Here is a 1,153,433-nt window from a genome sequence, read left to right as displayed (position 1 = left end):
CATTCTAAGTAATATTTCATTGATAAAAATTTCCTTGGATACAAACATAATTATTCCACTAATTGGTGAACAACTTTTAATTGAGCAATTGCTGTATACCAATCACTATTATAAATTCTGAGAATATGGAAGTCAAAAAACCAAATAAAAATCCTTGCCCTCACTGGAACATATAATCTAAGTTACACATTTTAGTTTATAATTGTCATATTCCATCTTGGTCAATGAAATTGTGTCTTTGGTTAGCATTGTTTTAGACTGGGAGTTTATGAGATTTCTTTTTTTTTGAATTTTTATTTTATATTGGAGTATAGTTGATTTACAATGTTATGTTAGTTTCAGTTGTACAGCAAAGTGATTCAGTTATACACATACATATATCAATTATTTTTCAAATTCTTTTCCCATTTAGGTTATTACAGAATATTGAGCAGAGTACCCTGTGCTATACAGTAGGTCCTTGTTAGTTATCTATTTTAAATATAGTAGTGTATGCCAATCCCACATATGTTATGCTATTTCTAAAAAAACTCTCTGAATGACAAGATAAGCAGTAGTTATAAGTTTCAAAACTGGAATAACTGATAAAGGAATATAGCAAGCAACATAAAGGATAAAGAAAGGTGCAGCTTTCACAGTGCCAGGCTTGTGGGGAGACAGTACTCTGGCTGACTTATGTAAGAGCAGAGAAATAGAACTGAATGCAACAAACACTTATCCAGTTACCATGTGACATGTTAGCCCTGCTACCTAGCTTGCTATTTAATTATAAGCACCCAGAACTGTGTGTGCCACACCACAAGTGCTCAATACATATCCTGAGAATGAAGGAATGGATTATGTAAACCAGATATTGTACTAGATTCCAGAGATACAAAGATGAATAAGATATGGTCCCATAATCTCATAAAGGATCATAATGTTCATTAAATGTCTTCTATTGACAAAACACTATCCTTGGCACTGCATTGAGGATAAATAAAACAAATGAAACACAAGTCTTCTCTCAGGAAGCTTATTTTATAATAAACATCTTGAAAAACAAGACTATGGACAGGTTTCATTTTTACTGGTAACAACCAGAAAAAATTTTCATAAAAGCAGTGATATTTGAGTTGGGTCCATGACTTTAGCTGCACTATTACTACCTCTCTGTTTTCATTCCCTGTAAGAAACATCAAGATTTTAAGGCGGCATGGTCAAAGAAGAATCAGACTAACCAAAGCCCTTAAAAAGAGAGATAATGAAATACCTAGATAATGTTTAAGGTCATCTTTGGTCTCTTGTACAATGATCTCCCCATCTTAGCAGAATCATTCAAAATGAGGTGCAATTCCCAAAATATACATTGTTTCTTTCTGAGTCTTCTTGTCTCTGACCCAATGCTGTTCCCTCTGCCAAAGATGACCTCCCAAAATATATCCTGTCTTGGGTCTCTCCAATACTACCCTTAGGTTGATTTGCTGGGAGGAGTCACAGAACTCAGAATACAGTCATACTCATGGTTGTGATTTATTACAGCCGAAGGATAGAAGGTTAGGATATATATACAGCTTGCTGATATACTATCAGCAAAGGGAACAGGTACATGGGGTGAGGTCTGGAGGAAACCAGGTGCAAGCTTCCAAGAGTCTTCTCCCAGTGGAGTCACATAGGATGCACTTAATCCTCCAGCAAAAAGTTGTGACAATACATGTGAAATATTGTCTATTCGGGAAGCTCATTAAAAACTCAGTGCCAGGGCTTCCCTGGTGGCGCAGTGGTTGAGAGTCCGCCTGCCGATGCAGGGGACACGGGTTCGTGCCCCGGTCCGGGAAGATCCCACATGCCGCATGCCGCGGAGCGGCTGGGCCCGTGAGCCATGGCCGCTGAGCCTGCATGTCCAAAGCCTGTGCTCCACAACGGGAGAGGCCACAACAGTGAGAGGCCCGCATACCGCAAAAAAAACCAAAAACCAAAAAAAAACGCCTCAGTGCCAGAATTTTTAATGGGGGCTCGGTACATAGGCACCCCTTACCTAACACCTTAGCACGTATCAAATTTCTAGACTCCTAGAAGGAAACCAGAAAGTCAGCAAAAGTGTATCGTTTGTATAAACAGTTTAGGCATTTTTATCAGGGAATGGAAGGAACAGTGCTGAAATCTGAGTTCTCTAGACATTCAGATAAAATTGATCACTCTCTCCTTTCCAGCACTACCATAATGGGTACACAACTTCAGTGTTGCACTCATCACATTATATTGTTATTATTGGTTTCTCTGTCTCTGATCCATAACTGCAAGCTCCCCGAGGGAATGCGTCTTAAGCATCTTTGTATTCGCTGTACTGATTGCAATGGCTGAGACATGACAGGCTATCAATAAGTGCATGATGAATGAATGGACAAACTAATAAATTATATAAACCAGTTTAACATTCTAGTACATCTCTATATACAGACAGGCTCATTCATAACATAAGAATCCATACAAGTTATATTGTTATAAAGATGTTCTTTTGATTGTCAAAATGACTGAGGGTGTTATTGGAATTGAGTAGAATTTAGTAGGAAGCTAAACAGCCTGCCATTCCTGAACAGTCTTACACAATGATGGATTTTATACTGTTCAAAATACTAACAGCATCTGCATTGAGAAACGGTGGCATATACCAATCTAGGCACACTCTGGAAATCAGCGGTAGGGTCAAGCCCATCCAAACCACACAGCAACTTTATAGAAATATATGTTAGGGAGATGCTCCAAATAGTCACTACATTGACAGAAAAAAATCTGAGAAATACAGGAGAGCACAAACAGAAAATAAAATCATCACTAAGCATTTCTCCTCTTTGAAATATGTTCTTTCACGACATCACACTCTCTTGGTTGTTCTATTTGCCTAGATGCTCCTTTTGAAATTTTGTAGCTCTTCTCCTCTGGGTCTTTAATGAAACCCCCCTTCCTCTGCTTCTCTTTTCTTCTATGTAGTCTTCCAAGGTGATTTCATCTAGTTCCACAGCTATAAATAGAATCTACACATTAACAACTCCAAAATATTTATCTACAGCACTGAGATCTCCCAATCTTCCCAGAACTCCGGACTCGAAAACAAAGGCCTATAATACATCTCTAGTTGGATGCTTAATTGGCATCACAAATTAAATGGTACCAAACAGAAACACTGATTTCCTTCCCCGCCCTCAACTTACTCTGCCTTAATTTTCCCCACCTCAAAAAGTGATACAACCCATCCTCACCCCTCTATTCCAGCTCAAACCTAATACCTAAGATTTATTCTTGGTTACTCTCTTTTCCTAGATCCATATCTAATTTCTAATCAAATCCTGTCATGTCAATCTCCAAAATATTTCCTGAAAATCTGCATCTCACTCTTTCTCCAGTACAATCACCATGATCCAAGTCGCCATAACCTATACTCTAGACCACTGCAACAATCTCCATGCCTCCCATAGTCTACTTCACAAAATCAGAGGACTCTTGTTAAAAACAACAGTCTAATCATATCAGTTACACACCTTTCTTAAAAGTAAAAATTCCATTTGAAATTAAAATCTAAACTCATTATCCTGGCTTTCAAAACAGTCTAGAGGATGCCCACCTCCTAACCTTATCAGGCCTCATCAATGCAGCCTTCTTTTATTTCCTTAAATATGTCACACTCAGAATCCATGTACTCTCTTTGCAACAGTGGTTGTTACTATAGCCAGCAACATTCTTTAAAAAAATTTTGGGATAGCTTATCATAACTCACCTCAGATGACACCCGCTCAGAGAGAACTTTCCTGATCACACAGTCTAGAGCACTTAAGAAGCCATTCTTTATTATATTATACCATTTTAATTCTTATCATAATACTTAGTCTATCTTATCCCCTCTTTCTTTATCCCCTCCCCATATTTTCTTTTGTGTGTGTGTGTCTCCATTTACTTTAATGTAAGTTGTATGAGTGTAGAGATTTAGTCCAACTTTCTCTCTCTGTATGCCTAGAAGCAGAACTGTGCCGGGAACAGAGTTAGCACCCCACAAATACTTGTTGAATAATGAATAAATCAGCTCTGCCCCTTGTGAAAAATATAACAAACATTTTACTGTACATTCTTTTAGTATTGTTTATGCATACTGTGGTAATTTAAAATATTGAATCTACTGTTTTAACTTCATTAATTCAGCTGATATCTCAAAATCCACTAATTAGGTTAGCCTGGAACCTTGGGAGATATGATTCTACATTCTCTCTTTCAAAGAGCTTAATATTTAACAGAGTAAGGAGACACACCACACATCACAATCTACAAGTTAATGAAAAATATATCATTATAGCAAATGAGTTGTCATAAGTCAGTGTCTAATCAAGTCCCAAAAGAGAACAAACCACAAGTTTTATAGGAGTTTAGAGAAGAGAGAGTTCTTAACCAACTGGATGAAAAACATGGCATTGTTATGATGTTGGGGCACATAGAGAGAAGGTATATAGGATGACAAGAGAACAGAATAGTAAGGTGAGAGAGGTAGCAGAAGGCTGTATCATAGAAGATACTGGATGCCAGACTGAGCTGCTTGGACTTAATAGAGTTGGCAGTAAGGAAAGCTTTCCAGTAGGAGGTGACATACTGAGAGCAGTCATAAAGAAAACTGATCTGACAATAATCTACAGAAGGAAGTGGAAGAGTGCATATTGGAGGCAGGAGGACCAGTTGGGAAAGTCTCTGTAAAGAGTGAAACACGAGATAATTAGGGCTTAGCGTAGGAAAGTGCTAATGCCAACCATGGTGGGAGGAAAAATGCTAACTATGTGAGGTGATGGATGTGTTAATTAACCTGAATGTGGTAATCACTTCACAAAGTGTACTCGGAATTTCTTGAAATTTACGTCACTTTACATTATTAATGTTATCTGATTTATAAAGTTTGTGACAATTTTACAAAGGTTATGGATAGCATTCTGATTTTTTTCATATCACTATGACAATCAAAAACCTTTAAATGCAGCAATAATTGAAAGGCAAATTTAACATGAGTAACACAATTATTGAAAAACGAATTGCAACCTTTGTTCTCCTCACCAGTCTCCACAAAAAATATTCATGCTTTCAAATAGTACAGGTAATAGAAAGCTAAATATCACAGTTCACCCCTTGTTCCTTGCATTATCTAAAATAAGTGGGGAAAGTAGTCACAAAATCAAATCATTTGCAATGTATCAAATTTACCTCGAATAGATTCCAAAATTTACTAATGACTAATACATGAAATCTGTAAATTTTGTGTTTATGTCCTGCCTAGAAATATAGCTTAGTATGTAATTTAGCCCTGGAGAAATTGAATAAAAGGTATAGAATCAGTCTTAAATCAACCAACTGTGTAGCAACTGTCCATAATAGATGCTTTGCAGCAGAACGTGGTAAAGTCTAGAAAAGTTATTAGTGTCACTCTTACTCTATAAGGCCTTTAGTCCTGTGAGGTTTCTATGGATAAATTATCGTTTGACTTTAGCTTTCCTTAGAAGGAATCAACATAGCCCAGAGTATGAGTCAATGAGAGCCATTTTCCTTCTTACCTTGATTTTTCTCACATATTTTAACCATTTAGAGATAAACTGTCTTTATTAGTTGTGCTATGATTTTGCCTTACACGAACCTATGGAGATGTTTGAGAAATAAGGCTTCATCTTATATGGGAACACAGAAAAGGTCACTTTGTTGCAGGGAAGTCCTAGGGATTGTCAGTCTAGGTTTGATCAGTCCTTAGGAAAGGGGGAAGTCTCTTGAATTTTGTATATGGTTCAGAACTATACCATAAAAAATGTTAAAAAAAAAACAACAAAACCTTGGCTGAAACTCTGAAATATGAAGAATGCCATTATTTCTCCAGACATTAGTTTGGTATCAGCTGCATCTGAGAACTCAAACTATATTCATAAATAATATAGTTTAAGTTTTTAGATACCAAGATGAGGGGCAGAGATGCCAAGCGTGAAATTTGTCTACAAGCTACTAAATCGATAGTTGTTCCCTCCTGCAGGGAGCAAATTCAAGATGATGAAAGTTACCAGAAGTTCAGGAGAAACTTTTCTCATTTTATACACTTACTTTGTTTTTGCTTTTAAACATGATATATTATATCTATCTGATCAGAACTATTAAAGTCCCATTCTGTCTAGCGGCAGATTAAACAAGAGACATTCTCATTTTTAGGAAATTAGAATTTTAGAGTTCCAGAGATCCACAGAAATGATACAATCCAAGTCTCTCATGGGAAAATGAGGCCCCAGAGGTTCAGTGGCTTGCCCAGGTCATACAGCTGGTAGAATCAGACTAAATACTTCGATCATACACAAACAAACTATTTATTATGTCAGCAAATTTCTTCTTTTAAAATAATCACTATCAACTAGGAGTATTTATACAAGGTAATAACTTAGCTTCTCCCTCATTAAATATGCATATATAAAATAAAAGTTTTCAACTTTTAAATGATCTTATACTCAAATCTGACATGTATCTGAGTTACCACTAAAATTTCTGGACTCAGAACTTTGTTGATTATAAAAATAATTAACCTCTATAAAAAGTCTGCCATAAATGTTATATGTATACCACATATCGTACAAATATTTGATTTTGTTTCCAAAGTACAATGCAAATGCTGTTAAAATTTAATTATAAAATATTTCTTGTTGCTCTCCACACATATTCCATAATGAAACAGGATGTTGATAGTATATTAAGAAAAATGCATTGTTATTTTCCTTTTATGGCTTGTCTAGACTTTCAAGGTAGTGTAGTCGAAAATCTCCCTGGTCTGGGAGGCTGAGCTTCTGGACTTGATAGAACTGTCCATTCTCTTCTCATTGTAATATTCTCTACCAAATTAGAGTACTTGGTATGTATGTGAGAGAGCTACATAGACACATATAGACTAGTAGAGCAGTGGGATTCAGGTTCAGAAAAATTTTTTTTTAAGTTTTTAAATAGAACATGAAAGTTTAAGACAGGCTGGCAATGTGGCTGCAAGTAGCCTAAAGCAAAGCTGTTTATAAAATCCGTTTAGTCAGCCTGCAGGAGACAGATACATGGCCCTAATCACTAAATTACACAACCAGTGGAATGTGTTTACTTCCTACATGATTCTGTTTCACTCTTCCAGCAGATGCCTGTTATTCTTCTGGATTACATGTACAAAAGTGTAATATAGGATCTGCCCAATAAAATCAGGCTAGCTTCTCATCACATTATAGGAGACACAGAGATGAAGGTTGCTTTATAATTATACTAAACTGAACAAAAAACTATGGAACTACTCTCTGGACCACAAAACTGGAAGCCATCATCCACGTAATCTGGAAAGTGTGAGTTTGCAGGAAGCTCAAATAATTTAGCTAACAGCCATTTCCACTCCTGAAGTCCTGGCAATCATTGTTAAAAGTGAGATCCACATTTAATTCAACACTGACTGTACGGAATGGAAGTTAGTTCCTCTGGGAACTTCACTCCCATGCTCCTCGTTTCTGAGCTGATTAAGTCTGCTTTTGAAACAGAGTTCCGTTGCCAAGTTTATGATTAACCTCTCCATACAAAATTGTATTCCCTTTTTTGTTCCAAACCCGTTCCCCTCAAAACTGAGGAATAACAAAGAAAAGGGGGGATTGAACCTTTGAAACCGTATACCAGTCCCTGTGTCCCTGTCCTTTGAAGTAAAAGGCTTTTGCTTTAGTCTCCCAGGCCTCCCCTGAGGGTCAAAAGCTGGTTCAAGAGTTAATGATTAGGAAACATGAAGATGTAGAAACAAAGAATAGCTGTTGGATCAGGACACTGGTAACAATCTAGACTATAAGCCAGTCACATAGCCAGGTCACCAAATTCCCTGAAAGATGTAGGTAAAGGTCTGACACATATTCCTAAGTTGTTTTATAGGAAGCAACCTCCACCAGATGAAAACTGCTGACCACAAGCAGGTAGACCCCAGACCGGTTGAAACCAGAAGACTGCTGACCCTCGAAAATTCACCTTGATGCCAACCAATCCCAGAACTGTCACGAGCTGCTCGCGCACCCCTCACTCTGTCTTTAAAGCCCATTGCCTGTGCCGAGATGTTAAGATGGTTTTTAAGGACACTAGTCCACCCTCTTCTCGGTTAGCTGGCTTTCTAGAATAAAGTCACTTTCCTTGCCCCAACACCTTGTCTCTTGACTTATTGACATGTTTTGCCAAACTGGGTTTCAGAACTATTTTCTCTGACAACTCCCACCCATTGTGCTAGGAGTTTGAGGTTTACTCTCTCATCATTTTTTTTTTTTTCTACTCTCCAACCCTTTTTCCATCATCTGCTCTTTTTAAGCCCCAAGAGTGAGATGAGCATGGCCAACTGGTGGTTTTCACCTGCTCACCCTCCCTGTGTCTACAGAGGACACTTGGATCTTCCTTTGAGAACTGCCCCTTCCCCACACTCAGTCCATATCATTTAGGTTGGCCTGACCCTATGCCCCATTCTTTCCATTCCCCCTTTTCCAGTCCCCACTCCAGGAATGGACATGTGACCAAGTTGAACAATCATCATATTCCATCTTGCTGGAAACAATCTATGTGTCAGAGATACATATTTGACTTGACTCTGCTGAAATCATTGAGGAAAGAGGTCTCTCACTTTGTTGGCAGGGCAAGGGCATAGTTATGAGAATATCAGCATGGAGCTGCTCGTGGATATGTCACTATAAGAAAAAGCTTTTCTGAGAGTAGAGCCACATGCAAGAAATCAAAATTAAGAGTTTGGGATTAACATATACACACTACTATATATAAAAAAGATAACCAGTAAGGATCTACTGTGTAACATACTCAGTATTTTGTAATAACCTATAAGGGAAAAGAATCTGAAAAAGAATAAATATATATATGTATGTATAATGGAATCAATTTGCTGTACACCTGAAACTAACACAATATTGTGAATTAATTATACTTGAATTTTTAAAAATGACAATAAATATGAAAGATAGAAAAAAAATTAAAAGAGAGGAGAGGAGTTCTGGATGAGCACCTGGAACTCTGGATTTTTTTAGTTGTGTCAGCAAGTAGATTTTGGTTTTGCTTTAACTTGTTTGAGTTGGGTCTCTGTTATTTGCCAAAGAATGAATCCTGAGAAATACACTTTCCTTCTCTGGACTCCTCCTTCAGCGCAATTTAGTTTTCCTACTAATAGCAAATTCAGAACCATGTCACAGCTGATCCTCCAACAGGAATGAACTTGTCAAGTGCTTCTAGCTAGAAATATCTCTTAATCTAAACAGTCTTTTGAAGTCTATAGTGTTTTGTGCCGATGTATTCTTGAAAAGAATATGTCTAATTTCTGCCCTAGACAATTGTGCTTAATAAAGAACACAAAGAGAAATTTGAATATATTCAGTATGTAAATATATAGTCATTTCATGTTTGCTTGGAAGAAAATAACCAAAATCACTCATGCAAAAGAAATTTAAATTCTAATTAATTTGTTTTCTAGCTCTGAAAATGAAAAATTTAACTTTCTTATGATTTATTTACACGAGAAATTTTATAGAAGATATATTTAAGAGTAATGTTATACATAGCACATCTAGAAAAAAATAAGCCTTTTTTTTGGGTGAGAGATGTGAGAGATGTTGTTTATCTTTTCTAGACACCAGCTTTTTTACTATCTGTAATGATGTCTGTAAGATTCAGGATTCTCTACCAGTTTAAAAGAGGTGGGGTTTTTATGTTTTATTTTTGTTTTTGTTTTTCTCTGTAATGCCAACAGGATTTTCAAGATCTCATTAAATACTAGAAGCAATTAGTGAATTTCTTGGTAAAGATGTATTTTATGTGATAACATGTGTATAACATATAGAATATTTTTGATACAATACTTTTATAAATATGGTCCAGCTCATTTATGATATGAGAGTATCATATTTTCTCATTTCTGTTATTTCAGTAGTCTTCAGTTTGGTTTGGAACATTATTCTTACTTCACTTAAAGTTACTTAACCTCTTTCCTTATTATAGAGCAATAACTCAGGTCTTTTTTTGTTTTTTTTCTTCCTTTCCTAACTGTAGTTTTTACTTTAGGGTCTACTCAAAACCTTTGATTCTTCATTGACTGGTGTTTCTGGCTCCAAATAACTTCTGGCCTTTTTATTTATCTTACAGCTATACTTACTGTAAATCATTGCAAGCATTTAACTACTTCATTCTGTCTTTTAGGGGAGTCAAGACTGTGAATTTTCATGGTGAAAAATATCTTATAAGTATATTTCATTTTATATTTACTTATGGTACTGTTACAACATCATATTGACTTTTATCACTTGTTTTGGTAGGTTATATTGTCTACTGTTAAATTTTAGGAAGGAAATACGGAAGTATTAACATATATTTGTTACAAAATGCAGCATAGCATTTGCTAGATATAAGGACACCTGACCAAGGGAATAGGTTGCTGTATTAGTCAGGGTTCCTCAGAGAAACAGAGTCAATAATATGTGTATATACAGAGAGAAAAAGATTTACTTAAGGAACTGCCTCATGCAATTATGGAGACTGGCAAGTCCAAAATCTGTAGGGTAGACCAGCAGGCTAGAAACCAGCGAAGAGCCCATAATTCAGTTCAAGTATGAAAGTTGTCTACTGCAGAATTTCCCCTTGCTCAGAAGAGGTCTATCTTTTGTTCAAGTCAGGCTTTCAACTGATTGGATGAGGCCCACCCACATCATGGAGGGCAATCTGTTTTACTCGAAGTCCACCAGTTTAAATGTAGATCTCATCAAAAAAAACCCTCACAGTAACATACAGAATAATTTTTACTATGCTTTTCCTGCTATAGCACTCATTATTCTTTACTTTAATACTGTTTGTTAACTATTTCCTTCACAGACTGTAAACTCCATGGGAAGCGGGGATTATGTCTGCCTTTTTCTTTACTCTCAGCACTTCACATAGTACCTGGCACATAATGGGCACTCTACGTGCCACTGTGAATTACCATATTTCATTGAGCAAAGTACCTTTGATATTGGTATTTCTTGAAGAATTTTATATAACAAGGTAATGACTTCTAATTAGCTGACCACGAACTTAAAATACCAGGATTTTAACATGCATCTCAATTTAAAGATACTAAAATATTTTCTAATATGCATCTTAGAATTGATAAAATCGGAAGATGGCGGAAGAGTAAGACACAGAGATCACCTTCCTCTCCACAGATACACCAGAAATACATCTACACGTGGAACAACTCCTACAGAACACCTACTGAACGCTGGCAGAAGACCTCAGACCTCCCAAAAGGCAAGAAACCCCCCACGTACCTGGGTAGGGCAAAAGAAAAAAGAATAAACAGAAACAAAAGGATATGGACGGGACCTGCACCGGTGGGAGGGAGCTGTGAAGGAGGAAAGGTTACCACACACTAGGAAGCCCCTTCGCGGGCGGAGGCTGTGGGTGGCGGAGAAGGGAAACTTCGGCGCCGCGGAGGAGAGCACAGCAACAGGGGTGCAGACGGCAAAGCGGGGAGATTCCCGCACAGAGCATCAGGGCCGACCGGCACTCACCAGCCCGAGAGGTTTGTCTGCTCACCCGCCGGGGCGGGCGGGGCTGGGAGCTGAGGCTCGGCTTCGGTCGGAGCGCAGGGAGAGGACTGGGGTTGGCGGCGTGAACACAGCCTGCAGAGGGCTAGTGCGCCACAGCTGGCAGGGAGGGAGCCCGGGAAAAAGTCTGTACCTGCCGAAGAGGCAAGAGACTTTTTCTTCCCTCTTTGCTTCCTGGTGCGCGAGGAGAGGAAATTAAGAGCGCTGCTTAAAATGGCTCCAGAGATGGGCGCGAGCCGCGGCGAAAAGCGCGGAACCCAGAGACGGGCATGAGACACTAGACGCTAAGGCTGCTGCTGCCGTCACAAAGAAGCCTGTGTGCGAGCACAGGTCACTAGCCACACACCCCCTCCCGGGAGCCTGTGCAGCCCGCCACTGCCAGGGTCCCGGAATCCAGGGACAACTTACCTGGGAGAAAGCACGGCGCGCCTCTGGCTGGTGCAACATCACGCCGGCCTCTTCCGCCGCAGGCCCGCCCCCGCACTCCGTGCCCCTCCCTCCCCCCTCCCGGGCCTGAGTGAGCCAGAGCCCTCGAATCAGCTGCTCCTTTAACCCCGTCCTGTCTGAGAGAAGAACAGACACCCTCAGGCGACCTACACGCAGAGGCGGGACCAAATCCAAAGCTGAGCCCCTGGGAGCAGTGCGAACAAAGAAGAGAAAGGGAAATCTCTCCCAGAAGCTTCAGGAGCAGCGGATTAAACCTCCACAATCAATTTGATGTACCTGCATCTGTGGAATACATGAATACACAACGAATAATCCCAAATTGAGGAGGTGGACTTTGAGAGCAAGATTTATGATTTTTTCCTCTTTTTGTGAGTGTGTATGTGTATGTTTCTGTGTGAGATTATGTCTGTATAGCTTTGCTTCCACCATTTGTCCTAGGGTTCTAACTGTCCGTTTTTTCCCTTAATAATTATTTTTTTATTTTAATAACTTTATTATATTTTATCTTTATTTTACTTTTTCTTTCTTTTCCTTCCTTCCCTCCTTCCTTCCTACCTCCCTCCCTCCTTTCTTTCTTTCTATCTCTTTCTTTCTACTTCTACTAATTCTTTCTTTCTACTTTTTCTCCCTTTTATTCTGAGCCGTACAGATGAAAGGCTCTTGGTGCTCCAGTCAGGAGTCAGTGCTGTGCCTCTGAGGTGGGAGAGCAAACTTCAGGACACTGGTCCAGAAGAGACCTCCCAGCTCCACATAATATCAAATGGCGAAAATCTCCCAGAGATCTCCACCTCAACACCAGCAGCCAGCTTCACTCAACGACCAGCAAGCTACAGTGCTGAACATCCTATGCCAAACAACTATCAAGGCAGGAACACAAACCCATCCATTAGAAGAGAGGCTGCCTAAAATCATAGTAAGTCCACAGACACCCCAAAACACACAGATGAAGCAGCAAGATAAAAACAAACCAGACCTAACAAATGAAGAGGAAATAGGCAGTCTACCTGAAAAAGAATTCAGAATAATGATAGTAAAGATGATCCAAAATCTGGGAAATAGAATGGAGAAAATGCAAGAAACATTTAACAAGGACCTAGACGAACTAAAGATGAAACAATCAACGATGAACAACATAATAAATGAAATGAAAAATACTCTAGATGGGATCAATAGCAGAATAACTGAGGCAAAAGAATGGATAAGTGACCTGGAAGATAAAATAGTGGAAATAACTACTGCACAGCAGAATAAAGAAAAAAGAATAAGAACTGAGGACAGTCTCAGAGACCTCTGGGACAACATTAAATGCACCCACATTCGAATTATAGGGGTCCCAGAAGAAGAAGAGAAAAAGAAAGGGACTGAGAAAATATTTGAAGAGATTATAGTTGAAAACTTCCCTAATATGGGAAAGGAAATAGTTAATCAAGTCCAGGAAGCACAGAGAGTCCCATACAGGATAAATCCAAGGAGAAACATGCCAAGACACATATTAATCAAACTATCAAAAATTAAATACAAAGAAAACATATTAAAAGCAGCAAGAGAAAAACAACAATTAACACACAAGGGAATCCCCATAAGGTTAACAGCTGATCTTTCAGCAGAAACTCTGCAAGCCAGAAGGGACTAGCAGGACATATTTAAAGTGATGAAGGAGAAAAACCTGAAACCAAGATTACTCTACCCAGCAAAGATCTCATTCAGATTTGATGGAGAAATTAAAACCTTTACAGACAAGCAAAAGCTGAGAGAGTTCAGCACCACCAAACCAGCTTTACAACTGCTAAAGGAACTTCTCTAGGCAAGAAACACAAGAGAAGGAAAAGACCTACAATAACGAACCCAAAACAATTAAGAAAATGGGAATAGGAACATACATAACAATAATTACCTTAAATGTAAATGGACTAAATGCTCCCACCAAAAGACACAGATTGGCTGAATGGATACGAAAACAAGACCCATATATTTGCTGTCTACAAGAGACCCACTTCAGACCTAGAGACACATACAGACCGAAAGTAAGGGGATGGAAAAAGATATTTCATGCAAATGGAATAAAGAAAGCTGGAGTAGCAATTCTCATATCAGACAAAATAGACTTTAAAATAAAGACTATTAGAAGAGACAAAGAAGGACACTATATAATGATCAAGGGATCGATCCAAGACGAAGATATAACAATTGTAAATATTTATGCACCCAACATAGGAGCACCTCAATACATACGGCAAATACTAACTGCCATAAAAGGAGAAATCGACAGTAACACATTCATACTAGGGGACTTTAACACCCCACTTTCACCCATGGACAGATCATCCAAAATGAAAATAAATAAGGAAACACAAGCTTTAAATAATACATTGAACAAGATGGACTTAATTGATATTTATAGGACATTCCATCCAAAAACAACAGAATACACATTTTTCTCAAGTGCTCATGGAAGATTCTCCAGGATAGATCATATCTCGGGTCACAAGTCAAGCCTTGGTAAATTTAAGAAAACTGAAATTGTTTCAAGTAACTTTTCCGACCACAACGCTGAGACTAGATATCAATTACAGGAAAAGCTCTGTAAAAAATACAAACACATGGAGGCTAAACAATACACTACTTAATAACGAAGTGATCACTGAAGAAATCAAAGAGGAAATTAAAAAATACCTAGAAACAAATGACAGTGGAGACACGAGGACCCAAAATCTATGGGATGCAGCAAAAGCAGTTCTAAGAGGGAAGTTTATAGCAATACAATCCTACCTTAAGAAACAGGAAACATCTCCAATAAACATCCTAACCTTGCACCTAAAGCAATTAGAGAAAGAAGAACAAAAAAAACCCAAAGCTAGCAGAAGGAAAGAAATCATAAAAATCAGATCAGAAATAAATGAAAAAGAAATGAAGAAAACGATAGCAAAAATCAATAAAACTAAAAGCTGGTTTTTTGAGAAGATAAAATTGATAAACCATTAGCCAGACTCATCAAGAAAAAAAGGGAGAAGACTCAAATCAATAGAATTAGAAATGAAAAAGGAGAAGTAACAACTGACACTGCAGAAATACAAAAGATCATGAGAGATTACTACAAGCAACTCTATGCCAATAAAATGGACAACCTGGAAGAAATGGACAAATTCTTAGAAATGCACAACCTGCCAAGACTGAATCAGGAAGAAATAGAAAATATGAACAGACCAATCACAAGCACTGAAATTGAAACTGTGATTAAAAATCTTCCAACAAACAAAAGCCCAGGACCAGATGTCTTCACAGGCGAATTCTATCAAACATTTAGAGAAGAGCTAACACCTATCCTTCTCAAACTCTTCCAAAATATAGCAGAGGGAGGAACACTCCCATACTCATTCTACGAGGCCACCATCACCTTGATACCAAAACCAGACAAGGATGTCACAAAGAAAGAAAACTACAGGCCAATATCACTGATGAACATAGATGCAAAAATCCTCAACAAAATACTAGCAAACAGAATCCAACAGCACATTAAAAGGATCATACACCATTATCAAGTGGGGTTTATTCCAGGAATACAAGGATTCTTCAGTATATGCAAAACAATCAATGTGATAAACCATATTAACAAATTGAAGGAGAAAAACCATATGGTCATCTCAATAGATGCAGAGAAAGCGTTCGACAAAATTCAACACCCATTTATGATAAAAACCCTGCAGAAAGTAGCCATAGAGGGAACTTTCCTCAACATAATAAAGGCCATATATGACAAACTCACAGCCAATATCATCCTCAATGGTGGAAAACTGAAAGCATTTACACTAAGATCGGGAAAAAGACAAGGTTGCCCACTGTCACCACTCTTATTCAACATAGTTTTGGATGTTTTAGCCACAGCAATCAGAGGAGAAAAGGAAATAAAAGGAATCCAAATCGGAAAAGAAGAAGTAAAGCTGTCACTGTTTGCAGATGACATGATACTATATATAGAGAATCCTAAAGATGCTACCAGAAAACTACTAGAGCTAATCAATGAGTTTGGTAAAGTAGCAGGATACAAAATTAATGCACAGATATCTCTGGCATTCCTATACACTAATGATGAAAAATCTTTAAGTGGAATGAAGAAAACACTCCCATTTACCATTACAACAAAAAGAATAAAATATCTAAGAATAAACCTACCTAAGGAGACAAAAGACCTGTATGCAGAAAATTATAAGACACTGATGAAAGAAATTAAAGGTGATACAAATAGATGGAGAGATATACCATGTTCTTGGATTGGAAGAATCAACATTGTGAAAATGACTCTACTACCCAAAGCAATCTACAGATTCAATGCAATCCCTATGAAACTACCACTGGTATTTTTCACAGAACTAGAACAAAAAATTTCACAGTTTGTATGGAAACATAATAGACCCCGAATAGCCAAAGCAATCTTGAGAACGAAAAACGGAGCTGGAGGAATCAGGCTCCCTGACTTCAGACTATACTACAAAGCTACAGTAATCAAGACGGTATGGTACTGGCACAGAAACAGGAAGACAGATCAATGGAACAGGATAGAAAGCCCAGAGATAAACCCACGCACATATGGTCACCTTATCTTTGATAAAGAAGGCAGGCATGTACAGTGGAGAAAGGACAGCCTCTTCAATAAGTGGTGCTGGGAATACTGGACAGGTACATGTAAAAGTATGAGATTAGATCACTCCCTAACACCATACACAAAAATAAGCTCAAAATGGATTAAAGACCTAACTGTAAGGCCAGAAACTATCAAACTCTTAGAGGAAAACATAGGCAGAACACTCTATGACATAAATCACAGCAAGATCCTTTCTGACCCACCTCCCAGAGAAATGGAAATAAAAACAAAAATAAACAAATGGGACATAATGAAGCTTAAAAGCTTTTGCACAGCGAAGGAAACCATAAACAAGACCAAAAGACAACCCTCAGAATGGGAGAAAATATTTGCAAATGAAGCAACTGACAAAGGATTTATCTCCGAAATTTATAAGCAACTCATGCAGCTAAATAACAAAAAAAGAAACAACCCAATCCAATAATGGGCAGAAGACCTAAATAGACATTTCTCCAAAGAAGATATACAGACTGCCAACAAACACATGAAAGAATGCTTAACTTCATTAATCATTAGAGAAATGCAAATCAAAACTACCATGAGATATCATCTCACACCAGTCAGAATGGCCATCATCAAAAAATCTAGAAACAATAAATGCTGGAGAGGGTGTGGAGAAAAGGAAACCCTCTTGCACTGTTGGTGGGAATGTAAATTGATACAGCCACTGTGGAGAACAGTATGGAGGTTCCTTAAAAAACTACAAATAGATCTACCATATGACCCAGCAATCCCACTACTGGGCATATACCCTGAGAAAACCATAATTCAAAAAGAGTCATGTACCAAAATGTTCATTGCAGCTCTATTTACAATAGCCCGGAGATGGAAACAACCTAGGTGTCCATCATCGGATGAATGGATAAAGAAGATGTGGCACATATATACAATGGAATATTACTCGGCCGTAAAAAGAAACGAAATTGAACTATTTGTAATGAGTTCGATAGACCTAGAGTCTGTCATACAGAGTGAAGTTAAGTCAGAAAGAGAAAGACAAATACCGTATGGTAACACATATATATGGAATTTAAGAAAAAAATGTTATGAAGAACCTAGGGGTAAGACAGGAATAAAGACACAGACCTACTAGAGAATGGATTTGAGGATATGGGGAGGGGGAAGGGTAAGCTGTGACAAAGTGAGAGAGAGGCATGGACATATATACACTACCAAACGTAAGGTAGATAGCTAGTGGGAAGCAGCCGCATAACACAGGGAGATCAGCTCGGTGCTTTGTGACCACCAAGCGGTGGGGTGGGATGCGGGGGTGGGAGGTAGGGAGACGTAAGAGGGAAGAGATATGGGAACATATGTATATGTATAACTGATTCACTTTGTTATAAAGCAGAAACTAACACACCATTGTAAAGCAATTATACTCCAATAAAGATGTAAAAAAAAAAAGAATTTATAAAATCTGGTAGTTAATCAGTCAATCTCACAGAATCCAGCTATGAAATTCCTATGTGGGTATAAAGCACAAGAGTGTCGACTAATAATTATTTGAATATTTCAATATTTTTCCTTCTGACTTTTGAAATTAAAGACATACTACAAATATTAAATTCTACCCTCTTCATCTTCCCTTAGGAAGCAGAATACCTTATTGTGAATGGCTCTTCACACTGCTGACTCTCAGAAAGTCAGCCCAAAGACACCACTGCCACAAAAAAAGGAGGCAATAAAAGAAAGCATTAAGGGCTAATGAAGACAACATAAAACACCCACTAGTCCTAGGTTACTGAAATTCTCCTCACACCTTCTGACTATGAATACACAATCTTTTACCAGCATCCTATTGGGCAAACAATTCCCCTTAGCTTTTATAAAAGTGGTAGCCTCATATTTGGGGGAAAAAAAGTGGCATATATTCAAAATAACATCTTGGCATGAAATACTGAGCAAAATATCAGGAGTCATAGCATCTCTTATTAATCTTTTTAAGTTCAGCTTGAACCATATGTATAAAAAACGACTTTGAGATGTAAAAGCTATTATCTTTTTCTCATGGCAATACTCCGTAACAAATTCTAATCTCTTCCAGCTTTTCCACCCTCTCCCTGCAAAAGGATTTCTAGGGTGGACATAGATGGTAGGAGGTCATTACTCAGAAAGGCAAAAATACATTAAAGTTTTAAATTATAGCCCCTGTTACACACATATATATACATATACACATGTATATAGGTATGTGTGTGTGTGTGTGTGTGTGTGTGTGGTGAAGGGCAACCAATCCAGTGACACTGGGAATTCTGCCTGTACATCACCAAGCTAGTGGAATAACCTGGCCTCAAGTAGTGTCTATTTCCTCTTGCATCTTTGTGTACTGGCTTCATCCCCACCTCGTCATGCCAGCAGCTCCTTTAATTAAAGTATCAGGCAAAGTCAGGTGTAGGTCTTTCCAACTTTTTCATGAGTATAAGAACGTCACATAACTCTTTTCAGAAAGTGACACTGACTTAGGTCCTTGGCCTTACATGGTGAGATTTTTTTTTCTACTAAAATTTAGGTATAACATATATAATAAAGTACACATATGTAGACACCCTGTAACTAACATACAGATCAAGATGTACCTCATTTCCAGCCCTAGGAATTTCCCTAGTGCCCCTTCCCAGTCAATATCCCCCACAAAGGTAAACATTGTTCTGATTTTTAAGACCACAGACTAGTTTTATATGAAGTTATACTTCACATAAATGGAAGTATAATCCTACAGTATGTACTCTTTGGCTCCTTTAACTCAGTATTATGTCTGAAATCTATTCATGCTGTTGTGTCGTAGCTGTGTTGTATTCCATTGTATGAATGTACCACAATTTATTTATCCATTGGAGTGTTGATAGACATTTTGGTTGTTTCCAGTTTTGGACTGGGAACTTTTTTGTATGGTAAAATATACACAGCGTAAAATGTACCATTTTAACCTTGTATATGTTAAATTTGTATGTGTACTGTTCAGTGACATTAAGGATATTCACATTGCAGTGCAATTATCACCACCATCCATCACCAGAACTTTTTTATCTTTCCAAACTAAAACCCTGTACCCCTTAGACAAGAACTCCCTATTCCCTCCTTCCCCTTGCCCCAGACATCCACCATTCTACTTTCTGCCTCAGTGAATTTGACTATTCTAGGTAACTAATACAAGTGGAATCATATATTTGTCCTTTTGTAACTGTCTTATTTCAAGACTTAGTATAAGCCCTCAAGGTACATCCATGTTGAAGCATATATTAGAATTTCCTTCCTTTTTAAGGTTAAATAATATTCCATTGTATGTATATACTACATTTTGTTTATCCATTCATCTGTTGATGGGCACTTAGGTTGCTTCTATCTTTTGACTACTGTGAATAATGCTGCTATGAACATGGATTTACGACCACCCAAGTCTCTGCTTTCAATTTTGGAGCCTATAAACCCAGAAAATGAATTGCTGCATCATATGGTAATTCTATGTTTTGCTTTTTTTCAGGAACTACCATACTGTTTTCCACAGTGGTGCACCACTTTACACTCTCACCATTCCACATTTCAATTTTACATTCCACATTTCACATTCCCAATGCACAAGGGTTACAGTTCCTCCACATTCTTGCCAACATTTGTTATTTTCTGTTTTTATTTTTATAATAGCCATCCTAATAGGTGTGAGATGATATCTAATTATAGTTTTAATTTGAATTTTCCTAAAGACTAATGTTGATGAGCATCTTTTTATGTGCTTATTGGCCACTTGTGTAATGTCTTTGGAGAAATGTTTATTCAAGTCCTTTGCTTATTTTTGTTTTTTTTTCAGCATGCTTTTTTGTTATTGTTGGAGCTGAAGACTTTTTAATCTTTTTTTTTCCGCAAGGCTAGAATTTTTCTTCAACTCTGCTTATTTCTGTACTGGTAAGAAAGTAGTCCACTTATCTCTGTATGATTCCTCTCATTTCTGATCTATGAAGGTATTAATTTTATTTTAAACACAGTAATGAATTTTTAGTTTTTTTTTTTTACATGTTACCCATTATTGTTATATGTTTGGAACAAAAGAAGAGCCACAGATTATAAACTGAAAATATCTGAATTAGAATTAATTTTTTCCACATATAGTTTTTTTTTTTTTTTTACGGTACGCAGGCCTCTCTCACTGTTGTGGCCTCTTCCGTTGTGGAGCACAGGCTCCGGACGCGCAGGCTCAGCAGCCATGGCTTACGGGCCCAGCCGCTCCGCGGCATGTGGGATCTTCACGGACCGGGGCACGAACCCGTGTCCCCTGCATCGGCAGGCGGACTCTCAACAACTGTGCCACCAGGGAAGCCCTCCACATATAGTTTTTGAGGGGTTTGAAAACCATATTTATTAAGGTCACTTTAAAAAAATATTTGTAAATATAAATACTAAAAAATAAACATCCAATACATGAATGTGAATACTTTTAAGTGAGACTCATCCTATTGTCCCAGAGAGATGAGGAAAGAACAGCACTTCCCGCAAAGATGTCCAGATGGGGAGGTGAGGAGTGGTTAGAGATAAAGCACTCCTGCCTCACAAATATTCAATATTCAACACAAATATTCAAAGTATCGTTGTATTTTACAGAACACCAAAAATCTTTAGGGCAGGGTTTCTGAAACTTGGCATTACTGATATTTCAGACCAGATAATTCTTTGTTGTAAGAAACTGTCCTGTGCACTGTAGGATATTCAGCAGCATTCCTGGTTTTTACCCACTAGTTTCCAGAAGCACCCCCCTAAAAACACTGTCAAGTGTGCTCTGGGAGGCAAAATTTTCCCTGGCTAGAGCCACTCTTTTAGGTCTATGAGTGTTACTTTAAGATGTAAAGTATACTTAGAGTGATCCCTCATGATACCTCAGTAGTGAGGTTCCCATGGCCTCATCATATCACCCTGCAGTCCCAGTGATGTGCAGGGTGACAATATTCAAACCACACAGACCTTTGTTTCAGTGCTGGATGACCTGTAACTTTACACAACCATGTTGCCTTCCAGGTTTTTTTCCCTTTAATTAGTAAAAAGAGGGATAGTTATGCTGTGTAACCATGCTATATACACATGCTAACAGTAGGCTCAGATTAATGGAAAGATCTGATTAGAGAAAACACTGGGCTCATCAAATAGAATTTTCTCATCTGAAAGATACAGAAGGAAGCAGTGTGGTGAAGATACCTGGCAGGGATACATCATCCAAAGCAGAGGGAGAGGCTTCACCCTGGAGGTAGGATGATCACCACATGGTACTGGTGCAGCTGGTAGGAGGATGCATATATGGGGTGGATAACACAGTGAGGGAATGAAATAACATCAGAACCTCTAGAGGTTGAGTGTTCTGTGTTTTCTTTCTTTTTTTTTTTTGCGGTACGCAGGCCTCTCACTGTTGCAGCCTCTCCCGTTGCGGAGCACAGGCTCCGGACGCGCAGGCTCAGCGGCCATGGCTCACGGGCCCAGCCGCTCCGCGGCATGTGGGATCTTCCCAGACCAGGGCACGAAGCCGTGTCCCCTGCACCGGCAGGCGGACGCTCAACCACTGCGCCACCAGGGAAGCCCGTTCTGTGTTTTCTTACAGATGTGATCTTACATATATAAGACTGGGGTCATCCTACAAATAGCCTTGCCTGGAGACATGCTGAAAACCTTGTTACCTGAGCCAGATACCCCTCACCAATCCCAGAATTATTTTATGTGTGATATATAGTCAGTCTTGAATGAAATTCCCATCGTTTGTTACCAGCCTTCCTAGGCTAACAGAGTCTGGTCCAGGCAGATTCAAGAATTCCCAGGTATGGAACTAGAATGATGAACGTTTACCCAGAAGTCTCTGAGAGTTGGGCTACCAGGCCTATTCTGCCACTGAATCCCCGAAAGGTTTGCTTTGAGGATTAAGTAGAATTAAATGAAACAGTGCAAGGAAAGTTCTTGATTTACAGGTGCTTAGTGAAAAGTAGCATCATTATCATCATGACTGCCATAATTTTATTGTCCTTAAGGTAGCAGAGTGCAAAAACTTGATATTGAGGTCACTGGTGGAAATGGGAACCCACACTGACTACTTCTGGCCTAGTTGGTAGCAATGGCCTTATAAAAGATCAGAAATTAGGTCTCGTGGTTGCCTCTAGAAGAGAATGTTTAAAGGATGATTTCTACTTAACAGTCTTTGAACATGTATCCAGGAAAGAAATAATTGGAGCATAAAAATATCTGAATTGATTTAAGGAACAGAGCAAGATAAGACTGAAAGATACAGAAATATTCTTTAGGCCTCTGCAACAGACTTTCAGACATCTGTCTCTGGTCAAGTTAGTGATTTTTAGCATGTTCCTCTGACCACTAAATTTTGTAAAGCGGATTTTTGAAAATCTTTTGGTTGGAACTAGTTTGAGAAACTGGGAGAAGAGGATTCAGGATTTCTTTATTCAGCATTTTAGTATGGAAACTCAAAGGATGAAATGCTATATAGTCACACTTCATTTTTAAACTATTACAGCTACAGTTCAAAGTACTGTGTGTTTACTTTGTATAAACCAGGCTAATTAACAGGATGTGACTTGTTCTGTAGTTAAGAGTACTGTATATTTACTTGTATAAACTGAGCTAATTAACAATAAGTTATTCACAAGTTTTTCTCTGGAAGTTGCTGATACATGTTAAGGAAAACAGTTGAAGTTAATCTTCATATATCACCTGTAAATTTTAAGATTATCACCTTTCTTCTCAATGGTCACAAACTGAAAATAACAAATCATTGTAAAATTAGGGGAAAACTAGAAATTATGACATTTCTTAATCATGCTAATGATATATTGCAAGAATGTGGAAAAGAAGATTGAGATTGCCATGTGAGAATTATTACGAATCTGCCCATAACGGAATAAAGTAGAGATAGGCAAAGCCACTTGGTGTTACATAAGGGGTCCCAGGCCAAAGTAAAAAAAAATGTGTCATTTGGAAGGAGGTGAACAAGCTAGGAAAGCCGAAAATGAGGTGAGGTAGGTGGCAAGCCCCCACCGGCTGTGCATAAGTCATTGCCGCCCAAAGACAGTATCCTGGCCCAACCTTTCTGGTATCTCTGGTCTTATGACAAAAGCGTACCTGTTGTCAAGGCTATTATACTACCTCTTCAACTTCCTTAAAACACCTACATGGTATGTTAGCAGGTCACACCAATATATTTAAAAACATGCATGTTGATATTACCCTGAAATCATGATTACCAATCGCAATTTGACCCCAATACTGCCAGATACTCTTCCATGCTTCTCTAGTTTACTCTTCCAATCTCTAAGGAAACTATCTCCCATCTAATTCACTCCCCGAAAGCATCATGCCTCACCCCTTATCAATCACTTTCAGTGGATGACCTTCCCTCACACTCCCCAACAAGAACAGAAGACATCAGAAATTTTCTCACCTTCCTATCACTTCATCCACAAACTTATCTGAACCTGTAACTATCTCAGGAGAAGGAGTCTTCTATCTCAATCTTACAGGTGCAGGTATTTCAGCCAGGGGTCAAATCTGTCATATATTTTTGGATTCCACCCTAATCTGCATTCTTAGGATTTTTGTTCCATCAAGTATCCTGCTTCCTTTAAATCATTCTCTGGTGGCTCTACTGGGCCTTTCCTATCAACATTCAAATATGTTTTCTTTCAAATTAAAAACAATAAAAACAAATAAACCACAAATATATCCTTACACCATACCTCCTAGCAAGCCATCACCCTATCTTTCAACTTCCCTTCATAGCCAAACTTCTTAGATGCCATCTGTCTCCACTTCCTTGTTCTCCATTTATGCCTCAACATATTTTATCCCAACATCTCCATTAAAAGCCCACCTTTTAAAGTAAACACTGACTTCCACATTGTTCCATTTAAAGAAAATTAAAAAAAATGTTTTCATTGTAAGGAATGTTGCACCATTTAAAACAGCTGATGAATCTCTTCTTAAGACACCTTTCCCTTCACTCCTGTGACTCTCCACTCTCTTACCTCTCTGGTCCCTGTGTTTAGGCTCCTTGGGGTTTCTTCTTCTCCACTGAGACTTAGACTTAGAAACTAAGACTTAGAAACAAACCAGGAGAAATGGGGTTAAAGTATGAACTAAGTTAGACCAATTCCTACCACCAGCAACTGAATGGAAGCCACTCCTGAGATGGAAAACATTAAAGGAGGAAACCTCTTAGGAATGAAAGGTAGAGCCCTTCAAGATGAATTTTGAACATGCTTGTTTTGAGTGCCTGCGAGACACCACACAGAGATGCTCGGTAGGCAGGTGGGAAAAGGAATTGTGGTTCAGAAACCAGACTGGAGATGGATAAGTTGAGAATTTTTTGCTAGTACATAATATCTGAAAGCCTGAAATTAATAACATTATCTAGGGAATGAGTGCATAGTAGTGCATAGTTAGATAGTCTGATATCCAGTCCTAAGCAATTCAAAATTACAAGGTTTTGTAAATGCTATTTAGAGCCTAGAAATGGGATAAGATCATCTAGGGAAAAATCTAAGGATTCTAAAGGTAAAGAAGCTAAGAATCAAGTTCTGGACTCAGCAAATTTTGAGAGCTGACCAGAAAAGGAGGCTTTAGCAAGGAGACTGAGTGAAAGCAGTCAACGAGGTATAAATACATCTGGGAGATTGTAGGTTCAAGGATGACAAGAGAAGAAAGTGTTTAATTTGTGTGAGGGAGGAAGGGAGGGAGGGAGGAAGGAAGGGAGGGAGGGAGGAAGGAAGGGAGGGAGGGAGGAAGGAAGGGAGGGAGGGAGGAAGGAAGGGAGGGAGGGAGGAAGGAAGGAGAGGGAAAGACAGAAGGACAGAAAAGAGAGGAGTACAGTTTTGATTTATGTCTCCAGGAAAGATATGTTGAAGTCATAGTTCTTGGTACCCATCAATGTGACCTTACTGGGCAATAATAGGGTCTTTGCAGATGTAATCAAGTTTAGATGATGTGGATTATCATGGGTACATAGAAGGGAAAATTTTGGACACAGACAGACACAGAGGGAAGATAGCCACATGAATAAAAAGAGGCAGAAATTGGAGTGATAAAGCTGTAAACCAGTGAACTTCAAGGGTTGCCCCAAGAATTGCTGGCAACCACCGAAAACTGGGAAAAGGCAAGGTAGGATCTCCCCCAGAGCCTTAAGAAGGAGCATGGCGCTGCAGACTAGATTTCAATATTCCAGCCTCCAGGACCGTGAAAAAATAAATTTCTGTTGTTTTAAGTCACTAAGCATGTGGTAATTTGTTGGGCAACATCAAGAAACTAATACAGCAATGAAAGAATGTCAAGTTGACATTTACAGTGCATCCACGTTAATATAAAATTTATCTTTGCAGGGAGGAATAGAAGTTTTTACTCAATTACTTGTATGCAATCTTGTATCATTTTTTCTAGTAATTGATTTTCTTCCAAAAACTTCAAAATCTCTTATGTTTTATGTGAACTTTAAAATGAAATTCCTTCCTTCAGTCCTTGCAACGAAACGTATTGTAAACTAAACTATGTAAGTAACTCAGGTAGGAAAGCATGAACTCTATTCTCTCAATACTAAACACATTTTTTTCCTTTTGTACATCATTCATACCATGTTTCACAGACTTTATGAAGACCCATGTTTTTGAAAGTGCTCAAGGAGTATTAAAGTATGAAATGATCTTATCAAAAATAACAATAATTATGGCTTTCTTTGATATTGTCACTCATTTTCCGCATTCAGAAGGAACTAAAATTATGTGTAGTCACAGAAATGACTGGTTCTGAATACGAATGCTAGCAGAAAAAAACTGATTTACTTTTTAAAAGTTAATATCAAGAGCAATAGTCAGTTTTTAAAAGTAGTGTGTTTCTGATTATAAAAGAAATGCATACCCATTCAATGCAATTTGGAAATCCAGATAAGGACAGAGAAGAAAGTGATGAACATTTACAATTCTTCCCACTCAGAAAAAACTACTATTTTCATTAGAGTGTTTCTAGTATTTTATTCTATGCACATAATTTTTACAATGGTTTAGGTCATGTTGTATATTTCCTTTGGAGCCCTGGTTTTCATTTCCAATAATGCAATCTAAGAATTTTTCCATATCACAAAAAGATTTTGAAATCATTTTTAATGGTGCAATAATATTCTATGGCTTAGGGCTCTTGGATTTATTTAACCACTCTCGAGTGTAACACACTTAGGATTTTTTGCATTGTTCAACATGCTATGATGAGGGTACAAAAATACTTCAGTGTCCACGTATTTGATTATTTATTTAGATGTGGAATTACTGCATCTGTAATAATATGTTGAATGACAATTATATTAAATTAAAATTAAAATACATTTCAATTAAATATGATAAGGAAAAATATGAAACAATATAACTATTATTTTGAGAGGCAAAGCAAATATGTATGTCCTACTGTTTTCCAGAATTAATGTTAGCCATTAGCTCTGATTAAAGAAGAATTTCTGTACAAAGGGCTAAGATGTTCCCCTACCCCATCTCAGAATGGCAAGACAGAATATTCTGGAATTGACAGGCACTAACTGATGAAATATTGTCACCTTCCATTAATTTAGGAAATACCATTACACATGGAATTTTTCAGGAGCATGCCATTAAAATTACAATTGAAACTGGCTTTCCCTTCTCTTGCTACCAGAGTAGGCCGCTCTGGCAAGATGCCTAAATTATTTGTGCAGGAGGAAATATGGATAGAGGTATATAATTAAACTATGGACTTTCATATCCATTGAGGAGTGTTTTTAATTATAATCCCTGAGTGATCACTTTGCAAACAACGTAAGTTGTTTAATTTGAAGATGTATGAATGACCTTGGACAAATCACTTGACACTTTGGTTTCCTATGTGTAAAACAAGTAAGATAATGATTTGTGGGAGGCAAACGGGAAAAATGTGAAAGCATAAACTTGTTTTTAAAGTTATCATTAATACCATCATACACAAGTAACTGATTGTCATCATTTGAATGTTTAGGGTTGCCAGTTTTTGCAAATTTTATCTATTGTAATATTACATTCTAAATTGTGTCTTTTGATTTTTCCCCCAAATTCTTACATTAGAGGAAAGAAAGTGCCAATAACGTATCAGTTTTACTTTGAAGTTCATAAAGTTTTTATGTGAAAAAAAATCACTGAAGCAGTACTTCAGGGATATTACATTCTGGGTTGCTGTTAATAATGTGTCTGGCATATTGGAATATTCAACTAATATAGTATATTAAATCCATAATCGCTGCCAGAGGGGTTGTCTGAGTGTTTTTTTCCCCATCAATGTAATAAATTTAACCAAAAAGGGCTAAATTCATAAAACACCACAGATTGAACTTTCTAGTCCCCTATAAAAATATTTTTAAACAATTTAGTAGTTTGCTTTCAATCTGAAATAATAGAATATTTATCTGTCTTTGGAAATTTTATTTAAGATGACAAGATTCAACATAAACTAGAATCCACAAATTAAGAAATATCTTCTGCAGAAAACTTTGATAACATGTGATTTGATCGATATAAACATAAAAAGAGTCTATTATACTGGCAAACAAACAATTATAATGTCTTTTTTTTCCAAAGAAAATTTTATCAGACAAAAAGAAGTTATTGGTTTTTAGTGGCAATTGTTATAGTGATAGAAACTTTTAAATAGGTGTTGTGTTGTTATAAAAAGATCATTAGCAACAAGTTTAACAAATAGTGATCCCAGCTATTCTGATTTTGAATATTGTGACTTCAGTTGTGACACAATTTTAAAACTCTTTCCCACAATCTTTGTCTTTCCTTTTTCTTTAATTTCCCTTGTTTAGTCATCTCTGCTATTCTTTCCATTATTTAATCTGGATGTTCATTTTGTGACAGTTGATCTTCTAAACTGAAATTTTTAAACAGAATCTTTGAAACTGAAGCTCACAATTTTCTATCATTTGATTTATTTTAATCACAATTGTACAGGGCCCACATTAATTCTACACTTCTAGATTTGACTTCTCCTTTCAGCTGTCAGATGAACAAGGTTGTATTTCTGACTGTCCATAAAGAAAAAAAAAAAATTCTACTTAGTTTCTCTTCTCATCTTTCCCACCCATTATTGTTACTGACTTTAAGCGAGCAAATCAGGGGTAACCTCCGATCATTTTTCTTTCATCTCACTTGGCTAAATTTACTTTTCCCTTAGGGAAACTTCTGAAATCTACCCCTTTCTCCATGAAGCAACTGCTGGGAAAACTTCACACATATTTTAATGTTACCATTTTGGTTCTTAAAAATTTCTCCTTCATGCCATATATGCTATCAAACTTCAGGGTGGTTAAAATATCTATGTAAAAATAATGTTTCCCATTAAAGTAATCATTAATTCATTGCCAGTCAGTCTTTCAGATTGCATGACTATTGCATTCTTTTTCATTCTTACCTTGTGATGGTGACCTCATAGAATGAGTTTGGGAGTGTTCTTTCCTCTGCAATTTTTTGGAAGAGTTTGAGAAGGATGGGTGTTAGCTCTTCTCTAAATGTTTGATAGAATTCACCTGTGAAGCCATCTGGTCCTGGACTTTTGTTTGCTGGAAGATTTTTAATCACAGTTTCAATTTCATTACTTGTGATTGGTCTGTTTGTATTTTCTATTTCTTCCTGGTTCAGTCTTGGAAGGTTATCCCTTTCTAAGAATTTGTCCATTTCTTCCAGGTTGTCCATTTTACTGGCATAGAGTTGCCTGTAGTAGTCTCTTAGGATGCTTTGTATTTCTGCAGTGTCTGTTGTAACTTCTCCTTTTTCATTTCTAATTTTATTGATTTGAGTCCTCTCCCTCTTTTTCTTGATGAGTCTGGCTAATGGTTTATCAATTTTTTTTATCTTCTCAAAGAACCAGCTTTTAGTTTTATTGATCTTTGCTATTGTTTTGTTTCTATTTTATTTATTTCTGCTCTGATCTTTATGATTTCTTTCCTTCTACTAACTTTGGGTTTTGTTTGTTCTTCTTTCTCTAGCTCATTTAGGTGTAAGTTTAGATTGTTTATTTGAGATTTTTCTTGTTTCTTGAGGTAGGCTTGTATTGCTCTAAACTTCCCTCTTAGAACTGCTTTTGCTGCATCCCATAGGTTTTGGATTGTTTTGTTTTCATTGTCATTTGTTTCAGATATTTTTTAATTTGCTCTTGGATTTCTTCAGTGATCTCTTGGTTATTTAGTAATGTAATGTTTAGCCTCCATGTGTTTGTGTTTACATTTTTTTCCCCTGTAACTGATCTCTAATCTCGTAACATTGTGGTTAGAAAAGATGCTTGATATGATTTCAGTTTTCTTAAATTTACTGAGGCTTGATTTGTGACCAAAGATGTGATCTATCCTGGAGAATGTTCCATGTGCACTTGAGAAGAAAGTGTAATCTGCTGTTTTTGGATGGAATGTCCTATAAATATCAATTAAATCTATCCGGTCTATTGTGTCATTTAAAGCTTGTGTTTCCTTATTAATTTTCTGTTTGGATGATCTGTCCATTGGTGTAAGTGAAGTGTTAAAGTTCCCCACTATTATTGTGTTACTGTCAATTTCCTCTTTTATAGTTGTTAGCAGTTGCCTTATGTATTGAGGTGCTCCTATGTTGGATGCATATATATTTACAATTGTTATATCTTCTTCTTGGATTGATCCGTTGATCATAATGTACTGTCCTTGTCTCTTGTAACATTCTTTAAAGTCTACTTTATCTGATATGAGTATTGCTACTGCAGCTTTCTTTTGATTTCGATTTGCATGGAATATCTTCTTCCATCCCCTCACTTTCAGTATGTATGTGTCCCTAGGTCTGCAGTGGGTCTCTTGTAGACAGCATGTATATGGGTCTTGTTTTTGTATCCATTTAGCGAGCCTGTGTCTTCTGGTTGGACCATTTAATCCATTCACATCACGGTAATTATCGATATGTATGTTCCTATTACCATTTTCTTAATTGTTTGGGATTTGTTTTTGTAAAAAACAAACCCCTTCCCTGTGGTCCCACTTAGAGAGGTTCCTTTAGCATTTGTTGTAGAGCTGGTTTGGTGGTGCTGAATTCTCTTAAGCTTTTGCTTGTCTGTAAAGCTTTTGATTTCTCCATCGAATATGAATAAGATCCTTGCTGGGTAGAGTAACCTTGGCTGTAGTTTCTTCCCTTTCATCACTTTAAATATGCCATGCCACTCCCTTCTGGCTTGTAGAGTTTCTGCTGAGAAATCAGCTGTTAACCTTATGGAAGTTCCCTTGTATGTTATTTGTCGTTTTTCCCTTACTGCTTTTAATAATTTTTTTGTCTTTAATTTTTGTCAATTTGATTACTATGCGTCTCAGCATGTGTCGCCTTGTATTTATCCTGTCTGGGACTCTCTGCGTTTCCTGGGCTTGGGTGGCTATTTCCTTTCCCATGTTGGGGAAGTTTTCGATTATAATCTCTTCAAATATTTTCTCAGGTCCTTTCTCTGTCTCTTCTCCTTCTGTGACCCCTATAATGCGAATGTTGTTGCATTTAATGTTGTCCCAGAGGTGTCTTAGGCTGTCTTCATTTCTTTTCATTCTTTTTCTTTATTCTGTTCTGCAGCAGTGAATTCCACCATTCTGTCTTCCATGTCACTTATCTGTTCTTCTGCCTTTTATTCTGCTATTGATTCCTTCTAATGTATTTTTCATTTCAGTTATTGTATTGCTCATCTCTGTTTGTTCTTTAATTTTTCTAGGTCTTTGTTAAACATTTCTTGCATCTTCTCAATCTTTGCCTCCATTCTTTTTCCAAGGTCCTGGATCATCTTCACTATCATTATTCTGAATTCTTTTTCTGGATGGTTGCCTATCTCCACTTCATTTAGTTGTTTTTCTGGGGTTTTATCTTGTTCCTACATCTGGTACATAGCCCTCTGCCTTTTTACTTCGTTTATCTTTCTGTGAATGTGGATTTTGTTCCATAGGCTGCAGGACTGTAGTTCTTCTTGCGTCTGCTGTCTGCCCTCTGGTGGATGAGGCTATCTAAGAGCTATCATTAATTTTGAAATAGCAGTATTTTTACTGATGGAAAATAAGCTTAAGTGACAGTCTGGTAACATAGATTAAAAAGTGTTTATAATTATGTGCTTAGATGGCTAAAAACCTCTTCAATATATTAATTACATGTCAAAATTCCAAAAAAATACACACTGGGTTGCAGTTTGCCATTTTGCAGGTCATTCAGAGATTGTAAGTAAGGAATACTGATTGGTTTTGAAAGACATTTTCCACACACAAAATACGGGTGTTGTTTGGAAAAGCAATGAATTTCAATGCATGGACATGGGATATGAAAATACAGGGCAGAGATATACATCGTATTAGTGCTAGGAATAAAAGCACATTGACTAGAATATGATATTTTGGTCCTGGAACCTGACTGGTTCAACCTGATTTATGTAAAGCAATGTCTGGAAGGGTTTGTGGTATTGAGGGATCAACTCTTTGAAGGAATGAATCTTTTTTTTTTTTAATTCACTATATCTAACATAGTGCCACATATTAAGCTTATAATTTGTTGAATCAGTGAATAAATAGGATTATAAAGTGAGGATCAAAAGAGCCAAATGACTTGTGAGGCAATAGAACTAGCAGGAAAAAAAAAAAGAAAGCGGGGAAAAAAAACGAAAAACAAAACACCTGCCTGATTTTCAGACTCCAGTTAAGACATCTATTAGAACAAAATACCCAAGCGTGTCTTTTGTAAAAGAGATAATAGACATAGGCACTGAAAGTTCTGAAAAATCAGATATATTTCTATTACAAGGAGATAGGAAAAACTTGCCAGCAGAAAAATCTTTTGATTTAATTCAAAACTATAATATTTTTCTTTTCATTTTCAAGTTTCTCCTCATATGCTACTGCTCAAAAGCAGTCAGATTCCCTAAAAGTGTGCAGCATTTTTGTAACTGTATTCAAAGCCTTTGCTGCATTGAGGAAAAGTGACTCTCCCTTATTTTTTCTGGAGCTGAGGCAGTGAATAGTATATTCTATTCTGAAAAGAAAAGAAATATTAAAAATTCACATAAAATCATTATTTAAAGCATTTATTATTGAAAATTTAGGAGCATTAAATTATCTCAGCAATTTTTAAAAAATTTCTACTAGAAAATGAATTCTGAGATTAAATCTTTCTGAATTATTTTTCCCTTGTATCTTGGATTTCTTTTCTGCATGTAATGAATCATTTTGTGTGAGCCTTTTCACTTTTACTGTAACAAGGCAGCCAAATAGCCAAAGAGAATTGATTCAAACAGAAATGCATTCTTCTGCTCATATTCCTATTTTGAAGACAGAATACTGTGTGAAGAAAGTGCATTTTCTATTAATACTTCTTTTGATAAGCCAGTATGAATATATGTTGGGAATGGAAACCTGTATTATATCAAAAAAGCAGCATATCTGCTGTTTGATTATTAAATTTGTTAGAATTTGTAATGTGCTTATGACAATGTCTGGCCACAAAGCATGTGCTCTGTATGGATCTGAAAACTAAAAATATGGACACAGTAGCAAAGGCATGAATGGCGGGTAATATGAGGCCTGAATTTTAAGAAATAACCACAAACTTCTAAATCTGTAATATACTAATCACACAAGAAAATATTATTTTTCATTACTTTTTCCTTGATGCGGGAGGCAGTAAATAATAGTTTACTATATACTATCATTTATTTTTACTTCCATTTATAGAGGTATTTTTATTATTTTATTTTTTAATTTTTAGCAAAGCATTAGGTCTCTGAATTCTGTTCCAAGAGGAAAGGATGTCTTTGCACCTGTCCTCACTCCGTCATTAACAGAAACTCTGAGGACCAGTGACTCTCAGGGCTGATTCTGCCTAAGAACCACATGGGGGGCTTCTTAAGTTGTAGCTCCCCAGGCCCAGCCTGAGATTTCAATTCAGGAGGCCTGATACAGGCCCTGGGTTGTGCTTGTTGACAAACTCCATCAGGTACCCCTGATTCAGGGGGTTCACAACAGCACAGAACATTATTGCCATCCCCCTTTAAAGATAAGGCAATATGGCCAACAAACACATGAAAGAATGCTCAACATCATTAATCATTAGAGAAATGCAAATTGAAACTACAATGAGATATCATCTCACCCTGGTCAGAATGGCCATAAATGCTGGAGAGGGTGTGGAGAAAAGGGAACACTCATACACTGTTGGTGGGAATGTAAATTGATACAGCCACTATGGAGAACAGTATGGAGGTTCCTTAAAAAACTACAAATAGAACTACCATACGACCCAGCAATCTCACTACTGGGCATATACACTGAGAAAACCATAATTCAAAGAGTCATGTACTAAAATGTTCATTGCAGCTGTATTTACAATAGCCAGGACATGGAAGCAACCTACGTGTCCATTGACAGATGAATGGATAAAGAACATGTGGCACATATATACAATGGAATATTACTCAGCCATAAAAAGAAATGAAATTGAGTCATTTGTAGTGAGGTGGATGGACCTAGAGTCTGTCATACAGAGTGAAGTAAGTCAGAAAGAGAAAGACAAATACCGTATGCTAACACATATATATGGAATCTAAAAAATTTAAAAAAAATTGGTCATGAAGAACCTAGGGGCAAAATGGGAATAAAGACGCAGACCTACTAGAGAATGGACTTGAGGACACGGGGAGGGGGAAGGGTAAGCTGGGACCAAGTGAGAGAGTGGTAGTGTATATATGTCCATACATACACTACCAAATGTAAAATAGATAGCTAGTGGGAAGCAGTCGCATAGCACAGGGAGATCAGCTCGGTGCTTTGTGACCAGCTAGAAGCATGGGATAGGGAGGGTGGGAGGGAGGGAGACGCAGGAGGGAAGAGATATGGGGATATATGTATATGTATAAATGATTCACTTTGTTATAAAGCAGAAACTAACACACCATTGTAAAGCAATTATACTCCAATAAAAATGTGAAAAAAAAAGAAAACACAAACAAAAAAATTCAACTGACAGAGATCATACTGTACTTGACTTTTCTGTTCTTTGCTACATTTATTTGTTGAGACAAACGTCTGTTCTTAGCCTTTTTATATGGCTCTGTTAAAATATAACTGACACACAGTAAACTGCACATATTTAAAGAACACTATTTAAGTTCTGAAATATGCATATACCCATGGAACTGCCAACACAATCAAGAAAAGGAACATATCCATCACTTGCAAGTGTTTTTATGCCTCATTCATAAAGCCCCCTTTTTTCCCCCACATTCCACCCCTCCACATCCCCAGGTGACCACTGATATGTTTTCTATCGTTATAGATGTGTTTGCACTTTTCTAGAAATTTATATAAATGGATTCACACAGTGAGGACTCTTTCGTCTGGCTTCTTTCAGTCAATGTAATTATTCTGAGAGTAATTCATATTTTTGTGGGTATCAATAGTTTATTACTTTGTTTTGCTGAGTAGTGTTTCACTGTATGAGTAAACCACAGTATGTTTGTTCACTCGCCGGTTGATGGGTGCTCGAGGTTGTTATAATTCTGTCTATTAAAAATAAACATGCTATGATGATCCATGTAGAAAAAAATAATAATAAAGATGAGGCAATATGGAAACCTGGACTGGTTAAAACGCATGATTAAAAGTAGCAGTTAATTGTTGAAAAGTTAAAATAATACTTGCTGAATGCAGCTGGCTTTCTTTGCAAACTTAGAAATTTAATTGGAATTTCAGTGCTCTCCACAGGACAAGGTTATGGGTCCAGTTTTAAAATTTCCCCAAACAGGCCCTTACCCTTAAATCTTTGTTCTTGACTTTGCTCTTCAATCTACTCTGGTTACTCTGAACCTCATTTTGTGTATCTCAGTTCAATTTAGCAAATATTTATTAACCACCTACAATGTGCAGGCCACCACCCTAAAGCATATACTTATTTTGTCTTCACTTTTTACATTTTAATGGAAACATTTTTCTTTGACTATTTATATTTTGTCTTAATTCACAAATGAGGGAATTATAGCTTATCAATTTTGATATTAAAAATGACTAGTTGTATAATCATATTTCACCTTTAACAATCTCTGTATTTTAGATTGATTAAGTAAATTAATTAGCTACTTAGGTGATATATAACCTTAATGTGTTATGAATATTTAATACAGCAATTTTTCTGTTCATAGTTGTAATATGCCTCTGGCGATAATTTCTGAAGTACAGAACATTTGTACCTAATTTCTCTTCTGTTGTTCTGTTCTAAATTTAGAAATAATATTTCAAATCCAAATTTCTAAAATAAGTTGGGCTTGTGGACATAATAAACAAAAATCACAATCAAATGTGTTGCCCAGAAAAATTAAGTTGAATATCATAGATGGCCTGAAAATAGGGATGATATTACCTACCATCTCCGCTGGTTCACATACATTCACCCTGACACATACTCACATGCCACTGATGGCTCTAATGAAGAAGCACCATAATCACTCTGTAGGCAATCTTGAGCATAGTAAAGACATTAACATGCCTTATTTATCTGTTTATAATAGTTAACATATTGGACATTTTCTGTGTGCCAGACTCTTTGCTATGTGCTTCAAGTGAATTATCTTTTAATTTTCACAATAAACCTATTATCATCTTCATTTTATAGATATGAAAACTGAGAGCTGGAAAAGTTAAGTTTTTAAGGTGACACAGCCAGTAAGTAGAAAAGCTGGCATTGGAGTTGAAGCTGTCTGACTCTAGAATTTGTACTTTTAACCACAGTGCTGAAAAGCTCCAGTACTTTTGAAACTCTTAACTCATTTAGGGGAATGAACACTTAATTGGATAGAAGATCTATGTGCCTCAAGCTTAAATTAAAGCCGGATTGAATTTCAAGAAGGATTTTCCATATTTCCCTTACTGTTCTCTTAAAGCATTTCTCTCCTATTATTCGTATCTTAAATATATTCGGACGAGAATTAACATAATGAACACAGAATAAAAGAGTTGTTAATATCATAACTTTCTCTTACCATCCTCTTCAACCTCCACTGTCATTTCCTCTTATTTTTTATTAAAAAACCTGAGGGACTTTATTACTTTATATTGGGAATCACTCCATTTTACTTCATCAGAATATTTTGAATGGAAATTAGGCATTTTTGAAAGACAGAACTCTTACTTGAAGCAGCACACTGACATATTAATATTCGCACAGATTTGGTTTTAAAAGTAGCTTCCAGAATATTCTTACTCCTTCTTAATTCTAAGACACATGCATAAAGATTTCAATGAACATTTTTGTATGGTTTACCCCTCTCACCTCTAGAGATGCTGGAGTAAAGATGTAAAACAGGGATCACAGCCAAGGCTCGTTCGTACCCCACGTCACTCAGAACTGGAAGAGACCGTTATGGACGGCAGAGGCTTCTTTTCCTAATGCACAAAGACAGGGCGACTCTATGAAGTGCTAGCACAGAACAATTTATAAATGAAGTTTTAGCTCTTCCAAATACATTTTCACGCTGTTGCTGCATCTGTCCCATCAAACCAAGAGACAAACAAAAGGAAAGGATTTGCTTGAGGATGGATTTAAGCTAGAGTAAGAAAAGGATGGAGACAATAAGCCTCTTATGAGTCTATCGTAAAGGCAAACACTCACCTCCAGCTGGGATTTTAAAATCTGTTTATCTGGATGAGGCATTAGATAGTATAGAAAGCAATCCTCAATAGCATAACATTTCTAAAAGATAATCACATAGTGAAATCATTGAGAACAAAGAGCTTTAGTTATCTCAAGATGCAGTATCAGATCTTCAGTTTTAACTCTTAAAATGAATTATTATTTGTGAACCAAAGCTACTGATTTTCAGCCTGAGGAGTACAACTTGAAAGGACAGGTAAGAATTAGAATAAATAAAAATACTATCATTTCTGAAGAGCATACAAAAAGGCCAAAGGTCTTTTCACAATAAACAACTGGAGACAGCTTTTCCAGCAGGGAGTTAAGTAGTATATAGGTAAGAAAACGAATATTCAGTTGTTATTAATCTACCAGCACAGCTCAGTTTATTTTGATAATGTACATCAGGGATATTAACTGGAAAGTGTTTTTGTTTGTTTTAAAGAGGTAGCAATTAAAAATTACCAGTAGATCTACTTTGATACACATCCTGGTACACCAGACCCCATTAGTCCTGGGATCTGAGACCGGGCACTTTTTTCCCAAAACACTGTGTATCCTCCCTTGTCATAACTTTACTCATCTTATCAGAATTCACCTTTGCCATTACGTCTTCTAAAAAGCCACTCCTAACTCCCTCCCCTAAGTAAGTCTGGTATCTGTTCTCGTATTTCCCATAGCATCCAGTGTTGGCCATCATTAAAACACGTGCTGCCCTGTGATGTTTGTTAACTGTCTGTGTCCCTGAGACGCTGTGAGTTCCTTAATGGCAATTTCTACATTCTTTGCCCAGTGTTTTGCATGGCACCTATAGGAGTCTAGCCAGCATGGGCCACCAAGAAATGAATACAGGGTTTTCAGTCTCTCCAAGGCCCCCTGGCAAGTTATATATTCGAGGAGCAGCTAAGGCAGCCTGATTCTTGTAAGCGATATACCAAACACTTGAAGATTAGTAACAAATTGAACGTACTTAAATTCTATACACAATCCGTATTATACATTTATCCATTTTTCTTAATAAGGTCATATGTGACATTTTTTTAAACAGGGAGTAGAGAAATACTTTTTCTTTTTTCTAGAAAAATGGTGGGAAATGTGGAGGTTATGCAGAAGGATAAATGACAATTTCAGAAATTGAAAATTAATAATATGGTCTGGGCACAATTACAATTTCAGGGCTGAGAGGAATTTCTGAGGTCATCTTGCCCAAATCCTTCCTTTTACAGAGAGGTAAAGAGATTTTCCCAGGGTCACAGTGCAATAAATGGCAGAATACAGATGAAATCCCAGGTGCTCTGGCTCTAAATCCACTGTCTGTTTCAGGATATCACAGATCCCGTCAACAGTGAAAGTAGAAACTGCATGTTTCTGGCTCCAATTTAGCAATAGGAATAACAGATGTTTATTGCTTTAAGTAGAAAATGTCTGTCGCCATTTGTGACACAAATTCCTTCTGCTGTAATAAGGCAATACCATTAGAATCAAATGAATAACCCTTTATACAAGATCATTTGCTGGCTAACTAATAGAATAGAAAGGAATATGATTTTAGGGTACAGTTAGTCTCACAGTTTGTCAGGAGATACAACTGTGGTTCACTTGGCACTGAAGGTGCATCATCAGAAAGTCTGGCCTGAACTAAGTCTTTGAACATAGACAAAAGTCAACAAATCTCAGTGTGTGTGTGAGTTATGCGTGTGTGTGGTACAGGGAGGGGTGGGGGGAGCTAGAGGGGTATTTGCTTCATCTGGAAGGAATAAACCTGAGGCTGAAAGTGACTCCTCAGAGGGTAAAGGAGTGTCTGAAACGGGTTGGAACCTTGGTTTTGCTACTTAAAATGCTTGGGTGACTTTGTGAACGTTCCTCACTTTCTGTGATTTGTTAATGGAGGGAAAAGAAAATAGGAATACTTATCTCCTAGAGTTGTGGTGAGGTTTACATGAGAAGAGGCATGCAAAGACCTCAGCAAAGAGTGAGGCATCAATAAACAATAGATATTGTGGTTACTTGTTATTGTGTGCACATTTCAGATGTGCAGCTTAAACAGCCTTGGCTCAGGTCTGTACCCAAATAAACACTCAACAAACAGAAGTCGAAACAAAATAATGTGTAAAATTTGTCTTCAACACATCATAATTGTGTAGATTCTTTCTCTTCTCTTGGGCTGCATGTCATATAGAAAATTTGATACTGTTGGCTATGTAAACTTCTCTTTGAATAAAAACTGGAATTTGGGTAATCTTTACACAGTTCTTTAAAATTTACATTTGGAGGACACTATTGATAAATGGAATATTGCCTGCCACAGTCATCAGCGATTACAGCCCTCCAACGTAAGCCAGTGAGCCCTGAGGAAACTCAGGAAGGAAAGCACACCTGCCATCTAGCAGCCAGCAGACTTGCAGCCACTCCCCATGGTGAGCCCTGAGGAAACTCAGGATGTGAAAACACAGGATACTGGCCCCAGATAGCTGAGGTGCCTATCAAAGGAATGATTGCAGTGAGCCCAGACTCTTGCATCTTCCCAAACAGAGAAAAGCGCTAAATTCCTTAACTTGACGTATCAGGGTTTTTTTTTTAATTAACAATAATCCCCCAAATGAAACATAACTCTCAACTTTTAGGTTGTGAATAATTTTTTAGTTGATACTATGAAGAAGGTTATTTTGGCCGGTTGGAATATCTTTTCAATTTCTATCGCACCTTTCTATAATAAACCTTATTTAAAAAGATGTGCTCAAAGGCAGTGATTTTGGGAGGCTCAGTGCATAGGAAAGTGTTTGGGAAAAGTTTATTGGAAAATTTGTGTTCTGTTAGGAGACCCAGATTTACTTATGAATTCTTGTTACTGAGGATAAAAGCAGTTGAGGGTTTTCTTATGGATAGCAGTTGCTATACTCCTTTGCTAATGGGCAGAGAAACACAGCAATATGAACTATAGTAATCTATTTATTTTTATATCTGAGTTGCTAAAACAAATCAGTATGCAAGGGAGGTCAGAATTCAGGTAGTAATAATAGCTAATATTTACGTAAAACTTAGTGTGTGCTAAAGACTTGTGAATGAAAAATACAGCCTGCTATATCTGTAAGCAAAGGGTGTTGCAGCCATCAAGCCTGACGATGAGCCCTGAGGGAACTCAGGGTGGAGGCAGGATGCACCCCCATCTAGCAGTCAGCTGCTGCAGGCACCCCGATGGTGCACCCTGAGGAGACTCAGGGTGGGAAAGCACAGGATCCTGGCCCCAGATAGCTGAGATGCATGTAAAAGGAATGATTTCAGAGTCCAGACTCTTGCATTTTCCCATACATAGAAAAGCACTAAATTCCTTAACTTGAGATGTCTGTTTCTCCTTAATTAGCAGTAATCTTTTGATGTTCCGACTACCTGGGTCTTTGTTGCAAAAACTCCTATGTATCCTGGACTCCTTCACCCGCACTTGCCTCTTCAGAGCAGTCCCTCAGAGCTATCTGAGATGCTGTGTCCCGGGCTTAAGTCCTCAGTTTTGTCCACAGAATAATACATAACTCTCAGCTTTTAGGTTGTGCATTTTTTTCAGTCGGCAGACTGAACTGTTATGTATAAATTATATCATTTAATATGAGTGCAACTGTCATCATCTCCACTTTATAGATTAGGGAATTGAAATCTTAGAAGTCAAGCAATTTATCCTGTGTCACTTGCTACTTAGAGGTAAAACTAGGAGCTGAAACCAGGCAGTCTTAGTTCAGAGCTATGCCCATAATCACTACACTCTATGCCTCCTATCAATGTTAAAAGAAAAAAAAAGACAAATTCATCTCAATTAAGGATAAAACAGATGTATTGTTAGATAAAACAATATGAGATGGGCTTTTCTCTATTCCTCAGTATTTTTAATACCTATCTTTCTGACTCAGGCAGTTTTCATTTCTTACTGTGGCATCTCCATGGTCAGATCCACACTCTTCCACTAGTAGATTTGCCACTGCTGTGCACTTTTTCTTCCCTGAATATGCCTTTTTTCAGATAATCTTAATGTTCCTTTAGTTAACATAGTATTTTATCCAAGCTGTTTGACACAGATGAATAACTTCTGTTGTTAAATAAGACCAAAATATTGTCACTTTAAAATGTTACCATTACTAAATTAATTTTGTTTGCATTTTTAATGGTTGACCTTACCAGAATTCATTCTGAGTGTTTCTTGATATTTCTGCCTAATTCCTATATTTCTTTTATATAAAATTAATGCTTTGAAAGTACATTTTTTTCATAGCACCTATTTTGCCTTAACGTTCTTTGTTAGCATTTGTTAGTCTTTCAGAAAATCACAATGAATCTGCAGCAGCTGAGCAGTCTGCACTTCTGCATGCTCTCTTTCATCTCCTCAGAACGCTTTCTATATATAGTGCCTCTAAAACCCCTTTTCCAAATTGTTAACATACCTAAGTGATTTCCAAGATGAGCCCAAGCTTCTTTTTTACTTGAATAGTTAATAGAGTACCTTTGTTTCCTAACAGACCTAAAATGCCTTCTGTCCTGTTTAGAATTCTGGTGGGTTAGTCTAATTTATTTTGTGCATCTTTTCATTAATTAAAGTGATAAAACTGTGAAACTTTTCATCTAAAAAAAGCACAAAAATTCACTAATGTGCTGCTCTGAGAAGATAAAATATGCTAACAACTGAGTTTACAATCATATAAATTAGGAAATAGTTTTCATATGAAAAAAAATTATTCACTTTACAAATAGATTTTTGTTTTTTGGTATGTTTCTTTTAAAAGCGAAGATTCTCTATAAATCCTAAATAAAAATCTCTTAAAAAATACTTTAAAAATTCTTCTCAAATATAAATAGTTAGGTAAGGTAGCATACTTTAATTTGGGGAATAATTATTTTTACAGTATGTCATTTCAGGTAGATTGAAAAGAGATATAATTCATAGATACAAAAGCTTCCTTTCCTCAGCCTTGTTCTCAATTTTTCCTCTTTTGTAGAATTCTAAACTTTTAGATTCAAAATTAAGTGCTCTTAAAAAACATACTTTTTATTTTTTCATGCATTTGATGTAGTTTAATGGTGCTAAACACTTGGAAACTTTTATGGATTTTACTCTTCTTAAAGATAACAACCATATTGACAAAGGTGGGGGAAAAGTTGCAAGATGCCATCTGGACAATACTAATAATTATATACACCACAGAATAAATTACTAATTTGTGTTAAGAGTAACTGAACCATTAAAGATAATGCTATGTAGGATTCTGTGGAATAATATTAATTCTAATGATCATGAGATCATAATCTGCTGAAAATTATGTTATGCTGTTAGATCAACTTGAAGAAAATGTGGGCGATGGAATAGTGAGTGTTGATAAATATGGACATGAAATTAAAGCAGGTGTGAAGGTGATCAGGTAGAAGCCTAACCGAGAGACTTAGGTCCAAGAAGTCTGATGAACGGTTAAAAGCATTGTAGAGCTTGCTGCCTCAGATACCACTGAGAATATTAAGATACTAGCGGATGGAACACTCTGTAAAGGGACTGAAATTAAATGGCAGCAGCTAAAGAGAGTGCATCTGACTTCCTGGATGTGCTAGAGTGAAGGGATTAAGTTCATGCACTTTGGAGTAAGATGGAGTGAGGTGGGAGTCTAGCTCCACCATCTATTAACTGAATGTCCTTGGATGACTTAACCAAGCTAAATATTAGTTTCAGTTTCCTCCTTGTAAAATAAGACTGGAAAACAGTACTCTAAAAATTTTGTGAGGATTAAGTAAATGAGACAATCCACGATTAACTGGCACAGTGTGTTAGGTGTTTGCTAGTCATTATCTTAGCTGTAAAATCTGGCTCCCTTACTACATGGTGAGATCATTGAGAACAGGACTTTCTTATTTATACTTAGGACCTAACATAATAAATGTTTCTTGAACTACTGAATTGAATCCAGAGCTAATAATTTTCTGCTGTGTAAATGGGTGTTGGCCTACGAATTATTGATGAAGTTTCTCTGTTTCTTGATAGAACAATTTACTACCATTTTCACAATTTTATTTTTTAAAATAATGCAAATATTTTTTAAACAAATAACATTTTTAACTTTTAAAAATATAATTTACATTCTCCTTTGACATTTTATCAGATATTCTACTCTCTGCTCTTTGAGGTTAAAACAGCCATTTTAAAATTAGTGTTCCTTGATTACATTTTTTGCACTTAATTTATCCATTTAACTTCTTTTAGATTTATATTAAACTGTCTAATAATAACTTAGTATTCTTCTCCAGCTAAGGTTTTACATTTTGCACAGAGGTAAACCATTTTTCCTTTGCACTTTTATTTGGACCCTGAAAATTTGTGGGTACCATTAACAATCTCCTCTTCTATAAACAGACGGGCAATCAATGAAATTGCTGTCTTGAAACCTTACATGAGAGAAGCATGATTTTCTAAGACATTCTATTCTGCCTGTCTACTCAAGCCCCCTTCAAATATTTTGCATTTAAGTGTAATGAACTTAAATGAAGTGCAAAGAAGACCGAGAAGCCCCTAGGTGCATCTTTGCACATTTTCACCTTCCTTTGGTCTTTATAAACTCCTTTAGCAAAGTTGTTTGGGCCCTGGTACACACAGCCAGATGACAATATTTTTAGAAAAGTAGTTTCTAAAAGGCACAAATATTTTAAGATACTGGGAATCCACTTATTTCTTTATTCACCAAACATTTAATGATGATTTATTACCCATTTCCACTAGGGATGACTAAGACAAAAACTAGTATGAAAACTTGTACAATTTTCAAGGAAGTTATTTTCCACTATACATTTTCGTAAAATCCATAACCACTCCATCTTCAGAAGCTAAAAAAAACTATAAATGTTTCTCAGGTTAATAGATATTTTACCCACGGTTTGATGAGAAAGGATAAGACTTTAAAACTGACTCTGCAGTTTTCCAATAGGGTTTCAGTGCTTGCACGATATTTTGATAGTTTGTTTACCCATTTGTTTTAATTACCAGACTGTACAGTTGTAAAGGGCAATAATCATGCCTCAGTGCCTGGCACATAATAGTTCAATGCAATTTGCATAATGAATGAATGGGTGGAATTGAAATGCATTTCGCACATGCAGCAACACTGACAAGTTTGCAACACTTCCCCATGTGACCCTAGATTATGTCTGCGATCAATGAACTATGATTGGATTTACATTTCTGCAAAAGAACAGAAAATACAGTATTCCAAGTTTGAAATCCCCCTTCCCCCACTAGAATCATTACAGTAAACCATTAATCTAGTATTCATTAATTTGTAGTTCAAGATAATTCTGTCTTGGCTTACCTGAAATTTACTTCTTCAGGATTAATGAAGAATGCTATAGTAAACAAATTACAATGGACTTAAAATCATTGATTCTCTTTAATGGGCAGATGGCTAGAGCAATGATGCTTAACATTTTAAAGAAATTTACAATAATGGATCGGATGCAAATGGATGTCTTAATAAAGAAGATTCATCTATTTAGTAAAATAAGCCGAACAGATCTTCACGTAGACATCCTCTGTATTTTATTCTATAACTATATGCGGAGACTTCCACCCAATAGCAACCAAGTATGTAAAACTAAAGAAGCCTACGGAGAATCTGTCCTCAGAATAAGAATTTTTGAACGACGAAAGACAAGAAAAAAAAAAAAGACTAGATAAATAATACGATGTGAAAGGTGAAAAGCGAGCAAAATCACTCTATAATAATCACATTTTGGGGGGAAGAAATCCAAGTTAAATTTCACTTCTGAAAAAAGAAAAGTCGTTTTAGAATTCATGCTGTCTTTAGTCGTCGAGGTTCCCCCGCCCCCGGTGGAATCACTGTACCTCTTTCCAGAAGTCTCGCAGGGGACCTTTTCCTTCTTTTTCTGGCCTTCCTTTGAAGCTCCGAGTTCCCCTTCCGGCTATAAAGCCGAGGGGGCACCCTCCTTGGGAAAGCGCCTGGCTTTTCCTCTTCCCTTGCCTTCGCAGCGCTGACCCTCGGCCGGGCGGGCCTGCTCCCACCCCGCAGGAGGCGCCCTCTCTGCCTTGAGCCGGCCCCTGGGACCCGCAACTCAGGTGCAGACGGGTGAGCGCGCCGCGGGGCCTTGTGGGACGCGTGGTCAGGCCCTCCCCGCCTCCTGCCGGAGGGCGGAAGCCGGCGCCGGGCGGCGTTCTCACTCCGGCCGGGGAGCCGCCGCCCGGGAACGGCGCAGAGCTCTCGCCTCCGCGTCCCTTTCCACGCCTGCACCGGCTCCCCGCCGGGGGTGCCCTCTCTCCTCTGCGGGAGCCCAGAAGGTAGGTGGGGAGGCGCCCCTCACCCCTGGTGTGGGTTCCCACCCGAGTTCGCGCTGTTCACAGAGCCGCGGGGAGCTCCGCACATACCGTGGGCGTCTCTCTCTACCTAATCAAGTCGATCGCCTGTGCGCTGGAGCTTCTGGAGTTAGACTCAGGCCTGGGCCCCCAAGTTGGTGGGTTTCTGAGGTGTGTTCCAGCTTCCGGGCGGGTTCGAGCCTGGCCTGACCACCAAGATGGCTCCTTCCTGGGGAAGGAGAGGCTTGTGCTTGGAGACCATTGGTGGGTCGTTTAATGAGCCCCCATTGTACTGGAGGAACTGTGTAAAGTGCCGGAGGTGTCAAAGATGGGACACTCATGGCCTCTTCGCTCAAGGACCTCGCAGACCTGGGCTGGAGATGGATGTAGAGCTAGGAGACATTCGGGGACAGGGTGGGATTGCAGTCGGAGGATCAGATAAAATGCTGTGGGACAGAGAGGCTTCCTGGAGACGATGGCACCTTAACGGAGGCGTAAGTACAAGGTATTTGGGAAATAGGGGCAGAAGTGGGGACTCTATTACAGATGAAACGGAGGGTAAGAGGAAAGGCAAGAAGCATGGAGAAAACAATATTTTAGTGTAACTACAATGTCGAAAGTGGCAGGAAATAAGGTGGGAAAGTGGTTTGTACCGAATTATGAAAGGCTCTTTATTATGGAAGTGCAGAAACACATTTTGGACTTGCGTTCCATCAGGATCCGTAGATTATAAAGACACCGTTGTTTAATATTCACAAAACGCTCATAATGTAGAAAAACCCCAGGATAACATAGACTGTGTTCATGAGCAGGATGTGTTTTTCAAGAGCAATATTTCTGTCTAATTACACACACATTGATCACTTTCTTGGGATTGTTTGCATTGCCTTTTTTCTACTTAAAATCGAGAGATTTACAGTGTATCATGTGGTTGCAATGAGACGCAATCACTTGGCAGAGAATTGTGTGTTATCTACCATTCTACTTGTTTTTCTTTGTGAAGACTTACTGCTTTAGAAGGATTTTAGATCAAGTGCAATAAAGAGCCTTTGTAATTTGGAACATGCAAAATGCGGATGACTTTCAGAGCAGGGAAATGGACGGCAGATGACAAAATTCAGAGATAAAATTTGGGAATGAAGGTCAGGAACACAAATTGATGACTCTGAGTAAGGGTTTTATTCTTTTTTTCTTGGGTGATGGTGGGAATACCAGTATTTGGAACCAGCTTTCCAAAACCGGTATTTTGGAGGCCTTGTTAAGATTTAGAAAACATTACCTTAAATATGTTTTGACGTATGTAAAGATGTTACAAGTCCACTGGATACTGTGGTGAAGATCAGACTGAATACTTCAGCTCTTTCATGGGGCCTGTGTATGTCATATGTACATTAAACTCTGCTGTCCAAAGGCACTTGAAGCTGAGGGTCAGAGTCACAACTTAATAGAACCAGTTAAATTACTTCGGAGCATTATTGAGGTGAACATGTGACTTCACTGTGCAGATTGAAGGGAGCTGAGAGGCCTGGCAGCAGCCTGATGCCGTCATGAAAACAAGAGGTGTTAATGGTTTGAGGGAAAAAGTAGACACGTTTTTAGATATATCGGGTTATAGAATTGACAAGATTTGGTGTAGAAGGAGAATCAGAGGAATAGTGGCACTAAAGGCAGAGAGCAAAGCGTTTTAAGAATAGAGGCGTGGTCTTAGGGTCAGGTCTGCAGAGAAGTGGAATGAGAGTTTATAAATAGGCATCAGGTTTGGCCACTGTGATGGTGTTATTTTCAGCCTTAGTAACAACAGCTGGGTGGGGTGGGGGTGATGGGATAGCTTTTCTTTTTTCCTTATTTTTTACAGCTGGGAGCAATCTGAGTATGATTATATATTGAGAGAGAGAAGTCAGGACAGAAGAGATTGAAAGAGCAGAGAAGAGATGGTGCAGGGTGAAGCTACCAGGAGCTGGTATGCAGTTCACGCATATTCCTAGAGCCTAGCTCAGGGTCTGTAAGGACAGGAGACATTGGCCGTTAGTTTTGAGGAGCATGTCACAGGACGACCAGGTGTTCTTATATGCCAGCAGAGTGCCTAGGATCCAGCTTGCTTACCCATCCATTCATTCGTCAGGTCAGCCAGCTAATGTTTTTTTCAGTGCTCATCGTGTGTTCATGGTAGCGATTTCTGCTCTGCACAGGCAGGTCATGAGCTCAGTGGGACTCACTTGCCCCTGAGGGCCACTGACGTCAAACGACCAATGAAGTAAGGAATTACCCAGCTGCAATTGTGATGCAAGAATACGGAATGTTAAGAGCATATGTATTAAAGGGAACTGATGTGGTCTAAGGGTATCAAGGAAGCCGTTTTCAAGGTAGAATGCTTAAGCTGGTACCTAGCAGAAACCCCCCTGGTTACCAGATCAGCCATGCCTTCCCCATGCTGCCTCCTGTAATCATCTTATTCCCGGTTCTTGGTTCACTGGTGGGCTCAGTCTCCCTTCTCTTGACACTTGAAATGTACGTTATCAGTGGGTTAGCGGGTGAGAAAACTTTCAGGAACCAAGGCTTGGCAAGGATCTTTCTCAAGCCAGCTATTGCTTCGTTATAGTGACTAAATGGCCATTTAATTTTATTCATGCTACACTGATTCCCATTGGGGGATGAAAAGGGTTTTGGGACTGAGCCTCTTAACGTCCTTTGGAGGGACCACAGGAAGCACAGATCCTGTCACTTCTTCTTAGGAATTTCTGGTAACAGCCAATGAAAGCTAGTTGGTTTTTTTTTTTTTTTCCTTACATCTACAATTTTAATGCTCTCTGGGTCAAGTGACTGGGGAATAAGCATCCACTCATGTTTCTCTCTTCAGGGAAGTGAAGATACTATTGCTGCTGTGATCTTGCCTTTATATAGCACTTGACAATCCATTTTATTGTTCAATTTAAAAGAGAGCTTAAAATCACCCCTGTCAAATTTTGTTTGGTGTGATTCAGGGAAAAGGATCTTTGTAAAACTGGGCCTTCCATGATGTGGAAGAACTCTGATCAATCAAAAGACTAGATGTAATGTAAGAGAATGTGAGTATCATCTGAAGAAGGCTAGCTGTTAATAGAAGACATTAGCCACATGACACTTTTTTGTTATCTGTCTTTATAATGAAAGAAAAAAAATAAAAGAAACAAAACTTACAACAATAGAAATGCACCCCTGCAGGAAGCCAAACCCCCTCATAATGACTTGGTTTGTAACTAGGGCCCCCAGGGATGTTTTACGAGTCACGGTATGTATCCTTTAATATGTTTGTCCTTAAAACATTAGGTTTTATTTAAAGCAAGCGTTGGCAAACTTTTTTTGTACAGGACCAGTTAGTAATATATCAGGCTTTGCAATCTACCTGTAGCAACTCTGAGATTATAGCACTAAAGCAGCAATAGACCAATGGCATAGGCCAATGGACATGGCTGTTTCAATAAGACATGGTTGATGGAAGCAAGGCCACCCAGATTTGACCTGTGGGCCATAGTCTGCCAACGTCGGACCCACAGCACTTACGAGATTTCTTTACTGAACAGAGGGTGTTGTAGATTGGAATGATTGATAGTCAGCTGAAAGCTCTAAGAAGGCAGTGATGGACTTTTCTTGTTGACTGTTGTGTCCCCAGGTGTAGCACAGCACCCGACAGATAGGAGGTCGTTAAACATATCTGTTGAATAAAGGAGTGAGTAGCAAGGATATCAGATGGAAAACTGCCCGACTAAGGTAGGCTGGATGGTTCTATATTCAGATTTTCAGGTCCTACAACATGTATTCTATGGCACTACCAATTTGGGGTAGAGCAAATATATTGCAGTTGAGTGCTTAGTTCAGAAAACAAATCCACGGGGGCGGGGGGGGGGCGGTGCCTGAAGAATGAAAAAGCCAGCGCTATGAAAGGATGATAAAGAACACAGGTCTATGACTCCCCACCGGTACAAATGCGTGTTGTTCTCTTTGGAAGGGACCTGAGAGAGAAGGCAGTCCAGCCTCTTCCCCAGTCTGGGGCTTTCATGTCTGCTGTTTCCTGTGGCTTTGCTGGCATTTGTGCTGGATACCTTCTGTTTGGCCTTCCAGATCTCCTCCCCCCATCCCCTCCACCCTGCAGGTCCACACCAGTCCCTGATCCCTCTAGTCATGAGGATGGTCCTAGGATGGAAAGTCACAGCTCCTGCCGGGTGGTCCTGTCCCCACTGTGCTGTCTCCCTGTTCTGGTAACTGCTCCCTCCTCCCTCTCTTCCCTTTAGGCCCTGGGTAAGTGAAGGATACCCCTGGCCCACTGCTGTTATTTCTGGCCCTTAGCACATTGGGTTACCCCCTTAGGTTGCCCGCGCCTTTAGAAATTGTCTCTTTTATTAGCCTTTCATCATATTACCCAAATTGAGGTACCGTTAGCTCTCTGCCTGGACCCTGGTGGGTATAGCGTCCTTAACACTTTTCTCAAAGGCACCTATTGTATGTCACTGTCACTGAATGACTTTTAAGTCCCCCAAAGTCAGTGACTGTGGCTTCTATTTCTTATAATCACAAGATCTCAGGGTGAAAGTTGTCCCGGAAGGTGATGCATTTAACTTTTCTGTTCAGAGTTTGGGTGCGTTCTGCCTCATCCCTGTCATCTCTCTCTGTGCTTGAATACCTTCCACAACAGGGAACTCACTCCACCTAAAGCTCTCTCACACATCTTTAGACACATCTGACTAATAGAATATGTATACACAACTTCCAGCCCCTGCCCTTGTCCTGTTCCTTGGGGTTTCATGGAACAAGTCCAGTTTACCTTTCACTCCTCTGTTCTTCAGACAGCAGGTTTCGAGTTCCTTTTCCAGCTCTGTCTGTTTAAAAGCAGGGTGCCTAGAACAGAATCTCTTTTCTCGTGTGTCGTCTGATCAGGCTGAGTGAGCATGAACATGATAATTTTATCTGGAAGGCTTACTACCTCCAGAGATTATGAGAAGATCTACATTTCCTCATTCCTTGCTTGGAAATATAAGGGGAACAGATCCGACCCCCGTCTACATGCCCCATGTCTGCTGATTTAAGTCTCATATGTCATATGAACTTGGATGTCTTTGATGAAGGCTTAATTTTGTCCCTGTTATTAGATTTATCTATACTTACAGATTATCCATCAGGAGAGTAAAGTAGTTTATAAATTATAGATTTTAGAGGGCTATGTCTACTATTCCATTTTCTTTTGCTTTTCCTCAGATGTCAAATGTACCTTAATTATCCTTTAATTGCTTTAGAGGCAGTATTTAAAGTATTTTGCCTAACTATTTAGGTTTCAAATCTGAACAGCAGATATCAGCAGACTCATAGGTTTTTTTAGTATTTCGTTCCTTTTATTTTCTGGACATTTACTTGTATATGCCCATTACTGTGCCTCTTACATTTTGGAAATATACCAAAATATATTGAAATGTAGTATCTTGGGGTCTATAATCAAATTGACTTTAAGGAAATGTTCTGAAGTAGGTTTTAAGTGTATCATTCATTTAAGTCAATTTTTATAATGAAAGTCCAATTTATTTTTTAACTGGCCTCCAAAATACATGTCAGCTTCTTTAATTCTTCCTTCTGATTTATTCAGTGAGCTCATTCCCCATTTCATTTTTGATTAGATGGCTTTCACCCTGGCAGAACTCTGGAAAATAAATCCTTTTGTATTTAATGTATGCCTTGGTTTAATTTGGATGAATAAAAGAATGAAAACAACCCATTAGAAAGTAATTTTGATTGTTGAAGAGAGAGATGTGACTTTCTTAATCTTTAATAATTTCTAAGAAATATATTTCGGAGGCTGCTTGCTGATGGCCCCTTCTCCGATGCCTTCCTTCTACTTTCATGAATAGCTTTTTCTTGAAAGATTAAAAAGCAAAACAAAACATACTTATGATTCTTTACAACCCCCCCAAAGGGGTTTGTAATTGCTGATGGTTTATGACCCATTTATTTTTTATCTCTTGCAACAATGGTAAGAGAAACCTACTTTCTTTCTCTTCTGAATGGTTTTATACTTTATCCAAAGTTGTTATGCATTAGCTGGTATTTTATTTATTTTCTTATTTATTGGCCTGCCCCAGAAAGAAGGCTCCTGAGGGAAGGGACATCCTTATTTCCAGTGCCAGGCATAACCGATAAATGGTGTTATATGTTAGTTGGCAGAATATAAGTTTCTCATGCCAATCCGCCTTTTTATGACAGTGCACAAAACGCTTATGTAGTTCTCAAAAGGTCGCTGCTTTCTAAAAAATTATTTTTTTAATAAATATGGCTCCTAAAGCATCTACTCTTATAAGATTGTCTTGTCTTTTAACTAAAAAAAATTTATCCACCATCCATCATTCATCTATTTATTTGACAATTACTAAGCACTATTTCATCTATATAATGCACAGATTTTTAAAATTGCATATATCACCAACAAACTCTTCATCAAAATCAGTTTCCCCAAACCAAAATTGTAGTGATTTAAAAAGTGCTGCCTGCACACAGGCAAGAAACTACAGCGTCACCGTGGATAGCAAATGAAGCAGTGTTTCAGCTCAAAGACCCTGAAGGTACATTTCATACTAGGTTGCTGATGTAAAAATCTTTAGTGATAAATAATAGACAATTTCCCAGTTTCCCAGCATGTGACGACTGCATAAGATCACTGAGAAAGGCACTGATTCAGACTACTTGGCAGGAAGCTGGCTTCTTTCATTATTAATGTGCTTCCCTCCTTTTCATCACTCATTGTTAAAAAGTGAAGGTTCAGTAAAGAATTAAGGAAACAGCTTCCGGGAATAGTTCCAGTGGTCTGAGTAAATATTTTATCAACGTTATTTTGTATGTTTTCTACTTGCCAGTAATTTTAGTATGAGTTTCTGATTGGAGTCCATCACATTGCTGGCCTAATATTGGAGTCATATTCAAGAATCCCCTCGCTTTGTCTCCCTCTTTCCAATCTGGCAGTAAGCCCTACCATGTCACAAACATCTTTCAGGGCATGTCGTATTCTGTGTGCACACTTTAGTGTCCTGGCCTGCCTCTCCTTCCATCCCTTCTTCCCTGCGGGGCATCAACAGTCCCTGAGTCCTTCCTACCCAGCAATATTCTCTTCCGGAAACATCACTGGGACCATTGCACTCATCCACTCAGAAGACCATGCCTGTTTCCAGCCGTCCACGGCAGTAAGTTCAGACTCCTCTAACTCACCTTCGAGATCCCAACTTCCCTATTCTATATTATTTCCTTTGCTTCCCTAAAATACCTTATTCTTTAGTCAAAGAGATCCGTGCACTCTCCACATATCTGCCTGCCATTATCTGCTGGCTGGTTGTACTGTTCACCCCATCTGGGGCGCTCTTTTGCCTCCTCTTTGCCTTTCTGAGTCCTACTCATCCTTCGGATCTTCCACGCTGGCTCCAGAGGTCTGTTCTTCTCCTGTTCACATCAGCCCACACGTGTCTCTTTCCTTGAGCTCTTACTAGATTTACGCCGTGCAGAGGCACAGGCTTTGGAGACAGTAGGCCTGGGATTAACTCATGGCCACATACTAGTCTCAAGTGGACCAAGCATTGAATTGAGTGTTTCCTGTGTGCCCAACAGAGTTCATAGGGGTCATGTGCCTTAACTCATTTCATCTCCTTAGTAACTAAGTTGAATACTCTTTTGAGTCCCTTTTTACAGATGTGCAAACTGAGGCACAGAGAGGTGGTCACACAGCTAGTACAGAACAGAGCTAGGAAGCCTGGCTCCTGAACCTGCTCTCCTATTCCCTATGTTATCCTTGCCTCTCGAAGACATATTTGAAATTATTTCTGATGGGGTGTTTTAGAGTTGATTAATATGCAGTGTTGCTCTTTCCTGTCTCACTGGGCTGTCTTTGGGGATAAAAATCCCTTTCTAGCAGTGCTTGTGGAGTTAGTGGGCCTGTCAGTGTGTGTGTGTGTGTGTGGGGGGGGTGATAAGCTAAGATGCATGTGAAGGTAGACACAAGAACACAGGGCAGTTCAGGGAGGCCCAGTCCTATCCAGAACTGCATTGTAGAAGGAATGCGTGCCGAGAGAGAAATATTAAAAAGTCCAGTTCTACCATTTGTTAACCGGATATCCTTGAGAAACCTCCCCTCTGAACTTCAATTTCCTTCGCTCCAAAAAGTGATACTAGATTCTACATCACAGAATTATGTTTTTAAATTTTATTGAAGTATAGTTGATTTACAATGTTGTGTTAATTTCTGCTATACAGCAAAGCGATTCAGTTATACATATATTCTTTTCCATTATGGTTTATCAGAGGATATTAAATATAGTTCCCTGTGCTCTACAGTAGGACCTTGTTGTTTATGCAATCACAGAATTATTAACTGAGGTCATTACACGAGGTACTGGCTGTAAAGTGAATGTGTGGTGTCTGGTGTGCAGAGGTGTCCAAGAGGTGTTTATATTTCCCTTTGAGGCTTCATGCTCCAGCCTTCATGCTTCCTCATGCTTCATGCTCCAGGCTCAAGGCTTTCTCCCCTCTGCTGACATCTTTTCCTTTGTCCATATATCCAAGCAGCCCCTCAATTCCGTGTAGCTAAGTCTCCTAAACTTACCCTGTCTTAGCTCTCCTTTCTGTGAACTGTTCCACTTCTAACCCTTTCTGAGTTATTCACATACAGCGTGGCTTGATTTTCCCACCGAGCCCAGCGCTGGAAATAATGGATGAGGGCAGAGTCCACATGTCTGATGAGCTCCCTCTCTGTTCTAGTAGGGGAGCCGGGACCCCCAGATGGCTATTGATCCTACCTTGTGGTAAGAGCAAGTTTCTGTGTTTCCAGAGTGCTGTGGAAATGCAGGTAAAGGAGCAGAGGGTAGCCCAGGGTGAGGAAGGAAGGAGGGGTGAATCCAGAGGACTTCAGACCAGGCAGCTGAACAAGGCAGTGAAGGGTGAGCGGAGAGTCTGCAGACAGCGGCTTGGGGAAGGGCGTTTCTGTCCCAAAGTGAACATCAGGGATCACGGAAGAGGCTCAGAGTCATGAGAATGGTGTGTTGCTCTGTGGCTAGATTGCCCACGGGCATTGGAGATAAGTCAGGTTGTTGGTTCTCAGCAGAATCAGTTGTGCAACTAGAGATCTAGCTTAAAAGCAACTTTGGAAAAAAGATTTCAATTGTTTTTCCATTATGTCCATCTGAGCCATCACTGAGACCTGACAGTTCAACAACTTAATACCATCTTGGGTGACATTAAGAGAAAGGTTCAAGGGTTGTAACTGATCACGTTCATCGCGGAATTGGAGGTTTAGTGCTGGGTGTCACTGAAGAGGGATTTTGACAAATCAAAGAGCAGGCAGGAGAGGCTGCCAGAATGGAAAGAGGCTAAACGTTATGACGTTATGAGAGAGGGTCCGGGGGATTTTATAAGGGGAGACAGTGATTGCTCACTTCAGATCCTTGAAGGGTGATTTGGGAAAGTGGACTTTATTTTGCTTCAAGGGTGGACCTGGGATTAATATAAGCAGACATTATAGAGTGTCTGGCAGGAATTTCTAAGAACTGATGGTTAGGTAACCACATTTTCCACATGGTATTGTCCGTGGAGACTGGGTTGGGTTCCTGACGCTGTCATTGGGTGACAGACTGCATCATCCCTTCTGACACCAAGCTCTTAAGAGTCCAGGAAATAGATTCAACAGAGTTTTGGTGCTAAATGCATTTATTAATATAGGTTATCTGTGCCCAAATATGTTAATTTAATGTACATACAGAAAGCTGAAAGGTTTTAGAGTCAGATTGTATCTTCATTTCTTCCTGTGTGGCTTTGAGCAAGTTACTCCCTGAGCCTCTGTTTGCATACTGATAGAGCAGGAATGATAGCAGTTATGTCAGAGGGAGGATCAGTACGATGGTGGATGTACATCCATACATATACTGTTGTATCGTACAGATACTATCAGCTATCACTTTCTAAAAGCATTGAGTACCCTAGTGAAGAAATAAAACATTGCCTGAGTTTTTCCTAAAGTGGAGGCTTCCTTTTATCAATCAGGTCCATTCTTGAATGTTTTTTCAATGAATAGTAAATGTGAGTTTATCTGGAATGACAAAAGAGTGATGGCAAATTAATCTAAAATTATAACTCACTCTCTGCCATCTGGAAGCATCTCTAGATTCTAGCATATAGATGCAACACTCTATGGTTATTTCTTCTTCATTTTCTATTAATACAGACACATATGCATAAAATACTTGACCCTGATAAGAAATATCTGGAATCATTTTGCTCATTAAGAAGTAATTTAAAAGTAACTGTGGGCTTGCTAGTTTATCATTTCAAAATAGAAAGCATGTGTAAGAGTGTGTGTGTGCGTATCTGTGTGTACACACACACTGGTACACTCACGTATTTGCATATAAATGCATATTAAATACAGGTGCAGGTTGTTAGATATTCTTTCTTCTGCTAAAATACCGAATTTTTAATAGTTGTTTCATTTGAGAAAATGTTGGTTTTCTTTCATAAGTTTTAAACTGGCACCTCAGATGTTTAAAAGATGAATGTTTCTGCATATTTCCTGGTATTTAAAAGAGGTCTAATATGAAATGATTATGCTAAGAAGCTGACTGTTTAAATGTTTATTATAACTATTATGGTTAGTGTCATCATGCTGTCATTTAATATGCTGTAACAATTCAGCTTTGGACATTGAACTCTTCTTGCCACTGAATATGAGTAAAAACAGATAGAAAAACAAATTTATACACATTATATACATATTTATTTATTTTTTATACACATGCTCCCGAATATACATGTCTGTATAAGCTAAACTTTATTGACCTTTGATTGTGTGCCAGGCCCTGTGTTAAGTCCTTTACATGGATTATCTCATTTAATTCTCACAACAACCACTATGAAGTAGTTTGTGTTATTTGCTTCCTTTTTCAGATAAGCAAACCGAGGCTTATAGAGGTTAAGTGTACAAAGCTTATAAGTGGTGGAGACTGGATTTTAACCAAGCTGTCTGACTTCACAGCTAGAACTTCTCATTGCCACACTGTACTGCGCAGGTGCTTGTATAATCACAGACTCAGGATTGGAAAAGCCATCGGTCACTAGCCTTCACGTCAGTGCTAGAATCTGTCTTCATCTCAGGCAGGTGGCCGTTCAGCCTCTGCTTGAGTAACTCCTGTCATTGGAACTTCATAACTTCACAAGCCAACCCGTTCCATCGTTGGACAGCTCCTACCACTAGATCTCTTATTCATCTAATTTTTGGAAATTTGTCTTACTGTAATTTCCAGGTATTGGGCCTAGTTCGGCCTTCTGGGGAAGTGCTGAACACCTCTCTCTCCTCTTCTGTCTGGCAGCCCTTCAGTTGCTGTGCTTCTCCGAGGCTTCTTTCTTCAGTTCCACTTGATGTTCCCTAGAGCCCTCACCACACAGTCGCCCTTTCTGACATCCTAGTTTAATCGGTCGTTTCTGACAAGTTGTAGTAACAGAATTGGACACAGTGGAAAAGTTTCTGGCCTGAGCTGTAACCCCTGGGTTAAGGTGTCAGCACTGCTGCTTCCTGTGTGACCTCGGGCAGGTGGTGACATAGCTGAGCCTCAGACCCTGATGTAACACCGACATGATAACGGCCCTAAAATACAGCGTTATTATGGGGGTCAGATAAGCTGGTGCTGGGGAGAGTGCTCTGTGTACCCCAGCCCCTGCCTCTCGTCGGCCCGCCTCTTTCACGCTCTCTGCTCTGTGTCAGCAAGACTTGCTCTCTCAGTAGTCATCTGCTAATTGAGGCCTTTCTTAACCACTGTATTTTAAATGGTAACTAATCCCTTACCTTCTCTCTCTATCTTATCTGCATTAGTTTTCTCAGCTGTGTTTATGACAATTCAATGTACATCTATTTTACAGGTATTTATTTTGTGACTCCCCCAACCAGAATGTAAAAAAATGTGAGCTCAAGAATGCATCTGTTTTCATCACTGCTATATATTCTCTGGACAGAGCAGGTCATAAAAAATGCTTGGTGAATAAATGAATGAATTACCATCATGTTTATGTTTCTCATGTGGTCTTACCTCAAAAGACCCAGTGAGGTGCTTCTCAGTTTTTTTTTAAAACAGAAAAAAAATACAGCTGGCACAGTTATTAATTTCTCTTCTAATATTTCAGTTTCATAAATTAGTCAGTTGATTTCCTTGTGCTTCGAGGGTATTTTCTCGCAGAACAGTTATCTGAGCTGGACTCCTGGAGTGAAATATTAAAATTCTCAACTTAAAACATGTTGCTGAAAATGAAGAAAATGTAGTTAATCACTGGCTTCAGTTTCTAATGACTCAAGGTCACAGTTTGATGGGTAAATGCATATACATTTTTATTTTAAAGTAACAACAGGTCATTCCGTTTTCTGTTTATATGTTCACTGTAGCTGCTCACCATCCCAGTTTCTGACTGCCAATGCGTCTTACAGCTGCCGCTTGTTGGCTGTTTCTGTGTTGGTATGGTTTTTGGAGTTACTGGATGCAGGGGAATTAACAGGGCAAGGGAGGCAGAAATGCAAACGCATTTGGATCCTGCAAATGGGAGATTAAGTGGAACCGGAAGGGTGCTGAGGTCTTAGCTTGCCCTTCTGCATGAACAGAGTCTAGAAACATGTTTTCTGCCTAGATAGAGTTCTCGGGCTTGGGTTGAGAAAACTTCATTCATCTACGTGAAGGAGGTGGTGGGCTTCTGGTAACTGGGAGTGCAAGGAGTGCCCCATTTCCAGACTGATGGCTGTCTTTGGTGGTTTAGAGACTTGCACATTGAACTGGCTGGCTGCCTGGTTGTCCTGGACGCAACATCTGATTGTAGCAGGTGATCTGACTCCTGGCAGACTGAAGAGGGAAGAATTAACTCACAGCAAAAAAAAAAAAAAAAAAAAAAAAAGTCTTGGGGTACAGGGAAACCAAAATAAAAAGATCCACTTTCCTTCCCCCAGAGAGTTGACTCTAGAGCTGTGAATTATTGACACACGCTTTTTTGTTGTTGAATGTTTGCATGTCTACCCAGATCAAATAATGCTGTCAGCAGTTAGTGTTGGGCCAAACTGTCCTGAATTTAAAGCTGCAGAATAATGTTTGGTCAGAGTGCCTGAAAAATCCCACAGCTGCTTATTTAAACTAATTTTTAATTTGCTCTATAGTGTATTTTAATCACTGAGGAGCTTTCAGCAGAATGAAAATCAATCATTGCTAAGTACCAGACGTTGCAAATATACTTGGCATGGGAGAATAATGACCAAATGAACAAGTTGTTTATTTACATTCTGTTTTAAATGGGAAGGGGGGTGTGTTATAGAAGAATCTGTATTGTACTAAATGCATGAAAATGTCTTTATGATTTTATAAAGGATATTGAAATTAAACAAAATATATCATGGATACAAGGTCAGTATAAACTTTTATTATTAGCAGCAATCATGGTAGAAGCTTTTGTTAAGTAAGTGAATACCCCTGTCTAGGGAAGTGAACATTTGGGCACAGAATTGAATAGTTGTTTTTCTAGTTACACCAGAACTGCATTTGGATTCATGCTTATTAATTGGGTGTCAAGGAAGACGTTGATCAAGTAATGGTTAAACTGATAAAATTGGGTAGGAGAGCACAGCATTAGGAATTATGTGGTTCCAAGACTCATTTCTCATTAGTGATAAAAATAACTAACAACTCTTTGAGTCCTACCATGCCATGAGTGCCAGATACTACCGTACGTGCTTTTCAACCATGATTTACTTTAGCCTTTAAACCAGTCTTATGAGAATGTTACTAATATATTTTTCATTTTATGGATGAAGCGAGATGTAGAAATTACTCTGTCATTCAGCTGGCAAAGGGCAAATGCAAATCCTCTGTTTTGACATCTGGCTCTTAGTCCGTCTGCTGTATAATTCATTTGAGAAAATGTGTACCTACTTATTTGGACCCTCTTGCGGGTGTTGGTGGAGGAGTAAAGAAAGGGAAGGAGACATAGCCCGTGATCCCCAAGGAACTTAATCCTACCAGAGAGAAAAGACAAGCAGACGGTTATTGATTAAGAGCCAGAATCAGTGGTTCAGGTGATGAGTGCTCCAGCAACTGCTGAGAAAAGAAAAAATGACTCTGGGCTGAATTGATCAGGGAAGGCTTCCTGGAAGAGGTGGACTTTGGCTTATCGCTTAAGTGCCGAATAAGCTTTTTGCCACAGCATATTGTACCCTTTAGTGTTCAGATTCTGATAGGAATTTTATGAACTGCACCCTAACAAATTATATCCTTCTTTATCTTTAAACGGGTTTTGGACACTTTTAAAAAATAGCTCAAATATGTGTATACTTTCGATGTAGTTCATTTCTGAAAATTGATATAACTTACTGCTGTGCCTTCTAAAAGTGGAAGCAGACAATATTAGCTTATTAATGGTGTCTTCTGTATAGATGTGGAAGAAACAGTTCAGAGAGGTGTTTAGGAAGAACTGAAAGGTAGTATTCTGCTGCAAGAGAGAACAATGCTTTACGAAGACAACTTTCCATGTTTTGTGATGACACTCACAGCAGATGCTTCCTTCTTTTAGCAGTTGGGTTGGTCTTGACTATGTTAACTACATGAATTGTTTATTGAGATCTCACCTTTGAACCATTGTTTTTAACTCACATATAAGATCATTCAGTCATTCCAACAGAAAATAATCTTTAAAATACATATATGCTATAACATTTTAAGACATAACAAAAAAACATAAAGAATAATACAACAAATACCAGTGTACTCAACTTCCAGCTTACAAAACTAGATCTTTGCAAGGCAGAAAAAAATCCTTCCTCTTTCTGATTTCACCTTCCCCTGCAGGAGTAATCATAGTTCTAAATTTGGAATGTATCACCCCATGCATTTCTTTGTATTTTTCCTACATATGGTTATATTTCTAAGCAATATATAGTACTCTTTATATTAAATAATTAAGTTATATGCATTTTTAATTCTTGTTTTTTCTTTTAACTATGAAATCATTCATTTTGATGTGTATAGCTTTAGTTCATTTGTTTTTATCACCTAATAGTATTTGATTGCATTAGTATATCACAATTTATTTAGCTATTTTTCTATTAACAGATATTTAGTTTGTAATTTTTATTACAAGCAATGAAGTTATAAACAGTTTTGAACATGTCTCTTTGTGTATATATGTGCAAGTCTTTCATATGTTTACAGACCATTTTCTTACCTTTTCTGTGACTTGCTTGTTCATCTCTTTTGCTCATTTTTTATAATGGATGATCTTTATTGATTTATAGACTTTTTTATATGTTATGAATAGTTACCCTTTATTGACTATATGTGTTGAAAATGTCTTTGCCTAGACTGGGCTACCTTTTTGCTTTTTTGTGGTGTCTTTTTATGAACAGACTTACTTTTGTTGTAGTAAAATTTGTCATTTTCTCTTTTATCATTTATACCATATGTGTCTAATTTAAGAATTCTTTCATATTGAGGGAAGGAAATTTAATTTAAAAGTAATCCTTAAATGTAAAGATGAAAAGCATGGATTTTTTAAAAAGTCAAAAGTCAAAATTGGCTCAGTGCAGTTTGACATCTCTTTTATCAATACCAGTTTACTCAAAACAGAGCCCACCATTGTACCATAACTACTGTATATATAAATTTTCTGTCCAAACTCAATAATTCATTTTATAAAATGAGAGCTTAGGGAGGGGAAACCATGGTAAAACCTCAGTATTTACAGAATTATCAGTCTATTAATAAAACATTTTTCATTTATAGCAAAGTGTTTATTCACACATGTGCACATTCCTTCCTGTACAGAAAGCTCAGAGTAACCATAAGTAATTCAGATGGGCCATTGCTAGCTGTAATGAAGGAAGAAGAGGCTTTGGATATAATTTTGGTGGAGTGACCCTGAAGTGTTTCATTCGTATGGCTGTTCCCGTAGCCTTCTCAAGCTTTTCTACTTACTTGTCATCATCTTTTTTGATAAGTTTGATCTTAGTTGCGCAATGACTTAATGCTTGGTGTCCAGAACTCCTGAAATCTTGTCTTTTGTGAACCTGTTCACAAGTGTGAAGTCTTGTAAGGAGAGATGCTCATAAAAACCACTGGTTTATCTCTTGATGCCTCTGAATTTATCTGTCATGTCTCAGTTATTTGTTTTATCTCCTTTTTTAAATCAGTCATAAAGTATAGCTACAGTTTACTATGAAATGGTTGTTACCATTAACAGTAAAAGTTAAACTACTACTGGATTTCAGAAGAGGATGAAAAACCCCTATGAAGCCCTCAGTAAGATTCCCAAATGATCTTGTCGGGCTTTGCTGTAAAGCAATGATGTAGTTGGATGTTGGCTTCAGTATTCCAGGCATTCTCTTTCTTAGAGACCCATTGAGTATGCGTTTAAGAGCTTTTGGATCGGAGCCAGAGGTTATGATGATCTCATGGGTATCATCTTTTGTGCTCTGACTCTGATTAAGTCTCTTATCAGATTGAATTATGCTTTTCTCTCTCTCTCTGACCCCTTCCCCACAAGAAAACAGACGTTTTAATGAACTTTAAAAAAAACAGAATACATATAATTCATCTTTGGTCAAATTCTAATACAGTTTTGGCCTTGAGTGTTATACACACTCACAATATGTTGGTCGAACTGAATTGCTGTCACCAAGTTGCCCTATACCACACAGAATGGTTATTAGAGCACTGACCACATGTTTAGTCTTTGTGAGTAAAAATATAAAATTAATGGCCTATAGGATGGCAAATTGTTTGGACTGTGGTTAAGACCTTTGCATTTCTTTAAACCACTTACCCTAGAAAATTTTATAAGAAATATTACGAGGTTTATCTTGAGATAACAATTGATTCTGGGGATGTAATGTACAACATAGTGACTATGGTTAAAATTACTGTAGTGTATATTTGAAAGTTGCTAAGAGACACATAGGAAATACTCATTAAATGTTGGCTGTTATCAGTTCTTGGGGTGGGAGGAGTAAAGGTCTGCCCAAAGTAAGTTTTTAGGAAGTTGTGCTTTGTGAGATGCGACAGAATCTCACCTACCATTCTCAGTAGTCTAGTCAAATATGTATTGTTCCAATTCAAAGTGGAATTTGGACTTTGTCGTGTAACAGAGTACTAGGTACAGCCTCAATGTGGATGGATATCAACAGCCAAAGCCCCCATAAGAGGCTTGGCACTTGCGGATTTCAGAGGGTGACAGCAGGACATACAGAAAAGAGCATGTGCTTTGATATCAGATGGGCTGTGAGATTAAGGATGTGTTCTTAAAAATATCTCTGAATTCCAGATTCCTAATCTGTTAAAAAAGAAAAAAAATATGGTAGAGAGGAGTGGAAGGTAGAAATATTTTCAGGGTTATTGTGAGATAAACTATGAAACTACCTAAAATATGAGTGCTTTTTATTGTTTGTTTTATTCTTGTTTTGGGGCTGAAAGTCATAACAGTTTTGGAATGGACCATTGCTTAGAGAAAGTATTTATAGACTTTTGAAAGTGGTATTATTCCAGGAAGGGAGTATGGTAGTGATGCTCTAAGTGTCGTCCTCAAACCAGTGACATCACTATTACCTGGGAACATGTAAGAAATACAGATTATCAGGCCAACTCCAGACCTATTGAATCAGAAACTCTGGTTGTGGACCCGAGGCTTCCAGGTGATTCCAAGGCAGCTTCAAGTGTAAGAATTACTGAAACAGGATAAAGGAGAAGGAAGCACCAATTCTGTTATTTTTTGGACTGCTTTGTGTTGGTGGCATTTCCGTGGGTTGCCTTTTCATCTGTTGCCTCTTCTTGACCTTCCTTTATCAGATGTTTTGCCCACAGTGATGGCCGCACACGGTCAAAGTGGAGCGCTGCAAGTGTTTATCATTGTTGTCTAACCTTTCTTCATATTCTTCTTTCGAAGGATTTGCCTTTGTTACTTACCGTTAAGTGGAAGAACATTGGAACCACTGGACTTTGCATGGTTTGCTTTTACACACACACAAATAAGTAGCTAACATTTTGAGGGACTCCTTCTGCAGATTTCCAGAGCTTTCTCTCTGTGCAGTTCCCTCCTCTGTGGGACTCTGCCCTGACAGTTTTTGCATCTCTGGCTTCTGAATTCCGACCTCAGTCTGCTCATTTCTCTGAGATACTCAGGCTCTGTTTGGGTTCCAGCTCCTTGCATTGTGGCCTGGGAACTGCCTTCAAGCAAGAAGCTGGTGCGGTGTGGGGTTCACCTTGGTTTCCTTCTCTAGGAAGTTAGAGCCCTGCATGCTTTCTGTCCAGTTTTGTTTTGCTGTCTAGTTGTTTAAGGTGGAGTGTCAATCTGGTCCTTTTAAACTCCATCTTTGCTAGAAACCCCCTGTTTTATGGGGGTAAAATTTAAATACAAGGAAATGAAAAAGATTAAGTGTACCATTGGTGGCTCTGATAAATTAACACACCCGTGCATATCAGCCCCATGAGATATAGAATATTACTGTCACCCTGGAAAATCCTTTCATTATTCTTCCCAGTTAATCCCTTTCCCCGTCTCATAGAGAAAACATTATTGTTATTTTTCCACCATTGATAAGAGTGTTCTAGAACTTCATTTAAATGGAAACTTAGAATATGTATACTTCTATGTATGTTTTCATTATTCACACAGTATAATGTTTTAACATTCATTCGTGATATTGAGTGTATCTGTAGTTCATTACTTTTTATTGCTGAGTAGTATTTCATTGTATGGATATGCCAGAATTTGTTTTATTCCATCCTGTTACTGATGGCACCTGGGCCATTTCCAGTTTTTGGCTATTACAATTAAAGTTGCTATGAACATTCTTGTACAAGTCTTTTTGACATATATTTATATTACCTCTTGGGTAAATAAATGAGTGGATTTCCTGGGCTATAGGGAGATTATATGTTCAGTTTTCTTAGAAACTGTGAAACCTTTTCCAAAAATGGTTAAGCCATTTTACATTTCCACCAGCCATGTATGAGAGCCTCAATTACTTCATACACTTCTTAATTTTAGCTCTTATGGATGTGAAGTGGTATCTCGCTGTGATTTTAATTTGTGTTTCTCTAATAACTTATAACTTTGAATACCTTTTCATGTGGTTGACTGTTGACTATTGACTATTTTTCTAGCTTCTTTTATGATATATGTTTATGTCTTTGGGCCATTTTTTAGTTGGGTTGCTTGTCTTTTTCCTTAAGGATTTTTAGCAGTTCTTTATAGAGTTGTATCCAAGTATTTTGTCAGGTAAATATATAGTGAATATTTCCTCCTAGTTTGTGGTTTTGCTTTTTCTTTTCTTAATGATGCCTTTTGATGAGTAGCAGACTTAATTTTGATGATGTCTAATTTATCAGTGTTTTTTCAATGATCAGTTTTTTTATGACTTTTATCAATAATCTTTCTCATTCCTTAATTCTGTTTTCTTCTCATTTTAGTTTTTATGTTTAGGCCTGTGATTTAATTAGATGTGATTTTTGTGTAAGATCTGAATAGATGGCAGTGTTCCTTTTTTCCATATATTTAATTGTTCTAGCACTGTGTGTTGGAAAGACTTTACTTTCCCAATTGCTATTGTCAAAAAAGAATTGACTCTAAAAATGTGGATCTAGTTCTAAACTCGCTATTTTGCTCCATCGATATATTTGTCTATCATTATTCTAATACCACATTGTCTTGATTGCTTTGTCTATATATTGTGTTGCAGTTAAGCCGTTTGATTTGTCCGGCTTTGTTCTTTTTCAAGATTATTTTGGCTATTCTAGTTTTTTTTTTTTAATTTCAGTATAAAATTTAGAATTAACTTATCAAGTTCTACAATGTAGTTGATTAGAATTTTGATTTAGGATTGTTCATATGGGTCAATTTGAGGAGAATTAAGATCTTAGTAATGTCAAGTCTTCTAGTCAATGAACATTGTACATCTCTTGATTTATTAATGTCTTCAATTTTACTGGACGTTTTATAGATTTCAAGGTAGAAGTCTTTCACATCTGCTGTTAAATTTATTCATCATCATCATCATTATTATTATTCTGACTTAAATGGATTTTTGCATATTGACCTTGTGTCCTGAGACCTAGCTAAATTCATTCATAAATTCTAATAATTGTTTGTTCTCAGCTTCCTGAGGGTTTTCTGTAGACATTCATGCTCTATATTAATGAGTAGAATTTTACCTCTTTATTTCCAATCTATATATCTTCTTACTTTTTTCTGTATTCTACTCCCTGTTATATCCAGTAAAGTATTTAATAGAGTTGAGAAGAGTGGGTATCCTTGTTGTATTTCCAGTCTTAGTGGTAAGGCATTCAATGTTTCATCATTAAGTATAATATTTCCTGTGCACTTTCGTAGAACTTTATCACAGTGAGTTCTGAACGTTCTATTCTTTTGTTTGTTTGTTTTTGTTTATGAAGAAGTTTTTTTCTATCACGAATCAGGTTGCATTTTTTAAAAGTTACTTATGAAACTATTAAGATGATCATAAGTTGCTTTTAAAATAACTTATTTTGTTAATATGTTGAATTACAGTGATTGATTTTTGAATGTTAAAGTAATCTTATATTCTTGGAAAAACTCTCCTTGGTGATGATGATTACTCTTTTTATAAATTGCTGTTTGATTTGCTAGTATTGTGTAAAGGATTTTTGAATCTTTGTTCATTACATATATTGGTTTGTAGTGTTTATTTTTTCCCCCTGTAATATTTTTGTATTATTAGTATCAGGGTTATACCAGTATACATATCAAATTATAAAACAATGTGTGGTGTTTTCTCTTTCTTCTGTTTTTCACAGAGTTTGTGAGGTTTGTTCTACCCTACTTCCATTAGTTCTTTGTTTTGTTTTGTTTTTGTGTGTGTGTGTTTTGGCCACACTACACGGTTTGTGGGATCTTAGTTACCTGACCTGGGATTGAACACGTGTTCCCTGCAGTGGAAGTGCAGAGTCCTAACCACTGGACCTCCAGGGAATTCCCAAAGTTTTTGAAAGAGATAAACTTAGTACAATTTATTCTTTCATTGTTAACTAGAATCTAGTAGTGAAACCATATGGGAATGGAATTTTTGTATGAGTGTGGGTGAGGTTTTTAATAAACATTGAATTTCTTTAATAGGTATAAGGCTCCCCAGAGTTCTTTGTCTTCTTTTATCATTGTTGGTCAGTATATTTTTTTTTCAAGAGTTGTATTTATTTCATCATAACTTCTCAAATTTAATAAAATAAATTGTTCATAATTTTGCTTTTTTAATGGTTGAAGGGATATATAGTGAAATCACTTCTGTTTCTCCTGATCATGATATGATTGGTGTTATTTCTCTTTTTTCTTGATAATTCCTTCTACATATTTATCAATTTTATTAATCTAAAAAAATAGCTTTTGCCTTTTAAAAATTGTTTATTTTCTATTTAACTGCATTCTGATTATATCTTTATGACATCCTTCCTTCTATTTCCTCTGGTTTTAATTTGCTATTCTTTTTCTAATTTTCTAAGGTGGAAATGTAGGTCATTGAATTTAAACTTTTCTTTTATAAAGATAAGTGTTTATTTAAAATAAAATTTCCTTTACAGGCTCTTTTAGCTTCCTCCTTCAAATTTTGGTATGCTGTGTTTTCATTATTATTCAGTTTGAAATATGCTTTCAAAGTACTCTAATTACATTTACAAGTTTTTCTTTGTCCCCTGTTTTATTTAGAAATGTATTGTTTATTTTCCAAATAGTTGAGAGATTTTCTAGAAAATTTCTAATTGTTTTTCTTATGGTTAGAGAACATATTGTGTAAGATTTCTGTCTTGAAATTTAAGAATTATTTTGTCTCAGCATATGATTTGTATTGTTGAACGTCCCATGTTAACTTGCAAAGAATATGCATACGTCTGCATTTATAAGTCATAATGTTCTATAAATACCAGTGAGTTCTAGATGGTTGGTAGTATTTTTCAAATCTTATATAATCATCAGTTTATTCAAGGTCTAGTTATTCTACCAATTACTGAAAGAAATGTGTTAAAATCTTCGCATATGATTGTGGATTTGTCCTCTCTTCCTTAAGTACTTTCAATTTTTGCATCATATATTTGGAAGTTCTGTTATTGCTTTTATGTGCATACAGATTTAGGATTGTTAATCTTCATGATTAATTGACCTTTTTAAATTATTATGAGATGTTCCTCTACATCTCAGGTAATATTTTCTTGTCATGAAGTTTCTTTTGTCTGACATTAACATACCTGTTGCAGATTTCTTATGTTTACTGTTTGCATTTTCAGTTACTTTCAGCCCGTATTTGTTTGAAAATAGTTAATTGCTTTAACCTACGTATTTTCAGTTTAGCCCTTCGGACACAAATCAAATAACTTAGGTAGAGCATCCAGGTAGAAGTTTTACTTTGAGATAAATTGCCAAATATATGTGTAAATTAATGATCCTCCTTTATTTTCTTTATTTCAGAAAAATTAGTAAGGGAGTAAAACCCAAATCTTACAATTTTCTATAGTAATTGAAAGGACAAATAGATTCAGAAACCATGATGAGTTAAAGATCTGAATTTTTTTTACAGCCTGAGTTACTTTGGGAAATTCCTATGGCTTTAAAGAAATGACTTGACTTGATTACCCTGGAGTAACATTGAACTCCTGATCCAGCTAAGTCTAGTTTTTGTTGGAGTATACCATTTAGGAGATGAAGTAGATTGATATTGTTTTCAATAAAAGGCCTCTTTCATGGCCATAGCATAGTGTAATAAAAGAGGTTCTAGAAATTCTTAATACAAGTGATGTTACTAAAAGAAAAAAAAGAGATGCCTATGCAGCTGCTGTTCTGCCTATATTTTCCATGGGCACCAAGGTTCAGACCTGGCTATGGTGTCATCATGAGGCCAGTTCTTAGCTATCATGACATTGTTTGGGTTGGTAATCTCAGGTTGGCCAGGTCTAAACTTTAAGGAGGAAGGCAAGTTCTGACGGTAGAAGAAATAGGGAGTTTGGAAAGTGTGGTATAGTTGCCTGGGAAAATTAGACAGCAGGTGTTAGGCCACAGGATTGCTGATGCCTTTGACCTTGAAAGGGCCCTGTTACATGGGTAGAGGTAGGTGTTGGTTACAATGATGGGAGGAAAGCCGGGAACCAATTCCTGCCCCATTCCCTCACCTGGTACCCAGAGACATGTGCCTTATTCTGTCTTTCTTGTTCTATTCCCTCTATGCTGTCTTGTAGAGGGTTGCATGCCAATCTTTTGGAGTGGCCTGCTGCTCCTTCTGGTATTCCTTAGTTGGTTGAGGGTTACAGTTGTACTCAGAGGGGAAGAGGGGAAGTAGTATGGATCCTGTGAATTGACAGGTCCTTGGTAGAGAAGAGCATTATATTGATATAGATATTTGTCACTGTCTGATTTTGCAGGAACAGTAGGACTAGGTTGAGAGTCTGGGCAGAAGCAGGTAGAGATGCACACTGTAGAGGAAAGCATGAGGACCAGTCCTGAGTGATGGCTTCCCTACAGCAAGGGCTACATTGCCTCTGTTTTTGTTGTCTGCAGCAAGTTGAGGGGCTGAGTTTAAATGGACAAAAGGGCAAAGAACATCAAGTGCTAGAGGATGTCTAGCATCAAAGTGCTCAATATCTGTGAAACGGTCTCCCTTTTTTGTGGGCCATTCTAAGGCAAGTAAAAAAGTAGAATGCTAATCTATCAATATTTTAAATGCAAATCTAAGTAGAAAGTAAAAGAACTTTCTACTTAATAAAGACTTACTTGTGAAATGAGGCCCTGTGAGAGGCCATGAAGCGTTGCCAGTTGCTCTGTGAAATTTGTGGTGGTCTCCTTGGTGAGACTTACTTGGTGAGATAGATGGGAATTAGGGCACTTCTTCAGAGTTAAGATGAGCCTTAAAGAAAATGTTTCTGTGCTGCTGCTTGTGCTTCCTTGAGTTCACATTTCAAGTGCACAAGTGAAGTCTAAGATGGCGTGGTGAAAACACATCTTATTTCCTAATGTGTCATTTACAAAAGGGGACTTCTTTGGATAGGGCCTTTTACCTTTTGCAGGATACTCTGTGCTCACCGTCTTCCCTCTTTAGTCTTCTGTTTTCCTTGACGCTCAGGCCCTGGCTCAGTGGTCCCAGCTGCTCCTCTGTCTCTCCTGGGATTGACTGATCCTCTCTCAGTTGCCTCTTCTGGTGGTTTCTTTGGTTTCTGGCTTCATTCTGCAGTCTTCCTCATTTTCTGACTAACAAAGATTCCAAATTTGTGCAGTTTGTGAATTTGAGTTATGTAGATTATCAGACTTTTTAATAGAACAATATGATTGTTTTTGTGATAAGCATTATGTCTTTATCAATGTGTGAAGTAGCTAGGAACTAGGAAATACCTTTAATTCTTCCAATTTATTTTCTAAATACGTGTTAATAGTACGTATCAGATCCCCATTCCTTCTGTGGATTTGCATAGTGGAAGATGTTTACTGATTGTGCTGAATATACATGACTCTGCGTTTCTGAATCAGTGTACTTTTTGCTGACTTATGAAATGTGTGTGGTGCACTTTTCCTGTGTGAAATTCTGCAGTATTTCTTGCCAGAATCCAGAGAAAATCTTTTCTATGACAAAAAAGAGGCATTGAGGAATCCAAAGGTGAGAGTTGGGGGGTTGCATGAAAAGAAAACCATGTTAAGAGACTCTGTAGACAATTTAAATCTATGTTTAATTAATTCTTTCAACAAAAGGAAGATTACAGGTAGTTAGCCTGTTAATGATGGGAATGAAACAGAAAGAAAAAAAGCAAGTATCCTTTTATCTTTCTAAGCGTCTTGTTATGCACAGACTCTTTGCTGAGAAGGCTTTAAAGACCCCCTTAATAATTAAAGTGGAGGGATTGGAAATTTTGAGGAACTCCTGATTCTTTTATGTAAAATTTCACATGATGTTAATCTGCAGAACAATTCACAGTACAGTATGTGCTGAAACTATAACAGTAATTAGAGAACTTGTCAGCTGGATCTGATCTAAAAAGTGCATGTTAGGCCTTGTCCAAACTTTACTGAACCTATCGAAAAAGGCTTGTAATGTCTTACCGTTCTGGCATTGCCATAGCTCAGCTGTCCCCAGACTGGTATTTGATAAATGAATATGGCGTTATGGTCTTGGGATCTCCTCCAGCATCCAGGCTTGTCTTATCGTAGTCAGCTCAGTCATTTAGGGAATGTTCAGCCAATGTTCTTCAGTTTCTTGCTTTACTGGGAAAGCAAGTATTTATCATAGGGTTTACATGAGATAAAATCTGGTTTTCTTCCTTATAGCTTACCCTCTGACCTAAACCTGTGTATGAACTAGATTTTGTCTTGTATTTTCTTTACTCAGGAGTTATATTGTTGAAAGTTTAAGGGTATACTCTAGAAAGGCATAAGTTTAGAGGGAGTAGACTCATTGGAGGTAGTCAAGAAAGGATGCTTTGTAAAGTGAAGAGAGACAGATGTGACCTTCAGGTTAACTAATTAAATTCCCCTCCTAATCCATTCTCCCTGCAGTGCCATTCTCCCTAGTATGTAATTAACAAAGACTAGCTGAGCGCCGGGGATAAGAGCTGGCCAAGCAGCCCTCTGTGACTGCCTGACCCGCACCGATATAGTTACTCACTCATTCAGTCCTTCGAGTACGCAGTAGAATGCCTGCTATGAGCCAGTCAGCTATCACGGCACTGGGGATACAGTGGCTAGTAGCTTGCTGCTTAGTCACACTGGAAAGTTTTTCTGCCCCCACTACCTCCAAAATCCACTGTGTATTTTGAATTAGAAGGAACACAAAACACATCTAACGAAAGGACATGCATCTCCTATGGCCATGGAAAGATCTGAAGTCCACAGGGTAAGTGTTATCGAACCGAAGTTGGGTCCACTCACCCGATGTGCAGCAAAGCCAATCTACTGACCCCAGGTTGTGAAGGAAAGCACAGCATTTATTGCAGGGCACCAGGCAAGGGAATGGGAGACAAGCCTCAGATCCACTTTAGCTTGGTCTTTGAGTTAGGGATGTTTTAAAGGCAAAGAACAAAGGTGCAGGGATTAATCATTGTTTTGTGGCATTGCTGTGATATTTCTTAGTCCTTAATCATAGTTTCAGGGGTCAGGATGACTCTGGTTTATTATTCTCTGGACGGGTGGTCCACGGCTTAGGGGCCTGTTAGGAGAAACTACCTGAGTTTGTACGTTAATGATAATAACTGTTAGAGCAATTTTAGGACATTAACGCTGTTACTGGCAGCAGCAATCTTAGTCATCTGACTCTGGTTGATTAGTGTTCAGTTAGCACAGGACGGAGGTCAGAGGGAACAAGAAAGGGAATAAAGATTTGGATAGAGAGATTAGTAATAAACTCGGTAAGGGAACTGCGCTTCAGGGGGACTTGGTTTCATTAGTAGAACTTGGTGAAGGCTGATCAGGAAGGGAGACTAGAAAACCTAGGAGGCAGAATTCTCATTCCATTGGCTGTGTTTCCTCAGTTCTGAGAGCACTTGGACAGTTAAACATTTCTGAGCATGTTTAATGTGTGGTTATTTCATTTTTTTTTTCTGATTTTATTCCATTTACTGTTTTTTTTAACTTCTTAAAAATTTATTTATTTTTATACAGTTTTTAAACATTACACTCCATTTACAGTTACTACAAAATATTGGCTCTATTCCCTGTGTTGTACAATACATCCTTGAGCCGATCTTACACCCAATAGTTTGTACCTCCCACTCTCCTACCCTTATACTGCCCCTCCCCCCAACTGGTAACCAGTAGTTTGTTCTCTATATCTGTGAATCTGCTTCTTTTTTGTTATATTTACTAGTTTGTTGTATTTTTTTAGATTACATATGAGTGATGTCGTGCAGTATTTGCCTTTCTCTGTCTGACTTAACTTCACTTAGCATAATACCCTCCAAGTCCATCCATGTTGCTGCAAATGGCAAAATTTCATTCTTTTTTATGGCTGAGTAGTATTCCATTGTAAAAATATGTACCACATCTTCCTTAACCATTCATCTGTTGATGGACACGTAGGTCGCTTTCCATATATCTTGGCTATTGTAAACAATGCTGCTATAAACGTTGGGGTGCATGTATCTTTTTGAATTATTGTTTTTGTTTTTAGATATATACCCAGGAGTGGAATTGCTGGGTCATAACGATAGTTCTATTTTTAGTTTTTCGAGAAACCTCCATACTGTTCCATAGTGGCTGCACCAATTTACAGTTCCACCAACAGTGTACAAGGATTCCCTTTTTTCCACATCCCTACCAACTTTTGTTGTGTTCTTTTTCATGATAGATGCTCTGACAGGTGTGAGGTGTTATCTCATTGTGGTTTTGCATTTAGTAGTTAACATTAGCATCTGTAGTTAACATCATGTGGGAAATATTTTCCCATACTTTTAAATGTTTTCAAAAACATTTTCAATTAAGTTGTATAATATGTGACAATTTAATTAATACATTTCGATTGTTAGATGTTGAAGCTGGTGACAGGTTTTATTTTGTTTTGTTTTGTTTTTGGTTTTTTGTTCGGTAGTTATAAGTAATCCTGTAAGACCATCTAGCTGCATAAAGTTTTGTTGTAGTTCTGGTCATTTCTTTAAGATAAAATCTTAGGACTTGTATTGCTGGGCCAAAGGGGGATAAATGTTTTGAAGGTGTTTGGTACATATTAGGAAAATATTTTCCTGAATGGTTATCTAACTTAAACTTCCATTCCTCTTATATATGAGTGATCTGGGGCTCTTCATAGAATTTTCGTCAATGATCTTGGAGATGAACTAACTTCAGAATTCAGGATTATAATTTAAAACAGTTTTGACAGTACAGAGAATTGGTTAGTTGATAACAAATTTAAGTTCAGTAGGGGAAAGTGAGGGTAGCAGAAATAGGGTAGATAAAAATTGCTAAAATACTGTTTGCTGAGTAGCTGTTTCTGCACACATGCCTGAAGGAGAGTAGAGGACAGAGGGAAAATGACTAGATTTTTCAGTAGCCCAGTGGGGGACTTTGTTATGGTGAGGACTGTTCCCAAATGCAAGAAAAAGAAAGCCCATTTGATCAAAGGCACTATTCTAAAAAGACTGTTAAAATTTTATATTTTACGCTATTAAGAATTCAAAGACACTAAATACCTTATTGAAGAACATTAAATGTTCATTTTAATTATTTAGTATAATTATTTGAGCATAAATTGAATTTACAAAAGTCTTTCTGAAAGTTACTACTGATTTTTTTTTTCTCAGTTAAACAGAGGATATATCTAGGAAGCTCATCTTTTTCTCCATGAAATTTTAGGGGAAATAGAATTATCTTCACCTTGCAAATGGTACTTTGAGGATAGGAATGCTATCCTAAAATAAAGAAGGCATATATTTATAATACACACGTACAAAAAAAAACCCAAACAAACATGAGGAAGGAGTTTAAAAGCTTGCTCTGTTTGGGTGTAGGTTGTGGTTCTGTGTGTGTTTTGAGTGTGATTTATACCATAGAGTCTGTACCAGAGATGTCTATTAGCAGTCGTATTCTGCTTATTTATGATACATTTCTTTCTGATTAATGTTCAGAAAAGTGACCCTGGGATATTTTTGATCCAGAAGGACTTTATAATTCGATCTTTTTTTCCATTCACTGATACTCAGCATGGTTTTAAGACTATTAACAAATCACATATGATGACTTAAAAATCAGAACATTTAATTAATCAGCTTGCTTGAATCAATTAATTAAATATTTCCACAAAATGACAGGGAGTTTGCTGTGTTTCATTATCAGAGAAGTTTGTCCTCTTATGCTAATAAACTGTTTTCTTCTTTTTTTTTACCCAAGATTCCCACCATTCATAATTGAATGTCAGATTCTTTTCTAACAGAAACACTTTAAATAGGTCACTTATTATTAATTACTATTACCGTTGTTATCTTCTCTCAGTACTGTTGTATATACGTGTTAACCTTCCTTAGGGAGAGACATCCGTCCCTGTGCGCTTTCTGCACAGTGTGCCTTTGTGGAGTGCTGAGAGGTGGGTTCTCCTGCTTCCCGTGCCGACACAACAGATGGAGGATGAGCCAGCCAAGTGAAAGGGGTGCTGTGACAGCTAAAATAAGTGGAGCTGTAACTCTTATTAGTTTGTCCATCTTAACAGTATCTAGTCCTTGGTGTATTCTCCAGCTGCGAAAGTTGGGAAAATGGCAGCTGTATTTTGCTTTTAGAAATCCATTTTTTATAAAATTTTTTCTGATTATAGTAGATATATATTCAATGCAGAAAGTCAGGAAAATTTAGAGAAATATGAGAAAAAATCAGTAATAATTCTCCAGTAGAGGGAAGTCCTACTTAATTTTTGTACATGATTGTGTTTTACATATAATTTCATGAACTCACTGTCTTCCCCCTCAGCCCATCATTAACACTTTCCCATGCTAATAAAGATATCTCTGAAAATTCAGTATTTAATGGATATGTAATTATCATTTGTATGGTATATGATTATTTACTGAACTGGTTGTTGGTCCCAGTTTTAAATATTATAATCCTGTAATGAACATATTGTACACGCATTCTTGTGTTCATCTCTGATTATAATAAAACAGCATTATGCTACCTATTAGATTGTATATTTTCAGTGAAAATTTATAGGATATCGGATAGGTACTCATTGTAGAGGGTGGGAATACATCTGGTAAGATTGGATATGCAGGCTTTCAAGCTGTTCTTTGAAAGGTGCACACAGGGCCTTGGCAGCTGTAAGACTGTCAGGGCGTCATAATTGCGGAAAATTCATGAGCAGAGAAGTGAACGGGAATGACCTTGGGCTGTGTACATCTATTTGTATGACTGATCCAACCATGGTGGAGAATAGCCTTGAGAAACTGAAGGAAATGAAGGTGGGAGTGTGGAATTTGAAATTATGTTAGTATGTAGATGTGGCAACTAAAAGTCCTGAATTTTCTGCACTATTGTACTTTTTAACCATTCATTAAAAATGTTTATGTAGCATGTTTTATGTGCAAAGCCCCTAAATTCAGTAAAGCATGGTGGAGGTCCACAGGGCCTTATACTTCATTTGTATTAAACCAATGAACGTAGTGTCATGTTGTCCTCATAATTGTCAGACTGTGGTACAGTGTTGGTTTGGAAAAGTATCCTCACGGTGGCAGTTGGAAAGCTTTGGAGGTGTGGAGTCAGAGCAGAGTCATAGCGAAAATGATGCAAATATTTGAAAGATTGTTCTAAATATAGATTAGAGGGGCTTGGTGAGAAGTAGGAATAGTGGGTAAATGTTCACTAGGGAATTCAGGATTGGGGGGCACTGACTTCAAGACTTAGAGTGGATTAGAGAAGTAGAAGGGCTTACATTTAAACGAAGGATATAATTTAATGATTCTGATTACACAGTGAACTCTTGGTAAGATATAAAAGCCTCAGTCCTACCCCAGATTTGCCGAGTCAGAATTTTGGAGGGATGAGACCAGGTATATATATTAAAAAGCTCCCTCAGAAGGGAGAGAGACGCAAGAGGGAAGAGATATGGGAACATATGTATATGTATAACTGATTCACTTTGTTATAAAGCAGAAACTAACACACCATTGTAAAGCAATTATACCCCAATAAAGATGTTAAAAAAAAAAAAAGCTCCCTCAGAGATTTCAATGTGTGTCTCTGGTTAGAAACCACTAAATGAATTAATTTGTGTTTTTTTAAATTCCAAGAAATTGTCAGAGTATCCTCACCTACTGTTTTGAATCTTAATACACTTAATGTGCATGTGTTTGCATTTCTCTTCTGCGTGTTTTTTTCAAACTGTCTTCAGTTCCTGAGAAATTTTTCTGCTACTTGGTTTCAAGTTGTAAACTTATTAGTGTTATTCTGCAAAATCAATTTTGAGCAAACGAAATGTACTGCAAAGAATTTCTGTAACTTTTTTTTCTTATTACATGATAGGGACAAAAGCCAGGATGGATGGTCAAGCATGGTATTTGAGAACTTCAAAGCTGGCTCTGGCCTTGGCAATTATCCACTCAAAACCAGCAGACAAAAGCAGCAGAGAATACACAGAGCATCTCGCAAGGACGGTGTCTGGTCAGGAATCAAAGTGGAGAGCAAAAGTCAAAGCCTTGGAAGCTGAAGTTCTGCAATTACGTCAAAAACAACTTCTGAGCAGGATTTGTTCAGGATCATTTGAGAGTGGTGAGTGGATGAATCCTGGGGATGTATCAGTCTGTTTTATTTCAGCTTCACAGTTATTTAGAAATTTGTTACCAAGACACCGTTGTTTAGTTTCCTAAAATTAGACTTCTTCTTCTTACCCTATAAAGATTTTTTACTTCTAATCATTCATGAAGAACTTATTGTCACTTTCTAATCGATGGGGCTGCATTACACATGGGGATGAAGTTGGAGAATAAATTGTCTAGATGCAAAGGCAATAATAATACTGTAAGTTTACTGGAGAAATTAATTTAAAAATCTTACTCATCCATATTATTTTACTCTGTATTTTATGTTGCTTTTATATTACATAATTCATCCAGCAGCTCTGTATCAAGTACCAGCTCTGGACCAGGCATGCAGTGGGTGGTGAGGACCCAAAAACACATAGAGAGAGGTGCTGCCCTTACCGTGAAGTACCTACCATTCCAGCAGGGAAAAAAGACCTATATATAGATAATTAGCCCAGTTGTGATGAACATTATCATAGAGTCAGTGACAAAGTGCAGAGCAGAGCAGGAAGCCATTCATTCTGCCTGGTTTCTGGAAAGGCTTCTCAGGTTTGGCCCTCGCGGGTCTGTCCATAATAGTGAGGCGGTCAGAGCCTGCAGCAAGAGGCAGGAGCGTGAGCTGGGCAGCAGGGAGAATATATGCCCCATTCACCATGGCCAGCGGGACATCCCAGAGCCCAGAACACCGTATGGTAGAGATCTGACAGGGAGAGGCAGAGAGGTGAGTGGGGACCAGGCTCAGAAGGGCTTTGGATGTCAGCCTGAGGAATGTTCCTTATCAGTGAGTTGGCCAAACAACGTGTGATCTCCATAGAACCCGTGAGAGAGCGTGAAAGGGGGACTGTAATAATGACACGAGGACAGCAGGGAAGACCAGGACCCTCTAGGACAAACCAGAGCACATGGGCACCTCCTTCGTCAGGAGCCGTTCACCTTTTTGACTCAGAGGACTGACCCTCACATTGTGATTATGAAACGTAATTCTGCCGATTATTTGAAAATGTAAATCAGATCGTGCTACTCCTTTGCCTAAAACCTTTCCCTGACTTCCCGTTGTGCCTCACACTAGATCCCCCCTTGAGGCTGTGGCTCCTGACGCCACGGTGATTTCACTTCTGCTCCCCTGCACGCTCTGCACACAGCTCCAGTGTCCCTGGGCTTCCTTCCAGCCTGTGCAGGCTCTTCTTGCCTCGGAGCTTTGCTGTGCTCGTCTCTCTGATGTGTGGCTGCCTCTTCCCTTCCCAGAGTTCTTATTCTAAGTGATCCCTGCTCAGTGATCACTACAGGTATAGCACCACTCACAGTTGTTTTTTACCCAAACACCCCCCTATGCGTGATGTATCTGTTTGCTTACTTGGTTGCTGCTTGATCTCTTTGACTTGAGTCTGGGTTTGCTGAGGAGAGGGTCTTTGATTTGCTCACCACTCTCTATTCAAGACCCACCCCAAAGCCTGCCTCACAGAAGGTGCTCGATCCATATTTGTCAAACGAAGTGGAGCGTAGAGGATGCTTTGGCTGTGGCAGTGGTTGGAGGCAAGGAGGCAGCTTCTAAAAGGGTTTACCAAGCCCACATGAAGAGTGATGCGTTGAACTAGATCTGTGATAGGGAGAACCAAAAAGCACAGTTTCAGAGTAGAAACTTCAGAAGTTTGTGACTGAGTTAAGAGGGGGTTTTAAGGGAGCTGGAGGCGTGTAGGATAATTGAGGTTTCTAGTTCTTGTTCGTTAAATTGATTGCGATGCTTCGACTCCAGAGAGTGAACACAGAAAAAAGCGTATAGGATAACAGGTTGAGTCCAGGTCTGTCTGAGAGTGTTCTGAACATATCCCTGAGTATATAGCCATTACCTAGAAGGAAGGTAGAAGTATGGTCCTAAATATCAAAGGGGATGAGCAGACTGGAAATATAGACTGTCAGTAAGGATTTCTTGGTATTTAAGTGATAGTGAAGTTATCACTGTGGATGAGGCTACAGGGAGGGTGCAGCTTTGACAGGGAGGCTGCAGGTTCCAACACTGCAGGGTGGGCAGAGGGAAAGGAGCCGTTGGAAAGACTGTGACTGTCATATTAGGATGTGCAGGTGTAGTGGACTGGTGCCTGCCATGGGTGATAGTAGGGTACTTTCTAGGTTCAGGCAAACCCTGCTAACCGATACCCATGGTGTTACTAAATCTCATCACTGTGTGAGCAGAAACAGTGTTACATGACTTATAGCCACATTTTAGTCTCTCTCGTCTTTCTAGGCAATGGCCTCTTTGAGAATATCTGTGAATGGCAAACATAATTATTTTTAACTTTTTTTGTGCAGTCATATGACTGATATAATGGCACACATGTAAAAATTCCCAGTAATATTGAACTGTGAATACCGTAAGCATCCATGGTATCAGAGCTGTTGTTTACCGTCAAGGGTCTGCTTACAACACCAATACGGTGTGGGGTGTGTGATTTGTTTGGGACGTGAGTGGACCTAACGGTGAGAGCCTCCAGGACAACTTGTTTTTACACTGAAATCTTTCAATTGCAGTGCCTGTGAGAGGAATTTTCAAATATCATGTAATTAAAATCTCTTTTACTCGCAGCGAGAGTTGCAGGTAAAGCGTTTCAGTGCAGATGTTTGGAAGTGGTCTGACTCTCCATCTGTTAGCTTAAACTTGAAAAATGAGGAATAAATGGATAGATTCAGATAAATAGAGTCAGTATTAAAGGGGAAAGGAAAAAAACCTAAGAAAGGGGGGCTATTAGATTGATAGGAAAATAAAGGAGGAACACAGTTGGTTTTTAAAGATGTATGACTTGAAAGACTGACACGCCTTGCTCTAAGAAAACTCCATCGCTGAAAATCAAACTATTTTATAGGCGTATTTATATTTTGTGTATTTATATTATGTGTTTCTTTACACATGCATGTTCTCCAGTGTTCAGAGACCACAGGCCCTCAAAAAATGGTGAATGGAATCCTTCCTGACAGATTGAGAGGCTGGGGAACTTAATCTACAGCATTAGCTACCCATTGAAGCAACCGAACAACCCAGAATTAGATAAAGCAGAGCTGAAATGGCAAAGTAAACAAATAAGGAAGTATGATATGGTTTATACAGCATTTCAGGAACTCAGCTATTTCTTTATTCTGATTTATTTTTCTGAAATTTCTTAAAGGGAAATATTCTTTATTGTATTTATTAGGGGGCTAGACTATATAGAGAAGGGATAAATAGAACTTGCTCTTGGAATTATGCCACATTTTAATTTTACCTAAATGCTTCTTATTAGAGGAAGGAAGGGAGGGAAGGAGGGAGGGAGGGAGGATGGATGGAAGAAGCCCAGACATCCGGTGTCACACTTCTTAAAATCTTCTGGGTGATGTGTGACAGACAGGTTAGCTGTCTACTCAATAGCCAGCTTCCTTCTTCTTTACTAAAACACTCCAATTTTGTTTTGACAGACATGTGCCCATGCCTAGTGGGTTAATCTGTGAAAGGCTTAGACTTGTTTTGCCAGTATTGTTCTGTGGTTGGGCAGTGGAAGCTAAAGAGGAATCTTTAGAGCTTTTGGTAAAGATTCACCTCATGGTATAAAGAGATTGAGGCTTGTGAAAGGTAGCAGTTTTAAAATGTTTTTACCTCAACCACTTGCTTCCTGTATGGGCACTGCCACATGAAGATGTGATGCCTGGAACTGTGGTAGCCGTTTTACAACCATGTGGCAATATTGAAAAATTAATGTCAACATGGTAAGGATGATAAGCAGGAGGGTGAGAGGAGCCTTGGTCTTTCTTGTCATCTGACCAGCCAAAGCAACTCTAGGATTACTTTATTAGGAATTTTGTTTTAAAGGATGAATAATGGTTTAAGCCACTGTTATCCACATAATTCTCTTCCTTGTAACTGAACACATCCTAACTTAAAGAGTGGGACAGTGGTGGGGATAATGAATAAATTAGAGAGCTTTTTTTCCCCAAGAATCTTCTTGATTTATAGAGGAGAAAATGAGAGAGAGAGAGAGAGAGAGAGAGAGAGAGAGAGAGAGAGAAGTGTTCTTTTATCTAGAACAGCTTCCTATTAAATGATGGCCTTATAATGTTGCAAGCATTTAGGTGGGGTCTGAGTAGGTAGTTGAGGGAGACACAGAGCATAGAGAATGGCCAGGAAGACATTAGTGGTTGTTCTTAAATGTTGACCAGGGTTTGAAAGGGATGTGACGATAGGCACAGGGCCTTGTTAGTGGGAAGACTGGCCTAGGATTTCAGTGAGCAGATTTAGATCTAAGCTTTGAGTGTGTGTGTGAATGTGCTGATGGGATCTGGACGGTTGCTGTGAGACTTGCACAGTGCTTTGGCATTTACAGGAGGGACAGAGATGGATGTCCTGTCAGGCATATGCTTTTTTCCCTACAACATAGGCACTCAGTATCTTCATAAATGATACATAGGTTACTGGATGAGCAACTAGCTAAAGTAAAAAAGTACAAGAAAATCAAACGAAATTAACGCATCGATTTGTCTGTTTATTTAGTAAATACTTATTGAATCTGGGGCTCAGGTGTCACGGGCTTGGGGCTGGGGAGCGTGGTGGGCAGGGCAGCACCGTCAGTTTAGGTTGAACTCAGCTCTTGTCAGTTTGGGGTCCTGGGGAGCAACCAGCACAACCAGATGGCTGTGGAAGCTTCCCCATCCTTCTTGCTGACATTGTTCAAGTTTGTCCAGCCTCCCCTGCTGTTCCCATTACTGCAGCACTGCCTACCCCAGACCCCACTTCTCATTTCCTGTACGTTTGCGTTCAGGCAAAGGCTCTCAGCCGACTGGTGCTGCTGAGGTATCAGAGCAGGGGCTGGATATCGCCGCCACCCTGCTTGGAGCTTGTCTTGGCTCCCAGCTGCCACTCTTCTGGCCCCGCCTACTCAGCCTCTGTCCCCTCCCTTCCTTCTCACCCTGTTCCAGACCACATAATGGGGAGACACCACAAATAACAGACTTGCAGACACAGCTGTGGAGCTCAGCATTTATATGTTGGGGCCTTCTCTGTTTTACAGATGCTGAAAGAGCATAGACTATGAATGCATTTCCTTCCTTCTTCACAAGAGCTCCTATAATATAAATTGTCAAATATAATAATAATGGGAATTTGCCTAAAATTGCAGTTGATTTAAAGCACACATGCATAATGTACATAAACATCAGAGAATACGCCCTTAATTTAGTATGGATTCTAATGAAAGTCTGTACAATAATTTAAAGTAAATTTATAATTGTACGTTAGAAATGCTTTGCTCATTATATATAAAAACTGAATTAAACTTTTGATATTAGAGACCACTGTCAACATGCAAAGAAATTAAAGTTAAGGCTGAAAAAGCTCAGTATCAAATGGCTTTAACAGTAACAGCGATAATTTAGAAATGTGAACACGTTCCTTACCATCACAGGCGCTGGCTCTGGTGGGAATGGTGGAGATAGGGAATCAGGAGGGCTGAACAAGTCCTGGCACATGGACGAGGCCTGAGGGAGCCGCAGAGGCTGGGCCTGGGCAGGGCAGCCTGGCGTCTCACATGCGGAGTATTCCAGGTGGAGGCCATCCGTCCTCCCATGCTCTTCCTGTACCAGGCTCCGAATGTCACTGTGTGATGCAGCCTAAGCTGGGTTTCAGGTAGGTATCTGGCATGTCCAGGTGATGCCCTAGTTGGGGTGCATCTCTGGATCCCCTCCACTTCTCTGCATTCCCAGTACCACTGTCTTGGTCTTGTCTGAAAAATCCCAACTGGACTCCATGTCTGTGGTTGTAGCCTTGCTGTGTTCAAGTCCATATTGCAGCCTGGTCTCAGGTCCTCTCACTTACTTTAGGATGAAGTCCTCAACCCATAGAACGGGCTCCAAGCCTCTCCACAGCGTGGTACTTGCTTCCCTCTCCAGCCCAGCCTCTCACCACTGTGTCCTCCACGTTCTGCTCGGCGACATGCGAAATTTCTTCCACTTACTTGAATCCACCTTGTTCTCTCTCAGCTCCAGGCTGTACACACGTGATTTCTCTTTGGAGGATGTGTTCTCCCTCTCCTTTTGGTCTAGTTGTGCACTACAGTATTCTTTTCTGCTGACGTAGTTTTAAAATCTCTTTTGCCTTCCTTGACTACCTCCCTAGACTAGATCAGATTCCCCTGCTAGGGGTCCCCATGATATTCTGTACTGTTTACGGCATTTTTAAGCTAAATTACAATGGTTTAATCAGCCTGTCTTCCCCGTAGGGCCTACACTCTATGCTTTCAGGGAGTGTGTCTTTTCTCATTACCACTGTACTCCTAGGTTAGCACAACACCTGGCATGGAAGGGCTCCTTGGTGACATTTTTGAATGAATATGTTTAGAAAAGGTTTATGTGGGTGTTATTTAATACCTCGAACAAAGTGGCCTTGCTGATCTGTCGTTTCTGGAGATCTACCAAACCACTGTAATGATGGAAGGAGAATCAGAGAGGGAGGTCCAGCATCCTAGGAAAGGGAACCGACTCAGGTAGGGTGGGTATCAGGGCTCTTCCTCTGAGGGAGCTGTGCAGGCACACAGTCATGTAACCAGAACAGAATAAACAAAGAGTGACAATGTTGAGGGCCCCTCTGTGGAACAAAAGCTAAAACTGCTCAAAGTACTTGTGTATTCCTAGGTCTTTACTCATTGTGATATTTTTGGAATAGTTTAACCTGTAGCAAATTTTCATCTAGTCCTTTCATTTAGGATTATATTTAATTTTTTTCAGGTTTTATTTGTGTTTTTTGAATGCCCTGCTGTTGGTTTTCAAATTTCAAGATTCTGTTAGAAATATGAAAGTACCTTGAGGATTTTGGATTCAATACTTGGATCCTAAACATCCTAAAATGAATTTTTTTGGATAAGTTCAGTGTGCAGTGAAGAGAATCCAGGTAGGTAGCTGTGGGCTACAGTTTGAAGTGGGAAAATTGATGGAATAATATCAATTCCATTATCAAAGCCAGGAGATCAGATGATGAGGGTAAATGGGAGTAGGCTGGAGATTGTGCATTTCTGATGAGCTCCCAGGTGGCATCTGAAGACCCGGGTAAGGAGCCACGGGGCTGGGGAATCCCTGGTGGGGCGTTGGTCTGTGAAGGAAGGAGAAGTGATAGGTTGGCAGTTGGGGGCAGGGCGTGCAAGGTGGAGGGAAAGTTTTCTCTTTAGGATGGAAAAGACATTAGCCCACTGGTACTTTGGTGGGAAGGAATTGGCAGAGAGAGGAAAGGGGAAGATACAAAAGGAAGATAATAAAGGAATCCCAGGTGGCTTGGGGCCCTAAACCTAGAAGAATTACAGAGCACACACGGAGAGAGGGAGAGACGGGCCCTGGGCCCCAAAAGGAGCCGCCCTCTCTTCTGAAGGAGGGAGTCGCTGCCCCTTGATTTGTGTTTCTCTGAGTCGTTCCTGGCAGCTCTGCAAGGAGTTCCTTCCCTTTAAAGCTCTCCCGGCCCACCCAGCGCCCCTGCTTCCTAATGACTTCTGGTTGTGTTGTTTCTTTTTTCAAACTGCCTTTGGAGTCTCATTCTCACATTTCTTTCCCTGCTGTTTCAGCTCTGGTCTGAATCCTCCCTACCTCTTTCCCTACCTCTTGCTTTGGTTGTATAGATAAAGGAATGAGGAAAGCAAGTTGGCTAACTTGCCTGAGGTTAAATGGATGGTAAATGGAGTGGGATTCCCGTAGGATCCTTGAACCATGCCCTTCTAGTACTTGAAGGTGTTTTCTTAAACAGGTATTTCTCAAACTGTGGTCCCCAGACCAGCTGTGTCAGCATCAGGTGGAGATGTGACAGATTTACAGACCTCACCCCTGACCTGAATCAGAAACCTTGGCGGGAGAGCCAGCATCTGTGGCTTAACTAGCCCCCCGGTGATTCTGCTGAAAACTGAAGTTTGAGAACCACTGAAACCACTGAATTAAACACATAAACGTGACATATATGTTCAGGGAGCATAGTGAGACCTCTCCAGAAAAGGGGTCAAACCATCCGAATGTCACACATCAAGGGATTTGTTGGCACGACTCTGAAAGGTTCCTTAATACCAGCTGATACCCTCAGTCACCGAAGAACTGAGAAAATGTTCATTTAGAGCCTGATTGAGCTGGGGCAGGTAGTAGAACTTAGAGAAAATGAATAAAAATATAAAATAGTAACATGAACATGACTCTAACAACCGTGTTTGATACTGTTCCATACCATTCAGTGAAATACGTATGTAAGCATAATAGGAAAACAAGGAGTGAGTATTGTACGTTCTTGTTCTAGAACTTCTCTCTTCCCTCCTTACCCCTCTCTCCTCTCTTCCTCCCTCCATCCTGCTTCCCTCATCTCTTCCTCATAAGCATCCTGTGTGCAATCCTGAATATATGCCATGTTTTCTGTATATATGTACAGTTGTATAAGACAGCTCCCATTTTTGCAGGGGAAAATGTTTCTTATATCTATTTCAAGTAATTTTGGAGATATATTGTAGGGGAAAATATTGCATAGGAGAAGCAATATACTGTATTCTAAAAACTAGTAGAAAATCTTAAATTCTGATAATATTTTACCAGTCCTTCAAAAAGAATATAATGTAACATACCTAAAAAGAAATATATTGCCAACAATGAATGCCAGCATGGTGCAGGCCACAAGACAAAAAACACTGAGTCATAAATAAAGTCTGTCACACATGCACAACTATAAACACAGGTACTTACATTGTATTCTGGGTGACTCTGAGGGCCGAACCAGGTAACCTGGTTATCAAATGAACTTGAATGAATTCCTAAATGGAATATGCAGGTACAGCCCTCATTCAGGAGGAAGGGCATCATTACATATTTCTCATACTGCACTTAAACTGTGGTCTTTTCAGTTGAATCTCCTGTTTTAGAGACCTCATTTCTGTGATTTTTAAAAATTAAATTTCTTGTAAGCCTTTCTTAGAGTTACTGTGAAAATTAAATCCATGGGCGAGTGCCTGGCTGGGGTGTGCTCTGTAAAGGGGACAACGGGGCTGGGAGCTGCTCTCAGCCACCAGCAGATCTGTCCTATCACATCGTCAGTTATTTCATGGTAAGCGTGTGATAATTTTTCTTGTTTTCGGTCGCTCCCATTTCTCTCAGAGTCAGAAATATTGCCTGTGTGTTTTTAATTCATTCAGACCACGTCTACCAAGTTTTGTGCTTTGACGTAAACAAGAAAAAGATTGCTGCCAGAGCAAGCTAGTTCTTATGCTTTCCACGCCCAGCTCTAAACATTCCTCATTACTCTTTTAATTAATGTCACACAAAGAACAAAGACTAAGTTGCCTTTGTGTCCTCCCTTGGTGCTTCATTCAATACCATCTTACACACAGTCGATTTTCAAAGACGTTCCTTGGCTTGATTTTTAAATTATTGACTCTGATTAGGCTTGTAAATATTTGTAGCAGAAATAATTTTCCAGGTAAGGTGGGATTTTCTGTGTAAAATGTAATGTAATACAGATAAAATGTTAACATTTTGTATCAATTTGAAAAGTAACCACTTGGTGAAAAAGAAACTGGTAAAACGTTAAGTAATGCCTCTGATCCTTCTACTTCTACATACTTCTAATTGTATTTGGAGTTTTTCTAACTTATTAATAAAACAGAATATGCAGAATTTAAGCATCTTTCCTCTCTCCCTTGTTATTCTAGTAACAGATTATATCTAGAACTTCCCCTGGAATTTAGTATAATTTGTTCATTCTTTTCTTTTTTTTAGAGATATTTTCTTTGTTTTTTTTTTGGTTGTTGTTGAATTTTTGAATTTTATTCTCTTTATTTTTTTATACAGCAGGTTCTTATTAGTTATCCATTTTATACATATTAGTGTATACATGTCAAACCCAGTCTCCCAATTCATCCCACCACCACACCCCCGCTGCTTTCCCCCCTTGGTGTCCATACATTTGTTCTCTACATCTTGTCTCAATTTCTACCCTGCAAACCGGTTCATCTGTACCATTTTTCTAGGTTCCACATATATGCGTTAATGTACAATATTTGTTTTTCTGACATACTTCACTCTGTATGACAGTCTCTAGGTCCATACACGTCTCTAAAAATGACCCAATTTCGTTCCTTTTTATGGCTGAATAATATTCCACTGTATATATGTACCACGTCTTCTTTATCCATTCGTCTGTCAATGGGCATTTAGGTTGCTTCCAAGTCCTGGCTATTGTAAATAGTGCTGCAATGAACATTGGGGTGCAGGTGCCTTTTTGAATTATGGTTTTCTCTGGGTATATATGCAGTAGTGGGATTGCTGGGTCATATGGTAATTCTATTTTTAGTTTTTTAAGGAACCTCCATACTGTTCTCCATAGTGGCTGTATCAATTTACATTCCCACTAACAGTGCAAGAGGATTCCCTTTTCTCCACACCCTCTCCAGCATTTGTTGTTTGTAGATTTTCTGATGATGCCCGTTCTAACTGGTGTGAGGTGATACCTCATTGTAGTTTTGATTTTCATTTCTCTAATAATTAGTGATGTTGAGCAGCTTTTCATGTGCTCCTTGGCCATCTGTATGTCTTCTTTGGAGAAATGTCTATTTAGGTCTTCTGCCCATTTTTGGATTGGGCTGTTTGTTTTTTTAATATTGAGCTGCATAAGCTGTTTATATATTTTAGAGATTAATCCTTTGTCCGTTGATTCGTTTGCAAATATTTTCTCCCATTCTGAGGGTTGTCTTTGGTCTTGTTTATGGTTTCCTTTGCTGTGCAAAAGCTTTGAAGTTTCATTAGGTCCCATTTGTTTATTTTTGTTTTTACTTCCATTACTCTAGGAGGTGGATCAAAAAAGATCTTGCTGTGATTTGTGTCAGAGAATGTTCTTCCTATGTTTTCCTCTAAGAGTTTTATAGTGTCTGGTCTTACATTTAGGTGTCTAATCCATTTTGAGTTTATTTTTGTGTATGGTGTTAGTGAATGTTCTAATTTCATTATTTTACATGTAGCTGTCCAGTTTTCCCAGCACCACTTATTGAAGAGGCTGTCTTTTCTCCATTGTATATCCTTGCCTCCTTTGTCATACATTAGTTGACCATAGGTGTGTGGGTTTATCTCTGGGCTTAATATCCTGTTCCATTGATCTGTATTTCTGTTTTTGAGCCAGTACCATATTGTCTTGATTACTGTAGCTTTGTCGTAGTCTGAAGTCAGGGAGTCTGATTCCTCCAGCTCCATTTTTTTCCCTTCAGTCCGCTTTGGCTACTTGGGGTCTTTTGTGTCTCCATACAAATTTTAAGATTTTTGTTCTAGTTCTGTAAAAAATGCCATTGGTACTTTGATAGGGATTGCATTGAATATGTAGATTGCTTTGGGTAGTATAGGCATTTTCACAATATTGATTCTTCCAATCCAAGAACATGGTATATCTCTCCATCTGTTTGTATCATCTTTAATTTCTTTCATCAGTGTTTTATAGTTTTCTGCAGGTCTTTTGTCTTTTGTCTTTTGTCTCCCTAGGTAGGTTTATTCCTAGGTATTTTATTCTTTTTGTTGCAATGGTAAATGGGAGGGTTTCCTTAATTTCTCTTTCAGATTTTCATCATTAGTGTATAGGAATGCAAGCGATTTTGGTGCATTAATTTTGTATCCTGCAACTTTACCATTAGCTCTAGTAGTTTTCTGGTGGCATCTTTAGGATTCTGTATGTATAGTATCATGTGATCTGCAAACAGTGACAGTTTTACATCTTCTTTTCCAATTTGTATTCCTTTTATTTCTTTTTCTTCTCTGATTGCCATGGCTAGGACTTCCACAACTATGTTGAATAATAGTGGTGAGAGTGGACATCCTTGTCTTGGTCCTGATCTTAGAGGAAATGCTTTCAGTTATTCATCATTGAGAATGATGTTAGCTGTGGGCTTGTCGTATATGGCCTTTATTATGTTGAGGTAGGTTCCCTCTGTACCCACTTTCTGGAGAGTTTTTATCATAGATGGGTGTTGAATTTTGTCAAAAGCTTTTTCTGCATCTATTGAGATGATCATATTGTTTTGTTTTGGGTATTTTTGCAGTACGCGGGCCTCTCACTGTTGTGGCCTCTGCCGTTGCGGAGCACAGGCTCCAGACATATAGGCTCAGCGGCCGTGGCCCATGGGCCCAGCCGCTCTGCGGCATGTGGGATCCTCCCAGACTGGGGCACGAACCCACGTCCCCTGCATCAGCAGGCAGACTCCCAACCACTGTGCCACCAGGGAAGCCCAATCATATGGTTTTTATTCTTCAATTTGTTAATATGGTGTATCACATTGATTGATTTGAGTATATTGAAGAATCCTTTCATCCCTTGGATAAATCCCACTTGATCATGGTGTATGGTCCTTTTAATGTGTTGTTGGATTCTGTTTGCTAGTATTTTGTTGGGGATTTTTGCATCTGTATTCATCAGTGAAATTGGTCTGTAATTTTCTTTTTTTGTAGTATCTTTGTCTGGTTTTGGCATCAGGGTGATGATGGCCTTATAGAATGAGTTTGGGAATATTCCTTCCTCTGCAATTTTTTGGAAGAGTTTGAGAAGGATAGGTGTTAGCTCTTCTCTAAATGCTTGATAGAATTCATCTGTGAAGCCATCTGGTACTGGACCTTTGTTGGAAGATTTTTAATCACAGATTCAATTTCATTACTTGTGATTGGTCTGTTCATATTTTCTGTGTCTTCCTGGTTCAGTCTTGGAAGGTTATACCTTTCTAAGAATTTGTCCATTTCTTCCAGGCTGTCCATTTTATTGGCATAGAGTTGCTTGTAGTATTCTCTTAGGATGCTTCGTATTTCTGCGGTGTCTGTTGTAACTTCTCCTTTTTCATTTCTAATTTTACTGATTTGAGTCCTCTCCCTCTTTTTCTTGATGAGTCTGGCTAATGGATTATCAATTTTATCTTCTCAAAGAACCAGCTTTTAGTTTTATTAATCTTTGCTATTGTTTTCTTTGTTTCTGTTTCATTTATTTCTGCTCTGATCTTTATGATTTCTTTCCTTCTACTGACTTTGGGTTTTGTTTGTTCTTCTCTAGTTCCTTTAGGTGTAAGGTTAGATTGTTTATTTGAGATGTTTGTTGTTTCTTGAGGTAGGATTGTATTGCTATAAAGTTCCCTCTTAGAACTGCTTTTGCTGCATCCCATAGGTTTTGGATCGTTTTCATTGTCATTTGTCTCTAGATATTTTTTGATTTCCTCTTTGATTTCTTCTTCAGTGATCTCTTGGTTATTTAGTAACGTAATGTTTAGCCTCCATGTGTTTGTGAGTTTTACAGTTTTTTCCCCTGTAATTGATTTCTAATCTCATAACGTTGTGGACAGAAAAGATGCTTGATATGATTTCAGTTTTCTTAAATTTACTGAGGCTTGATTTGTGACCCAAGATGTGATCTATCCTGGAGAATGTTCTGTGTGCACTTGAGAAGAAAGTGTAATCTGCTGTTTTTGGGTGGAATGTCCTATAAATGTCAATTAAATCTACCTGGTCTGTTGTGTCATTTAAAGCTTATGTTTCCTTATTAATTTTCATTTTGGATGATCTGTTCATTGGTGTAAGTGAGGTGTTAAAGTCCCCAACTATTATTGTGTTACTGTCGATTTCTTCTTTTATAGCTTTTGTATTTTATAGCTTTTATAGCTTGTGTATTGAGGTGCCGTATGTTGGGTGCATGTATATTTATAATTGTTGTTTCTTCTTCTTGGAGTGATCCCTTGATCATTATGTAGTGTCCGTCCGTGTCTCTTGTAACATTCTTTATTTTAAAGTCTATTTTATCTGTTATGAGTATTGCTACTCCAGCTTTCTTTTGATTTCCATTTGCATGGAATATCTTCTTCCATCCCCTCACTTTCAGTCTGTATGTATCCCTAGGTCTGAAATGGGTCTCTTGTAGACAGCATATATATGAGTCTTGTTATTGTATCCATTCAGCAAGGCTGTGTCTTTTGGTTGGAGCATTTAATCCATTCACATTTAAGGTAATTATCGATATGTATGTTCCTGTTACCATTTTCTTCATTGTTTTGGGTTTGTTTTTGTAGGTTCTTTTCTTCTCTTGTGTTTCCCACTTAGAGAAGTTCCTTTAGCATTTGTTGTAGAGTTGGTTTGGTGGTGCTGAATTCTTTTAGCTTTTGCTTGTCTGTAAAGCATTTGATTTCTCCAGTGAATCTGAATGAGATCCTTGCTGGGTAGGGTAATCTTTGTTTTAGGTTCTTCCCTTTCATCACTTTAAATGTGTCATGCCACTCCCTTCTGGCTTGTAGAGTTTCTGCTGAGAAATCAGCTGTTAACCTTATGGGAGTTCCCTTGTATGTTATTTGTTGTTTGTCTCTTGCCGCTTTCAGTAATTTTTCTTTGTCTTTAATTTTTGCCGATTTGATTACTATGTGTCTTGGCGTGTTTCTCCTTGGGTTTGTCCTGTCTGGGAGTCTCTGCACTTCATGGACTTGGGTGGTTATTTCCTTTCCTATGTTAGGGAAGTTTTCAACTATAATCTCTTCAAATATTTTCTCGGGTCCTTTCTCTCTCTCTTCACCTTACGGGACCCGTATAATGCAAATGTTGTTGCATTTAATGTCCCAGAGGTCTCTTAGGCTGTCTTCATTTCTTCTCATTCTTTTTTCTTTATTCTGTTCCACAGCAGTGAATTCCACCGTTCTGTCTTCCAGGTCACTCATCCGTTCTTCTGCCTCAGTTATACTGCTATTGATTCCTTATAGTGTATTTTTCATTTCAGTTATTGTACTGTTCATCTCTGTTTGTTTGTTCTTTAATTCTTCTACGTCTTTGTTAAACGTCCTTGCATCTTCTCAATCTTTGCCTCCATTCTTTTTCCGAGGTCCTGGATCATCTTCACTAACATTATTCTGAATTCTTTTTCTGGAAAGTTGCCTATCTCCACTTCATTTGGTTGTTTTTTGGGGGTTTTAACTTGTTCCTTCATCTGGTACCTAGCTGTCTGCCTTTTCGTCTTGTCTACCTTTCTGTGAATGTGGTTTTTGTTCAACAGGCTGCAGGATTGTAGCTCTTCTTACTTCTGCTGTCTGCCCTCTGGTGGATGAGGCTATCTAAGAGGCTTGTGCAGGTTTCCTGATGGGAGGGACTGGTGGTGGGTAGAGCTGACTGTTTCTTTGGTGGGCAGAGCTCAGTAAAACTTTAATCTGCTTGTCTGTGATGGGTGGGGCTGGGTTCCCTCCCTGTTGGTTGTTTGGCCTGAGGCGACCCAACACTGGAGCCTACCCAGGCTCTTTGGTGGGGCCAGTGGTGGACTCTGGGAGGGCTCACACCAAGGAGTACTCAGATCTTCTGCTGCCAGTGTCCTTATCCTCATGGTGAGACTCAGCCATGCCTCACCTCTGCAGGAGACCCTCCCACACTAGCAGGTAGGTCTGGTTCAGTCTTCTGTGGGGTCACTGCTCCTTCCCCTGTGTCCCTATGTGCACACTACTTTGTGTGTGCCCTCTAAGAGTGGAGTCTCCATTTCCCCCAGTCCTGTTGTAGTTCTGCAATCAAATCCTGCTAGCCTTCAGAGTCTGAATCTCTTGGAATTCCTCCTCCCTTTGCTGGACCCCCAGGTTGGGAAGCCTGACGTGGGGCTCAGAACCTTCACTCCAGTGGGTGGACTTCTGTGGTATAAGTGTTCTCCAGTTTGTGAGTCACCCACCCAGCAGCTATGTAATTTGGTTTTATTGTGATTGCGCCCCTCCTACCATCTCAGTGTGGCTTCTCCTTTGGCTTTGGATGTGGGGTGTCTTTTCTGGTGAGTTCCAGTGTCTTCCTTTCGATGATTGTTCAGCAGTTAGTTGTGATTCTGGTGCTCTTGCAAGAGGGAGTAATTTGTCCATTCTTTATCTAAAATAATATTTTTGTTAGAATGAACTTATTCTTCAACCCAGGTCATACAGATAAGATGGCATTTTGCATATTTAATATCTAATTTTGTTGATCATTATGCCTTTAATAACGCTGCAGTTATTTCTATCTGTGTATTTTATGAAGTGTTTATCCTGATCTGATTCGTTTTTCCCCTGTGAACCACAGAGCGTCTCTTCATATCTGTAATTTCCAAGCAGGAGTTGGTTCAAAGTAGGCCAAGTCCATGCTGGTGGCTGTTCTGTGTGGTCACGCAGCTCTCTCATGTCTGATGGTGTGAGGGAGACAGAGGAGGTGGCCCGGAGGGCTCTGGGCCTCAGTGAGCTGTACTTTTCCAGGCCTTCTGAAGCTTCTCTTTAAAGAAGCACTGAGTCCGTGCACAGGCATCTGTGACGGTGAACACAGTGATGACAAACTTAGCTGCTCACTTCCCTTATAGACAGCAAATGCCACATGCACCTAGGCGTTTTGTACCCACAGGTCTGTGTAAAAAAGAAAAGTGTGTTTAATCAGATGTGCAATGTACAGTTTTAAAATTTGTTTTTATTTTTAAGTGACTTTCTGAAAGGCTTTTCCTCTTCAGAGCTGGTAGACATCAGGCCAGAGTTCCCGGTAGTGACTTAAATCCTGCCCCTGCATTCAAATCCCCGGGGAGCTGTGAAAATATCTTGATGCCTGGGTTGCACCGCAGACGGATGAGGTCAGAATCTCTAAGGGGTTGGACTGAGGTATCCTTATTCTCTCACTATCCCTATGTTATTCTAAAGTGCAGCCAAGATTGAGAAACACTGCTTTAAGGCCAACTTTTATTTTCTGTGTTCAACCCAAATGCCCTTATTTCCAGTTTTCATTACTAATCCCATGTAATTTTAATGCCCCTGTTTTCTTGGCATATTCTCTGTGGAATGCTGCAGTTATTGACTAGAAAGAGTAGAACACACTGATATTGGCCCTTTGCGGGAGTTACCTGGTGATAGACTTAATCCACACTAATTTACTGTAATTATGAGATATTTGGGAGCATGGGTTATACCGGCGGAGGGGATGGTGGGTGCGTAGGCAGCTGGGGAAGGGCTGTCCAGTTGCCTCTGTGTGTGTTTGGATATGCTGGTGACCTGACTAGGATTGGAGTTAGGCCCTTGGTGGGGTTGGCAAGCTCTTTGGTGTGGATGGTGAGCAACTATTAAATGAAATGGCATTTTTTTTCAATCTCCTCTTCCGTTATTCTGTAAGGGCAGAGAGTAGTAGTAGTAGACAGCTTCTTCTAGCTCCAAAAGCAATGTCACAGGCATATCATTTTTAAATTAGGGAATACTTGTACTTCTGCTCTTTCTCCAGTATTATTTGTTCACTTTAGTATACAGCTTATTGAACAATCTGTGGTATGCTTTTAAAATGCTCTTCTTAGGTTATTGCTGTAATTACTGTACTGTTCAGGGTCCTTGAATGAGCAGTAATACTCTGCAGTTCATGATGAGTTAAGATAGCTCTTAGGAAAGAATCAAATATTATTCCTCCCTTTGACTAACATTTGGAGATGAAATCTTAGCAATACTGTGGTATATTACTGAGAAACCCTATACCAGTTGGTGCAGAGATGTTTTCTATTGTATGATTCATAAATAACTATTTAATTAATAGAGTACTTAATATATATATGCACACAACTACATAATGCTTTAATTAAAATTACACTAAAAACGTTGTGGCAGCATGGTCTTAATTCATATATTCTGCTTCTAATGCTGTGGAAAATTTTACCAAGAATTCTCAGCTATGAAAATTAATTAATTAGGATGTTATCTTCCAGATAGTTCTGAAGTAAATGCTTTTCCCCCCCCAACTAGCTAAAATCTTCAATATTTACTGGAAGGTAGTAGACACTGACTTTTTGTGGCTTGAATATCATGGATTTATGTTTACCAGAAGGCATCTTGTAAGCAAATGGAAATGATGTGATTTTAACATCCATTCTGACATGTTTGAATGAGGAAAAGGGCAATGCCTAGAGTACCATGCTTAGTGGAAAACACCTGAATACACTAATGAGTGGTCATCATGCAAGTCTAGTACCAGTAGGTGCTCAGTGATTAATTTAAGAATGAACATACATAAATGAATGAAAAAAGAACCAGCACAGGAAGAGGAGGTATTATTGATGGGGGGAAGGTTGCTGAGGACAAATTCTGGAGGTGGAGAGCTTACTGGAAAGAGCATGGATTTGGGAATTAGAGGAATCTGGGTTGAGTCTCAGTTCTACTGACATTGGTTAAGTTCCTTTAGACAACTCGCTTTCCTTCTGTGAGTCTCACTTTCCTCCTCTGTAAAATGAGGAGGGGGATAGTGATGGGCAGTGGTGAGGTTTAATGGGGAGCGCTTGGCCCCAAGCTTCTTGACATGTAGACAGAAAACAAATACTAGTTTTCTTCCTCAACTTGATGGTCTGATGGGAATTGTCATTGATTCCTTAACAGCAGAAGAACTTAAGTTTCTTGTTCTTTGTGTTTTTTTTTTTGACTTGAGACTTTTATTGTTTAATTCTGTCTTGCAAAGACCTGAATCTAGCTTTTTAGCAGGTTATTCTGGAGGGAAAGGAAAGAACAAAGGTTTAAGTGTGTGTGTAAGTTTTCTTTTTTCCAGTAGTAAAATTGAATGATTGGCAGCATTGCCATGTTTTCAGTTTGGTCCGGTAGCAGAAGTGGAAGCTCCTTGATGTGCTGCAGGCCTGGAAGTCTGATTCTGTTAGGAGTAAGTAAACTCTTTAGAACATTCTGTAGGAATTTAGCTGTTAACCTGTCTCATTATTTTGGGAGTTATGTTAATGGAACGGGATTTTCATTCTCTGCCCTGTCTCTATATTGTTATTAAAAATTCTAATCTCGTTTCTATTCTTTTGTTCTCATTTCTCAATCATATAATTTTCAGTGTACCCCTTCCACAAGGAGCCCTGTGAGTTCTGTCTTTTCTGAAATCATTATTTCTCCTTGAACGTTGTAGGAGCACCCTGGAGGTCATCTACCACCCATTTTACCTCTGCAGTTTTTCCTAATGCACAGTTAAGATCAGTTTTTAAGCAGTGACAGTGTTCCATTGTGTAGGAATAGATGTAATTCAGGTCCTTTCCTGTCGTGAACCCAGAATTTTTTCTCAGCTCCACATGCTCGTCTCTACGTGCCTGTTCGTTCCCTCTGCTCCAGCTCTACCTTCACACAGCCCTTGCCCACGCACCTGCCTCTGTGCCCTTCCTCCATGCTCCTTCCTTCTGCAAAAGACTCCCTGGGGAAAGCTCTGTGATCCCTTGACACTCATACCACATGAGGTCTTTCTGGCTTCTCCCTGGTCAGAACTGACTCCTTCAGGTTCCTGTAGCATCACATGGACCTCAGTTTGACAATGATGCATTTTTGCCTGTGGTAGAGCTTGTTCTTGGCCTGCCTTTTTCTCGCTCCCTGATGGTAGGAGGCCTTGCCTTCTTTACCCTTTGAGTCCTCTCCCCCCTTATTCTAGTGCCTTTACATTGTGGCACCCAACACATATCTGATGAATTAAATTGAATACAGTGTAAGCTCTGTGACATCCTCTGATCTGGCAAGACAGGATATACTTAGTTTGGTTTATTTTCTCCCTGAAAAATGTGTGTTCATTTCTTTTTTTTAATGGCAAGAGATTATGCTGCACCTTTGGTCAAGTTTATTTAATTTCCTAGACCACTGATTTTTACAGTGAGTGATGGATGGATGAACTGTAACACTAAAGCTGTACTGTACTGCTTTATAACTCAGCCTTTCAAGTTATGGAAACCAGAACTCCTGAGAGTGGACTTTATTTTCAGGAAGATCACAATAGTAAAGAGCAGTTCTGCTTGGTTAGCAATAAGGTGTCTGCAGAAAACTGACTTTGAGCTTTCCTTTTTACCGAAGAATAAATTTTAATCAATTGACAGTGTAATAATTGACTATTTGAGTCAAATAATTGACTATTTGAGCTCTCTCTGGTTATGCCTCTTTTATCAGAATTAAGACTATTTTTACCTTGTCTCCGTATACTAGGGAACAGACTCTACAGAATTAAGTATGTGACTTTTGGCCATATCCATATGTTATTACAGAGTTGTCATTTGGGACTTTACTGGCAGACTGTACTTAAAAAAAGAATGTTAGCTCTGAAAATGCGTGCGTCTCCAGACAGTGGCATGTGAATGACTCTTGGTCTTTGTAACAAGCCTATAATTAGCTCACATACTTAAGGCATATGATGAGCTATTATGTCATCCCTCAAATGTTTTATTCCACAGTGAAATGAAATTCAAAATTGGCCAATTACAGTGTTTTTCTATTTCTGGATTGTCTGTCAGTCTAGGGCTGTTATTCATATTTTCAGATAGTCTTGTGAGTTTTTAAAGAAAAGGATAATTTATGTGATTCCATGATGAAATAGTCTTTTCACCTCTGAGCTTTCCTAAGCCTTTTCTTGTAATGCTGTTATAATATCCATTGAGCAGGGACCTCTGACCACCCACCTTGTGCCTGGCACTGTGTTGAGTGCTTAGGATATAGTATAAGACTGATGTTTGGAGTTTACAGTCACAAAGAGAAGACAGTTAATGTGTAATAACAGGTCCTGTGGAGCCCATTTCAGGGGAATCTGATCTGATCTAAGCATCAGAGAAGGCATTTAAATTAAAATCTGGAGATTGAATAGTAGTCAGGTTAGGTGGGTTTATAAGGGGTAGGAGAATGTTCTAGATAAAAACAAAACAAAACACAGAGGTGTGGAGGTAAATATAGTTAGAGGAGTGGTTTCCAAACTTGGGTGCACATTAGAATCACCTGAAGAGTTTGAAAAGGGTCACTGCTTAGATCCCATTCTGAGAGACACTGTTGGATACTTGGAAAACCATTATTGAGGTATTTTGAGCAGGTGGGTGACACAGTATGATTGTGGGAGAACATCACTGGGCTTCAGCCTGAGACAGATTGCAGAGGGCTGAGGCTGGGTGGGCACAGACCCACTGAGAGGCACTGCAGTGAACTGGGCAACAGAGAACAGCTTGGCGTCAGCTGGGATGAAGAACAATGGTGAGAGTAAAAGTGGGTGTCTTAGAATTTTCAGGCTGTTATAACAAAAATACCACAGACTGGGTGGCTCATAAACAGCGGGCGTTGATTTCTCACACTTCTGGAGGCTCAGAAGTCCCAAATTAAGGCACCAGCAGATTTGGTGTCTGGTGTGGGCTTGCTGCCTGGTTTATAGGCAGCACCTTCTCGCTGTGTCCTCACGTGGTGGAAGGGCTGAGGGACCTCTCTGGGGCCTCTCTGTAAGGGCACTGATCCCACTCATGAGGGCTACACCCACATGACCTAATCACCTCCCAAAGATCCCACTTCATAAACCAGCACACTGGGGCTTAGGATTTCAACCTATGAATTTTGGAGGAGACGTGAACATTCAAACCACAGCAGTTGGCAAATAGAAAAGAGAAAAGAGGCTAATTAGTTTTGAGAAAATCTGAAGTTAATATCACATAAACCAAATGAAGAGAGTAATTTGAGAATGAGGAAATGTATGAGGTGAGAGGTCAAGCAAGGTGGAAACTGTTGACTGTCCATTTATTCAAGTGACCAGGAGGTCCTTTGTTCAGTAGCATCTTTGCCTAGAGAAGTAGAATATATATGAAAAACCCATCCACATGCAGTAGGCAATGAGTTTCGTGAATAATAATAGAAAAGTAACTGGTATAATGTGATTAGGAAACACTTAAGGGAAGAGAGAGCATGTGAGTGAGCCTTGAAGGACACGTAGAACTTCAGTAAATGGGAATACACAGCCCAGGAAGAAAAGAACATCCCGTGGTGTGGATGTGGTGTGTCCGGGACCAGAATATATGATTGCTTTTATGAAGTTCCGGCTTTATTTTCCATAATGAGGAGACATTAAAAGTTATGCACTCGGACTGGAGTTAGTCCAGCAGCAAGGTATTGATTGCAGGAGAGGGGGAGAAACTATACTGAAGGCAGGAAAGCCTGATAGGAGAAGATGGTAGTGTTCTAAGCACGAAATGAGAAGAGCATGGCCTAGGATGCTGGAACAGGGAATGAAAAGGGGCAAAGTGATGCATTTTGAAACAAACAAAAATAATACAGCTTATCAAATAACTGGCTGTAGGGAGAGAAGAAAAAGAGAGTGCTCAGAGTTGGATTCAACATTTTGAAATTTGGTGGTTTGAAGAAAGAACTTTTTATTTAACAGTGATAACAGTGATACATGTATATGCTGTTTATTGATGTAGTTGATTATGAGGTCAAAAATATTTTGCATTTTGAGAGGGAAAGGAGACATGTATTTAATGAACCAACATTAAAAAATGTCTTTTTGGTACCAGCAAGATCCATTGTCAGAGTCCTGGTGGAGTGACGTCTCCATGTGAAAGGGAGAGAGGATGTCTCAGATGTGAGTGCTGATTTCTGAGCCCTGCAGGGCCAGTGAGGGTCTTGGATCAGAATCCCCCCACCTGGGTCAACAGAATTTATGGGGACTCCCAGAACCTGGGGGACGATAAGTACATACATCAAGGCTCTGAAAGGCACTAGTAGGAGGACTGGTGTGTTTTATGGCTCGTATTATAATCATCTGTCCTAGGGAGAAACGTTATCTTTAGTCATCAGAACTGAAGATTAAAGGGGATTTTATGAATGTTTTGTGTATCCTAGGACTATGAGATTATTTCCTTGGAGAAGCCTGAGTTATTTGAAGATACATGTTTAGCAGTTACCTGGGGAAAGACTGAACTGTTACTGATTCTGAAGTAAATAAGAAGGGGGCACTGGAAGGTAGTATTGCCCATTATGGGCATACATAAAATTATATTTTAAGGGATCCTAGAAAAATTGCCCGAATTTTGTGGGGTTTTTCTTCCTTCTGTTTCATCAAAAGCAGTTTCCTTAGTATCTGAGATTGTCAGCAAGGTTTTAGGGAAAAGAAATGATTATCTTCTTGCCCAATAAGTTTTTGATTGCTTCTTAATAAAGTCTGGATTTCACAGACTGGTTTTGATATGTCAGATGGAAACTAACAAATACAATAAAATCTTGAAACCAGAACCAATAGCCTATCTGAGGCAGGCTTTCAGAGATATCCTAGTCAGAGGAAGGCCTTATCTCCATAGATGCAGCTCGGACGTGGAGCATTCCTGTAGCAGTTTCCTGGCTGAGGCCTCTGTCTGATCTGAACAGGTGCACGTCAGTTAGACAGAAATGTGCTTGGCTCTATATTAGGCAGATCAACGGCCACATCCAGGCAAAGCCTGCAATTGCAGACTCAGAAGTCGTTCAGCACCTAATAAGATGGATGTAATTTAGAGAGTGGGATTGAAGGTGACAACATTGGAAGATGAATTAAAATAAGAGACTTTTTGCTGTGCTTGTTCAGGTGTGATACAGTAAATGTAAAAATTCAGGTACATGTTTAGGGGTTGGAGGACTACAGGTAACTGAAAGTTGGTTAAAAAAACACATTGAAAAAATCTTTATTGGAGTATAACTGCTTTACAATGGTTAGTTTCTGCTGTATAACAAAGTGAATCAGCTATACATATACATATATCCCCATATCTCCTCCCTCTCGCGTCTCCCTCCCACCCTCCCTATCCCACCCCTCTAGGTGGTCACAAAGCACTGAGCTGATCTCCCTGTGCTATGTGGCTGCTTCCCACTAGCTATCTATTTTACATTTGGTAGTGTATATATATCCATGCCACTCTCTCACCTCTCACTTCGTCCCAGCTTAACCTTCCCCCTCCTCGTGTCCTCAGGTCTGTTCTCTATGTCTGCGTCTTTATTACTCTCCTGCCCCTAGGTGCTTCAGAACCTTTTTTTTTTTTTTAGATTCCATATATATGTTAGAATACGGTATTTGTTTTTCTCTTTCTGACTTACTTCACTCTGTATGACAGTCTCTAGGTCCATCCACCTCACTACAAATAACTCACTTTCGTTTCTTTTTATGGCTGAGTAATATTCCATTGTATATATGTGCCACATCTTCTTTAAACATTCATCTGTTGATGGACACTTAGGTTGCTTCCATGTCCTGGCTATTGTAAATAGAGCTGCAATGAACATTGTCCTGGCTATTGTAAATAGAGCTGCAGTGAACATTGTGGTACACGACTCTTTTTGAATTATGGTTTTCTCAGGGTATATGCCCAGTAGTGGGATTGCTGGGTCGTATGGTAGTTCTATTTTTAGTTTTTTGAGGAACCTCCATACTGTTCTCCATAGTGGCTGTATCAATTTACATTCCCACCAAGCGTGCAAGAGGGTACCCTTTTCTCCACATCCTCTCCAGCATTTGTTGTTTGTAGATTTTCTGATGATGCCCATTCTAACTGGTGTGAGGTGATACCTCATTGTAGTTTGGCTTTGCATTTCTCTAGTAATTAGTGATGTTGAGCAACTTTTCATGTGCTTATTGGCCATCTGTATGTCTTCTTTGGAGAAATGTCTATTTAGGTCTTCTGCCCATTTTTGGATTGGGTTGTTTGTTTTTTTAATATTGAGCTGCATAAGCTGTTTATATATTTTGGAGATTAATCCTTTATCCCTTGATTCATTTGCAAATATTTTCTCCCATTCTGAGGGTTGTCTTTTCATCTTGTTTGTAGTTCCCTTTGCTGTGCAAAAGCTTTTAAGCTTCATTAGGTCCCATTTGTTTATTTTTGTTTTTATTTCCATTTCTCTAGGAGGTGGGTCAAAAAGAATCTTGCTGTGATTTATGTCATAGAGTGTTCTGCCTATGTTTTCCTCTAAGAGTTTTATGGTGTCTGTCCTTACACTGAGGTCTTTAATCCACTTTGAGTTTTTTTTTTTGTGTGGTGTTAGGGAGTGTTCTAATTTCATTCTTTTACATGTAGCTGTCCAGTTTTCCCAGCACCACTTATTGAAGAGGCTGTCTTTTCTCCACTGTGTTTTCTTGCCTCCTTTATCAAAGATAAGGTGACCATATGTGCGTGGATTTATCTTTGAGCTTTCTATCATGTTCCATTGATCTATGTTTCTGTTCCAGAACCATACTGTCTTGATTACTGTAGCTTTGTAGTATAGTCTGAAGTCCAGGAGCCTGATTCCTCCAGCTCCATTTTTCTTTCTCTAGATTGCTTTGGCTATTCAGGGTCTTTTGTGTTTCCATACAAATTGTGAAATCTTTTGTTCTAGTTCTGTGAAAAATGCCATTGGTGGTTTGATAGGGATTGCATTGAATCTGTAGATTGCTTTGGGTAGTATAGTCATTTTCACAATGTTGATTCTTCCAATGCAAGAACATATCTCTCCATCTGCTGGTATCATCTTTAATTTCTTTCATCAGTGTCTTATAGTTTTCTGCATACAGGTCTTTTGTCTCGTTAGGTAGGTTTATTCCTAGGTATTTTATTCTTTTTGTTGCAGTGGTAAATGGTATTTGTTCCTTATTTTCTCTTTCAGATTTTTCATCATTAGTGTATAGAAATGCAAGCGATTTCTGTGTATTAATTTTGTATCCTGCTACTTTCCACATTCATCAATTAGCTCTAGTAGTTTTCTGGTAGCATCTTTAGGATTCTCTATGTATAGTATCATGTCATCTGCAAACAGGGACAGCTTTATTTCTTCTTTACCTATTCGGAATCCCTTAATTTCTTTTTCTTTGATTGCTGTGGCTAAAACGTCCAAAACTATGTTGAGTAATAGTGATGAGAAAGCACAACCTTGTCTTGTTCCTGATCTTAGCAGAAATGATTTTGGTTTTTCACCATTGAGAGCAATGTTGGCTGTGAGTTTGTCATATATGGCATTTATTATGTTGAGGTAAGTTACCTCTGTGCCTACTTTCTGGAGGGTTTTTATCATAAATGAGTGTTGAATTTTGTTGAAAGCTTTTTCTGCATCTATTGAGATGATCATATGATTTTTCTCCTTCAATTTGTTAATATGGTTTATCACATTGATTGATTTGCATGTATTGAAGAATCCTTGCATTCCTGGGATAAACCCCACTTGATCATGGTGTATGATCCTTTTAATGTGCTGTTGGATTCTCTTTGCTAGTATTTTGTTGCAGATTTTTGCATCTATGTTCATCAGTGATATTGACCTGTAGTTTTCTTTTTTTGTGGCATCTTTTTCTGGTTTTGGTATCAGGGTGATGGTGGCCTCATAGAATGAGTGTGGGAGTATTCCTCCCTCTGCTATATTTTGGAAGACTTTGAGAAGGATAGGTGTTAGCTCTTCTCTAAATGTTTGATAGAATTTGCCTGTGAAGCCATTCTGGTCCTGGGAAGGAAGATTTTTAATCGCAGTTTCAATTTCAGTGCTTGTGATTGGTCTGTTTATATTTTCTTTTTCTTCCTGGTTCAGTCTCAGAAGGTTCTGCTTTTCTAAGAATTTGTCCATTTCTTCCAGGTTGTCCATTTTATTGGCGTAGAGTTGCTTGTAGTAATCGCTCATGATCCTTTGTGTTTCTGCAGGGTCAGTTGTTACTACTCCTTTTTCATTTTTAATTCTGTTGATTTGAGTCTTTTCCCTCTTTTTGTTGATGAGTCTGGCTAATGGTTTATCAATTTTGTTTATCTTCTCAAAGAACCAGGTTTTAGTTTTACTGATCTTTGCTATCGTTCCCTTCATTTCTTTTTTATTTATTTCTGCTGTGATCTGTATGGTTTCTTTCCTTCTGCTAACTTTGGGGGGGTTTTGTTCATTTTTCTCTAACTGCTTTAGGTGTAATGTTAGGTTGTTTATTTGAGATGTTTCTTGTGTCTTGAGGTAGGATTGTATTGCTATAAACTTCCCTCTTAGAACTGCTTTTGCTGCATCCCATAGGTTTTGGGTTTTCATGTTTTCGTTATTTGTTTCTAGGTATTTTTTTAGTTTTCCTTTGATTTCTTCAGTGATCTCTTGGTTATTTAGTAGTGTATTTTTTAGCCTCCATGTTTTTGTATTTTTTACAAATTTTTTCCTGTAATTGATATCTAGTCTCAGAGCGTTGTGGTTGGAAAAGATACTTGATACAATTTCATTTTTCTTTAATTTACTGAGGCTTGATTTGTGACCCAAGATATGACCTAACCTGCAGAATGTTCCATGAGCACTTGGGAGGAAAGTGTAATATGCTGAAAAACACATATCTTTTTGAATACAGTACAGAGAATCTTCTAAAATAGCAAGAAATATCAACTTGTACATACTAAAGATGATATTTGCTCAGTACAGTGCTTGACTTTCAAGGCTGGAAAAGGAGAAGAGGTTTACTTGGTGCCATTATGAGTTTATGGTATGATTAGAGAGGCAAGAGCTCTTGAGATAGTCACTTGTAAAGATACTACATGTGATGTATATAAATTTGTTTTAAGTTATATTTATTCATGTTTATTCCTTCGTTGATTAATTCATTAATTTCTTTATTCCACAGAAACTTAATTTCTGGAGTGGTGATGAAAACAACAGAAGAAATAGAATTTATATTCCTATGGATTGGGGGGGGACAGACAATAGCAAGTAAACCTATAAGCAAGAAAATTTCCGAGAGTGTTAAAAGCTGTGGAGATGCTAAACCAGGTTGAAGTGATGTAGTGTCTGGGGATGGGGCAGGGCTGCCGACTTAGACTGTGTTGTCAGTGAGACCTCGTGAGAAGGAGAGGAGATGGAGCTGACTCCTGAAGGAGCAGGGTCATCCAAGTGGCCCCGAGGCAGGAAGTAGCATGTGTGCTCAGTTAGCAGAAAGTGGATGGCATGGCTGGGGAGCAGAGTGAGGAATAGAGGCGGGGGAGGAGGCCTGAGGCACGGCAGGAGCACAGGTTATGTCGGTCTTGTTCCAGTGGGTGGGACTTTAAGGAGAGTGGAATCCTTTGGTAGGTATTGAGCAGGAGTTTGAAGCTTCTTGCCCTGGCTGCTGTGTGGAGAACATAAATGGGAGGAGAGGCAGGGCTGCTGGGTAGAATCCAAGGCTGCAGTCCATAAGGCAGGTGCCACTGTCTTAGGATAAGGCAGGAAGCAGACAGCTAGGCTATATGAGGCTCTCCAATTACAAAAGAGAAAATTCTGTGGTAAAGGTGAACCCTGAAAAGGGAGTGGCATCCCAGCTGAACTCTGAAAGGTTCAACATGAATTAAACATGAACGTGTAGAGAGGAAGGAGAAAGGCTTTTCTAGGAGGTTGGAAGGCAGGGGTGGAGATGGCACGAAGAGGGCACAGCCCACTCCCCTGCTCTCCTAAGAAAGCAGAACAAACATGCATTGATCTAAGGTCATGTTCCTGACACTGGAATCACTTGGGGAGTTTTAAAAAATATTAATATCTGGTCCCCAGCCCTGGAGATTCTGATGTCCTTGGCATGGGGTGTGGTCTAGTATGCACGTCACTGTAATGTGCAGCAAGGTTGAAAACCACTGCTGTAGGATCGTCAGTGTAGCTTCTCAGACACAGGCAGGAGGCTTTGAGCCTAGCAAAAAACGAACGAAGCGGGCTGAGTGCATGATTTGGGAGCAGAGCACAGCAGTGCTTTTGAAGTTTTCTCAATTATGGGACTCCTCTGAGATGTTCATGTAAAACCCAGGCTCCTAGAGTCCTCCCATGGAAACTCTGATTACCGTACCTAGGAAGGCCTATGTTTAGTGTGTTCCCTTTATGGTTGTGGAGACATTGAACTGGGTAAAAGATCTCAGTGCTTTTGTTTTCTGATAAAGAGAGTGAAGAGGACGCATCTGGTGGAAATGAATGTCAGTTTCAGTTGTCTAGCAGGAAGGCTAGGGGACCAAGCCAGCTTCAAGGTGCCATCTCAGCAGTGTACTCTGTGAGCAGGGGGAGCCCTGAGGCCAAGAGCTGAAGTCAAAGCAGTGCTTTCAGCGGTTTGATGGAAGACAAATTCAGGCAAATTCTCTTGGAAGAGGCTTGGTCAAGGAGAGATTGAAGGTGTGTGGGATCTCAGCAGGAAAGGTAACGGGTGAGATGGTAGAGAGCTGTGTGGTTTGGCATCCACAGTATTAGGAGGCCAGTGAATGTGGTATATTGCTGACTTCAGTCATTTTATTCTTTTTGCCAGTTCCCCGTGGTGTTCATAACACCCACACACTGATGAGTGGAAGTTATGCCAGTAGAGTCATCAGTTCACTTGATAGTGAGTTGTCTTTTCATAGTTTTCATGTTATTCTGTGGGGCTGTGATACTGGCATCAGTAGAAGTATCCACCATCTCTCAGCCTCACACTTCCCATTTGTTAGGAATTAGGACTCTGCATTTTCCCTGTACTGCATGTCTCTGACCCCTAAATGATGGCATCCAAAGAGAAGGCACTTCTTATCAGCTCCTAATTTTATCCCGGTAATTCTTTTCTTTAGAGAAATTCTCTTGTACATTTAATCAGCCCCTTTTTATTCACTAGCTGTCAGTTACAAACGAAGTGAGGATGCCAGAGAGGGATAAGGTCTGAGCCCTGCTGAGTCTATTGGGAACAAAATCGTATCACGTATTGTACCCAGGGAGACTCTGTGGTCCAGAGATTGATACTGATGTTCAGAGGAGAGAGAAAGTGATTCTTTTGCCTTAGAGAACTAGGTCTCTTAAATGTCTTTTTGGAGGAAGTTGCTGACCTTGAAGGATGGGTAGGATTTAGAAAGCTATGGATACTAGAGTATTTCAGGCAAGAAGGAACAGTGTAAATTAGGGACACAAGAATCTACTACTGGCAAATGGTTTAATTTGACTAGGGCATGTGGGGCATGAAGAGGTATTCTGGAAAATAAGATGAAAAACCAGGTTGGAGCCTATTAAGAAGAGGTGTGACAGCCAGTGGGAAACGTACTTTATTCTATAGGCAGTAAGGGGCCCTTGGAGATTTTCCAGCAGGAGAATAGAAGAGAAACCAACATTTATTGGGTGTGTGCTTTGCACGTGCCAAGAAGTATTCTTTCCGAAAGTGATTCCTCTAGGTGACCTGAGGGATAATATTATTCAGGCAGTGTAATTGGGCTACGTGTTTAGAATTGTTTGGGGAGGGAAGAGATCGGAGATGGGAACATCATTGTCATAGCCCACGTCTGACATGTAATTATTTTGGCATAGAAATAAAGAGGTGATATAAAAAGATTTTTATTTACTGAGTAATATTTATTGAGCTCTTACTCAGTATTCCAGGCTCTGGGCTATGGCAGTAAACCAGGCAGTCCAAGACTCTCATAGAGCCCACATTCTTGTGGGTGAGACAGATTTTACCAGCAGGAAATGATCAGGCAGTGACAAGGAGATTCAGAGAATGAAAACAGGGAGATGAGACAGAGGCTGATCTGGTGACGTCTTTAGACTGAGTGGTCAGGGAAGGCCTCCCTGAAGAAGTGACTTTAAACAGACACTTGAATGATAAGGAGGAACCAGCCTTGAGAAAATTAGGAATGGGTTGTGGGGAGAGCAACCGAGGCAGAGCGAATGTTTAGCATAAAGGCCCTAAAAGGGGAACCAATTTAGTGATTCTGAGGAGCAGAAGGGTGAGGCAGGGTCATGTTATTTGTCAGTGGAGTGTAAAGGGGGGGGTCTAGGAAGAAGTCAGAGTTGACTCTTGGGGTTCAAACATTGGAGACTGGAAAGTCGTAGCACCATTGTTTGGAAGCTGGACCAAGTGTAGGTGAAGGTGATGATTTGTTTTGGACATTTGTGGTTTAATGTTGAGAGGTCAGGTCACATCAAGATACCTAGGGGCTTGAGCTTGGGAGGGGAGTAGGATTGGAGATAGAGATTTGGGAATCATCTGCCCAAAGGAGTTCTTTGAGGCTGTAGGAAAGGGGGGGATGTCTAGGAAGTTAGAACAGGGGGGGAAGCCAAAGGCACAGCCATGAGGATGGTTTACTTTGGGAACTAGAGGATGACTTGGGAGAAAGAGTATTGGGATAACCAGGAAAGTCCAGAGTTTGAGCATCGAAGGCAGGAGGAATCATACTGTCATATGCTCCCGAACCAGCCAGGCACACAAATACACTGTTTTGTTTTGTGACTCTCATGCAGCGAAGACAGTCCAACTAAGACAGTTATTTCATTAGTTTATAATTTCATGCATTTGATATTACTGCCTGTCTTGGTGTATTCAAATTTAGAATTGTAATGCAGGCTTCGAGAGAGGGATTAAACAAAACTGCAGCCTTTTCTTGGTCAGAATTTCTTAAACATGCTTTGTCATATGCTAAAATATACCCTTCCAGAGGCAGAAGTCAAACAGTTCCTTTAAACTGAAAATTGTCTATTAGAAGATGAATTCATTTTAAAATACCTTTTCCAAATTGGCCACCAGGTAGTGTAAACATTACTTTTAAGTTGTTCAATGTACAAGTGAGTGATTATTATTAAATTTAGAGATTGGTTCAAAATGGCAGAGTTGAAGGACGTGCGCTCACTCCCTCTTGCAAGACCACTGACATCACAACTAACTGCTGAACAATCATCAACAGGAAGACACTGGAACACCAGAAAAGATACCCCACATCCAAAGACAAAGGAGAAGCTGCAGTGAGGCGGTAGGAGGGGTGCAATCACAATAAAATCAAATCTGATAACCGCTGGGTGGGCGACTCACAGACTGGAGAACACTTATACCACAGAAGTCCACCCACTGGAGTGAAGGTTCTGAGCCCCATGTCAGGCTTCCCAACCTGGGGGTCCAGCAACGGGAGGAGGAAATCCCAGAGAATCAGACTTTGAAGGCTAGGGGGATTTGATTGCAGGACCTCGACAGGACTGGGGGAAACAGGGACTCCACTCTTGGAGGGCACACACAAAGTAGTGTGCACATCGGGACCCAGAGGAAGGAGCAGTGACCCCACAGGAGACTGAACCAGACCTACCTGCTAGTGTTGGAGGGTCTCCTGCAGAGGTGGGGGGCTGCTGTGGCTCACTGGGGGACAAGGACACTGGCAGTAGAAGTTCTGGGAGATACTCCTCGGCTTGAGCCCTCCTGGAGTCCGCCACTAGCCCCACCAAAGAGCCTGTAGGCTCCAGTGCAGGGTTGCCTCAGGCCAAACAACCAACAGGGAGGGAACTCAGCCCCACCCATCAGCAGACAAGCGGATTGAAGTTTTACTGAGATCTGCCCACCAGAGCAACACCCAGCTCTACCCACCACCAGTCCTTCCCATCAGGAAACTTGCACAAGCCTCTTAGATAGCCTCATCCACCAGAAGGCAGATAGAAGCAAGAAGAGCTACAGTCCTACAGCCTGTTGAATGAAAATCACATTCACAGAAAGACCAGATGAAAAGGCAGAGGACTATGTACCAGATGAAGGAACAAGATAAAACCCCAGAAAAACAACTAAATGAAGTGGAGATAGGCAACCTTCCAGAAAAAGAATTCAGAGTAATGAAAGTGAAGATGATCCAGGACCTCAGAAAAAGAATGGAGGCAAAGATCTAGAAGATGCAAGAAATGTTTAACAAAGACCTAGAGGAATTAAAGAACAAACAGATGAACAATACAATAACTGAAATGAAAAATACACTAGAAGGAATCAATAGCAGAATAACTGAGACAGAGGAACAAATAAGTGACTTGGAAGACAGAATGGTGGAAATCACTGCTGCAAAGTAGAATAAAGAAAAAAGAATGAAATGAAGACAGCTTAATAGACCTCTGGGACAACATTAAATTTACCAACATTTGCATTTTAGGGGTCCCAGAAGGAGAAGAAAGAAAGGAACTGAGAAAATATTTGAAGAGCTTATAGTCGAAAACTTCCCTAACATGGGAAAGGAAGTAGCCACCCAAGGCCAGGAAGCGCACAGAGCCCCAGGCAGGATAAACCCAAGGACAAACATGCCAAGACACATAGTAATCAAATTGACAAAAATTAAAGACAAAAATTATTAAAAGCAACAAGGGAAAAATGACAAATGATATACAGTGGAACTCCCGTAACGATAACAGCTGATTTCTCAGCAGAAACTCTACAAGCCAGGAGTGGCACGATATAGTTAAAGTTATGAAAGGGAATAACCTACAACCAAGATTACTCTACCCAGAAAGGATCTCATTCAGATTCGACAGAGAAATCAAAAGCTTTACAGACAAGCAAAAGCTAAGAGAATTCAGCACCACCAAACTATCTCTACAACAAATGCTAAGGGAACTTCTCTAAGTGGGAAACAAAAGGGAAGAAAAGGACCTGAAGCAAACCCCAAACATTTAAGAAAATGGTAATAGGAGCATACATATCGATAATTACCTTAAATGTGAGTGGATTATATGCTCCAACCAAAAGACATAGGCTCACTAAATGGATACAAAAACAAGACCCGTATGTGTGCTGTCTACAAGAGACCCACTTCAGACGTAGGGATACATACAGACTGAATGTGAGGGGATGGAAAAAGATATTCCATGCAAATTCAAATCAAAAGAAAGCTGGAGTAGCAATACTCATATCAGATAAAGTAGACTTTAAAATAAAGAATGTTATAAGAGACAAGGAAGGACACTACATAATGATCAAGGGATCAATCCAAAAAGAAGATATAACAATTATAAATATATATGCACCCAGTATAGGAACACTTCCATACATAAGGCAACTGCTAACAGCTATAAAAGAGGAAATGGCCAGTAATACAATAATAGTAGGGGACTTTAACACCACACTTACACCAATGGACAGATCATCCAGACAGAAAATTAATAAGGAAACACAAGCTTTCCATGGCACGATAGACCAGATAGATTTAATTGATATTTATAGGACACTCCATCCAAAAACAGCAGGTTACACTTTCTTCTCAAGTGCACATGGAACATTCTCCAGCATAGAGCACATCTTGGGTCACATATCAAGCCTCGGTAAATTTAAGAAAATTGAGAGAGAAGTCCTCCTGCCTGACTGCTTCTGAGCTGGGATGTCTGTATCTTCCTGCCTTTGGACTCAATCTGAACTGAAACCTTGGCTCTTCTTGGGTCTGGAACCTGCTGAATTTCAGACGGGAACTCACACCTCAGCTCTCCTGGGGCTCCAGCTTGCTGAATGCAGATCTAGGAATTTCTCAGTTTCCATAATCATGTGAGCCAATTCCTCATAATAAATTTACTTCTTTGTCTCTCTTTCTACCCTATTGGTTCTGTTTCTCTGGAGGGTCCTGACTTACACACGTGCAGAAGGTAGAACCAACATAATGTGGCATTGCAGTGTGTGTGTAGGATAGGAAAAAGAGGGGCGTGAGGCTGGTCCCTCTCCCCAGGCCTGGTGACTGGAGGCATAGTCCTGCTGTCAGCTGACATAGATAGCACATAGGAGAAACATAAGTTGTGTTGTGTGTGTGTGCAGAGTGTGAAGATGACTTGTTCAGTTTTATAAACATAGAGTTCATGGGGTTTGCAAGGTATAAAGATGCATTTTAAACAGCTGGTTCTTTTATAAATGAAGTAGGAACTGTGGAAATGGATGAGAAAAGGCATGAAAGTTGATGTGGGTGTGAATGTTTTGTGGGGGCAGCAGAATATATAATTACTGCTCAAGGGTGAGCATTTCTAGGGCAGCATGTGTGGCAAGAGGGCACTGGCTCTGTTTTGTTAAGTATGCTTGCGATCCACTCTAAAATGGTAAGTGGATTAAAGTGGAAGTTAACAACTGCAAGAAAATGGGAGAGTTAAGGGTCCAGTAAAGTGGAATAGAAGGTCTGTGGGATCCAGTGTATGGGAGAGACTATAGAATATTTTAGGCAGAACCTGTAGTTTTAATTGCTATCTTATTTCATGTACTTTTGTATATGGTTTCACACTTCAGCATAATTTAGATTCTTGACATCTATAATCATTTAACAATAATAGATAATATTTGCATTTCATATGTACTGGACTGTGCTTGATCAGTTTGTGTGTGTGTGTAGTTTATTATCTCTTTTAAATCTAATAACACATGTGTTAATTAGATCATATCCAGTGACTTGGAGGGAAATTACAGTCCTCAGTCCCTTCAGCCCAATAACAAGTTAAGAAAGAAGCATCATTTGACTTCTGCTTTACCTTAATCCCTCCTGGAACAACAGGAATTACAAAAAGTTGCAGGAGCATGGCTTCATTTTCTCTCTTCTCCTTTGTTAGCTATGCTTTGTGATTTATGTTGAGAAAAGTCATCCAAGCAAATGAGTGAAATCTGATTGTGGTTATGTAAGATTCATTTAAAGAGACAGGGATCCTTTTCTGTTTCCATGCTCTGTGTTACCCAAATAAGGGTGGATATTTAAAAATCTTGTTTTATGAATAAATATTTCATTTATGACTATTGCAAGATTATAACCTGTTAATATATTCAGTATCACTGAAAATGTTTAATCCTCTCTAGGAAAGCTTTTTCCCCCTGTTTGTCTTTTCCATTTTATAAGAATATATACAATAGGAACATTTGCCCACTATTATTTACTTTATTTAGTAGGCAGTGAGGGGTTTTCACCCTGAAAGTGTTGGTTTCCAGTGCTAATGCTGTTTGCATTTCTACACAGTTTCATCACTGAGGACAAATAGAAGAGGAAGTTAATTGGTTATTGGTTACCAGAAGTAGTAGATCCTATAAAAAGTAAATTATTGGCTTTTTGTTAGCAAGTACTCTGAGATATTATCAGTTATTATTGGAATAACCATATTCTTTCTGTCTTTCTATCTGTTCTGTTTGATTTCTCTTATCTGTGTATGTAATTATCGCAGTTTGGTGTAAAATCGCGGTGCACCGTGAATATTGAGGGATGAGAGGAGGTCTGTCTCAGCCAGCAGCAGGTTGTCGCCCTAAGCATTTCCCCTGATAAGGTGTCTTTTACAGATGATAACATTACTCAGTGAGGGGACCACAAAGATGACAAGAGACAGGACTTCTGCCATTCAGGAGCCCAGAAAGAAGTGGATAACATATAGAAATTGATGGGGGCTTCCCTGGTGGCACAGTGGTTAAGAATCCGCCTGCCAGTGCAGGAGACATGGGTTCGAGCCCTGGTCCAGGAAGATCCCACATGCCATGGAGCAACTAAGCCTATGCGCCACAACTACTGAGCCTGCGCTCTAGAGCCTGTGAGCCACAACTACTGAGCCCGCACGCCACAAGTACTGAAGCCCGTGTGCCCAGAGCCCATGCTCCACAACAACAGAAGCCACCGCAATGAGAAGCCCGCGCACCGCAACGAAGAGTAGTCCCCGCTCACCACAACTAGAGAAAGCCCGTGTGCAGCAATGAAGGAAGACCCAATGCAGCCAAAAATAAGTAAATAAATTTATTAAAAAAAAAAAGAAATTGATGAATGCCATAGTGGACATGTACAGAAGCTGGTATGGAAACACACAGGCCTCTTTGCCGTGGTTGGAAGGCCTTGAAACAGAAGGCTGGTTTTCCTTGCTCACTGTGTGGCTTTTCTCAGGCCTCTTCATCAAGTTAAGCCTGTGTTTTATGTCCTTATTGGTAAATTAGGGATAACAGCACACTTTCCAGGGTTCCTCTGAACAATTGAATTATTCCCTGGAGCTACTTTGTAAAGTGAAATGTGAATATAGATTCTTTTCTTCGATTTGGTAGCATGACTTTAGTAATTGTCATCCTCAGCATAGGGCCTTATCACTCTTCTCTGAGGACACAGAAACAAACCAGAGAGGAGGAATGGTACTCGGTTTTGTGTATTCCTATCACCAGAGCCCATGCGTCTAGAACTACTCCCTTCAAATTTGCACCTGTGAGCACCTGGAGATGAGGTGGCATGATCATTACTTGCCCAAAGGCACGCCAGTGAGGAGTGAGTGAGAAGCAGAAACAAGAAAGCAGCTTTTGCTTCCCAACTTAGTTGTTGGGAGAATTCATTTTATGAGTCTTCCCTGAAATCATCACCTGTGAAGTTCAGCTTACTTTGCTGGAAAATTGAGTAGGTTAATAAAATATTTAAACTTATGTTCACTTTCTTAGTGGAGAACCTTTTTGAATTTTGTGAAAGAAATATGTAATCTACCTGAATAATTACCGTAGTACCCCCTGTTTTACTTGTGTGAAGTGTGAGATGGATGTCTTGAGAAGTGATTTCTAATGTTTTTCCTTTGCTCCTACGAAAAAGGAAATGTCTGTTGGCTTCAAATGAACATGTTGTCTGCCTGTTTTAATATAGAAACAGCCACATGTCGTTAAACATGTTGCTGACAGTTCACTGCTCTGGGCACCACCACATTTGGGGATTGGCTGCATCACCTCCCTAACTTGGAGTACAGATACTGTAGTGATCAATCCCAAGCACACACTTGCACATTTGTAGTGGTCATAGTAGACACTTGTTAAATGAATGCGTGCTAAATTAAAGCTTAATCCTCTGCTTCTGCCTCATCAGCTTCTCATTTTACTGAAGGAAAAAAGAGCAGTAAATTAGGTAGATTTCCAGTTTATGCTGGGGCAGGGAGAGGGTGCTGCTTTTGCCATTGTTCTTATGTCCTGTTCAACCAGTGTCCCCCATCTCCAAAATAAAAAAAAATTTAAAAAGACTTGGATGAGATCTCCTTTCACTTCCTATGTGCCAGGGGTATTTTTACATCCCTGTACATTCTCATCCTGTTTCCTTCAGCCTGGGGGGGGGTGTGTGTGGGGAAACTCCTTCCTCATCAGTAAGTGCAAGCCATCCACTGGTCCTTGACTCAGTCTCCTTCCGCCTGCTCCCGAGTCCCGCCCCACCTATTTTCTCTCCTGCCTCCAGCTTTTGCTTCTCCAGCTTTTTTCTTCATAATCTATAGTTGCTCATGTTTCTCCCAGTGTGTCCGGCCATGTTTGCCTGCAGTTACTCTCTGTGTTAAGCTGTCCCGACCCAGGTCCTCAGAAGCCTTCGCCACTCTTCACTGTCTTTGTGACTTTCCCCATCACGTTTCAGTCCGCTCACTGTGGCTTCTGCCCACCACCCCGACTGACCGAAGCTGCTTTGGACTTGATCGCTGATGATTTTCTAGCTGGTAATTCCGACGTGTTTTTTTAGCTCTGCATTTTATTGGACTTCCCTCCTGCATGTAATTCTCCTTGAAACTATTCCCTAGCCTTTCATGACACTGTTGTTTTTATTCTGCTTGTACCTCTTTAATTGTTTCTTCTCTGTCTCCCTGGTGATTGTCTTTTCTCTACTCAGCCCTCAGATTGATGCTTCTCAGGGTCCCTCTTGGAGCCTCTGCTCTGGCCACTGCGCATCCCCTCTCCGAGTGATCATTACCATTTTCATCCTTCCACATCCCACCTGCACACTGATAGCTCCTAAAATGTAGCTTCAGTCTAGACCTTTTCCCCATCCTTTGGCTCATGTGGCCAGTTTCCAGGTGACTATCTTCACCTAGATTTCCTCTGGTTGCTTCCAAGTTTACATGGCCAAGACTAGCTTCTCTTTGTTTCTCCTAAGCCATTTTTCTGTTTGTATTTTTACTGATCAGTTGGTAGCACCGTCATCCACCCAGTCACCTAATTCAGAATCACGGGATGCATTTATTCCTACTCTAATGCCTGTCAGTCAGTCAGCTGGCTTCCCTTTGTGTTTCCTTTCCAGTCTTCCACTGTAACTGCTTGTTTCATTTCTCTCATCGCTTGATATCAGGACTGATAGGAGTGACTCTGAACTGATCTTTCAGTGTCTCATTGGGTCCTTCTCCAGTGTGCCCTTCACAAAGCCCATAGAGTGATCAGTGAAATGAAAATGCGACCATTTCACTTTCCTATGTTATACTGTTTATTGTCCTATTCCTGCTTCCACTGCTGACATCAGTATTTCTCAGATGTAGTCGCATAGATGTATGCATGTGCTGTAGAACATTCAGTGAAAATTTTGTGTGTACGTCTTACTGATAATCATTTTACAAACAACAGCGTTTTTGTGTTTACGGTGGCATCTCTGTCACAGAATGACCTAAAGTTACTAAGTTAAGCCTGAACTGCAGTATGTCTCAGCTGATGTCGGAAAATTCTGATGGTTATATATATAGTTTCAAGGATCTATGACATACACACACACACACACACACACACATATATACATAGATATAGACAGATATACTTAATAATTATAAATAAGTACACATACATATATACATTGTTTATATATTTATTTTTATATATTAGGTATATGTGTGGGTATATAGATAATTTTTCGAACTTACACTCACTCTACACTCTACATATAAATTCTGAGGTCCTTAATATCTCTTTTAAGATCTTTTGTGACCGGCCTCTACGTATTTCTCCAACTTAATATCTTGCCTTATATTTTCTGTAAAAGGAACATGAAACTACTGGTGGGTCCTTATATATACAGTGCTTTTCTTTTCCTTCTTAAGTTGTGCTTTTGTGCATACCCTTTGGTAGATGGAATTCTCTTCTCTTCTTCCATTCCCCCAACTTTTTAACTTGGAATTCTTGCTTATGTGTTATAAATTAGTTCTACCATCACTTCTTCCAGGAGGCACTGATCTAACTGGGGTGGGCTGTTCAGTGTTCCTCCTATTTTCATAGTGCCCTGAGCATATCTCTATCTTACATACACCTGTTGTTTTGCAGATACCTGTTGGAATCTATACCAGACAGTGACCTCCTTCAGGTTTCGTGGTCTCTCCTCTGTATCTTTCAAGCATGGCCTTGACTGGGAGATAGTGACTTGACAAAACATGGGTGAATCATCTGTGCTTTCTACCAGATAAAGACCTTGTCTGCAGTCAGTCTAAGCAATTTCATTCACAGTTTCTCCTCTATCAATTTTTATACTACTGCTTTTCAAATGTTTAATACATATTTCATGCTTCATTTAGTATTTTAAGTTAGAAAAATCAATGTTTAGTTTTTATATGAAGAAATGTTAGGGACTTCCCTGGTGGCCCAATGGTTAAGACTGTGCTTCCAAAGCAGGGGATGCAGGTTCGATCCCTGGTCAGGGAACTAAGATCCCACAAGCTGTGCGGTGCAGCAAAAAAAAAAAAAAAAAGATACAGAAAGATAACACTTCTGTTCCTTTCTATTTCAGGAGGTCCATCTTCCCAGTTGCAGGCTCAGGAACCTAGAAGTTCTGAAAACACTTCGACTCTGCTGGAAGATTCTGGGTGCGTTTTATCAAATGATCAGAGAACTGAACCTTCAGAGATGACCGAGCATTCTGGGGAGAGCTGCATCTCCACCCCCTTCCCACCACTGTCCATTGTGAACAGACCTTGTGCTCCTCTGGAAAAGCCTCTGTCTTCTCACATGCAGTTCTTGCAACGTCTGCTTGGACTGAAGACCTTGACCGAGTCAGAGAGTCTGAAAACAGACTTAAGCCACTTTGAAAACGCCTCTTCCACAGTATCCGATTCTGTTTTTCAGTTGCTGGATGGCTTGATCACTTTTTACCGAGAACCCAAACTTCCTTGTTCAAGCTTCTGGATCGAAGCTGTGGATACTTTAGCTAGACTGATCGGTGATTGTAACTTATCTAATCATATTCTTAAAAAGTGTTCCAAGAAGTTGGAAGAATTCGAGAAGACCCTGCTCCAGGTTATTTTAAGCAACAACCATATCAATCGGGTAAGTAATACATCTTTGCTTTGTATGAAATACCATGTCAGTAGTTTGGGTGAGCACGCCCACTGGGCAATGCCTGTTGTGGCCTCTTGGCCTCGTGGCTCAGTCTCCATCTGGACCTTGTTTTGCAGCCATGTGGAGTTCTGACCCAGCAACATCTGCTTGGGTCCTCACGACCCAGCTATGGCCTCTGATGCCACAGCTTTGTTCTCTCCATAGATGCCTATGCTTTCAAGTTTATGCTTCTCCACTTTGAGTTACCTTCCCTGTTTTTTTAATTGGTATCTTTGGATACTTCTCTTTTTTTTTTAAAAAAATTATTTATTTATTTATTTTTGGCTGTGTTGGGTCTTTGTTGCTGCACACAGGCTTTCTCTAGTTGCGGCGAGCGGGGGCTATTCTTCGTTGCAGTGTGGGCTTCTCATTGCCATGGCTTCTCTCGTTGTGAAGCAGGGCCTCTAGGCACGCGGGCTTCGGTAGCTGTGGCACGCGGGCTCAGTAGTTGTGGCTCACGGGCTCTAGAGCACAGGCTCAGTAGTTGTGGCACGTGGGCTTAGTTTCTCCGCAGCATGTGGGATCTTCCCGGAGCAGGGATCGAACCCGTGTCCCCTGCATTGGCAGGCGGATTCTCAACCACTGCACCACCAAGGAAGCCCTGGATGCTTCTCTTTTGTTTTCCCCTGCCTACATATACTTCCTATTGCTCAAAAAGTCTCAATGCTTTTCAGAACACCACTTATACTTATGGTTTTCCAATCTGTAACGTCTATGACTGTTAAATTCCTCAGGATAGATTACCTGTACTGTATTGAGTTTGTTCTTTCTCTGGCATTGACTAGCAGATGCCTGAAGGTCAAAGACTGTTTTTCTCTTCTGTTAGAATTTCCCTTGTAAGTGGCATAATACCCCGTGGACCTACTGCAGATGTGGGTTAATAGAATACATTGGCTGAGGAACAGATACTATATGGCATTGTTTTGGTTTTTGTTTTTCTTATTTACTTAACATGGCTTAGAAAAGTTGACTCAGGGATTCTTTTCTTACAGGTGACATTGAGGTAACCTGAAGTTGTTTTGTTGTTTGGCTCTTGAGACATAATGGAGAGTTTCTTTTTGGTATTACTTTCTATCTTCTTCACTATCTTATCCTTTGGGATGGTTGTAAATGCCTTCATATTTTAATCTTTTTTAATTGACTACTAAAAATATCAGAGGAGACCAAAAGGTCCATTTAACTTATTTACTACATTTCATTGGGTAAAGGTTCACAAGGTTGTTGGACCTTGTTTTTTCTGATACCTCTCTGTCTCATGTTTGTTCCCAGTGTCATCTAATGCTCAGAGTTTTTGTACAATATCGGCTTTACCTGAATTTTCAAAACTCAGACAAAATTGAACTAATAAGCTGATTTGTTGCACGTCCATCTGTTCTTTCCTTCTCTGTTAAGGTATGATTTGATCAGTATTATAGAAAACTTTACAATTAAGCTTTTGGTATTTTGAAAGATACTGAATTTTCTGTCTAGGAAACTGAAAATTTTTTCTACCTCATATGGTCAATCAGGAATTAAATATCAGATTTTCCATGGTTTCTATCTGCAATATATAATCAGCTTCTTAGCCATCAGTAAATACCTCGAATACTTAATATTCCTAAATCTGTTTTTTTGCATATGTTTGCTCTCTTCTTTTAAAACTACTTTAAACAGGTTTTGTGTGACTTGGAGCCTTCCAGATACTAGCATTCATATTCCTTATCAGTTACCAGATGATGCAAATGTTTTTTCAGTCTAGTCTTTCTCTCACTGAAGGATTGGCCAACACAAGAGTAGAGTTGGGAACTGTATGTATAGAAGAAACTTGTGATGGTACGGGTGGGTCTGAAGTGTATTTTCATACCATGTATCATGGTACAAGCCATTGTTGAATAGTTGGTCAGCAGTGGAAGAACGAGTGAATGAGGGGCTTTGTTGTTTAGCCAATATCTAATTGTTATCTTGGTCCTGTGTCTATCTGGGAAGGTTAAGCTGTCCTCTGCTTGCAATTACCTCTACCTTTCTTGGAGAGGTCATTGTTGCCCTTTAGAGAAAGTAGGATCATAAAATTGCTCACTGCATTCACAGTTAGGATGATGGTTCATAAATAAGTTTTAATGACTTTATCTCTGGGGATTTTTCTTCTCCCCAGCAAAAGCATCTTAGACTAAATCATTCAAACTTTTGTCATTATTACTACCATCATTATTATTATTACCATTGTCATCTTGTTCCAGATATGTTCACAAAACTTCTTTAGTAGAAAAATTGACTAACGTTTACTCTTTATAAATGCTTTTCTGTGTTTTTTTTAGCTTTCCTTGAGTAATAAACAAAATCTCAAGAAAGAATATATCCTGACATGAAATATAGGATAGCTCCTACTATTATATTTTTTATTGATACTATTCTTGATTTATTAAAACAAAATATCCTAGTTTAGGGGAAAAAAGTACTTCTTTTGAAAAACCTTGTTTCCATAGATTGGAAGTGTTTAATTAAATTATACTGGTTAAAAACATGAGCCCTGCTATTGATTTCATTAAAGTGAAACTGTTTGTGCAATGTGATAGGAAAAGGTGTGGTATGAATACTTTAATATTCTGACTGAGGGATTTCATGTATCTATAATTCATGTACAGGCAGGTTTTAAATAAAATCTAAATAGTCAACAACATGTTCTCAACACATTCAGTAGTAAAATTATTCTGACCATAACTTAGTCTTTCTTTAATGATACCAATAAGAACTTGGTATCTTTCAAAATCTTGAGGTCATCATGATGAATATCAGTTATATTAGAGCTGCATATACATATATATATATGTGTGTATATATATATACATATGTTCAAGAAATAGGAGATTGAAATGAGATATCTTAGAAATTATTTTGAGTAATTCTCTGATATTAGCTTGGTTGAAATTATTAATAAGTTTAGGGGAAAGTATATGATTTCTGATTTTTTTAGATTTGGATAAATCCTATTTATTTTTGTGCTTTTTTTTTTAAGGAACTTTATATTATGTTTATTTAATAACAAATTTTTTAGGAATTGTTATCTTAGTTCCATGTCTGTATTATATTTTTAGGATAACCATTAGGCGTAGGACTTGAAGGTATAGTCTATAGTGTGACATTTGACAGGCATGGAAGATATGTATCTTGAAACCAGATGGCTTCCAGGGATCTGCAATGGGCCTGTTCTAGGGGTCCTGGGATGCAATGGTGACTTGACTTGGGTTGAACTGTCTTCTACTTACAGGCTCCAGTATGGCACCTTCCTCATTCCTCTGGGTACTTGCTTGGGGTCAGGAAAGTTTCCCTTTGAGTTATTTAATGCCCTTTGTTTGACTGACAAACTGACCTTTCCTATACTTCCAGACTTCCAAATGTGTTTATTTCTATGATTAGAAACAGCATGAGCTAATCCTAGCATTGTATGGCCACCTATTTCTACTATCATGGAAGTTTAACACTAGAATGCTTATAGTTCTATTTAGATTTTGAAGTGGTATCTTCGTCTTAAATTTTCATTTGTTTTCAAGAGATGGGAATGATTAAGTTAAATATCAAAACCTACAGTTATCATTGAGCTTTTTAGATATTTAGCATACATTGCTAAATCTTAGAGACATAATAGTGAGTTACTTAGAATGCATATTCTTCAAATTTCTTATTTTTTTAAACCATAAAACAACTCCCAGACATATTAGTTGTGAAATTGAAAAAAAATCCTGATTATCAAATAGACATTAAATTAGAATCTTTTGTATGTATGGTAAGCAGAATAATCACATCCTAATCCCTGGAGCTTGTGAGTATGTTACCTTCCATGACAGCAGGTGGGTGGGATTGCAGGTTGCTTATCAGCTGACCTTGGGATGAGGTTTTCCTGGATTACCCACCTGGGCCCAGTACCCACAAGGGTGCTTGTAAGTGAAAGAGGGTGGCAGGAGAGTCAGTGTCCAAATCAGAGAGAATTTTGAAGATGCTATGCTGCTTGCTGTAGAGATGGAGGAGGGGGCCGAGAGCCAAGAAGTGCAGGCTGGAGAAGGCAGGGAAATGGGCTCCACAAGGATCGCAGGCCTGCCAGCCCCTTCCCTTTGGCCCAGTGAGACCCCTTCAGACTCCTGACCCCCAGAACTGTAACGGAATAAATGTATGTGCTTTTAAGCCACTAAGTTTGCGGTAGTTTGATACAGCAGCAACGGGATGTAATAAGCTGTGTTCCCCATTTTCATACAGTAACTCTGTGAGATACGTGTGGTTGCCATTCTTATTTCCACTTGATAGATAGGAAAGATGAGGCTCAGAAAACTAGTTAGCGGTGCTGTGCACACTAGCCCCTCGAATGAGGACGGCATGTGGCTGTGCTCGCTCGCTCCCTTCTCCTCACAATCCTCAAATCCGGAAGACTGACCCAGATGTCTGCAGGTATCGCCTACAGAATCCTCTTCCCACCTGCTGCCGGCTCCCTGATGCTCATCCCGTCCTGCCAGAGTCCTGACTCGTCTGGCCCCGTCTGATCCCCCGCCTCACGGCTGGGAGTCCGGCGGTGGCCCCGCTGGATCCGCGAGGAGGCACATTCCTCATCGCAGCCCGTGGGGCCCTCTCCTACGGCCTCATCCAGCCTCTTTGGCCTTAGCTCTCTCCATTCCATCCTAAACCTTCTTCACCCGGTCAGGCAGACGTGTTTGTGGTTGTCCGAGGACTTGCTGTTCTGTCCCTGCCCTCTGTGCTGCAGGACCTTCCAGGCCCTTCTGCTGTCCAGCCAGTTCCACCCGGCTTTCCAGACGGAGCTTGAGGCTCAGCTCCCTGGCGAAGCTTCCCTCGTCCCCTGCCTCCGTCTCCCTTTCCTTTGGCTGATTAAATGCCCTTCCCATGAATTCACCGCAGCACACATCTCACTGTGCAGGGGCTCCTGACTCGGATTTATCCTCCATCAGAATCCAGTCTCTGGGCCAGTGCCAGGCTGTCCTCACTCTGTCCTCAGGGCTCCATGCGGTGCTTGGTGGGGTGGGTTTGGGGGTCTCACTGTAGCTGGTGCAGGTGGGGTCTAGGCTCCTCCCGTGGCCTTTGCTCCCACAGGGGGCTGGGCCACAGTCTTCTCCTGTGATGTTTGGCAGCTTTAGGGAGGTTATCTTTTAAAGCTCTCCATCTTGCTAGGATGCCCCTTTTCTGTCCTTTGGCTAGGGGAGCAGACTTCTATTGTTGTTGTTGTTTTTGTCTGTACCCAGTGGCATTTCTGGGTTGTTGGCTTTTTTATTTCCAAATGTGGGATAAACGAGACAAAAAGGAAATCAGATCTATTTTTTGTTTTTTGAGGAACCTCCATACTGTTTTCCATAGTGGCTGCACCAATTTATATTCCCTCTTTTCTCCACACTCTCTCAATCCCACTCCTGGGCATATATCTGGAGAAAACCATAACTCGAAAAGATACGTGCTCCCCAATATTGACAGCAACACTGTTTACAATAGCCAAGACATGAAAACAACCTAAATATTTAACCATTGGCAGATGAATGGATAAAGAATATGTGGTATATATACACAATGGAATATTACTCAGCCATAAAAAAGAATGAAATAATGCCATTTGCAGCAACATGGATGGACCTAGAGATTGTCATACTAAGTGAAGTAAGTCAGACAGAGAAAGACAAGTATCATATGACATCACTTATATGTGGAATCTAAAAATGGTGCAAATGAACTTATTAACAAAACAGAAATAGACCCACAAACATGGAAAGCAAGCTTATGGTTACCAAAGGGGAAAGGTGGGGAGGGATAAGTTAGGAGTTTGGGATTGATATATACACATTACTATATGTAAAATAACCGACAAGGAACTACTGTACAGCACAGGGAGCTATACTCAGTATTTTGTAATAACCTACAAGGGAAAAGAATCTGAGAAAGAATATATATATATGTATATGTACATGTATATATATGTATAACTGAATCACTTTTCTGTACACTTGAAACTAACACAACATTGTAAATGAACTATACTTCAATTTAAAAAAACAAACAAAACAAATCCTAAGTAATTACAGAAAAAAAAAGAAAACCGGAGAACTCACCACCTAGTCCTTCTTTGGTCCTAAGGTTCGTAGCCTGTCCACCTGTCAGTCTTCTTGGGTGTGTTTTAAATATAATGCCTAGGGTTTTTAGTACTTAGTGAGAGGATGAGAGATACACAAGTCCACTTTCCAGAAGTGGAAACCTGTGAATGTATTTTTAAAATATGTACTATTCCATATTATAATGACAAAGAGCTAGCCCTCTGTCCCACCCGAGACCACCATGGCCAGGTCTGTACTCCTCTTCTGCCCCCACTTACACCTGTGCTTTTAAACAAAATGCTTATGCTCCTATTTCTCAAGTTATTTTCTTTTTTATCTGTTCACTTTTTATCATAGAAGACACAAATTTATGTCTTATGTGGCTGCTCTCCTCAATCATAATTTTGTCATAGTTTTGGTTAAGTAAATATTACATATTCATATTATTATAAACATGTCATGACATATTTGTATCATTATAAACATGCCATGATGTATTTTTATTATTATAAACATGCCAAGATGTATTTGTATTATTATAAACATGCCAAGACGTATTTGTACTATTATAAACATGCCATGATGTATTTGTATTATTATAAATATGCCATGATGTATTTGTATTATTATAAATATGTTACTGCATATTTATATTATTATAAAGATGTAATTTTTAACACCAACACATCTAATATACAATGGTTTCATTTCCTTTTTTTACAGCTTTTTTTTTCCTTAGGATATTTTTTTCCACTTGCTTAGTTTTCTGCATACCTATAATTGATGCTTCTTTCATATACTTTGACAGGGTTGTAAACATCCTCTCAGTATGGCCAAACAAATTAAGTCATTTATCAGTTCCATCTTTTATTTATTTTAAGATACACCTTCTGGAGCCCTTCATCTTCCTGTTCTCATCTGGGCTGAGCTTCCTGTGTCTCTGATCAACTTTATTCCATGGACTTCTTTTAATCACCACCCTGGGAATTCCCTTTGCTGCTTTTTTTGTGCTGTGTCTCCGAGTCCCTAGATCTCATATATTCCTTTCCTTAGTTTATAACTTCATTTAGGTGATGCACATTGTTTACGAGCTCACTTAGAATGGATTCCTGGAATGTAAACTTGAAAAATATTTGTTTGCTTAAAATATTTTATTCCAACTTTAAACTTTATTGGTGGATTAGGATAGATTTCTGGTTGGAAATCATTTTTTCCGTAGAATTTATAACATTTTTTTACTAACTTCTGGATTCCAGTGTTTCTAATGAGATTTCCAGTGTAATTCTGATTGTAATTCCTTCAACGTGTTCTATCCCTCAACCTCGCACACCCGCAGAAGCACTTAGGATCTCTCCTGTTTCCGTTGTTTTGTAATTACAGATGGTATACCTCAGTGTGGGTCTTTCTCTTGAGTCCTTGGTGGGTCTTTGAATTTGGGATTCCATCTTTCAGTTCTGAAAAATTTTTGAATAGTTTTTCTCATATATTTCTGCCTTTTCTCTGTATCCTTTGTCTAGAACAGTTCTTGGTCTGATCCTCTAGATTTCTTATCTTTTTTTCTTGTACTGTTTATTCTTTTCCTTTTTCTTTTTCCTAGGAGATTTCCTCAACGTTTTCTTTTAGCCATTCTATTGAATTTTTATTTCTGCTGAAATATTTTTCGTTTGTATGAGTTCCTGTTCTCTTGATTGTTCCTTTTCATAGCTCCCAGTTCTTGTTTTATGTACAGTAATGTGTAAAACTTTTATATTTTCCTTGTTCCCTGCTTTGCCTCTATTTTCTTCTGGTCTTGATTTCCCCATCTCAGTTGATCACTGTTTTTCATACTTGAGGCTTTCCAGTGCCTTGAACTAACCTGGAAAGATGGGCAAGATTTAGAAGGGCCCCCTGAAAGATAACTTGGGGGAGGTATACCAGCTGCTTGACAAGAGACACTGAGGCAGGGGGAAGCTTGGAGAGCCCTGGAACTGCTGCAGTCTGGGGGGTTCGGTTGGGAAGGAGTGGAGCTTTGGAAGACATGCGCCTAACGAGATGAGAAGGTCCAAGTAGTGAAGGTTCTTCTATTGTTTTGTTAAATAACTTGAGTTTCTTCTGCAGCCCTGAGGTATAAGGTGTACAATTTAAAATCATGTGCACAATTTTGTGTGTTGGAGCATGTGCTCTTTTTCCTAGGAGGGTGCTCATCCTTTTCATGTGATTCCGAAACGATGCTGTGATCCCCAAAGTAAACAACATCTGGAAAAACCATTGAGATTGACTTGCACACCCCACCCAAATAAATACGTCAAAACATGACTCAAATCTTACTTCACTCATAAATTCTGTCTTATCAATTTGATCCTGAAATGGGCTCCTCTTCTGAACTTCTGTAGTGATTATTGTCTACATAATTCACTTTTCAGTTTGCCATATGCTGTATTATTTCAGCTTATCTAGTATGGCTTGAATTTTTTTAATGTTTTATTAAACCTGTCAAATGTTTTTATCACAGAGATTAACGGCTTAGGTTAGCACGCCCAAACTTTTATTTACTAGCGCTGGCCTTAGATAACTGATATCAAGTTCCACATCTATAAAATGGGGACAGTAAATGTGATTACCTCATAGGGCTGTTGGGAATTTTCAATGTGTAGATGCAAATGAAGTGCTTATTAGCATAATATCAGGTATCATATGCTCTCCTGAGGAAGGGCCATATCCTATTTTCTCTACTATTCCTGATATAATGCTGAGCTCATTCCAGGAGCAAAATGAAGTATTTTGTGAATTGAAAATAAGAGAATGAAAGTAAATGACAAGTTATACTTCATATACTCCTATATACTTAAATACCATCTTCTGTCTTTTGGTCAAATTTTTCTGTGTATAAAACCTTCCCAAGGAGCAGCTCTGTCTTACTGACACTGTAATGACATTCCTGAAGCACCTCCATGTACTAGGCAGCAGGGCCTCATTTTGTGGTGTCACAAACTTACCCTTACAATGGCCACAGCTTCCCGCTGACCGATGAGCTTATTAGCAGGTATCATGGATTTTTCTTCCTATTTTAATTATAAAAAATCAATTTTAGGGACTTCCCTGGTGGTCTAGTGGTTAAGACATTGCCTTCCAATGCAGGGGTGCAGGTTCAATCCCCAGTTGGGGACCTAAAATCCCACATGCCTTGCAGCCAAAAATATGAAACATAAAATCGAAGCACTGTTGTAACAAATTCAATAAAAACTTTAAAAATGGTCCACATAGCGGAAAACTTCAAGGTGGCGGAGGAGTAAGATGTGGAGATCACCTTCCTCCCCACAAATACATCAGATATACATCTACATGTGGAACAACTCTTACAGAACACCTACTGAAGACTGGCAGAAGACCTCAGACTTCCCAAAAGCCAAGAAAATCCCCACATACCTGGGTAGGGCAAAAGAAGAAAAGAAAAAACAGAGACAAAAGAATAGGGATGAGACCTGCATCTCTGGGAGGGAGCTGTGAAGGAGGAAAAGTTTCCACACACTAGGAAGCCCATTCACTGGCGGAAACGGGGGGTGGGCGGGGAGGAAGCTTCGGAGCCACAGAGGAGAGCACAGTAACAGGGGTGCAGAGGGCAAAGTGGAGAGATTCCTGCACAGAGGCTCGGTCCCGACTGGCACTCACCAGCCTGAGAGGCGTGTCTGCTCACCTGCTGGGGCGGGTGGGGGCTGGGAGCTGAGGCTCAGACTTTGGAGGTCAGACCCCAAGGAGAGGACTGGGGTTGGCTGTGTGAACACAGCCTGAAGGGGCTAGTGCACCACAGTGAGCCAGGAGGGAGTCTGGGAAAAAGTCTGGAGCTGCCTAAGAGGCAAGAGATCATTGTTTCGGGCTGCGCAAGGAGAGGGGATTCAGAGCACTGCTTAAACGAGCTCCAGAGAGAGGCATGAGCCATGGCTATCAGCATGGACACCAGCGACCAACATGAAATGCTAAGGCTGCTGCTGCAGCCACCAGGAATCCTGTGTGAAACCACAGGTCACTATCCACACCTCACCCCACCCCAGGAGGCTGTGCAGCCCGCCACTGCCAGAGTCCTGTGATACAGGGACAACTTCCCTGGGAGAAGGCACGGCGCGCCTCAGGCTGTTGCAACATCACACCGGCCTCTGCCACCGCAGGCTCACCCCGCATTCTGTACCCCTCCCTCCCCTGGCCTCAGTGAGCCAGAGGCCCCTAATCAGCTGCTACTTTAACTTCGTCCAATCTGGGCAGGAACAGACGCCCTCAGGCGACCTACACGCAGAGGCGGGGCCAAATCCAAAGCTGAACCCCAGGAGCTGTGTGAACAAAGAAGAGAAAGGGAAATCTCTCCCAGCAGCCTCAGGAGCAGCGGATTAAAGCTCCACAATCAACTTGATGTACCTGCATCTGTGGAATACCTGAATAGACAATGATTCATCCCAGAATTGAGGCAGTAGACTTTGGGAGCAACTGTAGACATGGGGTTTGCTTTCTGCATCTAATTTGTTTCTGGTTTTGTTTATCTTAGTTTAGTATTTACAGCTTATTATCATTGGTAGATTTGTTTATTGATTTGGTTGCTCTCTTTTTTTCTTAATATATATATATATATTTTTCCTTTTTCTCTTATTGTGAGTGTGTATGTGTATGCTTCATTGTCTGATTTTGTCTGGTACAGCTTTGCTTTTACCATTTGTCCTAGGGTTCTTTCTGTCCATTTTTTTTTCTTTTTTTAGTATAGTTTGTAGTGCTTGTTATCATTGGTGGATTTCTTTATTGGTTTTGTTGCTCTATTCTTTCATTCTTTTTTATTGCTTTTAAAATTTTATTTTTAATATTATATTGTTTTTATTTTAATAATTTTATTTTATTTATTTTTCTTTCTTTCTTTCTTTGTCCTCCATTTTCTTCTGACCTGTGTGGGTGACAGGGTCTTTGTGCTCCAGCTGGGTGTCAGGCCTGAGCTTCTTAGGTGGGAGAGCTGAGTCCAGGACGTTGGTCCACCAGAGACCTCCTGGCCCCACATAATATCAAATAGCAAAAGCTCTCCCAGAGATCTCCATCTCAATGCTAAGACCCAGCTCCACTCAACGACCAGCAAGCTACAGTGCTGGACACCCCATGCCAAACAACTAGCAAGACAGGAAAACAACCCCACACATTCGCTGAGAGGCTGCCTGGAATCATAATAAGTTCACAGAAACCTCAAAACATGCCACCAGATACAGCCCTGCCCACCAGAATGGCAAGATCCAGTCTCATCCACCAGAACACAGGCACCAGTCCCCTCCACCAAGAAGCCTACACAACCCAGTGACCAACCTTACGCACTGGGGGAAGACACCAAAAACAACGGGAAATACGAAACTGCAGCTGGCAAAAAGGAGACCCCCAAATGCAGTAAGTTAAGCAAAATGAGAAGACAGAGAAATACACAGAAGATCAAGGATCAAAGTAAAAACCTACCAGACCAAACAAATGAAGAGGAAATAGGCAGTCTACCTGAAAAAGAATCCACAGTAATGATAGTAAAGATGATCCAAAATCTTGAAACTAGAATGGAGAAAATACAAGAAACATTTAACTAGGAAATTGAAGAACTCAAGAGCAAACAAACAATGATGAACAACATAATAAATGACATTAAAAATTCTCTAGAAGGAATCAATAGCAAAATAACTGAAGCAGAAGAACGAATAAGTGATCTGGAAGATAAAAGAGCAGAAATAGCTACCACAGAGGAGAATAAAGAAAAAAGAATGAAAAGAATTGAGGATAGTCTCAGAGACCACTGGTACAACATTAAATGCACCATTATTCATATTATAGGGGTCCCAGAAGAAGAAGAGAAAAAGAAAGGGACTGAGAAAATATTTGAAGAGATTATAGTTGAAAACTTCCCTAATATGGGAAAGGGAATAGTCAATCAAGTCCAGGAAGCTCGAGAAACCCATACAGGATAAATCCAAGGAGAAACATGCCAAGACATATATTACTCCAACTATCAAAAATTAAATACAAAGAAAAAATGTTAAAAGCAGCCAGGGGAAAGCAACAAATAACATACAGGGGAATCCCCATAAGGTTAAGAGCTGATCTTTCAGCAGAAACTCTGCAAGCCAGAAGGGAGTGGCAGGATATATTTAATGTGATGAAGGAGAAAAACCTGCAACCAAGAATACTCTACCCAGCAAGGATCTCATTCAGATTCAGTGGAGAAATTAAAACCTTCACAGACAAGCAAAAGCTAAGAGAATTCATCACCACCAAACCAGCTTTACAGCAAATGCTACAGGAACTTCTCTAGGCAGGAAACACAAGAGAAGGAAAAGAGCTACAATAACAAACCCAAAACAATTAAGAAAATGTTAATAGGAACATACATATCGATAATTACCTTAAATATAAATGGATTATATGCTCCAACCAAAAGACAGAGACTGGCTGAATGGATACAAAATTAGGGCCTGTATATATGCTGTCTACAAGAGACCCACTTCACACCTAGGGACAGATACAGACTGATAGTGAGGGGATGGAAAAAGATATTCCATGCAATGGAAATCAAAAGAAAGCTGGAGTAGCAATTCTCGTATCACACAAAATAGACTTTAAAATAAAGACTGCTACAAGAGACAAAGAAGGACACTACCTAATGAACAAGGGATCAATCCAAGAAGAAGATATAACAATTGCAAATATTTATGCACCCAACATAGGAGCACCTCAATACATAAGGCAAATACTAACAGCTATAAAAGGGGAAATTGACAGTAACACGATAACAGTAGGGGACTTTAACACCCCACTTTCACCAATGGGCAGATCATCCAAAAAGAAAATAAATAAACACAAGCTTTAAATGATACATTAAACAAGATATACTTAATTGGTATTTATAGGACATTCCATCCGAAAACAACAGAATATACTTTCTTCTCAAGTGCTCATGGAACATTCTCCAGGATAGATCATATCTTGGGTCACAAATCAAGCCTTGGTAAATTTAAGAAACTTGAAATTGTATCAAGTATCTTTTCTGACCACAATGCTATGAGACTAGATATCAATTACAGGAAAAAGTCTGTAAAATATACAAACACATGGAGGCTAAACAGCACACTACTAAATAACCAAGATATCACTGAAGAAACCAAAGAGGAAATCAAACAATACCTAGAATAAATGGCAATGAAAACACAATGACACAAAACCTATGGGAAGCAGCAAAAGCAGTTCTAAGAGGGAAGTTTATAGTAATACAGTCCTACCTCAAGAAACAAGAAACATCTCAAATAAACGACTTAACCTCATGCATAGCACAATTAGAGCAAGCAAACTAAAAAACCCCAAAGTTAGCAGAAGGAAAGAAATCATGAAGATCAGATCAGAAATAAATGAAAAAGAAATGAAACGATAGCAAAGATCAATAAACTAAAAGCTGGTTCTTTGAGAAGATAACCAAAATTGATAAACCATTGCCAGGTTCATCAGGAAAAAAGGGAGAAGACTCAAATCAATAGAATTAGAAATGAAAAAAGGAGAGATAACAACTGACACTGTAGAAATACAAAGGATCGTGAGACATTACTACAAGCAACTATATGCCAATAAAATGACAACCTGGAAAAAATGGACAAATTCTCAGAAAAGCACAACCTTCCAAGATTGAACCTGGAGGAAATAGAAAATATAAGCAGATCAATCACAAGTGCTGAAATTGAAACTATGATTAAAAATCTTCCAACAAATAAAAGCCCAGGACCAGACGGCTTCACAGGTGAATTCTATCAGACATTTAGAGAAGAGCTAACACCTCTCCTTCTCAACCTCTTCCAAAATATAGCAGAGGTAGGAACACTCCCCAACTCATTTTACAAGGCCACCATCACCCCCATACCAAAATGAGGCAAAGATGTCACAAAAAAACAAAACTACAGGCCAATATCACTGATGAACATAGATGTAAAAATCCTCAGCAAAATACTAGCAAACAGAATCCAACAGCACATCAGAAGGATCATACACCAGGATCAAGTGGGGTTTATCCAAGGAATGCAAGGAATCTTCTACATATGCAAATCAATCAATGTGATACACCATAATAACAAACTGGAGGGCAAAAACCATATGATCATCTCAATAGATGCAGAAAAAGCTTTAGTAAAAATTCAACACCCATTTTTGATAAAAACCCTCTAGAAGTTGGGCATAGAGCAAACTTACCTCAAAATAATAAACTCCATATATGAGAAACCCACAGCCAACCTTGTTCTCAATGGTGAAAAAATGAAACCATTTCCACTAAGATCAGGAACAAGACATGGTTGCCCACTCTCACCACTATTATTCAAAATAGTTTTAGAAGTTTTAGCCACAGCAATCAGAGAAGAAAAAGAAATAAAAGAATCCAAATCAGAAAAGAAGTAAAGCTGTCACTGTTTGCAGATGACATGATACTATACATAGAGAATCCTAAAGATGGTACCAGAAAACTACTAGAGCTAATCATTGAATTTGGTAAAGCAGCAGGATACAAAATTAATGCACAGAAATCTCTTGCATTCCTATATGCTAATGCTGAAAAATCTGAAAGAGAAATTAAGGAAACAATCCCATTTACCATTTCAACAAGAAGTATAAAATACCTAGGAATAAACCCACCTAAGGAGACAAAAGACCTGTATGCAGAAAACTATTGAACACTGATGAAAGAAATTAAAGATACCAGCAGATGGAGAGATAAACCATGTTCTTGGATTGGAAGAATCAACATTGTTAAAATGACTATAGTACCCAAAGCAATCTACAGGTTCAGTGCAATCCCTATCAAACTACCAATGGCCTTTTTTACAGAACTAAAACAAAAAATATCATAATTTTTATGGAAACACAAAAGACCCTGAATAGCCCACACAATCTTGAGAAAGAAAAACTGAGCTGGAGGAAACACGCTCCCTGGCTTCAGAGTATACTACAAAGTTATAGTAATCAAGGCAGTATGGTACTGGGATAAAAACAGAAATATAGATCAATGGAACAGGATAGAAAGCCCAGAAATAAACCCACACACATATGGTCACCTTATTTTTGATAAAGGAGGCAAGAATATACATTGGAGAAAAGACAGCACTTCAGTAAGTGGTGCTTGGAAAACTGGACAGCTACATGTCAAAGAATGAAATTAGAACACTCCCTAACACTATACACAAAAATAAACTTATAATGGATTAAAGACTTAAATGTAAGGCCAGACACTATAAAACTCTTAGAGGAAAACAGGCAGAACACTCTGTGACATAAATCACAGCAAGATCCTTTTTGACCCACCTCCTAGAGAAATGGAAATAGAAATAAAAATAAACAAATGGGACCTAATGAAGCTTAAAAGCTTTTGCACAGCAAAGGAAAACATAAACAAGACGAAAAGACAGCCCTCAGAATGGGAGAAAATATTTGCAAACGAATCAACGGACAAAGGATTAATCTCCACAATATACAAGCAGCTCATGGAGCTCAATATCAAAAAACAAACAACCCAATCCACTAATTGGCGTAGACATAAATAGACGTTTCTCCAAAGAAGATATACAGGTTGCCAACAAACACATGAAAGGATGCTAATCATCACTAATCATTAGAGAAATGCAAATCAAAACTACAATGAGGTATCACCTCACACCGTCAGAATGGCCATCATTAAAAAATCTACAAACAATAAATGCTGGAGAGGGTGTGGAGAAAATGGGACCCTCCTGCACTGTTGGTGGGAATGTAAATTGATACAGCCATTATGGAGAACAGTATAGAAGGTCCTTATAAAAGTAAAAATAGAACTACCATACAACCCAGCAATCCCACTACTGGACCTATACCCTGAGAAAACTGTCATTCAAGAACGGTCATGTACCACAATGTTCATTGCAGCTCTATTTACGATAGCCAGGACATGGAAGCAATCTAAGTGTCCATCGACAGATGAATGGATAAAGAAGATGTAGTGCATATATGCAATGGATATTACTCTGCCTTAAAAAGAAAAGAAATTGAGTTATTTGTAGTGAGGTGGGTTTACCTAGAGACTGTCATATAGAGTGAAGTAAGTCAGAAAGAGAAACAAATACCATATACTAACATATATATGCAATCAAAAGAAAAAAAAGGTTCTGAAGAACCTAGGTGCAGGACGGGAATAAAGACTCAGACATAGAGAATGGAGTTGTGGACAAGGGGAGGGGGAAGGGTAAGCTGGCACAAAATGAGAGAGTGGCATGGGCATATATACACTACCAAACGTAAAATAGATAGCTGGTGGAAGCACTCGCCCAGCACAGGGAGGTCAGCTTGGTGCTTTGTGTCCACCTAGAGGGGTACGATAGGGAGGTTGGGAAGGAGACATAAGAGGGAGGAGATATGGGGATAAATGTATACCTATATCTGATTCACTTTGTTATACAGCAGAAAGTAACACACCATTGTAAAGCAATTATATTCCGAGAAAGATATTTTTTTTTAAAAGCTGTCCACTTAAAAAAATCTTAAAACAAGAAAATCCAATGTAAGTTAACTATTTGAGTGTCTTGGTTTCACTTACTCTTTGCACCCATCCCTTCCTGTCTAGGTTATGTTTCTGCTCTCAGATTTGCTAGCTGTTGATTCCCCTCAGACTGTCCTTTTTGCTTAGATCACCAGTGATGTGGCCTTCAGGCAGTTTTTAGGTAAATCTGAAGATACGGTTCATGAAATCGGATGTTTTTTTTCACCAATCTGTGTTTCCTAGTTTTGGGGGTTTTTTTGTTTGTTTGGTTTTTTTTTTCTTGCAGTACGCGGGCCTCTCACTGCTGTGGCCTCTCCCGTTGCGGAGCACAGGCTCCGGACACACAGGCTCAGCGGCCATGGCTCATGGGCCCAGCCGCTCCACGGCATGTGGGATCTTCCCGGATCAGGGCACGAACCCGTGTCCCCTGCATCGGCAGGCAGACTCTCAACCACTGCACCACCAGGGAAGCCCATGTTTCCTAGTTTTATCTAAAACTCAATCATGCCACAATCGTATCAACAAATAAAACCTATTTATTAACTTTTTATTTATTTATTATATTTTTTTTGCGGTACACGGGCCTCTCACTGTTGTGGCCTCTCCCGTTGCGGAGCACAGGCTCCGGACGCGCAGGCTTAGCGGCCATGGCTCACAGGCCCAGCCGCTCCACGGTATGTGGGATCTTCCCGGACCAGGGCACGAACCCGTGTCCCCTGCATCGGCAGGCGGACTCTCAACCACTGCGCCACCAGGGAAGCCCTGCCTGCCAGATTTTTAAGGCTACTCACAGTCTGCTTTTTTTTGGACACTCCTGGGGAAACAGAAGTTGTGTCTAAGGTTAAGCCTCCATGCCCCTTTGCATCTTTTTTTGCAGAGCTGTGTTTAAAAAAAAAAAATTCTAGGCTAATATTCCTGCGGTTGTAGTTTAATTTAATAAGCATTTACTGAAACAAGTTGTGTCATAAGCTAAAATCTTAATACTCATTTGACCACTGCATAAATCAGACATTCCTTGGATTTTCTAAGTAGTGTTTAACTTGCAGCACTCATTCAGAGAAAACAGGAATAGAGCATAACTTGGTTCAGTTTACTTGCAAAGTATAGTTTATCTCTTCCTAAGATAATTAACTGCAGTCTGTCTTCATATTATACTTCATAGCTTGTGAAGCCGTTTCACATGGAGTTTATTATCTCTTCTGTCAACAGCTCTGTGTCATGGCTGTTATTACTATCTTCAGTTTATAGCGGAAAAGATTGAGGATGGGTAGGTTAAAGGACTCAGTAAAGTTACTTAATTAGCCAGTCATGGAACACCTGTGTCTCAAACCTATAGATGTGACCACAAATTTTTCCCCTTTTCTACTATATCTTATTTCCATCATTAATTTAAAAAATATATCCATACGTTTTTGTCCTAAATGCAAAAGAAGTAAACTGACTTCAATTTATGGGATAAAAAAATATTCATTAGAAATCAAAGACCTTAGCAATATTTCTCTCAATTTTATAAGAAGAATATGTATAGTTTGCTTGGGTAAGTTGCTGCATTTTATTCTGTACAAAGGTTTATGTTTATAGAAAGCAATAATGGAAGAAAAAACTACTGCTCTGCATTTAATATAGGGTCACTTGTTCCTTTTTTTCTTTATTGGCTATATATAACAGTCTGTTGGAGACTTTATGATTGTATATTGAGTCGTATAGCACTAATTTCTAATTGAGTATATAAACTATGTGGTTTTGCTTGTGTCTTCATAAAAATTAAAATACCTTCCTGTTTTAATAAGTTTTGTGAAATACATTAAAATTTTGTTCTTTATAAATTTATAAATAGGAATTTGAAGCTATCATTTTTTTATAGTTTATTTTTCCCACTGAGTTCAGAATCTGCTTAAAGTACCCACCCCACTTAGTTATCAGTACTCATAAGGGTTGGAAAAGCTTAAATCATAGCTATCAAATGTGAGACCTGGAAAAATCAAAGAATTCTGAGAACATTAAATTGCTTCTCCTTTATTTATAGGCAACGATGACTTTGAAGCAGAACATTTTACTTTGAGCATATAATTAGCCATTAACTCATTTATTTGTTTTTCCCATGGTATTTTTTGAGTGTGAGGTCTGTAATGTGACACACGGACCCCTCTAATGGGCTGGATTCTGTCAGAGGTACTGGATATACTGTGGTTGACTAATGAGACAGTCACTGACTTAGGGAGCTAATGAGATAGCCATAAACTGTAAACTAACATAACAGGTATGCAAAAAAGAAATGAGCAGAGTGCAATGGGAGAGGATGAGAGAAAAGATCTAATTTAAATTGGTGGGACATGAAAGGCCTCATGGAAGAAGTAGCTTTTAAATAAAATGAGAGGGAATTTCGAGTAAGGACTCTTGAGACAGTGGTTGCAGCATGTGCCCCTGAGACAGGATGGGTGAGTGATTAGAAGGTGTCGTGTGCTCAAGTTGAGAGAGGGAAGGGCGGAGAGCTGCATAATGAGTTTGGGAAAGTATGGACCCTAATGGATTGGTAGGATGCCTACTGTGTTTATTTCCTGGGGCCGCTGAAACAAATTGCCATAATCTCGAAGGCTTAACAACAGAAGTTTATTCTCTCACAGTTCTGGTGGCCGGAAATCTGAAATAAAGGTGTTTTTGTCTAGAGGTGCTCAGGGAGAGTCTGTTCCTTGCCTCTGACAGCTCCTGGTGGCTTCTGGCATTGCTGGGTTGTGGCTGCATCCCGCTGTCTTTCATCTTCACGTTGCCTTCTTCACTGTGTGTCCAAGCTCCCGTGCCTCTTACTTATGAGGATACTGGTGATGGTATTTAGGGACTTCCTGAACAATCCAGGATTCTCTCTTCATTTCAAGATCCTTTACTTAATTGCCTCCGCAAGGACCCTTTTTCTAAATAAGAGTGGCATTCACAGGTTACAGGGACTTGATGTAGATATCTTTTGAGGGCCATGCTCTAGCCTACCGCACCTACCCACTGTTCGTTTCCACTCTTATTACCCTTTGATTTTATTAAAATGTCTATCCCTACCTATGTACAGGTCATGCATGTGTTTCTCTGGGCTTCTGGGGAAGTTTCTTCTCATTCTCTGAGAGATTCCTAGAAGCAATTCTCCATCTCTTCCTCTGGCTTCTGTCTTGAGGAGATGTAAAGCTGGGACTCACAATCGTCCTGCGGCATCTGAAGGGCAGAGTAGCTACATAAAGGAGGGTCCAGTCCAGAAAAACCACAGGAAATCCTACCAGAGCCGGTCAGCAGCCAGAGCAGCCTCCTCAGTCTCTGGATTTCCACTCACAGGAGTGCATTTCGTTAGCCTTTAAAGTGGTTTGAGTTGGGTTTTCTGCAACTTGCAGCCCGCAGCATCTTTTGGATAGGCTGCTGCAAGGAGTTTGGATTTTATTTGCTGTGCAATGGAAGTCATTGCTTTAGGTTTCAAAACCTCACTCTGAATACCTCTGAGGTCATTGATTAGAAGGGGGACAAGAGGTGGAGGTAGAGAAACCATTTAGACCCTGTTGCAGTCCAGATGAGAGTGTATGACAGCTTACACTAGGTTGGTGGAGGTAGAAATGAAAAGAGTTACACAGATTTAAAATAGATACTGGGGACAAAAGTATGTCCTGGAAGATTTCTCCTTAAAGTTGGTAGAGTGAGGACAGACATCTAACTTGGCTTCTACCCTGATTAAAACAATAGTAAAGGACTTTTTAAAGGTGTAAGCATATGGGGGAAATGGGAAGCCAGACAATAGCAACAAACTGTTAGAAGCTGGAGAAGACTTGGACAATTGGTAAATGCCTTAGTGGGTCCAAGAAAACAGAACTGTAAAGGAGCATTTGAGAAAGCTATTATCCAAACTAGTTTACACAGTAGACTTGACAAAGACTCAGAAAGTAGCTCTGCTAGTTACCTTTGGAAGAGGAAATGGAGACCAGTGGCGGTAGGTAGAATAAGGAGGTTTGGTCAGAAGTGTGCTTTGGAAGCATTAGAGCCCTGGATCCCCTCCCCTACCACACATGGCAGGGATGTGCCACTCCCACAACCGGCAAAAGCCTGGGGATTTATTCTCTGGAAACAGTAGTAGTAATAATAATGATAAGGCATCTTATTCTGGAAATTAGAGTTGAGGGTAAAGGTACTGTTTTTAAACGGGAATTAAATAAACCTACGTGTACGGTTGCTGATACTTCCCCAACCTTCTTCTCCCGTTTGGCTCCAGAACACTGGCAACAAGACCTTTACCTCTCAGACAGCAAATGAGAAATCTTTTCTGGGGAAATTGAACATCCCAAGAGGAAAAGCACGAACGCACTGAAATCAAAGTTTCCCTAAGGGAAACAGCAGTGGATCCTGTACTGAAGCTTATAGTACACTAGCCCCACCCACAAATGGGAGCTTGCAGTCAGCTTTCAGTCGTGGCTCTTATGAAGGAAAGTGTCTAATATGAAAGTCAGTTCCTGAAAACAATTTGGTGGATTCAGAGAGCAGGCAGAGAGGCAAAAGTTAAATTTAAAAGTAAAATATATATGTATATATGTGTGTGTACACACACACACATACACACACAAATATATGTATTATATATCTATATATCTATCTATATATATATATATATATTTAATGGTCTCAGAAAGGTAAAAGCATGTTTTGTAATGAAAAAGAAAATGGTGCTTTAAAATAAAATTTTCAGGGAATAAATAAGACTTTTAAAATTACTAAAGGTTTGGAAGTTTAGGTAGGGAAATCTTCCAGAGAGTAAAGGAAGAAAGAAAATAGAAAATAATGGAGCAATAGAAAGAAAGCTGGAGGGCCAATTTTTGGAATCGAACATTTGAATTATAGAGTTCCAGAAAGAGGGAATAAGAAAATAAGAGGAAATCATTGAAGATACAATTTAAGAAATTTTCTAACAGTGAAAAACCTGTATTTTCAGGTTGTCAGACTACCAAGTACCCTGTACTTGGATGAAAATAGACTTAAACTAAGGCCGTCACTGTGAAATTTCTAAATACTATCTCAAAGAAAAAAGCTGCTTCCAGAGAGAAGAGGAAACACATTTACAGTTTTATGAGCCAAATACCAGGAATACACATATTTCAGATTTTTCAAAAGCAAAAATAGTGGAAGAATTGAAGACAATGAAATCTTACCGAATATTTTCCAGGAAATTGATTTCCAACTCAGCATTTGGTACCTGATCAAACTATCAATCAAGTATAAGAGTAAATGGGGATATTTTCAGGCATATTAGGTCTCGGATTATACCTCCCATGTATGTATTTTCTCTCAGGACACTATCGATGCTGTTCTGTCACAAAATGAGCTAGTGAACCAGGAGTAGAAGGCAGGAAATACAGGAAGCTGAAGACCAACGCATGGTGGAAGGTTATGCTGAAGGCGGTTTCGGGACGGCAGCGTGGCACAAGGCCTAGAGAGCAACCTGGTGGAGTTGGTCAGAGGTTCCAGGCACGAGCCTTTAAGAAAGCAAGACTGACAGAATGTGGAGTATGTAGGAACATCTTCAGAGCATATTAAGACAATTGAAGAAGAGTGTGGGGGTGAATTTTTATTACGTGCATAAAAAATTAACCAATGAATAAAACTAGACAGTTATTAATTACAGGGAAGAATGTGCAGAAAAGGAAAAATGTATAGTAATCTACATGGTTTGGCTGTGCATAGCATTTATGTAGTTACAATAATATAAACACAGAGTGGATATCTATCCAAAGTCATGGATGAAAAGTGGATATGTGTGTGTGTGTGTGTGTGTGTGTGTGTGTGTGTGTGTGTGTGTGAGACAGAGAGAGAGAGAGAGAGAGAGAGAGAGAGAGAGAGAGAGGAGAATGGAGATGAGTGCAGGGCAAAGAAAGATAGTCCCTCCCATAGTGGAAAATCAGTGTTTTTTAAGGAAGTATGTTATTTATAATCATGAGGGTAAATACCAAAAGAATCAACTAGAATAGTTTCAAATGAGAATGATGGTGGAGAGGGGTAGGGTACCACTGTCTTTGGGATAAATGCTGTACAACTCTTGGACAGTATCTGCTTGCAACACTTTGAAAAAATTAAAAACTGAAAAGAAAGTATGTTAGAGGGAGAATCCACTGGATTTGGCTATGGACAGCGGAGGATGAGGGAGAAGTAGTCATTCAGCAGTATTCCTTGCTTTCTGGTCGCTAACAACCAGGTGAATAGAGGTGCCATTTACAGATTCAAGGAGGACAGCCCGGAGGAGGAGGGGGGTAGGAGTGGGGATGGGCAGACCAAGTACTGAGTTTTATGATGACTGTAAGATATGTGCTTAGCAAGGCAGTGGGCTTTATCAGCCTGGATCCCAAAGGAGAGAACCAGCCTGGAGATTATTGAGTCTTCATCAGCGTATAGAGGTTATTTAAAGCTGTGGGAGACAGCTCATAAGCAGAAATTGAGCAGGGCCTAGGGAGAGCCCTAGGAGCCCTGGGCGTTTGGTGTGCTAGGAGCCAGGAAGGATCCTGAAAAGGAGATAAAGAATTAGAGCACTGAGCAGTAGCAGAAAAGTTAGCGAGTGTTGTCATGGAAGTGAAGAGAAGAGCATCTTTCAAAGAGAAGGGGTTGGTTGTCTTGCTGCGTGATACTCAGAGCTTTCGGACGGGGAAGCTGAAAGGTGTCCATCATAAGCTCATGTTGTTCGTATGTAACTTGATAAACTTAGTGCTGTTGCCATGCATTTACTGAGGATGCTCTCAAATCTTAATGTACTGGTGGTCACTTTATTACTTGTACACAGACACCTTAATTTTTGAGTTAATGCTGGGGAAACATACTATAGATAATTCAAAATAATAATTTAAAATTATGTATTCTTCTAAAATATGTTGTTATATTTGGATTTAACTTTTGGCGGGCTTTTGACTGGAACCTGTTGATTGCTCTTTCTGTGAATAATGTGTAAGGAAAGATGTTATGACGTTTACCACAGCTGTCTTTTTGTTGGTCACAATTTGCCGCTTTCCTGGGCTTCTATCTCTCAGTTCTCTCTGTCAAACGCTATTTTCACACACACCCCTTACTTCCACACTTTAATTCTTTAGTTCTACACTTTTATTCAGAAACACTTAGAAACGAACAACAGAAGAACATGGCGTTGAGCTGGCTATAGTTGTTCATGTTCATAGGAGGAATTCTTAACACTTTCAAACAAAAAGTATTATGTCTTAGTGAAGAAACACTTATGACCGTTTTGGAATGGCATGGTAGCTACTTGAAGTGACTTGGGGACGTCTGGGTATTAGTTTTAGGTAGTAGTTGCCTGATAGGGATGTGTCCTGGAAAGTAACAGCATTCTCAGGAGGTTGCGAGGAACGGAGACTCCTTAAAGCTCAACCTCAACCCCTTCAGGTCAAAGCAAGGTGCTTCTGTGACCCTCTCATGGTTGCTCTTTTCAGGCTCTACAGGTGTAAAGCCGCTCATCTGCTTCTCTAGCTCACTTGTAATTTTGGCTTACTGTTCATCTCTTCTCTATATATCATGACCTTTCAGTTCTGTGCTTGAAACTAAGTTGAGGGCTCAGCACAGTCCCTGGCATATTATAGTCTAATTGAATTAAATAGTTCTAATTCTAATATAGTCTTATCGAACTGAATAATTAATGAGTGAGTAGCTAATGTTCCTTCTGTTAAAAGTATATGTCAAGACCATCATGCCAGAATCACCAAATGTGCTCAAATAATCATCACATATGAAGATTAATATTTATATGCAGAATGTACTCTTAAGGTAAATCATGGTAAAAATTATACTGATATTGTGTTGTGTGATAATTCAAGATTGTTTTTATAGAGCTGGACAGACATTGCCTTCCCTCTTCTGTGTTATTTTCCTAATGCCTTTGATCTGTTCACATCAGTGCAGTTAGATTTTCCAAATACTGTGTGCTGTTCTCCCCCATAGCACATGAATGCTTGTTCCTAAATACATTAAAGCCTTACTCCTCAAAGCGTGCTCCAGGGACCAGCCATGCTGACATCATCTAGGAACTTGTTAGAAATGCAGACTCTCAATCCCCCTCCCAGATCTACAGAATCTGATTCTGCGTGTTAACAAGATCCCCAGGTAGTTCATGTACATAGGAAAGTGTGAGGTGCACTGAATTAAAAAATAAATTTTGATTCTAACTCCCCAGTAATGAAGTCCTGTATTTATTGAATTCTTGCTAAGTTCTTTGCATAGATCATTTCACGTAATCCTTATAACAACCCAGGAAAGGTGTTTTTATTATCCTTATTTTATAGATGGAGAAACTGAGGCATAAAGAGGTATAAGAACTTTTCCATAGACAGAGGTAGGCAGACCCTGGATCCGACCCAGGCAGTCCTACTCAGCAGGCTCTGTTCTTCATCAAGACAGTGGCTGCCTCCCCAGAGCTGTGGTTTGCTTATGCCCAGCTCCTAGTAACCTGTGCTCCACTGGTGTGGTGTCTGTCCTCTAAGCTCAGAGAATCTCTTTCCTCCCCATACCCTAAGCGCAGAAGTGTTTGAGGAGAATGTTCACCTTCTGTCTGCCCTGGTTCCTGAGGGCTTTGGAGCCACATGCATGGATTTTGTACTTGCTGTGTGTTAGCCCTCAGGAGGCAGGCAGAATGGAGAGGGAGGAATGTTATGAATACGGTCTGGATTCTGGCATTTATAATTTCCTTAGGGAGTTGTTGGTTAGGCTTAAGGGAAAGATGAGAAACGAGGAGAGAGTCTGAGTCCCTTTTGGTCTAGATACCCTAAAACCATGGAAGTAGATGAATCTTCTGTATCAGCCTAAGACGTGATTTTACAATAAGGGAAAGAATTTCCATCTCAGAAAAATATCTTCATCTACTCAGGTTTTTAAAACAGCTTTACTGAGTTGTAAAGTAAACTACATGTGCTTAAAATACCCAGTTTGATAAACTTTCATCTCTTCGGTTTTGTCTGCAATTCTTTTCACAGGAGGCAAACACTCTTATACCACAAAATATAAAATTAGAATTATGTGGGAAAGTTTATACCACAGTAGTTGAGATCTTGGCCAAATGATATTGAATCTTTTTGTTTTGATAAGGGAAGAGGTCTGGAGGAGAGAAGTCACAGGCTGACTTCAAGGGGTAAGGAACAGGGTGCACCTGAAATTGGAATAAAGGAAGATTGGGGCCAGTTCTCTAATTTGACAGTTTTAGTCCATTTATTATCAGGTGTATAAACAAAAGGGTTGTTGTATGTAGCTGTGGCTGAACTAGAAGCATGACCATTGCTCATCCATTGCTTTGCACATAAAAGTAACAAATTAATTATGAGTTTTGAATGAGTAACTTACTGAACATATGTAAAATTGCTTACTGTTTTTCACCAACAGGCCTTTTGCTTTTCACCAAAGGCCTAGCAACTTCAAATTCGTATCAGTCTATTGCTGAGTTAGTATAGCACATACAGTAGTAAGCCTCCATCTTAGTTGACTTTATTTCTCCTTAGGGCATTTACCTGAAACTCAGAAGGAGTCATTATATTTCTTTGTAAATCTGTTGTTTTCTTGCACTCCTGTGTTGCTGTCCATTACAGCTTTGCACTTTCAAGGGAAACCATGGGATGTATTTGTCTGGGAAACAGAAGACGAGCTTTCATGTACATTCCTGGGATCACTGTCTGAAAGATGGGGGCATTTCTCCAGCCTATTCCCTAGCAATCACAGAACAATGAATTTAGGCTCATCTAAGAGGAGTTAGTTGGATGAATTGGAGTACAGGTGAGCATGTATGTAATAATATATACTTAGTCTGTGATAGACCTAAGGGTATAAAAGGGGAAAATGGCAAAATAATTTTTAAAAAACCCCATGCCTTCCTTCATGATAAACAGCTTGGTTTACTTTTTAAATGCGTTCAGTTTTTTCCATGAGTCTTAATAAAAGCCATGAAAAAATCTGATGAAGCTGATCTCTCAACATAAGGCAAACAGGAAATATAAAAATAATATATATTCAGATAATTGAAACCAGAAAAGGCTTAGAAAGGTCTCTTAATTTCCTTCACCAGGAGTTTTACCTTGTACTGTGGAAGAGAGTTATTCAGAAATATGACATACATTTTTATCCAAAGTATTATTTTCTTTTATTTTAGCCATTTTCATGAATATTTGTTATTTTATGCAAAGCAATTTTTTTTGAGAAAGAACACAAAATTGAGGAAAATACTAGAAAGTAAATATCATCAGTCGGATCTTGTTTTCATTGCTTCAGAGTAAAATCAAATAATAAGAACACTTAAACACTAATACATGCTACATTTAAATGAAGATTTATACATAGTTACTTATAAATATGTTTACTAATGCTTAGTTTCAGTCTTTTGCTAAGAGATGAGTTCCCTAGAAACAGTACTGAAACTTCCTTTTTATAGCAAACTAATCTTAAATAATTGACGTGAGAGAAATCAAGTTGGACAGAATTATAGAGAACCTGAGTGTAGAATTCATCTTCAAATAATTTCTACTGGCTGACATGAAATTAACAATGGTCCTTAACCTGTTTTTTAAAAAAATACTGGTGCTTGAATCCCATGCCAGACCCATTGAAATGGAATTTTGGGCATCTGATGTCTTTAAAAGTTTCACAGATTATCCTAACACTCAGTATGATGGAGAACCATTGAGCTAAAGGGGTGGTCTATTTAAAAAACAAAATGCAGGCGCGCGTGCACAAACATACAGACACACACACACCATTTACTAACTGATCAGATACATTTTTCTTTAGATGATGGGGTGTGGGTCCTGAAGTTTTCAGATGCTGAAATGCACACTGATCTCTCAATGCTGTGTTTGTGTGTCGGCTAGTTAAAGCTGTTACTAAGCCGCCACTGTGAGCCATGTCATGCTGGTTGGTTGTGACAGCTACTGCGTTGAGAAAACCTGAGTTAGCAACCAGGAGAGATTTTCTGTTCATGGACAAATGCTATTTAAAAATAGATTAATGTATGCCCTTGATGCATTTCAAGTTTATGAACATGAGGCTTCATTCTCCATGAATTAATTAAATACCAAGGGAATTAATGCTGAAGAAACACTGTACATTCTTAGGTGCAAGAGTGTCAGTTAACGCTGGCAGAACAACAGTTCAATCATAGGGTTTATTAAGAAGCTCTTTTAAAATTTGCAACCTGGTAAGTAACAGCAAACGACTGGATGCAGAGCATTGTTAAATGTAAATGTTGAATTAAGTTGACGTGCCCTAGGTTGTTTTTTCAGAGTACCATATTTACATGCATTATTTCTCCCTTTATACCCCATGATAAATAGAAGAGGAAATATAACCCACCATCTGGGTCCTGTTAAGTTTTCATTCTAGGCAACTCATAAATCCTACTTCTTCCTCTTACTTTCTAATGAGGTAATTATCCAGAATTTCCAAGAAATCAGTGGCAAGGCACATTGCTGACTCAGGATTGAGGCATATTAGAAATTGTCCATACTTTTTCCTTCTCTCCCTGTTACCTTTATGAATAACATACTGGCTCTACAATTTCTCCGACAGATAAACATTTGGGTTAAGCTAGGATAGAATATAGGAAGTCACTAGGGATTTGGAGTGGGAAGTGAGAGAGTTTTTCACTTCTCAGAAAGTCAAGTAACCTCTGTGTCATTGCATTTTATCATTTGAAAATGGATTAGCGAAGGATAAAATGGTGTTTGTAGAGGCACTTTGTAAATTTTTGAAGCTTTATGCAAATTCTATTATTTTATTATTAATTCAGCTCTCTCTGGAGTGAGAGATGATACATAAAAACCAATTCATCATTAAAATCCTTGTGAGGATTTGTTTCAATGCAAATCACAACTACGGGTCGTAGCTTGGGGATAATAGGCCTAAGTTGCTATCCAGAGGTATCATACTTTACACATTTGCAGTAAACTCTAAGGAATGAGGGAAGGCATAGCAAGTAGAATAAGAGGTCACTGAGAAGGAAAACGGTAGGACACAGGCTAGAAATTTCTCACATTTCACTATTCCTTCATTCTTATCAGACTCTGCTACATGATTCTATAAAGGAGTTAGGTAGAATGGACAAGCAAAAGCAAGACATTGTGACAGAGATTGTGTATGCACGTACCACTGGACATCTGCTAGTTTATTTTTGTGAGAATATGGGAGAAATTACTAGTTTTGTATTTTGGGGGCAGGAGAGGTGAGTAGACTTTTCAGTTTTCTTTATAAGGAAGACCTTTGGCCCTAGGGTAAGAATAACCTAGCAAATGTAGCTTGGAGGAAATGGATTAGGAGAAAGTGGAGAAATAAGCAGCTAGATAGAAAGCAGGAAATTGAACAAGGAGCTGTCATTCTTCCTGCAGTTGATGTAAGTCATCATCAGCTTTGTTGGTTTGCTCAGAGATCCCCAGTTCTCACTAAACCTCAGAATCACCCTCATAGTTCCCATTAGATATACAGTTTTAGGATCTTAGTACCTGTGGCATATTTACTTTTGAATGAGAGGCACAAAAACGTCTGATGCACAGCCAGTATTTCATCCTGTTTCTGCCTTTGATGTCTCTTACTCAACAAACCGAAATGGCTCTTCAAGTATCCACTATTTCTGTTTCAAAGTAGAAAAAACAAACAAAAAAACTTACAGCTTGGGAACTATTTAGTTAAACTGTTTCCTTAATTTTTTTTTAAATTGGAACTGTGGGAGACAATTCACTAAAGGGAGAAATAGTGGAGAGAAGAATTTTTTATGAGGAATATGTAAATTAACTGAATTTTGAGTGACTGTCATGGTGACAACTGACAGTGAGTTCATGCATAATTACTTAATTATCAACAAACTCTCATTAAGAGAAAATTGTAATAATGGTAAGCTTGATTGTAGAATATACACAATAATATATGTTCAATAAATTATCAGCATCTTTCTTAAGAGGCAATCTTAATAAATCTTAACACATTAATTTTTTTAACATCTTTATTGGAGTATAATTGCTTTACAATGTTGTATTAGTTTCTGCTCTATAAGAGAGTGAGTCAGTTATATGTACACATATATCTCCTCCCTCTTGCATCTCCCTCCATCCTCCCTATCCCACTCCTCTAGGTGGTCACAAACCACTGAGCTGCTCTCCCTGTGCTATGTAGCTGCTTCCCACTAGCTATCTGTTTTACATTTGGTAGTGTATATATGTCCATGCCACTTTCTCACTTTGTCACAGCTTACCCTTCCCCCTCCTCGTGTCCTCAAGTCCATTCTCTATGTCTGCGTCTTTATTCCTGTCCTGCCCCTAGGTTCATCACAACATTTTTTTTTTAGATTCTATATATATGTGTTAGCATACGGTATTTGTTTTTCTCTTTCTGACTTACTTCACTCTGTATGACAGTCCCTAGGTCCACCCACCTCACTACAAATACTCAGTTTCATTACTTTTTATGTCCGAGTAGTATTCCGTTGTATATATGTGCCACATCTTCTTTATCCATTCATCTGTCGATGGACACTTAGGTTGCTTCCATGTCCTGCCTATTGTAAATAGTGCTGCAGTGAACATTATGGTACATGTCTCTTTTTGAATAATGGTTTTCTCAGGGTATATGCCCACTAGTGGGATTGCTGGGTCATATGGTAGGTCTATCTTTAGTATTTTAAGGAACCTCCATACTGTTCTCCATAGTGGCTGTATCAATTTACATTCCCACCAACAGCACAAGAGGGTTCCCTTTTCTCCACACCCTCTCCAGCATTTATTGTTTGTAGATTTTTTGATGATGGCCATGCTGACTGGCGTGAGGTGATAATTCATTGTGGTTCTGATTTGCATTTAGTGATTAGTGATGTTGAGCATTCTTCCATGTGTTTGTTGGCAATCTGTATATCTTCTTTGGAGAAATGTCTATTTAGGTCTTCTGCCCATTTTTGGATTGGGTTGTTTTTTTGATATTCAGCTTCATGAGCTGCTTGTAATTTTGGAGATTAATCCTTTGTCAGTTGCTTCGTTTGCAAATATTTTCTCCCCTTCTGAGGGCTTGTCTTGATTTTGGCTTGTTTTCATTTGCTGTGCAAAAGCTTTTAAGTTTCATTAGGTCCCATTTGTTTGTTTTTATTTCCATTTCTCTAGGAGGTGGGTCAAGAAGGATCTTGCTGTGATTTTTGTCATAGGGTGTTCTGCCTATGTTTTCCTCTAAGAGTTTTATAGTGTCTGGCCTTACATTTAGGTCTTTAATCCATTTTGAGTTTATTTTTGTGTATGGTGTTAGGAAGTGTTCTAATTTCATTCTTTTACATGTAACTGTCCAGTTTTCCCAGCACCACTTATAGAAGAGGCTGTCTTTTCTCCATTGTATATTCTTGCCTTTGTCAGAGATAAGGTGACCATATGTGTGTGGGTTTATCTCTGGGTTTTCTATCCTGTTCCATTGATCTATATTTTTGCTTTTGTGCCAGTACCATACTGTCTTGATTACTGTAGCTGAGTAGTATACTCTGAAGTAAGGGAACCTGATTCCTCCAGCTATGTTTTTCTTTCTCAAGATTGCTTTGGCTATTCAGGGTCATTAGTGTTTCCATACAAACTGAAATTTTTTGTTTTAGTTCTGTGAAAATTGCATTTCATATCTTGATAGGGATTGCACTGAATCTGTAGATTGCTTTGGATAGGATAGTCATTTTCACAGTGTTGATTCTTCCAAATCAATAACATGGTATATCTCTCCATCTGTTTGTATCATCTTTAATTTCTTTCATCAGTGTCTTATAGTTTTCTGCATGCAGGGCTCTTGTCTCCTTAGGAAAGTTTATTTCTAGGTATTTTATTCTTCTTGTTGCAATGGTAAATGGGATTGTTTCCTTAATTTCTCTTTCTGATTTTTCGTCAGTAGTGTACAGGAATGCAAGAGATTTCTGTGCATTAATTTTGTATCCTGCTACTTTACAAAATTCATTGATTAGCTCTAGTAGTTTTCTGGTAGCGTCTTTAGGATTCTCTATCCACAGTATCATGTCATCTGTAAACAGTGACAGTTTTACTTCTTCATTTCCAATTCCTTTTATTTCCTTTTATTCCTTTTATTTCTTTTTCTTCTCTGATTGCTGTGGCTAAAACTTCCAAAACTGTGTTGAATAATAGCAGTGAGAGTGGGCAACCTTGTCTTGTTCCTGATCTTAGAGGAGATGGTTTCAGTTTCCCACCATTGAGAAAGATGTTGGCTGTAGGTTTGTCATATATGGCCTTTATTATGTTGAGGTAAGTTCCCTCTATTCCTACTTCCTGGAGGGTTTTTATCATAAATGAGTATTGAATTTTGTCAGAAGTTTTTTCTGTATCTATTGAGAGGATCATATGGTTTTTCTCCTTCAATTTGTTATTATGGTTTATCACATTGATTGATTTGCATATATAGAAGAAACCTTGCATTCCTGGGATAAACCCCCTTGATCCTGGTGTATGATCCTTTTAATGTGCTGTTGGATTCTCTTTGCTAGTATTTTGTTGAGGTTTTTTGCATCTATGTTCATTAGTGATATTGGCCTGTAGTTTTCTTTCTTTGTGACATCCTTGTCTGGTTTTGGTGTCAAGGTGATGGTGACCTCGTGGAATGAGTTTGGGAGTGTTCCTCCCTGTGCTATATTTTGGAAGGGTTTGAGAAGGATAGGTGTTAGCTCTTCTCTAAATGTTTGATAGAATTCACCTGTAAAGCCATCTGGTCCTGGGCTTTTGTTGGAAGATTTTTAATCACAGTTTCAATTTCAGTGCTTGTGATTGGTCTGTTTATATTTTCTATTTCTTCCTGGTTCCATCTCAGAAGGTTGTACCTTTCTAGCATTTGTCCATTTCTTCCAGGTTGTCCATTTTATTGGCATATAGTTGCTTGTAGTAGTCTCTCATGATCCTTTGTATTTCTGCAGTGTCAGTTGTTACTTTTCTTTTTTCATTTCTAATTCTGTTGATTTGAGTCTTCTCCCTTTTGTTCTTGATGAATCTTGCTAATGGTTTATCAATTTTGTCTTCTCAAAGAACCAGCTTTGAGTTTTATTGATTTTTTCTATCGTTTCCTTCATTTCTTTTTCATTTTTTTCTGATATGTTATTTATGCTTTCCTTCTGCTCACTTTGTGGGGGTTTTTGTTTTTCTTTCTCTAACTGCTTAAGGTGTAAGTTTCGGTTGTTTATTTGAGATTTTTCGTGTTTCTTGAGGTAGGATTGTATTGCTGTAAACTTCCCTCTTAGAACTGCATTTGCTATGTCCGATAGGTTTTGGGTCTTCGTGTTTTCATTGTCATTTGTTTCTAGGTTTTTTTTAAATTTCCTGTTTGATTTCTTCAGTGATCTCTTGGTTATTTAGTAGTGTATTGTTTAACCTCCATGTATTTGCAGTTTTTACAGATTTTTCCTGTAATTTATATCTAGTCTCATAGGGTTGTGGTTGGAAAAGATACTTGATGGGATTTCAGTTTTCTTAAACTAACCAAGCATTGATTTGTGACCCAAGATATGATCTATCCTGGAGAATGTTCCATGAGCACTTGAGAAGGAAGTGTATTCTGTTGTTTTTGGATAGAATGTCCTATAAATATCAATTAAGTCCATCTTGTGTAATGTGTCATTTAAAGCTTGTGTTTCCTTATTTTTTTTCATTTTGGATGATATGTCCATCGGTGAAAGTGAGGTGTTAAAGTCCCCTACTATTATTGTGTTACTGTCGATTTTCCATTTTATGGCTGTTAGCCTTTGCCTTATGTATTGAGGTGCTCCTATGTTGGGTGCATATATATTTACAATTGTTATGTCTTCTTCTTGGATTGATCCCTTGATCATTCTGTAGTGTCCTTCTTTGTCTCTTTTAATAGTCTTTATTTTTATTTTTTATTTATTATATTTTTTTTGCGGTACACGGGCCTCTCACTGTTGTGGCCTCTCCCGTTGCGGAGCACAGGCTCCGGACACGCAGGCTCAGCGGCCATGGCTTACGGGCCCAGCCGCTCCGCGGCATGTGGGATCTTCCCGGACCGGGGCACAAACCCGCATCCCCTGCGTTGGCAGGCGGACTCCCAACCACTGGGCCACCAGGGAAGCCCTAGTCTTTATTTTAAAGTCTATTTTGTCTGGTATGAGTATTGCTATTCCAACTTTCCTTTGATTTCCATTTGCATGGAATATCTTTTTCCATTCCTTCACTTTCAGTCTGTAAGTGGCCCTAGGTCTGAATTGGGTCTCTTGCAGACAGCGTATATATGGGTCTTTTGTTTGTATCCATTCAGACAGTCTTTGTCTTTTGTTTGGAGCATTTAATCCATTTACATTTAAGGTAATTATCAATATGGATGTTCCTATTACCATTTTCTTAAGTGTTTTGGGTTTGTTTTTGTAGGTCTTTTCCTTCTCTTGTGTTTCCTGCCTAGAGGAGTTCCTTTAGAATTTGTTGTAAAGTTGGTTTGGTGGTGATGAATTCTCTTAGCTTTTGCTTGTCTGTGAAGGTTTTAATTTCTCCGTCGAATGAATGAGATCCTTTCTGGGTAGAGTGATTTTTGTTGTAGGTTTTTCCCTTTCCTCACTTTAAATATGTTCTGCCACTCACTTCTGGCTTGCAGCATTTCTGCTGAAAGGTCAGCTGTTAACCTTATGTGGTTTCCCTTGTATGTTATTTGTTGCTTTTCCCTTGCTGCTTTTAATATTTTTTCTTTGAACTTAAGTTTTGATAGTTTGATTAATATGTGTTTTGGTGTGTTTCTCCTCCTGTATGGGTCTCTCTGTGCTTCCTGGACTTGATTGGCTGTTTCCTTTCCCATGTTAGAAAGTTCTCAACTACAATCTCTTCAAATATTTTCTCAGACCCCTTCTTTTTCTCTTCTTCTTCTGGGACCCCTATAATTCGAATGTTGGTGCATTTAATGTTGTCCCAGAGGTCTCTGAGATTGTCTTCAGTTCTTTTCATTCTTTTTTCTTTATTCTCCTCTGTGGCAGTTATTTCCACTATTTTATCTTCTAAGTCGCTTATCCGTTCTTTTGCCTCAGTTATTCTGCTATCAATTCCTTCTAGCGCATTTTTAATTTCATTTTTTTTTGTTTGCTCTTTAGTTCTTCTAGGTCCTTGATAAATGTTTCTTGTATTTTCTGCATTCTGTGTCCTTGATTTTGGATCATCTTTACTATTATTACTCTGTATTCTTTTTCAGGTAGACTCCCTGTTTCCTCTTCATTTTTTTGTTCTGGTGGGTTTTTACATTGCTCCTTCCTCTGCTGCATAATTCTCTGTTTTCTCATTTTGTTTAACTTACTGTATTTAGGATCTCCTTTTTGCAGGCTGCAGGTTCGTAGTTCCCATATTTTTGGTGTCTGCCCCCAGTGGGTGAGGTTCGTTCAGTGGCTTGTGTAGACTTCCTCGTAGAGGGGACTGGTGCCTGTGTTCTGGTGGGTGGGCTGGATATTGTCTTTCTGGTGGGCAGTTCTGCATCCGGTGGTATGTTTTGGAGTGTCTGTGAACCTAGTATGACTTTAACCAGCCTCTCTGCTAATGGGTGGGGTTGTTCCTGTCTTGCTAGTTGTTTGGCATGGGGCATCCGGCCCTGGAGCTTGCTGGCCTTTGGGTGGAGCTGGGTCTGTTTTGAGAGGAAGATCTTTCAGAGAGCTCTAGCTGAGTGATATTACGTGGGGCAGGGAGGTTTCTGGTGGTCCAGTGTCCAGGACTCGGCCCTCCCACCTCGAAGGCTCAAGCCTCACACCCAGCCAGAGTACCAAGACCCTGCCAGCCACAAGGCTCAGAAGAAAAGGAAGAAAGAAAGAAAACAAAAACAAAAAGAGAAACAAAAAAACGGACAGACAGAACCCTAGGACAAATGATAAAAGCAAATGTATACAGACAAAATGACACAAAGAAACATACTCATACACACTCACAAAAAGAGAAAAAGGAGAAAAATGTATATATTTATATAAAAAAAAGAAAAAAACGGGAAGAGAGCCATGAAACCAATAAACAAATCCACCAGTGATATTAAACACTAAATACTAAACTAAGATAAACGTAAAACCAGAAACAAGTTAGACACATAAAGCAAACCCCAAGTCTACAGTTGCTCCCAAAGTCCACTGCCTCAATTTGGGAACATTTGTTTTCTATTCAGGTATTCTTCAGATTCAGGATGTATCATGTTGATTGTGGGGATTTAATCCGCTGCTCCTGAGGCTGCACAGAGAAATTTCCCTTTCTCTTCTTTGTTTGCACAGCTCCTGAGGTTCAGCTTTGGTTTTGGCCCCGCCTCTGCATATGGGCCACCCTCTGGAGTCTGTTACCTGCCCAGAGAGGAGGGGGTTAAAGCAGCAGCTCATTGCGGCTCTCTTAGTCGCTCAGGCCATTGGGGGGAAGTGGTACTGCAGTCATAATTAGAATGTGGGGTGAGCCTGAGGCAGCCGAGGCCAGCGTGATGTTGCACCAGCCTGAGGCACCCGTGTGTTCTCCCAGGGAAGTTTTCTCTGGATCTCAGGACCCTGGCAGTGGCGTGATGCACAGGCTCCCACGGTGGGGGGGGTGGATAATGACCTGCGCTTGCACACAGGGTTCTTGGTGGCAGCAGCAGTAGCATTAGTTTTTCATGCCCATCTCTGGTGTCCGTGCTGATAGCCGCAGCTCAAGCCCATCTCTGGAGCTCGCTTAGGCTGTGGTCTGCCTTCTGTGTGCACACTGGGAAGGAATCCCCTCTCCTCATGCACCCCAAAACAAAGGTCTCTTGCTTCTTTGGCAGGTCCAGACTTTTTCCTGGACTTCCTGCCGGTTAGATCTGGCGCACTAGCCCCCTTCAGGCTGTGTTCCCACAGCCAACCCCATTTCCCTCTCTGACGTCTGACCTCCGAAGCCCAAGCCTCAGCTTCCAGCCCCCACCTGCCCTGGTGGGTGAGGAGACAAGGCTCTCAGGTTGGTGAGTGCTGGTTGACACTGATCCCTGTTCAGGAATCTCTCTACTTTGCCCTCTGCACCCCTGTTGCTGCGCTCTCCTTCGTGGCTCTGAAGCCTCCCCCCCAACCCCCCATCCCCGCCAGTGAAGGGGCTTCCTAGTGTGTGGAAACTTTTCTTTTTTTTTTTTTTTGCAATTTTATTTTATTTATTTTTTTATACAGCAGATTCTTATTAGTTATCCATTTTATACATATTAGTGTATATATATCAATCCCAATCTCCCAATTCATCACACCACCACCCCCCGCCACTTTCCCCCCTTGGTGTCCATACATTTGTTCTCTACACGTGTGTCTCTATTTCTGCTCTGCAAACTGGTTCAGCTGTATCATTTTTCTAGGTTCCACATATATGCGTTTGGAAACTTTTCTTCCTTCACAGCTCCCTCCCACAGTGTGGGTCTGTCCCAGCCCTCTTCTTTTTGTCTTTGTTTTCTCTTTTTTCCTTTGCCCTACCCATGTATGTGGGGATTTTCTTGCCTTTTGGGAAGTCTCAGGTCTTCTGCTAGCGTTCAGTAGGTGTTCTGTAGTTGTTGTTCCACATGTAGATGTATTTCTGATGTATTTGTGGGGAGGAAGGTGGTCTCCACGTCTTACTCCTCCGGCATCTTGAAGGTCTCCCTTAACATGTTATTGACTGGGGGATTTTTGCAGAAACTAATGCCTATGGCTGTAGTATGTCTCCAGTCAAAAATTTGTTAATAAATCTATATTAATAAACACTCTAACATTGCTATAAGTAGAAGTGTTTGATAATCAATTTCAAACATGCCTGTTTTAAAATAAGAAATAGTATCACTGCTTCTATACAGCATTTTAGTGGAGATGCTAAGTAATGTAGTAAGACAAGAAAAGGAAATACGTACTAAGGATTAGAAGGGAAGAGATAAAACTGTCCATATTTGTAGTTAATATGATTAATCTATGTAGTAAATACAAGAGAATGTACAGATTAGAAATATTAGAATTTAACAAGGTTTTCAGATGTAAAGTCAGAATTTAAGAAGGTTCTTAGATGTAAAGTCATTATTCAGATTCAAAGGTTTTTATACCAGTAATGATTAATTAACAAATTGGATAGGAAAAAAGTCCACTTGCAATAGCAACAAAAAACAAACAGAAAGAAACACAGATTTATGTAAGATCTCTGTGGAAAAAAGATTAACATTAAAAAGGGAAGTAAAATAAATGGACAGCTATACCAGATTCATGAATAATAAAACTCAATATGGTAAGGATGTCAATTCTCTCCAGTTTATTTGTAATTATGTGTATTTGTTCAAGATTTATGTTCTGGTTACTAGATTCATCAGTTCATAAATGATTCCAGTTAAAATTTTGGGAACCACTTCTTCTGCCAATGGAAGGTTTCTGTAGAAAACATATAAATTTGATGAAAAAACATTACCTTGCAGATTGAAGAAGCTCACTGAATGTCAAATAGGATAAATATAAATAAGAACACGCATAGACCCAATATAGTCAAACTACTGTCAGCAAAGTCAAAGAGAAAAATATTTAAAGCAGCAAGAGAAGAAAGACACAATGACATGATGAACATCTGGCTTTTCATCAAAAATAAGAGGCAGGAAGGCAATGGAATGACATAGTCAAAGTGTTGAATGGAAAAAGCTGACAACAAAAATTCTATATCTAGGAGATAACAGAATTTTAAAAACGAGAGTAAAATAAAGATGTTTACAGATAAAGCAAAATGGAGAGAATTTGTTTTTAGCATACTTGCACTTCAAGAATTACTGAATGGACCAAAAAAGCTTTTGCACAGCAACAGAAACCTCCATGAAAACAATAAGACAACCTACAGAATCGGAAAATATATTTACAAATGATGCAACTGGTGAGGGGTTAATATCCAAAATACACCAACAGCTCATCCAATTCACTATTGAAAAAAGAACCCAATCAAAAAATGGCAGAAGATCTAAATAGACATTTTTCCAAAGAAGACATACAGATGGCCAACGGGCACATGAAAAGGAGTTCAAAATCACTAATTATTAGAGAAATGCAAATCAAAATCACAGTGAGTTATAACCTTACACTTGTCAGAATGACTGGAAAGAGTGTGGAAAAGAAAGAACCCTTTTACACTGTTGGTGGGAATGTAATTTGGTGCAGCCACTATTGGGAAACAGTATGGAAGTTCATTAAAAAACTAAAAATAGAGCGATTATATGACCCAGCAATTCCACTCCTGGGTATATATACAGAAAAAACAAAAACTGTAAACAGTCCAAGTGCCCATCAACAGACAGTTGGCTTAAGAAGATGTGGTGTATATATACAATGGAATATTACTCAGCCATTAAAAATAATGAAATATTGCCATTTGCAGCAGCATGGATGGACCTAGAGAATATTATGCTTAGTGAAGTAAGTCATACAGAGAAAGACAAATACTGTATCATATCACTTATATGTGGAATCTAAAAACATAATACAAGTGAGTCTATATACAAGACAGAAACAGACTCACCGACACAGGAAACAAACTTATGGTTACCAAAGGTAGGGCATAGCGAGAAACAAATTAGAATATAGGATTAACAGATACAAACAATAGCTAAGCAACAAGGATTTACTTTATAGTACAGAAATTATATTTAATATCTTGTAATAACCTATAATGGAATATAAATTGAAGAAATAACTGAATCACTGTGCCGTACACCTGAAAATAACATGATATTATAAATCAACTGTATTTCAATTAAAAAGAAAAAGAATCACTAAAGGAAATTCTTTAGGCTGAAAGGACGTGACTACAGATGTAACTGAGATCCTAGGAGGAATTAAGAGTACTGGAAGTATCAAATGTGTGAGGAAATATATTTATATTTTTCTTCTGTTAATTTCTTCTGTTAATGACTCAGTAAAGTAAAAATTATAAACACACACTTATGTACAAAATACTGTAAATGTGTTTCTAATATAAGTAAATATGTATGTTTTAACAATAGTACAAGAAGGGGAAAATGGAGCTAAACTGGAGGAAGCTTACTGTATTGTACTGGAAATGTCAGTAGTAACTTGACGATCATGGTGAGTTATAGATGTGTATTATAATTTTCGGTATAACACTAAAAACAAACACATAAATGCCACTAAAAAATTGACAGGTAAATAAAAAACTATACATTTGACACAAAGAAGGCAATAAAGAAGAAATAGTAGAACAAAAAAAGAGATGAGACAAATATAAATCAAAAAGCAAGATGACAGTACTAAATCCCAACATCTGAATAGTTAATTAAATAATAATTTATTTTATATATTTAATATCATTTAAGTATTATATTAAACATTGAACATAAATTTATTAAATATTATTAATAATCTTAAATACATTAAATGTGAAGGACTAAACATTTTAATTAAGAGATTATCAGACTAGGCAAAAATGTAAGATTCAACTGTATGCTATCTATAATATAAGTGAGGCACTTTAAATTCGAAGACGTAAATAGTTTGTAAGTAAAGATTAAAAAATATACACTATGCTAACTGTAAGCATAAAAGACCTGGAGTGGGTACGTTAATGTCAGACAAAATAGACTTTAAGGGAAGAATAATACTAGAGAGAAGAGGGACATTTCGTAATGATAAAAGTGTCAGTACATCAGGAATATATAACATTTATAAGTGTATACGCTCCGAATAACAGAACCACAAAACTTTCAGAATTAAAAGGAGTAAGAAAAGTTAATGCTCCTCCTGCAATAAATGATAGAACAAGTAGGTAGAAAATCAATAAGCCTATCAAACACCAACCCCAACTGACTTATATAGAAAACTCAGTCCAACACAGCAGACTCCACATTCTTTTTAAGTACACCTGATACATTCATGAGCATAGGCTATATGCTAGACCATAATAGTGCTTGCTTGTGAATTTTCATAACAACCCCCAAATGGACACAGCACAGATGTACATTTGCTTGTGAATGAACAAATTGTGGTATATCCACACAATGAAATACTGTTAAACAGTAAAAAGGTACAAACTACTTGTATGCTACAACATAGATAAATCTTAAAAACATCATGTTAAGTGAAAGATTCCATACAAAAAAAGACTACGAATTGTATGATTCCACTTATATGAAATTTCTAGAAAAAGGCAAAACTATAGTGACAGAAAGAAGGCCAGTGGTTACCTGGGGATGGTGGTGACGGAGTGTGGATTGAATACTTTATGTCTTTAACAGAACTGTTTGGGATAAAAATGCTTATTTTGATGCTAAGACAGTTATGAATTTTATAAAATTGTCTTTAATAGTCATTACCTGCAGGTTCAAATCAATGAGACTAGTCTTACTGATTTGCTCCAACCCCTCTCCTCAGTTTTTAAAAATTGTCTATGATTAACTTACCATATGTATGCCTTTTCATTTAGTATCAGTTTTGTACAAATACTTCTTTACTGTTTTAGTAGTATTATTTTGTTTTTATTTCTGACATGGTTAATGGTGTTACCAAATTCAAAATAGGAAGATATCACTCACATTGGTTAAAAAAAAATTCAGCTCAAAATATACTTCTTACATGTTTTAGAAGAAATTGCTTTAAAAATGAGTAACCAAATTAAATTCACTTTCCTCTTAAGTAGTTTCTTTTTACCTTTCAGAATATACAGGTTATGTGTTATCTTTTTCCATAATTTAAATTATTCACTAGGGATCTGTAGATTTTTGACACTTTTATTCAGAGTGATCCCATTTACCTGTTATTGATGAAATCAAGTTGGCAAGTTTCTGAATATTATTCTGGATATAAGAAGGGAGAGGGGTAAAATATAGGTAGGGGATTAAGAGGTACAGATCACTATGTGTAAAATAAATAAGTTGCAAGGATATATTGTACAGCACAAGGAATATAGCCAACATTTTATAATTTTTTTTTTTTTTTCGGTACGCAGGCCTCTCACTGTTGTGGCCTCTCCCGTTGCGGAGCACAGGCTCTGGACGCGCAGGCTCAGTAGCCGTGGCTCATGGGCCTAGCCGCTCCACGGCATGTGGGATCTTCCCAGACTGGGGCATGAACCCGTGTCGCCTGCATCGGCAGGCGGACTCTCAACCACTGCGCCGCCAGGGAAGCCCTATAATAAATTTAAGTGTAGTATAATCTATAAAAATACTAAATCACTATGTTGTACAGCTGAAACTAATGCAATACTGTAAATCAACTATACGTCAATAATTAAAAAAAGAAATACGTAGGTGGTAAAAATTCCATGCAATATTTCCAAGCTACAAACCAACTAACTTGAAAGTGGGACATTAGCATCTGTTATATATTACATTGGAGATATGTAAAAAGAAAACTTCTGGTTTTTAGTGTAGACTTAGAATAGTATGACATTTGCATTCTAGTTGCAGAAAGGTAGCCATGACTTGTGATACTTTTGGAAGAATATATGGTGAGTATTGAAAAGACTTTTAAATAATATGACTGCTTATTTCCTAGCTGTTATTTTAGACGTTGTGTTTTTGCTTAAAGCTTTCTTTAAAAACGTTTTTATTTAAAGCTTCCAAACACGAGGAAGCTATAGTTTTTTAAGAAACAATTTAAACCCAAGATATGAGATGGTCAGGTTGGTCACATGTTCTGTCGGAAACGGTGATGATGAATTGGACAGGTTTTTTTGGGCAAAGCTCTCAGGATATCGACACACAAAAAATCAGGAGTTGAGGGTTTCTCTGGTGGCACAGTGGTTGGGAATCCGCCTGGCAGTGCAAGGCACACGGGTTCGGGCCCTGGTCCGGGGGGATCCCGCATGCCGTGGAGCAGCTGGGCCCGTGGGCCACAACTACTGAGCCTGCGAGCCACAACCACTGAGCTCATGTGCCACGACTACTGAAGCCCGTGCACTGCAACAGGAGAGGCTACCGCAGTGAGAAGCCCACGCACCTCAGCGAAGACCCAGTGCAGGCAAAAATAAATTTAAAAAAAAATTTAAAAATCAGGAGTTGATCATATCTGGACCAAGCATTTGAAACATTTTGTATTTTCATTATGTTCTGGTACAGTAGCCAAAACTAAAATTGAAGAAAATAATTGTGGATACCTACGTACAGGATAGAAAACCTACAATACAGTAAAATGCTGATGTCCGGATAATAGAACAGGATTCCAGCACTGTCCAATAGAACTTTCTGCAATGATGGAAATATTCTGTTATCTGCGCTGTCAGTGTGACTACCTGAGCATTAGTTCACCTGGTGTACCAAAATTACAGCCATTCAGGTTTTATTCCCGCTTTATTGGACTAGATTTTATGCAGTTAGTAGGAGTGTAATAACTGAGAATATAAGCAGAAGAAATAAAAGCCAAAAATTCAAGCTAGAGACAGTTGACCCTTGGGAATGCTGAACTACGAATGGACCAGTTGGGAACATTGCAGTTTGAGCTTGCAAAATTCAAGGTGATCATACATATTGTGCACTCTATGAGTTTTAGAGTCAGCCATAAATAGCAAAGTTTGGCAAAGTGGACAAACCTATTCAGGCTAAACCTGAATATATATAATATACTATATTATATATATATAAAATAATATACAATAATATGTTATACATAATATATGTAATAATAAAATATATAATAATATATTCAGAGTGGAAAACAGTCCTTAGATTCTAGTTCATCTCTCTAACATCATTTAAGAAAATCTTCCCCTAGCCACAGATCATGGTGATGGATAGGTGTAGGTGGCCATGTTTGTATCTGCTTCCTTCTTGGTTACAACTAATAAGTTGACCAGGAGAGGATGCTTAATTCAAGTGAGTAAAGACAGGTTTGCTCTCCAGGAATTTAGAACTGGAACAAGATACTGAAGTCAGCTGATGGTGAACACTAGAACTTTAGGGTTATACAATCCAAGGGTTGATCAGAATGTTGAGCTGTGGGAAAATGGTAGCATCCAGATTTTACAGAGGAGAATGGAGTAAACAGAAAAGTAGAAACAATAAAGGCAGTGGTTCCCAGCGGAGACAGAGAAACTAGCCATTGACAACTTCATTTCTCATTGGTCTGTCTATTCAGTTCAGCACACTGCCCCTTTCTACCAGACCATTTCTTTCTCTCCTTCTTTTTTTTCTTTCTCTCCTTCCTTTCTTTTTCCATTTTTTAATATAGTGCTTTCTCTGTTGGGTAGCTCCATCAGTGGTTCACATCCCTTGCTGTGTATTCGAATTATTTGGCCAATTTTTAAACATATTGATGTCCAGGATGCATCTCAGAGAAATCAAAATATCTGGGTTATGTGGTTCAGGTATCAATCTGCTTTTAAAAGCTTCCCAAGTGATTCTGAAGTATATCCAGGCTTGAGAGGCACTGATCTACACGTGATAGTTTTCTAGTCTCCTACGATAAGAATCATCTGTCAATTTTATTTCATAGAGATCCTATAGATCTTAATATTGGTATAATATGCCAATCAAATATATTTTATGGGTCATCGATCAGCAGGCTTTATCTGTACTTTCAGCATCACTATTAGGCATATGACATTTTAATGATAAAACACTTTGAAATCCTGTTGAGCAGTGTGTTATTTGTAACTTTTGTTATTATACAATAAAGTAGAATAAAATAATAGAAGATATTTTGATCTTGGATGCGAAAGATAAAGAAAATGTCTTCAGGTTGGAAAAGTAAAGTATAAGTAGTGAAGAATGATAAGACTTAGACACAAATAACAATTCCTTCCCCCTGTCATCCCTTTAGCTTTCTGATTAACTCAAACAATGGTGTCTTGAATATGAATGAAATAGTATTCTGCAAACTATCTCATTACCGCTATATGTTTTTCTTATTCAAGGTGAATCGTTATAACTTCATGTGCTTTCAAACCTCCTACTTTAGATAATGCCATATTCATTTATTTCAGTTAGATATTATTATATAAAAATGGATATTTGAAGAATCTTCTCAAGTTAAAAAAAAACTTTGCTGGGGAAACATTATTGCTCAAGGGCTAAGCAAAAGATAGGAGGTGAATTTTAAATTCTAATTTTTAAAATTTCTCTTAAATAATAATTAGAACTTTACAGTCTGATGAATAATTCTTATTTTTATAACATGTAGGGAAAGAAAGCCAGTATAAGCTGTTACTTAGTACTAGTACGTTAGACAAGAAAAATAAATATTTGGAATTAAGTTTCAAATACCTTGCAGTTTGGAACCAGGATTATTGCTTCAAGAAATGAAAAATTCTATAAGGATGATGGCAGATAGGTTAGGGATAATTTCATACAGGTTTTAAACATATTCAGGTCTCTTACACAGGTAATATAAACTGTTTTCCATTTCCCCCAAGAACAGAGCAAGAAAAAAATCATTTTATTCTGTAGCATAAGGGACTTACGAAGATTGTTTTCTGACAGCAAAATTTGTTAAGCGTTAGAACAGATTACCAGAGGAGGTTGTAAAATCGCTTTCTCTTGAGATCCCTAAAAATAGAATGATTTCTCCTTTTCCTGGTATGTTAGGAATGCTTCTTCCTAAGAGAAGAGGGATGAATAACCTGACTCTAACTGTCCCTTTCATCTGGCCTGTTTCAGGTTACTGAGTGTGAGGAAAAAACATGCTCAGAAACCTCATTAGGGTCTTGGCAAAAAAAAAAAAAAAAAAAAAAAAACAAAGAGGACTAAAGGAATGGTTTTAGAACGCACATACATAAAGTGCACATGCGTCATGCTGTTAATTTCCATGAAGTCCTATTTCTGCATATATATTGCTTTGGACTTTAAGAAAGAGAAATAAAGTTCCATTTTATCAGTACTGTTTGGTTGTCTTTTCCTAGAAGAAGTGCAGTATCTACTCTGAGAGGCGGAAGTGGTACTGTCCATGATTCTATATTTATTGATGTTTTAAAACACCCAGAAATTCCCTTCAGAGACCCTATGATTACAGATTAACCAGGTCAGTGGTGGTGGAGATAAGAACTTAGAGAATCTGTAATATGTAATAAGTACTTTCACAGCATTTTATGTATACATTTATGGGGTGCTGTTAACGCTACCAAAATTCAAGGAATGTTTAAAATATGGGGCAGGATTCACCTACAGAGTTATATTTGTTCTGGGTGTTGGAGTATTAATATGTGCTCAACCAAAGAGTTACCCAGATCTGTGGCAACATAAAAAATGTGAGCTTCCAGACATGGGGTAGTAGTAGGAAATACAACTATACGTGTGGTTTGGGGTAGTCATGAAGTACCTTAGATTACTATTTTAAAGAAATTTGGTTGTTTAATACAGGTCAGGGTTAGAAAACTATACTAGTGGGTCAGATTCAGCCTGTCACCTTGTTTTATTGAAACACATCAACACATTTGTTTATATATTATCTATGGCTGCTTTTGCATTATAATGGCAGAATGGGTAGTTGCAAGAGAGCTCTTATGGCCCACAAAGCCTAATATATTTATTATCTGACCCTTTACAGTAAAGGTTTGCCCACCTCTTTCACAGATGATAGTTTTGTTTTCTTTTCCCTGGAAAATGGCTTCATCGGATTTATGACTTATCAGGTTGGCAGCATTAAGAGGATAGTAGCTTCTTGTCATATCCTAGTTCTTTGCAAATAGATATGCTGCTTCATAGAGGCATTTTGAAGAATGAATGAGAAAATGAATGACTGTATTCATTATGGGATATTAGAGTGAGTTAAAAAGTAAATTCAGATTTCAGGGGAGAGTTAATAAAAGCCTTAAATAAGGATAGTGGAAAGAGAGGTAGTAAAGAGAGGGTCTAAATTAAAGTTATTTGAGAAATAGAAATAGCTGGACTTCGCTTGTTCATTTTAGTAAATCAGTCATTTGTTCGTTTTTACCAATGGATCTTATTTTTTAAGCATTTAGTTATCAAAAGCTTTAAGTATATGCAAAAGTACAGTAAGTCCCCTATATAAGAAGGAGTTTTGTTCCAAGAGCGTGTTCATAAGTCCAGTTTGTAAGGCCAACAAAGTTAGCCTAGGTACCCAACTGACACAATTGGCTATATAGTACTGTACTGTAATAGGTTCATAATACTTTTCACACAAATAATACATAAAAAACAAACAGTCACGAAAAGTAAAGAAAACATTTTTAATCTTGCAGTGCAGTGCCTTGAAAAGTACAGTAGTACCAGCCTCATCACCGCTGCTTCTGGACATCCTGGGCTTGATATAAAGATACTGTACTACTGTACGCTATACAGTACTGTGCAGTAAAGTACACAGAAGCACAACCACTTGTAGAGGATGCACACACGTGACAATATACACCAGACATGTGAACTAACTTATGTGATTGGACATGTGAACACACGTTCGCATCTTTGAAAGCCCGCAACTTGGAGGTTCATATGTAGGGGACTTACTGTAAGGGTGGGCAGCCATGTAATGAGCCCCTGGTTTCAACAGTAATCATCATTTGCCAGTCATGTTTTCTCTCTCTTCACTGCTAAAAAAAAATACTATTATTGCTGGAGTATTCTAAAGCAAAACCAAGCACTAGTCTAAGCGTAATCAGTACTGCTAAGTTTAGTAATACTCTCACTGCAGATAAGGGTTCACAATCAATTTTAGTGTATTTGCCTTTTAACTTAAAAAGTGACTGAAGCAGTCATAGAGTTGTGCAATGGTTCTCACCCTGGAAAGGTTTTCCAAAATGCACATGCCTGGCCCTGTCCCCAGACATTTTGATTTTGTGGTTCTGGAAAGATCCTACGGTCATACATTTTGAAAATGTCCCAGCAGTGATGCTGAAGAGCACCAAAGGCTGTGAAGCACCAGCTTAGTTAAACACCGTGTCTCCATGAGACATCTTATCTTTATGGTTTCACACACAAAATGTATGTAGCTACTGCACTTGGGACCTAAATCAGTACTAAGAGCTGTGAACATTAGGACACTAAAAGTAGCTGTAGGCATTCTCTAACTTCAGAAAGTTTGAAAACAGTGTAGTGGACATCTTATACATACACTGAACATACGTCTCCGATTGCCTGGGCTCGTTCTGCTTATTGTCTGTTGTCTTGGAGTAATTGTTAACAGCACTCTGTGTCACTCTCTAAAGCATCCCAGTTTGGGTAATTATGAATCTGATTGAATATGAAGAGCAAATGTTCACTGATATGAAAAGTATTCAGCTTTTTTTTTTTTTTTTTTTTTTTTGCGGTACACAGGCCTCTCACTGTTGTGGCCTCTCCTGTTGCGGAGCACAGGCTCAGCGGCCATGGCTCATGGGCCCAGCTGCTCCACAGCATGTGGGATCTTCCCGGACCGGGGCATGAACCCGTGTCCCTGCATCGGCAGGCGGACTCCCAACCAGTGCGCTACCAGGGAAGCCCTCAGCTTCCTTTTAGGTCATGAAAGTAATTTGAATTTTTACCTAAAAGTACAATGGAAAGCCACTGAAGTAGAAGAATAATGTAGTTTGATTTGTTTTTTAAAGATCAGTGGTTGGCATGTGAAGAATCAATTGAAAGGCAGCAAGGGTGTCCCTGCTTCCTGATGACGGTTCCAAATGGGGACGCCATTCAGATGAAGTGTACAAATGTGAAATTCAGAAGAGCAGTGTGGATTAGAGATCAGTGTGGGAACCCTTAACATCAAGAAATATAGAAATGGTTGAGATCAACTAAAGAGAGAATGTAAAACAATTAAAAAAATAAAATTAAAAGCAAGAGAGCCAGGAGGACTGGCTCTGGTAATTCTAGCACCTTCATGTTTGTAAGAGGGGAAAAGAGAACTGGCAAAAGATGAAAATCTTGGGAGGAGGTTGTTTCTAAGAGAGAGTTTCATCTCTGTTAGAAGCTATTATGAGAGTATCGGCAGGTTGAATTCTCTGGGAAGCCAATTCTGAGGAGAAGTGTAACATGCAGGGTGTTTATCCAGGTCTTTGGGATCAGAATCTGTGGAAGAGAAGGTTAGGAAGGAGGGTTACAGGAGAAGTGGAGCCACTGTGTAGGCCCGACAGCAACTTTGGCTGACCCCTCAGTGGAGCTCCGCAGCTAGGATGGTCCTTCAGAGCTCTTCCAGCTTGGGCCAAAAGGCCGGGTCATTGAATTCCCACTGGAGTGTGGGCACCCAGAGAAGGGCTGATACTTTGGGTGAGGTAGCTTCCTGTAGCTGAGGCAGTGTCTGAAGACACTGTCCGTTGAAGGCTATCTGCCAAGAGCATTCCTACCAGCTGGGGCAACAGCTGTTTCATTGGACGGGGATCTGGGGACCCATCTTAGTGTCGACTACAGAGGACAAGCTAGATGAGGACCAATTAGTGACCTTTGTTTACTTACTTAACATATTTATTGAACATCTCTAGTGTGCCAGGCAGTGCACTTCGTGCTTGTGGATAAATACATAAAACAGTTTCACACATTGTAATAAGTTGTAGTGAATGAAGGGAACAGAGCTAAGTAATGGTGACTACTGGGTTGGGATTTACTTAGCGTATTTGAGGAGGCCCTTGTAACCTTTACAATAGTAGTTGGATGGCATGGTTTGGAGAGAAATAGACTGAAGTAGTTTGAGCAATTAATGTGATAGTTTTATTTTCAAACAGGTAAGTTATGAATTGTTTCTGTGTGGAAAGATAATATGTCAACTATTCTTATTAAAAACATACTGATTAATAATGACTCATAGATAAGGTTGTCTTATATTCAGTTTTTAGAATTCTTTCACTTCTGTTCATTTGGTTGATTTTCTGCCCTGTAAGACTGACAGGAAAAGCATCATTCAGCCTATTTTATAAGGAAGACTGGAGTTCACAGAAGGAGGGGATAAACTGAGAGTTAGCATATGGGAGGAGGTGGAATGAGGCTGAGAAACCCATCTTTTGACATATTGTCCACTAGTCTTTCTGTTAAATCAAGCTGACTGAGAGCAAAAAGCGAAGCAAGAAGAACTACAGTCCTGCAGCCTGTGGAACAAAAACCACATTCACAGAAAGATAGACGAGATGAAAAGGCAGAGGGCTATGTACCACATGAAGGAACAAGATAAAACCCCAGAAAAACAACTGAATGAAGTGGACATAGGCAATCTTCCAGAAAGAGAATTCAGAACAATGATAGTGAAGATGACCCAGGACCTCGAAAAAAAAATGGAAGCAAAGATCGAGAAGATGCAAGAAATGTTTAACAAAGATCTAGAAGAATTAAAGAACAAACAAACAGAGATGAGCAATACAATAACTGAAATGAAAAATACACTAGAAGGAATCAATAGCAGAATAACTGAGGAAGAAGAACGGATAAGTGACCTGGAAGACAGAATGGTGGAATTCACTGCCACCAAACAGAATAAAGAAAAAAGAATGAAAAGAAATGAAGACAGCCTAAGAGACCTCTGGGACAATCTTAAACGCAACAACATTCACGTTATAGGGGTCCCAGTAGGAGAAGAGAGAGAGAAAGGACCCAAGAAAATATTTGAAGATATTATAGTCAAAAACTTCCCTAACATGGAAAAGGAAATAGCCACCCAAGTCCAGGAAGCACAGAGAGTCCCATACAGGATAAACCCAAGAAGAAACACGCCAAGACACATAGTAATCAAATTGGCAAAAATTAGACAAAGAAAAATTATTGAAAGCAGCAAGGGAAAAACGACAAATAACATACAAGGGAACTCCCATAAGGCTAACGGCTGATTTCTCAGCAGAAACTCTGCAAGCCAGAAGGGAGTGGCATGATATACTTAAAGCGATGAAAGGGAAGAACCTACAACCAAATTACCCAGCAAGGATATCACTCAGATTTGATGGAGAAATCAAAAGCTTTACAGACAAGCAAAACCTAAGAGAATTCAGCACCACCAAACCAGCTCTACAACAAATGCTAAAGGAACTTTTCTAAGTGGGAAACACAAGAGAAGAAAAGGACCTTCAAAACAATTAAGAAAATGGTAATAGGTAATAGGAAAATGGTAATAGGAACATACATATCGATACATATCGATAATTACCTTAACCGTGAATGGATTAAATGCCACAACCACAAGACACAGTCTTGCTGAATGGATACAAAACAAAACCCACATATATGCTATCTACAAGAGACCCACTTCAGACCTAGGGATACATACAGACTGAAAGTGAGAGGATGGAAAAAGATATTTCATGCAAATGGAAATCAAAAGAAACCTGGAGTAGCAATACTCATATCAGATAAAATAGACTTTAAAATAAAGACTATTACAAGAGACAAGGAAGGACACTGTGTAATGATCAAGGGATCAATCCAAGAAGAAGACATAACAATTATAAATATATATGCACCCAACATAGGAGCACCTCAATACATAAGGCAACTGCTAACAGCTCTAAAAGAGGAAATCGACAGTAGCACAATAATAGTGGGGGACTTTAATACCTCACTTACACCAATGGACAGCTCATCCAAGATGAAAATAAATAAGGAAACACAAGCTTTAAATAACACAATAGACCAGATAGATTTAATTGATATTTATAGGAGACTCCATCCAGAAACAACAGATTATACTTTCTTCTCCAGTGCACACAGCACATTCTCCAGGATAGATCACATCTTGGGTCATAAATCAAGCCTCGGTAAATTTAAGAAAATTGAAATCATATCAAGCACCTTTTCTGACCACAATGCTATGAGATTAGAAATCAATTACTGGGGAAAAAAATGTAAAAAACACAAACACATGGAGGCTAAACAATACGTTACTAAATAACCAAGAGATCACTGAAGAAATCAAAGAGGAAATCAAAAAATACCTAGAGACAAATGATAATGAAAACACGATGATCCAAAACCTATGGGATGCAGCAAAATCAGTTCAAAGAGGGAAGCTTATAGCTATTCAAGCCTACTTCAAGAAACAAGAAAAATCTCAAATAAACAATCTAATGTTACACCTAAAGGAACTAGAGAAAGATGAATAAACAAAACCCAAAGTTAGCAGAAGGAAAGAAATCATCAAGATCAGAGCAGAAATAAATGAAATAGAAACAAAGAAAACAATAGCAAAGATCAATAAAACTAAAAGCTGTTTCTTTGAGAAGATAAACAAAAGTGATAAACCATTAGCCAAACTCATCAAGAAAAAGAGGAAGAGGACTCAATACAATTAGAAATGAAAAAGGAGAAGTTACAACAGACACTGCAGAAGAAACTCTATGCCAATAAAATGGACAACCTGGAAGAAATGGACAAATTCTTAGAAAGGTATAAACTTCCAAGACTGAACCAGGAAGAAATAGAAAATATGAACAGACCAATCACAAGTAATGAAATTGAAACTGTGATTTAAAAGTTTCCAACAAACAAAAGTCCAGGACCAGCTGGCTTCACGGGCGAATTCTATCAAATATTTAGAGAAAAGCTAACACCTATCCTTCTCAAACTCTTCCAAAATATAGCAGAGGGAGGAACACTCCCAAACTCATTCTACGAGGCCACCATCACCTTGATACCAAAACCAGACAAGGATGTCACAAAGAAAGAAAACTACAGGCCAATATCACTGATGAACATAGATGCAAAAATCCTCAACAAAATACTAGTAAACAGAATCTAACAGCACATTAAAAGGATTATACACCATGATCAAGTGGGGTTTATTCCAGGAATGCAAGGATGCTTCAATATATGCAAATCAATCAATGTGATACAACATATTAATAAACTGAAGGAGAAAAGCCATATGATTATCTCAAAAGATGCAGAAAAAGCTTTTGACAAAATTCAACACCCATTTATGATAAAAAGTCTCCAGAAAGTGGGCATAGAGGGAAGCTACCTCAACATAATAAAGGCCATATATGACAAACTCACAGCAAACATTAAAAAAAAAAAAAAAAAAAAAATCAAGCTGACCTACTAACCAGGGCTTAAATATCTTTTATCAAATTCAGATAATCATGTTGCATGTAGAGTTACCAAATGAAATGCAATATTTGGGACATGCTTATGCTAAAAAACTGTTCCTTGTTTACCTGAAATTCAAAGTAACTGGGTTTCCTCTATTAATTTGCTAAGTCTGGCAGCTCTGGTTGTATGACACAATGGTATTTGCTGCCTTTACAGTCTGTGCCAAAAAAAAAAAAAAAAAAAAAAAAAGGAGGGAGGGAGGAAAGAAGGAAGGGAGGGAGGAAGGAAGGAATTCCCTCATAGCATATGCAATTGCAATTGGTGACATTAGAAATGTAACACCTGCCAAGTAGAAGAGCCATGTTGCTGGGCATGCATAAATGAATGTAAGTTAGAGTGAGCTAAGTCAGTGCATGCTGAGCAAGTCCAGCTTGTATATGTTGCCTGCGATCAGATGTGGAATCTCATTAATGTCCACCGAACCTTCCCAGGTGAGGAGAGACATGACAAAATTGTTTTCACGAGTGTGGAGGTGTACCTGGCAGATGGTCTAGCATTTTGAGTGCCAAGCAGTGAAACTCTGTGGTTAACACTTGAGTGGATCTCCAAGTCTTCCTTCAGGCCACCTGGTCGAGACTCTGGCAGCCTTGTTTGGACCTCAGAACCGTAACTGTTCTGGAAAGAAGGGAATAGGAGCAGTGTGTCTCGGTACACCATGATTGGACACTGATCTCTAGGCCAGCTGCTGCCAGAGAAGGCATCTTGAGGGGTATGATCATAGGAATACAGCTGTTTATGAGTGTGGCAAGAGGGAAAGAAGGCATTTGCCTAGTGCCAGCGAATAAAAGGTAAAGGCAAGTTAGTCAATACATTTCGCAAGCATTTGTTTGAACATCATGGTTAATGTCAAGCTTATACGAAGCTCCTAGGCTCTTATTTTTATAATGTAAAAAGTAATTAAAACTCAGATTTTGGGGGGCCTTTTTCGTTTTGGCCCCATTAGTAGAGTCTTACTGCTATCAAAGGGAAAATACAAGTCATAGACACCCTGAATTCTTAATATTCAAAGGTCAATACATAAGTAGGTCACAAAATATAGAAAGAAGGGTCCAGAAATGAAATAGATTTTTGTTCTAGTGCACAAGCAGCAGAATCTATCCTTGTTTGTACTTTGGATGTGACAAATGGTTTCCTTTTATATCGTAACAATCGAACTGTCTCCAAATTAATGCATTTGAATATATCTTCTTGATTAGATCTCTTTCTGTGAGCGGGAAGAGAAGGGAAAAAAATCTATTTACTTAAAATCAGAACTGCTTATATTGAAATTGATTGCATGATTGGTTATTCAAGAGTGTTTAATTAAAGCTCAGTTGTACTCCAATTTTCTTTTAACAATTGATTAAAGCTGTGTAAATAGGTATCAGAGACATCATTCCATTGTTTATAGATGCATCTCCAGTATTGGAAAACAGATTTGTTCAAGTATACATATGTATTTGGTAGGTTGGCATGTAGTTAAGAAGAGACTCTTGTATCAGACGTCAGACGGTCTGGGTTTGAATCCTGGCTTCACCGTTTGTTTACTGTGTGACCTTGGGAAAGTCATTTCACCCCTCTGAACTTCAATTCCTTAATCTTGTAAAAGAGGGCAAATCATCATATCTACTTCATAAGGTTGCTGTGAGGATTGAATGAGTTAATCTAGAGAGGATACTCAAAATGCTATCTAGCATAATGATTCTTTACAGTGTAGTTTGATGCTATTGTTTATGATAAGCTTATTGATTTAGAGATGATGAAGTAATTTCAAAATATTCTCTAGAAGGGCATTTAAAATAAGTCACCTTAGGAGTAAATCTTAATAACCAAGTGGGAATAAATTCCACTTGGTTATGGTGTACGATCCTTTTAATATATCATTGAATCCAGTTCACTAGTATTTTTTGGAGGAATTTTACATTTATGTTCATCAGGAATATTGGCCTGTAGTTTTCTTTCCTGGTGGGTGTCCTTGTCTTGTTTTGATAGTGGGGTAATACTAGCCTCATAAAATGAGTTTGGAAGTATTCCCTTCCCTAATGCTTTTTAGAAGAATTTGTATTAATTCTTCTTTGAATGTTTGGTAGAATTTGAAGCCATCTGGTCCTGGACCTTTGTTTATTGGGAGAGTGTTAATTACTGATTCAGTTTCCTTACTAGCAATCAGTCTGTTCAGATTTTCTACTTCATCATGATTTAATCTTGGAAGATTGTCTATTTCTAGGAATTTTTTCATTTTTTAGGTTGTCCAGTTTGTTGGTATATAATTGTTTATACTATCTTACCATTGTTGATACCAGAGTACCATCTTATGATCCTTTGTATTTGTGTGGTATCAGTGTAATGTCTCATCATCTGTTTCTGATTTAATTTATTTGAGTCCTCTCTCTTTTTTTCTTGGTGAATCTAGCTAAGTGTTTGTCAATTTTTTATTTTCAAAGAACCAACTCTTGTTTTCAGTGATCTTTTCTATTTTTTTTTCAGTCTTTATTTTTGTTCTAATTTTTGTAATTCTCTTCCTTCTGCTAACATTGTGCTCTGCTTGTTCTTCTTCCAGTTCCTTGAGGTGTAAAGTTAGGTTGTTCATTTGAGATTTTTCTTGTTTCTTGAGGTAAGCATGTATCACTATGAATGTCCCTCCTAGGACTGCTTTTGCTGCATCCCATAAGTTTTTGTATATTGTATTTCAATTTTTATTTGTCTCAGATTTTTTAAATTTTGATTTTGGTTTCTTTGTTGATCCATTGTTCAGTAGAATGTTTTTTAATCTCTGCATATCTATGAATTTTCCAGTTTTTTCTTCTAATTGATTTCTAGTTTCATACCATCTTTACCACAATGGTAAAGATGCTTGATATGATTTCATTCCTTTTAAATTTGTTAAGACTTGTATTTTGGACTATCATATAATCTATCCTAAAGAATGTACCAGGGCACTTGAGAAGAATTTGTATTCTGTTGCTTTCAGATGGAATTTTCTGTATATACGTGTTAAGTTAATCTGTTCAAATGCGTTATTTATTATGTGATGTTTCCTTATTGATTTAATGTCTTGATGATCTATTCATTGATGTAAGTGGGGTGTTAAAGTCCCCTACTATTATTGTATTGCTGTTTATTTTTCCCTTAGATTTGTTCATATTTGCTTTGTATATTTAGGTGCTCCTGTATGGGATGCATAAATATTTACAAATATTACATTCTGTAGTTGGATTGACCCCTTTGTTACTATGTAGTGTCATTCTTTGTTATTACAGTCTTTGTTTTGAAGTCTGTTTTATCTGATATTAGTGTAGCTATCCCAGCTTTCCTTTGGTTTGCATTTGTGTGGAATATCTTTTTCCATTCCTTTACTTTCAGTCTGTGTGTGTTCTTACATATGAAGTAAGTCTCTTATAGGCAGCATATAGATGGGTCTTGTTTTTTTAATCCATTCTGCCACTCTGTGTCTTTTGTTTGGAGAATTTAGTCCATTTACATTTAAAGTAATTACTGATAGGTATGTACTTATTGCCATTTTGTTCATTGTTTTCTGTTTTGCAGTTTCTCTGCTCCTTCTTCTCTTGTTTTCTTCCTTTGTGGTTTGATGACTTTCTTTAGTGGTATGCTTAGATTTCTTTCTCATTGTCTCTTGTTTACCCATTGTTTTACCTTTGTGGTTAATGTGAGGCTTCTATATGAAAACTAATATTTATAAAAGTCTATTTTAAGTTCATAAAAAACTTAAATTTGAACACATTCTAAAGGTCTACATTTTTACTCTCCCCCCCAACCATGTTTTATATTTTTTTAATAAATCTTTATTGGAGTATAATTGCTTCACAATACTGTGTTAGTTTCTGTTGTACAACAGAGTAAATCAGCCATATGCGTACATATATCCCCATATCCCCTCCCTCTTAAGCCTCCCTCCCACACTCCCTATCCTACCCCTCTAGGTCATCACAAAGCACCGAGCTGATCTCCGTGTACTATGCTGCTGCTTCCCACTAGCTAACTATTTTACATTTGGTAGTGTATATATGTCAGTGCTACTCTCACTTTGCCCCTTTTACCTTGTATATTCCTTAACTAAGTGTGTAATTACAGTTACTTTTACTAATTTTGTCTTTTAACCTTCATACTAGCCTTATAAGTGATTAATACACTATACATACTATATATTTAACCTTATCAGTGAGATTTACACTTTATATATTTTCTTGTTACTTATTAGCTAGTCACCTTAAAGAAATCCCTTTAACATTCCTTGTAAGACTGGCTTAGTGGTGATGAACTCCTTTAGCTTTTGCTTGGCTGGAAAACTCATATCTTTGCTGGGTAGAATATTCTTGGTTGCAATTCTTTTCTTTTAGCACTTTGAATATATTGTGTCACTCCCTTCTGGCCTGCAAAGTTTCTCTTAAGAAATCTGCCCATAGTTTTATGGGCATTCCCTTGTTTGTAACAAGATGTTTTTTTCCTTTCTGCTTTTAAGATTCTCTTCTTGTCCTTAAACTTTGACTTTTTCATTATAATGTATCTTGTTGTGGGCCTCCTTGGATTTATTTTATTTGGGACTTGCTGAGCTTACTGGATCTGGATGTCTTTTTCTTTCTCCAGGTTATGGGAGTTTTCAGCCATTATTTCTTTAAATAAGTTTTCCGCCCCTTTCTCTTTTCACCTTAAGGAACTCCTTTAATTTGACAGTTAGTCCTCTTGATGTTGTTCCATAAGTCCCTTAGGCTATCTTCACTTTTTTTCTTCCTCCCCCCCTTCTCCCTCCCTCCCTTCCTCCTTCCTTCTCTTTCTTTCCTTGCTCTGATTGTATGAGTTCCTCTGCCTTCATGATCCTTTCCTGGTTCATATAGTCTGCTGTTCATATAGTCTACCGGTTCATATACTCCTCTAGTGTATTTTTCAATTCAGTTATTGTATTCTTCAGATCTGTGACTTCTGTTATGAACTTTCTCATATTTTCTCCTTGTTGAAGTTCTTAGTGATTTGCAACAATTCTGTACCCATATAACCATTCTGTTTTTCACTTTCAGTAGAGTATTCAATAAACTACATGAGATATTCAACACTGTATTGTAAAACAGGCTTTGTGTTAAATGATTTTGCCCAACTATAAACTAATGCAAATGTTCTGTGCACGTTTGAGGTGGGCTAGCATAAGCTATGATATTTGGTTGGTTTGGTATATTAAATGCATGTTCGACTTAATGATATTTTCAACTACAATGGATTTATTGGGATGTAACCCCATTGTAAGTCAAGGAAGATCTGTAATAATGCACAGAATTATAATGGTGCCTGGGAGTTTACGTTGAATAACAAAGTTAATGTTTATTTTTTATTCTCTGTAGTCTCTAACCAGGTAATAAGTACAGTCTTTGATTTTTTGTGAAAAAGAGCTGTTATATGAATTATAGCCTGAAGGAGTAAGCAAATGTAGTCTTTAAAAGATAAATATGATGATGACAGTATTCAGATGATGGTGAGAATTTCATTAGGACAAGTTGGAATTGAACATTAAACACTAGAGTATTCCAAGCGTTGGTGTTCACAACTGCAATAAGTTTACAGCTCAAAACATCACTTAGGGAATAAACTGTTTAAACGCTTACTTGAAGTCATGTTAGAGTACTTGTATTGACAATCCATCTTTGGCTCTTATTTGATGTAAAGCTTTGATTTAGTATTCTAAATAACAGAATCAAATTGGATTGGATTGAATTGGATATGGGTTATTTAATTATGAAATGATAAATTTTAGGCTCAAAATTTGCCAACAGTAGTTTAAATATTTACTATTAATAATTTAAAATATCTGCTTACAAGAGAATGAATAAGAAGCCAAAGTCAGGTTGACAATGTATTAAAACATCTAGGCAAGGTAGTATTTTAGCTTAGTTCAGCTACTTATATTATTTAGGAAGTTAATTGTATTTACAGTTAAGTGCCTACAGAAGGGAGAATAACAACGCACATTGCTATGTATGGGTAAGGAGGAAACCATAAAACTGAAGCTACCTAATGAAGACAGCAAGATAGTATACAGAAATTTTGAGAATGGAAAGGAGTAAGTGATGAGTTGCTACACTAGAATAAATGGAAATCAAGAGCAAAACAAAGCAAACTTTTATAAATAAGAGAATTTCATAGTCTAAAATACCACTAAGAAAAAGAAGCAGTAACACTTTTTGTTAATAAAAATGTCTTGGTCATAAAATATTAGTTCCATACTTAAAGTGTTCAAAGATGTGACCTAAAAGGTATTATGGAGACACCCTACAGGGCTCTTGAGCAGTCCTGTACATAGTGAGGGCACATTTGGATATTAGTTTTTGCCTCTGATGGACAATGAATCTCCTTCAGCTCAGTAGAAATCAGCCCACAGACCAAATTAAAGTGGAGACCCAGATGAGGAGAAACAAAATCAGATCAAGCCCCAGGAGTCAGAGGAAATCATCCCAGGCATTCCCATGCCCCTCCTGACACAACCTCCCAGACTGTTAACTGCTGTTACCTTTGACCCCAAACTCTGACTTTCCTGCATCCTAGATACATAAAAGAAGTTATCAGTACCTTAGAGAAGCCAACATCACTTCCATTTCTTATAATCACTATCAGTTTATCTTTTGTTTTCTCATCTATAGAAGAACAAGGGGCCAGTTACAGGGCATGCTGATTAAAAGATGGGTGGAGTCTTAAAAAGAGCTAGACCGTGTTCCAGCTGTAAACAAATTCCTAGTTGCTCCCTTTCCCCGTGGGGTGGTGAAGGGACAGTGGAGTGGCTAAGTGAAACAACACCACGTCAGCCAAAATTCTAGATTCAGACCATGGGCAAAATCTGTCAGAAGTATCCAAAAGAGTGTACACCCAAACATCAAATCTGTACATGCTTTTCCCATATGGTTTTCTACTTGAGTTTACTAGACAGGGACTCCTATTTTATTCTCCTCATTAAAATGCTGCTCAGTGTCATCTCACAAGAAGACTCACTGTCGAATGTGCTAAAGGCCCGGGTCTTCTACCAAGCTTCTTCGTGGCTGGCCCTTTATACTGACCCACACATTCCTGGGCTTAGTTTCTGTCATGTTCTCTTGCATTTGCAAGAGTATGATGGCGGCATTATTAAATTTTAGGCCTCTTCTTTCCAAATAACATATACAGAAAGGTGCTTTGTTACACACACACGCGTGCGCACACACACACACACATTCACATTTTAACAGGTGGTTAGAAAATGAACACCCATTTAACCACCACCCCAGGTCAAGAAATAAAATTTGACTGGCACCCCCTCTCCACCAGACATAAACACTTTTCTGACTTTTACACCAATAACCTTCTTTTTTGAAATAGTTATATTACCTATGCATGTGTTTCTAAAGAATATAGTTTAGCTTTGTCTGTTTTTGAACTTTTTGCAAATAAAATACCATAAATATTCTTTAATGTGTTGAGAAAAATGTTACGTCTGTAAGATCTGATCATGTTATTGAGTGAAGATGTAATTCATCCTGTATTTGTCGCTGGATGACACTGGTGTGTGTGTGTGTGTGTTTGCTTGTTTATTTGTTTTTACTTTTTAAAATATTCCTGCTTTCCAGCATTTTATCTGTAGCTCAGTTTTATTATTACTATATGTACATTATCCTTGGTATAACTCAGGTACTGAAAAAAATATAGGTAATAAAGACAACACTTTCTCGCACCCTGTGGGTTAAGTTGACCTTCCTGACGGTCTCCTGCATCCTTCTGAAAGATGTCTCCCTTTGTGAGGATTGAATGCTAAAGTTCCCTGAGGGGCGAGGGGCATCCTTGAGGTTAGGATCCCTAGATTTCAATTCGTACATCCAGGGTAACCTTAGCCACCTGAATCCTCATCAGAGTTGCCTTTCTGTTTACACCTCTGCAGACCTGAGTTCTGACTGTCATTAATGGCCGGCTGGGTTGTCTCTGGACTTGGCCTGCTCTCTGTTCATTCACCATGAATCTGTACCATCTCGAAGGAAGTTTGCCATGTGCCATATTCAAAGCAGTAATTAGCTTAGCCTTTGTAGGCTCTACAACCTCTTCTTATTTCTCTAGTCTTACTCTTAACTACTCTGACAATGTTTTGATTCTTCTTGAAAATCGATTTTACTTTTTCACTCTTTTTCTTTTCTTTTCCTCCCTGAAATAGGCCAGAATAATGCAAGCAGACTGGCTTTTAGGGCCCAGAGCTCAGGTAACACGGGAAGCGATCTCACGTATCCCGTGGCTTACCGTGTTCTTCAGGGCTGCACTAGGCAGCGCTCCTATCCCTCACTCAGGCAGTGCCTTCTCCTGCTGCTCACTGGCCTTGTCGTCTTGATAATGACTTGAACCTCATTGCTCATGGGCTGCAGAGCCCTTAGCCAGTGTGTAAGAACCTGCTCATCACAATCTATAAGCCAAGTCATTGAAGCCAACAGAACAAGGCTTTTTCAAAGTTTTATTAAATTAGAGCTTGTCTTGTTTTTTTTTTAATATGATTTCTGCCACCTACCCACTAGTCTGGAAAATTTACTTTGCTGCATAGCCTATGTTTCAGGACTTTCATTATGTTTTGGTACTTTGTATGTTTACTGCCTTAAGTTTTCATTGGAAACTAGTGTTTATAATCAGTGTCCCTGGAAAAGTTTATTTTATATCTAATTTTCCTTTATATCATATTTGGAAAGCATTAGAGGATGTGTCAAAATAGGAGTCTTATCTTTCATATCTTTTCATAAGGTAAAAATTTTTATGTCTCAGATGTATAGCAGTATATGAGTTACATTTATATCAATCTAATTGGCTTCTTAAATTCATGATTTATTGAGTTTTTAAACAGAAATGTCAACATCAATACAACTCTCAAATTACACTGAATTAATTTTCACAATCCTTCTTTAGAAACTTAAAATTTCCTTCCTGGTCATTGTTAATATACACACGTTTAAAAAATTTGTTTTTAAAACCATCAGTTAGTTTTTTACACCATTATTTTTTATACTTTTCTGCTGTGTATTATAAGTATTCTGTGTTATTATATAATTTTAATATTTATCGTACTTATTTAATGGATACAACCTACTCTTATTGTTCCTACATTGCTGGGTATTTAGCTGTTTAAAAAGTACAGTTTCGGGCTTCCCTGGTGGCGCAGTGGTTGAGAGTCTGCCTGCCGATGCAGGGGACACGGGTTCGTGCCCCAGTCCGGGAAGATCCCACATGCCGCGGAGCGGCTGGGTCTGTGAGCCATGGCCACTGAGCCTGCGCGTCCGGAGTCTGTGCTCCGCAACGGGAGAGGCCACAACAGTGAGAGGCCCGTGTACCGCAAAAAATAAAAAATAAAAAAATATATATATACAGTTTCAGTGTAAATATACAGTATTTTCATTCATTCACATTATTTAAATATTATATTCCAATTTAATGAGGTGATACCTTGTTTTAATTTAAATTTGGTTATTTTGAGGTGTAGAACATTTTTTAATATATATTTACTGTATTTACTATTTCTGTCTACTTCTTTCTTTTAATATTTTTATTGCCGTATAGTTGATTTACAATGTTGTGTTAGTTTCAAGTGTACAGCAAAGTGAATCAGCTATACGTATACGTATATCCACTCTTTAGATTCTTTTCCCATATAGGCCATTATAGAGTACTAAGTAGAGTTCCCTGTGCTATACAGTAGGTCCCTATTAGTTATCTATTTTATATATAGTAGGGTGTATTATCTCTGTTTACTTCTGTATGAATTATCTATTAATATTTTGCTGTTAATCATTGGGTACTCAATAATATTTTAACTGATTTAAGTGCTTTTTGACTAGCACCATTAACTCTTTTGTCATATTTAGTAGATTTTTTTTTCTCATAGTTTTTTTTTCACTTTTAGTTTAATTAAAGTTGTGGTACTGTAGTTTAAACACTTTGTATAGGTGATTTTTTTGTCTTAATCATATTACTGCTCAAAACTTAGAAAAATTATTACCTGATCAGAACTCTAATGGATATTAGTATTACATTCTGGTATTATTCCTAGGATTAAAAAAGTAACTCCTTAATCTACTCTTAATTCAATGTGATGTGGATATTATGATTAACCTTTTTTTTTGATAATGGCACTTTTATTTTTTTTTACTTTATTTTTAAATTTTTTCATTATTTTTCATATCTTTATTGGAGCATAGTCGCCTTACAATGTTGTGTTAGCCTCTGCTGTAAAACAAGTGAATCAGCTATATGTATATATATATCCCCATATCCCCTCCCTCCTGTGCCTCCCTCCCACCCTCCCTATCCCACCCCTCTAGTTGGTCACAGACCACCAAGCTGATCTCCCTGTGCTATGCAGCTGCTTCCCACTAGCTATCTATTTTACATTTAGTAGTGTATATATGTCAATGCTACTCTTTCACTTTGTCCCACTTTACCCTTCCCCCTCCCCGTGTCCTCAAGTCCATTCTCTACCTCTGCATATTTATTCCTGTCCTGTGCCTAGGTTCATTGAAAACATTTGTTTTTTATTTTAGATTACATATGTGTTAGCATATGTTATTTGTTTTTCTCTTTCAGACTTACTTCACTCTGTATGACAGACTCTAGGTCCATCCACATCACTACGAATAACTCAATTTCATTTCTTTCTATGGCTGAGTAATATTCCATTGTATATATGTGCCACATCTTATTTATCCATTCATCTGTCGATGGCCATTTAGGTTGCTTCCATGTCCTGGCTACTGTAAATAGTGCTGCAATGAGCAATGTGGTACATGAGTCGTTTTGAATTACGGTTTTCTCAGGGTATATGCCCAGTAGTGGGATTGCTGGGTCATATGGTAGTTCTGTTTTTAGTTTTTTAAGGAACCTCCATACTGTTCTGATAGTGGTTGTATCAATTTACATTCCCACCGACAGTGCAAGAGGGTTTCCTTTTCTCCACACCCTCTCCAGCATTTATTGTTTGTAGATTTTTTGATGATGGCCATGCTGACTGGTGTGAGATGATATCTCACTGTAGTTTTGATTTGCATTTCTCTAATGATTAATGATGTTCAGCATTCTTTCTTGTGTTTGTTGGCAATCTGTATATCTTCTTTGGAGAAATGTCTATTTAGGTCTTCTGCCCATTTTTGGATTGCGTTGTTTGTTTTTTTGATATTGAGCTGCATGAGCTGCTTGTATATTTTAGAGATTAATCCATTGTCTGTTGATTCATTTGCAAATATTTTCTCCCATTCTGAGGGTTGTCTTTTGGTCTTGTTAATGGTTTCCTTTGCTGTGCAAAAGCTTTTAAGATTCATTAGGTCCCATTAATTTATTTCTGTGTTTATTTCCGTTTCTCTAGGAAGTGGGTGAAAAAGGATCTTTCTATGATTTATGTCATAGAGTGTTTTAGCTATGTTTTCCTCTAAGAGTTGAATAGTTTCTGACCTTACATTTAAGTCTTTAATCCTTCCGAGGTTTTTTTTTGTGTATGGTGTTAGGAAGTGTTCTAATTACATTCGTTTACATGTAGCTGTCCAGATTTCCCAGCCCCACTTATTGAAGAGGCTGTCTCTTCTCCCTTGTAGATTCTTGCTTCCTTTATTAAAGATAAGGTGACCACATGTGTGTGGGTTAAGCTCTGAGCTTTCTATCCTGTTCCATTGATCTATATTTCTGTTTTTGTGCCAGTACCATACTGTTTTGATTACTGTAGCTTTGTGGTATAGTTTGAAGTGAGGGAGCCTGATTCCTCCTGCTCTGTTTTTCTTTCTCAAGATTGCTTTGCCTATTCGGGATCTTTTGTGTTTCCATACAAATTGAGAAATTTTTTGTTCTAGTTCTCTGAAAAATGCCTTTGGTAGTTTGATAGGGATTGCATTGAATGTGTAGATTGCTTTGAGTAGTATAGTCACTTTCATAATGTTAATCATTCTAAACCAAGAACATGGTGTATCTCTCCATCTGTTTATATTGTCTTTAATTTCTTTCATCAGTGTCTTACAGTTTTCTGCATACAGGTCTCTTGTCTCCTTAGGCAGGTTTATTCCTAGGTATTTTATTCTTTTTGTTACAGTGTGGTGAATGGGATTGTTTCCTTAATTTCTCTTTCTGATCTTTTGTTGTTAGTGTATAGGAATGCAAGAGATTTCTGTACATAAATTTTGTATCCTGAAACTTCACCAAATTCATTAATTAGCTCTAGTAGTTTTCTGGTGGCATCTTTAGGATTCTCTATGTATAGTATCATGTCATCTGCAAACAGTGACAGTTTTACTTCTTCTTTTCCAATCTGTATTACTTGTATTTCATTTTCTTCTCTGATTGCCGTGGATAGGACTCCAAAACTGTGTTGAATAATAGTGAGAGGACATCCTTGTCTTTTTCCTGATCTTAGTGGAAATGGTTTCAATTTTTCACCATTGTGGAAGATGTTTGCTGTGGGTCTGTCGTATATGGCCTTTAATATGTTGAGGTAGGTTCCCTCCAGGCCCACTTTCTAGAGAGTTTTTATCATCAATGGGTGTTGAATTTTGTCAAAATGTTTTCCGGCATCTATTGAGATCATATGGTTTTTATTTTTCAATTTGTTAACATGGTGTATCACATTGATTGATTTGCGTATATTGGAGAATCCTTGCGTCCCTGGGATAAAGCCCACTTGATCATGGTGTATGATCCTTTTAATGTGTTGTTGAATTCTTTGTGCTAGTATTCTTCTGAGAATTTTTGCATCTATATTCATCAGTGATACTGATTTATAATTTTCTTTTTTTGTAGTATCTTTGTCTGGTTTTGATATCAGGGTGATGGTGGCCTCATAGAATGAGTTTTGGAGTGTTCCTCCCTCTGTTTTATTTTGGAAGAGCTTGAGAAGGATAGGTGTTAGCTCTTCTCTAAATGTTTGATAGAATTCACCTGTGAAGCCATCTGGTCCTGGACTTTTGTTTGTTGGAAGATTTTTAATCACACTTTAAATTTCATTACTTGCGATTGGTCTGTTCATATTTTGTATTTCTTCCTGGTTCAGTCTTGGAAGGTTATACCTTTCTAAGAATTTGTTCATTTCTTCCAGGTTTTCCATTTTATTGGCATAGAGTTGCCTGTAGAAGTCTCTTAGGATGCTTTGTATTTCTGCGGTGTCTGTCTCTCTCCCTCTTTTTCTTGATGAGTCTGGATAAAGTTTTATCAAATTTGTTTGTCTTCTCAAAGAGCCAGCTTTTAGTTTTATTGATCTTTGCTGTTGTTTTCTTTGTCTCTATTTCACTTATTTCTGCTCTGATCTTTATGATTTCTTTCCTTCTACTAACTTTGGGTTTTGTTTGTTCTTCTTTCTCTAGTTCCTTTAGGTGTAAGGTTAGATTATATATTTGATTTTTATTTTTTATTTGATAGGTTAGATTCAGTTTATTTGCTCTAAACTTCCCTCTTAGAACTGCTTTTGCTGCATCCCATAGGTTTTGGATCGTCGTGTTTTCATTGTAATTTGTCTCTCGGTATTTTTTGATTTCCTCTTTGATTTCTTCAGTGATCTCTTGATTTTTTAGTACTGTATTGTTTAGCCTCCATGTTTTTGTGTTTTTTTATGTTTTTTTCCCTGTAATTCATTTCTAATCTCATAGCGTTGTGGTTGGAAAAGATGCTTGATGTGATTTCAATTTTCTTAAGTTTACCGAGGCTTGATTTGTGACCCAAGATGTTATCAATCCTGGCGAATGTTTCATGTGCACTTGAGAAGACACTGTAATCAGCTGTTTTTGGATGGAATGTCCTATAAATGTCAATTAAATCTATCTGGTCTATTGTGTCATTTAATGCTTGTGTTTCCTTACTAATTTTCTGTCTGGATGATCTGTCCATTGGTGAAAGTGGGGTATTAAACTCTCCCACTATTATTGTGTTACTGTCAATTTCCTCTTTTATAGCTGTTAGCATTTGCCTTATGTATTGAGGTGCTCCTATGTTGGGTGCATAAATATTTACAGTTGTTATATCTTCTTCTTGGATTGATCCCTTGATCATTATATAGTGTCCTCCTTTTTCTCTTGTAACAGTCTTTATTTTAAATTCTGTTTTGTATGGTATGCATATTGCTACTCCAGCTTTCTTTTGATTTCCATTTGCATGGAATATCTTTTTCCATCCCCTCTCTTTCAGTCTGTGTTTGTCCCTAGGTCTGAAGTGGGTCTCTTGTAGATAGCATATATACTGGTCTTGTTTATCCATTCAGCCGGTCTATGTCTTTTAGTTGGAGCATTTAATCCATTTATATTTAAGGTAATTATCGTTATGTATGTTCCTATTACCATTTTCTTAATTGTTTTGTGTTTGTTATTGTAGGTTTTTACCTTCTGTGGTGTTTCCTGCCTAGGGAAGTTCCCTGAGCGTTTGTTGTAAAGCTGGTTTTGTGGTGATGAATTCTCTTAACTTTTGCTTGTCTGTAAAGGTTTTAATTTCTCTGTCGAATCTGAATGAGATGCTTTCTGGGTATCTTGATCCAGTAATCTTGATTGTATGGTTTTCCCTTTCATCACTTTAAATTTGTCCTGCCCCTCCCTTCTGGCTTAGAGAGTTTCTGCTGAAAGATCAGCTGTTATCCTTATGGGGTTTCCCTTGTGTGTTGTTTGTTGCTTTTCCCTTGCTGCTTTTAATATTTTTTTTTTGAATTTAAATTTTTATAGATTGATTAATATGTGTCTTGGCCTGTTTCTCCTTGGGTTTATCCAGTATGGGACTCTCTGTGCTTCCTGGACTTGATTGGCTATTTCCTTTCCCATATTAGGGAAGTTTTCAACTATGATCTCTTCAAATATTTTCTCAGACCCTTTCTTTTTCTCTTCTTCTTCTGGGACCCGTATAATTCGAATGTTGGTGCGTTTAATGTTGTCCCAGAGGTCTCTGAGACTGTCCTCAATTCTTTTCATTCTTTTTTCTTTGTTCTACTCTGTGGCAGTTATTTCCACTATTTTATCTTCCAGGTCACTTCTCCGTTCTTCTGCCTCAGTTATTCTGCTATCGATTTCTTTTAGAGTATTTTCAATTTCACTTATTGTGTTGTTCATCATTGTTTGTTTGCTCTTTAGTTCTTCCAGGTCCTTGTTAAACGTTTCTTGTAGTTTCTCCATTCTGTTTCCGAGGTTTTGGATCATCCTTATTCTCACTGCTCTGTATTCTTTTTCAGGTAGACTGACTATTTCCTCTTCATTTTTTTGTTCTATTGGGTTTTTACCTTGCTCCTTCATCTGCTGCATATATATCTGTCTTCTCATTTTGTTTACCTTACTGTTTTTGGCATCTCCTTTTTGGCAGGCTGCAAGTTCGTAGTTCCTGTTATGTTTGGTGTCTGCCCCAAGTGGGTTTGTGCCTGTGTTCTGCTGGGTGGACTTTACCTTGTTCTTCTGGTGGTCAGGGCCGTGTCCGGTGATGTGTGTTGGAGTTTCTTTGAACTTAGTATGACTTTAGGCAGCCTCTCTGCTAATGGGTGTGGTTGTGTTCCTGCCTTGTTCGTTGTTTTGCGTGGGGCATTCATCACTGGAGCTTGCTGGCCCTTGCATGCAGCTGGCTCTTTGTGTTTAGACAAAGATCTCTGGGAGAGCTCTCACCGATTGATATCACATGGGGCCGGGAGGTTTCTGGTGGTCCAGTGTCCAGGATGTGGCCCTCCCACCTCTAAGTCTCAGGCCTGACACCTGTCTGGAGCACCAGGACCCTGCCAGCTACATTGCTCTGAAGAAAAGGAAGAGAGAAAAGAAACAAACTAACAGAAAAGAACAGACAGAACCCTTGGACAACCCTAGGTTTGTAAAAGCAAACCTCTACAGACAAAATCACACAAAGAAGCTTACACATACACACTCAAAAAAAGAGAAAAAGGAAAAACACTATATATATATATATATATATATAAAGGAAGAGAGCAACCAAATCAATAAACAAATCCACCAATGATAATAAGCACTAAATACTAAGATAAATAAAAAGCCAGAAACAAATCAGATGCAGAAGGCAAACCCCAACTCTACAGTTGCTCCCAAAGTCTACCGCCTCAGTTTTGGGAACATTCGTTGTCTATTCAGGTATTCTTCAGATGCAGGGTTTATCAAATTGATTGTGGGGATTTAATCTGCTGCTCCTGAGTCTGCATGGAGGCTGCACGGAGAAGTTTCCCTTTCTCTTCTTTGTTCGCACAGTTCCTGGGGTTCAGCTTTGGATTTGGCCCCGCCTCTGTGTGTAGGCTGCCTGCAGGAGTCTTACCTGCCCAGACGGTAGGAGGTTAGAGCAGCAGCTGATGAGGGGGCTCTTGCTCACTCACGCCAGGGAGAGGGAGGGGTACAGTTGTCAAATTGAACTGTGGGGCAAGCCTGAGGCAGCAGAGGCCGGAGTGACGTTGCAGTAGCCTGAGGCGCGCTGTGTGTTCTCCCAGGGAAGTTGTCCCTGGATCCTAGGACCCTTGCAGTGGCGGGCTGCACAGGCTCCTGGGATGTTGTGGGTATTGACCTGTGCTTGCATACAGGATTCTTGGTGGCCGTGGCAGCAGCCTTGGCATTTCATGCCCATCTCTGGGGTCTAAGCTGATAGCCGCGGCTCGCACCCATCTCTGGAGCTCGCTTAGTTGGTGCTCTGCTTCTGTGGGCACACTGGGAAGGAATCCCCTCTCCTCGCGCACCCCCAAAACAAAGGTCTTTTGCTTCTCCACAGGTCCAGACTCTTTCCCGGCCACACTCCTGGCTAGCTGTGGTGCACTAGCCCCCTTCAGGCTGTGTTCATGTAGCCAACCCCAGTCCTCTCCCTGGGATCTGACCTCGAAAGTTGGAGCCTCAGCTCCCACCCCCAACCTGCCCCGGCAGGTGAGCAGACAAGCCTCTCAGGCTGGTGAGTGCTGGTCAGCACCAATCCTTTGTGCGGGAATCTCTCCACTTTGCCCTCCGCATCCCTGTTGCTGCATTTCCTTCGTGGCTCTGAAGCTTCCCACCCCCCCATCCCCGCCAGTGAAGGGGCTTCCTAGTGTGTGGAAACTTTTCCTCCTTCACAGGTCCCTCCCAGAGGTGTGGGTCCTGTCCCTATTCTTTTCTCTCTGTTTTTTCCTTTTGCCCTGCCCCGGTATGTGGGGATTTTCTTGCCTTTGTGGAGGTCTGAGGTCTTCTGCCAGTGTTCAGTAAGTGTTTTGTAGGAGTTGTTCCACATGTGGATGTATCTTTGATGTATTTATGGGGAGCAAGGTGATCTCCACATCTTACTCCTCCACCATCTTGAAGGTCTCTCCCCTATAATGGCTCTTTTAAAGGGCTAGTGAAGACTAAAGTCAAAAACAAGTACTTTTGGTGCTCATGCTTGTTAAGAGATCTTCTCAGAAGGGAAAAACAAACTTGAGAAAAATAAATGCAGTAGTCTAATGGGATCCTCTTGAGCTGGTCCTTCTGTCTGGTGTCGCTTGCGTCAGTAGAATGAGACCAAGTTCGGTTGAGAAGCAAAGGAAAGCTTTACTCATGGATCAAAGAATGAAGGGGTGCGAGCTCCTGCTCTAGAGTCCAGGCTCTTCCCCAAAAGGCTAAGTTTAACGATTGATCACCCCAAGTTCTTTCCATCCAGAGTTTTCTTCACTTTGCCCTTGTCTTCCCCCTATGAATACATTAACCTGCGACGTGAGAAATACTTTTAAGTGATGCTCGAGAACTGGAAATTGGCTGGTAGCTTTCCTCCGTTAAAGAGATCCAAAAACTGCCTTAGGAAGGAAATAATAAGGGCCTTACTTTTTAACTGGGATTTAATATATCCTACATATATCTTGGTGTTGGTTTTAGTGTATCGATTTTGTTTGGAAGAAGAGGTCCTTTGGTTTCCTATATCTGATCTTTTGTTTTTTTCTAGGAAGATTTATTTACTTTGAGCTTTGAGAATTTATTCTGATTCATTTGTTCTATTTTCTTCTTCAAGAAAGTCTGATTTTCACAATATCTAACCTTTATATGTACCTGCTTTTCTTATTTTCTTTTCTTCATTTATTTCCTCCATGTATTATTTAAGTTTGTGTTTGCTTTTTACTGAGCTTTCTGAGAGCATAAACCTTATTTATTTTTTTTACCATGTTAGCCCTTTTCTCACTATGCAGTGTGTGGCTTTACTTAACACATCCAACGAATGTCAGTATTGGAATAAGCTTTCTTTTGATGCAGGTTAAAATGAATATAAAAGTATGTCTAAAAAAATCTTTAAAATAAATAGACATAAGAAAAGGGAAACAGACCTTTTCAGAATACTAAACAAAAAGAGACACTTGGGACCATTTTCCTTTTTCTTTAAGTCCAACCTTCAGAGGTCCCTTCAGTACAATTAAGTGTTGAAATCATGTTTTAGTCATTAAAATTGTCTTATTTTCTCTTTGTTCTTGAAGAATAGTTCTGCTAGGTACACAATTATTTCTAGGTATCTTGAAGATAATATACCAAATACTTACGGCTTTAATTGTTGCTATTGAGGAAGTATGTTGTCAGTCTGTTCTTTTCTGTTAGTATACGTTGTGCTTCCCTCATCTATAAATTCTTGTTGTTCCTTATGCCTGGAAAACTTTCTTCCTTTATATTTTCCTATATTGTTTCTTGTCCAGATTTCTCTCTTTAAAAAAAAAAGCAAAACTCTATAAATATATATCTTGTCATTCTATTCTCTATGTCTCTTAATCTTTATTCACATATTAAACATCCTTTCTTGGGAATACCCTGGTGGTCCACTGGTTAGGACTCAGTTCTTTCACTGCTGTGGCCCAGGTTCAATCCCTGGTCAGGCAAATAAGATCCCACAAGCCATGTGTCATGGCCAAAAAAAAATCTTCTCTTTTCTGTATTTCTATATTCTGGATGGTTTCTTTATATCCATTTCTAACTTACTACTTTTCCCTTTAACTGTGACTAAACTGCTATTTCTCTCATTAACTGTGTATAATTTTAATATTTTATTTTTCAGCTTCAGTCACTTTTATTTTTTCAAATCTCATCATTTCACTCATAGTTACTTTATAGCCTATATTTCATAAATCTAGTTATGTCTGAAGTCTTCAGAGATCCAAATTTGTTACGTTGTTATTGCTGTTTAATGGATGATGGCTTATTTTCAAGTTTATTTAGTCAGTTTTTATTATAAGCCCATATTTGAATTTAATCTGTGTGTATCCTGAAGAACTAAGTTGGGAATGTTTTCCTCAAGAATGGTTTTGTAGTAGTTTCTCTGGTGAATTCTACCAAATGTTTAAGGAATTAATGCCAATTTGTCTCAAAGTCTTCCAAATAATTGAAGAGGCTGGAACACTCCCAAATGTATTATACAATAAAATAGTTTGGAGACTTCCCTGGTGGCACAGTGGTTAAGAATCTGCCTGCCAATGTTAGGCACACGGGTTTGAGCCCTGGTCTGGAAAGATCCCACCTGCCACGGAGCAACTGAGCCCGTGCACCACAACTACTGAGCCTGTGCTCTAGAGCCTGCAAGCCATAACTACTGAGGCTGTACACCACAACTACTGAAGCCTGTGTGCCTAGAGCCCATGCTCCACAATGAGAGAATCCACCACAATGAGAAGCCCATGCACCACAATGAAGAGTAGCCCCTGCTCACCACAAATAGAGAAAGCCCATGCACAGCGACAAAGACCCAACACAGCCAGAAATTAATTAACAAAAAAATAGTTTGGAATAAGTATAACCAAGGAAGTGAAAAATCTGTACACTGAAAACTTAAAGATGTTGGGGAAAGAAATTAAAGATACAAATAAATAGAAAAATATTCTATATTCATGGGTCAGAAAAAATTAATGTTGTTAAAATGTCCATACTACCCAAAACTATCTATAGATTGAATGGCATCCCTATTAAAATTCAAATGGTATTTTTCACAGAAATAGAAACCCCAATCCTAAAATTCTTATGGAACCACAAAAGACCCCAAATAACCAAAACAATCCTAAGAAAGAAGTTACAAAGCTGGAGGCATCACACATTTCCAAACCATGCTACAAAGCTATAGTAATTAAAACAGTATGACATAAAAATAGACACAGAGACCAATGGAACAGAATACAGAGCTGAAATAAATCCTCCACATATATGGTCAACTAATATTTGACAAGGGAGGCAAGAGGACTCAATGGGGAAAAGATAGTTTCTTCAACAAATTGTGTTGGGAAAACTGTGTAACCACATGCAGAAAAATGAAATCAGACCCCTAGTCTTATCTTATACCACTCACAAATATTAATTTGAAATGGATTAAAGTTTTAAACATAAGAGCTAACACTATAAAATTCCAGGGAGAAGACAGGGAAGAAGCTCTTTAACATTGGTCTTGGCAGTGATTTTTTTGGATATGACACCAAAGCACATGCAACAAAAGCAAAATTCAACAAGTGGGACTACATCAAACTACAAAGCTTCTGCACAGCAAAAGAAAGAATCACCAAAATGAAAAGGCAACCTACAGAATGGGAGAAAATAAAGAACTTGTACAACTGAATAACGAAAAAACATACAATCTGTTTAAAAATGGGCAGAGGAACTGAACAGGCATTTTTCCAAAGAAGGCATAAACATGACCAACAGGTACATGAAAGAACGCTCAATATCACAAATCAACAGGCAAATGCAAAACAAAACCACAAGGAGATATCACCTTACACCTGTTAGAACAGCTGTCATAAAAAAGGCAAGAGATAAATGTTGATGAGGATGTAGAGAAAAGGGGCCCTGGTGCACTGTTGGTGGGAATGTAAAATGTACAGCCAGTAGGGAAAATAGTATGGAGGTTCCTCAAAAAATTAAAATCAGAACTACCATATGATCCAGCAATTCCACTTCTGGTTATATATCCAAAGGAAGTGAAATCAGGATCTCGAAGAGATATCCTTATTCCTATGTTCATTGTAGCATTATTCATAATGGCCAAGATAAGGAAGGAAACAACATAAGTGTCTGTCTATAGATGAATGAGTGAAGATGATGTGGCATATATACATATAATGGAATATTATTCAGTCACAAGAAAGAAGGAAATCCTGCCATTTTTGACAACATGGGTGGAGCTTGAGGGCATTTTGCAAAGTGAAATAAGTCAGACAGAGAAAGATAAATGCCATATGATATCACTTATAAGTGAATTCTAAAAGTGCTGAACTCATAGAAACAGAGAGTAGAATGGTGTTTATGAAGGGCTGTTGGGTGGAGGAAACTGGGAGATGTTCGTCAAGGGGTACAGACTTTCAGCTATAAGATGAACAAGTTCTAGAGATCTAATGTACAGCATGGTGATTATAGTTAATCATATTGTATTATACACTTGAAAGATGCTAAGAGAGTAGATCTTAAACTTTTACTACAAAAAAGGAAATGGTGATTATGTGAGGTGATGGAGGTGTTCACTAACCCTACAGTGGTAATCATTTCACAATATGTAAGTGCATCAAATCATCAAATTATATATCTGAAACGTACACAAGATTATATATCAATTATATCTCAGTAAAGCTAGAAAAAAAGTGTTTTTATATTTGCATCTTCTAGTTGCCAGAAGAAATTAGCTGACTTTCTCAGCGTGGGGTCCTGGAATACTCAGTAGTATAAATTTGAACTGCAGACCCCATGTAGACATAGCTGACTTTACACGTCCTTAGAGGTGATTATTACTAGTTCTTCCACTGGTATTATTATTACTAATTTGGAAGTTTCTTTTGCTAGTAGATGTTTCCCAGGATGCCTTTCATTAGTACTTTAGCCCTTTAGACTTAATCTAGGGAATCTCAGGCTTTCACTTGCATCAGAAGTGCCCAGTCATTAGTTGAGAATTCTGTGCTGTTAGTACTTGTTAACTGACAAGGCAGCCCCAGCTTATCCATTTCTAAAAGTTAATTGTCTGATTTCATCTTTTTTCTCTTTATTTCCTCTTTGTCTTTTGGCCTCTGAGGATCCCTCCTTCTTTCTTAAGAATTCAACAATGCATTAACATATACTGCTCTATCTAGTGTTAAGATACATTATCAAGAGCTAGAAATAAGACAAGAGGTTAGCTGATCATCCTCTTAGTGACATACTAGGGCCTTATCTAATAGGGTAACCCAAGGAGTATCGAAATGTCTGGGAATGTACTTCATCAGAGCCCTGACTCTGTAAAGTTCCGTATTAACACATTGATTATTGTCTAGTATAGATGCAAATGATTCTGTACAGTTGAAAAGATAAGCCCTACTAGGCACAGCCATTTGTGTTAATGCATAAACTCTCTCAAACCTTATAAAAAGAAAAGAAAAAGATTAGCCTGGAGGTTACGTTAGGGATTTATTCTGTAAGGTATTAACCAGTTTTGTATCTTACCTAGCAGTCTTACTACAGTATTCTTTCTTTAAAGCCAATGCTCAATTCCTCAAATGTTCTTTACCCTCATTAATGATACAAACACACCACTGATGTGTTCACTCCAAATTTGTAAGAGTCACGTTTTAAACTTTCTGAGAAGAATCCTTTCACATCAGGATCAAATCGGATTGCATTTTGAAAGCTTTTTAAATTATCTTGCCCACCATAGGCAGAAGTAACCACTAAAGCAAAAGTAATCTTATTTTATTCTTTATTGAATTCTAAGTGACCGTGGGGACTAGCTCAGTCATTTGCACAAGGTCTACACTCAGTCGGAGTTCGCGCTAAAGAATGAATGAATGTATGACCATTTACTTTTGACTATTATAGCTTTAATTTTGTTGTGTCCTATTCTTTAGAATCATGGCATTTTCATGAATAATCTCCTACCTCATAGGAAATCTTAACACATGCAGTTGTTTAAAAAAAATCGTTTTATGTAATTAATTGTAGCAGTAACTTTTACTCTAAACTCTACAACATATTTACTTTTGTAGTACATATTTTTTCATATGAGTGAGAGCCTTGAAAATTTTTTACTGTGATTTCCTTTCGATTGAGTTTGGATGGCTTACCTTCACTCTTACTGCACTGAAGTTCTAAGATCTTTGTAAAACAGCTTCTCTTCCACACATCAGCACTGCTCAGATCCTGGAGGGCTAGGGAGGTGGCAGGGCCCTTCATATGGTTTGTGTAAAGCCGTGGTTAGTTCCAGAGGTCAATTCTCTGGACATTTCTACCTCTAAATTGCTTGACTACTGTGGTCACCTCCATTCTGATAATACAGATTTATATTAATAGCTACAGTTTATATTGCTGAATATTTTGGTTATTTCAGAAGTTTCATAGGTGTGCTTGTAACATTTATGGGAAGAGGGTTTTCATACCTGTTTTATTTCCCCAGCTTTCCTGGAGTAACAGTCCCTAGAATATATATATTTTGTTCTACATAGACTTTGGTTTTCTTGTTTTATACAATTAATGCATGTTAACTATAGAATACTAGGGAAATAAAGGGGTGAAATATAATGTTAGATGTTTCAGGAAGTAGGAAACAATTATCACTGCATTGTCCACCCAGATTTAGGGCTGGTACCATCTGTACCTGTGTATTTGAGTCTCTTTTCCCTTACAGTTCAGCTTATTTCCAGTGTTGGTCTAGTAACAGAAATCGATACTTTATAGTCCAGCAGTTGTATCTTTAATTCAAAGTGGTAATAACATTCTTATCAAAATATGGCAAGTGGGCTTCCCTGGTGGCACAGTGGTTGAGAGTCCGCCTGCCCATGCAGGGGACACGGGTTCGTGCCCCGGTCCGGGAAGATCCCACATGCCGCGGAGCGGCTGGGCCCGTGAGCCATGGCCGCTGAGCCTGCGCGTCCGGAGCCTGTGCTCCGCAACGGGAGAGGCCACAACAGTGAGAGGCCCGCGTGCCAAAAAAAAAAAAATATATATGGCAAGTAGTTGAACATTCTCCATGAATGCTCTTGGAGGCTTTCGGATTAATTATGCCTCCATGAGAGATTGGGATATGATAGCTTTAGGTATGCAATGGTTAAGAGCACAAGAGAATTCTGATTCTAATGTGTATTTGATCTAACTTTGAACAGATTACTCTCTCTCAACCGAATTCCTATTATTTAGATTGAGATGACACCTCCTCCTAGGATTGTTTTGAGGATTAAATGATATAATATATAGACACTAAGCACTGTGCATAATGCAACATAAAAGCTTAATAAGTTGCAGTGTATTTTTACCGATATTATTTTCTGCTACTCTGTTGCCATGTTATCCTGTCAGTTTTACTTTACTGGCAGCAGAGATAATAGGCATTCAAGTTGAAAAATAAATCTAAATCTAGTACTAGACTCTACCACTCACCGTGTAACCTTAACAGTTTTGAGCCTTAATTGCCTGATTTTTCAAATTCTTTTGCAAATGGGGAATGCCATTATCAGTGTCGTCAGGATACTAAATGGAGTATCCCAACTCTTTTGCCTAAATTCTTAGGCAGAAGAAACTAGCATAGTTCTTGTTGTTCTAATAGACATTTTTAGTTGGTTTAACTTAGTTTCCTTCATTAGTAGAGTTATACAAATAGATATCATAGGAATAGAAGGCGTGATTCAGCATCCTAATGCTTATCCAAGGCAGTCCTTCCATATAACCAATCTCTACTAAGTGTTTGGTTATTCAGTGATAATTATGTACCTTTGATCTCAAACTGTTTTCTTCAGATTGTTTCCCAGAATCCAGTGTGAACTTGCTAGCACTCACATGTTTGCTGTTATTCTTTTGTGAAATGTGATATGATGTATCTCTTACTAGCATGTACATCTTTAAACACGTCAGTGACTCAAGGATAGGAACCATTTGAATAAATGACAAAGCATAGAATTTCTACAACCCCCTCAGATCAGTTTGAGCATATAAAATGCCATGTTATTATTATTTGCTTTTGACTTCCATTCAAATGTCACACAGTCCCCAGTGATAAGGAAATGAAATTTTGTTCAGTTAATCTGCTGCCTTTGAGAAGTTTCATAAATAAGCCATCTGCATATAGGCAGATGGCTGTTTTAAAGTTTATTGGATAGGGCCCCACACCTTTCCAGATTCTCAGTCACACTGGCTTGAACAAAATGACAAAGTCTAACAGAAGTCACTGCCTGTCCCATGTCTGAGCCTACGTGAGAAATCTTATAGGAAATATGAAGACCTTTATGAAGGTACCACTGTTCCCTTTTGGGACCTTTTGGATTCTTCTGAATGTTAATTGTCTTTAGCACCAAGCTGACTAGGTACTTAGCATATTAAAAAAAAGATATTTTTAATATCCCTAGCTACAATTCTTGTTTTCAGCATTTATAGGAATTTAAATAAACATAACTGTTCACATAGCCCTATTAAATTTCACTTAATTAGGGCTAGTTATTGTAGCTGAGGGAGTTCATTTGAATCTTGATCTTGCTACCACAGCACTAGCTGTCTCTTCCAGTATTGCATAGTTTAAATTTTGATTTGCAAGATTCTGTTCAAATTATTCATTAAAATGTGACCAAAGGACCAAATACTGTGGCATGATGTTAGAGGAGCCCCTGCAGTTACAATCCACACATGCAGTTCATATGCAGTTCATTCAACCAGCCTGAAACTCATACGGCCCCTATTATAACCACAGGAAATCCTAAAGGCTTGCTCAGAGCCTTTGTTGAAATCAATACATTCTACGTCTGGGACTTCTTTTGATTGAGTATACCAACTCTGTCATAACAGGACAGAAATTAAGGTTAGTGTGCCTGGCATTTATTAACTGATGCATGTTTCTCCTGGACTCTGTATGCTTCTCTTAGTTGTCAAAAATGTTCTGTATAGTAATGTCTAGAATTGTCCCAGTATCCACATACGTATTAGTCTATGAAACAAGACGTCTACTCTCGTATTTTTTTTTAAATCCATGTGTCACTTGCCCATTTCTATTCCTTAGGGCCTTTTTTCTGATTTCTCAACAGTTATCCTGAATATATCATCAGTCACATTTACAAGTACCTTGTGTACTTTAGGATAAAATTCTTTAAACTTTGAGCTCAGTTCAAGTAGTTCAGTTCTCACAGTATGTCTTTTTTTCCATCACATCTGCAGCTTTACAAAGCACTTAGATCTGCTCTACCCAGTAATCACTGAATTTGAACTTCTAATTCTGCATTATATTATCTTCTATTTATACTGTTTTTTATTATCTCCAGATAGAAGATCATCCCTTTGAATGGGAAAAATGGGTTTTTTTGGGTCATCTGTTAGCCCTGTACCACCATTTTTTACACTTTTTACTCCTTGCCCTAAACTTAATCAAACTTTTGCCTACCTTTTGATTGTTTTTAAAGCCTTGCTTTATTTTGAAGCTCCATGATACACGAAGTATTTGAGTGTCTTCACATAGTGGGACTTTGCCCCTTCTACCTATTTCCCCAGCAGTCAGTTGACCCATATCTGTGTGCTTAACTCTTCCTCAAGCCCTGGGCTCCCGGCTGTTCCATGAGGACTCGAGGAGCCCTGGATCATTTCATCTCAAATCAGTAGTGCTTCTAGAACTGCAGACCTCCCATTCTAATCCCAGTAAGCATATTGCGTGCTTTGCCCATGTCTGGCAGGCATGGGAACTGAGTTCCTGTCTTATTTCTCTCTGCTTGGTTCCCTGCATTGTCAGCCTTCCCAATTTCTTACTTTACCCTCAACACTGAGATCCTGCAGTGTACAGCTGATCATGGATTTTCAAACACGACCTCTGCTCAGACCCTTCTCTCTTGTACTGAACTTGATTGCCAGGGTGCCTGTCACTTCTTGCTGTTCTTCTGACAAGGTCTGAACTTGTCTACTATTACTGTCTTTCTAAACACACTTCGTTGGAGTTATCCCTCCTGCCGACCAGTGTTATCCAACACTAGGTCTCTCCTCTGGAAACCTGCTAAGCTCTAGTTTGTAGATTTCTCCTTAGTGGCGCCTCTGAGGAGAAGATTTCCAGAATTCTGCCCACAGGCCTATGCACTGTCTTTAGAGCAAAAGCCCTACTATAATGAAGGCCTACCTGTAACGTTGCCTTAAAGGACTGGGATGTACCTGCGTCAGGCATATGTGCATATCTCTAGTCAACAATAGTGCTTGATCTAGGCATTCTTGGCCATACCGTGTTCCTCCTGTCACCCTTTTTCCCTTCTTTTTTTTTTTTTTTTTTGCGGTACGCGGGCCTCTCACTGTTGTGGCCTCTCCCGTCACGGAGCACAGGCTCCGGACGCGCAGGCTCAGCGGCCATGGCTCACAGGCCCAGCCGCTCCGTGGCATGTGGGATCTTCCCGGACCGGGGCACAAACCCGTGTCCCCTGCATCGGCAGGCGGACACTCAACCACTGCGCCACCAGGGAAGCCCCCTTCTTTTTTTTTTTAACTGGGGTGTACTCTTAGTCAGGAGATAGGCACCCTCTGAGAGTCTCTTATCACTGCAGTCACAAAGAGATGATGTTCCCTGAGAGCTAAAGCCAAAGGCACAGATCCTGTTATTTCTTTACCCAACCTGTTCCTTCTTTGGCACTTCAGTCCAGAACCCAGGCATTCCTGCACTTCTCCTCCTTGAGAGAAGAAATAGGGTAGAGGAGATGTAAGTGCTTCATAAAGCTGCAGGTGAGATGAAAAAAAAAGACATCTCCATACTTCCATTTTGTTATCTTCTTTTCTTGGAGTTGAAAATAGCTGACATTTATTGGGCATTTCTATGTGCCAAGCACTGTTACAAGTACCTATGTATATTAACTCATCTATTTTTCAAAACAAGCCTATGAAATTTTAACTCTTCTTATCCCCCTTTTACAAGTGAGAAAACTGAGGTGAAGAGAAGTGTGGTAACTTCCCAATGGTCACATAGGGAGTGCTTTGCAGAGTCAAGTTTTGAATAGGCGTCTGGCTTCAGAGTCTGAACTCTTAGTGACCAGATTATCTCACCTCTCAGAGGTGGGGATAGTAGTAGTAATAGTTCTAAGTATCTTAGTAGTAGCTATAGCAGCAGCAGAGGGATAGGCAAGTTATACCCCAAGTTATGGGAGCCTCCTGAGAGGTTATGTGATGGACGTTTTAGAGAATATAGAGATGATTACAGAATCCATAGTATTGTATATCCCAAATATTCATGAAAATGCTACACAGCAGTACCACTTTGATGATATAATTCTGTTACAAATTTCATTTCCTATCTTTAATGGCTGAAGTTAGTATTTTTGAAGCAAAAAGGGAACCAAAGGAGATGCTGTATGTAATTTTTTTTTTTTTGCTTCCCACCCACAATTCTTAGGTTTATTGATTTATCTTATATACTATAGGAAGAATGTATTGATAATTTGGTTGTTTCTTGCACATGTTTAAGAAAAATATATATTAAAGAAGTTATATATAAAATACATATTCAAAAAGTGATTTGATTCTAAAATGAAATTAAGATAATTCTATTATATTGGCATGAAAATAACAAAATACTTAGGAATAAATTATCAAGAGAAGTACAAGATATCCTTGCTAAAAACTACCAGACATTGTTGAAAGAAATCAAAGAGAAAAATATTTCATGTTCAGGGATTATATTATTAAGATGGTAATATTCCCCAAATTGATCTAGAGATTCCACACAATCCCTGTTAAAATCCCAGCCACATTTTTTTGCAGAAATTGACAAGCTGACACTAAAGTTCACATGGAAATAAAAAGGACCCAGAGGGCTTCCCTGGTGGTGCAGTGGTTGAGAGTCCGCCTGCCAATGCAGGGGACACGGGTTCGTGCCCCGGTCCAGGAGGAGCCCACGTGCCTCGGAGCGGCTGGGCCCGTGAGCCATGGCCGCTGATGCGCGTCCGGAGCCTGTGCTCCGCAACGGGAGAGGCCACAACAGTGAGAGGCCCGCGTACCGCAAAAAAAAAAAAAAAAAAAAAAAAAAAAAGGACCCAGAATAACCAAAATAATCTTCAAAAAGGAGAACAAAGTTGGAGGATTCACATGTCCTAAATACAAATCTATAGCAAAGAGTAAGGGTTAAGGATACGTATATATATTAATGTAACAGAATTGAGGATCTGTCAGTAAGCCCTTAAATTTGTAGACAGTTGATTTCAGCAAGGGTACTAAAGCAATTCAGTGTGGTAAAAATAGTTTTTTCAATAAATGGTCCTGGAAGAACTGGATATCCACATGCAAATGGACCATATACCAAAACTAACTCAAAATGGATCATAGGTTAAAGAACTAAAACTGTGAATTCTAAGGAGCAAACATAGGAGTAATTATTTCTGACCTAGGGCTAGGCATTTGTTTCTTAGATGTGAAACACAGAGATGCCAAAAGAAAAAAAATAAATAAACTTTTGTGCTATTAGTGATAACAGGAAAATAGACATCCCACAGAATGGGAGAAAATTTTTGCAAGTCATATGTCTGATATGGGACCTATATCCAGACTATATAAGGAACTCTTAAAACTCAATAATAAAAAAAGGTAAATAAACCAATAAAAATAGGCAAATGAGTTGAGTAGATATTTCTGCAAAGGAAATATACAGATGGCCAATAAACAACATGAAAAGATGCTCAGAAGTATTAGTCCTTAAGAGAAGTACAAACCAAAAGCACAATGAGATACTATTTCGCATCCAGTAGGATCGCTAAAATAAAAAAGATAGCAGGTGTTGATGAGGATGTAACAAAGATGTGGAGAAACTCATCATTCTACATTGCTGGTGGGAATACAAAATGGTGTAGTCACTTTGCAAAACAGTTTGGCATTTCCTCAAAAAATATAGAGTTATCATGTTACTGAGCAGTTCCACTCCTAGGTATGTGTTCAAGAGAGTTTAAACATGTATCTATCTAAAAACATGTACGTGAATGTTCATAGCAGCGATATTCCTAATAGCCAAAAAGTGGAAAGAACACAAATGTCCATCAGTTGATGGGTGGATAAACAAAAATGGTATATTCATAAATACAATGGACTATTATTTGGCCATTAAAAAGAATGGCATACTGATACATGCTACAGAATTTATGAACTTCGAAAAAATATTCTAAATGGCACAAGCCAGACACGAACACCACGTGTAGTATCATTTTATTACATGAAATGTCCAGATAGGTAAATCTATAGAGACAGAGTAGAGACAGAATGTAGATTAGTGGTTGCCAGGGGCTGTTGGGGGAGGGTGGCAAATGGAGAGCTGTTATCCAAAAAAAAAAAAGATCAAATTGCAAAAGTCATTGTTGGCTGATGAGAGGTGGGCAATATAATCTCTAAGACCTTCAAAGGCAGCTTAGCTTCTGCTTTCCAGATGAACGAAGGTAAGAAATAGTGAACGATCAGTTACTTTGATTTAGGCTTTTCTTCCTGTGCTTCCGCCCTAAATTTGCCTCCAAGAGCATCTTCAGCTGTATTACACAAGTGTCGATATGTTGTATTTTCACGCAGTAGGATTCAGGTGGTCAGCAATTAGTGGAGCGAGTGTACACAGGGAGTGGGGGCTCAGAGGAAACCCTCCAGGTCACAGGAAAGCCACAGAGGAAGGGTCAGCTTGGCAGGAACCTTCTGGGCTGCAGACGAGCCACCCTGATGCTTGCAGCAGGCATCCAGGGCAGGAGGACTTCAGGCTGCTGGTTTCTGTGGAGAGAGGGTTATGGGAGGATTATCGCCAGGCTAGGGTGAGCTTGCAAGGTCTTCAGGGTACCTGATGTTCTGGATGGGCAGCTGGGGCTGAGCTCCACCAGATGTCCTCCCATCCACACCGCCGGCCCGCTGTGCAGCAGCCAGAAGCAGCAGGAAACCTTCTTTCTCCTGCAGTTAATCCTTTCTCAGTATCCTCTGCTGAGAAACCTGCTGTGTTGCTCATGTAAAGGAGAGATATTTAAAAGAATGCTGTCTGTTGTCGCTGATCATATATTGAAGGGTGAATTTGGAGCTGAGAGGCGATAAATTGACCATTGGCTCATGCCCTTATTTCTTATGCTATAATTGTCACATATATTAATCCACATCCAAGACAGTATTGTATATATTTTTACTTGTATTTTGAAGAAATTAAGGGGAAAATAAACTTTTACATTTACCCAAATAGTTACCATTTTTGATGCCCTTCGTTTCTTCATGAAGATTCAAATTTTCCACTAGTATCATTTCTACTAAGCATAAAAATAATTTATCTTAGCATTTCTTATACTGTGGCTCTGTTGGTTACCTATTTTCTTACTTTTACTTTTTATCTGAAAATATCTATTTTACCTTTATTCTTGAAGGATTTTTTGCTGGATATAGAATACTAGGTTGACATTTCTTTTTTTTTCCAGCAATTTAAAGATAATAATCTAGTCTTTTCAAACCACCCTACTTTCTGATGGGAAGTCCACAGTTATTTGTATTGTGTGCCCTGTAAGGTGTCATTTTTCTCTGATTGCTCTCAACTTTGTCTCTTTATCCACAGTTTTAAGGGTTTGGCTCTGATATGCCTAGGCTTTATTTTTTCTTTTTATATTTATTGCTTGGGTTCAATGAGATTCTTTAATGTATGTCTTTGGCCAAATTCAGGGAGTTTTCAGCCATTATTTGTTCAAACATTTTCTGCCTTTGCTGACCCATTTCTCCTTCTGGATCCCAATTACACTTGATAGACCTGTGTATATTGTCCCATGTACCCCTGAGATTCTGTTCATTCCTCAGGCTGCATAAATTCTACTGACCTGTATTCAAGTACATAGACTCTTTCCTCAGTCATCTTCATTCTGCTCCTGAGCTCATCTGCCTTGAGTTTTTATTTCACATGTTCTTGAATCTCTGCTTGGTTCTTTTTACTCTTTTCTCTTTCTCTACTGAACTTGTATCTTTGGGATCAGTGCTCACATTAAGCACAGTTCTGAAATTTGTCTTAAAATCGCTTCTTGTAAACCACACCACAGAATCAGGGTTGCTGCTGCTTCTGCCATGATCGAGGCAGCACAGAGATAGAAGTTTCCAAAGCTGCCAGTCCCAGATCGATAGCACTTCTGTCATCATCAGGAATCTCCTGAATCAGGAACACTTCTGCCATCTGTTCCAGAATCCTGCTGCATCTTCTCAGAACCATATCATCATTCAAAAGGGATGCCCTGGGGCTTCCCTGCTGGCGCAGTGGATGAGAGTCTGCCTGCTAATGCAGGGGACACGGGTTCGAGCCCTGGTTTGGGAGGATCCCACATGCCACGGAGCAACTAGGCCCGTGAGCCACAACTACTGAGCCTGCGTGTCTGGAGCCTGTGCTCCACAAGAGAGGCCGCGATAGTGAGAGGCCCGCGCACCACGATGAAGAGCGGCCCCCACTTGCCACAACTAGAGAAAGCCCTCGCACAGAAACGGAGACCCAACACAGCAAAAAATAAACTAATTAATTAATAAACTCCAAGCCCCAACATCTTCTTTTAAAAAAAAAAAAAAAAAAGGGGATGCCCTGCAACCTGCCTTTCACCTCAGGTAATTCTGACTATGTCTTACATAAGATCGACTTACTACAAACATTTACATTATATCCAGAACCCTCCCTAAAAGAGAGTTTTAGCCTCTTTAGCACTGGAAGCATGCTTGAAGAATATTTGAGTGGTGATCCCAGTCTACCTGCTGTGGACTGCTCCTCTAATTATTCAGTGTTCATATACTCCCTTTTTCCCATATTCAAACTTCCACCAAATCTCAGTAGCAACAGCAACGTGCTGTGAAAACATAATGCACCAGTGCTCTATAGAAACAAAAATCTATAGACCTCTTATCAAAAGGAAGTATTCAATCTCAATCTTTTCGTGTGATATAGTGTGATGTGATGATCATCCCTATGCTAGTTCAGTCACAATTCTAGTTTGATACTTTGTAATTCATGGACTAAATTATAAAATACACACACACATACCCACAAAGAAGGAATAAAGTAACCCATCATGGCCTTCGGTTCTGTAACTGGTTATAATTCCATAATTTGTATTGATTTTCTTCCTCCACTGCCAATTACATTCTCCCTTTGCCCTCAGCCAGAACCTCACTTAGTTGGCTTACCCAGAGTTTCATCCCTGAAGGATCTGACCTTTTGGTCATCTTGCCTCATGAGGTTGCTGTAGTATCCTATTTATTTCTGCCAGTTGGACGTGTCAGAAATAGAGGACAATCCCTGGCTTCCAGATGTAATCTTCCCTGCTGACATGGCATTGTAAATGCCTGTTTTCCTCCACCATAGAGGTCAATTGCACCAGCCAACACAGGAACTTCTTTTTTGCCATTGGTACAGTGGCATAAAGAAATCCGTGTAGCCAGGTGGAAATCTCAGCTTCCAGTTCACGAAGCCATTGTTTGGTCCTTTGGTCGGAACCATTTTCACTTGGTTATGTAGACCTCTAAGACAAAATCCAATGCCACAAGGATGGGAATAACACTTTGCCAATAAATCATTAGATGTAATATTGAGAGTTCCCAGTCTGACTTTCATACCTTGGCTCCTGAACCTGTATATTCTGGATGTGGGAGAAAGAGCGTCGGATATCGGTCACTGGTTTAGAACATAAGTTTCCTATCACTCAACCTTATAAGAAGTGTATTCTAGTTGGAACTAACTGTTCAAGGAAAATTTACTTCTGTTTTCAGTTCCCGCTTGATCCCAATTTTGTATCTAGTGCAACTACTTGATGTTGGAGTACTGCTGTGTATACCTAACCTTAGGTAACACCCAGTTCAGATGAGCAGCTCTGGGCGTATAGTCACTTGGTGTCCCACTATCAGGCACTCATTCAGTCATTACTGGGGCCAAATAGCATAAGCAAGGAGTTTTTCTTTTTTCTATAAAGGGTAATATTTACTTGTCAAGAAAGTTATGACATTCTTCCCAAACCCAAGTGCCCCCCCCCCTTGTGATTGTCTCTTTAGGGTCAGCTACAGGTATACTCATTAGCTCCAGGAATATTGGCTCTTCCTGGTCATAAGGTCCATGTGGCAGAGCCTGTTGTTCCCCAGCGTAGACCAGCTAGAGATCTTACTATGCTCCTCTGGGCCCTTCTCAAAGTTCACAGCCTTGTGGTTGCTCAATATATGCATCTGAGTAGAAAACCAAAGAAATATATGTTGCCTCAAATATCCAGAGACCCATCAGGCATTGTATCTGTTTATTAGTGATAGTAAGTACATCTAAAGCAACATATTTTTCACTTTAGGGGTGTATTCCAACATGCCTAAGACCCAGAAACTGCCCAAGTGTGTCAGGCACCTGAGTTCTGGAGTTCCCTCTCTGGAATGCATGTGATTTACCAGGGCCCTCAAAACCCCTGCCATATCAGCATGATGTCATCAGTACAGTGCACTGGCACGATATCCTGTGGAACGTTTCAATGTTCAGAATCCTATGAACTATTAAATAATGGCCTGAAGCCAGCAAGTTAACATAGCCTTAATAGGACAGGAAAAGTGCCCTGCTGTCTCCTAGGTGAATGCAAACCCCCAGATCAAGACCTGTCTAATATGCATCAGAGGCAGGGAGCTACATCTGAACAGTGTAATTACAAACACCACCTGATGAATTTTGTGATAATTCACTGTTATTCTCCAAGATCCTTCAGTGTCCTGAACAGGTCAGATAGGCAAATTTATTGGGCATGTGGTAGGAATTTCCACCCCTGAATATTTCAAGACTTCAGCGTGGCACTGAGCTCTGTGAATCTTCCAGGTGGATATATAGATCCAAGCACATTTGGGAAGACTGAGTTTACAGCAATGACTCCCTAAACCAGTGGGTCACCAAGATAGCATCCCGCTGCTTCTACTAGGATTAAGAACGTGGAAACGCAGGAAGCCTCTGAACCAGCTGCAGGATAAGCCAGAACTGTGCCGCCTCTGCTACAGTCCGCGCCAGCAAAACGCATGCCCTGAGCCCTCTTCTCTTCTTCCGTAATGCACTGCTAAATCCGGTTCTCAAATGAATGCTCTGATTGGCAGAACTCAAACCTCATCCAAAATCCTAACTGCAGAGGAATCTGGGGAAATTTATTTCTAGCTCCTCTGTCCCTGAAATGCAGAAAGATATGCTAGAGTAGAAAATGATGGCGTGGGTGTTGGCAGGTCCTTCCGTGGTTTCCGCTGCAGTTGCCGCATGCATAATGTGAGCCCAGGCCTCCATGTCAGCCTCTCTCAAAGTTCCACTGCATTTACAAAAGGGCAAGTGACAATTAAAATGTAAGGAAGAAGAGAGGCCATTTTATAATAATATTCACAGAATTTTAAATCACCTTAATGGCTCTATACTTAGTCTGCTCTCGTTTGAACCTCAGTCATACGGGGGAGACAGTCACAGTTCATAGCTGTATTGTGGAAAATCTCTTTGTGGTGAAATTTCCTTCTCAGCAATGTCCTCTAAAAGGACCGTATTAACTCTAGACAAATGGATTTTATTTCTAGTATTTAACTTCTTAAGGGTCAATGAATTACACGTATAACCTTCAATGCTTTTACATTATTATCCTACATTATAACATTTAACACTTATTGGGCACTTGCTAGGGGCTTGACACTATGTTAATCAGTTTTGCTGTCTAACTTAATATGCACGACTCTATGTAGTGGGTGCTGTCCCAGACACTGTTTTGCAGATGTGTAAGCTGAGACATAAAAGGTTAAGTAAGTTGTTAGTACAAGTTAGTAAGCATGGAGTTGGGATTTGACTCAGGTGGTGTTGGACTCCAGAGTCTAGCCTACCCTGTCACATTTTCATTTCATCCCCATTCTGTAAAGTCCCTTTCAGTTTATGGTGAAATTTTTCTTCTCTTTAAGTTATCTCCTAAAGATTAAATATTGAGGAAAAAAGATAAACAATTAAAGCATCAGTGAAATACTCAACCGAAGTTTTTTAGGACTTAGGTAAAAGTACTGTTTTTTCAGGTACAAATTAAAATGTTGTAAAACATGTGACATCTAATAAGTCATACTGGAGAGTTACAAAAGATGGGAGTCTTCGCTAATTACATTGTTAGGAAATAACAATGATAAATAACTATGATTTTCTATGATAATAAATTGATGTGGTTTTAGTTTTAAATTTGATAACTTGATTTCAAAAATTATTATTAACAGCTAGTTATACGTGTCCAGATTTATAATAGAAATTTCTTTTGAAGTCTATAATCCATTCACTTTCTTAGTGTCACTGATTAACTTTTAAAGTTAAAGTATATTATTAAAATGTCAGTTTGAGAAATATCTATGTTAAGTATACATCGTAAAGGACACAGATGGCATTTCCTAGTTTCATATGGCATTAGTTATTTCAGCATTGTCATTTAAACATTTTACATATAAAAGCAGTGTCTCCTCAATCTGATTTTAAGCCCGTAGAGAACAATGGCAAGGCAGATGCTGTTTCTGTGTTTTGAGATACTCCATGAAGCCTCCTTTGTCCCAGATATATTAAAGGAAAGATTTAATGAAATTCCAGTTATGAGTTATATGCAACTTAATGTGAATTATAATCAAATGGCCTTTCTCCTACTAACTATAGGGGATATAGTTTATTGTCTCCCACAATCCTTTGAAATTTATTTAATGACGAGATCTTTTGCTGCCTCTAGATAAAAATTCAGAGTCCCACATTTCTTTCTCCTCACTCTAAAACATTGTGACTTTAGACTATTTTTTTTTTTTTTTTTTTTTTTTTGCGATACGCGGGCCTCTCACTGTTGTGGCCTCTCCCGTTGCGGAGCACAGGCTCCGGACGCGCAGGCTCAGCGGCCATGGCTCACGGGCCCAGCCGCTCCGCGGCATGTGGGATCCTCCTGGACCCGGACACAAACCCGTGTCCCCTGCATCGGCAGGCGGACTCTCAACCACTGCGCCGCCAGGGAAGCCCTGTTTTATCATCTTGATTCATTCTGTATGTACTCTATCTAAATGATATGATCTTTTGGTTCTTCAGCTAAAACTTCCATTTTAGCACCTTGTCACACATTTCAAAATATTAACTGCTATAAAGTTTCATTACTTCTATTATGATAATCTGTCTGTTTCACAGTTTTGCTTGAGACTGACCCAGAATTATGTTGACACTTTTTGTACTCCCTGCAGCATGGAGCTCAATAGTAAATTTTAGAAAGTGCCCATTAAATATATTTTGAGCTAACTTGATAGAAAATAGAAATCTATTCATTTTGATCTTTAGTTTCAGGTGCAGCATTATGTCTCTCAGAGTCTGGTAACCCTGGGAAGTTGCAGCTTGTTGAGAAGATCTATAATATCTCTGCTTCTGTCAGAAGTAAACAGCTTTGCTGATGATCTGGGCACCATCAATCAGGTACATATAACTTGATACTGTAACTTTCATTTATAGTTAATGCAGCTGTAGACTTTTCTTTCCCTTTCTCCTCCTCTCTCTTTTTGCCAGGCTGGTATTTTAGTCGTTACCTTATTTCTAACATACATGAATAGTGTTGCTGCCTGCTGAAATTACAGAAAGATACTTTCAGAAAATAGTTTTCAAAATAATGCCATTTTATCATCCTTACTGGTATATATGTGCCAAAGGTGTCACTAGTGATGGCAAAGGAATGGCCTTAAACCTCATCAAGAAGGCAGTGTGTTCCTAAAGCAAAGCAGTGAGAGGAAAGTGAACAGGAGAGGATGATAAATGGAGAACAGCCTCTGACCAGTGGTTCTTATTCCTAATTGCTCATGACACTCATGTGGCTAATTTTAAATACTCTGTTGCCAAGCTATATGCCAATCCAATTAAATGGAGGTCTCTGGGGTTAAGACGCAGGTATTGGTATTGTTAAAGTTCTCCAGATGATTCCAGTGTGCAACCAAGGTTGAAAACAATGCTCTTTTATCTGTGCAAACTCTTATGTCACTGCTGACAAATGTGTCTAAGAAACAGAAGTCATTCCCATGTTCTAATGTTGACAGTGGCATATTATGTGTTCACTTTCTCAGCTCACTTAATATTATTCTTTCTGTGGTTAGAATTAAACACAAATAAAGGAAATCAGAGACAGAAATGTTTTGGTAAAGAGAAAAAATAATAACCAAGTTCTTACGTCTAAGTTCTCTATATTTAATAACATATTCCAAAATATTATATAATCTACTTGAATTCAATCAATGTCATGGTAAATCGTCTAGTCAGCAGTTTTTCAAGTGACTGTTAAATGGTGAACCCTTGTAAGAGCTCTGTAGATGTATTTTTAAAAAGTAGTTGTTACTGATCTCAAGGAGCTAAAAATCCATTTGAGAAAGAAATAAGGCACATTTACTAGTGGAAAAAAACAGTGAAGTGTTAAAATGCATGGTGCCATTTGTAGGAGCTCCAAGATCAAGGAAGTGATCAAGGTAGGTTGCAAGTCCCTGAAAAGATTTCATGAAAAAGGAACAGCTTGAAAAATGGATTTGAATTGAAAAGGAGAGAATACATAATGTTGAGGCGCTGGGTGTCAGTTTTAAAAAGTGTGTTCAGAATTCTGAGGAAACAAGGTAAGGTCATGGCATTAAAAATAGGAAGCAATATGGGAAATTAGTTTGATGGAAGCAGATTTGTGTGGAAAATAACAAAACACAGAAAAGAAAATTTTATTTACATATTCTCACTTAATTTTTACCAAAATACATGAAGTAGTTATATTATTTACCTAGTTTATAGATAAAGAAGTCAAGCCTTAGAGCAGTCAAGCACCTTGACCAAGCTTGCAGAAAGAACATATGCTAAGAGCCATAATTCAGACCCAGGCATTCTGATTGTTAAGCCACTTTAGAATAAGAGTAACAATATAACACAACAACAAGAACTAGTTTTTGGCGGGTAATATGTGTTATGCTTTACCCGAATTGTCCCATTCAATCCTTTTAGTAACCCTTCAAGATATTAGTATCCTTGTTTAAAGACAAGGAAACTGTTCATCAGCATTCTTAACAATGGATAACAAAATTCACTCCAGCCAATTTAAGCAGAAAAGGATACATGAATAGCTATGGAATAGTTGAAGAAGAGACTAGGCCGTACTTTCATGAATGACCTCCGCAACTACCCAGCTGAATAGGAATAGGCTCCAAAGGAATTGCTGCCTTTGCTGTCATGACCGGGAAGCTGCCTGCTGACTCAAGGAGCTACTGCTACAGACACAGGGTCCACAAAACAGTCCTGCTACAAGGTACAACAGCCAGATATATGCCCTGTGTTGTCCTGTCTCACTGTGTGATTCAGTTTCAACTAATTCAGTTTTTGTCAATGCGTTTATTTCTAAGCCAACAACATATTCAGAACCCTAGCATCAAGGAAGTACAGAAAATGTAGTTTTATGCTTTTTCACCTTCTTTACTCTAAAAGGATGATAGAATGACTAATGATGTAGTCAGTCCAAGGTGTCTATCACATGTAAGGCTCAGAAATTCAGTAACATGGTGGTAAGAGATGGCGTCAGAATAGGAGGGAATACAGGGCAAAGGGCGTGAATGCAGGGAAGCCATTTATTCGGGACTCTCAATGTAATAAGTCTTCCACAAGCAGGAGTACAAATAACCACTTGTATATAAGAAGTGTTATCCAAAGGACTCAAGAAAAGATTTAATGTGAAGGAGAGAGAAGAATCAGTGCAAAAATTAATATTATAAAACTAAGAGATAGGAAAAATATCACTAAGAAGAATTAGGTAAATGGGAAGCAATGCTTCTTTGTGAGCAGAAAAAATTGAGTTTGTATATATTGAATATGAGGAAACATTGAAGTAATCTAAATATAGGCAGATGGAAATATGAAATTAAAACTTGAGGGAAAGGAGGGGACATACATAAAAATTAGGAGAATATCACTATATGGCAATCATGAAATCATAGTCAGAAAGAGAACAGGGACTCAGGGAAAAGTACTGTGGAATGGGAGAGGCAGATGTACAAACAAGGAAAGAAGACAAGCTTTATTTTAATATTAGATGTTAGCTGACTATTATAAATGTCAGGCTTAAATGATTTAATTTTCCATCAGATATAAACAGTAATATATATTATATGTAATATGGATTATGCAAAAAAATCTATAAATATAAATATTAAAGTCATACTACATATTTTTTGACTTTCCAGTTTTCTTTATGTCTCTTAGACATAGTCTTATTGTTGGACATACAGGTCATTCCTGTATACATTTTGACCTCTGATATAAAACTTAACATTAACTATTTTCTGAAACTGATTCATGGAGATACATTTCAGAAGTTGACTTGATTGCATTAACTGAATTCAACTCTTATTGGTGATTTGCATCTCAAACTTGCATATTAAGATGATTTTTTGGAAAAAGCATAATAAAATGTCTATTTTCAAAAACTAAAATTTCTTGGAACTTATTAAAAAGTATTTAAAAAGTCATAAAGTTCATTGTTAACAGAGTAGCCTTCCCAATGTAAACAGCTAAAACTCTGGAAAAATATATGACTTAGTGAGTTTCAGACAATAGGCAGTACAAAATTGCAATTCCTGAAATAAGGCAAGTGAACTATGTGAGCCCCGTGATTGCCTTGACTTTGGGCCTGGAGGCCCTTTCTGGACTGTGGCACAGTGAAGCGAGCCAAGTCCCAGCAGTCTCACTGAACTGATAGGGCAGAGACTGGAGTTCCAGAGAACTGATGCAGAGAATTTCTGGGTCAGAGTCATGGAGAGAAGAAAACCCTGAAAAGAAGAACTCAGGAAATTTGAACAGAGGTTTTCTGGATCATTTGTTGAATACTAAGCTGCACATGTGTAGGAGGACACTTCACAAGGCCAAGCAAAGAAAAACTACTCAGGAAAGAAATATTACAAAGCAATTGTGAGCTGCATAATGGCCAGACCTCACACAGTGCTTGGGACCATCCAAATTCTATCCAGATATAATGGCAAGACCTTACTCAATAAGGCATTCAGTAGAGACCTTAAAATGTTACAACTTAGCAGTACAGTACTTTACAGTCCTAGGAAAAGGCTATGCTGGAGGGATTCTAACAGAGCTTGGAAACACACCTTGAAGATTTCTTGCTGGTTCACAGCTAGATTAGCTGCGTGCTGGAACAACATAATACAGAAGCTCAACAATATGACATCATTAATGTCTACGTCCATTCAGACATCATGCATGTGAAAAAGAAAGAATGTGTAACTCATAGCCATGAGAAAAAGCATTAGTTAATAGAAATAGAACCAGAAATGACAGAAATAATGGAATCAGCATATAAGGACAAAGACAGTTATTTTTATATATATATATACATACATACACACACACACACACACACACACACACATATATGTTTGTTAAAAGAAAAATGAAAAAAAAAACCCACAGAATGGGAGAAACTGTTTGCAAATGATGTGACTGATAAGGGGTTAATATCCAATGTATATAAATAGCTCATAAAAGTCAACATCAAAAAAACCAAACAACTGGAATAAAAATATGGGCAGAAGAACTGAATAGACATTTTTCCAAAGACGAAATGCAGATGGTCAACAGGCACATGAAAAGATGCTCAACATAGCTAATCATCAGGGAAATTCAAATCAAAACCACAATTAGATATTGTCTCACACCTGTCAGACAGGCTATCATCAAAAAGACAACAAGTAACTAATGTTGGTGAGGATGTGGAGGAAAGAGAACCCTCGTGCACGGTTGGTGGGAATGTAAATTGGTGCAGCCACTATAGAAAACAGTATGGAGGTTTCTTAAAAAACTAAAAATAAAACTACCATATAACCCCCCTGGGTATATATCTGAAAAACAATAATTAGAAAAGATACATGCACCCCAATGCTCATAACAGTATTATTTATAATTGCTGAGTTATGGAAGCAACCTAAGTGTTCAGCAAGAGATGAATGGATAAAGATGTGATCTCATACACACACACACACACACACACACACACACACACACACACACTAGAATACCATTCAGCAATAAAAAAAGAATAAAATTTTACCGTTTGCAGCAACATGAATGGACTTGGAGAGGATTATGTTAAGTGAAATAAGACAGAGAAAGACAGATATGATATCACTTAATTTAAAAAATACAACAGGGAGGGACCTTCAAGATGGTGGAGGAGTAAGACGTGGAGATCACCTTCCTCCCCACAAACACATCAGAAATACATCTACATGAGGAACAACTCCTACAGAACACCTACTGAATGCTGGCAGAAGACCTCAGACTTCCCAAAAGGGAAGAAAATCCCGACGTACCTGGATAGGGAAAAAGAAAAAACAGAGACAAAAGAATAGGGACGGGACCTGCACCTCTGGGAGGGAGCTGTGAAGGAGGAAAGGTTTCCACACACTAGGAAGCCCCTTCACTGGCAGAGACGGGTTGGGCAGGGGGAAAGTTTGGAGCCACGGAGGGCAGCGCAGCAACAGGGGTGCAGAGGGCAAAGCAGAGAGATTTCCGCACAGAGGATCCATGCTGACCAGCACTCACCAGCCTGAGAGGCTTGTCTGCTCACCCACCGGGGCAGGCGGGGGCTGGGAACTGAGGCTCGGGCCTCGGAGATGAGACCCCCGGGAGAGGACTAGGGTTGGCGGCGTGAACACTGCCTAGCCAGGAGGGAGTCCAGGAAAAAGTCTGGAACTGCCTAAGAGGCAAGAGACCATTGTTTCAGGGTGCACGAGGAGAAGGGATTCCTTCCTTGTCTGCCCACAGAAGGCAGAGCACCGCCTAAATGAGCTCCAGAGACGGTCGCGAGCTGCGGCCATCAGCTCGAAACCCAGAGACAGGCATGAAATGCTAACGCTGCTACTGCCGCCACCAAGAAGCCTGTGTGCGAGCACAGGTCACTATCCACACCTCCCCTCCCGGGGAGCCTGTGCAGCCCGCCACTGCCAGGGTCCCGTGATCCAGGGACAACTTCTCCGGGAGAACACACAGTGTGCCTCAGGCTGTTGAAATTCACTCTGGCCTCTGCCGCCACAGGCTTGCCCTGCATTCCGTACCCCTCCCTGCCCCTGGCCTGAGTGAGTCAGAGCCCCCTAATCAGCTGCTGCTTTAACCCCATCCTGTCTGGGTGGGAACAGAAGCCTGAGGGCAACCTACATGCAGAGGCAGGGCCAAAACGGAAGCTGAACCCCAGGAGCTGTGCAAACAAAGAAGAGAAAGGGAAATCTCTCCCAGCAGCCTCAGGAGCAGCGGATTAAATCCCCAGTCAACTTTGAAGTACGCTGCTTATGTGGAATACCTGAATAGACAACGGATCAACCTAAAATGGAGGCAGTAGACTTTGGGAGCAACTGTAGACTTGAGGTTTGCTGTCAGCAACTGACGTGTTTCTGATTTTTATGTTTATCTTAATATAGTTTTTAGCACTTGTTATCATTGGTGGATTTGTTTATTGGTTTGGTTGCTCTCTTCTTTTTTTTAAAATTCTTTTTTATTTTTTTCTTTTAATAATTTTAAAATTTTATTTTATCTTTTTAATTTTTTAAAATTATTCTTATTTTTTCTTTCATTTTTTTCTCCCTATTCTTCTGAGCTGTGTGGCTGACAGGGTCTTGTTGCTCCACCCTGGTGTCAGGCCTGAGCCTCTGACATGAGAAAACCAAGTTCTGGACATTGGACCACCAGAGACCTCACAGCCCCACATAATATAAATTGGTGAGAGCTCTCCCAGAGACCTCTGTCTCAATGCTAAGACCCAGCTCCACCCAACAGCCAGCAAGTTCCAGTGCTGGACGCCCCATGCCAAACAATGAGCAAGACAGGAACACAACCCCATCCATTAGCAGAGAGGCTGCCTAAAATCATAATAAGTTCACAGACACCACAAAACACACCACCAGACCCAGCTCTGCCCACCAGAAAGACAAGGTCCAGCCCCACCCACTGGAACAGAGACACCAGTCTCCTCCACCAGGAAGCCTACACAAGCCACTGAACCAACCTTACCCACTGGAGGCAGACACCAAAAACAACGGGAACTATGAACCGGCAGCCTGCGAAAAGGAGACCCTAAACACAGTAAGTTAAGCAAAATGAAAAGACAGAGAAATATGCAGTACATGAAGGAGCAAGGTAAAAACCCACCAGACCAAACAAATGAAGAGGAAATAGGCAGTCTACCTGAAAAAGAATTCAGAGTACTGATAGTAAAGATGATGCAAAATCTTGGAACTAGAATGGAGAAAATACAAGAAATGTTTAACAAGGACCTAGAAGAACTAAAGAGTAAACAAACAATGATGAACAACACAATAAATGAAGTTAAAAATTCTCTAGAAGGAATCAATAGCAGAATAACTGAGGCAGAAGAATGGATAAGTGACCTGGAAGATAAAATAGTGGATATAACTACCACAGAGCAGAATAAAGAAAAAAGAATGAAAAGAATTGAGGACAATCTCAGAGACCTCTGGGACAACATGAAACATACCAACATTCAAATTGTAGGGGTCCCAGAAGAAGAAGAGAAAAAGAAAGGGTCTGGGAAAATACATGAAGAGATTATAGTTCAAAACTTCCCTAAAGTGGGGAAGGAAATAGTCAATCAACTCCAGGAAGTGCAGAAAGTCCCATGCAGGGTATATCCAAGGAGAAACATGCCAAGACACATATTAATCAAACTATCAAAAATTAAATACAAGGAAAATTACTAAAAGCAGCAAGGGAAAAGCAATAAATAACATACAAGGGACTCTCCATAAGGTTAAGAGCTTCTCTTTCAGCAAAAACTCTGCAAGCCAGAAGGGAGTGGCAGGACATATTTAAAATGATGAAAGGGAAAAACCTACAACCAAGATTATTCTGCCCAACAAGAATCTCATTTAGATTTGACAGAGAAATTAAAATCTTTACAGACAAGCAAAAGCTAAGAGAATTCATCACCACCAAACCAGCTTAACAACAAATGCTAAAGGAACTTCTCTAGGCAGAAAACACAAAAGAGGGAAAACGCCTATGAAAAAAAACCCAAAACAATTAAGAAAATGGTAATAAGAACATATATGTAGATAATTACCTTAAATGTAAATAGAATAAATGCTCCAACCAAAAGACACTGACTGAATGGATACAAAATCAAGACCCATATATATAGTGTCTACGGGAGACCCACTTCAGACCTAGGGACACATACAGATTGAAATTGAGAGTATGGAAAAAGATATTCCATGCAAATGGAAATCAAAAGAAACCTGGAGTAGCAATTCTCATATCAGACAAAATAGACTTTTAAATAAAGACTATTACAAGAGATGAAGAAGGACACTACATAATGATCAAGGGATCAATCCAAGAAGAAGATATAACAATTGTAAATATTTATGCACCCATTGTAGGAGCACTTCAATACATAAGGCAAATGCTAACAGCCATAAAAGGGGAAATTGACAGTAACACAGTAATAGTAGGGGACTTTAACAACCCACTTTCACCAATGGACAGATCATTCCAAAATGAAAGTACATAAGGAAACACAAGCTTTAAATGACACATTAAACAAGATGGAGTTAATTGATATTTATAGGACATTCTATCCAAAAACAACAGAATACACTTTCTTCTCAAGTGCTCATGGAACATTCTCCTGGATAGATCACATCTTGGGTCACAAATCAAGCTTTGGTAAATTTAATAAATTTGAATTCGTATCAAATATCTTTTCCAACCACAACGCTATGAGACTAGATATCAATTAGAGGAAAAAATACAGACACATGGAGGCTAAACAATACACTACTAAATAACCAAGAGATCACTGAAGAAATCAGAGGAAATCAAAAAATACCTAGAAACAAATGACAATGAAAGCATGGCGACCCAAAACCTATGGGATGCAGCAAAAGCAGTTCTAAGAGGGAAGTTCATAGCAGTACAGTCATACCTCAAGAAACAAGAAAAATCTCAAATAAACAACAGAACCTTACACCTAAAGCAGCTAGAGAAGGAAGAACAACAAAACCCCAAAGTTAGCAGAAGGAAAGAAATCATAAAGATCAGAGCAAAAACAAATGAAAAAGAAATGAGGAAAACAGTAGCAAAGATCAGTAAAACTAAAAGCTGGTTCTCTGAGAAGATAAACAAAATTGATAAACCATTAGCCAGACTCATCAAGAAAAAAAAGGGAGAAGACTCAAATCCACAGAATTAGAAATGAAAAAGGAGAAGTGACAATTGACACTGCAGAAATACAAAGAATCATGAGGGATTACTACAAGCAACTCTATGCCAATAAAATGGACAACCCGGAAAAAATGGACAAATTCTTAGAAAAGTACAACCTTATGGACTGAACCAGGAAGAAATAGAAAATAGAAACAGACCAATCACAAGCACTGAAATTGAGACTGTGATTAAAAATCTTCCAGCAAACGAAAGCCCAGGACCAGATGGCTTCACAGGCAAATTGTATCAAACATTTAGCGAAGAGCTAATACCTATCCTTCTCAAACTCTTCCAAGATATAGCAGAGGGAGGAACTCATTTTACTAGTTCCTCTAGCAAAACACTAGTAGAACAGGATCCAACAGTTAAAAGGATCATACACCATGATCAAGTGGAGTTTATCCCACAAATGCAAGGATTCTTCAATATAAGCAAATCAATCAATATGATACACCATATTAACAAACTGAAGGATAAAAGCCATATGATAATCTCAATAGATGCAGAAAAGGCTTTCAACAAAATTCAACATCCATTTATGATAAAAACTCTCCAGAAAGTGGGTATAGAGGGAACTTACCTCAACATAATAACGGCCATATAAGACAAACCCATAGCCAACATCATTTTCAATGGTGAAAAACTGAAAGCATTTCCTCTAAAATCAGGAACAAGACAAGTATGCCCACTTTCATCACTGTTATTCCACATCATTTTGGAAGTGTTCAGCCACAGAAATCAGAGAAGAAAAATAAAAGGAAGCCAAATTAGGAAAGAAGAAATAAAACTGTCACTTTTTGCAGTGACATGATACTATACGTAGAGAATCCTAAAGATGCTACCAGAAAACTGCTATAGTAATCAATGAGTTTGGTAAAGTAGCAGGATACAAAATTAATGCACAGAAATCTCTGGCATTCCGATACACTAACGATGAAAAATCTGAAAGAGAAATTAAGGAAACACTCCCATTTACCATTGCAACAAAAAGAATAAAATACCTAGGAATAAAGCTACCTAAGGAGACAAAAGACCTTTATGCAGAAACCTATAAGATAGTGATGAAAGAAATTAAAGACAATACAAACAGATGGTGAGATATACCATGTTCCTGGATTGGAAGAATCCACATTGTGAAAATGATTATAGTACCCAAAGTAATCTACAGATACAGATTCAGTGCAATCCGTATCAAACTACCAGTGGCATTTTTCCCAAAACTAGAACAAAACATTTCACAATTTGTATGGAAACACAAAAGACCCCGAATAGCCAAAGCAATCTTGAGAAAGAAAAATGGAGCTAGAGGAATCAGGCTCCCTGACTTCAAATTATACTACAAAGCTACAGTAATCAAGACAGTATGGTACTGGCACAAAAACAGAAATATATATCAATGGAACAATATAGAAAGCCCAGAGATAAACCCACACACATGTGGTCACCTTATCTTTCATAAAGGAGGCAAGAATATACAGTGAAGAAAAGACAGCCTCTTCAATAAGTGTTGCTGGGAAAATGGACAGGTACATGTAAAAGACTGAAATTAGAACACTCCCTAACACCATACTCAAAAATAAGCTCAGAATGGGTTAAAGACCTAAATGTAAGGCCAGACACTATAAAACTCTTAGAGGAAAACATAGGCAGAACACTCTATGACATAAATCACAGCAAGATCCTTTTTGACCCACCTCCTAGAGAAATGGAAATAAAAACATAAGTAAACAAATGGGACCCAATGAAACTTAAAAGCTTTTGCACAGCAAAGGAAAACATAAGACGAAAAGACAACCCTCAAAATGGGAGAAAATGTTTGCAAATGAAGCAACTGACAAAGGATTCATCTCCAAGATTTACAAGCAGCTCATGCAGCTCCATATCAATAAAACAACCCAATCCAAAAATGGGCAGAAGGTCTAAATAGACATTTCTCCAAAGAAGATACACAGATTGCCCACAAACACATGAAAGGATGCTCAACATCACTAATCATTAGAGAAATGCATATTAAAACTACAATGAGGTATCACCTCACACCGGTCAGAATAGCCATCATCAAAAAATCTACATACAGTAAATGCTGGAGAGGGTGTGGAGAAAAGGGAACCCTCTTGCACTTTTGGTTGGAATTTAAATTGATACAGCCACTATGGAGAACAGTATGGAATTTCCTTAAAAAACTAAACATAGAACTACCATATGATCTAGCAATCCCACTAATGGGTGTATACCCTGAGAAAACCATAATCTAAAACGAATCATGTACCACAATGTTCATTGCAGCACTGTTTACAATAGCCAGGACATGGAAGCAACCTAAGTGTCCATCGAGCGATGAATGGATAAAAATGATGTGGCACACATATACAATGGAATATTACTCAGCCATAAAAAGAAATGAAATTGAGTTATTTGTAGTAAGGTGGATGGACCTAGAGACTGTCATACTGAGTGAAGTAAGTCAGAAAGAGAAAAACAAATGCCGTATGCTAACACATATATGTGGAATCTAAAAAAAAGAAAAAAAAAGTGGTTCCTAAGAATCTTGAGGCAGGACAGGAATAAAGACACAGAGGTAGGGAATGGACTTGAGGACACAGGGAAGGGCAAGGGTAAGCTGGGACGAAGTGTGAGAGTAGCATTGACATATATACGCTACCATATGTAAAATAGATAGCTAGTGGGAAGCAGCTGCATCACACAGGGAGAGCAGCTCGGTGTTTTGTGACCACCTAGAGGGGTGGGATAGGGAGGGTGGGAGGGAGACTCAAGAGGGAAGGGATATGAGGATATGTGTATATATATAGCTGATTTACTTTGTTATACAGAAATAACCCAACATTGTAAAGCAATTATACTCCAATAAAGATGTTAAAAAAAAAAGAACTGAAAAAAAAAAAAAAAACTAGTGAATAAAACAAAAAAGAAGCAGACTTACAGATACAGAGAACAAACTAGTGGTTACCAATCGGGAGAAGGAAGGGGTAGGGGCAGTATAGGGGTAGGAAGAAAGAAAGGGTTATTATGGGATTACATAAAATCATGTGTATGAAACTTTTGAAAATTGTAAAGCATTATAGAATTTAAGGAACCTTTCATTCAATTAAAAAAGGAAAATATGAATAATAAGGAGAAAATAGGAAATTTCAACATAAATATAAAAGCACTGTATACCAATAAATCTGTTTAAAATATAATAGATAAATATAAATATGAAAAAAATTTTGACAGTAATCTCAACAATTTAGATTAAACACACAGTCCTTGAAATTTGAAAATTACGAAAACTGACTCAAGAAGAAATAGAAAACCTAAATTACCCTATGCTGATTAAATAAAGTGTATTTGAATTTATAAACCTCCCTACAAAGGCCAGTCCAGGACCAAATGATCATGCATTTAAGAAAGAAATAATAGCACTCTTACACAAACTCTGTTTAGAGAATGGAAGAATAGAGAATATTTCTAACTCATTTCATGAGGCCATAAGTACTTCAGTATCAAAACCAGACTCACATTACAAGGAAAAACAAAAACAAACTGAGAATACCTCAGATGAACACAGAAGTAAAATCCTTACTGCATATTGATAGAATCCTGCAGCATACAAAAAAATACTACATGATCATCAGGTGGTATTTATCCCAGGAATGTAATGTTGTTTTCTCATTCATAAACAATCAATATAACTCATAATATTAACAGATAACCCATATTACCCGGGTATATGCAGAAAGATCAGTTGCCAAAATTCACCACTCGTTCATGATTTTCTAGAAAAAATACAAAAGTGTAAATAGAAGGAAATTTCCTCAAGAAATTTTGTTTTTTATGAAAAACCTACAGATATACCAACGGTGAAAGACTAAATATTTTCCCCCCAAGATGAGAAACAAGGGAGGGATGTCCTCTCTCATCTCTTCTAGTTATCATTGTACTGGACCTCCTTGCCATTGCAATAAGGCTGCGGTGCTTTGAGAAAGGAAGAAGTAAAACTATATGTAGAATCAACATGACCAGGAACAGAGAAAATCCTAGAGTTTATCAAAAAGCTACCAAGTAGATAAGCCTGCAATAGAGCACACACATATAGCCAGTTGGTTGTAGACATATCTTAAGGTAATTCGATCAGGAAAGAATGGATCAACAATTCAATAAAAAAATGAGCAAAAGATTTAAACACATGAAAAAATATATACTAATGGACAGTAAATACATGAATAATGTGCAGCTTGATTAGTCAGAAGAGAAATACAATGGACAGTTACAAGAATGGCTAAAATTGAAAAGGCTAACAATACCAAATTCTGCTGGGGTTGTAGGAAGTCATAAATTGCTAGTGAGCACATAAAACAGACTGCAAGTTCCTCAGAAAGTCAATCATACACTTACCACATGGCCTAGCAATTCAGCAGCTACGTTGACAAGAACAGTTGTCTGTGAATGTTCATAGTATCTTTAATCTTGAGTATTAATCTGAAAATGACTCATTTCCACTGGCAGGAGGATCAATAAGTACATTATCTTAAACATACTTAATAGAATATTATTCAACCGTAAAATGTATTGAGTCAATGATGCACACAACAGCGTGAATCAACCTAAAACATACTAGACTAAGAAAAATAAACCAGACCCCAAAGAACATATATGGTTTGACTAAATTTCTAATAGGTTCTGAAACAGGCAAAATTAATGTATGGCAGAAGATGCCACAGTAGTGCTTGATTCAAAGGTGGGCCTGGGATTGACTAAAAAGGGACAGGAAGGACTGGCGTGTGCTTACAAGGGCGCCTGCAAGTGTCACAGCTCATCAAAATAGGCACTGAAGTTCTGGGCATTCCACTGTCTGTAAACTATACCTCAATTAAAATACATTCTTTGAAATTTCAGAGTTTTTTCTGAATCCAAAATAACTATAATAACATAATTTTCTCAGTGCTTTTATAAAGTGAGTGCTTTAGCTCACTTTAACGACTTTATTTCTTTGTTGATATCATAACGAATGCAAAGATGTCACCAAGGACTTCATGAGAAACAATTCTACGTTTTAGTGATAGAAAGTTTTCTAAGTGGTCATTAAGTCAAAAACTATAAATATATATAATTCAGTGTATATGAATCTGATTCAATTTCCAATGTATTTGTATATCAGAAGCAGGAGAGATCCTGTTTTATATAATTAGTGGAAATTCAATAATAATTACTACTGTAGATATTTACTGAGCCCTACTGTATATCAAACACTATTCTAAACATTTCATACTCCTCCAGGGCTTTTACATATATTTTTTGTTTAAAATAGCCAGTACAATGGAATATTACTTGGCCATAAAAAGAAATCTTGCCATTTAGGACAACGTGGATGGATCTAGAGGGTGTTATGCTAAGTGAAATAAGTCAAATACCATATGATCTCACTTATATAGAGAATCTAAAAAACTAACAAACAATACAATACAAAAGTAGACTTACAGATACAGAGAACAAATGGGTGGTTGCCAGGGCAGCTGGGAAATAGGTGAACAAGATTAAGAGGTACAAACTTCCAGTTAAAAAATAAATAAGCCACTGACTGCCCACCTTAGTTCTTTGTATTTCACTGACACAGTTTTTATTTTAACTTGTCTTCATCTGATATGTATATTGCCTCACCTATTTTTATAGAGGTAAAATTATAGTAGATAATATATTTGTGTCAATTTTAATATATCCTTCATCTGTAATCTGTGAACCAGATTTATGATAAAGTGGGCTTGTATCCCCTTATTTTGTTATCCTTTTCTATAGCTTTGCTTACTTGAATGCAGTTTTCTTAGGTCTTGAAAAAATTGTTTACATGATGCTGAGCATAAAACTGTCCTAATATCTTGACAAATTATGTTTTTTGTATTCTCCTGTTGGAGTCTTTTCTTTATCAATTGATTAAAATTAAGAATTTGTGTCTCATTCATTTTTGGAGTGACAGAATCTTCTCACCACAGTTACTGTATATTCACCACCTTGTGACATAATCACCTTGATTTTCTATTTGTTTTTAAAATAACTTTGAAAAGGTGGCTCCCATAGGAGTCCATAGACTGCTGACATACTGATTTTCTAAGGGCCTGCATTGTTTGTGCAAAACAGAGAACAAAATCAAGACATTGATTTTAATTTTTTTATCCTTATGCCATTGGGACTTCATGTTGGAAAATTTTGTAACTCCTTCTTTGAATAGCTTTCTTCCTCTTTTCAGATAGAATTGAAGCAGCTGCCATCTAGGAAAAGCCAGCCGGTACACAAATAGTTACAGAGAATGCACGGGGTGGATATCTCTATAAAAAACAATACACATGTTTTTAGTAAGTTTTCTGTTTTATTTATTAGAATTTTATTAATAAGTTTATAGGTTTGTCTAGATCTAGATGGTACCTGATTTTCACAGAATCATCCTTTCGATCAGGCATTACAAAAATATTATACTACTGAAAGCTGGCTTATCAGTATATTTTATTTTTAAATTTTAACAAAAGTGGAGCATTTTGTTAATGCAGAAAGGCAACATGGAAAAAGAGGCATAACTGTTCAGTTTATACTTTATATGAACGTTGAAGAATCCTAACTCCAATCCTGGCTCCAATTTGGGCCTCATTAACAAACCAGTTGCCTTGAGGCGAGAATAAGTAGGAAGGTGGCAAAGAGAGTATTTTTTGAAGAAACTGAAATCAATAGAAAGACCATGTCTATGTTGTTTCAAGTAAAATCAGATAGGCAGAGATAGAGAGTCCAGAAACAAGGCAGAAAGTAGACAATACAGAGGTTCAGTGAGGGTCAGGCTTATCCAGGCAAAATCGCCGCCCAGACGTGTGAGCACGCTCGTGATTGGATTGTCACATTGAATCCTGTGAATCAGAGAGACCTTATTCAATACCAGCGTAACTAATTATTTCAAAGAGATAGAAAATCACAGGGCAGAGGTGGATCAGAACGAGATGTGGGACATTCTCTGTGTTTCCCAGGGTCCTTGTTGAGAGATGTGTCTCTCTATCCTCGAACAGTAGATGAGGTCCCCAAGCGAGATTTTGCGGGGTGTCTCACACAGAGGGAGCTTTAAGTTGTTAAGCATCTCCATTTTATAACCCAGAGAATTTTACAGCTTGTATGACCATCTTCAAGGAGCTCTGTCTCATAGATTCTGGGTCCATTTAAATAAGTAATTCTTTTGCTAGGAATGTCCAACTAAGGATGTTCCATAGATGAAATTTCCTCCTACTAGCAAATACAGGAGGTCCACCTGAGGAGGACATAGGCCTAGTCATCAGCTTCTTGTCTTTCTCCCAGGGGGGCATATCCCCAGTAAGTACCAGCAGCTTTGTCTTCTTCCTCCCAACTGGCTGTCAAGTTCCCAAGGCCTCGGTGTGCTAGAATTGTTTATGGAACCAAGACAGCTGAGAAAGAAAATGTTTTTATAAAGGTATATTTCAGTTGTTCACAGGGTAAACAGGGTTATGGTATTTCCCTCAAAAAATCTGTAAAATTTATCATTATAATTATATAATATTATATATTATACAATGAACTGCATACGAATAAGAAGAGATAAACAATCCAATAGAAAAGTGAGGTAACAATATGAAAAGGCACTTTAATAGAAGGGAAAACGCAGAAGGAAAATTAACCTGAATGACGATCAACCTCAGCGGTTCCAGGAAATGCAAGTCTAGAAAACAATGACACGTTTCATACCAATTCTATTGATATTAACTTTAAAAAAAAGATAACTTAGCAACAGTATCAGGTGTTAGTGATTGTGTGGGGAAATGGAGTTTATCACCGGGTAAAGTTAAAGATATATGTGCTCTAAAATACTTTGTATACTGTACAAAGGACACCTGTACAGGGATGTGCATGTTAACATTTCTGAAGTAGCTCAAACTTGGAAATAACATTGTCCCTTTTCAAAAGATGGCTGGATGTGGTATGGCAAAAATGAATATCCTGTGGCAGTTGAAATGAATAAATTAGGTCTTCATGTGTCAACAGTGATAAATTTTGAAAGCATAAATGTTGACTTATAAGGAAGAAGGAAGTATCCAAGGAGGAGAGATACTCAAATAAACCAGTTTTGAAAATTATATACACAAAACAGCTTTAACACACACACACACACACACACACACACACACACACACACACACGAAACAGTTCTCCAGTATACTCATACTTCTAAAGTTTCTTTTAAAAATACGGAATCTGAAGTAAATATAAGAAAAATATCAATGAGTGTTGAAAATATATAGTTTGTGTACTCAAGAGCTATGCTTTTTATATTGTGAAATATTTTTATGTTGAAAAAATATTTCACAATTAAAAATACAAAATAGATTCTAAAAGAAAATGTCTGTGAGCATCAGAACTATATTCATTTAAAATGAAACTTCAGTTTTTAATGGCTTTTTTACAGAAATATTTTCTCCTTATGTACAGTTCATACCTCTCAGCATGTTTCGGGGTGTAGTAGCCAAGCTATTAGAAATGGCAGTGCTTTTGGAATATTGATAAGGTTGGGGTGAAATCTGAATTTAGAGTATTATATGCCTACTCATATTAAATACTTTATAAGCCTAATGTTTACAAAGTAAATGAAATTTCTACATGAAAACAGATTTTTTTAAATTGGAAGTAAAGCATATTAGCAAAAGAAAGCTGAAAAACTCACCTGCTTACATCAGGAAGCATTTTTACTTTTCAAATGTCTGTTTAACTTGTTAAATAAAATAAAAGCTACGCAACTCATTTACAAAAATAGGACATGCGAATTAAAGATTCTGAATCTGGAATGAGATTATGCATACTTTCTCCAAAGTAAACTAACTTTTTATATCAGGGCAAAACGTGGCAACAAAATAATCATTTTTAGTAAGATAAAGAGAAAAGTAATCGTAGCTCAGAGCAAGAAACAGCTGACCTATTTCAGTTGAGAGAGAAACCATATTGTTTTCTCAAATGATGCATATTTTGATCATCTCTAAGATCTGGAAGCCTGGTGCAGTCAGCAGTCAGTCCATCAGTGAGAATAGAGTTTGCATCAAACTGTGCTCAAGTGGACAATATAGGGATTAGGGGTCCTCAGTATGGCTTTTCCCTTTTTATTTTGAATTATTTAACAAGGACTTAGAAATTCCCAATAATGAGCTCTATTTTAGATAAGTGCAATTTTTCCTTTACCAGTGTTTTTGATGCAAATAATAATTTATTAGGTAAGGATGAAATAAGGCTTAAAATTTGTCAAAATACACTATTGGCCTAAACGTTTCCACATCATTGAATGCCTTTTTGTAGCTACTTCTTATTAAGAAAAAACTTCTATCTATCAGCTCAACTGGCAACAAAGATGAACGTTATCTGGGGCATTTGCCACATGGAGGCTAGATCTTTTTAAGAGATGGCTCCAAGGGTAAGTGAAATTATTTTGGCTCAGAGCATGAGCTTTGGAATCAGATGCCTGGTTAAAATGCCACGTGACTTCTGAAGTAGTCTGTCTTGTCAACACATCAAACTTGAAGGCTCTAGAATGAGTTACAAACTTACAGGCAATGCAGAGGAACATGTTAAATTAACCATGAGGAAACCTTTGGTAAAATCCAGCCTGTATAGGAAAAACAACTTATTTTCCCAACAAATAGATTGTATTATAGAGAGAAGAAGTGGGAGGGGGAGAAAGAGAGGAATAAGGAGGCTATATTTTAAGACAGGGGGCTTCCCTGGTGGCGCAGTGGTTGAGAGTCCGCCTGCCGATGCAGGGGACACGGGTTCGTGCCCCGGTCCGGGAAGATCCCACATGCCGTGGAGCAGCTGGGCCCGTGAGCCATGGCCGCTGAGCCTGTGCGTCCGGAGCCTGTGCTCCGCAACGGGAGAGGCCACAGCAGTGAGAGGCCAGCGTACCGCAAAAAAAAAAAAAAAAAAAGAAGACAGTGTCTGCCCAAAAGCTTGGGCCGAAACATCTCTGGCAAGCAGACTGGGAGCAGGGCCTTGATGAGCTGGAAAGTGTGGCAGGAATCCTATAGATGTTTGGTTTTGTATCTGCTTTCTCTCCAGTGCCTTCTGTAATGGTCATGGTCATGTCAATGTGCACCAGTAGCATGAGTGGTTAAAACTGAGAGACACCTAGTGTCTCTGGCAAAAAGCAGTGAGAAATGAGAGCAGGAGAGGATAGGGGGGAGATGGGAGGAGCAAACATAAATTCTGATTGTCTTTGAGAGAAATTAGGTAGCATGTGTTTTGTTTTTGTTTTTGTTTTTTTCTATTTCCAAGATTGGTTTCACAGGTTTGACTATTATAAGTTTCTGCGGTGGTGGGATGTAAAAATAATTAGCCTTTTAGAAACATGCTAAAGTTTTGGACACTGTGCTTACCTCAAATAAATGCTTTATGGTAGAATGGCATGCAGGTGGTGAGTATTTAAAATAAAACACCATTACAGCATTTCTATGGAGTATGGCTTCCACTTAGATAATATTACTGAGAAGTTAACACTGGATAAATAAGTGGATGTTTTATTTTTGTCTAAAAGTAAAATTTCTTTAGATCTATTTAAGATGCCTTATTTTGCAACATCTTCTCTATTACCATAATATCCTCATTAAATGTTTGGTAACTTTAATTATCCATTTTTTCTGTTTAAATTCAAAGCCATAGGCCTGTTGAGAAAAAACAACCAAGGAGAAAGCTATGAAAACATAGGCAGACATTTTTATTTTAAAAAACCTATTAAAGAACAAGTAGTTCAAAATAACCATTTGAATCCCTGTCTAGTTCGTGCTAGAGGGCATAATCAATTTGTAAGAAAGATAAAGGCCAGGGTGATTTATCACTAAAGGCCATACATTACTGCGTACTTGTGAGTATTTTGATGGCCTCTATGTTCTAATTTCAGAAGCCATATCTGAAGAGGCTGTGACAAGGCAACTCAAAGTATGAAAATGAGTTATTCTTAAAAATGACATTTTCAAGTAATTATTAATTTACTCATGATTTGATCATAATGAAGACAGAGGTGTAATAGAATTGGGGAAATGTGGGGACATAGAGCAGAGTGCCAGCTGGGAGCCCTGGGCTCTGGTCTGGCTCCATCATTAACTAGTTTAGTGGCTTTGGAAAATCCACTCCTCTGAGCATAATTCTAAAATCAGATGCAGTTGCTGTTTGGTGAGAAGTATGTTTTTTTGTGTTCAGGCAGTTGAATCAAAGACTTAGAGTGGCAGCCAAATCCAACATGTGGTTTATGGGTATTGTTCAACCAGATTGCATCATGGTCACTCCACTTTTCTGGCCATTTTACCATTTTAGTTTGGAGAACATCTCAAGGGTTGTATAGAGCAGATGCCCACACAAAGCATAGTGACGTTACTGATGCTTGTTAGAATGGATCATGAATCTGTTTCTGTTTGTTTTTCTCTTGACACAATCATTGTTCATAACTTTTTGAATCATGCTATGAATAATTCTTTTAAGAGTAGAGTTCGTGGTCACAAAACCATGTCCTAAAATTTAAATGTGGAATTTCTGAGTATTTTCACACGTGCAAACCAAATCTCTCCGTCTACCTTGAAAGGTCACAATCTTTCAAACCCTGAAAACCTAACAGAAACCTTCTAGCAATACATGAACACATTGGGGTTAATTTCCTCTGTCTTGAAGATCTAGGCTAGTCACTTCTCCGTGATTGATCAAGCTTTCTCAGCTCTCTAAATTTTTGCTTATTAATTCAGAAGTGTGTATTGTAAATTGAAATCTTTGTGTTAAAGAATGATGGGACAAATACAAAACACTAAATAATTACACAGAAATCAGTAATTTGGTAAATTTTTTGATGCAAAAATTTAAAATATGTAGTGAATATATCAGAGTATACTTATTGTTATATTTACAACACTTACCATGCCTGAATCCATCCCCCACTCCTTGCCACACGTTGAGGAAGGAAGTTAAAGGCAATGGTTTTATATTTTATTACATAGATTTATATTATATAGATTCAATATAATCCATAAATATATTTATATCATATGGATAGTAAAAAATGAAAGGGAAGCCAAGATCTCCACACCCTTTCCTAGACTCCTGGACAAAGCAACATGCAAGTGGCTTTAGGACCTATGACTACTTAACCTTCAAGGAATAAGACAGTCCATATAAGTGTTAAAATAGATGCGAACTTCGTCTTCAACCAGGGTGAGGGTTGGTTTACAACTCCGAATTTTCAGAAATTCTTTTTCCTTTTGTCTTATCCACTGGGAACCCAGTGAAGCAGAGAAGATTTCACACTCTCCTTTTGTTTTTTTCCCCTAGTTCACCTACTTACGGTGACTTTTGATGGCTTCAGTCTCGTGTGGTTGCCTCAGTTCCAAAATCTCACCCTGTACAGGCAGCAGCCTTTGTCTTCCATCCTGTGTGGAGGTAGCCAGGTAAAACCCAAACTGTTTGTCAGCAAGGAATTGGTAACTTCCCCAGCAGCGCAGCTTCAGCAGTGTCAGGCAGATCAGCTCTTGGTGTTTGCTCTTTCTTGTTATTTCGGACTCCCACAGCTGATCCTTATTTTCTAGACAGTTCAGTCCCTCTCCTCCTCTTGTTAATTCTAGGTTTGTATGTCTGTATGGGTCTATGAGGGGGAATGTATCTATTTAATACTCTTAGGTACTCTGTAGCATGAGGGTTAATTTGGTAGCCTGGTTCATCATATTGCTAAAAATTGATTCATCTCATAGCTTAGTTTTCTAGCTTTATTTAATATATTTGAAAATATATTGATGCATAGAGTGAACTGAGGCTTCAAGTGGAAAAAGAATTCAACTTCCCAGTTATTTGTTGAATCACTCTAACGCCTTTCCTTTGGTTTGTGATGCTCCCTTTAGTTTATACTTTGTTTTCACATACAGCGTTTGTTTGTTCATCTAACCTGTAGGTTCCTACGCTACCACCACATTAACTTAGTTACCTTAGCTTTATTAGATATTTTAATACCCAATTGTTATAACTACTTTTTATTAGGTGTTCTTCCTGTTCATACTTCTAAATGGCCTTGAGAATAATTTTTTTCAAGTTCAAAATTAAAACTGTATAGATTTTCATTGAGAATTTTTTCGAGGAAACATTTTTAAAAATTATGTCTTCAAAAAGACTAGTCATTGTAGTTTATAGTTGACATTCTCTCTATGTATCATATTTTATTATTATTTTAATTTCTTTGTCCTTACCCATTATATGTCAAGTGGAACTTTTCAAGTTCTTCCTTCATTGTTTATTTGATTTTCTGTAGTATTGCTTCTTCAGTTTATTATCTTCAATGGTGGATTTCAGTTTTCCTTTTGGAATTTTAGTTCTCATAAATTTTCATCATTTCACCACATTCCATTTTTATTTCAGTTTTTATATGCTTTCCATAATTAAGTATGCTTGCCTTTTTATCTTCTCTTGGCTTCCCCCTCTCATAATGGTACACATCCTTGCCTACCACTGAGCTTACCACATCCGCTTCCCTCTGTTTAGTCTGGTCTCCTTAGTAAGTCTTTTCCGTCGTGCCCTTCCTCCTTGTATTTAGGATGCTATCCCTTTTCTTGTGTTACCTCAGTGTTCCTCATGGGATCTATAGTTTCATTTGTTTAATTGCCTTTTTCCTTTTCCCTTGTCTTCTAATGAGAAAACTATCATTGGATCTGACCAGAATTTTCCCACAATTGCCTGTGTCCTTTGTCCCTGGTCAGTGCACTCGATGACAGGAGAAACACCCCTCCCACTCCTGTCCTGGAGAGCAGATTGTGGCACCTGTGGTCAGTGCTTTTCTGTTGACCCGACACGGACTCCGGTAGCCTTGACCATAGCGTTTGGATGAGTTTACCGGAAACAGTAGGACTAGAGTGTCAAGCACTGACGGTTTCCAGAGTTCTGCCACATCTTGCCATGTGCATGGCACCAGTGCCCCCTGATCCCCCAGCCTGTTGTTTGGCAAGTACGGGAGAATTTAGGGGGAGGTTATGGATTATGTTCTCTATTCTGCTCAGTCAGCTTCTTGCTTCGAGTTTCTTTTGCCATCACAGATTCTTTAGTGCGAAACTGGAGGACTCTTGGGGAAGTCATGTTTAACGAGAATTCCTATCACCTTTAAAGGTTCTGTGCCCTTATAAGGAGTCGAAAGGAGTGAGGGAACATTTCCTTATTCATTTATTTTGGAAAGTTAATAAAAAAATTTAAATGTGCTTAAATAAAAGAATCAGTGAGGCTCTTCCTACAAGTTCTGAGGCGGTATATGGAGTCATTCGTTATATGCAGGAGCAAAAAGTTGTGGGGAGACCAGGTGAACAGTGGCTGTCGCAACAATTCTGTGCCTTACAGTACAATTAATATAAGAGAAGTTTTGAGTAAGTACCGAAAATAAAGCCAGTTATTTCCACTGTACTTGGCTAGGCTAGCAATAAAATGTCAATTAAATATGATTAATTCTTTCTTTTTTCCATAAGTGGGAGAATGTATTGCTGCAGTTTTAACGGCTGTCAGATTGAGATCTATCAGTACTGAAAAGAAATTATAAGAGTCACTTCAGTGTCATGAGAATATCCAAATGTATTTCAATAATGTATCCTTTCCTGATTGTTTTGCTTTTGCTTTCTGTGGCAAGTAAAATTATGTACGTTCTGAACAATTTTCTGATGCAATTGAAACCTAATGCCTTCTTGGAAGTCTTCTCTAATCACCAAGGGCAAGGGCACCCAAATCCTTCCCACTCCTGTCTCTGTATGATAGACATTAACACATTTTATTGGAAATACTTAGAATCCAGTATCATTCACATGCTTTTTTTTTTAATGTACTGAGGTTAGCGACAATGTCTTATCCATTGTTCTCTCTCTGTAACTCACCTATGAAAGAAAGAAATGTGTTGATCAAATCAGGATTTTTCACTTTAAGTAGAAAGGAATCAACCCATAATCAGCAACTCTCACTGACCCTGAAACACACACCACTTGTTTTCTAAGCTGTGGTTCACTCAAAATTAAAAAGGAAAAAAAGAAAGAAAAGGATGTTGGAATCTAAATCTCCTCGCCATGTTCACTTTGTGCCGAAATCCTTTGAGGACCTAAAAAGAATGATTTCAGGTGAAAGGCTGATCTATGGCTCTCTGTATTTTCCTGAGAAGGTACATATTCGGTACTTTAAAAAGTACTTATTGAAGAAATAGAAAGAAATGAATTTGACACCAAAAGCAAAGGCAACAAAATTAAAAATAAACTGGGACTACACCAAACTAAAAAGCTTCCTGCATAGGAAACATCAACAAAACGAAAAGGCAGCCTATGGAATGGGAGAAAATATTTGCGAATCATATTCCTGATAAACGGTTAATATCCAAAATACATAAAGAATTCATGCAATGCAATAGCAAGAAAAAAATCTGATTTGAAAAATGGGCAGAGGATCTGAATAGACATTTTTCCAAAGATGACGTACAGATGGCCAATGCGTACATGAAAAGGTGCTCAACATCACTAATCATCATAGACATGGAAAACAAAACTGCAATGAGACATCACCTCACACCTCTTAGAATGGCCATCGTCCAAAGACAGGAGATAAGAAGTGCTGGCAAGGACGTGAAGAAAATGTATGCTGTTGGTGGGAATGTAAATCAGTGCAGCCACTATGGAGAACAGTATGGAGGGTCCTCAGAAAACTAAAAATAGAGCTACCATATGACCCAGCAATCCCACTTATGGTGTGTGTTCAAAGAAAATGAAATCAGGATCTCAAACGGGAATCTGCATTCCTATGTTTTTTACAGCATTATTCACAGTAGCCAAGACATGGAAACAAGGTGTCTATCCGTGGATGAGTGGATAAAGAAAACGGGGTATAAGTATATATAGATATAGTGTACATATTACATATAATACACACACAATGTAATATTATTCAACCATTAAAAAAGAATGAAATCTTGCCATTTTTGACAACATGGTTGCATCTTGAGGGCATTATACCAAGTGAAATAAGTCAGAGAAGGACAAATACCATACTGTCACATAGGGGCTGGGGGGAATAGGAGAGGTGATCAAAAGATGCAGACTTCCAGTTACAGGATAAATAAGATCTAGGGTGTAAGATACAATATAGTTACTATAGTAAACAGTACTCTGTTGTATATTTGAAAGTTGCTAGGAGAGTAGACCTTAAAAGTTCTTACCATAAAAAGAAAAACTGGGACTTCCCTGGTGGCACAGTGGTTAAGAATCCGCCTGCCAATGCAGGGGACACGGGTTCAAGCCCTGGTCGGGGAAGATCCCACATGCTGCAGAGCAACTAAGCCCGTGCACCACAACTACTGAGCCTGCGCTCTAGGGCCCACCAGCCACAACCACTGAGCCCACGTGTCACAACTACTGAAGCCCGCGCACCTAGAGCCTGTGCTCTGCAACAAGAGAAGCCACCGCAGTGAGAAGCCCGTGCGCCACAACGAAGAGTAGCCCCCGCTCACCGCAACTAGAGAAAGCCTGTGCACAGCAATGAAGACCCAATGCAGCCAAAAATATAAATAAATAAATATATATATATATATAAAAAGAAGAAGAAAAAAAACTTTCTAACTGTGTGAGGTGGTGGATGTTAACTAAACTTACTGTGGTAATCATTTCACGATAAAAATATATATCAAATCATTAGGCAAAACACCTAAACTAATGCAAAGTTATGTCAATTATATCACAGTAAAACAGGGAAAAAACAAAAGCAACTAGAAGGTACAGTGATAAGGAGAGGTGTTTTGGATGGCCTGGGGTGTCAAGTGTCAAGTCTAGTGAATAAAAGAAAGAAACAGAAAGAAGGAAAGCTGTGTCCTGCGTGTGGAAGTTTAGAGTTTAAGATTTTAGAATTGGGGTACTCACTTGTAGCTTTTGGTTATAGCGAAGGTGGTGAAGTTTATCGCAGTTGACGAGGCCAAGAAATTATTCGAGGTATGGTTCATTATTCTTAGGTGGTTCATTCAGTGGGCAAAGGAATCAGTCAAATGACAGTAAAACAGAAGGAAAGGGGCCTGAGAGACAGGTGCCTGACTCTTTGATCAGTGCCTGCAAGAGCGCTGGGTACGTCTAAGCTCAGAAAATGAATGAAAGAATGAAAAATCTTTGGATAAGAAGTAGAGAAGAGAGGGTGGTGAGGGCGCGTTATGAAGGTCGCTGCTGTGGGCGTTGGGCTCAGCTCTGCTAGGATGTCTGGGAAGGTGAGCTTGGTGGCCATGACACAGCACATCCAGATCTGCTGTGTTATCCCACCCCCTTCTCTTTGTCTAAGCTCCTCTCTCAAGGAAACTCTGGAGGTGCCACTGTTAGTTCAGAGCCAGGTTTCTTTGGGGTCACAGAGGAGGAGGTACATATATTCCTGGACTTACGATGGGTTGTCATAAGTTGAAAATGTTGTATGTCAAAAATGCATTTCAGACACCTACCCTGCGGAGCCTCAGGGCTTAGACCAGCCCACCTTAAATGCGCTCAGAACACTTAAACTAGCCTACAGTTGGCAGAATCATCTAACACAAAGCCTGTTTTATAATATACTGTTGAATTCTCATGCATAATTTGTTGAATACTATACTGAAAGTGAAAAACAGAATGGTCGTATGGACACAGAATGCTTTTAAGTGTACTGATTGTTTTCCCTTGTGATGGTGTGGCCAACTGAATGGGAGTAGCAGCCACTACACAGCATCATGAGAGTGTTGTAGCACGTGTCCCTACCTGGGAAAAAGTCGAAGTTCACAATTCAAAGTATGTGTAAAGCATATATATGTAACAATTTGGTATGCTTTGATTCCTTTTTGAATCAAGATGCGATACAAATAAATGCAAAAACTTTTACAGAAAGACAGCAACTAAGTAATTTAAAAGTCTTCACGTTTCAACTGTGGGCAAGGAGCAAGTGAATTTTCCATTGCAGTAGAACCAGTCAAGCAAGCGTTCAAAGGGCTTGGTCTTCCCGAGCAGTGAAGTGTATGCCAACATATATTAACATACAGACATAGACATAGAACTCAGAGGCTTCAAGTGATTGCTGCCCAAGATGTGGAGTAAGAGACCACAGGGGATTGGGCTGCCGTGGGAGGTTCCCAGGTAGAGAGTGTGCAGGAAGCATGTCTGTCCTCCAGGGAGAACGTGTATTACATGCACCTCTGGATCCCCAATTCCTTATGGGAAATGGGCAATAAGTACTTGTTTTTCTTGAGTGAGGTGAGATTTGAAAGATTTGGCTTCTTGTGTATTTGTGTTATAATTTAACAAAAATTAATACATACTTCTTTAGCGCTTCCTGTATGCAAGATTTGATAGACCTTAAAGAATGAGAATATAGAGACACAGTGAAAAATGGGAGGGAGTTGTAGGAATGGGGAAGCACACGAGAAAAAAGATGAGAAACACCAGACGTGTTTGTTCTGGGCATCAACTGATTAGAAATCACAACAGTGAACTTTTCATACTGTGTTATCTTCAAATCCTTTGGTCTAGCTTGCACTTTGAATGGACCTTTTACCCATGCATTAATTATTTGGAAAATATTGGTTCACTGAGTTACATAAACTTTCTAAATGTTGACACATTTCATTATACAATACTAAAAAAATTATATCTGCAAATATTACCATTGATCTCATCAGAAAAGTCTCTAAATATTAGAAAACTTTCCAGCCCATTGTGGTGGACACAAATCTTTCAAACGTCTAATTTTTGCTTGAAAGCTAGAATTTAGCATCAGCAGCAAATACTGTAATTTGTTTTCTTTGAAATGGTGGTTTCACGTCATTCATAGTTTTCTAATAGCTATTTTTCCAAGTAAAAATTTGTTCCATCTAAAAAGAAGTTCGTTCAGCTTGCAACTCAATCACCCAAATCATTTTTCTTGTCAAAACCATCATACTTAAGCATGCAGCAGAAGTGCTTTTTGCATGCTTCCAATTTTGTCATATAGATGATTAAAAAGATGTGCACTCAAGCATGGCTATTTAATAAAATGAATAATTTTTACTGCTCCATGAGGGCATTCTTGAATCTAGCATTTGTTGTTGTTGTTTTGTTTTGCTTTTTACTTTTGTTTGTACTGCTAGATGATGAAGAAGACAGTACCTGCTTAGATAGTTTGGTACCACTGCTTTGATTTGGTGCTTAGGTGCTCACAATTTGACCCATTATCACTTTTGTATAATCTTTACAGATATTAACACAGTGAAAAAGATAATTTCTTACTTTTATTCTGATAGTTTTAACTCACAGACACTATGAAGGAGTCTTCAGCCCCCAGGAGTTTGTGAACCACACTTTGAGAGGAAAAGGGATCAATAAAGTCAGTAAGAAAGGTTACTTCCAGCACAATAAGTTTTCCTACTACCTAACTGTTAGGGCCCAAGAGTGTTGTGCTCTAGAGGGTGATAGCTCATAGAATCATACTGCTGGGTGGGAAATAAAAGGTCATCTAGCCTGATCCCTGCATTTTACTAGTGAAAGAAGAACTCCGAGGAGATTCTGTGACATGCCCAAGGTTGCTCATTTTCACAGTAGGAAAAACAAGAATGCTGTGCTAACTCTGCAATTTCAGTGTTTTGCGCCCATAGGAAAAAAGCCATTTAACATCTCTGAATCTGTGTCTTTGTTGTAAGTGAAAGATAACAATATCTTCACTACATAACTTAAATGGCTGTGAAAAGCACATGAGACAGTGTGTATCTGGGTGCTTTGAAAACTATACTGAAACTCTGTGACAGATCAAGGTCTGCAGAATTCTTATTCTCTGTCAAAGTACTAACGCTCAGTCTCTTCCAGAAGAGTTAAATCCGAAGGTTGGCCTGAATCCTTGAATGTATGTCTCAGGAATTTTCTATTTCAGGGTCTAAATTAGGTTCTCTTAGGGAATTCCCTAGTGGTCCAGTGGTTAGGACTCCTGCTTCCACTGGGAGGGGCATGGGTTCAATCCCTGGTCAGGGAACTAAGATCCCGCAAGCTGCATGGCACACAGACAAAAATAAATAAATAGGTTCTGTTAGAAGATCAGCAAATGAAATAATGAGAGTCTTAGAAAGTACAGTCTAAAAGGTAGCTACGTTAAAGAAGATCCATTTTTGATGACTCTCATTCTTCAAAGACTATGTAATATTTTATTGGAATATCCAAGTAATGGGCTATTCTGGTTAATTGGATTTTATGTTTAACTACGAATCAATTCAACATAATTAAATATTTTCTAGATAATCTTGAAGAGTGTGATGCTGGTGAATATCACTTGTCCTTGGACTTTAGCTGAACTAAAGAGACTGCATTAATAGTGATTCTTTGTGACCGTGAGCTTACTCTTAAAACATAAATCATGTGTTCTTTTCTTATTCTTATTTTAATATTTCTCCTAAAAGCACAGCATGGAGGCAGGGGGGAACAAGTTAAATGAGGATTCTAAATCCTTTGGATTCTAGTTAAGGTTTTTGTTTGAGAATTTGCTCTATTAAAGACATGCTATTAAATTTACCCTTTAAATCTAAACGAGAGATGGTATCACTCACCCCAACTGTTTACTTCAGTGTTTGAGATGAAAGCCTTGGCCATCGTGCTCAATATAAGACTTTTGTCTAGAAATAATCTTTTTTTTTTTTTTTTTTTTTTTTTTGCGGTACGCGGGCCTCTCACTGCTGTGGCCTCTCCCGTTGCGGAGCACAGGCTCCGGACGTGCAGGCTCAGCGGCCATGGCTCACGGGCCCAGCCGCTCCGCAGCATGTGGGATCGATCTTCCCGGACCGGGGCACGAACCCGCGTCCCCTGCATCGGCAGGCGGACTCTCAACCACTGCGCCACCAGGGAAGCCCTAGAAATAATCTTGTTTTAAAATAAGAAAAAAACAGGAACAAATGTAAAAATGAGTGAAATAATGTGCAATACAACGTTAATGTCAGCAGTAATTGTAGAGTGATGGATTATGAATGATTTTTATTTATTCTTTGTTAATCTACATTCTCTAAATTTCCATTATACTATGCATGCCTTTTTTTAATATACTTTATTTTTAGAGCAGTTATACAGTCACTGCAAAACTGAGGTGAAGATACAGAGATTTCCTATATACCCCCTTGTTTCCACTCACGCACAGCCGCCCCCATTATCAGTGCCCCCACCAGAGTAGTACATTGGTTACAATTGATGAACCTAGGGCTTCCCTGGTGGTGCAGTTGTTGGGAGTTCGCCTGCCGATGCGGGGGACGCGGGTTCGTGCCCCGGTCCGGGAAGATCCCACATGCCGCGGAGCGGCTGCGCCCGTGAGCCATGGCCGCTGGGCCTGCGCGTCCGGAGCCTGTGCTCCGCAATGGGAGAGGCCACAACAGTGAGAGGCCCACGTACCGCAAAAATAAAAAACAATTGATGAACCTACACTAGCACATCTTTATTACCCAGAGTCCGTAGTTTACATTAAGATTTCCTCTTGGTGTTGTGCATTCTGTGGGTTTAGACAAATGTATAATGACATGTACCCACTATTGTAGCATCATACAGTGTAGTTTCATGATCTAAAAATCTTCTGTGCTCTGCCTCTTCATCTCTTCCCCTTCCCCAAACCACTGATCTTTTGACTGTCTCCATAGTTTTGCCCTGTCCAGAATGTCATATGGTTGGAATTACACAGTACGTAGCCTTTTCAGATTGACTTCTTTCACTTAGTAATGTGCATTTAAGTTCCTCCATGTCTTTTCGTAGCTTGATAGCTAATTTCTTTTTAGTGCTGAATAACATTCCATTTTCTGGATGTTCCACAGTTTATTTATCCATTCACTCACTAAAGGACACCTTGGTTGCTTCCAAGTTTGGGCATTTATGAATAAAGCTGCAGTAGACATCTGTGTACAGGTTTTTGTGTAGACATGTTTTTAACTCCGTTGGATAAATGCCAAGGAGCACAATTGCTGGATCTTGTGATAAGGATATGTTTAGTTTTGTAAGAAACCACCAAACTGTCTTTCAAAGTAGCTGTACCACTGTGCACTCCCACCAGCAGTGAATGAGAATTCCTTCCTCATCAGCACTTAGTGTTGTCGACGTTCTGGATTTTAACCATTTTAGTAGGTGCATAACAATCTCTTGTTGTTTTAATTTGCATTTCCCTGATGATACATGATGTTGAGCATCTTTTCATGTGCTTATTTGCCATCTGTGTGTCTTGTTTTGTGAGGTGTCTATTAAGATCTTTGGCCCATTTTTTAATTGGGTTGTTTTCTACTTGTTGAGCTTTAAGAGTTCTTTGTATATTTTGGATAACAGTCCTTTATCAGATGTGTCTGTTGTAAATATTTTCTCCCAGCCTCTGGCTTGCTGTCTTTTCTTGACATTGCCTTTCATAGAGCAGAGGTTTTAATTTTAATAAACTCCAGCTCACCAATTATTTCTTTCATGGATCATGTGGTATGTCTTTTTTAATAAGGAAAAAAAGCAGTATTTTTCTTTAAAGACTAAAACATGGTTATAAACAAAGATAAGGAGGAAGGAAAGGAAGTAATTTTGGCCAAAATACATGTTTGCCCCAGTAATAGCCATATTTCAGTAGCTTATGTAAAGAGCTTATGTGAAGATGTTTGTGTCTGGCCTGTTATACTCATGACTGAGCCGAGAAGAGGTTACTAATGACAGGGGTAGTGGTAGTGGTGGTGAACATGGTAGTGTAAACATGCCCTGACTGCTTGCTCTGTGCCAGCCCAGAGTTGCACTTGACTTACATTGTCTCGTTTAATCTTCAAAACAACCCTCTGGTGTAGGTATAATTTTTTTTCCAATTTGCAGATGAGATGATAAATAACTTTTGAGATCAGAAACTTGGCGTCTGAGCTGGAATTCAAACCTTACTAATTTCAAAGCCTCATGATTTTAGGTATCAACCTATGCTACCTCAATAATAATAATAGCTGCTGTTATTTTTTGAGCCCTTCCTATGTATGGGACTTGTGCTAAGTACTTAAGAAAATTACTGCATTTAAACATTACAAGCCCCCCAAGATATATATTATTTTCACAATACTGCTCAGGAACTGAGGTTCAGAGAGGGTGGATAAACTGCTTTAGGTCACGTGGATAGTAAGGCTCAGGTCTATCTGACTCCAAACTCAGGGCCCTTAACTAGTAAGCTTTCTTCTTGGGAGAGTTCAAAGCAGATAAATTTAACAAGACTTTCTGTTTTGCTAAGATAAAATGGAGAAAAACTCTGCGATCACTAAAAAGGTAGTTTCAAAAACGTCTCCCCACTCTCCCTTTGGAAAGAAATCACACTGTCAAGGAAACATAACTGTAATGGTTTACTCATCTCAGTAGAATCAGGAGTCGGTGATTGAGACAGCTGGCTTAACTATAACTTTAACAAAGAATTAGAATTCAAAATAGGTGCTTTGTATTCTTGGGAGAAGAAGTTGCTATTTCTCTCCTAATAGTATTTCCTTACTCCCATAATTTTACCCTGGGCATCAGTTCTTCACCCAGCTCCCACAGGGCTCTATCAGCAGTGCTTCTCTTGCACCTGCATCCATTCCCCCGGCACCTCATTAGTCCCGTGGTTAAACCCAGGCTCCCTCGCATGATAGACAAGCTGCTGTGTGAACTGGCCTTTCCAGCCAGTCTGGCACAGTGTGTACTGACAGGTGGTGGTCTCTTTCTTACATCCTTGCCTTGGTTACTCCCTCGCTGCTAGAATGTCATTCCCTAACCCCAGCCTTCCTTCTCTTTGCTGACTCTTCATCCTTCAAATTCAACTCAGGTGCCTACCTGACTCTCCCCAGACTCTGTTGAGTATCCCTGTCTTATGTTCCCATGAAACCCCATCTATTTATGTCATTGTACACATGAAGGGTTACCCAGATGTATCAGGAAGGACAGGCTTCATGAAATTAACATTGGTAACTATTTGAGAGATGGAGAAGGGAAACAGACTGATGATAACCCATCTAGAGACAGAGCCCAGGAGCATGTCATGTGGTTTGGGGAATGCCCTTTGATCTCCAACCATAAATCAAGGTCTTCTGCATTGGCCCCTCAGGGCTTCAGAGTGTCGAGTGCAAGAGCTAGGCTTAGACCTGTGTCACTCACAGCTACATAGATTTGGGCAAACTAAACTTTGGGGCTGTTTATTTATAAAGCAGGATAATCTTAATGCCCCTATTGCATGCAGATGCTAAAATCAGGTATGTGAAAGGACATTGGACACCCTACAGTAAGATTTAAATGAAGGTCATTAAGTGTAAAGAAGAAAATACCTGGCAAATAATGAAACTTCAAGAAATTAATAGACACATTACTTAGGTTATATAGAATTCAAAGAGAGTACTAATTTTGATATATTTAGAATATTTTAAAATTTTAAATCTTACAACCAATTGTTGTTACTGTTATTGCTTTTATAGAGGGAATAAAAGGTGTCTCAAACTGAATCCTAAATGGTGTGTGGCCTTTTGAATACAGCTGACTTGCCATGTATCTGATGGACAGCATGAGGCTTTGTAGAACTCTGCTGTTATGTGAATATGGTTCTTTTTTTTTTTAACTTCACTCATCTATTTACTGATAAGTTTAATTTTCTCTTCCTAGTGAACTTTACAGCCAGCTTGGTTCAATTCCAGACAACTGCAGTAAAGCCAGCCACACAATTTTTTTGTTTTCCCAGTGCATATAAAAGTTATGTTTACACTATACTGTAGTCTGTTAAGTGCGTAATTGCATTATGTCTAAAAAACAATGCACATACCTTAATTAAAAATACTTTATTGCTGAAAAATACTGTCATAGGAGCCTTCCTTAGTGTGTATTCCATTTTTATATCCACATTTTTTTTTTAGAATCCTTTTTTCATTTGCTGAAGCACATCCTCAAGCAATTCTTTTAGAGAGGGTTCATGAACAGAAATTTCAGATTATGCTGTGATAATGTGGAACATCTCAAAATTATAATACAATGAGTCATCTTCAGGACAGAATTTCTCATTTTGTTAATCACGGACTTCTTAAAAGACCTATTTTTTAGGGCTTCCCTGGTGGCGCAGTGGTTGGGAGTCCGCCTGCCGATGCAGGGGACATGGGTTCGTGCCCCGGTCCGGGAAGATCCCACATGCCGCGGAGCGGCTGGGCCCGTGAGCCATGGCCGCTGAGCCTGCGCGTCCGGAGCCTGTGCTCCACAAAGGGAGAGGCCATGGCAGTGAGAGGCCCGTGCACCACAAGAAAAAAAAAAAAAAAAAAAAGACCTATTTTTAAATATGGATACATTTTAGTTTTGGTTGCTATTCAGCAAATAGTTGGAAGAAAGGGATAGGAAGTTGTTACTGATGAATTGATTAGAGAAAGCGTTGTTCAAAGGAGTGGGACATTGACGTCATCGTAGAAGAATGATTCCTATTGCTTTGATACAGATTCTTCAATTACACAGACAGTAATTTGAAGGTACTCCTAATGATTCCTTAGAACTGACAATTTCAAAGATTCTGTGGCACAGTTTGTTGCCTGTTCTTTTCCATTCCAGTAACCAACATTCTGGTCAGTGTACTTTACTAGAAGATCTGTTCCCACTCAGAGAGGTGTTAACAGGGGTCATCATGATGGACTGAAATGCTATAGAATGATTTTATTTCATAAAGAAGCATCTTTTCATTAATAAGCCACATCTCTCAGTCTAAACTCAGAGTTTCTTTTATTACATTTCATATCATTATATCAGACCACTTATAGAAGAATATTTTTTTGCATTTCATTATGCCTCCCTGACCATATTAAGAGTAAAATAGATATACGTGTGTGTATATATACATATACAATATATATAACATATTACACATGTATACTGAATGTCAGCATTTCCAAAATACAATTCACAACTTTCCCATCTCACCATCTCCCCCGTTACCACCATCTGTCACTTGGATGACTGAAATTGCCTCTCCAGAATGATCTCATCCCCTTCTCCCTCTTCACTGTTAATATTTTTGTTCTGTCCTTTTTTCTATTTCTCGTTCATGTTCCTTACATTCCTGCCGCAGGGTGTTTTTCCTTGTTATTCTCTATGTTATTCCCTTGAATGCCGCTTTCTACCTATCTTGCCATGTCCAGCCGCTTCTTGCCTGTCCCATCATTGCTCCGATAGCAATATCACATACTTGGAGGGGGCTGTACTGGCACTAGCATCTGAAGCAGAATTCCTCTCAACCCCATCACCTCCATAGAACTTATCTAAAGTTACTTCATTGTAACGGTTACTTTATTGTCTGCCTCACCCTCTGTAACGCCATCTTCATTTGTCTGTCTTGTTCCCTAGTGCCCTTTTGATGGGTTGCAAAGATTTACATAGTAAGGGATTTATCTGCCTCTTAAAGCTTGATAAAATTTACGTATAAAACGATCTAGGCCTGGTTCTTTTATTGAAAGGTTTTTGTTTTGTTTTATTTTAAAACAGCAGCTCCCATTTTTTTATGGTTATGCATTTTTAAACTCCTTCTTACATCAGCTTGAGTCAATACCATTTTCCTGGTAAAAATCATTCATTTAATAGAGATTTTGACTTCTGTGCCACAAAATGTTTTTTCCTAGTATTCTCTAATAAATTTTAATATTCTTCACTTACTTTGTTACATGTACTTTCTTGTTCTTAATTTTAGATATTTGTTTTCTCTGAGTAGCTACATGTATAATCATATGAGATTGGGTTCTGGAATCAAAAGGACATGAGTTCAAAACCTGATGCAGGCGCTTAGTAATTGGGTGAACTTAAGCAAGTTAATTGACTTCTCTGAGACTCAGTTTCCTCATCTGTAAAATGAGTTTTTTTTAGAGTATTTATCATAAAGGTTTATTGTGAGGATTAATTGATGCAGTACAAATTGAAGCACTTAGCTCAGTGCCTGGCACATAGTAAATTCTGCATAACAGTTGGCTCTCATATTGTCATTACTCTTACTAGTAGAAGCAGTATTGCTAATTATTTTTTCTATAATTAGAGTATGTGGTCATTTGTTATTATTGTGCACATCTCAAAAAAAAACCATGTTGAATCTTTAGTATGTGTATTGGTTTTCAGTCTTTAGTTCATTAACTTCTGCTTTTGACTTTTTTTCTTCTTTCTTGAATTGCATTTGTTTTTAAAAAAACTATTTTAACTTAAAGTTTCATTCGGAGAAAGAAAATTTCATTTCCGAGAGTTTGAGAGGCAGTGTAGAATAGTGGTTAAACTGAAAGTTGTGACATAAGACTTCTTGAATTTCAGTGCTGTCTTCACCTCTAATTAGCTGGACAAGTCATTCATCTTTTTTAAGCTTCATCTGTAAAATGGAGACAATAGTAATAAATACTTCAAGGGGTGTTTGGTAGCATTAAATTAACAAAAACATATAAAATGCCCAAAGCAGTCTTTGTAGTATTTAGTTAATCTTAACTATTATTTTTGGTTATTTATATTGTTATTATTAATTACTATTTCTATTGTGTTCTGGTTAGATCATGCGGCCTATGTATTTCTTTTTGTGTTTACTTTATATATTGAATCATATATAATATATATGCTCACCTTTTGTGAATATTTCATAGACAATTGAATAAATACTATATTTTCTATGAGGTTGACATTTTATAATGATTAAAACAGCCACAAAGTTTTATAATATTCATATTCTCTATAGCTTTCTTTGGTTTAGACCCTTTGATACTGGGTCCTGCAGCCTGCCATACCATCTACTTGCCTGACCTCTCCAGGCCTTCCACAATCTCTCTATACCATGCTACTCATTCACTGTTCACCTAGAAGTGCATTTGGGCGAAGTTTTGAGCTATGTACGTGTTTTTGTGTTGCCATATTGGCATCCCAAGATGTTTGCTTTAAAAAAGACTAAGCATATGCCTAGGGTATGCTAACAGCTATACTTTGTAGGTGAAACTTCTCTTTATAGTTGGTGTGTTTGGTGGCTACACATAGAACAGAAAGGGGAGAAATTCCTTGATGAATTCCCAGGAAGTATGTGTCAGTCATAAGGGTTTTTTTTTTTTTTCCGTGAACACTTAATGAGTTTTCATTCTATATCAGGCATTAGACTAAATGATTCTTAACCATTACCTCATTTGTCTTATCTTCATCCCCATTTTACAGATACTAAAGCTGAGGCTTAAAGAGAATGAATAACTCATCCAAAAGTAAACAGTTGTATGTATTAGGTAGGAATTAGAAACCAGGTCTGTTTGATTCCAACCTCATGCCCCTACCCTGGGTACCAGACAGCCCTTAGAGAAAGGTTTTGACAAAAAGGGTCAGATTTGAGATTATACTGTCCTGCTCTCTTTCCTTATTAGAGAGCTCTGTTCCTGCTGCTGCCACTCCTCCCTTGACCAGCTTGGAAAGCAAGGGCTCCAGTGTCTACCACAAACGTTTTGTTTGTTTCCTATTTATTCTTGCACCAAATGTTTCTTGGATAGCTTCTGCGTGCCAGGGATTCTCAGGGTTAAACATCATTCTGTAATCATAGACATCTTTTGTTTTCCTTTAAAGTAATATCTCTGAAATACAAATCTGATCATGTTTCATACTTTTCAAAATCTTTCAATAGCTTTCAAATTTTCCAAGGCATCCAACAGCAGTTTCAACTCTGGCTGCATATTAAATCACCTGTGAAGTTTGAAAAACAAAACAAAAAAACAGGCCCTACTCCAGACAGTGATATAACGTGCTTTTGGCAGTCAGACTGCAGGGCCTCCGTGAACAGAGCAGCGATACAGACACTTAAAAGCAAAGGAAAAACTTGGGTATGTTAAGCCCTTATATACCAAAAATAATATACATGTAAATAAAATAAATCTTCCATGCCAGAAAAGATACATAGAACCTTATTTTTTTAACTGTGCAAAATTAAACAAACTGTTAAAGACAAAATCTAGAGCATTATGCAGTAGACTCTCCTCTCGATGCCCCCTGAATTGATGGCGGCTGCACGAATAAGCATTTCTTAAAAGCTCCAGGTAATGCAAAAGCGGCGTCTAGGTTGAGAACCTCTGGTTTAGAGGATAAATTCAGTATGCCTAACATGCAGAGCCCTCTGTGATCACATGAATTCTTACCTCTCCATCATTCTCCTTCGCAGCCCACCTCCCTACTTTCTCCCTAGAGAAAGTTCTAGAGAGGGCAGGGAAATCTGCAGATTCCTATAGGTCAAGCTATTTTAGCACATAATGTGTCTTCTGCACCAAATAACCCTCCCCCAGTTACTCCTCTACACACACGTACATCCCGTATCCCCTTTTATCTGGATCACTTCCCTAATTCATACTTGTTCAGCCCAGTTATCAGCTTAGCTTGGGTTCCATGTTCCTCTACATCCCCAGTACTCCTCTAGGGTAATCAGTCTGTTGGTCTTACATCATGGGAGCCAAGCACAGAGCCTGGTACACAGTAGATGTGGGAAAAATAATTATTGGAAGGAAGGGCAGAGAGGGTGGAGGAAGGAACGCAGGGTAATCCCCCAGGAGAATGTTTGTAATGGGCTCTAAGTGATGGGTAGTGTCATGGCAGATGCAAAGACTTGGGAGTAGGAAAGAAGGGCAAGGATAACAGAAAGAAGAGTGTGACCCAAAAGGCTTGGAAACTAGCGTTTCCCAAATCAATACCCCACAGATCATTGTCTCACTAGATCTTGTTCTGTGAATAAGGCATTCAAAATAAAAGTATAGGAAATGTTGGTTTAAAGAAAGTTATTCATATGTATTTGCTGAAGAACTTATCGGAGCCTTTACTATGAATATTACCAAGCTTACTGACCATGAAATCTTTTTATTTTCTTGGGATGAAGCATCTTTTAATCAAACACAGTTTGGGAAACACTACTCTAGGACATGTTTTGTGGACAGTGAGTTTCAGAAGGCACATGTGCAGGAAAAATTTAAAAAGAAGAGTTGCCAATAGCAGGAAAGATACGCAATTGATGAGTAGAGGTAGCATTTTTCTGGTTACAAATATTATACTAATTTCACTAATTATGCAAGTAAGTACAGTAGTTTTAATTTTTTAGATTATATAAGAAAACTCAGGATACAGAACATTTATCAGTTTGCCTTGCTTTCCCGAGTAGCAGTATATGTTCAGACACTGATATTACGTACTTTTGGCAATCAGACTGCAGGGCCTCTGTGAACAGAGCAGCACTGCACATACTTGAAGAAAAGGAAAACTTGGGTAGGTTAACCCATTACACACCAGCAGTAATATACATGTAAATGAAGTCTTCCACGTCCATACGTGTGTGTGTGTGTATATATTTAAAACTGTATTTTTTTACTTTGCAAAATTAATCAAACAAGCTATTAAAGGCACAGTCTAGAGCAGTGTGCAATAAATTCTCCTCTCAATGCCCCCTTGTTTCTCCAAAAGAACAGTTACGTGATTTCTACTCAAAAGTGGAAAAAGTATAGATGTTGAAGGTAATGAGAAAGAAAGGAAGGTAAGAACCCACCTCCAAAGTTCTTGTCCCCTGTCTTGTAAGTCAAAAGACAGAGCTCTTGAGCAAAGTCTCTAGAGAAAGAATCTAAGACTGGATTAACGTCTAGGCCACGTATGAAGTAGGTGTTCACCTTTGCCCTGATTCTGGGGTCATCCCAGGATCCCCACCAGCAGTGGCCAGATGCAGCACAGTGTGGCCCCGGGTGTGGAAAAGCAGGGACTGGCACCTGAAGGGAGCCCTGTGCTTGGTGCAGCCCCGGTCCTTGTCTGGGCTCTGCTCCCCTGCTGTTGGGATGTGGCCTCCTCTTGGCTGCATCTCCCACTTGGCCCAGTCCAGTGTCTTAGGCCAGCGGTTCCCAAACTTTTCTGCACCAGGGACTGGTTTTGTGGAAGATAACTTTTCCACGGAAAGGGGCCGGTGGGGGGACTGGGATACGGCTCAGGCGGTGACGCGAGCGACGGGCAGCGGCAGATGAAGCTTCGGTCCTCGCCCGCCGCTCACCTCCTGCTGTGCGGCCCGGTTCCTAAGAGGCCACAACGCGGAGGTTGGGGACCCCTGCCTTAGGCAGCGGAGGTCCTCAGAAAAGTCACTCCCCATTCAGCTTTTATATTCTGAATGGCGACTCAGTACTGGAGACCAGTTTACATGGTGGGAACACTGTGCAGTGCCAAACAAAGTTATTTCCTGGACCTTACACGAAAAAAAAGCTACATATAAATAATGTCCCATAGTAAGTGCTATGAAGAAAAGTATGCAGTGAGGAGATGGAACGGAATGGGGCCCTGTCATCAGGAAGGGTGGACCTCCCTGCAGAGGTGACATTGGAACACCAGCCTGGATGAAGCAAGGGAATGGACTCTTGTGACTATTCAGTGAGGGGACCATCAGGGAGAGGGGCAGCAAGCACAGAAGTCCTGAGGCTGCAGAGTGCCGGGGGTAGATGTTTCGTGAACACGGGAATGGCTGAGTGGATGGGGGGACAGGGGTATGCAGTGCGTACCTGCCGAATCGGGATTTATGGGGCTGGTGGAGTCCCCCCGCTCTCCCCCGCTGCCGGACACGCCACCTGGTGAGGGCTCCGGAGGTCAGGCTGGGCACAATGTGGAACTGCTCCGCGGGGAGGCTTCAGAGGGCGATCCTGCCATCCGCCGGAGAGGAAACGGGCAGGGGCTGCAGGCAGAAGAACAGATGGGGTGAGGAGAGACAGAAGGGACGTGGGTAAATTGGTTCCCTTTGAATGTAAACATTTTAATGATGCGTGTTAAACCCACGGGTTTTTTTTTTTTGTTTTTTTGGGTTTTTTTGCTTTGGTACGCAGGCCTCTCACTGTTGCGGCCTCTCCCGTTGCGTAGCACAGGCTCCGGACGTGCAGGCTCAGCCGCTCCGCGGCATGTGGGATCTTCCCGGACCGGGGCACGAACCCGCGTCCCCTGCATCGGCAGGCGGACTCTCAACCACTGTGCCACCAGGGAAGCCCTAAACCCACGTTTTAAATGCCAAGGGGGATGAACAAAAGAATCGTCAATAAAGTGTAGAGTGAGTTATGCAGTACTGCTCAATATCACTTTACTTTCTAAAGCGATGTGCCCAAACTGTGAAGTTAAATGGATGTCGCTTTAATTTGACTGCCTTTAATTTTGGAACTTTTTTTTTTTTTTTTGACATTAACAGAGAGGTTCAGGGAGAGTTTTAGGAGAAAACAGATAATTACACACCGTTCAAACAGTTTACAAACATGAATGTTACAGAGCCAGCAAAACTATAATTACACTGAGCGAAGCCGTGATATGCTGGTTTTCATCAGGTAGTTGCATTATTAAAAAGCTCTTTTTTTTACAGCAGGGAAGTGTAGTTTCTAAAACGTGTCCTGAATTTGTAGTGAATATCTGGTTAGCGTAATGCTTTCTGATAATAAATTATTGAAACTAGTTCTTCCTTTTAAATTAACTACTGAAATACCGTCATTTTAGATTAGGTTCAAAACTGTAGGTTTCCTTTGAGGGAGATTTCATCAGTTAATTAAGCATTTTTTTGGGCAAATGTCTATGAATTATGTTTAAAGAAGACTTCTATAGTAATAATAACACACCTCCTACACATATTTTCATATTTGTAGACTTAGCACCATGAGTTGGATTCCTTAACACTCAGGAGCCTTACCTCGTTTTTGATCATCATAGAATTTACAGCTGGAGATGGCTTGAAGTACTTACATACCTCACAGCCAATCCTTCTTTTTACAAATGAAGAGACAAAACTCAAGGGAGAGAAAGGACTTTATCGAGCAAATGGCAAAGTCAGGGCTAGGACTGTAAGCTTTTGACATCTGGTGCTCTTTTGTCCTACTAGAAAAAAAAAAAAAGACCAGAAAGAACCCTAAGTCCGTTGAAAAAAACCTTGATAAATTATAATCACGCTGTAGAATATACTCATTTTAATTTCAATTTAATTTTGTAGATTTAGGTACACATGTTACACCGTAACATAAAAAGTTACGTTCAGGAGAAATGTTTACACAGGAAGGCAAAATTGTCTTCTGTGAGCCCTCAAGAAGGCAGGGAGGTAGAAGGTCTTGCTTGTTATCAATTTGGTTCCTTTAAAAGCTGAAGGGTCATGGCTAAAGGATGGGGTTCAGCTTGTCCAGGGGTGTACATGGGCCCAGGTACCCAGCCCAGCTCATGTTACTGGCGTGCTCGGCCCACGTCCTTCACAAAGGTGGCCCTTCCATAGGCTCCCCCTCCCCTGCTGGGCCCACCATGGGTAGCTCCCCTTCTCCTAAGCCGATCTGTCACAGCGTTCCATTTGTTTTCTTCATGGTGCTCATCACTGTGTGTGTGTGTGCGTGCACATTTAGTTCTTTTCTTTCTCCTTTATTAGACTGTAAACTCCACGAGGCACATTCTGCATCTTTTTGGTTCACTACCACATAGAGGCCCTGAATTTTATGTGGCCCATAGGCAGTTAGGAAATGTTGTGTGAATGAATGACTCCTTGAATAACTGACTGTGTGATAAGTATGAACAAAGTATAGTTTAACAGTAGCTTTAGTTGTTTGCTAAAGATCTAGGAGCCTTTAAACCCCATTATACGTCTCTGAAATTGTGAAACAAGCTTTGCAAATGGTCTGCAAACTAGACAAAGAGTAGTTTTAACCATTGTCAATGATTTTTCGGGCTTCAAGAGTTCAGCAATTCAGAATCTTGGAAAGGGATTTCTATACTAAATGACAGGCACTGGATTAATACTGACCCATATAGTTTTATACTAAATAAATGTTGTAATACTGTTCCGTGGCAACAGAATTTAACAGATCTTAGGACTGCTCAAAGAATTAAGAGTTGCGTTGAATTATGTATTTCATGATAAAATGCCAATCATCCAGCATAAGAGATGCCTGTACCACTTAATCTGGGCACTTTGGGACCACTAGTCCATATGGAAGTGATCAAACCACAGTATTCAAGGGATAGTTGAATGGAAATCCTCATTTTTTGACAAAGAAACTGTAATCCAGAGAGACTAGGTAATGTATCTACTTCAAATCCTTTTTCTGCAATGTGATGATGTAAATCAGGGTCTCACCACCAGATACTGGAGTTCAGGATATAAAAGAACACAGGCTTCAGAGCCATAGAGACCTGGGGAGGATCACAGCTATATCATGACCCAGGTCAGTTGCACTGTTTCTTGGTCTATAAAATAACAATGATAATACTAACTGCCTAACCCAGTGTGGTTTAAATAAGAGTTCATATGTCAGGTCCCTAGCCTGACAATAAATATTAGTTTCCTCTGCCTTCTCCTAAATATTACCTCTCCTCGTACCAGTAATAGCAACCCCACAACATTGCTGCCAAGACAATCTGTTTACTGATCAGTTAAAGCCATTAAAAATATAAAACATAATGACTTAGCAAAATATGAGACAAAATACCGTAACAACTTCAATGACAAAGTGTCTCAGGCAGTGCTTCTCAAATTAGGAAGAGAAATAGAAAAAGTGTGAAGTAGGGGGGGAAGAGGAGAGAAAGAAGGAAGAGAAAGAAAGGAAAACGGAAGTGCACAGTGAAATTGTCAAATGTTAGGGTCATGCCCATCAGTACAAGGACTCTATTAATCTTTTGTAGAGTGGATACTACTTATGAAGCAGCACTGATTTAAGGCTCAGGACGGAATGTGGAACATGTAAGGAAAACTGGAGTTTTAAAGTACATTCCGATGGAAATCCTAGAAATACCCACTTTGCTTTTAACTGCTTATTTATTCATGTTCATGTATATTATATATTCATATATATAATATATAAGTAATAATATATATATTATATACTTATTTTTTGTCTGAAGCAAATAAAATGGAATCACACTTAACTCTTAGTGTTACTAGCTACAAACAGAAGATATATATATCTTTCCTTCTAAGTTTCTTACGATTCTTCCAGGTTGTACTGATAAGAGCCGATTAGCAGATGGCGTTGCTCAGATTTCCTTGGCCAAATATTTAGGAAGATAATCTTTCGAGGGTTCAAAGGCCAGTATTCAAAAGGAAAGAAATTATGCCGTTTTCCCTGAGTGTCATACACTTGATGGCTGACAAGGGAAGATTTCCTCACACGCTTAGGTTTGCTAACCTTTTTAATTCACATACATACTCAAGTAGATGGCTTATAGTTCAGGACGTGAATAACCATCTTAAATATTGATTATCAGAAATGGAAAATCTAGCCATTTGAAAAATGAGTGTTTTGAAAATATCAGTTGCTATGACTGAGGGAAGCATTGACTCAATCGGTCCCCCTGCTGGTTTTGATTTGGAGAGCTGAAAATGCTGTGCTCCAGAAACCGAGTAGTCAACCCTTTTCTGGAAAACTCACTGGGTAAGGAGCATTGGAAAAGGCACTAGAAAATGTGAGAATGATTCTCCCTCCTCTCAGAAATCTCTTATTGTTATTGAAACACCATTTAAAAAAAAAAAAAGATGTGAGAATCAGAAGATTGCTTGGAAAAGATAATCTATGGTATGACTTTTTTGAAAACCGCATTACTACTTTCACCGTGAAATAGAGGTGAAGTCATAACATGTTGAACCTGATGCAAGTAAGTGGAAAGAGGGCATTTAATGATACTCACTCTTTAATAATTAAAATTTAATATAGCAAATTAGCAATAAAATGCATCAAACAATTAATTCCTTTGCTGTGACCACTTTTGAAAGACTGCTTTGCACCGGGACCTGAGTGGTCATCATGGGCAGCACTACTGTGTCACTGGGTGGAGAATAGCTGATTCCATGGGCTTCTGCCTGTGTTTTGTCATTTATAGCTCTCTTGCTCACACGCACTCTCTCTCCCCACCCCCGACACACACACACACACAGACGCACGCACAGATGCACGCACACACGCACACCCTACTAGAATAAATAAATAACCCCCTGATTTGAAAGCCTGACTACCTGCAGGTGACAAATAAAAAGGAATTAATTAGTAAATTAAGTACCATTGATTGTCAATATTCCAAACTTGAAGTGTTCAACAATAAATAATCATCATAGGACTCTTCCTAATGAATACTTGAAATGATTTGAAATAGATTTCTAAAATGCACAATTAATAGACAGGAGATGAGCATAGAAGTCTTCAGAAAAGGTAAGCATAATAATACATTGTAAAGGGACATGGTGAAATCTTTAGATGGCAATCTCTTTAAAAGTTAGTTTCATGCAATTAATTGTTGACCATTAGCTAGCTAAGTCAGAAATAGTCACTTTATAGTGGATGTTTTAATTTCAGATGACCTACAGATATTTGATCACAGGTTTGTTATTTTATTTTTTCTATTTCATTTTTTATTGAAGTATAGTTTTTTTATTTTTCATTTTTTATTGAAGTATAGTTGATTTACAATATTTTAATTTCTGCTGTACAGCAAAGTGATTCAGTTATACATATATATATATACTATTTCATGTTCTTTTTTGTTATGGTTTATCAGAGGATATTGAATATAGTTCCCTGTGCTATACAGTAGGACCTTGTTGTTTATCCATTCTGTATATAATAGTTTGCATCTCCCAATCCATCCCTCCCCCACCCCCTCCCCCTTGGCAACCACAAGTCTGTTCTCTATGTCTGTCAGTCTGTTTCTGTTTTATAGACATGTTCATTTGTTTCATATTTTAGATTCCACATATAAGTGATATCATATGGCATTTGTCTTTTTCTGACTTACTTCACTTAGTATGATAATCTCTAGGTCCATCCATGTTGCTGTAAATGGCATTATTTCATTCATTTTTATGGCTGAGTAATATTCCATTGTATATACATATGATTTCTTCCTTGTCCATTCATCTGTCAATGGACATTCTGGTTGTTTCCATGTCTTGGCTATGGTAAATAGTGCTGCTATGAACATAGGGGTGCATGCATTTTTTCGAATTATAGTTTTGTCTGGATATATGCCCAGGAATGGGATTGCTGAATCATATGGCAACTCTATTTTTACTTTCTGAGGAACCTCCATACTGTTTTCCATAGTGGCTGTACCGATTTACATTCCCACCAACAGTGTAGGAGTGTTCCCTTTTCTCTACACCTTCTTGAGCATTTGTTATTTGTAGACTTTTTAATGATGGCCATTCTGACCAGTGTGAGGTGATACCTCATTGTAGTTTTGATTTGCATTTCTCTAATAATTAGTGATGTTGAGCATCTTTTTATGTGCCTATAGGCCATCTGTATATCTTTATATCGTTTTTGGAGAAATGTCTATTTAGGTCTTCTGCTTATTTTTCAGTTGGGCTGTTTGTTTTTTTGATATTGAGCCGTATGAGCTATTTGTATATTTTGGAAATTAAGCCCTTATCAGCCGCATCATTTGCAAATATTTTCTCCCAGTCCGTAGGTTGTCTTTTTGTTTTGTTTTCATTTTGTTCTTAATCAAATGAACCATTGAAGTAAATTTTATTTACTGGTATAGGGATACATACATATAGTATTACATCGAACCATATAAAACTGCTGTTTTTGTAGGTCACAACTGTCAAATATAGAAAATTTGATATGGCCTAACCTAATACAACAAGGATATAGGTCTAGGTCTGGACCTCCTAAAGGTTAGGTTACACTCCAGGTTTTTGTGTAAGAATCTGTATGATGTGGCAACATATAGACATTTAAGGTGGAAAACATTTGAAATCTCATGAGGATCCCACAGTCAGTGACCTAAATATCTGTTCTACAATTGTCAACATTTAAAAACAATTAGAATCCAAATTTATTCAGTGATACTGAGGATAGAATTTTTCAAGATACCGGATATTCCTTTGGCATGACAAGGCTATAATGTCTCTTTAAACATGAGTAACCTGGGAAAACAAATTAACCAAAACAAATTAACACACACACAAAACAGTTTATCTCTTTTGAATTCAAAATAAAATGTGTATAATATTTCCTCATATTAAGTAAATGTATTAAACAAAATGTGATGCTGTTTTATACTTATAGGCTATCAAATTTTTAAATTTTCAATATCAACTGCCTGTTTTTGCATCTCTAAAACTGAGTCAAACATTTGGGATTAGAAAATGATGACATGAAAAGTACACGTAGGGATTGTCTTGTATTATGTAGAGAAAACACCATGCACATCAACGACACTTAAAACACCAAGTCACAAGGCTTAAATTCAACCAAACTCGAAATTACTCATAAGTGTTTTATTCCCCCTTTAAATCGAGCTTCTGGGTATTCTCTGAAACTGTGCCAAGGCTGAATTTAGAACAATAGGCCATGCAAGCTTACATCTTTGATTTCATAGCATCCTTTCATAGCATCCTCACAGCATTTCACAGTAAACAGCATCCTTGTCTCATATAAAGGTTGAGAAGTCCCTCTCTACATGCTGCAGTTGCCCCATTAGTGGTTGAAGAGAGAAGAATGCCCTCCTACCAGTGACCTTTGTAGCCATCTTCAGCGTAGATTTGTGCTGCTGTTTTAGAAGTTGTCTTGGATTCAATCTGTACAACGAGGACATGCCATGCTAGGAATGATCTGTGGAAGTTCATGAGAACATGGGCCTCAGGGTCTGTTTTAAGGACTGCTCTTCCCTGAGTAGTTGAGGCTTCACATTCGATCCCCCAGAATCCATATTTGGACCCTGAAAGTGTCTAGAGCAAACGCAGAGCAAAGAGAACAGTGTTCGATGTACTTCCACTATCCCAAAAAAGCTATTCTGCTGGGGCAGCTGTGCCTTAGAATGACATAGATTTTATTATTGATGAAAAACAGAAAAGCTCCAGAGAAGCAGAACAACAAGCAGACATAAATATTGTGGGAATATTTACCTTTGTTAGTTATAAATATTTACCTTTTGGACTGCTTATGCCACGTTTTGATCTAATTGAAAGATTTTGAGCTGGAGGAAGAGACGTCTAAGTGATGGTGTGAAAGGGTTTTAAACAGCAAGGGGCCCCTAATTAAACAGTACCATGTGAGGTCACTAGAGTATGAAATATGAGGTGAAAATTTTGCAAAATTTATTTGTATTCTTGTCAGTTAGAACAATATCAGGCCAATATCCCTGATGAACACTGATGCAGAAATTCTCAACAAAATATTAGCAAACCGAATCCAACAATACATTAAAAGGCTCATACAACATGATGAGGTGGAATTTACTCCAGAGATACAAGGATGGTTCAACATCTGCAAAGCAATCATCATGCTCCGTCAAATTAACAAAATGAAGAGTAAAAATCATCTCATTAGATGCAGAAAAAGCATATGATAAAATTCAACATCCATTTATCATAACAACTGTCAACAAACTGGGTATAGAGGGAATGTACCTCAACAAAATAAAGACCATATATGAAAAACCAATAGCTAACATCATACTCAAAGATGAAAGGCTGAAAGCTTTTCCTCTAAGATCAGAAACAAGGATGCCCACTCTCATCTCTTTTGTTCAATATGGTTTTGGAAGTCTTAGCTACACTAATTATGTAAGAAAAAGAATTAAATGTCATCCAAATCAGAAAGGAAGAAGTAAAACTGCCACTATTTTTAGGTGACATGATACTATGTATAGAAAACCCTGAAGACTCCACCAAAAAATCTGTTAGAACTAATAAATGAATTCAGGAAAGTCACAGGATACGAAATCAATGTACAGAAATCATGTTATTTCTATATACTAATAATGAGCTATCAGAATGGGAAATCAAGAAAATCTCATTTATAATGGCATCAAATAGAATAAAATACCTAGAAATAAATTTAACCAAAGAGGTGAAAGAACTGTATCCTGAAAATGATAAGATACTAATGAAAGAAAGCGAAGAAGACACAAGTAGATGGAAAGGTATTCCACGTTCTTGGGTTAGAAGAATTAATATTGTTAAAATGTTGCCCATACTACCCAAAGCAATATACAGATTCAGTGCAATCCCTATCAAAATTCCAATGGCATATTTCACAGAACTAGTGCAAATAATCCTAAAATTCATATGGAACCACAAAAGACCCTGAATAGGTGAAACAGTTTGAGAAAAAAGAACAAAGCTGGAGATATAATACTTCATGTTTTTCAAAGTGTAATACAAAGCTATAGTAATAAAAACAGCATTGTTCTGGTGCAACAAAAAAGACACACAGATCAATGGAACAGAATAGAGAGCCCAGAAATAAACCCACACATGTATGGACGATTAATTTACAACAGAAGAGCAAAGAACATGCAGTGGAGAAAGAACAATCTCATCACTAAATGGTGTTGGGAAAACGGGACAGCCACATGTGAAAGAATGAAACTAGACCACTATCTTACACTATACACAAAAATTAAAATGGATTAAAGACTTGAATATAAGACCAGAAACCATAAAATTGCCAGAAGAAAACATAGGCAGAAACTCATTTACATTGGTCTTAGTGATGTTGTTGTGAATCTAGCTCCAAAAGTAAGGGAAATAAAAGCAAAAATAAACATGAGATTCCATTAAACTAAAAAGCTTCTGCACAGTGAAGGAAACCATGATTAAAATTAAAAGGCCACCAACTGAATCAGAAATATTTTCAAATCATATTTGTTAAGGGGTTAATATCCAAAATATATAGAATTTATACAACACAGCAACAACAAAAAAAAATCTGATTAAAAATGGGGAAAGGATCTGAGTAGACTTTTTTTTCAAAGAAGATATACACATGGCCAACAGGTGCATGAAAAAAATGCCCAACATCACCAATTATTAGGGAAATGCAAATCAAAACTACAATGAGATCACCTCACATTTGTTAGAATGACTATTATCAAAAAGACAAGAAATTACAAATGTTGGTAGGCTGTGGAGCAAAAGGAATGCTTGTACATTTTGGCAGGACTGTAAATTGGTACAGCCACAATGGAAAACAGTATGGAGATTCCTCAAAAAATAAAGAATGACCCAGTTATTCCACTTCCAGGTGTTTATCCAAAGAACACAAAACACTAATTCAAAGAGATACATGCATGCCAATGTTCACTGTGGCATTATTCATGAGAGCCAAGATATGGAAACAACCTAGGTGTTCACTGATGGATGATGAGCGGATAAAGATGTGGTATTTGAATACAATGGAATACTACTCAGCCATTAAAAAGAATGAAGCCCTGCCATATTCCACAACATGGATGGACCTTGAAGGTATTATATTAAGTGAAATGTGTATGATTTCACTCATGTGGAATCTAAAAGAACAAAACAAACAAAAAAAAACAAACTCATAGATACAGAGATCAGATTAGTGGTTATCAGAGGGGAAGGGGGTTAGGAGTGGGCAAAATGGGTGAAGGGGGTCAACTGTATGGCGATGGATGGTAACAGAATAAGCAAACCAAAAAAAACAAGCTCATAGATACAACAGGCCAGGGGGGTGGGGATGGGTGAAATTGGTTAAGGTGGTCAAAAGGTACAGACTTCTAGTTATAAAATACATGTCATGAGGATGTAATGTACAGCATGGTAACTATGGTTAATAATACTGTATTGCATATTTGAAGATTGCTAAGACAGTAAATCTTAAAAGTCCTCATCAGAAGGAAAAAAACATTTGTAACTGTATGGTGGTGATGGATGTTAACTAGACTTATTGTGGCGACCATTTCACATATATACAGATACTGAATTATGATGTTGTACACCTGAAACTAATATACCATTATATGTTATACTCAGTAAAAACAAGTGTGAAAGATGAGGAAGAAATCTTGGGCAATTTGTTTTATATTCTTGTGACTTCTTAGACCTTTTGAATACCTTCGTGTAACTTGCCTCAACTTCAAGACAGACTGGTGTCTTCCAGATCAGTTCAGTTCTGATGCTTAGCCACCTGGACTCAGTGCAGACTTCACAGGGTACAGACACAGTCTCCAACAAGACTGCCCTCATTTCAGGTGCCAGCCACTGGTTCAGGGGTCTGCACTTCTGACCAACTGGCTACATATGTGGGCGAGTTCCTACTCCCCCCTTGGCTTGATAATTTAACAGAATGACTCACAGAACTCAGGAAAGTATTACACTAATTATAAAAGGTACAGATCAGGATCAGCCTAATGAAGAGACACACAGTGTGAGGTCTGGGAGGGTCCTAAGCATAGAACTTACGTGCCCTCCCCTCCTGGAATCAGGGTGCGGCGCCCTCCAGCTATATCAGTGTGTTCACCAACCAGGAAGTTCCACTCAGCATCATTTTCCAGAGTTTTTATTGGACTTCCTTATGTAGCTGTGACTGATTGAATGAGTAGCCACATGACTGAACTCAGTCCCCAGTATCCCCGCTCCCCAGAGGTCAGGCTGGCTCAAAGCCTCAATCTTTTGATTACATGGTTGGTGTTGCAGGTGACCAACCCCTATACTGACTCATCTCATTAGCATAATGTCAAGTAGGAGCCAAGGGCCCACCATGAATAACAAAGACACTCAGGATATTCCAAGGACACAGATCAGACAAATGCTTCATTATATAATATGTGCTTACTGAACTTTTTTTCCTACACTTTTATGAAAAATAATATACCTTTAAACCAAAGTTCTTATTTAATGGAAGCCGATGCAGGTTTTTCCTTCAAGGTAATTGCTTGAAGACTATGTATATAAAACATTATTACTGCAAAGATATTATATACATACTTATGAATCATTAAAATAAGTATTTATGTCCATATTAATTATATGCAATTGTATACACACATATAAACATACGTAGGCGTGTACGTGTATACGCACACAATTTTTCTAAAATAAGTTGTGTATATAGTTTGGGTACTCTTTCTCTGAGTTTTCTTTTTTTTAACATCTTTATTGGAGTATAATTGCTTTACAATGGTGTGTTAGTTTCTGCTTTATAACGAAGTGAATCAGTTGTACATAAACATATGTCCCCATATCTCTTCCCTCTTGCATCTCCCTCCCTCCCACCTTCCCTATCCCACCGCTCTAGGTGGTCACAAAGCACCAAGCTCATCTCCCTGTGCTATGTGGCTGCTTCCCACTAGCTAACTATTTTATGTTTGGTAGTGTATATATGTCCATGCCACTCTCTCACTTTGTCACAGCTTACCCTTTCCCCTCCCCGTGTCCTCAAGACCATTCTATATGTCTGCGTCTTTATTCCCATCTTGCCCCTAGGTTCTTCATGACCCTTTTTTTTTTTTTTTTTTTAGATTCCATGTATATGTGTTAGCATACGGTATCTGAGTTTTCTTTTTTTTTAAACATCTTTATTGGGGTAAAATTGCTTTACAATGGTGTGTTAGTTTCTGCTTTATAACAAAGTGAATCACTTATACATATACATATGTTCCCATATCTCTTCCCTCTTGTGTCTCCCTCCCTCCCACCCTCCCTATCCCACCACTCTAGGTGGTCACAAAGCGCCGAGCTGATCTCCCTGTGCTATGCGGCTGCTTCCCACTAGCTATCTCTTTTATATTTGGTAGTGAATATATGTCCATGACACTCTCTCACTTTGTCCCACCTTACCCTTCCCCCTCCCTGTGTCCTCAAGTCCATTCTATATGTCTGCGTCTTTATTTGCCATCTTGCCCCTAGGTTCTTCATGACTTTTTTTTTTTTTTTCAGATTCCATATATATGAGTTAGCATACGGTATCTCTGAGTTTTCTTTTTTGTTGTTGTTTTAACATCTTTATTGGGGTATAATTGCTTTACAATGGTGTGTTAGTTTCTGCTTTATAACAAAGTGAATCAGTTATACATATACATATGTTCCCATATCTCTTCCCTCTTGCGTCTCACTCCCTCCCACCCTCCCTATCCCACCTCTCCAGGCAGTCACAAAGTACCGAGCTGATCTCCCTGTGCTATGCGGCTGCTTCCCACTAGCTATCTACCTTACGTTTGGTAGTGTATATATGTCCATGCCTCTCTCTCGCTTTGTCACAGCTTACCCTTCCCCCTCCCCATATCCTCAAGTCCATTCTCTAGTAGGTCTGTGTCTTTATTCCTGTCTTACCCCTAGGTTCTTCATGACATTTTTTCTTTTCTTAAATTCCATATATATGTGTTAGCATACAGTATTTGTCTTTCTCTTTCTGACTTACTTCACCCTGTATGACAGACTCTAGGTCTATCCACCTCAATACAAATAGCTCAATTTCGTTTCTTTTTATGGCTGAGTAATATTCCATTGTATATATGTGCCACATCTTCTTTATCCATTCATCCGATGATGGGCACTTAGGTTGTTTCCATCTCCGGGCTATTGTAAATAGAGCTGCAATGAACATTTTGGTACATGACTCTTTGAATTATGGTTTTCTCAGGGTATATACCCAGTAGTGGGATTGCTGGGTCATATGGTAGTTCTATTTGTAGTTTTTTAAGGAACCTCCATACTGTTCTCCATAGTGGCTGTACCAATTCACATTCCCACCAGCAGTGCAAGAGTGTTCCCTTTTCTCCACACCCTCTCCAGCATTTATTGTTTCTAGATTTTTTGATGATGGCCATTCTAACTGGTGTGAGATTATATCTCATTGTAAATTTGATTTCCATTTCCCTAATAATTAATGATGTTGAGCATTCCTTCATGTGTTTGTTGGCAGTCTCTATATCTTCTTTGGAGAAATGTCTATTTAGGTCTTCTGCCCATTTTTGGATTGGGTTGTTTGGTTTTCTGTTATTGACATGAATGAGCTGCTTGTAAATTTTGGAAATTAATCCTTTGTCAGTTGCTTCATTTGCAAATATTTTCTCCCATTCTGAGGGTTCTCTTTTGGTCTTGTTTATCGTTTCCTTTGCTGTGCAAAAGCTTTGAAATTTCATTAGGTCCCATTTGTTTAATTTTGTTTTTATTTCCATTTCTCTAGGAGGTGGGTCAAAAAGGATCTTGCTGTGATTTATGTCATAGAGTGTTCTGCCTATGTTTTCCTCTAAGAGTTTGATAGTTTCTGGCCTTACATTTAGGTCTTTAATCCATTTTGAACTTATTTTTGTGTATGGTGTTACGGAGTGATCTAATCGCATACTTTTATATGTACCTGTCCAGTTTTCCCAGCACCACTTATTGAAGAGGCTGTCCTTTCTCCACTGTACATTCTTGCCTCCTTTATCAAAGATAAGGTGACCATATGTATGTGGGTTTATCTCTGGGCTTTCTATCCTGTTCCATTGATCTATATTTCTGTTTATGTGCCAGTACCATACTGTCTTGATTACTGTAGCTTTGTAGTATAGTCCGAAGTCAGGGAGCCTGATTCCTCCAGCTCCGTTTTTCGTTCTCAAGATTGCTTTGGCTATTCGGGGTCTTTTGTGTTTCCATACATATTGTGAAATTTTTTGTTGTAGTTCTGTGAGAAATGCCAGTGGTAGTTTGATAGGGATTGCATTGAATCTGTAGATTGCTTTGGGTAGTAGAGTCATTTTCACAATGTTGATTCTTCCAATCCAAGAACATGGTATATCTCTCCATCTATTTGTATCATCTTTAATTTCTTTCATCAGTGTCTTATAATTTTCTGCATACAGGTCTTTTGTCTCCTTAGGTAGGTTTATTCCTAGATATTTTACTCTTTTTGTTGCAATGGTAAATAGGAGTGTTTTCTTCATTTCACTTTCAGATTTTTCATCATTAGTATATAGGAATGCCAGAGATTTCTGTGCATTAATTTTGTATCCTGAAACTTTACCAAATTCATTGATTAGCTCTAGTAGTTTTCTGGTAGCATCTTTAGGATTCTCTATATATAGTATCATGTCATCTGCAAACAGTGACAGCTTTACCTCTTTTCCGATTTGGATTCCTTTTATTTCCTTTTCTTCTCTGATTGCTGTGGCTAAAACTTCCAAAACTATATTGAATAAGAGTGGTGAGAGTGGGCATCCTTGTCTTGTTCCTGATCTTAGTGGAAATGCTTTCAGTTTTTCAACATGGAGGATGATGTTGGCTGTGCGTTTGTCATATATGGCCTTTCTTATGTTGAGGAAAGTTCCCTCTATGCCTACTTTCTGGAGAGTTTTTATCATAAATGGCTGATGAATTTTGTTGAAAGCTTTCTCTGCATATACTGAGATTATCATATGGTTTTTAATCCTTCAGTTTGTTATTATGGTTTATCACATTGATTGATTTGTGTATACTGAAGAATCCTTCCATTCCTGGAATAAACCCCACTTGATCATGGTGTATGATCCTTTTAATGTGCTGTTGGATTCTGTTTGCTAGTATTTTGTTGAGGATTTTTGCATCTATGTTCATCAGTGATATTGGCCTGTAGTTTTCTTTCTTTGTGACATCCTGGGCTGGTTTTGGTATGAAGGTGATGGTGGCCTCATAGAATGAATTTGGGAGTGTTCCTCCCGCTGCTGTAATTTTGGAAGAGTTTGAGAAGGATAGGTGTTAGCTCTTCTCTAAATGTTTGATAGAATTCGCCTGTGAAGCCATCTGGTCCTGGGCTTTTGTTTGTTGGAAGATTTTTAATCACAGTTTCAATTTCACTGCTTGTGATTGGTCTGTTCATATTTTCTATTTCTTCCTGATTCAGTCTTGGCAGGTTATGCATTTTTAAGAATTTGTCCATTTCTTCCAGGTTGTCTATTTTATTGGCATAGAGTTGCTTGTAGTAATCTCTCGTGATCTTTTGTATTTCTGCAGTGTCAGTTGTTACTTCTCCTTTTTCGTTTCTAATTCTATTGATTTGAGTCTTCTCCCTTTTTTTCTTGAGTCTGGCTAATGGTTTATCTATTTTATCTTCTCAAAGAACCAGCTTTTAGTTTTATTGATCTTTGCTATTGTTTCCTTCATTTCTTTTTCATTTATTTCTGATCTGATTTTTATGATTTCTTTCCTTCTGCTAACTTTGGGGGTTTTTTTTGTTCTTCTTTCTCTAATTGCTTTAGGTGCAAGGTTAGGTTGTTTATTCTAGATGTTTCCTGTTTCTTAAGTGGGCTTGTATTGCTATAAACTTCCCTCTTAGAACTGCTTTTGCTGCATCCCATAGGTTTTGGGTTGTCATGTCTCCATTTTCATTTGTTTCTAGGTACTTTTTAATTTCCTCTTTGATTTCTTCAGTGATCACTTCGTTATTAAGTAGTGTATTGTTTAGCCTCCATGTGTTTGTATTTTTTACAGATCTTTTCCTGTAATTGATATCTAGTCTCATGGTGTTGTCGTCAGAAAAGATACTTGATACAATTTCAATTTTCTTAAATTTACCAAGGCTTGATTTGTGACCCAAGATATGATCTATCCTGGAGAATGTTCCATGAGCACTTGAGAAAAACGTGTATTCTGTTGTTTTTGGATGGAGTGTCCTATAAATATCAATTAAGTCCATCTTGTTTAATGTATCATCTAAAGCTTGTGTTTCCTTATTTATTTTCATTTTGGATGATCTGTCCATGGGTGAAAGTGGGGTGTTAAAGTCCCCTACTATGAATGTGTTACTGTCCATTTCCCCTTTTATGGCTGTTAGTATTTGCCTTATGTACTGAGGTGCTCCTATGTTGGGTGCATAAATATTTACAATTGTTATATCTTCTTGTTGGATCGATCCCTTGATCATTATGTAGTGTCCTTCTTTGTCTCTTCTAATAGTCTTTATTTTAAAGTCTATTTTTTCTGATATGAGAATTGCTACTCCAGCTTTCTTTTGGTTTCCATTTTCATGAAATATCTTTTTCCATCCCCTTACTTTCAGTCTGTATGTGTCTCTAGGTCTGAAGTGGGACTCTTGTAGACAGCATATATATGGGTCTTGTTTTTGTATCCATTCAGCCAATCTGTGTCTTTTGGTGGCAGCATTTAGTCCATTTAATTTTAAGGTAATTATCGATATGTATGTTCCTATTACCATTTTCTTAATTGTTATGGGTTCGTTATTGTAGGTCTTTTTCTTGTGTTTCTTGCCTAGAAAAGTTCCTTTAACATTTGTTGTAAAGCTGTTTTGGTGGTGCTGAACTCTCTCAGCTTTTGCTTGTCTGTAAAGGTTTTAATTTCTCCATCAAATCTGAATGAGATCCTTGCTGGGTAGAGTAATCTTGGTTTCAGGTTTTTCTCCTTCATCACTTTCAGTATGTCCTGCCATTCTCTTCTGGCTTGCAGAGTTTCTGCTGACATATCAGCTGTTAACCTTATGGGGATTCCCTTGTGTGTTATTTGTTGTTTTTCCCTTGCTGCTTTTAATACGTTTTCTTTGTATTTAATTTTTGACAGTTTGATTAATATGTGTCTTGGCGTATTTCTCCTTGGATTTATCCTGTATAGGACTCTCTGTGCTTCCTGGACTTGATTAACTATTTCCTTTACCATATTAGGGAAGTTTTCAACCATAATCTCTTCAAATATTTTCTCAGTCCCTTTCTTTTTGTCTTCTTCTTCTGGGACCCCTATAATTCGAATGTTGGTGCGTTTAATGTTGTCCCAGAGGTCTCTGAGACTATCCTCAGTTCTTTTCATTCTTTTCTTCTGTATTCTGCTCTGCAGTAGTTACTTCCACTATTTTATCTTCCAGGTCACTTATCCGTTCTTCTGCCTCAGTTATTCTGTTCTTGATCCCATCTAGAGTATTTTAAATTTCATTTATTGTGTTGTTCATCATTGTTTGTTTCATCTTTAGTTCGTCTAGGTCCTTGTTAATGTTTCTTGCATTTTGTCCATTCTATTTCCAAGATTTTGGATCATCTTCACTATCATTATTCTGAATTCTTTTTCAGGTAGATTTCCTATTTCCTCTTCAGTTGTTAGGTCTGGTGGGTTTTTATCTTGCTCCTTCATCTGCTGTGTGTTTTTCTGTCTTCTCATTTTGCTTATCTTACTGTGTTTGGGGTCTCCTTTTTGCAGGCTGCAGGTTCGTAGTTCCCGTTGTTTTTGATGTCTGTCCCCAGTGGCTAAGGTTGGTTCAGTGGGTTGTGTAGGCTTCCTTGTGGAGGGGACTAGTGCCTGTGTTGTGGTGGATGAGGCTGGATCTTGTCTCTCTGGTGGGCAGGTCCACGTCTGGTGGTGTGTTTTGGGGTGTCTGTGGACTTATTATGATTTTAGGCAGCCTCTCTTCTAATGGGTGGGGTTGTGTTCCTGTTTTGCTAGTTGTTTGGCATAGGGTGTCCAGCACTGTAGCTTGCTGGTCGTTGAGTGAAGTTGGGTGCTGGTGTTGAGATGGAGATCTCTGGGAGATTTTCGCCGTTTGATATTATGTGGAGCTGGGAGGTCTCTTGTGGACCCGTGTCCTGAAGTTGGCTCTCCCACCTCAGAGGCACAGCACTGACTCCTGAGTGCAGCACCAAGAGCCTTTCATCCACACGGCTCAGAATAAAAGGGAGAAAAAGTAGAAAGAAAGAATTAGTAGAAGTAGAAAGAAAGATAGAAAGGAGGGAGGGAGGAAGAAAGGAAGGAAGGAGGGAAGGAAAGAGAGAAAGAAAGAAGATAAAGTAAAATAAAATAAAGATAAAATATAATAAAGTTATTAAAATAAAAAAAATTATTAAGAAAAAAAAGGAAGGATAGAACCCTAGGACAAATGGTGGAAGCAAAGCTATACAACAAAATCTCACACAGAAGCATACACATACACACTCACAAAAAGAGGAAGAGGGGAAAAAATCATAAATCTTGCTCTCAAAGTCCACCTCCTCAATTTGGGATGATTGGTTGTCTATTCAGGTATTCCAGAGATGCAGGTACATCAAGTTGATTGTGGAGCTTTAATCCGCTGCTTCTGAGGCTGCTGGGAGAGAGTTCCCTTTTTCTTTGTTCTCACAGCTCCCAGGGGCTCAGCTTTGGATTTGGCCCTGCCTCTGCATGTAGGTCGCTGGAGGGTGTCTGTTGTTTGCTCAGACAGGACGGGGTTAAAGGAGCCGCTGATTCGGGGGCTGTGGCTCACTCAGGCCTGGGGGAGGGAGGGTCACGGCCTGAGGGGCGAGCCTGCGGCAGCAGAGACCAGCATGACGTTGCACCAGCCTGAGGCATGCCGTGCGTTCTCCCGGGGGCGTTGTCCCTGGATCCCGGGACCCTGGCTGTGGCGGGCTGCACAGGCGCCCCAGAAGAGGGGTGTGGAGAGTGACCTGTGCTCGCACACAGGCCCCTTGGTGGCGGCAGCAGCAGCCTTAGCGTCTCCCGCCCGTCTCTGGGGTCCGTGCTTTTAGCCGCAGCTCGCGCCCGTCTCTGGAGCTCCTTTAAGCAGCGCTCTTAATCCCCTCTCCTCGCGCACCAGGAAACAAAGAAGAAAAAGTCTCTTGCCTCTTTGGCAGGTCCAGACTTTTCCCTGGACTCCCTCCCAGCTAGCCGTGGCGCACTAACCCCCTGCAGGCTGTGTTCACGCCGCCAACCCCAGTCCTCTCCCTGCGCTCCGACCGAAGCCCGAGCCTCAGCTCCGAGCCCCGCCCGACCCGGCGGGCGAGCAGACAGGCCTCTCGGGCTGGTGAGTGCCAGTCGACACCGATCCTCTGTGCGGGAATCTCCCCGCTTTGCCCTCTGCACCCCGTTGCTGTGCTCTCCTCCACGGCGCCGAAGCTTCCCCTTCCGCCACCCACAGTCTCCGCCCGCGAAGGGGCTTCCTAGTGTGTGGAAACCTTTCCTCCTTCACGGCTCCCTCCCACTGGTGCAGGTACAGTCCCTATTATTTTGTCTCTGTTTTTTCTTTTGCCCTACCCAGGTACGTGGGGGGTTTCTTGTGTTTTGGGAGGTCTGAGGTCTTCTGCCAGCGTTCAGTAGGTGTCCTGTAGGAGTTGTTCCACGTGTAGATGTATTTCTGGTGTATCTTGGGGAGGAAGGTGATCTCCGCGTATTACTCTTCTGCCATCTTCCCCTCCGCCTCCTCTCTGAGTTTTCTTAAAACGCAGTGTATCTTTGAAAAGACACCGCTACTAAACTTTCTAGTATACTTGCCAAGAAAAACTATTTTGTAGTAATTTTCTGTGGGTAATGCTCAGGAACATATTAGTTATGCTAAAATAAGTAACGTTATTTGATGGTACATCACGTCTTCTAAAATCACTACAAAAATTAACTATTCTGCATAAGAAAATTTCCCACATGAATAAGATACTTTTTAAACTTTAACATTTTAATGGAATGCTATAGTAAATTCAATTTATTAAACTGAATGAATCAAGCATCATTTATACATTTGTCATACCCATCATCTGCTTTTGAATTGTGCAGTGTTAGTTATGTCCTTGGAGGCACATTCAAGCATACGGAGCTCCTTTTCCATTCTAGAAGACCCAGTCTGAGTTTTATAGTTGTTCCTTTGCTGTCAGTTCTCACTTCTTTTGCTTTCCTCTAGCAGGACTTCCTCCTCTGTCCTTGTTACCTTCAGAATGAGCCCCTGAAGTGAGTTGAGAGGATCTGAGTGAGGACCCGAGACCCTCCTGCAGAGTCACTGCACAGTCCACCAGGAACTGTCTCCTAGTGGACATTTCACTGTCTCAGGGTCTGCAAATTCCAAGATACCTAATGTCTGGAAGTTAGACATCCGGAGAAGTTGGCTTCTTATTCCCCCGAAGTGGAACATTTTACAAGAAACTGCTGTATTTCCTTACATTATAAATTAGAGTACGAAAAAGTTTTTGAACGAAATATTCATTTTTCATTGCTGAAGCCACTTTCTTGAAGTATTTGGAGAGTTTTTTGGTTTCATTAGTGAAATATATCATCTTAAAGTTTTAATGTCATTTTTATATCAGATCCAGATATTACATTTTGGGGTTAAGTTTGAATAAAGAATCAATCACTTTTCTAATGTTAGCGGCATAGTTTAGTTTCTAAAAAAGGTAAAATTTATTGTAATTTCAGAGTAAAATTCAGAAACAAATACAGTTACATTTAAAATGTGGTCAGCGTTTATTTTAAACATTTCTTTGAAATTAACCAATGATAGTCAACTTACTTGGGAACGTTTTTTTTTTTTCCTGAAAATAATTGCTTATAAAGCATATAACCAAGTCCATACAGTACTGGTTAAGCAAAGTAACTGATCTGTCTTACAAATGTGGGTACTCCTCAGAATACTTGATTTTCATTTTGGAACATGTATCTAAAAAAGATGAGAAACACTTGTATAACCTGTATATTAATATATGTATACTGAGTTCTCCCACTTGTTTTATTTTCAGTGCATTTAAGTTAATTCCCCATAACGTATTTAATTTTCCTTGTAAGCCATTGCTAGTTTAAAACAGAGGCATTTAGCATTCTCCATTGAGATTATGTGCTGAGAGCATTCTTCATGTTTTTGACTGTAACTCATCCAGGAGCAATGCAAATACAAGAACACTCTTACAATATACATCCCATTGTATTATGCTTATTCCCATATGTAATTCTACCTTGAACCGTGATGCCTAAAGGATATGAAGCCATACTTCTAGTCATCTTTGTATAATTTCCATCTCAGCATATGGTTGGCTGTAGCTACTGAAGAGATGGTCTTTGAAAGAGACACGGAAGGTTAGGTCCTCTGGTTCTATATTCCTTTCTTTACATTTGTCATCAGGTAGCGACTTTCACCAGCACTAACATACCAAAGCTTTCTGTAGAACCGCTTAGCACTTTTGTAACACATAAGTTTCCCCAGCAGCCTCTCAGCACAAAGGTAATGAAAATAGTCAAACCAGACAACTGTCTCATAGTTGGAAGTCTAGTGCCTTGTCCTAAACCTTCTGCATTGCATATGGATCTTTTCTTTTAAAAAAATTCTCTAGAGTATCTTCAAGTAACAAATTATAGTTATTATAATCATGGTTATAGAAGTATTTCATATAGTAGTAAAAAAAACACTAAATGTTTTATATATATTTTAATAAATCAAGTAGAAGTTAGCAAAACATTTAAAATGTTGTTAAACAATATCACATGACTATAGCATGATTGCTTTTTCTTTTATTCAAAGATTACTTCTATTATGACATTTCTTTGTTCTTAAAAGTAAGTTATCAAATTCATGATACCAAACACTTTAAAAAGGGTAAATTTTACTGTATGTCAATTATATCTCAAAAAATCTGATTTTTAAAAAAAGAGAAATGGTGGTCAGTTGATTTTTAAAAAAGAACAAAAGAACAAGAAATGCAGTACTCACTTTGCTACAGACACAGTCTCTATGTCAATAAGTGTTCATGAAAACATTCAGTTTTTTCTCTTTTGTGTTTCCAGACTTTCCTGGGTGCTGTGCAGTTTCACTTAGCCTTTGAAAGCAAGTTCTGATAAAATGATTTCATTGAATCAGTGGTGACACATGTTTAAAACAGGAAGAAAAAGGGACAAATGTGTTGGCTTTTAATTTCTGTAAATACAACCCCGTTCAGTTGTGCTTTGGGAGATAATTAGTAGATTTATCTGAGGCCAAAGTTACCTTTCAGTTTCCAAACAAAAGTATTGGAAAAGATCTGGTCACTTATGAGTCCACCCCCTGTTGTCACTAATCTTAGGCTTTGGATCCAGTGCTCTTAAAAATTTATCTACATTTCTTGCTTACTTTGGCACATTTATCAACGCTTAGCTAAGCAGCCTCTAGATTCTTTTTTAGTCTGGGTGGTCATCGATTCTACTCCAGCAAATCTGGTTTCTGCCTTCTGCCTGGTTGCGCAGGTTTTGATGCTGTCTTGGATAGTCTTATTTAGAGTCCTAAAGAGGAAAGTTTCTTGTTGATTTTATCCCCACCGGCTATTTGGACGTGTGTTTGCCATAAATAACGGCCATCTGGATCTCTGTTTCTAATATATATCAGACATTTCACCAGCTCTGATTTCTTCTACTCACGCGGTGTCTGAACTGCATGGCGGTAGTGGCTTCACTTAGTGAAGCGGTGCATTCTCTCTGCTGTAAGGTATAATAATGACGAATTATACTTCCGTCATTTCTCTTGTTCTCCGTGCCTTCCTTCAGGAAGATAAGTGTCAGGCATGAAAGTAACCATAGACCTCATGGAACCAAACACAGTCTGTAAGATTTTCTTAACATATAGGCCTGACTTGGCCTTTGACTGCACGTACCAGTCAGATGGGTCTGGTTCCACTGCCTTAAAGAAGGCTGAGAGGTGGGGTCTGTGCCGAGTGAGCTGTTGCAGAGAATGCTGACACCTCCCAACTCCCCCTTTAAGCTCTCTGCTGCTCCCTTGCCCCAGCGCATACTGAACGACCAGAGACTGAGAGCCCTGTGGTGGAAGCCAAACACGTGTTGGCCTGTGCTGACGATAACTTTCAAGTCACCTCTGCAAAAGAATCCTGCCATCCCATCCAGCAGGAGCTGAGCCTACAGGGTGATCGTTCACGACTAACTCATTTCCTGCCCTTCAGCGTCGTCTCACACAGGTGACTCAGCTATCTCTAGAGTTCCTCTATAGCCCGTACAGCATGCACGCACTCTGCATTGCCATTATTTTCTACTTCTTTGTCTCCCTAGAGGCGTGCGAGGAGCTCTCCTACAGGTAGGGATCCTGTCCTATTCACCTCTGCGTTCTCAGCACTCACGGTGGGGTCTGGCATTTGCAGGTACCCAACCAGTGCTTGTAACAGGACTGAAGCAAGAGAGGAGGCGCGCGTGAGGCAGGCAGAAACATAACGTCATAAAGTGCTAAGTATTCGCAGCTAAATTCATCCTTAATGAATTCAGCTACTTTTATTCCAGTCTGTGAGCCCTGCTCTTTCACTTAATAGACTCTTAGAATAATAACAAAGTCATCCGGTTTGTACTGCTTTGTCAAGAACTACTGTGATGGAAGTCCAGACAAATAAATGATCTGTTTGCTTCTCAAAATGCCTGAAAGGCATTTCCAGCCTGAGACTGAGTTTAATATTGTGGTATAAAGTAGTGAAAAAATTTCTCTGAGTTGGGTTGATGACCCCATAATTAAGGGCACAGATCCTAAGAAAGCAGTGGGGATGCCGGGTAAAGCTACTTCAAGTTGACTCAGGGGATCTCATAGAAGAAATGCTTTGTCCCTGTATCGGGAACTCTCTGTTCTTTACACGAAGAGATTTGAGAATTAAAATTGATGTGGGATCTATCTTATTATTATGTCCAACAATCTGCTATTCTGATGACCAAGAAAGGGATGAATTGGAGTCAAACCACAGGAGATTTCCCCAGAGAAATGTGCAAATATAAAATTTAAAGCACTTGGGGTTTAATCTGTGATGTTATTGAGTTAGTCACCAAAAGGGCGTACTGCTTAGAAGGTCATTTTTACCAACCTACCACTAGAGTAGATGAACAAGTTGATTCACCTCACACTAGTCAAATAACTGGAACTTTTTCTATTTCCTATAAGATGCCGTGTTTAACCCACACCTACGCCTACTTCGGGGCCTTCTCATATCAGAAAGACTTTAAAATAATTGTCTCACATTTAGGTTCCTTGTTACCACCCTTCTATGCAAAAAGGAATTGTCTGCTAGATGATTGCTATTCATGAAGGATTTTCTTGGTAGAGGAAAGTAGGTGAAGGTGCATCATCAGGTTCTTACACATCTCTACAGGAACAGTTCACAGTGAACGTGAAATGCCCCCAACAGTTGACCATAGTACAGTACTTGAATAATACCAGTAGCTTTCCTCTAGGTTCAAAGTACCTTATGGATAGGGATGATATCTTTTTCACTTTGGGTAAAAACATAACGATGATGATGATGACGATAATGATGATGATAATAGATAATACTTATTTGAAAATTTGTGATCCTGTGCTGTGTTCTATAATATTCAGCCTCAAGAAACAGATTTGAGAAAAGTAGGTAAAATTGGTTCATGAGAAAACCATCATCTTTAAACAAGGCTAATTATGCAGATTTTTAAAAAATTATGTTATGTCTATTCCTTTCATTGATACTTTTATGTATAAATCAGATTTATAATGAAAGATTAAACTACTTCCCACTGGAAACATGGCAAAATATCAAGATCCTAAATGCTAGTCATTTTAATAGTTTAGGATTTTTCATTTAAGTTACCTACAAATTAGACATTAGCCTCTTAGAGCCAGTCTCTAGGATGCAACATTTTAGGCAGATAACTATACCATTATCTGTCAAAGCAAAATGGATTGATATCCATTGAATCCTTTTTATTCTTTTTGACCTGACACTTTGATCAAAAGGTGATTCACCATCTATACCCCTCACTCCCTTTGGGCCTTGGCCCACAATTCATCCCTAGGAAATCTTCCCTAATTAGCTAACTACACTCTGCTCTGATCAGCCTTTTGCCTTATACTCCCTCGGTATGGGTCTGGCACCCAGGTTGCCAGGGTTCTGTTGTAACCATAAGTTCATTGATTTTGTGTGTGTGTGTGTGATTTATATTTTATATAGATGATATATAATATGCATGTGGTTCTCCTACTCTGTTCTCGGGCACGGTTGCTAGCATGGTCACGTGCAGTATCGCACTGGGCTCTTTCAGTATCTTCTCGTGTGCTTCAGAAGCTGCAAGCTGCTTAGTAAACAGCTGCTAGAGAGTTAACTTTTATCCTCCTCAGCTCCTTGACTGAAATCTACTGCCTTCTAGTAGATAAAAAAGGCTAAGTTATTAAAACTTAGGGGTAAGTTTTTCACTTAATTATCAGGTCGACAACTGACCTTTTCCTTTGAAGTACTGTGCTGAATTCATTCTTTTAGAAACTGCTTGTCTTAATTGTATCTTACTTATTGCTTCTGTCTAATAAAATCTGGCATGTGGGATACTGAGCCAATGGCATATTATATTCCGTGAACATTTAATTGAACATTTAGGCCATGCACCTGTACTCTTTGACTTGGTTTTCTGCCCTTTAACGATCCAGTTTTCTCCTTCATCTCTTACATTCGGAGCAATAAGAAAAATGTCGTGGCTTTTTTTTTACCCTTTCCGTAGCAGCGTGCTTAGTTCTGAAAGAGTCAGACTGCACTTCTGCATGCCCTTGGTTAGCACACTTAAATTGTCAAAGTGTTGAATTTAGTGAACTATTTACATTTTCATATTTTTCAGCATTATATATATGCATCCAAACTGCAAGCCACACCTTACATGTACAGTCCTTTTGCTACATGACCAGCTGCCAAGGAGTGTGACTGTTTTTGTCCCTTTAGCCATCACTGTCCCTTCTGTGTCAGAGACATTTCCAAGACAAAGGAAACTTAAGAGCTTCCTTCCTGCCCAGATCAAGTCTCAAGCTTCCAATTCTAAAAGACCAAAATGGAAGAAGGGAGCCCCAGCACAGTGCAGGAAGGTACAGCCATCCTGTGTGGGTATATTGAGCTGCATAATGCCATCCAGAATCTGGCCCTTTCTACTTATCCATGGGCAGCCTTCATCCTCAGGCTCACAACAAGGCTGCTAGACCTCCAAGCATTACATGTGTAGTTCCAAGCAGGACCAATTGTGAAGAGAGAAGGCAAAAGTGCATTCCACCAGATTTTGCCTGCTATTAAAGCACTTTCCCAGAAGCCCCACCCAGTTACTTATATTTCCATTTCTTTGACCAGAATTAGCCTTAAGAGAGACTGGAAAATATACATTTTTTGTTGATCTGTTGTCATTCTGAACAAAACTGGGGTTCTGTTGATGAAAAATGAGGGAGAAGTGGGTATGGAGTAAGCAAGTAGATACGTCTGCTTCAAGGATAATAAGTCTTTCTTTATAAAAATATCAAGTTAACCTTGACTGAATTTCAACTGAAACAACAATTAGGAAACTGGCACCATTTGTCTATAGCCTTAATTTCATAATCTAAGTTTTGAAGTAAAATTTTGCAGCATGTAAAGAAATATTATTCTTTTTTACTATTTAAATAAATATTTGGATACTTTGACTTTCTCAAGCCCAATTCAGAAATAGAAAAATAATCATAAGAAATATTTAATTCTAAAAGTGACCTACAAAAATACATGGTGATTTTCCTACCAGGAAAGTATTTCCTCTTCTGAAGGTCCCCTACTGTATAAAATGGGATTAGGTATAAGAAGTAGTCATGGGACTATCGAAGCTGCCTCTCAGGGGTCCTTCAGTTCAGAAAGACCCAGATAGAGAGACAAATTGATAGCTTTCTATTGGATGTACAGAGCCATCATGCTTGTGTACTGGGCTTCATTCAGTCTTCCTGGTAGGTGTTCAGGCAAAACACGTGGGCATTTTCCAGGTGAGTATGTTTCATCTGTGTTGGGGATTTTCCAGTACTGGTGCTGTTCAGTCTAATTTGACAGTGAGAATGTAAAGCTTACACCAAAATATAGTAGAAGGGTATCAGCTGTCATCTTAATTCCATTTATTTTAGCTTTTATTCAGCTCATGCACTATTTCAGAAAGTGTCTGAACATATGATTAGGCAGAGCAGGCGGCTGCCAGTGTGATAAAATTCGGGAACTACAGGAAAGACCTCCCCCACAGACATGCCATCTGAGTCACGGTGAGCTGGAGGGCTGCTAAGGGGTGTAAGTTAAATGTATACTGTCTCTAAATGGAGGAGTTCATTTCAAGTTAATGTTCTATGAGATGTAAATATCTTGGAGCAAAAGAGTTTATCCAATTAATATTATGAGAATAGGCATTTGGGATAAAGGTGGAACCCAAGACAGATAAATTCTGGTAAAAGCAAAGTCCCAAACAAAGTAGAGAAATGGGACACTACAGGGAACCCCAGCCCACCTGGAAGCAGAGCTAAACACGCCCAAAGTGAGATTCTCCAAGCAAATGGAAAGGGACCAAGACATATTCTGCCTGCTTTACACCCATAAAACTCCTGGAAGAAACATAGGCAGTGAGTGCCTTGACACTGGTCTTGGCAATTATTTTTTGGATTGACACCAAAAGCAAAAATCAACCTGGGGCTACTTCAAACTTTTAAAAAGCTTCAGCAAAGCAAAGAAAGTCAACAAAATGAAAAGGCAACCTACTGAATGGGAGAAAATGTTTGCAAATCATATACCTGTTAAAAGGTTAATATCCAAAATATATAAAGAACTCATATATCTCAATAGCAAAAAACCATCCAATTAAAAAATGGGCAGAGGAGCTGCATAGACGTTTTTCCAAAGAAGATGTACACATGGCCAACAGGTACATGACAGGATTCCCAACATCACTAGTCATCAGGGAAATGCAAATTAAAGCCACAATGAGATATCACCTTACACCTGTTAGGACGGTTATTATCAAAAAGACAAGAAATAACAAATGATGGTGAAGATGTAGAGAAAAAGGGAACCCTTGTGCACCTGCTGGCGGGAATGAAAACTGGTGCAGCCACTATGGAAAACAGTATGGAGATCCCTCAAAAAATTAAAAATAGAACTACTGTATGATCCAACAATTCCACTTCTATTAGTATTAACTAATTTGAAACACTAATTAGAAAAGATATATGCACTGCACCCGTGTCCATTGCAGCATTATTTACAACAGCCAAATAGCCAAGACGTGGAAACAACCTAAATGTTGTCGACGGATGAATAAAGAAAAGGTGGGGTATATATATACATACACACACACACACACACACACACATATATATGTATGTAAAATGGACTATTATTCAGCTGTAAAAAAGAATGAAGTCATTCCATTTGCAACATGTGGATGGACCTTGAGGCATTATGCTAAGTGAGATAAGTCAAATAGTAAAAGATAATTACTGTGTGATCTCTTTTATATGTGAAACCGAAAAACAAACAACTGAGCTCCTGGATATGGGAAACAGATTGGGGGTTGCCTGAGGTGAGGTTAGGGGGCAAAATGGGTGAAGGGAGTCACAAGGTGTAGATTTCATTACAAAATGAATAAGTCATGGGGATGTAATATACAACATGATGACTATAGTTAGTAATACTGTATTGCATGTTTGAAAGTGGCTAGGAGAGTCAATCTTAAAATATCACAAGAAAAATTTTGTAACTATGTAGGCTGATGGATTTTAAATGGACTTATTTTGATGATCATTTTGCAGCATATACAAATATTGAATCATTACATTGTACACATGAAACTAATATAATGTAATGTCAATTATACCTCAGTCAAGAAAATGAAAGTACCAGTTATCTGTATATGTTTTATTCTTTCATCAGACAACCTTGTTGAAGATAATTCCTCTGGGCTCTAACAGAATGTTTCTTCATTTATGTGTTATTACAGTGGATAAATTTGTTGGAATGTTTCCAACATATTTCTTAATAAGCAAATGATAAAGCCAGTTTATATCTTTACATGCTTCCTGTATCCCCTCATGTTCTGCTTTCCACTGTGCACTTTTTAGGCCTTGCTTTGATTTTTCTCACTTTCAGCCATCTAGGCCAAATAATTTGTACAAGAAACATCTGCATTTCTTCTCATGACCATCTATCTGATTCCACACAATCTAATCCTCCTTTCCCCAGTTTGTGTAGTCTCAGGATGAGATCACATCTAGTCGCTTACAGGTCATAACCCTAACTGCTTTAGGACTGAGTTACACTTCGAAACATGTTCCTAAAATCCTACCGCCAAAGAGCCTTTTGTTATCATTGACAGGAGTATTGGAAGTCTTTGGTGAAACATTGAATTCAACACACAAGATTTGTTGTGTGTTAGACTCTCTGCTGAGTATTCGCAGATTCATCTCAGTAACGAATTATAGCAGCACCGCAGAGAAAGGATTCAGAACTTTGCAAACCATGAGAAGAAAAAGTCATTCACCAAGATTGGAAGAGGAAATGTTCTCTTTTGATCTCTCTCCCCCCACTCCAATCAGAGGAACGGGAAGATAGAAGGTGTTAAATAAGCCAAGTATTTTACTTTTTGTTCAAAAATTTGATCTCTTTATTTGGCTTTTGCTGATCTGAGCTACAACCAATATTTTTTTAAAGGAGTTTTTTTTTTTAATTGGAGTACAGTTGCTTTACAGTATTGTGCAACATTGTATTAGTTTATACTGTAAAGCAAAGTGAATCAGCTATACATATACATATATCCCCTCTTTTTTGGATTTCCTTCTCATTTAGGTCACTACAGAGCACTGAGTAGAGTTCCCTGTGCTATACAGTAGGTTCTCATTAGTTTGTTGTTTATCTGTAGGTGCAAGCCAGTTACGACGTGACACGCTACGAAAATATTTTCTCTGTTTTCTGCGTTCTGGAACAACTTCTTCACAAGGAAACCGAAGAAGGCAACGCTTCAAAAATGGGGCATGAGGACCAAGAAATCAAGAAATTTCTTCAGAAGCATGATGAAACTATTTTGCAACTCTCTGATGCATTTCCTTTATTTACTTTTTATTTATGGAGACTGGGCACCCTCTTGAACTCAGTAGAGATAGGAACTGTTGAAAATAACTCACTTCCTTAGCAATTTACCAAATATCAGAAGCATACTAAAGTTGAAATTATTGAAGATCTTGTGCTTAACAGATTTTCAAGAATATTTTTAAATGAGCATTTTAAATGCATCTCTAAATATAATTAATTCAATTTAATAGTCTTAAATTGTGTATAAAAGATTATTAGTCATATTTCTATACTAAAATCAGCCAGTTTCAGTTGAGAATGCCCTCCTTATTCTTACGGAACGATACCTTACAATATGTTACTCAATACAGTCTAGCTCTGTTATTCTCTAAAATGGACCATTAATTGTCTTTTATTAAAAAATGAGATTTTAAAAGATTTTCATGTAATAGATGCTAAAAGGTAACAGAAGAGATCTTATGTTTTGTTACTTTATCAACAGAGCATTTAAAATAAGTGGTTATAAATGAGATTTTTTTTTTTTTTTTTTTTTGCAGTACATGGGCCTCTCACTGTTGTGGCCTCTCCTGTTGCCAGAACACAGGCTCTGGACACGCAGGCTCAGCGGCCATGGCTCATGGGCCCGGCCGCTCCGCAGCACGTGGGATCTTCCCGGACCAGGGCACGAACCCGTGTCCCCCGCATCGGCAGGTGGACTCTCAACCACTGCGCCACCAGGGAAGCCCAATGAGATTTTTTTTTAACTTTTCTTTCTTAAATAGTTTCACTTATATAATTTTCTGTTGTCTTAGAGGGGACTCAATGTAGAAGGAGAAAAGTTCTTAACAAACATTTGTAAACCTAATGGCCTTTAATTTCATATAATCAACATATTTGTCAAGTCCTTTTGAAAGTACTAGTTGCTAAAAATGTTGTTTGGTTTTCAACGAATTGTTTGTTTCGATTCTGTTGATTATATAAAATATTCCTGTTGTTAAAATGTAGTTCTTATGTGTAATTAAGTCTAACATCTGTCTAGAAATATACTTTATATTTATTGAAAGTATATTTATACTTATGAACATATGCGTTGAATTTTCCAGTCACACAATTTCATTGACTTTCATTCAATTATTGAAATCATAACCAACTAACTTAATGAGAACACATTATTTACTTTCCTATAGTGCAATTTAAGGCACAACAAATACAAATTTGCTTTATTAATTGTATGTGATATTGTATATAAGTTAATTACCATTCCTGAATGTCATTGGTATTAAAAAACAATTTATAGAAAATCGTATCATTATCTGACACACATTTGTGGAGTTATTTCTAGCTTTCTATCACTAGAAAAGATAAAGCCTTTTTTATAATACTGAAACAAAATGTATCAGACAGCTATTGTTATGTAACAAAGAACCACAAAATCTTAGTGGTATACAGCAATAAGTGTTTCTTCTCAGCTATCTGTAGGTTGCTACAGGGTCAGTTCATCTGGGCTCTGCTGGAAAACTCTCCTGCATTGGCAGCTCCCACTGGGCAAGGTTCCATTTTATAGATTGGGCTTTGTTCTCTACCACATGTGCTTACCCTGGGCAAGAGCAAAAGGGCTCGGCTGAGAAATCACACACTGTTACTCCTGCCCACATGCCTGGGCCGAGTTACTTCAAAGGGTCAAGCCCAGAGGAAAGAGACAGGGAAGTACCCTCCACCTTGAGTGGAATATGATTGACACATAGGAAATGACGTTGGCCTCTTATTTGTCTTTCATTTAATATGAAAGTGCTCTAAGTTGTTTTAAGAATCAACTACTGGGCTTCCCTGGTGGCGCAGTGGTTGAGAGTCTGCCAGCTGACGCAGGGGACACGAGTTCGGGCCCCAGTCTGGGAAGATCCCACATGCCGCGGAGCGGCTGGGCCTGTGAGCCATGGCCACTGAGCCTGCACGTCCAGAGCCTGTGCTCCGCAATGGGAGAGGCCACAGCAGTGAGAGCCCTGTGTACCGCAAAAAAAAAAAAAAAGAACTACTAGGACGAGGGGAAGATGGGAGAAGAGTAAGAGGCAGAGATCACCTTCCTCCCCACAGATACACCAGAAATACATCTACACGTGGAACAACTCCTACAGGACACCTACCGAACACCGGCAGAAGAGCTCAGACCTCCAAAAACGCAAGAAACCCCCCACGTACCTGGGTAGGGCAAAAGAAAAAAGAAAAAACAGAGACAAAAGAATAGGGACGGGACCTGCACCAGTGGGAGGGAGCCGTGAAGGAGGAAAGGTTTCCACACACTAGGAAGCCCCTTCGCGAGCGGAGACTGCGGGTGGCGGACGGGGGGCCTTCGGAGCTGCGGAGGAGAGAACAGCAACAGGGGTGTGGAGGGCAAAGCAGAGAGATTCCCGCACAGAGGACTGGTGCCGAACAGCACTCACCAGCCTGAGAGGCTTGTCTGCTCACCCGCCGGGGCGGGCAGGGCTGGGAGCTGAGGCTCGGTCTTCGGTCGGAGCACAGGGAGAGGACTGGGGTTGGTGGCGTGAACACAGCCTGCAGGGGACTAGTGCACCACGGCTAGCCGGGAGGGAGTCCAGGAAAAGTTTGGATCTGCTGAAGAGGCAAGAGACTTTTTCTTGCCTTTTTGTTTCCTGGTGCACGAGGAGAGGGGATTCAGAGTGCCGCTTAAACGAGCTCCAAAAATGGGCGCGAGACGTGGCTAAAAGCGCAGACCCCAGAAACAGGCATGAAACGCTAAGGCTGCTGCTGCTGCCACCAAGAAGCCTGGGTGCGAGCACAGGTCACTGTCCACACCTCCCCTCCCGGGAGGCTGTGCAGCCCGCCACTGCCAGGGTCCCGGGATACACAGACAACTTCCCCAGGAGATCGCATGGCGAGCCTCAGGCTGGTGCAACGTCATGCTGGTCTCTGCCACCGCAGGCTTGCTCCGCACTCCGTACCCCTCCCTCCCTCCGGCCTGAGTGAGCCAGAGCCCCCAAATCAGCGGCTTCTTTAACCCCAATGTGTCTGAGCAAAGAACAGATGCCCTCCAGCGACCTACACGCAGAGGCGGGGCCAAATCCAAAGCTCAGCCCCCAGAGCTGTGCGAACAAAGAAGAGAAAGGGAAATCTCTCCCAGCAGCCTCAGAAGCATTGGATTAAAGCTCCACAATCAACTTGATGTACCCTGCATCTGTGGAATACATGAATAGACAACGAATCATCCCAAATTGAGGAGGTGGACTTTGAGAGCAAGATTTATGATTTTTTCCCCTTTTCCTCTTTTTCTGAGTGTGTATGTGTATGCTTCTGTGTGTGTGAGATTTTGTCTGTATAGCTTTGCTTCCACCATTTGTCCTAGGGTTCTATCCGTCTGTTTTTTTTTCTTCCTTTCTTTTTTTCTTTAAAAATTTTTTTTTCTTAATAATTATTTTTTACTTAATCTTACTTTATTTTCTTCTATCTTCTTTCTTTCTTTTCTTTTCTTTCCTTTTCGTTTCTTTCTTCTGACTTATTCTCCCTTTTATTCTGAGCCGTGTGGATGAAAGGCTCTTGGTGCTGCACCCAGGAGTCAGTGCTGTGGCTCTGAGGTGGGAGAGCCAAGTTCAGGACACTGGTCCACAAGAGACCTCCCAGCTCCATGTAATATCAAATGGTGAAAATCTCCCAGAGATCTCCATCTCAACACCAGCACCCAGCTTCACTCAATGACCAGCAAGCTGACACACTATGCCAAACAACTAGCAAGACAGGAACACAACCTCACCCATTACAGAGAGGCTGCCTAAAATCATAAGTCCACAGACACCCCAAAACACACCACCAGACGTGGACCTGCCCACCAAAAAGACAAGATCCAGCCTCATCCACCACAACACAGGCACTAGTCCCCTCCACCAGGAAGCCTACACAACCCACTGAACCAACTTTAGCCACTGGGGATAGACACCAAAAACAACGGGAACTACGAACCTGCAGCCTGCAAAAAGTAAACCCCAAACACAGTAAGATAAGCAAAATGAGAAGACAGAAAAACACATGGCAGATGAAGGAGCAAGATAAAAACCCACCAGACCTAACAATAGGAAATAGCCAGTCTACCTGAAAAAGAATTCAGAATAATGATAGTAAAGATGATCCAAAATCTTGGAAATAGAATAGACAAAATGCAAGAAACATTTAACAAGGACCTAGACGAACTAAAGATGAAACAAACAATGATGAGCAACACAATAAATGAAATTAAAAATACTCTAGATCTCTTAGAGGAAAACATAGGCAGAACACTCTATGACATAAATCAAAGCAAGATCCTTTCTGACCCACCTCCTAGAGTAATGGAAATAAAAACAAAAATAAACAAATGGGACCTAATGAAACTTCAAAGCTTTTGCACAGCAAAGGAAACCATAAACAAGACCAAAAGACAACCCTCAGAATGGGAGAAAATATTTGCAAATGAAGCAACCAACAAAGGATTAATCTCCAAAATTTACAAGCAGCTCATGCAGCTCAATAACAAGAAAACAAACAACCCAATCCAAAAATGGGCAGAAGACCTAAATAGACATTTCTCCAAAGAAGATATACAGACTGCCAACAAACACATGAAAGAATGCTCAACATCATTAATCATTAGAGAAATGCAAATCAAAACTACAATGAGATATCATCTCACACCAGTCAGAATAGCCATCATCAAAAAATGTAGAAACAATAAATGCTGGAGAGGGTGTGGAGAAAAGGGAACACTCTTGCACTGCTGGTGGGAATGTGAATTGGTTCAGCCACTATGGAGAACAGTATGGAGGTTCCTTAAAAAACTACAAATAGAACTACCATATGACCCAGCAATCCCACTACTGGGCATATACCCTGAGAAAACCAAAAATTCAAAAAGAGTCATGTACCAAAATGTTCACTGCAGCTCTATTTACAATAGCCCGGAGATGGAAACAACCTAAGTGCCCGTCATCGGATGAATGGATAAAGAAGATGTGGCACATATATACAATGGAATATTACTCAGCCATAAAAAGAAACGAAATTGAGCTATTTGTAATGAGGTGGATAGACCTAGAGTCTGTCATACAGAGTGAAGTAAGTCAGAAAGAAAAAGACAAATACCGTATGCTAACACATATATATGGAATTTAAGAAAAAAATGTCATGAAGAACCTAGGGGTAAAGCAGGAATAAAGACGCAGACCTCTTAGAGAACGGACTTGAGGTTATGGGGAGGGGGAAGGGTGAGCTGTTACAGGGCGAGAGAGAGTCATGGGCATATACACACTAACAAACGCAGTAAGGTAGATAGCTAGTGGGAAGCAGCCGCATGGCACAGGGATATTGGCTCGGTGCTTTGTGACAGCCTGGAGGGGTGGGATGGGGAGGGTGGGAGGGAGGGAGACGCAACAGGGAAGACATATGGGAACATATGTTTATGTATGACTGATTCACTTTGTTATAAAGCAGAAACCAACACACCATTGTAAAGCAATTATACCCCAATAAAGATGTTAAAAAAAAAAATACTCTAGATGGGATCAATAGCAGAATAACTGAGGCAGAAGAACGCATAAGTGACCTGGAAGATAAAATAGTGTATATAACTACTGCACAGCAGAATAAAGAAAAAAGAATGAAAAGAACTGAGGACAGTCTCAGAGGCCTCTGGGACAACATTAAACGCACCAACATTCGAATTATAGGGGTTCCAGAAGAAGAAGACAAAAAGAAAGGGACTGAGAAAATATTTGAAGAGATTATAGTTGAAAACTTCCCTAATACGGGAAAGGAAATAGTTAATCAAGTCCAGGAAGCACAGAGAGTCCCATACAGGATAAATCCAAGGAGAAACACACCAAGACACATATTAATCAAACTGTCAAAAATTAAATACAAAGAAACATATTAAAAGCAGCACAGAAAAACAACAAATAACACACAAAGGAATCCCCATAAGGTTAACAGCTGGTACTTCAGCAGAAACTCTGCAAGCCAGAAGGGACTGTCAAGACATATTTAAAGTGATGAAGGACAAAAACCTGCAAACAAGATTACTCTACCCAGCAAGGATCTCATTCAGATTTGAGGGAGAAATTAAAACCTTTACAGATAAGGAAAAGCTGAGAGAGTTCAGCACCAACAAACCAGCTTTACAACAAATGCTAAAGGAACTTCTCTAGGCAAGCAACAGAAGAGAAGGAAAAGACCTACTATAACGAACACAAAACAATTAAGAAAATTGGAATAGGAACATACATATCGAAAATTACCTTAAATGTAAATTGACTAAATGCACCCACCAAAAGACACAGATTGGCTGAATGGATACAAAAACGAGACCCATATATATGCTGTATACAAGTGACCCACTTCAGACCTAGAGACACATACAGACTGAAAGTAAGGGGATGGAAAAAATACTCCATGCAAATGGAAACCAAAAGAAAGCTGGAGTAGCAATTCTCATATCACACAAAATAGACTTTAAAATAAAGACTATTAGAAGAGACAAAGAAGGACACTACATAATGATCAAGGGATCGTTCCAAGAAGAAGATATAACAATTGTAAATATTTATGCACCCAACATAGGAGCACCTCAATACATAAGGCAAATACTAACAGCCATAAAAGGGGAAATGGACAGTAACACATTCGTAGTAGGGGACTTTAACACCCCACTTTCACCCATGGACAGATCATCCAAAATGAAAATAAATAAGGAAACACAAGCTTTAAATGATACATTACACAAGATGGACTTAATTGATATTTATAGGACATTCCATCCAAAAACAACAGAATACACATTTTTCTCAAGTGCTCATGGAACATTCTCCAGGATAGATCATATCTTGGGTCACAAATCAAGCCTTGGTAAATTTAAGAAAATTGAAATTGTATCAAGTATCTTTTCTGACCACAACACTATGAGACTAGATTTCAATTACAGGAAAAGCTCTGTAAAAAATACAAACACATGGAGGCTAAACAATACACTACTTAATAACGAAGTGATCACTGAAGAAATCAAAGAGGAAATCAAAACATACCTAGAAACAAATGACAAAGGAGACATGTCGACCCAAAACCTATGGGATGCAGCAAAAGCAGTTCTAAGGGGGAAGTTTATAGCAATACAAGCCTACCTTAAGAAACAGGAAACATCTCGAATAAACAACCTAACCTTGCACCTAAAGTAATTAGAGAAAGAAGAACAAAAAAACCCCAAAGTTAGCAGAAGGAAAGAAATCATAAAAATCAGAAATAAATGAAAAGGAAATGAAGGAAACGATAGCAAAGATCAATAAAAGCTGGTTCTTTGAGAAGATAAACAAAATAGATAAACCATTAGCCAGACTCATCAAGAAAAAAAGGGAGAAGACTCAAATCAATAGAATTAGAAATGAAAAAGAAGAACAACTGACACTGCAGAAATACAAAAGATCATGAGAGATTACTACAAGCAACTCTATGCCAATAAAATGCACAACCTGGAAGAAATGGACAAATTCTTAGAAAAGCAGAACCTTCTGAGACTGAACCAGGAAGAAAAAGAAAATATAAACAGACCAATCACAAGCACTGAAATTGAAACTGTGATTAAAAACCTTCCAACAAACAAAAGCCCAGGACCAGATGGCTTCACAGGCGAATTCTATCAAACATTTAGAGAAGAGCTAACACCTATCCTTCTCAAACTCTTCCAAAATATAGCAGAGGAAGGAACACTCCCAAATTCCTTCTACAAGGCCACCATCACCTTGATACCAAAACCAGACAAGGATGTCACAAAGTCAGAAAACTACAGGCCAATATCACTGATGAACACAGATGCAAAAATCCTCAACAAAATACTAGCAAACAGAATCCAACAGCACATTAAAAGGATCATACACCATGATCAAGTGGGTTTTATTCCACGAATGCAAGGATTCTTCAATATATGCAAATCAACCAACGTGATACACCATATTAACAAATTGAAGGAGAAAAACCATAAGATAATCTCAATAGATGCAGAGAAAACTTTTGACAAAATTCAACACCCATTTATGATAAAAACCCTGCAGAAAGTAGGCATAGAGGGAACTTTCCTCAACATAATAAAGGCTATATATGACAATCCCACAGCCAACGTCGTCCTCAATGGTGAAAAACTGAAAGCATTTCCACTAAGATCAGGAACAAGACAAGGTTGCCCACTCTCACCACTCTTATTCAACATAGTTTTGGAAGTTTTAGCCACAGCAATCAGAGAAGAAAAGGAAATAAAAGGAATCCAAAACGGAAAAGAAGAAGTAAAGCTGTCACTGTTTGCAGATGACATGATACTATACATAGAGAATCCTAACGACGCTACCAGAAAACTACTAGAGCTAATCAATGAATTTGGTAAAGTTGCAGGATACAAAATTAATGCACAGAAATCTCTTATATTCCTATACACTAATGATGAAAAATCTGAAAGTGAAATCAAGAAAACACTCCCATTTACCATTGCAACAAAAACAGTAAAATATCTAGGAGTAAACCTACCTAAGGACACAAAAGACCTGTATGCAGAAAATTATAAGACACTGATGAAAGAAATTAAAGATGATGCAAATAGATGGAGAGATATACCACGTTCTTGGATTGGAAGAATCAACATTGTGAAAATGACTCTACTACCCAAAGCAATCTACAGATTCAATGCAATCCCTATCAAACTACCACTGGCATTTTTCACAGAACTACAACAAAAAATTTCACAATATGTATGGAAACACAAAAGACCCCGAATAGCCAAAGCAATCTTGAGAACAAAAAACAGAGCTGGAGGAATCAGGCTCCCTGACATCAGACTATACTACAAAGCTACAGTAATCAAGACAGTATGGTACTGGCACATAAACAAAGATAGATCAATGGAACAGGATAGAAAGCCGAGAGATAAACCCATGCACATATGGTCACCTTATCTTTGATAAAGGAGGCAGGAATGTACAGTGGAGAAAGGACAGCCTCTTCGATAAATGGTGCTGGGAATACTGGACAGCTACATGTAAAAGTATGAGATTAGATCACTCCCTAACACCATACACAAAAATAAGTTCAAAATGGATTAAAGACCTAAATGTAAGGCCAGAAACTATCAAACTCTTAGAGGAAAACATAGGCAGAACACTCTATGACATAAATCACAGCAAGATCCTTTTTGACCCACCTCCTAGAGAAATGGAAATAAAAACAAAAATAAGCAAATGGGATCTAATGAAACTTCAAAGCTTTTGCACAGCAAAGGAAACCATAAACAAGACCAAAAGACAACCCTCATAATGGGAGAAAATAATTGCAAGTGAAGCAACTGACAAAGGATTAATCTCCAAAATTTACAAGCAGCTCATGCAGCCAAATAACAAAAAAACAAACAACCCAATCCAAAAATGGGCAGAAGACCTAAATAGACATTTCTCCAAAGAAGATATACAGACTGCCAGCAAACACATGAAAGAAAGCTCAACATCGTTAATTATTAGAGAAATGCAAATCAAAACTACAATGAGATATCATCTCACACCAGTCAGAATGGCCATCATCAAAAAATCTAGAAACAATAACTGCTGGAGAGGGTGTGGAGAAAAGGGAACACTCTTGCAATGCTGGTGGGAATGTGAATTGGTACAGCCACTACGGAGAACAGTATGGAAGTTCCTTAAAAAACAACAAATAGAACTACCATATGACGCAGCAATCCCACTACTGGGCATATACCCTGAGAAAACCATAATTCAAAAAGAGTCATGTACCACAATGTTCATTGCAGCTCTATTTACAATAGCCTGGAGATGGAAACCACCTAAGTGTCCATCATCGGATGAATGGATAAAGAAGATGTGGCACATATATACAATGGAATATTACTCAGACATAAAAAGAAATGAAATTGAGCTATTTGTAATGAGGTGGATGGACCTAGAGTCTGTCATACAGTGTGAAGTATGTCAGAAAGAGAAAGACAAATACCGTATGCTAACACATATATATGGAATTTAAGAAAAAAAATGTCACGAAGAACCTAGGGGTAAGACAGGAATAAAGACACAGACCTACTGGAGAATGGACTTGAGGATATGGGGAGGGGGAATGGTAAGCTGTGACAAAGTGAGAGAGTGGCATGGACATATATACACTACCAAACGTAAAATAGCTAGTGGGAAGCAGCCACATAGCACAGGGAGATCAGCTTGGTGCTTTGTGACCACCTAGAGGGGTGGGATAGGGAGGGTGGGAGGGAGAGAGGGAGATGCAAGAGGGAAGATAATGGGAACATATGTATATGTATACCTGATTCACTTTGTTATAAAGCAGAAACTAACACACCATTGTAAAGCAATTATACTCCAATAAAGATGTAAAAAAAAAAAAAAGAATCAACTACTAATAGGAAGTAAAGCTTGTAAAAAGAAAATATGAATATGACATCAAACTCCATTTTATAATTCATAGGTGTACATTCTGAATTTGTAATATTTTCTTTTGATATTTTAATCTAATTTCTCTTGTAGCTGCTTAACTGGTTTGTGAACTTCTGTTGTTTTTAGTCTGTAGTTGCTAAGTGTTCCATAGCCAATCCATTTGAGCAACCAGATTTACAGTGATAACATTAACCTCAATTGTCTCTGCTGTAAAGCAGTGGTTCTCAAATGTGGGCCCCAGGCCATCAGCATCAGCAACTCTTAGGAAGCTGTTAGAAATACATGTTCTAGGGCCCCACACCAGACCTACTTTAGAATCAGAAAAGCTGGGGTGGAGCCCAGAAATCTGTGTTGGATCAAGCCCTCCATCAATGTTTAAGAACCAGTGCCATGGATACGTATAACAGATTCACTTTGCTGTACAGCAGAAACTAACAAAACATTGTAAAGCAACTATATGCCAATAGAAATTAAAAAATAAGAAGAACCACAGCCATAATCATTGTTTTTTACTGAACAGGAGGGATTACCACATATAATATCATTCAGAAAGTAGAAATTCAGTCATCCCAAATTACTTTACTGAATTTTTAAACTTCCCCAGTGAGTGCCTTAAAATTCCAAAGGAGGATTTGGGGAACCTAAATTATTCATGATTTACTTAAAATGAGTAGCAAATTTATAAACATATCAACCTTAATAGCACTTTAAAAATGAGCATCTTTACACTTAGCTTTTAGTTCCTTCACTAAAATACTCTCTGTTGGTGGCCTTTTTTAAAATTATTATAATCTGAGTTTAAGAGATATAAACTAATTACAGCTTTCTGCATTAGTCCTAGTATGGAGCATGCAGAGAGATGCAGACAGGATGTTACTTTTTTTTTTTTTTGCGGTACGCAGGCCTCTCACTGTTGTGGCCTCTCCCGTTGCAGAGCACAGGCTCCAGACGCGCAGGCTCAGCAGCCATGGCTCACGGACCCAGCCGTTCTGCGGCATGTGGGATCTTCCCGGACCGGGGCACGAACCCGTGTCTCCTGCATCGGCAGGCAGACCCTCAACCACTGCACCACCAGGGAAGCCTCCAGGATGTTACTTTTAAGTCGAGATATTGGGCATCCCAAATAGTATCAGAATATTTCTCTTATTCCAGGAGTTCTGTTTTTATACATACAGTAAATATAGTTTAGTTATAAATATATGATTCTATTTCTCAACCCTCGAGACGAAATTCTATCTTCTTTCAATCCTGGAATATGGTGAGATGTTAATAAATAAGTAATAAACAATGGCCTGTTCTCAACTCTTGTGCTTAATTTATTTTCACCACTTTGAGTCTTTACCGTGTTACTGTAATCTCCAGAGTGACCTAAGGACAGCATCCCCGATGTGATGAGGGAACAAAACCATCACTCCTTTTAGCTTCAACGACTTGCTAAAACATTTTCATGAATGATTGATCCTTTCAGGAACCCTAGAAACACCAGACACTCCACCAGCATGGAAAAGGATGTATTTGTTCTTATTTGTCTTTCAAACTCACACTCGACTTCAACATTCATTTTGTAAAAAGAGATCCAAACCTCTTGAAACTAAGTCTATTGTTTGGAAAACAAAATATCCTTTCTTATATTTTACCTCGTGGTCCTTAAGTGTTGATAGCTAACTTGCATTGAGGACGGGGTGCAGGTCCTGGAACTACCCTGACATGAACTTCCCCTCTGCGAGGACTCCAGAGCCGGGGTACTCTCCTGGGACGAGTGACCACGGTCCATTAAAATGTGTGGTTTGTCCCCTTCCACAGTGGCTCGTGACCAAGAAGTGTAGCTCGCCACAGCTGGCTAGGCTTCTTACCTCACAACTTGATAAAATCTAGGAGGGAGTTCCAGAGACCGGGCTGAGAAAATACAGCAACTCCAATTATACAACCAACAAACAAAAACACAGAGCTAGAAGTTACTATAGAAATGTGAGGATGTCTCCAACTCCAAATGAATATACTGATATTATTTCCATGTGAAAAGTTAAAAATAATTTCTAAGGCTAGTATGAGCTTGGCTCATGACATACTTTCCTTTTAATTAGAGTCTCTTCCATACATACCATCTAATCCATGTGCCTTTGCACCATCACTTTATTAAGGCAGGTTGTAATACCCAGCATTTAGTGAACCCCTGGTATGTGCTAGGCACTCCACTCAATTCTTGACATTTATTATTTTGCTTAATCCTTCTAACAACCTTATGAGGTAAGTATATCATCATACCCAGTCGGATGATAATATACTTAGGAATGCATTACTTAGATGCTATATTACAAGGAGAAACTGAGAGTATCGTAAGTAATGCATGCATTACTCACGTGCTCTGTGCTTGCTTCAGGAAGCAAGCACAGAGCATGTAAGTAATTAGCTCATAATCACAAGGCTGGGGAAAAAAATAATCAGAGCCAAGATTCAAAGAGGCAACGAGCCACTGAGTCAAGAGCCTGCATTGTGAGCACTCAGCTGCCCTCAGCTGCCATGTGCTCTGCAAAAGTGGAAACTAAGTGCACAGAATAAAGTTCCCCTGACAGTAAAAGTCCCGTGGGCACTCTTTCTAGGAGTTCATTTTAGACATACACACATGTGCTTGTGATAATTACAGTGGTGGGCAATTTACACTCCATGAAGTAAAACTGGGATGACTGAAACATTCCTTTATATTTGGAAGAATAAAAGAAGTTCAGAAAGACACCAGAGATATCCAACTGGTGGCATTTATTTAAATGAAATAGATATAAATTCTGCTCTAGTATCTGATTGTTTTGTAAGCCAGTACGAGTAACACTTTCCGAGGATAAAGGAGGTTAAATCTTTCAAAATGCAAGGATGAAGATCAGACAACCGTATATGGATTACAGTTAATTCCTAAGTCTTAGCCATGGAAATAAATAATGCATGTGAAGCACAGTTTCTCTATATTGGCTCCAAAATCATACTTTCCTGTTGTCAGTGTAAAGAAAAGTATCTCTATATCATGATTGAAATTGACGAGTATGAGCCTGTTGACATTATTTGACATTTCTAAACAATCCTATGAAGTAGACAGAAAATGTCTTTATAACTCTATACATCACAGGAAAAAGATGTATAAGTAAATAAATAATTTAAAGCATTTCAGTGACATGTTTCCCCCCAAAAGTTTAGGCAGTTCTCGTTGACTCATTTTCCTTTGATCTGGGAAAAGAGATATGGAGACTTGACGGGCGATCTGCCTTGTCCATCAGCTCTCACTGCACCCAGTTTCATTTGAGAGCTTTTCTATTTTTCCCACAGGGAGACAACAGTGAAGCCCAGAAAGGAACAGGCTGTGGAAGGCACAGATGCGGGGGAATGTGTTGTGGAGTGGACGGAAGGACAGAGGACAGAGGGCCATCACGGGCCCAGCCGTCGTGTGACTTAGGACAAGTAATTTAATACTCTCGGTTTCTCCTTGTAACATAGAGCACCTGTGTTTCAGTTTTCAAGTGGAAAGAACAAAGAGTATCTGTATTTCTGCTTGGAAAATGTGTTTCTCTGAATGTATGCATAAATGATTAGACTGAAATTGTTCAAGGTACCTACCCCTTATTACTAACTGTGACTGCCCAGCATTGGAAGTTGTGTCTCTTTTCTGTCTTCATGGAAGTCTTCCCTCGATATGTATTTTTACACATGTAACGGGTTCTAGTACTCGGAGTTAAAAGATGAGGGTATCATTCTACCCTGACATATAAATAAAAACTCCATTTCTTCATTGTTACTTTTTTTTTTACAAGGACAATCTTACCATAGGATTGTCTGAATGAAATGGAATGATATCTGTGAAAACTACTTTGTGAACTCTACAGTTAAAATAATGATACTAAGAAGATGAGCGAACACTTAGTGTTTATTATGCGCCAGGCACTTTACATGTACTTCCTCCTTCAACCCTCATAACAACTCTCTAACATAGGCCAGTACTATTATTTCTATTAGTCCCATTTTACAGATGAGGAAACAGGCACAGAGAGTTTAAGAACTTTCCAGAGTCACACAGAATGTGACAGAGATCGTATTAAACAAGTTTTATTTATTCCTATCTCCTTTTATTCCAAATGTTCTACACGAATTCTAAGTGGACTCATAGCTGAGCTGTAATGAAACTCAATCTCTGGCTGAATCTTTCCCATTATATTTATGATGATCAATAAATGTCAGCCATAATTTATGTCTGCTAGAAGCTGCACCATGCTTTATTATATTCTGTAATTTCATTTGCTGACCTGCCGTAGACAAACCAGTCATTCAGAAGTCTAGAACCAGTGACATTCTGAAATAGCGGTAAATTTAGGAGACCTCTTCCTGCCAGCCAGGGACTCTGGCTTTCACATGCCTGCAGCCTAGACAGACAGTTTTTTGTGTGTGGTTCACAGGCCAGGCTTCCTGCACTGACTCCTGATTCTCATTCTGATTTCCTGTTGAATTTGGGTCCTTCTCCTAGATGGGATCGGGAGAGGGGATGTTAGTTCCTCATCTTCTGGAAAGAGCATCTTAATTTTCTTTTGTGAATTTCCTTGTTCCATTGTGCACAGTCTTTTGTAACACTAAAAAAAATCAAGATGCCTTTTTTTCTAGCTGAAAGGTGTTCGCATGACACAAGCTGAAGCATTTGGAAACTCCCTCTCTAACATTTGACTCCTGTGCAGAATCACTGACACCAGCTGCAGCTCATTGATCCCAGCCACAGCACACTGACGAGACTGTTGCACACTTCCTGCTCCTAGATTCCCACTGCTGCCTGCTTTCTGCATTTTTCTAAACCTGATCCTCAGCTTTCCGGTTCGGTCTGTGAGCCACCAGATGTTTGTTTGTTTTTTGCGGTACGCGGGCCTCTCACTGTTGTGGCCTCTCCCGTTGCGGAGCACAGGCTCCGGACGCACAGGCTTAGCGGCCATGGCTCACGGGCACAGCCGCTCCGCGGCATGTGGGATCTTCCCGGACCGGGGCATGAACCCGTGTCCCCTGCATCGGCAGGCGGACTCCCAACCACTGCGCCACCAGGGAAGCCTTTACAACTTCTATGTTGAATGATGTAATAATTTACATAATATTTGTTGGAAAGAAAATGTTAATCCTACATGCAATTCTATAATATTTGAGAAGTCAAGAAACTTTGTAACATTTTACATTTAAAGTCCATTAATTTTCTGATACAACACTCATTAAGTATTCCCTAAATACTAACAATGAAAGTGATCTATTCTCATGGTTAAAAAAAGAAAAAAAAGCAAGTGTGAAAATATAGGATTGGACTTCCCCGGTGCTGCAGTGGTTAAGAATCTGCCTGCCAATGCCGGGGACACGGGTTCTAGCCCTGGTCCAGGAAGATCCCACATGCTGTGGAGCAACTAAGCCCATGCGCCACAACTACTGAAGCCTGTGCGCCACAACTACTGAAGCCCGCGCACCTAGAGCCCGTGCTCCGCAACAGGAGAAGCCACCACAATGAGAAGCCCGTGTACCGCCATGAAGAGTAGCCCCTGCTCTCCACGCTAGAGAAAGCCCGCATGCAACAATGAAGACCCAACACAGCCAAAACCAAAAAATAAATAAATGTATTTAAAAATATATATAGGATACATTAGAAACAACATATATGGAAATACCTCAGACATTCAGACATGTACTCACAGCCTTTGACAATTTCAGCAAATTTAACTTAATATCCATAGATTTATTTTACTTTCTCTGTGTTACCTCCATCACTTTAAATTATAGACTACTTTCCAGATACCATAACTGGTACCTTTTACCATAGTGCCTTTGGATATGAGAGACATCATATGAAACTAAGTTACTGATATACTCATCACTAACCTAGCACTAGAAAGTAAAATCTTAGCATGTGTTGAGAAACACAGTTTTGTTTGTTCATTTGTTTGTTTTGTTTGCAATCATCTAAGGTTAAATGCTGGTTGATGGGTTTGTTATGCAGTGGGTCACTACTGTCCACCTGGAGCTTTATAGGCACAGTGAAACGTCATTTATTGATACTAGCTACACACCTGAATGTAGCAGTAACGTCTCGTGTAAGTTGGCCTAGACTCTCCAGTTGGTCCCAGTATCAATGACAAGATGGCAATACAAGATTACTAAATCACTGGAACTGGATGTGCAACCCCAGTTTAATATTTATTTTGTGAGAAATATTTATGACCTATTTCCCTACATTACTCAGAATGCACAGAGGGTCGATTATCAAAACCAAGACATTTTCATACAGGTTTACCTTTGCCCTGGGTACACTCCTCACGTCACACATAGCCCGTCCTCAAGTCTTCCAAGCACCCAGTCGAGGGGCACCTTATCTGTGAAGTGGTCCCCCAGTGGGGTTGATCACGTCCTGCTCTGTGCCACCACTATGGCCCATACTGAGTTTTATCATAGGGTGTGCATATCTCTGTCCTACTGACAAAGATGGTGGCGGGTATCTTACATCTCCATTTCTCCAACTCTGGGCGAGGGCTGTGATCCATCTTCTGTGTCCTATACCCACCTGCTGAGTGTTCCTGGAGAAAATCACACAGGAAGACCTAATCGTGCTGTTATATTTTCATTGTTACCAATTTCAGTGTAGCTGCACACTGAACCTCTTCTTTTTTTCTCATTTTGTACTCAACTCTCATCCTCAAGAACTTTCTCAAAGCACCTCTTCTTTCCTCAGAATTGACCAAATTCTCCTCATTTGCCCTCATTCTCAGCAGATAACTTTATCTTGTACTTTACATAGAAATTAGAAGAAAAAGAAACAACAGGAATTCTCTTAAATTCCTGCTATCAAACATAAGCCTGTCCATCTACAACCATCTTCTTCTCTTTATCAATTTTATAATAATAAAGTTATGTTGGCCTCCTCCTATCAAAGGTGATGAGGTTACTTACATTTTGTATCACGTTCTATGTCATTCTCTCTATGTCCTCTCTCCAGTGTCTTTAAATTTTTCCAAATTTCCACACCACAAACAAACAAACAGCCTCCCAGTGTGCCACATCTTCCTCCGACTAACACTCTATTTCTCATTAACTTAAATAATTTTCTGTGGTATCTACTATTATTTCCCTATCATCCTCATTCTCCTCAATTCATATTAGGAAATATTGCCTCTCTGATAGCGTTCTTGTGATGATGAAATGTGGTAGTCGGGTAAATAGCACAATAAAAGATGACTGTTATTCCCCATTACCCTTTCAGCACAACCACTCTCCTCTGGAAACACTCTCCTTTCTGGACACGGCGATCCGTGCTCTTTGCGTGGTGTCCCCACCTCCCTGACACCTCTATATCCTTCTCCCTTGTTGGCTTCTCTTCCTCTACCTGATGAGTCACCGTGAAGGTCCTCAGGATTCTACTCTCAGGCCTTCTTTTCGCTTCATACAGTCTCTCTCTCTAGGAGAAATATTTGTCCCCATGGTTTTAGTGACCTTAATTTTGCCCTATGGGTCAGAGTGCCAAGTTGAAAACACCTGCATATCAACTAGCTTAAGCAGAGAAGGAATTTATTCCTATTAGAGTGCTCACAAAATCTGGAGGAGGGTGAGAGAGACAGTCTGTAAAGCTAATCCCAGAAGTAGTACCCAGGCTAGGAAGATGTGTTAGTGAAAATGCTAGGGACGCCTCTGAAGAACGGGAGAGCTCTGCCACGATGCTTCCCCCTACACAGCAAGCTCCTCACACTTCTCACGCATGCATCCAAGTCTCTCAAAATTGCATCTGATTAGGGGAACTTAGGTCACAACGTCTGCGTATGTCCTCACTCAGACGGCGAAGAGTCAACAAATGTGAGTTTTCTGATTCCTAGCTGGGCAGGATTCATAATATAGAGATTATAAAAAATAGGGAGAGTATTCTAAGACATTAGGTGACCAAAATTGGCAAAGATCCACAGCAGGCCACTCTTCCTGACCCAACGTTAATATCCTTCTTTCAAAATTAATCTTCCAGGTAGCCCCAGGCCACCACCCATCCCGTTGCAACTACCTATAAACAAATATACCGTCACCTTCTCGAGAAGGAAGCAAGCGTTTCGTCCATCACAGTATCCGTAGGACCAGTGATTTTCATGACAGTTGGCCCACTGATTTATCTCTTTTACCGAAAAATGAGTTCTCAAAAAGGCAGAACTGTCGTGTGCAAAGTCTTAACACTAAATATGATATTTCATAAAGTCTGTGAATGGCGGTGCTGGAGGAAGGAGAATGAGCACGGATGCAAAAATAAATCCAAAGTAAGCATTTATCCTACTAAGGACACATTTCTATTCCATAATGGAAGCAGCCTTACATAATTAATTTACCACCCCAAACTGGATAGCTTCCCTGGGGTATAGAACCCTACTGGGGGCTTACGATTGTTTCCTGATGCAGAAAAACCAGGTAATCGGCAGCTGTGGCGTCCAGGTCAGCCCCGTTGTGGGGAAATCCATCGAAATCCACTGTCCTTGGCACCATGGTCACTTTATTCCTGAGTGTACTGGGCCGATTCTGGGGTGACTGGGAAGGGATCAGACTTTCATCCATCAGGAAGGTCTTTTTGTCCAACTGATTACTGAGAGCCTCTTCCACGGTGGGGACCTTTTACAGAGTATTCACTTGGGATACATTTGAGAAATAAGTCCATAAGTCTAACCCCAAGCTTCCTTTTCACCAACACTTCAAGTTTGTTCCATCAGGTGCCAGCCCAACTAGTCAAACTGTTGCTTATTACTCATGAGTCAGCACAGAGCCAGCCTTCAGCCATCTCTCTCTCTAAGCAGAACACAGAATATGAACTTGAACTTGAACACTCGAACTTCTGTATTTTGAGAGGATATTCCTTTTCTACTGTCTTTATGGCCACCTCTGAATGGGTTTAATGTGACAGCTGTCCAGTTCTGATTAGTGCCACCATGTGGTGCCAAGTGAACTAGGCTCCTAACCCCCGAGGATGGAAGAAAACTCAAGGCTGCTCAAAGCATACACTGTGCGTTCTAGCCGATACCTCATCAGGTAGGCCTCTGACTTTCTTAGAGCATTTGCTAAAAAGAGCTTATAACTGTGAATCCTTCCCCTACTCCTTTGAGATATACAGGTATCTCCTTTAACTCAGGAATGTCTTCTCAAGGTCCTGAAAGTTCATTCCTTTGAAACGTAATCATCATTAGGAAGGACAGTGCCTCTGTCTCCAGGTCTCTGTGGTAGGAAAGAATCCTAACTTCAAACATTGCCCGCTGACAGACACAGCTGGCCTCAATGCATTTATATTGACCAACCCTTTGCAATTTCTTCACTTCCCTGGCTCTGCTCAAGCCTCCTCCAGGCCCCTACCTCACTCCCTCATTCTGCTGCCCAGTCACGTTTGTAAAAATTGAAGTTGAGTTTCATTTACCCTGAACCCCCTTCCCGATTGCAATAATTATGCTGTATTATATAGTATATTGATTAAAAGCTGTTTATCACTTTATTGTCCAGTTTTGTTTATTTTTTATTTGTCTTTTTGTGGCTACATTTGATGCCCTTTTTAAAATAAAAGAATAACTGACTTAATTTTTTTTTCTAGTTCTGTGAAAAATGCCATTGGTATTTTGATAGGGATTTGCTCTCCGGTATGCAAGTCCCTCTGGCCTTCAAAGCCAGACATTCTGAGGACTAATCTTCCTGGTGCAGGCTCCCCATGCTGGGGAGCTCAAACCCCTCACTCCTTGGGGAGAACCTCTGCAATTGTGATTATCCTACCATTATCCTTCCCTGGGGCTGTGGGTCTTGATTATATCACATCTCCACCTCTCCTACCCATCTTGTTGTGGTTCCTTCTTTGTATCTTTAGTTGTGGAAAATCTTTTCTGCTAGTCTCCAGGTCATTCTCATAGATAGTCGCTCTGTAAATAGTTGTAATTTTGGTGTGCCCATGGGAGGGGGTAAGGTCAGGGACACCCTACTCTGCCATCTCGGCCACACTTCAATTTCCAGCTTCTTTTATTTTTGATTGACAAATGTGTTTATGCAACTTATTTGTCCTTCAGGACCTGCTTGAGGCCAAACATGTATAAATGATTTCTAATTGATGGGTTATTGCTGGGCGTAATCAGTTCTAGAGCTTGGCCTATTTAGATAACACAAAATTTATGAATATAAGATCAGGTCATTTGGTGCTCTATTGCTAGCTGTTCAGTGCCTATCATGATCTTGTTTCTACCAGAAAACCAAAAACTGTTAATCAAAAGGAAAGAGTTACTGGCAAAGAGGTTGCAATTTTGCTTCAAAACCTTGGGTACCTATACTATGATTCTCCTATTAAGACTTGACACAGGCTTTATACCAACACCTCCTCTGCCACAGATACTTCGGGCACAATCGGATTGGTTGTCATAGGGCCCATTGGAGGGTTGCTTTCATGGCGTGTGGTCCAACTAAAAAGCCTTCTCTTGCTGAGACTCCCTTAAAAAATGGCATCCTTGGAGTCCCTTGGCAAATCAATCAAGCAGCCAACACAAATGTGGTGATAATTTTCTCCAATATCCATAGAAATTCACTGTACTTCTTTTTTAGAGAATTATGGGGCAAGGTACAGCAACTTGCCTTTCACTTCAAATAGTACATCGTACCATGTCCTATACCACAGGATAATCAGAAGCTTTTCTAAGGTGGCAGACCTCTGTATTTCCATGGTATTTATTACCAAACTTTAGCATGCATACAAAACTGGTCCACCCAAAATCTAGAGTACTTGCTTTCAAATTCCTTTCCTCGTGATGTTGTCAATACAGTGAACTTAGTTGATGCCCTGACATTGTGAGAAGATCAGGTCCCCCTAGAATAAATTACGGTACAGAGGCATAGATGCAATGCAGTTCTGAAGGCAAGATAGTAAAGAGGTCCTGCTGTTTGTACCAGGTGAAAGCAAACTGTTACTGCTGTTCTCTAGTTATTAGGATAGGAAATGGTATTTACCATATCAATAGCTGCATTCCAAGTGCTATTCCAAGACTGTTTTTTAAAATTTCCATGATGAAGTAAGACTGAATCTAAAACAGCAGTTGAAATTAGAATTAATACCTAATTAAATGTAGGAAAGTCTAGTGTCAACTACTACTTTGGTGGGAATATAAATCCCTATAATTCCACCTGAGATATGATAACACTTTGGTTTTTAATTTTAAAATTTAAATTTAAAGGCAAAGAATAGGTCCAGGAACTTCTACTTAGCCAGTCATAATAGAGTTTGCTCCATGAGTTATGAATCCAGTCTGCAAATCATTCCAGTTACTGATTATATTTATTCCAACTATCACAAGGAACTAGGGAAATAGCAACAGGATATTTGCAAACCCACAGGGCCTACTTTGAAATATATTTGTGCCCAACCTCCCTTGCTATGGACTGAATGTTTGTGTCCCTCCCCAAATTACTATGTTGGAGCCCTAAACCCCAATGTGACAGTATTGGGAGGTGGAGCCTTTGGGAGGTAATTATGTTTAGATGAGTCTTGAAGGTGGGCTGACTCTACTGGCATCTTGGTCTTAAATATCCCAGCCTCCAGAACTGTGAGAAAAAAATCTCACAGTTGTTGTTTAAGCCACCCAGCTGTGGTATTTTGTTATAGTAGACCAAGCTGACAGAGACATCCATTAATCACCTGACCCCCCAATAAACCCAGCATTTTTAGTGAATTACAGAAGTGGCTCAGCCAGTAGTATAAACTCAGAGTTGGTGTCCAAAACTCAACAAAATGTCTGGGTATTTCTCTTCCTTTAGGGTTCTCCCAAATGCCTTCTTTTTGATTCTAGTGTCCAGATCTTTTCCATTCACCATGCTATTACTAAGGAGTCTGACAAAGAGGTGAATTCAAGCTAATCTGAATTTCAGCAACCCAGAGCACCAGGCCTGATGTTTTATTCTTAACTATGTCAATCTTGCTGTTGCAACAAATACTTTTGACAGACACAGCAAGTCCCTGATTCTCTTAACGTCTGCCTTGAGCCAAGAATTTAAAACTTTGATCTTATCATTTTCTGTCCCTAAGCTCCCCAGTACAGCTCCCCAGTACAGCTAGAAGCAGGCAGTCTTCTTTCTCTTCCTTGTAGTCCTTCGTCCTCCCTACTCATTCTTTATCAACAGCTACATGTTTTTCCAAAGTCTTGTCTTCAATAGCCATTTCATCGTAGAGGATGATTTAAGTAACTTTTTTACTTGCTCTGCCAATAACCACCAGAGTTCCCAGTTCTGGACTAGCTAGATCTTCAATACCCGAAAGCTCAACCAGGTTAAATAACCCACTCACTGATTTCCATTTCTTTTTTTTTTTTTTTTTTTTTTTTTTTTTTTTTTTGCAGTATGCAGGCCTCTCACTGTTGTGGCCTCTCCCATCGCGGAGCACAGGCTCCAGACACGCAGGCTCAGCGGCCATGGCTCACGGGCCCAGCCGCTCCACGGCATGTGGGATCTTCCCAGACCGGGGCACGAACCCGTGTCCCCTGCATCGGCAGGCGGACTCTCAACCACTGCGCCACCAGGGAAGCCCTGATTTCCATTTCTTTGAGGACTTGTTGCCTTTCCTGGAATCAAATACCATATTGGTCAGGCTTGTAATTGCAAATATTGTAAAATATTCTGATTTATTGAAAGAGAAAATGGATTTTTAAAGGGAACTAATGAACTAATGTAAATTAGGGAAGAGTCAGAGGATCAGATTCTGAAGCTACCCATCCAGGAGCAATGACACTGCACCAAATGGGCGCCTCTGGAGAAGATACCATGGCTGTGCCACTTGGGGCTGATTGCCCTGAGGATTGGAGGCCTGATGCTGCACTCCCTTCCTTTCCTCCACACCCAGAAAGAACCAAAGTCTCTGTCATCACGTGTGCCACCGTGTGTACTCTTCCTTTCATAGTCACCTCTTCACAATTCTAATTTTCTAATGTAAATCTCAAGCGGGTTCAAATGACCGGAAAAATCTAAGTCACATGCCTGCATCTAAAACTGCAAGCGGGTCTGGAATATAAATATTCTGTCCTCTGTCTTGTGAAGATAGATTAATAATACGAGGAGTTACCAAAATTTAGGGAAAATACTGGGGCATCACACATGATAAGTACTCACTACATTGGCCATATGTTAGGATCACCTAAAATGACATCATCAATTCTGTGGTAGCCATTACTAGCACTCACAAAAACCTTTATGGATCTCTTCCTCTTCCTAGAAAACAAATGGAAACTGCAGCAGAGGTCACATAACTTGCCTTGGCTGATGTGACGTAAATGGAAGTGACAAGTGTCATGTCACTTGTCACCAGGACAGGATATATTTGAGCTGATATGCCTTCTATGTACTCTCTTGCCTTGCCACGGTCAATGCTGAAGCCCTCAATAGAGGTGGCAGCATCATAACAAAGTAAGGCTTCGATCAGCCTGGGTGTCTAAATGATCTGAAGAACTCCCTTCTTGATCTACAATGGACATGTAGCAAAAGCAAGAAATAAAACTTGTTCTGGGCTTCCCTGGTGGCGCAGTGGTTGAGAGTCTGCCTGCCGATGCAGGGGACACGGGTTCATGCCCCAGTCCGGGAAGATCCCACATGCTGCGGAGCGGCTGGGCCCGTGAGCCATGGTCGCTGAGCCTGCACCTCCGGAGCCTGTGCTCCGCAACAGGAGAGGCCACAACAGTGAGAGGCCCGCGTACCGAAAAAAAAAAAACTTGTTCTAATTTCCTGAAATTTTGCTGTGACATAATCCAGCCCATGCTGACTGACAGAAGCCCAGACCTCTCTTCTGACTGCACCTTTTATACTATACATAGCTAACAGCTTGCAAGTCATGACACAGGGCTATTGTATAACACTTCAAGTTCAACATGTCCAAAACAGAACTCATGAACTCTTCCACAAATTATTCTTCCTCCAGTGTTTCCTACCTCAATAAATCCTCCAACAACTGTATGTTTGCTCAATTTAAAAACTTAAGAATCTTTTCTGATTCTTCCAGTTTCCTATTACTCTCATGCTGCCAATGTCCAGGTGCTATGGTTTTTCACTTCCTCTACGTTTCTCTAGTCCTGGACCCTACTTCCAATAGCCTAGTCCAAAAAAACCCCATCATCTCTTACATAATTTAATGAAATAGCCTCATACCTAGTTATCCCCCATTTATCACTGCCTTACAAGCCAGACTCCATGCTACTGCCAACATGGTTCTTTAGGTGATTTGTGTAGTTTTAAGTATAGATTTTAAACCTCTTCATTAAAACCCACCAATGGCTTCTCATTTCTCTTAGTGTAAGTTGGAATTCCTGACTGAGAGCTTTAAGGTTCTACATGGTCTAGCCTTTTGCTCATCAGATCTTCATACTGTTCTCTGGAAGTGCTGACTGGCATTCAGTTCTGAAGACTTGCTATCCTTTTCCTCACCTCAGAGCTTCTGTTCTGCTGTTGTGTCCTTTATCTGTAGTCACTTCCCCAACCAACCAATACATCCACTACTACCACCACCACCTCTATCTTATGGCATCACTCAGTCTCTAATGCCAGTGCCTCATCTACATCTCTGTTTAGTGCTATTGCCTCAGGAAACAAGTCTTCATCCTTGGTCCTCTGGACCAGTTATATGCTCCCAAAGTATTTCGTACTTAATGTTCACTCATGCCGTCCTTTTGTTATATCTTATCTTTGTTTTCTCAAAATAGTCTTTACATTCCATGATTAAGAAAACATTGGCTAGACTGCCATTGTTTCTTCAGTGTCTAACATGACAAAGGCCATCAATAGTATTGTTCTGAATGAGGGTTTGTCTTTGAATAAATGACTGACACTTAGAAGATGCTTTTACAGCTTTATCGTCTTCCAGTTTTTCAGTTGTTCTACCTACGTAAGTCTATGTCCAGCTATTTTTTTTTTTTTTTTTTTTTTGCGGTACGCGGGCCTCTCACTGTCGTGGCCTCTCCCGTTGCGGAGCACAGGCTCCGGACGCGCAGGCTCAGCGGCCATGGCTCACGGGCCCAGCCACTCCGCAGCATGTGGGATCTTCCCAGACCGGGGCACGAACCCGTGTTCCCTGCATCGGCAGGCGGACTCTCAACCACTGCGCCACCAGGGAAGCCCCCAGCTATTTTTTTTAAAAGGAAGGAAATTCTTTTTTTTTTTAATAAATGTATTTATTTATTTATTTTTGGCTGCATTGGGTCTTCATCACTGCGTGTGGTCATTCTCTAGTTGCAGTGAGCGGGGGCTACTCTTTGTTGTGGTGCGCGGGCTTCTCTTGTTGTGGAGCACGGGCTCTAGGCATGCACGTTTCAGTAGTTGTGGCATGCGCGCTCGGTAGTTGTGGCTTGTGGGCTCTAGCACGCAGGCTCAGTAGTTGTGGCACATGGGCATAGTTGCTCTGCGGCATGTGGGATCTTCCCTCACCAGGGATCGAACCTGTGTCCCCTGCTTTGGCAGGCGGACTCCTAACCACTGTGCCACCAGGGAAGCCCATATCCAGCTATTTTTTAACTTCATAGTTTTAAAAATTACCGTTGTTTGTTGTTTACAAGATGTTGTTTGCCCATCTGTTCTTTATTTTGTTTTAGTTTTCTACTTATGTCCAGCTTACTGCTAGCATGGAATCATTTTAGTTTCAATTTTCTAAACTGTTTGGAAACCAGAGGTTGGTTTCTTTAATTCTCATACCTCATGCACAGAATGCTGACAATTTTTTGGATTCAAGCTTTTGCAGAAACTATTAAATATCCTTCATATCTGGGGAGGCAGAGAAAATTCTGATACTTTGATTTTTTTTTTCTCCTCCAAATTAAAAAAAGCCTATTTTAGAATAAAAATATCTGTAGCTTGATCCGTGTGAATGCCCTAACCCCTATATCCAGAAAGCATTTTAGCAAATCACTCAAATATTAAAACCTAGATTTGAAATAACACCTCTCTGAAAATCGTTTTTAGAATTTAATAGGACTGATAATATCTTGTTAACAAAAACTCTGTTGTTTAAATATATTCCAGCTGCATAATCTTTTTATATAACAATCTAAGTAATGAGATAGGAAGAACGGATAAATTTTCACATAGATTAAGGCAGTTGCAAATGTATCTGAAGCATAATCCATTGGTGGGATGTAGGAGGGATGTTTAAAAGCCCATTTAAAGAGTAATTTATGAGTCTTCCAGGATGTTTGGTCTCTAATCAATAAATCGTGAGCCAGTGGGGCTTCTTAATGAGCGTCGTGTCTGCGATAGCTAGCAGCAATTTGGCAGGTCCCACAGCTGATTTTTTTCAAGTGAATCCAAATCCTCCACAGACCTCTCTTACTTTCCAACACAGTGTTTCTTTAGGGGTGCACGGCAGCTGTCATAATGTTTTCCTCCATACTGTGTTAAAGAATTGAGAAAACTGCTATACAAATGCAAATTTAGGGGCCTTAATGGATTTTCTCTTGAAGTTGCCTGGATATTGTTCAGAGAAATAAAAACAAGCTTCTCGGCAAACATCAAGGGGGAGGAGTTAAAATGCAGTTGCAGTGTGGTCTTCTGCCACATTTTTACAGAACACTTTAGCGTAATTGAAGTATTACCTGCAATGATTTTTTCTATATGAAGAGATTTTTAGAGGACACATAACTTTTAGGTGCAAGTATGAGTTAGAAACTGCTTAGACTTCTATTGTGGACAAGACTGTTTGTCTGCCATCAGGAGTAGGTCAAAGATCCTTTGAAGGATTTTATTCCAAGTAGAGAGGTTTACAGCCTGGCAGCTTCCAAAATAGTATAATGATAATCTGAAAAATCTCTCTTGTAGTGAAATTTAGAGGAAATTTAAAACCTCATCAGGGGAACTGCCTGGCGATCCAGTGGTTAGGACTCCACGCTATCACTGCAAGGGACCCAGGTTCGATCCCTGGTTGGGGAACTGAGATCCCACAAGCCGTGCGGTACAGCCAAAAATAAATACATAAAACCTCATCAGTACATCTGCCTTGCTTATCATGGTTCACACTCAGGGAAGGTCCACTTTATGTTTTCTTCTGTTGAGAGTTCTCGGATGTGTGTCATTATGCCCAGGAGACATGAAATCTTCTGAAGGCAGGACATACGCATCAATGTCTATATTTACCTCGTCTCTGAATCTCTGACATCTGGGGCCTTGCTGATCCTGGAGAGACTGTCCCTGCCAGGGCTGGCCAATTCCTAAAGGTAAGGAACTACTGGGCTGAGAGCACAGCTTTCATAGGCAAACCATCCAATCCAAAACCCATACCCCAACTCTCCTGTAGGGACTTTCACAGACCTCTTACATTCTGGGTACCCTCCACCTGCCCGAATCACTCCAGAGCCAGGTGCCAGATAACTAGGGACAGTCCCTAGACCCCAGAGCCTGCTGAAATGATCCAGACTAACCAATCCTGAACATGCTTACACTGCTTGCCCACACTGTCCTATGGAAACCACAGGAAAGGCTATTGTGTTTAGCCCTTGCGTTCCCTGCTCCGTCAGCCTCTTATCTAACCCCGCAGCTTCCACACGTGGCCCCTCATGGGATGGTACGCCCCCCTCTCCTCTTGGCATCTGTGACTAACGATCTGTCTTTTCAAGAACAATCATCCTCTGATCTGTTGGCCTCCTCATACCTGAATAATAACAAACCCTACATTTTAAAAAAATATCCTAGGTTGCACAGTATACCCGGGGATGCTAATGGTCATTCATTTGGTCCGAGTGGGTGTCTCCTTTCTAGGTGATTTGAAAGGTGTCAACAAGTTTTCTAAATCAAAACTACCTGCGACCAACCTGCTCAAACATATACTAGTCATTTTAACTAGATTAAGGAATGACATTGCTTGAGAGTGGTAATGTAGTCATTTTCCTTTAGCCGTATCTCATGAAAAAAATGATCTTAACTCTTAGGCACCTAGCAGAGCACAAGATGTAAAGAGGGGGCTGTAACGTGTGGATTTACGTAAGAGTGAGGAAGGTGGAGATATCCAGGCGTGCGAGCCCTGAGCAGCCAGGAGACGAACTGCAGAAGGGATGAGCCAGAAAAAAGAGGGAACAGGAGCTCCAGGTAAATGTCGACAGTTTCACAACTTTAGATAAGGCCCAACCTTGGCATTAGGTTATGTTCAGACACTTCTTCATTCACACACACAAAAATTCGTGCTTTTTTTTTTTTAATAACACAACCATCTGTTTTGCTTAGGAGAGATAATGTACAATTAGTACATTTTAATTTGCTAATCCAATGTGCCTTGCCCACACTCAAAGGAAACAAATGTAAAGTAAAAAATGTCTTAGATGTTTGCAGCCAATTAAGTTGACTGCGCTCTTTTCCCCGTGAGGGCCCGGTGTGCAATGTCTGCAAAGAGCAGCTTCCTGGGTGTAGTGTACGCAGCCTATTGCCTGTATGGTTTGCCCGAAGGGACCCTGGAGACAGCTCTTTCCAGTGGACATTCAGGACTGACATGCTGTCCCTAATCTAGGCTCCAGACAGGTATGCGCGGTGCCTTTGGAAAGCCCCAGGGCACAGTGGCCGGGGTCCACATTGGCCAAGTCATAATGTCCATCCGCCCCAAGCTGCAGAACAAGGAGCATATGACTGAGGACCTCCGCAGGGCCAAGTTCAAGTTCCCTGGCCGCCAGAAGATCCACATCTCCAAGAAGTGGGGATTTACTAAGTTTAATGCAGATGAGTTTGAAAACATGGTGGGAGAAAAGCGGCTCATCCCCGATGGCTGTGGGGTCGGATACATCCCTAATCGTGACCCTCTGGACACATGGCTGGCCCTGAGCTCGTGAGAGCCTTGGCGCTGTCCCCTCCTTACTCGTGCCCACCAATAAATCCTACTTTCCTGTCAAAAAAAAATAAAGATGTCTTAGACGTATGAGGTAAAACTTGCCAGAATTCAGCTTTCAGGAGAGAAAGCTCAGGCTAGGTTAGAGGTCCTGGCGATCTGAAAGGGCAGGCAGCTCAGTGTCCAGAGACTACAGCTAAGAGAGTTCTGGGGCTCCCCTGGTGGCGCAGTGGTTGAGAGTCCGCCTGCCGATGCAGGGGACACGGGTTCATGCCCCGGTCCAGGAACATCCCACATGCCACGGAGCGGCTGGGCCCGTGAGCCATGGCCACTGAGCCTGCGCGTCCGGAGCTTGTGCTCCGCAACGGGAGAGGCCACAACAGTGAGAGGCCCGAGTAACGCAAAAAAAAAAAAAAAAAAAAAAGAGAGTTCTGGAACTCAGGAGCCCGTAACGAAGCCTGCTCACGTGCACAAGCCGCCTCCCATCTCTGGTGGAGATCTGGCTTGATCAGCACCCCATGAGCACCTACTGCTCTCAGTCCTGCCTCACCCACCTACACTTGATCCTCAACACAGAAGTCAGAGTAATCCTGTAAAGTCAAATAATGTCACTCCTCTGCTCAAAATCCTCCGTTGACCCAGACAGGCTCTAATAAGAGCCAGAATCCTTGCGTCACCCACAAGATGCTCTACTTTCTGAACACCCACTGTCTCTCGGACCTATTTCCTTTCCTTCTCCTCCACACTTCTTCTGCTGCAGCCCTCCTTATTGTTCAAGAACATTCCAGGCACACCCTCACCTCAAGTCTTCTCTACTTGTGGCTTTCCATATCTGGAGACTTCTCTTCCTAAATATCCATCTGTACCCAGGCAACTGAAAATGGCTAAAGGTAAACATACAACCTCACATTCTTGAGGTCTGTTCACAAATGCTGTTTTCTCTCTGAGGTCGCTCAGACCATCCTATGTTAACTTGCAAGCTTCCTCCTGACCACATCACCAACTTTCTTCCCTGCTTCCGTGTTCTTAACATTTATCGACTTCTCACACACCACATATGTTATTTATTTATGTTTTATTTCCTATCTATTCCCATTAGAATATAAGACACTGGAGGTAAGGGGTTTTGGTTTTTGGTTCATTGTCTTATGCCCCATATAAAACACAGTAAACAGTGCCTAACTTATGTGTTAATTGAATAAATGAAAGACATTCCATTAGATGCTTGACACAGAGTTAAGAATGAATAACTATTCCCATCCCTGGGGAACGCCATATGCAGGTGGGTGGCAGAACCAATATTTACAACACAAACTTGTAAATCTAAGTTGTTAGAAAAAGGTGAGGTGACTTGTACCAAAGTAGTGGTGCTGAGGACTCCTAAAGCTCTTGAGAACAGAATGTCCCTCTCAGAGGAGATGGCCCCTCTCCTGGTCACTAATGGATGGCAATGACACAAAGCCATCGCAAACATGATGAACAGACATTCTGACCAGTCAGAAACAGCCCCGTTTTAAATACTCACGGCAATTGATAATTCAGATGGATAAATGAAGATGGCTATTCCTTTTACAAAAATGCCGTAGAGATGCTCAAAATAGTGTTCCTGATTCATTTAAAATATTTATATTTGAAATAAAAAATGTTAAACTTCTGCTCTAGTCATTATCTACTGAGCTCCTAACCATGTGTCAGGCACTGTGCTTAGAGCTAGGAGGGAAGGAAAGATAAAGAGGATGTAATTTCAAGCCTGTAGGAGCAGAGAGTACACCTGTCTGCTTATAGATAATTTTAGTAATAGAATGGCAGAAGGCTTATTCCTTAAAACCACTAATTACCATCAACTCATTAGAGATGAATGCAAATTCTTCATGGAGATACTTGTCATCAATAAGAAGGTTAGGGGAAAGGACAGATTGTTTTAAAGCAAGGCATTATCCGGAGTTAGAATCTCTCTTGGTTCTCCCTGATGCTTAACCTCAAAGAAACTCCACTGTTCTAAGTCACTTCTCTAACAGTAATGAATGCCATATCTGTATCTTCTGGATACACAATTGCCCCCAAGCACACCATGCTCTGAGTTAATTTAATTCATCACATTACTGGGTACCTGCTTTGTATGCATATATTGTTCATGACATTCCCTTTCTTTCCTTCCCCATCAATCAAATCTCTGCTCACCTTTTATACCCTATTCACATGCTACTTCAGAATTATCCCCTGAATTCCCTAGCTTGCCACTCAATCCACTTACCCATCTGTGCTTCCATAACTTGTGATATCACTTAACTAGTATTAGTTGAGTACTTCCTCTATGTCAGGCCTATCTCTAAAGTATGGGAATGTAAATATAAACAAAACAGAAAGAAAATTCCTTCCTGCATGACACTTAAAATCTGGAACATGGTTTATGCCATAAAGAAATAAATATGTTGTCAAGTGGTGATAAATGGTCTTTAAAATAAAGTGGTGTAACATCATTAGAGTCCTTCCCTGATTTCCTCGTTATATACAAAGGAATGGGATAATAAAGGAAGGATGCTGAGGAGATGGCATTTGAGCAGATACTTGAAGGGATACTTTGCATGTAGAAACACATGCAAAGGCCCTGAGGCAGGAACATGTTTGGGAGCTCTAAGAAGAGTAAGTAGGTCAATGTGTCCTGAGCACCATGATGGTGGGGGAGGCATTCAGAGAGATGGTTGAGCCAAGTCATACTGTGACCTTACCAAGGACTTCAGAATTTAAGTGTGATGAGAGGCCATAGGAAGTTTTTGGACATGAGAATTACACCATCTAAAAGATTACTCTAGCCGCTATGTAGAGAAGAGACTGGAGGGGGACAGGAGTGGAAGCAGCAAGTTCAGAGGGAGATTATCCCTGCTGAGAAATACTGGTGTCACTTATTTTGTATTTAGTTGCTTCTGGTTTTTTACTGTAAATTGCTTAAAGGTGGACCTTGATTTATTCATCTTTTATTGTCAGTATCCAGCAAATGCCTGGCACTTAGTAGATGTTTAATAAGTGCTTACGGAAGGAAGGAGGGAAGGATTGAGTAAATAATTAATGAGTATGATGATTCTTGAATCTAGTTAGAAGAAACTCAGATGGGAAAGTGTTGCTCTTTCCAAACAACAGTACAAAAAGAAAAGTCTTCCTTATTTTTTCAGTGAAAGGAACACAATTTTTTTGTTAGAAAATTGGAAAAGTTGGGTCCTGCTCGCATTCCAACACCAAAAATGAATGTACAGCCATGAAGATGGCTTCATTCTGCAAAAACTGACCAATTGGTTTTAAGAGTTATTGGAAACAGAAAGAAAGAATGGCTCACATTTATTGGAAGTGGGCAATGTTTTTCTAAACAAGAGAGAAATACTTCTTCCTTCTCTCTTAATGGGTGGTACTGTGCTCTTTTGGGCTTACAGAAAGCCAAGGCCATTGAGCAGATGGTCCATTATTGGGGTAGAGGAAAACAAATCTCTCATCTGAAATTAGTTTAACTTGGGAAGAAAATTTTCACTTTCACAGACGTACTTGAAGTTGGCACAAAAATGAGAACATGTTGAATTTAAATCAATTTCTCTGCTTCCTTATGTTTTCTGTTATCTATTAATCAAATGCTTTTCTGCTATATTTGGCAAAATAACAATAAAGAATAAACTTTCGTCCTAAATACAATGATTAATCACCCAAGACGCACTTGTAACAAGACTGTGCTTAGGACTTCATTTAAAAATTCAAATTCAGTCCCGGCCACAAGAAATTTAACATTTGAACAATCAGTTTCACTCATAAACCAAGGCTTTGGATAGGAAAAAATGGGCAGTGGCACTGTGTCTGAGTCACAAGCATGCAATTCACCTTGTCTGGAAAGATGGTTAAGGATGTCCTGATGAGTAATTGTAGATGGTTATAATGTCTCTGAGAATCTGGGGTAAAAACATACCCACATTCAGACACAGGTTTACAGTACACACTCAGTGATGTCTGAGCACATGATAGACACTAAAGAAACTCTTTCCTGGAATATTCTTAATCCCTGGCACCCTACATCACAGTCTTATTTTTACATTTTACAGTGCCTATGGAATCTGTTTCAATCTTAGGGGGGTTGTTGGTAAATGGCCATTCTATTTTTGAGTTGTTTGGGTGGAAACACTGGAGGTCTCCTTAACTCCTCTTTGTCTCACACGCTCTGCACCTAATTCATCAATAAATCCTGTCAGCTCCATCTTTCAAATACACCCAGAATCTTCCTACTTCTCACTGCTCTGCTGCCATCATTATCTTTCTTCTGGAATATTGCAAGTTCCCTAGCTTGTCTCCCTGCTTCTGACTTCAGCAGCCACAGGGAGGCAGGTAAAAATACGTCTCTCCTCTCCTCAGTCCCCACAATGGTTTTGCATCAGGGTAACAGACAAAGTCAGTAGAATATAAGGCACTATGTGACCTGTGTCTCCTAGACTCCTTTACCTTTCTAACCTCATCTCCTATGATTTTCCCCTTTATTCACTCTGCACCAGCCATGTCTCTGGCAAAAATCAGATATGGTGTTGCCTCAGGGCCTTTGCATATGCTATTCTCTCTTTCTGGTTTGCTTGTCTCCGGGTATTTGCATAGCTCGTTACTTTATTTCTCTGAGGATTTATTGGAAAGTCATCTTCTAAGTGAGGCCACCCTCTCTATAATTGCCATACCACACCACACGTGCCTATCTCCCTTCCTGCTGTATTTTACTTCCTGGTATTCACTCCAATGTAGTAGACTGTATATTTTATCTACGTTTTGTAATTGTCTTTTCCTCTACTAGAATAGAAACTCCAAGAGGACAGAGATTTATCTGTATTCACCACTGTATCCCCATGACACTAGAATAGTGCCTGGTACATGCTAAAGATGTAATAAATAATTTTGAATTAATTGATTAATTTATAATTTTGAATTCTCCCTATTCAAATACATTTTATTTACAAATAATAATCTATGAGACTTAATTTTGGGTTTTTTCTAGATAGAGTGTTTGTGAAACTCCTTGGTTCTTTTGCTTCAGTCATAAAGTGAAAGCAATAAAAAAATTAAGAAATATGAAAAGTGAGAAATTTAGCATGAGGAGAAGGAATCATAATATGTGGACCAAGAGGCTGTGCTGTGTCCATAAGTCTTTGTTGTAACCTGGGTAAACCACAGGAACTAGAATGGAACACTCAGCAAAGGTAAGAACCAAGCTCTCATCCCTCATCTCTACTTCTTGTAGATGTTAGAATTAACTCAAAAACTTAAAGTCAGTTTCTTCACATGCAATGAAGGAGCTGAACTAACTAGCTGACTCCTTGAAGCCTTTCCTAAGCTCTAAGGTCATGATTGCTTACTTAGTAAAGAATTTTTTTAAAATAATAGATACAGCATGAGAAATCTTCACTATTAAAAGGAAATTTCTGGTAAGAAAAATTTTTTAAATATTGAAGAAGCAACTCTTAAGAAAGGATGAAACTGGATCTAGGGCTCGTAGCATCAAGAGTTTGTGGGTCTTTCCCTAGAGCACTGCCTTTAAGGGGATTCAGCATCCAAGGCCCAGGCTCTGTCCCTCGGTTCACATTCCTGAGGTAATATGACTAACCAAGGTGAGTCAGGGCCAACCTGATGTTGCCAGACAATCAGGGTGATGTGAGGGAACTATGGTCCCTGTGGACCAACCATTACGGATGGGAGACTGTTCTCAGAGAAAAGGACCAAGAATAACTTCCTGAGTGTCTACTGAAACTTTCCATCCCAGGGAATCTAAACCAGTAGGTTTAACATCAGCACCAGTCTGACATCACACAATGGAGAGCATTCTAGGTAGATGATACTTTTTTGACTCTTTAATCACCAATATTAACAATTCTTTTTTTTAAAAATTCAAATGGCAGGTTACTGACATGATAATTAATCTTAGATGACCCTCAAAATACTATCTGTTCGGGGCTTCCCTGGTGGCGCAGTGGTTGAGAGTCCGCCTGCCGATGCAGGGGACACGGGTTCACGCCCTGGTCCGGGAAGATCCCACATGCCGCGGAGCGGCTGGGCCCGTGAGCCATGGCCGCTGAGCCTGCGCGTCCGGAGCCTGTGCTCCGCAACGGGAGAGGCCACAAGAGTGGGAGGCGCGCGAATCGCAAAAAAAAAAAAAAAAAAAAATACCATCTGTTCAGTCAATACTCTCAGTAACTTTTACAACTTAATTTTATAGGTCATAAAAATCAGTTTGTATGCCTTCCCCCATGCAACCCAGACCCCACATTAAATAAAATCCTCTTCCAGTTCAATCTGCCTCAAAGGGCCCAACTAAAATTTCCTCGACAGAAATAGATATGGACTAATTTAAAACTTTTTCTTATTATGTGCTCAATAACATTTCTTTGTAATTAGTTATTTTAAAATTAACTGTGAAAAATATTACTGTGATTCTTCGATCTACTTTGTCTCACCACCCGGTCTCTGAACGTTCGATTTTAGGGCTGATCTAAAAAATAAACAAAATTTATTTCTAAGTAGGTAGGAATTCTTATTTGATCTCTTGCCTAAAACCTACCATATAGTAAGTTTTAACTGGCATTTATGTGGCATCTTAAAATATCATCCACTCTTTATTTTAGAATAAGTCTCTTTACCCTTTCGTAGTACAGGGCTTGTCCAGTTTACATAGTGCTATGCTGATTTTGGAGCAGATTTTGAATTCCAACAGAGCTATGTGTCCTTGCCAATCTTCTGTCAAATTAAGTTTAATTCGTAAATAAAGGCCAAAAATTCAATCAAGGCTGTATTGAGATTTCTTTTCTGATTTCCCTGAACCAGAAGTTTTGGAGTCTCTGAAGCCTGAGTGCATATTCTGGTTTCTAAGTTTCTTCTATTGATATTTTTTCCCTCAGCTTACATTGGTAGAAATTAAATGGTTCATTGCTTTGGGGGAAATTTTACTCTTTGCTCAATAGTTGAAATTTAAGATACTTTTCCCACCTAGCTTTCACTTCCATTTGACAAGCTTCAGGCAGAATTTAAAGCAGGAATCCAGTACACCTAAACGCTGCTATAATAAGATAGAAATGGGCTTTCCATAGACTCTTTCCTTGAGAGTTATTGCTCAACAGTGCCTTCTCTTATCCCCCCAAATTTAATGAAATGTATAAGTCGTCTCTTCTCAACAGAAGGCTTCAAAATACTAGGAAAATTTCTAACATAAGTTTTGGGAAAATGAATTATATCAGACACCAATAGACAATAACTACTTCAAAAATAGAAACTACTGATACACTCTAAGAATGTTTTGACCAGGGAATAATGGTGTGAATTGGTAATAAATCTTACCACTATAATTACAGTAAAGCCTATTTTTTTCCTAAACTTTTGTCTTTTGCCTTCCAAGAGATTTAAAGTTGAAAGAATTCTTCATGAGACTTACAAAAATAATGAAAAGGATAGAAAGGCTTCTAAGACGTGAGGTGAAGGCACTAGGTTGATTTAGCTCAGGGAAGTGCCTGAGGGGTGGATTTACCTTCAAACATTTGGAGAACTGTTCTAGGATGCCAGAGGCCAGATGTCCTTCATTGCCACAAAGGGCAAACCAAGAGACAATGGGCTAAAATTCCAGTAGAAACATGGTTGTAAGGCAGTAGTTTACAACCCTAGGTGTATATTGATTCAACTGGGAGCTTTAAAAAATTACCACTGCCTTATGGTTACCAAGGGGGAAAGGGGGAGTGGGATGAACTGAGAGATTGGGATTGACATATATACACTAATATGAATAAAATAGATAACTAATGAGAACCTGCTGTATAGCACAGGGAACTCTACTCAATGTTCTGTGGTGACCTAAATGGGAAGGAAATCTAAAAACGAGGGGATATATGTGTACATATGACTGATTCACTTTGCTGTACAGCAAGAAACTAACACAACATTGTAAAGCAACTATACTCCAATAAAAATTAATTTTAAACAATTACCAATGCCTCAGAAAAATTAAATCAGCTTAAGCACTGGTATTTTTTTAAAGTCTCTCAGGGTATGCTAATATACAGGTAAGGCTGAGAGCAAGTGTGAGACAAAAATGTTCTATAAAATGATGTCATTAAAGCATAATAAGAATTGAGCAAGTGCGTTAGAGACAAAGAAAACATGCCCGTCGTTCTCTAAAGATGTTTGTTTGCAAGTCTCAACCCTAGAGGAAGCTCTCAAATTTTTTCCATATCTGTGATTTCAGAAGGATACAAGTGCCATTTGCAGATCCAGAATTTAGACTTGGAGTCAAGGTCATGTTCCTGCTTCCCGTAGGGGATTACTCATTATAAAACCAAACACAGTCTCCTAAACCTACCAGAAACAGAGTAATCTTTAGGTTACTAAGTAGTTCTGACCCTGCCACCCTGAGATTCACCTGCTTCTTAGAGTTGTATCATTTTTTACTATAATGCCAACACCACCTGTCTGGGACATAGAAGGACACTGTCCTGATCCCATTTCCAGCACTTTGGCTCAAATCTGTGTCCCTTCTCTTTGGAAGCAAGCTGGAACTCCCAGAGTGAATAACAATAAGTCAGTAAGATCTAAAGAGTGTAATCCCAGACATGTTGACAAACTTCAAAAATCTATTTATGCCTTGTCAGATTATTTGCCAAGCCTGTTCCAATCCACCCGCTGCCTTGAGACAACTACACTCCCGCCCTCCAATCCAGGCACAAGTTGTAAATATCTGGCTAATTTCTTTCCTTTGCTTTTACCCTACCTATCCCTTATATGGTAACTGCATAGTCTGGCCACAGGGGATCTCTTTCTATTCTACACAATATCTCTCTGGTTAAAACCTAGATAAGATTGGGGCTTCCCTGGTGACGCAGTGGTTGAGAGTCCGCCTGCCGATGCAAGGGACGCGGGTTCGTGCCCCGGTCCGGGAGGATCCCACATGCCGCGGAGCGGCTGGGCCCGAGAGCCATGGCCGCTGAGCCTGCGCGTCCGGAGCCTGTGCTCCGCGATGGGAGAGGCCACAGCAGTGAGAGGCCTGCGTACCGCAAAAAAAAAAAAAAAAAAAAAAACTCAGATAAGAAGATTCAGTGCTTTAGGTTACAGGAGAAGAAAGAACAGGAGGATAAGGAAAAGAAGGAGCAGGAAGAGGAAAAAGGGGGGAGGGGGAAGGAGGAGGAGAGGGAAAAGATGAAGAGGAAGAAGGAGAGAAAGAGGAAGAATTGAATGAAGAGGCAGGGGGGAGAGAAACCTAACTTTTTTAATCAATACTATGTGTCAGCTGCTTTATTTCCAGTATGTCTATATAGTATTATGATCTTCAAAATAAACATGGGTATTGAGTATTATTTTCCAGACAATGAGACACAGTTTTCAGAGGTGAAATAACTCTCCCAAGGATACACAGATGTAAGAATCAGGTCGAGATTCAATGCGAGCCTATCCTACTAGACAGCTCACGATCTTTCCACTCTCTTTGCTTTTCTTCCTCAGTCCTATTTCTGGGGAAAATGAGTCATATCTCCCCAGATTTGCCACAAGTCCAGGACACATCAATCCCATAGCATTTCGCATGAGTGACACCTGCAAGAATTGTACAATGTAGTTTCCATAAATCCATCTCTCCTCAAGTATTTATTCTACAGATGACCTACTCTTCAAATGAGAGACTCTATATTCCTTCCTTCAGCTCTGATCATTACATTTAGGTATGTCATATTCAAACCACAGAAAATTAAAAAAGAAGAAGAAAAATCATAAAAAGAAAAGGGGGGAAAAACATTTACTTAAGAGGAACAAGGATAAGAATTATAGTGGACCTCTCATCAGAGAACAGGAAATCAAGAAGAGAGTGAGTTAGCGTTGAAAAAAAAACAAAAAAAAAACCCAAACCTAAAATTCTGTATCTATCAAAATTATCCTCTGAAAGTGAATTAAAAATTTACAAAAAACCACAAAACTGGAATTCATCACCAGCCAACCTACTCTTCAGGAAATATTAAGAGAATTTCTTCAGAGAGAAGGAAAATGATAAAGGTCAGAAACTTGGATCTACATAAAAAAAGGAAAGCATTGAAGAAGGAACATATAAAGGTAAAATAAAATCTTTTTTTTCTAATTCTTATTTGATCTAAAAGATAATTTTAAGAACAATAATAATAACAATGTATTAGGTGATTATAAATGAGTGAAATGAGTGATATCAATGTCACAGGGGAAACAGGGAGAAACTGAGAATAATTTTTTATAAGTACCTAAACTACTTGGTAAGAGTAAAGTATTGTTTGTTTTTTTAAATTAATTTTTATTGGAGTATAGTTGCTTTTTTTAAAATTAAATTTTATTGGAGTATACTTGCTTTGAGCATAGTATTACTGGAAATTGGACTTAAAGTAGATAAAAATGTAAATTGCAGGGCAATCAGTGAATTTTTAATATAATCAATATGCTAAGGTAGGAGATAAAATGATATAAATTGATCAGTTAAAACTAGAGAAGTCAGAGAGAAAGGGGGAAAATAAATGCAATGAATAAAAAAGAATTTCAAATATGGTAGGTATTAATCCAATTAAAATTCACATAAAATGTGCATAGTCTAAATAAACCAATTGAAAAACAGAGGTTGTTAGTGTTTTTGGTGGGTTTTTTTACATCTCTATTGGAGTATAATTGCTTTACAATGTTGTGTTAGTTTCTGCTGTATAACCAAGTGAATCAGCTATATGCATACATATGTTCCCATATCTCTTCCCTCTTGCATCTCCCTCCCACCCTCCCTATCCCACCCCTCTAAGTGGTCACAAAGCACCAAGCTGATCTCCCTGTGCTATGCAGCTGCTTCCCACTGGCTATCTATTTTGCATTTGGTAGTGTATATATGTCAATGCTACTCTCTCACTTCATCCCTGTTAGAGTGGTTTTAAAAGTAAAAATGACCCAGTTCATGTTGTCTGTAAAAGTCTACTTTATTATTTTTTAATTTTTATTTTATACTGGAGTATAGTTGATTAACAATGTTGTGTTAGTTTCCGGTGTAGAGCAAAGTTATAGATATACATGTATCTATTCTTTTTCAAATTCTTTTCCCATTTAGGTTAAGCCTACTTAAAATACAAATATTTTAATAGTTTAAGAGTAAAGGAATAGAAAAAGCTACATCATACTAATACTAACAAAAAGAAAGCAGTATTGATTTCAGACAAAAAGGACTTCAGGACAAGGAAAAGACTCAGAGATAAATAGAAGCATTACATGATGATAAAGAGTCAATTCTCTAAGAAGACATAGTAACCCTAATTGTGTATGCACCTAACACAAGAGCATGAAAATACACGAGGCAAAAACTGACAGAACTAAATGGGGAAATAGACAAATCCATTCTCAATGGCGATCTCAACACCCCTTTCACTATTTGACAGATCAAGCAGGCAGCAAATCACTAAGGATACAGATGACTTAAACAGCATTATCAATCAACTTGATCTAATTTACAAGTACGGAGTACTTCATTCAATAGCAGAATATACATTTTTCTCAAGATTACATGCAATGTTATCCAAAATATACCAAATTCCAGGCCATTAAAACACATCTTAGCAAATTTGAAAGAACATAACAAAGCATGTTCTCAAACCACAGAGGAAATAAATTATAGAGAGATAGCTAGAAAATCCACAAATATTTGGAAATTAAATAACATACTTCTAAAGAGCCTATGAGTCAAAAATGAAGTCCCCCCCAAATTTTTTTAAATATTTTGAACCAAATATAAATGAAAACACAACATGAACATTAGACAGATGCAGCAAAAGTAGTGTATAGAAGGAAGTTTATAGCATTAAATGCTTATATTAGAAAATAAGAAAGATCTGAAATGAACAACCTAGATTTCACTTTAGAAAATTAGAGAAAGAATAGCAATTTAAGCTTTAGGTAGCAGGAAAAAGCAAGAAGTAATGCAAATTAGAGCAGAAATCAATGAAATTGAAAAAAGGAAACCAACAGACAACATTGCTTTTAAAAATATGGTTCTTTGAAAAAATCAACAAAGTTGATAAACTTCTAATCAAGCCAACCAAGAAAAAAATGAGAGAAGACAGAAATTACCAATACCAGAAATGAAAAAGGGAACAACACTAATGATAATAAGGAAATACTACAAAAATCTCTATTTGTACAAATTTGATAATGTAGAAAAAATGAACCAGTTCCTTGAAAGATACAAACTACTAACATTCATACAAAGAGAAATAGATAACCTGAATAACTCTATGCTTATTAAAATTGAAATAATATTTTAAAACCTTCTAAAAATAATTACCAGACCCAGATGTTTTCACTGATGATTCCACCAAGTATTTAAGGAAGAAACAATACCTATTCTCTGTAATCTCTTCCAAAAAGATACAAGCAGAGGGAATACTTCCTAATTTATTCTCTGAAAACAGAATTACCTTAACATGTAAAGCAGATAATATTACAAGGAAAGAAAAAAAGCAGATCAGTATCTTCCATGAACATAGATGCAAAAACTTCAACAAAACATCAGTGAATAGAATCTAACAATGTATTAAAAGAATTATACACTAGGAACAAGTGGGATTTATTCCAGGTATCTAAAGCTAGCATAACATTTGAAAAATCTACCTGTGTAAGCCAACACATAAGTGGGCAAAAGAAGAAAAAGAAGATGCTGAAAAGCATTTGACACAATCCAACATCCATTCATGATAAAAATTCTCAATTATCTGGAATAGAGAGGAACTTCCTCAACTTGATAAAGGATGTCTACACAAAACCTACACCTAACATGGTAGCTCATGATAGGAGACTGGATACTTCCCCACTAAGACTGGGAAAAAGGCAGAGATTCTCTTACCACTTCTGTTCGGCATCATACTGAAAGTTCTAGCTAGTGCAATAAAGCAAGAAAAGATTGGAAAGGAAGAAATAAAACTCTTTGATGATGACATGACCGTATAGAAATCTCCACTGAATCTGCAGAAAAACACTCCTGGAACTAATAAGCAAATATAGCAAGATCACAACATACACATCAATACAAAACTCAGTTGCTTTCCTGTATACCAGCAATGAATAACTGAAATTTGAAATTAAAAAATATTTACAATAGCACCAAAAATGAAGTACTTAGGTGTAAATGTAACAGCATGTACAAAATTATATGCAGAAATCTAAAACACTGATGGAAGAAATCAAATATCTAAATAAATGGAGAGATATTCCATGTTCCTGCACTGAAAGACTCAATAGTCTTATGATGAAACTTCTTCCCAAATTAATCTGTTTATTCAACCCAATCACTATCAAAATCTGATATCAGCATAGTGTCTAACATTTATATGGAAAGGCAAAGGATCTAGAAGGCTCAACAAAATATTGAAGAACCACAACACATTCTCTGATTTCAAGACATTAAGAAGTTACAGTCATCAAGAGAGTATAAAGGATGGCAGATGTTAGGGGCCAGGTTTCTTACTGTTGGAGGGGGAGTTACGGACAAGCAAGGGGAGAAGTCTAGAATGACCCATGTGGTAAGAGATTAGAGTTGAGCGTGTTAGCATGAACTCATGTTTAGCTTAATATAAATACTTATAGATATGCGTGTATACAGTATCACTACACACACATATTTTTCCTTGCTCTGTCAGCTGAGAGGGCCTAGTGGTACTGACACTCCAGTCACAATGAGCACAACTGGGACACAGATCTTGGATTCTAATACAATTCTCAGTAAAAGGAAGTAGGGACCCTTAGAGAAATGACTTCCTGGAGGACTGGGTCAGTGGATATATAAGATACACTTGGAGCATCTTGTAGTGCTAAAAAAACCCTAAAAAACAAAACCAGTCAAACAAACCAAAAACCCTCAATGATGTTATGTCAAAGGGATACAGGAATTAACTGAAAGAGCTCCCAATGGCCAAAGCTAGAACACCTGAACAACAAATAAACTTGAATTGGATAATAGTCCAAAATATAAAATAAATATCCATGAGTCCACATTGATATAAACGAGTGATTGAATAAATAAATCAGTAGAACAGATACATCTCCCATCCAGAAGAATTCCAATAATTTATATAATACCATTCACGGAGGTGGAACAAAATTCCCCATTCCTTAGTGTGAGCTGCATATAGTCACTTCCTTCCAAAGAGTATAGTGTGGAAAAGGGGGAAAAAAGAGTATGTAACAATGGAGAAACATGACAAATACTACCTCAGCCAGGAGTCCAAGGTTAACATCAAGAGTAATAGTCATATTGATAGGATATTACCTTAATATGCTGTGATGAGAATGGTCCTTTAACTCTGTGGTTTTCTTACCGGAAGGCAAGCAAGACAAGGTGACAGTCTTGGTTCTGGAGGGGAAGGAGAAATTACCAGTTATAGGGGAATTGATGTCAGGTGGGCTCATTAGTTACCAGGGAAACCAGTAGAGGGGCACACCCTCACCAGCCCCTTGGATTAGAACAATCACCAGCTGGGGCCTGGGACAAGTGGGTAGGAAGGTCAGTCATGTGCCTAGGGTATCAGTGAAGCAGGCATTGGTCGGGCAGGGGGTGTACAGAGAGCAAGAGAACAGCTGTCTTGGGCTTCCCTGGTGGCGCAGTGGTTGAGAGTCCGCCTGCCGATGAAGGGGACGCGGGTTCGTGCCCCGGTCCGGGAAGATCCCACATGCCGCGGAGCGGCTGGGCCCGTGAGCCATGGCCGCTGAGCCTGCGCGTCCGGAGCCTGTGCTCCGCAATGGGAGAGGCCACAACAGTGAGAGGCCCGCGTACCGCAAAAAAAAAAGAAAAGAGAACAGCCATCTTGAGGGGCCTGACCATGAACTCCACCCTCACACACCCTGCACGACCGACCCTAATGATCTTGGCCCACCCCTCTTCCACAACATCCCTGGGGTCAGTTTTGTAGGGGCACTGCAACCAGACACCACAAATACACTACAGACAGCAGCAGCCAGAGAGCATCAAGAGTAAGATACCTAGTACGCTGAGAACAGTCATTTGCCAGGATGTGGGCAAGTTTGGGAGCCAAGCGCTTACCGGGTCAAAGGAAAGGGAGTCAACAGCAGCAGTGCCCCGTCCAGTTATAAGGAAGGCAAGGCCACCCCCGGTTTTCACAAACCCAGAGCCACCTGCATGGGGAGCGGAAGGCCCAGCTTTAAAAGGAACATTCTGGTGGCCTAGCCAGGAGTCAGCAGTCACAGCATAGGTCTGCCACCCCATGTTATGTTGAGTGCCATCAGAGGTGGACCTGGTAGGTCTTTCCAAACAAAGCACAGTTAATCCCACTAGTTGGACTTGTGTGTCCAGAAGCCAGCCTATACCACCCACATAGCATAGCCCAGGGGGCTCATGGGCGGTCAGCTGTACAGTCATGTTTACCAACGGGGGTCCTGATATATTGACATGTGGGCCAGGAAGACGGTGAGTCTTTGTCCCCCATGGTCAGTAGTCCCCACATAGTCACAGTAGCCAGGTCAATTTTTCATGGAAGTCCAGAGGATGACAATGGCATCTGGCTGTAGGCCCAGCAATTCGACTCATTTTGCAGTGAGGGCACTGTTGCTGCTCAGTTTTCAAATAGATTTCCTCCTCTTGGGCTAGGGATGAAATGTGGGACATCTAACAGGTCCAGCACAGGGGAGATCATGACAGTTAAGCAAAATACAAGCAGTAACTGCATTCAGAGATAATGCCACAGCCACCTGTGGGTTTTTTTTTTTTTTTTTTTTTTTTTTTGCGGTACGCGGGCCTCTCACTGTTGTGGCCTCTCCCGTTGCGGAGCACAGGCTCCGGACGTGCAGGCTCAGCGGCCATGGCTCACGGGCCTAGCCGCTCCGCGGCATGTGGGATCCTCCCGGACCAGGGCATGAACCCGTGTCCCCTGCATCGGCAGGCAGACTCTCAACCACTGCGCCACCAGGGGAGCCCCCGCCTGTGGTTTTTGTCCTGGTTTGCAATACAGTTCAGAAAACTTAGGTTTTCAGTAATACAATAACATGTCCAAAACCATGTATACAATGGCCACCTAGTTTTACCTTGCATGTCTGAACCACAGTGACTCCATTTTGACTTTCAAATGCATTCTCTTCCTCAGTGGCCAAAGCAGATGCCTGTCTGAACGACCACAAAACAGGCTGCTCTGGTCAGTAAAATTGAAGTTAAACCATATATTGAATATAAGCCAGAATGACTTCCCCATACCTCAATGTGTACAGATTTTTCCATCATTTCCCTTTTTGACTGTAAAACTTTCAATAGAAAGTATTGATGATCAGAATATCCATCCCTCAATGCTGGGGTGCTGGCTCCTACCCCAGGTTCAGATCATGTCCCTTGGTGCTAGGCCTCCTTTATATTTGCCTAGTCATTCACGTTGGGGGAAAACTTATCAGATCTCCTGAACAAGGCTCAAGGTATGTTAATGGGGAAACACTTTATAGGCTATACATTTTATCCCTTATACCCAACTGTCACACAAGCATTGTACATCTGTTTTTAGCAGCAGACTTAAAGCAAGCAGTGTCACATTTCATGAGTAGTTATACTGCAGGAAAGGTGACCCCTTCCAGGGTCCGAGAGTGAGCTCTTGTCTAACATTCGGAAATGAATTGTCCAAGGAGACACACGTGCTGACAGAGCAAGAGACTTTATTGGGAAGGGGCACCTGGGTGGAGAGCAGGGGGGTAAGGGAACCCAGGAGAACTACTCTGCTACATGCCTCGCAGTCTCAGGTTTTATGAGAAATGGGTTAGTCTCCAGGTTGTCTCTGGCCAATCATTGTGACTCAGGGTCCTTCCTGGTGGTGTGCGCATCACTCAGCCAAGATGGATTCCAGAGAGGAGGATTCTGGGATGTTGGTAGGACATGTGGACTGGCGTCTCCTCTCTCCTTTTAACCTTTCCCGAATTCTTCCAGTTGGTGGTAGCTTGTTAGTTCCACATTCCTTATGAGGACCACCTGTTGTGAGTTAACTCATGCAAGTGGCTACTATTGGGCCTGGCCAGGGCCGGCAGTTTAGGACAGTGGTTTCCCTAACAGCTATACTCTGTGACGATGTCACTAGATAATTTTCTTTCCATCCAGAGCATCAGGGCAAAAGTATGGCTAACACAATAACTTTCATAAATGCAGACCTCAATTAACAGAACTAGAATTTAACATCCACTGAAACATAATATTGTGCTAAAATTACCCTCATCTCCACCAAACACAGCCACATCAAAACTAATTTGTTTGCAAAATAAGTCTTGTCAATTGACCGCATAGGCTCCTCCAAACTGGCTGAGGGGGAACTCCTCAGGAGTCTCAGACTGAATTCCCAAAAGGCCTCTCAAGGCCAGGAAGGAAATGCCAAAGGCCTGCTATCAGGCTCAGCCTTGGTGGATTTTTCTCTTCTAGACGTTCCCAAAGTATTGAGATTCCTGAGTTAATGAATTTCCTTTATTTAACTTAGCTTAGTTTCAAGTTACCAAAATCTAGAGAGACTAATTTAGACAGACATTCCCAAAGCATAATTATTTCTATAGAGTTTACCTAAAAGCTCTTTTTTCTCCTTTCCACTTAAGATTAAAGTTCCAAAGAACCCAGGTAGATCATTTACATCTCAAAGACCCAAGAGGAATACCAATTCCTTCTATAAATAGAAAGCTAGCTTAACCAATTACAAACGTCTCACTTGGATTCAATATCTGAGCCATTAAGGCCATTGATCTCCAGATCTCTTGGCAGCCCCTATTCATCAAGGAGAGCTACCACAAGGCCGCACATACTAGTGGACAGTCACCCCAGGATTTCCCCCGCAACTTTCAGGATCATCCCTGGAACTTGTGGGCCCCATATTTTAGTGGACAGCCACCCCGGCATTGCCCCTGAAACTTCTGGGATTACCCCTGGAATTTTTGGGTCCCCTGTGTTAGTGGACAGCCTCTGCAACTTTCCATTCCCCGTCCTGTATTTCCCAACATTTCCGTGCTCACGGGAGTCTCCTTGGTCTCCTGGCTTCTCTGCCAATTGTTGGGCTGCACCCCGAAGGCCTACAAGGTCTGTGCTTACCCAGCTTCAAGACCAAAGAAAAAGCTGAGTCAGCGACAGAGACCTCAGTGGTTTAATGCATGGGGGAGCTTACCTGTCTGAAGCAAGGTCCTAGAGCAACACCCCACCGTGTGCAGCGGACAGCGGACAGGACATGGCAGCAGGCTTCACTCAGGGGAGGAAGTGAAGTTTATAGGGGAATTTATGTCAGGTGGGCTCATCAGTTACCAGGGAAACCAGTTGAGCGGCACGCCCTTCACAGCCCCTTTGATAAAAATACCACCAGCTGGGACGTGGGTAAGTTCGTAGGAAGGTCAGTCTTGTGCATAGGGTGTAGGTGAAGCAGGCACTGGTTGGGCAGAGGATGTACAGAGAGCAAGAAAACAGCCATCTTGAGTGGCCTGACCATACATCTCCCCAAAACCCATCACCGCAGTCCAATTCTGAGAGGAAAAGTGAGAAACTTAACACAGCCAAAAGGAGGTGTGGAGACATCACAATTAAATGTAATGTGGTAGCCTGAATGAGATCCTAGAATAGAAAAAGGAAATCTGAAAAATGTGTGGACTCTAGTTAATAATAATGTAATGATATCAGTTCATTAGTTGTGACAAGTAACTCACTACAGTAATATGAGATGTTAACAACAGAGAAACCCAGGTGTAGGGTATATGGGAACCCCCTGTACTCTCTTCACAAGCTTTCTGTAAATCTAAAAGTATTCTTAAATAAAAAGTCTATTTTGAGTAAACACTGAGAAAGCATTTTCTGCAATCCCTATTTTCCCCTTTAACCTCTCTTCTTCTGTATTTGTGTTATTTATTGATGTTTTACTAAAGTAAGTCTTCAGTTTTATGACTGAAAAAGAATTCAATTTAAAATGGCGTAAGTCATAAGAACGAACAAATACATGTAGGGACTAGGTCTAATAATGCTTATATTTATTTCTGCATATATAAATGCTCAATGCCTTGAGAAAATAGTTTGATTAAATAACAAGGAACATAGCTACAGATGAACAAAAGGCAGTGTGAACAGGACTCTAGAGGATTTTATCTACTAAGAGGACTCTGGCCAAATGGTTGGAATAACTGATAACACCACAGCTCTCAAAACCAATGAAATGATCATGTCAGGAATAAATGAAAAATTATGAGCATCAACTTGCCAACATTTAGGTTGCTTCCATGTCTTGGCTATTGTAAACTGTGCTGCAATGAACACTGAGGTGCATGTATCCTTTCAAATCATGTTTTTCTCCAGATATATGCCCAGGAGTGGGATTGCTGGATCATATAGTAGTTCTACTTTTAGTTTTTTGAGGAACCTCCACACTGTTCTCCATAGTGGCTACACCAATTTACATTCCCATTAGCAATGTAGGAGGGTTTCCTTTTCTCCACACCCTCTCCAGCATTTGTTATTTGTGGACTTTTTAATGATGGCCATTCTGACTGGTGTGAGGTGATACCTCACTGTAGTTTGGATTTGCATTTCTCTAATCATTAGTGATGTTGAGCATCCTTTCATGTGCCTCTTGGCCATCTGCATGTCTTCTTTGGAGAAATGTCTATTTAGAACAGACTTATGGTTATCAAGGGAGAAGGGGTGTCGGGGGGGGGGAATGGATTGAGAGTTTTGGATTAACAGATGCAAACTATTATATATAGAATAGATAAACAATAAGGTCCTACTGTAGAGCATAGGGAACTATATTCAATACCCTGTAATAAGCCATAATGGAAAAGAATATGAAAAAGAATATATATATATATATATAAATGAATCACTTTACTGTACTCCAGAAACTACACAATGTTGTAAATCAACTATACTTCAAAGAAAAATACATTTAAAAATAAATAAATAAATAGAAAGAATTTCTATTTATTTCTGCCCTATTCCGCCTCTCCTCTCTCTGTTTTGTCCCTAGAAAATTTCTCACATTTCTCTACTGCATAGAAGTAGAACTGCCTTGCTTTTCATTAGTGCAAGCCATTTACATGAGAAAGCAGAATTCTATAAACAGAAAAGATACTCACTGACCACAAATCTACTTTCAAAGGGAAAGTATTCTGTGGAAGCAAATGGAAAAACAGCACATGCCAGAATTTTAAATGGAAAAAGAAGCACATGTAGAATTTTTTAAATGCATAAGTTAACAGATCTAATCTCACTTAGTGATAATATTTATGGGGAATACTAATGAACTACTTCCACTGAAACAGGGTTTTTCTCTCAACTGTGATTTGAGGCTATATGTTTCCTTGCCTTTTTCCTGGAAATAGCTTAGCCTTTAACCATATTTGTATGGGAAAGTAGCATAAAATACCTTTTTAAAGTCAATTTAGGCAAAACAATCCTTTTTCTCATGTGAGTTCTATAAAGATAATATAATAACCAAGCAGGAAGTGAAAATACAAGATGGCCCTGCCCCCCAAAGAAAACCTGATCAAAATGGAAATGTTAAACTTACTTATGATATCATATGTTTTCATCGTGGGAATGGAAATGCAAATAAATGAAAGCTGTACAAATAACTTCACTTTACATAACTAACATTTACTAAGGATTTCTCATGTATCTCCTTGACCTTAGCATATATTATGGTATGAATTATTTTTATGAATTATTCAACAACCTGAATTATTTTTGAATGAGCTGAATGTAATATTTGGCTACAGTAAATTTACAGATTATTTTCAGTCTTTAAAAAAATCCTTTAAAATATCACTGCTCATTCCTTTAAATCATATCTCATTGCGTTTAGAGCCATCTCTGACGGAGAGAGAGCAGGGTGGGCGATCAAGGCAGAGTGTGGAATTTTCGAGCTGGGTGAAACCTGCCTCTTTCCAAGTCTCAGTGAGCAGTGAGGTGGAAATTCCAAAGAGGGCTAGATAAGGTGTCTGGCCTACTTTAACCACCACATACCCTTTTTCTATTCATATTTGAAATTTCCTCTGTCCTTTCAAGTTTGCATGCAATAAAATTGAGAGATGGCTAACAAAACGTCAGAGGATTTTGATAATGAATTTGGGACTGAATAAAGTGGCTTATGAAGAATGAGAGCAAAGGAAGATTCCTTGGCATGACTTTCACATGTGAAAACACATTTTGAGAACAGATGTTTATTTTCTCTACAAAGTAGATACTGCATATCAAAATCGGTTTTAAAAAACCAAACCACCCGACTTTCTTTCTTTGGAAAGAAATTTTCATTCTGAACGATCATTTCATTGGTGTTCATTCATCCACAGTTCGATAAACTGCTAAACATCTGTCCATGCCCTAGCCCATAGCATGTACCTTGTCAAGAACACACCATCTGCCTGGTAATAGAATACATCCAGACAGAAGCAACTAGAGGGTCGACACCCAGGTTGTGGAGATCCTATCCACAATACACACAAACATACATGTATACATTTGTGAGTACACACACAAGGTCATACACACACACATACACACAGAGAACTCATTATGAGGAAGAAATATGGCATAGAAAAGAAATAGATGTTTGAGGAAAGTGCTTTAATTTAGATAGTAAGCTGTGACAGAGCAAAAATCAACCCTGATGCACTGAACTTTATGTTTTTTAAACCTTTATGAAGCCAAGTGCGGAGGTTTAGAGCACACTTTTTGGACGGGAAAGTTGGACTTCACATACCAGCCCTATGTTTCATTTCCTATGAAACCATAGGAAAATCGTGGAATCTCTGTCCTTTATCTTCTTGTCAATGACCTGAAGAGTGTGCATGGCAAATGACAAAAGCTTTAAAAAGTTTAATAACCATTATGTCTCTATTTCTATAGGCAGAAATGCTCTTTCCTTAACTTCTCCACCTGTTTTTATTGTTCTAATCCTTCAAGGCCCACTTCAAATACAAGAGTAATAATCATAATAGAATTTAGAAATTCCCCTGAGTTCTCCAACTCCACTCTGCACAGAACTAACCGTCCCTTCTTCTCTGCTCCCAGAACACCTTGGAAACACCATCAATTGGTTACAAGTGGGTGAGGATCCTGGCAAGTTTGGAGTATACTGGAAGGACCCAGGTCTTGGAAAACTTTTTCAGGAAGACCACTCCAAATTTTGATACTTCCTTAGATTGAGGTGAGAAAGGAGAAAATCCAAGCTTCTGGATATTTTGATACAAATCCCCAGAAAGATTTATAAGGCCCCCTCCTCCCAGACCTCTCCAACCCCCAACAGTTCCCCTAACATATCACATTGTTTTAGAAGAAAGAACAATGACTTAACCATCTGCTGTCCCTAGCTCTAACCACAGGACCTAAAAACATTACAAGTGTTCAATAAATTCTTCTTGACTAACTAAATGAAAAATAGCACTTCTTGTTCCTCTCCAGAATGTATTTCTAACTTCAAATGGGTTTATAGGATGTAGGCAAGGAGACCTGCTCTTTTTAGGTTCTGGAACTAATACTGCTGTTAGCCTCGCTCAACACTCAAAAGTTTGGCTTACTATAGTAATATATATGTATTTTATTATGGAAAATATATATGTGTTTTATTATTTTTTTTTATATATATATATATATATCTGTGGCACATTGAAACTTTCTATTTTGTGATGAATCAATTTTTGTGAAAATGTTATGTAAAAATTAAACAAGAACCTACAGCTTAAGTTCCAAATTAATACATTAGTTCAATAATGTTAATGTATTGAATTAACACTAATCTCTCCTTTGCAATGTTTGGTCTATTTGAACATTCTCATGGAGAGGACATGTAATAACATCCATTGGACAATTTGATAACTAGAATTTCATAGTGCAGGAAAAATGAAAAACTGTTTAATTATAATTTGATTAAAAAATAGAATTTGGTATTTGAGGATGTCCACTATGTGGCCTAGGAATAAAAGTAAAAAGAAAGAAAGGAAGGATGAGGAGTGAAGAAAGATGGGAAGTGAGTCAGGAGAAAGCAAGGAACAGGAAGTGTGGGAAGGAAAGGAAGATTTGTTTTTTCCATCTGCTTCTTTAAATCTATTTACTTGCCATATGTCAATATCATGAAACAGGTTTTCAGAAAGTGCTAAGAGGATTAAAAATCATGAAGATAATAAGAAGTAGTTCAGGCTAAAGAATTTATTATTATTATTATTATTTTTTTTTTTTTGGGAGTACGTGGGTCTCTCACTGCTGTGGCCTCTCCCGTTGTGGAGCACAGGCTCCGGACGCGCAGGCTCAGCGGCCATAGGCTCACGGGCCCAGCCGCTGCGCGGCATGTGGGATCTTCCCGGACCGGGGCACGAACCCGCGTCCCCTGCATCGGCAGGCGGACTCTCAACCACTGCGCCACCAGGGAAGCCCCAGGCTAAATATTTTTAATAACCAAGTGAAAACACTAATCCCTGGCATTTTTGTCAATCCTTACCAAGGCAGCCATTAGAGCAAGGTCACAAGGAACCACATTTTTAATTATTCAAGATAAAGCACATGTTTTGAGATTCAAGAAAGTAAAACATGATCTTGCTTTGTTGAATACATTAGAGAGTAAATTAGGATGAGGCTGAGCATTTTAAAGCATGTTTCTAAATGGAAGGCACACTATGAGACTGCTGACTGGTAGTTTAGTAACTAAATTCCTCATAGAAACAATTTTATCATCTGTACAATTAGGACACTTTCCTTTGCAAGTGTCAGAAAGCCAACTTTAACTTAAGAAATGGAATTTAATGACTTATGTAATTGAGAAATCCCATAGGTGATGCTGGCTTAAGGCACAGATGTTTCGGGAGCTTAATGATAAATATTTCTTCCCTCTTTCTTCCCTCTTCCTTCTTCCCTTCTGCTATCTTCCCCTTTCTTTCTTTCACTTCCCTCTTCCCTTCTCCTCTTTCTCTTTTGTCTAGCCCATTGCTCCTTCCCCATCTCTTGCCTTTAATTTCTTCTGTGTTGGCTTCATTCTTAGGTGGGCTCTCCCTTTATAATGAAATGTTGGCCATCAGGATTATGGAACTTAATTTTGAAAGCTGAGCGACCTTAATACAAAGAGAGCTGCTTTTGAGAGCCCTGGCAAAGGTTTCCTGGGAGATACTGATTTGCATGGGCTGGGTGGCCTAAGCATCTCTGAATCAAGCAAGGAGTTCTTACAACTGTGGTGCTCTGATTGGCCAAGGCTGGGTCACATGCCATCGTTGTGGTGCCAGGAGAAAACATGATCAACTCTACCCAAAATCAAGGAGCTCTGCAGGTATAGGTGAGTAGTGGTATAGCAGCAGCAGTGCATCTCAAACTTTAATGTATAATCAAACTGAGGACCTTGTTAAAAATGTGGATACTCATTTCACAAGTCAGGGTGAGACCAGAAATTCTGAACTTATAACAAGGTAACAGGTGGTGTTGATATTGTTGGTTTGGGAACCACTTTGAAAACCACTGTTATTTAGTCAAAGATACAGATCAGACAAAGGCAATCAAACTACCCAAACAGGTTTAGACACATTCCATTATTATGGCTTTAGAAACACAGTCTTGAAAAGAATATAAATTTTGAATTAAAACAGGGGCAGTCCTTCAAAAGTCCACATATAACAAGAGAAATTTTAAAAGAATTATAGAAAACTTGGTATGAGAGGGAACTTCAAGATGGCAGAAGAGTAAGACGCAGAGATCACCTTCCTCCCCACAGATACACCACAAATACATCTACACGTGGAACAACTCCTACAGAACAACCACTGAACGCTGGCAGAAGACCTCAGACCTCCCAAAAGGCAAGAAACCCCCCACGTACCTGCTGCACAAGGAGAGGGGATTAAGAACGCTGCTTAAAGGAGCTCCAGAGACGGCCGCGACCCGCGGCTAACAGCGCGGACCCCAGAGACGGGCATGAGACGCTAAGGCTGCTGCTGCCGCCACCAAGAAGCCTGTGTGCGAGCACAGGTCACTGTCCACAGCCCCCCCTCCCGGGAGCCTGTGCAGCCCGCCACTGCCAGGGTCCCGGGATCCAGGGACAACTTACCCGGGAGAACGCACAGCGCGCCTCAGGCTGTTGCAACGTCATGTCGGCCTCTGCCTCCGCGGGCTCACCCCGCACCCGTACCCGTCCCTCCCCCTGGTCTGAGTGAGCCAGTCCCCGAAGCAGCTGCTCCTTTAACCCCGTCCTGTCTGAGCGAAGAACAGACGCCCTCAGGCGACCTACACGCAGAGGCGGGGCCAAATCCAAAGCTGAGCCCCGAGAGCTGTGCGAACAAAGAAGAGAAAGGGAAATCTCTCCCAGCAGCCTCAGGAGCAGCGGATTAAAGCTCCACAATCAACTTGATGTACCTGCATCTGTGGAATACCTGAATAGACAATGAATCATCCCAAATTGCGGAGGTGGACTTTGGGAGAAAAAGATATATATATATATATATTTTTTTTTTTTCCCTTTTTCTCTTTTTGGGAGTGTGTATACTTCTGTATAGCTTTGCTTTTACCACTTGTCCGAGGGTTCATTCTGTCCGTTTTTTGTTTTTGTTTTTTTTAGTATAGTTTTTAGCACTTGTTATCATTGGTGGATTTGTTATCTGGATTGGTTGCTCTCCTCTTTCATTTTTATTTAAATTTTTTTATTAAAAATTTTTTTAATAATTATTTTTATTGTAATAACTTTATTTTATTTTACTTTATTTTATTTTATCTTCTTGTTTCTTTCTTTTCTCCCGTTTTTTCTGAGCCATGTGGATGACAAGTTCTTGGTGCTCCAGCCAGGTGTCAGGGCTGTGCCACTGAGGTGGGAGAGCCAAGTTCCGGACACTGGTCCACAAGAGATCTCCCACGTCCACGTAATATCAAATGGTGAAAATCTTCCAGAGATCTCCATGTCAATGCCAAGACCCAGCTCCACTCAACGACCAGCAAGCTACAGTGCTGGACACCCTATGCCAAACAACTAGCAAGACAGGAAACAGCCCTATCCATTAACAGAGAGGCAGCCTAAAATCATAATAACGCCACAGACATCCCAAACCACACCACCAGATGTGGACCTGCCCACGAGAAAGACAAGATCCAGCCTCATCCACCAGAACACAGGCACTACTCCCCTCCACCAGGAAGCCTACACAACCCACTGAACCAACCTTAGCCACTGGGGACAGACACCAAAAACAACGGAACTACGAACCTGCAGCCTGCAAAAAGGTGACGCCAAACACAGTAAGTTAAGCAAAATGAGAAAAAAGAGAAACACATAGCAGATGAAGGAGCAAGGTTAAAACCCACCAGACCAAACAAATGAAGAAGAAATAGGCAGTCTACCTGAAAAAGCATTCAGAATAATGATAGTAAAGATGATCCAAAAACCTGGAAATAGAATGGAGAAAATAAACATTTAACAAGGACGTAGAAGAATTAAAGAGCAAACAAACAGTGATGAACAACACAATAAATGAAATTAAAAACTCTCTAGAAGGGATCAATAGCAGAAAAACTGAGGCACAAGAATGGATAAATGACCTGGAAGATAAAAGAATGGAAATAACTACTGCAGAGCAGAATAAAGAAAAAAGAATGAAAAGAACTGAGGCCAGTCTCAGAGACTTCTGGAACAATATTAAATGCACCAACATTCGAATTATAGGGGTCTCAGAAGAAGAAGAGAAAAAGAAAGGGACTGAGAAAATATTTGAAGAGATTATAGTTGAAAACTTCCCTAATATGGGAAAGGAAATTGTTAATCAAGTTCAGGAAGCACAGAGAGGCCCTTACAGGATAAATCCAAGGAGAAACACGCCAAGACACATATTAATCAAACTATCAAAAATTAAATACAAAGAAAAAATATTAAAAGCAGCAAGGGAAAACCAAGAAATAACTCACAAGGGAATCCCCATAAGGTAAACAGTTGATCTTTCGGCAGAAACTGCAAGCCAGAAGGGAGTGGCAGGACATATTTAAAGTGATGAAGGAGAAAAACCTACAACCCAACAAGGATCTCATTCAGATTTCACAGAGAAATTAAAACCTTTACAGACAAGCAAAAGCTAAGAGAATTCAGCACCACCAAAACAGCTTTACAACAAATGCTAAAGGAACTTCTCTAGGCAGGAAACACAAGAGAAGGAAAAGACCTACAATAATAAACCCAAAATAATTAAGGAAATGGTATTAGGAACATACACATTGATAATTACCTTAAATATAAATGCATTAAATGCTCCAACCAAAAGACATAGACTGGATGAATGGATACAAAAACAATACCCATATATAAGCTGTCTACAAGAGACCCACTTCAGACCTAAGGACACACACAAACTGAAAGTGAGGGGATGGAAAAAGATATTCCATGCAAATGGAAATCAAAAGAAAGGTGGAGTAGCAATTTTCATATCAGACAAAATAGACTTTAAAACAAAGACTATTACAAGAGGCAAAGAAAGACACTACATAATGATCAAGGGATCATTCCAAGAAGAAGCTATAACAATTGTAAATATTTATGCACCCAACGTAGGAGCACCGCAATACATAAGGCAAAGACTAACAGCCATAAAAGGGGAAATTGACAGTAACACAATCATAGTACACCCCACTTTCACCAATGGACAGATCATACAAAATGAAAATAAATAAGGAAACACAAGTTTTAAATGACACATTAAACAAGATGGAGTTAATTGATATTTATAGGACATTTCCATCCAAAAACAACAGAATACACATTCTTCTCAAGTGCTCATGGAACATTCTCCCAGATAGAGCATATCTTGGGTCACAAATCAAGCCTTAGTAAATTTAAGAAAATTGAAATTGTGTCAAGTAATTTTTCCTACCACAACGCTATGAGACTAGGTATCAATTGGAGGAAAATATGTGTAAAAAATACAAACACAAGGTGGCTAAACAGTACACTACTTAATAACCAAGAGATCACTGAAGAAATCAAAGAGGAAATCAAAAAATACCTAGAAACAAATGACAATGAAAACACAACGACCCAAAACCTATGGGATGCAGCAAAAGCAGTTCTAAGAGGGAAGTTTATAGCAATCCTACATCAAGAAACAAGAAACATCTCAAAAAAACAACCTAACATTACACCTAAAGCAATTAGAGAAAGAAGAACAAAAAAACCCCAAAGTTAGCAGAAGGAAAGAAATCATAAAGATCAGATCAGAAAGAAATGAAGGGAACGATAGCAAAGATCAATAAAACTAAAAGCGGGTTTTTAAGAAGATAAACAAAATTGATAAACCATTAGCCAGACTTATCAAAAAAAAATGGGAGAAGACTCATATCAATAGAATTAGAAATGAAAAAGGAGAAGTAACAACTGACACTGCAGAAATACAAAGGATCATGAGAGATTACTACAAGCAACTCTATGCCAATAAAATGGACAACCTGGAAGAAATGGACAAATTCTTAGAAACGCACAACCTTCTTAGACTGAACCAGGAAGAAGTAGAAAATATGAACAGACCAATCACAAGCACTGAAATTAAAACCGTGATTTAAAATCTTCCAACAAACAAAAGCCCAGGACCTGGAAGAAATGGACAAATTCTTAGAAACGCACAACCTTCTTAGACTGAACCAGGAAGAAGTAGAAAATATGAACAGACCAATCACAAGCACTGAAATTAAAACCGTGATTTAAAATCTTCCAACAAACAAAAGCCCAGGACCAGATGGCTTCACAGGCAAATTCTATCAAATATTTAGAGAAGAGATGACACCTATTCTTCTCAAACTCTTCCAAAATATAGCAGAGGCAGTAACACTCCCAAACTCATTCTACGAGGCCACCATCTCCCTGATACCAAAAGCAGACAAAGATGTCACAAAGAAAGAAAACTACAGGCCAATATCACTGATGAACATAGATGTAAAAATCCTCAACAAAATACTAGCAAACAGAATCCAACAGCACATTAAAAGGATCATACCCCATGGTCAAGTGGGGTTTACCCCAGGAATGCAAGGATTCTTCAATATATGCAAATCAATCAATGTGATAAGCCATATTAACAAATTGAAGGAGAAAAACCATATGATCATCTCAATAGATGCAGATAAAGCTTTTGACAAAATTCAACACCCATTTATGATAAACACCCTCCAGAAAGTAGGCATAGGTGGAACGTTTCTCAACATAATAAAGGCCATATATGACAAACCCACAGCCAACATCATCCTCAATGGTGAAACACTGAAACCATTTCCACTAAGATCAGAGCAAGACAAGGTTGCCCACTCCCACTATTATTATTCAACATAATTTTGGAAGTTTTAGCCACAGCAATCAGAGAAGAAAAAGAAATATAAGGAATCCAAATCGGAAAAAAAGAAATAAAGCTGTCACTGTTTGCAGATGATATGATACACAGAGAATCCTAAAGATGCTACCAGAAAACTACTAGAGCTAATCAATGAATTTGGTAAAGTAGCAGGATACAAAATTAATGCACAGAAATCTCTTGCATTCCTATACACTAATGATGAAAAATCTGACAGTGAAATTAAGAAAACACTCCCATTTACTACTGCAACAAAAAGAATAAAATATCTAGGAATAAGCCTACCCAAGGAGACAAAAGACCTGTATGCAGAAAATCGTAAGACACTGATGAAAGAAATTAAAGATGATACCAACAGATGGAGAGATACACCATGTTCTTGGATTGGAAGAATCAACATTGTGAAAATGACTACACTACTGAAAGCAATCAACAGATTCAATGCAATCTCTATCAAACAACCAATGGGATTTTTCACCGAACTAGAACTAAAAATTTCACAATTTGTATGGAAACACAAAAGACTACAAATAGCCAAAGCAATCTTGAGAAAGAAAAATGGAGCTGGAGGAATCAGGCTCCTGGACTTCAGACTATACTACAAAGCTACAGTAATCAAGACAGTATGGTATTGGCATAAAAACAGAAATATAGATCAATGGAACAGTATAGAAAGCACAGAGATAAACCCACACACATATGGTCACCTTATCTTTGATACAGGAGGCAAGAATATACAATGGAGAAAAGACAGCCTCTTGTATAAGTGATGCTCAGAAAACTGGATAGCTACATGTAAAATAATTAAATTAGAACACTCCCTAACACCATACACAAAAATAAACTCAAAATGGATTAAAGACCTAAATGTAAGGCCAGACATTATGAAACTCTTAGAGGAAAACATAAGACGAACACCCCATGACATAAGTCACAGCAATATCCTTTTTGACCCACCTCCTAGAGAAATGGAAATAAAAACAAAAATAATCAAATGGGACTTAATGAAACTTCAAAGCTTTTGCACAGCAAAGGAAAACATAAACAAGGTGAAAAGACAACCCTCAGAATGGGAGAAAATATTTGCAAATGAAGCAACTGACAAAGGATTAATCTCCAAAATTTACAAGCAGCTCATGCAGCTCAACATTAAAAAAACAAACAACCCAATCCAAAAATGGGCAGAAGACCTAAAGAGACATTTCTCTAAAGAAGATATACAGACTGCCAACAGACACATGAAAGAATGCTCAACATCATTAATCATTAGAGAAATGCAAATCAAAACTACAATGAGATATCATCTCACACCTGTCAGAATGGCCATCATCAAAAAATCTAGAAACAATAAATGCTGGAGAGGGTGTGGAGAAAAGGGAACCCTCTTGCACTGTTGGTCGGAATGTAAATTGATACAGCCACGGAGAACAGTATGGAGGTTCCTTAAAAAACTAAAAATAGAATTAACATACAACCCAGCAATCCCACTACTGGGCATATACCCTGAGAAAACCATAATTGAAAAAGAGTCATGTACCAAAATGTTCATTGCAGCTCTATTTACAATAGCCCGGAGATGGAAGCAACCTAAGTGTCCATCCACAGATGAATGGATAAAGAAGATGTGGCACATATATACAATGCAGTATTACTCAGCCATAAAAGAAATGAAATTGAGGTATTTGTAAGTGAGGTGGTTGGACCTAGAGTCTGTCATACGGAGTGAAGTAGGTCAGAAAGAGAAAAACAAATACCGTATGCTGACACATATATATGGAATCTAAAAAAAAAAAAAAAAAGTGGTCATGAAGAACCTAGGGGCAAGACGGGAACAAGACACAGACCTACTAGAGAATGAACTTGGACTGAGGATACGGGGAGGGGGAAGGGTAAGCTGTGATAAAGTGCGGTAGTGGCATGGACATCTATACACTACCAAACGTAAAATAGATAGCTAGTGGGAAGCAACCGCATAGCACAGGGAGATCTGGTTGGTACTTTTTGACCACCTAGAAGGGTGGGATATGGAGGGTGTGAGGGAGGGAGATGCAAGAGGGAAGAGATGTGGGGACATATGTATATGTATAACTGATTCACCTGTTATAGAGCAGAAACTAACACACCATTGTAAAGCAATTATTCTCCAATAAAGATGTTTTAAAAAACACAAACAAACAAAAGAATTATAAAAAGAGACCAGCGTGATTCAGATCTGGGCATGCATCAAAGAATGTTTTGTGTACAAGTACTATAGATTATGAAATGCCCTACATTATGCTATAAGATGAACTCTACTGTGGTTGCAAATATACATTCATAAGGAAAAATATAGCTTTAGTTTTTCTACATATTCTACATATTACATGTCACTAGATAATACTGATCCTATATCTATAGTTTAGTTTCTGCTGAAATAATTCCATACCACATTATACCAATGTAGAACCAAAATTTCCAGGTCACAACTGATTCTCCTGTTATTTTAAATCATAATTCATAAAAATATTCCTATACACACACACAAAAAAAATTAAATCGCCTAATACCAAATGATAAGATTCGACTTAAGAAAGTCCACTAAGATCTGTGCAGTGTCAGAGCGCCCTCCTGTGGCTCCTTTTGCCAGAGTTGTTTGCATCGACTGGGTTACTTGTTAGTTAATGAACCCATTGCTTACGCCCACATGACCCAGATACAATAAATTTCTTGGTCATTGCTAAAACTGTAGAAGAACTACAATCAAGAACCTCTCTTGTAAGCCATGTGTAAAATTTTATGTCTACTGTTATTTCTCCTGACTTCAAACAACCCGAAAGCTCAACTAATGTTGAAATGCAATTGTCTTGGTCTACCTTCGGCTTACTACCTTTATAAGAAAGAGATAAATTATAAACAAATGAGTTGATATAAAGATTTTGTTTTTAGAAATATGTAGACTATGACTTATTAGGGACTGGAAGAATTCAACCAAACTGTACATCTTTTGTCTAGATCGTTGATTGTTGATTTGATATTATATAAACAAATAAATATTTACATTGCAAGTCACTATATTTATCTGGTAATTAAGTGTACCAAGAAGTAAATACATTATACCTCTGTTGCTTATCTGTATATCCTTTTCCTTTTTTGCTTATACGTATTTCTTTTTTTTTAAATTGAAGTATAGTTGATATACAATATTATATGCCTCAGGTGTACAATATTCAAAATTTTTAAATGTTATATGCCATTTATAGTTATTACAAAATATTGGCTATATTCCCTGTGTTGTACTGTATATCCTTGCAGCTTATCTATTTTATGCACAGTGGTTTGTATCTCTTAATCCATACCCCTATCTTTCCCTTCCCCCCTTCCTTCTCCCAACTAGTAACCACTAGTTTGTTTTCTGTATCTGTGAGTCTGTTTCTGTTTTACTATATACATTCATTTATTTTTTAGATTCCACATGTAAGTAATATCATACAGTACATGTCTTTCTTTGTCTGACTTATACTGTATAGCACAGGGAATTACAGCCTTTACCTTGTAATAACTTTTAATGGAGTAAATGTGTAAAAATACAGAATCACAATACTGTATTCCTGAGACTAATATAATATTGTAAATCAACCATACTTCAATAAAAAAAGACATGTAAATGCATGCTTATAAATGTTCAGAAATTTTTATAAGAAATGATGAACAAGTGTTCTTCTGGGCGATTCACTTGGGTGATAGAAGCCTGGTAGGAAGTACATTATACTTTTTTGTGTTGCTTGAATTTTACCATTAGCCTGTATTAATTTACTTAAGTACTTTTAATGAGTTTCAGTACCTTGTCCATCAATTCATTTAACAGGTATTATTAATAGCCAACATAATGAGGAAGAAACTTGTGCCAGAGGCAGAGATGTTGATGACTAACACTGACTTGGGTGCTGTCCTCATGTAGCTTACAGTCTATCTGGGCATGCAGATAATAGACAAATAATTACAAGCATAATATCAAGAACTAATGTAAGTAGGAAATAAAGGTGCTGGCCAAAGGGAGTTATTCTCAAGACCGTAGTGACAATTCTTAGTTTTCCAAAAATTGAATTTTGACAGGTATCATTTCCATGTTGTATCTTTATTTTACTCTAAATCCTTTTTAAAACTTAACTTTTGAAATCGTGTTGTGCTTTCAGGAAAGCTCTCTTATGCGAATAAACTTATTAATTGAACCTCATTTCTACCTCCTTAAACAGGTTTATTCTAAAAATTATCTTATACCTTTGTATTACCATATATGGGCAATCAAAAGGCACCTTCTGAAAAGCAACCTTTTCAATGTTTCAGGTACTTTAGCAGTCAATTCAAGCCTCAGCACCAAAAATTTAATTGCATGTACAACAATCAGTCATTGCTCCAGTATGCCTAAAATCTCCCACGAATAGTACCACATACAAGATTAGCTGCATGTTCTCCTCTGAAATTCATGAGAATAAAGTAGGAGTGTGGGAAAGGGAGTGGCCTGGAATGAGACATTCCTCAATATGAATGCCAACTCTGTCCCTTATTTACTCACTTATATTCTCATCTGTAAAACAGGTAATATGTGCTGACAGTATGTACTGCAAAGGATTATTTGATGATTCCTAGAGATAACATTATGTGAAGCACCTACTACTGGAATGGAAACCATTACTATTGTATTAGTTTGCATATGGCAATGACTATCTGGAATATTTTTTTCTCTTGTGAGTTTTACACTCTTCATTTTTAAATAGATTTTGTTGAATAGCAAGAAAAGGGATGAACAATAAAAACACTTCCCACAAAAATCCACTATTATTTTTACTCCTCATAGCCAATGGCACTCTAATTCATTGTAGCCTACAATATAGAGACTCAGAGGTAGCCATAGAGTAGACCTGAGGGCTCCCCCGCAGCAGCTCTAGACAGCCTTAAGCTGCCTAAGGTGTCAGCTGTATTCAGCGGCAGCACAGGGCTGGAAGAGCTAATTCCCAGATCTTATTTTACCATAGGTGGCATGATCATGGGCAACAGCTTGCATCTCTAGTTTTGGTTTCCCCATTTGTAAAACACAATGGATTCATTCAGTAGTTAATAACTATACACCATGAGAACTAAATTATGTTTTTCTGTGAATGAATATACTCTACTGATTTCCCTTTCCTTTCTTGAAAATGTACATTAGCTTATTCTGAAAAAACAGATTGATAACTAGAAAGGATATCTTTTAGAATTATTTTTTAGAGAAGGATATATTATATAAACAAGGTTAGCAATACATATTTACTTTATGGACTTCAAATCATGCTTACTACAGGTAAGGGTACCTGAAAGTAGTATCATATATCATACGATTTTGTGCATTGATCATAACCAGTGTAAGCCTGTGTAAGTTTATACTTTATTTGTAGTATAATGAGTCAGTGTTTCTATAGAAGGATTTACAGGCTCATTCACAATATTTCATAAGAATAAAATGAAGACATTATTAAAGTATTGAGAGGTTCTTAAAGGTGGCTTGAGAAGTAATTGCTAAGAGTGGGGAATAAGATGGGGACAGCTTTTCCATCAAAGAGTCATAACTCAATTCAGTAGTTTGAAGTTATTTTTGAGAAGTGACTGCCCCATCATGGATTCTACTCACCAGTCACCCTTACACATCACTAGGGCCTTGCAATTAATTCCTGCCAATGGAGTATGTGCAGATGTAGTATATGACACTATGGGGTCAAGGTAGTTTTGAAGTGAGAATAGTCTTTGTAGTTTTGCTTTCCCTCTCTGCCAGCTGAATGTGAACCCAGGATGATCTTAGAAGACGTGTGTTGATGATGGTAAAATCTCCAATATTCTGGGTCCCTGAATGACCGTATGGAGTAGAATTCTCTACCCCACTGACTGAAAGCACCTGCATAGGACTTTATATCAGTGAAAAAAATAAACATTTATTGTTTTAGGGCACTGAAATGCAGAGGTTGGTTTGTTAGAACAACAGACATTTCCTACCTATGTTACCTTTGCTAACACAGCAAAGACACATTTTACCCAAACCTCCAGAAAAAGATGAGACTGTTTCACAAGTCAATGATAATCTGAGGTGTGCAGAGGGTACAGAAACCGTGAGCACTGGCCTTTAATTAAAACAGTTAAATCAACCCATACAGACAAACCCAAAATAAACCAGTTGTCTCAGGTCTAAATAAAAAACATGCAAGTTACTATAGAATTTTCCTAAATGTTTTAAAGGTCTGTTTCCTACAGCTAGATAGACTTATGTATATTTCCCATTAACTTTAAATATTACCACCCTTAAAAATCACAGTGATGTTTTGGTGCAAGTAAAATAATCTTTACATGATCATAGAAGGCACCTGTTATTATAGTTACAAACCTAAAAAGAGCAATTGCTGTTAGAAGTATCACTTTTCTAATACATCTAGGATTATGAAAGACAGGGTTTAAGAAGGAGATCAGTTTCATTAGCCATAAAAAAAAAAGAGTGGCATCTATTACTTGGTTTCCAGGGAACTGCTATGGTTCAACAAAATAGTTCTTTTAAAGAGCTGTTTTCCTATCACCATATTAGATCCGTGCTGGCAGCTTACGCTTAATGGGGGAAATATTCAGGGCCTTATTAGAGAAGGAAGGTGGGATAGATGAGCTTTTCAGGGGAAGATGGGTCTTGTTAGCAGATTAGTCAGTCCTAAATGCTCCCAGAGCGTGTAATACAGAGTAAGACACCCAAAGCAGAGTCACAGAGTCTGTATGTCTCTGTTAGACCAAGATGTCATTTCTTGAGCCCTTTGTTTGTTTTATGTTCCCCTCTATTTGCCCTTTCCACTGTTTGGTAGGGATTTTTAAAAAGTGATAAAAGTATCAGTAAGTGAATTTTGCTACTTTTGGAACCTTAAGAAAGATGAGAAAGGAGGCACAATATATCTGTGTACCAGAAAGCAGGAAAGAACCTATGAAGGGTCTGAGGGTTTACCGCATTTGTAAGCTAATAAGTTAGCCTCTTACAGTTTTATTGATGCTGGCAAAAGACACAAGACACATGGGTCAGAGGCAACGGGACTTATTTGTACCAATATCAGTAGTGAGAGTATCAGCATGATATTTAATTTCCACAATGATGTGAAGAGTCTGAGGTAATACTGGCACACACAACGGACTGCCTTCCAGGAGAGGAAACCTGAGCTTGGTGAATATGAATCTTTCATAATGGACAGCATGCTAGTCCTTTGCTCTGGAGGATAACACTATCTTTATCTTCCAAGGCTGTAAGCCAGCCTACCTTTGGTCCAGACAAAGACACTATTTCTACCGTCAAAGGCTGTTTACTATACAGACATCCTTGAAAAGAAAAGAGTTCAGAATTAAAAGGGGCAAACTTGCAAAACGTGTAAAATGCAAGACACTCGTGGACATGAGAATTCTCTCCCTCTCCTTAGTATGTATACATAAATATTTATATATATCTTTATATATTCTCTACTTAGTGAGAATATAAGGCACAAAGGCACAGCAAGGTTATTTAACTATGTAGAATAGAGTTTAATAAATACTAATTTTTCATTGATTGAATTAACTATTTAGCAACTAGAGATCTAATTAAATATAGAGAAACATAATATGTAAGTATATATTGATATAATATATAAATATATAAAACATAAGTAATATATAATGTAAATGTACACTTAAAATAGAATATAAATATATAAGTGCATGCTTAAATAAACCTGTTTGGTAAAGAGTTAATTCGATCAATCAAAAACAAGTATTTATTAAACCCTATTCTACATAATTAATTAACTTTTCTGTGTCTTGTTCCCTCACCTGTAAGACTAAGATAATAAAAATATCCACTAATTGCATTATTTTGAAGTTTAAATGAAACTATGCATATAAAGCACCCAAAATTGTAGTTGGTTTATATGTATCAGTTCAAAAATGTTAGCTCTTATTCTTTTATTATTATATTAATGTTTAAATTTTATCATGTTTTGAAAATCAACTGTTGGCTATAACTTACTTTACTAGGTAATTATTAATAGCTACCTATCTATACAGATATATGTTTGCATATATGTATATATAACGCTTTGCACATTATAAATATATTCTAGCTATAATTTTATTCACCTTTCAAAAAACTTAACTGGAATGATTTTCTTCAGAATGTAGAAGTCTGTTTATTTTATTATTGTTGATTCAAGGAGACTCAAGTTGAAGTGTAGAATCAAGTTATAATAGAAGAAAGATACTAGTTTATGACATTCTTGCCCCCTCCAGAAACAGGTCCTGAAGTAGCCTTATAATTCTCTCATCCTTTGTAGACAGAATCCTTTTAATAAACTGTGATCCATCAGGCAATAGGAAAAGCAACAGAGGCAGTTTGGGAAGGAAACTGAAAGGACTTTTATTAAAAGCACTATGATTTTCTCTTTAAAGTGTATTCATAGACAGCCTGTTAAAAGGGAGTGAAATCTTCCATTCTTGTGAGAGAACTCATCAGGAGGAAGATTCTTTTTTTGTTGAGACTTGCATCTACCAAGAACCTCCTTTTCCACAGCAGGACCAGGTCATGCTACAAAACATATGCTCCTATTTATGGCGCTTTCCTTGTTTCTCAGTGGTCTCAGATCATCTTTCACTTCTTAGGCAATGAAAGCTTAAAGGGAAAGGGAAGCTCAGGTTATAATGAGCTGGAGCTATCAGTAGTTTGTGTACAGGGTGGAGGCAGGGGCGAGGCAGGAGTAAATTAGAAATGGGGATAGCAATAGGATAAAGTTTGTTGGGTTTATTCTTTTGTTAAATATTGTGTATGAAAATTTTCTCTCCTTGATCTTTAAAATCACCCTCAGTATTCTGACCTCAACTGAAATTAAACAGGAAAAGTCACTTGCTGAATTGAGGTAGGCAAAGACAAAAAGGCTACTAATTTCCCCAGTTATTTACCCTGTCTTTCTGCAAAAAGCACTAGACAACCAAGATAAATGAATGTGCACCTGCCTGTTTATAATGACGAGCACGCCACCGCTAGTGCCTACTAATTACCAGCCCAGGAGCTTAATTAAGATCTAATTATTCATTTTAGTACCATATTGCCTTAATTCTCCTGCAAAAGAGGTCAATCCACAGATACAGTCAGTAGCGGGTCAGTCACCCACCTGGCGGGGGCATGTAGCTTTTGAGGCACTTTTAGAGCACACATGATGGATTTACTGATTTTCCTTTTATCTTTCAAAAATAACATTTTTTGTTGCAATAAGAAGTCCTCATGTCTCCAAAAGCTTCCATTCACTTCTCATTTAAATGAATAAAACATTTTTTTAGAATGACATTTATTTGTACATTTGAAGGCATGGAAATGTGCATAGTAAGTACAGTTAGCTGTTGACTTTTTTATTTAATTCATGGCTTAGTCTAAAAGGCTTGAGATGGTTACTTTTTCCTGACATTCACAGCAAAAAGAAAATCCTGCAACAGACCTTAACTTCTGGGATTATAATACAAGTATATATTGTTCCAGTCCTTGTAATATGTCATCAGTAGAAAAAAAGATGCTGGGGGCTCTAGAAGAATTCTAGAAGCAAAGGGATAGTCTCCTCCCACACCTCACCCTGATTCCTGTTCATAATGTCTACACGAAGCAGCAGGGGATGCCCTTTAAAATTGGCACCTGCCTATTTGATAATATAACTTCTTGAAAACAGTGTTAAATTGTGCATATGCTAATTTAACTGTATTATAAAGGGTGTATAGGAGTGAGGGACTTCCATTACCTATAGGACAGACTGTTCTTCCTGCTTGGGAGAATTTACTCTGAGATATATATTCATCTAACCAAGAGATCTTGGAAGGAAAAGTATATACAGCTCTGACCTACTTATCTTTAACCAGTGAAGGTTACCAGTATTTACTAAGAGAGCCTGTACAACAAGTAGTTATCATTGCTTTGAGGTACACGTGCAGTTTAATGCCCGAAAGATCTTAGGGTTGCAAGTGATTTTGGTAAATACTAGTAATCTTCACTGGTTAGAAGTGGGTAGGTGTGGGTCATATGTCCCTTTTCTATCCAGATATCTAACGGGTGATGTTTCAATGCAGATACAAAAATTTATTAAAGAAGGGGCTCAGTCACTTAAATGGCCCACAGGGCTTAGGAACAATGACCATAGTCTATAATTCTCATATAATCCCATGAAAAAGGAGAATGATTTTTTATGGTTGGGTCAGGGCTTTGGTGATTTTCCCAAATCCATCCTATTAGGTTCATGAAAGTTAAAAAAGCTTTTGTGTGAGTTTAAATTTTGGTTGTGCTAAAAATACCATCCAGCCATGCCAGATTATGAAGTTTATTATATAGTATTTATAAATATCCAGAAGAAAATTTTGATATCAAGAAATTTATGATTTCTATTCTTTCCCAGACAACTTTTAAAAAGTGGCAGAAAGTCACTTAACGAGGGTTAAGAAAAGTATAAGAGGAATTTGCAATCACAGACCTTCCTGTTAGTAAAATTGGATATAATTATTACTAATATAACCATGCCCAGAATCACAAGAATATTTTTCTTTTTAACAGTAATTAAAATATCAAAAAGCATCAAAGAGAGTGCAGTTTTTAAAAAGCAAATTTATCTAATGGCTGCCTACTTTGTAGCTTTCGATTTTGATTCACGTCTATTAAGGGCTAACTTCAGCAAATCCCAAACAGCTTAGAAATATTAGACATATTAAGATAGGTTTATACTGTGGCTATACTCCATCCCCAAATCTTGATGACTTGAAATATAAAGTTCATTTTTCACTCATGTAAAATGTACTGTAGGGCCTTAGAACTCTGCAGTGTACAAACTAAATGTGGTGACTCAGAAATCCAGGCTGTTTAAAACTTGTAGCTCTGCTATTAATAACACAGGAGTTTTCTTCTTACCCTCAAGGCATAAGAACAGAACTGGAGAACCAGGAGGGCTTTTTTTCCTGCCTCGGATAAGAAATGACACTTATTGCTTCAGCTCACATCTCATTGACCACGACTAGTTGCATGGTCCCTTCTCATTGCAGGGGACTGGAAAATGGGGGTAGAGATAAAATGTTAGTTGAGCATCTGTGTCTTTGTGAAATTAGATTATTAGACACTTTAAGAGCCAGCTCTGAGAAAGAGCACAAGGTTCCCAATATTCTCTTTCCAAAAGGTTAATTCCTAGAGTTTACATGCAAAAAGTTCTATGAGATAGGGTAAGATTTTGATGATGTGGAACTTATTGGTGGAGAAAGAATCAAAAAGGAGGGTAGTCAGACTTACAAACAAATGACGCTCACCAATTCTGTGTTCTAGCCTTTACTGCCTTCGTCCCTTTTAGCTAGTTTTCCTTCCTGGGGAGGAGAAACACAAGTATTTCCTACTAGGCTACAAGAGGAGCAGCAAACATAACATTGCTGAAAGTGACGGAAAGCATTCTCTCACATTCCCTGCCCCATCTCTCTGCTCTCTTTCTGTCTTTCTGTCTCTCTCTCTCTCTCTCTCTTCCTACCTCCATACTTTTCCCTCTTTCTTTCCCCCTCCTCTTACTCTTTTGCACTTGAAGACGCTATGCTCTCTTAAAGACAAAAATAACACATGCAATAATTTTCTCCTTTCTGTTGCTCTTTTATTTAAAATTTTCTTCTGCCTCATCACATTAGGAATGAGATGTCTTCCTTTTATTCATAAGTTGATAATTTTTGTTTAGGTTTCCTATTTGGAAACTATAAAAAAGGATCCTCAAATTGAAGGGAACAGTTTTTTCTCTTCAATTTCCTTTCTATATTATAGAAAATTTCCACTTATTTTAAAGTTCCCTGGTTGTATTTCATATTCACAGGTCACTGATCTCACAATTGACTGAACCCAAATGAGAAAAATGCAAAAACATTTAATAATAATAATATAGCTATGACCCAGTATGAAAACATTAAACTAAATTCTTTTATAAAAATACCTCTGACATTTTCTGACTTTGCTTTTATTTTTAGGGTACAAGATTATCCCCTCAATATCCCAGTATAAGAAACTGATTTTCACAATTCTGAAGTATCAATTTTCTCTAAAACAAAATTTGTTTCATGCTAATAAAATTGTATTTACTTATACTGTGACTAGGAATCAACTCAAGATGTAAATGTCTCCTTTTATTAAATATCATGGGTTGATAAGTTTTTATGTTTTTAATTATGATATTGAAAGAAGACAGTATAATTTTTCTCACTAATAGATTTTTAAGTATACGAAAAAACATTTCTTACTTATCTATAGATCAGCTTCCATAATGGGTTATGGAAGATAAGTCACCCACAACCTCCCAATATGACTTTATTTGTAGATATAATTAAATTAAGAATCTGGAGATAAGATCATCTAGATCTTAATCCAATGACAGGTGGTCTTTATAGGAAGAAAGGACACAGAGACACACACACAGAAAAAGAGAATGTGAAGATGGAGGCAGAAATTGAAGTGATGCTGCCACAAGTCAAGGAATGTTGGGCCACCAGAAGCTGGAAGAGGTGAGGAAAGATTCTCCCCTAGAGCCTTCAGAGGGAGTGCAACCTACTAACACTTTAATTTCAGATTTTTGGCTTCCAGAACTGTGAGAGAATAAATTTCTGTTGTCTTAAGCCATAAAGTACATGGTAATATGTTATGGCAGCCCTAGGAAACTAATAGAGTCTCCTAGAGGTTCTGCCCTTCAGGACAAATCTTTAAAACTAAATATGTGAGAAAAGCCATCCTGTGTTAGAATCACATATTTTGGGAGGCTCAACCAGAGCCCAGTAATTAAAGACACCAGCTCCTAGCCTGGACACTTACTCACTAGATGATTTTTAAATATTTTTTCTGTCATGTATTTTTAATTAAAATAGTGAAGACAATTTTAAAATTCTATGCTAAAATACCTTTTTTTTTCCTTACTGAACAAATGAATCCTCTTTGGGAAAGTGAAAAAATAAAGTTCCATCACAACTATGGCTTGAAAATGAATTTAACTTATAAATAAGAAGATTTTAAACTGCATCAGTGTGTATGTGCAGAAAGAAGAGGATATGGTGAAGAATCACTTTCCTCATGATATGAGGTCCACTTTATGGGAAACTACAAAGAAAATTCTTCACATTATGGCAAAATATCATTGCATCATATTTTTATCTCTCTGCATATCTTTAAAGCCTTTAAAAAATATGAGACAAACTATGGAATTTTTTAAAAAGAAGTTTCTTTTTCTACTTTTTGAAAACTAAAACCCACCCAAATATGACCTATACTTATACAGTTAGAAAAAATTGACATTTTTCTATGTTCTCAAACTCAGATCAGCTAAGTAGAATGAATTTTCTGGTACAGCCTAGACTCCACATCCCCTGGTTTTTGGAAGAACACCTGTACTGCAATTTCTTGACACCCCTACCATGAAGGTAGAGAGTAGCGTCATGCTTAATATTCAGGACGAGACCCACCACTGACATTTGCAAGGCCCAGGGCAATAATCCAAATGCAAGCTCACGGATCTTGTGTTTAATTATTTTAGAGATGTAAATCAAGCTAACAACCTCAACTTGAATTCTCCTCCCAGAACTTTCTCTTCAGTATAGGACCGTGAATTGCAAGTAGCTCCATTCGGCTAGTTCTGTGAGTTGGAAGGGTCCAGACCCACCAACATCATTCGGTCTTCCTGCAGACCCTTTCCCCTCACTTTAGAACTGGAGCCTGCAAAGTCCCCTCCCAGTTTCCACCTCTGTTCATAAATTGTCCAGTCTAAACTACCATTGCTCACGTTGGGTCATGTTTTTTTTGTTGTTGTTTTTGCTGCATTCCAAAGCACAGTCTCTAGTATCATATGGAGCCAGTTGCTAATAGTAGTTGGTCCTCTCCCATTCATATTTCGGGTTCGTGAGAATTTCTTATCATATTGTGTAGTAGATGTTGTCCCTGGATGTTTTACTTATTTGTTTGTCTATACAGTTGTTCTATCCATTTTTGAGGGAGGATTCATAAAGAAAAAAAGACTTCACACAGAATTCTTGCTTATATGAGAAGGACCTATCCAAGCCTCATTTAATTCATCTATAAAGTAGGGGTAATGATAGTACCTATCTTATAGGATTGAGATAAGAATCAGATAACATGAGACATGTGCATTTTTAAACACTGGCCCCAAAGTAGAACTTGAACATATTAGCTCTTATTTTTAGCCATTAGGATCAAGCATGTTCAGAAACTTCTAGATTCTTTTTACCATGAAATTCCAAAGAAGGTTTTCTTACATGGTTTTGGAACGCAGACCAGATAAGAAACAGAAAACTACAGGTGGTAGGCGGTGTCATTACTCACAATTGCAATTACAATAGAAAGGTTCTTGACAGCCTGCTATTTGAGGGAAGGCGCAGCAGTTAAAAGCAGTAAAGAACTATTCTTCTCCAGTACAATAATGGACCCTTACAATTTTCACATAGAGATTATAGTGTTGTTAGTTAATAGCTTGAAAAACATTTGAAGTATCTTTAAATAAAACCTCAGAAGTTAACTCCATTAAAAGTTTCAAAAAAACTTGACCATAAAACATATTTTATTAAGAACATAGTAACCACACCATTGTAAAGCAATTATACCCCAATAAAGATGTTAAAAAAAAAAAAAAAGAACATAGTAACCTTGTCATCTTTCCTTTGCTTAAATAAATGGCTACAGGGTGTGTGTGTATATATATATATATATATATATATATATATATATATATATATATATACACACACCAAGAGATTCAGTAAAGTTCAACTCTAAAATCTATTTTTATTCTACTCTATGACATTATGACATATTGTCACTGTAATAATCTCTCAGTGTAATCTTGGGATTATTTGTCTTTGACCTCTTTTTTTTAGCCTCTCTTTTAATTTCCTTCGAGTATAAATAACTGAATGGTTGAGGTTGACATCTGAGCCACTGTTTTGAGGTCGTTTGCTATGCAGCAATAGATAACTTGAACAGAATGAGAGTGAAAAAGGTAGAAAGGGCTTCCCTGGTGGCGCAGTGGTTGAAAGTCTGCCTGCCGATGCAGGGGACGCGGGTTCGTGCCCCGGTCCGGGGGGATCCCACATGCCGCGGAGCGGCTGGGCCCGTGAGCCATGGCCGCTGGGCCTGCGCGTCCGGAGCCTGTGCTCCGCAACGGGAGAGGCCATAACAGTGAGAGGCCCGCGTACCGCAAAAAAAAAAAAAAAAAAAAAAAAAGTGTAGAAAAATTCAAGTGGAAAATTTAATTTACAGTAATCAAGATAAGGAAAAAACAGAGTTTCATATCTAAATAATAAAAAATCATCACTTTTTGGAAGAGGAGTCATTCATTTATTTCAACAAACATACTCTTTTCTTAGTAACAAATATATTTTCAACTCTCTGTTAGACACCTCCACCTGGATATCCCGTTGGATTTTTTTAACCTAACCTGTCCAGAATGAACACATCCCCTTTCCCTGAAATTGTCTCCTTCTCCTAAATTAATACTTCTGTTAATGTCAGGGTAAGCCTAACTCATATTCAAATTCCAATAGGTACATTCATAAAATAGATATAAAGCCATATACATTCTGGCTTTCAGCTAGTCATCCAATCATTCATTCCTTCAAAACAATCAGCCCCTGCTAAGTTCCAGACATAAAACTCAAGGCTGAACTACAGAGACGACCAACCAGTCCTTCTTCCTGCCATCATGGGACTTCCTACAACATTCTATAGCAGCAGCCTTTGCCATTTCATTTCCATTATCTCTGCTCTCTTTCTAGGCATTATTTCTTCTCACTTGAACTAACGGTCAGTTTCTTTACTAAGAGAACTGGTTTTTCTGCCTCCTGTTTTCACTGGTCTGGCTTAACCATGCTGCTAGATTGACCCTTCTATGCTGATTACTGGATTCCTTGGCAAAAGTGATTCACTGATTTGGTACTAATCTGCTTCCTTTCCTCAGAACTTTAATTCAGCATTTAATGAAACATTCACATAGCATCGTCCCTCTTTATTGAATCCTACTCATCTGCAAGGCACATCTCCAATGCCACCTCTTCCACGAAATCTTTCCTGTGTGTGAGATACCTTTTTGTTCATTTCAAAATCAGTTTATTGAGGGAAGGGGCACCATAGAGTCTAACATGTATTATAGTTATATAAGGTGAATAACTGTCCTCTCCAAACCATGGATTTAATCATCTTCTACCTGGAATAGCCTTTCTCTCAATTGTTTAACTTTTTTGACCCTAATTCACCATAGTCCATTTTCGTAGTTGATTTTCAATTTAGTAGGCTTTACAACTGGATAATGCATTTCATCAATGTTAAAGTTCTGTCTCTGCAAGGTAATACACTTACCATTGCGGCAGCTATGAATAGAGAAATGAAAAGGATCAGATGTCTCAGAAATTTCTATGTGAGTTTATATTAATGATTCTGAAAATCGATAAAGAAGATAAAAGTTAATTCAAATATCTTTTTTCAATTTGTCCTAGAAGAAAGATGACAACGCTAAAGAACATAGTCTTTTACTGCCTCACCGACATGCAGAAGAATATATCAGACTTAAAAAAAAAAAAGTAAGTCTCTTACTGCTCTGGAAACTTTTTCTTTAAATGTTTCCCACATAATCAGTTTAATGAACTACTGTTTAGTTACAACATTTTCTGCAATATTTTTTTCTAACAGTTAAAGCTGTTCTTATTTTCATGCAGTATTCATTCTTATTTTCAGAATATTTTTTTGTTTAAACCCTTGTATATAATTCTGTCTTAGAAAAAGAAATTCCTGAGTATTTGACTGAACTTTCAGCCACACGAATCTTTTCCAGTACGGTCTTTCTAACATTAAAAGCTGTACATATTTTCATCTGGAAGTCTTTTTTACAGAATTTTTGTTTAAACTTTTGTATGCAGTGATGCTTTAAAAACGTAATTGCCCACGATGTGACTGATTTTTTTTCAACCACACACACCTAGTAAATGCACCTGAGGAAGTCAGTTGGTGAAGCAAAGCCCACTTGCCTTAAAGACATCCAGAAGATGTGGTACCCCAAAACAAACAGACAAGAAAAAAGATTCTCTCCATCCTTAGAAATCTGCATTTCCATAGCTTGAAGAGCAGAAGCAATCTTTTAAAACATATCTTTACCTTAGTTCTAAGCAACCATAATTCTTTATAAAACATGACTATCTAGATGTCACTAAGAGGCAGCCTGACACAGAGGTATGGATGTAGGGCTTATAAGAGGGGCATCTAGACTCCACTACAGACATTGGGAACCTGGGGGCAAATGACTTCACCACTGTGAGGCTGCCTCAGCTTCTCCTCCCCAACCTGCAAAATGGGAATAATAACCCCTCACCTTCAGGATTCAGATAAGAATTAACCAGTATAATCAATGGGGGGGCAGCTGATCTTGGTATAGCAGTTGCAGCAATAGTAACAGAACAAAAGATTCCTGCTGCAGGAAGGGGTGGGGTGTGATTAGTCATGGGAAGTGGATGTCGTCTTAGTTAGAAAAGTTTGTATTCTACTGATATTTTCTTACTGAGAAGCGCATTAGGAAAGGGAACCATACTTGTGTGTCTTAAAGCTGTAAGGAATGTGATGTCTGTGAAGGAAACACAACAGAACTGCTGCATATCCACACCAAAGAATCCTATTCTTGAAGCCATGCCTTTCAGTTTATCCTGATGGGTCATGGCTTCACTGAATGTGTCCCTCTCCAGATGACACATCAACAGGGTTGAACTAAATTATCTTCCCTGTTATCGTCTGGTTGCTCAACTGAGTAGGAACATGAAGAAAGACTTGATTTCCAGAGCACACAGTTAGAGGCATCTATTAGCTAACTTGTATGTTGTGCTTTCCACCTTTCTAACTTTACTCTGATGGAGGTCCACAGTGGTCCTAATGTGCAAATTGGTCTTCTGACTTGGGTGAATGGAGGGTGCCCGGATAACTGAAAGCCATCCCCTCAGATAACTGTGCTCTGGAAACCAAGTGGGAATGCGAGTGGTAACTAAAACTGAAATGTTTCTACTTGATATATTATTCTGGTCTAGTGGTTTCAGCTTAACTTTCTTTTGATGAAATGAAGCCACTAAGTCCCCAAATACCCTCTTCACTTGGTATTTTGTGGGCAGAGAATGTGTTGATGTAAGAACTGTAGAGATGGTGTTGCACTAATGTGAAAAGTCCCTGTCACCCCCCGGCCTGGAGTCTGTAAGCCATTTGTCTCAGAGCAGCCACTTTTAGATTATGAGCATCCTGACATGTACCAAGAAAGATTGACTGCTCCCTGGAATTTGGGGTTTGGGAAGGGACACACCCCCTGGAGCCACAGGTCAAGAATCTATAGGAAAGACAGCTGTCAGTGTGGTGCAGGAATTGTGGAAGGGGCTTTTAGAGAATTTCCTTACAGTTAAGAAAACGGAATTCTTTTGGATGGGGAGGAATTAGCTGTATAAAAAGCTGCCTGGCTTTTGTTATTTCCATGAGTTATAGTAATGACCAAATTTTGGAGTGTGACAGGCTTGTTATTTGATAAGAAGATGAAAAGGACGTATTAGAGCAGGAATGAATATGGCGTTGATGGTAATGACACCATCGTTATCATTATACTTGCCTGTGTTGGTAAATAGTTACAGTCAAATTCTAAGAAAAACATGCATACATCTTGTGGAGGTAGAGAGGGAGGGAGTAATTAGAGGACATCTCGTAAAGGAGGTGGCAGCTGACCCACGATGCAAGGAAGCAAAGCGACTATAATTTTGATTAATCCTAAAATGAATGTGCTTGCTCCTTGCGTCCCCAGCCAGGCTGGTGTAAAAGCCCACTTGTTCTTTTATTATTATTATTATTTTTTTTTTGCGGTACGCGGGCCTCTCACCGTTGTGGCCTCTCCCATTGCGGAGCACAGGCTCCGGACGCGCAGGCTCAGCGGCCATGGCTCACGGGCCCAGCCGCTCCGCAGCATGTGGGATCTTCCCAGACCGGGGCACGAACCCGTGTCCCCTGCATCGGCAGGTGGACTCTCAACCACTGCGCCACCATGGAAGCCCGCCCACTTGTTATTTTCACAAGCATTTATATCTCTCTCATTTCCTCTCCAGCCTTACGGCAGTAATTACTAGCAGCAGGATCAGCTAGTAACTAAATCATTTTGCTGCCTCTCTGCAACTCTTCCTACTTCGGGCACTATTTCTGCTAACTGGACTTTGGTAAACAGCACTTTGATAAATAGTAAGCCCCTGCCTTTCCCCTTTCTTCTCTCTGCATATTCCTAAAATTCTAACACACTTCTTACATCAAGTTGGAAGAGTGCGCTGAAACACCCCTTTTCCAAGTGTCTCCCTCCTATTATACTGCAAACACCCAGAGGGCACAGAGTTGCCCACTGTAGATGGTACATCCACGTTGACAGAAACGAAATGAAATTCCAAATGGAAAAGCTGATGCTTCCTTCCCTTCTATTCACCCCTGTTAGAAATATTTAATCTTTAGCTATCACTTAGTCTCCTCCTTCCAAATATTCTCAGAATTCCACTTATGTTCTGAATGACGCTTCATTTTCTCCAGATATCCTTTAGATTTTCAAGATACTATCCTCCTAACTTTCAGCAATTTTATGGAATTTCCCTGGGTTTTTATTCCTCTCATTTGTACCAGCCTGGTCGGATCCATACGTATTTACAATTATTTCCTCTTAAATCTGAATTTAGATTCAGAATATGTGAGTCCAAATGGAAGCACTTCCTTTTACTAGATTGGATACATTGGGCAAGATGGTTTGCTTCTCCAAGCCTCAGTCTTCTTTTTGGTAAAATTTGAGTGTTTATATCTCTTGGGCCTACAGAGCTGTCATAAGGACCAAATGAAAGAGGGTTTGTACAATGCTAGGGACATGATAATGTACTATAAACATGTTAGCTATTATTTTACTGAGACTAAATATATCAACCACATATAACAATAAAATTCCGACCCACAACCTGTGCAGCAACCAGCCATGGAAGCCAAACCACAAGCTCTGTAGCAACTGGCTCCAAAGGGTTAGAACTTGGTCAACAATTGTTAGCTCCCCCAATTTTTGTAATCCTTCTCCCCCACTTCCAATTCAGAACTAGCCAGAGAAAGCCAAATAGGATTCCTCCTTTCTAGTTAGCCCACCTTCAACTTCCCTTGCCAGCAACCTCCAATAAAAGCATTTCTAAAAACTTCTCTCATTTTTTCCACTACACAACTTTTCAATTCTGTTACCTGCCTGCCTTTGAATCTCTGCCAAATGAAGTAATAGTGACTTTGCTAAAGCAAATCTGCATAAATAACCTCTGTTCTCATTTGGGTGGTCTTTGTGTATTTTTATAATACTATAGTGTATATTTAAATTTATTCCTATAAAACCTGACAATACTATGTATTTTTTTCTCTCAGAGGAATCCATTCATTGGCTTAATGTTGATATTTATTAAACATCTCCTACATAATAATACTGTGATGGCTCCTCCAGGGTTTCATAGAAGACTAAATTATGTAGAGCCGTAAGTTATGTGGAACCCTGTGGAACACACGGCTTTGCTTGGAAGATACGATACAAAATAAGAAAAAGTAAAGTCAGAAATTCAAGACAGGCTAAAAATAATATGTTTATAAGGTAAAATCAGTGATATAGGCTATAAACGTGCTGATTCCAAAAAGTAGATATCACATATGCTTACCCAGGATCTAGGAAGGCTTCACGCAGGAAATGTGATTTGAACTGAGATTTGTAGGAAAGTTCTAAACTGAGGCTGGCAGCAGGAAGTGAAGATAATCCAGACAGGGAAACATCTATTAGTAATGTCCAAAGCAGGAATGTGCAAAAGCCTGATAGGAAAGCGTGTAGTAATTGCAGCAGCAATCTGTTGGGAGATAAATGGGATACAAGAAAGTAGTGGCAATTAAGACTATAAAATCATTCACCAAAATGTGAACTTTATCCTGAGAAGCTCCTGAATGTTTGTGATCAAGGGCATAATATGTGTAGATGTAATTTCAAATTTAGAAGTCTTCCCTCCAGACGTTAACTTCTCAGCATGTGTTGGGAAATACTTCCCCCTACTTGGTTCTACTTAGAATAATTTATGAATAAAAGTATTGCTTTTAACATAACTAACTTTAAAATATTTTAAATTATCAAAGAATTTCTAAATACTGAAATCATGGTCTCTGTTTAATTAACTTTCCCGGGAAAACTCCTTTTAATGCTTGTTTAGTTAAAAAAGCATGCAGAGAGAAAGACTTTGGAGAACATAAAGACATTATGCATATTCACTTCTTATCCATTTTTTATTGGAGTATAGTTAATTTACAATGTTGTGCTAGCTTCAGGTGTACAGCAAAGTGATTCAGTTACACACACACACACACACACACACGCACACACATATTCTTTTTCAGATTCTTTTCATTATAGGTTATTACAAGACATTGAGTATAGTTGTCTGTGCTATACAGTAGGTTGTTTTTCTATTTTATACATAGTAGTATGTATATGTTAACCCCAAACTCTTAATTTATCCCTCTCACCTTTTCCCCTCTGGTAACCATAAGTTGGTTTCCTATGTCTGTGAGTCTATTTCTGTTTTGTAAATAAGTTCATTTTTATCAGTTTTTAAGATTCCACGTATAAGTGGTATCTTATATTTGTCTTTCTCTGACTTACTTCACTTAGTATGATAATCTCTAGATCCATCCATGTTGCTGCAAATGGCATGATTTCATCTTTTTTATTGCTGAGTAATATTCCATTGTGTGTGTATATATATATATATATATATATATATCACATCTTCTTTATCCATTCATCTGTAGATGGCCATTTAAGTTGCTTCCATGTCTTGGCTATTGTAAATAGTGCTGCAATGAATATTGGGGTGCATATATTTTTTTTTTTTTATGCTTTGAGACATTTTATTTAAATTGTTTTTAAAGACAGCAATAATTTATGCCATGAACCAAACGAGGGTGCCGATGAGCATCTTCTGAACTGCCTGGTCACTGCCCCGGCCCCTGCGCTCTGCCACTGCTGGGGGTGGCCCTGTCAGGGGTGGGAGGTGGTCAGCTTTGGAACAGTGACAGCCGGGCCGGGGCCAAGACCCAGGCGGGAGGCCAGGAGCAGACACAGAGCCACTGCAAGTGGCCAGGCATTGGGATTTCTTCCCGTTATTATCACAGTGACCCTGGGGAACGGCAAGGTGACCTGGGGACGTGGCAACCTCGGTCCCCGCACACAGCGATTGCCCTGTCTCTCCTCTCCTCCCCCTACCAATCCCACAATAGTTCGTTTTTTATTGTTTTTTTTTTAAAAATATAATTTTGTAAATGTTCCATAAAAATACTATTATTCCTAGTCAAACACAGATATTGCAATATGAAGGGTAACTGCTCTGTCTTTGCTCTAGAAAATGTGAAAAGGTCATCACATCAGATAACATAGAAGAGTGTGGAAACTTCGTGTATCACAAAAGCCAGTACCGAGCACGCAAGGGGGAAGCATTGCCAGGTGCTGGGCCAGGGCCCCCTCTGCACTTCCCTGCTCAGTGCCGGGGCCTGTGGACATGGCAGGGCCTGAAGGGTCCTCTCTGCAGGGAGGACATCATGGCTTTGAGACACAGACAGTGGCCACACTCCGTCCCAGTGGCCGGGCCCCCGAAGCCACCTGCTCAGCCCGAAGCACCGAAGAGCCGGTGACGATGGGGACGTGGCCTCTCCTCCTGCAGCAGTGAGGCTCCACCTGGCCCTCAACGCGCCTTCGCAGACAGGCCTGGGCCGCAGGAGCTGGCGGGGCCTGTCCCTTGAGGCGGGAGGCCTGGGCCAGTGGCCGCGCCTTCAGTTCTCGGAGAGAGACAGGGCCAGGGAGGCCTGGAAGGCAGCCTCGTTGTCGATGCTGTAGTCCACGAAGGTGTCGTAGGAGAACTTGCGCCGGGGGAGCAGGTGCTGCAGGAAGTTGGCGCTCTGGTAGCTTGGGTCGCCCCAGGCCATGGCCGAACAGATGGGACACACCACGCGGTTGGGGTCGCTGTAGTCCTTGTCCATGCAGTGCTTTACCAGCTTCTGCTGGTCCAGGCTGCGGGTACAGTAAGGGCAGGCGAAGGTGGACCTGTTGGGGACGGCGCTAGGGATGGGCTGGGATGTGCGCACCACAGGGACGAGCTTGGGACAGTTAGCCATCTGCTCCTGGACCTTCAGGAAGGAGGCAACGTGCACCCTCATCTTGGCCAGCGTCACCTTCTTACTGCAGCCCTGCAGGGTGCCTTGTAGGATGAAAGCTGCTTCTCCACGTGGGAGGCCTTGTCCACTTTCTTGGGGTCGAAGGGCAGGCGGCACCGTGGGCACAGGGGGGTTGGCACCTGCAGGCATGGCCGGAGGTACTCCCCACAGAACCTCTAATTCTTGCAGCCAGTGGGATGGCTTCGCCGCTGAACAAGCTGTCCTTACAGGGATGCGAGGAAAGTCGGCCTCCCTGTCCCTTCTACCCACTGGCTCCACTTCTGCCTTCCAGGGCCGGCATGTATCTTTTTGAATTAGAGTTTTCTCGGAATATATGCCCAGGAGTGGGATTGCAGGATCATATGGTAGCTCTATTTTTATATTTTTAAGGAACAGCCATACTGTTCTCCATAGTGGCTGTACCAATTTACATTCCCACCAACCATGTAGGAGGGAGGGTTCCTTTTTCTCCACAGCATTTATTGTTTGTAGACTTTTTGATGTTGGCCATTCTGACTGGTGTGAGGTGATACCTCATTGTAGTTTAGATTTGCATTTCTCCAATAATTACCAATACTGAACATCTTTTCATGTGCCTGTTTGGCCATCTGCATGTCATCTTTGCAGAAAAGCCTATTAAGGTTTTCTCCCCATTTTTTTGATTGGGTTTTTTTGTTTGTTTGTTTGTATTAAGCTGTATGAGCTGTTTGTATATTTTGAAAATTAATCCCTTGTTGGTAACATCATTTGCAAGTATTTTCTCCCAGTCCCTAGGTTGTCTCTTCTTTTTGTTTCTTGTTTCCTTTGCTGTACAAAAGCTTTTAACTTTAATTAGGTCCCATTTGTTTATTTTTGTTTTTATTTCCATTACTCTAGGAGACAGATCTAAAAAAATATTGCTGCAATGTATGTCAAAGAGTGTTCTGCCTATGTTTTCCTCTAGGACTTCTATAGTATCTGCTCTTACATTTAGGTCTTTAATCCATTTTGGGTTTATTTTTCTACATGTAGTTACAGAATGTTCTAATGTTATTCTTTTACATGTAGCTGTCCAGTTTTCCCAGCAACACTTATTGAAGAGACTGTCTTTCCTCCATTGTATAGTCTTACCTCCTTTGTCATAGATTAATTGACCATATGTGAGTGAGTTTATTTCAGAGCTTTCTATCCTGTTTCATTGATCTACATGTCTGTTTTTGTGCCAGTACCATACTGTTTTGATTACTGTAGCTTTGTAGTATAGTCTGAAGTCAGGGAATCTGATTCCTCCAGTTCCGTTTTTCTTTCTCAAGACGGTTTTAGTTTTTCTGGGTCTTTTGTGTTTCCATACAAATTAAAAAATTTTCTTGTTTTAGTTCTGTGAAAAATGCCAGACATTATGCATATTCATTTTATTATCAAGTCTTCACTGGGCTTTATTTGTAGGTCCATACTCAGCAAAACTTCCATTAAGAAAAAAAAAAAAGTCATGAACAACCTAGGAGTAAGACAGGAATAAGGACACAGACCTACTAGAGAATGGACTTGAGGATATGGGGAGGGGGAAAGGTAAGCTGTGACAAAGTGAGAGAGTGGCATGGACATATATACACTACCAAACGTAAAATAGATAGCTAGTGGGAAGCAGCCGCATAGCACAGGGAGATCAGCTCGGTGCTTTGTGACCACCTAGAGGGGTGGGATAGGGAGGGTGGGAGGGAGGGAGACGCAAGAGGGAAGAGATATGGGGATATATGTATAGCTGATTCACTTTGTTATAAAGCAGAAACTAACATACCATTGTAAAGCAATTATACTCCAATAAAGATGTTTAAAAAACAAACAAACAAAAAAACTAATATGCTGTAAAGTTCTCTGTTGGATAATGATCACAAACAACTCTAAACAAACAAAAATGATATAGCATGAAAGCTTACAAACAAGCTGAGGTAGAGTTTTGGTTTATAGTGTTTTTGTTATTTTTCTGAAGTAGAAATGCCACCTTTCCAATAACTTTGAAGGTAAATCTTAACTTGCTGGTAAATACACTATGATAACTACTTTCAAGGAAGAAAAATTCAGAGGCAAGAAGGAAAAGGGCATCTTTTGGGGATGCTCACTAGCCCACCAACATCTGAGCACTGAGGTGAGTCCCTTCACGGCCATAATCTTTCCTCATCATCTGGTCTCCACCATCACAGCCAAGTATGTCTCCCAGCCTTACTCTATTAGATGTTAGAATCTTTATTTTGATGCATTTTATCTGTTAAAATTTCTAACATTTATTTTCAAGGTAATCTCATTATATGTTCAAGGTTTGATTTTAGTGGAATATCAAGTGCATGTATCAAACTGCTCTCCAGATAGTTAATTTGAGGACTGTAGAAAATCATATGTATTATTGCTATGTCAAACCTATTTTGTTTCCTTTCTCACCTCCCTTTCTGTCTTTCTGAGGCCCAAGCACATACTGAAGATACTCAACTCATTTAATATTTCAAAGCAACATTGGGAGAATGATTCTTTCTGCATCTAATAAGGAGGTGTGTCAAGAAGTAAATGTTGTTTTGGTGTTGAATCAAACTACTGACAACCTCTATATCTAGAACAACCAGTGTTCATAAGTCTTTGGTGTCCTGGAGAAAGGAATCCTTAAAAAAAGGAAACGTTTTCCTTATTGCCCACAGGGATGTATCCTGAGAGTCTAAAATGTTGACCCTAAGTCTGCTCAGGAGATCAGAACAAATTATTTAAACTTGAAAAGTCACTTTGGACGCCCCATGCAACACCCATCCCACAAACGCCTTATGGCTTGAAGCATATGAGTCGAACAAATATATGAATCATTGTACATTCTTCTGGAATCTCCATATGTTCGACTGGCCAAGAGTAAGATTGTTTTCCACTGGATTGTACCATCTTTCCTTGAATGATTATGCTTGAATTATTAGAGCATAGCTATAGAGTTTTGCAGTGTATCTTTTCTAATAGTTCTTAAATATCAGTGAGTTGAATATCTCTTCCCCATGGAAAGACAGCTTGGTAGTAGTGAAAAACATACAGAAAAAGCATGGTTGGGGACATAAACTAGCCGTATGTCTCAGATACAATAAAATATTTTACATTGAAAAATAATACTTCATAATTAAAACACATTTTTGGTAAAATGATAACAAGTGCACAGATCATATAGAAAAATGTTTTTTAAAGGGGAATAAATGAATAAAACTTAAAGATAGTAATAAAAGAAGAGATTTAAAAGTTGAAAAGATTGAACTACATATTCTCTCAGGTGATCTATAATGAAAAGAGAATAGATGGCATTGCTAATGAGAGGGGAAATGTCCCAGAGTGGAGTGTCAATCACAGCTTAGTCAAAGAGAAGTTCAGAAGTAAAACTTGGCAAATCAGAGGCGGTAAATAGTTCCAGAAACATAAGGCTTTAAAGTGAGACACCAGAGGAGAAAAAGATAAAAGTTGCATAAAAAACAAGCAGGGATATTTACAGATAGAAAATTAGGTATGTATAGAAGGGAGAGTTGAGGAGGAACTTTGAAAACTGGAAGTGATTTTACCTGCAGGTTAACAGGAATTCAACAGCCCAGTAAACTGGTCCTTTTATTATAAATTTCCCTTACATCTGAGGTGCTCATCATATGGTGAAGATAAAAACCAGAATAATATAAACTTAACATCAATGTGCTGACTTGGAGACCAGAGGAAGTCATATTTTCGACGATGAAAAAATGGGAAGTATATGGGACCACAGAATCCTAGGGTTGAAGGCATCTGATGGGTGTCAGTTGCTTGAGTCTCATTTATAAATTATTTTCCAAAAGCTCATTACTTCTAAGGCAGTCCATTCTGGTCAGAATATTCTGTCAGATGTGTCTACCTTGTATTGAGTTGGGGAGTCTCTCCCTGTGCATCCATGACTCATTGGCCTTAACTGTAGGGCCACATAAAAAGACTCAAGCCTTCTACATCAGATCCAGCTACTGTGCTCTTCATCAGGTGGTCTATTCAGGGTAACATAAAGACGAATCTTCTAACCAGGGTTCGTAAGGTATGATTTTAAAACTCTGCTATCAGCATTAGTGTTCTTCTTTGAGCGTACTCCACTTACTTTAAAATTCTTAGTATAATCTGATTAGCCTCCTGGCCACTATTATTTTATGAAGGTGATGTCAATCATTGAGTTTTGCAATGAGCCATATCATACTGTTGACACTTACTGAACTGATTCAAGTTCAACACATGCTGCTACTAAGCCATCTTTACTGGATCCTGGATATATATGAGTAATTTTGTTTTCTTTCAAGTTTGGGACCTTACATTTACATCAGATGATACATTATTTTATTGGTCTGTTGTTCTGTTTGTCAGGACATTTTTAGCTCTTCATTCAGTCACTAGATCACATATCTTGCTCAGTACAGTGTCTGAGCCACCATGTCATTTAATAACTTGATATGTCATTGATATAAAAGTCATTGAAACAGGGCAGAAGACAGAGCACAGCATCAAAGATGTCACTCAGGTTTGGGATTCAAACATTCCTAGGTGTATGATCAACTCAAACACATTTCTTCAGCTTGTCCTCAGTGATAACCTGAGAAAATGTGAAATATTTTTCTACCCCATTTCTCTCATCTGCAAGATTAGTAAGCCCGTATAAAAGTTAAATTAGATAATAGAATATTTTCTTACTGAAATTTTGCATGATCCTAGTGATCATGGCTTTCTTATTTTTTCTCCTCATGTCCTAGGTTATCTTCTTTTAACTATGTGTTTAAAAAATAATGATAAAAGTAAGGGGTTCTCATGATAAAATTTAAAGTCACACAACTATAAAACATAAAAGACTTTCATTGTCTCCAGTGCCCATACACAACTCCCTAGAAGTAACACAGTTAAAAGTTTGGCATATATATTCTCAAACATATTTCATGTTATATTCATATTCATATATACAGATAGAGGAATGGTTATACCCTGTATCTGTGAGTTTGGATATAGATAGAACGCATATATGTTTATACCATCCATCTATCGTACGTCTCCTGTTTATGAATGCACCCACCTAACTACCCAACGCTTTCATCCTGTTCAGCTAATGGCCTTTTTTACTCTAAATACACTGATTTATTTTAATGGAATAACTCAAGTTACATTGTAATTTACATCAAGTGTAGATAACTTCTATTTGCTTTTCCAGATTTATTTGCCACCCTTTTTCACCTTCTTCTGTGTCCTGGGAGGCTGGCATGCATGGACCACATCAACAGACTCCCTTACCCTTTGACTTTCAGTTTGGTTGAACCACAAGAAAGCACCAGCAACACATTGGAGAGAAGGGGAAGAGTCACCCTTCCCTCTCTTAAGGTTTGTCTTGCACTGGCTACCTCCCTTGACCAAAGGTCCTAGCTCCTGTGAAGGTGGCCCTCTCTTCTTGTCTTCTGGGGACCCTCTATCTCTTTCCCCTTTAGGCACAGAGATGATAACTGTTCCTGTTGTTTCTAGCACCATTTCCCCTATGCCTTGCCAACACCTTGCCAACACATATTTAAATTGTTCCTTCATCAAATTGAATGGGCGATCTGTTTCTGACAAGCATTCTGATAGATATATTTATTGACGATTTTTAGATTCTTTACAATATTTTACTACTGCAAAAAATTTCAGTGAGATATGTTTTACACATATCGGTGCACAATTTAGTTAGTGTAGGAAATGTTCTAAAAGAGGTATTTATGATCCTCTACTTTTTTACAATTTCCAGATATTTCCAAATTTACCATAAAAAAGGTATATATTTGGACTCACAATGATACCGTGTGAGAGTCTGTGGGAGTGTAAACTGAGTTCCCTGTACAGTATGCAATCCACCTTAAGTATTTAATGATTCATTCTAGAATTTTCCCTTAGTTTGAACTAGAAATCACTGATTACTGTTTTCAGAAACCATTTCTGATGTTTTAGGAAACAACTGGAAAACTCTATTTCTCAGCATTCATTTCTCTCTCCTCTTCCCAGGATCCTTCCACAATATCTGATAGTAGGTTTGACTTCATGCCTGAATCCCTTAGTCCGGGGCTGGAACCCACCTGCAGCATTAATGAAAAACCTGGAGTGTTTACTAAACCTCTTTAAATTGGAGGGATTCAACTTCAAACTCAGTCTTTCTTTCACTAGGAAGCTGTTAATATCCTTGTTCAAGACTTTCAGTTCTAGTTATTGTTTTCCCTCTGGGCTCCTTGGAGTCTCCCAGCCCGTAAGTCCATCAAGGATGGGTGGAGAGTTTGAAAAAAGAATTTTTGGGTTTTCTCTCTGTGGCCCTGCCTTCTGACATACTGCTTTCCTAGTTTTCCAGGCTTGGAGACAGTCCTGAAATCCAATAAGTTATGACTTTGTACTTGAGTATTATCTTTGGCTTGCTGTGGGGACTGGGGAGTGCCCCAAGGGAAAATCAATATGGATCCTTCAAGGGTCATATGCTCTCTAGCTCCTGCGAACATTAAGTTCTTTAACCAGTTCCTTTTAAATATTTTGTTCAGAGTTTATAGCATTAGTAGTATAGTAAGCCACTCCACCATTACCAGAAACCAGAACTTGGTATATGACCTTTTAACTTTTAGGAGTCAAGTAAAAGCCTGGGTGTTTGTATGCAACTAGTTTTGCTCAATTTTACTAAGTGAGGAAACCAATGATACTCAACAGTTAAAACTTTGAGATAAGAGGGTTCCTATTTTATCATCTGTGACAATAATGGAAATTCAAGGCTTAAAACCCAGAACATTTTGTTACTAAGTGTATATAGTAGTCTTAGAATTGTAATAAACTTTAAATTTTATTTTATCATTCCAGTTTCTCTCAGAAATTCTTACATAAAACAAAAAATGTTGTAATAGCTTTATAGAAGTTAATTGAATGGTTTCAGAAATGACTAAAACCTTACACTCTGGTCTTGCGTATTTCGGGGAGAATTCTGGCCTTGAGTTCAGAGGCATGTGAGGCTCTCTACACTCAGCACATTAATCGCTGAAAGTGATTAATATGAGAAAGGCTGTACTTTTCCATTAACTCAAATTCCTCATTTATCTTTATCATTATCTAAGAAGAAAAGCTTTATTAAAATAAATTTGGTAGTTTAAAGAATAATAGAGAAGGTACTTAATTTAATGAAGAGAGAAACTGCTTTTAAGCACACTTTTGCGGTTTAGAAGCACACATTTAAAATCCAGCAGTTGAAAGACTAATTAGAATTCATTCTTATCTTTTTACTAAAGCATGAACCATCATGTAAGCATGGTTCAGGATCTTTTTAGCTTATCTCTAGCTTTGGCTTTTAGCATTTTCAAGTTGCTTTTCCTCCTGTGCACGTCCATTGCTGCTACTAACATCACAGCTTGTGATTATTAGTTTACACATCTGTACTCTCTGATCGCCTCTGTTTCACTCAGCTTCATGGTCGCTGTACCCAGCATGGTGCCTTAGATGTGGTAGGTACAGAATAAAATTTAACTGTAAGTGTATTTATTTTGAATGACTACATAAATAGAAAGAGTATGATGTTAAAACTTTATGATCAGGAGAAGTAACAACTGACACTGCAGAAATACAAAAGATCATGAGAGATTACTATAAGCAATTCTATGCCAATAAAATGGACAACCTGGAAGAAATGGACAAATTCTTAGAGATGCACAACATGCCAAGACTGAATCAGGAAGAAATAGAAAATATGAACAGACCAATCACAAGCACTGAAATTGAAACTGTCATTAAAAATCTTCCAACAAACAAAAGCCCAGGACCAGATGGCTTCACAGGCGATTTCTATCAAACATTTAGAGAAGAGCTAACACCTATCCTTCTCAAACTCTTCCAAAATATAGCAGAGGGAGGAATACTCCCAAATTCCTTCTACGAGGCCACCATCACCTTGATACCAAAACCAGACAAGGATGTCACAAAGTCAGAAAACTACAGGCCAATATCACTGATGAACACAGATGCAAAACTCCTCAACAAAATACTAGCAAACAGAATCCAACAGCACATTAAAAGGATCATACACCACGATCAAGTGGGGTTTATTCCACGAATGCAAGGATTCTTCAATATATGCAAATCAACCAACGTGATACACCATATTAACAAATTGAAGGAGAAAAACCATATGATCATCTCAACAGATGCAGAGAAAACTATCGACAAAATTCAACACCCATTTATGATAAAAACCCTGCAGAAAGTAGGCATAGAGGGAACTTTCCTCAACATAATAAAGGCTATATATGACAAACCCACAGCCAACGTCGTCCTCAATGGTGAAAAACTGAAAGCATTTCCACTAAGATCAGGAACAAGACAAGGTTGCCAACTCTCACGACTCTTATTCAACATAGTTTTGGAAGTTTTAGCCACAGCAATCAGAAGAAAAGGAAATAAAAGGAATCCAAAATGGAAAAGAAGAAGTAAAGCTGTCACCGTTTGCAGATGACATGATACTATACATAGAGAATCCTAAAGATGCCACCAGAAAACTACTAGAGCTAATCAATGAATTTAGTCAAGTAGCAGGATACAAAATTAATGCACAGAAATCTCTTATATTCCTATACACTAATGATGAAAAATCTGAAAGTGAAATTAAGAAAACACTCCCATTTACCACTGCAACAAAAAGAATAAAATATCTAGGAATAAAACTACCTAAGGAGACAAAACACCTGTATGCAGAAAATTATAAGATATTGATGAAAGAAATTAAAGATGAAACCAACAGATGGAGAGATATACCATGTTCTTGGATCGGAAGAATCAACATTGTGAAAGTGACTCTACTACCCAAAGCAATCTACAGATTCAATGCAATCCCTATCAAACTACCACTGGCATTTTTCACAGAACTACAACAAAAAATTTCACAGTTTGTATGGAAACACAAAAGACCCCGAATAGCCAAACCAATCTTGAGAACGAAAAACGGAGCTGAAGGAATCAGGCTCCCTGACATCAGACTATATTACAAAGCTACAGTAATCAAGACAGTATGGTACTGGAACAAAAACAGAAAGATAGATCAATGGAACAGGAGAGAAAGCCCAGAGATAAACCCATGCACATATGGTCACCTTATCTTTGATAAAGGAGGCAGGAATGTACAGTGGAGAAAGGACAGCCTATTCAATAAGTGGTGCTGGGAAAACTGGACAGCTACATGTAAAAGTATGAGATTAGATCACTCGCTAAACCCATACACAAAAATAAGCTCAAAATGGATTAAAGACCTAAATGTAAGGCCAGAAACTACAAAACTCTTAGAGGAAAACATAGGCAGAACACTCTATGACATAAATCACAGCAAGATTCTTTTTGACCCACCTCTTAGAGAAATGGAAATAAAAACAAAAATAAACAAATGGGACCTAATGAAACTTCAAAGCTTTTGCACAGCAAAGGAAACCATAAACAAGATGAAAAGACAACCCTCAGAATGGGAGAAAATATTTGCAAATGAAGCAACTGACAAAGGATTAATCTCCAAAATTTACAAGCAGCTCATTCAGCTCAATAACAAAAAAAACAAACAACCCAATCTAAAAATGGGCAGAAGACCTAAATAGACATTTCTCCAAAGAAGATATAGAGACTGCCAACAAACACATGAAGGAATGCTCAACATCATTAATCATTAGAGAAATGCAAATCAACACTACAATGAGATATCCTCTCACACCAGTCAGAATGGCCATCATCAAAAAATCTAGAAACAGTAACTGCTGGAGAGGGTGTGGAGAAAAGGGAACACTCTTGCACTGCTGGTGGGAATGTGAATTGGTACAGCCACTATGGAGAACAGTATGGAGGTTCCTTAAAAAACTACAAATAGAACTACCATATGACCCAGCAGTCCCACTACTGGGCATATACCCTGAGGAAACCATAATTCAAAAAGAGTCATGTACCAAAATGTTCATTGCAGCTCTATTTACAATAGCCAGAAGATGGAAACCACCTAAGTGTCCATCATCGGATGAATGGATAAAGAAGATGTGGCACATATATACAATGGAATATTACTCAGCCATATAAAGAAAAGACATTGAGCTATTTATAATGAGGTGGATAGACCTACAGTGTGTCATACAGAGTGAAGTAAGTCAGAAAGAGAAAAACAAATACTGTATGCTAACACATATATATGGAATTTAAGAAAAAAAAATGTCATGAAGAACCTAGGGGTAAAACAGGAATAAAGACACAGACCTACTAGAGAACTGACTTGAGGATATGGGGAGGGGGAAGTGTGAGCTGTGACAAAGCGAGAGAGAGGCATGGACATATATACACTACCAAACGTAAGGTAGATAGCTAGTGGGAAGCAGCCGCATAGCACAGGGAGATCAGCTCGGTGCTTTGTGATCCCCTGGAGGGGTGGGATAGGGAGGGTGGGAGGGAGGGAGACGCAAGAGGGAAGAGATATGGGAACATATGTATAACTGATTCACTTTGTTATAAAGCAGAAACTAACACACCATTGTAAAGCAATTATACCCCAATAAAGATGTTTAAAAAAATTAAATTAAATTAAATTAGAAAAAAACACTTTATGATCAAGATTTTTATTGTTTCATACTGGTATTCTACAATTATTCTGACCGACTGATATTTTTCTAAATATTTTAAAAGCAACTTATTAAGTAAATTTGATTATACCAAAAGTTTGGAGAAATCTGACATTATAGAAGGTAAGCTACAGGAGTTTTGTAAATTTCATGGGAGGTCGGAAGTGAAGTTAGGATTTTACCTGAAACTTACTCTCCATCCCTCTTTCATTGCTCTCCATTAGCTTAGTGATTCTGTCAAGTTCAGGAGTGTAGTACGAGGCCCTGCCACCTCAGAAAACTGATTTGCTGGCTCAATTCAGGCACAAGGACTAAACTTACATTCTGTAAAATGTCAGAATGCCAGTTTACAAGATCTAAACTCCCACAGAAACTAGCTACTCTTCCCAACTTCTATTTTATGCATTCTTTTTGCATTATGGTATATCAAATTAGGATCTGAAATTAATTTTCTGGTAATCAAATGCAAAAAGGAGTTAACATCAGCTACAACAATGATAATAATGCTAATAAATATAAAATAATAAATAACAACTACCATTTATAGAGCAGGTACCATAGACCAACGTCTTTTCTATATGCCATGGTTCAATGTTTTACATTAATCTAAGATTCCCGAACATATTTATTTATACATTAAGAATATACACATTATCATAACAAGACAAATTCAGATCCTTGTACTAAGATCTATTGGATCTCTTTGTAACAGCACTGTAACTAGAAATCTTATTTTAGTTATACTCACATACATTGAAATACACATGAAATTCACAAGTAAAGATCTACTACTGAAAAATACACCAGACCCAGATTATTTTATAGAAGAGTTCTAACAACCTTTTTTTTTTTTTTTTTTGCAGTACACGTGCCTCTCACTGCTGTGGCCTCTCCCACCGCGGAGCACAGGCTCCGGACGCGTAGGCTCAGCGGCCATGGCTCACGGGCCCAGCCTTTCCGTGGTATGTGGGATCCTCCTGGACCGGGGCACAAACCCGTGTCCCCTGCATTGGCAGGCGGACTCTCAACCACTGCGCCACCAGGGAAGCCCTAACAACCTGTATTTTTAAACTACATAGAGTACAGAAAAATATAGAACATTTTGTTTATTTGATGTATTTTAAGATAAGTTATTTTAATATTCAGAAATTATAGAAATATAATGGACAACCAATATTCACCACTCAGATTAGACAAACATAAAACAGGTTGTTTTATTTGTTTCTGATCTTTAAGAAATAAACCTTTATAGCTTTCTTTTACCCCTTCATATCTCATGTCTTTCTTTCCTTGTCCCTACATGTTTATGTAGTGTTACTTCACATGAATGCAACAATATACAATAAAGAAATTAAAAATTTTTTTCAACAGCAGAATCATTCATTTATTATTCTACAGCTTGCCTTTCATTCATTTAACATTCTGACTTTGATTTTCATTCGTGTGATAGATGTAGATCCAACATACTTATTTTAAATGCTACATAAAATAACCTACAATTATATTGTTATATATGCCAGATGTATGTCATATTAACTGTATATAATCTTACAATAACCCAGTGAGGTCTACATTACTATTATAATTACCATTGTTTTTTCCATGAAGAAAATGAGGGAAAGAGATTTAAGTGAATTCTTCAAGGTTATACAGTCAGTCAGATGGAAACCAGGATTTGAATCCAGCCATCTGGTTTCATTTTCTGTGCTCATAGCCACGTTGCAACACCATCACGCACTGCTACATTTTCCATTGTTTCACTATAATGTAACATTTCCTTGAGCTTTTTACTTTTTAACATAAAAAGCATAATTTTTAGATTTAATAGTTACGTTTGTCATATATACATACATATGTATACATGTTTGTACATACACATCCTCATATATACACACATTCACCATATATATACCATATAGCATATTAATTGTGTACCATGCAGTATTTTAAGTGCTATGCCTATATTAACTCACTTAATCCTCATAAAAATACCATAGCATACATTATCCTCATTTTATAGATGAGAAATACAGAATCAGAAATGTTAAGTAAATTGCCCGAGCTTACATAGCTAATAATTAGCTGAACCCAGATTCATACCCAGCAATCCAGCTAGAGAATATCTGCTCTTAACCACATCCCATTCATTTTCTCTGGTTTTATGTATCTCTAGGTGGTCAACTATTACTCTCTGCTCTTATTCTTGAATATATCTTTAGCTGAATATATTACAGGTGATAGTTATTTTCTCTCAGCACTTAGAATATTTTATTCTAAGTTCTGGAATATAGCAATGCAAATGAAATACCATTGTCCATCTACTTGTCCTTCATTTTTAGGTAATCTCTTTTCTCTATGCTAGCTTTTAAGATTATTTTTCCTTGGCTTTCATGTCTTTTAGTTTCAATATGAAGTATCCAAGATGTGTGGGTTTGAAATTCTTGAAGTTTTAGTTCTGGAGAATTCATATATAGTATATATTTGAAAATAGTTTCTCTGCCATTATTATGCATATATATTATATACACATAATATATAAAAAATACATGACATTGTTACACTATATAATATTATATATACTATAGTATACCTTATTCCATATGTATATATCATGTGACATGTATATATTGTATACATATGTATTACAAAGAGTACATTTTACATTTATACATATATTTTAGCTTATCTTTAAAATATTTTTGAACATATTTATCTTCTATAGGATTTTTTAATAAGTTCCTTTTATATCTAACAGCTGCTGTTGCATTGATTCCTGTATTTCTATTTATATATATTTAAAGATATTTTTTCTTTCATTTTCTTTTTTGTTTGTTTTGGGAAAAGGAAGAAATCCTAAATGAAAAAAGTTATTTTCAAATTGATCTAAGGTTTTAATCCATCTAAAGTGATAAAACATTGTTCACTCTTCCTTTGTACTTGTTTTTTGAAGGCATTTTGGAGTTTCTCTTGGCAGATCACCAGATTCACCTGGCATGTGGGGTCCTGCATGGGCTCCCAATAAGGAATATTAGGATGAAATAAGGCAGTGAGTGTAAGTCACTAAAGGCAGTTCTGGACACATAAGCTTTTAATAAGCATTGGAACTTCCTATTATATCTGCTGTTTAGCATTTCTTTGTTGCCTTCATCTGGCCCCTATATCTCATTCTAGACCCTCTTGTTATACTGGTGAGTTGATGTAGGCTCTGGCTGTAAGGCGATTAATTAATGTCTCCCTTGGAATGCACCTTTACAGACACCTGAGACCCAGGCAAAAAACAGCCCCAGCTCTTTTCAGCCTCTTCCTATTTGCATCATAGCTCTGGTTTCAAATAGTGAGTACATCTCATTCCCTGCCTCATGTGGTCACTTTTAGTCTTTTACTTCATAAACTCTCTTCTCCCTGACCCTATTTCCAGACTCACAGCTCAGCAGGCCCACAGTTTTTGCAGGACTTTCTACTTTGTCTTCCATTTACACTTTGGGTACACTGAGATGCTTACCTCATTAACTTTCTCCATCCTTGTTATGTGTCTGGAACTGAGAGATCAGGGAACAACCCAAGCATGAACTTTCAATACAATATTGATTAAAATCTTATCAATTTTACAAGTTCTACTTGTAAACTTTATTTTACAAGTTCTACTTACTTTTATTTATTTATTTGTTTATTTTTGGTTGCATTGGGCCTTCATTGCTGCACACGAGTTTTCTCTAGTTGAAGGTGAGTGGGGACTACTCTTCATTGCAGTGCGCGGGTTTCTCATTGTGGTGGCTTCTCTTGTTGTGGAGCACGGGCTCTAGGCACGTGGACTTCAGTAGTTGTGACACTCAGGCTCAGTAGTTGTGGCGCACGGGCTTAGTTGCTCCACGCGATGTGGGATCTTCCCAGACCAGGGCTCAAACCCGTGTCCTCTGCATTGGCAGGCGGATTCTTAACCACTGCGTCACCAGGGAAGTCCTCTACTTACTTTTAAAACATAGCCTTCTATTCCATTCCACTGAAAATAGTCTCCAATACCTTGGTATTCAGTCTTAGGTAGATCATTTAAATAAAAACATGTACTTTGAATTAATTCACTTTATTTGAATCTAGAATCCATTAGGCAACATGGTATTAAATTTCCTGTTTATAAGAATGATAGTTCTATTTGCATTCTTATTTTATTGAGTTTTTATCTAGTAAATGATTTCTTTGCACTAATTTCAAGGCTATATATTTGCCATTTTTAAAGCAAGACCACTAAATATCTTCCTTTTATATCTGAGGAAAGTTTGATTTGAATCCACAAATACCTCCTTAATTATTATGAAAACATTTTCATGACAATGAAATTCTGAACATTAGCTTTATTGAAGTGCAGTATATCAGAGGGAAATATGTATTAATTATCAAAATAAAGTATTTTATCTTTTTGTTTATTTATGTAATTATGACAGGGGAGATAGAAAAGAAGAGGGCATTTTCCTTCTATTGTGTAGCATTCCTATAGATTTTACACTGGTCATTTGGGAATTCCAACATCTGACTCACATGAGCAGCTTTCTGATTAGGATGTTTCTGGAGCTGGAATATTTTTAGAATAAAAGAAAATCTGTTTATATTTCAAGTAAAACTACATATGACCTTTATTCAGTGCAAATATTGCCTCATTCTTTAAAAATCCTAACCCACACAGAAGTCTAGATCACTTGTAGGCTCTGCAAGGAAGTGGAAAACACACCTTTTTTGGCCTGAGATTGTCATCAACTTGGTTTCCACCAGGCATTAGAGGGATCTACGATAGTAAAGTATATCCTTAGGTCTAGTGTACTGCTCTGCACCTCATGGACACCAGTGAATACATGTAACTGGAATGACTACATGTGATTTTCAATAGTCCCCAGAGAGGAAAGGAATTTTTTTCTATTTCATTCTTTATCATTGGTATGGTCGGGAAGTATTTTGTTGCCAAGACATAATCATTTTTCTCCTGGTGACTTTAGCAAAACACCACCCAGTCCAATTAAAAAGCTGTTCTTTTCCTGTTAGTTTAAGAAGTCAGCACCCACGCTTCACTGTGGTATCCGGCCCTCCGTTATTAACAGTTCTCTTGGCATCTTATTAAATTGGAAAGTGTTTCAGACCAAGATTAAATGGCATGTATGAATCTCTTTATATTATTTGAAATATATATTCTGTCCACATAAACTGCTATTTCCATTATCTTAATTTTGTATAGCACAATGAATTATACGAGTTATTTTTCCAGGCCCTCAGAGGGGGTCATTTTCCACAAAGGAAGTAGCCACATAATAAAAAGGTCAAAGCTAAATCACAAAAGAAAAAGTCTCTAATCATAAAAAAAACATTTTTTTGGAGGAAGATGAAGCAGATCAGTCATCAGCTACTTTTTATCACAATCTAAGACATGTGCAGTAATAAATAAATACATTCTCAATTTTACACGATAGATTCTCTCCACCCAGGAGTATGACTGTAGTACCCATATTTAGAAAGGGATTATTCTTTTCTTTAAAAAAAAAATTATTGAGGTATAATTTACATATAATAAAATGCATATTGATGAGTTTTGACAAATACATACATGCGCACACACACACACACTGATGTGACAGTAATATAGAGAATGTTTTTATCTCCCTCAAATATTCTTTCAGATCAATACAGGAAGCCCCCAGCCTCCATCCTGGGCTCCAGGCAATTGCTAATGCGCTTACTGTCTATCGCTAGAGGTTGGAACAATGTCTCCTCGGCTTTCACACAAAGGGTCTATACGGCATGTATCCTTTTATGACCGGCTTGTTTCGCATTTTAAAACCTTTTTAAAAAATAAACGTTTTATTTTAGGATAATTTTAGATTTACAGAAAAATTGCAAAGATGGTACAGAGAGTTTTCCCTATCCTTAAAATCTTATATTAATACATAACTAATGTAACTAACGTGCTGCATTTGTCACAACCAATGAACAAATATTGGTACATTAGTATTCACTTAAATCATGGTTTATGCCAATTTCCTTCCTTTGTAAACTAATGTCCTTTTTTCCTGTTCCAGGATCCCATCCAGGATATCGCATTACATTGAGTCATTGCGTTTAGTTGTCGTGTCTCCTTAGCTCCTCGTGGCTGTGCCAGTTTCTCAGATTGTCCTTGTTTCTGATGACCTTGAAGGAGTTGAAGAGTACTACTCAGCTCTGTTGTAGAATGTCTTTTAATTGGGATTTGAGTGATGCTTTTTCTTATGATTACACTGTGGTTAGGAGGACGACCACAGAGGTAAAGTGTCAGTCACATCACATTCAATCAACATGACCTTCACTATTGACATTCACTTTAATCACCTGGCGGAGGCAGTGCATGGTCAGGTTTCTCCATTGTAAAGTGACTCCCCCCACCCCACTTCCAAGCTGCCCTCTTTGGTAGAAGTCACCATCTGTAAGCCACACTTAAGAGTGGGGAGTCATGCACCACTTCCTTAAGTGTGGATTACCAACCATAAGTCATTTGTCTGCTCTCCCCCATTTATTTCCTTAATAAGTCATTTATTTATATCAGTATGAACTCATGCAAATTTATTTTAAAATTTGAGTTACATTACAATACTATGTGTATTAATTTTATTCCAGCTTTGGCCATTCAGAGCTCTTTCAATTGGCTCCTCTGCTACGGTTTTGGATCTGCCTTTTTACCAATAAATACATACGTACCCTTGATAGAATGTAATGGGAATGACACATTACCCCTGTAGTGTCCTCCCCAAACCCATAACCACAATCTAATCATGAGAAAAATTGGAGAATGGTATTAGAAACCAAGAGCTAGGTATGCTCATTGTATTTGAGGTATCATCACTTCCAGGCCTTCCAAATCGAAGAACAAAGTTGTTACCAACCCTTATATATACTCATATATATGTAAATATTTCTATATTATCTATCCGTCTCTGTATTGAACTGTATATAGAGTCATAAGATGTCTCCAACTCTAATCCACTACCACATGGATAATTCTAGCCATCTGCCCTTGTTTATCTGTAAACTCCCACTCCAGCAGTGAGAATATTAATTGATCAATTCCAGTATGCATATATACGGAAGTATTTCAGAATTGTTATCTTGCGGTCCTGGGAAAACAACATTATCACCCAGAGTATGTTGTTATGTATAGTTTTCCTTTAGCCTTGAAAGTATCCACTGACTTCCAAACTTACTTAGGTCAGCACCTTTGTCCCTTACCTCCTTCAGTGAAGTTGTTCATACATTTGTAATACAGAGTTTGAGTTACTGGTATATGTGAAGTACCATTAACTGAGACTGGAAAAATCTAGGGGAGGAGAAGGGTTTTTTGGCAAATCAAGTGTTACAATTTTATGTGTAAGTTGAAAATACTTATTAGAGATCAAGGGGAAATGTCAAGTAGACTGTCAAAAATTGATGTCAACCATTTGGTATGTGAATTTAAAATATTTTCCCTGAATTAAGGTCCATCATTTGATTTTGATTATGATATGATTATATAATTACATATTTACATTTTATAATTAAATATATATTAATATATATTACATATTTTATATGGAAATGAAAATATATTTTCTTTATATCTATTCCTTCCAGTTGACATTTCAAAATTAAGATGTGCTCTGGGTGCTTTAAAAATAGCAGAAAATTTTTGAATGACATTTGCATTGCAATCATTGTGTTTTCTATCTATGATGAAATTATGCTTCAAGTAGTTAAGATCCAGTAAGTCCATATACAAAAGTGGGGGGGCTAAACTGGGAGATTGAGATTGACATATACACACAATTATATGTAAAATAGATAACTAATAAGGACCTGCTGTATAGCACAGGGAACTCTACTCAATACTCTCTAATGACCTATATGGGAATAGAATCTAAAAATGAGTGGATATATGTATGTGGATAACTGAATCACTTTGCTGCACAGAAGAAACTAACACAACATTGTAAATAAACTATACTCCAATAAAAATTAATTAAAAAAATGAAGTTCAAGAACGGCCTGAGAGGACAAAACTGTCCCTACTCCAATCACCATTTGAATGGAAGGATCCTTGATCAGGTACTTCTATTTAAATATATCCTCAATTATCTAAAGTGAAGAAGAAAATGATCTTTTTTTTTAATATCTTTATTGGAGTATAATTGCTTTACAATGGTGTGTTAGTTTCTGCTGTATAACAAAGTGAACCAATTATGCATATATATATATCCCCATATCTCTTCCCTCTTGTGTCTCCCTCCCTCCCACCCTCTAGGTGGTCACAAAGCGCCGAGCTGATCTCCCTGTGCTATGTGGCTGCTTCCCACTAGCTATCTATTTTACGTCTGGTAGTGTATATATGTCCATGCCTCTCTCTCACTTTGTCCCAGCTTACCCTTCCCCCTCCCCATGTCCTCAAGTCCATTCTCTAGTAGGTCTGTGTCTTTATTCCCATCTTGCCCCTAGGTTTTTCATGACCAATTTTTTTTTTTAAGATTCCATATATATGTGTTAGCATATGGTATTTGTTTTTCTCTTTCTGACTTACTTCACTCTGTATGACAGACTCTAGATCCATCCACCTCACTACAAATAATTCAATTTCGTTTCTTTTTATGGCTGAGTAATATTCCATTGTATATATGTGCCCCATCTTCTTTATCCATTCATCTGTCGATGGACACTTAGGTTGCTTCCATGTCCTGGCTATTGTAAATAGAGCTGTAACAAACATTGTGGTACATGACTCTTTCTGAATTATGGTTTTCTCAGGGTATATGCCCAGTAGTGGGACCATCTCCAGCAAAAATATGGAACGCTTCACAAATTTGCGTGTCATCCTTGCACAGGGGCCATACTAATCTTCTCTGTATCACTCCAATTTTAGTATATCTGCTGCTGCTGACGTGAGCACGAAAATGATCATTTTTGAATAACTTCATCTTACATCTCAAATGACTTTTTGAATGAACTTAAACATGTCAGACGTATAAAAAAATAAATTAAATAGATGTATTTACATTTTGGTATCAGACATATTTTCTTTGGGATGATTTATTTTATAAAGATTTATTTTGTATATAAAATATACCTGATTTGGTGTTGAGTTCTTTCTTTTCCAGTAGCATTTCAAGTATCATAATCATCAGTACACATACAAGATATCTGAAGGGATTGTTATCTCTCCTTTCCATTATAAATGTACCGCTTAGTCTACTGGCATATCACTTAATTGACTTAAAGCTCCATTTTTCAGAATATTAAACTTATAAAAAAATAGTTTGTCAAAAGTACAATATGTGGAAAACGGGTTAAAATCACCTGAATATATGACAAAATAAAACTGAGCTAATCCCTCACACATCGTTACCTTTTAATCAGTGGTGATAATCTTGACATCACTAGCTTAGCACTTTCATGGAAAAGATGAGTCAGAAATGCTCACAAAGGAGAAAATATGCAAGGGTGAAGGAAAAACTCTTTTTTTTTTCTTTGTTTCTTTTTTTTTTTTTTTTAACGTACAGAATCTATGACAGGGAATACAGGAGTGCTGTGTACAATTTTACCATGGATTTCTCATCCAGAAAGAAGCAGAAGGAAATTTGAAGGGAAGCTCTGTTTACATAATGACTAGTTGTGATATTTTGTTAGTAAGTAAACTCCAATTGGTATTTTTCCAACAGACACAGTAGGTAGGCAAAGTTAAGCTTCTCTATTAAGTATGCATACTTTCAAATCAATGTGAATATGCTTAATTTATCAAGAGTTGCTCTTGTTACTGTCAGCAAGTACAAAGCTAGCTAAATTAATACTGTACTAATTTTCTTTTGTGCTTTATCTATTACAGTTGTTTTGCTTCTCATAATTTCAAACTACATCATCATGGATTATATTTTGTTTCAAGGAACTGCAGAACCTCAGCTAAAACAGGCATAAAATAAGGGTATTATAGGTAAACATTAAATGTATTTCTTAGGGGTTTGGTCCAATTTTCCTAATAGCTATAAGTAAGGATTTTATGAAGATTATACCTTTGGGGGGGAGGGGATCACAATATATATACTATAAACAAGAAGAAAAGGCTTTATTTTCACCTATTTCTAAAGGCTTAAACTTGGGCTCTTCCATAAGAAACTCAGAGTGTGAATCAATCTCACAGAACTTAATGTCATTTTAAAAATACTGAAAGGAGAAAATTGCCAATATGACTTTTCCCTAAACATCCTCATCCCACTTACAAATACACACAAACAGCACACATATTTTGCACATGCGTACACCTGACCATGAGAGACCATCTGATGCTAAATGTGGTGACTGAGCTTTCATATTAAAGAGACACAAGGATCTTTTTCATCAGAACAGTGGCTGCTTCATCTGAGGAGGATATGGTTTACCAATGAGTTGAAACTATTAATTAATATTTGTGAAAAGAAAATAATTATATTGCTTATTATAAATGATAAAATTAAGGGTTTTAATGCCAGAAAGGTTATCAAGATAAATACATTAAAGTTGAATTTCTTTACGTGATCCACCATAGGGGAACTATAAAAAAAATTGTAGGACACTTTTTATCCAGTCCAAGAAAGTGATGGCTATAAAAACTGCTGAAATGCTCATAATAAGATGTTAAATTAAAACACCGTTTTCGCTTAGATCTCAATTCTGTAAAATTATAAGTGTTTTAAAAAGACTAAAATGCTGAGTAGTTGTCTCTGGGAGCCGAGGTTACAGGTGATTTGTACTTTCTCTTTATACTTTCCTGAGTTTTTCAAGCTTCTAAAAAGTCAGACAGCAATGTTTTAATAATCAGTGAACCACATTCATTATTTTAATAGCTTTATCAAATGAAATTCTCTTGCTCACACATTATGCTGGCTCAAATAAGTATGTCCTAAAAGTGAGTCCCTGTCCGTGGAGGTCCTGACAACCACAGAGAAATTCTGCTCATGGTTTAAAAATAACCCCAGGAAATTACCTCCAACTTACAAACAACACAGTCTCGTGTTCTCTTTGCTCTAACTTATAAAGCAAATCTGGCCTGGGACTCAACAGGCTATTTTAGTTAAGACTGTTTTCATTCTGGCAATAGTCCCTACTTCCGTTAAATTCAGAGCAGCTGTTATGTTCAAAAACTGAAGAGGAAGGTAGGTGTGAGGGTTTTGGCCCCAAAGAGGATTTTTGTTTCCTCTGAGATGTTGTGAGCACTCTCATTCCTCACCTGGCAAGCAAAACGGCATTGGGCCTGCTGTCATTCTATAGCCCAAATCATAGTGATGAATGTTGTGTCCTTAGGATCAAGGGCAGAGTGAAGCTGTGTTGGAAGAGAAATCAACCCTGACAAAAATACAGCCCCATGAAGGAAACGTGCTGTACAGAACTAGATCCGTCTTTGAGTTGGAGCTATCATAAGATATACCTGTACACCTTTTCTTCTTTATCCAATCATTTGTTGATGGATGCATAGGCTCCTTCCATATCTTGGCAATTGTAAATAATGCTGCTATGAATATTGGTGAGCGTGTGTCTTTTCAAATTAGTGTATTCATTTTCTTCAGATATATACCCAGGAGTATATGCGCTGGATAATATGGTAGTTCTGTTTTTTAGTTTTTTGAGGAAACTCCGTACTATTTTCCACAGTGGTTGCATCAATTTATATTCCTACCAACACTGTACTAGGGCTGCCTTTTCTGCACATCCTCACCAACATTTATTTGTGAGCTTTTTGACGATAGCCATTCTGACAGGTACGTGATGATATCTCATTGTGGTTTGTATTTGCATTGCTCTGATGATTAACTATGTTGGGCATCTTTTCATGTATTTGTTTGCCATCTGCTTGTCTTCCTTAGGAAAAATGTCTTTTCAGGTCTTCTGCCCATTTTGTATCGGGTTTTTTTTGTTGTTGTTCTTTGTTGTTTGTTTGTTTTTGGACATTGAGTTTTATGAGTTGTTTATATATTTGGATATTAACCCCTTATCAGTCATATCATTTGCAAATATTTTCTCCAATTCATAGGCTGTCTTTTCATTTTGCTGATGGTTTCTTTTGCTGCAAAAACGTGTTTAATTAGATCTGATTTGTTTACTTTTTCCTTTTTTTCCCCTTTGCCTTTGGAGACAGATTCCACCAAAATATTGCTAAGATTTATGTCAAAGAGTGGCCTGTGTACCTGGGTTGTGACCTTCATTTTGTGTCCTTAGTTGTTTTTTTTTCCCCTCTCTTTAGGGGGTACAGGAAGGTTAGTACTGGATTTGACTAACTGTCCTCCCCCTAGGTAGATAAGGTTCTGGTAAAATTGTTTCCCTTGGAGAGAAGTCCTTTGTCATGCTCTGGACATATTTCAATATGGTTACTTTTCCACTACCCCTGCCGGAAGCATAAGGGGATTTGTCTCTGATCTTCACCATGAGAACCTAGTAGCTTCCCTGGAGATAAAACCCATGAAAATGCTGGGGAGCTATGACTGTAGCCTCCAGGAGCTTCTCACTCTCCTGTAGTTAGTGCAAAATAAGCTTCCAGCAATTTGTCAAAATAATTTAAATATTCCAGCCACTTTATGGCTTCAATGTCTTGCTCTAGGTAAGAGAATCTTCTCTATATTCACCTTTCTCTCCAGATTTCAGGTGATGATTTGCCCTGGGACCCTAATTCTCATGGGAGAGGTGACTTCCAAGCTCTTTTTTTTTTTCTCTTCTTTCTTCCTTTCTTTCTTCTTCTTATTTTTTTAACATCTTTATTGGGGTATAATTGCTTTACAATGGTGTGTTAGTTTCTGCTTTATAACAAAGTGAATCAGTTATACATATACATATGTTCCCATATCTCTTCCCTCTTGCGTCTCCCTCCCTCCCACCCTCCCTATCCCACCCCTCTAGGTGGTCACAAAGCACGGAGCTGATCTCCCTGTGCTATGCGGCTGCTTCCCACTAGCTATCTATTTTATGTTTGGTAGTGTATATATGTCCATGCCTCTCTCTCACTTTGTCACAGCTTACCTTTCCCCCTCCCCATATCCTCAAGTCCATTCTCTAGTAGATCTGTGTCTTTATTCCTGTCTTACCCCTAGGTTCTTCATGACATTTTTTTTTCTTAAATTCCATATATATGTGTTAGCATATGGTATTTGTCTTTCTCTTTCTGACTTACTTCACTCTGTATGATAGACTCTAGGTCCATCCACCTCATTACAAATAGCTCAAGCTCTTTACATGTCAGAGCTGAGAGCAGAACTCCACAGCTTCCCTAGCACTGATTGTTTTGGATTGAAGTAAAGGGAAACCCATCATTTCTACATTTCTTAATTCTCTCTACCTTACACCATGGGATTATTAATGAAATTTTTTCAGTATCTTTAATTCTTAGAATTTTATTATTCTCTTCCTGGGGACATCTTACAACTGCATATTTCAAAATATAATCCAAATATTTTTGTAAGCAGAGATTACAGTTAAAATGTAAATATTAAAATATGGTTTGTGATGTTTTGAAATTTAAGGATGGAATTTAAAACAGGAGGAACAGAATCAAATTGGGGCTGTCCTCAATTCTCGGGTTTTATTGCTTACCTAAATGTTATGGACTATTTAGAAGATAAATACTATTGATTGGTGACACAGAAGCAATAAGTAGTCACAGAAATTGATTAATAAATACTGATTTTTTTTCAGCACTTCATCTATATAAACTGTTTATTTGCAGCAAATGATAAAGTTAAAAAGAGTGTTGCTTTTGTGGTATGGATCATAATGCAGATAACAAAATTCTAATTTTTCCTTGTAAAAGATGGACATGTGCAACTTTTCTTTCTTCTCATGGAGGCAGTATGTTAACATCTATGTGTCGTTGTCCCTATGAGTAATGTGTCCCTATTTACTTCAGCCTATGGAATTTTACCTTTAACTTTTCTATAGGAATACATTCATGTATTAAAAAAAATTAACATAGAGAGTGAAATGTCTCCCCATCTATATCTCCATCCTCTCAGTTCCAGCTCCTGTGTATACACTGTAATTAGTATCTAAGCACAAATTTAAAAATCCAATATTTGCTTGCCGATTGAACATTAGGTTTTTGGCTTCAGAAATTAAAAAGTTGAATTCCAGAGAAAGACAAATATCATATGATATTGCTTGTATGTGGACTCTAAAAAAAAATGATACAAATGAACTTATTTACAGAACAGAAACAGGCTCACAGACTTAGAGAATTAACTTACGGTTACCACGAGGGAAGGGTTGGGGGGAGGGATAGGTTGGGAATTTGGGATTGACGTGTACACACTGCTATGTTTAAAATAAAATGCCTTTCCACGAAAAATAAATAAATACAAAGTTGAATTCCCATTAATTGTAATGGGTAAGACTTCAAGTAGAGCAGATTTGTGGGAAAAGCTCAGAAATTCCATTTTTGGTATTTGTGCTTCAGATTCCTTCAACATATCCAAGAAGATAGATTGAGTAGACGGTTGGACATGTGTCTGAATTCATCACAGAAAGTCAGGCTGGAGACATACTGTCAGAGTCATCAGTGATTAGACGGTATTTAAAGCCATGAGACTGGATGAGGTCACCAAGAATGAGCGTGCCTATGACAAAGGAATGCAGCACTGAGCCACAGGCACTGAAATACTCAACATTCAGGAAGGAGAGGGGTAAGCTGTAAAGAGACTGAGGTGGAAACAAGTTGTAGGAAGAATATTAGGAGACTATGATTTCCCAGAAGCCAAGTAAGAAATAATTTAAGAAGAAGGAACTAATCAACTGAATCAAATGCTGCTAACAGGGTTAGCAGTTCACTTTAGGTGATCCACTAGCCAGATAAAAGTGGTGAGTGAGCTGGTCTTGTATTGATACTACTTCCTTTTTGGTTTGAGTCTACTCTCTTTTTAGAGAAATTCCTGCACCTAAGAGCTGTTTTCCATAACTAGCCTGCTGCTGAGTGCCCCCATGACTCTTAAGAAACTGGCTCAGCAGACAGTCCAGTATTTCCTGATCTCTTAGTATCGCCTCTACTATTGCTTTCAGGGATATGGAACTTCTTCCTCCACAAAAGATGATGTTTCTCCTCCGAAGCTTATTTTTAGTAATATCTGCATCATATCTAGAAATTATTTGACATAGGATGCATAATAATGTCATTCTCTATCTAGTGTCTGAGACTGATGTAAGTTTTTCCATTAGTTTTAGTAATTTTTTGGTCATTTAGGTTTAATTTGCAGGAGGAAGGTAAGGGTGGGAGGATTATTTACGTTCACACCACATTTCCTGTAAGTTTGGCTCTGTTAGATTGTATTCCAGCTACTGACCAGCTGGCTGACCTCAGGCAAGTTACTAAACTTCTCTAGGACTCAGTTACCCTATCCATAAAGTGAGGGATGAAGCATAAATGGTTACTGTGAGAATTGCACTGCTCACCACAAATTAAACACTATTTAAGTTTCTGCCATTTTGAAAGCACACAAAGATCTTTAAGATATATGAGCATCCGTGCTTGCCTGTTATTGGCAACCTTAAAGGCATCTTTAAACACTGGGAGTAGACAGGTTGACTGAACATATAATGCAAAGAAAAAATTTCTTTTTCTCATTTCAGTGAAGCATTGGGAGAAGGTATGAAGAGATGCATATTATTACCAAGATTAAAAGAAAATAATTCTGGAAAAATCTGCAGAACTTTTCTATAAACAGGACACATTGCAGAATCATGTTATGAAGATTAAAAATATGATAGCAGAGCACCAAGGAGCATACTGCTCTTGGATTCTGTGATTAAAGGAAACATGACTGTGTAGCTCCTAAAATTAATTTAGAGTACTTTTAATGCCCTTAGGCATATGACAGAATAATGTAAGGTCACAAGCTTTAATGATAGCCATCACCACTGAATTCAATTTCTTCATGCTGGCTGCAATTTAGTTGTTTTTCTTTTAAGAGCTGTTTAAATTCAAGGAATTAATAAGCAAAGCTTAGTATTTAAAACTTCCTGCCTACAAATTATATTGCAGCTTTGTGGTGAATGTAGAATAGTGGCAAGATCTTTTTTCAAAAAAGTTAGAGAATTTTAGAAAAATAAAAACTTATGTTTTGTATCTTATTTTTAAATTTTAAATCATTAAATGATTAAAAGAGATCTGATTCAATCTATTGATTCATTTTCTAACATATTTAGGAAAACAATTCTGTTTTCAACATCAACAATATCAATAGTATTAAAATCAAAAGCAAAAATATACGTTTTCTCTTGCTATTTTTATAAAGGTTAGCACACAATGGGGTTATGGATTCTGATTTTTTAAAAAATAATTTGACTTTTAAAGTTTCAAAATACTTAAATGTGAAAAGGTTAGGAAAAAAGGGAAAGTGGGGAAAGAATGGAGATTTATTCTTTAATTTATTCAACAAACATTTACTGAATGGCTAATCTTTGCAAGTCCCTATACTATACAGAAGAACCTACTATCTTATGGAAAGGCCAGAAAGTAAACTGACAATAAAACTAGTTAAAAATTGTTATCACAGAGGAGGTGCTTGGAGCACAGAGGAGAAGGCTGAGACCCAGACAAGGGAAGGAGGATATTTGTGGGTGCACAGAGATAGTTTTCAGAGATCTGGGCTGTGTGTTAAATGTGAAGGATGCGGAAGGACATTACAGTAAGGAGTAGCATTTGCAAAAACTTAGAGACTTGAGAAAATTGGATATGGTTGGAATAAAAGGTAAGACGTAGGGAATGGTGAGAGTTAAGACTGTATGGATAGAACCGTGATCAAGAAAAATGTCTTGTGGCAAAGAGACTTTGTTGAATCCTAAACAGGTAAAGGTGAACTTGTCAGTGTATTGTTACTGAGAGAGCTGCTTCTCAGAGAGATAATGGCCTTCTTGGGCAAACTAACCTGATAATTGCTGATGGGTCAAAATAACAACCAAAAAGTGATCAGATACTTCAGCAACATTACATCATTAGTGACGTTGGCAGGATTTAGAGTAGATGCTGGAAACAAAGTTAGATGGAGCTGACCAATGAACCTAGAAGAATCTCTAGACTGTACTGAGGGCTCACTTGTGGCTGATAACCCTGAAAATAAAAGCTGTAGAAAGGTGTACATTGTAGATAGAGGGTAAAAAATATCCTTGCATGATAATAAACCAAATCCTTACTATTGAAAACTCTTTTCCAAGGGGTTTAACTGGGGTTTTGTACAGATGAGCTCTAATCTGGGCATAGTGAGCTTCATCCTCAGAATTCAGGAGCAAGGTCAGAAAATATTACCCTATGATATTGAAAGTAATCACCATTTTCATAAAGTATATGTGTTTATCCACCTCCAGAGGTAAGCCACAGGAAGAAATGATTTGTGGAAGCTCTGCTGAGAACACTAATATCATAATTACTATCAAGTGACTAATCTCTCTCCCAAAACTCATCAAGTAATTAATGTAAGGTAAGTTCGGTAATAATGAGTTGTAATATGTCTGAAAAATTGGTACCAGGACACTAAGATGGCACCTTAAATGCATAAAATGTTAGAGGTGAATATATGTTAAACAGAAGTCTTCAAAGTAGTGTGTATACACGTTAAAGGGTCCATAAAATGGTCAACAGATCTATGCGAATGTTAAACAAAATATTCCTGCATCTAAAGATACATGGATATGTGTATACAGACACATACACATATATATGTGCATATATGTATATATAGGCATGCATTTATAGGTTTGTTTTTATCTGAAAAAAATAATTACTCTTCCCCACTATTTAATGCAGAGGTTAACACTGTCATCCTCCTCTAGGAAGAGGGTGGTGCACCCAAGTATGAACGTGCTGGGAGTGGGATCCCTATCTCCTTCTCTTTCATCATACTGCACACATTTTTGTTTGTACATGAAGAGTCATTCAGGGCAGAAGACAAATACACTGGTCAAAGATTGGGATATATGAATGAGAGAATGCATTCAGGAAGCTCTGAACCATCTGATGTTATGGGAATGCAGGCAGAGTGTGGATGAGTGAGGAGATGAAGTGGGAATCCAACTGTAACTGTTGTGTTCTTGATCTTAAGTCATAATTCTCCCCCCTCCCCTTACTTGTCTCTCCGTTCAAGAAGCTAGTGAGCTCTGCGCTCATTGTTTTGGAGGAGGCATGTGCTAGAGATGCTAATAGGACAAGACTTACAAGTCCTTACAACTTTAATTTCCAGAATCTAGATGCATCAAATAGGGAAAGGATTCCTGGTATAAACAATATGCGTTGAGAGAACCAGAGCAGGAAGCTCCCACTTATAGGCCCCTAGATTCAGAAGAGATCCCTTGAACTGTGGAGAGAAGAGAAGGTAGAGAAAGATAGAGAGAGAGAGGGAGGGAGGGGAAAAGTAAGAAAGATAGATGGAGAAAGAGAGAGATGTGTTGGTGAGTCTTGTATCTTGTGAACAGGACAGCCACCTAGCATCTCAGAAGGTATCTAGCATGTCCCCAGAGAAAAGCGTGTGGTGTGTCTAGAAAGATGAAGCCTTGGACACTTTCTCCAAAGTATTTTGTGTTCCACGTGGCACAGAATAGTGTCTAGTCACTGGTAGCCAAACCAACTGGGTGATGTATATCACACTGTCAAATTATTGGAGCAAAGGACCACATTGTCCTCCCTCCCTCGATTCGTTCCTTGACACAACTTAAGACCTGAGTACTATAAGAAATCCCTGGGAGGTATATGGTGTATGTGGGGAGTGGGTACTACATTAAATGGTAGTAAAAGTTAATACTATTATTCAGATAAAAACAAATATATAGATGACCCTAGAAGAGACTGAAGATTTCATCCACAATGATAAAATAGAAACAGAAGTTAAATTGAATTATAAAAAATTAAGTTGATTTTGAGATTGGATATTTAATAATAATTGTATAACTATAAGAATTTTAGACTTAATCTGCAAAATAATAGGGAACCATTATAGGAGTTTAAGTGCAGGAGTTTAACATGACAGTCCTTAATAGAAGATTATTATGGAGGAGATATTAGAGGTTAAATATAGAGAAGCATGTTTCCTGATGAGTGGAAAGATACATTCTATATTACAATAAAGGTACATTAACAAATTGTGCCTTTACTCTAAAAAATCAATATGTTGAGGCTCTTTATTATTTTAGTTAAATAATTTTAAGATGTAGAATCATCAACACTGAGAAGCAAACCCTTACCCAGGGAGACTCTACTAAGAATTAGGTCTTGCAGTAAACTCAACCTGACCACCTGGTCTAATTCTCTCTTAGTAGCTAAGAGTTTTGAGAGAGGATGATACTGAATTCATATAATTTCTAAGAATAGAACTCTTTCTAACAGTTTTACAGGGTTTGAGGGGATAGGGATTTGAGATCAAATTAAGTTGTAAGGGCAGCATAAGTGGGAGAAAGAGGATGCAGTGTTTTTATATCTGTCCCTGGAATTTTATATTCAAGCTAGGGTCCTATCTTCTATCTTTTTTTTTTTTTTTGCGGTACATGGGCCTCTCACTGTTGTGGCCTCTCCCATTGCGGAGCACAGGCTCCGGACGCGCAGGCTCAGTGGCCATGGCTCACGGGCCCACGTGGCATGTGGGATCTTCCCGGACCGGGGCACGAACCCGTGTCCCCTGCATCGGTAGGCAGGCGGACTCTCAACCACTGCGCCACCTGGGAAGCCCCCTATCTTCTATCTTAACCAAGTTCTAAGAGCTGACAAATATGCAACGAAGTTTCAAAAAGAAGGCTAAGAAAATAAACACTCTAATAACTACCACATAGATGATTGATTCTTAATAATATATAATTCTTAATATTATGGAATTGAAATTAGTTTCATTCTTTCCTCCTTCCCTCCCTTCCTTCTTAAATATTTAGGTGCCAGACACTTTTCTAGGTACCAAGAAAACAAAAATCTCTATTCTCACAAGGCTTGTGTTAAATTAAGCTAAACAGATGATAAATACATGCATATATCAATATATGTTACATCAGATGTTAAGAAGGATTCTGGAGAAAAGTAAAGCAAGGAGAAAGATAGTGTGATGGAGTGGTGCAGGGGTAGAGTTGAAATTTGAAATAGGATGGCCAGGGGAGTAGTGATGATGAGAGAGTGAGCCATGACATTTGCAAAAGAGTGTTCAGACAAAACAAATACAACTCTAAACATTCTGAGGCAGTAGCATGTGTGTCATATTGAGGGACAGCAAGCAGCATGTGTGGATAGAGTAGAGAGCAGTAGGAGATGAGCTCAGGGAGGTAACTGAGAGATTAGACCAGGTAAGGCCTTATAGGCCATTGTGAGGCCATTGGCTTTCACATTATATGGGCCAGGAAGCTACCAGCGTATTTTGTACAAAGTTGTAATATCTTACATTTGTAAAGCATCACTCTGTGAGACAGAGAATGACAAATCAAGGTTAATTCCCATGTGCCACCTTCACCCTTCATTCCCTGGCAAATGAAAAGGTGACACAGGCATTGACATTGACAGAGATGGTGAAGACCCTGAAGTTGCAGGTTTGGAATGAAAATCAGGAAGTCTGGGTTTGGGCATGTTATGCTCGAGATTTCCATTAGACAGCCAAATGGAAATGTCTGGTAAGTAGTTGGATAAATACTCTGAATTCAGGGGAGAAATCTGAGCTGGAGATAAAAATTAGGGCATTGTTTTCATCTAGATGGTATTTAATACCATTAAACTGAATGAGATCCCCTAGGGAGTAAGTTCAATTATGGAAGAAAGAGAATTGAAGCTCCAGTCACACTCACTAAGGGATAGAAAGATGGAAAGAAATAGTAAAGTATGCTGAGAAAGATGGGTCAGTTATTTAAGAGGAAAATTAAACAGTTTTGTGTTCTTTAAGCCATGTGAAGCAAGTGTGGGAAATATTGCTTATACCAAATGCTGCTGACAAGTTAAATAAATTGCCTCCTTAGAATTGGATTTAAAGTTTATCTGTGGCCTAGACAAAAACAGTTTTGGTAGGTGGGAGCTAAAGCCTAAATTCAGGAAGTTTAAAAGAGGATGGGAAGAGAGAACTTATAAACACTTTCTCAAGACTTGTTGAAAAGGGGAAGAGAAATCAATTTCAGTATCTGGAAGGGGATTTGGAATTGAGAGGGCTTTTGTTGTTGTTGTTGTTGCTATTAATTATTCCTAAATGGGAGTACCTACAAAATGTTGCAGGATGATGGGACTGATTGAGCAGAGTAGTGAAAATTGGTAACACAAGGTAAAAGCGAGGAGAGTTTCTACTGCTGTGTTCTTAAGTAAAACTGAGGGAGAATAGTTTCTGGGACACAGTGGAAGGGCTGCCTGAGACCTAGGAACAGCCAGCTTATCAACAATTGTTGGGAAGGCAGAGTATAAAGTCTCAGTTGCAGGTGGTTAGATGGTGGAAGCTGGTGGAGATTTTATTCGGTTGCTTCTATTTTCTCTGTAGAATAGGAAATGATGTCATCTGCTGAAAAATGAGTGTGGCTAAGGAGGTGTGGGGCATTTAAGGCAAACGAAGGGATGAAATGGTGTTCTAGGACTTGAAGTCAGCAGACAGGGAGTGAAGTGAATCAGTTTGCTGTGTGTTTTTCTGTAACCAAAGCATTGAAGAGGCTGATTTTCTGGATTTGGGGCTTGGGCACAAGAGGGGCAAATGAGCTCAAGATATTCGTAAGGGTATTATTTTAATGATGAGTCATAGAACTCACTTGGTAAGGAGGGCACTGTCAAGGAAAAATGGCACCAGACATAGTTGAACAGGCAAGGTTGACTTTATTCAAGACTACTGCCCAGGAGGAGAACTCCACTGAAACAAAAGGCAGGAGGGATTTTAAGAGCTGGGGTGAGTTAGTGGAAAAGTACTAGAGGACATAGGAAGGTGGGGTTGGTCAATGGGCTGTGTCTAACACACTGAAAATCACTCCTGAGTTTTCAGATGTTTTCTTTTGTGATTAAGCCATCTGTGTTTGCTAGTGGCTACTTATTGAGTTAGGTTGCTACCCCCTCACTGGGAGATAGGGGTACCGTCTTTCTTGATTACATTTCAGAGATGGCATCCAGGTCCTTGAAAAAGACATCCCTGGGTTGTAAAACTGGTAAGAGGCTGGGAGAAGATTTCTCTACATTTCAAAGAGGCAGAGAAAGAATTTGCAATTACTCGTTTTCTAAAATAAATGCTCTAAGAAAAGAAAGGTCAGGGGCCTACAGTCAGAAAGAAACTTGCTTAAAGTTTAGTCTAGCTAAGGGGAATGTTAAGTTTGTGTTGTTCAGAAGTAGTAGAGAAGATGGTAAGAGACATGAACATAACATTAGGATAAATGGATTATGGGTCCCTATTTGGTCAAATAAGTTTAGGTATTGGCATACTGGTAGAGGTTAGTAGGAAACACAGGTCTCAATAGTGACATCTTTCTTTTTTTTTTTTAATTCTGTGGGAGTAAGATTTTCTGCTACAGGAAGGAAAACAGTTGGCATATTAGAAGCAAAAATGGGTTGCATGTTAATACAATCTGATATTTGTTCTCAGAGTTCCTCCTGACCCTTCAGCGAATCCTTTGAGGCAAGTAAACTGATTTTGCAAATTGTGCCATAATAAGTAAATCTCAAGGAAGAAAGGAAGAAAATAAACATTTAGTGTACATACACCATGTATCAGTAGATGCTAGATATTTTCTAATGGATTATCACATTTAATCTCCACAGTCTTAGAATTAAGTAAGAATTAGTTCATATTTATGGATGAAGAAAGTACATCTGATGTACTTAGTGGCATGGACATATATACACTACCAAATGTAAAACTGATAGCTAGTGGGAAGCAGCCGCATAGCACAGGGAGATCAGCTTGGTGCTTTGTGACCACCTAGAGGGGTGGGATAGGGAGGGTGGGAGGGAGGGAGATGCGAGAGGGAGGAGATATGGGAACATATGTATACGAACAGCTGATTCACTTTGTTATACAGCAGAAACTAACACATCATTGTAAAGCAATTATACTCCAATAAAGATGTTAAAAAAATAAAATAAAATAAATAAAATACAGGCAAAAAAATGTTATTTAACGTTTTAATCCAGCTTAGTGTTCTTTGGTATTAATAAAGACCTCTTCATTGTCATTGTCTCTGAAATATGGACCTGTGACTGTGAGGCCAAATGCTTCCTATAAAAATAGCAGATTATTTGCTGAAATAACTTTTTACTTGAAACTCCACATTTTAGTAAAATTGTTTATTTCGATGTGCAATTTATCTCCTCTCAAAGCATTTTCCCATCCATCTCTAAAGATAATATATAGAGGTTTTTTTCATTTTAATGACACAGTCTAAATCCACTTGATAGCTGTAGAGGAAAAAAATACATTTAGCCTGACCTTAAGGTAGTAATTCTCTTGAAGCAAACACTGTATTTCTCCACTTCAATTCCATTGGTATGAATGTTATCTTACAGGATTCGGATCATATTAGATTTGGAAATATAAAAATGTCTGTTTTAACTACAAATCAGTTTTATGACTTTGTCTTCAATACCAAATATCTCTCCAATTCAAATCACTTTGTTTTATTTACAGGTACTGTCTAAATATAACAGATGAACCGTGTTAAAAAAAAAATCAAGGGACTTCCCGTTGGTCCAGTGGGTAAGACTCCGTGTTCCTAATGCAGGGAGCCTGGATTTGATCCCTGGTCGGGGAACTAGATCCTGCATGCATGCCACAACTAAGAAGTCCACATGCCGTAACTAAAGATCCTACATGCGGCAACGGAGATCCCTCATGCTGCAATGGAGACCCGGCACAGCCTAAATAAATAAATACTAAAAAAAGTCAAATTGGTTGACTTTGGCTATTGATTACTAGAGAATGGAAACAATATCCGGGCTCCAGAGAATTACTGAAATAAAGTGAATTTGTACTGAAACATCCAAAAGTCGCATTTATTAAATCACGCACAAGCCCACTCTTTCAGTTGGAAGTGTGCAATGCATTATTTTCATGCTATGAAGATTGCCAGAGTTTTGCATGTGGTTTCCAGTCCTTGACATTCTCTGGAGAAATGATCTGAACTGTATGGATCTATTCCATGCACTTAAGGAATAAGTGTACATACTATACTTGCAGATCAGCTGATGCCATCCCCTGATACCTGTTCTGACTTCCTGCAGCAGAGAACACTGTCCTCACTGCATAGACTAGTGAATAGAGGAGTCATCACGCTAGCATCTTCTGGTGGTTCACCCCACCATGAATGTTGCACAAGCCACTACATTTCTCCTCACTTCGTTTATCTTTTTCAGAAAAGTGAGAGCAGAAGCTCTGGCAAATTGCCACTACTCTGTGGGGATTTCATAAGAATTTGAAATGATACATGCAAAGTGCAAAGCATTAGGTGAGTAAGCAGAGCAACTTGCAGAATCACCAAAAGGAGACTAAAAAGGGATTTTATAACTTTATAGCTTTGCACTTACTGACTTTGATTTTAACATCATTTCTAAAAGTAATTATTTTTGCTTATGACCTTATTTTGAAATAATATGTTATAAATAGGAAACCTAGATACCACATAGCATAGAAAAAAGTGAAATTGTGTGTACACCAAAAGCCCTCATGGGAGAGTTTGAATTTTGTCAGCTTGGCTAGTCTGGAACTACATGTCTCAGACTCCTCTTCCCTGTATGGTCCCAGCTTGGAGTTGCCCACAAGAGAATTTGCATGAGATTTGGACCAGTGAAGCAGTAGCTGTCACTCCCTAAATGTCATCATGGTTTGAGGCAGAGAAAGACAGATGTGGAGGTGCTGATGGGTCCCAGTGTATCCTCACTCTTCTTCCGTGCTCTGAATACTGCTCTTCTTGTCCATTGACCCTCGAACCACAGCCTCCCAGGCCCACTACATGCTTGGCTGTGAACTCACAGAGGCAGTAACCGAAGAGTTCCTTCTATACCAACATCCACTGCAGCCCACTCCAGCAGCTGGGTGGTCCTTGTTTCCAGATCTCCTGTAAGCTTTAACATGGGCCCCTGTGCCAGTGCTTCAGGAGGGTGCCTAGTGATGTATAATGACTGCTAAATAAACTTCCACCTCCCCTCTGTGAACCCCTACTTTCCCCATTTCTCCTACAATTGCGCAACGTCTAATTCCTAGAATAAATTCTTGATTGCATCACAGTCACAGTGGTTCTGTTTCCTTGATTAAAGTCTGGCTGATCTATTGAGAATAGGTTCATTGGTATTCACTTGTACACTTCTTTTCTATTATTATTTTTCATCAGTTAATTCAGTCAACATTTTTTTTTTTTTTTTTTGCGGTACACGGGCGTCTCACCGTTGTGGCCTCTCCCGCCGCGGAGCACAGGCTCCGGTCACGCAGGCCCAGTGGCCATGGCTCACGGGCCCAGCCGCTCTGCGGCATGTGGGATCCTCCCGGACCGGGGCACAAACCCACGTCCCCTGCATCGGCAGGCGGACTCCCAACCACTGCGCCACCAGGGAAGCCCTCAGTCAACATTTGACAGTTATTTAACTCTTTCGTCCTCCTGTCTCTTCTTCCTTGCTTTCTTTCTTGTCTCTTTTAGACAAGTAAGCACTTAGAAAGTAAGCCCTAGGCGAGGAGGGACTCATCAATAGTATGTCTTATTTCTCCAAAATGCCTCCTGCACCTGTAACGTATCACCATTGTTTCTGGTACAACGATAAATTATTGTCAAATGACTTGAATAAATTCTATTTAAAAGGGAGTGATTTAATAATGTAATTCTTAAGACTGTTTTGCTAATGAACATTCTGATTAATGATTTGAATCTGAGTTCTCACCCACCTTCATTAGTCTCCCTATAACTAAATGTAACTCAGTGTTGTGTGAGCATAATGTAATTTGCCTTCATTTACACAATTTTTCATTGCCTTCCTAGAATAATCAATAATGTGATTTTGTAAATAATCCTAATTCTGAATATCATATATAAAAGACCAAGTTTAAATCAAGCTGTCACTATAGTTACAAATCATATTTGCTGTTTTCTTAATTCAGTATTTGGCTTTCTTAAAATCCTTATACTTTAGGTAATGTAGTAAACAGAAATAGTATATTAATTCACTTTTAAGAAACTTTAAATCAGGAAAAGCATTTAATCTGGATGTTGTATTTATTAAATGAAAAGAATGGGTAACATTCTTTACTTTTATCTTAAAATGTTATTCTGTGTAAGTCCAAATGGGTTTTTTTTCCCAATGGGAATTTGTTATTTTTCAGAGGAGTTAACTCTATCTTCAAGAAAGCAGTATTACCTTTTTATTTGAGGCCAGGGATAGTGGCATGAGAATTAGTAAAAGCACTAGCTGAAATGGGCTACTATGGAAAGAATCCTAAAATTCTCAGCATGGAGTAGTTTATCACTAATTCTTATTTGTTGATGGTTATTATGGTGAATCAGAGACTCCTAATCAGGACTTTTTAAAAATGATGCAAGGACTTGGACACAATTCCTAATTCTGAAACATGAGCATGGTAGCTATATGACATTGGCTCATTTGCTGGAAATCTCTCTAAGCTTGTTTACTCATATAGTTACAATGTTTAATATTAATTCCATTTATGCTTGTTGAGATATTATAGATGTAAAAGATGTTATAAGTAGTAGTAGTATGAATGTTAATATAGTTATTACTAATAATTATTGATTCTATTGACCCTGTAGACTTTTTCTCAGGTGTCAGCCCAGTTCTATCATTTACTTTTTTTTTTTTTTGCGGTACACGGGCCTCTCACTGCTGTGGCCTCTCCTGTTGCGGAGCACAGGCTCCGGACGCACAGGCTCAGCGGCCATGGCTCAGTTCCGCGGCATGTGGGATCTTCCCGGACCGGGGCACGAACCCGTGTCCCCTGCATCGGCAGGTGGACTCTCAACTACTGCACCACCAGGGAAGCCCAAATTTAATCTTATGTCAAGATCATCCTGTACTATTTAGTTAACATTGTACAAGAGAATAACATTTCAGCATTTTTGTCCATGTATTTTTTATACTATTTTAAATTTTGCTCTTTGCTCTGCAGCCTTTCCATTATTAAAACTTAAAGAAAATGATGTTAAAGTGTTTTGTTCCTGTGGAAATACTGCACAAAAAAATTTATATTTGTTTCAGATTCTTAGCTCTGAATTCCAAAATATACTCTTAACCTTTACAACATAAATGATATCCTTGAAAAAATTTTGAGAGTGATAAGGATTTATGTAATCTGAAGAGTCAAGGACTACAGAACTTGCAGTGTGGTTTATGTTATGAACTCTAGGGTAGGATCAGTGGAGGATGTATTAGTGTGGGTGATACCAGCTGCTGGGAAGCACATATCCAAAGTGTATAAAGGCCTAAACACAATAGAAGGATATTTCTAGCTCACATAACTATCCAGTGCAGGTGTTCCTGATTGCTCAGAGGTCTTCTCCATGTGGACATCCAGTGACCCAGGCTCTTTCCTTATTGTGGCTCAGCCAACCCCTGGAACTTCCTCACGATCCGCAACTCAGTGTCCAACTGACTGAAGGGGAAATTGTGTGGGGAGGAAATTCACCTGCTCCTAAAAATCTTTGTTCCGACATCATGCGCATCCTTATTCTGTGAGAACACTGACATGAGGACACTATGCTATGTGTGAATCATATCGGGTTTTGAGTGGTAATAATGTTTTTCTATTATGGTAAATGAAAGCACTAAATTATCACATGTAGAATTATCTTTCAATGTCTAATTGGCTCCTGGAGAAAATTCCCTTATCACCAGCTAGAATGACTCCAAAGGAAGCAACTGAAAGGAATAGAAGATCTGCCTCCAAGATAAGACAGTTGATAATGCTGAGGTGATCTACATGACTCATTAAATCACTTACAGAAAAGTGTTTCTACACTCTTTGACAGTACACTATACACTATTTGTTCTTTTCAATCCTTGCATTAAAGATTTCAGTACATGCTTGTTCTTTCCATTTGAACACAGCCCATGCTTATTATCCCTTGTGCATTACATATATAAGATTTTGAGAATAAGTGAAGTTTTTTTTCTTTCTTAAATTGTGTCTAAACTTTGCTCACCATCTATTATTCATCTGTGAGATGAAAATGTGGCTGTGTGTGTTCGAACCTTCAGTTATTGTGTCTTTCAATTGTATTTAGGAAAACAGGCAGCTATTTCCATATTGCCGGTTTTATATATCCTTCCTGAGTAATCTGATCTTTAAAGCCTAGAAATATAGAAGACTAAAAGTACACTTTTTTTGAGACCGTACACCTAGTTTAGGAATAATTCTAAAAATGTTCTCACGATATTCCTGTCCCATGTTTATTCAGTCAAACACTAGTCTAGTTACTTCCGTGAAGGGACTGCGTGGTTATGATTCAACTGACCTTAAGATAGGAAGCTTATCCTGGTGGACCTAATATAATCGCATGGTCCCTTAAAAGAAGAGGAAAGAAGAAGTGTCAGTCAAAAGACGTGGTGGAAGACATCGGAGGAGCCATGAGGCAAAAAGGGAGATCAGAGACATTTAAAGCTCAAAAAGACTCAGCCCATCACTGCTGTCTTTGAAGGTGGAGGAAGGGGACCATAAGCCAAGGAAGTCAGGTGGCCTCTAGAAGCCGTGGACAGTCCCCAGTCAATATCTAGCAAAGAAACAGGAACTTCAGTTGTACAGCCACAAGGAACTGAATTCTGCCAGCATCCTAAATAAGCTTGGAAGTAAATTCACCTCCGGAGTCTCTAGAAAGGAATGCAGTTCTGCCAATAACTTGGGACTTCTGAAATCAGAAGCAGAGAACCAGCTGAGACATGTGCCTGGACTTCTGACGTAACTGTGAGATAATAAATGGGTATTATTTCAAGCTGCTGTATTTGTGGTAATTTGTTACATCAGCAAGGGAAAATTAAGATTATACATGCCTTCCTGGGCCAAGAAAACCAGTGTCTTAATATTAGGTAGCATAAACTAGTGGAGAGGAAATGACCCAGTGGTGCTTCTTGAATTTTCAAAAATAACTTTACCACGTGATGTTTTTAAAATGTTCACGACAAAGTTTATAGTTAATTATCAGAGTCCAGTAACACAGCTTCACACACATCTAGGACTTAGGGGAAATCAAGGAGATATATAACACTGAATGAATTTTAACCTTATGTTCAGTACCTGCAGAAACCTCATTATTTCATAGATACAGTAGCTAATTCTCAACAATCTTGGATGGGATTGAAGATGGAGGCTTTCAGCTTTTGTAGACTAATGACTTTGGTGTGTATTTTCACCCTCTCAGATTTTCAATTCTTTTTTTTTATTTTTTACATGAAATCTTCATATCCCTTATGTGGAATTACACGGAAAAAACTGCCTCCAGTTCTCAGTGGTGATCCATTTGGAGACAACACTGTACTCACTTTAGAAAACACTTTCTGAAGAGACATCCGATGTATAAAAATGTTTTAAAAATCAATGAACTTTTAGAAATGGTGACAAAAATGATTAAGCAGCAAACTTCAAAATCTCAATGAAGATTTCCTTTTATATCAACAAACATTTATGAAGAATCTACTGTGTATCTACTGCTAGGATATAACAGAAAAAATCAATTCGGAGCCAGACAGAATTTGGTTTGAATCAAATATTCAACCACTTACCGCATGTACCTTGGGGTAAGTCACCCATCTCTTGGATTTCAACGGTCTCGCCTATAAATTGGAACAGAAGAAACTACTTCACAGACCAGCTGTGAAGACTGAGTAGATTCACGCAAAGGAACATGTCTAGTTGGTATTTGTAACAGGCTGTATAATGGCCCCAAAGATAAAAAATTCTAATACCTGGAAACTTTAAATGTTACCTTTTATGGAAAAAGGATCTTTGTAGCTTGATTGAGACTCTTGATATGGGAAGATTATTTATCTGGCTATATCCAAAATGCAACCACAAATGCCTTTATTAAAAAGAAAAAAAAAAGCAAAGGAAAGAGAAAAAATCCCCAGAAAAACAGAAGAGGACAAGGCAGTGAAACCATAGAGGCAGAGACCGGAGGGATGCAGGAGACACGGGTTCGAGCCCTGGTCCAGGAAGATCTCACACGCCACGGAGCAACTAAGCCCGTGCACCACAACTACTGAGCCTGCGCTCTAGGGCCCGTGAACCACAACTACTGAGCCTGCATGCCACAACTACTGAAGCCTGCATGCCTAGAGCCCATGCCCTGAAATAAGAGAAGCCACAGCAATGAGAAGGCCACACACCACAAGGAAGAGTAGCCCCGCTCACCACAACTAGAGAAAGCCCACACGCAGCAACGAAGACCCAACGCAACCTAAAAAAATTTTTAAAATTTAAAGAAAAGGGATGTGGCCATAATCCAAGGACTGTCAGCAACCATCAGAAAGAAACTGGAAGAGGCAAGGAATGACTCCTCCTCATGAAATTCCTAAGGGAGTGCTGCCCAGCCAATACCTTGATATAAGCCCAGTGAAACTGTTTTTGGAATTCTGGTGTCCAGAACTGTGAAACAGTAAATGTTTGTTGTTTTAAAGCTACCAAGTTTGTTGTAATTTGTTATAGAAGCCACAGGAAAATAAAATAACATAATGCTCAATGATTGTTAGTTTGCTTTCTCATCTTTGGATAGGTTTTTGTTTAACTAGTATTACCTCATCGGGACTTTCATTCGGTTTTCATCACTGCAAACCAGATATCATAACCCTTGCAATATAACTGTGATACAACTTTTTCATCTAGTTGCCGTTTTACTCAACAAATTTGGTTAAAATATTCCTACACATATTTAACAACAACAAACTACCTGCAAGGCATTGTACTAGGGGATATTCAGGATGACAAGATGCACAAAGTCCCTGGCCTAAAAGAATTTGTAATCTGCTTTAGTCACAGTTGTGTAAGGGAATTTGCACTAAATAGGTTTTAAAAAAACTGGAAAATTAAAGGAGGGAAAGATTCATTCCTACCAGAAAATCAGGAAAGTCTTTATGGAAGAATTCACCTTTGATCTAAGTCTTCGAGAGAGCTATACTTTCTGCAGTTGGAGGCATGGGGCAGGAAAGAACAGCAAACAGCAAACATTGGAGAAGCTATGAGTGAGCTTGATAAATGGGGCCATAATATGCCTAGCAAAGTGTGAGAGGAAAGCCTATTTAACCAGAGGACTAGAGAGACATATACTCAGTCAAACAGAGCCTCTGGATATTGTCTAATCACCATTCTAAAATCAAGTCCAGTCCCTGATTTTTGAAGATTGCATACGTTTAATTTTTAAACACTGGAGACTCTTATCAGGTCTATAAAGGCTTTGGGGGGGTTTTGTTTTGTTTTTTTGTGTTTTTTTGCTTCTGTCAGTGCTTATTTTATTCCGTTTATAGAGAAATTCCATCTCCAGTAGTTCCATAGTCAGCAATTAGATAATCTTATATTAACTACACACATATTTGTGACAACTGTCTTACATGTATTAAGCCTATCTTCTGACAACACAGTATAAAATTAAAAACTGCATACAGAGAATATTAATGCTGCTATGAAATGACAGCACAATGTTGCAAAAAGTCACCAATAATTTTGTTCATATCTATGAAAGGCTTTTGGCAACTAGGATATGGTGGGCTAGCAAAAATGTCCTTAAAAGTCCTTAGCTGGATTAAGTGAGGGAACAATTCTATTTTTCTGTTGTTGTCTGGATATTTCAAATTATCCCCTTTTAACTGTCAAATTCTTATATTAATCTGACAGTGAATGAAAGTAGAGGAGAATAGCAAAGTGTTCCAGTTTGCCTGCATTGATTTTCCCCATTGTGTTTTAATATAAAGTCCCTATAACTTTAAAATCTTTGTATTGTTATTCTCCTCTTTTCAGAAAAATATGTAGAGTCCAAAGAATAAAGCCATGGTATGATTTTAGTTTAAAAGTCTGTGAAAGAGAACAGCATTCAAACAGCTGAAGACATGGTCCCATCAAAATACAACTCGCTGTTGTTTTCAGTGTAACTATTAGGTTTTCTTACACCCGAATGTTCTTTAAGCCAATCCACTGTGGTAGGTGTTTTGGGGCTAAATTGGAAGATTGATATTCACTATCCTCTGTGTAGATCATCTCTTGTTTTACTCTGGTATAGAATCAGTCTGAAGAGGGAAAGGAGGACAGCAAAAACACCCAGGCAGGTACAGGGGAGAGAAATTGATAAGCCATGAAGCAGGGAAGGGACATTAGACAAATTTGCTCCTGGAGCTCATGGGTATCAACAATGGAGGAAAAAAATGTGAAAGTGAGAAGATGGAGGGAGAACTACAGAAAAATCCAGCTCTGTCTAAATAATTAAGTTTCACTACTATGTTGGTTGGAAAGATAAGTTTCCTTTCCTTGATAAGTAAGGAAAATGGACCCTTATGTACTCAAAAATAACTGGATATTCTGATATTTACTTTAAAAAATGTTTTTTTGGCACATTGCTGTGGAATATCAGTTGCAGAATCTCATTGTAGTTTTTAACTATTTTGAAGATAATTGATTAAATGAATAGACAGCAGGCCTTTACAGCTGTATAAGATTTTATAATTTATATTCAGTAAATATAATCACACTTGACTTTCATAATGATATAGGTATGGCAGGTATTAGGTCCACTTCCTAGGCGGGAAACTATAGATGGTGGCCTTCCAAGGTCGCCTAACCTCTTCTTTGCAGATCTAGGACTCAAACTTAGGTCCAGATTGTTACCCATCAACTGCTAACTGACTGTTATATACAAAAACGGATGCAGCAATTGTTTGAGGAAAAGCACTGAAAAGTGTCAGGTAGTATCTAATAATAACCGTTGCTATTTTAAGTGCTTACTGTGTTCTGGGTACCATTCTACGTGCTTTATCCGCACAACCACCATCTGAGGTAAGAGTTAATAGTATCACACCATTTTATGGATGGACAAACTGAGGCAGGAAGAGCTTACGGAGTGCCTAAGATCTATAGCTAATGTGAAGCCAGGATTTGAATCCAGGGAGTGGAGCTTCAGATCTCATGCTCCTAACTAGGTATATTGCTTCAAATTCAGATGTGTAAGAAACAAAATTATTTTAGGTCTAGTTCCTACTAACAGATTAATAAACAGTCACTCCTTAAATGCTGTACCGGATTTAATTTGGGCATGTTTACATTTTGTTCCTCACCAACCCATGGCTGGAAACATTCAGCCAAATTAGACTAGAAAGTAACACTGTTGTGTTACTGCAGACACCCAATTTAGACAATTAAGACTCCCCTATTTCATTCTGCTTTGGATGTACAAGACCTAGCATTTGCAGAATACATAAGTTACTTTGAAAGGACTTGGGAAATATTTCTCTTAATCAAAAGCTAAAGTCAATAGTGAGAGATAAAAATGTTCATATACATTATTAATATTGTCTTTATCATTTCTAGCATCTTATCTGATCCCAAGTGGACCTGCTAGGCAAATGTTCAATTTTCTACTTCACTTACCTGAAATGAATTTCCCAATGTCAATCATTTACATTCCAATAGCAGAGAAGAGAGCTATAATGTAGAATCAGATGTCATTTATCCCTTAAGATTAAAAGATCAGGTCCCCTGGTGTTGTGTGGGCCCATAAAGCTAGTCCTGGCCAATGAGATGTGAACCTTCATCTTTCAATAGTCATGCAGGTCTCCCTGGGGAAACTTAAAGGAAGGGAAGCACAGAGTGAATGGCTGAGACTGGTCCTGTTCTAACCTTAACAGGGAAAAGTAAAAGTGGGTTGTAGGTTTCTGCCTTCTTCAGACAACTAAGAAAACCAGAGAGGAATCTGCATTGGAGGTTTTACTCAGTCAGGGTTCTCCAGAGAAAGAGAACCACTAGGATATACATATAGAAAGAGTGAGAGATTTGCTAATTGGTTCATGCTTTGATGGCAAGTCTGAAATTTGTAGACGAGGCCAGCAGGCTGGCAACTCAGGCAAGACTTCTATTACAGTCTTGAGGCAGAATTCCTTCTTCTCTGGGAAACCTTAGTTTTTGTTTTGAAGACCTTCAACTGATTGGATGACGTCTACCCATATTATTGAGGGTAATCCCCTTGAAGTCTGATGATTATGAATATTAACCACATCTACATAATGTCTTCAAAGCAATATATAAACTAGTATTTGACCAAACAACCTGGTACCATAGCCTAACCTAGTTGACACATAAAATTAACTCATCTCTCCCTGTAATTTTTCTCTATTACATATCACATACCTACAGATCATGTGCTTGAACAAATAAAGTTAGCTTAAGATACAGTAATTGTCCCCAACTTTCCTTATCTTTTTCCTGACCTGCCCTAATAATATCTTCAGGTCACCCTGAAATCTTTCTGGTTACTCAACATTCTGATGCCAGTCTTTCCTCTGACCATCTGGACTTGAGGTTTGTTCCTCTTCCCTATGGATATTCCCTGTAATGGATCATACAGCACTGACCACATGGCCAGTACCCAACTTGAATAATCCAGGGAGTGGATGAGATGCTGACCCTAAAATGAAGTGTGAAATTTCCTGTCATTTTTCTATGTTTGAAATCTCATCAAACATAATAAAATACCTAGGAATAAACTTAACAAAGGAGGCAAAAGACCTATACTCTAAATAAAAACAAGAAAATATTGATAAAGGAAATTGAAGATGATACAAAGAATTGGAAACATATCTTGTGTTCATGGATTGGAAGAGTTAATGTTAAAAAGTCTATACTACCCAAAGCAATCCAGAGATTTAATGCAATTACTATCAAAATACTCATGGTATTTCTCACAGAACTAGGACAAACAATCCTAAAATTTATATGGAAGCACAGAAGACTCTGAATAGTCAAAGCAATCTTGAGAAAAAAGAACAAAGCTGGAGGTATCATGCTCCCTGACTTCAGACTATACCGCAAAGCTGCAGTAATCAAAAGAGTATGGTATTTGCACAAAAACAGACATATAGATCAATGGAACAGAATAGAAAACCCAGGGATAAACCCACACACTTATGGCCAATTAATCTACAACAAAGGTGGCAAGAATATAAGATGAAGAAAAGACAGTCTCTTCAACAAGCAGTGTTGGGAAAACTGGACAGCTACATGTAAAACAATGACATTAGAACACTCTTTCACACCATATACAGAAACAAACTCAAAATGTATTAAAGACCTAAATGTAAAGCTTGAAACCATAAAGCTCCTAGAAGAAAATACAGGCAGAACACTCTTTGACATAAATCGTAGCAATAAATTTTTGGGGTCTGTCTCTTAAGGCAAAAGAAACAAAAGCAAAAATAAACAAATGGCACCTAATTAAACTCAACAGCTTTTGCACAGTAAAGGAAACCATGGACAAAATGAAAGACTGAATGGGAGAAAATATTTGCAAACGATATGAACAATAAGGGGTTAATATCCAAAATATATAAACAGCTCATACAACTAAATATCAAAAAAACAAACAACCCAAATAAAAATAGGCAGAAGACCTGAAAAGACATTTTTTCAAAGAAGATATACAGATGGCCAACAGGCACATGAAAAGATGCTCAACATTGCTAATCATCAGGGAAATGAAAGTCAAAACCACAATGAGCTATCACCTCACATCTCTCAGAATGGCTATCACCAAAATGACAAAAACAAATGTTAGCAAGGATGTGGAGAAAAAGGAACCCAGAACCCCGGTGGGAATGTAATTTGGTGTAGCCACTATGGAAAACAGTATGGAGATTCCATACAAAACTGAAACTAGAACTACCATATGATCCAGCAATTTCACTTCTGGGTATATATCTGAAGAAAACAAAAACACTAATTCAAAAAGATACATGCACCCCAATTTTCCTTGCAGCATTATTCACTATAGCCAAGATCTGGAAGCAAACTAAGTGTCCATCAACAGATGAATGAATAAAGATGTGGCATATATGTACAATGGATGTTTTCAGCCATAAAAATTTTGCCATTTGCAACACTGTGGAGTGTATTATGCTTAGTGAAATAAGTCAGACAAAGAGAAATACTACGTGTTATCACTTATATGTGGAATCTAAAAAATACAACACATGAATAAATATAACAAAACCAAGTCACAGATATAGAGAACAAACTATCAGTTACCAGTGGGGAGAAGGACGTACGGAGGGGCAAGACAGGGGTAGGCGATGAAGAGGTACGAACTACTATGTATAAAATAAGTAAGCTATAAGGATATATTGCACAGCATAAGGAATATGACCAATATTTTATAATAAATTTAAGTGAAGTATAAAAGTATTGAAGCACTATGTTGTACACCTGAAACTAATATAGTATTGTAAATCAACTATACTTCAATAATAAATAAATAAGTAAATAAATAAAACCAAGGGACCCAAAATGATGGTATCAGAGAAAATAAAAATTAAGAACGCAAGAGGCGAGTGGTATTCAGAGAAATGGCAGGAAACTCTTGTGCTACCATCTTTCTCTGACTTTCCTTTCTTTTTTTTAAATCTGAAACTGGAGTGTTAGGTAACAAGGTAGTCAGTCACCTCTTACACATGTCTACAGAGTTGCACATTTGCATTTTGAAAGAGAATTTCACAGAGACGAACACAAAGAAAAAAAGTCCTTGGCAATACCACTATAGCAGTAACAGCAACTCATTTTTGAACAGCATTTTGACAAATCATTTACATTTAAAGTTGTAATCCATCTTAAGCTCAGTGTGGATCAGTTGTTACCAACCTTGGGCAACATTTTACAAGTGTGACCATAGGCTCTCATTCCCCAACTAGGAATCTATACGTTTAAAATGCAGTCCAAGTGATTCTAATAATCAGCGAGGTTTGGAAACCACTGCACTAGGCAAATGTTCACATTTTAGAAGTTAGAACAACAACTAAGATTCAGAGGAGTTATCTAATTTAGTAAGAGAATATAACTGGTAACATCAGATCAGAGAATTAAATATTAGACTTAGACTTTGATTCTAAAAGAGTGGAACATTTAATGTATATTGTTAGTTGAGAAGTATATGGATTGGGAGATCTGTTCCACCTAGTGGTGATGTAAACCTAAACCTTCCAAGAAAGGTTTATCTTGTGCTCCTTCCAAGAAAGTATACTCAATGAAGCATCCAGCTCACAACAGTAGGACTGGTTTGACCTAAAGAGGAACTTCATGATCCAGCCCTCCGGAATAGGTGTGGGACAGCAGTTTTGTGCTAGATTTCAAGGTCAATTATGTTCTGATAAATTTCAAGGTCTTCCACTTTCTGAAAACTACATGAATTAGTATGAATGAAATTTAACCATCTGTCCTCTTTGAGATGGCTTTGTGCTGTATCAACATATAGGTTCAAAAGTTACAACGCCTTTTACCCTCAAGTTACTTTCAAAGACAGACATCAATGGGAAACATAGGATTCTTTGTGCCAATACATCTTGAAAATCAAATGGCTTGGTTTCTGTCCTGTGCTGTTCAATCTAGAACAGAAAAATTGAGCAATCAACCTCAACATCAGTTCTTTTCACTTGGTTGGTTGATACACCGCCAAGGCTAAAGTTAGGGACCAGCCTGTCACTGAATAATTCTTCTTTGAGGGTCAGTGCTATAATCTGAACTACTGCAAACAACACAGCAGTGTACCCAATCAGTGTTGTGCACACACTCCTTATTTCTTATGGTCTATATATTTTACTGGCTGAGTCCATTCTGAGTTTTCATTAACTTTTGCAAAGATATTCCTATTGAATCTTAGATAATAAGAATGATTAAATAGAGTACAATGGATATAGCCTAAAATAGCTTCAAGGAGTTCAGAGAAAAAGAAATATAGACCTTCCCAGCCTATGTTTCACTGTTTACCTGGAAAGATGTTGAGGCAGTCTCTATTCTTTAAAAATACACTTAAGCATAATTTATGAGAATGCTATAACTTTCTCATTAAAAAGTAACATATATATATATATATATATATATATTAGTGAGCAGGCAGGCAGTTTAAGCCTGGGAACTATCAGAGGAGGGGAGTTTAACCTGGCTATAGGAATCAGGGAAGTCTTCTTGGAGGTGGAAGGACAAAAGAAAAAAGTCATCGAGGATGGGAGAGCCACAAGATGCCTTAGTTCTATGAAACCTGGGCAAAGAAGGCCCAGGACCTTCAAGATCAGGAGGGAGACACACTCACATTTATTCATTCAACAGATATTTATTGAGTGCTTACTACATGCATGATGCTGGGGATACAGTAATGACCAAGACAGATACGATCCCTGCCCTCCTGGAGCCAATCAAGTGGTGGAATATAAAAATAAATGTATAAATTAATAAAAACTGAGCAAGTAAAAAGACAAAAATTAGGGGCTTCCCTGGTGGCGCAGTGGTTGGGAGTCCGCCTGCCGAGGCAGGGGACATGGGTTCGTGCCCTGGCCCGGGAGGATCCCACATGCCGCGGAGCGGCTGGGCCCATGGGCCATGGCCGCTGAGCCTGCGCGTCCAGAGCCTGTGCTCCGCAATGGGAGAGGCCACAACAGTGAGAGGCCCGCGTACCGAAAAAAAAAAAAAAAAGGTTCACGAATCTTAAGTTTAACAACTTGAAGGACTGTCACAGTACGCCAGTCAAGAAATATTAATACAATATTACCAGCACCCCAAAAGGCTTTATTTTACTCCCTCCAAAGCATTTCACCTCTCTCCTTCCCAAAGGTAACTACAATTGTGAGTTCTAACAAAAGAGATTCGTTTTGATTGCTTTTTCCCTTTGTATAAATAGAAAGTACAGTATTCATCCTTTGCTGTCCGGGTTTCTTTCACTAAACTCTGGGTCTGTGAGATGCATCAATGCTGTTTGGATATAACTGAAGTTTGTTCATTTTTCATTGTTATGTACCATTCCATTTCATGAATAAACCAGAATTTATTTATCCATATTAAGACTACTGGACATTTGGATTGTTTCAACTTAATGACGGTTATGAATAAAGCTTCTATGAATGTTTCTGCACATTTATTTTGATGCACATGTGTGTGCATTTCTGGTGGGTATGTACACAGGAACGAAAATGGCTAAGCCATTGGGTATCTAGATCGAGGCAATTTTAGTGGCTGCACTACATAGATACATCCACAAGTTGTCCACAAATCGCACATTTAGATTGCTTTCAATTTGGGAGAAGGGGTAAAGCAAAATAGCAATTTTATAATTTGCAAAAATTTAGCAATCTCCAAAAAGGGCTTAGGCAATTATGGTAGTTTGTATGCTTTGATAAACAATGAGCTCTACTTTATTTATTTTTTTTGAGATAAAGAGCTTACTCTAGGAAAAGAGAAAAATTCAATGAGAGTTGCCTTTTTTGTTTTAATGACCAGGACTTAATTTATTAACCGACTAAGCTCTGCTCTCAAGTTTGCTGGCGTAAAAAGTCCTTGGTGAAGATGTGGCAGGCACTCTGGGCATGAAATTAGGTGAAATAGCGTCTAATCTTACCAATGCCACAGATTATTAATATAGTCTTTTTTTATGGCCACACCATGGCTTGTGGAATCTTAGTTCCCTGCCCAGGGGTTGAACCGGGGCCCTCGGCCGTGAGAGCGCAGAGTACTAACCGCTGGACCTCTGGCGAATTCCCTGCTAATATAGTCTTTTACTTATTTTTGAAATCTCTTTGGGACTTGATTTGCTCATAAATGAGAAGATTAGACTATATTATTGCTAAATTAATTTCTACTCTAAACTCTAATATGATATTTTAATATAAAATTCATATTCCCTCACTAATCTTACTTGTAGGCAGCATTGAATTTTACAGGACTTAGTAAGTAGTAAGTATTTGCAACCCCACTGAATATAACAAATTATCTAGTATGTTATTAGAGTAGCCCAAAATTGTTTCTGATAATTTTCCAGCATGAATAATTATTCTTCATTTAGAGAAGAGATTTTTATCTGTGCATTCATCCTCTAATTCCACTATTGTCATCTTCATAAATTAGATTTGGAGCATTGCAATTTCTATTTTAAGGCTTCCAATTAGAGGAACGACATACTGAGAACAATCACAAATCTGTGATTAGAAAACATTATGCTCTCTAAATATACCAGATTTTAGTTATTTTCTATGAAAAAGAACTCTGAGAATTTCAGAATGTATTGTGACTGCATGGAGTGGAAGTAGAGACACAATTAAAATTGCTTTAATGCACATTAATGAATGAACAACCATCTTTGCGTCACAAAGCTCTTTAAATGAGTCTTTTTTTTTGGTTTTTTTTTATTATTTTTTTTTTTTTTGCGGTACGCGGGCCTCTCCCGTTGTGGAGCACAGGCTCCGGACGCGTAGGCTCAGCGGCCATGGCTCACAGGCCCAGCTGCTCCGCGGCATGTGGGATCTTCCCGGGATCTTCCCGGACCGGGGCACGAACCCGCGTCCCCTGCATCGGCAGGCGGACTCCCAACCACTGCGCCACCAGGGAAGCCCCCTAAATGAGTCTTTTTGATTCTCCAAATAGGCAGTGAGAATGACACTCTATTTTAATAATGATTATGACAGTGTTTTGTGTTTTTTTTTTCAATTTCACCTATCCATATTTCTTAAAGCCCTGGCTGCCTTCAGACTGCAATTTCACAGTTTATCATGTTTCTAGGACATAAATGGTCAGAAGAAATTTCGAGAGTAATGGTAGAGGAAAAGCAGGCAGAAGCAGTATCTCCTTAATGGGCATGGAAAGAAGTGTCTTAGAAGACAGTGAAAAGCTATGTAACTTGAGGTTTGTGCATTTGAGAAGCAGGTCATCTTATTTTCAGTGGGTTTCCATGAGAGCCTGGCACTGCAGGACTGGCCATTTCATGGTTTTAAAGCTCCTTACAGCCCTGTGAGTGCAAAGTACACCGAAGAGCTCCATTTGGCTCCGATTTTACTACAAGGCAACAGTAGTTCACAAACACAAAACTAAACAAAGACTGAGTGACCAAAAACAATTTTTTTTTGATAGAAAGAAGTGTTATACATGAAAGGGAAGTGTTTCAAAGCAAATTGAAAGTTACTTAAAAAGCATTAGGAAAGCAAATAGTAATGTCCAAGGAGAAAAATGCAAAAGTAAAACCAAGACCAAAAAGGCTTTTGAAATTCTTTGTATGTTCCTAAATGGATACAGAAAGATAAGGCTAGAACAGGGAAATAGAAATTGAACAACAGACAGAATTAGAAGGAAAAATAGTCCATTAATGAAGAAGGTAGTATGTTATCAATGAGATCATAAGTTGAGATGTCACCAAAAATACATGTGGAAAAGATTCAGAGGTATTATATATATATGAAATTAGGATTAAATTTAGTATGAAAAGGGGATCTCTTGGCTTCTATGTACTGCATTCCTAAAATGACATTTAGGGTTAAGAAGCGAATAAGATTCCCAAATGATCTGCAGTGAGAGAAAGCATATATAGTGCTGCATTACTCATGATAAATGGAAATAGATTATTATGCCCTGTTCTAGAAGCAACATTAATCTCATGGAAAGATTATATTGGTGATAGTGCAGAGATAGGTTTTCCTTGAGAATTCTATTTCCAAGAGTCCTCTAAAATTCTGAGTCTAGATAGAATCTGTATTAATTCCTTAATAAAATCTCCCTTAAACATCCAAGACAGTTGGTTCTCTCTGCTGATAAAATGAGAAATCTTTAAAGTCCTTTATAAAGCCTTCCCTGAAAGCCCCAGTGGTAGAAGAAGGATTCAGATTTCAGAGGTTTGAATGAGTGGCTTTGAAACGGCCTTACTGCTAGTGGTATCACTCTTGAGGCGTTTGCTTGTGTAAAGGAAGTGGGAGAGGGATCACGCAAGGGGATTTTGAAGACAGAATTCCTAAAACATGTTTGTAGGGTAATGGATATAATGCCAGTGATTCAGATAAAATTCTTACTGTGCTGCAGAAAATGTTTTCTCTTTGCTCACTTATCTTTTTTTTTAATATAAATTTATTTATTTTTGGCTGCGTTTGGTCTTCGTTGCTGCACGCGGGCTTTCTCTAGTTGTGGCACGCGGGCTTCTCATTGTGGTGGCTTCTCTTGTTGTGGAGCACGGGCTCTAGTCATGCGGGCTTCAGTAGTTGTGGCACGTGGGCTCTAGAGTGCAGGCTCAGTAGTGGTGGTGCATGGGCATAGTTGCTCCATGGTATGTGGGATCTTCCCGGACCAGGGCTCAAACCCTTGTCCCCTGCATTGGCAGGCAGATTCTTAACCACTGTGCCACCAGGGAAGCCCCTCACTTATCATTAAATAATGATAGATATATCCATTTCTGGTAATTACTTATGAACAGTGTCCATAGATTTCCTCCATGGTCTTTCTCAGATTTTATCAAGTTGTTGATTAAATTCCATTGTTATTTCTATAGCTGGAGCTCAAGTCCTCAGCTCCTAGATCAGTTCCCAGCATTCATTCATCCATCCATCCATCCACTCATCGACTCAGCATGTTTTTGTAGGTTTTCTGTCTGCAAGATGTTAAACTAGGGTGGTCATTTCAGATTAAGACATCTGAATTCTGATCTTCAATCTCTCTTACTTTGTTCTGTTATACTCTTAACTCATTCAGAATATGAGAAACAAACAACTAAACAAATAAAAAATCATCTTCTGTATGAACTGCAAGGGGTCTTACCCCCTTCTCCTTTGCCTCCACTGGCAGAAACTATAACAAAACAAGGATTAGATTAGAAAAATTAGCTTTGTGAATTAAGTTAAGAGGCAAAGCACAAACTGCAAAAAATGTTTATAATACATGGCGAAGTATGACTGATTTTCTTTAAAGATTTAAAAAAATCAATTGGAAAAGAAAGATTACCAAAAATGGGAAAAATGATGAACAGGCAATTCTCCATAAAACAAAAAAGCAGATCATAATAACATGTGTTCAACCCACAAAGTAAAAAATAATGAGAAAACATATTTTCCCTTTTATACTATCAATGAGTATAAAGAATATGAAAACCTAGTGTTGGGGAAATATTTAGAAACTGCCACTTTCCTATAATGCTAAGGGGAGGGTCAATTGGTATAACCCCTTTTTTGAGGACAGTGTAGACAACATGTATTAAACCTGACAATGTGAATTCTTTTGAACCTAGTAGTACCACTGCTTAAAATTTTTTTTAGGGAATTAATCAAAATCTTATGCAAATATTCATGAATAGTGGGGTTCAGAGCTATTATCTATAATTGCAAAAAGCTGGAAATATCTAATTACCTTTCTTATAACAAGGATTTGGTTAAGGAGGTTATATTGTATTTGTATAATGGTATACCATATAACAATTAAAATTATCTCATAGAGAATATTGACATAAATATGTGTGTTATATTTATTAGTGATAATATTATGCATTTAAAATACAGATATATATGTATATATAAAGCATTTAAATATAGATATCCACATTTGTTTTATATGTACTTGGAGAAAGAGGAATGATAATATTTAAAATGATAATATTTAAATGGTGAGATTATTGTTGATTCCTGTCATACTTTTTTTCAATATTTTTTTGTACTGAGTACATATTATTTTTACAAAGAGAAATAATTGCTATTTTAAAAACATAAGAGTGAATTATGATTCTTTCCCTAATTCCTAATGTTTAGATTGCAGAGAGTTGCAATTTCTGGAGGTATGTATAAAAAGAGATCATGACTTCTGTTTCAAAAGATTAAACCGATTACAGCCTCTCTTTTCTTTCTCAAATCCATAAAAATAAAAAAAAACACTTTTAAATAATATTGACTTTAAGATTCTATAAAAACTTGGGAAAACAAAAGTGGAACTCCTTGATGAACTAAAAGAAGAAATCCCCTTGGGAAGAAAATTAGTAACACCCAATTAAAGAATGCCCAACAATGGGTGAACAGATAGAAAAGATGTGGTATACATGTATACAATGGAATATTACTTAGCCATCACAAAAAGGAAATACTGCCATTTATGACAACATGAATGGACCTTGAGTAAGCTAAGTGAAATAAGTCAGACAGAGAAAGACAAATTCTGTATGGTATCACGTATATGTGAAATCTGAAAAAAGCAAACTTGTAAAAACAGAGAGAGAAATGGTAGTTGCCAGGGGCTGGGGGTTTTGGGAATAGGAGAGATGTTGTCTAAGGGTACAAACTTGCAACGAGTAGATAAATAAGCCCTAGAGATCTAATGCACAGTATAGTATATTGCGGAGCACGGGCTCTAGGCGCACGGGCTTCAGTAGTTGCAGCTTGCGGGCTCTAGAGCTCAGGCTCAGTAATTGTGGCGCACGGGCTTAGTTGCTCTGAGGCATGTGGGATCTTCCCGGACCAGGGTTTGAACCCGTGTCGCCTGCATTGGCAGGTGGATTCTTAACAACTGCACCACCAGGGAAGTCCTCTGTGATTCTTTTTAGTGAATTATTGAACCTGAGGGTAGTCTTGAGGACCTGATGAATTGCACTATGCTGTGTCATCTTGCGAATACAATCAGACTAATCTCTCCCTCTTCTCGATTTAGAACAATCAGAATTCATCCCATACATATTCCCCAGGTTTCTCTTAATATACAGCTTAGCAAAATCTTTCGTTTAACTTCCAGCAAAGAAGAGACAATTATGAAAATGTGACTAGCTTAATAGGTAGAAGAAATGGTCTAAAACTGTTAAATTGAGATAATGAAAGGCTAATGGTAAGTCCTTTTCCGATTCCCCTCTCCCTCCCCCTTCCCTATGGTGGTGTAGGGAAATGGATGGAAGCAGAAAAATAAGGATTGCCAAAACAATAAATCCCAGGGCTGAAGTTCTCAAAAACAATCTAGCTAAATGTGGCTGTCGAAAAAGAAAAATATCCCATATTTACCTAAAAAAAATAATTGTTCCACTCCTTTTGACATTTTTCAGATCTCATTAAAAGTATTATATTCAGACTATATTTTGTCATTACAATAGAAAACAGATCTTCATGTCATAAATAAAATGGAAAGCTTCATTAAGTAAAGTGTTTGAAAGTTCATGAAACTGATTATGTTCAGTCTGTTAGAAACATAGTAATAAAGCATGGTTATTTAATGGTACATAGGAGATCACTGTCAAGGAGATTTGGGTCACTTCTTCCTAGTTAATAGGAAGATAATTGTAAACTTAGGCCAGAAGAATTAAAATTAATCAGTAGGGACTGGATGAGGTAGCTACACATAAAACTTCATCCTCTATGTTATCCAGGCTTGGTCTAGATTGTTAACATTCCCTTGTGATTTAGCCCAAATTAACCACTGACCTCAGGGCATCTATCTACTTAGGTCTAACAAGAAAAGTGTACTCCAAGTACTTTTGCAAACGTGTATAGAGAATACTTGTAGAGGTGATTCTGGAAGGAAGTTATTACTGTCATGCTCCCAGGATCCTTCTTGACTGCTTAACATTTTTGCCAATAACTTGGTTAAAGTTTTCTCCATGTTATCCTGTAATTACTGATATTACCGTCTGTCTTCCCTTAAGGGATTCTAATTTCTGGAAGGCAGGGAATATGTCCTATCAGATTTTTGCATCCTTACAGCCTAACATGGGGTCTTATACATTTTAGAAGCTCAGTAAAGGTTTAATAGAAAACAAAACCATGATAGACTATAACAACAGCCTGGGAAAATATTTCAAAACAATCAATTTTAGAAGAATAAAGGTAAGTTTCCACATATAGTTCCAAAGGTCAAAATTCATGATCACATAATGCAGCATGTGTGCTGGCAAACTGCATGCATTAAATGAAGGCTGAAGAGGTTTTGGATGACAATACAACCTTAAAATTCTCAACAGTATAATGTCATTGTCTAAAAACAATATTGATTAAATTATAATACCTTGACTAGAAGTGTTTCTAATTTTTAAGGGCTGATTATGGTGCACATGGAATTTGGGATTCATTTTTGTATGTCATGCTTTAAAAGTAACAAAGTGTAATGTATAATAATTGTTGAGATAAGAAAGCATAGGAGGCAAGGTACTGCCAAACTGGGGACAGATGTAGAATAGTTGAAGGATTTGTGCTGATTATTTTTAGAGAAGGGAATGAGGAAGAAATGATAGGAATTATTTGAAGAGTTGCTATGTGGCAAAGGGATGGGAAATTTTCTCATATGGTCTTTTAGGGCAACATTAGAATTATATATATATAAGGGGACTTCCCTGGTGGTCCAGTGGTAAAGAATCCGCCTTCCAATGCAAGGGACGTGGGTTTGATCCCTCGTGGGGAAACTAAGATCCCACATGCCACAGGGCAACTAAGCCCACATGCCACAAACTACAGAGCCCACACACCCTGGAGCCCGTGTGCCACAACTAGAGAGAGAAAACCCGCACACCACAGCTAAAGAGAAGCTGGCATGCCACAACTAGAGAGAAGCTCATGCCACAATGAAACATCCCGCACGCCTCAAAGAAGTTCCCACGTGCTGCAACTAAGACCAAAAAAAAAAAAAAGAAGAAAATAAAAAAGAAGAATTGTGTGTGTGTGTGTGTGTGTGTGTTTTCAAATCAATAGAAATACCTCTCACACTAGTCAGACGTATCACAAGAGAGACTGAGCTTAATTCCCTACCAATGGAACCTACCAATTCCCTACCAATGTTGTACCTAATGCACATCCACTTGGTAGCAAAAATATTGGGATTCAGGAAAGAGATGAGCCGAATGACCTTTAAAGTCACTTCAAACCTTTTGAAATTCCATAATTCTATATGTTTTTCATCAGTCTAGTATTTAACCTTGACACATCACGAGCAAAAAAAAATAGAACTTGGTTCCTGTGGCTGTATTTCTTGGCGGCATTTTCTTTGTTATCTTGTAAAACTCTTATCACGCCATACTTATGACAATACTTATGCAATACTTATGCAATACTTATGACAATGGTTTCTAATATAATAAAGGAGAGAAGAATACTTAAAATTGGCTTCCTTTTCTCTTTCCAAAAACAAATGTCCAGGCAATCACAGTGGGCAATGTCGGTATGAAAAGGCAGATATTTGGAAGGAGAAACCCTCTATTTAGAGTGGAATTCAGTCAGCAAATACTGACTAGGCACCTACTATATGCCAGGCGCTGGACAGACTCCTGTAACACATGACAGGAGTCTGCCTTCAAGGAATGCATCTTCCGGGGTTAGGGGCAGGCATATAATAAAATGGCTGTTAAAGTAAGTGAATGGCACTAAAACAGAGATGTATGCAGGAGGCATAAAGGGAACGGCTGGAGTGAATAAGATGCCTTGAAGAAGTGACAGGAAAACATGTGTGGAACAGACAGGTTTGGGGACATGGGGATGGGTGTCCTTGGCAGATATTGGATCACGAATGTCCTCAGATAACAAGATAATGATTCTGGACTTAGAGACATTTCTGACAGCTTTCCTTCGTACACCAGGTCCTCATGGTCTTAAAATGGTCTTACTATGGTCTTCACATGTACAACATGAGACGAGGAAACTCTGAGTCCCATATTTGAATCACAGCTCGAAAAAGTCCTGTGGTACAGAAGCCTCTTTATCATTGCTGAACCAAGGTTTTCTAAATTACTAGCCCAGAGAACCTTAAAATGATGAAATGCTTTTAAACATCTCTTAAGAATAATCATGGAAAACAATTAGAGAGATGCTCTCCCATAGAAAAGGGGAGCCTGGGGAGTTATTGAAGACTTTACATTGGGACGACACATGAACAAACTTTTATTTGGCAAAAGGTCATCCTGAATGCTAAGTGGAGGATGGGCTAGAGGGAGGGAAAGCGGTCCCCTGAGAATAATCCATGTAGGAAAGATCAAGCCTGCACAGTCAGGAACCTTTACTGCCTGGAACCAAGGCTTTGATTTCTGGATGTCAGGCACCACCTTCAAAGCACTCCATACATGGTCTCAGCTCTCAGTGCACATCTTCTATTTTGTTTCTGAGGTGTCTTGTGTTGCTGTTGTGTTGTCTGAGGTTTTGTAAAATGGCCTCTTGAAAATAACATGTCAGCCATATCTTTTTCATGTGAACATCTTTCATGAGGTCTATGTGTTTCCTGTTAAAATTACTCCTGGATATATAGAGGTTTTTATATGCTCTCTCCTTTGTATATTTTGAGTCAGGAGACTACCTGAAGATGTGACCACTTCTAGCAGATGGCGTTTCCCAGAAAAACAAACATGGAGAAGCAAACAGTTCCCCAGAGGCAGCGTGTTTCACAGGTGAAGTTCCTTTCTTGGCCTCTGCTCCCGTGTACCTCATTCTTTTTTTTGTTGTTGTTATTTATTTATTTATTTTTTTTTTGCGGTACGCTGGCCTCTCACTGTTGTGGCCTCTCCCGTTGCGGAGCACAGGCTCCGGACGCGCAGGCTCAGCGGCCATGGCTCACAGGCCCAGCCGCTCTGCGGCATGTGGGATCTTCCTGGACCGGGGCACGAACCCGCGTCCCCTGAATCGGCAGGTGGACTCTCAACCACTGCGCCACCAGGGAAGCCCTGTTGTTGTTAATTTTTATTTTATATTGGAGTATAGTGGATTAACAATGTTGTGTTAGTTTTAGGTGTACAGCACAGTGATTCAGTTATACATATACATGTGTCTATTCTTTTTCAAATTCTTTCCCCATTTATGTTATTATGGAATATCGGGCAGAGTTCCCTGGGCTACACAGCAGGTCTTTCTTGGTCATCTGTTTTAAATACAGCAGTGTGTACATGTCCATCCCAAACTCCCTAATCTATCCCTTCCCCTCACCCTTCCGTGTACATCATTCTTGTTCCTTGTTTTGACCCATCTCTGGGCCCTGCCACCTCATGGGGACTTGATTTCCATTCCTTGCAGTCCTGACCTCTGACCTGACTGGCTCTGCACTCTTGCAGTGACAGTCCTTCTCCTGCTGCTGTATGGTTTATTTCACCGGCGTTGCCCTTCTCCTTGGGGCAGCTCGCTGAAACGGTCAGTATATGCCTGACCCACAGCAACTGGCTCCTCCCAGGCCAGCTGAGAATGTGTCTCTCAACTGGGAAAAAACAAGGTCGGAACAGATATCCTAACAAAGGATATCTCTCATACTTGAACAAGAAAGAGAAACCACCCCCAGTAATAACTAGGGGTCGGCATTTTTTCCAATGGAAATAGAAACTCTTTAGAAATATAATTGGCTAATAAAAAAGTTTTTTGCTTAAGTGATTTTTAGAGCTTATTTTCTAGGGATCTTAGTCTTTGGCCAGATTCAGCCAAAGCTCACAAAGTTTAAAGCTTGTGAAAGTAGACATGATGGCAATGCTTTAGAATATGACATTGCCATTGAGAAGGAAAGAAAACAACAACAACAACAAACCAGCAACTCCCGACATCTGAGAACTCGTCTGATGCTCACCGCTAGCCTATGTTTTTCTCATGTTAGAAATAAACAATCTCAAAGAACACCAGCCTCAGACAAGGTTACTTTGAGATCATCATAAAATGAGGCCAAAGCAATATCTATTTTGGACTCTACTACCAGCCAAATATAAAATATCCCCCATTTACAGCTAATATGAGTGACTGCTGCTTTTTTATAAATTACAGCTTTAACCCAATAAATCTTACCTATAGTATAAATAAATACACTTCAAAAATAAAATAGATTTAAAATCTGACAGATAAGATATATTGAGATACCCAATCATAGAATCATCACTCCAGCTTCCTGTCAACATCCAAATCCAGCCTCAAAAATAATTCACAGATAATACTGTTATAAATTTTTACTTTTTTCTAAAACATAATAATATATAAATATTAATAGATTAACAATAATATAAATCTTATAAAAAGGAGAGTAAATCAGTTCCAAACCTCATCCCACTAATTGAATTATAGTTTTCTCTTGCTTCCTAGCAGCCCACATCTATATTCATATAGAATTTTAATTATCTTATGCTATACAACTATATAAGTGTAAGTCAACATCTTCAAAAGAGTCAAGCATGTGGTATTACCAATTAAAAAACAAAAATGTTGCATAATAGATAAAAATCTAATCAGGGCTGGATACCTATTTATTGTAGAACCCCACTTTTAGAGATTAACTTTGGTTCTTTATAAAGACAATAAAGAAATTCATGGCCATTAAAAATGGAATGACAAGTAGTATACAATTAATCCAATTTAACATGTAAAACTTTAAATGAATAATGGTGGAGTCTGATATTAATTTCCAACTCCTTCCCACTAAGGCCATAGTGAAAACCTTTGGTCAAATGAGGCAGAGAAATATCTCCATTCAGCCTAATTTCCTTTTCTGTATGGACTACATCTTGCCTCCGGGTGTGCATATAGATACTACTTTCCTCTTTCAAAGCCTCTGTTATTTGCCAAAAATGGTCTGTCTCTAAATCTGCAATTATACAAAGATCCTTTTAAAGGCAGATATTTGTTGTCAATGATATTCCTAAAGAGGTCATCATCATTGGAAAATCCCTACCCCTAGTTGCTTATTACTGGGGAGGTTTCTCCTTCTTGGTCCAGCACTAAACTATCCATTGTCTGATTATCTGTCTTACCTGTGTTCTTCCCTGGCTGTGGGACAGGATGGTGTTCCCTCTGCTTCCCCGTGGGTGGGTCCAGATTGCATCTCAGGTGAAACTGAACTCCTGCATTGTCCAGACTGCATCTCAGGTGAAACTGAACAATAAGATATATACTGTGTGACACCAATAAGCGTAGTCTGGGCACAGTATATCAGGCATTTTATTATCCAGCTTTTTAAAACCAAGTCACTCTTCTCATAGACCATAGAATTTAAGTGAAAATTTAATTTCATTTTTTTCTGTTTTTCCTCTTAACAGTATAACATAAAGTTTCTATGTTTCTATAAAACCTTCACAAATATCATTTTAGTAGGGTTCTTAAAATATTTCATCTAATGAATATACAATAATTTAGTAAAACAATTCTCCATATTAGATATTTAAATCTTGCTACCAAATATCTGGAAGCTTTGTTCATATTAGAAGATAAACTCATTTTCTTCACATATGTGCTAAAACAGAAAGGTAAAAACAGTCACCATAAATGTCAAAATGTTTGTTTAGTTAGGCAAATTAAATAGGTAACTTTGGACATTGCAACAAAATTTAAAAGCATATTGATTTTTTATGGCAAAGAACAGCAGGAGTTGCCATTCCTGGTCAGAAAAAGACTTGCTTCCATAAGCCTGGTAAATAATTGGTGATTCAATGACTGACTCACAGATTGAATACAAAACAGCTACTTTACCAGAAGTTGAGAACTTTGTGGGAGGAAAGAGACAGGAGCAAGGAGAGGAAAGAACGGAGAGGGAAAGAGACAGGAAAAGATGGAGAAGAGAGGACAGCTGCATCTACCTTCAAGCAGTTACCCAGTTAGAAATTCTCCAAGGTTTGCTTCCTGGAGCCTTGTGTTTAAATTTCAGAACTACCTTCACAGACACATCTACAGACATTCTTTAACCTCCCTTTTTGTCATTCATTCTAACAATCCTTTTGTCACATTTATACACCTTACTTAACTTTTTTAAAGTTTTCTTTTCAAAATAATGTTAAAATTTCATCTAGTTTTTCAACTCCATTTCAACTCCATTACATTGAGTAAATGAATATTTGATAAAAGCCTCTAATAAACTCTCCTCTTAGAGAGCAACATGTTTTTTTCCTAAATGAAAGCTACGAGCCTAACAACATCTTTGTAAGGCTCCAATAGGGTTATATGAAATGAGCTCCTTCTTTTGGACACATTCCAAACACTTTGCTTCTGTTTATTTAGATTTGTTGTAACTCTTTCTCTTTCAAGGTCATTCTTTTTACCTCTCAAATTCAAGATTGAGAAGCCCTCTCGGTGCAGGTGAGGATGACCAGGTAATTGTGTAGGACCGAGTCACAAAGTGGGGTGGTTAACACTTCCTTGCCTTCTGCACGGGGCAGCCTTTCCTCAAAGTTGTTGCTAGTTAACAAGGCAGTGGCACTGTTCTATTTTTTTTTTTAATTAATGACATTTCTCAACTGTTCTGACAGCATAACAGAAAACTCAGTTAATGGATTTGGATACCTTTTGACATTGATTATAAGTTGTGTGACTGGGACTTTCTTTTATAAGTCCCTTGAAAAGTTGGATATTAATCTTTTCAGCTAACTTGCTTTATGTTACATTGTTAGCAATCAATCAGGCTTGTAATTGACTTTTATAACAATTCTAATACTCATATGACTTTAAGGATGATTGAGCCCACTTTTGTTCTAGCTTCTTCATTGAATATCAGATAACCAAGAAAGACTGTAAGTCATAATTTTAAGAAGCTTAAAGTAAAAACCTCTCTAAACTAAAACATTAAAATTGACAAAATGGGCAAAACTTTAAATCATAATAAGCACTAAAAATTGTCTTAAATATGTACCATGTTAATAAGTCAAGAACTTTTTTTAAATTATATGTCTTTTATGAGTATACACACATACACAAATATATATTCTCTAATGTATCAGCAACCACATCTAATAGATATTGTCCTCAAAAACTAATATTCATCAACAAATGCTTTGAAAGCCATTTGAGGATTAAATAGTTCTATGTGTTGTTTTTGTTAAAACCAGAAACTTATTTCACAGCAACTTCTACCTCTTCCATTATTTGCAGAATACTAATAATTTTTCCAAGAGCCTTTTATGAGCAAGGAGAAGCAAATCATTTTCTCATTATTTCAAACAAATCAAATTTCTAATTATAAAACAGGATACATACAATTAGATAACTGAAGAGTAAGACAGTTTGGGTAGAGTTGCTATTTAATATAAACTTTTTAGACTTATTTTTTATACCATTAATTATGAGTAAGTATTAAATTTGTAGGGATGATGAGTCCAGATAAATTGGGGAGAGGAAATCTGATTGTCTGAATTTTAATTTCTCAAGGAAATGAAAAACAAAAATAAGTATTTATTTTTGGAAAAAATTTATAATAGTTGGGAAAATGAGTTATCCCCACACTTTATTCCCTAAATCGATGTACTAAAAGTGGATGCAAGTGCAGTTCATGCGTAAATTTCTTGATTCATCCTTGTATTTCCCAGTCCAAATTCAACTTATACATTCCTTTGTACATACTTGCTTATATAACCATAAGGTCCTTGTACCTGAACAACAGAAAATCCAGGCTTCATAAACCGAGGAAATGAGGCAAAAGTAGAGATCTACTTTAAATTTCACCCATGGATATAGATACATTTTAGCATGGCAGCTCTCTGGCAAGCTCAAAGTTTGCAGGCATATAAAATTATTTCCTCTGCCCTTTGCCAAAATGTACTTGCAGTAAGTGTGGTTGAGGAGTTTGGGGACAACAGATAGGATGGAGTATGAAATGGACAATACAACTGTTAAGTAGAAATGTTTTTATCACTCTCTACAGGAAAAATGATCTTGGTAACTGATGTAAGTTGTGAACTGTGAAACCGAAATCACCAGATGTTTAGGGTTCTGTCATCTCAACTGTCCTACTGTGGACTAGATACAATGCTATGTTTTTGGATAACTTCAGTAGAATCATAGAGCTAGAGAAGACTTCCTAACTTCTTGAGATATTTCAAAGCAAAAAAATCTACTTCGAAATAATCGATTTATATTATTCTCTTAAAGATTTTTAGGGATTATCACTTTTGCCTCCATTGAATTTAAATTCTACTATTTACCCAAAATGTATGTCAGAAACATACACTTTCCCTCCTTTTGTTGAATTCTTTCACCATTTTGAGTACAGGCTGGAGTAAAGAGATTATTATGTTCAAGTATAGTTAATGGTTACAGCATTTCAGTCCAATTGCCTTATTTGATTCTTCCTGAATTTGTTTTAAAATTTTATTTATTTTTTTATACAGCAGGTTCTTATTAGTCATCAATTTTATACACATCAGTGTATACATGTCAATCCCAATCTCCCAATTCATCACACACCAACCCCACCTGCTGCTGCTTTCCCCCTTTGGTGTCCGTAAGTTTGTTCTCTACATCTGTGTCTCAATTTCTGCCCTGCAAACCGGTTCGTCTGTACCATTTTCTAGGTTCCACATATATGTGATAATATGCGATATTTGTTTTTCTCTTTCTGACTTACTTCACTCTGTATGACAGTCTCTAGATTCATCCACGTCTCTACAAATGACCCAATTTCGTTCCTTTTTATGGCTGAATAATATTCCATTGTATGTATGTACCACATCTTCTTTATACATTTGTCTGTCAGTGCGCATTTAGATTGCTTCCATGACCTGGTTATTGTAAATAGTGCTGCAATGAACATTGGGGTGCATGTGTCTTTTTGAATTATGGTTTTCTCTGGGTATATGCCCAGGAGTGGAATTGCTGGGTCATATGGTAATTCTATTTTTAGTTTTTTACGGAACCACCATACAGTTCTCCATAGTGGCTGTACCAATTTACATTCCCACCAACAGTGCAAGAGGGTACCCTTTTCTCCACACCCTCTCCAGCATTTGTTTGTAGATTTTCTGATGATGCCTATGCTAACTGCTGTGAGGTGATGCCTCACTGTAGTTTTGATTTGCATTTCTCTAATAATTAGTGATGTTGAGCAGCTTTTCATGTGCTTCGTGGCCATCTGTATGTCTTCTTCGGAGAAATGTCTATTTAGGTGTTCTGCCCATTTTTTGATTGGGTTGTTTGTTTTTTTAATGTTGAGCTGCATGAGCTATTTATATATTTTGGAGATTAATCCTTTGTCCATTGATTTGTTTGCAAATATATTTCCCCACTCTGAGGGTTGTCTTTTCATCTTGTTTGTAGTTTCCTTTGCTTTGCAAAAGCTTTTAAGTTTCATTAGGTCCCATTTGTTTATTTTTGTTTTTATTTCCATTACTCTAGGAGGTGGATCAAAAAAGATGTTGTTGTGATTTATGTCAGAGTGTCCTTCCTATGTTTTCCTCTAAGAGTTTTATAGTGTCTGGTCTTACGTTTAGGGCTCTAATCCATTTTGAGTTTATCTTTGTGTATGGTGTTAGGGCGAGTTCTAATTTCATTTTTGTTACATGTAGCTGTCCAGTTTTCCCAGCACCACTTATTGAAGGGACTATCTTTTCTCCATTGTATATCCTTGCCCCCTTTGTCATAGGTTAGTTGACCATCTGGGCTTTCTATCCTTTTCCATTGATCTATACTCCTGTTTTTGTGCCAGTACCATATTGTCTTGATTACTGTAGCTTTGTAGTATAGTCTGATGTCAGGGAGTCTGATTCCTCCAGCTCCGTTTTTATCCCTCAACACTGCTTTGGATAGTTGTGGTCTCTGGTGTCTCCATACAAATTTTAAGATTTTTTGTTCTAGTTCTGTAAAAAATTCCATTGGTAATTTGATAGAGATTGTGTTGAATCTGTAGATTGCTTTGGGTAATATAGTCATTTTCACAATATTGATTCTTCCAATCCAAGAACATGGTATATCTCTCTATCTGTTGGTATCATCTTTAATTTCTTTCATCAGTGTCTTATAGTTTTCTGCATACAAGTCTTTTGTCTCCCTAGGTAGGTTTATTCCTAGGTATTTTATCCTTTTTGTTGCAATGGTAAATGGGGGTGTTTCCTTAATTTCTCTTTCAGATTTTTCATCATTAGTGTATAGGACTATAAGAGATTTCTGTGCATTAATTTTGTATCCTGCAACTTTATCAAATTCATTGATTAGCTCTAGTAGTTTTCTGGTGGCATATTTAGGATTCTCTATGTATAGTATCATGTCAGCTGCAAACAGTGACAGTTTTAATTCTTCTTTTCCAATTTGTATTCTTTTATTTCTTTTTCTTCTCTGATTGCCACTGCTAGGACTTCCAAAACTGTGTTAAATAAGTGGTGAGAGTGGACATCCTTGTCTTGTTCCTGATCTTAGAGGAAATGCTTTCAGTTTTTCACCATTGAGAATGATGTTTGCTGTGGGTTTGTCATATATGGCCTTTATTATGTTGAGGTAGGTTCCCTCTATGCCCACTTTCTGGAGAGTTTTTGTGTTGAATTTTGTCAAAAGCTTTTTCTGCATCTATTGAGATGATCATATGGTTTTTATTCTTCAATTTGTTAATATGGTGTATCACATTGATTGATTTGCCTATATTGAAGAATCCTTGCATTGCTGGGATAAATCTCACTTGATCATGGTGTATGATCCTTTTAATGGGTTGTTGGATTCTGTTTGCTAGTATTTTGTTGAGGATTTTTGCATCTATATTCATCAGTGATATTGGTCTGTAATTTTCTGTTTTTGTAGTATCTTTGTCTGGTTTTGGTATCAGGGTGATGTTGGCCTCATAGAATGAGTTTGGGAGTGTTCCTTCCTCTGCAATTTTTTGGAAGAGATTGAGAAGGATGGGTGTTAGCTCTTCTCTAAATGTTTGATAGAATTCACCTGTGAAGCCATCCGGTCCTGGACTTTTGTTTGTTGGAAGATTTTTAATTACAGTTTCAATTTCATTACTTGTAATTGGTCTGTTCATATTTTCTATTTCTTCCTGGTTCAATCTTGGAAGGTTATACATTTCTAAGAATTTGTCCATTTCTTCCGGGTTGTCCATTTTATTGGCATAGAGTTGCTTGTAGTAGTCTCTTAGGATGCTTTGTATTTCTGCAGTGTCTGTTTTAACTTCTCCTTTTTCATTTCTAATTTTAATGATTTGAGTCCTCTCCCTCTTTTTCTTGATGAGTCTGGCTAATGGTTTATCAATTTTATTTATCTTCTCAAAGAACAAGCTTTTAGTTTTATTGATCTTTGCTGTTGTTTTCTTTGTTTCTATTTCATTTATTTCTGCTCTGATCTTTATGATTTCTTTCCTACTGCTAACTTTGGGTTTTGTTTGTTCTTCTTTCTCTAGTTCCTTTAGGTATAAGGTTAGATTGTTTGAGATTTTTCTTGTTTCTTGAGGTAGTCTATATAGCTGTAAACCTCCCCCTTAGAACTGCTTTTGCTGCATCCCATAGGTTTTGGTTCATCGTGTTTTCATTATCATTTGTCTCTAGGTATTCTTTGATTTCCTCTTTGATTACTTCAGTGATCTCTTGGTTATTCAGTAATGTTTTGTTTAGCCTCCATGTGTCTGTGTATTTTACGTTTTTTTCCATGTAACTGATTTCTAATTTCATAGTGTTGTGGTCAGAAAAGATGGTTGATATGATTTCAATTTTCTTAAATTTACTGAGGCTTGATTTCTGACCCAAGATGTGATCTACGTTGGAGAATGTTCTGTGCGCACTTGAGAAGAAAGTGTAATCTGTTGTTTTTGGATGGAATGTCATACAAATATCAATTAAATCTATCTGGTCTACTGTGTCATTTAAAGCTTGTCTTTCCTTATTAATTTTCTGATTGGATGATCTGTCCATTGGTGTAAGTGAGGTGTTAAAGTCCCCCACTATTATTGTGTTACTGTCGATTTCCTCTTTTATAGCTGGTAGCAGTTGCCTTATGTATTGAGGTGCTCCTATGTCGGGTGCATATATATTTATAATTGTTATATCTTCTTCTTGGATAAATCCCTTGACCATTATGTAGTGTCCTTCCTTGTCTCTTGTAAGATTCTTTATTTTAAAGTCTATTTTATCTGATATGAGTATTGCTACTCAGGCTTTTTTTTTTTTTAACATCTTTATTCGAGTACACTTGCTTTACAATGTTGTGTTACTTTCTGCTGTATAACAAAGTGAATCAGCTATATGTATACATATATCCCCATATGCCCTCCCTCTTGTGTCTCCCTCCCACCCTCCCTATCCCACCCCTCTAGGTCGTCACAAAGCTGATCTCCCTGTGCTATGCAGCTGCTTCCCACTAGCTATCTATTTTACGTTTGGTAGTGTATATGTGTCAATGTTACTCTCTCACTTTGTCCCAGCTTACCCTTCCCCCTCCCCGTGTCCTCAAGTCCATTCTCTACATCTGCATCTTTATTCCTGTCCTGCGGCTACTTTCATCAGAACCTTTTTTTTTTTTTTTTTAGATTCCATATATATGTGTTAGCATATGGTATTTGTTTTTCTCTTTCTGACTTACTTCACTCTGTATGACAGACTCTATGTCCATCCACTAGAGGAGAACAAACTTTACAATACATTCAGTTTGGGAGATACAGAATTTGAGATACTTGTGGTCTAATTGGGTGCTTAATGCAGTATGCAGCTAGTATACCAGTTGGATAAACAGATGTGTATTACATTATGAAAGATCAGTGTTAAAATATATAGCTAACCAATAGCAAGATTCATCTAGTCAGTATTAGGAGCTAATAATATATTGAATGTTGGGTTGAATCCAGGTATTACATTTTTTTAAAGCTCTTCATCCTTATTCTATGTGCCATCAGAGCTGGGACCTGGCTGAGGGGCCAGCAGTGTCCTAGGAGCATGAATGGATTAGGAGAAGGCAGAGGAGGGAGGGATGGCCTGTGGAACCCAGACCTCCTGATAGGAGAGAAGTTGATGAAGGCAATGGAATAATGAGATGTAGGCGATGGAATGATGAGATGCTCTTAATGAACTCTTCATCCAAGCTCTAGGTATTTATAATTTTAAAGCAAAATAGTCACAGATATTCATAGCCCCCTCCTTTCCAAGCTTCCATTTTTTTAAATAAGAAAAATACGTAAGAAACCCCAATAATTATGTAATCCCTGATAAATATTTTTCCTTCCAAAATTGGTTGTCTCATTGGTAGGTACTTGATAATGACACAAGTTTTATTCTACTCATTTTTGGTATTTTTGAAAACCAAGAATACCATTTTATCCTATTAGGATAAAGAAAACAGATATGATTCATTTAAATTTGCTCCCATTTCCTCAATGTAAATGAAATGTCTATATATAAAAGCGTATTGGTTTGCAAATAACATGTCCTATAATAATATCTGTTTTAAAATTAGATCTGTCTTGGGAAATCCCTGGTGGTCCAGGGGTTAGGACTCAGTGCATTCACTGCCGAGGGCCTGGGTTTGATCCCTGGTCAGGGAACTTAGATCACACAAGCCGCACGGAGCAATTAGGTCTGTCTCAAAGCTTCTCTTAGAATTAGATCCTCATCAACTTCAGTGGACTCATCAGAGCTGTGAATAAGGACAGAACAGCAGTTCAAGATTCTCCCAAACAGACAACCAAGGGAGGAAAATCAAAAGGCCATACATGTGGACACTTGGGCTTCTCTAGCATCTGTCCTGAATTTCTAGACTGTAATTATTTTTGTTTTTGTTGCTATTATTGAGATTTTTCTTTGCATTTTGAGAAAAGTGATCCCCTTTTACCCTTTCCTTTACTCCCCTCCTCTCCTTTCCTTCCTCCCTCCCTCTCTCCCTCCTTCCCTCTTCCTTCCTTCCTTCCTTCTTTCCTTCCTTCCTTTCTTCCTTCCTTCCTCCCTCCTTTTCTCCTTCTGCTTCCAGATGATCCATCCTAGGTGAGAGACAGGGTGACCTGCACCATGGATAGTAACAAGATTTCTTTACCCCCCTCACTGTTTGATTCTTTCCCCTAGACATAATATTTGGGAGAGCAGGGATTTCATTTTGTATCCTTCATGGATCACAGTCCTGACATACAGCACTGTCTCACAGTATAAGAAGAATTAGTTGGTTGAATGAATAAGGGAATGAATGCCCACCTCTGATCTTGATTCAGAAGCAGCCTTCAAAATAGATAGATAGTTAATGCTCTACCCTGGCCAAACCCAAGTTTTACTTATCTCAAAAAGCCTTTAACTTTTATCTTACCTTCATTTGAACTTCTTTAAGGTGCTTTATAATAGAGAGTTGATGCTTCCAATGTGCATGGAATTAATCCCATCCTTTCTAGATATGCATCAGCTCTCAAGACAATGAAGCCCTATTTCAGTGAATGGCTTTGTCTACTGTGCTAGCAGCCCTCACCCTTAAAACAAATCAATGCTCCTCTAAAGAGGGAGAACACTATTTTTCACTGTTAGTCAGGTATATGCATCACTGGCCTGAACATCCTCCTGACTAGAGATTGGTTATAAATGATGACGACTCCTTACAGAAGTGCAGTGAAGCAGCAGGAGGGTAGGGGCTTGTCTCTGCAGCAGTTTTCAGCGGGACATTTCTTCACCATGTTCCAAACTGCCCACCCCACTTCCCCAAATACCTGCGTTTAAAACAGTTGAAAGTGAAAGTTAAAAAAGACATAACTATTTTTTAAAAATTTTATTGAAGTACAGTTGCTTTACAATTCTGTGTTAATTTCTACTGTATAGCAAAGTGATTCAGTTATATATATATTCTTTTTCATATTCTTTTCCATTATGGTTTATCACAGGACATTGAATGTGTTCCCTGTGCTGTACAGTAGGACCTTGTTGTTCATCCATCCTATATATAATAGTTTGCATCTGCTAACCCCAAACTCTCCATCCTCCCCTCCCACACTCCCTTCCCCCTTGGCAACCACAAGTCTGTTCTCTATGTCTGTATGTTTCTGTTTCGTAGATATGTTCATTTGTGTCGTATTTTAGGTTCCACATATAAGTGATATCATATGGTATTTGTCTTTCTCTTTCTGACTTACTTCACTTAGTATGATAATCTCTAGGTCCATCCCTGTTCCTGCAAATGGCATTATTTCATTCTAAAACAACATAAATCTTTCTTCACTCAAGACCACTTGACTCTCTCTGGGTGGATGAGAGGCGAGCCCCAGCTCCAGCACAGACATTGTGGAATAAGCCAGGAATGTGCCTGACACTCCTGTTCAGACTGAGCCCAGGTCCCTCTGGATTTGTGCTCATGGCCAAGAAGTAGACAATATTCCAAGCAGATAGCTGCCTGGGAATAAAATGCCACCTGTCACAAGTTAAGCAAAAATGCATCTCTCACCTGTCCTTGAAATACATTACTATAGCACAAAGTCAGGAAACACACCAGAGTTACTTTGATTATGAACCCAAGAGAATTTCAACAAGGCCTTTACCACAGTAATGGGATTTATTTTTCCTGAAGCAGAAGGAGTATACTGAACGAAAATATACTTTTTTGGGCAATGAGGAGAGTATTTAAGGATCAAGAATATTATGACCATATGCCTTTTGGCCAAAATTTTATAGTTGATGTGTTGGAGTGAAACCCTAAGGCTGTAGCAATCAATCCCCAAAGTCACAAAATAAATAAAAAGAAGCATTCTTTTATTAAACTTTTATAATTGAGAATTTTACCAAGAATGGACAAAGCTTTGAAAGCCAAGCTTCACATGATTTTTAAAACTTAACTGATGCCTATTTAGCTCTTTGTCTAATTGTAAAATATAACCAATCTATATACAAGGAAAATCTGAACAAAATCATTACCATCTGTGTTTAATGTTTACAAGGTTGTTTTCCCCTTTATATTTAATTCAGGTTTACAACCTCAAAGATTATTCATTATGAATTTTACCTTTAATGTATTCTTCAGAATTGTGCACCTGTGATACCAATGAATTTATGCACAATAATAACACTTAACAATTATATGAAGCTTTTCATCTTCAAAGCATATTATGCACATTAGGAAATTCATCATTTCCTAATGAGGAAGGTAAATATTGTTATCTCCATTTTACAGATGGAGAAACTTAAAGAGACAAGCCATCCATAGGCGTAATTAGAAGGGAGCTTTAACTTTGTGTATGGGGTAGGGTTATGCAATATTTACATTCTATTTTAAAATTTATAAAACGAAGAGAGCACTAAACTATTATCTTGAAATTTTTCTATACCTGAGTCCCTACCCTTACCCCAAATGCACACACATATTCTCCAAATACGGTGTAAAGTTTAAAAATAAATTAGAGATAATTTATCTATATACCAACTCAACTTCCTCATAGTTTTTAAGCAGGTTCTATACTGTAAAAAAAAAAAAATTACCCACTATACTTTGTGGCAAGAGGCTGCCTTGTGCTTTGCTTCTTGCACTTAACCTATCAAATGGTTAAGAAGTTTCTTCTTCGCGAGTTTTTATGGAAAACTGAGGATCCTTATGTTTTAAGAGGTTGTCTATTGAGACCCATTCTCAATGCAAGGGTTTGTATTGCGTAACTTCAACGTTCACGGCACTATGCAGCTATTTATACATTCTGTTTTAGTCTCAATATTATTTAAAGCATGTAAACGCAGCTGTTTTCCAGTCATGTCTGCTTATCAACATGTGTCATTCATGTTCACCACGATACTGAATCCATTGTTATGACACTGACATGAATTTACAGAAGATGCCATGACCTGTTGAAATGGTTGTGTTGAGAAACATGGCCTTGGAGCCCAAATTAACATTTAATTGCAAGAAAAGATCACCACTGTCTTAGGAATGAACTCCAGTAAAGAGATTTATGTGCAGGTTTTATCAGAGACTGTTCATCAGAGGGAAAAATACCCATGAGGGAGCAAAGGAAACAGGATTGGGTTGAGGGAGAAGCTGGAATGTAATGCAGTAACAGTAGAGACTAAGGGATGACTTGAAGCTGGGATGGACCTTTAATATTGTTCCAATTCTGGGCAAGGACGCTGGGTCATGTATCCCCGAACCAACCAGTCATAGGATTCTGGATGCCCCTGCGGCAGAAGCATAATCTGGGTAAGGCAACTTCCTTCAGTCAGAGGGAAACTTCCAGAGAGGAAATCAATGCTGAGCTATCAGTGGCCAACAACATCCTCTACACTAATGCATTAGGTATCAAGGTAAGAAGCAACCTTTGCTCTAATTCCCTAGCCCAGAGATAAAGCCTGGGATCCAGTAACACTCTCATGATGTCTGTGTCAATGCAGCCTTTAAAGTTGTCTGATAAGAGAAGGTGTGAAAAGATTGGGAGGGTGGGCACCCAGAATATATGCAGAACACAGGGGAACATGCTTCTACACTAAATGATTGCTAAATCTCTCTCCTCAACACACTGGGAAGATACAGTTAATTTACTGGCCAAAGGAACCATGACCAAGACGTTGATCCCAAAGGGCTGAAGCAGGAATAAGTTTTTCCACAGAGTTACTTTGAAAAAATATTCCCAGAAATTTAAAGCTGAGACAAAAATAATGATCATGTAGCATCAAACACAGGGAAAGCAAGACTAAAAATGAAGTCCTGGAGACAGGAGCAAGCAGGAAAAAATTCAGGAGCTGAATGAAATTAAAAATGAACTAGAACAACTGGAGAGAAAAGAATATAACCCTGGCAAAGGGTCATGAACAGTTTCGGAGTAGCTTCAGACTAGCCTTATTGGACATTGAGCATAGGTTGTGGTACAGGGTTCGGGCAGAAAGTTATGGGATAGACTTTTATGGAAGAGGGCCTGTATGTGCAAAAGAAGGCCCTTACTTGCTGAGCACTCATCAACCTATACGCTTCACCCAGGAAGTACGAAATGCCAACGATATGAAAAAGAAGGGCACGTTCAAACACGTAATGAGAGAGTAGGGAGGAGAAGTGAAGTGAAGATGGACAATCATCTTGCTGTTTTTATGAAACCATTCTCCTCTGTCATCGAGAAATCTGTAGATGGAATCTGGGTGCCTGGATAAAATCAGGATAAACAGCTCTGTTCCTTAATCTCCTAAAGGAAGCAGAACATTCACAGCTCATTGATAAGCCTTCTGTCTTTTCAGGAGGTCAGCAGAGAGATTTCTGCATTTGGTTTTCTTCAAAAATGTTAGACCTTTTAAATTGCTTTGATAGAGTATATGCTCTGAAGCTTAGTACAAAGAAAGCAATTGCTCAAAGAAGTCGAACTAAAGAATCTGTTACAAGGAGTGTGTAAATGAGTTTTTGGTGGTTTAAAGAGGTCATTCCGTTGGACCTGTTATAGGCTCTTACAGGGCTCAGAGAATTTACTAAAGTAGGAAAGTATTTCAAACACTAGTTCCCATTAAATTGATACTTTATTCAGTGCATTTGACCTCTGAGCTTGACAATGATTCTTTATAAGTGGACCTTAAAGTGCCATCTGTAGCATAAAATATAAGTATGTGGGTGTTACAAAAGCATATGCTGTCTTTGTGTGGGATGGCTCTGGGCGGAGCTCACTACCCACAGGAGCTTTTATCTGTGAGGCACAGTTCCTGGCAAGGGCAGTTTCAGAGTTACCTTCAATAGACGTGAACAGTGAAGTAAATGTGCGCTCTTTGTTCGGAGTTTAGTGGACAAGTAGTATATGGCCAAAGTTCCCTGCACAGTTTGTCTCAGTTAGCCCTCTGTTTCTAAGCCTCAGCAACGAAGCCTGGAACTGAAATAATTGGAGAATATTCTAGTTTGCAGGCACAGCAGAGCGGATGAAGTAGACCACATATATTAAAAATGAACTAAGGTAGCAGATAACACTACTCTTCAAAGATGCAGCAGGTTGGAGGAAATAGTGGATGCAAACTTAAAGCAAATATTCAGTAAGATGCATTTATGGGAATTTTGATTTATTAGGAATAACAAGTTCTTATTATGCAGTGAAAAAATTAATCGAGTCATAAAATTTCATAGCTGGAAGAGGCTTTCAAGATGGCCTTGTTCTCTTTTTCCTAATAAAGAAACTGAAATGCAAAGAAGTAAATTGATTTGCCCAGGGTATCTCAGCTTGTTAGAGGCTGGCTTGGAACTAGAAAGCAGGTTTTCTAGACCCTTCCAGTCGGGGTCTAGAACCCTGACTTGACCCCTCACTAGAAGAACTGCCTGTAAGGCTGTAACTAATAAGGGAATCAGGTCTCCAGGTTTGCTTTATCTCAATCCCAGTCATTGATGAGCACACGTGCATTTACTGGGATTGAATCATTACAAACTTAGTAAGAATATATAAAGTTTACAATTTCTTACCAAAGTAAGAACAGATGCTCTTATTGACATAAATTCCCTAGAGTCAGGACCCCCACTGCATTCCTCATCTGTCCTGTCACTGTGGCAGATTAAAAAGTGCTGAAAATTCTCTGACATTCTTCTCATCTGAAGGCAGGGTCTATGTCTCCTTCCATGAACCCAAGCTGTGCTGTGATTGCTTTGGCCAAGAGAGTATGGCAGAATAACACCATGTCGGGTCTGTCCTACCTCAGACAGCTTCTCCCTTGGTCTTTAGAGCCCTGGGCCCCTTTATAAGAAGCACAACTACCCAGCTATGTTAGTTTGCCAGGGCTTCTGTAACAAAGAACTACAAACTGGGTGGCTTAAACAACAGAAATGTATTGTCTTACAGTTCTGGAGGCTAGAAGTCCAAAATCAAGGTTTAGGCGGTGTTGGTTCCTTTTGAAGGCTGTGAGGGAAAATCTGTCCAGGGCTCTCTCCTTGGCCTATAGGTGGCCACCTTCTTCCTGTGTCTCTTCACATCATCTTCCCTGTATGCGTGTCTGTGTCTGAATTTCCCCTTCGTACAGTGACACCAGTCATATTAGATTAGGGCCCAACCTAATGACCTCATTTTAACTTGATTACCTCTATAAAGACCCTGCCATCAAATAAGGTTACATTCTGAGATAATGGGGTAATTAGGACTTCAACATATGAATTAGGGAGACATAAAAAACCTGTAACACGAAATCCATAACAACAACTAAAGAGAGATGGTATGGAGAGAGAGGACATCATTGAGCCCCACCTTTCACCCATCCTCACCAAGAAACCAAGCAGGCATGTGAGGGAAGACATTTTGGACTCTGCAGACCTTTCTAACAGTATATACCAACCTGCACTGATATCACAATAGGATTGTTTACTAACATCAGTTAGTATTAACACAATGCTTTCAGCACTATGTAATCTTATTCAACTAAAAGCTTATGTGAAAGTCATACTGATAAAAATTGAATGTTTATGGATAAAGTAGGGGCAGGTGGGGATCCTCTATATCAGCATCCTTGTCATACTATCCTGTAGAAAATACTAGAAGACTTCAAATAAACCTCTGGTTTCCACACAGAAGCATTACTAGAGTAAATAGATGCTCTTGTTTGAGTTTTAAGAGGCTCTTTTCCTCCTCTCTAAAGGCTGGCTGACAGACATCACAGGAGAATTATATGCTAACTCCAAAAGAAAATATGGGTGACAATGATTTTGCAAGTGCCTTTATCCAGAGACTCCTGCTTTGAGATTATGGGGAACTTGCAAAATTAATCATCTCAAAGCAGGAGTCTGGATAAAAATTGGATTGGAGAATGTGACTCAGAGCTGAAAACAAAGTGAGGTACTTTTCTCCTCTTGCACTGAAGAAAAGACAGAGGGCCGTAGAGGGCAAGTTCTAAGCTGACTTATTCACTCATCATGAAGAAGGACAAGTGGGCCTGTCAGGCTGGATGCAGAAAGTAAAAGAAGAAAATGTGAAGGTTGGAGAAGAGATGGATGTCTCTGCTAGAGGAAAAGTTCCTGGCCTCCCTATTGATCCATGACATTAAGGGAAAGAGGAAGTGTGAGGTCTGCTTTCTGCCCTTGACACCGTGGCTCCAGCCTCTGCTAACCTGGCCAAATGGATGTACTGATTCAGACAAGCCTGATTGGTGAGCTCCGCTTCTGGGAGAAAGACTGTATCCCCGTGTGGAGAAGGGGGCAGAAGTATACGTGCTCACACTCTTATCCTCAATGGAAACAGGAAAAATACGAAGAGGAAGGAGAAAATTTCCCCCAAGAGTTTGGCCCCAAGTAGCCTTAAAGGAGAGAATCGGTATTTGTTGAAAAGTGGGATGGATTCTGTTCTTTGTTAGAGGGGTAGGCAGGATTATGGCCCCCAAAGATGCACATGCCTTAATCCCAGAGCCTGTGACTATATTATATTACATGGAAAAAAGCGAAGTAAGGTTACAGATGGAATTAAAGTTGCTAATTAGTTTACTGTAAAAAAGGGAGATTATCCTGGGTTATCCAAATGGGCCCTATGTAACCACGGGAGCTCTTAAAAGCAGAAGAGGGAGGCAGAACAGAGGAGGGAAATGGAGAGATGTAACACCCAAGGCTGACTATGCCAACCTTGAATCTGGAGGAAGGGGGCTCCTAAGGGCTGAACTGCACTCCCACCAAAGTTAATTGGTTGAAGTCCTAAGCCCCAGTACCTCAGAAAATGACTACATTTGGAGGTAGGACTTTTCGAGAAGTAATTAAGTTAAACGTTGGTCATGAGGATGAGCCCTAATCCAGTATGACTGCTGTCCTCATAAGAGGAGATGAGGACACACACACACACAGAAGGCAGACCGTGTGAACACATCTACAAGCCAAGGACAGAGGCTGCTGAAGGAATCGATCCTGCCAGTACCTCTTCTCAGACCTCCAGCCTCCAGAACTGTGAGAAAATAAAACCGTGTTGTTTAGGCCATCGATCTACATTACTTTGTTATGGTAGCCTTGGCAGACGAATACAGGGCAATGAGCTGAGGCATAAATGAACTCACCCCAGCCTCACGCCTCCTCCACACCTCACCCTAGACTTATTGCTCAAGGAAGGAAAAGAGGAAGAACCGCCAGCATGCCAAAATCACCCCTTGTGGGGAACAGCTCACAGAACATCAAAATTAGCACCAAAGCTCAAAGAAGTTCACAGAAGCCTCAAATCAGTGAAGTCAAGAGCGTGGGTGGAGGAAGAACACTGACACTGTTTCCTGTCATGCCTCAGTGCACAATGTGCATGGAATAGAACACTTGTACTTTCATCTTTTGACTAATATTAAGAAAAAGCTGAGCTATGAATGGGAGTGGGGGATGTGGGATGGGGAATGGGGGAAAGAAAAAAAAGAAAATAAAGGTTTTTAAAAAGAAGAAGCTGGAGAGGCCTTTGAGATGGCACAGGACTAAGACGTGGAGATCACCTTCCTTCCGACAAATACATCAGAAATACATCTACATGTGGAACAACTCCTACAGAACACCTACTGAATGCTGGCAGGAGACCTCAGACCTCCCAAAAGGCAAGAAACTCCCCACGTACCTGGGTAGGGCAAAAGAAAAAAGAAAAAACAGAGACGAAAGGATAGGGATGGGACCTGCACTAGTGGGAAGGAGCTGTGAAGGAGGAAAAGTTTCCACACACTAGGAAGCCCCTTCACTGGTGGAGATGGCGGGTGGGTGGGGGGGAAGCTTTGGAGCCATGGAGGAGAGCACAGCAACAAGGGTGCAGAGGGAAAAGCAGAGAGATTCCCGCACAGAGGATTGGTGCCGATCAGCACTGACCAGCCTGAGAGGCTTCTCTGCTAACCCACCGGGGTGGGTGAAGGCTGGGAGCTCAGGCTTGGACTTTGGAGGTCAGATCCCAGGGAGAGGACTGGGGTTGGCTGCATGAACACAGCCTGAAGGGGGTTAGTGCATCACAGCTAGCTGGCAGGGAGTCCGGGAAAAACTCTGAACCTGCCTAAGAGTCAAGAGACCATTGTTTTGGGGTGCGTGAGGAGAGGGGATTCAGAGCGCCGCCTAAACGAGCTCCAGAGACGGGCGCAAGCTGCGGCGATCAGCGCGGACCCCAGAGACAGGCATGAAATGCTAAGGCTGCTGCTGCAGCCACCAAGGAGCCTGTGTGCAAGCACAGGTCACTCTCCACACCTCCCCTCCCAGGAGCCTGTGCAGCCCGCCACTGCCAGGGTCCTGTGATCCAGGGACAACTTCCCCGGGAGCACACACAGTGTGCCTCAGGCTCCTGCTACGTCATGACGGCCTCTGCCACTGCAGGCTCACTCTGCAATCCATACTCCTCCCTCTCACAACCTGAGTGAGCCAGAGCCCCCTAATCAGCTGCTCCTTTAACCCTGTCCTGTCTCAGAAAATAACAGATGCCCTCAGGTGACCTACACACAGAGGCGGGGCCAAACCCCAAGGTGAAACCTAGTAGCGGTGCGAACAAAGAAGAGAAAGGGAAATCTCTCCCAGCAGCCTCAGGAGCAGCAGATTAAATCTCCACAGTCTACTTGATGTATGCTGCATCTCTGGAATACCCGAATAGACAATGAATCATCTCAAAATTGAGGCGGTGGACTTTGGGAGCAACTGTAGACTTGGGGTTTGCTTTCTGCATCTAATTTGTTTCTGTTTTTATGTTTATCTTAGTTTAGTAATTAGAGTTTATTATCATTGGTAGATTTGTTTATTGATTTGGTTGTTCTCTTCCTTTATATATATATATATATATATATTTTTTTTTTCCCTTTTCTATTTTTGTGAGTGTGTATGTGTATGCTTCTTTTTGTAATTTTGTTGGTATAGCTTTGCTTTTACCATTTCTCCTTGGGTTCTGTCTGTACTTTTTTTTTTTTTTGAGTATAGATTTTAGTGCTTGTTATCACTGGTGGATTTGTTTTTTGGTTTGGTTGCACTTTTCTATCTTTTTTTCTTTATTTATTACTTTTTAATTTTTTATTATTAATAATTAATTTTTTAAAATTAATAACTTTATTTTATTTTTTCTTTCTTTCTTTTTTTTTCTCCCATTTCTTCTGAGCTGTGTGGCTGACAGGGTCTTGGTGCTCCGGCCAGGTGTCAAGCCTGTGCTTCTGAGGTGGGAGAGCTAAGTTCAGGACATTGGTCCATCAGAAAGCTACTGGCTCCAGGTAACATCAAATGGCAAAAGCTCTCCCAGAGATTTCCATCTCAATGCTAAGAGCCAGCTCCACTCAACGACCACCAAGCTACAGTGCTGGAGACCCTATTCCAAACAACTAGCAAGACAGGAACACAACCCCACCCATTAGCAGAGAGGCTGCCTAAAATCATAATAAGCTCACAGACACCCAAAACACACCACTGGACGAGGTCCTCCCCACTAGAAAGACAAGATCAAGCCTCATCCACCAGAACACAGGCACCAGTGCCCTCTGCCAGAAAGCCTTCACAATGCACTGAACCAACCTTAACCATGGGGGCAGACATCAAAAACAACGGGAACTATGAACCTGCAGCCTGCGAAAAGGGGACCCCAAACACAGTAGGTTAAGCAAAATGAGAAGACAGAGAAATACACAGCAGAAGAAGGAGCAAGGTAAAAACCCACCAGACCAAACAAATGAAGAGAAAATACACAGTCTACCTGAAAAACAATTCAGAGTAATGAGAGTAAAGATGATCCAAAATCTTGGAAATAGAATGGAGAAAATACAAGAAACGTTTAACAAGGACCTAGAAGAACTAAAGAGCAAACAAACAATGATGAACAACACAGTAAATGAAATTTAAAATACTCTAGAAGGAATCAATAGCAGAATAACTGAGGCAGAAGAAAGGATAAGTGACCTGGAAGATAAAATAGTGGAAATAACTACTGCAGAGCAGAATAAAGAAAAAAAGTATGAAAAGAATTGAGGACAGCCTCAGAGACCTCTGGGACAACACTAAATGCATCAACATTTGAATAATAGGAGTCCCAGAAGAAGAAGAGGAAAAGAAACGTACTGTGGAAATATTTGAAGAGCTTATAGTTGAAAACTTCCCTAATAAGGGAAAGGAAATAGTTAATCAAGTCCAGGAAGCACAAGAGTCCCATACAGGATAAATCCAAGGAGAAACATGCCAAGACACATATTAATCAAACTATCAAAAATTAAATACAAAGAAAAAAATATTAAAAGCACCAAGGGAAAAGCAACAAATAACATACAAGGGCATCCCCATAAGATTAACAGCTGAACTTTCAGCAGAAACTCTGCAAGCCGGAAAGGAGTGGCAGGACATATTCAACGTGTTGAAATGGAAAAAAACTAAAACCAATATTACTCTACCCAGCAAGGATTTCATTCAGATTCTATGGAGAAACTAAAACCTTAACAGAGAAGCAAAAGCTAAGAGAATTCAGCACCACCAAACCAGCTTTACAACAAATGCTAAGGGAACTTCTCTTGGCAGGAAACACAAGAGAAGGAAAAGGCCTACAATAACAAACCCAAAACAATTAAGAAAATGGGAATAGGAACTTACATATCGATAACTACTTTAAATGCAAATGGATTAAACGCTCCAACCAAAAGACATAGGCTAGCTGAAAGGATACAAAAACAGACCTGTATATATGCTGTCTACAAGAGACCCACTTCAGGCTTAGGGACACATACAGACTGAAAGTGAGAGGATGAAAAAAAGATAATCCATGCAAATGGAAATCAAAAGAAAGCTGGAGTAGCATTTATCATATCAGACAAAATAGACTTTTAAATAAAGACTATTACAAGAGACACAGAAGGACACTACAGAATGATCAAGGGACAATCAAAGAAGAATATATAACAATTGTAAATATTTATGCACCCAACATAGGAGTACCTCAATACTTAAGGCAAATGCTAATAGCCATGAAAGGGGAAATCGACATGAAAACAGTCATAGTAGGGGACTTTAAAACCACACTTTCACCAATGGACAGATCATCCAAAATGAAAATAAATAAGGAGACAGAAGCTTTAAATGACACATTAGTCCAGATAGACTTAATTGGTATTTATAGGATATTCCATCCAAAAACAACAGAATACACTTTCTTCTGGAATATTCTCCAGGATAGATCATTTCTTGGGTCACATATGAAGCCTTGGTAAATTTTAAAAAATTGAAATCATATCAAGTATCTAGATACAAGTATCTAGATACAAATTAAAGGAAAAAATCTGTAAAAAATACAAACACATAGAGGCAAAACAATACACTACTAAATAACCAAGAGATCACTGAAAAAAATCAAAGAGGAAATCAAAAAATACCTAGAAACAAATGACAATGAAAACACGACAACTCAAAACTGATGGGATGCAGCGAAAGCAGTTCTAAGAGGGAAGTTTAGAGCAATACAATCCTACCTCAAGAAAAAAGAAACATCTCAAATAAACAACCTAACCTTACACTTAAAGCAATTAGAGGAAGAAGAACAAAAAAACCCCCAAAGTTAGCAGAAGGAAAGAAATCATAAAGATTTCTTCATCAGAAATTGATGAAAAAGAAATGAAGGAAACAATAGCAAAGGTCAATAAAACTAAAAGCTGGTTCTTTGAGAAGATAAACAGTATTAATAAACTATTAGCCAGACTCATCAACAAAAAAAAAGGGAGAAGACTCAAATCAGTAGAATCAGAAATGAAAAAGAAGAAGTAACAACTGACATAGAAGAAATATAAAAAATCATGAGAGACTACTACAAGCAACTATATGCAAATAAAATGGACAACCTGGAAGAAATGGACAAATTCTTAGTAAAGCACAACCTTCCGAATCTGAACCAGGAAGAAATAGAAAATACAAACAGATCAATCACAAGCAGTGAAATTGAGACTGTGATTAAAAACCTTCCAACAAACAAAAGCCCATGAGCAGATGGCTTCAAAGGCGAACTCTATCAAACATTTAGAGAACAACTAACACCTATCCTTCTCAAACTCTTCCAAAATGTAGCAGAGGGAGGAACACTCCCAAACTCATTCTACAAGGCCACCATCACCCTGATACCAAAACCAGACAAAGACGTCACAAAGAAAGAAAACTACAGGCCAATATCACTGATGAACATAGATGCAAAAATCCTCAACAAAATACTAGCAAACAAAAACCAACAGCGCATTAAAGGATCATATACCATGATCAAGTGGGGTTTATCACAGGAATGCAAGGATTCTTCAATATGTGCAAATCAATCAATGTGATAAACCATGTTAACAAACTGAAGGAGAAAAACCATATGATCATCTCAACAGATGCAGAAAAATCTTTTGACAAAATTCAGCACCCATTTATAGAAAGTATGCATAGAGGGAACTTAACTCAACATAATAATGGCCATGTATAACAAACCCACAGCCAACATCATTCTCAATGCTGAAAAACTGAAACCATTTTCACTAAGATCAGGAACAAGACAAGGTTGTCCACTCTCACCAGTATTATTCAACATAGTTTTGGATGTTTTAGCCACAGCAATCAGAGAAGAAAAATAAATAAAAGGAATCCAAATCAGAAAATAAGAAGTAAAGCTGTCACTGTTTGCAGATGACATGATACTATACATAGAGAATCCTAAAATGCTACCAGAAAACTACTAGAGCTAATCAATGAATTTGGTAAAGTAGCAGGATACAAAACGAATGCACAGAAATCTCTTTCATTCCTTTACACTAATGATGAAAAATCTGAAAGAGAAATTAAGAAAACACTCCCATGTACCACTGCAACAAAAAGAATAAAATACCAAAGAATAAACCTACCGAAGGAGACAAAAGACCTGTATGCAGAAAACTATAAGACACTGATGAAAGAAAGCAAAGATGAAGCAAACAGATGGAGAGATATACCATGTTCTTGGATTGGAAGAATCAACATTGTTAAAATGACTATATGACCCACAGCAATCTACAGATTCAATGCAATCCCTATCAAACTACCAATGGCATTTTTCACAGAACTAGAACAAAAAATTCCACAATTTGTACGGAAACACAAAAGACCCTGAATAGCCAAGCAATCTTGTGAAAGCAAAACAGAGCTAGAGGAATCAGGCTCCTGGACTTCAGACTATACTACAAAGCTACAGTAATCAAGACAGTATGGTACTGGCACAAAAACAGAAATATAGATCAATGGATCAGGATATAAAGCCCAGAGGTAAACCCACGCACATATGGTCACCTTATTTTTGATAAAGGAGGCAAGAATACACAATGGAGAAAAGACAACCTCTTCAATAAGTGGTGCTGGGAAAACTGGGCAACTACATGTAAAAGAATGAAATTAGAAGACTCCCTAACACCACACACAAAAATAAACTCAAAATAGAGTAAAGACCTAAATGCAAGGCCAGACACTATCACACTCTTAGAGGAAAACATAGGCAGAACACTCTATGACATAAATCACAGCAAGATCCTTTTTGACCCACCTCCTAGAGGAATGGAAATAAAAACAAAAATAAACAAATGGGACCTAATGAAACTTCAAAGCTTCTGCACAGCAAAGGAAGCTATAAGCAAGACAAAAAGACAACCCTCAGAATGGGAGAAAATATTTGCAAATGAAGCAACTGACAAAGGATTAATCTCCAAAATTTACAAGCTGCTCATGCTGCTCACTATCAATAAACAACCTAATCCAAAAATGGGCAGAAGACCTAATAGATATTTCTCCAAAGAAGATATACAGATTGCCAACAGACACATGAAAGAATGCTCAACATCATTAATCATTAGAGCAATGCAAATCAAAACTACAATGAGATATCATCTCACACTAGTCAGAATGGCCATCTACAAAAAATCTAGAAACAATAAATGCTGGAGAGGGTGTGGAAAAAGGGAACCCTCTTGCACTGTTGGTGGGAATGTAAATTGATACAGCCACTATGGAGAACAGTATGGATGTTTCTTAAAATACTACAAATAGAACTACCATATGACCCAGCAATCCCACTACTGGGCATATACCCTGAGAAAACCATAATTCAAAACGAGTCATGTACCACAATGTTCATTGCAGCACTACTTACAATAGCCAGGACGTTGAAGCAACCTAAGTGTCCATCGACAGACGAATGGATAAAGAAGTTTTGTCACATATATACAATGGAATATTACTCAGCCATAAAAAGAAACGCAATTGAGTTATTTGTAGTGAGGTGGATGCACCTAGAAGCTGTTATCCAGAGTGAAGTCAGTCAGAAAGAGAAAAACAAATACCATATGTTAACACATATATATGCAATCAAAAAAAAAAAAAGGTTCTGAATAACCTAGGGGCAGGACAGCAATGAAGACACAGATGTAGAGAATGGACTTGAGGATGCAGGGAGTGGGAAGGCTAAGCTGGGACGAAGTGAGAGAGTGGCATGGACATATATATACTACCCAATGTAAAATAGATAGCTAGTGGGAAGCAGGTGCATAGCCCAGGGAGATCAGCTCGGTGCTTTGTAACCACCTAGAGCAGTGGGATAGGGAGTGTGGGAGGGAGACGCAAGAGGGAGGAGATATGCGGATACATGTATATGTATAGGTGATTCACTTTGTTATAAAGCAGAATCTAAGACACCACAGTGAAGCAATTATACTCCAATCAATTTGTTAAAAAAAAAAATCAAGGGTGATGGTACTGAGGTAAGAAGTGCTTGTCATGTTGGATGAGCCCCAAAAGGACATTACTGTTGAAAAAATGTGAGAAAGGTAATAGAAATAAATAAAGAAATAAAACTGGAGTTCGTGTCAGCCAGTGGCCAATCCTGTTAGATGCTTGTGGGTCAAAGAATAGAATTTTGCTCTAAGTATGATGGGAAACCATTGGGTTTTGAGCATGAGTAACATGTTCAGTTTGATGTGTCAAAAAGATAGCTCTGGGAAACCACCAAGAAAAGGAAAAGACAACCTATAGACTAGCAGAAAATATTTGCAAATGTTGCTACCGACCAAGCATTCATTTCCAAAATGTACAAACAGCTCATACAGCTTAATATCAAAAAAACACAAACAACCCAGTCAAAAAATGGGCAGAAGACCTAAAAAAACATTTCTCCAAAGAAGACATATAGATGCCCAATAGGCCCATGAAAAGAAGCTCAACACTGCTAATTATTACATAAATGCAAATCAAAACTACACAGAGGTACCACCACCACCTCACTCTGGTCAGAATGGACATCATTAAAATGTCTAAAAGTAATAAATGCTGGAAAGGGTGTGGAGAAAAGGGAACCCTCCTACACTGTTGGTGGGAATGTAAATTGGTGCACCCACTGTAGAGAAAAGTATGGAGGTTCCTTAAAACACTAAAAACAGAGCTATCATATGATCCAGCAATCCCACTCCTAGCTATATATCTGAAAAAAATGAAAACTTTAAATAGAGAAGATACATGCACCCCAACATTCATAGCAGCACTCTTAACAATAGCCAGGACATGGAAGCAACCTATGTGTGTATCAACAAATGAATGGATAAAGAAGATGTGGTATATATGCACAATGGAATATTACACAGCCATAAAAAGAATGAAATAATGCCATTTGCAGCAACATGGAAGGACCTAGAGATATGATATTAAATGAAATATCAAACAGAGAAAGACAAATTATCATATGATGTCACTTATATGTGGCATTAAAAAAATGATATAAATGAACTTATTTACAAAACAGAAATAGACTCACAGACATAGAAAACAAACCTATGGTTATCAAAGGGGATAGCGGTGGATGTGGGGGGAGACATTAGGAATTTGGGTTTAACATAGTCACACTACTGTATATAAAATAGATAAACAACAAAGACCTACTATATAGCACAAGAAACTATATTCAATATCCTATAGTAACCTATAATGGAAAATTATATATAATAGAAAATTATACATACATACAATATATATATTTTTAACTTAAATATAGTTTAATGTGATTTTATTATGTTTAAAAATACTGTTCTGGGAAGGGTCCATAAGCTTCACAAAATTGCCAGGAGTCCACAGCAGGAAAAAAAAGTCAAGAACGCCTTTGTCTGGCATATTCCAGACAGGCCGCTCCACCAGCCGGGTCCTGGAGGGAAGACCATAAAGACTGGAGCTGCCCCTGAGTCTTCAGTTATATGTAACTTCAGTTATATGTATAATTGAATCACTTTGCTCTATACCTGAAACTAATAAAACACTGTAAATTAAGTATACTTCAATTTTAAAAATGTTAAACAAAAGATAGCTCTGGATGTTATAGTTAGAATATATGGGGGCACTAGAAGCAGGGAGCATTTAAGAGGCTTCTGTACTGGTTCAGACTTGAGATGACGATGGTGTGTAGGAGATGGAGTGACGGAGGTGATAAGGCATGGGTGGATTTGGAATCTAACCCCTTCTTTCCCAAAGGCTACCTTTTGGAGGCCTCCTTCTTCCAGGTCAGGTTGGCCTGCCAGGTCTTTTGCTCTGCCAGCCTGTGGCTGAGCTGTAGTCCAGCAACTGCTTTTGCTTTCTGAGTTGGTGCCACTGACCTAGATCTTTCGTTCCTTGGTTCACTGCTCCATTTTCCTGAACTTCCTAAGAAAATGTGCATGAAAAAACTTGTCAGATTAATCTTCAGTCTGAGGTTTATGTGTCACCACATTTAATTGATAGTTTGGCTTTTGTACAAAATTCATGAAAATAATTTCCCTCAAGGCTTTGAGTGTATTTGTCCATTGACCTTCAATATTTGATGTTGCTTGTCCTTGACAACCTTATTTTCTCTACTTTCTAAAGGTCATTTATCTTCTTTTCTAAATGTTTAGCATCATTTCTTCTTCCTAAAATGATTCAGACATTTCACAGTGATGTATCTGGTAGTAGGTCTTCATTCAGTAATTCATGAACTGGGCAACTGGTGGACCCTTTTAATCTGAAGACTTTTGTCCTCACTTAATTCTGGGAACCTCACTTACATTATTTCTTTCCTACTTCCTGTCTTGTGTTTCCTATATCACCTTTTTGGAACTTCATGTCTGATATCGAGACATTTTATTGATCTTCTAAAACTTCATATTTCTTCTTTCTTGTCCTCTTTGGCCATTGTCCCATGCTGGCAAATGCTGGATCACAGCTTTTTCTGTCCTGCTTTATCAACCAGTATCCGTGCATTAGGTATATATTAGTTTTATATTGTAGTTATGACAAACTACCCTGAAGATAGTAGCTTAAAACAGCACAACTTTGTTATTTTACAGTTCTAGAGGCCAGAAGTCCATTGCGCATTTCACAGGACTAAAATCAATGTGTCACTAGGGTTTCCTTCCTTTCTAAAAGCTCGAGAGGAGAATCCGTTTCCTTGCTTTTTCCAGCTTCTAGAGGCTGCTTGTGTTTGTTGGCTCACGACCCCTTTCCTACATCTTCAAAACCAGCAGCGTTGCATTTTTCTCTCCAGCCCTGCACTCTCCTCCCAGCCCCACTTCTGTCTCCAAAGCCAAGAAAAGTTCTTTGCTTTCAAGGACTCATGTGATTAGATTGGGCCTACCTGAATAATCCAGAGTAGTCTCTCTATCTCAAGATCTGTAACCTTAATCATATTGGCAAAATACCTTCTGCAATGTAAGGTAACATATCCACAGGTTCTTGGGATTGAAGTGTGGACATCATTGTGGGCCATTATTCTACCTATTATAGAACGTCTCCTAGAAATGTATTGGACTCTGTGTCTGCTGTTAACCCCCTTCTATTTCCTTCATGACTATTGGCATGTAAACCATTTTATATTATCTTGTGATCATTTTACTGTGGTTCTGGGAAGAAGAAGAGGTAAATAGATGAGCTAAGTGTGGCATCTTGAATCAGAAGCCTTTCCCCAGGAGTTTCTACTGTCTATTACTTAAAAACCATCATATAGGAGCTTAGGTACAGGGACAATGAAACAAAACTTTTTGTAAAAATTTGTGAATGTACTTTGTATTTTCAAAACTATTATCTGCATTATTCTTTTTATTGTTCTCTGAGTTTCAACTTTATTATACATGGAATTACTTTATTTAATCTACTTAATTATAATTAATACTTGGGCCTGACTCTTATCAAGCCTTCTCGTATATTTTTAACATTTTAAAGTATTCTGTATATATCTGAGTGTTGATATACTTTTTTTTTTGTATCTGTGTGTGTGTGTGTGAATCTGTATATTTTTAGGGGGAAGTCGTATGTTAAAGTGGTACCAATTATTTTGCTAGAGATATAAAAATTTCTTTCAAAATGATTTTTAAATTTAGAACGAAATTTGTCATAAAATATTTAGTCCAACCTTATAGTTTAATTATTTTAAATTTTAAAAAGTTCTTACTGCATTTTAATTTCTTATCAGAAATGACGTGTTTTCTGTAACTCACTAAAACTTCAAGAACTCTATTATTCTTACTAGAAACCATAATTTTCCTAACTGTATTCCACAGAACACTAGACTATTGTGATATTTAGTTGCTCTTAGTTCAGAGAAAGTGTGTTCTGTGGGCAAACAATTTGGGAAAATGACTCATTCAAGTACATTTCCCTCCTGGATATTTACAGAGTGCATTAGGAGAGATTTTACAGCAAAACGAAACAAATACATTTTTAAAAATCTTTGATCAACCTAAAATATTCTAAATATATTTGATCATAAAACAATTTTTGATTTAAATTTGAGGATGACTCCTTAACAGCTCTTGTGAAACTGTATCTCAGAAACATAGTTTGAAAGTGCTGTTGTAGCCTATTCCTCTAGTTGTTTTGTGCTAAATAATTTGACTCTATCATATACAAATGCAATTCAGGGAATGATGACTGGGACACAGTTTTACAGTTGAGAGGGAGTTAGATGCTGTGCTGGAGACATGTGACTAGGTCTCCTGTTGTCCTTACCTTGCTCTTTCATGACACCCATGGGATGGTATCAGTTTCCAGAGTTGTCCATCTGAAAGCTCAGCATGGACCTCCACAAGTTTTCCAGAATTACTCTGTGGCCACCAGCCCAGAATTCCTCTTTGTTTTACTCTTCTCTTCTAAGGAATGCTGGTGTAACACTGAGGTAAAAGAAAGAGCAGAAGAATGTAAGAAGGCACAAAATACTCTCTTCAGTGTGACTCTCATCTGTAGATACCACTTCCTTTAACTCAGTGAGAGGACCAGCCATCCTCTCTCGCAGGCAATGTGAAAATGGCTCAAAACCAGCTAATTGGGTACTTATTTGTACCTTTTGATGCTTCAGAAAATATTTCAGGAAATTTTCAAAAATACTTAAATTATAACAATATGATGTTAAAATGAACATTATTGTGACCTACAGATTTACCATGATTGGGCCATAGTTTACTGCTTTTCCATAAACCAGTTGCAAACAAGGAACCCCTGTCACTTAACAAGAGTCGCAATATCCCCTGGATAAAACAAATCAATTTCTTAAGAGAATTACAACTATTCTTTAAACTAGGATCAGGCAGAATTTTATCCTGAGGCTGTGTAAAGAGAACTCTTTGTGATTTAATCAACAGCATTCTCACAATTCAGCACATTTCTTAGGGATCTTTTTTATAACACTGTCAATAAAGCTGATGTTACCACACCTAAACATAATTTAGTAACAACAATTCTTTATGTATATGTGCAGGGGGGAGGTATGGTGTAATTCAGTGCTAATTAGGTATCCATCTCTTGGCTGACCTTGAAGATGGTTGAATTCCCAGTACCTAAGCCATTGCCCTGAACATAGCAGGTAACAACAAATCTTTGTTCAAGGTGATAATTTTGTTACCATGTTTAATACATGTTCCCATGATAACATGTATTGTAAAATGCATAGGAATGGTTCTCCTGCTTATACAGGGCTTACCCTAGCATCTCGTTATAGTGACAAATTCAAATATGCTGCCCTCATTCCTACACCCATGGTAATGCAGCAAAATGATGTCTTCTGACCCAGGCACGGTCAGAAAGATTGCTCCTCAAGCTCAGCCAGCCCATATTTCATAATATCCATCCCAAAAGCACAAAGTTGATCTTTCAAATCTCTCTTTAACATGTCTATAGAATTACCCACAAGGCTTAGTGCTGCCCATTGCTAACAGATATAATAGTCCTGTGGAGTAGGAAGTTACCCATAAAGAAATTAAGATTCAGGATGGTTGAGCCCATTGATCCAGTTCATTGAGTCTAGCAAGTGGCAGCTGGGAATTGAACTCTGGTCTGTCTGACTTCACATTTCATAATTTTAACCACTACCACGTGCTAAGAGAGCTCCTGTAGGGCTTGAACTATATGTTTCCTTCCAAAGAAAGAGCAGGAAAGGGCAGCAAAGACAGAAGAAGCCATAACAACCTCACAGTCAATTATTCTGGAAATTCAGATATTTTAAATCTGCTCTGATGCTCTCAGGTCTCAAATCTTATCTCTGTTGTCTTGTGGGCTGGCCTTTCTCAATGCCAACCTTTGTTTTTGTCTGATGTACCTTTTGACTTCCTTTCATTTGTTTTGTGTGCTCTCAAGTGGTATTTAAGTTGACAGCCAGGTCCTCAGTCTTCTTCTCAAGGGATTATAGGTGTCAAACTACTTTCATCTTTGTGCATTTTTTTAAGTGATAAAGGATCAAGAAGGCTCTCTATCCTCCTCTCTCCCCTGTAGTCCCCTGGCATTCTCAGTGAAATGTTAGTTGGAAAACTACACTCCTACAGTAGTGGTGAGATAATTGAAATTCAGCGCAGCAGGGAGGAAATTAGTTCTGGAGGCCTATTATTTTTCAGATTCTTTGTTAGGATTTTGACCCTAGGTCTGTGCTAGCCAAGATGAGGAGAGTTAGAAGAGGGGAACACAGTCCCCTAGAATGTTTTGAATTGAGATAATCACACCCCAAATCCTTAGGCCTGAGATGGCCTGCTTACCTTGCATACATCCCTCTGGGTTGCTGTTCTCTAGATGTTCTTTTTGATGTCAAGTCCTTCTGCAAAACACCTTTAGCAAACAGCATTTGAGGGTTAGATACCTAGTATTCATATTAATGTGAAAGTGTATCAAATACAGTTTCTTTTTAACTCTAAGCAGGCCAACATAACTGTTTCTTACACGATTTCCTCAGGCATACATGTTACCAGGATGTGTTTGTCAGTGAAGTCAATCTAACCTTTTTTCATGGGAAATCTGGCTTTAAAAGAATGTTCTCTTCTAACAAGCATAAGACTGACACTAGCCAGAAAGAGAAAGTGTAATTTTCAAGTCTAATTTTCGGATGCATTGAATACAGTAGACATAGAAAGGAGCCCAAACTCACAATGTTATAAGATTTTGAAGAATATGAAAGGTAAAAGGACATTGTTAATCTTCTTTGTATCTGTATATGATAGCCCTGGGACAGTGAAAGAATCATAAAAAGAAAGGAAATGGAGAAAAGAGTTCTGCAGTGTAAACTGATAAGCTTGTAAAAGGTATAAGTGAAGTATCAGTTCCTTCTTCCCAAATTTAAATTTTTGTTTGTTTGGGCCTTTTTTTTTTTTTTTGGCTACAGTTAACTTTCATAAAAAGAGTGATAAATGATATGTAATAGAAGGTGGTTTTTAATAAGGGGAAAATACTTGTGTCATCAGTGACAGAAATAAATTTAATATAGAATAATAATGTATTAATAGGTACATATAATGTAATATGTAATAGAGAGGCATTAATATATAAAAAGGCTTTCTGACATTTGTGTTACTTTGTTATTTGCAAAATTAGGAATCAAGAATCTGATAGTCAGATTGCTAAAGTTCCTTGAAATTACTCAGGAGGTGCTGAGGCAACCAGGACATTTTGTTTTTTATTTATTTTTTTCACAACTTTTTTGGAGTATAATTGTTTTACAACGTTGTGTTAGTTTCTGCTGTACAACAAAGTGAATCGGCTATATGCATACGCATGTCCCCATATCCCCTCCCTCTTGAGTCTCCCTCCCACCCTCCCTATCCCACCCCTCTAGGTCTTCACAAAGCATTGAGTTGATCTCCCAACCAAGACATTTTAATGCACAATGTTGAACATTCAATTTAAAAATTACCAATAATACCAAGGAACAGGACAAAGAGAAAGACCAGATAATAAATATAAATGAATTCAGACAATCCAATTTATCACAGCTGATAAGACACAGCTAAAAAAAGGAATTAGTGAACTTGAGGACATGTCAATAGAAAATATTTGGACTGAAACACAGAAAGTAATTAATGGAAAATATATACAAGGGAATTAAGGAAAAATGAAACATAGTGAAAAGATCATCAGAAAAAGGTCATACATGTAGTTGGGAGTTCCAGAAGCGAGAAAGAGTTTGAAGGAAGAAGCATTATTTGAAGAGACAGTGGATCAGAGTACTTCAAAATGGACAGAAGGAATCAGGCCAGAGATTCAAGAAGGGTTAGGAACCTTAAGCAAGATAAATCAAAAGTAAATCCTACTTAGATGCATCATAGTAAAAATGCTAATTAAAAAAAAAAAGATAAAAATCTTATAAGCTACCAGATAACAATAAATCAGAGCAAAACCAATACTGATAGCAACAGAAAAAACCAGAAGCTAGTGGACAATAGAATGACACCTCTACCATGCCAAAAAAGACCAAAAAAACCCCCCAAACCCCCACTGCCAACCGAAAATGCTACACTTTGTGAAACTAACCTTCAAAAAATAAGGTAATCCAAGGTAAAATAGCTAGTGGGAAGCAGCCACATAGCACAGGGAGATCAGCTCGGTACTTTGTGACCACCTAGAGGGGTGGGATAGCGAGGGTGGGAGGGAGACGCAAGAGGGAGGAGATATGGGGATATATGTATATGTATAGCTGATTCACTTTGTTATACAGCAGAAACCAACACACCATTGTAAAGCAATTATACGCCAATAAAGATGTTAAAAAAATAAGGTAATCAATAATGAAAGAAACGGAAAGAAGTTAAAGAAACCTCAAAAGGAATTTTTTCAGTAGAAAGAAAATAATCTTAAATCATAGAGAATTGCAGGAAAATAAGAAAGAATACTAGAAAGTGTAAATATGCAAGTAAGTATAAAAGATCATTTACTACGTAAAGACCAATAACAAGCCTTGTAGAATCAAATATATATGTAGAATTAAAATGCATGGCAACTATAACATAAAAGATGAGAGGAGAATAAAAGGACTTTAAAGTTTGAAGTTCCAAGTATTATCATAAAGTGAAAAAATACTAATTTGTATTCAATGTTAATAAGTTAAGGATGAATGTTTTAACCTCAAGGATAACTTTTAAGAGAAAAACCAAAGAACACAGAACTAAAAATTATAAAATAAGAATAAACAGAACAATAAAAATTACTTGAGGAGCAGTAGTTCCAGAGACAGTTAAGAACCGGTATCAGATTCATCCTTCCCCATTAACTGCCATTATAACTGTGTAAAAATATGTATAACAACTCTTTTGGGCCGTGGATGGCAACCAATATGGGACTATGAATTTTGAAAGATGGAAAGCACATAATATGAGTTCATATTCACCTGGGCTATCTCCCTGAGAATATTTCCAAATACGGCCCAGGAAGATAGAGCCCAAGTAGAGAGTGGTGGTATCACTGAATACATGAAACAGAAATCTGATTTGGGGCTGATCAGGTAGGGTTTGGGGCACAGGGTAACGCAGAGAAAGGGTCCATTGAGAAGAAATCCCAAAATTTCCTTAAAATTATACCTTGCGTCCTTTTTCTCTCCTAAGCTACAGATGTGGGGGGCAAAATACTTTAATAGACACGTTCACAAAAAAATATATCCAAACAGCCAATATATTATGCATTGGCATCTCATTACTCATCAGGGAAATGAAAATTAAAATCACAAAGCATAATTCCCTGGTGGTCAATGGTTAGGACTTCGCCTTCCAATGCAGGGAATGCGGGTGTGATCCCTGGTCAAAGAGCTAAGATCCCACATGACTCGTGGCCAAAAAACCAAAATATAAAAAAAGAGAAGCAATAATGTAACAAATTCAATAAAGACTTTAAAAATGGTCCACATCAAAAAAAAAATTAAAATCACAATGAAATATCGCACATATTCACCAAGCTAGCTAAAACTTTAAAGACTGATAACACTGACAAAGCAAAGTATTGGTGAGGATTTGGAACACCTGAAGCTCTCATATACCACTAGTGGATGGGTAAATTGGTACAACCATTTTAGAAAGCTACTTGGCAAACATACCCACCGTAAGAAATGATCTAAAGGCTTTTCTGCATTGTCATTTGTCAGTCAATGCCTATTTCTAGGATTCTTTAAGGGAATTCATTTAGCTTTACAGTACAAGCAACATTTCAATAAGAAATGAGTTTTCTGCCACACATAATAAAACAAATAAGTTCATCTATTTAAAGGAATGATAAGAAAAGGAAAGAAAAAAGAGTCCACTAGTTTAATTTCTCTGAATTAAGAAGGGTAATGGTGAAAAGTGTCATAAAGTCTCAAATCACTAAGTACACAAGTACATATATGACAAGTACAGATATAAGTACAACAGAGATTACCAGATTGCACAAGACAGTTCCATGCTCCAAAGGAACTCAAATTTATTGTCATTTAACTTGAAAAAGAGTGATTCATTTAAAAAAAAAATTTTTTTGTTAACATCTTTATTGGAGTATAATTGCTTTACATTGGTGTGTTGGTTTCTGCTTTATAACAAAGTGAATCAGCTATACGTATACATATATCCCCACATCCCTTCCCTCTTGCATCTTCCTCCCACCCTCCCTATCCCACTCCTCTAGGTGGTCACAAAGCACAGAGCTGATCTCCCTGTGCTATGCCATTGCTTCCCATTAGCTATCTCTTTTATATTAGTTAGTGTATATATGTCAATGTCAGTCTCTCACTTCTTCCCAGCTTACCCTACCTCCTCCACATGTCCTCAAGTCCATTCCCTACATCAGTGACTTTATTCCTGTCCTGTCCCTAGGTTGTTCAGAAACATTTTTTTTTTTTACATTCCATATATGTGTGTTAGCATGTGGTATTTGTTTTTCTCTTTCTGACTTACTTCACTCTGTATGACAGTCTCTAGGTCCATCCACCTCACTACAAATAACTTAGTTTCATTTCTTTTTATGGCTGAGTAATATTCCATTGTATGTATGTGCCACATCTTCTTTATCCATTCATCTGTCGATGGACACTTAAGTTGCTTCCATGTCCTGGCTATTGAAAATAGTGCTGCAATGAACATTGTGGCACATAACTCTTTTAGAATTATAGATTTCTCAGGGTATATGCCCAGTAGTGGGATTCCTGAGTCATACGGTAGTTCTAGTTTAAGATTTTTAAGGAACCTCCATACTGTTCTCCATAGTGGCTGTATCAATTTACATTCCCACCAACAGTACAAGAGGGTTCTCTTTTCTCCACAACCTCTCCAGCATTTATTGTTTGTAGATTTTCTGATGATGGCCATTCTGACTGATGGAGGTGATACCTCTTGTAGTTTTGATTTGCATTTCTCTAATGATTAGTGATGTTGAGCATTCTTTCATGTGTTTCCTGGCAATCTGTATATCATCTTTGGCGAAATGTCTATTTACCTCTTCTGCCCATTTTTGGACTGGGTTGTTTTTTTTTTGATATTCAGCTGCATGAGCTGATTGTATATTTTAGAGATTAATCCTTTGTCACTTGCTTCAATCACAAATATGTTCTCCATTCTGAGGGCTGTCTTTTCGTCTTCTTTATGTTTTTATTTGCTGTGCAAAAGCTTTTACGTTTCATTAGTTGCCATTAGTTTACTTTAGTTTTTATTTCCCTTTCTCTAGGAGGTGGGTCAAAAAGGATCTTGCTGTGATTTATATCATAGAGTGTTCCGCCTATGTTTTCCTCTAAGAGTTTTATAGTGTCTGTGCTTACATTTAGGTCTTTAATCCATTTTGAGTTTATTTTTCTGTATGGTGTTAGGGAGTGTTCTAATTTCATTCTTTTACATGTAGCTGTCAAGTTTTCCCAGCACCACTTATTGAAGAGGCTGTCTTTTCTCCAATGTACATTCTTGCCTCCTTTATCAAAGATAAGGTGACCGACCATATGTGCATGGGTTTATCTCTGGGCTTTCTATCCTGTTCCATTGAACTATATTTCTGTCTTTGTGCCAGTACCATACTGTCTTGATTACTGTAGCTTTGTAGTATAGTCTGAAGTCAGGGAGCATGATTCCTCCAGCACCGTTTTTCTTTCTCAAGATTGTTTGGCTCTTCAGGTCTTTTTGTTTCCATACAAATTGTGGCATTTTTTGTTCTAATTCTGTGAAAAATGCCATTGGTAGTTTGATAGGGATTGCATTGAATCTGTAGATTGCTTTGGGTAGTATAGTCATTTTCACAATGCTGATTCTTCCAATCCAAGAACATGGTATATCTCTCCAACTGTTTGTATCATCTTTACTTTCTTTCATCAGTGTCTTATAGTTTTCTGCATACAGCTCTTTTGTCTCCTTAGATAGGTTTTATTTTTTAATTTAATTAATTTATTTTTTATACAGCAGGTTCTTATTAGTCATCCATTTTATACACATCAATGTATACATGTCAATCCCAAAGTCTCAATTAATCATACCACCCCCCACAGCCCCGCCTCTTTACCCCCTTGGTGTCCATACACCATACATCTTTATGACTCTCTATGTACAGTATCATGTCATCTGCAAACAGTGACAGCTGTAATTCTTCTTTTCCGATTTGGATTCCTTTTCTTTCTTTTTCTTCTCTGATTGCTGTGGTTAAAACTTCCAAAACTATGTTGAATAATAATGGTGAGAGTAGGCAACCTTCTTACTGATCTTAGTGGAAATGGTTTCAGTTTTTCACCATTGAGAACAATGTTGGCTGTGGATTTGTCATATATGGCCTTTATTATGTTCAGGTAAGTTCCCTCTATGCCTACTTTCTGGAGGGTTTTTATCATAAATGGCTGATGAATTTTGTTGAATGCTTTTTCTGCATCTATTGAGATTATCATATTGTTTTTAATCCTTCAGTTTGTTAATATGGTGTATCACATTGATTGATTTGTGTATATTGAAGAATCCTTGCATTCCTGGAATAAACCCCACTTGATCATGGTGTATGATCCTTTTAATGTGCTGTTGGATTCTGTTTACTAGTATTCTGTTGAGGATTTTTGCATCTATGTTCATCAGTGATATTGGCCTGTAGTTTTCTTTGTGACATCTTTGTCTGGTTTTGGTATCAAGGTGATGGTGGCCTTGTAGAAGGAATTTGGGAGTGTTCCTCCCTCTGCTATATTTTGGAAGAGTCTGAGAAGGACAGGTGTTAGCTCTTCCCTAAATGTTTGATAGAATTCACCTGTGAAGCCATCTGGTCCTGGGCTTTTGTTTGTTGGAAGATTTTTAATCACAGTTTCAGTGTCAGTGCTTGTGATTGTTCTGTTCATATTTTCTATTTCTTCCTGGTTCGGTCTTGGAAGGTCCTGCTTTTCTATGAATTTGTCCATTTCTTTCAGGTTGTCCATTTTATTTGCATATAGTTGCTTTTAGTAATCTCTCATTATCCTTTGTATTTCTGCAGTGTCAGTTGTTATTTCTCCTTTTTCATTTCTAATTCTATTGATTTGAGTCTTCTCCCTTTTTTTCTTGATAAGTCTGGCTAACGGTTTATCAATTTTGTTTATCTTCTCAAAGCACCACTTTTTAGTTTTATTGATCTTTGCTATTTTTCGTTCTTTGGGTTTTCATTTATTTCTGATACGATCTTTATGATTTCTTTCCTTCTGCTAACTTTTGGGGTTTTTTTGTTCTTCTTTCTCTAATTGCTTTAGGTGTAAGGTTAAGTTGTTTATTTGAGATGTTTCTTGTTTCTTGAGTTAGGATTGTATTGCTATAAACTTCCCTCTTAGAATTGCTTTTGCTGCATCCCATTGGTTTTCAGTCATCATGTTTTTATTGTCATTTGTTTCTATGTATTTTTTTATTTCACCTTTGATTTCTTCAGTGATCTCTTGGTTATTTAGTAGTGTACCTTTTAGCCTCCATGTGTTTCTATTTTTTACAATTTTTTTTCCTGTATTTGATATCTAGTCTCATAGTGTTGCCATCAGAAAAGATACTTGATATGAGTTCAATTTTCTTAAATTTACCAAGGCTTGTTTTGTGATTCAAGATATGATCTATCCTGGATAATGTTCCATGAGTACTTGAGAAGAAAGTGGATTCTATTGTTTTTGGATGAAATGTCTGATAAATATCAATTAAGTCCATCTTGTGTAATGTATCATTTATAGCTTCTGTTTCCTTATGTATTTGCATTTTGGTTGATATGTCCATTGGTGAAAGTGGGGTATTAAAGTCCCCTACTATTATTGTGTTACTGTCAATTTCCGCTTTTACGGCTGTTAGCATTTGCATTATGTTTGAGGTAATCCCATGTTGGGTGCATAAATATTTACAGTTGTTATATCGTCTTCTTCGATTGACTCCTTGATCATCCTGTAGTGTCCTTCTGTGTCTCTTGTAATAGTCTTTATTTTAAAGTCTATTTTGTCTGATATGAGAATTGCTACTCCAGTTTTCTTTGGATTTCTATTTGCATGGAATATCTTTTTCCATCCCCTCACTTGCAGTGTGTATGTGTCCCTAGGTCTGAATTGGGTCTCTTGTAGACAGCATATATATGGGTCTTGTTTTTGTATCTATTCAGGCAGTCTATGTCTTTTGGTTGGAGCATTTAATCCATTTTCATTTAAGGTAGTTATAGATATGTATGTTCCTATTCCCATTTTCTTATTTGTTTTGGGTTGGTTATTGCAGCTCTTTTCCTTCTCTTATGTTTCCCGCCTAGAGAAGTTCCTTTAGCATTTGTTGTAAAGCTGGTTTGGTGGTGTTGAATTCTCTTAGCTTTTGCTTGTCTGTAAAGGTATTAGTTTCTCTGTCGAATCTGAATGAGATCCTTGCTGGGTAATCTTGGTTGTAGGTTTTTCTGTTTCATCACTTTAAATATGTCCTACCACTCCCTTCTGGCTTGCAAAGTTTCTGCTGAAAGATAAGCTGTTAACCTTATGGAGATGCCCTTGTATGTTATTTGTTGCTTTTCCCTTGCTGCTTTTAGTATTTTTCTTTGTATTTAATTTTTGATAGATTGATTAATATGTGTCTTGGAGTGTTTCTCCTTGGATTTATCTTGTATGGGTCTCTCTGCACTTCCTGGACTTGACTATTTCCTTTCCCATATTAGGGAAGTTTTCAACTATAATCTCTTCAAATATTTTCTCAGTCCTTTTCTTTTTCTCTTCTTCTTCTGGGACCCCTGTAATTCGAATATTGGTGCCTTTAATGTTGTCCCAGAGGTCTGTGAGACTGTCCTGAATTCTTTTCATTCTTTTTTCTTTATTCTGCTCTGCAGTAGTTATTTCCACTATTTCATATTCCAGGTCACTTATCCATTCTTCTGCCCCAGTTAATCTGCTATTGATTCCTTCTAGAGAATTTTTAATTTCATTTATTGTGTTGTTCATCACTATTTGTTTGCTCTTTAGTTCTTCTAGTTCCTTGTTAAACGTTTCTTGTTTTTTCTCCATTCTATTTTCAAGATTTTGGATCATCTTTATTATCATTATTATGAATTCTTTTTCAGGTAGTCTGCCTACTTCCTCTTCATTTGTTTGGTCTGGTGGGTTTTTACCTTGCTCATTCATCTGCTGTGTATTTCTCTGTCTTCTCATTTTGCTTAACTTACTGTGTTTGGGGTCTCACTTTCCCAGGCTGCAGATTTGTTGTTCCCTTTATTTTTGGTGTCTGCCCCGGTGGGTAGATTTGGTTCAGTGGGTTGTGTAGGCTTCCTGGTGGAGGGGACTGGTGCCTGTGTTTTGGTGGATGAGGCTGGTTTTTGTCTTTCTAGTGGGCAGGACTGAGTCCAGTGGTGTGTTTTGGGGTGTCTGTGAACTTATTATAATTTTAGGCAGCCTCTCTGCTAATGGGTGTGGTTGTGTTCTTTTCTTGCTAGCTGTTTGGCATGGGATGTCCAGCACTGGAGCTTACTGGTTGTTGAGTGGAACTAGGTCTTAGCGTTGGGATGGAGATCTCTGGGAGAGCTCTCACTGATTGATATCTGTGGGGCCAGAATGTCTCTGGTGGTCCACTGTCCTGAACTCGGCTCTCCCACCTCTGAGGCTCAGGCCTGACACCCAGCTGGTGCACCAAGACCCTGTCAGCTACACAGCTCAGAAGGAAAGGAGAAAAAAAAAAAGAATAAAATAAAACAAAAGTTATTAAGATTAAAACTTAAAAAAATAATATTCAAATAAAAAAGTAATTTAAAAAAGCAGAGAGCAACCAAACCAATAAACAATTCCACCAATGATAACAAGTGCTAAAAACTAAACTAAAATAAACATATAAATCAGAAACTAGTTAGTCACATACAGCAAACCCCATGTCTACAGTTGCTCCCAAAGTCCACTGCCTCAATTTAGGGATTATTCGTTTTCTATTCAGGTATTCCAGAGATGCAGTGTAGATCAAGTTGATTGTGGAGATTTAATCCACTGTTTCTGAGGCTGCACAGAAAAATTTCCCTTTCTCTTCTTTTTTCTGCACAGTTCCTGGGGTTCAGCTTTGGATTTGGCCCTGACTCTGTGTGCAGGTTTCCCTCCTGCATCTGTTCTTCACTCAGACAGGATGGGATTAAAGGAGTGGCTGCTTAGGGGGCTCTTGCTCACTCAGGCTGCAGGGAGGGAGCAGGATGGAATGTGGGGCGAGCCTGCGGCGGCAGAGGCCAGTGTGACCTTGCAACAGCCTGAGTTGCGCCATGTGTTCTCCTGGAGAATTTGTCCCTGGATCACGGGACCCTGGCGGCAGCGGGCTGCACAGGCTCCCAGGAGGGGCGGTGTAGAGAGTGACCTGTGCTCGCACACAGGCTTCTTGGTGGCTGCAGATGCAGCCTTAGTGTTTCATGCCTATCTCTGTGGTCCGCACTGATAGCTGTAGCTTGCGCCTATCTCTGGAGCTTGTTTAAGCAGTGCTCTGACTCCCCTCTCCTCGCGCACCCCAAAACAATGTTCTCTTGTCTCTTAGGCAGGTACAGACTTTTTCCCGGACTCCCTCCTGGCTAGCTGTGGCGCACTAGCCCCCTTCAGGCTATGTTCACACAGCCAACCCCAGTCCTCTCCCTGGGGTCTGACCTCCAAAGCCCTAGCCTCAGCTCCCAGCCCCCACCCGCCCCGGCGGGTGAGCAGACAAGTCTCTCAGGCTAGTCAGTGCTGGTCGGCACCGATCCTCTGTGCAGGAATCTCTCCACTTTGCCCTCTGCACCTCTGTTGCTGCGCTCTTCTCTGTGGCTCCGAAGCTTACCCCCACCCCCCATCTCCACCAGTGAAGGGGCTTCCTAGTGTGTGGAAACCTTTCCTCCTTCACGGCTCCCTCCCACTGGTGCAGGTCCCATCCCTATTCTTTTGTCTCTGTTTATTCTTTTTTCTTTTGCCCTACCGAGGTATGTGGGGAGTTTCTTTCCCTTTGGGAAGTCTGAGGTCTTCTGTCAGCATTCAGTAGGTGTTCTTAGGGGTTGTTCCACAAGTAGATGTATTTTTGATGTATTTGTAGGGAGGAAGGTGATCTCCATGTCTTACTCCTCCGCCATCTTGAAGGTCCCAGCTTATTCATTTTAAACAAATATGCAATGCAATGGATTCAAGTTTTGTGTTTTTGATCAAAATTACAGCAACCTAAGATTCCATAGATTACTCAAGAGGAAGACAGAGACATTTATTAGTGCCATAATCTCCTAGATGATTCATTTATTTTTAATTTATTTTAATTTATTTCATTTATTTTTCATTTATTTTTAGGTCAACTATATAAAATGAATGGTGCAGAGTCCCTCCCCAAACCCCACCGATGGTAGCTTTTTCCAATTTTCTGCTTTAGTAGTACAGCCTTTCTAAACAGTAATATAATTTTCAATTGTTTTACTACAAGTATGATTTAACTGAACACACTGATTGTTTTTGCAATTTTTTAATGTCTTTAAGATACATATTTGTGTTCTCAAAAAACAGAATTCTTATATTTGCATCATATTTTACTGTTTTTGAAATTAAAAAAAGAAAACTTTGGCTGTTGCAAACATTATAACCAAGCATCTTAATAGAGTCCCCAAAATGCAAATATCATTGAGGTATATCACTTCCCAAAGAAAAATGTGAAAATGGGCTCCAGACCCTTCGTGATTTTCAAACATAACACTAAATTTATGATATTAAAACAAATTTTATTCTAAGAATAAAAGCTATTATTTACAAAGTTTTGGTGATAACATGAAACATATCTAAACCTGCAATGGAAATCAGTTGTCATTTTACAAGAGGATTTTTGTGTATGAGAAAAGAAGAGGCTGATGTAGTTGTGCTAAAGGATGGACACTGGGCAATTCATTAATTTCCGACTTGACCTAAATGATGTAGACTTACAGCAATATAGAGGGAAGAAAACTTGTGCCCAGCTTCCAGTAAACCCTACCATCTGGGAAAAGTATTCTAAACATTTCCTGCCATCCTTTGTTCCTAAGCTTAAGCTCATTCCCTACAGGGTAGAAGCAAAGAATATTTTTTTTAGCTCAACATTGTACAGTTTTTATTAAAAGAGAATCACAGGCTGAACAGTCAATTTTTCATATAGCAGGTTTACCATTGTGTCTCTGAGGACTTTTCAGTGGGATAGAGGAAAAAATGAGAATTGCTCTAAATTGGTTTCTAAGTACACTGACTTTTTAACCTGGACAAATTAAGGACTAGGGCATATCTTAATGCCAAATCTATGAAGGGCTTGGCATTGCCATGTGTGATAATACTTCTTATCTCAGATATAGTGACATCAAATATTTCTTCGATCCCAGAGGAGGAGCATGAGAGTTGGTAAATGACATTAAACTGTTTTGTGGGGAAAATATATACTTCATCCATAATGGGTTACTAAGTGGTGATTTTATTCAAGGGCAGGTCACAGGAAGCAGGCAATGGGTTATGTACCCAAGACACCTGGGAATACTCCTACAGAGGCCACTCAGAAGCCTGGATATGAGATTCTGAAGAGACTGATATCCTGTACAATAGCTTATTGAGTTTGTCACATTAGTCCTCCAAAGTGGAAATATACAAATGTCTTAGTGGGGGGTGCTTTTTTTCCACCAAAGCACTCAGTTTTTCTGATTTCTTTGAATTGACTTTTGATCTTGTTTTTCTTTTGTTTTCCCAATTATCTTCAAGTTGGGGGACTGTCCACCACAAACTTTTCTAGATCAGTTCCATATTATTGTGCATCCTTCCCCATTGCATTTGATATTAGAAAACAGAATTCCTGAATATTTCTTCTTTGGGGAGTCAGACTCAAACAAAATTGCAAAGTGAGTGAAATGTATCTCCAATGCCCTCCAGTCCTATTTCAGTCTTTCTGCCTTCCTTTTGGGTAATAGCCATACCAGAAGTGATACTTCACACTGTTCTGTCTTCTATCTTCACAGCAGAACCCTACAAGTCTTCTACAATTATTATCCCCACTTTATTTTACAGATTATGAAACAAGTAAGAAATAGCACCAAGGGCACACTTCTTGAATACAAAATTCAAACTCCATTGAGGTCTGACCTAGTGCTCTGCTGAGGTGACATCTTATCTGGACTCTCTCTTCCTGACACTGCCTTGCGCTGCCATCTCCTGCCCCTGTTCTGCCCTCTCAGATGCCAGCAATGCTCTATAGGGCCCTTTTTCCACCTTGTTCTCTGAGTTAAAATCCAAATTACCTAACCTGTGCTGCACTAAGCAATTGGTAGCATTCTAAATAATCTGAGAAGCAATTTCAAGTAAAGGAACTCATCCGGGATAATAAATCCCTTGTTGAATTTTTTTGGGAGGACTCTGGAACTCACTAACACAAATCACGATTTTAAGTTTACAGTTTAAAAATCTTGGTCTCCAAATTTTGCTGTGTAAATTTAACACTGTTTTATGATGAATTAACTCTAACTGTGCAAAGGAAAAGCCATTCCTTTTAAATTCATCTCCCTCCTCTACCTCAATTCCCTTCACATAATTCATAAGCTACTGAAAATTTGAAGATCCTCTAATGAATTCCAGATGCTTCTGCAATGATTTCCAGGCTCTATAACTTTTGCTAACACTACTTCACTCTTGCAGCATTACATTTTTAGCTGAAAGCTTGAACCTTTTGAACTAGTGCTTTTCACACTATCCTCCCCAGTGGAGGACGGCCACGTCACCCTCACCCACACCCACCTGGGTCAGCACAGCCCTGCTTATAGATCTTTTCATGTTTTCACCATGACACCAAGGGTTCGAGGGTAAAACATACTGAAACCTTGAGCTAGATGTTTGAGAACTTAAAAAATTTTCTTATATGATATGGCCATATTGTTTTTACTAACACATTTTGACACTAAGTAATCATTGCTACTGATTTCTGAAGGACTTATTTTGCAGTAAAAGAATTAGAACTATTCATATATTATTCATGAACATATTCTTCTATAAGAAGAAAATATTCTTCTATAAGATAGAAGAATCCCTGCATTACAAATTATGATAATTATTCTAACTATAAAGAAAAAGAGGATAGTATTATTTCCACAAAGTGCCATAGCTTTTGTTTATGTGTTGTTGTTTATATTTTCCTTTAGTTTGGGGGAGAAGGGTAAATAATATGGGATATCAAAAAAAACAAGCTGTGTCAAGTTTAAAGTGTACAATGTTATCATACATATATGTAATCATCTTAGTTTAAGACTAACAATTTAAAATATAAAATTTACTAGTGTTAGAAAACAGATTTACAGTGGGTTTGTTAGAGAGATCTATTTATTAATATTACTGAGGAGGGAAAAGATTCATGCAAATACATGGGCTAAATACTGCAGGTGCATGCTACATCTCTCCATGATATGAAAAATTCTTTACAATTCCATGAGATGTGAATTAATAGTAGAAAATATTTTTTCCCAACTAACAGCAAAATAAGGAAATATTTCTCAGAATTATCAAAACACTGTATATGTGTGTATGCTTGTATATATCTTTGTGAGGATTTGTGAGCTCATTATAAGGAGAATATCATTATTGTTTATGTTCTAGAGATTTTTGACAAAAAGAAAACAATGGGGACCTTTCTACAATTTATATTAAGCATACTAGGATGTCATTTTCAATGAAGTGTATATACATGTGTGTATATATATATATATATATATATATATATATATATATATATATAGTCTTCCAAAACACATGTGTTTATATTTGTTCTCTGCATACCTTCTGGGCTAAATTATTAGTTCCCTAAACTTTGGCATATTTAATTTTAGAGCAATTACAGTCTTTAAATTAGTAAAAGAAATGTTCATATATCATACTTTAATTCCCATTAAATATGATGGTTCCACCTGGACTGGTATAAGATCATTTCAGCAATTCCTTTACCCTCCCCAATGCAGGAGGATCTCCTGATTGGTTTCTGAATTCTATCAGTTTCCATAACAAGAACATATCATTTGGACATTTTAAAACAAATCCTGGTTTGCTGTTTTTGTTCTTGTTGTGCTAATTATGATGGTTGGCTTTATTTTTTTTAATTAAATGAAGAAATACCACGTTCACATACAACAGTTAGTCTATTCCACCTTGTAAGATCCATTCTTTACCAGAAGTCAAATCTATTCGGGTCACTCAGTGGTGGCCCTCTCTAGGACATGTCAAGTAACTAAAAATAATGATAGCAGCTGTGAATAAATAGAATCAGAACAAAAGTGTCTTCATGAAAAACAAAGCAAACAAAAACACCATCCTGAAAGAAGAATACAATGAAAACAGCACATAGAGGAGATGCTTTAGCCGACCATTCTGCTAAAAAGTCTGCTCTGACTGAAGTCCTTTCACGGAAACCGCCCATGGAACTTGTCAAATCCATGGAGGGGTTCAGATATTCCATCCTAGGTACCCTAAATTTGTTTTCTAAATTATGAAAAGAAACAGAGGGAGCTCTCATATGGGAAGACCCACGTGGCTAAGATCTGGCAAAGCCAGGATGATCACGAGGTAGCATCCGAAGAAACTTGAAATGAACACTTGTCAAAATTCTCCACCAGATGATCCGATCCATCCCAGTAAGGGGAAAATGTCCACCAATATTAAAAACACTGATGGATAAAATATTTAAGGATAACAAAATACAGCCTCATCCACAGGTAACATAATTCTGGGAGAAAGTGTAAAAGCAAGGCATAGACTGGAACCATGCTCTGAGAGAACATTTGAGCATTTTTAACTGAATTTTATAAAATGACTTCCCTCTGGGTGATGAATATGCACAAATAATAGTATGCTTATTTTCTGGAGGGTTGAAATACTCCCTTGTTAAAACAACCACAGCACAGATTGTAGCTAAAAGACTGAATACCCTATTCTCAATGTAGAACATTTTAACCATTCTATTCAGTAAAAGGGGGCCATTTTACCAGCAGTTATTCATGAATTCTACAAGGATTTGCCCCCTGCTCAAAAATATTCACTGTCTTCATTACTGTGAAACCGCTAGAATAACAGAAAGCATTTTAACTGGAATTGGTAAGTTATACTAATTAAGTCCTAATAGTGGAAAATTTTCAGGAAACCCCACAAAAGTCTATGGCTAACCCAAGATCCTCAGAATAAATAATGGCAATGGACAGGACAGAGCTTACATTCAACACCACCAAAACCAGATCCTCCTAAATACCTGAAACCACTGATTGTTACACTTTCCTTTGCACACTTTTATTATCTTTTTATTTGTGTCTTTTTCCTTACAAGTTTATACACTTCTGATTTTTCCTACCATGTTCCTCTTATAATAATATAAACTTGCTTATTTTTAAAATATACTAGAACCAATTACCACCATAACTTTAATAGCTCTTCCAAGTGATTGCTGGTCACCTAATTTTAAAAAAAACTAAGTTAAGGTATGTTACACTGACTTTACTAATAATGAATCTCTTGTAGATAATACAAGTTTAGGGCACCAGAAAAAGGGGATAAGATATTTTGGGGATGAAAACATGACTGTCTTAACAACACCTTAAAAACAATATACTTACAGCTTCACAAAAGTTGTTCACTTCTCTCAGGAAGCACCTGTATTCTTCATCTTGTGTGAAAAGCAATGCTCTTCAGTGTTCACAGAGAACCACAGCTTTTTGTTCTGCAAGGCTATTAGTTAGGCTTCCCCAAGTGGATGACTCCCGAATATCTTCTGTTGGCCTTCAGATTTATAAAGATCCCAAAGTTGTGAAGTTCTTTGTAGAGAAATAATAACTAGTGGAACAGACCACAGAGTAGTTAGGCAACTCTAGGTAGGCATAAAAAGTCTGTTCTATAATTTGAATATTGTAATAAGTAATATAGCACAGAAATAAGTTTAAATTCCTTATATAAATCATTGGACAACATAGGATTTTCTTTTAGCTCCTCAGGGAAAATCTGTGCTGTTACTAACTTATCCTATTGTATCTGAATTAACACTACTCATAAAATGAATCAATCTATATCTAAATGAAAAAGAAAGTCAACCTGGCTACCTAAAGTAGACTCAGAGAGTCACTGGGATCTGCTTTCTTGGGCAACCTAGAAAAACCTTGGATTATTTCTGCAGTGCCTTTCCATCCCGTAGTTATTTTTATTTTTCTCACAGTTGTTTAATATCTGTTGTCCATAAACTTAAATGCTTGTATGCAGTTTCTGTCCTGATAGATGATTCAACAAACAGCTCAAAGACAACAGCGGAATAATATAATCATGCTGATCAATAATCTAACCAAAAATCATACCTGCACAAACAAACTTCATCTTAAAGGAGATCTGAAAACAAACCTCATCTTCAAGGAGAATCAACCGCACCGGGGGAGAGCTGAGCAATCCATGATGGGCTTTATTTACTCCAGTTGGCTGTGAAAGAACCAAAGAGAACTATGAATAGAAAGTGTCCTGCCTCGTAGAAAAAAGCAAAGCAAAACACCGATCTCCTGTCGCCGTGCTAAAAAGGGCAATCAGAACTCATTTTTAACTTCCTCAATAAATAAATGACAGCCTTTCAGTCATCATAAAAATCAACCCCTAGAGCCAGTTTTAAATGTACTTAATCAACCAATGACAACCCACTCCAGTAAACACGGTTAGGCAAGGCAACCAAACAGAAAAGCCCTTCACTTCTGAAAGGCAGCCCATCAGGAAGAGGCTCATTCCACTGAACATGATTCTGAGTGCTAGCCAGTCACCGAAAGCCTTATCCACCTACAGTAATGGTAAATCATTCATATGTCTGAACTGCAGTGACGTTAATTATTGAATGTCATGCTTCCCAAACACGCTATGGAAGACTGCATTCTGCTCTGCTTAGAGACAGTGCCTGACCAACATAGTTCCCCCACCTGAAGAAAGCAGAAAGTTCAGCTGTGTGTGTATGTGTGTGTGTTTCAGGTGCTGAATGATGGTTTTATCCTTTACAGGGTAGCAGTTACATGGCTGTATATACGTTTGTTCAAACTCTATACAAACATTTATGATTTTTATTGTATTTTCCTTATATCTCAGTTGAAAAAAAGAGTATTAGGAATAAAACAGCCAAAAAGAGGCAGGTGTTTAGAACTGAAGTGGAAACTTTGAATACTGCCTATCTGGCCTCTCTCACATCTACATTAGCAGCCCCTAGGACACCTTTATGATCTCAATGGGAACCACAGAACACAGTTTAAAAACAGCTGCTATATACATGATAATGACAACTCAAGGAGGCACTGGAAAACATAGCTTAAAATTCTTAAATAATGATATTTTGACTAATTTGGAGAGGCTTCAAAAGCATGAACTAAAATACAAGACAGGAATGACATGAAAGTAGGGAAAAGGGATCAGAACTAAAGCAACCTAAGATACCTTAGATTATTCAAGAAGATAAGAGATATTGGTTAGTTTTTGTTTGTTTGTTTGTTTGTTTTTGCAGTACGCGGGTTTCTCACTGTTGCGGCCTCTCCCGTTGAGGGACGCGCAGGCTCAGCGGCCATGGCTCACGGGCCCAGCCGCTCCACGGCATGTGGGATCCTCCCGGACTGGGGCACAAACCCGCCTCCCCTGCATCGGCAGGCGGACTCTCAACCACTGCGCCACCAGGGAAGCCCTTGGTTAGTTTTTAAATCAATCTGCATGGCAAAAAATTCAAGGGTAATCACAGAGTTAATAACATAAAAGGTATAACTTCCATTCCAGTAAAGGAAAAGGAAGAGAATTTTAAAAATCTGGTCAATCCAATACAAGGAAGGAAAGGAGAAAAAAGAAAGAAAATGTATTGTCAGTAATGTGCTAGAGCCAGGTTACAAAGTCTCTCAAGAGCTCTCCAGAGCTGCTGTGCACAAGTCTTCACATCAGCTTCAGTTCTTTCATGTTGATTGCTTGCATTATGCCACACAGAATATTTACACCAGGGAAATAAGCAAATGTTACAAATTAGAGATTTTGTTTCAGAGAGCCAGTTTTTAAACATTTACCAGTATACCTCTGTGCACATTAAGTAGAAAATGCAACTACTACTAATACCGAAAATAATAGCAAGAATATGGCTTAGTAATATTAATATCTACTCAAACTGGCTCTATGCCCCGCAAAGCATTTTTGAGGTAATTATTTAATCATATGAGATAATATAAGGATAAATTCATGTAAGGATGTAACAATCCTAAGCTTGTGTACAAAGTCTTAACATTTATAAAGCAAAAAAAAGAATAAGAAGTGGAAAAATTAGTAGGCAGACTGGGGGATTTTTAACATACTCCCCTCAGAAGCTGATAGATCAAGTTGACCAAAAAACAAAAACAAAACAAAACAAAAAAACAAAAACAAAATCCCTCTCAAAATATATAAAAAGAGGGCTTCCCTGGTGGCACAGTGGTTGAGAGTCCTCCTGCCAATGCAGGGGACGTGGGTTTGCGCCCCGGTCCGGGAGGATCCCACATGCTGCGGAGCGGCTGGGCCCATGAGCCATGGCCGCTGAGCCTGCGCGTCCGGAGCCTGTGCTCTGCTATGGGAGAGGCCGCAACAGTGAGAGGCCCGCGTGCTGCAAAGAAGAAAATAAAATAAAATAAAATAAAAATAAAATATATATATAAAAAGATTTACTGCACAAATAAGAAGCATGATCTAATGTACACATATAGAACACTGCAGCCAATAAGTATAGAATACAATTTATTTGGAAGCACATGTGATTCATTTATTAAATTGCCATAAAAAGTTTTGAATAGCTAAGAATTGGCACATAAACCTTATTTCATAATCATATTGTCATAAAAAGAAAACAAGAAGAGAACTGAAATTATACATTTGGTAACAAAATAAATAAATACTTATTTCACAGATCAGAAACTAAATATGAATTGAAATTTAGGAAATGTTTGAAACTGCCCTACAACAAAAGCAGTTTGTTATAAAACCCATGGGATTCTGTTAATCAGGAGGTATTTAGGGAGAAATGTACCGCCTAGAATACAACATGTTAGAAAACAAAATGACTAACCATAAATGAGCTAAGTGCTCGTCTTAAAAGTTAGAAAAAGAAAACTTACTAAACTTAATAGAATTAGGAAGAATGACACATTTTCTAGAAAAAAAATAAGTACTCAAAACTAACTACAAAACGAATACAAATACCTCTATTAGCGTTAAAGAAATCAGTCAATCTCCAAATATACTCACAAAATAAAGAAGTGTAGGGCTTGGACACAGAAAATAAAATTACTTTTGGGAAAGGTCACTTTTTTTCAATCCAAACAAAGATGCTATATAGATTAGTATTAGTTTGGGAATCCCAAACCATTACTTTAACAATCGATTTCAATCTCCCTATTAGTGTGTGTGTGTCTTGTAATCCTAAAGTCTACATATTACCTCAAGAGACTTTTTCAAGTAAGTTAAACCACATAAAAATTAATTTGTCATTTACAGTGAAGACACAGCAAATATTTACCCTAAATCATATTTTAAATAAAACTTTAAAACAACTCCCTGAATAAGCACTATTGAGTTAATGAAATTAAATCTATATATCTCAAGTGCATAAAACATTTTGTAACCTTATTTTAACTTTCATCATGTGTAAACCATGGTATACTAGTGAACTGTATTCAGAAAAGAATGCTGTTCATGTAACACCACTTTTCCAAAGAGAAAAAGAGGTGAACCTGACCTCTGTCATTTTGACAAAAAAAAAAATTTGTTTTCAAGAATCTCCTACTGGAATCTGCAGAGAGTTGAAGAAGTAGGAATTATTTGTGGCTAATATTAAATTTTCTACTTGAAAATATTACTTTGCCTCAATATTAGTACTCAATACTAGAAACATAACTCTAAAATTCACTTTGTACAGTTTTACAATAATTTAATGAAGCCTAATGATGTCTTAGGGGAGAAAAGCAAAGATATCCTATGTTGTATTCTGTTTTGCCTTTAAAGTTATCAGTATCCTATCAAGGTATTCAAAGCTAAACTGAATCTTTAATACGCATTTTCTCTTCCTAAAAAAAGCAATTGTTTAGTGTTTTCCTTTAAATGTGAAACAAATCAATAATGCAATACGGGGCAAGGAAGAACATTTTCACAAAGGCCACAGGCTTTTTTTTTTTAACATCTTTATTGGAGTATAATTGCTTTACAATGGTGTGTTAGTTTCTGCTTTATAACAAAGTGAATCAGTTATACATATATCCCCATATCTCTTCCCTCTTGCGTCTCCCTCCTTCCCACCCTCCCTATCCCACCCCTCTAGGTGGTCACAAAGCAGCAAGCTGATCTCCCTGTGCTATGCGGCTGCTTCCCACTAGCTATCTATTTTACGTTTGGTAGTGTATATATGTCCATGCCTCTCTCTCACTTTGTCACTGCTTACCCTTCCCCCTCCCCATATCCTCAAGTCCATTCTCTAGTAGGTCTGTGTCTTTATTCCTGTCTTGTCCCTAGGTTCTTCATGACCATTTTTTTTTTTTTTTAGATTCCATATATATGTGTTAGCATATGGTATTTCTTTTTGTCTTTCTGACTTACTTCACTCTGTATGACAGATTCTAGGTCCATCCACCTCACGACAAATAACTCAATTTCGTTTCTTTCTATGGCTGAGTAATATTCCATTGTATATATGTGCCACATCTTCTTTATACATTCATCTGTCGATGGACACTTAGGTTGCTTCAACGTCCTGGCTATTGTAAACAGAGCTACAATGAACATTGTGGTACATGACTCTTTTCGAATTATGGTTTTGTCAGGGTATATGCCCAGTAGTGGGATTGCTGGGTCGTATGGTAGTTCTATTTTTAGTTTTTGAGAAACATCTATACTCTTCTCCATAGTGGCTGTATCAGTTTACATTCCCACCAATAGTGCAAGAGGGTTCCCTTTCCCCACACCCTCTCCATCATTTATTGTTTGTAGATTTTTTGATGATGGCCATTCTGACTGGTGTGAGAGGATATCTCATTGTAGTTTTTTTTTTTTTTTTTTTTTTGCGGTACGCGGGACTCTCACTGCTGTGGCCTCTCCCGTTGCGGAGCACAGGCTCCGGACGCGCAGGCTCAGCGGCCATGGCTCACGGGCCCAGCCGCTCCGCGGCATGTGGGATCTTCCCAGACCGGGGCACGAACCCGTGTCCCCTGCATCGGCAGGCGGACTCTCAACCACTGCGCCACCAGGGAAGCCCTCATTGTAGTTTTGATTTGCATTTCTCTAATGATTAATGATGTTGAACGTTCTTTCATGTGTTTGTTGGCAATCTGTATATCTTCTTTGGAGAAATGTCTATTTAGGTTTTCTGCCCATTTTTGGATTGGGTTGTTTATTGATAGTGAGCAGCATGAGCAGCTTGTAAATTTTGGAGATTAATCCTTTGTCAGTTGCTTCATTTGCAAATATTTTCTCCCATTCTGAGGGCTATCTTTTTGTCTTATTTATATTTTCCTTTGCTGTGCAAAAGCTTTAGGTTTCATTAGGTCCCTTTTGTTTTATTTCCATTTCTCTAGGAGGTGGGTCAAAAAGGATCTTGCTGTAATTTATGTCATAGAGTGTTCTGCCTATGTTTTCCTCTAGGAGTTTGACCACAGGCTTTTAAATAATGAAAATACAGTCTTGAGAGTCACGTGCACCGGGATCCATGATGCCAGGGGATGTGTCTATGGTCAAATTCTTGCAGATGGTTGCTTAATCGTAACAAGTAATGATTAAGAAATGTTAAACAAGTCTCATTATTCCCAGGCTTCTCAATGACTTCAATATTCTAATGCAAATTTTTAAATACCGAGAATATAATACACTGTGCAGCATTTTCCAAATATTCTTGAATATGAAACTTTTGTTTTAACAGAGCCCTTACTGGAGCAGCATTTCTTGCAGCATCTTTAGGAAATGCTATTGTAAAAAATGGCTCTTACACAGTTGAGAAGAGCCAAGCCTGTGGAATTAAGAACTCATAGTTCTGTAAAAAAGATTTTTTTCTCAAACTGTGGATGGAGCCAAATCCACGAATGCAATTACATTTAATTTGTGATCCACTGTATAAGTCCTAAAGAGAACACATAGTGTAGAAGACTTACTTTCAGTCAGAGTATCCCTGAAGAAGCAAAGGACAAAGTAAGCTGTTGAATTTGTTATTATAGAATAATATTGTGCCAAAAAGCCAAGCATCTTGGGGTTATGATTATTATTATGATTTACTATTCTCCATAGAGAACAAAGGTTGAGTTTATACCGTCTACTCATATAGAAACGAGTTTCACCAAGGGACAACTTCTGGCTCTGGTGGCATGAAGAATCTAAAAAATCCATTCCCCCATCAAATGAAGTATAAAACTACAAAATAAAATAAAAATAATTTCATGGATCTAGAAATAGATCAAGGTAAGAAACAATAAGAAATATACAAGAAAAGCTAACAGGACTCCAACTAAGGATTATACGAGTCTGTAGCCATCTTGGCTGGAGATGCTCCCATCATCCAGAACAGACCATGTTCTAGGCCATAAGAAAAATTTCTATAAATTTAAAAAGATTGAAATAATACAAAGTATGTTCTCTAACCAAACACTTAATTTAAGAATCAAAAGTAGTCATAAACAAAAAAGAAATCGGCAAACAATTGGAAATTAGACAAGGTACTTCTAAATAGTCATGAGTCAAAGAAGAAATCAAGATGCAAATTAGAAAATATTTTGAACTGAATGAAAACAAAAATTCAACATATTAAAATCTATTAGTGCTTATATGGAGATTTAGAGCTTTAAACATTTGTATTAGGAAGTAAAATGCTCCAAAATCAATCATTGAAGCTTTCGCTTCAAAAAGCTAGGAAAAGAAAAGCAAATAAAACATGAAATAGAGAAAGATAAATGAAAGGTTAGAGAAGAAAAGAATAAAATAGGAAAACAACAGAGAAACTCAATAAAATCAAAAGTTGGTTTCATGATAAGATAAAACAAAATATGACATTAGGGAGTGGCAAGTTAAAACAATGAAATACCACTGCATACCAATTAAAATGGCTAAAATCCAAAACACTGACAGTACCAAGTGCTGACCAGGATGTGGAGCAGCAGGAATTCTCATTCACTGCTGGTGAGAATGCAAAATGTGACTTTACATTTCACTTTGCACATCACTTTGGAAGTCAGTTTGGAAGTTTCTTACAAAGCTCAACTTAGTCTTGATAAATATATGATGGAGCAATCACACTCAGTATTTATCCAACTGAGTTGAAAATTTATGTCTACACAAAAGCCTGCACACACATGTTTACTGCAGCCTTATTTATAATTGACCAAAACTGGAAGCAACCAACAAACCCTTCAATAGGTGAATGGATAAACAAAACCTGGTATATCCATACGATGGATTATTATTCAACAAGATAAATGAATGAGCTATCAAACCACAAAAGGACATGGAAGAATTTTAAATACTTATTGCTGAGTGAACAAAGCCAGTCTGAAAAGGCCACATAAAGTGTGATTCCAATTATATGGTATTCTGGAAAGGGTAAATCTATAAAATGGTTCAGAGTAATTCTCTGATGGCATATGCATAACATTATGCATTTGTCAAAAGCCATAGAACTGTACAACACAAAGAGTGAACTCTATGTACACTATGGACTTTTGTTAATACTAATATATCAATATTAGTTCATCAATTGGTGCAGCCACTGTGGAGAACAGTACAGGGTTTCCTCAAAAAACTAAAAATAGAACTACCATATGACCCAGCAATTCTACTCTTGGGTATATACCCAAAGAAAAGGAAAACACTAATTTGAAAAGCATATGCACTCCAATGTTCATAGCAGCATTATTTACAATTGCCAAGTTATGGAAGTAACTTTAGTGTCCATCAACAGATGAATGGATAAAGAAGTAATTGTGTGTGTGTGTGTATATATACATATATATAACATACATATGTATGTATATATATGTGTGTGTATATATATATATATATAGAGAGAGAGAGAGAGAGAGAGAGAGAGAGGGGGACAGAGAGAGACAGAGAGCGAGAGAGCGAGAGAGACAGAGAGAGAGCTATTAAAGCAGAAGGACATTTTGACATTTGCAAGAACAAACACAGATGGACCTGGAGGCTATTAGGCTTAGTGAAATAAGTCTGACAGAGAAAGGCAAATACAGCATGTTTTCACTTATATATGGAATCTAAAAAATAAATAAATGAAGATAACAACAACCAAAAAAAAACCAGACTCACAGATACAGAGAAAAAGCTAGTGGTTACCAAGGGGAAAGGGTTTGTGGGAAGGGGCAAAGTAGAGGTAGGGAATTAAGAATTACAAACTAGTAAGTATAAAATAAATAAGATACAATGATATAATATAGAGCACAGGAATTATAGCCAATATTTTATAATAACTTTAAATGCAATATAACCTCTAAAATATTGAATTACTCTGTTGTATACCTAAAACTAATATAACGTTATAAACAAACTATACTTCAACAACAAACAAAAGAATGTATAACACTACTGCAACATATTAATAATAGGGGAAATTGGGAGTGGCAGAGAGATATAGGAACTCTGTAGTATCTGCTTAATTTTTCTCTAAATCTAAAAATGCTCTAAAATGAATGTCTATTAATTAGAGCATAAAATGTAAAAAAAATCCACTGGCTTTTCCTTCCATCCCCAGCAAAAGAAAAAAAAAAGGATTATAAATCATGATCAAGTGTATTTCATCCCAGGAATGATGCAAGGTTAGTTGAAAGGATTGGACACAGACTTGGATAAAACTCCTAAGAAGATTTGTAGAGCTGTTTCCCTTCATCTCCCTGCTTCCAGTGGTCTGACTTGCCAATTCTAGCAACATTAGCAGCCCCAAATCACTATCTTTCTACTACTCAGATTCTATTTCTTTCATCCATTGAGACCAATGTTCTCAGCTTGGGCTTCATGTCCCCACATATGGTTTGAAAACTACGGGCAGGAAGAAAGCCAGCTCCACTTGTGTGCTTTCCCTTTCTCCAGTTTCTGTGCCATTTATTGGGTGTATTTAATCCCTTTAATTAGCTGCTTCTTATATTCTGAATATTTTTATAGTTGTTTATAGCAGGAGAGCAATTCCGACTGTGGCCACTCCATCCTGACTCAACCCAGATGTCTCTATAAATGCATTTTATGTGATCACTCTTTCTACCAAGTTGCTGATGGATTGGATTGAATGCACTGAATAGACAGAGATAAATAAAATTATGTTGCAATTATTCAGGCTAGAGGTAATGACAGATTTGTCTAGCATAATGGTGATAGTGAAGAAGAAGAAAAATAAACATTTGCGGAATATGTAGGAGATATCATTTGGCATTTGATAATACATGACAATAAAATGAGGGGGCGTTACAGTATAACACAGTTTTCTGGCTCGTGTTACATGAAGGATGGTAATATTTTTCATAATGGAAAACAGAGCAGATTAATGATAGTAGTAAGACTGAGAGTTTCTTGACTTTTCACTCTAAGTATTCTATTTTCAGTGAAGTTTTTTCATTCTGCATTCTGTGTGTTCCATGAGGGTGTTTTATAAATAAGACTATGCCTACTTTTTCTTTTTTATGGCATAGAGGGAACATCTCTGAACTAAGGCAATAAAGGTAAGAGTAGTGGAACAGAGAAAAATACAGGGAAGGTTAGAGAGGCAGAATCAACTAAAATTAGTAATTAACTATCTGTAAAAGATTAGGGCAATGGAAGGAGAGTAAAATAACTCTTCAGTTTATAGCATAGGTATGTGGATCAATGGTGAGACCACTGATCAAAATACAGATTATACGAGGAGAAACAGTCTTGGGGGGCGTGCAGTGAGCTTTGTTTTGGATGTGTGTGTGGGTGTGTTAGATGCCCACGTGAAGATGAAAGGTAAGCAGTCAGAAGTATCATCCTGAAGTTGATAAAGGAAATATGAGCTACAGATAAAAGACTGGAAGTCAGCATGTATGGCCATCCATAGATACGGATAATATGAACTGAGTATGGGGTCCAAACAGAGAAGAGTTCTGAGTGAAACCTTCAGGAACACCATCATTTAAGGTATTAAGTGTGGAAAAGACGATGAGTTCATTGAAAATCATTGAAAGGGCTTGAGAATGAGTAGCTAGAAGGGGAAAAGAAAAAACTATATATATATAAAGCAGAGAGGAGTGTCATATTCCATTGATTTAGAATTTTAAAATTTCCTCTTTTTTTTCCCCTTTGCTGCTATGAAAGCAGTAGTTTGGGGCTTACATACACCTTTGCTGGAGGAAGTAAAAAATTTAGTGAGTCATATTCCTCTCCTTTGACTTTATCTTTTTTTAAAAAAATTAAATACTTTAAATTCAGTAAATGCCTTATTTGTAGCAGCAATTGAACACCTTCTTATTGTTTCTGCATCACTGAAAGAAAAAAATTATTTCAGCTGAAAGTTCGGAATCTACAGAAAATATACTCTACATGACACTAATATTGTGCTTTTGAATATATTTGCTGTGGAGTAAAATTCTTTTGCTCCACTTTTCAAATTTCAAAATGCAGCTTTTCATAGTATACCTTTGATATGTTCCCTTTGCTAATGAAATTAATAGTTCCAGATTTAACCCAAATCAATATAGAATTTCTCAGTATATTATTCTTGAAACATAAACTTGCATGAAATACTTTATCTCAAAAGGCTACTTTTTAACTTAGAACAAAGCCTTCCCTACTCTCCCTGGCCTCACTCTGAACTCATAATCCATTTCTTCAAGCCCAATATTACATGCACACACACAGGTACTCACATGCACATATAAATGCACCTTGCTGTTTCACTATGAGACTAGGGCCAGGCAGCGGTATTTGGATCATGAGATGAGCTTTGCAGTTCTTTACTCCATGGTCTCTTTGTTTCAACAGCAATTTTTCCTCACTAAGAAAGCTGTTTCTCTTTCCATGGTTGGGCAGACCCTAAGTACCATGGCCAGTGATGAGTCCCAAAGTGCTGAGTTGACACAAGGGAAGAAACACATTGAGGGGATTCTCTGGACATCATGCAAACTCAATATATCCTTCCACAGACTCTTCACAGGGTTACACTGGTGACAAAGTAAGTTTCCTACTGCTCTGACACGTGGCTCGTTCCTGCTAACCTAACAGTCATTCATTCCCAAGGAAGCAACTTCTTACAGAACAAGCTTAGTTAGTGAGAAAAGACTATTTTCTCCTGCCAACCAGGTGTTCAGTGAAATGATACATTTTAATGCACTTGCTTAGCAGATTTCTTAGAGAAATCCTGCCTCTTTGCATAAACAAAAGGAAAACTTTCTACCCTCCTATCAGATCTGGCCAGGTACCTTTACTCAAGAGAAGAGCTAAGAACACAAGTATTTGATCTCATATTATAATGTTTAAACATGACTGGAGATCATAAAATCTCTCTACTCCCATCTGTCTTTGAACATAATTGTAATAAAAGTTGTTTTATCTCTGAAAAGACTCGAAGGTTTCCAGGCCAAGCCATTAGGGGTCACACTTACTGAAGTCTCATTTAAATCTAAAATTATATGATATTTTAAAAAGTCAATTTCCCAGAAATTAGAAGCAGGCTGACCCAGGTCTTCTCCTCTGTATAAAAGACTTAAGGAATGATAACAATTGCATACTTCACCTTCTTTCTACTTCACTATTTCTAAGTTTCATCATCCTAATGTCTTATTGCCTCCAGCACATACCGCAAGTGGTATCAGATGCTCCACTGAGATTCCAAGAAGAAAATAATAGAACTTCTATTTCTACTTAACTTTTTCTCATTCCCTTTCTAATTCTGTTTGTAAATGTTTTTATAATGTACATAAGTCCATAAAATATATATGTGTATACATATACATCTACTGGGAAGTGGGGAAAAAGTTTCTTTTTGATACGAATACACGTTTAAGAAAATCTGAGGAGGACTAGCCTAGGCTGTTCAATTGTCTCCTAATCCTGCCTATAAATCACACCCCCAATTCAACCAACTTTCACAGCCTCACTGAAGACTTTTTGAATGTCTAATCATTTTAGTTCTCTTTACAGGTATTTCCTATGAATTGCTAAAGTCTGACATTTAAGAACCTTTGGGGACTTCCCTGGTGGCACAGTGGTTAAGAATCTACCTGCCGATGCAGGGGACATGGGTTCGATCCCTAGTCCGGGAAGATCCCACATGCCGCGGAGCAACTAAGCCCGTGCGTCCCAACTACTGAGCCTGCGCTCTAGAGCCCGTGCACCACAACTACTGAGCCCACATGCCACAACTACTGAAGCCCACGTGCCTAGAGCCTGTGCTCTGCAATAAGAGAAGCCACTGCAATGAGAAGCCTGTGCATTGCAACGAAGAGTAGCCCCTGCTCGCAGCAACTAGAGAAAGCCCGGGTACAACAATGAAGAACCAACATAGTGAAAAAGTAAATAACTTAAATTAAAAAAAAAAAAGACCCTTTGTATTCCACCCCACCCTAAAACCCAGTCTTAGTTCCAGCTATATTTCTTGGAGCTCTTCCCCCAGGGATTCAGTGCTTTTGTTGTGTTGGTGTTCTCATTATTGTCTGAACATACTCTAATGTTCTTCTGTCCGTTCCAAAAATGTTCATTTTGTCTTGAACATTCTTTGCTAAAAATTTCCTAATAGATATACTCTACTTAGATCTCAATGGGCAGCACTAAAACTTTTCCTGCCATATATTCTCAAAGCACATATAACTCTCTGTAAGCATTTACCCCTGTGCAATGTATTTGTGTTTATGTCTTACCTCTTACTCTAAACTGTAAGCCCAGAGAAGGAAGGGCTCATTTTCAATTATCTTTTTTATTTTCTAAGCACCTTATTCAATGGCAATTTACCTAGTTGGTGTTTAGAAAGTATTTGTTGAATTATTTCAAACTGAATCAATAGGTAATACCAATAATTTATTTTTAGTAATAAGGAATAAGACATGTCTTGCTAGTTATTTGCTTCTAAAATATTTCCCCTACATGCATTTGCTGTGCATTTATATTTCTATTTACAGCTCTTCAAATGTGTCTAGCTTTAGAAATAAGATAACATTTGAAAAGATTTCATGGATGTTCAGGGACATTTTCCTGGAGAATGATCTTTATGATGACCTTAGGAGGTATTCTGAGAACTCTCTACTTATATTCTTTTATGTTTCAATTATTTTATTTTATTTTAACTCAGATGGAAAGCCCTCAGGGCAGTAACTGAGTCGTATTTTGTAAGTTATGAGGCCCAAAAGACACCTCTTGGCAATTCACACAGAACTATATCATCATCATTATGTTGCCTCTGAAGAGCTTGTTACATTTAAATAAATAAGAACACAGAGATCCATGGTATTGATGACTATGTTTTTACTGAGTTCTCCTCTAGCCCAGTTTTGTCTTTTACAGAGCTTCACACAGTGCTAGAACTCCCTCACCTAAACGTCCATAGTAAAGTGGTGTAGGGTTATGACTCCCATAGGCTTTATTGACAATATATTCCCTAAGGTGAATTCCTCTAGGTTGTTCAAACAGAAAATAAAATACTAGTTGGACATATTTAGTACAATTGTCTATAATACCTTCTTTTAGTAATTACTTATAATTGACCCTTAAATAACACAGGGGTTAGGAGGGCAGACCCACTGTAAAGTCGAAAATCGTGTATAACTTTATAGTTGGCCCTTTGTATCCATGGTTTCACATCCAAGGATTCAAGTAACCACAGATTATGTAGTACTGTGATACATATTTACTGAAAAAAATCAGAGTATAAGTGGATTTGCCAGTTCAAACCCGTGTTGTTCAAGGATCAACTATATTTGCCTTTCCCAATCTCTCAGTAGTTTTAAATTTGTATAGATGATATAAACTTTACTATTTAAACTGTATTTTCATATAAAGATAGATTCACTTTTTAGACGTACCCTTTACAATTCATAGTATTGTCTAATTTTTAAATGAATGCCATTGTATCTTACATGATATACAAATTTAAATGTCTACGGTATACAAAATATTCCTTTTATAAATAGTGATAACGATGATGGGGATGGTAATGATGATGACGTCATGATTATGATGATGACAGGAATAAAATATCCAGTTTTGAAAATCTATAAAAATTATTGATGTGTTTCTTTTTTAATCTCACAAAGCCTCAGTTCATCTGTAAAAAGGTATAATAATATCTATCTCATTTAATAGTCATAAGAAATAAAAGTTTTATATTTGCTGTTAGGGGCTGAATTGTCTCCCTTCCAAGTTCATATGTTCAAGTCCTCACCCTCAATACCTCAGAATGTGACTGCATTTGGAGATAGGACCTTTATAGAAGTAATTAAATTTAAATGAGTCTGTTAGGGTGGCTCTAATCCAGTCTGACTGGTGACCTAATAAGAAGAGGAAATACAAAGAAAGAGACCAGGGGCATGTGTGCCATGTGAAGAGGCAGCAAGAGGATAGCTGTCTGCAAGCAAGGGGAGAGACCTACAACAAATCTTTCCCTTACAGCCCTGCCGGCACCTTGATCTTGGACTTGAAGCCTCCAGGACTGTGAGAAAATAAATTTCAGTTGCTTAAGCCACTGTGGTATTTTATATTGCTTAAGTCTGTGATATTTTATATGGCAACACTAGCAAGTGAATACACATATGCATACCAACATGCATGTACATTTGTGTGTGTGTGTTGCGTATGTGTGTATGCCTAGCAAAAATTTGCGGTTGTCATTGATCTTGATTTATGTAACCTACCTCCTAGAAAAGTTCTAGGACACAGAAGGTGCTCCAACATTTAATAATGAATTTATTAATTGTTTCATATATATTAATTCTCTCTTCCTTACTGGATCGTAAGTTCCTCCAGGGCAGCAATACTTTTCTGATTAGAGAAACTGACACAGAACTGAGCAGAGAACAAACACTAATTGATTACAGAATTCTTGTTCCTCCAGTGTAAATGTAATTTGAAAATCATTTTAAGGCAGGCTTATTGAGGTAAAATTTAAGACAGTAAAATTTTCCCCTTTGAAGTACACAGTCAATAAGTTTTGATAAATATAGACAGCCAGCTAACCACCAACATCATCTAAATATAGAAAATTTCCATCATCCCCAAAACTTCCCTTGTGTTTCCTTGGATTCAAACCCCTCCCCTCCTTGCAGCATGGAAGCCATGGATCTATTTTCTTACCTCTTCTTGATCAATATCCTATATCTTTGCCTCTTCCAGAATAGTATATGCCTGGAATCATACAGTAAGTAGTCATTCAGACCTGACCTCTTTAACTTAGTATACTGCTTTTGGAAATCATTCATCTTGCTGTGTGTATCGGAAGTCTGTTCCTTTTCATTGCTAAGCAGTGTTCTCTGTATAGTTATACCACAATTTGTTTATCCAATCACTAGTTGATGGACATTTGAATTGCTTCCAGAATTTGACAATTTTGAATAAAACTGCTGTAAACAGTCATGTACAGGTCATGGTGTGGGGCATGTGTTGGCATTATTCTTGGGGGGAAATCAAGGAGCAGAATTTCTGAGCTGTATGATAAGTGTGTGTTTAGCTTTATTAGAAACTGTCAAACAATTTTCCAGACGGGTTGTACCATTTTACATTCCAACTGGCAGTGCTTTTGTGAATTAGCTTAGCAACTTATGACATTTCCAGTTACTTCATATTTTTGCCAAACCTGATACTGTCATGTTTTGGATAATTTTGGACACTACAAAATAGTTAAAATATTATCATATTTTGGTCTACTGTGCATTCCTCTGATGTTGCATTCCAATGATATTGAGCATCTTTTCATGTGCTTATTGATGGTTCCTGTGATATTTTCTAGGTGTTCATTCACATCTTTCATACATTTTAATTGGGTTTGTTTTCTTTTTGAGTTCTAAGAGTCCCTTATATACGGTGGATTCAAGTTCTTTATCATAACTGTGTTCTGCTTGTCTTCATATTCCTAAGAGTGTTATCCAGAGCCAAAAACTTTTAATTTTTATAATACCTAATACCATGTTTTCTTTTATGGTCTGTGATTATTGTGTCCTTTCTAATAAATACTGACCTAAACAAAGGTAAAAAATATTTTCATCTATTTTCCTCTAGGCATTTTATAGTTTATATTTAGGTTTATGGTCCATATCAAGTTAATTTTTATATGATATAAGAGGTGAAGTTCCTTCTTTTGCATATGGCTGATCAATTACTCCAACACCATTTATATATTAAAAAAATTCTTTCCCAACTGAATTACTTTGAGCTCTTTGTTGAAAAACAGTTGATATATATACATATAGTTCTGTACTCTCTATTCTGATCAATTGATCTACTATATTTTTATCCTCACTCCAAACCCACAATGTCTTGATTACTGTAGCTTTCTAATAAGTCCTGAAGTCAGGTAACATGAGTTATGCAAATTTGTTTTGATGCATTTGAGATGTTTTAATGCATGTCAACAGTATATATCTCAATTTACTTAGATCTTCTTTCATTTCTTTCACCAGGATTTTGTGTGTTTTAGCACAAATGTCTTGCATGAATATTGTTAAATATATTCCTAAAGACTTTTTGTTTTAGTGCATTATAAATAGCATTTTAAAAATTTCAGTATCCTATTGATCATTGATAAATTTTAGAAAATATTTATATTTATATATTGATATATATTGACCTTGCATGTTGTGAGCTCACTAAACTTAATGCTAGTAAATTTTGACTGATGCTTTGAAATTTTCTACATAGACAATTATGGCATCCGTGAGTAGACAGTTTAATTTCTTCCTTTCCTACCTTCATGCCTTCCATTTCTTTATCTAGGCTTCTTGCACTTTCTAGACTTTCCAGTACAATTTCAAATAAAAGTAGTGAGAGCAGGTTTTCTTCCTTTTTATCAGATCTTACAGGAATTGATTTAGTATTTTACCACTGGGTCTGATGTTAACAGTAGTTCTTTTTTTTTTAAATATCCATTGTCACTTTAAGTATGTTCTTTTCTAAGTCTGATGCAATATTGTATAACAAATGAATATCTGGACTGTGTTAAAATGAAAAACTCTGCACGACAAAGAAAATCATCAACAAAATGAAAAGGCAACCTATGGAATGGAAGAAAATATTTTCAAACCACATATCTGATAAGGAGTTGATATCCAAAATATAAAAGGAACTCATACAACTCAATAGCAAAAAACCAAACAAATAACCAATTAAAAAATAGACAAAGGACCTGATTAGACATTTTTCCAAAGAAGACATACAAATAGCCAACAGGTACATGAAAATTACCTTATCATCATTAGCCATGAGTGAAATGCAAATCAAAACTACAATGAGATATCTCCTCATGTCTATTAGGATGGCTATTATCAAAAACACATGAGATAACAAATGCTGGTGAGGATGCAGCAGCATCCTCAAAAAGGGGAAACTTCGTGCACTGTTGGTGAGATATAAACTGGTACAGGCTCTATGGAAAATAGTGTGGAAGTTTTTCAGTAAGTTAAAAATAGAACTATCATATTATTCCGCAATCCAACTTCTAGGTATATACTCAAAGGAAACAAAATCATTATCTTGAAGAGGTATCTGTACATACCCCCATGTTCATTACAGTTCATTGCTACAATAGTCACAACAGCCAACATATAGAAACAACCTAAGTGTCTGTCAGTTGATGAATGGATCAAGAAAATGTGGTACACACACACACACACACACACACACACACACACACAGACACACACAGACACACACACAGACACACACACAGACACACACATACATACACACACACACATACACACACATACACACACAGACACACACATACACACACATACATACACACACACACACACACACAGACACACACAGACACACACACAGACACACACACAGACACACACACAGACACACACATACATACACACACACACACATACACACACATACACACACAGACACACACACATACACACACATACATACACACACACACACACACACACACTCGAATATTATGCCAATCTTAAATAAAGAAGGAAATCCTGCCACTTGTGACCACATGGATGAAACTGGTGAAACTGGAGGGTATTATACTAAGTGAAATAAGCCAGAGAGAGAAACACAAACACTGCATAATATCACTTACAGTGGAATCTAGGGGAAAAAAGTCAAACTCATAGAAACTAAGAATAGAAATGTGGTTGCCAGAGGTTGGGTGTAGGGGAAATAGGGAAAAGTTGGTGAAAGGATACAAACTTTCAGTTATGAGATGAATAAGGTCTGAGGATATAATGTGAAACCTGGTGACTATAGTTGATAATGTCATACTGTAAAACTGAAATTTGCTAAGAGAGTAGAATTTAATGTTCTCATATCCCCCACAAAAATGTAAATATGTGAGGTGATGGATGTGTGAACTCAGTGTGGAAGTCCTTTCACAATGTATACATGTATCATATCTTCACATTGCATACTTTAAATATCTTACAAACACTTTTTTCCACATCTTTATTGGAGTACAAATGCTTTACAATGTTGTGTTTGTTTCTGCTGTACAACAAAGTGAATCAGCTATATGTATACATATATCCCTATATCCCCTCCTTCTTGAGCCTCCCTCCCACCCTCCCTATCCCATCCCTCTAGGTTGTCACAAAGCAACTAGTTGATCTCCTTGTGCTATGCAGCAGCTTCCCACTAGCCATCCATTATACATTTGGTAGTGTATATATGTCAATGCTACTCTCTCACTTCATCCCAGCTTCCCCTTCCCCACCATGCCCTTAAGTCCATTCCCTATGTCTGCGTCTTTATTCCTGCCCTGCCAGTAGGTTCATCAGTAGCGCTTTTTAAAATTCCATATATATGCGTTAGCATGTGGTATTTACAGATGGCCAACAAATACATGAAAAGATGCTCAACATCACTAATTAGAGTAATGCAAATCAAAACCCCAATGAGGTATCACCTCACACTGGTCAGAATGGCCATCACCAAAAAATCTGGAAACAATAAATGCTGGAGAGGGTGTGGAGAAAAGGGAACCCTCCTGCACTGCTGGTGCGAATGTAAATTGATACAGCCACTATGGAGAACAGTATGGAGGTTCCTTAAAAAACTAAAAATAAAACATTTTTTTCTGATTTAAGTCTACGGGTAAGAATTATCTCAGAATATTTTTCCTGAAAAATATTTATTTTGGCTTAATTTTTTCAAAAGATTTATTACTCAATATAAAATTCCTGACTGACAAATTTTTAAACTCTGACTTTTAAAGATGTGATCCCACTGCATTCTATCTTGCATAGTTTTAGACAAGAAATCTGTTGCTTTTAATCTTTGCTTCTCTGTGCATAATATTTTTTTTTCTCTGTGATAATTTTTTTAATCTTTGTTTTTTCAGCAGTTTTTTAAAGAATTGTCTAGGTATGTGTGTATGTATTTGCATGTAAACTCGACTGGGTCCTCTGAGCTATTGCATCTGAAATTTGTTGCCTTTCATTAATTTTGTAATCATTTTATCTTTTCAAATATTTTTTTCTCTTTCCTATTATTTCTCTGTCCTCCTTCTGAGATTCCATTTACACTTATATTACACCATCTGATGTTGTCCCACTTGTCTTAGATATTCTGTTTATTTTTTAACACATTTTTTCTTCTATTGGCTTGTTTGACTTACTTCTATAGGTCTTTAAGTTAACTAATTCTTTATTCTGTAACAAGTACGATGATAAGTCTATCAAAATCATTATTCATCTCTGATATCATCTTTTTTTATTTGTAGTATTTCTATTTGACTTTTTCTTATAGTTCCCTCTCTTTACTCTTTACTACTGTTTACTCTCTTTACTGACTTTTTCACGTATGTTTTACATATCTCTTAGCCGACTAATTGTAGTTATTTTAAATTCACATATATCTGGATCTGGTTCTGTTGCTTTTGCTTGCTTATTCCTCTTTTTGGCATGTCAATTATGTTCTTCTATCAGCCATTAGTCGGGGAGATTGAGCCAATCTAATCATTAGTGGAGTTGGTTTTAGGATGTGTTGTTGCTACAGCTTCCTTCATAACATTACACACTTCAAGTTCCCCCAGCTGTGGGCTGCTGGTATCTTGTGCTTAGTGTTGAACCTAGGTTTCCCAAGGACTTTTCTCAGTGTTCCTGTTCTACTCTTAACATTCAGTAGGACCTGCCTGCCAGAACCACAGAGGCTGTCTCCACAATCTTGCTTTCTCTCATTGGTAAAGTACTGTGACTTTTACCTGGTTAAAAACTCATACTGGGAGCAGAGAGGGACAGTTTTCAGTTCCCCTAGTCCAGCCTTATTCTTAGTCAGACACTGCACACTAAGTACTATAGACCTGCTCTTTTCTTCATTTCATCCAAACACTTCCTTCAATCAGTGTAGTGTTGATGTATGTGCAGCAGGCTGGGTCCAAGCTCCTTGCTCTGCAGCAAATAGCTTTTGTTGCTCCTTCAGTGACAATGTACCTGAGAACCTAATTAGGATGATTTCTTGGTCTTCCCACAAAAGGAGATTACTGTTTCTTTTTACTCAGTGCATAGCTTAAAGTGTGAGCCATAGGGACTTCCTTTTCCTCTCTCAAGAGAAGACAGGTTTTGTTTGTATCCCTCCTCCAGTAGCAGATGACCTGCTTCTACCCTTATCCTATAAACAATGGATCTTTGCCTGGGTTCTCTCCAAGTTGTCTGAGTCCTTTTTTTCATATAATGGAAGGATTCAAGATGTAGACCAAGTTTTGCGCCCATGCACCCCTGAGGGTAGCTCTTTCTTGCCCTGCCCCTAATCTTTCTTGTGGAAGAAATCATCCAGTGGATGCCCATGAAAAAGAAATGGAAAGTGAATGTACACTCCTGCTGAGTCTGGAGATTCCAGAGGTTCTAAACTTTCATGCTGGCCAAACCCAACCTTTAATAATACATTAAATTTTAACTGTTTTCTTCTTAACTGCTTTTACAGTGGCTGTTTCTTCATCCCATGTTCTGCCAAAGATGAAGCAATTCATTTGTTCCATCTCTTCTCAGAAGGGCCTAACAGTCTTTGGAATTTAGTCTACTGGGTTGCCTTGAGACCTCAGCTCTGATCATTTTTCAAGATGTTATAATTTTGTAGATGAGCCTAAATTCTTGTTAAGGCGGGAGTTACATTCTCTTGCAGATTTTTTATATCCTCACAGCTCCCTACTGAAGTTCTTTTGAAGAATTTTCAAATATGATTACTTGGTATGCTGAGATAGTTGAATGCAACAGTCAAAAAAAATGGTACCTTTTATGGATAAATCCAATAAATGTATTTTATATAGGTTATTTCCTTGCACTTGAAATTTACAGTTCTATATGTTGTATCTCTAACAATTTATATGAAAAGGCCTTTTAAAAATTAAGAACACCCAAATAAGTTTAAAAACTGGTTTTATTTCATCTAGAATATTTTACCTCATAGTTATGCTTCTGGTACAAACTCACCATATTAGAAACTGAGTTTGCATTATGAGAGAACACAAGAGAATGGAGACAACTTTTCTTATGTACAAATAATTTACCTAACCCCCAGAGAGTCCTTAATACACCCTGAAATTTACCAGATAGCTAGAAGGAAAATATAGCTTCATACTTCCAAAGTTACAAATAGAAAATAGAATAAACTTCACTGTTATACAATGAGATGTATTTACCTAGAGCATGCATTAAAAAAAAAAACTATATCGTTAAAGTAATAGAATTTGACAGGCTGAATGTTAGATCGATAAGCCTAAGGTACCCATTCACTAGAGAGAGAAACAATAAGAATAGTAAACAGCAAATGTAGCAATGTCTCAATCAAGTGCAAGCCAATGAAAGGAGGAAATGCTGCATACATATAACAAGGGGCTACTAGTGGCTTGAGAAACTCCAGGAAGCCTATGTAGAGAATGTTCTCTTACAAGACTTCCCACTGAGAATGTCCCTATGGGAAAAGCAAAGGCAGGAAAGTACTGCATGTTTTAACATCTCAATGCAAGGACTGAGTATTTACGCTCCCAACTAATCATTGATGGCGCATCAGGGGGTGACACAATTGCAATAAGATATTTTGTTAATTACCAGACAAGGACAATCTGAGGTACAGATGGACAGAAAATGTTACATTGTTCAGAAGGCTCTCATTTCCCGGAAGTTTTGTGAAAGCTTCCAAATGCCTGCACCTCCACTTTCTAATATAAATTTCAGTAACAAGGCATATAACCGCTAATCAGCAACTGTGTTGGTGTTATCATGTTGGGAAGTTTTCCTAACTCAGTCTTTCTTAAAATATGGTCAGGAGAATAGAAAGTTAATATTCCTCCATCTTCTTTGCCACCTTATGAATTTCAGTAAGATAGACATCAGCCTTTCCTCGACAAATTTTAGGAAAACCCAGCCTTTCCTCTTCAGTCCATCCTGACAACACAGAAAAAGCCTGGGAAAAGTGAAAACGGTTCCTTCTCTCTTGCCCCAATGACATCACCACAGTCTGCTCACAAGAACATAATGACAAATGGTAAATTGCAAAAGGTAACTATCCTCTCTCCTACAATTAGCGATCTTTACATTGCTTATTGCTCTGCCATTGTGTGTCCTTGGACATAATCTTATCTGTTCAGTTCCATCTTGTAAATAAATGAAGGAAAAAAGTTAGATAAGGAATTACAACCATATAGTCCTATTGACCACGATGACCCTTTTTACATAAATACAATACAGCCTCAACCTTGATGGATTGCAAGCCTTAAGGGCTTGAGACAAAATGACCTTGAAAAGAATGGATTTTACTTAGCAGTCTTAAAAGCCACACTTCCATGTCTCAAGCGCTTTGTGTGCCTCTGAGGACTTTCCTCATCAGGTACATTGTCATTAGGTACTATATGACGTTTCATGTAAAATGATGGTATCCCTGAGAATAGTAAATATAATATCATTAACCCAATTTGAGACATTTTTAAAGGACATTTTTACCACTAGACTACTGAATATATGCTATTTTGAGGTAATATTGTTACAAGGAAGAACAAAATCTGACTACATGTTGCCTCTGTTTCTTTCACTTTCTTTGCTTGTTGCTTTGTTGCTTTTGTTCACTAAAAGGATACTGTCTATACATAATGGTCTGCCTCAGGGAACCCTGCCCCTCTGCCTGAGTGTTAAATCAAAGTGCCTTTGTTCAGGTAAAAAACATGTTGACCCTGTCCACCTGTGAATGGCCGCAAAAAAGAAGAAATTAACACATCCCCTCCCCAAGGCTGGCCATTCCAGGAGATATCTGCAAGAATTCCTCACCTCCACCCCCTCTCTGTTCTATAAAAGAAACTGGGATCCAGACCCCATAAGATGGCCTTTTTGAGACACTAGCCTGCCATCTTCTCGGTCTGCTATTCCTTACCTCAACACCTCATCTTCCTGATTTATTGGCCTGTTAGGCAGCAAGCAGAGTGAGCTTGGACTTGGTAACAATATCACTCAAGAGACAAAGAGTTTGATTCTATGTTAAATGTCAGCTGAAATTTAAATAATGTTTATACATTTGTGCAACATATGTTTCTTTTTCTGAATTTAGGGAAGTGCTAAGAACAAATGGGGTAAAATTGGTGCAGTAAATCCACAATTTTTATACCCTGTTAAATGCACACACATAGTAGCAATAAATAAAATATGAAAAGAGAAAAGCAAAAGACCAAACAACCTTTAGAAAAAGATAAACTTCTGTAAACTGGAAAAGGAACATATATACAAAGCAGTGAGCAGAATGAAGGCAGAGGCCTGCTGAATCTCGGGTTTGCGAGAAGGTAGTAGTAGACTGAAATTTAGTTATAGATGGTCAATAGAGACCAAAAGAGTCCTTCGTCTGCCTGGAGTCTAATTTAGACTCATGACTTAAAGAAAGAAGCTAAGAACAATTGCTGCTGATGGCTCTCTGTGACTAGGGCTTGTAGGAACATGCGGGCTGTAGAGATGGGAGGATATAAACACAGCCTCATAAACAAGAAATAAACCAGGACTGACTCTGTAAATAGTTGGATCCACAATCTTCGCAAAGTAGAAAAAGCAAAATGATAGACTTATTCTAGATGCTGATCGTGTGGAACACGGTTCAGGCCAACCATTAGCCAGAAATCACAAAGGAGTAGGAAGGGAGAGAGCGATGGGGATAGAAAGGAGGGGAGAGAGAGAGAGCACGCGAGAGCAAGAGAGAGAGAATCCTTTCTAATCAAAATAAGCTGCAAATAAAACTTTAGAATTGCTTGAAGAAAAATGTGCACATCAATAAAAAAGCAAACAGAAATCCACACTAGAACATAAAATCACTGCATATGAAGTCAATTCATTCAAGTATCTGATAAACATTTTAAAGTAAATATCTTTAGGGTGCTTTAAATTATAAATTAACATACAAAAGTGATTTAAAAATTAAGAAGAAAATGTTCAACAAAATCAGAGGAAATCTGTATGAAATAAACATAGTGAATGTTAAAAGAATCCACTAGAAATATGCTATAAAAATATAGTCATTGTAATAAACACTCTAGTAGATTGTTAGGATAACAGCCCTCAATGAATCATAACCCCCTCATTCCACACCCTTTTGAAATATGATTTCCCTGCTCCTTCTATTAAAAATTAGTGCCTTAACAGTCTCCCACTTCTTTAATCTGGCCTGGCTCTGAGACTTGCATTGACTAACAGAATATGGCAAAAGCGACATGGTGTGACTTCCTAAGCTTGTCATTAAGGGATCTTGAACTTCTGCTTTCTCTATCACTGAATGAATCTTTCATCATGTGAAGAAGCCAGTTCTGGGCTCTAAGGGTAAGAGGCCATGTAGAGAAGAATCAGAAAGCTGCAGCCAACAGCCAACACCAACTGCCAGACACGGAATTGAGACCAACTTGAAATATCCATCCCAGTGAAGCTTCAGAAGACAAAACCATATATGAATGATCCCGTACAAGATCAGCATGAGAACTGCCTGACAGAGCCCGAACTGAATTAAACCAACAAACAGTTGTTGCTTTAAACCCTGCAATTTGGAAGTGGTTTGTTATGCAGAAACTAAGAACTGACACAAAAATTGGCACCTACAAATCAGGTGCTGCCATAACAAAACCCTAAAAGCTTGGCATTGGCTTTGGGACTAAGTGGTGGGTGAACCCTTTAAGACAGTGAAGCAACCATCAGTGTTAAATGGAAAAACATTGAGAAACTGTTCTTTGTGGAAAGATGGGGATCAGTGATCCAAAACTACTGGCAAAACTTAAGACTTCAATAGCTGGGAAGATAGAAAGAGTTCTCCATGAACGAATCAATCTGTCCAAGGAGATATCCAGGCAGGATGTTGAAAATGACTATTGGCTTTTTGTGTCTGTCTATGATAAATATGGAATGAGAGAGACGAGCTAAAGAAAGAACCATTCATCTGACAAGTGTAATTTAGAGGAAATATAAACAATCAAGACATGCTGGATTATAAAATAAATTATGCTGGATTATAAAATAAAACCATTTCATATTTCTAGACTTTTCAGCTACGGTCTCAGAGTAAAGATCAAGTTAAGAGTGTGGCTCTAAGACCTTTAATTAAGAACACAGAGAGATTTATGGGAGTGCCCAGTAAACCCTCATAGTTAGAGGAAAATTTCTAAGAATCTTAAAGATATTATGTCACAACAACCTCACATAGGGCTCAAAGTAATTAGAGGTCTATTTTAAAAGAATCATGGATGTGGCTTTGGGGGCATGGAGCAAATCTCAATTAGATTCATAACCAGTCCAAAATCTTTTTGAGGAAGTTATAACAGGCTCAATTATAGGGAGTAGAGTAGTTCAAAATGCAAAGAAGTCTCTGGGATCCCAAATGTCTATGGTCAGGAAACAGGCCGAGAATGCCTTTCACAGAAAAATCGGGCCTTTGCTATGGTTCATTTCCTTACTCTGGAAAGGGAGGCTCTGACAAATGCATACAGTTAGATTTCAGAATTGCTATGGTCTAGGGACTGCTCTCTTCCTCATTCTATTTCTCCCCTTTTTCATTAGGTATGTCTATTGTAGTTAATCTGTCCATGTCTTACTATTATGTTTGTTGGGTTATAGGTTGTAAATAATTTCTTTTTAACTTTACAAGTCTCCAGATCAAGAGTGCCTGTACTTGAAGAGTTGCAGATGGGGAGTCTCATCTATCACCTAATCTGTCACAGATAATGATGCTGTCATGTAAAATTGTGGGACTATTGGGAGGAACTAGGTATATCTTGCATATGGGAAAAACATGAGCCATTTGGTCTAGGTGGTGGGTGCTATAACAGACTGCTGCCATAATGCCCCTCCCCCAAATCACACTCATCTCGGTCCACATCCTTTTGAAATATGCCTTTGAAGCTTCTCCCATTAACAGGTAGAATCTAATTGTCTACTACCTTGATTCTGGGCTGGGCTTGTTTTTGCTCTAACCGATAAACTTTGGAGAAAATCGTGCTGTGTAAATTTGTGAAGTCTATGCTTTAAGAAGGCTTGCAACTTCTGCTTTCAACCTCTTGCAATGTTTCCCTCATCATAGGAACAAGCCAAACATAACGTACTGGAGGATGAGATGTTACAAGAATGAGCAGCAAGCCACCCTGGCCAACCATCAGTACCAACTGCCTGACGGGTAAGTGAAGCCATCTTGAAACACACCGCCCAGTTGAGTTGATTGTACCTTTGTGAACAAGTCAAGACCAGATCAGAAAAAGAATCACCCAGTGGAGCCCAGGCGAAACTGAAGAATCATGAAGAAATAAATGATTGCTTTAATCTAAAGTTTGTTTGGGGGAGAAAGGGAGTGGTTATTATAAGCCATACATAACTGATACCCATAACTATTAGAAATATTAAAATCTAGCCAACACCCCAAAGAGAATTGGTGAATTAGGACATTCATTCAGAACAAAATGCAAAGTGATTAATAAATTTTTTTTAATATTAAAAAGGTATAAGACATAAAGAACACTTTTGAGAGAGGCTTAATTGTGATTGATAGGAGTTGTAGAAGAAGAGAATGAAGGGAATAGCAGAGCAGAAACACACAGAGATAATTTTGAGAACCAAGTTATGAGATTGCACTCTGAGTACTAGTGAGATAAATAAATAGGCCCAAATCAGTGCAGAGTATAGTGGAACTATAATACAGAAGTATAAAGAAAATGTATTTAAAAGCATCTGAAAGAAAAGACCCATTACCCATAAAAGAACAGCAAACCAACAACATATTCTTCGCACTTTCACAATAGGTGCTAAACAATAATAGATACTGAATAATATCTTCGAAGTGTAGAAGGAAAATAATTCAGTCTGGGATTTTATATCAACTAAACTATCTTGCAAGAGTTGAAGAAAAATAAAAAAAAAAATTTAGACACACAAATATTGAGAGTTTACCACTCACAGAATATCACCAAGTTAACAAGTAAACCATGTATTTAATTTTTTTTTTCTTTTGCGGTATGCGGGCCTCTCACTGTTGTGGCCTCTCCCGTTGCGGAGCACAGGCTCCGGACGCGCAGGCTCAGCGGCCATGGCTCACGGGCCCAGCCACTCCGCAGCATGTGGGATCCTCCCAGACCAGGGCACGAACCTGTGTCCCCTGCATCGGCAGGTGGACTCTCAACCACTGCGCCACCAGGGAAGCCCTGTATTTAATTTTTATATAATCTATCTAGAGAAAACATAGATATAAGAACATCAGTGTGCACAGAAATAGATAAAACATATCATAGAATTTGATTAAAAACTAACAAATAAAATAACTAAACTTTGCCATTTCCATGAGAATATGTTTCATGATGATTTTGTTTATCTCTAGAATGTAAGACTTAGTGCCTGGAACCTATTTAGGTTCAATAAGTATTTATTAAATAAAGAATTTAGGCCCTTGTGCTTGCAAAAAGGATGAAACTATTGAAAATCTCAATTTGGCTGAAAAAAAATTAGCTATGCATTTAAATAATTAAAAATTCTACTTAAAATAAAAATATAGGGCTTCCCTGGTGGCACAGTGGTTAAGAATCCGCCTGCCAATGCAGGGGACACGGGTTTGAGCCCTGGTCCAGGAAGATCCCACATGCCGCAGAGCAACTAAGCCCATCTGCCACAACTACTGAGCTTGCGCTCTAGAGCCCATGAGCCACAACTGCTGAAGCCCCTGCGCCTAGAGCCCATGCTCCGCAACGAGAGAAGCCACAGCAACGAGAAGCCCGTGCACTGCAATGAAGAGTAGCCCCCACTCAAAACAACTAGAGAGAGCCCGTGCACAGCAACGAAGACCCAGCACAGCCAAAAATAAAAACAAATAAAAAAATATATATATATATATATAACTTATAGAGTCCTATAGAGAAGGCAGAAAATGAGGGAGGAAGGATGGAAAAAATGAGAGTGAACAGAAACATTAAATTCAGATGGTAGAATTGAATAAAATGTATCTATTATCACAATTAATGTAAATATTTTAAACTCAGCTGTTATGTGATAAAGATTATAAGATTGGAGGAAATGAACAACTCATAAGAGACAACTAAAGCAAGCATATAGAAAAGTTGCAAATAAAAGACATGAAAGATGTAACATCAATGTCACTGAAACAGAAATTACTAAGATAGCATTTAAGACTCACTAGTATTGATATAGCAGTATGTTACTGTAGCAGCCATGCATTTCTCAAGATCTGCATGCTTTGCTGCAAGTAGCTCACACCTGCCCTCTTTAGTGGCTCACCTTTGGACACAAGAGCAAATTAACAGAGAATCAGAAGTGCTTGGTGTTCTACACTGTACCCCAGGGAAGCCCACAGCTAGTGTCCCACAGTTATTGGACTACAAAACTCAGTTCTTTTGCCTCAAGTCAGGATATACTCTGAAGTATAATTTGTGCTCCAGAGTTCACCAAAGGATCAAGAAGTCTGAGATGTCACCAAAATTGTATCCTTTCTGCACGCTTTTCCCTTCCTTTTCCTGTTTCTCCCACACTCTTACCTGTCTTTTTCTGGGAGTTCTTCCTTAGTAAATCACTTGCACTTGAACCTTTGGCTCATTATTTACATCTGTAAGAACCTATCCCAAGACAGGTATATAATATTAGTTTAAGAAATAATTAGGAATTTCACTTACGCCTACGATGTGGAAAGCTGAAAAGAGCATTGCTTCCACACTAATAACAAGAAAATGCTGGATAAACTATAAAATTATAACTTTTTTGAACCTATCAGAGAACTGAGATTCTCAGGGCAACCGATTAGCTTGGAATCCAAGGAAAGACAGGTGCCTCCACACAGACAGGACACAAACACTGCAACATGCCTGGCAGAGCATGGGAAGAAGAGACACCAGTGCCATACAAGAGGTTAAAAGAATTTATCTATTTTTTTTAAAAGAACTCTCTAAGGTCCAAGTATGGGCTAGCATAAGAGTGTAGGATCCCTGGGAGTCACAGACAGCAGGCATTCATACTACTTGCAAGCTGTTCGCCACAGACCTCTGCTGGAGCTCAAAGAAGGAATTCGGGCATATTTGGAAAGAACAGAAACCCTCTCATGGCTGTGCAGGCTTGGATTAGGAGAACATCCACCATTAGAAATAAGGAATAACCCCCCACTTTTAAAGCTTTCTTCTTCATGGAACAAAAGCCCTGAACTGCTGGGAAGTTGCAACACAAACCACCACTTGAGGGCACACTTGAAGATGAAGCTGGGAAAAGGTAAAAGTAAAAAATAACCTGTATCCCTGGAGTAGGAATAAGAGACTGTCCTGGGGCCAGACCATAATAGGTCTCCTATTACTGTGGGAGGGGCAGTAAACTCCCACCCAAGGTCTAATATAGGTCCACAGCAGAGTTTGCCTTCCCTAGGTAGTGAGGCAGTTTTGCTAAGAAAATTCCAACTGTGAGGCCAAGCTAGTCTAAGTTCGAAGCTGGACCAAAATAAAAGACAACCCCCATGCCCCTTAAAGCCAGGATCACAAACACAAAGTAGTAAGTACTAGCAGGCTACCACTGGAAAGAACAAGGACATGGAAGACCTCCTGTCAGGTGAAAGAGCAACAGAGAAGGCTAAAGCTGAGGGTGGATAAGGAATATTAAGAAAAATACAACGCGGTTTTGACCCTAAGGTACTGCTAGAAGAATCTGAAGCTGGTGATACACTGATGCTAACAACTGCAACAAAAAAAATCCCAAATCAGCTGAACTCGTGACTAGACTGACCCGAGTCTCCATACTAACAGATAAACAGCCTAGTGGAGAAGACACACACATTTCTATGTAAAACTGCTATAGCTCAGTCTGTACTGTGCTGCCCTTGATGTCCAGAATTCAATAAAAAAATAATTACAAGACACACAAAAAATAAGGAGAGAAGACCCCACTGAGATACAGCAATTAAATGAGTTTGACTCAGAAAAGACCCCCGTGTTGCTATTAGGCAATAAATTTAAAGCAACTATGATTAATAGTTTAAAAGTTCTAAGCATAGTTTCCTCACCATCAAAATGAAGATTTTAAAAGTGTCTAATTCACATGGGATTTGTGCAGATTAAATGAGATAATGGTATTCAATGGATATTTAACAAAAATCCCTGACGCAGAGTAAAGATTTAGTGAACGACAGTAGCTGTGGTCACTTTTTTTTTTTTTTTTTTTGCGGTACGCGGGCCTCTTACTGTTGTGGCCTCTCCCGCTGCGGAGCACAGGCTCCAGACGCGCAGGCTCAGCGGCCACGGCTCACGGGCCCAGCCGCTCCGCGTCATGTGGGATCCTCCCCGGACCAGGGCACAAACCTGCATCCCCTGCATCGGCAGGCGGACTCTCAACCACTGCGCCACCAGGGAAGCCCCAGGCTACATTTATGGTGTAAACATCATTGGCCATTTACTTGTAACCAGCAGAGATAGTATATCTAACATATGGCACCTTCATAGTTGCTGTAGTTCTTTCAAAAGTGATTTATCCATATTAAAGGTAGTGACAAATGCAACATAAAAGTAAGGCTGTGAGGTAACTTTGCATTCCTCAGCTGCCCTGCATGTGGTACCTACTATCGGAATCTTGACAGCCAATGGTACTACCACTGAGGATTTATGCGCAGGTACTAATGTTTCCCTAGCTACTTTGCTCTGGTTTCCTCATTAAATTAGGATTACTTTTTAAAAGAAAAAATATTTAAAGAAGGCTAATCACAGAATGTTGATATCATGTAATTCATTCTTTTCATTTTGAGAGGATAACTGACCTCTGCACATCAGTGGCGAAGCTAGGATTGCAAACCTAGGTCATGTGACTTGAGTCCATTCTTGTGACCACTCTGCTATGCTGTCTCTCATTATTCTCTAGCTGGTCTAACTCTGCCATTAATTGGATGACCTTGAGAAAGCCACGTAACTTCTCTGACATACTTCCTCATACGGAAAGATGGGGATAATAATAGTGCCTATCTCACAGAGTCATTGTGAGAAGTATATGAGTTAATATTTGAAAAAACTTACAACAGTGATTGCCACATTGTAAGCACTGTAAAGGTATTGGCTAAAAGAAGTTCTGTTACTTTAAATACCACCCTGGGGCTATCTTATTAACACCACTTAACATCTTGATAGGAACCTTAAAAAGTGGTAATGCAAATTATAATTAAATAAAAGAATAATTGTTAGGCCGTAGCTGGAATAAATTAGAACATTTACATGAGATCTCCTTGCAGTTGTGTGATCATTTGCCTGCCAGTGCCAAGTGAGCACACAGCTACTCAAATCCCTTGTGGAAGAAAACACACTCATAACTCAATGACATGAATTACGATAGCTAGCATTTACTAGGCTCTTACTAGACACATATTAATGTATTAATTTGAACTGCCAGAATAACCCTATGGAATACGTACTACTATTATCCCCATTTTACAGATTAGGGAACTGAGGAACAGAGAAATAACTTATGTACTGTGAACACACAGCTAATAACTGGTAGAGCTGAGACAGGAGAATCAGTCACGTCCCGAGCACTTCCCAGTTCAGCCAGTCCTCCACACTTCCCTTACCCCCGAGAGCTAGGATCCTACTGAATAATAAAAATAAAGGGTATATACGAAAAAAAAAATATATATATATATATATATAGTTTCTAAAATGTAGTTTTCTCACTGTCTGGTGGTAACAAACTATGAATGGACAGTTCTACTGGAAGTGATCATGTTCTGAAAGTAACTGAACTTTAGTTCTTCCTCGACTTTAGTGAAAAGACTGAGGTTGTAGTGACATTGATGTTTCCCCTGGGTATAGGAGACCTGAGGATGAACACAGAAAGATAAAGAAGTGGGTGTGTAATCTGCAAAAAGTAAAACATCTTATGAAAGTATTAGTCAGTCTTACTGAGACAGGCTGGGATTTTCACTATGATCACTGGTCCCCCATGCATTCTAACATGTAGCCAAGAGTTCACACTCTCCTTGCCACCCAACCACTTCTAAATCCTTCTGCTTCCAGAGTAAGAACTTCATGTTCTGAGAGTAAAGAAGAAACTCCTGAGAGCTCCTAGATCTCGAATCTAGAACATAATTTTCTAGATCAATGACTTGCACATGATTGCAAGCCACAGGGACGCTGAGTGTGTTTGTAGAACTGAGTTGAATGGACTTCTCCAACAATCCAGGCTATGTCTACCCAGGGAGAGTTTGTGGCCCACATGTTCTTTAAAGTTGAGCAGAATTGATCATGGAGACATAACTCCATTCTATTTTCAGGAGTCAGATATAAAGGATGTGGAGAGAATTTTGTTGTTTTCCCTGATACATCTTCTGTTACACTGGTAACAACAACAACAAAAATGGGGCCTTGGCAAGAACTTCAAGGAGAAATGGTGAGATGGAAAGATGCCAGGATAGGCAGACTTCAATACACTGCTGGTGAGCAAACCTTGGGATGCCATCTCCATAGTGAGAATAGAAGCATGCTTGAGTTGGAGATTCATCTGCTTACCCCAGATGATTAAAGAGTAATTTCTCTAGTTGGTGAGGGAAATGAGGTAAGAAGGAAGGGGATGCAAGTAGAAAACAGACCCTTAAGCTACCAGGACACTGCCCGCCAGCCTTTGCATGGACAAATGAAAAGCAGAGGCCTGGACATTGTCTTTTTCAGCACACTGACTCAACGAGTAACTCTTTCCAGCTCATAATATGCTAGGCATTGCTGATACATTGCTCAACTAGAAAGATAGTTTCCTGACCCAAGGAGCTGATAGAGTAGAAGGGAATAATTGCACAATTGATTATAATTGTGATGAGTGTACAAAGAAGTATAGATCATTTTAGGAGCCCATCATGGGAAACCAAACCTTGCTTAGTCAAACAAAACAGAAAGAGGCATTTAAGCTGAGGCCTCAGGGATGGGTAGACTTCAGCCTTGCCATGTGGGGATGACAGGGACAAGCTGAGAGAACATCAGCTAGAGAAAAAAGAGACACAGCCTTGCTGGCTCCCTCATAAGGCTGAATTTATGCTTTAACATGTTCATCTATCTTCTCCCATTCAGAACCAGGTAAGGATTGAGGAAAGCAGAAGGATGTGATTAGCTAATATGCTTCCTTTGCTTTTTATGCACTGCCAAAACACGAACTCTTTGTATCTGATACCTTATTTAATCCAAGCAGCAGCCCTCTAATGAAAAGGCTATCTTTCCATTTTCCACACGAGGAAACAAAAGAGCAAAGAGTGTATACTGCATAAAAATGATAAAGCCAGGAATTCAAACACAGGTCTCCCTGCCACACACCCTAAAATGAACTTTCCACAACACCTTTCCACATACGTTAGAGGGAAACAGAAACAAAAAAGTTGTACTCAGTAAAAGCAGAAGAAATTATCCTGTGGAAGAGGAATGAGGAGAGGAATGCTCCTTTCTGCCTATCTATAACCTGTCTGCATCCTCAAAAGAACACTGCCAAAGTGTCTATCTGCTGTGAGTGAACAATTTGTAGGGGTTCTTAGATATCAATACCAGGAGGAACCACTGGGAAGCCCATTACAGATGACCAAGATTTGTTCAGAGTCTAACTCTTCTGTTCCCTGGTAAGGTATCTGTCAATTCAAAACCCAATGGACTTCATTTTCAGCTGAAAGGACATTTTTCCAAGGTGAAATTAAAGGTGATCCTAACTTTTTCTTCAGTCATGTTTTATCATTGCCTCAACAGCCATTTTGTATAAGACAATTTTCTTTTCTTCAGGCCCAAAGTTGTTTTTATATTTGCAAAAAATAAAATAATATTGTAGGGGAAAAATTTTCACAAAGATCAAAGTAATTCAAGTACAGTACAAGAATATACCACTAAATTTCAGTGAAAGGAAAGCTTCAACATTCACTCAAAAATATCATCAGATAGTCACACTGTCAGAAGACTTAACTTCTGTAATATCACTCAGGAACACAGGACTGATCATTCTCAGAATGTACTTTTCAAAGAAAAGAAGCCACAAATCCATTCACTTGTTAAGTGTTGTCAACTCTGTGTTTTAAAACCCATTTCAATCACACAAGAATAAGGCACTTTCTGCACCTTTTTTTTTTTTTTTTTGCGGTACGCGGGCCTCTCACTGTTGTGGCCTCTCCCATCGCGGAGCACAGGCTCCGGACGCACAGGCTCAGCGGCCATGGCTCATGGGCCCAGCCGCTCCGCGGCATGTGGGATCTTCCCAGACCGGGGCACGAACCCGTGTCCCCTGCATCAGCAGGCGGATTCTCAACCACTGCGCCACCAGGGACGCCCCAGTTTCTGCATCTTTTAGTGAGTCAAAAGAAAGACAAAAATCAGTACATGTTTTTCAGATCAAAAATGTATGTCTTCAATTCTGAGAGAAGACAGAAATAAATTTTTTTAACAGCAATAGTGACATTAAACTTTAACACCGATTTTTCATTTTTTCAGTGATTTTTTTCTTATATAGCATATAAAATGTTTAGAGTTTATTTCCCCTTTTATTAAGACTTCATAATAAGCTGCCAGGACCTGAGTTCCAAACTCTTCAGAAATTACTGATAGGTTAATTGGTTTTCTAAAATTCTCTTAAAAATATAAATTTCACTTAATTGCCATACATGGCCTTTCCATTAAATATTAATGACTCTTCAGCAAGTAGTGTCTATAAATAAAACCAGATTTCAAAAGCCCTCTATAATAGGAGAATGAAAGTTTGGTAGATTTTACTTACCTGCCACAACTAAAAAAATCAATACATAGTTGAGGAAATGTTATTTTGCTTGGCGAGTGTAGATAAACAAGACATAAGTGTGTGTGTGCAGTCAGTGCTAAGAAATAGTGCAAAGAAGAGGAGAAACAAGGTCAGACAATTCTGTCCCTAGTTCAGAAACTGGGAAAAGACCAATACTTGTAGCTAGATTGGAAGACTTTCCCAAGACTTTTATTGAGGGAGAGAAAAGGACAGGAGCTAAAGTAACTAATCCCCTCACTTGACTGAGGCAGAAATGGAAGGAATGGAGGACCACGTTTACACAACTAAGCAGATCAACATAAAACGTCTAGCACAAGAGACCTTCAAGATAGCAGAGGAGTAAGATGTGGAGATCACCTTCCTCCCCACAAATACATCAGAAATAGATCTACATGTGGAACAACTCCTACAGAACACCTACTGAATGCTGGCAGAAGACCTCAGGCTTCCCAAAAGGCAAGAAACTCCCCACGTACCTGGGTAAGGCAAAAGAAAAACAAAAAAAGACAAAAGAATAGGGGCATTTCCTGCACCTCTGGGAGGGAGCCGTGAAGGAGGAAAGGTTTCCACACACTAGGAAGCCCCTTCACTGGTGGAGACAGGGGGGAAGCTTCGGAGCCATGGAGGAGAGCGCAGCCACAGGGGTGCGGAGGGCAAAGTGGAGATATTCCTGCACAGAGGATCGGTGCCAACCGGCACTCACCAGCCTGAAAGGCTTGTCTGCTCACCCGCCGGGGCAGGCGGGGCTGGGAGCTGAGGCTCAGGCTTCAGAGGTCAGATCCCAGGGAGAGGACTGGGGTTGGCTGTGTGAACACAGCCTGAAGGGGTTAGTGCGCCACGGCTAGCCGGGAGGGAGTCCGGGAAAAAGTCTTGACCTGCTAAGAGGCAAGAGACCATTGTTTCAAGGTGTGCGAGGAGAGGGAATTCAGAGCACCGCCTAAACGAGCGCCAGAGATGGGCGTGAGCCGCAGCTATCACTGCGTACCCCAAAGATGGGCATGAAACGCTAAGGCTGCTGCTGCCGCCACCAAGAAGCCCGTGTGTGAGCACAGGTCACTGTCCACACCCCCCCTCCCGGGAGCCTGTGCAGCCCGCCACTGCCAGGGTCCCGTGATCCAAGGACAACTTCCCCGGGAGAACACACGGCGCGCCTCCAGCTGTTGCAACATCACATTGGCCTCTGTGGCCGCAGGCTCACCCCACATCCCATACCACTCTCTCCCCCAGCCTGAGTGAGCCAAAGCCCCCTAAAGCTGCTACGTCTGTTCCCCATCCTGTCGGGATGGGGAACAGACGCCCTTACAAGTGACCTACACAAAGGTGTAGGTGACCTACACAAAGTGACAGGGTGACCTACACAAAGAGGCAGGGCCAAATCCAAAGCTGAACTCCATGAGCTGTGTGAACAGAGAAGAGAAAGGGAAATTACTCCCAGGAGCCTCAGGAACAGTGGATTAAATCTCCACAATCAACTTGATGTACCCTGCATCTGTGGAATACCTGAATAGACAACGAATCATCCCAAAATTGAGGCAGTGGACTTTCAGAGCAACTGTAGACTTGGGGTTTGCTTTCTGCATCGAATTCGTTTCTGGTTTTATGTTTATCTTAGTTTAGCATTTAGAGCTAATTATGATAGGTAGATTTGTTTACTGATTTGCTTGCTCTCTTCCTTTTTTTGTATATATATAGATATATTTTTTTTGCCTTTTTCTTTTTGTGAGTGTGTATGTGTATGCTTCTCTGCATGATTTTGTCTGTATAGATTTGATTTTATCATTTGTCCTAGGGTCCTGTCTGTCCACGTTTTCATTTTTTTTTAGTATCGTTTTTAGCACTTGTTCTCATGGGTGGAGTTGTTTATTGGTTTGGTTGCTCTCTCCTTTCTTTCTTTAATGACTTTTTAATAACATATTTTTTATCTTAATAACTTTATTTTATTATTTTTTTCCTTCTTTCTTTTTTCTCCCTTTTCTTTTGAGCCATGTGGCTGAAAAGGTCTTGATACTCTGGCTGAGTATCTGTGCCTCTGAGGTGCCTCTGAGGGTGGGAGAGACGAGTTCAGGACATTGGTCCACCAGAGACCTCCCAGCTCCATGTAATATCAAATGTCAAAAGCTTCCCAGAGATCTCCATCTCAACGTTAAGACGCACTCCACTCAATGACCAGCAAGCTACAGTGCTGGACACCGTAGGCCAAACAATTAGCAAGACAGGGACACAACACCACCCATTAGCACAGAGGCTGCGTAAAATCATAATAAGTTCACAGACACACCAAAACACACCACTGGACACGGTCCTGCCCACCAGTAAGACAAGATCCAGCCTCATCAACCAGAACACAGGAACAAGTCCCCTCCACCAGGAAGCCTACACAACCCACTGAACCAACCTTAGCCACTGGGGGCAGACACCAAAAACAACAGGAACTATGAACCTGCAGGCTGTGAAAAGGAGACTGCAAACACAGTAAGATAAGCAAAATGAGAAGACAGAGAAACACACAGCAGATGAAGGAGCAACGTAAAAACCCACCAGACCAAAAAATGGAGAAGAAATAGGCAGTCTACCAGAAAAAGAATTCAGAGTAATGATAGTAAACATGATCCAAAATCTTGGAATAGAAAGGAGAAAATACAAGAAAAGTTTAACAAGGACCAAGAAGAACTAAAGAGCAAATAATGATGAACAACACAATATATTAAATTTAAAATTCTCTAGAAGGAATCAATAGCAGAATAACTAAGGCAGAAGAACGGATAAGTGACCTGGAAGATAAAAGAGTGGAAATAACTACTGCAGAGCAGAATAAAGAAAAAAGAGTAAAGAAGTGAGGACAATCTCAGAGACCTATGGGACAACATTAAATGCACCAATATTTGAATTAAAGGGGCCCCAGAAAAAGAAGAGAAAAAGAAAAGGACTGAGAAAATATTTGCAGAGGTTATAGTTGAAAACTTCCCTAATATGGGAAAGGAAATAGTAGGTCAAGTCCAGGAAGCACAGAGGTTCCCATACAGGATAAATCCAAGGAGAAACATGCTAAGACACATATTAATCAAACTATCACAAATTAAATACAAAGAAAATATTAAAAGAAGCTAGGGAAAAACAACAAATAACATACAAGGGAATCCCCATAATGTTAACAGCTGATCTTTCAGAGAAACACTGCAAGCAGGAAGGGAGTGGCAGGACATATTTAAAGTGATGAAAGGGAAAAACCTACAACCAAGATTACTCTAACCAAAAGGATCTCATTCAGATTCAATGGAGAAATTAAAACCCTTACAGACAAGCAAAAGCTAAGAGAATTCAGCACCACCAAAAGAGCTTTACAACAAATGCTAAAGGAACTTCTCTAGGCAAGAAACACAGAAGAAGGAAAAGACCTACAATAACAAACCCAAAACAATTAAGAAAATGGGAATAGTCACATACATATCGATAACTACCCTAAATGTAAATGGACTAAATGCTCCCACCAAAAGACACAGATTGGCTGAATGGATACAAAAACAAGACCTGTATATATGCTGTCCACAAGAGACCCATTTCAGACCTAGGGACACATACAGACTGAAAGTGAGGGGATGGAAAAAGACTTTCCAGGCAAATGGAAATCAAAAGAAAGCTGGAGTGGCATTTCTCATCTCAGACAAAATAGACTTTAAAATAAAGACTATTACAAGGGACACAGTAGGACACTACAGAATGATCAAGGGATCAATCCAAGAAGAAGATATAACAATTGTAAATATTTATGCACCCAACATAGGAGCACCTCAATACATAAGGCAATTACTAACAGCCATAAAAGGGGAAATCGACAGTAACACAATCATAGTAGGGGACTTTAAACACCCCATTTTCACCAAGGACTCATCAACCAAAATGAAAATAAATAAGGAAACACAAGTTTTAAATGATATATTACAGAAGGTGGACTTAATTGATATTTATAGGACATTCCATCCAAAAACAACAGAATACACTTTCTTCTCAATTGCTCATGGAACATTCTCCAGGAGAGATCATATCTTGGGTCACAAATCAAGCCTTCGTAAATTAAAGAAAATTGAAATTGTATCAATTATCTTTTCTGACCACAACACTATGAGAATACATATCAATTACAGGAAAAAAAGTCTGTAAAAAATACAGACACAAGGAGGCTGAGCAATACACTACTAAATAACCAAGAGATCACTGAAAAAATCAAAGAGGAAATCAAAAATACCTACAAACAAATGACAATGAAAACACAATGACCCAAAACCTATGGGATGCAGCAAAAGCAGTTCTAAGAGGGAAGTTTATAGCAATCCTACATGAAGAAACAAGAAACATCTCAAAAAAACAACCTAACATTACACCTAAAGCAATTAGAGAAAGAAGAACAAAAAAACCCAAAGTTAGCAGAAGGAAAGAAATCATAAAGATCAGATCAGAAATAAATGAAAAAGAAATGAAGGAAACAATAGCAAAGATCAATAAAACTAAAAGGTGGATCTTTGAGGAGATAAACAAAATTTGTAAACCATTAGCCAGACTCATCAAGAAAAAAAAGGAGAAGACTCAAATCAATAGAATTAGAAATGAAAAAGGAGAAGTAACAACTGACACTGCAGGAATACAAAGGTTCCTGAGAGATTACTACAGGCAACCATATGCCAATAAAATGGACATCCTGGAAGAAATGGACAAATTCTTAGAAAAGCACAACCTTCTGTGACTCAACCAGGAATAGAAAATATAAACAGACCAATCACAAGCACTGAAATTGAAACTGTGATTAAAAGTCTTCCAACAAACAAATGCCCAAGACCAAATGGCTTCAAAGATGAATTCTATCAAACATTTAGAGAAGAGCTGACACCTATCCTTCTCAAAATCTTCCAAAACACGGCAGAGAGAGGGACACTCCCAAACTCATTCTATGAGGCCACCATCACCCTGGTACCAAAACCAGACAAAGATGTCACAGAGAAAGAAAACTACAGGTCAATATCACTGATGAACATAGATGCAAAATTCCTCAACAAAATAGTAGCAAACAGAACCCAACAGCACATTTAAAGGATCATACACCATGATCAAGTGGGGTTTATCCCAGGAATGAAAGGATTCTTCAATATACACAAATCAATCAATGTGATAAACCATATTAACATACTGAAGGAGAAAAAATATATGATCATCTCAATAGATGCAGAAAAAGCTTTCAACAAAATTCAACACCCATTTATGATAAAAACCCTCCAGAAAGTAGGCATAGAGGGAACTTACCTCAACATAATAAAGGCCATATATGGCAAACCCACAGTCAACATCGTTCTCAGTGGTGAAAAACTGAAACCATTTCGTCATATATCAGGAGCAAGACAAGGTTGTCCACTCTCACCATTATTATTCAACATAGTTTTGGAAGTTTAGCCACAGCAATCAGAGAAGAAAAAGAAATAAAAGAATCCAAATCGGAAAAGAAGAAGTAAAGCTGTCACTGTTTGCACATGACATGATACTATACATAGAGAATCCTAAAGATGCTACCAGAAAACTACTAGAACTAGTTATTGAATTCGGTAAAGTAGAAGGATACAAAATTAATGCACAGAAATCTCTTGCATTCCTATACACTAATGATGAAAAATCTGAAAGACAAATCAAGGAAACACTCCCTGTTACCACTGCAACACAAATAATAAAATACCTGGGAATAAACCTACCTACAGAGACAAAAGACCTATATGCAGAAAACTATAAGACACTGATGAAAGAAATTAAAAATGATACAAACAGATGGAGAGATATACCATGTTCTTGGATTGGAAGAATCAACATTGTGAAAATGACTATACTACCCAAAGCAATCGACAGATTCAGTGCAATCCCTATCAAACTACCAATGGCATTTTTCACTGAACTAGAACTAAAAATTTCACAATTTGTATGGAAGCATAGAAGACTACGAATAGCTAAAGCAATCTTGAGAAAGAGAAATGGAGATGGAGGAATCAGACTGCTGGAATTCAGACTATACTACAAAGCTACAGTAATCAAGACAGTATGGTACTGGCACATAAACAGAAATATTGATCAATGGAACAGGATAGAAAGCACATAGATAAACCCAGGCACATATGGTCATCTTATCTTTGATAAAGGCAAGAATATACAATGGAGAAAACACAGCCTCTTCAATAAGTGGTGCTGGAAAAACTGGACAGCTACATGTAAAAGAATGCAGTTAGAACACTCCCTAACACCATACACAGAAATAAACTCAAAATGGATTAAAGACCTAAATATAAGACAAGACACTATAAAACTCTTAGAGTAAAACATAGGCAGAACACCCTATGACATAAATCACAGCAAGATCCTTTTTGACCCATCTCCTAGAGAAATGGAAATAAAAACAAAAATAAACTAATGGCAACTAATGAAACTTAAAAGCTAGGAAAAGAAACCATAAACAAGGGAAAAAGACAACCCTCAGAGTGGGAGAAAATATTTGCAAATGAAGCAGCTGACAAAAGATTAATCTCCAATCTTTACAAGCAGGTCATGCAGCTCAAAATCAAAACAACAAACAACCCAATCCAAAAATGGGCAGAAGACTAAATAGACATTTCTCCAAAGAAGATATACAGATTGCCAACAAACACATGAAAGGATGCTCAACATCACTAATCATTAGGAAACACAAATCGAAACTACAATGAGGTATCACCTCACACGAGTCAGAATGGCCATCAAAAAAATCTACAAACAATAAATGTTGGAGAGGGTGTGGAGAAAAGGGAACTCTCTTGCACTGTTGGTGGGAATGTAAATTGATACAGCCACTATGGAGAACAGTGTGGAGGTTCTTTAAAAAACTAAAAATAGAACTACCTTATGACCCAGCAAATCCCACTACTGGGCATATACCCTGAGAAAACCGTAATTCAAAAAAAGTCATGTACCACAGTGTTCATTGCAACTCTATTTACAATAGACAGGACATGGAAGCATCCTAAATGTCCATCGACAGACAAATGGATAAAGAAGTTGTGGCACATATATATGATGGGATATTACTTAGCCATAAAAAGAAATGAAATTGAGTTATTTGTAGTGAGGTGGATGGACCTAGAGTGTCCTACAGAGTGAAGTAAGCCAGAAAGAGAAAAACAAATACCATATGAAAACACATATATATGGAATCAAAAAAAAAAAAGAAAAATGGTTCTGAAGAACCTAGGGGCAGGACAGGAATAAAGACTCAGACATAGAGAATGGCCTTGAGGACACAGGGAGGTGGAAGGGTAAGCCTGGATGAAGTGAGAGAGTGGCATGGACATATATATAGTAACAAATGTAAAATAGATAGCTAGTGGGAAGCAGCCGCATAGCACAGGGAGATCAGCTTGGTGCTTTGTGACCACCTAGAGGGGTGGGATGCGGGGTGGGATATGGAGGGTGGGAGGGAGACACAATAGCGAGGAGATACGGGGATATATGTATAGCTGATTCACTTTGTTATAAAGCAGAAACTAACACACCATTGTAAAGCAATTATACCCCAATAAAGGTGTTAAAAAAAATTAAAGTAACAGATATATCGCCTAGGAATGGTTCTGGAATAGTAAAAGAGAACTTCTTAGAACAAAGAGGTGTCAAACACAAAAATATTAACATTTGCTTATTAGAGAAGAACTTCCAGGTTTAAGATGGCATTGAAAATTTTCACTACTACCTTTCCTAAGTTAAATCATACCAAAACAAAAAGAAGAATAAGAAACAGACAGATAAGACAATTTAACAGATCTAGGAGATAAAACAATAAATAGAATAAGATAAAGACAAACTTCATCTTTGTCAAATCCAGGAGGCATATGTAATCGTGTAATAGAGGCTTTGAGAAAAGGATGCCAATTACAGTGAGGAAAACACAGGAGTATAAAATCATCCAGGCACTGTTCTCTGGCAGCTGCAGATCTCAAACAGCAGATTCCAAAGTTTAGACTACCTTAGGTGCAAAATCAACAGGAAGAAGGATATAGTAAAGATTGAAGCAAACATTAATATACTAAAGAACACTAGCAAAACTAATGAATAAGCTTAAGAATATGTGTATTGATTAGAAACAAAATAGACAAAATATTGTTAATTTAGTCATAGAAATAAGGAGGAAAATAAGTACACAAAATAAGAAATGACAACAGATAAATAGTGATAGACATAAAGAAAATTAGAAGAATAATTTGAGTTTACATTGCTCACATCTATGCAAATGAGATTTAAAACATACATAAAAATAATGATTTCCAAGAAAAATATAAAATACCAAAATCATTCACAGAAGATATCAGAAACTCTAAATTATTTAATTAACATGGAAAAGAAAGAACTTTGTCAGGGAATTACCCTACAAAAGGCTTTACATATAGACTAGAATATTTTGCAACATAATTCAGAAAAAAAGTGAGGATTTGACAACTCAGATGATCTCTGAATTGCTCCAGTGGAAAGAAATGAAGGGAAGAATCCACCAGAGATAATTGTGTTTGATATGGAGAAATCATTCCTATTCATTAAGGAGCCAGGCAATGGTGGCCACTATCACCAAAATGTTTGAACATTGCTTTCAAGGAACTAGCAAGTAAAATTAGACAAAATGGGAAATAAGAGTTATGAAATTCGGAAAGAAGAAAATAGAAGTCACCATCGTCTGAAATTGATATTAAACATGATTCAAGAGCATCAACTGAAAACTACTACGAAAAATTCTGTAAGGTCACAAAAGTAATATACACAATATAGTATCATAGTCATCAAGAGCCAGATAAAAGTATACTGTAGAAGAAAATACCCCCAAACAATAATAACAATACAGCCAAAACAGGGAAAATTCCTAGAAATAAATGTGTATAATCTCTATGAAGAAAACCTTAAACTCTACTAAGCGACTTAAAGAAGCCTGGAATAAACAGGAAGATATACCTTGTTTCTCTATATAACTGACTCTTTAATTTCCTATAAATATCAGTTATCCCTAAATTAATCTATACATTTAATATGAATACAATAATATTATGATGGGATGCTTTTTAGAAGTAAACAAGCTAATCTGAAATTTCACTTGGAAAAATTGCATGGGAAAAATCATGCAAATTCAATTTTTAAAATATTTATTTATTTATTTATTTGCCTGTGCTGTGTCCTAGTTGCTGCCTGTGGGATCTTTTATTTGTGGCATCTGGGATATTTTGGTTGTGGCCTGTGGGATCTTTAGCTGTGGCACGTGGGATCTTTAGATGTGGCATGTGGGATCTAGTTCCCTGACCAGGGATCGAAACCAGGCCCCCTGCATTGGGAGCATGGAGTTTAAGTCACTGGACCACGAGGGAAGTCCCTGAAAATTAACAAGGAGTTAGTCTTCTGAGATTGAAAAAATATTTTCTAAAGTTGCAGCATAAAATAAAATTAAAGGTAGTTCTGATACCTAAATGGGCAGGCAAATAATGGAACAAATCAGACGGTATGCTGGTGAGCTGGGTCTTTGATCAGATATCCCCAAGTTCCCACACTTGCATTTCTCTTAGGCGAAAGGCATAGAACTACAGTTCCCAGCTCCTGTGTCCTTAGTCTTGTGGATGTGTTCATCCAACAAAAGGCACCGGCAGAGCTTGGCAGGGAGGAAGGGGAAAAATCCAGGATATATTTTAGGTGCCGTCTTTCTCCATGGCTCCTGATTCTGCAGGACAGCCACTACCTCCATGATCCTGGTTCTCACTGGGCATCCCTTGATGGCTATCTCTCAATGGAAGCACTGACTCCTGGGCTCTGATTATTAACTTTTTGCTTTATGACTATGGCAGTAGGAGTTGTATCAGCTTCCTGCTGTTGCTAATCTCTGGATTGCCTCACTGTCCCCTATTTGGTATCCCTATTTCCCTAACCTGTGTAATGAATTCTCAGTACTCTCTATAATACCTACCTAGAGTGATTTCTATTTCCCTGCCTAGACCCCAGCTGTTCCTGCTGGCAAAGTATATCAGCAGAGAATGAACACCATTCAACAAACTGTGTTGAGAAAATTGAAAAGCTATTTGGAAAAAAATAAATAAATCTCACTCTTCACACCACAACAAAATCTGGATGAATCAACGGTTTACATTTGAAAACATTCTGTGAACGTGCTGCAAGAAACCGTAAGAGAATAAAACCTTCCTAAGTGTGATGCAAAACTCAGATGTGGAAGAAAATATAGATAAGAGACTACATAAAAATAAAAAGCAATCACACAAAAAAGCAGTGTAAACAAAGTCAAACTATAAAATACATATTGACAACTTACAGATAATGGGCTAACTTTGTTAATATGTAAAACCCTGCTGCAAATCTCCAAAAACAGTGAACAGTATAAGAAAAGATGAGCAAAGGTACAAGTGAACAGTTCACAGAAGGAAAAAAAAAAATACATCTGAAATATTTCAAATACATTAAAAAAGGTATTAAATCACACTCATAAGAGAAAAGCAAATTAAACTATGATATGCCTATCTGATGAGAGATTTATATGCTTTGTAGGAAAAGGGTACTTCATACTTTGCTAGAAAAATGAACAAATCCCTTCAGAAAGCAATTTGGCAAAAACTACCAAATAGAAAAATGCACACTAGATCCTAGAAAGAGCCAAGAAATGTACTCCTCTGCTAGAGTTGCTATTTGCAAATTGAAATACTTATCAGAGTGTTTCCTGTGGCATTGTTAATAATAGTAAAAGACTGAATATCTAATTTGATACTGGTTATGTAAATTATAGTATGGACAGGCAATGAATACTGGAGTCATTAAAAAGAGCAGCAGACTTCCAAGATATAGTGTAAATATAACAAGCAAAATACAGTGCAGTCTATATGGTATACTACCTTTCTGGTAGGAACGTATACAGAGGTAGACACTCATGATGACACATGCATAAAATATCTTTGAAAAGATAGTCAAAAACTATTAGTGGGGAAGAAAAGTGACTAACACATAGGGAGGGAGACATTTAATTGTAAGCCTTTTGAATCCCTCAATTCTTTCAACAATGTGCTTGTATAACTTTAAGAATTTTAAAATATTAGTATTTCAAGTTGAATTTATTTTTCACTTAACCCTCAGTTAAAAAACGTGTAAAGGTAAAAGGCCAGAAATAATTTAGGTTTCTCAAGTGGAAATAATTTTGAGCCCTAATATGATTTTTGAAATGCTCATTTCTGGTCAGAAAAGAAAGAGTAAGTATTTTCTTTTAAGTATTTGCCTGAACACATATGAAATTTCTCTGCTCTGTGTTGTCTCAGTAATCTGTAAAGAATTCTAAGAGGTCTCTCAAGGTGTGTCTGGCTGAGGCACACAGAGCCTTTTCCCTAACTCCCCAAATACTAAATAAAGAGGCTTGCCCACAGCCTCAGCACAGCCACTGGCCCAGGTCCCGGGTAAGTGCTCAGTTAGAACAAAGAATGATGCTACCATTGATTGGCCACCTACTACGACCCAATATGTGCCAGGAACTTTATAGTCTCTAACCCTTTCAATTACTCTAAAATTTCCTGCATTTTACTGATGAAAGAACTGGCACTCGGGGAAATCCAAGCGTGTCCAATCTCATTCAGACAAGGTTGAGGCAGAATGCAACCAGATCTGGCTAATGGACGCCAACTTCGCTCACCACTTTGCTCTAGGTCTCCATTTATTAGCTCTCAAAACACATCATTTTATTTCCAGGATCCCCAATTCATCCTCAGTAAGATGTTCTCCCAGGACATTCTTTTCCTGTGTCAACCTAAGTCCTCATAGATGTTCTAGAGAAGAGGCATTTTCCTCCTGGTCAATAAAAGCTAACAAAACACTGAACCCAAGTAGTGGGTTCCCTGGTTAACTCCTCTCTTCTCATTTACAGCCATTAATTAACACGAAATACATGCACACATGCGTGCACACACACACACCGCAATTCACCCATCCTAAGCTCCATTTATGCTACAAAGCAGACTATAGGGCTTACTCCAGATTGGACACATGCGTGCATACACACACACACACACACACACACACACACCCCGCAATTCACCCATCCTAAGCTCCATTTATGCTACAAAGCAGACTATAGGGCTTACTCCATATTGGACTGTAAGAGAGCTTTCTCACCTTCATATCATCTGAGCTCATATCCCAGCCAATTCAAATCCCTTCCCTCTGCTCAGGTGACTAAGGCCCTTCTCATTAAAACTCACTCTCATATCTTACATTTGTAATCAAGTAAAAATAACTCATAGGGACATATACTTGAATTTTTCTATCTGAATTCCATACAAGTTCAATAGAAATCATGGCGGTATAAGTGGTTTGGTTGATGTTGAGCTAAACAAAATATACTACTTTTACTGTAGGACTTCACAGAACATTTGTGTTGCTGATGTGCCTTGCAAGGAGAAGCCTACAGCAAGCAGTAGTTTCCAAGCTTAACGACCATGTATTCCAAAGAAAACCATTCTGAGAAAGAATTTAAGTGCTCTAAACTTTGGTTCTTCAAAGTGAGGTGCTAAGAACACACGATGCAACTTCAGAATACACTTCGGAATTTATTTTCCTATGGTATTATCCACTTGGACATATTTGCAAATGTGTATAAATACCTTAAGACAAATGAGAACCATGAGGCGTTTGTCTAAAATATTGGGTAGAAAAACATTTGAGGGATAAAGGGAAAATTAGATCTTACCCATGACCTTGAAATTAGTTGAGTAAGCAGCCTCACTTATAAGATTGGAACACTTTTTCTCTCTTTTTTTTTTTTTTGCGGTACGCGGGCCTCTCCCCACTGTGGCCTCTCCCGTTGCGGAGCACAGGCTCCGGACGCGCAGGCTCAGCGGCCATGGCTCACGGGCCCAGCCGCTCCGCGGCATGTGGGATCCTCCCGGACCGGGGCACGAACCAGTGTCCCCTGCATCGGCAGGCGGACTCTCGACCACCGCGCCACCAGGGAAGCCCGTCACTTTTTCTCTCTTTATCAACTGGTTCAAGTTTTCTTCAACCCATTCCTGTGTTTACTCTGTGTAATTATCTTATGCTTCTCATTCCTAAGCAAGAAAAAAATTAAATCAAACTCTACAGTCTTAAAAAGAAAGAAGAAAGAAAAAAGTTGAAATTATATTAAGATGCACTCAACTTCATTTCAAAGGTGATTCCAATTCCACGTTAAGTAAAAATCAGAAGACTAAATTTCACAAAAATATTCTAACGTATTTCTGAACATTTAAACATAACTGATAAAGTACAGACAATTCTTCCACAAATTAATTAAGACCAGCGAAAAAGCCTCATTGATGTGAGCAAATTAATATGCATACGCATCAGTACAAGGGAAATCCTGGGGAATGCTATCAGTAGATCTGAGGTTGGGCCTGAGATTTCTCATTTCTTGTCTTCTCCCAGCAAGGGTTGAAAGTGCATTATTAATGGTAACTCTTGTTCAGAATGGGTCTCATCTCATGAAAGCTTATTGATACGGACACATTGTCTATTGATTATGACTAGGTTGTGCTAAACAAACAAATAAACAGAAATGCACATCCAGAATTGATGCAGGACTCTTCTGTCCAAAAAAGTAGACCTAGCATTTTAGAAAAATAGCTCAAGCCGAGAAAGCAGCATTTTTGCTTTACACACTGAACTCATTTTGGTACTTTTAATTGACATGGCAGCGGGAGACTGGATATCCTCAGAGGGCTTCTGTTAATTAAGAACTGTGGTCTGTTGAGTGACGTCCCCTTCTCTCCCAGCCACCTGTTTGGGCCACCAGCCAAGAACTGAAAAGTTACAGGAAAGATGCCAGGCAGTGAGGAACGACTTAAGTGGTGCCAGATTTTATGATGTGAATATACTTTCTGTTGGCTATCAAAAGATGCTTTCTATTATCACAGCAAACATATTCGATTCTACCCTCTCAGCTGGACTTTCTTTTCTTCTGCCTCTCTTCTAAATTACCACCAGCGGAGGTCAACTACAGCAATTTTTCAAGCAGATTGCATAATGTTTTCATGTTGCTAACTTGCTCCCTTTTCTCCTATTTGAATCTATTTTTTATTCTCTTGATGAATACACTTGATTTTAGAAGTGTTGCCCTAAAGCTACGTTATACATGTCTTGAAAAATGCTTGCTGAAGACTACTGATTTCTGAAATTGCTGGGCTATGGCCAACAGCATCCACTTCTAATGCTATTGTGATTTCAGTGACTTACAATGTCATGTTATCAAAAACGTTTTATGCATATTTGCAGAATGCATACCCGAAGGACACTGATTAAGCACCTGGGCATTGAGTTCCTCTAAATGAAGGCAGCCACTTCCTCTCTTGCTGCCAAGGAAATGGCAGCCTCCATCTCTCACTTGTCTCTTTCATTGTTGCTTTTCCATCATTTTCATTTTAAATTATGTGGCTATAGGTATAGCTCAATCCCATTGCCACAAACCGACAGAGATCTTATTCCCTTATTGCTGTGGCTGGACTACAAGTTCCCTTGTGGTGATGTTGTTGCAATAAGAGTGCCATCCCCTGTCTCCATCGACTTTTTGTTTTTGGCCTAAAAATGGGACTGAATGCAGGACCCCTGCATTGGAAGCGTGGAGTCTTAACCACTGGACCGCCAGGGAAGTCCCGTGGCTCCACTGACTTTTGGGTATTCAGATGTTTTTGTTGCAATGGGATTTGCTCTAACAAGATTTAACCTTGAGGGACCCCAAGAGTGGTGGCCTCTGTGTCCACGTGAGCCTTGGTGACTAGCATCAGTTGTATAGAACTTGATCTCTAATCGTCTTGGTTCCACTAAGTGAATTTGCTGAGAAGCTAACCTTTAATCTTCAAAAGGAGGATATTTACTTCCCAGAGCCATTTTACTAGAGTTACAGAAATGCACCAATTACTTCTGCCTTTAGAGCATGAACAATTTGACAACATTAGTTAACTCAAAGTTTTTGCTCCCCTTCACCCCAAGACTAATAGAGTTAAAAAAAAATAACCCTCAGGATTCTGAAAGTCACTGCAGAAGGGACTTGTAACTTCCAAAGTGGAGAGAATCCTAGACAAGAAGAGGCACAATGAAGACACTTTTACCTTGCTTAACTTTAAAAAAAAATAGTTGTTTTCCCATGTAAGTCATTTTTAAGCAGGCTTTTTTTTTTTCATTTCTTATTTCATGATAGACCTTTTCACTACCAGGACCAGCATGATGTTTTTCTTACAATCAAGAAAAGGAAAAATTACATTTCATTCTCTCAAGACTTGGTAAATAATGAGAAAAAATACAAAAAAATGGATATTTGAATCAATAGATTGATTCTTAGATTGTATGTCCCCTACTTTGATTTGCCCCTCCTTGTTTATGCTAGAAAACTTCTCTGGGACACCAAGCAGTAGCATTAACAGTAATATTGTTCATAACCAGAGTTTACTGAGTGCTTACTACATGCTAGGCATTTTACATGCTTTATCTAACTTAATATTTACAATCTCTAGAAGTACTAATATTGGGACTTCCCTGGTGGCACAGTGGTTAAGAATCTGCCTGCCAATGCAGGGACATGGGTTCAATCCCTGGTCTGGGAAGATCCCACATACTGCGGAGCAACTAAGCCCATGCACCACAACTACTGAACCTGCACTCTAGAGCCTGCAAGCCACAACTACTGAGCCCACGTGCTGCAACTACTGAAGCCTGTGCACCTAGAGCCCATGCTCCACAACAAGAGAAGCCACCACAATGAGAAGCTCATGCACTGTAACGAAGAGTAACCCCTGCTTGCCGCAACTAGAGAAAGCCTGCCCACAGCAACAAAGACCCAACACAGCCAAAAAAATTTTTTTAATTAAAATTAAAAAAAAAATACTAATACCATTGCTGTTTTACCAATGAGAAAGGGAAAGCATAAAGAGATTAAGTTACTTGTCAAAGGTCACTGACACAGTTGAACTCAGTCTGAGTCCTTCCCATGACGTTTTCCTCCCATCTGAATGTTGTTTGCCATTAGAGAGATACAGTAGAGAGACAGCTAGTTTGCATGGGCTACTCAGTCGCCTTCAACTGACTGCAGCCCTTCCTTGGTGTGACTTCTTGGATTTGGATATTGAGTGAGTTGCTGGAAACATTGCCAGCACCCAGAGTCAGGGCTGAGATCTTGTACCAGATCCAAACTTCAATCCTCTGCATTGCAGAGATCTGCTCTGTGAGGTCACAGAGGGGCTCAAAAAGGCTCAGGATGCCTGACAGCATACAAATGTTGTTCAGAATTTAAACTACAGTCATTAATTATAGAAAACAACACGTTTTGACTAGTTAATTTGTCAAAACATGTATAAGTCTATCACACTTACTCCCAAGGTTTGTTTGCTGGAAAGTCACACTTCATGTTGGCTGAGTGACCTCCTTGCTTTGGTCCTCAGTCCTTCCCCCCACCCTCCCACCCAAGACCTCTAGTGAGATCGAGGTACACTGGGTCATCCTTCCAGATCTTTCCAGCATAGATGGCTGTGGAATCCTGAAAAGGTTGCCTCATTCCACACAGAGCAGGTTTCATTCACACCCAGTGTAACAGGAAGGTGGGCTGCTCCAAACACGGTGGCATGTCCCTCTGAGGCTGTAGGGAAAGGATGAGGAAGCCAAATTTTCCCTCCCTTTGTCACAGAGCTCGGGCTCTCTCCCATTGGGATGGAACAAGCAGATGATCACTCTCAAGCTTAAAATTAGGAGTGTTCATTTCCAGAGACTCTCTGAGTGACTGCCAGAGCTCATCACTAATGGGCTTCTTTTATTGCGTTTTTCCTCATTTTTGAGGATGAAACAATCCATCCTCCCACCTGCTCCTCTGACTACTTCACCATCTGTTGCTGGTTCTTTTCTGTTTCTTCCACATAGAGTTAATTGGTAGCAGGTAAACCTTATAGAATTTATCAGGGACTACATAATACACATTATAATTAAACTGCTTTACAAATAAAGAAATGAATTTAAAACATAAAAGCTGGCCAAATGCACAGACAGTGGTAATGTATCTGAGAACAATGAAGGCACATTTCTGAAACTGGCAGAAAGAGAGCACTGACACATTAGAGGAAAACGAGCGCATCCATTCAACACAAAGTAAGTGACCGCCTACAAGGAGGTGTTCTGTGAGCACTGTGGGATACGAGATGATGAATAGATATGGATCCCACCTCCAAAGTTTTTACAGTCTGGTGGTAAAATAAGGTTCATGTACAAATGAAAGTAATAAAAGACAGAAACCAATAAACAGTGCAATCTTCCCTCCCTCCTCTTTCTACGATCATATTCACCATAAGCACAGGTCCCTTCTGGGTATGATCTGAACTTCCCAGCACAGTCCCCAGTCATGCAGTTGTTCAAGCATGATTACTAGTTTTTCCTTTTCATCCGCAAAAATGACCCTGATTAGGCAATTAATTATATGCTCACCTTAATGCTTATGCATGCCATTTCATTGCGTTTTTGATTTTATGGATCTATTTCTCCACTAAAATGTAATTTCCTTGAGGGAAAAAAACATGTTTTTAATTTTTTGGAAATCCTTTGCCTCTAGCACATGCCTGGCATGTAGTAGGCAATTAATTAAAAATAGTGAAAGAAGTAGGAATTCTCTATTTGGGGTAGAGGCAAATTTACATTTATTTAAGAGAAAAAGGGGAAATGTGAATGGAGATGGTGGTGTATAAAATGGACCTTGGGGAAGGGTAGGATATAGTCCAAGAGAGGCAAGGAGAACAGCACTCTAGGCGAAGGGATTGCCAGTTACATTAAGGAAAGTGGAGAGATTTAGAAAGTGAGAGCTAATGTTAAACTACCACTAAGACATCTAAAAATACAGTGTTACTTCCATTCTCATGCAGAGCAAATGAGGTCTGCCCTGCATTGAGATAAACTCTGAATATTCTGATATGGTCATCAGGATTCCAGAAATTTCCTTGCTACTCATTACTTACCAAGATAAAAATATATATTCCTAATGTAAACCCCAGTTTTCAGTCTTTTTATTTTTTTAAATTGCTGCTGGAGTATTAAAAAGAGCATAGCAGTACAGAGTATTAGTGAAGAGTTAATGTTCTGTACAGACTTGGTTTCAAGACATAACTTTGACACTCACTGTGTGTGACTCTGACCAAGTGACTGAACCTATTTAATCCCCAGTTTTATCATCTGTAATACAGTGAGGACCATGGCATCCTGTTGCTGTGAATACTGAGAGAAAAACTGGTACAAAGTAAGCAATCAGCTAATGTAGATATTATCATCAGGTTAGCAATGAACAAACAAAATTTGTCTTCAATGTGTAGAGATCATGACTGAAGAACTAATCCCAGATCATTTCAGCAGCAGAAAGAAAAGTAGATAAATTTCCTTATTGTGTTTCAGTATATATCTGGATTCTAAATACAGTTTTTTATAGACTTCCTTCATTGACTATAGCCATTTAAAATTTTAAATATAAAAATTATGTTTGAATTCTCCAGGGAGCCATGCTCCTAAGAGCTTTGTTTCAGTGAAAGGTAAACATTAAGCATAAAGGAGAAAGTTTTGAGTAAAGGAGGAAGTGATCTAGATTTTTTTAAGTCTTTAACATAGAGTACAAGGATTTCCAAGATCTATAACCCTCTAATACACAGGCAATGTGAACATTTGTGGCACGTGATGATTTTTTTTTTCAGTCTCTTTTCCTGTTTTTAACACTTGCCTTCACTAAGCTAATATCCCATAATACAACTAGCCCCCTTATTCCCCCTTCCGCAAGCGACAGTCTCGTACTGTGGATGAAGAGACATAGATAAAGGAAAGCAAGTGATGGGACATGACTCTGGTTCTGGATGGCCCGAAGGGTAATTTCAAAAGATTTAGAAGATTTCTACCTCATGTTGGGTTTCAATGTGTATTCCTTTAGTTCTTCCTTTCTTTTCTAGAGAAAAAAAGGAAAAAAAATCCCTGATTCTTCTAATGGACACATACTGAGATTGAAAAATTTAAATGTAAAAACCCTATTATCTCTGTGGCTCAGAGCTATGTGGTCAACTGGAGGTGGACTCCTATTTCACTTAACTCTCTGCCAAGCCATTTATCCTACTTCAGTTGAGACTGGTATACGCTGTGTGAAGTCCAAGGTTGTGCTTTGAAATTCATCAACATCTCTAATCCAGCCAGTAGACTGTCCCCTGGATTTTGTATATGATATTCATTTTATTCAGTTTCAAGTTCCCTTAATGCTATTATGTGTGTGTGTGTGTGTGTGTGTGTGTGTGTGTGTGTGTGTGTGTTCCCATGGGCATTTTAGAGGAGATTGGGCAGAATGTTCTTGTCTAGTCTGGCACTGAGCTAACCCAGAAATTCCCCATCATCCACCCATGACTTTCTAAGTGCACACTTACTCACACAAACACAGGCTCCATCTGTTTAAAATTTGTCATAATTCTTGCCAGAGATTTACAGGAATTTTAGAAACACAAAAACATAGAATGTCAGTCCTGGAAGAAACTCTAGGAATCATTTAGAATAATTACTTCATTTCATAATTAAAGTCAAGAGAGATTAAGTGATTTATACAAGGTCATTTTCTTAAATTCACTTGTTTATTGTTTTCAAGTATCTGGCCAACATTGACCCACTTCTCACCTCTTATATTCTCCATGATTTTTCAAAACTTACTGATACTAGCACCAAGATTTTATCTCAAAATTCTTTGAAAGTCCCAGGATTTAAACATACTCTATTCTCTGAAAATTTCTCACTTTTCTTGGATCTTCCATTTCCTCTTAATGTGTGTCCTACTTGAGTCATTTTGAAAATCACCCCTTACCCGCAGAGGTGATAAAATACGGGTATTGCTGTCATTCCTTAATATTCACTGCCTGCCCCAAGAAATAAATCCATCTCTCCCTCTTTATTATTCCTATGTAATGCTGTTAAAGCAAGCTATGTTGTTACATGTACATATGCTGTGACCACACTAACACCATTCTTATATGTTCATGTTACTCTTTTATGGTCATACTAGGACAGCATTTCCCAAGGTGGAGCACTGCTCTGTAAAAGCGATCTGAGAATAAGATTCCCAATGTCAAATAAATATGAGGATTACTGCATACTATGTAATTCCCTTAGAAAATTACACTGCATATTAGCACATGAAAGGATCCATTAAGTCTTGTCCTAAATACTCCAGGTATGAAAATATATATTCTTCCGAATTTCAAGAAAATCCCTATAGAAAATGTTATAGCAGATATTCCGTCCACATCTTGCTTATATTTCCTTTATATGTGAACTTGGAGAATTCACTTTATAAGCTAATTTATTATCTCTAATACCTAGACTTTCTAAGTTTGGGGAAGTCGGTTTACAAAATTTTAATTTTGAATTCCCATCCTTATTTAGTTATATCTTCCCTTTAAAATATCTAACACTATAACCACATACATATATTTTTCTCTCAATTTTATGAAATATACTTCATGATATCTTAGAGATTATGACTGACTGCATACAGAATAGACTTCTCTCACTAGTCAGTATTAAAATTTTAAAATGTTTAAATGCTATGGCGCTCCCTCTGCATATTGAATGAGTAAAATAATTTAATTCAATTTTTAAATAGAAATAAGTATGTTTATTGCTATAGTTTTAAAAAGCACTCCAACTAGTAAGTTAACATAAATCTTACATGGCAGAAGAATAGATGTGGTCTCAAACCAAATCAGTACTCTTATTTTTTGACTGCTATTATGGCAAAGCATCATACAATAGGATGTGAGGAATACAAAAACATTTAACACCTATGTACCCTGTTCTCTACATCTTTTTTGTCTATATGAAAACATGCTGACTAAACATATATTAACAACTCCATAAAAATAAATGGAAGGGATGCTACAGTCTACACAATGAGTATTAAATGAATTGAATAATGAAATTATTTTATGTGGCAGTATTATAAAATATCCTTTAAATACCTAATAAAATTTATGTTAAATACCTGATAAAAATGACATAGCAGATGACAAATGCTTAATTTTTGTTTTTGTTTTTGTTTTTTTGCGGTACGCGGGCCTCTCACTGTTGTGGCCTTTCCCGTTGCGGAGCACAGGCTCTGGACGTGCAGGCTCAGCGGCCATGGCTCACGGGCCCAGCCGCTCCGCGGCATGTGGGATCTTCCCAGACCGGGGTACAAACCCGTGTCCCCTGCATCAGCAGGCGGACTCTCAACCACTGCGCCACCAGGGAAGCCCACTGCGCCACCAGGGAAGCCCTAATTTTTAATATACATGATAATGTCACTGGAATGTGACATTATCTATCTCTTCGTACCCATATCCAGAGAAGTGTAAGTATTGCAATACTTGTCAAGTTAAGTCTATTTTGCTTTTATTGGAATTTCCAGAATCTCTTTAGAAGATATTTTCCCCCCAGTGGTGTCTCTCTGAATGGTTTATTTAAAATATTGGCACTAACTAAAGGGAAGCTCTATTTTTAAACAATTTTTCCTGAAAAGATTTTAAGAATATAAATTAGAAAGTCAGAAACTCTCAGAAAGTCAGAGAGAAGGTACAGCACTATGGCAATGGTAACTTTAAGTTGCACAAAATGATGATTTTGGATTTTTACTTATCAGTTCATTGTTTTTATACAATTGCTATTCTGGCAACAGTCTTTGGAGTGAGAAGGATCCAAAGGCTGAACTACAACAGATAAATCACTTAATCTCTTATACCTACAGTTTCTTTACATGTAAAATAAATATAAGAACAGTATTGAATTTCAAATAATGTGATGACCATTAAATAAGGTAATTTAAGTAAAGTGCTCAGAAAGCTCCTAATCAAAGGGTAACTATTATGATTGTTTTAGTACAACAAAGGAAATGCTATAGACTTAGTATCTCTCAGCAATGCATTAACAAACTTTCTTATGATCCCTTTGTGGACAGAATGAAACGTCAGCCGAATGATAGAACAATAATGTGGAATATGCTGGTTGAGCACTTCCAGCCACCAAGTATTGATTAATGGGTCTTGGTCACTGTGAAGGAGGCACACTGCAGGTTCTGCCCTCCACATTTTCCTATTCAACAGTTTCATCAATAAAGTTGGAGAAAAGCATGGACACGCTTACCTAAGTTATACATTGCCCAACGTTAAGGGAAACAAGTAAATGTGAAATGACAGAATATGTGATCTCAATAAACAGATGGTAAATAAATGTTATCTATGATAAGAGGAAATGGACTGACCCTAATAAGATGATTTATATTTAAAATGTATATTATACACATACAGCATGGAGGAGAACCTGATAGGGAAAAAGCGCTTTGAATATAAGAATATAAAGCTCTCTATATATTTTTAGTTTGCAAATTGTACTATTTAGTGTAAGGTTACTTATTGTAACAAACCAAACCAAAAACAAATGATAATTCAAACACAGTCCAAAATAATGTATTCCTGATCAGCAGGTGACTCCGTTATAAGTCCTGAATCAGGGACTATTTTTAAAACAGTTGATCTAAAATGATTAGTACAATTTTACAGACAGTCTTTTCCTTTGACATATGTTAACAAGATACAATGTCATATGCTAAGTCAAAATCATATTAGTATGTCAAATCAACAGTTCCTAAACTTGGTAGCACGTTGGAATCACATCAGGAGCTATCTAAGAAAATACTTCCTGATAGCAATAAGGATGATAACATCATTAAATCTTAGAGGTCAGTTGGCAGTGTTTAAGCATCACAAGTAAGGAGGACTCAGTTATCTTAATGAGAAGCAAGATGGGAGTGGCAACTAAGGTGCTAGACTCACTGGGAGCTCTGTATATGACAGTAAATGATATAGGACAATGTTTCAGGGTAAAATGGATGTGCAACCAACTAGGGAATTCTTAATCTATACAATGAATGGAAATCAAGAATAAACAATCAGAAATCTGAGAGTAGCTGCTCCAATAAAATGTCACGATCCCTGCTCAGTTTCTGGATTGAGACCAGTTTTTAGACCTGAAAGCCACCAACTGGAAGAGAGTCCAAGTCCTTGGAAGAAAGGACTCTATAGCACCACGGAAGGTTTACATGATAATGATTCCCTTAATGCTCCCACAAATGGTACTATGGTCATTTCCTTGGTTGAACATACACTGCAGAATAGAGAATATTCAGACACATCAAAGATTACTGAAAATATGGTCCAAGTTGACCTAAGGACCTGAAATGCCATCATGGTCCTCCACTAGAGTAATGGGGGAAAGGATTTCTATGGAAATCATATGAAGTCCTAGCACTGATCCAGCTCACAGTGGGTCCATCAGGTCTACAGACCTACTTGGTGGTTATTTGCCTGGTCTCCAAATATGTGGTTGGAATGCAAGTACTTAATAGTTGGCAAAATCCTCATATTGGGTTCTTACTCAGAAGGGTAAGAGTTATATCACAGGCAAGTCAAGTGGAAACCTCACTCGTTGGCCAAGATACTAAATTAAACAATATTGTATCTCAGGAGAAATGGCAAAAATTAATATCACTCTTAAACACCTAAAGGATACAAGGATGGTGCTCCCCATAGAAATCCTATTTAATTCACCAGTCTTAGGGGTACTGGGGGTGTAGAATTTTGTTGCATAGAACTTATGGCAAGTTCCAATAGAAAAATTACAAGTGAGGCCCTTAGGGTTCTAGAACAAGACCATATCAGCTTCAGCAGAAAATATGCACCATTGAATAAACCATTACTATTATACTATTGGGTCCTGGTGGACAGAAACCAGCCAGAACTGTAATAGGTGGATTTTTTATAGGCCCACCTAGTCATGTGTTTGGGCAGGCTAGTAGCAATCCATCATAAAGGGAAATGGTATACAAAGAATTGGGCATAATAGGACCAGAGAGCACAAGTAAACTGCATAGACCCCTATGTCATCCACTGAGTCACTAGTTTCTCTCCCTCAGTTCACAACTGATGGAAGTGGAGTAAGAACTAGGCTGGTTCACAGATGATTCAGCTCTGATGTTGCTATAAGCCAAAAATTAAGTCCTGCTGCATTATAACCCTGCTCAGGGGTGTAAAACTGAAAGCAGTAGGGGCAACTCTCCCAAAGGTCAACACTGGGAAATGCATCTGGTCGTCAATTTTATGTACACAGAAGTGTCCTGAAATAAGAATATATATGGATTTATGGACAAGAGAGAATGGCTTGGCTTGCTGATCAGGAGTGTGGAAGGAAAAAAATGGAAAGACTGGGGACAAGAGACATGTAGATAATCTACAGGAGTGGACAAAATATGAAGATCTTGTGTCACATGCAATTCCCTACCAGAGAGCGTCCCCCACCAGAAAAAGTACTAAATAACCAAGTAGAAATAATGATTCAACCATTTGCTGTTAGCCAACCTCTGTCATCGTCTGCACTAGTGCTTACACAGTAGAAACATAAATGGAGTAATAATCATGAGGGCAGGGATGGAGATTTGCCCCAAAACATGAGACTTCACTCATCATGGCTTAGCTAGCTGCTACCACTGCTAAATGTCCAACCTGACATCTGGAGAGACCAAGACAGAGTTTCCAAATGGCACCATCCCTCTAGTAGGCCAATGGCCCCTCTGAGTCAAGTTGATGACACTGAACTCTTTCCACTTTGGAAGTGGCAGTGATTTGTTAGCACATATCACTCTTCCTTCTATAGTGACTGAACCAGCTCCACTGTCTCGGGGATTAGTGTTTCATTTTCTGACATTGCATCCCATCGAACATTGTACTGGACCAAGTAACCCACTTTACAGAACAGAAGGTAAACAAGCAGGCGTATGAACGTAGGATCTACTACCACACCACCTAATAGAACAATGGAATGGCCTTTTCAAGGAGCAGCTGGGGGACCAGCTTGAAGAAGATACCATGCAAAGATAGGGAAATAGTCTCCAAGATGAAGTATGTGTCCTAAATCAACAACAGGCTTTTGTTTTTGGTTGTTTTTCTGTTTGTCTGTTTTTTGGGTTTTACCATTAAGTAGAATACAAAAGACCAGGATCCCAGAGGTGGAAGTTGGAGAGGCCCTGGTTAGCTTCATTTTCAGTGGCCTACTTGGAGAATTTGGATTCCCATCCCTACAACTCTATGCTCTGCAGATGTGAAGGTCGGTCCTAAGACTCACCAAAGAGAACATTTCTACCATAGACACAACAAGAGAGCAACATACAAGAAAAAGTGACATCCCGGCAGAGAGAAATGACCCCAATTATGAGGAAGGTGTACAGCTGCTATTACACAATGGCAACAGGGAGGACCTTGTGTGGTGCAGGATGATTCACTGGAGATCTCTTGGTACCCCTTTCCCAAGCTGATTATGTACTGACATTTACATTAAAAACTGCAATGCAAAATTATATTTTGGTTAACAATGAAGTTATGTCAGTATGGATTTTGTTCACTTCTTAAATATTTTTATAAACCAGACTCTGCCTCTTCCTTGGCCACAGGCTATAGCGGACCCCATCTGGGGACATCAGCCGTGCTACTGCCGCCCATGGTGTTTGTGATTATGATAGATGGAGTGAAAAACTGGGGGCTCTGAGCTTCATCAGAGGAAGTCACCTTTGGGCTCTACAGTTCTGGTAGGGCAAAGGTCCCAGAATGGAAGTGAAGCATAGGATTCTGCTGCTGTTGAATGGCCCCTCCTCCTTTACATCCAGAGCAACAAGGTGCCTCCACATACAGCAAAGGTAGGGAATATACCCTGGGAGGAGAGGACAGGCTGGGGAGAGAACCCTAAAAGGAAAGAATATTTTCCTTTTTATGAAATATTCTTATTTTTCCAATATTTAATGTTCTTTAAAGAAAATTACTTTTCTCCTCAGGTATGAAGAGAGTCCTTCCATGAAAACCCACCTCTCTCTACCCAACAATCACAGTCTGCTCACCACTGGCACTACCCTTTGATCCTGTTTATGTTGTGACACAAAAATCCACAGACCCTCAATCACCCGCATCTCTCCCTCTCTATACAAAAGAGGCTGCACGATCTCTCTCTTTATCCCCTTTCCTCTTCAAATCCTGAAATTCTTACTGTGCCTACTGAAATTCATAGTCTACTCTCAGAAAAATCTGTGTTCTTAATCTCTCTAATTGAAACCTGGCTTTTCTGGAGGACCTTACTTCCCTTCACATGAAGACTGTTTCTTTCTCAAGACTGTAACCCTGGGCCTAAAACTATTTGCATTTACCCACTTGCTCTCATGGATGATGGTACCCTAACATTGCTGCTTTCTGTCTGAATTGTAATTGGCTGTTTACTTGTATGTCTCTCCCAGTAAAATGTAAACCCCTTGATGTAAGAGACAGTATCATATTCAGGGATGTATTCCAAGAATTGAAAACAGCATCTTGTACACTGAAGACCTCATATCTGTTGGAAGAAGCAATAAATGAATGAATAAATATAATATAAAGACATTTCAAATCAGTAGAGCTTTGAAATGTGTACCAGTGATATTTTTAAATGTTTGTACCCTTAAATCTAGTGTCCAACTTCAAAAATATGTCCTACGGAAAAACTAAGAAAATTTATTCGGACAGGTTCAATATTTATCTAGAAGGACATTGGCTAAATTTACAACAAAATGTGACTAGATTTGTAAATTACTGTACATTTATACAATGGAACACTATGAAATCATTAGTGTTTGTGAAGAACAATAACAAATGTTCATTATGAACTCAATTAAAAAGTTTACTGTGGGTTTCCCTGGTGGTGCAGTGGTTAAGAGTCTGACTGCCAATGCAGGGGACATGGGTTCAAGCCCTGGTCCGGCAAGATCCCACATGCTGCGGAGCAACTAAGCCCGTGAGCCACAACTACTGAACCTGCACTCTAGAGCCCGTGGGTCACAATTAATGAGCCCGCGTGCCACAACTACTGAAGCCGGAGTGCCTAGAGCCCATGTTCCACAACAAGAGAAGCCACTGCAATGAGAAGCCCACACACCACAATGAAGAGTAGCCCCCGCTCGCCGCAACCAGAGAAAGCCCACGCGCAGCAACAAAGGCCCAACGCAGCCACAAATAAATAAATAAAATAAATTTTTTTAAAAATGTAGTTTACTGTTAAAGTCTACTTCCCCATTTAAAAAGAAAATCAAGTTGCTAAGTAACAAAAGCTAGCTCCATGTGGTGGAATTAGGAATGATTTTCCTCATTAAAATACATTTTACAAAATTTCTGCAATAGATAACCTCTTTACTACTCTGAAACTCAAGTTCCTTATGAGCTAACCAAGGAAAATTTCTCCCACAATATTTTTTTAATGATACATAGCTCTCTACATTTTCAATGTAGAGGTGATTAACAGTCTTGCTCGTAATATGTACCTTGTTGAATAGCAGTAAGAGGGTGAGGCTAGAGTTAGGACAATATACCCAAACAGGAATACCAATTGTACACACACTGCACTATCGTACTCTATTTCACTTGTTTCATGTAGCCTGAAATCACATTTATAGTACATTCCCTAAGTGAAAAATGAATGAAAGCTTTGGGAACCAGCCAACAGGACTAGACCCACTTACAGATGTCTGATGATTTCTGAAGCAGAGAAGATAGATGTCCCCCCAGGAACCAGTCATTTAACAGGACAGAAGAGAACCCTGATTCCCTATCAAACGGTTCACTATGGAAGTTCTCATTCAATTGAGATTTGAGCTGTTCACAGGGAAAAGTGAAGTAAGATGAATGACTGCCCTCCCTCAACATGGGAAAATTATATTCTCTTCTTCGTTGTTTGGATTCAGGGTATGACTTTATAGAGGCTATTTCTCCTACAAGTCAAATCCCATTTCAAAATATGCCATTACAACAGAAATCTCTGTACAACAAAAATATTTTTCCAGCCTGCAATCCCTAAATTTTTCATCATTTCTATAAAAAGCCCCAATTACTATGCCAATAATATGTGTACTCCTTTAGGGAAGGCTAAGGTAGAGTCTGAACATTTTATATTATTGTGCGTTCATTCACAGTATGCAGTATGTGTATTATCTTTAAAGAAATGTTGGTTACACGTTTTTCATTTATCCACATTTAATGCAGCCATTAGCAGCAGCACCGTCCATGAATATGAAATGCATGAATATGAATCATGTTTTCAACATAAACTTAATGATTATTGTTTATATTCCATTTTAATAATACTTTGTCTGCAATAATGAAATTGCCAACTACTGCTCCCATTTTGGGGCTGAGAACATATGTGCAGTTAGATTCCACTCTATCATGTGGAAACCCATCCACAGGGTGATTTCGTTCTTGTCCTTGTTTGTGCCCTGGCTCCACAGCCTCTTAATCTCTGTCACTGTCACTTGAAGAGCATTTTGGCTGGCCACCTAAGGGACAGTAATTCGTCTTTTAGGTCTTCATACCTGTCCCTGTTTCTCAGGTTTTGTTGTCACACTGTAGCTCTTGGAACGGCTTTGTTTTGGAAGCCATTTTTTCCTGCAAAAATAAATGAGTCCTTTTTATCACTGAAGAAAGCACTCATTAGAAGCCTGCACCTGGGTCCCATTTTGGACAGTGTGAGAGCTGTTTCCTCTGTGAGAGATTTCATGCAACACCTACAAGCTCTGTTTTTCTCCTTCTACATTGGTAAGGTAGCCTTTGTGTCAGTTCAAAGTCTAATTGTCTTGTCCTTCACATTGTGGCTAGTTTCCTTTACAATACCCAAATCAATATTTTAATTCTCATTTTTATATCTCTGATTCACTCTTAGTAATTCTCAAACGTATTTTCACTTATGCAAAAAGCAGATACACCCCACAGATGTGAGAACCTGACATAAAATATAGCTCTATAACCCTGAAGTTTATTGGGCACACTTTTTCTTTTCCTAATTGATATTTTATACTATTGTGATCATTCCATACTAAGTATTTCATAGGTTACATCATAATTTCTTTTTTTGTTTGTTTGTTTTTTGCGGTACGGGGGCCTCTCACTTGTGGCCTCTCCCGTTGCGGAGCACAGGCTCCGGACGCGCAGGCTCAGCGTCCATGGCTCACAGGCCTAGCCGCTCCGCGGGATGTGGGATCCTCCCAGACCGGGGCACGAACCTGTGTCCCCTGCATCGGCAGGCGGACTCTCAACCACTGCGCCACCAGGGAAGCCCCATAATTTCCTTTTTATTCATTATTTATTTAGAAATGTGTTTATACTCCTATTTTATATTATATATTTTTGTTTTTGTTTTCTAACTGAGATGCTTTGTGATCTGTGATAGTTGTTTGAAACTCATTTCTTGAAATGCATTGAAATTTGCTTTATGGAGTGTTCATGGTCAGTTTTCATAAGTGATTCATGCACTCTTGAGGAAAACGTTTTCCTCTAATTTTTGGATGCATTAGTAATTTGGCTCATGCAAAAATCCTTAACAAAATTTGAGCAAACCAAATTTAACATTAAAAGGATCCCAGGGCTTCCCTGGTGGCGCAGTGGTTGAGAGTCCGCCTGCCGATGCAGGGGACGCGGGTTCGGGCCCCGTTCCGGGAAGATCCCACATGCCGCAGAGCGGCTGGGCCCGTGGGCCATGGCCGCTAAGCCTGCGCGTCCGGAGCCTGTGCGTCTGGAGCCTGTGCTCCGGAACGGGAGAGGCCACAACAGTGAGAGGCCCGCATACCGCAAAAAAAAAAAAAAGATCCCAGAGCAGGGTTTAATACAGGGATGCAGGATGGTCCAACATCTGCAAATCAATCAATGTGATATACCACATTAACCAAGTGAAGGATAAAACTCATATGATCATCTCAATAGATGTAGAAAAATCATTTGACAAAATTCAATGTCTATTTATGATAAAAAAAAAAACTTCCAACAAAGTGGGTAGAGAGGGAAATTACCTCAACCTAATAAAGGCCATATATGACAAGCCTACAGTTAACATCATATTCAAGATCATGAAAAAGACAAGTATGTTCCCTCTTGCCACTTTTATTCAACATAGTATTGAAAGCACTAGCAGAGCAATTAGGCAAAAACAAGAAGAAAAAGGCATCCAAATTGGAAAGCATGAAGTAAAACTGTCACTACTCGCAGATGACGTATTACACATAGAAAACCCCAAAGACTCTGTCAAAAACTGTTAGAACTAATAAATGAATTCATTAAAGTTGCGGGTTACAAAATCAATACACAAACATCAGTTGTGTTCCTATACACTGATAACAAACTACCAGAAAGAGAAATTAAGAAAATAATCCCATTTACAATTGCATCAAAAAGAATAAAATACCTAAGAATAAATTTAATCAACGAGGTGAAAGACCTGCACACTAAAAGCAGTAAGACATTGCTGAAAGAAACTGAAGAAGACACAAATAAACAAAGATATTCCATGCTTTTTGATTGGAAGAATTAATATTGTTCAAACATCCAAACTACCCAAAGCAATCTACACGTTCAATGCAATCCCTATCAAAATTCCATTGGCATTTTTCACAGAAATAGAAAAAACAATCCTAAAATTTGTTTGGAGCCAAAAAAGACCCCAAATAGCCAAAGCAATCTTGAGAAAGAAGAATAAAGCTGGAGGCATAACATTCCCTGATTTCAAACTATGTTACAGAGCTAAAGTATTCAAGACAGTGTGGTATTGGCATAAAAATGGATACATAGATCAGTGGAACAGAATACAGAGCCTAGAAATAAACCCACCCATATATGGCCAATTCATTTACAACAAAGTTGCCCAGATACAACAAGAAAAGGACAGTCTTTTCAACAAATGGTGTCGGAAAAACTGGACAGTCACATGCAAAAAATGAAACTGGAACAGCTGGGACTTTCACTGCAGCAGTTATTTGGAATTACATTTTCCCTGGACAACAAACGTCCAGGTAGCTTAATGAAAAAGAACCTCTCATTATATCCTTTGGTAGCCATGTGTGTTGTACTGACCAGTAAATTATCCTAAGAAAACAAACCACAAACTACAAATGGAAACAAAAAGCTAACAGGTTAGCAATGCTTTTTAAAATAAACATACAGAATTAGAAGCTTAACGAAGTATAGTATCCACCCTACTTCTCTGGTTACATCTAGAAAAGTGAATATTAAATTTAGACTCTATTCTTGACTATATTCTAAAATGGACTGATCAGCAGATTTGATATGTAGTATTAGATAAGTAAACTGAAATTAAAAACATTCAGTGCACATAATGCTAAGAGCATACAGAGTCACCCAAGAGGTGTCTGAGAGTTGGCTATATTACAATTAAAAACTAAGCTTACCTTCACACTTAGCAATTGTGTCAGTGACATGTCATGGAAAAGTGTTCAAATGAAAGTCAGAAATTTAGCTTCTTACTTGGCTCTACTTTGCAGCATAATATTGGGCACACTACATAAAACTTTTGGGTCACATTTTTTAATTTTTAAAATATAGTGAGTAAAAATCAAAGTCCTCACATGTATTGTGTTCAAGAAATGTAATTTTATGTACTTGTTTATTTTTAAATCAGCTTAATTTCTACTCCACTGGATTAGTGAAAATTTAGTGTATTTGTATATTCCCCTCTCAATTCCCCCTAGGTTGCACCTAAACTTCAAAAGTCTTACATAGGTCAAGTCATGGAGTGTGTGTGTGTGTGTGTGTGTGTGTGTGTGTGTGTGTAATCTGGGAGAAGGCATGATGTGGAGGTGTGTCTTAGTCCATTTGACATGCTATAACAAAATTCCATGGAGTGGATGGCTTGTAAACAACAGAAATTATATCTCACAGTTCTGGAGGCAGGAAAGTCTAAGATCATGACTCCAACAGATTTGGTGTCTGGTGAGAACCTGCTTCCTGGTTCATAGACAGCTGTTTGCTGACATGGCAGAAAGGGTGTGGGAGCTCTCTGGGTTTTTTTTTTTTTATAAGGACACTAATCCCACACGTGAGAGCTCTGTCATCATGACCCAATCACCTCCCAACAGCCCCTCATCCAAACACTATCACATGGGGAGTTATGGTTCAACACATTAATTTGGGAGGGACACAAACACTGCTGATCACAGGATTCATCAGAATCTTGAAGTAAGCTGGCCAAAAATTGTCTTGAAATTACTCTTACCTGTTTGTAGGTGTGTGTCTCTGTGAGCTATTCCTCCTAGCTTGCTGTAAGACCTCACTTATTTATATCCATGCAACTGTCTCTAGTCCAGAGGCTGTTGGCCACTGCCATGCCCTTCAAGGCTAGATGGAATCATTGCTATGTTCCCAGGCCACACTGGTCCAGTGGAACTCTGGGAAGCTTCCCCATATAGGCCTTTTTCCATTGCGATCTCATAGCTTCTGGAGACTCTACCCCGGGAAATAGAGAACAGGTACTCATTGCTCGCAGCAACCTCAAATCCAGCTGCCATTTGGCCCACCTCTGGAGCTTGATCCAGGGGTAGAGCATAGAAAACCCCCTTCAGAAGCACCAAAAGTTGTGCCTCCTGATGTCTTTCCCTTCCCCAAAAAGCGAAATGTTGCCTAAGCTAGATATGAGGATGCTCTGCTCTTACCCATGATGTTTGTCCCCCAATTCTTATTTATTCTCTGTTCTATTTCCATTCTGACTGGGCTAGTGAAACAGACAGCCTGAAAGACTCTCTTTTCCCTTTCCTTTCTGCTATTGCATGGCTTTCCTGAGGCAATGAGCACATAACGACCAAGAATCAAGAAACTGAGTGATCCCTGAGGACCCTTAGATTCTGGATTCACAGTGTGAGCAGTTTCTTCTTACTAGATCTGGGGGCATCGAAGGTAGAATTTCTGATAAATAGGAAAGGCATTAAAATGACCCAATGATACTACTTTAAAAAAATAAACATAGTTAACTCCGTTATCTCATATAGTTAGCAAATGAAGTATACTATTTAAGTATATAATTTTATTAATCCAGAGTTCATATAACCTCCATAGTATATGGTTCTCTAATTTTCACAAATTAGATCTAATACAGATGAAATAAATATTGGTTTTGCAAAATTCTCATTTTCTTAGTCATTCAGAAGGCAATACAGAATTATTTATGGCTTTTAATGACTATAATCTGTTACCTGAAACATGTGGCAGTATTAGCTAAAGTTAAGTTCAAGCAGAATAACAGAAAGTTTTTTCTGTAAAGAAATGGAGTAACTCCAAGAACAACAAAAACTATATCTGTGAGATGTGACCCACTTGGTTGAGCCAGAACTCTATAACTGAATGAACCCACTGTGCATTGCTTGACATTTTAACACAAATAGAACAAGTTAGCCAACTTAAAATCCTTTTTGTAAGAAAATGTGGATACAAATTTGTAACAAATGACTGAAAGTATAGCAAATCTGAACAGAAATAGACATTCACTGTAAGGAAACACAAGTTATACCCAGATGCAAAGAGTTGAATTAATAATAAAGTGGAAACTTAAGCCTATAAACCCTCTGGGTAAGTTGAATTTAGTTTCACATACTCTAAACAAACATTCAAAATGTTCAGTTTATAAATGTATTGATTAACATGAAATCTATAAATTGATAACAGTTGATTTACTAGTTGATTATTCCATGAAAAACCAAGTGTTCTTTTGGCTGCTCTCAATCAATCAGTAAATTCTATTGAACCACTACAGGTATGTAAACACTGTGGTAGGCATCAGAGACACAGACACTTAGGACAAAATCACTTCCTTAAGGAATTTAACGCTGATTCAAGAAACAAATAAACAGTGGCTTACAAAACAGTGCCTAGTCATATATTTATTCAACAAATAGTTCCTGATTATTTAAGTTATTTCAGGCACTGGGCTAATACTGGACTTAGACAATTTCCTCTCCTACAATATAGAACCACTGGCCTACTGAAAGAGGTAATTTAGAAGGTTAATTATAATACATATGCTTAGATAAGGCTCAAAGTTCTATGAGAGATCCAGGAAAGGTACCATGGACTCCATAAAGAAAGCACTTCTAGCTGAGACGTAGAGGAAGCACAGATAGAAAATATCCTAATTAAAAGAATGAAGAGCATGTGAGTTAAAGAAGACAGAGACACTTAGTCATTGTAAGAACTTTATTTAACCTGATTAGGGATTTATAATGTATGAAAGAATATTTTTATGAGGAAGAATAGGAGGACCAGAATCGAAGTTTGTAGTAGTCAGAATAATGGCTCCCAAAATACCCATGACTTGTTTCCCAGAATATGTGAATGTGTTAAATTGCATGCAAAAGGGCTTTGCTAATAAAACTGAGTTACTGACCTTAAAGTAGAAAAACCATCCTGGATTATCTAGGTGAGCCTGACCTAATCACATGAACACTTAAAGCCAAAGAACTATGGCTAGATGAAGAGAAAGGGGGAAGTCAGAAAGCTTCAACTCAAGAGAGGCCTCAATCCACTATTGTTGGTTTTGAAGTTGAAGAAGGCCATAAGCAAGATACGTGGCTATAGAAGTTAAGGGCAGCATTGACTGACAGCCAGCAAGGAAATGGGCACTTCAGTCCTATAACCCCAAGGAAGTGACTTCAACCAACAGCCTGAATGAGCTTGGAAATGGATTCTTTCCAGAGCCTCTAGAGAGCCCAAGGTGGCTGACACCTTGATTTCAGTCTTGTGAAACCCAGAGCAGAGAAACTAATTGAGCCAACCAGGACTTTGGAACTACAGAACTATGAGAAAACAAATCTGTGTTATTTTCAAAACACTAATACGAAGTTAAAGAGGGAAGTAGAGACTAAACTTTTTAGGTCCTCTTATGCCCACCAGGCTATTTTAGAAGTTTGATTCAAAGCATAAACAGGAGTGGATTTTACATGAAAAGTAAATTTTATAGCAATGTAAAAAGTAGACATTAGAAAGTAAGATTCTCTACTACAATGTAAAATCCATGAAGGTAGGAATTATTGATTGACAATATTACAACCCCATTCCCTAGAACAGTTCCAATACTTCACAGGTACTCTAAAAGGATCAGTAGAAAGGATCCAACAGTAGAAAGGATCAGTAAATTCTCGGTCAAATTTTGCCTACTGCATTATGGGCATACTTGGGGAAAGGTGGTCAAAGTCTTCTGTATCTTCATGTACCATTTTCTAGCTACCTTTTTTTCACTTTCACTGAAGGAATATTTAGGTAAGAAAATCAAAATAGGTTCAGAAAATGGCACTAAGGTGATAGCATGTGCTGAGGATGGACCTGCTGTCCTGTAGAGGGTGAGAAGGACTAGAAATACATGGTGGGGGCTTGACTTGTCAGGAGACCCATCTGGAATCAGGAGTAAATATCTCCTGAAGCTCTCCTGGGGAGTGTTTCTTTCTATTCCCCTTCCTCATCATAGCTACATGTTCTGGATTTCTCACTCATTGAATGAGGCAGAAATGAAGCTACATTTCCAAGTTAGTCTTTACAGTAAACCATTCCAAATAGGTACCATAAAATGCCTTTGGGGAAAGAAAAATAAAATCAAAACCCAATGAAAAAGACCATTCTGACTTACTGGTTTGGGTCCTGGGCAGTAAGACAAATTCAGTTTTTGGAAAATTATGTTTATCTTGTGTATTTTTCATGTTTTTAATTCTAGTCATTGTTTGGATTGTAATTTCCCCAAAGGAAAAGATGAAGTGAATCCTCATGCATCTGTAGAAACATGGTTCAATACTTTGCACATAATAAGTATTCAATAAACAATGCTGTCTCTCCTATTTATTTGGAAAAGTAAAAAATGGAAAACAGGAAAACTAAAAACAGATCCCTCAGAAACTGGCAACTATCTCATAGTAATCTTCATTCTAGCTCTTCATTGCCTATACTCAAAGACAGATAACAAAGACAGTTCATTCTTTTGATCTTTAGACTATTACTGGGTGCCTACCATACCACATGCAGGGACTCAGTGATGTCCTTGATAACAGAGAGTTCACAGTCTACTTGGGGAAACAGGCATGGATCAAATAATAAATATATAACAATAAATTGAATGTGTTCATAATGTAAAGAACATGTTCCTCATATAGAAAAAAAGACAGAAAACAGTGCCAGGCAGACATTATCATGGTGTTCTGATGTAGTATGGCATTTTGGCAGAAGTGCAAGCTATTTAGTAATGCTAGCACACAAAGCTGGGTCTGATGAGAAACTGGAAATGGGGTTGGGGAGGGAGACTAGCCAGAATGCGTCCTGCTGAGTTATCTGGACTTCATTCTGTAGGTGACGCGCACATCCACTATCTTGGGCTTCCCCTTTAATAAAGTAATTATTCAACGTTGGCAAATGACTTACAAAACTATACACTTAGGAATTTCTATGTTTTAAAAATATTTCTAAACAAATAATAGTATTATTCATAACAATCACTGTGTCCCATTTCCAGAAAAAAAATATCGCACTTAGATTTTGTTCTTATTCATTTAGAAACGAATTTGTTTTTTCCTTGTAGGTAATATTTCAGTCACACAATCATTCAATTAATCAATCTGGAAACTGCCCCCTTTGTCCCAGAACCCAAATTGTACAAATTGCATAAAACACTAGGAGGAAAGTTTCCTTTCTCTTCCATTTTTATCCCTAAACACTTAAGCTACATAGAAAAAAATTTATCACCATAAGAAATACAAAGTAAATACAGTTAAAGACACCAGCTAGAGAATATAAAATGATTGCCTTCTTTCTGTAGAGAAATACAAAATGTTGCATTTTAAGTGAGAAAATAACGTTCTTTTATATCAACATAACACCTGAAAATAGAAATAAAGGATATTTAAATTAGCCTTCCTTATAACAGTGGTAATCAATCTTACTCTTTCCTCAAAATGAACAATTTTGATTAAAATGTAAACACAATCAAGAGGTTTAATGAAGAAATTTCAGTCCCTGAATTCATAGAAATTCTATTATATTAGTTGTTACCTAGCAGTTTTTTCAAAAATGTGGGGAAAATAGTTGGCCATTTTGTTTCATTTGCTCTTAATCTAACCGCTTCACTGTCTGTGTAAGCAGTACCTGTTAGAAAAGTGCAATCCAAATATTTACAGTAAATGCTCAGTATGTGATAGAACTGTGTGGGATTTTGCGGGGAGGGTGGGGTGTGGGAGAGGGGGACTTTTCATTGCTCTAAAATGGAATAGGTGATCTGTATTGGACAAATCATGTTTCCTCTAATATTCTGAAGATATTGTCTGTACAGAACCTGTTAAAGCACAGATTATTGTTTAAGCAGAGATTCATAAAACTTTGGAGCTAGGAGGACCTAAAAGTTTATCTCATCTACATTCTTTTTGTTCTGTGTGCTTCTCAATTTCTCCCAGATTCCCTCGCACTTAGTTTAGAGCCTTGTGACTAGTTCTAGGCAATGGACTGTGAATGAAAGTGTGACATTACTTCTCAGCTGAGCTCTTAAGATCAATGTGCCTCCTATGTCTACTCCTCCTGTAGTAACCTGGGTCCCTGGGTGACTTGCAGAGTGCCTTCTCCTGCCCACTTGATTGGAAAAGAAATGTAAGTGAGAAAAAAAAATGTTGTTCTATTGAATGACTGAGATTCTGCAGTCTGTCTGTTGTGGCAGTTAACATTATTTTATCCAACACATATAACATGAAATGTGTTTCTGGTGTAACAAAACCTAAACTCTTCGACATTGACCTATGGTCACAGGCAAGGTAACCAACATCAGGAGCTGGAAAGATGGAGACAGGGTTATGCATAGGCCGTATATTTGTTAATGCTGATGAAGTAAGAGAAAGATGATGTACTACTAAACTTGTAGCTGTCACAGGAGGTCATCTATAGGACGTGAGCTGGATCTGGGCAATCAGAGGCTCCTCATACCCCCACCCCAGTCTTTGGAATATATATTCTGCCCACCGTTCCCACAGTGGGAGCCATTTTTAAGGACACAGTCTTGAAAGAGCACTATGTTGTTGAGACCATCTGAGTGGTACACATGACTGAACCCAGTTAAAGCCTCTATATAAGCTGTAAGATTCTGGAAGTGGGTGCACAGATTTACTCCTTTTGCAGCTGCCCAAGACAGGCCTCATGAGTAAGTTCCCTTGCTTATTAAACTGCCACCTACCAATCTGGTCTACCTCTTTATTCAGTCTTTTCTTACCCTCTGTGTACATGAGTCAATTTGCAACCGACAGTAGTTCCAGGGAAATAATGTATATTATAGCTATTGGTTGTGTTTGACAATATACTTTAAGAAAGTGACTATCACAGGAAGAATTAGTCAGTTTTTAAGCAGAAATCTGGGCCTTACATGACTGGAAAAACTGACAGACAGTAAGAGAATGGATTAAAACTGTCTTAGAGACAAAGGCCGGTATGTATCCATTTTCTATTAGATAAAATAAAATGGGGAAAAGATTAGATTACAGGTGTGGCTGACACATATGTTCTAGAGAACCTCAAGAGAGCTTCCAGAATTTGAAGAGAAACACATGAAAGAAGAAAACATTAAAGCAGACTCCAGAATCATGACTCATGGAACTGTCTGGAAGCAAATAAATCAGAAGCTTACTGCATTTTCAAAGGAATGCTTATCACCAGCTTGGACTGCAAAACACCTTGGATTGTTCCAGACTTAAATTAACAAACAAGAAAAAGCTGTGGATCCTCAAGACCATGGAGGGAAAATGAGTTAAGAAAGCTTTTTATTTGGCATAGCTTCCAATTCCTATTTCAGATAAGCCAAGAATAACAGAAAAGAAGAAACACTCCAGAAGGCAGAGCCAAAGAAGAGGGAGAATAATAGATAGAAGAAGTCTTCCAGAGCGGAACCAGAAACTTAATCAAAGAACCTCTGCCTTCTCCGAGTAGGAGGTCTTAAAATATCTGTCAAATGGGATTCCAGAATTGCTTATAGACTAGTGACGGCTATGTGCCACCCAGTCTTCTTTATTCCCAGTGGGACTGTTTATTACCCTTATCCTGTTCCTACTGCATTTTTGTAAACTGATGCATACAGTGCATGGGTAACTTGTTCATACATCTCCAGCTCAAGATGACTCATAATGCAACTGTATGTATCTTGGAGACCATGGACTTGAATTCGATTCAGTGACTTGATGGAACATTGGGAGTTACTGAACAAAGAGGAGTTGTCTGTTTTCTATATGAGAGAGGAAGGAAAATTTATCGGACAGTGCCAGAGATAGCTCGTGCTTACCAAATATGTCATATGTTTCCCTAGGACTTCTATTTTGGGAAGTGATGGAACAGCTGAGCAGTAGACTAGTGTTTCTAACAACTAGGAACGCAAAATAAAATATAGCATTCATTTGCCTGAAGGTAGCAAGAAGCTTCTGAGGCAGAAAAATAGAAGGGCTAAGACTCTGGAGATAGAAGAATATTGAAAAAGTAAGCTGCTTCTGCAGCTGCTTTTATTTGGGATCTTTTGATGATTCTTGCATTGACAGGAGGCAAAAAATCCAGTGAAAACTCTGGTTGCTATGTGGAAGCAGAGATTTAGAAAGTAGAAACAGATTTAGAGAGCCTCAAGCATGTAGCTAGTATGACCAAAACCGGGTCAGCAGGCTAAAATCCTAAAAGGAAAAGCCTCTGAAAAGTAAACGATTCATAAGACAAAAATTAGAGTTTGGCTCCTTAACTAGGGAGATGAACTACATAAAATACACCAGACTCCTACTTGAAAACCCCATAGGGACAGGTGCGAGCTTGATAGAGACTGGATTTTTTTCAGAGCTGCAATGTGGCACTGACTGTACCCAGTACCTAGTTGAAGTTAGTTGATGGATAATCAGCTACCCATCTCTCTGTCCAAGAGACACAGAGAATCTCTCTGGAAGGAGAAAACATAATCAGAAACCTCTATAGATTTTTATCCTCAATGTCTAACATTAAATAAAAAATTACTTAGCAAGACAAAAGAAGCAGAGAGAAAATAAACAATGGGAGCACACCACTGGTGATCCAGATATTTTCACTATTGTTGAAGACTTTTAAAATGATTGTTATTGATACGTTCAAGAAAATAAAGGAAAGTTTGAAAAAATAAATTAAAATGTGGACAATTTAACAAATTAAAATCTATTAAAAAAACAACTGGAAATCGCAGAAGAAAAATAACGCAAATCTAAAATCTAAAAATAACACAAATCTAAATTCGTTAGATGAATTTACCAGAAAGACACAGCCAAAAGAAGACAAGATTAATGAATTCAGATAGATCAATATAAAACATGCACGTGTGTGTCTATATTTCCTTTGTACTAGTGCCATGTGTTTCTAATGAGGTCAGGCAGGTAAGCGTTAGTGTGCCATCTGAATCCCTCTTCCTTTCTATGATAGCTCCTGAATCATGTGTCCAAATGTTGCACCCACAGGAGATGAAGTCTCCATCAACCTGGGTCACTGAGAGATTCTGTCATTCAGAGCTCCGCATAACTCCCTATGTGGGACATGAAACTCACAGAAGAAATAATCCTTTTTAAAGTCACGAAATTTTGTTTTGTCGTGTTTTGTTTTTCTAATGTGGTAGTTATTAAGGCCTAACTTAGTAAATATAACTGTGATCTACAGAAAATTAGTAGATGAAATCTGATGATTTTGCTCAATAAATCAGACTGCCTCTTAAGTCTAGACGTATAAACTAAACCAGGTTGCTCACAATATTCAATGACCAACCATCTGGAAGTCAAGATTGGTTTTGTCGTTTGTTTTCTTATTTAATCTGCGTACTAAATCAGTTTGTTGACTGGGATTAGTAAAAGCTTTTGTTAGTGAAAGATTTTATAAATCCTCTCTTACTGGGCTCTGTAGCTATATAGCAAAGGCTTGGTTTGGCCCTTGATTCTGATCATGGCAACATTATTAAAACTAACTACTATCCAGGCAAGTTGGTATCTCTATAAAAGCTAAGCTCTTTTGGTATATATTTATGAGTAAAAACTGAGAAATTTATTCAGTTAATTGGCCCATTAGGATTAATTTTTTCATTGACTATATGTAGTATTAAAATAAATATGCATTTTTGTAAAATATTAGCAGGTATTCTATTTAAAAGTCAAAGTTTCCTCTTCAGAACATGCTAATGGATATGAAAGACAATTACATTTTGAGTACAGAAGTCAACAAGTATGCCTCGGGGACCCTTCTTGTTTTCATTGCATTTAAAGGCCTTTCATCTGAAATCAGGTGTTAGACTTGAAATCTGAGGCAGGATAGCACAGAGAACTGATGTTGACTGAACATAGTCTTTCAAGTCTAATTGCCTTAGTTCAAATTCTGTCTCTTACTGTCAATCTCTCAAACTTCTTTATGCCCCATTTTCCTCATTTTCCTCCATTTCTTACTATGGAGTTAACAGCACTGACTCATAGAACTGTAAGGATTAAATATGACAACATATGACACATGGTAAATGCTCAATGGTTGGCTGCCAGGAATAGCAGCTGAACCCACAATGCAGTTGTATATAAAAAAGTCTGTATCTCAATACCACATAGTCAAGTAAGATAATTCAAGAAGACAGAAGGCTTCAGTGTTGCAGTAAGTGATAGGAGTTAGATATACACAAGCGGTAGCTGAAAACAGAAGAGATGATTGTATATTAGAAAGTAAGTTGTGCTGATGATACAGAGGTAGATTCTACCTCCCCAAGAGAGCTGTTTGTCTCCTCACTGAATGTAAAAGAACTTGAAAGTTCTCTTACTGCCATCAAAGTCAAGCGTAATGGCTAAAATTCACAGATAGCATGAACAAAGAGTAACAAAATACAAATTATTTCAATATAATTTATTATAATGACCAAAATGTATGTCATCAGTATTTATCCTTTATTTACAGTAAATATCTATTGAACGTCTGTTATGTACCAGGAACTCTTCTAGGCACCTGAGATTAAAATTGGCAAAGAAAACGACATTACTTGCCTACGTTAGAAGTCACACACCATCTGTTGTTTTAATAACACCCTATTGGTTACATAGGCCAGCCATGATTCAGTTTGGGTGGGATTCCACAAAGCATGATGACGAGAATATGAAGAATAGTGTGAGCAAATTTGTAGACTAGGTATCTCAGTGCGCTCCCTGGCTTGCAATGATTCATATTCCTCTCATATACCAAGTGGTCATTTCCCCCCAAGCCCCTCGAAGGTCTCAGTCCCTTACGGCAACAGTCAATGGTGAATTTTAGCCATTAACCTTGACTTTGATGGTAGTAAAAGAACTTTAAAGTACTTTTACGTTCAGTGAGGAGACAAACAGCTGTCTTGGGGAGGTAGCAACTTACCATCTAAATCAAGTCAGGTGCAAATTAAGCTCCGTGGATCCAGTTCTGAGTTCTCAATATGAAGATCTGTGAACTAAATAGACAAGGTATCTATCCACCAGAGTCCCAACAAACAATTTTTGGGAAAGGCAAAGGATAACCACTGTAAACGTTCTCATTGAAAAATTAAAACAATGGGAGGCATATAAAATTCACTGGTCCACAGCAATTCTGAAATCCCACAAGGCACATGTTGTCAGTTCCTTCATTAGGACTGAAGGCCAGTCCTAATGGCCTCCATACTCTGGGCCCTTAGTTCTGCCTTTCCAATCATTCTTCTTTGTCAGGAAATGCGGCATGTGTTTACAGCTAAGCAATTTTATCAGTTTGCTTCCTGTATGTAAAATGATTGAGGATCCAAATTTCTCTTTTTATTCTGTACTGTCTCTGCCCCTTGCAGATTAAGCTGGCTGTGTTTCTGTCTGTGAAACTCTCACCAAATTTCTTTGGTCCCTTGTGAATTATATTGGGGTTCATTTCACTTGACAAAGCTACACCCATAAGCATCTTCAAGATAGCATATTTTCTACCTTCGGGTTAAGCTGAGGCTGTGAGAACAAAGCCCAACTGTTTTAACTGAATGGTTCTTTGAGTTACCACCTCATATCTTTCTGAGGTTTTAACAGAGGATTTTATAATCACATTTATGGCTTTATTTTTAAATCATAATTTCCTGGCTTAAAAAATAACCATTTATTATCTCTGATAGTTTCTGTGGGTCAAGTATTTATGGGTGACCTGGGTGATTCTGCTTAAGTGTCTCTCTTAAGGTTGTGGTCAAAATGGGGGCCAGATGCTGTCATCTGAAGGCATAACTGGGGTTGGAAAAATCTACTTTCAAAGTGGATCACTCAAATGGCTGGCAAGTTTTTTCTGTTTGCTGGCAAGAAGCCTCACTTCATCCCTTGGTAACTCTTTCCACAAGGCTACTTGAATGTCCCCATGATATGACAGATGGATTTCACCAGAGTAAATGATCCGAGAGAGGACAAGTTAGAAACTGAAATGTTTTTATGACCTAGTACTGGAAGTCATACAAAACCACTTCTAGAGTATTCTATTTGTCACAAAGGCCATCCATGATTCAAAGTGGGTAAGTACTACACCAAGACACAAATATCAGAAGAGGTAATGCATAGAGGACCATTTCAGAAGCTCGCTTCCATACTGCCTTCTAGTGAGAGGAAATAGATATTAAACAATAAATATCATAAGTAAGCTAAACAATATGATCAAAGATGTGCAGTGTTATGAATAAGAAAGAAAAAGAAGATCAGGGTTAGGGGACTGGGAGAGCAGTTTACAGTAATAAATAGGGTAGTCAGAGTAGGCCTCATTGAATAAAATGATAGTTTTGTAAAGACCTGAAGTAATATTACAATATTGATATTCTATTAATATGTTGCCATATTTTATTTCAAAGAGTATCATATTTTCAATCACAGAATCAATTTAATATATTAAGAAAACATATTTCTTGTTATGTCTTAGGCTACATATGAAGCTCATAAAAGCCTCTTTTAAGGATTTCGTGTTCACAGGCCTTGTATAAGAGGACTACAAGTTAATACTAAAAGGATTTACAGTAATTTTTAGGGATCTGTTATTTATTTGTGAATTCCTAACCGTTTTGAAAAACCTGAGCTATTCCTATTGCTTAAAAAACAATATCTAATATTTAATGCATACAAAATAATGAAGGTAAGATATATGAAACTAATGAAGTATAATAATAAAGTGAACATATACGAACCACCATCCAAATCTAAGACTAAAATATTATCTCCCCCTTTGAAGCTACTTTTTGTTCCTCCCTAATCCTACCTATCCTCCGTTTTACTGTTCCCAAAGGTAATTGTTATCATTAATTTTGAGCTTATCATTCTGTTTGTTAAAACACTTTTACCATATATGTGAATGTTGCTATGGCATTATGTATTCAATCTGTTTCTTTTTGAGTGTACATGTAGTCCTCTGAAATTCTTTTTTTTTCCAAAAAGCACTTTATTTCTAAGATTCACTTGTATTCTTGTATATACTGTTTTTCACTCAATTTAAACTATCTACAATATCCCATCATATGGATACAGCATTATTTATGCTTTCTCTGGTCAACACTTAATTCCAGTTCTTATTGTAATTAAAAGTAATGATGCTAAAAACATCTTGGGCAGGTTTTTCCAGAGTGAGAATGAAGTAGGTCGAGACACTACTTACAGTAATAACAATAACAACAATACAAATAGATACCTAGGAATAAATTTAACAAGAATTTTATAAGACCTTTCTGCAGGAAAATTTAAAACCGCATTGAGACAAATAACAGACAAAGAGAGACGTATACAATGTTCATCAACTGACAAAAAATTTCAGTTCTCTTTAATGTATAGATTAATTGCAACTCCAATAAAAATCTTTTAAAGAAACTTCAACAGCCGATTATAGAGTTAATATGAATGTATGAAATCCTAATAATAGCTAAGACACTCCTAACAGAGAAGACAAATAAGTTTTGGGAACTTGTCTTATCCAGACATTAGTAAAGTTCAAAACCATATGATTTTCAATATGTATAATGATTACCTTTCTCCTTAAGCAAATGTACCCTTTGGGGAAAAAATTCAATATCAAATGCATATGGACATCTTAGCCTCACTGTGTAGCAAAATTGCAACAAATAACTAGTAAAAATACTGTTAGCATGTAAATTAATTTTCTCTCAATGGGACTAAACTACAGAGTATAATTATTAATTATCTGTTTGAATTTTAATGATTGTTATCAGAGATATTTGTTTAACTTAGAAAAATAATTGACTGGTGTTATTCTGATGATGTCCCCATAGACGATTCAGAGTCTGTTCTCTGAGGTGACTGTCAATTTCAAACTGTGTGGCCTGAGAGATCTAAATGCCTTTGATCACATTCCTAAAGAACATGGGAATAAGAACAAAGCCTGAACTTTCTGTAAAAGGATGCCAGGCCCAACAGGAGCTCTATCACTTCACCTGACTCCATGCTTTGATCTCTTCGCAACATAATTAGATCAGTGCTTATAATGAAATATTTCAATTTCTCCTCTTGTGTAAATTCAATATGGTTGCTTAATAAAATCAACAATACACACCAATTAGTAATAAATAAAATTTTCAGTTAGAATACAGGTTTTGAGTATACATAAATACACATGAATACAACATGTCCAACTGGCTTACAAGAGGAATGCAAAAACCGAGGCTCTACTTCATTCATTACCCATTTGACATTTGACAAGTTCTGGTATTAATATTTGCCTTTTTTTCTCAAAAATGTTACATTTCAATTTAATTTAATTACTTCCTCTAGGAGGCCTTATCTAACCTCATAAAGAACTCACCACACCCATTTTATACATATCCAGTATACACACCTGTCATAGCTTTTGTACTCCCTTATTCCACCAAACTGTTCACATAACTGTTTTTCCTTACAGATTGTAATGTCTTGAGAACACGGATGCCATTCTATTCATCTGTGTGTGCCACCTAAGGAGAGGTAAAGGACCTTCCTGACAAGGAACATCAAATCTTTGAACTGTTGTTTTCACTGCCACATCAACTCAAATATGCTTCCTTTAATAATCATTTCTCTCACAGTGTTGATTGAAAAAAATGCACAATCTAAAAGTTGAGAGTTTTGTTTTATTTGGTGGATTACTTGAGGACTTCAAGCCCGGGAGACAGAACTTTAAGATCTCTCTGAGGGACCACTCCAAAGAGGTATGGGAGAAGGCAGGATATTTAGGAGTCTTTGCAATGAAGACCAGGTAGTTGAAACATCAAAAGATTACTGTTAAAGAAAACCAGATATCTCAAGTTAAGGAGTTTAATGCTTTTCTATGTATGTGAAAATGCAAGAGTCTGGGCTCACTGAAATCATTCCTTTGATATGTACCTCAGCTATCTGGGGCCAGTATCCTGTGCTGTCTCATCCTGGGTGGACTGTTGGGGGCATGGCTGTAGTGACTGATGGCTTGATGGTGGACATCCTGTTTCTACCCTGAGTTCCCTCAAGGCTCACCATTAGGGTGGCTGAAATGTGATGGCTTGATGGCTGCTACATCTTCTGTTTTTTTAATGATGTGGCAGGCAACACTTTTGCATTAACAACAGCTTCCCCTAGTTTTACATAAAGACACTTGGAGTGTTTTGTTTTGTTTTCGTTTTCAGAAAATCATTACTTGATCTTTTGTTCACACCAATTTATGATGTTCATTAATCCAGGCTACATTTAGTTAGTGTTTCTTATGTGTCAAGCATGGTGCTAGGTACTAGGTCTCTTTTAAACATAAGATACAGTCTGCCCTAAATTCAAAGACCAGTCAGAATACAAAAACTAGCAATTACAATGCAATGCAGTAAGTGCTATTATATAGACAGGAACAGAGAAATCTGGAAACATGTATTTAGTGACTGATGCTGGTGACTTGAGAAAGATTCAAAGAAAAGGGAATGTCTGAGCTTAACAGATTGGCAGCTTCTTCCAGGTAAAGAAGGCAGGAAGCAAATTTTTTAAGAATGTGTACCAAGAAGTCATTTTAAAAAACCCAGGCAGATGTAGCGAATAAGGAGCTACTCTCTTTGGAGCACAGGGTACCAGCGATGGAGAGGAGGGAGACTGGAAATTTAGCCAGATGAACAGAACGAACTTTAGAGGCAATGTTAAGAAATGCATGCTTTATCTTTGGCAACATGAATATAAAAGAAATCTCTAAACAAGGCAAGAACATAATCAGAGTTAGCTTTAGGAACGCTGGTTCAGAATAAGGATGGGTTTGTAGGTGAAGAAAGTCTATGGTAGAAAGTGAAAAGCTGGAATGTTTAATGTTGGCCCCACTCTTCTCTTCCCTCCTGAGAGGAAGACTGCCAAGCTCTATCACCCTCTGTCTGCTGTACCGTGTATTCTCTGGAGCAGCAGCAAAACGCTCAGCTATCTTTTGTTCTCAGGGACTCCTAAGCACTGAGATTATACCAACTCCCAACGAGATTCCAACACAGGTGAGACAGAAACCAGTCCCTCTGGGGTAGCTCCTCAAAAAGCCAGAATGTTGGACAAATGATCCAACTCTTTCTCTCTCCAAGGAGAAGCTGGGAGTTGGGGGGTTTCTTCTACTTATTCCATGATGAGCTGGGGGAAGTGACCATGGCAAGTGAGTGTGTGCCTCTGTTTTCAGTGATCCCAAATTTGTTGCCCTTTCCTGTCAGCATTTAGATTCAGGCAAGATTAAAATCAGTCCCTCAGGCAGCCCTCTGAAAAGTTTGCAAGTTCGATGTATATTTCAGTCTTCTCTTTCCCTACACAGGGAGATGCCAGAAGCTGAGAGTTTTCTCATGATCACACTGCTCTGAGCTGGGAAGAGAGAGGTACTATGGCAAGTGACTGCCACGAATTTTCCTATTGGCTTTGATGTGGCTGGTTTTGCACTCATATGGGGTGCAACTGCAGGATTCTATTAACTAGCATCTGGATTTCTCACAAAAGGAATTGGTCTGTGTATTGTTGTTGAATCCATGTCTCCCTGGGGGAAGGGAGAGTCTGGGGCCATTTTTTGACATCACTACCCTAGTAAAGTCTGTTAGTACCCTAACATTTAGATGTGTTAACTGAATGTAAGAAATTAGGAGACTTTCTGCAGGTCACTTCATCTAACTGGGCTAATTGGTAGAGCAGAAACTAAACCTAGGTCTCTGATTCCCAAGCCTTGACTCTCAAACCACTATGAACCAACATCACCATGCACAGGGATGTGTTAGAGGAAAAGACACGATTATAAAATTTGTTTTTTAAAAAATGATTCAAATCACATCAAGGATGAAAATGAAAGCAATGTCTGAGATTTCTCTAGTCCTCCTTTATGGCTTAGCATCCTCTTGCCTAGATTTGCCAATTACCAAAATTATGATAATTACAGGTCTATATTTTAACCACTCTCCTTGTAAGCACAGCCTCAAGAAAAGTAATGACTTTAATGTCATTTGCAGATTTGAGGCCAAAGGTTATTTTAAGATCATGGAACTCACATATTCTCAATAAAGTTTCTTGCTTTGGAGATTATGGTTGGAAAATGTGAACCAAAATGTATGTGTCATCTGTTATCGCCGAGAAAAGATAGAACTGCACATCTCATTTCTCTCTGAAGAGTGTCTTTATGACTGACAGGAAGCTCTATTGTTTATACACTACAACTCAATTCATTTTTTTTTTTTTTTTTTTTTTTTGCGATATGCGGGCCTCTCACTGTTGTGGCTTCTCCCGTTGTGGAGTACAGGCTCCGGACGCGCAGGCTCAGCGGCCATGGCTCACGGGCCCAGCCGCTCCGCGGCACGTGGGATCTTCCCAGACCGGGGCACGAACCCGCGTCCCCTGCATTGGCAGGCGGACTCTCAACCATTGCGCCACCAGGGAAGCCCATCAATTCATTTTTTTAAATACTGCCTGATGAGTCATTAGGAACAGAAAAATCTGAAAAACATACTATTTGCTGGGACAGATCACTGGATTCACAGTGGTCTCCTGATATATTCTCTGTTTCATGTTGCTTAATTTAGAATAATGACTCTATTTTGTTTCCATAATTTATCTATGGATCTAAATAAGGACAACTTATCCATTTTGAATATTATAAAGAATTTACAGATATTTAAATATAGCACTGTTACCACTTTGTCAGAATCATACTGCAGAATCACAGAAAAATTTAAGATATGTCAGAGGATACACAGACACCATATTCCTCTAACATATATAAAATTTAGAATTCATTTTTAAAATTTTAATTATTAAATTTTAATATTTTCTTTTAAAATATTTTATCACTGGATTTATTTAATAGTTTCCCTACAGTAAAAGAAAACTCATAGAAAACAAAGATACTTGGTCTAAAAGCAGCTAATTCTGATTTCTTCACGCAAGATATAACTCAAATTTCTTTGGCATTTTGCGTGGACTACAAGAGAGTAGGAAATATTTCTTATAAAGTTAAACTCGATAATAATTAAGAATGTACTTCCTCATTAACCTCAACTACCTAATCAATATACATGCCACTGCTGCTGAATACATTTAAAATTTCCTCTTTTTTAAAGTTCTGTTACCTCATATACCACTTTGATTTCACATTACAACTGTTTTAAAAATCCAGAACAGTAACTGTCACACTAGAAGGCCTTGTTAACAATGCAGACCCTTGACACCACCATAAGAGGTTCTGTGTCTTAAGTTTAAAGGACAACCCAGGAACCAACTTTCCTTAATTCGACACACACTTATTGAACATTTGCTATGGACAAGCACTATTCTAGGCTTTTGGGGACACATCAGTGAACACAACAGGCAAAGGTCCTATTTTCAGGAGCTTACCTTCTAGAATGGGAAATTATACAATAAACAACAAAAGAACAAAAAACTTAATACAGAATATGTTAGTAACAAATCCTATAAAGAGAAATAAACCAGGTAAAAGTGATTGAGGGGTTGCAATAAATGTTTCTTGATAAAGAGACATGGAAGTAAATATACAAAGGATGTAAAGGAACTAATCACACAGACATCCAGGGTAAGAACATTACAGACAGAAAATGAGAAAATCCATAAACCCTGAGATGAGACATGATTGATTTTTTCTTGGTACAGCGTGGTGGGAGTGGAAATGAGGTTAAGAGAGTTTTTAGTGGGCCAGACCATGTAGGTCTTTCAGCTCATAGTAAAGACTTCAGGTTTTAAGTGGAAAATTTTTATTCAGTATGAGTTTTAGAAAATGTCTTTCTTTTGCAAGAGTAGTAATAAGGAGACCATTGGAAGCTACTGGAATAATCCAGGCAAACGGTAATGGTGGCATAGACTAGGATAGATTCCAGATACATTTAGAAGGTAGAGCAGAAAGGATCTTCCAGGGTGACAGATAAAGAGAGGAGTCAAAGATGACACTAACATTTCTGGCCAGAACAACTGGTAGATACAGTTGCCATTTGGTGACATTGGAAGACTATAGGAAGAGCTGATGGGTGTGTGTTACAGGAGGGTAGGGATGGAATCAGAAGTATTATTCATCAAATTAAGACTGAGGAGAGGCTGTTAAATGTTCACAAAGAATTGACAAACAGGCATTTCATGAGCCTGACTGATATTCAAGGAAGAGATCAAGATTAGAGATAAATATACTAGAGTCATCAGCATATCATTGGTGTTTAAAGCACTGTAACATTAAGAGGCCAGAAAGATGAGGAAAAAGTAGCCAGAGAAGTAGGAGACAAACAGGGAGAGTGTGTGTCCCAGAATCCAATGAAGAAACAGTTTCGAAGAGGAAGATGCGATCAACTTCTTCCTCAAATGCTACTGACAGGTAATCTAAGATAAATACTGAGAAGGGATTACTGGATTTGGTAATTTGGAGGTTACTGATCAGCTTGACAAGGGCAGTTTCAATGGAATGGTTGAGATGAAATCCTGAGTGGAGTAGGTTCAAAAGAGAATAAGATAGGAAATAATGGAAGCAACAAGTATAGGCAGCTCTTCAGAGTGTTTCAGTTTAAATGGGATCTGAGAAATGAAACAAGTAGATGGTGTGAGACGAGATCAAAGAGCATATGTGGATATTTAGGTGATTGTTAGTAGTTTGTAAATACGTCATTGGGCAGTTTCAATGGAATGGTTGAGATGAAATCCTGAGTGGAGTAGGTTCAAAAGAGAATAAGATAGGAAATAATGGAAGCAACAAGTATAGGCAGCTCTTCAGAGTGTTTCAGTTTAAATGGGATCTGAGAAATGAAACAAGTAGATGGTGTGAGACGAGATCAAAGAGCATATGTGGATATTTAGGTGATTGTTAGTAGTTTGTAAATACGTCATTGGGAATGAACTGATAGGGTAGGAAAATTAAGGATGAGAGGAAAGCAAGGAGAGCAGTAAGAACAACATAGGTTAAACCAGATGTGCACTAGTGCACAGTCAGCAGAAGAAAGGGGAAAATAAATATCAGAGAGGACATAAATAAAATAGAGATTAAAAAAACAATAGAAAAGATCATTGAAACCAAGAGCTGATTTTTTAAAAGGATAAACAAAACTGATAAGTGTTTAGCTAGGCTCACCAAGAAGAAAAGAGAGGGGACCCAAATAAACAAAATAAGAAATGAAAGAGGAAAAATAAAAACTGATGCCAGAAATACAAAAAATCATAAGAAAATATGACAAACAGTTACATGCCAACAAATTGGACAATCTAGAACAAATGGACAAATTTCTAGAAATATATAACCTGCCAAGATTGTCTAGTTATTCCTGATTCAATCTGAACAAACCAATCACAAGTAGTGAAATTGAATTTGTAATTTAAAAAAAAAAAAAACCAACTCCCAGCAAACGAAACTACAGGATCAGACAGCTTCACACGGAATTCTACCAAACATATAAAGAAGAACTAATACCTATCTTTATCAAAATTTTCCAAAAAATTGAAGAGGAGGGAACACTCCCAAATTCATTCTATGTGACCACCACTATCCTGATACCAAAACCATACAAATATACAACAAAAAAAGAAAATTACCAGCCAATATCTCTGAAGAATATAGATGCAAAAAACCCCTCAACAAAATGTTAGCAAGCCAAATTCAACAATATATAAAAAGGATCATACCCCATGATCAACTGGAATTTATCCCAGGGATGAAAGGATGGTTCAATACCTGCAAATGAATCAACGTGACACACCACAGTAACAAAAGGAAGAATAAAAATCACATGATTATCTCAATAGATGCAGAAAACGCATTTGACAAAATTCAACATCCATTCATAAGAAAAACTCGCATCAAAGTTGGTATAGAGAGAACATATCTCAACATAGTAAAGGCCATTTATGACAAACCCACTGCTATCAAATATTCAATGGTGAAAAGTTGAAAACTTTTCTTCTGAAATCTGGAACAAGACAAGGACACTCACTCTTGCCACTTCTACTTGACAGAATGTGGAAGTCATAGCCACAGCAGTCAAACTAGAAAAAGAAATAAAAGGCATCCAAATTGGATGGGAAGAAGTAAAACTGTCACTATTTGCAGATAATATGATACTCTATATAGAAAACCTTAAAGTCTCCATCAAAAACTTACTAGAACTAATAAATGAATTTAGCAAATATGCCAGATACAGCATTAATAACAGAAATCTGTTGCTTTTCTATAAACTAATAATGAACTATCAGAAAGAGAAAGCAAGAAAAAATCCCATTTAAAATCACATCAAAAAGAATAGAATACATTGAAATAAAATTAACCAAAGAGGTGAAAGACTTATAATCTGAAAACTGTAAAACATTGATGAAGGAATTTGAAAGTGATACTGGCAAATGAAATCCATGTTCTTGAATGAATCCATGTTCTTGAATTGGAAGAAATAACATTGTTAAAATGTCCTTACTACCAAAGTCAATCTAGAGATTTAATGAAATCACTATCAAATACCCATGATATTTTTCACAACTACAGCAAATAATACTAAAATTTATACTGAACCACAAAAGACCCTGAAATTTCAAACCAATCTTGAGAAAAAAAAGAGCAAAACTGAAGGTATCACCCTGCCAGACTTTTATACTATATTATAAAGCTACAGTAACCAAAACAGCATGTTACTGGCACAAAAACAGACACATAGATCAATGGAACAGAACAGACAGCTCAGAAATAAACCCACACACCTATGGTCAATTAATCTACAACAAAGGAAGCAAGAAACACAATGGAGAGAAAACAGTCTCTTCAATAAGTGGTGCTGGGAAAACTGGACAGCCTCATGGCAAAGAATAAGATTAAAACATTTCCTCAAACCATGTCCAAAAATAAACTCAAAATGGTTAAAGACCTAAGTGTAAGGTATGACACAATAAAAAATTCCTAGGACATCAGCAGAAAACTCTGTGACATAAAACATAGTAATATTTTTTTATCTGTCACCTAAGGCAAAATAATAAAAGGAAAAATAAACAAATGGGACCTTACTGAACTTAAAAGCTTTTGCAGTTTAAAGGAAACCACTGACAAAACAAAAACACAATGCATGGAATGGGAAAAATATTTGTAAATGATATGACCAATAAGGGGTTAATATGAAAAATAAATAAACAGCTCATACAACTCAATATCAAAAAACAAACAACCTAATCAAAAAATGGCACAGAAAACATGAATAAAAATTTTTCTAAAGAAGACATACAGATGACTAAAAGACACATGAAAAGATGCTCAATATCACTAATTATTAAAGAAGTGTAAATCAAGACAACGAGATATCATCTCACACTTGTCAGATCGGCTATCATCAAAAAGTCTACAAATAACAAATACTGGTGAGGATGTAGAGAAAAGAGAACCCCGTACACTGCTGGTAGAAATGTAAATTGGTGCAGCCACTGTGGAAAACAGTATGGAGTTTCCTCAAAAAACTAAAACTAGAACTACCATATGACCATAGTACTCAGCAACTCCATTCTTGGTATGTATCCGGTATGTATCCGGTATCTTGGTATGTAATGAAAACACTAATTCGAAAAGATACATGCACCCTAATGTTCATAACAGCATTATTTACAATAGTCAAGATATGGAAGCAAGCCAAGTGTCCATCAACAGAGGAAAGGAAAAAGGAGATGTGGGTATACATATATACCCCCCCACACACACAATGGAGTATTAATTAAAAAAGAATGAAATTCTGCCATTTGCAGCAATGTGGATGGACCTAGAGTATATTATACTTAGTGAAATATGTCAGAGGAAGACAAATGCCATATGATATCACTAATATGTGGAATCTAAAAAAATAATACAAACAAATGTATATAGCTAAACAGAAACAGACTGACAGATATAGAAAACAAACGAGTGGGAAGAGGGAAGGGGGGAGGGTCATGTTAGGAGTAATGGATTAAGAGGTGCAAACTACTATGGATAAAATAGATAAGCAACAAAGATATTTATATAACATATGGAATTATAGCCATTATCTTGTAATAACTTTTAATGGAGTATAAGCTGTAAAAATACTGAATCACTATGCTGTATATCTGAAGCTAATATAATATTGTAAGTCAACTATACTTCAAAAACAGGTCACCATTTTTTACCTGTAAATTACCAAAAAAATTAATAATGGTTCATAACACTGGTGAAATATGGCAAATAAGTATCATGTATGCAGTACAGGTTGGTAATACCATTTAAAAATGTTATAGTTCAATAGCATATGTCAACAGTATTTAAATGAATACATCCTTTTGATCTAATCTAAAGAAATAATTTTAAATAATGAAAAGTATTTATGCTTAAAGAGGTTCACAGCAGTGGTACATGAAAATAGCATAAAAAAGATGAAACAATCTAAATTTCAAAAATATGGAATGATTAAGTTACGGTATGGTCACAGTGTAATGCTCCATTATAAGGCACGGACGGCTATGGAGAATATGTAATAAAGAGAAATCCTCTTCTTTAATATTAAGTGGAGGGGACTATCAAATATTACCAACTACGTAATTATAACTAGATGAAGGGAGATGAGTACAGAGAAAACATACTGGAAAGCAATTATATAAATGCCAGAAATAATGTTAGGTTGGAATTATGAGATCATAAATAATCATTTTTTCCTCTTACCCAAATAGTCTTTCAACTTGCACATATAATGAATGTTACTAATAAAAATAAAGATAAAAACCTGTAAAAAGTGAAACAATAAAAAAGTATGTAACTGCATGTAGTGATAGGAGATGGAACTTTTTTTTTTCCTGCTTTTGTTTTCTCAGTGAAATAACAAAGTTATTAACTGAGAGTCAGGAGGTGCAAGTGGAGTTGGAGATTTAAGGAAAGAGGAGAAACTGTGAACTCATTGTCAAGAAAAGTGATTTGATTAGGAAAAAGTGGCAGGATTTCTGGGCAGCACTAAGGACCTCTTTATATTTAGCCATGAATTTAGGAGTCCATATGTATGTGTTTTTCCCCATCATGTTGAGCTGTTTGTGTGAAGAAACAGAGAACACCAGTTGGAGACAGAGGCTGAGATTGTAGCGATGCATCTATAAGACAAAGAACACCAAAGATTGCCAGCCCTCACGAAATCTAGGAGAAAGTCATGGAACCAATTCTCCCTCAGAGTCCTCAGGAGGAGCCAACTCTGCTGACACCTTGATCTTGGACTTCTGGCTTTCAAAAAATTAATTTCTGTTCTTTTAAGCCAGCCAGCTTGTGATACTTTACTATGGCAGCCTTGCAAAACTAATAGAAGTGGTAAGCACAGACACCAACGAATTCCTCATGTGTTTGGATCGTATTTTCTCTGAACATTCACATTTTCACTTATTGGCATAAAATTTTGTCTGTCAAATGCTTATCTTACATGCACCCTGAAGCATGCCCCAATCGTCTTGAACAGTTATTTACAAATTCAGGTTTTCATTGTGTGCCTTCTCTTTTGGATCTTCTCATAACAATGTATTATAAAGCATCATGCCCATCCCTGAAGTATCTCACTGTAAACACTTTTAAAATTCTTCTTATCCCAACTGTTTGCTTCCTGTCTTTAAAGGTGTTCTCTGTACTTGACCAAGCACTTACTTACGTGACTTGCCAAAAAACCAAAATGATTCAATTAATAACGCTTGTTAACATGAATTTATACAAGAGCATTAAACGTATGTGTGGCACTCCTGATGTGATTTATGTTATTAAATTAAAGTTACTTAGGCTAGTAATCTAATAGGGATGAAAAATATTTTTAACACCATATAATTCAAAGTGATACTCTAAAATCCAGACTGCAAATTCTAATTAGCAGCCTGTGATTTTGCCAGAATCATTGGCTTATAAAATTCAGATATCAGCTTCATTTTGTTAACAATTCATGTGATAAATTTTCAGAAGCAGGATATATAAATTCAGGCTGATATGCTCTTCCATTTGTCTAGCAAATATATATAACACAAAATGAATATATGTGAAAATCTCACTTAACAGACAGACAACAATTTTCACGTTGTAAATATTCATTGAAGAGGTATGAATGGCATTGTATCTAAAACTTGATTTTGATGATTGTGTTCCATATTTAATAATTATCAAATTAAAATAAAGATAAATTATATTCAACATGAGGAAAAGAATCCAACTTCTGATATGATCTAATGACTATATTTCAGTAAGTACTATTTTTAGTTTATAAATACTAGGATCTCTTTTTTTTTTCCTGCAACACTTTAGACCTATTTATTTTATGAGAGGCTAATACTATTTTGTAATAGTATTTTTTTTTAATTTTTGAGTTAGTCAATGAACTGTAACTTAATCATCTGGTTTTTATCAAAGGATGAGAAAATTAATTTAAATTAGGATTAAGCACATAATGACAATAATAACAAAATCTTTCTACATGAAGTGACTATTTGACAACTTAATATGGTAATTAGTATTCATAACAAGACATCCCTATCCAGCTTCTATAAAAAGGACTGTATGAGCATGGGGTGGGGGGGTGGAGAGGACAAAGGATTAGTTTTGAAGATTCATTATTTCAATGAAAAGCAGCCCTTGAGCAATTCAAATTAATGACCAGTTAAAATTACTCCCTTAGTTGTATTCAGCAAATGGATATAACTGAAAACTAAATTCAACACTTCCTTTTATTAAATTCTTCCTGAACAATTTGTCTTAAACACTGTTCTCCACATATAATTAACAAAATGAACACTATTCTGAAAATTTGTCAATACACTCTATATTAAAATCCTGAAAAAGAAATAGCAGGAGGTTAGACAAGAATACTTTTCATTAATGGCATGAGTTTCTGGCAGAGAGAAAACCTCCTCTCCAGGGGACAGTTTAAGATAGTGCATATTTTTCTGCTTCAATGGAGAGAGAAAGTCCAAAAGATTCTACAGGACCACTGAAGATTTTCTTCCACTTTTAAATAATCCTCCAATAATTTTTACCTATAGTCTCACGTAAAAGACAGATAATGTTATATCATTTAATAGCTCACTGAAACTATAATTTGAGCATTTAAACTTACCTATAGGGTGCCTCGGAGGAGAGCGAAGCCACAGGGGTGCGGAAGGCAAAGCGGCGAGATTCCCGCACAGAGGATCGCTGCCGACCGGCACTCACCAGCCGAGACGCTTGTCTGCTCACCCGCCGGGGCGGGCGGGGCTGGGAGCTGAGGCTCGGGCTTCGGTCGGAGCGCAGGGAGAGGACTGGGGTTGGCGGCATGAACACAGCCTCCAGGGGGTCAGTGCGCCACGGCTAACCGGGAGGAAGTCAGGGGGAAAGTCTGGACCTACCGAAGAGGCAAGAGACTTTTTCTTCCCTCTTTGCTTCCTGGTGCACGAGGAGAGGGGATTCAGAGCGCTGCTTAAAGGAGCTCCAGAGACGTTCGCGAGCTGCGGCTAAAAGCACGGACCCCAGAGACGGGCATGAGACGCTAAAGCTGCTGCTGCCGCCACCAAGAAGCCTGTGTGCAAGCACAGGTCATTATTCCACACCGCCCCTCCCAGGAGCCTGTGCAGCCCGCCACTGCCAAGGGCCCATGATCCAGGAACAACTTCCCCTGGAGAACGCACGGCGCGCCTCAGGATGATGCAACGTCACGACGGCCTCTGCCGCCGCAGGCCCGCCCCGCACTCCGTGCCCCTCCCTCCCCCAGGCCTGAGTGAGCCAGAGCCCCCGAATCAGCGGCTCCTTTAACCCCGTCCTGTCTGAGCGAAGAACAGACGCCCTCCGGTGACCTACACGCAGAGGCGGGGCCAAATTCAAAGCTGAGCCCCGGGAGCTGTGGGAACAAAGAAGAGAAAGGGAAATCTCTCCCAGCAGCCTCAGGAGCAGTGTATTAAAGCTCCACAATCAACTTGATGTACCTGCATCTGTGGGATACCTGAATAGACAATGAATCATCCCAAATTGAGGACGTGGACTTTGAGAGCAAGATTTACTAATTTTTCGCCTTTTCCTCTTTTTGTGAGTGTGTATGTGTATGCATCTGTGTGTGATAGTCTCTGTATAGCTTTGCTTTCACCATTTGTCCTAGGGTTCTATCCATCCGTCTTTTTTTTTCTTAAAAAAATTTTTTTTCTTAATAATTATTTTTATTTTAATAACTTTTTTATCTCACTTTATTTTATTTTATTCTCTTTCTTCCTTTCTTTTCTTTCTATCTTCCTTCCTTCCTTCCTTCCTTTCTTTCTTTTTTTTCTCCCTTTTATTCTGAGCCATGTGCATGAAAGGCTCTTGGTGCTGTACCCAGGAGTCAGTGCTGTGCCTCTGAGGTGGGAGAGCCAAGTTCAGGACACTGGTCCACAAGAGACCTCCCAGCTCCACATAATATCAAACGGCGAAACTTTCCCAGAGATCTCCATCTCAACACCAGCACCCAGCTTCACTCAACGACCAGCAAGCTACAGTGCTGGACACCCTATGCCAAACAACTAGCAAAACAGGAACACAACCCCACCCATTACCAGAGAGGCTGCCTAAAATCATAATAAGTCCAGAGACACCCCAAAACACACCAACAGACGTGGACCTGCCCACCAGAGAGACAAGATCCAGCCTCATCCACCAGAACACAGGCACTAGTCCCCTCCACCAGGAAGCATACACAACCCACTGAACCAACTTTAGCCACTGAGGACAGACACCAAAAACAACGGGAACTATGAACCTGCAGCCTGCAAAAAGGAGACCCCAAACACAGTAAGATAAGCAAAATGAGAAGACAGAAAAACACACAGCAGATAAAGGAGCAAGATAAAAACCCACCAGACCTAACAAAATAAGAGGAAACAGGCAGTCTACCTGAAAAAGAATTCAGAATAATGATAGTAAAGATGATCCAAAATCTTGGAAGTAGAATAGAGAAAGTGCAAGAAACATTTAACAAGGATCTAGAAAAACTAAAGATGAAACAAGCAACGATGAACAACACAATAAATGAAAGTAAAAATACTCTAGATGGGATCAATAGCAGGATAACTGAGGCAGAAGAACAGAGAAGTGACCTGGAAGATAAAATAGTGGAAATAACTACTGCAGAGCAGAATAAAGAAAAAAGAATGAAAAGAACTGAGGACAGTCTCAGAGACCTCTGGGACAACATTAAACACAACAACATTAGAATTATAGGGGTTCCAGAAGAAGAAGAGAGAAAGAAAGGGACTGAGAAAATATTTGAAGAGATTAGAGTTGAAAACTTCCCTAATATGGGCAAGGAAATAGTTAATCAAGTCCAGGAAGCACAGAGAGTCCCATTCAGGATAAATCCAAGGAGAACTACGCCAAGACACATATTAATCAAACTGTCAAAAATTAAATACAAAGAAAGCAATTAAAAGCAGCAAGGGAAAAACAACAAATAACACACAAGGGAATCCCCATAAGGTTAACAACTGATCTTTCAGCAGAAACTCTGCAAGCCAGAAGGGAGTGGCAAGACATACTGAAAGTGATGAAGGAGAAAAACCTGAAACCAAGATTACTCTACCCAGCAAGGATCTCATTCAGATTTGATGGTGAAATTAAAATCTTTACAGACAAGCAAAAGCTGAGAGAGTTCAGCACCACCAAACCAGCTTTACAACAAATGCTAAAGGAACTTCTCTAGACAAGAAACACAAGGGAAGGAAAAGACCTATAATAATGAACCCAAAACAATTTAGAAAATGGGAATAGGAACATACATATTGATAATTACCTTAAATGCAAATGGACTAAATGCTCCAACCAAAAGACACAGATAGGCTGAATGGATACAAAAACAAGACCCATAAATATGCTGTCTACAAGAGACCCACTTCAGACCTAGAGACACATACAGACTGAAAGTGAGGGGATGGAAAAAGATATTCCATGCAAATGGAAACCAAAAGAAAGCTGGAGTAGCAATTCTCATATCAGACAAAATAGACTTTAAAATAAAGACTATTAGAAGAGACAAAGAAGGACACTACATAATGATCAAGGGATTGATCCAAGAAGAAGATATAACAATTGTAAATATTTATGCACCCAACATAGGAGCACCTCAATACAAAGGCAAAAACTAACAGCCATAAAAGAGGAAATTGACAATAACACATTCATAGTAGGGGACTTTAACACCCCACTTTCACCAATGGACAGGTCATCCAAAATGAAAATAAATAAGGAAACACAAGCTTTAAATGGTACATTAAACAAGAAGGACTTAATTGATATTTATAGGACATTCCATCGAAAAACAACAGAATACACATTTTTCTCAAGTGCTCATGGAACATTCTCCAGGATAGATCATATCTTGGGTCACAAATCAAGGCTCGGTAAATTTAAGAAAATTGAAATTGTATCAAGTATCTTTTCTGACGACAACGCTATGAGACTAGATATCAATTACAGGAAAAGATCTGTAAAAAATACAAACACATGGAAGCTAAACAATACACTACTTAATAACGAGGTGATCACTGAAGAAATCAAAAAGGAAATCAAAAAATACCTATAAACAAATGACAATGGAGACATGACGACCCAAAACCTATGGGATGCAGCAAAAGCAGTTCTAAGAGGGAAGTGTATAGCAATACAATCCTACCTTAAGAAACAGGAAACATCTCGAATAAACAACCTAACCTTGCACCTAAAGAAATTAGAGAAAGAAGAACAACAAAAAAAAAAAAACCCAAAGTTAGCAGAAGGAAAGAAATCATAAAGATCAGATCAGAAATAAATGAAGGAAACGATAGCAAAGATCAATAAAACTAAAAGCTGGTTCTTTGAGAAGATAAACAAAATTTATAAACCATTAGCCAGACTCATCAAGAAAAAAAGGGAGAAGACTCAAATCAATAGAATTAGAAATGAAAAAGGAGAAGTAACAACTGACCCTGCAGAAATACAAAAGATTATGAGAGATTACTACAAGCAACTGTATGCCAATAAAATGGACAACCTGGAAGAAATGGACAAATTCTTAGAAATGCAGAACATGCCAAGTATTTTTAAGTCTTTACTCCATTCTGAGTTAATATTTCCTTGACCATTAACCCCTGACCAGATCTTTCACCAAATAAAATTTTGGTGTATGTTATGTGGACACCAGATAAAGTTTCTCCTTTTGCCAGGGCAACTAAATTGGTATTTGACAAAACACTGCAGAGCAGGTGTATAGAAATCTAATTTTTTTCTTTATTCCCTACTGGCTGTACTAACTAGTAAATATGCAGAATTAAAAGATAAATATAAGAGATTAAGTTATTTGTTTAATAAGTAGCAAAATAAGATCTTTGTCTTCAGGGTAGATTTAGGTAACTTTCATGAAACAGGCCTGGTAAATTTTCAAGCTATCAAGCCACCATACCCAGTTTCCAGGGTGACAAAAATATAATATTTTCTACTCTTGTTTGTCCTCAAACTGATTTAAAACCATACTATATGTACAAGACAAATATTCCACAATTTTCTGTGACACTTTAACCAACCTTTAATTAACAAGAATATCAGTTAGTCTAAATTTGTATTTTGTTGTGTTTACTCTCATTAACTGAGAAATTATATTTGTATATTCAATTGATCCTTATACAAACAAATTTATATGAAATGTTGGTTACAGAAATGTCATATGGAAATAGACAGAAAATCTAAATTTCATAAATTCTATTTGTAATACATCCTAGACAGAGTTAGTGAGCTCACCACACTATGTTGAAACATATTATTGAAATTTGGTAGAATGAGGATTTAGAACTTGAGCTAGAAAGTTTACATATTTTAAGCCAATAGGATATTTATGTAAAGATTTTTCTCATTCTAGCTGCTGTATTATTTTTATATTCTAGGCACAACTTTGCATTTATGCTTCAGATAAAACCATGCTTTCAAAGATTAACTCAAAAATTCAGTTGTAGCTGTCATTATCTCAAAACTCATATAATAGTTCTATTGACTTGGAGAGGAGGATTTACCTGTTTGTTGGGCAGAGGTTGAGAGAGCTGTATGTAAATAAAAGCTCCAGCATTTATATTATTTATGGGAGGAGTTAGAAATAAAAGTGGCCATCAAAAATCTGTACCCATTTGGGCTCAACCCCTGATGGGGAAACCGAGATCCCACATGCCGCGCAGTGTGGCCCCCCCAAAAAAAATAATACAAATGAATGTATATAGCAAAGCACAAACAGACTCACAGATATAGAAAACTAGTGGTTTCCAAAAGGGAAAGGGAAGGGGGAGGGGCAAGTTAGGCATATAGGATTAAGAGACACAAACTAAGCAACAAGGATATACTGTATAGCACAGGGAAATATAGCCATTATCTTGTAATAACTTTTAATGGAGTATAATCTGTAGAAATACTGAGGCACTATGCTATACACCTGAAACAAATATAATATGTAAGTCCACTATACTTCAATAAAATTTTTAAATTAAAAAATAAAAGAAATTAAAAAAATATCTGTACCCACTGAATATGTCATATCCTACACTTCAAAGAGTATTCTCTTTGTACAGGATAATTGTGAAGGAACCAAAATGGAGAAAACCTGAATGAGTGTCCCAGAAAAAGCAAGCTAATAGTGAGGGCAAAGAAGCACAAAGAAAGTGTGACAACTGGATACAAACTCTGACCCTGTTTTGTAGTCACAGGAGAAAATTTTTAATTCTAGCTGCCCTAACCAATATAAGGTTGAAAAATATTCAATCCAGAAGCTTAAAATTTAAAAAAAAAAAAAGAAAGAAAGAAAGAAAAAGAAGAAAGGAAGGAAACTGAAGTTTTGGGGAGTAACTATGAAAACAAAGGAACATACCAAGGGCTGGCATTCAGAAAGAGCTCCTCATATCCTTCTCTATGTACAAGTCCTGGGACTTTGATTACATGAGCTAAGAACAAGTGGTATTAGAAATAGGACATGGAGGGTTGAAGGCAGGCATAGGTCACTAGATTTAGATAAATGATCATCTTCATCAACCTACAATTAACATCAAAATGAGAGGGAGCTCTATAAGGTAGAAGCTCTTCATTCCTAGCTCTGACAACTCTGCTTTTTTTGACCAAGGATAACTAAACAATGTAACAAAGGTGATAAATTATAACTTGAATAAACATATAGCAGAATACTTTGGAAAATGAGGCCCACTAAGAGAGTTTTACAAGAAAAAAATTTGTAGGCTTTTAAAGAAGACTTGGAGTTACCAGGGAGATGATGCATTTAAGACAAACATCACACAGACACTCCCTGCCTTTTAAATAAAAATGAAGCCCTGAGTGGCACATCGTCAGGGTCATTTAAAAAGAGACCTCAAATGCCGCATTCCTTCTAGCCAAAAACCATGGAAAACACCATCTGTTTTGCATTTGTTTTCATCTCTGGGACCAAATTCTGGACTATTGACTTTAATTTCATTTAGAGTTAGGTTTTTTATGTCTTAAAGACTCCCCTGTTGGCTTTTTGTATCTTAGCTTTCCTGTACAGTTTTAGCTCTCATTTCTTCATTTTTCACTTCACTGGCTGCCTTGGCTGAGAACTTTCCAATTCAAGTCTCAGACCAAAGAAACCCCAACTTCAGCTATCAATAGAGTGACCATATATATCTTATCACCAAAGTAGGCACTTCTGAGAATAAAAAGAAGCACTAACTAAACAGGATCCCAGACAGGATATATTAACAGAAACTTCTAGGACATACTGGGAATGTATGGTCACCCTAGTTCTAAGTGAATTCTAAGGCCACACCAATGATTCCAGAAACAAAAACCAAGTTGGTGAGAAGGGATTGCAGAGAATAACCCACTGTCATCATTGTCAAGGACTTACACTGAGTTTAATATAATCTTGAGCATTAAAACTTCCTTAGTGGTTTGGTCTTCAAATACTTGCAAAATGGAAGCATACAATTGCCCAAAGTTTAGGGCTTAAACTGGGAGAAATGTAATAAATTCCAAGAATGGAATCCAAGTCACTTGAGACACAGAGATCTTAGAGGCATGAATTAATCTATGAATTCAACCATAGATTATACATAATAAAAATACATTTTATAACAGTATAAGCATATCTCACATAAATTCATATGTTTCATGCAATAAAACGTAAGTGAAAATTTGCTTTTAGAAGTTATGAGAAGCATTATTGAAAATGGAAGACTATTGTGATATTTCAAATTTTCTCCTTCATTAGTTTTAAATTACTGATGGGCTGTGTCTACTGGCAAAACAGACAAATCATAATGTTTCCTGTAATCCAGATGTTGAAGTAATGTAGAAAAATGGATATGTCTGTGTTAATTTCTAAAGCTGCAGTAATGAGAGGAACTCATTTCTCATGACTTAAGCTTCCTGACATTGCTGCTGATGCTGTAATATCAATAGACCGTTTTTCAGTTATCTTATGACATTCAGCTAAATCTAAAAACTAGATTATAACAGTCCTAAAAGAAAGGCAGTTCACATTTTGTCAAATGGTTTGTTTTTAAGTTTTTCCCCTAATATAAAGTGCATATTTAGTGAAATTTAATTTTCATTAAGATAAGCCACATGATATCATTGCATTTATTAAAGATACACAGCAAGTGGAGCTTCCTCTTATTCCTTGTCCCCATGAATGTAATTTTGGTGTCGTGTCTAAAGTAGGAAAATTTTTCTCCGTCCTGACAGTCAGGCTCATTTTTGCTTCCTACATTAAGAGTTCATTTTGGGCATCACCGTTTATGTCCCTGACTTTCTTTCCTCATATAACAACTAGAGAGAGAATGCAATATCACTTTAGTAAAACTAAAGAACATGCAATCAAATGGTCTATATTAAGCGTGCATTAGGTATTCAGCACTAGGTTCCTACAGCCCTGCGTTTCAACCTCTCTGCCATTCTCCTAGTGCCTCAAGTTTGAAGACTTAGAATCATCATTAACAGTTCTCTCACCTTTATTTTATTTATTTATTTATTTTGCGGTACGCGGACCTCTCACTGCTGTGGCCTCTCCCGTTGCGGAGCACAGGCTCCGGACGCACAGGCTCAGTGGCCATGGCTCACGGGCCCAGCCGCTCCGATGCATGTGGGATCCTCCCGGACCGGGGCACGAACCTGTGTCCCCTGCATCGGCAGGCGGACTCTTAACCACTGCGCCACCAGGGAAGCCCTCACCTTTATTTTTTATACGTAATGAGTCTCCAAGTCTCTTTGAAACAATAGTCAAATGTGTTTTTGTCATTTCCTCTCCTCTATTACTGAAAGCCTCCTTGTTCTAAATCACACATCAGAAACGTCTTGTAAATGTAGACATCCTGTTTTCATTCTTGATAGGCAATAACGACCCTTAGACAGGCACTTGCTCAAATATGGACTCTACTTGGGTTTGTGACCTATGAACATGCTCTATTGTTATAAACAATGGGAAGAGTGTTTCTTTGACTCACCTAGATTTGAGAAAAGGAGAAAAATAAGAGAGTGGGAGGGAGGAGGGAGTTAAGGAAGGATTACCCTTACACGTGCCCTAACAATTTTGTCCCCATTTCCAGAGGCCACGGGAGGTAGTCTTCAGTCCAGGGTAGTCCTTGCTCATTTATCATCTAAGACAGGTAGCTAGGAGAATACAGTAACTCTGGAAAAAATTCACTGAGCTGCTATTAATGGGGTCCGAAATTGTTTGTTTTGATCTTCTCCGCTATGCTTTCCAAGTGATTATATTTTGTCAATTGAACTGCAGTGTTTATAAAAGGCATTAATAACTATTCTAATGAGGCACTATTTATGCAAAACTGTGGAAATCTTTTATACACGTGTGATACTTCTCCTGAATACCGTTAACTGTCTCATCTTACATTCATAAGTCAATGAACATTTCTGGCCACCTGTTTTGGGTGAGACACTATGTTTGACACTATGTAGATAGCGATATATGATACAGACATGAATCTTAAGTCTAGTGAGGGAAAGAGTTAATAAGCACTTAAGCATGTAAATAATAATGTGAGTACAAACTAAGAAGAATGCTAAATATAAAATTAGTAAGGGAGAACAGACAGGGGCTACTTTGAATATGTACCATTTAAAGTGAGACTGGAGTGATGAGAAGCCATATGAGGATTTGTGGGGAGAGCATTCCTGGCAAAAGGAAGAGTGTGTGCTTCTGAAATAGGAAAGGACATGTGTGATGAACTGCAATGAGGCCAATTAAGCTTGTACACAGTGAGCAAAGTGGACAAGGGAGATTAAGTTGAGGAGATTGTCAGGGAGCTATTGCCCAGGGTCTTTAGGTCACCCTAAAGGTTGGATATTGTGCTCATTACAATGGGAAGCCAAAGAAGACTTTTAAGCAATGGGTAACATGATCTGATTTCATCTTCAAAAGAGCACTTAAGCTACTATTTTGAGAATAGATTGGAGAGAGTTAAAAAAAAGTAGGAAACCCACTGGGAGACTCTTGAATGTTCCTTATGAGAATAGATGGTTACTTAGTCTTGTGTGGTGGCAGAGATAGAGAAAAATTGCTAGTACTGAGGTATAATCAAGGAAGACTCTCTGGCTTCTCACTTGAATAACACAGTGGATGATTTTGCTGATTCCCAGGATATGTAATACTGGAGTAGATGTTTGGGGGAGGGGTGGAAAGATCAGAGTTTAATCTTAGGTACTTATGTGTGAAGTGGCTTTGACATCAAATGAAGCTGTCCAATGCTAAGGTGACCTCAATAATAGGGGTCTGTACTGGAGTTCCAAATTTAGGACATATTAGCATACGAATATCACTCAAAAGAAATGGGGACAGATGAGACTGACCAGGGAGAGTATATATAGAATAAACAGCAGCTCAAAAACCAGAACTGAGGAACTAAGCAACATGGCACTTTAACACTTAAACATCAGATAAGGGAAGATAAACTGGCAAAAGGAATGAAAAAGGAATTTTCAGAGAGAGAAAAAGAAAACCAAAAGAAAAAGTATGTGTTTCAGGGAGAATGGAGTGGTGAGCTCTATCAAATGCTGCTAAACAGTCAAGAAAGGTGAGAACAGTATGACTTCGCTCATATGTGGAATCTAAAAAAACAAAACAAAACAAACAGAAAACCGGAACCAAATACAACAAAACAAACTCACAGACAAATGAAGGGGGTTGGAGGTATGCAAAATGGATAAAAAGGGTCAAGTGTATGGTGATGGGTGGTGACTAGACTTTTGATGATGATCACTTTGTAATAAACACAGATGTCAAAACAGTGTCATACACCTGAAGCATATATAGTGCATATCAATTTTACTTCAACAATAAATAAATAACTTTATTTGAAAGGAAAAGAAAGATAAGGACATAAAGGTGTTCTTTGGATTTGGCAACAGGGAGTTAGTCTGTAACCATGACAGAGCAGTTTTAGAGGAACCATGGTAACAGAAGCCAGAAGGAGGTGAGCTGAGAAGTGAATGCAGGTAGGCAAAGTAGAAATAGATGTGTACACAATACTTTCAAGAAGCTTGACTGTGAAACTTACTGGAGAAATGGAGTGGAGAAATGGAGAAAAGAGCTGGAGGAGGATGTAGAGGCTGAGATCATTTTTTAAGATGGTAGGTATTGACCATACATGTATAATGAAAATGGAGAAAATATGATAATGCAAAAGTGAGAGGAAATAGATGAAAGAGGAAAGCCTTTCTGAAGGCACGAAGGCATCAGATTGATCCAGGGCATAAATGCAAGGACTGGTTGTGGGTAGAAGGAAGGACTTCTCTGTAGTTAGGGGAGGAGAAGGAACTGGAGGCACCATTATGTTTGTGGGTTTGCTGATAGAATGCCTTTTGAGGGCCCATCGGGTAGGTTCTGCTTTCTTAACGACAATGAAAGGGTCACCTCCTGAGGTTGGGGAAAGTGAGGGAGAGTATGAGGATCAAAGAAAGGTTGTAAAATCACGCTGAAAACCAATAAAGATTGGTCTTCCAAACAAAAAAGAGGGCTTCCCTGGTGGCGCAGTGGTTGAGAATCTGCCTGCCAATGCAGGGGACACAGGTTCGAGCCCTGGTCTGGGAGGATCCCACATGCCGCGGAGCAACTGGGCCTGTGAGCCACAACTACTGAGACTGCGCGTCTGGAGCCTGTGCTCCGCAACAAGAGGCCGCGATAGTGAGAGGCCCGCGCACCACGATGAAGAGTGGCCCCCGCTTGCCGCAACTAGAGAAAGCCCTCGCACAGAAACAAAGACCTAACAGCCAAAAATTAATTAATTAATTAATAAACTCCTACCCCCAACATCTTCTTAAAAAAAAAAAAAAGAAACCAAGCATTCAATAAACTATCCCTGAGCCCCGCCCTTGCTGTTTTGAAAGAAAAAAGAAATAGGTTTAAATAGTACAAATGGAAAATCCAGTATGAAGTAAATGATATTTGTTCAAAATCAATTAAGGAGTACAGGGAGCATTTCTATAAGCCAACAGGAAGAACCAGGTAAGAAACAGGATATCCATAATTCATAGTCCCTTGGTTAGAGTCAGTATTTACCTTAAAGGACCACAGTGAGAATGGAACTGTGCTGCTGCCCTGTCTCCCCCATTTGCAAGGAAACTTTAATAAACTCTCTTTCAACATGTCTTTAAACTGCATGCATATAATGTCCTTCTTACTTGATTTTTAAGAAGAATTTTACATATTATTAAAATTATTTTAAAAAGAATTCATAGTTGTTGTAACATTTCAATAAATATAGAAGTTCGGGTAATAAAAAAATAACTATTTTTACCTTACTCCAAGGTCATTTTCCTGGGAAGCCAATATTATCAGGTAGGCATGAAACCATTCACACTATGTTTTATGTGTATCCAAGCATACACTTGTTTCATTCATTTGTTTTTATTTTTGTTCTGACAGTAATGCAATCACACTAATCATTGGGTCTACAGTTTTGTCAATTACTATGTGATTTTCCAAGCTGATATTCATAAAGTTAAAATTATTTACAATGATTGCATAGCATCCCATAGTATATGCCTTCCACACTTTATTTTACCACTGCTCCTTTAATGGCAAATTAGATTATTAATTAAAACAGTGCTGAAAAAAATATTATCAAATCTATATCATTGCACACAGGTCCTCCCCTAACATTTATTGGCCTGAGGAAAGAGTACAAGTAGAGGGTCACATACCATCTGTCTAAATATTTAAAGTTATTAATCAGGCTAAAAAGCTGTTATATAAGTTCTACCTTCCTACTTTGACAAATATACACTTACAATGACCTGGAAGTCCAGCTTGAAATTTCCAATTCTCAGATGTTTTGGTCCCTGGCCATTTGCCCCCCACCTGCTCCACTTCTCAGTCCACTCTGAGGACAGTCCTATAACACAAGGCCTAGTACTCTTCCCTGTGGACACTCCACTGCAGTCCTAACATTTCACCCCACCTGCACTCTTCTTACAGATTCTCCTCCTGCAAATAGCCTCCAGTTGGCTACTCCTTGAGCTTAGAGGTGCTGAGAGAAGACAAACTGGGGGGAAAGCCCATTCAGAACTTGGGAGCTGACTTGGGTCATTCGGCAGAGAATTCTGAGCCATGAGGATACAGAATATGGAATGTGATCCAGGTTGGGGGCCAGGGATCATAGGCTGCAGGACGCCATGACTTTTTCCACCCCATAGGAAAAGGCAGGCAGGCCTGAGCTCTCTAAAGAACGGGGCCAGGAGAGTGCCCCACTGTGACCTGCATATAAGGACAGTACTGATTGCATAGTCATGCATTCATTTCTGTAAGATGGATCCCTAGAAGTAGAATTGATGGATAAAACACTATGATCGTTTTTTATCTGGAAAAAAATCCTATCTGATGCATCAAGTATTGCTAGCTATTTATATTAAACTGAAAATGTATGACAGCCTCTGCCTTTGAACCTCATAAAAAATGATGCTTTTTCTTAATATTTTGCTGAACTAATGGTTGAAAACCAACACTTCACTATTTGCATTCATAGTTCCCTGAGCAGTGGTGACATTTATATTTACATTTATAATACATTCTTTTATAAATTGCCTGTTAGTATTCTTTGTCTTTCTTGAGAGAATTATTATTTTTATAGTTTAGCCAATAATATTTACTCTTTCACTTTATATTTAATTAATCTCAGCATTTATCTTTACTGATTGTGTTCTCCAAAATTTTTTTAGTTGTGTTACTTCTAGTATTTTCTAGTTTTTTAAGGTGATCACTGGCTTGTTTTCAATCTGTTTTTTAATTAAGGCTTTTAAAGTCATACATTTTAGTCCAAGTACAAGCTTTAACTGTGTCACATTGGTATTCATCAAATTATTCATATTTTTCAATATAATTAATTAATTTCAATACAATTTGAAATTCAATGTTCAGTTAATTTTTGATCCAGGAATTTAATTTTAAAGGGGTTAATCTTTTCTAACTTGTTCATTTTTATATTAATTGAATTATTGTGACCAGAGACTATGGCTTGCAATAGTCCAACTTTTTGGAATTTATTATGATTTTCTTGTGACACAGTACTTGATAATTTTAGCACCTATTCTATTGAAAGATCCAATATAGATTATGGGTAAGAAACGTGTGTGTTTGTGCACAAGATACTAAATGTGTATACAGCATAAAAGTAAGTGTAGAAGATTGCTGTTTAGAGAAAAGGCCACTAAGGATGTAATTATAAAAACTGGGTATGTGACAGAAAAATCAGCTGAAAAGGATAGAAAAAGATAGAAACAAATAAGCAGAGATCAAAGCAGTGTCTAAGATTTTAGCATGTAAATCCAGGAGCCTATAATCAATAAACACAAACAAGCAGAATTCAGGCATTAGAGAGATTGAGCTTAGGGATCAAGTATTCTCCCAGTGGGAAAATTCTATTTCAGAGACAGGCGACCCAGTTGCCAAATACAGAGTATAAGCCAACACATCTGCAAGCAGAAAGACAGACTTGATTCTGAGTTAGTAGCTGGAAGCTTCCGATACCTTCCCCATTTATAGCACAATTGTTACCAGAAAAGGTAGCAGAAATAACATGATCTTATTCTCATTTCCTTGTTTGAAACTACTTTTAATACTTTTATCTTTAAAAAGTATTGTTATATTTACTTCTATTCCGATACTTTCTCTATGTCCTTTTCCAAGTATGTGCAACATAAGATTTGGTAGTGAACTTGTTTAATAGAAAAACTGTTAATCGTGAATCATAGTTTTAAACTGAGAGAAGAAAATAAGGACCTAGAAAATTGTTCAGTCACTTATATGCAGGGAAGACCCTTAAAGGAACACACCCAAAGAATAGACTATAGCAACAAGAATTTTCAAAGTACATGGACTTAGATCTACACAGACTTAGATTTCAACTTTCGTTCTGCCACTTTGAATGTTTTTCTCTACCCAGAAATCTCCTGTGTATATTTGGCTAGTAAGAAGGGACCATCTGCTGTGACACAGATGATGAAAACATACTTCCTGCCCCTCTCATCTACTACATTGAGAACTCATCAAAGTATGCTCCTATTGAATGGTTTCCTAGTGATAATTTATAAACAGCCTCCAGTAGTTCAGTGGTCTTCAATCTGCTCAGCATAATGCTGAAGAACCCAGAGTGGGATTTTCCAACCTTGACATTAATAGCATGTATTGGGGGACTGTCCTGTGCTTTACAGAATATTTAGCAGCATCCCTTGTCTCTAATCTCTAATTACCACCTCATCTCTACTTGTGACAACCAAAAGTGTCTTCAGATATTTTAAATTGTCCCCTGGGTGGTGTAAAATCACCCGTGTTTGAGAACCACGGGCCTAGAGAGATAACAATGGCTATCCAGTTCTCCTCCACTGATGGAGAAGAATTAAAATATTGTGCTATTGTGAAGTGGGCACTTTTGAGATATATTTAACAGTGATTACCTGCACAATTAGTCTCACTCAGAGAAGACATGCTCTTTTATTGTTCCATATATTTGTCATATAAGAAATGGAAACACACCCTGAATTTGAGAAAGTATAATAAATAGCCAAAATAAGGTAAAATTTTCTAAAATCATCCTAGAACACCCAGACAAAATAGTTTAGTAAATTAAACTTAACCAAAATTTTAATTTCATATGTTCATCTATTAAAGCTTATTGAAATTCATTCTAATCTCAGAATTTGGGAAAAATATTCTGATGCTTCTTTGACAACTTGAGATAGTCCTTGGTGCCACGTCACCACTGTAGGAAATTGCTACTCCCCGTTTCTCACAATTCCTGTAGATGCACAGGATGAAGGATCCAGTTGTGCTTTCAAGAAGATACCTGTCTACAATGAATACATACTTTGAGGAAATTCAGGAAGAAAATATAGCCAAGCCAATCCATTTGTGATGCCAGCTAACCTTTCTTTACATTGCAGTTAATTTGGGGTGCAAGTGTCAATAGGAACAAATCAGTTGCACTTTATTAATGGTGAAAATTCAGCTAAAGCTGATGAAATTTCACTCATAAACAAGCAAATTGTGCTATAAGTTGGTATTTTAGTATGCAGTAAATAAATTAATAAAATTATTTTACTTTGCCTAATAAGTAAAACAGAACTTTAAGTACTGAAATTGCACCAGAAAGTCTAAGAAAGGAAGTCTTTTATTAAAGTACAGATTATGTTAATTACATTAAGCAACAGAACTGAGAGGCTAAAAGAAACATAACAAACAATTGATGGTAGTGGGTAGTGATATCCAATATTGCACACTTGTGATATTCTACACAAAACTATTTCTCTTAGGAGATAATTCAATCTAACAATCTTTCAAACAAGATAAACTCTTCTCGGAAGAATTAAAGGTATTTAGAGGGTACTTTTTTTTATAACTCATCTTAATCTTTAGATGAAACGTGTTCTCTCCTCTCTACAGGGTGTTATTACTTTTAATTCAGAAGCTTCAGTAAATGATCACAGCTAGTCCATCATCTCTCATGATGTCAATGTCAAGTCTGTTGTGAGAATGGATTAATAACAAGCTGAAGAGAGGATATGTCAGAAGAACTCTTGCTAACTTAAGAATTACTTTCTAAAAAAAAAAAAGAATTACTTTCTAGACTGTCATAATGTGACAACTAATGGGTGGCTTTGACAGGTGTTTAAAGCAAACTGTGGAGAGCTGAATGGTAACAGTAAGCTAGCTGTATTTGCATTATTTCAGTACTTCATGAAGGAACACACCATATTTTAGTATAAACTTTAATCAAAATGAAATTTTCTTAGGTATTTCTTGATAATGCATTTCTCTTTCTAAAGATCTCAATTTCTTGAGATAATGCAAAGATCTCAGGTGCATGATAAAATGACATTGAGGGATTGCTGATATATCTCAGGAGATAAACTAAAGGTAGAAAATGTCAAAAATATATCAGGACAAAAAATGTATCAGTATTAAAAGTAATTGAAACAGGAGAATAAAAAGGTTGGTATGGAAGCAATATAAAATTCAATTGGGCTTTTTCTACCAATGGATACGGGTGCATCTCTGACTTTTATTAGGTTCAGTGGTAGTTCAGAACATATCTTTACAACTGTCTCAATTATTGGTATTTATCAAATACAATATATATCCTAAGATTAGGACCATAGATTGATACCATGGAAATTGAGAGATTAGGAAGATACAGATGGAAGCAGACAATAAAACAGAATAAATTAAAGTCTAGTAAAATAAGATGGCATAATACTCTGTTAAAATTATGTTTTACTCTACTCAATAAAAAAATAGAACTTGAACCAATAATAGAGTGATGATGTTTCTATAATCCTCCAAATAGAATAGAAAATGGGATTTCTGATTAAGACTATAAGTCATCAAGCATTTACAATTCATAAAAAGTTACTTAAATAAAATATCAGAAATGTCATTTCCAGTAAAGGCAGACTAGGTCACTCAAATCAATTTGACCAATACAAACCACACAACAAAAGGTAGTTAAGCTGTTTTTATATTTTAAATCATGTCAATAGTATTAAAAAGCTGAAAAGTTAGGTAAACAATTTGAATTAATTGAACAGCTTTTTATAACTTTTTAAATTTTTATTTGAAGAACTTAAAAGTTCAGTAAACTACTAGAATTAATTGGAGCATATAGGAAGTTTACTGGATCCAATAAAAACATTAAAATCTATTATATCTCTATATAAAAGTAACAAATGAAAAAATATTAAAAAAAGATATTTTAAGTGGCATCAAAAATTTAAAGTATATCCAAGGAAACTTAAGAAAATGTGTGTAACTCCACTACAAGGAAAAATGACAAAACTCTACAAAGAAATAGAAAATAAAAGAAATAAATATAGAGACATTATGTTCATCATTTGAAAGACTTAAAAGTAGATGTCGATTCTATCCAAATTAATGTACAGAGTCAAGGAAATCTCTATCAAAATTCCAACATCTCTTCTGGAGGAGTGGGAAGTTGGTTCTAAAATTTATATAAAAATGTAAAGAACTAAGATCCAAAACACTACTGAAGTAAAACAAGATAGGGGGCCTTAATCAAGCAAGTATCATAATGCATTTTAAAGCCATAATGATTAAGCAGAAATAGGAAAAAAGTACAAATGGAACCCAAACGAGAACCCCAAAACAGACCCACCCATATATGAACATGATGTGGGAGAATGGTGACACAGCAGAGCAGTGGGTAAGGGACAGTCTCTTCAATAAATGGTAATGGAGCCTGGGCATCCATCTGAGTGTCAGGTAGTGTACATTGTCTCTCACCTACGCTCTCCATGTATTAAACTCTCTTGTCAATTTTCTTTCTGTGAGGTTCTCCCAATGAGAAGCACTGATGGAAGTGAGAAACTTTATTTTTCTCTTCTGCATCTCCTGTAACAATGACATAAATGCAATGGCAGGAAACAAGGTGATTTGCAGCTGCTGCAGGTCTCAGCAGCATGAGAAGGAGGGTAAGCTCCTAGTGTCTTGCTCTATTCCAACAGCAGTTGTTGGCAGCATAACCTTCAGTTGTTTCAGTGGTAATAGACTGTAAGCTTGAGCCATAAGTGTATTAGGCAGCTTCCTGATCTTTGGGTAACAACTCCTCACTTTTGCTTCTCTAGACACCTCCTCCTCCTGCCTTTTGCTCCTTCAGACCCTCCAAAATGTTTCTAATAGATTCTCTAAGTAATGCTCTATTTAAGTACCTGGAGTGATTTCTATTTTCCAGGATGGACCCTGACACAATATTCTACAACCAAAATAAAAATTAACCATAGGTGGGTTAATTTTCAAAATCTGAAAGGCAAACCTATAACACTCTTAGAATATAATATAGAGTAATATTTTATAACCTCAGGGAGGAAAGAATTTTTCAAACAAGATAAAAAGAGCCTGGGGCTTCCCTGGTGGCGCAGTGGTTGAGAGTCCACCTGCCGATGCAGGGGACACGGGTTCGTGCCCCGGTCCGGGAAGATCCCACATGCCGCAGAGCGGCTAGGCCCATAAGCCATGGCTGCTGAGCCAGCATGTCCGGAGCCTGTGCTCCGCAACGAGAGAGGCCACGACAGTGAGAGGCCCACATAACGCAAAAAAAAAAAAAAGAGCCTGAACCATAAAGGAAAAGACTGTTAAATTCTACTTCAGTTAATTCAGAAATTCTATTTAACAAGCTACCAAAAAGGAGCTAAAAGGCAGAGTAAGAAAAGAGATCTGCAACACACAACTAAAAAAAGTAGGCATGGAAAATAAAGTACTTCTCTACTCCTGTAAACCAATATGAAAAGACAGAATCCCAATAGAAAAATGGACAAATTATTGGGATGGCATTTTACAGTCACAAAAAGAAAATCCAAAATGGTATATGAATATATGAAAAGACATTCACTGGCAGTTTCTACTTATTTATTTATAAATTTACTTTTATTTATTTATTTATTTAATCTGCATTGGGTCTTAGTTGTGGCACGCTGGATCTTCGTTGAGGTGCGCAGGCTTCTCTCTAGTTGTGGCTCGCGGGCTTCTCTCTAGTATGGTGTGCAGGTTTTCTCTCTCTAGCTATTCTGTGTGGGCTTCAGAGTGCATGCGCTCTGTAGTTGTGGCACATGGGTTCCAGAGTGCGTGGGCTCTGTAGTTTGCAGCATGCAGGCTCTCTCACTGAGGCACGCAAGCTCAGTAGTTGTGGCGTGTGGGCTTAGTTGCCCCACAGCATGTGGGATCTTAGTTCTCTGACTAGGGATCAAACCACATCCCCTGTGTTGGAAGGTGGATTCTTTACCACTGGACCTCCAGGGAAGTCCCTCACTGGCAGTTTCTAATCTCTGAACATTTCTCCTCCTCCTCATTCTTCCCCCTTCATTCTTCCTCTCACTCTCTTCTCGTTCCTCCTTCTCCTCCCTATTCTTCTTACATGCCAAGTCACTCTCTTCTTCCTATTGCTCTTCTAGACCTTCTAACTATTCTGTAATCAATTTCCTTTTTGAATTACTGAGAGAGGTTTTGTTTTTAAAATTGGTCTCACAAGTGGAATTGCTTTGAAATGAATTCTAATCATGTTGGGACCAATATTCAACATGTAAACTTATGTTAAAATTAATAATTTTTTTAAAAATGATATTCTTGAGGAAGAGATCAAGATGGTGGAGAAGGAGGATACTGAGCTCAATTTCCCCCATGAACACATCAAAAATACAACTACACACGGAGCAATCCTCACTGAAAACAAAATGGAAACTGGAAGAAAGATTCTTCTACAATCAAGGCTGTAAAGAAAGATCCACATGGAGTCGGGTAGAGAGGGGGAAGTAATCCTGTTGGGACCCATGTTTCTAGGAGAGAACACAGAAGAAGGGGGGGATATCATGGGCATGGGGATTCTCCCTGGGGAGTGAGGGGTTCACACCACATACTGTGCATCCCAACCTGGGTCCAATGCATGGAATATGAGTCTCCTTAGCTGGTGTGAAAACCAGTGAGACTTACAGGAGGACTGTAAGAAAGCAAGACTACACTCCTGAAGAGCATGCACATGCTTGCTTACTCCCAGGAACAAGGTGGAGGAAACACTGAAACTGCCTGGGGCTCCAGCCAATTTCCCATGGCTGCCCCATTGTGAAACTCAACCCCTGGCAAGCACCAGCTCTGGCCTCTCTAGTTCCAATTCAGTTCCCCACTAGGGCAAAGGCTGCTGTGGCCAAGGAGAGTGCACACTTAAGGGGATGCAGCCAGCTCAGAACCAGTATTGCATCCGAACTGTACAGGGGGCTCCCATTGCTGGCATTTGTGGAAGTGGTGGATCAGGAGCTATCTGGAACTCTGACTTACATCAAAATCCATTGATTAAATTTGAAGGAAAACTAGATGGACATATTTTGCTTTGGAAGACAATTTTTAATCTCTGTATTTTTTTGTTTCTTTGTTTCTGAGTAGTGGATAGAAACTGGAACCTTGGATACAAAAATGAGACCCATATATATGATGTCTAAAAGAGACCCACTTCTGATCTAGAGACACATACTGAATGAAAGTCATGGGAGGGAAAAAGTATTCCATTCAACTGGAAATCAAAAGATAGCTGGAGTAGCAATAATCATATCACACAAAATAGACTTTCAAATAAAGACTGTTACAAGAAACGAAGAAGGACGCTACAAAATGATGAAGGATCAATCCAAGAAAAAGATATAACAATTGTAAATATATATGCACCCAACATAGGAGCACCTCAATATATAAGGAAATGTTAACAGACATACAAGGAGAAATTGACAGTAACAAAATAATAGAGGGGAACTTTAACACCCCACTTACATCAATGGACAGATCATCCAGACAAAATATCAGTAACGAAACACAGGCTTTAAATGACACATTAGACCAGATGGACTTAACTGATATTTATAGAGCATTCCATCTGAAAGCAGTAGAATACACATTCTTTTCAAGTGCACATGGAACATTCTCCAGGATAGATCACATGCTGGGCCACAAAGCAGCCCTCAGTAAACTTAAGAAAACTGAAATTTTATCAAGCATGTTTTCCGACCACAATGCTATGACATTAGAAATCAACTGAAGAAAAAAAAAATGCAAAAAACACATACATGTGGAAGCTAAACAATCTACTACTAAACAATCAATGATCACCAAAGGAGTCAAAGAGGAAGTCAAAAAATACCTAAATACAAATGAAAACAAAACACGACAAGCCAAAACCTATGGGATGCAGCCAAAGCAGTTCTACAAGGGAAGTTTACAAGCTTACCTCAGGAAACAAGAAAAATCTGAAATAAACAACCTAATCTTACACATAAAGCAACTAAAGAAAGAAGAACAAACAAAACCCAAAGTTAGTAGAAGGAAAGAAATCATAAAGATCAGGGCAGAAATGAATAAAATAGAGACTAAAAAAAAAAATGGAAAAAATTGATGAAACTAAAAACTGTGTCTTGGAAAAGATAAACAAAATTGATAAGCTCTTTAGCCAAACTCATCAAGAAAAAAGAGAGAGGGCTCAAATCAATAAAATTAGAAATGAAAAAGGACAAGTTACAACTGACACCACAGAAATACAAAGAACCATAAGAAATGACTAAAAGCAACTATATGCCAATAAAATGGACAACCTAGAAGAAATGGACAAATTCTTAGAAAGGTACAATCTCCCAAGACTGAACCACAAAGAAATAGAATACAGGAACAGACCAATTACAAGTACAGAAATTGAATCTGTGATTTGAAAACTCCCAAGAAACAAATGTCCAGGACCAGATGGCTCCACAGGTGAATTCTACCAAATATTTAGAGAAAAGTTAACACCTACCCTTCTGAAACTATTCCCCAAAAATGCAGAAGAAGGAACACTTCCAAACTCATTCTATAAGGCCACCATCACCCTGATACCAAAACCAGACAAAGGTCCCACAAAAAAAGAAAATTATAAGCAATTATCACTGATGAACAAACATGAAAAAATCCTCAAGAAAATACTAGCAAACATAATTCAACAATACATTAAAAGGATCATACAGGGCTTCCCTGGTGGCGCAGTGGTTAAGAATCCACCTGCCAGTGCAGGGGACACGGGTTCAAATCCTGGTTGGGGAAGATTCCACATGTGGCGGAGCAACTAAGCCTGTGTGCCACAACTACTGAGCCTGCGCTCTAGAGCCCGAGAGCCACAACTACTGAAGTTCGCGTGCCTAAAGCCCGTGCTCCACAACAAGAGAAGCCATCGCAATGAGAAGCCCGCGCAACCGCAATGTAAAGTAGCCCCCCCAGCCCCGCCTCCCTCCAAGTGGCGAAGAAACAAAGACCCAATGCAGCCAAAAATAAATAATAAATTAATAAATTTATTTTTTTTAAAAAAGGATCATACAACATGATCTAGAGGGATTTATCCCAGGGATGAAAGGACTTTTCAATACCTGCAAATCAATCAGTATAATATACCACATTAACAAATTGAAGAATAAAAACCATATGATCATCTCAATAGATGCAGAAGAAGATTTTGATGAAATTCAACAACGATTTATGATAAAAATTCTCCAGAAAGTGGGCATAGAGGGAACATACCTCAACATAATAAAGGTCATATAAGACAAACCCACAGCAAACATCATACTCAATGGTGAAAAGCTTAAAGCATTTCCTCTAAGATCAGGAACAAGACAAGAATGTCCATTCTTGCCACTTTTATTCAACATAGTTGTGCAAGTCCTAGCTACAGCAATCAGAGAAGAAAAAGAAGTAAAAGGAACCCAAATTAGAAAAGAAGACATAAAACTGTAACTGTTTGCAGAACACATGATACTATACATAGAAAATCCTAAAGGTGCTACCAGAAAACTACTAGAGCTCATCAATGAATTTAGTAACGTTGCAGGATACAAAATAAACAGAAATCTGTTGCATTTTTATACACTAACAATGAAAGGTCAGAAAGAGAAATCAAGGAAACAATCCCATTTGCCATTGCATCAAAAAGAATAAAATACCTAGGAATAAACCTACATAAGGAGGCAAAAGACCTGTATTCCAAAAACTATATAATGAAAGAAATTGAAGATGACACAAACAGATGGAAAGATATACCATGTTCTTGTATTGGAAGAATCAATATTGTTAAAAATGACTATATTACCCAAGCAATCTACAAATTCAGTGCAACTCCTATCAAATTATCAATGGCATTTTTCACAGAACTTGAACAAAAATTTTTAAATTTGTGTGCAAACACAAAAGACCCTGAATAACCAAGGCAATCTTGAGAAAGAAAAATGAAGCTGGAGGAATCAGGCTCCCTGACTTCAGACTATACTACAAAGCTACAGTCATCAAAGATACTGGCATAAAAACAGATATACAGATCAATGGAACAGGATAGAAAGCCCAGAAATAAACCTACATATCTATAGTCAATTAATTTATGACAAATGAACCAAGAATATACAATGCAGAAAAGACAGTCTCTTCAATAAGTGGTGCTGGGAAAACTGGACAGCTACATGTAAAAGAATGAAATTAGGACATTCTCTAACTCATACAAAAAAATAAACTCAAAATGGATTAAAGACCTAAATGTAAGACCAGACACTACAAAACTCCTAGAGGAAAACATAGGCAGAATACGCTTTGACATAAATTGCAGCAATAACTTTTTTGATCCATCTCAGAGAGTAATGGAATTAAAAACAAAAATAAACAAATGGGACCTAATTAAACTTAAAAGCTTTTGAACAGCAAAGGGAGCCATAAACAAAACAAAAAGACAACCTACAGAATGAGAGAAAATATTTGCAAATGATGCAACTGACAAGGGATTAATATCCAAAATATACAAGCAGCTCATACAGCTCAATATCAAAACAAATAAATAAATAAATAATGAAATAAAAAATGGCAGAAGACCTAAAAAGACATGTCTCCAAAGAAGAAACACAGATGGGCAAAAGGCACATGAAAAGATGATCAACATCGCTAATTATTAGAGAAATGCAAATCAAAACTGCAATGAAGTATCACTTCACACCAGTCTGAATGGCAACATCAAAAAGTCTACAAATAATAAATGCTGGAGAGAGAGGGACTGTGTGGAGAAAAGGAACCCTCCTACCCTGTTGGTTGGAATGTAAATTGATACAGCCACTGTGGAGAACAGCATGGAAGTTCCTTAAAAAACTAAAAATAGAGCTACCATATGAGCCAGTATTCTCAGTACTGGGCATATATCCAGAGAAAATCATAACTCAAAAAGATACATGCATCCCAATGTTTATTGCAGCACTATTTACAATAGTCAACACATGGAAGCAACCTAAATATCATTGACAGATGACTGGATAAAGAAGATGTGGTACATATATACAAAGGTATATTACTCATCCATAAAAAGAATGAAATAATGCCATTTGCAGTAACATGGATAGGCCTAGAGATTATGATACTAAGTGAAGTAAATCAGACAAAGACAAATATCATATGACATCACTTATATATGGAATTTTAAAAAGTGATACAAATGAACTTATTTAAAAAACAGAAAAAGAGTCACAGACTTAGAAAACAAACTTATGGTTACCAAAGTGGAAAGGTGGGGGGCAGGGATAAATTAGGATTTGGGGATTGACAAATACACACAACTATATCTAAACTAGATAATCAACAAGTACCCACTGTATAGCACAGGGAACTCTACTCAGTATTCTGTAACAAGCTAAATGAGAAAAGAATCTGAAAAAGAATAGATGTATGTATATGTATAACTGAATCACTTTGCCGTACACCTGAAACTAACACAACATTGTAGATCAACAATATTCCAATATAAAATAAAATTTTTAAAAAAATATATTAAAGGTAAAAAAAATATCAAAAGAGAAAAAGATACATGCACCCCAATGGTCATTGCCACACTATTTACAATGGCCAAGACATGGAAGCAACCTGTGTCCACTGACAGATGAATGAATAAAAAAGATGTGGTATATATATATACAATAGAATATTAGTTATAGAAAAGGGTGAAATAATGCCATTTGCAGCAACATGGATGAATCTAGAGATTATCATACTAAGTGAAGTCAGACAGAGAAAGACAAATATTGTATGATATGGCTTATATGTGGAATCTAAAAAGATGATACAAATGAGCTTATTTACAAAACAGAAATAGACTCACAGACATGGAAAAAAAACTTATGATTACCAAAGGGGAAAGGTGTGGGGGGAGGGGTAAATTAGGAGTTTGGGTTTAAAATATACACTCTATTTTATATATAAAGTAGATAACCAACAAGGACCTACTGTATAGAACAGGGAACTATATTCAATATCTTATAATAACCTATAATGGAAGAGAATGTAAAAGAAAGAATATATATATGTATATATATATATATATATCAGAGTCACTTTGCTGTACACCTGAAACTAACACTTCAAATCAACTATATTTCAATAAAAAATTTTTAAAAATAAATAAAGAAGAAATTTGGAAACTTAAAACAATGTATCTTCTAGGTGACCACTATATCACTGTGTTTGGTTTTGAGATTTCCTTCATCTATACTTCTGATGTTTTCCATACACAAACTTTCCAAATCTATGATATATAGATATATGTTGAAGCACCATTTTTCCCCTAATTTAAATACCTATAGGCAGTGACAAAACTAGAAATTTTTAGTAATTAAGCGTATACTTGCATTGCCAGGAAAAGTTGGGAATTAAGGATTATTTGAAGAGAAGCTGAGCTTAATTTTTATTTTTTTTCTAGGTATAACATGTGAATTTTAAAAGGGAGATCTCTAAATGTCAGATCAAAAGGAGGTTTGTGAGAGTGCAGTATAGGGATACAAAGCTTGAGCTCCAGAATCCAACTGACATGGATTAATATCCTAGATCAACCCCCTGAATCAGTATGTATACTGTAAAATTTCTTTGAACTCTTGAATCCTCAATTTCTGAATCTGCAAGCCGGCAATAATAATACTCAGTTAGTAAGGTTATAATAGGGATCCAGTGTATGTAAAACATTAGCACAGGGATTAAACATAGTGTCAGGAAATAATGCTGTTATTGCTATGTTACTACTCATTACAGAGAACCTCATTACAGTTGCCATGCCAGGTTCTGACTGGTGAAATTACTGGTTCTAAACATAAGCATCCTGTCCCAAAACTCTAGAATCCAGACTTTATCTGTTAAGAAGTGCTCAGCTGCAAAAAATGGAACTTTTGACTCAACTCAGGTTAAATAAGATAAAATGTATTGTGCTATATCATAATTAAATTCAGAGATAAGACTGCCTTCAAGCTTGGTTAATTAAGATGTTCAACTTTGTCAAGAACTCAAATTCTATGGAGAGGACTATATGATCTTTGTCTTTCATTCTAGTAAAGTGATATATCACATTGATTGATGTGCATTATGTTGAACTATCTTTGCATTCCAAGTGTGAATCCCATTTCATCATATCCATTGCATAATCCTTTTAATGTATTGTTGAATTAAGTTTGCTAGTACTTTAGGGAGAATTTTTGCATCTCTATTCATCAAGGATATTGGCCTGTAGTTTTCTTTTCTGGTAGTCTCCTTTTCCAGCTTTAATAACAGGGTAATGTTGGCCTCATAAAATGAGTTTGGGAGTTATAACTCCCCTTTAATTTTTTGAAACAATTTGAAAAGGATTGGTATTAATTCTTCTTTAAATATTTGGTAAAATTCACCAGTGAAGCCATCTGGTCCTGAATTTTTCTTAATTGGGATATTTTTGATCACTGATTCGATCTCCTTAGTAGTAATTATTCTATTTAGACTATCTATTTCTTCCTGATTCAGTCTTGGTAGGCTGCATGTTTCTAAGAAACATACATAGAAAAAAGAATTTGACCAAATTCATCATCTATTCATAATAAAAATTCAATAGATTAGTTATAGAAGAAAGGCACCTCAACAAATTAAAGGCCATATATGACAAGTTCACAGCTAACATCATACTCTATGATGAAAGATTGAAAGCTTTTCCTCTAATATCCAGAACAAGACAAGGGTGCCCACTCTCACCACACTTATTCAATCAACATAATACTGGAAGTCCTAGCGAGAGCAATCAGACAAGAAAAAAGAAATTAAAAGTATCAGAATTGGAAAAGAAAAAGTAAAATTTTCTCTATTTGCAGATGACAAAATTTTGCATATAGAAAATACAAAAGACTCCACAAAAAAAATTAGATCTAATCAATGAATTCAGTAACCTTGCAAGATACAAAATTAACATACAAAAATCAGTAGTGTTTCTATACATTAATAATGAATTATCTGAAAAAGAAATAAAGAAAATGAAACCATTTGCAAAAGTAACAAAAGCAATAAACTCTTAGGAATAAACTTAACCAAGGAGGTGAAAGACCTCTACTTTGAAAACTACAAGACATTAATGAAAAAAGTTGAAGGAAATATTAATAAATGAAAAGATAGCCCATGTTCATGGATTAGAAAAATCAATATTGTTAAAATGTCAATACTACCAAAAGCAATCTATAGATTCAAAGCAATTGCTATCCATTTCTAATGGCATTTTTTTACATCAATACAGAAAACAATCCTAAAATTTATAGGGAACCACAGAAGGCCCTGAATAGCCAAAGTAATTCTAAGAAAGAAGAACAAAGCAAGAGGTATCACACTTCCTGATTTCATGCTACATATAAAGCTATAGTAATTAAAACAGCATGGCACTGTCATAAAAACAAATAGATGAATGGAAAAGAACCAAGAGCACAGAAATAAACCAAATCCTATAAAATCAACTAATATTTGACAAGGGAGCCAAAAATATTCAATGAAGAAAAGACAATATCTTCAAGATACAATGCTGGAAAATTAAATATTCACATGTAAAATAATGAAACTAGACCCATATAGTACATAGCTCACAAAAATTAACTCAAAATAGATTAAAGACTTAAATGTAAGACCTGAAACCATGAAACTCCTGCAAGAAAACATAGGAAAAAAATCTCCTTGACATGTCTTGGCAATTATTTTTTTGATATGTTGACTTAAAACAAATAGGTGCCAGATATTTCTCCAGCAAAGACGAGTTTATCAGGGATCAGCAGAGAACTGCAATTCAGGCTCTGCAGCCATGGTGAGCCACCTGCAATCCCTGAACAGCAAGGGAAGGAGAAGGCTTTTATAGAGAGGAATAGGAAGTTGGGAGGGCTATAGTAAACAAAGAGTTCATGGCTTTTCATTGGCTGAGTCCTTGTCAGAAAAGAAGAGGAGTCTTCCTCCTGTTGGACTCTGCTATCATTGCAGGGTGTGAGAGTTTCCCCTTCTGGTCTCCTAACTCTACTTAATTGGGGTTTCTATTTATTAATTTTTACATTTCCCCTTTTGATCAAGATCTTTCTCTGAAAGCATCACTGAGTAAGTGTCAGGTTTTCTAGTTTTAGTGGCTTTTTGTCCCTCAATGTCAGGAAAGACCTTTCCTTGGTGTAGTGTCTCGCATAAAAGGGAAAGTGCACAGATTGGAAAACTGTTCAGGTCACACTAAAGTAACAAAGAGGGGTAGGAGGGAGAACTGTCAGGCACTTTTAATGTAAAATCCATATGTTATCAAGATCACAGATACTGGAGATCATCTGAAGTGTTATGCCATCATCAAAGGTTTGGCAACAAACTTCCAACAAGCCTGATACAGATATCTCGGGAAAGCTGTCTCATCAGATGTCATCTGTTTCAATTCCAGAAAATCTTTACTTTCAAGTTGCCAAATAATTTTCAGGTCCAGTAGGGGTCTGGTACTTTCTTTAGCTGTGTCACATGAATCCAAGAATCTATTCCTAGGAGTTTGGGAGCACAAGTCTGGTTAGCAGTACCTGATGGGGCCCTTTCCAGTGAGGTTGAAGAGAGTCCTTCTGAAGGTGTCTTTTCCAAATATATATAAAGGTTTGACCATAAAAGAGAAACTTGGAATTCAATTTCGGCAGTAACCAACTAGACTGAGAAAACCTCGGAGCTGGTTCTTAGTTTGGGGTTTTGAAAAACTTAGGACACCATGAAGTCTATCTGGATTTAGGTGTAACCCTTGTTCTAATATCAGATGTCCTAAATATCCAACTTGGGATTGGGCAAACTGTAATTTTTCTTTGCCAACCTTACCTCCCTTTAAGGCTAAAAGTTTTAGCAGAGGAGGGTTGAGATGGAGAGAAAACAAGCAAATCATCCACATATTGCAAGAAGGTAGAACATCTAGGGAAGTTTATATCATCTGGATCAACTTTTAGGATTTGTGAGAAATAAGGACCCTCAGTAAAACCCTGAGGCATTACTGTTCAGGTGAATTATTTTTATTCCCAAGTGAGGCAAAAAAGTATTAGCTAGCCTCAACAACTGGGATACTGAAGAATGCACTCAGTTACAGAAAAGAATTGACTTTTGGTGGGAATGGATGTTGGTAATGTATAAGGGTTAGGAACAACAGGGTATCGAGAGATAATAATGCTGTTTGTTGCTCAGATATCCTGGACCTCCACCCTCAGCCCTTAGGTTTTCTCACTGGTTAAAGGGGAGTATTACAGAAGCTAGTACACGGATAATGAGGCAATAAGCCTTGTCATCTTCTATTATGGGCTTTATTCCTTGAACTGCTTCTTTACTTATGGGTATTGATTAATTCTGAAAAGAGGTTTTGAGGGATCTATTTGAATCTTAATAGGAGGTGTGCTGTGAATTTTGCCAAAATCAGTTGACTATTTTGCCCCTAAGGAAAGTGGCAGCCAATTCAATAGGGACAAATGACCAGTGTTTTCAGAATTTGTTCTAGTACCATCATCAGAGACAGAACAAATAAAATATATCTAAGAGTCATTTAATTCACCTGGTAGTTACTTTGATGACTACTGTCAAATTCTAGAATTATTTCCCCCTTTTGAGAGAAAGAAACTGTGGCATGATACTCCTTTTAGAATTCTCGGCCTAATAAATTGATAGGGGTGGAGGAACTAAGAAGAAAAGGGTTTGTATCTCTCAAAGGGCCTAAACAAAAAGGAATAGGTTCAGAGACAGGATCCTCTTGAGGTTCATTAAAGATCCCACTATTTAAACTATTTTAGAATTCGGAGGCAGGAGCTGCTTTATAGTAGTGGGGCTGAGCACCAAGAGTGGAGCTCCAGTGTCATTTAGGGCTGGAAGAGATTCATCTACAATCTGGAGAAATGTTCTCAAGCCAATTAAGAAAGAGGATTGGAAAGAGCTCCTGTAGCTCTTCAGATCCCCATTATTGAGAATTGGAAGGATATGAGAAAGGCTGGTTAGAGGGCTGAAAGCACTAAAGTGCTTAAATATGTAACAATCTCTTTTTCAATGTTCTGGCTTTTTGCAATAATAGCAGAAACTAGGAGGGTTTTGGTTTCATTTAGGAGCCTCCATTTGTTGACGTTGAAGATTAAGAATTTTGGTGGCCTTCCTTTGAGGTGACTCATCTAGAATGTGAGAGAGATGCTTTGCCAGCTAAACGAAATTTGGAGTGGACCTAGCTTCCCATTTCATCCTGGTACTTTTTGTCCTGGTTCAGTCCAATAATAAACATAGAGTTAAAGCTACCTGGGTGAAATCAACATCTTAAAGAACACCAGAATTTTCTTCAAAATCAATCTGAAGTCGATTGTAATAATCATGAACAGGTTCATCAGATTTTTGTGTGCAATCCTGAATTTTGTTCAACAGGCTCTGGAAAAGCCTTAGGAATTGCTCAGTGAAGTAGCCTAGCAATTGCTTGAGCCTGATCATGTAATAAGTTACCAGACTGGCCTCCCAGTTGTAATTCTAGAGATCTTTTAGAATTTTCCTAATTAGCAATTTTTATCCCATGCTGGGCCTGGCCCTCACCAACAAGCATATGAACTAGCTGATATAAGCCAGAGAATCCAGGTTGGTAAGTTTGAATAACTATATTAAACGCCTCAGAAAATTTCTGAAGATCTTCAGTTACTTTGGGAAAATCTTTGACTATGGCTTGAAGTTCAGCTTTAGTCCAGGGAATATAAGAAATTAAGTGTTTAGCCTCTGTATCTTCAGATGGTTTGGTTTTAAAGGGACAGGTTCTGATAAGATCAGAGGAAAAGGGAGTGGGAAGAGTTTCAGAGAAAAGGAGAAGTTTGGCAAGAGAGTTAGCATAGGAGGATTGAGGGTATAGAGGAGGCATAGGCAGCATAGAAGGGAAGGAGGAAGTTGGTACAGGAGGTGAAATCCGATCATGGGAGCTGAGGGAGAGAAACATGATGGTGCCAGAGGTGGAGCCTGAGATAATGAAGTCAAGGAAGAGGAACCTGAGGCTTTGGGGCCCTTCTACCTTTCTTTAATCATTTGTTTGCCTCAGTTAATCTTAAAATCTTATTTTGCAGAGAGGCAATTTCAGACTCTTAATAACATTGGGAACCAACTTAAGTATTCCACTCAATTCTGGACATTTTTGAGCTATTGTTATCCAATTTAGTTTTAAGAAACTAAAGTTTGGGGATTTTAGAAGTTCCTCATAATGGCCACTGATATTCTAAATTGCCTTTTGTCAGATCAGTCCATTTCATTAGAAATGTGCAAAAGGAAAAACCATGGCTTTTAAATATAAAATCAGCTGGAGTCCTTGCAGGAGGTGCACCCTCAAAATACTTAGATAACTGGGATCCCATTTCTCAGGGGTTTTCCTCTAGAGTAAAGAACAATTTTCCCACAGCTTAAACAGCTCTCAGCACAAACAGCTCAGTTCAAACAGCTTGCAAGCTAATCCCAGCCAGTCCTATGGAGACAGCTTGGTCCCCGAGGAGGACAGTCTCCAGAGGACAGCCCTTTCCAAAGAAATAGACTGAAGGCTGAAAATCAGGCACAGTTTCAAAGAACAACCCCTGTTCCAAAAGAAATGGGCTGAAGGCTAACCAGCTTCAGTGAAACAGTCTGATCTCAAAATCAGACAGAAGTGCCAAAGGAGTACTTGCATACAGAACAAGGCCTTAGCAGGAAAGACAAAACATTAAAATAGATCCTGAAAAAAACCTGGTGAGCTTCAAACACAGAGGGCATGAGCTCAGATCCAGGAGAAAGATGTAACTTCAAACCTCAGAGCGAATGAGAGAGCAGTGAGTGACATTGGGTTCAATGTGGGTACCGCACCTGTTTCCTCACCAGCCCCAGAGGTATCTGGCATTTTCACTAGTCCCCTTGTAGGCCACCAAAATGTTCACTTAAAACAAATAGACTGCCAGATATTTTCCTAGTAAAGATGGGTTTATTCTCAGCATCTGCAGAGAATTACAATTCAGGGTCTGCACCCATGGTGAGCCACCTGCAAGTCCCCGCACAGCAAGGGAAGGAGAACACTTATAGAGGGGAAAAGGAAGTTGGGAGGGCTGTAGGAAACAAAGAGTCCATGGCTTTTCATTAGCTGAGCCTTTACCAGGAAAAATAAGGAGGGTTTCTTCTTCCCATTGGGCTCTATCATTGCAGAGTATGAGAGCTTCCCCTTCTACTCTCTCAACTCTATTTAATAAATTTGGGTTTCTGTTTAATTTTTACAGATTTTATACCTAAAGCACAGGCAACAAAATAAAAAATAAACAAGTGGGATGATATCAAGCTAAAAGGCTTCTGCACAACAAAAGAAACAAACCACAAAGTGAAAACATAACCTACAGAACGGGAAAAAATATTTGCAAACCATATATCTGACAAGGGGTTAATATCTAAAAGAAATATAAGGAACTCATACAACTCAATAGCAAAAGGCAAATAATCCCATTAAAAATGGGCAAAAGGCCTGAATAGACATTTTTCTAAAGAAGATATACAAATGGCCAACAGGTACATGAGAAGATGCTCAACATCACCAGTCATTAGGGAAATGTAAATCAAAACCACAATGAGATATCACTTCAGATCTGTTAGAATGGCCATCATCAAAATGACAAATGCTGGTGAGGGTGTGGAGAAAAGGGAACCCTTGTACACTCTTGATGAGACCGTAAACTGGTACAGCCATGACGAAAAACTGTATGGAGGATCCTCAAAAAATTACAAATAAATCTACCATGTGACCCAGAAATTCCACTTCTGGGAATATATTCAAAGGAAAGAATTTGGGAAAGAATATCTCGAAATGATATCTGCAACCCCCATGTTCATAGCAGCATTATTTACAATAGCCAAAGTATGAAAATATCTTAAGTGTCCATCAATGGATGAATGGATAAAGAAGCTGTGGTATATGTACACAATGGAATATTATTCAGCCATAAAAAATGAGAAATCCTGTCATTTACAACAACATGCGTAGACCTTGAGGGCATTATGTTAAGTGAAATAAGTCAGACAGGGAGAGACAAATATTGTATGATCTCTCTTACATGTGGTGTCTTAAAAAACCAACCAAACAAACAAAACCTCATAGGAAAAGAGATCAGATTTGTGATTACCAAAGATACAGTGTGGGGAGAGACAGAATTGAAGGAAGATGGTCAAAAGGTACAAACTTCTAGTTACAAGATAAATAAGTACTAGAGATGTAATGTACAACATGGTGACTATAGTTAATACTGTATGACATGTATGCAATTTAACAGAATAAATCCTGAAAGATCTCATCACAAGAAAAGATTTTTTTTTGATTTTTCATTGTATCTATATGAGATGATGGATGCTAACTAAGTTTACTGCAGTAATTATTTCACAATATATATGCAATTCAAACCATTATGCTGTTCGCCTTAAACTTATTTGGTGATATGTGTCAATTATATCCCAGCATAACTGAAAAAGAGAGAAGAGAACTCGGGTTTTTTTCTTTCTTTGTTCCACATACATGATGTCCATTCCTTTCTATGGCTGCTTGGCTTTATGAACCTAGAATGGCTGCCGAAAAGCAAGACAGCAGTGGTCCTTGCTCAAGTCAAGTAGGGAGACAGTAATAAAGAGAAATCAATGGACCGATTCCGGGAACCCCAAGCAATCCTCTCCTCTTGAGCCACACTCTGTCCTTCCTTTCCTTTCCTCCTTTTCTTCCTCCCTGCATCTATTCTGTCTTTCCTTCTTTCCTCCCTTTTTCTTTCCCTCCCTCCCCCTCTCCCTTCTTTCCTTCCTTTTTCCCTTTTCTCTTTCTTTTTTCCTCTCTTTCTGTGCCCTTCATTCTTTCAGCAACAATCACTTATTGAGTGTCTGCCATAGGCCTGTCACTGTCCTAAGCTTTAGGGATACATCAGTGCACAAACAGTAAAAAATCCTGCCTTCATACAGCTTCCATTCTAGTGGAGCCAAGCTGCTCCCACAACTAAACAAATCACTGGTCAGAAGAAAGAGATGACGATGCTTAGAGACTGACCCGTGCAGACCCAATACCCCTCATATATTTTTGGGATCTCTTATAGATATCAAATCTTCAAGCATCTCAGAGTCTATAGCAGGGAGAAATCATGCCCTATTTCTCAATATCTGCCTTATTTGGGGCTTGTCAGACAAAAAATTTAGTTCTTCAATGGCGTGCACTACGTAGTCATCACCAGACATATTTGTTTATTTTATGTTACAATATGTTGTTAGTAAAATTTAAGCTCATTTGCTTTCTTTGGTTGTCATTTTAAAATCCCAGACCTTGCATTTATCTTGGTTCACTATGTAAAAATAATTTAATGTTTTAATCATGGACTACATGATATACTATAACAGTAATCTTTAAATGCCCTTTTCATTACAATTTTATATTGCACACAAGACCTATAAGTCCCTGCTGCTACAGCACATCATCTCATAACTTTATCTAATAACAATGTCTGGTGGTGATTTTCAATTAAATTGAGTCACTCGTAATACATAAGAGTAAATGGATCTGAGCCAAGGTTGCTGATTCCACTTCGAGTGTGGCTTCACGATACTGCCAAAGCAGAGTCTCACCTCAGTTCCCACAAAATCCTGACTCCCATCAGAGTAAAGCAATATGTGAATAGCCCAGAACTAAACTGTAAGTTTATTTTAATTATAGTATCACTTCGATATAAATTAGACAGAAAAATTTGTAATAAGATCAATAATTTAAATTGCTGGGAGATTTCACAATTGAAAGACCACTTTCACTGTCAATTTTATTTGAATCTGTGTCAACGAGATCATACCAGTCACCAAATATACCTACAAAATCTTGGGACTGATGAGCATGGGTCATGTGTCAGACTGCCATAACAAAAACCACAGGCTAGGTGGCATAAACAACAGGAATTTTTTTCTCACAGTTCTGGAGGTTGAAGTTCCAGATCAAGGTCTGGCAGAATTTGGTTTCTGCTGAGCTCTCCTTCTGGCTTGCAGACAGCTGACTTCTCGCTGCAGTCCTCACACAACCTTTTCTCTGAGCAAGTGGACAGAGGGAGAGAGGAGAGAGCTCTTTCTTCCTCTTATAAGGCCATCAATTGTATCGGGTTAGGACGCCACCTCGTGACCTCATTTAATCTTAATTCTCTCCTAACAGCTGTATCTCCAACTACAATCACATTGGGAACTGGGGCTTCAAAATACGAATTTGGGAGGGGACAAAATTAAGACCACAGACCAGTAGGTCAATAGACTATCCCATCACCCCAACTACAAATTCAGAGCTGGAATCCAAAAGGTTTGTGGGAAATATTCTATTAACTTAGCTAAGTCCGTGTAAAAGTCTCTATACTCAATTCATAGTCAAAATCTATCGAATAGTTGATCTTCTGTGATGAACTTATTGACTGATTAGAGTAAGATGATTGTCTACATGTTGAGTAGGAGGCTGGGTGCCTACAGCAGCTGGTAAAATAATAGAAAAAATAAAAGATGGTCCTCTACTCCTGTGAATTACTATACCAGGTGAAATAATCATCCTAAAATTTTAAATAATTAGCCTTCTCATGTAGGTTGGTAGAGAAGTAATATATAGAAATCTAATGTGTTTTAAAGTATGAGATGCCTGGATAGAATCATAATTTATCAATATCTGAGGATTTAAAACAGATATTTGGCTAATTTAACAAAACGATTGATACAGTAATTTATAGTAGAAAAATCTGATAAAACAAAATGAGTATCACTCTTTAGAAGAGTTGCCAAAGAAAATGTGGAAAGAGAAGGATAAATGTAAAACTGCTTACCTTAGCAACTGAATAATTTCGTATAGATTCATTGGGTACTGGGCCACTACCATATTTCCCAAACAATTCATAAAACATGTCCTGGACATTTTTCTCATTTTTGGTAACATATTTGCCAAATGTTTTACTAAAGACATTTACTAGACATTGAATTGTATTAATATATTTATATCATATCGCATTTTTCTCTTTTTGCTTTTAGATCTATAGGCTTGCTGACCTCAGAGGAGAAAAGGAATAAAAATAAAAATGGGAGCATTTGCTCATTTTATTGTGTAGTTTGTTTTTTGTTTTTTTTGCGGTACGCAGGCCTCTCACTGCTGTGGCCTCTCCCGTTGCAGAGCACAGGCTCCGGACGTGCAGGCTCAGCGGCCATGGCTCACGGGCCCAGCTGCTCCGCGGCATGTGGGATCTTCCCGGACCGGGTCATGAACCCGTGTCCCCTGCATCGGCAGGCGGACTCTCAACCACTGCGCCGCCAGGGAAGCCCTGTGTAGTTTTAAATTCTTGGAAATTACATGTGATTTGGGAATCAAGTTGCTAACAATTCTGCGCTGTTGAAATTATGCATCCAAGCAGAGGTAACTAATGCAAGGCAGGAGAGGTATAGGCATTTACACCTACATTCTGATGGAATGTTAAAGAGTCAGGACTGTGAATTTATGTGCTCTCTGCTTTTGATAAGGTGGCTGGGAAAGCCTTATGACACTTTACTGCACCTGGATTTAATATGACTATGGAATTGCATCACAGCATGGCATATTCCTGCACCAGAATTGCTGTTCTTATAAGCAAACATAGTAAATCCTTACTATAAAAAATATAAAATAAAATAAAGTCATTATGCATTTCCATCCTGAGGGTCCAATATACGACTGGGATTTAGAGTCACAGTTACAGCAGAGAGAAAGTTAGAACTAATATTTTTCCACTGACCAGGACACTTCAATTTCAGCAACAAATAGTGACTGAATCAATAAGGCATGTATTATTAAAAAGACACTTTACATTTTCCAATCATAAACAAAATCGTAACAGGAAGGCTTATGGAGAAAACAACAAATGATGCTGTGATTTAGTTTAAGTGTTTAAGCATAATTTCATAAACATAAGTGAACAGAAGGTTTTCTAGAAGAAGCAGACTAGAAGCTGTTTCCATTTCCATAGCACACCTACTCACTGGATGTCATGGAATACCACTGACTTGTGAATACGGACCTACACCTCCACACGGCCGCCAGAAGCGAGGACGCTGTCAATGACCTCGTAAGTGTGTGGCCGTGCACCCATAAAAGTCTTACTACTCGTGCACCTACACACAGACTTCATACTACCTCTCAGGACATGGCACATTGGCCCTCAATTCTTGTGGTCTTCCTCCACAAAGAATCATCTTCCTGTCATTTCATCATCATCCCTTTTCACTGTAACACTCCTATTCTCCCATTTTCTCCTGTAAATAGCCAACATCTCTTTTTCTTTCTTTTGCCTTCAATGGAAGAAATCTTTTTTCTTTTTTTTAACTTTTTATTTTTCATTGGAGTATAGTTGATTTACAATGTTGTGTTAGTTTCAGGTGTGCAGCAAAGTGAATCAGTCATACATATACATGTATCTCTTCTTTTTCAAATTATTTTCCCATTTAGGTTGTTACATAATATTGAGCAGAGTTCCCTGTGCTATACAGGAGGTCCTCGTTGGTTATCTATTTTAAATATAGCAGTGTGTACATGTCCATCCCAAACTCCCTAACTATCCCTCCCCTCGACACTCTCTCCCGGTAACCATAACTTTGTTCTCTAAGTCTGTGAGCCTGTTTCTGTTTTCTAAATAAGTTCATTTATATCATTTTTTTAAATTCCGCATATAAGGGATATCATACGATATTTCTCTTTCTCTGTCTGACCAACATCTTACCACTTGTAACTCAGTCTGAATTTTCTAACTCATCACACCTTGCCTAGTTTTCTCCATAATTTTCTCCCTATCATCCCTACCAACAGCCTCCATCCTCAGTGTTCTGGATGGTATCCCTTTACCTCTTTTGGTAAATGCCTCTTTTTTTCTTAAGGGTTTTTATTTCTCTTTATTTCTTTAAAATCACTGAACTTAGGACTTGATGATCCATGACCCCGACAGCCCTCTCACGTGATCGTTACTTTCTTCCATTGCTCTCCATTTAGTAGACAAATATTATTGCTGCAGGCCATTAATTTGTCGTCTGCTAGTCTCCTAACCTTGTGTTCATCATTTTATACATTTTATACAGATCCATCTCCACCTTCTCAGCTAAGTTTAGTACCCATCTTTGCAAATTCTCTGCCTTCCTCTAAGCGATTTCAACAGCCATATCAGTAATGCCTCAGGCTCCTTCACTGTCTCCAGTCGCAGATAACAGTCTTGTGTACTTAACTCAGCAATTACTTGTAGTATTCCTATATTTTAAAATACTTTGGCCAAGTTGGGAAGCTTCAACTCTGTGTTCATTTTCTGTTGCTGCTATGACAAATGACTACAAACTTAGTGCAAACAATGGAAGTTTATTCTCTTGCAGTTCTGGAGGCCAGAAGTCTGAAATGGCCTCATAAGTCTAAAACCAAGGTGTCAACACCTGGATTCCTTCTGGATGTTCCAGAAAAGAATCCATTCCTTGCCTCTTCCAGCTTCTGGTGGTGGCTACAGCCACACAACTCCAGCTGCTACTTTCGTTCATCATTTTGCCTTCTCCTCTTCGGTCATCCCATCTGCTTCTGCCTCCTTGTAACTACACTCGTGATTACACGTATGTTCACCTAGACAATCAAGTATAAGTTCCCTTTCTGAAGATGCTTAACTTAATCAAATCTATAAAGTCAATCTTGTCATACAAAGTAACGTTCCCAGGTTCCAAGGGTTAAAATGTGCATATCTTTGGGGGCAATTGTTCAGCTACCACAGGCTAAATGCCCCAAGCACAACATGGCCATTCATAGGAATCATCAGGAAACATCTCCAGAAACAATGGCAGTAACAAACACCAAAGTCAGGGAGCCAGTTTCTACATGATGTCAGCATAGCGAGGCGTCATTAGGCACCAAAAGGAGGGACCAATGGCAATGGCAAGGCATTAGCAGTGTCTGACCATCCGTGGCATGGTCACTCTATGTGATCTGGTGTGCCCTGGTTAAACACAGGATTAACAATTTTATTTTCATCACATTTTCTTTGTCCTGGTGTCTGAGAATTATGTGCCCTGTACCCACCATGCTCAGTTTCTGACACTCCCTTTCCTGCATTTCTTCTCTCTACCTGAAACACCTTTTATTTAATCTTCCACCTATTCCTGTGCTAGATACCCAAATTCCCAGCCTTTCTTTGGATCTTTCTCTACCTTTTCCCTCACGTGTTAATCTTTTTTCTCTGATTTTTTTTTTAATATTTATTTATTTGGCTGTGCCGGGTCTTAGTTGCGGCACGAGGGATGGCATGCGGGATCTTTATTTGCGGCATGCGGGATCTAGTTCCCTGACCAGGGATGGAACCTGGGGCCCCTATATTGGGAGCGCGGAGCCTCAACCACTGGACCACCAGGGAAGTCCCTAATGGGAGTAATAAATGTTTAAAACAGGAGTTCTGATTTTTAATGAGAGTTCAATAAATAGGCATTTTGGACACTGTGTTGTAAATATACATCTTTTCACATAGTAGCTATAACCACCACAAAGGTTTTATACAAGTTTAGGATTCAAACTACTTGTTTATGAAAGTATATTTATTACAGAAGGTGAGACAACAGTTCCACCTGGCAGCCTAATCCATATAGCTCAGGAAGACAAGCTCCACAAAGCACCTGACCATTAAATGCTTGAAGCTGTCCTTGGAGAAGCAGTTTCTTTCTCGACTATGCAGAAATTAGGTTATCCCTGAACCATGAAATTTGATTGTTCTTATCCTAATATGCATAAAACTACACTTTAGGTTCTTCTGGGCATGGGTGTCATTTGTTCAGAATAATTATTTCTGCATGACACAGGATTGTGTACATCTAGAGAGCTATAGCAACAACAATGTATAACTGCAAAAGGTGATTGCTGAACAAATATTGGTCAACTTTTTAAAAACTCAAATGAAGAATTTGTCTCAATTACAACCAAACAGTAGTGAATTCCAAATATGAATTTTGCGTTACAGTCAAAGTAATTTTCATTATTTGTTCTAAGTATGTAAAAGCCGTTCTAGAGAGAGGCTTTGTTCCTGTATTATAATACAGATAAAAAGAATCGTTGTCATCCCTCTATGACCCTTACATACAAATAATCACTTATCCTTAACTTTACCATTTTAACTTAAAGACATTTCAATAATAATCTTTCCTAAACTTAATAAAAACTACTCCGTGATTCTTTCTAAAAGCAACTATCAAAGTTTGCATGAATTTTGCTACTTGACATGGTTCCCTCAAATTCAATTTTTGTATAACTATTTAAATTTCTTTCTTCTCATTATCTAATAGATTTTGAGGAAGGAAATTGAGAATTTTAGCTTTTAACAAAGGTTGTGTTGGATTTTTGATTCTAAAGTGAGGCAATTCTGAAATTAAATATATGAATTATGACTGATAAAAAATACATAGGTAGCAATACACAGGTATCTATACATACCAAGAATTGAGAAGATTGTATTAATGAACCAGGGAAAAAATACTTTGAGATGAAATAGTCACAAGAATAGAAGCACACAGTATAGAAACATGATTTGGATACTTATCTTAGTCTTTTCTCCAGTGTGTACCTCACAAATAGAGGCAAGGAAAACTCTCAAACTTGAGAACGTAAAAAGAAAGCCTTAAAAATTACGTCCACAGTCTTTTAAAATGTAAACAGGAGGTTTTGTACACAATATAGTGCATGTCAGAATAGAAATGATTACCACAGATAGTTAAGAAAGAAGAATTTTAGTGCTAATCAGAGGAAAAGAGCACTTGAAATCAAAAGCTAATTACTCAGTATATAAATGTATGAATATGCGCATTAATGTAGCTTGCTAGAATTTTTGAGTTACTTAAAAAGGCAATTTTAAGTGTTTTTACTTAAGTTAGCTAGTCATTTTAGTAAATTAGTAAGTAATTCAGTAAATTAGTTAATAATTTATCTATTTTTATGTTAACCCTCAAACAATAACTTGTGGGAATTATATCCAATTGTACTCCGTTCTGGTAAAATTGTTGAGCCATGCAGGTATCAGTAAAAAGAGGGAACCAAGAACTTTAAAAATGCCACTAAGCCATCTTGCCTGACTGCTTATAAACTACCAATGCCACTCATGACAGTTGAACATACATCAGGATATTCCCAGATATGAAAGCAGATAAATGTTAAGAATTCAAACTTCCTTCTAATACGGTTTTTTAAAATCAAACAAATGTAGCCTATTGACCACCAGATAAAGTTTGTTGAGTAAACACATGTAGTATTTTTACTTCCTCCTAAAATTTGATTAAAACTTCAGCGAAGAGTCTTTTAAGGTATAAACCTATTACAACAGAGTAAGAGAAGAAAACAGAGCAACTATTTTAGAAGTTGGAAGGCAGATGGAAAAATGGTAACTAATTTAGCACATTGAGAAAGCTGAATCTGAAACTGCTGGTGTGAAAAGTTTAAGAAGCAACCTCATTTAAACATAGATCCCTAAAAACCTGAAGAACTGGCGGAAGAATATATTTTTGGAAATGAATTAAATGAACACTAAAAGCATAAGAATTGGTTGAAAACTTGCTTTAAAAGCATTAAGACCCAGATCTTCTCTATTCAAAGGCTCAAGGTTACTGTTTCTCTCTTTCACTGACAGAGAACTATGGTTATATTTTGTGACAGCTTTATTGTGATATAATTCACATATCATACAATTTACCCATTTAAAGTATATAATTCAATAGTTTATAGTATACTCATAGAATTGTGTAACTGTCATTACCATCAATTTTAGAACATTTTAATTACCTCAAAAGAAGCCCCAGACTCACTAACTACTACCCAATTCCCCCATTCCTCCCAGCTCTAAGAAATCATTAATCAAATTAATTAAAATTTATTAAATTTTAATTAATTAATTAATTAAGCTTTCTGCCCTTATGTATTTACCTAATCTAGACATTTAATATACATTAATTAATCCAATATATGCCCTTTTATGAAGCTTCCTTCACTTAGCATAACACTTTTAACTCATCCATGTTGCAGTATGTAGCAGTACTTCGTTCCTTTGTATTGCAGAATAGCATTCCATTGTCCGTATATACCACATTTTGTTTACCCACTTTTCCACTGATGGCCATTTGAGTTGTTTCCACTTTGGGGCTATTATGAACAAAACTGCTGTGAATATTTGTGTACATGCTTTTGTGCAAACATATGTTTTATTTCCCTTCGGTATATACCTAGAAGTGAAATTCTTACGACATGTGGTAATTCTGTTTATCATTTTTAAAAACTAACAGACTGTTTTCAAAAGTGGCTGCACAATTTTACATCCCACCAGCAATGCATGATATCTCCAACTTCACATCCTCACAAAAACTTGCTATTGTCTGTCTTGTTCATTTAGTCATCCTCATGGGTATGTCATTGTGATTCGTATTTGCACTTTAGAGGATATATATTTTTTGAGATAGTATCAAAATTCTCCCACCCTGTGAGAGTCCACACATACAGAGGAATTAAGTACAAAACTGTGTACTGAATATGGAAAGCTTCACCCTGTTCTCTCACTCTGCTCCCCAAACTCTGGCAGCTACGTGCATATCATCCAGGCAGGTGAACAGAAAAAAATCCTCAGGCACTCTGAATAGCTCAGGAGTAAGTGTCTACGATACGGACAGCAAACATTCCTCAAACAAATATCCCACAATAAAGTTCGAAATTGATAAGTCCCACCCATACACTCAGAGCTTCCCATCAACTTTTCACTGTTTTAATTTTAAATATGAGTTCTTAGCCAAGGATTACTACACATTTTTAAAAGCCTATAAAATCAAAGGTAAAAACCAGCCACAACAGGAAAAAAGTAATTTGGGCTAAAAGAAAAACAAGTAAGAACTGTGTAGGGAGGAGAAGACTTTGAAAAGATAATAAATCTTAACTATCATTAACATTCTGAGAGAAACAAGTTATTGCATCCATGAACCCACATCCTATACATAGGATGCTATATAAAGAAATATTCAGAAAACAAAAAGTAATAGCTTTCAGAGTTTACAAAAAAAGTAGACATGAAAAACTCAGTGGATAGTTTAGAAGAAGGAAATTGTCTAGAAAGTATGCCAAAAAGATAAGAAAATGAAAAATAGGAGAATAAGTGAAAAATAGTAGAAAACCTTCAGTAGATTCAATATCGAAATAATAGATGTTCCAGAAATAAAAAGCTGAGAAAATAGAGAGAAGAAACCAATAACATCATTCAAGACATTTTCAAGGTGCAGAAGGACCTGAGCGTCCCGTTTGAGAGAGTCCACAAAGTACCACAGTGAAATTTCATAACACTAGAAGCAAAGAGAAGATCCTTCAAACATCCAGAAAAGAATATGCAAAGACAGGCTTCTGGAGGCAGTGAAAGGAGTGTAGTAAACTTTTGATCATCTCCTCAAATCCCTTCATGCAAAAAATATTATTTAAAGAACAATTAAGACACTTCAAGAAAATAATATAACAACCAATGATACCTTCAATAAAATGAGATAATAAGGAACCATTCAGGTGGGGCTAAAATACCAACAACAGCACAGCTCTTCTAGCTCCAACTGTTATCCAGTGTTAACAGTGATGAGGAAAAATACAGAAAGATGTTATAAGCCACAGAACAGAGTAATCACCAATTAAATACTCACCCCCATAAGGAGAGGAACACAGAAACACTGAACGGAACCCTATGTGAGTAAATCTGAGAACAGTCAACGAACTTTGCAGAAGTCCTCTTAGGCTCCAAATAAGAGGTTAGTGCACAGAAACTCCAGGACACCACTAAGAGGAATGTAAGAAATTCAAATAATGCAAAAGAGGCTGAATCACCAGTGGAATGCAAAAATATCCAATAAGTCTTCCCTTTTATTCACACTGAAGTAAAACTGCAGAAGCAGAAGTCACACTGGGAAAAGGGAGAACACTGAGGATCACAGGAGAAATGAGGTTCAGATACTGTGTGGCAGAAGAAACCAAGAGAGCATAGAGTACTGTGACAGCAACCTAGAATGTTTAACAGTGAGATCACCAGCTCAAAGAGCAAGGCTGGTAGAGTTCTGGACAATATAGATACAGAGGCAGGAAACTTAGCTGAATCAGATCAGGCTAAGCCCTGGGAGATGTATAAGTGGCTAAAACATTAGATAGATGGATGGATAGATAGATAGATGATAGATAGATAGATAGATAGATAGAACTAAAGGAGGGAGAAAGAGGAAGGAAGGAAGGAAGGAAGGAAGGAAGGAAGGAAGGAAGGAAGGAAGGGAGGGAGGGAGGGAGGGAGGGAGGGAGGGAGGGAGGGAGGGAGGGAAAAAGAAAAGCTCTTGAACTCTGAGGGGGAAAAGCTACTTCCACCCATCCATGCCTCCTGTACAGAAACATCTTCCCTAAAATCCAGGAAACTCAACCTCATGTAAACATGTGAAATAAATAAAAAATAAGATTACAATCAAAACCCATATAAAGACATAAAGTTAAAGATGAAAAAAATCCAAATTATCTCACAACAGATAATGAAAAACACTAACAAACCATGACTACAAAGAAAATGAAAGTAGCATATTATTTCAGAAAGGGATACAGAAATTAAGAAAATTATCAAAGCTCTGAAAGGACAGCATAAGTCAAGATGAGAACATCTCAGATGACATGACTGGACAGCAGAAGGCTATAAATTTTTTCGAAAGCTAACAGAACTTGGGACTTCTCTGGTGGTCCAGTTGTTAAGACTCTGCACTCCCAATGCAGGGGGCTTGGGTTCAACCCCTGGTCGGAGAACTAGATCCCACATGCATGCTGCAACTAAGAAGCCTGCAAGCCCTAACTAAAGATCTCATGCACCACAACTAAGACCCGGTGCAGGCAAAATAAATAAATAAATATTAAAAAAAAAAAAAAAGAAAGAAAGAAAGCTAATAGAACTCATGAATAAAAGAGAAGAAAATGAAAAATTGGAAATGAAGACTAAATTCAAAGAAACACAATATACACATAGAAAGCAAAGAGAAATAGAGGAGAGAAGAGAAAGAAGTTACTCTTATGAAAAAGAAATAAAGATAAAAAGAAATTTTTTAAAAGCAGAAGATAAAGAGAATACACAAACAAAGCTCATTTGGGTATAACTGAAACACCTAAAGAAGGCAAATAAAACAACTGAACAAAACAAAAATTTTAAGTACAATAAAAAATTTTTTTCTTGTATCTACATATTGAGCACTGGCAAAATATGGCCCAGTGTAGTCAACACCAACCTGTATTTAGTAAAGCTACCACTGGACTTTAATGATATGGCGGGGGAGGGAGGGAATTGAGGACATTCAGACAAATGCACTAAATCACCAATATGAAAAAAAAAGTTAGATTGGCCCCAGAGTTTCCAATAACATTTTATAACCACAGCAAGTAGAGCCTATCTCCAAATCTGACCCAGTCTCACACACTCCCTCTCCCCAAACACTTCCCTTATGTTCAGCGTTCAAGGTAGATTATCAGCAAAATCTCTATTTTGAACCTCTTTTCTGAAAATTCCCTCCACTTTCTTGCTCCAGTGGAAACTTGATGATTCCCTGATGCCACTGCTTCTCCTCGATCCCTCTCAAATGGAGCCTGTGTCCTCTCCTTGCCTTTTAACATGTAGGAATGGGTATCTTCCTTACTCCATAAGCTGCTTCCAGATCATTAAACTTCTCTCCAGGCTCCTGTGAAGCCCACTGCATCAGTCTAAACCATCGCATGGTGGGCTGGATATTGGACCCCCAAAATATCCAGGTCCTGGGCTTCCCTGGTGGCGCAGTGGTTGAGAGTCCGCCTGCCGATGCAGGGGACACGGGTTCGTGCCCTGGTCCGGGAAGATCCCACGTGCCGCGGAGCGGCTGGGCCCGTGAGCCATGGCCGCTGGGCCTGCGCATCCGGAGCCTGTGCTCCGCAACGGGAGAGGCCACAACAGTGAGGGGCCCGCGTACCGCAAAAACAAAACAAAACAAAAAAAAAAAAAAAAAAAAAAATATCCAGGTCCTAACCCCTGGAACCTGGGAATAATTTCTTACATGGCGAAGTCTTTGCAGATGTGAGTAAGTTAAAGATCTTATATGGGGAGGGTATCCTGGATTATCCATGTCAGGTACACCCTAAATGTAATAACAAATATCCTTATAAGAGGGAGACAGAGATCTGAGAAAAGAAGAGGAGAAGGTAGTGTGACAATAGAAGCAGAGATTTGAATGACATGTTTTGAAGATGCAAGGAGACACAAGGCAAGGAATACAGGAAGCCACTGAAAGCTGAAAAAGACCCAGAAATAGATCCTTCATTCAGAGCCTCCAGAAGGAACCAGCCCTGTTGACACTTGGACATTAGCCCAGTGATTTTGGAATTCTGACTTCCAGAATCACACGTTGGTGGTACTTCTTTACAGCAGCAATAGGAAACGAATATATCCCATTTGGATGCAGTCATCTACAGCCATCCAGGCCACCGAGTCTCAGCTCATTCCTAGAAGATTGTAACACCTGGCTTAATATCTTACCCAGTGACACTATGCTTTAATATTTATTATTACAATATTCATGGATGCTAAGATATTTCACTGACACTTCCCAAATCCTGGCCTCTTAATTCCTTGCCCTCTTCACCCCCAATAATCCTGTCTCACACAGGGGACAGTGAGCTTGTCAGAGTGAGCACCTGTCTCTCCCAGCTGTGCAGGACTCTGCCTTTTCCCTCTGACCCCATCCAGGGTGCTGAGCCTTGAGCTGTATAATTAGGGGGCAGGGAGAGGCTGGGAGAGTGGCAGGTAAGATTCTCTGGGGGCATGAAAGACACATGGGTCCTACTAACCAGGTCATAGCCTCCAACAAAAAGTCCTCCCACAAGTCTCTGGGGCACCCCTCCTGTGAATCCTCCCAACTGGCCATGGGCACCCCGATACCTCATGTGATTCACCCACCCACCTCTCCTCCCTGCTCCCTGTGCAGGCTCCCAGTGGCGGCTAGAGGGAACTTTGGCAGAAGGCTAGTGAGCAAGCAAAGAAAGCCAGCCCAAATCTGCAGGCTAGGGAGAGACGACAAACTTAAGCTGTAGCACTGCCCTGGGGAAAGCAAAAGGGAAGCTGTCAGCACTCAACCTGGTGTGTTGCAGGATTGAGAGAAGTGCACAAGCTCAGGAATTCTACCACAAGAGTGCTACTGTTGTCACTCGCCACTCGTCTTATCCAACCTATGAGTATTTGACACAGTTTATCACAGCCTCCTTCAAACACTTTCTTCATGTGGGCTCCAGGACAATTGCCCTGCTCTCCTCCTAACTCCCTGGTTACTTATTCCAAGTTTACTGGCTTGTCCATTTATTCATTTATTTACCAACTCTTTAGGTATTGACACTCTCTCTGAATATCAGATACTATTCTAGGTGCTGGAAATACAGCAATAAACAAAACAGACAAAAATTTCTGACTTAGGGGAGCCACATTCTAGTGACATAACATTAGTTTATCGATAGAGAGGGAAAGAATTCCTTTGCTTCTTTACTTCCCTTGGTCTCTGCTCAAATATCCCGTGATCATAATTTCAGAGAAGGCATCTCTGATATGGGTATTTGTCATCACACAAACCTCCCACTTCTTTCCCCGCTTCTCAATTAATTTTTCTCTCAAGGGCTTATCACCGTCTGATGAATTACATATTTTACTTATTTATTTATATCCTGCTCTTCTCACTGAAATGTTAAGCACCTCGAAGCCAGGGCCTTTATCTCTTTTGTTCATTGCTCCAACCCCGGCATACAGCACAAAGTAGAAGGTCACAAACGACTCGTTGACTCTGTAATCCTGAAGAGCCGCAATATCACATTTTATAGATGAGGTTTTATACAGCTGATCAAAATCACACAGTAGGTAGGCACTGGCAAAGCCCAGAAGCCTAATAAAGAAACCTTCCTCTTTTCTTCACTCTACCTTTAACCAGCCCTGCAAAAAACTGTCATTGCCAAAGAACAGAGGGAAAATCATGTGAACCACTGCCCTTCAGTTGCTTTTTATAATATAAAAAAAGTAGAAGATATTGAAAAAGCTGGGAATCTTTTGAAAAATTAACAGTCTTTGGCCCATTTAGTGTTTAGACCCATGTTGAGTGTCTAAAAGAAAACGCATACAAAGGCAGAGCGTCCAGGCCAACTTGTCTCATTCTTTCCCTTTCCCATTCTTCATACGCCTTGTAGCTTGATTCACTCCAGTGGAAGAGTACAAATATTCACTGACCTATTTGGTGTGGATAATGAACAACCCACCGGTGTGAGATACTCAGGGGCTGAAATGTGAAAGGAAGTTACTTGGAAGGAAGTTACTTGGAAGGAAGAATGCACAGAAATAGGAGTGATATTGAGAAGGCAAGGCAGCGCTCGTGCCAGGGAGCTGCCCTGGAAATCAGTGCTGGCATTGTCCCACTGAGTGCTGCACTGAGGAACGCAGACCACTAGCTACGTCTAAAGCTGTAAAAATATCGAGGTTGTACACAGTTACATAGTTACTTGATTCTACACCATTTTGAATTTTTGTTAAAAGTTTAGGTCTCAGATTTATCCAAAAGTACTTTTATTTCTTCAATATTTTCTGAAGAAGTTATCCATCTGATACAGGAAGGCATTTCTACTCTCATTATCTATTTTAAATAGTCAACCCCTTAACTGCCAACACTAGTCAAACGAAGAATTAAGGTAAAATTTGAAGACTACTGGGATGGTTGTCAACTATTTTATTTTAAAAATTATCTGTGTTGTGCCTCTTCACTTCACTTGAACTCTGAGAATGCTGACCAGACTGCAAACTCCTTGTCCTAACTGGATAAACTTCCTTGGACTGTGAGGGAATGGAGAAACAGAGGAAGGTGTTAGATATTTCTCTGTCCTACTAGGGCACAGGACTCTGAATTATTCCCACAAACAATGTCCAGAAAGCTGAAGAAAATAATTAGTGAAACTCTAGAGTAAGCCATCAAGTTAGGGAAAGAGTAGAACAACTCAGTATAGCCTCGTTGGTGGTTGAAGAATAACCCCCATGGCCGGTCTATGATTCTGTTAACACAGCTTACAGAGAGCTCTGGAGAACCAGCCCTGTTTCCTGTTCTATAGCCTCAAGTTCAGGAGCTTACCTGGACAGGACTTATTCAGCCAGGAAAGCACAAGGGTAATAAATGAGAGATGTATTCATGCCTGAGTGTTCTGCTCTCTGCTTTTCTCAGCAATCACCTCATATATTGTGTATAAGACTGAGAATTATGAGATAAATACAGCTAACTCAGAAGAGGCGGTCCTCTCAACACACATCCAGATGACTTAGGTATAGTTTGTAGACATGCCCCAGCCTCAAACATACGACATGTAGAATGCTGCCTTGGGGAATGGGGTTGGCCATTGTGCCTCCTGAGATTCTGAAGGGCTCTCGCTGACTCAGACATTGCCCTCCACTACTGTCAACCCTGCTGACATTTGGAAGCTAACATCTCCATAAATGTCCTGAGGACCACTGCTGACTGTACCAACTTCCCTCCGTATTATTTGGAAAAGGAAATGTTATTTGATTGACCCAACAAGTGTATTTGTCTTTCTGCTAGTACAAATCTACTGGGACAATTGACAATTGTCAATACAGAGTTTGTGCTTGGAATTCAACATTTTGCACTGGGGCTTCAGCTGACAGGAAAGGAAAAGCCCTGTTTTAATATCTTCTTCTACACACATGCATGTTAAGTCATACAGAGAGCTTTATACATACACATATATACATGTATGTATAAAATATGTATGAAATTTATATAGACATATATTTATACATGTATGTATATTTGTATATATGCATATATACATTATAATACATTCAAGGAAGTTTCCTAATTGCTTTTAGAGTAAGAATGGTGTTACAGAAGGAAAGAAATATAGGCTTAAGTAGTTTATTAAACAAAGATTTTTTAAAAATATAAACATATATGATTTGAAGGGACTTGTCTTGCCCTTTATAGTAAAAATATTCTCCCAAGAATGCAGTTACAGATTTTCATATTTTTAAACTCTTCCAGGGAGACAAGGAAGTACAAAAGCACCACTGAAGGCAGCAGATGTGGGTGATGCCCGAATGCTGCCACTTAGAAAGTTTATGTGAAATTGAACCAGGAGCTGAAAGCTCTGATTCCCAAAACCCCTACTTTCAGAACTGAATTTTCCTCAGTCTCCATCTCACAAAATATTCAAGCCAACTTTGCCAGAAAATCAGGAATCTCAGCATGTGGATGAAATTAAGAAAGATCATATTTTTAGAAAACATATTGGAGTTTTACACTAAGCACTAAGCTATTAAGACCATTGACTTTAAGATTTAATCAATGAATGGGATTTTGGGCTATAAAAGATGATTATTTAAAATGCAGGGAATTTTCTCTTCCATGAATGTGGTTAAACAGCTCTGATCTTTGTCCTTCGCCCAGCTCTAGATCAAATATGTGTCCCAGGATAAAGCTCTCTGAGCAAAGGTGCAGCCCACAAGCCATGAGGAAAAGAGCTAAATGAAATGTGGACACCAGGTGCCACTCAGGCTGTGTTATCAAAAAAAAAAAAAAAAAACTAGTCATTTTATCAAGTATATATCAAGTAATATTTTTTAACCACTGAACATAGTTGAAGATTATTTATTAAAAGAATTATGGTTTATAAATGTCATTATCATATTGTACTATTTAAAAAGTCAACTGATTACTCCTGAAGGATGGAAAAGTCTAGCCAGAAAGCAGAATGCTTTCTAAATAGAACAAAAACCATTAGTTTTGACACTCTTTCTGCTAGAGTACTAATTAATGTGGCATTTGCCTAACAGTGAAGAAACACTCCACAAAAAATACCTTTATATATATATATATGTATAATAAAACTGTGATTGTTTACTATTTGAATTTTATTAGTAAAACTAGTACTGCAAATAGCCTCTTCTTGGCTTGACTTATATTAGACAGGCTTTCCTTCCACATAAATGTATACATGTACAAATATACATTTATCTGTGTTTTTCCTTTTAAACCTTTATAAGGCCTTTCCTGCTATGTGCCAGGTACTTGCATGTAAGCCTTATAAAATCCTATGAATCAGGCTTTATTATTCCAATTTTATTGATGAGAATAATGAAACTTGGAACATGTAGATAGGTAACTTGCTTAAGGTCTCACATCTAGTGAGTGGTAGAACTGGAACCAAACCCAGGTCTTCTGAATCCAAATCCTAAGTTTGTTCCACCATATGCATGTTATCCAATTATATACACATACGTGTTTTATCTTGTAAAATTATGCAGGAAGAGAAAATGGTCTCTGGAAAATCCAAACATAGAGGTAAGTTGAACTGAGTGTGTCTTTCCTTTTTCCTCTGTGTCCCTAACTCTCCTTCTTTTGGCTATACATTTGGCACTGCAGAATATTAACATTGCCCAGGAAAATTCAGGGAAGTTGAAGGTGAGCAATGAGGATTCTCCTATACTATTAAATACTTTCACAGTTACTCCATTTGACTGGAAGATACAAAGAGGCTTCTCTGTGACATCCATCGCACTACCCAGAACTGCTCCAAGCTTGGTCTCAGTGACAAACACTTGAAGTTAATCATCCGTTTGTCTCCACATTTCCCTTGAAGACATTGATCAAGCTGTGTTGACAGAGCTGTGATGAAATATCAGGCTCTGGGAAATGCTGAGCTGGCTTTGAATCTACCATTATTTGAGCACAAGGCAATAGCTTGAAAGACATCTGTCATTTTTCTTTGGCTTTAACTCTCCTCTTCAATTTGAGGCCACACATGTTTTAGTCAAAGTTGTAAATTCTATAATTGTCCCAGATTCTTATCATGAAGTTCATGACTGACAATGGGCAAAAACAGACTTTCATGCTAATAATAACATTATTTAAGCAACCAAAGGTCAAAGAATCCTATCATAGTAGGACTCGGGGGATAAAAACTCATTTACGTCCTGTTACCTAAACAGTGAAACAGAACTCCTTTCAGCTTCTTTATATATTATAACATCTTCAAGAAAAAATGATAAAGAGAAGAATAATGAGAAGATATTTGTCTTACATGGTATTAAAATTATTCCAAAATTTAAAAAAGATATAAAGGCTTAAATATACATTTTTCTATTTTGTTTCTGTTTTAAAACAAATTATACTTGCTTATGTTACTCAATATTTTTAGAGATAATTACATTTCAATATATAACTCTGTATCACTCTTTTATATGGTATACATTTCAATTAATCATCTTTTCCAATAAATTTCATTTAAAACATGTTAAAAAGTAGCAGGCATGCAAAAATTATTATGCTACTGTTGTAGATACAAAAACTAAAGAAAAGAATTTTGTCTCTGATATAGTGATATAACCCCTATTCAGACCCACCCTCTGGTTTATGCTGATACCAAACAGAAACTCTGGGCAAATACAAAAAACAACTAAGCATTCTAAAGGATAGACAAAAGCAGGTATACTGTGGAAGGCAGGCGAAATTGGAGAAGCAACCAGAATTTTCCTTCCCCCTTTCTTTGTGGCTTTGCCCTGAGGTGGGAGGGACAGTGCAGGCAATTAAATTAGGGGGGAAAAGTAGTGACATATTTGTCCATCAGGTAAACAAAATACAGACATTTTCAGAAAAAAAAAACTGTCTCCCACAGACCTGCATTACAAGAAGTGGTAAAGGAGACTCTGGACCAAGATGGCAACCTAAGAGTCTCCTGAATTTCCCTCTTCTCACAGATACACCAAATATACAGCTACACATGGAGCAACTTCCTTTGAGAGAAATCCGGAAATTAATGAATGACTCCCATACAGCGGGTGACTCAGAAAATACTCACATCAAAACTGGCAGGAAGGAAAAAAAAAAGAAATTTGCATAGGGCTTTCCTGGTGGCGCAGTGGTTGAGAGTCCGCCTGCCGATGCAGGGGACACGGGTTCGTGCCCCGGTCCGGGAGGATCCCACATGCCGCAGAGCAGCTGGGCCCGTGAGCCACGGCCGCTGAGCCTGCGCGTCCGGAGCCTGTGCTCGTGCTCCGCAACGGGAGAGGCCACAACAGTGAGAGGCCCGCGTACCGCAAAAAAAAAAAAAAAAACTGGCAGGAAGGGCTGAGACACACTCTCACAAAAACCCCACCCCTGGCACAGTGGCCTACAACTGGGAGAGGACCCTTATTCCCAGTTTCTCCTAAGTACCATAGGGTTTAGACCACACATCTAGTGCCCCAACTCTTAAGGCTGCCACAGGGAAGACAAGCCCCTAAATCACCTACTTCTGAAAGCCAATGGAGCTGTGCTCATGAATGCACAAGACTACAGCAAGTGAAGAAGCAGCAGCTAACAGGTGAAGTGAGTGGGCGGGCTTTCCCAGCAGGCCTAAGCACAGAGGGAGCAACAAACACACCCATCTCCCAGTTCTTGCCTGGATGGAGTTTGACTGCAGACTTCACAAGCTACTGCCTCAGGCTCCTGCTTCTATTTAGTAGCCTCTGGGTACTGACTGCAAGCCTTCCCAGAGCCTGAAAGAGCCGGTGGGCACTTCTGTCATGTTCCAATAACAAAACCGAGTCATCAGCATCTCCCTGGAAGGAACCTGTCCAGGCATCTAGCACCTCAATTTTCATGGCTGCTTTCCAAGGGATGGACCCCCAAATCGCCTAGCTCTGACATGCAACAAGACTTGAATTCATGAGTCCCACAAGACTATAGCAAGAGAAGAAGCCGTTTTCAAATGCGCACAGGCGTACTCCCCACGGCTATAAGCCTAGGCTCAATGCAGAGGAAGCAGGCAAACACTCATCTCCCAGTTTCTCCCTGGAAGGGATTTGACTGCACACTTTCTTAGCTGCTGCCTGAGGGTCCAGCTTCCAGTCAGACTGCACCTAGCTGCTGTCTGTGATCATCCCTTTGGATCATCCCTTTGGCACAACTTCAAATACTGGGAGTCACTAAAAACAAAGACGATGACTTTGACAATCACAAAGGTTTGAGAAGCAACCTGGAGCTCAAGCTGGGCTGATTGACGAGGTTCATCTCCAAGAGACCAGTCTGTCAGGATGGAGAGAGGTGGCTATTTTATCTAATGCACAGAAACCAACAGAGTCAATGGAAATGAAGAAATAAGGGAATATATCCCAAACAAAAGAACAAGATTAATCTCCAGGAATCCATCTTAATGAAACAGAGATAAGGGATTTAAGCAAAAGGGAGTTCAAAATAACAGTCATAAAGATGCTCACTGAGTATCAATGAAGAAATCACAAGACAAATTAGAAAATAGTTTTAATTGAATAGTAATGAAAATTCAGCATGTCAATTTGTGGGATGCAGCTAAAGCAGTGTGTAGAATGCTTATTTTAGAAAAAAAAATAAAGAAGTGTCTAAGACAATGTCCTATGCTTTCACCTTAAGAATCTATGAAAAGAAGGGTAAAATATATCCAAAATAAATACAGTTGACCCTTGAACAATGTGGGGATTAATCTGCGTATAACTTATAGTGAACTCTCCATATCTGCCACTCCTCCACACCCCAGGTTTCAACCAACCACCAGTGGTGTAGTTCTGTAGTATTTACTATTGAAAAATATCCGTGTATAAATGGATCTGTACAGTTCAATTCCACATTGTTCAAGGGTCAACTGTAGGGGGAACGAAATAATAACGATAAAAGTAGAAACTACTAAAATAGAAAACAGACAAGAGAGAAAATTAAGAAAGCCAAAAATATTTCTTTGCAAAGATCAACAAAATTGATCAATCTTTAGCTAAACTGCTAAAAATAGAGATAAAGCTTTTTATTTTAAAAAAATAGAGAATGCTGCGCAACTCATTTTATATGGCACGCAAAACTCTAATACCAAACCTGCTGAAGACTTCACACAAAAAACGTATAGACCAGTATCTCTTCTAAACATAGATGCAAAAATCCTGAAGTAAATATTAGCAAACCCAGTTGATGAATGGAGTGTATATGCAAATATATACAACATAACCAAGTAGGGTTTACACCATGAGTGTAAGACTGGCTTAAAATTCAAAAGTTATTCAATGCAATTCACTGTAATAACAAAATAAGGAAGATAATATAACCATTTCAATTGAATAAAATTTTTAAAAATTAATACCCAATCATACAAAAACCCTCAACAAACTAAGAGTAGCAGGAAACTTTCTCATTCTGATAGAGGGCATATAAAACATCTACAACTAATGTAGTACTCAACAGTGAAAAACTGCCCCCGAACGCCTTGTACAGGAAAAAGCTAAAGATACCTACATGCACCATTTCTTGTCAAATTGTAGTTAATGTCCTAGAAATTGCAATAAAGCTATATAAAAAAAAAAGAAAATGAAAGTAAAAACACAAAGAACAGAAGGAAAAAATAATATTGTCTCTATACCCCTATGATTGTACATGGAAAAAAATCCAAAAACAATTACTCAAATTAATACATTAGATATGCAAACGTGTAAGATAATGTTAACTGTATTTTGTTAATCAATTGCATTTTTCTACACTACCAGTAAAAAGGCAATCAGCTTGACTTATGATAACATCTAAATCACAAAATATCTAGGAATAAATTTAACCAAAGGAGCCCAAAACTTCTACAGTGAAAACTATAGAACATTATTGCAAAAATTTAAAAAGATCTAAAGAAATGAAAAGATACAGCATGTTCATGGATTGAAAGACTCAATATATGTCCATTCTTCCCAAAGTGGTCTATAGATTCAATGCATTCCCAATAAAATATTCCAGCAGACATTTTATACAAATTAACAAGCTGATTTTTAAAATTTGTATGGAAATGCATAATTCCTAGCCAAATGATATTTTTAAAGCAGAACAAAGTTGGAGCAGCTAATCTACATGATTTCAAGTCACAGTTATCAGGATAGTTTGGTATTGGTGAAAGGGTAGATGTATAAAGATCAATGGAACATAACAGAGAGTTGAGAAATAAAGTCAATTGATTTTCTACAAAGATGCCAAGGCAATTCAATGTTGAAAGGAAAATGCGATTAGTTTTCTTCAAATGTCTGATGAACCTTGGTTGGTGGTGTACATTTATGAAAGAAGGACCATGTCAATTTGCATGGTTAACAGGTATGGGTACTTTGTCTTTGGCCCTTGTAACTTTCTGGCTGTACAACAGGCCTCCCTCCCCTGTACAACAGGAAGGCTGAATGCTGTCTCCGTGTATTTACACTGAGCATGCCTATAGAAGGGCTATAGACCAGCATCCTGAGTCCTAAAATAAAAGGGTCTTTAACTCAGTGTGGGCATGGAGAGTAATTTAAACTGTTTCCCTGCTGAGAAGATGTACTGTCTTTCTACTTCCCTCTCAGACCAAAGCATTCATTCTAGGTGCTCACTCCAGACACATTAGTTAATTTAGAGAGAAATCTAAGGGATGGAAGTGCAAACTCACAAGCAGTGCTTCGGCTGATAACTCCTCCACACTCATCACATGCCTTTGTATGTGTTGCCTCTAAGCTTGAAATATCCTTGGCATTGTTTCCTCTGTCTGCAATAGTTTTCCCAATTGTTTTGAGCTGTGTGTTTCTCTTCTCTTGTTTCTCTGAGATCCCAAAGGCATCTGCTTTTTTATTTTCAGGAACTTCTACCAAAGACTTGTCTGCTAATGGTTTGCTTATTTTAACATCAGTGCTGCTACAGGTTAATTTTTTAAATACATTTTCTGAAAGTTTAAGGATTTTAGGTTAGGAAGAATGCAAACATATTAGCTCAGTCTGCCAGTATTACCAGAAACAATTTAATAAGTAATTTTCAATGTTTATAAGATGTAGTGAAATGTGCACTTGTATTCAATATTGTTAGGCATGAAAACAAATGAACATAAATTTTGTACAAATTGTCATAAAAAAATGAGGCATATGAACATGCAATTTTATAACACATATAAATACATTTTAAACATTCATACTTTTTAAATATAAATATTAAAATATATTTTAAACATTCCTTTATAGAAATCTCATACCACTCAGAATGGCCATCATCAAAAAAGCTACAAACAATAAATGTTGGAGAGGGTGTGGAAAAAATGGAACCCTCATGCACTGTTGGTGGGAATGTAAATTGATACAGCCACTATGGAAAACAGTATGGAGGTTCCTTAAAAAACTAAAAACAGAACTACCATATGGCCCAGCAATCCCACTACTGGGCATATACCCTGAGAAAACCATAATTCAAAAAGACACATGCACCCTAATGTTCACTGCAGCACTATTTACAATAGCCAGGACACAGAAGAAAACTAAATGTCCATTGACGAATGAATAAAGAAGATGTGGTACATATATACAATGGAATATTACTCGGCCATTAAAAGGAATGAAATTGGGTCATTTGTAAAGACATGGATTTGCCTAGAGAGTGTCATACAGAGTGAAATAAGTCAGAAAGGGAAAAACAAATATCGTATATTAACGCATATATGTGGAATCTCGAAAAATGGTGTATATGATCTTATTTGCAAAGCAGAAATAGAGACACAGACGTAGAGAACAAATGTATGGATACCAAGGGGGAAGGGGGGGTGGGAGGAATTGGGAGATTGGGATTGACACATATACACTATTGATACCATGTATAAAATAGACAACTAATGAGAACATACTATATAGCACAGGGAACTCTACTTAATGCACTGTGGTCACCTCAATGGGAAGGAAATCCAAAAAAGAGGAGATATATGTATATGTATAGTTGATTCATTTTGCTGCACAGTAGAAACTAACAAAACACTGTAAAGCAACTATGCGAAAATAAAAATTAATTAAAAAATATATTCCTAATAGGACTCTACACCAAAAAAAATAAGAAAAAAAAAATCACACCTTGAGCAAGGTTGTTTACTCAAGCATTATTTATGAAGGCAAAAAAATAGTACATCCAAGATATCTAACAATGATTAAATAGTGTGTGGCACATCTACATGTTAAAGTATCGTAGTGTATAGAAATAACAATTTTAAATCCAAAAATATTTAATATTATGTGGAAAAGTTCACAAATAATTGACAAAAATCTGAATGTTATACACAGTACTGTGTCAATTTTTCATATATTTAGTTATGTGTACACATTCTTAAAGGACTTGAAGGAAATATATTAAAATGTAATCAGTGGGACTTCCCTGGTGGTGCAATCGTTGAGAATCTGCCTGCCAATGCAAGGGACACGGACTCAAGCCCTGGTCCAAGAAGATTCCCACATGCCACAGAGCAACTAGGCCCGTGCACCACAACTACTGAGCCTGTACTCTAGAGCCTGGGAGCCACAACTACTGAGCCTTTGTGCTGCAACTACTGAAGCCCACGCACCTAGAGCCCATGCTCCACAACAAGAGAAGCCACTGCAATGAGAAGCCCACGCACTGCAATGAAGAGTAGCCCCCAGTCACTGCAACTAGAGAAAGCCTGCACGCAGCAACGAAGACCCAACACAGCCAAAAAAATTAATAAATTAATTTTAAAAAATGTAATCAGTACCTGGTTGTTGAGTTACTTTAACTTAATCGCTGGCTATTATTGTCTCTTCCATGAAACCTAAAGTATTTTGTTTTTCATTTTCCAACTTTCCAACACAAGCACATATTATTATAATCAGAAAAGACACAGTCATAAAAATGTTCTTTTAAAAAGGTAAGCTCATTTTTAAATATTTTTAATAATTGGCAAAAAAAATTTCATTCCCCAAGCTTCAAGTTGATCTAGGTATAGGTCCTTTTCATTGCACTATTTATAATGAAAGCTATTCAGCCTCTCATGGTCAAAATTTTATTTTCAGAGTACCTTCTGGTTAGTTCTGCTTTGTCTTGATGATGCCTATTATTATCTCTGTGTGGAGACTCCATCAAAGTGTTCCTCACGCTACCAAGAAGGATTAATTCAAAGCAAATCCACAAATGTTGATTAACAATAACTGAGAACTCTACATAAAATAATTTTACACCTTATTTTTCAATCTCCTACCTTACTAATGAATTTTTGAAAACTTAAAACTGAAGGCCTTAGAACTGTGGTCTTCTGTGTCTTCTCCTGTCTGTTGGAAATGATTAAGTAGCTTATTAAGACAATTAGATTTGGACCTCTAACTAATCGTTTTTACTGTGGCACAATATCCTATTAGACATCCCCAAATATTGTGGGGCTTTCTTTGTTCAAAGTTCCAGCTAAACTATGTTAATGAAAACCAAGAAACAATTATAATTAATTATCAAGGATCAGCTCATTTAAAGCACCATCTAGAAGATGGCAGAGTAGAAAGATGTGCGCTCACTCCCTCTTGCATGAGCACCGGAATCACAATTAACCGCTGAAGAATCATTGACAGGAAGACACTGGAACTCACCAAAAAAGCTACCCCACATCCAAAGACAAAGGAGAAGCTGCAATGAGACACTAGGAGAGGCGCAATCACAATAAAATCAAATCCCATAACCACTGGGTGGGCGACTCACAAACTGGAGAACAATTACACCACAGAAGTCCACCCACTGGAGTGAAGGTTCTGAGTCCCACATCAGGCTTCCCAACCGGGGGTCCGGAAACAGGAGGAGGAATTCCCAGAGAACCAGACTTTGAAGGCTAGTGGGATTTGATTGCAGGACTTTGATAGGACTGGGGTAAACAGAGACTCCCCTCTTGGAGGGCACACACAAAGTAATGTGCACACCGGGACCCAGGGGGAAGGGGCAGTGACCCCATACGAGACTGAACCAGACCTACCTGCTAGTGTTGGAGGGTCTCCTGCAGAGGTGGGGGCAGCTGTGGCTCACTGCAGGGACAAGGACACTGGCAGCAGAAGTTCTGGGAAGTACTCCTTGGTGTGAGCCCTCCCAGAGTCCACCATTAGCCCTACCAAAGAGCCCCGATAGGCTCCAGTGTTGGGTCGCCTCAGGCAAAACAACCAACAGGGAGGGTACCCAGCCCCACTCCTCAGCAGACAAGTGGATTAAAGTTTTACTGAGCTCCGCTATTGACAGCAACACCAAGCTCTACCCACCACCAGTCCCTCCCATTGGGAAACTTGCACAAGCCTCTTAGATAGCCTCATCCACCAGAGGGCAGACAGCAGAAGCAAGAAGAACTACAATCCTGCAGCCTGTGGAAGGAAAATCACATTCACAGAAAGATAGACAAAACGAAAACGTAGAGCAGTATGTATCAGAAGAAGGAATACGACAAAATACCAGAAAAACAACTAAATGAAGTGGAGATAGGCAACATTCCAGAAAAAGAATTCAGAATAATGATAGTGAAGATGATCCAGGACCTCGGAAAAAGAATGGAGGCAAAGATCGAGAAGATGCAAGAAATGTTTAACAAAGACCTAGAAGAATTAAAGAACAAACAGAGATGAACAATACAATAACTGAAATGAAAAATACACGAGAAGGAATCAATAACAGAATAGCTGAGACAGAAGAACGGATAAGTGACCTGGAAGACAGAATGGTCGAATTCACGGCCACAGAACAGAATGAAGAAAAAAGAATGAAAAGAAACGAAGGCAGCGTAAGAGACTTCTTGGACAACATTAAACACACCAGTATTCGCATTATAGAGGTCCGAGAAGGAGAGGAGAGAGAGAAAGGACCCAAGACAATATTTGAAGAGATTATAGTCAAAAACTTCCCTAACATGGGAAAGGAAATACCACCCAAGTGCAGGAAGTGCATAGAGTCCCAGGCAGGACAAACCCAAGGACAAACACACCAAGACACATAGTAATCAAATTGACAAAAATTAAAGACAGAGAAAAATTATTAAATGCAACAAGGGAAAAATGACAACATACAACAGAACTCCATAAGGTTAACAGCTGATTTCTCAGTAGAAACTCTACAAGCCAGAAGGGAGTGGCACAATATATTTAAAGTAATGAAAGGGAAGAACCTGAAACCAAGATCACTGTACCTGGCAAGGATATCATTCAGATTCAGCAGAGAAATCAAAAGCTTTACAGACAAGCAAAAGCTAAGAGAATTCAGCACCACCAAACCAGCTCTATAAAAAATGCTAAAGGAACTTGTCTAAGCGGGAAACACAAGAGAAGAAAAGGACCTACAAAAATAAACCCAAAACAATTAAGAAAATCGTAATAGGAACAAATATCGGTAATTACCTTAAATGGGAATGGATTAAATGCTCTAACCAAAAGGAACAGGCTCACTGAATGGATACAAAAACAAGACCCATGTATATGCTGTCTACAAGAAACCCACTTCAGACCTAGGGACACATACAGTCTGAAGGTGAGAGTATGGAAAAGATATTCCATGAAAATGGAAATCAAAAGAAAGTTGGAGTAACAATACTCATATCAGATGAAATAGATTTTAAAATAAAGACTGTTTCAAAAGACAAAGAAGGACACTACATAATGATCAAGGGATCAATCTAAGAAGAAGATATAACAATTATATATACACCCAACATAGGAGCACCTCAATACATAAGGCAAATACTAACAGCTATAAAGAGAGGAAATTGACAGTAACACAATAATAGTGGGGGACTTTAACACCTCACTTACACCAATGGACAGATCATCAATGCAGAAAATAAATAAGGAAACACAAGCTTTAAATGACACAGTAGGCCAGATAGATTTAATTACTATTTATAGAACATTCCATCTGAAAACAGCAGACTACACTTTCTTCTCAAGTGCACATGGAACATCCTCCAGGATAGATCACATCTTGGGTCAAAAATCAAGCCTCAGTAAATTTAAGAAAATTGAAATCATATCAAGCATCTTTTCCGACCAAAACGCTGTGAGATTAGAAATCAATTACAGGGGAAAAAGACATAAAAAACACAAGCACATGGAGGCTAAACAATACATTACTAAATAACCAAGAAATCACTGAAGAAATCAAAGAGGAAATCAAAAAACACCTAGAGACAAATGACAATGAAAACATGATGATCCAAAACCTATGGGAATGCAGCAAAAGCAGTTCTAAGAGGGAAGTTTATAGCAATACAAGCCTACCTCAAGAAACAAGAAAAATCTCAAATAAACAAACTAAACTTACACCTAAAGGAACTAGAGAACGAAGAACAAAAAACACCCAAAGTTAGTAGAAGGAAAGAAATCATAAAGATCAGAGTAGAAATAAATGAATTAGAAACAAAGAAGACAATAGCAAAGATCAATAAAACTAAAACCTAGTTCTTCGAGAAGATAAACAAAGTTGAGAACCTTTAGCCAGACTCATCAAGAAAAAGAGGGAGAGGACTCAAATCAATAAAATTAGAAATGAAAAAGGAGAAGTGACAACGGACACCACAGAAATATAAATCATCGTAAGAGACTACTACAAGCAAATCTATGCCAATAAAATGGACAACCTGGAAGAAATGAACAACTACTTAGAAAGGTATAACCTTCTAAGACTCAATGAGGAAGAAATAAAAATATGAACAGAACAATCACAAGTAATGAAATTGAAACTGTGATTAAAAATTTTCCAACAAAGTCCAGGACAAGGTGGCTTCACAGGTGAATTCTATCAACATTTAGCGAGGAGCTAACACCCATCCTTCTCAAACTCTTCCTAAAAATTGCAGAGGAAGGAACACTCCCAAACTCATTCCTGAAACCAAAACCAGACAAAGATACTACAAAAAGAAGAAAATTACAGACAGTATCACTGATGAACATAGATGTAAAAATTCTCAACAAAATGCTAGCAAACAGAATGCAACAACACATTAAAAGGATCATACACCATGATCAAGTGGGATTTATCCCAGGGATGCAAGGATTCTTCAGTACATGCAAATCAATCAATGTGATACACCATATTAACAAATTGAACAATAAAAAACCATATGATTTTCTCAACAGATGCAGAAAAAGCTTTTGACAAAATTCAACACTCATTTATGATAAAAAATCTCCAGAAAGTGGGCATAGAAGGAACCTACCTCAACATAATAAGGCCATATATGACAAACCCACAGCAGACATCATTCTGAATGGGGAAAAACTGAAAGCATTTCCTCTAAGATCAGGAAGAAGACAAGGTTGCCCACTCTCACTGCTATTATTCAACATAGTTGTGGAAGTCCTAGCCATGGCAATCAGAGAAGAAAAAGAAACAAAAGGAATACAAATTGGAAAAGAAGAAGTAAAACTGTCACTGTTTGCAGATGACATGATACTATACATAGAGAATCCTAAAAATGCCACCAGAAAACTACTAGAGCTAATCAATCAATTTGGTAAAGTTGCAGGATATAAAATTAATGCACAGAAATCTCTTGCATTCCTATACACTAACAATGAAAGATCAGAAAGAGAAATTAAGGAAACAGTCTCATTCACCACTGCGACAGAAAAATAAAATACCTAGGAATAAACCTTCCTAAACAGGTAAAAGACCTATACTCAGAAAACTATAAGACACTGATGAAAGAAATCAAAGATGACACAAACAGATGGAGAGATATACCATGTTCTTGGATTGGAAGAATCAATATTGTGAAAATGACTATACTACCCATAGCAATCTACAGATTCAATGCAATCCCTATCAAATTACCAATGGCATTTTTTACAGAACTAGAGCAAAAAAATCTTAAAATTTGTATGGAGACACAAATGACCCTGAATACCCAAAGCAATCTTGAGGGGAAAAAATGGAGCTGGAGGAATCAGACTCCCTGACTTCATACTATACTACAAAGCTACAGTATAATCAAAGCAAGTGGTACTGGCACAGAAACAGAAATATTGATCAATGGAACAGGATAGAAAGCCCAGAGATAAACCCATACACCTATGGTCAACTAATCTATGACAAAGGAGGAAAGGATATACAATGGAGAAAGACAATCTCTTCAATAAGTAGTGCTGGGAAAACTGGGCAGCTACATGTAAAAGAATGAAATTAGAACACTCCCTAACACCATATACAAAAATCAAATCAAAATGGATTAAAGACCTAAATGTAAGACTGGACACTATAAAACTCTTAGAGGAAAGCATAGGAAGAACACTCTTTGACATAAATCACAGCAAGATCTTTCTGACCCACCTCCTAGAGTAATGGAAATAAAAAACAAAAATAAACAACTGGGACCTAATGAAACTTAAAAGCTTTTGCACAGCGAAGGAAACTCTAAACAAGACGAAAAGACGACCCTCAGAATGAGAGAAAATATTTGCAAACAAATCAACAGACAAAGGATTAATCTCCAAAATATATAAACAGCACATGGAGCTCAATATTAAAACAACAAACAACCCAATCAAAAAAAGGGCAGAAGACCTAAATAGACATTTCTCCAAAGAAGGCACACAGATGGCCAAGAAGCTCATGAAAAGCTGCTCAACATCACTAATTATTAGAGAAATGCATGTCAAAACTACAATGAGGTATCACCTCACACCAGTCAGAATGGGCATCATCAGACAATCTACAAACAACAAATGCTGGAGAGGGTGTGGAGAAAAAGGAACCCTCTTGCACTGTTGGTGGGAATGTAAATTGATACAGCCACTATGGAAAACAGTATGGAGGTTCCTTAAAAAACTAAAAATAGAATTACCATATGACCCAGCAATCCCACTACTGGGCATATAACCAGAGAAAACCATAATTCAAAAAGACACATGCACCCCAGTGTTCATTGCAGTGCTATTTACAATAGCTGGGTCATGGAAGTAAACTAAACGCCCATTGACAGGCAAATGGATAAAGAAGATGTGGTACACATATACAATGGAATATTACTCAGCTATAAAAGGGAACGAAATTGGGTCATTTGTAGACACATGGATGGACCTAGAGAGTGTCTTACAGAGTGAAGTAAGTCAGAAAGAGAAAAACAAATGTCATTTATCAACACATATATATGGAATCTAGAAAAATGGTACAGATGAACCAGTATGCAAGGCAGAAATTGAGACACAGATGTAGAGAACAAATATATGGACACCAAGACGAGAAAACAGGTGGGGGTGGTGGGATGAATTGGGAGATTTGGATTGACATATATACACTAATATGTATAAAATTGATAACTATTAAAAATAATAAATAAAGCACAGTCTCTTTCCTTCTTCCTCCCATCCTCTATCTCTCATGTCAGAACCTGGATATTGACAAAAAGTTGTGGTATGAAGAAGTCAATTTTCCCTGTTTTTATTTAAGGTAATTAAGTTAAACTTCGTATGGTTTCTAGATTTTAAAATCCCTCCTCATCCATGTCCTGTGTCTGGCTAACTTTCTTTTCAACAGTTCTCAGCTTAAATGTCACTTTATCACAATCACACTTAGCCAATTGTTTGATTATGTGCCTAATGACTGTCTTCCTCACTAAACTGTTGTTCTTATGACACCAGAAACCCTACCTGCCTTTTACCCTACTGAACTTCTTATACTTACCTGACACGTGGCAGGTGCATGATAAAAATTTCATGAATGGGTTAATTATAAATCATCTTTTCCTTCTTGTCACAGTTTAGTCAAATTTAGGGACAGTTCATAAAAACAAATTTTACTCAACATTTAGCTTTTGGCATCTTTTAAAAAATTTGTTTAATTCTATACACAAGGAAGTAAAATAATTGGAAGAGTACTGGATTAGTGTTTGGAGACATATCTGCCTGTGCTGGCTGTCATTTCTTAGTCATGTAGTCATGTGATCTTGGTTAGTCAATTAAATTCTCTGAGTTATAATTTCCTAATCTACAAATTGAAAGTAATAATACTTTTCCCATATGCTTTACATAGTTCTTAAAAGGATCAAGAGAGAATTAAAGTGAAATTACTTTACAAACTCTAAAATACAAACCAAAAGTAAGAGGATGTCATTCTAACAGTTTTTATATATGGAGGCTTTTCATTTTTATTGATTGCCTCTCAACACATACATAAAAAAAAACACTTGTAGGTGAAAATGAAAACCATTCTAGCACTCTGTTATAGCCCATCTCATTATAACATCATTGAATACACCACTGACCTGTCACCTAGCTAAAAGAATCAATTACAACAAAAGCATAAATTTTCAGCACTGTTTCTCAAGCAAGACCAAGAAGTTCCACAGTGCTTTTATATTTGATGTAAATAATTTTCAAAGGAAATAGTGAAATTGAGCCTCACCAAAAAGTGCGCTCTCTTTCCCTGTCCCTCTGTCTTTCCTTCCTCCCAGAGGTCTGAGAATTGAATTTACGGTGATAGAATCATCCAGAAATGGGTCTGGCCATCAGACATACAAGCTAAAAACAGAAATGTCTTTAAATGATCAAAGATTGAAAGCTTTTCCTCTAAGAGCAGAAACAAGAAAGGGTGCCCACTCTTACCGCTTCTATCTTAACATAGTATTGGAAGTCCTAGCCGGAGCAATCAGGCAAGAAAAAGAAACAAACTCTTCCAAATTGGAAAGGAAGAAGTAAAATTGGTTGTTTGCAGATGACATTATCTTATGCATAGAAAATCCTAAAAGCTCTATCAAAAATCTATTAGAAATAATAAACGAATTCAGTAAGGATGCAGGTCACAAAATCAACTTACAAAAATCAGCTGCATGTATACACACTAACAACAAACTATCTGAAAAAGAAACATTCTCATTTACAATAGCATCAAACAGAATAAAATACTTAGGAATAAATTTAACCAAGAAGGTGAAAGATCTATGCACTGAAAACTACAAAATATTGTTGAAATAAATTGAAGAAGACATAAATAAGCAGAAAGATATCTTATGTTCATGGATCAGATGAGTAAATATTTTTTAAATGACCATACTATCAAAAAGCCATGCAATCTCTATCAAAATCCAATGGCATTATTTACAGAAAGAAAAAAAAAATCCTAAAAACCAGTATGGCATAAAAAGACACATATACCAATGAAATAGAATGAAAAACCCAGAAATAAACCCACAAAGATACAGTCAACTAATATTTGACAAGGGAACCAACAATATTCAATGGGGAAAAGACAGTCTCTTCAAACAATGGTGTTGAGAAAACTTGACAGTCATATGCAAAAAAAATGAAACAACATAAAATGAAATGTATCTTAAACCACTCACAAAAACTAATTCAAAATTGATTAAACACTTAAGAGTAAGACTTGAAGCCATAAAATTCCTAGAAGAAAACATAGGAAAATCTCCTTGACAGTCTTGGCAATGAATTGTTAGATATGACACCAAAAGCATGAACAACAAAAGCAAAAATGTACTAAGGGACTACATTAAACAAAGCTTCTGCAAACCATGAACAAAATGAAAAGGCAACCTATGAAAAGAAAGAAAATATTTTCAAATCATACATCTGATAAATATCCCATACATGCCAGGGAATCATACAACTCAATAGCAAAAAACAAAAAACCTAATTTAAACATGGGCAAAGGGCCAGAAGTAGACATTTTTCCAAAGAAGACACACAAATGGTGAGAACACACATGAAAAAATGCTCACTTATCATCAGAGAAATGCAAATGAAAACTACAATGAGATGTCATCTCACACCTGTTAGGATAACTATTATCAAATAGATAAGAGATAAGTCCTAGCAAGGATGTGAAGAAAAGGGAACACTTGCACACTGTTGCTTCAAATGTAAATTGGTGCAGCCTCTATGAAAAACAGTATAGAGGTTCCCTGAAAATTAAAAAAAGAACTACCATATGATCTAGCAATTCCACTTCCATCCAAAGGAAATGAAATCATGATCTTGAAGAGATATCTGCACCCCCATGTTCATTGCAGCATTATTCACAATAACCAAGAAATGGAAACAACCTAAGTGCCCATCACAAATGAATGAATAAAGAAAATGTGGTATATATATACAATATATATATGATCTCACTTAAAACAAACAAACAAACAAACAACCCATAGCAGGATAGAGTAGATTTGTGGTTCCTAGGGGCAGGGAGTAGGTGTGTGGAACATGGGTCAAGGTGGTCAAATAGTACAAGCTTCCAGTTATAAGATGAATAAGTTTTGAGGATTTAATGTATAGCATGGTGACTATGGTTAACAATACTACATTGTTCACTTCAAAGTTGCTGAGAGAGAAAATCTTAAAAGTCCTCACAACATACACACCAAAAAATGGTAACTATGTGAGGTAATAACTGTGTTAACTAACTTTATCAAGGTAATCATTTTGTAATATATATGCATATCAAATCATCATGTTGTACTCATAAAATTTACACAATGTCATATGTCAATTATATCTCAATAAAGCTGGGGAAAAATATTAAATGTCAGCATATTAAGTCAATCCATCTTTCAGGGGGTGGACTTCATCAACCTAATAGATAAAGAATAATGTATAAAATTAGAATTCCAATTTAAAAATAGAAATAGTGTTGTCCAAACTCCTTAAACACATCAGGAAAAGCAGCTCTCTCTCCCAAAGGCAGATCCTCAAGGAAAGTCAAACCTTAATGGGAAGAGTCCTTGGTGAGAACAGAATCACAACAAAAATAAGTTATATAATTTAAGTAATGGCTTGAAGCATGAATCTCCACAATAAATCCATTAGCCAATATGTTCTTTCTGTGTTTAGAATTGACACAGTCTCTGTCTGCTTCTCTGGGTCAACATTTCCTAACTTCATGCTGAATAATGTCTCCATTGACTATCATTTTTCCTTTAGATGTATTTAGGTATTCAGTCAAGTCTTACTCTGACCCTGCCAGTAAATCTGTTTTTTTATTTTTTCATTTGACTATGTATTTCTGCTCTGAGCCACTATCTATTGATTTTATAATTTAACTCTCAAACGACAATCTCATTATCCCTATTTATAAGCTCTTAGGGGTACTTCACAGCTGCCCCCAAGTACCACCTTCAATAAAAACAAGAAAAAAAAAAAACATTATCCAGATATAAGCTGAATTGCCTATTGCTCAAAAGACATTGAATTATTAAGCTAGATCTCAACTATAGGAAAGAAAAAACAATAAAAGTGGTATCTGGATAAAATTATATTAAATAACAAGACTAGTGAAGATATCAAGAGATTTTTTTATGACCTGTTTTGACAAATGATTCAACTAGATCTTAGGGAACATAGAATAGCTTTTCATTTAAGGCATTAATGTGGGTAATGAAGTAGCAAAATATATGAAAATTTATTTCTTACACCTTATTAATTCACATTAAGAGATTGACTTTCATTTATAATTCAACAGTATTACACTTTTTCATTGATATCTGACTGTACATTTATAAAGCATCACCACCGATAAGCAATTAATTTTAAAAATAAAATATTGAAAACATATTTGGATTACCAATCATCTCATGAATGAGACTTTTAATAGAGTCACAAACTGTATAAAAAAGAATATGGACAATGGTACAACTCAAATATCTACAAATCTAATGACTGGGATAAGATGTCAAAAAGACGATCTAGGAGCATATAATTAAAGAAACAAGTTTTCATTTTGTTATGAATTTTTATAGATTACACTGTCTTAGTGGAAGTTAAGATGATAGGCATTAATGTCACATTAATGTATTTTGGGTTATCACCAAGGAAAGTAAATTTTATGTCTATATTATAAATCTCTATTTTAGAAAAACGTATCCATAGTTTTAATAGATATCTCCAAAAGAGAGCAGGATTTTTTTTCAATAAAATATTTAAAAAAGAGAGAAACCCACAATGATACAGAAGAAAGGATGCTTTTTTGCCTCTGTCCTAGGTTATATGAATTCTAGTAACATTTTAATAATTGTTATCACACTCATTGTTGTAATAGGAGCATAAGTCCAAGATAATTGCCACAGCATGCCTGCATTTATTTCAAGCCCATTTTACTATTCATTCATGCCAGACTCATCCCCCAAAAGATTTATGTTTGGTTTTTTTGCCATTTTGGATGTGTCAAAAGAAAGCATGCAAACATCCAAAATTCTGTACCTTGAGAGAAAGCTACTTTGTAGCATCTTTGTAGCATAGTTTTTAATCTAAGTGAAGAAAAAGCTCTCACACACTTCAATCTATAAATTTTTTGGGGTGGAGAGGGGGGCAGTTGTATTTATCAAATGTAAATTCCTAATCCCTAGGTGTTTTATCCTTGAAATCAAGCATGTTTCTGAACCAGTAACCCCACCACCCCTTAGCTTCTGATAATAGACTACACCTCATTTTGCTAGTTAGCCATGTTATCAACATCATGGATTAAAATGTCACATAGGGTGATGTCAACATCATGGTGGCATAAGACTCTCCTTTTGTCTCTCCTCTTCAATGTGCAACTGGTAAAACGTCCATAACTCAACAAAGGTTTCTCTGCCCAACACACCAGGATGCCAGAGAGATCCACATGTATGTAGAGCTAAAAGTGACTGTTAGAACATATAGAAGAGGTGGATCTAGGGGAAAAGAGGTTGTAGCCACAATTCCAGGCCTCCCAGCCATGGTGCCTGAACTCACAGCTCCAGAGAACCCAGCAGCAGCAGGGGAAGTGGCACACACAGCAAAGGCCCCCCAGCCACAGAAGGGCCTATGGCCACAGAGAACAGGGCAGCAGCAGGGGCAGGTCATAACCCCAGTTCCAAGGGGGTGCCCATGATTCTGCCCCCCCACCAGCACCCATGATGGCAGCACCAGCAAAGCTGACAACCCTATAGGTGGAGGTAACCAGGCCCCCCCCACCACTCTCCCCTAGCCCCTACCACAGTGGCAGGGCCAGCCACCCACATGACCCCGGACACAACAGAGGTACCTGCCATCCCAGTGCCCCTGGCAACGATGCCAGGGACAGCAGCAACACTGTCAGCACCAAGGCACCAGAGACCCTGGAAGCACAAGCAGTGATGAAGAGGTCACTGGCAACGCCTTGGGCCACAGCAGTGGAGGGTAGAAAGTGCCAACTCTCAAATACAGCCAGAGGCAGTACAGGTATGAGGAACCAAAAACTTGAGTTAGAGTGCCACCTACCGAAAAACAGAAGAAAGTCCTCTTATTACCAACCTGCTGGATTGTTCGAATCAAAGTAAAACCTTTACCTAAATAAGAAAGGTGTTCACTACTTCAAATGCACCAGCAGAGGAACAACTCATCCAGCACCATGAAAAACCAAGGGAACATTATATCACCAAAGGAAAATGACAATTCTCCAGGAACCAAACTTAAAGTCAAACTTAAAGCAGATTGCAATCTAACTGATAAAGAAATCAAAAGAGCTGTCATGAAGAAACTTAACAAGCTACAAGAAAACTTAGAAAGGCAGTTCAATGATCTCTGGAATAAAATTAATGAAGAGAAGAAATACTTTATTGAAGAGACTGAAATTCTAAAAAAGAACCAAACAGAAATTTGGGAGCTGAAGAACTCAATAAATGAGATGAAGAACGCAATAGAAAGAAGCAGAAAGAGAGCAGACCATATGGAAGAGAGAATTAGTGAGCCTGAAAATAGAAATCTAGAAATAATTCAGGTATAAGACAAGAGAGATGAAGATTTTTAAAAGTGAAGAAGTTATATGAGAACTAACTGACTCCATTAGGAAAGGCAACATAAGGATAATGGGATCCCAGAAAGAGACGAGAGGGAGAAGGAAACAGGGTTTATTTAAAGAAATAATAGCTGAGAACGTCCCAAACCTGGGGAAGGAACTGGACATAGAAGTCCATGAGGTTAAGAGAACACCTAATCATCTCAATGCAAAAAGGCCTTCTTCAAGACACATATTAAAACTATCAAAAGTCATTGATAAAGAAAGAGTTTTAAAGGTAGCCAGGCAAAAAAAGACAGTAACATACAAGGGAGCCCCCATTAGGTTATAAGCGTATTTCCCAGCAGAAACTCTACAGGCCAGGAGGGAGTGGAATGACATGTTCAAAATATTGAAAGATAAAAATTTTCAGACAAGAATATTTTATCCAGCAAAGTTATCCTTCAGATAGAAGAAGAAATAAAGACTTTCCCGACAAAGATGGACAGAGGAGATGAAGATACATTTTTCCAAAGAAGACATGCAGATGGCCAACAGACACATGAAAAGATGTTCAACATCACTAATTATTAGGAAAATGCAAATAAAAACCACAGTAAGATATCACCTCACACCCACTAGAATGGTATTATCAAAAAGAAAAGAAATAACATGTGTTGGAGAGGATATGGAGAAAAGGGAACCCTCACACATGGTTGGTGGGAGTGTAAATTGGCGCAGCCACTATGGAAAACATTATAGAGATTACTCAAAAAATTAAGAATAGACTACCATGTGATCCAGCTATTTCACCTCTGCGTACTTAACCAAAGAAGGGAAAACACTAATTCAAAAAACTAAGTGTTACCCCTATTTTCACTGCAGCATTATTTACAAAAGCCAAGATATGGAAACAACCTAAATGCCCAAAAAAGAATGAATGGATAAAGAAGATGTGTTTTATATGAATATATATATATATATTTATACAATGAAATATTACTCAGTCACTTAAAAAGATGAAATCTTGCCATTTTTGAGTACATGGATTGACCTTGAGAATATTATGCTAAGTGAAATGAGTCAGATGGAGAAAGACAAATACCATAATATTTCACTCATATATGTAATGTTACTTCTTAAAATGAAGAAAGAAAACAAAACAAAAACAAACACATAGATACAGAGAGCAGGCTGGTGGTTACTAGCGGGGAAGGAGGGTGGAGGAGGGTGAAATGGGTGAAAAAGGTTACCCAAAGAGGGTATGGTGACAGATGAAAATTAGACTTTTGTTGGTGAGCGTGTCAAGAGCTACTCTGAGCTTTCTGTCCTACATGACCAAGAGAATCATCAACTGAGGGTAGGTAGTAGGAGCTGGCTTGGGAGATGGGAACATGAAAGTCAAGAGAAAAATGGATTTGGGTTTGGATGTATTGAGTTTGAATTATTAGCAGGATATCCATAAAGAGATGTTTAGTGGCACTTGGACATTCGAGGGATTATGTCTGACATGGTGATATCTTGAGCATAGATAAATCCCAGAAAATGAGCACAGAATCAGAAGAAATTACCATCTCTTATGATGCTTACACCTTAAGGGTAGATAAAGAAAGAGAGGTTAGGTGAAGAAAGTAGACCGAAATAGGAACCAAGTCAATAGAATGCAGCATTACAAAAATTAAGGGAAGACTTTCTAGAAGTTTACAACCAACAAGATTTAATGCTGTAGAGAGATTCCATACAAAGATGATGGAAAAGGAGCAAATGATGAGGAAATTTTCCCATAATGTCCTAAGTGAAACAATGGAAAGTACTGTTTCAGTAGGGTAGTAAGGAATGAAGTCAAGCTAGAAAGTCGATGAAATGTGAGAAAACAATAAGTCAACCTCACTTGATCACTCCTTCCCAGTGAAATATTCTCAAATAGTACCAGGCTATTGGTCATTCCAAGGTTTGTCTGTCTTCCTACTTGATGTGGACCCAAGGTCCAGTCAGTGTAACTATTTACAGTCATCCTTGAGACTTTGACCCACTCACCTGATCCCCACAGCACCTCACCAAATTTTGCCCTTGCTTATCTGAAATTCTGGGAAGATTTTTTCCTCCACTCCAGCTGCTAGATTGTCTGAAATAAATGAAGAAAACTATTTTACCATGCAAATGATTCCTTTAAACCTTTATGTTTTTAACAAAACTGGGTCAAAAATATTGCTCAAAATCTGTTTACTTATCTCTAGCTGAATAAATGGCCAAGCTAATTATCAACTTCCTTACTTCAAACATATTTCTAAGCTCCAGTTTACTCATACTAAGCTGAGCATAGTAATAGTTTTCTCGTAGGTTATTGTGAATATTGGACTTTGTATATACAAATTGCTTTGCCTGGTTCATAACGCATAATAGGTACTCTATAAATTGGTGTTGTAATTAATACCATGAATATTAGGTAAATTATTTAACAGTATATGTTCTAGAGCTTTTTATCATCCTAATGTACTCCTCCTTTGTCCTTATATGAAGATTTATTGACAATGTCCATTCATTTAAATATTTATTGAGCACAGACACATGGTAGGTATGCAACATGAACAAGACAGACAAGTGTCCTAATCTCATGGATTCTACATTCTAGAGGTGCTGGTGGATATTAAATAACTAAAGAAATGCTTAGATCAAAATAATTTTAGGCAGTAGTAAATGTTATGATGAAAATAATCAGACTGATAAAGTAAGAATGATGGTTGTGGGGAGGAGAAGGGATGATTATGAATAGATAACATAAATATAACAGTCATAAATATAAACTTCTTCAATTCAGTTCCTCCACACTTTAAATTTTCTTTCAAACTCCAACTGTTCTTTCATAGCTGCCTCCTCTATAAAAGTATGATTTGTTTCTATTCTTTAATCAGAACCAATCCTGTTGAGCTCACCTATCTTTATCACCAAGTTTTCCTTATAATCTCTTCTTATATATTCACTTTTTCCTTAGAATAGTTTCTTTCACTGAGTCTATGATTATAATGTCATAGAAATTACTGTGTATTATTTTAGTAAATCTTTAAAGTTGAAATTCATTACCTCTTTTCTCTCATAATATACCAATTACATTTTAAATATTTAGCAATCTAAACCAACTCTAAATTTGACCACTTGTAGACAAGTGTTAGCAATGGAAATATGATACTACCTGCACTAGTAACAAAAACAATGAACAAAATAGGAAAATTTTTTGAGAAAGAACTTCTGAGACATACCAACTTTGAGGAATTTGAGAAGCAGAGAAAAATAGAAGACCTGAACCATCTGTGCTTGAAGGTAAAAACATCTGAGATAGTACATAGCCAACGGGAGAGTTAACATTCAAGTGGGCCCATCTCTTTATTCATAGGTAGAGACACAACATCCAGGCCCACACCACACCTCACATCGTACATAAATAAGCCATTGACAAACCCAACCTATGAAAGAAAAAACACATGACATTTCTTCTAAAAATACAATCACAGACAAAAATTACAGAATTTTCAACACTCAAAACTATTAACTCAGTTTTAACTTTGTGTCCATATTCATAAATACCCTTTAGATATTTCTCATCTCTTCTGCTACTGGCTTATGCCTTCTTGTGCACTGCATGCTTATGCTCAGAAAAATAAATACAAAAACTGTCAGCTCAGCCTGGTGGAAAGGGAAGAAAAATGGAGTATAATCGCATAAATCTTCTGAATAGGCTAACATTCACCACTGTTTATTAATCTCTTTAATAGCCTGTTCCTTGAACAAAACAAGAAGCAAGATTTTTCAGAGCACTCCAAATAACTGTTTAGCTATTGGCTCAGACAGATTTACTCACATAAACCTCTCAAGCTTTGTTTCTTTAAGAAGTGGAACTCACTGTGTAATCTGGCTCAAAACCAACAATCTTGCAAGTGTCAATTTCCTTGCAGTTTTTGGTTTAGGACAATTTTAGCTGAGTATTAAACATAGTGCACAGACACCACAGAAGCCTGGACATAATCTAGGTGTTAAACTTGAGGGGAAAAAAAGAGAGAAGAGAAGAAAAGGAAGACAAGGATATCAGGACAGATGTGGAAGGAAGAGAATAAAAATATTTCAGAATTCTTCCAACCCACTCAGATGATGCCAAGGAACCAAACATAGCTCTGCCCCTTCTGAGGAGCTGTGGGTAGTACCGGCAAGGTCTGACACAAGTATCATGTCTCTTAAACATCTAACTTTTTAAGTGTATTTAAGAAATATATCACTAACAGCTAATGCTCATATACTCAATTATATCTATAGAGACAGATAACATATATCATAATATTATCATAGGGAAAACAGTTACTCAGGTCACAGACCCACTGCTTTCAGTTTCTTATAGTACAAACCAATTTCTTCCATTTCCTTTTCATTAAAGTATTGGTATAAAAATACAGTGAAACGGAATAAATGGTTTCATTTAAGTGATGTTTCCCCAGGGGAAAGCTTATTGACAAAAACATAGTATCAGGTACAATGTGCTAAAGAACTGATTTACTTTATTCTTCATTCAGTATGAACTACAGAACAATGCACAGGCATAAAAACAGGCTAACCATAGATCTGAGGGCAATATTTGACAAAATAATTACCAGTTTCCTTCTAAAATGATTTCTCTGGTATGCAGTAAAGTTGTTTGTTACAACACATTATCCTCAACTGCTTCTCAGGATATTTGTAGTAAATAATTTGTACTCATGGTTCTAAAGAGATGATGCAGAACTTCTAATGAAAGCATGAAATATTCTGATAGCTCTGAGGTTCTTTTACAAGCTAAGTCTTCAAACTTTCCCACCAAGCTTTAATTCCATTTCTATCTGTCCAGAGGAAAACATATTATTCTGATTTTCATTCTGCTTCCTGAAGTTCTCAGTTGGCTTTCCTCATATTCTTCATTAGTTCAGTGTTCTCCACCATGTTTCTCGCCCTAGCCACCCCACTTTTGTGATCATCTCTCCACCACTCTGTCAATAACCACAGGACTCATTAAAGAAAGAGGATGCCAAAAGTTATTTTGGACAAAGGGAATGGACGTGGCATTAAGAGTTGTAAACATCTACAGATTCCAGGTGATAGAATTTAAATTTTGGTACCATTTTTCAAGTTAAAAATAGGAAAATGATAAAAGCTTTTACACAGCAAAGGAAACCATAAACAAGACAAAAAGACAACCCTCAGAATGGGAGAAAATATTTACAAATGAAGCAACTGACAAAGGATTAATCTCCAAAATGTACAAACAGCTCATAAATAGACATTTCTCCAAAGAAGATATACAGATGGCCAACAAACACATGAAAAGATGCTCAAATCAGTAATTATTAGAGAAGTGCAAATCAAAACTATGATGAGGTATCACCTCACGCCGGTCAGAATGGCCATTATCAAAAAATCCACAAAAAATAAATGCTGGAGTGGGTGTGGAGAAAAGGGAACCCTCACACACTGTTGGTGGGAATGTAACTTGTTACAGCCACTATGGAGAACAGTATGGAGGTACCCTAAAAAATAGAACTATCATATGACCCAGCAATCCCACTACTGGGCATATACCCTGAGAAAACCATAATTCAAAAAGAGTCATGTACCCCAATGTTCACTGCAGCACTATTTACAATAGCCAGGACATGGAAACAACCTAAGTGTCCATCGACAGATGAATGGATAAAGATGTGGTACATATATACAATTGAATATTACTTGGCCATAAAAAGGAATGAAATTGGGTCATTTGTAGAGATGTGAATGGACCTAGAGTCTGTCATACAGAGTGAAGTAAGTCAGAAAGAGAAAAAGAAATATCGTATATTAACACATATATGTGCAATCTAGAAAGATGGCACAGATTAACCTATTTGCAGGGCAGAAATAGAGACTCAGACATAGAGAACAGACATGTGGACACAGCAGGGTAAGGGGATGGTGGGACTAAGTGGGAGATTAGGACTGACATATATACACTACCATGTGTAAAATAGGTAGCTAGTGGGAACCTGCTGTGTAGCACAGGGAGCTCAGCTTGGTGCTCTTTGATGACATAGATGTGTACGATTGGGGGGGGTGGGAGGGAGGTCCAAGAGGGAGGGGATATATGTGTACATATAGCTGATTCACTTCATTGAACAAGAGAAACTAACACAACATTGTAAAGCAACTATACTCCAATTAAAAAAAAAAAGGAAAGAAGAAAAAGAAATAAGTAAGGCACACAGGCAGGAAGGAAGAAAGGATTCCTTTCAAGAACTGGACCTCCTTTCCCTGGGTTCCATGTTGTCATTTATCTTCATGTTTTCTCTCATTTTGCTAAAGCTCATTCTGCAGTAACTAATGTATATGTATATTAAATCATCACATTGTACATCTTAAAAAAATCACATTGTACAACCTAAATATGTATAACTTTTATTTGTCAATCATACCTCTATAAAGTTGGAGAAAAAAGAGCACAAGAATTAATAATGATTGTTTTCAATCCGGAAATATATTTATTCTACACAGATATTTGTATAATAGTTTGGGTATACAATTGTAAGTTGAAAACTATGTTCCTTTTGAATTTTAAGCTATCTCTCCATAATATTCTTACCCCAATGTTGCTTTCAACAATTCTAATGTTATTCTGATTCTAGAGTCTTTGGAGGTAAACGTGCATCCTTTTTCTTTTTTTGTTTTAATTCTCTCTTTGGAAAGTTTGGGAGCCTCTACTTTTTCTAGAACTTCTGAAAATTCATTAAAATGTGCTTTGATGCGAATCCTTTTTTGTTGGGCTCCTGCTGGGTTCTTCTAACTTGGAGACCCTTGTATGTCAGTTCTGGAAATATTTTTTGTCTTCTATCTCTTGAGCAATTTCCTAATGTCTGTTTTCTTTCCTCTCTCTTTATGCAATATCTATGAGCTGAATGCTGGAACTCCTAGATTGATCATTTAATTTTCTTACCTCTTTTCTTCTATTCTCCATTTCTTTATCTTTTGATTCTATTTTCCCAGGGATTCTCTCAACATCTATTTGGTTTTTCTAAATGATTTTATTTTAATTTCCGAGAACACTTTCTGAGTCTGTTTATTTATATGAGCATCACACTTTTGCTTTTATTTTTTTGTTTGTAGTGGATGCACTATTTCTTGTCTTTCTGAGGATTTCAATTACAACCATTGCTTTTGTTTAAGTGTTTCCTATTTCTCCCTTCATTGTCTTTGTTTCTTTTGGTTTTCTTTAAAAAAATTTGTCACACACATAAGTTGCTGTGACTTGTGTACAGAAGTTCAGAGCTTCACATGTTCTGTTTCCTCTGAACATTAATGGCGAGTCTTCTACTTGGGAGAGAGAAACCTAGTATCCAGGAGACCTAAGGGTCTAACTGCACCTGGTACAGATTTTTCTCCACTCCAAGAACCATTATTAACTTAATGAGTCAGGGAACAACTTGAGAGTGAGTTTTGCGAGCTGCACTGGTCTTCAGTGAGGTCTGCTATAACGAGCAAATTCACATACTGGAAATAAAAGTCACAGCACTCACAAAGAGCTTTCTTGACATCTGCCTTGATTCTTTCGTGGTGTTTGTGCATGTGTGTCACTCTCCCCTTGCTCACTAGACCCCAGTCACATTCATCTTCTTTCAAATGCTTATTTTAGAATTAAGACAATACTTCTGTATATAGACTGTATACAGCAGGTACAGACTAAAGGAGCAACCCCCAAACTTATGACCAAATAGAACCCCATCATCTAAGGAACCATAAACCTTTATAACATATCTATTCAAATAACATAAGGTAAATCAATTCATTGTTGACCATAGGAAATCATATATGTAATATAGTGTGCTTAAAAATGGATGTTGCATAAAGACATGTTGATTGATTGGATGTTTTTAAAAGGATTCACCTGTAGAATTCCTTTAAATAACTATTCCAAGCACTATATAGGATTGGCTAAAACAATGTTCACAAACGTGATCATTACATAAAACTAAGGATGTAAACTAAATCCATATTTCTGTAAACCTAGTTTTTGCATGCTAATATTTCTGTGACAATAGTAAAGAGTTTCTATGATTCAAATATTTTATGTTCTCGAGATTTGGCAGTGATTATCCTGCCCAGGTTCCCTTCTCTGAGAGCTGCCACCACCTGCCCCTGGAGTCATGTTTGTACTTCAGGTCTGCAATCCATGGCTATAACCCGCTGGGCAGTTTACATAAGGACTAGTAATGAAAAGACTGGGCTGAACTATTGAGAGTTTCTCTCCAGCAATTTGGAATAGGATCAAAGAGCAGAAAAGTCAGTCAATGGTGGCTGCTTCTTTGTCACATGATGTAGGCTCCTAGGTCAAAAGATCCCACTCTGAGGAAGCTGTGATAGAGAGCTATGCAAACAGAGTAAAAAAAAAAAACATTCTTTGAGAAGAAAAGGACAATGAGAGATGCCTTGAAATGGTCCCATGTATTACCAGCACATGCTAAGAAAATCTGTCCTGGATCCTAGTGAATATCAGTTCAAGTTCCTGTCATGATGCCCCCACCACCTTCCTATCCTTGGATCCATGGGAAAATCCTGTACCCTCCTCCTTAAGCCCTTTTTCTATAAAAACAAAATAAATCACTATATGCAAAGGCATGAATACTATTTTATTGATGCCGACACACCTGACAACTGCCAAATAAATGTTACAATTAGTGTTGTATTTCTTCATATCCTCCTTCACTTCCTGAATTTATTTTGATGTAAATGAAAGCTGTACCTCTCAAAGGACTAAAAGGAAATCAAAGGACTAAAAGGAAATCAAATCTCTTTCCCTCAGAGAACATATGGTCCTGCTGAAAGTTCCTTTGAGTTTTGCCCTTAGAGTGACGAAGCTTTCTAAAGATGAATTTATGAGTGTGGACCATGGTGTCACGGTGTGTGTCAGTGGGCATGTATTTAAGCTGCCACATATAAATCCTGCAGTTAAGAGCCTGCATGAAAATTAAATTACCAAGTTAAAATATAGCTTGAAGAAATAATTATCAATCCAGTGTGCATTTATGCTGAGAAATGTTTAGTCTATTGTAAATGAGCCACCATGGTGTCATATTACAACATGCCCAGAATTACAGAATGATGTATATGAACTCCTGTGCCTCAAGGAATAAGCATATTAGCACAAAGGAACATGAAATAGAATTACAGGACTGGTAACTGAGTGTATGTAACATACTTTCACAGAATCATGTAATAACAACAATAATAATAATTAATATATGTATAATACTCTACTGTGTTAAAATCCTCTTTAATATACTTTAACGTTACCTTATTGGAACTTCCCACCACCCCTGTGAAGTACATAGTCACTATTATTTCCTAAAGAAGAGCCTGAAGTTCAGAGATGCTAAGTCACTTGATTAAGTTACACAGTTTGGAAATGGAAGAGCCTGAATTCAACCCCAAAATTCTTATATCAAAATTTGTTGTTCTTTTACTACATGCTATTGCCATCTAAAGTTTAAAAAAGAAAAATTTAAGCTAGCAAGGATGCAAATCACTTTAACGCTGCATTTTTTTTTCAGAATGAAGTCACAATCTGTAATATGGCTCAATAACTAAGCAATCAACACACCATAAAGAAGGAGACTGTGCACTACCCTCTGTGCTGCCCAGATGAAGGCCTGTTCTCCATGTCCAAAGGCTTTGCTGCTCTTTAGGAGTTCTCCCAGAACTGTCAGTAGCAGTGTGAGGCATGAGGTCAGCTCTGGGTAGTTGGTCACTGGCAACCGGGATTAGCAAACAAGAAAGCTACAACAAGCAGTATCCACAGTCCGGTCAAAAGAGAGGAGCCCCTCTGCCACTGTGTAGGGAGGCCCATGGGCCATTATAAGGCCATAGCAGGAGTAATATGAAACTGAAATAACACTTTGAAAATAAATACACAAACCCCTGAATTACTCTTATCATACTTGCCCTTGTCTTTTCACTGTTTACAAAAACAAAAACAGACACATGTTCTTCTTGTCCTCATTCCCTGACCATAGGTAAGTGCCTTCCTTTCATATCCTTACTCTGTAAAAATAGGGATAGCAATTCCTACCTCATGAAATTGTTGAGAATAGTTTAAAATAGAATGCATGTAAAGTGCTGAGAACCATGGGTAGCAAGAAAAAGGCTCAGTAACTATTGTTATTTTTATCATTTTTATTAAGAACCAAAACCACACAGCCCGATGTCTACATTAACTGGACTCTCCCAAAAAACTCTTGCCCAAGAGGATGAAAGTACAAATAACTATTTTTAATTTCAGGAACTTCCTCCAAATCCATATATCCAGAACTTTCAGCAAGCCCTAATTACCTCCCTTCTCAGGATAGTAGACCACTCAATCGGACTTGTCAAATGATTACGTATGCTTCCACACTCCCTCAGGAATCCTGGCTTCACTGTGGCCACAGATTCTAAACTATTATGTCATGAACTTTGTCAAATCCCCATCAGTTTACTGCATGGAAGGACCTTACACTGACTCCAGAAACCTCACAAATATCCTGGCCCTCACCTGCCCCCTCAGAAATATTCATAAGATTTCCACAAGACACTGATCTTCCTTACTGGGTTAAGAATAAATGTAGTTTAGCTCTATGATGGTGCTCTTTTTGGTGAGTCAGCAGTTAACATTATTATTATTATCTTGTATATCTTTCATCTCTATAATCATGTGTTTTCCAAATATTGCCCAAGGGGCTCTGAGACACTGAAGTGAACTCACATGGTGCAGTGGGACATGGGAATTTTTGAGGAAAACACTGCAATCCCTGACATCCATCAGACACCGTATGGGCAATTTTAACATGAGATTGTTATGTTCCTTTCAAGACATCATATCTTTGTGAAACTGGATTTACAATGGTTGCTGTGATAAGAATCAAGTACTACACGGTAGTGTGAAAAGGAAAATGAGGCTGACGGTGATACCAAAATTTGAGAAGCGGTGCAGCGCTCAACAGGCATACACGTCTCATTAGTAAGTAGTTAGGCTATTTTGGAGTGAAATAAAATTTATTTTCTTTTAATGTATGTGCATTATGTATTCAAACGGCTATTAAGTTGTTCGGACTTAAATATTTATTAAGTTGTTTATTCCTACCTACTTCATAAATGGAACTGTGTGTTTTTTCTTTTGGTCTGGGCATATTATAAGAAAAGCTCACCAAGACACTAACGGCACTGGGAGTGAAGAAAGCTTAGGAACGTCTGCTCTAACCTAGTCTCTGTGCAACTGTGACTGGACAGAATTTAAAGAAAAATCTAAATCCAGGGTAAATTGCCTTTGAGGCTCTCTCCAACCTTCAAACCTACCAGTCTTTCCATGGGTTTCTCCTTTCCTCAAACATCCTCATATGAATTCCTAGATGCCTAGAACTTCCCCTACACCCCCAGGAAAGTTCCCATTCTGATTATCAGGGAGATTAAATTTATACACTGTAGAGATGGAGTTGCTTCTCTCTGTCAACTTAGTTCTTTCATTCAACAAATATTTGCTGAATAGCAGATAGAGGTTAAGCACAGTTCTAGACTGGAGATACATGGGTTAGCGAACTTATTATGTTAATAGTTCTAAAACCTTGGAAGCTCATTTGTAATTGGCTAAAGATTTTCCAGAATAAGTGCACACTGGAATGATCATAATTTCTAAATTGGGTATCTAATCCAAGTAAATAGCAGAATTTTCAGCCAAGAGATACAGACATACCACCTATTCCGTTCACATTAAATTTAGGCCAGAACTGGGGTTAGTTATGAAACTTTCAAATGTGTTTTTCCAGCTTTGAAAGAAACATACATGTGAATGACCAGTCCTATTTTCATTTTCTTGCTTCACTTCATACACATTCCAAGAGTTTTCATCAAAATGATGCATTTCTTTCATGGAATCGGCTCTGGGTCATCCAGCTCTTCTATCAAGACCAAGTGATGATCTGTTCTCTAAGTTAAGCTAATACTTTCTTGCTGTAGCTCAAATTTTCTTTTTCTAAGAGCCTCCTGGATACAAGTTCAAATTACCTTTAATATTAGAATGTTCTGAATTATCTTCTGAATATACTCTCAATTTTGTTTTTCCCACCCCCCAAAAAATTCAGGAAATATTTTTTCAAGTTTACAGAGAACTACATTTTATCAATTAATAATAGCCTAGCAAAGATGCAGAAAGTTTAATTTCTTCATGGAGGCTCCAGATTGTTCTGTCTATACATTCTATTTTCCTTGTAACAAACTCAGACAAAGGGAGAGTTGCCTCCAAACTGATCCTTCATTTACAAAACAAAGAAACAAATGAGAGACTCAGAGCTTTTGGATGCGGAGCTCCTGTTTTGGCTTGACAATGAATATATGTAGTTTTCAAACCCCAATAAGCAGGGCAGTATCTTGTTGGATCCACGGGACAAATTCAAACGCACTAAAGTATTATAATTTACAATGAAAAACAGAATAAAGGAAAATATCATTCCCTCTGAAAGTCTGAACAAACCTATTCCCTTTTCACTCCTCTTAGAGTATTACTGTCAGGTAAGGTTAAGGGGGGCCCACAAAACCTTCGGGTCTTAAAGCCATGCCAAACCAAGAACAAGGTTAGTAATTTTTAGGGTCCACATTTTTCTTCTTCACACCAAACTGGTACAATAAGAGAATGACACAGTGACAGGAAAGGGAGTCGCCAAACCAGCAACCCCTTGTGACAGTAAGTGATTCTGTTTCCTAAGGGGAAGTGAGGGATGGAGAGCTTCAGCAAATGGAGCAATTTTAAGTCCCAAGGTCCAGTGTTTCCTAAGTGAAGACAGGAAAAACTCAATACGAAATTCTGCCTGAATGAAGCCTCAAAACCATGACGGACAAATTTGCAAAAACAGATATTGAATCTGTGCTTCTGTCTCCTTGCCTGACAACAGTGTCCAAACAGCACACGCGCGCACACACACACGCACATACACACACACACACACACACACACACACACACTGCAAGAAGAGGCTCAGATGAGAAAAACTCCTCTTCTCAATTGTTTCCAATATGTTTAAGTCCCCAAGGCTTACTGTAAAAATCATTAATGTCAAAGAAAATTAATAATAATGTGCATGCAGAGTTAGCTCTGAGCAGTTTTAAAGTCAGCTGTTTTCATTCCCATTGTCCTAAGTCTCCCCTTTCCCAGCGTTCCCAGCACAGCTCTCCCTAAGTGGACTCACTAATTCTTGTCTCTTCCTCTGCCCACTGCCCACACCCTCCCATCCAAACCCACTTGTTTATACCTTCATATGAACTCAAGTCACTGTGCAACTTCTCCTAGGGATTTGGGGGTTAAACTTTATCTCCCCAAATGATGTAAATGGCCGTGACCCTCATTGAGGAGATGGAAGACATACATGAAACAGGTAAGGAAGTTGCCAAAATTATCTTTCTGCTAATGACTTATAAACATGCAGGATTAAAAATCTTCTTTCTGTTTTTATCCTCAGGGACTCTATAATGGAGAAACTACTTCTGTTACATTTTCTTACCTTCAACATTTCTTCCTGCATCTTAGCTTCGTAAAAACTTATACAGGGCTTCCCTGGTGGTGCAGTGGTTGGGAGTCCGCCTGCCAATGCAGGGGACACGGGTTCGTGCCCCGGTCCGGGAGGATCCCGCGTGCCGCGGAGCGGCTGGGCCCGTGAGCCGTGGCCACTGGGCCTGTGCGTCCGGAGCCTGTGCTCCGCGGCGGGAGGGGCCGCAGCAGTGAGAGGCCCACGTACTGCAAAACAACAACAACAACAACAAAAAAAAAAAAACAAAAAAAACCCCACTTATACAGATTTGAAGTTTTCTTAAAAAAAAAAAAAAAAAAACAACTCCTGGGGCTTCCCTGGTGGCGCAGTGGTTGAGAGTCCGCCTGCTGATGCAGGGAACACGGGTTCGTGCCCCGGTCCGGGAGGATCCCACGTGCCGCAGAGCAGCTGGGCCCGGAGCCATGGCCGCTGAGCCTATGCCTCCGGAGCCTGTGCTCCGCAACGGGAGAGGCCACAACAGTGAGAGGCCCGCGTACCGCAAAAACAAAACAAAACAAAAAAAACTCCTGGACCTACCAGGGGCTAGTTTCACTTCAACCTTACTCTGGGCTGCCTTTTGGCAAATTCTACATGCCCAAAGGGGTTGCTGGTTAGATTGTTTCTGAACTGGAGTGTGCAGCTGAGGTTCTGATTGTTAGGTAAGAGTTCTGATTAATTCCACCTATCTATAGACCTGCCACAGCACCAGGAGCTGATTATGCTAGATTAACAAACAAAGCAATTCAATTTGAAAAACAGATGTTTCTGTGCTCTCCAGGCTCTCACAGCAGGGAGTCAGCCTCGCAGCCCAGGACCTTTTACATATTTGCATGCTTGTGTCCTGCTGGAGAAAAGCCCAGGTGTTTGTGTGAAGGACTCTGTTGGATGCGTAGCCTACTGAGTGAGGAAAAACGTTACACGCAGTTATTGTCCTGAACCCGGAGGGACAGAAGTGTCATTTCCTTGGAATGCAAGGCATTGTCATGTCCCAGAATGAATGAGCTGATGATCTGACTCTCTGGTCTGAGCAGTGAGAACAGTAATGGGGATTCAGAGCTCTCGATGGCATGGTCCACACACCCGGCACTTCCTTCCTACACACTGTCCCAGTGAAGGAAGGCTTTAAAGCTTCCAGGTATATATCCAAAATAATTGAGAACAGGAACTTAAACAGATGCTTGTGTGCCAGTGTTTATAGCAGCATTAGCCACAGTAGCCAAAAGGCAGAAACAACCCAAATGTCCATCAATGGATGAATGGATAAACAAATTGAGGTACAGGCATACAGTGGAATATTATTCAGCCACAAAAAGGAATAAAGTTCCGACATAGGCTACAGCAGAGATGGATCTTAAAAGTATTATGCTAAGTGAAATAAGCAGACACAAAAGGACAGAGATTGTATGATTCCACTTATACGAGGTATTTAGAATAGGCAAATTTACAGAGACAGAAAGTAGAATAGAGGTTGCCGGGCGTCACATTGTGGGGAGAAAAGACCAGGGAGTTATCGATAGTTGAATGGGTACAGAGTTTCAGTTTGGGGTGACAAAAAAGTCCTGGAAATGGACAGGGGTGATAGTTACACAACATTGTGAATGTATTCAATGCAACTGTATTGTACAGTTAACAAAGGATTAAGATGGTAAACTTCATGTTATGCATATGTACCACAGTAAAAACTAATTTACAAAAAGAGTGCTTCATAGTTTTAGTGACAGCATCATTCATAGGTGTTCTATTTATCCAAAGTGAAGTTGAGGTAGCTGAGTGATGTGAAAGAGTGGTTGCTAGTCGTCAATGTTAGAAGTGCTTTATGTTTTTTGTCTGGTGTTTACTTTGCCACATAGATCATACTCCACACTCTCCCATGTCCACAGCTTACTTTAGGCCTTAATCATTTCCCACCTGTTCTGTATTGCAAAAACCTCTAATGGTTTCCCCTAATCATTCATTACTCATTTTATTCTGTATTAAAAAAAAAACTGAAGTCTGATCTTATATCTTAACACTAGTCTCTGCTTTAGTTACCTTCAGTGGCCCCTGTAACCTAAAAAGTTACAATCAATGGGACATTATCATTCCCCCCCAACACACTTAGTCTATCCCCTGGCCACTTGCGCCAGCCCCCTCGTCATCACTGCTGTGTTCCTACCAGGCTGGACTTCGTGTTGCCCAGGCCATTTCCTCCATGGGAACGATCTACACCACCACCCTGGCAAAGGCAACCTGAAACAGCTGTCTCCACAGAAGGGATACCCCTGTTGCTCAGTTCTCTTGCCGTGAAGAGGTTAGAAGAGCACCAGAGCGCCGTGGGATAGTACCCACCGCTTTCGCATTTCCTTTCCAGCCCAGCCCCTCAGTTGCTTGATATCGCCTTCTTTCAGGTATAACATCTTCAGTAGGTTTCAGTCATGTGTTCCTCTTCCTCGGGAGTAAGTCGGCCATCTCCTTAGCTAACTTGTATATTTTTGTTCCAGTTCAATGGGTGTTGATTTCCAGTTTCACTTTCTGAGGGCAACTCTATCCAGGCTTGCAAGTCAGCTCACTGTCACTTATACATCCCAGCCTGTGCGATATCCCAGCCAGTGCAATCTTTAATCAATCTTCCCACACAGATTCTTCTAGGCTATTTGCTCCATGGAACACTGCCAGGTGATTGATTTCCCTACACCTAGTACCTCTGGGAAATACAGAAACTCTTGCCTCAGTGTGACAGTAAGAAATTTATTATCAGAAAAAAAAATATTGAGATAGAGAGGGAGCTTATTGATTATTATAGACATCTACAGGCACTGAGAATTACTAGATTCTTTAAAACCTAAACTTCATTGCAGCCAAAAACAATGTGTATACTCATTCAATAAGCATTTTACTAAGTACCTACTAGACTCTGTTCTAAATTTGGGAGCAATAAAAATAAATATGACATGGTTCCTGCCCTCAGGTAATGCATGGTAATAGAAGAAGTAGAGATATTAAAGAAAGACATGCAATTAGATGTTTTAAGTGCAACGATAGAGCTATTCACAAAATAGTGGGAGGGATAAGGTTAAGTGAACAAAACCTAGTCTGGAAATCCATGACCGTTTTCCCAGACACCTTCATTCATAAACTGAATCTTCAAGAATGAATGAATAGTGGTATAACATAAAGAATCATATTGAGGCATAGGATTAACCATAAAGAACTCTAAGAATTTGGGTAGAAGCATTTTACCTATGCCTAGTCTCTTCTCAGGGATCTTACAGGAGAATAAGCATAAATGGAGGACTTCATGTTTCCTCCATTTTTAACTAATTGATCTTTGGGGGGTTGAAGGCATTAATTTAATCTTAGTTCCTTATGACCAACATGGAGGGTAGAAAAGCAAGAGTATACATTTCCAGTACATAAAATTTAAGTAATTACCACTCAAATGTCTGGCACGGGGGCACCATAAAGTTTTGCCATGCTCTATTTGGAATAGAAAGGGACAAACAGTATCTTGGAAAAGATAGGAACAAAATCCTCTCCTTCTACCAGTTTTCACTAAATGAATTTTCATGATAATGTGGGAAGGGGCAGCCTTTGGGGTAAAACTGAGGAAGCATTCTGATGAAACTTTTGTGAATGCTTCTCTGTCTACACCAGGCTTAAATACAGACTTTGCTGACATGTAGGCCATGTCATGTCGAATAGCATGTGGCTACTATAATCTCACAGAATCTGCCAAAAAAAATGCCCTCTGACTTCTTTTCCATTCTTTCAAGTTGCTCCAGACCCTCAAAGGGCCACAACCATGAAACACTTGGAGACACTTCCTAGTAGCCATAACAAGCAGGAATCAGCTAGTCGAGGAGGTGAAGGGGTGACAGCGTTTCAGACACAGACAGATGCATGGAACCACATGGTCAGCCACATGCCACACAGCAGTGCGGGCTGGAGAGATGATGGGACTGGAAGCAGGTGGCGGCCGACGGAGGGCCTCTTATTCCACAGTAAGAAAACTGATGCTGTAGACAATTAAATCATACTGAAGGCTTTAGGAAGGGTAGTGAACATCGACCTGTGTTTGAAGAGTCTAGTCTGCTAGCTGCGTAGAAAATGGAGTTGAAGGGAAATAAAGATTGAATGCCCAGAGACCCTCTAGGAAGCCAGCAAGAGTTTAAGCAAATGAGAACACAGGTAATAGAGACAGACAGGTGGGGACATAATTTTAGAACGCTTAGGGATTGATTGGATGTGGCTGGTGAGAGAGAAAGAAGTCTCAAAAACGGCTCCTCAGTTTTTGGTTAGAAGAACTAAATGGGTAGTGTTATCATCCGTTCATCAGTTGAAATAAAGACTAGAAAGGGAAATACTTTACAGGGGGAAATGAAGAGTTCTATTTAGGCTGTGCTGAGTTTGAAGGGCATATAAGACACACAGCTAAAGATGTTGGGTGTAGAATCTGGACAGAAGAAAGATTTGTCAGGAGCAAGCGTATGGGCTGTACTTAAACCATGAGGCCTGATGAGATCAGCCTAGGAGAGTATGTAGATGGATGAGAAATACTGGCTGACAGCAGAAAACAGAGGCTTGGAGGACAGACACAAAAAGGACTGAGAGTCCAGAGGAGAAAAGGATCACTCATAGGATCACAGAATTCAAGTTTTGAAAGTGATACTTTGAGGAGAACAGCAGAGACCAGCAGAATCCAGTTCAACAGAGACGCCGAATAGCGTGTGTACAGAAAACACCCATCTGGCAACCGCTGACTTTTTGAAGAGCAACTTCTGACTTTTGAAAGCACAATTTCTGTAAAATGATGGAGGCAGAAACCAGTGTGCATTGGGAATAGAGTATATGGAGAATGAAAGAATGAGGGTGACTTTTCTCCTGCTGGTGAGCGAGGATGTGGGGCTCTGTTGCTTCTGAGTTCAGCACCCAATACTCCAGGGCCTCCAATGCAGAAGCAAAGTGTAAAGACACCTGGTAGTGGTTGTGTTTGTGGTCTTTCTGTTTCCACTTTTACTCTCCACACCTCCAGTTACCTAGACTGTAAGTTCTGTACATTCCACCTTACAGGAGGCAGCAAACAAGATATTCTATCTGCCTGCAGAAAAGAGACATTTCCACAGCCAAAGCCTCTCAGATTTTGCTGGAGAAATTAGAACTCAATCTCTTTCATAGTTACTCATCATCTTATCATCTTATTTTCCTTCTTTCTTGCTTTTCTTGTCATTCAAAGGGAGAGAGGGAGAGAGAGACTGCCTTTCTGTCACCTCGGTCCTCTGCAGTCCTCCAGACACCCACCCCGCCCAGCTCCACAGGACAGAGCTCCGGGACTGCAGGGGCTGTGAAAATGTCGCTCACCCCCTGAGAAGTGCTCAGGAATGAAGACATGAATGAATAATGCATCTCTAACACCAGTCTTGTTACACATATTTGCACTCCTCTTTCCTTGTCTAGACTGTAGAATCCTGGCGAACAGGAGCTGATTTATGTTTTGTAGCATTGTTTGCACCCAGTTGTGAACTAGGTAGTTAGACAAAAACCCAAAGAATAAAAATAGCTTCTGCCTTTGAATAATTAGACGAATTAAACGAACACACATGAAAAAGTTTGGAGAAAATGTTAACACCGATTCTGGCTCTAAAACTATTCGTGGAGATTAGAGATCCGTGTGTCCTGGAATTGGCAGGAAAAGTTTAGTAGAAGAGAGAAAATTTTACTTGTCCCTTTGAGAAGGGGTTGGTTTAAAATAAGTGAAGGGGTTATAAATTCAGCACCTGTGTTGGCATTGCCGAATTGCAGGAGGAGCCAGAATTAGCCCAGCATAGCACAGTGGCAAGGGCAGGGGAGCCCGAGGTGGATGGGACAGGAAGAGACTGGCAGTGCAGTGGAGATGAACGCTCTTCTTCTTGGAGAGGGAGGACAAGATGACATAGGCTCTATGACTATATTTCAAGCCTGTATTCTTTCCTGGTGAACACGCATAGTGAAAATATTTTATACCGACCGTTCACAGGTTGGAAATCCCAGTTCTTCCTCAGGGTCCTGGTAGAGCTAGTGCAGCTGACTTGGCTGGGTCTCGTGGCTCTCCCACCCCGTATGCTGATGCTGGCGGTGAATCTGGGAGGCAGTCTGGGAGAAACATACAGGAACAGATTTATTTTTCAGAAACGTTTATTTTCTCTTGGCTCACCAATGTTGATACAACTGATAAAATACAACCAGAAAAGACAGAAAAGCCAGAAGAGATGGGATGAAATGAAGCTGAGTAAAAGTTTGAAAGCGTTTAAAGTGAAAACTCTTGCAATACTGTTCGTTTCCTGTGGACGATAAAATATTTCTGAAATAACTCTAACAGGAATAAAGAAGTCACTAAAAGTCAGTGCTCTTCTCCAAGTGTTTTTAAGTAAGAAAAAAAATGTCCATTCTGTAATAATGTAAAAAAAAAAATCTTAATTATGCTTCTTATGGTGTCTATGTATACTTGTTCTATTTTGAAGACTCATCTATGAATTCCATTTTGGCAGTTAGTGACATTTTAATAGCTCATCATTCACATGAAAATATTTTTCACAGGGTTTTAGTTTGCCATTCTCACTGTAGTCAGCAAAGAAATCACTGTCGCTCATTTTAACAGTGCTCACTCACAGTGCTTGGCATATACTAGATGCTACATAAATATCTGTTGAGTTCAATTCTCAGGAGATTTACTTGCTTTGCAGCTAAAAATGTAATATAAAATGACTAATTTCTAAAGAAACAACTTTTTTCAGACTCTCAAATGCCACAGCTTAGGATTTGTTTTGTTTGCTTTGTTTGCAGTAACAGCAATGAGATATAATCATAATAATTTACTCCCCTCTACCCAACTACCAGAATTAGAATTTCTCTAATTCTTGATGGACTGGACACAATATAGAACTTTCAGAAATTGAATGTATCAACTAATATTTTTGTATTTATTGACTTTTGAAAACTTAACTTGGTTCCTAAAAAGTTTTGAAGAAATTCCAAATGAAAAACAAAATTAATAACAAGATAAGCATCAGTACAGATGTGATAACATTCTTAATTGGGCCAAACTTAAATAAGGAAATTATTCTGCTTTACTGTAGCATAAAACTTGATTCAGGAGACCTTGAATACATTAAGTAGAACTAAAGTTCAAACAGAATGAAAGAGAGGGTATTATTCTAGCAGTGTTTCATCACATTTCTCTTAACAACTTTTCTTGTAGTTGATTTCTAATCTCACAACGTTGTGGTCAGAAAGGATGCTTGATATGATTTCAATTTTCTGAAATTTACCAAGGCCTGCTTTGTAGCCCAGCATGTGATCTATCCTGGAGAATGTTCCATGTGCACTTGAAAAGAATGTGTATTCTGTTGCTTTTGGATGGAATGCTCTATAAATATAAATTAAATCCATCTGATCTAATGTATCATTTAAAGCCTGTGTTTCCTTATTGATTTTCTGTCTGGATGATTTGTCCATGATGTAAGTGGGGTGTTAAAGTCCCCCACAATTATTGTGTTACTGCCTATTTCTCCTTTTATGTCTGTTAATATTTGCCTTATATACTGAGATGCTCCTATATTGGGTGCATATATATCTACTTGTTGGCTATCCATTATTTGTGGCAGTTTAGAAACTTTTTAAAGTTCAGAACAGTTCCTTCAGAGAAAAGGGTTTGCAGAGAAACAGTGTGCAAAACAGATTATTAGAGTTGCTTGGATGGAAAGTGGGGGGAAGCCATGGTCATCTAGGGAATCCTGCAGTCCACAAAGAGTTGGAGGCCAGAAAGAGCTGGGTTCTAAGCACAAAACTCCACTAACTAGACCTTCCAAGCTTCAGAATTCTCAAACATAAAATGGAAAATATTACCTATCTTGTTGAATTGTTATGAGAAGTGAATGACACGATTGAAGTACTCAGTGCAATAAGTTGCAGTAAGAGGTCACCGAACCGTATTACGGCAGAAAATGTTGGCACTCTGCCCCCTCTCCTAGAATCTCCATTCACCATTTTAGTCCATGTCACCCACCACCTCCCCTTCATCAGCACGTACTCTTGCTTTGGGGAGAACCCAGGCCAAGACAGATGAAGTGCCTGAAAATGTGCATCACCAGCCCACTGCAGTCCAATGGCCCTCACCCTGTGACTGACTGATGGGTGCAGGAGTATTTCACTATCTTGCTTCCTTCAGGATCAAGCTAAAGCCACCTCTGGAACTTGCCCAAGAAGAATACTTCCCTACTTGACATATCACCTTTCCCTGTGTTGCTGCCCTACCCCCAGTAGGTCTCCTGGGTATGCTTCTATAACAGAGCCTTTACATAGGAACACCACTCTCGGGCCCTGCCTCTGGGCAACCCAACCTGAGAGGGGTCAACGAATGGTTATGAGAATGATATACAAGGTCCTGGATCATATTCCTAATTTCATTTTCAAACACTCAGCCCCATTACATCCTCTCCATGGCTTCTCTAATTCAACCCCAGAGGAGCCAAGGGGCCCCCAAGGCACCACGAATGTGCATGCCTCTCTTCTTTCTGTTTAGAACAGCTTTCCCTATGAGAAACACCCACTCATCCTTCAGGACCTAATTCAAATCTCCCCTCCTCTGTGAAACACCCTGAAATCCCAGCAGAAATATCAATACTTGCTCTGTGAGTGCCCTTAAATTTTGTACCTATCTCTCCTATAAAATATGCCATATTGCATTGGTGACTATGTCTGGGAACTACCTGATCCTGGGTACCTTTGCATTTCACCCAGTTCCTCTCCAGCCATCCTCTACCCACCTTCACCCTAATCACGTACATGTCCAAAACCCTTTCCTCAAACCCTTAGAACCAGATGAGCTTTGGAACTCAAAACCTCCCAATCTTGGAATATTATTACAGACCATGTACCACATCTTATAGAACATTCCTGGCAGGTTCTCGGGTGACACTCCCAAACCGAATACAGTGCAGTTTCTTCCTTGAGAGAAATGAGTATTCACACAAAATGAGATAAATAAAAAATGCACATAGCCTCATATCCATTTGGGTTAGGTTTTGCCACTAAATGAATTCAGGCTTTTTAGAGTTTTTTGAATTTCAGATTTATAAATAAAAGGTTGTAGACCTTTAATAGAGGCTCAATATGTGTATCCTGAACTGGACTGGAGAAAACATCTTCTCGTTGCTGTTTCCACTAAATCTCCTTTCTGCTTAAAGCTATTAAGAGCAGATGTTTCAAAGTTCCTGGATACAATTGCTTTTTACCAGAAGCCAAGATGAACTGCCCAAATCACCAGATTTCCCTTCCTGATTCCTGGAGAAATAGATTATGCTATTTTCCTGCTGCTCTGAATGTCAGAACTGTGAAGTCAGTTCTTCTATACGGATATATAAAAATTGCAGAGCCTGGAACACTACTAATTTGACTACCAAATCTGAGGATAGCAAATCACTTAAACACATGCTTTCCTTGGTTTGCACTTGGCTATTAATAATCTCACAGACATGAAAACTAAATCCCTCCAAATGGTGTAATGATATGTGATCACTGGAAGCATCTTAGAGGGCACTTAATTCAATCCCTTCACTTTATAGATGATGAAACCAAGGCTCAGAGAGGTTAACTGACTTTCTCTGGTTCACACAGTAGGTTAGTAGCAAAGCGGAAACTAGAATCAAGATCTCTAGGGTAAGTTTTCTTTTCTCCATGCTATCTTGCCTCAATAAAATAGGACTTCTTCTAACACTGATCCTTTAATCCTTCTATTCTAAAGGCAGTTATCCTATTCTGTTCTCTGAATAACAACATTGCACGCATGGTACCCTTCCTGATTCTCCATACCAAGACTGTCATTTGAAAATGGAGATAATAGCAGCTTCCCCTTTACTGAGTCTACATAATATATCAAGGTCTGCACTCAGAGCCTGATAAAAGGAAGATCTAAGTGGAAGATAATATTACTATAGGTTATGATGGTTCTAACAAACATACATTAAAGGCTTAATAAAATTATTTTTGGAAATATTCTTAGATTTTTAAAAAATTATATTTACAGTAAAGTAAAATATATTAGGCTGATTAATCAAATTCTTAATATAAAATGATTCCAGAGTTCAAGACCCTTATAACCACTTTATTGAAATACTGTCACTCATTTAAATGCTATACATGTTTTAATTTGCCAGCTCTGTAGTATCACTTAAATAGGGATTTTGAATTAAATTCTAATCATGGAATTTAAACATGAAAATATCAGTTCAAGGAAATAGCTATTTGTAATGTGTATAACGTGAAACTTTAACACAATTTTAAATATTATCACCTTATGTAAAGAGTTGTAAATATTTCCCCCAAACATCAGGTAGCATTAAACCTCAGAAAGAGGTAGTAATTTTTTTAGCTAAGTTTTATCTACAGAAAAACTAAATTACCTGAGTAAAAAAAAAGAACTTTGCATCTTTTTTCCTATCACATCATATATCCTGAGAAGTTTTCCTCCTCCACTGGCCACCCTCTTCCTTCCTACTTTAAGGAAAGTGAAGAGAAAGAGACAGACTACAAAAGTGTACTTGTGGGTCCACACCTGCCCAGAGAATGTGAACATACAGGAGAGGTGAAAACACAGAAATGAAAAGGTTAAAACGTCAGTTTCCCTCCAACCTCAGGCCATCTGGACTACAAACAAGAGAATCTAAAAATATTCTCTCATCAGTTCCTTCCTCTAAATAAAGCACTGATTATCTTCAGTGAACACACGTGAATCCCTCCAACACGTCAAAGTTACTCCTAATTGGAAGTAAAATCAACAATTAGCCATCCCGAGGTGCCCTGTTAAAATGTCCTGTCATCAAACCACTGATGACAGATTTAGTCCCTCTCAAAACTAACAAAGCAGAGTTCAAATGGATGTAATAAATACACCTGAAAGAAAATCCTACAAGAATCCAAGAAGTGAGGACCTACCCCACTGAGCCTCCTATTGGCAAGAGGGAATCTTCACATTGATTCTTCCATGGACCATGCCAAGTCTCATTTGGGTTTCTCAAGGAAGTGGTATAGCTTCATGTTTCATTTCACTAATGATCAAGTTTCCCAACCAATGTAATTAGAACAGCCAGGTCCCTGAGCACTCTTTGTTTTTGTTTTTTGGGGGTTTTCTTTTGCGGTACGCGGGCCTCTCACTGTTGCGGCCTCTCCCGTTGCGGAGCACAGGCTCCGGACGCGCAGGCTCAGCGGCCATGGCTCACGGGCCCAGCCGCTCCGCAGCATGTGGGATCCTCCCGGACCGGGGCACGAACCCGTGTCCCCTGCATCGGCAGGCGGACCCTCAACCACTGCGCCACCAGGGAAGCCCCCTGAGCACTCTTAATTAATGAGAAATTCAAAGCCAATTCCACACACCATCTAGGTTTAGTTTTCCATTCACCTGTTGCCATTCATTTGAAGGCAGTAAAATCTCTTTGAAATGTTTGTCCCAAAGTAAGATTTTTTACATAAGTTTATCTTCAGAACGGCTATTGGCACATAACCCATGGCTGCAAACTGCCCCCCGCCACACTTCTGGCACCTCTATAATCACTTTACGTGAAATGATTTATTCTGTTGATTGTAAGAATAACCAGTACAATGTGAAACGCACCTGAAGTGTCAGGTGGGCAAAAAGATAGCGTGAAGGGAATAGCTGAGTAAAATCAAATGCGAGGATTTTGTTTTGTGTTGCTTTTACCCTCCTGTATCTTCACTACCTAGGACAGTACCCGGCACATACTAAGCACCGTGTAAAAACTTATTGAATGAATAACTGTCTTCTTCTTTATTACTCACACTCGCCACATAGTCCCAGGTAGTGCCTTTGAAACTCCATTGGCTTCTCTACAGGCCACACCCAGGGAGGCATCAACCCTGCAGGATGGTCCCAGGAGGCACCCATCTATAGATCACCTCTAGCATCGAGTCAACATGACACATCTGCTGACCCAAAATAAACATCGCACTCAGCATACTATGCTGGCTTCCATAAAAGTGGCTCCCATTTCAATCAGGATGCTATCTAGAAGTCGCTTTTTTATGCCCATGTGAACAATTGAGGTTTGATGTGTAGCAGCCTGGGTTCAATCGGGAAATAGAAATCACATAATGGGTTAAACAGAGGAAGATTCATATAAAGAATAAACCATGATAAAAGACAAAATATAAGGAAACTCTATATAGTAGCCTAGGGCGGAGGGAGAGTACTCAAAGAAGAACAAACTTGGGAGGGGGATCCCCTTGCCAAGGCTGGGGATCAGACCCCATTAGAGAAGGTATATTTCAGCCCAAAGGAAGGCAGAAAAGTTTGCTGGTTGGTCCAGCCTGAAGTTGGTCCACAGGCTCATGGGTGAGCAGGATATAACCCTCCAGAACAGAGGTGAAGAACAGGTGATGCCACACCAGGGGTGTGGGCATGCCGAAGGGGTGGGGGCCCTCTAGGCTGCCGAGGAATCTGGGAGCCAATGCAGTTGTGAGGCCTTTGGACACAGGTACAGGCAGGAAGCTGTTGGGACACCAGCTCTCATTTCAAGAGGGGTGTAGAAAGGCTATCAGCAAGTGGAGGCTGCAGGGAGGCTGAGGATTCCAGGCCCATGGCTGGGGCAGAGCTCCACCAAATGTTTGTACTCTGACACCACTGACACCACCCACCCCCCTCCATCTGCTGCAGCAGGAAACAGCAGGAGATCCCCTTCTCTGCAGTGTCCCACCAGAGCCCTTTACAGAGAAAAGTGAACATCACACTCACTGTGAAGAAGAGACGCCTTATCACAGGACATAAATAGAAGGGTGAATCTGGAGCAGAAGGGCAATAAATGAATAATGGCGCAGATCATTATCTCAAAAAATAACACTGTTGCTTGTTTCTGTGCCTGGGCCAGTTGACATGTACAAACATAGCTCTCCATTTGGACACAGTGCAACCCCACAGAGCTGTCTCTCTGAGGAGGCATCTCCCCAGAGGCTGCCTCAGGTGAACTCTCAAACTGGGGGCAAGGTGAAACTTATAACCAAATTAGATTTGGGAACATATTTCTCCTGAAATATATTCAGACAGATCCGTAGAACAATCACTTGTCCTAAACAGCAACTAGAGTTTTCCAAGTATAATGATTACAGTTATCATAGAGAATCAATCCATCTCCATTCCCATGAATCTGACTCTACGTCCACCCTGAAATTGTCAAGAAAACATTATTTTTTGCTTTATTATCTATAATTACACAGTATTTCAATAACTTGATTGTATTCCTCACCAATGAAAGTCTCACACATATCATCCCAAACTACTTGCTACATCCACTGCAGTGAAAAGACCACCCCTCTTTGTTGTGGCCCTTGGATCACAGAATCCTTTGGTTGTAAGGCATGTGGGAAGTATGCATACCTCCAGTGGCAAAAAGTATTATAATCCATTAAGTATTTGCAAACTCTCCAGTGAGTTTCCATATATCTAAAATTATAATACGGGAAAGAATCCAAACATTTTCACTTCTAGAAATTCTGCTCATCTCCAGATCTTAGAAACAGATTCTTCAGGAAATCTATTTAATTTTTGATGTACAGTCTTTGGCTTTCCTGAAAGTAACAATTCCTGACCATTGAAAGATTGCCTTAAAACTTTAAACATAGAAGAGGAAAATATGAGACGTCAATGTTTATTTTTTTAAGATAACCCACCTCTAGACTTTATACATCTATCTGTCTTTCCCCAAGAGAAGCAAATCCTTTCGGGTTGCTTTGTGACTCTGGGACTATGGGAGAATCCAGAAGGTCAGAGTCATAAAACCTATTAAATATTCTTCTACGACATAACCTAAGAACTCCAATAAAAATTTTGAAAATATTAGAGTATAAGTGAAGTATTTCTCCCCCAAGAGTGAATAGCATATTGAAGGAAAGTAATTAGCTAATAAAAAGTAGGCTCCCATCTTGAATTTTCTGAACTAATCCTGATTATACCAATCTTCCTCAAGTATCCCCTTAGTGCATTTCTAAATGTATTTATTTTAAAACAATTTTCACTTAGATTAGCCAAGCATGGTTTGTGGAGGAAGATTTGAATTCCTCTTGAAAAGAGATTTGATGAATTGCTTTTTACTGCCCAGGGAAGGTATGGAAAACTTGGTGAAAGTTAATAAATAAATATGATGAAAGTTAAATTATATTCTCAGTTTGTAAATTTTGTATTTTCAGCTGTTAATCTACTAAGCAGCTGTCAGAAACTCCATTTTCTTACAGCCCCAAGGAAGCCCGCACCTTGTGCGAACACCTGCAACGAGTAACAATTAGTGAAGCACTAGATGAGAAGAACATATATTTTGATTAGTTATGCCATATGTGCAATTCAAACTCCAGTGATATAGCTGGGAAAGAATGCTATTTAGAGGCTTAATCTACAGGTATGTTCATCTTTCCTATTCAAACTCCAGGCTCTTTTTAATAAACTGACAAAAGGCAACTGCCTTCGTTGACTTCTAATTATCTATCACATGATTTATGACTAGAACCAGTAAATGTCCATTTCCTGAGAATCAGGTCTTCTTCTGACCTACTCTAAGAAGACTCAAATAAGACAGCTCTTCACACATGCCTATTCAGTGGGCAACACTTATAGGAGAAAATAAATGTATTACAATTTGTAGTGATACTAAACTAAATTGTATTAATTAATACCTGTGTGAAATATGCAATCTTAATTGTTCTGGACCAAAATGGCACAAATTAAAGAGAAAAGTCTCCAACTTTTCAGATTTTTCACATAAATCAATGATAGCACACCTTTATTGAGTTTTTATCATGAGCCAGGCCCTGAGCTAAGCACTTTATATACTCTATATACTTTATATGCTGACAATAACCCTAGAATCCATTCTTTCCTCATTTCTAGGAGATGAGACAGTTTAGCAATTATTAATGACTTATCCTAGAACTTAGGAACTTTGTAGCTCCTACAGCTACAAAGTGGTGCAATCCAGGTCCTTAAGCTTCACACCAAAATGCCCCTTGTTAGAGTGGAAGGTATCCTGAGTTTTGACTCTTAGATTGCTACTGCTAGTACCTTAAAGAAACATGTTTTATATTTGTGATAGAAAACAGTGTGCGTGCTAAGTGAAGTGAGTCAGAAGAGAAAGACAAATATCATATGATATCACTTATATGTGGAATCTAAAATAAGACACAAATGAAGTTATCTACAAAACAGAAACAGACACACAGACATAGAGAACAGACTTGTTGTTGCTGAGGGGGAGGGTGGGAGAGGGAGGGATGGATTGGGAGTTTGGGGTTAACAGATGCAAACTATTATATACAGAATTGATAAACAACAAGGTCCTACTGTATAGCACAGAGAACTATATTCAATATCCTGTGATAAACCATAATGGAAAAGAATATAAAAAAGAATGTAGATAGAGGATAGATAGATAGACAGATATGTATACATATATATGTATAACTGAATCACTTTGCTGTACAGCAGAAATTAACACAACACTGTAAATCAACTATACTTCAATTAAAAAAAAAGACTTAATTGACATATACACACTACTATATTTAAAATAGATAACCGACAAGGAACTACTGTATAGCGCAAGGAACTCTACTCAATATTCTGTAATAACCTAGATGGGAAAAGAATTTGAAAAAGAATAGATACATGTATATGTAAATTACTTTGCTGCACATCTGAAACTAACACAACATTGTTAATCAACTATACTCCCATATAACATAAAAACTTTTTTTAAATGTTATGCATGCCCCTTCCAGCTGTTTTCTTACTGGCAATTACTTCCTAAATACAAGGGGTCACTTTGAGATATTAAAGCGTAGAATAAATGAAAATAACTATGTAGATAGCCCTTTATCAGTCGTCAAGGAACCTTTGGTGACTAACATTATTTTTAAGCCAGTGGTTTAAAATGGATATGTGCTTCCATGTGGACAATCCAGTTTTATTTTATCTTATATTTCTGATAGAAATTTTACTTTATTTAGAAAAACTGAGAAGGTGATATTTAGGAAGGTGCTATTTTTGTGTGTATGCTGTCTCGCTACATTTTACATATTTATATCAAATGGGAACAGAATACCTTTTCCTTTTTTTTTTAACATCTTTATTGGAGTATAATTGCTCCTTTTTGTTTATCTATGTATATATCCTGTACTCCCATCAAGGTCCTAAGAGCAAGAGTTTTGTACTTGCCTTCCATTGCCTTCCATGGCGGTTCACATGGAGAAATCTTAGAACCTGTTAAATAAAGCATTGTTGATTGTTTTGCCCCATTCATAAGGAATCAGAAGATGAATAATATGACCCAAAAAAGGAAAAAAGGTAATAGTACATTAAGAATGACTAAGAGATGTTTTAGTTGGTACCTCCTACAGCTAAAGTGCCCATAGCCCAGCTTTCACTCCCAATTTCTTTAATATCAAAAAGTGTTCTGTAAATACATACACCAGAGTAATGGCACAAACAAGAAGCAGGATTCCAGGTAGTCATTCGTTTTCCAGTAAATGAAGGGAGAAGCCCTCTTCCTGCCAATGCCTTGCCTCAAACAGCTTTGGTAGCACTGAGCATGCCCCAGGGGCATCCTGGAGCACCAGGTCCGGAGACGGTGAGCAGAACCGGAGGACCCCAGAAGCTACCATGAAGATTGGCCCATGAGCTCACGTGCTCTGTGTCTACTCGCTTTCTTCCTCTCAGCTTCCATTCAGCTTCAGAGAGATCCCTGAAAGCCAGGACCACGCTGAGCTCCACTGAACAGGAACAAGCCCTGTGTACTTGTATCATAACTAACGCACGTCTCTCAGTGTGGAGCTCAGAGTGATTCGGGTCATCCTGAGATGACCTGCACCAATTCCTTCCTCCACTCCCAAACCGTGAGCAAAGCGTAAAACCCTCAAAGCATAATAAGGGGGATTTCCCATGGGGGGTGGTACCCCAGTCCCCACAATGCATCCATCTACTGATGCTGCAGCAAAACGTCAGCAGGACTGGGGGCCCTTCCAGGGCTCTGACTGCCCGGGGGGAGGGGGTGGGTTCTGAGGTGCCTTTCCATCCTTACTGGGGAACATACCAGAACTCTTCCTCCTCGGCTTACTTTTAAGCACCTCAATGTGGTTCAGTAAGTACCAACCTGAAACAGGGCACCAGGTTGCGGTGCGTTTCCCAGAAGCCCTCTCCCAGTGCGTGTCTAAGTGAATGGGGTGAGCTGAGCTGTCGGGTTTGTGTCAGTTCCACTGCAGCTCAAGACATCAGCTCATCTCACACAGCCCTGCGACCTTCCTGTTACCGCCAGACTCTTTTCCTCTTCCTGGCACAGGAGTAGGAAGCACACAACCACATATAAAGGCTGAGCCCTGAAGAGGTACATAAATGCCAATTTCCACTTTAAAGGTGTTTTTATCTGTTTCAGGGAGACATATCATCTGCTCATTAAACAGCCACCTACAGTCAGCTCTGAGGCAGAATGGACCTTGATCCATCTCTCACAGATTTGTTTGAGAGTTTTAAACCCTCCTGATCTCTGGCTGTTTCACATCTAACTGCTAAGGATTTTAGCTGAGTATTCAGAAGTAATCACCACTTCATTTGATCATTTAAATAGAGGAATGCATTTTTCCTCTTGACTCCTTTAATCTTTTCCATGTTAACAAAAAAGGCCTCAGGTCAGAAGGTAGGCAGGGGTATGAAGGGAATTACTGATCTATTTGGAAGAAAGCTCTGCACAAACATAAGGCATTATTGCATCTGACCCTTCTAAAACTGAGCTGCCTGCCCTTTACAAAACTTTCACCTCCTTTAGGGCTTTAGGAATAACTGAAAACACCCAAAATTATTTCTTCCTAAGTACTTCCTACATATTTTTTAGTATTACAAGATGGTATATTGGAGTGGAGACAGATCGCCTGGGCTCAAATCCCAACTCTGGTAATTTCTAGATACCTTTCTGTGCCTCAGTCTGCTTATCTGTAAAATGGTCATATAATAGCTCTTCTATAATAAGACTGTTGTGCAGAATGAGTTAATATATGTAAAGCAGTAGACCAATCACTGGTGTAGGTTTGGGTTCTATAATGTTAGCTGTGATTTCGTGAAACAATCTGTCTAAAATGATACACCTTAAAAATTCAAAATGAGGTTAAACTCTGAATTTTTACTCTTGTTACTGAACCAGGTATGTTTGCCCGATGCAAAGCAATCTAAAGGCTGAGATGCCGAGGACTGTAGCAAAGAAAGAGTTTATTCACAAGGCAGCCAGTGTGAGGAGATGGGAGACCAAGTCTCAGATCCACCTCCCCAAGGGTATTTATGAAATAAAAAAGCAGGGTGGTCTGAGGCATGGGGAAAGATGATTGGAAGCAAGAAAAAGGTGAAGTAATCAGCATTCTGTTCAGGTGTATCTGAGTTACACGCTTCTTCATTGGATGCATATTCAGAAAACGGCAGTGTTAGCATGAGCTGAGGGTGGGGTTTTTGCATCTCTGACGTCAGAAGGTCATCCACTGGACGCTTGCACAGGCCCAGTTGAATGGTCGGTGGTCTGACCGGTTTGATCTGGGCAAGACTAGCTCCATGCTTCTGAAAAACAATTTAAGCAACCGTCCCTATCGCGTCTACAAATCAGAAGTGTTATCTCTACGGGGTGGTTAAAGGAGTCTTGTGATATATTGTCTACGCTACATGAAGCTGGGAGGGTATGCAATGTGCAAGCACAATTAAGCCGAGCTTCATCGGTGAAGGAAGGCTACAGGGTATTATTTATTAGGCAGACATGGTTTAAGGGATCTAACTGATGACTGCCCTCGGCCTCCCTCTCTTGAAGTCACCTATCACCTGATACGTCTACCTCAGCAGTAAGCTCAAAGTGTGTCACCTTGAGGAAACACTTTAATGTTTTCTTGAGTTCCGATGTTTTAGTCTGTAGCATGGAGGTAATCGTGCTGCATATCTCATAGGATTATTGTCTAGCAAATGAGGCGAAGAGTGCGAACCTGTGTGGTGAGACTCTGAAGCCGCAAGGATAATGCCTGATAAGTGAAGTCAGGTAACGTGGGGCAGACAAGGGTGCTCCTTGCAAGGCCACAGTATTAATGAGCAGGTGCACAAGGTCGAGCCTTGGATCTCTGGAAGGCAGACACAGGAATGGTTGGGAAATCAAAGCCGACATAGCTCACAGAGAAACAGAATACAGAAGGAAAAATAATTAACATATTGGAGCTGGGAAAGGAAAATCAAAATAGACTTGGTTGCTAAGAGAGCGCTCTAAAATGGAGCTGGTAGGCCATTAAGGAAGTGGGACTTACACACGTCCTCAGCCTGGATGGAATCAGAACTTTTGACCACTTACTATCTTAACACAGGCACCCAGAACATCTGCACAGTGTTCCAGAAGCTCAAGATACTTATCGGCCCCTTACCCTAAGTAACTGGTGAGAGCCTCCCTTAAGGGCGAATACATATTTGCATCAGAGCAATTACAATGCTTGCAAGACAGTTTTAACAACCTTGTGGCTTTTGCCTTTACAAGCCCTGACTCTCTTCCCCGGAACACTTTTTTCCGGTTTTACCCGAATCTCTGTCTACCAAATTGCAACTCCCTAGACCCCAAATAAAGCACCTTGTTCCTTGCAGCCTAAATACTAATCATTGTTCAGCAGAGCAAATAGGAGAATTTTCCCAATTTTTGTCCCCAATCCAAGCTCCCGCCAGCATATGATTTCCCCTCATCTTTCTAATTATGTGAAATGTGTGACAGGAGGAATAGTTGAATGCTGTCTTAAGAAGAGCCAGGCTCCCTAGGGGAGGGAAAAACATTGAGACATTACGGCTTCCCACAGGAGAGAGGGCAGAGGGAAGGGTTGGTCACAGACCAAGATGTCTAGATAAACTGGCATCATCCTCATCCACCCCTCCCTATAAGGGAAATGCATTCAGGAATCTGCTGAAGGGCCCTACCAAAACTGGGCACTAGACACAGTAATTAATCAAACTGGTCTAATATTTATTAGGCAGAATTTGTTAAGTTTCTATAGAACTAGGATGGGGCTGGCTGTTGACAGGCATTTATTCGGGATTCAAAGGTCAAGTTCAAAGTGGGGCTGCTCTGCCCTGGTCAGGAGAAGTTTTCTAGTCCAGTGAATCTCAGCCTTACTCTCCACCTATCTTATTTGGGGAACTTGCTAGGATACAGATTCCCCGGGGGGGCGGGGGCCCGAAATTGTATATTTCGACAAGCTCCCAGGTGATGCCACTGTTGCCGCTCTGAGGATCATACTTTGTGGAACGAGGTCTAGACCTCAGAGAGAAGGGGTTCAGACAGTGGGTGACCTCAATCTGAGACATTTTATAAGAGGTACAAGCTCATTTATTATTTTGCTATATCTCTTTGGAGCTCTCCAAACATTGAAAGGGTTTGCCCAGGTTTGGTCTCTAGGGAGTGGGTAAATTATTATCATTCCTTCAAGAAGTTGTGTGCTGGAATATAAAATGTTTGGCTTTCCCGAAGATTTTTCTGAGCGTCCTGCCCACTTAAGACTCAAGAGCTCTTTAGGGCGTGTCCTCCAGACATATTAGATTCCTGAGGGATCCTGCCACTCTTTTAGAGGTCAGAGGTGTCAGATCAGCTCCAGTGGTCCCTGTGGTGTTCCAAGGACAATGGTGCTTCAAGGACAAAGGTCAACTCCGCCTAAAAAAGTTTCAGCGTTACACACCCTACCGGACTCTCATCGCCCTCCCTAACATGTTGCGATGGGTACAAAACTCCTGGGCCCACCAGGGCCATGGGACCTGTTCCTCTCTCGTCCCACATAAGGAAAGGCCTCTGCCCTGTCCCACTCCCACCCTATAGAAGGAAGGTATATGTGCCTCAGCCAATCAGAAAACAACTCTCCCAGACTAATAGGAAGTTGGCCCGCTGTTCTGGCAACGACCATTCCCTGTAATAAATCCCATCTTCTTTACATTCTGCCTTGCGTCTGGAAATCCTCTTCCAACCCACGTTCAGACCATGACAGTCCCATCATCCACTGGGTTGGAGCCAAAATACCCAGGTGTCACATAATGGGTGTGACTGAATAATCTCTAAGGACTCACTGTGCTCTAAGGAGACCTGACTCCAGGTTCTGGTTTCTCTCATCAAAGTATGGGGGATTTTTTGTTTTAGTTAATGTTTGTTTTAATCAGATTGAATGCACACTCCTCAGAACAAAAGGGGGGATGTCAATACAACATGCTCATCCAGCAGTGGAGGAGATGGTGCCCCTTCAGAGACATTGACGATGGTAATTAAAATGAGGCATGTGGTTAACCGAGGGGAAAACAACCTCCAGCAAAATCTGTTTTAGACATTTCTGCACAAACAGGCATCTGAGTTCATACATTTTCTATGACATAGACATAATTAACTTTTCCTTTTTACCCTCAACACTGGTGTTTGATCCTTTTGAACAAAAAAGATATGTCTAAATATACCCAACGGCTCATCCTCACTTCCTCCAAGTGTTCACTCTCCTTTCTCTCTTTCCAGTAGCATCTTCTAACATCATCATAACAGACTATCTAATTTAGGGGTTTCTTATGTTTATACTTTGTTGCCTATCACCATGCTAGAAGGGTCTCCACCCAACAGGAGCAGGGATCTTTTTTCTGGTTGTTTACTGAAAAACTTAGAATAGTGTTCGGTATATAGAAAAAAAAAAAACCCTAAACCATCTAAAATCTTCTACATCCAAACCCCTGATCCTAGTCTCATGGGAAGTAAGAATGTAAGATGAATAAGAAAAGGAAAAAAAGAGACACATTTGTGCATATAGATTAAATGTCTGCATTCTGCATGACACCTGCTGGATGATTCAAAGTCCTCAGGGCTTTAGAATAAGCTTTACTAGAAATAGTCCTATTAACTAATTTCAGTTGTTTCAGTGGAAAGATGTTTAGAATTCAAACAGAAGAAATAGCAATGTTTGCAGCAAAGCCATTTATTATAATTGATTTAATGATAGAGGAGCAAAGGCAGATGAGGGCAGACCTTTTATTTTCTTTGTATTAACTACAGATGTCTGCCTTATTGTTTGTCAGCATTTCTCCATCTCTGAAGACAAGAGAATTTCAATAACCTACCAAATGCTGACAAAGCAAAGGCCAGTATCATCAGGGTCCACAAAGAGACAATGGGGGAGGAAAAAGGAGAAGAAGTTCAGGTCACCTGCACCAGGAAGAACCAAGCAGGACCATCCCGTCTCTGTTGGCTTCTCCAATCCATGAAACCCAAGTACCAGCCTCCCTGTCCCAGGCTTGTTTCCATTCCCACTACGCAGCCCTTCATTCAGTCATTTTTCATGTATTAGTGCCTTGAAACAACTGCCTTTCATGCAGAATGCACCAGTTTAGTTAGCTGAAGAAATGTTCTTTTTATCACTGCATTCATCTCCCAATAAGGCATTTAATAACAATTATAATAGTATCTAGAATTTAAACAGTGCCTTTACCACTACTTTCTCTCAGTCGATTACTATTTCTTTGATGGTTTTCCTCTTGATGCTTACGTATAAAATGGAGAGATGTAGAGGACAGAACTCTTGAATTATAAATATTACTTTATAGGATCATTTAGTCAAATATGATGATGCCCAGAATAAATTACTGCAGACTGTGTAGTGATTTATGTGCCAAACTGCTCACGAAATCCAGGCTGAATAAAAGCCAGAGGCCTCTGAGAAGGGATCACCTGCTACAACCACAGGCCATCAAGAGAATGCATTCTCCATGTGGCTGCCTGGCATGGAAAAAGAGTCTTAACTTCAGAGTCAGAAAGATCAAAGTGAAATTGAAATTCTGGCTCTATCCTTATTAGCTTTGTGACCTTGAGCAAATTTCTTAACTTCTTTAAAAGTTAGTTTCTTCTACAGAAAGTTGGAGTGCAGATTAAATTAGATAATATAAACATACAGTTGGCATGCAATTAAAAGTAGTTGGCATTTTTACTCTTCTCTAAATCTCAAAGATATCTGCTTTACAAGCTTCTATGGTATACTACTATTATGAAAAATAGTGATTAGCATTAATAAACATTTATTGAGCATTTAGTATAAGTTGTTATTTTTCACAAAAATAAACTATATATTGAGATAAGATATACTATTACCCCATCTTAGAGATAAGGAGACCACGAATCACAATCTTTCAGAGTCCTGCCTTAAAGCCTCCAGAGGTTCCCCATAGCACCTGGAATCAAATCCTGACCACTCACTCTGGCTTGCCAAGCCCAGCAAGAGCTGGCCCTTTCCCTCCTCTGTGACTCATGTACCATCCTCATACTTTACCAGCACCCACACCCCAGGTTTCCCAAACTCAACAATCTTGTTCTCTCTGGGTAGAGTCCCTGCACTGAGGTCCCCTCCCCCCCTCCCCCCAACCCCCATTTTTGCAGAGCTATCTCCTTGTCATGCAGACCTCAGAATAAATGTCAGTTCCAAAGAGGCCTTTCTCAGCCAGTCAACAGTAGCCACTGGGTCATTCTCTGTGACGTTGCCTGTTGTTATTTTTCTGCAGAGTTCTTATTATTCTCTGATTATTGCTCTTGTTTAGCTATGCATTTTTTTGTTGCCTACACACACACACACACACACACACACACACACACACACACACACACACACACCAGCCTTGGGACCCTCAGGAATTTTGACAGCTGTGTTCACTTCTGCATCCCCTGTTCTTAGAACACTTCCTGGCACATTTTGGATGCTCATAAATATTGTTGACTGACTGAATGAATAAATGAACAAGTGACCTTATCACTTTGATGTACAGAGGCTTTCCTTGTGTCTAGGCAAAATTTAAACATTTCCTCTGGTTTGCTTGTCTGTAGACACAGAGAACAAGCACTGCAACTCATGCATCAAGCATCCTTCCATCCTCTTGGCTATTCTCTGAAATATTTACAGTTTGTTCATGCAGCTTTTATAATCTCGTTTCCAAAATTGAATGCCATGCTCCAAGTGTGGTCTGAACATAATTCTGTTAGAACAGATAGCAGAGGGAATATCATGTCACCATTCTAGACACTACATTTCTTTTAATGTAGCCTAAAATGGCTGTGTTTAGCAATAAAGCAAACAGAGAAGGGATAGAGTGACTTCTTGATGCCGGTGCTATAATTCTGATGAATAATAAAAGAAAATGGATTCTGTTATGCTTCTGTCTTCTCTAACAAGGAAAATGATCTCCTGAAAGAAAATTTTAAAAGAGAAAATGGCTTCATCTCTTTTGTTGGACAAACCATATTATTAACTCATATTGAACTTTCAATTTCAACTAGAAAAATCTCCCCTTCATATGTGATGCTGCTAAATCCCCTCCTTTATTTATTCATGAAGTTTGTATTTGGATCCAAGCTTAGAATCTTACATTTAATTTCATACCAGTAAATTTCCGTAAATAATATTTTCTAGATTTTCAAGATTAACACCGAACTCCCAAGTCTAGAGTTATGAACTTGACATTTTCATGTTTTTAGAAAAAGGTTCCTCTCCTCTAGCACCTCCTACTGTTGTTTACATTTTCATACATATTCAGCTTCATTTATAGCCACTTTCTTCAATGCTTTTTCTCACTAAGATGAATGTACCACTTCAAAAGGGCTATAAATGAGGCCATCAGTAGATTTGCTCGAACATAGGCTAGATATGTTATTAAGAATTCTCTTTCACTTTGATAGAAAAGACAGAAGCAAAATATCTAGCTTCTTTATTATTAATCAAAATTTTACCATTGACATCAAGTAGCCCATCTATTCTTTTTCTGTTTGTTCTATTGTCAATATAAGAAACTTGAGTCTCTTTTGGCGTTCTTCCCAATTTTTCTGAGCCTGTTTCTGAATTCCAGTCAAGGTCATGTTTGACCCAAGATGTTTTGGGAGACGTGAACATGGTTGAACCCTGAGCTTGGAACATTGTTCAAAATAAGGAAAAAGTGGTCTAAGAAACTAAACAAATCTAAACTTCCAGGACTGCACAGATATACTGAAAAACTGGCTTCGTCTTCACCTACTATAATATATAAACTTAAAGTTTTGCACTACTTTACCAGAAATTCATTAGAAGCCCTAGGGCAAAGAATTAGAATAAAGAGCTTTATCAATAGTAAAAATTTTTAAATCCAGAAAGCTTTGAAATGCATAATAATATTCTGGATTTCTCCGCAACTCCATACACACACACACACACACACACACACACACACACACACACATAAATATCAGACAACAACATCTATTACAAAATGCAGTGACTCTGATATGAAATCACCATCTACTTTCTATTCATCTCTGTCCTATACTTTTAAAAAGCAACTTGAGGCCCATCAATAGTTAAAGTTTTGTTGAACAAACCTGTCATTTCTATAATGTCTTTCTTAAAGTTAACTGTTTAGTATCCTGTCTTGCCTTCCCAATAACCTGTAATCTATTGCAGACAGCAATGGCATCTGGTCTTCCATATGTGCCCACAAGCAACTAAGAAGAATAGGTAAAATTTGCTGAACTGGGCCCTCCACATAAAGCTGTACCTATAATATATGTTTGAAAGATTAAGTGATTTTATGCACCAGTGTTTTTGCTTTGTGGTAATAATCTGTCGACTTTAGCAAACAGTATTTTTTCTGATTTGTTTCTGTTCCATTTGCTGTCCCTGATAGCCTTTTAATTAGGTTGCTTGTTTGTCAAAGGCCAGTTTGCTATGCTTGTTCTCCTTCATGGATTCAAAAATAATCAGGGCAGGTGTTGTATAAGTTGCAATAGGATGACATGCTGTCATGATCAATTGCTAATTAATTTCAGATTCTTTCTGCTTCTGTGATGTGGGTGTACTCTCTCAAATGAAAAACAATAAACAATCATTACCCATTTTGTGTTTGTTAAAGCACTTCATAATTAATAACCGAGATGGGATTAATTTATAAGCAAGTGTTTTCATCCAAGTGTTAGCAAAGAGTCTGTTGGCTAGAAACTATTGTTGATTATATTTTTTGCTCTAAAAAGCCAGTGACTGTTACTAGGCAACATATGAATATATGGGGGGAAATCTATCTTGGATAGAACTCCAATATACTATTAAAGGTGAAACATTTTAAAAAGCAGTCAATAAATGTAAAGGGCCCTTCATATTTTTAGCAACATAAATAGCATCCAACAACTACTGAGCTCTTTCTATGTACCAGGTACTTAACGTGTATGATGCCATTTAACCTTTATATCAACTAAATGGTGTTGGTACTACCATGATATAGATGAGGAATCTCTTATCTCAGGTACAAGATGAGTTCTGAAAAATCACACAGCACTGGCTAAGCAACAGGCTTTATTGGGTAAAGGGGAAAAAGTCAAAGGCCAGAGTCAGCATCCGGAAGGCATGGGCTCCCACCTGCTCGTTACCTCATAGTGACATATGCTGGGCAGGATACTCGGCTGAACTCTCACCGGGATTCCATATTCTTTACCTTTAACAGGGTATGTAGAATATAGCAGTTGTGTCAGAGGGAAATAATCAGACTATATTTGGGTACAGTCTGGTTTGGGTTGCCAGCAGTTTATAGAAGTTGTCTGGAAAGCCAGCTCCCAGATCCCAGAAACCATGAAGCCCAGGGGATATCCCAGCCTCTTGTATCATAGAAACTGACACAGTCCCAGGAGTACCTGCTCCCACTGACAGAAGGAAGACCTGGGTCTCAGCAAGCTCTTTGTCCAGATGACCCAGACCGACGGTGCATAGTTACGCTTGGATTATTTTGTTCATTGAACTGCAGAAATAAAGTATTAGAGAGATTAAAGAATTTACTCAGGATCAGAAGACAGCTGAATGATGTTATTGGAATGCCAAGAGAATCAGTTGACCTAAAATCGTGAACCTGCCAAACTAATTTTTGGAATAAGATGGTCAAAAACTAAGAGTATTTGCTATCAACAGATCTACATAAAGACCTAGCAAGCTGTACTCCAAGTAGAAGGAAAATGACAGCAAAAATATTATGAGATGCAAGAGGAAATGATGAGCAAAATAGTTGGCAAATATGTAGATAATTCTCAATAAACATCATCTGAATTAAGAAATAAAAAGAAAATATCTAATTTGTGGGATTAATAGAATAACAATGGACAGTAATAACATAAGTCAGGAGAAGGTGATTAGAGTCTATATATTCTATGGTTCACGTTTCTTTGGAGAAGAATTTTGATATAATATTCAGACTCAGATATATATTATAATATATCTGAAACAGAAGAAGGAGGATGAAATAAGAAAGCAAAGATAGCCTATCAAAAGATTAAAAAGGCAAGAATAGAGAAAAAAGAAAGAAAGAAGTGGAATAAAATGGAAATCAAAAGGAATATGATAGAGACATGTACAAATATGCCAGTAATCAAAATAAATGGAAAAAAAACCCTTGCCAAGTAAAATACAGAGAATTTCAAACATTTTTTAATTCAGTTATATGCAGTGTACAAGAGGCACACTGTCTCAGTCAGCTCAGGGTGCTATAACAGAATACCACAGACTGGCTGGTTTAAACAACAGACATTTAAATCTCACAGTTCTGGAGGCTAAGTCTAAGATTAAGGCACTGGCAGAATCAATTCCTGGTGAAGGCTCTCTTCCTGGCTTGTAGATGGCCACCTGCTCACTATCCTCACATGGCAGAGAGAGAGAGAGAGAGCTCTAGTCTCACTTCCTCTTCTCATGAGAATGGAGAACACTAACTCCATCATGTGAGCCCCACCCTCATGACCTCATTTAAACCTAATTACCTTTCAAAAGCTCATCTCCAAAAACCAACACATTGGGGGTTAAACCTTCAACAAATGGATTTTAGGGAAACCCAAACATTTAGTCCATAACACACCCACAATACATAAGGATATGGAAAAGCTGAATATAAAAGGATCGAAGATTTTCTTTTATATATCAGGCCAGTACTGGGTACAATAAAGCTGTGGTCACTATTTAAATGTCAGCTAATATAGATGTTGACACAGAAAGCATCATTAGGAATTGATAGGGACATTATGACAAGAGGTCCAGTTCAACAAGAAGATATTACAGCTCTAAGCTCCTACTGGTCCAATAAAATATATAAAGCAAAAATGGATAAATATACAGAAAGAAAAGGGCAAATTCACCATTATAGTGAGTGGTTCTATCACTTCTCTGACAAGTTTTAACACAGGCATACTTCCTTGTTCACAGATTATCTATGGCTCTGGGGCTTACAATGGCAGAGTTGAGTGGTTGAGACAGAGCTGATGTGGTCAATAAGTCTAAAATATTTACTATTTGGTCCTTTACAGAAAAGGTTAACCAACATTTGCCCTAGAGGAAGATCCTAAGACAAATATTTTAATAAGTAGTTTATTTGCAAAGTGCAGGAAACCCTGGTAGAGAAGTAAGGAAAGATGACAGAGAAAAGAAGGCAGTCACCAAAGTGTGGGTCAGCCAGCTACAAATGCAGGCACCTGATGTTTCGTTCTACGGGGTAACTCTGGGAACTAGTGTAGAGCATACACCTCAGGGGAAGTCAGGATTAGGACATCTACCAAGACAGGCAAGAGAGATTGACAAGGTCCCCAGCTTTAGCCCTAACACATCCAGCGCCATGCACTGAGAAGGGAAGAAAAGTATAAGGGCAAAGCAAAAGAGCAGACCCCCGTCCTAATCCTACCCCCTCAAAGTGCACCTTTCTGGGCCAAGTGCAGTTCTGAACTGAGGAAGTGGGGAGAATTTTTTAAATTGGATAAGAAATCGAAATTTAAGATTTTTGACAACAAAACATAAGACCGTTCTAATACCTAAGTTAGATGGGGAAATCTATGAGATCTGTCTGAGGAATCTCCTGAGACGAGCGGGAAGAGCCTACAGTGTTTGAGGATTTTGAAGGGATTAAATGAATACTATTTCATAATTTCACCTCACCAAGTCCAGCTCATTTAATTAAACATTAATAAAAGATAGTTCCCAAGATGCTAGTATCTATGAAGGTCACAAAACATCAAATTGTGAGGGAGAGATTGGGGTAAGGAGGGCCATTCATTAGAGCGAAGAGTGAAGGTCTCTCTAAGGAGGAGGCCTGATGCACATCATGGACTGTGCTAGGGACTGAAAACACAGGCATGAAAGACCAAGATTCCACAGGAAGAGAACAATGGGAAAGACTGTGCCAAAAGACCCACTGTCACAGGAAGTAGTGTCACAAGAATACAAAGCCGGAATCTAACCAAGCCAGATACATACATACAAACCAAAAAGAAATCGACGGCTGTTGAAGAATTCTAAGGAGCAGAGTGACATAACAGGTCTCTGCTTTCTAAAAACTTACTGTGACAGTAAAATGGAAGGTGGACTGGAGGAGCAAGTGCCAGGGGAAAAAAGTCAGTAACAACAGGATATAAAGAAAGGGAATTAATGAATGGACACAGAGTCAACCCAGTCTGGTCATTGTCTGGGGGTAAATATGTTATTTCTCAATTGAATGATGAGTTCCACGATTGTCCCAGAAAGGGGAGTATACAAAACAACAATCAAAAAAGAATATTTGGAAAAAGTTTCCCATAAAAGGCCCACTGAAGTATCTGGAATGGTCATCACGGAAACCTTCCCCTTTACCTATGCTTCAAGGCTCATGCCAGACGCTATTCATGGGAAACAAATTTTTCCTCCCTGCACTTATTGTCTGCATTATTTATGTATTGTTGCTCTGAAGTTTGGGATTTATTTAGTCCCTTTAATATGACCTTAGAAATTTGGGATGAATTGAATCATTTTTACCTTACACAAAGCTAAAGTAGACATGAGACCATAATAGGTACTCAACAAAAATTGAATAAATGAATGAATTAATGCATGACTACTTGTCTCTCAAACTGTGTTTACCAGGGCTGAAGGCTATAATATGACCCAGTAGTTCCCCAGCTGAGAGTGCTGCTTAATGCAAAGGGAGAAGGAAATCTAACAGACTAAGTGCTTAGACTTAGAACTAAGCACTGAATTGAAACTATAATCAATCCTGTCTCACCACCACTACAGGATACAACATTGAAGTCATAGTGTAAAAGAGAAACAGTACTTTAAATAATAAGACTTAACATTTATTGAGTACTTTCCATTTGCCAACACAATACTAAGTATATTATATCCATTATCTCATTTTATTCATTTGACAAACATCTGCTGAATGAATGGTCCAGGAAATGTTCTAAGCATCAGGGACACAACAGTGAACAAAACAGATATGTTCTCTGCCCTCATGGATATGAGGGTTGTAGGGAATATGGACAGTGAACAAGGTAACCAGTAAATAAATAAACAAAATTCAGATTGTGCAACTGTAATAAAGGAAATAAGTTGGGAGATATAACAGAACTTGGAGGCAGGGAGCACAGGGTAGGTTGAAAGCTCTCTTTGAGAAGATGACATTTAGGCTAAAATCTGGATGAAAAGAGAGATGAGTAAGACATGGATTAGGAAAGGTAAGGAAGGCCAGGCTGTGGAGGGCCTAGAAGACCTGTACAGAAGTTGGTATTACTGAACTTGCAATAGGAAACCACTGAAATGTTTTTAAGCAAGAGAGTAGCATGACTGAAAGAACATTCTCTGGCTGCATGTTGGAAAATAGATTTGGAGGGTGGTTCAATAATGAACATAGTTGGACCAGTTGGAAGACTCTTCCCCAGTGATGTAGAAAAAGATAAAGAAAAGTAGATGCATGATTGAACACATACTTTGGAGGTAGAACATGAAAATCTCACTGGTCAGTTGGATGTGGGTAATGAAAAGCAGACAGCAAGCATAAAACTTGGTTTTTGGTTTGAGCAACTGAAAACATGATGGTACCATTTACGAATAGAAAATAGAAGGAAGTAACTGTGGATGGAGGGAGGTGGATGGGAAGAATCAAGACAACTGTTTTGAGCAAGTAAAGCAAGATATATTTCTAACTTTGAACAAGTAAAGTGACATCCATCTAAGTGTATATATCAAGTCAGCAGCCAGATTTATTAATCTGGAGTCAAAGCAAGAGATAAACATTTGGAGCATACCGGGAAATAGATGTTATGTAAAGAATGAAAATGGTTTAGATTACCAAAGATTGACATATTAGAGAGAAGAGGAGAAAGGGGAAAGGGGAGGAGAAGGAAACACAAGAGGGCCCACCTTAGCTTCAGGATACAGACAGAAATAAAGAGGCAAGAGCTGGATAAATGGAAAGAAAATCAGGTGAGTACAGTAAGTCCCCTACATATGAACCTTCGAGTTGTGAACTTTCAAAGACGTGAGCGTACGTTTGCATGTTCAATCACGTAAGCTAGTTCACATGTCTAGCATACATTGTCACATGTCTGCATCCTCTACAAGTGGTTGTGCTTTTGTGTACTTTACTGTACAGTACTGTATAGAGCACAGTAGTACAGTATCTTTATTTCAAGCCCAGGATGTCTGGAAGCAAGTGTAAAAGTAGAGGTGATAATAGCTGGTACTGCTAAGAAGCAGCAGCTGTTGGACTGTACTACTCTACTTTTCAAGGTACTGTACTATAATATTAAATTTTCTTCTTTATTTTTTGTGTTTGTTTGCTTTTTATGTATTATTTGTGTGAAAAGTATTATAAACCTATTACAGTACAGTTCTATATAGCCGATTGTGTTAGGTACCTAGGCTAACTTTGTGGGACTTACGAACAAACTGGAGTACGAATGCACTCTCAGCATGGAACTCATTCATATTTAGGGGACTTACTGTAGCTTATTGTCAAAGTTAAAGGAAGAAAGTGTTTCAAGGGGGATGTAGTAAACCAAATGCTGTTGAGTGGTTGAGTAATATAAGAATAAAGAAATATCCACAATAAATTTTCACAACGGCCCTGAGGTAATTATTACTACTATCTCTACTATAAAGTTGAGAAAACAAGAGTTTTAGAAAGAAACTGTTTAAAAATTAAGTTCTGGAAATAGAATTCTAATTGAGGCTATCTGACATTAAAAAAGAAGTTTATCATAAAGAGGTAGATATTGAAAAAGAGCACATAGAAGATCTAATTTGGGAGAGGGAACACTCTAAAGTGATAAGAAATAGCTTATGATTCAGGCGAGTAAAACATTGCTCATTTTACTTCAAATTGAGTGATTCACCAGATACTTCCTGAGTGTCCACTCTGCAGCATACTCTGTTCTAGGCTCTGAACATGCAGTGGTTACCAAGATCCTGCCCTCAAGGTGCTTACGTTCCAGTGAGGGAAGCTAACAATGAGCAAGAAAACAAATAAATAATATTATAGATTCAGGCAGTAACTAATGTTAGGAAGGAAAATAAATCATAAGGGGGAAGGTATAATGGAGAAGGAAAGGTTGTTTCCAGTGGGTGGTCAGGATAAGCGTCCCAAAGTGGGTAATATTGGAGCACAGACTTCTAGAGGGAGTTGTCTATGGATCAGGAAAGCAAATCCATCAATGTGAAGGGCCAGGAATTGACTAAAGCTCAGTCTATTTGGCAGAAGAGCCAGAAGGTCAGAGTGGCTGGAGAAGAATGAATCAAAAAGGAGTGGTTGGGAAAGAAGCGTGGGCTACGAGAAGGAACCAGATCATATGTGGCCCAATAGGCCATGGCAAGGAGTTTTCATTTTATTCTAACTATAATCACTTAGAGGAATTTTGAGCAGGGTGGGGATTTGTTCTGATTTATATTTTCCAAGTTCATTCTATGTGCTGGGTAGGAAATAGACTCTGGGAACAAAAATGAATGCACAGTTGCCAGGTGAGCAATTTGATAGAACTTTTCAGGTATAACCCAAAGCTTTAAATTCTCATAGGTGCTAGTTATGCTGAGGGTCAAAATGTTCCTGACGTGTGATAGGCACGTGCTGATTAAGAAAAGAAGTTAAGATTAGAGTGAGGTAAGCTTGCCACCAGGAACACAAGCATTTGAACCATAATTAACTGCCACAGTTTTATGAGCATTTATCCAGACCCAATCTGAGGGCTTTATTAGCTCTAATTTAAGTTTCCATAAAATCTAATAGGGTGTTTTACTTTGTTCTTGAAGAGACTTTAATTGTAAAATATTTTGTAAGTTATAAGCATTATTTATATGGCTACTAAGATACAGCATTATTTGCATGTATTAAGGAGAAAAGAGAAATATTGTGAACCATTTAAATATTTTCATATAACAATTGCATTTCAGTATTAAAGGAAAAAATAAGTATTAAGACATATGGAATAAGCAAACATATGTTAAAGAATAACCCAATAAAAATCAAATGTATTTCTAAAACTAGGATCTAATCAATTCTTTTTATTAGTTTTCTAAGGAAGCATAACAGCCTTTAAGAACAATAGAAAAAAACAGCTAGATATAAACAAGCTTCCTTACAGAAAATTAGAGCATGCTTGTGTGTCTGTGTGCCTAGGACTAAGCAGTATTAATACTCCAAGTAAATTAACTAAACTAATCTTATCTTACCTTAAATTCTATTTTATCCTTAGGGATGCTGAAATAAATTTTAGTAAAGAGGATTATTTCTAAATAGGACTATAGTGATATATTATTATTGATATAGCAATGTTCTTCAAGTTTATACAATTGTTCCCTGCTTAAGCTGATTGAACATAGTTTCAAAAGGCTCAAATGAGTTTAAGGGAATAGCATAGATTATTTTCAGTGTCCTTTTCACAGAGGATGGCTTCAGAGATGGAGAAAAATTAAATCCCTGTAGGCTGTACTCTCAGTGAATTGAAAAATAAAAGTTGAGAAAAGCCCAAGGAAACATCTACACATTTACCAGGGAGTATAGATTCCAGGCCTTCTAGTTTAGGAAAAACTGAATACAGCTCAAAGGTCATGGGACATATTCCACTAAGTGTTTTTCCCCAGAACTTACAATTCTTTTGTATTAGCTTGAGAGATAGGATTTGTATTTAATCCTCTCACCAAAACACACTTGGCTTCCTTATATTTCAAACACTGCTTTGACAGAGCTTCCCACTCAATCATGGGCAGAGGGAGAGCTCCCAAATTAAGACAATGGGAGGTTAGCTACTCTCAGTTGGGGTAGGTGGAATTTGCAGTATTTTCAAGCAAACTAACCTTAAAGTATTCTAATATAGCAAAGGCCTGAAACTAAGCTATTTTCAAATTTCTTGGATAACTTGATTTATTCAATAAAATGTTTGTATTAACATAATTCTATGAAAAAAAGAAAACTGTATGTCTAAATTAATTTAAATATACCTTGAACAATCTTTTTCTACACTATTAATTTAGAAAGTTGGCATTTTATACACATATAGTGCAAAGAAGCAATATAATAAAGACAACAGATACCTGCCTTGGGAGGCCTGTGGGTTTCTGTAAAATATTAACATTCTGAGCCTCAGTGTTTACATCTGATAAAGGGGGAATAGTGATGCCTAATTCATCATATTTTTGTGAAATCTAAGTGAAATAAGGTTAAACAAAGCATAACTCTTGGTGTTATAGTACAACACATATGTGAGTTCTTCCACTATCCTGTCCAATCACTGAAAAAACATAAATCCACAAGAAGTATAATCTCAATTAATGAAGTATTGTTTTGCATAAAATGTTATTGACAAAAATTGAGTTCATGTTTGCATAAAAGCAACAAAAATATGTTTGCCTATGTTATAAACAGATGAAATAAATATGCTGAAGGTGTAGACTGTGGGAAGGCAGGAAATCAAATTAATGGAAGAAAAATCTAAGGTACAGGAAGTGAGGAAAACTGGAGGGGGAATGAATTCCAGATAGCAGAAATGGTTGCCATCGTAACTGCCTAGAGACTTGAGGAAGGAGAAACTGGAGGATATACCAGATACAGCAAAGGGATACGTTTTAAAATATAAAGAACTCTTGTAGATAAACATAAAAAACATTAAATCTCCATGGAAAATGTGACAAAGACATGCACAGACAGCTTAAAGGAAAAGAAATATATATGGGCATTAAACATATGAAGAATTGTTCTGCCTTTATAGGAATAAAGTAATCTAAGTGTCATTTGTTGCCTATCAAAGTAGCAAATTTTTAAAATGATGAAAAAAAGAACCACTAAAACCCATGCTCTTACCAACTGCTGATGTGAATGTAAATATGTACACCCTTTGTTGAAATCAATTTGGAAATATCTATGGAAGGCTATTAAAAAGACCTTGTATTCTCTAAATAATTCTACTTCTAAGAAAATAATTAGGTGCAGGGAATTCCCTGGTGGTCCAGTGGTTAGGACTTGGTGCTTTCGGTGCCATGGCCCGGGTTCAATCCCTGATCAGGGAGCTAAGATTCCCACAAGCTGAGGCGCGGCCAAAAAACTAATAATGATAATCAGATGCAAAAATTATATGTAAGGATTTTATTTTCAACATTGATTTATAACACTGAAATTATCCAAATATCCCAACAATAGAGTGAATAGAGAAATGGTGAATAAGCTATGATTATCTCTATGGTGGACTATTAGAGAACCAATAAATATGTCTTTGAATCTTTGAGAAACAAGCATTGCTTTCCCTATCCATGAAAACACACTAAAAGTGTAATACACAGACATAGCTCAGGAAATGTAGAATCTTGAATAGATACTACACCGTCTTGTTATAACTTCGGTAAGAAAAGACTATTTACTTAAGCCTAGATTATTAACATAGGAATAGAGATCGAGGAAAATGCATCTCTGTGTCAAGAAAAAGCACTCCTGAGTTAAAGCTGTCATTTAAATATCCATACCAGATCAATATGTCAGGCTATTTTTTTAAACTTAAATTGGAATTTTTCATTCATAAAATATATTGAGAAGCAATGTAACCCTTGAACTAAGAATATGAGCTTTGAGGGCTTCCCTGGTGGCGCAGTCGTTGAGAGTCCGCCTGCCGATGCAGGGGACACGGGTTCGTGCCCCGGTCTGGGAGGATCCCACATACCGCGGAGCGGCTGGGCCTGTGAGCCATGGCCGCTGAGCCTGCGCATCCGGAGCCTGTGCTCCGCAACGGGAGAGGCCACAACAGTGAGAGGCCCACGTACCGCAAAAAAAAAAAAAAAAAAAAAGAATATGAGCTTTGAGTTCATGGAGTGCTAGGATGAGGGTCTATTCTATTTTCTGATAGTTGATGACTTGGGATAAATTATTTAACTCTTCTAAGCCTCTGTTTTCCACTGTAAATGAAAGACCATCAGGACCTCCCTGGAGGTCCAATGGTTAAGACTCTGCCTTTCCACTGCTGGGGACGTGGGCTCAATCCCTGATCAGGGAACTATGATCCCACATGCTGCGCAGCGCAGCCAAAAACTTAAAAAGAAAAAAAAAAAAAAACCATCATACTTGATGAATAGTATTAGGATGAGATTTGAATTAAAGTCAGATTGTATGTAAAGTATGTTGCCTAGGTCTCAAAAGATGGTCCTGACTACCAGTATAGTTCCATGGCATTCATTATTCCTAAGCCCCCAAAGCACTTTTATTTAAAGGCCTTTGATTTACCAATTCCATCCACAATTCCTAAAGCCCACCATCTGTCAGGAACTCTGTGCTCAGCTCCACGGGTATAAAGATAAATGCATTAGCCGTTGTTTGCTGCATTAGCTCTATCTGATAATGCACTAGACTGTAGGGCAAAGTTTTCTACCATGACCCCTGCCCTTATAACCCCATATCCAGAAGAGTATACGATTATAATAAAATATAAAAAGTGTCATTAAAGCATGACGTGAAAACCGCTTTAGAGGTGCAAAGCAAGAAAGGAATAATCACCTTGACAGTGAACAAAATCTTCAAGGATTGAAAGCAAGGCTTGAACTAGAATATTCACTAGCATAGACTTTTGCATTCCTCCCTGTGACTGAAAATAGCATGTTCTCACTTTTCAAAAGAAAAAAAAAAAAGTTAAGATGAGATAATTGGTTTCTTTTGGAGGTGTAAAGAAAATAGCAGTGGCATTTGGAATCGTGCCATGCCCATGAACAAGGAAACAGCTGACATTCAGGGATTGTAAGCAACCCTAAACAAACTTCCACTGAAATTACCAAATATATATAAAAGCAGAAGTCAGCAAAAAGGAATAAGAAGAACTTGCCCAGGTTTGACAAGCATCTGAAGCGCTATTGTTGCAATAGGGTCGTATACACAATTTCATCTGCATCATTCAGCAAGTTCTCCTGCAACTATCTAGACAGAAAAGCTGCTGGGGAGGGAAGTAGGGAGATATTTCAGTGCTCTATTCTGTTCCTGCAATTACTTTGCCAGAGACAGGGCCCTAGTTTCAAGCAACGGTGGTGGAAGAAGAGATGAGTTAGCATTAAAGGTATAGTGAAGGAGAACTTTTAACAACAAAGAAAACTTTCAAGTTACAGGAAGTTGATTTAAGTATCCGTTTAAACCAAATGTCCTTTGCAAGCTAAGAGAACCTGAGCTTCATCTTGGTGAGTACAGATACCCACAAGTTCTGATTGGAGGGTGAGGCCCAGCAGCAAGGCCAGGAGAAAGGGGAGTGGCGAGAGGGGAACTGACCTCTGGTTTACAGCAGGACTTCAGGTGGTAGCCATGGTGGAAGGAACCACGATGCGGACTGGCTGTGGGTACAAAAGTGGAGCTCAGCCCATGGAGAGAAATAGTTGGCCAGAAATGGCAAATTTCTCAGATGCAAACACGTGGGATGTCATATAGAGTAAGGATTCTTAGGCCTAGTCCACTACTGGAAGTTGCCTATTTAATTCACAAACGATTATGTAATGAGGGTGCTGGTGACCACTGTTCCAGTTCAGGGTCCCCCTATGGAGCGTCTCGCTTCTGAGCTCATTAGTTTTCTAAACTTTTCTGTGCTTGTGAGTGTCCTGGGGTGTTACAGAGGGCTGGGTGATGAATGGGGAGTGGAAGGGATAAATGTGCTTGCTGGGATTGCAGAAATCGTAAATATGAGTCAGAGCATATGGTGTAGGAAGGGTAAAAAGAAAGCTGAGGCTGGGGCGTGGTTAGAAAGGCTTGGTAAGTCACCCTCAAGAATAGACTTCAACTGTTCTGTAGGCCATGGTGAGCTACTGAAAGTATTCCAAGAGAGTAATATGCTTCAGCCAGGCATTTTTAAATGAGTAACCATGGAGGGTATTTTGAAAAAAAAAAAAAGCATTTAAGACAGGGAAGCCAGTTAGAAGACAACAATAATAAAGAAAAAATAAAAGTGTTGAACCAAGACCGGGCAGTAGTAATGGGAGGGAGAAAGAAAATGAGAGAAAAGTTTGAGAAAGAGAGCCTTAAATGTGAGCAAGGGGACCAAGGAGAAAGTGACAATGACTGATGATTTTAATCTAGGCAAATACGAAGCTAGTAATACCATCCACGTAGGATGAGGGAAGGACCTTGAAAAAAAAAGGTAATGAATTTGGACTGAGGCATGCTGAGTATGAAGTAGCAAACAACCAGTAATGTAAAACAAGAAACAAAACTTACAGTTAAGGCCATTTTTAATTCCTGTCAAGTAGACGACCAAAGGAAATCTCAACGTTTTGAGACCCAAAAACTAGAAGGTGATTTCTCACAATCCAAAAGCATTCTTTGCTCTGCATAAAATGGTTCCACTAGATTCCTTCACATCACGACTTTGCCCAGTGCATCACAGCCATGATTCATTTTTAAATATTTAGGTCTAGAGATAAATAAAAAGGAATCGCTTTGTGACAGGCTAGTGTGAATGCAAACAAAAATTCTCTAGAGTAGAGTTAAAGTGAGGAGATGAAGAGAGGAACAGAGGGAAAGGAGTAGGCAAAAGGGAGGAGAAAGGCAGAGAAAGTCACGAAGGAAAAGGAGAGCATGAATCTAAGGGCAAGAGCAGTCAGTGCAGGAAGCGCAAGAGGGTGAAGCTCCTACACTTTGTAGAAGGGCAGAGGATCAGACGTACGGATAAAAAGAAACACTCTGATATGAAAGATCAAGGAGAGCATCTCTTTCTGAAAGTCCAATACTCAGTTTGCCTGGTGTGCTCTTGAGGGTTACAGGAAAGGTCCTCCTTAAGGGAGGAACTTTGAAATATCCTTGCAATCTCTAAAGCCTGAAATTCTGCCTCTTATTAGCATTATGACCTTAGGCTGTTTGACCATGGTCTCAAGGTCTGTAAGTGTGAAATACAGATAACAACTAAATGATTGATGTAAAAATTAAATGAGATAATGTACTTGGTAAATAGAAAGCATTAAATAAATGTCTGTTTTTATTATGAACAAGAAGAAAACTCATACATGAGTTCCAAATAATTTAATATTCTACCATTAGGTATTAATTCTTCACCCTTTCCATCTGTCTTTTATTAAATGAAAAGTTCCAGTCACTAACACTATAGTGTGGGGTCCTTAAACCAATCCCATCTTCCAAGCAGAAGGAGGGATTTAGGTAGCATGGTTTCAAAATAGCATATGGAATACTAAAAATCGACTATGGGAGAAATGAAGAAAAATGCCATCTTAGAATCTGGCATGGCTTCCCCCAACATCTTAATAAAAACACTGTGTGTAAGAGACACAACTTTTCAAAGAAGGTGTTAAAAAATAAGCACAGAGTAAAAAGACTATAAACTTAGCAAGAAGCAACGAAGTAGAAGATGTGAGTTTGAAATGAAAATTTGACATGGCTTTAAGGGTTCTCACTGGTGAGCAAAGATGTTGGTGGTGAGTTCAGGTGAAAGTCCCCAGAAAAAGGCTGGGTCTAGACACCATGGGGCAAAGAAGCAAAGGACTCAAGATTAGAAAGAGGGTAGAGTTTAATGAAGAGACCAACCTTCAGTAAAGAGGGATACCTGTTGGATTTCCCATCTAGTACTGCATTGCTTTGTTTACATTTATTATACAGCAAACTTGTCCCTCAATATTGAGTCATGAGATTCTGTAAATTATTTTTGGTAATGCTACCACATTAATAATTCTTCCTCAAATCCCACCATAGTGAAAATAGATATTACATTTCCTTTTTTAAAAATCAACCTTTTTAAAGAGAAGGTAATTTTAAACATGAAGAAAATAAAAATTATAAAAATAAAATGCTATCATAAGTTTCTTAGGCAAGAGATGCCCATTTCTCACTTTAGAGGTGATTGATTTATGAATTTGTGGAAAAAAGAAATCAAGAACATGATGCCATGTACTATACCCTTCCTATTGTTACGGTGTCACATTTTTCTTTACAGATAAATACATCTCAAACACAATTCTGAATTATATTTTCTCATATATATACTCTGTGGTACACTGATTGCACTGCCAGCCCAATTCTTTCTCTCTCACGGTGGGTGAAGTGTTGACTCTGAGCATGTTTATGACTTGCTTTGGCTAATGGACTATTAGCAGATGTGATACCAGTCAGAGGCTTGGAAAACCCTTGCACGTTTCCCCTTGCCTGCCCTAGCATCTCCATTCTTGCACCTTTGTTCTCATAACCATGAGAACCTATCTGGTCTACCCTTTTTGAGAATGAGATATGGGAAGAAGAGCTGCATCTTCCTTCATCCTATCTGACGCATTCCCAGTCCCAGCCCTCAGTTAATCCATGGCTGCCTACAGATACATGAGTGAGTCCAGCCAAGATCAGCAGAACCTCCAGTCACTCTATATAGATTAGTGTGTAATACTGAATAATAAGTGCATGTTTCTTCACACCACTAGCTTTGGTGTGGTTTATTACTTAGTATCATCATTCTAGTAGCTCATTGATTCACACACACACACACACACACACACACTTATTTGGCTATCTCGACAGAACTATTATCTCATACTTCTTAGTTTCCACCTTACCACTCTATACTCTGAACATAGTTAACAGGTTTTTAAAATGTTGATTGATAGATGGATTATAGAGAACTGTGTTCATCAAATTTTTAATCTAGTCAAATGTTCTAGCAGTGATTGTTTTTTGTTTCAGGACTCTTTTTCAGTTTCAAATATTTTTGAGGACCCTAAAGAGCTATTGTTTATGTAAATTATATCTATTGATATCTACGGTATAAGAAATTAAAAACTGAGAAATGTTTTAAGTGCAAGAATCACAAGCACACATTGCATTAGCCATCAGAGAGTTGATGTCATCACAAGTCGTGTGGCCTCTGGGAAACTCCTCTATATGTTCTCTCAAGAGAATGACGGGAAAAAGGCAGATGAACTAATATTTGCAAAAGACTTAAAATGAGTACCTGACAAATAGTGATATATGATGTCAAATAAATTAAAATATGACACAGCTATCCTGTGTCTATGTTTGTTTTCTGAATATCACTACTGTATAGTCTTTAAAATTATCACATATGAGATGACTTACAATAATATGCCTGCCAAGGAAGATATTTAATTGTTTTAAGTAGGAAGTATTACAGTATCCACATTTCTGCATAATGAAGTATTGTTTCCAATACCAATTTAATTAGGATGTTACTCTTCCACCAAAAAGCAAATCAGTTAAAAATCCTTATGTTTCAGAGGCAAAACACAAAGGCAGCTGAGTGAAAAACACACAAACACTGCTCAGAGCCACAGCATGACACAAATAAAGAAGTAAGCTTTTGGTTATAATAACTGATTAGCAGCCTGCATTTTGCAGATTATGTGGAGGGATACAAAGCCTGTTGGTTCCCACTCAACATCCATTACTTCATTCCCCCTTAATTATAAAACCCTCGTTTAACTCAGAGTGGCAATGTTCTCTTTTTTAATTGCCTGCTGCTGGAGATGCAGATGTGACCCCAAAGCTATCTCAGACCACGAGGTAACCTGAAGCATGAAAGCCAGAAGCTGAAGATGAAGACCATGACAAGGAACTTGTATTTCTGATGAAAAGGAGGAGGCATCAGATAATGGTGAATTGCCTGCTTCCAGACTTGAGGAAGAATCTTCCTTCTTGTTTAAGCTATTATTTGGGGGTATTCTCTTAGTCACTGTGGTGCAGCCAACTTAAACTACACAATATATATGATAATAAATGTTTTTAAATTGAACTCTAAAAAATCATGGAAGTAAAGACTTGTAATTTTAAAAGAAAGGAAAAACCAAACATTTGACCAGAAGTTTTCAATAATTTCAATTTAGATTAGCTCGGAATTAATAACAGAACTTAACTGTGTATCATCTGGAGTGAAGTGTTAATAACTATGCTATATGTTACCATAGATTATATGTATTTGTCAGTTCAGAATTTATTTTGAATTAGCCTAAATTAGTTTTTTGTTGTCTCCATAAAGGTTGAGTACTTATGGAGACAACTTTTTGTGTGATGTTTACAATAAGATTTGAGTCAAATAAAATAACCTGTTAATAACTCTCAATTCTGAGTATTTCTTGGCAGGCGTGTGTGTGTGTGTGTGCATGTGTGTGTATGTGCACGTGCACCTGTGTGTATATGTATGTATGTTTGCTATATTTAACAGGCTTTATTCAAAATTTTAAAACTTTCAGAAGCATAGATGTGTTGAATGTTTGGATACTTGCAGCAAAGTAACACTCAGAATCAAAGAGTTAGACTCAACTCTGAGAATGTTACTTTATCAAGGATGTTTTCTGTCTTGGTATGTTACATCTTCAGTAACTCTAAGTTATATTAATAAAAATGTCTCAAACACCCTTCTCACCACTAATCATAATCCTCTCTCTGATCAAGTCCTAAAAATTACAAAATTATACAACAGGGACGGTGGGGGAACTAGACACTCCTAGGATTGTGTGACTTTAATAAAGTATCATTTCCCCAACCCTAAACATTCATGCAGTTTTCAGTTTTGTTCATCAATTTTATTATAGATTACACAGTTGTGATGCTTAATTTTATGTCAATTCAACTGGACTAAGGGATGCCCAGATAGCTGGTAAAACATTATTTCTGGATGTGTCTGTGAGGGTGTTTCCAGAAGAGATTAACATTTGAATCGGTAGACTGAGTAAAGAAGATTGTCTCCACCAATGTGGCATGCATCCATCCAGTCTGCTGAGGGCCTGGATAGAACAAAAAGGCAAAGGAAGGATGAATTTGCTCTTTGCTTTGGCTACGACATCCATCTTCCCCTGTGCTTAGACGTCAGTTCCCCTGGTTCTTAGGCCTTTGGACTCAGCTTGAATTATATCACCAGCTTCCTTAGTTCTCCAGCTTGCAGACAGCAGACTGGGACTTCTCGGTCTCCATGATCACGTGAGCCAATTTTTATAATAAACCTCCCCAAAAAGATAGATATAGATATAGAGAGATAGATATAGATATAGATATCTCCAATTGATTCCATTTCTCTGGAGAACTTTACTAATACAACAGCAATAAACATATTTATTTATGCTACTCTTCCATTTTGTTATTTCTAAAGGAAAGTTGTCAAAGCTGTCAAAGTTTTTTATAGTGGAAAACAATGGCTGAAATAGAAAAATATAACCCCCAAATATTTTTTATTTGTATTTTCCCGATGAATTATCTGCAAAATATATGGAGGTAGAGAAGAATATTTGAGGGAAAAAAATACATGCTAAGAAAAAACCTTGAACCTAATGAGTAGACACTAAGAGGTACAGAGATACGAAGTTGCTATGTATTTCTTTCCTCAAACTAAATTTCTTCATCTTTAATTTTTTTATCTGAAAGTTGCAAGCGATAATACAAGCTACTGTGTCTTGCCCCAGATGAATGATACTTGATGAAAGTACATAGAGAACATTTGAGCTCTGTTCATAGATATTTGCACTGAACAGAAATGTTAATTGATTTTCTGAAAACAGCCTATACAGAAAGTGGCATAAAGGGAAATATTATATGGAGTAGGATTTAAGTAGATTAACTCTAGAAAGAAGTCCTCCAATATTGTTATGCCATGAAACTTCAAAACTTCTAGGATTGGGCTTCCCTGGTGGCGCAGTGGTTGAGAGTCCGCCTACCGATGCAGGGGACACGGGTTCGTGTCCCGGTCCGGGAGGATCCCACATGCTGCGGAGCGGCTGGGCCCGTGAGCCATGGCCGCTGAGCCTGCGCGTCCAGAGCCTGTGCTCCGCAACGGGAGAGGCCACAACAGTGAGATCCCCGCGTACCACAAACTTCTAGGATTTAAAATAATCAATGATTGTTTGTCTGCAACGTTGGTTCATGAAGAGTTTTGCTTTGAGAGGACGTGGGGTAAAAGATGCTCAGATTATAATTGATGATATTACTAAGGAAAGAGCAAGGCCATGACATAGAAACAAAGAAAAGCACAAAATGTTCTCCAGGAAATTGTATGATTTCAAGTGTTTGGGGGTGGGGGGGCAGTATATCATGATGTTAATATTTCTAGTTATTGATAAAATCCTTACCATTTTTTTATACAATCTTCCTAAACTTCCATGCTTGCCTAGATACTAATATATAAGGAGGACAGTGAAGAAAATGGCTATAAAACTTGTCAAAATATCAAGGGGGCTAGAGTTAATATCACGACAATGATTAAAAATGACATAATCATATGAAATTGCTATTATTTATCCACTTTAAAGATGAGTAAACTAAGGCTTGCAGGCATTAGGTAATCGGGCCTTCAACATGCTTCAATTAATTTGAACCGAGCTTTCTGGGAATCCAAATATTTGTCTGTCTGTTATGCCAAACACTGAGCATATTGTCTTTGCCCTCAAGGAACAAGAGCAAAGCCTGGGGGAAAGAAAACACTATGTGCAAACACAATGTGACAGGTGGCGTAAGTGCAAATCTAATAAGATATAGGCATAGATGGGGAGGGGGTAGAAAAAGAAACTACTGAGGTGGAGGGGGTGACTCTAGAAAGACTTAACAGTGGAGAGCATCTGAGTAGCCTCTTGAAGGACCAATTGTGAGAGGCAGAAATGGGAGATATTCCAGGTCAATCTGACAGTATGAATGAGCAGAGGTAAAACATAATAAATGACCTTTATATAACACTCTCCTTATGCCAACCACTGTCCTAAGTGCTTTACATCTACCAGCTCATTCATTTAGTTCTCAGAATAACCCTAGGAGATAGCTACTATAATTACCCCTATTATAAAGAAGAAACTGAGGCACAGAGAGGTTAAGTAACCTGCTTAAAGTCACACAGCTGGGAATAAGCAGAACCAGGATTTGAACCTTGGGCATCTGGCTAGAAAGTCTGCACTCTTTACCCCTCTCAGTAGCAAACATAAGATTTCTTTAGGATTGAAAAATAGTCAGGGTGGTGGAGTGTAGAATGAATGAAAGGGTGAAAATGCTAAAAAGGTAGATGGGGCTAGAGGATGGGGGCCTTGAATGTCACTCTAAGGATCTTCTTTTTCATTCTGTAAGCAGTGCATGAAGTTCTCTGAAAGAAAGGCACCATATTCAGGATTGAGTTTAAGAAAAGTTTCTCAGATGGTTCTGTGAAAAAAACAGATGGCAAGCAAAATGGACTTCTGAGGCAGAAGTCTCAGAAAAATCATTGGAAAGCTTCTTTGACAGTTCAATGAAAAATGGAGAGCTTGAGCCAATCTCAGTTGGAAGAAGTTGGTATAAAACAAGAAGCATCATACTCAAGACTTCTCGGTGAAGTCGTACCTCCCTTTGGGATCTGGAAAAGTACTCGAAAGAAGAAAACAGTCTTGTCAGCATTTTCCACAGCATCTGACTTTTATAGCTATAGGTTCAATTCTGGATCTATGGTCATTTCATTAGAGGTTTTCAGAAAGAAAGCCAAACAAAATAATCTCCACCAATAAAATTAGAAAAGGACCTAACTCTAATAATATAGTTGGCTTTTCTCATGAGGAAGAGCATGGGTATCATAAGATGACTTAACAATGAATTGTTCTAAAGATTGAATGAAATAATATATGGAAAGTGTTTTGGATAAGGTCTGGCACAAAATAGGCACTTAACAATTACTACCTGCCATATTATTGCTATTATTATTAAAGCTTCACCTGGGTCCTGTTTCTTCAGCCCTAACTCTTCCCTAAGGAGTGCTGTGTCTCTCACCAGTCACTGCAGAGGAGGGTGTCACTCAGGGGACTTAAAATCATGGTGACACGTTGTAGTACTTCCTCCTTTTGAGGTGTTTCAGGTGTTTGTGCTGCTGTTTCTACCAGAAAGTAGGGCAGTCACTCACCCCTGTAATCCAGAATACGTAAGGTACCCAATAAGTGCAAAATCCTCTCCCAAATGGAAGAGTGAGGGTATGTCCCTTCTACTCACCTACCAGGTAAACAGGTAGGAGAAAAGGTGAAAGAAACAGAAGAGGAATCTGGAAAAAACAATTTTATTTTAAAAAGAGACTATTATAACCTATATGCAGCTGTACTGATCTGCATGAGAAAATAACGCAAACTGAGGCAGTTCTTTGTGGAAGAAAGTCTGTGAAATAATAGAAAATCTATATATTGGTTTCTACCCCTGGTTCCTGGCACAGAGCTCCTAAAACCCTTGTAGTTTCTTTCTTTTTTCTTTTTTTTAAACCCTTGTAGTTTCTTAAGTAATAAGGGCATTAGGAGCATTCTTTGTTCTAATATTTGGTCTTGGACCTCAGTCTCTGACACAGAGTTCCTAAACCCCTTGAAATTTCATGGGCGATAGGAGTGTCTTTTGAGGCAATTCTTGATGGGCTCCTGGGTGGCTTTAGGATGGGGCAGGTCATAAGACCAAGAGCTGCCTCCAGTAATGAGAGAGGGGCTGGAGAGTCACGATTTCGTGATAATGATCAATCATGCCCCTACGTGATGAAGCCTCCATAAAAATCCCAAAAGGGTTTGGAGAGCTTCTGGGTTGGTGAGCACATCCACAGGCCCAGAGCGTGGTGCACCTAACTCCACAGGGACAGAAGCTCCCGCACCCAGGACCTTGCAGGACCTCGCCCTATGCACCTCTTCATCTGACTGTTTATCCGTATCCTTTATTATATCCTTCATAATAAACCAGTTAACTTAGGTGTTTTCCTGAGTTCTGTGAGCCATCCTAGCAAATTATTGAATCCGAGGAGGGGATTATGGGAACCCTGATTTATAGCCTATTGATCAGAAGCCCAGGTAACAACCTGAACTTGCCACTGGCATCTGAATCACTGAAGTGAGGGACAGTCTTGTAGGACTGAGCCCTTAACCTGTCGGTCTGCACTAACTCTGGTTAGTGTTAGAATTGAAATGAGTGGTAGGACACCCATGTGGTGTCAGAAAATAGCTTCCTGCGACACATGTGGTCACAAAAGTGTTCTGTGTGAGCAGTATAGGAGAAACACAGGAGTATTTTTCCTTTTAAATGAGACCTCATCCGAAAAGGGAAATATGGCTATATATGTGTTGGTCTAGGTAGGATTCGTCAAAAAAAAAAAAAAAAAAAAGAGACATTCTTACTAAGCCCTTGTGCAAAGCAGATGCAACGAATTACCTTCAGTCTACGCCTAGACCCTTAGTGGGGTTTGCAGAGAAGTGTAGTAAATGCAATATACACAGCTGTTGTACACGGGATTGAAAAAACATCATTTCACTAAAGATCTTATGTTTTACCCAATATTCTACACATAAAAACAACAAATAAGAGTAACTTGTATAATACAAACTATGTTTTTTAATGCTTTAACACTATGAAAAATCTATTCAAGAATTACATTCCACCTGAGAATCTAGTCATACTTGGTTATCGAGGAGAGTACCCTATCCAAATTCAATAGTACTGGAAAATGTCTAGCCTCAAATATCAAGTTGATTAATTATTAAAGAAAAATTCTAAATTTGAAGGGAAAAACCAGAGTGCTATAATTTTTTGGAAGGCCAGTATAATTGCTTCTTGCATTATGCATTGAGTCTCTTACAGCCAGCTTATATTTGGATTACATTTCCCCAATTATAATTTTCTCCATAACTGACCAAGGAGTTTATCTGAGTCTCTCATTCTCAAATTTTGTTATGATTCATTAGTGACTGCATAATATCTAATTAAGATAATTGTTTAAAATGTTAATATAATCTAACTCATAAGTGTGAGTTCAACATTACAGGCAATAAATAATGTTACAGGCAATAAAACAAGACAACAAAAAAGATCAAGTTAACATTGCCTTAAGATTGAGCTATTCAATTATACATCCAAAGACTTTAGGTAATTCTCCTCAGCTTTGCAGGGCCATGGGCTTTGTTAGGCCTGAAAGCAAACTTGTGCCAATTAGACCATAAAATTAAGACATCCCCTACATAAGTTCTAATGATATAAATAAATATCATCTTGAAGGTTGAACCGTTTGTCACAGAGCTTCTGTTTTCATAGTTCAAACCTTTTCTCTAAAATTTTAAAGTATTTAATAGATTTTAAAATATCTGACAAAATTGCATAATATGCAAATGCAAAAGCTTTAGTGGCAAGCAAAATCTATAACTACCAAACTTTAATACTAAAAGAGCCAATAAATCAGCTAGTACTTACTAAGGTCTTACCCTGCCTACAATGCTAGGAGGAAAGATGTTTCAACACATAATATCTATATTAATTTGCAATCCAGTTGTGATGGTTGGTGATAGACCATATTACCACTGACCTAAAAATGTAAAGCATCTGGAGTCATACGGTTTAAGAAATTAGCAGAGAAAGAGGAAACAGTGAAAGTTCAGGAGGAAAATTGGGAAAATGTGGGATTTAGACAGCATCTTGAGAACAGATACTGGATCTTTTTATCTCTATAGCAGAGTGCTTGTCATGCAGCATTTGTTTAATAAACATTTGTGGAACTAAATTCAGTTGCTAGTCACAGGGAAAGACATTTCGCTTTAGCGCAGTACGCCATGCACAATGGCCGGAAGAATGGGGGTAAGAAGATCATGTGCAGAGAATGCTATAACTCAGGGAGGCAGGCGGCAGTTTGGAGGAGTGATAGGCAAGGTTGGAGACGTCAACTTCTGATCATTTCCTCCTCCTTTAATGTTCTTGGCTGCCCACACCGAAGTTTTCTGATGTTTCTTTCCTGAGTGGCTCTATTGAACCAGTCCTGGGCCAGTCCTGACTAAGGCAAGAGGTACATCAACAACCCCAGCCCTGCTACTTGATGTAACTTAAAATTAAGTCATCCTCAAAAATAGACCTAAAAATCCAGTGACTTTTCATGAGCACTAGAATCCTACGTTACTGCTGCTCTGTCTCTACCAGATTCCGGAGCCACCCTCCAGATGGAACCCAGCACCTGGTCTGTCCTTTACTTCCTTTGGGAGCATGACTTGCCTCTTCTTACTCTGATCAGCTACTTCTCCACTATGTCTTCTGTAGACTAGAACCTGCTATTGTTCACAGACTACTAGTGTGAACCAGTTCTCATGCCTCACCTCAGGCTGTCTGGTGCTGGGCATCTCCTGAGGATGACTGGCTACCCCACCACCAGCGCAATCCCTTAGTGCAGGCTCTGTCTCCCACTCTCCCCTGGCCTGCTGTGTGAATCCTGACACATGTCACAACTCTCTCCAATCACTGACTGCTGTGATGTGTGACTACAAGGAAACATTTTTGTTTTGTCCCTAGGTGGTGAGGCTTGGCAGGAAAGCTAAGTTGGAACTAGGTTTCAGAAAGGCTTGAATGCCACATTAAAGGAATCTGGATATGTTCAATAATCAGAGGAGAGTCTTTGCATAATTTTCAGTGGAGACATGGCACAGAGAACTAGGATTTTTGCATGGTTAATCTGGAAACTAATTACAGTTTTAAAAAATACCATCTGCAATTGGTATACACAGCCTAGTTGAGCAAGATGAATCCACTTTGCTTCCTGTGACATATGCCATTGTAATGATGGCCATCTTTTTGTGTACTTAATTAAAAGTTTAAAAATATTTAGAATTAGCTGTGACAAGTTGCTGAATTATTATGGAGAAATTTCAAATAAAATACTACTATTTTGGTTGAAATAAAAAATAGCTATATGTGGAGGGATTAATCACTAATGAAAACTATGGAAGAATTTGAGAATGAAGTTCATCTGGAATATTTTCTGAAATAAAGTAGAATATTTTTAGAAGGATAGATCAATCGGGCTTCGTCATGAGGAAGTGTACCATATTAAGTAATATAATTCTGCAGCAAGGTTTTAGAATAGATCCACCGTATTCTACTTCCGGTTGTCATAAGGTACTGTACACTTAAAAGTTGGTTGAGGGTGGATTTCATGTGTGTGTTTTTTATCACAATATAAAAAAATCAAGCTGTCTCTTGTGCTTTGGGATGAAGTGTGTTAACGGTTTTTTCCGTGAATAAGAAAAATACAACCTGTATCAGAGAATGCTTTTTCTAATCATATTATGTAACACTATTTTCTTCTGAAATAGCCTTACTTTGATTTCAAACTAAGAAGCATTTTCAGTACATACATAGTATTTCTTAACATTATGAGCAAAAATCTAAAACACTAAATTATCAACTTTCTGTTTAAATAATCAAATCATGTCACAGATTTTTAGATTATTTTAACTGAATATTGGAGTTTGTCTTGTTTTAAAAAACATAATTTTAAATATAGTCATAGAAACTTCCAATACTTCAAGAAACAATGGCAATCCTGCTTTTCTGTTTCTTTCTATTTGCCTGATAGACTTTTGTCTAATTGCATTACTATTATTATTATTATTACTATTATTATTTTAGCCTTTCTGAATCACTTTAAATGTGTCATTTGTATACCACAGAGAGCTGGATTTTTTTCTTGGGGCTAATTTGAAAATCTTCTTTTAGTAGACTTCCTTGAGAAGACCTTGAAGATGGCAGAGGAGTAAGACGTGGAGATCACCTTCCTCCCCACAAACACATCAGAAACAATCTACATGTGGAACAATTCGTACAGAACACCTACTGAATGGTGGCAGAAGACCTCAGACCTCCCAAAAGGCAAGAAACTCCCCATGTATCTGGGTAGCGCAAAAGAAAAAAAGAAAAACCAGAGACAAAAGAATAGGGACGGGACCTGCACCAGTGTGAGGGAGCTGTGAAGGAGGAAAGGTTTCCACACACTAGAAGCCCCTTCGCGAGGGGAGACTGCGGGTGGCAGAGGCAGGGAGCCGCGGAGGAGAGCGCAGCAACAGGGGTGCGGAGGACAAAGCAGGGAGATTCCCGCACAGAGGATTGGTGCCGAATGGCACTCACCAGCCCGAGAGGCTTGTCTGCTCACCCGCTGGGGCGGGCGGGGCTGGGAGCTGAGGCTCCGGCGTCGGTCGGAGCGCAGGGAGAGGACTGAGGTTGGCGGCGTGAACACAGCCTGAAGGGGGCTAGTGCTCCACAGATAGCTGGGAGGGAGTCCAGGGAAAAGTCTGGACCTGCTGAAGAGGCAAGAAACCATTGTTATGGGGTGCGCGAGGAGAGGGGATTCAGAGCACTGCCTAAACGAGCTCCAGAGACGGGCACGAGCCGCGGCTATCAGCGCAGACACCAGAGACGGGCATGAGACGCTAAGTCTGCTCCTGCAGCCATCAAGAAGCCTGTGTGCAAGCTCAGGTCACTATCCACACCTCCCCTCCCAGAAGCCTGTGCAGTCCACCACTGCCAGGGTCCCAGGATCCAGGGACAACTTCCCCGGGAGAACGCACGGCACGCCTCAGGCTGGTGCAACGTCACGCTGGCCTCTGCCGCTGCAGGCTCGCCCCGCACTCCGCACCCCTCCCTCCCCCCGGCCTGAGTGAGCCAGAGCCCCCTAATCAGCTGCTCCTTTAACCCTGTCGTGTCTAAGCAAAGAACAGATGCCCTCGGTGACCTACATGCAGAGGCATGATCAAATCCAAAGCTGAACCCCAGGAGCTGTAAGAACAAAGACGAGAAAGGGAAATCTCTCCCAGCAGGCTCGGGAGCAGCGGATTAAATATCTACAATCAACCTGATGTACCTGCATCTTGGAATACCTGAATAGACAATGAATCATCCCAAACTTGAGGCGGTGGACTCTGGGAGCAACTGTAAACTCTACAGTTTGCTTTCTACATCTAATTTGTTTCTTGTTTTACGTTTATAAAAACATATAAATGTTTAGTGTTCAGAGTTTATTATCATTGGTAGATTTGTTTATTGATTTGGTTGCTCTTCTCCTTTTTTTAATATATATAGATTTTGTTTTTCCCTTTTTGTTTCTTTGTGACTCAGTATATGTATGCTTCTTTCCACGATTTTGTCTGTATAGCTTTGCTTTAACAATTAGTCCTAGGGCCCTGTCCGTTTTTTGTTTTATTCTTGGTATACTTTTTAGGGCTTCTTATCAATGGTGGATTTGTTTTTTGGTTGGGTTGCTCTCTTCTGTCTTTCTATTTTTTTTTATTACTTTTTAATTTTTTAATTTTTACTAATTTTTTTATTTTAATAGCTTTATTTTATTTATTTATTCTTTCTTTCTTTCCTTTTTTTACCTTTTCTTCTGAGCTGTGTGCTGACGGGGTCTTGGTGCTCCAGACAGGTGTCAGGCCTGTGCCTCTGAGGTGGGAGAGCAGAGTTCATGACATTGGTCCACCAGAGACCTCCCAGCTCCACATAATATCAAACAGCAAAAGCTCTCCCAGAGATCTCCATCTCAACCCTAAGACCCAGCTCCACTCAACAAACAGCAAGCTACAGTGCTCGACACCCTATGCCAAACAACAAGCAAGACAGGAACAAAACAACACCCATAAGCAGAGAGGCTGCCTAAAATCATAATAAGGTCACAGACACCCCAAAACACACCACCAGGCATGGTTCTGCACACCACAAAGACACAATCCAGCCTCATCCACCAGAACACAAGCACCAATCCCCTCCACCAGGAACCTCAAGAACCCACTAAACCAACCTTAGCCACTGGGTGCAGACACCAAAAACAATGGGAACTACGAACCTGCAGCCTGCGATAAGGAGACCCCTAACACAGTAAATTAAGCTAAATAAGAAGACAGAGAAACACAGAGCAGATGAAGGAGCAAGGCAAAAATCCACCAGACCTAACAAATGAAGAGGAAATAGGCAGCTACCTGAAAAAGAATTCAGAGTAATGATAGAAAAGATGATCCAAAATTTTGGAAACAGAATGGAGAAAATACAAGAAACATTTAAAAAGGACATAGAAGAACCAAAGAGCAAACAAACAATGATGAACAACACAATAAATGATATTAAAAATTCTCTTGAAGGAATAAATAACAGAATAACTGAGGCAGAAAAACAGATAAGTGACCTGGAAGAAAAAAACAGTGGAAATAACTACCAAAGGGCAGAATAAATAAAAAATAATGAAAAGAATTGAGGACAGTCTCAGAGACCTCCAGGACAACATTAAACACACCAACATTCGAATTATATGGGTCTGAGAAGAAGAAGAGAAAAAAAAGGGACTGAGAAAATATCTGAAGGGATTATAGTTGAAAAGGTCCCTAATATGGGAAAGGAAATAATCAAGTCTAGGAAGCACAGATTCCCATACAGGATAAATCCAAGGAGAAACACGCCAAGACACATATTAATCAAACTATCAAAAATTAAATACAAAAAAAAATATTAAAAGCAGCAAGGGAAAAACAACAAATAATATACAGGGAATCCCCATAAGGTTAATAGCTGATCTTTCAGCAGAAACTCTGCAAGCCAGAAGGGAGTGGCAGGACATATTTAATGTGAGAAAAAGGAAAAAGCTACAACGAAGATTACTCTACCCAGCAAGGATCTCACCCAGAATCAACAGAGAACTTAAAACCTTTACAGACAAGCAAATCTAAGAGAATTCAGCACCACCAAATTGTCTTTACAACAAATGCTAAGGGAACATCTCTAGGAAGGAAACACAAGAGAAGCAAAAGATCTACAAAACCAAACCCAAAACAATTAAGAAAATGGTAATAGGAACATACATATCAATAACTACCATAAATGTAAATGGATTAAATGTTCCAACCAAAAGACATAGACTGGCTGAATGGATACAAAAACAAGACCCGTACATATGCTGTCTAAAGAGAGCCACTTCAGACCTAGGGACACATACAGATGGAAATTGAGGGATTGGGAAAAGGTATGCCATGCAAAAGATATCAAAAGAAAGCTGGAGTAGCAATTCTCATATCAGACAAAATAGACTTTCAAATAAAGACTATTACAAGAGAGAAAGAAAAACACTACATAATTATCAAGGGATCAATCCAAGAAGAAGATATAACAATTGTAAACATTTATGAACCCAACATAGGAGCACCTCAATACATAAGGCAAATGATAACAGCGATAAAAGCGGAAATCGACAGTAACACAATCATAGTAGGGGACTTTAATACCCCATTTTCACAAATGGACAGATCATCCAAAATGAAAATAAATAAGGAAACACAAGCTTTAAATGATACATTAAACAACATGGACTTAATTGATATTTATAGGACATTCCATCCCAAAACAACAGAATACACTTTCTTCTCAAGTGCTCATAGAACATTCTCCAGATAGACCATATCTTGGGTCATAAATCAAATGTTGGTAAATTTAAGAAAATTGAAATCGTATCAAGTGTCTTATCCGATCATGATGCTGTGAGACTAGATATCAATTACAGGAAAAAAATCTGAAAAAATACAAACACATGGAGGCTAAACAATACACTACTAAATAACCAAGAGATCACTGAAGAAATCAAAGAGGAAATAAAAAAATACCTAGAAACAAAGGACAATGAAAGCACGATGACTCCAAACCTACGGGATGCAGCAAAAGCAGTTCTAAGAGGGAAGTTTATAGCAATACAATCCTACCTCAAGAAACATCTCAAATAAACAAGTTCAAGTTACACGAAAAACAATTAGAGAAAGAAGAACAAAAAAGCTCCAAAGTTAACAGAAGGAAAGAAATCAAAAAGATCAGGTCAGAAATAAATGAAAAAGAAATGAAGGAAACAATAGCAAGATCAATAAAACTAAAAGCTGGTTCCTTGAGACGATAAACAAAATTGATAAAACATTAGCCAGACTTAACAAGAAAAAAAGCGAGAAGACTCAAATCAATAGAATTAGAAATGAAAAAGGAGAAGTAACAACTGATACTGTAGAAATACAAAAGATCATGAGAGATTACTACAAGCAACTATATGCCCATAAATTGGACAACCTGGAAGAAATGGACAAATTCTTAGAAAAGCACAACCTTCCAAGACTGAACCAGGAAGAAGTAAAAATATGAACAGACCAATCACAAGCTCTGAAATTGAGACTGTAATTAAAATTCTTCCAACCAATAAAAGCCCAGAAACAGATGGCTTCACAGGTGAATTCTATCAAATATTTAGAGAAGAGCTAATGCCTAGCCTTCTCAAACTCTTCCAAAATACAGCAGAAGGAGGAACACTCCCAAACTCATTCTACAAGGCTACCATCACCCTGATACCGAAACCAGACAAAGATGTCACAAAGAAAGAAAACTACAGACCAATATCACTGATGATCATAGATGCAAAAATCCTTAACAAAATACAAGCAAATAGAATCCAACTGCACATTAAATGGATCATACAGCATGATCAAGTGGGGTTTATGCCAGGAATGCAAGGATTCTTCAAAATACACAAATAAAACATGATACACCATATTAACAAATTGAAGGAGAAAAATGATATGATCATCTCAATAGATGCAGAAAAAGCTTTCTACAAAATTCAACACCAATTTATGATAAAAACCCTCCAGAAAGTAGGCATAGAGGGAACTATCCTCAACATAATAAAGGCCATATATGACAAACCCACAGTCGACATCATTCTCAATGGTGAAAAACTGAAACCACTTCCACTAAGATCAGGAACAAGACAAGGATGTTCACTCTCACCACTATTATTCAAATAGTTTTGGAAGTTTTAGCCACAGCAGTCAGAGAAGAAAAAGAAATAAAAGGAATCTAAATTGGAAAAGAAGAAGTAAAGCTGTCACTCTTTGCAGATGACATGATACTATACATAGAGACTCATAAAGATGCTACCAGGAAACTACTAGAGCTAATCAATGAATCTGGTAAAGTAGTACGTTACAAAACTAATGCACAGAAATCTCTTGCATTCCTATACACTAATTGTGAAAAATCTGAAAGAGATATTAGAGAAACACTCCCATTTACCATTGCAACAAAAATAATAAAATACCTAGGAATAAACCTACCTGAGGAGACAAGAGACCTGTATGCAGAAAACTATAATACACTGATGAAAGAAATTAAAGATGATACAAAGAGACGGAGAGATATACCATGTTCTTGGATTGGAAGAATCAACATTGTAAAAATGACTATATTACCCACAGCAATCTACAGATTCAATGCAATCCCTATGAAACTACTAATGGCATTTTTCACAGAACTAGAACAAAAAATTTCACAATTTGTATGGAAACACAAAAGACCACGAATAGCCAAAGCAATTTTGAGAAAGAAAAACGGAGCTGGAGGAATCAGGCTCCCTGACTTCAGACTATACTACAAAGCTACAGTAATCAGGACAGTATGGTACTCACACAAAAACAGACATATAGACCAATGGAACAGGATAGAAAGCCCAGAGATAAACCCATGCACATATGGTCACCTTATCTTTGATAAAGGAGGCAAGAATATACACTGGAGAAAAGACAGCCTCTTCAATTAGTGGTGCTGGGAAAACTGGACAGCTACATGTAAAAGAATGAAATTAGAACACTCCCTAACACCATACACAAAAATAAACTCAAAATGGATTAAAGACCTAAATGTAAGGCCAGACACTATAAAACTCTTTGAGGAAAACATAGGCAGAACACTATATGATATAAATAACAGCAAGATCCTTTTTGACCCACCTCCTAGATAAATGGAAATAAAAACAAAAATAAACAAATGGGACTTAATGAAACTTAAAATCTTTTGTACAGCAAAGGAAACCATAAACAAGATGAAAGGACAACACTCAGAATGGGAGAAAATATTTGCAAATGAAGCAAATGACAAAGGATTAATCTCTAAAATTTACAAGCAGCTCAATATCAAGAAAACAAACAACCCAATTCAAAAATGGGCAGAAGACCTAAATAGACATTTCTCCAAAGAAGATACACAGATTGCCAACAAACACATGAAAGAATGCTCAGCATCACTAATCATTAGAGAAATGCAAATCAAAACTACAATGAGGTATCACCTCACACCAGTCAGAATGGTCATCATCAAAAAATCTACAAACAATAAATGGTGGAGAGGTTGTGGAGAAAAGGGAACCCTCTTGCACTGTTGGTGGGAATATAAATTGATACAGCCACTATGGAGACCAGTATGGAGGTTCCTTAAAAAACTACAAATAGAACTACCATATGACCCAGCAATCCCACTACTGGGCATATACCCAGAGAAAACCATAATTCAAAAAGAGTCATGTACCAAAATGTTCACTGCAGTTCTATTTACAATAGCCAGGGCATGGAAACAACCAAAGTGTCTATCGACAGATGAATGGATAAAGAAGATGTGGCACATATATACGATGGAATATTACTCAGCCATAAAACGAAACGAAATTGAGTTATTTGTAGTGAGGTGGATGGACCTAGAGTTTGTCATACAGAGTGAAGTAACTCAGAAAGAGAAAAACTAATACTGTATGCTAACACATATATATGGAATCCAAAAAAGAAAAGAAAATGGTTCTTAAGAACCTAGAGGCAGGACAGGAATAAAGACACAGATATAGAGAATGGACTTGAGGACACAAGGATGGGAAAGGTAAGCTGGGACGAAGTGAGAGAGTGGCATGGACATATATACACTACCAAATGTAAAATAGATAGCTAGTAGGAAGCAGCCACATAGCCCAGGGAGATCAGCTCAGTGCTTTTTGACCACCTAGAGGGGTGAGATGGGGAGGGTGGGAGGGAGATGCAAGAGGGAGGGGATATGGGGATATATGTATACGTATAGCTGATCCACTTTGTTATAAAGCAGAAACTAACACACCAATGTAAAGCAATTATACTCCAATAAAGATGTTAAAAAGGGCTTCCCTGGTGGCGCAGTGGTTGCGAGTCTGCCTGCCGATGCAGGGGACACAGGTTCGTGTCCCGGTCCGGGAAGATCCCACGTGCTGCGGAGCGGCTGGGCCCGTGAGCTGTGGCCGCTGAGCCTGCGCGTCCGGAGCCTGTGCTCTGCAACGGGAGAGGCCACAACAGCGAGAAGCCCGCATACCACAAAAAAAAAAAAAAAGAAAAGATGTTAAAAAATTTTTTTAGAAATAAGAAAAAATAGAAAAAAAATCAATGGTGCTAGAGGCTAGAGGCAGAAAAACCTAATATGTCTGATGCTTAAACAGCTGAGTTTGTAACTGGTTTATTATTTCAATTCTCTAATGAAAATTGATCCGCATTAGCTATGTTGCTAATTATTAGTAGAAGTGAAAAATGCCTTCATCTTTTTCCTAGATTTATTTAGTCTAGGATTTGAGTACTAAATTTGAGTACAGATTCCACATAATTATATACCCTAGAAAATGCAGTATAATTTATGTGAAGGTTAGAGCTTAGGGAATTCATGCTAAATGGATTTTTCTCAAAACCCCATGTCCTTATTATTTGGGAGTGTTAAATAAGTTTAAAGCAAGACTATTTGTCTGATCTTCTTTCCTTAAGTGGAAGACCAGGGGACCACCTTCCCAGCATGGTCCTGTAGAAGTGGGCTGGTGGGGAAATGCTTCTCTCTCCTGCAGCTGTGAATTACCAAAACCAAACAAGAACAAAAGCCATGAGCCAGGATGGGAAGATCTAGAAAGGTAAGGAGTAAGACCACTTGCTCTAGGAACCATAAAGGCAGTTACAAACATCATTTGGGTTCACCTGCTTCATTCATTGCTCCTCACCTGTGCTTAAAGTGCCAGGATCCGTGTTTCATCCATCTTTGTAAACCAAGTTCCTGATACAGTGCCTCAAAAACAGTAGATGCTCAACACATTAATTAGTTACTTGAACAATGTCTCCTGTTTCTTTATATAATTTAAAATGTATAGACTCGTAACTGTGTGTTAATCGTCAGTTCCTCCTCAATAGAGAGCAAATATCTTAACCAGGAGTTTTTGAGACTAATGCTGATCTGGACCCTCTTCTTTTGTCTTTTTATTTTTATTATCTTCTGATCTCTTTTTCTCTATCCATCCCATTTTGGTCTATACTGTTCCAGTATATTCCTGACATCAATGCTAATGCTTCTATAGCTACGCTGCTGTCTATTTTTGTCCCTTTTTGCTACTGCAAAAATCTATACAATGAAGAAAATTCTAGAAGTGCAAATTTCCTCCAATAAAATGACTATAGCCTCTCTGCCTCTCCAGCTGACTTCAAAACAACCATTACCTTGTTCTTCATATTCTAGTAATAACAAATTGTAATTACCTGCACATCTTGTCCTAATTTCACATTTCCATGCTTTTGTACAGCACTTGCTGGCTAAATCACCGTTTCAATCGTTATTCAGCTGACCCACTCCTATTTATCCTTCAACTATAACCTCAAAAGTCCTCCTTAATGAGCTGTTGTTAAACTCAGAAATTATCACTATTTTTCCTGCATAATTCTTTTTTTTTTTTTTTGCGGTACGCGGGCCTCTCACTGTTGTGGCCCCTCCCATTGCGGAGCACAGGCTCCGGACGCGCAGGCTCAGCGGCCATGGCTCACGGGCCCAGCCGCTCCGTGGCATGTGGGATCTTCCCGGACCGGGGCACGAACCCGCGTCCCCTGCATCGGCAGGTGGACTCTCAACCACTGCGCCACCAGGGAAGCCCCCTGCATAATTCTGATATTGTCTTGAGAGATAGATAGATAGATATGTATCAAGATAAACAGATTTTATGTCTGAAAATTATTTAAGTGTATTTATTGATGGTTATAACCATCAATGAAATTACTGTATGGCACAGAGAACTATATTCAATATCTTGTAATAGCCTATAATGGAAAAGAATCTGCAAAAGAATATACACACACACACACACACACACACACACACACACACACACACACATATATAAGAATAACTGAGTCACTTTGCTATACACCTGAAAGTAACATTGTAAATCAACCATACTACTTCAATGAAATCTTGTTTGTTTTGAAAAAAAGAATTACTTCCATGGGAAACGAGGTCTGATCTTTTATTTTATCATTCCCTATCTTGACAAATAGAAGATTACATCATTTTTTTACCTCACTGAAATCTCTATTGATATGTTCTTCTTTATCTTTGGCTTTGGATGGAATGCCTAGAATACAGTAGGTGCTAAATAATCATTGATTGATTAACTAAACAGAACTAACATTTTTGAGTGCCTCCATGTATTCAGTTTGTCAAACGACAACGTAGTTTATATAAGCTTGGATTTTGGAGGGAGAGATTAGGATTTCATTCCAGGCTCAACGACTTGCTAGCCATGTGTTCTTGGGCTAATTACTTTCATTTCCCCTCCTGTCAAATGAAGATAATATATTGAGGTTACTGAAGATTGTGTTAGATAAAATAAGAAAAGCATTTAACATGGTGCCCAGTAGATGTGTGAATGAATGAATCCCCCTCAAAGCTCTATGAGAGTAGTGTAGGGAGGCAAGGAAACTAAGGGTCAGAGAAGTTGAACAAGTTGCAAAGAATATAAGCAGCGGAGCTGGGATCCACATCCAGCTGAGTGCGCCTGCGATCTGAAGGAAGTTTCCACTGTTGCCGCAAGAAACATCAGTGGCATTTTCCACTCCAGTGTTTCCTTAAAGGACATATGCTGGTGAACTCCTGTTCATTTGTCAGATTCTGTCTCCCCGGAAACCTCTTTAGAGTTAGCATCATTCATTAACATTTCACACCCTGCCCAATATGTTTATAATTGGATGGTCTGATAAATGATCCTGCATGAGCCAGTACACCAACATCTTTGACCTTCCTCTGTCATTTTCTATGCAGAATTCCTTTTAAGTGCCTCATAATACTGTTTGATGTGCCCTCTTTTAAAGCAGATATGCGTTGATCCAGACATCCTTATTGTCTAAGCTACCACTTGACTATAAATTAGCACTTTTAGAACCTATTCTTTCATCATTTTACCCATGTCACTCTAAAACAGGTACCACATTTTAATCTAATTATTCATTTGCTTCTTTTTAATACCTGTCTTTTTAGCTTGATTGGGAGCTCTCCTAGATGGGAAAATCTTTCTCGTCTTTTTATATGTAGCATGTAGCCTGGTGCTTGGCACATAGTTGATACTCACTGAGTACCTAAATCAACACCACTATAACAGCCTCTAAGAGTTATGTTTTCATTATTCTTTATTAAGAACCTCAGAGAGTGATAATTATCTATACTTTTATGATCCTGTCAATTTTATAATCTCTCACCTAGAAATTTTGTTTCCCCATCTCATTACGGAAATATTCAGAATTCCCAAGCAGTTATTGCAGAAATTGTTTGGAATTTAAGCCACATTTCCTGTACAAATTCCCTGTAAAGTCTCAATCGTTATAAAATGTAATGCTTAGTCAAGAATGCCTCTTTTGGAACTCTTAGTCTTGATGGAATGAGGCAGGGCAGGTTGGGGCAAGCAGGGTATATGTGCTCAGGAGGAGAGAGACACATTTCTAGTTATATGATAAATAATTTCGGGGGCTGTAATATACAGCAGGGTGACTATAGTTAACAATACCATACTGTATATTTGAAAGTTGCTGAGATTCAAAGTTCTCATCACAAGAAAAAAGTTGTAGGTGAAATGATGAACGTTAAACTAAACATATTGTGGTAACTATTTCATAATATATACATATATCAATATTATTATGTTGCACACCTTAATCTAATCCAATGTTATACTCACTTATATCTCAATAAAAATGGAAAAAAGAAGAAGTGGGATGAGGAGGAGAGAGACGAAGGCCTGCTAGCAGTCTTTGGGAACTATGGTGGGGGCTTCCCTGGTGGCGCAGTGGTTGAGAGTCCGCCTGCCGATGCAGGGGACACGGGTCCGAGTCCCGGTCCGGGAAGATCCCACATGCCGCGGAGCGGCTGGGCCCATAAGCCATGGCCGCTGAGCCTGCGCGTCCGGAGCCTGTGCTCCGCAACGGGAGAGGCCACAACAGTGAGAGGCCCACGTACAGCAAAAAAAAAAAAAAAAAAAAAGGGAACTATGGTGAGGGGTGGATGGAACACTTCCTAGCTTTCCTTGGATGTCTTTTCTTATGTTCCTTGGGTAATTTTGATCACACAGTAAGTCTATATGTTTTGTTACTTCCCCTGACTATAAAAGAATAATTTCCTTAATTGAAGGAAGGCGTGTTACTGAACATCTTGTTTTTAAAGAAAAAAGAAAAAAATTGAAGAGTAAATGGAAACACTTTACCAAAAAGAAGGGTCCAGACTACAAATAAGTAATTTATTAAAGGGGCCTTCTATTTTATTATGCTAGGCTTTATTTACTTAACAAATATTGCCTAGGAAAATTGTCCCTCTGAGTCCTGTAAAGGGAAATGTACTAAATTAGCTATAAACTCTAAAGTCTAAGCATATATAAAGCTAAATATTCTAATTAAATAAAACAGAATAAAATTAATGATACCTATTTCTTCTGGTAATTGAGAATTAATAATAAAATATATAGAGATTTCCTATATGAATGTCAAAAAGATCCAGCTGTTGTAGGACTCAATATACCTAAATATCTCTCCCAATCGCCTCAAACTATACAGATTAAAGACTACTTGAGTCTTCCGGACTGTAGCCTCCAGAAAAGGCAGGGAACCACAAGTTTCAATCACCAGCATGCCCGGCATTTGGTACTCATGTGACTGCACTGAACCAGAGCAAACAGCCCTGTGCCTTCCATTCCCCACCATACGTATTTTAATCCTTTAGTAGAAATTCAGTTTAGTCAGATTACATTGCTGATGCATGATATTAATGAAAAAATGGGTATGAGGTGAGGTTTTCTGTTTGTTTTAGACTATCTCTTGAGTGTGGGTGCGTAATGCATGTAACTGAACCAGGTTCTGTGCCCTTCCATGCGTTTGCCTGCCCCACCCTCCTCCAGCCCAGGAGAGCACTCAGTCTACTGTTCTCTGTCCCCTTCATCCTTTCAGTCTCCCCCCATCCTTGCTCCTGGAAGATAGGTCTTCATGTATAAGAATGCATCAGAACTACGCTGGGAGAGAGATCAATATTAGTAAGAGAAGAATTGGTTTATGTTATGCATCTCCCACTCCGAGGAAATTTAAAGATTCCGGGTAACTTAGAAGTAAGCGGGCTTTGGCTCCAAGGGGACAGAATTTAGGTGGGGAGAGGCAAAGAAAAGGAAGAAAAGGTGAGAGACAGGAGGGCTTCCAGTGCCCACAAGAAGTGAAACTGGCTCTAAGAAGTGACCCTGAGGGGACACATAAGAACATAAGAATTGTTTGCAGTGTTCTGGACTCTCCATGTATTTCTAAGCAGCTGCACACAAGATCGGGTCTATTCTAGGAACAGACTGAGTCGGTAACTTTTTCCAGCTATTGCCAATATATATAATCAGCACAATTTCACACATGTAACTCTATGGGTCAGGGTGTTACTTGCCCACAACAGCTAATAAAAGGGGAAAAGTCAAGATTTGAACTTATGGTCTGTCTGAATTCCAAGTTTGCAATATTTTCTCTATATATCTTGCTGAAAGTTTTATTTAGGAGGTTGGAGAAAGGCAGAAGCAGAGAAAAGAAGGGCCAAAAAGAGGGGGTAAAACAAGTAAGAACTAATTTGAGCTTTTCCCAAAGGAGCAGATCTGGGTAGAGTTCAAAGTTAGCGTTGTTTGAGATGGGAGAAGGGAAATTGGTAGAAAGCCAAAGATCAGAATGAAAACCCTATAGTCTAAGAGAGGGGAGATAGCACAAAGTAGCTTCTGAATTTTCCCTGAAGTTGGAGCTGTCCCTTAGTGCCCCTTCCACATCCGGTAGAATTTATCCTATGTAACTACCCTAATTCAGCCCAGCCCACTCCAGCTCCTCTCAGATCCCTTCCTCGACTCTGCCTAAGGAAAGGTTTTCAGCAAGATAGTTGTAACTGCCCCCCCAACAGTAGTGATGATCTGATACAGAGGTGATTGATTGAGATTGTACCCTTCAGGGTAGTAAAGAATTCAGCAATTAGGCTGGTTTATGATAATACAAATACAAATGACTTCCATGCAAGGCATTTCTCCCAAAAGCATATATTACTATAAACTTTCAGAGTGTCTGTTGCAAAAAGCAAGTTTGATCAGTCCTATTTCAATTGTATTTATTTATTGTCTTCCAACTTAAGAGGCTTACAGAGTCTTGTGGAGTCAATAAGCAAAAAAAAAAAAAGTCTGTCAATCATTGATGAACATGACGAGGCAAAGAGATGTATACATAATCCAAAAAGAAATTACTCCCCAAAAAAGAGGATCTTGGAGATTTTCTTGCTCTTCTAGAAAAAAAAAATTTTAATTTAGAAGAGGAGGGATTTGGTATTAATTCACAGATTTTCAGACACCCCATTGTAGAGGTCCTTCTCTCATCTTTCACTGGAAACAAGTCTGCACCATCTAGTATCGGTTATTCATTGTAAATATTTATTGAATATAGGCAGAATGACATCATATTGAAAGATCTGGCAAACAAAATAAATAAGATAAAGAGATGTAGTAATGAGTAGTAGTCAAGCGATAACTCAAAATCACCATTAAAAAATAAAGCCATAGTCGGGCTTCCCTTGTGGCGCAGCGGTTGAGAGTCCGCCTGCCAATGCAGGGGACGCGGGTTCGTGCCCTGGTCCGGGAAGATCCCACATGCCGCGGAGCGGCTGGGCCTGTGAGCCATGGCCGCTGAGCCTGTGCGTCCGGAGCCTGTGCTCCGCAACGGGAGAGGCCACAGCAGTGAGAGGCCCGCATACCGCAAAAAAAAAAAAAAAAAGATAATGGACTTTTTGTTTAGAACTTATTTCCTATGAATTTTCATATCAATAGGTTAACATTAACAGTTACTACTTTAGGGACACCTACTCTGTGCCATGCACCTCAGTGAATTTCAAATGTTCACTCGGAAGTATAAGAATATTTGTGAGAGCTTGTTAAAAATGAAGATTCCTGGACTTCCCTGGTGGCGCAGTGGTTGAGAGTCCGCCTGCCGATGCAGGGGACACGGGTTCGTGCCCCGGTCTGGGAAGATCCCACATGCCGCGGAGCGGCTGGGCCCGTGAGCCATGGCCGCTGAGCCTGCGCGTCCAGAGCCTGTGCTCCGCAAGGAGAGAGGCCACAACAGTGAGAGTCCCGCGTACCGCAAAAAAAAAAAAAAAAAAGAAGATTCCTAGACCCAACCCCTGGGAATCTGACTTGGTAGAAAGGGTTAGGCCAGGAAGCCTAACCCCAAAGCCTCCAGATAATTCCAAGCAGCACACTTACAGAAATCCCGACAATTAATTTAAATGTGGTGTAAAGGGGTTTTATAAGTAGAAGAGTGCTTCCAAGCTGAGGCAGACAGAGGTCAAATAGAAGATTTATAGTAATAGTGTATTAAGAGAGTGAATTGGTTAAATTTTGGCTCAAGCCCAAGGACTCAGCCTTGGGATGAGATTCAGTTTTCTGAAGAAGCTCTGGGGAAATCACAGGCTTCTCTGTTGAACTTGGCGTGAATCCCCTTTTGTCTGTAGAGAGGAGCTGAGCAGGGAGACAGGCAGTCCCTGAGAGCACTGGATACTTTTCACTATGTGGGTCAATGACCACAACTGCTGCAGCAGCACTTTCAGAGACAGAAAAAGCCGGTGGGAAAGCAATTCCATAGGCGGCACCATAGGCTCACCTTGCGTTATTGACCTGGGGCCTGGCTGCTCCGGATCAAAGGGCAGCAGGCCTGGTGGCTTCTGAAAAAGCAGGGCGACAGCAGTCCAGCCACAGACCAAGGAAAGTGACGTCCACAGCCAATGTGGAGCGAGCAAAACCCAACCGCCTGGGCTTCCCTGGTGGCGCAGTGGTTGAGAGTCCGCCTGCCGATGCAGGGGACATGGGTTCGTGCCCCGGTCCGGGAAGATCCCACATGCTGCGGAGCGGCTGGGCCCGTAAGCCATGGCCGCTGAGCCTGTGCTCCGCAATGGGAGAGGCCACAACAGTGACACGCCCGCGCACCGCAAAAAAAAAAAAAAAAAAAAAAAAAAAACCAACTGCCTGCAGTTGAGCCAAAGTTCTGCCTTCTACTTAATCAAAACTAAATATCAGATCACAAATGGGGACCAACCTCATGGTCTGTGCATGAGGACAAACTTGTTTGTTCCCAGAATCCTTCCTACTCAGTCCTTGGGGGAAAGGGAGGAGGTGGATACTGTCTCTTTTCAAATCATGTTATTCACAGCATTCTGTGCTTCATTAATAACATCAGCTGTGAGCTCTCCACTGTCATCACTAATGCTATTCAGGTTATCAACGTGTTTGTTAAGGGCATTTGAAAAATAAAACTAGTAACCAATGTTGTGAAGTTACCAGAGTGGAAGAAACACCAAAAGAGTTTGCCAACTGTTTACCTACAAGCAATCTTGTTTGGCCAGTTACATGCTTCACAAGCTAAGCCTCTGTTTCATTAAAATCACTCTTTCTTGAACTTCTGCAGTAAAATGTGCATCAGTGGCCAGCCTCACCCCCAGTAACCTGTTGTGGCCCAGCACTTTCTTCAACCAGACCCACAGCAAACCCAGGACCACCGTCCATTTTACTGAAGTGGGAGCCCTGCCGCACCTGCGATCTGTCCAGTAAAGTGCTGACTTCCAGTGCACATTGAAAAGCATTTCGATGGGCTAACAGATGGAGGAGAGCTCTTTTCTCTCCTGAGGAGCAAACCTAGTCTCCCCGGCATGCCACCGAGCGTGGCCACGCTGCAGGCCTTGGCCCTCAGACCTGTCATTTAACTAACAGAGATCTAGTCAAGAAAACCAGGAAGTTCTCAACTGGGGTTCATAGGTTTTGAAGCACTGAAATTGTTCTGTTCTCTGGGGAGTTCAGTGTTCTAGATGCATCCCTTCAGGGTCAGTCCAGCCCTCCAAGGGGAAAGAGCACAAACAGGAAAAAGGAGATAAATATTTAGAGACATTTCCCTTTAAAATGAACTTCGTTGGAGACCCATGTATTTAGCAAATAGCTGCTGAGGATGCACCATGTTTCAGATGCCATGGTGGCACTGGATTTACAGTGATGCGGGTGTGGGTATGCATGGTCCCTGTCTTTGTGCAGCAAACAAGCAACGAACATCCAATGAAGATGTTAAAAAAAAGAATAAATGAACGAATATGTTGTACCTATAAAAAAAAAGCAACGAACATCCAATAAAGATGTTAAAAAAAAGAATAAATGAATGAATATGTTGTACCTATAAAAAAAAAAGCAATGAACATCCAATGAAGATGTTAAAAAAAAGAATAAATGAACGAATATGTTGTACCTATAAAAAAAAACAAGCAATGAAAAATAAACATATGTTTATGAATGCCGATAAACTCTCTGCTGATAGGAAAGCGTATAATGTTGTAAGTAATGAGGCCAACCTAACTCAGATGGGGTGAAGGGCGGCTCTGGGATTGAAACAACAGGCCAGCAGGGCCGGAACAAAATGCGCAGGTAGGAGAGCAGCAGTAGCTAATTCTGGGGGATGGAAAAGGGACAGACCACCCAGGGCTTGTAGGACTTGCGGTTTCATTTGAGCCGCAAGGGGAGCCGTTGTAGGATTTTAGGAAGAGGAATGACATAAGCTGAGCTGCATTTTTAAAAGGCCACAGGCTGACTGTGCAGAGGAAGCAGGAAGAGAAGCAAGGAGACAAATACTGAAGGCATGTGAATATGGCAAGTGATGTAGTAGGACAGAAATGGAGAGAGAGAGAGAGGTAGATAGGTAGACGGATAAATAAGTGTAATTAAAAACAAAATCTCCCAACCCAGAGATCCGCACCACAAAGGTAGTGGAGTAAGAAAACACATTTATTACTGAATAAACATGAAACCAGAATGTGATATGCATCACAGGCAATCTGCTAAGAGATGCAAAGACAGAAAGAAACCCCACCCTTTATACTACCATGAAGATACACCCCATTCCAGACATGTTCTCAAGATAAATAGTGACTAGACTCAGGCAAGAAGACTTGACAACTTCATTTGTCACACGCAGTTCACCCTAGATTCACCTGGTAACTGGGGTAGCCATCTGTGTTTGCTAATTGGCTTTATACAAAAAAAATAATAATAATAAACTTCTCATATCTTTAAGGAGATAGTTTTACAAGTTGCAATGAGGCACCCGCCAAGTCAGACTTCTACCCTCACACAGAGACTAGGAGACAGGGGTGCTATCTCCCCCCCTAGATATTTATATTTCAAAGAGATGGCTCCCAAGTCTTAGAGAAAGGCATTCCCGGGTCATAAAGCTGTGAAGAGAATATTTAGCTTTTAAAAAGATTTACATACATTTCAAATAGCCACAGAAAGAACTTACAAGTTTTCTAAAGTAAATGCTCTAGGAAAAGAGAGGAAGGGGGCAAGTCTCTTCCCTTATTTTCAGAAGAGAGAATTAAACCTCTTATTTTTATATGTGGAACCTAGAAAAGTGGTACAGATGAATCCGTTTGCAGGCCAGAAATAGAGACACAGATGTAGAGAACAAATGTATGGACACCAAGGGGGGAAAGCAGCGGGGGCGGTGGTGGTGGTGGGATGAATTGGGAGATTGGGATTGACATGTATAATGTATATGTATAAAACTGATAACTAATAAGAACCTGCTGTATAAAAAAATAAAATTCAAACAAACAAAAACTCTTATTTTTAAATTGTATTTGCCCTTACAATACATAGAGAGATAGATTTAAGATTAATGTAATTGGATTAGATGTGAGGATTGGAGAAAAAAGAAGAGAAGCTAAAATGATGACCAGGAGTTTATGTCAACTTACTGAAAAGAAAAAGGCTCTCTGTTCTAAAAGGCGGGAAATGCTTGTCTGCAGGCTGAAGTGGCTGTCCCATTTGAATGTGGTGAAAATTATGTTAAGTATACGCGGCATCTCCAGGGAGCTAATTTCACGACGTTGTCCCCCAATTGCATCAACAGCAAAAACGCAGCCATGCCCAGCTCAGCAATTACACAGGCAGCCAGTCTCCATGAGGAGTAGCCCCGCATTTGCAGAGATCTGGGTACATCTAGGTGCCTATCCCCGAAGCAGGCAAATGACTTCTTCTGGTTGAGAAACAATTTTCTCTCAGCAACAGACCCACTCCTGCACACTGGGCAGTAGGCTCCTGCTAGGCCGTGCTAAGGGCTAGAGGAGACGGAAGGCTGGAGGAGAAAAAACAGACCTATACCCCTCTCGCTTTGCTTCTCGTTTCTCACAAATTGCTGCAGCACTGACCCTTTGCCCTGGTAGGGGCAGTTAGTTCCCATCTCCAGCTTTTTTCCCATCTTCTCAATCTCACTGTGCCCTTGCAAGGTACCAGCAGCCGCAGGATAGCGACCCTCCTCAGAGGTCTGAGTCCCAGGACCATGGGGCCCTACCTCTTAGCTTCTAGATTCTGACAACCCAAGCCCTTCCCGTTGTTCCCCCAGCCCAAGGGGTGGGAGCTGCTGCTTTCAGTTATTATCTCCATTCCCTCTACTCCTCTCTTTGCTTTTTTTAGCTCTCCAACACTTAACGAATTTCCTACCTTAACTTGTCTCTGTCAAAATCCCTAGTATGGGTTTTGTTTCCCTGACACGAGTGAAGGACCCTGTCAGTCATAGAAGTGATAGAGTGTCCTTTCATTCTGCCTTTAAAAGTTTGGCTGTGACAATCTTGTCTTGGAAAAATAAGAGAACAGAGTAGTGAATTCATTTTAAAATAAGACTGATTTTCTTTTTTTTTTTGCATTTTATTTTTTTATACAGCAGGTTCTCATTAGTTATCTATTTTATACATATTAGTGTATATATGTCAATCAAGACTGTTCTTCTAAATAGTAAAAATGTGAGTTTATTTCTACTGTTGCCTTATTTTGTATTTCTTTAAATGGACTTAGAAACCACACTCCTGTGAAAATCAAGTTTGCTTCTGAGTCATCCAACTTGGAGGAAGTGAACCAGTGAGAGCATTTCCCAGGTCTCAGAGGCAGGGTTCCGGGAAAGCAACACCAAAAGCCTGAGCTTCGAGCCAGTGATGCTGATGTACTCAGAGGAAGCTCTGAATACCGACTCTATTCCTTGGCCCCCTAGAAAAATCAACTGAGATAGAAACTGGGGAACACACATGCCAAGGCTCAGCAGGAGTTGCCGCCATCGACTCCATCTGCGGACACAGGGACTGAGAATCCCCTATGTGGTATATGGGCACCCAGAGACAGGAATGACGTATAATGCCATAGGACTCTTTTATGCCCAAACGGGGCCTGTCTCAGTGAATGCTGTGAGTGCTCATTTAGCTGAATCATTTGGCTGGGTGGGAGCAGTTTAGGATAACATGCTCCTCTTTTTTTTTTTTAATTAATTAATTTATTTTTTATGAGATAGTTTATTTACAATGTTGTGTTAGTTTCAAGTGTACAGCACAGTGATCCAGTTATATACATATATATATATATTCTTTTTCAGATTCTTTTCCTATATAGGTTATTACAAAATATTGAGTATACTTCCCCGTGCTACAGAGTAAGGAAACAAACTTATGGTTTCCAAAGGGGAAAGCTGGGGGGGAAGGGATAAATTAGGAATTTGGGAGTAACATAAGCATGCTCCTCTTTGAGAGACAGTCTTACCTTTCCTTGAGCTCAGCCTCAGCTCTAATGACAATAATTATAATAGTAATAATACCGGTTAATATTTAGTGACTGCATATTATGCTGTAAACACTACAGAGATTAGCTCACGTAATCCTGACAATGCAATGAGTAAGGAACCCATTTTGCAGATGAGAAAAGTGAGGCATTGAGAGGTTATGTAGTTAGTATGCAGACAGGATGTAAAGTCAAGTCTACTTCTGGTAGACCTCATCTGAGCCTCTTTAGTTTTCCTGCCCCTGATCTCATCAAACAGCTCCTCTCCTGCCTGGGGACTTCTCTAGATGCTGCTCCCGTGTGCCCCATGGAGTTTCCCTGTCTCCCCGGAAGAATGAAGCCTGCATGGATAGAAACAGCATCTTGTTCACCGTGGTCTCCCCTAAGCCTAGGACTATACCTGGCATATAACAGACAATAAATATTTGATGAATGAATAAATTATACATTTTTAAATGTTGCCTCCATAGTTACTTATCTTACCATTTTATTAGTCCCCCATGTTATGTAACTATGGCTAATTCAAACTTCAAAAGAATTATTTAGAACTCTGTAATACCTGAGTTCTCTCTCCAGGTAGGGGAAAGGCACTACAGGAAGCTAAACAAGACTTAAAAATCACGTTTAAGATATCACCTGCCAGGAGGGAGGGAGATGCAAGAGGGAAGAGATATGGGGACATATGTATATGTGTCTGATTCACTTTGTTATAGAGCAGAAACTAACACACCACTGTAAAGCAATTATACTCCAATAAAGATGTTAAAAATATATATATATCACCTGCCATGTTGCATTTAGGGAAATACCATGCCTTTAGCTTTCCCAGGTAGTTTCCTGGCCTCCCCTGAGGCCACCCTGCGTGCAGTGGAGAGGTAGCTGCAGAGCACAAGGCAGCCACCAAACCAGTCCACTGGCTGAAGAAAGTTTGCTGGGAAGGAGAAGTCAGGTAGAGCAGTAGCTAGAAGAAGCAGGGTAAAAGAGTTCTTTCTTTTGTTGCTGCTGTTGTTTTAATATAAGAAAGATTAAATTTAAATGCTTCTATGAAAACAGCTTAATGAGGAAGAAGCTGAAGAAAGAATGAGAAGTGACGACAGTGGGGGGAGGTTCCTAAGGTGTTTGGAGGGGAAGGGACCCAGAGCCAGGTCGGGATCACTTTAGTTACAGGCTCAGGGACATCTGGTAGAAGTGGCAATGGAGAGGGCCTTGAGAGCCAAGGGGGAGGGAGACAGAGTCACCTACAACCACATCTGGTGAGGACACTCAACCACGACACACTATTAATGGTTCTTGATAGATCTGACATCTTCTAGTGTGTCTGCATATTGCTCATTCTTCAATTCACAGCCAGAAAGCCAAGTTCAATAAATCATTTCATGTTTAACCTCCTCCGATCAAGGCATAAAGTTTATTTGATGGAACCAAAAATACAATTTTCTAGAATCAGAAAGTTAGAAACAGACAGATAATGATTAATTCACTAATTTTAGAGAATTTGGTCTTTATTCAAAACATACGTTTCTTGACTGTGATTAACAGGGACAATTGTATTCATTTCAAAAATGAAAATCATACAGTGACAAGAAGAGCAGGGAAAACTTTAAGCATTATTACCACACAATGAATCATCATAGCACATCCAACCTTAAAACAACTTCAGAATTTTAAGAACCTACGTTACTTGCTTGAGATCAAAGAGCAAATTCAATTTTATCTGTTACTGTAACTCAGAATCGAAATGTTATCATGTCAAATGTAGACCCCATGTTTTGGATTGTATTTTCCGGACTTTTTTTTTTGGTGGTGGGGCAGGGGGCCTGCAGTTCGGCTCAAAATTGCATGAATCAATCTCTTATGGAACTGCAGTTGAATGTATAGGCCCTTCACCCACACGGAGAAAATCAGCCATTGTGCCATCGGGAGGTATTTTGTCACTTAACAACCTACAGTAGAAGTAAACAAGAAAGTAAATTTTTCATGTCTTTTTTTTCTTTTAAGTCTTTCACAGAGACCTACAAACCATTATATTGTAAATATATCCTTTGGCACATAACCAATATATTTCTTTTCTGTCTCTAGCTCCAGTAACTTCTGTCTTTGTTGAGAGGACAGCATGCTACCAGTGCCTTCTGGGGTCTATAATTTATCTATATGACATTTTGTGGTGCAGAGAATTTTCTATCGGTCTTTCCTCCAACTGATTTAGAGCAAAATAAGGGGTGTATGCAATGTGAATTTTAACACCGTTATTACAAAGGGAAGAGAAATGAACACAAAAGCCTGTAATTTTTTAAAATAAGACATTGAATTTATCTCAAAGTAGAGAAAGGAAGTTAAGAGTCGTCAACCCAGCATCTTAAAAGCAATGCAAAAGCAATGATAATCTAAGACAACATTTGTAACTGTTGTTTTATCAACTTTTAGCTTCAGAAGGAAACTGTTGGAGAGAGCACAGGATTCTGCAAAATGAAGTAGTACCTCCCTAAAAGGGCTGTTGAGCGGATTCAATGAGATTACATTTCTAAAGCACATATCCTGACAAAAGGAAAACACAGGATACATAGCAGCTGAGAGAAGTAGTGGCAACAGTAGTCAAAAGATCAGGATCTCAGTGCATTGTCTTTACCTACTGTTGGCCTTGAGCATGTCATGTAACATGTCTGATCCTCATAGATAGAAAAAAATTATAATCCCTACTCAAGAGACCTTCCTCACATTGTTATGAAATCAAATGAGAAAAATCAACATCACACGCAATAGAGAAATCATTTCTAAAGAATCTCTGGAACATAGTCATTCAGATTATGATTGAATGTCAGAATGATTAATAACTCACTACTTACAGTTCCAGCCAGCTCAAGGCAGGCAGGGACACACACACCCACAGACATCGAAGCATTTGTAATTTCCGCCTTTTGTCAGTAACCCAGAACCCATCTTAGTGGGTGGTCAATGGTAGCTAGAATTAGAGAAAAGGGCATGGGAATGCATCGCAAAGCCTTTCATTCTTCTCTGAGTCCATTCACAGACTACAATGTATGTAGTTTAAACATATGATTAAAAATAAAGTACATGAGAGTTAAAGGGAAGAGAAGTCTGTGAGCTATTACTGTCTTCCAAGTCTTGACTTTACAGGCAAGAATATCTGGGGGAGTTTGTTTGAGTCAGGAAATAATTGATGTTCCATTAAAATTTCTTATTTATTTGGTTAGTGCATGCTAGCTGACCCTAATGAAAATAATTTACTTTCTCTTTCAGGTATGTGTACCTTTTGTTAAAGTTGAATACACAATAGTAGTATAAAATTAGATAATCAGATAGATTATAAAGCCATAGAGAGACAGAGAGAAAGAAAAAAGAGATAATATTTGCAAATGCTTTTAGAGTATGCTAATATTGACGGATCTCTAAAAGTTAGTTAAGACAACAGGAAACTGAGAAATTAAACCAACTCTTCATTTTCTTTGAAGTCTAAATGGCATATTGATCTGTGCATTGGGTTATAGGTTTAAAAGGAGACACACACTGATTAAGACTGTGACAGTGGAATAACTGTTCTTCTGTGCTCCATTATGGAGCTGTTTATACATGAAAGTAAGTGCCGCTCTTCACCTTAAACATAAATAATTACACTCTACCAGATAATCAAGAGGTGCATACCAGTGTACTGCTACTGTGTTATTAAAACAGCCACTTAAATGTTGTACTATTTGACAGTTATATGGCATAATTACATGCTAGATGAGAACATTCATTTCACAAAGTGTCTGTATAAAAAAATTTTAAGTATTTTTAAAAACATCAAACATTTTAAAATAATGCCCAAGTCAAACTAAAAACTGCAAATAGCAATGAAACCATGACAAGACTGATCATATACTCAAGGCTAAAATGACGATGTGCCTGTGAATTAACATCTCTACAAGACTAAACTTAGAACGACATCTACAGTGATCTGATCCAAAAATGTTCCTAGCATCAGACTGGGTGTGTGATAGACAATCATGAAAGAATCTAAGACATTTTAGACAAAACATAAAAGGATCATTATTAAATATTTCTGCTTTATTATTCAGACTCAAGCAAGATATTAATGGAATTCACAGTTGAACTAAATGTGAAACAAACTGGAAAGTTTAATTGATGTTGATGTTAGAAAGAGTTGACCAGAGTTTTGAGAGAAACTTTTAAAATCATCATCGTCAAGTAAAAATGACACATGTATTGGTTTGAGGAAACCCCAGTATGCCCTCCAATAAAGCCTATCCCCACATATAACCTTGTTTAGAAAATGGCATTTACTCGAATTGAAATGTGGCTGATGAATAAAACATTTTGGAATACAGAAAATTAAAACCAACCTATTTGCTTTCCAGCTAACGTGGTTGGTGAGTAATAGCCTCAGATTAAAACACAAAAATGTAGCTTTCAATATAAAATGGTACATATTTTTAACAACAAGGTTTATTGTAGAAGGAAATGAATGAAAACAAAAGTTCAATAGTCAAAATCACTAAAATTATATAACTTTTCCATTTGAATAAGTTAGGTATGTCCAAATAATTAATTTATTTCAAAATTGCCTCAAAGGAAACAAAGTTGGGTTTAGCAATCTGACTGCTACTCTCTCTTTTTCAAATCTGGAAGGTATCACTGTTTTCCATCTGCAGCTGGGGGCCTAAGCGGTATATCACCACATATATTCAATATAAACACATGATAGAATCCTGTATATGAAGGAGGCCTGAGAGTTCCTTACTATGGCCTGAGGAATAGTTCAGCAGACTACAAAAGATCACATTATCCAAGAAAGGTGACTGCAGGACCTTGGTAATCATTAGAGCATTTTCCTACTCCAGCCCATGTCAGAGGTCTTTGTTGTACCTGATCTTGCTAACACCTGGGCTTATTCTCCCTCATTGGAAAAGTCCAATGACAGGCAAAAGTCAGTAGTAGAACTGAAAAGATTTAGAAATATATGACCAAGCTTTCCATTCTCTCTGGGCTCCACCTAAATTAATAATGTAATATTTGACTTTCAGAGTCAAAAATTAATAGAGAAGCTTTTATCTCTAGAAGCAGGAAAAAGTTGTCTTTAGATTTTTAGATTCATATTCCTCATGCTCATTTGTCATTGGTCAACTTCATAGTAGAGTTGGTTGCATATTTTGGGGGAGAAATGGAATATTGTAATTAGTAGAATGAAAGCATGAAGTGTTATAACTTTTAAAGAAAGTTAAATCAATCATTTATGTGCAAGATTAAAGTTCCATGTTAATAAGATACTACACTGTATTGCGTTTATAAGCACCTCATCTTTTCCTCCCAAAGTGAGTATACACACACACACACACACACACACACACACACACACACACACATGCATGTGTATGTTGGAAGAGAAGGAGGGAAGATAAATTGGGGTTTTTCGGGAAAAAAACATAATCCATAAAAATTAAAAATCTATACCATTCTATGGAATTCGTATCATAGGGGGTGGGGGGGAGCATATATTTCATAGAAGAGGGATCAGTGACTGAAAAACTAAACTCAAAGGCAGGTGAGACGGTGAAAGAACTGGGATTAGAAAAATTAGAGTTTGAATCTTGTAAGTGTAACCAAGTTCCCTTTATACTAGATTAGGTCCTCTTTCGAAAGCATTATTTCAAGTTAACAGGACAGCATCACTCCCGTTATTTAAAAAAAAGTGATGCCCTCTAGTGGCTGCCTTTAAAATAGCATTAAATTAAATTTACAAGGTCATCTTTACTCCAAATGGTGAACACCAAAAAAGTCTATTTGGATACAGTGGGACAAGAATTATTGAACGACAAGAATCTAATACACCACCCCATTTAAAGCAATAGTGTTATCTGGAGGGAAGAACATTGGTGTGGAGGCCTCAGTCCTTGCCCTGATCTATAGTCGTCATTGAGCCATACTGAGTACATTCCTGCCATGAAATTCAAGAAGTAACTATTCAGATCGACAGTAAGTAAAATCCATTAGACATTTATTCAAAAATCCATTGTCTATACTTTTTCACTAATCAATCTTCAATGCTTTTGCCAGTCCTCTTTTCTCTTATTGATAATAAATCTAATACTCTCTTTATTCCTTTTCACCTTCTTTCTGGAACATTTGATCATATTAACAATTCTTTCTTTTTATAAACTCTCCCCAAATAAACTCTGTGGTGTGTTCTCTTGCCTCTCTCCCTTCATACCAAAACCAAATGGCATTTCTCCTCTGTGTACCTAAAGCACTTCCATCTCTGAATATCCAAAGTCTACATGTCACTCAGGACTTATTCTAATGTCATCCTCATGAGGTTTTCATTGCCCCTCCTAGGCAGTACTTTCTCGATTCATTGGAACTTCCATAGCACTCTATACATGCCTCTTTTAGAATATCTACAATTTCCTGCGAGCATGCACTTGCCGCCAGAAGAGTTTTGCATATGACCACCACCACCAGCACTAACTGTTTCCGAGTATCCTGGAATAAAAATGTAGCCACCTAGCACATCACACCTCCTTGCTGGCCCTAATGTACACTGTTCCTCCTTTGTACCACTGCTTCTATTCTGCCTTCCACTAATTATCACCTGAATCCACTTTGGGACCCTTGAAGTACCTGCTGTCCGACAGTCCACCTCCAACTGAGAGAGAATTCTTCCAGCCCCTTTCGTATCACACTCAAATACAGGGCCATCAAATTAGTTCTGAGGTCCCAATATCTTACCTAAAAAGCACCACACGTCGTGTCCCCATATGGCTTATCTATGGACATGAGTACATGGTGGTCTGAGCCAGAAACGAATCTGACACATTGAAATCTCTCCTCCCACTGAATAACTAAGGCCTCATTACTAGGTTAGGTTGTCTTCCACATAAAATGAGCTCATTTCCAAAAAGCCCCACAGTCCCTATTAAAATAGACTTAGAGCACACTCACCAGTTTGTCACATAAGGCTGTATGTATTTACAGTGTAGACTGAAACTGGATTTTGCTCTCCCATCCCCGCTCCACCTGTGCTAATTCCCAACTGCACTGTGGTCAGTGTAAAGGGCAGGCTCCGCATCTATATCACCATTATTTCTCCAATCAACTTCAGCACAGTGCTTCTCATATAGTAGGAAGAGTTAATGATAAAATGCAAATCCAAATTCCATTTTTATCTATTTCTCATGAATTAATATACTGTTATATGAGAAATATCACACTCTACAACTGATTTCTATTAAAATCAGAATACATTTAAAGGAAAATCGAGAGCCAGGGGTTTTTGCTTTCCAAAGCCTTGTTCGATTTTAAATAAGTGAGAAGTTTAAATTTTTGTAAATAAATGCGTACAAAATAGTTACATTGAGGTAAATTTTCATTTCTTATGCTTTGAAGCCTCTATTTTTAGTCTCTGTAAGATGAGACTAAGGTAGAAAATGGTATATTTTCTAAGAGTTTTGCTTTGGGTGAGATTTTTCTTGGTTCCACAGAGGGGTAATATTCTTCTGGTAGATGTTTCCATATTAAATATCATTCACTAAGGTTAAAACAAAGTATTCAAAAAGTCCAAGTTTGGGGAACAAATACAAGACACAGTGAGGAAAACAAGAAATAAATGTTTATTAGCTAAGATTATTGGATTCTTTTCTCAATTAAACAAAATTGATAGGGGAAAAATCTGGTGTCTTCTGTGCAAGAGACTAACTTAAGAGACTTTTTTTGTCTTATAGCTGTTCTCTTCATCACAAACTGAAAATACAATAAAGACAATCAAAATAGACTTCATTATAATTAGTGGAAATATACCATGCATTTCATTACTCCCATGAAGTGTATTTGGACACCCAATAACTGATTATTATGGCCGGTAGTATCTCTAGTTGGGAATCATCATTATATTAACATTTTTATCCTACATCTAAAAATTTGCAGTAAATCGAGTTATTTTTGCAGGTATGGAAGAGTCTGCTAGATATTTTCCAATATCCACTTTCATTTTCTTTCTTAGTTGTACCTTAATTTTATTTCAAGATATTGCTACCTGACATAAAAACTATCCTTTCCACTTCTTTGGAGCTAGGTGGCCATATCTTGTTCTATTTCTGTATGCTAAATTTATCGCAGTTCAAAATTATATTTTTCCAAACCTTCAGACTTTTTCTCCTTGACTATTTGGTTAAAATACTATACTACATCCTGGCCTCTTGGAGTTTCCAGTCCAAGTTTCCAAAACATCTCTGGTGTGGGATATTGAAGCCAGAAAATTTTTCAGTGTTTCATATTTTGTTTGTATTTAACGTTGTCTGGTTCTTTACTTTTCTGTTTCACTTTCTTTCTTTGTGGCAATTTGGAAGTTCACTAGTTTCATGAATAGGAAAGCCTCAGTATAGAATGGGAACCCAAAACACATGTCCCATGAGATGAATTCTTCTGTGGGGGTGAGACAGGTAGAAGGTTTGTTTTTTTTTTCCAACTTTATTGAGATTGGCATATCATGTGAGTTTAATGTGTACAATGTAATGAGTTGATATATGTATATACATTGAGAATGATTACCACAATAAAGTTAGTTAGCACATCCATTGCTCATAGTTATCTTTTTTTGTGTGGTGAGAACTTTTAATACCTACTCTCCTAGCAACTTTCAAGCGTACACTACAGTATTGTTAACTACAGTAACCCTAGATCCCCCAGGACTTATTTATCTTATAACTGGAAGTTTGTACCCTTTGACCACCTTCACCCATTTCCCCCATGCTCCTGCCCCTGGCAACCACCAGTCTACTCTGTTTCTATGAGTCTGGCTTTTAGATTCCACAAATAAGTGAGATCATACAGTATTTGTCGTTCTCTGTCTGACTTATTTTACTTAGCATAATGTCCTCAAGTTTCAATCCATGTTGTCACAAATGGCTTTTGTATGGCTGAATAACATTTTTATATACATATGTATTTCATATTTTCTTTATCCAATCATCCATCAATGGACACTTAGGATGTTTCCATGTCTTGACTACTGTAAATAATGCTGCAATAAACATGGCGGTGAGACATTTCTTTGAGATAGTGATTTCATTTCCTTCAGATACATCCCCAGATGTGGGACTGCTGGATCATATGGTAGTTTTATTTTTAATTTTTTTGGAGAATCTCCATACTGTTTTCCGTCATGGCTGCACCAATTTACAACACCAACACTGTACAAAGTTTCCCTTTTCTTCACATCCTTGTTATCTTTTGTCTTTTTTATAATAGTCATTCTAACAGGTGTGAAATTATATCTCATTGTAGTTTTGATTCACATTTCCCTGATGACTAGTGATTTTGAGTATTTTTTCATATACCTATGGGTCATTTGTATATCTTCTTTGGAAAAAATGTCTATTCAGGTCCTTTGCCCATTTTTCAATCAGATTATTTGTGGTTTTGTTATTGAGTTATATGAGTTCCTTTATATTTTTATATTAACCCTTTATCAGATATATGATTTGCAAATATTTTCTCCCATTCCATAGGTCACCTTTTCATTTTGTTGATTTTTTTTTCTTTTTGCTGTGCATAAGGCTTTTAATTTGATATAGCCCCACCTATTGGTTTTTTTACTTTGTTTGTGCTTTTGGTGTCATATCCAAAAAGTCTATCTCAAGACTTATGTCAAGGAGTTTTTTACCTATATTTTCTCCTAGGAGTTTTAGTTTCAGGACTTATGTTTAAGTCTTTGTCCAGTTCAAGTTCATTTTTGTGCATACTGTAAGATAGGGGTCCAAATTCATTTTTCTATACATTGTTATCCAATTTTCCCAAAACCATTTATTGAATAAGAAATATCCTTTCCCCACAGAGTTCTGGCTACCTTGTAAAATACTGGTTGACCATTTAATGCAGGGGGTTATTTCAGAGCTCTCAATTCTGTTCCATTAGTCTATGTGTCTGTTTTTATTCTAGCATCATACTCTTTTGTTTATTATAGCTTTGTAGTATAGTTTGAGATCAGAAAGTATAACGCTTCCAGTTGTATTCTTCTTTCTCAAGATTGCTTTGGCTACTCAGTGACATTTGTGATTCCCTACAAATTTTAGGATTTTTTTCCTGTAAAATTGCCATTGGAATTTTGATAGGGATTGCACTGATTCTATAGATGGCATTGGGTAGTATGGACATTTTAACAATATTAAGTCTTCTGATATGTGAACATGATATATCTTTCCATTTCTTTGTGTCTTCTTCAGTTTCTTTCATCAGTGTCTTCTAGTTTTCAGCACACAGATCTCTCATTTCCTTGGTTAAATTTATTCCTAAGTATTGTATTTTTCTGGATAATATTGTCAATGCATTGTTTTTCTTTATTTCTCTTACAGATAGTTTGTTGTTAGTGTATAGAAATGCAATTGAATTTTGTATGTTGATTTTGTATCCTGCAAATTTACTGAATTTGTTTAATAGTTCTAATAGTTTTTTGGTGGTGTCTTTAGAGTTTTCTATGAATAGTATCATGTCATCTACAAACAGTGACAGTTTCACTTCTTCCTTTCCAATTTGGATGCCTTTTTTTTTTCTTGTCTGATTGGCTAGGACTTCCAATACTATGTTGAATAAAAGTGGTGAGAGTGGGTATACTTGTCTTGTTCCTATTCCTAAAGGAAGAGCTTTCAAATTTTCACCATTGAGCATAATGTTGACTGTGGGTTTGTCATATATGGTCTTTTTATTTTTATTTATTTTTTTTTTTGCGGTACGCGGGGCTCTCACTATTGTGGCCTCTCCTGTTGTGGAGCACAGGCTCCGGACGCGCAGGCTCAGCAGCCATGGCTCACGGGCCCAGCCGCTCCACGGCATGTGGGATCTTCCCAGACCGGGGCACGAACCCGTGTCCCCTGCATCAGCAGGCGGACTCTCGACCACTGCGCCACCAGGGAAGCCACTGTCATATATGGTCTTTTCATTATGTTGAGGTATATTCCCTCTATACCCACTTTGTTGATATTTTTAATTATAAATGGATGTTGAGTTTTGTCAAAAGCTTTTTCTGCATCTATTGAGATAATATAGTTCTATCTTTCATTCTATTTATGTGATGTATCATATTTATTGTTTGCATGTGTTGAACCATCCTGGCATACCAGGGATGAATCTCACTTGATCATGGTGTATGATCCTTATAATATTCTGTTGAATTCAGTTTGCTAGTATTTTGCACCTTTTTTCATCAGGGATACTGATCTGTAGTGTTATTTTCTTGTAGTTTCCTTGTCTGGCCTTGGTATCAGTGTAATGCTGGCCTCATAAAATGAGTTTGGGAGTGTCCCATCCTCTCCTATTTTTGAAGACTTTCAGTTGGATTGGGATTAATTCTTCTATAAGTATTTGGTAGAATTCACCAGTAAAGTTATAAGGCCCTGGACTTTTCTTTGTTGGATGGTTTTTGATTATTGATCCAATCTCCTTAGTCATGATTGATCTGTTCAGATTTTATATTTCTTTGTAATTCAGTATTGGTATTCTTATATTTCTAGGAATTTATTCATTTCTTCTAGTTTGTCCAATTTGTTGGCATATAATTGTGCATAGTAGTTTCTTATGCTCTTTTGTATTTCTTTGGTATCAGCTATAATGTCTTCTTTGTCTACAATTTCATTTATACTTTTACTCCCCCCACCCATTTTAGGTTATTGATGTTACAATTTATATTTTTATATTGTGCTTCCAGTAACAAATTATTGTAGTTATAGTTATTCCATACATTTAGTTTTTAACTTTTAAACTAGAATTGTAAGTGATTATGCACAACCATTACAGTATTAGAGAATATGAATTTGACTATGAATTTACCTTTATTGGTGAATTTTATACATTCATATGTGTATGTGGGCAGGGCTGCAGATTGTGCTCTGCAATCATTCCTGGTCAAGTGAGCTCTCAGGTTTATGCTTCCTGACCAGATGGTGCCACTTGCTGGACTTCATGTTCAGGTGCAGCTGCATGCTGTGTTCTGAAGTTGGGCAAGGCCACAGGCTGGGCTTTGCAATTGTGTAGGCTGTTGGTTGGGCTCTACTGTTGGGGGAGGTCACTGGCCAGGATCTCTGGTCAGCAGGACTTCCTGCTATACCATGCAGTTGGGTGGGGCTGAAGACTGTGGTCTTGGTTGGGTTGGGATGCTACCTGGGATCCCTGGTCAGGTGGGGCTGCAGGCTATGCTCCACAATTGGGTGTGATCACTCATTGGGCTCCCTTCCTGGGCCAGGCCATAGGCTGTGTTCGGCAATCAGGCAGGGCCTTAGACTGAGCTCTGCTGCTGGGTGGAGTGGTAGGCTGGGCTCCATGATGGCAGGACTATATGCTGGGCTCTAAGGTTGCTCAGGGTCACTGTTCAGTTTCCCTGGTTACATGCAGCCAGAGGCTATACTTATCATTTGGACAGGGCTTCTGACTTGGCTCCCTGCCCAGGGATGTGTTCCACAGCTGCCAGGCATCCTGCCCAGGTTTCTCAGAGGAGCAAGACTGAAGGCTATGCTCAACAGTTGAGACTAGGAATCAATTCCAGGAAGACAACTGAGAAAATACAAATGTGTGAAGACTAAACAACATGCCACTGAACAACCAATAAATCAATAAAGAAATCAAAGAGAAAATCAAAAATACCTTGAGACAAATGAAAATTAAAACACAATGATACAAAATCTATTGGAAGCAGTAAAAGCAGTTCTAAGAGGGAAGTTTATACTGTTATAAGCCTACCTCGGGAAATGAGAAAAATCTCAATCTAACCATACACCTAAAGGTATTAGAAAAAGAAGAAGAAATAAAACCGAAAGTTAATAGAAAGAAGAAAATCATAAAGATCAAAGCAGAAATAAATGAAGTAGGGCCTTAAAAAAAGAAATAGAAAAGATCAATGAAACTAAGAGCTGGTTCTTTGAAAAGATAAACAAAATTGATAAACCTTTATCTAGATGATCAGGGAAAAAAACAGAGACAGACCAAATAAATAAAATCAGAAATGAAAATGAAAAGGAGAATTTAAACCTGGCACCACAGACATACAAAGGATCATAAGAAATTACTACAAGCAATTATATGCCAATGAAATGTATGACCTAGAAGAAATAGATAAATTTCTAGAAATGTACAATCTCCCAAGACTAAATCAGGAAGAAATAGAAAATATGAACAAATCGATTATCCTTCTCAAACTGTTCCAAAAACTTAGAGAAGAAGAAACACTCCAAATCCATTATATGAGGCTAGCATAACCCTGATAGCAAAACCACATAATGACAACACAAAAAAAGAAAATTACAGGCCAATGTCATCGATGAACTTAAATGCAAAAATCTCCAACTAAATATTGACAAATTCAACAATACAGTAAAAGGATTACACATCATGGTCAAGTGAGATGTAGCCCAGGGATGCAATCTTTTTCTACATCTATTGAGATTTCTGCATCTATCAAAATTCAACATCCATTTATGATAAAAACTCTCAACAGAGTGGATATAGACAGAACATACCTCAACATAATAAAGGCTGTATATAATAAATATACCCAATATCATACTCAACAGTGAAAAGCTGAAAGCATTCAGGAAAAAGACAAGGATGCTCACTCTCACCACTTGTATTCAACATGGTACTGGAAGTCCTAGCCACAGCAATCAGAGAAGAAAAAGAAATAAAAGGAATCCAAATTAAAAGGGAAGAAATCAAACTGTTTGCAGATGGCATGATACTATATATACAAAGTGCTAAAGACACCACCAAAAATCTACCAGTACTAGTAATAAATTCAGTAAAGTTGCAGGCCACAAAATTAATATACAGAAATCTGATGCACTTCTAACACTAATAATGAACTATCAGAAAGAGAATTTAAGAAAACAATCCCATTTACAATTGCATCAAAAAGAATAAAATACTTAGGAATAAATTTAACCAAAGAGGTAAAACACTTGTACTCAGAAACCTATAGGACATTGATGAAAGAAACTAAAGGTGACACAAACAAATGGAAAGTTTTACTATGCTCATGGATTAGAAGAATTAATATTGTTAAAATGACCATACTGGGCTTCCCTGGTGATGCAGTGGTTGAGAGTCTGCCTGCTGATGCAGGGGACACGGGTTCGTGCCCCGGTCGGGGAAGATCCCACATGCTGCGGAGCTGCTGGGCCCGTGAGCCATGGCTGCTGAGCCTGCGCATCCGGAACCTGTGCTCCACAACGGGAGAGGCCACAGCAGTGAGAAGCCCGTGTACCGCAAAAAAAAAAAAAAAAAAAAAAAAGACCATACTACCCAATCAAGGAAATCTACAGACTTGGTGCTATTCTTATCAAAATTACAATGGCATTTTTCACATAACTAGAAGAAAGAATTCTAAAATTTGTATGTAACCACAAAAGACCCCGAAGAGTCAAAGAAATCTTGAGAAAGAAGAACAAAACTAGAGGTATTATGCTCCTTGGTTCCAAACTATACTATACTATAAGTATTCAAAACAACATGGCACTGGCACAAAAACAGACACAGATCAATGGAACAGAATAGAGAGTCCAGGAATAAATCCACACATACATGTTCAATTAATCTATGACAAAAAAGGCAAGAATATACAATGAGGAAAAGATAGCCTCTTCAATAAAAGGTATTGGAGAAACTGGACAGCTACATGCAAAATAATTTTTTTTCTTTCTTACACCATATACAAAAATAAACTCAAAATCTATCAAAGACTTAAATGTACAACCTGAAACCATAAAACTCCTAGAAGAAAACATAGACAGTATGCTCTTTGACATCTGTCTTAACAATACTGTTTTTTTGGAACTGTCTCCTCAGGCAAGGGCAACAAAAGCATAAAATAAACAAATAGCACTACATCAAACTACAAAGCTTTTGCACAGTGAAGGAAATTATCAACAAAACAACCAGGTGGCCTACTGAGTGGGAGAAGATATTTGCAAACAATATATCTGATAAGAGGTCAATATCCAAAATATACAAATAACTCATGCAACTCAACATCAAAAGAACAAACAACCCAATTAAAAAATGGTCAGATAACCTGAATAGACATTTTTCCAAAGAAGACATACAGATGGAAAACAGATATATGAAAAGATGCTCAACATCTCTAAAATGTAAATCAAAATCACAATGAGCTACCACTTCACACATGTCAGAATGACTATCACCAAAAAGGCAACAAATAACAAGTGTTGGTGAGAATGTAGAGAAAAGTGAAGCTTCATGCATTGTTTTTGGGACTGTAAGTTGGTAGAGCTACTATGGAAAACAGTATGGAGTTTCCCAAAATAATTAAAAGTAGAACTACCATATGACCCAGGAATTCCACTTCAGGGCATTTATCCAAAGAAATAATCACTAATTTGAAATATATATGCAATTTTCATTGCAGCATTATTTATAATAGCCAAGATATGGAAGCAACCTAAGTGCTGACTGATAGATGAATGGATTAAGAAGATGTTACATGCACAGACACACACATACACACACACACGGAATGTTACTCAGCTATTAAAAAAATGAAATCTTGCCAACTGTGACAAATAGATGGTTCTAGAGGGTACTATGCTAAGTGAAATAACTCAGACAGAGAAAGACAAATATTGCATGATCTCCCCTATACACGGAATCTAGAAAATAAAACAAATGAACAAAACAAAATGAAATTTGATTCATAGATGCAGACAACAAACACGTAGTTGCCAGAGGGCAGGTTTTGGGAGGAGCAAAAAACAGATGTATGGGATTAAGAGGTACAAACCTCTTAATAAATATTATTTATATAATAAATAAGTCATGGGGATGGAATATTCAGCATAAGGAATATGGTGAATAATATTGTAATAACTTTGAATGGGGACAGATTGTTACTAAACTTATCATGGTGATCATTTCATAATATATGCAAATGTCAAATCATTGTATCATTCACCTGAAACTAACTACGTCAACTATACTTCAGTATAATTTTTTATTAGAAATAAATAAATAAATAACATCCTAATACAGTACCAGTGCACTACCTTTTAAACATTAGAGATTCAAAGATGTTTGCCCTGAAAGATCTCACTGCCTACTGGGGATTCAAATATTAAACAAATAATTGAAGTGCAGTCCAGGAAGTGCTAAACCAGGACATATAAAATGATCAGGGAAAGAAAAGTCAACTTTTATTAGGGTGGGTAGAGTATGGAAATCAGAAAAACAGGTACAGAGGAGAAAATACTTGAACCATGCTTTGAAAGATGTATAGCAATTTTCCATGCAGAAACTGTAGAGAATATCATCTCAAGTAGAGAGACCAACATCTCTATAAAATAGAATTTTGTTTTTAGAAACTACAAGGAATTTGTCAAGGAGATATTTGGTTGAAGAAGTAGGCAAATTCATATTCCTAAACTTGAGTCATATTTGAAAAACCTATGAGAAACAGGATTATTGGCCAAATTAGACAGAGATTATATATCATCTGTGTTAGAATCATACAAAATGAGGAAAGCAAAACAGCAATGATTCCATTTCCCAAAAAGAGTGAGAGTCTGAAACATAGAATAAAATGTAACATGAAATTCAAAGAGAACTGGGAAAGTTTTAAGAGATAATTTACATTGTAGGAAAGTAATTTCCTACGTGTGGCAAATTTCAATTTCTCTTTTGGATAATGAATGGAGAAGTGAGTTGGAAACATGGGTACTTGACAGGAAGAGAAGGAATTTTGACTTTAGAAAAAGAACATAGATTTCACGGAGGAGTGGTATTCCCAATCTGCCTGACAAACTACAAATTTCCACAGCATAAGCCTGAATACCTTTGGAAGCTCAACCAACAAAATGCCTGGCACAGAGATTGGCATGGTACACAGCTAGAGATGGACAAAAAGTAACATAAAAAAGATGCTTTGGAAATCACAGATAAGCTAAAGGCCAGCTGACTCCTGGTAAACAGCTGGTTATTAGTGTACTAAGCATTTTATATTTCGTGATGATGACAAGGATTCTAGTAAAGGCTGCTATGGGAAAGATCTAGAAACACTAAAAGTATACTTTATGTTCATAATTTTCTGATTATGCCTTAATTTTCAAAATACGTTTCCACTCCTATTCCACTGATTTTTCTCCCGGTAACCTTCCTACCTCTCTCTAACTAACTCTAAAGCAACGGTCCCCAAACTTTCTGGCACCAGGGACTGGTTTCGTGGAAGACAATTTTTCCTCAGACTGGGGGTTGGAGGGGTGATGGCTCAGGCGGTAATGAGAGCAGTGGGGAGCAGCAGATGAAGCTTCCCTCGCTCGCCTGCCGCTCACCTCCTGCTGCGCGGCCCGGTTCCTAACAGGCTCGGGGGTTGGGGACCCCTGCTCTAAAACATCCACTGCTTGATTTTTCCAAGTTCGTTTCCTCTTCTCAGTGTTATGGCTCTGTAACAGTGACTGCACGGAGGTGACACAGGCTCTCAGCTACGACACCTCAACCTTCCTTTCTTTTTACCTATAGATGTCTTTATATCTCTATCAATTTTGTCTTCTTCCTCTTCTGTCTTAAGAGATGAAATGTCCTTGGTCCTTTCCAAGGCTGACCTTTCAATCTATCACTTCTGAGCCCATTTGACTCCCAGAACTTTCCTCATAACTTCGCTCTTTCTTCATCACCATCTCTCGTATCTTCCCCGTTGGCTTCTTTCTTCATCTACAAACATGATAAAGGCTTTCTGATGCTAAATAAGTTGCTCCTCACCTCTACCTTCCCACGTTTTTCTTTTCATGCCTGTGAACACCCACAGAAGTAACTCTCGCTCAGTTTCTCCTCCTTCTATTGTTCAATTTCACCTTAACTTCTAGTCTGGTTTCTATCTACACCATTTCAATGAAACTCTTTCTTAAAAATCATGAGGGGGAACCTTCAGGATGGCAGAGGACTAAGATATGCAGACCACCTTCCTCCCAACAAACACATTAAAAATACATCTACATGTGGAACAACTCCTACAGAACACCTACTGAACGCTGGCAGACCTCAGACCTCCCAAAAGGCAAGAAACTTCCCATGTACCTGGGTAGGGCAGAAGAAAAAAGAAAAAACAGAGACAAAAGAATAGGGACGGGACCCGCACATCTGCGAGGGAGCTGTGAAGGAGGAAAGGTTTCCACACACTAGAAGCCCCTTCACTGGTGGAGACAGGAGGTGGTGGGGGGAAAGCTTCAGAGCCACGAAGGAGAGCACAGCCACGGGGGTGCGGAGGGCAAAGCGGAGAGATTCCCACACAGAGGATCGGTGCCGATCGGCACTCACCAGCCTGAGAGGCTTATCTGCTCACCCACCGAGGCGGGCGGGACTGGGAGCTGAGGCTCGGGCTTTGGAGATCAGACCCCAGGGAGAGGACTGGGGTTGGCGGTGTGAACACGGCCTGAAGGGAGCTAGTGCACCACGGCTAGCCAGGAGGGAGTCCAGGAAAAACTCTGGAGCTGCCTAAGAGGCAAGAGACCATTGTTGCAGGGTGCATGAGGAGAGGGGATTCACAGAACCACCTAAAAGAGCTCCAGAGATGGGCATGAAATGCTAAGACTGCTGCTGCAGCCACCAAGAAGCCTGTGTGCGAGCACAGGTCACTATCCACACCTCCCCTCCCGGGAGTCTGTGCAGCCCGCCACTGCCAGGGTCCCAGGATCCAGGGACAACTTCCCCAGGAGAACACATGGCGCGCCTCAGGCTGCTGCAACGTCATGCTGGCCTCTGCCGCCGCAGGCTCGCCCCGCATTCTGTACCCCTTCCTCCCCCTGGCCTGAGTGAGCCAGAGCCCCCTAATAGCTGCTCCTTTAACCCCGTCCTGTCTGGGCAAAGAACAGACACTCTCTGGCGACCTACACACAGAGGTGGGGCCCAATACAAAGCTGAACCCCAGGAGCTGTGCGAACAAAGAAGAGAAAGGGAAATCTCTCCTACCAGCCTCAGAAGCAGTGGATTAAATCCCCGCAATCAACTTGATGTACCCTGCATCTCTGGAATAGGTGATAGACAATGAATCATCCCAAAATTGAGGCGGTGGACTTTAGGAGCAACTGTAGACTTGGGGTTTGCTTTCAGCATCGAATTTGTTTCTGGTTTTATGTTTATCTTAGTTTAGTATTTAGAGCTTATTATCATTGATAGATTTGTTTATTGATTTAGTTGCTCTCTTCCTTTTTTTATATATATTTTTTCCTTTTTCTCTTTTTGTGACTGTGTATGTATATGCTTCTTTGTGTGATTTTGCCTGTATAGCTTTGCTTTTACTATTTGTCCTAGAGTTGTGTCTGTCTATTTTTGTTTTTGTTTTTTTTTTATAGTTTTTAGTGCTTGTTATCATTGGTGGATTTGTTTTCTGGTGTGGTTGCTCTCTTCTTGCCTTTTTTTATATTGTTTTTTTATTTTTAATAATTTTTTTTACTTTAATAAATTTAATTATTTATTTATTTATTTTTCCTTCTTTCTTTTTCTCCTTTCTCTTCTGAGCCTGACAGGGGCTTGGTGCTCTGGCCGGGTGTCAGGCCTGTGCCTCTGAGGTGGGAGAGCCAAGTTCAGAATATTGGTCCACAAGAGAACTCCTGGCCCCACGTAATATCAAATGACAAAAGCTCTCCCAGAGATCTCCATCTCAACGCTAAGATCCAGCTCCACTCAACAACCAGCAAGCTACAGTGCTGGACGCCCTATGCCAGAAAACTGGCAACACAGGAACACAACCCCACCCATTACCAGAGAGGCTGTTAAAAATCATACTAAGTTCACAGACACCCCAAACACCCCACTGGACACAGTCCTGCCCACCAGAAAGACAAGATCCAGCCTCACCCACCAGAACACAGGCACCAGTCCCCTCCACCAGGAAGCCTACACAACCTACTGAACCAACCTTAGCCACTGGGGGCAGACACCAAAAACAGTGGGAACTATGAACCTGCAGGCTGTGAAAAGGAGACTGCAAACACAGTAAGTTAAGCAAAATGAAAGACAGAACACACAGCAGATGAAGGAGCAAGGTAAAAACCCACCACACCTAACAAATGAAGAGGAAATAGGCAGTCTATGTGAAAAAGGATTCAGAGTAATGATAGTAAAGATGATCCAAAATCTTGGAAATAGAATGGAGAAAATACAAGAAACGTTTAACAAGGACCTATAAGAACTAAAGAGTAAACAAACAATAATGAACAACACAATAAATGAAATTAAAAGTTCTCTAGAAGGAATCAATACCAGAATAACTGAGGCAGAAGAATGGATAAGTGACCTGGAAGATAAAATAGTAGAAATAACTACCGCAGAGCAGAATAAAGAAAAAATAATGAAAAGAATTGAAGACAGTCTCAGAGACCTCTGGGACAACATTAAACTCACCAACATTCGAATCATAGGGATCCCAGTATAAGAAGAGAAAAAAAAAAAGGGACTGAGAAAATATTTGAAGAGATTATAGTTGAAAACGTCCCTTATATGGGAAAGGAAATAGTAAATCAAGTCCAGAAAGCACAGAGTCCCATACAGGATAAATCCAAGGAGAACCGCTCTAAGACACATATTAATCAAACTATCAAAAATTAAATACAGGGCTTCCCTGGTGGCGCAGTTGTTGGGAGTCCGCCTGCCGATGCAGGGGACGCGGGATCGTGCCCCGGTCCGGGAGGATCCCACATGCCGCAGAGCGGTTGGGCCCGTGAGCCATGGACGCTGGGCCTGCGCGTCTGGAGCCTGTGCTCCGCAGCGGGAGGGGCCACAGCAGTGAGAGGCCCGCATACAGCCAAAAAAAAAAATTAAATACAAAGAAAATATATTGAAAGCAGCAAGGGAAAAGCAACAAATAACACACAAGGGAATCCCCATAAGGTAAACAGCTGATCTTTCAGCAGAAACTCTGTAAGCAAGAAGCAAATGGCAGGCCATATTTAAAGTGATGAAGGGGAAAAATCTACAAACAGGATTACTCTACCCAGCAAGGATCTCATTCAGATTCGACAGAGAAATTGAAACCTTTACAGAGAAACAAAAGCTAAGAGAATTCAGCACCACCAAACCAACTTTACAACAAATGCTAAAGGAATTTCTCTACTCAAGAAACACAAGAGAAGAAAAAGACCTACCAAAACAAACTGAAAACAATTAAGAAAATGGTAATAGGAACATACATATGGATAACTACCTTAAATGTATATAGATTAAATGGGACCTCATGAAACTTAAAAGCTTTTGCACAGCAAAGGATAACATAAAAAAGACAAAGAGACAACCCTCAGAATAGGAGAAAATATTTGCAAATAACTGACAAAGGATTAATCTCCAAAATTTACAAGGAGCTCATGCAGTTCAATATCAAAAAAAGCAAACAACCCAATCCAAAAGTGGGCAGAAGACCTAAATAGACATTTCTCCAAAGAAGATATACAGCTTGCCAACAAACACATGAAAGGATGCTCAACATCACTAATCATTAGAGAAATGCAAATCAAAACTACAGTGAGGTATCACCTCACACCAGTCAGAATGGTCATCATCAAAAAATCTACAAACAATAAATGGTGGAGAGGGTGTGGAGAAAAGGGAACCCTCTTGCACTGTTGGTGGGAATATAAATTGATACAGCCACTATGGAGACCAGTATGGAGGTTCCTTAAAAAACTACAAATAGAACTACCATATGACCCAGCAATCCCACTACTGGGCATATACCCTGAGAAAACCATAATTCAAAAAGAGTCATGAACCACAATATTCATTGTAGCACTATTTACAATAGCCAGGACATGGAAACAACCCCTAAGTATCCATCGACAGATGAATGGATAAAGAAGATGTGGCACATATATACAATGGAATATTGCTCGGCCATAAAAAGGAAACGAAATTGAGTCATTTGTAGTGAGGTGGATGGACCTAGAGACTGTTATAGAGTGAAGTAAGTCAGAAAGAGAAAAACAAATACTGTATGCTAACACATATATATGGAATCTAAAAAAAAAAAAAGTTCTGAAGAACCTAGGGGCTTGACAGGAATAAAGACGCAGACGTAGAGAATGGACTAGAGGACATGCAGAGGGGTAAGGGTAAGCTGAGATGAAGTGAGCAAGTGGCATGGACATATATGCACTACTAAATGTAAAATAGTGGGAAGCAGCCGCATAGCACAGGGAGATCAGCTCGGTTCTTTGTGTCCACCTAGAGGGGTGGGATAGGGAGGGTGGGAGGGAGGGAGAAGCAATAGGGAGGAGATATGGGGATATATGTATATGTATAACTGATTCACTTTGTTATAAAGCAGAAACTAACACACCACTGTAATGCAATTATACTCCAATAATGATGTTAAAAAAAAAAGAATGTAAAGGAGAAAAAAAAATTACTTAACCTCTCTATATCTCATTTTCTTTATCTGTGAAATGGACCTAAATAAATAAAAAAGAAATGAGACTGTTGAAGTTAATCATGTACTGGGAATATGTTTTAAATGACATGTACCCATTAAATATTAGCTTTATAGTATTATCATATAGATACATGTGATGTTGAGCTTGAAGTCAATAGATTCTTGACTGTAAAATCTAAAAGAAGTTTGAAATATTTACCAAGGAGAATTCTAAGTAGAAAAGTCTTAGCTATAAGAAAAGAAAAGCAAACATACATTTTATTAAACACATTATTTTCCAGACATTGTGTTAGCCACTCACATGTTATCTCCTTTGATTCTCAAATCAACCCTGCATAGGTTGCATGTATCATGACTACACAGGAAAGAAAACAAACTTGAGACTTTCTGACATTTTCACAGGACTACCCAGCTTATTTGAGGCAAAGATGACTTCCTAACACAGGTAGATCCACCCTCCACATTCACATGCTTTCATCAAACCACAATGCCTTCACAATATATTCAGTGAACACTTCCCACCACTAATTGTGTCAGTTCCAATGAATCAATATGCCCAGTGTGAAAACAAATCAGCTTAAGTTATTATGAAGCATTTGTAACAATTGCAGTAATTTCAACAAAGAGAATATACAACAATTAACATACCTAACCACCAGGGAGTAAAGAGTTTACTCATTTTAACTGTTATTAGACCCATCAGCTGTCATTCTGACCTTTACTACTTAGAAAAATACCCTTTGCAGGATAACGCAAAAGGAACATTAAAGAAGCCAACCTTTGTAAAACGCTTTTTTTTCACAAGGAGGAAACTTTATTGGTCTCAACAGATGCAGTGATGTGCCTTCAGGTACGTGAAAACCCTGCTTGCCAGCTGCTGTTCTGAGGTTAATATTTTACTATTATATAGCGACTTTTCCCTTCTGAGGGTTTCTAAGAGCTTTATAACTTTACAAACAATCTAACATCTCTGCAGTCAGTATTCTTCGTTTCCTAAATGAATATAAATTCTGCTCAAATTCATCAGGGAAAAAGCACAATGACCACTTCATTGCTTCATTAGCACTGGCTATGCCAGCCACTGGACTGGAGCTGCACTTTTTAATGTAACTGCTATAGCTCTTGCCACATTGTCACATAATTATTAATTCATACTCCTGTCTCATCAAATAGCCAGTGGGCGGGCTTCCCTGGCGGTGCAGTGGTTGAGAGTCCGCCTGCCGATGCAGGGGACGCAGGTTCGTGCCCCGGTCTGGGAAGATCCCGCATGCCGCGCAGCGGCTGGGCCCGTGAGCCATGGCCTCTGAGCCTGCGCGTCCGGAGCCTGTGCTCCACAACGGGAGAGGCCACAACAGTGAGACAGGCCCGCGTACCGCAAAAAAAGAAAAAAAAAAAAAGAATAGGGCTCTCTACAACTAGGAAATCAAACCAGGATTGTGGAAGAACAGAGCAGTGAATCAGAACTTGGGCTCTTCACTGCCACAGTCTCCTGCCTCACTTCAAAATACATTCGTAAAACTAAATTAAAAGAGTAGTTATCAAGTGCTTGTAAGACAGGAAAATCCTGCCCTGAATATTCTGGTCAGGAAGAGAACACATGCAAGACATTTCTTTCTCAGTTAAGGAAAGGCCTCTCTTGTTTATTATCTCATCAATAGGCCTGAAGATGGGATTTGTTATCCACAGGAAAGAGAAACTTTCTCTTACAAAGAACATTCAAGCTCAGTGCCAGCTAGTTATCTGCCCGATAAGAATAAGCACAGAGAAAATGCCAGCAAATCAGAAGCAATACTAAGATACAATTAGCCCTAGATTCCATTAAGGCTCTTAAGTAAGGCTCTACCTGGAACTCAGTGCTCAAAAAATTTTTTAAATGAACGAAAGAATGAAAGAATGTATGTATAAGCTGTTCCTGTGTATGCAAAGGCCAGTTCTGAGCAGCTCCACAGCCCTGAATATTAATAGCCTATAAGGAAATTAACATTAATTGTGCTATTTAAACTCTCACACATATTCCTGAAAGTAATATATTATTTTCGCTTGCTTATAGGAGAGGAAACCACGATTAAGAAATGTGTTCAAGATCGCATAATAATGGCAAAATTGGGATCAAACCCAGTTCTGACTGCTCGTATACTCTACCATGATGCTTCTATGATTTCCCAGTAGCTAAGCATGATTTAATGCTGACCTTGGAATGTTATTTCCTCTCTGACTCAAGATTCCAAGCAGATAGCCATTTGATTACACTACAGGACACAAGGCCTGAGCATCCTCGGAGACGGTGTGGGGCTGCCATCAAGGAGGTCTTCCAGGTAGGTAAATTAAACCAATTCTTTAAAATGAGTATGATGGTTTTGTGCTGCAACATAATCGGGCATGATTTATGAGCAAGTGACTTTAATGACTGGAAATTATTAATATTTTCACACACTCTCACCAAGTATCTAAGGGGTTAATTATTGGAAGGAAAGAGGAAAATGAAACAGGAATAAAGCTGCTCTGACACCCTTCTAAAGACCTACCTGGATTGAGGCATCTGATCTCATCAGTTCTCCATCTGTGTCACTCCCTGCCCAGCTGACAGCTAGAAGGAAATACCCAGGGCTACCGAGGTTTCTTTCCCCTTGCCTGTCCCTAGAGCCCATGCATGTAGACTTCTGAGTGCTCAGTCACAAATTATCATCCCCGTTTTGGCTGAAATCACAACATGCAGTAATTAATTTTGTTTAGTAAGCAAGTGTCCCTGGTAGATAGGAGGTACCAGGCATTTACAACTTAGAATCAATTTATTAAAGCAGCTCCCTCCTAATTCCGTGTTGGAATGAATATACTATAAATGTGGTAGTTCTAATAGATGGAGAAGAATGGATAAAAATTTTGGAGAGAAGGGTAAAGCAGAAAGGATTGTCACAGGGGAGGTAGCAAAAGGGCAATGAGAAATTCAGAAATCCTAGGTTCTTTCTCCAATCTTGACAATGGCATCAGTCTTACAAGCATGCTAAGGCAGGAATATATTGGGTATAAGAAGCAAGTACAATGGCACTGCCTAGGGAAGAAGATACACATATTGGGTTACAGCTAAGCTTCCCAATCAATGTGCTACCAATACTAAAGCCCTCAGGTCTCACCCTCAGGGAGAGCAATTGGGGGTATGGATTGTTGCTGGGGCAGCTGGAGCCCTGATGTGAAGGATGTTGGAATACACTGAGTTAGAGCATGGGCTTTACAGTCAGGAAAATACAGCTTTACTAGTTTACCTGCTGTGTGATCTCAGGTAGGCAAGTTACCATCTCTGAATGTTCCAGTTCCATGCATGTAAAAAGAGAATGCTTGTCTAGGGTCACAGGTATTGTGAAGTTAAATATGTAAAAGGCTTAGCAGAGTTTCAGACTCATATAGGTATTTATGGAGGAATAATTGGCTAATTCAAACTATTACATTTACTATAATACATCCATGAAATGTAAGACTATTCTAGCTGTTCATACATTTGTTGACTTTTTACCATGTAAAATTCTAAGGCAGATCTGGAAACTGCACCGAGAGATAACCTAGAGTGCTGTGAACAGAAAACAAAGATTTAATGGCTAATAATCTCCAGAGAAAAATGGTTGCCATGCTGTGTAGATGTGAAGAACAGTGTACGTGTCAGACATGCTCCTAGAGCTGCTGTTTCTGGGAGGGACAGGATGTAACTATTCCTTTCCTTGATATTACTTAACATCTGGAATGTCTACCAAAGCAGGGAGCCCATAAATGCTCTTGCTGATGGCTACCTTAAAATCCTTGCCAGCAGGCCTTGGGGGGACCTAAGTTCCATCCAACAGGAGTTAATTGAAGGGATGCAAAAGGTAAAAAGGCAGTTCGAATTGTATTCTGGTCAGTACAACAATCTCATTAAAGGTTGAAAAATGTGTCTGTCATCTAAATAAAACATGTATGTGTACTAATCATTGCTTCTGTTGCAGAGGTTCAACTCTTTCCCTTTTTCTGATTTTAATATCAAAAACCAGAATTCTGATTGGTTTCCTGTAATAGATTCTGAAGATAGTTCTCTAAGCTCTGGTCAGCATTAGTGGCCTAAGGAAGTTGGGAGGTAGCTTTCATCATTCCTTCCATGCCTTTTATCCTCAAGCCCTACTCATACTGTGCTTGTGGGGTTAGAAGTGCAATTTTACCCAATTATAGAGGTGCTGGAAGGAGAATGGGAAAGTTGAACTAGTTCTCTTTTAAGGGAGGCATAATAAAATCTTCATTTGAAAACTGCCTAAGAAAAGCCTTTTCAGTCAATGTAAAGAGAAGAAAATTCATCTAACTACGCAAAACAGTATGAAGAATTCACAAGTATTGTCCTTATTTTAGATATATCATTTCAGCCTTCAGGAAAATTCCACTGTCGTCCATGGTTATCAAAATGATTTTGTTTCTAGAAGCTGATATTAACTATTCCAAATCTTGGAAGAGTTTTCCTATGCCAGATTTGTATACAAATTCTTAGAAAATCTCAAAATAAACCAAAATATTCCCCAGCAACATTTCCTGGAGTGCTTACTGCTCCATGAGGTTTAGAAGAGACCCTCTAGAAATCCTAAATTCTGTCTTAAAGAGTATTTGTACTAGGTAGTTCCCTATCAAGTACAAGGAGCTGCTGTTGCTTCCATAGAAAGTACATTTGTTAAAAATGGACACCGTATTTATAAATTCCTAATGGGTTAGTCAAAACTCTTTCAGTGACTGCAAGGATATAATTTTAGTTTGTCACATATTTTGTGGATGAAAACAAGTGCTATTCTCAGTTTTAATTCTGGAGAGAGTAGATGAGGGGGTAACTTTTAAACAGCTGTACAGTGGGCAGGAACAAAAGATGTGCAAAGGAGTAAAACTTCTTTCCGTTTTTCCAAGTGATACAATAAAGAAGCATATTTTAGGCCAGACCAATATTTTTCTTCACAAAGTAAGCTGATAAGAATGTTGGAAAACTTCAAAGCACGAGGCCACATAAATCAGAAGGTGTTTAACTGTGGACAAAATTTCAATTTCTTTAGTGTAACTCCCTAAACCCCAGCTAGAAATATGACTTGAATACTCTAATGGAAGACCAAAGGATTACAAAAACTTAATCCAGAGTTTCTCCTTTAGCTGAACACTGGGAGACAGGCAAAGCCCTGAGCCACAGGAAAAGCACTCATTCAAAAGGACTAATTCAAAAGTGTATTAGCATTATAGATGTGTCTAATAGCCATTTAATAAAGAGAGCCTCTTGGGAATGAAAAATAATTCATCCAGTTATTAAGGTGCACCAAAATACAATATATTATAAATTCATTCCCCCGAAGCTGTGACAGTTGGCTAATTCTGTTCCTTGCATAAGAAGGATATTGAACAACTGGAGACATAGCACAATCTATGAAAAATGAAGAGCTTTCAAAATGTGAAAAAATAAAAGAATGAATATTAAAGACTAGGATTTCTCTGGTTTTCCTCCCAAACATCAAAGCTGGACTGCCTCCAAACTTAACCAGACTGCCTTTAAGATGTACTTGAGGGCTTCCCTGGTGGTGCAGTGGTTGAGAATCCACCTGCCGATGCAGGGGACACGGGTTCGTGCCCCGGTTCAGGAAGATCCCACGTGCCGCGGAGCGGCTGAGCCCGTGAGCCATGGCCGCTGAGCCTGCGCGTCCGGAGCCTGTGCTCCGCAACAGGAGAGGCCACAACAGTGAGAGGCCCGCAAAAAAAAAAAGAAAAGAAAAGAAAAGAAAAAAAAAAAAAAGATGTACTTGAAATTTAATCTATTTAAAGGTGTTGACGGGGAGGGGTCCCAGAAAACAGGAGATATAATGGATTGTGATCTGAATGACAGCAGGAAAGACTAACTTCACCCAATTTGCCTCTAAAACCATCCTGGCATAGAAGCTAAAACACTCATTCACAGCGTCATTTCTTTGATTTAAGGTTTGGTCTCCGAAAGCCATCTAATGAAATATAATTCCTTGAAACAGAATACACAATAAAATCTACTGATAGAATAACTTGTAAGTCCATGTCTCCACTAGCAAAGACATGAGTTGACTAATGGAACAGGGAAAAGAGTATTTCAGGGGTTAAGGACCATAGCCTTAAACACATGAACTGAGGATAGTTGAGAACAAGGGGATAGACCATGACACGTGGAAAGTCAGACCTTGAGACGAGGGTTGAAGAGGGGCAGACAAAGGAGAAAAGAAAGTCTTAGACAATTTTTTCCCTTTTCACCTTTTTTTCCTAGGGATGGTCCTAGGTAGTGAGAGTCAGAGTTCTCTCCCTAACTTTCTCTCCAGCTCCACAGTGCAACTTTGTCTTCTCTCTTCTTTTCTCTCTTCACTTTCCTGTTACTATCACCCTACCCCAAACAGGCAGTTTTATATAATAATCTATTTCCTACACTGAGTTCTTGCTTTGTGCCAGGAATTACTCTAAGTGTTTTTCATGTTATATATTATTTAATGCTCATATGAACCCTCAGAAATTATCATTTTTAAAAATTAGGTAATAGTATGATATTATTTGACAGATGAAGAAATTGAGGATATCCCATATCTCACAGGTTTCTTAGGCAGATTAAATAAGATGACACACTAAGAAAGGTGCTCAATCAATACCATGCCCCTCTGTTTACCTCGCCCTCACTTGTGGCTTGGGTCTCACCTTCGGTGACTGGGAAATCCATTGTCCAGCTGCTTATCAAGTCAGGCTGACTCCTGGATAGCATAGATTTTTCTGTGTCTAACTGGTTCCATCACCTTCCATTATCCTCTTCAGTTAACAATCACTTCAGACCCTCAGCTTCACCTTTTGGTGACTATGTGTGCTGCTGCTAGAAAATCGCTTACTCTCAGGAGACAAAATCTGAAAGCACCTTTAGCCGTCCCCCCTCCCTCCATTATAAAACATCCCTGACTCATTCTGTGTCCCAGGGTGCTCTTTGGAATATGAAATGATATTACAGACGGCCTATCACAAGGAAGATCCACCATCATGGAGCTCCAGTCGCCCAGTGTTTAGTAGGCATGCAACGAAGATTTCTGAGTGAATAAAGGAATTAAAGAACTCCATTTCATTTTTAAATCAAAGAAAATAGTTTAACGTTCTTTGTGCTGATAATTCTGTTCAAAATCGTACATTACGTAAGGTTCAGAGGCAAATATGGCTAGTTTCATGTCCTCCATCTGTAATATTCATTTTCTGAAGAAGAATTTTTAGAGCACTGGGAAATCTCAGGGAAGACATTTTAATTAAGTGAGTTATAACGATGCCTTATTTGAAGTTCACTACTCGGTGGAAGATAATTTAGCTAAATCAGAGCCTTGAAGGATGGCTCTCAGTGATATGGGCCTTCTTCCAGTCCATTCATTCCTTCATTGGGCAGAATAAAGACCTCAGCCACCCCAGCACTAAAGTGAGTTGATTGTGCAAAGGCTTCTCTCATTTTACATTCATAGGAGACTGGAAATAAATCTAGAACTTGCTGACTAATTCTCCTGGCAGACATCAGCTTTTAACATGTATGAGATATTCCCACTGTCATTTGTCTGAAGGGCATCAGAGGAAGAGAGGGAAATGTACTTCCTCAGAGTGAGCTTAGTCTAAGTTCTCACACAATCAATATTATTACATTTTTCTTGGATTCCAGGCACAAGGAATTGTGACACATAACTAATAAAAAAGAAAAAATCTGTCACTATTTCATCATCACATCTCAGTAAACATCAAAGTGGAACAGCTCAGATGCAGTCAGCAATTTCTTCTACTAGGATTCAATGGCTTCAATGACTAGACACCTTCTGATTGGATAGACTCAGTTGGACAGTTTTGGTGCATCCTAGTCCTCTAAGTATAGCATCTTCTTGCTGATATAAGCACCTATGACCATGACAGGACTTGAACTGCTCACCATTACTCACCATTTACAAAGGGAAACTAGAGCTATTGCTTATGTTCATTGGTTGTCTCATTAATTACCAACAACAAATCCAAGTCATTTGTTTTCTCTCTAAATTAACTTAACCTAATAGGTAGCCCACTCCAGTTGTTAGAAAAGCATAAGGCAAGGTAAGAGATACATTTTTTTAAAATAATTCTGAATGAGTTAGCACTACCTAACAGAACATAAAAATACTTACTAAAAAAGAAGTGGGGGCAGTGATGAGAAGGTATACATCAGAGTCTCCAAAATTTCAATACTGATAAGTTACCAAAACAATCTCAATGACAGCACACTCTGCAAGTAGAAGAGCCTTTCAGCTTTACAAAGAAAAGTAATTTCATTTCATTACTCTGTGTGACCAGCATGAAAATGAGCGATAAGCATACAGAAACTGGAAGAAGCAGAGAGAAAACAAAAAGAACTAAATGAGAAAAAGACAGAGCCAGAGAGAATAAAAAATTAGCAGAGGAAGACAGACGGGAAAGAGACACAGCAAAAAAATTAGCAGAGGAAGACAGACGGGAAAGAGAGCAAGAAAGAAGTATGTACTGAGCAGAAGATGACATGGTATAAACAAATCTTGGTTTGTACCTTCTTCCCCCCAATCCTATGGCCTGTGAATGTTAACACTCATCTCAGGACCTGTGCAAATGGTGGGGCTTGCGGGGAGTAAGAGGCTTCATTGATCCCAACTTTGAATGTCTCCAAAAGAAAGCTGAAGCCACCCCAACATTTTACCCCTTTTAGGTAACAATCTTTTTGCTCAAACATCCTACATTTCTTCCTCTATCTTTGAAGTTCTATGAGAAGTAAGAATTAATCCATGGAAGACCAATCCCCTGCAGGTTGGCCCCCGAAAAAAGTGTTGCCCTTCTACAAAACTCCTTGGAATTCAGCCACAAACAGTGCTATGGAAATCAGTCCTGGTCAACTTCAAGGCTGGGGGCACAGTGTCCTGATCACACCAGAGTAAAAGCTGAGGTAATGAATTTTGCTACTAGTTCATTATGTCACAGGCGCAATTGCAAGGCTTGACTCCAAATCCCATATTACATCAGAGGTACATAGGGGGCTCCCCTAACCATGAATACTAATCTGGCAGATTAAGGTGGGAGCCAAGATTTTGCCACAGTGAAAGACTGTTGGTCTTGATCAGTCAGAAGGCAACCAGTGCTTCCTTAACCATACAATTCAACCCTGTTCAAGGGTTAGAATCCCAACCCTGGAATCTGACATTTAGTCCTGCCACATCTCTGTGCACTGACTCAGAACATAATCATTTCTCCTGTCTCCCTGAGTTTCCCACCAATAAACATCACTCCATAAGCCTAACAGGCATGCTGCAGGGTTATGTGACATTGTTTGCATAATAGCTAGTGGTTTTATAAAGTGTATCTTATTATGGAAATTTTACCCAGATTTTAACATGACAGACTACAAAGTCTGTGAAACTATTTGAATTTAATACTACCTACACTGCTACTCTATTCCCCACCTCCAAAAAAATATATATTTTTTATCACTAGGACATGTAATTAATGGGATTAGAACCAACCCAAACCTTAGTTTGAAGCACAGAGCCTCTTCACTCCTGCCTCACCGTGTCTTGCGTAAGAAGCCAGTCCATTCCTCTCTGAATGACTGCCCTGTGCACTCTGATTCCAAAACACTTCTCGTGGCAACACAGAGAGATGATTAGAGGAATGTCAGGAGAGGCAGTTATTCATTTCATCTCCAGGTGCAAGGTAGTTGTGATCGCTTCCAGACACTAGGTTGCTATTTTTACTGCAGTCAGCCACAGGTGACACAAGTAAAAGAACAAGAAAAAACTGACACAACCTAGTAACCCTACAGAAAAAGAAAAAAAAAAAGAATGCATGCTGGTAATATTGGGTAATCAGCATATATAATCTTTCTACAGAGCAATCAAAATGCCAGCATCACTGTTTGGGATTAAGGGATATACTGAGCAACAAAATGGGTTTCCCATGCTAAGGGAGGAATATGAGTTCTGCTTGAGGAAGAAAACACCGATTTCCACAATTATAACCCATAACTCTCATAGCCTCCCGTCCTCTAGTTAGACAGGAGTCTCTCTGGTTGTGATAACGCATCAGCACATTAGCAATCTCTTTGTATTTGAACAATTTAAGGAAAATAATAAGAGATTGGCTTAAACAGCATTGAGGACCTTCTTAGTCTCCGAAAAATATAACCTCATATAAAAGTGGATACCTGGCTAATTTCAAAATGGAATTGAAAATTCATTTCGGTGTTACTTTTAAATTTTTGATAGTCCTTTGAAATTGCATTTTTAAACTACTTCTTGTTCTGTTCTCAAAAGACTTTTTTCCTCCTATTTCTCTCTGAAAATTTTCCCTCAAACAAAAATTTTACCTGAAGTTCTGAAAAACATGCTGCTCTGTTCTCTTTTTTATTTTGAATTACTTCTCCCTTACTCCCAGCTTGTTTTTTTCTCTTCTGATTTGAAAGCAGAGTTGGAAATTCTATGAGACATGGAAACTTTGAAAAGTAAAAAAGGCTTGTGTAGCCTTCTCTCTATAAGTTAATAAAAATAAAACCTTTTTTCTAGGTGCTTTTTGCTTGTGGAGGCTCACTTACACTGAACTAGGTTTTTTTTTTCACTGAGCAAACAAAAAAATCTGTCAGCAGGCATTTCTCAGTGTAAGAGTTCTCAAAAAGGCAACAGCAAATCTACTTTCTTTCCTGGAGATATTTCTGATGTTGATTCTTAGCCTATTTCAAGAAATAGGTGCCCCAGGGGACTGATTATAAGCTGCTGTATCTTTCGTGACTAAATAGTCAGCTTGAATTTGACGCATCTTGGCACCAAACCTATATCCATGCCAGCTGCAGACCTCTTACAATCTTCTCTCCCAGGTGACACTACTAAGAGGCTGTGTGCTAGAGGTTAGAGTACAGGCTTGGGGATCCTAGCTCTACCCCTTATCAGCTGGACAAGTTTCTTAATGTCCCACTGCCTTCATGTCCCCATTTGTACATGGAAATGATGCTGATGAAAGCACCTAATTCACCTTAGGAGAGTCCTTGGCACAAAGAAAGCACTCAAAAGCATCAGTGATTGCTCTGAAAATCACATGTTCACAGGGCAATGAATTAAGCTGTCTTACCACAGTTCCTACAACTTCATTTTTATGAATCTCTTTCTGATATTAATTACTGCACAGAATCACTCCTCTATAATGTTTTGATAGAAAAATCAGTTATGGAGTGAGAGCAGGTTCCAGAGACACTCTGGAAGGTTCTCGTTCCCCTTCATCTGACAACAGCTCTTTTCAGAGAGCTGAGAAACCAGCTCTATGAGACTATGGATTCAAGAGCTCTTGATTCAAAAGGGCCAGTTTCAGAAATTTCCCAGAGTCAGAAGTCTAGAGCCTGAGCCTATTGAAGTGAGCAATTCCCTCAGGGTACCTCAGCAATGACAGGTACGTTCTCTAGACTAAGCTTCATGCTCCCACCCAGTATACTAACCCAGGCATGTCTAAGTTATCTCATCCACAACCTCAATCCCTGATTCAACTAAAAAATACAACCTATATAGATAAGTCTCCCAGCAAGGCAGGCATATGGCAGTCCATATATGTTTGCTTAGAGTTTCATGACTCTGTTTTAGGATCCTTCTCTACCCTGTGAGACTTTGGGCAAACTGCTCACCCTCCCTCAGTCTCAGCTTTTATGTACAAAAGGATGAGGATAAGAAGAGCCACCCTACAGCATTTACCATGGGAATTCAAGGTAAAATACTTAAAGCTTCCGATACGGTCCTTAACAAAGAACAGATTTAAAATACATGGGTATTTTATTATTGCTATTATATTCTGATAAAAAAAATATAGTATATATGACTTCCTTATGCATGAGGAACTCTTGGGTGGATCTGATCTTAGTGAAGCTGGGGAGTAGGAGAAGGAAAATAAGAGGGAAAGTGATCAGAGTAAAAGCTGAGAGAGAAATTAGAGAGGACAGACCTATGGACTTGTCTTTTATGTAGTTTTACATCAGAGGCCATAGACCTTTTGAGAATCTGATAAAACCTAAGGATCCTATCCCTAGAAAAACAAATCCATAAATTTTATGGCCCCAAGAACTCCAGGATATGAACTACGAGAGTCTAAACCAGTATTTTCCAAACTGTACATCACAATGCACTGTGGGTAAAATCTAATCAGTCTGACCAGCTTATTTTAAAGAAATACATATCCTATCTATGTCCATAGAAAATAATATAAGAACATATTGGGAGGTATCACATATAATAGTATTATTACATAAAATCTTTGTTTCAGCTGTGTACATGTGTGTGTCTGTGTGTGTGTGTGTGTGAATTCATAGGTACACCAGATCACAGGGTTAAATACATTTCTTCCATATTTTATGGTCAAAACGTTTGCGATACACTGCTTAGCTAGAGTGATCAATACAACTAATTACCTCTAATACAAATTTCTCTAACAAGAACCCACCCTAATTTGAACTCACCTGTGATGAACTGCTTAAGAAATATCCAAACCTTCTTCTCAAACCTTAAACATAGTAAGAATACAAATTCAAAGGTAACCATGCCTATTATTAAATAGTAGGCATGTTATCAATACAATAAGAAATATAGTATTGTTTCAGTGAATTATATAGAGCTACAACTTGAGGACATCAGGGTAACAGAAATTATTTTTAAAATTCAAAAGAAGCTCCAAATAATGTGCTGAACACAATGCAATTGCTGTGTTACAACAAAAAACTTTTGAAATTTAACATACACCCTTCTGTTTCATGTGAGGAGCAAACAAGTTAGCACATAAGTAATCTAGATCATTACCTAGAAGTAATGTAGATTCTATCTTTGAGAAGAGCCTGAGGGAGAAGAGACATTGAGCTCTTTTCAAACACGTGTGAAATGTGAAATCACTCTAGCAAGGGGAGCCTCTCATCTGTATGAAAATGAAGAACAAACAGGCAGAGAGAACACTTCTCTTCAAGTAAGTACCAAGAATCAACAGGTAAGGCTGGATACTAGGAGGCATGTTATGGAAATACACAACACAAGAGGAACCATTGTATTAAGAATGGGCTACCAATAATCAGAGCTGCTTTCACTTTTACATAATAACATAAGAATCCACCCAGGACAAAAGTCTGCCACCCTTTCCCTTATTCCCCAGACCTTTAAGAGAATCTCACCTATGTTCATGCCCCTTTCCATCAGTCATTTAAAACTCAGCACACTGTCATCCTCACTACAGAGCCTCACTCTTAAGATGCATATCGTGTACTCTTAACAGCAAAAACGTTATGGAATAGGGATTGTGGATAAGAAAAATCTTTAGTCTCGATGCTTGTCCTAATACTGTTACTGAAACAATGAAAAAATATATTCCTTCAGAATTCCATATTTGTGTTTCAGGGACAATTTGCAGAGAAATAGGAGAAGATGGGATGAGAAATGGCCTGACCTATTTTGAAATTCCACTATCAAACCCATGATGTATAAAGGAAAAGTTAAAAGAGGAAATGACAGGGCACTTTGCAGTGTGGGAGTTTGAGGTGAAGGGATCCCAAGGTGGTAGCAACTTCTCAAGAGACCTGCAGTGACAGAGCATTTTTTCCAATAAGCAGAGGCAACAAGTCTCCTCACGCTTCTGATTATCTTCATCAATGTCTTCTCAATAGAGTAACAATGAAAAAAATCTACATCACTTTATAAGAACTTTAGACAATGTAAATTATCCTAACTCTTTAATGTGATTAGTCTTTTTTATTACTCCACTTGAGTCAGCATTTTATGGTTGATACAAACCTAAAAAACTAGTATTGCAGATGGTGGAGAGACTATTATTAGCTCAAAATCTGGGGTAGAGTATGGTCATAGTTACTCTAAAAGTGGCAGCTCTTCTAAACCTAAGGGGCACTCAAAGATGGAATACTGGCAAGAGCCACCACACCAGTTAATAAATGCATTCTGAATCAGCAAACAGCACACAACGTCACCAACTTACAAAACACAAAGAAGTAATATCCAGGCTCTGCCCAGGAGAACTCGAAGAATGTTTTTTCAAAATGAAATGACAAACTCAAATCCGGCAAAATAGAAACACCTCCAAATACAAATTGGCTCAAATAATCACAATTTTAAAATAGGATAAAGGTTCTTCATAACATCAATGTATTAAAATATTAAAGTAACAACAGAATAAAAAACAATCAACACCTCCAACAACAGAATAACATGAGTAAAAATCATGGCGTCACACCCCACCACCAGCCTAATGAACATAAAATAACTAGTAACAGATATATATTGCTAGGAGAAGGGCAAGATCATGATAAATGGCCCTCTCTGAGGCACGATGCAAAGGGAAAACCTAAAGATAAACGTGGAGCAGGCATTTAGAACAATCCCCTGGAAAGAGAGCCCCCGGCAAACAGAAGGTAATACTGAAGGACATTGAAACCCACAGATCACTGAGAGTAATGAAGGAACAACAAATCCCAAACCCAGCTCAGTCCCGGACGAGACAGACTCAAAACCCCACACTGAAGTCCTGGTCGAAAGACAGGAGTGCCCATATACGGGCACAAAAACTACTCACTTCAATCTCTACTATTCCACACAAGATGCACGTCTTTCATCAGTAAATTAAGAAACACACAAAAACAAAGAGAAAAACAAACAAACAAACAAAAAGCACACCATCAAGAGACAAAGCAATCAATATAACTAGACTAAGATATGACACAGATGTTGGAACTACCAGATTATGAAATAATTATAATATGTTAAAGGCTTTAATGGAAAAGACAGACTCCATGCATTTGTCAAAATTCATGGAACAGCACAGTAAAAAAAAAAAAAGTGCATTTTACTGTATGTAAATTAAAGAACATATAAATATTTTAATATGGGTTCAAAGAATTTTAATACTGTGGAAGAAAATGTTTTAAAGCCAACCCTGAGAAACCTCTTTCATGGGCCCAATTTTATAATTATAAAAATATTACATTGAGTAAAGCTCCCAACAACCTAAATGGGAGAATTTGAAAAAGAATAGATATTTGTGTATGTATAACTGAATCACTTTGCTATACACCTGAAACTAACACAACGTTGTTAATCAACTATACTCCAATATAAAATAAAAAGTTAAAAAGTATATATGTGTATGTACATAATTCAAAGAATAAAAACTGGGTAAAAGTACAACAAAATACTGATGGTTGTCTACGTGGGGCAAAATTATACATTATATTTTCTTCTTTATATTTTTCTGTGATTATCAAAATAAGTATATACTAACAGGAAGAATATTCAAAATGTGTCATGGTTTCAGACTATTATAGCATATTATATATGTTATATTATATATACCATTATAAAACAAGAAAACAAGGTTTGCCCTGTAAGTTTTACAAGGTTCAATTTGGATGGTTACACTTTAAAATCTTAGTTTTTAAATGTATATTAGAAAATCAACCTTCGTTTCTACACCTTTTAAAACATAATAATATCCCCAAGTAACATTCTCTGGGTACTTAATTCGAAAAAGTTATTCAATAACTACATTTATTTCACACTGAAAAAATAAACAAACCTCTCTAAGGCTTTCTATTCACCATGGACCTTTTGGATCACAAAGCACCCAACAGTGCTTCATATCCTCATTTCATCAATAAAACATTTTACATTTGTATGGTGCTTCTCATATTTTAGAACACATTTTTACATGTTGTAATCTATTTCTCTTCACTCCATATATTTTTGATCTCACGATATCTTATCCTAGGAACCTATTGACCATCAAAACCCCAGTTCACTCCTACTGGTAAAGTGAATAAATATGCATAATTGTTATTTAACTTTAAGAATAGTCTCTCACAATCAAGTTCTGAAGGATCTATTCCAACTAATATGTAGTTATAAAAGTCAAGGAGGGGACTTCCCTGGTGGCACAAGTGGTTGGGAATCCGTCTGCCAATGCAGGGGAAATGGGTTTGAGCCTTGGTCTGGGAAGATCCCACATGCTGCGGAGCAACTAAGCCCATGCACCACAACTACTGAGCCTGTGCTCTAGAACCCATGAGCCACAACCACTGAGTCCATGTGCTATAACTCTGAAGACCGCATGCCCAGAGCCCATGCTCCACAACAATGAGAAGCCCGCGCACCGCAATGAAGAGTAGCCCCCGCTCACCGCAACAACTAGGGAAAATCCACGCACAGCAGTGAAGACCCAACACAGCCAAAAATAAGTAAATAAAATAAATAAATTTATTAAATAAATAAATAAAAGTCAAGGAGGGTGAAATGGAGTAATATAGAAAGACATGAAATTGCATTGCTTTGATTTTTTAATTAAATAAACCATTTGAAATATCCCACATTTACTTTCTTCTTCCAAAAGGGAAAATTTTACTTAATAGCTAGACAAAAAAACCAATTGATATACTACTACTATATCAGAGTAATTTGGAACAAATTTTTCAAGCTATAATACTAACTTTATTAGTAAGTAGATATATTCTCCACATGACATAACCTTAACATTTGCTATGTACGTGTGAGATCATTATCTTTCTCATATAGGTTTGCCAACAACTAAATTGATACAAAGTATTAAAGAAAATTGACTAAGAATTTAGGAGAGCATATTAAAAGATGATTGCAGAGAACAATCTATTCAAAGAAATCCAATTGAATGCTTTTTATAAGAAGGTATTGGTGATCATGACTAAGACAGGACTACCTCATATTATTGAGAAATGTATCTTACAATAAATGAATAAACAACTGACAGTAGGAAAAACAAGTAGAGCATTATCTTTACTTAATAAGTTCATATATAGAGACAAGGGTTGGTCTGACAGTTCAACAATATCAAGATACACATATTTTCCATCCATCTCATCAACCATCATCAACATGTTAGCATTTTTACATGATTTCAGGTATCATGACCACGTTCAGAAGCAGAGGAAATTGGTAGCCTGGCTACTCTCTCTTTTTTTTTTTTTTTTGCGGTATGCGGGCCTCTCACTGTTGTGGCCTCTCCCGTTGCGGAGCACAGGCTCCGGACGCGCAGGCTCAGCGGCCATGGCTCACGGGCCCAGCCATTCCGCGGCATGTGGGATCTTCCCGGACCGGGGCACGAACCCGTGTCCCCTGCGTCAGCAGGCGGACTCTCAACCACTGCGCCACCAGGGAAGCCCCTCTCTCCTTTTCTAACTTTCTCTGACAGCACAGTGAATTCCCTTTGTGTAGCACTGGGTAGAACTTGGTCAGATAACCCTCCTAACAAAAAAGGAGCCTGGGAGATTGAGTCTGTGGCAAAGAACATTACTGTCATGATTGGCTTAGACAATGGCATGCTGCTTCACAACAAATTCAGGATTATATAAGAAGGGAAGAAATTGTTGTTGCTTAGTGTCTGCCACACATATGTAATTATACAGCCAGTCATACATTGAAGCAACAGAAAGCTGGATGTGATATTTCTACAAAATTCCCTGCCTGCTAAAAATATAATTTTACAGATTTTTGTCCTTCCCTATAATCAATGCCTTCAAGGTTACGTTGTCAATATGGTCTGGGCTATGTATATAGCATTTCCTGCATTCTGCCTGATTATATAATTTCAGTTTTACTGATATTGATAATTCCCTCAGAAACATGCAGGCGAACAAGTAACTAAAACTCCCTTTTAGGTCTTAGCAAAGTAAGAGAGGTTGCTTTTACTAACACTCTCTTCAATAACCTTATATGAAAGGACAACTCCAAGATGGAGATTAGACCATACCTGTGTGGCATGCAGACCATAGCAATGGTGCTAACAGAAGCTAAGCTGATCCTAAGCCTTTTCAGAACTAAAGATGAGTTGTTCCTGCTGCCTCCAGACTAGAGAAAGTTCTTAGAAATCCCAGTAGCACTCAGGGGGATACAAGCTAATCTAGGTAGTAGCCCCAAAGGCTGAACAGGATAGCAGTCCTTGGGCAGTCTCCTTGAAGTCTATGGGACTTCTCCAAGACTCTGAAGGGTCCCAGAAAGTACCAGGACATCTTTAGGTTCCCATCCTCCCATCCTTCCTTGAAGAGTCATTGGTTTAAAAGGAATCAACCCTTCTCCCATAATCTGGACGTGCTCCTCCAGAAAGAAGGAGAAGAAGTAATGGGGTAGGAGAAATGAGAATGTAGGGCAACAGAGGCAAGAGGTAACTCAAAGTGGAAGAGGTCGTCAACACTGTGAAATATTACAGGGTGATGGGAAAGGGAGATGCCAAAGAAAAAGTTGTTTAACAATTCAAACTTTTAGAGGGAAATTTCTATATAGTAGTAGAAGTTGACACCGGGACCTAAGAATAGAATGGGAAATGAAGAAAGGAGAGAGCTTGTGAAGACTACTTTTTCTAACTCTTCTGCTCAAGACCAGAGAAAATAGAGTGGGAGTTCAAGTGGATATCACTGGCAAGAAAAGTTATATGGAATGGAGATTTTCCTGGACTCCAGATCACAGACAGCTCAGCCAGGCATCTGATTCTCTTCTAAATATTTTAAACATATAAATTACCATCAAATGTTCATTCTTAATAACAATCATCTGGTAAAATACTTCATAGACAGTTGAACACTATGGAAATGGTCTTTTCCTAAAAGCTTACATTCCTTCTTAGTTTCTTAAAGGAAAAAAAAAATGTGTATGTGAGGCAAAAGTAAAGAGAAGCAAACAGACAGCGATTCCCTAGAGGAAATTAATGGTTCAGAAGTAAGATGACTATATCGGGAGTGATGCTGACCTAAGAGGTGAACAAGAAAACTCCATTAGTGTGGTTTTCCTTTCCTCTGAGCTGTAGTGCTCTATCCCTTGAGAATGTTAAGGGAATTTTTACAACATAAGGGCTTCTCATTTATTGCGGTGATTCTCCAGAGTTGCAGAGCTTTTTCAGATAAAGACCCTTTTGCTGTCTGTCATGGCATAGTTCAAATGATTCAAGTGTTTCTTACCCAGGTTTAAAGCCAAAGTCTCTCAGGTTACTGCAGGGGCCTGTAGTATTTCACCTGCTGTTAAGCTCACCTTCAGCTCAGGCAGTGGGTTCAGAGAGCGGGGGCTGCATGGGTTACCTGCAGGGTACTTAAGTCTTAAGTAGCGTGTCCAAGTGAGATTCCTCTTCGTTTTCCAGCTTTCTGGACTAACCCTTTTTCCTTGGTCTCCAAAAGTCTGGAGAAACTACATGCAATCATGCAGATATGACACAGCCTTTCTTTCTTAGAAGAGCCAAGCCACTAAATATTACTGAAAAAAAATACATTTTTACAATCCCTGGCATAGCAAATGCTCAAGTAATAAGTAATTGCTAAAATAAAACTGCACTGTCAAAGAACAAATCTGCAAAGACAGCTTCTTCTATGAGCATGTTTCGCTGGATACCCAAAAAGCCTATTGCTGTCTGTATCATTTTTATTAAGTCTTATTTGGTAGCAAAACTCTGATATAGATCTGCAAATAGGATATCCAGGTATAACTAGTAACAGCTACCAAAACTGCCATGCAAAATCTTAAGCTTTTGGCAAGACATTGCATAACCATCTTTTCCTAGCTTGGCAGATGGTGGTTATGTATTTACTGGAGGCTAGCAGGTGGTTGAAAGAGCAAGCTCTGGTTCAAGCTGCCTGAATTTGTATCACATCTCCACCACTTACGAACTATGTGACCTTGGGCAAACTACTTAACGTTTATTAGCCCCAGTTTCCTCATCTGTGAGTGGGGATAATACCTTCCTTAGAAGAATGTTGTAAAAATTAGATAAGGTATTAAGGGAATACCCAGCACATAGTAAAGTTTTGAAACTGTTGTTTACTTATTAGTAGTAGGAAAATACTTCTCTCCCATTATTTTAGTAATTTCATTCTTGGCACCTTCCTTTCAGAACTTAGTCTTTACACTCTCAGTCCCAGTTTGGACTTGCCCTTGAAGGAAATGCTAAAAGTCAAATTTGGCCTCCCTCAACAACAAAAACTAATAAAAGGACGAATTATCAAAGAATGTACCTTTTTTTGGTGGGGCACAGTTTTTCTTTAAGCCAACAAAAAAGTGAAACATTCAGTCCGTATATCTTGGATTACAATACCCTGGATTTGGTCACCTCTGGGTTACAACAGCAGCAGCAAGTTAGAAACTGGGTGAAAGGAAACACTGAAACAAGAGAGTATTTCCTCTTTTCTAAATGCCACTCATGGTGATTCAACATTCAGGTCTCATATGAATTCTGATTTGCACAGTAGTTTGGCACTTTAAAAGCACTTAATTATGCAAGATCTCATTTTTTTTAATATCCACAACAATCCCTGTGAAAAAGAAAAATAAACTATCACATATCTTTTCCTAGATAAGGAACTTGAGGCCTCTGGAGGACAAGTTTTCATCCATGCTCACACTGTTAGTGGTTGGAGAACTGAGGCTTTCTGTCTCTATTACTGATGCCTTTTGTTTTTTGGGTTTTGTTTTTTAAACATCTTTATTGGAGTATAATTGTTTTACAATGGTGTGTTAGTTTCTGCTGTATAACAAAGTGAATCAGTTATACATATACATATATCCCCGTATCTCCTCCCTCTTGAATCTCCCTCCCACCCTCCCTTACTGATGCCCTTTGAAATATTCCAAGCTTCCTCCAAAATACAATGATTACCAATAATAATAACAGATTCACTAATCCTCTAAGTAAATTTTTTGGAAACATTGAGACAAACAGTAGTGACCAAATCAACAGATGCTTTTGGAGCATCCTAGGTCATTTACTGAAGGAGCCTTGAGTCAGTTCCTTGTTCTCTGTGTTTATTGAGTTCTCAGAAAAGGGAATTAATGAGCAGGTCCTTTAAGTATTTAAAAAGTGCTTCTAGGAGCACAAAGAAATATGAAAGACTATATAGCTTTTAAATCTACCACATGCACTCAGTAATCACTCTCACACCCTCACCCAGAGCCTGTAGGTAGGGCAGGTGGCTTTACTATATCAAAAATTCCATCATCCAAAATACATTACAACTATGCCTGAAGGATCAACTGGTCCAAATAATAATATTAAGGTCTGAGATCATTTCAGATCAAGCAATAACTAAGAAATAAGAATTTACTTGGGTTGGAGTATACTGACACTGGTTTTCTGAAGGAAACTCATTACATATTGATCCTATCTGTTTAAAAGTTCGTATTTTAATTTACTTTGTTTGGTTACTGGCTAAGGATGCCAGGGTAGAATGTACCATCCTCATTCACTCTGAAGGGGCAAAACGATGTCAAAGAAATAGTCTGAGGTTTGGAGACAGAGAGCCTAGGCCTATATCCCAGATCTGCTATTTACTAGCTGAGAGCTTTGAAAACGTCCTACTATATTTCAGACCCTGCATTGTCCAGAAAAGGGCAATAATGATGACATTTTACCAGCTAGTTGTGAAGATTAAAATAGATCATTTATGTAAAGGGCTTATAGTGTTTATTATTATATTTTCTGATTATCCAGCACTTTTTGAACACCTTTCCAAAGTTTCGGAAATTTCCAGCCTTATGGCCCCTTCTCCTGAAACTAGAAGCCAAGAACCTCAACCGTCCTTACATCTAGAGTGCAGACATGTGACCTAGGCTTCCTTGCCAGTCACACGCCCCTCCCAGTGGGCACACCCAGTGTTGGCAGTATGGATTGGAACCTGTACCCTGCAACATAGCAAATAGGATTATCCTGGAACAATCTAGCAATGTGATTTCAGCTAATATCACTTCATAAACCAATGTAACTTAATAAACTTTTTTGAAAGACTAGCTGGAGTTTTTTTTTTTTTTTTTAGCAACAAAGAAACCCTGATTAAAGCAGCAACAATTCTAGAATATGACAGGAAGTACACACCCAACAGATGCCAACCATCCTTCTGTGTAGAGTCCACTATATTAAAGAGCACAACCTAATAGTTAAATTTTGTGAGTACTTACTATGAGCCAGAAAAACACAAAAACTAAAGCAGAAGGATTATATCAATTTGTGAAGTTCAAAGGGCTAGTAAAAACAATAGAACCTGACTGGATCATCGTCATCTTCATAAATAGAAATGAATTTTATAGATAAGAACTCCCCAAGGTCACAGAGCTCAGAAGCTAAGCAGCCAGGGTTTCATACGGTACTACTACATTTTCCTCTATTTTCAATCAGAGCAACAGGGCTTATCCTTTTTTTTTTTTAACATCTTTATTGGGGTATAATTGCTTTACAATGGTGTGTTAGTTTCTGCTTTATAACAAAGTGAATCAGTTATACATATACATATGTTCCCATATCTCTTCCCTCTTGCGTCTCCCTCCCTCCCACCCTCCCTATCCCACCCCTCCAGGCAGTCACAAAGGACCGAGCTGATAACCCTGTGCTATGTGGCTGCTTCCCACTAGCTATCTACCTTACGTTTGGTAGTGTATATATGTCCATGCCTCTCTCTCACTTTCTCACAGCTCACCCTTCCCCCTCCCATATCCTCAAATCCGTTCTCCAGTAGGTCTGTGTCTTTATTCCTGTCTTACCTCTAGGTTCTTCATGACTTTTTTTTTCTTAAATTCCTTATATATGTGTTAGCATACGGTATTTGTCTTTCGCTTTCTGACTTACTTCACTCTATATGATAGACTCTATGTCTATCCACCTCATTACAAAGAGCTCAATTTCGTTTCTTTTTATGGCTGAGTAATATTCCATTGTATATATGTGCCACATCTTCTTTACCCATTCATCCGATGATAGGCACTTAGGTTGTCTCCATCTCCGGGCTATCGTAAATAGAGCTGCAAGGAACATTTTGGTACATGACTCTTTTTGAATTATGGTTTTCTCAGGGTATATGCCCAGTAGTGGGATTGCTGGGTCATATGGTAGTTCTATTTGTAGTTTTTTAAGGAACCTCCATACTGTTCTCCATAGTGGCTATATCAATTGACATTCCCACCAACAGTGTATGAGGGTTCCCTTTTCTCCACACCCTCTCCAGCATTTATTGTTTCTAGATTTTTTGACGATGGCCATTCTGACTGGTGTGAGATGATATCTCATTGTAGTTTTGATTTACATTTCTCTAATGATTAATGATGTTGAGCATTCTTTCATGTGTTTGTTGGCAGTCTGTGTATCTTCTTTGGAGAAATGTCTATTTAGGTCTTCTGCCCATTTTTGGATTGGGTTGTTTGTTTTTTTGTTATTGAGCTGCATGAGCTGCTTGTAAATTTTGGAAATTGATCCTTTGTCAGTTGCTTCATTTGCAAATATTTTCTCCCATTCTGAGGGTGGTCTTTTGGTCTTGTTTATGGTTTCCTTTGTTGTGCAAAAGCATTGAAGTTTCATTAGGTCCCATTTCTTTATTTTTGTTTTTATTTCCATTTCTCTAGGAGGTGGGTCAAAAAGGATCTTACTGTGATTTATGTCATAGAGTGTTCTGCCTATGTTTTCCTCTAAGAGTTTGATAGTTTCTGGCCTTACATTTAGGTCTTTAATCCATTTTGAGCTTATTTTTGTGTATGGTGTTAGGGAGTGATCAAATCTCATACTTTTACATGTACCTATCCAGTTTTCCCAGCACCACTTATTGAAGAGGCTGTCCTTTCTCCACTGTACATTCCTGCCTCCTTTATCAAAGATAAGGTGACCATATGTGCGTGGGTTTATCTCTGGGCTTTCTATCCTGTTCCATTGACCTATCTTTCTGTTTTTGTGCCAGTACCATACTGTCTGGATTATTGTAGCTTTGTAGTATAGTCTGAAGTCAGGGAGCCTGATCTCCGTTTTTCGTTCTCAAGATTGCTTTGGCTATTCGGGGTCTTTTGTGTTTCCATACAAATTGTGAAATTTTTTGTTCTAGTTCTGTGAAAAGTGCCAGTGGTAGTTTGATAGGGATTGCATTGAATCTGTAGATTGCTTTGGGTAGTACAGTCATTTTCACAATGTTGATTCTTCCACTCCAAGAACATGGTATATCTCTCCATCTATTTGTATCATCTTTAATTTCTTTCATCAGTGTCTTATAATTTTCTGCATACAGGTCTTTTGTCTCCTTAGGTAGGTTTACTCCTAGATATTTTATTCTTTTCGTTGCAATGGTAAATTGGAGTGTTTTCTTGATTTCACTTTCAGATTTTTCATCATTAGTGTATAGGAATGCAAGAGATTTCTGTGCATTAGTTTTGTAACGTACTACTTTACCAGATTCATTGATTAGCTCTAGTAGTTTTCTGGTAGCATCTTTAGGGTTCTCTATGTATAGGATCATGTCATCTGCAAACAGTGACAGCTTTACTTCTTCTTTTCCGATTTGGATTCCTTTTATTTCCTTTTCTTCTCTGATTGCTGTGGCTAAAACTTCCAAAACTATATTGAATAAGAGTGGTGAGAGTGGGCAACCTTGTCTTGTTCCTGATCTTAGTGGAAATGGTTTCAGTTTTTCACCATTGAGGATGATGTTGGCTGTGGGTTTGTCATATATGGCCTTTATTATGTTGAGGAAAGCTCCCTCTATGCCTACTTTCTGCAGGGTTTTTATCATAAATGGGTGTTGAATTTTGTCAAAAGCTTTCTCTGCATCTATTGAGATGATCATATGGTTTTTCTCCTTCAATTTGTTAATATGCTGTATCACATTGATTGATTTGCTTATATTGAAGAATCCTTGCATTCCTGGGATAAACCCCACTTGATCATGCTGTATGATCCTTTTAATGTGCTGTTGGATTCTGTTTGCTAGTGTTTTGTTGAGGATTATTGCATCTACATTCATCAGTGATATTGGTCTCTAGTTTTCTTTCTTTGGGACATCTTTGTCTGGTTTTGTTATCAGGGTGATGGTGGCCTTGTAGAATGAGTTTGGGAGTGTTCTTCCCTCCGCTATATTTTGGAAGAGTTTGAGAATCGTAGGTGTTAGCTCTTCTCTAAATGTCGATAGAATTAGCCTGTGAAGCCATCTGGTCCTGGTCTTTTGTTGGTTGGAAGATTTTTATTCACAGTTTCAATTTCAGTGCTTGTGATTGGTCTGTTCATATTTTCTATTTCTTCCTGGTTCAGTATTGGAAGGTTGTGCATTTCTAGGAACTTGTTCATTTCTTCCAGGTTGTCCATTTTACTGGCATATAGTTGCTTGTAGTAATCTCTCCTGATCCTTTGTATTTCTGCAGTGTCAGTTGTTACTTCTCCTTTTTCATTTGTAATTCTATTGATCTGCGGCTTCTCCCTTTTTCTCTTGATGAGTCTGGCTAATGGTTTATCAATTTTGTTTATCTTCTCAAAGAACTAGCTTTAAGTTTTATTGATCTTTGCTATCGTGTCCTTCATTTCTTTTTCATTTATTTCTCAGCTGATCCTTATGATTTCTTTCCTCCTACTAACTTTGGGTTATTTTGTTCTTCTTTTCTAATTACTTTAGGTGTAAGGTTAGCTTGTTTATCTGAGATGTATGTTTCTTAAGGTAGGACTTTATTGCTATAAACTTCCCTCTTAGAACTGCTTTTGCTGCATCCCATAGGTTGTGGGTCGTCGTGTTTTCATTGTCATATGTTTCTAGGTATTTTTTGATTTCCTCAGTGATCTCTTGGTTATTAAGTATTGTATTGTTTAGCCTCCATGTGTTTGTATTTTTTACAGATTTTTTTCCTGTAATTGATATCTAGTCACATAGCATTGCGGTCAGAAAAGATACTTGATATGATTTCAATTTTCTTAAATTTACCAAGGCTTGATTTGTGACCCAAGATACTATCTATCCTGGAGAATGTTCCATGAGCACTTGGGAAGAAAGTGTATTCTGTTTTTTATTGGATGGAATGTCCTATAAATATCAATTAAGTCTATCTTATTTAATGTATCATTTAAAGCTTGTGTTTCCTTATTTATTTTCATTTTGGATGATCTGTCCATTGGTGACAGTGGGGTGTTGAAGTCCCCTACTATGGTTGTGTTACTGTTGATTTCCCTTTTTATGGCTGTTAGTAGCTGCCTTATGTATTGAGGTGCTCCTGTGTTGGGTGCATAAATATTTACAATTGTTATATCTTCTTCTTAGATTGATCCCATGATCATTATGCAGTGTCCTATTTTGTCTCTTGTAATAGTCTTTATTTTTAAGTCTATTTTCTCTGATATGAGAATTGCTACTCCAGATTTCTTTTGATTTCCATTTGCATGGAGTATCTTTTTCCATTCCCTCACTTTCACTCTGTATGTGTCCCTAGGTCTGAAGTGGGTCTCTTGTAAACAGCATATATAGAGGTCTTGTTTTTGTATCTATTCATGCAGTCTATGTGTTTTGGTTAGAGCACTTAATCCATTTACCTTTAAGGTAATTATCGATATGTATGTTCCTATTTCCATTTTCTTAATTGTTTTGCATTTGTTATTGTAGGTCTTTTCCTTCTCTTGTGTTCCTGCCTAGAGAAGTTCCTTCAGCATTTGTTGTAAAGCTGGTTTGGTGGTGCTGAATTCTCTTAGCTTTTGCTTGTCTGTAAAGGTTTTAATTTCTCCGTTGAATCTGAATGAGATCCTTACTGGGTAGAGTAATCTTGGTTGTAGGTTTTTCCCTTTCATCACTTTAAATATGTCTTGCCACACCCTTCTGGCTTACAGCTTCTGCTGAAAGATCAGCTGTTAACCTTATGGGAATTCCCTTGTATGTTATTTGTTGTTTTTCCCTTGCTGCCTTTAAAATTTTTTCTTTTTATTAAATTTTGGTAGTTTGATTAATATGTTCCTTGGCATGTTTCTCCTTGGATTTATCCTGTGTGGGACTCTCTGTGCTTCCTGGACTTGATTGACTATTTCCTTTACCATATTAGGGATGTTTTCAACTATAATCTCTTCAAATATTTTCTCAGTCCCTGTCTTTTTCTCTTCTTCTTCTGGAAACCCTATATTTCAAATCTCGGTGCATTTAATGTTGTCCCAGAGGTCTCTGAGACTGTCCTCAATTCTTTTCATTATTTTTTCTTTATTCTGCTCTGCAGTAGTTATTTCCACTATTTTATATTCCAGGTGACTTATCCGTTCTTCTGCCTCAGTTATTCTGCTATTGATCCCTTCTAGAGAATTTTTAATTTCGTTTGTTGTGTTCTTCATCATTGTTTGTTTGCTCTTTAGTTCTCCTAGGTCCTTCTTAAACGTTTCTTGTATTTTCTCCATTCTATTTCCAAGATTTTGGATCATCTTTACTATAATTATTCTGAATTCTTTTTCAGGTAGTTTCCTATTTCCTCTTCATTTATTAGGTCTGGTGGGTTTTTACCTTGCTCCTTCATCTGCTGTGTGTTTCTCTGTCTTCTCATTTAGCTTAACTTACTGTGCTTGGGGTCTCCTTTTCACAGGCTGCAGGTTCGTAGTTCCTGTTGTTTTTGGTGTCTGTCCCCAGTGGCTAAGATTGGTTCAGTGGGTTGTGTAGGCTTCCTGGTGGAGGGGACTTGTTCCTGTGTTCTGGTTGATGAGGCTGGATCTTGTCTTTCTGGTGGGCAGATCCACGTCTGGTGGAGTGTTTTGGGGTGTCTGTGACATTATGATTTTCGGCAGCCTCTCTGCTAATGGGTGGGGTTGTGTTCCTGTCTTACTTGTTGCTTGGCATAGGGTGTCGAGCACTGTAGCTTGCTGGTCATTGAGTGGGAGCTGGGTCTTGGCGCTGAGATGGAGATCTCTGGGAGATTTTCGCCATCTGGTATTACATGGAGCTTGGAGGTCTCTGGTGGACCAGTGTCCTGAACTTGGCTCTGCCACCTCAGAGGCACAGCCCTGATGCCTGGCTGGAGCACCAAGAGCCTGCCATCCACACAGCTCAGAAAAAAAGGGAGAAGAAAAGAAAGAACGAACGGACGAATGAACAAAAGAAAGAAAGAAAGAGAGAAAGAAAGAAAGAAAGAAAAAGATAAAATAAAATAAATTTATTAAAATAAAAAATTATTTTAAAAATATTTTAAAAGTAATATAAAAATAAAGAGCAACCAAACCAAAAACAAATCCACCAATGATAACGAGTGCTAAAAACTATACTAAAAAAAGAAAGAAAGAAAAAAAAACAGACAGAGAGAACTCTAGGACAAATGGTAAAAGCAAATCTATACAGAGAAAATCACACACAGAAGCATACACATACACACTCACAAAAAGAGAAAAAGGGAAAAAATATATATATATATCTTTGCTCCCAAAGTGCGCCTCCTCAATTTGGGATGATTCGTTGTCTCTTCAGGTATTCCACAGATGCAGGGTACATCAAGTTGATTGTGGAGATTTAATATGCTGCTTCTGAGGCTGCTGGGAGGGATTTCCCTTTCTCCTTGTTTGCACAGCTTCCGGGGCTCAGCTTTGGTTTTGGACCAGCCTCTGCCTGTTGGTCGCCTGAGGGCGTCTGTTCTTCGCTCAGACAGGACGGGGTTAAAGGAGCAGCTGATTCGGAGGCTCTGGCTCACTCAAGCCGTGGGGGAGGGAGGGGCATGATGCGGGGTGAGCCTGCGGCAGCAGAGGCCAGCATGATGTTGCACCAGCCTGAGGTGCGCCGAGCGTTCTCCCAGGGAAATTGCCCCTGGATCCCAGGACCCTGGCAGTGGCGGGCTGCACAGGCTCCGAGAGGGGAGGTGTGGAGAGTGACCTGTGCTTGCACACAGGCTTCTTGGTGGCGGCAGCAGCAGCCTTAGCGTCTCATGTCCGTCTCTGGGGTCCGCACTGATAACCGTGGCTCACGCCCGTCTCAGGAGCTCCTTTAAGGAGCGCTCTTAATCCCCTCTCCTCGCGCACCAGGAAACAAAGAGGCAAGAAAAAGTCTCTTGTCTCTTTGGCAGCTCCAGACCTTTACCCGGACTCCCTGCCGGCTAGCCGAGGCGCACTAACCCCCTGCAGGCTGTGTTCACGCCGCCAACCCCCGTCCTCTCCCTGTGCTCCGACCGAAGCCCGAGCCTCAGCTCCCAGCCCCGTCCACCCCGGCGGGTGAGCAGACGAGCCTCTCAGGCCGGTGAGTGTTGGTCGGCGCCGATCCTCTGTGCGGGAATCTCTCCGCTTTGCCCTCCGCACCCCTGTTACTGTGCTCTCCTCCGTGGCTCCGAAGCTTCCCCCCTCCGCCACCTGCAGTCTCCGCCCGCAAAGGGGCTCCCTAGTGTGGAAACCTTTCCTCCTTCACAGCTCCCTCCCAGAGGTGCAGGTCCCGTCCCTATTCTTTTGTCTCCGTTGTTTCTTTTTTCTTTTGCCCTACCTAGGTACGTGGGGAGTTTCTTGCCTTTTGGGAGGTCTGAGGTCTTCTGCCAGCGTTCAGTGTGTGTTCTGTAGGGGTTGTTCCACACGTAGATGTATTTCTGATGTATTTGTGGGGAGGAAGGTGATCTCTATGTCTTATTCTTCCGCCATCTTGAAGCTCCCCCCACCTTGTCAGTTTCTTAACTTTGTGCTTGTCTCATTCCCGGAAATACAATAAACAGAAAACAAAAGAACCAGAGACACAGAAGCAAAAGCTGTTCAAAGTGTTCCTATTCACACTAGAAACAGGAAACCATAAAACCTAAGAAAATATTCTTAGTCTCATTTCAACCCTAACCAGATCTGAATGATCTAAGGGATGATTTGACTACACACGAACACTTGATGCTCAGTTGAGACATCAGATTTCTTTTGACATCTCCAAGACAGGAGTGACACAGCTGTGCCCACAGTTTTGAAAATGAAAACCTAGGCAATAATCTCAATGTTTGAGAAAAAGAGGTTAGACTCATTTTTTTACTGCATCCATTTGATCACTTGTTTTGGCCTCATTGCTCTGCAACACTTTTTTTAGTTTAAGAACAAAAGGAAGCATCAAAAAGGCAGCATATCTCTTGGAGTCATGTTGGGACAAAAGAAGTACATAACTGAAGATTGGCAAGTCAGGAGAGGGGGCATTTCAGGCAGTGAGCAGCAAGCGTCAAACTGAGGGAATATAGGGCTTCTGCATCTCCTAGAGAAAACACAGCTCTAGGCCTGCTGTCCCTTGGCTTGTAACAGCAGAGACTGATCCTTGAAGTCTGAAGGCAAGCGTGCACATGACTGTATTACACTACCAGAGATGCCCAATACTAAGGAAAGGGAGACAAGGTGCCCGAGCAACAAGGCTGGGAACACAGCATGGGATCTCGGGGAACAAAAAGATACCGGAGGCGCATGAAAATGCCAACCAAAAGGGAACTTTGTTTCCTTGGCTCTGTGTGTGATCACCCACGGCTAATCACGCTAAACACCAGAGATCTAACATCTTCTCTGCAGACCCATTAGAGAGATGTCAGAGAAAACACTGGTAGGACGTTTGTAAGGCTGAATCTCCAAAGTAGCCTCAAAGGGAATTGTAAGATGTGAGAACATCAGGGGAAATCAGTGCTGTATGCACAAAGGAAATGTTTAGCTGTACCTAGATATCTGTTCTTTCGTATACTTGTTCCAACACGAGATTCATCAAAGCTTAATTGAAACTTACACAGTTACATAAGAGGACATGTTTCATGAAAGAGTAGACAACCAGGATTTAGATAGGATGTCCCAGTGTTTCTTGGTCAGTGACAACTTGTTCTTAGTAAAAGGAATTTAAAGTCTGCTTATTCCCCTGCTTTTCCTCCTTCCTCCTAATTATTAAACCAAACTCCCAGGTACTAAGGTAACATTATTTTGATTAATTTGGTATTAAACAGGAAGTAATATACTTAAACTTCTCAAAGGAAATTTTTCCCCCATAAACACTCTTGTTAACCAAGATCAATCACCAATGGCTAGACAACTCTCCCTTCACTCTCCTAACAGCAGGCATTTCAGACTAGAGGGGCTTTTTGTCAGCAATCTTCAAAATATACCTCGGAGCTGACTACTTGTGACTAAGCCTAACACTAGCTGTGATCAGTACATTGGATTTACACCCTGAATTCCCTCTGGTGCTAATTAATATTTGCAAAACGGAAATTTTTGATAAAATTTTTGTCACTAAAGTACAGTAAGAACCAACATTTGTAAAAGATTTTGAGCTTTGCTGAAAAATAAATGAGGTTAAATATACCTTTTTATCACCATGTAAAATTTAGGGAAGTTTCTAGTCTAATGTAATCACATATTTTTGTAAAATATGTAAAATTAAAGTTTTAATAACTAAAATCAAATAAAAATGCGTATATCAAGGATTCTTTTTTAAAAAATACTAAAAATAAAGTCTATAATATTGCATCTTTGTATGTAAAATATTTCATCCATCTCCCCTTGGAAAGCTAATTTTAAGAATAATAGAAGCTTATAAATATTAAATTTATATCATAACTATTTAACTCTATAAATATGTTCACTGAACAAAATGCCCAACTCAGAATGATACAAGAAATATTACAAGATAAATGAATACCAAAAGAGAACTCAACCTAGTATATTTTAGATACTCATTTTTAAGTAATAGAAATCTTTAAATAATCTGAAAAGGTGAGAAATTTTACATTGTATATTGAGACAAGAGCTAGGATAATAATCAGGGATCTACTAAGTTATAGTTCTAGTCATCATTTCCTGTAACAAGTGTAATTTTTTTGTCAACATAACTGGACCACTAGGTACCCAGATGCTTGATTCAAACATATTCTCAGTGTGCCTGTGAGGCATTTCTAGATGAGATTAACATTTGAATTGGTAGACTGAGTAAAGCAGATGACCCTCCCTAATGTGGGTGGACCTTGTTCAGTCAGTTGAAGGTCTCAACAGAACAAAAAAACTGATCCTCCCTCCAATAAGAGGGAACTTCTCCTGCCTGCCATATCTCAAACATTGGTCTCCTCTGTCCTTTGTCTTAGACTAAAACATCAGCTCTTCTTGAGTTTCAAGTCTGCTGGCTTCTAGACTGGACCTACACATTGGCTTTCCTGGGTCTCTAGCTTGCTGATTACAGATCTGTGGACTTCTCAGCCTCCATAATCACCTGAGCCAATTCCTTATTATATATTTTATAGGATATAGATATAGATATATCCTATTGGTTCTGTTTCTCTAGACAACCTTGACTAACACACTAAGTGTAGCAGATAATGTTGTGATAAAAGAAACTCACTAACCCTGCAGGTGACCCAAGCTTCCCTTTTCTGAATAACTTCAAGGAAGTTAATATTTGTTAAAAACAGAATGGGCTACACTTCCTAATGATCAAATGAAACTATTTTTTAAACACTGAAAACAAAATATGCGTACAAGACCAAACAAATTCTTGAAACTTTCTTAATGGGTCAACAGATTCAAAACAAACATGAGAAATGTACAAACAAGCTAACAAGATCTGAAATTCAGTCAATGATTTCTTATATTTAAAGAAAAAAGCTTATTAGGTATTTTATCAAAGAATACAGTATCATAGTGTTCATTTAAAAGAAAAAAAAAGAAAGAAAGCTGGACTAGAAAGAGAACACAAAAGAAGAAGAAAGTCATCAAAAAAAAAAATCTAAAAGGAAGGACAGAAATTCCCCTTTGTCTATTTACCATGATCTAAAGGAATAAAAAAAAAAAGAAGAAGAAGAAAAGAAAAGAAAAGGGAAAAGGGAGCAAAGTTTGACCAAAAGCAACTCAATGGCTTTTCAATAAGAAGAGTAAGCTTTCAATATTTGAGGTGCTTACAGAAAACTGGAGTATTTTCTTCTCATTAAATTCATATCAACTTCTCTTAAATCACCACTTACTCCAAATTTCCAATAGATTTTTTCAATTCAAAATATCCTAGACATGTTTAGTCAAGTGAACATCTTCAACAGAATTTGTTATAAACCAATTTATCAAATATTTAGATGGAATAATAAATTCATTTAAAGGTTCCTCACTACTAGGGAAAAAGACATACTATTCAGTAAAGAGACTTGCCATATTTGAAAGGAAAATATAGTAAATATCTGCATCTCACACCAAATATACAATAAATTTCAGATACACTAAAGAGCTAAATACAGGGGTAAAAACATAAAAGTGCTAGAAGAAAATATAGAATATCTTTTTATAGTCTTCTGGTGGACTAGGTAAGACCCCAAACTGAGAAGTCATAAAGAAAAAGACTACTAGGTTATAGATGGGTGGGATAGGGAGGGTGAGAGGGAGGCTCAAGAGGGAGGGGATATGGGGATATATGTATACATATAGCTGAGTCACTTTGTTGCACAGCAGAAACTAACACAACACTGTAATGCAATTATACTGCAATAAAAATACAAAATAAAAAAAAGAAAAAGACTACTAGGTTAGATTATATAAAATGCTAAATATCTGTGAGGCAAAAATACTTATTTACTGTAATAAGAAGCCACAATCTTCAGTCCACATTCCCATCCTAGTTAATTAACATTGACTCTTTGTAGGAGATGTTATCATTAGCAACATTCTAGAAAATTTCTCACTCAGTACAAGATTCAAGCAGTAACATCCATCCCCACCTCACCTTCCCAGCCAGTCACTTCTTGCCTTGTTACTTGCTACTACAGGAGCAGATTCAGATTCTGTGGGCCTCACAGCATATATAAATTTATATATAAAACTTCATGAAAACTAATATCATATTAAAAATATAAAATTAGATACACAAGTTAATCTTTATTGAAAATGAGAAAATAAATCACCTTAAAATTTTAAAAATTGATATGCAACATAAAAATTATAAAATCTAGAAAAATAACAGTATTCTTATTAACTGTACAATACTATACATTTTCTACACTTTTGCCGCCTATTCTTCGATCCACTTTTATGATAATTGTGTACTACTATTTTCTAGAGAGGGTAAAATGATAATTCAGTCTTTCTTCTACAAAAGTTGATGGAAATTTATTTTGTTAACAGATTTACAAATATTTTTTCTAGCTTCACAACAATAAGCACCAGAGAACACATTCACATTCACTTTGGTCATGAATCTGGATGAAGTAGTACCTTTCCTGGAAGCCATTCCTACACCAGATGGCCTAACAATAGTTTAACTATATATAGAAGTGACTGAGAGTCATCTACAGCCTACTAAATCCAGACTAAATGACGATCCATCTCATTTTCCCCTTAGCCAGATCCCAAAAATATCCACAATAATTCTGAATCCACCTGACAAGAGAAGAAATGGGATGGAGGGGAAACGTGATGGAAAAGAGAGAAAACTTTTAACTGATGGTGATTAAAGTGTCTTACTTTGCAAATTTTACAAACATATATAGCCATATAAAAGCATTACTAGATTCCCTCCCAGAGCCTTCAAAGGTGCCCTTGCCAGTGAGGGGTTGTGAAACTTAAGCTGTATTAGATTAACAGTAAATCCATCTCTAGTTTCTTCCCATGACAGGCAAGTGAAAAGGAGCTGGAAGGATGAGAGGCAAATGAATAGAGAAAGCAGTGATATTAAGAAGTCCATAATCACAAGTCAGCATACAACCTGGCCAATTCTAGGCAGGTGGTGAGTGGGGAGGGGGCAGTTGTTGGTGTGAAGTAGAGAAGGGAATACAATCAAAGTGAAATGCATTAGAATGTATCACTCAGTCAGAGCAGGAGCCATGTGAGCACTGAATGTACTATATCATGCTGCAGATTCACATGTACAGAACATACATGCAACGGAGGAGGTCTACTGACAGGGAGCAAAGAGAGAGGAGGAGACTGGCAGTGGCTAAATACTTCACAGACATGATTTCATTTAACTCTCACAACAATCCTAGAGAGTGGGTATTATTATGCTCATGCTCTGAAATTAAACATCAGAGATTATATAATCTTCTCAAGGTCACAAGCTAAAAATTACTAACCCTGACCCCCACTACCATTGTGCCCTACTGCCCACCCTCACTGGCAGTAAAGAATCTTTCACGCAACTCAGAAAATAAATGCCAAAACATAGGGACTTTTCAGTACAAGGTCACAGCCATTCATACGGGCCTGTGAAAGTGACTAAATTCGTAGTTAGAGAAAACAAAGCAAGTGATTTAGTCTGTGGTCAATCTTGTGTAAAGTCGTTGAAGACAATTGAGAAAGGACTTCCCAGCAGATGGCAGTTCAATAACGAGGCTGTTTTGCAGCTTTCCATCAGACTTTCTACTTAAATGCTATTGTAGGTATCTGTACTTCCTCCTGTAAACTGAGATGACTGGAGATTATGAGCTTGAGTCAAGAGGGCATTGAATGAGAGGTGTCCATTCGCCTGACAGGGGCTTTGCCAGCAGTGTCTCATGAAATACAGGTTCCAAGCTGGGAAAATTCAAAGTGTGACTGGCATGGGAAAATTGTCAATATAAATAAGAAGTGGGCTACATATATGAGAACTGGACAGACAGTACACATATAGATATATAGATCAGAAAGGAGAGTTCTGTGAGCTGAGTTTGGGGGGTTAAGATGTCAGTATTTGGAAATCACAAAATTAGTGTGTTCTTCATCGTTAGAAAATAGAGGCAGGATTAAACAATGACTCATTTACATCTTAGATAACTTAGGCCTATTTTCTCCTATTTTCTCCTTTATTGAAATAATACTTCCAGTGATATAATCTCCAGAAAGTGAGATATACACATGTGTATATATATTTTTTTCCAAAACATATTCTTTTGTACATTACCAATACATGGTGATATTGTAAAAGAGCTAAGAGAAAATATTTTAAAGGCAGTTGATGAAGGGGGGAAATTAATCCTCAATAGAATTTTCAAAAATCAGTGAAAGTAGAAGTAAATGATAAGTGAAATTGTATATTTCAATTGAAATTGTATGTGTATAGGCACATAAAAGAAGATAACTTTTGAAAGACTGAATTTCCCTCTTCATTCTGGAGAGAAAAAAGTGAAGGTTTTATTTTACATAGATGTTATAGAGTGGAGCATTTGCTGTCCCAAGCATTTGGAAGTGTAACAGATCTCAAGATTGGGCTGCAGAACCTCCTTTAAAGGGTATCATATGTATGAAATCCATATAGTCACATGGAATGAAAGCTAACACCTTGGTTTTCATGGATACAACTAGTCCTTTAAATAACTTCTCAGATTAGGGTTACACTAAGGAAAATGAGAATCTGCCTAGAAAACTACCCCATTTAGAAACACAATTAACAGACAAATTCCATCCCAGCTCAGGTTTTTTTCTCCAGCAAATTAAAAGCTAGTGAAAGTTAAATATTTTGAGTTTTTTTCTTTCTTTTTTAAATAGACTTCATTTTTTAGAGCAATTTTAGGTTCACAGCAAAATTGAGAGGAAGGTACAAAGATTTCCCATATACTTTTTACCTCCACTCATTACCAACTTCTTCACCAGAGTGGTACATTTGTTACAACTGATGAACCTACTTTGATACCTCATTATCACCAAAAGGCCATAATTTACATTAGAGTTCACTGGGTGTTGTACATTCTATGGGTTTGTGCAAATGTGTGGTGACACACATCACACGTGTAACGTATCCACCCATATAGGAAACACTTTGAGATTTTTAAATGTCACTTATTCATATTTTAACTAAAACTATGGGATGTGTTTTCTCCAAATCATCTTTTCTTTTTCCCACACATCATAATCTTTAAACATGATAGTTAGTGGTTTTGTTCTGTATGGTATTTAGATATAGGTCAAGGTACTTTGGTTAGGTAATCTGTCTATTAAAGAGAGAATCACTGTATTTATGATAATAACTAGAACATAATAAAGTATAACTAAATATAAAACCGCATGAGACATAATTGAATACTTTTATTGTAATTGTAATTTGGGCATGAGGAAATCATCATAAACCCCAGTTACCTCTCTGCAGGGTAGCTATGGCAGTAACTGAGACACCTTATTGACAGAGACCTTGTTCTCACATTAACTTCAATGAGCCGAGCTGACTAATCAGATAGCTAAGCAAGTGTAGGGTACTTGTCTCTAAACTCCCAAGGACAGATTTTCAATTGATTTGTAACTACTAAAAACTGGTGTATTATTAGAAGAAATGCTTGTATAAGTGAAAATGGGGGTGGGAGGAGTCAAGGAAGGCTCAGGGAGCTGTCAATCTCTATGCAAATCTGAGGCAAGTTTGAAGGGAAGCATCCTGGAACGCTGTGCTATCTAAGCAAGGACATCAGGGAGGCCTCAAGCCACAGCTGACTGTCAGAGAACTTCTTTATCCTACATGGAACTAAGTATTCCTGCCATACTCAGTCACTGACTCCAAGTAGCCCTGGGGAAGAGCAGCCTCAGTGCTTCACATAATATATCCGTTCCAGGACGTTCACTTCCCTCAGCCTCTGTCTTCCCACCTATACAGTCTGCCAGGGCAACCTGGGCGGTTCTGTTTCACTGAGAAGTGGTCATATTTCCATGTTTCCATTAGCCACCTCAATAGCAAGTTTGCCCCAGCTTCTGGGGTCTTTGCTAGGGTATAAAGTCTTGTGACCCAAGAAAGTGCTCCCAGGTCAAAAAGACCTAATAAGACCATTAAAACTCCCATTGAGTCCCCATTTCCTGGCCTCAAGTGTACCCAGCCTAACTATTGCAACTATCATATGATGCTTAGAGGAGACAGAAGCAGGTAAGCAGGGCCTATTACGGAAACAACAAGGGCTCATTGGCAAAATTAACATTCCTAATTAAGCATCATCCTCAATACCATACTGAATATACCACTGGATCCCAAACTTAGCTGTCCATCAAAACAACCTGGGAAGTTTTTTTTTTTTTTTTTTGCGGTACGCGGGCCTCTCACTGTTGTGGCCTCTCCCATTGCGGAGCACAGGCTCCGGACGTGCAGGCTCAGCGGCCATGGCTCACGGGCCCAGCCGCTCCGCGGCATGTGGGATCTTCCCGGACCGGGGCACGAACCCGTGTCCCCTGCATTGGCAGGTGGACTCTCAACCACTGAGCCACCAGGGAAGCCCCTGGAAGATTTATTTTTAATACCAATTCTCAGCCCTCCTCTAGAATTTATTGAATTTAGACTCTTCAGAAGTACAGTTCAGTAAGTTGAAAACAAGATACATTGAAATTAATCCTTGTGTGAATTGATTAACTGGCTTTGAGAGAAATTTCAGGGAAATAAAAGGCATCTCAAAAAAATGTTTAAGCTACAGCAAAATTTTGAATAATGATTTGACTCTCTTTTACAGTTATATTTTAGACTAGTGTTTTGTTCTGTTTTGTTATCTCAGTGAGTAAGGAAGAACTTGCTTTCCTGGTAACAGATACCTGAGTAGTCTCTTTCAACTGTAAAAAATAGAGGTTTAACATCCTGACCTCCACGCCAAGAGACAGTCAAGACCACAGCATTAAAATCAAATGCTAGTAAAGTAATAGAGTATACATTTAATCTAGTGCCCACTGATGCAAGGACTTTTAAGGCTTTTACTCAAGTAAGTATAATTACTCTCGTGATTATTCTGCCTTTTGTGAACATACTGACTGCTTGTAGATGTTTTAAAATAGGATAAATGAGAAAAACAGTCCATATAAAATCAAAATCCCAGCAACATAAACATACACATTTTATTTCTCCAGTCACACAAGTGCAAGGATTTACCACAAAGCCCAAAACGATCATTATATTGATATTTCATGATTAAACACACATTTTTCTGAAACAGCTTCAGGAAAATGTGACACAATTTTTAATACATCCCTAGGCGTAGAAATCACCTGTATCTTCATTGAATCACCTCTAAATTCAACAGCAATCTAAATGGAGATTCATACAGACACAAAAAAAGCAAAGAAAATAAGTAGAATTCCAGTAATTCATGAGGTACGTGATGAAGGAAGAAATATGTGTGTATTGGTGATGAGAGAGAACCACATGCCTCATACATGACTTAAGGCCTTTGTAAATAGTCTAGTTTGTGTAAATAATCTGAATGGCTTGTCAGATTTTTGTATTAAATTAGTATCTGTCACTCACTCTTTATTCAACATATGAATGCTGATAGATGGGCAGATGGATGGATGAATGGATAGATGGTGAAAGTAAAATGAAAAAATTAAATGGCATATAATTTCAAAGAAACTATGTGGCATCACAGTTAAAACATGAGCTTGGAGCCAAGCATACAGGGATTAAATCTCATATCTATTTACTAGCTATGCAATCGTAGGAAGTTACTTAGATCATCTGAGCCTCAAAATTTTTTGTCTGTGAATTAGAAGTACTAATATCTACTTTGTATGCTGTCTGGGAGGATTAAATAAGCTAATCACATACACACACACACACACACACACACACACACACACACACACACACAAGTACTACACTTTACATGTAATAAATCTTATTACCAGTCTCCTTCTTTTCTCCTGAGAAGTATAATGCACCTAAGTCTAGCTACAGCAAGTCTTTGGCATTCACCATTGATCCATAACATAAAAGACTTTTTCCACTAGACCTACGAAATGTATTAACTATTAACTTCTTGGTTTTCATAGAAGTGTGCTTGTATAAAAGAAAAGTAAGTACATGAAGCTGTAGACAGGAACCCTCTAAGTCTAAACACAGGTCTTGAATAACATGAAATGACATATAAGTTGTCAACGTGAGGTTCATATACTAGCAAAAATCTATACTTAAAAACTTTTGCCACCTGCCTGTAAGACAAGTTTTTAAAATACTCCTATCCTTCTTATGGTTTTAAATTATTTTGTTGTTCTTCTTTGCAAACAATTATATTTCATGTTTTTAATATATTACAGAATATGTAGTATTTAACATCCTTGTAATTGGCAACAGGTTAACCATGAGCTTCCCTAAAGCAATCCTGCAAGGGAAGTAAAATTAAAAGTGCAAGTATGAGAATAATGGAGCCTATATCAGGAACGTGAGGAGATAGCTCTAAGAGGAGGGACCTGAATGACATGATTTGAGAGGCAAAACTAAGGGTCCCCTGCCCAAAAGCTGTCTTCCCACTGCCACTGTCAATATATAAATCTAAATGTTTCATTGTTTTCAGGGAATTTATGTATTTTTTAATAAACCATTTGGTTGAAGTATACATATAGAGAATCACATGGGCAGCATAATGAATTTTGGCAAAATATACCCACCCATGTAACCATCACCCAGTTCAAGTAATAGGACTTCATGGGCACTCTGAAGCACTGTTCCTCTCCCCCAGGGCTTCGATATCAATATACCTCCTCCTTTCCAGAGTTAGCCATTATCCTGACTTCTATTACCATAGATAAGTTTTTGAACTTCAAACAAATGGAATTATACAGAAATATTCTTTTAACTCTATTAATAAATTTTCTGCTTTCTAAGATTCCTCCATGCTGTGGTATAATTATGACTCATTCATTGTCATTGCCATGTAGAATCCCATAGTATAAATTTACCACAATATAATTATCCATTATACTGTTGACAGACACTTGGATTTTTTCCACTTATGAATTTGTTCATAGTGCCACCATAAAAAATATTGTGCATGTCTTTAGGTGTACGTATGTTATGTGTGTCCACCTAAGAGGAGAATTGCAGGGTCTTTGGATATGCTTACATTTAACCTTAGTAGACATTGTCATTTTCATCCCTGATATTGATTATTTTTAACTTCCCTTTATATTATTTATAAACTTTGAAAATAGCTTATCAATTATATTCATCTTTGCAAGGAACAAACATTTGAATTTTCTTTATTATTATTTATTATTCAATTTTTTATATTTGATAAATTTCTTCCCTTTATCCTTTCCTTCCTTCAATCTTATTTGCGTTTAATTTTCTAACTTCTTAAGTTAAATATATAGCTCAGTGTTTTTCTGCCTCTTTTTTTCTAATATATGAATGTAAGATTATCTAAGCTCAGATTTACCTACACTTCACATATTTGATATATTGTATTATCACTCTTATGTAGACAATATTTTTATACACTACAATAATTTTATAACTTTATTGCAATATATTCTTTGACTGTAAGTTATACGCTTGAGGATATCAGTGAAAATCGTGGAGTAAGGAACTCCAAAATTCTACCCCTCCATAAAAGTGATGGAAAAAACTGTCAGTATCAAATTTTTCAGAACTCCAGAACTTAACCAAAAGCTGCAGTAACCCAGAGAGCATTTATTCAAGAAAAATACACCATTTATTGAAGAGACTGTCCTTTTCCCATTGTATATTCTTGGTTTCTTTCTCCTAAATGATTGACCATGTATGTGTGAGTTCACTTCTGGTCTCTCTATTCTGTTCCATTAATCTGTGTGTCTATTTTTATGCCAATACCATGCTGTTTTGATTACTGTAGCTTTTGTAGTATAGTTTAAAATCAGGGCACATGATACCTTCAGCTTTGCTCTCTCTCAAGATTGCTTTGGCTATTCAGGGTCTTTTGTGTTTACACAAATTTTAGAATTGTTTGTTCTAGTTCTATGGAATAAGCCATTGGAATTTTGATAGAGCTAAAACTGAATCTGTAGATTGCTTTGGGTAGTATAGACATTTTAATAATATTAGTTCTTCCAATCCATGAGCATAGAATATATTCCCATTTATTTGTATCTTCTTCAATTTCTTTTATCAGTGTCTTATAGTTTTCAGTATACAGGCCTTTCACCTCTTTGGTTAAATTTATTCCTTGGTATTTTATTGTTTTGATGTAATTGTAAATGGGATTGATTTCTTAACTTCTCTGATAGTTCATTATCAGTGTATAAAAATGGAATAGATTTCTCTATATTAATTTTGTATCCTACAACTGAATTCATTTATTAGTTCTAATAGTTTTTTGGTATAGCCTAAAGGGTTTTCTATATATAGCCATGTCATCTGTAAATAGGGACAATTTTACTTTTTCCTTTCCACCTTGGATATCTCTTTCTTTTTCTTGCCTAACTGCTGGGGCTGGGATGTCCAATACTTTGTTGAATAAAAGTGGTGAAAGTGGGCATCCTTGTCTTGTTCCAGATGTTAGAGGAAAAGCTAGGTTTTCACGGTTCAGTATGATGTTAGCCATGGGTTTGTCATATATGGCCTTTATTATGTGGAGGTGCATTCCCTCTATACCCACTTTGTCAAGAGTTTTTATTATTAATGGATGTTCAATATTGTCAAATGCTGTTTTGACATCTATTGATATGATTATATGATTTTGTTTATTCATTTTATTAATGTGGTGTATCACATTGGTTGAACTGCAGATGTTGAATCATTCTTGCATCCCTGGAATAAATCCCACTTGATTATGGTGTATGATCCATCTTGATTATAGTGTATCCTTTCTGTACAATATTGACTTAACTTTGCTAATATTTTGTTGAGAATTTTTGAATCTATATTCATCAGGGATATTGGCCTATAATCTCCTTTTTTGTGGTATCTTTATCTAGTTTTGGTATCATGGTAATGCTGGCTTTGTAAAATGAGTTTGGAAGTGTTCCTTCCTCTTCAATTTTTTGGAAGAGTTTGAGAAGGTCAGATATTAAATTTTCTTTGAATTTTTGGTACAATACACCAGTGAAGCCATTTGGCCATAGGCTTTTGGTTGTTGGGAGGTTTTTTTTTTACTGATTCAATCTCCTTACTAGTAATTGGTATATTCAGATTTTTTGTTTTATCATGACTCAATCTTGAAAGACTGTATGTTTCTAGTAATTTATCTATTTCTTCTGATTTATTCAATTGTTGGTGTATAACTGTTCTTAGTAGTCTCTTATGATCTTTTGTGTTTCTGTGGCATTAGTTGTAACTTCTTTCATTTCTGAGTTTATTCATTTGAGCCCTATCTCTTTTTATCTTGGTGAGTCTAGCTAAAGGTTTATCCACTTTGTTTATCTTTTCAAAGAACCATCTCTTAGTTTCATTGATTTTTCTGTTGTTTTTTAGTCTCTATCATTTATTTTCATTCGGATCTTTATTCTTGTCTTGCATCTAATAACTTTGGGCTTCAATTGTTCTTCTTTTTCTCTTTCCTTTGAGTGTAAAGGATTTGAGATTTTTCTTGTTTCTTGAGGTAGGCCTGTATTGCTATAAACTTCCTTCTTAGAACTGCTTTTGCCACATCCCACAGATTTTGTAATGTTGTATTTCCAATTTCGTTTGTCTCAATGTATTTATAGATTTCCCATTTGATTTCTTTGTTGACCCATTAGTTGTTTAATATCCATATATTTGTGCTTTTTCCAGTTTTATTCCTGTAACTGATTTCTAATTTCATACTATTTTGGTTGGAAATATGCTTGATATGATTTCTGTCTGCTTAAATTTATTGAGACTTGTTTTGTGGCCTAATATGTGACCTATCCTGGAGAATGTTCCATGTGCACTTGAGAAGAATATATATTCTGCTGCTTTTGGATGGAATGTTCTATACATATGTATTAAGCCTATCTGGTCTAATATGTCATTTAACATTGATGTTTTTCTTATTGAGTTTCTGTCTGGATGATGTATCCATTAATGTAAGTAGGAGAGTAAAGTCCCCTACTATTATCCTATTGTTGTCAATTTCTCCCTTTAGTTCTGTTAATATTTGCTTTACACCTCTAGGTGCTCCTATGTTGGATGCATATATATTTACAAATGTTATACCCTCTTGTTGGATTGGCCCCTTTATCACTATGTAATGCCCTTCTTTTCTTTTATTACAGTCTTTGTTTTAAAGTCTATTTTTGTCTTATATAAGTACAGGCACACCATCTTTCTTTTTGTTTCTGTTTGCATGGAATATCTTTTTCCATCCCTTCACTTTCAGTCTGTGTGTGTCCTTGTATTTGAAATAGGTCTCTTGTAGGCAACATATGAATGAATCTCCCTTTTTTATCCGTTCAGCCATTCTGTGTAATTTGATCAGTGCATTTAGTCCACTTACATTATTGATAGATATGTACTTATTGCCATTTTGTTGGTTGTTTTCTGGTTGTCTTTGTAGTTCTCTGTTTCTTTATTTTTCTCTTTGTCCCTACCCTTGTGGTTTGATGACTTTCTTTAGTGTTATGTTTGGATTCCATTCTCATTGTCTTTTGTATATCTACTATGTTTTTTGGCCTATTGTTACCACGAGGTTCACATATAACAACAATCTATATAAATAACAGTCTATTTTAGGTTGATAGCAACTTAAGTTTGAACACATTCTAAAAACTACATTTTTACTCCCTCTCTCTCTGTTTTATGTTTTTGATATCATATTTTACATCTTTTTATTTTGTGTAACCCTTAAATAATAATTGTAGTTATAGTTAATTTTAGTCCTTTTCACTTGCAGCCTTCATATTAGCTTTATAAGTGGTTAATCCACTACCTTTATTATATATGTGCCTTTACCAGTGATATTTTTACTTTCATACGTTTCCTTGTTGCTAGTTAGTGCCTTTTTTTTTCAGCTTAAAGAAGTCCCTTTAACATTTCTCATAAGGTCAGTTTAGTGGTGATGAACCTCTTTAGCTGTTGCCTGTCTGGAAAGCTCTTTATCTCTTTCACTTCTGAATGATAACCTTGCGGGTAGGATATTCTTAGTTGGAAGTTTTTTCCTTTCAATACTTTGAATATATTGTGCCACTCCCTACTGGTCTGCAAATTTTCTGCTGAAAAAATCAGGGGATAGTCTTATGGCAGTTCCCTTGTTCATAACAAGTTGTTTTTCCCCTGGTGTCTTTAAGATATTCTCTTTATCTTTAACTTTTGACATTTTAATTATAATATGTCTTGGTATGAATCTCTTTGGGGTCATCTTATTTGGAACTCTCTGTGTTTCCTGGACCTGAATGTCTGTTTCCTTCCCCAGGTCTGAGAAGCTTTCAGCCATTTTTCTTCAAACAAGTTTTCTGCCCCTTTCCATTGCTTTTCATTTCTACCTGAATTACCATGTTTCTGTATTGGATTTTTTTCTTTTTACTATTTAGTATTTCTTTTAGTGCAGATCTGCTAGAAACAAGGTTTTTTTTTCTGTTTTTTTGTTTTTGTTTGTTTGATTGTTTGACTTCAAACATCTTTATTTTATCCTTCAAAATATTTGAATGATATTTTTACTGGGTAAAGAACGCTAGGTTGGAAGATATTTTCTTTTAGAACATTTTTTACTTTTTCATTGCTTTCTGGCTTTGATCATTTCACTTGAGATGTTAGTTGTCAGAGTTGTCATTGCTCCTTTGACAGTAAATTTGACTTTTTTGTCCCTGACTGCTTTTAGGTGTTTTTTATTCCTTTTATTTTTTTGGTCTTTGTTTATCAGCAGTTTTATTATAATGCACCTAGGTGTGGTTTTCTTTGTATTCATACTGCTTGGGGTTTGTGATGCTTCTTGTATCTATAGATTGATGTCTTCTAGTTTGCATGAAAAATACTCAATTTCTCATCGACTACTGTATCTGCTCTATTCTCTCGCCTTTCTCCTTCTGGGACTCCAATTACACATACGTTAGATGATTTAACAGTGTTTTATATATCTCTGGTGTTGTTTCTGTGTTTTTCTTTTCCATGCTTCAGTCTGAATATTTTCTGCTGACTCAACCTCCAATTCACTTATTTTTCAGCTGTTTCTAATTTGGTGTTAAATTCACCATGAGTTTTTAGTTTTTTTTTTTTAATTTTTCAGTATTTTTTCTATTTTTTTGTTCAAATTCCCTATCTCATCATTTATATTTTGAAAATATTAATAACAGTCATTTTTAAGTCCATGTCTGATTCATCCAGTACCTGGATGGCCTAACGGTTTATTTGTTTTTGTCTATTTTTTCTCTTGGTTTTTCATTTTTTGAGCCTGATCTTTGGTATGCTTAGTAAGGTTTTTTATTCAATACAAGCATTTTGAAGGAACATTGGAGGAATAAACTGAGGCTTTAGATGTTATCTGCTTCCACAGAGTATTTACTTATGCTTCTGTCGGAAAGAATAGAGGCTGATTACCTTAATTCAATCATGATTGATCTATCAATATTTCAAAGCAGTTTCAGTCATTATGATGGTTTCTTTTCCAGTTTGCCATTATTCTTAGAATACAGTCCTTCAGGATTCCCAAATAAAATCCTTCATGATTTATCAAGGCTCTTGCTCTTTAATGGGCATTAAATTTGAATTTTTTTCTCCCCAGTGAATAGAAATAACTGAAAGTTCTACTTAGATTTTTAGTCTTTCAATCATAATTTTTGCTCAGTCTCTCAACCTCTCAACTGCTGCTTCCAAATTAGTAAATCACTCAAAGGACAAGCATTGCAGAATACTGGACTAATCTCAATGCATTTATATTTCTTTTGGAAATACTGGCATCAAGCCTTGTTGCTTTGTAGCTCTCCAATATCTTCAAACAAACATTTCCCCCCAAAATGTTTGGGATTTATCCAGCATTTCTAGTTGGTCTCAGTGCGGAAGTAGGTCTGATATATTCTACTTTCTTATCTGGAAGAGGAAGTTGGCCTATTTATTTGTAAAAGGACTCTTTCAAGGTATGTTGATACAATAATTGATTACCTAGTTTTTACAGTAACAATGAAGTGTTAGTTTACTTTTTTCTGGGAAAATATATAACTGTTAATATATTTCACATATACAAATATAATATAGGTTTATGTAGAACTTTGAAAGTTAAAAAAGCATAAAGAAGAAAATAAAATCACCAGTAAGCTTACCACCAGAGATAAATCCTGCTAGACATTTGATATATATTCTTCTGTTGTTTTTACTCCACAGTATTTTTTCCCCAAAATATGATTATAGTATATACACAGTTTTGTAACCTTCTAACTTAAAATATATTGTTAAAATATATATTATCTTTTATATTTATATCTAATAATATATAGACATATAGTTAAAATATACAAAATGTATTATTAAAAGATATAAAACATCTTTCTATGTCATTGAATATTTTTCTCCTGCATATTTTTGTTTTAGACAGTTATCAAAATTTAATAAATTATCATTATTAGATAGTAGGTTGTTTCTCAATTTGGGATTGTTATAAACAGTATTTAGATAATTATCTTTATATACATTTATGAATTGTCTAAATATAAATTCCTGTAAGTGGGATTGCTGTGTCAAAGAGTACAAATACCTAAAGGTTTTTGATACATATATATAGCTAAATTGCCTTCTAGAAAAATTATCAGTTGACTTCCTTCCAAGAGAATATGAGAATGCCCATTTCCTTACACCGTCTATCACTGAATAAAATTCATTTTTATTGCCAAATTGATAGATAAAAATGGATCTTGGGGCTTCCCTGGTGGCACAGTGGTTGAGAATCTGCCTGCTAATGTGGGGGACACGGGTTCGAGCCCTGGTCTGGGAGGATCCCACATGCCGTGGAGCGACTGGGCCCGTGAGCCACAACTACTGAGCCTGTGCGTCTGGAGCCTGTGCTCCGCAACAAGAGAGGCCGCGATAGTGAGAGGCCCGCGCACCGCGATGAAGAGTGGCCCCCACTTGCCACAACTAGAAAAAGCCCTCACGCAGAAACAAAGACCCAACACAGCAAAAATAAATAAATAAATTACCAAACTCCTACCCCCAAAATCTGAAAAAAAAAAGGATCTTTTTTACTTGCACTTTTGGTTGCTGGGAAAATTTGCTTAATAATTTAATTGTTAATTACGTGCAAAATTCATTTGCTAACCATACTGGAGAATTTCCTATGGATCTGATAATATAATAAATAAAACACTGCCATGATTTGGAGATTTCTGATTATTTATGTTTGACTACATATGCTATGTAACTGCAACTAAAAGGCCATTTATTCAGTACCATCTCATTATCTTCTCTTCCTAAGAATGCACCACTAACATCCATAAATACAGTTTGCACAAATGCATGAAGGAAGCAGAGGAGACTGGCTAATTATGAGAAGAAGGGCACAGGAAAAGATAACCGAAGTGGCACAAGAATGATAATCTTTAAATAACTTATAACCAAGTAACATCAAATCAACAGATATTTATTAAGATGCTCCATCTTTTCCATTCTTGATTCCTGTATTATTCTGCATTTTTGGCAGGTTGCCGACAGGCAATCTTCTCTCAAAAGTATTGTTGGGCTCTAATATGTCTGTAAGAGCTGTCTTCAGACTCTCCTATTGCTGACTGGTATCAATTACACAAACTTATATAAACACCTACTCTATAGAGATGCAACAGGCAAAATCTTCCTGCCTGGCACTTTAATGCAGTCAAATTCAGCACCACGATAGCAGTACTTACCAATTCATTTCTAGTATAGCAGCCAATAAGGAGGCCTTAATTTCTCTCAGAACCTAGGTAGCATGTAATAAATTCTCCATATCTTCACAAATTTTTAAACGAAATATTTTTACTCTTATTCTAACCTTCAAAAATGCACTATAACCAGAACACAAAGACTAAAATCAAATGTAATAACATCATATGACAATAACACTTCATTTTATTTTAAAAATTTATCAATATAAATTGATATATAAATTATAAAATTATAGCTAAAAGTTGAGAAAGCAACTACCACAGCACAGTGGTACCAGACAACTTGAGTTCTAACCCTGCACCCACCATGTACTAGATGTGTGGCCTCTGCATATTTCTTAACATCACTGTGCTTCATTTTATTTGAGTGTAAAATGAGAACACTAGTAAATACTTTATAGGGTAGTTGCAAGGATTATATGGATTCCTACGTGTAAAGCCCCTAGTGCCTGACACATAGTAAGCACCATAAATTGTGTTTGTTATTATTGTTATTACTACTATCGTCAAATAATAAAAAAAAGACTATCCATGAGCTTTCAGGGAAAAGAAAGTGATGACCGTCAGGAGCCAAAATGTGTTCACAGTGAGTTACCTTTCTTTTATCTTACACAACTGCCAATTCAAAAGATGTACAAAACTTGCCCATCTTTCTTTTTCTGAAGTTTCAGTTTTTATCTGTGGAAAATAAGTAAAAAGAAACACTACTTCCATAATTAAAGAGATTTTTTTAAAGAGATATAGGAAGATAAGTTATTAATTCAACAATTAGGGCTCCCCTGGTGACGCAGTGGTTAAGAATCCACCTGCCAATGCAGGGGACACGGGTTCAAGCCCTGGTCCAGGAAGATCCCACATGCTGTGGAGCAACTAAGCCCATGCGCCACAACTACTGAGCCTGTACTCTACAGCCCACGAGCCACAACTACTGAGCCCGCGTGCCACAACTACTGAAGCTCGCATGCCTAGAGTCCATGCTCCACAACGAGAAGCCACCACAGTGAGAAGCCCGCGCACCGCAACGAAGAGTAGCCCCCCGCTCGCTGCAACTAGAATAAGCCATGCAGCAACGAAGACCCAATGCAGCAAAAAATAAATAAATAAATATTTTAAAATAATAAGATATTAGAAAAAAAACAGTTAAGCAGTCTGAAGCCTTTAGCTCTGAAGCACCTTGTTTCTTGCTGACTTACACCATACAAGTTATTAAAACAATCAGACTAGCAAGAAAGTGCCTCCAGAGTTTCATAGAGCAAAGACCCTACAAGGACTCAATACTCTTAAGTGAAGACTAAGAACAGGCCAGCAATATTAACACTGTAATAAATGGCAATTGTCAATAAGAAGAAAAAATTAAAAGGAAGCGGCAGCATCTAAAAAAGGCAGTATTTTACTTTCTTGCTTGCTTTATATGTAGATCTTGTCTTTTAATGTTTCCTGTAGACTCTGGATTTATCCATATGCCAACCATATCCAAAGCACTGATGTCTGAATAAAAAAGTGTTCGTAGGTGCTTGTGTATGTGTGTATTTTAAACAAAACTGGTTTTCTTTGACTTCTTAATCCTTTTCTTTGGATGCTTAACATAACATTCTTGGAAACAACTCGACTGCACAAACATGCAAACACTGCCACCTAATGGCAGCTACCCATTTTAAGGTAGTCAAACAACACAGACTGCTGTGACATTTGAATGTCTTTCTAAAGGGAAACAAATATCACACAATCAGGCATCATGGCTCAAGTTCTAAAACCATCCATCACCCTTATGGTCTCTTGAGAAATACGTAATCACAAGAAAAACTTCCCTGAAACTCTGCCCTGAAACTTCCCTTCAGCCTTGCTTACAGGATCCTTAATCTTTCTTGTCTTTCTCCTATCAGTGGCTTTCATCTTGGCTGCTCTCCTCTTTTACAACATCTTATCTCTAAAAATTATTTTAAATATAACAAACTCTATTTTTAAAAATACAAAAATGGATTTAATTTGACACACTAAGGTCATCAGTTACTCCTTGGTCTTTAATTAGATGATGAACTTCATATGAATTCTTTCTCATGAATTTAAAGGAAAAAGAAAAAGAAAAACAACTCAGCCATTCAATTCAATTTTGTTTCTCCCTTCTTGTCTCCAGCCACCAAGTATCTATCAGCCTAGCGGGACAGTGGCAGAAGCCTGGAGTGATGCTGGATTCTAGATCCTTGTAAGCACATTCACACACAACCTTTTCATAAGGGAGTCAAATAGCCCCCAAAGCATTCACGTTTGGCACCTCCTCCACACAATCTTGTTTTTTAATTTCTTCTAAAACCACTGAAGCCCAATGAAAGATTTACTGTCTCTTCCCTTTTCCACTTCTCCCATTTAAGCAGGCTTATTTGGCTCTGGACTCACCAATTCAGCAAAACCAGTTAATTACTTAAAGCAAGAATAGATTGTACCCTATGATATTGTCTCCATCTGCCATAAAAGAAAATTGCAAACCCAACCTACTAGCTATCATTTTCCAGATTGTGCTGATAAAGAACAGGCTTTAAGGGACTTCCCTGGTGGTCCAGTGGTAAAGAATCCGCCTTCCAACGCAGGGGACGTGGGTTCAATCCCTAGTCAGGGAACTAAGATCCCACATGCCACGGGGCAACTAAGCCCACGCACCACCATTACTGAGCCCTTGTGCCTCAGCTAGAGAGTCCACGTGCTGCAGATTACAGAGCCCACGCGCTCTGGAACCTGCGCACCACAACTACAGAGCCCACGCACACTGCAGCCTGTGCACCACAACTAGAGAGAGAAAAATCCGCACCCCACAACTAGAGAGAAGTCCGCACACCGCAACGAAAGATCCCCCATGCCACAAAGACCTGATGCAGCCAAAAAATTAAAAATAAATAAAAATTTTAAAAAAGAGCAGGCTTTGAAAGTCAGTAAATGTTCTTGTGAGCAGAGCTGATGACAAAATTTGTAAGGCCTAGTGTAAAATGAAAGCACAAGTTCCTTTTTCAAAATACTGGGGATAAAATTGCTGTTGAAGTTACTAAATTGTAAAGCTTTTTCCTTTCTTCCATAGTCTTTCTTTTGACTAGTTACAGTGTTTTTTATTTGCTACTTAATGTCATCTAAGTTAACAAAAATTAAAATTTTTATTATTATTATAAATTAATAAATTGAATTATTATTTAAATTTTATTTTTTTAATTATTATGAGTTTTACTCTTCATATTTATATTATGCAATAACAGTTTTTAAACACAAGAGGACTTAACTGGTTGCAGAATCATTGAAATTACATAATTCATGTTTCATAGCTCATACATGCATATGTACTTCATTCTCGCAGAGACGTAGAAACGCTGAACAAAACTAACTCAACTGTTTTTATTTCATTTCTTGGTACCAGCACATTCTACCAACACTCTCTACATTTGGTTTACTAGTAAGTAAAGAAGGACTGAAAGAAAAATAACTGTCCATTTCTATATTATCACTTCTAGCATAAGGACTTAGCTAGCAGAGGGCCAGCCAATAGAGGTTTCCACAGACATTTCTATTTCTTAGAATGCCATTGCCTTTTTATTTATTTATTTATTTATTTTGGCCACACCACGTGGCTTGCGGGATCTTGGTTCCCCAACCAGGGATCAAACCCAGCCCCCTGCAGTGGAAGCACAGAGTCCTAGCCACTGAACCACCAGGGAATTCCCAACCATTACCTTCCTTTGGCATTCAAAACAAATTCTAGTTCAAAAAAGTGTGTTGTCAGGACTTCCCTGGTGGTCCAGTGGTAAAGAATCTGCCTTCCAATGCAGGGGACAGAGGTTCAATCCCTGGTGGGGGAACTGAGAGCCCACATGCCTCAGGGCAACTAAGCCCGCACACCACAACTACTGAGCCCGCGTGCCTCAACTAGAGAGCCTGCGTGCGGCAAAGAACAGAGCCCACCCACTCTGGAGTCTGCATGCCACAACTAGAGAGAGAAAACTCACACGCCACAACTAGAGAGAAGCCCACGCGCCACAACAAAGAGCCCACGTGCCACAACAAAAAGATCCCACATGCTGCAACAAAGACCCAACGCAGCCAAAAAATTTAAAAAAAAAAAAAAAGTGTGTTCTCAGGGCTGTCGTCACCCCAACTGAGTCATAGACATAAAATTTCCCTTATGTTTGTTTGAGTCTCACTAAACTCCCATGCATCACGCATTTGCTGGAATTCTGTGCTCAGAGAGCACTGTGAGCAGTTTATGTGAATGGAGTGGTAAGAAAAGGTGGACAACATATTAAATTTACCTCTTCTGCTCATACACATGCTCCGTCGCCCCAGGCTTCACTTACATAACATAAGCTCAAAGATAAAATTATTAATAATTTCAAGACAGGGACAGTAAAGCATTAAACCAAACGTGGGTCCTTCTGAGCACAGAGCCTGGTGTGACTGCACAGGACATAAAACTAGCCCTGCTTACGAGATTTCTTAGGACAGAAAAGCTTCACTTTTCTTTAATGAGAGGGAAGAACAGGAACTTTGTTTATTGAGTATTTACTTTATGTTGAGCACTAGGTTAAATCCTTCACGTACGCTACCTCATCTAATTATCAAACAACACTTTGGGGTAGGTATTTTTATTTAATTTTTATTGAAATATAGTTGCTTTACAATGTTGTGTTCGTTTCTGCTGTACAGCAAAGTGAATCAGTTATACGTATACATATAGCCCCTCTTTTTTAAGATTTCCTTCCCATTTAGGTCACCACAGAGGACTGAGTAGAGTTTCCTGTGCTATACAGTACGTTCTCATTAGTTATCTATTTTATACATAGTAGTGTATACATGTCAATCCCAGTCTCCAAGTAGGTATTTTTATTCCCATTTACAAAAGGAGAAATTGGGAGTTTTAGAAGCTAAGTGGTTTGCCCAATATCTCTCAACTAAAAGGTGGTGGAATAGGAATTTTAACTCTGGTTTGATTGATCCCAAGCCCTGTTACATCCCACTACCTCCTTCAGAGCATTTACTTCACATCTTTCAGTGATAAAATATTTTTAAACTGTTACTTTCATATATATCACATATAATAAACGTATATATGCTAACATGCCAATAAGAACAAGTATGAATTACTAAAATAGCATGATTCACATGCTATTAAAAAGAAATCTCCTCTAGGCTTCTAGTTTAATATGACAGACTAAGCGTACACATTTACCTCCTTCCCCTGCTGAAGTTTCATTAAAATGATAATAATGCTTTCTTTAAAAGATATAAACTGTCAACTGCAAAGAACAGAGAATGGAAGTTGTTGGTAAATAAGCAATCCCAAAATCAAGAGAAACAATTCATAAAGAAAAACATGCAGTGGAAATCCGTTTATAAAGTTAAGAAACAGGCAAAGCTAAATAATCAATGCTTAGGAATACATACATAGATGATAAAACTATTTTCAAAAGAAAAGGAATGATTAACACAACCTTCAGTGCAGGAACTACCTCTGGAAGGAAGGGAATGTGATTAAAGAAGAGAACACAGGGGCTTCTATAGTGCTGCTGTTTCCTTTCTTACCTGGAGTGATAGGTACATGGGGATTCATTTTGTTATATATTTAAAGTACATAATAATACTCTTGAATGTATAATGTATTTCCCCCGAAAATATTAACTTTTTAAAAAGATACTGCATTCATAAATAACTACAAGACAGTATGTACAAGACAGTATCAGATAACAAGAAAACTTTTGGAAATTAAAATTTGATTCCCAAATAAAAATTCAATAGAAAAGTTAGACAATAAATCTAAAGAACTCTCCCCGATTGCAATACAAGGAGACTGAAACATGGAAGAAAAGATGACAGATTCGAAAGATTATTTCAAGACATCTTACATCCAAGTAAGAATTCCAGAAAGAGAAAACAAAATTGAGGGAAAAATTATCACAGAAGCACTAATTGATAATTTCCTTGAAGATTAAGTCAGTCTTTAGACCAAAAGGACTCATTCTGCACCCAGGATTAGACACGTCCTGGTAAAATGTCATAGCTCTGAGTATAAAGAAATGATCCAAAAAGCTACCCAGGAGAAAAGACAAGGGAGTGAAAATCAAAGATATTAGCCACCTCATCAGAACACAGGATGTGGAAAGGCAATACAGGAAGGCCTTAAAAATTCCCAGGGAAAATGATTTTTACCCCAGACTTCTAAAGCCAACATAATAATCATTCATGAGGTCAGAGTAAAGACGTTTTCAAACATGCGAGGACCCGGAAGTTTACCTTAAATGCAATCTTTCTTAGGCATGAAAATGTATTTTAAGAAAATAGGAAAGTATACCATCAAAACAAAGAAAGAAGGCCATGCCCCCCCCCCCTCAAAATAGTCATTCCCAACTCAAGAGAGCAGTGAAGCAAAGTGATGGCCACACTCTAGCTGTCCTAGAGAGTCCTCGTAGAGACGGGAGCCAGGAGACAGAGGGTTGGGATGGAAAGACTCAGGGAAATTTTGAGAATATATAGAATAAATAATATGGATGGGAGTTTGGAAAAACTTGAGGATAAAACAAAGGCACTTGAAGTGTAAAAAGGAAAATCTATTTAACGTGATACGAAGAACATTCTCCATTGAGTGGCGGAGTAGTAATAACTTGTATCCCACAGACAAGGACATGTAATACTGGCTGTTACTTGACTCTACAGTGAACGAACATGTATATGCGCCTGTGTTGGCTCTGGCCCTCCGGGAAACAGTGGTCAAGGCAGAGTTAGAAGGGCAAGAGATGTTTTGGGTAGAGAAGCCTGTGAAAGACAAAGGGGAGAGGGTGTAGGAGTAGGCACAAAAAGCTTTCAGTGCTCAGTGTAGGTCTGATGGCTGTGAAAGGAAAGGAAAAAAGAAGGAGGCTTGGATAGGAAGAGCCCAGACTATGGTACCACTCGAAAAACTCTTAGCCAGCCCCACAGGAAGTTACAAAGCAAAAATTGCCCTTTGCATGAGTTTCATGTTGGGCAGCAATGGCCACACCTGCAACCCCACCATGCTCAGTCACTGGCTAGAGTCACCCAGAGAGTGAGGGAGAGCGTGTCCTCTGCTCCAAGAGTTTGGTGGATCTCAAAGGTGCTGCTGTTGACTGCACCTCTTGCTTGAGAAACTCTCTTAAAAGGAGACCTGACTGGCATAGTATACTTCTTCCAATATATGCAACACACTCACCTAGACCTCAAAGGACACCACCTCAAGGCTGTGTCCAATTACTGCATCAGCTCAAAATCCAGGTTTTGTTGTTTGTTTGTTTTTCAGTGATATGCCCTCCTTTATATCAGGTCCAGATGTGGTCTAGTTATTTACCAAAAAAAACAAAAGCAGTTGTCTTACCCAATATACTCAGTGGTAGGGGAGGTACAGGATAATCACAATAAAAGCTACCCAATTATCAAATATCTTTGATGACATAAAATACACTTTACATGAAAAACTTCATGAAGTTCACTCATATAGCTTATCTTCTAATTTACGTTTAAATAACATGGTCATGGTGTTAAGTGCCTCTTGGCATCATCAGTGATAACTGAGACTGGTCTTCCTAGTATCCTTGATTTCTTGCCCCTCCTCATGGGGGAAGTTATATTCTGCACTGAGCCTTAGGAGAGGAAACAAAGGCAGGTTCAGGGACTATGATAATGGATAAACTAGATTGAAAACATTACCCATAAGTAATTATGTATCTTAAAAATTATTTAATATGGGGCATATTTTCATGAGATAAAAGTTTTATATGATATGTATACTTTAAAAAACAAATCTTAAATTTGAAAAAAAAAGTGAGCCTATATTGTACAAATTCCCAGAGCTCATAAGTGTCTCCATTAGCCAATCTAGAAGGCCTCAGTTCTTCTGTCTGCTTGTCCATTTTTCTCACAGGCCTCTGGTTTGGCCTTCTAGGGGTTTCTTTCTTGTCCGTTATCCTCCTTAGACACTTCTGAAGTGAGGCTACATAGCTTTCACAACCTACTTCCCACCAATGCAGGTTTGAAGATTTGCAAGTTGCTTTAGAGGTTAAAAAAAAAATCACAGGCTTTTGCAGCCCTGACATGTGGATCATTTGGTAATAACATTCCCTCAAAAACTTACTAGGATTCTAGTCTTTTAGTTTTCAAGGGATGAACTCAGCCAAAGATTTCATCAAAAAATTGCTTCAAGACTTGAGGACTGACATTTCACTTACAACCTCTGTACCCTGCCTAGAGCAGTGGCAGCTACTGGAAGCCAGCTGAGACTTGGGGACAAGGCAACACACTTAATCTCATCTTCACAGCCAGACTGGTTCCCATAGTCTAACAGGGGTACTTGAAAATGTTTGTGGCCCTATTCCTATCTCCTGCTAAAACTGACAGTTCTATAATTGCTTGAATTTGTATTACAGAATCAGTTTACTTCTTCAGCCCTGTGAGGCCCCAAATCACCAGAACCCCAGTCATCTGAGATTGCCTCAGGCACCAAGTCCTTCATCAAAGTTGTATTTCCCTCCATTTCTACTTGCAAACCAGCTAGTTCTAGCCTGAGCTCTCCTCTTTGTTGCCAGGCCTTTTAAAAGAGGTCAGAAGCAGCCAACAGACATTTATTTTCCGCCCCCCCCCCATTTCCGCTGGAGTTATTGGCTCACTTGGCCCATAATCTACCCATCCAAGTGTCAGAGGTACATTTGCCACTGTTTTGCCACACCATAAAAAATGTGACCCCCTTTTACATTCTGCAATGTCTGTATCCTTGAAACTATCAAATAAATGCACCTAGTTAAGTTTCTGTTACATATAGTACTCTACTTTCACACATCAAATTTTATTAGTTAGGGTATATGTTCAGCTGCATGAAATACAAACCTGAGCTAACATACCTTTAAAAAGATAGAAGATAGTTTCCCTCTCCCATAGAGCAGCAGCAGGATAGAAGAAGGAGGGATAAACAGTACAGCCCCTTCCCTTAAGGACATGTCTTTAGAAGTATCACATATCATTTTCCCTCACAACTTCCAGGCTGGAACATAATGACGTGGCCATGGTTCAGTGGCAAGAAAGCTGGGAAATGGATGGCCATGTGCCCAGCTAAAAAAAATCCCAGGGTTCTCCTGCTATAGAGAGAGAGACTAGAAATCAGGGACAACCAGTCTCCTCTACTACTCTTCCCCAAGTCTTGCCCCCTATTCAACGGAGAATATTCAAACTAATTCTCCTAAGACAGAATTTCCCCCATAATTTTCCCAGTCAAGACTGATGATGAATAAAATCAGTTCCTCTATGTCCTGACTTTCAAGGCTCCTTAATCACACTTCCTTCAAAGCCAAGCTCAAATCTCCTCTTTCATAAAATCTCAGGCTGCTCCCACCTGATCTCTCCATTCTCTGCACTCTCAGTGAGACAGTTTAGCACTTGATTGTTCTCTACTTTTTCGTATGTGTGTTTTCTCTAAAAAGAATGATCCTGTGCTCATTACAAGAAAGTTCCATGATTTATCATCCTTCTTTTTTGGCTCCACAATATGTGTTGAGGTGTTAATAGCCTAGAGAGTGCTTAACAAAAATGATTGATGGATCAGAATCCTAAGTCATTAAACACACAAGAATTTTGAGGGCGATAACAAAACTACAGTGAAGAATCTTTATTTTCTCTGATGCCGTGTTTGGGGTTGGATTCCTCTTACAATTAAATTTCTAAGCGTTCACAAAGACATTATTTCTTTTTAAAAACATGTATTTCGACTGTGCTCGCGGGCCTGAGGTCGTCTCCGGTGAGGCAGTCGTCCTGAAAGCAGCTGCGGCTCTGGCCCCTGGGCGTGGTAAGGAGCCTGCCGCGTGCTTGCTGTTACAGGGCCGCAGCATCACCCCGCTTCCTCCACCTTCCCTGCAGCAGCCATGGCGAAAGGCAGAGGCGACGAAAGATCGCACGCGGGGCGCTCCATACGACCCCTCGGGGGACAAGGCAGCGGGGCCGCGGGGTCCCTCGGCGCCAGGCAGCGGAGACCACCTGAAGGAGAAAGCCTGTGCAGAAGCTGGGTCAGCAAGGATGTCGCTTCTTTATATTGGTGTCCATTTTCTTTTCTGCAGCTTTTGTTATGTTTTTGGTATATAAAAATTTTCCTCAGCGTAGTGAAGAAGGAGTGAATATGAAGGTTCCCAGAGATATGGATGATGCCAAGGTTCTAGGAAATGTTTTATCCAAATATAAGGACACCTTTTATGTACAAGTACTTGTAGCTTATTTTGCTACATATATTTTCTTGCGAATATTTGCTATTCCGGGCTCTGTATTTCTCAATACACTCTCAGGGTTTCTTTATCCCTTTCCACTAGCCTTATTTCTTGTTTGTTTGTGTTCTGGACTCGGTGCCTCATTCTGCTATATGCTCTCCTCTTTAGTCGGGAGGCCGGTTGTATATAAATACCTAACTGAGAAAGCAGTAAAATGGTCACGGTAGGTTGAACGTCACAGAGAACATCTCATTAACTACATTATATTTTTGAGAATAACACCATTTCTGCCTAATTGGTTTATTCATGTCTCCTGTGATAAACGTGCCATTGAAAGTTCTTTTTACTGGCACTTTTGGAGGTGTTGCATCTCCCTCTTTTGTAGCAATTAAGGCAGGAACAACACTGTACCAGCTTACAACAGCAGGGGAAGCCGTTTCCTGGAACTCAGTATTTGTTCTAATGATTTTGGCTCTTCTTTCTATTCTGCCAGCGATCTTCCAAAAAAAACTAAAGCAGAAATTTGAGTGAATAATCCTCTGGGTTTTAGTTTTCCTATCATCATCATCATCATCATCTCTCAGGATTGGCAGATTTATGTGTTAAAATCACTTCTTCAGTAAATGAAACAGGAATTTGTAAAATAAAATTTCCTATCGGGTGGTTAAAATAATGCATTTAAGTGGCAAAGGAGAGAAGTAAAAATGGAAATTGGTATACCATGAAGAGTGCCGTCAGTAGTTATGATAGACATCTCCTAAATTACTATTCCAAGGCCATAGATAATAAATGTAGCAGCATAGTAGGAAATTCTTGAGCCAACTGATGAGCCCAATATATTTCATGAACTGGCCAGAAATACTTACCCTTTACTTGATAATTTAATATTTTTCTCTCTACTCCACACTATAACTAAAATAGAACAAATACAAAATTCAAAAGCAAAGATACAATATTGCTGTTCTGACTGTTGTTGGCCTTCTTTCAGAGCATAAACTTGAAAACTAAAGCTCAAAAGAGATTTACATTTTCTTCCTTTTTGCCTTTGAGGTAATAGACTTATTTAGAAGTTGCATCTTAGTGGACTACTGAATTTGGAAAAGATATCAAGTTATATCTATTTAGTGAATTTTATTTTTGTCTTCTTCTGTTCTAGATTATCATGGATTAGTCTGAAATTTAAAATTCTGACCAGTCTGTTTTCATCTGTTTCCTAGCTTTCAAAATATTTCCACTGTGCATATACAGAATGGCAATTACATGATAATTGTATCATATTGGTGTTGATAATTAATATTCAGATAATATTTTGTTACACAGTACCCCTTTACTATCTCAAAAGGGGATCAAAAAAGCAAACATTCAAAGTATGCAGTTTTTAGATGTTAGATTAATTAGATTCCTTTATATTTTGAAACAAAAGCAGTGTCGGTACAACACTTAAGTGGTTGAATATAGTTTATTTGTTCCAATGACTGTAAAATTTACCTCATTTATTATTATTAGTCTGGTCATTAAAGCATGTATTATATAATTATCCTTCTTATGCATGATATGTAAGAATGCCTTGTTTCATTTCTGTTGATGGCTTTTTTGTTTGGGGCTGCTTTTGATTAGTGCAGTTTCCCTATTTAGGGTTTTTACTTTTTATATCTCAAAGTAAAATTAAATTCTCATATGGTAACTACTATATTTAAATAGTCCCGGAAAAACTAAACAGCTTTTTGCTGCTTGCTTAATGGTTGGTAATATCCTCGATTCCTTGATTCTAGGACATAAAGTAAAGTACTCTGTCAGTTTTACCTTCACCCAACACTGTCATGTTGAAAAGTACTTTAGCTGTGGAAGAATCCTTGTATGTTTTTATTGTGAGAGGTCTGATCAGTCTCAAAGCCTGTTTCTACTACATAATGTAGACTGATTATTTTCTCTATCACAGTATTAACAAATTGATTTATTGTAAATACAAAGAAAATATATTAATTAATATACTATTTTTATATCACCTGGCCTTTTGTGTGAAATTATTTATTGTTATTTCTAGCCAGGTTTTCTTCCTTTCTTATTGACCGGAGACTGAGTGATAAAGCTTTTGTTATTTTTACAAACAAACTTAAAACATAGCCTTTTTGGACAAAGCTCACTAAATATTACTGTATAAAATGTAATTCAGTAAATTTTTATCAGACTTTTAAAAATAAGAGTTTGGACTCAGGAGCAGCCTCACTATTTATTCCATTATGTATATATAAAGAACCTTCAGCAGGCTGTACCCGAAATGCATTTGGTGGCCTATATTCATGGATTCACAGACTTGGCCTGACGCCAGATGTAGATTCAAGTTTCAGCCACATCTTGAAGATAATTACATAGTAATAACCACCAGAAGGCAAATATGTGTAGTGGGGAGGCGAGCAGGCTAACTAGGAAGTTGGCACACTGAGACTGTTCCCCTCTTAGTTAATGGCCTCTCTCTGGAGCTCTATTACTTTGAGTGTAATATTTCTAAGATACTTAATAAATGTAAATTAAAATGTAGGAAGAATAAATTGTACTGAAAAACTTTAAAAATAACGTATTTCTTCTCTTTCTTAATGTTATTGTAAAAAAATAAGGAATAAATAACTAGAAAATATAAATAGGGAAATAAAATTACCTATAATCCCTATAAGAATAGACTACACCTAATAATACTTTAGTGTATATCCTTCAGTGAAAGATATGATTTCAAACACATTTCAATGAGAATTACATGCACAGGGTTCGAATTGTCAGAAACTATTAAGAGTATTGTCTGAAACAGCTTTAATGATCTTTCTTGTTAGTATCTAACAGGACTTCCTCAAGCCTGCTAACATTCTTCCCTCTCTACTACTCTTACCAAGGCATATATTTAAGCTGATTTTATGCTTCCAGGATTTATGATAGACAAATGCTTGGCTTTCAGAGGTATAGTGACATATATCATCTACAGTCATTAAACAAAGCATACAGTATTTTTATGTGTTTCATTTTTCTACCCTATGGGTTACAAGCATCAATATATAAGTTTTCAAGAAAAAAAGGGATACCTACACTATAAACATATATTTATATGTTTCAATATATTTTATGGTCTTTACAATTCTTGGTAAGAAACAATAAGATATATTCTCTTGAATTTCAAATAAAATATCCCCAAAATACATTTTCCCTTCAGAATATTAATCATTAAGTTATATTTATCCCTTCTTATCTACATCACAGAGCTATGATGAAAATAAATGGAGAAATAAATTTGAAAAAATTTTGAGCTCTTGGAAGGAATAGTATCATATAAAGGTGAAATACTATTTTATTTACAAATTCAAGATTATTTTGAAGTAGAAGTCACCCTACCATTGCACTGTATATAGACAGATATTTCTCAGAATCATTACTTTCCATATCAATAAAAGTCAAACCATCGATTGCTTCACTTTTCTCTGTATGGAATTCTCAGATCCAAAGTATTTCATTGAAATGTTCTTTTCCCTATATTGAAAAATAGTGCATCCCACTGAGAATGAATGACCACCCACTTTTTTCAAAGGGGGAAATTACAGACATGAAGATTACTCATGAAAAACTCAGAAAGGAATTCACTCATAATGGGCAAAAGAATTGCAAAATGAATACTAGGTGTAGCATAATATCAAGAAGAGGTACTATCCTGATAAATAGCTCCATTCCTTTATTTTTGACTTATCAAACTATTATTGCTAACTTAATGTTTTCCATATTGGCATTTGGCAGTATTAGAAACCCAGAGAAGGAACTGATCCCTAGGCAATATGTGAATAATTATTAAATTCAGGTGATAAGTACATGGATGTTTGTTTAATCACTCACTTTTCTGTAGTTTTTTAAATTGTCATAATAAAAAGCTGCTTTATCCTAAGGTTTCAATCACTTCCATTTTACCAGCAAATAGCTCCTTGTTGGCCAGAATTAGGCCCAGCAAAGCAATTCACTTTATCACTTTTATACCTTCAAAAATGAATTGTCAAAGTAGTGTCTGATTTTAACTAAATAAGCCAACTAATAGATGTCCAGATAAGGAAAAGATCTGCCTTCATTATCTCTTGCCTCTGTGCAATTTCTGCGATCTATTTCAAGAATACATCACACACGTTCATTTGCCCAAGCAGTCTCTGCTACTCTCCAACAGTATCATTTATGTCCAAATCCCAAAAGGATTTCCTGGGTACTTCTGCTTGTAGGTTCATAGATTTTTCTACAAGAATATATCATTTTCATAGGTATCATATTTCTTCTTGCCTTATAATAAGACTTTTTCTTTTGAGAGTCATATTGAAGAAAAACACTGGCAAAATAGAGGTTTTATCAAGTGAGTTCAGTTGACCACTCACGGAGTACGCTACCCCACAGATTAAACTTGAAAATAATTTTAAGTGACAGCTAATATTTGTTGAGCCCTGTTTTCCTAGCGCTGGGCTAAGCACTTTAGTTGCATCTTTGCATTTAATTCTCATAATAATAATGACATTATGTTTACTATACCTGGAGAGAAAATCCACCTGTTTCTCAGAGAACTGGCATTTGAGATATTACTGTGTTCTTGCAAAATTTATAAATTTACAGTGGTGTCAGCCTTAGTCACCGGGTCTTATCTGAGGTAACTTTCTTGTACATTCAAAACCTCTTCATTTCCATTTCCCCTTTGAGCCCTGTGTTTACTACACTCTTGTGACCAGGAGCCTTGAGTCCAGTGCTATAGCCTCTGCCTCAGGGTATGAAACCAGGTAGGCCTATGGAATCTATCTCCCCACATTTGTTTAAGCTGTATAATCACCCTCCACAGATTTCTATTGTTTATCTTATCCACTGTGTTCCTCCAACAAATCCTTTTACTAACACCCTCCACCCTGGGCTGCAGCCATCTACCTTCTATATACATAGTAAGTGAACAGAGACTTCAGTCTCACAAGGATTTCTTCATGGGGTTTCATTGTTTTTAGTTCCTTGAATTCATTTTTACCTCTTGATTTTGTAGTTTCTCCAAGGTTGATTTGGGGGAGGGAGCCAACCACCCTGGCTCATTCATCATCTTCTTAAGAACCAGAAACGTTGATGTTACTTATTTCTTTATTACTTAATCCCACACTTATGGATGAAGCTACAATTTGTGTTAAATTCTAAACTAATGATCAGGGTTTATGTAACTAACAAACCCAGAGTCGACTGAGGCCATGTGATAGGAAGAATATCCCCTACAAGACTGTCAACAAGGCACACACAACACAGTCAGTCTCTCTGCATGATCCTCCCTTGGCCCAGAATGACTTGAAAACAACATAAAGAGGAACAGATTTGAAGTCACCTCTCTTCTCCACCTACCTCAGGCTGCTAGAAATACACATATCAGTGCTCTAAGCCACTCGTGAAACTTAGTTGTAGTTTTAAGTCCTGACCTGTAGACTTTTACAGAACAAGCATCACATGATTTTTCTAGGCCTTAATATCTAAAAGTCCTATATACTGAAAGGGGAAAAAATCTCCTCCTTTGCATCAGCTGCACCTACCTCCTAAACCTTCTGGGGCTTGCTGTCATCTCACAAGGCTCCACTTGGCCCAAACACACTGCTAAAACCACAGCCTCTATAGTTCAAAATTAAGCTGCAACAGCTATATACCACGAGGCCTGAGACTCTATTACTTCCGGTCAGAGGTTAATGAGCCGCCTCCCTCCACCTCATGGCCACCATTCCACCCTCACCCCTTCCCCCGGCCACCCGCTGCCATCACATTGCTGAGGTCTGCATGGCACATGCCCCTTTCCTCTCACAGACCCCTGGCAACCACTGATCTTTCTACTGTCTCCATAGCTTGGCTTTTTCCAGAATGTCACATAGTCATAATCACAGAAAACACAGCCTATTCAGATTGACTTCTTTCACTCAGCAATATGAATTTACATTTCCTATATGTCTTTTCATGGGTGATAGCTCATTTCTTTGTATTGCTAAATAATGTTCCATTGTATGGATGTACCACAGTTCGTTCATCCATTAATCTGTTGGAGTCTATTTTGGCTGCTTTCAGTTTTTGGCAGTTCTAAAGAAAGCTACTGACATGCATGTGCAGGCTTGAGGGTAAACACTTAGAAGCACAATTGCTGGATCATATGGTAGGCCTATATTTAGCTTTGTAAAGAACTGCCAAACTGTCTTCCAAAGAGGCTGTACATTTTGCATTCTCACCAGCAATGAATGAGTTTTTCTGTTGCTCCATATCCTTGCCAGTATTTGGTGTTGTCAGTGTTTTGGATTTTATCTAGGAATCTATTTTTAAAAATTAGAACAAATGAATTTAACAAGATTGTTGGATTCAAGGTCAGTATACAACAATAAATTGCATTTATATGTACTAGCAACAAACAATTAGAAAATATTTTAAAATACTATTGACAGTAGCTTTAAAATACTTAAGAATAAATTTAATAACAGATGTGTGAAAGTTCTACACTGAAAACTAAAAACCATTTCCTGAGAATATTTAAGAAAAACCCCAAATAAATGGAGATACATGTTTATATGTTTATAGCATAGCAACATTAGTAAGACACCAATACTTCCCTAAATTGATCTGCATATCAAAGTCAGGTCCAATCAAAATCTCAGGAGGATTTTTTTAAAGAAATTAACAAACTCGTTCTGAAATTCATATGGAAATTCAAAGAATCTAGAATAGCCAAAACAGTTTCTAAAAACACAAAGTTATGAGATTTACACTCCCAGATTTCAAGGTTTACTATAGAGTTATAGTAGTCATTACAGTGTGATCTTGACCTAAGGGTAAACAAGCAAATCAATGGAACAGAATAGAGTTCAGCCATAAACCCATGTGGATATAGTCAATTAATTCCAACAAAGATACTAAAGCGGGACTTCCCTGGTGGCCCAGTGGGTAAGGCTCCACGCTTGCACTGCAGGAGGCACAGTTTCAATCCCTGGTCGGGGAACTAAGATCCCTCATGCCACATGGCACAGCCAAAACAGACAAACCAAAAAAGCCCAAACAAACAAAGATACTAAAGCAATCCAATGAAGAAAGAAAGGTCATTTTAATAAATGGTATTGGAACAACTGAAAATCCATTTAAAAAAAAACTTTGACCAGTAGCTTATACCATGTTGAAAAAAGGTAGGATAATATCTTCATGACTTTGATACACAGATTTCTTAGACCAGACCAAAAAAATCACTGGCCAATAAATTTTACTTCACCGAGATTAAAAAAAACTGTTGTTATCTAAAAACATCATTATGAAAATGGAAAGACAATCAGACTGGGGGCAAAAAAATGTTTCCAAAACATATCTGACTAAGGACTGGTATTAAGAATATATAAAGGGTTCTACATCAATCAGGGCTTAATCTAAGAAACAGAGCCCCTAGGAGATGTGTATCTGTATGTGCGTGTGCATGTGCGTGTGTTTGTGTGTGTAGACAGAGAGAGAAAGAGAGAAAGATTTTATTATATGAATTTGATTGACCTCACGAAATTATGGGAGACTGTCTCTGTGAAGCTGTTGCCTCTTCACATGATTCTAGAACCTCAGATCGGTAGATAAAGCAGTTTGAATGCAGTAGGCAGAATAATGCTCTCCCGAAGTGTCCACCTTAATCCCCAGAACCTGTGAATATGTCCGTTTACATGGCAAAGGGGAATTAAGATTGCAGAGGGAAGTAAAGTTACTAATTAGCTGATGTAAAAATAGAAAGATTATCCTGGATTACCCATCCAGTTGGACCCAGTGTAATCACAAGGGTCCTTAAAAGGGAAAGAGGGAAGCAAAAGAATGAGGGTCAGAGAAACAGATATCATTGTTCTCATTTTACAGATAATAAAACAGGAATCTTAGGGCTCCATGCCAGGGTTCCTTCCACAGTGCCAGCCAGCCTTCTCTCTGTGTGAGCAGATTAATGTCAATATGAGACACAAAGAAATTAGAAGCAGTGAGACTCAGACTTGTAACAAGTTGTGGCTTTCTGATAAGGAAGTCATACACATTTTCACTCTCAAAACTCCAAGGATTAGAATTGAAAAAATATAACAACAGTATTTTAATTAATCTTGCTTTGTCCAAAGATATGTCCACTATATACCCTACAGACTAAAACCAAAATTTTCCATTTAAAATATTTAATCCAATACCTAGAAGACACTAGAGCCAACCACACATATCAAAAACTTTAAACAATTCTAAATCAATTTATTTTAATGAGCCTCCCCTAACTTAATACCAGGAGTCCCAGTTTGTAAGAAATCAAATAAATGACCCTGACCTTCTTCAAGAATTGAAAAATGGTTTAGAGAACTAAATTGTTCTATTTGGACAGTTAGTCAATTGTCAAAGTTAATATAGCTCTTAGAGAAACTGTTTTAACCCATTAAACTATGAAGCAATCTAGAATGTCCCCTAGGTCTTCTTCTTCTTCTCGACAGATTAAATAAATAATTTAGAAGTAAATTAATATACGGGAGAGCACAGCAGCTCTACATTTCCCAATGGGGCATTGCTCACGTGAAAGACATGTGAGTAGTGACCCCTAGAATTGAGCATTACTGTGTCCCTGACAGTTCAAGGATAAACAAGATTTTTCAGGACTGCATACTGTTCTGCCTTTCATACTCATAAACTCTGTCCTTGTCCATAGATGGGAAAGGTAGTCAGTTAAGCACTGTGATTTTTGGAAGGAAGACAGGCAATTCAGAAGGCATGAAATTCTACCTCAGATATATTCCTTTGAATGGAGGCTTTTTTTTAACCCCAAATACCTTTTTATTACTTTTATTATTATTAACACTTACACAAACACTACCCATTTATGGTAGAAAAATTTTAAAACACAAAGGAAAAAAATCCATAATTCTATCACTTAAAAGAGGCCTCTTCGGCCTTTAGATAGTATACACCATCACCCACACTGGATCTCTCCCCCTTAGTAGGTGTGGCTTCTGTAGTGGCTGAGGTGAGGAAGACTAGGAGATACTACAGAGGCCTCAGAAGGCAGACAGTGACACCACCAGCCAATCTCAAGGGATGTGGTTTTTGACCATGACATACATGTATCTCAAGAAACCACCTCCCACAGAATAATATTTCCCAATCTTCCCAAGTCTTGTCCATACCACCTCCACCCCTATAACTCTGTATTTTATATTATATAACAGGGGTGGGATCTTTATCAGGAGAAATGAAAGAAGTCAGGAAACTTCATCCCCAATTTGAAGATGCTTGTGTTTGACCATCACCTCTATCTTCTTGTGAGCTCTTGGTATCCATTGATGTTTAGCATCTTTCCCAAAACACCAAAGCCAGGCTTTAACGATAACTCAATGCCAAGGAGATACCTGGGATTCTACCCCATGAGCAGGACCAGTACAATGGATATAAACAAATATTAAATAAAGACCACATATTGAGTTGGAGAAGATGAAAAGCCTTCTTAACAATAAGAAAAGGTAGGGTTTCACTGGGTGACCTACTGATAGAGGGATTGACATCACTTAATACTGGATAACAGGGAGCTTAAAAAATATTTAAACCTGAAAAACTCATGAAGAAATGGAGGAAGACAGCAAAATCTCTCCAATCCCAGCTTTGTAAATATTGTAAAATATATTTTGTTACAAGCACAAGAATTAAAACACATTAGGACTATTTTTCCATGTTAATAAATATAATTCTCAAACATGAGCATAAGTAGTCTAATTCATAGATATGCTACAATTTATTCAGCCAGTCCCAACTGTTGGATATTTAAAGCTTTTCCAGTTTTTGTAGAACTGCAATAAACAGACCTGTATGTAAGTCTTCAAACATCCTCATTATTTTATGAATTTCTGAGCTAAGGAGTATATGCACATTGTAAGGGCTTCATTACATACTGCATATATAATTACATATAATATATTTCATACTGACCTCCCAAAGTCAGCACACTCGTGACAGCCTTGCATTAGAGTACTTGCCTCCCCACAGCTTTCCCATAATTAGCTATTATCCTAACTCTGAATTTTTAACTAATTTGATAAGTAGACATCCCCTTATTTTGTTCAGAGTTTGCCAACTGATCAGAGTTTGCCAACCTCTGGTTTAAGGGATTCAGATATAGCACTTGCAGAAAAGAAACTACTAGGCTGAGGAGATGCAAGCAAGGAGGCAATGAAGAACTAAGGACTTTGAAGAGGGTAGAGCTACCACATCACGGGGGAGGAATCTGGTCCGTACAAATGTCCCAGCCAGGTAAGGAGGTAGATACCTGAGGATGTGGCCAGAGTTGCCACAGAAACAGCCATTAGGTGGGAGGCAGGAGCCAGTCCACGAGGGCCCCTGAGGCCAGTCCCACGGGCCATCTACAGGCTGACCCACTGAGTTCCACGATGAATACAATGGATTGAGTACTGGAGCCTGGAAAGGGAGGGTCTTTTTGTCACCATCACTTCAATAGGGTCCTTCTAGCATCTTGTATTGACAGATTAGCATCAAGGCAGCTGTCAAAGGAGAAATGTTTACAGGGTTCAACCACAGTTTCACAAAGCAGGGCACAGAATGGTGGATTGGGCCTAAGAGACAATGTATTTAAAACTGGTGTACAGGTATAATATTTCTGAGTGACCCAACTTGATTCGAAGGTAAACCTTAAAAAATACAAAGGAAAAAAAAAAACTTAGCATGTTCTTTTACTCTAAATATTAATAGTCTTGGCAAGACTTTTGATAGACTATTAGTTTAACTGGTAAGTGCCCAAATTAGCAACTGTGGTAAATTGATTGCATAAATGATTTCAATTCTTCACTCTCTTTATCCACATCGTTTGCCATGTGCCTTTACAGTTTTGCTCCCTAAAAAGGAAGAATGAATTTCCTTACCATTTGAATCTAGGCTGGCCTTGCAACTTGCTTGAGCCAATGGGATGTTAACAGACGTGACACAGGCATAAGCGTGAAAAAGTACTTTTATGACTCTGCCCACCTCTTTCCTCTGCCATTGCCGTGAAAAAATATCCAGGTTAGTCTACTAGAGGACAGTAGACACGTGGAATCAAGCCAAGTTAGCCACTGGGATAAGAATATCCATACCAACCAGCAGTCTGCTAACGCCCCGTCACGGGGGCAAAACTAACCAAACACAGCAGAGCTGCCTAATTGCCCTGCGTAGCTTGCAACAGACACATGAGTAAGCCCTGCGAAGCCCAGCCCAGGCCAGGGAAATCACAGATTCGTGCGTTAAATAAATGCTTATTGTTGCAAAATACTGGGATGTTTTGGGTTGCTTGTTATATAGCATTATAGTGATAACAGGTAGCTGATATTCTGTCTTTCTATATGTTAACAGAAAAGATCAACATGATTTGTACATCCCACAGGTGTATGGATAACTGATGCTTCACTACAAAATTTGAGGTCATTCCCTGTTTTCCCACATTAAAAACATCCAACGTCTGCTTTGAAGTAATGAGTAGGGTGTATTGTAAGGCAGGGTGCAAGCTTTTCCCAGGAACCATCTTTGGAGTTGCTAGGCATGAGAGTGAGCAAACTGCTATAGGTTCTGTTGAAGCATAAAAGAAGAACCCAGAATCTGTAGCTAAAGGAGGATTTCCTTTCATCTTTAATCCCTGCAGTTTACAACCACCTACCATATGCATACAGACACCCAAACTCACCTTCTCAATCTGAAAAGGACCTAACATAAAATCCATGTAAAACAGTGAATATAAAAACATTTTTTCTTCACTCCATTCCTACTAGGCCATTTCAGGGATCCCCCTCAACAGGGTACCTCCTTCCACATGTACTCAAGATCCTCATGCCATGCCCAGGCAGCCTCTTGTGGCCTCCCACACTTCCTCTCTCTCCCACTCCTAGTTTCTCTCCATCTTACCATATATAAAACCTGCTCTCAACTGTAAGCATCTACAAAACTCATACCCATGGAGGTTATAGTGACTGATACCTTAGGGGCAATGGTATCTTACCAGGGAGAGGATATAAGTACACAAGATAGACTGATGGGCATCATTAGTGAAACAGGGAGAAAGATGAGTAACACTTGGAGGATTAGAACACTTCCCTGGCACCCTGAGCAAGCACAGCCAGAGGAAGGGCTGGCTTCATGGGCATGAGACCTATTCAGTCACACAGAGCCCTGCAGACCTGGTGTCATGCTCTGCTGTAACTCTTCCAAAGGACTCTGCATTTTTGTTTTGCACAAGGCCCCACACATTAGGTAGCTACGTCCATCCAGAGGTAACAGGTAGGTCTGCTCCTCACCAGATGTGTTCCACCTTGTACAAAACAACAGGTTTTACGTATGGAAATCATTTTATGTACAGTCTTCCGGGTGCTATTGATTTAATAAGCTACCAAAGTCTAATCCTCTGGGATTTTAAACCTCATTTTTTCTGCTTCTCCATAATCATCCATATAACAGCACGTACACTCTTAAAAACAGAGCTGAAATAGAATACTGCTAAAAGTCTGAAAATGATCTCTGATAGGACTGTTTTGATCTCCCGCAAAACAGAAGACATTTATCATAATACTCCAGCACCATGTTAAGTGTACAGCTGGGACTGCTGTATAAATCCTTGTCTTTCTTGCTTTAGTTTCACGTTCTGTTCTGTGGCAGAGAAAACGAATATCTAAAATGCAATTTTTCCCTAGAGGTGATTATGTACTATTTATTAGACCTACATTGTGTGTTAGGTATCTAAAAGAACACATAAAAATGACCTCATTCTAAAATAGCCTTTTAAAATTACAGGCACACCTCAGAGATATTGCACATTTGGCTCCAGACCACCGTAATAAAGCGAGCCACATAAATTTTTTGGTTTCCCAGTGCATGTAAAAGTTACGTTTACACCACATGATAGTCTATTGAGTGTGCAATGGCATTATGTCTAAAAAAACAATGTACATACCTTAATTTAAAAATACTTTATTGCTAAAAAATGTGAAGCATCATCTGAGCCTTCAGCGAGTGGTAATCTTTTTTGTGGTGGAGGGTCTTGCCTTGATGTTGATGGCTGCTGACGAAGCATGGTGGTGGTCACCGAAGTGGAATGGCTGCAGCATTTGCCACATCGATGGACTCTTTCTTTGGAGAACAATTTCTCTGTAGCATGCAATGCTTTTTGATAGCATTTTCCCCATAGTAGAACTTCTTTCAAAATCAGAGTCAATTCTCTCAAACCCTGCCACTGCTTTATTAACTAAGTTTATATAATATTCTAAATCCTTTTTTGTCATTTCAACAATCTTCACAGCATCTTCACCAGGAACAGATTGTGTCTCAAGAGACCACTTTCTTTGCTCACCCATAAGAAGCAGCTCCTCAACCATTCAAGTTTTATCATGAGACTGCAGAAATTCAGTCACATCCTCAGGCTACACTTTTAATAGTAGTTCTCTTGCTGCTTCCACCACATCTGCAGTTACTTCCTCCACTGAAGCCTTAAACTCTCAAAGTCATCCATGAGGGTTGAAATCAGCTTCTTTCAAATGGCTTTTAAAGTTGGTATTTTGACCTCTTCCCATGAATCATGAATAGTCTTAATGGCATGCAGAATGGTGAATACTTTCCAGAAAGTTTTCAACTTACTTTGCCTGGATCCATCAGAGGAATCACTATCTATGACAGCTATGGCATCAAAAAATGTATTTCTTAAATGACAAGACTTGAAAGTCAGAATTACACCCTGACGCGTGGGCTATTAGCAGGCAGGAAAAGAACATTAATCTCATTGCACATCTCCTTCAGAGTTCTTGGGTGAACAGGTGCACTGTCAATGAGCAGTAATATTTTGAAAGGAATATTTTTTTTCTGAGCAGCAGGTCTCAACATCAGGCTTAAAGTATTCAGTAAACTATGTTGCAAGCAGATGTACTATCATCCAGGCTTTGTTGTTCCACTTATAGAGCACAGGTAGAGTAGATTTAGCATAATTCTTAAGGACCCTAGGATTTGTGGAATGGTAGATGAGCACTGGCTTCAACTTAAAGTCACCAGCTGCATTAGCCCTTAACTAATTAAACTTAATAGCATTTGCACAGCAAAGGAAACCATAAACAAAACGAAAAGACAGCGTACAGAACAGGAGAAAATATTTGCAAAAGATGTAACCAACAAGGGATTAATTTCCAAAATATACAAACAGCTCATATAGCTCAATATCAAAAAAACAAACAATGCAATCAAAAAAGGGCAGAAGGGGCTTCCCTGGTGGTGCAGTGGTTGGGAGTCCGCCTGCCGATGCAGGGGAAAACGGGTTCGTGCCCCAGTCCGGGAGGATCCCATATGCCGCGGAGTGGCTGGGCCCGTGAGCCATGGCTGCTGAGCCTGCATGTCCGGAGCCTGTGCTCCGCAATGGGAGAGGCCACAGCAGTGAGAGGCCCACGTACCGCAAAAAAATAAATTAAAAAAAAAGGGCAGAAGACCTAAACAGACATTTCTCCAAAGGAGACATCCATATAGTCAACAGGCACATGAAAAGATGCTCGACATCACTAATTATTAGAGAAATGCAAGTCAAAACTACAATGAGGTATATCACTTCATGCTAATCACAATGGCCATCATCAAAAAGTCTACAAATAAATGCTGGAGAGGGTGTGGAGAAAAGAGAACCCTCCTACTCTACTGGTGGGAATGTCAATTGGTGCAGCCATTATGGAGAAGAGTATGGAGGTTCCTTAAAAAACTAAAAAATAGAGTTACCATATGATCCAGCAATCCCACTCCTGGACATATATCCAGAGAAAACTCTAACTCAAAAAGATACATACACCCTAATGTTCATAGTAGCACTATTTACAATAGCCAAGACATGGAAGCAACCTAAATGTCCATCGACAGATAAATGGATAAAGAAGATGTGGTATATGTATATACACAATGGAATATTACTCAGCCATAAAAAAGAATGAAATAATGCCATTTGCAGCAACATAGATGGACCTAGAGATTATCATACTAAATGAAGTAAGTCAAACAGAGAAAGACAAATATCATATGATATCACTTATATGTGGAATCTAAAAAAAAGATGATACAAATGAACTTATTTACAAAACAGAAATAGACCCACAGACATAGAAAACAAACTTATGGATACCAAAGGGGAAAGGGAGGGGGGTGGGATAAATTTAGAATTTGGTATTAATAGATACAGACTACTATATATAAGATAGACTAACAACAAGGTTCTACCATATAGCACAAGGAACTATACTTGATATCTTATAATAACCTATAATGGAAAATAATCGGAAAAAGAATGGATGTATATATGTATAAATGAATCACTTTGTTGTACACCTGAAACATTGTAAATCAACTATACTTCAATAATTAAAAAATTTTTTAAGAAAACAGAAAAAGAAAAGAGAGCATTGGCTTCAACTTAGTCATCAGCTTCATTTGACCCTAACAAGAGAGGCTGTCCTTTGAAGCTTTGAAGCCGGACATTAACTTCTCCTCTATAGCTATGAAAATTCTATATGACATCTTCTTCCAGTAGAAGACTGTTTCATCTGCATTGAAAATGTTGTTTAGTGTAGCCACATTCATGAATTATCTTAGATAGATCTTCTGGATAACTTGCTGCAGCTTCTACATTAGCACTTGCTGTGTCACCTTGCACTTTTATGTTAAGGAGATAGCTTGTTTCTTTAAACCTCATGAACCAACCTCTGTTAGCTTCAAACTTTTCTTCTGCAGCTTCTTCACCTCTCTCAGCCTTCACAGAATTGAAGAGAGTTATGGCCTTGCTCTGGATTAGCTTTTGGCTTAAGGAAATGTTGTGGCTGGTTTGATCTTCCATCTAGACCATTAAAACTTCCTCCATATCAGCAATATCGCTATTTCACTTTCTTATCATTCATGTGTTCACTGGAGTAGCACTTTTAATTTCCCTTAAGAACTTCTCCTTTGCATTCACAGCTTGGCTAACTCTTTGGGACAAGAGGCCTAGATTTCAGCCTATCCTGGCTTTCAACATGTCCTCCTCACTAGGCTTAATCACTTCTAGCTTTTGATTTAAAGTGAGAGTTGTGAAACTCCTCTTTTCACGTGAACACTTAGAGGCCATTATACGTTTATAAATTGGCCTAACTTCAATATTGTGTGTCTCAGGGAACAGAGAGGCCCAAGAAGAGAGAGAGATATGGGGGAACAGCTGGTCAATGGAGCAGTCAGAACACACACATTTATCGATTAAGTTCGTCATCTTATATGGGCATGGTTCATGGCACCCCAAAACAATTACAATAGTAACATCAAAGGTCACTGATCACAGAGGGCCATAACAAATAAAATAATAATGAAAAAGTCTGAAACATTGCGATAATCACCAAAATGTGACACAGAGACACGAAGTGAGCAAGTGCTATTGGAAAAATTGTGCCAATAGAGTTGCTCAATGAAGGGTTGCCGCATACCTTCAATTTTAAGACACAGTGTCTGCGAAGTGCAATAAAGCAAAGCACAATAAAATGAGGTATGCCTATACCTCTTGGTGTAATTTTTTTGTCACTCTTCCTGAGGCTATAAAGCCCAAGGAAGGGAATTTCCGGGAAGTGTCATTATTGCTGGTAGGCGACAACAAATATGCTCACTGGGTTTTTTTCCATAGCTTCTCCTTGTACTTGTTTTATTTCTCTCTCTTATGTAAACATTCCCCCACAGTCCATTCACATCCCATCAATATAAGGGAGAAAAATCCAACCCTTGGACTCTGGTTCCTCCTACTTACAAATGGATGTGGCTGACTACCTGCCTGTATAATAAAATGACACACAAACTCCCATTCTTCTCAAAATATTTCTACCGTAACCTGCTAAAGAGTCTGAAATTCCAACTTCTAGAGTCATACCTTTGTAGTAGGAATTATCATCAGAATGATTGTGAAAGTAAAACTGATACTTGGAAAAGACAATATAATCTATATAATATTGAGCAGGAAACAGTTAAGTAGTAAGATCTCCTCCACTCTTTCCTGAGTTTCTCTTAGATAATCAGAAGAGGTCAATGATGTTAGGGGTGTATCTTCTTGCTGCAAGTTGAGGGATCACGTACTTAATTCACATAACAAACAGGAAGTGACTATTTCCACCAAGAGGGGTTTAAATAATCTTCCCATTGATGCAGCCCCTGCAGAGCCCAATTGTAGCAGACAATGCAGATTGTGGTAGAACACAGAAAATGCAGCCACTAGTGAGAGAAGGAAGGATCAAGACAAAGATAATGTTACCAAGTCCAAGCTTATACTGCTCGCCACACGACAGGCCAATAAATCAAAAGAAGAGGTGCTGGGCAAGAAATAGCAACTTTATTCAGAAAGCCAGCAGACCAAGAAGATGGTGGACTAGTGTCACAAAGAACCATCTTCCCCGAGTTAGAATTCAGGCTTCTTTTATACTAAAAGGGGAGGGGGTGTGACTGATTATTACAAACTTCTTCATCCCAGCCAAGAAGGTATGTGATAATTCTTTGTTCTTGCAGCTGTCCACTAGGTCTGATCATGATGCTCCTATAAACCTCCAACAAGACAAATGTTATTCTCGGTTATAAGTGTTATACCATTAAAGGTCAAGCCTGGGAGGCAGAGCCTTGAGAAAGTGCTATTATGTATATTTCAGGTTATAGGCAGCATTCTTTTACAAAAGGTACAGAGCCAGCATGACTAAGCACAGGCAACAGAGCACAAAGGTTAGAGCTAAAGGTATAGATCCAATATGGAGTCAGGTTGGTTCTCTATTACAATAAATCTTGGGCTACAGAGAAAACTGAAGGGCCAAGCAAGCTGTAAAATCTATTTCTACACTAACAGGGAATTTAACTGCCTGAAATTCTCGGACCATATCAAAAAGAAGCAAAGCCTTTTTTTAGCATGAATTTTGATCACTGACAGAATCATAGTCCAAGGGATGACTGCAAACAGTAAGGGATCTAAAATGAGAAAACAAAAACCCAGTGCAAGCATCACAGAGCAAACTTTTATGGAATACACAGAGGGTATCAGAATAACTGAGACAACACAAGATGTGTGTAACCAAGCAGGACCCTATAGAGCCTTCCCAGGACAAACGCCTTGCCCATATACTCTGCTTTAGCATCTCTCTGAAGTACCCAGATAACAGTATCCAATATACATTTCCTGAGTTTTTTTACAGGTGCTAAAACACCCACCAAATGGAAGCTGTTAACTACTTGATGACCATGAGCTCATAGCCCCCAGACCTACTGGAGCCTAAGGATTGATAATGTGACACCGCCCTGTTACCTCACCATCAACCAATCAGAGAATTGTGTGTGAGCTGACCACATACCCTGCAACTCCCGCACTTCACCTGGCCTTTAAACATGCTTTGCTTTATCTTTAGCTTTTTAAGGAACATCCATGCTCTTGACCATAGTGGCCATATCAATTTATATTCCCACCAACAGTGTAAAAGGGTTCCCTTTTCTCCACACCCTCTCCAGCATTCATTGCAGCACTATTTACAATAGCCAGGACATGGAAGCAACCAAATTGTCCATCAACAGAAGAATGGATAAAGAAGATGTGGTACATATATACAACGGAATATTACTCAGCCATAAAAAGGAATGAAATTGTGCCATTTGCAGAGACATGGATGGACCTAGAGACTGTCATAAGAGTGAAGTAAATCAGAAAGAGAAAATCAGATATCATATAATATCGCTTATATGTGGAATCTAGAAAAATGATACAGATGAACTTATTTGCAAAGAAGAAATAGAGACACAGATGTAGAGAACAAACATATGGGTACCAAGGGGGAAGGTGGGAGCTGGGATGAATTGGGAGATTGGGACTGACATATATACACTACTATGTATAAAATAGATAACTAATGAGAACCTGCTGTATAGCACAGGGAACTCTACTCAGTGCTCTGTGGTGACCTAAATGGGAAGGAAACCCAAAATAGAGGTGATATATGTATATGTATAGCTGATTCACTTTGCCGTACAGCAGAAAGTAACGCAACATTGTAAAGCAACTATACTCCAATAAAAATTAAATAAATAAATAAAAATGCTTTGCTGAAACCTACAGGGGAATTGGGGCTTTTTTAGCACTAACTGTCCTGGACTCCTTGTCTGGTGCCTTACAATAAACGCTGTACTTTCCTTCACCACAACCCAGTTCAGTAGATTGGCTTTACTCCCTGAGGGCAAGTGGACCCAGGTTCGGTTCAGTAACATGTGGACAACAGATCAGAACAGAGACTGTTCCTCGGGTCACATCTATCTAGAATGAACTGCAAGATGATAACACAACTGAATAATATTTGTATTTTTTAAATTAAAGCATGTTAATTAGCTCAAATTAATATTTTTACTTGTTCCAGAGACTAAATATAAGACAACAAACTTTGGTTGTCTTCATAAAGTTCTTAGTTTATAAATCCCATTAAATCTTTAGTATTAATATATCAGCATAAAGACAGACCTGTTTACCAATGGAAGTCATTCCAAGAATGCAAACTCCATCTCCATCTCCAATATGAGAAATGGCTGCTAAGTTCAGCACAAGATAAATTGGAATGTGGGAAGCTTTCAAGAAAGTACTTTTATGTCTGTAAATTTCAGAAAGTTGAAAAATCTTGGTAGTTCAAAGTTAGTGGCACACCCAGAGAAGAGCAACAGAGAGTGATGACTGAGGAATCACATACTCATACAAAGCAGCCTCATGACAAGGCAGGGTAGAAGACATATACTCTATATCATGCGCATATCTGAAGTTACTTGGCTCTGTTGGCTGAAGTAAAATAAAGGTTTATAGAAGGCATATACACTCAAAGTTCTTTTTTTTTTTAACATCTTTATTGGGGTATAATTGCTTTACAATGGTGTGTTAGTTTCTGCTTTATAACAAAGTGAATCAGTTATACATATACATATGTTCCCATATCTCTTCCCTCTTGCGTCTCCCTCCCTCCCACCCTCCCTATCCCAGCCCTCCAGGCAGTCACAAAGCACCAAGCCGATATCCCTGTGCCATGCAGCTGCTTCCCACTAGCTATCTACCTTATGTTTGTTAGTGTATATATGTCCATGACTCTCTCTCGCCCTGTCACATTCAAAGTTCTTTTATAAGGAAATTAAGTAGAATGTCCTGGTCTGGGGAAAATTCAACTCATCTAAAGGTGTGTAAAAATTAAATGATAATCAGCATGAGATTCATATAAATATATAATAGAAAAATAGAGGAAAGAAGGATGAAAAACATATGACAGATGAAGAATATTCATATTAATGTTGCCAGTGAATAGATGAAAAATGTAACCAAATATAAGCCATAGATATAAAACACTTAGTAAACAAATGCCTGTATAAAGTAGAGCTTCAAAACAGAAGGATGCAAGATCAAGGAAGATACAGTGAAACAGCAAAATTAGTAAAAGATAAGTTTGCAAAAACACAAAAAAAAGTGAAAGAAAAAATAAAGCCCTTCCAAAAATTAAGACCACAGGAGTCATGAAAAAAATGCAGGCACATAGACAGCAGGATTGAAAGAATACATGTTTTAAAAAACTTAAGTGAAAATGATTAAAGATCAGAGGGAAAATGAGAGCTATGAAAGGCAAAGGAAATTCAACATACATATAACTGATATTCCTGAGAGAATGGAAATAAAGGGAATAGGAAAATATTAAAGTATCATTCAAAAAAGCTTTGCAGAAATAAAATAAGACTTGAATCTACAAACCGAAAAAGTACATTATGTCTCTGGAAAAAATAACACAAAATGATCACCGCCAAGATTTATCTTAGTAAATGCATCAGTCAGAGTCCATCAAGAGACAGAATCCATGCAACAATTTGATCACAGAAAGTTTCATACAGGGAATTAGGAATATAACAGAAGACTGAGGTAATAAGGAATTGGCACGTAAGAAGTAAAGATAACTCTAAAGAAAACAGGAATAGCAGTTATAAAGAGCAGGCCCTACCCTTAGGGCTGAGGTAGGAAGAGGCACCCTCCCTACCCTGCACCAGAACTAAAATCCAGACCTCGTTGGAAAAGACATAACGTGAGCATGGCTCATGGGATGTTGCAGTCACTGAGAAGTAACACTAAGCAGAACCTGCTGAAAATCCACCCTCTGGGAAGACTATCCACAGGGAGGTGCTATGCCTTCAAACTCACCGCAAAGCTTCCGAAGAGAGCGCCAGGAGAAGCCATTCAATGGGGGAGGTGTCTTGCTGGTGGCATTACACTGAGAAGACACTCAAAGAGTACTCAGGGGAAGTTGCCGGCCGCTGGGTGCTGCTGATCAACAGGTATTACAAAAGCCAAGTGCCAAAGAAGTGGTGCACGGTGAGCGCCAGGCACCAGAGAAGCCACATACTACAGGAGCCTGGCAACGGGTACCGCAGGAGCCACTGGTGCTGTGGGATTGTCTGGAGAAGCTGCATGCTGCAGACGCCGTCCATACTTTCAGAACCAGGCCGGGAGAACCACCCACACTGCAGGAACAAGGTGCTGGAGAACCCCTTTGCCCCACAGAAGCCCGGCAGGAGGGGCACACTTTCTCCTCCTGCGCCCCTCCTGCACCCCCTACAGACAGAGCTCACCATTAAACCATCTGACAAAAGAGAAATATTCACAGTTCTCTTGCTCCCCAGCCCGGGGCCTAAGGGCCTAGCAACCTGCCGATGGGGCCTTGTAGGTACATTAGGATGGGAAGTGTTGTTTTCATGTCCAATTTTTCTTTTCCATATTTGGAATGAAATTATCAATATAAGAAATTATTTCCTCATGTATTCTGTGGCGTTTTCTTTCTTCAGAGGTAATGGGAAATGAAGAATGTATAAGAGAATAGAATAGAAAAGGATGACTTTGTTTAAACTGATAATAAAGTTTCCTTCCTAACTGTGAAGTTATCTTCTGAATAGCTAGCTGAGAAAGGAAAATAATGCTTCCATCACTGAGTTTCTCTGTTTACTGGCCTACAAGGTGATTTCTGTGTGAAATCCCCTTTCATGTAACTAGTCTGTCCCTAAGGGCACTCAGGAGAGTTGACTCACACTGAGGAACTCATAACCCAGGGAGAAAGCTCCTGTTGGCTCCTGCATGGGGCTGGGGGCAGACCCACACTGCCCGCTGCCCTGTCTGCAGCGCACATTCACTGCTCTCCTTCTGTTTTCTTCTTAAGGAGTGTTGGCATGTGGAATATCCAGAGCCGAATATCCAGACACAAAAACAGACTAAATTTAAGACAAAAAAAAAAAATCTTTCTAGAAGCAGTGATTTTATAAATTCTTAACCAAGGGATTGAGAAGCCAGCAGAGTCTGACAATGCTTCTTTCAAATAAAAAGATTTTTAAACATATATGTTTAAAAGCTACAGCTGGGATACCAACCCAAGGTTGAACACTATTTTACATAAATTAATGAGTAGAGCTTAAATATTGATAAAAAGCCCTTCCCAGATGATAGTGTTATATTTTGGGAGTCTGAGTGTTACAAGAGGTTTGGGGGAATAATATATAGAAAGGCATTTTTTATGGTTACAGGAAAAACAACAGGAGAGTCACAAGATACGGCACAGATTTAAATCTGACAACCAGTTTCCTTTCCTAAAACTGGATCTGGATTTATTTTCAATCGTTTTAAAGAATATGCTCAGACTTCAGTTTTATCACAGGAGATTCTAATTGCTGTACTGCTTAAAAATGAAGCATCTGAGGGTTTCCCTGGTGGAGCAGTGGTTAAGAATCCGCCTGCCAATGCACGGGACACGGGTTCAAGCCCCGGTCCAGGAAGATCCCACATGCCGTGGAGCAAGTAAGCCTGTGCGCCACAACTACTGAGCCCACGTGCCACAACTACTGAAGCCCACGCGTCTAGAGCCTGTGCTCCGCAACAAGAGAAGCCACCACAATGAGAAGCCCACACACCGCAACGAAGAGTAGCCCCCGCTCACCGCAACTAGAGAAAGCCCGTGCACAGCAACAAAGACACCACATAGCCAAAAATAAATATAAATATAAATAAAATAAATAAATTTATTTTTAAAAAATGAAGCCTTTGAGCAAATAAGCATTATACCAGAAAATGCTTTTTCACTAAGCTTGCTAATTAGAGGCTTACAGTCCCTAGCTTTATTCAGAACCTATTAGCCAGCATTTAAACAAAGACATGTCTGTATGGCTAATGGTATCAAAGTGCAAATAAAGAACAGAATAGGGAATCCTGGTTTTTACGCTGAGACATTATGGGGCTTATAATGCCGTGCATCCACTTCTTTGATCTCCACATCAGCTAGGGACTGCCAGAGACCCCAAAGGGACTTTGGGCTAATTCTTCATTTCTATCATCTTGTTTAGCACTGCTTTTACTTCTAATAGCTATTTGAACCATTGAGACATTGATATAACACATGATTTAATTGATCTTTATAACACTCATTTGTATCTACCATTTGTCTTGTTGGTAGCTGTGATATTTAGTCTCAAAATCTTAAAGAACAAAGTGTCCCATTATGGACTGAATGTTTGTGTTCCCCCCCAGATTCATATCTTGAAATCTAATCCAAAACGTATTTGGAGGTGGGGCCTTTGGGACATAATTAGGTCATTAGGGTGGAGCCTTCATAAGTGGGATTATTGTCCTTAAAAGAAGCACCCAGAGAGTTAGCTCACTCCTCTTTCCTTGATGTGAGGATGCGACGAGAAGTCAGCAGTCTGCAAATCAGAAGAGAGCAGTCCTCACCAAAACATGCTTTGGGACTCCCAGCCTCCAGAATAGTGAGAAAGACATTTTTGTTTATAAACCACCCAGTCTATAGCAGCCCAAACAGACTAAGACATGTCGTATCAGGAGGTAATGCCAGCCTTCAAAAATGTGCGTGTGGAATTCTAAAAGCTAAAGCCAGTCAAAGTCCCAGATAACTGTGTCATTTCACCTCCTGAGCTTCATCTCCTTTTCCAAGCCCACAACTCCAACCAATTGAGCTTCTCACCACTTCTGAGTATACCTTAAGTATTCCTACAGTTGTATTTTTCTCCACAGAAATATCTGCTGCCCTTAGCTTTGTATGTCCAAATTTCACCATATCTACATAGTCCCTAGAAATGATACCTTTTCTAAAAAGCTTTCCCTGATTGTCCCAGCTCAAAGTTTACTCTCCACCCTCTGAACTATAGCATTGCTTCTGTACTTTTCACATGGTGTGTAAGACTTTGGGTCCTGTCTATAATACACATCTCTTCTGCTAGATTGTAAGCAATTACAGGCAAGAATCATGACTTACAGATTTTTCTTAGCTCTTTATATAACGTAGCATCATGCTTTGCACATATTAGATGCTCAACTAGTATTGGTTGAATCAGAAATTAATCGCTAAAGATGGCAGAGTTAGAGAGACCCTGAGCTCACTTCTTCCCACAGACACGCCAAAATTACAACTACTTACAGGGCAACCATTTCTGCGAACAATTTGAAGACTAGAAGAAAAGATTTCTACAACTAAAGATATAAAGAAGAAGCCACAATGAGATGAGTAGGAGGGGTGGAGACAGGGTCTAGTCAGGACCCACACCCCTGGGTTGTTGACCCACAAGGGGGAGGGATATCACAACTGCAGAGGCCCTCCCTGGGGAGTGAGGGATCTGAGCCCCACGCTGGGCTTCCCAAGCCTGTACCAAGAATTCAAGCTCCAAAATACCTGACTTTGAAAACCAGCTGAGCTTACATTAGGGAGACCCAGAGGGCTGTAGGAAGCTGAGACTCTACTCTTAAAGGGTGCACACAAAATCTCACACACTCTGAGTGCCAATGCAGAAGAAGCAGTTTGAAAGGCGCCAGGGTCAGCCCCACTTGCTAATCCTGGAGAGCCTCCTGGAGAGGCAGGAGGCAGCTGGGACTCCCCCTGGGGACTGAGAAGCTGGTGGCAGCTGGTCTTGTGATCTTGTTCTACCATGCTGACACCAGCACTGGAAGGCACCATTTTGGATTCCTCCCTCTAGCCTATTAGTGCCAGGGACTTGCTCCACCGAACAGCACACCTGCATCAGTCACACACAACCAGGCCTCACACACAGCCGTGTGGGGAGCCTGCCTCACCCTGGGGAGCCTGCCTCACCCAGCAGAGCACCCGCAGCAGTGGCAAGCAGCCAGGTCTCGCAACCAGCTGTGCTGAGGGCCTGACCTGCCCACCAGCAGCCCCGCAGGAGTCACACACAGCTGGGCCTCACAGCCAGTGATGCCAGGGGTCCTGGCTCACCCACCACAATACCTGCAGCAACCACACGAGGCGGGGGCCTACAGTCAGGTGGGCCGGGGGCCAGTCCCACCTACCAGTGTGCTCTCAGTGCTTGGTCTAACCACAACAGAAGGGCACACACAGCCCATGTGAAGGACAGCCCGGGAGCTTCCAGCTCTGATGGTCAGAGGGAAGCGTGCTGCTGGGCTGCACAGAACCTCTCCTACACAGGGCCACTTCTCCAAGATCAGGAGACATAAAGGACTTACCTAATACATGGAAATAAACACAGAGAATTAGGAAAAATGAGGAGACAGAGGAATATGCTTCAAATGTAGGGACAAGACAAAACCTTAGAAAAAGAGCCAAATAAAATGAAGATAAGAAAACCCTGATAAAGAGTTCAAGGTAATGATCATAAAGATGCTCACCGAACTCAGAAGAATGGATGAGCACAGTTAGAACTTCAAGAGTTAGAAAATATAAAGAAGAACCAGTCAGAGCTGAAGAATACAATAACTGAAATGACAAATATACTAGAGAGTATCAGCAGTGGATTCGATGATACAGAAGAATGGACCAACAATCCAGATGACAGAGTACCAAAAATCACCCAAGTCGAACAGAAGAAAGAATCTTTTTAAATGATGATAGTTTAGTGGGAGGGAGGGAAACGCAAGAGGGAAGAGATATGGGAACATATGTATATGTATAACTGATTCACTTTGTTATAAAGCAGAAACTAACACACCATTGTAAAGCAATTATACTCCAATAAAGATGTAAAAAAAAAATGATGATAGTTTAAGAAACCTGTAAGACAAAATCAAGCATACCAATATTTGATTGTAGGGGTACCAAAAGGAGAAGAGAGAGAGAAAAAGGCAGAGAACTTAAGCGAAGAAATAATAGCTGAAAACTTCCCTAACCTGGGGAAAGAAACAGACATCTGTGTCCAGGAAGCACAGTGAGTATCAAACAAGATGAACTCAAAGAAATCCACAACAAAACACATGATAATTAAAATGTCAAAATTTAAACAGAGAGAATCTTAAACGCAGCAAGAGAAAAGCAACTAGTTATGTACAAGGGAACTCCCATAATACTATCAGTTGCCTTTTCAGCAGAAACTTAGCAGGCCGGTAGGAAGTGGCACTATATATTCCAAGTGCTGAAAGGAAAAAAGTCACAACAAAGAATACTCTACCTGGCAAGCTTATCATTCAGTACTGAAGGAGAGGTAAAGAGTTTTACAGAAAAGAAAGAGCTAAAAGAGTTCAGCACCACTAAACCCTCAGGTACTGTTGGTGATACTGTAAACTGCAGCACCCACTATGGAAAACAGTATGGAGGGTTCTCAAAAAATTAAAATAGAACTACCATATAATCCAGCAATTCCACTTCTGGGTATTTACCTGAAGAAAATAAAAACACTTATTTGAAAAGATATATGCATCCCTGTGTTCATTGCAGCATTATTTAAAATAGCCAAGATACAGGAGCAACCATCAATAGACGAACGGATAAAGAAGATGTGGCATATATACAATGGAATGGTATTCAGCCATAAAATAGAATGAAATCTTGCCGCTTGTGACAACATGGCTGGATCTAGAGGGTATTAGGCCAAGTGAAGCAAGTCAGACAGAGAAAGTATAGTATGATTTCATGTATATGTGGAATCTAAAAAACAAAACAAACAAAACTAAATACAACAGAAACAGACTCACAGATACAAAGAATAACTGATGGTTGCCAGAGGGGTGGGGGTTAGGTGAAATAGGTGAAAGGCATTAAGAGCTACAAACTTCCAATTAATACAATAAATAAATAAGTCACAGGGATATAATATACAGCATACGAAAAATGGTCAATAATATTGTAATAACTTTGCATGGGGACAGATTGTTACTAGACTTGTGATCATTTCACAATGTATTTAAATGTCGGATCAATATGTTATACACCTGAAATTAACATAATATTGTATGTCAACTCTACATTAATAAAAATAAGTAAATAAAAATAAAAGAAATTAATCCCCCAAAAGGGATATTTAGGACATTTCTTACCTCCGAGCAGGCAGAGTTCAGTCTGACAGATGGAACCTCACGGAAGGGAAATTCACACCAATGAACAGTACCCCATCAAGGTCAACTGGAGCCTAAGGCAAAAGATAAAAATCAGTAATAATGATCCTGTCATTATTTAAAATTTTAATATTTTGTTCATTATTGATATTTAAAATTTTAATTTTGATTATTCAAAATTTTGACCATTCAAATATTGCATTAAAATACCGTTTATCTTGATATCTGAACTTTTTGATGCCTCTTTAGATTTGGCATCTGAAGCAAGTACCTCACTCATTCACTCCAGTCCCAGCCCTCTAGTAGTCAGTTATGTGGATAGTAGCTTCAGGGATCCAGGCAATTTGTCTACTCTCAGCATGATGCTGGCCATTGTGTATGTTGGGAAAGAACCAGACAGACTACCAGATTCCCAGGCAAAGCTTCTATTGTAATGTTGAACTAGACTGTTACCTAGCCCCACAAACACTATGCCAAGAGGGAAGAAAGACACAGATGGCTGGGAACGTTGGACTCAAAATCTACAGAGGTAACCATGATCATCGCTGGGGCAGTGAAAACGTTTTCATCAGAACACAAGACTCTCCTTCCAGGTCCAACCAGATGGTAAACTGGAACTGTGGCTATACATCTTGGCTTGGAAAGGAATGGTTCAAGGACTCAGGCAGACCTGAATCAATTCATGGCATCAACCAGTAAATAGAGCAACGGATACCTGTAGGAGACATGATTGACAAAGATGGGCATATCCTTTCTAGGGTTTGGGGTTTTTTGTGGGAGGTCTCTCCAGAGAAGTTGATTTTAGTGCTTTACATGTTTACATGTGTGAGGGATATTCAAGTCCTTTGCAACTTCCCAATCCACAATTACAGTTATAGCTTATAATATCCCCCACAAAATGCAATGTAGTAAAATTGAAGTGCTTAAGTGATCCCTTCAGGCCTTTAATGATTTTATGACCAATAGTAAAGAGACATCCAAAGTTATTTTAATTCCAAACTATCATTGTCTTAGGCCTCCTGATGTCTATCACCAGACCTAGCAGATGCATTTTTTAAAATTATTTTTCAAAATGAATTCATTTTTATCCAGTCATGGGGAATATTGAGTCCCAAATGACAAGAGAACAACAGAGCCTCTTCACACTTTTTTATTTGTGGTTCGCTTATTTACTGTTTCGAGACAGAGAAAATCTATTGATAGACTTTTTACCCCTTGGCATTGATTTCAGAAATGTAAACTACAGTAACAAGAGTGTTGCCAGGTTTTAAATCCTTCTCAGTCAGCTTTTCTTTCATGTCCTGGTTGACCTATCACCCTCTGTACTTGCAGAAGTCCAGTCCCCTTCTCCAGTGACTCTGAAGACACTCAGAGCCCACCATTTACCATTTTTCACTCAAAAATGTTAGTATGGTAGCTTCAACTTATCTCCCTATCTCCCTAAAACCTACCTCCCTAAAAGTAATGCTGCTTCATCCAATTGTCTATCACCTGTAGAATGGATAAATAAAATGGGTATAGTCACAACTTTATCTGGAATATTTTATAGCCATGAGAATGAACAACTTCAGCTACATGCAACAACACGGCTGACTCTCAAAAACATCAAAAACATCAGGTTGGACAAAAGAAACCAGACATGAGAGGGCACAAACTATATGATTCTATTTATTAAAATTCAAAACAGACCAAACTAATCTTGAATGGTGGTTACTCTTTAGGGAGATATCATGTCTGGAAGGGGGAGGCATGGTCTTCTGGGGGACAGGGTAGTGACAATGTTCTGTCTCTTGATCTGAGTTCTGGTTACGTGGATGTATAAATTTTTGAAAATCCACTGAAAATTTTCTGAGTATATGCTATACATCAATAAAAGTTTTGTGAAAATAATAATGCTATTGACATGTCATTGCTTAAATCTATAGCTAACCAATTTTTAAATAAAGGACACTTAGAAAATAGGGTATTCCAAATATTCTTAGAAATAAAAATACATATAACTTATTCTAATTCTGTTTCTGGTAGAAAATTTTTTTCCTGAGCTATAAATATATATTCCTAACTACACAGTTGGAACCTAGATCCTCTTCAGGAATCTATAACTGAAAATGTCTAAAACTAAATTCACTGTTCCCCCAAAACCTACCTACTCCCCTCCTACTTTCTATAGCTCAACAAATGACACCACCATCCACTCACCTGCCCAAGACAAAAACATGGCCTCTTCTTTCTATATTTTCTTTACTGCCCAAACCAATAAACACTATCTCCTACCAAGTTGCCTCTTTAATACCATCATTTTAGTCCCCTATCCTCCATTACCCACTTCTCTGGCTTATTCCTGTACTTCATTATTTTTGTTATGGGTGATTGCAATGTAAGGCTCCCCTGCCTCTCATCTCACCACTTTCCAATCTATCCAGCCCACTGCTTTCAGAGCCCTGTACAAGGCACATACAGATAATCAGTTTCCTTGTATATAGCCACACTACAATTTAACCAGAAACTGTTTCACACAGACTGATCACCCACATTCTGCAACAATGGCTTTAATATGTTCTCCTCTCAAAAAATCTTTTTTTTCAAAAATATACTTTCCAGTTCTGATACTATGAAAATAATGAATAAATTCAAATCCAGAGGCAACTGTGGTGAGAAATTTGTGGTGATACAACACCCTACACGTCATAAAGCAAAAGATAATTGCTTTCATGCTTGTAGTGGACATGTTTGGAGCGTTTGCCCGATCCTTATGTCCACTATGAGAACCTCTCTTTTCCTATGGAAAGGGGTAAACCACCCAGCCATGTTCATACTCTTTGACTTTGGGTTGATCATTTTCTGCAGAGAAACTACTGCCATTGTTTGGAAACCCACTTAAGCCAGGCCAGTCAGTTTCTCTCCTGGGAGATTGAATTTGGCATTGAAAGATGGTTGATGATTACCAGTCCCCACTGGGCACTTGAACTAGGACTATGGAAGACAGAAAAGTTAGGGTATATATAGAAAGAACAGCAGAGGCAGAAGACTGGTCTAGAAGAACCAAAGGCAGTCTTTCCCCCACTTTCCAGTTCCTGGATCCAGTCTATACAGGCTGGAAAGACTTCCAGCTTTGGGATTTAAGACATAGCGTGTGGGCTTCCCTGGTGGCGCAATGGTTGAGAGTCCGCCTGCCGATGCAGGGGACACAGGTTCGTGCCCTGGTCCGGGAAGATCCCACATGCCGCGGAGCAGCTGGGCCCGTGAGCCATGGCTGCTGAGCCTGCGCGTCCGGAGCCTGTACTCCGCAACGGGAGAGGAGAGGCCACAACAGTGAGAGGCCCGCGTACCGCAAAAAAAAAAAAAAAGACATAGCGTGATTCCTTAAAATATGTCCTTTATCTCTAGTGAATTTCCAATACTAATAAACAGAAGATTATAGAGTAAATCAATGTTAACTTCATCTAGTTATGCACTCCAAAAAATCCACTTAAATATATACATTTTTTATGAATACTTTGAGTCTTTTCACTTCTATTAATGCATTAACCAAAGAATAAACCTCATAGTCTGTAAAGATGGACTGAATAGTCCAAAATGTCAAATCCTAAAATGAAAAGACCAACTAGATTTCTTTATAGCAGTGCTCCCAATGTTTTTCAGCCCATACCTCACATAGAAAATGGTACTGTTTGTATGACAAATAGCAATACATGGAATGCATGAGGCCACAGGCCCAGAAACAGCCTGGCTTCCCAAGGACTGAGAGGATAGACACCTTACATCCATATTCATCTGTGGTATACCAGTATGTCCCAGCACACCAGTTAGGGAGCTCTTATCTTGCATAATTGGAAACTGTATTCTTGTCTTCGAAGAGCCTAAGATTGCACTGCGGGTACAGTAATAAACCCTGAGGGAATTTAAAACTAGGATAATGAACTTTCTGAGCGAGACCACTGAGGGAGAACTTAGAACTTAAAAAATGGCACTAACTTTGGCTCTAACAAGTACAGTAATAGTGAGGGGGGAAAGTTCAGAGCCTTTGAAAAGGGTCAAAGTCTAATTAAACAGAATGGAATGACCACATGCAGTACTCTTCTCTGTCTCCTGAGATACCTCCAAAAAGACAGCAAAGGAATAAAAAGGGAAAACAGCACAAGGACAAGAACAGCAGGAGATGCACCAGTAGATGAGATATTTTAACAAATATATTGCAGGTGGAAAGCACATGGAGAATGGTAATCTAACAGGGGAAAAGAAGATCCAATCCAAAGTCTCTGCAGAGATGGCAGCTGATGAGAGCTGAGTGAGTGAATTCATCTGTAGAACCCCTGAGACACCAAAGACTTGGAGGCACCACACTTGATACTTCAGAAATATCAGAAGGTAGATATAATACACAAGCTGAATACAAATACTGGTTAAGTCTATATACTGGTTCCTTCCAACATCTTTCTTAACCAGGCAAACAGAACAGTCCCACAGCAGAGGTTAATTCTCTGGGAAAAGGCTGCAGACTTGGGGAACTTAAATGCAATGGAGGGCAAAGATGTGACATGCCCTACCCCCACCTCACCGAGTCATCTTCTATCCATCTCCAGAGCAAGCAACCAAGTGTTTCCCAAGTACCAGACTGGAGGATCTTTCTCTGGAGAAACGAATCAACCAAAAGGAAAGACTTACATTTAAGGATACTTACATTTAAGGATCCCCTCATGAAAAGCCTAAAGCACCACTTAATCACTCAGCCCCACTGACTCACATGCCATTTCTTATCAGTTCCTTACTGCTGCACTCTTAAATATGAACAGACAGCAAGGGATCACTTAACATCTGAGAAAAGCCTTCACTCTGAAAGAGAGAGATCAAAACATACAGAAAGAAGGAAACCTGGAATCAGGTAGAAAATTTTATTATTAATATTAGCAGAAAGATAAATTATTCCCTCCATAAAAACAAAAACCACCAAGAAAGGGAATGACCCAAAAATAAGAAAGGGCACTTGGAAATTAAAATATAGGAGTCATAAAAAAATCCAATTAAAAATCTAGAAGACACAGTAAACAAAATCTCTCAGAATATAAAAATGATTAGACAAAGAGTTGGGAAATATTTGAGAAAAGGCCTACAGGATTAATCCATCAGGTCTAACATCTGAATAACAGGAGTTACAGAAAAGTGGAACAGAAACAACTGGAGAGGAGAAATTCATCAAAAGAGAATTATATAAGGAAATATACAAGGACTTGAGGACATGAGTTTACAATGTCCCACTGATTACTCAATACAATAAAGGAGAAAAGACCTATTTAATGGCACATCCTGATGACGTTTTAGAGTGCCAGAGATAAAGAGAAGAATCTAAAATCTTCCAGAGTAAAAACCTGGTCACATACAGAACACCTGTATTTAAAATGAAATTCAATGCATTCAAAATGTTGAGGAAAAATTACTTTAACTTAAAATAGAATATCCAGCAAAAGTGTTACTCAAATGTGAGGGGAAAGGGAAATTTTGGATATGCACTAAATTTTAAAAGTTGTCCTGAGAGACCTTCAAGATGGCGGAAGAGTAAGATGCAATCACCTTCCTCCCCACAAATACATCAGAAATACATCTACACGTGGAACAACAACTACAGAACACCTACTGAATGCTGGTAAAAGACCTCAGACTTCCCAAAAGACAAGGAACTCCCCATGTACCTGGGTAGGGCAAAAGAAAAAAGAGACAGAAGAATAGGGATGGGACCTGCACCTCTGGGAGGGAGCTGTGAAGGAGGAAATGTTTCCACACACTAGGAAGCCCCTTCACTGCCGGAGATGGGGGGTGGGCGGGGGGGAAGCTTCGGAGCCGCGGAGGAGAGCGCAGCAACAGGGGTGCGGAAGGCAAAGCGGAGAGATTCCCGCACAGAGGATCGGTGCCGACCAGCACTCACCAGCCCAGGAGGATTGTCTGCTCACCCGCCGGGGCGGGCAGGGGCTGGGGGCTGAGACTCGGGCTTCGGAGGTCAGACCACAGGGAGAGGGGTCCCAGGACACTGCAAGCCAGAAGGGTTGGCTGCATGAACATGGCCTAAAGGAGGCTCGTGCGCCACAGCTAGCCAGGAGGGAGTCCGGGAAAAAGTCTGGACCTGCCTAAGAGGCAAGAGACCATTATTTGGGGTGCGTGAGGAGAGGGGATTCAGAGCACCGCCCAATGAGGTCCAGAGATGGGTGCAAGCTGCAGATATCAGCGCAGACAACAGAGACGGGCATGAGATGCTAAGGCTGCTGCTACAACCACCAAGAAGCCTGTGTGCGAGTACAGGTCACTGTCCACACCTCCCCTCCTGGGAACCTGTGCAGCCCGCCACTCCCAGGGTCCCGTGATCCAGGGACAACTTCCCCGGGAGAATACACGGTGCACCTCAGGCTGTTGCAACGTCACACTGGCCTCTGCTGCTACAGGCTCATCCCGCATTCCGTAACCCTACCTCCCTCCGGCCTGAGTGAGCCACAGCCCCCTAATCAGCTGCTACTTTAACCCCCTCCTGTCTGAGCGAAGAACAGACGCCCTCAGGCAACCTACATGCAGAGGTGGGGCCAAATCCAAAGCTGAGCCCTGGGAGCTGTGCGAACAAAGAAGAGAAAGGGAAATCTCTCCCAGCAGCCTCAGGAGCAGCGGATTAAATCTCCACAACCAACTTGATGTACCTGCATATGTGGAATACCTGAAGAGACAACGAATCATCCCAAAATTGAGGCAGTGGACTTTGGGAGCAACTGTACACTTGGGGTTTGCTTTCTACATCTAATTTGTTTCCCGTTTTATGTTTATCTTAGTCTAGTATTTAGAGTTTATTATCATTGGTAGATTCGTTTACTGATTTGATTGCTCGCTTCCTTCTTTTTTTCTAAATAGACATATATATTTTTTTGCTTTTTCTCTTTTTGTGAGTGTGTGTGTGTATGCTTCTTTCTGTGATTTTGTCTGTATAGCTTTGCATTTACCATTTTGTCCTAGGGTTCTCTCTGTCCGTTTCTTTTGGTTTTTTTGTATTTTTAGTATAGTTTTTAGCGCCTGATATCCTTGGTGGATTTGTTTTTTGGTTTGGTTGCTCTCTTCTTTCTTCCTTTCTTTTTTTCATTTTAAATATTTTTTTTATTTTAATAACTTTCTTTCATTTCATTTTATTTTTTCTTTCTTTTTTTCTCCCTTTTCTTCTGAGATGTGTGGCTAACAGAGTCTTGGTTCTCCAGCCGGGTGTCAGACCTCTCCCTCTGAGGTGGGAGAAGCGAGTTCAGGACATTGGTATACCAGAGACCTCCCAACTCCATGTAATATCAAAAGGCAAAAGCTCACCCAGAGATCTCCATCTCAACACTAAGACCCAGCTCCACTCAATGACCAGTGAGCTAAAGTGCTGGACACCCTATGCCACACAACTAGCAAGACAGGAACACAACCCCACCCATTAGCAGAGAGGATGCCTAAATTCATAATAAGGTCACAGAAACCCCAAAACACACCACTAGATGTGGTCCTGCCCACCAGAAAGGCAAGATCCCGCCTCATCCACCAGAACACAGGCACCAGTGCCATCCACCAGGAAGCCTACACAACCCACCGAGCCAACCTTAGCAACTGGGGGCAGACACCAAAAACGACAGAAACTAGAAAACTGCAGCCTGCGAAAAGGAGATCCCACACACAGTAAGTTAAGCAAAATGAAAAGACAGAGAAACACACAGCAGATGAAGAAGCAAGGCAAAACCTACCAAGCCAAACAAATGAAGAGGAAATAGGCAGTCCACCTGAAAAAGAATTCAGAGTAATGATAGTAAAGATGATCCAAAATCTTGGAAATAGAATGGAGAACATACAAGAAATGTGTAACAATGACCTAGAAGGACTAAAGAGCAAACAAACAATGATGACCAACACAATAAATGAAATTAAAAATTCTCTAGAAGGAATCAATACTAGAATAACTGAGGCAGAAGAATGGATAACTGACCTCGAAGATAAAATAGTGGAAATAAGTATCACAGAGCAGAATAAAGAAAAAAGAATGAAAAGAATTGAGGACAGTCTCAGAGACCTCTGGGACAACATTAAATGCACCAACATTTGAATTATAAGGATCCCAGAAGAAGAAGAGGAAAAAAAACGGACTGAGAAAATACTTGAAGAGATTATAGCTGAAAACTCCCCTAATATGGAAAAAGAAATAGTCAATCGAGTCCCAGAAGTGCAAAGAGTCCCATACAGGATAAATCCAAGGAGAAACATGACAAGACATATATTAATCAAACTACCAAAAATTAAATACAAAGAAAAGATATTACAAGCAGCAAGGGAAAAACAACAAATAACATAAAAGGGACTCCTCATAAGGTTAACAGCTGATCTTTCAGCAGAAACTCTGCAAGCCAGAAGGGAGTGGCAGGACATATTTAAAGTGATGAAAGGGAAAAACCTACAAGCACGATTACTCTACACAGCAAGGATCTCATTCAGATTCGACAGAGAAATTAAAACCTTTACAGAAAGCAAAAGCTAAGAGCATTCAGCACCACCAAACCAGCTTTACAACAAATGCTAAAGGAACTTCTCTAGGCAGGAAACACAAGAGAAGGAAAAGACCTACAAAATAAAATCCCAAAACAATTAAGAAAATGGTAATAGGAACATACATATGGATAACTATCTTAAATGTAAAGGGATTAAATGCTCCAACCAAAAGACATAGACTGGCTGAATGGATACAAAAACAGACCTGTATATATGCTGTCTGCAAGAGAACCACTTCAGACCTAGGGACACATACAGACTGCAAGTGAGGGGATGGAAAAAGATATTCCATGCAAAAGGAAATCAAAAGAAAGCTAGAGGGCTTCCCTGGTGGCGCAGTGGTTGAGAGTCCGCCTGCCGATGCAGGGCACACGGGTTCGTGCCCCATTTCGGGAGGATCCCACATGCCGCGGAGTGGCTGGGCTCGTGAGCCATGGCCGCTGAGCCTGCACGTCCGGAGCCTGTGCTCCGCAATGGGGGAGGCCACAACAGTGAGAGGCCCACGTACCGCAAAAAAAAAAAAAAAAAAGAAAGCTAGAGTAGCAATTCTCCTCTCAGACAAAATAGACTTTAAAATAAAAACTATTACAAGAGACAAAGAAGGACAATACATAATGATCAAGGGATCAGTCCAAGAAGAAGATATAACAATTGTAAATATTTATGCACCGACATAGGAGCACCTCAATATATAATGCAAATGTTAAAAGCCACAAAGGGGAAATCGGCTTAACAGAATCATAGTAGGGGACTTTAACACCCCACTTTAAACAATGGACAGATCATCCAAAATAAAAATAAATAAGGAAATACAAGCTTTACATGGTACATTAAACAAGATGGACTTAATTGACATTTATAGGACAATCCATCCAAAAACAACAGAATAAAATTTTTTCTCAAGCACTCATGGAACATTCTCCAGGATAGATCATATATTGGGTCACAAATCAAGCCTTGGTAAATTCAAGAAAATTGAAATCGTATCAACTATCTTTTCTGACCACAATGCTATGAGACTAGATATCAATTACAGGAGGAAATTTGTAAAAAATATAAACACATGGAGTCTAAACAATACTCTACTAAATAACCAAGAGATCACAGAAGAAATCAAAGAGGAAATCAAACAATACCTAAAAACAAATGACAATGAAAACACGACAACCCAAAACCTTTGGGATGCATCAAAAGCAGTTCTAAGAGGGAAGTATATAGCAATACAATCCTACCTCAAGAAACAAGAAACATCTCAAATAAACAACCTAACTTTACACCTAAAGCTATTAGAGAAAGAAAAACAAAAAAAACCCAAAGTTAGCAGTACGAATGAAATCATAAAGATCAGATCAGAAATAAATGAAAAAGAAATGAAGGACACGACAGCAAATATCAATAAAACTAAAAGCTGGTTCTTTGACAAGATAAACAAAATTGATAAACCATTAGCCAGACTCATCAAGAAAAAAAGGGAGAAGACTCAAATCAGTAGAATTAGAAATGAAAAAGGAGAAGTTACAACTGACACTGAAGAAATACAAAGGATCATGAGTGATTACTACAAGCAACTATATGCCAATAAAATGCACAACCTGGAAGAAATGGACAAATTCTTAGAGAAGCACAACCTTCCGAGACTGAACCAGGAAGAAATAGAAAATATGAACAGACCAATCACAAGCACTGAAATTGAAACTGTGATTAAAAATCTTCCAACAAACAAAAGGCCAGGACCAGATGGCTTCACAGGTGAATTCTATCAAATATTTAGAGAAGAGCTAACATCTATCCTTCTCAAACTCTTCCAAAATATAGCAGAGGGAGGAACACTCCCAAACTCATTCTACGAGGCCACCATCACCCTGATACCAAAACCAGACAAAGATTTCACAAAGAAAGAAAACTACAGGCCAATATCACTGATGAGCATAGATGCAAAAATCCTCAACAAAATACAAGCAAACAGAATCCACCACCACATTAAAAGGATCATACACACATGATCAAGTGGGGTTTATCCCAGGAATGCAAAGATTCTTTAATACACGCAAATCAATCAATGTGATACAGCATATTAACAAATTGAAGGAGAAAAACCATATGATCATCTCAATACATGCAGAAAAAGCTTTTGACAAAATTCAACACCCATTTATGATAAAAACTCTCCAGACAGTGGGCATAGAGGGTACCTACCTTGAAATAAAGGCCATATATGACAAACCCACAGCCAACATCATTCTTAACAGTAAAAACTGAAACCATTTCCTCTAAGATCAGGAATAAGACAAGGGTGCCCACTCTCACCACTGTTATTCAACATAGTTTTGGAAGTTTTAGCTATGGTAAGCAGAGAAAAAAAAAAAGAAATAAAAGGAATTCAAACCAGAAAAGAAGAAGTAAAACTGTCACTGTTTGCAGATGACACGATACTATACATAGAGAATCCTAAAGATGCTACCAGAAAACTACTAAAGCTAATCAACAAATTTGTTAAAGGAGCAGGATACAAAATTAATGCACAGAAATCTCTTGCATTCCTATACACTAATGATGAAAAATCTGAAAGAGAAATAAAGGAAACACTCCCATTTACCATTGCAACAAAAAGAATAAAATACCTAGGAATAAACCTACATAAGAAGACAAAAGACCTGTATGCAGAAAACTATAAGACACTGATGAAAGAAATCAAAAAGGATACAAACAGATTGAGAGATATACCATGTTCTTGGATTGGAAGAATCAACATTGTGAAAATGACTATACTACCCAAAGCAGTCTACAGATTCAATGCAATCCCTATCAAAATACCAATGGCATTTTTCACAGAACTAGAGAAAAACTTTTTCACAGTTTGTGTGGAAACCCAAAAGACTCTGAATAGCCAAAGCAATCTTGAAAAAGAAAAATGGAGCTGCAGGAATCAGGCTCCCTGACTTCACACCACACTACAAAGCTACAGTAATCAAGACAGTATGGTACTGGAACAAAAACAGAAATATAGATCAATGGAACAGGATAGAAAGCCCAGAAATAAACCCATGCACATTTGGTCACCTTGTCTTTGACAAAGGAGGCAGGAATATACAATGGAGAAAAGACAGCCTCTTCAGTAAGTGGTGCTGGGAAAACTGGACAGCTACATGTCAAAGAATGAAATTAGAACACTTCTTAACACCATACACAAAAATAAACTCAAAATGGATTAAAGACCTAAATATAAGGCCAGACACTATAAAACTCTTAGAGGAAAACATATGAATAACATGCTATGTCATTAATCACAGCAAGATCCTTTTTGACCCACCCCCTAGAGTAATGAAAATAAAAACAAAAATAAACAAATGGGACCTAATGAAATTTAAAAGGTTTTGCACAGCAAAGGAAACCATAAACAAGACAAAAAGCCCTCAGAATGGGAGAAAATATTTGCAAATGAAGCAACTGACAAAGGATTAATCTCCAAAGTATATAAGCAGCTCATGCAGCTCAATATCAAAAAACAAACAACCCAATCCACTAATTGGCGAAGACATAAATAGACGTTTCTCCAAAGAAGATATACAGGTTGCCAACAAACACATGAAAGGATGCTAATCATCACTAATCATTAGAGAAATGCAAATCAAAACTACAATGAGGTATCACCTCACACCAGTCAGAATGGCCATCATCAGAAAATCTACAAACAATACATGCTTGAGAGGGTGTGGAGAAAAGGGAACCTTCTTGCACTGTTGGTGGGAATGTAAATTGATACAGCCACTAGGGAGAACACTATGTATGTTCCTTACAAAACTAAAAATAGAACTACCATATGACCCAGCAACCCCACCACTGGGCATATACCCTGAGAAAACCATCATTCAAAAAGAGACATGTACCACAATGTTCACTGCAGCACTATGTACAGTAGCTAGGACATCTAAGCAACTTAAGTGTCCTTTGACAGATGAATGGGTAAAGAAGATGTGGCACATATATACAATGGAATATTACTCAGCCATAAAAAGAAACGAAACTGAGCTATTTGTAATGAGGAGGATAGACCTAGAGTCTGTCATACAGAGTGAAGTAAGTCAGAAAGAAAAAGACAAATACCGTATGCTAACACATATATATGGAATTTAAGAAAAAAAAATGTCATGAAGAACCTAGGGGTAAGGCAGGAATAAAGACGCAGACCTCCTAGAGAACGGACTTGAGGTTATGGGGAGGGGGAAGGGTGAGCTGTGACAGGGCGAGAGAGAGTCATGGACATATACACACTAACAAACGTAGTAAGGTAGATAGCTAGTGGGAAGCAGCCGCATGGCACAGGGATATTGGCTCGGTGCTTTGTGACAGCCTGGAGGGGTGGGATGGGGAGGGTGGGAGGGAGGGAGACGCAAGAGGGAAGACATATGGGAACATATGTTTATGTATGACTGATTCACTTTGTTATACAGCAGAAACTAACACACCATTGTAAAGCAATTATACCCCAATAAAGATGTTTAAAAAAAAAAAAAAGAGGTGATGAATGTTAACCAAACTTATTGTGGTAATCATTATGTTGTATACTTTAAAAATAATACAGTGTTATATATCAATTATATCTCAGTAAGACTGGGAAAGAAAAAAAAGAAAATGTGATATATACATACAATATGGAATATTACTCAGCCTTAAAAAAGAATGAAATCCTGCCATTTGCAACAGTATGGATGAACCTGGAGGACATTCTGCTAAGTGAAATAAGCCAGATGTAGAATGACAAATACTTTATGATCTCATTTATATGTGGAATCTAAAATAGTCAAACTTACAGATGTAGAGAGCAGAATAGTGGTTTCCAGAGGCTGGGGGGTGGGAAAATAGGAAGATGTCTCAAAGGCACAAAGTTTTAGTTATGCAAGATTAATAAGTTCTGGAGATCTAATGTACAGCAATGTGACTATAGTTAACAATACTGTATTGTATACCTAAAAGTTACTAAGAGGATAGACCTGAAGTGTTGTCACCAAAAGAAAAAGGTAACTATATGAAGTGAAAGGCTAATTAGCTTGATTATGGTGATCATTTAACAATGCATACATATATCAAAACATCTAGTTGCACACCTTAAATATATACAATTTTTATTTGTTAATAATATCTTAATTAACCTGAGGAGAAAAAAGCAATGCGGTAATTTAATTTACTGTATAGAACAGGAAATTAAAATTTCAACTGTTAAATAGAACTCAACTCTATGAACACTTACTGAATATTTTTATATGCAATCCTGTAAAGTATGAAGATAAATTAGGTCTTGCCATAGAGAAACTTACTGAGAGAAAATGGGGAGAAAGAAAAATTAAGAAAGAGAAGGAGAGGGAGAAATTATACTCTAAGCCAGGAAAGGGGGAGTTGAAGTCAATAGCAAGTTATGTGAGGAATTAGTTCTGCCTGAGAGAATTATGGCTAGAGCACCAGGGGAGGTACAGGTAGAGTGGAGACAGAATCTGGTCCAGACAGGGCTGAGAGCCAGGGAAAGAAAGTCCATCTAGTATACACAATCAGACATTAGTGAGCAAACAGAAGGGCATTAGGAGCCAAGCCAGAAGAAATCAAAGTATCTGAGGAGCAAAGTGGAATTCAGTCAAGAGAGTCTCAAGTAAAAGAGTAAAAGAAAGATACAGCAACAGGAACAGAAAGGCAGGTGTAGGCATGATTTACAGGACTCTGGCCCGTGTCAAGACTGTCCCTCAAGGCCAGAGTTACCACAGTAATTCAGTTACCAACTGCATAGAACTGACAGGAAGAAATTGTGAAGAAAAAGAAGAGCAAAAGTGTACACAGCTGAGAAGGTCTTTGAGTTGGAGGTGCCTTTTACTTGAAAGACACTTCTGTTTTTGAGATCTAGAAGTCCATCTTTCCTTTTACTGGCCTCCTTCCAAGGCCCTAGCCCCAGTATTACTGACAAACCAGACTATTTTCCATTGATCAAACATAGAATATTCTTTCAAGTCTCCAAATTTTTCCTTAGGCTGTTTTCTGTGCCTGAAAACACCTCTTCCTCCTTGAAGGCCAAGTACCCAAATACGACAGTTGAATTGAATCAAAGTCTTTTGATTACACTGGTTTTTCCTTTGGCAAAACTCAAATTAGTGTCCCCACTGAGGTAGGTATAGCAAAGTAAACAGAAGCTAAAGAGAAAACTGTCCACTAAGGATCAAAATCCCAAGAAAGGATTCCTGTGATCTCAATGAAATGGCTCCCTAAGTTGGGTTTCTCTCATAAAGAAGGTGAAATATCCTTAGTAGAAGACTGAGGAAGCAGGAGTATTCCCAATTCCTTGTAGTTCCAAAAGCCTGAGGAATTTTCTGCACCTCAGATCCACATCAAGGACCTGGCATTTAACACCCACTGGGTCATTTCCCCAAACCACCAACTTATCATTGCCCTTTTCAGATGGGGCATCCTAGTGTTACTTACTTCCCAGGCAAACTGTGGAAACACCACATTAATCATTTCACATATTTTCAGGGTTGATAGCACTGGCTGAGTTTGAGTTTCAGACCTCAAAAAACTGAGTTTTTAGATTTTTCCACAGTTATATGAGAAATTGCTTTTTTTAAAGCTAGTAAAATGAAAGCATAATTAGTTTGCTGAAACTGTCCAATATCAGTGATTTCCTTCGGAATTTGTGGAAATAGTTTAAGACTGAAGTAACAGGCAATATTGATAGATTCCTCCACTATGAGAAGCCGCCCAGGAAAGAACTATAAATGATACTGTACGATACTCACTGGGAAGCTTGCTGGGGAACTGTGAGTGGAGCCATGTTGCTCATTGAGGCTGCACGGGTAAGTATTGGTACATTGTGGGTAGGTCGAATAGAAAAAGACAGGGGTCTGAATATAAAGATTGTGAAACTAGGACCACAAGGAGAATAATAATGCAGTTTCGTTTAAAAATATTTTTAAACCCCTATTCAAGAATATTTTATTGCTAACTCTTTAACAAAATCTGGTAAAATGTTAATATAATACTATTGAATTAAAAATAAATTTTTGTTGTAACACTATGAAATATTTAAAGAAGTATTAAGTAACTAGGGAAAGAAAAGATCAAAAAATGTTAATACATACACTTGAAATAATAAACATGTAATGAATAGAAATAAACTCTATTATACTTTTTAATTGGTTAATAATAAAGTTTAAATGGTCAGAAAGCAATGAACATAAAACTACAAAATTCAAATTTAAAATAATAATAGCAATCATACCCTACAATTTCATCTTAAATTATGGCTTGTTATAGTTATTTACTGACACGCTCTAATAACTGCCAATTTGCAGGTCTCAAAGTTCAGTCTGACCACTGTTAGAATGACAAAACACCAGAACACTGACACCAAATGCTGAGTAGGATGTGGAGCAACAAGGGCTCTCACTCACTGCTGGTGGGAATGCAAAATGGTGCAGCCACTTTGGAAGACAGTTTGGTGATCTCTCCCAAAACTAGACATACTCTTAACATATGACCCAGCAATAGCACTCCTTGGCATTTATTCAAAGGAGTTTAAAACTTATGTCCATAGAAAAACCTGCACACAGATGTTTAGAGCAGCCTTATTCATAATTGCCAAAACTTGGAAGCAACAAAGATATCCTTCAGTAGATGAATGGAAAAGAAACTGTAGTACCTCCAGACAATGGAATATTATTCAGCGCTAAAAAGAAATGAGCCATCAAGCCATGAAAAGACATGGAGGAAACTTAAATACATATTACTAAGATGAGAAAAGTCAATCTGTAAAGGCTACATACTATAGGACTCCAAGTCTATGACATTCTGGGAAAGGCAAAACTTTGGAGACAGGGGTTGAGGAGGTGGGCGGGATGAATAGGCGGAGCAAAGAGCCTAGTGAGGGCAGTGAAGCTACTTTGTATGATACTATAACGACATGTTATTATACATTATACTTTTGTCAAAACCCGTAGAACAACAACAACAAAAAGCCCATACAACACAAAGAGTGAATCCTAATGTAAACCATGGGCTTTGGGTTACTGTGACAAGCCAATATAGGTTTATAAATCGTAACAAATACACCACTGTTGTGCAGGATGTTGACAGTGGGGGAGGTTCTGTGTGAGAGACCAGGGGGTAATGGGAATTCTCTGTGCTTTCTGCTCAATTTTGCTGTGAACCTAAAACTGCTCTAAGAAAAATAAAGTCTATTTTAAAAATTCCAGCTATATATCAGGTTTGTAATATGCCTATAAATTCATATGTTTAATTGCACATTTTATTGGGTTTAACGTACATGATGTGGTAAAACAAAGCTATGCACCAGTCCACCAAATCCCAAATCCTCAGTGTTTATTATTTTAGAAGAAATGCCATACTCCTTAGTATTCTAGAAAGTTAATACAGAGAATTGAAAGGCACTTTGCTTAATCAAAAAGTAAGAGTTGAACAAGATCACATTTGTCACCTATGAAGTGTTTCTCCCATGGTAATTTATTCATTGGATTGTGGATCTCAGTTCTCCATGGATGACAATAAATCCACATAAAGATTCTACATAGATAGATACAATGTTTCCATTCCCAACTTGGCTTGTCGACAAATGTGCAGTGTTGTCCATGTTCAGATGATGCCCTGGTGCTTACAGATTGATGTTAGGGATACTGAAGTTGTTTCAGAAAAGATACGTGCAAATTTAATATTAGAAAATTTCCCTCCAACTTTTCTTCACTATTTATCAGTACACAATCATTATGGGTCATCTTCACATGTGGGCTTCTCAGATGCAGAGCGGCACAAAGCAATTTGTTCATCCTTTTGGAAAGCAGCAAAGGACATCAAGCCTATTGTCAATCTCATACCTAACTACACCCTGGAAAACCTAGCTCATCTCATATTAATTTTCTAAGATTTAAAATAATGGTATACTCTAAAAAATAATCCAATCCAGTAACACTTGGGAAAAAAACAAAAAGGAAATGGTTAATCTCTGGAAATATACCCTTTTAGTGGGGTTTACAGTGTGCAATAAAATACTCATATTTTTAAGATGCTAAAATATTCTAAGAAATCCTGATTTACTCTAGTAAATCACAGCTCCACAAAATTCAGCAAAATTTTAATTTTTTGAAAGTTAGGCAGAGAAAAGTGAACAAAAATGTAACACAGTATACGATTCCTTTAATAACGTTCCATTAAAAAGGAGGATGAACAGCCAAGGAAAATAATAATTGTGAGAAAATTGGCAATCCAAAATAGCTATTACATAATTGTGTTTATTATACTTCACTGGCTGATTCGTGTCTCTCTGAGTGGGAACATTTATAATCTCCTACTGCCATCTTATGTAATGTCTTGTCACTGCACAAAAGGAGGAATATACATTAAGGAAAAATAAAAGCACTTTCTGGAAGTTGTATATCAACCACATTTTCCACATAAAAATTAAGTATCTATTTTTCCATTTCCCATTTATTTACAGCAGGATTTTTTTAAGTTTGGTCATTTAGCAAATTATTTATAATTCCTTTCCTATTAATTTCTTAAACTTTCTATTCTGGTCATATTTATTATCTCATATATAGTTTATTGTAAACTGAAATGCTATGTAGCATTATATATTATTCAAATGCATGAGTAATGCAAAAGATGGAAATTAAATTGTATAAATAAAGCAGAAACAAAGCACAGTTCTACCCTTTAAAGCAACAGAAGTCAACAGACTTTAACAAGTTTATCCTGAAACCAGCCAAGTAATAAGCTGCCAATTTTATATAGAAGAATTTTAATTTAATGTGTAATTACAAACATCTGCCAGCATTTTAATATAAAAATAACAATGCAAGTAGGCAAATTTGTATTTTTTTCTATAAATCCTGACAATTCTTTTTTATTACATGACTAGTCAATTACTATTCAGAAGACCATATAACGCAGTGCAATTTAGAAAGTTGTCAGTAGGAGAGTCTCCCCACTATTATTTGACTATCTAATGCCAATATCCCAACTATTAGAGAAATATAACAAGTAGAAATGTGTTTATCCACAAGTAACAATAAAAATGCCAATTAACCGTGGCTTCAACAATTAAAAGTTTGTCTACACAAGCAGGATATATTGCCTTTGATTCTATTTCTCAACAATGTCATCACTTCCTAAAGTTCTTTCTAGATTTCCATTTCACCATCCTTGGTACACTGACCTTCGTCCTCATGCTTGTCACATAATGATCACAAAATCGTTGCTATAGTTCCAAACAATAAAATAGCGCCAAGATTGGAACAAAGTAAAAAAAGAAAGTGCTAGATACATCTATTCTCCGTATTCTCATTATTAGTCTCATGGCCATTTCTAGCTGCAAGGGAAGCTGGGGAAGAGTTTTTAGTTCAGCACAGTCACTGTGAACAAAATTAGCAAGATACAAGGGAGAAATCTGTAGTGGGAAGAAACAAACAATATCTACCATAAGGAATGAGATTAACATTGATCTATAATTGAGACTTTAAGTTCAGATGGTAGGTTAAGCTGAAAGTGGAAGCTTCCCTCTCCAAACACATAATAATACTAGGTAAAATGTTAGAGAAGAAAATAAATACTTGAAGCAAGTAAGGGAAAGCTTCAAGTGCCATAGACAGAGAACCAATAATAATGCTTATGAGCACTTCACAGAAGTAACTAGAATGAATATACCCAGAAGGCAGAAGTGGAGATGCCAGACCCAATGCACAGGCAAGAAGAGGCCTAGCCAGGGGAACATCTCCCAGCAATGTAAAGACCCACACAGATATGGGCAGTGTATCCCAGGCCCAGGCCAAACCAGAATCTTTTGTAAGAAATCAGAGCACCTGGCCTGTGTTGCATGCAGATGTAGAGCCTGAGTTCTCACACAACCCACCCAGAGTAAAAATCCCAAGTAGATAACTAATGGGAATGGTCTAGAACGGGTAAACCTTGTAGTACACTGTAACTGGCATCCGTAAAACCTCTTCAAAGGAACACTTCCAAAACCCAGAGCACACAGAAGATAATTGCTGCAAAAGATGAAGTTGCTGGCAGATAAGGAAAAACACACAAAGAAATGCCATGAGTGGCACAACAAATGGGAGAAATCATGCCCAGGGAGCCACTGTTAATAGAGCAGGCTGGTCTTTGTCAGACTCTTTCAACTTTAATAAATAAGCACCAAAAACATAATCCACACTAGCTCCTGGGGAGTTAAGAAAGGGGAACAAGAAAAAATATTAAAGAAACAGAACACTTGACTTGCCCTTTTCCTCCCGTGGCCCTAAAATCAGCTTACATGTCCTTCAGACAAAAAAAAATGAAAGGGCTAAAGGACACAGAGTCATTTACAAGAACAAATCAATATAAAACCAACTGAATTTTAGAGAGCTAAGGTGTAAAGAGCAGAGGTCGTACAATGGACAATTGCAGACACACTCCCTATCCCTGCAGTTCTCCAAAACATCCTCAAAAAGATGAGTGTAGTAGACCCCATAAGGGCATCAGCTAAGGAAAGCATCCTCAACAAGGTGAATTTTCAACTGAATTCTGAAAGATATGTAGGGCTGGGGAAGGGACACAAATTCTCAGAATACTGCTGACTCATCTTTCTCTATCCACAGGCTTGTGTCCAGTCCTAATTTCATTGTATCACAAATTTAAATGTGTTTTAGAGAAACTGGAAAGATCCAAAAGATGTACAGATTTGCCCAGTAGATGGGGAATATCCATATTAAGAGCAAAGATTGAATGGATTTGCTTCATTTCGCATAGGACATACACGAGTGTCATGTTTAAATTCTTCTTTCAAACTATTTAAGGTTTTAAGAGGAAATTAAGTTATTGTTCTCAGTGAGGAAAAAAGATCAAAATTGGAACAGGAATGATACTCAAAAAGTAGAATCTATGACTTTCAAGATAATAACCCCTGAAATCAGGTCAGGAACTAACTTCCATTTCTAGACGTCTATTAAGAGTAACCCCTGATGGGATGATGGGTGATTTTCATTTTCTTCTCTGTATTTTGCTAGATTGTCTAAGTCAGTACTACCTTTTAAAATAAAATAATATCAAAAAGTAAAAACTGAAATGCTAACTAATATAGTTTGGATCGTCGGTTGCTGGAAAAATGAGGGTGGAGAAAACATGCAAGTCCCTCTAGGTCTTTTATTCTATAAGGAAAAAGTCCTTCCACAAATTAGGTTCTGTGTCAATAATTTTTGTTAGAGTATTAATTATCTTAATACAAAATCTAGAAATGTTAATATATTCAATCAGTTCTTCAACATCTAAGTGATAATTATTAAGATCTTAACTGTTCAATCACTTGACTGTTACTTAACTTCTTTAGCAAGAGGTATGGATGGTAGAGAAGGTAGGAGCCGCAGCTTCGCCCTTCAGAATAAAAATTTTCAAAAGAAAAAGTCTAAAAGAGAAAAGACCACATTGTACTAATCATTTCAGGGGAAAAAAAAGAAAAGGAAAATAATAACAATTGTCCCACATACTCACCTTCCAAGTTTTTAAATAATTTTTTTTATAGAGAGAAGTAAGACATTGAACATATAGGAATAGATTCTGAACAATGACCGTGTTCTTCATTATATAGTAAACTATAAAAATTGACCAACAAAGTTACAAAGGAACATAAATAAAATAACTCTTCCACAAATAGCAACAAACCACATAAAAACTAAACAAAGTTTAGTCATAGTGATATATAACATTTCTTGCTAAGACAATGACACATACAGGAATACATATACATAACAGATCAGTTTTCAGCCTGGTTTCCTAGGATATAAGTGACTATACAAATTACTGTTAAATCAATTTTAATGACCTAGTCAATTTAAACCAAATTAGGCCTAAAGCCACATAAGGCTCCCTTAGTTTCCTAGAGCTAACAGGGTTACTTACTAAATAAACCAAGTCATTCCTCTAATTCTATGTTTTGCAAGGTTGGCCTGAACTTCCTAACCTCAATTCAAAGGACTGAAATCAGAGGACTAGACTGAGGAAATTCTACTTTGATGTCATCCTATTCATGGTGCTAAGGGACACAGATATTGGAATTCAGAGATGGAAAGTTAATAAATATTGTGCAACAAAGAAGAAAATACATACAAGAAACTGGTGCCTCTCTACCTGGCTACAAATTTGAATCTCCTCATGAGCCTTTTTTTAAAGTACCAGATCAATTAAAGCAGAACCTTTAAAACTTGAGCCCATGCTTTAAAAAAAAAATCACCAGATGATTCTAATACAGAGAAAGTATTAAAAAGCATAGCGATAGATGATATCAAGAAAACAATATATTCAGATTGAATGCATCCGAAACAGAGAATTGTGTTCCAAACCAAGAGTCAACTCCAAAGGGAATAACATAAATGACATTTTTTGAACCTCCAGAATACAAAGATGACAATTTATAGTAGCCAGGGCACCAAGAAATTATCTGAGGGGCTGATTGCTGAAATACTGAAAGCAAATAAAGCAAAAATTCGCTCTGGTGCCCTTACTCCTCAAGGGTTGTGAGTACAAATAGCTAATAAAATCAAGCAGTGGAGCTATTAAGCTCCGGGTACTTCTGTGCTAGGAAGAATCAGCAGTTAAAAAAAAAAAAGTGTTTCCAGAATTAATACATCTGTTGTTCTTTGGGTGTTGTTACCAACCTCAAAGTAAAAAGCCTTGGAATCAACTATATAAGCAATTTTTAAGGCATTCATCCAAATTCGGGTCATCTGGAAACCCTATATCTGTTTGCCAATAAGATTTATTTTTTAGCCTGAAAAATTAGGAAGAGAACTTTAGTGACTGAACTTTCACAAAAAGTTTTCTCAACTTTCTGATGACCCTAAGAATCACCAAACTTAGAGTGGATCAACAGTGCAAAATTAAAATTTAACCATTATGGGTGGAGATATAAAATATATATTTCAGGTAAACAACAAGGTATAAAGAATAACAAACACTTGTATACCCATTATGTAGCTTCAGTAAAATACAATGAAGTCTTCAGCATTCTTCCTCTCCCATTACCTTTCCCACTCTTACCAACCCTTTCTAAATGAATGGAACTGTCCTAAAATTGGTGCTTATCATTTCCAAGAATGTTTTTATAATTTAACCATGTATGTATAAATCTCTAAACAATATATAGCATGATTTCTTTTATGTTAAAGTTTTATAAAAATAGTATCATAATATACGTATTTTCTCACATAAAGATAGCTTTTTTATTCAATATTGTATTATTATAAGGTTTATCCATGTTCATACACATAGTAATTCATTTTAACTGCTGTATAGTAGTTAAATAGTACCACAGTTTGTCCACTGTAACACTACTAACATATTGAAATACATATTCTCACACATGACTCTGGAATAGCAGAAATTTCTCCAGACAGTGCTTCTCAAATTTCTATGTGCATATAAATCACTTGAGCATCTTGTTAAAATGCAGGTTCTGATTCAGCAGGTCTGAGATTGGGTCTGATAGTCTACATTGCTAACAAGTTCTCAGGATATGCTCTAGGCTACCCTGTTCAGTATGGTAGTCACTAGCCATATGTGGCTATTTAAACTTACTTAAATTCATATAAATAAAAGATGTGGTTCCTCACCCACTCTAACCATATTTCAAGTGCTCAGTAGTTATTGGACAGCACAGAGAACACTCTCCTCATCTCATAAATTTGGACTACTGAACAGCACTGCTCTGGAGTCTTTTTACTCAAAGTGTTGTCCAAGGACCAGCAGGCAACTCTTTAGAAATGGAGAATCTTAGGCTCCATCTGATGAATCCTAACCTGCATTTTAGCAACATCCCCAGGTGATTTGTTTCTCTCCTAAAGTTTCAGAAGCGCTGCTTTAGGGTGTTTTATACCTAGAAGTGGAATTGCAGGCTTGAAGGGCATGCACGTCTACAACTTTGCTACCTATTGCCAAGTTTCTCTCCAACACAGTTTAACCAGTCTATAATCCTCAAAGTAATCTGCAAGAGACTTAATTGCTCCACCCCACATCCTTACCAACACTGGATATTGTCAGACACCATGATTTTTGTCAATAAAATAGTATGAATGTATTTCTCTATTGTTTTAGTTTGCCACTCCTTGATTAATAGTGAGATGGAGCATGTTTTCATATGTTTATTAGCCATTCAGATTTTCTCTTCCATCATAGCCTATTCATATTCTTTGCCCACTTTTTAGTTAAGGTTGATTATCTTGTTCTTATTAATTTGTAAGAATTCTTTACTTGGGCTAAATACTACTCACTTGTTTATTGTATACATTGCATATATCTTCTTCCAGTCTGTGGCTTCTCTTTTCACTTTGTTTATGGTGTCTTATGATGTACCTAAGTTTTTAATTTTAATTTTTATCGGTGTCATCAATCTTCTCTATTCAGGTTATAGTGATAGGGCAATGTTCAAGTACCACAGGACAACTAGGTTGAAGCATGGTTTTTCAATGTAAATTCTTTCCCCTCTCCATCTTAACTCAACTAGGAGTAAGGATTCTAACAATCCTGTCTTCCACCAATGAAATCTTGTCTCTACAAGCAGGCTTCGGGCTTCTCTGAGCAACTAGGTCGCCTGACAACTGAATAAAGTGAGGGAACCACCTGACCCCTCTTCCATTCACAGCCATAAGTATTGGCCATACTTTGACACAGAGATTCTAGATCTACTAGAGCATTTTCTATAAGGAGAATGAGAGGGACTTCATTTATAGCTAACTTGAGCCACAGAGGCTTGTTTTATTTGGTCTTTTTTTCCCTTGATATATCAAAATGGGAAAATATGCTAAGGCAAAAGGAGTTTGTTGTCCTTTATCCATTAAATAATGTAATCCATAAGGAAAAATCAACAAGTATAAATAGTAAACAAGCAGAAGTTACACAATTCAGACTATAATTTTTTTCAATTCTGAAATATTTATATGGAAAATTACTATTATAAAGGGAGAAATATGTCCACTATAAAGAGATTCCTCCTATTATTTATAATGACCTACTGATCATATTTAGAAAGGAAAAATACCAGATGCTTGGATCAATACTGGGACATCTTTCTATATTTCTAAATATCATTTGCTTATTCCATAAATCAGCTCCAATAGCAACAACAGTATTCATTTATTTCATCTTTCCATTCATTTACTAAAAGTATTTATTAACTATTTTATGTTGTCATAAGCTAGATTTATAGAGCTATGATGATGAATCAGAATGGAAGTATCTATATGTCCTCCAGAGTCTTTTTTTAATATTTATCAAGCAGTCACTGGGTGGTAGTCATAGTGCCAAACTTTTTACATTCATTATTTTATTTTACCTTCTCAAAAACTCAGCAATAATTCATGAAATGTTTATTGAGCACCCACTTTGTGCCAGGGACTGTTCAAAGCACGGAGGAGGCAGTAGAGGAAAAGATTCCTGCTCTCGTGGAATTTTATAAACAGAAGATACACCTCATATACTTTTTCAAAAAGATGATTTCATGTAGTAGAAGTGCTCTAAAGAAAATATTACAGAGTAATGGGGTAAAGAGTGCAATCTAAGACTTGGAGAGACTAACTTACCCAATCACACAGCTGGAGAGTGGCACTGTTTGGACTTCCATCCCATGCCAACTACTTCATCACCTATTTACATTTTAGTGTTTACCTGCCTCTACACCTCATTTAGCACTGGACAGGATACGGCAAAGAGAAGGAGGTGCAAAGAGTCCTCCCTGATGTGGCTCAGACACCAGACCAGCAGATCAGCAGACCTAGATTCTATTAGCATCTCTGCCTCTACCTCCATGTCTCCTCCCTACTATTCAAACAGATAGACTTGCCTAGCTCCGAGCCTCAAACCAATTCTTCAAAATTCTGAGTGCTGGTAAGGAGGCAAGATAAAAACATGGCAAGATCATGAACAGAAGTTATGAAGAACAATGTGACACCACAAAGCTATGCATAACTGCTAACAGGAAAAATTAATTGAGAAGAATCTTTAGAGTATAAATGTGAAGACTCCCTTAACTCAAATTTTCATTGGGATCCTGAAAACAGAACCATGAATATTTTAAATGGATATTTATTCTACAGACATTTAATATTTTTAGGTGATTTTCTTTCCCAAAAAACCTGCCATTAACTGGGTAGTTCATAGTATACATCATGGCTTCACATAACAGAAGAAATACAGTAATTCATTTATACAAAAATATGTAAAATAAATACTATAAATCAGAGAATACAAAAAGTAAAGCTTATAAGTATCGAAATGAAAGTCTTTTTTGGAACAATGAGCACCCTTTGCACCCAAATTCTTGTCTTGAAATTCCATTCTTCACTATAAAGAACCAGAACTCAGTGAAGGAAAGATTGACCAGAAGTATGGAGTAGGAAATGTGTAAGATGAGTCTATACATTTTGTCATAACAGATAGCAAGGAAATGATCAACAACTCTGAAAAGGGGGACTATTTACCAAAAAAGCTTGAAAACCCAAAGAGAGGCACCTACCAGTCAAATATAGAATAATTTAAGCCTCAATAAGATACTTACTGTAGTGGACTAAAAGACATCAAATATGTTTAAATCAGGACTTCATCATGATTTTAAAAACTACTTGGCCACTATTAGCGAAATATGTGTTGATGAAACTATAACATATCTAGCTTTTGCCTCAGAATAATATGACAGATGAAGTTGGTGAGGGTAGAAACAAAATAACATTGGCATGAGCTGGTAACTGTTGAAACTGGGTGATGGTACATGGATATACTCTATGATATTCTATCTACTTTTGTACATGTTTTAAATTTTCCAAAATAAAAAGTTAAAACAATTCAGTCTTTTACCTGAAAAGTACTTTCTAAAATTTCTGAAGAAAAATCTACAGTAAAGAACGTTTGAAAGCAGAAAAAATAATAGCATGAATGATAAGAATCCTGGTTACGATGCTATTAGACATAAACCAGAGTTAAATATTTAAATAATCAGAGAGGCAATGGATTATTCAAAATAGCAGATGCAGATTAGGCTATGCAGAGACACTGAGCAGAATTCAAAATAATCAAAACTATGTTTTAAAATACTCTTTCTGAAAATTCAGAATTTGTGAATCACTTTGTTACCTAATGGTTTAATGGCAGACTCATCCAAAACTAACATTCTAGTACAGTGAGTGCTAAACAAAATTACAAAGAAGATTAATTCTGGCTTCAGCTCTAGCCACCACTTCCACTACTGTCTTCTATTTACCCTTTAAAGATATCCAGGATTTTCTTCCTCTTTCCCTTATAAAAACCTTCTTTGAGAGAAGGATATGATAAGCACATTCACACCAAACTGTAAATGACTCAGATGATTTACCACTGGACTCCTGAGTGCCTAACTCAGTCTTACACTTAGGTAGCTAAGCAAGCATATCTCCAACATGCAGACATGAACAGGTGGTCAATTACCAATAAAGCATAAGAACCACAACAGTGATTATCAGTAAATACATAAGACAGAAGATTCACCTGAAAAAAAAAAAAATCAGGGAAAAAATAGAAAAAAATTTATTTTACTATAAATTCACCTTTCTTATACAATGTATATTTTAACAATTAAATGTTATAAAAACAATATAACATTGTGATAGAAGAAGCAGTTTTAATAAGAATACATTACAACTCACTTTTTGTATAGTAGATAACTTAATCTAAGAAAAGGACTTGATGCAATAACTTTGATTTTGGAGAGTGATACTTCTTCAAGCCCCCAAGTGAAATCTAAATTAAAATACTTAATATTTTCCTAAGCTAAGCTTTCAGTAAATCAGTCAGTGAAAGGCAAATACAATTTACTGACAAATGTCCTATATTCTCTCTCACTATTTTCTTGATATATTATTGACAAAAGGGAATCAAATGTGGTAACAACCTAGTTGTACTGCCATATGGGATGACATTTAGTTGATACCAAAGCTATACCTATAGAACTCAAGTATAAAAATAAAAGTTTAGGGCTTCCCTGGTGGCGCAGTGGTTGAGAATCCGCCTGCCAATGCAGGGGACGCGGGTTCGTGCCCAGGTCCGGGAGAATCTCACATGCCGCGGAGCGGCTGGGCCCGTGAGCCGTGGCCGCTGAGCCTGTGCGTCCGGAGCCTGTGCTCCGCAACGGGAGAGGCCACAGCAGTGAGAGGCCCGCGTACCGCAAAAAATATATATATAAAAATAAAAGTTTAAAAGTAAACCTTTCATTTTCAAAAATTCACAAGTGCTCATCATCGGTGCTTTATTTAAAAGGTAAAAAATATGCCTTACAAGTTCTCAGTATGCCTCTCAAGAACTCTCCATCTGGCTTCCCTTGCATTTTGCTTTTAAGCCATATGACTGAATGCATGTTTAATGCACAGAACATTGTCTAGCATATGGTAAGGGCTATTGATAGCAGCTATTTTATTATTAATACATAGGTCTAATTATTAATACCATTAACATTAGCTATTATAATAATATTAGATATTAATATCATTATAATTATTCCTACCATTTATATTAATGTTGACTATTCTAATCATTTATATTGATATTTTCATCATTATTATTACCATCCATGCTACCATGTCCACTTTTACTGAAAACCCAAAGGTACTTAAGCTTCAGGGACTGTAAATCCAAAAGTATAGTAACTAGTCTTTTCAACAAATGGTACTAGAACAACTGAACATCTGCATACAAAAAAATTAATCTAGACACAGTCCTCACACCCTTCACAAAAACAGACATATATGCAAAATGCAAAGCTATGAAACTCTTAAAAGATGACACAAGAGAAAACCTAGATGACCTTGGGTATGCAGATGACTTTTCAGATACAACACCAAAGGCACGATCCATGAAAAACACAATTGATAAGCTGGACTTCATTACAGTTAAGAACTTCTGCTCTGCTAAAGACGATGCTAAGGCAGCAAGACATGAGTCACAGGCCTAGAGAATATATTTGCAAAAGATGCATCTGATAAAGACACTTATCCAAAATATACAAAGAACTCTTAAAACTCAACAATAAGAAAATAAACAGCTCAATTTAAAAAATGGCCCCAAGACCTTAACAGAGAACTCACCAGAAAAGTTACACAGATGGCAAATAAGCATATGAGAAGATGCTCAGTGTCATAAGTCATCAGGGAAATGCAAATTAAAATGACAATTAAATGTCACTACACACCTACTAGAATGGCCAAAATCCCAAACTCTGACAACACCAAATGCTGACAAGAATGTGGAGCAAAGGGAATTCTCATTCCTTACTGACAGAAATGCAAAATTATATACAGCCACTCTGGAAGCCAGTTAGATGGTTTCTCACAAAACTATGCATACTCTTACCATACAATCCAGTAACACACTTCTTGGTATTTACCCAAGGAGCTGAATACTTAAGTATACACTAAAAACTGCATGCAGATGTTTATAGTAACTTTTTTGTAATTGTCAAAATTTGAAAGCAACCAAGATATCCTTCAGTAGGTGAATGGAAAAATAAACTGGTATATCCAGACAATGGAATATTATTCAGCACTAATTTAAAATGAGCTATTGAGCCAAAAAAAAAAACAATGAAAGAAATCTAAATGGGTATTACTATGTGAAAGAAGCCAATCTGAATAGGCTACATACTGTATGATCTCAACTATACGACATTCTGGAAAAGGCAAAAGTATGGTGTCTCCATAATTTTTACTGCTGTTAAAAGATCAGTGGTTTGGGGGAGGGGGGATGAATAGGCAGAACACAGAGGATTTTACCAGTTGCTTTAATTTTTATTTTTTATTTTTTGCGGTACGCGGGCCTCTCACTGTTGTGGCCTCTCCCGTTGCGGAGCACATGCTCTGGACGTGCAGGGTCAGCGGCCATGGCTCACGGGCCCAGCCGCTCCATGGCATGTGGGATCTTCCTGGACCGGGGCAAGAACCTGTGTCCCCTGCATCAGCAGGCGGACTCTCAACCACTGCGCCACCAGGGAAGCCCAGTTGCTTTATATTTTCAATGAAATATAGGTATACATATGTGTATATATCTCAGAAAATATTAGTAACCACTGGTACTGGAGTTCCACTTAAGAAACTGTCATCATTTAGGCAAATGCCTTGATAAACTTCCATGAGTGTGGAAGGTGAGGTCTTTAGAGTGAGGTATAGAAGGAGACTGCAATACAAGGAGAGAATATTATCTCAAACTACTTTGATAAATTTTTCACTTTTTTATCCTGATGAAAATATCTGTATAGCTACCAAGAAAGCCAAGGTAAAAATCGTGTACATTCAAATGTTATAACAGATGGTCTGAGTCTCGCAGCATCAGCGTCCCATCTATAGTGGGCCCTCAATAAATGTGGAATTCATGAATAAATTGATTACTGAAAGAACACATAATGCAATTTTCCTGTTTTTTGGTTTTTTCTACTCTGGAAATAAAACTTATATATGTATTGCTTTACACTTTCTGTGTCATACTTTTCTGAAGACACGGATGATCATGCACTTTTACCAAGCATTTGATGGAGTGGGAAACCTGTCAATCTGAATTGGAGAGAATATTTGGAGTATTGGGAATTTTATGGTTTGAAACCTTATGAAGTGTTATTGGGCTTTTGCTTCAGGAAAGAAAGTATGCACTTGTCAACTTAGCTCAGATCAAGCATTTCAAGAGTAATGTTCATAGAATGCTTGGTGAGAAGAAAAAAGGAAACACCAGAACAGAACAGTTCTTACAAAAACTACCTCCCTACAATAAGAAATAAACACAATAAATTAGGCTCTAAAGTAAGTTAGAGGCATGCATAAGATGCATGAAAAGCAACTCTAGTCCTCAACACTGTCTCTTTGCTTTTTAAATAAGTCTGATGATTGAAAGCATTGGCACTTTTGATTTTTAAATATTGTGTTCAGAGAGAAGATCATGCTACAGAAGTATCAAAATATGAAGGCACAGAATAAAAGGTAGATGAGGAATCTGCAATGTAAGTAGGATAGGTGACTTGGCCAATTTCATAGAGCTCCTCAGGAGTACAGCTAGAAGAAAGAATGCAACAGAACCAAGGATCCCACTGTTTCTTTCCTAAATTCCAAAGAATCCTAATATAACACAAGCAGGTCAGCTTTTAGACATAACCTCAGGAATTACGTGATTTCAGAGGTAAGAATTTTACTTTGTTCAAAAAACAAGTCTCCTGCACAATATTGCCTAAAATTTCAATAGGAAACAGAGCCTTTAATTAACAGAAGATTAAAAGGCCAGAGTGAACACATTAGTGTGAGTGTTCTCACATGCAAATGAAAAATGAAACCTCTTGATAGAGATAAATGACTAGAAATCAGGAAGAACCTGCGTACTTAAAGGGTAAGAGTGTATTTTCTGAAGGAAGAAAGGTTGTTAAAAAGTGACAATGCAGAGACTTCTCAATTCTGCCCTGATCTAAAATCTATATCAAATACTGATTAGAAGCTAAAACCTGAGAGTGAGAATTTCCCTCAAATAATACCTAGATATATAACCAAAGCAAGTCACTCAAACTTTCTGAGCCTCAGTCCTCTCATCTTTAAAATGAGTACATTAATATCTATCTTAAACGACTGTGTGAGAATGAAGAGTTAATATATTGAAAGAATCTGGCACAATGGCTGGCATATAATAAACAGTTAATACATGTTTGTTATTAATATCAGTTCACATACCTCTTGAGCACATTGACTTGTTAGGAGTAAATATGTTTAAGTCTCATTCATCAGTGTTCAGCAAAGAATGTAAGTTTCATCAGTGTTATTTTAGGCCTTTCAAATTAGGTCATAACCTATTTTGATTTCTATAAAAATATAGCCCCCCAAAGTAAAACTGCATTATACTTCTTGAGAATCTGTTTCAGGTAACTGTGTGATATAATAGATATCTTAATTAACTGGATTATGGTCATCACTTCACTATACTACCTTGTATACCTTTAAAAAACTTGTACATGGGCTTCCCTGGTGGCGCAGTGGTTGAGAGTCCGCCTGCCGATGCAGGGGACGCGGGTTCATGCCCCGGTCCGGGAAGATCCCACATGCCCGGGAGCGGCTGGGCCCGTGAGCCATGGCCGCTAAGCCTGCGCGTCCGGAGCCTGTGCTCCACGATGGAGAGGCCACAACAGTGAGAGGCCTGCGTACCACAAAAAAAATAAATAAATAAAAACTCGTACAACCTAAATAAATACAATTTTTATTTGTCAATCATACTTCAGTAAAGTTGAAAAAATACTTTTAAATAAAAAATTTCAATCACTAAAAAAAATCTGTTTCATGTTATTAAATCCAATTTTTCTTATCTTTGTACTTCACCCAAATATGTTTGTTTAACTTTTATAATTACAAAATAAAAAGCAGTCAGCATACAAATGAATGCTGTAACTATATACCTTGGTTTGAGAGCAAATTCAGTATGTCCCTTTCAATAACTTTTATACAGTTGTGTCTGTCAGTCAAATATATCCATATCTGATATGATATTGGTTTATAAAAAGATTCTTCAATGGCAAAATCCCTATGAAGAGAAGACAATTTAAATTTTTAAACACATTTTAGCGTAACAATTATAGGAATATTTCTATGTATCTGGACCAGCAATATCATGTCCTAGAGAACTTGTTAGAAATGCAAATTTTCACACCCTCCCCAGAGCTAATGAATCAGAAATTCAGAGGACAAAGACCAAAAATTACATTTTAACAAGCCCTCCAGGTGATTCTGATGTATGCTGAAGTTTGAAAATCACTGGTCTAAACTCTAGTCAATATGATTGCATGCTATAGATACCCCTAGCTGAAACTTCTTAAAAGCTGAGGCACTGTGCCTACGGATGATAGAGAACTGAGAATTCTTGGTCCATGCCTTGTGATTACAGGGAGAGGCTCCCTACTACACCACCAATTACCAAAAGTCCATAAATTGCAGAAGGGAAGGATACAGCAAAACTTCAAGTCTTAAAACATCAGATCATAATTAAACAGCTGAAGGTCTTGAATTTTAGTCCCTATAGGGAATCCCTAACCAGGATCAATCCAGCTACAATTAGTGTAAGGAACTCCTTTGCACCATGCCTGGCAGTGAAACTGAATAATGTTGACCAGAGAGAGCAGCAACACAGGGGCTTTCAGGGAAGACTTGACTTTGGAAGATCCTTTCAATATTTCAACTCCCTTTTAAGAGAAAACCCCAAATACCTTAAAGGCTTACTCCATTTTGATGAACTTAGATTCTGCGCTTTCTAAACTATAGGATTGGAAACTCTAGGCCTCAAAGTAATTTCAAAGGATTATCAGCTGGTAAGCACACTAGGCACTGTATGTAGACAATAAATAACCAAGCAGGCAACATTCATTCATCACTCAGCCTGTGCCAGAAACTTCTATGTATTCACTCACTCAATAGCCCAATGTGGTAGGTACTGTTAAACAGAGACTTAGAAGAGTAATTTACCCAAGGTCATGCCTAGCAGGTGATGCTATTGATAGCAGTCTGATTAGAGAATAAACACTCTTACCACTACCATCTGGGGTCAGAAATGTACAGGCATATCTGGGAAACTGAGTCACTACACAAGACAGAAGTTTTTACATGAGGGACTGAGGAACAACAGAAGACAGGACTTATTCTAAGAAGTGGAAGAACCAGGCACAATAAGGTTGATCAAGTAACAAAGTCTTATTTGCCAAATTTTTACACATTCTGAGTAGCTGTCATTCCATCTGCCCCAGCCTAGCTGTCTGCACTCGTGTCTGTGGCCTAATGTGAAAGAGGCTTTAGCAAAAACTGCACAATCATTTCACTAAAATCTAGTAAAATACAGTACTGTTTAAGGATACCTCTAATGGAGAGTAACACTAAAAGCAAATGGATGAGGGCACTTTTCTTGGCTTCCCTTCCCCCTCTCATCCCCTAATCCCCATCTACATATAAGGGCAGTATTTAAGTAGAGCCAGGCTGCTTGGGAACTGAAAACTGGAAAATCAAGCGCATAGATCCTTCTTGCTGTCTCTCAGGAGCTGCCTAGCCACTAATCTCTTTTTTTTTTTTTTCCTGCTATGGCTAAGTACACTGATTTTGATACCTAATAAATCTGAGTTTGAACCTCAATTCTAAACCCAGTTCTAACCCTTACTATCTATAAGACCATAGACAAACTTTTAACCTCTTGAAGCTTTCACTCTTTTATTTGTAAAATGGAATAATAATTAGTACCTACCTCAAAAGCAGTGATATGTTACCCCATAGGCAGAATAAGGATGTACTCATTGTACCAGTAAAGCAGGGTTGTCAAGATGAAATGATAAAACATTTTTAATGGATATGAAAAAGCATCAAAATGGTCATCAAAGTAGTGATATTAACAACTAATAGTTATTTGAAATTCCATTTGGTGTGTGCTCGCATTAGGGGAGGGATGACAAAGCACCATAATCTTTTCAGTGCTTATTGCAATTGTAAGTTTCAACATGGCTCTGCTCATAGCATGGATATGAGGATCAAAAGAGATAGAATGCGCTTGAAGTAACGTTTGCCCAAAGTGATGCTCTCAGTAAATGTTAACTGTTATAATAATCTGCATTAACTTCCACTAATACCTTCTGCTGCCTCATAACTTTAGCTTGTGGAGCCAACTCTAACCCTTGCTCTACAAGACCTTTCAACTCAAGTACGCCGTAACTGAACACAACAGTCTATGTCTCTTTGTTCAAATTCTCAAGAAAAAAAAAAAAAAAGGTGGATTGGACCCAAGCAATTGTAGGCTGAAGTGGAGGTTGGTGGAACAGAGTTGAGTTATATAACCTCCTAGCCTCTCCCTTTTTTTTCTTTCAACAAGGGCTGTAACTACAGACTGAGAAGTCAGCTTTTGCTAGTTTCTGCTGTGGTTAAAAAGCAACCCTCAAATCTTGTTGTTTACAAGAATGAAGGTTTATCTCTGGCCCACATCACATCATAAACTGACTGCAGATTGGCTGTGATTCTGTCCCACACATCTTTCCAGGATCCAAGCTGAAGGAACAACCCCTATCCATGATGCACACTTCTTGTGACAGAGGGAAAAGAACAGTGGAATGATTGATGGCAAGTAATGTTTCTGCTTAGCCAATATGTATCTATCATTCATGCTCACGAAGAAAAGCACATGGCCAAGCCTGGGGCTGGGAAGTACAATTCTCCTGCAGGAAAGGCCGTGAATAGCTGGGAAAAATAATACAACCGAGGACAGGGAATAAGGGGGAGCAAGTCTTTTAAAACATACCTATTAAAATCATGTGAAAAACAGTAATATTTAAGTACAAAACTTACTAAGTAATGTACATTTTTGGGAGCTACTGCTTAAAATTTTACTTCAAGTTCTCTCAAGCCACTGGACAATCTGAAGAAGTTTCTAGTCAGCATGATGGCATAGAAACTCATGTTTTTCATACACGAACCAGTCAATACCAAAGTGTTTTGGAGACAACAAAACTTAAACATATGCATTATCCTAAATTTTAATATAGTGTCTATGCCTTTCCATACTCAGTACAGAAATGGCTCCTTAAAAGAGCCATTTTTAATTTTTTAGTAAACGGAAGAATTTAGTAAACAACATTTCCTGCAGCATGAACTTTATGCACTTGAACCTAATCAGTTTTCTTTTTTTTTGCTTCATTAAAATGTGAATTTAGGGGATTATTATTAGCTTTAAATAGCATGGGGAGCATCCATACTTAAATGTCATAGAAATTTAGCATTCATGTCATATAATTCTAGAACAGTCCAAGGAGTCTGTAGATGATACTATATAATGAAACTATTATTTTCCAGATTAGCCATATAGGCCAAAAATGCATAATTTAGGTATCCACAATTAGAAGTAAAAAGCATGACTGTATATTTCATGCTTTATGAATAAATGTTCTGACTGTAAACTTTTGAAGAGTTGTGGCAAACAACCACGGAAGTCAAGGAACAGTTCCATTGCTGTCTTCTCTCTAGAAATCAAAGTTTTTCACTGCTCTCCCTACTTTGTCTGTCAGGAGACTTGTACAGTCTGCTGCTCCTTGTGTCAAGGGGCCATTATAGCTCAAACTTCCAAGAGACCCACAGCAAATCCAGGGTACTAGTCACCCAAAGTAGGGATTGAAGTTTTACAGAGGTGAATCAGTATTTTCATCCTACTTAAGAAAAGTACTTATTTTGATAATGAAAGTAAAAGAAACTATCAATATCTTTCTAAGAAATCATATTGCTTCATTTTCTACATATCTTTATTCTTCTTAAGTTAAAGCCAGTGAAGATACAAAAAGATGAATTAAAGAACTGAATTTTTCATTGGTTCAAACAATTTATGCTGAAATTTTCTTATAAGGGTTAATTTTTTTTTAACTATTATGAATCTTCCTTAAAGGCAAGGCAATTTTACCCATCAGGCACTATAACTACAGTGTTTAAGGCCTAAGTTCACGTAACAAAAAACTTGTTTAAAATTTTCTTACCCAAAACTTTCTTTTCCTGGCCCCTTCAAAAGTAGAGAGAAAGAAAGGGAGAGAGAGAGAGAGAATCAATTTTGAAAGTAAACAATCCAATGATATAAAGCAAGGCTGTAATAATTGTAATCAGCAGTTTTTTTTAAGGTCAGAATCATCTGACCTTAAAAAATTAATAAATGTAACTTCTTGATAAATTTTCCAAGAATAAAACATTGCAAAATGTATTCTAAGTCACCTAATGAGCCAACTACTAAATTGATAGCTACATGCAAGTTGAAGGCCAGAGAACATCTCCCCAAACCTATGGCTTTGCTTTTGGAGAGTTCATCTAAAGCCCCTCTGTCTCCTACCGGAAGTAAAACAGCTGAGCTAGTCCTCTATTCCTAGTTTATGACTGTGAAGCCATGCCTTTTGCATTAAGAGCAAGCCTAGTCTTCAGTTTTCTGTAGTGTGGTGGGTAAGGAGTAGCTGGAAATGACAGTGGAGAAGTATGATTGCTGTATCAAATGGTAGTTCTATTTTTAATTTTTTGAGAAACTTGCATAATGGCTGTACCAATTTACATTGCCACCGACAGTGCACTCTAATTTTAATATACAGTGTGTTTATAAGATAAACAAGTACTGGGGATATATTATACAACATAATGACTATAGTTTTAAATATATATAGTTATGTTAAACATGACCTCTGGGACTTCCCTGGTGGTCCAGTGGTAAAGAATCTGCCTTACAATGCAAGGGATGCGGGTTTGATCCGTGGTCAGGGAACTAATATCCCACATGCCATGGGGCAGCTAAGCCCGTGCACCACAACTACAGAGCGCATGCACCCTGGAGTCTACATGCCACAACTAGAGAGAAAACCTGCATGCCACAACAAGAAAGAAGCCTGTGCACCACAACGAAAGATCCCACGTGCCATGACTAAGAGTTAACACAGCCAAAAATTAATTAATTAAATAAATAAAGAATAAAATAAATCTTTTTAAAAAAATGACCTCTTTCCATTACCATTTAACAATCTGCATTTAGCTTTATTAATTTTTCCTTATACCATCTGATTTGTATATGTTACTTTCCCCCTAACTCCCCCATATATCTAATATCTAACTCCTCATATACCTAATCTCCCTTCTGTGATGGAAGAGGAAAACGAGGTAACATTTTTTTCTTAAAACCCTATCTTTTCTAACCATCAAATGTTATCTCTGGTTTCTCTAGCACAGTGTGTTAAATTCTTTTTTGGTGATTTGAATATCAAAGACATTATTTCCTTTTCATGAAATGACATCTTATGTAAACCATTTTCTTTCAAACTTGCAACATATTATTTCCTTCCTAGGAGGGACTGCCTGACATCTTTAAAGTAACTATTCTATTCAAATACTGTTTACTTTGGTAAATCCAATGTCTTTGAACTAAACTCTTTTTTTATACACTGGAAAGTGACTAATTCCTATGCTTTCATTAAACAAGGACAGACGTGCATTTCAATATACAGTAATGGATTTCTGAAGTCTATGCTTTATACAAAAATGTTAAATTTCCTTTGAAAACTGAGGCCAGGAGTAATTAGTTTTTCCTTAAGAAAAATAAACATTTTATTGCTAACTTAGACATTGGGGGTTACCATATACCAGGATCTTGCATGGCTTCCCTTAGCACACAAGCTCAAAATGTTAGTTTTCCTGTAAAAGTTATAAATATTTTTATTATAAATTTATGAATGTTGAATACATAATTGTATGAACATTGATCATCCCATTGAAGACTCTCAGTAAGAGCCTTCTATGTACAAAGTACCACAGAAGATAGAGCTACAAAGAAGGTTCCTGACTTGTATCTCCAGATAAATGACACCTATAAGTAAAATGTCCATCTCCTGAACCTGATGATCTGAATGTTTGCCCTCCTACGTCTAGTCTCCCAGAACAATAAGAATAATGCTATCCTCTCTCTACAAAGAAAATGTAGCACATGACTTTGAAGATTTTTTTTCAGAAGTGGTGATAGGTCTTTTCATTTGCCCATTCCTGAGCTGTATAATATGGCAGCCATTATGCAAATGTGGCTATTGAACACTTGGAATCAGCCTAGCCTAAATCAAAACAGGCTGTTGGTGTAAAATACACACTGATGTCAAAGAATCAGCATGAAAAGAAGAATGCAAAGAATCCTGATTACATGTTGAAATTTTAATGTTTTGGATATACTAGGTTAGATAATGAATTATTAAAATTAATTTCACCTGGGTTTTATTAAACTTTTCTAACGTAACTATCAATACTAGAAAATTTTAAATTATATTTGTGGCTTGCATTGCATTTCTACTGAACAGCACTAGTCTAGTCTCTCTCCCCTGGATCCTAAATGGTACACAATCACAGTATGAAACATGTGACTTAAGTTAGGGGTATCACATGGTACAATGACAGAGAATAAAATGAACAGGCCAACAAAAGGATTAAATATGTGATGTCAAAATCTATAACTGGATGTTGATTAGATGTAACGTGGTAATTGTTTCAATAAATGCAAATATCGAATCATTACATTGTATATCTGAAACTAATATAATGTTATATGTCAACTATAACTGAATTTAAAAATCTATAACTAAATGAATTAATCATTTATAATTCCAAGGAATCTGAGAAATACCAATGGGTCTAACTGTAAGAGTAGCAGCAAGAAGTCAGTCCTGCCAACTCAGATCCTGTCGGTCTGATCATTTGGGGGAATCCTGGTACCTGCAATGCCTGAATACTCACATGCTTATACATGTAAAGGATGATGGTGACAATAACTGTCATTTACTGAACGCTTAATTTATGTCAGATACTTTATAAAGATTCCTCGTGTAATCTTTATAATAATCCTAAAGGTGTATTAGTTGGGGTAGGCTAACTGCTGAAACAAACATCCTCCAAGTTTCAGTGACTTACCAAAATAAATGTTATTTCTTGCTTACATCTGATGGGGTGGCAAAGGAGTGGCAGCAGACTCTGTTCAAGGCTTCTTCTGTCTTAAAGTTCTTGTTTCTCATAGGTCTCTGGAGTCCTCCCCAGTAAGCCAGCAGATGGAGAAAAGAAAAGAAGAGCGCACTTGGGGGATTTTTATGAGCCAAGCAGGAAGTGGTGCTTTTTCTTTCCAACCAGCAATCCATTGCCAGAATTCAGGCCTGGACACACCAGTCTGCAAGAGAGGCTGAAAATATTTATTGTGCCCAAGAATAAAAGGGAAACATTAGCAGTCTCTGCAGCAGGCACATTTTACAGATAAGGACACTGAGTCTCTGAAACATTCAAATAAATTCCCTAAGGTCACAGATCTAGAAAACAACATTCAACCACAGGTCTGTAGGACCCAAAAGCCCATGCTCTTTCTAAGTAACACTGCAGAACTCACAGGAACTGTCACCACCTCAGTATACTGACCTCAGTGGGATGATCAAGCAAATGGTAAGGACAGAACATGAAGTGATTAAGATGAAAGCGGAGTATTTTCTTCATAGGCAGATGCCTAGTGAGCTGGCTATGAAGGGTTGATAAAATTGTTGTCTCCGTATAACAATTTTTATATATTTCCATATATAAAAAGATATATATGGAAATCATTAAGCTAATTTGGCTATAAATGAGATAGAAATCAAGACACATCAAAAGATTAGATAGGCAAAAACTACTAGAACTACAAATAAGAAACATGGAGGTTCAAAGACTTGAAACTTGAATTTGATATGAAAGATCACGTTGGGCTCTAAATTACTGATGCAAGTGAACAAATTTCTTTTAGTGGCCATTGAATTATGCAATTGGTTTGGGTGCGAAAGTCTAGAAGCAAACAGGAAAGTTATCTAAAAGGATGGTAACTATGATAAAGAAAAAGGGAAGAGCCAATGGTGCTAGTCATTTGCTATGTTTTTTTTCTCTGTTTCTGTATTCATTGCATCTTAGGGGCACTTCCATATCATGTTAGTCAGTATTCCTGACTCTACTAAATCTTATGAACACGTTTCTGAGAGAATATAATTTGTTTCCTTTTTCAGTTCTATTGCCATTCTCAGAAGGTTACTTATCTAACCTTAACCCTCCTTGGGACAATCTTTTACTGTTCTCAAAAATATGATACTTTCTAAACTTCATGTGACTCTACCATGTTTCTACAAATCTGGAAAAAAAAAGATTACATATCTTAATTCTATTCTTATGGGGACATGACTTGGGTTAGACCTTTTTCTGAATCTCGGTGAATGGCATTTTCAGATAGGCAGTTTTCTGCCATGCTCTGTTAGGTACTGGGTAAGAGTTTTATTCCATCAGAGCTTCCCTACTACCTTACTCAGAGATAATCCTCAAAGCCAAGTCTGTCTCAGCTTGAAAAGTGAGGCAGGACTATAGGAGACCGTTGGAAGTTGTGTGTTTACTTAAATTTTTACTACCATGTGTGCTGCACACCTTCAAATATCCCCATAATCGTCCTGTGAATCCAGTCATCTGATCTGTCAACTGGAACCTCATCCTCTGAGAAAGGCTCCTATGAGAAATTCCAGTGCCCTTAGTCCCATGTACTTGCTTTCTCATGGTCAACCATAGCTCTTACTTCTGCTGAAGTACTGATTACACACACCTCACCTCTTAGAGATGATTGCTTCTCTTTGTTCTATACAGAGCTTCTTTCCTTGATTTCCCCCAAACCACACAGACACTGCAATGCCATGAGTTGTTACATTGCCAAAAGGCCTTTAAAGTTCTCAGCTACTATGCCGCCATAGTGGCATAGGAATTTTTCTATCTTTCTCCACAGATTCAGCCTGCTACCTATGTTTTATGGCCTTTTTTCTAACTCCATCCTCCCTTGTCTTTCTTCCTGGCATTCCTCCTCCACATCTATGTTCACTTCTTTATGCATAACTGTTTAGTTCTCTCTTTGTATTGCAGCCTCCTTCTACACCTCACTGAAAAGGCCTCACTTTCCACAGTCATGGAAGTTTATCAAGGCATTTTCCTAAATGAAGACAGTTCCCTAAGTGGAACTCTAGTACCAGTGGTTATTAATATTTTCTGAAATATATACATATATTTATACATATAATTCATTTAAATATAAAGCAACTAAGCTTCAGAGGACATAAATTTCCAGTTCATATCCTGACAATACATGTCACTTTACCCTAAATACCTTTGCCTTTTAAAATACTGTCAACACAACGCTGTTTTTCATTTTAATTAATAAACTGTATTTCTAGAGCAGTTTGAGGCCCAAAGCAAAATCAAGCAGAACATACAGGGTTCCCATAGAAAGTCTGTCCCCATACACACACACAACCTTCCCATTATCGACGTCCTGCACCACAGTAGTAGATTCATTACAATTGATGAACCTACATTGACACAACACAATCACTCAAGGTTCATAGTTTACATTAGGGTTCACTTTTGGTTTTATACATTCTATGGGTTTTGACAAATGAATAATGACATGTATCTACCATTGTCTTATCATATAGGATAGTTTGCCCTAAATATCCTCTGAGCTCTGCCTATTCATCCCTCCCTCCCTCCTAATCCCCGGCAACCACTGATCTTTTTAGTGTCTCCATAGTTTTGCCTTTTCCAGAATGTCCTATAGGTGAGATCAAACAGTATGTAGCTTTTCAGATTGGTTTATTTCACTTAGTAATATGGTTTCTCTGTATCTTTTCATGGTTTGGTAGCTCATTTCATTTTAGCACTGAATAGTGCTCCATTATCTGGATGTACCACAATTTATTTTTCCAGTCACGTACTGAAGGACATCTTGCTTGCTTCTAAATTTTGGCAATTATGTATAAAGCTGCTATAAACATCCATGTGCAGGTTTTTGTGTGGACCTAAGTTTTTAACTCCTTTGGGTAAATACCAAGGGGCACAATTGCTGGATCATATGATAAAAAATGTTTAGTTTCAGAAGTAACTGCCCAACTGCCTTCCAAAGTGGCTGTACCATTTTGCATTCCCATCAACAACGAATGAGAGCTCCTGTTGTTTCACATGATCATCAACCCTTGGTGCTGTTATCAGAGTTCTGAATTTTGGCCATTCTAATTGGGATGTAGTGGTATCTCATTGTTGTTTAATTTGCAACTCCCTAAGGGCATATGATGTTGAACACCTTTTCATATGCCTACTTGCCATCTGTACATCTTCTTTGGTGAAGTGTCTGTTCAGACAATGCTGGCTTTTAAGATAAAAATTTATGACATCCATCATTTTATATTGTCATTGACCCGGCTTTTAAAAGTAAAAAAGAAGCTACTCCGGTTCTCTCATTTTACAAATAAGAAAACTGAGTCAGTAAAAGTGAAAACTGAATACATGAAAATAGTTACAAATTTAGACAGAAGAAGTAGGCTGAGGACGGAGTCAGTCAGAAAAAGAAGCCAGTATAGTATACAGTATAAAAATGACCAGAGAAGGAAGTAAAACAAGAAGAATAGAGTGTTATAGAAGTCAAGAAAGGCTAGAGATGAAGCAGATTATTTGTTCATTTGCTTTGAAAAAGAGCTTTTACAATAGCAGTATGCCTCTATGTAGCGCAGATAATCATTGATCGCTGGGAAGCAGCAAGGCACAGTGGAAAGATCATTAGATTGCCTCCACCCCATAATCTGGGGTATGTAAATTTAAACACTTTTTGGTTTGTTCTAGTATGTCCATCTGTAAAATCAGACTATGCTTCTTCTAGCTTCCAAATTCTGTGTTTTCTTTCCCATGGTATTTCTCTCTCTTACTTTATCAAATTTTTTACATCTTTTTTCTTTGATAATTGTGATGACTTTTTAGCATCTACCTCACTGTGCCCTGTTAGATCTCTAATGATTGACCACATCATAATCAAAACTTGTTATTTGTTGTCTTTTGGATAAAAGCCACTCTGACAGGTGTGAGGTAGTATCTCATGGTTTTTATTTGCATTTTTATTTGCATTTATTTGCATTTTATTTGCATTTCCCTGATGATTAGTGATGCAGCTCATTTTTTTATGTGTCTGTTCGCCACCTGTATGTCTTATTTGGGAAAATGTTTATTCAGTATTCAGGTCCTCTACCAATTTTTTTATCAAATCGTTTCTTCTTTTGATGTTGAGTTGCATGCATTATTTGTATATGTTGGATATTAACTCCTTATCAGATAAATCATTTGCAAATAACTTCTCTCATTCAGTAGGCTGCCTTTATATTTTATTGATGGTTTCCTTTGCTGTGAAAAACTTTTTAGTTTGATGTAATCCCATTTGTTTATTTTTGCTTTTGTTTCTCTTTCCTGAGGAGACACATCCAAAAAAATATTGCTAAGGCTGATATCAAAGAGGGTGCTGCCTACATTTTCTTCTAGGAGTTTTATGGTTTTAGGTCTCAAATTTAAGTCTTGCTCACTTTGAGTTTATTTTTTTATATGGTGCAAGAAAGTGGTCCAGTTTCATTCTTTTACATGTAGCTGTCCAGTTTTTTCAACATCATTTACTGAAGAGGCTGTCTTCTCCCACTGTATATTCTTGCCTCCTTTGTTATAGATTAACCAACCATAGACGTGTGGGTTTGCTTCTGGGTTTTCTATTCTGTGCCATTGAGATATGTGTCTGTTTTTGTGCCAGTACCACTGATTATTATAGCTTTGTAGTATAGTTTGAAATAAAGGAGTGTGATACACCCAACTTTGCTCCTTGTTCTCAAGGTTGTTTTACCTATTTGGGGTCTTTTCTGATTCCATACAATTTTTTAAATTATTTGTTTTAGTTCCATGAAAACTGCCATTGGTATTTACATAGGGATTGTACTGAATCTGTAAATTACCTTGGGTAGTATGGACATTTTAAAAATATTAATTGCTCCAATCCATGAGCACATTGTATCTTTCCATTTGTTTGTGTCATCTTCAAGTTCTTTTATTTACGTCTTACAATTTTCTAAGTACAGGTCTTTCACCTCCTTGGTTAAATTTATTCTTAGGTATTTTATTCTTTTTTGATGCGATTGTGAGATTGTTTTCTTAATTGCTCTTTCTGATAGTTCATTACTAGTGTATATAAATGCAACAGATTTCTGTATATTGATTTTGTATCCAGCTCTTTTACTTAATTCATTCACTATTCCTAATAGTTTTTTTGGTATGTACTTACAGTTTTCTACAAATAATATCACCGCAAACAGTGACAGTTTTACTTCTTCCTTTCCAATTTGGATTGGAAGAACTCCTTTGGAGTTCTCCACCTCCTGACCTGCAAAGTTTCTGCTGAAAAATCAACTGGTTTTCTTATGGGTGTTCCCTTATATGTAACTAGTTGCTTTTCCTCTGCTGCTTTTTAGATTCTCTTTTATCTTTAATTTTTGCTGTTTTAACTAGAATGTACTATGGTGTAGCCCTCATTGGGTTCATCTTGCTTGGGACTCTCTGTGCTTCCTGGACATGAATTTGTTTGTTTCCTATATCAAGTTAGGGAAGTTTTCATCTATTTTTTTCTTCACATAAGTTCTCTGCCCCTTTCTTTCTTTCATCTCTTTCTTAGACCCCAATAATGCAAATGTTAGTATGCTTCATATTGTCACAAAGGTCTCTTAAAATGTTCTCATTTTTTAGAAACTTTTTTCTCTTCAGCTTGGGTAATTTCCACTACTTTGTCATCCAGTTCTCTGATCCATTCCATTATATCATCTAATCTACTTTTGATTCCTTCCAATGTATTTTTTTTATTTCAGTTATTGTATTCTTCAGCTCTGTTTTCTAACTCTTCATTAAAATTCCCACTATTTTTATCCATTCTTCTCCAAAGTTCGGTGAGCAACTTTATGATCACTACCTTGAACTCTTTATCGGGTAGATTGCTTATTTCCACTTTGTTTAGTTCTTTTTCTGAGGTTTTGTATTGTTTCTCCATTTGGAACATATTCCAATATCTCCTCATTTTGCCTAATTCTCAGTGTTTATTTCTATGTATTAGGTGAGTCAGTTACATTCCCTGATCTTGGAGAAGTGGCCTTATATAGGAGATGTCCTGTGGATCCCAGCAGCACACTCTGCTCTGGTCACCAGTGCTACACGCTCTAGGGGTGCCCTTTATGTGGGCTGTGTGGGTCCTTTTATTGTGGCAGGGCCAACTACTACAAATAGGCTGGTAGGTGGCTGTCCCACATTCCAGTTGGCTGCCAGGCCCTGCCTTGTACAGTGGCTGCCGGCCCACTGGTGGGAAGGCTTCGGTCCTGGCACAGCTTGGCTAGGGGCACCTTGGGGCTAGTGCTGGCCTACTGGTGGGTGGTGCTTGGTCCTGGGGTGGCTCTAATTTGTAACTTTCAAGGTGAAAATATAATCATTAGACTTGGGAACTCTGTGTAAGTTGGGCAGGGGAGACAAGTAAATAAATATGACTGGCAGTAATCTCCATGGACACAGCACACACTATGCCCACTATCCTGTTCTACATATATCATTTCAGGTACCAGAAGATAAACATCTGCAACCTCTAATAAAGCAAAAAACAAACATGGAAATAATGAAAAAAGACAAAAAGGAGAGCTATTTGAAGTGTCTGGGGTATTTGTGAGATAAAATAGGATATTATCTCCCTTCATTTCTGGAAAGCCTGAATACAATTATTTTTTCTTAAAAAAGCAAAACAGAAGGCAGTATTAAGATAGTATTAACAAATATTTACCTTTTTCTAGTCACTCACTCATCCCTTAACCCTTGTCATTCAGTTCCTAGTGAAACAATCCTTTGAAAGTCACTAATGATCTTCTAAATATTATATTCAACAGACTTATCTCCATTCTCAAATTTTTTCCCATCTGTATCATTTGACATTATTAAGCACCTTTCCCTTTTTGAAAATTTTATATCCTGTGGTTCCACTCACACAGAGATAAGAAATCCTTTTTAATAAGTAATTAATTACGTTTCTCGACATATGTTATCAATTTCTGTGTTGTTGTTTCTTCTATGCCATGCCTTCTCTTTGGACTTACTAATTTTTCTAATTAATTAATTTATTTATTGGCTGTGTTGGGTCTTTTTTGCTGCATGCAGGTTTTCTCTAGTTGTGGCAGGCAGGGGCTACTCTTTGTTGTGGTGCTCCAGGTTCTCATAATGGTGGCTTCTCTTGTTGCAGAGCACAAGCTCTAGGCACATGGGCTTCAGTAGTTATGGTGCATGGGCTCAGTAGTTGTGGCTTGCGGGCTCTAGAGTGCAGGCTCAGCAGTTGTGGCGCATGGGCTTAGTTGCTCCACAGCATGTGGTATCTTCCCAGACCAGGGCTCACACCCATGTCCCCTGCATTGGCAGGCAGATTCTTAACCACTGCGCCACCAGGGAAGTCTCTGGAATTACTAATACTACAGAGGCATATTCTATGATAATATTTTAGTGAGAGACTGTAACTGGTAAACTCCCTAAGTTTTTGTATGTCTGAAAAAATTTCTATTTTTCCCTCATTCTTGAGGGACAGTTTAACTAATACACACTTCATGTTCAATTTCATTTTTACCTCTGCATTTAGAATATACTGCTCCATTCTCTTCTAACAGATTTTTTTTGAAGATGTACAGAATTGCCCATTTAAAGATGGGTCCTGTCAGACACTCCAAAACATACAATCAGTCCAGCAGAAATCCATCAAAAGATAAAAATAGTATATCTGGGACACCAAGCATGAGCAGAACAAGAGGCTCTGCCCCTTCATCTCCAGCCCTACCTCCTACCAAGGTGACAGCTTCCAGCAAACCTTGGGGAAAGACTGACTCATGCTCATGTCAGATCCAGCTCTTCCAACAAAGCCACTGGATACATACAGACAGTACAGGTACATTCCCATACAAGGACACTCCTTCAAGACCACAATAGGTTAACTGTTTCAAAAAATTTCACAGAGACAGAGAAAGTTAAGCAAAATGAGAAGACAGAGAAATTTTTCAATTGAAAGAACAAGAGCAAACTCCTGAAAAAACAATTACTGAAACAGAAATGAAAAATTTACCATATAAAGAGTTCAAAGCATGAATAATAAGAATGCTAGCTGAATAAGGGAAAATAATAGATGAACACAATGAGAATTTTAACAAGGAACTAGAAAATATAAAAAAGAACCATTCAGAACTGAATACAATAATGGAAATGAAAAACACACGAAAAGGAATTAACAGCAGACTAGGTGATACAGAAGAACTCATAAGTGATCTGGAAGATAGAATAATGGAAATCACCCATAAGAACAGCAAAAAAGAAAAACAAATTTTTAAAAATAGTCTAAGGGACCTCTGGGACAACAACACAGTACCAATATTCACATTATAGGGGGTCCCAAAAGGAGAAGCGATAAAGGGCCAAAAATGCATTTGATAAAATTATGGCTGAAAACTTCCTGAACCTGAAGAACAGATAGTGAGGTACAGGAAACACAGAGGGTCCCAAACAAGATGAACCCAAACAGACATCATCAAAGACATATCATAATTAAAATGACAAAAGATAAAGAGATAATTTGAAAGGCAGCAAGAGAAAAACAGAGTCATATACAAGGGAAGCCCAATAAGGCTATTTTTCTGCAGAAAATTTGCAGGCCAGAAGAGAGTGGCATGGTATATTTAAAGTGCTAAACAGGGAAAACCTCCAACTTAGGAAAATCTACCCAGCAAGATAATCACTTAGAATTGAAGCAGAGATAAAGAGCTTCTCAGACAAGGAAAAACTAAGAGTTCATCAATATTGAACCTACCATAAAAGAAGTGTTAAAGGATCTACTCTAAGTGGAAAAGAAAAGGCTATAACAAGAAATATCTATAGGAAAGGAAAAATCCCACTCGCAAAGGCAAATATATAGTAAAGGCTGAGGATGAATCAGACAAATAAGCTAGTATTAAAAGACAAAAAATGTAAAAATCAACTATAACTACAACAAATAATACAGGGATAAACATGAAGGTTAAAATATATCAAGAACAAAAAATGTGACGGAAGGGAGTAAAAATGGTAGATCTTTCAGAATGTGTTTGAACTAAAATGACTACTAGTTTAAAACAAGTAGACATATTTATAAGTCAACGTATATGAACCCCATGATAATCACAACAAATCAAAAACCTACAATAGATACACAAAAACAAGACAGAAAGGGACACAAGCATAGCACTAAAGAGAATCATCAAACCACAAGAACCTAAAGAAAAGAACAGTAAAGAACTACAGAAACAACTAGAAAATAAGTAGCAAAAGGGCAATAAGTACATATACCTATCAATAATCACTTTAAATGTCAATGGACTAAATGCTCCAATCAAAAGACATAGGGTGGCTGATTGGATAAATTTTTTTAAAAGACCCATTTACACACTGCTTATAAGAGACTCACTTCAGAACTAAAGTCACACACAGACTAAAAGTGATATAATTGAAAACGATATTTCATGGAAATGACAAGAAAGAAGCAGGAGCAATACTCATAACAGACAAAAAAGACTTTAAAACAAAGTCTATAACAAAAGATGAAGAAGGGAAATATATAATGATAAAGGGATCAATACAAGAAGAGAATATAACATTTGTTAACATATATGCACGTAATATAGGAGCATCTAAATATATAAGGCAAATATTAGCAGACATAAAGGGAGAAATTGACAGTAACACAATAATAGTGGGGGACTTTAACACCCCACTTATGTCAACAGACAGATCATCCAGACATAAAATCAATAAGGAAACAGCAGTCTTAAATGACATGTTATAAAATAGATAGCTAGTGGGAAGCAGCCACATAGCACAGGGAGATCAGCTGGGTGCTTTGTAACCACCTGGAGGGATGGGATAGGGAGGATGGGAGGGAGACACAAGAGGGAGGAGATATGGGGATATATGTACATGTATAGCTGATTCACTTTGTTATAAAGCAGAAACTAACACACCATTGTAAAGCAATTATACTCCAATAAAAATATTTTAAAAAATGACATATTAGACCAACTGGACTTAATAGCTATCTACAGGACATTCCATCCAAAAACAGCAGAATACACATTCTTTTCAAATGCACATGGAATGTTCTCCAGGATAGATCACATGCTAGGCCACAAGACAATTCTCAACAAATTTAAGAGGATAGCAATTATATCAAACATCTTTTCTGACCACAGTGATACGAAACTAGAACTCAATTATAGAAAGAAAAATGGGAAAAACACAAACATGTAGAGACTAAACAACATGCTACTAAAAAACTATTTGGTCAATGAATAAATGAAAAAGAAAATCAGAAAATACCTGAAGATAAATGAAAATAGAAACACAATTTTCCAAAATCTATCAGATACAGCAAAAGCAGTTCTAAGAAGGAGGTTTACAGTGATATAGGCCTACCTCAGTAAGCAAGAAAAATCTCAAATAAACAACCTAACTTACTATCTAAAGGAATTAGAAAAAGAAGAACAAACAAAGCCCAAAGTCAGCAGAATGAAGGAAATAATAAAGTTCATAGAGGAAATAAAATAGAGACCAAAAAAAAATTGAAAATATCAATGAAACCAAGAGATGGTTTTTGAAAAGATAAACAAAATTGATAAAGTTTTAGCCAGGCTCATCAAGAAAAAAAGAGAGAGAATCCAAATAAACAAAATAAGAAGTGAAAGAGGAGAAATAACTGATATCAGAGATCCAAAAATTCATGAGAATACTATGAACAGTTATACACCAAAAAATTGGACAACCTAGAAGAAATGGATAAATTTCTAAAAACATACAACCACTCAAGACTGAATCAGGAAGAAATAGACAATCTGAACGGACCAATCACTAGTAGTGAAACTGAATTTGTAATAAAATAAATACATAAATAAATAAATAACACAACTCTCAGCAAATTCCATGACCAGACAGCTTCAGAGGGGAATTCTACCAAATATAAAAAGGAGAGCTAATACCTATCTTTCTCAAACTAGTCCAAAAAATTGAAAAGGAGGCAACACTCCCATTTTCATTCTACAAGGCCACATTATCATTAATTATTATTAATTAATTACCATTACCCTGACACCAAAACCAAAGACACTACAAAATAGAAAATTACAGGCCAATGTCTCTGATGAATATAGATGCAAAAATCCTCAACAAATATTAGCAAGCTGAATTCAACAATATACAAAAAGGATCATACACCATTGTCAGGTGGGATTTATTTCAGGGATGCAAGGATGGTTCAATATCTGCAAATCAATCAATGTGATACATCACATTAACAAAAGGAAGGATGAGCAGGACCAGAGGACATAAGCAAGCTCAATGAAGAGGTTACTCAGACTCCCATGCCACTCACCAAGGTTGCACTATAACACCATTCTCAGCTCATACCAATGGTTATATAGGGCTTCTTGTATAAAATGCTAAAGGAAGAGGGAAAAGCCTGTGGTTTTATGGATAGGTTTATGGGTAGGCTGCCTAGATAAACAGGTTCTAGTTGGAAATGCAAAATAGCTGCATGACAATCATTCAACTGAATGACAGTGAAAAGCAAAATTTTCTCCAAGAGTGAAGCTTTGAACCGTGCACCTAATGATCCACTTTGTGTGGTGCTCTATAAATTCCTTATGGCTGAAAGCTATATAAGTCTTCTTTGAATCCTCCTCTATTATCCACTGTTATCAGTCAAAATGCTTAGTTTTAAGATAACATAAAACTCAATCAACCTACTTATGCATTAAAAAAAAGGCAGGTGAGATTTTACGATAAGGATACAGGAATATTTTATAGAACTCCAGGAATGAAGACAGGACTAAGGAAAATTCTATAAACATAAATTGGAACTGCATTTGGATTCTTAATCTCATCTCTGTTCCTCTCTGAGTGACTTCCTCTCTCTTTTCTTTCCTTTTCTCTATACATTGACACACTGACATTTTCTGCTTCTCTACTAGAAATGGTATGTGAAAAATGGCAAATCTATTATCTCTCAAAGTTATATGTGTGTGTGTGTGTGTGTGTGTGTCATGGTCCACCATCTGAGAGACTGAATTTTTAAAATTTGGTGTAAATATAGATTCCCATGAATAATAAAAACAAAAAACCTCTAACTGGCCTAGCTAGAATCAAGTGCCTATTCTGCATCTAATCAAATTGTGTAAAGTACATCTAATCAAATTGTGTAAAGTACAAAGTCAAGAGTCATGTCATTAAAAATGATTGCTAGAGGCTCAGTATTGACTCTAAAGGAGAACTAGGTCATTGTTAGCTGAACAATGGACATACTCTTATCATTCTCATTTTCCCAGTTCTCCTGACTAGAAACCTTAGTCAGCTTTGGTTTATCCTTCTCTTTTATTTACCATATAGTTCTTTCACGATGAACTATTCCATTCTTCTTTCAAAATTAATCTTTTATCTATTCCATCTCCATTCCTACTTCCTTTGCCATTTTCCAAAATGACAGTCCAAAAAAAAGGATATTTATTGTAAAATCTGCATTTTTTAACTACTAAATTTTTTTTTCTCATTATAGACTACTGGTGTTTCTGCATTACTAGCTTGTGTTTTAGACTGAATTGTGTCCCCACCACCACCCAAATTCATACGTTGAGGTGCTAACCCCCAATATGATTATATTTAGAGACAGGGTCTTTAAAGAGGAGATTAAGGTTCAATAAAGTCATTAGGGTAGAGCTCTAATGCAACAGAACTGGTATTCTTATAAGAAGATAAAGAAACAGCAGGGATGCTTGCACACATAGGAAAGGCATGTGAGGACACAGTAAGAAGGCTGTCTGCAAACCAAGGAGAGAGGCCTCAGGAGACACTAAACCTGTCAACACCTTCATCTTGGATTTCTAGCCTCCAGAGAAAGCAAATTGCTGTTAAGCCATCCACTCCATGGTATTTTATTATGGCAGCCCTGACTAACCAGCGGTTTGCCTCTGTGTTCATTATGCAGTTTTCTTTCATTTTACTCTGGTAAGAGCTCACTAAACATTGACTATTCGCTTTTTACACAAATATTTTCCCCAATTTATTTGCCCCCTCATCTTTTTGTTTTGTTTCACATACTGAAGTTGTTTCAGTGTAGTCAAAATTTTCAGACCTTTTCTTACAGTTGCTGCATTTGAAATCATGCCTAGAAAGTTCTTCTCATTCCCAGAATTATATATATATTCACCCATGTTCTCTATTTTTTTGTCATCTGAATTTTATTTTTAGTGCATGATGTAAGATCCAGATCAATTCTTTTTTCACATAGCCAACCAATTATCCCTGTACCACTTACTCATTTTCCCATTTATTTAAAACCTACTTTTATCATACCCTAAATATTTATATGCACTTAAAACTCCTATTGCTTCTTACTTATGACATTCATTCATTCAATAGTTCATTTTGGAGATTATATTTTTCCACATTTATCATTAAAGAAAAAGAATTTTCTACGAAATTCAAGAAACATTATTTTGGGTGACCCAAATTACTTAAAAAATTATGGTGGGAAAGTTTTTAAATTAAAATACTAACATATAATTGTTTTTAGCTAATAATAACCATCAAAATAAATATATACAAAACTACTTCACCCAGTAATGAGCCAAATGAAGGTGGGGGGGGCACCATCTGATTTAATTGAATTATACTAATTAGAAATAAAAGAAAAATGATAGAGAGGAAACTACCTGAAGATTGTCAGTTGGCTTGTTCAGGCTCCTTTCAAGAGAATAGTTGTCCTTTTTTTTTAAATTAGTTATCCAAAAAAAAATTTTTTTTCCTCATGGTATAGGAGGGCTATTTTTGTACATCATTACTTATTGGTAAGAAGAAAACCTACTTAATGCAGGTCACTGGGTTAAGGATTCTGTTGTTGTGCCAAGCAAAGGGTATTGACAAGAACTAAGTAGTACAGGCCCTGTAATGTCCATGTTGTATGTGCTTTGCTACCGCTTGAGTTTCGCCTGTCCTTATTCAAGGCCAGAACCATTCCAGGAATTTTAGAGAAAATTCAAGAGACTTGAAAAGCATGCCAAAGTTTTAGCTATTACTACTATCCATTATTTTCTGCTTTCCATATGGCAAACACTTCATAACCACACTGCAAATGTGAATGTATTATCAACACTGCTTTATAGACGATGAAACTGAGATTCGAGGAATCATAAACTTCCAAGATCAAACTAGTAAAGAGCTGTTCATTCCAACACAAATCTCTGGCGATCCGAGGTGCTGCGCGGTCCAAAAAGCTGTGCCCAAGTAAAATGGTAAAGTTGGACAAAAGGAAAGACAAAGCTGTGACAATCGCAGACTGGCATTAGAGAAAGATAAAAGCGCCGCGGGGCCTATCAGGAAACTTCCGAGGCAGGCAAGGTACGTGGCCGGCCGAGGCCGACGGAGCGCGTGGAAATGGGAGCTCACTGAGAGGAAGCCGCAGAGAGACCTCGCTACGGTTTATAAAGGCCGTAAGGTAAACAAGTTAAAAACCAGAGCGACCCGCTCAGCCAACAACTTGTAAAGGAGACGCGTTAAGACGCTCCGCAAGGATTTAAGTACCTCGCGCCACGAGCTCCTGGACCTCCAAGCTCATCCCGGCATTCTTTGCGCCGCGCAGGAGCAAGCCCTGACGCGCTTGGGCCCCTGCGGCCGCCGTAGGCTCTGAGTTGCTATGGAAACCCAGCTGCCCTCACTATGTCGGTGCAACAGGCCCCTCAGTCCCGGGTATTCGTGGAACTGGTTCCCTGGGCTGACCGGGGCCGGGAGAACTATCAGCTCTCGGACGGAGAGACGCTGCCCGGCCTCCGCCGCCCTCTCTCCTCAGCGCAGACCCAGACTGCCACCCGCGAGGTGCATGTAAGCGGCACTGCGGAGGTGTCTGCGACCCCCGACCGGGCGCAGGTGGTCGTGCAGATGAGCAGCACCAAGGAGGCAGCAGCCGAGGCCAAGAAGAGCGTTTGCCGCCGCCTGGACTACATCACGCAGACCCTCCAGCAGCAGGGCGTGCAGGTGAGAGCTCCGCGGGCGAGGAGCTTCTAGCCTGCCCAAGAAAACCCGGCGGCGGGGGTTGGGGGGTGGGGAGCGTCTGGGACTTTTGTGTCATCGGTGGCATTAGAAGGCGCGAGGACCTGGCAGAGTGAATCTTTGGCCCATCCTTCTTGATGAAAGTAATTATCAGCTGCAGAGACTTGTAAAATAAAAGAATTCAAATTGAATGGGGTTTTATTTGGCGATATTTGCTGCAATAATTTTGTTTTTAACGTTGAAATGACGAAGTATTAAACATGAAATATTAGATGTAAATGCTTGCCTAAGTAGTGTGCTAGACACCAAATCATTTGTTTTATTCTGCACCACGGAATTAGCAAGTGAAAAACAGGGCTTCCTCCAACCTGGTAAAGCTTTTTTTTTTTTAACCATCCTTATTGGAGTATAATTGCTTTACAATGGTGTGTTAGTTTCTGCTGTATAACAGTGAATCAGTTATACATATAAATATATACCCATATCTCCTCCCTCTTGCGGCTCCCTCCCACCCTCCCTATCCCACCTCTCTAGGGGGTCACAAAGCACCTAGCTGATCTCCCTGTGCTATGCAGCTGCTTCCCACTAGCTATCTCTTTTACATTTGGTAGTGTATATATGTCCATGCCACTCTCTCACTTCATCCCAGCTTACCCTTCCCCCTCCCCGTGTCCTCAAGTCCATTCTCTACGTCTGCGTCTTTATTCCTGTCCTGCCCCTAGGTTCTTCAGAACCTTTTTTTTTTTTTTTTTAGATTCCATATATATGTATTAGCATACGGTATTTGTTTTTCTCTTTCTGACTTACTTCACTCTGTATGACAGACTCTACGTCCATCCACCTCACTACAAATAACTCAATTTCGTTTCATTTTATGGCTGAGTAGTATTCCATTGTATATATGTGCCACATCTTCTTTATCTATTCATCTGTCGATGGACACTTAGGTTGCTTTCATGTCCTGGCTATCATAAATAGAGCTGCAATGAACATTGTGGTACATGACTCTTTTTGAATTATGGTTTTCTCAGGGTATATGCCCAGTAGTGAGATTGCTGGGTCATATGGTAGTTGTATTTGTAGTTTTTTAAGGAACCTCCATACTGTTCTCCATAGTGTCTGTATCAATTTACATTCCCACCAACAGTGCAAGAGGGTACCCTTTTCTCCACACCCTCTGCAGCATTTATTGTTTGTAGATTTTTTGATGATGGCCATTCTGACAGGTGTGAGAAGATATCTCATTGTAGTTTTGATTTGCATTTCTCTCATGATTAATGATGTTGAGCATTCTTTAATGTGTTTGTTGGCAATCTGTGTATCTTCTTTGGACAAATGTCTATTTAGGTCTTCTGCCCATTTTTGGATTGGGTTGTTTCTTTTTTTGATATTGAGCTGCATGAGTTGCTTGTATGTTTTGGAGATTAATCCTTTGTCAGTTGCTTCATTTGCAAATATTTTCTCCCATTCTGAGGGTTGTATTTTCGTCTTGTTTATGGTTTCCTTTGCTGTGCAAAAGCTTTTGAGTTTCATTAGGTCCCATTTGTTTATTTTTGTTTTTATTTCAATTTTTCTAGGAGGTGGGTCAGAAAGGATCTTGCTGTCATTTATGTCATAGAGTGTTCTGCCTATGTTTTCCTCTAAGAGTTTGATGGTGTCTGGCCTTACATTTAGGTCTTTAATCCATTTTTAGTTTCTTTTTGTGTATGGTGTTAGGGCATGTTCTAATTTCACTCTTTTACGTGTAGCTGTCCAGTTTTCCCAACACCACTTATTGAAGAGGCTGTCTTTTCTCCATTGTATATTCTTGCCTCCTTTGTCAAAAATAAGGTGACCATATGTGCATGGGTTTATCTCTGGGCTTTCTATCCTGTTCCATTGATCTATATTTCTGTTTTTGTTCCAGTACCATACTCTCTTGATTATTGTAGCTTTATAGTAGAGTCTGAAGTCAGGGAGCCTGATTCCTCCAGCTCCATTTTTCTTTCTCAAAATTACTTTGGCTGTTCGGGGTCTCTTGTGTTTCCATACAAATTGTGAAATTTTTTGTTCTAGTTCTGTGAACAATGCCATTAGTAGTTTGATAGGGATTGCATTGAATCTGTAGATTGCTGTGGGTAGTATAGTCATTTTCACAATGTTGATTCTTCCAATCCAAGAACATGGTATATCTCTCCATCTGTTTGTATCGTCTTTAATTTCTTTCATCAGTGTCTCATAGTTTTCTGCATACAGGTCTTTTGTCTCCTTAGGTAGGTTTATTCCTAGGTATTTTATTCTTTTTGTTGCAATGGTAAATGGGAGTGTTTCCTTAATTTCTCTTTCAGATTTTTCATCATTAGTGTATAGGAATGCAAGAGATTTCTGTGCATTAATTTTGTATCCTGCCACTTTACCAAATTCATTGATTAGCTCTAGTAGTTTCCTGGTAGCATCTTTAGGATTCTCTATGTCATCTGCAAACAGTGACAAGTTTACTTTTTCTTTTCTGATTTGGATTCCTTTTATTTCTTTTTTTTCTCTGATTGCTGTGGCTAAAACTTCCAAAACTATGTTGAATAATAGTGGTGAGAGTGGGCAACCTTGTCTTGTTCCTGATCTTAGAGGAAATGGTTTCTGTTTTTCACCATTGAGAACGCTGTTGGCTGTGGGTTTGTCATATATGGCCTTTATTATATTGAGGTAAGTTCCCTCTATGCCTACTTTCTGGAGGGTTCTTATAATAAATCGGTGTTGAATTTTGTAGAAAGCTTTTTCTGCATCTATTGAGATGATCATATGGTTTTTCTTCTTCAGTTTGTTAATATGGTTTATCAGAATGATTGAATTGCGTATATTGAAGAATCCTTGCATTCCTAGGATAAACCCAATGTGATCATGGTGTATGATCCTTTTAATGTGGTGTTGGATCCTGTTTGCTAGTATTTTGTTGAGGATGTTTGCATATGGGTTCATTAGTGATATTGGCCTGTAGTTTTCTTTCTTCGTAACATCTTTGTCTGGTTTTGGTGTCAGCGTGATGGTGGCCTCATAGGGTGAGTTTGAGAGTGTTCTTCCCTCTGCTATATTTTGGAAGAGTTTGAGGATAGGTGTTAGCTGTTCTCTAAATGTTTGAAAGAATTTGCCTGTGAAGCCATCTGGTCCTGGGCTTTTGTTTGTTGGAAGATTTTTAGTCACAGTTTCAATTTCAATGCTTGTGATTGGTCTGTTTATATTTTGTATTTCTTCCTGCTTCAGTCTTGGAAGGTTGTGCTTTTCTAAGAATTTGTCCATTTCTTCCAAGTTGTCCATTTTATTGTTATGTAGTTGCTTGTAGTAATCTCTCCTGATCCTTTGTATTTCTGCAGTGTCAGTTGTTACTTCTCCTTTTTCATTTCTAAATCTGTTGATTTGAGTCTTCTCCCTTTTTTTCTTGATGAGTCTGGCTAATGGTTTATCAATTTTATCTTGTCAAAGAACCAGCTTTTAGTTTTATTGATCTTTGCTATCGTTTCTTTTTCATTTATTTCTGATATGACCTTTATGATTTCTTTCCTTCTGCTAACTCTGGGGTTTTTTTGTTCTTCTCTCTCTAATTGCTGTAGATGTAAGGTTAGGTTGTTTATTTGAGATGTTTCTTGTTTCTTGAGGTAGGATTGTATTGCTATAAACTTCTCTCTTAGAACTGCTTTTGTTGCATCCCATAGGTTTTTGGTCATCGTGTTTTCATTGTCATTTGTTTCTAGGTATTTTTTGGTTTCCTCCGTGATCTCTTGGTTATTTAGTAGTGTATTGTTTAGCCTCCATGTGTTTGTATTCTTTACAGATTTTTTCCTGTAATTGATATCTAGTCTCATAGCATCGTGGTTGGAAAAGATAGTTGATATGATTTCAATTTTCTTAAATTTACCAGGGCTTGATTTATGACCCAAGATATGATCTATCCTGGAGAATGTTCCATGAGCACTTGAGAAAAAGTTTTATTCTGTTGTTTTTGGATGGAATGTCCTATAAATATCAATTAATTCCATCTTGTTTAATGTATCATGTAAAGTTTGTGTTTCCTTATTTATTTTCATTTTGGATGATCTGTCCATTGGTGAAAGTGGGGTATTAAAGTCCCCTACTATGACTGTGTTACTGCCAATTTCCCCTTTTGTGGCTGTTAGCATTTGCCTTATGTATTGAGGTCCTCCTATGTTGGGTGCATAAATATCTACAATTGTTATATCTTCTTGGATTGATCCCCTTGATCATTATGTAGTGTCCTTCTTTGTCTCTTGTAATAGTCTTTATTTTAAAGTCTATTTTGTCTGAGATGAGAATTGCTACTCTAGCTTTCTTTTGATTTCCATTTGCATGGAATATCTTTTTCCATCCTCTCACTTTCTGTATGTGTCCCTAGGTCTGAAGTGGGTCTCTTGTAGACAGCATATATACGGGTCTTGTTTTTGTATCCATTCAGTCTATGTGTTTTGGTTGGAGCATTTAATCCCTTTACATTTAAGGTAGTTATCGATATGTATGTTCCTATTACCATTTTCTTAATTGTTTTGGGTTTGATTTTGTAGGTCTTTTCCCTCTCTTGTGTTTCCTGTCTAGAGAAGTTCCTTTAGCATTTGTTGTAAAGCTGGTTTGGTAGTGTTGAATTCTCTTAGCTTTTGCTTGTCTGTAAAGGTTTTAATTTCTCCATTGAATCTGAATGAGATCCTTGCTGGATAGAGTAATTTTGCTTGTAGGTTTTTCCTTTTCATCACTTTAAATATGTCCTGCCACTCCCATCTAGCTTGTAGAGTTTCTGCTGAAAGATCAGCTGTTAACCTTATGGGTATTCCCTTGTATGTTATTTGTTGTTTTTCCCTTGCTGCTTTTATTAGTTTTTCTTTGTATTTAATTTTTGATAGTTTGATTAATATGTGTCTTGGTGTGTTTCTCCTTGGATTTATCCTGTATGGGACTCTCTGTGTTTCCTGGACTTGATTGACTATTTCCTTTCCCATATTAGGGAAGTTTTCAACTATGATCTCTTCAAATATTTTCTTAGTCCCTTTCTTTTTCTGTTCTTTTTCTGGGACCCCTGTAATTCCAATATTGGTGCGTTTAATGTTGTCCCATAGGTCTCTAAGACTGTCCTCAGTTCTTTTCATTGTTTTCTCTTTATTCTGCTCTGCAGTAGTTATTTCCACTCTTTTATCTTCCAGGTCACTTTTCCATTCTTCTGCCTCAGTTATTCTGCTATTGATTCCTTCTAGAGAATTTTTAATTTCTTTCATTGTGTTGTTCATCATTGTTTGTTTGCTCTTTAGTTCTTCTAGGTCCTTGTTAAATGCTTCTTGTATTCTCCATTCTGTTTACAAGATTTTGGATCATCTTTACTATCGTTACTCTGAATTCTTTTTCATGTAGACTGCCTATTTCCTCTTCATTTGTTAGGTGTGGTGGGTTTTTATCTTGCTCCTTCATCTGCTGTGTGTTTCTCTGTCTTCTTATTTTACTTAACTTACTGTGTTTGGAGTCTCCTTTTCTCAGCCTTCAAGTTCGTAGTTCCCATTGTTTTTGGTGTCTGCCCCCAGTGGCTAAGGTTGGTTCAGTACGTTGTGTAGGCTTCCTCGTGGAGGGCACTGGTGCCTGTGTTCTGGTAGATGAGGCTGGATCTTGTCTTTCTGGTTGGCAGGACTTCGTCCAGTGGTGTGTTTTGGGGTGTCTGTGACCTTATTATGATTTTAGGCAGCTTCTCTGTTAATGGGTGAGGTTGTGTTCCTGTCTTGCTAGTTGTTTGGCATAGGGTGTCCAGCACTATAGCTTGCTGGTTGTTGAGTGGAGCTGGGTCCTAGCTTTGAGATGGAGATCTCTAGGAGAGTTTTTGTCCTTTGATATTACGTGGAGCTGGGAGGTCTCTGGTGCACCAGTGTCCTGAACTCGGCTCTCCACCTCAGAGACATAGGCTGACTCCCCACCGGAGCACCAAGACCCTTTTGGGAAGTCTGAGGTCTTCTGCCATCATTCAGTAGGTGTTCTGTAGGAGTTGCTCCACATGTAGGTGTATTTCTGATGTATTTGTGGGGAGGAAGGTGATCTTCACGTCTTATTCTTCCGTCATCTTGAAGGTCTTCCCCCGGTAAAGCTTTGCATGAAGTGATACTTCAGTATTTTTATGCAAACAATAACGTGGGGCCCGCGAGGGGGTGTGGAATTGCACCCATTTTCATTTTTTATAAAGACTCAAAAAATCTCTCCAAATTTTTTCTTTTGTAGCATAAAAAGAAAATTAAGCCAGTATATTGTAGATGCCACATATATGAAATACTTCTACTTACCAGAGATGTCCATCAGACACATAGCTAAATAAATCTTGTTTTAAGCCTACTTCTAAGAAAAGAAGAAAAAAATGAACCAGCCTTATTTAATCAGCACAACAGCCCTGTTAGGCAGGTTTTAATATCCCCACTTTGCAGATTTAAGGAAGTTAAGTAATGCTCTGAACTTCAGCCAGGGCTGTATTTGAACTTCTGTGTTCCTGAAACCAAAATCTATGTTTCTTCCAACTAGCCTAGGCTCCGGATAATTAGAATGAAAGAGAACGAGAAAGCACAGCATGGGTCATTGTCTCAGTTCACTCATTTTAGAGCGTAGGATCTAAAGGCCAGAGCTGTGATTTATGCCCTCCCAACATTGAATTCATAAAAGTGCTTTTGTTAGAAATGACACACCCTGAAAAAGCAAGTCTTTATTTTAAGGAGAAAATACATTTGTACTGCATTTATAAACATAGAGTTATTTAAAAAGACATTTTGAAAAGATGTCTCTAAATGATTTTACAGTTTAGAAGAATTCTAATGCTAATTATAAATTATGTGAATAAAGTGAATTAATATATAGAAAAATATTTTCTCACAAAAGCTGCTGCCAGTGCTACAGGCCTGTTTGAATAATATAACTAATTCTTAAGTTATTTACTTAAAATGTATACTGAGCTCACATGGCTGTAACTTCTAATGTGTAAAACCACATAAATCACTACATCCAATTTATAATTACATTTAGACTTAGTGCTCAAGACAAGACATACAAAGGTCATTAATCTCCCAGTTATCTCTGCTGATGGAGGAAAGCAGTCATGTAAATAATTTGTTCAGTAGATATGCAAAAATTAATTTATATTACTTTCCAGGATGAATTATAATGTGTCTTCACAAAGTCTTTAATCATTTTAAACTTTAAAATCTGGGTTTATAAACATCACTCCCCTGTTTAAAGGGCCCCTCATATTCCAAATTCTTTTGCTTAATAGATGGAGCCTAACTTTCTGTCATTTCCTGTCATCTCTCTCCCCTCGTTAACTGACTCCCATTTTTTTCCTTTAAAATCCAGCCCAAGTTCACCTCCTTAGCAGTTTTTTCCTAACGTAGCACTAGTCCCTGCCATACCACCCTCCATTCCCCACCTTTAATAAAACGTATCACTCTATATTATAATTGTTGCTCTCCTTGTCTCTCCTCCAAATTCTGAAGCTCTCCAGAGCACAGACCATTTTACCTCTTGTTTGCTTTGTATTGATGGATTATGTTTCATACACATCACATAATATGTACTTAGAAAATGGTTTTTAAATGAATAAAAGAAAAAATGAATGAAGCACTAAATGAATAAACTATTAGTTCAACAGTCATGTAGATCATATAGTTTTATGGTGATATATAGTTTCACATGTGAAGGCAAAACCCTCATTTTTAGTGTTGTTTTCATGGAAAAATGTTTTAAAGTTCTAAGCAGTATTTACCATTCAACCATAAAACATTTATTAAACATTCCCTATCACTTCATTTTTAAATAGCATTTAACACAACATGTAATTATTTTGTTTTCTGGTTTGTATGTTCCCCCCATTGGCTGTAAGCTCCAATGTTTGCCTATTCATAATTGTATTTTTTGATAAATGTGTAATGGATGCCTCAGGCATGTTGCTAGACACCAGAAATAGAGAATGAGTAAAACTTAGGCACTGTGCTGAAGGAGTCTCATTATAGGACTAGACTAATATGTAGTGTTGTGATGAAAGTATGTACATGATACAGTACAGCAGAGTAAGAAAGGGAATAATGTTCATTTTACTTGAGGAATTCCAGAAAGATTTCATAGTGGAAGTGACATGTGTATCAAGTCTTAAACAATGGCTGAAGGGAAAGCATTTCAGTTCCACCCTAGAATGCAGCAAGTGTATGTGTTCAAAGCACTATATGCAGTTCAGCATGGCTAGAACCCAGGAGTGCCTGGAGAAAATGGAGGGGAATTAAGAGATCAGACTGAGGAAGAAAGCTGTAGGCAGAGCAGGGAGGAAGGCCTTGTGTGCCATCCTGAGGGGTTGGATATTATTGATAATAAAAAACTGCTTACTATTGCTAGACTTTTTACAAATGTTATCTCATTTGATATTCACTCCTGCTATATGAGACTGGTATCTCAGTGGCTGTTTTACAGATGAGAACTCTCGGGACCAGAGTGATTATTAGCAGGTAGCTTGACCAAGATCACACAGGTAGGAAGTGGTAGAGTTTAGACTCCTGTCAAGAACTTTGACCTCAGAGCCCACGCTCTTTAACCACTATAGCATGTTGCTGCTTTATTGTCTTGGCAGCAGGTGATTGAGTTTCAGGTAGAGGATGCAGCAGATGCTGTTGATACCCCACATTTGTTTCCCTTGGCTCTTCACATTGGTGCACATGCAGGCCCGCCTTATGTCTGCCAACACTTGTGCATTCTCTGACAGCTTTCCCTGGCTGCAGGAAGCCACTCTACCTACAGGTGGGCCCGAAAACACTACCAGAAAATTAACAGCCCCTCCCCCTGCTCCAGCAGCCTTCAACTAACAGCTGAGGGTAGTGAGTGGAAAGAGACTCCAGATTCCTTCACCCTTGGGGAGGATAGCTCTAAGGCATGTGTTCTACCCCAGCTCCCAGAGTTTCTCTGCAGGAGTAAGTTTCAGTTGCCCACACTAGCGACTGCTTGACAACACACCCTTCAACGGCTTTCTTTCCTTCTCTGTTTCACTTCCTACTCCGCTGTGGTGTTTCTTGGAATCATCTTAAAAATTAACTGCTTGTACTCAAATCCTTGTCTCAGAGTCTTTTTGGGTGCACCCAAATAAAGATAGGGAGTGGTAGGAATAGACGGAACATATCATATGAGTTGGCTTCAGTTTTTCATTATTAAAAATGGTGACAAGGGCTTCCCTGGTGGCGCAGTGGTTGAGAGTCCGCCTGCCGATGCAGGGGACGTGGGTTCGTGCCCCGGTCCGGGAGGATCCCACGTGCCGCGGAGCGGCTGGACCCGTGAGCCATGGCCGCTGAGCCTGCGCGTCCGGAGCCTGTGCTCCGCAACGGGAGAGGCCACAACAGTGAGAGGCCCACGTACAGCAAAAAAAAAAAAAAAAAAAATGGTGACAAAATGAATATCCTTGTTAGGTATTTATACATGTTATTCATTATGTTCTTTTGATATTAATTCCTGGCTTATGCATATTTCTAAGGCTTATGAAAAGTTACACTCAAGGAAGAAATATATTCTTCACTAGAAATATATCCTTGGCACAATAGGCATTATTTTCTTCTTAACTTTGCCAGTTCAGTAGTCCAAAAAATGTTGTTATTTCTTATGCTTTGGTTTTTTTACATTGGAGGTTAAAATTTTTTCATGTAATTGCCAGTTCATAATATTTTGCCGATTTTCTCTTATCTTTTCTTTACTAATTTATGAGAACTTTAAAAATTAAGATTATCAATAGCTCTCATATAGTGCAAAATTTTCCCAATTTCATATTTGCCATGTAACTTTGTTTACAGTATTAAACGTTCAAAATTTTAAAGATTTATTTAGTCAAATTCATTAATGTTTTCAATATGTTTTCTGACTTTGGTGTAATGCTTATTGGGTCCTTCCCAAGCCTGAGGCCATAAAACCATTAACTAATATTTCCTGGAAATTTTAGAGACCCTTTGTAGTACATTAAATATTTACTACATTTGGAATTTATTTTGGTATAAGGAAAAGAGTTTTGTTTTCTCCTAATGGGTAAGTTGCTGTACTTACCGAAATCATTTATTGAAGTCTGTATTTCTATATCGAAATCTTTTATTGAAGTCTATCTTTCCCTTACTGCATGTGCAAGAATGTAACTCAACTGACCTTAAAAATAAAAAGTATTGCTTTTTTTGACCTTATGGTCAAGTTGTATTATGGTTTTCACTTATGCAATGGTCAAGGCTCTATTTTGATGTAGTTCTCTTGGCTTTACCTGCAGCTTTCTGTATGATACCAAAATGACTGCCCCACTCCCAAGGCTTTCATGACATACGGTACCATAAAGAGAAAGACAATGGTTCGTATTTCCTGCAACCACGTAAAAATAAAAATTCCTGTAGTTCACTCTAAGTGGACAACCTCAACTTGTCTTTGTGGCCAGAGAAATGCTATACACTAATTAGATTAGATTTGATTTCTGCCCATTTTTTAACGTAATTCTGTGGCAAGTTAGATGTGTAATCCTGAATGGTTTAGACCTGTCAGGGCTTACCTTGAACCACATAGTTGCTGCTCAGAGAGAGTAGGGGCAGAATGTAGACATGAGGATTCCATATTGTTTTGTTGTGCCTATTGTTTTGAAATGTTACTGGTATTATATTTGTGGTATTCAGACATTCTTTATTTCAGATTATTGTAGTTCTTTTGGTCACCTTGTTGTGTTAGTACCACATTAAATTATTACATCTTTGTAAAACATTTGTAGGGCAAGTTCTTCCCTCATTACTCTTCTACTGAAAAGGTTTCCTGCAAGGGACATGTTAAACGACACCATGGGGACGTTATCAGGAAATCCAGACAATGGAAAATTCTACATTTTATTCTATAAATAAAATATCTGTTCATATTGTATTGTTTATATATTAATTTCAGGAGAATTGCTGAGTTTACAGTAGTTTTCCTAGTCCATTTGAGCTTTTTTTCTGTAAACTTTTATGGTTTTCTTTTGTTTACCCTTTTTAAGTTTATTCCTGTAATAACATGTGGTTTTTTATGGCTATTTAGAATGTTACCTTGCTTCTTTCATAGATTTAAATAGTTATTCTTATATTGACCATTTTGTATTTTAAAACTCTGTCTTTTGTATTTAAATATAAAATATCAGTAGCTTACTTGGGAAAACTTAATGGACTAGGTTTGTATATTTTAATATTTTTTAGTTTATCACCAGTATGGCAGGATTTCCCAGTGTCGGCACTATTATTAACATCTTGGACTAGATAATTCTTTGTTGGGAGGGGCTGTCCTGAGCATTGTAGAATATTTTAGCTGCATTCCTGGCCACTACCTATAAGGTGACCGACTTATCCCAGTTTACCTGGGACTGTCCCAGTTTTACAACTGAAAGCCCTATGTCTCAGGAATCTCCTCAGTTCCTGGTAAACAAGGATACTTGTTCACTTTGTCTAATCAGTGCATCACAGCCATGTACTCTCCCAACCCATTGTGACAATCAAGTATATCTCCAGATATAGCAAATGTCCTGTGGGGAGCAAAACACCCTCTGGTTGAGTTCCACTGCCCTATAGATAAACAAAAAAATCTCATGCTTTGTGTGGGATTCCACCAGCTAAACACATCAGGAATATGTCTATAGCGAAACAAATTTAGGTTTATTTAGCATGATGTAGCAAACAAGAATGCATCTCAAAGGACCTTAAGAGTGTTTCAAAAAGGGGGAGTAAGGAGAGACCTCTTATAGGTTTTGGACTTGTGCTGTGAGTGGTTCTAAGGAAGGATCAGTGAAGAAGGGGCAGTTTGGTGATTGGCTATTTTTTTCACAGGAAACCCAGAGGATTAAAGTTAGGATAGAGTTGGCTTCTGTAAAGGCAGCAATCAAGCAGAGAAAGAATGTTAATCACTTTTGCTGTTGCAGTTCAGTTAGTTTCTGTTAGAAACTTTGGTTCTGTCTGTGTCCTGTTGAAAACTGTTTATATTCTGCTTAGAACTTCTCAGTCTGATTGCCAAGAGGCAATTTTTATTTCCTCATTCCCTATAATATTTGGAATTTCAATGTTTATTAAATATGTTATTACATTTATAAGCAAGGTAACTATCTTACATATATTGCTTTTAAACTACACACATTTGCTTTAAGAGTCACTGGGATAAACTAAACGAAATTGCTTCTAAGAATTTTTTCCTCCTCAGAGAGGAAAACACTAGGGGTATAAATGCAATTCAGTAGAGTTAGGAGAGTCTTTTCAACAAATGGTGTCATAACAGTTGAATGTCCATATGCAAAAAGTGAACCTCAACAAGTACTTCACATCTTACACAAAAATGTGTTCAAAATGGATCATAGGCCTAAATGTAAAACATAAAGAAGAAGAAAGTAAAGGAGAAAATCTATGTGACCTTGGGTTTGAAAATGACTTTTTAGTTACATTACCAAAAGCACAATCCATGATAAAACAAAAATGTAAATTGAACTTTATCAAAATTAAAAACTTTTGCTTTGTGAAAGAAATTGTTAAGAAAATGAAAAGACAATCCAGTTACCAAAACTTGGAAGCAACAAAGATGTCCTTCTGAAGCTGACTGGATAAATAAACTGACAATGGAGTATTTTTCAGTGCCAAAATGCAATGAGGTATCAAGCCATGAAAAGACATGGGAGAAATTTAAATGGATGTTACTGAGTGAAAGAAGCCAATCTGAAAAGGCTACATATGGTAATGTTTCAACTATATGACATGTCTACAAAAGGCAAACTATAGAGACATTCAAAAGATCAGGGTTTGGGAGAGAGGGAGGAATAAAGAGTCAGAGCACAGAGAATTTTTAGGGTGGTGAAAATACTCTGTTTGCTGCAATAGTGGTGGATACATATTATGATACATTTGTCCAAACCCACAGAATATACAACACCAAGAGTGAACCCTAATGTAAACTATGGACTTTGGGTGATCATGATGTGTCAGTGTAGGTTCATCAGTTGTGACCAATGCGCCACTCTAGTGAGGATGTTGATAATGGGGAGGCTGTGCATGTGGGGGGCAGGGGGCGTATGCAAAATCTCTGTACTTTCCACTTAATTTTGCTGTGAACCTAAAACTGCGCCAAAAAAATAAAGTCTTAAAAAAGACATTCTACAGACTGGGAGAAAATAATTTGTAAATTACATATCTGATAAAGGACTTGCATCAAGAATATATAAAGAACTCAATTCAATAATAAAAAAACAAGTAGCTCAATTAAAAAGCACAAAATATCTGAACATATACTTCACCAAAGAATATATACAGATGGCAAGTAAACACATGAGAAGATCCTCGACATTGTCATTAAAGAAATGCAAATTAAAACCACAATGAGATGGCACTATGCACCTATTAGAATGACTGAAATCCAATATCATTGATGATAGCAAATGCGGGCAAAGATGTAGAACAACAGAAATTTTCATTCATTTCTGATGAGATTGCAAAATGGTACAGCCACTTCGAAAGAGTCTTACAGTTCCTTATAAAGTTAGACTACCATGGGAACCATTAACCCACAAAAGAATCAAAGACTTATGTTCACATATAAATTTGTGCAAGCAGTTTATAGCGGCTTTATTCATCAATTGCTAAAACTAAAACTTTAGAACTTGGAAGCGACCAAGATGTCTTCAACAGGGGAATGGATAACTGTTACATCCGTGCATTGGAAAATTTTTCAGCAGTAAAGAGGTACAGGCTATTGATTGACAGAAGAACATGGGCAAATCTTAGATATTATAAGTGAAAGGAGCCAGATCCAAAAGGTTTATATTTTATGATCCATTCATGTGACATTCTGGAAAAGGGAAAACTATAGGGACATGAATCAGTGGACAGGGGTTGTTGGATGGCAAAGTTGTTGACTATAAAGGAGATGCACAGAGGAACTTTTCAAGGGAAAGAACTATTCTTTGTGGTTCTGGGGTGGTGAATACATTTGTCAAAACCCATAAAACTGTAAATCACAAAGAGTGAACATGAATGTATGCAAATTGGAAAAAAAAAAGACATCGAAAAAAGATTAGTTCCAGAACAAAATCCAGACTGTGACAGATGAACCTAACTCTATTACAAATGAGTGAAATAACTGCACTGAACATGGGGGTGGGAGGTGAGAGGAGTATCCTAAGTAAGTCTGGAAAATTGTATTTTACTAGAAACTAAGGATAAAGATGAAAGATACGTAAATACTATCCTCCAGTTAGTAAATTTGTTTTCCAAGGGGATGCTGGTTAACAGTTCTGAAACTGCTTTATATGTATAGTAGGCTTGAAAAATAGTAAGTGGTTGGTGGGTGATGGGAGCCAGGTTTCTCACTATTGTAGAGGGAAGTTACAGATAAGAAAGGAAGGTTAGAATGAACTCTGTGGTTCTTAATGAGAGTTGGAAACATCAAGGTGAACTCGTGTTTAGCTTGGAATATGTGCAGATGGATAGATACAGAAACAATTGTAGATGTATGTGTATATGTGAGTTTGTACACATAAATGTATTATCAAACTCTGTCCACTGAGAGGGCCTACACAGAATGACACTTGAGTAGTGATGAGCAGTCTCAACACCCAGGTCTTGGTTCTAAATAGCAATCTCAAAGAAAAGATGGTAAGCTTCTTAGTGAAGTGGCTGATTCTAGGGCTGGGCAGGGAAGCCACGACATGAGCCTATAGCATCTTGAACCAGAAAGTAAGGAAGTGCTCAAAAAATAAAAGGATGGATGGATGTCAAAGGGATATAAGATCCAACCTGAAAGAAGTCTCAATAGCCAAAGCTAGAACAATTTGAGCAACAAAATAAATAATGTAGTATTTATTGAGTGACTATGGGCTAGACCTAGTGACTTGCCTTCTATGAATAAAGCATGGAAAGGGAAAAATAGTAACTTTACAGTAAAGGACCCTGTCAGACATTACCTTAACCAAGTGATCAAGGTTAACATCATGAGTAATGTCACATGGATATCATGTACCCCCCTGATATGTTGCAATGAGAAGGGCGCTTCACCTCTGTGATATTCTTTCCTAAAGCCTATAACCGTGGTCTGACCATGAGGAAGAGCTACCAAACAAACCCAAATTGAGGGACATCCTGCAAAATACCTGATCAAAACCTTCAAGGTTATGAAAACAAGAGAAGACTGAGAAATTCTCTTAGATTACAGGAGACTAAGGAGACATGATGAATTAATGCAATGTGGTATCACAGATTGGATTCTGAAATAGTAAAAGAACATTAATAGAAAAATTGGTGAAATGCAAGTAAAGTTTGGAATTTAGTTAATGGTTATATACCAATGATGGTTTTTTAGTTTGACAGATGCACCATGGTAATAAAAGATGGTAACATCAGAGAAATCTGAAACTGAGCTATATGGAACTGTATACTATCTTAGCAACTTTTCTGTAGATTTTAATTTTTTCTAAAATAAAGGTTATTAAAAGGTTACAGAACAGCATGTAGAGTATAATTTCATTTATGGAAAAGTCTATACATAGATAGACTATACATAGATATGTTTATATGCATTGATAGATGACTTAAAATGTTTACTGAAATTTTTTTTTTTTTTTGCGGTACGCGGGCCTCTCACTGTTGTGGCCTCTCCCGTTGTGGAGCACAGGCTCCGGACGCGCAGGCTCAGCGGCCATGGCTCACGGGCCCAGCCGCTCTGCGGCATGTGGGATCTTCCCGGACCGGGGCACGAACCCGTGTCCCCTGCATCGGCAGGCGGACTCTCAACCACTGCGCCACCAGGGAAGCCCTGAAATTTTAATACTACTGGGTTTAGAGACTTATTACTTTGTTCTTTTCTCTAGTATTAGATATTTATTAATTAGCATATATTATTTTTATAAAAGCAATAACATTGTTAAGTGCAACAGTAAAAGCTACTTTCTTTTCAGCTACCTTTCCTAAAATTATTTCTCTAATAATTTTTTAATCAGAAGTTTTATATGTATTTATTAAGTGAAGTGGGGGAAAAAATGAAAAAAAGACATCCAAGAAAATAGAAGATGTGTTTACATGTCATAAGAGAATATTAAATGACAGAAATGCTTTATGTTTCAAGTTTCATGTTTTCAACTTCAAGCAATGTATACAGTACTGGTTTATTTTATCTATATCCATATTGTAATTTTTCTACAATGAGTAAATATTACGTTCATCATAAAAAATGAATATTTTCATGGTAACAGACATCAGAGCTATAATTAGAACTTAAGTTCAGATTTTCAGGTTAAAGCTTTTTAGAATTTTCTAGGTCATATAATGGCTTGAAATTAGTGTATACCTTAAAATTCAGGTGCAGCTAAATCCCTTACCAAATAACTTATAATTAAATAATTATTGGGCATAATATTCTTTATTTAGCATATATTTTTAAAGATACAAAAATTTGGGGGAAGGGTGAGCTGTGACAGGGTGAGAGAGAGTCATGGACATATATACACTAACAAACGTAAGGTAGATAGCTAGTGGGAAGCAGCCGCATGGCACAGGGATATCAGCTCGGTGCTTTGTGGCCGCCTAGAGGGGTGGGATAGGGAGGGTGGGAGGGAGGGAGACGCAGGAGGGAAGAGATATGGGAACGTATGTATATGTATGACTGATTCACTTTGTTATGAAGCAGAAACTAGCACACCATTGTAAAGCAATTATACCCCAATAAAGATGTTAAAAAAAAAAAAAGGATAGGCTCTTCAGCAGTGGATTCTTTATTGAATGTTCACAATGGTGAATAGTCGCATGCAGAAGAATGAAACTGGACCCTTATCTCATACCATATACAAAAATCAACTCAAAATGGATTAGAGACTTAAATGTAAGACCTGAAACTATAAAACTACTAAAAGAAAACATAAGGGAAAGCTTCACGACAACCATTGGCAATAATATTGAGGGGCGTATCTATTTTTAATGTATTTTCTATGTAACTTTTGATATGTATTTTATGTATTTGACATGATTAAGCCAAAAAAATAATCCACCTAAGCGGAAATTGGTTGGCCAACATGCACTGAATAATTCCTATGTGTCACTCTTGGCAGTGACCTTACCAATGCCACAAAGGACCCATGATCTAAGAAACAAACTGCATTTAAAGACCAGTGGGGCCCAGGAGTTGACCATAGCTCCATCCCTGAAGTTCCAACATTGTATGATTGTAGCAAATATCATAACCTGTTCAATTTATTAGGGGTCAGCAAATAAAGCAATGCAATAGTGGGAAAATAAAAAGATGCAAAAATTTATAAAATATAAGTTCTGTCTATCCCCAAGGATGGGAGTAGGTCAAGAATTCATTTCACTAAATTTTAAAACCCTTTTGAAATGTAAATAAGAAATTTAACTTTTTAACCAGAATTATATAACCTATACTTACCCAGAGAATCAAAAAGCATTAATATTACTTTTCTAAGAACAGACTGCTTGGGTCCAGTATTTCAGGAAATATTTATATCATAATGGTATAGCATGTGTGTTTGCTGAGTGCCTTCTGTGTCAAGCATTTTATTTACAACTTTTCATTAAATCCTCAAAACAGTCCCATGTGATCTTGGGGTAACAGCAGTGAATGGCAGCTTGAAGCAAGATCTTAGTTCCTTGCCTGGGAATCGACCCTGGGCTGCCTGGGTGAAAACGAGGAATCCTAACCACTAGACCACCAGGGGCTAGTGGCTAGAAGCAGAGCCCTCGCTCTTGACCTCTTTGAAAAACGAATTTTACAGAGACCAAGGTTGTAAAGCAGACACAGAGTTTATTAGAAGCACAGCACGTGTGGTAGAGCACAAAGAAAAGCAGTTTATTTAGGACAGAAGCAAAGCAGAGCTACACACTCAGAGAAGAGTGTGGGCATCTTCGCTAATAAAGAGCGCTAAAGGCGTGGTTTAAATTGCTTATGTAGGGGCCATCTTCCAGGTCTTTGTTTTCCTCTGGCCAATCATCTTGCTTGTTCCCCATATCCGATCTGACTCAGGGTCCTGTCTAATGTGCATGCGCATCTTTCGGCCAAGATGGATTCCAGTGTGCGGGTCTCTAGGAGACTGGCAGAACATATTATGGGTTAGCCCCCCCCTCCCTTTTTGATCCCCTAGGAACTTTTCTGTACATGTGAAGTTGGGGAGGTCTCCTTGACCTGAAGAATGAAGACGTGGTCATCTTATCTTTTTACTGCAGCAGAGCTTAGTTCCTCTCTGCTCCTGCTGTTATCTTTTTCCTTGAAATGTCGTCAGGGGCCAGGGTGTGGTAGGGAGACAAGCTCCAATTGCTCAGTCTGACACACTCCAGCTGCTCAGCCTGGGACCTCCTACCTCACATGTAGTGTAACCTAATTTTATAAATGTGGAAACTAAATCTCAAAGATGTTGAGTAACTTGCCCAAAGTTGTGTACGATATGTTCAATAAATTTGTATTATTTGTAAATTAAACATTTTTAAAACTCTGACATTCCTACAACATTCAGAATGCTTTATGTACAAATAATTCTTCATATATATATGTATACACCACCCTAAGTTCATACTTTTTGTACTAGCTAATGTAAAAATTACTACAAGTGTAGCCACAATTATGAAATTTCAGCAAATATGTATAAGTTTCTGAATTTATTTTATGTTACTTTTAGGAAAGTATTAAAACACCAGGCAAACCAGTTCTTTCTGCATATTTTGTCATTCTGATTTTAATAAGTTCAGGTTTATGCTTTATGTTTTAGAGTAATTGCATTTAGTAACCAAACATTTAGTAATCATACTTTTGTACTTTCTGTTTCAGTCAGAAAATGTAACTGTGACAAAGGATTTTCAAAGGGTAGAAAATGCTTATCACATGGAAGCAGAGGTATGTACTTATCTTAAATAATTGGAAACAGCACGACTTGTGGGGACAGTTTGCATTTAATTTTATTCTTGAAACTCAGTGTATATGAGAAATGCTTCTCATGGTATTGATAAAAGATCATTTTTCTCAGTCATTTTTGGTGTTACATATCTGGATGAGCTTTTAAAATAAATTTAATGAGATTTAAGAGAAATTGTTTTGAAGTGGAATAAAAATAGCAGATGGAAGTAGCATTTAATTGCCACGTGAATAAAATTTTAGTAATGTTATCATCTAGTGAGCAGGAAGCACTACAAAAGAAAAATTTCTTCTCCGATAAATAGCAAATTAATAGTCATAGAATAAAGGACTGAAAGACTTTTCAACATTCTTTTGTTTCACAATGTAATTTTACTGTTTTGTGTTCAGGTTTATTTAAAAATAAAAACTACTCAACCTTTGCACAAATTAAAAAGAACAAAATATTTTTGTACACTCAATTAATGAAAACACTTAGTTCCTAAAACTGTCAAGCTTTTTACTTATCTTTAAAGATTGTATGATCAGGATTTTATGACACCAGAGTATGTTATATGTACTTGTGGCTAGGTTACAAGACTGCTCTCTCTTCCTGGCTCCAAACATCTTGGGGTACTTTGGGGCAGTCAGGCTGCCTCCTTTGCCCCAGGAAACAAACAGGAATGAGATTTGAATGGAATATTGTTTATCTAATCAGAGAATCTTTGCCATTAGAGGTGTAAAATACCTCAAGAAATCAACTAGTCCTACCTTCAGGCAGATAATAAATTATTTTTTCTAATTTTAAGGGTGTGACCTTAGGCTTAGATAGCTTAGGCTCAGATTTTTCAAAGATCATATTATAAGAATTAGAATGGAAATTAGGATCCTGGCTTCTTACCTCTTGAGATAGTAATTTCCATAACACACTGTTGTCCCTATACTTACTTTAATAAATTTATAATTTCTTCACTTAAAATTTAACCATCTTATGATGATTTTAGGGATCCATTTGGCAAATGTTATTCTGTAGTAGTGGGGACCAAAACATACCTTTCAAAACAGGATGAAGAGCGGTCTGGTAAGATTCCATACTATGGAAGTCAAAGACTGGGAGTTGTTCTAGCATCCTCCAGTAGTTATTACCTGTTTGGACTTCAGGTTGTAGTGAACATAGATGGGCTCTGGTTATCTTAGTTAATGGGGTTTGTTGTGAGGGTACACTAGTAAGTACACGAGCAGGAAAAGGAACAGTCCCAGCAAACATTCAGCCAGGCTTCATGGAAAACTGGCCAGTTTTTCAGACTGATTTATTCTAGGGACTGACCCGCCACGTACAGAGTGTGCTTTAGAGCTGCTTATTTTGTTGTAAGACACGGCTAAGTGAGGACTTGGCTGAACTCTACTCCTCGTCCTTTTGCTGTACTTACCTTTTCAATGTCTTGCATTTGAATTTCTTAAGAGAGAATCTGATTATATTTTGTACAGGGCTCCCCAGTAGCCAGAACTCTTACATGGTGTAGTCTAATACATGATTGCCCTTAAGTCAGCATCAGCAGAGACCAGGATGGTAGGGTCATGAGGTATAAAGTATGCCAACCTGTGCATAAAGAACAATGTGTGGCTTTATGGCTATGGCTATAGTGAACACCAAAACCTAATATCTGATGTATACCAATATTCTCGCAGATAGTTAAATATACAGACTAAGATTAGATGGTAGAACATGACTTTTCACATAATACCTGAAATTTTCATCCTGAAAGGCACTTCAGAGATTCTTTTTCTAACCTCCTGCCTACCCTGCTGCTTCAGCTTATTTTAAAGATAAGATATTGAAAGTTAGAAATTATCTAAGTGAGTTCTTTAAGGGTGGGTGGGTGTTTGTATGTTTGGGGTTGGAGTAAAACCTTGGCTTTGCAATTCTTATATCTCTACTCTTTCCACTTCTCATGTTGTTTTCCTGTTACAATTTCAGTGTTGGAGGGATTTTAAAAACCTGGGATATAGTAGGCATTCAATAAAAGTCTATTAAATAGAAAAAATAGTATAACCAGTTTTCCCCCTCCTTTTCCTTGCATGTTTCCATGTGTCAGGTGTTGTCCATACGTTATCTCATCTAAGTTTCTTTTAACTCTTCATCTTTGTTGTGAAATATTTTATACATAGATAGGTATGAATATAAAAGGCCAATTCCATTTTCAGACATCTAATCAATATACAATTTTCTAACATTAAACCAAGAATTGACTTACTAGTACTTATCCATTTTAATTATGTACCTCTCCAAGGACAAAACAAATATTTCTTCCTAGAAGTATATACTTGAGGTTCAGTATCATATTAATGCTACTTTTTTCTTCTCCAAGTGTAAGGATCCCCAGTTTCTTTGGTCATTTCTTAGATGACAAGCTCTCTCTTTTGTTAACCAATTTCCTCCTAAAGCATCTACAACTATAGTGTCCTAATTGTGATTCCATATTAGAGAAAGATGATTATCTTCCTTATTCTGGAATGTTTATTTCTAATAACACATATACGCCTGAACATTTTGGCACTTGCATCACATTGTTCCCTTCTGTTGAGCTTACAGTCATAAACAATGATTACAACTAAAAAAGTGTCTTTCTCACTTGGGGCTTTTAAATCATATTTCTCCTATCTTATAGTTTGTTATTATCACCCTGTGTTCAGCAAAAATACTGCTCAAAATTGAAGGCCAACTATAGACTTTTTCAGAAAGCTGAAAGAATTCATTACCTGTAGACTTGCAATACAAGAAATGCTAAATGAAATTGGGTAGGTGGAATGAAATGGTACTAAAAGGAATAGGAATCTACACAAAGGAATGAAGAGCACTGAAAATGGTAACTACACAGATAGATATGATATTTTTCTTATATCATCTCTATTTCTCTACATCTATATAAAAGATAATTGTTTGAACAAAAATGACAATGACGAACTTTAGGAATTCTAACATATGTAAAAGTAAAACATACAACAGCAATAGCAGGAAGGTCAAGAAGGGAGAAATAGAAGTAGAATATTGTAGGTTTCTTATATATGAAATGGTATATCTCCTGAAGGTAGATTGTGATAAACATGTATATACTATAAACTCTAAAGCAGACACTAAATTAACAACAACAACAAGAGTTATAGCAAAGAAGCCAATGAAGGATATCAAATAGAATAATAAAAATATACTCAATCCCCCCAAAAAAAGGCAGAAAGTGGGGAGGGAGAGAAAAGAAAATATGAGACAAATAGTATAGCAAGATCAGAGGTTTAAATGTAACCATATCAATAATCACATTAAATATAAATATTCTAAATACCTCCATTAGAAGTCTTATATTTCAGATTGTATAAAAAAACACACCTCACCTGTAGGCTGCTTGCAACAAACATACTTTATTTTTTTTTCTTTTATTAATAGAATTTATTTTTTTATATCTTTATTGGAGTATAATTGCTTTACAATGGTGTGTTAGTTTCTGCTGTATAACACAGTGAATCAGCTATACATATACATATATCCCCATATCTCCTCCCTCTTGCGTCTCCCTCCCACCCTCCCTATCCCACCCCTCTAGGTGGTCACAAAGCACTGAGATGATCTCCCTGTGCTATGCTGCAATGAAGTGAGAGAGTAGCATTGACATATATGCACTACCAAATGTAAAATGGATGGCTAGTGGGAAGCTGCCGCATAGCACAAATGTACTTTAAATATGAGGGCACCAACTGGTTAAAAGTAATGGCAGACTTTCAGTTTCTTAGTCTACGTGTTAGGAGCTTAGAAGTCACCACTGCATCCTAACAAGTAAAAAGCTGAAAGAAAACTGAAAAATCAACAACTCTTCTAGGATCCATAAGAGAGGTGAGCATACAGGGCACACTGCTACCCCCAAACTGGAGAGACAGACAGGCAGACACAGTGAGTCACAGCTTACTAGAGCAGAGACAACAGAAACCACCTCCAGAAACAGTGCCTGGGTAGGAAACTCTGAACTATAATTGACAAATTCCTGGAGGCTGTGTGGACAACTCTGAGAATTAAAACTCTAGAGGATCCAGTCATAGAGGGGGACCCACAGTTTTGTGAGATTTACCTCCACGTGCTCGACTAGGTTCTCACTGTGAAGATGGGAAAAAACTTCCCTAGTGTGTCTGGCAGAGGGAGGGGAAAAGGAACCATTTTGAAATATGCCAGAGTACTCTGTTCTTCTTAAGAAAGTCTGTCCTCAGGAGAAACTAGTTAAGCAGACCCTAACCTGCTGGTATATTATCAGAGCCTAACTAACCAGAGGGAAGGGAAATACCGAAATCCAATCCACTCTAGCCATCTTCTTCTACCTAAAGAGGAGGAGAAAACAACAACAACAACAACAACTCAGAAATACTTGTGAAGTTCAGTCTGGAGGCACTGGCTCACTAAAAAACTGAGAATCATAAAACAGTAGAACACTTTCCCTCTCCCTGTATCTTACCACCACATTACTAAAGACTTATTTACAGCAGTTCCTTTTACTCAATATATCATGTCCAGTTATCAAGGAAAAAATTACAAGGCACACCAAAAGGCAAAAAATGCAGTTTGATGAGACAGTGCAAGCATCAGAACTAGAGATGGTAGGGATGTTGGAACTATCAGACTGAGAATTTAAAACAAATATGATTAATGTGCTAAGAGCTCTAATGGATAAGTAGACACCATGCAAGAACAGATGGGCAACATAAGCAGAGAGATTGAAATCCTAAGACCCAAAAAGTAATACTAGAGATCAAAAACACTGTAACAGAAATGAAGAATGCTTCTGATGGATGCAGAAGACTGGATGCAGTAGAGGAAAGAATCTCTAGGCTTGAGGGTATCTCAATAGAAACCTCAAAAACTGAAAAGCAAAGAGAACAAAAACTGGGGGAAAAAAAAAACCCAGAATATCCAAGGACTATGGGACAACTACAGAAGGTATAACATACACATAATGAGAGTACCAGAAGGAGAAGAGAGAAAGGAACAGAAGAAATATTTGAAGCAATAATGACAGAATTTCCCCAATAAATGCCCAAAAAGACCCCTACTGGTGAGCATATTATTTTCAAACTACAAAAAATCAGAGATAAAGAAGAAAACGTGAAAGAAGCCAGAGGTAAAAACACTTTACCTATAGAGGAAGAAAAACAAGAATTATATCTGACTTTCCCTCCGAAACCATACAAGAAAAGAGAGAGTGGAGTTTAAACACTTAAAGTGTTGAGAGAAAAAAAAACCCCAACCTAGAGTTCTCTACACAGTATCCTTCAAAATTGAAGGAGAAATAAAGACTTTCTCAGACAAAAATTGAGGGAATTTGACTAAGACTGTTTTTTCGGGGGGTGGGGGTGTTTTTTGTTTTCTGGCCGCACGATGCAATTTGCAGGATCTTTCCCAACCAGGGATTGAACCAAGGCCACTGCAGTGAAAGCCCGGACTCCTAACCACTAGGCCAGCAGGGAAGTCCAAAAATTGAGGGAATTTGTTACCATTAGGGCTGCCTTGCAACAACTGTTAGAAGAAGTTCTTTGGAAAGAAGGAAAATAATATAGATCAGAAACCTGGATCTATGTAAAGAAAAGAAGAACATCAAAAAAGGAGTAAGTGAAGGTAAAATACTTTTTTCTTATTCTTTTTCTTAACTTCTTATTTTATATTATAGTTGATTAACAATGTTGCATTAGTTTCAGGTGTACAGCAAAGTGATTCAGTTATACATATACATGTATCTCTTCTTTTTCAAATTCTTTTCCCATTTAGGTTGTTACATAATATGGAGCAGAGTTCCCTGTGTTATAGATATTTTTCTTATTCTTAATCAATCTAGTGAATACCAGTTTGTTTAAAGTAATAGCAACAATATATTCAATTTTGTATGCTTATGCATGTTTCTTATATACATACTTGTGTATGCTGATATATAAGTGAAATGAATGACTGTAATGATACAAGAGATGGGATGGAGGAATTAGGATTATTTTGTTATTATAAGGTACTCACACAACCCATAAAGTGGTATAGTGTTATTTAAAAGTGGACTTGGATTAGCTGTAAATATGTATTGCATACTTTAGAGAAACCACTAAAAAAGCTTAAAAATATATAACTGATATGCTAAGAAAGGAGAAAAAAGGGAACCATGAAATGCTCAGTTAAAATCACAAGGGCTTCCCTGGTGGCACAGTGGTTAAGAATCCACTTGCCAGTGCAGGGGAAATGGGTTCCAGCCCTGATCCAGGAAGATCCCACATGCCGCGGAGCAACTAAGCCTGTGTGCCACAGCTACTGAGCCTGTGCTCTAGAGCCCACGAGCCACATCTACTGAGCCCGTGTGCCATAATTACTGAAACCCATGCACCTAGAGCCTGTGCTCTGCAACAAGAGAAGCCACTGCAATGAGAAGCCCGTGCACTGCAACAAAGAGTAGTCCCCGCTTGCAGCAACTAGAGAAAGCCCACACACAGCAACAAAGACCCAACACAGCCAAAATAAATAAATAAATGAAAAATTTTTTTTAATCACAAAAGGCAGAAGACAGAACTTAGAAAAAGGAACAAGGGCAACAAATAAACAGTAAAGAATATGGTGGATATTAATCCAACTATATCAGTAATGCTTTGAACATCAGTGGTCTAAACGCAGCAATTAAAAGACAGAGATTGTCAAAGTGCATCAAAAAACACTACCCAACTATATGTTATCTGTGAGAAATCCATTTTAAATATAAAGACATATATAGATTAAAAGTAAATCCATGGAGAAAAATTAATCATGCTAACACTAATCAAAAGAAAGCAAGAGTCACTAATGTAATTTCAGACACAACAGACTTCATAACAAGGAGTTATCAGGGATACAGAAGGGCATTAGGTAACGATACAGGGGCAATTTTCCCAGAGCCATAACAATCCTTGGGGACTTCCCTGGCAGTCCTGTGGTTAAGACTCTGCACTTCCAGTGCAGGGAGCATGGGTTCGATCCCTGGTTGGGGAACTAAGATCCCACATGCTATGTGGTGGCACAGCCAAAAAAAAACAAAACAAAAAAACTCCTTAACGTGCATTCCCCAACTACATGAGGCAAAAACTAATAGAACTGCTAGGAGAAATAGATGAGTCCACTATCATAGTTGGAGTCTCCAACTCCCTTTATCAAGAAGGGACAGATTCAGCAGGCATAAAATCAGTAAGGACCTAGTTGAACTTAACAGTACCATCAATTCACTGGATAGAATGGACATCTATAAATTACTTCCTCCAAAAACAGTATTCTTCTTCTCAAGCTCTCATGGAGCATTCACCAAGACAGAACACATTTGGAGTTTGGGTCTTTTGAGCACAATCCAGCCATTCTCATTGCTTGGCCCTGCAGTAAACCTTTACTTCCCCCCCCCCCCGCCAAAAAATACATTTTAGGCCAAAACTTATACCTTAACAAATTTAAAAGGATAGATCATATAATGTCTGCTCTCTGACCACAGTGGCATTAACCTAGAAATCAATAACAGAAACATAATTGGAAAATCCCAAAATACATAGAGATTAAACAACACACTTCTAAATAACATGGGTCAATGAAGAAATCTCAAGAGAAATTTTAAAATATTTAGAACTAAATGAAAATGAAAATACAGTTTATCAAAATGTGTGAGATACAGTGAAAGCAGCTTAGAGAGAAGTTTTAGCATTGAATGCATATAGTAAAAAGAAGAAAAATCTAAAATAAATAATCTAATGTTTCCACCTTAGGAAACTAGAAAAAGAAGAGCAAATTAAGTCCAAAGTAAGCAGAAGAAAAATAATAAGAAGTAGAGCAGAAATCAGTGAAACTGAAAACAGGAAATCAATAGAGAAAATTAGTGAAACCAAAAGCTAGTTCTCTGAAAATATCAATAAGATCGATAAGCTTCTGGCCAAACTAAAGGGGGGAAAAAAAGAGAAAGAACAAATTACTAATATCAGAACTGAAAAAGGAGACATCACCACAAATCCTATGGAAATGCATTACAAGATAAGAAAACTACAGACCAATCTGTCATGAATATAGAGGCAAAAATCTTCAACAAAATATTTCCTACATACCAGCAACAAACAAGTAGAATTTGAAATTAAAAACAATTTTCCATAGCACCCCAAAACATGAACTACTTGGGTGTATATCTAACAACATATATGTACAAGATTTATATGAGGAAAACTTTGACACTCTGATGAATTAGATTAAAGAAGAGCCAAATAAATGGAGAGATATTCCATGTTCATGGATAGAAAGACTCAATATGGTCAGGATGTCAGTTCTTCTGAACTAGATCTATAGATTTGATGCAGTCTCAGCCAAACTCCCAGTAAGTTATTTTGGGGATATTGAAAAAAAAAATAATTCAAGTTTATATGGAGACGCAGAAGAACCAGAGTAGCCAATACAGTATTGAAGGAGAAGAACAAAGTTGGAGAAATGACATTCCCTGACTTCAAGGCTTACTAAAAGCCTTCAAAAATCAAGATAGTGTAGTAGTGTTTGAAGAACAGACAAACAGATCAATGGAACAGAATAGAGAGCCAAGAAGTAGACTCCTATATAATCAACTGATTTTTGAGAAAGGAGCAAAGGCAGTACAATGGGGCACAATCATCTTTTCAACAATTGGTGCTGGAACAACAAGACATCCACATACAAAAATAAAAGTATCTAGATACAGACCTTGCACCCTTCAAAAAATTAACTCAGAATGTATCATAGACCTAAAGGTAAAACACAAAACTATAAACATATGAAAAAACCTAGATGGCCTTGAGTATCACACTGACTTTGGAGATACAACACGAAAGGTATTGATCCATGAAAGAAATAATTGGTAAGCTGGCCTTCATTACAGTTAAAAACTTCTGCTCTGTGAAAGACAATGTCAGGAGAATAATAAGAAAAGTCACAGACCCAGAGAAAATATTTGCAAAACACACTTATTTTAAAGGACTGCTATCCAAAATACACAAAGAACTCTTAACCTCAACAGTAAGAAAAAAAAAAAATTAAAAATAAACCAAAGACCTTAACAGATGCCTCACTAAAAAAGATATATAGATGGTAAATAAGCATATGAAAAGCTGATCCACATCATATGTTATTAGGCAGATGCAAATTAAAACAAAAATGAAATGTCACTGCACACTTATTAGAATGGCCAAAATCTGGAATGCTGACAACACCAAATGCTGACGAGGTCGTGGAACAAGAGGAGCTCTCACTCATTCCTGGTGGGAATGCAAAATGGTGCAGTCATTTTGGGAGACAAAGTTTCCTATAAAACTAAACATATTCCTACCACATTATGCAGCAATCATGCTCCTTAGTATGTACCCAAAGGAGGTGAAAATGTATGCTCACATAGAAACGTGCACATGGATATTTATAGCAGCTTTATTCATAATCGCAAAATTTGGAAGCAACAAAGATGTCCTTCAGTAGGTGAATGGATACATAAACTGGTACATCCAGAAAATGGAATATTATTCATCACTAAAAAGAAATAAGCTCTCAAGCCATGAAAATAGGTATGAACCTTAAATGCCTATTACTAAGACAATCAGAGAAGGCTACAAACTGTATGATTCCAACTATATGACATTCTGGGAGAAGAAAAACTATGGAGGCAGTAAAAGGATCAATGGTGCCAGCAGTTAGGGGGAGGGTGGGATGAATAGGGGGTGCACAGAGGAATTTTAGGGCAGTGAGAGTATTCTGTATGAAACTATAATGATAGATGCATGTCAGCATACATTTGTACAAACCCAGTGAATATAAAACACCGAGAATGAACTCTAATGTAAACTGTGGACTTCTGGTCATTATGCTGTGTCAGTGTATTGGGTTGGCCAAAGATGTTATGGAAAAACCTGAAAGAACTTTTTGGTCAACCCAGTAGGTACACATATTGTAACAAATGTACCAGTCTGGTGGGGAATGTTGATTATGGTGAGGGGGGACTATGTGTGTGGGGGGTAGAAGGATATATTTGGAAAACCTCTGTTCCTTCCTGTCAATTTTGCTGTGTGCCTAAAACTTCTCTAAAAAAATAAAGTTTTAGAAAAACAGATCAATGTGTTATTTAAGGCCTGTGTTTCCTTATTCATTTTCAGTCTGGATTATCTGTCCATTGATGTAAGTGGGATTTTAAAGTCCCCTACAATTATTGTGTTACCATTGATTTCTCCTTTTATGTCTGTTAGTATTTGCCTTATATATATAGGTACTCCTATGTTGAGTGCATATATGTTTACAATTGTTATATCTTCTCCAACACATTAGTCCAAATAGACTTAATTGATATATACAGAGCATTCCAGTAGAAAGCAGCAAAATACACATTCTTTTCAAGTGCACATGGTTCCGTGTGCACATTCTCCAGGATAAATCACATGCTAGGCCACAAAACAAGTCTCAGTAAATTTAAGAAAATTGAAATTGTATCAGGCATCTTTTCTGACCACAATGCTATACAACTAGAAATCAACTATTTAGAAAAACTGCAAAAAAACACAAACGTGGAGGCTAAACAATATGCTGCTAAACAATATGCTACTAAACAAGTAGTGGATCACCGAAGAAATCAAAGAGGAAGTCAAAATATACCTAGAGACAAATGAAAATGACAACATGACAATCTAAAACTTATAGGACACAGCAAAAGCAGTTCTAAGAGGGAAGTTTACAGCAATACAAGCTTACCTCAGTAAACAAGAAAACTCTCAAGTAAACAACCTAACCTTACATCTAAAGCAAAAGAACTAACAAAACCCAAAGTTAGTAGAAGGAAAGAAATCATAAAGATCAGAGCAGGAATAAATGAAATAGAAATGAAGAAAACAATAGAAAAGATCAATGAAACTAAAAGCTTGTTCTTTGAAAAAATAAACAAAATTGATAAACCTTTAGCCGCACTCATCAAGAAAAGAAAGGAGAGGGCCCAAATCAATAAAATCAGAAATGAAAAAGAAGTTACAACTGATACCACAGAAATACAAAGGATCATAATAGACTACTGTGAACAACTATATGCCAATAAAATGGACAACCTAGAAGAAATGGACAAATTCTTAGAAAGGCACAATCTCCCAAGACTGAACCAGGAAGAAATAGAAAATATAAACAGACCAATTACAGTAACGAGCTTGAATCAGTAATTTAAAAACTCACAACAAACAAAAGTCCAGGACCAGGTGGCTTCACAGGTGAATTCTACCAAACATTTAGAGAAGTGTTAACACCTGTCCTCTGAAACTATTCCAAAAAATTGCAGAGGAGTGAACACTTCAGAACTCATTCTGTGAGGCTAGCATCACTCTGATACCAAAACCAGACAAAGATATCACACACAAAAAAAGAAAATTACAGGCCAATATCACTAATTAACATAAATTCAAAAATCCCCAACAAAATATTAGCAAACAGAATCCAACAGTACATCAAAAAGATCATATACCATGATCAAGTGGAATTTATCCCAGGGATGCAAGGATTTTTCAATATCTGCAAATCAATCCATGTGACACACCACATTAACAAATTGGAGAATAAAAACCACATAATCATCTCAATAGGTGCAGGAAAAGCTTTTGATAAAATTCAACATCGATTTATATTAAAAACCCTCCAGAAAGCAGGCATAGAGGAAACACACCTCAACATGATAAAGGCCATATATGACAAACCCACCACTAACATCATTCTCAACAGTGAAAAGCTGAAAACATTTCCTCTAGGATCAGGAATAAGACAAGGACGTCCACTCTTGTCACTTTTATTCAACATAGTTTTGGAAGCCCTAGCCACAGCAATCAGAGAAGATAAAGAAATAAAAGGAATCCATGTTGGAAACGAGGAAGTAAAACTGTCACTGTTTGCAGATGACATGATACTATACATAGTAAATCCTAAAGATGCCATCAGAAAACTACTAGAGTTCATCAATTAATTTAGTAAAGTTACAGGATACAAAATTAATACACAGGAATCTGTTGCATTTCTATACACTAACAATGACATATCAGAAAGGGGAATTAAGGAAACAGTCCTATTTACCATCTCATCAAAAAGAATAAAATACGTAGGAATAAATCTACCTAAGGAGGAAAAACACCTATACTCTGAAAACCATATGACAGTGATGAAACAAATTGAAGACAACACAAACAGATGGAAAGATATACCATGTTCTTGAATTGGAAAAATCAATATTGTGAAAATGACTGTACTACCCAAGGCAATCTACGATTCAATGCAATCCCTATCAAGATACGAATGGCGTTTTTCACAGAACTAGAACAAATAATTTTAAAATTTATATGGAAACACAGAAGATCCCTAATAGCCAAAACAATCTTGAGAATGAGGAACAGAGCTGGAGGAATCATGCTCCCTGACTTCAGACTATACTACAGAGCTACAGTAATCAAAATAGTATGGTTCTGGCACAAAAACAGACACATCCATGAAACAGGATAGACAGCCCAGAAGTAAACCCATGCACTTATAGTCAATTAACCTACAACAAAGGAGGCAAAAATATACAGTGGAAAAAAGACAGTCTCTTCAATAAGTGGTGCTGGGAAAACTGGCAGCTACATATAAAAGAATGAAATTAGAACATTCTCTAACACCATGTACAAAAATAAACTCAAAAATGATTAAAGCCCTAAATGTAGGACTGGATAGCATAAAACTCCTAGAGGAAAACATAGGCAGAAAACTCTCTGACATAAATCACAGCAATATTTTTTGATCCGTCTCCTAAAGTAAAGGAAATAAAGGTAAAAATAAACAAATGAGACCAAATTAAACTTAAAAGCTTTTGCACAGCAAAGGTAACCATTGAAAAAATGAAAAGACAACCTACTGAATGGGAGAAAATATTTGCAAATGATAAAACTACCATATGACCTAGCAATTCCACTCCTGGGTATATATCTGGAAAAAACAAAAACACTAATTCAAAACGATACACGCACCCCAGTGTTCATCCAGCATTATTTGTAAGTGCCAAGATACAGAAGCAACCTAAGTGTCCATCAACAGATGAGTGAATAAAGAAGCTATGGTGTATATGTGTGTGTGTGTGTGTGTGTACACAATGGAATACTACTGAGCCATAAAAACGAATGAAATTTTGCCATTTGCAGCAACATGGATGGACTTGGAGGGCATTATGCTAAGTGAAATAAGTCAGACAAAGAAAGGCAAATACTGTATATCACTTACATGTGAAGTCTAAAAAATATAAAAAGCTAGTGAATAAAACAAAACAGAAGCAGACTCACAGATATAGAGAACAAACTAATGGTTAGCAGTGTTGCGGGGCAGGGGCAATATAGGAGTGGGAGAGTGGAAGGTACAGACTATTGGGTATAAGATAGGCTCAAGGACATAGAGTTACAACACGAGGAATAGAGCCAATATTTTGTAGTAACTGTAAGTGGAAAGTAACCTTTTAAATTGTCCAAAAAATAAAAAATTAAATTAAAAAAATTAAGTGCAACTATTTAAAAAAAAACAGATCAGTGGCTTTCAGGGGCTGGGATGTGGAGAGCACAGGGGAATTTGAGGAAGTTGATGGGACTGATCATAATGGTAGCTACATGAGTAAATGCATCTGTCAAAATTCATAGAACATATACTAAAAGGAATGTATTTTGCTCTCTATAAGTTATGCCTTAATAAACCTGACTTTAAAAAAAACCAGGGCTTCCCTGGTGGCGCAGTGGTTGAGAGTCTGCCTGCCGATGCAGGGGACACGGGTTCGTGCCCTGGTCCGGGAAGATCCCACATGCCGCGGAGCGGCTGGGCCCGTGAGCCATGGCCCCTGGGCCTGCGCATCCGGAGCCTGTGCTCCGCAACGGGAGAGGCCACAACAGTGAGAGGCCCGTGTACCGCAAAAAAAAAAAAAAAAAAAATCAAAGGAGTGCATAAAGATATACCATGCTAACAATAACCAAAAGAAAGTTGCAGTGGCTATGATAATATCAGACAGAGTAGATTTCAAAGCAAAGAGTATTACCCAGATAAAGATGATTTTATAATGATAAATGGGTCAATCAAGAATATAACAGTCTTAAACACTTATACATTTAATAATTAAAGCTTCAAAATACTTAAGGCAAAAATGATAGAACTGAAATATTTGAAATTTAAATAACATACTTCTCAATAACCCATGGGTCAAAGGAGAAGTTAAAAGAGAAATTAGAAAGTGCATACATTTAAGGGAGAATTTATGCCAATTCTGTACAAACTTTCCAGAAAATGAAGAAGCTGGAATACTTTCCAACTCATCATTTGGAACCAGAAGATAACAAAACCGGTGGGGGTGGGGGGAGGGCGGGGGGACATTACAAGCAAAGAAAACTACAGACCAGTGTCCATCATAAACTTATGTGCAGAAATTATAAACAAAACTTTAGCAAATCAAATCCAGTGATATATAAAAAGGATAATATATAATGACCAAGTATGGTTCATCCCTGGAATGAAAGGTTGTTTCAACATTCAAAAACTGGTCAATCTAGTTTATCATATTAACAAGAAAGAAACATATGATGATCTCAGTAGATGAAGAAAAACATTTAACAAAGTCCAACATCCATTCCTAATAAAAATTCTCAGCAAACTAGAAATAGTAGGAAACTTCCTCAAAATGATGAAGGGAACCTATGAAAAATCTACAGTTACCATCATATTTATTGATGAAACACTGATTGCTTTGTGCCTAAGATCAGGAACAAGACAAACGTATCTACTCTCACAACTTCTATCCAACATTGTACTTGAAGTTCTAGCCAGTGCAGTGAGGCATGAAAAAGAAATAAAAGGCATCCATACTGGAAAGTAAGAAGTAAAACTGTCTTTATTCGTGGACAGTATGACCACCAGTGTAGAAAATCTAAAGGAATCTACAAAAAAACTATTAGAACTAATAAACATCAAAAATATAAAATACCTAGGGATAAATCTGATCTTTTAACTGTGTATGCTGAAAACTACAAAATATTGCTAAGAGAAATTAAAGAAGACCTAAATAAATGAAGAAACATACCTTGTTCCTGATTTGGAAGACTCAGTATCATTAAGGTATCAGGTCTTCCTTAATCTATATTTAGAGTCATTGCAATCCAACTCAAAATCCCAGTCAGCTTTAAAAAAAAAAAAAAATGAAATTGACAAACTGATTATAAAAGACATTATTCACTTAGTATTGAAACCAGATAGAACATCAGTCTTCCCTGGATAACATTTATGATTAAAGGCAACTGTTCTTCAGTGTATAAGATGACTCAGGAGGTTACCTCATCCCTCTCTTTCTCTTTGCTGCTTCCACATATTTAAAGGCAGAGGACATAGTGAAATAGATGAACTTCTGCATATAGATCTGAAAATAACTTTTGGAAGAAGAAACATACCTCAAATGACAGCAGTGAAGTATGAAGTAATTACCGCTAATCAGGAAGCTAACTAATGGCATAGATGACTAAAGAGTCATGAAACATTTATCAGGGTTAGAATTTAGCTGAATAATAAAGTTGAAGAGGAAACCCTCCAGTTCTCTTTCATAAAAAGTCTCTGACTGATTTAAAATGAAGTTTTAAATGTTCAAGTCAACATTAGATAAATTACAAAATTCATAAGCAAAAATAAATTTAATAACAAAATTTAGTTATAAGTACCAAGTAGGTCTTTCATATCTGTTACATACTATAAAATGACCTCATTGTAACCTGGCTTTACTTTTTTTAACTCACATTTAGAGAAAGATTTGAAATAATGCATCAGACATGAAAATAATTTCAATTGTCATTTCATTTACAGGTCTGCATTACATTTACTGAATTCGGAAAAATGCAAAATATTTGTAACTTTCTTGTTGAAAAGCTAGATAGCTCTGTTGTCATCAGCCAACCCCAGTTCTATCATACTCCAGGTTCTATTGAGAATCTTCGGTAAGTTAAGCACATCTTTAAATTAATTATCAACCAATTAAACAAAACTATTCAGTGCTGCGGTTTGTTGACTGTCGTATTAATAATCTCTGCATTTAATTCCTAAGACGGCAAGCCTGTGTCGTTGCTGTAGAAAATGCATGGCGCAAAGCTCAAGAAGTCTGTAATCTTGTTGGCCAAACTCTAGGAAAACCTTTATTAATCAAAGAAGAAGAAATGAAAGAATGGGAAGGCCAAATAGATGATCACCAGTCATCCAGACTCTCAGGTTCGTTAACTGTACAACAGAAAATCAAAAGTGCAACAATACATGCTGCTTCCAAAGTATTTGTAACTTTTGAAGTAAAGGGGAGAGAGAAGAAAAAAAAACATACCTGAAATTCTGACCAAAATATATTGTGTTTGTATCTTTTTGTCTATTTTTATACTTTTTATAATGTTTGCTTTTGTCCTGAATATATGTATATTGTGTAGTATATAAGGTGTTTCTCCCTCAAGCCTGTCAATCCTTGAATATAGTTCCACAGAATACTTATGTTTACTTTCTGTTTTTGAAAACTTACTATGGGAAATACTCTTTGGGAATAAATGTGTTATATGTGCACACTTGCATAGTGACAGTTCATATAAGTGTATGTGTAAATAATTTTATATTCCTACTACAGGACAAAATATTGACACAGTTATTAACATGATTGTTAACATTCATAGAAAGAATGATGAGCAATACATAACTCTTGATAAAAGGGTAATGAGATATACTAAGAAAATATTTTGATGACAGAAATAAAAGATAATATATTGACCAGACTCTCTTCACTAGGGCTCCTTTGATTATACCAGCACTCTCCAGTACAAATATATATAATGCAATCCATATATGTAATTTAAAATTTCCTAGTAGATACATTTTTTAAAAAGTGAAAAACAGTTGAAGCTAATTTTAATATTTTATTTAACCCAGTATATCCAAAATATTATCATTTCAGCATGTAATTATTCTTAAAATAATTAATGGATATTGTATATTCTTTTTTATACTAAGTTTTCAAAATCCAGTGTGTATTTTATATTACAGCACATCTCAATTCAGATGCTAAATTTTCATCAGAAATACTTGATCTGTATTTAAGTTTCTTAAAATATAGGTGGAAAAAATAGATTCACACACCCAGTTGTTCCAGACATTCTTGAAAGATCTAGTAACTGGATCACGTGTCAGTTTTTAAATTAAAAATGTTTTTTTAATTTAAAATTCAGTTCCTTAGTTGCACTAGCCACATTTCAAGGACTCGAAAGCCATAAGTAGGTAATGGCTACCGTGTTGGACAGTGCAGGGCCGTACACTGAGAAAATACTGATCCTTAAGGCTATCTGAGCAAGTACATATCGTTGCTATTGCATTATACACCATCTGCAGGTGTGTCTACATAAGCCAAGTCTGTTATGCAGCACAGGCTTTCCATTCCCTGCCATACAGGTAAGCCCTAGGGTTTTTCCTTTGATAGAGCTTGACACTCATATACCAATGTTTCTTTCCTATAACCTATTCCAGTATGTAGTTTTCATCCCCACCCACTTTCTTAAGTGGCACTAAAACCGCTTAATCCATCTCTTCTGCAGTATCCTTGGTGGGAAGGAGTGTGGAAGCTAAGAAGAAAAATTTTAGAATCCAACACCGCTATTTTAAAATCCTGATTTTACTACTAGAATGTAAAGCTCCTTTAGAATGGAGATCTTGTCTTTCTCATTCACAGCTGCATTCTCAGTCTTAGCATAGTGACAGGGCCAACACAGAGTAGGCTCTCAAATATCTGCTGAGCAATGTACTGGTTATAGAAACTTGGCAAGGCACTTTAATTTCTTTCAGCTTCTCTTTCCTCACCAATGAAATGAGGCTAATAATACCTACCCTGCAGTGTTACTATAAGGATTAAAGCTGATAACTGTAAGACCACAAGAATAATGCCTAGCACATAGCAGTTACTTGGTAAATGGTAGCCACTATACCAGCTGCATTCTTTGATTATTGTCAACCCAAGTAAAAGTTGGCTTTTCCAAATCTATCATTAAGATGAATTTTTAAATAGTCATATTAAAAATAAACTTATCAGAAAACCAGTTTAAGGTATGTTGAAGTTTTATTTCCAAAAAGAGTTAAATAAATTATATTTTAGCTTTTATTTATCCAGTTGGGTAGAAAAGTACTATTGAGTCTGTACATCAAGAAAAAAATTGTTCATACTCAATAAAATTTAATCACGGGGGCTGATTTTTCTTAGCCATGGCTTCGTTGTATCTTTGGTTCCATCATATTTGGTAAAGAAGGTTTTCAACTTAGCAATAAATACCTAAAAACAAATTTTAAGTTAGCAAACACTTTTTAGAATTTACAGGCATTTTTAAAGATGTTGCCTCAAAAAAAACCTATAAAATGGACAGTCCTACAATTCTGTAGAGCATCTAAGAGAAGTAATCCTTCAAAGATTGGACTGGTTTATGTATGACATCCTGTGTACTTTAAGACTAAGGGTATCAAATTTAGTTGTCAGTTAATGGCAAGTTAATTTCTGACACATGGCAGATACTGGAGTATCACAATGAATTACTTAGGGGACCTGTGCCACAAAGCCTGCTAGAATAAACCTATCCCGAACTTAATCCTTAATCCTGACAATTTCTTTCTTCTGAACCCCTTTTTAAAGAAAATCTTTCAAGAAAGCAAAAAATTGTAATTGCTGTTTTCTGAAAGAAAATTTCTTTCTAATTAGGATATTTGAAACAAACCCACTATGTTCCAAGCTCCTTTTTAGAAGGAAATACTATTAAAATAAGGTTTCTGAATATTACTGATAAAATTTAGGATTCCATTCAGCTACATGCTAAAGATTACATTTTTTGTAGTATTTACCTTACTTATATCAGTATTCTTATTTGACAGTTAATTTGAGTTCAATGCAAATAAGACCTGGAAAAATATTTTTTAACTTAAGATTCTATGCCTCATATTCCATAAATATTGTTATGACCTCCTTGGAAATGTAGGTTTAGGAGATGCAAATTCTCTCAGACTTGTTGATGAGAATTTGATAATGAGGAATTCTTCTCACTGGCCTACAAACAATAAAAACATGAATTATGAGGTCAAAAGTGGGAGTTAACGTATTATCTACATTACAAAATTATGTGGAAGACAAATGTATTATGATTCATTCCAGAAAAAAACTATATAAATCGGTTTAATCAAAATAAAAAACATTTATTATTTTATTCATATTATATTTGTAGCCAAATAGTTTCTAATAGCCATAAAATCTCCTGTGGCCTAAATCACTTTAACATGTTCAGTTATGTTAAAAGACTAGAATTGACAGTGGCTTATCCAAGTCAAACATTTCTCAGGGTGAGGTAATAGATACTTTTCAAGAGGAATTATTTGTACTATTTTATTAAAAAGAATAACATCCTTTTATAAGCTGTTTAGCAGGGGGATATACTCTGGAGCTCTGGCTTCAGTGTCCCAACCAAAAGCACTCCCAAACAGCCATGCCACTTATGGACGCTCACCAGTCCCACCTCAGAGTGAGCAAATGCTGGCTTTGGACTTCAGATGTAAGTTGGTACTGTCGTAACAGTGAAAAAACAAAACAGCTAATCAAAAACATATTATTTGCTACACAGAGTTTGATTTATCAGGGTTTCATATGGTTGATACAATTAGTAAGGCAAATAAGTGAACCAAAAACTAAAATCAGTTTCCACACTAAGAGATTAAAAGCCTAGGTGGCAGGAGAAAGTACTAATCTAAATGATCCTGAAACAAGGCAGTAATCCCTGAATTTAAAAAAATCCTCCAAATATCACGTTGCCATCTGGTGGCAGTGGGGGGGTGTGCGTGTGTGTCCATTTTTTTAAATATAGAGATTCTGTCATCCTCTCTGCTCCTTCCCTTCTACAAACGATTTTGCACAAAAGACCCAAAAACAGGTAAATAGTTCCAATACTTCAAACAGAAAAATCTACACTAATCACATTCATTACATCCTAATTTTTCATCAGTTTCTATACAAGACTATGAACTCCTCAAGGGTAGGGCTATGTCTTAAACATTTCTTTTCCTAGTACCTGGCTAATAAAAGGCTAAGAGGAGGAAAATCTGGTTGTCAGTGATTCTGCTTTATTCCCAAATCAGAAGGATACCATTCATAGCGGAGTACCTCAATGTTGGTACACATGGACGTGGGGAAGGGAAATGCAGGGCACTGATTCCAGAGTCAAGTACAAATATGATTTTCTATAACAGGCTTTGAAAATTAATGGTAATGGAAACATTCAATTTAAACATCTATTTATTAAAAGTTTTAACTGAATTTATTAGATGCAGTTTTATAGTGGTTACAGTCAGAATTTCAAAAGCAACTTTCCCTGAGAGTGTGCTATGGGCTGTTGTTTTGTTTTCTGGCTCTAGTTCACTGTTTTTATTTACGTAACCACCTTTCTCCCAGACAAGCAACATTAGCAAAAACTTAAGGCAAAGATGCCTTGTTGGTGACCATCCTGTTCAATTTTCTTCCACGGAGGGTCTTCTCAGTGGCCATTTACCACATGGAGTTCATGCTGTGTTTGCATATTTTCTACTGGATCAGCTCTAAGTGAGGACCTTTGCCCTACCCTCCTGTCACCACTGAGAGTGATTATACTTGTGCCACACATTGCTCACCAACAGGCCATGACAAACTCTCAGGGAAAGTTGCTTTCTTTGAAATTCTGACTGCAACCACTATAAAACTGCATCTAATAAATTCAGTTAACTTACAACTTCTAATAAACAGATGCTTAAATTGAATGTTTCCATTAATTTTACTTTCAAAACCTATTTTAGAAGGTTATATTTGTACTTGATAGCAATAATGAATTTTTATCTCATACAAAAACAGTTTTTATGCTTTTTCTTTTTACCAAATCAGCCATGTTTATTGTAGTGGGACAGGGAGGGTGGGAGGGAGGGAGACGCAGGAGGGAAGAGATATGGGAACATGTGTGTATGTATAACTGATTCACTTTGTTATAAAGCAGAAACTAGCACACCATTGTAAAGCAATTATACTCCAATAAAGATGTTTAAAAAAAAAAAGTGAGTGTAATGATTCAGATAAATCAAGTCTAGCCCAAGTAAGTAAATAGCATCAAAAGAAAATTTTTCTAAGTTTATGCTAAACTAATGATGAAAGGTCTAAAGTATTACATTCTATATTGGAGTAGGAGGTGAGGCATAATTAACTTAAAGTTGAATGTCAATCAAATACAATACAAAATTATTTTAATATAGCAAATGTTCCACTAGCTCAATACCTGCAAGGAAAGCACAGATTTCTTCTTCATTGTACCTATTCCTAAAATGATAAAGATGCAGTGATATAGACTGATGTGTTCTGCAAAGAATCCATTATGAATATGCAGCTGAAACCTTTGAAAATTTTGCAAACCACAGAAATCGGCATATATTTGAGGAATGACTATATTTGTTTCATTCTGTAGGAATGTTGAGAATTCATAGCATCCCCAAATGTTACTACTCTTAAACGTTAAAATTCATTTAAAGTATTCAGGGACTTCCTTGGTGGTCCAGTGGCTAACACTCCATACTCCCAATGCAGGGGGCCCGGGTTCTATCCCTGGCCAGGGAACTAGATCCCATATGCCACAACTAAGAGTTCTCATGCTGCAACTAAAGATTCCGCATGCTGCAACTAAAGATCCTGCATGTGCAACTAAAAAGATCATGCATGCTGCAACTAAAAGATCTCGCATGCTGCAATGAGGATCCCGCACACGGCAACGAAGATCCCTCATGCTGCAACTAAGACCCAGTGCACCCAAATAAATAAATAAATAAAACTTATTTTAGTAAATAAATAAAATATTCAACTGTTCGTTTGAATAAGAAACAGAGAATTGATGATCTCACTAACATTAAATCCAACACTTTAGACATGTTTATCTAAATGATTAGACATTTCACTGTCCAATATTAACTAATGGTTTTTCATATTATTTGGTGACAACTCTGGAAACATAACCCTGCAATAACCACACGACTGAATAAGTATGAGAACACCTGCAGCTCTGAGACTTGGAGAGATTCTAGCCCTCACTCCACCACCGCAGCCCTGATGGCAAGAAGAGCAGAAACCCCAGCAGTGTCTATAGAGCCACCCAACTACTGCTTCTCTATGTGTTCAGAAAGGGAATATGGGGGTTGAGAGAATAATGAACTTCTTGGAAGATAGCAGGCATGATAGAGGCTGTCACATCACTCCCAGAAGTATATGTGGAGGCAGTTCCTTCAATGCTTAGTTTGCAGTTTGCAGCCTGCTACCTGCCAGAGCTTATTATGACGGGAAAGAAACATGTAAAGTCTGAATACAAAGAATTTTTTAAAATCATGATCAGGAATGTGTGTAGTTGTAATGCTACACTTGCAAGCAACATCATTTAAGAAGAAGGGACAAAAGCTAAAATTAAAATGCTTGAAATTAATAAAACATAAAAGAAATCAAAGTTTTGTTTAGGTTTTTATCTATAAAAAAAAAAAAAAGAATTCTGAATACTCTTCTCCCCTCCCTACCCTGTCTCACATACAAACTGCTATTTCTCATGAATGCTTTCTCTCCAGTCATATATGGTCAAGATAAACAGCCCAAAATCTTGCACATAAGTGCCCTTAACAGAGTCTGCGTATCGCAAATAAAGCCTGACATCTTTTCATTTTTGCTACTGAGAAGACGAATTATCATGGATGGTGAGGTTTTCATGACTTATTTGGGGAAAAGTGGATTGTGTGTTAAAAAAACTTTTATCAAATCTTAATAACAGTTATATTAGGGTATCTTTTGCTACCTGCATCATAATTCTTTTTTCATACCCTGTCCAAAATATATCCCCTTTCCAGCCAAGCCTAAAATAATCCAGGACAAATGTTCGAATAAATGTCAAGTTACAATTATTTCTTACAGTTTTTCTTACTCTTTTTCATTAAAAAAAAATCAGTATTGAATCAGCATGAAAATGTCAAAAATAAATGACTTTTATGTTCAAGGTTTGAAATGAACTTTGGATAATCTTCTTACACCTGTAGAATCCCTTAAACCATTCTGTTTGCTAGATGTCTGTGGTCAGTTATATCCCTATGCCAATTACTATTTTTAGAACACTTCTTATTCTCAAGTGGCCTTGATGCTTTTAAATTCATGGTTTTACACTGTTATCTGAAAAATCTTATAAACATTTGTATATATAGATGTAGATACATAGATATATAAATTATCAAAATAAAAGGGACTACTCCTTTGCCACTTCCCTATTACTACTAACAGTATAGTTTTTTAAAAAATGAGGGGCTTCCCTGGTGGTGCAGTGGTTAAGAATCCACCTGCCAATGCAGGGGACACGGGTTCGAGCCCTGGTCCGGGAAGATCCCACATGCCGCAGAGCAAGTGAGCCCGTGCGCCCATAACTACTGAGCCTGCACTCTAGCGCCCATGAGCCACAACTACTGAGCCCAAGTCCCACAACTACTGAAGCCTGCATGCCTAGAGCCCATGCTCTGCAACAACAGAATCCACCCAATGAGAAGCCCACGCACCGCAATGAAGAGTAGCCCCCGCTCGCTGCAACTAGAGAAAGCCCGTGCACGGCAACAGAGACCCAACACAGCCAAAAATAAAAGTAAATAAATAAATTTATTTTAAAAATGAATCTGCCTCCTCTTTTTAAATAGGAAGTAATTATCCCTACTCTTAGCTCCCCGGCCTTTAAAATATTTATTCAGGAATAACATGGAATTAATAAGTTTTACATAGATTACTAGAAGCCTGGTGAATCTTCTAGATGGTCAGAAAAGACCATTCCTAACTTCCTTTATTTTATACACGGCATCTTAGTTCAAAATATATTTTGGAAAGAGTATGTGCAAATCAGGAGTCAGATTAGGCAAACTTTGAAAGCAGATTTATAAATGCTCCCACCTTGTCTTTAACAACCAGCGCTTCATGTGAGCCATCCATGCCTTCATTCTCTGGGATGACCATCTAAAACCATTCCAACAGTCAGAAAGCCTTAAAAAGAAAGAAAGAAAATGCTTTTAAAACAACAAAGGGCATCATGCATATTAATATATAGCAAATGACGTTTCTTGTTACCCAAGTCTAGCTATCATGTCTGAGAGAGGAACTTGTCTTTTATCCAACCATGTTGAGTTTATCTGTATAAAAGTTAGAGAAAATAGACCTCTTCCATGAAATGAGAGTATTAAAATACATAAACACACACACACACACACACACACACACACACACACACATACACACACACACACACACAGTCCATATCATGCCCAGTAAGTTTTCTGTTGTGTGAGAAATCAAGTGTCAGAACTATAGGTTATTTTATCTTAAGAATGTAATTTTTTAATCAGAAAAGTATAATCTAGCTACATAGTCTTTTTCTGCATTTTTATTACAGTTTTATTATTCATTAGAGCCAATTTCTCTTTTCCACAAAGGATCTTTTTCTCATTTTGTACATGTTTAAAAGGAATATACATCAGACAAAATTTATTGTTTAGAAAAAAACTTTTATGAGCACACTATTTTTAAAAAGTGTAATATACCTTATGGGGCAATCAGTCACCTCTGGAATACTGTGGGGCTTTTCACCCTGTAGGGTCAAAATTGAGCTAATAGTAAAAAGGAATTCTAAAGTCTTATATACCAATATTCAGCATTGATATGTGATTTTATAATATTATTTTACTACAGTTCTTTGATGTCCCAAGAGTTCACAAAACTGCAAAAAAAAAAAAAGAAAGAAAGAAAGCAAAAGAAATCTCAGGGTAAAATCTAGATTTGGCGAGGCCAGAAAACTGACTGCAATCCCCACCTCAGCCTTCACTGATGTGACATACAGGGTCTGTCTGAAATAGGGAGAGTAACTCAGTAATTTCTTTCCCCCAAAAGGTAAGGAGAGTATACACCAATAAAAAGCTGAGAGTGCGACATGTATGCTGCAATAAACTACCCTCGAGTATGTGGAATGCTAAATATTCTTTTTTTACTGAATAATCTGGTTTCTTTCCCAACTATATAGGGAAATATGTGAAAGAAAGTGGGCAAAGAACAGACTAAGATCGTGTTTCCATTACCCTCATAGTCTTGCTTCATTTTCCTTGAGATAAAGCTAACAAGTAAATACTTTTCAGAAGTTACACTTTGTCATCCAAGGTAACCACCTGACTTTATTTTTCTCCAAAATTGTTTTGAGCCCCCATTTGCCCATCCGTGCTCAAGCTAGTTTTCAAAAAAGATTTTAAGAAGAGTTCCTGTTTGTTCTTAAAGCTAATTGCAATTTTCAAGTATTCTTATCAACCAAATGTTATTGAAAAGTACCGTGCTAATCTCAATAAGTAGAGGTAGTGTTATAATTTATTAAGCCACCCTCCCAATCCCCCCCTCCAAGAAAAAGATAAGGAGGGAAGATTTAATTACGGAGCTTCCACTACAAAAGGAGAATGCGTACTGATCTTTATTCATTTTTGGTTTTTTTTCATATTTACAGAAGGATGACTATATCATTGTGTTAAGGGATTTCTATTCTTGGACTTGACTTTCCAACACTTTTGTGCACATGTTGTTTAATATCTTTTATTTGCCAAAAGACACTACATTGAGTAACCCATTTTCTGCTCCCACAATCCCAAAATATTATCTTAAATGATGTGTAAAGTTCTCCCCTGAAGGACGGTAGCTATTTTTTTTAAGGATGAAAGAAAATACAAGAGTTACAGTACAGTACAACCCGCTGATTCCTTGAAGACTCTAAGCAGGACCCTTGGCATACCTGAGTCAGTAGAGTTTCTAGTGGCGTTCAGCCTACAGAACCATCAGTACACCATCTTCAGGAATCTCCACAGTGAGAAGTCTGCCAGGATGCTTCTCTATGTAGTATATCAGGCAAAAAGAAAACTATGTTCATTCACCTTCACTGTGCAAACTCCTTTAGCAAGATTTACATATGAAACACTAGATGTTTTTTAATTACCACCTCTGAACTCAATAACTTACTACTTTTTATTTTGGGGTATTGGATTGAAAGCTAGCTAGAAGCATTACCAGGTCATTAGGTTTCTTCCCAGCTACAACTACTCTTCTTAAAATGAATGATAAATAGCATAATTTATTTCCCCTAATTTCAAGCACCCGACTTTCCACAATACTTGGGTTGATTTAACAGGTTTCTTACATTTGTGAGCCCAGATAAAAGCTCACTTGATAAACTTGGTAAAAGTAGCTTAAAGAGAAATCTTAGACTGCAAGAAAAGCTTCCTTCAGTAGGAAAAGAATATCCTTTCCTAAGGGTAAATTGAAATTCCTAAGACCAATTTAATCCACAGTTAAAACAATAAAAGGTTAGAAGTCGGCACTGAGAATGTTTCTTTTGTATATGTGTAGAACACACACAGAAAAAAAATATTGAGATAGCCTAATTTGGACTTTTTTGCTGAATTGGGCTATTCTCAGTCTGAGTTAGTTGGCACTTGTTGATCAGTGGAGTGCAGGTGCCTACATTACCACTGCAGTGTGTGCATCTACCAGAGAACTTCTGGATTTAGACATGTCGTGGGGCAGAAACAGTGTGCACTACAGTTTTAAGCCGCCATCTGCTGACTCTTCACCGACAGAGGTCTGACTGGTTTTTCTTCCTTTCAATTTCTTTCCCAGCATCAGGTTTGTTTCCTGATTTACCTGCACTCTAGAGCTGGACCATAGAGGTCAACTCTGGGTCCGCTTTCTACCTAAACCCAAACTTCTTCTACAGCATCTCTGATGAGTGGTCAGCCAGTCTTTGGTATTAGAGCATTGGTAGAAAATTAGAAAGAATGATAGCATGAAGGCCAGTTTGGGGACGAGAGAGAAAGTATGAAATGGGAAGAGGGAAAAGTATATATTGAAGAGGAGGAAAACTACTGACTTAAGAAGGGAAAGCAGTCAAGTAACACTGGCTGAGGGGTTGCACATCCCTGCAATGTAAAGATTCTAACCTAGCTTCTCGCAGCAAATCCACTGTGTGTGTGTGTGTGTGTGTGTTTTGTTTTTGTTTTTATTTACTTGGCTGCATCGGGTCTTAGTTGTGACGCTCAGGCTATAAATCGCGCGGGCTTAGTTGCCCCTGGGCATACGGGATCGTAGGTCCCCGACCAGAGGTTGAACCCGCGGCCCCTCCATTGGAAGGCGGGTTCTTAACCACTGGACCACCAGGGAAGTCCCACATGTGTATGTTTTTCAAGTACATCAAGGATGCCGCTGAATGAGGTTTGTCTCTGTATGCTCTCTTCCACTTTCTGATTCCAAGCCAAAATGCTGGGCTTTTAAAAGCATACAAAATGCCGAGGAATTCCACAACTCTTAAGTCCAGACATCACTGGTGAGTCCATTTCACCCTCTAGGAAAAGGTCCTTAAAAAGCTAATAATTTACTTCAGTAACGGCAGAAAGTGGTCCAGAGGCTGAGATGAAGTCCAGATGGAGGGGAACTTAGGAATTACTTAAGATATATTAACCAATTATTTGGAGCTTATTTGGATCCTGATTCAAACAAACTAAACAAAACTAGAGCGGGAGACATTTGGAAATTTAAATACTGACCAGATGTTTGATGTTATTTCTATGTGTTTGCTCTTTTTCATAATATGGTTGTTTGAAATGGCATCTTTCCATTACTGCATGCTGTTTCCAGTAACAACACAAGAGAAGAGAACGAAAAGAATGTGAAGGCTTGGGTGGGTCACAAACGATGGACATGCAGAGTCTGAAAGGCAGGCTGAAAAGCCAGGTGCCCAAACCTTGACATTTATCCAAGTGCTACTAAGGATGGGCCTGAGGAGTTTCTCGGGAGAGGGCTTGCTAGACCATAATGCGAGAAACTGGAGTTGCTAGTTAGGAGGCAGGGCAGGATCTGTGAGAGGGAATGAGGGCATGCTTGGGGGTGGGGGGCTTTCTAATCAGGTCACAAGAGGAATGAGAAGAGGATACTGCTTTCTCTCTGCATACAAAAGTGACAGATCAATTAAAATGATCTTCACTTATTCGTTGAGATAGGTTTGTTAAACCAACTTAACTTCATTATCTTAATCGCTAGCTGCTGCAGATGAGTGCATGTGAAGGAATATAAAAGATTTTCATTAAAAAGTGTTGAAAACTTCTAAGGTAAAATGGTGTGTTGAGTCAGAACACAGAATCTTTTGAGATAAATAAAAATAAAAGAATTACATTATGAATTTTAAAAAGTGGCAGATTATCAAGAATATATTGAAAGGCAACTGTGTGCCTACCACACTCCTGGGCATTATGGAACATTCCAGAGAAATACAAATCCCAGAATTTAGCTCATGAATCAGCATCAGAACATAATCGCCTGAGTAAACTATTCACGTAAAGTAGTTAGTTTGGTGACAACATTTGACAGAAAAAAAAAAATCCACTTCTGGTAAAGTCAATAGTTACTGTTTGAAGAATCATAAATATACAGGGGTAGACAGGTTGTGTAACATCTCCAAGATACCTAAAGAAAGTGAAGAATGGGTGATAGCAAAGGAGGAAACATGACATCAAACAAAAGAGAGAGAAAGATGCAGACGACAAAGGACAAACCAAACCAAAACTAACCTCGACAAACACTTGCCCTCCCCCAGGTCCTTCTTCCTCGACCCCAAAACACCTAAAGTGACGCAAGGCGAAGGCGAAGGAGCCGCCCTCGCCCTGGTTCCGCCTCAATCCGGTTACCGTCCAGCAGTCCCGGAGCGGAGGCCCAGGCCCCGCCCGCGCTTGGTCCCCGGCGTCCCCGCGCTGCGACGCGGGCTCTCCATCCACACGGAGCGGCGCGGGCCTGTCCCCCGGGGAAGCCGGGATCCCGGCCGGCGCGCCGGGAGAGCCCCTCCCGGGCTGGGATCAGCCCCCGGGGCGACACGCTCCGTCCCCGCGGTCGGCTTCCCGGGCGGGCGCTCTGTGGGCAGGGCTGCTGGGGGCGCGCTGCGCTGGGACCCCGCGCTCCGCCCGGTCGTTCGCGCTCCCAGGCGCCGCGCCAGCGCGACCTCGGCCTGCAGGCCTCCGGCGTTTCAGACTCACCGGCCTTCGGCGGGATCTGCCGTAGTCCACCCAGAGCCTCCGTCTCGTGCTGAGACCCCCAGCCCAAGGCCGTGCCATTTCCCTGCTTTGCCCACTGTTCGCGCAAAAGGTCAGGATGGCCTTCGTGTCCTCCGCATCCTTCACCCTCCTAACGCCGGCAAGGGCCGTGGTTTTTACCTCTTTTGCGCCCTTTCTTCTCAGGCCTTTTACTCCGTTTCTGTTGCAGCTGCCTGATCCCAGGCCACCGTCCCTACTGATCACCCTCCTCCGGTCTCAAATCACCGCAAAGCCACGCCAGGATGCAGTGACCCAACGTAAACGCGACTCTGATCGCCTTCTTCCCAGCTTAAAACCTTTTGGTGGCTCCTGGTGGCCAGCAGCATTAAAGGCCACCCCCCTTGCGTGGTTTCAAGGCCCCTCAAGATCTGACCCCTGTGCTCTCCGCAATCTCACCCCTCCTCCTCGCGCGCTCCAGAATTCCAGACTCCTTCTCTGCGATGTTCCCCACCCCCAATGCCTAACAGGCTTATCTGGCTAATTTACCACCTTTGTGTTAAAAAGTCGCCTCTAACATCACATCCTCCAGGACTGCCATCCCAGCCAGCAGAGTGAGACGACCCTCAGAGCACCTGCATGTTTCTCTCCATTGTAGCAAACATCGCTACTCCAGTGATGTAGTTACCGGTTTTCCCCACCCCACTCCCAGCAGTTCATCACCTGCTACTTTGTACCAGGCACGGGGCTAAGCAGGTGTTATGAATTATTTAATACTTACAACCACCCTATGAAAGAGCTTCTGTTATTCCCATCATACACATGCAGCATAGGCTAAGAGCTTAAGAAATGTGTCTCATCTCGCATGGCCAGTATGCAGGGGACTCAGGCGTCCATATTTTTTAAACTTACACTCCCGGTGATTCCCGTATGCAGCCATGATTGAGAATCACTGTGTGGCTTGTGAGGTCTTTTCGGACAAGGGGGCCATCCATGCTTCTGGACCTAGCACAGTGACTGAGACGCAGTAGGTGTTTGTGGAATGAATGGAGGTTTTATTTGATCCTCTACACCAGTGTAGAAGGCAGGGCCATTCAGAAGTCGTAACTGCCTTGTTTTTAGATGTGCAAAGAGATCCAGAAAGTCGAGTGACTTTACAGTTCATAAATGGCAGTGCATGTTCCAGACTAGGAACATCTGACTCCCCTGGCTCTTTTCACCATCGTAGCTTTTTCTGGGACAGCCTCCCAAAGAAAGATTTCCTTTTGATTCTTCCTGGAAAACTTTGGTGATAAGAGATTCATTTTCACCTCTGATCAGATTTAGAGCATCTGTAGTGCCAGAGTACAAAGGGACAGGGTAGGTTCCGCTGCCAGAAAGAAAGAGGAGTAGCAACCTGATCAACGTCATTCTTTGATGTTTATCCTTAAAAGGAATTGCTTCAGTTACTGGAGTTATCTCGAGATCATTCCAGGTCATCTGGAATATTATTCCAGGTGGTTCTGCTAAGCCTCTAGGTTGAAGGATTTTTAAGTGAAAGAGTAACATCAGAATTGGATTTACTGAACACACACACACACACGCACACACACACACAGCACACCACCAGCAACAGTGCAGGGGATGGGTTGTCAAGGGACAAAAGCAAACACAGGAAATGATGTCCATAGCAGGGTTGTTAATAACAACAAAAGGCTGGAAACAACCACCATGTCTAATGGCAAACAGAATGGTTCAATTGTGATGTTCACACAATAAATATTATACGTAAGTGGAAATGAATGAGTTATACCTTGTGTAAAACATGAGTAAATCTTGGAAGTATTACAGAATTACAGTCGTATGAAGAAACAGCCAAAGAACGTAGGAAGAAAGCAGACACCAAAAACGTAGGAATAAAAGATATTAGAGAGCATTCAGGCTCCTTATTTGTTAAACAAAAATGTGATATCCATGTATACACTTGCATACAATATATGCAATCTATTTCACAGATATTTGGATGTTTATAACTCACAATGCCGCTACAAGCACATGTATATGCATGCTATACAAGCACATTATACAACTGGTATACAATGGACTGTGAAACATGATTGATGGCACAAATGTTATTACTATGGAGGTGATTGCATCTTTAAAATAGAGTTTAGCAGTATGGAGCTTCCTCAAAAAATTAAAAACAGAACTACCACGTGTTCCAGAAATCCCACTTCTGGGTATATATCCAAAGGAAATGAAATTATTATCTCAAAGAGATATCTGCACCCCCCCCATGTTAATTGCAGTATTATTCACAATAGCCAAGATATGGAAACAGCGTAAGTGCCCATCAACGGATGGATAAAGCAAATATGGTACCTATATACCAGGGGCTATTATTCAGCCACCAAAAAGAAGGAAATCCTGCCATTTGTGACAACATGGATGAAACTGGCGGACATTATGCTAAGTGAAATAAGACAGAGGAAGAAAGATAAATACTGTGTGATCTCACTTATTACATGTGGAATCTAAAAACGTCAAACTCAGACAGTCGAGTGGTGGTTTCCAGGAGCTGGGGAGGAGGTGGGAATGGGGAGAGGTTGGTCAAAGGGTACAAACTTTCATTTATGAGATGAATAAGTTCTGGGGACCTCACATACAGCATGGTGGTTCTACTTAATAATATTGTGTTGTATACTTGAAATTTGCTAAGAGAGTAGATCTTTACTGTTCTCACCACACCAAAAACAAAGAAAGAAAAAGATAACTATGTGAGGTGATGGATGTATGAGCAAATTTGTGGTAATCATTTCACAGTGTGTATATCAAACTATCATGTTGTACACCTTAAATATATATAATTTTTATTTGTTAATTATACTTTAATAAGTCTGGGGAAAATAAAAGAATTTAAAATAAAAAATAAAATAGAGTTTAAAGATAAAATAGATCAAAAAGTGATGAGAATGACTTAGTTAAATGAAATGGCCCCTTCTTTTTTCTAGCAACATTTCAATGATTTCTGTCAAACGAGTAAAAAAATAGCATTTCTTAGATTTGGGGGGAAAAAAACTGACATTAGGTAAAATAGTAAGTAAAATAGGGAGAAGTAAATAGGAAGTGAGCAGATGATATAACCTTATGTCTTTTGACATTTTCCAGCTGCTCCTTAGTGACAAAAGTTAAAATCTATATTTGTAACTGTAACAATATATACTATGCCAAAAAGCCTGAGTCATATGAAATGTCCCCAAATAAAATTTCATTTGTAATATAAGACATTTTAACCATTCTTCTAAATGAAAAGAAACTTGATTTAATTAGAGATCAACTAATTAATATATTTGTTATCTAACTCCTAGGTAATTTCTAGGGGAAATTACCTAGGAGAAATTACCTAGGAGAATTACTCCTAGGTAATTTCTCTTACAAGTAAGAGAGACTTATTTTTCTCAAAATTCAAGGAAAATTGTGTCTCTCTTAACTTTCCTCTCAAATAACAAGAATTATGAAAAGGGTGACCCAGAGGGTAGCTTCTTTTAAAGTTTTGACTGAAATGAATGTTAAGTTTATAGATAAGCCATTATCTGAGTTTTGGTATTGCCAATATCCAGCACATTAAAGTTATTTATTATAAGCCTTCATGTTTCCAAAATAAAATGTCTGGCTTTTGCACACCACAGCAGGCATCCACACTGAGTGAAAATAATAATAATAATAATGTTTCTCAGGCTGAAAAGCTCTGTTTATGAAGTTGGAATCTGATATTTCTGTTTTATGTTAAGTGGAGCCACTTTGCCTACATTGCCTGTCTGCAGTCTTCTGGTTGATGACCTCTTTCATGTAAAAAATTAATTCAAGGCAACACCCCTAACAATTTCAAAGCTTGCTGTGAAATATGGCATATATAGAACTACTTTCAAGATTTTCAATGAATCACCCATTACCTATCTGTGATAATGGAAAACTCTCTTACCAGGTGATTATGACATTTGGCTTCAGAAGCTGAATACATTTTATTGGTACCAATTAATTCTAACAATTAGGTTACAGTTTTCATAGCTTAGCTATTATTGGCAGAATTGTCGTCATGCTCCACATTTCCTTCCGTAGGATCATATAGATCCTTGTATACTGGGTCGCATATCATGCATTAAAAACAACTGAGATAGGCAGAGAAAATTATTCAGGGACGGCCAGTCAGCATTCCTAACAATGTATACATCAAGCGATTAGAATCAGTGGCAATCATGTAAGCAGAAGTGTTACCTTGACCTCATGATTAAAATAAAGCCCCAAACTCTTAAGCATGTCATGGTAGCCATGAGAACGGGGCTTGAAGAACTCCATCTACAGGGAACCTAGACCGGAGCCCCAGCAGCTGCACTCTGAATTCCATCGCTGCATTTGTGCCGTGGATTCACACTTCCCTGGGCAACTTTGACACAAGGACTTCCCATTTGTCCGCTGAACCTTTCTTAGACAGCACGGCAGTTGGGATGCTTTCACCCCACCTTACTTCCCTTTCTGCTTCACTGGGGTCAGACTTACACTGCAGTCTGATGGATCTCCCAGCCTCTTCTGCCTCCTTCCCAGTTTTCTTTCATAGCACTTCCTTATTCACATCCTTGTATGTTTAATCCCAACTTGTCATCTATTTCTTGGAAGACCTGGACATATGTCTAGAAATATCTGTTGGGTATTCAATTAAAAGTGTAATAGTGAAGAACATTTGTATTCTATTACAAGTTAATCACTAAAGAGATGTTGCCTATATGCTTAAATTACACATCGTGACCCGTATCTGGGAACCCTGCCTCCCAGGTAATGAGTATTAAGCTAAAATACCTTTGTTTAGCTCACAGCAAACATCCTGACCAGGCCCACCTGTGAATGACTGCAGGGAGGAAGAACTAAACACATCACATGTGGAGGCTGATGGGAACCAGGAAATGTTTGACTTTTCTCCCTCCCCTTTTGGTATAAAAGATGCCCGAATTCTAACGCAGGCAAGATGGTTCTTTGAGACGTGACTGGGTCTGCTAGCTGTCTGATGAAAGTTGCTATATTCCTTTGCCTCAAAAAGGAATAATGTCAACTCGTCTCTCAATTTATTGGCCTGTCCTGCGGCAAGCAGTACCAGCTTGGACTTGGTAACAAATGTTGGCAAAGCCAGCTAGAAGCCTTGCTACTCAGGGCCAGACAGCCCCAGTTAGGGAATTTTGGGGTAAGGCCCAAGCAGCTCCCAGGACCACTTGTCCTGTGGATCTTCCCTTCAAAATTCCCCAAAGTGCCACCGGCTGCCCCAGCACTTGGCAGTGGGAGCAAAGAGTTGTCATCTGGGAGCTGACGAGTTCCATACAGTAGGGTAAGTTACTCCAGTGTGTACAGCCAGAAACTTTGTGTCCTCTCCATTTGGGTTTTTTTCTCCAGAATAAGCCAATTTTCCCCTAATTTCAGCAGGTTACCCTGTTACAGAGAGGAAATAGTTGCTGGACTTTTACCCAGTTTGTGTACCAGTTTGTTTGTTTCTTTGGATGCTAGCATTTGTGTGTGCCTTTTTGTTTGTTCGTTTGTCCTGTATTTGTGTCTTTAAAAAATGGGGAATGTTTCAATATCCCTGAAGAAAGTCCTTTGAGGCCCATTTTGGATAAGTGATCTGATTACAGCTACGAACTGATGAGTGAGAGGAAGATAATGTTTTATTGTAAGATTGTGTGGCCACAGTACTTGTTAGGATCTCCACAAGGGGTTTAGGCAGGGTTATCTTGGGACCCTGTGCACCGTGTACCGTCAGCCTTGCTGTGTTAATTACGTCATCTGTGGTCTCCTATGTCGTTTGTATATGTAAAACCCCAAGACCAAACTTGAGGATTTATTTAGGGTTTCCTGTTTGTCCTTTGGGTATTTTGTTTCATTTTGTTTTGGACCATTTCTCCAGTTACAGCCAAGTCAGTTTTATGATGTTTAAAACTTCAAATGGAGGAAAGGAACAGGACAAAAACAAACAAACAAACCAAAAAACCTGTCCTTGTTTGTTTCTTTTCCCAGGGAGAAAAGAAAGATTCCGCTAGGCTCCTAAGATCGATAAAAGCCGCATCCCAGAATTCAGCCCGGTTTGTTGATGGCAAGGCAAAAAGGCACACTTCGAATAGAGATGACCAGTTGCTATTTATGGTTTTCCAGTGGCTTTTGAATGGCTCTATAGCTATTCTGTGAAGAGGGGGAGAAGAATGATGAAATCCTTTATGTGCGAGCTTTTGTGCCGTTACATCAGGGAAAATAAGAAAGGGAAGGGAATGAGAGTGAGGATATATTGCTTCAGACCTTAACTCCTCCAGCCGAGCTGACTGTCTCAGCTGCTCTGGCCGCTGTGCCAATATATCTACCCCTTGCACCACCTCCCCTTCCTATCCAGCCCCAATTCCTGATACTGGGGCTCAGGACTCCACTCTCCTTCTAGGGAACAATTAGAAAAGCCTGTGTTAATTTCTGGGGCACAGGGACCTGATCTGGTATTGCCACCATCTAAGATCCAACAGGACACCCAATTTAGGCCAGGAGCCACTCCCAAAGCAGGCCAATTTCCCTTACACTGTTATCTCCTAGGGGGCTTAATGTAAATGGGCAGCTGGCTGGTTTTCTCAGGCTTCTTTAATTGGGAGAGTTGCAACACTCCTTATAGACAGGATCCTCTACACCTGAAGCTCACTTGGCAGTACACACAGCTGAACCAAATTGGGACCTCAGGGAGGGAACAATGCCCTTATTAGAGCCTTACTTGTTAGTTGGCAGGGCTTTGAAAGGGGGAACCAAAGCAAAAGAGTTTGAAAAAAATTCAAGGAATTCAGCAAAAAAAAATGAAAACCCCTCTGAATTTTTGGAAAAGATCTATCATGTCTAGACATTATACTAGTGCAGATCCTGAGGCCCCTGAACATACTAAAATGGTAAATTTGACCTTTTTGGAGGGCAAAGCGCCTCAGATATCAGGAAAAAGTTGCAACAATTAGATGCTCCTTTTGGAATGAACCCTTATCAGTTGGTAGATGCTGCTTTTAAAGTGTTCAACAGAGAACAACAACAGAATAAAGAAGATGTCAAATGAAAGGACACTTTTCTGGCAGCATCATTGGATTCCTGGAAGGCAAGTAACCCATTGGGGAGGGAACACTGTAAGGAAGAAGGGAATTGGAAAAAAGATCTCCCTAGGCTAAAACATAAGAAGAAACAAAAAGAGAAAGACAAGAGCCTCTCATTCTGATGAATGAACAGACCCAGGGGCTTCCTTGGGCTTGAGGTGCCCAATTTCAATTTCCCCACAGGAGCCCCCAGTAAAATTGACAGTGGGGAATGAGATGATTAACTTTCTGATAGACATCACCCTGAAACATAGTTTCTCCTTTTTTTTTTTTTTTTTGCGGTATGCGGGCCTCTCACTGTTGTGGCCTCTCCCGTTGTGGAGCACAGGCTCCGGACGCGCAGGCTCAGCGGCCATGGTTCACGGGCCCAGCCGCTCCGCGGCATGTGGGATCTTCCCGGACCGGGGCACGAACCCGTGTCCCCTGCATCGGCAGGCGGACTCTCAACCACTGCGCCACCAGGGAAGCCCTGTCCAGTTTTTTTTGTTGTTGTTTTGGGTTGTTTTTTTTTTTGCGGTACGCGGGCCTCTCACTGTTCTGGCCTCTCGCGTTGCGGAGCACAGGCTCCGGACGCGCAGGCTCAGCGGCCATGGTTCACGGGCCCAGCCGCTCCGCGGCATGTGGGATCTTCCTGGACCGGGGCATGAACCCGCGTCCCCTGCATCGGCAGGAGGACTCTCAACCACTGCGCCACCAGGGAAGCCCCATAGTTTCTTATATATGCCAGAATGTCCAATCCCTCTTTTGGGCCAAGATCTCCTTTGTAAATTAAATGCTCAAGTAACTGAATGCTCAAGTAATAGAATACACAGGTTCTTCCCTATTACAGTTCCCCACTGTCAGTGATCCACTCCACAAGTCTGTGGGAAGGGGGATGAAGGCCCTACTCTGGCTACTTCCTGTTGAAAGGGGGCAACAAATATTCCTTAGAATCTTTAGTCAATAGTACAATCCTTTTTCTTTTTTTATCTACAACTACTTTAACCTGATGAAATCCCTGAGCATTTTGTTGTCTAGTTTCTAATCTCGGGGTTTGGGTTCCAGTTCCCAATACATATACTAAATTCCTGTGCTATTTATTTGGACAAAATTAAATAGGTCGACCCTTCTCCAGCTACAGTGAAATTACCAAGTCAGTATGTTTAAGAGCAACCTTAAGTCTTAATAGGTTCACAAGCCCATTTTTCCCCAGGCCTCTCGGGAGTTGAGTCATTTTCTGATGATGGTGGTGCTGCTTTAGTCCATGGCTTCAACCCAGCTAACTTGACAGATGAGAGCATGGTAAGTAATACCACATGTGGTCCTGTCCACCTTGCAGTCAGCTGATGTTCAGGCCCTTTTTCTCTCCCGGTTTTCAGGAGGACTCAGTCTCCAGGTCGGAAAGGATGTAAGGCTGCTTCAGTTGGATAGGCAGATCTGCTGGAGGCAAACTCATGAACAGAGATTGGTATAGTGTCCAGAGTTTTAACATAATTGGCAACTGCTAGGTCTTTTGAAGACTTTATAGATTCTCCCGCCCAGGCAGACACCTGGAATGGCCTACCATACAATATTTCAAAGAGGCTTAATTTAAGCCTGCTTCTGGGAGCCACTCTGATCCATAGCAGGGCAACTGGCAAGGCCTTATCCCAAGTTAAATTAGTCTCTTGACATATTTTAGCAATGCTCCTTTTTATTTTTATATAAAGTTATTTATTTTTGGCTGTGTTGGGTCTTCATTGCTGGGCGTGGGCTTTGTCTAGTTGCAGCGAGCGGGGGCTATTCTTCGTCGCAGTGCATGGGCTTCTCATTGCGGTGACGTCTTATTGCGGAGCATGGGCTCTAGGCACGTGGGCTTCAGTAGCTGTGGCATGCAGGCTCAGTAGTTGTGGCACATGGGCTTAGTTGCTCCGCGGCATGTGGGATCTTCCCAGACCAGGGATCAAACCCATGTACCCTGCATTGGCAGGTGGGCTCTCAACCACTGCACCACCAGGGAAGTCCAGCAATGCTCCTGTTTAATGTATGATTCATTTTCTCAGTTTTTCCTGTGGAATGCGGTCTCCAGGATGAATGTAGTTTCAATGCCTTAATGCAAATCAGGGGATAATTTCCTTAAGGAAGAGCTTTAGCCTCTTCAGAGGCTTTCTGTCTGGTGGCATATGCTTCCACCCATCCTGAAAAAGTGTCCCTATATCAGGCATTTGAGTAAAGTCTATTTGCCAGTCGTTGGTGGGGCAGGTTGCTTTGTGTTGAGTCCCCCTCTGGGGAGGTCTGATGGCAGTCTTTGGGTTATTTTAGCCCTAGAGTTTGAATTTATCACCAGTTGTTCTTTCATGAACATACAATTTGAAATGTTTCTTTAAATCTGGCAGTCCCCAGACCAGGGCCCAGGCTAATTTTGTTTTTATTGTTTCAAAAGGTGTTTGGTGTTCTTTAGCTCAAGTAAGGGACTCAAGATCATGTCCCTTTTAAAGCCTTATAGAGGGGCTTTACCATGAGCCCATATTTCAGGATCCAAATCCGACAGAATCCTGCCATTCCCAGAGACCCGCTCAGTTGTCTGTGGGTCTTGGGTGTTCCCAAGCCCGCAATCTCCTTTTTTCTGTCAGGCAAAATATCCCACTGTCCCTGGCACAGGACAAAGCCCAGATATGTGACTTGTTGCTTATGTATCTGGATCCTTTTCTGGGAGACCTTATATTCACGATAGTTCAGGGTTCTGATGGTATTTTGTAGACATTTATCATATGTAGGACTCAGAATCCTTCATTCAATATGAAATTTCTAAGGTCCCTAGCCAACACTTCCCCAAACACGGTAGGGGAATTCTTAAATCCTTGAGGCAGGACTGTCCAACAATACTGTTGGGCTACCAGTGTTTCTGGGTCCTGCCATGCAAAAGCAAACAGCTGCTGGGATTCTTCTGCAGTAGGAATGCAGAAAAAAACATCTTTCAAGTCCAGAACTGAGAACCAGCTGCACTCTCCTGTAATAGTTGTGAGCACAGTATACAGATTAGGTACCACAGGTGCAAGTCTTGGACGACTTCATTAATAACCCTCAAGTCTTGGACAAAATGATACTCTACTGAGTTTGGCTTTTTGTGTTGCACAGGGACCTGCATTGTTTAATCAGTCCTGTTTTCAAAAACTTTAAGAATTGGCCGAATTCCCTTTTGGGCCTCTTGCCTCGGAGGCTGTTGTTTTAGATCAGGTGTCCCAGTGTCCCTTTATTTATCTATCTATCGATGTATTTATTTATTTTTGCGGTATGCAGGCCTCTCATCGTTATGGCCTCTCCCATTGCGGAGCACAGGCTCCGGACGCGCAGGCTCAGTGGCCATGGCTCACGGGCCCAACCGCTCCACGGCATGTGGGATCTTCCCGGACTGGGGCACTAACCCACATCGCCTGCATTGGCAGGCGGACTCCCAACCACTGTGCCACCAGGGAAGCCCCCAGTGTCCCTTTTTAAATGCGATCCGTGTTGGCCTTCCTTGGAGTGCTGTCACCACACACTTCTGGACTTAACATTTCCTAGGCCTTGGGGTTGGAGGGGGGGGAAGATATGTATATATCTGTCTCCTTTTCTGGGGATTTCATGGGCACCATCTGTAGGCTTACCTCATGTTCTAGTGGACTCTGATGTCAAGCTGTACTGGCGAGCAGTACCAGCTTGGATTTGGTAACAAGAGTAAAGTGATTGGGCTTCCCTGGTGGCGCAGTGGTTGAGAGTCCGCCTGCCGATGCAGGGGACACGGGTTCGTGCCCCGGTCGGGGAAGATCCCACATGCCGCAGAGCAGCTGGGCCCGTGAGCCATGGCCGCTGAGCCTGCGCGTCCGCAGCCTGTGCTCCGCAACGGGAGAGGCCGCAACAGTGAGAGGCCCGCATACCGCAAAAAAAAAAAAAAAAAAGAGAGAGAGAGAGTAAAGTGATCTATGCCAGACTGGTGAAGTTTGTTAAATCCTAGTTATCAGAAAATGATTATGGGTAGTCCAAAAAGGTCTTTGTGGTGGTCTGTATACTGGCCTTTTATAATAAGACCCAACCTTAGGCAGAATTGCCTTTAGAACCAATATTATAAATCATATATGGAAATCACTCATTAATCCAGTCAATTCATTTGGTGGGGGGGGGGTGCAAATTACTTAATATCTGGGTGTTTAGTTTCTCCTAATTTAACATAGGAATAATAATTGTACCTACCTCACAGTTGTGCATTCTAAATGAACTAATATATATATAAATAATGTATATTGACCCAAGGGTTTAATCGCCACATGTTAACCATCATTATTAATAGCAGCATGAGCTTGGCACTTGAGAACATGTAGTTTGCAAAGACAGCTAGGATAGAAAATTTACACTTAAGTGAACAAAGAGTCAGAAAAGAAATGGTCAGAGTGTTTAGAAAAGCTAAAATTGTTTATTCGATGGCATATCTGAAAAGGGGGAGGAGAAACTTGTTCCATTTGCTCCAAGTTTTACACTATTTTTATGTAGCAAACTTTATTGTAGCTTGGTGTGCAGTGAAATAACTAATATCACTTATTTTGTAAAACAATATGGCTACTCTGACCACTATGAGAACTTATTAGCATTCAATTGGTTCCTTAATAATAGTAAGAGAAATATATTCCAGATGATCTTTCAAGTGGTCTTAGTAAGTGAGGGGACTGGTTAAGGTTAAAGAGGAAATAGGTTGCCATGGGGATTAGCAAAATTAGTGACTCATCTGAAAAAACAAAACTGGGGCCTCAGAGTCTTTAGGATACAGCTGTAACCAGGAGCAAAGTGGGCATATATGTTCATTATTTCTCTGGGATAAATATGGCCTCTATGGTTTAATAGGGGTGCCCTTATATTATGAGAACACCAGAAAGTTTGTTGAAATTATTTGTTTTACAAGTCTTTGGGTGTGGGAGTTTCAGCTGAGTATATGAAGTCCTTTTCATATGACTTTTAAGATTTTGCTTAAAGATTTCACATTAAGTGAAGTTACAGGTTAACTTTTAGATTTTGTCCAGTAGAGTTAAATATCATTTCTGTTCAATGGAAAACAGAACTACAAAGTTGTGGTATTGCTCTGTTAAACATTAACCAGTTTTGTATCTAACCCAGCAATTTTATTTTCCTGTGAGTGGGCCATATTTTCTTACTTTTCATGCCTCAATTTTTGTTGAAAATTGGACATTTTGAATATTCTAATCTAGTAACTGGAAATCAGATTCTTCCCCCCAGCTCCCGGGGTTTTTTGTTTCTGTTTGTTGAATGTCATAGTTGTTTGTTTAGTTAGTTTTTTAAACTATTTTTGTAAAGACTGTATTCTTTGTCATGTGTGGCCACCGAAATCTCCGTTCCATTAATTTAGGGGTCAGCTATTGATCTGACAGATTTTCTTAAATAATTAGGGCCCTCACTCTCCCCCACAAGATGTACCTCCCAGATTAGCTTTGTGTTGGGACATGGACTCATGATTTAGGCAGCCTGTTCACAATTCTGCCATAGCCTTTACTTTCTGTTGTGAGGAGCCTAAAGGTCAGACACAGGTGAAAGTTTAGCATCTTCTCAGGTCATCTCTGAGCATGCATGTGGCCCTGGCATGCATATTGCCTCCTAGACCATCTAGTATACATAGAAGTTTTTCAAAGCCTTTATTCTCCCATGTATTATCTTCCTTCCAAGCTTTTCAGTCTGCCTGCTGCTTACCCCATCTGTTCTGCCTTGCTTCAGGCAGCTGTGGTTAGTACATTTTTCTTTAAATCCTTTTGACAAACGCCACCCAGGGGGCCACTTCAGCCCTGCGAAAGTTCAGAGGTAGCTGAAACAAAGGCAAGCCCCTGACCTGATCCTTCCAGGAGCCACTAGACCAGTCAAAACACACAACTGCAATTTTTTTAGACACCACATTACAGGGGCCCTCTCAGTGAGCCCTGAGGGAACTCAGGATGGAAACAAAGAATGCCTGCCATCTAGCAGTCAACTGCTGCAGCCACCCCAGATGGCGTATCCTGAGGTGACTCAGGATGAGAAAACACATGATACTGGCCCCAGATAGCTGAGATGCATGTAGAAGGAATGATTTCAGTGAGGCCAGACTCTTGCATCTTCTGATGCATAAGATATCTGGTTTTGTTTTACTAACAGTAATCTTTTGATGTTCCGACTACCTGGTCTTTTGTTGCAAAAACTCCTATATATCCAGGCTCCCCCCTTGTCTCTTCCGAGCAGTCTCTCAGAGTTATCTGAGATGCAGTGTCCAGGGCTTAAGTCCTCAATTTTGTCCACTGAATAAAACATAACTCAACTTTTAGGTTGTGCATTTTTTTTTTGGTCAAAGGTTTTGGTGACTAATTATGAAGGGACTCAGAGAGGACTTCTCCCCTTTGCCTGAACTCTATGGGGATCTGGAGCCTTGGTACCAGCAGAGGCCTCTTGTGCCCATCCACCTCCTTAGAGGTGAGTTCGTGTGAGTTTGTCCTGGTTCTAGCATCTCCCATTATTGGTTGGTAATCCTAAGTTTTATTTGGTGGTGTTAAACTCCTCTCTGGAGGAGTAGGTTATCCTTGAAACTTAGTTTCAAGAAGAGGTACCTGGGTTATCCTCAGTGAAAGGCACTGGGAAGATTTCACTCAGTTTAGACACTGAGTGGTTTATCCTCAGTTGAAGGACTGGGAACACTTTGCTCAGTTAAACACTGAGTAGGGTTGGACTGAGTTATTAGAGGGAAGACGGGCCTCTTCTTTTTCCTTGAATTGACTACACTAGCGATTTTATTTTGACAAACCAACCTCTGAATGGGGAATAAAACTTTCAAAACAAAAGAAAAAGGAGCGACATATTGCCAGCCTCCAATTAACACCCCAGCCAAATTTATGTATGTACAAAACCGAGTACTGGGCTTCCCTGGTGGTGCAGTGGTTGAGAGTTCGCCTGCCGATGGAGGGGACACGGGTTCATGCCCCGGTCCGGGAGGATCCCACATGCCGCGGAGCGGCTGGGCCCGTGGGCCATGGCTGCTGAGCCTGCGCATCCGGAGCCTGTGCTCCACAACGGGAGAGGCCACAACAGTGAGAGGCCCGCGTACCGCAAAAAACAAAAAACAAAAAACACCCAAACTTTCGAGTACTTACTTAATTGGAAATTAAAGGAAATCTCACTCTGAAAATAAGGGAGCTCTTTTATTGCATATACAGTTAAATTTAGAAAGCCAGCTTGATAAAAATATCTTTTCAGATTTCTGACCTTAAACAAAAGCCTTGTAGGGGGACCTTGCCTTTCTCCTCCTGTGTCTTTGAGATGTAAATGTTCTACCTGATCTCGTGCGCGCGCGCGTGTGTGTATTGAAACCTCGACCTCTGCCATATTATTTTTGGGAGTAAACTTTCTGGGTCTTATTTAGGTGGTATCCTCCCCACTGTCTTATGGGGAAGCCTCTTGCATCCTATTGGTTTGAATCACTATGAATATATATCTCATTAATAGCCAAATGATGGATCCTTTAAATTGGAGAAACTTCTAAATTTGTAAATTTTTAAAGAGCTCTCATTATAAACAGCAGCTTTATTGGTACCTATAAAAAATCAAATTAAAGGTGGAAAAAAGAAATCTAATGGTTAACCTAAGAATTTCCTTAGTTTAACACAAATTTAAAAAAACTGGTTTGGGAAGCTTTACTTGCAGTCTTTGCTTTCCCTCAATGGGTATTACAGATGCTAATAAAAACATGTTAACAGGAAAAAAAAAAGTAAGGAGGGCTTCCCTGGTGGCGCAGTGGTTGAGAGTCCGCCTGCCGATGCAGGGGACACGGGTTCGTGCCCCGGTCTGGGAAGATCCCACATGCCGCAAAGCGGCTGGGCCTGTGAGCCATGGCTGCTGAGCCTGCGCGTCCGGAGCCTGTGCTCCGCAACGGGAGAGGCCACAACAGTGAGAGGCCTGCGTACCGCAAAAAAAAAAAAAAAAAGTAAGGAAAGCCTAGATATTTTTTTCCCAACAATGTAGAAATTTTAAAAAGATTTATCCCAAACAGATAAAGAAATCTTTAGATGGTTATTTGAAATGGGATAAATAAAATGAACATTTATGGGATTAAAAAAACAAGGTTTTGATACTACAGCACCTAAGGGTAAATGAGCCAAAAGGGATCCCCTACTGGTCCCCAACATTAAAGGCCAAACAAGTCTGCTCTATTTACCCCAGTTTAATATATAAAATTCTTATAAGTAAATTAAATGCAAATAAGAAGAGCTTTTGGGTGAACTCTTTCAAAATAATTATGTTTTAAAAATGTCTACTTAAAATGATCTCTCCAGATACTTGGTAACTTAAAATTCTAGAGTTACAATAATTTAAGTTAAATGATGGAAGTTTATTGAACAGCTAGATCATTTCCCCAAAATATAAAATACTGAGACATCAGTTACTAAACAGAGAAACTAAAGGTATTTCAGACTACTAATGAATATGTTTGGTGCTATACTGAGGTGTTCTCTATAAGAAAGCAAATGTTTTTAGAAATTGTCACTGGTATTATGTTCACAATCTACAGAATGCTAATGTAAAAGAGTTAATAATTGCTTGCTTCTTAGTTTTCACTAGAAATTAAGGTTTGTAAGAGTTGAAGATTCTAATTTAAACATGTAATTAAAGCTAATAGAAATAATAAGGAAACATTTCAGTACACAGTAGGAAAGTAGGATGTGTGTCTTCAGTATAGAAGGTATGAGGAACAGAATTGCATTTTATTAAGGGAAAACAAAGTAAGTTTAGACCTGTTTGTTTTTGAATGGAAAAATAGGGACAAACTAATGGTTACAGAAAATGATGGAAGGTTGTGGAAAGGGACCCTGAGAAAGTTTTAAGCATGGTCAGGATTAGCTAAATTTAGATTGAATTTAAATTAGTAAATGGATCTTGTTAAAGGTAAGCTAGTAAAAGACTGGTATTTGATTTCTCTCTTGTTTAGGAGAACAAAGTTTCTTGAGTGTTCCTATTTGATAACAGATTGAGCTTCCATGCCCTTAAGTGATTTGTATTTGATTTTTGAAATCTTTTTATTATTTTGGTTAAATGAATAAGTATTGTTTCACAGTGTCCTATGATCCTATTGTGTTTTAAAACTTTTTAAACAAAACTTCCCAAATATCAAATTCTAACTAAAGTTCTTTTAGCCTCCAACTTAACTCTAGGATGCTTTGAAGGAACCCTGAGACATCTCAGAGAGGAATGTTAAATTAAATAGGCTTATTTGATATGTTAAATTACTTGAAAAACATTGCCAAGTGATTGGAGGTGAATCTTAGTTTATAGTGTATGGATAAATGTCATTAATATAGATATTCCAAAATTTATATGGAACTCCTAAAATCTCATATATCTTGAAATAATGTAATCTTAAAATGTTGTATGTCACAGAAATATCCAAGTTTCTTGCCAATTTTATTGTAGTCAAATCTTTAACTATGCCATTTTAAGGTTTGACCTTTATAGACAATCATTATTTTACACTGATGCTTTAAAAAATGAAGATCTTCAAGAAGACTCATAAAAGCGCTTTTAAACAAATATAAGTTTCTGATAGCCTTTAGATAATACCACTGAACTAAATAACAAATGACAAAACTCTAAGGGAAAACCTGATGACTTCATTCAGATACATAGGAATTAATTACATGGGACTAAATGAACTGATAAATATGATTTGTAACTTTGTGACTCTTGAGAAATACACTAGTTTTTAATCTCTGATTTTCAGAAAAACCTTTCTTCTTCTGCTATGACCTACAACAAGTTGATAAAGTATACCTTTGTAAACAAAGATGGAACGTTTATCTTTTTCTCTCTACCTGATCCTTCCAGAATTTGGATTCTCCAGCTGGCTCTCCTGTGGGCTTCATGGCTTATTGCAACTGGATTACAACTAGTTATATTAATCATTGTTTTAATTTTTTCTTTGTTTTCAAATTGTTTATGCTTTGTGTCTCCCAGCCTCACTATGATTTTATTTAATGTTACTAGCGGTATTACTTATATCTTATTTTATAAGGTTATCTCTTACATTACACAATGTGTAAATAGGCCTCCAACAAAATTAATGATGGCTAAACATCTTGAGGAAATAGATCATATGTATGACTCATAAAATAATCATAATAGTGTGATTCTAGGTATGGGAAGAAGCGACAGGGGAAAATATTTCCTGGATAACAATATACTAGTAAGACAGGAACCAGAGAATTTTTTTTATTGGAGTATAGTTGATTTACAATGTTGTTAGTTTCTGCTGTGCAGTAAAGTGAGTCAGTTATACATACACATATATCCACTTTTTTTTAGATTCTATTCCTATATAGGTCATTACAGAGTATTGAATAGAGTTCCCTGTGCTATTCAGTAGGTTCTTTTAATTATCTATTCTATATATAGTACTGTGTATATGTCAATCCCAATCTCCCAATTTATCCTTCCCTCCTCCTTCCCCCCGCCCTGTAACCATAAGTTTGTTTTCTAGGTCTGTGACACAATTTCTATTTTGTAAATAGGTTCATTTGTACAATTTCTTTCAATCTCTAGGTCCATCCATGTCACTGCAAATGACATGATTTCATTCTTTTTTATGGCTGAGTAATAGTCCATTGTATATATGTATCACATTTTCTTTATCCATTCCTCTGTTGATGGACATTTAGGTTGCTTTCAAGTCCTGGCTATTGTAAATAGTGCTGCAATGAACATTGGGGTGCATGTATCTTTTTGAAATTATGGTTTTCTCCAGATACATGCCCAAGAATGGGATTGCTGGATCATATGGCAGCTCTATTTTTAGTTTTAAAAGGAATCTCCATACTGTTCTCCATAATGGCTGTACCAGTTTACATTCCCACCACTGTCCAGGAGAGTTCCCTTTTCTCTACACCTTCTCTGGCATTTATTGTTTGTAGACTTTTTGATGATGGCCATTCTAACTGGTTGAGGTGATACTGCATTGTAGTTTTGATTTGTATTTCTCTAATTATTAGTGATGTTGAGCATGTTTTCATGTGCCTCTTGGCCATCTGTATGTCTTCTTTGGAGAAATGTTTATTTAGAACTTCTGCCCATTTTTTGATTGGGTTATTTTTTCTTTTGATATTGAGCTGCATGAGCTGTTTGAATATTTTGGAGATTAATCCCTTGTCGGTCGCTTCATTCGCAAATATTTTCTCCCATTCTGTGGATTTTCTTTTCATTTTGTTGATGGTTTCCTTTGCTATGCAAAAGCTACTAAGTTTAATTAGATCCCGTTTGTTTATTTTTGTTTTATTTTCATTACTCTAGGAGGTGGATCAAAAAAGATCTCACTGTGATTTTTGTCAGAGAGTGTTCTGCTTATGTTTTCCTCTAAGAGTTTTATAGTATCCAGTCTTACATTTAGGTCTTTAACCCATTTTGAGCTTATTTTTGTGTATGGTGTTAGAGAATGTTCTAATTCATTCTTTTACATGTAGCTGTTCAGTTTTCCCAGCACCACTTATTGAAGAAACTGTCTTTTACCCATTGTATATTCTTGCCTCCTTTGTCATAGACTAGGTAATCATAGGTGCATGGGTTTATCTCTGGGCTTTCTATCCTGTTCCATTGATCTATACTTCTGTTTTTGTGCCAGTACCATACTGTTTTGACTACTGTAGCTTTGTAATATAGTCTGAAATCAGGGAGCCTGATTCCTCCAGCTCCATTTTTCTTAAGATTGCCTTGGGTATTCAGGGTCTTTTGTATTTCCATACAAATTGTAAACTTTTTTTGTTCTAGTTCTGTGAAAAATGCTATTGGTAATTTGATAGGGATTGCATTGTATCTGTAGATTACTCTAGGTAGTATAATCATTTTCACAATATTGATTCTTCCAATCCAAGAACACGGTATATCTCTCCAACTGTTGTGTCATCTTTTATTTCTTTCACCACCATCTTATAGCTTTCTGAGTATAGGTCTTTTACATCCTTAGGTAGATTTATTCCTAGGTATTTTATTCTTTTTATTGTGGTGGTAAATAGGATTGTTTCCTTAATTTCTATTTCTGATCTTTCATTGTTAGTGTATAGGAATGCAAGATATTTTTGTGTACTAATTTTGTATCCTGCAACTTTACTGAATTCATTGATGAGCTCTAGTCGTTTTCTGGTAGCATCTTTAGGGTTTTCTATGTATAGTATCATGTCATCTGCAAACAGTGACGGTTTTACTTCTTCTTTTCCAATTTGGATTCCTTTTATTTGTTTTTCTTCTCTACTATGTTGAATAAAAGACGAGAGGGTGGATATCCTTGTTGTTCCTGATCTTAGAGGAAATGCTTTCCGTTTTTCACCATTGAGAATGATGTTTGCTGTGGGTTTGTCATATATGGCCTTTATTATGTTGAGGTGTGTTCCCTCTACGCCCACTTTCTGGAGAATTTTTATCATAAATGGATGTTGAATTTTGTCAAAAGCTTTTTCTGCATCTAATTGAGATGATCATGTGGTTTTTATTCTTCAGTTTGTTAATGTGGTGTATCATATTGATTGATTTATGTATGTTGAAGAATTCTTGCATCCCTGGGATAAATCCCACTTGATCATGGTGTATGATCCTTTTAATGTGCTGTTGGATTCAGTTTGCTAGTATTTTGTTGAGGATTTTTGCATCTATGTTCATCAGTGATATTGTCCTGTACTTTTCTTTTTTTGAGATATATTTGTCTGGTTTTGGTATCAGGGTTATGGTAGCCTCATAGAATGAGCTTGAGAGTGTTCCTTCCTCTGTAATTTTTTGGAATTTTTTGAGAAGGATGGGTGTTAGCTCTTCTCTAAATGTTTGGTAGAATTATGTGAAGCCATCTGGGCCTGGGCTTTTGTTTGCTGGCAGTTTTTTTAATCACAGTTTCAATAGCAGTACTTCTGATTTGACTCTCCATATTTTCTATTTCTTCCTGAAATAGAAAAGAAACCCTCCTGAAACGTTGAACCTTTCTAAGAATTTGTCCATTTCTTTCAGGTTGTCCATTTTATTGGCATATAGTTGCTTGTAGTAGTCTCTTATGATCCTTTGTATTTCTGTGGTGTCAATTGTAACTTCTCCTTTTTCATTTCTAATTTTATTGATTTGAGTCCTCTCCCTTTTTTTCTTGATGAGTCTGGATAAAGGTTTATCAATTTTGTTGATCTTCTCAAAGAACCAGCTTTTAGTTTCATTAGTCTTTGCTATTGTTTTCTTTGTCTCTATTTCAATTTATTTCTGCTCTGATATTTATGATTTCTTTCCTTCTACTAACTTTAGGTTTTGTTTGTTCTTCTTTCTCTAGTTGCTTTAGGTGTAAGGTTAGGTTGTTTATTTGATATTTTTCTTGTTTTCTGAGGTAAAATGGTATTGCTATAAAATTCCCTCTTAGAACTGATTTTGCTGCATCACATACGTTTTGGGTTGTCGTGTTTTTGTTGTCATTTGTCTCTAGATATTTTTTGATTTCCTCTTTGATTTCTTCAGTGATCCATTGGTTGTTTAATAACATATTGTTTAGCTTCCATGTGTTTGTGGTTTTTTACAGTTTTTTTCCCCTGTAATTGATTTCTAATCTCATAGCATTGTGGTTGGAAAAGATGCTTGATATGATTTCAATTTTCTTAAATTTACCAAGGCTTGATTTTTGGCCCAAGATGTGATCTATCCTGGAGAATATTCCATGTGCACTTGATAAGAAAGTGTACTCTGCTGCTTTTGGATGGAATGTCCTATAAATATCAATTAAGTCTATCTGGTCTAATATGTCATTTAAGGCTTGTGTTTCCTTATGAATTTTCTGTCTGGATGATCTGTCCATTGGTGCAAGTGCTGTAAAGTCCCCCACTCTTATTGTGTTACTGTCGATTTCCCTTTTTATGGCTGTTAGCGTTTGCCTTATATATTGAGATGCTCCTATGTTGGGAGCATATATATTTATAATTGTTATATCTTCCTTTTGGATTGATCCCTTGATCATTACATAGTGTCCTTCCTTGTTCTTGTAACTGTCTTTATTTTAAAGTCTATTTTGTCTGATATGAGAATTGCTACTCCAGCTTTCTTCTGATTTCCATTTGCATGGAATATATTTTTCCATCCCCTCACTTTCAGTATGTATGTGTCCCTAGATCTGAAGTGGGTCTCTTTTAGACAGCATATATATGGGTCGTCTTTTTGTATCCATTCAGCGAGTCTATGTCTTTTGGTGGGAGCATTTACTCCATTTACATTTAAGGTAATTATCAATATGTATGTTTCTATTGCCATTTTCTTAATCGTTTTGGGTTTGTTTTTGTAAGTCATTTTTCTTCCCTTCCCCTTTTGTTCTCTTTTCTTGTGGTTTGATGACCATTTTTAGTGTTGTGTTTGTGTTGCTTTTACTTTTTTGTGTGTATCTATTGTAGTTTTTGGGTTTGCTGTTCCCAAGAGGTTTAGCAGTCTATATGTATACAGAAGTGTTTTAAGTTGCTGGTCTCTTTCCCACCTAGAGAAGTTTCTTTAGCATTTGTTGTGAAGTTGGTTTGGTGGTGCTGAATTCTGTTAGCTTTTGGTTGTCTGTAAAGTTTTTGATTTCTCCACCAAATCTGAATAAGAGCCTTGCTGGGTATTCTTGGTTGTAGGTTTTCCCCTTTCATCACTTGAAATATATTGTGACACTCCCTTCTCACCTGCAGAGTTTCTGCTGAAAACTCAGTTGATAACATTATGGAGATTTCCTTGGATGTTATTTGTTGCTTTTCCCTTGTTGCTTTTATATTTTAAATTTATTTATTATTTATTTGGCTGCACCACATGGTATGTGGCATCTTAGTTCTCCAACCAGGGATTGAACTCATGCAGTGGAAGCACAGAGTCCCAACAACTGGACCACCAGGGAAGTCCCCCCTTGTTGCTTTTACTATTTTTTCTTTGTCTTTAATTTTGGTCAGTTTGATTAATATGTATATTGACATGTTCTTCCTTGGGTTCATCCTGTGTGGGATTCTCTGCTCTTTCTGGACTTGAGTGTTTCCTTTCTCATGTTAGGGACGTTTTCTTTATATCTTCAAATATTTTCTCAGGACTTTTCTCTTTCTCTTCTCCTTCTGGGATCTCTATAATGCAAATGTTGATGCGTTTAATATTGTCTGAGAGGTCTCTGAGACTGTTTCCATTTCTTTTCATTCTTTTTTCTTTATTCTGTTGTGTGGCAGTGATTTCCATCACTCTGTCTTCCAGTTCACTTATTCGTTCTTCTGCCTCAGTTATTCTGCTGTTGATTCTTTCCAGTGTATTTCATTTCATTTATTGTATTGTTCATCTCTGTTCTCTAAATCTTCTAGCTCCTTGTTAAACATTTCTTGTACTTTCTCGATCTGTGCCTCCACTCTTTTTCCGAGACTTTGGATCATCTTTATTATCATTACTCTGAATTCTTTTTCAGGTAGATTGCCTATCTCCTCTTCATTTAGTTGTTCTTGTGAGTTTTTATCTTTTTCCTTCATTTGTAACATATTTCTTTTTGTGTCTCACTTTCTGCGTTTGTGGTCTCCTTTCCACAGGCTGCAGGCTTGTAGTTCTTGCTTCTGGTGTCTGCTTCCTGGTGGGCAAGGTTGGTCCAGGGGCTTGTGTAGGCTTCCTGGTGGGAGGGACAGGTGCCTGCCCTCTCGTGGGTTAAGCTGGGTCTTGTCCCTCTAATGGGCAGGGCCTTGTCAAGGGGTGTGTTTTGAGATGGCTGTGAGCTCAGTATGACTTTAGGCAGCCTGTCTTCTGATACTTGGGGTTTGCAGCGAGAAGAGGTACAGGAAGAAGCCCAGCACCCAGACACTGTGCAGACAGTAGGTCCTCATGTCTCCACCACCCAGAGAATTTTAAATTATCAACCGGGCCTAATCCAGAAATTAGCCCCTGGAATGGCATATCAACAAAATCTTCGGGGACTTCCCCAGCGGTCCAGTGGTTAAGATTCCACCTTCCAATGCAGGGGGCCTGGGTTCGATCCCTGGTTGGGGAACTAAGATCCCACATGGATCTAAGATCCCATGTGCCGCATAGTGCGGAAAAAAAAATCTTTGCCTGGTCTGGGATGAATTTCTCAGTGCCATGGGACAAAAATTGTTCATGAAATGCCTCCCAAACATTGGTTGATTTTATGATCATGAGGGAGCACTGTGAACTAAGAATGCCACCTGGCATATCAGTAAACAAAGGCAGCCATTAAGCCACCACATTACAGCTGCCCTGGCAGTGAGCCCTGAGGGAACTCAGGATGGAGGCAGCATGCCCCCCCATCTAGCAGTCGACTGCTGCAGCCACCCCGACGGTGTACCCTGAGGAGACTCAGGGTGAGAAAGCACAGGATCCTGGCCCCAGATAGCTGAGATGCATATCAAAGGAATGATTTCAGAGAGCCCAGACTCTTGCATCTTCCCATACGTAGAAAAGCACTAAATTCTGAAACTTGCGATGTCTGGTTTTCTTTAATCTTTTGATGCTCTGACTACCTGGTTTTTGTTGCAAAAACTCCTATATATTCTGGCTCCTCCCTTACCTCTTCTGAGCAGTTTCTCAGCTGAGATCCTGTGTCCTAGGCTTAAGTCCTCAGTTTTGTCCACTGAACAGAACACCGTTCTCAACTTTTAGGTTGTGCTTTTTATTTTTTTTCAGTTGACAGCGTTTATGTTTGACTTGTTACTGACTAAAGTTGTAGAAATGAAGCTATAAGATCTGTGTTTCTGTCTGTAACCAACCAAAGCCTCTACTCTCTTAAGTATGAAGTGGTTTCCTACTACCAGAAAGTATTAATAAATTGAACTGAAGCATCTCTTAAAGGACTTCAAAGGAGCTCTCTTCTGATTGGTTTATAGAGATAAATGTGTTTTTATAAACAATATTTCCCAAATTCACAGAAAATAGAGAAACTAAATTTCTAGTATTTTAAGTAAGAGACATTAAAAAGTCTTACAGAAGCAACAAGCTCACAAATATTTTAAGAATTTCAATTATATAATTAAGATGAATCTTTGGACAAATTAAACTTATTTAATAACTTTGGTTTTAAAAAAATGGCTGTCTTTTCTATATAAATATGGAGTATAATGCAAGAATATTTTGCTTTTTTTTTTTTTTTTTCCAGTATGCAGGCCTCTCACTGTTGTGGCCTCTCCCGTTGCAGAGCACAGGCTCCGGACGCGCAGGCTCAGCGGCCATGGCTCACGGGCCCAGCCGCTCCGTGGCATGTGGGATCTTCCCGGACTGGGGCACGAACCCGTGTCCCCCGCATCGGCAGGCGGACTCTCAACCACTGCGCCACCAGGGAAGCCCTATTTTGCCTTTTTTAAAGATGAAAACTGGGTCTGCTATCTCAAGAAGAGACAAGTTAATCTGAAGCCCCTGAATTTCTCATGCTGGTCTACTGACTAGATAAGCTAACACTACTCTTACATAATATTTGGAAGAGCTAAAAACATAAAATATGTGTTCAAATTAATTGAATCATAATTCTGACAAATGTTTTTGTAACAGTAATTATGTTCTGTAGTATGTCAGCTTGAACGTAATTTCCAAGATCTTCAGGTAACTTAAAACTTTGGACTAATATTAAACGGAATTAATGGTTAATCATTGGGTACCTATTTAATTATAAAATTCAATACTGAAATATTGCTAAGCATAATTTCAAGTTTATATACTTCTGCTTATATTTATATACTATGGAGTGGCTATATTTGGGTCATGTATTTAATGAACATGTTTATTTTTGCAATTTTAATATTTAGAAGTTATGTGTATTCATGAGTTTGTTATTCTACAAAAATGCTTGCACCTGACAGTTTTCAAATTACTTTCCTTCCAATTTTCTCTGAAATCAAATTTAGTTACTTTGGTTGAAATTTGTAATTCATGTAGGTAGTTGAGACCAAGAACAAATAGTGACAGAGAAATAAAACTGAATATCAGGATAATGGAATGAGTTTTTCTAGGACAAAGAGTTTTGTCCTGAAGTGTCTATTTGTTCCAAAATATGAAAAACAAGTATGTACAAGTAGCAGAGAGAATTAAGAGCCTGAAAAGAAACTATAAAGTGCGTTAAAAATTTGACAGTTACCCTCCCTTTGATGCACTTATTCAGGTGAAGAGGGGGAGGGAAGAGCTTGTAAAACCTTTATTGCTAAGTATTATGTCAATACCAAAGTAGAATTTGGTTTTCTGTTACAATAATCTTGTTTTCAAAGAGCCTGAAAGAAGACTGAGTTGCTCTTTAACTTCTAAATAATCTGCTCAGATTCCCCATATCTCATCAGAGTAATTTGCTTTGCTTTGACTTTATGTCCTTTTTATTAAAACAAAGGCCAAAACAAGGAACAAACGTTTTCCACTTGCCAAAGATCTAAGTTTTCTTAAAATAGTTCTGCCTTCTATATTTAAATATTTTATTTCATTTTTAATTAAATGGGAAACCAACTATTATTCTCAGGCACCCATGATTAAATTTTCTCAAACTCTTTTGGCTTTGCTTTCCCAAGACTGGACCTTAAATAAAAATTTCAGGATGTGTTTTACACTAAAACTATCCTTGAGATTCTTTAGAGGGCCCTTGGGAAAATCACAAACTTTAGTACTTTTTATTACCAGTAAACAAATATTTCAACTCAACTCACAATTTATAGTGTGTTGCAACAGCACAGTTGTAACTAAGGGTTCAGAAGATCTCATAACTACAATCAGGTCATGGCCACAAGGCACAGGTTGCCTGAAAGCTACACATTAAATGGTATATTTTCTTTAGGGACTAAATAGAAAAGCCAAGATTGAGTCATGAGTGAAGACAATATACACATGAGAAATAATCATAAATCATTTGAATTGAATTGGACATTGCAGATTAATCAATTTTTTTAACTTTACAGATGAGGAAAGTGAAACTCAGAGATGAAATGACTCAACTCCACAACCCCAGTTCATCCCGTTACACTGTGTTGTCAACATGTCTAATATATTAGACAGAAAGGTACTAAATGAATCTTTTCCACTATTTTTTCCCCAAACAAAACCAAAAAGAATAATCTATATATGGTAAAACATGTTAAATGCAAAAAGATTACAAATACAAGGTATTCTATTGCAAAAACAGACATTTTGAGCTTTGGCTTTTAATCTTATTGTTCTCAAATAATGGAAACGCTTAGCCTAGAAGATAAAGTTGATGTTATTACAAAAGAGAAACTAGTAAAAAGTGGTTGCTAAAAATAATTTTTTTCTTTGCTGGTTCTCCTAAGTATAAACTAGGTATTAGTATCAGCATACTTTAGAAAGAAAAAAGGTACCTGGGAATGCTTACCTGCTTTCCTCAACTTAGAAATTTATTTTATACAAAGTCATTTAAACAAATTTCTTAAGGAGAAATGATCACTAATAGCTACAAATTCACAAATTATCTCATGTGCTTAATTGGAGTTTTCATTTATCGTAGCCTTATGCACTCTTTACACTAAAATTGAGATTCTCAGGATGTCAATAAAAATGTATACCAATCTGAACAAATTTCTAGAAAAACAGCAATAGCCTTATGAATCTCATTTTGTATAACTGCGTAACAAATGAAACGTTTTCATCGTTCTTCCATTTAATTTTCCCAGAAATTTCACTTCACACTTTTGAGAAAATACTTATGTAAACTGTTTCTTTGAAATATATCTTAGAGAAGTCTGAATATTGAAGTATTATACCCAGTACAGTAACTTATGCATAGCAGCAAATCAATATAGTTTTAAGTGTACACATTGAAAAGCAAATGACATTTTTAACCTTTGGTTATTTTGGAATTAAGTTACATTAGGGTACCCACAATACTTTAATTAGCTAATGTATTTCAACATTTTGCCAAGTAGACAGGGCACTGGAGACACTAATGTACCACCATTTACATAATACCTCTTGAAATTATGTACTTAGTGCTTTATGTGTTACCAAAAAACATAAAGAAATCATGAGGCTCTACAAAATAGCTTAGAAAAACAAGTTTTCTATTTATTTAAAAATAAGTTTGTAGTTACTACATTGCAGGGACAGGAATTCTTACACATACATTCTAGTTTGTATAAAAGGATTCAAAGAATTATGCTTCAAAACTAACATAGAAAGTGTCCACCTAACAGTAAAGAAAGGTCCAATCAATATGTACAAAAACAAAGGGCACTGCTATTCTGGTGTGAGACTGCCGTTTATAACATGATACTCCAGGTTTCCAGAAAGAAAAAAACCAAAAACCTCAATAAAGCTAAATAATTAATTTGTTTTTAAACTCTGTTACTTATTACATACAACAGATTTGCTTGTGTTTAACATTGTTTTCTGTACAAAATAAGCATTTTAATTTGCAAATGTGTCAGTTTCAACATTAACTCTCTAGGTCAGTTACTTTTTAAAATTGAGCTACATTCTACACGTCTAAATATCGTGTGACAGGATTTAACAGTTTTCTAAAAGATCTTTAAATAAGACCCCATCTTCTTGCAGTTTTAATATGGTCCAAAAATGTAACTTTGTATTTTGTCACAATTTGTAGCCTTTCAATCAACACGCACAATCTTAACAGTAACAAGCGTGTGTGCATCTGCCTCATAGGTGTGTGTACTATATATCGTCTCAAACCTATTTTCTTAGCTCCTTAAATGTAGAAACTCATAGCCACCCACTATTATGTATTTGGTTTGTGCCATATAAGGTTAATTTCCTGATGATTTTATCTGCATTAAAGAAGTATTTCAACACAGAGCTATCAAAACTAAAAATAATATATATTTATAGCTCATAATATTTTCTAATTGTTTTATTACAGTGTGTACAAGGTTTATATCTGGAGCGTCAAAAGCGGTACTTACAGTCTTCTGACTCAATGTGACCTCTTCTTGGGTATTGTACATAGTACAAAATGACCTTCCATCTGGAGTCCTTAGCTCAGTATAATTAAGAACAAAAATAGCTTCTTAGTAAATGTAATATTTAGTTCAAATCACTTGGAAATTTGGGAAATGAGGGGAACTGCAAGGAGGGAAGTGAGGAAAAGGTATATTTTCCGACTTTAGTAGGAAAATAAATTGTCGCCTAAGTTTAACTAAACCACTTCTCAACCTGTTTAAAAACAAAACCAAAAAAAACAACTAAATACGGGTGTAATTCACAGAACATAAAAGTACTTCCCCTATTATGACTTTTAAAATCATATATTTCCTGCATATGAGAACAATTATAGCCCTTTTAAACACTCAAGTATCTTGGTCCTTTCAACCTACTCAACAGTAAATTTCAGGTGGACAAAAACATTCAGAATAACAATTTGTTTTCATTAGGTAGAAAACAGTCAAAATTGCTTCCAGTTGACATCTGAGAGAGAGGTATGTTTGCATGTATAAAATGGAATGCTAGAATTAAACGCTATAAACTGGAGAAACTAATTTATATTACAAATCATATTTCAAAACATGTAAATGTTGCTAATATATAAGGTAAAAATGTTATTTGAATACTTTTGTTAAAATGTCTGATTAATCTACTACACTGCAGATAAGGGACAGTTCTAGATGTTAACATACATGCTGCACAAGGATCTTTTTGCTGATCAGTGTATATTACATCATTTCCAAGTGATATTAGATTCAACCAAACTTCGTGTCTCAGATGTGACCTAAACATGCTCACAAATATTCTATACAATTATTCTATTTAAGGAGGAAGATCGTTGTTACAATGCTACCAAATAGTCTTCAAATTTGTGATGTTGTACAATAATAAAAACAATGAAAGCAAGGCCAAATCTTTAGTTCATGAATATATGCAGAGAACAGTCCAATGCCACAATAGCAGATTGCAAAGAATAAAATTTTTAAGAAGTATGTCTACTGCCCAGAGTTACGAGATTGTAATTAGACTGACTGTTTAATCTGCTGATTTGCAACATTTTGTAATTTTATAAGATTTGATTGGGACTTGAGAATGTTGGGGTGGAGGGAGAGAATATTAGGGTTAGGTACTTAAAAATACATAAACTGATTTACATTTTCTACGAATGTAATAACAAGTTATATTTCTGAAACTTTCAGGAAACTTAAATTCTTTTATTGCTCACCTAAAACAACTGCCAACATTTCCTTTTGACCTATAAACAGTATATATATGGTGTTACTGTCTCAAAGAAGGTATTTTCCAAGTGGTAGAACAAAACTATGTTGATGACTTAAATTTCTCAATGCAACTTTTGCAACGTATAGAAGCTAAATTATAAAAAAATAAAATCTAGATATATCTGGTTATTACTAATACATTTTTAAGTGTTTCAATTATAAAGAATCTGATCCAAGTCATTTCTGCCTTACTAAGTAACCAGTGTCTAATAATATCCAAATAAGGTCATAAATATATAGTGTCTTTAGAACAGGAACAATACATTTACTTGTTGCAGGTAAGATGGTAAATACTCATTTTTTTGCTCATGAGTTAGAATTAATACACCCTACTAGCGGTATATTTCACTCTTAAGACTGTGTACGCTCTTCCTGTTCCTGTACACACCTTAAAACTGTACACATACTTTTTTTTTACAAAAATGGATTTTATAGTCTTATTTTCTAACACAATGCAGATAACATCAGGAAATTACATGTTTCAAATAGACTGCCTTCAAAAGCAACATATTAATGACTTAAATTTCAAACATACACACTATTATTTTCAATACTGGTGTAGCTGAGAGACTCATTTTACTATACAACCAAGCCATCCATTTCTGCATTATGAAGAGTTTAACTACTGAATTTTAATTATATAGTTAAATATATTTGTTAGAAAAAAATAAATATACAAAAAACCTGAAAAATTTGAAATTATTTTCAACTGCAAAATCACAGCAATCCAGTTAAGATCTGGAAAATGGTTTACTTAATTCCATAGGAGGATTTCTGTACAAATTTAGTTACAAACAATCTAAAAAGCCCAAATGCATCACTTTCCATCCTTTTTCAAGACAATCAGATGACAGCTAACATTTATCCCTACCAGAAATATTATAGAAATAATTATGTAATGTATTTTGCCAAGGTTCAATTAAAGACTTTATTTTTCTATATCAGGGTCATGCTGATACATATATTCCCCAGCCTCGCTTTTTAAAAATGTAGTATCCGAAAATTTTGGCTACATTTTTGTACCATACCAGTCCTCACAAAATACTACATTCTTTAAACTTTAAAAAAAAATGGACAATAATCTTTAAACAATAGAAATGGTATTTATGTTGGTTTTTAAGGTATAAAATAACTAACTGTACCATAAACAAATAAATAACTGCTTTCCTTTTCCACAGCAGTACATATAGCAATACATTCTCCTAAGTCATATAGTTATCATTTACAATAGACAACTTAATTTTACTAATGATGCAAAAAATAATAGAATACAAGGCACAATCATTAAATGGAATTTTTCTTTAGGGTGTATACTGACATACCAGCGTGATAAGGATACCGTAAAAAGTGCAGAAAAAACACAATGTGCAATGAGACCACTGTATAAAACATGATTGCATAAAAAGTGATTTGGCCTATTTTTAAACCTTTAATAATTGAAAATAACCAATCTTCCCCTTAAAATTAAACTATAAAGTATGACATTTTAAAATTATTTTTATTCTACCACTATCTAAAAAATCCTGAAAAAAGAATTTATACCTGGGTAATAGTATATAAGTATGTGTTTGTATATATATTTAATTATACCCATTTATCAATATATACACATACACACACAGACACATTTCTTTGTAAGTCATTTTAGCCTATTAGATATGTCTAAAGTTTAGAAATGACATTAATCCGGATTAACAAGTAAACATCAAATCCCATACCTTTTTCCTGTATTTTCCTTGAATCCTTTAACCACTTAAACATTTTCTCTAAAACATCTCTGTCAAAGGACCCACCAGTGCATTATTTTCTACTATTAGTACCAAAAAAAGATACACCTCAGCATAACTCTTTAATAACTTGCTCTTTAGAATAATATATAGCCTTTCCAATATTGAAAAAGTGTATGCTGTCCTGACAGTCAAAAACAGGCTTTCCACTGCACTGATTCTCAGTCTTTGGCACAATAAACAGAGATTGAGTGATTGACATAAGAATCAAGGTCTGAAAAATTAGACAGTCAAATGTTTTCCAATGTGGATATGTTTCCTTTGCATCAGTACATTTTCTCTTAAGTTTGGCAGAAATGGAATACAGCAAAAGCCTCCTCTAGATTCTTTGTAGATGAACATTCTATAATTAAAATTAAACTTTTCAGGGTATCAAATGGTGGGAATTTTATATTTACCTTTAGAGGAAACACATTTCTTAATTTACTGCTACTCTGGTAACATCTGTTCTCCTAGGGACAAGACTTCTGTATCAACAGAAATGTACCTGGCTTGGTCAAAAATAATTCATTTTAACATAAAATGCTCTATCACTAGGAATATTATGCTCCTTAAGAGTATAGCAGAACTGTCTTCTTCAGAAATAAATTGGGAATTCATTATAGAGCCTCAATTTCCTTTGTTTTGAACAGTAAATGAAATGAATGTTGAAATGCATAACCTATCTAAGGGCAATAAATAGCAAACATTTAAAATATATATGTATATATTTATATATATATATATATTCATTTAAAGAAGTGAAGTGTCTTGTAAGTTTGTTTGTTTTTTTTGCAAATCAAATCATAACATTCCCTAATCCGTCATAGCAGCAAGGAAGCAGAAGCCATAGTTCTACATACTCCTTAACTGTACCTGCTTTATAGATTTTGAAGTAAAATATTTTGGTGCAAGTTACCAACCAATTAAGTTAGCTTTTGCTTTTTCAGTCAACTTTCGGACTCGTCCTCTACTAGAAGTTCCAAAAGTCAAAGAAGTGTCTTCAAACAACAGCTGCCTTTGCTCCTCTTCAGAGTCATCCTCGTTATAGAAGGCTGTCCTTCGACCTTGGTTTCTAGTTCTCATGTGAGGTTCAGAGCCTTTAAGTTCCTCAAACTCTTCTTCCTCATCCAGGGGATCGTCTGTCTTTTTTCGGTTACTTCTCCTTAGCATTTTAACACTTGTAGGAACTATGAGATCTGAGTCTAGTTTTTGTGTCTTCATCTTCCTTTTGGGTTTTCTGCCTCCACGACTCTTTTTCTGTAACAAATCCTCCTTTACAATATTAGTTTCAGAAAGAAAATTGCAGGTTGAAGAAGGAACTACTTCATCTCTGATGGGATGCATGCTATTTTGCTCCGAATCTTCGGGCTTTGCATACTGTAGCTTTTTGGGCTTCCTACCCCTCTTCTTGTGTGTAACTTCACCACTGCTGGTATTAACATCCACCTTAGGTTTCCTTCCAGGTCCTCTCTTCACAAGCTTGGACGGCTGCCCTCCGTGGCCATTTACTTGAACGCTTCCGGGTACAAGAGCATTGTTTTTACAATCTGCTGAAAGGGAACAACAGTGCACTTAATATATGGAACTGCTTTTTTATTTGACCCTCAAACCAATCAATAAGTCCACTGCTATACTTATACGTAATGACATAATCCTAAATTTTTTTTTTTTTTTTTTTTGGCGGTACGCTGGCCTCTCACTGCCGTGGCCTCCCCCGCCGCGGAGCACAGGCTCCGGACGCGCAGGCCCAGCAGACATGGCTCACAGGCCCAGTTGCTTTGCGGCATGTGGGATCCTCCCGGACCGGGGCATGAACCCGTGTCCCCTGCATCGGCAGGCGGACTCCCAACCACTGCGCCACCAAGGAAGCCCATAATCCTAATTGTTTTTTAACTAATATGAGAAAAAGAACTGACAAAAGGCTAACGGTTTAATGATATTATTTATCTTCTATTTAAAACTCACAGAGGAGAAGCATCCTTAATGAAGTCACTGATGACTTGACAGGAGGGAAATGAAACTCAGAGCAAATAAATTACTTGTCTAAGTTAATACTGTAAATTATGACAGAGCTGGGATTAGCCAAGGTTTCTTATTCCTACTACCTTTACTACACATTCTAATGTACGAGCATTGTTTTCATTACACAAAATGACCCTGTTTACTCGTATGGAACTTCACCACCACAAAGCACTTTGTTTCCCTCATTAACACAGAATTTTTCTGTCTTCCTACCTTCAAGCAGCTCCATCATGGAAAATAATCTTAGCATAAAATCCATGACCTTTAAACTTGGTAATCGGAATAAAGCATTATCATCCCCCTCTACTTTCCTCTAATCATTTTTTTCTATTACAGATGGAGGAAATAGGGACTATCAAGACTGGAATGATTCTAACTCTTATTTAATCCTCTCTTGGATGTGATGATGATCATGACCTTTCTGATATCAGAGAAGAATTTATAGTCTAAATATTTCCTTATGTTCCTCAGAAGTAAAAAGGATCTCCTTTCCTACTAACTCCTATGCAAGGGGTTTGGAAGTACATCTACTGGAATAATTTATAACAGTTGTTCTCCATAAACACTACCATGGCTTTGATATTCTTCATCTATCCTTTTTACAAGAGTAGAAATAAGTTACTCTTGGTCACAGAATTTTTAAAAAAGGGTTAAAATAAAAAAGCAACTAAATGGCAGTTTTCTTCACAGGCTCTTTTTGGAACAGTCCTATCTCCTTATGTAACTGAATGGCAAATGACTGATTTATAATCATAAGCAATACTGACTGCACATATCAATCAAATCCACTATGTGTGCAACTATTATCAGGATTAAAATCCCATTATAACAAACTCCACGATAAAGACCATTATGCTTTATTAAAAAATAAAAAAATTCTGAAGATTAAATTCCAAATCTGTACAATCTGGACATCATGATGAACTGCCTTTCTATGGTTTAAAAAAAAAAAAAGCCATTACCCTTTCAGATGACGAAAAAGATGACAAACACGCATTACCACTAACTTTTTTTTTTTTTTTTTTTTTTGCGGTGCACGGGCCTCTCACTGCTGTGGCCTCCCCTGTTGCAGAGCACAGGCTCTGGACGCACAGGCTCAGCGGCCATGGCTCACGGGTCTAGCCGCTCCGCGGCACGTGGGATCTTCCCGGACCGGGGCATGAACCTGTGTCCCCTGCATCGGCAGGCGGACTCTCAATCACTGTGCCACCAGGGAAGCCCACCACTAACTTTTTCCTCCAAAATTCTGAAGTTTTTTGTTTTGGTTGTGATGGGAGATCTGCAATGCAGTATTTTACAGGAAATCCATAAAGAGATGGAAAGTGCTGTTAAAGAGAATGCTTCTCAGAGAAGGAGTCTCTGAGCCAATAGCAGAGGAAGAAGGCAAAGCCCTCATTTCCTGACCCCACAGTACAAATGACTTTCTTCAGATTAGTGGTTTTGAATAATGACGAGGGGAGAGGTGCAGGGGAGAAACATGTCTGTGCATAAAGTAGTAAAAGTATTTTCTAACAAACAAGTACCCTTAACCTGCCTGAGGATTCTGTAAGATTCTGTATATCTTTTAATTTGTTTTACATTAAGACTACTGGCAAATAAACATCCAGTTCATATACCCTACAAAAGTTCCACAGACTGGCTTCAAGGACTCCAGGAGCTCCTTGAAATGGTCCAAAGTTTGTGTGGATATGCCTACGTGCATTTTTTTAGGGGAAAAAAACTACAGGGTTGGCCAACTTTACAAAGCAATATATAACCTAAAAAGGTTCAGAACTAATGCAGTTCTTTTAAAAAGGAATTCGAGTTAAAAAGAAGTTTTAAAAATCACTCATCTGGACCTGTACTATCCAATGAGGCCACTACTAACCACATGACCACTGAGCACCTGAAATGTAACTAAGCGATTGAGGAATTCAAGTTTTAATTAAGTTTAAATTTGAATATGAAGCAGTGTACATTTTGAAACACTGATGACACACTGAAATAATATTTTGGATATAAAGGAGTAAATAAAATACAGTATTAAAACTGATAATTTCACCTGTTTGCTGTTACGACATGTAGCTACTAGAACATATGTCACTTGTATTATATTTCAATTGCACAGCACTGCTCGTTTCTGATAGTTAATTCAAGTGCCAATATTTATATGATAAGTCATCATTAATGGGTTACATAGTAGCTTATTATATTTCTATACTGTACTGGTATTCCTATGTATTTGTAATACTCAAAAACTATGAATCAAATTGGCTATTGGACCTCCCCTATCATAATGCCAGAACCAATTCTCTATATACATTTGATTTCTCTAGGATTCAGGACTAACAGAAGCAAGGCCAATATACCATTCAAAACTTTGAATACAGTTCAGAAAGGAAGCAAATGTAAAACACTCACATACAAAATTATTTACTTATTTATTCAAACACTGATTGTCCACTATATACTAAGTATAGGCAATTAAAAAATGAGCATGGGCAAGCACAAGAGCTCAGATTCTACTGGAGATAGACAACATAAAAAAAGAATAGTTCTATCAACATTATAAGGGCCACAAAAGGCAATGAACAGGAAACTATTAAACTAGTAGGAAAAAAGAAATTCCAAAGAAGGAAGAAAGGACAACAATATTTAGGGACTTCCAAGTGGTTCAGGATGGCTGGGACATCAAAGGGAGACAGAAAAGTAAGGACAGCTGAATGTTAGACAACAGCCAAGCAATGAAGAGTCTTGTATAACAGGCAAAAACATTCAACTCTGATTCCACGTATGATTCAAAGGCAGGGAAGGATCTTAATTCTCTCTGTGTGTTTGTCTGTGTGCACGTGATCAGAAAGGTCACTTTGACTTAAATGGGGAAGATGGACTGAATAAGGTAGAGTTGAGAACTGAGGCAGGGAGACCAGTTAGGAGAGTGCGACAGTCCATGGAAGTGAGAATGGAGAGGAGGAAATGGATCTCAGAGATGTTAAGGAGGCAGAAAGAAATAAGTAGATTTGGATGATGATTTTAAACTTATAGAGGTGGGAAGATCCCAATATCATTAATCAAAATGAGGTCATTTCAGTAGAAAAATTAAATTGTGAGAGGTTTCTGGGGGGAATACTGAAAAGGAAATGGTCTAGACACTCTGGAAGTCATGACGAAAAATGCTTATTCTTGAGCTGTCTGCTGTCAAGAAGCCATAATTATTTTAACATGTCGTAGGGTGTATTTCATCAGTTACTTGCTTCATCTTTCAAACAGAAAACTTTTACAATGAAAATGTGAAGACAAAAGAACTTTGGAAGCATAACTCTAAGGGGTCAAAAGTTGTATGCTAGAATAGATATCTGGCTATAGACAATCCTAATTATTATTTAAAGGTCAGTGTGTTGAATTTTGTGATATAAAAACAACTCAAAAATTTTTCTAAAGAAGTGCTATACTGCGTTAAAACTAAATTCAACTTTATTTAAACTTCTTGGATATACTTTTCTAGGTTTTGTAATACTGAAGTTAAAAACTACTAAATTTATATCATAAAAGCCTCTGATTTTAGAATATGCTTTTATTTTTCATAGGACAGAAAATGCTCTTATTTTTCATAGGGCAAGTTTTTCTTGGCTTCTAAAATTTAGTAACAATACAGTTTGCTTTTGGCACAAAGCTGCATATCAAAAGATGTCTCAGTAAATATATCAACTAATACAGAATGTGTGACTTTTAAATGAGCAACCTAAAAAGTGGATATAAATATTATTTCCAATAGAACCACCATTTGTTAAGATCTACGGTACCTTGCTCGATGACAGCTGATGACTTTGAGAGAGCGGATGTCTTTGAGAGCACAGACGATTTCATTTTACGTTTGGCTGGCTTTTCCTTTTCCATGTTTTCTTTTGTAGAATTATTCCTAGTGGCATGACTAAAATTGGACTGACCAGGACTTGAAAGAGTACTCAAGGTTTTGGAATGTTTCATGGAATTCTCTAGAACTAAAACACACATACAAAAGATTAAAAGCTAAGAGTTAAATTATTTAACCTTAAAACAAGCAAGAAGGTTGGGATTACTTCTAAAGTGAATTGTTTGAATTAGCCAACAGGATAAAACCTGGGGCGATGCTTAAAGCTTCCGTAAGAAATCTACTTTCAAAAAGGAAAAAGGCGTACATAATAGTTTCAGACCTTTCAGAAGCTGTCCAGTCACTGCAAGATTATGAAGGGAAGTGCTGGCAAACTGCTAGCAAGTCTGGGTTCTACGATTTAAATTTAGGCAGTTTGGATCAGAGTTGCCATTTTTCAGCATTATCCTATACTGACATTCCTAAACCTCAATATTCTTTTCCTTATCAAAAAAAATTAAAAGAAAAACGGGCAAAAACAATAAAGAAAAGCAAAACCAACAGTGTCTGATGGAATTTACTAAATCTAATATATTCCATTTGGCAAAGTAAATGCTTAAATTACAAAAGTCATTATATATATTTCAATTTAGAAACTGTAGCTGATTCTTACTTGTTTTCCCTGGCACTGCAGATGTGTTAGCTTTCGAAATAAAAGTCTTCGCTGCTGAAGAAGTGGATGGTTGCTCACTGGTAACTAGATCCACAGCCACTCGATTGCTTCTGGTTCGAACTACAGAACTGGATTCCGTTTTACCATTTATCTGAGCAGCACTGTGCCTTGGTGGTATTGATCGTGTAGGTGCAGAGAATGGAGAGGTAGCAATATCTGACTTTAACTGGGGTTTTAAGATCCTTTTTTTCCGTTCAGGGCTGAAAATAAAATAGTATCATTAGTCATTCTTTTAGCTCTATGTGGATGAATAAAACAGTCTTATAATACTGTTGGATTCAATATTTGTACTGTTATGAAATATGTTAAAATATGAGATTTGTAGTGGATTTCATATGGTTGTGAGCCTTTGAAAAGTGAATATTTAGTGAAGGATCGCTGTAAATGCTATAGTTATATGACAGAAAGCATGATGCCATCACTATCCTAAAAATGCTGTTTTACTGTACAGATTTAGCAGTTTGAATTTAAGCACTTACACTAGTATAGCTTTAGTTAAAAGATTAAAAATCCTCCACATCATAGGAACTTGCATGTCAAATATATCATTCTGCAATATAGGGAATAGTAAAGGAAGTATTAAAAAACACCAAGTTCTATCATTTAGATGACAAACTTATAGATCAGTTGATGATATTTAAAAGAAATCAAATACCTTGATGCAGCACTACTGGAAACAGAGCTGCTTCTATTTCTTTTCCTCCTCCGTTTGGTTATTGTACTTCTTTTATGAAAACGAAGGGCAGATTTATAATCTGATAAAACTGAACTAATGTGTTCTTCAAAGAAAGCGGACAAGCGCAAACTCATGCTGTAAATCTATGGAAAGAAAAAAAACTGTTCAAACATTCCTGAAAGGAAATGCCTGTTCCTTTGAGATAATAATTTAAATATTTTTCTAACAAAAAGTTTTTAGAATTTAAAACATTGCTTTTTCTCAATCTCTTTTGACAAAGACTAAAACTGAAACATTATTACAATTAAATTATTTTTGTATTTCTTGGACAAAGAAAGGTAAATGATATTTATAGTTTTACTCATTTTTATGACTCGTATGAGCATTATATGGAAAAAAATGCTCCTTTCCACTAATGCAGAAAACAGCTGGAAAAGTTAAGCACACGTACCTCTAACACATATCAGGACAATGTGTACGTGATGTCTATTCAACTACACTACCTTCAAGAAAAGTAACCATTCCTAAACATTAGTGACATTAGTGTTTTTTCATAGAAGGAATAAAACAGAAAGATGTGAATTCCTTTTTCCACTAGAATACCATTAAGAACCTAATAGAAAGTTTATCAATTTTGTTTTAAATTTTAAATAAAAGCAGCATTTAGTTACTCGACATACTTTTCTACTAATTTCATTTCATTTAAACAGAAAAGAAAGCAATTCAATTATATACCCTTGATCTTTTGCTTGGTGTATATGCTTTGGAATTACTAAAAATAAGTCTGACATCTTTACATAACTCCATTGGTGACTCATAATTCCCAGCCTCTAAAGTCTCTCTAACGGTAGCAAAATCCATTGGAGTGTCAATGATGTCTCTGTAGTCCTAAGAGAGGGAAAACAGGTCATATTAATAATATAATAATAATAGTGCATTACTTCTCATAACAGGGATTCACATTCAATTTCTGTGATGACTGCAAGTCCTAGAACTATTAATAATCATTCCTCGTTTCCCTCATCAAGGCTCCCTTTATTCCCGAAGTCATTTTTATTTTTTTCATGTCCTCCACCTTTTACTGCAATCAACACAGGATTTCTCTCATTCAGGAACCTATAAATTCTGCTTTTTTTTCCTTCAGAAAGAGGTAAAGGGTAGAGTTGTGTTTGAAAAAGGAGATTAAAAGAATATCGAAAAAACTCAGTTCCACAACTACAAGTTTGATATAAAAAACCCAAAACTTTATACTACCCATGAACTCTAAAGGCTGCTAATTCATTGAAACATAATTGTACCTTTAAAATTAAGAGATAAAAACAATAAAAATATGTTAACATCCCATGTACGTGAAGGTCTGAATTCTAGTAACCTCAACTGCAGTACTACAATTACTATAATTGGGAACTTTGTAGTAATCAAGAATTATGAATGTAAGTATCTGTCACAAAGCCTTTGCAGTTCATTCCACGGAGGAAAAGTGCAGTCACCCAAAGTCTCCACCTAATCAATTGTATATTGTATATACAATTGTATAAGATAAAGCAATAAAAACAGGCAAATGAAAGGAGAAAAAAGCAACAGAATAGGATAAAATGATCCAAATATGGTATCTTTAAAGGAGTAAATAATACTATACCTTTTCCATAGCCCCAGAGTATGTAACTGTATTTTTCGAAATACAATAACTTGACTTTGCCCCATCAAGTTTAAATTATGATCAAATATGTTTGACCATAAAGCAAACAGTATTACTGCCTTTGACAAATAGGGACAGTTTTATTTCTTCCATAACAATCTGCAATGCCCTTTATTTCCTTTTCTTGTCTTGCTGCACTGGCTAGAGTTTGCAGTACTATGTTAAATAGCAGCTGTGAGGATGGACATTTTTGCTCCACTCCCAATCTTAGGGGGAAAGCATTCAGTTTTTCATGATTAAGCATGATGTTAGCTATAGGTTTTTAAACAGATGTTCTTTATCAAGTTACAGAAGATCCCCTTTATTCCTAGTTTTCTTAAGTCTGTTTTTATTATTAGTGGTGTTCTGTTTTCTTAGATTATGTATTTGTCTTTTTGGCATCCACTCAGCACAGGGCCAACTATATTAATTTTCTTATTTTTGTATTCTTGATACTGTGGCATTTTGGGGACCAAACAGACCTAAGGAGAGACTGCCCCCTTCCAAGGGCTTAGGCAATTCTTAGAGATGGCAAAGGGTTGTACTGGGAATACAGCTTTCATATGTAAACCAACCATGCCCTTAAGCAACCCTCACACACCAAGCCAGTATTTCCTCTGCCATGAATCATCCCAGGGTCAGGTATCAGACAACCAGAGACCACCCCTATGCCCCAAAACCAACTGGAGTAATTCAAAGTAGCCAGTCTTAAGCTGTTGACTATGCCCTGCCTTGCCTTTCTCATGGAAACCTCAGTAAAGGCTCTGGCCCAAGCTTGTCCTTTGCCCCTGTGTTTTTTGGCTGTGTTGGGTCTTCGTTGCTGTGCGAGGGTTTTCTCTAGTTGTGGCGAGCGGGGGCTACTCTTCGTTGCGGTGCGCGGGCTTCACTGTGGTGGCTTCTCTTGTCGTGAAGCACGGGCTCTAAATGCGCGGGCTTCAGTAGTTGTGGCTTGCGAGCTCTAGAGTGCAGGCTCAGTAGCTGCGGCACACAGGCTAGTTGCTCCGCGGCATGTGGGATCTTCCCGGACCAGGGATCAGACCTGTGTCCCCTGCTTTGGTATGCTGATTCTTAACCACTGCGCCACCAGGGAAGCCCCCGCTCCTGTCTTCTGCAACGTAACTAAGACCCTGTGCTTTCCCCTGTGGCCCTAAGTGGTATTTGGTGAACCCCTCTCTGGGACCTTAAGTGTAATACATTTCTTTCTTCCAAGACTCATTCTTGTTTCCTCCTGTGGCCACAATGATTACCACACCATACCCAACATGTACATTCTTTAAAGAAATGAGTACTGAATTCTGTCAAATGCCTTTTCTGCACTGATATGATCATGTGATTTTTCTTCTTTAGTAATGAATTATTGACATATTGACTGATTTCTGAATACTGAACCAGCCTTATATCCCTGGGAAAAAACCCACTTGGTCAGGGTACAAAATCATTTTCATATATTGCTGAATTCTATTTGCTGATATTAAGAATTTTTGCACTTTCTTCTTTTGTACTGTTTTGTCTGGTTTTGACATCAGGGTAACACTGGCTTCATAGAATCAGTGTAGAAGCATTCTTTATCTTGAGGAAGAGACTGTGTAGAATTTGTGTTAGTTCTTTAAACATCTGGTAGAAGTTTCCAGTGAAGACTCCTGGGCTTAGAGATTAAAAAATACATACTTGGGCTTGCAAGAAACAAAAGGAAATCCACACGTTTCAAAAACAAAGAGAAATGAAAACCAGAGCACTTTAGCATTAGCTCAGTTCTTCTAAGAGGTTTTTTGGATGGTAGGGTTTGAATTAGTCCTGTTTATCACACTGCTGGAATTAAACATTTATCTTCTACATTTAAGATTACATGTTTCTTGATTTTTAAAATGACAAGTCATTTATGATATTTATCTATTGATGAAATTTCTCTATTTTCACCATTGCAAATTAGAACACATACATAAAAAAACAGATAATAAAGACTTTGGTGATACCACATCCAGGTCATGATCTCTTATAAAACGTTTAATTTTAATTTCAAACCATGAATGTTATCTGATATACAATCTTTAGTAACTGAAAAAAGGAATAAAAAAAAATCACTTGAAGTGAAATTTAGATTGCTAAGACTGCACGCAAAAATAAATACTTGTAACATGTTTACTCAAACTTTTTACCACGAATTCCATAAAGATCATAAATTGGCATAACCTACATATATAGTAGTGCCACCTTACATTTATATATAGTGCTTCAGTGTAAAAACTATTTTAATGTTGAATAAATAACTAGTAATATTCTCATTCCACTTCTATAACCCTGTAAGGAAGGTTAGAGACAGGTATAATTATTCTTGCTTCCCAAATAATTTCCATAGTAAATTCACAGAATTAGTGTGGAAAAGAAAATAGTAAATATATACTCAGATATAAAAACTAAATAACTTGCTCGAAACTGCAGAACTGGTAAGAGGCAGAGCTGGGACAATAACCCAATTCTTTGGAGTCTTAGTTCAGGGTTACTTCTTTTTTACCACACTGTTCAATTTAGATGCTCTATGTAGCCAAATGGATAATGAGAAGGTGTATGAAATAAAAAGAAATAAACTATAATCATAAAAATAAATAGTAAACTGTCATGTATAAGAGATGTATATGTATTTATATATATATATCAAAATCAAACTGACAAATAAAGAAAGTATTTTCAAAAATACTTACTGGGGGACTTCCCTGGTGGCGCAGTGGTTAAGAATGCGCCTGCCAATGCAGGGGACATGGGTTCTCGAGCCCTGGCCTGGGAAGATCCCACACGCTGAGGAGCAACTAAGCCCGTGTGCCACAACTACTGAGCCTGCACTCTAGAGCCAGTGCGCCACAACTACTGAGCCTGCGCTCTAGAGCCTGTGCTCCACAACCAGTGAGCCTGCACTCTAGAGCCCGTGAGCCACAACTACTGAGACTGCGCTCTAGAGCCCATGAGCCACAACTACTGAGCCTGCGCTCTAGAGCCCGTGAGCCACAACTACTGAGCCCGCACACCTAGAGCTGGTGCTTCACAACAAGCGAATGAGAAACCTGCACCTTGCAACGAAGAGTAGTCCCTGCCTGCCGCAACTAGAGAAAGCCTGCGCGCAGCAACGAAGACCCAACGTAGCCAAAAATAAATAAATAAATTAAAAAAAAAATCTATGTGCAAACACATTAAAAAAAAAATACTTACTGGATATTCAAGAAGATCTACTGGCTGGCGGAAAGGCTCAGAATCTTCACACTGAAATATGAGATTTAACAATTCTTGACACTGTTTCTTCCATGCTTGAATATCATAAGACTGTGCTCTGTTACGTAATCTTCTTCTAGGCTGATGGTCCTAAAATTAAAATGTTCAAATAATATTAATAATACATATAATAAAATTTTTATTTTTAATCTTGGATAATTAGGTAATATACAGTGATTCAAATAAAAGAAAACATCATTCACCTAGTTCTGAAAACCATGCATTGTTGTGATGGAAACTGATTTGGAAGTTAATACTTAATCTGTCTTTAAAAATAGTAAGAGTAAAAAAAAATGCTTAATACATTTTAATTCATATAAGGCACTTCTGTTAAAACAAAGAACTTAGTACCTTCCTCTTCCGGGTAGAAGTTCCTGGCACATCAGTGTCTTCTTTTTCTTCTTCCTTTGAAGAAAGAATTTATCAGATTCATAAAATATTCTAGGTTTCACTATATTCTATAGTTTTTTAATACCAATTATCTCCTTTACATTTTGGAAAACCCATAGTATATATGATGCTGGAACACTTTACTGACTCATTAAAAAGTCTCCCTCCACCCACCGTTTAAAAAAAATTATAACAATTCTGAATCATTTTTTTTTAAAAAGTTAGCAACAGCATTAGGCAAAAATAATTTTCATAACAGCATTCACCTGAAAACTACTGTGTGTAAATTTCTTTTTATATATGGAACATAACCAATGTAGTAATAATCATAATGAAATATTAAATACCTCAGAGTCAGACAAAACTTTCTTCTTCATTGAATTGTAGAGTGGAATTATGTTATAACAAGTCTGATCCCTAAATAACAAAGAAATGTTAGTATACAAGACTGGAGTCATGAGATTTTTGTCCTTTAAACCTGTTAGTAAAACAAGATTTTAAGATAAAACTTGAAGCTGAAGGCTTCTTCATCAGTTGACTCCAAAACCCTATGGCACACACATCTGCCCCTGCCCCTCCACTCTATGTGAAGCCTCCACTCTGGCCTATTTCATTACACCAAGCCCAATTCCCATCTCCCAGGTTTTGCTCAGTTCACTACTGGGCCTGGAATGCCTTCCTTCATTCTTCAGTCTACAAGGAATAGCCAGTATACCTCCTGTCTTCTAATTCCTTCTTCCTTTTATTCTTAAATATAGGCATTCCCTAAAATTTTGTCTTTAGCCATCTTCTATACCTTTTGACCAGATAATCTTATATATCTGCAGTTTATCTGTGTTAGTGAACTCCAAATTCCTATAATTTGGTCTGACTCTTCTCCTGAGATTCCTGACACCATCTAAAATTCTGCATGTCTAAACCTAACTGTTGTTTTCCACTTTCTCCCTTTTCTTTTTAACTTTTTTTTTCAACCATTCTTACAGTAATGCATGGTTTTTCACTATTCCTTCCCTTGCCTCCTCCTTATAAACCCAATCATTGGACAAGTTCTGTGATTCTACCTTCAAAATCTCTTGGCATCTGCCTCTTTCTCACTTCCATAAAGTAAGCCTCCATCACCTCTTACTTGGTCAGCTGTAGAAGTCAATCTGCAGTCAGTTTAATATTTTTAGGGCAATTTGCATCATGTTATTCTCATGTTAAAAACATTTCAACAGTCCCTTGCCTTTTGTCTCCTCCCTATCTGTTAACATTAGACACTGCAGTCAAATTAATATTTTTAAGGCATAGCAAGCACCATGCTATTCTCAGGTACAAATATTTTCGATAGCTCCTTGCTCCCTGTGCTCATATTTTAAGTATAGTTCCTCAGATCAGCATTCGAGGTCCTCCACGATATGGTCCAAACTCGAGTTTAGCACACTGTATCCCTATTACTTCAGCTCATGTACTCTCTACTTCACCTGATTTCAGTTACTCGATTCCCTTAACAAATATTTACCTTCCTCCATCATGCCATTCCTCATCCCTGAACTGCTTTCCTTTCATCTAACTTCTGAATCAGTATCTACCTTGTCCAGAACATCTTAACATACTTCTCCCTGTACCTGAAATCCCACCCTTATAGCCAGAAGTGACCCTATCCCTCATCTAAGCATTCATACAAACTCCTTTTACTTTTTCCTTATATTATAGTTACAGATTTATCTACCCTACAAAACTGTATTAAGAGGATAATTATGCATTTCTTTCTATCTCCAAGTATCTATTACAACACTTTGAATATAACTATTGCTTGAAATTTGGCCAAATAACTCAATTAAAAAGTACCATTACCAAAATTTCAAGATATACTAGACATCTTGAAAAGTAACACTAGCTAAAAATGGTTCTTAACAAATTGTATACCTCTAAAAAATGCCAGGGATTTACTTTTAGATATATACAATGTAAATGTTTTATTATTTTATTTTAATCTGTTCTTATAAGGCATTTCAAAGTAACTATTTGAAAGAAATACAATTTCACAGATTATTCCAAATGTAAAAATAATTGTTTCATCTAAATTATTTCACTAAAATATGAATTTACTCTATCATGTGATTCTATTGATTCCTATCTCTTTGGAAAAATAGATGTACATAACATATATAAAACACAAAATTACAGATTAAAAACTTTATAGTTAAGATACTATAAACTTTTACAACCAAGTATATAAATAGTTTTCTGAGGATAACTAATTTTTATTATCTTATTAATTCTTGATTATCAATTTTACTGAAAAGCAGCAAAAGCTTAGCAATAACAGCCCCGAAACCAGTTGGAAGGCAACAGTTTTCTTTAGAGAAATAAGGTCGAGGAAGGGCATAAAGTTTATCTTACGAATTTTCTTTGGTGGTTTATTTATATTGCAATTACCTACATTCCTTAGCAAAACAAACAAACAAAAACAAACTCACCTAATACCAAGAAAAGGGACCCTATGATTATGCTGAGTAATGAGAATGAAGCTGGAGGTGTTTAAAAAAAAAAAGCCTCAATAATCCCTTCATGTAAAAATGAAAGCTGAAAATAGGTGAATACTTAAATTATAAAATACCCAATTCTCTTAATGAGAAAAAATTATCCAATATAAATAAACTTCGTATGAATTCAGAGCTGTATTTCATAGAAAATATACATATGATTCATTCCTCTGGCTTCAATTTAGAAGACTCAATTCATTCTATGAATGCATAAAATCCTAAGACAAGGAAGTAAAAGTCCTGCTGTCTTAAGAAGTTGTAGTTATCATCACTCTTGGTATGGGATTAATGAATGAGGAAGTAAACTTGACTTTGAAGAAGAAAAACCTTGAAAGTTAAATTCATTTTCCTGCTGATGTATTTGAATACTTGTTCCAAAACTTGATAGGGGCAATACAATGTTAAGATGAAAGGTTCTCAAATCAAATGGCAGACACTCATTTACTGTGAAAATTAAACAAGTTAACCTCTAAAAGATTCAATTTCCTTAACTGTAAATTCCAGATAATGATCTCTCCCACCTGTAAGATTTTTATCTGACTTAGAAGAGCTAATTTAGGTAAAACATTATACATTCAGTAAAAGCTTGCTATTATTATTATTATCGAACATTGGATTTAGAGAAAGATCCCTATTTTCTTACTTGAATTGCAGAACACAACTGTAACACAATCTCTTTGACTCTGTAATTATTATCAGCCAGTGAACTAAACGCTGCTTCTTTAGACAGACATACGCTTCCTATTTTGAGTGGAACTATGCTTATAGCACAGCACGTGACATGATATATAATAAAAAATGATTGTACTCTACGTTTTGGCATTTTACATTTTAAAATACTGCCATTAATTATTACAGTAATATAATTAAGTGTGGAAAAATACTCACTTTATAAAATGTAGAAGAAGATCAGTCACAAATTTAGCAGATTTCACAATAGGGCTTCCAGGCTCATTAAACGTTCGTGTATTATGCTCTATATACCGAACTTCCCACATTAAGGAAGAAACCCGCCTTTAAACAAACAAAATGCATAAGTCTTATTAATCTCTTTATACTTAGAAATACACACACACATTTTAAAACCAAGACATTCAGACTTTTTTAATTGCAGTCTTAAATCAATTACAAAACTCACACCTTAAAAAGCTGTTTTCAAAAAAACAGAACGTCATTTGTGTTGGGCGGGTGGAAAAGAGTAGTAACATTATGTACTGGCACAGAAAATGTCTGGATTTGACACATTAGTCTATCAACAGGGCCTTCTTTTAGGGAGAAAGACTATAAGGAGAGTAGCAGGAGGAGAGAAACAGTGGAGTTTTAGCTTTACATAGTCCTTTCATGTATGGTGTAATTTTTTGGTAATAAGCATATCTGACTTTTACTTAAAAAAGGAAACCAAGCAATTTCAATCTAATTCTATTACTGGTAATCAAATGACATTTAAAAATGAAAAGCTAACAGCTTGCTTATGAGATACAAAAATATACAAATATGGTGAACATGTTAGTTTACTAAGAAACCTAACGAAATGAAAATTAATTTTTTTTTTACACTAAATAGACAATGCAGTTGATCCTTGAACAATGGGGGAGTTAGGGGCACTGGCCCTCCTTGAAGTCTAAAATCCGAATACAACTTTAGAGTTGGCTCTCCGTATCCAAGGTTCCGCATCCATGGATTTAATCAACCATGGATCATGTAGTACTACAGGTACGTATTTATTGAAAAAACAATCCGTGTATAAGTGGACCCGTGCAGTTCAAACCCATGCTGTTCAAGAGTCAACTGTACTAAAATTTTGGTGTTTTATTATTTTATTTCAGTAACTAAAGAAAAATCCAAAGGCAGATTCTAGAATATCATCCAACTTAAAATGATAAGGAAGAAAATACTCAGGAAATGTTACTGATTTTTGAACAGAAAACAATTATATGGAATTTTTAAAGAATTATATATAATTGTGGATACAGAAGCATATAGAAAAGCTTCTGTGCATTTCCAATAGCATTCACAAGGCTCATTCTAATAAAAGAATCACAGGCCATTTTCAGAGTACCCTATAGAAACTGTGTGTAAGATAAGGCATTTAGGATTTAATATCAGTAGGGCAAACTGACAGTGGTTTAAGACTGAACTAGAAGTATCAAAGAGGAAAACTACAAACTGTAAGAAGCCTGAAGCCAATGAGCAGAGGAGAAGCAAAAAAGCTCGAAACAGTGAAATAGCACATGCAGGCATCATTATTATGAAATAAGAACATAACTCAGGTCTACAACTACATTATTTAGTTAAAAATCAGGCAGTTTCTAATTTATGTAAGGACTCTGTTCCAAAAGATTTTTTTCCTAAGTTGGTTAAGTTGGCTAAGCTAGGCTAATGCCAAAAAGCCTAATTAAGCTGTAATGTATATTGAAATACAGTACACCTTAGCAATTCTCATGTTGAGCAGTATTTCTATGAGAAAGTATATTTTTAACAATGGTGAGAGATCGCAGAAGTTTATCTTTCTAGATGTAGTCCAACTATTAGTGTGTAGAAAACAGTTCTTTCTCTCCCTTTTATTCTCCCACGTCTTGTTCCATCTCTGAAGCCCGGGGTGTAACTCCTAAGGTTTAACAACTTAGGAGCTTAGAGAGAAATAAGGATATAGTTAAGAATTTCTTCTCCATTTCCTGTCTTAAAACCTTTAACGTTGAAAATGATTTACTTAAAGAAGTGTGCTTCGAGAGGAAGATGGCTGGGAGGCACAAATCACAGGTGATTTCCTCCTCATCTCAATGCTTTTGACAAATATTAATGAAGCAGCAGCAGAAATACCTAACGAGATCAGAACGTAAAGTCCAATGCCTTAGTTTTCTTTATTCCAAGTGTTTCTCGGTGAAGTGACTCCGCCCAGCAGGAGACATTTGGCAGTGTCTAGAGACATTTTTGGTTTTTACAACTAGGGGCTGCTATTGGCACTTAAGGGTAGAGGCAAAGGATAGCCCCTCATAATGAAGAATTTTCCAGCCCTAAATGTCCGTAATGCTTTTGTTGAGAAACACTACCTTAGGCAGTAAGGAATAACAAATGGTGTTTTCAGCACCAGGCACACACAGTATCAAATTAGAATTACAATCTAAGTATTAAAAAGAACTAAAGGCACATTTTACACAGAAAAATATGAATACAAAATATGATTAAAAACTTCCCTAAGGGGCTTCCCTGGTGGCGCAGTGGTTAAGAGTCTGCCTGCCGATGCAGGGGACACGGGTTCGTGCCCCGGTCCGGGAAGGTCCCACATGCTGCGGAGCGGCTGGGCCTGTGAGCCATGGCCGCTGAGCCTGCGCGTCCGGAGCCTGTGCTCCGCGACGGGAGAGGCCACAACAGTGAGAGGCCCGTGTACCGCAAACAAACAAACAAACAAACAAACAAAACCTTCCCTAAGTTAAAATAAATAGTAATGTAAAGAACTGCAGTACTATAAAACTGATCACAAAAATAAAGTTTTAATGCAATTATTATTTAAGTTAAAATGTTGTTGGCCTGCTAATAAGCAAAAGTCATAAGAAATGTGAAAGCTAAAAGTCTGATTTCATTACGTGAAAACAATGGACTTAACCTCACTTTTTGATAAGACATTTTAGGCAATAAACCTACAAAGCCTGCCCAACATTAGAACTCAATGTTTACAAAAATTGTTAACCAGCATATGCAAATTAACTGAAATTGCATCTTTTTAAAACTCTAGTTATACTTCAAACTAAGCTACAACTATAAAAAGTACCCAAAATTTTCTTAATTTCATTCTTCAGAAGTATTCATAAGCTAAATAAATAAGAGAACACACAATTTTTAATATTATTCTATGAAAAAATCCATGAACAAATATTTCAATGGGATATCTAGGAGAAAATAAAATATGTTGGATTGTTTCATAAAATATAATACAAAGACAGTGACCATCAATTCATATTTGTCTCTAAGTGTGGTCTATAGACCAGCAGCACCAGCATCACTGGGAACTTGTGAGAAACGCAATCTCAGGTCCTACTCTAAACCTACTACCAGATTCTACATTTTAACAAGATGCCCAAGGTGATTTGCATACACACTGAAGTTTGAGAAACACGGCTAGAGAGGATCAGTAAAAGGGTGAAAGAATCACTTAGCTTTCTTTTGTTAGTAGCTACAGCAAATGGTTCTAACCTGTAAAACCTGTTTTCCAGTCTTTGTTTAATTGTACTTAAATCCGTTGGATATGCCACTACAGTGCAATACATGGGATAGGCTTGCAGATCCACAGGAGCCACAAATGCTGAAGCAATATCTAAGATAAACAAACAAATACGTTTATAAATTTATTTTGTATTGCTTAAAATATTTCAAAATTCTGCTTGAATTAAGCCTTAAGTTCTAATCCACATAACCATTAGTCTACCACTATCTTCTGATAGAAAATACATACAGTTTAGCTAACACATAGTCTCACTTTTTATTATGTCTACATTTATACTGCAAAATTCTAGGAGTATTTATTTATGGACTCCTTAGAAGAAAAGAGATGACAGACAATATATAAAACTGACTTATTAAAGAACATCTACATGTATTTCTATAATTAAAACCAGGCCATTCCTGAATCTATGTTATGTGTTTGACAGTAATTGTTTTGACATAATTACTAAAATTACCTAAGATAGTATCTGAGACAATAATTAAGTGTTGCCCATATTTTAAAAGACTTCAGATGAAAATATCATCCAACATGTGTCTCCAATATCTTCAGCTCTTATTCATGTTAATTTCTCCCTTAGACTCTTTAAAGCTCATTCCTTACTGAAAGTCTAGGTTAATACAAACCACCACACTAGTTTAGAGTTATTTTGGGCACCAAAAGTTCAGATAATCATGCTTTGTGGTCATTGTTCTTTTTCTGTTTTTTTTAAATAAAGCAAAGCAGTTCATATACCTTCTCCCTTCCCTTTACAAATATTCTATTGTGTATACGTATATCAAGTTAAGAGGAAAACTGGTACAGTTACCCATATAATTCAGCTTTCAGCCCTCCTCTTTCAAGTCGCATCATGTCAGCGTGAGTATGTGAAGGATTTTAAAATTAGGTTCTGGAGGATCTAGGTTTTTCAACGGTACCCCTGGTGTTTCTGGGGTCCCTTACTCTGAAATTCAGCTAGAGCAACCTCATTTATAACTGTTTTAGATATTTAAGCCCTGCGTAAAATCGCATTGAAAAAAAAAATACCAGTTAAAAATGTTTGAAAACAATGACATGGTATTATGGAAAAAAGTTTTGCTTGAATAATAGTATTTTTCCTTTGCTTTCTGGCAACATCTTCTATCTATATTCATGTGTTACTATAATTTACCTAGTGTCATCAACTGGTTTATTCCTGTAACAATTCTTTCACATTCTTCATCCCTGGGATTGGAACCCCATTCACCATCAAGAGGCTTATAAATCAATGATCTGCATTCAACATCAGTTAAAGGAACACTGGTACCTAGTTCTTCAGGAAATACAGCTGAAATACAAAGAAAGAAAGCAGATTTAGTGAAAATATGTGGTAATTTACTAATATTTAGGTTACCTTTAGAAATCAGAGTTAATATTGTTATAAAGTATAATTTTGTAAATGGTAAGTATATTCTTTATTTTCATTAAAGGAAAGTGTGTTTCAAGGGTCAATAAAATTTATTCTTTAAAACATTAATTTCATAATTCTCTAGATAAGCATGTAATTACTTCTCCAAAATTATACCTGACAACTTGCTCTATTATCAGTTACAGGTGAAGGAGAAAGTATTCCTATAAAATGATGCAAATTTAAAAGTTTTCTGAATCATTTCATAATGTATAATCTCCATGTTTACTTTGATAAAACACACAGGTGAAACTGAGCAAAAGTGGTATTCTTTCAGAAATGCTTCAATCAAAGGCTCAGTTTTTTAAAATGTGGGAACAGAGAGAATTATGAATACTGACAGATGATTCTTACACTTTTTGCTCTTAAATGATGAAGGTATGCTTTCTGCATGCCTGAATCTTTAACAGAATCATTAGGGGGTCGTGGTGACATAAAATCTACAAATCTGCCAAGCAATTTTTTCTTTGAACTAGACTTCATGAGAGAAACATTTTGAAATATGCTATTATTTGTTTACAAAATTTCTCCTCCTCCCAAAATGTAATTAAACTCTATAAGTGCCTATGTACGTGTATCCAAATAGAACAAAAACAACAAAAATCACCCCCTCCACATAGCAATATATTCAGGTAGGAGACAAGTAGTATATTACTGTCACTAATTCATTTCAAGAAATACCCCAGGCATTACAACATCGATTAGCTTCATTTCTCTCATATTCACAATAGTCTGATGTGACTTCAAATTCAAACCTTCACAAAGGAGAGAACTAAAACCAGAAGAAAAGCCATGTAACACATTTACAAGTTGATTAAGATATTTTAAACAGCTCTAATTTAGCAATGAGATGAAAAAGACATTATTGGTATTGGTATCTCAAAGTGATAATTTCTAGAAAGTACTAGTTTTGAACAAAATCAGCATGACCATTTTCTCATTTCTAAGATTTACCAGATTGGGCTTAGTTTTCCCACATTGTCTTTTCTCTGCTTTTTTAGAATACAATAACTAGTGAGGAACTCCATTTATAAATGACTATTTCTACTATGTTACAAGTCAGGCTTTTTTTCTTTTTGTTTTTTAAAATCTTTATTCTTACATGATAGTAAAAGTAACATACTATTAAAAAAACCAAACAATACAGAATAATGTAAAAGATAATTTGTGGAAGTCCTCATATCCCCACGCTTTATAAATGACCATTATTAATAATCTGGTATATATCCTTTTAAACCTTTTTAGGCATATACAATTGTGTGTATTGTATTTTTTTAAAACTGAAACAAACATGGACAATGAAATAGAAAGAAAATGCAATCTCCAGGCTTCAGCCACATTGGTCTTTTCTCAGTTCCAGGAAGATGTCATATTCACTGCCTAAGGCTAACTCCCAAATCCTAAGGCAATGCATCAGGCCATATGCAAGATGATGGTTATTATTATTAATTATAATTACCTACTCATTGAACCCTTACATGTGTCAGGCTCTATAATAAGTACTTTACACATATGATATCATTTAATCCTAATAGCAGCCCTATAAGGAAAGTATTAGTTTACATAGTTTCAAAAGCTGAATCCTAAGAATCTGGAGTTTTGAGATTTAAAGGAACTTGTCAAGATGGCATAGATAAAAGACAGCAGAGCTAGGATAGGAATCTAAGTCTTACTCAAAAGCCTGAACTCTAAGTATTACACTGTATTCTATGTATTCTGCTTGGAGTTACAAAAATATCTTTGATCCCAAGTGCTCATCTTCTAGAACAGCGGTCCCCAAACTTTTCGGCACCAGGGACCAGTTTCATAGAAGACAATTTTTCCACGGACGGGAGGTGGGGTTGGGGGGTTGGGGGGGGACTGGGATATGGCTCAGGCAGTGATGCGAGCGATGGGGAGCGGCAGATCAAGCTTTGGTCCTCGCCCGCCACTCACCTCCTGCTGTGCGGCCCGGTTCCTAACAGGCCACGGACCAGTAGCGGTCCGCTGCCCGGGGGTTGGGGACCCCTGTTCTAGAGTGAATAATAATTAACAAATCAGTATCATATTTTGCTGTAATTAATTTCAACCTTCCCTGTTAAATTACAAATTCCAAGTGGGCAAGGATTATGTCTAATTTTTTCACTGTTATGCCTCCCCTACCTCCAGGGTCAATAATAGGTAATAAATATTTGTGGAATGAATACTTTCTACTTGGTCTTCATTAAGAACTCTTTGTAGTTTCAAGTTAGCAAATCAGATTTTTATTTAAGAAACTAATTCCATAATACAGATGCAAAAAGCTTAACATACACTTACCATTGTTAGGTATAAGCTCCATATCCCAAGGACTCATCTTTTCTGTATCTCCATTGTCCCAGCTTAAAGGAAGGAAAACCTTTATATTAAAAAATCTAAATATTGCATTGCAATTTTAATAAAATCACCTTGTAAAAATAATTACTTCAGTGTTTAAAAGTAGTATCTTTATCATTTTATTAATAGGCGGGGAAAACATTCAAAACAAGTTAGGCTGAACAAAAATACAATACTTCCTTACCAAACATTATAACACTGAAACAAACTATCAGGGTACTCAGGCTGAAGAGGTTCCTGGCTTTCAATTGTTCCAAACCACCAGGCATCATCTATGACTGATCTGAAACGGTCACCTGGACAAGAATAAAAGCCATCTCATTACTCTGAAATGAAACACTGCTGTTGTTACTCCTCTTTCCTTTAAGATACTTAAATTGCCTGTATGATTTTAAAAGACCTACGAAAAATGACCTACACACTCCAAAATAAATAAGTAAATATATAAAATCAGCAATACTGAGGGAAAAAGTTATTTAATAAGCACACCTGAAGTGTGACTGACTTTTCAGCACCATTTTTTACATTTTATTATGGTAAGGAGAAATTCACTCTTATCTTAAACATTTTTACCAATCTAGCACATCATTAGGACTATGCACAAATTTTTCATTCAAATAAAACCACAGATAATTTCTTCCCCCAAAATATTTATAGTCTATCTTGAATTCTTACTTTCTGTAGGGAAGTTCCTCTAACCAACAATTAAGAGTCCAGCCTAAAAACAAACCAAACAACAACAATCCAACCTGCTTTCCTTTGACTCAATCACCCTTAAGTTACTAACACTTATCTGTACACTCACTTTCCCTTTCCTATAGAAACAAATAAAAAAGAAACGAAAACAACTAATCTTTGTAATAGTTTTGATCCAAGACTGGTTGAATCTGTGGAGGCAGAACCCATGGATACGGAGGGCCAACTATATAGCATAAAATGTATTTAAAAAAAGAAAAGAAATTTAATGACAGAAAGCTGGAGTCAGGCTAAATTAACAGAACACAACTGCATGTTGTTGAGTTATATATATGTGTATATATATACTCTGAGTGGGTATGCACTGGGATCAAATTTAGATTCAAATTCAAGCATTCTAACGGCCAATGTTAAGAGGGAAACATGATCTATTACTAGACTAAGAGTAATTGCTCCTCAGATGCATATTAGTGACACTACCCTTAGTGAGAAGCTAATACATAATTTAATAAACAGCATTACTGACACCTCCGACACCTTACAGTAAACATAATAATGAGTTTCATGAAGCTATTTCTTACAATCCGATTGTACCTAGACTGATGACAGTACGCTGAAGAGGAAGAACTGGATAATGTGTGCCTGACCACAATGAACGATACTGCAGGCTAATGACAATAAAGTTAAGCAAGGAATAGAGTCTACCAGAGCAAGCCTTAAACATACCTGAGGACAAGCTGAAGTAATTATTATTGATGTAATTTTAAATGGCAGTTGGTAGATACATGTAAATATCTTCAGAAATAGAAGACTAACTAGTATTAACTTTAGAAGAAATAGTAATCTATAAATTTAGGGGAGAAAAATGATAAGATCCAAATGATAACATTCTGATGTACATCCATTTGAAATATCTCTCTGATTTGTCCAATACTTGCCGTATTTCTTTGCTTAGATTGTCAGTGCATTTCTAGAATGTTCTCCTGGACTCTGACTGCTAATATTTGTTCCGCCAATTTATTGGCGGATGCGTGTCCTCAAAAATAACAGATGAAATTGATCTTATCAACTAACACATGTAAATAATTTAAAAAATCATATGTACCAAAGGCTTACATCTAAAACCAAGAAGAACTTTTAACTCTTTCTTCTTGAATTTACTTACGGTTTTCTAAATACTGAGTATATAGCTATTTCTTCACTCATCAATTTTAGACATTAAGTATTGGTCTCTCTCCATATAATTGTATATAAAGGGTATGTGCATTTAATTTAATTTAATTTAATTCAGTTTTCCTGTCATGACTACACTGTATAAATATTGTTTGCTAATGAGCCAAATAGCACACAATTCCTTTCCTATATAATTTTGTATAACTGCTTCATTTTCTTATGGTTGCTTTTCTCTGAATTTATGATTATGTCTTCCCACATTCTCTAATAGCTCAAACTATAAAACACTCTTCAATATATAATTTCCCACAAAGTCAAACATCTTATACAATTTATCCAATTTCACTTTTTTTTCCCTGATGATTTCACTCTTAGAGGACAATATTTTCTGGACTGTTTGTTTTACAGACTTGCTAAACAGATGCTATCCTGAGACTTCTGTTGACTGTTATTTGGGAATTCCTTTTGTTGCTTTCCTGTTCTGAATTTCCTGTCTCCTGCAGAGATTCTGTGTCTTTTTCTTTTCTCCCTTATTTGATGGAACACATCTTTCAAAGCTTCCAGAGAAACGGTACATGCGATGTAAATTTTTTTCTGTAACTTGCATGTCCCTAATTTTAATGACTTGCATTTCCATAATTTTTCTTTTTACAGCACACATGTAAATCTCTACGTTTACCAAGACCAAACAAGAGACAACAAATCACCACACAAAGGCCTTCCAATGGCACTGGAAGAGGGATGAAATGCCACGTCAACTGATGTGCTTTTTCAAACCAAATAAGCCATAGGGGCACCAGAGTCTACTCCAAGATGACACAGTGGTCCTGTCTGAAATTTTTAAAAGGAATACTCTAGAAAACAGCACATCCATCTGAACATAAATTAATGCACCTTAAATGCCTGGAGACTTCTAAGGGTTTTAGAAGTTTTTCTGAGTCTTGATTACAATATTAGCTTTAATTTTAACAGAGTTAACCAATAAAAGAAAAATGTCAGTTCAGTTTTAGTCCCAGTCCAAATTATTAAACATTTTGAACTGGAAGACTACTTTTGCTTCAAGTTTGAATTCTGTCATTAATTCCTTTGGATAAGAATTTAATTCAGCACATAAAACAGCAGAAGGAATAGCTATAAACAATCTTATACATAGTTAAGAAATATAAGAGAGAAAATGTCTGGAATTTCAGCATCACCTAAATTAGAAGTATTTTCATTCTTAAAAATAAATAAATTCCTGACACAATATCTTACTTTCTTATTAACATCCCTGCAAATGGCAATATTTCTGATTATCTTTACCTAAATTATGAAAAATAGTAAGTCACTTATTAGATAAAGCAAACATTACAGCTTCTAAATAAATTACCCACCTATATTCCACCGCCTATATTTTGCATCGTCAAATTGTTGTCTCAAGACTAGGAAATCTATAACATCAGGCATATCATGGTACCTAAGTACAAACAGAAACACACTGATTAGGTCATATACTTACAAATATCTAAAAGGCATTCAAATTTATCTGGATCTTGAAAAATAATCTACAATACTAAGAAACTATTGCCTCTTTCAACAGTCCTTACTTCATGGTAAATGATCCACCGGTCAGTTTACCAGTATCAGGATCCAGAAAAGCAAGTTTAAGGCAGCAAAGGGTAGGCAATCCCACTTCATACTTTATGCCAACTATTTTCATCAGTTCTTGTTCCTGAGGAAGATACAGAAAATAAGAAACCATCTTCACAAAATAAACTGCTAAACATAATAAAAAAAGTTATCCATTTTAATATTGATCTAGGTGATTACTCTGTATGTATATGTAAAAATCCACTGAGCTGTGTACTTATCGGTGTACTTTATAGTATGCAAGTTATATGTCAATTTAAAAAAGAGAAAACAAAAGAAAGAGAAAAAAGAAAAAGGAAAACTTTATCGAAATAAGAGTTTTCTAACACAGTTCCAAGGACATGGAAATAATTTTAAACTACTGCTGATAAACCTAGAAATACTTCCAAATTTACAAAGATGAAGTTTGCCTTAGATGTTAATGTTGTCCAGTTCTCACCATAATTACATTTTATTCCCAATTTATAAACTACTGGAATATATAAATTCAATCTTATGTTTCTTTAGAAATTAAACACCTTCTACTCCCCAGAGTGTTCCAATTAGAAAAGGTATCTTCATGATACAGTTTCTTATAGTGAAAATAGTAACACTCAATACAATTTCCTCTATAATCGCATCTTTTTGGACTATTAAATTATAAACACCATACCCGTAGTTCCATTTTATGCCATGGCTGTTTTTTGGGATTGATACTATAAATTTTATTTTTCCGGGCCATTTCAACATACGCTTCATGTCCTTGTCGGAAATAATAAACCTAAAAAGTAAATAAAATCACAATTTTAAAACTTGTATGTGTTTCCTTTGACACAAGATGCACGGTATCAGCTGAAACTGCAGAGGGAATTTAATGTCCCTTAAACTAAAAAAAAATTCTAGTATTTTGATTTTTTTTTTCCCTTCTTTTCCTCAAGCTGTCCTACTGTCACTTAATCATAACCATAGTGTTCTAAATAACATTAAGAGGTTAGGATAAGCAGTTATTTTTTGGCTTTTTGGTTTCACCATTTTATTTTTGGATTCAAAATAAGTTAATTTATGTTGCATAATAAAGTAAGTTGTAACTAGGGGTCATGTTTAGTTGATTATTCACCTACTTTTATAGCAAGCAGTTTGTACAAATGCAGGAAACTTTAAAATGAAAAATATATTTTCATATATATTTTCACATATATTTTGTCATTATAAAGAGAGCAAGGCATATATTTATCCTCATTTATGGAGGTCAAATTTAAGTGACTCCTGACTACCACGCTGGAGAACCGGTACGTGAATACAGCAGTCTGACCCCAAGTGTTCTTCCCATGACACTTCCCACGATAAATAGTTGAGCTTGTTAAAAAATGCTGCTGGAATTTCAAAAAATGCTATTAAGTTCTTAGCAATATTTTGCGATACCCATTAGCTTATACACATTCATTCTATTCATTAATATCATTATTGCTCCAGCTGCCTGGAACTTTAGAGTTACTTATTACTCTTGCATTAAAAAGGTTTTGTTTTCCTTTTTTTTTTAAAACTGTCAACTGCCACCTGTAACTTTCTACTGTTAGTGTGCTCTGCTAAAGAAGCCTCTATTTTAACTCCTAACTTATTACCATGAATCTACTGAACACCAGATAACCCTGCCTCTTAACATTTACGCATAAAACAAGGAGACATGAACTCCTGAGTGGAAAAGTTTGGTCTAATCTTACATTTTCATTTCAAATTCACAAGAACATAGTCCAAAATGATGGCCAACCACCATATTTTCTTAAAAATGAAATGATATTTCGAATATAATAGATTTTAAGATCTAAGGAACATATTATGAACATTATAGTTATTTAAATAAAATACTTCTATGAAATAAAATTAAAAATAAAAGGCTGAATTTTGTTTTTCCTTTACCATATAAATATATTTTAGGAAAAAGAAAACTGGCCATAAAATCCTCTTATTAAAAAATACGTATTAGCTTTTAAAATGTCAACGAAACCTCTATTCTCTTACAATATTTAATTTGCTATTGCAATTTTTACAGTAGCCTCAAAAAAGATTATCAGTAAAGCTTTCCTCCTAATTTTCCTTTTTCCATATACAGCTACAAATATGTAAAATGAGATACTTTATAAAACTGCTGCAATTTTCTGGAGTTCTGTTTCAAGAGCTATAAAAAGTATTTAAAGTTACTTGAATGAAACAAAGGTATTTTTTAAAAGCTAAAAAATACCTCATCACCCATTTGTGGCACAAATGGACATCTTCGGGGGAGAGTATCTGTAATCCATGTTGAAGGTAACCATTCTTCTAATGTCAAACCATTTTCCGTTAGTTCTCCCACAGCCAATCTCTAAGTGTAAAACAATATAAAGTAATATTATCATGAAAGCATTAATCTATTAATCTGCCCTTTAAAATAACTACAAAGGTAGTTTGAAAAATAAAAGGGGAAGGGATCTTTGTACAAAAATGTGTATTAAGTATTAAAAAGCTTACTCTGGGAAGATGGCAGCAGTGGCAGTATAGTTATATTCGATTTCTCCAAATCACTCCATAAAAAAAGAACTAGATAAACCAAAGCTCTACAGACAATATTCAAAACAAAACTAGGTGACAAGATATTACCATAAACACCAAAGTATAAGCTCTGTCTCCTTTCTTTCCTCTCAAAATTCTAGCAGTTTCATCAACACTCCATGTAACAGACTGAAGCATATTCGATATTTTATTTTAAAAAATCCTAGTCATAAGCGTGTTAGTAAGAACTAACTAAGATATTCTCATATGGGCTGAGCAGTGCCAAGATACAGAAGGCTAACTGCTTCCATGGGCTGGGCATTATACTTCCCCATAGCCCAAGAACATTCCTTTACTCCTTTTAAAGTAGCCATTTCACACACAAGCTTCTAAAAAAAATTTTTTTTCAGATTTTTTTTTTTTTTCAAACAGAATGCTGTCAAGCCAGGTTTCTTACTTTTGTGAATAGGCCTTTGCGAAAAATTTAAAATTTTCCGGTCACCTACAGGTGGCCATCATAGCCTGGATATTGTTACCTTAGACTTTGGAAAAATGGACTTTGAGCTGAAACCTAACATATGTAAGTAGAGACAGAAACTTCATGCAGCTGATTAAAAATGTTTTGGTTCAGTGTTTGTAAACTAAGATTTCTAAATTTTATTCTCTTGCGTTTGTTTAAAAAAAAAAGGCGGTTATAAGGTAGTTATCACTGTGAGTTAATGAAAGTTCATGAAAAGGAAAAAGGTCATAATGGGTGTCGAGAACACCATCTGCAGCAGGTATGCTATAGTTGCTACTTAATACTCATTTTCCTATTAACTCTCCTTCCTATTAACCACCTTTGTATTTCTCAGTTAAGCACATCAGGAGAACTCTCTCTGGAGAGTAAGGGAGGAGTAAAGGACTTTGGCATTTACTATACGTGAGATGGATCCATTGGAGAATTTTAGGCAGAAGAGTGATAGGATCTGACATATTTTAAAAGGATCACTCTGGATGCATCACAGCAGGCATCTGCAAATTATGGCCCATGGTCCAAGTCCAGCCCACTATCTTCTTTTATAAATCAAATTTTACTAGAACAAAGCCATACCCATTCGTTTATGTATTGTCTGGGGCTGCTTTTAGGCTACAATGGTGGAGTAGCTGGCCCTCTACAGAAAAAGTTTGTTGATCCCTGCTTTAGAAAACAGAGGCTAGGGGGATGAGGGTAAAAGCAGGAAGAGAGATGGAAAGCTACTGCAGTAATACAAGTGAGAGTTCACGGTAGCTGACACTAGCATGATAGCAAAAGTGGTGAAAACAGTCAAGTGCTGAATGTATTTAGAAGACAGAGCCATGATAATAATTCCCTGATGGACTGAATGTGGAATGAGAGAAAAAGGAGAATTACAGGGTTTTGGTGTAAACAACTGGAGTTGTCACTGCTGAGATGAGGAAGGCTGAAGTGCAGCATGTTAGAGGGGAAAGCTTAGAAAATAAATTTTGCTATGTGTTAGATTTGAGATGTTAAGCCACATGACATGTGAACAGTTATTTTATCTACATGTAGTTACTGAGTAGCCACTACTGTTATGCACTGAGCACATCACAGAGTGAGATCCACAGATCATATCAGTCTTACATATGATGAGGTGTTCAGTTAAAGTGCTTGAAAAAGGTTTCCTTTGACTTAGTAAAAAAGGAAAAAAGGTAGGAAAAGTCTAAAAATTACTTATTCCAGCCTCAATATGAACTATTAATACACTAAGGCAAGCATTTCTTCCCAGAATGTCGATTAGGATAGCTAACAACTCTTACCTGAAGCCAGGTAAGTTGGATATTAAATAGAAGTAATCATATTTATAACTGTAAGACTGTGGCATAGACAAGAATCATTATGATAAACATTATGACAATTCCTCAACAATTCTTGGGGGACCTAGAAGTTTGGTTAAAGTAGATTTCTGTCAGTTAGTACTTACAACCACTTAGGGGATAAAATGCATTGACATGTCTCTAAATTTCCAGCCTCATGAATTGCGATTTCTTTAATTTTGGAGATACAGGTAACTGATTTATTTCCTTTCTATCCATGGATATTCTTCTAGGCCCATCTAAAATCTTATTTCTTCTGGAAAGCTTATGTGAAACTCTAAGATAAGATGGCCCCATTTGGTTTCTGAGTTATTATCTATAAAATTACTTTGCCAATCAAACATATTTTATCATGTGATATTTATTCCATTTTTTGGGGGGGGCGGGATTCAAATAACTTGTTAGTCACACATTGTTTCTGGAGCAAGTACTACGTCTTACACTTCTTTTTATCCACTGTATTGCTTTATAAACTGCAGGCACTAGATAAAAATTCATTGCTCTGATTTCCAGAGCTCCTAACAGCATAAGGGATATATGTCAGATAATATCTGAGATAACTTTACTGTATCTCTCGAGAATTCTATTTTTTAATAAGCATTTTCTATATTTGCCTAACTGGGTTGTTTCTTCTTTTTTTTTGCTTAATTCAAACAATCATATGGAAAATATTTTCATTTTTTTCATAGACGCAATAAATATCAACTAATTAATGATGTCTCAGTTACTTTTCAGCCCTACAACTCTATGCGTAAGAAGGGAAATATTGTGTTTACTTGAGATAAGATGACTAAGGAATAAGAACAATTCTATCTACTGTTAGATTCACTGATAGGCTGACAACAAACCATGTGAACAAAAACCAAATTACAGGGAGTAGCCTGTAACATCCTAACCTTATGCTTTTTAAAATCTGTCCCACATAAATTTAGTGGCAGACAGACCCTGGGGTAATACTTTAAGCAAAACAGTGAAATGAAAATATGCCAAACAGTAACAGTGGATCCAAATGTAGCATGTGTGAAGGAGCCTGAGGTATTAGTTTATGGATAATCATCAAATAAAAGGGGACCAGGTGAAGTAAACTGCACTCCTGGGATAAAAGAATTATGTGAGGCAGCACTGCAAACCTCAAAAGTTCATCAAAACTGTCTTGAGATGAAAAAAAAGTTTACCTCATTAGCCAGATACATGACTAAATCGGTTTTACCTGTCTACTATGTAAAGTAATAGGTCAGCCTACATTTATCATCACTGACAAGGAAGAAGAGAAATATTGTGGCTAATGTGTGGTACTCTCTTTGGTAAATATCCCCTAGACAAAGGCAAAGGAGGTGACAAAAAGGATAGTAGGCTGAGGAATGCAGATTAAAGTAATCCATAATTATAAAGCTGAAACAAACAAGTGCTCAATGGATGCAGATAAAATAAACACTTAAGACAGAAGTAGTCCTAAAATTTTTCAAAGCTCTCTAAAGATAAAGACCCTACTGTCTCCCTAGTATAGTATTTAATTCTACAGATAACAACTTCTATTTGATTCTAAAAATGGCAGAGGTTTTAAAAAAATCTCCATTTGTTTAACCAAATGTGCCTCGAATTTATAATCTTCTGGGGAATACAAAACGTGTCCGTTGTATTTCATTTACTTTAGAGCAAAATTTAAACAGTTCTTGTTTTTAAAGAATTCCGACTCCGTAACAGCTAACAGATATTATTCGCATAACATTCATCTCTTGCTTTTTCTGATCTGTCTCTAAGTATCCAGACTAAAGACGTAGTAATCAAACCAGTACTACTGACCTAAGGACTAGTGATGGCTCACATGCTCTGTAAATTAATGAAGGCTTGTTACCACAGCAGTATGCAGTAACAGTTAGTAAGGATGGTTGAAAAGTAAAGGCAATTAAAAGACTAATAAACTGTGTGTTTTGTAGCATTATTTTTTTTACATAAATAAACAAATCCCACTGAAGTCTCAAGAAAAATATCTGCTCATGTTATACGATTAAGTGCTCAATATTTACAATATGGTAATTCTACAAGTAAATACTCTCACATGCTAAACATTTAAAAACTTGAGGAAACTAAAGAGATCTTAATATATTTTATTTTACTACTGCGTACTTCTGAGTTTTTTCTATTGCTCTTACACCTGAAAAATGTTTATGTTCATCAGCTGCACTTTTAAAATGCGTGCTTTGTTTTTATAGAAAACATATATATATATAAATCAACCTTTTGTTTTCTTTCTTTGGGCTTCTTTTTCTTTGGTGATACTGGTCCATCTTTTTCTTCATTTACTTTCTTTCTTTCCTTTTTAATCTGTTTTTGCTTCTGTTTTTCAGATTCTTCTTCTTCATCTGAACTGCTTTCTGCTTTCTTGGTTTTATGCTTAGGAATTTTCTTTGGTGGCTGCAGATTAATTCCTGCATCTGCTGTCCAGTCAGAATAATCACTGGAGTAGTCACTAGAAGGAAAGAAAAGATTTAAAAAATACACAGACAAGATACACTTTTAAGACTTTGTTGTATGAAAACGTAAAGAAAGATCATCATAAAAAGTAATGACAGAACAGTACATACTAAATGAACTAAAAATATTTCCTAACTTTCAACTCATCTTCTAAATAGTTTCTTAGAAGTCTGTAGGCTTAATTTACTTAAGTATCTCCAAAAATTTTTAAGATAAATAAGGTCGTAGTGCTAGTTAAACAATGAACTTAAGTACCTTCTATGATTTTAGCAAACATACAGATTTCTGAGTGCTGCACGTGTTCAAAATATTGTGGAGTATACAAAAATGAGGAGCACAGCATCACTTTCCTCAATTCTAGCAACAACAGAAAGATAGCCCTAGATAGCACAGGAGGTACTGTCACTGAGGAAGAAGCATAGGGATTCCTTTTTGAGGGGAGGTGGGCCCCCTGACACGGGAACGCCCATGGTAGAGCCCTGATGCCTTCATGGTAGCTAGATACCGAACTGACAGGGCCAGAAGTCCTCCTACTCAGCGGGAAGACTGATCCTGCCAACTTCGCACGGCATCTCCAGTGTACACCCTAAGTGTATCTTATGCCTCAAAGCAAAGTAAGATTCAGAAAAATACAGGCCTAATATTTTATGTATCACTACCAATCGTGTTTGCCATTGGCTGTATCTCACTGGAAACTCAAGCTTTCTTTTCAGTTCACCTTCAACAGACCTAAGTTTTACTAAACTGATGTTGCAAAAATAAAGAATCCAATTATGTTATCTTCTGTTTTAATTTTAGTACATGAGAATATTTCATTACTTGATTTTATAGTTTTATAAATATAATTACCTTAATGGAATCTAAATTATACTGTGTTAAAATCAATAATCAGGTTGCCTAGATTTACTGATGTATATCCTCACTCCTCTAAACATATTGCTGATAACACTGAAGGCGTATTTTTCTGGAGTTTTATTCTACTACCTTGTCCCTCTGGTCCAAGTGTCCTTTATGGGTAATTTACCCATTATCTCCCTAAGAATAATCATCACAGATAAGAATCAAATAATTAAGGTGTTTTCTAGTATGATTTCATGACTTCATTTTAAAACTTAAAATGATTTTGAAGAACTTAAATAAAAAATATTTCTGACACTACTCTGGATATGTGGGAACACATCTGCAGGGCAAATAGCCACCTAGGCTATCCTCAACTTAGGAGCATTTATTTACTCTAACCCCAGCCATGGTCACTGTAAATGGCACTCGCCAAATACTCACTGTTGTTACTCTCTGGAGCACTCAGCTCTTACAGAAAATCTGCTGCCACCAGCACGGACTACAAACCCCAGAGGTCTATGTACTTTACAACAATTTCGCCAACTGCTGAAGCCAACACTGCTTTTTCAAAACAAGAACCTCTATGTTGTTTCATGGTTTGAGATACAGGCATACCTTGTTTTTACTGTGCTTCATAGACACTGTGTTTTTTACAAATTGAAGGTTTGTGGCAACTCTGTGGCAACAAGTCTATCGGTGCCACTTTCCCAATAGTATTATTTTCAGATTAATGCTGTTTTTAAATGTTTAATTATTTTTTTTTAGACGTAATGCCACTGCACACCTAACAGACTACAGTATAGTGTAAACATAACTTTTATATGCACTGGGAAAACAAAAATTCACATGACTTGCTTTACTGCAATATTCTCTTCATTGTGGTGGTCTGGAGTCAAACCTGAGATATCACCAATGTATGCCTATACTCTATTTCCACTGCTGAGCCAAAAGAAAGTGAGCTTTTCTTCTACTGTCTTCTTTCAAATACAGAAAACCACCAGACATAACAATGAACACTTGCATATCATTACTGGGAGCAACTACTGTGGAAATAGGGAAGTCCATGACAAAAAGAGGTAAAGAATTCTTAAATACAGGCTCTTGGTTTCTTTGGCAATGTTAAGAGCTAGTTCTGCCAGGGAATAACTATCAGGGGCTAAACATAATTACCATTCCCAAAGGCTCTACTTCTTGCTACTGAGACCTCGCCAAGGTCAGCCAAGGCCATTAAGCCCTGTAACAATGTGAATCACCAGTAAGTAGAAGGAGCTGAAGGAATTCTCGCTTACGTGATCAAATGGGGTGGGAACAACAGGAATAAGGGAAAGTTTATTCTCATTGCTGGAAGAAAATATTATTAGCATTCAACAAATTCCATTAAAAAAAAGTTAACTCTACAAAATCTCATTACTTTCATAATTTAATGCATAAATATTTCTCAAAGCCAGTAATGAAGCTACCTTGTGGTTCAGTGTTACAAATATAACAGCATTCAGAAGATAAAATATCAACTAAGAAAAAGTTAAAAGCATCATTTTGTAGATCCAGTTACAATATCCAAAAATTTTTTTCTACTAGCGAAAACATGTCAAAGGAAATCTAAATTTTGGACAACTACAAAAAAACTCTGAAGAAAGATCAACTTTAAAACCAAAGGGACTCTGAAATATGTTTCTGATAGAAAAGAATTTAACATTAAGAATCAAGGCAGCTTTCTAAAGAATTTACATTACATTTGGAAGAATAAAAATTCATTAAATTACCTAGAACTGCCATCACTATGCCATGCTCTCTCTTCCTCTTCGGACGTTCCACCACTGACAGCAACAACTTCACCTTCCTAAGAGATAGTTAATACATATTTTATTGTATAGCTTTACAGAATAACATTCTATGATTACAGAAAATATCAGTGATATCTAAAAGTATGAATCATATTAGGATATTTATATTAAAACCTGATTTAAGTTAGTTGTAAAACACAGGCCTCATATTTCTATACAAAAATTATTGAATGTATCCAAATATTAAGTGTATCCAAAGATAAAATACTTACTAATACTGGATTCAGAGCAATCTCTTGGGTGGATTAACATTTTTTAAAAAAGCCTCATAACACATCTTCTAGACTGGGTGATACCAAATTAATATTTGATATCAACTTTACTTCTTGGGCTTTTTTTAAAATTTAAGTTTTCTTTTTCTATAGATGCATTGAGAAACTTAAATTCAGGAACTTTTATGTTTTTATTATTATTATTAAAATAACTTTATCATATAAAAAAAGGATATTCCAACTCAGGTATTATTTTATACAAATGGAGAGGATTAAAAACTACCCAAACACTCTGATTTCTCTTTAGTAAATATTCACTGGTTAACACAGGATACTACCTGTGAAGCCATTTTCTTTATAAAAATTGGGTTTTTTTTGGGGGGGGGGCACAAAATCTTGCTCCAATAAAAATACCAGCTCACATTAATTAAGCTTTTAGTATATGTCAGAAACTGTTCTAAGCACTTTGTATATATCATCCCATTTGATCTAGACAAACAGTGCTGGTGATAAGAATCAGTCATTTAAATAAAAGAAACTAAAGCTTAAACAGGCTAAGAAATTTACTCAAGGCAGAACAATTAATAAGCAGCAAAGCCTATTTTGAACTCATGTCATTTTACTTCAAAGGTTAGACCCCACTCTACACAAGAACGGTTCAGTGTTACTAACTGCTGGGCACATCCAGATCATTTTTCACAAGGATAATGAAATGTATTTTTTTACTAATTAAATGTTATATCTTGGGGAGAAATTTTTTCCTGTTTTGATGGCTTAAAAATGAAGAATGTATTACATAACTATTCCACAGGGCTTTGAAAACTAGGCAAATATGAAAAGATCAAAATCCAGAGTAAATTTTATTTAGCAAATTTAATCTTTGCTCAATATAACTGAAAAAAAAAATCTAAACAAGTGATCTGATTATTCCCACTCTTAGTATATTACTTCTTTAAAGGGGGAGAACAGAAACATAATTCTACATTCCAAATACAAAATAAAAAGGTACTATATGGAAGTACAAATTATTTGAACCAAAAACCCAGGATTCTTTCTTTTTTTTTTTTTTTTGCAGTACGCGGGCCTCTCACTGTTGTGGCCTCTCCCGTTGCAGAGCACAGGCTCCGGACGCGCAGGCTCAGCGGCCATGGCTCATGGGCCTAGCCGCTCCGCGGCATGTGGGATCTTCCCGGACCGGGGCACGAACCCATGTCCCCTGCATCGGCAGGCGGACTCTCAACCACTGCGCCACCAAGGAAGCCCGGATTCTTTCATTTTTAACTAATATATTGTGCCAAAGGTGATATTCTTTTCTTATTATTCTCCTCTACAAATTTAAGGCATAAACAAATTAGTTTTGAAGACAAATCAAAGAATTAGTAGAATTTTCTTACGTAACAGACGTACCTGGAAATACATTTTGAGCTGAATTAATATTTTTAAAATTTTATAGAAACTTAATATTTAAAAGAGTAATATTATAAATCTTTCAAAAATAAATATTTTATAATGCAAATAGATAGCACACATATATTTTACATTCTGTGGCATATCTAAATTGTTATGTGTCAAGTTTATATAATGAGTATATTTTATCTTTTTTTGCCAGATTGAATATATCGTTTTGTTCTGGCCATACAAGGATCTGAAAACACTGGAGACTTACTTTTAAATTATGGTTAGAATACTCTCGATTTGTGCTAATATTGCCCTGTCCATAGAGAATATATGTGGAGAATCCCCACACGTGTCTAACACTGCAAAACGTAACATGACTTCAAAAATGTGTAGCTGTCAACATCTCAGATCATAGAGTCTCTGACTTAACTGTGAGTGAAGGGGTAATAGGGAGAGTGCGACAGGGGAAGGAAGACCATTGTAATTGCTAAATAAGACTGATCTGTGACTGCAAATGGATTCCCTTCGCTGAAAGAATATATAATTTAGTAGGGACAATGATATTTATGGAAATAATTATACATAAGGAATATTTTAAAAATTTACATTGAGAAAGCTATAAATTGGTACAGAGATTAAAAACTAACCAAAATTGTCAAATGTCTATTGATCAGTTATAGTTACAGACTAGAGCTTCATGGTACCATTTCAAAAACTTGGTTTTGGAGTGAAAGGAACGTGCGTTTAATCCCTGCTCTACCATTTAATAGTTAGGTAAATGTGTAATCTAAACATCTTTGAACTTCAGAGCCCTCAAAATGGGAATAATTAATTCACATGCATTTGTTTTGTGGACTTGAGGTTATGAATATCTGTGCCATGCCCAGAACACACACTACGGTCCTACAACTATCACTATCATTTTAAGACCTAGACAAACCATGTTTGAGCTACATCTCTAAATATAACAATGAATGCAAAGAATAAAAGTTACATTAAAAAAAACAAGTAAAAATGGAAACAGAAATCTATGAGTGTGCTGAGCTCTCACATCTGAAGAACTAGTGCCATTTTCTATCTCTTCTGAAGGTCTGGGAGTCTCTTCCAATGCAGATCTCGTACGATAATTGTGTTGGTTTGCTTGCTGCTTTTTGGATTCTCCAAGATCCAGGAAATGTTCATGAGTATGATTCTGGAAAAAAGTAAATTAAATTTATTTGGAGTATGCTTAAAGAACACCTTTTACTTTAAAAGTTGTATTTTTTTTTTTTTTTTTTTGCGGTACGCGGGCCTCTCACTGTTGTGGCCTCTCCCATTGCGGAGCACAGGCTCCGGACACCCAGGCTCAGCGGCCATGGCTCACGGGCCCAGCCGCTCCGCAGCATATGGGATCTTCCCGGACCGGGGCACGAACCTGCGTCCCCTGCATCAGCAGGCGGACTCTCAACCACTGCACCACCAGGGAAGCCCTAAAAGTTGTATTTTTTAATGATAAAAAACCCATTCATATTTAAGATATCCCATAAGTAGACTAAACTATAGTACCAGCTCAAATACCTTAACATTAAGTTAAAACACAGGTTTATGATATGTTGAAATTCACTTGCTGATTGACAGGTTATAAAAACTTTTTTTTTCTGATGAGGATTCATAATAACAGACTAAGCCTAACACTGAACTCTCCTGTACCTACACCAAACCTATAGAACAGATATAAGAAAGAGGACCACAGACTGGGAGGCATACATAATAAGGCAGAGGCAAACTAGAAAACAAAATGGTGATCACAAAGCTAACCAATCACTATGAGACTTGGACACCAGGTGACTAGCTCTCTTCTGCTGCAGGCAAATGGGAGAAAAAAGTCTTCTTCAGCAGATGAGAAAACAACTAAGACTGATCAAAATAACTGAAAGTCCAACATGGTTACATGATGGAAAAAACTAAACAAAAAGAAGAATTTACACCTGAAAAAAAAACCCCAACTTGTGAATATAAAAAAATAGAAGGAAAATACTAAAAATTACCTTTGAAAAAAGAGACTGACATCAGACTTATATATACAAGATATCATGCAATAAATCATACAATAAGAAAAAGGAACACTATCTTTGAAGTGTGGACAGAAAATAATTTTGAACCTATTAGTTATATCCTCAGTCCTTTGAACCTATAGTTATATCCTCACTTTTTTTTTTTCTCTCTTCTCATTAACTTTGTTTTAATGGATCTCAAAATTCTGTGACAGATTTCTGGTCAAGTTGTTTCCATTAAAAAGTACTGATTTAAAAACTAGTAAGTTAAAACTGCCACATACAGAAAAACAAATGGTCCACAAAACATTCTCTGCTTCTTCAAGGTTTTATGATGCATTGTTATCAATCAGTCTTTTACTATTCAGCTTAAATGGCTGATCGAGACAAACAGTCCTGAGACAGTTCTTCCACCACTGGTTAAGACTGGGGTGCCCGGTACTGGCGATAATATTCATTTAGCCTTCTGAGCTTTCTGGGCAGACGTGGTGACCTTGCCAGCTCCAGCTGCCTTCTTGTCCACTGATCTGACGACGCCGATAGCAACTGCCTGTCTCATGTCACGAACAGCAAAGCGACAGCCAGAGGAGCTCTCAACACACAAGGGGGCTTGCCAGGAACCTATCAACGGCAGGCAGCACCACCACCTTTCAAGAATTTGAGGCCATCTTCCAGAAGCCCCTTCCCAGAACAGTGACCAATCTTCTCCTTCAGGTCAGCAACCTTGCAAGCTGTGTGAGCTGAGCTGTGGTACAATCCAGAACGGGTGCACAGCCAGCACTGACTTAGCTTGGATGGCTCAGGATAATCATTTGAGCTGTGAAGCTGGCTGCTTCCATCATTCATGGGTTATTTTTGCTGTCAAGAACCACAAAGCTATTATGGCTAGCAGCTCTGACAGACACGTTCTTGACACTGAGGTCTACATTGTCTCAGAAGAGCTTCACCCAAGGCTTCACGTGCACTTCAACAGACTGTTTTTTTTTTTTAAACTTCAGCTGTAATGACGACTGAAGCAAAGGTGATCACATGCCAGATTTGAGAACCCCAATCTGCAACTGGCCCACAGGGACAGTACCAATACTACCCGGAGGGGCAGGCACCAAGGGCTTGTCCATTAGACAAGTCGGTGGCAGGATGCCATTCAGAGTTTTAAAGCAGCATGGTTCCACTGGCAGTGCCATCCTTACGGGTGACTTTCCATCCCTTGAACCCCGCACGTTAGCACTTGGCTCCAGCACGTTGTCACCATTCCAGTAAGAAATCAGCAAAAACATGACTGTGTTGGGGTTGCAGACAATTTTCCTAATGTGGGTGTTGATTCTTTAATTTCCTCTTAACTCTTCTGGCTGTAGGGTGCTCAGTGGAATCCATTTTGTTAACAACAAACAAAAAGTGTAATATCAGTCAGATTAAAGTTCATGTGGTTCCCTTTTTCTCTCCAGAAACTTTCAGAATACTCTCTGTTTTAGATATTTTCAAATCTTACTATAATGTGCTTAATTGAGGTTTTAAATTTTTTAATTTTGTATTCTTTTTTTCCTTATTCTAAGTTGGCATGCTATGCATTTGCTCAGCTAGAGATTAATTCTAGGATTTTCTGGATCATTTTTCCAACTCTTTTCTCCCTCTGTATATTTTTTCTTCTTTGAAGACTCTTACCAAATAAAGCTTTTTTTTTTTTCCAATATGTACTTCTAATCTCTCTGTGTATACAACATACACATTACATAAACATACACATATGTTTTTCACATTTCCCTCATTCTCTCCATCAATTTATCACTTGTTGATGCATTCTGAAGAGTTCTTCAACTTGACATTCCAGCTTGTTAACTTATTTCTCAGTGTTTTGTATTCCTCTATTCAACCCATCCATTGAGTTCTCCATTTCAAAGACAAGATGTTTCATCCCAATTTCTCCAACAGAACCCTCTCCAAAACAGCTTGCTGCTACATCATGTTTCCAATATCCTCTCTTATCTCTCTCAGAATAATATGCTGTGTTGAATATCTGAGTATGTTTGGCTCTGGTTTCACAAGTGTATTGGGTGGCACTTGGGAAGGGAGGGAAAAAGAAAAAATCTAGGTATTGCCCTGTCTCCTAAAAAAGATTCTGTATGTGTATGGGGGGATGGGGCTGTGTACCTCAAGACCTATAATACTGCAAACCTGAGTTCAACCAGTCTCTGTCTCTCCATCACCTCCACTCTCCAGTTCCCTCCCCACAGTCTTGTCACTTCTTCCCTGCACTTTACCTCTACTCTTGCTGGGGCTGTTAACTTGTAAAAGCCAACTGAAATAAAAGACATTTTCACATACAAGGATACAAGATTTACTCCACACAGATTCTCTCTAAAAGAATTACTGAAGGGTTCTGTAATTTTGCAAAAATTTGGGAAAATATGTAAAAAAGGAAATAATATTCAACTATAATCTCATAAGCTTTGAGTAATTTATTGTTAAGAATGTAATGGATCTTGCTTCTTTCATTTAAATATTATTTATCTACACAAATCTATTTCATTAAAAATTGCTTTTTTTCCATTTTGTAAAGCTTTATCCACAATTTTGCATTTCATTAGAATAAACTCCAAGTCAAAGAACATGTTTTTAATGCCTTAATATATAGTGTGTAAGAAAGAGCTGGTTGTCAACCAACGTCTGTTCCCCGCTTCTTGCACAGAAAACGAAATTTTCATTGTCAGAATTTCATGTGACTAAATTCTGGTCAATGGGGTATCTGGCACAATGTTGCAGAACAACTTCAAAAAACCTTCCTCAGGAGAGCATATGTATGTACCCTCTGCACCTTCCTCACTGATATGATCTTCCATCTTGCAGCCTTATATGAAAATGCTGACATCTTGAGGCATGAAGTCAAATTCAAACATAAGAAAATCAGAAATATTTAAAGAGCTTCAGTTCTCAACACAGAGGGCATCACACCAGATCCTGACCACCTACCGAGGCTTTTAAATCTGAGAGAAATACATTTCCCTCAAGGGGAATAAATAAATATTTAAGAGAAATTAAGTAAATTTAAGGCACTGTAATTTGGGGACCAAACCTATTATCAAAAATCAACTTTATAATTGCTTTCTAACCAGTTTTTTTTGTATTAATTTATACAACCCCCCTGCACAGTTAGTACCCTCTACTATTAGAGGAAAAAAAATAATGCAACTCTGAGATGAAAGGTAGCATCTCATAACTTGTACATCTGTGATTATCAACAGGAGGTGCTTTCAAACCTTTCTCCAGTCTCATAAAATTTGAAAAACAAATGTTTTTTGTATGTTATAAACACTACTGTCCCACTTGCTTTTTTTCACTTAACAAATACATCATGAACATTTCTCCAAGGCAACGGAGTGAGCTCTAACTCATTTCTTTAAAAAGCTGTAGAGTATTCCATGGGTATATATATGTCATGACATCCTACCTTTCGTCCACCAATAAACACTGAAGTTATTCCAGTTTTTGCCACCAGAGACACTATAAATATCTGCATGCACACACACGTATATACATTCACATCAATTCTTTTCTTTCTAAAAAAATAGTCTTCGAAGTACCACTACTGGATTAAAAGATAAGCACATCCTTTTAATTTTTACAGATATTACCATATTCCATCCATAAAAGTGGCAGCCAATAGAAGCTCACAATCATTATATGAATTATGTCCCCACATCCTTGGATTCAGAGCAAAGGATACCAAAAAAAGGGTATGCTTTCCAGCCACCATGAAAAAAACCACCACCACCACCACCAACAAAAACCTAAAAATGAAAAGATTATTTCAGATTATACTAACAGAAACTGTAGCAGTGTAGGGTCCTACTGATGCCAAGGTATGATACCCTTAGTAAAGGAAAACATAAAATAATTGCAAAGGACTACTTGAGTCCTTTGAAGAGTCACAAAACAGAAAAGGTAGCTGTAATAAAGGAAACTACTTTAGAAGGTCTGAGGAACTCAAATAAGAGGAAGGAGCACAAAGCTGGGTCTAGAGACCCGTCAACCCTTGACACTCAAGAAGGTTAAGTACATATCTCTCCCAGATTAGGGCATAACCAGTTGAAATCCACTGGACTGAAAAGTTTTTCCAGAGTAGGATGACAGACAAACCAACAGGGCAAACTAGTAGGGACAATTTACCTATCTTAATGGAGAAAATGAGAACTATTATTTATAGCAGCACAGCTGTCTTAATTACCTGCAATAACAAATAGGTGCAAAACAGTAAAAAAAAAAAAAAAAAAAGTGTAGGACAAAAAAGAAACCAGAACACTGTTTTACAGTGTGCCACCAATGGCAGAACTAAAAAAAAGATCTTGCTTAGGCTTAAGGTGTAATTTATTAGATTTAACAGGCATATTACAATTGGCATTTGGGGAAAAGGTATGCTAGAAAGTAGGAAATGTAATATTAAAGATTTAAAGATAATCCAAAGATAATCGAGAATTAGCTATGTTAACTTTATTTCATTAGTTAAATATCCTGTCTATAATATTAACATGTTTAATTACAAACAGGCCTTTAATTACAAAATAGTCACTGTACTTATGAAGCAAATATTAAACATCAAAGTAATTACTATTTACCTTGGAGACAGTGGGCATTTTATTCTCTTTTGGAACTGTGAAGTGTTTTCTTTTCTCTTCTGATCTGTAAGTCTTTATTTCTTCTTCTCCCTTCGCAGTTCTCCATTCTTCTTGCCTACTGAACGAGAATTAAAAGCCACATATAATCTGTAATGTTTATAACTGATTTCTCCCCAAAGGGAATGTTAGGTATCAGCGAGGGGATGTTACTCCTGATGCCTTCTTTTCAGATGAGGCATGTGATAAAGATTTCTGAGTTTAATTTCATAGATTGTGAGCTCTGGACATTGAGCATTAAATGACTGGAATACTGGAAAGACGGACTCTGTCCACTTGAACTAGATACTACTGTTTCTACTATAGTCTTTGGCAAATAAAGTTTTAGGATCTGGGAACACGGTTACTCTTAAGGTAACTGCTCCAAGGATTAAAAACAGAATTTATTTATTCTTCAAAACTTATGTCAGTGTTGGGCTTATGCTGTGATAATCTTATGTGCAATACAGATAGCTGGAATTTAAAAAAAAAAAAAAAATAAGGCACAACAGACCCTTGAGGTAGAACTAACATTAACTCCCGAAGCCCTGAAAGAACTACATTCTCTCCAGTGAAAGGCAGGTCAGGCTTCAGCCACTGAAAAAACTTCAACTCTATCCAGGTATCAAGCTGAATTTGAGCAACAGAAGTTTTGAGGAACATTAACTGTGAACTTTAACTTCATGGAACCTGGACTCACAAGGACAAGAGAATTCTTTAAAAATTTTAATTCCTTAAAACTTTAAGGTTTTTGAACTGGAAGGGTATTTAATCTCTGAACTTTAATTTTTCCCTGGAGATATCACAGTTGGAAGGGAGTTAATATTCGAACCTGGAAGAGCTCTATAATGTTGACATTTTATTACTTGGGTATACTTGGGTCATTTTATACTTAATTGCAGAATCTCTAATGAGGCTGGTCAAGATTCTGAATGGAAATGAGTGAACTTGAATCTTGTGAAAAGAATGCCCTTGGATTTAATTTTGTTAATTTGTTTTTTTTTTAATTAAACTTTTTTATTGAGATAACTGTAGGTTCACATACAGTTCTAAGAAATAATACAAAGAGGTTCCTTGTATCCTTTACCTAGCTTCCCCCAATGGTAGTATCTTGCAAAACTATAGTACAACATCATAACCTGGATCTGGATATTGATACTACCCACTGATATTCAGAGCTCCCCAGTTTTACTTCCACTCATGTGTGTGTGTTTGTATTTAGTTCTGTCCGAGTTTATCACATGTGTACGTTTGTGTATCCATTGGCCCAGTGAAGATACAGAAAGAACATTTCCATTACCACAAAGGTCCCTTGCGGTGCCCTTTTAATGATCATAGCCACCTTCTTCTCCTCCTCATCCCTTCCTCTTCACAATGTCTAGCAACCACTAATCTGTTCTCCATCTCTATACTTTTGTCTTTTCAAGAGTAGTCCACAAATGGATTAATACATAACCTTTGAGACTGGTTGCTCACCGTAATTCCCTGAAGATTCAATCAAGTTGTGTATCAACAGGTTGTTCCTGTTTAATGCAGTCTTATTCTATGGTGTGGATATACCATAGTTTGTTTAATCATACACCCACTGAAGGACATCTGGGTTGTTTCTAGGTTTTGGCTATTACGAATAAAGCTGCTACACATTTGTGTACAGGTTTTTGTGTGAAAATAAGTTTAATTTCTTTGGGATAAATCCCCAAACAGTGCAATCAATGGATCATATGATAGTCCTATGTTTAGGTTTTTAAAAAAATGCCAAACTGTTTTCCGGAGTGGCTGCACCATTTTACATTCCCACCAGCAATGCATGAGGGATCCAGTTTCTCCACACCCTTCCCAGCATTTGGTGCTGTCATTGTATTTCAGCCATTCTGATAGGTACATAGATTATTTCACTGAGGTTTTAATTTGCGTTTCACTAATGGCTAATGATGTTGAGTATCTTTTCATGTGCTTATTTGCCATCTGTATATACTCTTTGATGAAATGTCTGTTCATAGCTTTTGCCCAATTTTCTAATTGGATTGCTTTGTTTTCTGCTGACTTTTGAGAGTTCTTTATATATAATAGATATTAATCCTTTGTTGGCTATGGGATTGGATTTAATTTTAATGCAAAGCTCCAGGAAGGCCGAATACCCTTTGAAGTAATGGCCACAGCCTCGCTGGACCATACGCTCAATGGTCAAGCTCAAAGAAAGAGAGATAAAAAGGTGACAAATATCTGGAGAGAAACAAATCTTCCCCACTGTTCTATGTGCAGGGACCTCCACCACCAACGAGCAACCCACTCCTGGACACTTTTCACCTCCTTACTCATTCTTGTCTAGGGGAGGAGGAGTGAACTAATTAATTAGGATGCTCTAGAAGGAAAATCCAGCTTAGCATGGCCCAGTTCTATGCCCTGTTTGCCATGTATACATTCTTCTCTGCACTTCAAAGAAGCAAACCAGCTGCCTCACATGGGGAGAAATACCGTGGCCCAGTGGTACCTTTCGTTGGGGTTCAGTATTAGGAAGCACACGTTCATGCAGATAAAAGTCACGTTCTTCACAGCCGTATGAATAATAAAATATGCTCATTTCCTGTCTTACTCTTTTGTGTTATTTTTTACTCCTTTAGAACTATTTTTAAAATGATGGGTATTATTTATTGTACCCTCTTCAAACCTTAACATTAGAATTAAAAAGTAGACAGGAACACAGCTAAAGAACATCTGGATATATTTGTCATCAGATAAAGTTATGGTTCAAATTCAAGCTTTAGGTGTATAATCCTAAAACCTAACACAAATTTGAGTGTTGTCCAATCAAAAAAGCATAATATATATAAACATTCAGATTACAAATATTTTTAATCATATAATTACTCTTATCTTTTAAGAACTAGGAAATCCTAAAATCAAATTTGATCTTCCTATGTTTTTTGTTATAGTACAGTATTATAATATATAGTCAGTATTAGTTGGGGCTCATATGGACCTCATCCATGAGTATTTCATTAATAAAGAATCAAAAGGAATTGGATATAAACGTCCCTCATAGCAATGACCTTTAGAATAGGATTACATAAAATCAATACTTTTAAATTTACATATGTATACTTTTAAGTATAAAAAAGATTTAAAATTCTTATATAATCTATTACCAATAAATAATGTATTTTCACTATGCCTCTGAATGATGCGGTATGAATGATTCATAAAATCCACAGAAAAATAAATTATAACAAACTATGAATGTGTTTTAAGATACAGTTAAACAAGACAAACTAAGATTTAAATATGCTACTCAGTAAAATCTCATATTTGTTCAAGCCAAATTTATAATTCCCCCCCCATTCACCTTAACACTCCCCCCATATCATTTACATGAATCATCCTAGAAAGGGACATATACTGAAATTTAACTTTTCTCCAGAGTCATGAATAGTTTAAAACATTAGCTCTGCAGATAAATTTAAAACAAATTAGAGCTAAAAAGGTACTCTGAAGACTGTAATTCAAAATGAATACAAACAACTGTGGTACATAAAAATTCATAATTCCCCTTCCTTACCTGGCTACACCAGCTGATAGCTCAGGTACTACCACCCTTCGACTCCAAGCTACAAGATCCCGCTCTGTGGCTATTTCACTTCTTGGTGCATTACTATGCATTTGCCGTACACCTTCGATTTGACCACTACGCCTTAGTCCTACATTAGGTGGTGAATGAACCTCTGAGGTAGAACTTGTAGAGCCTAAGTGAAAAAATTAATACAGTAAGTTCTATTTAGACACACTTCTCCATTAGCTTCTAACAGGACACACACACACACACACACACACACACACACACACACACACACACACACACACACACACACACACACACACACACACACACACACACACACACACACACACACACACACACACCCCCAGGGGAAAAAATCCATACTGTCTTCCACATGAAACTTCATAGTGCTGTGGCAAATAATCAGTAAGTAAGTAAGTTCTATTTAGAGACACTTCTCCATTAGTTTCTAACAGGAAACACACACACACACACAAACACACCAGGGGGAAAAAAATCCATACTGTCTTCCACATGAAACTTCATAGTGCTGTGGCAGATAATCACATCACCAAATTAGGAGCTAAACCACAAGCAAAAGCTTAATGAAAACAGAACATGGCTATTCAGTTGACTAGATAAGTTAATGAATCATGACTATGGACTGTTAAGCTCCAAAGATGTAAAACCTAATATTACTTAAAAAAAAATTGCCCACTGTGTATTTTTGGGAAAACTATATAAGAAGCAAAAACAGACACAAACCCAAGGACATTTATGGTTCATAAATTTTCTCTAAAGTTTAATAATATACAACATTAAGGATGGTGAGATGTTCGAGAATGTGGCTTTGAATGTATTCCATAAATTATTGAAAAAATTTATTTTTAACATTTTTCTAAATTATTCATGTTTATTATAGGAGATTTGGAAGAATATATACATTAATAAACTCCTTGTCCATAGTGTGAAACCTTATATTAAGAATATTTTTTTAGGTCATTAAATATTCTTCAAAACCATGATCATTTTGGCAGCCTAATATTTCACATAATGGATTTACCATATTTGTTTAATTGCTTCTCTACTGCTGTAGGTTTAGACTGCTTCAATTTTTTAAATATTTCACTTAAGAATCACTGCTTACCTCTACTTAAACGGCTGGTATTACTGATACCTGCTTCACCAGAACGTCTCAGGTCTTGCTCCTGTTGTAGTCTTTGAATCATACTGTCCAGTGGGCTGATCTCCTGGTTTGCTTGCTGACTTAAAACTTGGTTCAGTCCTATGTAAACCACAAAAATGCTAAGGATATTTCAAACCATGTTACTTACCAACCTCACTTTGAGTCCATAATTAAACATTAATTTTGCTTGAGTAAAAGACCTAAAATGAGCAACTGTGAATGACGGGAAAGAGAGAGAAAAAAAAAGGAAACATGCCCCCTTCAATCTTCATTAAAAATAACGATAATGATGATGACATAACTTTTACTTAGTGTTTACCATGATTCAGGTACTCATATAATCATTACAACACCACAATCCCATGGGTATTATTAATTCTATTTTATAGATAAGAAAATCAAAATAACTATTCAAAGTCATATATCTAGTAAGTGGCAAAAGAAGGATTTCATCTTAGATCTTCTTTTAAAAAAGGCAAATCTGATTACCCACTTTCTCAAAAAGCTTTACTGCTTTATTCAACAAATTCTTGAGTGCCCATTATGTATTAGGAACTACACCAAGAAACTGAGGATCCAGTGGTGAACAAGATACATCACGGTCCCTGACCATCAGGGAGCTAACATTCTAATGGGGAAACTGAATGATAAACCCATACACAAATGAAGATTGGGAAAAAATGTTGTCAACATAAAGAAGGTGATGAGATAGAGAAAATGGGGAAGGAGAGAAATGGGAACTACCTATGGTGAGTCAGAAAAGTCAAAAGAGCCCACTTTGAAAAGCATTTGAGTGAGACTTGAAGAAAAAAAAGAATTAGTCACCCATGTGAAGAGCTAGAAATACACTCTGGACAGAAGGTAACAGCTAATACAAAAGCTCTGAAGTAGGGAGGAACTTGGTGTATTTTAACCCATCCTGCTTTTCCAACATCAATTCTCACCCACACCAGTGATATGAGACTACCTGACTCTTTTACTCTCGTAATAGGATATACACCTTTATGCTTTGGAGCTTTTGACCACTTCAAGTACAAATGTGATAAATGCTAACATCCTTCAAGCACCAAGAGAAATGGCATCTCCATATTTCCTATGTGAAATCTTTCCAGACTACCCCTGAAACACCTAATACAATGCTATGTAATAGCAAATGCTATGTAAATAGTTCCCTGCAAGTAGCAAATTCAAGTTTAGCTTTTTGGAACTTTCTGGGGTTTTCTTCCCGAATATCTTCTATACGGGGTTGGTTGACTCCACAGATGCTGAATCCAGGAATACGGAGGACTGACTGTGTACATACCTTAGTACTCAGCCCAATATAGAAAGGAAGCCCACTACTTATTAGTTCTTCAAAAGCATGAATTTTCTTATCCATCTTAATATTCTAATCCTAAATCTAGAACAATGCTAGGCATATAAAGATGCTCAATCCTGCTGAACAAATAAGAAAATGTTATGTTATGAGATATACGAAAGGCATTGCCACAAGAGGAGAGAAAACAGCAATTAATATCGGGTGTGTGGGAATGTAAGCAAGGACTTGATGCGATCAGACTTTTAGAGTGGGTTAGTAAGATACAAAGTATATTCTGAAATGAAGTAGTAGTAGTATGAAGGTATAAGAAAAGAGGAAATTACATGTATTAAGCACATAAGGTTATTTCATTTTATAAGAGAAAACTAAAATTCAATGAGATAAAATAACTTGACCAAGGTCACAAAGCTACAAAGTGGTAAAAGTGAACAGAGGTAAAAATTAAAATGCCTATGGACGCCTCTTTCCTGGTATACTGGTGAGAAAACGTCTCATGTTTGAATCTGACACAGCTCAAGTTTACAACTGAGAAAACATTTAAAGTGTATTGTTCAGTGTAGATATAACAAAACTGCACTCAAACCAACTTATTACAATATCCAACATGTATGTTTACCTAACTCTATTTCCCCAAATAAATTTTACTACAGATCCAGATTTGAAAATAGAAACATAATTAGAAATGATGCTAAAATTTTTTCAAAAAGTATTTTTCTTTTGTTCTATTTTTGTACCTGGCAAGTCTAAAATAACGAAGGAAATGATATTTACCCTGAATTCTGTGAGCTACTAGAACACTTAAAAATTCTGTGACTCACTCTGAAGCCATAATTATTGCTCTGGGTTCTCTTGTAGCCCAATACTATAACTGGTGTCTATTTCATTTTCAAGATCAAGTCCACTTGTTACTCTAAGGGCAGCTTGGCATGGAAGAAAGAACAATGGACTGGGAGTCAGAGCTGGATGTGAGTCCCTACGATTCCGTGTACTTTAACTTGAACAAGACATAATGTTGTTAAATTTTCATTTTCTCAATTTTTAGAATTGGGACACCACAGATAAAAGGATTAAATGAGTGTTATTTATGAAAGCCCTTTAAAAACTGTTAAATGAAGGGAAGAATAATCACGATAATTAAATAGCACTGATATTTTAATAAATGAGTCCTTTTCTTATTTCCCTGTGCCTGAAATCCCAGCCTAGGTACCTGACTAGACCTGGGAAAGATCTGATTCTTGCCAGTTCCCCACTAAGGGAATGAAGACATTTATCTTAATTTCAGTCCTATGACCAAGACTTCTCTAACAATTGTGAATTCTCTAATCTGAATGCCTGCCTAGATTTCTCAAATCCTGCCTTTTCTTGGATTGAGTTCATGCTGTGTCCACGTACTGAAACATTTTAGTTTCACATACTCTAGATTCTTTATTATAATTTCACATGCCCAACCCTTTAAGAAAATAAGAGATGATTGATTTTTCTGTGCTGCTTACAGATTCTAAATTCATTATTTAAAAGTTAACTCATTATATATTACATCCCATAATGTCCTTCATATCTACTTAGAAGTTTTGTCCATTTATGCTAGTTGAGAACCTAAACTGTTTTCATAAACATTTTTCTAGCCTAAAATATAACAAAGATTCATAATTGCAAAACTGGTTTAACTTTCTTTACAGTTCTTCCATTTATTTTCACTTAATAAATTAGTGCTGTTCTTCTTGCCAAAAGCAGGGAAGAAGCCTGTAGACCTTGTCTCCATTTCAACTCCCATTCGATTCTTCAACTAATTCAACTTTCACCCTCCATTACTTCACCCTCCAAAACAGCAACACTTTTCATTCCTATCTTAAATTTCTTAAACTTTTAAAAGTTGATCACTTCTTAAAACAATCGTTAATGTGAACAGGCTATCTAGTCTTTTATTTATTTTTAATATTTATTTATTTATTTGGCTGTGCCAGGTCTTAGTTGCAGCATGCAGGATGGGATCTTCGTTTGTCGCATGCAGGAGCTTTCAGTTGCCACATGCGAACTCTTAGTTGTGGCATGTGGGATCTAATTCCCTGACCAGGGATTGAACCCAGGCCCCCTGCATTGGGAACGCAGAGTCTTAGCCACTGGACCACCAGGGAAGTCCCCTAGGCTATCTAGTCTTATTCTCTCTCTCACATCATACTATTATTTGCTTTAATAATTATTCATAATTTTTAACTATGTATTTGTTTATAACTGTTTACTAATCTAACTCACTCCACGAGAGCAAGGATTGCATTTGTTTAGTTCACTGCTGAATACCACAGCTTAGCAAGTGTCAGTGACAGAGGAAATTCACAATGTATGTTACTGAATGAATAAATAAATGAACTGACTCATCTCATACCAAATATAGACTTACCCTATTAGTCCTCAGAAGGTTATAAATAGATATAGACCAAAATTATTGCTTTAAACCTCCAATGCTTCTTAACTGTCTTGCAATACTTAAGCATTATTCAAAGAACTTTAAAGAATTATAAAAATCATTTTACTTCTCATCTGTTCAAAACAATTAAAAACAAAGTTCTATCCAATTATCAATTTTATAAGATTTCAATAGGAAAAGGAAAATTTAGCATGGAATTAAAATGAGCATTTACCTGAGGAAGTTACCCCCATCTGAGGGATGAGTTGCTCCTCCCTGCAATTTTCACGACCAGGAACTAATCTCTGATATCTTGATGGATGAGGGTTACCATCGACATCAACCAAAAAAGGCGGCGGCATCAGATGAGGTGCTTGCTGTGTCTGTTCATCTAATACAAAATTGTTGGCATCACGGATAAGGGGCCGATAATCACTGTGAAAGAACATTTGATCTGCTATCTATAAAAAGAAAGGCCCATAGAAGAATGGACAAAGAAAAATTTATCATTATAGATTTCTAATGGAAGGCAAACATTTTAATATAAATCATGGTATTAAACAATAATATAAAAGAATATTATTTTCTTGAATTAACTGTAAATAAATCTTTGTATGTTCTACATTAAATTTTACGATTAGAAAAGTAGCTGCTTTGACTTGAGGATACAGGGTGGGGGAAGGGTAAACTGGGACAAAGTGAGAGAGTGGCATGGACATACATACACTACCAAATGTAAAATAGCTAGTGGGAAGCAGCCGCATAGCACAGGGAGATCACATAGAGGGGTGGGGTAGGGCGGGTGGGAGGGAGGGAGATGCAAGAGGGAAGAGATATGGGGATATATGTATATGTATAACTGATTCACTTTGTTATAAAGCAGAAACTAACACACCATTGTAAAGCAATTATACTCCAATAAAGATGTTAAAAAAAAAAAAAAGTAGCTGCTTTAAAGTTTCCCTGGAATAGAAAGAGACTGTATTCATAAAAAAAAATTAAAAATAAGTTACATAATTTCAAATTAAATGGTAAAATTAAATCTAGGCATAAATCTTTCAGCAGTACTTTTACTTTCCCAGGGCTATCATGCTTTATCTTATCTTTAAAATTACTAAATATGGTAATTATTTGTTTTAGCACTTTGCAACGAGAAATCAATTTATTCTCTGAATTAAACTCTTTAATGAAACCACTCATACAATTTAAGAAAATCCGTAAGTATACAGTAAGCATGGTTTATATAATAATAATATAAAAAATTAACGACATGATTTTCTAGGAGAATAAGCATTTTCTCTAAAATTTCTGAATATAAAAATTATTAACATGAACTCATACCTGACACATCTGTAACTTTAAATTTTATCATTTACTTTGGAATTTCTTAAACCTGAACGCTTCAGTTTTTACTATGATAACCTTTTAAACAACTCTACCACAGATAAACAATTTAAATCTTTTAGTCACTAATCTCAGATAGGGCCTTTAATATTTAAAAATATTAACTACCATCACAGTAGGTCATACATTTTTTACTTTTTTTTTTTTTTTTTTTTCTTTTGCTGCAGTACACGGGCCTCTCACTGCTGTGGCCTCTCCCGTTGCAGAGCACAGGTTCCGGACGCGCAGGCTCAGCGGCCATGGCTCATGGGCCAAGCCGCTCCACGGCATGTGGGATCTTCCCGGACCGGGGCACGAACCCATGTCCCCTGTATCGGCAGGAGGACTCTCAACCACTGCGCCACCAGGGAAGCCCAGGCCATACATTTTTTTGAGAACCACATAAAAGCCACAGAATTGTACCGCAGACAAATGCATATTCTCCATATAAGTAAAACATTTTACAGAATTTCAACAAATCCCTCTATGGACATCTCCAACACCCATCTTATATACCCCAACCTAAGAACTGCAATCTAGACCTTTCTAGCAGGCTAAGTAAAACGTTCTTTCTTCTGAAATATAAAATTATCACTTCCCTCCCCAAAATACAACCCCTAAACATCTATGGATTTAAAAACAAACAAACAAACAACTATAAGGAGTAGATATACAGTCATAGTACTCTACCTTGTCATATTTGCTACTGGAGCCAAAGCCAAAAATTAAAAGATGTCCATGAGAGTCTGTGCATGCAAAATGCTGCCCATCAGGAGAGCATTTGCAGTCAAATACTGCACCATGTCCTTGGCCTTCAATCTGAAATGTATTTAACCAACAATCAGAAAACTGCCATTAAAATATAAAGAACTGGCTGGTCACTATTGTTACTAAAATTCTATGATAAAAGATATGTAAGTATATATCCTAATGAAGTGAAGATATAACAAACACAGTATAGTAACAAAATTTGTGAATATTCATGAAAAGTGCCAGATTAAAAGCCTTGAAAAACAACGTATTATCTTTATCCATAGACCAGACACAAGTCAGGAAATAAAACACCACCATTCTCCCCCACCCATAGTTCTGCTTCATGTCTGTAACCCGGATTTAAAATGAAATTGCACCTTACAGTCCATCTCATCTGCATTTAATCAAGCCCTTTCAGCAAAGGCTGACAATGTGGAGTAACTGTAGCAATTTTTTGGTAACTCTTGAAGTAATAGCCAGAGATCACTGCTCACAAGACACTAAATTTTTCTTCTTGGTAATAAATTCCCTTGATGGTCTGACTCATTTTTTAAATGGTGAATTTCAAAGGTTAAAGAAAAGGTTTTTTTTACCTGATAATTGTTTTCTGTTTTCCAGTTCCATTAATCCAGAACGAATGGGTTTCTCCCTGCAACCTGTCAATCAAACAGAGGTGGCCAATCACCACTCTGAATTTTTTTGCTCTCAGTGCTTCTTCAGACTATGTTCCAGTTGAAAACTTCTTTAGCAGTGTTCTGAAAGAGGTAAAAATTCTACCCTATCTAAAGCACAACTAGGGACTGAATTTCAGAAAACAACTAAAATAGGGAGTTGACTCCCTAACAAATAACAACTAAGGATGATTTTCAACAAATGTGACTGGATTTCTGGATTAGCAGAATCGGAACACACACACATTATCAGGTAAGAAATACCTCCTCTCTGTTCCGGTATCCACTGATCTAGAACAAATTGGTTTTATTAGTAATATCCCAATATCCCAGTAAATGCTTGGAAAAGAGAGAAGTGGTAATTTTCTTTCTTTAGTGTTAAAAATATGGCACAGGGATGAATGTACAGTTCACCAAGTACAGAAGTGAAATTAAAATTTTGAAGAATAGTTGATTTTTCAAGGAAGGTTTGCATTTTGGTCAAAAGAGAAAATATTGTTCTAAAAGAAAGGGCTCTGCCTAAGAAGTTTATATAGTACCACAAATGGGATTACCTCAAAAAGAAAACTAATTTTTCCTTTGGCTTGTTGAAAAGAAGGAATGAGCACACAGGTGTTTATTAATGCTGTTTTGAACGGTGATAATAATGGAAAAGAAATAAGAATAAATTTCCTTAAAATTTAATCACATGAAAGAAAACTGGTGAAGTAATCTAACGTCTAATACACTAAAAGACATAACATAAAAGCAAGAAAATGAGTAAGTGAAACAGGATCATTTCTTGGTTGTGAAGAAAGTTGGAGGATAAGATAACAGAGAAAGGGAACTGATTCGAAGTCTACTTTAAAACTGTTCAAAAATAAGAAAGAACTACTTCTCTAGATTAACCTAAGGGCATTACTAGCTATATAGCTTCGTATTTTCCAAAAACGAAAGAATATAAGCGAAATGTCAGGATTCACATCTCTATTTTTCAGTGTTGTCTAGGGAAATAAAAAGTTACATGAACTGTTATAATACCTAATCACACGAACAAAGTTTAGCTCTATATAGAATTTTACATAAAAAACTCAAGACCAAAGAATTAAAAGTGTCTTGGCCATGTGTTGTTAGATGTTTTATTTACCTCAATTCACTCAAAATTTCACAAAAGGCAGAGAAAAAAAAACAAAAAAACCCCAACTACTTTATAAATCTAATATAATAAATGCTCCCAGAACTGTAATACTATTCTAAGTTTACAATTCTAAGTATACGGTAGAACAGAGGAAGAGATCTGAGAGTCTGACTCAGCAATGCCAAAGTATGTCTGATGGATGTTCATAAGCATGGTATCCTTTATATAATGTTTAGACCATCTTGCTCTACATTCTTCTTTTGGGGAGGTGGCGGGGGGGGGGAGTGGCGGTGAGGATTAATCAACCCTATACCCATGCTACCTACCAATGTTGCCACATTTACTGTTGGTAGAAGATCTCTGAGAGAATACTTGGGAGAGGCAGAACTTCTAAAGCTCTAAAAAAGCAAAGAAAAAATAGCAATCCTATTGAAGATCACTGTGTTGCTATACAATAACACATGCCACTGTGAGTATGGCAGGATGGTACAAATTCTCGTGGTATAAGCCATCTGTATAACTCCAGAGTGACTTTTATATGGAGAATATGAAAGTGTATTTCAAAACTACATTATTTGGATTAACTATTAAAGAAGACAATGGATCTGCTTTACTTACAAACCAACTAGAAAAGGTGCCCATAACCTTACTATGTAAAATGCCAAATTTATCTTCAGAAAAAGCTCCTCAGATAATAAACAGCCCTAACTACAAAATGCCATCTAGCCTTTCCAGTTGATCAAAGTAGGAAAATATTTTACTTTCCTATACAGCTAAATATACCCTAGCTATTTTTATGATTTATGCTATAATTAACTAAGCCAACCATTAAAAATAGTTAAATACTTCTCTCTGAAAGGGATTTCATCTTCTTAAACCAGGGTCAGAATATTTATGACTAAGAATTCTTAAAGAAAAAATTTAATAATGAAGGCACTATTTGAGTATGCATGTGTAACTAAAAAGCAATGAGGTTTACATTCAAAAACTAAAAGGAAGAAAACATCCTTTCTATTCATATTAATGTTACATGAACGTATATATTATAAATCAACTACACTTCAATTAAAAATACATTTAGATAAAAAGGTATATGAACCTATCATAAAATTAAATGCTCAATAGAAAAAGTCAACATAAAATTTAACATTGTACATAACTTATGCTAGTACTTATAGCATGCTCTAGTAAGTTTAAAAACAGAAAGAAATGAATAATAACAAATTTTCAAAATCAGTGAATTTTAGATGAACTATTCCCCTAATAATATCAAGTATGCTTGCTAAACATTATTTGGGACATATGAAAACAAAGACCACATAATAAAACTCATACTTGCTAAACCACAGTAAGGAAAGCTGAGAAAATCCATGAGGTAATATTCACTAATAAGTGTAAAAATTTCAAGAAGAATAGGAGTTAAAAGAAAACAGAAAAATACATTCAGTGACTATGATAAGGTTATTTTGTTTTGTTTTTTAAAGTAAGGGATGAAAAGACCAGACAAGTTAAAATAATGACTCCTTTGTAGGAAAATTCTCATACTGACTAAAGAATTCTAGAAATATTTCCAAGAAATGAGCAGCACAATCTTGTTAGTTTAGAAGTTTACACTGAACTTGGAAAAAATTAAATCAATGCAAAAACTTATGAATTAAAGAGCTTTGATGATGACAGAATTGTCATACTTAATGAAGAATACTAGTACCCTTTTCAAGGCAGAATACAATCCACAACTTCTAATATAATTCTTGTGAAATAGAAAGATGAATAATTAAAGGAGACAGAAGACTGACGCCTAAGACTGAAGAGACCTCTCCTCTAGTAATGGGTAAATCACTTAATATCTCTGCTAAATGATAAAGGTCATTTAAATGATCACTAGAGTCCTACCCACTTCTAAAATCCTAACACCTAATATTCAGGAAGCCTTTTTTGGAAAAACTGGACAATCTGAAAATGAGGTATGCTAAAAGCACCAGAATACAGACTAAAATTATAGGGTCTAAATTACATCAATTGTGAGGAACACACAGAGATGAATATGAGAAGTATGTACTCCTAAAGGAACTCAACACAAATCAGGATGCTTAAAAAACTGGCTTTCTTAGGCAGAATCATCCTTTTATGGAATTATTCCAAGTCTATGACCACAGTCAATTTGGGGGTCTCATTCATTTTTTAAAATATACCATTGATTAGAAGGGAGTAAGTATCTCACCTAGAAAATACTCTACAATTTCAAATTAGGAACCTTTCAAAATATCCTAATAATTTTATGGGATAGATTCATATTCCAAGAATAAAAGAGCTGAGAAACTAAATTTATGCTAAGAATTACCCTTAGAAAGTCTTATGTATAAAGAACCTTTAAAGCTATCAACCTGGGGGAAAATAAACTTAATTAAGAATGTACCCTAGATACTGGAGATAGACATTGTCATACCTATGATTAAAATATGCTTAGGTCACCTTCTAATTACTACTATAGTAACAGTGTAAACCAAGAATATATCTTAAGGGAAGCTATCCACACTCCAACAGTCCAGGTGTCATCAAGTTACTTTAAAAGATTATTCCTAAATAAATGTTTACTTTAACATTGAAAATTCTTTAATTAATGGTAACATTATTACATATGAATTAAAGATAGCTATTTAAAATAAATGGTGCCAAGATAAATAAGTTTATATAAAAAAGGAAACTGTTGTAACTGACTTAATAAAACCAGTAGATATATTAAAGTGATTCTGAAGAATCAACTCTAATGTTCATCAAAAGAAAAATGTACTACTAAAATAAATAACTCATCTTCAAATTTAACACCATTTTGTTTACCCATATTCTGATTTCTCTGAGGGAAGTAATACTATTAATCAAGTCCTCCTTGAAACTGATTCTCCTCCTTTGGCCTCTCTGACATAGCATGGTGTCTTCCCAACACACTTTCTGGAGATTGTAATCTCCTCTCCATTCTGCTAAACATGACTAAGGTTGACCCTTAAATGATGAAGGAGGTTAGGAGCGCCAACCCTTTGCACAGTCAAAAATCCACATATAACTATATAGCCAGCCCTCCATATATACGCAGTTCCTCTGTATCGACGGTCTGCATCCCGTGGATTCAACCAACCGCGGACTGGGTAGTACTATAGTATTTACTATTGTAAAAATCCGCATGTAAGTGGACCTGCACAACTCAAGCCAATGTTGTTAGAGGGTCAACTGTATTTCTAAATGTTTAGTTTTAAGCCCTCTACACTGTCCTCTCTATCTCCATGACATCTTTCTACACAGAAGACTACACTTCTTTCTCTCTACAACTAGCCTCTCCAAGTAGTCTATCTCCAAGTGCTGGCTGTCCATTTCCACAAAAAGTCCAACACTACGTCACAATAAACATATTAAAAAAATCCGTTTTCTTTCACATCTCTCATATTTCCATTAAGAGTATCACTGTTGTCAAGATCACCTAGGCTCAATACTCTTAACACATTTATTAAATTTTCTGTCACTCTCTAGCTCTAATCCTTCTATCATCACAGAACACCAAGTCCTACGTATGTTTTTCTTTCACAAATTTACTACCTGTTGCTACAATGTTTCATCATGACTTCACTGATGAAAGCAGATCTCCCCCACCTATCCAATTTCATACCTGAAACACTACCACTGGCAACCAAAATATTTTTCTCTTAAGTTTCTAGAATATAAAGTAATTCACGAAAACCCCCACTAGGTTAGCTATTCTTTATGTTTACAAGTAATTTGAGGGCACCAACAAGCCACTTCAATTTATGCTTTTCATTTTATCACCGATTTTTCAAAGTCTATTCCAGAAAAACTTTCCAAATTACTCTATGAACATGTCTTAACATTTCTTATTTGGCTATTTATATAATATTCCTCTTACTTATAAAATTATCTTCTGACACAACTGTTATTTATCTTTCAAGGCATAATTCCAATTCTTCCTCCTCTGACCATCCACCCTAAAGTTAACCTTACATTTTTAGATATACCAATTATCTTTTCTCATATGCCACACTACCACTTCAAACTATTTAGCCATACTTATCTTTTCAGGTATATTTTATCTCCCCAACTTAACTGCAAGCTGGATTAAAAACAAAAACAAAAGAAGGACCACGTCCTACTCTTCCCATATTCTGTGTTTATGTACAAAATCACTCAAGTGTCTGCTAATCAAAATGTTTTCACCTGCATGTTTACATTCTGTAATTTTACATACTTTCCCTTATAACTATCAAATCTCAAAATATCCTTGTGATAGCAACTCATGGAACATGTCAAAATTACTACATAAAAAAAAGTAATTCACCAAATATAATATAGTATGACAAGCTCACATTCATGGCAACAAATATTAAGATATGTTTTTGATATCAAGATACAGAATGAGAAAGAGACAGAATCTAAAGAACTCCAGAAACCTGAAAGAAAATGACAATAACTGAAGTTTATAATCAGAAGATTGAAGGTAATTTCTTATGCAGAGAGGCTGAAACAAAGAATGGAAGTATCAGAAAAATCCTTTTAACAAACAGAGTACAGGTATATGACATCCTGTTAGATGATGACAGATAGGTAATGAGATAAAAGGGAAGGAACAAAAGAGGGAAGGAAGGAGAAAAAGAAAGGAGAAAGAGAGATGGAGGAAGAGAGAGGAAGAGAAAGAAAGGTCTTGAAATCTTGATTCACAAGAGAACACGATATGAGATACACCTATTTCAAGCTTCTTTCTCCCTTTCCTAGATACATGCAGCTACAATTGTCCAAAACTAAACTAGAGGTCACACTGAGAACAAGTTAATGTCAGAAGTATGCATGTGCAAAAATTCTGAGTGGTGGATTGGCAGCCTCTGCTTGTTTGGAACGTTGCAAGGAGAAATATATTGTTCTGGATTAGTGGACACTGGAACATTTTTTTAAAATCTCAAGTAAAAGAAAGGTTAACAATTATAAAAAATAAGGAAAATTTAATCAAATAAATGAAAACTGTTATTTGGAATTTACCCATGAAACAACAAAAGCAAAGCAAAAATCAAATTCAGTAAAATTGCTTTCTAGCCAGAGACACTGTACTCTTCAATTAAAATCAAAACCAGACAAAAGGCAACAAACTAGAGCTTTGAATAACATTACAGAAATAGAACGATATGGAGAGAAAGAGACAGACAGACAGACACAGCTAGAACAATAGAAATAGAGAAAAGAGAGCAGAAAAGATAAAGCAAAAGTGCCAGAGACATGAGGAAAGCTACAAATCCCCCTCCAAACATCTTTATTTTCTACCTAATAATAAAATGGCCTAGTACTAAGAAATTTCAAAGTCACTTTTCATATCTTTTCAAATTAAGTTAATACTCATTTCATTAAACTTGTAGTTAAAACTTAGCTGTACTATGATAAATTTAAAGGAAAAAAGGCTATAAAAAACAACTTTGTATTTTAGGAACATTTATGGGTGTATTAAACTTCTAAACTTGCCTACCTCTTTTGGGGGAATGGGGAATATAATACAAAAACCCTCAACTTTAGTTCAGAGAGTTTGCACACATTTTCAAGTTATTCTGCGAAATAATTTATCTGCCTCTTAGCATTTAATAGGAGTTTACAGCCTTTTAACTAGAATTTAGAACAACTGTTATCAAAACAAGATGTCTCCTGTCACATCCAAAGACAGAACATGGGCTTGCTCAACTATACATCAATAGTTTGAAATATTCTTAATATACACTATCAGTCTTCAATAAAATATCCCAAAATACTCAACTTTTGCCCTGAATACTCAAGCTATATAGGATCTATTCAGCTGAAACATGAATAATTGACAGTTAGTAGACGAATGTAAGTAAGTATAGCTTAAGGCCTAGAATTTAGGTTTTTTAAAGAATAAAGTTATCTTATGTTCACAACGTTCTCTACAATATTCTCTTTAGCTTCTTTCTCTGGTTCATTAAAAAAGAGGAAAGAAAGGCTCGAGCCTTCCACCTTACATATTATGCTTTTCCAACAAATGCTTTTAGAAGTTTACATTATTTTATTTTTAGTTAAAGATGAAACAACAGAGGGGCAGGGGAGTGCAAGGAGCATGTATTGTCTATCCCATTTGATACCCTGAGTTATACCATATCATCATACACTTCTTACAAGTAACAAAAACAAACCCAGCACCCACCCCCAACTGCTTTTATCATTCAGATCCTCTATTAAGAGGAAAGCTAGCAATAAAAATGAGGAAAATAACCCCATCAGTTTTTCTAGACACCACCACCAGCAAGTTGAGAATTTATAAGATTTTGAAATGAAATGAATTAGGGGATTATGTAAGCATACAAGAAATTAAATATTTTTATCTCAACTCTCAATCTTAAATCTTTTAATCTGTTTACAGATTTAGGTGGTGCTAAAATATTTTAAAAACTGTACTTGATACAGGAAAAAGAAAAAAGGAATTAGAAAATTTATCTGAATGATGAATATCACGTGCCATACTACAATAAAATGTTAATGTTTCAAAATATTTTAAAATTTATTAACTTTATTAATAAATCTATTAAAATGCAATTACCATACGTCAAACATGGACTTTTAAAACATTCAACCTTTGAAACCACTGAAGATATATTTTTTATTCTAAAAATGTTTTAAAGATTTTTAACTTCTGTAATAGGTAAGAAAAGTGCAGTAAAATGCTGATTAACATAAAATAATTAGTTGTTACATGGTTTCATTACTTTTCGCAAAGCATTATAAATTTCAAGTAGAAAATTCAATTATCATAAAAAGACATATTAAAGCAGTACTCTCAAAATACACTTGATAAAAACCTGCATTTTTAAGAATTTGTATATAGAATTTTTGCTCTTTTAAAGGTACAGTTTACATTCCTTATTTTCTGGCCATAGGTGTAATAGTGAATTTATTCAATACTTCTAAGCTTCAATCTAAAAACTCAAATGAAATATTACTTAATCTCAATACTTTGTGTAAACTTTTACAATTTCTAGTCTAGAAATGGGGTATATTCCACTAGAATTATTCATCTTTAAATCATCCAAGATACTATAACGAATCCCTCTACATGGTGATCAAAAGGTATTTATTAAATTGAACTTATGATTACTAGTACAATCTAATATCATGGATTGAATTTGTACTTGATCAACTTCTATGTTATTTTAGTAACTCAAAACCTTACTGATTAGTTACACACAACCAAATAGTTATAACTATAGCCAAAACTCAACATTCATGATAGCAGACAGTGAACACAAGCTTCTACTTCTCCCTCAAATGGTTATTTTCTTAATAGCAATGCTGGATGCCTTATCTTCTATCTGCCTATAGATTAAAAAAAAAAAATGAAGTGAACAAAGGAGTGAAGAGCAAAAAGTAGGGCACTTAGGCAACTTGTAAATTAAGAGACAGAAAAATCATCAAGCTACATAATAAGATCTCAAAAGATCTACTCAAAGTTACTATCACTATGAAAACATTTTCCCCCTGGACATATCACTAACTGGACACAGCTGGGGAATTAGCTATGTAATGACCAACCACAACTAGAGATAGCATTAAGAATACATTAGCAGGGGACAAAAATCATGGGTTTAAACCCCAAATGCCCGTATGATAGCTTTGTGATTTACGTAAACCAGGGCAAATCACTTCATCTCTGTACGGTTTCTGCATTCATAAAACCAGTAACAATAAAATCTACCCTAATTATATTACAAGGTTTTCATGAGACCCAAATGAGGTATTAAGTATTTTCGAAGTAGAAGAATTTTGGAAGCTATTAAAAAGCATGCAAAAAATTAAAGTATCTATATTTTAATGTGATGAGGGGTAGCTTATGTTCCAGCTTTTTAAATGCAAGATATATTTTTAATCCTTTTTAGTCTATGTTTTGTTTTTCTCAGTTTGAAGATTCAATAGATACCCATCCAGTTCTACTATTACAAAAATTGGTTTCTTCCACCCTTTAGAGGCTTTTCCCTCTCTTATTCATAGAAAGAACAGGAAAATAGCTTTATCTAAAACTCTTATTAAGCAAATAATACTTTTTGAGGCAGTAATGTAACTAATTCCTTACCTAATTTCAAAGAGCATACAACATAATATGGCTGACTTCTACTCCTGGTTATATCACTAATTTTTATTGGTCTAGGAGCAAGTCACTTCAATCTCAAGGTGCTGCAATTTTTATATCTACTGATATGTGGAATATTAGTGTGATCAACTTACCTGATGAGGAAAAATTCACCTTTATAACTTAAAGGTGAAAGCAATATTCAAGTATGAGAGAACGCTTTCCCTCCAAACACTCTACTAATACATCAATGACTTTTGAAAATATGAAACTAACATGTATAGCCCACAATTTGTGTTCTTTTGAAGCTATAAAGGCAAACTGAGATATGACTTATTTTCTTATTCAGCAGAGATGTTCCAAAAAGAAGCAAATCAGAAACACAAGGACAGAGGAGAAAAGAAAAAATTCTTTACGAGCATATTTAAAGATTCGTTTTTTAAAAATTCTTCTCTATACAAATAATCACTAAGGAAATCCATCTATCACTAACACTTGTACCCCAAATAATTAACACTGTCTTTTTAGAAAAATAAGAATTTGACCAATTGTATCTTACCTTATGTACACTACGGCATATCCACAACAGCTAAAGTTAATTTCTTCACTAATAAAAATTCCTTTTATATTCTGCTTGCTTACTACATAAAAGTCACTTTATTATGATTATCAATCAAGTAGTGTCACTTTTATGAAATTTTTCACAAGCCATTACATTTTACAAATGACTTTTTTGTCAAATAGTTTTTTTTGCAAAATAATTCTGGCCACACACTATTAATTGTATTGCTTTATGATTTATTGCTAGAGGTTTTTATAATTGATTTTTAATTTAAAAATGCTGAAATAGTAGAAACACATGCCTTCCTTTTTGTTTTCTTTGTTGAAAGGCAGCCCTGATATACAGGAAGTAGACAAAAAAAGTATGCCTAGATACACAACAGCAGCATTTGAGGAGCGGAGCGCTTTTGCCTTCATACACTAGTTAGAGGAGTGGAAACTGCATGAGTTGTGTGTGATATTAAACCATTGCAATTCAAATACTCAGCAAAATATGCTAAATATCTATACAAGAAACAAAATGTGGAGGGAAAAGGGCTTAACCCAAATAAATACCTAATGTACCATAACTTGATAAAAGTCAAGAATATCTGTTGTTTTGGCTTTAATTTTAAAATGGATATATTTGAAGCAAATTCTGTTGCACTGGAGGACTGCTGACGAAATACAATAACACAATATAAATATTTATTTATAATTTCTTCACATGGTTTTCCAAACATTTTTCTTCTCTATATTGTCTTTTCATACTTGTGAGTTTCTCATAAAAGTTTCACTATTAGAAGTATTTTAAAAACTAAACTAGTTATCACAATATACAGGTATTGAAATACACATATCAATTTTCTTTTAAATTTAGTATCTCAATAGAAGTATGGAATAAATAATAACTCTTTTTTAAAACTTAAAGTGGAAACAATGTCTGAACCGTTTCTTCAATGGATTTCCTTTGTGATATGCAGGGGACCTGTGTCAAGAACTCCCCAGGTCTTTAACAGCCATAAAATGAAGAGACTGATAATTACCATATTGAAATAAGATCGAATTTTGATGCCTCTTGCCAGATCCCACACTATCACGTTTCCATCATGACCAGCAGAAAAGAGAACTCTTGGATCGAACGGGTGTGGCTCAAGAACAAATACCTCATCTTCATGACCCTGAAATATTTTTTAAGTGGCAAAGCATTACAAATATTAAAAGATAAAAAGAAAACTCAAACACCAACAGGACAACATTTCTAAAATATGAGTTTTAAGAATTATTAAAGTGGTAAAAATCTTCAAATGTATCGATGTATAATAACAAAGCTGAGCTAGTATCACTGTCCAGGGATTTGCTATCATTTGGTGAAACCTGAGAATATTATTTACTGATCCAGCCCTACATACTAAAAAAATAGCAAGATGTATATTTCTAAGGCAAACCTGTTTAAGTGCATTTTAAGATTATTTCCATTCTCCCACAAAGACCTGTTACCCAGCCAACAAGAGATCTCAGATAATACAAAAGACTTTATTTCTTAATGAAAATATTCTATTCTACAATCAGCTTCAGTTTATACCAAATAAAAATTAGTCTTTTTTCCTCACCATCAGGACATGAATTAGTTGACCGGTGTAAGAATTCCAAACTTTCAGAGTCATGTTATTAACTGCAGTTATAACTGTATTGTCATGCCGATCCCATGCTACCATAGTTACTTTCATTTTTGTGATTTTATCTTCTATCCCTTGAAGGTTTTGGCTGAAAGTGATGGAGGCAGTATTTGTTTACACTGATATTATTTATTAAAATACCAATATGACAAAAACCTAAATGTATTTTCTTATAGGTTACATTTATTAACATGGATAACTAACTACTGTTTAACATGGTAATTAAGAATAGTTTGAACCAACAAAGAACGATGGCAAAAATCACTGCACGGAGTCAGCAAAATCAGGATTCCAGCACTCCTAAGTCCTTAGTAATAGATGACCTTGAGTAAATATTACTGGCTTTAACTCTTTCTGGATCCAAGAACTCTGAGCCATGCTGCTCACTCACCATCTTTTACTGTTGCTGTCACGCCCTGCTAACTACTTTGTTCTCCCTTCCGGGACTACTACACACAAATACAAACAGAAAAATTATAAAATATTAAAACCAAAATAACAGTTACAACATGTAGTATAATTTCTCTTGGCTGGAGACAACCAGTGGATATAGCACATCATCCCTGTATCAGACGGAACATTATATGTTCTGCTTTCTGAAAAAAACTAGTAAAACTTGCAGCTATTCTTACAGTACTATCATCCTCCTCTTAACAAAACTGAACTGAAAGGAATCATTAATGCAGCAGGTCTTCTCAAACAGGGCAAAAATTCATTTTATAAAAATCAACATCTTCATCTCCAAAAGCACCTCTAGTTGTTACAGAAAAGTAATCATTTTAACATGGTTTATGATACATACACTTACAGGCTGAGAGTCACACCAACCTGTAATATAGCTTTACAACTTTAAATGTTCTAGCTATATCTACGTAATATTTCAAATTTCATCTCTTACCCTGCTGGACGAGTAGCCATATCCAGCAAAATACTCTTCCATTCTCTTCGTTTAAATTGCCAAATACGTGCTGTCCCATCACGACTGCCACTTACAAACCTGCAAAGGAGCCCACCCCCCAAATAAAAAAATCATATGTGCTCTACCAAAGTGCACTTTCCAATAGAGTTATGTTTTTGAAAATGCTAAAAAAGACAGCATTCATCTTTACTTACACAGCATTCTAATATAATAGAAATTACTCTATCTGATATTCTCTGCAAATCTAAGAATTTCTGAAACTTCATGGGCTTTAAATATTTTAAATACATATACACATTCTAATGTGCACAGCTAGGTCTCACAAATAACATTCAAAAGTGATTCAAGGCCACTATTTATTACCTTAGAAAGAGAATTGATATTTTCCAATGGAAAAACACAGATTTTCCTTTCAACATTAAAGAACCTGACTCATCCTAATCAGGCGTAGAAATATCTTTTTAAAATTTAAAACAAGAACATGAGAAAACTTATACAATGTCATCTAAGCTTATCATCCATAAACAGTTCTGCCTCAAATACTACATTATGATACATTTCCAATCTCTACTAAGTTTCTTTACACTGATATGTATAGAAAATATGTAGGATGGATAAAAGTCCCTATTATTAAAAAAACAGTGGCCAAATAAACCAACATTATTACAGATAAAACATAAAGCCGTGTTCACAGGCATGTGAAGGCTATATTGACTTTTCATTATAACTAGTCAAGATCTTTATTTTAGGTGGCTAATTAATATACAAATCTAACTAAAACCTGACCATAAGAATTGTCTTTATTTCATAATTTAAAAACTGGAATTAAATTTGACAAACAAAAATAATTATTTTACCTGTTACTAGTGTTGGAAAACTGGATACTGTCAACTTTGTCCTATATATAAACAGATGAACAAAAAAGAGGATCCTGAATATAAACCGTTAGACTCATTTAAATTGTACTCATCTAACTCTTTTCAGCAATACTTACAGTATGAAACTCCAATTCTGATATTTTCTCGGGCTGACCTGATCCAAAAAAATAAACCCTAATAATATGATCTGTGCTCCCTGTGGCCAGAAACATTCCACCTGAGGAATAACACCAAACATTTATGAGTGAGACACAATGTCAGAATCTCTGGGAATTAAATAATAAATGCAAGCAACATTATCATAATATATGTTGAATGACTAATATTTCATTCTAAAACTATTCATACTTATCCTAATGTATATAATACATCTAACCTGAAATTAAGAAAGTTTGCTAACATAAGCTTTGCCTGGGAAGAATTTTTCAATATTTATAGAAGCTTTCTTGTAACAAATGATTTCACCAAGTAACTACATAATCATGTTAAAATTATCAGTCACCATTACTAGAAAACATGTCTTTTAATTCTGCTGAAATCCCTCTCTTGCCTCATTTCCCATCTGTTAAAATCCTATCAAATTTTTAGGGCCCAGCACCTTCACTACAGGCTTTACAGACTTGCAATCAAATACGCCTGCTCTCCTCTGAACTCTCACTCAGACTTTGTCCTGTAGCAAATACATTCTACTCTGCATTACAGTTATTTGTATATGCAATTTACTCTCTCTTGGAATCAATACCCTCCCATAGTGCTGAAGACAGTGCTATATATAATTGCATCTAGAGTATTCTGAAGCATATGTAGTGCCTATAATTATGTTACTACTAGAAGTAAAACTGTCTTCATGGCAGTAGCAGTGGAAATCTAGAAGCTAGTAATTAAAGATGTTTAGATATTAGTATGGCAAAAATAGATTCATGTCCTCAGTTTGCAATCTCTTATCTCAGGTACTACTGCTCTCCACAATTATGAAAGGAAAAGAAAAGGTAAAACCGGAAATAAACGTGGAAGGAACTGGTATTAGGAACATTAATTCGTGTTTCATTTTCTCATCAATTCGCTTAAAATCTCCGGATCATAATTTGTTTAAAAAGACTCTAATATCCATTCAAAATGCTGCTACATAAACTCAAAACATAATTGGAATCTTAGCATTGCTATACTGCTACTTTTTAAAGAGCGAATAAGAATAATCTGGAGCAAAGTAATTAATAAAGATGTACAAATATCTATCAACCTATTTTACTTCGCTATGTGTGACTCCAAAATCCATAAAAATATAAAACAGATTTAAAAATACTTTTCTTTCAAAGAGATAACTATTCAAAGATTTATTCTTTAACAGTCAATTTTGAAACTATTTTATCCCTCCTACCAAAGAATTATGGTCTTCTTAAAGAAAAATCTTAATCATTTATACACTCAACCAAATGCGTATATAAGCTAAACTTGAGCAAAGTTCAAATACTTATAAACTAATTTACGATCATCCCCTGGTATGCGCATGAGAATATGATTTATATTACAACAGCAAGTATTTTCCAAAATTTTATGTGTTCCACTAGAACCCTTTAAGTGGAGAATACAACTTATACAACTTTAAGTGGAGAATTAGGAAGAAAAAAAATCTTACCAGCACTAAAAGAAGAACAGATCATTTGAACTCCAGGCCGAGGGCGCTCTGTAAATTTTGCAGGTCTCGGACTGTAATACAAAAAATAACCAATTAAAAATATCTCAAAGGGACCAGCAACACCAGAACTCAGCTGTCTCCAAAAATAACTACAAAAGGACAAAATTAAATAAGAAGCAACAGAGGGCTCCCTTCCTAAAAACAAGTTCAAAATCATTATATGTCATGATCAGCAGGATCTTGTGGAAACTTTAGATACAGGTTTTGCAGAAGCTCCTGATTATACAACAATCCACACATGAAACAAAGCCACTGTCACACCTGGCATGTAGTTATTGGTTACACTCACTTCTAATCATCTAATCCAATTTAACAGGTTCTCAGTTTTACACAGCAGAATAGCAATGCACAAATATATAAGGAAATACAGGTCATTTGTAAACATGAACAAACTAGCAAAATAGGTGCTGTCTCATTGGCATATATACACCATCAATCAATAAACTTTTTCAATATTAGTGTTAATTAAACATCTCCCTCTGTTTACTTTCTATAAAATATGCCCTTTAAGACTCCAAAAATTAAGAATCTTACATTCTAGTGAAAATCTGAAGACTATTTGACTCTCACATCAACTATAATGCTCATTTAAAATAGTGATCTATAGGGCTACCCTGGTGGCACAATGGTTGAGAGTCCACCTGCTGATGTAGGGGACACGGGTTCGTGCCCCGGTCCGGGAAGATCCCACATACCGCAGAGCGGCTGGGCTCGTGAGCCATGGCCGCTGGGCCTGCGCGTCTGGAGCCTGTGCTCCGCAACGGGAGAGGCCACAACAGTGAGAAGCCCGTGTACCACAAAAAAAAAAAAAAAGTGATCTATAGAAAATAGGTCACACTCAACTATACTTACATTAATTGTATAATTATATTACAGATTATATGTTTTATATTAATGCTATTGACATTAATGCTTAGTGCCAACTATACTAAAGAAAATTAAATTACAGATTTTACCCATACCAGCTCCAATATATGTACAATGTATACGTAATGTTCCAATACAGTGATCATATTTAAAGCCCTTCTTAACATATATTTTGACCAAGTTTTTCCTCAGAATATTAGGAGAGAGAACTAAAAAATAATTAGAGCCTTCAACCAGAGTGCACTGCATAACTTTCACAATCCACAACTACTGAACACAGAACGGTTTCCGTCTTGTGGTCATTTAGGGAAAAAAAGTACAAAATACTTCTGATCTATCAATTATATATTCTGAACAACAGAACACAACAAAAACTATTTTCTAAAATTTTAAAAAATAAATTTGTAAATTTTCTTAATATTCACAGGCTCTGATACAGCTGAGCATAACTGATATGGAGAAAGAGAAACTTACTAAAACACTTAAAACCTAAACATTTATTCAGATGAAAATTAACTCTAAGTAAATTTATCTGAAACTATAAAGGCAACTAAATGCACTACTTCCATTAGTACCTTGTAGACTGTGGAGCTGCATTTTTATTAAGTTTTGGCACAACTGCTCATACATGTGCCAAACAACCAGTTAGTTAGCACTCATAACCAGAACATGCAAATAATCATACAGATTGTCATTTCAAACGAATGTTAATATTTTTAAAGAGAAAAAAACAGATAAGCAGGTACACATAATTTTTAAATGTACATTTGAGGAAATATTTTGAGACAAGGCCTAGAACTCAAGATTCTCTGAGTTCAGTTCCCAGTTTTGCCACTTATTTGTGTGACCTTAGGCAAGTTAACGTTTCTGTACCTCAGTCTTCTAATCTGTAAAATGGGGGGTAAATATGAGAACATATCTCAGAGTCCCAGAGAGAATTAGATGAGTTTAATGCACATAAAGTGCTTAGTTCTGTGCCCAGCACACTCAGTAAATTATTATTAGCATTATTAGTATTTTAGTAGGTTCAACCAGTTCAAGATGGTCCATCAAGAAATAACTGCTATTTGGTTTGGCCTAGTGGTTAAGAGGAGGTCCTGACAGTGCACTTCCAGTATTTGCCTCAGTTTTCTCTCCTATCTGTCCTGAAGATAATAATTATACCTTCCTCATAGGGGTGTCATAAGAATTAATGAGATAACAGTTATAGAGTGCCTAATACTAGGCTTGACAGACTAAGCGCTTAATAAAAATTTGTAATCATTATTATCATTTGCACATTTTAGGATTCCAATTCTTTTCTCACATCTGTCTAGGCTTGGACACCTTCCTCCTACTCAGAGATCTCTTGAGCCAGTTTTCGAGTCAACCAGCCACTCAAATTACTCATCTAAGAAGCAGCGTCTTTACTAGTGGGAGTTGTTACCATACACATAAACCCTATATAAAAGTGAATTTATTAAGAGATTTGGGTTTCCAAAACAGATTTCATTTACTGATAGAACTGATTCTTTCAATTAATGCAGACTGGGTTGCTGAAGTCACTTACCCCAAAGATTATTCAAAAGCATTACCGTTCAATACGATTTTTGCCTCTGATTAGTAATTAAGGCCACATTTTTTGGCAGTTATCAACCATGTACACATAAAGAAAGGAAAACAGGCATCTCAAAGTCTGCATGTGAGGAAAATTACTCTTACTTTTATGCCTGAACTCAAGCTAAAAGTTTTCATGGGACAATTATAATAACAAATAGAAAAGAATATTACTTATAAGTAACTAGAAAAAACTTTTATGTCCAAAAATAGGAAAATCACTAAGCAAAGTATGGAACAGCTCAATGGAATATAATGCAGCTATTAAAATTATGTGAAAAAAATTGTTAGGGTAGTGGGTTTATGGGTGAATCTACATAAAGGTTCTGAAAAAAATCATTTATATGGAATACATCACTTCTCACTTCCAAATAAATATTACTGTACTTAGCAATGTAATCCTCCAGAAGCACAAAGTGAGAGCTTAATTTTGTAAACACATTTTTTCTTCCTATGTTGATTCGAAAATTGCTGATCACTTTTTCTTCAAAAACAAGACAGGACAAGACGAAGGTATCAAAATCAGATCATAAGGAGGTAAAGAATACTCAAAGGAGAAAACAATTAACTACTGCTATTGTCCATACTCGAGTGAAACATTTCAACTTTTATCTAAATGCCTACAGAAAGCCTTTACTATTCTAAATATTAAGAATGCAACTAAAGTGAAATCAGCCTGCTTTCTCCCAAGAGCCAAGTCTTTGATCACAATCCTTTCTGCAAAAGAAGTATAGTTTGCTGTATTATGCTACCCATGCTGCCACAGCCCCCTAAATGCCCTGCCATAAGAGGCATATTCAGGAATGTTCACACATATGAGGTTTATCTAAACATTACTGTTTTGAAATAACAAAGACATACACAAATTATTTTATTAAATAACTCAATTTGGGTTGATAGTTTATAAACAGATGTCAGAAACAATTATTGAGATATATCTAATCTAAATGACTTTTTACCTTGAGAGCTCAGAGATGGTCATTTCAACACTATGGAAGCACTGTATGTACTACCTCCCCATTCACAGATTTCCATGGGGTAAATACAGCATTTCTCCCACTATATCCACTTAAGAGGTGGCATGACACAGCACAGAACCAGAGGGCAGGGAACTGTTACAGTCCTGGCCTTGCCATTTTTAAAAACTTTTAACTGTGGGAAAGTTGTTTAACTTTTCTTTGCCTCAGTGTCCTTAATCTAAACATAATATTGTGCAGACAACTTATTTTGATAAACCAAGATATTATTATAGGTGAAAGCACAAATGCAAAATGCTATTATGGGGCAGAGGGAAGGGTGCATCTATCTACCTTGATGTAGTTTAGTGAAAATTTAATGATTGCATTTTCCTAAATTTCCCTAGATCTACAATAAAATCCAGTCTATAGATGCGATAACAGAAATAATTACAATTCTTCTATAGAACTAGGACTCTGAAGATTATGTTCTCAGTACCAAAAGGAGTTACTGATATGTAACTGCAGCATACAAAACAGAAGTGGTAATAAGACAGGTATATTCTGAAAGAGCTAGGGCTAGGAAAAAAGATAAGAGAAAAAAGAAATAAACATGTTAACAAAAATCTTTCTTTAAAGCATGAAAACAAAAAGGAAAGCATAAAAATGAAAGAGGTCAGTGAAGAGACAAAATGAATTTGTTACTTACTCAAGGAGAAAAAAAGTAAAATTATTCCTATTGTTGACTACTTCATACTTTTGTGATTTCAACCATTAAATTATACACATTTATTCTATGAAATAGAAGAGCAACTGACTTTATTTTAAGGGTTCCAGCATCCCACAGCCAAAAACAAATAGTGCCATCTGCCCCAGTAGAAGACAGATATCTCTTTGAGCCACTGCACAATGGTGAGAACTGAAAAACAAAGAAAAAAAAATTTTTACAAGAAGAGTAACACAGTCCAAATAATAAACCCATCTTGACCATACAAACAGCAACTAACACTAACAGTGAGAGAACACTCAGAATTGACGAAGGTCATGGCTACCATGTTATTTAAAGTCCATGTATTTATAAAGAAAAGAGAAATACTCCTTTTTTCATTTTAGTTGGCTTTATACAATGGATTATAAAAGTGACTTCTTAAAATTTACTTTAAATTATAACAAGGATTTTGCAGAGATTAAAATGATTACCTGTAGTGACGTTATAGATGCACTGTGGCCCTGAAGAACAGCCAAAGGCGCGCATGTTCGCAGACACCAGACTCGGATCATTTTATCACAACTTCCAGCTGCTATCATTGTATTCTCATAGTTTACAGCCATGTCTGATATTTCAGCAGCATGGCCTCTTAAAGTAGCTAATAATCTCCCATCATCTGTTGCCCAGATTTTCACAAGACAGTCATCAGAACCCTTAAAATAAAAATGGATATTAATAGAATTAACTCTAAATTTTAATTGGAATTCTTAACACAGATTAAAAAAAATCATATCTGTTACATCCACTTCCCAACAATTATAATTTTAAGTACTAAAAAGTGTTAAATACTTGTGTTATGAATTTTCCTCTACATAAGATTACTTTATTAAATTATTCACTTATAAAGAATACTCGTGTGCCCATCATCTAACAGGAAAAGTAGGATGTTAGCAATAGCTAACATTTACCTATGGTCCCCTACCCTACCTATATGGTACCCTCTATATAGAACCTTGTAAAAGAATCTGAACATCTAAAATAACAAAATTATAACTGCAAAACAAATGTAATACACAACAGTGACTAATCCTATCTATGTTAATATAAAAATGAAAGGAAGCATATTTGAGGCTTTTTCTCCTAAGAAGCCAAAATCTATGATACATGAGTTTCCCATCACTGATCTTCAGCTAAATACATTACATATAAAATCACCCGTCAGTTATAAGAAAAAAATTAATTTTATCTGTATGAAGTCAATAAAAAATATATATATATATTACTTGTTTGTTGCAGCAGCATAAGCTCAGGACGAAAATGTAAAGAATACAGAGTTTCCTATGAATTCCTATATTTACAAATAAACATTTCAATTTCACTTAGCCAAAGCAGCAGTAAGACCTTTTAGACATTTTTTTTGTTCTCTAATTTTCCTTATTCATCCTATAGCTCAAAGTTTACTCTTTTACCAACCTCTCTCTATTTCCCCCTAGTTTTTATTATTAAAAAGTTTTAAACATACAAAAAGTAGAGAATATTACCGTTAACCTCATATACCCATTCCCCAGATTCAAAATTTATCAAAAGATTGCAAAGATTGTAGTTTAGAATTCTTTACAATCTTCCAATCTAATTTATTAAAAAATACACACAATTTTATCTGATATTAGAAAGTACTTAGAGGATCTACAAAAGCAAGTGACACAGAGAAGTATCCGCTTCATACTGATGACAGACATAACATATAAATGATCACAAACACAGTATTAACAGCATATGTTAAATGCTGTACCTTAAACCACATTCTGCCAACACTACCTAGAGCACTCTCAATTAACTATAAAACCAGTTCTTCTGACTGACCTTTGAAGCAAATTAAATGGGTTACCAACCACGGAAGACTAGTAATAAAACTTAACTTTGGTGAATTATTCACATTAAAATCTGGTATTCCCATCACGTTCACTTAATCTCAAGCTCTTCATCTATAAAATAAGGAAGTTAAATTGGATGATCTCCAAGGTTCCTTTTTAAAATTCAGTGATTCATGCATTCATTTATCCATTTGCCTTGCGATTAAATATGTGCCAAACACTGGAGATTCAAGGGTGATGAATAAAGACGTAGTATTCCTGTCCTTATGAAGCAAGGCAGAAGAATATAAATGCAATAACATGTCCTAAGTCCTATACTGTTAATCAGTAGAGATCTAAAAGGAGAGCAGTCTGTTTTTCCTCAAACGTGGAGAGGTAGAATCTGGAAAGGAATCCAGAAGCAGTGATGCTTGGACAGTCAATACAATGTAGTAGCTTAAGAGCACAGACTCTAGAGGTCAAGAAAAAAAATGGTTAAAAGATCAATAAGAGAATTTAAAATTACATCAAAAATGTCTCTCTGGGCTTCCCTGGTGGCACAGTGGTTGAGAGTCCGCCTGCCGATGCAGGGGACACGGGTTCGTGCCCTGGTCCGGGAAGATCCCACATGCCACGGAGCGGCTGGGCCCGTGAGCCATGGCCGCTGAGCCTGCACGTCCGGAGCCTGTGCTCCGCAACAGGAGAGGCCACAACAGTGAGAGGCCCACGTACCGCAAAAACAAACAAACAAAACAAAAATGTCTCTCTAACACAAGTCAGTAAAAGAGAAGCAGAAGAACAAAAAAGAGATGGCACAAATAGAAACTATTAGTAAAAAGGCAGAAGTAAATCCAACCGTATCTAGAATTCCATTAAGTGAGAGAATGGGACCTGGTGCAACCACTTTCTACACGTTTGACCTCGGAAGAATTACATGTACCTTCTCTGCCTCATTCTTCTAATCTACACCTACCTCTCATAGGGTTGTCGCAAAAAAGAAATGAGTAAATGAAGGCGGAGCGCCTGGCATAGAGTAAAAGCTATATATATATATATTTTTATATATATGTGGACTATCTACTATTACTGCTTTTGTTGCTGGTAGTATTCTTATTCTTACTTTAATAATATTCTTATTATTTTAAAAAGAACAAATACTCCAGATGGCAACTAGAGAGAAAAGTATGATCAAAGGCATGAAAATGTGAGAAGTTCAGGGAACTGCAAGTAGTCTGTAAGCTAACAAAGTGTGAGGTGAAGGCGAGAGGATGAAGTCAGGGAAGAACTGTGCAGGCCCTTTTATGGGATACGAAGGCGTATGGTATGTAATGGGGATCACTTAAGGTGATCAAGCCGGTGAATATCAGGATCAGATTTGTTTTCCAAAGATCATCCTGGCATCAGTATGGATTAGGCAAGAAAGTAGGAGGCCAGATGAAAGTCGTTAAAATAGTACAGGCAGGAGAGAATGGTAATATTGTTATTATAGAAGAGAAGGATCAGAAGAGATGGCTACAATAGGTATTTGGGGGAACAAAAAGGATGAGGATTACATCCCTGCCAACTGTGGGAAATGAAGAAGGAGCCTGTGTGTAGACTGTAATTTCCAGAAAGCTGGTCTACAATACCACCTGGCATTGTAGAAAGAAGTGCACTAGGCACTTGTTGGACAACCAAAAAAGGCTTTAAAACATTCATTCAACCCTCAATTTCTCTAAATTCCACAAATTAAGTCAATTTATTCACCTCATTTGCTTACCTTCTAAAAACTAAGGCAATATTTGCCTCTGACCTACATTCACAACAAAAATAAAATTTTAAGCATGCTAATACAGGCAGAATATATGAAAAGAGTAAAATCATGTCATCTCATTATTTCTTATGTATCTGAATTAAGAGTCTGCTGTATATTCTACTATGGAAGGTGTATCACATATTTTCCATGTTAACAGAAAAAACAAACAAACAAAACCCACACATCTTTTTGACCAAAATGCCAGCTTTCAATGAAAAGGACAGGGGCAACCTGTTATCTAAACTCAGCTTCCAGTGACTTTTCACTAATTAAAATTGAACAAAAAGCCCCACTATATTCTTATTGAGTTTATTAAGTTCACTAATTTAATATTACTTTATAATTCTGCTTTATTTAGACAAGTACTAAAAAACCCCCACAAAACCAAAACTTTTGTTTTAAAAAAACCCACTGTACACAATTCCCCCTAGTGTGTAGTATCCCAACTAACCTTTCTTTTCTTCCATTAAATTGCAGAAGAGAAATTTTTCATCGTACTTTCACTCTCTTCACTATCCTCTTTTATGATATAAAGTAGTATACTGTCCCCAACCCTTATCCCTGCTCACAGAACTCCTGGCAGAATTTCAAACCAAACCCTAAAGCATCCTCAGGCAACTTCTATTTCATCATTCATTACTTGTGATCATTCATCTGTTTTTATGGAAATGTGAAACTAAATATGATTTGACAAAATTCAACTAAGTTCTTTTAAAATGACTATCAGAAATACAAGTACACATAAATAATTGTTTGAAAAGGACTGCAGACAAGAAGAAAAATCAAATTTACTGGGAAAACATTTTTTAAAGCACCATAAATGTGTTTAAGTTGAATGTGGAAGGATGAACTAAACTTTGATAAAACTACTCTTTTTAAAAGACCAAAATGCAGAGAATTTGAACAAATGATCTTTCTTCCCAGAAGCCTACCTCAAATGTTAGTAAAGTCAATAATAAACCGAAGAGTAGGACATTATAAGTTTTCAATCAAAACTTTAAAGACAGTATGGACATTAAAGCAAAAGTAATGTTATTTAAATGGTGAAAAGAAAGAGATGGACAACACAGGCACAGGGGTCAGCCTTGGTAGGAGGGACACATAGACTCCTAGGCTTCACGAAGGGGGAAGAGGTATGGTGGAGATAGCAATTTTAAAGCAAGCAGCAAAGAAATTAGATGATTCTAACCTTAGCAAGTAAGATAAATATCTGAAGATTATTTCCTTCAAGTGGAGAAGGGGGAAACAAAGAAGGAACCAAAAAAAGGTGAGCAAAGTTTGGAAATGTGGTGGAATTTTAAGAGCAATAAGAAAAAGGGAAAAAACCTGGAAGCAACAGTGAACTTCCTGCTAAAATTAGATAGCATGATTTTAGAAAAATATCTCAACTGACAAGTTTTTTAAGCAAAGTTCTAATGCCTAGGGGAAAATGAAGTATTCATTTATTTTCAGTAACATCTAGATGTTGCTGCTAGGACTGGGAATTTGGCAAGGTGAGAAAAGTTGGGAGTACGAAGTGTAAGTGGGAAACTAGAAACAAAAATTAAGCTGGAAAGGTTTTATCTGAGGAAGGTAATAGAAGGTAGGGGTTTTAAATGCCTGTTAGGGAGTTTGAATTTAACCTGGTGAGGAAGCTACTGAAGAATTTTAAGCAGACAAGGCATAGTCACTATAATATTTTAACCACGATAAGTTTTAAGAAATACACGAACTGGTGAAAATTGAAGATGCTTTTATGGAATTCATTTTTTAATCAAATTATAATATTAAGCTAGTGGTTAATGCCAAGCAAATATAAGACAGTAGTGGATCATTAATGTCACTTTTCAATAATGTAAAATTGTCATAATTACCATGAAAGAGTACTCATTAATGTTATCATTTGTCTGTTTACATCAAACCTAGTATAAAGATAACAAAAAGAACAAGTAGCTTTGGCTTACATAAATCCCCAAACAAATGAGATATACCAAATTTACATTGCTTTCTCTTAAATGTCAAGACATCTCATCAATGCAAAGATAAAGCCAAGAAAGCTGAAAGAGCACCTTATCTCTATCCTGAATAAACAACAATGTAGATATTATTTGTGAAAAGGCTTGATAAAGGGTGGAAATTAAACAAAATTTAGATTTGCCTAAACTTACGAATTTAAAGTACCCTATAAATTTTCTTATTCCACAGCCACACCTAAAGCCACACACACAAAATGATTAAGGCAAGTGCCTTTAAAACTGTCAACATACTCTGTAGCTTAGGACAAGAGGAAGGAAACGGAATCAGACATTTACTCTGAAATCATTATTTCTTTAATACTTTTAAGTAGACTGTTGGCACTAATGACCCTTCCAGCGTACAACTAGATCTCTTACACTGCAGGTAATTCTCATTTTATGTCTATCTAAAAGAGGTTCCTATTTTGTGAATCCCTTTTGGAAACTCAAAGTTTCTTCAAAATAAAAAGTGTGAGAGGCAAATTTCAGATAAATAAAAACAAACGCTGACATTCTCTATAGTTAAGCCCAGGCAATAAATGTATTGTACACATTTGCTTTTGGTATTCTGGTAAAGGAAAAGGAAGTTCGACAGGTCTCTGTGATGTGGCTTTCTACTTTGTCATGCGCTTGGGTATTAAAATGCTCCTTAAAATCTACAAAAAATGTCCTACCTATTGATATGAAAATTTTATGAAACAACTTCAGACACAGGGCCTTCTTCAATCACTTAAATTCTATGTAAAAACTAAAGCAGAACCTAAGGTCAAATTTAAAGTTTCTGGAAGACAAGTTTTAAAGAGCTTAATTGAACTATTTATGTATATATGTATTTATTTATTTAAACTAAAGCTAGAAGATTAGAGGTAATAACTATGTGAACCATTCAATGATGAAGAAAACTACTTTACAGGATGGAACAGTAAGTGACAAAGAATTGTGGACTTCTGTGAGCAGAAAACCGCACACATTTGGAAACAGTACAGCAGGTTGATTCTGCTCAGACGACCTTAAAATTAAAAAGTAGATCTGTAAACCTTTCCCTGCTAAAAGAGAAGCATCAATTGAAGAGATCAACCAAAGATTACTACTTTGACATAAAGATAAATTAGGTGATTTTTAATCTTATAGTGTCTTGGAGAACTTGGCAGTCCTTGGCAGAACCAACAAAGAGAATTCTCATTTCTTGCTACTGCTGCACAGCTTATGAGTCAGATTTCACCTCTTGATGTCATTAGAACAAACAGAATTAAATGTTAAAACACCGTGTATATGGTTATGCATACTATAATGTCATTTTCTTTTCAAGCTAAAAAGTAGCCTATTCAGGCAGCTAAAAGTGCTTGTAATTTAAATTTAGTTAGTTTTTTTAGTTAGTTTTTTTTGAAAAGAGGCTATTGATTTTCTTTCTTACCCATCTATCAGACCCCTATTTCATTTCCCTTACAAATTACCCTAAACTTCAGTGTCAATCATTTCAACACACCAAATTTTCTCACTCCCTTGTCCACCTAAACCACCAATGACTAACCCTGTATCAATGTAATCATCACTTGCTCTTATCCTGCTCCCAGATGCCAAGTACCATTATGGAAAAGAAGACAAGGACACTAAATCTGCAATGCTGCAAATTCATAACTCCTGTTTGTTTGGAAGGCTAAGGTTAATCAGCAATCCTTTTCCCCCATTCATCACTCTTTCCTTATCACCAGGTTTGATCACTCATCTCTAGAACCCAGTCCCACTCCCTAACCAAGACTCTATCAGGTAAAATATTTCACTTTGAAAAGCAGAATCTGTTCATTGTAACCCTAATTATCTATCTTTCTAAGCAGTCCAAATAGACTGCTCTGTATCTATTTCTTCATTTACCTACCCTCCATAAAGAACACTGTACATCAAGTACCTCCTCTTATATCTGTGCTCCTAGTTCCTTACCCTTGACCCAGTTTTTCAAAAATTTACCTTCCTATAAATTACTGTACTCTAGCTCTCCTTTCCATTACTACCAAACTTACTGAATATACAGTATCATCCCTATGCTACCTCCCACATACTTTTAAAAAGTAATTTTGCATTTCAAACTTACAAAAGTTTCAAGAGCAGTACCAATGTCTTCCATCACTCAGATTCATCAACTATTAACAATCCACTGCATCAGCTCCATCACCACCTTTCTTTCCTTTCTCTCCATATAACACACACACACACACACACACACACACACACACACACCCCCACACACACACACATACCCCCACACCCACACGTCTTTTTCTGCACCAATTAATAGTAGGGTGCAGACCTGACGCCCCGTCACTTCTAAATATCCCAGTGTGCCTTCCTCTAAAACAAAGACACACGTCTACCTAAGTTGGGAAATCAATATTGATAAAACTGCCATCCAATCCACAGGCCCCATTCAAATTCTGTCAACTATCCCGATAATGTTCCCTTTTCCTTTTTGGCCTAGGACCCCATACAGCAACATGTTAAATTTTAGTTGTATTGTCACTTAAGTCTCTTCAATCTGGAGTATTTCCCTGAGGTTTTCACTGTGTTTCATGTCTTCAGAAGTTCATAAAGAATACAGACCTTACATCTATAGGATGACCCGGAACCTCAGTCTGTCTAATGTTCATTAATGACCAGACCCAGATCATACTGTCTTAGTAGGAATCCCACAGACAAGATGCTGTGTTTTCCTCAGTGTACCACTTCAGAGGATACACAATGTCAACCCATCCCACCACTAGTAAAGTTAATAACTTTGTCTTGTTAATGTTTCCCATGTTTCTCCCCTGGAAAGTTGCACTTTTTCCCCTTTTAATTAATTAACTTGGTATCTTGGGGGAACATATACAAGATTACGCTAAGATCTTCAAACCAGCATCTACCAGTCTTAGCCTCCCGCAATGACACACAAATGAATCAACCACCACTATGACAGTCGCCAAACCACCATTCTTTCTACAATTATCAGTTGGCATTCCACTGTAAATAGGAGTTTTCCCTTCTTTCTCACTTATTTATTTACTTATTTACATCAGTATAACCCACGGATGCCTACTTTAATCAGTGGTCATAAACAACTCAGTCAAGGTCCTATCCGTCCTCATGGAGCTTATTAATAAGAAAATACAATAAAAGCTCATTTAAAAAAATAAGTTTCACACAGTGACAGATATTATAAGAAAAATATAGTAAGGTAATGTGATAGACAATGATGGAATATGAGGAAGGAAGGTAGTCAGGGAAAAGTCGCTAAGAAAGCAGTGTTTGAACAGAACTGCTAAAAAAGGAATCAGCCACAGGAATATTTTGGAGAAGACAATTCCAGGCAAAGGGAATAGCCAGTACAAAGGCTCTAGGCCATAAATCGGCTTTGTGAGTTTGAAACACAGAAAAAGACCAGTGTAAATGAAGCACAGTAGAAGAAGGGAATTTGTCTTACAGACATTTTTGTATATATCTTCCCTAACAGAAGTTTCTTACAAGAAAGGACATTATTCACTTCTGTATCTCTAACTGACTGGTTCATTCATTCATCTTTTTGTTGTTTGCCTACTGTATGCACCAGATACTCTGTAAAGCACTGCAGACCTAAAAATGTTTAAGGAAAAGGCTTTGTTGTTAGGAAGCTCACAACTTAATAGAGACAGACGTCTAAACAAATTCACTGCAACACAGAGGACAATACAATACAATAAAAGTATGTTCAGTGGTAATACACCACATTCAGAAAATTGCCTATTTTTTTTAGTTGTCAAGTTTTGAAAGATTAATCTATACCGTCTCTAATTCTTCAATTCCCAAACCTTCCTTTGTGCAGTGCATTGCAATCTCACTTCTACCCCTAAAACTAAAATAAAACATTTTTTCTTAAGTTCATTAATAGCCTTGCCAAATCCAAAAGATGCCTTTCAGTTCTAATTTTACTTTAGGTTTTTCTACCTTTCGTGAAATACTAATCCTTTGGCTTTTAAGACACCACTTCTTTTTCTATTTTTCTCCCGGCCTCTTAGGCAGCTCTTTCTCAGTCTTAATTATTGACTCCTCTCCTCTTCTTTAGTTTGCTTTAAAGTTGAAGTTTCAGCCTTTGTACATTACACATATGAGGTAAAAAAATCAATTTCCATATTCAACGATTCCCCAGTTCAATCTTCTAGCCTAGATCTCTCTCCTGAGCTCTCACAACCTGTTGAGCATTTCTATTTAGCAATCTATATAAGTATCTCAAATTCAACATGTCCCAACCTTCACAAACTTCTCCACTTAAATCCTTACCACATTAAGTGACACGACTTTCTAACCAGTCACACAAGTTAAAAAACATGTCATTCCATACTATTCCCTCTCAATTCCTCCCTACATTCAAACGAACCTTTTAAATCCTAGAGATTCTATTTTTAATCTGTTAATTCCATCCCTACTTCCACTGTGAATCTTTCATGGATCACTGCTACAACCTTTTCACCAATACCTCCGTATAAAGACTTAGTTTCAATCCATCCTCTACAATAATGCCAAAGAGATCATTAAAAAGAGAAATTCTGCTCACTCCTCTGTCTAAATCCATCACTTTTGCTCCATGCCCTCAGGAAAGACATCCCTTCATGTCACAAAAGAAACTTAATGATTTTGTCCTCCAACAACATCTCTAGCTCTTGCTTAGCAGTGGTCCATATTTATTCTTTGCCATGTCCAATAATACACAATTGCATGTTAACGTTCTCCCAATGACTGTAAATGCCTTTCCCTAACTCTGGAATACCTAGCTCAGTTGAGGTGTCACTTCTCTAGGAATTTTCTCTTACCATCTCCTACCACACACTGAATTAGGTACCTCTCTCCTATAGTACACCCCAGCATCTTGTGCTGCCTCTAGCAAGCTTATCACATTGTATCAATATTGTGTGTTGACTCTCTGTGAACTCTCCAGTGGCAGATACTATGTCTGTCATTTCTATATCCTAAGCTTTTAGAACAGTCCGCCTCCTAAAAGACTGAAGTTCATTAAAGGAGTGCATAAACTCAGTCTTTATAAATTACTGAATTTATATAACCAGTTTATGCTCTTTTGCCTTAATCTGAAGAGGTACATTTTATGTTTCTGAAAAAAGAGGGGAAATCTTTTTGTATGGTCCTCAACATACTTTTATGAGTGAATGGCTTACTACTGAGAGAATTCATTAACTCTGCTTTTCTTTGGCAAATATTATTTGACGCAATGATTCTGAAATCAAGTAAAAAAATTTTAGAAAACTAAGAAAGAGAGAGAATTAGGGAGTAGTCTGACTTGCTAATTATGCTACCTTCCTCCCTGGGTTCTTCTCATTATTCTACTGGGAAATGTCCATTACTAAAATATTCTACTACAAAATACTGGAAATTTTTCCTAACACAGAATTTCACTTATCAATCACAATGATTTCAATCTTGTACAGCATTTACAAATAAGATTTTAGTTAGGTAAGAAAATAAAGTGGAACAAATTCATTTAAATGCATCTATAAAATTAAAAGCAGCAAGTGAAACTTAGTAACTGCTTCCTGTATATCTTGTTCTATACTAACTGCATGCATCATTTCATGCAATCCCACGAAAATCCAGTGGGATTGGTACTACTATTATCTATTTCCCTTCTTTTTTTAACAGCTGAGAACACTGTAGATTAAAAGGGTGAGGTAATCTTTGTAAGCTGCACTGCTAGGAAGTGGTAAAGCTGTGAGTTGAACTAAAAGCCCCCTAATGCCAGAGCTGATGCTGTTAACCACAGGACTATACTGCCTCTAGCTGTGCCTACCCAGAAAGGACTCAAAAGTCCCTTGGAATGAGTCCCTTGGAAAAAGCTTTCAAATATATCTAACACTAGGACTTAATAATAATTGTATAATGTCTTCAGATACTGAATACATAAAAAGGAAATATTGAGCTGTCCATTACTGAATTGTTATCCCAATAAATAACAACAGTGTGTCACTCTCTCACAGGAATCTTTCATTGTTCAGTCATAATCTACTATCCTAAAGTCTTATCCTATCAGTTTTCAAGACTGGTTTTCAAAGCATTAGTTAGTGGCTAATGTGTTCCCAGTGGAATAAAATAACATGAATAGTAAACACATATGTACTCTAACTCGAGGTGATAATCATAAAAATACAAAGAAATTTTAAGTAACAGTGATCTCATATCTTTGCATTTCTTGTCACAAGGCAACATTTTGGAATTTGTAACTGCAAATCACCAGTAAAAAATTACAAATGAGAATATAAGTTTGGCACAATTAGCAGATTATATCACATACATAAAACATCAACATTTTTAGACTCTTGATAAGACCACATAAAATAGTACAGTGATAATTTTCTGCCTTTATTTATGTATCTTCAACTAAAGGAAAACAATCAGAAAATTGCTTCCCTCTTCACATATCATTCAATGCTCTTAAAAGTAGGAATTAAATATCTAGAACAAGGGCTGCAATTTTTTTCTGTACAGGACCAGATAACAATTATCTTAGGTTTTGCAGGCCATACAGTCTCTGTCGTAACTACTCAACTCTGCTGTTGTGGTACAAAAGCAACCACTGAGCGTGCCTGTGTTTGAATAAAATTTTATTTACAAAAAAAAGGTGGCAAGCTGGATTTGACCCACAAGCAGTAGTTTACTAACCCCTGGTTCAGAGTGCTCACCCAACTCTATGCCTATTACTCTACTAAATTCATGAGCCAGCAACAGTGTATTGTCTCACTGCATTTTTTCCCTCAAAAAGTTGTAGGAGATTATGTGTCTAATTCAAATCAACACATACACAGTGCTTCATAAAGTACGACAATCAAATGCGTACCATTCCTCTCATTTTCAAAGAAAGAACTCCCACAAGGTACTTTACAGACATCAAAAATTAAGTAAGAAGTTATATATTTTTTATAATCTCAGTGCAACGGCATAACTTAATACTCACCAAAATGAAGTATAAACACAATGTAATGTGTCTTTCTCATTCTTCCAATTTATTATTATTTTTGAAAGAATCCTTTTGAACATTAGAGATGCCAAAATTACTTTGTTTTGAGAGCTAAATTTAAATGATAATATACTGAACTCAAAAAGGCTGTAAGTAATTTTCCATTACCATCTGAGAGCAAATTACTGTTGCAGGTATATGAAGGACTTTAGCCAATACAGGGATAACTATTCCCCACTCTAAAAACAATCACCCATCAGAAAATTTTTTAAATTTCAGTTTTATTCTGCTTCACAGAGAACAGCAGAGATAAAAGAGAAGGTGAAAGGGAGAATACTAATGCAGGAAATAATCTGCAAACGTCTGAAGTGGATTCTAGAACCGGGGAAAAGATATGTATGGAAATCCTTTCCCACACCCTGCCATTTAGCTGTTTTATAGAGGACTGGGTGAACGGGTAAAGGAGAGAAAGTAGACATAAATAAATCTCAGTTTACAAGCATATTTACTTAAAAGAGGAATCTATAATTGTTGTGACTGTATAAAATTCGCAGCTGCTCTCTTCGAAGACAGAGATAGAATTTCCATGTTAACTTCCATTTCCCATTTAAAATTAGGAATCCTGTGAATGAGTGTATACCTTCAGCAGAGTATTTAATATAAGTAGTATTTAATGGTAAGTACAACCATAATAGTGTAGTAAGTACTACCCTTAGTGGATATAATAGTTAAGGCACCTAAAAATAAATTGAAATATTTCCAAAAGGAATTTTCTCCCTTAAAGCTGAAAAGCTCTGTTTTCTCTGTTAATAAAAGAAACAGTAACAAACAAACCTAAGAGACTGAACACATGAGGTACATTGAAGAATGAGGTGCTAAGGATAAAAGGTAAAAGGAGAAAATGTTACATATGCTCAGAATTTTTTTTTTTTTTTTTTAACCAGAATTTTTTCTATCACTGCTTTAAGGGAAATTTCTCAGAGTCCCCTAATTTGCTTAACACACTTTGGGTGAAATGTCCTTGGTTTAGAATTAAAACTACTGTATGACATTTTTAAAAAGGTCACACTGCATTATTTCATATAATGTTGGAAATTACACTTATCCACGAGGACCATAATATAACTGTAACTGTGCTACAACATGTCTTTCAAGAATGTTCCAAACTTGAAGTCCAACCTTAAGTAAAACCTTCTGTTACAGTAAGCTAATTTACCTGAATTTCTGGTTTTTCATTAAAAGAAAAAACAAAGGTTTTATTTCTAAGTTCAACTTTAAGCAATGTTTCTGCAATTCCATATATGAATTAAGATAATACTTTAAAAACTACTTACAGTGGGCTTCCCTGGTGGCACAGTGGTTGGGAGTCCGCCTGCTGATGCAGGGGACACGGGTTCGTGCCCCGGTCCGGGAGGATCCCACATGCCACAGAGTGGCTGGGCCCATGAGCCACGGCTGCTGAGCCTGCGCGTCCAGAGCCTGTGCTCCGCGGCGGGAGAGGCCCCAACAGTGAGAGGCCCGAGTACCGCAAAAAAAAAAAAAACTACTTACAGTAAATATCCGTCTGCCAGTTCGATCAAAAGTTACACAGTACACAGACGACAAGTGTCCAAGAATTCTTTTATGCATTTTCATGTGCTGATACACTGCAGTGGGAACCAGTCGCTCAAGCCTGTATTTTCCATTCAGCTTCCTTGAAAACAAAGTATCCGCTACCAAGAAAAGGGGGGGAAATAAGTATAATTCAGAAATTAATTTTCTTAATCATCCTCTTTTATGAATTCACATATTTCAGTTTCTCATATGTTGGTAAAAATAAAGATGCTTTCTAAGGTATACGGCTCCTAGTTAAAAGTCTTCAAAGTAGTCCATAAGAGCCCATTATTTCACCTGAAATAAGTCAGGCACTATTATCTTCACTTTACAAACAAGTAAATTCAGTTAAACAACCTGTCTGAAGTCACAAAGTAAGGCATGAAGCTAGGATTAAAACTCAGACTTCTATACTCTCTGGCTAGTGCTTTTTAAAAACCAGAATCACTTTATATGACATTATTTGTTTCAAAGGCCCCTATGAGATAGGTTTTCTTACAAAAGCAGTTAAAACTGGATCCAGTGATTTTTACTTTTCATCAACCAGCAATTCGTGAACACTCTAAATATGACACACTGAATGATGTTTTTAAAAACTCTGCAACAAATGAAGACAGAGGAATAATCTGTTGCATTATTTTAAAAAAATAATTAAACTGGGGATCTTGCCAAAGACCTGCATAATGATTCCTTTTCTAAAACCTAGAGCTCTCTTTTTTCATCTCACCCATTTCAACCGTCTTTCAAGACATGACTGAAATTTATCTTCTGTCCCAAAGCCTGAGATGCTGACTCCAGCCCAAAATGTTCTTTTCCATCTAAATTACTACTGTACTTATTTTCTATACCAATAATTATAGACAAAGAAGGCACTCAATAAATACATGTTGACTGATCTGCAGGCACATTATTCACCTGTAGATTATCTTTAACTACAAGGCTTTCTTTCTGACTGTGACTGCCATCTACATTGGACAGAATAAACACTGGTTTCTCACTTAAATTTAGTCCCAAAGAAAATTAAATATATGTACAAAGTACTATTTAACCTAGGTTTAGAGCCTACAATTATGCCCTAAAGTTGATGAAATACGAATATCTCAGACGTATCATAAAGAATCTCAGTGCTTATTATTTTATTCACATACAATAAATGTTTGGCTTACACTACATTTGCAAGCAAAAAGGAAAATCTTGGGGACTGGTGAGGAGATACGTAGAAGAATACTTTGCAGGTTCTAAAGCAATAATAATTCAAGGAATAATTACATTATGCTTATATGTTCTTTTACTACATCAATCATTTTATATTCTGATAGAGTACATCTCTTGCTGTTAACAGCATACAAGTCCTATGATACAATCTATTTCAACATCTGCAATATCTAAGACAAATGTTGAAAGTTGTTAATTAGCATATTTAGGCTTAAACTAGTTATATAATAACAGTGATTCAATAAGTTTCTAATAAACCCTGATACATTTTTCCTTATGCATAGAAATGGCCTGGTGAAAGACATCCTCCTGTGCTTTGGCTCCAAACTGATTTGGAGCAAAGATCACACAAAACCACAGGCATCAACTGTCCTGCCAAACGAGAACTCAAATGATCTTATCCAAACACTAAGGATCAATGAATGACATCTCACTTATTGTCTGTTTTATAAGAAAGTAAGTGATGACATGTAACACAAATGTTGACAGTGCTGCATTACCAAGACGTACTTTAATTCCCTGCATACAAAATTTACAAAATTCTCAAAATATCAAATTTTAAAAAAATATTTAACACTGTTCAGGAATAAAAATGATTATTGGAGATAACCACAAAATCAAAACCATTATTTTAATGATGATCAGGCACTTTTACATATGTCAGATTTTTTTAGATGAATTTGTTATAAACACTATTTATAATTCAGAGTTGATAAAGCAAAAAATACTTCCTTCAAGAGAAAATGTTACTACTCTCTTAAACATAGTTTTTACTGAATCTTTACCTAAACTCGGATTAAATCTTTATTTTCATTTTAAGAATCGACTGAGAAAAAGAACATCCCTTTCGAAAAGTTACTTTACAGTCAACGTTTCAAATAAAACTTTTCAGAAACAACATTAAGTGAAATACATTTTATAGTTAAAACTACATTCCACGCTACCCTATATTTGGTTACCAATTAACTACTAGATATCTATACTATGACTGCATAATAAGGAAAAAGGTACCTAGCAGAGTCCTTGCTCTCAACCAATTTACAAACTTGTACAACAGTACCAGAAGATATGACATACAGTATGTAGAGTTCCCAGGTAATAAGTTGGTGGTTCAAACTTGATACAGGGATTTAGAGAAGAAAATATAAGTATGGTTCAATAGTTGAAGTTCAACTGAGGAGACTGGTTTTGAAGATGGCCTGACCAGGTCAAATAGGTAGGAATTTTTATAAAGGAAGAGAGGAGGATGTTGTAGGACTCCCATTCAATGAACTCACATTTTCTTTTACTATACCATTTGCATAATGTCTTATCTCCCCTACCAGATCTTAAGTACCTTAAGGGCAGAAACTGTCTTCTTTGTATTTCCTACAACTGAGTGTAGAGCCTTTTAAATAAAAAAGTATATAAATGAATCTTAGTTAATAATAAGAAACACAAGATGGTTCAATTAAATTTACAGTTTTATGGCAGAAAGGCAAATGGCAATCATTTACTTTCAAAAGAAACTCTTAATAGACTAATTGGATTTTTGAGTGAAAAGGAAATGTCTCTTGGATTATAGGAACTCCTTAAATTTTATTAAACTAGAACATCAATTTTTAAAACGAGCATGGTTAAACAGATATAAGAGGTCATAAAGGAATAAGTTCTTTATATGACATTATTATACTTTTAACCTTAAATCAAGTAACATGTATGACTTTGGTTTAAAAGTACATTTATTTTCTTAAGTATGGTGATGTGAAATATTGTTAAATTAAGCCTGCCAAAGCAAATCTCTACCTTCTTCACTTAGCAAATTCTTTCTTACCCTCCAGGGCCAGTTTAAATGTCATCTCCTCTATTAAGGAGTGAATCTTAATTTTAAACTTAAAAATTTTAATTTTAAAAGCGACCTAACCGGTTGCCCTATAGTATCACTCCTGTGTTCAAAACTGCAATGTCCTTCACTTGATTCAGAATAAACACCAAATTCCTTATGCATCAGCCTACCAAGACCCTGCATAATCTTGTCCCCCATTACAACCTCTCTGACCCCTTTACTTGGTCTGCTCCAACCATTCTAATCTCCCCCATTCTTCCAACACATCAGGTATGCTCCTGACTTGGGGTCTTTGCACCCGCTGTTCCCCCCGGCCAGAAAACTCTTCCCACATAGAGTTAACTCCTTGACCTTCAAATCTGTCCTCAGATGTCTGTCACCTTCTCAATGAAGCAGAACCTGATCAGCCTCTTGAAAATTACAACCCACCCCCAACCACCACCCATTACTCCTGACCCCCCTCTATGTAGCTTAGTATTTGTTCTTTTTCCATCACTTATCACCTTTTATTTGCTAATTACGTTCACTGTTTATTTCCTGCCCCCTCCACTACAACGTAATAAACTCCACATGGGCAGGATTTTTTATCTGTTTTGTTCTTTGATTGGCCTAAAAGCTGACAATGGTGGCTGGCACTTCGTTGATAATATATAGTTGGTGGATTTAATAAATTAATTACACATCAATAAAACAATTTGGTTTAGGAAATAAAACAAAAATGGATTTCTTTATTGGACAGATTATAGATTAAAAGTATCTTGAAACAGTTCTTCATTTCAACTGCCCTGCTAAATTTACTTAATTTGGAGGCAAAGGGATAGGTAAAAATATTTACTCAATGTCTTCTGAGGGAACAGACCAGTAAAGTGAAATAAAACTTCCAGAAATCACTGTTATCCATTTGAAGTATTATTCTCTCTGAAGAGAGAAAAGGAGCAAAATTGTGAACAGTGTCATTTGTAGCAAATCACTCAGAACAGTCTTTGAAACAAAGTCTATGTGCACAAGTCTATAGAACTAATTACTGAAGATAAACAAAAGGCCCACGATTTCTTAAAGTCAGGTGTAACTACTGTATATAACTAGATATATCTAGCCAGTAGGGTCTTAACTGTTACTTCTGTGGATACATTCTAGGTAATAAAATGATAAATAAAATTCCCCCACAAGCCATTTCTTCCTAGTTCACACCAAATTATTTTTCAAGAATTGATTTATTTCTTTAATCATAATACTAATAAATACTCAATGTAGAAAATAAGAACATAAAGTCTACATCACTCTACCACCTAAAGCAATCACATAAAATTTTGCAGAGACTTCCCTCATAAACAGCATTTTAATAGCTACTCCATATTCCTTAATGAAATAAAAGCTAGGCTTTAAGTTTGACAGACTTGTATTTAAATTTGACACTGTGGAGATTTTAAGTAAGTTATTCTCTCTCTACTTCGACTTCTCAAGTTATACTTCCAGAAACATTTTCCACAAATATACTTGGTTTTCATATTATGCTATTCTGTGACATCTCACGATTTCACACTTACATAGCCAATTCTATCAATATTTTTCTTTTCTTCTGTAACTTGTTCTAGTACTTTAATATGAAGGTTCTTCTATCAGCCAATGGTACAATAAATACCCATTTACTTTTACTTTTATGTGGTTTAAATTTCTCACTTAACTACTTAATGTATTTGGAGTTTTAGTATGTTACTAGGTGAGTCTCTAAAGATTCCCCTAATCAACTATTTGTTCCAGTCTTTTCACTAACTAATCCTTCTCTAGTCTATTAAATTATCTTATATACATTTCTGTGCTAGGTTGCTGATGACGTCTATTTATATGCCACTGCCAAAATTTTTAATTTATAATTAATGGCATTTTAGCTTTTATCTGGCTATTCTTCTTCATGTGTCCTTTTAAAAAAATCTTACTCCTGATTTATTATTATCTAATTTGAAGATGACTGAAAAGTTTAAAAAAAAACTAATTTGTTGGAAATATAAGTTTAATTTCATTCACTTATAAACAACTGACATCTGTTTATCCAGGAACACGGTACTTTGGTCCTATAGCTGGGCCGAAATTTTCAATGCAGATGATTTTAGAAAAAGATAAACATAAGCAGATTTACTTCAGTTTTCCTCATTATACAAATCTGTATCATTTGAACCAAGTTTCACGGGGGAAAAAATGGGTAGCTGCCAGAAAAGAGCATCTGCAATAACCTTAGTGACTACATTTCTGAGCATATTAGAAAAATATGTGACAAAATCTCTGCAAATAAGAAAGAACTAAAGCAGAAATACTATCACCTCCCTCCAAAAGGTTTCCTCCTTCTGACAGGTACTTTTTTTTCTTCCATTTTTTAAAGTTGAAGTATACTTGTTATGCAATATTATATGTCACAGGTGTACAATACAGTGATTCACAATTTTTAAAGGCTATACTCCAGTTAACAGTTATCATAAATATTGGCTATATTCCCTGTGTTGTACAATATATCCTATAACTTACTTTATGCATAAGCTTGTACCTCTTAATTCCTTACCCCTACATTGCCCCTCCCCCTCCCTCTCCCCACTGGTAACCACTAGTTTATTCTATCTGTGAGTCTACTTTTTTTTTGTTATATTCACTAGTTTGTTGAATTATTTTAGATTCCACATATAAGTGACATCATACAGTATCTGTCTTTCTCTGATTTACTTCACTTAGCATAATACCCTCCAAGACCATCCTGCTAAGTACTTTAAAAAATGGAGGAGAGTTCCCTGGTGGCCCAGTGATTAGGACTCCAATCTCTCACTGCTGAGGGCCCAGGTTCAATCCCTGGTCGGGGAACTAAAATCCCACAAGCCGCATGGCGTGGCCAATCAATCAATCAATAAACAAAAATTGACAAGGGCACATGGTGCAACTGTAATAAATTACCCAAGATCAAAATTAGTCATTGTTAAAAAAGATGAATTGGGAAAAAATACTAAAATTACTATGAATTAACAAAAATGCACAAGTTAGGGTTTTTTGCTGTTGTTGTTTTAACTCTTATGAACAACATAACATGCTATACAATATCTAGACCAGTAGAAAAGCTGTTCCGCCTTAACAATCAGAACTGGAGGGCCCAGGACTAGTGCCTACAACTTTTGCCAGCACATGAAAGCAGAGCCCAGCTGGCAGCATAATGAATGCAAGGAGAGGCATGTGGCTGTAGACGCCAAAACCTGGAGAATTAATGTTTGTGGCAGTAGAAGAATCAAATGAGGAGGCAAAAAGAAAGAGTATGTAATTTCAGAAGGTGCAACCTCGACCCTTTTCTGATAACAGAAAAAAGGGTACTCAGATAGGAAACATCAGAGTATTTTACTAGAAGATTTTAATTTTTTAAAAAAAAATTTTATTAGATTCATTTTTGTACTATATTTTGGCCAATTTTATTCTCTGATTCTGGTTAAAGAAAACACCTGGAAAGCTCCCAGAGTTTCTGTAAATAAAATGCAAAAGTAGTTGTAACTTGTAATTAATAACCATATAAACAGTTCCTAAATTAAAGTACAAAAGAGAATGGGGCTTCCCTGGTGGCGCAGTGGTTGAGGGTCCGCCTGTCGATGCAGGGGACGCAGGTTCGTGCCCCGGTCCAGGAAGATCCCACATGCCGCGGAGCGGCTGGGCCCGTGAGCCATGGCCGCTGAGCCTGCGCTCCACAACGGGAGAAGGCCACAACAGTGAGAGACCCGCGTACCAGCAAAAAAAAAAAAAAAAAAAGAGTGGATTCTGGATAATCAGTACTTAGATTTTATTTTAATCTCCACAATCTGTGTTAATAAAGGCTCTCCAAACTTTGGAAACCTACAGAACTAAAGTGAACTACAAACATTTTACTGTGCTTTGCTTTATTGCACTTTGCAGATACTGCTGCGTTTTATTTCTGTTTACAAATTGAAGGTTTGTGGCAACCCTGCATTGAGCAAGTCTACTGGCACCATTTTTCCAACAGCATTATTTTCTAAGACGTCGACATTTTTTTTCAGACATAATGCTATTGCACAATTAACAGACTACAGTACAGAGTAAACATAACTTTTATATGCATTGGGAAAACAAAAAATTTGTGTGACTTGCTTTACTGTGATATTCACTTTATCACGGTGGTCTAGAACCCAACCCGTAATATCTCTGAAGTATGCCTGTACAAAAATAATGATAAACAGGTAAGCAAGACCATGTGAAAACAAATTCTAAAATGATTTACCTCTTTAGACAATAATTAGTTTTCCCAACAAAATAATGCTACATATAACCATGATCAGGCACTCAGAGGGCAATTTCATAGAAATAACCTTCCAAATTCACTATGAGTCCAAAAAGTTGTCTCTACATGGTGTTGGTGATTTCCATTAAATAAAGTATTGTGTGGTATAAGGTATTTGCTAACGCGTGAAATTACGTAACATTTTATTTTTGTTAAAGAATCACAAAAATGTTGGAATGAAAAGGAGATGATGCAACCGTGCAGATCACAAAAAAACAGCTATATAATTTTCTAAAAAAGAAGTTATGCTAAAGCCAAGAATCACCTATCTTGAGAAAATGCATATAAAGGAAGACAAAAGTCACCAGGGACTGAAGCTAGAGAGAGAGGTTCTTACTGGGACTTCAAGAATCTGATAGAAAAGAAGTCTTATCTGCTGTGCTTGTGGTGGGGAGAAAAAAAAGCTGTGGAAAACTATTATGATGTGTAGCAGATCTGGAAAATAATAGCTAATATTTACTGAGTACTTTACTACATGCCAGGCAGTGTTCAAGGAACTTTACATATATTCTCATTTAATCCTCACACATCTTTTAACATGGCTACTACTATTACCTCCTTACTGGGGATATTCCTTACCAATAACAGAACTGAAGGACAAAACGTAACTTTCCCAGAGGTGAAGCCCAGGTTTGAATTCAGGCTGTTTGGTTCCAAAGAGTGCACTCTTACCATGCTGGCTAGGTAGACAAATATTAGAAAAAAAGACTGAGAGGAAACATGCAAAAGTATTAATAACAGACAACCAGTGAGACTGGTTAATTTTTGAGCTGTTCTATTTTCCAAGTTTTCTCTATTGAGCATATATACATCCTGATTAATTTTTTATTAAATAAAGTATAGCTCAATCTACCTCGAGGAGGTCAAAAGAGCAATATGAAAAATATGAACTATCTAAGGAGATTAACTTAAATTCAAGACTGATAAAAACAGGTCCAGGGATAAAGATGCAAGGAATTCAAACTCATTTAATCATAAAAAAAAAAAAGACTAAGTATATTAAAGTATTTGAAAGTATACTACACTACAGAGAATAACCATTGCCTATTTGACCATGGACTGAATGACATGCTACAAAGAATTCACATCTAGTCTGATTCGAAAGCCATAAAATACAAAGGGCCATCAATTTTGTTTATAAGTTTTGTTTCTAAAATCTTTCCCATTAAGTTTTTTTTTTTTTTTTTTTTTGCAGTATGCGGGTTTTTTTTTTTTTTTTTGCAGTAAGTGGGCCTCTCACTGTTGTGGCCTCTCCCGTTGCAGACACAGGCTCCGGAAGCGCAGGCTCAGCGGCCATGGCTCACAGGCCCAGCCGCTCCGCGGCATGTGGGATCCTCCCGGACCGGGGCACGAACCCATGTCCCCTGCATCAGCAGGCAGACTCTCAATCACTGCACCACCAGGGAAGCCCTCCCATTAAGTTTTTAAAGTAAAAGATGTCAAGGGTAGTTTAGGTTCAATTTTATTTGGGAAGGAATCGTATAAGGAGGAACTTCTAACATTTAATTCTCTTTAGAGCCACAACTGAAAAGTTCGCCACAATAATTCTTCTGGGGTTACTAATATAGATATTAGTAGGAAATTACAACCAAATATTCATAATTTGAGGGCCAGAGATAATCTGGGAAATAATTCAACACAGGTTGGTTAATTTCTACAGCACCATCTGGTCTCTTTATCATACTACACCAGTAACTAGTAAGGAAGCAACATATGAACAAGACAAATAAAATGCTGAAACGGTAACTATAATGAACAAAAAGTCCCAACTTTAAAGTACAAGGGATTGCAACACTTGAAGGAAAATCCTGTAATTAGCTTTTCTGTCCACAAAATAAGGGGGGGGGGGGAGGCAAGAGAGAATGCAAGAGTAAAGGGAAATAATTACCTGGGTGACATAACGCCCAAGAGAGCCTCTCTCCTTATTTTACAACTGTATCTAAAATAATTAGTATGCACAGTAGCTGCCCTCCAAATCTCTACATATTCAATTCAATGTTTAGCTGTAACTCCCATTTGAAAGACACCGTGTTTCTTAAGATTTAGCGGGTATCACAAATAAGAATAATGTCTGAAAAGGAGAACTCAAATAGTAACTGAAATAAAATACAGAAAGTGAAAAAATGATTTCAAGAGTTAAGCAAAAAATATCATAAACCAAATACCAAAATAAGCACTAAAAAAAAACCAAACAAAAAACCAGACATTACAATTACTAGGATGGTAATTTACTAGAATTTTACAATTGCTTGATTTGTATTATTCTTCCTCCTCATTTCTTTCCTGGAAACTAGTGTGATGATACAGAAAATACTACAATGGTATATTTTCAGTTTTAAATATTTTAAAATATTTTAATAGTTATTTCAATAAAAATTCATTTTTTAAAAAGTTAGTTTTGTTTTTTTCTCCCCAAACATTTTAATCATTCAATTTTGAGTCAACGAACATTTATAGAGCACCTACATGGGCCAAGTATGAGCTAAAGGATATAACAGAAAAAGAAAAGACAGAACTTACCATCATGGAGATTGCAGTTTAGCAGGGAAGAAAGACATGAAACAAGGACTTATAACAATGATAAGTGTCATCAAATAGAAGGTACAGGGAAATCCTGAAATATACAGCAGAGGGTCCTAAACATATAGGGCAGGAGGATATCAGGGAGTCAGGGTAGACTTCTCTAAAACACTGACATTTAAACTAAGACCTGAAAAATGAACAGCCAGAGAATGTTGGTGGGAGGGGAGAATATTCTACCTAGGTGGAGGGAAGAGCATGTGCAATGGTCCGAGGCTGCAAAGAGCATAACACTCAAGCTACATAAAGAAGTCGGGTGTGACAAGCCCACGGAGCACAAAGGGGCAAGCGTCAAAGAGAGACCTTCTTGGAGAGACCAAGAAGGTCGAAGGCGGACTGCAAAGTGCTTTCTAAGCTATGCGAGGCATTTTGGGCTATTTCCCGAGGACAGTAAGTTGAAGTTTTTTAGGGAGAAAGAAGTGGGAGTAATATAGTAAAAGATTTGCTTTGGGATAACTGCAGTTTTATCTCTTGACTACAAAAAGAAAAGATCAGAAGGTATATAACTAAAAGCAAAAGGTGATTTTACAAAAGAAATCAGAGGGTTCCAAAAACAAAATTTCATTTTAGAAAAACTTAAATCAGTGCGCCAACAAGATTACAAAGGTTTTCTCACGGAACTATTTTCTCTCAAATTTAAGTATTTATCTGGCAAGATATAAACTTGAGAGAACACACCATGTTTTATTGTTTCTAGAGTTCTTATACTGGGGCATAATTCAAAAGGCTCCTATCCCAAATCAACAAATGGACACAGGTGGTAACAAGACTAATGGATAAAGAATTTCACAGGGCTTCCCTGGTGGCGCAGTGGTTGAGAGTCCGCCTGCCAATGCAGGGGACACGGGTTCGTGCCCCGGTCTGGGAAGGTCCCACATGCCGCGGAGCGGCTGGGCCCGTGAGCCATGGCCGCTGAGCCTGCGTGTCCAGAGCCTATGCTCCGCAACGGGAGAGACCACAACAGTGAGAGGCCCGCGTACCGCAAAAAAAAAAAGAATTTCACAGAACAGGTAAAAAGGTGCTATATAAATGTGATATAAAGTTCAATGCATAAGAAGATCAGAAACAAAATAACCAGGGATATAACTCAGTTAGTTACTACCTCTCTTAAGTTTCAGTTTTCTCATTAATAAAGTAGGGGTATCTTGCAGAGTTACTATGAAAAGCAAATAAAACAAAACGTTTTGTAAACTCAAAGGTACTATGTACTAACATCTATATTTACTGTCCTTAAACAGTCAAATCGTCAGATGTTATAAATGCAAATTTTATTGAACAGTTTTTCTTTTATTTTAAAGACTTTTGTGGGAGATCATTTTTCCCCTACATCTCCCTTAAGGAGATGAACAAATTGCTGCTGTTTATGTAAATATCTACTCAGCCTAATCATGGACTTCCCAGTTTTCAAGATGTCTAGGAAGATGTTTAATCCTTAACTTCAAAGGTTCCCTGAAGGGATTCAAAATAAACAGAGACTTTATGAAGAAAATATAATAACTTGCTTCACTTACAAACCCAATAATCAATCTGGAAAAATATATGATGCAAACTAAAAAAGGCAATGGCCAGTGCTTCCTAATTACTACTGAAATTACTTGCCAGACACATCACAAGGGGGGGAGGGGGAGAAGACCTCTCATCACATCTATAACCTAAAAACAAATTTCATCTTATGACTTACAAAAGAAAATAAAACACAGCTACAAGAGCAACAATTTAAACTCACCCAAGGAAACTGTCATTCTTCAAAGTGCCTTCCCTTTTTTGGTCAATCATAATTTGAAAAGAAATTTAAGCAAAAGAAAAAAATGTAAATAATAATGTCTATTTTATATATTTGGTATTTTGGCATAATAAACATTAGCTTTATTTCCCTTAAAAACCAAAAATGCAAATACATTTTAGTAGTCTCTCACAGCTACCTGTTCTTAGGAAGCAAAGAAAAGAAGAGGTGGGCAGGGGAGGGGGTAGGGAGAAGAGAGTTAACAAAACAAAAACCTGTGACAAGTGAAAACCTGAATGTCATTAACTTTTCTCGTTCCACCCCAGTTCATCAATTACAGCAATTACATACTGCCTCTTTATTTTTTACTAATGCTGATGAGCTGGGTCTATAAAGAACAATAAAATGTAACCTCTACCCTCCAGACCCTAAAAGTAGTCAGGAAAACAAATGTAAATAAATGCGTATCATACAGGGGACAGATTAAAAAACAAAAACCAAGACCCTCTCCCACCCCCCAAGAAATATATATATATACATATATAGCTAAATCAGAAATTGTTAAAGAACAACACAAATTATAAAACTATATAACTAGAAAAGCAGAAGACTAAAATCGCAGAAGAAAATGAGTTCTGGAAGAAAAAATGATTACTGAGAAAATAACAGATTGAAAAAAATATATTCAAATAAGTGATGAGTAGAACACCTAACTAAGGATTAACGTATGGATCGTGCAGAAGGCAGGAAAAGGAACAAGACTGAATAGGAAATATTAGGGAAAGAATAAATGAACAGGAAAGAGGCCACAGATTATTAGAATCTTATGATTTACTGAATTATATGCCAAATATTAAATTAGACATTATATGCTGAAGCTCAAAGGTTTATAATAACATAAAACAATCTTTCTAATAGTTTTGTAAGAAATATAGTCACATAAGTAAAAAATTAACCCTGCAACTCCAGATCCTAGCTCAGTGCCAGATATGTTAAGAAATTAGCAGTTGCAGAGTTAAGTCAAATACAATATTGGAAATATGGCAAAATATAACAGTGAAAATGAGAAGGGAAAAGAACCTTCTCTTTAAAAACGTACTCAAGCTTTATCAGCAAAATAATTCATTTTGCTAAATGATAATTACAGAAAGAAAGGGCAGAAAGTAACATTTATTGTTACCTGCTTTGTGCCTCACTTTGCTAACTCATTTAAGCCTCCAAATAACTGGATATGGTAGATATTATCTCCGTTTTACAGATGAGAAGGTTGAGAGGCTGAAAAGTTAAACAATTTGCCTAAGGCCACACATGTTGAACACAGTCAAGATTCATACCTAATTTTAAGTGAATATTTGCTGCCTTTGTTCAAACTACTTTCCTCAGAGAAAACCAGTAATGTGGACAAGCTTTAAAACTCCTTTTAATGTACAGTACTCCCCCCCTTATTCATGGTTTCTCTTTCCATGGTTTTAGTTACCTGTAGTCAATCATGGTCCGAAAATATTAAATGGAAAATTCCTGAAATAAACAATTCCTAAGTTTTAAATTGCACACCACTTTGAGTAGCATGATGAAAAACTTTTCGCCCTCCAGGTCCATGCTACCCATGATGTAATCATCCCTTTACCCAGTATCCTGGCCATTTAGTCACTTAGTAACCATTTGAGTTATCAGATCCTGTGGGCTATCAGATTGACTGTCCCTGGTATTGCAGTGCTTATGTTCAAGTATCCTTTATTTTACTATTAATGGCTTAAAGCGCAAGAGTAGTAATGCAGGCAATTCGGATAAGCCAAAGAGAAGCTGTAAAGTGCTTCCTTTAAGTGAAAAGGTGAAAATTCTCAAGTGAGTAAGGAAAGAAAAACAAAAAAATCCTGGGAATTCCCTGGCAGTCCAGTGGTTAGGACTCGGTGCTCTCACTGCCGGGGCCTGGCTAAGATCCTGCAAACCCAAGTGGCATGGGCAAAAAAAAAAAAAAAAGAAAGAAAGAAAAAATCCTATGCTGAGGTTGCTAAAATCTACAGTAACAATATTCTATCCGTGAAATCGTGAAGAAGGAAAAAGAAATTTGTGCTAGTTTTGCTGTTGCACTTCAAACCACAAAAATTATAGCCACACTGTGTGATAAGTGCTTGGTTGAGGTTAAAAAAAAAAGGCATTAAATTTGTACAATAAGATATTTTGAGAAAGAGAGACCACATTCACAAAACTCATTACATTATAGGTGACCACTGAACAACATGGATTCACTTATATTAGGATTTTTTCAACAAATATTTACTATAGTATTACGTAATTGCAGGGGATGGAGGTGCCAGAGCCCCTAACCCCTGCACTGTTCAAGGGTCAACTGTATATTGTTGTAACTGTTCTATTTTATCATTAGTTATTGTTGCTAATCTCTTACTGTGCCTAATTTATAAATTAAACTTTATCAGGTATGTATGTATAGGAAAAAACATAGTATATATAGGGATCGGTACTATCTGAGGTTTCATGTAACCACTGGAGGGTTTAGAACATATCCACCATGGATAAAGGGGAACTACTGTATAGGCTTTTTAGCATTAATTGGATTTTTGTGTAGTAAAGCTGTTTTTCAAGGCAAAGCTGTTTCCTCACACGCATACATTTTTAAGAAGCAGGTTCCCTAATACTCCTTATTTCCACTCACCAAGACTGCAACCGTGCTGCAGAAGCAACAAGTAAAATAACAAACATATGGAAGTACCTAGGCAAAACAACATAAAAGATGAAAACTGGAAAATCTAGAGAGAAAAAGTTTACTTTGCTAACATGGTAAACCTAAGAAAAGTGCAAACAAGGCAATTAGCAAATGACTGCTTTAATTTAATACAATCCTTTCCACAAGATAAACATGCATTAAATGAATCTCCACATTTAACTTTAAAAACAGACTTAATGTATCTAGGTATCTCCTTTCCTATTTTCTCCCCCCACCATGTCACTTACTATTGAAGTAGGGTTGTTTATCACAGGCAAATAAATACAGAATAAACTATATCTGAAAACAGGCATAATATGGGTAAGGATGTAAGAAAGGACAGTACCAGAGATCTGTTAGTACCTTTGAAAATAAACGTGGCCATGCCAAGTACACATTCACAAATCTTCCATAGAAAATTCAAACTAGTGATACCAACGGACTAGTAGTATCTTTTGGTTTTCTTGCTTTCGAAAACATTATTAAAGGAGGTTGTAAAGGGCTGGAAAGGAGCCAACCACTTTGGTTCTCCTGCCCTGAGACTGAATTCCAGTTCAATTTTCACAATTTACATCAAATAATAGGAGGTACAAAGTAGTCAGGATTTATAAACAGGTAACAAAATACAACAGGATAAGAAAGCACTGAGATAAACTCAAGAGTTGGTTTTGAAATTATACAGGTATGGGTTTTAATATTCCAAGTATAATGAATCGATAACCCAGTTCACTAATAAACCTTGATTTCCTAAAAATCAGTGTCTGGGGGTTTTGCTTACCTCAAAGCTATCCTTGGACCAAGTCTCTCTTCTTCCAACCACCTATTCTGTTTTTTACCTCCTACCACTTCTGAACTTTTCTTGTCCCACTGCAGTTCACCAATTACATCAATTACCTATTGCCTCTTCATTTAATACTAATGCTGAGGAGTTGGGTGTACACAGAGCACTAAAACGTAATTTCCAACCTCCAGAAACTAACAGTATAGTAGGAAAAAAAAGGTAAATAAATAGCCATGACTATGTGATAAAAGCTACAGTAGAGATTTGTATAAGCACTTAATCCTACCTGGTTACATTTAGGTTTTAAAGGATGAATAGATAAATGTTCATAGAATGAGGGACATTGCAGAGAGAAAGGGATCAAGACAAATGGCTGATTTTAAGAACTGCCCAATAGTTATACAAAGCTATAGCACAAAGTATAGGTGAGGAAAAGGTGGGAAAAGGTCAGTTTTGTGAGCCACATTACAGAGTTGAGACAATTCAAAGTCACTGGGGAAAAGGAGGCATGACATGATCACATTTGCATTTTAGAAAGTTCAGGGCAGTGGTTCTCAACTGGAGGCAATTTTACCCCAGGGTCATTTGGGAATGTGTGGAGACATTTTTGCTTGTCAAGATTTCAGGAAAGGAATTGCTACTAGCATTTAATGGATACAGGCAGGGATGCTGATAAACATCCTACAATGCACAAGACAGCCGATTACAAAAAAGAATATGTGGCCCAAAATGTAAACAGTGCTGAGGTTAAGAAACCCTGGTTTAGAGCTAAGTCCTAGGGTAGAGGAACAAGACTGGAGGCAGTAGATCAGGTAACCTGTAAGTTCTAGGAAAGCAGAGCCCATGTTCTTCTTTATCCTGCAACTCCAGATCTAACCCAGTATCAGATATAATGTAGGGACTCAATATTTACTTGCTAAGTGAATGAATGACGTAGAGCTCCAAGCAAAAAGTACCAAGGCCCAACAATGTGGTTATGGCAATGGTAATGGAAAACAGATTCAAAAGACTGGAACAGAATATATAGGCCTTACAGGAAAAAAAATCTAAGAAAGGAAAATCCAATTTACCATCACCCTGAACTTAAATGATCTTCTGAGTTACAGCAAAAAGTTCAATTTAAAAAACTGAGCAAACCCTAAGTGCAGTATGGTATTCTGGACTGGATCCTGGAACAAAAAAAGGTAATTAGTGGAAAAATGTGATGAGATATGAATAAGGTCTGGCGTTTAGTTAATAACAACGTACCAATGTTGGTGGAGTAGTTTTAAGAAATATCAGGTAATATAGGTCTATAACATTAGGGAAAACTGCATAAGGGGTATACAGGAGCTCTTTGTGCAACGTTTCAGCAACTAATTTCTTATTTCAAAATTAAAAGTTTGTTAAACAAAACCCTATTTCCCAAATGTATCAAAACTTAAATATCTGAATCTACATTAAACATTTCAACCCATATTTTATGAAAAACTACAAAGCTAAGGTTTTTTTCTTATTTACATTGATCCTTGGTAATACTACATTGGCCAAGGAAAGAGCAAGGAAAATTTTTAGAGGTAGCCAGACAGAAAATGGCAGAGGAATCAACAAAATAAGATACGAACGTTCATATTAAAAAAAAAAAAATCTTCTGACTCATACTCTGTGATAACTTGAAACGATACACTGTATCACTATGCACGCAAACTATTCTGCCAAAAAGCCTACTGAATTTTTCTTTCCATTACCATCTAGTCAAACTTTTATAGCAATGACAGGACATCCAAGATTGTCACCAAGGTGAACTGACGAGACATGACACTAAACTATGACTATTAATAAGTAGAGTCGTTTTGATTAGTCCAGCTTCTCTTTAGAGATGTCAAAAACTATGTGTGAGTATAAAACAAGAAAGCAGGTAAAACTGGCATTCTAGTACAGGTGTTTTTTTAAATATAAAGAACACTTTCCTGAAAATTTGAATGGGAAGAAAATTTATCATAAACTTTAAAAATGAAATAAAACTCTTTCAGAAAGGTACAATTACCTGCCTGGTAATTAATTCTACTACCTCAATATATTACCTCAATATACCAGTTGTGTCACTCTGATGTGACACAAAACTCAAGATATTTTTGCCATATTTACATCCCCTATATCCATGTCAGCAATATTTACTGATCTGACTATAAATGACCTGGCCTAAAATTTTTTATCTGACTTTATAAATATTTGGTATCTTTTTCCAAAAAGTGACTAATACCAACTTTCTTGAGTAGCCAAGTGTTACTATTAGCTAACTGAGAATAAGGCATAGCATGATGGGAGTCACTGTGGCTTCACGACTCACTAAATGTGTAACCTTGGTCAAGTCACCAAACCTTTTCATGCCTCAATTTCCTTCTCTGTAAAGTAAGAATATTTCCTACCTACAGACCATTTAAGGTTTTAAAAAAGAAAATAAATGGAAAATGGTTAGAATAGTGACTAGAACAGAGTAATTACTCACATAGCAAATGTTAAGAGGGAAGTTATTTACTATCAACCATTTTTGTACTTTCATTGCCTACCACAGGGCTGCTTGACAATGTGTTGAAAGAACAACGTAACATATTCCCCTTATTATATGCATTTTTTCAAAAAGAGGATAAACTTTTCCCTAGAGGGGAAGTTCCTATTAAATTTACCTTCCCCTTCTTTCAAGAAAACTGTTCAACCTCCTAGCATAATGTTCCAAGTGAAAATAAACTCTAGTGTCTCAAATCCTTTGTTGTTTTAATAGTTGTTCGTTATAGTAAGACTATACAGAAATCATTATTTAACCAGGACAATTGTATGTTGAAAAAAAAACATCATCCATGATTACCCACCATACAAACATAGCATACCTTTGGAAAACAGGTTAAAGAAAACTATCCAGAATGCATCAGAGAAAAAGATGTAAATCGTAAAAGAGAGGGTAAGAGAGAAGAAAAAGTGGGAAAGTCTAGCATCTGTTTAACTGGAGTCCCAGAGGAGAGAACAGAGAATGAAGCAGACATGATATTTTAAAAGATAATGGCTGACAATTTTCCAATGCCAACAAAAGACATTACAGATTCTAGAAGCCTAATAAATCTCAAGCCTGATAAATAGAAAAAACTGACACTAAGACACAGCACAGTCAAACTGCAGAAAACCAACGAGAGACAGAAAATCTTAAAAGCAGCCAGAGAAAAAGAGATCATCTTCCCAGCAACAGTTAGATTTAAACCCAAATATATCAGTAATTGCAATATGAAGGACAAAATGTCCCAGGTGAAACACAAAATTTGTCATATTGTATTTTTAAAAAACAACTTCTACGCTATTTTTTAAGATATGGAAAATAAAAGGATACAAAAGGGTTGAAAATAAAACAACAGAAAAAGATATTCTATATAAACATTAAATGAAAGTTATACAAAACTGTAATACTGATGAATTATAAAACAGTAATACTGACTGTAATTATCCAGATAAGGAAGAAATAAGTATAATTTGGATAGGTGGAAGAAAGAGGGAGAATAACATTTCTGGCTAGGCAGGAGGGTAGGGATAGGAGAGGAGGCTATGATTAAAACATGAAGGTCTCTGAAAGTCAGAAGTATAGAGTTGGTGGTAGAGGAACTGCAACACCATTAAAATAGCATAAGCTACCTCATATACCACCTTGAGCAGAAGAGTGACATATTAAATAAGATTAAAATTACAGTGTTATGCAGTATGACCTGAAAGGGAGAGAGGGAGAAGACACCGGAAGCAATACTAGTTTGAAGGATGCTATAGTAATTCGGGAAAGACAAGGGCCTTTTCATAGTAGAGGTAAAAGGGATGAATCTAGAGGCCATTTCAAGAGGAAGACCTATCTGCATCAGTTTTCCTCCTTTGAAATTTTAAAGCCAAAAAAAAAAAATGACTACTCATAAAAATAACAAAACTATTTTTGTTTTCCATCAGTACAACTAATCTGTATTATGGTAACAGTTGCCCATTAAATCAGCCTAATGATATACATCTTAATAAACAATTTTTTGTAAAAATACCAATGAACTAATTAGCTTAGATAGGTACAATATATACAATCCATAATTACACATTATTATGACTTCTTCACTATAGATTACTATCATAAGAAAAAAATTCTGAGAGCTTTTTCCTCTTTGAACGCTAACGTACATAATATGAAATTCTCTGACTTCGCAGCAAGTAAAAACATTTTTATTTTCAAAAGCTCTTTACCGAGAGGATATCAACTTGGTAATGAACTCAAACAACTCACCAATGCTGGGTGGGCTACCATAGTTAATTGGTGACTCTGGTGGTCTTCCACAATGCAATGCCGCCAGAGCAGATCCTTTCCACACAACATGCTTGCAGCCTATTAAACACATACATTTTTAATGGATACAAAGATAAGACACAAAGACGAAAAGTGAGGAAAAAAAATCTAAATTCTAATAGAAATTTTTCATACTTTTATTTGTGCGTAGCAAGGACTGTCTTCCAGCTCCTAATAAAGTTTGTACTCCAGGAACACTTTGTGGAATTTCTTGCTCAAGAAGAGGTCCTAGTCGATGACATATTTGCAGCAAGTGATCAGGTGCTAAATGTCTGTAATACTTCACCTATTATGTGAAAGACATATAAAATATTTGCTAAATAAAGTGATACAATTCTTTACAGTAAATAAACTTTTAAAAATATGGTAATTATTTCTGGCTAGTCAACATTTCATTTTACTTGGGGGAAAAGTTCACATTTATTCTGTGAAACCACTTGACTCACAGAATAAAACAGCTACCCAACCATGATTTGCCCCACTGAGGAGGAAAAATGCTAAAGAATTAATGTTACCTAAATACAGCAAGTTATAAATTAACAGATGCTAGTCAAAGCAAATACTGAACAATGAAAAAACCTACAGCATTATAACCTAAAATGGTATGTTTCAGTTTAACAATTTTCAAAAACTTCAAACAACAAAAAATCACCTAACTACAAATATAATAAACGTTTTGTATTTTCGACATTATTTTTTAAAAATCTCCAGAATAGTTCAGGATTAAAGAAACTTGATAGTTCATGTTCTCATTATAAAATCTAAAAACACTTACATGATTTCTATGCTGAATTTTATAATTTATTTATACCAAAAACCTCACAGAGAGAAAGGCCAAATTCCAACTGTTAAATGAAACAAGTTTTGACTATAAATCTACCGACTACAAAGTTTGAGCACTTTTTGGAACAACTTCAAAGTACTGCTTAATTTATGCTAACATTCAAAACCAAGATATAAAATGCTATATTTTTATTATCCATCCTGGAAGTCTTTAGTAAATAGACAATATTTGCATAATAATGTAAAGAGAATTACATCAGAAAAAAAAGTACACTATTTTTTCACTTATATTTAGGCTATCAAGTTACAAAAAATTTCTCAGTGTAGCACCGAAATATTCCAGTTCAGCCGTTTTCAAAGTGTGTTCTGTGGACACCTAGGGATTTTTCAGGTAAAAATTATGAATAGGGACTTCCCTGGCAGTCCAGTGGTTAAGATTCCGCACTTTCACTGCAGGGGACATGGGTTCAATCCCTGGTCGGGGGCACTAAGATCCTGCATGCCACGCGGTGCGGCCAAAAAATTTAAAAAAAAATTATGAATAATATGAAGACGTTATTTGCTTTTTCACTCTCATTTTCTCATGAGTGTACTGTGAGTTTTTCAGAGGCCACATGACATGTGATGTTCCAACAGACTGAATGTAGATGTGGATGTAAGAATCTGCCTTCTATTAAACCAGACGCTAAACATCCCCAAAAGTGTAAAACAATACCACTCTTCTCACAAATTTGGTTTGTTTAGGAACATAATTATGTTATAAAAAAATTTTACTTATATGGAATGAGTTTATTATATTTAAATGAATAAAAATATTTTAAAATTTGTTTTAATTTTTAAATGTTAAATATGAATAGATTAGAATCCACATAAACAAAGAGACTGCAATAATTTTTACTAATGTGAAGAGGTGCTGAGGTGAAGAAGTTTGAGAATTGCTACTCAAATTCACTTAGATTCTTTTTAAAAAAATAACTGGAAGCTTGTACCTTTTGACTCCCTTTACACATTTCGTCCACTCCCATGGATGAAGGGAGTTAAAAGGTACAAAACTTCCCAGTTATAAAACATTCAAGCCACCATGAAGAGCACGGTGATTATAGGTAATAATAGTGTATTGCATAATTGAAAGTTGCTAAGAGAGAAGATCTTAAAAGTTTTCATGACGAGAAAAAAATGCTTGAAGTATATATGGTGACAGACATTAACTAGTGTGGTGGTGATCATTTCACAATATATACAAATATCAAATCATTATGTTGTGCACCTGAAACTAAAATAATGTTGTATGTCAATTTCACCTCAATTAAAAATAAATAAATAAATAACAAGGAAAGTCTGAGAAAATTTCATAGCCAAGAATAGCCTAAAAAAGACACGACAACTTAAAAGAAAAGTCCACTTAGTAATGGCAATTTTAGTATGAATTCCTTATGGTAAGACAGATTTGGGGGGAAGTGAGGGATTACATCATTCCATCTTGCAGTATCTGTTATACTCTAACTGCAAAAGACTGTGAATGATATTTTTTAAAGAATTAGCTGATATTCATTCTTCTAAGCTCAAGCCAATTAAGAGGAACCTACCTTACTTTTTATCATAATATACTATCACAGAGACAATATGTAGCCATATTGCCACACTTCGAAAAGATAATTTAAAATAATAGCCTCACACATAGCAGATGGTCAATAATTATTGGTAGAATGAATACTTCTGGAAAAGAAGTTCTAATACAAATTATACATACTACGTCTCTTTGGAGAACGCTTCTCTTTGGAGAAGCTTTGGAGAGTCACAAAAGCACAATGACATTAAAGCCTCTGAAAAATCTTGATATATCTTTTCAGTTTTGTTTATTTCACAAACTCCTTTAGTTACAGAATCCTTTTTTCCCTAATATTATCATCTTGAATCAAAACATACTTTTTCAAACACTAGTATGATTAAACAGAAAAAGCATTCAGAAGAAAATACAGCAGAATATAAAATTTTACAATTGTATTTATACTGCAATCTTCCCTAAAATAATTTACTTAAAAATTTAAAGTAAAAGTCTACAATATTTATAGGGTCCCTTCGACTTTCAAACTTGTACATGATAATTATTCTAATGTGACTTTTTTAAATTGATTGGAATTCTTTTTAAAGTGTTTAACGAGAAAGTTCATTACTTGTTAACTTTAGTTTTGTGATGATCCTGTTTTAGGGTCTTCTTGCAAAATACAATTCAGGTAGTGAACCTGAAAATCTTCACTGCAGAACTGTATCTTTTTAATAAAATATTATGAATCCACTTTTTCCAACTAAATCTTTCCTTGATTATCTAGTATATTTCAATTGTTCAAAATCAACTTTCATTTTAAAGTTAGGAGAGAGAATTTTATGCTTTCTGGCTTTGAGACCTTGTGCAAACTGACCCCTCTGCTAGAAATTTTTACCCTGCAGCTCCACACCTCACTCTCCTTCATGTCAGTCTATGCCTCACTGTCTTCCATGACCTGCCTCTGCCTCTTCTTTGGGGACATTCTATCTTTGTGTTTCCACAGCACATTAAACTCCTTCCCAAACATTCCTTTACCCTACTCCCCGGAACTCTGTAGTACTTATCATACCATATTAAGTGTTCTTAATATATTTTGATACCTAGACCTCAGGAGGAATCTAATGATAGCTATGATGCCCTTCCCCTCCCCCCCCAAAACACATATAGGCCCTACCACTACTATGCCCTGTTTTGGGGTTCATAAGACCCTGCACTATACTAAAATTGCCAATTTACTTTATCCATGTCCTACCTAAGAACACACGGGATTAGAACTTGTTTACCTGTCTACCCAGTACCTAACATAGTACTTACAGGTAAGTGCTTAATTATTAGATAAATGAATATATGAAAATATGCAGAAAAAAACTGACTTCTCTATCTAGCCATTAAAGGGTGAGGTTCTTTAAGGTCTGAGATCCAAGAGCCCAGTTCCAGACCCTCTCTTATTCTCACTCTACACTCTCTCCCTGAACAATCTTTATGCAAAGCTTCCCAAATTTTATCTATAGCCTAGGCTTGCACATCAGATTTTCTTAAAAGACTCCCCTCCTTGGCGTCCCAAAGCCTCCTCAACTCAACATATCCAAAAGTAAACTCATGATGCTCATGCCAACCCACCACCACCAAAAAAGTTCCCTACGGTGGTGACTGGCAACACCATCTAACCAACCTAAAATCAAGAAGTCACGTTTTTCACACTGTTCATTCCTCCCTCCCACCTCATTCCAAATATCCAAGCAGTCACCAACTCCAAATGAATTTTTCCTTCCTAGCCTTAAACCCATCTACCCGTTTCTATCTCCATAATAACAATCCAAGTTCAAATCATCTTTGCTATAAACTCCCATCTTTCCCACATCCACTCATGCCTTCTACAACCTCATTCAAATCTATACTCTATATTGCAATTAGAATGCTCTTTCCAAAACAGAGATCTGGTCAGGTCACCTCTACCTAAAGCACTCCAGAGGCTTTCCTTGCTCTCTGGAGATCCAAATCCTTAACATGGTCTACAAGCCCTGAAGTACATGTACAGTCCATTACTATTTCTCTGCCTCATCTGGCACATTCCCAGCCCTACACTCTCCAGACCCCACTTCTTTCCACATTTAGACACACTGGCTTTCTTTCAGGTTCTTTACCTGCACTCTCTCCTGTCAGGCTTTTCCATGTGGTATATACTCTCAGCATTTCCCCACGTCCCCTTGCCCAGATAACTCTTCTATTTGCTTCAGATCTTCCCTTCAATGAACTTCCTTTGTTTTCCTTCACCCTATTCAGTTTAGGTACATTATCTTAGGTGAACAGTCTTTGGTGACTTTTCCTTAATTCATGTACCAGTTCGTGATTATACCTTTAACAATGTAATGATTTAATGTTTTTCTTCTCCACTTTACCGTAAACTACATGAGAACAGGGACCATCAGCTTTCATTCCTAGATGCATCATATATATACACACATCCCCAATACATAATTTAAAAAATGAATAAAAATTATTTTTTGGTACTATCTTTTTCTCAACATTATTCTTCATGAATATTAATCCATGTATTTATGGTCAATATTTAAAATGTAAAAACAAAAACAAAAAATTAAAATAGCTCATTCATGGCTATACATATGTGATTTTTAATTTTCAAATTATTAAGAACCCTGTATCTTTAATATTAACTTAAGCTTTTTAGTCTGAATGAACTTTTAATTTACTAGGAAATAATTAAAAGGTAAAGTCAAAACAATATTGTAATAAAATCCCTTATCCAAAAATGTCTATATCTGGATTTTCAGTAATTGTCCATACACTATTATTAAGGAAAAACAAAACAAAACTTGACATTCTCAATTCTAATATGTCCATTACTTTTCAGGACCAGAGCTGCTTTCAAGCTCTTAAAGATATTCAACACAAAAAAGTATGACCAAATGGTAAAGTGTGATGAATATTAATAATACTAACATAGCTAACACATACTGGCTGCACACTAAATGCTAGGCCTTGTGGTAATTGTTGTTTTACATGAAAAAGCTGAGTTAATGATTTTAATATCCGTAAGAGGTATGTTCTATTATTATTCCCATTAATAAAGAAATGATGGCACAAAAAGATAAAAGAACCCTCCCAAGGTCACACACATTTAGTGGATGGCAGAGATGAGACAAACCAAGGCAATCTAACTCCAGAGCCACAATCATACAGCCCGTCCCCTACCTCCCCTCCAAAGTACCTATTGCCTCAAATATATGTATATATCAATGTGCAAGCAAGCTATAAATTAGACATTTTGAATAGTTTTCAACATATGCATTAAAGTGAGCCAGAAAGAAATGTTTTAAAAGTTGACCTTTCATGTTGAAAAAAAATCCTTCTAGACCTAAACAGAGAAAAAAAACCTGGATATCTTTTTAAGGACCTTTTAAAAGTGAGCTTAGATCAATATATTCATTCCAACTACTTGATTTACCTGTGAGACCTAGAAATGCCAGTCCTTCCTCTAGGATGTAATTAAGAAGTCCTAATGAAAATAAGATCCACCTAATGTTTGGCACCAAAACGATCTGATTTGACCAGGCTCTTTACTTTATCCCTAGGTCCCAAACACCTGACTGGTTCTAAAACAGTTTTTCAGATCTCCCACATCTGTTTTCTCACAATTTTTTTCAGATTTGATAGGCTAGTTGCTTCTGCTTCCTACTATGGTTCTGAGCTCTAAAAGGTCAGCTTCATGGAATATAGTTCTTATTTTTAGGTCTATTCTAGCATATAAACAAAATCATAAATTTTTAAAAACACTATTCACTGTTTAATCACTCTATAAGGCCTATTACTAAAATCCAGTCCCTAAAATTCTCAAAACTTCTAAACTTACAATTTATAAATCTGTTACCATTATTACAAAGTGCAGGTTAAATTATATCTACACTTTTTAAAACAAGTTTACATTTTCTGAGCATTTTTTTAAAACTGTAATAGTTTTTCCACATAGGAAAAAAATATGGAATACTTACTCTGTGCCAAGTATGCTCAAAATTTATTTATCTTCACAAGCAAATAAGGTTAAGTATTTTCCTCATTTCACAGGTAAAGAAAACTGAGGCCCAAAGGTTAAGGTCACACATTTAGAAAGTAGAAGAAACAGTAATCAAACCGAGGTCTTCTGATTCCGAGTTTAGTGTTATTTCTATAACACTATAGTTTCCTTCTCTCAACTTTAGTTTCCCCCACACTGTCAAACAGGCTCTATGATTACCAAACTTAAATAAAACCCATGTAACCATTTTTCAAGTCAAATCTTCTAAGCTGGGTAACAATTCTTAGGACTCTTACAAGCTTATGACTTATTTGTACTTAGAGTATAATAAAATTAATATAGAATCTTACTAAGTCTCAAAATTAATCTTGGTGGTCTATTTACTCTTAATAACTATGAATAAACATGCTCAAAGGACTGTCTTATATTCAGAATTTGGTCAACCACCTAAGAATTCATTTAGATAATAATTCAGTTAGAATTATCAATGCAATTATCAATACATATTTGTCAAATAAATAAAATGCAATATTGCTCTTCCAAATTTTATTCATTACAATTTGACTATATTTGTTTAAAAAAAAACCCAAAACTCTATCCAGAATTAAGGTTTCCACAAACCACAAAGTAAAGATGCTCTATAAAAAATAATTTAAAACACAACAAAATGACAAAGTTTAACTTTATAAAATAACATTTTGAAGTTCTGTTTTTAAATCAAGTCAAATTTGCTAAGCAAAATCTGTGCAATAAGAAATCTTCTTTAAAACATTATTTTACTTAAAGTATAATTTAAAACTTAAACCTATGATTCTGTTGAAAAAGTTATTGTCTATTAATTTTAAGATTAAAAATTCTTAAACTGTTTATTCTTAAAATGCCAATATAAATAATCTTAAGAGAACAATCAGTTTCATTTTTAGTAATGTTTCAGTTTCAAACACCATACTCAAAATAACTAACATCACACATATAACGGCAGTGTAAAGTTGTTTCAGAAAATGCATATTTCTCCAAGTTGACTAGAATTTAGTACTTCCACACCCCAAAACTAAACCAGAATCAAGTGACACAAGTAAAGGTAAGTATTTTTTGCATTTATACTATAACCTCTGCCAAGACAGGCTATGTGCCTGTTCTTTATCCAGACAGAGACCAAACGGGTCATGCTACTGTGACCACAGCCATCTGGAGCCCAGAATAAACGGATTCCTTATGTGCTTCCTTTGCAGCAGGCTGCTATCACCCATGTTGCCATGAATAACTTAAGCCTTATACTACAAATCTCTCTCCTCTTACAATTTAAATGAGTTTTAACTAAAGCAGAAACTGCATTACACCAATGTTGCTACCCCAATTTTCCTAATATCAAAAACTTCTCATCCAACCATCCTTTTCATTATCTGTGATCCCTGAGCTTAAATAAGGCCGCTTTTGTGTATGTGCATATACGTGTGTACATGTGTGTGAGGCAAATAACTAAAGGTGGACCGGCTTCACATCTAATGTCTCCCTGCTCCGTAGTGACCAAAGGTTCTCAAACTTTTGTATTTCAATACCACAATTTTTTATTTTTAGTACCCTGAATTCTCAAATGCCATAATGAAAAAAAAATTTTCATTTTCCCTAACCTGTTATAAAATGCTTACCCTCCTCTATATTCCATATACTCAACAACGTATTTATTAATTCCAAAATAATTTGTTTTCACAAATTACTCATATGTCAACAACAGAGGTTCTCACAAACAAGACAGAAACTTTACACATTTAAAACTTCCAGAATTTTCAATTTGGTTCCTATTATATAATAGTCTTTATCACTTTTAAGTACAATTACAAAAGCAACTGAAGTATTCTAAACAAATTTGCTGTTAAAATCTTTTCCTCTAATACACTCATTTTAATGCTTGACTTCCTTTCCTGAAAGGGAAGTACATTAAAATACGAAATTATTCTAAATGTATATAGTTAGTACTCTGTTAACTAATGGCCACTTTGCTTAGTACTAGGGATATTTTTCTATGAATTCTAAAACTTCTATGTGGAAACTACTAGTAAGAACGAAATTCACCTACCTGGTATTGTCCAAAATAAGTTGGGTAAAATACAATTTTATTTGCTATAATTCTGTAGTGATATGATAGATAACCACAAAATTGAGGAAAAAGAAGAATGGCTGCAAGAGGTGAGAAAAGTTTCTAGACAAAAGAAACAAAAAACTCGTCTATCTGACAAAGAAATTCTGTATGGACTAAAAGACTGACATTCATAGGATTTATTTAACCAAATACTCACTTAAGAATAAATTCAAAACGGTCCTTTTGAAACTCTGCTCAAAACAGAAATACCTTTAAGCCACATTACAAAACAAAGTATCTCCTCCTATTTCCAAAACTACAAACTATTGTGATGATTTTAAATTACAAAAATCTCTGTACAGAAGGAACCAGATGCAACAGCCAAGCTCCCTTCACATATTCCTAAGTGCCATCTGATCATTACCAAAAGAAAGAGCTTCATATATCCTCTAATCAATTCTGCATATTTCAACCACCCAAACATTTCTTAATGTTAACTGTTCCACAAATACAGTCATAGTTAGAATCACTATACAGACGAACAAAATTTTTCTAGAAATCTACCCAAAATGTTTTAAAAATGATTTATTTTTGATATTTACTATACTTTTTTCTTTGTATCTTAGGCTTAATTATTTTGTACTTGAATCTACAAAGTAACTATACTACTAGTACCTTCTAAAGTTTTAAGCAGCCGGTTTTATATGGCAACTACTATATTCAGAAAGTTATGCATACTTGTTTCTGAAATAAAAATGTTTTTTCTTAAATTTTTATAAAATGTTAGAAAGCTATAGTAGGAACAACCTTTCTACTACTACTAAAGTTCTGATAATAGCAAACACAAACCCTTACATAGTATTTGATTTGTACCAGTCAGTTTTTACTCTCATAATCTTACAAAGTAGGAGCTATTATTAACCCATTGTACAGATCGGGAAACAGACTCCAACAGTACTTTTCTGCCTCATAACAATCATAAAACACCACTGTGCAGTTTGGGAGGGGATAATCCAACTCCCCCTTTATATTCATGCCACTTTACAATTACTCAGGAGTATTAAGAATTTAACAGGTATTTATTTTAAAATTTTTGTAAATGCCTCAAACTCTTTAAAATAATGGTATAAGTATCAATAGAATAATTGCATGTATAAGAAAGGATGAAGATTTGCCTACTTCAGCCCATCAATATGTACTATTCCCTTCACGCCTAACATTTTTTCTTCATTATAATGATTATGAGACACGAAAACCGTGTTATGGAGACTACCAAGCAAAGCTTACTATTTCACTGATACTCTATTAAAAAAGGAAATGATAAGTCTACTACACATTTCATTCATTATATGCCACCCCCCTCCAAAATTGATACTGGTTAAATTTTGACAGTACTATGTTATCTTTAATGGGAATGGGAATCCCTGATTCAAAAACATTTAATATGTTATCTTTTTTTTTTCTAAAACTGGTCTCCTAGGTTTTATACCTTAACTTTCACATTAATCAGCATACTCTAAATAAACACTTAAGAAAATCCTATTTATGGTTCCTATTCATCTCTGAATTTAAGACGGCCAATAATTTATGAAAACCAGTACTTAAACCATGGTGAAAACATATTAATTATAAAGAGGTAGTCTACAAAGTGGTTGTGTCTCAAAAATCTTCCTCTTTTCAAGGAGAAATGATTCTACAAACTAAGAACAGCAGTACAAAAAGCATTTATACAATTTACTAAAATGCATGATTTGTCTAAGTCTACTTTTCTGTGTTTTAGATAATGAAACTCCAAAATGAAAAAGTTGAGCTCTTAGAAACAATGCATTGCGACTTCTAGTCAAAAATCAGATTTCAATTCGCTTATCTGACAAGAAAGAGATAACAGGGGCCCAGAGAAATTCCTGACTTGCCAGAGGTTAACCTGCAGGCTAACTGTAGGCAGGGCTAAGATCACAACCCGCAGTCTCCTGATTCCCAATCCTTTCCCTTGAATACAAAGATTTCTAATAAAGTGCAATCATTTTTTAAAAAGCAAACACCACTACAAAAAATAATAATTATTATATCATAACAGATTAGCAAAACAAGAACACAGTTTTGGAAAATAATGCCTCGTAGGCAAGAAATGTAATCAGAGTCCCAAATCTGGCAAAAAACGCTTACAAATTCCGCCTCAAGATCTCATAAATATGCAACTTAAATTATGTCGCCACTACTTAAGGTGACAACTAGAGAGCGAAACTTAATAAACCAACTAATTTCACTATTCAAACTAAGAAATAAATAAATGACAAAGCTTTCTCTTTGTCCAAAAATTAGTTGTTTTCTTATTCTGTAAAGTTGCCTCCTTACGCTTGACTCCTTTTAAAAAAATAAGAGTTCTAATGAAAGCTTAAAAAATGTCCTTTTACTTTAAAAGCAACCTCATACTTTTTAAAAATAGAAAATCTGATTAAACATATACCACTGAGCCAAAAGAAATTTTTAAACCCTTTAACTTCCTATCAAATTCCATCCACTTTTAAAAATGTTTTAAGTCTTAAGATAGACAGCAATAACCATAATCCTGTTTAACAATACCTTTACCAATGACACTTAAAAAAAATAATAATACGTTTATTTCAACTCTGTAAACTTTTAAACTGCTCTTAAAACTCCACTTTCTGCTTGGTCAAAACTCAACCACTGTGATTTTATCTGCAGCCTGACTGCAGATGCTGATCTATGCTTGTTTTAAGCTCACAAATACAAATATTATACCCCATCCTAAATAGCTGTAATTTGAGGTTCTCTAAAAATTTCAATTTGACATACAAATTCTCCCATTTAAAACCATTTAAAATATTACCCAATTTATCGGTTAACGTAAGCAACAAAATTTCCAGGTAGAGGTAAACACTACCGAAACTACAAACAATAGTTATTACTTTGGCTTCACTCACCAAAATAATCTTCAAACTTTGGCTTCACTCACCAAAATAATCTTCAAACCAACATTATGTAAATTAAATTTAATAGGACACAAAATAAAACTTTTTTTCAGTCTCAGGAATAAATTAAGACAACAGAGAATGATGTACAAGAGACTTTCCATGTGCTCACCTAGCTCACCATAAAATTTCAAAATCCTACTATTAAACAAAAACGTACTTAAATACCTAGTGTTCTAAAATATCTTTAGGGCTAACTAAATGTCAACCAAAAGTCAAACAAAATTAAACCAAATACCACACACCTCGATATATAGTTCGATGGGTATGAAAGTACCTCAAATGGTGCCTCGGATCCAGCTGATACAGAGTGAGTAATATGCTGAACGAACGAAATGAGAAAATGAGCCAGAGAACCCTGAAGTCTAATGAGAATTCTTAACTATCTCATGAGCGTGCCAACATGACTGCTCTGGTAAAAAGGTCTGAAAACACTCTAAGCAAGAAAAGACACTTCCATACAAAATAGGTGGATTTTGATAAATAACACAATGATAAAGACACTGCTTATGGTATCCTAAGTCAAGTCTGATAAAGAGACTAGGAATATAAACTCATTTTACTAATATTTGAGAGGTAAGAAACTCGCTCAAAAAAAGCTGAAAAACACTGGTAACCCTGTTTTTATTGGAAAACAAAATGATATTCCTACAAGGACTAGACATTTTCATAATTTGGCCAGATACCATTGGCCGCTCCATTTAAAAGACATAAAAATAGCGTTACCAATAGTCTCCACATTAAAAAGAACACAGCAACCTTTAGTGACTTGGGGTTTGTGGGGTTTTATAAAACGCAAAGATGGGTGTGGTTAAAAGAGAGGCAAAGATAAGTTCTGTCTGTCCAGTTCTTAAAAATGGAATATTATCTTTATGATAATTCTTTAAATAACAAGAAATACATGGAAATCCACTTAAGATTTTGTCAACTATTTACAAACCTAAAAATTAAACATTGCTGTTATTGAATCTTGGAGTTTGCTTCAAACTCCATTCATTTTAGCCAAGTACTGAATAAGACTAGTTGAAATCACTACGTACTTGAAAAACTAACAGTATGGAAATGAATGCGCTGTTAACTCTCTATTCATTTAACTAAACCTAAGTACGCTTGCTTATTTCAATAGCTGTGAGCACTTACCAACAACCTATACTAAATCATAACACATTTAGACACAAAAGTTAGATGTTCTATATGCAAATGAAACAGGAGCCATCAAAAATCATGTCATGCCTTCCTCAATCTCGCTGAAGGCGTTCAAAGCTAGCTGAAACTTCCTGATGCTTTCAGAAGCCCTCTTGAAGTAACATTATAACTATCTTAAAACATCAGCTGCAAACATGTCTCCGAAAAATCAATGCACTGCATAAATTTCAAAGGCTCGATGTGCCCCAGTGACTGCTTTAACACACACATCACACACATACGCATACATCCTAAATCAGAGGAGGAGGAGAAATTAACACGAAAAGCAGAACTCCCGAATACAAATACCCCACTGTTCCATTCACAACACTCAAGGGGTCAGGGCCACTTTTAGAAATCAATTTTCAGAAATGACTAAAATACTCAATTCGGAAACCCACAAAATTAAGAGAGGTATTTTTCAAGCGACTAACAAAATACATCCCGCTGTAAAACTGAAAAACTTTTACTTGCCAATCGCCACTCCACAGTAAGTGTACGTGTAAAAAAATCAACACTCTTCAGGGGCCTCCAATAGCAGCTTTTAATTTAACGAGGGGCCTAACGCGAAAATTAGCAAAATGAAAAAAAGCCTGTTAAACTTCTGGCTTTAGGGTGTTACACGCTTTACACTTCTGCGAAAAAAGCTTCCGTAGATGCAAGATGCGCCCGCTGGCCAACGACCATCAGCCGGCCGAACCCCTCCGACGGAAAAAAAAAAAAAAAAAAAAACCTAGCTCTGAAGGTAAAGGAAAGCCACAGAAACGGAAGAGGAAAAAAAATAACGTCTTGCCACGGTTCCGCAGCGGCTGAATAGGCGGCTTGTGAAATGCTAATGCCACTTCGGAGCAGTTAGTCACCAGCTATTGTGTGCGGCAGGAGAAAGCCGAGCCGAGCGCGCGTGCAGAGCGAGCAGGCGAGCGAGCGCGCCCTCCTTCCTCGCGCCGCCGCCGCCGCCGCCGCCGCCGCCGCCTCGCGCGCGCCCCCGCGCCCGCACGGACGCGCGCGCCGGCCCCTCCTCCTCCGGCCTTGCACTGCACAACACTCATGACGTATCTTTATTTCTAGCACATTAACAAAATATCACAAATAAATTGTCGGCAGCCCCTGCGGCCCCGGGGTGCGGGTCTCCCCGGCCACTGCCCCCCGCAACCCCCGCGCCGGCCTCCCAACCCTCCCCGTGGCCTTCGGAGCTTTCAGGTTCTGGGGCCAAGTTTTTGTCTCTGTAAAAAAATTGCGGGAAATTCAATTTTTATTCGACTCGGGGAAAAGTTTCTTTGCTCCGCGACGTGAATGTCTCACCAGATTCTGGTAGGTCCTGGGATGCTCCTTCCCGGTCCAGTCGGTGCGCCGGGGCAGCAGCTGCGGGGAGAGGACGCCCCGTGAGCCCGGCCCCCGGCCCCGGCCCGCCCGCGCCCCTCCCCCGCCCTCCCCGCGCCCCGCCTGGGACCCCGAGCCCCGCGCCCCGCGCCCCGGCGGCGGCGGCGGCGGCGCAGCGGCCCAGGGGCGGCCGCGCGGCGGCGGGACGCGGCGGGCCGCCGCCGCCCTTACCTCCTTCTCGGCCACCTCACGGATCAGCACCTGCAACAACAAAGCGGGGAAAGCTGAGCCCCGCGCCCCGGGCCGCGGCCCCGCCGCCGCCGCCGCCGCCAACGCCGCCGCCGCCGCCGCCCTCCCCCACGCCCGCGAGCGGCGAGCGCCGGCCCGGCCCGCGCCGCGCGCCGCCGTACCTGAGCCGCCTGCTGACAGGGTCCATCTTCCAGGAACCGGGCGATGAGGAAGTAGAGCTCTGCGCGGGAGAGAGGGACGGGGAGACACACAGGCTGAGCGGCCGGGCGGCGGGGGGCGGGGGACCGCGGGCGGAATCGCCCGGTGCCAGCGGCCCCGGCAGCCCCCCGACTTACCCGATCGCAGCTCCGAGAGGCCTTTCCTCTCACAAGACATGTTTATGGGTCACTTCGGGGCCGCCGGCGGGACACCCCGCCGCCGAGTGGAAGCGGGGATGGTGCCGCCGCCTGCCCTATAGCTGTCACTGTGTGTTCACGAGCCGAGCCTCGGCTCCACCATTCAAGCAACGGCGGCGGAGGCGGAGGAGGAGGAGGAGGAAACAACAACTCTCAGGCAGCGGCTACAGGCGCCGCCGCCGCCTCCGCCGCGGATCCCTCCGCCGCAGAAAGGAGTCCGCCGCCTTCGCGGCCCCGGGCTCGGCCTGTCCTCGGCCCGCGCCCGCGCCCCCGCCCCCGCCCCCGGCGCAGAAAAAGGAGTGCCTCCGACCCCGCGGCCCCGGCGCCCCCGCAGCCGGCGCGGCGAGACCCCCGCCCGCGGCTCCCCGACCGAAGGTGCGATTTATTTATTTATTTCCAGTCGAAGATGTCGGAGCCGGAGCCGCCGGTTGGCTGGAAGGCGCTTTCTCTGTGGAGGCCGACCTCGGGAGGGAGGGGGCCGGGGACGGCTCCGCGGAGGGATCTGACGCACACGGAGCCGCAGCACAGGCTCTATTCAGCGGCGCTGGCTGGGGCTGAGATGGAAGTTAGTTTCTATGTAGCAGAAATAGGAAACAAATGAAGCAAAACTGCCCAAAGAGGGGAAATGCCCCGAGGATGGGTCTCACTCTCACGCGCGCGCACAGACACACACGCAGAGAGCACTCTCACGCTGGGCAAACTCGGGATCGCGCTACCCTGCCCGAGTTGAATGATAGTGTTTGGTTTCTCTCTTGCCATGTGCATGTGTATAAATGCTGCGGATTGGCATCTGTGTAAGTCTTGTCCTGCGTTATTTCTGCAGCCTATGCAAAGTGTTGTGTAATTTATTGGAGTGCTGTATATTGCAATAGAGGTTCAGGCGCTTTTTGTTGAGCACTTGCGTTTGCAAGCCCGTTATTTGCTGAAGCCACCTCTTCGTGTCTTTTATTACTGCCATTGCCTTAAGCGTACATTTTAAAAATGTTTTTCATTGTTATATGGGCAAAGCGAACTCCTGATCTGTACTTCAGATACTCTTTTTCCTCGTTACAAAAAGGCTAGTAATAGCTAATTAGGGATTTGGGATTAAAGAACCTTAAAGCTTTTCTAAGTGTTTACAAGAAGGAATAATGTAAACCTGAGCGAAAGGAAAGAACGTTAATATTTATCTCTAACTGATCTAGAGGTAATATACTGACAGATCAATAACGTACCGAAGGATAACGAAAGAGTATAGTACGCTTTTAGCCAAGGTGATTGGTGATTAAATAATTTAAATTATCTGTGTATATTGCAGTTGACTTCGTCATGCTAATTAATGGCTTCTAATTTGAGGTGTAAACCATTCCTGTTTACAGTTGATCACGGGAAGACTTCTTGGAGACTGACGAAAAGAGAAAAAAATCAATCTTTCATAAATTAGTATGTAATTACCGGTTTTATATGCTAAATCATACATCTGTCTTTTGCTGATGAGGATAAGGGCCTTGTTTTTTAAAAAACGAATATGGGTGAAATTAATGGAAACAATGGAAAAAGCCATTTGTTAGGAAACAAGGACACCAAGTGATATTTATCTCCAGAGGATTTAAGCACTTTTCAAAAAGACTTGAGAGTTGATTTTTTTTTTAAGGATTGCATTTTAAAGGGAACTAGGATAGTCGTTCTTTTGTTAACATTTAACAAAAGAGTCTCCTTAAAAAATTTAGATAATAAACTGCATTTTACGGACGTGGTCTAAAAAGGTTATTTATGGGGAAAGGACCAACAAGCTGCATTGTGGTTTTCTAGATTGCTTCCTCAACCCTTGTACCCTCCTAGCTCCTTACATTCCTAGTGGGAAATACTTGCTGCAACTGCCTTGGGCTGCATTGCAAGGCTGCACCGGTGTGATGCCTTGTACTGAAACAGCCAGAAATCACCGTACATGTGAGAAAGAGGAAAAAAACACCTAAACCTATTTGGAGTAATAGGATGTAAAAATTGCCTTTTATAACAATCTTAACCAAATTTTTTTAAAAAGGGAAGTTACCATGACTTGTCCTATTGCTGTAGGGTTATCAGAGTCATTGTTATTTATTGAAATGGCTATCCTTCAAGTACTAAAAATATTTGCATTTTTAAAGACATTAGTTCTATTGTAACTATGATAGGTAAAGTAGCTTGCTTCTAGATGGTTAGGTTTGAAAAGATGGACATTTAATATGCCTTTTTGCAATTCTGTTTATTTCCGTGACACATGCTTTCTATTTTATCTTAACTTTTAAAAAAGTATCATATTCTTCAAATAATTGTGATGTTTTTACATTACGATGTTCTTCAAATAAACAGATTTTTTAGGAACTAAACATTATAGTTAGAATTTTGTGATTTTTAAAATGTTTGCATTAGTCTGATTCTTACTAATAGATGTTTATCCTTGCTAAGGAAAAGAAACCAAATTATGACATGGAATATAATATTACTCTGGGTAAAGTTTTCTATATATATCTTGTGAGTAGTATGGAAATATGGAAAGCTAGTATGAATATCTCATGTATGCTTTTCATTTAGAAGCTTTTCCTAAGTATGCTACTAGTACTTAGCTCCTAAAAAATTTTTAAGGAAAAATTTCCTTCTAAATTTTCTGAATATGATGTTCCTGTCATTTTGACTAACCTTTGACAATGTTTATAGTTTCTTTTTCAAAGACCTAATTTGAAGATAGTTGTGAGCCTGCCTTTGAACTAATTTATAGCTATCAGTCTGTTATAAGAAAATGTAGGTTACCTGCTAAAAATTAAAACTTCTTTTCAGCCAAATAAATTATTTGTTTTTAACAATAGATGTTAATTTGAATTCTACTTAGTTCTTCAAATGTGACAAATACTCCTTTATAACATTTTAATTTCTTTAAACATAAAACATTTCTGGAATCTGACATCATCAGTTAACTATAGGGTTTATTATGTCATGTATTGTGCATGTGTACACAAAAAGTCAGCACATATCAAATAGGAAGAAAATCTTACTTTGAAGTCCTAAATTTTAGTTCCCAGGGCAGTGGCATTCTCAGCTAACTTTTGCACATAAGGATAGTTCAAATTTCATCTATATCCATTTCTATTTGTTTATTTTAACTTTTTCATGGACTTCAAAAATAAAATGTCAATTTTAAAAGATTTTCATACCTTTTTTTTTTATAAGAAGGCTAAAAAAATAGTAAAAGTTTGGAAAGCCAACAACTACTGTTTTTGTATAATACAGTGTCTAGGAGATTACAAACTTCGTGAAATGTAAAAGCTCCTGTGCAATTCATTGCTTCACTTGGCAACACATGAAACAAGATAAACATTTAACAGAAAGTCTGTCTTGATTGTGATAAGTTACTATTCTAATGAAATAATCAAATGCTGCCATTCAAGTTGTTTCTGGAACAAGATGGGATAGTTTATAAATAAAAAGATTCAACCACATTTATGAAATTTAGTTTGCTCCCACTAGTATGGTGAACTCAAAAAAACTTTACAATTACAATTTTTAAGATTATATATTAAATCTTTTGTGTGTGTGATATTATGCTTTTTTTTTAATAGCAAAAGCTTTGTCCTATAAAGTGTAGAAATGGAAAAGTAGAAAACACTCTTCTTCAAAAACCACATTCTTTTTTAATCCTCATCTGCCCTAACAACAAAATACAATTGTCAAAAGAGTGTTGTTTTACACACCACTTTCCTCCTTCTGGATTGCTCCCCAATATTGGTTTTGTCCATGTTGGTCTGACTTTCTCCCTCTCAACACACATATTCTTCTTCCTTCACAAAGCTTGAATATATATCAGATTTGAACCATGTAAGTAGATATACTATTTGGCTGCTACAGAAAGAATAGAGAGAACCAACTTCAGTAAGCCAACTCATTATTTAACACTTTGTATTGTCTCCCTTATATCTCACTGAGAAACCTTTTAATCTGTAACAAAGATTAGCTGGTTATCAACAATCATATAATCCCTTAACTTATTTAAATGTTATTAGTAATTTACCACTCAACTTTTTTTCCTCCAAATTAAATTATTCTAGTAGCTTAGATTTTTAAATGTCTTAGTTTGCATGATAAGGAGAAATACATATCTTCGTTGAAAAAAAAACATGTATATATAGACACACACATACACACCCATCACTTCATGAGTTCACAGTACGGCTACAAAGATTAAAGGAGAAAAACAATTTTAGAACACATTCCCCCAAGATTTGGAGCAACACGGTGGATGAAGTAGAAAGAGCTGTTCCGGATGGCAGGAAACTTAAAGGAGAAGTCTGTAGGCATGTTCTATTATATGATGATGTCTAATGGATTGAGAGTGGGCTTTATCGAACAGGGAACAGTGGAAGAAGTGAAGGTAGACTCAGGAGAAGGGATGCAGAGACTTGAAAAGTTGCTAGTGGTGGTGTATTAAATAAAACATATATGATCAATGTGATTCTAAGATGGAATTTGAGGACAGAAAGTGTAGCCACTTGCATTCATATGTACCTGAATTCATAAACTTTGAGAACCCCCAAGAAGAAAAATTATTTTATTCATGGAAAGGGAGAAGTTTGTCTGTCGAGTTAGTGAGGAACTTCTACATAATCAGAATCAAGGACACCAAAGCAGACACTGTTGGTGAAGAAAGAGAATGGTTGTTTAAAAGAATAAGATCTGACCACCAGAGTGCCCACAAGGCTGCCTTGAGATTCAAATATGAGAATAAGACGTACAAAAAGTAAGATCCAACTCAAAATTGAGAATGAAGCCAATTTAGATTTAAGCTGACTTTGTAATCAAAAATGGTGTTTCCATTTTCTAAATTCCTATAGAAAGGCATGTCTCATTATACCACCTTATTTGTAAATTGCCTTCATTTATATATATATGTATATACGTATACGTATATATGCATATATACACACATACTTGGCAAAGATCCCCTTGACTCATGCATCTGTTGCTTTATTTCCTTCAATGGATATAATCATACCTATTTGTTGAAATGGTGATTAGCTAACTAGCCCAAAGAATGAGTTCTGTTACACATTTATAAAATTAAAAATAATATTGATACCAAGTAGATCTTTCAAATGAGATGTGTGTGTTAAAAATTTAAGAGAAAAAAGAGAACCTTTGAATATGATTTTGAGATTACACCTACAAATTCCATTGCATTCAAAGTTTTCATGCTTACATTTGAACACGTACAAATAAAGGTGCATATTAAGTGGTTATAGTGGAATTTTTCATGCTTATCCAAACTTCCAACTGACAGTGATTTATAGAAAAACTAATATAGCCTTTAAATGGAATCTCCTGGTAAGAACATATGTATTATTTCCTCTCAACAGTTATTAGAAGTGTTGTCACTGAATATCATTAAGAAACATCTTTCTTAAGAATATTGAGTAAGTGGTATCATATGAGAACGAAGAAATATGTTGCCTTTTTGTCTTACCATCCTCACTTCTCTGGTTTGCACATGTTACACTTTATACTTGTTTTGTCATTCATTGTTTTGGGGTTTGGGGTAAGTGTATGTATAAGAGTTTCACCTTTCCCTGCTTCCTCACCTTTTCAGTTTTTTCAGCATCTCTATAAAATTTTCCTTCTCTTCCATCATTGAAACTTTCGTTCTAATGGTAAACCAAATATAGGAATTAAGATATATAATTAATTTGGATATACCCTAAAAGCTCTAAAAATATGAAGATGAATCTATTCTTCGTTTCTTATAGTTGAAACTGTTGCACACTAAAATCTTCCACCTCTCTTATTTTCAGCCTCCTGGTTATTTTACAAAAGACTAGAGAAACAATTTACACACCTGGTGTGAAAAGGAGGGAAGAAAAAGCCTTCCTTTACTTTTTCATAAGGAAAGAAACAAAGTGCCAAGCAGTAAGCATTTTCTGTTTGTGAAGTATATATACAATTTTGTGTTACAAAATTTTTCCTATTTCTGTATTTTTTGCCAAAGTCAAGGTAAGTGTGGCCTCTTTAGACATTAGATTTTCTGAGTTAGAGGAATTACTAATTTTTTTAGAAGTTATTTTTGAAGTAATTAATGCATCTTTCTGACTCTAGCTTGTGAAGTTTCCAGTCTAATAGTGACTGAAGAGGACTGCCATTGACTCGAAGCACTCTCTGGTGCTGCATAACTTCACCTCTTTGAAATATTTAGGTCAGAAATTCACTTCATTTTCAGAGCCAGGTCCCATCATGCCCATAAAAATGTTCGAAAAAGAAATCCGGGATGAACACACAATGGCAAATTTCCATGGCACAACAACGGTAAGATATTTTTCCCTAATGCCTGTGAATATTGCATTCTTTTATTAGGATAATAATTACAAAGGTCATTTCCCCTTTCAATCAGCCAGTTTCTCATGTGGCCTCTTCTTTTTCTTTTTATTACTAAGAGAATATTTTAATAGAAATTTATTTTTTTAAATATGAAAAAGAAACAGGAACTTCAGTCACAAGTTCCAGTGACCTGTACTACTTCTGTGAAGCCATCTTCCTGTTCCCTGGGCAAAAATTTTTGAGTTGACGTAAGGACCCAAAGTCTACCTTTAATATCTCTCCCTTGTCTCCATGTGCCATTTCTACTGCTATAGTATCCTCATTGCAGCATTCTGTGCATCAGCTGAAGAATCATCATTTAAACACTGGCTTACAGCTTGACCCTCATTGTGTACTTTTAGTCCAACACATGGAGATGCCCTGTTCACTAGAGGCTGACAGTAGAGATGAGAGCTAATCTGAAGCAGCTGAGACCCCCACTGATGGCTACACCTGGAAAGCAGAGGTTTCTGTGATAGTCTGGCCAATCTCCAGATATTATCAGTTATTAAAACCTGACTTTATTTAGCAGCAATAACAATTTATTGAATGGACTACAAGAGATATGAATCAATGGCTATACATACCATTCAGATTTTAACTACAAGGAATTCACATTCCTGAAATAAAAACGAACAGCACTTATAGACTGTTTTTGTGTTTTAACCTAATTGCTTTTAGTATAAAAGATTCATATTTGATGAATACTAGCAGGATTAAATTCCACTGTTATTTTTAGTAATACAAAATAACATAAAATTTTATGAAATAATCAAGGGTGATATAGATTAATGTGAAAGCATTTTTGGAAACACCTTTTGAAATGAGTGTATGATTTCCATCTTTTTTAAAAGTTTAACTAATTTCTGACAGATTAGTTTCAGTTCTACAATATAAACTATGAAGAGATTTGAGTCAAGAAGATCTCAAGTCAAAATTAGATTGAAAATTTACAAACCTAGGGTCAAGAATTGCGTTGATGCCAAAAATCTGTATAGTGCTGCAGGATACATACATATATTATCATTCTTTAAAAATTTGATTCTTTTTAACTAATGTATTTATGTATCAACACATTAATGTTTGAAGTCTAGAAATCAAGTCTCCTTAACTCGGGAGAAGTTTTTAAACCTCTTTGTGGTGGAAAAATATCAAACATTCCAAAAAAGTATAGAAAATGGCAGTATGATCCCCAGGTACCAGATTCCCAGCATTCATAATTATCCACATTTGGACAATCCTCTACTATCTATCCTCCAGCCACCCCCTTTCCTGCTTTAAAGTAAATGCCATCATTACACCTGTAAATAATTTGGTATGTAGTCTAGAAACAAATTCTGACTAGCTTAATTCTTTCATTGATTGATTCATTCATTTATTTACCACCTCATATTTTAAACATTTGTAGAACATCTACCATATTCTAGATGCCATATTAAGCCCTGGAAATTGATTGGCTGGATATGGTCATTTGGGACCATTTCTAAGAAGTTCTCTTATAACTGGAAATGTATGCTGTTAAGAAATCAGATCATACCATTCAACTGCTTAAACCCCATCCAATGATGTATCATGAACTCCTGGACAACCCTTAACATGACATGTGTGATCTCTCATAATCTAACCCCCTCAACCTGTCCACACTCACCTTTACCCACTGGACCAGGAATACTCTAAACTCCTGTATGAAAATATTTTCCCCAATATGCCTTTCTTTCATTTTCTTGTACATGCTGGTCCCTCTTTCTGGAATCTTGATCTCAAAATGAGACCAATTGTGACGCAGTTTTCAAGACACCCCCAATCATCACTTCTTTGAGTAACCCTGTATACCTCTCCTCCAAGAAAACAAACCTCTAGGTGTTCATCCTCTATTGTAGCACAGAAAGTCTTCTGTGTGTCGCTATTGTAGCACAGCTTTCAGGTATATCATAGTTTTATGTTGCTCTGACTAGACTAAGAATTTTTAGGACAGGCCCTGAATTTTGGATTTCTGTATCCCCATTATATGCAACAATCAGAATATACAACAGGTACTTAATAAATTCAGTGGTTTTTTTCTTGGAATGTGTTTATCAGATAAACAAACTATGGTCATTTCTGGAGGTATATTAAGATGGATCCCAACAATGACCCCAGTTCACCATGACTTCACAGGGCTAGCAGAGGCCCATGGAACCACTGATAGTTTTCCCACTGAAAGGAAGCAAACAAAATAGGTGCTGTATTTAAAGAAACACCAGAATATCATGTGATATTTGGATATCAGCTCTGCCCTTTCAGAATGTTTAGTACAGTATTACTTGAATGTAAAATGAAGGGATAAAATGGTCACTAAAAGAAGGTCACACAATACGAAAATAATGACAAAAAGAAAAAAGAAAACAAAAACCTAACCTAAAGTGAATGACTTTAGGTCATTCCCCTCCTTGCCACTTAACTTTAACTTGTCTTTTTTAGTACATTTTTCTTACGCATCTTTTGTCTCCAGCTTATATCTTGTGCCCTAAAGAATCAGATGGAAAACAAACATACATGTAAATAAGATATCAAATAAATGGAATAGTGCATCAGCAGGGCCCCTATAGCAAATGGAAAAGAGGGTCTGTGTTACTACATCCATAATTATGGCAATGCCACATGTAGGATCACTGAATTTTAGAGCTGGAAGGACCCTAGAGATTATCTAGTCCAAATACCTTTTCAAAGATTAAATGATTTATCCAAACTCACACCCTCCTTTTCAAATTTCAGTCAGCCTTGCAATCTTTCTGAGGTTATTGGTGAAAGGGTAGGATAACTGAATAGCGAAAAGAGAATAATTTAGCATGGAGGAGTCAACATGATTTCTGCACTAGAAGTGATGTTTGTTGGTTTTACTAGAGTTGTTTGAGGGGATAAATAAGCGTGACTAAGGAGATTTAAAGAGAAAATTGATATTTAAACTTTCAAAAAGCCTTGTGACAAGTTCCTATATCAGACTATTTAAACAACCCCCATAAGAAATTGGCTTGGAGAGAAATAAGGAGAAATTTGAGAGTTAATATCATTGATAAAAAAATCAAGTCCTATTTCTGGCTTTTACTGAGTGTTGTTGGCAAATTATTTTGCCTCACTTATCATCATTTTCCCACAAATAATATATGAAAAGTGATTTCACTTAACTCACTGAGCTACTGTGAGGATTGAATGAGATAATAATACTGTTTATAACAAAAGCTAACCTATATTAAGTACAATTTCTTAAGTAATAACAAATTTTATTTCACTTAGCACTCACAAGGAAAATACCGTTGTTATCTTATCACTTTAAAGATGAGAGAACTGAGGCACAGAGTAAAGAAGTAACTTGTCCTGAGTCCTGAAGCTAATTATTGGTAAAGCCGGGAATTGAACCCAGGAAGGCTGGTTCTAGAGTGCTTACTCTTAGCCAGTCTCCTGCCTCTTGTGCTATTAGTATGCACAAATCCCTTTTCACGCACAGCCTAGGTACGTAATAAGGGCTTAGTAAGTTTAGTTATTACTATTTTTATACTTTATCAGATGGAAGAAGAAAAGGAGGCCTAATATTGACTGAAGACCTACTTTAAGTGTAATGCATTCTCTTTACAACCAGCCTGGGAGGCCATAGATGCCCATAGAGGTATCATGGTTCAACCAGTCAGAACTGGGATTCGGGGGGACGTTGGTCTTGTTCCAAAGCCCATGTTCTTTTTACTACATTCCAGCCTGTACTGTTACTTGTTATTCCTCTTGTACCAAAAACACACTTAGGTGTATGGGTAGGTATGTACCCAAGATGTAAGGCACATATACACATAAAATCAATGTTTTATTTGACTTACAGGTGAGTAAATTTTAGTAAGGAAGAAACAAAGAGTAGCAAAGGAAGAATTTAGTAAGTTTCTGAAGAGCAGACCTAATGGCTGCTGTCCCCAGAGTCAACACTGGAGCTAGTCAAGTTTTATTTTTAGAGCGTGATGGGGCATACAAATACACATAAAAATTGATTAATTTTCAGTTGATAGTAAGCTTTTATGGGGAGAAAAGGGCCAAGCCAATGATATCAAATGGCAGGATCCTAAAATGGACTACTAGACGGGGATCTATTGTCATTTTAGGTTATTCCCTGTAAAACATTGTCCAAAAGAGCTTTTGTACCAAACACTCATGCAAAGTGCTGCAAGGAAGAGTATCAGAAAGCATTATCCATGGTACTGCATGTCGGCATTAGAAATATTGTGTGGTTCTAGTCGCCATACCTCAAGGAAGACATAAGGCCATAAGGTTAGAAACCATCTAAAGAAAGATAATTAAAATGACATAAAGATACAGAAAATTTGCTGCGAGAAAATCGACTAAAAATATTAATACCTTTGAAAACTGAAAAGGGACATAATATAATAAAGTCAGGATGAAAATGAGTAGTATGAACACAAACTTATTCAACAATTCTAGAATTCCAGAACCAGCAAGTACCTTGTTGCTGTTGTTAACCCCTGAATTCTTCAGAATGAATCTCCCAAGTGAAAGGGAATCTCCTGCAGGATCACATGTATTAATCGCACTTAGGAAATTTAACATTAGTACTATAATATAGCATAATACACACACATATCCAGATTTCTCCAATTGTCCCAATAATCTTCTTTATAGCTTGCCCGTCTTCCCTCCCTGCCTCCCTTTCTTCCCTCCTTTCTCTTTTTTTTTTGATCTAGAGTCCAATCAGATATCTCACATTGCATTTATGTAATGTAATACTCAACTCTCCTCTAATCTGGAACAGTCACTAACGCCATTACCCCCAACCCCTGGCAACCACTGATCTTTTTACTGCTTCCATTGTTTTGACTGTCCTAGACTGTCATATAGTCAGAAGCATACAGTATGTAGCTTTTACAGGTTGGCTTCTTTCACTTAGTAAATATGTACTTAAGGTTCCTGCATGTCTTTTTGTGGCTTGATATTTCATTTTTTAAAAACACTGAATAATAGTCTATTAACTGGATGTACCACAATTTATTTATCTATTCACCTACTGAAGGACATCTTGGTTGCTTCCAAGTTTTGACAATTATGAATAAAGCTGCTACAAACATCTGTGTGCCTACTCTTGTGTGGAAATAGGTTTTCAAATTTTTTGATTAATTTTGAGTGCAATGACAGGATCATATAATAAGAGTATATTTAGTTTTGTAAGACACCTTCAAACTGTCTTCCAAAGTGGCTGTACCATTTTGCATTCTCAGTATCAATGAATGAGAGTCCCTGTTTCCCCACATCCTCACCAGCATTTGGCGTTCTTAGTGTTCTGGATTTTGGCCATGCTAATAGATTTATAGTGGTATCTCATTGTTGTTCTAATTTTCATCTACTTGATGACTTATAATGTTGAGCATTTTTTCATATGCTTATCTGTCATCTATATATCTTCTTTGGCGAGGTGTCCGTTAAGGTCTTTGGCCCTTTAATTGGGTTGTGTGTTTTTTTTGTTGAGTTTTAAGAGTTCTTTGTATATTTTGGGTAACAATCCTTTATCAGATTGTGTTTTGTAAATATTTTCTCCCAGCCCATGGCTTGTCTTTTCATTCTCTTAACATTGTCTTCCACGGAGCAAACACATTGTAATTGTAAAGAAGTCCAGCTTATCAATTATTTCTTTCATGAATTGTGCCTTTGGTGTTGTATCTAAGAAGTCATCTCCATACTCAAGGTTATCTAGACTTCCTCCTACGTTATCTTCTAAGATTTTTAGGTTTTATAATTTACATTTAGGTCTATGATCCATTTTGATTAATTTAGTAAAGGATGTAAGATCTGTGTCTAGATTCAATTTTTTGCATGTGGAAGTTCAGTTGTTCCAGCAACATTTGTTGAAAAGACTATCTTTGCTCCACTGGATTGCTTTTGCTCCTTTGTCAAAGATCAGTTGACTATGTTTGTGAGGGCTGTGTAGGGGAAGGGTGGTTCTGAGCTCTCCATTCTGTTCCATCCAGCTATTTGTCTATTCTTTCACCAATACCATACTGTTTTAATTACTGTTGCTTTATGGTAAGTATTGAAGGTGGGTAGTGTCAATTTCTTGGCCTTCATTATTGTGTTGGCTATTCTGGGTCTTTTGCCTCTTTGTATAAACTTTAGAATCAGTTTGTCAATATTCACAAATAACTGTTGGGATTTCAACTGGGATTGCATTGAATTTATAGATCAAGTTGGGAAGGACAGACAGCTTGACAATATTGAGTCTTTCTGTCCATAAACATGGAATGTCTCTCCATTTCCTTAGTTCTTTGATTTTTTTATTAGAATTTTGTAGTTTTCCTCATTAGATCATGTACATATTTTATTAATTTATACCTACATATTTTGTGTTTTGGGGTGCTATATAAATTGTATTGTGTTTTTAATCTCAAATTCCACTTGTTCATTATTGGTACATAGGAAATAATATTTTGATAGAGAACTTTTCATCTATGTTCATTAAGGATACTGGTCTGTCGTTTTCTTACAATGTCTGGTTTTGGTAAAGGGTAATGTTGGCCTCATATTTTAAGTTAGGAAGTATTTTCTCTGCTTCTTGGAAGAGATTGCAGACCAGTGGCATAATTTCTTCCTTAAATGTTTGGTAGAGTTCACCAGTGAAGGCTGGTGTTTTCTGTTTTGGAAAGTTATCAATTATGGATTCAATTTCTTTACTAGATATAGGCCTAGTCAGATTGTCTATTTCTTGTATGAGTTTTGGCAAATTTTCTTTCAAGGAATTGGTCCATTTCATCTAGTTTGTCAAATTCATGAGCATAGAGTTACTCATAGTATTCCTCTATTATCCTTTTAATGTCTATAGGATCTATAGTGATGTCCTCTCTTTCATTTCTTATATTAGTGATTTATGTCCTATCTTTTTCAAAGAACCAGCTTTTGATTTTGTTGACTTTCTCTACTGAACTCCTGTTTTCAGTTTCCTTGATTTCTGCTCTAATTCTTATTATTTCTTTTCTTCTGCTTACTTTGGATTTAATTTGCTCTTCTTTTTCTAGTTTCCTAAGGTGAAAACTTAGGTTTTTGATTTTAGCTCTTTTTTATTGTCTAATACCTGCACTCAATATCATAAATTTCCCTCTAAGCACTACTTCCACTGCGTCTCACAATTTTTAAGTTATGTGTTTCATTTTCCTTTAGTTCAAAATATTTAAAAATTTCTCCTGAGATTTCTTCTTTGACTTCTATGTTATTTACGTTGTTTAATCTTCACATATTTTGGGAATTTCCAGTTATATTTCAGTTATTGATTTCTAGTTTAATTTCATTGTGGTCTGAGAGCAGACATTGTTTGATTTGTATTGTTTTAAATTAGGGTATGTTTTATGGCTCATAATATGAACTCTTTTGGTGAATGTTCCATGTGAGCTTGAGAAGAATGTGTAGTGTGCTGTTGTTGGATGAAGCAGTATATAGGTGTCAGTTATACACAGTTGATTTTTGGTGTTGTTGAGTTCAACTATATCCTTCTGATTTTCTGCCTGCTGATATGTCCACTTCTGATAGAGGGCTGTTCAAATCTCCAACTGTGATAGTGAATGGATCTATTTCTCCTTGAAGTTCTGTCAATTTTGCCTCATGTATTAATACTTTGACACTATGCTGTTAGGTAAATACACATTAAGGATTTTGGTTTTTGAGAATTGACTCCTTTATCATCATGTAATGCCCATCTTTATCGCTGATAACTTTCCATGCTTTGAAGTCTGCTCTGAAATTAATGCAGCTGCTCCTATTTTCTTTTTTTAAATAAATTTATTTATTTATTTATTTATTTTTGGCTGTGTTGGGCTCTAGGCACATGGGCTTCAGTAATTATGGCATGTGGGCTCAGTAGTCGTGGCTCACGGGCTCTAGAGCGAAGGCTCAGTAGTTGTGGCGCACGGGCTTAGTTGCTCCGCGGCATGTGGGATCTTCCTAGACCAGGGCTCGAACCTGTGTCCTCTGCATTGGCAGGTGGATTCTTAACCACTGCACCACTAGGGAAGTCCCTTCTATTTTCTTTTGATTCGCATTAGCATGGTATATTTTTCTCCATCCATTTACTTTTAATCTATGTGTATCTTTATATTGAAAGTGGGTTTCTTGTGTACAATATATAGTTAGGTCTTATTTCTTGATCTACTCTATCTCTGTCTTTTAATTGGTGCATTTAGACCATTGATATTCAAAGTGATTGTTGATATAGTTGGATTAATGTCTACCATATTTGTTGTTGTCTTCTATTTGTTGCCCTTGTTCTTTGTTCTTATTTTTTTCTTCCACTCTTTTTCTGCCTTTTGTGGTTCTAACTGAACAGTTTATATGATTCCATTTTCTCTCCTTTCTTTATGCATATCAATTATAAATCTTTTTAATTTTTTTTAGTGGTTGCCCTGAAGTTTGAAATATACATTTTCAACTAATCCAAGTCCAAATAACTACACTACTTCATGGGTAGTGTGAATACCTTTTAATAACAAAATAATCCTAATAATCCTAATTCCTCCCTCTTGTCCCTTGTATCATTACTAACATTCATTTCACTCATATATTAGCATAAAAAAAGGCAGGTCTACTGGCAACAAATATCCTCAATATTAGTTTATTTGAGAAAGTTTTTATTTCTCCTTCACTTTTGAAAGACAATTTCACAGGGTACCGAACTCTGGGTTGATGGTTTTTTTCTCTTTATACTTTAAATATTGTACTGTACTCTGTTCTTGCTTGGTTTCTGAGGAGAGGTCAGATGTAATTATAATCCCTTTTCCTTTATAGGTAAGGTTTTTTTTCCCTCTGATTTCTTGTGGCATCTTTCCTTTATCTTTGATTGCTGTAGTTTCAAAATGATATGCCTAACTTTAGTTTTGTTTGTTTTTTTTAATTGTTTGTTTCAGTTGCTCCACATTCTCAACAAAACTTGGTATGGTCATTATTTTTAATTTTAACCTTTTGAATAGGCACAGAGTGGTATCTTATAGTTTTAATTTGCATTTCCCTAAAGACTAATGACATTGAGCACCATTCATGTATTTATTTTCTATCCTTATATCTTTTTTGGTGGAGGGTCTATTGAAATCTTTCAGCCATTTAAAAAATTGTGTTATTTGTTTTCTTATTAATGAGACCTGAGAGATGTTTTTCTAAATATCTGGATATAAATTTTTATGAGATATATATGTAATGATTACTTGCAAATATTTTTTCCCAATCTGTGGCTCGTCTCTTCATTCTCTTAACAGTGTCTTCTGAAGAGCAATTTTGAATTTTGATGAAGCTCAATTTTTTCTTTCATGGACCATGCTTTTGGAATCATATCTATAAAACCTTTGCCTAACTCAAGATTTTCTAGTCTGTTTTTTCTAGAAGTTGTATAGTTTTAGATTTTTTTAAGTACTCTGCTCCATTTTGAATTAATTTTTGTATATGATGTGAGATGCTGATCAAATTTACTTTTTGCACATGCATATCCAAATTTTCTATTATCATTTGTTGAAAAGATAATCCTTTCTCCACTGAACTGCCTTTTCTTCTTTGTCAAAATTTTTTTCAATTATTAATTTTTCATTGCTAGCATACAGAAAAACAATTGAATTTTGTATAATGATCTTGTATGCTTCAAACTCACTAAGCTCTAGTAGTTCTAAAACATTTTATGTGATTCCATAAAATTTTCCTGATAGGAAAGTCATGTTGCCTATGAATTAAGGCAGTTTTACTTTATTTTTAAACTCCATACGTTTTATTTCTTTTGCTTACCCTAGCCTCCAATGAAATGTTGAATAGAGATATTGAGAGCTAACATACTTGCCTTGTTGTTGACATTATGGGACAAGCATTCAGTCTTTCACCGATAAGTCTGATGTTAGCTGTGGGCTTTTCATAAATGCCCTTTATTGGATTAAGGAAGTTTCCTTTTTTCCTAGTTTGTGGAGAGGTTTTGTTTTGTTTTTTTAAATCAGGAATGGATGTGGATTTTGTTCAATGCTTTTCTGCACCAGCTGAGATGATCATGTGGTTTTCCTTTTTAGTCTGTTAATGTGATGAATTACATTGATAGATTTTTAAATGTTAAGCCAACCTTGCATTCCTGAGGGGGAAAAAACCCACTTGGAACCCACTTTTTGCTTCAAATTACTAAAATTTTGTTGAGAATTTTTGCATCTATGTTATGAGAAATATTAGTCTGTAGTTTTCTTCCTGTAAAGTCTTGGTCTGGTTTTCATATCTGAGTAAAGCTGGTCTCATAGAATAAGTTGGAAAGTATTTTTTTTTCTTTTTACTTTTCTGAGAGAACTTTTGTAAGATTGTTATCTTTTAAAAAATATTTGGGTAGAATTCACCAATAGAGCCATCTGGACTTGGGGTTTTCTCTATAAAAATTCCATATCTTTAATAGATAGATGACCATTAAAATGATCTATTTCTTCTTGAGTGAGCTTTGTTAGTATGTGTAGGATATCTCCGTTTATAAAGTTCTCTCCTCTGTGCCCTGCAAACTCTAGCAGCCTTGGCCTCCCTGGACTCCAACTATGCTTTCTGAACTCAGAGAGACTACCCAGTATCCACCTGAATTCTTCCAATCTGTGCCACGATCTAGAAACTGTTTGTAGGCAATAAACTGAGACCATCTTCATGCTCATCTCATTTGTTTCCTGTTTTTTAGAATCACTATCACTCATTTCATGATGTCCAGTTTCTTAAAAACCAATGATGCATATGTTTTATTCAGTTTTTCATTTGTTTCGGTCAGGAAAGTAAATCTAGTCCCTACTATTCCATCTTGGCTGAAAGCAGAAGTCCATTCTTCAACTTTTAAAATATTTAACTCACCCAAATTTGACTAACTTATCTCTCTTACTTTATGCTAATTTTTAAGTAATATTTTAAAACTTTGACGCTGTAAAAAATGTGACTTTTCCCCAAGGGGGAAAAAAGCTTTTCACTTTTGTATTCATCGTGGTGCTTGACTTATATAATTTTCACCCATCAGTTTCATAAAAGGTGTTCAGTGTAAGCTATTGGGATCAATTTGACAGTAAGACTTTGTATGATGAGTGCATCCTCTAATTGTGAAAAAAAAAAAATCTAAGCAAGAGATTTAACTGCTGTGGCTAATTCTTCTTCATCACTGCACTGTTCTTTGCAGAAAAGCTTGGAAACCAGCCATACTCTTTTTTGTGTCCTTTTTTTTGCCCCTAGGGTTAGTTAGTTGTTGGAATGTCATAAAGACATATTTTTTTAACCATTTAAAAGAAGAAAAATATAAATTATTCTACAGTTACTTATATAAAGCATACGTTTGTCTATCAAATCTACCATAAAATCAAGAGCTAAACTTTGAGCCTTAGACAAATTTGAGGTTTGACTTCTTTGGGGCTGTCAGTGACGACAGACTGTCTAATATTTAAGGCTTGTTCATTCCTTTTGTGTACTGGTGTGCACCCCTCTGGAGTTTACTACTGTTAGACAAAGCTCCTCTTCTTTGCTGTTCTATTCTCGAGCAAGCATTTTACCTACTGGCAGGCGAGACTATCATATTATGGAAGTTATATAGACTTCAGTGGCAGAGGAAAGGCTGTGCTTACAGCAAGTTCATAGCGTATGTGACATTGCAAAATAGTTTCTTAACCTGGAATCAGGTACACAGAGCTTTGGAATCTGTGAACATCTTGTAACTGTGTGCACATGTTTGTGTATGTGTTCATATTTTCTGTACATGGAATCTGTAACTTATATTTGATACACAGAGAGTTTTTAAATGAGTCCTCCATGTACTTGCATAGCAGAGTAAACAGAACAATCAGACCCGTTGTAAAAGCACAGGAGAAAGATATCCCCATAAAATTATCCTCTGAGGATAAATTAGGAATCTAGATCACTCAGGCCTCAGAGTGGGCCTCAGGCCTCACATCATTCTTTCTCACAGTAAACCATTTCTTTGCTACTTTCCTCTTTTCAGTCAAGCAACACTAGGTCTCAGGATGTAGACTAGTCATTTTAATCATTCTAGAATAATTCACTCTATCTTGATATATATATAGGGGAAGTGTAATTATTTCTATATCATTTCTAACAATCCAGAACCTCCAAAACAGATTATGTTCATGAGAAAGTCCATTTCCTTACTTTTTAATTATGCTTATTAAGCACCATCTTTTGATCTAAAGCTCCATTGAGTTTCATTTTTCATACCTAGGAATGTTCCTCTGGTGAAAAGAATCATTAACAATGAAGTCATACTTTAAAAATATTTTCCATCATCCGTTCACCTTTTTATTTTCCTGTCATGTCCCAGACTCAACTTATACTCAGTTCTCCCTTTGTCAGTTTCTCATTTTGGTTTCTTCAATTCAAGAATTAAGCAGTGTATATCTAAAAAGCAGTTCACCCATAACAACAGAGTCAGTAATATACCAAAATAAAATTTATTTAAAGAAGGAAGTGCTTTCTTTGATCACTGAAGCATCTTCTGCATTAATATTTGAGGCTATATCTAACTTGCCAATTATCCAATATAATAAATAGAGCTATATATTCTGAGTTTTTCTACTAAGTCTTTCTCTCTCTCTCTTTTTTTTTTTTTTGGTAAGAACTGCATTTAAAAAAAATTTTTTAATATAATGAGTAAATATTGATTTTTTAAAAAATACCAAGTCTTTTTTTGTAAATGAAAACCCACCTTTCATATATGTTCTTTCTATAGTTATTAATTTAAATCATTATTTAAGTTTGTCCACTGTACCCGTTGTGTTGGATAAAGTATTTTTCTCCCTGGAAGGAAATGATCATTTACCTATGCAATACTGATATAAAATGTGGCAGCTGAAAAGCAGCTAAATCTAATACAAGCAGTTGTAATCTCAAAGGTAATATATGATTGTAGGAAATGCTTTGAATGTATTCTCTTAACTTATGGACTGTAACAACAATGATAAAGATCATGAAGTCTGGTCATGCCTGCACGTGGCTTCCCTCGAACAATGGTGGGCAGTTGGTGGCACAGGTGGAAAAAGCGACAAGTTTTTTAAAGCAGTATCTTAGCATGATATGGAGACTATTTCAAGATCCATGCCTGTGGAAATCCAAGCCGATCAAAGGCACTGAATCTGATCTGTTAGTATCAAGCGACAATAACCCACTGCTTTTTACTAGGGCCCTGATAAACAAAGGTATTCAATTACTTAAAAAAAAAATTAAACATCTTTACATAATGAAATTTGCTTTACAAAAGGGCGTATTAACATTAACACATCAGACACATATTCATAAAACAAGAATATGAAAGATCTAAGAAAGCTATGTATTCTTGACATAGACCACAGATTCTAGATAGGCTATAGAATTCAATTAAGTGAGAGATTCTACAATAAAAAGTCTCAACACTTTTGCAACTCTGAGCTAAAGATCACTTAAATATTCTGTCAGGTCCATTGATACTGAAAGAAAAGCAAGGGTATATAAGACCCAGTGCATGGCCAGCTATATTTACTATTTGCCTTACTAATGATCACTCCATCTCAGTTATCACTAGCCTCAAAGTAAGTATACAGTTTTCTATTTTTTTTCAGAGCCAGGTCATTCAAATGTTTTGAGGCTGGAGATTAATTCTTGTTTCAATCCCAATTAATTCCAATCTCTGTGAGAGTTTAAAAAGAATTCCTAAAGTAGCAATGAAACATTTAATCATCACCAATTGTTTTCAGTAAACTTCCTGGTGAAAACCTCTCATAAAAAATTTTCCAACTTTTTCTAAAAAAGATAATTTAAAAAATATGGTAGTAGAAACTTACAAAACCTTCAAGCTTCAGTGTATATTAACTAATGATGTCCTGAAAGTTTTAGAAGATGAAGAGAATAAAATTATTTGTTAAGCAATTACAATTGGAGCTGGGTGTATTTATTTCAACGACATTTTTTTTTAGACCCACGTATTTGAAAAACAGATACTTGAGTCACAACTAGCAATCTGTTAGAAACACAGAAAAGAATACATGAATCCCTCAATTATAAGTTGCCACCTCACCCATTTTACAGTAGCTTTCAAGGGGGAAAAAAACTATATTAAATAAAAATAGTTTATTTTAACTTGCCAATAATATCATTCTTTTATCCACATATTTACATGTTTTCCTTCAGCAGCAAATAAGAATTTGAGAGTAAATCTTCTGCATGGCTGACATCTAAGAGGTCTGCATTGGTGACCCACTACATTTCATAGTTCGTGCTCAAACCTTTACCTCTTTAACATCTTAAGACTTGACAGGAGAATTTATAGGCATGTTGAGGAATACCAGTGTTTTTCCTGCACTTTCTATTTCAGTAAAATCACAGGGTTTTTATGTAAATGAAAAGTTACCTCTCTTAGAAGCCAGCTGGGAGCTTTTGACAGATAAATGTCCAATGCTTTAGTGAAAGGCTTTCACTTCACAAAAAGAAGATCCCCATTTAACTTAAAATTCAATAGTAAATAACAAGTTGAACTGATTCCTTCGAAACACACGTTTGCACATACGCAGACAATGACAAGACAACATACTTTTTTTTTTTTTCTTCCCTGATGACTGGCGGGTTTTAAGAAATTATCACTGTAAAATACATTCCAACTCTAGACACATTAAATGTGAAGAGAGAAAAGACTAGAACTGAGAAAATATGGTATGTTTCAACTTCTTTCTTTTCTACTTTGTATGTCAGTCTGAGTCCTCATACCTTCTATTTTCCTGTCACACTTTTTAATATTAGCTATGGCAGCACATTGAAACAGTTAAAGACTTGAAGCAAAGCTAAAGTGAGCAACAATTACAACACAGTCAATGGCAACTGTATAATAATAACTCACAGTGTCTATAAAAGCAGACACAGTTATCAGACAGTTCACCTGATGGTTCTTTCAATACTATGTTGGTGATGCCCTGACTGTGTACTCTTTGATACTCACTAGGTAAAGTTTTTACATGTTCCCATGCTGCGTGATTTTTTCTTTGTTGCCAGCTTAATGTTACTTTCTATTCTACATATTTCCACATGACCAGCTCAGCTCAGCATCCCATCTGACAGACAGCACCTCAACCATGTAAACATTAGTTGTAGCAGATATTAGTTGGATGGTGAAAGAGGTATCAGTTTTTACCACATTAAGACAAAAGAAAAAATAAACTGGCTCATGTAATCCAAGGAAGTATTGAATAACCGAATCATAAGTAAGTCAGTAATCACTGACTCTGAAAACTTTGGAAACATGGACAGAGGCCCTGGACCAATTAATTATGTGGATGAAAAGAGGGACTTTTCTAGAAGTGGAGTGTTAATCAGATACTTCCAGAAATTCCCTACATAGCAAGAAATAAAGTTTACGCATTGTTTATAATTGTGAAGGCTTTGTGACACTCTAGTTGGGAAAATCTGGTGTATAACTACTACAATTCTGTTCAATAAAGTATTGCAATAGTGGATCATTGACACGTTCTGAGGTTTTGCTCTCCAACACTAACTTTTAAAGGTTTAAAGAGTCATCAGACTAGCATAAGTTACATGATATTAATTATTTTTCCCGCAATGCCTGTGGTCATTTGCTCCCTCTTTTACTGCTTCAAAACCCACAAATATAAAGGAGCACAAATATCTATTGCTTTTCATTTTTTGTCCATAGTCAATTAATATTTTGAGGCTGATTGTGTAATCTAAGGAAGGACAAAAGTGTCAGAGTGAATGTGTTTCTTAGTTCCCAATTTTGTCAATAAATATCTAAAATACAAGAGGAGCAACGGAATGTTGCTCCAGGTGCAAAGGGAAGAAAAACCAAACAACTGATAACATCAAAAGACCATATTTTCAAGAAGAATTAAACTGGTGATGTGGGAACAGAGAAGAAAAGGAAAATTACCTTGGAATAACTTCTTAAAAGGAAGAAAAGGAAAGTTATTTTGGCATAGCTTCTTAAAGCAGATGTATTCAAATCATCAGAACAAAGAAAACATGAAAAATCAAAGTTTAGAGACTTCCTTGTGGCACAGTGGTTAAGAATCTGTCTGCCAGTGCAGGGGACACAGTTTTGATCCCTGGCCCGGGAAGATCCCACATGCCGCAGAGCAACTAAGCCCGCGCGCCACAACTACTGAGCCTGCACTCTAGAGCCCACGAGCCACAACTACTGAGCCCGCGTGCCACAATTACTGAAGCCCGCGCGCCTTGAGCCTATGCTCCACAAGAGAAGCCACCACAATGAGAAGCCTGCACACCACAACGAAGAGTAGCCCCCGCTAGCCGCAACTAGAGAAAAGCCCGCGTGCAGCCATGAAGACCCAATGCAGCCAAAAATAAACAAATACATAAATTTATAAAACCAAACAAACAAAAAGTTTATAGAGTGCACCTTAACCATAATATTCACATCAACCCTATTATTATCCCTGTCTGGTCACACCATTGCCAGTGGCAGAGCTGGAGTCTCAATCCAAGTCCTCTGGCAACAAATTAATGTTCTTTCTCTTGCTCTGTACTGCCTCCCATTCGAGCTCTTCACAGGCTTGAAATCAAGCTTGCTTCCTAGATGCTTAGAATCAGAAGTCCTACCCCCAACGCCTAAGAGCTCAGTGACCTCAGGCAAGTTACTTTAACCTCTTTGCACTTTACATTACTCATCTATGCAGTGAGAATCGTGACATCTTTCCTGTCATTATAGAGTTGTTGGAAGACCAAATTAGACAGTTCTTTGTAACAATAACATTTATACATGTAAGGAATTGTTATAATTAAAATGCATAAAGAAAAAGGTTGATGAGATCTCCCAGCCACTAGTTATTATCTTTAAGGACTCCTGGTAGCAATAGTTGGAAATAATTTCTCTCTCAATTAGTCACACATTGGGCCATTGTGGAGTTAGTATTGCATTCAGTTTATGTCTCCTTACCTTGACGATGCTGTGAAGTGGAGAAGTTCGGAGTAGTTTAATAATATGATTAAAGTGGTGAATAAATAAGACCCAAGAGGACAGGTAGAAGGAGTTGAAATTAATTAGTCTGGAGACAATAATACCTCCTAATACATGAGGCATTATCATAAGGAAAATGTAGACCAACTTTTATCCATCTTCTCTGAGAACTAACTGGAAAGTAACTGTGAAAATACAGTACAGAGATAAGAAGGAATTTCCTGAGAGGGTTGTTTGTTAAATATTAAAACAGGCTATTAAAAGAAGATGTGGAGTCTCCTTTGTTGATGACTTTTCCAAAGAAGAATAGACACAAATCAATTTGGTATGGTCGGGCAATAGATATACTGGCAATCTGGGAACTAGAAAAGCTTTTACTGAGATCTTCTTTCAGCTCTCAAGAATTCTACAGCCCTCTGGCTAATTTTCCTGATTAATCATAAAATTGGTAGGTAGCAAGTTTTTCTAATTATCCTTGTCCAAATATGCAGACTATGTGAATTTGTTACCATCCTATGATATGTATAGTTTTCTTTCTTGTCTTTTTTAGAGGAGGGGGGGATACATGCAGAGGGTGAATTAATCTTATTCTTTGGCTCATGGCACAGTATCATCATTGATTTAGTCAAGGCAAAAAAAGCAGTTTTAAATGGATTTCCTCCTATTATCAAATTCCTCACTCCCATCCTCCCCTCCCCAACAGGTAACTGCTCTGATGTGTTTAATGTATACTCTTAAGTGTAAACGCATCTTTGGAAATATGTAGTGTCATTTTGTGTGTATGTACTTTAAACGTACATAAATATATCTCACTCTTTTTCTTCCATTTTCACCAAGCATTATGTTTCTACGAGCTACGCTGTTTCTTTTTTTTTTTTCTTTTTTGACAACCCTCCACCCCATATTTTTTTTAATATATATTTCTTTCTTTGTAGAAACTGGATTATTTCTTCTAAATTATTTCCCACATTTTGTCTTTTGGCTGATTGTGTCCGTGAGGTATCATTTAAAATGTTTCTTGTTTAACCTAGTGGTTAGATTTAAAGGCTTGGTCTGATTCATTTGTTTGTTTGTTTTCTTGGTAAGAATACTTCATGAATAGTACCATGTATTTCCTAGTGTAACATAATGGGAGGCACATGATATTCCTTTGGTTAGATTAATCAGTGCATTCAGATGATGCTGGCCTGACTTGCTAATTATGATAAGTTCCTCATCCACCTCTCACCTCATGGTTTAGGGACCATTGATGATAGTTGTCTATAGATCTATTATTTCAGTGTAGGATGGAAAATAGAGATTTTATCATTCTTTTCTCCTATTGCATTTATTAATTGTGATTTTCTATAAAGAACTTTCTTTCACCAACTATTTGATTACCTTCAAATACAGTTTGTGCAGGAATGTCTAGATAAATGCTGGATTCTTTGCCTTTATAGCAAATTTAAGAATTATGAGTTGACACCCTAATAATCTCCAAAGAGATTTCTTTTGGGTGGGGAAGAGTGAAGGAGGCTTATCATTTCTAATCCATGTATTTCTTTACATCTTTATTAAGGTGTAATTGACAGAAAATAGACCGTACGTATGTAAAGTCTACAATTTGAAAGTTTGGGCATATGCATATACCCATGAAACCATCAACACAATCAAGATGCTGTTTCTAACTGCTGTGTCATCTTCAGGAACGTGCACCCACGGCTTTCTTCCTCTGGTGGTGGACAACAAGGTTGTTTCCAATTCCCTGCTTCCACAATGTTGTGAAAAACATATTCTCTTACGTGCTTTTTCTGGTAAGGATTCTCCCTTTTTTCCTTTAGCAGTGTGATTGGATAATCTTACATAATTGGTATATGTGCAACTACTGTGCCAGATTGTCCTCCAAAATGGCAGTGTTCAAGTGTGAAAGAATTCTTGTTTCCCCATCAACACTTAGCATTATAGAACTGGGCAATTTTCCCTTGTCTGATGGGTGTAAAGTAGTATCTCATTGATTTTCTTCTTTACTTACTGAGATAATATACTTGTTATTTATTCATATATATTTCCATCTCTCTAGGGTTTTCAGTCTTGTTGATTCTAGGAGTTCACTTTATACAATAGTATAGCTATAGCTATTATTTCTTTATCTATTCTTATGTCTATTCCATTAATCTATTTGTCTGTTACAACTGACATTTGGATTGGGACTGAGAGTAATTCAGGGAGAGTAGACAGTTTTACACTGTCAAGTCACTCCATCTATATGCATGGGTAGATCTCCATTTATTCAGATCTTTAATGCCATTTGGTAGAGTTTTAAATTTTCTCCTTTGAGGGCTAAGGCATTAATGATATCCCATTTAATATGTAGTTATCCCTCTACAAATTGGCATTATTAACTAATTTAATGTACATGTTCACTACTGGCCCTGTTTATGCCCTTTATGTCTGTAGTGTTTATAAACTCCTCAAGACAAAATCTGTTTAACTTCATCTGTGCAGTGTCTACACAGCTCCATGTAAAGATAGATATTGATATGTACTTTTTTAAAATATATTTTTTAATATATTTATTTATTTTTGGTTGTGTTGGGTCTTCACTGCTGTGCGCAGGCTTTCTCTAGTTGCGGTGAGCAGGGGATTCTTTTCGTTGTGATGTGCAGGCTTCTCATTGCTGTGGCTTCTCTTGTTTTGGAGCTTGGGCTTTAGGCGCACGGGCTTCAGTAGTTGTGGCATGTGGGCTCAGTAGTTGTGGCTTGCGGGCTCTAGAGTGCAGGCTCAGTAGCTGTGGCACACTCCGTGACACGTGGGATCTTCCCAGACGAGGGATCAAACCCGTGTCCCCTGCATTGGCAGGCGGATTCTTAACCACTGCGCCACCAGGGAAGTCCTTGATGGGTACTTTTGATTAAATGATTCCTTATTTTTTTCCCTTATAAAATACCTCAAAAATGATAAATTCTAAGGCCTAATTATTTTTAGAATAAAGAGTTGCTGAACCAATAATAATGGACGCTAGTAGAATTATCGAGTCCCTCATTTATATTAAAAATTTTTATTAAAACTTCCTACCATTATGTGATCTGGTATCACGTGTTCTGCTGTGATCTGTGGATCCCTATGTCCCTGAGACCCTTCCAAGAGGTCTGTGAGATAAGATTATATCCATAACAATTCTAAGATTTATGTGCTTTTTGCACTGTTTCCATTTACATGGATGGTACAAAAGCAATAGTGGGTAAAACTGCTGGAGTCTTAGCCTGAATCAAGGCAGTAGCACAAAAGTGTGCACAGCCATTGTGTTCCTCACTCACATGCATTCATAGTGAAAAAATTAAAAAACACCAGTTATATTAAGAACCTCCTTGCTGAGGCAATAATATTATTAATTTTGTCAGATCTAACCCTTGAAGATATTTTTTAATATTTTGTGATAAAGTGGAAAGTATGCATACTGAAGTGCAATGGTCATCTTGAGGAAGAGGACTTTTGCCGTTATTTAAAAACTGAATTAGTTTTTTCATGGAACATCATTAATAATTGAAAAAATGGCTGACAAACTATGATGATCAGAATTGGGCATTTGGCAAATCTTTTCTCAAAAATGCGAAAAGTATTTCATTTGAAAAGAAGCAGTAGATGATACTAATAAAAAACTAAAACTTCCAAATAAAAATGAGAATTTTTATCCACCACCATGGGCTTGATGGCTCCCCAATATTTAAAGACTTTTCTGATGAGGTTAGAAAAAATGTGATTTTTTTTATATTGCCTAATAAAATGTGTCAACACTTGAAAAATCTGCATAAACTAGTTACCAAATGACAAATGCATGAAGTTACAAAACCATGCAAAGGCACTGATCCGTTCAACTTTCAAAATAGACCAATGAATTTCAGTGCACAGTGAAAAATTTAATTGATATGATTTCAGATTCCATGTTGCAACTAGCCTTTAAGGAACTTCTTTAAACATATACAGATGGTCCTCAACTTTTGATGGTTCAATTACAATTTCTCAACTTTATGATGGTGCAAAGTGATACACAAGTAGAAACTGTACTTCGAATTTTGGATTTTTATCTTTTCCTGGGCCAGTGATATGCCCTATAATAACTCTCTAGATAGGCTGGGCAGCTGCAGCTCCTAGTCAGGCACACGATCACCAGGGCAAACAATCAATACATTTATAACCATTCTGTACCCAGACAACCATTCCATTTTTCACTTTCAGTACAGTATTCAATAAATTACATGAGGTATTCAAACGTTATTATAAAATAGGCTTTGTGTTAGATGATTATGCTCAACTGTGGGCTACTGTAAGTGTTCTGCCCACATCTAAGGTGGGCCAGGCTAAACTATGATGTTTGATAGGTCAGGTGTAGTAAATGCATCTTCGATTTACGATATTTTCAATTTACGATGGGTTCCTCAGGTCATAACCCCATTGTAAGCTGAGGAAGATCTGTACACAGGTATCTGAAAAGTCTGTAAAATATTCTTCCCTTTCCAATTACATGTCAGTGTAAGGACAGATTTTCTTCATATATCTCAACCAAAACAATGTATCACAACAGATTGAATGCAGAAAGAGATATGAGAATCCACTTTACTTTTCTTAAACCAGACATTAAAGATATTTGCAAAAATGAAGAATAATACCACTCTTCTCACTATTTTTTCTGTTCTAGAAAATAGAATTATAAAATGTTATTTTCATAAAAATGTTATTTGTGTTAACATGTAATAGATTTATTATTATTTATTTTTAACATCCTTATTGGAGTATAATTGCTTTACAATGGTGTGTTAGTTTCTGCTTTATAACAAAGTGAATCAGCTATACATATACATATATCCCCATATCTCCTCCCTCTTGTATTATTATTTTAAAATAAAGGAATAAAATACGTAAATATTTTCTAAATTTATCGGTTTTAATTTCTGGTATATAGTAGATAATAATAGATGTAAGTCACATATACTAAAGCTGCTCAGATTCCTGAATGCTTTTTTTTTTTTTTTTTTTTTTTTGCGTTACGCGGGCCTCTCACTGTTGTGGCCTCTCCCGTTGCGGAGCACAGGCTCCAGAAGCACAGGCTCAGCGGCCATGGGTCATGGGCCCAGCCGCTCCGCGGCATGTGGGATCCTCCCGGACCAGGGCACGAACCCGCGTCCCCTGCATTGGCAGGCAGACCCTCAACCACTGCGCCACCAGGGAAGCCCCTGAATGCTTTTTAAGAGTGTAAATTCCCTGAGATGAATAAGTTTGAGAACCACTGCTCTAAGACTAGGCAGGAGAGTAAAGAGACAGAGTCCGCGACCTTATTCTAGTTGGGGTGTGCAGGTGAGCAAATGTATAAACATGATTTCAGATGTGTAAGGCTTTAAAACAAACGAGGTGATGTGATACATCATGGGTAAAAGAGCTTTTAATATGAAGCTCAGGGAAGTCTTCTCTGAGAAAGTTATAATTAGATCTGAGACTTGAAGAATGAGTAAAAGTGACCAATTAACGAGTCAGAGGAAGAGCATTTCAGGTAGAGTGAGAAATTTTCATCAATCTGAGACAAAAAGAGTGTGCATGTTTGAGGACCAGAGATGAGGGCAGTGTGGCTGGAATAGAGCAGTCATCAGAGAAAGCAGCTCTAGAAGAGGCTGGAGAACTGGGCAGGGGAGGAAAGACCCTGGTGGCCACCTTTGGATTAAAACAGAAGTCCAGTGGGAAGTCACTAAAGGCTGCAATAAGGGACTGTATAATCTGATGAAGATCTTAGAAGGTGACTCTGGCTGCCGTGTGGAGGATGGATTGCTGGGTAGTAAGAAATGAGGCAGGTAGACCAGTTAGACAGCCAAGACCCTGGCACCGAAAGGAGGCAAGTGGCTAAGCCAAGGTGCTGACCATGGGGATTGAGAAAAAGTGATAGATGCCAGTTATATACTGGAAGTAACAATAGGACCTGCTGACGGAATGGTTGTGGGGAATGAAAAAAGGGAAGAATCAAAGTTGACTCCTATGTCTTAGTATAGAAAAACCAAGTGATTAAGAGTGCATTTGCTGAGATGGCGCATCACTGTATAACCAGCACATTGCCACACCTTCAGCTCCCTTGCACCTCTCCATCAAATTTTCCTGGCAAAACCTCAAACCTGGTGAATATATCTCCATTGACTCTTCCTCTGCACCTGAGCAATGAAACATGGATGGAGAAAAAGCACGTGCACAAGCTGGCTGATCTCGCTTCAGGACCTCAAACTTCAAGTGGGCCTTTGTCCTGCCATGCAATCCTACTATAATTTCCTAGGTAATTCACCGTCCTGCTCTCCTCGGTAAATATTTTATACGTTCTTCTCTCTCCTTTAACCTCCATTACTTCTTTTTTTTTTAACATCTTTATTGGAGTATAATTGCTTTATAATGTTGTGTTCATTTCTGCTCTATAACACAGTGAATCAGCTATATGTATACATATATCCCCATATCCCCTCCCTCTTGCATCTCCCTCCCACCCTCCCTATCCCATGCCTCTAGGTGGTCACAAAGCACCGAGCTGGTCTCCCTGTGCTATGCAGCTGCTTCCCACTACCTATCTATTTTACATTTGGTAGCGTATATATGTCAATGCTACTCTCTGACTTCGTCGCAGCTTACCCTTCCCCCTCCCCATGTCCTCAAGTCCATTTCCTATGTCTGCATCTTTATTCCTGTCCTGCCCTTAGGTTCATCAGAACCATTACTTTTTTTAGATTCCATATATATGTGTTAGCATATGGTATTTGTTTTTCTCTTTCTGACTTGCTTCACTCTGTATGACAGACTCTAGGTCCATCGACCTCACTACAAATAGTTCAATTTCGTTTCTTTTTATGGCTAATATTCCACTGTATATATGTGCCACATCTTTATCCAATCAGCTGTTGATGGACACTTAGGTTGCTTCCATGTCCTGGTTATTGTAAATAGAGCTGCAATGAACATTGTGGTACATGACTATTTTTGAATTATGGTTTTCTCAGGGTATATGCCCAGTAGTGGGATTGCTGGGTCGTATGGTAGTTCTATTTTTAGTTTTTGAAGGAACCTCCATACTGTTCTCCATAGTGACTGTATCAATTTACATTCCCACCAGCAGTGCAAGAGGGTTCCCTTTTCTCCACACCCTCTCCAGCATTTATTGTTTGTAGATTTTTTGATGATGGCCATCTTGACCGGTGTGAGGTGATACCTCATTGTGGTTTTGATTTTCATTTCTCTAATGATTAGTGATGTTGAGCATCCTTTCATGTGTTTTCTGGCAATCTGTATATTGTCTTTGGAGAAATGTCTGTTTACGTCTTCTGCCTATTTTTGGATTGGTTTGTTTGTTTTTTTGATACTGAGCTGCATGAGCTGCTTGTATATTTTGCAAGAGATTTCTGTGCATTAATTTTGTATCCTGCTACTTTACCAAATTCATTCATTCATTAGCTCTAGTAGTTTTCTGGTAGAGTCTTTAGGATTCTCTATGTATAGTATCACGTCATCTGCAAACAGTGACAGTTTTACTTCTTCTCTTCCGATTTGGATTCCTTTTATTTCTTTTTCTTCTCTGATTGCTGTGGCTAAACTTCCAAAACTATGTTGAATAATAGTGGTGAGAGTGGACAACCTTGTCTTGTTCCTCATCTTAGAGGAAATGGTTTCAGTTTTTCACCATTGAGAATGATGTTTGCTGTGGGTTTGTCATATATGGCCTTTAATATGTTGAGGTAGGTTCCCGGTATGCCTACTTTCTGGAGAGTTTTTATCATAAATGGGTGTTGAATTTGTTGAAAGATTTTTCTGCATCTATTGAGATTATCATATGGTTTTTATCCTTCAATTTGTTAATATGGTTTGTCACATTGATTGATTTGCATATATTGAAGAATCCTTGCATTCCTGGGATAAACTCCACTTGATCATGGTGTATGATCCTTTTAATGTGCTGTTGCATTCTGTTTGCTAGTATTTTTTTGAGGATTTTTGCATCTGTACTCATCAGTGATATTGGCCTGTAGTTTTCTTTTCTTGTGACATCTTTGTCTGGTTTTGGTATCAGGGTGATGGTGGCCTTGTAGAATGAGTTTGGGAATGTTCCTCCCTCTGCTATATTTTGGAAGAGTTTGAGAAGGATAGGTGTTAGCTCTTCTCTAAATGTTTGATAGAATTAGCCTGTGAAGCCATCTGGTCCTGGGCTTTTGTTTGTTGGAAGATTTTTAATCACAGTTTCAATTTCAGTGCTTGTGAGTAGTCTGTTTATATTTTCTATTTCTTCCTGGTTCAGTCTTGGAAGGTTGTGCTTTTCTAAGAATTTGTCCATTTCTTCCAGGTTATCCATTTTATTGGCATATAGTTGTTTGTAGTAACCTCTCATGATTCTTTGTATTTCTGCAGTGTCAGTTGTTACTTCTCCTTTTACATTTCTAATTCTGTTGATTTGAGTCTTCTCCCTTTTTTTCTTGATAAGTCTGGCTAATGGTTTAGCAATTCTGTTTATCTTCTCAAACAACCACCTTTTAGTTTTATTGATCTTGCTATTGTTTCCTTCATTTCTTTTTCATGTATTTCTGATCTGATCTTTATGACTTCTTTCCTTCTGCTAACGTTGGGGTTTTTTGTTCTTCTTTCTCTAATTGCTTTAGGTGAAAGGTTGTTTATCTGAGATTTTTGTTGTTTCTTGAAGTAGGATTGTATTGTTATAAACTTCCCTCTTAGAACTGCTTTTGCTGCATCCCATAGGTTTTGGTTCACCGTGTTTTCATTGTCATTTGTTTCCCTTTGATTTCTTCAGTGATCTCTTGGTTATTGAGTAGCATATTGTTTAGCCTCCATGTGTTTGTATTTTTTACAGATTTTTTTCCTGTAATTGATAATCTAGTCTCATAGCGTTGTGGTCGGAAATGATACTTGATACGATTTCAATTTTCTTAAATTTACCAAGGCTTGACTTGTGACCCAAGATATGGTCTAACCTGGAGAATGTTCCATGAACACTTGGGAAGAAATTGTATTCTGTTGTTTTTGGATGGAATGTCCTATAAATATCTATTAAGTCCATCTTGTCTAATGTGTCATTTAAAGCTTGTGTTTATTTATTTTCATTTTGGATGATCTGTCCATTGGTGAAAGTGGGGTGTTCAAGTCCCATACTATTATTGTGTTACTGTCAATTTCCCCTTTTATGGCTGTTAGCATTTGCCTTAGGTATTGAGGTGCTCCTATGTTGGGTGCATAAATATTTACAATTGTTATATCTTCTTCTTTGATTGATCCCTTGATCATTATGTAGTGTCCTTCTTTGTCTCTTGTAATAATCTTTATTTTAAAGTCTATTTTGTCTGAGATAACAATTGCTACTCCAGCTTTCTTTTGATTTCCATTTGCATGGAATATCTTTTTCCATCCCCTCACTTTCAGTCTGTATGTGTCCCTAGGTCTGAAGTGGGTGTCTTGTAGACAGCATATATATAGGTCTTGTTTTTGTATCCATTCAGCCAGTCTATGTCTTTTGGTTGGAGCATTTAATCCAGTTACATTTAAGGTAATTATCGATATATATGTTCCTATTACCATTTTCTTAATTGTTTTGGTTTTGTTTTGTAGGTCTTTTCCTTCTCTTGTGTTTCCTGCCTATAAAAGTTCCTTTAGCATTTGTTGTAATGCTGGTTTGGTGGTGCTGAATTCTCTTTAACTTTTGCTTATCTGTAAAGGTTTTAATTTTTCCATCGAATCTGAATGAGATCGTTGCTGCATAGAGTAATCTTGGTTGCAGGTTTTCTCCTTCATCACTTTTAATATGTCCTGCCACTCTCTCTGGCTTGCAGAGTTTCTGCTGAAAGATCAGCTGTTAACTTTATGGGGATTCCCTTGTATGTTATTTGCTGCTTTTCCCTTGCTGCTTTCAATATTTTTTCTTTGTATTTAATTTTTGATAGTTTGATTAATATATGTCTTGGCATGTTTCTCCATAGATTTTTCCTATATGGGACTCCCTGCGCTTCCTGGACTTGACTATTTCCTTTCCCATGTTAGAGAAGTTATTAACAATAATCTCTTCAAATATTTTCTCAGTCCCTTTCTTTTTCTCTTCTTCTGGGACCCCTATAATTCAAATGTTGGTGTGTTTAATGTTGTCCCAGAGGTCTCTGAGACTGTCTTCAGTCCTTTTCATTCTTTTTTCTTTACTCTGCTCTGCGGTAGTTATTTCCACTTTTTTATCTTCCAGGTCACTTATCCGTTCTTCTGCCTCAGTTATTCTTCTATTGATTCCTTCTAGAGTATTTTTAATTTCATTTATTGTGTTGTTCATCATTGTTTGTTTGCTCTTTAGTTCTTCTAGATCCTTGTTAAACATTTCTTGTCTTTTCTCCATTCTATCTCCAAGAATTTGGATCATCTTTACTATCATTACTCTGAATTCTTTTTCAGCTAGACTGCCTATTTTGTCTTCATTTGTTAGGTCTGGTGGGTTTTTACCTTGCTCCTTCATCTGCTGCATATTTCTCTGTCTTCTCATTTTGTTTAACTTACTTTGTTTGGGGCCTCCTTTTTGCAGGCTGCAGGTTTATAGTTCCTGTTGTTTTTGGTGTCTGCCCCCCAGTGGGTGAGGTTGGTTCAGTGGGTTGTGTGGGCTCCCTGGTGGAGGGGACTGGTGCCTGTGTTCTTGGGTGGGGCTGGATCTTATCTTTCTGGTGGGCAGGACCGCGTCCGGTGGTGTGTTTTGGGGTGTCTGTGAACTTAGTATGACTTTAGACAGCCTCTCTGTTAATGGGTGGGGTTGTGTTCCTGTCTTGCTAGTTGTTTGGCATGGGGCGTCCAGCATTGGAGCTTGCTTGCCGTTGGGTGGAGCTCGGTCTTAGTGCTGAGACAGATCTCTGGGAGAGCTCTCGCCAGTTGATATTATGTGTGGCCGGGAGGTCTCTGGTGGTCCAATGTCCTGAATTCAGCCCTCCTACGTTAGAGGCTCAGGCCTGACACCAGGCCAGAGTACCAAGACCCTGTTAGCCACGCAGCCAGGTATGTGGAGATTTTCTTGCCTTTGGGAAAGTGTGAGGTCTTCTGCCAGCATTCAGTAAGTGTTCTGTAGGAGTTGTTCCACATGTAGATGTATTTTTGATATATTTGTGGGGAGGAAGGTGATCTCTATGTCTTACTCCTCCACCATCTTGAAGGTCCCTCTTTTGTTTTTTTCTTTTCCTTTGTGCTTTGTCTAGTTTCACTTGTTCACAGGGTGCTTCATGCAGAGGCCTCACACCCGGCACTTCAGATCAGAGTGCCCAGTGAGAAATGGCTGCACTGACACCTCAGCTCTGCGGGCCGGGCAGTGTCTAACCTCCATTAATTCTCCATTCTCTGTCTTCTCATCTAATCATGACCTTGCTTTCTAGTTCAATGAAAAGTGAGTTTTCATGCCTCTGGATACCTCTGCCAACCTACTTAAAATGACCCTTTCTGCCCTTCCTCCAACTACCATGGATGAACTGTCTGGTCTTCCACCTAAGCCCACCATCTCCATTTAAACTCTGGATCCCGTCTTTCTTGCCTAATTATGAGCGTTGCTCCAAAAGGTAACACCTGTCTTTCCTGTGTCATCAGTCAGCATCTGCAGCACTCTACTTAAGCTTCCACTCCCTCAGTTCCACTGAAATTATCATTGTCAGGGTCATCAGTAACCTCCACACTGTTCATCAAATGATCATTTTTCAGACTTCATATTATTCAACTTCTTAGCAGATTTAACGGAGTCCACTACTTGCTTCTTGAAACACCTTCATTTCTCCTCCAGGCACCATCCTCTCTTCGTTCTCCTGTCTCACTGGCCGCTCTTCCCTCTGTCTCCTCAATGAGTTCTTGCTCACCTTCACAGTCAGTAAATGTGGAACCCCTCCAATCTCAATCACTGAAGCTCTTCACTTTTTCTATCCATACTCCCTCCCTTGTTGATCTAATCAAGTCTTGTGGCTTTAAATACTATTCATACACTGATGAGCCTTAATCAGTATCTTCCACCTGACTGCTCCCTCAAACTCTATACTGGTATATCCAGCAGCCACTTGACATCACCATTTGGTTGTATAAGAGTTATCTCAAATTTATCATGTCCAACTGAGCTCCTGTCCCCCTGACCTCAACCCCCCAAATATTTTTTCCACCTATAGCCATCTCCATTTCAGTGACACTATAATTCCATTTGTTCATGTCAAAAACCTTGGAATATGCTTGAATCTTCTGTTGCCCAATCCAGCAGTAAAATTCTATTGGCTCTAACTTCAAAGCATATCCAGAATCCTACCACTTCTCACCACAAAAATGGCCAACATTCTAGCTCAAGTCATTATCATCTCTTGCCGATACACTCCTAATTGATGTCTGTTTCTGCCTTCATTTCCCCACAGGATATTGTACAGCAGCTACAGTGATTTATTTAAAACATAATTTAATATTGTCTGCTTAAAATCATCCAAGGCCTTCCCACTTCCTTCTGAATAAAATTCAGAATTCATACATGGCCTCCAATAAATGATCCGGCCCCTTGCCATCTCTCTAGCCTCCTTTGCTAATCGTCTTCCCTCTCCATCCTACCTCTCAATTCTGCTCCGGCAACAGTAGGTTCCTTGCTGTTCCTTGAGCACATTAAGCACACTCCCACGTTAGGACCTTTCTCACTTGCAACTGCCTCCATCTGGAATGCTCTTTTTTTAGATGGCTACATGGCTTACTTCCTCACTGCTTTCAGGTTTCGGCTTGAATATCATTTTCTCATAAATACATTCCCTTTACACTCTGAATCTTCTAAGTGAAGATGGAGGATTGAACACATGCATTTCCTTCAGCACTTTCTTCAAACTCCACTAAATAGCAGTTAATGACTGTATTTTAAGCCCATGGAGTCGCAAAGACAAAAAGAGCAAAAGAGACGACATTAATGACAACATTTTGGAAGCTGGAAAGAAGAGATAACAGAAAATACACACAAAGACCATCCATTCTGCTTGCATAGCTTTATTTTTCTCAATAGCACTTAACCTAGATAAATGTAAGTAAATAGAAACACAAGATACATATTTACTTAAAATTTTTCTGTTGTCTCCTCCTCCTTCCTCCACGCCTGCAACCTGGAGGAGGTAAGCTGCATGATAGCATTCTTTTCAGTTTGGTTTAGTGTCGTATTCTCAGGCTTTGGAATCTATAGGTATTTAATACAAATTTTTGACTGAATATCTGGTGACCTGGGCAAGGTGCAGTCTGCGGAGGGTGTGGGGTTGTGGCAATCAAGATCTTTGATTTGGATGTTAAATTTGAGGTACCTATTAGATATACAGCTGAGGATATTAAAAGGGCATCTGGATTTCTGGAGCTGAATGCAGAGGTCAAGGCTAAACATACACATTTTGGAGTCACTGACATTTGGACTAGGTAAGATCACCTGGGGGAGTAGGAACACAAAAAGAGGAAAATGCCAAGCTCTGAATCCTGGAGGACTCCAGCATTTAGAGGCCAATCAGAGCAGTGGTTTTCAAACTTTTATCTTATATCATTATCCGTAAGAAGAAGAAAAAATAATTGAAATTAAGCAATGAGACAGTAGATTTTTATTTATAAATTATATATGTATTATTGTACAAATATATTATGTGCATTACAAAAACCCCCACACATATAATACTAAAAAACAATGAGCTGAAGGACTTCCAGTGAAAGGGGAAGTATTGAACACATGCATTTTTCAGCTCCCTTCTTAAGACCACTACAGTGATGGTAAATGGATTTTTAAAAAGAAGCTATAAACCCACAAGGACAAAGAGAACAAGAGTAAAACAATAGCACCAGAATATGGGAAGCTGAAAGAAGACAGATGAATGGCAACTAACTTATTAGACCCAGGAGAGCTGAGGCTGCTGTGGGGAGAAGCCAAGAGGCAGCCTGATTTAGGAGGACTCAGAATCCCCCAGCCCCCCCACCCCCCGGCCCCGAAGGCACAGGAATTGGTGTCTGGCACCTCTGATAGAGGAGGTAAGTGCTGGGCAACAACAGACTGGCTGAGAGTCTGCTTGAGAGGCAGTTACACCCAGAGCACACTCACCACTCTGCACTGCAGGTGATTAACCTTCTCCTACCTGGCAACAGACTGGAGGCTTTATTTTCTGGAGAGGATTAAAGAGAGGGTCTTGACTGGAGAACAAGAGGCACCCTTGAAGATGAGAACTCCAACAGGTAGATTGTCAAAATTAACATCAGAATGCTTAAAGCTGAAGTATCAAGAAGGTGCTCTGCATGTTTCTTAGGGATACGGAGGCACATAACAAAAAGAACATTATTTTGATGTGTAGCAATGATTGCCAATGGCATTCGCCTACACAGAGGGAACTTCAAAAAATGAATGCTATATAAAATTTTCGTTACTCCTTAGAGCCATTTCAAATATTTATTTCTATTTCTTTTAAAGTGCATGGATTGTCTGAACATTATTTTGGTACATGAATGCAGACATTTTAAGTAATTGCATTTGTTGTATCCTGGATTGGAAGCAGGCATAAATATTGACTTTTTTTCTGTTCTATGTAAATAATGACACCGAGTCTACTTTGAGTACCATGGCATCACCAAAAGTTATTTATATATTTCATATGGCATATATGTCTAGAGAATCAATCCTTGAAGATACAATAATATCTTGCTTTTATATTATATATTATATATAATATATATATATATATAATATATATATATATATACCTTGATTATCCAGCATATTCTTTTTTTTTAATTAATTAATTTATTTATTTTTGGCTGCGTTGGGTCTTCATTGCTGCACAAGGGCTTTCTCTAGTTGCAGTGAGCGGGGGCTACTCTTTGTTGTGGTGTATGGGCTTCTCATTGCGGTGGCTTCTCTTGTGGAGCACAGGCTCTAGGCGTGTGGGCTTCAGTAGTTGTGGCACGTGGGCTCAGTAGTTGTGGCACGCAGGCTCAGTAGTTGTGGTGCAAGGGCTTAGTTGCTCTGCGGCATGTGGGATCTTCCTGGACCAGGGCTCGAACCCATGTCCCCTGCATTGGCAGGTGGATTCTTAACCACTGCGCCACCCGGGAAGTCCCTATCCAGCATATTCTGCACTCATCCACAGTGATTTTCTTCCTGGAAATCACTATGCTTTGATTATTCTTTTCCTGCAATGTTCTTTCCTTCCTTATCTGCCTGAAAAACTTTCACCTACTATTTAAGAACTGCCTCAAATATACCTCTTCTTTAAGTTTTTCCTTGACTCCCTTCAGCTGTTTTTGCTCCATTATTTATATAATACAGCACCTTGTTTGTACTTTCATTATGGCAGTTCCTGTATTGTTTTTATAGCTATATTTATAAGTCTGTTAACTCTTTTAGCCCAGGTACTATGTCTTGTTTATATTTTCAGTCTTTAACCTACCATAGTGCTGGGCATACAGTGTTATTCAATAAATGTTTAAATGGATGTTTGAAAACGATTTTGTGTTCATTATATCATTTGATTTTCCCAGATTCAACCAGTCACTACACCCCATTACTCTAAATAATTATTATATCCATCACTTCTTACACCTACCAATGTCTACTGCCAAGAATTCATACTCTTGCTGTCTGTTGTTTGGACTACTAGCATCTTAACCTGATTTGGTCCCTAGTCTCACTGTCCTCCAATTAACACTTTATTTGCCCACCAGAGTGACTTAACTATACATTTTCCCATGTTCTCTATGCCTTTAAGTTGGCTACATCCACTTCTAGACATGATAGAGCAAAAGAGTATATTAATTTCCACTTTAAACAATTAGAAACCGAAAAAACAATTTTTAGACATTTAGACAACAGGCAGTGCAGGACATTGATCCCTAAGAGAAGGCAGACTATTAAAGTGAGTCCTTTGATTGCCCCAGCTAACTGCCTAGAAAGAGTGAGAGACAGCCTGGCAGTCTTGCTCAGTTGAAGAGACACAGTTTAGAGTCCAGAGATGAAGGTGGCTAGAATTTGTGAAGAAAAATGCTAAAGAGATTGGAGAACTTTTTTGGTGGGAAGGTAGCTACAGAGATCTTTCAGGCGTTCCCCACAAGTCTTGAGGCTGAATACTGATCTGTGAATATATGAAAGGAACTGTCTGAGACTGAAGAAAAATACTCTAAGGAAGGAATAGGCTAAACAGTCCTTAAGCTCACATAGGCAGGCAATAGTTTGTGTTCTAACTAGCCAGAGTGAAACAACCTCCTAATATATGGGCATTAAGTAGAGTCCTCAGAAAGATGATGCCTCAGTAATGGGAACACATTAGCCTAGACTGCTTCACAAAGCTTAAAAGCAAATCTTTAAAGGATCAATCTGATTTCAAGCAACAAAGTCCAGCAATATTTGAGTACTACAAAATTCAGCATCTAACAATGTAGAAATTAGTACTGTCAGCATCCAATCAAATATTTCCAAACATGCAAAGAAGCAGAAAATGCAACCCATAACCAGGAGAAAAATCAATCATAGATACAGACCCAGAGGTGAGAAGATAGTAGAACTGACTGACAAGGATGTTTAAGCAGCTATTATGAACATATGCTATATGTTTAAGAAGGTAAAGAAAATATGAACATGAAGATGAGAGATATGGAAGGTATTAAAGAAAAACATTTGAATTTCTAGGTATGAAAAAATACATGATCTGAAATGAAAAGTAACTGAATGAGATTAATAGTATTTACACACTGCAGAAAAAAAGACTAGTGAACTTGACACAGCAAGAGAAACTAAAATGAAATAAAGAGAAAGAAAAAAATATTTTAATAAACATAAGATTAATGAGCCGTGTGACAATACCAAACAATCTAATAATATATGTATAATTGGAGTACCAGAAAGAAAGGGCAAAACAGAAAACATATTTTAGAAAACAATGGCCACAATTTCTCCAACTCTGATGAAAATTATACATCCAGAGATCCAGGAATCTCAATGAGCTTCAATTAGCACAAACATGAAGAAAAGTACATCAAGAGACATTATAATCAAACTACTAAAAATCAGTGATAAGATAAATATTTCAAAAGCATCCAGAGATAAAGGATACATTGCATTCAAAGAAATGAAGATAAAAATGACAGCAGACTTCTAATCAGAAACCACGCAGGCCAGAAGATAATGGAGGAACTTCATCAAATAAATGAAACCAAAAGAAAACAAAAAATTTTAACCTATATTTCATTTTTTTTAAATTATTTATTTATTTATTTTTGCTGTGTTGGGTCTTCGTTTCTGTGCAAGGGCTTTCTCTAGTTGGGGCGAGCGGGGGCCACCCTTCATTACGGTGCGCAGGCCTCTCACTATCACAGCCTCTCTTGTCGCGGAGCACAGGCTCCAGACGCGCAGGCTCAGTAGTTGTGGCTCACGGGCCCAGTTGCTCCGCGGCATGTGGGATCTTCCCAGACCAGTGCTCGAACCCATGTCCCCTCCATTGGCAGGTGGATTCTCAACCACTGCACCACCAGGGAAGCCCTAACCTATATTTCTATACCCAGAAAAAGTCTTTTAATTTTTTATGTGGCCGGGAGCTACCTTACTGGACAGTGCAGTTCCAATTAACTACACATGTTGAAAGACAGAGATTTTTCTAATTAGATTAGAAAGCAAGACTTGACTAAATGCTATTTACAAGAAACCCACTTTAAATATAAACACATAGGTAAGTTAAAACAAAAAAGGATGAAAAAAACCCTAAAAGAATGGAAAAATATACTATGAAAAAATCGGTCAAAAGAAGCTGAATGTACTACACTAGCATCTGTCGTACAGAGTGAAGTAAGCCAGAAAGAGAAAAACAAATATCGTCTACTAACGCATATATGTGGCATCTAGAAAAATGGTACAGATGAACCTATTTGCAGGGCAGGAATAGAGATGTAGACGTAGAGAATGGACATGTGGACATGGTGGGGAAGGGGAGGGTGGGACGAATTGGGAGATTAGGATTGACATATATACACTACCATGCGTAAAATAGATAGCTGGCGGGAACATGCTATAAAGCACAGGAAGCTCAGCTGGATGCTCTGTGATGACTTAGTGGGGTGGGATATGGTGGGGGAGGGAGGTCCAAGAGGGAGGGGATATAGGTATACATAGAGCTGCTTCACATCATTGTACAGCAGAAATTAACACAACATTGTAAAGCACGTATACCCCAATTTAAAAAAAAAGCAAAATAGACATTACATAATGATAAGGAGCCAGTTTACTAATAACAGCTTCAAATGCATAGAGCAAAAATTGATAGAATTGAAAGGGGAAACAGAGAAAATTGCAATTATAGTTAGACATTTAAACAATCTTTTCTCAGTAATTGATAGAAAAATTAGAGAGTGAATCACTCATGATATAGAAGACCTGAACGACACTACTAACCAACTTGACTTAATCAACATTTTTAGAGCACTCCATCCCAAAACAGCAGAACACAAACTCTTTTCAAGTGCACATGGAACATTCACCAAAATAGAGCATATTTTAGGTGATAAAACAGCCTCAGTATATTTAAAAGAATTGAAATCATGCAAAATATGATCTCTAACCACAATGGAATTAAGCTAAAAACCAGTAAAAAGAAAGCTATCTGGAAAATTCTCATGTACCTGAAACTTACACAGCATACTTATAAATATCAGTCAAAGAGAAAGTCACAAAGGGAATTAGCAAATACTTTGTACTGAATGTAAGTGGACATACAACATATCAAGATTTGTGGGACCTAGTGAAAGCAGTGTTTAAAGGGAAATTTATAGCATTAAATGTTCATATTAGAAATGAGGTAAGTTCTTAAATCAATGATCTAAGCTTTCAACTTGAGAAAATAGCAAGAGAAGAGCGAGTTTAACCCAAAGCAAGTAGAAGAAAGGAAATAACATACTTAACAGTATAAATTAATAAAATAGAAAACAGAAAAACAATTTAAGAAGTCAATGAAGGCAAAAGCTGATTCTTCAGGAAAATTAATAAAATTGATTAACTTCTCTAGCCAGGCTGATCAAGAAGAGAGAAAAGACAAAACTAACAATATCAGGAATATGAAAATGGACACCGTACAGATCCTACCTATATTAAAAGTATAATAAGTACCTATGAACAATTGTATGCCTATCAATTAGGGAACTTAAATGAAATGGACAAATTCCTTGAAAGACACAAAATATCTAAGCTTTCTCATGAAGATATAAATAACTGGAATAGCCAGTGTTTATTAAAGAAAATGAATTTATAGCTAAAAACCTGCACATAAAGAAAACTCCAGGTCCAGGTGACTTTACTGTCAATTTATATCAAGTATTTAAAGATGAAATCATACAAACTCTATACAAATTCTTCCGAAAAATGGAGAAGAGGGACCACTTTCTAACCTATTTTATAAGGCTAGCAGCATTATCCTGGTAATAAAATGTGACAAAGACATAACAAGGGGGAAAAATACAAACCAATATCTCTCAAGGATATAGATGCAAAAACTCCTCATCACAATATTAGCAAATTGAATACAGTTATATACATATATAAAAAGGCAATGCATCAGGACCAAGTGTAATTTTTCTTAGGAATGCAAGGTTGGTTCAGCATTAGAAAATCAATCAATGTAATTCACTGTATTAAGAAACTAAAAAGAAAAATGATATGACCTTCTTAATAGATGAAGACAAAAGCATTTGACAAAATTAAACACCCAGTCATTATAAAGTTCCCCGAAAATTAGGAATTAAAGGAAATTTCCTCCATCTTATAAAGGGCAACTACAAAAAACCCTACAGCTAATAATACTTCCTGGTGAAAGGCTACATGCTTTTTTCCCATTTGGAAACAAGGCAAGGATATATACTCTTACTACTCCTATTATACATCCATATGAATCAGAAGTTTCACTCCTAGAGATTTACCCAAGAGAAATGAGCACACATCTTCATAAAGACTTGTATAAGACTGTTTATAGAAGTTTTATTCATAAGAGCCTCAAACTGGAAATAAACACCATCAGCTTGTGAATGAATGAACAGATTGTTATATATCTATATTTTGGATCACTACTCAACAATAAAGAGGCACAGTACTGATATATGCAACAACATCGATGATTCTATAAAGCATTACAGTTAGTGAAAGAAGTCACGCACAAAAAACTACAAACTTTATTATTCTATTGCATGAAATTCTAGAAAAGGCAACACTATAGAGTCAGCAAAGTGATCAATATTTTTCAAGAGGTGGGGGGAAGGAATTAACCACAGAGGGAGCATGCAATAACTTTTCATGGTGATGGAAAGTTTTATATCATAATTGTCGTTGTGATTACACTACTATATCCAATTGTCCAACCTCACTGAAGTATAGACTTGGTGGACTTTATTTACATAAATTGAACTTCAGTAAAACTAACAAAAATGTTTAACAGGAGAAAAAAAAGAATGGGGAAAAACAGACCTTTTAGTGACCCTACATTATTCACAGTAAAGATTGCTGAGTAAGTCACAGTAGCCATTTGAGTGTGGGTAAGAGAAGTGTTGCCCCATGGCAGAGAGTGTGGAACAAAGAATAAGTAAAGGGAGTTTCTGAAATGTACATAGAGAAGTGGCAAAAGGAATATAATAGGTTTGGCCATAGAGAAGGGGTGACCAAGGAACTGTTGAGGGAGAGCCATCTCGAACAAAACTCATTTTATTTACATGATCCTTCTTGAGCTGAGCCTTGCCTACCTCTCCACCTAACTCACCTACTCTCTCTCTTACTGTCTGTTTTTACTCTTATGTCTGTTAGCTCTTTCACAAATTCCTTTGTGTGCTTCTCAAAGGAGCATACTAGGCACCATCCTTTATTCACTCTATACCCTTTGTCCCTTCTCAGTGAATCATCCACGTCCATGACTTTAAATTATTATACCATTGATAGCAAAGCCAGGAAAAGCCATGGAGATTATTTCTTTTCTCCATACTGTCAAAATGTTATTCTTAGGCAACAAAACTAGCTACCTGAATTGGATTTGGAGGAAAAGGAGGCATTTATGGAAGGAAGCAAAGATGGGCAAACGTGAGGGAAAGGAACAACATTTGTTGGTATGTCAAGATTATTATCCTTCCAGACTTAGCAGTATTCTATCCTAGCATCCGATACTTACTTCTTCTCTGAAGCACATAACACACTTGAAATCATTTGTTTAATATTGATCTTCCTGGCTAACCTTTCATCTCTTTGAGGGACCTTCTCAGTCACTTCTGGAATCCCCCAAATTGAGCAAGGTGCTTGACATTTAGTAAGCACCCAATAAGTTGCCTAACTAACTATTCTAACGTTTAAACTTGTTGTTTCTTCCAAGCTGAGCTTGTGCACCACATCATTTCATGCCCCTGCACATTTATTTTAATGTTTCCTCTGCTGGATATGGAATGAATCCTCTTGATTTCTTCCTACCCACTCTCCAACCCTAATCCACCAGCCAGATTCTTACTTTTACTTCCAACTCCAGTTTAAATGTTTCCTCTAGGAAACCTCCCCGACTTCGCTTAAGCAGATCTTTGTGCCACCCTGTACATCCTTCCCTTGTAGTTCGCTCTGTTTTCCCTTCTTGATTCTGATTTCCCTTCCCAGGTTGATTCTCATCCTTCCACATCTGCCATAATAGTTGACGCACAGTAGACTCTTAATACATATTTGTTATGGAATAATTTCTTTTCCCATTAATCATGTGATATATACAGAGAAGCATTATGCCTATATAATTATTAGGTTTGTGAAGCAAATGAGCCCATATTCCTTACATGGAAACGAGTTAAAAAGAGAGTGAATTGGTGGATGCCAAACCTCAGATCCTTGGAGAAAGTTGTTATTGGAACTTCTGACCACTGCTATAATGAGATTTAAATAGTAAAGCAACCCAATTTTTATCAGAAAGTTCTCCAAAGGGAAAAATAATAAATTTATGTCTACAATTCCTTTAAAATTAGAAGTTAGCTACACTAGCTTGGAAATAACTAAATGCAAAGTCCTGAAGAGATTATGCAAAGGAACTTTCCACATGGCCTAATTCAACCTTGTATGAGGCAAATAACTTAGTTAACTCAACTGATTTTTTTTAAGTATTATAACTGTGTTACCTACCTACTTTCAAGATTTAGAATTAAAATTGTCATATATATGTATATATACACACATATATATGAAACACACATAAAAATGTGTAAGTAAGCAATATGATTATAAATTGCAATGAAGGAAACGATAGGGAATAAGAGAAAGCATGAGAAAGTGACTTATTTTACACATGAGTTTCAGGGAGAGTCTCTCCAGGAGGTGATATTTAAGTTGAAGTCTGAAGAATGAAAAGGAGATAGTGATGGTGTGTGTGTATGTGTGTGTGTGTGGGGGGGGTGTGGTCTGTGTGAATGCTCCAGATAGAGGAGAGATATGTATAAAGCCCTATGATGGGGAAAAAGCAAGGCAGATAAGTGTGAGAGGCTGAAGGAATGCCAGTAGATGATTAGGACAAGAGCTGACACTGGAGAGGCAGAGGTATGATCGTACAGGACTGTATGAAACAAAGTAATCAGTCTGGATTTTATTCTATTGACAAGGAAGCCATGGAGGGATTTTCAGCAAATAAGTTACATGATCCTATCTATACTGAAAAGAGTTGAGAACATGAGAGTAAAAGGAGCCAGGTTAGGTTGGCCTTCTCCCCTGATCTGGATTGTAAGAGTGACCAGATAATAGGTGCTGCCCCTTAGAGCCCAGCCCTGCGCACAGAGAAGGGATCCATGCACGCTGATTGAATGAATGAATGGAATATTTACATTTTATGATATAGTGTATTCTTCTATTTTAATAACATTTAAAATAGTAACTAAACAAAAGGTGAGTGCATTCAAAGACCTTGCATTATGAGACTTACACTTGTTTTATTTTTACATTCAGAATTGGGTAGAAAATGAAAACCACGTTCAGCCAGGCAAAGAAGACGAAGAGCAGAGAGAAGAGAGATGACAATTTTTTTCCTCTTGCCCACGATCCCATTTCCTACAACTCATCTCTCTGTGAATGTCTTTGGCTAATTTAAGGAACCTATTCTTGACTACAAGAACCATATGTTGTTTCTAAATGTTATGCCCTTCGAAACAGCTTAAGTTTTTTTTTCAGGTTACTCATACTTGATCTTTATAAAAAGCATCATTATAATAATAAATAATTTGAGTAGGAGTATGATATTTGAATGTTTCGTGGAAGTAGTAAAATATTTCACTTTCGCTTATTCATTAAAGCCATGAAATTCCACTATTAAATGTGGATGTACAATGTGATCTGGACTTTCACTCTGTGATAACGAAGTTCTGAATAATGGATCATTTGATTCAGCAATTATTTGGTTTACCTATGGAGGTTCACAGCCCTGGAAAGATCAGAAATATATTTCAAGCTGTCTTTTACATTTCTACTTTGGGTATGCTCACCTAGTCTAAATTATTAAAAAAAACAATGCCTAAGTTGGGTCTTAATATATTACAATCAAATCATTTGCCCATTATTTCTATTTAACTTGCTTTGACAATTTAAGAAAGTCTTCACTAGGTGAAATTGTTCTGTGGCCAAAATTATGCCCAGGTCAAAGCTGTGGGTTCTCGGGTTCTCTGTGAATATGTTCAGTTTGATAGTGGCTAAGAGTGGGAACGGGAGACAACCACGGCATCCTTGGGTCCCAGACTCAGCTCAGAGATCCCTACTCCTTCAGACAAACATGTGTGGATGCCCCAAAAGCTGGCCAATCATGTTTTCAGAATCAAGCACCTTGAGTACAAGTCAGTGAGAGTCATCACCCATCTGGGGTGGCCTCTACTTAGAAAGGTAGATCCTACAAAGCAAAATTCTCCAGCAAATTAGGGATATGAAAACTGTTGTGTTTGGAGAGTAACTTACAGTTACTTAGGAGTTTTCTAGTTTTGGAATCTGTTAACAGCATTATTGCTTCTGATAATTCTAATCCAAGATTGATACATAGCTTTTTAATAATAATAGTGTTAATAATTTATAATATGTTTGACTGATTACTATGTGCAAGCTGTGGGCTGAAAAGTTTTAAAATATCATTTCATTTACCCTATGAGCCAGATATTACCATTCCCACTTTACTGATGAGGAAATGGAAGCTTTGTGCTCTTAACCACTACTTCTTCATGCCTCTTACAGAAGTGCTTCTTTAGGGAGGAAATCAGTTGGAGTATACTGCTCTCCCTACTCTTGGAACAGACAGGCCAGTATCTTTGTCATCCTCACACTCACGTCAAATATCTTACCTCTGGACAACCTGGGATTGTGTGCCAGGATCTGTGTTAAATTAATAATTCCATTTGACATTTGAAGAAACTGAAGCTGAGTAAATGTATACCTTGCCTGAGGTGAGAATCATAATTTTGGAGGCAGAGCTAGGTTTAACTTCTGATTCCACCATTCACTAGCATTGTTACCTTTACTAAACTTTAAAACCTCTCTGAGCCTCTGCTTGCATTTAAATCATGTTGATGGTAATGCCTATTTAATAGGATCCTGTCAGGATCCTACTGTGAAGATTTAAACAAGAGCCCATCAGTGCCTGCTGCAGAGTAGTGCCCAATGAAGGTAGCTATCATGGTGACTTTCATGTGCCAGCCTCACACAAGAGAAGAGTGGATGCCCACTTCTCTCCAGGCATTCACAGACACCATCTGGGCTGTGTTTTCCTTGTTATCTAAGGAGGGATGATTTCATGAAGGCTCCACCATGCAAGAATTCTTGGCCCAAGTTTTCTCCTGGAAATGAATCTGAAACTTCATTTTGCCAGGGGAATAGTAACGGCAAGAGATGACCATTAGTTGTGTAGATTTATGTGTTCTTTTCTTAACGGACCATCATCTTTTATAAGATAAACAAAATGGCAAAGAGTTGACTTGAATACTTTCCATTCATTCTTACTTAGTAGAGGATGAATGAATAAGTGAAATGGAATAGAGCATACAGAATGATTGACAAGTATTTGGTTACTGCCCTCCGGGGAGGGAAAGTATGTATGTGTATATGTATGTATGTATGTATGTATGTATGTATGTGTATATATATATATATATATATATATATATATACACAAACACATATATATTCCTCTTGTAGGATGGAATGTGAAACAATATATAGGGGGTAAAAGGCATCTATGAATTTTTAAACAATTCCTCAGTGTTAAAAAGAATTCTCAGTTGCATGCTTTTACCTTTGGAGTTTGAAATGTTAAGACCTTTGCACTTTTTCTTGGAGAGAAAGAAAATGTTTGTAAAAGTTGAAATGTCATAAGCCATTCTTCATGCCTTCAAGGACTGGGATCAAAACCCCAGGATGGGGGGATTAGGAATAAACAAAAGTAGAAGCAGAATGAGATGTCCAGAAGAATTCTAAACAAGCACTCTTGCTCTTTGAACTATCCTTCTGGTACTAATTCATTCCCAGCTAACTACTCTGCCCCCTCCTTGATTCTCTCTCTTACAGTGTTTTTTTTTTTTTTGCGGTACGCAGGCCTCTCACTGTTGGGGCCTCTCCCGTTGCGGAGCACAGGCTCCAGGAGCGCAGGCTCAGCGGCCACGGCTCACGGGCCCAGCTGCTCCGCGGCACTTCCCGGGCCGGGGCACGAACCCGTGTCCCCCGCATCAGCAGGCGGACTCCCAACCACTGCGCCACCAGGGAAGCCCTTACTGTGTTTTTCGCTCACCACCTTGGTTACCTAGACTCCTCTGGCTTGGTCTTTTTTTCTCTTTTCTTTTCAATGTCTCTGTCTGCTAAGGCTCAGCTTGACTTTGATCCTTGGTTTCAGCTTCTCACTTTGAATCCTTTTGGTTTCTGACACCCATTTCAGGGCAAACCCTTGATAAATATTTGCATGCTTAGCCACCTGTCCTGACTGTTTCCTGGCTCTTCCCCAACTACCTCCAACCAGTTCCAGAGTCCGGACCAGGATGTGTTAACAAAAAAGGGGTGGCAGCGGGGGAAGCTTAATAATCAATAGTCTCCATTTTGGGGGACTGTGATGAACTTAATCCATGAAAGAAACTTAGTTTTAAAAAGTATTTTCTAAGAAAAGCAAGGGCCACATTGGCTAAATTCTATATGGCATGACTTATGATAAGTGAATGAATAAAATGGTGTTTTAGGGCTTCCCTGGTGGCGTAGTGGTTAGGAATCCGCCTGCCAATGCAGGGGACACAGGTTCAAGCCCTGGTCCGGAAAGATCCCACATGCCACGGAGCAACTAAGCCTGTGCGCCACAACTACTGAGCCTGTGCTCTAGAGCCCGCGAGCCACACACACCCAAAAAAAGAAAAACAAACAAACAAAACACACAAAAAAAACCCCCAGTGTTTTATTTGGCCCGGACCCCCTTGTCTATTTGCTTATAATTTAGGACAAAAGAAAGGGTCAGAAGATAATAATTTTTGTCCTGCAATTCAAACAAAGTGGTAGGATGTGATAATCAAGTGAATAAGCATTACAGAAATAATCAAAATTAATGGTTGAAATAATGTTCTAATATTTTAGCTTTATTCATAACCCAAGCCTTATCATCTACTTCAAATTTAAATTATAAGAACTGACTAATAATTATAATTTTCCTCAGAATATTTAAAAAGACCTTTCCTTAAACATTTGGTTAGCTTTATTATTATTATTAATTAATTAATCAACTCTTTTCCAATATTAATATCCTATCTTAGAGGGGACATGTTCATTTATAACATCTATACTTCACACAGGAGTAAAATTCACTTCTATATCACTCATGTTGTAAACATAATCACCAATTATGGGAGACATGCCAGAGCACCTCAGCCTTTATTGCAAGGCATTTTATCATAAATATCAAGACGTACTTTAACTCCTTGAAATGGATACTTTGTCTAGTCTGTAGTTTGTGTCATGCTATGTTTATTTAATGTTGCATAAATAATACATTATAATACTATTAGTAATTCTTTGCCTCATTCAACTTCTGCTATCAACTAATTTTTTAAAATAAATATTATGTTGTCTGAAAAAATAAAACAATTCTAACATAAATAATACCTCAAAAATTGCAACATACACCCTCATTATCAGTTTTCAGAAATTTTACTATTCACTGATTTACTCAGCCATTTAAACATTTACTGAAAGCCTTCTATATGCCAGGTACCACTATGCAAGGTGCTGAGTATATGGGTAAATAAAATATGATTATTCTCACTATGATCTCATAGTTACAATGGAAGTTCAAGAAATCATGCAAATAACTATAATACACAATGATATAGGTTAAAATAGAATTATTCATAAATTGCAGATATGAGGGCCTTCTTTCTGTCTACAGGACTTAGGGAAAGCTACAGAAAGATGATACAATTCAGGGTGGCTTTGAAGAATTAGCAGGGGTGCTGAAGAGGCAAGGGATGTAGAAAACTCATTCCAGGAAGGAGCATCTATATGCATGGAAGCTGGAATCACACAGGAGAGACAAGGAGGCACGTGAATGCAGGGGGCATATGGGTAACATCAGGCAGTGCAGTGCGGCTGAAATGTGGGGAATACATCGGAGAAGGTATGCAGATGAAATGGTGGGTGGCCACTTCTCAAGGTGGTTTAGACTTGGTATTACTTGGGATAGAGGCAAAAGACTCAGCAAAATGAGAGAGAGAGATGAATACAAAAGGTAAAAGAAACAATTCTACGTGGCCTTCAAATCTGTTTCATATTTTTCCTTCCTGTGCACAAACTCCATTTCCAGCTCCCCTGCTGTTAGGCAAAGTCATATGAATAGTTCAGGCCAAAACACTGTAAACAAAATTTTTATGTTACTTCTGGGCTGAGATAGTGAAAAGCCCCTGTGTTATTTTCCAGTGTCTCTTCCTCTGTCATGGAAACCAAGGGGGGCCTTATGTTGATGTGAGGAACCACAAGATCATAACTGCCTGAATTCATGAGTCACCACATCAAAGACAATTGCCCTGGAGGGTTGCCTAGATCCACAGTAGATCTGGTGGAAGGAATACATTAAAAATTTTTTTTTATTAAGTCATTGAACTTAGGGGTTTTTGTTACTGCAGCATAGCATAGCTGATCCTGACCAAAACACAAATTTAAAAGTTAGTACTTAATGAGCATACAATTCAAAGGAGGCAGAGGATGGATTCAAGGTTATAAGAGGTCAGAGAGAAATGGGGCTACTTCCTCCTCTAAAACATGTAGGAAAGTTTAGGGAGGGATAAAATATAGAACAATTTGGAGATAGAAAAGAGGAAGTTAAAGAAGTTTATTCATGATGGCTACTACATTCCTCTGATATTGGAAATTAAGTCTTCTGCTAAGAAGGTGACTTGCAAGATTGAGGGAAATAAAATGATTGAGCAGTTGCTGAGGGGAAAATTACTATACAGAATGGGAAAGAGAATGGGGTAGATAGGAAAGAAATGCAGAGCAGAGGTAAATGCTCAGCTGGGTCTGTAGCTCATGAATTTATACTGGAGTCAGCTAACATGAGTTTGTCATTTTCTACAGCAATGATTGCCAGCCTGAGAGTAAAAGCAAATAATTATGCTCATATGAGGGCTTGGAAAATAAGTCATGGTATGAAGAGGAGATCTCTAAAAAAATTAGGGAGGCTTGGGAAGGTAGAGTTGAAGTGACTGACAATAGCATTTGATGCAAACAGGAAGAAAGTGAAGCCAGAAGGAAGCTGATAGAGGAAAAGACTACAAAAAGCTGTATGTTTTAGTGGGTTGAAGGGAAAGTTTATCAGGGTTATTGGTGTAGAAGTGGTTAAAAGACATGGAGTTATGCTTATCAAGATGGTAGTATAATGTGATTGTTAAGAGCAGGTTGTCTGGGTTTCAATAGCTGCTCTGCCCCTCACTAGTGATATATGCTATTAGCCAAGCTAGTCATGTTTTTTTTCTGTGCCTCAGTCTCCTCATAGGATATACTAAGCTCCATTGAAGGATTTTTGTGTTGACTGAATGAGTCAATATATATAAAGCTCTTAGAATGGTGCTTGGCATAAAGTGCTCTATAAAGATAAATTGTTATAATGGTAGAGATTATACAGCCATGGAGATGGGTGCTGAGGTGTAAGGAGATGAGCATTGCTGATGGAAAGGGGTTAAGAAACTTAAGATGAGAGATTTGGTGAATCATAAATGTGGGCACTGCGTAGTCTCAAGATGCTGAGGACAAACAGAGGAAAGAAAATCATGAGCTAGTATGATGTCTTCAGTTGATGCCATGACATAATAAGATAATGACAATGAGGAGAGGAGAATGGCATAACTGTGGCGTGACCTTCAAGACTGGTAACTTAGTAGTCTAGGAAGGTTGTCTACCCCTACAACTTGTTGCTGAGATGGAGAGCATGAGAAAATGACAGCCTCTCCTTTCAAGAGTTTTCAGGAACTTTTGCTGGAGAGGGTGTGGAGAAAAATGAACCCTCCTACACTGTTGATGGGAGTGTAAACTGGTGCAACCACTGTGGAGAACTGTATGGAGATGCCTTAAAAAACTAAAATAGAGTTACCATATGATCTAGCAATCCCACTCCTGGGCATATATCTAAGGAAAACTCTAAGTCAAAAAGACACATGCACCCCAATGTTCATTGCAGCACTATTTACAATAGCCATGGAAGCAACCTAAATGTCTATCAACAGACGAATGGATAAAGAAGATGTGATACGTATATACACTGGAATATTACTCAGCCATAAAAAAGAATGAAATAATGCCATTTACAGCAACATGGATGGACCTAGAGATTAACATATGAAGTGAAGTAAGTCAGACAGAGAAAGACAAATATCATATGATATTGCTTACATGTGGAATCTAAAAAAATGATATAAATGAACTTATTTACAAAACAGAAATAGACTCACAGACATAGAAAAGAAATTTATGATTACCAAAGGGGAAAGGGATAAATTAGGAGTTTGGGATTAAAATATATACACTACTATATATAAAATACGTAACCAACAAGGACCTACTGTACAGCACAGGGAACTATATTCAATATCTTGTAATAACCTATAATGGAAAAGAATCTGAAAATGAATAAATATATATATATAATGTATGCATATGAAAATAAGAGTTTTCAGGAACTTTTATCAAGAAAAAGCCACATTTGAGACTTCCCTGGTGGTCCAGTGGTTAAGACTCCACAGTTCCACTACCGGGGGCACGGGTTCAATCCCTGGTCAGGAAACCAAGATCCCACATGCCATGTGGCACAGCCAAAGAAAAGAAAAGAAAAAGCCACATTTTAGTCGATGCAGTGAGGAGGAGAAGAAAAGGAGGTGCAATTAAGCAAAACCTGTGGATATTTATGAATCAAGAGTCCCAAAGTCACTTTGGAAAAGATATTTTTCTAAGCAAAATCAGTAAGAGTAGAATTGGAGAGAGAAAAGGTAAGAAGTTTTCAAGGGGAGTGAAAGTCTACACACCTTGAGCCATTATCATGGGGTAAGAGATGGGGAGTTAAGTTACTTTTTTTTTCTCTCTCACTCTTGTGGCCTCTCCCATTGCGGAGCACAGGCTCCGGACGCGCAGGCTCAGCGGCCATGGCTCACGGGCCCAGCCGCTCCGTGGCATGTGGGATGTTCCCGGACCGGGGCATGAACCCGTGTCGCCTGCATCGGCAGGCGGACTCTCAACCACTGCGCCACCAGGGAAGCCCAAGTTACTTTTCTGATGTTCATATAACTTAATTTAACATATCCATTTACTTTTCTACATCAACCATTTGTAATATTTTTAGAGTGTATTATTCTCAGGTGCAACCAAGAGCTGACTGTGGGGCTCTTTTATTATGTAAACAAAAGATAAGTACATTTATTACATTTAAAATTATTGAAGAATAAATAATTCCAATGTTATTTAAACCATTCCAAATCATAGAAAATGATATCAAGCTTGTTAATATATTTTCTGAAGCTGGCATAATGTTAACAATAAAGATAAATAATAATAAGAGAAAAAAAATAATAGTCCAATTATTCACTTAAGAATACAGATGTAAAATTATTAATAAAAAACAAGCAAATAAAGTCCAGTAGTGTGTCAGTGGTGAACTAGGATAGTTTATTGCCAAGATGCAAAGATAGTTTCATGTCAGGAACTCTTTCAATATGAGAGTTCTTTTAATAGCATAACTTATTACAACAGTATATTAATGGATTAAAATGTGCCTAATAGATGCTGAAAAGGCATTTGATTAAATTCAGCAGCCGTTTCTACTGAAACTCCAATCAAAATAAGAATAAAAGGAAACAATCTAAATATGATAAATACTACTTATGTAAAACCAAGAGCAAACATCATTCTAGATATTAACCCAAGAGACTATCTTAAAGCTGTTATAAGGGAATTTAGTAACAAGCCTGTAGAAACAATATCTATTTCAAAAGCAATAGTGGTTCTTTACTAGAAATAATCAGATAGAATTAGACATGGAAAAAATAAGCCTCATATAATAATATAAAAAATTCAAAATATTTTGAAATAAATTTAACAAGAAAGGTACAAAGCCTATAAAAAAGAACTATAAAATCTTATTAAAGGGCTACATCAAGAGCTGAACAAATGGAAAAACATATCTGGTTCTTGCAAGGGAAGACTTAATTTTACAAATATGTTAGTTCTGCCCATATTGTGACACACTTAATGAATTTTCAGTTAAAATCACTGTGGTCTTAGAAAATTGAATTATCTTACATTTTATATGGAAGAATAAATGTCCATGAGAAGCTAAGAAATGTACAAACATGAAAAATCATGATGAGATTCCTTGCCAGATATCAAAATGTTATAAAGTCAGCATAATCAAAAGGGCTATTATTAGCATAGGGATAGACCAATTGATTAGCAGAACAAAACAAAAATTGCAGAATACATGGGAGTACCATATAGGATAAGTGTGCTATTTCACTTCAAAAGGGAGAGAATGGTTTAGTAAATGAGTACATTTTATTTTTATATTAGTAAGTAGCATAATTAGCTATTCATTTGAAAAAAATTAAACCACTACCTCATATGATATATAAAAACATTGCATTAGCTTTTTTTGCATCAAAGATTTATTTACTCTTTTATATGTCAATAGTTCTCTTTTATATGTCAAATGTTATACCCACTTCTCACCTGAGCTCCAGACATATGTATTCAATTGCCCATTTTGCATTTTCACTAGGATATCAACTCCATGTGTCCAAAAACATAATTATGCTATCCATCAGCCACTTCCAAAACAGTCATGCTCCAATGATAAGTGGGTGCTACCATCCATATTGTTACATTAAAAATATCCTCGGGCTTCCCTGGTGGCTCAGTGGTTGAGAAGCTGCCTGCTAATGCAGGGGACACGGGTTCAAGCCCTGGTCCGGGAAGATCCCACACGCCGCGGAGCGGCTGGGCCCATGAGCCACAACTACTGAGCCTGTGCATCTGGAACCTGTGCTCCGCAACGGGAGAGGCCACAACAGTGAGAGGCCCGCGCACCGCGATGAAGAGTGGCCCCCACTTGCCACAACTAGAGAAAGCCCTCGCACAGAAACAAAGACCCAACACAGCAAAAATAAATTAATTAATAAACTCCTACCCCCAACATCTTCTTAAAAAAAAAAAAAAACCTCAACAATTACTTCTCTCCTTTGACCACATTCCCAATCACTAAATCCTACTGATTTTACCTATTAGTAACCTTCAAACCAATTCATGTCTCATCTCCTTAACCATTTTCTTAGACAAACACAAGATATTTTACCTTGACCACTGCATTTACCTTTTAAGTATTATTTGTTTCCAGTTGTGTACTCTCCCAACTCATTTGCAAAAAAAAAAAAAAAAAAAGAAAAAAGAAAAGAAAAGAAAGAAAGAAAAATGCATCCTGGATAAAGAAACTGTATGCAGAATATATAAAGAAATTTCAAAACTCAGTAATAAGAAAATGAACAACCTAATCTAAAAAGAGCAAACAATTTGAATACTTCATAATATAAGATATAAGCCTGGCAAATAAACACATGAAATGATGGTCGATATAACAATTCATCAGAAAAAATCAAAAATCAAAATCACATATCACAACATACCCACCAGAATAAAGATAAAATATCTGATACATCTAGTGTTTACAAGAATGGGAAGCAATAGTAATTCTTATGTCTTGCTGTGGGAATGCAAAATGATACAGATACCAATTTCTGAAAACAGATTGGCAGTATTTCAGAAGATTAATAGTATATTTATCATAGAATCTAGCAATCCCACTTCTAGGTATTTTTCGAAGTGAAATATGCTCACACATGAACATACATCAGTGTTCACAGGGGCATTATTTCATAATGGCCACATCTACTGGAAGATGAATAAAGACATTGTGATATATTCATACTATGGAAAACTCTTCATCATTAAAAAGGAATAAGGCTTCCCTGGTGGCGCAGTGGTTGAGAGCCCTCCTGCCGATGCAGGGGACACGGGTTCGTGCCCCGGTCCGGGAAGATCCCACATGCCGCGGAGCGGCTGGGCCCGTGAGCCATGGCCACTGAGCCTGCGCATCCGGAGCCTGTGCTCCACAACGGGAGAGGCCACAACAGTGAGAGGCCCGCGTACCGCAAAAAAAAAAAGGAATAAAATATGAATACAGCAACAACATGGATGAATCTCAAAAACATTATAAGTAAAAAGAGTCAAATGGTACATACTGTGTGGTTCTATTTATATAAAATTCAAGAAAGATCAAAGTTATAATGATACTATATGGATCATTGATTGCTTGGGCTTGAGAGTGAGAGTGGATATATTATTGATAGTTTGCTAGGGCTGCCATAACAAAGTACCACGGGCTGGGAGGCTTAAACAAAAGAATTATTTTCTCACAGTTCTGGAGGCTAAAAGTCTGAGATCAAGACATCTTTGGCAGAGCTGATGTTATATAATATCTAAAGACATTGCATTAGTCATAAAGGCTAAAAAATAAAAAATACATAAAATTTTAAAAAGATAAAATTTATACTGTATATATATATAACCTGTATGTTGAGGATACTTTTTAAAGCAAGTTAGTAACCCAGAAATTATTAAGAAAATACATGATTGACCTTATATAAATAAACTTTTTCTTAGGGCAAAATATACCTGTCTCAGTTAGGATGCATTCAGCTTCAAGTACCAAGAAATCAAACTCATACAAACAATAAGGGAATTTATAGGCTCGCATGCCGGGAAGTCCAGAGGTAGGGTGGCTCGACCCAGTGTCTTTATCAGAACAATGCTCTGTGATTCTCCCATCTTTACCCACTTTTTTGAATTGGCCTTCCCAAGGCTGGTATCAAGATGGCTACAGCAGTTTCTCTGGAAGCAGTATCTATACTTGACAATGGCCAGGAGAAAAAGAGCCAATTTCTTCCAATGGTCCATTCTTAGAGTGAGGATAAAACCTTTCAGCAAGTTTCTTCTCACACCTCATTGGCCCCAACTGGCCACATTTCCGAATCCCCAGTGGGGAGGGATACGAATTGAAGGGCTTTGACCTAGGTGTGTATGCATACACATACAACCTGGCTTTCTCAGTGTGGGTGATTTTGTGTAATTTTTACTTTCTTCTTCAATATCAGATTGAATTTTTAGAAGTAAACATGTATTATTACTATAATCAGAAAAAAATGATATAGCTTTTTTTTTGTAGAAAAAGTGTATTTCATAATAACAGAGAGCTGGGGAGTGTATGGATTTACATATATTTTCTTTTTGTCATTTCGTTTCCATCTCTGTCCTGTCATGAAGTCTTTTTTTTTTTTTTAGTGGAATCTTCCTTTTAAAATGGCCCCTAATACATTTATGTAGGCATGCAAAAAAATTTGCAATAAATTTAATTATGTTTTTTAAACGTTAGCGGTTCAATTAACATTTACTTCTCATCAAACTTCTCCGCTTAGTTGGAACAACGGTATGGTGGACAGACAGGCCCGAATTACATTTCTACGATTACACTTGTTTTATGCCCTTGAAACAATGATAAGTTACGCCCCTCTCATCTGAGAAGAAGAAACACGCTAGTTCCTTTTGATCTGATCCGTCCCAGAGCGACCATGAACCAATTCCTACGGAAGTCTCAGCATCCCAGCAGTGGGTGCGGGGAGAGGTATAGGGTGTCCCCAGACTCGCTTCAGAATTTGATCATCTCATCTCACCAGTTGTTTTTACTCGGACTCTCCTACCCCAGGAAATGCCACCAGCGACATCACGCAGAGTGCGCTATTTTTAGCACCGGGCCTGCCTGGGGAAACTGGAGAACTTGAACACTCCCGGACGAGGAAGTGGAAGAGAGCAAAGGCTTAAAGAGAGAAAGATGAGATGCTTTATCTTTTCCTCCTGTGATTTTATTTGGCAGCCAGTCATCCAGTTTGCAAGGTCTAGGAGATAACAAAGATAAAGTGCTGAGTGGAGAGAGAAGGCTGGGGAAGGGAAGACAGCGCGCTGTGGGAAGGAGTGCGGAGCATTTTTATGTGGAAAGAAGGAAAAGCTATGGAATTGAGTTACTTAAACACAGAGGGAAAGTTAAGGGCACAGAGGCTGTTTTGGGAGAAGTCAGTCAAGACCTGAAGTGAAAAGCTTTCAAAGTTAGGAAGGAGTGGCTAATAAAATCAGATACGACTTAGGATAACTCTCCAGCCATGTGAATTTAGGCAAATTACTTATTAAATTTTGCCATCCGTAATGAGGCAATGCTCAAGATGGTTGTTATACTACATTACTTGGACACTGTCCACCTCTGTTTTGTAGTTTTTCAGCAAAGAGGGAAAACCTGAACTATCATGAACATGGATGGGTTAAGCGTGAGGGCAAACCAAAGTAAATCAATGTTATCTCCTTTAGACACTCTGTGCTAACTAAATGTAATAGATCCCAGGGGCAAGATTAAATAGAAGATAGGTAAAAGCATCAATATGAATGCAATTGAGGAATAAGAAAAAGCAATGTAGTGCATATAGCCTCAAGTTAATATTTAGCAAAGATTATTAAACTTCAAAACAAGAAAATATAAAATTAATATTATATTTGTGTATCCTAAGCAAAAGTTAAATAGCTCCCCGAAGATATACCCTCACCGGCCAGAACTTTACGGACTATGACTTCTAAGATCCTTCCAACTCTCAGGAAAAAAATAACATTATTATTCCTTTGCACCTAAAAACACAATGAATGTTGTCTCTTTTAGTCATACCTTTTCTTCAACTTGATTTTCTTCAGTTTTCCAGTGAAAAGCAGTTGACACTAAAAGTCCTGGCATATGGTATTTCCCAATCTGCATATATACATCAGCTCTACTCTTCAAGATGACTTAAGTTATTTTGGTTTTTTGAGAACTTGATAAGATTTTATAATTTGTACTTAAAAATGGTCAGCAACTTTCATTTACACTTCTTTCTTATTTTTAATTCTACAGGTTCTCCCAATATAGCTACATAAAATCCTCCTCAATGCAATCTAGGAAGAAGTAAATATGCAAAATTTTTTCTCCCTTACCTTTTCCCTCCCCTTGCAATAGTATCCCATTGACTCTATCCAAAACCTAAAATGAACAGAAATAAACTATAATTCTTTTCCCACGTGACTTGTTTGAGAGAAGATTCCAAACAACCTAAACTTCCCCCACCACTTTTAGGTGTTTGGAACTGAGAGATAGATGGATGAAAAAATATATATATATGATGACAGATAGAAGGAGTCTAAAGGTGTCTGTTGCAGGATAAGTCCCCCAGGAAGTAGATTCTGAGATAGAGATTTGCGTGCAGAAAATTTATGGGAACTGGTCTTGGGATTGACACCAATGGGGGAAGGGAAGGAGGCCAGATGGCGCGAAGAAGATGGGCTGTAATGCAGTCACAAGACTTCAGCCAACTCCTGGGATTAGGTTAGCAGAAGGGGCCCTTCTTTATACTGGATATGAGATATCGAAGGGAAGAGGTTTGAACCTAGGCAAGGAAGCTCTCTACAGCTGAGGGCAATTCCCAGAGAAAGCTGCAAGCTGATAGCTGTCAGGAGGCAAAATTCCTGTCTCCCCAGTGAATAAGACCTTTAGTCATGGAGTGGGAATCTAGGCAGTGCAGCACAGGATCCAGAAATCATGGAGAACAGGTGTCATCTTTGGGGCAGGTGCTCGCTATGAATGTGAGGTGGACTGACAGTTGAGATAACATTTGATTGGTCCCCTCCCGCACATACACATTTCTATACCCCATACTTTTCTGCCATTGTCTCAGCAGAAGGATGAAACAGCAGAATGCAGAGAACAGAGGGATCAATTCTTTGCTTTTGAGTTTCAAAAACTTTGGCCTTGGCAAAGACAAAATATTTGGAAGAAGGTAGAAAGTGTAAGAAGAGAAGTTTTCTCGACCCCTCCCAGACTAGATAAAGATTCCCTGGGCTTTGGTAGGGAAAGTATAGAGACTTAGAAGCCTGTAGATTCCTGGGGTACAACTTGGGGAGCTGAGAGCACAGGAGTGAAGAAGATAAGACCTCTGTATCTCAAAGAATTTACAGGGAAGATGCATTCAACAAATAAATGCGATAAAGTGAATTGATTATTATGATAGAACATACAGGAAGGGGACCTAGCCTGTCTTATGAATCTGGAAACAACTCACTAAAACAGGATATTAACTGGAAACCTGCAGCATAAGCAGATATTGTCAAGATGGAGAGAAAAAATTGTTTCAGGGAAAAGGATGATCTGTGGAAAAACGTGGAGGAAGAGAATGTGGCCTGTTTTAGAAGTCGAGAGAAGACGAGATGATTACTGGAATGCAGAAGAAGAAGAATTGTAGGAAAGGTAGGCAAGCCTGTTAGGAATTTAGTGCTGTAATCAAGAAGGGAAGAGATGGTGGTCCATCTCTGTAGCATTCAGAGCTAGGCAGGAGTTGAGTTCTCTCTCCAACTCTCCATTGGAAATACTTTAGGTCAAAAATTGCTGAGATATGGATAATTCTATTAGAATAATAAAATACTGCAATTAGCTTGCTCAGTCATTTGCTAGGTGTATGACTTTAGGTAAGTCATTTTTCTAGGCCTCAGTTTATTGCACATATAATGAAGCTAATTCATGAATGATAAGTAGAGGTGGATTTCTTAGGAAGCCTATGACGCTTGGCTTCAAGGCCTCTTATTTGCTCAGATTCCTTTCCAAGGCCCTGTGAAGGGCCCTGGTAATTTTTCATTATTTTCCTCCCCCAATCATATAAACTTCAAACCCCACCCTACCTAGCTCTGCCTCTACTGATAGGATTTTATGAGAATGAAATAAATAATAAATGTAAAGTACTTAACCCAAGCCCTGGCAGCTACTGCTATCACCATTATTGTTAATAATAGTACTAATCATTTTTATAGAAATGACTGTAAAGACCTTAATCAAAATTTAAAAATCAAACTTCAAAAGCAATAAGAATGAATGAAAAATATACATTTTTCTGGTTTTTATAGGGTTTTGTTTTACAATATTAATAAAATTTTAAACACTTTCATATTTATTTTTTAATTATAAAGGTAGTGTACGCTTGTTATAAAAATCCAAACAATATAGTTAAAAATAGAAATCTTGAGTTAGAAGAGGGAGCAAGATGATGGAGTAGGAATATCCCGAGCTTACCTCTTCCAGCAGAGCAACTATCTCTGAGAACAACCTGAAACCTAGCAGAAAAGATTTCCCACAACTGAAGATATAAAGAAGGAACCACAATGAAATGAGTAGGAGCAGTGGAGATGTAATCTAGTCAGGACCCACCCTCCTGGTGTGGCAACCCATAAGTCGGAAGGCTATCCCGACCACAGAGGTCCTTCCCAAGAAGGGAGGGGTCTGAGCCCCACATCAGGCTCACCAGCTCAGGAGTCCTGAACTGGGAAGTTGAGTACCCAAATGTTTGACTTTGAGAACCAATGGAGCTTACATTCAGGAGAGCTGGAAGGCTGTAAGAAACTGAGATTCTGCTCTTAAAGGGCATACACAAAAACATTCGCTCCAAGTCCCAGCACAGAGGCACCAGTCTGAATGGCACCTGGGTCGGACCTACTTGCTGATCTTGGAGAGCCTCCCAGACAAGTAGGAGGCAGCTGGGAAACCTCCTGGGGACTGAGATGCTAGTGGCAACCATTTGGGGGGAATTTCATTCTACCACATTGATACCAGCGCTGGTGGGAGACATTTTGAAATGCTCCCTCTAGCCTATTAGTGCCAGGGGCCTGCCTCACCCACCAGTGTACCCATAGCAGTCAGATGTCATCGGGCCTTGCAGCTAGCTGGGCAGGGACCAGGCCCACCTATCAGCACACCTAGAGCATTCAGCCTCATTACAATAGAAGGGTGCACACAGTCCACATAGGAGACACCCCTGGAGCATGTGGCTATGGTGGCTAGAGGGTACCATGCTGCTGGACTCCATAGGACATCTCCTACGTAAGGCTACTTCTCTGAGATCAGGAGGCATAAAAGACCTACTTAGTACATAGAAATAAACACAGAGAATTAGGCAAAATGAGGACAGAGGAATACATTTCAAATGAACAAAAATGGCCAAAAAACTCAAAAAGAGCTAAACAAAATGGAGATAAGCAATCTACCCAATGCAGAGTTCAAAGTAATGATTATAATGGTGTTCACCAACCTTGGGAGAAGAATAGATGAATACAGTAAGAACTTCAACAAAGAATTAGAAAAAATTTATATATATAGCCAATCAGGATGCAATAACTGAAATGAAATATACACTAGAGAGAATCAGTGGTAGATTAGATGACAGAAAAGAGCAGATCAGTGATCTGGAAGACAGAGTAGTCAAAATTACACAAGCTGAAGAGAAAAAAAAAGACAAAGGAGTTTTTAAAAATGAGGATAGTTTAAGGAACATCAGGGACAACATAAAACATACTAACATTCACATTATGGGGGTCCCAGAAGAGAAAAGAGAGAAAGGGTAGAACACTTATTTTAAAAATCATGGTTGAAAACTTCCCTAATGTAGGGGAGCAAAGAGATATCCAGCTCCAGGAAACACAGAGAGTCCCAAACATGATGAACACAAAGAGGTCTACACCAAGACACATCATAATTAAAACGGCACAAGGTAAAGATAAAAAGAAAATTTTAAAGGCAGCAAGAGAAAAACAACTAGCACATACAAGGGAACCTCCATAAGTCCATCAGCTGAATTTTTAGCAGAAACTTCACAGGCCAGAAGGGAGTGGCATGACACATTTAAAGTGCTAAAAGGAAAAAACCTACAACAAAAAATACTTTACCTGGCAAGGTTATCATTCAGAATTGAAGGAGAGATAAAATGTTTTACAGACAAGTAAAACCAAAAGAGTTTATTACCACTATTCTGGCCTTACAAGAAAATGTTAAACGTTTTCTTTAAGTGGAAAAGAAAAGATCATAACTAGAAATACAAAAATATACGAAAGAAATACTCTCACTGGTAAAGGTAAATATAAAGTAAAGGCAATAGATCAGCCACTTAAAAAACTATGATGAAGGTTAAAAGACAAACGTCGTGAAATCAACTACAACTACACTAAGCAGTTAAGGGACACACAAAGTAAAAAGATGTAATATATGATGTCAAAAACATAAAAGGTGGAGGAGAAGTAAAAATTTACTACTTTTGGAATGCATTCAAACTGAAGCAACTATCAGCTTAAAACTATCTAGTATATATAGGTCAATATACATAAACCTCATGGTAACCACAAACCAAAAACCTACGATAGATACACAAAAAATAAAAAGAAAGAAACCCAAACTCAACACTAAAGAAAATCATCAAATCATAAGGGAAGAGACTAAAAGAAGAAGAAAGGAGCAGAGAAGAACTACAAAAACAACTAGAAAACAGTTAACAAAATGGTAATAAGTACATACCTATCAATAATCACTTTAAATGGAAAAGGACTAAATGCTCCAATAAAGACAGAGTGGATAAAAGGATTAAAGAAAAAAACAAAAACAAGACCCATCTATATGCTGACTACAAGAGACTCACTTCAGATCTAAAGATATACACAGACTGAAAGTGAAAGGATGGAAAAATATAGTCCTTGTAAATAGAACAGAAAGAAAGCTGGAGTAGCTGTACTTACATCAGACAAAATAGACTTTAAAACAAAGACTGTAGCAAAAGACAAAGGGGGCATTACATAATGATAAAGGGGTCAACCCAAGAAGAGATATAACATTAATAAATATTGGTGTTGGGGTGCTGCTATGGCTTCCAGTGGGGCCGGCGTGATCGCTGCGTGCTCGGCAAATGAAGCTCCCGAAATCCCAGACAACGTGGCTTCGGGGCATCTACTGCTTCACCACCGATAGGAATGACTTCCGCAGGAACTTGATCCTCAATTTGGGACTCTTTGCTGCTGGAGTTTGGCTGGCCAGGAATTTGAGTGACATTGACCTAATGGCACCTCAGCCTGGAGTGTAGCCGTAAAGACACATGGAACCCCTGTGCTGTACTCGAACCTTCCAAAAACAGAGCCTCCGATCTGTGACCGTCACAAGACTTGCCCTGATGGTGGCTGAAGTTTGATTCAGATGGGCACCTTTCCTTCCCTGCTTGATTTCCTTTTCTTTGCTGAGTCCACTCAGAACACCCTTCTCTGGTCAGCAGGTAGGGTTCAGCTAAAGGGTTGTCCTGTGTTCTGTAAAGTTCTGTATATAGTTCCAATGTTTCTGCAGGGGATGATCTTTGCTCTTGTCCTGAGGAATATTCTAATGGTATTTTAACAAATAAAGACTGTACACTAAATAAATAAAAATAAATAAATAAATAAATATTTATGCACCTAAGATAGGATCACCTAATATATAAAGCAAATACTAACAGACATAAAGGGAGAAATTGACAGTAATACAATAATAGTAGATAGATCATGGATAAATGGATAGATCAACCAGATAGAAAATCACTAAGGAAACATAGGCCTTAAACGACACATTAGATCAGAAGAACATAATAAATTTATACGGAACATTCCATCCAAAACGTAGAATACACATTCTTTTCAAATGCACATGGAACATTCTCCAAGATAGATCACATGTTAGGCCACAAAACAAGTCTCAATAAATTTTAAAAGACTGAATTCTTACCAAGCATCCTTTCCAACCACAACAATTTGAAACCAGAAATCAATTACAAGAAGAAAAATGGACAAAACACAAACACTTGGAGGCTAAAAAAAACCCAACATGCTACTAAACAACCAATTGGTCAACAAAAAAACCAAAGAGGAAATCAAAAAATACCTTGAGAAAAATGAAATTGAAATATAATGTACAAAAATCTAAAGGACACAGCAAAAGCAATTCTAAGAGGGAAGGCTACAGCAACAGAGGCCTACCTCAAAAAATAAGAAAAATCTCAAATAAACAATCTAACATTACACCTAAAGGAACTAGGAAAAGAAAAAACAAAGCTCAAAGTTAGTAGAAGGAAGGAAATAATAAAGATCAGAGCAGGAAGAAATGAAAAGGAGACTAAAAAAATTGAAAAGATCAATGAAACTAGGAGCTTGTTCTTTGAAAAGATACACAGAATTGATAAATCTCTAGCCAGACTCATCAAGAAAAAAAAAAGTCCCAAATAAACAAAATCAGAAATGAAAGAGAAATTACTAATGACACTGCAGAATATAAATGATCATAAAAATTACTATGAACAATTGTATGCCAACAAATTGGACAACCTAAAAGAAATGAATAAGTTCCTAGAGATACAAAATCTCTTAAGACTGAATCTGGAAGAATTAGAAAACCTGAACAGACCAATTATCAACAGTGAAACTGAATCAGTAATCAAAAGATTCCCAACAAAAAAAAGGCCAGAACCAAACAGCTTCACAGGTGAAGGCTACCAAACATTTAAAGAAGAGTTAATACTATTCCCCCTCAATTTCAAAAAAAAATTGAAAGGAAGGAACACTCCTAAATTGTTTCTATAAGTGCAGCATTACCCTGTTACCAAAACCAGACAAAGACACTACAAAAAAATTATAGGCCTATATCACTGATGAACATAGATGCAAAGATCTTCAGCAACATACTAGCAAACTGAATTCAACAATACATTAAAAGGATCATAAACCATGACCAAGTGGGATTTAGCCCAGGGATGTAAGGATGGTTCAATATCCTTATATCAATCAGTGTGATATACCACACTAATAAGATGAAAGATAAAAATCATGTGATCATCTCAATAGATGCAGAAAAAACATGTGACAAAATACTATACTTCAATTTAAAAAAAGAAATGCAAAATGAAAAAGAAATTACTGAAAAACCAAAAAAAAGAAAAAATCTTGAGTTAAAAATAAAAATCTCCTTTCTTTTTCTCCCCTTCCTGACCATTGCTCTTTCTTTCCCTAAAACATTCTTCCACCAGTGTAACCATGAATTAATAGTTTGGTGGATATGTTTTTCCCAAATCTTAAAATATAGTTTACAGGGGCTTCCCTGGTGGTGCGGTGGTTAAGAATCTGCCTGCCAACACAGGGGACATGGGTTTGAGCCCTGGTCCAGGAAGATCTCACATGCCACGAAGCAACTAAGCCCATTTGCCACAACTACTGAGCCTGTGCTCTAGAGCTTGTAAGCCACAGCTATTGAGCCCACATGCCACAACTCCTGAAGCCTGTGCTCCACAACAAGAGAAGCCACTGCAATGAGAAGCCCGCACACTGCAGCGAAGAGTAGCCCCTGCTCGCCACAACTAGAGAAAGCCTGTGCACAGCAACAAAGACCCAATGCAGCCAAAAATAAATAAATAAAAATAATTTATATATATATATATATATATGTAGTTTACATTTAAAAGTAAAGATTTCTATCTCACAAACAATAGAAAATCTTTTGTTTTTTAAAGTTCCCTCTCAATTGAAAACTGGCACAAAAGAGCAACACCAAACAGATAACTAAATGGGCACGCACGCACACACGCACGCACACACACACACACACACACACACACACACGTTTCTAGTAGTTTCCACAAATCACAAAGCACAGAATTTAAGGAAACCAGGACTGTCTTCTTAAAGATTTTGCCAACTCACCAAACCATTTTACTAAGTGTTACCATAGAACGTTTGCTAAACAACATTGCACGCATCACGTCAAAGTCAACCCTTGCTGTAGACCAGTGTTTCAGCCTGTTCTACAGGTCAGGGTGTGAAAGGCAATGGAAAGCAACCTTAAATAAGGGAAGGGAGATTGTATCAGCCTCATGTCTTTTTAATTTTTCTGCTTAGTTGTAAATATTATGTATGTGGTTCCTGTATTGAGGAAGAAATAAAAACTAGTGTTGCCTTGTATGCATTTTTAAAAATTCAGGAGTATGCCAAAAGAGGCTGATATATTAACTATTAGAAGAAGTTTTAGAATATGTGTATATGTATTATACAAAATGTGTATTACAGGCATTGTAAAGACTTTTTGGCAAATTTGTAGGTAATTTTTTGCTACCATTATAAGTACTGCCTCAGAATTATTTCCAGTGCTTGATGTAAAATTCTGCCTGCAAAAAATACAGTCACCCAAGAGTTAAATAGATGACACCTCTTAAAACTTCGCAACCAAAAGGAGAGATGGTAAAAATTTCTGAATGTTATTTACTGAAGACCTTTGTGACACATTATTCCAAAAAAAATCATTTTTCAGAGAGAACATAGATGATTAATCTTGTAGGTTAATTCTTAGAAACTTTTCATAAATGCTTTTCTACATGAACACATTTTATGAACTTTCTAATTTAATTTATTAAGTGGAATTAAAAATTAAAGAACAGGGGACTTCCCTGGCAGTCCAATGGTTAAGACTCCATGCCTCCAATGCAGCAGGCGCAGGTTTGATCCCTGGTCGGGGAACTAACATCCCAAATGCCTCACGGTGTGGCAAAAAAAAAAAAAAAAATTAAAGAACAGCTACAGTTCATAGTGAAATAATTAACATAGGATTTACACAGAATTTTGCATATATCTATGTATTCATAAAGGGCAATGGATTTGTAGCTTAATGTAATAAATGTGAATAAATTAAGCTACAACTACATATTATTTTCTCTAATTTATGAATTTGATATCTTACTGTTTTACTATTATGTATATAAATAAAGCAGTTTATTTAAATATTAACTTGTAAGGGAAATATATCAGTTTACAAAGAAACTAAATTTAAAATGTATACTGTAGAGAGAAACCTGTAATATTGCATAATATGTTTTTATAAAAGAGTATGACTTAAGAAAATTGAAATCATCTCAAGTATCTTTTCCGACTGCAACACTATGAGACTAGATATCAATTACAGGAAAAAATCTGTAAAAGATACAAACACATGGAGGCTAAACAATACACTACTTAATAACCAAGAGATCACTGAAGAAATCAAAGAGGAAATCAAAAAATACCTAGAAACAAATGACAATGAAAACATGACGACCCAAAACCTATGGGATGCGGCAAAAGCAGTTCTAAGAGGGAAGTTTATAGCAATACAATCCTACCTTAAGAAACAAGAAACATCTCAAATGAACAACCTAACCTTACACCTAAAGCAATTAGAGAAAGAAGAACAAAAAAACCCCAAAGTTAGCAGAAGTAAAGAAATCATAAACATCAGATCAGAAATAAATGAAAAAGAAATGAAGGAAACAATAGCAAAGATCAATAAAACTAAAAGCTGGTTCTTTGACAAGATAAACAAAATTGCTAAACCATTAGCCAGACTCATCAAGAAAAAAAGGGAGAAGACTCAGATCAATAGAATTAGAAATGAAAAAGAAGTAACAACTGACACTGCAGAAATACAAAGGATCATGAGAGATAACTACAAGCAACTATATGTCAATAAAATGGACAACCTGGAAGAAATGGACACATTCTTAGAAATGCACAACCTTCTGAGAATGAACCAGGAAGAAATAGAAAATATGAACAGACCAATCACAAGCACTAAAATTGAAACTGTGATTTAAAATCTTCCAACAAACAATAGCCTAGGACCAGATGGCTTCATGGGCGAATTCTATCAAACATTTAGAGAAGAGCAAACACTTGTCCTTCTCAAACTCTTCCAAAATATAGCAGAGGGAGGAACACTCCCAAACTCATTCTACAAGGCCACCATCACCCTGATACCAAAACCAGACAAAGATATCACAAAGAAAGAAAACTACAGGCCAATATCACTGATGAACATAGACGCAAAAATCCCCCCAAAAATACTAGCAAACAGAATCCAACAGCACATGAAAAGGATCATACACCACGATCAAGTGGGGTTTATCCCAGGAATGCAAGGATTCTTTAATATACGCAAATCAATCAATGTGATACACCATATTAACAAATTGAAGGAGAAAAACCATATGATCATCTCAATAGATGCACAGAAAGCTTTCAACAATTCAACATCGATTTATTATAAAAACCCTTCAGAAAGTAGGCAGAGAGGGAAATTTCCTCAACATAATAAAGGCCATATATGACAAACACACAGCCAACACCATCCTCAATGGTGAAAAACTGAAACCATTTCCACTAAGATCAGGAACAAGATAAGGTTGTCCACTCTCACCAGTATTATTCAACATATTTTTGGAAGTTTTAGCCACAGCAATCAGAGAAGAAAAAGAAATAAAAGGAATCCAATTGGAAAAGAAGAAGTAAAGTTGTCACTGTTTGCAGATGACATGATACTATACATAGAGAATCCTAAAGATGCTACAAGAAAACTACTAGAGCTAATCAACGAATTTAGTCAAGTAGCAGGATACAAAATTAATGCACAGAAATCTCTTGCATTCCTATACACTAATGATGAAAAATCTGAAAGTGAAATTAAGAAAACACTACCATTTACCATTGCAACAAAAAGAATAAAATATCTAGGAATAAACCTACCTAAGGAGACAAAAGACCTGTATGCAGAAAATTATAAGACACTGATGAAAGAAATTAAAGATGATACAAATAGATGGAGAGATATACCATGTTCTTGGATGGGATGAATCAACGCTGTGAAAATGACTCTTCCAAAGCAGTCTACAGATTCAATGCAATCCCTATCAAACTACCACTGGTATTTTTCACAGAACTAGAACAAAAAATTGCACAATTTGTATGGAAATAAAAAAGACCCCGAATAGCCAAAGCGATCTTAAGAACGAAAAACGGAGCTGGAGGCATCAGGCTCCCTGACTTCAGACTCTACTACAAAGCTACAGTAATCAAGACAGTATGGTACTAGCACAAAAACAGACATATAGATCAATGGAACAGGATAGAAAGCCCAGAGATAAAACCACACACATATGGTCACCTTATCTTTGATAAAGGAGGCAAGAATATACAGTGGAGAAAAGACAGCCTCTTTGATAAGTGGTGCTGGGAAAACTGGACAGCTACATGTAAAAGTATGAAATTAGAACACTCCCTAACACCATACACAAAAATCAACTCAAAATGGCTTAAAGACCTAAATGTAAGGCCATACACTACCAAACTCTTAGAGGAAAACATAGGCAGAACACTCTATGACATAAATCTCAGCAAGATCCTTTTTGACCCACCTCCTAGAGAAATGGAAATAAAAACAAAAATAAACAAATGGGACCTAATGAAACTTAAAAGCTTTTGCACAGCAAAGGAAACCATAAACAAGACCAAAAGACAACCCTCAGAATGGGAGGAAGTATTTGCAAATGAAGCAACTGACAAAGGATTAATCTCCAAAATTTACAAGCAGCTCATGCAGCTCAATATCAAAAAAACAAACAACCCAATCCAAAAATGGGCAGAAGACGTAAATATACATTTCTCCAGAGAAGATATACAGATTGCCAACAAACACATGAAAGAATGCTCAACATCATTAGAGAAATGCAAATCAAAACTACAATGAGATATCATCTCACACTGGTCAGAATGGCCATCGTCAAAAGATCTACAAACAATAAATGTTGGAGAGGGTGTGGAGAAAAGGAAACCTTCTTGCACTGTTGGTGGGAATGTAAATTGAAACAGCCACTATGGAGAACAGTATGGAGCTTCCTTAAAAAACTACAAATAGAACTACCATATGACCCAGCAATCCCAGTACTGGACATATACCCTGAGAAAACCATAATTCAAAAAGAGTCATGTACCAAAATGTTCATTTCAGCTCTATTTACAATAGCCAGGACATGGAAGCAACCTAAGTGTCCATCAACAGATGAATGGATAAAGAAGATGTGGCACATATATACAATGGAATATTAGTCATCCATAAAAAGAAACGAAATGGAGTTATTTGTAGTGAGGTGGATGGACCTAGAGTCTGTCATATAGAGTGAAGTAAGTCAGAAAGAGAGAAACAAATACCGTATGCTAACACATATATATGGAATCTACGAAAAGACAAAAGGTCATGAAGAACCTAGGGGCAAGACAGGAATAAAGACACAGACCTACTGGAGAATCGACTTGAAGATATGGGGAGGGGGAAGGGTAAGCTGTGACAAAGTGGGAGAGTGGCATGGACATATCTACCAAACGTAAAATAGCTAGCTAGTGGGAAGCAGCCGCATAGCACAGGGAGATCATATTGGTGCTTTGTGACCACCTAGAGGGGTGGGATAGGGAGGGTGGGAGGGAGGGAGATGCAAGAGGGAAGAGATATGGGAACATATGTACATGTATAACTGATTCACTTTGTTATAAAGCAGAAACTAACACACCATTGTAAAGCAATTATACTCCAGTAAAGATGTTTAAAAAAAAAAAAAAAAGAGTATGACAACTTTAAACATGCAAGGAAAGTTTTCATTTGAGTAATTAAAATTCAAGGTCATCTTAAGACAGATTTCCATGGTAAAATCATAGTTGATCTGTTTTCACTTTGTATATATAG

The 1,153,433-nt window shown here is 37.7% G+C and overlaps 5 protein-coding genes, 1 long non-coding RNA gene, 2 other non-coding genes and 2 pseudogenes across 15 annotated transcripts; 7 read left to right on the top strand and 3 right to left on the bottom strand.

Moving 5' to 3' along the window:
* Positions 1 to 76,712: 76,712 nt before the first annotated feature.
* On the top strand, positions 76,713 to 277,533 carry MEI4 (meiotic double-stranded break formation protein 4). The gene is made up of 4 exons (XM_049695361.1): positions 76,713 to 76,944; positions 116,854 to 117,389; positions 206,994 to 207,125; positions 276,966 to 277,533. Exons 1-4 carry the CDS (start codon positions 76,713 to 76,715, stop codon positions 277,233 to 277,235), a joined length of 1,170 nt encoding a protein of 389 aa, XP_049551318.1. The 3' UTR covers positions 277,236 to 277,533.
* A 28,365-nt stretch (positions 277,534 to 305,898) lies between these two features.
* Positions 305,899 to 306,035, top strand: LOC117201457 (small nucleolar RNA SNORA70). The gene has a single exon (XR_004483475.1). It is a non-coding gene; the product is annotated as a small nucleolar RNA SNORA70 (small nucleolar RNA).
* Positions 306,036 to 306,077: 42 nt separating this feature from the next.
* Positions 306,078 to 306,410, top strand: LOC117201435 (60S ribosomal protein L10-like). The gene has a single exon (XM_033428592.2). The coding sequence runs from the start codon at positions 306,093 to 306,095 to the stop codon at positions 306,393 to 306,395; it is 303 nt and encodes a 100-aa protein (XP_033284483.1). The 5' UTR covers positions 306,078 to 306,092; the 3' UTR covers positions 306,396 to 306,410.
* A 50,577-nt stretch (positions 306,411 to 356,987) lies between these two features.
* LOC117201434 (E3 ubiquitin-protein ligase RNF166-like) lies at positions 356,988 to 873,851 on the bottom strand. The gene is made up of 2 exons (XM_033428591.2): positions 873,705 to 873,851; positions 356,988 to 360,674 (listed from the first exon to the last, which is right to left on the bottom strand). The coding sequence occupies exon 2, from the start codon at positions 359,154 to 359,156 to the stop codon at positions 358,626 to 358,628; it is 531 nt and encodes a 176-aa protein (XP_033284482.1). The 5' UTR covers positions 359,157 to 360,674; positions 873,705 to 873,851; the 3' UTR covers positions 356,988 to 358,625.
* On the bottom strand, positions 378,436 to 378,545 carry LOC117201463 (U6 spliceosomal RNA). The gene has a single exon (XR_004483481.1). It is a non-coding gene; the product is annotated as a U6 spliceosomal RNA (small nuclear RNA).
* Positions 797,086 to 799,443, top strand: LOC101285262 (transmembrane protein 41B-like; annotated as a pseudogene).
* Positions 873,852 to 878,483: 4,632 nt separating the features above from the next.
* IRAK1BP1 (interleukin 1 receptor associated kinase 1 binding protein 1) lies at positions 878,484 to 914,400 on the top strand. Its single transcript, XM_004270098.4, has 4 exons — positions 878,484 to 878,871; positions 897,703 to 897,768; positions 913,664 to 913,794; positions 913,902 to 914,400. The coding sequence occupies exons 1-4, from the start codon at positions 878,557 to 878,559 to the stop codon at positions 914,170 to 914,172; spliced, it is 783 nt and encodes a 260-aa protein (XP_004270146.1). The 5' UTR covers positions 878,484 to 878,556; the 3' UTR covers positions 914,173 to 914,400.
* Positions 914,401 to 954,084: 39,684 nt separating this feature from the next.
* Positions 954,085 to 1,081,260, bottom strand: PHIP (pleckstrin homology domain interacting protein). Of its 3 annotated transcripts, none has more exons than XM_049695333.1 (40): positions 1,081,035 to 1,081,260; positions 1,080,861 to 1,080,919; positions 1,080,682 to 1,080,711; positions 1,080,433 to 1,080,492; positions 1,066,646 to 1,066,796; positions 1,066,451 to 1,066,549; positions 1,046,963 to 1,047,123; positions 1,033,291 to 1,033,512; positions 1,032,909 to 1,033,009; positions 1,028,612 to 1,028,682; positions 1,027,092 to 1,027,192; positions 1,026,955 to 1,026,995; positions 1,026,077 to 1,026,175; positions 1,025,113 to 1,025,266; positions 1,024,546 to 1,024,680; positions 1,012,990 to 1,013,118; positions 1,011,152 to 1,011,377; positions 1,007,156 to 1,007,293; positions 1,006,009 to 1,006,192; positions 1,002,417 to 1,002,534; positions 996,825 to 996,965; positions 994,083 to 994,159; positions 991,243 to 991,474; positions 986,861 to 986,980; positions 985,295 to 985,402; positions 984,600 to 984,724; positions 984,387 to 984,469; positions 981,329 to 981,440; positions 981,088 to 981,149; positions 978,514 to 978,669; positions 977,336 to 977,456; positions 974,033 to 974,158; positions 970,964 to 971,033; positions 970,578 to 970,631; positions 970,167 to 970,316; positions 966,023 to 966,175; positions 965,267 to 965,430; positions 964,552 to 964,811; positions 963,832 to 964,029; positions 954,085 to 959,577 (listed from the first exon to the last, which is right to left on the bottom strand). In XM_049695333.1, exons 1-40 carry the CDS (start codon positions 1,081,072 to 1,081,074, stop codon positions 958,940 to 958,942), a joined length of 5,469 nt encoding a protein of 1,822 aa, XP_049551290.1. In that variant the 5' UTR covers positions 1,081,075 to 1,081,260; the 3' UTR covers positions 954,085 to 958,939. The 3 variants fall into 3 exon arrangements, with proteins under 3 accessions (XP_049551290.1, XP_049551291.1, XP_049551292.1); XM_049695334.1 differs by having other exon boundaries at positions 1,002,417 to 1,002,531; positions 1,081,035 to 1,081,236; XM_049695335.1 differs by having other exon boundaries at positions 954,085 to 959,574; positions 1,081,035 to 1,081,235.
* Positions 1,081,261 to 1,081,661: 401 nt separating this feature from the next.
* On the top strand, positions 1,081,662 to 1,129,578 carry LOC125960652 (uncharacterized). Of its 5 annotated transcripts, XR_007470537.1 has the most exons (4): positions 1,081,662 to 1,087,091; positions 1,087,194 to 1,087,400; positions 1,106,088 to 1,106,195; positions 1,127,363 to 1,129,578. It is a non-coding gene; the product is annotated as an uncharacterized LOC125960652 (long non-coding RNA). The 5 variants fall into 5 exon arrangements; XR_007470539.1 differs by lacking the exon at positions 1,106,088 to 1,106,195; XR_007470540.1 differs by lacking the exons at positions 1,106,088 to 1,106,195; positions 1,127,363 to 1,129,578 and adding an exon at positions 1,087,814 to 1,092,926.
* A 16,138-nt stretch (positions 1,129,579 to 1,145,716) lies between these two features.
* LOC117201447 (mitochondrial import receptor subunit TOM6 homolog) lies at positions 1,145,717 to 1,146,273 on the top strand (annotated as a pseudogene). The gene has a single exon (XR_004483465.2). The product of XR_004483465.2 is annotated as a mitochondrial import receptor subunit TOM6 homolog (transcript).
* The last annotated feature ends 7,160 nt before the right edge of the window (positions 1,146,274 to 1,153,433 follow it).

This window comes from Orcinus orca, chromosome 12, assembly GCF_937001465.1.
Source record: "Orcinus orca chromosome 12, mOrcOrc1.1, whole genome shotgun sequence".
In the NCBI taxonomy this organism is placed as follows: Eukaryota; Metazoa; Chordata; class Mammalia; order Artiodactyla; family Delphinidae; genus Orcinus; species Orcinus orca.
The sequence above is the reverse complement of the archived record's forward strand: the minus strand, read 5'-3'. Positions and strand labels throughout refer to the sequence as shown.

Excerpts from the sequence above, each read along its gene's own strand:
- PHIP (XM_049695333.1), bottom strand. The coding sequence starts at position 1,081,074 with ATGTCTTGTGAGAGGAAAGGCCTCTCGGAGCTGCGATCGG. Across the intron at positions 1,013,119-1,024,545 it reads TTCGATCTTATTTCAATATG|ATTGAAGGCCAAGGACATGG; the intron begins GTAATTATCAGT and ends AATACATTTCAG. Across the intron at positions 959,578-963,831 it reads ATCAGCTGTCATCGAGCAAG|CAGATTGTAAAAACAATGCT; the intron begins GTACCGTAGATC and ends GTTCCCTTTCAG.
- IRAK1BP1 (XM_004270098.4), top strand. The coding sequence starts at position 878,557 with ATGTCGGTGCAACAGGCCCCTCAGTCCCGGGTATTCGTGGAACTGGTT. Across the intron at positions 897,769-913,663 it reads CTTATCACATGGAAGCAGAG|GTCTGCATTACATTTACTGA; the intron begins GTATGTACTTAT and ends TTTCATTTACAG. Across the intron at positions 913,795-913,901 it reads GGTTCTATTGAGAATCTTCG|ACGGCAAGCCTGTGTCGTTG; the intron begins GTAAGTTAAGCA and ends TTAATTCCTAAG.
- LOC117201435 (XM_033428592.2), top strand. The coding sequence starts at position 306,093 with ATGCGCGGTGCCTTTGGAAAGCCCCAGGGCACAGTGGCCGGGGTCCAC.
- MEI4 (XM_049695361.1), top strand. The coding sequence starts at position 76,713 with ATGGATGGTCAAGCATGGTATTTGAGAACTTCAAAGCTGGCTCTGGCC. Across the intron at positions 76,945-116,853 it reads TTCAGGATCATTTGAGAGTG|GAGGTCCATCTTCCCAGTTG; the intron begins GTGAGTGGATGA and ends TTTCTATTTCAG. Across the intron at positions 207,126-276,965 it reads ATCTGGGCACCATCAATCAG|GTGCAAGCCAGTTACGACGT; the intron begins GTACATATAACT and ends GTTTATCTGTAG.
- LOC117201434 (XM_033428591.2), bottom strand. The coding sequence starts at position 359,156 with ATGCCTGCAGGTGCCAACCCCCCTGTGCCCACGGTGCCGCCTGCCCTT.